The 1,153,433-nt window shown below is 37.2% G+C and overlaps 4 protein-coding genes, 3 non-coding genes and 1 pseudogene across 60 annotated transcripts; 5 read left to right on the top strand and 3 right to left on the bottom strand.

The window, feature by feature from the left end:
- The first annotated feature begins 192,993 nt into the window (after nucleotides 1-192,993).
- LOC100398126 (large ribosomal subunit protein uL23 pseudogene) lies at nucleotides 192,994-193,554 on the top strand (annotated as a pseudogene). Its single transcript, XR_013518934.1, has one exon. The product of XR_013518934.1 is annotated as a large ribosomal subunit protein uL23 pseudogene (transcript).
- Nucleotides 193,555-229,787: 36,233 nt separating this feature from the next.
- Nucleotides 229,788-316,768, top strand: ACVR2A (activin A receptor type 2A). 3 transcript variants are annotated; one of them, XM_078327843.1, is made up of 13 exons: nucleotides 229,788-230,013; nucleotides 230,372-230,505; nucleotides 284,033-284,240; nucleotides 285,541-285,650; nucleotides 285,836-285,990; nucleotides 297,620-297,643; nucleotides 301,228-301,371; nucleotides 303,296-303,439; nucleotides 304,605-304,750; nucleotides 306,401-306,515; nucleotides 309,159-309,297; nucleotides 312,021-312,151; nucleotides 313,051-316,768. In XM_078327843.1, exons 2-13 carry the CDS (start codon nucleotides 230,451-230,453, stop codon nucleotides 313,243-313,245), a joined length of 1,566 nt encoding a protein of 521 aa, XP_078183969.1. In that variant the 5' UTR covers nucleotides 229,788-230,013; nucleotides 230,372-230,450; the 3' UTR covers nucleotides 313,246-316,768. The 3 variants fall into 3 exon arrangements, with proteins under 3 accessions (XP_078183969.1, XP_078183970.1, XP_008997174.1); XM_078327844.1 differs by lacking the exon at nucleotides 297,620-297,643; XM_008998926.5 differs by lacking the exon at nucleotides 229,788-230,013 and having other exon boundaries at nucleotides 230,339-230,505.
- Nucleotides 263,875-263,983, top strand: LOC118154965 (U6 spliceosomal RNA). Its single transcript, XR_004745209.1, has one exon. It is a non-coding gene; the product is annotated as a U6 spliceosomal RNA (small nuclear RNA).
- On the bottom strand, nucleotides 303,656-303,762 carry LOC118154869 (U6 spliceosomal RNA). Its single transcript, XR_004745121.3, has one exon. It is a non-coding gene; the product is annotated as a U6 spliceosomal RNA (small nuclear RNA).
- A 2,962-nt stretch (nucleotides 316,769-319,730) lies between the features above and the next one.
- Nucleotides 319,731-394,893, bottom strand: ORC4 (origin recognition complex subunit 4). Of its 23 annotated transcripts, none has more exons than XM_078327845.1 (15): nucleotides 393,825-394,012; nucleotides 360,287-360,360; nucleotides 357,841-357,917; nucleotides 357,131-357,221; nucleotides 344,848-345,031; nucleotides 342,396-342,471; nucleotides 341,907-341,992; nucleotides 338,555-338,603; nucleotides 335,897-336,048; nucleotides 332,282-332,455; nucleotides 327,285-327,371; nucleotides 323,200-323,308; nucleotides 322,330-322,425; nucleotides 322,177-322,244; nucleotides 319,731-320,037 (listed from the first exon to the last, which is right to left on the bottom strand). In XM_078327845.1, exons 4-15 carry the CDS (start codon nucleotides 357,184-357,186, stop codon nucleotides 319,849-319,851), a joined length of 1,326 nt encoding a protein of 441 aa, XP_078183971.1. In that variant the 5' UTR covers nucleotides 357,187-357,221; nucleotides 357,841-357,917; nucleotides 360,287-360,360; nucleotides 393,825-394,012; the 3' UTR covers nucleotides 319,731-319,848. The 23 variants fall into 23 exon arrangements, with proteins under 23 accessions (XP_078183971.1, XP_054113636.2, XP_078183987.1 ...); XM_054257661.2 differs by having other exon boundaries at nucleotides 332,282-332,368; XM_078327861.1 differs by having other exon boundaries at nucleotides 344,848-345,035; nucleotides 393,905-394,012.
- On the top strand, nucleotides 394,288-876,963 carry MBD5 (methyl-CpG binding domain protein 5). 26 transcript variants are annotated; one of them, XM_078327832.1, is made up of 17 exons: nucleotides 394,288-394,323; nucleotides 394,949-394,985; nucleotides 519,875-519,917; nucleotides 541,822-541,878; nucleotides 549,639-549,732; nucleotides 596,838-596,985; nucleotides 694,854-694,976; nucleotides 821,753-822,420; nucleotides 826,136-826,238; nucleotides 827,283-827,463; nucleotides 831,882-834,017; nucleotides 846,434-847,459; nucleotides 849,037-849,245; nucleotides 852,767-853,975; nucleotides 865,656-865,729; nucleotides 873,333-873,408; nucleotides 876,374-876,963. In XM_078327832.1, the coding sequence occupies exons 8-17, from the start codon at nucleotides 822,308-822,310 to the stop codon at nucleotides 876,443-876,445; spliced, it is 5,199 nt and encodes a 1,732-aa protein (XP_078183958.1). In that variant the 5' UTR covers nucleotides 394,288-394,323; nucleotides 394,949-394,985; nucleotides 519,875-519,917; nucleotides 541,822-541,878; nucleotides 549,639-549,732; nucleotides 596,838-596,985; nucleotides 694,854-694,976; nucleotides 821,753-822,307; the 3' UTR covers nucleotides 876,446-876,963. The 26 variants fall into 26 exon arrangements, with proteins under 26 accessions (XP_078183958.1, XP_078183952.1, XP_078183959.1 ...); XM_078327826.1 differs by lacking the exon at nucleotides 541,822-541,878 and adding an exon at nucleotides 489,611-489,652; XM_078327837.1 differs by lacking the exon at nucleotides 394,288-394,323 and adding an exon at nucleotides 591,447-591,503 and having other exon boundaries at nucleotides 394,947-394,985.
- Nucleotides 623,138-623,272, bottom strand: LOC118155141 (small nucleolar RNA SNORA48). Its single transcript, XR_004745363.1, has one exon. It is a non-coding gene; the product is annotated as a small nucleolar RNA SNORA48 (small nucleolar RNA).
- Nucleotides 876,964-1,017,162: 140,199 nt separating the features above from the next.
- EPC2 (enhancer of polycomb 2) lies at nucleotides 1,017,163-1,147,257 on the top strand. 4 transcript variants are annotated; one of them, XM_008998919.5, is made up of 14 exons: nucleotides 1,017,163-1,017,583; nucleotides 1,056,279-1,056,438; nucleotides 1,103,652-1,103,797; nucleotides 1,114,854-1,115,060; nucleotides 1,122,403-1,122,551; nucleotides 1,123,302-1,123,434; nucleotides 1,125,579-1,125,770; nucleotides 1,129,431-1,129,520; nucleotides 1,131,057-1,131,202; nucleotides 1,131,309-1,131,652; nucleotides 1,141,172-1,141,302; nucleotides 1,143,332-1,143,491; nucleotides 1,144,686-1,145,019; nucleotides 1,145,995-1,147,257. In XM_008998919.5, exons 1-14 carry the CDS (start codon nucleotides 1,017,431-1,017,433, stop codon nucleotides 1,146,065-1,146,067), a joined length of 2,418 nt encoding a protein of 805 aa, XP_008997167.1. In that variant the 5' UTR covers nucleotides 1,017,163-1,017,430; the 3' UTR covers nucleotides 1,146,068-1,147,257. The 4 variants fall into 4 exon arrangements, with proteins under 4 accessions (XP_008997167.1, XP_002749501.1, XP_078183945.1 ...); XM_002749455.6 differs by having other exon boundaries at nucleotides 1,141,166-1,141,302; XM_078327819.1 differs by lacking the exon at nucleotides 1,125,579-1,125,770.
- The last annotated feature ends 6,176 nt before the right edge of the window (nucleotides 1,147,258-1,153,433 follow it).

The following is a 1,153,433-nucleotide window of genomic DNA, read 5'->3' as shown; positions in this document are numbered from 1 at the left end:
AGACCATGTAACAAACCTGTACATGTACCCCTGAATTTAGAACTTAAAAATAATAAATTTTTAAAAATAAAGAAAAATAAAATAATTACAGATCAATATGAATAAATGTAAGTGTAGCCATTTTTTTTCTCTAAATTACTATACATGTTGTTGTTAGATTAACCATAGAAAGGCTTCTACTTAAAGCCACTTTCCTGCACTTGGCCCTTTTTAAATAGGCCAGTATTCTATATAAAATCTTTATAATTACATTATTTTTAAAGAAACAGAATTCTTTGAAGTAAAATATTGTGGACTGGAAGAGGGGGCATATTTTTAAGGGTGCATGCAAATCCCAATCACCTATTTTTACCCTTGTAATTTTGGAGCAGATTGTTTTTGCATCTGTGGAGAAAGTGCTACAAAATTTTCTTGCCTGGATTGTATAATTTCTATTTAGAAACTGAAACCACTGTTATTAGCTATGTTATGTTCCTTCGCATTCCAAAAGGAAAGTTACAATATAGTAAAATATAAAAGATTGATTTGGGAAAAAAAAAAAAGAATGTGGTAGAGTGACAGCAACATTGTCATGAGGTTATGTTTCTCCGTATTCCAAAAGGAAAGTTACAGTATAGCAAAATATGAAAGATTGTTTTGTTTTGGAAAAGAAAAAAAAATGTGGTAGAGTGACATCAACACTGTCATGAGATTAGGACATAGAAGGCGGAGTGGCTCTCATCTTATATTCTCTTTCATATCAGCCACTTTAGGGAGAACCATGCCATGGGGACACTCAAGCAGCCCTGTGGGGCCACTTACAAGGAAAGGCACTGAGGTGTCCTGACAGCAGCAGTCCACCAGGAACTGAGGACTCCAGACAACAGCCACATGAGTGAGCCATCTTAGAAGCTGATTCTCCAGCAGCTGCCAAGGCTTGAGGATGACTGAAGCCCCAGCCAATATCTTGAAAGACCCATGTCAGAGCCATTTAACTAAACTCCTCCCAAATTCTTGACCCAAATATATTATGAGGTAATAAATACTTGCTGCTTTAAGCTACTCAGTATTGGGTTAATTTGTTTTGCAGCCATAGACATCTAATACATCCATTTTTTTCCAGTAACGTTAGTTCAGATTACCTAACCTCATAGGCACCAAAGAAATTAAGCCTAGGAGTAAGGTGTTTTAAAGAGAGAGGGAGAGTCAGATTTTTATGCCCTTTTATTATTACTGTATGCTGACAGAGAAGACAAGCTGGGGTAGAGGACAGTGGGAAATCTATGACATCAGAGCCAGCAGAGCCCAAGAGGAGATAGGAGGGATCCAGAGAGGAACTGTGACTTTTTCCCAATGTTATCGAGAACTTGTGTTTTGGTTATCACAGGTGTGAACCCACCTTCTGCTTCCCAATGATGAGACTCACCTACACCCAATGGAGCAAAATAACAAGTACTAAAACCAGAAGCAGGAAGACCAATCATGGCAAAGAAAGACCTGAGTATCTCCAGTTCGACTACCCTATGGAAGAACTGATCGTTCAAAGAGCCCCAATATGTTATAAGGACTAGCCTGTGCCATGCACCATATGGGTTTACGTTACTAGGCTAGTGAACGTGAACCTAACAAGGTTCCTATAGCAACAGTTCTTAGATGTAGCTATACATTAACATATGAGGAGCTTTGGGGAAATGCCTCCTCTCAGAACCTATGGAATCAGAATCTCTGGAAGTAGGCCCAGGGCTAAAACTGAGAAATTATAAACTTCTCAGAGTCAGAAAGCATCAGAAGACGTTGGATCAGTGGTTTTGGTCACATGGTTGCCTCACTGGCCCCAGGTTTCCCATCTACAAGAAGAAATAGGCACAACTTCCCCACAGTAAGTTAGATACCGCCACAACCCCTTGAGCTCATCTAAAGAAAGTTACCACACAAATACAGGTTTGCTGTTGCTATTATTCTGCTCAGGGAACATAGTTGTTTGCAGGCCTCTTTGAGTTGCTGCAGAAGCCCTTCAGAAAGAAACCTTTGAAGCTGGTCAGTCTCCACCTGCAGTGAAAAACATGCAGAGTGGGGCCTCTTCCAAGGACATTTACTCTAAAAGTGGCCTTCAAGGCAACCAGGTTTTGAAGTGTGTGTGTGTGTGTGTGTGTGTGTGCGCGCGCGCGTGCACGCACGCGCATGCACATGCACAAGCACATGTGCACACATGTATTTGGTAGAGGGTCAAAGTCTCATATCCATGGCTTGCTGGTTTTTGGCATTTGTGTCCATCATCCTGGGAACTGGCCCGATACTCTTTTCTGTGATAAGAGCACAGGCTCTTATCACAGAAGCCCATCCACAAATTATAGCTCTGAGAAGCCACTAGTAGCACCTAAATGTTTCCCAAAACACAGGAAGAAAATACACGAATATGTTGACTATGGTTATTGCTGGATAGTGGGATTTTAGGTAATTCAACACTTTTCTTTTTATAGTTTTATGTTGTTTACAATTTTTTACAATGGTCATACATTATGTATAATCAGGAAATAATGTGTTGGGGTTTTGTTACTACAAGTGAGAGGAGGTAGCAGGGGGAGGTAGGTAGTATCAGACCTCAGACAGAACAGCATGGAGAAAGCTGGATCTAACAAGCCTGTGAAGGCGGGATGGTGGGAGCACAATGGCACAGCCTGTCTGGGAGTTAGAGACATTGCTGGAGATGCTACCTGAGGCAGAGTTGGCAGAATAGCCAGTATCTCCCCTCCTCCCTCTATGCAATTTCCTGCTTGTGTATCTCTGTGGCTGACCCTGACTATGCAGGGCAGAGCCTGAGAACAAGGAATCAGTCTGAGCGCAAACAGAGAAATGACTGGCACTATCACTTTTTATAATTATTTTCCGTCTTATCTTTCGATGTTTGGGAGCACAGGGAGAGATAAGCCTATACTCTCCTACAGCACTCCTGGCACCAAGACATCAAAAAGAGAATGTATTTTTAAAGCTCTGTGAAAACCACCTAGCTAGATTGCATAAGTTCATTTTTCATGGAGAGTCCCTAAGGCACCAAAACCAGAGTGGGAGGAAGGAGTACAATTCACAAAATGAACTGTATTGCTCATTGGGAATGTTTTCTACACAGGTTGAGATATTTAGGCCTATTCATAAACTTTATAAACAGGTGGATAAGGTTTCATCACTTATTTGCAAGAGGCAGAAGATAGTTACACAAGGCTAGGTTTTCTAGGTAAGTCACCCCTTTCCTCATCTTCTTTGTTCTTTGTGTAACCAGGCACAGCTCTGAACCACGGTGACTCCATTACAACAACAACAACAATAATAATCCACTTGAAAAAGCGTACTTTTTGTGGTCATCCTAGTTCTGGAAGACAAGCATCTATTCCTCTAGTACCTAGTCATGCACATCACCTTTTAAACAACGTCAGATTTGATGGTGGCTTATGAAATATTCTGTAAGTATGGGATGACTAGATTTCCTTTTTAATTCTCTTTATACACACCTCTAATAAATATTCATTTATTAGAATATTTAAAACTGCAGCCTTTGCTAAAAGCCAGTCCACAAACACAATAAAAATTTTCATTAAAATATTTAAACCCAGAACAACAGCAATAACATCAAAACTAAATGCTAGGAGCCTGCAACAGCAAATCTCAAGTGGCCTTTCCACCATGTGGCCCTGTTAAAAGAACCAGCATTTCTCACTTTGCCCTAAAAGCTATGAAGTCCAGTTTTTTGAAGGCCAGAAAAGGTAAGCAGAGCCATCTGCAATCTTGAACTGTCCAGAGAAAATGTCTGAAAGGCTTCAAGCCCTCCTGTCTATTTCTTTATAATGAACAGTTAGACGATTGATAGATTAGATGGATAGATGATAGATAGATAGATAGATAATAGATAGATAGATAGATAGATAGATAGATAGATAGATAGATATAGACAGACAGACAGGATTACTGCATGGAGTTGAGCCTGCTGTGAATGTGCTTAGCAAACTACAACACCCTAACCATTGAATGCCTGAAGAGGATCAGGAACTGTTGCTACCCCCAGGAAGGGGAGAAGGTCAATTTACCGCCAGCAGATTGAGGCACTTGTATACCCTGCCATCTAGCAAACCCATGAAAATAAGAATTAAGTGCCTACTATGCTCCAGACATAATTACGTTTCCCAAACAAAACCCAAGAGACAACCCCCCAAAAATGGTTTGATGTATGGAACAGAATATTTGAAATAAGGACTGACTGCCCTGGAAACATCAGCCTGGGAAGCCCCTGGGGCATGAGTATGTGGCTTTCCTCCAGGATTCTGGCTATAAGAGCTACCCACAAAGGTCCTTTTCCAGAAAGTTCTGGAATTGTCTGAAATCCCTTTTGAGAGGGACTGAGTTCCCTAACTTGTGCCCCCTACCAAAAAACAAACAAACAAACAAAAAAACTCAAATTGCAAACACACCTGGGAAAGGTAATGTTACCTCGATTTCACACAAGGTCTACATGGTTGCTTTCTTGAAAGTGGTTTCAATGTAAGGGTGAGGATGGAGTGATAACAGGGAAGAGATACAAGACGACAATCTTATGTACCTGAGAAGTTGTCCTGTGGAGGCAGAAAATAAGGGCAAGAAGATATGCCTTAAATAACCCCAGTTATGCCACAGTTTAGCCCAGGAAATAACTTACTTCCGTGGCTCACTTTTACATCCCCTACATACAACCAAAACATCACAGCACCTGTCTCAAGAACACCACTCCAGCTTGGCTTAGACTTCATGTCAATCCCCCAGATGGAAGTCAGCGCAGACTCTCGACCCTGGTGTCCTGAGCTCTCCTCGGTAGCAGCAGGCTGCCTGTTCTGCAGCCAAGGAGAAAGCATCACCAACATGAAATGCAAAGGGCCACAGAAGGAAGGGGCCGCATTCTGACGAAAAGAACAGAGAAACTCACATTCCTTTAGAATATCTTAGTTAGTTAGTTAGTTTGTTTAAGACCTTGTTTCCAGTTTTGTTTTTGGAGTCTGGTGATCCCAGCTCTACAAAGTGCTTGTTAGTTATTTTGTAAAAGAGTCCATATTTTTCCATAATAACCACATATTATTTAATACTACCAGCAATCCTGGAAGGTAAATACTATCATTGCATTTTAGAGATAGGGAGACTGAGGTTTAGCAAAGTTAAAGGACTTGCCCAAGGTCGCAAAGCAGGTACTAAAACTTAAGTCCAGGTCTGCCTCCTCTTTGAGACGTGAGAGCAACACTATCAGGATATGAATCTATCTGCATTTCAACAGACTTAAAAATAGCTTCCTTATCAACACATATTCTGCAAACAAATGTATTACTTCACAGAATGTTTTGTTTTACATAGTTTCTCTCCCTCTGCTCGTTGAAAGACTTTCTTTCACTTCCCTCCCTCCCTGCATTTTTATATAGTCACTCCCTTCTCTCCACCCTTTACCCTTTTCTTTCCTACCTCTCCCTGATGTTTCTTCACCCTCTTTGCATGACCCAATGTTCTTAAATATAATTAAGCTAAATTGGTTGAACTTAACAAAAACCACTTCAAAAACCTTCTCATGCAGGGTTCCTCATCTGAACCACAGAACATAGAGGGACTATTCTCCAAATCTCCCCAAAATTGTACGTTGATTGTATTATTCTAAACACGTATGTGAAAGGTTAATCGTTAAGGACTCTTAACTCTGCTGAAGACCCCTGAGAAAAACATATTCTTGTACCTAGAAAGTTAGTAAGAAATTTAAAGAAAATTATGGTTTTTGCCAATCATAATCATATGATCTAAGAGTATTGAGAAGTCCAAAAAAGTCATAGGTGATTCCAAATACAGAAAGTGAAAACAATAGTTAAATTCAAGAATAAACCCAAGTAGTAAGGGAATTCTGTCATTCTCATGAACCAATTATTTGACATTTACACACACTGCCTGGGCTATTATTTATTTAATATTTTTCTGTATATATTTTCATTTTCTTCTACCTAAATTTATTATAAAACAAACTTTGTATCATTATGAAAAATGGACAACTAGCATGCTTTACACCAAGAACTAAACAATTAAAGACATATCAATACCCAAATAAGGCTATCACCATTATATAAACAGAAAAAAAATGTAAAGAGAGGTGGAAAATGAATAACTTTCTACATGATGGATCCCAGCCCCATCTAAAATCATCCTGACCATCACCAAAGCTACTCTTCTCCCTGTGGGAAACCCTATATTTAAAAACTCAGTCAACAAATGTCTACAGAGCCCAGGAAAGTTCATTGCACTGTACTTGGAATTACAAAGCCTCTTTGAATGAAGAGCTGATATTCTAATTTTAGAAGATCTACTCCACTACAATATGGCAGATGCTCAAAGTCAACTCCATCTGCCTCCTTAAAGGATACATAAAAGCTTGCTACACGGAACACAATTTCAAGTCCCTAGGACCCCAGAAAAAGAAGGCAGTTGCCTAGACAAAACCCCAGCTCCACAATAAGCAATCAAGTCTCTGTCAACCAAGTGGTATGATAGGAGAGCCTCAGCAAGGACAGAAACAACCCACAGTGCACAGATTTAAAGATTCTGTTCATACAACCCATCAATCTCCAGTGACATGGATCATTTGCATGATCCTAATTATTAACCAAAATTTCTAAAATCCCATCCCAGGGTACATTTCTTCTTCATGCCTAAAGACTCGTGTTGCAAGAGCTCCTCTATGAAATGATATCCTAATTGCTTTGAAAATAATCAAGCTACCACTTAACACTCTTGTCACAAGATATTTATTTTTAGCCCCTTACCCTTCACCATGCTGCAGAAACTTCTACTTCCCCAGTCCATTAGTATTCAGTTTATACTTATTAGAGAAAAACAAGAAAATGCCCATAAATTTTTAAAAAGTAAAATTTACTCTCTCTCCTCACAATTATTCCTATAATAACTAGAAACACAAACACAGGGATCATTATATTTCAGCAATTGTCATGGGAACAAAGTAATGCCAGACAGCTGCATATGATTTTTTTTTTAATGTTTTCATTTGTTAAAATATTTTAAACATTGTTCGGATCCTTATACCAGCTGGCCAGAAATGGATTTCAGTTCACTTTATGTTACAACTTCTCTAAGGCCACAGAGCCTCAAACTTTTTGAAGTTTCCACATTAACAGGGTACACATGTGTATATAAGGAAAGCCCGTTTACAGCTTGGAGGTTTGTAGGCCTGGATCTCACTCCCACAATGGTGAAAAATTCCCAACTTGATTAACTTTCAGAGCCCATAAAGTGCTTTGAGCTCCTCCAAGAAAGACGCTATATAAATACAGAGTATTATTATTAGGTGGCACTAGACTTTATTAACACTTTAGTTATTCCATCAGTTTCTTGGCATGTAGATTTTGTTCTGGCTTGCACAAATCCACCTGTAGGGTTTAAACAAAATTCAGCTCCATTCTTCAAAAGCCACTCTCTCTGAGACAGTAAAGAAAGCAAGATGTTCTCATTAGCCCAAAATACTTAATTAACCTTGCAGCCTCATGTCTCAACTACCTATAAGTAAAATCATGCTAAGCCTTTCCCAGGGTCAGCCAAACCATGATATTCTGTTTTGGATAGCACCGTTTATGAGCCATCACAATTACCTTTCATTATAACACAAAAACAAAGGCATTCAAAATATTATTACATTTTCTTTATTTTTTTCTCAAGACAATGTCTCATTCTATCACCTTGGCTAGAGTGCAGTGGCACAATTGTGGCTCACCACAGCTTCACCTCAGCCTCCTGAGGAGACAGGACTACAGACACACACCACCATGTCCATCTATTTTTTTGTATTTTCAGTAGAGACTGGTTTTGCTATGCTGCAGAGGCTGGTCTCGAACTCCTGGCCTCAAGTCATCCATGCACCTCAGCCTCCCAAAGTGCTGGGATTACAGGCATGAGCCACCATGCCCAGCCATATTTTCTTAATTTATTTTCTCATTCAATAACTTAGCTAAACATCAATGCTCTCCCATTTTAAATATACATTTCTGGATATAATAATTTTTAAAGTTTAGCATCAACTATCAAATTTTCACAATTTATTTGTCCATTATATAAGAAATATGTATTTATTTTCTATAATAATTTAAAGAAAAACTCACACTGTTCTATGGTAAGGTATTTTAGTAGGTTTTAGAGAGCAATATGGAATATAAAACACATCCAAAGGATTTAGGATTCAACTGAAAAAATTAGACATACACACCCTGAAAGATGATTAATGACATATAGCAGATAGTTGGTTTTTGTTGAGTGAATTATATCAGACATATTAAGCGTAAATGAATGTCTCAGCAGGCAGTCAGAGGAACAAGTGAAACTGAGGAATGCATCACCAAAGTCAGGTTAGAGCTAAAATGGTGGCCCAGATCTATTAAAATCACATGGAGAGCTTTGAAATAATTCTGATGCGTGGATCCAACCCTGGATCAATTAAATTAGAACCTCTGGAAGTGGCACCCACAGATAGTCTTTTTAAAAGCTGCCTAGGTAATTCTAATATGTAGCCATGGGTGAAAACCACTGGGCAAGACTTAGAGGGATTAATTAGGACAGAAATGCAGTACAGACAAGCATAAAGGAGAAGGGAAGCCGCTTGGTGACTAGGAAGGTGCCTTTGGGAAACAGTGAACCAACCAGGGTGTCTGGGCAGAGAATTCTGATAAGGGAGCAGAGAAGAACAGCATGAGAGAGAAGGGCTTGGCCAACCTACTGAAGGCCTTAAAGTCTAGAACCACAGCTTGACCGATCATTTCTTCCTAGGCCACAACCATTCTAAGCCTAAACTCTTCTCCAAATCATAAGGCTTTTGAATATTTCAAAAATTGGTTTTCTTAATTAAAAAATGGTTTAAAGACATAATCTCACTCTTACCCAGGCTGGAGCGCAGTGGCACAATTACATCTTACTGCAACCTGAAACTCCTGGACTCAAGCAATCTTCCTGCTTCAGCCTCCTGAGTAGCTAGGTCTACACTGTATCCAGCTAATTTGTAAACTTTTGTAGAAACAGGGCAGAGTCTTGCTATGTTACCCAGCTGGTCTCAAACTCTTGCCTCGGCCTCCCAAAGCATTGGAATTACAGACCTGAGCCACCATGCCTGGACTTTAATTTAAAATATTTTAAAACAACCATCATGTTTCTAGAAACTACACTTTTTTAGGCTAAATCCCTCTCGGTTCAACCATTTCTAAGACAGTCAAATTTTCTCAAAATCCAAAGCCCAAAAAAACTTGGTCCTGGAGAGGTGGTCTCTACAAGCCTGAGGAGCCCTCCTTCAGCCTTGGTGCTAGACTTCCGCCACGTAGAAGCTTTGATGCCCCAGCACTTTGCAGTCAGGTCTTATCACTGCACGTATATATAGCTTTTAGTCAACAAAAGCCTCTAAATTTGGGTGAATGCTGTTCTGTCTTGCTTTGTTTTGATTTGTTTTGCTTTGATAAATTGTATAGTTACTCTATGGATATGCAGTCAAAACAAATTTTTAACTGCAGGACTTTGCATTCAGCCCTGTTCTATTTCAGCATATTTGTTTTGGGCCACTCTCCCAGCCTCCTCCCTTGAAAGTTAATTACGTTTGATCAACATGATCTGAATGTGTCTATTTCCAAGTGCCAAAGTGAAGTGTTCATTAGCCCTTCAGTGAGATGCACAAATTACTCCACCAAACAGTAAAAAACCAATTTGGACCCTTGGGAACAATTTAACTCAATTCCAAGACACCTCACACCACTCCCCTGGTATTCCTCCTACCTAAACAATTTATGTGAAAAAAAAAAAAAAAGCAGTAAGGAATCCATGAGCTAAACAAAGAAACAAGGAATCATGAGCCAGGAGTTTCCCACTGACTTTCTATGACCTTGGATCACTCAAAGGTATTCTGCACTTCTTTCATAAAAGTCTAGAGCCAGAAGGCAAGGCAGGCCCTCAACTCTCCTTCTGCCCTGTGTCTGATTTATTTCATTTCGAGATCCCAAACTTTAATCTATTGTTCATTATAAACGTCTTCAACATTGAATCTATGAGGAAAGCCATTTCTGTTTGCAAGACAGGTAGAGGAAGGCATTGCCTCCAGTTAGCATTCCTTTCCAAAGAGCATCTCCATCCTCACCTGGACTTAGCTCTGGTCAGGGTTCCCTTTCTTCCTGTGTAAATCGGAAATTTTATCAACCTATTTTCCTCAGCATAGCTAATAAAAAGTTGTGTGAAGCACTGTCCAGATATAATGTGGCCTATAAATGTTCTGCAAGTGGCATGGGACAGCCATGCATTTCTAAAGCTTAGGAGCCATATGCCTCCAAAGTTTGCATCTTAATTACAACTAAGAGAATTCCATGTGTTTGCAAGTAAGAGATTCTACTTTTTACTTGGCAGGTTCATTTTTCTTAAATAAATTAGATATTCCAATTTGGGTTCTTTTTGTTCTTGTTATTTTCTACTGTTTTCTTCTGAGAAAGAAAAATGAAAGAAAATACAAAGAGTGGGAGCCTATGTAATGTCTGAGTTCAGAAATAAACATGAGTCTGAGCTCACATTGATGGCTGATCTTCCTGTGTGTGAACACATATACATGTGAGAGTATATTCTCCAGTACATATATCTGGGGGAAACTGACCCACTCCACTCTTTGAGCAGTGATAGCATATGATACAGAAGGAGGAAGGGAGCTCTGGACACCCAAACAATGAAGACAAAAGGCTGCTTCACATTCCATCAGGAGGAATTGAGATGTTAGAACTGATGAGTCACGTGGCACCAAGCACTGCATGTTTAAATTCTGTAGTTTCTAAAAGTGTTCAGCATGCTTAATTTTTCCCCTTTGCTAATATTAATAATGATAGCACTTAGCATTTCTAAAACACTTTTCATCTTCAAAGTACTATATGAACATTACCTAATTAACTGACATTAACTAATTATAATTAAACTTGCCCTGGGCTCACAAATCAGGAGAACTTTGAGAAGGGAGGGGAAAGGGAGGAGGAAAAAAAAAAAGCTTTCTCACCAGACAGGTTCCCCAAGTTTTCTCAGACAGAATTTTGATTCAAATTATCACAGATTTTTAAGCAATCCTTGAGATAACCTAATGGGCCTCCCCTGCTTCCCAGTGGTTAAATATTGATGAGAATGATGGTAAACGGTCTCCAGAAGAGAAATTTGTCATTCTTATACCAACTTCTATTAATAAAATAATTTAAATGCCACTTACAGGGATTTCTCTGAAGCAACATTCTCTAAAATATTGAGCCAAAGAAATTTCTTTTCCTAAAGCAACTTCCTCACTGTACACACACACACACACACACACACACACACACAGTTGAATGGCATCAGAATCCTGATTTTCAGGCTTTAAGTGCAGTGAGCTCACTGCTCTAACTCATGAGCCTATTTCAGACATTTTAATGCATCTATTAAATTTCCTTTTTATTAACCTTAGCAAAAACTTTCAGTAATATTATATCCCAACATCAAATAAAACATCCTGTTTCCATAATTCCTAGACAGAAAAGCCATATAATCAAATGAGCCTATTTGGATGCTTATGTTCTATACATTACACTTATCTAAATTTATACTTGAAGGAGAGGGTGGGAGATAGGGTTTAAGGCCTCTAAAAGTTGCCTCTCGTTTTCATTCTCAAAATGTCCAAATGAAGTATGTAGCTATGCTTCACTGGAAGCTTTTGCTAAGACTTTGTTCTAGTCAGTACTTGCTCAGACTTCATTCTGAAGTATTCACTTTGGTAACCTGCAAGTTCAGCATGGTATCAAAATATAATAGTCCTCCTTTATATAAACTCTTCAAATGGCAGTATTTAATAGGGTGGCTATGGAAAAGCCTAGCAATACAGCATAATTTATCTTGGTTTTTGTTTTTGTTTTAATTCATACTGCTTGCCTTGGTAAAATTACTCTATTTCCATCAATAAACCAGATCTCTGTAATGTTATAGAAAAATCATTGTAACACGCCTGTATCCCTATAGGTTTGCTTACTTTAAAGGCTTCCAGGCTTGAAAGGGATATAATCTTTGCTTCTCTGTGCATCTTGGAGGGAGACTGATATAGCTGGCTGACAGTGGTTACACTCAGAAGCTGGTTATTGATCAGCTAAGAGGATGATGTGTGTCATTTATCTCTGCTGAATTTGATCTTTTTATTGTGCCCCTCTAGCCTCTATGTAATGAGAACCCATGAGCCAGGGCCATCCACTGAAGTCACTTCCACCTTCTTATTACTCATGTGTCTCCCTATGAAGATGCACTTCATCTTTCCCCTCTGAAGACTGCATATCAGAGATAATAGAGGATATAGGCATTATGAAGGCTGAAAGCACCATTAAAATATAAACCAGTAAGAGATCAGTGTCTCTCTCCAGAGCTAACATTTTTAGTTTTTCCAATATGATTCTTAAGCTTCTGTTTTGCAAAGACACACAGGCATATTTGAGTTATTTGCTCTCTTAAGAGAACTAGTGTTGCTTTTGGAGTTTTGTGGAGTTTTGTTTTGTTTTTAGCAGCAGAATTAATTCAATGCTTAGAAAGTATCCAATATCAAAGAAAAACTGTGTGAATTTTACAGAATTCAACATGTCACATTACGAAAAGAATAATCCCTTGGGCACCCCAGTCACAGGTTTCTTTCAGAAATGTAAGACAAATAAAAAAGACCACAGAATAAATCAAAGGAAGACATGATTTTGAAGAAAGATATTTAAAATCCTCTCCTGGTAAGACTAATGGCATGTGCCATTTTTATTTGATGGCCTGAAGCAAAGTCACCTAACAACCCATAATGCTCACAGAATTGTGTCTTTATTTTTAGTTTATGCCTGGGAAGTTATATGGCTCCTTAAAGCATCTTATAAAATCTCAGTATACAGTATATACAAATCTGCAAAAGCTTGCTCTGCTGCCTTAATCCTTTAGAGAGATTTATTCACTACTGATGAAAACCTAATTTCTGAACTCCGCCTATTTGCTGAATCCAAAATCTGTGTTACACTCTTGATAATTGCTCTACATAATTCCAGTTTCAAATGGCATAAAATATGCCTAAGCAACAAATAGCTTTATACAGTGAGACCTTCCTCAAACATTGTTCTAAGTATAGAAAAAAAGGAAATAATTTGTACACCGTGTGTACTAAGTTTGACAATACATGACAAGCCACAAAGATTTGGTGTGCAAAGGTAATGCAAACCCAATATAAATATTTGGAAGCCAGAACTTGCTGTACATAGGCTCAGTACACAGCCTATTACACGATACTTTTAAATTATTTAAATGTATATGCTCAATACTGTGTAATTCCTGCTGAAAACTCATGAGGCTGCAATATACAGCATCTCCACCTTCATTTCTTTGATCTGTTCTACTTGAGAGAGAATGAGGACTCTAATTAGATGTTGAGTTTTTAATAACTTTTTCTGAATAAAGGTAAAATAACTTCAAAAGCTGGAACCATTATCTTTGAAAAAAGAAAGGTCTCAAGATCAAGGCTATTTATTTGGGAGTTTTGAAGCAAAGTGTTTCACATGTGAAGGGGTTGAAAATGGAGGAAGGATCATTTAGAAATTTAATTTTTCAGAGGGAACTATCTAAAATATTGAGATTATCTGAATAACATACACATGCATATGCCAGGATCATCCTCTTTTCTCCCCGCACTATCCCCCACCCCTGCAAAATGGGCCCACGTGTCCTTCAACCTGCAATTTGCATCAAAGTAGGGAAGAGAAGCCAAGCCAGGAAGCTATGAGCAGAAGAAGAGAAACTGAGGACATGAATTCATGTTTAGTAAATGAACTAAGACAATCTCTGTAATGACTGTTACATTTCATTTGTGTACCCCAAGCAAAATCTGTTAAAAATAAATTATATATGTTTAAACTGGAAGTGTTCCTAGCATAATGGTATAAGGTACCCAGGGCTAAATTGAAATGATCATTCTAAAACTACAAAAATCTCAGTAACATAAATTATAATTTCACGGTATGCCTTGAAATGGTGGTTTTGCAATAAAATTAAAATATATATTCTCAGTGTTTGTCTGGCAAATGCAAATACATGAAACAAACATGGTTAGTAAATGAACCAACAATTTGCTACATTTGAAGAAATCTGTTTTTACACTGAATACAGCAATTGGCAAAAAATCTAGAAATTTTGTCTTTCTAAAGGAATTACCACTGGTACAATTCATATGATAGGTCCTGAATAATCAGAGATGGTAATAACAAAGATTTGCTGTTTTTAAAAAATAAAATAAAAAGGAACAGCTTAAGCAACAGAAGAAAACTGCTGCTACATTAAATATTTTTTCTATGTACGTCGACTCAAACCAATTCAAGTACCCTTGCTAAAAATCAAGTAGTGGTAAAACTAGAGGTTAGGATTACAAAATAAACAAAAACCAACCTACAGTGAAGATATATTACCCAGATGGTTTTTGCTTGCTTCTACCTATGTTGTTTGCAAGTGTAAATAGACAGACCAGGGACTAAGAAACCTCAAAACGGAGCTACTGGTATTTTCACCACTCACCCATTCAACAAACCTGCCACCAAAGAGCTTATTGAATGCTCATCAATTCTATTTTTTTAATGTAAACAAACATTCTTGATTTACTAATTTTCAGAGTAATGACACAAATTTAGCATTCTCCTTCAATGGAAAACTTGCTTAGAAGTTTACTTCATTCTTTTTCTCTTTTTCAGAAGCACATCTTGTAGCACCAGCTGCTTTTCTCTGAAGGAAAGCTTATTTTTTGACCGGACATACTAGCTATACCGCACCATCATCAATTCTATTTTTTAAAAAAGATATGAGTTTATTTGAAAGATGCCAGTTTGTTGTTGGTGTTGGTATTTACTGAGTTTTGCACCAAGCAAGTACAGATGCTGCAAAACAGACACTCTAGGAATCTCTCCTATTTGATCATGCAGTTCTGTATCTTCACAGATAAATAACAAATCTGAATTACCATACCTGTTTAATCTTTTCTATGAAACATCTTAAGAACATTGTGTTTAAAACTCTATTTAATTCTACCAATTGAAGCCCTTTTGTCAGGGGGAAGTAATGCAGAGTGAAGAGACCAGAAAGCTGCTAATTGAGAGACCAACATTCATTCTGGTCCTGGCTCTTCACCTGACCACCAGTGGGGCTTTGGCCAATAAGCTGCTAAAGCTGCCTTCCTTTTAACCTCAGGACCCTCATCTATAAAGCTTCTGGGTTCTTTATGAATGCTGAAGGCAATATCAGAGCCTCTGATCATACAGTGGAGTCCATCAAGTGACTAAATAAGCCTTGTTTGAGAAGGTTTGTTGATTTTTTTTCAGAACTCATGAATCTTCTAGCTTACTTAGAAATGCCAGTGGGTAATATGTTAAGTGGTGCCCTAACAGTCTGGAAGATTTTATGCCATCAGATGGGGAGTGATTTACTCCCAAGGAAAACCATATTATTCAACATACGCTACATTTGCAAACTCAAATTTTGTAGTAGTGAGAGAGAACGACTTTCTGTTTTCATTCAATAGATCTATCCTTAAGTTTCTACTGTTTGAATTAAATCCCAGCTTATTTAATAATAACATAATTCGCATTTTGCTGTGATTTGAAGAGGAGAGGTGTCATCCAGGACAACCATACCAAAGCACCTACGTTCCCCTCATCCTTTCCCCTAACCTATTTTTCTGTATAGCACTTATCTGGCATGATTTTATATATTTATTTGCTATTTGGTAATTATCTGCTTCTCCTGGTAGAATGAAAGCTCCATGAGTTAAGGGTTTTTGTTTGTCTTGTTTACCTTTATATGTCCAGTATGTAGAAAAATACCTAGCACATTTGTGAAAGATATTATTTGATTATTTTAAAGAAACTATTATAAGGAATATCATCAAACTATAAGAATACATTAAATATACTATAAGGGAAGTGTGTGTGTGTGTGTGTGTATTTCATCTCAGGAAAAAGGAAGTCAAGAAGAGTCAAGGAAGAAGAATTAGAAGAATAGAATCTTCTACACTCAAATCTAGGAACCAGCAACATTAGAGTAGCATTACATAGGTGGTTGTTAAAAATGTAGGATCTTGGGCTCTATCCCAAATCTACAATATTGAAATCAATATTTTAACAAGATGCCATGTACTTCAAATGCATGTTAAATTTGAGAAGCACTACCCTGGGGACCCACATAGGAGACCTATATTTCGTGGAAGACATCAAAACATGTCTTTCCTCTCCTACTGCAGGCTTCCTGCATCCATATCTTAGTGGGGAATGATTCCTAATGATTCCCCTTTGAATATTTCCAATGTGATTAAATCAGGTTCATCTCCAGAAACTTACAAGAAGGTCTAGAATGATATCAGAAGGACTGTCTTACCTTGTTCTAGAAAGACTCACTTTCTGCTAAATGATGCTTGAAATTCTTTGAATAAGGGAGAAAACCCTATGTCTCAACCAGAAATAAAATACCTAAAGTGCAAATACCCAGAAAAGGTAAAATAGAGACAGAAACTTAATCATACTAAGGTAAAATCTAACAACAGAATAAAAGACTGAGATCAGATTTCTGTAAGTTTTGCTAGGGAAAGAGCTGTCCAGGGAGGAGGAAGGTAGTCCGTGCTTGTGGGTTATTTGCTAGGGATATACTGTGACAGAAAGAGAGAATGTGGGGAGCAGAAAGTAGAATTTAAAGTCATGAAAAATTTTGTGTGGCAAACTCCAACTATTTTGAATTGAAAGAAAATAGCAGATTCTTATACACATAAACTTATGAAGGTTTTTAAAATTCTAACTTCTTTATGATTAAAGTGCTTTATTCCACAATTTTGATAATCCAAAATAAATTTACAGCCCAGTGAACTACAATCTTAGTATTAGCAATTCTACCTGTAGGAGCACATTCAACAAAAGGAAGAGATGGCCCCAGGAGGCCACGTTGAAGAGGAGTATCCTACCAGGTTTGCCATTTGGAGAAATGAGGACAATGAATGTGTACTTTTTCTGGGAACTCAACCTGCTACCAGCTGATAGTCATCTTAAGAGGCACTTTTCTATAAATCACTGTAATTTCAAAACCAAATGCTTTGAAACTCCTTTTGCCAGATCAAATCAACTAACTCTCAGTTGATGGAAGGCCCAGATGTGAGTCTCATAACACACATCAATAACTATCTAATTCATCACTTGTAATGGCTGAATGTGCTCAGTGCCATTCCCAGAACCAGTGTCATGGAAACAAATAACAGCATCTAGCTAACAGTAGAATTTTAAAATACTCTCATCACTATCTGCAAATCATGAATTGAGCATGTGTAAGCACATGCTCTATTTGGCCTTTTAATCTCAACCTATATTATCTCTTGAGCTTTTCAAGCTCAGGTTGTAAGGTGCAAGAGATATTACCATTTAAACATGTCGGTTTCTCAAATGGCTCCTAAGACAATTTTGGTGAGAGCCAAAACTTCTCAGGTAATGGTATGTTCTTAACATGACCATTAACCTCTGTGATAGGCACATGGGTTTCTTTCCACATAGAAAATGCTAGTTAATTTGTGTCCTTTACACTGTCATAGGTTGCTTTCAACAGAAAATAACATTGCTAGTCTATACAATGTAAGTAAGCTGACATAAATATGAAATAGTACTCAGTCTATTTGAACAGAAAAACTACTTTTACAGCTAAATTTCTAATTCATTATCCCCCTAGAGGGGTTATGTCAGTCATAACTTTATTTTCTACTTCAACTGGCTAACTGGATGGTGATGAATTATCATAGTGAGAGATTATCATCATCATCATCACCACCACCATCATCATCATCATCACTAAACTTTATTTAGTGCTTAATATGTGCCAGGTATTGCTCTGTACATATTATATGTACTAATTTATTTCATCCTCTTAAAAACCATTATGTGGTAAGTATTATTATCATCCACATTGTACAACTGAGGAAACTGAAGCCAGAGTGATCAAGGAACTTGTGCAGGGTCATACAAATAAACTCGGATGTGTCGGGTGCTTGACAGAGCAGAGAACATTTTCTCCTTTGTTGCTTTTTCCATAGTTCCAGATTTTTACATGCACAAGTACACAGCCCCCTAGTCTTTCTGACTAGCTAGAATGTTATCAAAAAGAAATCCAGGATAGAGGAGATGTGAAGTTACCGCTAGGGAGATTTCCTTGCATCAGTCATGTTAGCTGTTTAAAAAGAGCATCCACAGGGTTGGTATTGTACATCCCCAGCGTGTGCCTTTGGAATTCCAATGGGTAACCTAGAACCTAGGAACTTCTTAAATATGCTGCTTGGGAGCATGGCCCAGGTGGCAGAATCACATGGAAATCATCCCAATGAGAGCATCACTCCATCTCAGGTCTTACTCCTTTTGTCTGCTCACTCTGGGAACCAGAATCTTAACTGTGCCACTATAAGGGACGCACCCAGTTAAAGATTTCATGAAGACTACAGAAGATTAACTACAATGAAAAATTTTTTTCCCTATGGAATGAGAACTAGAAGCAGTTTTCTATGTTTTTAATATAAGCAAAAACCATACAAAAGAAAATGTAAAATTCACTAAACCTTAGACTACCTAACATTTTATGTGGCCAATAGTACTCACTCTACAAATATTTTTCTTTCACTTCAATTCCACTCCTTAAAGAATCAGTGAAGACTCAGCCTTATAGGGTTAAAGGAAATGTCCCTGTTGTAAAGTTCCTGTCTAGATCTCTCCTTACACTGTCCATCATATTCTGTGTATCACACACTACCCTTGTCATGCCTGTGTCCTGTGCTTTGACGTGTCATTTCCTCATGTACATTTCTTCATTACTAACTCCAGATAATTTTTAGTCTTTGCTTTTGTCCTTGCACTGCATGTGATTTAAGTATAGCATTTATAGCAGTGTATTTCTAAGGACATTTGTTTCCTCTAGTACATTTTACAGTACTTCAACCTAGGCAAGACTCCTCTTTCAATTCACATGGACCAGCAATGCTGCTCTCATCTGTACGGCCCTAATTCAGGTCACTCCCAGTCTTGCCCTGCCCCACGTTCAGCCTCTCTAAGATCATTGGAGAATTTTTTTTTTTTTTTTTTTGAGATGGAGTCTTGCTCTATCCCCCAGGTTGGAGTGCAGTTGTGCAATCTCGGCTCACTGCAACTTCTGCCTCCCTGGTTCAAGCAATTCTCCTGCCTCAGCCTCCTGAGTAGCTGGGACTATAGGCGTGCACCCCCACACTCGGCTAACTTTTTTATTTTTAGTAGAGACAGGGTTTCACCATGCTGGCCAGGCTGGTCTCAAACTCCTGACTTCAGGTGATCCACCTGACTTGGCCTCCCAAAGTGTTGGGATATTGGGATTACAAGCATGAGCCACTGTGCCCAGCTGAAATTTTTTATTTTGTTTTGCTCCTTTTTTTGACAAAAATATTTTTTAGATTGGCATCTCAACAAAGGATAACTGGCTTTCCCCCAACTTTTTGGGGGGACATATGCTGTCTTTCCCTACCCATCCTTATATTTTATTGCTGAAATAATTAAGTGTTTTCATTGACTCTTCTAACAGATTAGTTAGTACATGCTCTAGCTCAGCTCAGAGGAAAGAAAATTAATTCCCAAAATCTGTTTTAGGTGCCTGAAACAGGTCACAATAAAGGGCAAGCTAAAAAAATCATTCGTGATTCGCACATGGTGCCCCAAAGAAGGATTCTCACCTCAGCTGGTGCTGTCAGTAGCTCTTGCTGCATTCCCAGACCCCAGAGCAATATTTAATGCATCAGGGTAGTAAGTTTCTGTATGCTATTATCTAAAGAACTAAAAATATTTTAAAATCCCATAAAGTTGCTAACATTGATAAAGGAGGAAGGAAACTCAGATGCCAACATGTGACTTAAAAACATACTAAACAAAATCAAAAAAACAAAAGACTAATTTTTTTTTGAGAGAGTCTCCGTCTGTCACCCAGGCTACAGTGCGGTGCCAATATGTCAGCTAACTGCAACCTCCACCTCCCAGGTTCAAGCAATTTCTCCTGCCTCAGCCTCCTGAGTAGCTGGAACTACAGGCATGTGCCACACACCAGACTAAGTTTTGTATTTTTAGTAGAGACAGGGTTTCACCATGTTGACCAAGCTGGTCTAGAACTCCTGACCTCAGGTGATCCATCCTCCTTGAACCCCCAAAGTGCTAGGATTACAGGCATGAGCCACTGTGCCCAGCCAAGAGTATCTTTTTATATTTGTTAAACTGCCAAAAAGAAGTTTATCTTTCAGCTCCTATGTTTGTTTGTTTTATATCTAATGAATACTTTGTATTAGAAATAGTCTTAAAAATAACTTTGAGTCCATCAGTGAAACAATTAAGCCCCTGAAAAAATCATACAAATAGTAATACAGTAGAAAAATCAAAGCAATTTAAAATTTAAGATCTCATTTGGATGCAAGTAAAAAGTGCTCGGTTCAACATGGATGGAATTAATAATGAGAGTGAAGAAAATGATTGGCTCATAAAGTAAAAAGTTCAGAGAAACCTGAATCAGGGGTTCAAATGGTACCATCTGAATTCAGTTTCTCTCCACCTCTTGGCTCTGCAAACCTCTATGTTGACTTTATTCTCAGAGGAACCCCTTCTTCACGGGGACCTTATAGCTCATGCTTACCTCAACCTAGAACTAGCAATTACTGCAGAAAGGGATAGTCTCTTGCCCATAATTCTGTTAAATGTGCCAGAATTGAGCACCATTGTCTTACATTAGGTTATATGCCCATCCCTGAACCAATCACATGACAAGGGAATATAATATACTAGAGCTGGGGGTGGAGGGAGATGTGGCATGCAAGGCTCATCTAAACCTCATTTACTGAGGGCCCATTCCCAAAAGTAAAATCAAGGTGTCATTGCCAGAAAAAAATGGAATTGGCTGCTATATAAGCTAAAAAAAAAAAAAAAATGCAAAGAACATTTCTTAAATCAATTAACTTCCCAACCTGAGCTTGTAAAATATTGATAAGAATTTTTTTAAAAGGAATTAAACAGTGATACAGTGTCACAATTTCAACTCTTGACTAATCAGCAAAGGTGGGAATACATACATAAATGTATTAGAACAGTAGCCCTTCCATTTCAACAACAAGAAAACGTGTGGGTCACTCAGATGGAAATTAAAATCTGAACCTAGTCCGAAACAATTGTTAACTCAGTTCTAAAGTTACAAGTGTCCAAGTACATGCTAATACACTCTCATGTCAAAGAGGTCTGATTCCTCTTCACTTCAATTTGCATCTTGTCCTGACATTACACTATGTCGTGAGGGTGCACTGCTCTTGTCTGCAAAGCCGGTTCAGAGCAAATGAGCTAAAAATGTTTTATATACATAATGGCTCTTGTTTCAACTTAGCTGTGAATATTAGCTTGCAAACACCAAAATAATAGTGCTGCTAATGAGATTTGTTCATAACTTACTACACGGTCAACTTGAATGTTCAACCATAATGGTTATTATTTATTGCTATATTGTGGTTGTACAAAGCAGTGGCTGAGGCCAAAAGCAGCCTCTTAACAGAGTTCAAGCCTAATAGATTGTTAATAATCACCTAAAGATAACTATTTTTTTTAATTTAGGGCTCCAAAATCTTTCTTGTTTGACATTCTTGATTGAAAAGATTGAGGTCTAGAAATAAAGTCAGAATACTAGGGATTATTCCATAGGACACTAGAATAAATTTGCAAGTGACAACCTCCAGTACTGATGAGGATGCAGACAAACAAGCACTTTCATATGTCCTCAGCGGAAATGCGTTTGATCCAGCCTTTTAGAAAGGAATCTGCATATATATTAAAATTTTAAAAGCACATATCCTTTGACTCAGCCATTTCACTTCTGGGAATCAATCCTGTAAAAATTAAAGTACCAGTACATAAAGACATATATAACAAGGAAGTTTATTGCAGTTGTGTTCATAATGGCAAAAACTTGAAACAACCTACATGTCTACAAAGGGTGGAAAGTGTGAATAGATTGCCATGGATCCATAGGGTGCAGTATCATGCAACTATTAAAACAAGGAGTCTGGCCAGGTGCACTGGCTCACGCCTGTAATCCCAGCACTTTGGGAGGCCAAGGAAGCCAGATCACCTGCAGTAAGGAGTTTGAAACCAGCCTGGCCAACATGGCAAAACCCTATTTCTACTAAAAATACAAAAATTAGCCAGGCATGGTGGCGCGCCTATACTCGCAGCTACTTGGGAGGCTGAGGCAAGAGAATCACCTGAACTAGGGAAGTGAAGGTTGTAGTGAGCTGACATCATGCCACTGCACTCCAGCCTGGGTGACAGAGCAAGGTACCATCTCAAAAAAAAAAAAAAAGAGTCAGATTTACATATTAATTTTGAGAGATGTCCATGATATAATATTTCTCAATATGATAGCAAATTTCAGAGAAGATAAGAAAGAGAGTTATACATAGTGTGATCATATCTTTGTTTAAAAGAACAGAATAGCAGGGTTTAAATTTGGGCTTTGCAATTTAAGTGATCTTTGAACCTTAATTCTTCTTTTCTCTTTGCTTTTTTTCATTGTTTTCCTGCATTCAAGGTTTATCTAGAAGAACCTTAATTTTTCTTCTGCAAAATAAAGGCAACGTTTTTGTAAGATGATGATGAAAATGATTTGTGAACTATCAATAACAACTAAATGTCATGTAATATTAATATAAAATGGTCTTGTGTGCATCTGAAGTTTTGGCTCCACAAAGTCCTCAAAGGGTAGTATCAACTTGCAAAGTGTTATTTGAGTCTATCCATGTCAGTATCAGGCACCTCTTCTGGTTTCCAATTGTGTGCAACCAGATTCACAAGGGAGAGACAAATGGTAAATTATACTCAAGACCACTGCCGATCACTCTTAGAATGCCAAGAAAACGACTGCCCATGTTCCTCAAAGGAGTCACACAATCCATTCAGTACTTTCAGGACTGATAAGATCACGTTTATTTCAGTGGCCGGGTTAGTCGAGCATCATAGAAGATAATAGCTTTGTAGAAATATGGTTGCATATAAAAAATGTTTTCACATTTTAAAGTCAATACATTCTCTCTTCACCTTATTCTAATAGATAGTTTTAATCATATAATAGACATCATTTTATATCCTGTCTCTGGGCCAGATGGCCTGCATTCCAATCCTGGCCTCTACTTCTAACTGTGTAACCTTAGAAAATTACTTAACCTCTCTGTGTCTCAGTTCCTTTACTTGCAAAATGGGAGTAATACTAATATGTACCACTTAAGATTGTGATCATTAGATGAGTTCAAATATGTAAAGGACATAAAACTGAGATATTAGCTAATAGGCACTAAATAAATGTTAGTTTATTGTTAAATGTTAATATCTTAATCTTTCCATTTAACATGAGTATTTATACTTTTTCCATATTGATTGTATAGTCTTCATAGCCAATATTGTATTGCTGTGTAATAGTATATAAATAGCTTGCTCTGTTAAGTGGGTGTGCTATATTTTGTTTCAACATTATTCCAAACATGGGAATAATGCTTGCTGCTTATTTTTCAAATTTTTTTATATTTTACATTTATTAATATCTTACTGTTTTTGTACAGTGACTTTTTCCATATTTTGGATTATTACTATCAGTTAGATCCCTAGAAAGAGTTTAGAGGAATAATAGGTATAGCAATCTTTAGATATTTTTATACATATTGAAAGTTGGACTTTAGATTACAAATATTCTATCTTTGCTTATTTCTTTCTGAAACCCCACTCAGAACTTGACATGAGGCTCTTCATCCAGCCATTCAACACCTGCTGATATTTGTTCTCAAGGTTCATTTAAGAAAGGTCATTATAAGAAATTACCATATTAAAATTTATCTACAAAATTATTTGAATTTTATCTTTGAAAGATAGTTTCCTAAGTATAATCACTTCATATTAGAGCTTTGTTGCTAATAAGGCAAATTTGAATTCCAAAAAGAAACACCAGAAAAACCCACTTACTCAATGACATTTTTAGCACTTAAAATTTCCCCTATGAATCACATGCTCAAAAACCATGCACCCCTAAACATTTAGCTCCTTCTGACTCATTCTGAAACATTCTGACAACTTCTCCATTGAAATTTAAAATTTCCCAATGCTATAAGATGATCCTTTCCTAAATTAATTAGTTCCCTTTCCCATTGGCAAAATGCAGTAGTGATAATTTCTACACTTGCAGATTGTGGATTGAAGCACAGAGCTGGAATCTTCCACAGTCCACGAGTCTATACTTTCCCATCTTCCAGGTATGCCTGACTTTTACCTAATACTGGACTTTCATTGCCCTCTTTTTCTGTCACTGACCACCACCACCCACAGGTAAAATCTTATCCTTCAAAATCTTGGATGCATCCTAAAACCTCATTTTCATCTGTATTAGTGAGAGTTCTCCAGAGAAACCGAACCAATAGACTACATATGCATATGTATGTGTGTATTATAAAATATATATGTGTATACATCTAGAAAGAAAGAGATTTATAAAGAATTGAGTTTCATGATTAAAGAGGCTAACATACCCCAAGATTTGCATTTGACAATCAGCAGACTAGAGAACCAGGAGAGCCAAAGGTATAAGTGCCAGTCAGAAAGCTGGCAAGCTCAAGCAACAAGAAAAACCAATGTTTGAGCCTAAAGGCAGGAAAAGACCGCAGTGAGGTGGGAGGCATCCCCCCTTACTCAAGGGAGGTTCAGCCTTTTTGTTCTATTCAGGCCTTCATCTGTTTGGATGAGACCCATGCATATGAGGGAGGGCAATCTGTTTTGCACAGTCTACAGATTCAAATGTTGATCTCAACTCATCCAAATCAAATGTTGATCCCACCCTCACAGACACAGCAATAAATATTTGACCAAATATCAGTGCACCCCATGGTCCAGTAAAGCTGACCCATAACATTAACCGTCACGCTATCTGCAGACACTATGGTTTCTGTCCTCTCTCTCCACCATTTGCTTAAGAAATCACACCCTCCTTACTAATGTCTGTGGATTGATGCAGTCTTTCTCTCCCATAACAAACTGCTTACTTCCTACCCTACCAACAATCCACTCCCAAGTGCTCTGTCTTATGTAGGGGTCACTCCACACAGAAAGCTCCACCACACATGAGAAAAATTGAATTCATAATGTTTGTTTTCAACGGCCTCTTCGCTTATTACCAATGATTATGGTACCAAAAAATAAACATGAAACTCACTCCTCAAGTATTTTTCTATTCTGTTGCTGCAAATCACACCAGGTCGCTGGTCTGGCCAGCTTTCAAGTTCCTTTGCCACCAATTATTGAATTAATTAATTTTCCAGCAAACTTGCTCTTTGTTCTGTGTAGCACGTAAGTGGCACTCAGGGATGAAAAGTTTATAGTAAGAAAGCAAGACAAGTGCTCATTTAAGTCACCATGGAAAGCACTTAAAACCTCCACACTTCCAAGTAGACCCTTCCTGACCATTATCTACCTCTCAGGCAGGACCAAGTGAGTGGCTTTAGAGACCTGAAAATTTCACCTCAGTGGCCTTGCATGAACCCACTAAATTTGAAATTAACGTCATTCTTTGAAACCTCACTGGAAATGCTAGCAATATGGCTGGGTGATGCTTCTGGCTGGCAAAATGGCAAGTCATTTATCCTTTCTGCCCTTGTTTCCTCATATGTGAAATGAGGAACACTGACTCACTTCACAGGAAGGCTTCATGTGTTTAATTAGTTAGCAACACACATCAAAAATACAAACTGCAGAATACCTCTGCTCAGCCCGAGGCTCAGTAAATCTGCCAGTAGCATTCATTGATTAGTTGATCTAACCCAGATCTTTCCTTATGTTGTGGCTCTGGTTCTGCTTTGACCCGTAAACACGTTTTTGTCTACATGTACAGATTCTTACAGACACATATGGATTTTAGATTTCTATTTTAATGTTTCTTTTCATGACTGCAATTGTTGAGGCTTTGTTTTCTTCGTCAAATGTTCACTAAGATCACTATTTACTACAGACAACTTTAGACACCCATGCCAGAAAATCGCATGTCCAACTAGCATATATCTAGCCAAATGAGCCCACATCAAACTCAGCTTTACTTTCCTTACTCCAGAGTACCTTCTGTGACTAGACAAAAGATGATGGAAACTTCATCTTAGAACATCAGACCCTGCCAGGCACATTTCCATCTGTCCTATTGAAGATTGCCAAAAGCATTTTTTGAAGATTTTTTTCCCATAAAATTCATCAATCAAAAATTCTTTCAGGCAGAAGTTATTTAAGGACTAGGAAGTGTAGTGGTCCCTTCCCTGACTAACCCTTGGACTGCAGGAGACACACCTAACCACATGGAAGGAGGAAAACAACTGATGCACCTTCAGGATGTTTACTTCCTACTTTCAGCCACACACTTCCCCCACCCCCACCAATACATGTACAAAGACATTCAGCCTAAGTGATCAAGAATCACAGCCTTAAAAATAAAGAGGAAATCAGATGTCTTGAACTCTAGGGAAACTTCACAGCTAGAGCCTGGAACCTAGAAGTTAGGAGACAAATCAAATTGATGCTGCGGAGGGAAGGTTGAGGCCAACAGCTTGGGTTTGAATGGATCTGTGGCTGGCCATCCAAGTCAAAAAGTAGCCTGCCTATTTTGACATTGGAGCAAGGGAAAGTCTAGCTGATAAGCAGTAGCAGGCATAGAAAGCATTCATATTAAATGTATTTTTTCTCTTCTGCAGTGAAGACTAACTAGTTGAAGAGAAAAGCCTTCTTAGAATCATCTCCTTGAACTAACACTGTGTTCATTTGCTAACCTGTACCAAATTACCAGTCACCTCTCATCAGTCTCTTGTCAGTCCTACTTCTCAACTTTTCCCAAAGATTCTTGGAACCATTAAATCTTCTCATTAAAACTTCTCATAGGCCCTGATTGCTTCAGGTGCTTCTTTTACTTTTTTCCTAAATCGCCTTGGCAGAATTATTCTGGGACACTGTAGTTTCTAGGTGCATTAATATGTGAATTAGTCTTTATTTAAAGAAACAATGGCATGCTGATCACCATGTTGGGTACTATGAGAATGCTTTTTTAAAAAGTCCTTTCTTCTGCTAATAAATTTGCTTTCTAATTAAAGAGTTCATACCACTACAAATACAATAGCACTGAAAAAATGCATTAACAAAATGAGGTACAGACAAATGTAAGTCAAGATACTACCAAATAAGCAGAATCCAGGGGTTCTAAAGGAGCACCCTCCAACCACAACTCCAAGAAATGAGGTCAGAGCTAACTGGGGAAAGTGACCACTCCAGCTGCCTTCACTTCTTACTTCCTAGTCACTCCTTCACCCTCTGGCATCTGGCTCCCTTTCACCATATGTTTGCTATCTGACAGCTGGTTCTCAAATTTAGCATGCAAGAGCATCACCTGGAGGGCTTGTTAAAACAGATTTCTGAGGCCCACTCCTAGTGCATCCAATTCAGGAGGTCTGAGGTGTGGCCCCAAAATTTACATTTCTGCAAAGTTCCCAGGTGATGATGATGATGATGATCGTAGTCCTAAGTCTTTCCTCCTTGTGAAGCTGCTTAAAATATTGCTTTGGTCAAATCCTTTTACACTCTAAAATCCACCCTGATTTTAGTCGCTTAAATAATGAATTCCCAAAGCTGACTCTGGTATGAGGGTCTTTGCAATCTGCCCTGACCTCCAAACAGAGGACAGATGGACCCCTGTTAGGTCAGTGGTAGAAAGGACTCCTGCAGTGAGCAAACTTCCCCTCCAACTCTCCAATCGGATAAGGTATTTCCAAGTTTTGGTTTTACTCTTTCTCTGATAAAATCATCTCTTCAATCCATCCTACTAATTTTTTCACCAAGACTCCATCTTAACTATCACATACACACCTTTATTAATGATGAAGCCAATGCCTTCTTTTCTCCTGGTGTTTATAATTCGGTGGCTCTCAAGTACTTTGTATTTAGTCTTCCCTTTCTTCTTCCTCTTCTCCTTTTATTTCTCCTCCTACTTCCTCCTTCCCTTCTTTCCTCTCTCTCTCCCCTGAATTATTCCTATAACTATACAACATGATTTAGAAGCTTTTATCCTTTAAAAAAATGGATTTGATGAAAACAATCACATTTATCCATATGAATCACCTGCCTACCGCCTACCAATCAGTCCATTCCTTTGTTTGCTTTTACAATTTCTCTCCACATAGCTTCTTTACTTTTTCACTTGGCATTTATTCCTTCCTCAATCCTCTGCAATTTGCTATCTAGCTCCACTAATTTGCTCATTTTAGTTCACAAAAAATCTCCTCTGTGCCAAAGTCAATGAAAACATCTATCTTCTCATCTCATTCACCTCAATAGTAGTCAACATGTTTAACAAGTTCTCGCTTCTTAACTTTCTTCCTTCTCTTGACTTCCAGCACTCCACACTCTTTTGCTTTTGTTCTTACCACATTGGTCACTCATTCTCAGTCCTCTTCCATAACTGCTCTTTAACTCAGCCTCCCCATTTTGGAGTGCCCCGGAGCTCAGTGCTGGACTCTCCTCTTACTATCTACATGCATTCCCTACGTGACCTCATCTATTCTCATGGCTTTAAATATTATGTTTGCCAGTGACTCCTTGTTTTACCTACAGGTTTAACATCTGCTTGGAGCTCAAGATTCTGTCTTGATATCTTAATTTTGAAATATAATATGAACATTAAACTTAACTATACTGAACTACTAGTTGTCCTCCAAGTCTCTCTCTTCATTCTACTCCAATCCTCCCTCTCTCAGTGAATGGCACTATCCATTAAACTCAAGCCAAAAATGTAGACATCATCTTAATATCCACCCACATTCAATCTGTCAGCAAATCCTGTACATCATATGAGCAAAACATATTTCAAATATACCCAATTCTCTCTACCACCATTGCTGCCACCCTAGACCAAGCCACCAAAATGTCTTTCCTAGAATATTGCAGTAGCCTCTAAGTGGCCCTCCTGCATTCAAGCTTGTTCTTCTTCCATAGCAAACAGTTATCTTTTAAAAACACAAATAAACATCACATCATTCTCCTGCTTAATATATTGCAATGACCTCCTATTTTACCAAAAATAAAAATCAGGCTTCTTACTATAACTTATAAGATCAGGCGGTTGCCTCTGCAATCTCAGTCAGTACCACAGCTGACTCCCTGCAATCACCTTCCTCAGGCCACATTGATTTCATTTGTTCCTCACACAAGCCAAGTCCCTTCTTGATCTTAGGGCTTTTGTTATTCCCTCCTTCAGGGTCACCGTCTCCTAGATTTAACCTGGTTGACTCTTCCTCATTCTTCAGGTTTTTATCTACAAATGTCACCTTCTCAGAGATGTCTATTTTGACTAACATGTCTAAAACACCCTGAATAAAAAGGCTCTCGCTACATTACCACCTGGGTAAAAATTATCATAATCTAAATTCTTACTAATTTTGTTTACATATGTTTACTTATTTGTTATTTGTCTTCAGCTTCATCTCCTAACTAGAACAAAAGCTCTAAAAAATAAAAAAAAAAATTCTGTGTTTTTCTATGATTTATTCCTAGTACCTAAGAATAATGATTACCGTTCTGCAAGAAACATTTGTCAAAAAAAATTAAATAAATGGAAAACCTATCTATGAGTCCGGATGGGTTATAGAAATGTACGACCGGGCGCAGTGGCTCACACCTGTAATCCCAGCACTTTGGGAGGCCGAGGCAGGTGGATCACAAGGTCAAGAGATCGAGACCATCCTGGTCAACATGGTGCAACCCCGTCTCTACTAAAAATACAAAAAATTAGCTGGGCATGGTGGCGCGTGCCTGTAATCCCAGCTACTCAGGAGGCTGAGGCAGGAGAATTGCCTGAACCCAGGAGGCAGAGGTTGCGGTGAGCGGAGATTGCGCCATTGCACTCCAGCCAAGGTAACGAGCGAAACTCCGTCTCAAAATAAAAAAAGAAATGTACGACTCCAGAATTTCACTGGGCTAAAACCACAGTGATGGTTATATATTATAAATGCTATAGGGCTCAGTTCATTGTGGTACTTCAGGGAAAGTGACTGGCAGAAGCTTTCTCTCAACATTTGTGTACATGAAGATCATGACACCAGTCAGAAGACAAGATGTGGTTAATTGGGTGTGGCTGTTGCAGTTTCCAGCAAGAAGTGATACACATCAAGTTTGCTTGCTTCAACCAAAACAAATTATTTGGCCAGGCCTAACTTGAAGGAGGGTGGGAAAGTATTATCCTACATGAACCCAGAAGAAGGGAGGATGGAAGTACTTGGTTAGTAGCATTTAGGACTTTCACATTCACCTTCAACTGGAAGATTTCTTCCCTCAGGAAAAAGAAACAATGGAAATATTTGGTCGTATGCACTTTGGCTTCTACAAGCTGTATGGTAGATGCATCTGACAGCAATACCCTGTATGACAGATGAACCTGACAGCTATAACTTAAGCATACCCTGAGAATGACCCTATGGTCTAAGAACGTGTGTTTGGAGTTCCAAGCTGAGAAATCTGAGAGTGGCCAACCCAAAAACTCATTTCTTATCCATGAGGAACATCCCAACTCCCAAGCCATCTATGGAATGCAGGACATACAGGACATCAAGACCTTTTGTTTGGGTTAAATTAAGGTTGCCAGGTGGAGGTTACTAGGGAGAGGGTGCTAAGTTAATATTCTACTTAATTGCATGCTTTTTACAAGTGATTGCAGTTCTACTGTCCCACCTACTGCCATTAGACTACCCTGTACGTAAATTCTCTCAATTAACCCCATGTCTTGTTCACTGGCTCTGGGTCTCTTCTTCAGCTTCTTGAACATGGTGGGTGCCATCTCTATTGACATAAATAGGGATTCAGTCTGACACATTCACCTTATATTTCATACATTTTTCTACTGAGTCAGTCTAATGTAATCTCTCTGAATACCTCTACCCCTTGTTTCTATAATGCTTACTCCATATAATTGTTCAATCATCTGTCTTCCTATCTACATGAAAACAAGGAAGGCAGAGACCAGATTTATTTTCTCCATTGTATTCTAAAAACCTAGCACAGTACCTTTCAGTTTTGTTTTTATTTTATTTTTATTTATTTATGTATTTTTGAGACAGAGTCTTGCTCCATCACCCAGGCTGGAGCGCAGTGGCATGAATTTGGCTCACTGCAACCTTGCCTCCCAGGCTCAGCGATTCTTCTGCCTCAGCCTCCTGAGTAGCTGGAAATACACGCATGTGCCAAAACTCCTGGCTAATTTTTTTGTGTGTATTTTTAGTGGAGATGGGATTTCACCATTTTGACCAGGCTGATCTTCAACTCCTGACCTCAGGTGATCCACCTGCCTCTGCCTCCCAAAGTGCTGGGATTATAGACGTGAGCCACCGCACCCAGCCTCAGTACCTTTCACATAGCAGATTCTGAACAAACATTTCTTGGCAGAATGTCTTGTATCTTCTCATTTGTGTGTGTTTTTATCTTCACTATTAGACTGGATATTCCTCTACACACAGTAATAAAGGCAAGAATTTATATTCCACCTATCTTCCAGCTGACTCATCTGGGAGATATTCACATATTGGCAGGAATATGGTAAAGAATTGTTGAACTATGCCAATTAGTTGTATTGGAGCTACTCATGTAGGTATGAAATGCAAAACACCACCATTAAAAAGGTGCTCTCGAAGCCCCAGCACAAACATCTTATGAACACAAACAGAAGACATACATTGCCACCCCTGACTTCCTGCAATAGATCATTGCCAATTTTCTTTAGTAGGGAAAAACCAACAGATGATTGTCTGGATTTTCTTGGTTCTTTTGCTGGTCAGTCTGTGTCTGGAAGTGAAACTCCCCTTTCCACAGGATTTCATCATAACAGTAACCACAAGTCTCGGATTTTGGTCATTGATAGTGCTGCAGCTCAGCTGTGTATCCTAATGTGGAAAAAAAAATACTTATGTTCCACTCCCTTATGCTCCCTTTTCTTATAGTGCAAATCCTAAAATGATGCTAAGATTAAAATCAGTTCCTTCTTGAGAAGAGCCATCGTGTATGATGAAAGATCTATCTCTAAGACCTTTACTGCGTGAGAGAATACTACAATGTTGTTGAGATTTTTATATTCAGAAAATATCCTTTGGCTACCAGGTGTTTTCTTTATCTGCTGACAAGTTCAAAGTACATAGATTCAGACATCTTCCTTGCTGCAATACTGTTGAACGCATATCCTTCTTCTTTAGACAAAATGCAGTTTCAGTTGACCGAGTACTTCCTTAATCTTCCAAATAACACAAGTAACGTAAGAAATCAGCGTGGCAGAGTAGAAAGAGGGAGGCCCACTTGAATTCCACAGCTTATTATGGGCAAGTTACTTAACCTGAATTTCAGTTTCTTCATCAAAAAGATGAGGATAATTATATCTACCTCATAACATAGGAAGTGTTTATCTGTGTTCCTGGCACACAAGGGATATTCCATAAATGTTTGTTCTTTTCTAACAGCTGCTTTAACTGTTAAACAAGGTACCAATTTAAAATCCCTTCAAATAAAATCACCTCACAATCACAGAGTTGTTTTGAGCTAATGAACACAAGCTCCCACAGCAGGAATGTTGCCCATCAGTAGATATGATGGGACATGCTACTGTGCTACACTCTGATTTTTGCAACTTCCCTACATTTTCATCTCAGATATACATAGTCTTACATTGTGACTGGGAGTGTACATAGGTATAACTTGTTTCTATAAAGAACAATTTAACAATATCTATCGAAATTTTTAATGCACAATTCTTTGAACCATCAATTCTATTTCTAGGAATTTATTCTATAGATAGGCTACTACATACACCATATGAAATATGTAGGAAAACACTCATTCTATCATTGTTTATAAATAGCAAAACTGGAGAACAATCTAATGCTGATTGATAGAAGAGTAGTCAAACAAATGATGATATGCACATATAGAGGAATACTGTGGATGAAGCAACTACCTATACTGCCAGGAAAACAGCCTCCGTGTTATTAAGCAAAAAGAACCAGATGCACAGCAATGTCTATGATATGCTGTCATTTGAAGTAAAAAATTATGTGGACATATATGCTTGTGTAAACATACAACATCCCTAGAAGGTCACACAGGAGATGAATAATGTTGGTTGCCTCTTGGAAGGAGAAACAGATAGCTTTGGCAAAGGGTATGAGAATATTAGAGAAAGTATTTTTTGGTGTGTTTTTTTTCCCCCTCTAGTTTGTCATTTGGGTTTTGATTTTGTTTATGCTTTGCACTTGTAGAAAGTTATTTTGGTGTATTTGAATTAATAGATGGTTTTCTTTATGGCTTCTGGGTATGATGTTACATCTTTACAAAAATTAGTCAAGTGTGCTAGAATGCATCTGTAGTCCTGGCTACTTAGTAGGCTGAGGTGAGAAGATCACCTGAGCCCAGGATGTCAAGGCTACAGTGAGCCGTGATGATGCCATTGCACTCCAGCCTGGGTGACAGACAAGACCCTGTCTCCAAAAAAAAAAGAAAAAAATTCTTTTTTTGTAGCTTACCCTCATTCATAATAATAAAAAGTAAAATTATCAGATTACCAAAAAAAAAAAAGGGTATGAGAATAGTTATTTTTCACAGAATACCACCATATAACACTTTGGACTTTGTACTATGCATATGTAATTTATTTTCAAAAAAATATGTTACCAAAAGTTCTTCTTAATCCTATCATAAAGCAATGATTAATCTTAGAAAGGGGATGATAGAGGAAATGCTATAATGCTTTAATTTTTTTAAAGCAAGATATTTATATTATTTGCAATTATTTTGAAATAACAGAAAAAAAGAAAAAATGATGGGAGAAGAAAAAGTAACTAGAAAGGAAAAGACAGCTGGTTAAACCACTGTCACTTCCACATCACACTGACTGTCCATCAGTCAAAAAACATTTGTTGAGTAATATTGAGTCCTTGATGTTCTGTTGGACACAGTGAGAGGGAAAAATGCAGAAAAGATAGAGGGTCCTAGGGTCTCCCCTTAAGGGGTTCATAGTCTGATTGGATGAATGAGACTGACAGGTGAAATACTGAAGAGTGTCCAACAGCAAAGAAGTATCATGAAACAGGAAGGCTGATCTGCTAGAAGGAGCTTGATAAAGAGAAATTTGCTGAGCCTTTGCAACTAAGATAATGATGACTTTGGGGACAAGTTATGGCTCCTCCTCCCTCTATTTCCTGGTCTCTAAAATGGAATCTCCTCTCACAGGAATGCTGTCAGGATGAATGAGGTAAAGTTTGTGCTTATGCAGCGTCTTTCTTCTGGGAACGCAGAGTGCTTTGCAAAGTATTCTTATTAATATTCATAGGGTGGTTTATATATTTTTCTACCTTTCACTTTGGAAGTGGCACATCTATACCTAAACACTCCAGTTCTTCTCTCACTCTTTCTCAACATCACTCTCTTTTTTTTGCACCAAAGTAGTGCAGGTTTGAGTTTTAAAGTCTTGATGGTTTTATATATAGCTTAGGGCTAATGACATCACAATGCTTGTCTGCCAGAGAACCCACCTGTACATTCTAAAATTCCTACAGTATCCATATGCATGATAAACCTGAGCACATGGTAAGAGATCAAACAAATATGTAACCAGGGGAAAAACTGTAACCAAGACTGTTCTCCAAGAAGGGTGACTCGTAATATTACTAAGGGGCTTGCAAGTCTAGGAACAGAGGCTGAACCCCACCTCCCTCTGCTGCCCTATTCTGCATAACAGGGATAGTCTGGGGTTGGGGTGGAAGGCAGGGCATATGGAAAGAAAGAGGAGGTGCTAGAAGAGATGAGGGGAAGGAGAATGGAGCCAGGAGGGAGCAGGTGGCCAAGCAGAGTAGGAGATGACTCTTTCCCAGATTCCTCCTCCCCAGGTATAGAAAAGTCCCACTACAGCTTATGAAACACCAGGAGTGCATGGATCTTATAGGAGCAGAGTTTGCACTCAGGGAGATGGGAGTGGTAAAGCAGGCAAGCTGCCTAGGCTGGGAAATTACAAAAATCACGGGAGATCTCTGGACTTTTCATGTCTTAGAACTGTCTAGGATCCAAGTTAATCAGACCAAATATCTGAGGGGGAAAGGGACTTGGCTGACAAGTGGATAGACTGTAGATATAGGATGTCTATTTATGCCTGTTATTTAAGCATGTATGCAAAAATTAAAGTTTTTAAAAAGTAAAATTTTTAATTTGGAAAAGATGGCCCTGTTCAGTTCTTTTCTGGGACCAAGTGGAGAATGTGAGGCAGGAAAGTGAGCAGATATCCTCCCAATGCCACAGCCAGGATTGGAACCCAGTCTCCTACCTTCCAGGCAGGCTCTGCTTAACTAACTCAAGCAGCCTCTTCTGTCTGCCCTGTTTGGATGCGGAGAACAGTGCTGGCTGAAGCCTTCTACTGGAGAGGTAGTAGGAGGGCTGCCTACTCATATCACACTACCTGTTTGGCCCTAGGCCAATATCACAAAACAAAACTTCTTGCAGCAACTGAGAAGAAACAATTTGCATAACTTAAAACTATGTTGGAGTGTTGTGCTTCACGTCTGAGCAGCATAAGTCTTGAGCTTTAAATAGCCCGACCCTAACATATACTTAAGAGCAGTGTTCTAAAGTCTATGTTACATAAAGTGGAGCACTTAGTGACACCATAGCAAAGTGCAAGGTCCCCTTTCTAGCAAATTGACAGAAGGCAGCCTCTGAGGCAGCTGGGAGGAAAAGTCCTTCCTGTGATATGAATGCAAAAGAGGTCAACCCTGCTTATAATTTGAAGAGTCCCACAGTATTCTACCAGCTCTAAGTGTCTCCTACCCTGGTCTTTGTTGGTCTCACCAGCCCCAACAGAGCCACCATAAGTCACTCTTTTGGATTAGACAACAGAAGAAGAGTCTCATTCCTGGAAGGACACTTGGGAATGCCTAAATTGGCCAGAGGTACAAAGGAAGAGCCATAGTCAATGGAGGGAAGTAGTGGACAACACTTTTCTCCTTTCAACCTTCTTCCCATTAATGTACAGACCCAGCTGAGTTTTCATTAATCTCTTTGATTTCCTATTAGTTGCTTCACAGTTTAGAAAACATGGAAGACCAAGTTTTGGACCAGAATTATCTATGGAACTTTTGTAACATATGAATGCCTAAAGTCCAACACAAATTTATCCAGTCAGAATTTGGAAAGGGGTGGAGGTTTAATCAGGTATTTTTAAAAATTCTGATACAAGCTTCTGTCTACCAACCACTGGAGGCAAGATAGGATGTAGATCAAGGTCAGGGTTGGGACTGCAGTATCCTGAAGACCTGGTGACTGGAGAAATAAGGCAGCTGGGAAAAATCGGTCCCAACCACTGCTCCCCAGGGCAAGTCCCTGATATGAAGGAGCATAGTGCTGAAAGACAAGCCCTGTAGAAGGAGGCTGAGAATTCCACACCATGCTAAGAATCACTGCCCAGAATGGACTACCTGAAACAACCAAGAAACTTAATTAGTGCATACGGCCTATGTGTCTGCATTTGTTTCTGCATTCAGTTTAGTATTTATTAGACACTAAATACCAGGCACAAAGTTAGCTGCTAGGGATAGAATATTGAGCAAAACCAGACACAATTCCTGCCTTCTTGGAGCTTCCATTCTAATAGGGAAGGTAAAGAATTAAAGAACTAATTACAACCAAATGCATTGGGTGGTTGATAGAGGAAGTAGAGCATGTATAAAAACATGTAATGAGCGAACTAACCTTTTCTAAGAGTAATCAAGGAGGGCTTCTGGAGCAAGTCTTCCTTAAATGGAGACTAGAGGGATAAGTGACTACTGACCCCATCAACAGAACAGAGGATGAATTCAAAAACTTCAGTGGTTCTCAGCCCACTCTGGACATGAGAATCACTTGGGAAGACTTCTAAACTCCCAGCTGCATCCCACACAAGTTAAATAATAATCTCCGGAGTGGGACCCGAACATCAATACTTTTAAAAGTTCTCCAGGTGATTCTAATATGCAGCAAAGGAGAACTACTGGTTTAGAGAGAGGACTGTCCATAAATGGGACTGAGGGAAATTCAGAGCACTGAACGCAGGTGAGAGAATGACAAGGGAAAAATGGAGAGACCAGATCATGTAAGCCACACTAAAGCATTCATATTTTATCTTAAAGTTGTAGGACTCTTTTCAGCAGGGGCATAGGATGTGACTCACATTTAGTATGGTCTCTCTGGCTCTGGTCATGATAAAGGAAAAAGGGGGTAGAGATGAAGGTAGTGATGGCATCAGGAGGCTGTTGAAATAATCTAGGCAAGAGATGGTGGCAGCTTGGACTCGGGTGCTGACGGAGAGTTGAAGAGATACGGAAGACGTACATCCATCTACAAAAGGAAGAATCAATAGGATGTGGTGATTGATCAGATATGAGGAGTGAGGGAAAATGAAGAGTCAAGAGTGACTTCCAGGTTTTCACTTGAACAGCTGGGTGAACTTGGAACTCTACAAAGATGGGGATTCGTAATCCCATATAGGCCACTCTTCTACAAAGAGACCACCTGCGCTCTTCCAAGCAGATGGGTATTCCAACTGGATTTCACCAGGCCCTAAGGAAGTCTCACCTACTTCCAAGGTAACCCCAAATTAAAAAGATCTGAGGGTGAATAAATTATGAAAAAGGGCTAGAAAGTCAAATAAATGGAGGATGAATGTGCTTGCACTGAAGGGAAATTGATCCTAAAGCTTTGTCTTTAGAAACACAAAATGTGCCCTTTTGTTACTGATCACAAAGCTGTGGTTCTATTTTGCAGTAAACTGAAGGAGTCTTGGACCACACCCAGGCATTAGTGGCAACAGGATGCTTTCCCCTGCAAATGCCACTCTGGGAGATGCAGTCAGCTTTTTTACCCACATATCATGTCTTCTAACACAGAGGCCTCGGTCGGATAACCAGCAAGCCCTCTCATCTCCAGAATAACCTTCTGTTTAGATTATCTGCAGCCCCTCCCCTGCCTCCAACAGGGAGCATGGGCCCTCCAAGTGTAGAGAGCAAGACCACACTCATCCATGCCATCATCCTTCTACATGAGGGGTGGCAGAGGGTTAGGTACTGATACAGGGGGACAGGGGCATTGTACAGTTGGGAAACACTGTGGGCCCTGGGCCATATCTTAGCCACAGAAAACTTAGAAGTACCAGCCCCAACTTTGCAAACCTCCTTTTATAGGAGGTTTCCCTAAATTCAAGTTCAACAGTGGCTTGAATGATTAACCTCAGTAAAATATCTGTTTGCTGTCATAAAGACCTAAAGCTACAGTTATTAACTATGAGAATGAAATTCTTAAGCAATTCTTAACATTGCTTAATGAGAATGAAATTTCCTAGGGTTGCCATAACAAATCACCATAAACTTGGTGGCTAAAAATAACAGAAATGTGTTTCCTCACATTCTGAGGCCAGAAGTCCAAAATCAAGGTTCCTGCAGGGTTAGTTCCTTCTGAATACATGATGCTCCTGGAGTCTGATGGTTGCAGGCAACCCTTGGGCTTCCTTGGTTTGAAAATGTATTCTTCCAATCTCTGCCACTGTCTTCACATGGCACACTTCTGTCTCTCTGTGTCGCCTCCTCTTCTAGAAGGGCTTCAATTATTGGACTTGGGCCCCACTCTAGGATGATCAGTTGGTATGATCTTAGCTGATTTCTTACCTAATTGCATCAGAAAAGACTCAATTTCCAAATAAATGCTCAGTTTGAGGTTTCAAATGGACCTGAATTTTGAGGGGACACTATTCAACCTACTAGGGCAATATATCAAATTTTGATGTTACTGAATGGACAGTAACCACCTACAGTGTAGTTTAACTAATGGCTAAAACCAACTACATATGCAAGGTCTAAATATTTTTCGAAATATATGTCATTCCTTCTCATACTAGGAATCAAACAGGGAATTTCAAACAGTTTATAGTGTTTACTTCTGGGACTGGGACAACCTCCACCACCACCACCCCCCCCACCCTCCACCAATTAGTCCTTTTTAATGAATTATCTCAACCATCATCACTTGCCCTAAATCCCAACCTCAAATAAACAAAACATAGCTGAGGTTAGGGCCTAATCATTTCTGAACTAACCAAATGAAATAGATTGCCTTGGTTTTCCACTTCTCATATCATTCAAAGAATCTTAACTTTTTTTTTTTTTTTTTTTTGAGCAAAGGGATTTGAAGAGTTGTAGGGGTCATGGGACCTCATGGGTGAGAAGGGTATTCAGGGTTAAAAAGTAAAGTTTGGGAATCTGCTTTGGAAATTGTGACCACTCCTCCCTGTGGCAAGATCTTCGGATACAGATAACAACATTATCTGAAGTTATTCTGGTTTAAGATGTTTAAGTAGCCTAATATATCACAGTCTGTTTTAAATGTAATACATTAAAACACACCTCAACACAAGCCCATAAATGAAACAAAGATGTTTTAGAGGAGTGATTTAGTTGTGCTTCTTGCAGCCTAAATGTAAACTCCACTTTAGTCTGAAAGCATTAAAATCATAATAATGAAATTTTGCCATTAAGAGCCAGAAAGCACTTTTCTCTTTAAAAAGACAGATGCACTAAAATTTAATTATTGTCTCCCTACCTGATTATCAGACAAGAATAAAGCACATTTTGGAGGACAATATACATATGTTCACCCAGTACAGGAATATTTTTAAAGATTCTTCAAAGAGATGTTCCCTAATACCCACCCCAAGTGGAAAAAAACATAATTGACTAGATATATATGGGCAGAAATAAGAGACCCAATGTACTAAGTGCATAAGCAAACAGGTACAAATTATGTGCTTAGGAAAGGATTGTGGGTTTTTAATCCTGTGTTTGTGCTCACTGGCTGAACAGTCTGAAACATGTATGTGCATTTCACTCGGTACTGCCCCATTAGAGGGTTCCTTAATCCAAATTGTTAACTTCTTCAACATAGGTAAGTGGAGATTTCTTCCTGGAGTGTGAAAGCTCGCAGCAGCAGGAACACAGCATATCTCATCTCTAATTTATGACTGACTAACTGAAACTCCTCACTGTCAGCAAACTCTGCCGTGTTTACTGGTTTGACAGCATACACACATATGGCAGAAGCCAGATGGACCTTCTCCCCCAGCTTCGAGCTAAGGGTGCTTCATTAGGAAAGAGATGCAGCCAGTCTTTGAGATCTTTGAACAAGGCTTTCCAGCATGACAAGAAAGAAGTCAGTCAGCAATCAGGAATGAAAAGCCCCTCCCTAAGTGAGAGATTAGGACAGAAGAGAATTTATAGTTGCCCAGTTGAAGCCCATCAAGTTTTAAAGAACAAATGGCCTGTCCTCCCATCCACAAAAGTTGGGCAGCTGCTTCCAAAGAAATCGTTTATATGAAATTTGCATTTTATCTACCCAGACAAGGATACATAGGATGATAAATCTACTTCCTAAGCTCTGATTAATAGTTAGCTGTGTCAAAAAGTTCTGGAAACAGCAAGAAAACAGCAGTGTCTTTTACACTTACAAATATTACAGTAAAGAACTTTCCTGATATGACAAAATATTATTCATAAGTTATAAAATAAAATGCGACCCACTGAACCCAGACACTTTATTCTAAAACTTCAAGAAAAAAACCCACCCATTTTCTTCAGTTTCTCAAACTGTTTAGTTTTTGTTTTCTTTTTTCCTGGCACATGATATCCTGTGCATCCTTTCTGATTTATTAGCCCAAATCCTTTTTCTCACTATTCTCTGGACTCCAAATTTTGGTATGTGTCTCAGGAGCGTGGGTCTAGATTCCAATTAGAGTCTTTATTATTCACACTTAAACCATCTAGAACAGAGATCTCTGAAAAGTAATATAAGATCTTCCCCTTCCCTAAACCCAGAAACAAGGGTTTCTTGGGTGGTAAAAGTTTATAAGAATTGAGGGAGAACGAATCTTTACCAAGAGAATACATTGTCCTAGTCTCTTAACTGTCAAGCTGAGATGGGCACAGCAGCACAAATTTGTAATCCCAGTTAATCAGGAGGCTGAGGTGGGAGGATCACGTGAGCCCAGAGTTCAAGACCAGCCTGGGCAACATAGTAAGACCCCTTTCTCTAAAAAAGAAAGAAAGTTTAAAAATGTAAAAAAAAAAAAAAAACTATCAAACTGACCTTCTGATTCCAATAAATCTATTAATTCCATGTGTCACAAGACCTAGTTCTAAAACTGCAAAAGGTCTGTCCCAGGGAAGAGTGTGAGGGAGGTTCATGGCTTAAGAAAATAGCCCTTTCTCCAGAACATGGTAGATTTTTTTGGAAATCTAGAAGCCCCTCCACTGCCTCTGAGGCCTTTCTGGTGATTAAGCGCTAATGAATGGAAGCAGTGAGGAGAAATCACCAGACTGTTGAGAACTACCTCTATATACACCCTACAATTAGTTCAAACTGACTCAAAATTCTCCTTCCTCTCAGAGCAGCAAAAAATTACATATTGCTACAGAATGGGCTATGGAAGCAACTAACAATTGTCTCAACATTCTACAATGTAGTAAAAAAAAATCATTTCTCAAGAACAGTCTTGTAATTGAATGTTAGAATACATAGGACCACGTCTGGCCTCTGCCATTCTAGGAAGAGTGATTAGATTCAATGCTTTTTGTAGGCACATCAGGACTCCAGGTTGAGTGTAAGGCATTAACCTCCTTTTTAAATGTTACTTCACAGCACTAAAGAGAAGCACCAAGCTGTGAGTGAATTTTAGCCTGGTTCTCTTCCCCTTGCTAATAGGAAACTTTGATATGATTTGAAACACCATGGTTATTGTTGGTGAAACCTCATGAAACCAGAGCCCCTTAAACAACCAAGCAGCAGCTGGACAAAGTAGTCCAGGGCAGGACTGCCTGGGGTCCTCAGGGCATTGTATTTTACACTGGGCCATACTCCTCAAAGGGTTCCACAAGCACCCATTTGCACCTCAGAAAAATGGTGAAATAGCTGGGGTTTTTAAAAAGTTACTATTAGTCCCCTTTTACAGATTAAAAACACTGAGGACCAGAGAGTTATATAATGATACACACACAACTGGTTAGTGGTAGGCACAGAATGAATTCTCCTGTTTCTATACCCAAGAATCTAATATCGTTTTACACAGAACTACTCCTGATTACGTGAATACCAGTGTTGTTTAAAGGTCTAATATTCATTGAATGAGATTAAATAACCAATGGATTGGAAAATATAGGCTACGTTTGATTACCGTTTAGAGCATCTAAATATAATAAAACAACTCAGAGTAAGGGGAGGGAGAAATAAAATAAAGCCAGAAGAGCCAAGTTTACCACTCAGCAAACATACTCCGGAATCTCTCCATGGTTTGCACCTCAGACAGCCCCAGTCCATGAGAATGGAAGTGAAAAGAAAATGCAAATTCAGCTGCATGCTACATCCACAGTAAATGCAAAGACAAATTAAGAATTAAAGACAAATGCAAATTACCCTGCTCATAAAAGAAACCTATACAAAAGACAGGGAATGAAAAGGCTCTGACAGTTATGGATGAATCTCTGAAGAGGCGCACAGCGACCGTATTTCCAAATTCAAGTCTTTTAAAAACTGGTTAGAAGAATGAGAACAGCTGCTGCAAAGAAAGGAGGGAAACTGCCGCTAACAGTAAACCAAGCTACAGAGTAAAACTGAGAATTGTGTCCTTATTGTCAAGGTGAGGATAAAAAGCAACAAAGGGCCGAAGCTAAAAGAATTCTCTCACCAGAAACTCAATGGCAGATTTTAAAAGCTAAGCCCCTGGCAAGCCTCAGGCTGGGGGAGATGGAGACGGGAAGAGAACAAAATAAAGAGACAAGGTTGAAAAAGAGGCGAATGTTGGAAAAGAGAGAAAAACTACAGGATATCAGAGGGGGTAAAGGGCTATAGAGGTCATGGGTCATTCATGAACTCAAAAATGACTGGCAGGTTAGGTGGGTAATGGAGATCCTGATGACCTGGCTTCGAGAGACAGGGGCTGTGGGAAAGTGCCTAAAGGCATTCAGATTCACTCTTTTTAAAAAAGATTTAGACAGCGGCACATAATGTGTCTACATATCATCAGTTTATGTTCCTTATAATTGAGTCCTTTGGTGCATCTTCTGTTTTAAATGTTAGTTGAATGGGTCAATTTAATAAACAAATCCCTCATTTTACAGCTGAGGAAACTGAGACTCAAAAAAGTTAAGTGGATTTTCTGAATTCACTCAATTAAATAAAAGGAGTTATCGCTCAGGACTAGTCCCTGACCCTCAATTCAGGGATCCTTCATTTATGCTACAATGTCTCCAGAAGAAGAAAAAGAATGTCTCGGCCAGAGAGTGGAAGAGAGAGATTCACAGCTGCTGCAGGTGGCACCTGGGAGCCTTCGTGGGCGGGCTGCCACCACTGTGTTGGAGTGAAGCATTCAGCCTTTGGTTTTTTATCAAAGGCCTACAGGGACCAAGGAGACAACATATATGAACAATGTGGTCCTCAGCAAACCTATGGTAAACTAGAGAGTATGTGTTCCACTTAAGGGTCAACTCTACCAGTTCCAGCCAATCAAGAACCAGTGGGGATGGGTGCTAATCCTTTCCAGAACCTATTTTTCAAGAGAGTCCAGGAATCTGTGGTTTTATTTGAAACATTCTCATTTCAAAAACTAATTTGTTGTCAAACACAGTGAGAGCCAAACAAAATATCACTTTCAGGTAAAAGGTGGCCTGAGCACCGCCATGTTGACAAATTCTGACTTTAGTCATGGCTGCCATTTTACAACAAGGTGTAGTATTTTTGTTCAAAAACATTCTACCCCTTCAGCTGTTTAGAACCTTGAGATCTAAAAATGTTATTTTTATTAAAGGATCAAATATATAAAGCCTGTATTATTGTTGAAACAAGTGCACATTTCCTGAAGGTCCATGTTCTCTCGATTTCTGGGTCACATTAACTTGTGTTTATTTTTCATACCTACCTGCAGTTAGAAAGATTGTCAAAATGAGATGTTACAGTTTTTTCCTTTCTAGAATTTATAAAATACTTACCAGACTTCACACGGTAACTTATTTAGTCAGGTATAGGCCTTAAGTAGTTACACAAGCAAGACAATGAAACCTTGAGCCCAGTCTTTGTAAAAGTGCAATTTTGTGTAATAACACTGGATTAGAAAATGAAAACTTGTTGCATTTATTATGACCCAGAATGAAAGAATTTCAAAGCTTCCATCCAACAGACAGCAACTCCTCTTTTAGGGCAGTTTATTTATTTAATTTTGGGGGGAAAAAAGCATTCTCTTATGAAGCTATTAGAAAACTAGTTTCATGTATTACCTAAGAAGTAGAATTCAACTTGTTTATAAGGCAAAATCAGCCCCTGAAGAATGATATCCATACAATGAGTTTAGCCCTCAGAGAGGAAAAGCTGTAATTCAAACCTGTAGGAATGCAGTTTAGCTTAAGGTACCTGCCCTTTCTCCTCGCAAAATCCTAGGTTGCGGAAAACAAAAGTGGTAAATGTTATATAAATAGTGCATGACATTTGCAAAGGTTAAGAAGGGTCTCTTTACTCCTTTTCTCTTTTTACCAAGTATTATATTTGAGCAGTGAACCCCAAGGTTTCAGTATTCAGGTACAAGCCTGCAGGTCAGATTACTGGTGATACAGACCTAGATCTGGAATTCCCACCCTGTTTGTTCCTTGGAAGAAAGCAAGCAAGATTGTGCACAGACACCGCCTAAGTAAGGGCGAGGTGGCATTCTGCCAAGGGGTCCTAGCGCTGCTGAATTTGCACAAAGCAAACTTGGCTTTGCCTTTAGTTTCCATAAGGAATACGGGCACAATTTAGAGGCACTGCTTTACAAAACAAGCTCCATGCCATCTATTTGTGGCTAGTCTCTGATTTTTTTTTTCTTTAATCCTCCTTTTCAAGTGGCTAAACAAAGAACTAGGGTATTCCTGCTACCAAATCTGTGACAAAACATTTCGTGTCTGGGATATTTGAGCAGTGAAGGTGTTGGGTTTTCCAATCCATAAACAGAACTAAACTTGGGGCTGGAAGGCCGTACCAAGAGGCCATCTGAGTCAGGCCCTACCACCAGGCCAAGCAGAATAGAAGCCTGAAAGAAAACTTCAAAATATGGAGAGAATAAGGTTTTGAAGTTTTTTACTAAGTGAACCTATCAGAGGCTCCCAAACTTGGGGGAGGAAATTCTCCTGCATGCCTGATTTACCTGAATTTGCTCCCTTCTTATTGCCTGTAAAAGGCAAATGTCCCTCTCACTGGTAATATGAACACAGGACATTCTAAACTATATCATTTTGCACATGGAGTTCTAGTGGACTGCTTGACCAAGGCATAAAAAATTGTCCACCTATAAATCGTTCATGGGTCTTTGGTGTGAAGTGGTTTTGTTGGTTATCCAGGGACTCAGTGTCTGGTTCTAGGATAAGACCAGGGCCTCTGCCAGCCAGGTTCCTTCCCTGACTCACATGCATTTACACGAGTCATTCATCCTCAACACCCCCTCCCATGAGACACACACCCAGTTTAGGATTGGGAGGTAGTAGACAGGCAGCGAAAAGCTGAATATTGATTAATTAATGATTGTTGACAGGTTGGCCTCATGGGAAGCCGTTTTGGCCCTTTTAAGCCCTTGGCTAAACTTTAACAGTCTCTCATCCCCTGCTCAATTAAAGTACCCTTACTGTACTATCTTTTAGATCCTAACCAGCCAGGCAATTTGGCACCAAACAAAAACCAGGCTAACCACACCCTCCATTGTGGTCCATGCTGGATTCCCAAGTGCTTTGGTTGGTACTATTTGCTGCTCTGATTGTCTGCACCAGGTCCTTTTTCAATCATGCCCCAAGCTAGGTATTCTCCTACCTAGCTTCCTAACCTGTGGAAACCTATCAAGAGATGAGCCAGAGCCAATTGCCAGACCTAGTCAGGGCCACTGAGGGCCAAAGACTGTAGATCAATAGAAACTGAAATGAATAGGCAAGAGAAAGTGCATTTGTCTAAAGAGAGGAGATGACAACAACACTGCCTTTGTTTTGGTAATTTAGATTTCTTCATTTAGGGTGCAGGCTTTCTACTCTAAGTCTTGCTACTTGAAGTGTAGTGTGAAAATCAACAGCAAGAGCCACACCTGAAGTCATTTAGAAATGCAGAATCTAGAGTCCCACCTGGAACATACTGAGTTGGAATTTTCATTTTACAAGATGCTTAGGTGAATTACAGGCACATTAAAGTTTAAGAAGTACTGAGCTGTAACATTGCTTCTTAATTCTGGCTGTGTGTTAGAATCCACTGGGGATACTTGAAAAAATCCTAATGTCTGGATACCACCCCACACCAATATCAGAACCTTTGGGTGTGAAAACAAGACACAAAAGGCTTGCAGGTAATTCTAATATGAAACCAGGGTGTGAGAACTACTTCCTTAGAGTTTAATTTGCTTTACAGAAGTGAAAATCTGACTTTAATTCATTAAAGGAACTACTTTAGGTCCCATGGCTTATAAGTAGCAGACAAAGGTTTTAGATTCACACAGATTCTGTAATTAAAAGAACACTGGTATTAGAGACAGGTTCAAATCCTAGTTGTCACTTTCTAGAAGCACGTTTTGGGGCAAGTTTTTTGACCTGAGATACAGTTCCTGATTTGTAAAGCGGGATGGATAATAAAAGTCTCATGGGGCTGTTGAGGGGATTAAAGGAGATAATATTGGTGAAGCCGCTTTATAGTATATCCTCTCCTTTTCCCTTTCACTCTAATCCACCACACCTTCCAATAGGCAACATTTGCAGAAGTCTCTAATTGAAATTATTTATTTATTCATTTAATAAACAGTTGTTGAGCACCTAAGAGGTAGCAATAACTGCAACGGAAGCAAAGGAAATAGTTCTTGCCCTCAAGGAGCTAGTTCCTGCCTCTCCTCTAGGAGGAGAGATAGCATGTAAGCAAAGCTGGAGTGCTTCAAGGTACACCAGTACACACAGAATAAAGTTTCCATTTGAGATTTCAAAGAAATCTGCACAAAAGTTTTGACATCTGAGCAGAAGAAAGGAAGGGAAGAGATCCAAGTGGACAAGGGAGGAGAAGAGCATCTCGGAAGGAAGGAGCAGCAGGTACAAATGCAAGGGAGTGTGAGATGCCCTGCTGTGTTACAGAACTGCAGGCAATTCCACGTTACTGTAGTGTGACGTGGAAGGGGAGAGGGACAGGGATGAACCAGCAAGTAGGTGGAGCCAGGGCACAGACGGCTTTCTCTCCTATGCTAGGTGGCATGGACTTGATCCTATAAGTAGCAGGAGCCAGAAAAAGGCTCTAAGAAATTTGTTCAGGTGGTGTCTTGTGGAAAGAAAGGAACCTACAAAATTCATTCTGATGCCTCCCAGAGCGGGGCAAGTCAAGGAACAGATTGAACTCCAAGTCTCGACTTTATATGTGGGATACTGTAGGACCAATTGAATCTCACATAACATAGTTGATAGTTGCGTAAGTAAGGCAAGGGGGAAATGGAGAGGGAATCCAGAGATCTGATGAGCATGTAATCATTTTTGACAAATTCCATTCCTATAATGGTACTGACAGGTATCTGAGAGGGTTTTCTTGAAAACAAATGCATTTAGAAATAAAAATCCAGCAGCTCTGGGTGTGTGTACGTGAAGTCTCTCCTGCCATCTTCCCTAGTGCAATTTAAGCCCTCCCTCCCTGTACCCAAGACCTGGCACATACCTGCTCCATTCTTGGGTTTAGTCCTAGACTACTGGGATCTACCATATGTATTTTACCTTTACTTTTCTTCAATAATTTTTTCACAATTACAAAAATAGTATATGCTAATGATGGAAAAGTGCATATATACTCAAAGAAAAACATTTAAATCACCCATAATTCCATCACTTAGAGAGACTATTAAAAACACTTCAGTGCATTTTGCTCTAGATTTTTTCCTAAGCATACATACACATATTAAAATTGTTTATAGATGAAGATTAGACTATGTATATTTATTTATAACCTGCTTTTCACACATATTTCTTCATTGAGCAGGACTACTTCTAGTGAGTCTCTTTTTAAGAATGAACAAGGAAGTGATGTCAAGACAGAAGCAGGAGCAGCCCTGTGCTCAGAAAAACCTAGGAAGCCACTCTTCAGAGACACACAAATGAAGAGAGAGGCAGAAACAAGAGACTACAAGATTCCAGAGATCTGGAGAAAATAATTCCCATACTTTATGACTATCTAGTTAAAGCTCCAGCATCCTGCAAGCCCCAGCTGACTTCCTTCCCTTGGGTTTCATGCTATTGCCTTGTATCTTCCTAATGAATTTCTCCAGTTTTTAGTAAGAAGGGATTCTCTTTCTTGCAGACAAATAATTCCTAATCAAGGCAAAATTCTGAAATATACTAAAAAAGATATGGGCATAATAAGACAACCTGGGCGACAGAGTGAGACTCTGTCTCAACAAAAAAAAAGAGGGATGGATAATGGCTTGCTTAAGTAAACAAGTAATTTCTGTCCTAAAGGTTAAACTTCCCCCCAGATAGTCTAGTCTGTTCTTGCTGAAGTTTCTGCCCCATGTTATTTCTCACCCTCAGATGTTAGATGAGAAATTTTATGTAATACACGATGACAACCTGTCATAAAGAATAACTACTGTGCATTGTGTGGTCCAAGCATCTTGATTTGTTTTCCCTGGAGTTGGATAATTGCTTTGCTTGTTCGTGTTGTCACTAAGGACAAGGTACAGTAATAAACTGAATCAGTATCCAAACTGGACTTGTTCAGTGGTCCTTACTATCACAGATATGTATTACTAGCAAGACTGTAGAACTCCACACAATTTTAAGCCAAGGGTATGATAACTTTCTGGCAATGAGACCCTATGAGAGCTCAAGGTCTTTTTCTAAATATTAGTTCAATGACATAGCCAAAGGAATTATGAAATTCAAAAGGAATTCTGGTAAACGGTCTCTCTTAATCACCCTATGCCCTAGGCTTATAGTAAATAGTACTTGCTATTTTTTGCTTCATTGAATTTTGGTACAAACTGGTCCTTTGTTCAAGCAGTATGATCTCAGACTGTTCTTTCCAAATCACTTTGTATACAAAAGCATCTCTTCCATCAATATCTATCTCCCTCCTATGTCTTTTTTTTTTTAATATAGCACTCAGCACCTCCTGACATAGTACCATATTTAGTTGTTGGTTGTCAGTCTATCTTACAAGAATGTCAGTTTCTTGAGGACAAAGATTCTGCTTGATTCATCACTGGATGCCCACTGTGAAACACAGAGTCTGGTACATAATAGACCCTTAATAAATATTAATATTTGTTGAATGAATGAATGAACTCCTAGACATAACATCCTAAAACTCAGGCAGGGATTAAATTCCTGATAGAAAAGGATGCCATGGTCATTCTGATTCTTGCAATGACAACACTAATTCTTACTTCGACTTGGGCAACAAAGTCACAGCCTACTATTTCACCTCTTTTACAACCAGTCCATTGGAACCCTGAGTTTCCTTTCTTTATTGCCTTAGCTCTTAAACACTATGTCCAACTGTTCCTTCTGAATTAAAATTGAAGGAGGTAGCACATGGGTTTCATTTCCATAATGCCGTAATTCCCAGCCCTGGGACGCTTCCCACCACAAAGTGCCTCTAATTACCTCAAGGGAACATCATTAAAACTTCAGAGAAAGAATCATTATAATTCATTTGAAGTTTTAAATAAACATAGACCACATATGACAAAATTAAGCAAACAACGATGCACGTATTAAAGTGGTAAAAATGCTAGGAAGCCCTGTTTTAATAGATTTCAAGGGTGAGGCTCACAATTTTGAGCTGCAGTTAGTGTGATATATGCCTACTATACATTTCCAAAATGACTCACCTTTGAATTTTCTCTAATTTACACACTTCACCTACTCTCCTTCCAAATTACCAGGTCAAGAAATGCCTCGCGTTTTCCTCCGTTAATCTGCTGCTTTGCCCATTAAGCTTCACATATTAAGTTTTAACTTATTGGCTTCGGTGACACTCAATGATCCCAAAGGGGGGTGGGATAAAATATGTGTTTTTCCAAGGTGCCTTCATGCCTGGATTGCAATTTCTAATCTCTGAACTATTGCTTGCTCTGTATCTATGTGTCCTGTGGAAAAGCTATTGATCTATAATCTCATCAGTACATTTTTCCCTCCTCATAAAATCCCAGGGATGTTCTAATTAAGGATTCCAACTACGAATTATAGAAAAAGAGGCACTCAGGCATTCAAATAAAATTCAGTCCTTTGGCCATTCACATTCTGGGCAATTGGGAAACAGGTCTGAAATTTTCCTTAATCAGTCAGCCAGATTCTGCTGCATTCCAAAAGCAATCATAGTAAATAAATAACAAACGAATAAATAAATGCAAATCAGACTCATGTTATTGCAGACAAAGCTACTAATCCTACACTATACAATTTGTAAATTATGAGAGGCAGCATGAGGTAGTAGGAAAACATAGGCTCTGGTGTCAAAAGGACCAGGATATCCAAAGACCTGTATTTGAATCCAGGCTCCTTTCCTGCAGGATAAATGTTAATTTTCTCCCTGAGCTTCAGTTTTCTTATCTGCATAATGAAAATAGTGTGCATCAATCTCACAGATTTGTCATGGTGAAAATTGACTACTGTGTATAAAAGTAGCACACTGTGGGCTCAATAGATGATAGTTAACACCCCCATTTTAGATTTCCATATTCTAGACTACAAGTCAGAGACTGTAAAAGCATGTATGTCCTTATTATTCAAAAGAATAGGAAAAAAATTGAAACAGTGGAGGTGCCTGAAATTGGCTGTAGGAACATACTACTGTAAAGATGAGGGGAAGAATGAGACTTGGCTCCAATAATGCATAGATTATTTGAGGGCGTGTTTGATAAAGGATGATTCTCCTCCTCCAGGCCAAGATTATCTTGTCTTGGAGGAAGCAGCTCAATAAACCAAAAGTGCACAGCTCTTCAACACCAAGCACTGGGGACTGAATAGACTCCATCGGATATGGCCATCAAGGTCACTGGCAACCTTGACCAAGGGAGAGGTTGAAGTCAGACTGCCTTAGGCTGAAAGAGTAGTATAGGAAGTGAAGACTGCAAGTGGAGACTATTGTTTCTGATAGCTTCATTGCAAATGGAGAGTAATTCTCATCTGCCTCATTTTGAAGACTAGAAATTTTAATACTCAAAATAGTGCAAGTGAGAGTACTAAGTTATATAGAAGGTGTCTTTTATTAGGACAATCCTCTTCCCCTTCTACCTATCACCCCAACTTCCCATCCCCAGTTCTTCAGCTATGCTTCTCTGGATGCCACAAGCACCTTCACGGATCTTTTCTGCCTTTCTGGAAACTTTTTTTTTTTTGAGATGGAGTCTCTCTCTATCATCAGACTGGAATGCAGTGGCGTGATCTCAGCTCTCTGCAACCTTCGCCTCCTGGGTTCAAGCAATCCTCCTGCCTCTGCCTCCCAAGTAGCTGGGACTACAGGCATGCACCACCATGCCCAGCTAATTTTTGTATTTTCAGTAGAGACAGGGTTTCACCATGTTGGCCAGGATGGTCTCAATCTCTTGACCTCATGATCTACCCACCTCAGCCTCACAAACTGCTGGAATTACAAGCATGAACCACCATGCCTGGCCATCTCTGGAAACTTAAGCCACACTTGCCTGATGTTGTCTCCTGCCCTTGGATCTTCCCACAGTAGAGTATACTAGGAGCTTGGAGTTAGGAATGAGTCAGGCCTGTCTGGTATTCTGGCTCCACCACTCATGAGCTATGGCTAAAAAAAAAAAATCTCTTTGTGCCTCAATTTTACCACATATGAAATGGGAATAACAATAATATCTAGATGGGATCTTATGAAGATTAAGTGAGTTAATATTGTAAAGGACTTAAAATAGCACTTAGCATATTGTAAGTGCTCAATAAATATAAACTATTACTGCTGTTAGATTTGTGCTAACCTGCATGACTATAACTAATAGAGTCCAGTTTGTCTGACTCTGGATTCTGCCTTGCCCTAGTCCAGTGTATAATCTTGTGATAAACCTTTCTTCTCTGTGCCAAGGTGAGCCAACCACTGTCTGGCTCAACCCTTCATCTATAGTCCTGCTAAATCCTGTCTGCGATTCAGGCTATGCCACAGCAGTATCCTATTTTAACAACAACTATAACAACTGTTTGCTGTTGTTGTTATTACTTAGTGCCTGCTAGGCACTGTGCTAAGAGCTTTACATACATATCATTCTCACAAGCCCAGGAGGTAGTTATCCTAAATAAAGAACCCAACCAGTCAACAACACAGTCAGGATTTGAATACAGCTCTGCCTGGTTGCACAGCCACACATCTAAGCCCCAAGTTACATTTCCTACACAGGGTGTCTGATAGCTGACTCCTGCTAGAGCATTGATTCCCTTGTTATTTCTTCTTTAAATTAGATATTTAGGTGTTTATGTAATGAATTGAAAAAACAGCTAAAAATGTTTCCATACACTCTGGAAATTCATCAAGAAATACAGTTTATTTTTTCACTCCTTTCATCTTCTCTGGCCTTGTGACTTTCTTTGCCCAATAGGTGGGTACAGAAATAACCTTGTACTAGTTTCAAGCCTGGGCCTTAAGAAGTCTTGTACACTTCCCCTCACTCTTTTTAGACCCTTACCACCATCACCATGTAAACAAGTCTTGGAGAATAAGAGGCAGTGTAGAAGAAAACCAGAGCACCCCAATCAAAGCCAGTCAGCCTCAGCTGACCTGGAACTCAGTTGCAGATATACAAATGAGCTACAGCCAAGACCAGCCCTGTCTGTCTCAGATCATTAGAGCACTCCAGCTAAGCCCAGCCCAGGTTACTAATTTGTGAAAGGATCACTTAAATAAATGGTTATTGTTTTAAGTCACTGTCTTAGTTCAGTCTGCAAAAACAGAAAACAATAAACAACCATAGTCTGAGTGGCCTAAACAATAAACATTCATTTCTCATAGTTCTAGAGGCTGGGAAGTCCAAGATCAAAAGGCTAGCAGATTTCGTGTCTAGTGAGGGCTCCCTTCCTGGTTTACAAATAGCTGCCTTCTCTTTGTGTCTTTTCATGGCATACAGACAGAGGGCTCTAGTTTCTCTTCCTCTCCTTATAAGGGCACTTATAAGGAGGTCATGGGGCTCCACCTTCATGACCTAATCTAAACCGATTTACTGGCCAAAGACTCTTCGCTCAAATATGATCACATTAGGGACTAGGACTTTAACATCAATTTCAGGGGGAATCCAATTCAGTCCATAGTAGTCACTATATTTGGGGGTGATTTGCAATGCAGCAAAAGCTCACTGATGCAATCTGAAAGCATTTTTTTAAATAATTAATGAATTCATTTTGTTTTCCTCTGTTAGAGTTCCTGTTTGCCACTTAATTCCAGTTGCTGTCCATCCTGATCCCTGCTTTATACTGCGTATGATCATGCCTTGGGCAAGAAATAAACGATATGAAGCAAGATCACACTAGCACTCTAGTAATAAACTTCCTTGGATGAGATGAAAACCTATTCTCTTTACATCAAATTTCATGCCTTGATAATCTGCATTATAGCAAAGTACCCAGAAAGTTGCCAAACATAGAGTAAAAGAATTGAATTCAACTGCGAGTAATAGAGATCCAATGATGACTTTAATGCCCATAGATTCCCACCCCACTTAAAGGTAAAAGAAGACATACCTTTGTCAACCTAAGGCTATTACTGGGTCTCCACAAAGTCATCAAGGACCCAGGCTTCTTCTTTTTGTTCTGCCACACACAACTTTCATAGTCCAAGATGGCAGCTGGTTTTCCAGCCATTATGTTAAATTCCAAGCAGTAAGAAGAAAGACATAAACTTCTTTCCATCCCTGTCTCCTGTCTGTTAATAAATCTGCCCACACAGCTCTACTCCTCATATCTCACTGGCAAGGACTTTAGTCACAGGGCCACATATCACTCCAAAAGAGGCTGGGAATAGTAGCCCAGGTTCTGTTGCTAAGGAGGAAGGCTAAATGGATATTGCAAGGTTATTCACTATTATCTGCAATAGATATTTCACTGTCATTATAACAAGGTATCAGGTTGTTAGCAATACAGACCAACTTGGTGTCTTGCATCATAAAAGTCTAATAATCTTTCAAGAGGCATTGGAAATAATATTAATTGAAAGATTTATTGAATGGGGAGGACTGACAGGGCTCTTCTGCCAGCAATCAAGATCTGAAGGATTGGTTCCAATACCTGAAATGTTTACCCAACCATGACTCAGGCAGTTATTGGCAGCAATTTGCAGCCCAGACTTTACTACTACCTCCCGACTTGTATATCTAGCTACCTATTCAATATCTCCTCTTGAATGTTTTAAAGTTGATGCAAATCCAATGTGTTCAGAAGTAAAGTTATTTTGCTCCAAAAACTCAGTCCTCTTCTAGTATGTCTCATCTCAGTGAGCAATACCATCATTCACCCAGATGCTTAAGCCAGAGGCCTGTATGCCATCCTTGGCCTTCCCATTTCCTTAGCACTAATAACTACTCAGGCAATCCTGCCAATTTTCACTCCCTTACACTATTAACTCTACTTATTTTTCTCCATCTCCAAAGCTACTGCCCTAATCCAAGCTGGCTTCATCTCTTGCCTGGACAGCAGAAATAGTTTCCCAATTGGTCTCCCGCATCCATTCTTACCATACCTCCAACCCACTGTCTACATGGCAGCCAAAACATTTACTTAAAAACATAAAGGAGATCATATTACATCTCCTCATAAAACGCTTCAATCATTTTCCATTATTTTTGGCATAAACACTTAAATTCTTCACATGGTCTGCAAGACTAAGTACTTCTGCTGTTCCCCAGTTCCACTTATTCACAATGATCTAGTCATATAACCTTTGTCAGTTCCTCAAATAAATCAGGTTCTCTTTCACCTCAGAGGCTTTACACACACTGTTTGTCTGCATTGAAGGTTCTACTGTTTTCCCTTACCTGGTTAACAACCCCCATGCTCCAGAACTCAGTTTGAATGTCACTTCCTCAAGGAATGAACTAATCAAGCTAGTCCAGTGCCTGTTATCAGAGACCCTGAGGTACACCACACTTTTCCTCTGTTGTCCTCTTCACAACTGTAATTGAGTATTTAATCATGTCCACTGGCTTCTCTGTTTGAAAGGAAGCTCCATGAAGACAGCATTGTTCTGTCTTGCTCAGAGCTCCACCTTCAGTTCCCGACAGTGTCAAGTGTTGTGTTCTCAGTAGATATTAGTTGAAGGGTAAGTGAATGACTGAAGAAACACTGTACCATGCAATCAGAAAGTCTCCTCATTCCAGGACGTCGGCAGTAGATTTGACGCAATCAAGAGAGAAGATTCATTCATTGGGGAGGGTAATATGAAGAGGATGACCAGAAACAGGGTAAATATGGAATAATTTACTCACCATAAGATTAGAGTTGGACAGCAATTATGACCAGCAAGCAACTGAAACAGGAGGTTTTATACTCATTCCAGCCAGGACTGGTTAGGTTCCAGGTCCTTGGGCAAAGCCAATGAGTATTTGATAGGCTCAAGTGTAACCATGAGGGTCACTGCTATGGCAAGTTCAAAATATAAACTCCATGGCCACAGGGGTTTGGTCTAATCTAGTCACTGAGTATTCCAAACACCTAGAATAGTGCCTCCTAGAAAATCAGTGCTCAGCAAATATTTGTTGCATTAACTTCAACATCCATTGCCACAAGTAAGAAAGAGGTAACTATTAGCAGTCACAAATTTTAAAGACACAAGAGGCAGGGGATGCTTAAAAAGTATACAGGCTTGTATTTAGACACACACACACACACACACACATGCATTTTTACAAGAGGACCCTGTGCAGTCTTTAGTCGTTTCTTGACCCAAGTACAGAAGCTGCAGACCATCTCACTTTAGTCACATTTTTGGCGCCTTTCACTTTCCTCTTAGAGCTTTGCCACTTTACTTTGCTTTAAATGTGGTTTTTCAATACCAGTTAGTTCCTTTATAGAGAATATTCTTATACTATTTGAACCACACCACAAATCAATGAGTTAAGGTGTTTTCAGTCCCACTTGGCACATGAAAAAAAATGAGCATCAGGAATGTTAAGGCATTTGCCCAAGTTAGCAGAGCTCACAAAGTTGCATGCATGAGATGTAAAGAAAACTAGTTTTTTTCTCTCTACTCACACTCAATGCAGAACACTTCTACTGCCAGAAGTGGTGGGAGTGGGGGTTCCCTACACACTAAGCAGTTCTCCAGCAGACACTAACTGCATGTCCTCTAATTCAATTCCATTCTGACACTATCTACCAGAAGAAGATAGTGTCAAATTCCACAGATTGAGGGCTCAGTTCCACAAGACTGCTTCCCATTGCAGATGTGAATTACAAGTAGTAGGTTGTCCCTTACACTTGTGACTGACTGGCTATAAATCAGGCTTCCCACTAACCCCTCCTTGGATTCTAGTAATTTGCTAGGGTGACTGACAGAACTCAAGGAAACACTTGTGTTTACTGGTTTATAATAATGGATATTTTAAAGGATATAGATGAACAGCAAGGTAAAGAGATGTATAGGGCAAAGTATGGGGAGGGATGTGAAGACACTTCTATCACTAAGGAAATTCCAGTGGTTTTAGGAGCTCTTTGACAGGAACTGGGGACAAAGGCCAAATATATTCCATGATACACCATTTGACATGGTATGACAAAGGGACTTAGCATGGTCTTTTACTCTAAAGTCTATTCTTCTTCTACTATACTCACTTCTGGGTGATGACCAAGGAGAACAGAATAGTACATTGAAAATCAAACATAGAGAAACTACTAAAAGTTTAAGGAGATCATCATTAAAATCCTGCATATAACAGTTCCATTTTATTAGCTTCAAATGCACAATTTCTGTCTCTCTGACAGCTTATTCTAGTGTAGTTTAAAAAAACAATGCATGGGAATCTCACTTGAAGCTTACTGGTATGGAAAGGATATGGTGATCAAATGTCCTACATTGGCTTGATACAAGATATGGTCACATGGAGACAAAAACTTGCTTTCCCACAGCATACTTGAATACATCTTAAAGGAGCAGTTTTCTAGAACTCATCTTCCAGCTATCCTGAAACAGTCCATGGAGAAGCAGTTTTTGGCCTCTTCCTCCTAAATTATTCCAACTGTCACCCTAATCTCCACTCTCTGCCTTGCACTGGCTGCTGAGTCTGGCCTGCAATGTCTGTTCAGGTAGGATCAAGAACCAGATGTTGCAAGCTTTTCTCTCATTGGAATGGAGCTGTGATTCAGGGCCCCTGCTGATTCTGTACAATCCTGGTAGACTGAAGCTGGGACATCTGAGCCACAATCATCAGATTGAAAGTAGATGCTCTCATGGGATCACTCTTCCGAGGTGAGGAACTTGTTAAAATGCAGACTCTAAATTGGTTGTAACTGTGGTAGGATCTTCATTTCCAATAAGCTCTCGGGAGATAGCAATGCTGCAGGTGAAGGACCCCATTTGGCATAGCAAGACCCTAGACTAGCTCAACACAGCCCCACCCAGTTCCATGCTCTCATTGTACATGTACTTCATAGCATACTCCAGTGTGTCATTACATGTTTATGATACTATTTGAACAATATCTGTCCCCATTTTTTAAAACTGTAAAGTATTGAGGTTGTATCCCATATTATCTGTTCTCACACTGCTATGAAGAACTATCTGAGACTGGATAATTTATAAAGAAAACAGGTTTAGTTGACTCACATTTATGAATAGCTGGGGAGGACCTTGGAAACTTACCATCATGGTGGAAGGTGAAGGGGAAACAAAGCATGTCTTACATGGCAGCAGGAGAGACAGAGGGAAAGTGCCACACTTTTAAACCATCAGGTCTTGTGAGAACTCACTCCCTATCAGGAGAACAGCATGAAGGAAACCACCCCCATGATCCAATCACCTCCCACGAGGTCCCTCTCTCAGCACCTGGGGATTAAAATTCTAGATTAAATACAGAGCCAAACCAGACCGTATCCCTCAAAGCCTAGTCAGGTAAACAGAGACCACACCAGATACTTTAACAGAAGGAATTTAATTTAAGAAACTAGATACAAAAAAGTTGGAGATACTGGGAGTCAAACAATCCAGAGTTGAGCAAGAACAAAAAGCTGCTACTGTTTCTAGGGCTGGAGGAACAAGGAAAGAAAGGAGTCTTACACAGTCCCAAGGCCTGGGTTGCCTGTGGGAGCTGGATTCATACCATGGGAGCTGGAACGCAGAGAAGATGTAGCCACTTCCCAAGGTGGGAGGTGTGGGACACAGTAAGAAATAGCATTCCTCCTCCTCTTCTTCCTGCTCTATTATCTCCTTCTAGTATCCACTATTGCCCAAATCTACCAAGAAGCCCCTTGCCAAGGGTACCCAGAAATAGAATTTGCAGAGAAAGATTAGGAAATGTATCTGCTTGCAAATAACAGTAAGAGCATGTCTACACTACTTACACTTAGAGCGTTATGCCTAGCATACAGTGGGCACATTCAGTAAATATTTGCCAAAAGACTGAACAACTAAAGGAGGAGTAAAGGCCAGATACCCTTCTCATACATGCACATATACACATACTATATAAACACATACTTATTAAAACCATGGCAATGGTCATCAGTGACCACTAGCCTTAAAATTCTCAGCCTCTACATCATCCAAAGTTTACCATCTTGCCCAGGCCCCAGCCAATTCGTATGAATTCCCTCCTGGAGCAGGGAATGTGGCAAGCAGCTACTACAGTTAAACAAATTTCTTCTTCAGTAGACTGTGGTTCCACCTTGAGAGAACAGGGGTAGGTGAGCATAAAGAACTCTCAGGACAATTTGGTTTCACTATAATGGCATTATCTACAGCCAGTGCAAGCCTGATGGTGGAACAAACAGAAATTTAATTTCCCCTAAAGATTCATCTTTTGTCAATACAGCATTCAACCAGTCATTCCCTTATAGAACAAGCTCGACTATTATTGTTTACTACCTGGCTCTGAAGGACCAACACTGATTACAGAAATCACTCATAATAGCAGCTACCATTTACTCAAAACTCATTATGAACTCAGAGCCTCATCAAAAAACTTTCATGTTTTGTCTCACATAGTCCTCACCACAACTCTGTGAGATTGGCGCTGTTATCACTTCCATCTTACAAGACAGGAAACGAAGCTCACCAACTAAGTTTTCCTGCTTGAGATCATGCAGCAGGTAAATAACAGAGCTGGACTCAAACCCAGGCAAGGTGACTTCAAAGTCACTTTCTGCCTCTGATACATCACGGAAGATTCCTATAAAAAGGACAGGGATTCCCTCATGTGGGCTTTGGTATATGACTTCCTTCTTCAGAGCACAGCACTGTGCTGACTACAAAGTGGAACAGATATTCCTCATATCCGCTTGTGTGTGCCTTTCTCAGTGTCTGTATATCACCTGGGCTTATTGTCTTAAGAAAGGACTTAGATGTTCAGTACCTCTTCATTATCTCAGAAAGTTTTCCAAGAGCTCTGAATCAGAGAATAACAGCTGTTCTTAGATTTCTAGCAGCATTCTAAAGCATAGCTACATGAAACAGAGCAAAACAGATCTTTTGAGCAGTCCTTCCTCACTCCTTTGATGATGGAAAATGACTATGACACAATGCCATCAACTCTGACCCACCTGACCAATATCCGCGAAGCTCAGCAATTTTCTCTGGCGGTCTGCTTAGTATTTGTCACAGCAAGCTTTACTAGGAAGGACAGGCATTCTAGAAAAACTGTGCAATGAGATTTAGACTCCAAAAGGTGTACTGGGTGTTTGCCCTCTGTCAGCTCCTCTTTAAAGAGGACTGTGTCACCCAGCAAGGTATTCTAAAGCTCACCAGAGCCCAGGGAGGTGGGACAGGGAGAGGCTTCTCTTTCATACAGAAAACCCAGAGAGCAACCCATCCAGCCTCCTCACTTTTCCCCTTTCAGGGGCTGCCTCTGGGGCCTTTCTTCCCCTTTGCTGAAAAGTTTTAGAAAAGTCATGAGCATTAGTTCAAGAAAGTTTCCATTTTTCCTGGTGCAGGCTCATCATGCCTTATATGACATGCTTGGGACCAGAAGTTTTTCAGATTTTGAATTTTTTCAAACTTTGGAATGTTTGCACATATGCAATGGCACATTTTTGAAGATGGGGACCCAAGTCTAAAGATGAAATTCATTTGTTTCATATTCACCTAATATACACATAGCTTGAATATAATGTCATACAATATTCATAATATTTTTTGCATGAAACAAACCTTGTATACCTGAGGTGAGGTGTGGGATTTTTCTACTTGTGATATGCTGACGTTCAAAAATTTTCAAATTTCAGAGAATTATGGATTTTAATTTTTCAGATTAGGGATGCTCAACCTGTATTAAAATCCTTGACAGTATCTGTTAACCAGTATTTATCAATAACTAGTTGTTTCTTGAACACTGGTTAAAAAGAAAAAGGTAGAAAAGATGTGGTCCTGCCCTCAAGGAGCATACAGTCTATTTGGGTAGTGTTTCAGTTCTACATTTCCATAATAATACTGAATAACAAATAATCACATGCAAAATAAATGCTTAGTGCTTGCCTATTTGGGGTTGTTAGGTGGATCTACTGGCCATGGCGGGGTTTTGTCACATGTCTGGGGCTTGGCTGGCCATAGGCTGGTCCAGCATGGCCTTGGCTAGGTTGACCAGGGTGACTCAGCAATCTTCACATGTCTTTCATTATTCTTCTGGAACTATCAGGCTAGCCTAGGCATATCCCTTTCATGACAGCAGCGAAGTGCAAAAACACAGGCAAAATGCACAACAAGCACTTTTTTAAATAGGTCTGTAAACATCTTATTAGCCAAGGTAGGTCACATGCCCAAATCCAGATCAAGGGAAAAGAATAGACTCTGACTGTCTAGTAAGAGGAACTGCAATGCCACATGGCAAAGAGAAAGGCCACAGAAAGGGATGAGAATTGGGTCTAGGAATGGAATCAATCTACAGCAGATAGCTAAGAGGGAAAATTCAGAAGGGAATCTGTTATAAGTAAAATGTTGATGCCGTAAAAGCAATAGCACTCAAAGATAAGTCCTCTCAGCAAGGCAGTTTACTTCTATAGAAGGGTGCCACGGACAGATGGAACAATGGCAGCCACATGCTTGGACAAGGGGGAAAGGGGTACTTATGCCTGACAGGGTTATCCCTATTGCTGTGTCATTCCCTATTGGCCAGGCTTAGACCTCACAAGCTAGACTAATCCCGACTGACTATTTTTAAAAGAGCAGGGGTCCGAGCTGGAGTGGCAGGGTGAGTGTTTTGGCAGGAAGGACAGTAACAGGCCAGTCAGAGCAGGTAGCCAGAGGTGGTCAGGTGACCTGGATGAGTCACAATGGAGCTGGGGAATTGGGGAGCAGATGTGAACTACTGATTAGAACCAGTGGAGAAGATTGTTTATTGGAATTTCCAGGAAGTTAAACTTTAAAATAGAGATTTAAAGAATAAGAAAGCTGAACATACTGACATACCAATTCTTTGAAGAGAAACTTAGGGTTCACTATAACAAATCTATGATCTTGGGCATGGCCTTCATGATCTGGCCAGTTCTGACCTAACGCTCAAGCTTCCTGGTCTCCTTTCCACACATCTGTCTTCTTCCCACCTATATCACTCTTTTCCTCTAAGTGACTCAAGTGTTCTCTTACTTCTTGCTTGGCTTGGACCCATTTCTCTCTGCCTAAAAGGCCCTTCCTTCCCTATCTCCCCTGACATTTGCCCAATGAGCTCCTATTCATTCCTCAGGCCTCAACTTGGCCATCAGCTCCTCTGGAAAGTGTTTTCTCGTCTCTAGAATCTGAGTTAGAGGCCCATCTGTATGCCCTCCAGCAGCCTGTTGCCACTCCATCGTGGATATTGTCATTTTCAGTTTACCTGTCTCTAGCTTCCACTAGATTTCACATTAGGCTGTGTTCCAATAGAGTAGGGACTGTAGCCCAGAGCCTCACACAGCACGTTGTTCAGAGATCTAAATTCAGTAAGTGTTTGATGAAAGAAACTGCTTAGTGCCCTGGCACAGATGGAGTGGGGAGAAAAGGGCAGCAAAAAATGCATTTAAGAAGGGAAAGGGGCCAGGTGCAGTGACTCACGCCTGTAATCCCAGCACTTTGGGAGGCTGAGACAGGTGGATCACTTGAGGTCAGAAGTTTGAGACCAGCCTAGCTAACTTGGTGAAACCCTATCTCTACTAAAAATACAAAAATTAGATAGGTGTGGTGACGGGCACCTGTAATTCCAGCTACTCAAGAGGCTGAGGCAGAAGAATTGCTTGAAACTGGGAGGCAGAGGTTGCAGTGAGCCAAGATTATGCCACTACACTCCTGCCTGGGTGACAGAGCAAGACTCCATCTCAAAAAAAAAAAAAAAAAGAAGGGCTAGGGTGGTTTCTTCCTAAAGCACATGAGTAGGAATGGTGCAGGTTAGAAAAGGCTCTGAAAACTAAAATGAACATGTAGACCCTGACGGAAATAAAGTGCCACTGAAAGTTTCCAAGAAAAGGCATGTGGGGTAGATCAGTTTTCAGCAGATACTTGGGAGTGGCGCTGTTCAAGAGAAATATAACGTGAGCCACAGATGTGAGCCCACTTAAGGAATTTTATATTTTCTGGAAGCCATATTTTTAAAAAATAAACAGGCGAAATTCATTTTAATAACATATTTTATTTATCCCAATGTTGTTCAAAAGATTATTATTTCAACATGTAATCAATATAAAAAACGAATGAGATATTTTACATTTTTTATACTACATCCTTAAAATCCAGTGTGTGTTTTTACACTTAAAGCACATCTCAGTTTGAACTACGCACATTTTCAGGGCTAAATAACCATAGTAGCTAGTGACTACCATGTTGAATGGTGTAGCTCTGGGGCCAAGAAATAATCTGTGACTAATCCAGGATGAGAATAGTAATGAAAATGATGACAGTATTGAGAATGGAGAGAAAGGCAAGTGCATGACATTCCACTGGCAGAATTAGTGTGTCAGCTTATCTGAGAGCCGGAGCACTGGTAATGCATATTTACACATTTGGCATTCAGTCTGCATTGGAAAGGAGAATCGGTTCACATACAAGCTGTGATTTTGTTCACATTTCTGTTCTCAGAGATAACTATTTGTTAGTGAAATCTACCACCTTTATCAAAGCCATGAAAATAGTGAAAATACTTTCTGAGGCTGATTCCTAGTGTGGAATGCAAGATTTGCAAAAATTGAGCATACTTGGTAAAATTCAAACCCATTTTTATGTACTATGGGTCACAATCAATTCAATTCTACAACCACTGAATGAGTTCCTACTAATTGGAAGCCTGAGCTACTGAGCAATTATCCTTGGGAGAAAAGTAAACAAAAGCATAACTTCTTAATATACTTGTTATTCTCCCAGTTATACAGTTAGCTAACTGTTACAGACTTACTTGTGGTGTGTCTATATGATATAAGCATGTGCAGATATATTTTATTAGACTTTATGTTAAACCATACTTAGAAATTATCTATTCTAAGTGTATTTCTAGCTTTAATTTCTTCATTTTGCAAGTGAAAAAATTGAAGAAAAATAAGAACTTGCCTAAATGTAGTTGCTGGAAGATTTGAAGAGAGAATTCTGGTTTCTTTCTCTTTCCAGGCAGATTTTTCTTTAGGGGCATATTTTACATAATGCACTGAGTTTTATAGGAAAAAATTAAGCATTCACACACATCAGGTTATTTTAAAATATATTTCTATGGCTATGTTTGTATAATAAACAAAAAATATTAATTTCTTAAACAATTTCCCATTTATGGGAATATTCTAAGTGTATATGTTTCTAATAAAATGGATTTCAAGAAAAGACCTCAAGGCTCTTACCACTAAATTTCATTTGTCTCCAAACTGTATCTTCATATTAGCTGATAACTCTCTTACTCTTATGAGCATCTTTAACATATCTTTTTAAATGATCTGGATTGACTGTCTAGACTGTTTCAAGTTCCCTGGATAATTTCGTAACTCCCTCTTTACTCTGACAGTGTGCATGTGACCCTGAGTTAAATAAGAGAGCTTTCTTTTTCTTCTAAGTACTTCATATGCACTACATACATTACTTAATATTGAAGATTTTTGCTTTATAAGTATAGGGGAAATTTTCCTGTCGAGAAATATTAAATACCACTTATCTGAGGTTATCAGGTTATGTGACTGCACATTTCCAGCTCTTTATTTTGGAAAATGAATTCATTGTCATTGAAATGTAAAGAAATTAATGCATTTTTAATCAAATCAATATACATTTACTATAACAAGCACACAATCCATTTTGAGTTGAACACTATGTTTTTTTGAAACTAACAAAATTACTGTAGGTCAAGAAACAAATATATGGGAACTTAAATGTCTATATCTTTGCTACTAATAATAACTGATTTCATCAGGAACATCTGATAAATCTCAAGGATTTGATAAAGTCAGGATCACCTTGCAATAAAAGGCAGATTTTGAGAACATTCTCTTGTTTCTCTTGTTCTGCTTTTTCCACTTGACAAGGTGGGCAACTAAGACTTCATAAATTAGTTTAAAGGGCATTAATTTCAGAATAAACTCATCTCATTAAAAAAATGAGGCTCCTGGACGCTTAGACCCTTTGGATTCAACAGATGGTTTATAAATTGGACACAGATTTTTTTTCTTACAGAATTTAGACCCCTTAGAGGAAGGAGGAAGGTATATACCCAAAAGCATCTCATAACTTTCACTAATTACATATAGAGCCACAGAATATCAGGAACTCCTGGAATTTTTCTAATCCAAGTTTTTCAATTGCAGATTCAGTGTGAAGCATAAACAAATCACATGTCCAGCTGTTAGCACCTCTTGAGGTAAACATCCACAAATTTGTTAATCAGCCTCTTAGAATTTCCTTTGTATCACTAAACTAATATTCGTTAAGCTGCAGCTAAGTACAATGAGTTAGCACTTTAGGCTTTAAGGCATTGGCCAGGGCTTTAACTTTCAGAGATTTGGTGAGCAAGTCTGTATTCACTGTTCCAGACCTTTCGTGACTTTATAGACTTCAATCACACCCCTGCCACCCTTCATCTTTCATATTAGTCCCTCCAAACTAAAGACATCTGAGGATTTGAAACATTTGGAAGCATTCCCTTTCATTTCCAGCCAAGACAAAAATAGAGGGTTCCATTGTGCTCTCAAGGAAAAAAAAGTCTATGTTTTTGGTACTTGGGGCTGACTCCAACCTTCTACAGGGTTACAAAGTATAACCCTATAGAAGGCATACCTATGGGAGCCACTTAGACCTAGAAGAGACCCAAATATAAATATTTACATCCACTTGCACCTTGAAAACACTACTCTTGCTAAAAACAACCTTTCAGAAGTGGGATGCTGCCTCCTTTCCTTCTTTAGTATGTGTTGGGAGAAACATGTTGCCAGAGGAGGAAAGGTACACTGTTTCAAGCTATTCCTTCCACAAAATATTTCTTCTTTATCATCTTGCATATAGATATTGCTGATGTCTTTCATTTAACTGACTCCATGGGTTTTTTTTCAAGTAAGAATATTTCTCCTAGCATGAGTTGTAAAATGCAACTGTCTCTGTTGCATTTAATTTAGCCATTATCTAGTCTCATTGTGAAATGCTTTAATCAGATTGCTTTCCTGACAGATACCCACATAAGAAGAGCACTAAAAGAACCGTGAGTTCTGACTGGGAGAATAAAAATAGAAATGCCTTTCTGCTACCCTACAGCAGCCCAGGGCCTTGACCGTGAGTACCCTAGTTTGCTGCTTAGAGCCTTTAATCAGTTTTTTTTTTCTGAGAATGTCTTTGTGTAACCCAACCTCCCTTCCTTTGTTGATTAAAATTATCCAGCAAAATATCACTCTATCTTCCATTATGCATGTGTGCACACAATAGCCTTTGTCAGAAAATCAGGTGTGTTGGATAATAGTTCCAGGCCTTCCAACTCCTAGTTGTATGTTTCTAGATCAACCATAGAGTCACTAGGAACAGAGTCACATCTCTGATATGAGGGGATTGGAGGCATCCTGGCAACAAATTCCACAATTCTATCACAGCTTTCTGTCAACCTGATGTCCTTTACATCTTCTCCTAAATATGAAACTTGGCATATGCTCAGCAGGTTCTGGAAGAAGTGGACAATGGAGGTAGAGGATGTGTTGTTTTTTACCTTTCGTTGCTTCCTCTGCCACACACAAGGTAGTGTTGTTGGGGATAACATGCATCTTTTGTGTACTTGGTGCAGATACTCCATAATATTAGCTGTGAGATTTGGGTGGTGTTTGCTTATTTTGTTTTGCAAACTGGATTACACAGTGTCACTAAGAGTAAGGCATTTCCCCATTCAACATCTATTGGGAACTACATATGTGCCAGGATCTAGAAAAATAAACACGAATGTTGATATTTGAATTGGCTCCTGTGGGATTTCACAGTGTAGAGGAGGAGCCACACAATTATTACAGCTAGCCAACTTTTAATGAGCACTCAATATATGCCAGGCAGTGTTCCAAGCACTTTATGTGGATTATCTCTTTGAGCCCTCATACCAGCCCTCTCAGGTCAGTACTAGTGATGCCCTCATTTGTGAAAGGAAGAAACTGAGTATAAAGGAGTTAATTAGCTTATCTAAAGTCACAGATGGTAAGTAGTGGAGTCAGGATTGAACTTCAGCCTTTAGGTTTTATTTTATTTTATTTATTTGAGACAAGGTCTTGCTCTGTGACCAGGTTGGAATGCAGTGATTTCATCATGGCTCATTGCAGACTTGACTTTCCAGGCTCAAGCCATCCTCCCACAGTACTATAAAGTACTGGGATTACAGGCATGAGCCACCGTGCCTGGCCAGCCTTTATATTTTAGCTTATACACTTGCCTTCCTTGCTGTACTATGTTTTTATAGTACTTGTAGTAAGAGTTGTATTGAAGGCATTGATAAGAAACTGTGGGACAAGAGATAAGGAAACTCAAGACCTAGCTAAAATTTCAAAAATCTGGGGAAAAGTGTAGCTTGAACTTAAAGCCACTGATTTTTCTTCAAAGAAAAGTGGGGGAAGGAAAAGGCTCCTTTCCCCAGTATTAACTTATCAAATGCGTCTTAGTTAAATACTACTGATTGTTCATAAGATTCATATTAGAATTGAGAAAAAATTATTTCATTAAAGGAAAGGGGATCAGTAGAAACTCATTCATTTTGGAATTATTTATTCAGGTTATTTGTTTTAATTGAACACAAACTCTAAAACTACTATCATCATAGTAGTATCATGAGGATAAATTCTGAATAAGTGCAGAGCTATGGAGCAAAAGATAAACTTAATGACTTCACACATAGTGTTTAATAAACCAGCAAAAGGTGTTTCTTTTTAGGGCTCTCTTAATTGTGCTTCAGTCAAAAAAATTTAAAGAAACGTGATTTTGCTTCATTTTAAAAAATGAGCAAGGGAGGTGATAAATGTTTTCTGAAAACACCAACCTGAGGCTGTCAACACAAGTTTACTTTCTACATCCTGGTCCAGCCTCATCTGGCTTCTTTTGGTTATTTTCCCTAAGCAGAGATTCCATTCCAACCTCATATTCTTTCACTGTTATGTCATTTAATTCAAAATCAAAGATGAAGTTCACACTAGACAGTAAAAATTGTCTTGCTTATGGGATATATTTGTGAGTGTCAGAAGGGTAGAAGAGTGAGAACCAGCACTTCCTTAAACCATATCAGCCTCCTGTGATGATACAAAGGCCAACCATCTAGGTAACCTCTAGGAGATGGTGAATTTCTACAGAGTTTTCCCACTGGAAGAAGGGTGGCAAGGAAGCCAGGATAAGCCACCCAACTTTTAGAGTCATGCCCATGCATGCTTATAGCAAAGAGCATTGACAAGCTCTTTTCTCTACTACCACCTCTCATGCATCCCTATGAATCCTTAAGACAGAGTTATGAGCCATGCCTGATACTGAAAATAATTCTCAGGTCCTTATGTACAATCTTTAGGCCAAGGCCTGGACACTGGCTGCCCAGTCTTTAACCAAGCACTAGCAAGTAAGAGCTTTTACTTTTACCCCTCTCACTTTCCTTTCCCCACCTAACCTGTTGGCCCTGTATATACCTCCACAGATCCCCAAAAGCGGGTTTTACTTACGTATCTTTTACCTACCTACCTCTCAGTCTGAAGATGATTCTCTGAGGATAATTGACTAGGAAAGTTCTGTGTCTTGAAACATCTCTAATAACTTCTCCATTTTTGTCTAGTTTTGTGCTTGCTCCAAAATGCATTTGAGATTTTTTACCAAACAGATTTTTTATATTAGCCTTCAAATCATTTTATTTTTAAATTTATTTAATTTTAGTTTAGTCAGAAAACAGAGGTCTGAATAACACCATTCCTTGACATCACTTTCAACTTCAAGATTTTATGATCCCATAAGAATTTGTAGTAAAAGTATTAGGGCCAACAAAGAAAAGCAGCTATAAAAGTGAGACAGAATTGGCTTGTGAAACACCAAGAAGGAATTTTTAAATATCTGAATATGTTAAAACTAGGACTTTGTGGAATGCCTTTCTATGGTAGACTTTGAGGGTAAACTCATTCTGCCTTTGAAGATAGATGATTGACTTATTTCTTGAGCTTCTTCCTATATTGAGACAATTTTATTTGTACCTTAAATCAGTGTTTCTCAAAATGAACTCAGGGACAATGACTTCAGAATCACTTATGGCATTCCTAAATATGATGATTCCTGGGCTCTACTCAGCACATAAATTTTTATCAAGCCTCCTAGTTAATATTTATATACCCTAAAGTTTAACAATGACCACTGAATTAAGAAAAGACCACCAAACGGTATTGCCACAACTTGCTGACCAGGTGCAAATTAGATATCTAGGTGGAAACCTCAGCTCCTAAATATTGGCCTCTTCTGTTAATACTAAGTTACAATGCTAAAGAACTCTGAAAAAGGAAATTGATCCCTTGATCTTTTAGTCTGCTGAAGTACTAAGTTGATTTTTAAAAATTTGTTACAGAATTTTTAAATGCTAAAGAGCCTCAGAGATTGTTCTGACCCAAACCTCCTCCTTTACAGAAGAGGAGACTGAGGGTAGAAATACTGCAGCTTACCCAAGGTCAGTCAACTTGGAGAATCAATGGAAGGCTTAGAATGAACTTCTTGGCCCCTGTTCATTCTACTTCACAAGATCAGTTTCTATCTATATGGACCATTTATAAAATATATGCTTTTAACAACTGTTCTTTGATTTATTCATTTTAATGACTGTATAAAATTTATTTTATACCAAAAGATGAGCAAGTCACAAAATTAACCACTTGGTATAATATAACCACAACTCACATTTTTCCAAAATTTACCAAGCCCATCCTTTAGTTCCCAGCTTGGGTAGTAACAAGAAGTATATTTTAGAAAGAAAGAATGATAGATAGACAGACAGGCAGATAGATAGATAGATAGATAGATAGATAGATAGATAGATAGATAGATAATACACATATACATGTTGTGGCTGGGATAATCCTCAGAGACATTTTTAGCAGAGCTGTTGAATATTCTAGAAACAGTGTTCCCTGTCACTCTGCTCTGATATTTACATATTCTTTTAATTAATATTTGCTGAATACCAACCATGTGGTAGTTATGATGCCATTCCAGTGTAGCTGCATTGTGTTCTAGGGTCAGCACTTAAGACAAAAATCATAGAGTCAAAATTATCCTTACAAAAAAATCCATTAGGAAGACATGTAATCCCATTTTCCCTTGTTCTTTCATTGACCATTAGATGAAATTGTTAGTTTGCTTTGAGTGGCCATGTTGTTTGAAAATTGTCGTATTTAACATTCGAATCACCCATGTTACACACAGATACTCCATGTGAGACACACATAAGACTGAGACCATGCTAGGAGATATTCTGGGTTCATAGCTTTCATCTCAGGCTCATTCATTAGGTATAATGGCAAACAGAATCACTCACCCCATTTAAATTATTCTTTTCCCTTTCCTTTTTCCCCAAGGAGATAGAGTTGAATCCAAGCCATTTAAATTTGGGCATGTTGGGATCTCTCATCATTTGTCATAATATGCCCTCATTTTGCTGCTTAATCTAGATGCTATTTTCTTAAATTGGCCACCCTCGTTCATTTTGTATTGCTATAACAGAATACCTGAGACTGAATAATTTATAAAGAAAAAAGTTTGTTTAGCTCACAGTTCTGAAGTCTGGGATATTCAAGATTGGGTAGCCACATCTGGTGGAGTCTGGTAAGGGCCCCATGCTGAATCAAAACATGACAAAGAAACAAAGGTGAACAATTTAACATATTCATATACGCAAAAAAGGGGGAAACATGATAGGCAACCCCCTTTACAACAACCGCCTCTGGAGGAAACTAATCTATTCCCAAGGGAACTTATCCATACCCACAAGAACCAATCTAGTCTCACAATAAAGACATTAATTCATATTAATGACCAAATCACTTCATAAAGGCTCCACTTTCTAACACCAATATGTTGGCAATTAAATTTCAACACGAATTTTGGCAGGACAAACCATATCCAGACCATAGCCTTGGCTTCCTTCACCCACTGCAGAGAAAAATGTACATGACTTTTTGTCAAGAAGGAGTGCCTCAGTTTCGAACTGTCTATTACTAGTATATTAAATTTGTTATTCAATCATGTGCCCAGTGTTTTTCCATCTTCCTGTCCTTGGCCCTCATGTATCCTCTGGCCTGAAGATTGCGCACCCTCTCCATAGTGCTAACTAGGCAATAGGCAAATGATAGAGTCCGGCTTCCTTTGACTCTCATAGTTCTTGCCTCGTATCATGGCCCCATTCTCCATGTAAGCCCACAATCCTGGAACAACTCCAAACAACATATCTGGATCAGCGATAAAGTTTGGTTACACTTCTTTCTATCAAATTGCCTAAGCTCTTAGGACAGGGTGATAAATTATGTATAAATTGTTTCCAGAAACCATTCCATTCACAGCCCATTTATCAACCCTATGGAACAAGGGATACCATGTGGCACTGAATTATGGGGATTCTTGTTCATTAAAAGTAGGATTGACAGCAACAGCTTATTTCACAGGATCCTCAAACTGGAGGTCATTAAAGCCAATATCTTCTTGTTTGGCCCTGAACTGAGAACTGAAAGATAAAAGACTCCATATTCCCCATCTCCAATCTCATGGGCCACTCAATCCAAATCCAGGATTTTATTGTCAAGCATTATACTACATATAGCAGCATAATAAACCCCTAACCTGATCAAGCTCACCTAAGACATAGCATAGCAGTGTTGGCATTAGTAATTTCTAGGCTAGTTACCACTAACCACGGAAAGCTAATATTTCTCCAACTTTGGAAAATCTGCCGACATCATGCCACCAAGAAAAATGGTAATGGGACAGCTGGCAAGCACTGGAACTTGGGACTCACTTGTATTTTATTTTGCTTTTATTTCCCAGTTCTCATTATGTTTCTTGCCTCCCTCTTTTACAATAAATGTATCTTAATGAAAGACTTTAAGAAAAAAAGTTACCAGAAACATGTAAAGAAATATTCTTTAATATACAAGTGGTAATTAAAATGTTAGCATGTCCTAAGGGCAGAAAATGGATACCTCTGTTAAGAATTTCAAAGCTAATTAAGCAGCAATATAAACACACCATTAAATTGTATTGTAACCAACAAACAGATATGTGAGTTATTGAGCCATGTATAAACTCTGGGGCCTGACTGCTGAAAAGGGCAAAAAGCAAACCAAAGAAAAAGGCCCAAATTAATTGTACACGTATAGGATCCAGGAGAGTAAAACGTTTGAAAATGGAACAGCTGATGTATTGAAGCATAGAGGAGAATCAACATAGAAAAGTGGAGAAAGGAAACAGAAAAGAATCAACATAGAAAAGTTCAGAGGTTGGTCTGATAAATGTATACCTTGTGGTTCAGATCTCGGCATTGATACAAACTTGATTCTGAAGACGGAATATGTTTCTAGAAGCACAGGCTGTGCAAACAACATATTCTGTTTTGAATATAATAGACAGCACTGTATATGTATCCTTAAAAGTCTACTGTGGGCTTCCACTTCTGGCCCTGATGGAATATTGAGGACCAGATTTACCCACCCACCTTAAATAACTTTAAATAATAAACTAAACCTATGAAGACAGTTTTCAGACATTGGACAACAAGGGATGCAGGACAGTGATCCCTGAGGGAAGGTAAACAAACTGGGTGAATTCTACTTTGATTCCTCCCTCTTATTGCCTGGAAAGACTTCCAACGCTACACCAAAAGGAGGAAACCCAAAAAGAACCTGGCTTTCTCCCTGAGCTGAAGAGGTAGAGTCTAACATTCAGAGAGGGAGACCACGACTGAATTCACAGCATGCAGGACCAGAGAGGAGAGAGCTATGCAGACAGTTGAGTACCCTTGAGGTTTCTGTGGGTTCCTTCTGCTGAGCACTGACCAGCATGCTTGTATGGGAAACTGCTCAGAGCAGATAAAGACCACTGAGAAGGAACAATCCACAGTGCCTACACAGCCTGGAAAGAGTTTATGCTTCCCTCCATCACAGCGGAAAAGCTAACAATACACAGGGCATCAGGTAGAGTACTTATCTACCTAGTGCCTCAGTAGTGGGGGAAAATGTTCCCTAAGTTAGTAGTTACACTGGCCCCAGCTGAAAAAGTTTAAAAATGTGCCTATAGGTTCACACCATCTGTGAGTAACTTAAATGTGTCTAGAACAAAGCTCAAGAATATTTTAAATAATACAAAAATATCTAGCACCCAAGAAGATAAACTTCACAGTAGATGGCATCCATTAAATAATTACCAAGCATGCAAAAGCATAATGGGAGAAAAACCAATTAATAGAAGCTGACTCAGAGATGATACAGATGATAGGACAAATGGACAAAGACATTACGACAACTACTCTAACTATATTGCATATGTGCAAGAAGGCAGAGCAGGGCTTCTCAACCCTGGCATTACTGACATTCTGGACCAGATAATTCATTGTTGTGGAGGCTGTCCTATGCATTCTGGGATGCTCAGAACACCCTAACCTCTACACATGAGATTCCAGTAGCATCCCAGTCCTGCTGAAACAACCAAAAATATCTCCAGACACTGCCAAACGTCCGCCATGGGGTAAAATTACCACTGATTGAGAATCATTAAGGTAGAGGAAAGCATAAATGAGTTAAGAGACATGGATAATACAAAATAAACCCAATTTGAAATTCTGTAAATGAAAAATACAATATCTGAGGTAAAAAAGAAAAAACACACTGCAAAAATGAACAGGTTAGATACTGCTGAAGAAAAAATTAGTGAACCTGGATATATAGCAATAAAAACTTTCCAAAATGAAACAGGGTCTGCCATGTAGTATAGTTACTTATTATAATACATGGAGTTAGGAATATTAGCTACAGGGCTGTCATAGCAACCCAAGCTACGGAAAAAGGATGGTAGGGTGAGAGTAACAGTAGTGATGGTGGTACTACTACTATTATATCAGTAAAAGGACTAGCTAATACTGAGTTTTTGTGCCACACATTTTACTAAGCATTTAAAAATGCATTTTTCTTCAAATATTCACAACAATTCTGCAATGTAAATGTTACCATCTCCTTTTAAAAATAAGAAAGTGGAATTTCAGATAGTTTAAATAAAAAATAAGATCACAAGATCATACAGCTACTAGTAGCAGAGGAAGAAGTTGAACCCAAATCTGTTCTCAAGAACCTGTGCTATTAACCATGGGGTTTCCTGATACAAATTGATTGGTTGAAAGGAAATAATTGAGAGATATTTTGAAGATGAATTAAAGTAGAATTTGATGACTGACTTGAATGTGGAGGGAAGAAAATACTGCAAATGGAAAGTATATTGTCCAAAAATAGCAGCAAATGGAAAGTATATTGTCCAAAAAATAGCAAAAGGGTCAAAAACATAAAGTGGAACACATGTACAGCCAATAGAACTTTAGAGTTGAAAGGAATATAAAAGATAATTTCTTCCAGACACGTTTGTGTGACATGCACATGCGCGCGCGCGCACACACACACACACACACGCGCGCTTTTAAACTGTAAAATAATCAAGTAAACACTGGCCTAGAGAATCTGCTTTCCTTCCTTATATTTGTTGAGTCCTTTAAATGACTTGTTTAGTAGCCCCCACTAGAGATCATGCCAAGACTGAAGATCTCATTGTTGTGCCCTTGCTACTTTAATACCGTGCTTCTCCTGAATAAATATGTAAATGTTCCTACCCCATGCCTAGTACATGGCAGATTCTTAATAAATATTAGATGTTTCTATTGACAACCAATTAAGCTATTCAAAATGATTTATGCATATAGACACAGCATTATTGCATAGGCCAGACCCACTCTAAAATTGGCTCAGCCTTTTCTTCATGGAATAATCTTATTTACTATCAAATGATGTAGCCAAGTCACAGTGACTGGGGAAAGAACAGATGTTCTTAGGATTATTTTCCCTCATATAGTATGTTCTTGAAACCTTCTCATGCTACATTGCCTAACACCCTAGCAGAATGGGAACAGAATAAACATTTTCACACAAACATAGCCCATGTTTACAGTCATTTTCACAGGCAGGATGAGCTGATGAAGGCAACCAGTCTGAATGTGCAATTACATGAGCATGACAGAAGCCAGGTAAGCCATTTTCCACAGGGCTCTGTAATGTTCAGACTCTGTGTCGGCCCAACACCAAAAGGCTGGCCTTAATCGCTTTATCCCCACATTCTGCTCACACAATTGGTGTGCCCAGTTAGAGATGGCTTTCTCTGCATGAGATTGCTGTCCTGAGCAACATGTGACATGGTTTGTCTTTAAAGGGCCTCTCTGTCGCCCTTGGCACCAACATTTCCTAATGTTTATGTTTTTAAGATGAGAGCACTGGTGATAAAGCTCTCGGTCACACGGAGGTGCCTTTTTGCTCTGGCGATTCACAAGATCTTCAGTTTTATTTAATGGCTTAACTGCTTCATAATTGCTCATATTCAGCTGCTCCTAAGCCTGAATGAGCTCAGCTTTTAATATGCCTTGTCTAATTTTTAGGTACATCAATCTGTACAAGTACCTCATCACTACTCTGAAATGCTAATGGTTGTCACATATTTCAATTGCCTCTATAAGACCTTGTTCCTGTGTTCATAAATCTTGTTAACATTTTAGGACCTTTATTTTCTTGTCTAATGATTTAAAGACATATACACACACATGCATAAAAGGCCTAATCTTCTCCAAGGTTGGAATTCTTCAAAAATATGAAATTAAAAAGATAAGTAACCTATTTTTTCACTAATGCTACATAAAACAATTTGTAATTATTTGTAGCATTTTAACATTACCTAACTTTTATGATTATTTTTATGTTTCCCTCATATCTACTTTTTATATAAATACCTTGGGATAAGCAAGGAGAATAACTAGGGGAGGTAGGGGGACATCGTCTAGGGATTGGGTGGCCTCTGGCCACCCTGAGATATGTGGTGTGAGCTGGGACCTGGAAACTGGGAAAGATTAGCAGCAGTGAAAACTGGTTCAATATTCTCACATCCTGTAATGTAACAGCAAGCTAGTCAATTGACTATTTAATGAAACAGGCCACTCAATGACAGTGGCCTATTTTATTAAAATACTATTTTTTTTTAAAGACAGGGTCTCACTGTGTCACCCAGGCTAGAGTACAGTGGCTTGACCTCAGCTCACTGCAACCTCTACCTCCTGTATTCAAGTTATCCTCCCAAGTAGTTGGGATTACGGACACATGCCACCAAGCCCAGCTAATTTTTGCTCTGTTGTTGTTGATGTTGTTGTTGTTGAGATGGGGTTTTACCATGTTGGACAGGCTGTCTTGAACTTCTGAGATCAGATAATATGCCCACCTCAGCCTCCCAAAGTGCTGAGAATACAGGTATGAGCCACCAGCCCCAGGCAAAATATTAATTTCTGCAGTGAGGTTAAGTGATGACATCATCAGAAGGGAATGGAAAAAATATATAAGAAAGTTTCCAGAGGTGCCCTATAAGAGGGCAAACTAGATATCAAGTCCAAGTTGAGATTCACAAAGATTCTCTGAGGCGATGATACCATATCTCTATATTGATGTATGTGCTGATACATGAATCTCTCCAACTACATTGAAAACTCCTCCAAGACAGAAACCATTTCTCAAATGTTATTTTTTTATCATTGTTATTGCTCGCTGCATATCGCTCCCACTAAAAAATAAGCTCTAAAAGTGCAGAGATCCTGTTGTCCTAGTTCGTAACTGTACAGTCATCATCTGGAATAAAGGACATAATAGGCACTCGATGTGCTAAATAAAGGGTACCAATCTGGTATCAATGTGAATATAAATTGATCACCAGTAAGTCTGTATGGCCCATGGATCAAAAGAGAAGCAAACCTAATTTAAATTGTGTTTATTTTTAAAACCAATAAAGTAACCCTAAAATGACTCCTACAATAGTCCTATATTCCTTAGGCTGCAAGTGCTGGACATGACAGACCTGACCAGCATGCTATGCCAGCCCCTTTTCCAATGCCATGACCCCAGAAGCCCAGGCCCAGGAAGAAAGAAAAAACATGGCTACAGGAATCTTCTAGCAAGAGCTGGTGCTCACACAGGGCACTTTCAGAACACTATTGTTGGGTTTAGGGAGGCTGACCATCTGGCTTCCAGCTCCCAGCTCTCCTCCTCCTCAGCAGAAAATGTAGTGCTTTCTCTCTCTTTTCAGGATCCTAATAGCATACGGCACCATAGATTCAATTCCTACATGTAAATACCCATTTTCCTTAAACCCAGTGTCATCACCTTCAAGGGCATAATCATTCACCAGACTAAGTATTTCAGGTGTATCTGCCAGAATTCACCATTACTCAAACACTATGAGATCACTTACAGATCATGGTGTTCCCCATGATCTGGAAAATATGGTACTGAACAGAATTCTCAACTACATTGACTGGACTTTCCATGAATGTTCCAAGAAAAGAATTGCTCAGTCTTACTCCCTAAGTATTTATTACCCTTAATAACACTTGTTATGACTGAGGCCTTTAGCAAAAAGAACATTAGCTTAAAATTATATGTTGTTAGCTATAATTCGCCTGCTGGGGAAAATGTTGCCTAAGTAATAAATACATTTTATTCATGAAAAACTAGGTCAGAATTTAAAGACATTCCCTCTCCAGCTACCTTTCTCTTCTTTCCTTAATTTGTGCTACTTTCCAAAAGCTGCAAGTGTTCCCAGGAATGATTACAGCAGCTGGGGTAGGGTTTGTCTTACAAGGCCATCCCTAGAAAAGATGGCTGGATTGGTCAACTGGCCTCTTGGGTTCTGGTCTCCCTTTCTGCAACATGCTACCTTTGGCATCCCCACACTGTCCACTTTCATGAATGTTACATGGTGGCATGATTGGATAAATGCACTCACACTAAAACATCAGAGGCATTGGAAACTTAGTAAGTTACCCCACACAGGGGTATTTGTGTCTGAATAGAAGGACTGAGAAGGAAAGGGCGATATTTAAAATGACATAATTCCTAATAGCAGAATTTCAATAATGAAGGATCTACAACTATCCTTCTCATCAACCAATAAAAGCCAACTATGTGCAGATCTTAGGAGGCATTCACTTTGTCATTCACTGATTCAGTCAGTCACCAAATATCATTTAAGGGTTTATTATATGTCAGTCACTGAACCAAGTGCTAAAGATGTATGGTAGACCTAGACCTTGACCTCACAGAACTTATAATACACAATTCTCTTGGTCTTGGTTAAAAAAAAAAAACATGAACACTGATTTCACATTTGGGCCAAGGTATTCAAATACTTTTCAGTTATTAGAGACCTCCAAATTTCCAAAACTTTTAATACTAATTTTAGCTAAAAAGCATTACCCAGCTCTGATTTCTGTTGTCTTTCATTTATCTTCAACCTTTGTGGAAGAAAAGGTAATCTACCACAAGTGTTCCAAAGCTGTTCTCAGAATGTCTTCAGGGTCCATTTCAAACTTACAAGCTGGGAGACCCCTTAAAGAGTTTCTATGTAAAATGATCATCAAAGTAGAGATAGTAACTTTCTTCAAACAGAAAAGCTGCTCAGCACTTTAGGAAGCAATACCCCTCTTTTCCAGAAGCCTATCACAGAAAAATAAGTAGCAGACCAGCAGTCCCAGAGCTTGAGAGAATTCAGGCAACAGGAAGAGTCCAGAAGAGGCTACCTGTACCAGTAAGCACCAGGACAATTGCACCATTTATAGCCAGCCTGTGTTGTGATTGTCGGTGCCCAAGACTTACTCCTAATATACGCCCTTTTAATCACTTAAAAAAATTGTTATATAGGTTCTTTCCATTTTTACTCAACTCTCTATTTTCCTATTTTGTTTAGGCTTGTCAATTCAAACATGGATAGTGTGTCCTGATCCCTCCTGCAGAACTGTGAAACAAAAGACGATTTTGCCACTGAAACCTGAAGTTTGCCATCAAAAGATGAGGATATATGTTAAAGAAAGCAGTAACGGGCAGAAGACTCATTCCTACATGATCTGGAGATTCCAGGTGAAATTTTCAGTGGCTACACAGGGGCATTGTGGATGACAGCTGTGGTCAAAAGTGCGTTGAACTAAAGTTGTAGTCATAGTGAAGCAAAAGTATGTTATGGTAGAACAAACAACATTGGTAAATGTGGGCATGGCTAACTTAAATTAGTAGGGTGAATAGAAAGTTAAATACTTCTGGAGACAATTTTCTAGAACTTCTCTATTAGACTTTGAAGACTAGGACTTAGAAAAACTTTTAAAAAGGGTTTGATCCATACACAGGGAAAAGAGGCTACATAAAGGAAAAGGAAGTACTGAACTGGTCCTATGAAGCAGGAAAAAACCTTCTTCAGTGATTTTTTGCATGTAGAGCCATGCTTCAGTTCCTTTAAAATGATTAAATGTAATAACTGGAGCATCCAAACAATACTGCAGAACTTTAGGAGGCTGTGAACTAATTTTTAGTACATTTGGGAGATAAGTTTAAACAGGTATGCAAATATTAATGATGGCTAAAAAAAATCAATATTTCAAACAAAAACAAAAAACCTGCAGATAATAATGATCAAGATTTTATATTTCTCTTTTGGATTTAAGCCAAAGACAACTACATCTAAATTTGACCTAAAACTTTGGTCTTCTCATATCTATTTTTACTGGGCATCATCCATCTTCTCTCTTAAGCTTTTATGATTAAAGCATAAAATCCTCTCTTACTATTATCCCCAACTTCTTTCTTGCAAGGAGACAGACAAGACATATTCAATATCTGAAAGAAATTCCTTACTGCCGCAGCCCCTGCAAACACACACATCTCATTCTTTCTACACAACCACTCTTCCCAGCCATGCAGAGGTGCTGGCACTTGGGAACGGTACCCCCACACTGTCCTGACTACACGTGTCCTCAGGAATCACAGTCTAAGGAAAGGGTCAAATAATTCATTTTTTCAAGTTAAAGCTATGGATTCCTAATCTTTGCATATGATTTTTTTCCCATCTCCATGATTTAGGACATTCTACTCTGTCCCCTCTATCAAGCCAAATTCAACCCGCACTTCAAGGTTTTATTCAAGCTCTACCTCATCCACACACATTCCCTGATCCATCTAAACACCTTCTCCACTGAGCCACATGACCCTCCAGAAAAAAAACAACACTATAGAATTTGGGACTATCCCAACCAAGATAAACACTCCTCAACCACTGACTATGCAGGGTTGAATAGTGCCCATCCCAAGATGCATATCCATATGGAACTCAGAATGTGACCTTACTTGGAAATAGGGTTTGCAGATATAATTGGTTAAGATGAGATCAAACTGGCTTAGGATGGGCCCTATTCCCATGATTGCTATCCTTGTAAGAGGACAGTTATGGATACACAGAGGGAAAAGAACCATGAGAAGACAGAGACAGTTATGCTTCCCCAAGCTAAAGGACATCATGAAGTGCCAGTAACCATCAGAAGCCAGAAAAGGCAAGTAAGTTTTCTTCCCTAGAGGCTTTGGAGAGAGCATGGCTCTGCTCACACTGTAGGATTTCAGACCTACAGCCTCCAGGATTTGAGAGATTTCTGTTGTTTTCAGCCACCATGTTTGTGGTGATCAGTTTCAGCAGTTCTAGGAAAGTATTATAATAGTTCATGTCTTATATTTGTATTTCTTCAGATTTCACAGAGTTGTGTGCCTGGGCTAGTAATCAGTAATCAACACTTGTGACTAACAGGAAAATGGTCATGAAAATCAGGGCAGCTGGCCTATGCTGCCAAAAATGAGAGCTAGTCTTTAAGTGAAGACAGTGGACCATTTTCAAGATACATGTGAAGCACAAGAACCCTGTTAGTGATTTTCCAGTGCCAAAGATACATTCAAGTCCAAGATGTAAAGAAGAGCAGTTGTTTTATGAATTTGTTATTTGTTGTTTGTTATTGGTAAGAAAATATATTTGTTACATAAAATATATTTTCTATTCTAAAGCATCTTCTCTCACCTGCATGTTACTTATCTACTCTTCTCTTGAATGAGAGCTGGTAGAATGGGATTATAAGAAGGGGCAAAATTTCCCCTTAAGAATAATTTTTTTCTGAGCCTTTGATATGCTAATTTGATCATTAACTTCAATGACCCTATGTAGTTTTCAAATTTTTCATATTTATTTTATTACAGATTACTTGAGTTGCATGGATTTTGAACTGCATATTTTGAGAAGCCGACCTAATTAATTATTCTAGCCTGCTTTAAAATATTTTTAATTGACACATAAAAATTGTACATATTTACAAGGTGCATAGTGATGTTTCAATACACATAATGTATAATGATTAGATTAGGATAATTAGCATTCCATCATCTCAAACATTTATCATTTTTTTGTGTTGGGAACATTCAATATCCTTCCAGCTCTTTGAAACTAAATATTATTGTTAACTATAGTCATCCTACAGTGCCATAGAACAATAGAACTTATTACTTCTATCTTGCTGAGATTCTCTGGACTGAAAGTCATAGAAATAATAATTCAGAGTGGCTTAAGCCATAAGAAAATTATTTTCTCCTATAAGAATTGTATAAGGGGTCTCCAGGGTAGTTAATTCAGCCAGTCAGTAATGTCATCAAGCCTAACGAGCTTCGGCTCTCTTTGTCTTTCTCAGTGTGTTGTGTGCCTCTCCTCATGATTGCAATAGCATCAGTCATCACAACCATCTCCCCCAATGTCTACCAGAAAAATATTATTTTCCCCACATGTTTCTTTAGTCAGAGAGGCAGTCCTTTTCCAAAAGCCTCCTGTCCAATTCTCCTTACAAAATTGGCCAAAATTATGTCACACTTCCATGTTTATTCAAACCATTAGCAAGGGGAATTGGACCACCATGATTGGCTTAGATCACTTACAAATCGTGATTTATTCGCTAGGAACTAGGAAAGTAGCCTCCTAGCATGAATAAGTCATACTCCCATGATAGAGTAGAAGAAAAAATGCAATAAAACTGTGGTTGGTTTGTGTATGAGACACGGTTGGTTGGCCCCTCAGCAGTCATCCACTCCTTCTTGCATACCAATAGAAACATGATTTTGTGCAGAATAGCAATGTGCTCAGTCCCCATGTGTTTGGATCATGTTTAGCTAAGCCATTTCTAACAACCCCATTCATTTTTTCCCAGATATTTGCTTTGCTAGACTTTTGTATTGTGGGTGGCCATAGGACACAGTTCTAGTCAATCAGATATGAGTGATAGTCCTCTGGGTCTTCTACTAATATATCTCTGTATCTGTATCTATCTATATCTATCAGTCTATCTACACACACAGAAGGTGACACCAAGACAGAGAGAGAGACAGAGAAAGAGAGAATTAGCTTAATGTTATACACTTTCTCTGTCACCTACCCCCTCCTCTTCTCCCTCCTTTCTGCCTTTGAATATGGCCATAATGCCAAGAGCTTTGACAGCCACCCTGTAATCCTGAGGTAAACAACACGAGAATCAATTGCCAGCACACTGAGAATGATGGAGCATTAGACAAAAAGAGCCTGGTTCATCGATGTCATCACTAAGCCATAGAATATTCTTTATATAACACCTATTTCCATCAGGCAGAATATCTACAGAATACAGAAAGCATGACTCTGGAACCCCCAAATTCAAGAGTGGAGACACTGCCACAGCTGAATAATCCACTGTCTCCCATCCCATCAAGAAAAAAGAAAAGAAAAGAAATATTGGTTGGAGGAAAGTTAAAGACAATCAGAAAAGCACTCAGAAGGCAAGTTTGCCTGGGGTTTTGACTCATCCTACACCATTTGGAGATGCATCAGGGAGGTGCTCAGAGGTTCCTTTGTATTCCTCGTGTTGTGGGAAAGGATGTATACAGTGTTTCTGTGCTGCAAAGCAGGATGTTGGAGCCTCAAGAACATCAGGGATGGGGAAAGGAGACAAGGGTTTCCCTTCAGGGATTCCCATGATAATCATTTTAACAAGATTTTGACTGCACAAAACCATGAAATGGAAAGAAATGACCCATCCATTATTGACACTGGTTCTGAATCCTAGGATACTCCTGGCAATAAAACACTCTCTTGGGTACCTCCCTGCACTCCTTCCCCAAATCCCCTCACAGTCTCCTACTGATTTGTGACAACAGTTTTCTAAAGTGCAGGCAAAGCACCGGACTTTGAAAGCATGCTTAGAAAAAAGGAAGTGAAAGCATCACTAATGAAATAAGATAAGCTGGCAAAGCAAGCACACACTGGAGGCTGAACCACTGGCAAAGAGGAACTTGAGAGGGGTGTGGAATTAGCCTGCTCATTTTCCTCAAATTATTATCATGCCTTTGGTCTTACCAATAGTACAAGAACAATATCGTATGCCTTCATCATGCATCTTCATAATGTATTATGTAAGTTTAAAACACTCTTATTTGTGAATTATATTAATCTAAGAAGTATATGTATGATTCATAGCTTCTGAAATTTTAAAATCTGAGTTCAGGTCAAATGAAGGAGGACAAAGAGGAAGACTCTGGAATGGAGGATGAGGAAAGAAAAATAAATACACTTTTTTTTTTTCTTGAGACAGAGTCTTACTCTGTTACCCAGGCTGGAGTGCAATGGCGCGATCTCAGCTCGCTGCAACCTCCGCCTCCCAGGTTCAAGCGATTCTTCTGCCTCAGCCTCCTGAGTAGCTGGGATTACAGGTGTGTACCACTGCACCCAGCTAATTTTTGAATTTTTAGTAGAAACGGGGTTTCAACATCTTGGCCAGGCTGGTCAAACTCCTGACCTTGTGATCCACCCGCCTCAGCCTCCCAAAGAGCTGGGAGGGGTCTCCACACAGGTTTCCTCATTTTACACCCTTCCACATTCAGGCAAAGAACAGAGAAATTAGTTTTGTGCCAGGATAAGAATCTATATTGCTACATTTTTTTCTACAATGCTTTTCTCTATGGACTCATATTTTAATTTAAACACAAATTTGTCAGACTGAAGGGTGGAAGAATTTTAATCATAAATTATTTGCCTGGTAGCACATTAAGAATATACCATAAAAGATATACATGCCTTGAAATATATAAAAGTATTGCCTTTCATACCTTCTAGCTCTTTGATTGGTATCATCAGTGATATTGATTAGGCTCCTAATAGATGATGGACTAATAAATGCTTTAAAAGGCTTTGCAAGCATGACTGTGTCATCCATCATTGGGCTTTTCAACCAAGAGATTATCAGGACTGACAAGTATTCAGCCAAAAATGCTATCCAAAATCACTGAAGGTCTTGTAGGTCCAGATCAATTCCCCTACATACTTAAGGAGTAGTAGAAGCAGAGGGAGTTGGGGAGGAAGGTCCCATGGATGCTCTGAGGCTTCAGACACTTCCTCTGGCTTTGCCTTCCAGAGCTCCCTTCCCAGCCTTCTGGTTCTTGCTGGTTTACATCTTGCATCCTCTCATGGCCATGTCATTGATTTCCATCTCTAAATTCCCATAGATAAAAACTTCAGTTTGGACTAAACATTGGACTCTCGTCTGGTCAGACTTCTGGAGGTCCCATGGTTCTGTTTTTTCCACAGTCAGTGAGCCAATCTCACCTACTCCATATCCACCAATTCTGCAAGTCCAACAAGCTCCGGTTAAGCCCTTTGAACCCACTTGGGGATCAAATTCCTACATTTTGATCCTTCTACCATCTGTATTTCTACATTTTTTTTTTTTTTAGCAAAAATGAGTTTTGTCAGCTTTGCTTTGAAAGGTGAGCAAAGGGAAACAAATGGAGAATGAGCATGAGTTTGGCTTGAAAATATGGCCAAAAAACCTAATTTGGGAAATGTCTATGTCATATCTGGAAATAGCACTGTACTGGGAGTTAGAAGACCTTTAAATAACTGTGTGACCCTGATTAAAATAGCTCAGTTTTCTAAAGTCAATGATCAAAAGATTTGGACTATTCAATCCATGTGCTTCCTTCCAGATCTAAGATTCCAGGTTTGATCAGGTGAATGGATTATAAAGGTTGAGAATATAAACTTTCTAGTAACAAATGTTCATTTAAAAGCACAAGAGGACTGGGGAAGCCTAACAAGAGGCATCAAGCAAGCAAAAATTAAGATAGCCAAATTCTCCTCTGTTCCCCCAACCCTCTCCAAGAGAAAACAACAGAGATGTTCCAGGAATGCTCACTAGCAACCCAAGAGAAACCAAAGGTATTTATGTATAGGATCCCCCAAACCTAGCCATTTCCCCAGATCAGTGAATATCAAATCATGATTAGGAAGGCAGATGTGCAGTATTGTAATCTGATTCTTTTCAGTTTCCAGAAGTGGTTAATTTTATGTGTCACCTTGACTGTGCTAAGGGATACCCATATGGGTATCTATCATTTACCAAGATAGGCATGGTAAAATATTATTTCTGGATGTGTCTGTGAGAGTGTTTCCAGAATAAATTAGCCTTTAAATCAGTAGACTGAGTAAAGAAAATGACCCCTACTCATTATGGGCAAGCATCACCCAGTTCACTGAGGGCTCGAATAGACTAACCAAAACAACATGAAAAAAGAAAACAGAGGAAGGGTGAATTCACTCTGTTTCACTTGAGACATTCATCTTCTCCTGCCCTTAGACACCAGCCCTCCTGGTTCCTGGACCTTCAAATTCAGACTGAATTATGCCACTTGCTTTCATGACTCTCCAGCCTGCAGGCAGCAGATCATGGGACTTCTTGACTTCCATAACTGCTTGCGCTAATTCCTGTAATGAATCTCCTCATATAAATACAGTTGACCCCTGAACAACACAGGTTTGAACCTTGCAAATCCTCTTACATGCAGATTTTCTTCCCCTTCTGCCTCCCCTGAGGCAGCAAGACCATTCCCTACCCTTCCTCGGCCTACTCAATGTGAAGACGACAAGGATGAAGACTTTTATAATGATCCACTTCCACTTAGTAATAGTAAATGTATTTTCTCTTTTTTATGATTCTTTAACATTTTGTTTCCTCTGGCTTATTTTAAGAATACAGTACCCAGCACTTTGGGAGGCTGAGGCAGGTGGATCACGAGGTCAAGAGATCGAGACCATCCTGGTCAACATGGTGAAACCCCGTCTCTACCAAAAATACAAAAAAATTAGCTGGGCACGTTGGCGCGTGCCTGTAATCCCAGCTACTCAGGAGGCTGAGGCAGGAGAATTGCCTGAACCCAGGAGCTGGAGGTTGCGGTGAGCCGAGATTGCGCCATTGCACTCCAGCCTGGGTAACGAGCGAAACTCCGTCTTAAAAAAAAAAAAAAAAGAAAAGAAAAGAAAAGAAAGAAAAAGAATACAGTATCTAATACATATAACATACAAAATACATGTTAATCAACTGTTTGTTGTTAAGGCTTACAGTCAACAGTTGGTTATTAGTAGTTAAGTTTTGAGGCACCAAAAGTTATATGTGGATTTTCAATGGCTCAAGGATTGGCACCCCCAAATCCAGCATCATTCAAGGCTCAACTGTATGTGAATGTGTGCGCGCGCGCGCACACACACACACACACACACACACACAAACACTGTCCTAATAGCAATTTTCTCCTAAGAACTCTGCCTAATACAGTTTGTTACAGAACAACTTTCATCCCATTTGGAATAAGTCTAAATATTAATTTTTAAGGGTCCAAATTTAAAGTACATACAATGAAATCAACAAAATCCCCTGAGTTATATTCAAATACAGTACAAAATATATATTTAGTCACAATTTAATCATGTTTTCAGTAGAATAAGGAAGCACAGCAAACATACAAATGCAGAGATTTAGCCTGCTAAAGTAAGGAAGACATTCAGAAAGTAAGACTTACCCCCGACAAACCCTGCCCTCCACTTCCCTGGCTTACACAACCAATTTCTGTTGCTCGTCAACCAGTTTTTATTGCCCAAAGACCTCATTCTCAGCTGTTTAACAACCAGGTTCTCTCTAGATCATGTCTTTTATCTGTTAGTGGTTTAAGGTGTTTCTTTTCCCAGGTGTATTTGTATATATAAATGAAAGCTTTAAACCATCAGCCTCAAGTTTCAGCAACTAATTAGATGAGGGGGATAGATGAATAGAAACCAGCAAAGGTTTGGCTTTTTTTTTTTTTTTTCTTCATTTGGTTGTATGTTTTTGTTTTGTTTTTTTCTGGAAAATTCTCAACTGACCAGCTCCCTTTGTCAAAATCTGAAGGAAAGAGAGTTGCAAAGAGATATTAAGGTATTTAAACCAAAAACTGTCACCTGCTGAATTTCTTTAATTGAAAATACAAAATCAATTCAAATCAGCATGAGCAAATATTGGACTTTTCTGGTTCATGATATTCAAGAAAGGAAAGAACAGTACAGCATGGGAAGAGCAAGGACATTGTTGAACTTCTGAAATGGCTAGAATTGGGACTCAAACACACACAAATGCCTCTCAGACTGTCAGCTTCACCCTCTCCCAGCAGATTTGCATTCTTTAAGTGAAAGGATACATGGCCCCTGACAGTTGCTAATTAAGTCTGTGAGACATCCTGCAGACTGAACCTCTAGAAAGGAGTTGCCCTCAGTCTCTTTCTAGCACCCTGCAGACTGAACCTCTAGAAAGGAGTTGCCCTCAGTCTCTTTCTAGCACAAGTCTGTCCACTGAAGGAAAGGACTCATTAGCCAAGCTTGAATCAGCCCTTGGACAAACCAACTGGGGCCAGAGGAAGAGCTACAAGGACTGGGAATTCTCAGGATGGACTTGTCAGGTGGGGACTGGGAATGGAGACATGAAAGATACTTGAGTGTTCATTCCTGTGTTAACTATGAGAAGAGGGCAAGGGAAGAGTGAGTTCTTAACAAAAGGATTCTAGCAATAAACCCTAGATGTCAGATACCATATACTGATCTCCACTGGTCCACACACAACAGACATTCTCGGGGAACTCTCAGAAATAATGTGGGGTGGGGAAAGGAAGAGTTGCTGGAGACTGGTTTCTGCCGTAGTAGTTAGGTTCTGCAGCCAGCAATCTAAGAATTATTGGCCGGGCATGGTGGCTCACGCCCATAATCCCAGCACTTTGAGAGGCCGAGTTAGGCAAATCACCTAAGGTCAAGAGTTCAAGACCAGCCTGACCAACATAGAGAAACTCTGTCTCTACTAATAATACGAAAATTAGCTGGTCAGGGTGGTGCATGTCTGTAATCTCAGCTACTCGGGAGGCTGAGGCACAAGATTTACTTGAACCCAGGAAGCGGAGGTTGCAGTGAGCCAAGATCACGCCATTGCACTCCAGCCTGGGAAACAAGAGCAAAACTCCATCTCAAAAGAAAAAAAGAATTATTGCAGTTAGTGTATGACATAGAATATGGGGCTAAAAGCTGGGGTTCTGGAGTTTGACTTTCTGGGTTCAAATTCTTTCTCTACTACTTCCTAGCTGTGGGACCCTAGGCAGATGACCAGTGCCTCTGTGTCTCAGTTTTCTCGTTTATAAAATGGTAATAATATTGGTACTTACCTCACAGTGCTATTTTGAGGACTAAATAAGTTTGTGTGTGTGTGTGTGAGAGAGAGAGAGAGAGAGAGAGAGAGAGAGAGAGAGAGAGAGAGAGAGAGAGACAGCTCTTAGAAAACTAACAGGCAGGAAAGATCTTCTAACATTAAAACATGTCCAGATCCAAAGGAATGAATCCCCAGTGGCAAAACTGCAGATATTAAGAAGAATATTGTAGGGCACAGAGTTATGCCAAATATTCCTACCCACCACATAGACACCTGCCGGCCTGATTTTGGGTTTCTGTGCCAGGCAGGAAGGGGCTGTTTCCATCCTTATTCTCCTCCTATCACATCTCTAAGAGTCTGCTCTCAAGTAGCTTTATTATGGCTTAGGAATTCTTAGATCCAAGTCATAAATCAGACCCCCAGTTTGTGCCCCCAATTCTAGTCTCTGAAACCTGGAACTTTTGAGTCCCTACAAATTACTGGTTAGGGAAGAAAAGGAAGATAAATCCTGAGCGAACTGAGGAATATTTCACCGGGACCCCACTGAAGAAGATACGAAATAAATGAGAAAAGTGTGCATCAGCATAGCCTGGTATAGTGGTCTAGGCTGTCTCAGAGACAACTGCTAACACCCAGCGGCCCTTTAGGGCAAGGTCAAGGCAAACGCATTCATCCTTGACCACTTACCATGGTTCTGAAATAAAAGGGAGGCAGAAGACAACCAGGTTAATCCAGGGCAGCTAAGATCAAAGGGTGGCAACAGCAGGCAGCCTCTACGCAAAATCTGAGAAGTGTCAACTCAGACGCAAAATGGATAAGTGAACTCCTTTGAACTGTGGACTGAAGACAACTATTGGTTGTGAGTGCAACGAGGGGTTTGGGTTTTGTTTTTTTTTTCCTCTGTCTCTCTCTCTCTCTTTAAAGGAAGTTGCTAAACTTGTTACTGGAAAGAGTCTGATTCCTTAGATTGTTCCATATGCCCAAATCTGACAGTTACACTGGCACACTTTGATTCCCCATTTCAAAACCGTGTGTGGAGACCAAACTGAGCGACTTCCATGTCACATCCTGTTCTCTCAACCGAGCTTTGACATTTGCAGAGGACTCTTCCAAGGGAATAAACTAAGTGCAGATAGAACTCAGTATTTTCCCTTTAAGCCATCTCTTGCTTTAACATATTCTTCATCAAAGATGCACTAGAAAACACTGTCTAGTGCGTAGAGAAGGTGTAATTTTTCAGTTTCTCACTGAGACGCAGGTTGGCAAATAGGTTAATTTTAACTTCGCAGATTGCAAGGTATGTGAATAGAACAGCTATATCAAGGACAAAATAGAGCTGAGAAGAAAGAGCTGCTCCGACCCACCAGGCTGTTTCATCCCTAAGGTCACAGAGGGCATCAGGGGCCACCACGTTAACTACTGAAACAGCACTGGATTGAAGAACCTTGACAATATATGCCCTTTCATTCTTATCAAGAATAGTGTGTGAAACACAAAAAGAAGAAAGGGACACCTAAATTCTCATAGATAATAATTATAGCTAACATTTATTGAGTGCTTACTACATGCCATGCAGTTGGCTAAGAATATGACATTCATGATCTCATTGAATCTATAACTCTATGAGAAAGGTACCATTTCAGTCTCGTTTTGTAGATGGAGAAGCTAGGGTTCAGAGAAATTAAATAATTGCTTGGAGTCACATAGCTGTGGATGGTAGAGATGAGATTTGTACCTAGATCTGTCTGACTTCAGAATTGGTACCCCATTTCTCTATTCTGACTTGTGCTGCAATCCCAATGACAAGAAAATATCCTTTACTGCCAGCCCCCATTTTCCCAGGACTCCTCACACATACTGCCTCTTGCTGCTTTCTTCCCAGCACCCATTTGTTTGATGCTCCATCAGAGGAGTAATGAGCAGGGACAGAGCAAGAGAAAGAGGATACACAAGGCGATTGATTGGACCCACTCTGGCAGCAAACCCATTGAGGAAGTAATTAAAACCAATAGGTACAGTGAGATTTCGGGATTATCTGCAGGTTTCAGTTATCAAAAGCATTCACTGTTCTTCATAAACCTACATAATCACATTGGCTCCAAAGCTGTTTTGTTTGCTTTGTCGTTTTGCCCACCTCATTAGCCTAGACAAAGACTTCACTTCTGATTTTAGACGAACAAAGTGAAACTGTATGAAACACAACTGGTTCTACAAGTCATACAGTAGCAAGGTCCCACCCTTAGATTAAATACAATTTAAGGCCAGTAATGAACAAGATCATTCAGTCATTTTAAGGCCTCTTACTCCTACTGTCTACAAAATCCAGGGTGTGTTTATTTATTTTCAAATGCCAGAAAAGTCTAAAGAAGCATATCTTGCTCACCTTAATAATGAGTGAGTCTTAAAGGGTTTAGCTTACAAAATGACTTTGATTCATAGTTATGTCATTCCCTGGATATAGACCATAGTCCTGATGTTAGAAAATACACACACAAACACATACTCAAACCAGTGTTTTGAATGAAAAAATACTGAATTAAGTAAAGCTTTATTAAATGCTTTGTTTAAAAACTGAGTAATAGCCTTGAGATACTAAATAACTGCCTTGGGAAGTGAAGACAGAATAGTATTCTTGTTTGATCTGGGGGCAAAGCAGCCAAAGCTAGGGCAGCATGGGGTGCTAAAGTCTTGCAAACTTGTACATTGAACTAAATATATCTGTGGATGAATTCACAGGTATTCCAATGCCTTGGAAAAGAGAGCTCCCTTTCAAATGGTTTTGAGAAAATTCATCTTTTGAATAAAGTATATCTATTTCTACAGATCACAGCAGTTACTAATTGATAAATTGATATTGGGCAGAAACTGCTCATTAAAACCCAGGTTCTCCACCTCTGGGAGCATAGGTAGACTGTATTTCCCAAACTTCTTCTGCAGTTAAATGTTGCCAGGTGGGCAATGAAATGTGAACAGAAGTGATGGGTGACACTCCCAAGTCCCGCCCATACAACCCTTCCATGTATGCCCCCTTGACCATTTTCAGCTACATGCTGTGCAAACCTAGAAGTCATATGTTGAATACAGTATAGCATCCATGGGCCTGAGCCTCTCAATGACTTCATCAAAGAGGCCACCCCCTGCTGACCTGTTCATTTGCCCAGCATCATCATGTGAGCCAGAAATGAACTTCTGTTGTGTTTCAGCCATAATATATGTTGGGATCTCTTCTTATGAGAGTTACCCTTCTCTAACAAACAGACACATTTTTCAGCCAAAAATCAGCTCTAGAATTAATTAAATTCATTTCTATCTTGACTAATCTCTTAGGCATTACCCAGAAGCATTAACCATCCAAAAATACAACCCTGTCGTTATTTATCTAGAAGCACAGCCACATAGAGTTGCCCATGTGAGAAGTAGCTTGACTGCAAATTGACAACCTTAAATCAGAACACTTGCCCTGAGATTTTTCATTTAAGATTCACTTTGAAATAATAGTAGGTTTTTTCTGTCAAGGGTGCCTTGACACATGTGAAACATCTTACCCCATTCACAGGCCAAGAGTTACTAATGATGTCCTCATTTCAGCCTCTCTGGAGAATGAGTATCTTTCTCTTTGAAGTGGCCTGTGGAAACCTCACAACTGAGTTTCTGATGTGCCATATAATGATCATTTAAGTAAAATTATTAAACTTTATATGCACAAATTGTGCATCAATTCCTATCTCAATTGTAGATATAGAAGGAATTTTCAATGGTTTGAACAATGTGAGGACCAACTAGAAAGCAAGGTGCATATAACAAGTAGATGGTAAGTGCTGTTTTTTTAACTATTCCATACAATTACTCTGAAGTATTTTTTTAAAGTGGTTTTGAAACTGTTTTTAAATTATTTCTTTTTCTAAATCTGCATAAATAACATGTATAATTTATTTGTTGAAACATGCGAATGATTTTTCTGCATAGAAGAATGACAATCTTCCCTTCCTTCCCTATTACTGAAGAGCTTGCATTTTAAGGAAAGTTATTTGATTCCTTCATTTCTGCCTTCACAGTTTGCTGGAACAGGAAATCAGAATGGCAGCAGAGCAAAGGCCAGTCCTAGAGACTGGGGAGAAAGATTAGGGGGAAGATAGAAGAGAAGATGTGAGGGAGTGGAAAAGAATCTGAGCTTAAAAACAAAGGAAAGGAAGTACTATGCTCAGAAAACCAGGGAACATGGAGTTGAGAGCAAGGGAACTGGAGGGTGGCAAGCAGCTGGTTGTGCAGTGACTGAGGGGAGGTTGGTCAGTGTACAAACCCTCATAGGCTGCTTGAACTAACTCAGTAATACAATCAGGTTATTGAGATTTAATTTGCCTACAAATTTCAGAGTACATCTACTTTTAATGTTCAAATCACAATGGCACTCCCTACAAATGAAGTATTAGCCTCCCTGCCCAACTCCTGCAAAGGGCTTCCCTACATTGCTTGTAGGAGCTTCCAAAGGAGTGAGTCCTCTGTGCTCAAAAAGAACTATCTGCTGAGCCAGGAGAATCAACTGGGCCCAGGAGGCGGAGGCTGCAGTGAGCCAAGATTGTTTCACTGCATTCCAGCCTGGATGACAAAGTGAGACCCTTTCTCAAAAAACAAACACAACTGTCCACTGGTGACTAGTCAGTGTCTTCTATAGTTGATGTCCACTTCCCTACTAGAAGGCATTTTTGTGGTCACTATTAGCACACCCTTTATGATCCCTATCACTAACCAGCTCATGAGGGAAAGCTGAGATGCTGATGGCTGCAGTAAAGTGAAAAAGCCAAATGAATGGCCTGGGACTGGATATCCACCTGTCCTCTCATCTAAATTCTGATGATGTGAAGCACTGGCCAAATTAAGTGATTCCTTGGTGGGATGCTATCTCCACTTTTCAGTTGTTCCTCTGTTTCTTCTAATCTCAGTTTCTTTGGACACATGTCTTAGTCTGTTCTCAGGCTGCTAATAAAGACATACCCAAGACTGGGTAATTTATAATGAAAGAGGTTTAATTGACTCACAGTTCCACATGGCTGGGGAAGCCACAGGAAACTTTGGGTGGAAGGCGAAGCAAACACGTCCTTCACATGATGGCAACAAGAAGAAGTGCTGAGCAAACGGAGGGAAAGCTCCTTATAAAACTATCAGATCTCGTGAGAACTCACTCACTATCACTAGAACAGCATAAGGGTAACCACCTACATGATTAAATTACCTCCGCCGGGTACTTTACATGGTACATGGGGATTATGGAAACTAAAATTAGAGATGAGATTTAGGTGGGGACAGAGCTAAACCATATCATGTCTTCAAGGCAAAATAAATCTAATCTCAGAATGGGTTCCCGTTTTGGTTTTTGAGGTCTGCCAACAATTTGTACCATCTAAAGCCATCAGGAGCAGCTATTTGACCATAACCACATGACTCCAGCTTTCCAAATTTTCTGTATCTTCAGTGTGTAACTTCTTTTTAATTTGTTTTATGAAACTTTTTGTGAGTCTATTGGTATCTTTTATTTTAGCAACAAAAATTCCTCCAAGAAACATCCTTTTGGCCTCCCCCTCCGCTTTTTCCTAATAGTTGAAATTGTGAGGTTAAAATATAAATTGAGTGATCTGTTCAACTTCATAATGCTGCAAAGAAATATCAGTAACTGTTTACTCAGCCACGCAATTTATATAGACTAATTAGTCTGGACTCAGAGTCTCAATATCTCAACCTCCTTCCTTTCTGCATTCCACCCCCAAAAAAACTAAAGAAGAAAAAATAGTAAATAACACATACTGTAGATAGATAGATAGATAGATACAAAGTCTTTTATATTATGCAAGTTTTATAGATAGAAGATAGAGAAATAGATAGACAGACAGACATTGTTAGAAAAGTAAGGTTATGCTTAACTTAAATTTTAACCAAACTGGGCATAAGATGTGAAGAAGACCCTCAACCCTATGGGGTTATTATAATAAACAAGTAACAATTAAGATTATTAACAGTAATTGATATGCTCAGGAGAGAATTTAAATGGAAGCAATGGAACAGCCAATAATTACTGTCATTGGACTGAAACTCACATAAGATTATGCAATCTATTTCTCTCTCTCTCTCTCTCTCCTCTCTCTCTCTCTCTCTCTCTCTCTCTCTCTTTCTCCCCCCCCCCCCCATTTCTGTTTAGGGACATGTTCTTCTATAGAGCAACAACACACTTGAGCCCCATCTCTTTCTCCCAAAGGGCAGAAGTAGGAGGTGGTGACTGAGAAGTTTACCGAAGACCAGCAGATCTTTTGCATTCATTCCAGTACTTCAACTGGATCCTTGGGCAGGTTAGTGTTGCCTCTTTCAGTGGAGCCTGCCCTGGGAAAGCCTTCAAATGGCAGTTAAGAAGAAGGAAATGAGACCAAAGAAAAAGGGAAGAAGGCTGGCTGGCTCTGAGGTGGGGCAGAGGACTAAGGGTAGAGACATTTTTGTAGAAGCAAATAGGATGCAATGTTAATCTGCATTTTTCTACACCAAATTTTGTTTCTTATACTAGTCCTTACGTATGTGAAAAAATCACACACTTTGGGTTAATAGACTCATTTTGGAGGTAGCTCAAAGCCTATCTCTCAACATCTGTGAGTCCTTATTTGCACCAACTGTAAATCAAGAACAAGTCCTTATTTTTTTTTTAAGCAAAACTCTGAGAGTTTGAGATGCTAATATGTTGGTCATTAAATATTTTAGTTTTGTATTGTCAGGACAGGCTGGATTATGCCAAAGTTAATAACAACAAAAACTGAACTAAACTAAAATATCTATGACATAAATAACACAAGTCGATTATCTCATACAAAGCCCATGGTGGATAAGAGCCACTGTCCAGGGCAGCTGCCCTCCAAATCTCAGGGTAGCAATCCCTGCCACTTAGATCCGGGGACTTTAACATCTCAAGGCAAATTCCTTCATGACTCTGGTGGTACAAGAGAAGAGAACCTGGAGAGACCAGTGGCACTGTCCCTCACCACCTTGGCCACAACTTGTCATATGATGTCTCCCAAATGCAAGGAGGGCAATGAAGGTAGGACCCAGAGGAACGGAGAAGTAAAAGTCTTTTTCAGAGTTATGTCAGGAAGTACAAAAAGTATATTTTTTAATGATACAAAATATTAAAGACATAGATAATAGCTTAGGAAATTATCAATCTGCTCCACAGTACCTAAAAACAGAATCTTTATGCCCAAGATACAGCTACATGCTAAGGGAGCTGTATTAGTACACTTTCACACTGCTATAAGGAAATACCTGAGACTGGGTAATTTATAAAAGAAAGAAGTTAATTGACTCACAGTTCTGCATGGCTGGGAAGCCTCAGGAAACTTGAAATTATGGCAGAAAGCAAAGAAGAAGCAAGGAACTTCTCCACATGGCGGCAGGAGAGAGAGAAGCAAGAACGCAGGAAAAACTACCATTTATAAAACCATCAGATTTGGTGAGAATTCATTCACTATCACAAGAATGGCATGGGGAAAACCGGCCCTGTAATCCAATCACTTCTCTCCCTCAACACATGCAGGTTACAGATTCCTCCCTCCACACCTAGGGATTAGAGATGAGATTTTGGTGGGGACACAGAGTCAAAACGTATCAGGAGCTGAAGACAATTCTAATAACAGTCCCTTCTTTCAAGAAGCTTTCACTGTTCTGGTGGTGACAAGATATGCTTGAAAGAATCAAAGCCTCTAGAAGCAGTGAAAAGAGCACTCTCTCGAGAGCCAGAGTTCTTAGATTCTAGTACCAGCTCCGACACTTACTAGTTGCATCAACACGGGCAAGCACCTTAGCCATTCTCAGGTTCCTCACCTGAGAGGCTTCTATATGAGCATTTACTTTATACACCTTTTGGGGCTGTAACAAGGGCCAGAGGGAATGACAGACATACTTGCCTGAGTGCTATAAAAGATAAAGTGTTTGTCACATGTAAGCTGTAACTAGAGAATACAAAATATAATGTCAATAGTGCTCAATCCATTTCTTGAGCACCTACTCTTTTATAAACACTAGGTTTTACATAGGATTTCTCTTTTTGCAATTTTGCTGTGGATTTTAACAGGAAGGGAGAAGAAAGAAATTCAATTCCACATGTGGAGAAAATATAAAACAGAGGGGCTGGATTCCTATGAGTTTAAGACAAAAATAAGGTAGGTCTGAGTAGCACAAATGATTTCTAAGAACTGTGTGGAAGAAATCTGAGTAGTTGATGGAGGGGCCTGTTGATGGGGAAATTTTGAAGGCGGGTTGACAAGAGTGACCTAGATCAAGGGGTTCAGAGGAAGCCACAGTCCATTCTTGGATAAGAAAGTGACATGACAAAAAATGCTGTTTAACAAGATTAATTGGGCATAGTATTTAGTGCGGCTTAAAGTAGGGAGAGGTTAGGAGCAAAGACCACATACAATTATGTTTTAAACAGAGCTAGGGAGGAGGGAGGAAGAAAACTTGGCTATGAACAAAAATTAACGCTGTGCCAATGGTTAGAGAAGGGGGATCATGGAAAGGCGACAAAGATGTTCCCAAGTTCAAATCTGGAAGGTAACAAAAGTTACTTTGCACCTTTGATCATATAAATATGGCAACTTAAATATTTTAACACATGAAATTATGTGACTAATTCTAAAATGAGAGCTAATGACAAATTGTTTATTTAAATCTATTTGAAATGGCTACATGAGTTCTCATTAGAAAAGTGAGGGTCTAAGTGAGGTTTGAGAAATATAGATCATACCCCTGCTTCTGCCATCTTTGGTGGCCATCTCCTCATTACCTCAGAACAATCCAGTCTCGAGCATAATACTCAAGGGCTTGGAGAGTCTGGTCAGAGCACACCTTTGGAACCTTTAACTCACCACATCCTCTCATACACCTTCATGTTTTCCACACCAAAAATGCTTCAGGCATCTGCAAGCAGGCCAGGTACTTTCTCACCTCCATACCTTTTTTCCTTTAGTCTCTCTGCATGGAATGTTCTTTCCCTCTTCTCTGTAAAGGAACTTGCCATGCTTTGCCATATGCCTCAAAAGAACTTTGTACTTCTGGCATGCAACTTGATTTATTTGATTTGGGATTATGACTAACTGAATAGATGTTCCTCTGTCTCTAGGGTGACTAACTCATCCAGATTTGACTGGCACCAAAACCGAAAGAACCATCACCATCCAAAACTGAAAGAACCATGTCCCAGGAAATCCATCAGTCCCATTCAAACTTGGATGGTTGATTATCCTATACCTTCCTTGTATATCACAAGCCAAAGGACGGAGAGAATATCCTAGTCTTCTTGAAACTTGCAAATTGCTGAGCATAGTAACCTGAACACAATACTATGTACTCATGCTATATGTAAGATATGTTCTCTAGGCACCTATAAGTATTATTTCAATCACCACAGCCACCTGAGAAAAGTGTCATTGTTCTATTTTGCAGATAAGGAAATTGAGGATCAGAGAAGGTATGTTGTCTATGTAACATATTTGGAAAATGGCAGGGCTGAAAATGGAACTTAGTAGGTCTGATTTCTGAGCCCCAAAAATGGGGGACAGATAAGGAGCTGGAGTAAGATATAGACAGGCACTTCCCAACATTTGTCCTCAAGCCAAACTCTACTTTTCTTAATAAAGGACTTTCTGTTCTACATTCCAGCTGTGGCAATATGACTAGTTAATAAGTGCTCAGTAAATGCTCATTGAAAATGAGACTAATTGATTGATAGGTGCTGGCGTGAAGAATAAGAGAAATGGATCAAGGGTAAGGGAATCATGAAAGAGAACTATTAACTGATTTTTCAACATTACAAGGGAGAAAAAAGGATGGAAATGATGCTTCTAGTTAGCGCTTAAGGTAAAATTCCATCTAGTCTGACTGCTCTCCCAAGTCTCACCTCTTCTCAATCAGATGGAAACCAGGCCCTTTTTTTCATCATTTTCTCAGAACATTTCCAAGTATTACTTCTCATTATTCTTATATTATTCCATTTGCATTTTAAGCATACAGTGTAAAGGCTGGAAAACAATGAAACATGCAAATAAGGAAGCTGAAAGTGTTCTTTGAAACGTTAAGTGATAAAAAGTAATGGCACTGAAGTTCTTTAAATGCAATACATTATCTCTTAAATCAACTTTCTGTGCTTCTCCTACCTTCCCCCTGCTTTTGTTACACTGTGCTTTTAAATAAAAAAAAAAATCCACAATAGTATTTTTGTAGGAAAAAATAACTTTTAGAGATTGAATTATTTGTTTTTAATCTTCTAAGCATAATACCCTTTTTTGAGAAAGAAAATTTTAACTTGAGTGGATAATTCTATGATAATTCTCTATCATTGCTATTTAAGATAGATTATATAATGAATAGGGATATATATATAACACTGAATATGCTTACATTTGGAACTACAATGGCAGTCAAAGGTTTTCTCTCTTTCCAAATGAGAACTAACGACCTGAATTCCACTAACAAATGTTTGTAACCAATTGGATCATCACATGGCCATTCATAGTTTCACTGTGAGGAGTTACAGTCTACCATTTTTGTTTCTATAAAATAAGCTTTTAATTATTATTTTTAATAATTGTCAAGCTTTTAGAAGGAGAGGAAATACTTCTACTTTATTTTCCTGCTTTTCAAATTGACCAAGATAGCCTTCCACATGGATCAGTTCAGGAAAAAAAAAATGTATCGACATGATGACAGGAGGACCATGGCCACTGAATAATAGATGCTTCAAGGATACATTGGATATCATTTTTAAACACATTCAAAAGATCTCTGCAGCCACAGAATGTCTTATATAAGCCATGCCCCAGTCTCTTCACTATAGGTCCTGGGCTCTCACCCTTGGCTTCACTTCTGTGCCCTGGTCAGACTCATTATAGATTCTTGATCTGTCTGTGCTGCCCCTAGATAGATAATCTTGAATAGCATCCAGCCCTAAGCAACATATCTTCTCTGTCAGAAAACAATTTATCTCAGTTAGGAAATTATAAATACAGGTTTTGGGTAAGCCATGAAGTAGGTGAAGCTTTTTGCTGGCTCTGTCTTTAGGGTCTTAAACTCTCTTCATTCTGCATTTTTTCCCACACCAGGCCTTTCTCACTGCCCTGGAAGGTTCCTCCTACTTCTCCCACCTTCACAAGCTACTACCTCAGGTTTTCACCATGTTTTCCTTCCAGGAGTATTTGCATTTTAATGTAAAAAGGGTCCACCACCCACTTACGGCTTTATTATTTTTAATTATGAAATCAATACATATTTGTCTTAGTCCATTTTGTGTTGCTATAAAGGAATACTCAAGGCTGGGTAATTTAAATAGAAAGAGGTTTCCTTGGCTCATGGTTCTGTAGGCTGTACAAAAAGCATGGTGCCAGCATCTGCTTCTGGTGAGGGACTCCAGCTGCTCCCACTCATGGTGGAAGGTGAAAGGATCCAGTGTGTGCAGAGATCACATGCTGAGAGAAGAAACAAGAGGCCAGGAGGAAGTACAAGGCTGTTTTTAACGACGAGTTTTCATGGGAACTGATAGAGTGCTAACTCGCTCATCCCCGAGGAGGGCATTTATCTATTCATGAATGATCTGCCTTGGATGACCCAAACACTTTCCATTAGGTCACACCTCATAACACCACCACACTGGGGATTAATTTTCAACACAAGATTTGGTGGGCACAAACATCTAAGCCATGCTAATACTTCCTTTATAAAATATAGGAAATTATGAAGAAGAAAATAAAAATTACTTCTTATTCCACCACCTAGAGATAGGATGTGTTCTAGAGTATTTTCTAAGCTTACCTACATATACAAGTGAGTGAAACCATATATACATATTGTACTATAACCTACTTTTCCACTGTAATATTCAGTTAATAAGGACACTTAAAGCTTTTTTTCAAAGGGCCTTAATAGGCTGGGCACTGTGGCTCATGCTGTAATCCCAACATTTTGGGAGGCTGGGGTGGGTGGATCACAAGGTCAGGAGTTCGAGACCAGCCTGGGCAACATGGTAAAATCCTGTCTCTACTAAAAATACAAATATTAGCCAGGCATGGTGGCAGGCACCTGTAATCCCAGCTACTCGGGGAGGCTGAGACAGGAGAATTGCTTGAACCTGGGAGGCAGAGGTTATAGTGAGCTGAGATTGCACCACTACAATCCAGCCTGGGTGACACAAAAATAAATAAACAAATAAAGTGCCTTAATAAATTCTAGCAGAATGTGAATCTAACATTTTATCTTTTCCTGATAGAAAAAGACCTGCTGCTTTCTCTGTCTGCACCCCAACACCACCACCAACATTTGGCCAGAATAATGTTTAAAAAAAACTCTTTATTCATTAAGCCCTGACCAGCATCTCCTCTGGTCAGGACCTCAGGAAGCTTACAGACATGGCAGAAGGTGAAAGGGGAGAAGGCATGTCACATAGCAAGAAAGAGAGTGAGAGAGAGAGGAGGAAGTGCCAGCCTCTTTTTAATAAACCACTGTTTGCTCTACATGTACAATTCAGAACAATTCACTAAATGTGGCAAATTTAACTCTCCCCTACACTGGGCTTCCCAAGGGCAGACAGATATCAGGTCCTATTGTTTTCCTTTGTGGTCCTGGGTGCTCAAACCACAGCCTTTATGGATTCACCAAGTGGGTCCTTGCAAGCTGAACATTCGTGTATTTCAACTGTAAAGAAATTCTTTTTTCTTCCTTGACTATTTCTTCTTCATGCTCTCTGTTCTTTTGTTCGGATCATGTTGGACCTGTTGGACTGGTTCTTTTATCTCATATGTTTTTATATATTTCTACTTCTTTTTATTATGGCTTTACATTCCTGGAGCATTCCTCTACTTCATTTTCCAGCTCTTGCACTAAGTGTTTCTATAGACAATAATATTTTTATTCTTTAGAGCTCTTACTTTTCTGTTGCCTTTATTTTATATAATATTTTCTTAAATCTCTCTGAGAGTTTTTAAAAGTTTTATCCTGTTTATAAAGATCTTCCTTTTTTTTTTTTTTTTGAGACGGAGTCTCGCTGTTGTTACCCAGGCTGGAGTGCAATGGCAAGATCTCGGCTCACCGCAACCTCCGCCTCCTGGATTCAGGCAATTCTCCTGCCTCAGCCTCCTGAGTAGCTGGGATTACAGGCACGCACCACCATGCCTAGCTAATTTTTTGTATTTTTAGTAGAGACAGGGTTTCACCACATTGACCAGGATGGTCTCGATCTCTTGACCTCGTGATCCACCCGCCTTGGCCTCCCAAAGTGCTAGGATTACAGGTGTGAGCCGCTGCGCCTGGCCGAACTTCCTTTCTTTTAAATTTAGGGTTTTTTTTTTTTCTGTTGATCTTGATCTTTCTCTTTCACAGGGTTAGTTTTCTTTGTATTTATTAGCTGTCCTATCACACTTAAGAAAAGGGGATTAAGAGGCTGCTGAGGGTGTTTCACTGCAGCTGAATAAGCCAATCTATTTCTTGGAACAGCTCTCCCCTAAGTCAGAAACCTAATAGACAACCATGTGTTAATGGGTAAAACATAAATTAGCAAGTTTCATGGATTAGTCAATTTTGTATTGCTGTAAAGGAATACCTACCTACAGCTGGGTAATTTATAAAGAGAAGAGGTTTACTTGGCTCACAGTTCTGTAGGCTGCACAAGGAGCACAGCACCAGCTGGTGAGGATCTCAGGAAGCTTACGGTCATGGCAGAAGGCAAAAGGGGAGAGGGCATATCACAGAGCAAGAAAGGGAGCAAGAGAGAGGAGGAGGTGCCAGGCTCTTTTCAATAACGAGGCCTCGTGTGAACTAATAATGCGAGAACTCACTTATCACTCACTTGGCACTAAGCTATTCATGAGGGATCTGCCCCATGACCCAGTATTTTCCACGTGGCCCCATTTCCAACATTGGGGATCATATTTCAACATGAGATTTGGAGAGGACAAACATCCCAACTATCACTTCATTTAGGGAGTGAGGGTATGAAGCCCACTAGGAGGCTAAAGATGCTACCACTACCCAAGCTCCCAAACAGAGAATAAGAAGAGCCTCCCTCCAGAGCACCAGTACCCACACCAACTTTCCCAACTGTCCACCAAGGGTTTGTTCAATTATTTCAGAGATGAGGTCTCAGAATATGTTTCTAGGAATAAATGGTCCTTTGGGTGTCTAGTGATTAAAAACTAATTCACATTAGTTTAGAAAAAAAAAAAAAGCCAACATTATCAGCATAGGTGCACAATCTCTTTTCAGTTCTGAAAACAAAATCTTTTTTTCAAGTTTGGGCCTGACTCCTTCGGTGGTAAACCTGACCTGAACTGACTGCAGCTATTACAATCTTGGTTCATCTCCTTAGTGTGAATAGCCAGAGGCTTCATTGTAGAAATATAAAAGGCTCTAATTGTGAGGTGTTATCCGAGATCTTTCCAGGGTATTATAATATGTAAAATATATATTTCTCCAAAACACCTTTCTTTCAAAGTGTTTTCTCAAAATAAAAAAAAAAATGACTATTTAAAAGGTAAACTGAAAAAAAAAGTGATTTCCATTTTAAAATAGGTATATTTTAGTAATAATTTTGTTGTTGAAGGTTTTGTTGTTTGATTTAGGATTTTTCTTTTCAATTTATCCCCATAAAGGTTTTTGGGTTTTCTGGTTTGCTATTTTTTTAAGTCTTAAGACTGAGTATAGGAAAATTATTGGTGATCCATTAATGTATTTATTTTATCACTTGGATTTGATTGTATGTTGAGTTTTCTTGCCCTTTTCCAGTTTTTTTTTAGGCCTCAGCCAGTGTTTTAAAGAACTGACTCTATGTCTTCTGGCATATGTATATTGGCGACATAAATTAACTTAAAATCTATAGTGAGAGATCATGATGAAAAAAATCTGATAATAAAACTTTCATTTAGAAATGGCTTCTCACCCAGAGCCATTCATATCAGCTACATATAATTCACCAGTTATCTTAGCTGGTCAGAATCATATTTCCAGTTGCATGTGAAGTCATAAAGCAGAAATCCGATTAGCCTCCCTCTTAACAGAGCCCAAAGCTATTAATAATAAATCCAAGATATATAGTTTAATTTAAAAAAAACTAGAAACAATTGTCAGACAGAAATCACCTAATAAAAATGTAATTTATAATGTACAACCTAATTAATAATTTATCTCCTAGGGTAAAAAAAATCAAAAGTAATTACAATTAGAACACACTATTTCTTTTTTAAGAATAATAGGATAATACTCATAAGCTAGAGTAATATCAAGTAACAAATTCAACTGCCCCATCATTTTTTCTGTCAAAAATTATGCTTAATTTTTAATGCTTTTTAAAATACAGAGGTTCCTTTGCCTCAGCTCACAGTCCTCTAAACTGATAATTGTGACTTTATAATTGGTAAAAACTTCTAAACACTGTCTAGTATAATTCTATCCAAAAAAGATATCCACTAATTTAAAATAATTTGAGAAACAAGAACTGAATGCTTAAAGTTTCAATGAGAAATTTAAATTGGCTTAAATTAGGCCACATTAAATTACTGACCTAGAACCAATTTCTGATTAAACAAGAGACTTCAGGAAAAGAGTAAATACAAACAACCTTCCCCAGGCAATAAACATAGGACAGGAATTTGATGCATATTTTTCATTCATATACCAAGCATCTCACATAATGCCTGGCAAAAATTATACACTTAAATATTATATTTTGGTTAAGTAAACGAATGAATAAAGAATAAATGAAAAATATATGTGAATATAAACTGTTGTGGTGAGTACTCCAATGAGCTGTCCAGACCTGCCTTAATGAAAAGGACTTCCTCTCCCCAGCTGGGAGCAGATGCTGTGGACTGATACCTCTCAGTGGGCAGCCCTCTTCGTGGTTCTATGTATCACTAAAGAGGACACCTCACCCAACGTCCCACCTTTTCCCCAGGTGGCCCACATCCAGGAATAGATCTATGTCGCTGTAAAAGGTCCACCTCCCAACCCCAACTCTGAAAAGGTGATCCTTGCTTCCAAATTCCCTATAGGGTTGTCTGAGAAATAGTTGAAATTGCCTCATAGCCTAATTTCTTCTCTCTGCCTAGTTCTACCCTTTTCCATTTTCTTTGAATGTTAATACCAAGAGAACTCCATAATAAATCTATTTGTTCATCTCCATTTCAAAGTCTGCTTTCCAGGGGACCAAACTGTGACCAGATGTACCCTTTAGTTGAGAAAATAAAAAATTTTGAAAAATAAAATATTTTAAGACATAATTCCCTAAGTCCTTTCCTCTATTACTGAATTTACAACTAAATTTAATGAGCCAGTGAAGAAAGACTTGAGAGGGCTGATTTCAGTTGAGACAGACAAAAATCACCACAGGCAGACAATCAAGCAATGCCACATTATTAGAAGTCAGTCTTGAAAACAAGTGTGAACCTAATTTGTCTGCTTGATGTCTGGGAGCAGTGGTACACTGCCTATACTCATTATTAAATGGCCATCAACAACATGGAATTAGATGTCAAATGAACCTGATTGGAATGCCTTCTCTACAACTTACTGGTTCAGTGACCTTGGACAACTTAGTCACCTTTCTAAGCCGCACTAATGGAGATGATAATACATAAACTTATTGCAAAATACTTAACAAAGTAGCTGGCACATAGTATGTACTCACTAAATGGCAGACATACTTAATTTTTTTAATATTGATTACTAAGAAAACAGAAAGATGATATCCTTCCACTCTAAGTCTCCCAACTTGAAAACTAAATGACTTTCATTATTGCCAAGAAGCAAAATAATCTTCTGCACCCTTGTTATCAGCACTCAGAAATGAGAACACTGATTACTCACAAGGAAATCAAGGAAGAGTTATGGGGAGAACCTCAAACCTGTTTGCTTCTTGAAGCAACTGAGAAGCATTTATCTCTTTGGATAAGAACACCACACATCTCTGGTATTTTTTGTGGGGTAACTAACATCCCTCCTTCAGCTCTTAGCCCAGTAGTTGAACAAGAGTAGGTCAGGCTGTGAAAATAATATGCTTTCCTGATGCTGCTGCTGTTGCTGCTGCAGAGGATTCACTTGATTTAGAGTGTTGTTAGTGAAAAAGAAGATCTTGGAGGTTGGATATGGTGGCTTATGCCCCATAATCCCAGTACTTTGGGAGGCTTAGGCAAGAGAATCACTTGAGGCCAGAAGTTCAAGGCCAACGTGGGCACCATAGTGAGACTTTGTCTATACAAAAAATTTTAAAAATAGCTGGATATGGTGGTGCATGTCTATAATCTAAGTTAGAAGGCTAAGGCAGGAGGATTGTTTGAAAGCCTGGGAGATTGAGGCTATAGTGAGCTACCATTGAGCCACTGCACTCCAGCCTGGGTGACAGAGCAAGACCCTGTCTCAAAAAAATGGCCAGGGGTTACAATAGCTTGAGGTTATTGGCTTCTTTGAGGCAAAATAATGGACTGGCAGACTATCCAGAGTTTTAACAGGGAGTTGTGGAATGTGAGACATCTAAAGTGAACATGATAAACTCGTCAAATATCCTGGACTGACCAGAAGCTATGCTCTTCACACCTGGTTGACAAAGCTGAATTGAAGTACATGAAAAGGATACTCAAGAGAGCACAACAGAAAGTAAAAGCTGGTGCAGGCTTGAAAATGGTCTGAAGTTTCAATGCACTCCCTGACCTACACACAAATCTGTCAACAGGGAATTGAAACTATACTGACCCAGGTGTTCAAATACAACCACTGACCAATAGTTGGCTGAACAATAAACCATGTTGACACAGATATGACTCCTAGGAAGCCAGGCTTAAAAACAAAAAGAAAAAAGAAAACTGAGTAGAAGCATCTGAGGCCATACATTTCAGAGGAGGCAGACTACAGATTTGGTCCAAGCAAGTAATTAAACAAACAATAATAAATCCCTCAGGGGAAAAGCAATTCTGAATTGCTAAAGGAGATACCTAAAATGCTTGCCATTCAACAAAAAAAAATTACTAGACATGCAAAGAAATAAGAAATTGTGACTCATACTCAGGGGAAAATAAGAGTCAATAGAAAACTGTGTCTGAGAGAACACAGATATTGGATTTAGCAGACAAAGGCTTGAAAGCAGTTCCTATAAATATGTTTAAAGAACTAAGAAAACTTTTTTAAAAGAATTAAAGAACAATACAATGGCAATACTTCAGCAAAAAAGAACATCTTAATAAAGAGATACAAATTTGAACCAAATGAAACTCTAGAGATGAAAAGTACAGTAACTGAAATAAACAATTCATTAGAGGGTTTCAATAGAAGATGTGACATGGAAGAAGAACATGGAAACTTAAAGACATATTAACAGAAATTATACACTCTGAAGAATAGAGAGAAAAAAAGATTGTAGAACAACAAAAAGAGCCTCAAAGACCTATTGGTATGCAATATTAAACATATATATAAAGGGAGCTTCAGAAAAAGAGGAGACAAAGATACAGATAAAATTTGAAGACATAATGGGCAAAAATCCCCAAATTGATAAAAACATGAATCTGCATATCCAGGAAGCTCAATAAACCCCAAGTGAGACCAACACAAATAAATCTACATGTAGGAACATTAGAGTCAAACTGCTGGATGACAAACACAGACAGAAAATCTTGAAAGCATCAAGAGAAAAATGCCTCATGTTGTATAGGTAAACCCAGTGCAATTAATGACTAAACAATGGGGGACAAAAACTAGTGGAATGTCAAACTCAGAGTATTTAATTTGTTGAATATTATTCTTGCTGTGTGTGAATTTTATGGCAGATAAACTATAACTCAATAAAGCTGTTTAAATAAAAACAACTGAAGAGTGAAAGACCACTGCACAGAAATACTTGAACCATTTCTAAAAGAATTCTGCCACTCCCATTCTCTCCTTTTATTTCCTCTTTGCCTTTTTCTATTCCCCCTTGCCTTTTTTTTATCCCCCATCACCATCTTTTCCTCCTCTCAGGCAGTGACATCTGTGGCAGCTATAATCCATGGAGATGGCGCAGGCTCAGAAAAATAGAGAGGCTCCAAACCCTATCTTTGAGTCACAGATATTCTTCCAACCAAATACTAACAAGGCCTGACTCTGCTTAGCTTCTGAAATCCGGCATGTTCAGGGTAGTATGGCCATAGATTGAGCAATAGATATTCTGAGATCAGCCTTCTCTGTGGTCAGATCATTCCTCTTTCTGTTTTATAGAAAAACTTATATTTTCACTGAGCAGTCTGACTTTATAAATCCTTATAAGAAAACACAAAAGAGGCAAGTTAGATATCCACAAGTACAATTTCAGGATGCCTAGCATTCAAAAGACAGCTTAAGAACCTTACTTGGCTTTGGCTCCACAATTTGGCACAGCAGTGATTTATATGTAAACCTAGATGCTTCAACATAATGGTCAACTGTTCACAGTATGCTCTTGTTATTTATACTGATATTTTCTATGGAAAAGCTCCATTAACTTCTGTGCATTGATCTGTAGCAGGTTTTGGAGAAAGAATTCCTTGAAAATCATCATAAACTAAAGGCAGCCTCTTTCAGTAAGATTAGTCAGATACCGGGGAAATTGGGCAGCCTTTCAAAATTAAAGCTGAACATGACAGATAGGGGCTAGCATCAGGTGGGAAAAGTTACACAGTGTTCTTGGAGCCTGGTGATGTTACTGTACTGGCTAGGCTGGTACACTTAGTTGGTGCAGTATGCTACAAGGACATTCAAATTAAGCAACTTTTTACAATGCTGAAAGGACATAATGTGATGCAGGCTTCACAAAACAAACTTTTATCAAAATTGAAATATCAATTATAAGAATTCAGCTCAAGCCAGCAGCTTGATCTGGTGGGGAAATCTAAGGCAGCAGGCCCTGAGAGCAAAGCCTTGGGCTGAAAATCAAGAATTCATTCTGGTTCTACTGCTAAGGAGTTAAATAACCTAAAACATGGCATTTACATTTTTTGGACCTCTGTTTTCTCATCTGTATAATGAAAGCATTAGACCATCTACCCTAGTTCCCCTTTCAAGCTTAAATACAAATAAAGCATATAAAATAGTTACCAAATCCATCTTAATTTTGTTAATTTATAATTCAGAAATCATTTTTTAAATGTTTGCCCAGTACTGGATGTTACCCTCCCTGAACAATCTGGCAGATGATGATCATGAGGGCTCCAAAGATACCAGGGAACAACTTGTTATAAAAATTTACCAAATTATTTGTGTTATTAAGAAACTTTCAGAGCCAAGTCATAACTAGATATGAAAGAGCTTGAGATTTGCATCTATAAAAATGCTTTCTTCCAGACATCTTTTTTCGTGTGTGTGTAATCGTGTCTGGAATTTCATCACAAGATATTCAAAATATTCCACCTACTTTCCATGGAATTGTTAGAAGGTTTAGTCAGAAACGAAGCAGGGATCAATTTACCAACCTTTCTATCCAAGTTATTCACACTGCCTTTGTGCCTAACAAAATGTACTCCTTTATGCTTCCAGCATTCTTTTGGAATGAATTTTCCCACCCTAGAAGGAAATTGCAGAGTGCAAACGTGCAGAGGTAGAGGACCTACCCAAAGATGTTCTATTTCACTTCCGACAGATAGTCAATGTTGACCGAAGAGAAAGCAGACAAGAGATGAGGAGAAAATGAGAAAAAGAGCATAAATTTACAAATTGAGAATCTGGTCAGTCTGCTTCCTACATTAAGTAATAACCTTACCATAGAATCCCTATTGCCTCCTATACTCCCTGAGTCAAAGCTCTTATTTTTGTGTTTTTCTTCAGGAACTTACTGCTGAGAGATTTATGTTTTAAGCTAGCTATTTCCCTGAATCAATTGATAGAAATACTTTAATTTGCATTAGCTCTAGTCTACTCCTGGGAACCTGTCCCGTAAAACAGGAACAGGGAAATTTGGGCTTACCTATTTCTCACAATTTAATTAGCAGGTGAAAGAGAATCATCTTACAAAATACACATTATCTTTACATGGTCCTTACTTATCAATAACCAAACTCTTCAAGGATTACATCTGACAATAAGCAGCATTTGCTTTACTTTATACTCCTTAGAGTAGCAAAGTTGCAACAACCTAGTAAGAAAACAATGCTTTATTTTAGCAAATAGCTATCTTCTTCCTCTAAACCATCTCTCTAATGTCTCTACTATTTTTTTCCTGCACAAATTCAATTATTAATAAATCAACAAGAAATAAATTTCTTTCATTAATCATTCCTACCAGCCCCCCAACAGACTCAATGTAATTTTACTACTGTGGATTTTTGTTGACTGTATTCATTCTCTCCAAGAATCAGGAATAAAGGTTCAACTGAAGGTACACAACAATTGGACATAATTCAGGGATGTTGTGGTTGAAACTTTTTGTGGTCACACCTCCCCTCTTTGCCTGACCAAATCTTACTTATATCACTTCTTATGGTGGGAAGGATATACTACCATCTGTGATTTTTAATGAAAGATGATCCCAAGCCATAAGAAGCAGCTAACCCTTACCACAGCAGCTGGGCTCTGTCTCCAAAGAGGGTTATAGGAGAATCATTGCATGCATAGCATTGCTTTGCAAGAATCTGATTATATACAGTGTGGTAATAAAAAATGTGAACAAGCACAGTACAACTTCAGAAAGTGAGATTTACTATTCTATTCTCAGTTCCACATTCTTTCTAGATTACGAGTAGAAAGCCATTGTCTCTAACTTTTGCAGAGGCAAATTATTTTACATTGTCTATCTAGAAGTAAAAGTATGAAAGAAGAAAAATTAAATGGAGGCATGAAAATTAAGACCAAGCTTATTCCTCATTATTGCCCCTAAAGAAACGACAGAGCAGAATGGGCCTTATACAGGTAGAATACATGTTCTTTGTAAGAGTGTAAGGCCAGAAAGGAATGAGAACAAAACTGAGATCTCGTGAGGCAGAAAAAGAAAAGTAACATTTCTAATAAATTTAAGAGAAGTTTTCCCACAAAGTTCCTTGAAACAAAGCTCAAAAAGTCACACCGTTTTAGAAGATCACAGAAAAAAAAAAACAACTGGCAAATGCAAGGATAGCAAATGAAGAAACCTACAGAAACCTGGAAATTGGTTGCAATTTGATAATGTAAGACTTCTTGGTGCCAGATCATTCCATTTTTTAAGAAATGCTAAAAATCGTACATGAAATTTCCTGACTTTTAAAAGGATATGTATCCCAAACAAAATACCTTAGATTTAAACCGTGTGTACATTAGATTTAAACCGTGAGCCACCAGTTTGCAACCCTCTTATTACACAAAGTGAGTACATTGAGACTCAAGGAGTTTAAACTCAATGTCAAATAGTTACTTGTGGGCAAATCCTGATGCCAATCTGTGCTCTGTCCATGTTCTTCAGCAACTGGCTTACCCTAAATATGTCAACAATATGGAAAAGAAAAAATAAAACTACAGGTGATAAGGACCCTTTCATTTTCCCATGTTAGCTACCCAATTTGTAGTTATGCTGCTGAAGAAAAGAACCTAAGCCTTCCTGACAGGCATGGGCTACAAGAAGCACTATGCTTACAATATGCAGCCATGGATCTTTTGAGAGATGTGCAGGGATACAGAGGCTCTTCTCAGATTAGAATCTGACTCAAGTAGTATAAACCATCTTCTTCTAGGATTGTGACACTTTCTCAAAATGACAAGCATGTTGACATAAGGCAATAAACACAACTGACCAGTATTTTTCTATGAAGATTTTACTCATTAATGCCTTGAAATAACAAACCCTATTTTGAAACATTTAAAAATAACTCTTGCTGCAATATTTACTTGTTCTTGTTGAGAGCTGCAAACAAAAAATAGCCACTCACGGAGTCTTGCATGAGTGTACTATGCTTTTCAATAAAATCAAGACCGGTTCTCTAAGGTCAGAGGTAAAATCTACAAAACTTCAACAAAACAAAATAATGCAAACTAAGAGGGATATTTCATGTCTTTAAAAAATATTCTATGTAAGAATGTTATTGGGATACTGTGACATATCTTATAAGAATATAGAATGCATTATGTATGCATAATAGATTTGCAATAAAGATGAAAACTGATATTGAACAACTTTGCCTTAAAGAAACCTTCAGCCATGGACTCTAAGATGAGAAGTCTGTAAGTACAAATAAAAAATGTTCATGTTAAATGCATGCATTCCTTTTGCAAATAAGAGTTGATATATGTAATACACAGATATTTCATGTATTTTTATAATGATGTTGAATCAAAGCATGGCTTGGAACATTCACTGACTGGAATTCTTTAACCTAGCTAGGAAAAATTCCTTTACAGAAGAATTGGCTAATTTCTTTTCAAATGTTACTATCTAGGTGGCCTGTTTTCTGTGACTCTATAGTCTCTGAAGACTCTGGGAGTATAAAATAAATCATACTTACCAAGAACATACAACTAAATATCCTCTTACGTTATCAAAAGGAATCAAATTAGAACAGAAGCATATTGTAAACAGCTGGTCACATGATCAGACATTCAGTTGGGAGGTCATTTTGTTAGAACGCAGGAGCTTTAAAAAGATCTAAGAACACAGGAAACTGAACCAATAACTAAATACTACCATGATCTCATGATTCATTTTGGGAAACAGTGCAGAGGCAATAAAGAGAATTTTAGGACTATTTTAGATACAAGTATGCAAGGATGGTGAGCTTGCTGTCTGCAAAGGAGCTAACTGCTCCCTTATAAATGTCAAAACCGACTTAAGAAGGATCTGGGCCAATATAACATCATCTCAAAAAATAACAGCTATTATTATAGATCACACTGCAAATGGTGTTTTGAATCATGCTATCCATACCAAATTAAGTTTGTGAAAGGTAAATTATGTAATTCTATAACACTTCAGTGGCATACAGGTTCTTAAGGCCCACCATTTGCATAGGCAAGAAATGTTGGGCCACACTTTTTATTATATTTCTTATAGTGAGAAATCATTTTGCTATTGCAAATATGCCATACTTTTTAAATGAACATAAAAATTCCAACCTTATAGCATTTGTCATCTCTCACTGTACACATTCCTTAAAGGCAGAAACAATATTTATTCATCTTTATATTTCTTACCATCTAATGGTACTTTTCACATGTATGTTTAAAACATGTTTATAAGTTGATATTCATGAAACTGCCTTTCTTTTATTCACTCAATGTGCCGTTCATTCAGATGATTCATATTTTTTTAAAGATTGAAATATAAAATTTGTGGTATTGACTTCATACGATTTTTTTGATACACTTTTAACAGTTAAGTGTTTTTTAAACCAAGTTTTCTGCAATTCTATGAAGGATGTTTTCTCCCTTGACATTCCTAGATTTGGTGTTGCAATCAAAGGAAAATAAAATACTGGTTTCAAATACTGTTTATAAAATATATATGGTGCTTAAATCTCTTCCCTATATGTAATGAAATATAAGAGTTCCATCATCTCATGGAGAACTTACAAGGGTTGCAATACCAACCTCTTGTGTCATGAAACTTAATCTCCTAGTGTCTGGCCAAGTTTAAATTGGAGCACATCCACTACGTTGTCATAATCCAGAAAGATGCAAGCAGGAGTTCTGGGACCATTTATCTCCTCCTTCTTAGTTAATAGGGGACCCTTTCCGCCATTACCCTGAGAAATATCCTTTGGCAAGGTCCTTAAGCCACTGCTATTTTGGATTTCAGTTAGTAGCTTGAGCTGACAGTGTTAAATAAATTCTGGCTCTGTTAGGGCAGGGACAGTGGCCACTCTCTGAGACTCACACTTCTGCTGATTGCCTACCTCATACATCTCCAGACCAATTTTCTAAGCAGCATATGGCAAAGAGAGAGATTAGAGCTGGAACGTAAAAGACCTTGCTTTTGATCCTAGCTGTCACTACTCCAGTCAGATAGAGTCACCTTTCAAACGTATTTCTTCACGAGTAAAATGAAGAGTTTAAATAAAAATGCTGTCTAAGGTACTTTCCAGAGTTGAAAAATCTATCATTTCAATCTCTTACAGCCAAAATTTTCTCATCTATAAAATGGGGACATGGTACAGATTAAACTAGATAATAGACATATTAAGGGCCAGGCACAGTGATTTATACAGCCAGGCAGGGTGGCTCATGCCTGTAATCCCAGCACTTTGGGAGGCCAAGGCGGGTGGATCACTTGAGGTCAGGAGTTCAAGACCAGCCTGACCAACATAGTGAAACCTCGTCTCTACTAAAAATGCAAAAAATTAGCCGGGTGTAGAGGTGGGCACCTGTAATCCCAGCTACTGAGGAAGCGGAGGCAGGAGAATCACTTGAACCTGGGAGGCGGAGGTCACAGTGAGCCAAGACCACACCAATGCACTCCAGCCTAGGTGACAGAGTGAGATTCCATCTCAAAAAAATGAAAAAAGAAATATTATATCAGGGAATTTAACTCTTGTCACTGTGATAGCCCAAGCGTACATAACAGTGCCTGCCATGTTATAGGCACCCAATAAATATTTCTGGAGTTATAAATATCTGTGGATGCTTTGACCAGGAGCAACATGAATATAATTCCTTCTAATGGCTGGCTACAACCATGGAGATGATCCAATAGTCTGCCTGTCTACTGAGCAGCACCAGCCACAACAGCTGTTTCACACTTAACATCTTGTCCACTTATCTCTGGTGCAATTTAATACCATGTCTATCTTGAAAATGTCCCATGGTTTTGCCCCAAATCTCCTAACTACCTAGGCAGTACTGTTAGAATTGTAGGAATGGTCTGGATTACCCCATTTTTAGTATCATGCACTCACTTTTCTTTTTTTCTAGATGGAGTCTCTCTCTGTCAGCAGGCTGGAGTGCAATGGCATGGTATTGATGCTCACTGCAACCTCTGCTGCCTGGGTTCAAGCAATTCTCCTGCTTCAGCCTCCAGAGTAGCTGAGACTACAGGCCCATGACACCACTCCAGCTAATTTTTTGTATTTTTAGTAGAGATGGGGTTTCACCATGTTGGCCAGGATGGTCTCGATCTTCTGACCTCATGATCCACCTGCCTCGTGCACCCACTTTTTCAGTGATGCTGCCAACTGCTGAGAATGACTTTGGCAATGGAGGAACTAAGGCACTTGTTTTCAGATGGCTGCCTGACAAAGTTTTTCAAACCTGGACCATCCCTGTCACCCTCTTGGCATGAGGCACATATTGATCAAAGGTTCTGGATTATTTGAAGCAGATCCAATTTCAAATTGTCTATTATGATAAAGCATATTAAGCAATTAACTTGTACTAATTTTTGCATGCAGATATGTATCTTCTCTCTTCCCTGTTTACAATTCTTATTTAGGAAATTTAATATATTATTTTATTTCCCAAAACATTTTCCCTAAAGTCTAGTCCTCAGAAATGTTCTGTGAAAAAAAAATTTGTGGAAAAATCATTTGGGGAGGATATTGGCTACATAATGAATATTACCATGTTAAAGGTTTTTATAAGTCTTATAGAGAAGAAATCAACTTGTTTTCTAGCATTTCCCCAATCTTTTCATCCAGAAATATTTTTCTTTTCCAGTAACATTTATGAACAACCATGGAATGAAGGAACAGGTTTCGTGAAATGCTCATAAGTCTATTTTAATTGGGAGCAAAGAAGGAAATAGAATGCAGTTTATGAACAAGAGACAATCTTAAAATTCATACTGATAAATACATTTTACCATAAAATTTACCTAATAAACTTTATAGTGAGGAGGCATCTCTAGCTTTGATAAATGCTGCATTAAACTATTAAAAGCCTGGGCCTCGCTGAGGCATACTTTCTTTACAAGGGAACAGTCTGTAACCTCAGCTATTTCAGCCAAGTTTGAGGGTATGAAGGGAGATGCATTTGATAGAATAACAGTAAACTACAACAAAGAAAAGGGCTTCTGATCAATGAGGGAAAATCTTCCAGGAGGCATGCAGACATACCATCTTCTTCCTGTCCACATAACTCCCCACAGATTCACTTTAAATATGATAGAAATTTTTATTTTGTTTTGTTCTAAGGTTAGAGCATGTATCCACACTGGAGGAAAACACACATCCCAAATGTATCCCATTTGCTCCATTTGCACCAGAGTAACAGAAAAAGTTTGAGTCAAAGATGAATGCAAATTGACAGAGGTCACATGTGAAGTCAGAAATTACTTGTACTAGAGAATAATGTCCAAACAGGACTGATGACTTTATGGGCACACTGCCCCTAAGAGGTAGACATGGAGCCCCATCCTACAGAGGAATATTCACAGGTCTCTTGACTGCTTAATATGACCATAAGTAGTTCTTGCCTTCTGATTTGACCGAGGGGTGCTCTATGGAGAATCAGGTTAACTAATTAGGTTAGCTACTCTCTGTGTGTTGGGCATCAGGCACCTGGCCACCCACACTTTATTAATAGTTCTATAGCTGATCCTGAGGCATCCAGAATTGGGAACCACTGCTCAGTACTCACCCAGGAGATGCTTAATCCCTCTGGCAATTCAGATAAAGAAAGAAGGAAAAGACAAGAGGCCAAAAATAAATAGCCAAAGCCAGGGTCAAGATTCTTGCTTCTGTGGCAGACTCTTCACCTGCCATGTAGGAACTCCCTAGGTGACTTGGTAATTGGTGCAGGTGAGGAGAGATCAGAGCTAGAGAGCTAGAGACTGGAACTGACTTTAAGTGAGACCAGTTTACAGAGTAGGGCTAACCATGGTGACAGTGAGCAGAGGGAAAACAAGAAGGCTTTTGTATAACGGTATAATACTATTCCTTGTAGCAAATTCATTATAACCAAATGCCCAAAGACCAGTTTCTTGAAATGCCATGACATTAAAAAAAAAAAAAAAAGCTTCGTTTTGCAGAGTTTTTGTTGCAGCATCGACCCCAGAGCTCCAACTGCATCTTCCCATCAGATAGCCACTAATAGTACTAACGTTTATTGACCCCTCATCACATGCCAGGCAACATGCTAAACACTGTAGGTACAGTAGCTCATTTACTCTTCACCACAACCCATGCTGTGAGTAAAGTTATTCTTCTTATGCACAGAGAAAAGTGAAGGTTGGAGAGGTGAAGTAACTTACTCAAAGTTACACTGCCAGTGAGTAAGCAATGGAGGCAGCATCAAGTTAGATCCTGTCTGACCAAAGTTCCTGCTCTTAGCAACTGTGCCTGGCTGCCAGGATAGATGAAGTTTACTTACCTGCTACATTACCCCCTGAAGTATGCATCTGTGTTCTGAGCAGAGACCAGGCAGATCTCTGTATCTTTCCTGATGTAAAACAATGCTAGAACTAAAGACTCTCCTCATCCCACTGCTTCCTCAAGACAGAATAGTGTTTTGCTATGGGTCACATATCTTCAGAACTTACACATTTCTCAGATGACCCAGCTTTCATGTTTTCTTAGATTTGTAAGCAGGACCCTTACACAACATCACATGAAGGGTATGTTTGAGAAACACCAGTTCATCCATGGTGGATCCACATGTCATCTGCTAGGTGTCATCTGTCCTAGTTTTGTATCTGGCAGTGTTCATACCTACACTGGTAATCAGCCTTGCTACTCCCTCTTACAGGGTTTTCTCTGTTCTGAATGGTGTGCTCTTTAACCTTCTTGTGTTGCATGTATCTGACTGAGGAGGGAGCCTATTGTCTGTAGACACTGATAACAAATATTTCTTAGAATATAAGGAATAGTATATTCCTCTCTTCAATTGCCTTTGGCTAAATAATTGCAGCAATTTTCAAGAACAGATTGTGAGTTTCATTCCAAACAGGTAAACTATCATTTAATCAGTTTTGCGTAGTACAGCAATTTTCAGGTCTCCACAGATAGGCCATAGTTACAGTGCTTTGCTGATCTGGTCTATTAAAAGAAAATTCTTTAGAACAGATGTGTTGACAAATCCCTGTCCGCAAAGCAGTCAAGCTATTTAACAAAAATATTAGTTCAGTATTTGTTCTATTTGTTGTAACTGTATGAGTTTGCTGAGTCTCAGTGGGGGTGGATGGAGGACATAGATCGGGGATAACAGAAAAAGAAGCATCAGCAGAGCCTGGTGAGGATGAAATAAAGCAGCAACGGGGTGGAATAAGAGGAAGTCAATGAGGGAGAGAAAGAGAAGACAGAGTGGGACAGTTGAAGCCAAATTTCAGAGACACTGCCAGAAAGCAGGAAAACTGATTCCATGACTTTTACTATTCTAGGCAATGCTAATCCCAAGAGTCCTTCCCCTGATGCAGCAATCTTAAATCATCTTCTACCTCACACCTTCTCCTCCCCTCTCTTAGAAACAGAAAGCACTGGATTTTCAAGCCTGATATATCTGAATTTTATTTGACACTTCTCTCTTTCTCATACTAGCATTGCGTCAACCACCAAGTTCCAACAACTCTTCCAATTTATTGTTGCTCAAATCTGTCCCTTTCTCCCCATTACTGTCATTAGCTATCCAACAGCCTTTTTCAGTCACCCCCTACTGCCCTCAAGCACACCCTCATTCAATCCATTCTCTGCTCAGCAGCCCAGAGTATTACCTAAAATGCAAAACATCACCTAATTGCATCTACACACAGTCTTTCTGCTCCCACTCTTAATTCTTTCCATCTGTATTCAACACCAACATGATGCTTAAATGCTCCCCCATGGCATTCCAAATAAACTTCCAATTTTTCAAATGGCAGACAAAACCTTTTTATAGTCAACTTTCTCTACACTTTTACCTTCATCTTTTCTCGCATCACTCTTACCAGTCTCAATGTATATTCCAGCCAGCATCCTTAGCCCCTGAGTATTTTCTATCTGTATAGCTTTGCACATGCAGAGCCCTCTACATAGATTGGATCCACACCCTCACCAGCTCCTCCTCCTGTCCACTCTTCAGGTCTTTTGCTCTGGTAGTGAAATTGGAAGCAAGGCAATTTTAGATTGTTTTAATACAGTTAGTCCAACTGAATAATTCCCCAGATACATAAAATTTTTAGATAGATAGATAGATAAATAGATAGATAGATGATAGATAGATAGATAGATAGATAGATAGATAGATAGATAGATAGATAGATAGATACCACGTTCAGAGACATGGCACAGACCAAGCAGACTTTCCCACCTGCCCCATCCCTGAGCTGCCACAATCCTTTGGACTTGCCTCTCTTAGAGGTCATGTCATTGTCTTTTGTCTTTGACGAGCCACAGTCTTTTTATCAACAGAAGGTTTTTTGTTTGTTTGTTTTGTTTTTTGAGACGGAGTTTCGCTCTTGTTACCCAGGCTGGAGTGCAATGGTGCGATCTCGGCTCACCATTCCTCTGCCTCCTGGGTTCAGGCAATTCTCCTGCCTCAGCCTCCGGAGTAGCTGGGATTACAGGCACGCACCACCGTGCCCAGCTAATTTTTTGTATTTTTAGTAGAGACGGGGTTTCACCAAATTGACCAGGATGGTCTCAATCTGTTGACCTTGTGATCCACCCACCTCAGCCTCCCAAAGGGCTGGGATTACAGGCTTGAGCCACCATGCCCAGCCAACAGAAGGTTTTAATCTCTTCAGGTGCAATAACTCTGTCAGGATATTCTCAACATCAGCTGATTGCTCCCACACACAATAGCTATTGCTTCTTAAATGGAAAATATTCTTGCCCACACCAAAGCTTTCAATGTTGAGAAATTATTATTTGCAAAGGGTGCCAGCCAAAGTAAGGAGGGTAGAAAGTAAACTTTCCATACCCTTCAGTAATTGATTTTTACTTAAACACAATTTGAATTTAACAAAATCATCTAATCCCAAACAAGCAAAAGCTGAATGAACTCATCCCTACTAGATCAGCCTTACAAGAACTGCTCAGTGGATTTCTGCATCTGAAAGCAAAAGGATGATAATCATCATTAAAATAGGTAAAATGATAAAAGTCACTGGTGAAATAGAAGTACAAAGGAGAAAGTAAAGAATCAAAACTTATCACTACAAAAAACTCACCAAACAATGATAAATAATGACAGAGAAAGAAAGGAACAAAGAATGTATAAAACAACCAGAAAATAGTTCACAAAATGACAGGAGTAAATCCGCACCTGTCAATGAATGTGCATGTAAACAGATTAAATTTTCCACTTAAAGGGTAGCTTTTAAGATAAATTCCCCACCAGCTGAATGGAAGAAAACATGACACAACTATATGCTGCCTACAAGGAATTCACTTCACCTGTTAAGAAACATATACAACTGACCCTTGAACAACACAAAGGTTAAGGGCACCAACCCCCAGGCAGTAAGAAATTTCCATATAATTTTTGACTCTACAAAAACTTAACTACCAATATTCTATTTTGACTGGAAGCCTTACTGATAACATAAACAGTCAATTAAAACATACTTTATATGTTATACGTATTATATACTTGCAATAAGTAAGCTAGAGAACAGAAAATTTTATTAAGGAAATCATGAGAGAAGAAAAGATATATTTACTATCCATTAATTGGAAGTGACTCATCATAAACATCTTTATCCTTATCTTCACATTGAGTGGTCTTAACAGGAGGAGGAAGAGGAGAGGTTGGTTTTGTTGTCTCAGAGGTGGCAGAAGCAGAAATGGTAGAGAGGGTGGAAGGGGAGACAGGAGAGTTACACTCAGTGTTAACTTTTATTGAGAAAAATTTGCATATAAGTGGACCCATGCAGCTCAAACCTGCGTTATTCAAGGGTCAATGGTAGACTGAAAGTGGAGGGATGGGAAAAGACATTCCACATGAACAGAAACAAAAGCAAGCAAGAGTAGCTATACTTATATCAGATAAAACAAACTTTAAGTCAAAAAGTGTAAAAAGAGATAAAGAAGGTTATTATATCATGATAAAGGGGTCCATTTAGCAAGAGGATATACCAATTATAAACATATATGTACCCAACACCAGAGCACTCTGATATATAAAACACATATTATTACATCTGGAGGGAGAGATAGGCTGCAATACAATAATGGTTGGGGACCCTACTCTTAGCATTAGACAGATCATCTAGACAGAAAATCTAAAAGGAAACATTGGATTTAAACTTCTTTCGCCCAAATGGTCCTCAGAGACATTTACAGAACATTTTATCTAACAGCTGCAGAATACACTTTTTTTTCATCAGCACATGGAACATTCTCTAGGATAGAACACATGTTAGGCCACAAGTCAAGTCTCAACTAATGTAAATGAATTGAAATTATATCAAATGTCTTTTCTGACCACAATGGAATAAAAATAAAAACCAATAATAAGAGGAACTTTTGAAAGTTACATATACATGGAAATTAAACGACATGTTCCTGAATGACCAATAAGTCAATAAAGAAATTAGGAAGAAAATTTAAAAACGTCTTGAAACAAATACAAATAGAAACACAACATACCAAAACCTGTGAGACACAGCAAAAGCAATAATAAGAGAGAAGTTCACAGCAATAGACACGTACTTCAAAAATGTAGAAGATTTCAGTTAAGCAACCTAATGACATATCTGAAAAAAACTGAAAAACAAGAACAAACCAAACTCAAAATTAGTGGAATGAAGAAATAATAAAGATGAGAACAGAAGTAAATAAAACCAGGTCTAAAAATATATATAAAACATGAAAATGAAAAGTTAGTTTTTTTTGAAAGATAAACACACTCAACAAACTATTAGCTAGACTAACCAAGAAAGAGAGAAAAGACACAAATGAAATTATAAATAAAAGAGACATTACTACTGATACCACAGAAACACAAAGTCTCATTAGAGACTATTATGAACAACTATGTGACAACAAATTAGAAACCTAATAAAAATGGGTAAATGCCTGGCCACATGTAACCTACCAGCATTGAACCAAGAAGAAATAGAAAACCTGAATAGACCCATTGTTAGTAATGAGACTGAATTAGTAACGAAGTCTTCCATCAAAGAAAGGTCCAGGACCTGATAGCTTCACTGCTAAATTCTACAAAACATTTAAATAATTATTACCAATTTTCTTTGGTAATTATTACCAAGCTCTTCCAGAAAATTGAAGAGAAGGGAATTCTTCCAAACTCATTCTATGATGCCAGCATAACCCTGATACCAAAACCAGACAGCATCAAAACAAAATAAAAAACACTACAGGCAAATATCCCTGATTAACACAAATGTAAAAATCCTCAACAAAATACTAGCAAATTGAACCAAGCAGCAAATTAAAAAGATTATTTATCATGATTAAATGGGATTTAACAGACATTTATGGCACATTTTATGCAAGAATGGTTCAACATATGCAAATAAATAAACATGATACAACACATCAGAATGTGTTGGCGACAAAAATCATATAATCATCTCAATAGACACAGAAAAAGCATTTTATAAAATAGAAAATCTCTCCATGATAAAAACTCTCAACAAACTAGATATAGAAGAGCCATACTTCAATACAATTAATGTCATATATGACAATCCCACAGCTACTATTATACTGAAAATTATACTGAACTAACATTATACTGAAAAGCTTGTACCTTTTCTCCTAAGCACTGGAAGAAGACAAAGATATTCATTCTCACCACTGTTATTCAGTGTAGCTCTGGAATTCCTAGACAGAGCAGTTAGACAAGAGAAAGAAATAAAGGGCATTCACATTGAAAAAGGGAAAGTCAGTTGTCTCTGTTTACAGATGACATGAACTTATATAGAGAAAACCTTAAAAAGTCTACCATAAAACTCCTAGAACTAATAAGCGAATTCAGTAAACTTGCAGAATATAAAAATAAAACTCAGTCATGTTTTTATGTACCAACAATGAACTAGCAGAAAAAGAAATCAAAAAAGCAATCCAATTTGTAATACTTACAAAAAAATAATAAAATACCTAGGAATAAAGTCAACCAAGAATATGAATGATATATACAAAGAAACTATAAAATACTGATGAAAGAAATTAAAGATGTTAACAAAAAGTGGAAAAACATCTATATTCATAAATTGGAGGAATTAATATTAAGAAAATAATCACACTACCAAAAGCAATCTACAGACTCAGTGTAATCCCTATCAAAATACCAATGACATCCTTGAAGAAATAGAAAAAAAAAACAGAATTAAAATTCATAGGGAACCACAGATGACCCCAAATAGCCAAGGTAATACTGGGCAAAAATAACAAAACTGGAGGATCACACTACTGAATTTCCAAATACACTACAAAGCGATAGTAACCAAAGCAGCATGGTACTGGCATTAAAACAAGCACATAGACTGCTAAAACAGAATAGAGAACCCAAAGATAAATTCATATATTTAAGACCAATTGATTTTTGACTGGACATGGTGGCTCACACCTATAATCTCAGCACATTGGGACACCTAGGAAGGTAGATCACTTGAGGTCAGGAGTTCAAGACCAGCCTGGCCAACATGGTGAAACCCTGTGTGTATTAAATATACAAAAACTAGCCAGGCATAGTGTGTGCCTATAGTCCCAGCTACTTGGGAGGCTGAGGAAGGAGAATCACTTGAACCCAGGAGGCAGAGGTTACAGTGAGCTAAGATTATGCTACTGCACTCCAGCCTGGGCAACAGAGTGAGACTCCATCCCAAAAAAAGAAAAAATAAGTAAATAAATAAAACCAAGTGATTTTCAACAAAGGTGTCAAGAACATTTAGTGGGGAAAGGACAGTCTCCTCAACAAATGATGCTGAAAAAACTGTATATCCATTGGCAGAAAAATGAAAAAAGATCCCTATCTCTCACCATATACAAAAATTAAATCAAAATGGATTGAAGACTTACATGTAAGATCTGAAACTATAGAACTGCTAGAAGAAAATACTGGGAAAATACTTCAGGACAATGGTCTGGGCAACATTTGTTGGATAAGACCTCAAAAGCACAACAAACAAGAGTGAAAATAGACAAATGAGTATTAGCTGGGCACAGTGGCTCAGGCCTGTAATCCCAGCACTTTGGGAAGTTTAAGCAAGTGGATCATTTGAGGCCAGGAATTTGAGACCATCCTGACCAACATGGTGAAACCCCATCTCTACTATAAGTCAAAAAAAATAGTGGAGCGTGGTGGCACACACCTGTAATCCCAGATACCTGGGAGGCTGAGGCAGGAAAATTGCTTGAACCTGGGAGGCAGAGGTTACAGTGAGCTGAGATAGCGCCATTGCACTCCAACCTGGGCAATGGAGCAAGACTCCCTCTCAAAAATAAAAAAAAAAAATAGACAAATTGGATCACTCAAACTAAACTGTTGCACAGCAAAGGAAAGAATATACAGAGTGAGTAAACAGAATGGGAAAAAATATTTGCAAACTATCCATCCAACATGAGATAAACATCTGGATAGTATAAGAAACTCAGACAACTCAATTGCCAAAAAAAAAAAAAAACAAACAACAACAACAAAAAAATCTGGTTAAAAAGTGGGCAAAGGATCTGAACAGACATTCCTCAAAGAAGACATATACATGGTCAACAGGCATGTGAAAAAAGTGCTCAACATGACATATCATCATGGAAAATGCAAAAAAAAAAAAAAAAAGAAAAAACCACAATCGGGTATCATCATCTCACCCCAGTTAAAATGGATACTATCAAAAAGATTTTTAAAAATAACAGATGCTAGCAAGGATGTGGGGAAAGAGCAAAGCTAATATACTACTGGTAGGAATGTAGATTAGTAAGAACACTATGGAAAATATTATGGAAGTTCCTCAAAAAAACTAAAATAATAAATCTACCACAAGCTTCAGCTATCCCACTGTTGGATATATATCCAAAAAAAGAAAAAGAAAAAAAAAAAGAAATCAGGGTATTGAGGAGGTATCTGCAGGCTTATGCTTATTGCAGCACTATTCACAATAGACAAGATATGGAATCAACCTACATGTCCATCAACAGATCAACAGATAAAGAAAATGTCATACATATAATGGAATACTATTCAACCATAAAGAAGAATGAAATCGTGTCTTAGTAGCAACATGGAAAAAACTGGAAATCGTTATGTTAAGGGAAATTAGCCAGGCACAAGAAGACAAATCTCATATGTTCTCACTAATATGTGGGAGCTAAAAATATTGATATCATGGGAGTAATAAGTAAAATGATGGGTACCAGAGACTGAGAAGGGTAAAGAGGCAATGAGGAGAGGTTAGTTAATGGGTACAAAAATACAGTTTGGTGGATCAAGTCCTACTATTCAATAGCTCAGCTGGGTGAGTTAATGGTATCATTAATAGGTAGTTAATGATAATTGATCATATATTTCAAAAGAGCAGAAGAGAAGACTTAAACTGTTCACAACACAAATAAATGATAAATGTTTGAGGTGATGGATATCCTAATTGCCCTGATTTGATTATTACACATTGTGTTCATGTACCAAAATATCACATGTACCCCATAAATATATGCAAGTTATTATGTATGTATCAATAAAAAACCTGAGTAGCCCATCTGATTGGTTAACATAAGATTTTTACCTGCAAATATGAGGAAGGATTTTTTAAATTGTGTAATAGTTATCTGAATAGTTCTCTATGATGTTATCTGCAGTTTAATCACAGTGTTTATTGATGTTTCCATAAATATATCTGTACTAAAGCACAGTTTATTTTCTGGACCACAGAGCTCTAATTTCATCCACCCCAGAGAATACCCATCATTTTCATCCAATTCCTTAACTTCATAGGAGGTCTTCCTCTTCAATGTGGCAAATGAACCATTTTCCATCGCTTAAGCTCACAGTAGCTGCTATAGTAGAAGTCCTTTGCACAAGAGAGAACAATTCATTAGACACTCAGCAATAGTACATTAAGTACCATGAGGAGAAATTCAGGACCTAGATAAAGACCTGCCATTGAGAAACATCCATTTTTAGATGCAAATAGTCAGCAACTTTGAAGAAGCTGCTGTTAGTGCTCCCTGATCTTCCCAGTCTATAAACCTCTTTTCTCTGTTTGCTTTTTCTTTCCTTTTTCTGCTTTACTGGCCTTAGGCCTGACATTAACACTCCCAGGTACTCAAATTCCCAGAATAATACCAAGCTTTTCTCTTGCTTCTTCCTTCAACTTCTACTGCTCCCAGGTCCAAAGTCAGAGACCCAGCACCCCCACCCTACTGGTGAGTAATTCTTCTATAAAATATTTAACTTCTCTGCCCTCCAACTTCCATTGATGGAAGTCACATCTGCCTGTTACAGAAATTCAGATCTGAAAAATATCTGGAACAGTCTTACAAAAGTTCAGTATATCACATGAGATAATGAATATAAAAATATGCTACCACCAAAAAGTGCTATACAAATCGTGTCATGATGACATTTATTTTTAGGTGAAAAGATAAGAAGTAAGCCTATGATGCCACCTGGACCAAAATAGCAGATTTAATCTTCATTTATAACCCTGCCCAAATGTACAGTCCTAGAGCCAGTCTCAATTTTTAAGAATATATATGGTGTATAAGTGAGAGTAGATACAGTGGGTGAGTGGCACTGGTGCAGAGGGGATTAAAGATGGGGGAAGGGTAAATTCAGTGACAAAAGACAGGGATTTCCACGTAATCTTTTTGGGAAGCATTGTTCCCATTGGCTATAAGGACTATAGCAAGAACGATGTTGATAACACATAGGTAATATTTACTAAGGGATTTACTATGCACCATGTACTCTTCTAAGAGTTTTATATATATTCACTTTCTATCCTCCCAACAAACTGAGAAAGGAACTGTTATTACTCTCATTTTACAGAGAGAGAAACTGAGACACATGAGGTTACATAACTCAGCATCTGAGTCTACAGCCCACAGTTTTGACCTGCCTGCTCTACTGCCTTTCAGTACAGCACTGTGCACTTAAGCACATGGATTATAGCCCCAACTGCTAGGGTTGAAGTCACTGCACCACTTACAATTACCCTGTAATGAGAGGATAGGTATCAGGTGCATGGTAAGTACACAGTAGATGTTAGCTACCAACACAATGGCTCAATTTGCTTTTGTTCGCCCCTCAAACAAAGAACTGGCTCTTTAGATTGTCCTAAAGCAAAGCCATTTTTGAAGGCAACATATTTAAAATAAATTGCCAAATGGAAACTCGCACAGATGCATAGTGAACCAGCTGAACTGGGATCATTAAATGTGTTAGACTGAGACCCTCCCAGGCTTTACAGTGGAATGGGGCAGCAAGAAACCAGAAACCATTCACTTAACATTTATACAATGCTAAGATGGTCCACTGTGAATAGAACTAATTGAATTTTTTGTCCCCAAATCAATCCATACAGGGTAAGGCAGACACAGCCTAAGGTCTGTCTCTCTAAACAGATAAGGTGAACAAGGGAGCAAGGCAATTTGAGATAATTTTAATGTAACTAGTCCAGTTGAATAATTTAAGCTAAAGCTCCCTATTTAGCCTTAATGAAGGGTTTTAAAAATGAAATAATCTGGATAATTGTCCCAGATTTCCATTTCAGTTTGTGTCTATCGACAAAGCTTAAAATTGCAATTGAGAAACTTGTTTTTAAAAAGGACTGGAACTTAGCTATCTGTTTAGATAGAAGGGGGAATCTTCTGCAACCTATAACTATCAGATCTGAACCATCCTTAGGTGGTCTTCTTTCACAAATCCTGTCAGTACTTACCCTCTAGTCTCTCTTCTGATAGAAAAGATATGATCAATTATTTCATAGTAGGATGTGAGTTACACAGTATGTTTTACCTCCCTGGAATGTTTGCAATTCAGAAAAGAGCCACTATATGAGGAAAAAGCTCAACAGAAAGCAATGAATCATTATCAGAGGCACTTCAACTACCCACAGAAGGCCTATATCTTTGAGCAAGGAAACTTCCCAGCTTCCTGTCAAATCCACAGCCATCTATTTACACCCTATCCATCTAAAACACCTCAAAATTGTCGGCATTTTAAGAGTTAGTAATAGTCCATTATGATATTATAAAAATCAAAGCAATAATAATCTTCATTAATGGAACATAACAGACAATATAATTATCTATTCAATATACCAAAAAGCTATGAAATAACGAAAAGTACTTCCCACTAAAAACGTGGATGATTTCTATGCTTTAATACAGTATGGAAGCTACAGGAGAAATTATTTTCAAACATAATGACACATATGCATTTTAAAAGCCCTGCAGGTAAGTCTGACCATGATATTTGGCACCAGACACGTAATTTTGTTAGATATGAGACAGGGAAGTATAGATAAGCACAATTTGTCACACAGCAGAGGTACTGATTCATTAAATAATACATGTTTTCAGAGAAACTTAAACAGTCAGAGTATGTGTGAGGTAGTTGTGTCTCTGCATGAACATAACATGTATGCTTTTGCCCACCAAAAACAACAACAACAACAACAACACTTCTAACTAAGTTGTAGAGACAAGACACAATGTTTTAAATTTTTACCAACTTTTCTTAATCACTATTCAGCACCATGATGATCTTGGCAAAAATTGTTTCAATGTGCCCAGACATGTCTTTGTATAGTAATATCTTAAATCCAGAATTCAGAACAATTGCATTATATAAGGATTTGACCACTCTTGTCATTAGAACTAGTACCTTCAATAGCAAAATTACATTGCATATGTATTATTGGACATAGCACAATATTATATAGTATTTCAGTTCACCCTCTCTATGTAAGAATATCTTTTAATTGTGGAAAAAAATACACATAATGTAAAACTTACCATGTTAGCTATTTTAAGTGTACTGGTCAGTATTGTTAAGTATAATAGCTTTTTTTTTTTCTTTTCTTTTTTTGAGATGGAGTTTCGCTCTTGTTACCTAGGCTGGAGTGCAATGGCGCGATCTCGGCTCACCGCAACCTCCGCCTCCTGGGTTCAGGCAATTCTCCTGCCTCAGCCTCCTGAGTAGCTGGGATTACAGGCACGTGCCACCATGCCCAGCTAATTTGTTGTATTTTTAGTAGAGACGGGGTTTCACCAAATTGACCAGGATGGTCTCGATCTCTTGAACTCGTGATCCACCCGCCTCGGCCTCCCAAAGTGCTGGGATTACAGGCTTGAGCCACCGCGCCCGGCCTATATTCGCATTATTGTACAATCAATCTTCCGAACTTTTCGTCTTGCAAAACTGAAACTCTGTAACCATTAAACAACAACTCCTCATTTTTCCCTCCCCACAATGCCTGAAAACAAGCACTCTATTTTGTTGCCATGAATTTGATTACTCTAGATATTTCAAACAAGAGGAATTACACAGCATTTTTCTTTTTGTGAAAGGCTTATATCACTTAGCCTAATGTCCTCAAAGTTCATCCATGTTATAGTATGTGTCAGAATTCCTTCCATTTTTCAGGCTGAATAATACTCCATTGTATGTATATGCCACATTTTGTTTATTCTTTCATCTGTCAAGGAAATACTTGAGTTGCTTCTATTTTTTGGCTATTGTGAACAATGCTGCTCCTATGTACATGGGTGTACAAATATCTCTTTGAGACCCTGGTCTTAATTCTTTTGGGTATATACTCTGTGGTGAAATTGCTGGATCATACAGTAATTCTATTTTTAATATTTTGAGAAACTCCCATCCTTTTTTCATAGCAGCTGCATCATTTTACATTCCCACCAACAGTGCACCAGGGTTCCAATTTGTCCACATCCTCACCCGTACTTGTAATTTTCTATTAACAAATGTTGATAGTAGCCATCTTGATGAATATGAAGTAGAATAATTTTTAAAACATAATTTTCTAAAGTCAAAGTCAAGTATTATTCTCTCATTAAACTCAGTGCTGTGTTTTGTTGTTTAAGAAAGTATTTGGGCTGGGCATAGTGGCTCATGCCTGTAATCCCAGCACTTTGGGAGGCGGAGGTGAGCAGATCACCCGAGGACAGCAGTTCAAGACTAGTCCAGTCAACACGGTAAAACCCTATCTGTACTAAAAATACAAAAATTACCCGTGCATGGTGGTGTGCACCTGTAATCCCAGCTACTTGAGAGGCTGAGGCAGGAGAATCACTTGAACCCAGGTGGCAGAGGTTACAGTGAGCCGAGATCACACCATTGCACTCCAGCCTAGACAACGAGAGCAAAACTTTGTCTCAAAAAAAGTATTTGGAAGCAGACATACATGGATTTTAATTGCAATTCCACTATGTTCCAGTTTCTTCTCCAGTGATATAGAAATATGTATACCTTCCTTAAAATATTATTCTAAATACTGAGTTAAGGTAAATAAAACACTTAGCATGGCAGCTAGCATATTATAAGTGCTCAAAAATGGTAGTTGCACTGATATTGAAATAAGAAGACTTATGATACCTACTCATAAGAAACTTACCTTGTTGGGAAGAGACCACTAACTTACATGGGACATCTAAATAATGAAAGTAAACTCTGGGGCATTCAGGATGTGTTGGTGACATTCCATAAAGACAGAAATCAAACTGCAGAGTTCAAAGCACTTAATGTTCATGAAACTCTTGGAGGGTATGAAGCACAAAGAGCTTCTTCCACCCCCTCTCCTTCATCTCCATGATTTTTTACAGTTCACTCCCACAGCCAAGAGAGATCCAAGATGATTTTGTCATCCATTCATTGTACCTCCATCAAAGAGTCAAACAGGGAGTAAGCGGGTGGCACCTCCAGTTGATAGGACCTGGAGATACGGATTTGGCATTAAGGAAGGAAACCTGGGCTGATGGAGAAGTTTTAAGGAGTTAGGCAGAAGGCAATAAGTAAAAGTCTAGGAGAAGAAGTGCTTAGGTCTGCTATCAAGTATCAAGTCTTCAGCCACAAGAGTTAGGAGACCAGGGATAAGACTCTAGAAATTATATATATTCTACAGCAACTGCTATATCAGGCAAATTATCAAGGTAGGCCCAGAGCTATGGCTTGAATGCCTTCTCCAAATCTCATATGGACATTTAATTGCCAATGTAACAGTATTAAGAAGTGAGATAGTTAAGTAGGTAATGAGGGCTCTGCCCTCATGAAAACGCCAATGCCATTATCTCTAGAGTAGTTAGTTATTGAGAGAGTGTATTCCTGATAAAAAGGATGAGTTCAGTGCTGTTTTTTCTCTGGTCTTCATGCTCACTTGCCTTTCCACCATGTTATGGTGCAACATAGAATCTCTCGCGAGATGCCAGCATCATGCTCTTAGGCTTCCCAGCCTCCAGAAGTATAAGCCAAATACATTTCTATTTATTATAAAATCACCCAGTCTGTGGAATTTTGTTATAGAAACAGAAAACAGGGTATGACAGAAAATTGGAACAAGAGAGGGGTTGTTGCTATAAGAAATATCTAAAATTGTAGAAGTGGCTTTGGAACTGGTTAATGGCTGGAGACTGGAAGAATTTGGAGACAAAGGCTAGAAAAAGCCTTGACTGCTATGAGTGGTGCATTAAGGGCCATTCTGGTTAAGGGTTTGGAAGAGAAGCACCATAGGGAAAGTCTGAAACTTCTTAGCAATTACTTAAGTGGTCATCATCAGAATGTTACTAGAAATATAGAATAATATAGAAGGTGGCTGGGCACAGTGGCTCACGCCTATAATCCCAGCACTTTGGGAGGCCAAGGTGGGGAGATCACCCAAGGTCGGGAGTTTGAAACCAGCCTGACCAACATGGAAAAACCCCATCTCTACTAAAAATACAAAAAAATTAGCAGGGCATGGTGGCGCATGCCTGTAATCCCAGCTACTCAAGCTACTCAGGAGGCTGAGGTAGGAGAATCGCTTGAACCCTGGAGGCAGAGGTTGCGGTGAGCCGAGATTGTGCCATTGCCCTCCAGCCCGGGCAACAAGAGTGAAACTCCGTCTCAAAAAAAAAAAAAAGAAAAGAAAAGAAAAAGAAAAATATAGAAGGCAACGTTCATTTGATAAGGTTTAAGATGGAAATAAGGAACAAGGTACTGGAATAAGGGCCATCCTTGTTATACAGTTGCAAAGAACTTAACAGAGCTGTATCTGTGTCCTAGAGCTTTATGGACTGTAGAACTTAAGAGTGATAAACTAGGATAGCTGGTGGAAGAAATATCTAAGAAACAAATCATTCAGTCTGCTGCATGGTTACTTTTAACCACATACAATGAGATGCGAGAGCACAGAGATGCCCTAAAGAGAGGACTTATGATGAAAAGAGAAGCAGAATTGAAAGATTTGGAAAATTTCATCCTAGCCATGTAAAGAGTGAAAAAATATGTTCAGGAGAGAATACCAAGGGCTCAGCCAAGTGACAGTTTGCTAAACAGATTAACATGAATAGAGGGATTCAGATGTTTTTCATTAAAACAATGGGAGAGAGACTCTGAATGCATTTTAGAGATCTTCAATCCTGCCCAGGACTGCCTCTGCTCACTGTATTCTGATATAGTGCCCCTCAGCTACCCCAGCCATGGCTTAAACAGACTCAGGTGAAGCTCAGCCCACCACTCCAGCAGAAGCAAGTGGCAAGGCTTGGTAGCATCCACATGGTATGAACTCTGTAGGCTCACAGAATGTGAGAACTGTGGGGGCATGCCTACCTTTATCTAGATTTCAAAGGATGTCACGCAGCACCAAGGAACCCCAGTAGAGGCTTGTCACAGGAGCAGAGCCATCTCAGAAAGTCCCCACTAGGGCAATGACTAATGGAGCGGTGGGAGAGAGATCACCTCAGAGACCCCAGAACTCTAGGGCCAGCAACATGCAACAGTAGCCTCAAAATAGGCACAAGATTCCAACCCATGACAGCTACTGGGTGGACTAAGCCCAGCAAGGCATAAGGGGCACAGCTGCCTGAGGCCTTGGAAGCCCATCCCCCACAATAATGTGTCCAAGATGTGAAACAGACCCAGCCAAGAATATTATCCAACTTTAAGAGTTATTGATGTTATTCTGTTGGGACAAGTTACCCCTTTTTTCTTCCCTATTTCTCACTCTTAGCCTGGGAATGTCTATCCTATTCCTGTCCCATGATTGTACTTTAGAAGTAGATAATTTTAATGATTTCACAGGCTTACAGCTGGATGTATTTGCTTCAGGATACATCATGCCTTCACTCTCACTCATATCTGACCTAGATAACTCTGGAATTTGGACTTTTGAGTTGATGCTGTAACAAATTAAGACTTTGGGAGCTACTAGAATAAAATGAATGCACTTTGTAAGTGAGAAGAATATGAATATTGGGGGTCTAGGGGTAGAATACAATGGTTTGAATGTCCCCTCCAAAACTGATGCTGAATTTTAATTGCCATTGTAATAGTATTAAGAAATGAGACCTTTAGAGGAGATTATGTCATGACTGCTCTGCCCTCGTGAATGGATAATGCTGTTATCATCTAACTGGTTAATTACTGTGGGAGCAGATCCCAATGTAAAGGCTGAGGTTGGCCTGATTTCTTCTCCCTGTCTTATATGCTCACTTGCCCTTCCACCATGTTATGATGCAGCACAAAGGCTCTCAAAGATGCCAGTGTCATGCCCTTGGACTTCCCAGGCTTAAGAATCATAAATCAAAATACTTCTGTCCATTATAAATTATCCAGTTTGTAGTATTAAGTTATAGCAGCAGAAAATGAACTAAGACAGCCAGAAAAACAAGGATATCATTACTGGGATTGAGTACTGAAGCAAAACAACAGCCTGACTATTAGCCCTCCACAGAATATAAGAGGTGAACTGGCAAGCAGAGCCTTTGGCTGTCTGGATTTTTCCTCTAAAAAACAAAAATAACCCTAACAAAAAGCAGGCTCAAAACAGCAGATAATGCAGTGGCTCCATCCAAATGAACCAAAGTTGCTATGGAGTCAAGGAATCAGAGTGCCTCAAGAACCCTGCCCTCTGCTAAAATTGGAAATGACCTAGAACATAGACTGTAGTGTGAACTTATAATCTAAACAATAAATATTTGTTGAATCAATAATTTGGGGCTACAAATCCTTTCTAGCATGATGTTTATCCCCTCCCACCACAATCAGGCTATTTATTTATGTCTTCCACCAACATTCATTGAACACCTTCTGCATGCTAGTCCCTGCTGTAAGTGTTGTGAGTACAGAAATGAATAAGTCACAGTCCTGAATAGGTCTCAAAATGCTCCTGATCTAATGGGCAGTGAAAATCTCTTGAAAACCAGGATTCTTTATATCAGACACTGCTATCCATGGATTATTTCAGCTTTCTACCAGTTACACCATGAAACTAGAAAATGAGGGGAACATAATTCATATCCCCATGATTTCATATCCATATGAATTCACACATTCTACCTCTACACAGGGTAGAAAGGAAAAATGGGAATCGCTTCATTAGTTTTCAGAATGTTCTACAACCACTTACACTTTGATCAAATAGATGGACTGGTTCCTCTACTTACTAGCCATGAAACATCAGACAAGAATTATAAATCTCTGTGCTTCACTTTTCTCATCTTTAAAACAGGAATGCTAATGGTATCTACCTCAAAGGTAATATTATATATGGAACAAAATAATCACTCCATAAAAGTTGATATTTTATAAACTTATATTGCTTATAGCTTCATACTACAGTTATTAAAATTCTGGGCAGTGAGAGTAACTTGGCCACAGTGGTCACTTAAACCAGTGGTGAAGATGAAAGTAATACTCATACTTTCTCTCTCCAAAATTCCTCCTAACATATGTTCCTGATTCTCCTCACCACAAAGCCAAAATATCAGAAGTCTTTCTTCAATATTACAAAGAAAAAAAACTTTATATCACAGTAATATGCCACAGCTTAAAAATACATATCTCAATAATGTACCATAACATTAAATAAAATAATTATGCAATATATTTTTAAAATAAAAGATGGAAGAGGGGAAGAGAGGGAAAGAAAAGATTGTAGTTATATTCGAGGTTAAAATATGTTGTATCTGGTACTTGGAAACTTTGTCTGAGATCTTTGAAATGTGTAATTATCTATTATTTGTTCAATAAATATTTATCAAGTACCTACTATGTCCTAGGCACTATTCTAGGTGCTGGAGATTCTACCATGAGCAAAGACAAAATCCTGACCTCATGCAATGTACAATAAATTGATAGAAATGGTCAATAATCAAATGATCTTGTAATATAATTCAGTAAAGGACAGGTGCTCTAAAGAAAAATGAAGCAAATTAAAGTGGCATATAAGGGAAGTACTTTAGATAGGGTGATCCCCCTAAGAAGGTGGTGTTTGAGACCAAAATGAAAGGGGAAGCATGATATGCAATTATCTGGGGAAATCCAACCAAAGAAACAGAAAATGTAGTGGTTCTAAGGGAAGAATGAGCCTAGTGTATCCAAAGAATAACTAGAATACCAGTTTGGAAACTACAGAAAGAAATGACAAGAGATAAAAATCACAAAGGTAGGTAGAGGCTAGATGACCTAGACTATCAAAGGGGAATGGAATTTGTTATAAGTATGATAGAAAGTCAGTGGCTGCTTCTTAACAGATCTGTGACATGGTCTGACTTGTTAAAAGCTCATCTTGAATGCTGTGTGGAAAATAAACTAGAAAGCAACAAGATTGGAAACTGAAGCTTACTGAATTCATCTAGATAAGTAATGATATTAGGAGGACTGGGTTGGCATAGTAGAAGCAGCAGTAGCAAGAGAAATGATAGTAGCAGTGGTAGTAATTAGAATTCGTAGGTTTCAGGCTATATTCTAAAGGTGAAGCTGGTAGGCTTACTGATGAATTGGCTACTGAAAGTGAGAAAAAGAGAAATAAAAAATGCCTTCTATGTTTTAGCTTGGTCAGCTGGTGGAATGGCAGATCTCTTTAGTGAAATGGAAGTTACTTGGAGAGGAAGGGAGTTAATCAGGAGTTACACTTGAGACATAGTGAATTTGAGATGCCTATTAGAAATCCAGGTGATGTCAAGCAGGCAGTTATACAAAAGTCTGGAGAAGAGGCCTGAACTGGAGTTGTAAGTTTGGAAGGCATCACCTCTTATATAGAATAGGGGAAACTCATTCAATAGTTAGTACAAAATGAAGAAAAGAAAGCTGGAAAGAGCACTGGAGCATTCCAGCATTTCGAGATCTATAAAAGAAGAAGACCTAGCCAAAAGACTGAGATCAATCAGCATGGTAGCCACCTCCAGAAGAAAACAAATGAGCAAAGGATATGAGAATACAGTTCATAAAAAATGAGATACAAATGGCTCTTGGAAATGAAAAGATATTCAACCTTCCTCATGATAAAACAAAATTTAAAATTCATTGGGATACTATTGTTCACCCATCAGATAAACAAAGACCACAAGTTTAATAACACACTATATTGGTGAGGCTATATGGAACAGTCTCAGACATTGTGGTGGGGAGATGGTATATATAGTGGCACATTCTCTTTTGAGAACAACTTTGCAATATCAAAATTTCTGGTGTAAATACACCCTTTGACTAGGTAATTCTGCTTCTTGAAATTCATCCTATAGTATATTTAGACATATGCAAAATGACAAACTAGGATATAGATCCCAAAATTAAATTCAATAGCAAAAGATTAAAAACAATTCAAATATATATTATCACATAACTATCTAAACAAATTATACTTCATCATGAAAATGAAATACTATTCAGTTAAAAACAATGAGGTAGCTCTATAGGTACAATATGAAAGGCTCCTGAAGCTATATGACTGAATGAAACAAGTCAAAGTTTGTATCTTTAGTATGTTAATATCTTTAGTATGTTACTTATCTCTTATACAAGAAAACAAAAAAATAAAGAAACATATATCCTTAGATATGCCTAGACTATCTCAAAGGATACACAATAATCTAGTTACAAAGTTACATCTGGGCATAAGAACTGTGTGGGATAGAAGAGAAACTTATTCTCAATTCATATTCTTTTGTACCTTTGGAATGTTATAGCATATACATATATTACCTATTCAAAAAGTATTTTTGAAAATTTAAAAAAGGAAAGCTCCAAGAGGTCAAGTAAAATAAGGATTGAAAATTGACCATTCTTAAGGCAAGATGGAGGTTCTTGGTGGCCTTGATAAGAGTGAGTTCGCTGGAATGACAGGCATGAAAACGTGATTGGATATTCAGGAGAGAATGGGAGGTAAGTGGCAATAGTGAATGTAGAGCTCTATAAAGGAAAGAATACCGGACTTTATTTAAACTTCTGATTCAACCGTTTTCCTATCCTTTCAACCTGGACAATTCACTTAATTTCTGCGAGCCCCAGTTCATCACAAGTAAGATGAGAAAGCCATGTTTGCCCTCCCTACTGTAGAGCATCCTTGTTGAGCTCAAATGAGAGAGTGTCTTTTAATTGGTAAGCTATAAAACTGATAGGACATACCATTATTGTTATTCCTACACAAGCACCCTGGCATTACAGGAAAAAAAAAATCTCAAAATAAGTATTTTGGAGAATTTGAAATTTTGTTTTTGCTGTACTGGTCCATTTTTATAATGTAACCTATATTATATTCTAGGTATCTCTATACTGTTGCTTTCTTAAATGCCTCTTTTTTACCAAAAGGAAATGTACTTTATTTCTGATTTTTAACTCACTGGTTTTTAAACCATAGCTTTACCAAAAAGCTTTAAAAAAACTATTGGTTATCTTTTCCTTAACAATATTGCAATAATAAAGAAATACATAAAGTAAAAAAATGTAATATGATAACAGTCTCATTTCTCAGAGATAACCGCTATTAACCAGTACATTTAAAAAATCGTTCCAGACAGTTCTCTATTATAGTCAGCAATGCAATCAATGCCCTTGTATGCATTTACTTTGGATTTAAACAAGAATAAGTTGTCCTCTCCTGAGAGTTCTTAATCCAAAACTGAGATTTAGCCACAGTGTCCCACCTCAAACATACATTTCTCATCCAGATTTGACTTACAATAAGAAAAATCAAGAGCTATTTTTTTTTTCTGGTGTGAAAAGAATCCATGTAAAAGTGTGAATAGAAACAACTACTTTTGATATTAGTTGCTTCCTAAATGTTAAGTTTCTGGTTTCAGTAGAAGCTGTTGTAGCTAATTTTACCCTGCCAAATAATTCTTATCTCATTGGAAGCTGTGGTAATAATGTGGATGGATGCCTCGCAGAATAAAGAATGCAAAACTCCCTCTGCTACTAACTTCTTTAACCAAGATAATTAGGAATCACCTAATTTAGCCCTGAACATTCAACAGTGAATAACATATTCTCCTTTGAAAGAAAGATTCTAAGGCATAATAAATATTCTTTTTAATCAAATTAATCTTTGTTTGCATGAGCAGACCCATCTCAAGGGCAGGCCCAAGAACAGAATTTGCTCATACATTATACAATACACCTCTGTCTACAACTGTGAATTTGCAAGTTGCAGAAATTTAGCATGCATTGCAGGGATGAGTACACTTCTTACTTTCTAACTGTAATGTCAATACTTGCAACATCACCAAATCAATGTGAAAATAGCCAAATTTGGCCATATGAAAAAAAGCATTTTTTTATTTGCTGTTGGCTGCTCATCTCTCATAACAAAATACCGCCTACTATGTGATCTAAACAACAGAAACACATTCTCTCATAGCTATGGAAGCTAGAAGTCTAAGACCAGGGTGCCAGCATGGTCAGTTTTTGGAAAGGGGTTTCTTCCTGGCTCACAGATGGCTGCCTTCTTGCTGTGTCCTCATGTAGTGGAGAGAGGACCAGAAAGTTTTCTGGTATCTCTTCTTATAAGGGGCTGTAGTCTTATCATGAGGGCCCTATCCTCATGACCTCATCTAACCTTAATTACTTTTTTAGAAGACTTATCTCCCAATACCATCACACTGAAATTTGGGACTTTGACATCTGAGTTTTAGGGAAACACAAACATTCAGTCCATACCATTAGTACTTTCTACAATGATTTTATAATTAAAATAACTATAAAAAGAATGAAAAGTAGTGAAAAATGTCCTGGATTAGAAGTCAAGAGATTTGAGTTATATTACAACTCCCTGTGTCCTTGAGCTAGACATTAAATATTTCTCAGTTTCTTTCATTTGTTAAAATGAAACAGGTACACTAGAGACTCACCACTAAAGCTAATATTGCATTTATTCAAAGCAAAATAAATGTTATAGAATGTAATTTTTCTAACACTGGCTAAAATTAATTTCTCTCCAGCTGTGAAAAGGCAATTGAATTATAGCCTTCTTTTCCCTTTCAACAATTATCTTTTCCAAACAAAAGTCTAGTTTTGTTGCTAGAAATAAATTCCAGTATCTATAGGAGAGACAGTTTAACATTGCCAAACCATGTATAATGTATATCACATGACTAATTAAGAATTAACAAAGAGACATTGGGAACAATCCACTGGAGAAAAAGTTTAAATTATTCCACGTTTCTTATTAATTTTCTTTCATCATCTCACCTTCATCTCTGAATTTATTCCTTCATACAGGACCAGATCTAATACAATTAGTTAACACTTTCATAGTGATACATAATTGCCTAAGCTTCATTTTATAAGGGTAATATGTAGGTTACATGACTGTCACAAGATACTTTTAGATACTGTGATACTTAGATAGCATTTGGAAATTTTGTTATTCACAGGATTCAGATACCTCACCAAGTCTAAGAATAAAAACAAAAACTGGAAAGTTAATATGTATTTATTAAACTCAATAAATAAGTATTTATTTATTTATTTATTGAGTTTAATAGTGGCTTGTAACTCAATCAGTGCTTACATTTTTTAAATTAGAGTTGGACACAGAAAATACTCCATAGTGACACTAGGAAGCCATAGAAATGATTTCTACACAACATGGAATTAATTTTTAGGTGGAACCCAACCAGTGGGTGCTTCCTCATATCAAAGAGCCACAGAAATACTTCTAATGACTTTCAACCCCTCAATACAGAACAGAACAAAACCTCTCAGAGATACCATGCTGCAGCAATGCTTGCAAAGTACAACTTAACAAATATTTGATAAAATCTAACATCAGGAAATATTCTTGTCGTGACATAAGGAGAAAACCGGACAGCTGTTTCCAGAGTCATTAAATGACAAATCACATACTGACCAGAATCATCACAGTCTAGACTAGGCCAAGGTTTACAAACTCAGTTTCATTAGTGTTACTCCCAGAAGTTTGATCCCTCTGGAAGAAATAGCAAGAAAGGTAAAATAATAAATTATAATAATAGCTAACCTTTATTAGACTCACATTATGCACCAGGCTCTGTCTCCAAGTTCCTTATAATAACAATCTGGTCTTCATTCTATGGGTCCAGGTTTGCTGCAAAGGAGGTTGAGAAGTCCTGTAAGCCAGCAGTCCCCAACCTTTTTGGCACCAGGGACAGGTTTCATGAAAGACAGGTTTTCCACAGACGAAGGGGTGAGAGAATGGTTTCAGAATAATTCAAGTGCCTTGTCTTTATTGTGCATTTTATTTCTATTATTATTACATTGTAATATATAATGAAATAATTATACAACTCACCGTAATGTAGACTCAATGGGAACACTGAGCTTGTTTTCCTGCAATGAAACGGTCCCATCTGGGGGTGATGGATGACAGTGACAGATCATCAGACATTAGATTCCCATAAGAAGTACACAACCTAAAACCCTTCTAATAAGGTTCGCCCTTCCATGAGAATCTAATGCCGCCACTGCTTATCTGGCAGAAGGTGGAGCTCAGGGAGTAATGCAAGTGATGGGAGCAGCTGTAAATACAGATGAAGCTTTGTTTGTTCACCCAGTGCTCACCTCATGCTATTTGGCCCAGTTAGTTCCTAACCATCCGTGGCCCAGGGGTTGGGAACCCCTGGTGCAAATTATTTAAATCAATCTCTCAGAGATCAGAGAATTTCTCTTTTCAAGTGATCAGGTCACTAGTGACATCAAATATAGTCTCTTCCTCCTGTTGAGTGGGCATGAATAAACACTGAAAAATACTCTCACCAACTTTTTCTTTCCTAAACTCCATAAGGACCATTTGTCACTAACATGCTTCCATTTCCAAGATTACAGTTTCTTTTACATTAGTTATATTTTGTGTTGCTTGTTTCCCAGCACTTCTGTCCCTTCAGTAAACTCTCTTCTCCAAATCAGACTGTAGGATGGGTTATTTCTAGGAAAAGCTCCTCCAAATAAACTGATTCCACCCACTATGTATTCATTCTGATGTCTTGTTCCTGCGATTTGAAGCACTTTTGGAACCTGAAGCTAACAATTTATAATTGCTTCAACTTTCTGAATGTAAGGAGGGGCAGGGATTGCAAAACAAAAAGCAAGAGAAAGATTTTTCGACCATTATCATTCTTAACTAGCAAAGGAGAATTAGTCATCCATGTTCTCATTCACAAAACACTATCTGTAAGTAAGCTATGTGCTTACAAGCTACATGAGGACAGAGTATGGGGAATAAGCACAAATTTGGGCCAAAGTATTACATATAAATTCTTTAATGATAGAAATTACTTCTTAATTATTTTTGTATCTTTGAATTGCCTAGCATGGTGACTGCACACTCTAGACACTGAATAAATATCTGGTGAATAAATGAATAAATAAATGCTTTCTTAGCAAACTATAGATTGGTGAAAGGGAGAAAAATTAAAATTCAAAAGTGAATAATTCATATATTTTAACAGTTTGGATTAAAGTACCTCATGAAGAATGCAGATAATGGCTAAATTTGAGCAGAATGTTGGATTTTTGTGGAGATTTAATTATCTATTATTTAACATGACCAATGCAATAAATATCTTTCGTAATAATACCTTATTATTTAATCTGACAGCTCAGGCTGTTATCAGGTATAGCCTCCAAAAAGATATGTCCAAGCCCAAATCCCTAAGACCTGTGAATATTGCCTTATTTGGAAAAGGGGACTTTGTAAACATAATTAAGGAAACGTTCTTAACTAAATATTATTCTAGATTGCCTGGGTAGGCCCTGAATTCAATGACAAGTACCCTAAGATACAGAAGAGCAGGATGCAACATGACCAGGGAGGCAGAGATTGGAGAGATGTCAGCGAGAATGCAATGAATGCTAACAGCCACCAGATGATGAAAGAGACACAGCATGGATTCTCCCCTAGAAACTCCAGAGGACATAGAGCCTTGCTGACATGTTGACTTTGGACTTATGGCATGCAGAATGGTGAGAGAATATATTTTTGTCATTTTAAGCCACCCAGATTGTGAAAATTTGTTACAGCATGCCTAAAAATCTAATATAAATGACAACCCCTTCCTTCCCCTGAAATCAACCTTGAGTTGCATCTTTTGTTCCTCAACAATCCATCCAACAGCACTGCTTTTAAAATATACCCAGCATCCAACCCCTACTCACCACTTGCGCTGCTCCCACTGATCCTAACCACAGCCCTGAGTCTCCTACTGACCTCATCTCCTACTACTTTCTCCAATGTTCCATGTGTTAAATCTATGATTTGTTAATGACTTTGGATATTTGGGAAGCATACAATAATGTCCAACATTTTCTGAAGTAGTACATCATGCCTTGCCCAAGTAACTAATTATTTTTAATTTGTGACTTAAGTAAAATAGTCTTTGCTTTATGATCAGGGAGACAATTGTGTATCTCCTCTTTATTTCCAAAGTTACGAACTACTCTCAGAAGCACAAATAGTGATTAGTTAATGAATAATGTAAGACAGTAGTGAGAATGACATAGAAATTTAGCTTCAAAAATGAGCAAATCTATCAAAGTAGAAGCTATTTCTCTACTATGGTCAGGATGGTAGCAGGTATATTATCACTACAGGAAGCAAATTTGACTGTCAAGTTGATGAGGAATAATTACAATTGTCAGGCAGAGAAATGATGACATTGTGAGAAGTTGAGCATTCCAAAATTCTCATGCAAGTGTTGACTTCATGTTATAGGCCCCAAACTCATTTTAATGCTATAAGATCCAACTCACTTTTCCAGAAGTTATTGTTGCCAGTTTTCATCCTGCCAATTGTGAGATGTTCCAATGTGATTTTTGTGTTTGTTTATTTTATTTGTTTGAGAATTCATTATCACATTGTCAGATTTCTAGGTCATTGCTTGGAGAGGCAATTCTAGTAGTGTTTTAAATCACCCATATGATAAACCTTTACTTTGGAAAGATCTCTCCTGCAATCATCCAAAATAATTTCATAATCTCTCTTGGTTTGAAAGTTTATAGATTTGAGGCCCACATAACTCTTTCCTTGGCTAAGATAATAAGCTAAAAAGAACTTTCCCAAACTATATTGAAAACAAAATTGTGACATTCTATTAAGTATCAGTTTCACCAAATACTTTTTCAAAAAATTCAAGCAGATCAAATACTTCCACAATTTAGGCATTGTGGTTCCCCTTCTAATTTGTTAGGTACATGGCTTGTAGAACTCCTAAGAGTGTAGCACTTGCTTTGAAGTCAGTATTCTTGAAGGCTGTAGAGACAGTGGGCTCAGAAAAGCACCTCAGGCCTCTATACAGGAGACAGACCTGGTGTAATTTGTACAACAGCCCACAGCATTATCAGTGCACCCTGTAATTTTGCCAGATCTTATAAACTAAGCAGGCATGGCCCTAGTCATTACAGAGATGGGAAGCCTCCAGGGTAAACCCAATTGCTGCAGAAACTATCATTAAAACTATTATTGAACATCTATCTGGTGCCAAAATTACATCCAACTCATTGTAGTCATTTGGATCTGCAGCAAGATGATGCTTCTGCACTTCACAAGAAACAATGAATGCCTTGGCAATTTTAACCTAGGGAAATGCTAAGATGAAAAAACACTTGTCCCAAAAGGCACTCAGGCAACATCATCCTGCCCCTACAACCCCATACTGGATCACTGCCAGTTCCGGCATCCTTTATCATTCCCTCATGTAGCCAAGATTCTGAAAGGAGGCCCAGATACAATTTGATCATATTTGGACAACTTTATTACTAAAATACTTCTCAGTCTATCTCCTCTTTCTCCACGCCAAATACCATTGCCTTAGTCCAGTCCTTCACAATTTTGACCAGGACTAACACAAGATCTTCCTAACTGGTTCTCTTACTTCCTGTCTACCTTCCTCCCCGACCCCAGGTCTACCCCCTTACACACATCCTCCACACTACAGACAGAGTGATCTGCCTGAAACACAGATCTGATCATTTCACTCCCAAGTTTTGAATGGTTGTGAATTCACTCATTGATTCATTCATTTAATTCATGTAATAAATACTCAGTACTCAGTACTCAGCACTAGGAATACAACAGTAAACAAAACAGATACATCTCTACCTTCTTGAAGCTTGCATTCCTGTGGGCAAGATGGGAAATGAGCAAACAGATATAAAAATATGTATACATATGAGAGAGTAAGTGATGGGGTGGGGAAGTTTTTAGAAGGAGTAGTCAAGACAGTCCTTTATGATCACAAAGGGATTAGGGGAGAGAGTCAGCCATGAGGCAGGGTGAGGGAGTGTTGGGCCAATTCAAGTGAGGCCTTGTCTTTCAGGCCTTGGTAAGAATGCGGATTTTATTCTAGATGGGATGAAGCCATCAGGGGTTTGAGCACTGGTGAATGACGTTTTTTTTAGTTATACTTTAGGTTCTGGAGTACATGTGCAGATTATTCAGGATTGTTGCATAGGTACACCCACGGCACTGTGGTTTGCTTCCTCCATCCCCCTGTCACCTACATCTGGCATTTCTCCCCATGTTATCCCTCCCCAACCTCCCACCCACCACTGTCCCTCACTTGGCCACCCCCAACAGACGCCAGTGTGATGCTCCCCTCCCTGTGTCCATGTGTTCTCACTGTTCATCACCTGTCAATGAGTGAGAACATATGGTATTTGATTTTCTGTTCTTGTGTCAGTTTGCTGAGAATTATGGTTTCCAGGTTCATCCATGTCCCTACAAAGGACACAAAATCATCATTTTTTATGGCTGCATAGTATTCCATGGTGTATATGTGCCACATTTTCTTTGTCCAGTCTATCATTGATGGGCATTTGTGAATGACATTTTAGAGGCAACACGCTCTCTCTGTGCATAGGGTAAACCAGAGAGGGGCAGAAGTGGGAGCAAGGAGACCTAATCACCAGAATAATTGTGGAGCTGTTGATATGATCCTGGTGAAGGTAATGGTAGCTTGGATTAGCTTTGATGATGATCAGATTTGAGATATATGGCCAAAAGGATTTGCTGAAGGACTGAATGTGGGTATGCAAAAAGCAAGGAATGAAGGACTCAGCACTGCCTACAGAAAAAAACAACCCACGTGTGGCATCCAAGCCCTTCTAAATCTGACTACTCCTTTTCTTTTCAGCCTCATCTCACAGCACTCCATGACTGAAACATTTTCTTCCAGTATTTCTGGATTCTGGGAGTTTCTTTACTTGGGCTTGCACAAAGCAAAGGCTCAATGAATGTTGATCTGAACTGAACCTCCGAAGAAGTCTCCATACCATCAGGTCAGCCAGATCACGGATCAGAGGAATGATATCTTCAAAGGAAAATAGAAAGCAATGCTTTCCTGGATAAATCCCTTTGCACTGGAGGGTGTGCTGACCACATGACTCAGGCACTCTTCTTATGGAGTCAAGTCCCATGGTCAAAGTTAGCCAGCCCCAAAACATCACTGGATGTGATAAACATAGGCATCAAAGATTAATAGCTTGGGGGGAAAGAGAAAAAGAACACACTTGCCCACTCTATTTTACAATGAGGGTAACAGGCATCTAGAAAAATGAAAAACCAGGCACTAGCTGCCTGTTACCTCCACATGCATCCTCAACAGCAGCCCATGCTGCTTTTCACAGCCATGCCTGGTAGACAACGTTGAGAGAATCAGTCTGCAAGCTGCAGGTACAAAGCAGTGTTCAGGGGATCTATAATCGTGTTACATAAAGTAGGGTTTATATAAAGTTGACAGAATGTGCTGATGTGAGCCATTTACAGTTCAATTGTAACGGAGCAGTCTGGCAAGCAGCTACCTTTATCAGGGATATGATGTACTTTGGATTCTGCTATCAAGTCAGATTTAGACTAACAATCTGAAGGGAATGCAATCCCCTTTTAAAAATCTTACCTTTCCTTTCTGAGATCCAGGAAATAAAAAGAAGCTAGATGAGCCTACATAATCTCAGGAAACTTTTCATTACTTTATAAAGAAATGTAAATCATCTAAAAAATTTGTTCAAGGAAAATATAATCAGTACACAAAATTTGATTTAATACAGTGGATGAGAAATCTTTTTTTAAGAAAGAAATATGTTCCTTTGAACTTAAGATATTTTCCAGATAAATTAATTAAATATTTTTATATATCTCAGCACAGCTTTACTATGTACCATAAAACACAAAGCCAGTGAAAATTCTTCAAAGGGACTAAATTATAGAAGAGATACAGACTATCAATCTATATGTGTTATATGTGTGGAAAGATTAAGAACTGTTCTCCTTAAAAACGCAGGACTATATTGCTACCTGATTTTACTTTCAGATGCAGTTTCAAATATTTGTTTAAAATATTTTCCAAATTTGTTTTGGATTTTTTTATGTTTTTAATTTTTTTATGCTGAAATTTTTTATTTTTATAAATAAATAATTCAATATTTCTGTGTGTGTGTGTGTGTGTGTGTGTGTGTGTGTGTAATGGGAAAAGGCTTTCCCTGTCACAAGAGTGTATAATACTAGCCACCCTCGTTTGTTTCTTTACACTTCTATCATTTCAGTTTTTTACTAAATATTTAATCCATTTAGGATTAAAGTCAGTGTTGATATCTTTTTTTTCTGAATGACTATAAACAGTTTTCTTCACTATTCAATAAATAATTCACACTTTTTACACTACCACCTTTATCATAGATTTTGCTCCCTAATTTACATGAGTCTCTTTCTGAACTCATTGTTATATTTCATCCTTCTACTTATTCCTGCGCTGAGAATCACATACGTTTATTTATTCCTTACCACTTTTCTTTTTCAGAATTTTATTGGATATGATATCCATTGGCTGTTATTATTATTTTCAATATTGCTGGCTATATTTATGTATTTATTATTTTAATTTTTATTTGTTGGGGCAGGACTGAGTCTCCCTCTGTCACCTAGGATGGAGTGCAATGGTACAATCTGATCTCACTGCAACCTCCACCTTCCAGGTTCAAGCGATTCTCTTGCCTCAGTCCCTGGTACAGTTAGGATTACATGGCATGCCACACCACCCAGCTAATTTTTGTATTTTTAGTAGAGATGAGTTTTCACCATGTTGGCCAAGCTGTTTTGACCTCCTGACCCCAAGTGATCCACTCATTCAGGCCTTCCAAAGTGCCGGGATTACAGGCATGAGCCACTGCATCTGGCCTGTTGGCTATATTTATGATCCAAGATTATCTTTAGAATTATTTAGTCAAATTCCCTCTAAAAAACTCATCTGTGGTTTTGATGAGGATTACCATTCACTTATAGATTGTGTTTGAGATCACTGTCATCTTTACATATACTGTGCATTTCTAGCTAAGAAAAGATGTCTTTCCATTTTTCTTATCTTCATTTATGCCTCTCTGTTAGTCCATTTTTGTACTGCTATGAAGTACAAAATTATCCAAAGACTGGATAATTTATAAAGAAAAAGACGTTTAATGGACTCACAGTTCCACATAGCTGGGGAGGCCTCACAATCATGGTTGAAGGCAAAAGAAGAGCAAAGCCATGTCTTATGGCGGCAGGCAAGAGAGCATGTGCAGGGGAACTGCCCTTTATAAAACCATCAGATCTCATGAGACTTACTCACTATCATGATAATAGCACAGGAAAAACCCACCCCCATAATCAATTACCTCCCATGGGTCCTTCACACAACACATGGGGATTATGAGGACTGCAATTCAAGATGAGATTTGAGTGAGGACACAACCAAACAATATCCGCCTTTCGGTATATTTTCTCCCTTTCTTAATAGGTTGTACACATTTCATGTTACATTTATACCTCAGAATTGTTGGTGTTTTCAATTTAGAAATTATAATTTGGTCATATCCTATATATCAAGATTCAAAAACAGATCTTAGACCCTTTCAGTCACACCCTGTTAATGCATCACTAATTTTAATTGCTATCTCATCCCATAACAAATGTGTCTTTACTGAGTTTCTTCAGTCATACATAGCCTTTGGAATTTTATTATTTATAGCTACTTCATATCTTTTAAATATTCTCAATATTTAGGTAGATTCTCACACTGTGAATCCATCCTTACCGAAGTAAAATTAAACAAAAACAAAACAAAAAACACTACTCCTTCCAGACTTACTTGCAGCTACAGTACAAGCATCAGACCTAGACTGTACCAAGCAAATACACCCATAGAAGACTAAACCTGTGGAAGGTTGCAACATGACTGGTGGCCACATGTGGGGGAACTAATCTGACAAATGTGGTAGTGGAGGCATCTGATTCTTCAGGAGATGTCTGACTGCTGGTATGTGGCACCACATGCAATCAGTGAAGGGTGGCAGCTGGTGTCTTGGAGACAGCAATCCTAAGGCATGGTGAGACATAGCTTTGGCCTGTATTGGTAGAGAATGTGTTGCATTGGAAAGGGGTTGATAGCCCTTGCAGAGATTCTGTGAGCTACTTGAGACACTTTAAGAAGTCTCTCTCTTCAAACTATCCAGAATGGAGTCTGGTATTTGCAACTAAAAACCATGACCAATTCATAAACAAAAGATGGAAATTCAGGCAACAGGCACTAAGAAGAAAGAAGTGGAAGCAAAAGTGAATATATTTTATCTGTGCTTATCTTTCTATTCCTCTGGCACCTATTTAATTATGGCCTTTACGATACATGCCTCTAACTAGTAAACAAGGTTCCTGTTTGAATTCCTCAAGTGCTGGTAAACTTGGCTCCGTGGTGTGAAGGGCAAACATACTTTCATAGCACAGGACTTCGATCCCTCAGTTGTTTAATTAACCATGCCTTATGGAGAAAATGTATGAATTTGCTAATTTTTTTAATACTTGTTTGTATTGGCCATCAGTATGTCTAGAAGAGATTTAAGTATAGGTATGCTTAAACACATAAATTATGTATTCATACATAACTATTAATCCACAAATAAGACAATAAACACATAGGTAAACACTGCTAAACTACATACTGGTCTCAGCTATGCCATTCACCACCAATAATTACACATATTTTACAGGGTTTCCATGTTAATAAGCTAGAAGAGACCAAGTTTTCGGAATTGAATAGGGACTTATTGCTTTGGTTGTTAGTTTCCCATTTCTAAACGCCAGATAAGGTAAAAAATAAAAATAAAAATAAACTCTTTAAGACTGCTACATACAAAATATGGAAAAGTGAAGCCCAATATATATTCCATTTTTTTCTTTGCCTAATTCCATTTTTCTCTCTCCATCTCATACACATAGTTGACCCCTTTCCCCTTTCTTGTCTCCTTTCCATTTCTTCAACTATATAGTGAAATCTCTGCCCTGTTCTTCCTTAGTCAAAGTTCAAAGACACCTAGGACTTCTATTCTATTTGCTTTAACCAAGACTAAGATCACCCCTATTGATTCCTACAAATACACCTCATATTCTGTTCATCTTTAGAAGAATAATGATTAACAGAGGATGAATTTCCAGAATGCTCACATCACCTCAAGTGCCATTATGTTTCTCAAGCTCCAGAATCTGTAACCCCCATTTAAAAAAAAAAAAGAATGTATCTTCTCCAGAGCTTAACACAGTCCCTGACACCTATAGGGTGCACAAGCAGTATTTATTAAATGATGTTTTGGTATTTATCAGTTTCTTGAATATATGTGAAAAATTCACTATAACTAAATTTTAAATTTCCAATGCATTTGAGATGGTCCATGGTTCAAATAGCAAAAATATTTTTCATCAGTGCATATTTTTTCCTTCTAAAATTTATTTTTATAATTTCCTTTAGAACAGAGAAGAGGAAAGAAAATTTATATTCATTCCACAATTTCCTTAAATGAACACATTTTTTGAAAACTTCATGGTTTTGCTCATATTAGCAACTACATGTACCAGACATAGCTTATTCAAATGACATAATCAACAGAGACAATCTCACAAAGAGTTTAACTGAAACATTTAGCCACTGAGAGTCAGTGGAATTATCTTCACTATTTTGTTAATATATATTATTAATATCTATTGGAATCAGTATTTCTAGACTCCATATTATATATGTGGAAAAATTTCTATCAGATTAAACGTCTTTTCTTATTTCTGATCCAATAGGCCATGCTATCTAAAGAGTCTTTTCCTGTGAGGACATGGCTAAAATGAGTTTTTCAATACTGGTTTCTTTGGCTCTAGGGGTATCCAGTTGTCCCTCTAAAAGATAAGCCACAACTCAGGTAGCTGCTACCAATTTGTGTGTGTGTGTGTGTGTGTGTGTGTGTGTGCAATGATTCATTTTTCTCCAATTGACCTTCCTTTTTCAATAATAACTGCAATAAAAATTAATAGCAATTGGGAAATCAAGAAGGATTTTACCTAAGAAAGTTGACAATGTAAGAAAAACTAAAAGGTAGTGGCCTCTAGAAGTACTTTCCTGAAATCATGTATTTATTGCTTCAGACTAATCATGCTACTCATAATTACTGGCTTGCATATAAATAGAATTAAGAAACATTTTCTTTTCATATAAAAAAATGAATATTTGTTCTCTAACAAAGCAAAAATGATGACGGAATGAAAAAGGAAAAGAAGGTAAGCTCTCCCAAACCTACGAAATTGTGATTGATTCTTCTTTTTAAAGAATACAAAAGGGTCCTTTCTTGGCCCTTTATAGGAATTTATCTCCTCAGCTTCAATCATATTTAACAGGAATATTATGGTTTAATGCCTATTTATCACATTGAAAAGAAAGGACAAAACTGTAAATAAGCATCGTTAAGTGGTGTGTTTGCTCTTAAGATCTTTCAAAACCATGCTGAAGAAAATCAAGTCCATGACTGTTGGAAACAAGTGACAGTTACTAATAGTAAGTGGTCACTTACAAAGCAGAGGATTCTTTTACTCCTGAAGTGTCCACATTGCTGACTTCAGTCTGGGTGACCCATTTCTTGGCTATTTCAAATTTGTGTCAGCCCCAGTGATCTCTTTTCCTTATGTGCCACACTGCAGATTAAGGTCACTGATTTTGCACAGAGCAACATGAAGGGGAAGAAAAGAAAAACAAAAACAAAACAGAACAAGAACCAATTTCAATCAGTAACTAGGAGGAAAAAGGTCAGTCTGTTAACAATTATCTATTAAACGGCCACTATGTGTGGAGGCCTGGAATAAATTCTGTATGGGGAAACAGGAAGCAGAAGACAGTAACCATATCTCTTGAACAGTTTAAACTCTAACGGGCATAGAACAAATCTAACAGAGACAGAACAATTATAAAAAATCATGACATACAAAACTCTAGGAAAAATACATATTAACAGACTGAGTTTTCCATGCAGGAACAAAATGGAAGATTTTCACCACTTTGCTGAATTTAAGGGATAGATCGTAGGACAAGAAAGCTGGGTCAAACAAACACAACCCACATGTATTAACCTTTCATCATGCAGCTGTCTGAACACTTGAGTTTATTCCTTACATGTGAATTCAAGGTTTTAAAGAAACCTTTTAATACCAAAACTATATTCAATAGAACCATTAATTTAAATCTTCATTGGAAAATGAATGTTTCCCAAACCCCTTTGATTTAGTTAAAAAAAAAAAAAAGTCAATTTTATTACTAGGTTTCATTGGATTCCTTGAGAAAAAAAAATTGGAAAAAAAATTCTCCATTTGTGAATCCAGGCCAAGCAAGCAGAAGACTATGTGAAAAATTAAAGATGGCTCTGGCTACCCCACGGAGCATCAGGGAGACGGCTGTGTGACTGCTGCTTCTCCTCATAGGGAGCTGTCCAAACAGAGCGAATTTTTGAAAAAGGGTAGAAGATGAACATAGAACAGCAACCTGAGAAAACTCACCACGCATGCCAAGCTTGCCAAGGAAGCTCTTCCTTCCTTCTTTTGTGTTGGCAATAAGCACCACCAAAACACAAGATCACATGCATTAAAATTTTTCAAGACAAGTTCCTATCTCAAACAGAGTAAGTTCCTAGCAGGAGCAGAACAAAAGGTATGTTGATTCTTTTGCAGATAGATGGTTACTACTGTGGATGCCAGTGTTTTTTTGGACTTGGGTTTTTGGGTGTTTTTTTTTTTGTAGTACTCAAAAAAAAAAATGCCATCCGTCTGTCCTTAATCTGGAAATGACTCACTAGTTTAATAGCTTTTGTTTAAAGCTCACAGGATCGCTATACATTGACTTGACTGCCTAAATGTGAAACTCAGGCCTTCAATTAGACACTCAAGTGAGAAAATTATGAGAGTAACAGAATTGTGTTTTTTAATAACCATTTATTGTCATCAGTATATTTAACTTAATATCTTATGTCTTCCCTGACATCTAGTTAAAATGTTAGTCTCATTTCACTGAAATTGATGAAATCTAAAATGTATAATTAATGACCTCCTTTGCAGAAGAGTAGAAAATTAACTTTATTTCTTTTAGAAAAGGTGTTATTCTCATGAATAACCAAATTTATCTAAGTTGTTGGAAGTAGTTTAGCTTAATAGTCTTGTAAAAAAAAGATCACAGAATTTTTATTCTTCCTTTTGCAAAAGAAATAAAAGCTGCATGTTCTGTAACACTAATGCTCAAAATCAGAAATTTTATGCTGACTACTTTCATGCTTAGCCCCTCGCCTGATTGCTTGCTATAAACCCCCTTTTCTAACCTTTTGTATTATTTCGGCATTTCTCTGCCCTCTACCCCACTCCCACCCTCACAAGTTTCCAAGACAGTAAACTCTATGGAAAGCAAGAAAGGGGTCTTATTCATTATAAGTTTCAGAGCTTCCATCTCCTAGTCCAACAATGAGTATCTAGTAGGTGCTCAATAAATGTTTGCTCACAAATATTTTAAAATTTAAATTTATAAACAGGAAGAAGACTTTTATTTTGTTTCTATATATAAAAATGGAGAATTGCTGACATCAGAGCCCCAATTATGGCAAGACTTCCAAGTAGGCAGATGATATGTGAGCAATCCCTTGCCCAGCTCCACCTTCCCCATCCGGCCTGGAGCCACTGTTGGAGTGAATCACATAACATTCCTTCCTATCCTTAAGGCTGTTCTTGATACCAGAATAAGTCATGTTCTCCAAGATTGAGAACCCATGTAAGGAGAGCTTAGCCATGCATAGTGTCTTATTCCAAATACATATATGGCCCTGGAGAAACTCCTCTAAACTTCCCCATATCCCTAATCAGTAGGAGGAGTCCAATGCTGGCCTGAGCAGGAAAATGCAGAGCTCCTTAGAGAATGTGCATGTGCTTTAGGAAGATGCTCCAATAGCCTAGGTCTGTTTGGAGAAGGAAAGTTTTCAAGCTGCTGGAATTTGGTAGTCTAGAGCACTATAAGTATGGAGGGGGTAAGTATCAAGACTCTGAAGAGTGTTTATCTAAATCTTCTTGGGGTCAAGGGTGTTTCTGCAATCAGCAGGTCCAGTGCTCCATCACACATAGGTTAGAGTGTTTGGCTCTTTGCTTTCCACTTGTACTCCACCCTGGTTAATATCAGGGATTCTCACTAGGGAATGAAAAGGCTGGAACAGAAACCCTTTGGCTTCAACCTCCCCAGCTCCAAGAGTAGCGGCATCTAGAAGAAGAATGATCAGGGTTAGCTTGAGGCTGTGGCCAAATGAAGCTCAAAGTCCTACTCCTGCACTAGATAGCTCAAAGCATCAAGCCCAAGGATCAAGCATAGAACATAAATAGTTCTAAGAACAGGGTTTGCAGTGGGAGGCAAAGGGCCAGTGGGTTCAGAGACAGAGCCGTGATGACATGGCAAGAGTAGAAGCCTTTGATGGAGTTCCATATACAAATCCACCAGCAAGTAGGGAACTGTTAGGGTCTATGCAGGTTTGTACTTACTGTTTTCTCAGTACCCAAGAATATCAGAATAGGAGGAGAATCTTATAGGATCCAAGAACATGCCCTTCCAAGGTTTTTAATTTTTGAGTTGTTTTGTTTCCCAAAATCAGAAACAGAGAAGTACCCATTGGCTTTGGGAGGAAAAGAGCACTGATATGGAAGATGACAAAAATGATATGAAGGCAACATTGGTAAAGGCACCAGAAAAAGCCCCAGGGAAGTCAACAAAAAATGGAGACCTAGCAATACATAGTGTCTTATTCCAAATACATATATGGCCCTGTAGAAACTCCTCTAAACTTCCCCATATCCCTAATCAGTAGGAGTAGTCCAATGCTGGCCTGAGCAGGAAAATGCAGAGCTCCTTAGAGAATGTGCATGTGCACATTCCAGGAGTGGCATCCCTGACTGGGACCAATCAAGGGGAAGCCAGAATAACTCAAATACTTGTACTGATATGTTGCCTTCACCAAGTAACATAAGTATTTGAGTTACACGAGGCACATACAAGGCACAGTTTTCTAAAGGAAACAATCAGGATGCTATATTCTCCTGTGGTATGCAAACTCTGCCTGTGAAGAAACTGTCACAATTAGATTGGATGGCTGTAACTTGCCTTCAAGCAGGAGCATTCATGTGAGAATGAGATTCACCTGGATGCTTCATGCATAGACAAAGGGGAAGAGGGGGCCTTCATTTGTCATCTGCATAAAAATTATTCAGCTAATCGTTGAGTGGTCACTAGGCACAAGATATTGTTTTGGGCACTGGTGATAGATAATAGTGAGAAAAAAAGTAAAATCTCTATCCTTCTTTCTACTTGGAGAAATCAATCAACAAATAAAACATATTTTTGAGACAGTAGGAAGCACTGTGTAGGAAATATATCAAGGAAATTGGATAAGGAATGTTGGTGGAGAAGAGTTTACAAATTGCAAATAAGTATCTAGATGAGGTCTCACCGAGAAGATGATGCTTGACAGGTGACATCTTCAAACATTTTTTTTTAACCAAGAAAATGCATATTATCTTTAAATAAATGTGGAGAGCTATGTAGAAAGATCAAAGAAGAGGAAAGGATGCCAGATAGGGGTAAGGCATCTGCTGAGAAGTACATGTGGAAATGGGGGATGACCAGTAGCAGGTCCAGCATTGAAGCATTTATAACGAACTCGGGAGTTCCCTGGCATCTCCACCTCCTCCTTCAGGAAAAGGGTGCTCTCTGTCCTCTGGCTGCAGTCAGAGCCTGTTCTTACTGCTGGTCCTCTCCAGAAGCAGCTCCCTCCCTGCCAGCTTCTTTGTGGGATGCCCTTCAGGACCAGACCTCTACCTGGAGCTCAGAGTGTGACTGGAAACCAGGAGAGGATGGGTTGAAATGGGCATCCTTTCCTTTTGCTGCAAAGCCTTTTAGCTTCTACAACAATAACTCACTAGATTGCACAAAGGCAAATTTCTTTTCTAAAGGATTAGTGGAATTTCAAAAGAGAATAAAACAGGCAGAACAAATATTAAAATTTCATCAATCACAGCACTTTGGGAAACCGAGGTGGGCAGATCATGAGGTTAGGAGTTTGAGACCAATCTGCCCAACATAATGAAGTCCCATCTCTACTAAAAATATAAAAATTAGCCAGGCATGGTGGCGGGTGCCTGTAAACCCAACTACTCAGGAGGCTGAGGCAGGAAAATCACTTAAACCTGGGAGGTGGAGGTTGCAGTGAGCCGAGATGGCACCACTGTACTCCAGCCAAGGAGACAATACAAGACTCCATCTCAAAAAAAAAAAAAAAAAAATCAACTTGAACTTCTTCCTTGAGTGTCAAATGCACCTCGCAGACACACATGGAGACTTAAACCTTCACAAAGGATGGCCCTGACTTTTCCTAGCTCTATGTATGTTTCTTTTAAACACACATAAATGCATACACATACACTCATACAACCAACCTTCCCTCCACTACCACCTTCTCACAGATGGCTATGGATGCTAAGGAAAAACAAAACAATATAAAACAATCATCCCTTGTTTTTATTGGTTCCTAAATGTCACTTGTCTGGTACAAACATAAATCCCTCAGTAGTGGGTTTCCTGGACACTTTCTTAATTTTTAGTATTTTTTAGTACTGTCTGATAGAACTATCTCTATATTTACCCTGTTTCCAACCTATAACCAACCATTTAGTTCCAAAATCCTAGGGGTTCATCCTCCCATCCTTCCCTAAATTGACTCTATTTCAGAAATAGCTCCAAGCACAAAAGCAGCATAGAAATTCAATCACATGGAAAAAAAGGATTTGAAATAGGAAAATTAACCCAAATTTTCCTCCATAGCTAGAAAATATAGTTTGAAATTCATCTCTGAAATTTCTTCTTTGAATGGAAATCCAATTGAATAAAAAAATTAAAGTTACCAGTATATCATATGTTAAATAGCTATTGAATACTCGGAAGAAGGGAGTGAAGGTTCAATTATTTGCTATTAAGTATTTTTGACCTACCAAGCTATTATAGAGAAAAAAAGGCCAGTTTAAACACAACCCACACCGGACCATGCCTCAGCATGGGAGACACATCAGTGTGGCCACTCGGATTTGCCAAGGAAGATTTTAATATTTAGTAGAGGAAAATGTGACTATTCTTCTAATATTTAATTAAAGGGATGTCATCTTTGAGAGCACAGGGCACTCATGTTTTCACCTCCATCTGATTTAACGAGCACTGTCCCTTTTCCCCCTACAGATTATTTTCCTGTAAAATTCTCTGGATAAGATTGCATTTTCATCTAACTAATATTCTCTTCATGCAAATAGATGTTATTTACATATATAAAACTGGTTAAGAAATCAAAATGACATTCAATTGATATTTACAGGCAATTTCATGTGCTTATTTTTCAGTTTCATAAAATTTAAATTTAGCATTTTCTGACTTGGAATCTATTAGGTTGGTATACTTAAGAGTTAAGCTGATTTTCTTTCATTAAAGTTTAGTTTCTGTGGTTTAATCAGTGAACACATAATTGCTTAAAGTATCCACTTCATAAGATTTTTCAATAAATTATCAAGGATGTTTAAATCTAAAAACTGATGCTATTTCTGTACTTGTGGTCATAGATACACAGCACAATTTTTGCAGCTAGTCAGCTTGCTGTACTTTAATCTAATAAGCCAGCTGGAAAAATGGTTCTGTTTTCTCACTGTGGGATTCTTTTTCCTATATGAATATGGCTATTTCATACTCTATCATTCTGTTTCAAAGGCCATCAAGCTTTACTTTGAATCATTTCTTGATTCATCAGGTATACTTAACACTGATTGAGAGCTTACTACATGCTAAGTACATAGCAATGGATTAACTCACTTGCTCCTCATAACAACCCTAGGAAATATCTAGAAATTATGCTCATCTTCTATGTCTGCCATGTCTTCAATAAGTGCAAGAATACATATGTAAAGCATGTAGATTTGCAAGGGCTGACATGTTCTAATTACGTGCAGTGATATATATATGAAATATGCAGCATAATGCCTAGCATCCTTTTCACACAGTAAGCATTCAACTAGAGTTCGTTCCTGTTGTACTTTCAGTATACATTCCCCTATTATAGCAAGTGGCTCACCATGTTCCAATTATGTATTTAGCTAAATGACCTTAAAGTGCTTAACAGCTAGTAAGTAGCATGGCAGGGTTCTTACCCAGGCATTTCTTGCATTGAGTCTTAGCTCTCAATCAGTACAATATAGTTCTAGATAAACAATGAAATATTAATAATTCCATCGAATCAACACGTTTCCCCTCACTACACTATTATGGAATGCAGGGGATAATCCTATTACCACGTTACTGAGAAAATTATCTGTAGTCAAATCTAGATGACAATACCATGGGGTAAATACTGAGGGAAAATACAAACATGAAATAAGTGCACACAGTAAAAGGTGTTGTCTGTAGTGAGCACTCTATAAAACCTAGTTAAAATTGGGTAGGACAAGAGCATGAGTCACCTAACTCTGAAGGAAAGGAAAAATGCAGAAGCCCAGTCCCAAAATGAGAAAGGGATAATGAAGCATTTCGTTCATGACCTCGTCTTGGTAATGCTTTTAAGTGAATAAAGAAAGTAGTCCAGTAATTGTAGTTTGTAAAACTTCTAAAGATAGAATCATTCTTAACAGCCACCAGATTTCTCTTTCTGAAACACAAATCTAATATCCCTTTGCCAAAACCTTCTGGAAGCTGCTTACCACCCACGAGGTTCCCCATGGTCCGACTCTGTCTCTTGCAATTGTCTCTCCTCTCCTCACCTTGCATTGACCATTTAATGTGGTGGAGAGAACTTGGGTTTTGAAGCTAGAAAGACACATTGAAATTCCTTACTCCATGACTGCAAACTGAGTGATTTAGAGGAATTTACTTAACCTCTCTGACCCTACTGACCCTTAACGTTTTTGATCCCTTCTCTGTAAACTGCAGATAATCATACATATCTTTAGGGTAATATTGAATTAAATGCAAAATACATACATATATATTTATGTATTTGCATATATATATATGTATATATATAGCATGTAACATAATTTTCAACATACCATAAGCATTGTAAGCATTCAATTAGCTTTAATCCCATTATATTTTATTTGCATATATTTCTATTATAGCAAAGCTCACACTATATTCCAATACTTCCAAGGTCCTTCATTTACTTAGGGCCAATTTTCCTCATCTTCAAAATGAGCATGGGAATAAGCATTTAACTAGAAGAGTTTTACAGAAATTAAAGAAAATAAGGGAAGTAAGCTGTGTTGCAATCACTCCATAAATGGTAGCTGTGTTATCATTGCTGCTGCTGGTCAGTCCATGAGCTTCTCTGGGACAGAATTCTGTCTTCTTTTTATCCTGGTGTCTTACGTAGACAGCATCAAACAAACGCTATGCAGTAGGTGTTCAACATTTCAAAGTGTGAACAAAGGACTTCTATTCACTCCGCCCTGAAGGCAGAATTTCTTGGGAATCCTCCAACAACGCTGAAGTTTATAGCAGTTTCAAATCTCTTATTCTTAGTCCTATTGGAAATGTCAGAAATCCAGCCTTATTAGTGAAGGTAAATACCTACAATTGCTATAGCAGACAACCCCCAAACCTCAATAGTTCAACCCAAAGAGTTTATTTCTTACTCAAAGGACAATCTATACCTTATTGGATTCTCAATGGTTTGTGATGGGTATAAAATTACCAAATGTCTCTAAGTTCCTGCAGAGTAGGATAAATGTTAGACAGTATATTTATTTACATATGGGACTTTCTCAGTCACCACTACTCCCTTTGTCTATAGAGATTAGCACAGTCTCTTGTCCTCCCTAAGAATATTTATTATTTACAAATCAAACTACACAATAGTCAGGCTATTATTCATATTTTAGAAAAATATTCTCTTATTAAAAAGAAGAGAACTGGAATATGACTTTAGGCAGCTGAGCTCAGAGCCTATACTCTTAACCACCTTCTCCACTGTAACTGTAATAAAGCATGGATTGAAGAAAAATAATGTATTTTTAGATTTAAACTACTGTCTTGGTCTTTACAAAAAGCTGTGTAAAAAACCACCTGGGCAAATTTTCATTAGAAACAATATAAGCACAATTGTCTTTTATTATATTAGCTTTAATAAAGCTAAGCTTTAGAATAACCTAAATTGACAGCACTTGAGTTATGAATTAGCTTGGGAACTGCTTTCTTTGATGCCAAGAAGGCACTTGATTTGATGTGGCAAAATAATACAATTCAGTTTTAAGGGTAACATTTGGGCTGAACTCAAGATTTTCTTTTTAAAAAACAATCTGTAATCTTCAGTTACCAATGGCTGATTTCCAGGTTCTATTTTGAAAGTGATAATTAGGCCTGGAAATTTTTTTGCTAACTTTGTTATGTAAATCACACCTTTGGGGGAAAAATTGGACAAAATAACACAATAGCAATAAAAAACCGTTTTACCCTGAATGATTTTTTTAAAATCTATTCAGTCAGATGAGAGATATGCCAGGCTTTGTGTTACATTCCACAATTTCTAGCACAGTTAAAATATCAGTCCTCAGTTTAAAAAAGAACGGTCCCTATTTTTGTTTAATCCAACCTCAGATATAATCTGGAGTTAGTTAGGTCTTGAGTCTTCTTCCCTTGACTAATTAGCAGCTTGTTATAGAATCTCGAATGTTAAACATTTTTCTTTTTTACATCATGTTCTCCCCCATCTCCCCCCAACAACCCCATTTATAACAACTCTACTCTGGAAGGACTGTAAATAAATCTCCTGTTCATAATTTTTAATTTCTATTTCTATACTTTTTTGAAAACTTTGAGATTCAATTGCACAACTACTGAAGACTTTTCTTATTCAAGGCAATGGCCAGGTAAAAACCGTATAGCCTGTATTGCACAACCAACGGGAAATGGCGTATTGGGGACAGACAAGAAAAAGAAAGAATAACTGTATCTGTTCTTTTGCTGCAGTGCTGCATCACAGTGGGAGACAAAATAAAAATGGTCCTACTGAATAGCACTGAACATCCAATTCTGACTCCTCAAGAAGCAGGGTCTGGTTTTGATGGGAAAGTCCAATTCCAATGACAGACTCAAGACATCTGCAGAACTAAATATATCTCTAAATACAGCACAGCTTGAAAAACAGACCAGATCTGGTTTCAAAACACTATGTTGTTAACTCTTTTCAAGATGTGGACTTCCTTGAAACGATTATCCTCATAGTTATAGTGAAAAAAAAAAGTCACAGAAAATCATCTGGATCCAAATATCTGCTTATTTCTTAATGACATTCACATACTGGCTGCATCCTACCTTAAACTGGTAAGTGTGGTATCCAATGACTTACCAATTGCTAAAGCCAAGAACAAAAGCAAATGGATATAATTCTCCCATTCATATGTCGAGGTCAGAATAGAGAGGCTGACTCATCACAGAGTCATTAGCAAGTCATAGTCCTTGTTACTATCAGTTTGTTCATTTGTTATTATGAGCTATTCAGTTGCTGTTTTTCTTTTTTCATTCAGGGCAGAAACATAAGGTCTAGGCCAGAGAGACTGGAATCCTTAGTGGCTCTTTTCTCTCTCATTTCCCCACTTGACAGGATGGCCAGTTGGCTTAGGAAGCCAGTTGGATACAAATGCCTTTGTCATTTCGCATCCTCATGTCTTCCTGCATTAATCACTTGCCAGTGTGCTTTTGTCTCTTGTCTGTTGAGAGGGTAGTTTTGCTGAGCACATATGCTCTCTTTGTTGCCAGATATGACATTTATCACAGTGCAGCTTAAATTTAATTTGTATTTTAACAATGCACCTACTTTAAGGAAGTCACTTTCCCTTCATTCCCATTCTTCCCAATGATGAAGATTCTACACAAATAAGGGGACTTTGCTTTGCTTTTTCTAACCTCAGATCCTAGCATATCTAGGTTTTGATAAACATGCTGACTCAAAGAAATTTTCTGTAATATCATAATAATATTTCTCTTTTCTTTCCTTTGGCAGTATGATTTGGAGTACATATTTAGTATCTTATTCTATTATGTTTTAGTCTTGGCTTGCCTGTCAGTGGGTCCCAAACCTGTTGTATATTAGAAATGCTACTCCTGCACATTTTGATTCAGTAGTCCCGAAAACACCCAGGAATTTATATTGTTCTTAAAGCTTCTACATTTTTTTCTTATTCTTATTGCCACCCACAAAAAGAGATTGCATTGCACAATGTGAAAGAGATTAAGAGAAGCACAATGTCTATGAGAAAGTGAGCTGGGAATATACTTTTTTTAAGTTCCGCTAGTGAATCTATGGTAAACAGTCCCTGGGCCAGTAATTGAGAATCATTGTCAGCAACCTATTATAGAAATAGGGGATGTTAAACTGGAGATAGGAATGCAGAGACTAGTGTGGCTGGAGCATACAAGTAGGGACTAAAATGAGAGGTTGATCTGAATGGATAAGGACCTCAAAATGCTAGGTTAACGAATGTTGATTCATTTTGTAGATCATGAAATGCTATCAAGGCTTCTTAGAAAATGAGTGTCGGCCAGGTGTGGTGGCTCACGCCTGTAATCTCAGCATTTTTGGAGGCTTAGGCGGGCTGATCGCCTGAGGTCAGGAGTTCAAGACCACCCTGGCCAACATGGCAAAATCCCATCTCTACTAAAAATACAAAAAAAAAAAAAAATAGCCAGGTATGGTGGCAGGTGCCTATAATCACCCGTACTCAAGAGACTGAGGCAGGAGAATTGCTTGAACCTGGGAGGTGGAGGTAGCAGAGAGCAGAGATTGCGCCACTGCACTCCAGCCTGGGCAACAAAAGCGAACTCCATCTCAAAAAAAAAGGAAAGGAGTGTCATCATCCAGCCACAATTTTTAAAATATAATTTGGAAAGCATTAGAAGGATGGAGTTGATGAGGCAAGAGACTAGAGTCAGGTGAAACCATTAATGGATGAGGAGGGTCTAATTAATGAGGAAGGGGAAATAAGTAAATGTGAGACAGCAAAGGAAAACTGTCAGGTGTTAGTGTTAGAGAGAAGATGGAGACTCAGGTGGCAAGAGGAATTGAAAATGACTGTCAAACCTGAAACTGGATCACAGAAAGGTTTGTAATCCCATTACTTAAAAAAAGAGGCACAGATTTTGAGGGAAAGATGATGACTATCGCAATGTATTTCTTGCTTATAAATCAGACTCTGCTTTATTTTGGAAAGATACTCAGTAGCCAGTTTGAAGTTTAGGTTCGGAATTCAAGAGAGAGTTGGAAACTGGAGAGGTATGTTTAGAGTCATCTACATAGAAGTACTAATTAAAATAGCACACAGACCACTTCTCAGGGAACTAGAATATTGGGAGCATATGGAGATTGGGATCAATGGGGCCCTCAACTTTGAGTAAGCTAGCTGCAACTTCTGTCCTGAATCTATCAGCTCAGTGAAGAGACCGTTGTGGGGAATGTAAGAAGGAATAAATCGAGGAGTAAAAGATCATCTAGCAGCATCAATGGCTGTATCAGTCAGGCTTTGCCAACTGCTGTCTCAAATAGCCTCCACAACTCAGTGGCCTAACACGGTAACAGTGTATTTCTTGCTTATGTCACAGCTCAATGAAGGTGTGGGGACATGGGAGGAGTAAAGGATGAGGGTCAGTGACGGGCTTGACTCTGCTCTGTGTACTCATTCTGGGACCCCAGTCTCTTCACTCTTCAACAGCGGTGTTAACACCAACCTGGCATTGTCCAACCAGAGGACAGGGAAAGGCATAGTGTGGCAGATTTACAGGACATTTTAGATGTCTGGCCCAGAAGAGGTGTATATTGCCTCCCTCCACATTCCACTGGTCAGAACTCAGTTAGATGGTTTCATTCAACTGCAAGAGATGCTGGGCTATATAATTTTGCTACATGCCCGGTGGAAAAGAAGACAGACTTGGTGAGCACATGGAATTGTCTCTGGTCTTCTGGTCTCCACATATCTGTTTCAGCCCCTCCTCCTATACACAGAACAAAATCACCCGCTCCCCATGAGAGATAATCCCAGTTCCCATTCAATCACCACATCTACCCCAAAGACCAGGATCTCTAGGTCATGATCAGATGCTCCATCAAATCCAGCTAAGATTCTTCAGTTCTTACAAATTATGAATTGAAAGCGACACAAGTTGTCTACCTCTCAACACACACACACTCCCAAAATTCAGTGGTAGAGTGATCACAGAATGACCATCGAAAAACACCTCCATTTGGGAAGAGAAAGCCACATGAGTTAAAGCAATTCTAAAATTATGTTGGGCAGGCACTGTGAGGTCCTTCTATCCTGGAACGGGGAAGGGCTGGGGATAGGAAAAGATGTTAGTATGCACACCCTGATTCCATTCTTTGAGAGCTGACTATTCTATCTACAGCCACTGTCTCTTGTCCAACAGCTTCTGTGGCCACATCTGAAATGAGCACTAGGGAGTATTTCCTTCTTGCAGACTGCATAACTTTTATAAGCTGCTTCATGTTAGAGCAACTTGAAAGTCTAAAAATTGTCTAATTGCTTGAACAGTCAAGTTTTTTTTTTTTCTTCCAAGTTTGCAGTGTTCATGGTTCCCTCAAAAGCATAGAATGTCTCTGGTCTACTTTACTCATGTTCATTCCATTAGCTAAATAACCATCCCATGGTTATTTCTTAGACAAAATTCTCAAATGTGATTTGTTGGTTTTTTCTTTTTTGCTTTCTCACCCTGAAGCTTGCTGTCTCAATTTAATGACAGTTACCTCAAAGCCATCAAGCTTCATTGGAAAGCCATATCCTTACTCTAATCTTTGGCAAATTCTTGGATCTTAATTGATTTAGGGATTTTTTTTAATCCTACTTCCTACTGATTGGGGCTGAGAAATGGTCACCTTTGCCAGCTCATCAAGGCCCCAAATTATTAGACTCTATTACTTAAATTTCTGCTTGCTAAGTGGCCAATTCTTTCCTGATCTCATCTTTAAAAAATGTTGTTCAGGGCGGGCGCGGTGGCTCACGCCTGTAATCCCAGCACTTTGGGAAGCTGAGGCAGGTGGATCACGAGGTCAAGAGATCGAGACCATTCTGGTCAACATGGTAAAACCCCATCTCTACTAAAAATACAAAAAATTAGCTGGGCATGGTGGCGTGTGCCTGTAATCCCAGCTACTCAGGAGGCTGAGGCAGGAGAATTGCCTGAAACCGGGAGGCGGAGGTTGCGGTGAGCCGAAATCGTGCCATTGCACTCCAGCCTGGGTAACAAGAGCGAAACTCCATCTCAAAAAAAAAAAAAAAAGCAACAAACAAACAAACAAAAAAACCTGTTGTTCAGAATGCAGCCAACAGGAATCAATACACATGAATACTTTGATTCTTTCCATCCTTTCCTCTAGAGTCATTTGCTCAATAGGGGTATGATCTGCCTTCTGAAATATAAGAGGTATATATATTTTACCAAACTATTTACTACTGTATAACATGGATTGCTGTTTTTTAGTGTCTAATATCAGTTTACTACCTGCTCCCTCCCCTGAAAGCTACTAAGCCAATGCCACATATTTTCCCACAAGACATGCTATGAAAAACCCATTTTCTTGTCTTTGTTCATGTTTTTCTTGCCTTTTGGAGTATCAGCCCCATTCTTCTCTGCTTATCTATCTAAGTCCTACCAATTCCTCATGTCTCTTCTACATCTACCTCTGTGGAGTTTTCTAAGTATTGCAGCTCACCTCAATCCTCAATTACTAGAACTATCTTATAATATTTTATAAATATTATTTTATAGTATTATTTTTATATTATTTTAGCATATTATCTATTATTTTATATAATTTTAGCATACTATCTTAGACACCTTATGTAACATTTTTCTGTCCCCAATAGACTTAGAATAAAATGTATTTTTATATTCTTGAACTTCTTGAGCTTTCAAAATTCATTTGATGGCTAGAATATGTTTGCATGAATTACCTGTTCATTTACTTCTTTCAAAGCCATAAACTGGCAGATCTTTTTCCAGTGTGGTGTCTAGATATGGCTTTCCCTGGTCAAAAGTGTGAAATAGATAATGTTACATAGTCTTTCAAATCTTTTTCCTGCATATTTTTCCTTTTTTTTTAATGAACTCTATACCACCTTCCTACCACTGCCAGGGTACCAAGGGCTGCCTTAGTTGTGTAGTTCTATCTAGGATTACCCCTATGACCATAGGTAGTCTTGATTTTTCATATCTCTTTCCCTAAAAAATGTATCCACACTCTCTCCCACCTCCAGGTGTCCAAACCTAATCTGATACACAATTTTAAAGTAAGGTATAGATGCTCAAATGGCAGCAGTTTCATGGTTGCAGTTTCATGACCTTCAGGATTGTTTGTGTAAATTGCAGGCAGTGAGGCAACACTGGAAGTGGGTGGGCAGTGTGTGAAGAACTTTGCATGTCCCTCAAATGACAAAACCACATGGGCTAAACTCAGTGGTCCAAGGGTATCATCAATGTAAGGGGAAGGAAATTCTCCTTAAAATTGATTTGAGTAGTAAAACATCTTAAAATGAGTAAGCTATAGAAATAATTTTAGTGTTGAGGATTTGTATTCCTACTGAAGCTATTGTGGCTGTCTGTATATTAGTCTATGGTTATACAACAATTGCATAGAAGCTGCACAGCAACTTAATATAAAAGTTCATTTAAATAATAATCATTTTCTGACTTATAAACATCTAGTAAGAAAGAGATAAGTGGTGCTTTAGAGAATACCTTTCTGTTTAACAGTACATTCATCTGATAGAAATACAATGACTAGATTTAAGCATGAAGATCATCTACCTTCTCTGCAAGTCAGCTGTATGCCAGAGCCACAAATATAATGACCTAAGTCCTCCAGACGTAGTCCAACCAGGCACTGACCACTTCTGAGAGAGAGCTGGAGATGGGCAGATTCTGTTTTTAGATTATGAGCCTCATGTACCTGGAGACCATATCTTAGAGATTATCCTGGAATACTCTTGCAGAGTACCATGTGCTTTTTAACACCCAAATTTCCTTCAATACTTATATCAAAAAGCTTTTCATCTTTGCACAGAAGAGAAACCTTCACCTGCACTCAAGTGTTCCCATACCATTTAAGGCCTAGCAGCTCAGACGTCTTCCCCAACTCCATCATAAAATATTTTATTATGTCAATTATGGGAAACCCAATCACTCAAATAATTCATAGTGAGATGGAGCAAAGTACCTGGAGAACCATGGGGAACAGTCATAAAACTGGCCATGGATGTGAGTACTATGGCATAAACGTTTCTAATTTTAATGATTCCTGATTCCTGAAAATAAATTAGTCATTCATCTCTCCCTTTTAACTACAAACCTAGATATAAATGGATTTAAATAGAGGAGTTAGGTTGAGCATCATAATCACCAACTTTCATTATGGATGAGGTCAATTCAAAGAAAGAAGAAAAAGACATCTAGCAGCATTCTCCTTCTGTTATTCTCTTTATGTCTGTGTATATATATATATATATATATATATATATATTTCTCAATATATTTTTTAGAGGGAGAGAAATGTAAATATACACACACAGTAATCCCTGGTATCCCCAGGGGATTGGTTCCAGAACCCCCAAAGATATTTAAACCCTCAGATGCTTAAATTCCTTATATAAAATGATATAGTGTTTGCAAGTAACCTACATATATCCTGCAATATACTTTAAATCATCTCTAGATTACCTATAATATATAATATAATGTAAATGCTACATAAGTATAATACTGTATTTTTGTGTTTTTATTGTTTTACTGTCATTTTTATTGTGTTTTTCAAAAATATTTTTGATCCTCAGTTAATTGCAGAAACTGCTGATACTGAGGACCAACTCAGTGTGTGTGTGTGTGTGTGTGTGTGTGTGTGTGTGTGTTCATTAGCAAATCAAGTTTCACACATTTTTATTTAATTTTCTAATAAAAGTAATTTAGGAATCATTGTTATATAACATCAAAATGAAAGAAACAGAGTTAAATTCGTTCCTTTCTTTCTTTCTTTTCTTTCTTTTTTTTTCTTTCTTTCTTTCCTTTCTGCTTTCCTTCCTTCTTTCTAGAACAGGCCTACTCATTTATAGGTATTTTAAAGCACTTCAAAGGGTAAATTGTTAATTATAAAACTAAGGCATACTGATTACCTGTCATGTTTCTTAACTATATTTTTCTTTACCATACAAAACTAATCTTTCAGTTTCATTATTATTTTTGTTTTCCATTTCAACAATGTTACCACCAACTGAATTAATATTATCATGTTTGTGAATTTTACAGACAAACAAAACCCTATTGAATTAAAAGTTTGCCTAATAGCCTTTTGTTTTCAAAAATTCTTATTTTCCATATCTTTGCTGTTACAAAAAAAAAGCCAATCCCAAATTTTATTACAAATGACAAACATTTTAAAAAGAAAAATTGGTTTCAATGATCCCTTCTCAATTCATTGCAAAATAATTTCTCTGATACACCAGTGACAATGCTTTTGCACCATTCCTCATCAATACCTTTATCTGTCCTATATCTAACCTCTTTGGCTTCAAATAGCTAAAGGCAGATGCAGAGTTGCAAAGAAGCACACCTTTATGCCTTTCCAGAGAGAAAGAATGAAGTTCTCTGGCTACATGACTGCATCTCTGAATGGTTGATCAGTCAGCTATCCCTTTCTTGTGTTCTCACCTCTGCCCTGGAATGTGCAGCAACAAATGTAGGTGATGGAAACAGGAAGGGTGGCTGTCATAGGTTCAAACTCCCCTACTTATGGCTGAGTTGATAGGATCTGTTTATGGCCTCAAACATGTTTGTGATGACAAAATAAAAGAGAAAATACAAAGAACAGACTTCTCTACCCCTGCTATTTGAACACTTAAAGATGCCCTGCACCCACCTCCAACAAGTTACTCTTCCTGCAGAGCCCTATTCAAATTGGAGCATTCATCCCCAAAGAGTGATTTTTCAAGGGGTCCAAATAGACAACCTACATTCTCACAAGGAAAACAAATTCTCATTTATTTAAAAAATGTCTTATGTGCTTGGAGTGAAAACACTGTTCTAAACAATCTCATGTGGTAAAAAGTGAAAGGAGTAAAAGATGTTTTAGTAACTGGGTTTTGTTATGTTAAATAAATGCAGCATGAAGTTTACATATTTATGTGGGCGTAATGATGTAATCCAATCTCAGAAAACTCATACATTAACAAATTGATGTTGGATTATATGCATTCCTGAACAATGAGATTAACAATGCATTTATATAAAACTATAAAAACTGTTGACGAAAAAAAATGCCACTGGTAAAAGAAGAAAAATAAAGACAAAGGCCAGTCATTCATATAAAGTATCTTGATCAATTCTCTGTTAGCTTAAAATTGAATTAGCTCAATTTTCTCCTTTCATTTTAACAAGGTCCAGCAAATTCCCTTTAAGCACTCCAAAACCAGGCTGAATCTTCTTTTCCTGTTCTTATTTCTTTAGTTTTACTCTAAAATTTCCTCTATTTATTATCATGTTTTATTATACATAAGCTACCATAAATCCTTTTTGAACAATGTAAAAAATATACCCATTCACATCTCCCTTCCCCAGTCCCAAGAAGAAGATGACACCTACTCTGCCTTCTTTAGAGGGTCTGTGTCCAAAGGTCACCTCAAGCTGCCTTGGGAAAATTACTCAGCCCTCATGGCAGCTGCCCTCTTTACTTCACGTGGTAGAGAAGTTTTGCAGGGATGTGTGTGTGTGAGCATTAAAAATCATCATGTAGAAAACCTGGCTTGAAGAAAATAGAGGATCAGACACTCTATGTTAGAGCAGCTACAGATAGACCTAGCTCAAGTCTGCCACTTCTTCCAGGTGACTTCAAAAAATTGATTGTTCCTTCCTGTCCTTTCCTCCCAATAATGCTAAACTCCTAAGTGGCAGTATTATGGCCCAACACTCTTTGCATTCCTCTTGCATTTCTTATGACCTCATTGAATGCTGTATACACAATGCAAATATTTGTTGAGCACTTACTATAAGCCCGGCACTGTTCTACTACCCACTTAATATATCAAGTGTTACTGCATTGAATCACATCAACAACACTATAAAGTAGGTATTAATTTTATCACCATTTTATGAATGATAGAACCAAGGCACAGAGATGTTCAGTGACTTGTCAAAGTACAAATCTATTTGCAAAGTAGCAAAGTCAGGGTTCAAAGCCAGAGACTGTACTTTTTTTTTTTTAATCGCCCAGGCTGGGGTATGATGGTGCAGTCTCAGTTCACTGCAAACTCCACCTTCTAGGTTCAAGCAATTCTCCTGCCTCAGCCTCCTGAATAGCTGGGATTATAGGCGTGTGCTACCATGCTCAGCTAATTTTCGTATTTTTAGTAAAAACGGGTTTCACCATGTTGGCCAGGCGGCCTGGAACTCCCGACCTCAGGTGATCCACCTGCCTTGGCCTCCTAAAGTGCTGAGATTACAGGCGTGAGCCACCATGCACGGCTGAGTCTGCAATCTTGACCACTAGGCAACCCTTCTTCCTAATAAGCACACTAAAGATGCTTAATTTTTGTTTCTTTGCTTACTTAATCAATTTTTGACATGAAAATGGGTGATTTCAGCAAGCAAGATCATGAAAATGGGAGAAAGCAGTTGAAAGGTCAATTGTTCAATTAAAAGATGGTATGGTTTGGCTCTGTGTCTCAACTCAAATCTCATCTTGAATTGTAATCCTCACATGTCAAGGGAGAGACCTGGTAGAAGGTGATGAGATCATGGGGGTGGTAATCATCCTCCCCTCATGACAGCACGTTCTCACAAGAACTGATGGTTTGAAAGTGTTTGGCAGCTCTGCCCTTCCTCTTTCTGCTGCCTCTTGAAGAGGGTGACTGCTTCCCCTGTGCCTTCTGCCATGATTGTAAGTTTCCTGAGGCCTCCCAGCCATGCAGAACTATAAGTCAACTGTAAGTCAATTAATCAAAACCTCTTTTGATTATAAATTACCCAGTCTTAGGTAGTATCTTTATAGCAGTGTTAAAATGGATTAATACAAAAGGAGAGTATCCTTGATGATTCAGAAGTTCTACCTTATATCATGTGTTCAGTCATCAAGCAATGGCACCTCTTGAGCCAGACTGTGTTGTGGACACTGCCATCGCTTAAATGACGACAGAAACTTCCTATCTGGCCCCCTGTCTCCAATCTCTCCCACTTTCAAATTATGTTCTGAGTTTTTCAGATCGATGATATTAAGGATTTTAATGTAGATTGGATCAAATAATTTAGTAGAATTATTTGTCTCTCTTATTTGTCTCAAAATTAAAGCTCACTGAGATAGGAATTGTGTCTCATGATTTTTATGTTTGCTATATTGCCTTTCAAATAGTAGACTCTCAATAAATGATGAAATTAGTTTAATGAGAGCCTTGTCAGGTTTGGCTACTTTTCAGGGGACTGAGTAGTGTGATCTTGATTGACAGAATGTTCTGGAAAGAGGACAAGTATAGATATATGCAAAATTATGCATACATATAGTTGTTTCCTCCAATTCTGTATTGTTAGGAACGTGTTCAGCTTCAAGTAATAGAAAGACTAGCTACATGTTTCAAACTAATAAAGAGTTTCTTTTTCTTATATAGCAAGATTAAGGGTAGCAGTTGCCATGATTAGCTCAGCTGCTCAAGTATGCTTGAGGACCCAGGCACTTTCTGTTCTGCCCTTTCACCATAGTCAGTAAATTGGATTTTCCTCTGCATGATTTTTATATATGTTTGAATGGTGGCTCTGAACATCACATTCATAGTCAGGGCAGGAAGAAAGGAAAGGGATAACATCAGCCATTCCTTTTATCAGGAAAGCAGTACTTTATCAGAAACCCCTATTCCCACCCCAAGCAGGCTATTACTTATGTATCATTGGTCTGCATTCTGTTACATGGCCACCCATCTAAAAGGAAACCTGGGCAGTACATTGTCTCTTCCAGCCTTCCTAGTAAAAGGAGACAAGAGAGAAGGGGATTGGAAATTGCTATGGTTTTGCAAACCAGCAGTGCCTGCCACAGATTCTTTCCTTCCCATCTTCTTTGCCCTCATAAGAATATCATCTCCAGAAAATTCAGATATATGTGATCTTTTCACCACCTCTTATGAGTCTACATATTAAAACTAGTTCTAAGGAAAGAATCTGAAACTTAGGGTAAATTCTGAATGACAATGACAACTCTGGTATTTACATGTTAAAAGAAACCAAAGGCTTATGCTAGACTCTATCAGTACCTCTCACCATATGCAATATTGAGGCTGGGGATGGATTAAGTCCTTGTAGCGGAATTGATTGCTCATGCAAGATATTCTTCATTGTCTCTTTCCACTGCCCCAATTGACTGTAGTAATCCAAAATGTTTCCTTTCATTTCAAAATGTCCCATAAGAATCTCCGGTTGAGAACCACTGAGCTAAAGAAATGGGCCTCCTGGGTGTGATGTCAGAAACCAACAGCTGGAGGCTGGGTGAGAAATCGAGTGGGGGAAAAAGTGTGAAAATAAAGTCTAATGAGTCAATAAGATCTCCTCAGAACCCCTGAAAAGTTAATGCCAACTGAAAAAGAAAAAAAAACTGAATAACTTTTCATTATGGTCTGCCACTTGCTCTTCAGAAAGAAGAGATCATTTGGGATTCTTATCTGACCAACATCACTGCATTCCACAATCCATCAAAGACCACAAATGGAATGAGAATGGGGTTGGTGAAGTAAGTCTGCCACCCAGTTTAGGGAATGGCCAAAGCAGCAGGCATTTACACATACACACACACACACACACACACACACACACGCTATGCAGATTTTTTTAAGTTATATTGCGACGTCATCTGCATACCATACAGTTCACCCACTTAAAGCATACAATCACAGTTTTCTTTACTTGTATCTGAGGATTAAAAGGTTGGGCTCGGTCTCTAAGGATTTTCCTCTGCATGATTTTTATCCATGTTTGAATGGTGGCTCTGGACATCACATTCATGCTCTTCCACTAGCTTGCTGTGCTCTTCCACTTTTCTTATTTCTCAGGGAATGGAGGAAGACAGCAAGAGGATATCTTTACTCCACTGACAATGAAAAGGAAGTCATTGGTTTTAGGTGGCTTAGTCAAAGTTCCACCATTTTTCACTGGGTTAACTGCACTGAGATTTCCAGTGAGAGTACTCTGCTTTTCGCTAAGTGCAGTGGCTCATGCCTGTAATCCCAGCACTTTGGGAGGCAGAGGCAGGTGGATCACCAGAGGTCAGAAGTTTGAGGCCAACTTAGCCAACAGGGTGAAACCCTGTCTCTACTAAAAATACAAAAATTAGCTAGGCATGGTGGCAGGCACCTATAATCCCAGTTACTCGGGAGGCTGAGGCAGGAGAATTGCTGGTTGCAGTGAGTGGAGATCACACCACCGCACTCCAGCCTGGGCAACAGAACAAGACTCCATCCCCCCCAGAAAAATAAAAAGAATACTCTTCTTTTATCTCTTAGGAGAATAAACCTTAATGGCAGTTTTCAACAAAGTTGAAGAGAAAAAATTACAATAAAATACAATTTTTTTTGTATAGTGTGCTTGATGTACTCTTTCAACTTGATCTTTTGTTACTAACAATTAAGATTTAGTACTATGTAGCTCTTTTAATCCACAAAACACTATTTAAATGTTAAGTAATTAAACATTAGAAGCACCCTAGAAATGAGAAAGTTATTGTGTTAGAATTTATGTATTCTGTAACATGTATATTAAATACTTCATTTTGAGTTCATCAGAATATTAGTGACATCCATAAAGAAAATTTTATCTTGTCTTCTTTACATAATGCAATAGAAAATGTTATTAAAAGTATTGATTAGCTATTCTGAAATTTTCATTTAAATGGATTAATATATGGCTTGAGACTGTTAACGTCTATTTGGTGTGACATAATGTGATTTGAAAACACAATAAAGTAATATCATTAAGTAGGATTATTTTAAATCAACTATTGAGAGGGTAAAATAAAAATCATCAACAATAATAAAAATTGCTATAATTTATCAAGTCTCCTCTAGGCTAGACACATTTCTAAGTGGTTTGCACTTATCAGTTTAATCCTGGCAACTGCCCTATAATCAAGTATACAGTTATTCCCATTGTACAAATGAGGAAAGTGAGGAAAAAAGGTTAAATATCCTAAACAAAGTTAGAGTTAGGGTCCCAGAATCCATGTTCTATAATTCTATAGCATACTATTAAATTATATGATATACTATCAGTCTCAGGACTCTGAGAGGCTAAGGTGGGAGGATCACTTGAGGCCAGTAAGGTTCCACCTCTGAAACATTTCTTTGTTTAATTAGCTGGGCATAGTTGTGTGTGCCTGCAGTCCTAGCTACTCAGGAGGCTGAAGCAGGTGGATTGCTTGAGTCCAGGAAATTGAGGCTGCAAATGAACTATGATCACAGCACTGTACTCCAGCCTTGGCAAAAAAAAAAAAAAAAAGAAGAAGAAAGAAAGAGCCCCATCTCTTAAAAAAGAGAGAGAGAGAGAGAAAGATTTTGCAAAGGCCCCTGAAAAGTTATTAGTATAAAATCTGTCCATGCACCTTAGAAGTCTTAAACATATTTATAGAAAATGAGCTAAAGTTCTGGCAACATTTCAAATTTGTGGAAAATAATAATAGATTTCATATTTTTCAAAATGATTTTAATGCTTGATAATTACTTTAAATGCGCATATATTTAAAGTATTCTCCAACACTAACCACAGCTAAATTTTTGAATTTTTAATTTGTCTGTTAATAACTTCTAAAAACAACCGTTAAGCCTAACACTGAGTGGGGAAGAAAAACCATATGTAACATATTTTCTGTAGATTTGTAAAGTACCTAAAGATGTGTGTGGTTGTGTGTGTGTGTATTTTATATAATATAAGCTCAGAACAAGTGGAATAAAATGCTGACATCAGGAATAAACCAAATCTAACCTTGATAAACATACACTGTTTCAAATGCTATAGTAAATTCAGTGGGTATTCAATAGGCATTCTTCATGCATACAGCATTTATTGAGCTTCTGCTGTGAATCTTTGGCAAGGAAGAATAAATTTTTTTAAGAAATTGTCTAGCATCTTATCTATAATTGAGTGTATTACTACAAATATCTTTATAGAAAAAGAAATGCTCATTTGCTAGGATTCAATGTGCCAAGATACATGACTTAACATCCAGGTTGAATCAAAATAATGTGTCATCCTGCAAGTAATTGTTTTGTTTTACTATGGATCAAATGTATACTTTAATTCAAATAGTGACCTTGAGTTTCTCACTAAAATGCAGGAAAAAACCCTTAGTTATAAGTCTCAATTTCATGTCTGTTACCATGTTATAAGAGTGGTTCCATTGTGTCATCAATGTTTTCAAAGTCATCTTTGAGAAAGCTATAGAATCTTCACCTCCTTGTTGAACTAACACAGAGCAAATTTCCCAAAGGTTTTTACCACTCCTCTTGCCATTCTTCTCCTACCACAATGCCCTCCCCACTCCCACCTGCAAAGAGTAAGAGGCATACCCCTAAAAAGCCATGTATAGTAAAGGCAGCTTAAATTTTTAAAAAACACTCTATTATGTCACTTATTGGGAAGATACATGCGTTTTACTATTTTGTTACCAAACATGTCAATGATATTCTGAAATGCTTGGTTTTTGTTTGTGTGTTTGTTTTGAGACAAAGTTCCACTCTTGTTGCCCAGGCTGGAGTGCCATGGCACAATATCGACTCACCACAACCTCTGCCTCCCAGGTTCAAGCTGTTCTCCTGCCTAAGCCTCCTGAGTAGTTGGAATTACAGGCATGCGCCACCATGCATGGCTAATTTTGTATTTTTAGTAGAGATGGCATTCCTCTATGTTGGTCAGGCTGGTCTTGAACTGCCAACCTCCAGTGATCCGCCCACTTCGGCCTCCCAAAGTGCTGGGATTACAGGCATGTGCCACCATGCCCTGCCCAGCCCATGAAATACTTGTTAAATTAATGTCAGCTTTATTAAACCTCCACTTGGAATAACTTATTTCCTTTGCTTTGTCAGAAAGACAACTATTTTAAAGGTATACATCACAATAGGAACAATAAAATTGAATAATGCTTAGATTTTGCATAAAAATCAGTAAGACATTTTACATTTGCCTTCAAGATTGGAAAGTTTTTCTTCCATTTTCCCTTTGTTTTTTAACTACAACTTCAAGAATAAGAAACTTTGTACCTAATATGTGTGTTATGTAAGGCCAGTGAAGACAATGCCACTCACAGGCTCTTGTAAATCTTAAGCAAAGCTCTCTAATTCAAGATATGGAGCCTAACCATCAAACAAATCTTCCAATTAAGAAGTCAATCATTTTGATAAAAAAGCACCAAATTTGGTGATGTTAAAAGAAAGTTACAATAAAAAGAAGGAAATGTGACAAAACAGCAGGGCACACTATATTCTAACTTGTCTCACTAGGGAATTAATGTGCCGTTATGTTTGATCACAATCTAGTTGTTAAGTGAAATGATTGTGTGACAATTGAGTGTAACATAAGTGTCACAAGGACTATCTAGATAGGGAGTGTTTGATGCCTAAGAAGGACAACATCCTATTTCAATAGCTCTATGGTAGGAAGGAATTTGTTTAATACATGTTTATTATCTTTGTCATAAAAGTCATGTTTTCCTGTGTGTTTACATAGTTGACATTGTTTTCACTATAGAATTATATTTGTACCATATTTGTGAGTATGTATGTCTGTAGACTTTTTGTCCTGCTTTTTTCATTTTGCATCTAACATTACATATTCTTAAGAGTTTTGAAAATGTAATTAAGGGATTCCTATTCTGTTTACACAGCTTAAGTCAAAAGAAAGAGTGAAATATGGGCAGCCAGCTGAATGTGTCACAATACAGAAGCAGGACTTTCATTTACCATCCCCCAAAAAAGGTTCTTATCATCATTATTGATCACCTGAGTTTTAGGCATATAAACAAGGGTGTGGCACATCAGGCATCACTCTTTATGTTGCAGGTAACAGAAAACCCAACTCAAACTTCCTCAAATAATAAAAGAAATATGTAAGGCTGAAGTTGTTGAATTTCCTCGGGTAAGGCTGGATTTAGCAGCTTCATTGATTTTGCCAATGAGCCAATTTATCTGTATTTTCTACATTTTACCTTCCTTGGTGTTGATTTTATCCTTCAACTCATATATTTGCCCCTAGTGGCTTCATCTGCAGGAGCTGCAAGCCTGACATCTTCATAACACACCCGCCAAGAAAGGAAGGACTTCAAAAGTCAAAGACAAATCTTTGGTTCAGGATCTCCTTGCTCCAGGTTGGATCACATGCCTAACTCTGAATCAATTGTGAGGGCCACAAGGATGAGATATCAATAATGCAATCAAGGCCCAGTCCATGACTGAGAATAATGTCAATCCAAACCACTGGCATAGTTTAGAATGGAGGAAGATAGGATGAGAAATGACAAGGATTGTGAGACAGAATAAAATAGTAAAATACGTACTCTATGCCAGACCAGTATTGTTCCACTGAGATTGCTTCAGATCAGACCTTCTTGGATCTATTGTCTTCACAAAATAAAATGAGAAATGTTTAAAATGTGCAGATGATTCATAGATGAACAACACAAATAACTAAAAGTATTTGGTCTTTTTAGCCTAAGGAAGGAGAAGCTGAAATCTGATCCAATAGATTCCACGAGAATTGTTGTTTAAAAAGAAGTTACAATCTACTTTATTTTCCTTTGAGAAGGACAAAGTTGTTGATCTCTTAGATTTTCCCCCATGGCCGAATTCTTCTTGCTGTTGGACTGTCTCTCCTACCATAGAGCCAGGCTAGAATACTCTATCGCTGTATTATAGCTTAAAGTGGCAGAATTAGCCAGGCCTCTTGGCTAAGCATATTGTCACTCACAAGTGTAACAACCACAACAAGGGCCAACTTCTACTGACTGCTTACTATGAGCCAGACAGTGTGCTAACAGCTTTACATACATGCTTTTTAAGGTTCACAATTCTATTGGATGGTAACTGTTGTTATCCTCATCTTACAGATGAGGAAACAAAGTCAAGTTTCTTCTTCAAGGTTACATCCTCTAAGTATTGCAGAATTCCTTCTCCATGTCCAAATGAGAAGAAACATAATGAACTTATTTATAATAAGCCTGTTGTAGGGCTCTTGGAGGAAGTACTACTTTTTTAAAAGAAGATTCATTTTTCTTGAGGATATATTCATGTACTCTTGAGGATAGCTACCAAGTTTTATGCTCTTTGAATGGATGTTACAGTTATCCCAGGACAATGACCATAATTGGCCCACACGGACTTTATTAGTGGAGAATTAATCTGGACAAAGATAGTCTTAAACTATTGTTCACATATATCTCTCTATTTTATAATAGACATATCGTCTCAGTTGAGTTTCAAGATTTCTTTTCATGCTAAATCTATAGATATTGATTTTATCTTTGCAATTAAACCCTTTTGTAACAGATAGCCAATTCTCCTTAACAAACTGTCCCAACACTCAAATCGAAAAGATATTAAGCATTGATTTTTTGCCATGTGTCTATAGGTTAGCTGAAATGTCTTTGCTTCAGACTGGACCAGGACTATTCTGCTTCACTACTGATGGGATAGTGGCTACCTGGGGTGTATACTGATCTTGGTGGAGCCAGAAGAAAAAGAAAAAAAATCGTAGTATGGAAGCATATACCAAAACTTTGCTTGCATCATATTCTCTAACATCCTATTGGCCCAGACAAGTCACATGGCCAAGATCCACATCAATGGGTTAGGGAAATGCACCTCTTTTATGGAGGCATTTGAGGGAGAAGAGACAAAATGTTGCCTGAACAATAATTTACCACAACTCCTTAAATAAATGATGAGAAGAAAAGATTAACATGTATTAAGCACATATTTATGCATCAACTTAGAAAATATTAAAGTATAGGTACAATGTAGCAATTTTGTGCTAGATACTGAGGCTGTGGTAATGAAAAATAACCTAGTGGCAAAACAAATGTTTGCTTCCTTGTGAGCCCTAATAGCAATCCCACTGCTAGACATATACTTTTCCTTATTTTGTAGCTGAAGAAACTAAGGCATCAAGTGATTAAGTAACTTAGTTAAAGCCACACAGATAGGTAAAGACTAATCAACCTGAGTATAAAGCCTTAATTATTTCAACCTCATCAATTTTGTTTTCCAGTAATAGATAAAATCTTACATGTCTTCAGGAATGAATAATGAGAAATTGACCATCTTGGGTATGAGTTGGGGTTCAATCAGGTAAGCAGGACTAATATGAATGATAGAGAATAGGAATTCATTTATTAGAGGAATTAGCCCTGTCACAGCTGAGGATGTCTGTTGTCTCTAGGTCTGGTTCTGAGCCCGAGGGTTAGCAGTCAGGAGGAGAAGATGGGTGTGAAGTAGGAAAGACCAAGGACAAACAGGAACCTTTTAGGAGAAACTAAACATTCACCAAATCAGTCATTACCTCGAGTTCCAATGACTGGGGGGTGACATGTAGGATAGGCCAGCATTCTCTAGCACAGAGCTGTACGTGCCCAGGACACTCAGAATCTGAAGAAGTCTAAGTCTAAAGGAGCTGTAGAAGCTGTGGGTCCAGCAGCTACCCCTTGCCAGCAGCAGATCTGTGACACCACACACAAACTGCAACTGCACCTGCCTGACAGCAATCTTCAGAGCCTAAAAATGGCTCCCGTTCACTCCAAACCCTGCCCAAAACCACATAGGAAGGGAATTTGGGGAAACTGACATGGTACAAAGCCAGCATACTCTGTTAGAACTCTTACTATGAATCAATTAAAAGTAGTATTTGAAATAGGAAGACATAAAGTAAAATTATTCACTAGAACTTTCAAGTGCTGTAGTGTGGGAAATACAGAGAGTTGTCAGAGAGTTCATGTCCAGAAGCCCTTTCCCCTGTTTATCTTTATTGTCACATTTGGATATTATTCCTTTTAGGGGTTGGTAACAGATTATGAGTACTTTTTATTTATTTAACATTAAATTTCATGCTTAAGGAGTATTAACACTTGGTTTTTCTCAGCATAATTCCTCTCTGATGTATACTATTTTGGCTATAAGTGATAGAAATCCAACTCAAACTTGCTTAAGTAAAAAAAAAAAAGAAAGAAAAAAGAAACTATCTTACCTCAAATACCTGGAAATTCAAGAATGACTCTTGCTTCAGGCATAGCTTAAGCTCAGGAATACAAATTGTATCATTAGGGTTAAGCAGAATCTCAACTATGCTAGCCTCTGCTTATCTGTGTGTGTAAGGGTCCTATGCCAAATGGACCCTCTTCACATGGCAGAAAACCTAAGTGCCCGTATTCCCGTGTGCACTGTTATATCTTGAAATGCAAAAAATAAGCCATTTCTCTTCCAACACATACACACACTGACAATCCTCAAAAAAGGACTCTAAGTTGTCCTGCCTGGGTTACATGCCCATCAGGTAGATCAAACACTATAGGCAGAAGGAAGAGACACCATCATCAGGCAGGCTTGGGTCCTCTGCCCATTGCTACAGCCACAAGCTGGCCCTTCACTGAGACTGACATTTCCACCAAAACCCCAGGCATGAGGGAAGAGCAACTCCTTAAAGAACATGGTGGTTCTCGTCAGATTAAAATGATTAATATCTGACTCAAATGTATTTTAAGGGAAAGAGTTTCAAGGCCTCCTTTAATTGAGAGAGAGAGGATGTTGACACTTAAATTGTTATTCTTTTCCCTTTTCTAAAAAGCATGGCAGCGGCATAAAGAAGCACCTTTATTAGTTTTCCAATAACAGATGGAATATAGGGAGAGAAACACACACTGGCAATAGAACCAAATGCAATTTTCTATAGATAGCACTGGTCTACTACTATTCCAATTTAAAATACATTCAAAAAATTGCCACCAGATAAATTCTTTATAGCCAGCTTTAGCTTTGAGGGAAATAAAAGAAATCTAATGTCCAACTGATACCCTGTAATAGTTTGCTTTTGCTTGGGATTTTTTATTAATGAATAATCACGCGTGCAGCTGTTACATATTGGTCATTCACAACTCACATTTTTATATGAATTTTCCATATTCTTATATGTGTACATGTTTAGGTGAATGGATAGGCTTCTAACAATGAAGAATGCCTTCTAATTGTAATGGATTTTACTTTTAGGTATATTGGTAAAAACTAATTTTTACAGAATAACTTTAAATGACTATTTTTCTTAATGATTTTATTTCCAGACAGAATGTGAATCTAGAAATAATACAGTATTAAAACCATTTCACAACTAAAAGTACTAAAGGATTTATCATTCACTCCTTCCTTCACTCTATATATACTGAGGGGCTATCTTATGTCATACACTGAGCTAAGCACTAGGGATACTAAAAAGAGTAAGACATGTCCTTGCCCTGGATAACCTCACAGAGTGGTGGAGGAAAATTCAAGAAACACAAAAAGTTCTATAAGCCACTTACGTCCAAACAACTATTACAGCACAGAAGAGCAAACATCTAATTTTCCTGAAGGTGTCAGAGAAGGCTTTTTAGATGAGATATTTTTGGAAAACTTGCAATTTTCTAATCAGAAGCCTAAACAAGGGTATTCCTGGAAGAAAAAGCAGCATCCACGGCTGCAGAACTCTTTCGACTAAGTGGGTCACTGGCAGGACAGGGGACAGTGGGTAGGAGTGCCCAGGAAGCTGATGGGGATGAGATCAGACAGAATGGGATGAGAACAGTATATCATGCCAAGGAGTTTGCAAAGATAACTCTGGAAACATGGAAAAGGGTTTGTGACAAACGAAAGAGACTGATAACACTGAAACCTTACAGAGGTTGTACAGAAGGCTTATAGAAGGTTGTAGACAAGGAGCCTAAAAGACGATAGTGGAAGCCTACAGAGATTTATCTGATTAGAATGGGAATTAAGTAGTGGATTGAATGAAGAAGAAGAAGGAATGAAAATATTTCTCATGTGTCTAGTTTAGGAGAAACAAGTTGGATGCAGTTACCATTAAATATATTAGGGAAAATGGGAAGAAACAGACATAGGGGTAGAGAGCAGGCAGCAATGAATTAGGAGAGAGAACAGAGCTATGATTGCCTGTGCTGCTAAGCATTAATTTTGTGTTTAGTGCAACAGCTCATAAAATAATCTATTTTAATCATAATATATTATTCTTTGATATATTTTGATTAATGTCACTTATGAAAGTATTCATTATGTCAATACATGTTATTAAATAACAGTATGGATCAAGTCATCTATTTCCATATTCCCAATACTTTATGAAAAATAGAATTTTATTTTGAGTAGCAGTAATCTCATGGTATATTTAGTATTCTGTATTCATTATTAGTATATTTACTATAAATGCTTTTGGGGGGAAAATACTATCTGTAAAGTATGTGACTGCACAATATTTTGAGACAAAAATTTTTTGCCGACCTCAACTAGTGATCTCTTTATTAAAGCTGAGAGCTAATACAGTTCGTATTTCCTAAGTTCTGTTTTTCATGTACAAATGTTTTCATCTATAGGAGTATAACAAATGTTAAACCTTTTCAAATGGTGTCTTTTGGGTTAATTTGTGAAACTCAAGGACTACAGATTCTGTTGGTTTAAGATTAAACTGAATTCACCAGAAATAAGAATAGTCTAATAGCTGTTGAATATATACACAGCATTTTTCAATGATGCTCTAAGAAACTTGCTTACTACTATAGTTTAACTTTCACAGTGGTCTTAGATAAGGGAATAAAATGTATTGCAAAAGAGGTAGCTGAAATTTTTTTTCTTGTCAAATGTCAGGTCTCAGGGGGTGGTTTGGTTGTCTAGTCTTATTTCACACTGAGTCTTTTTCATTTACTTTTCTTAATGCATTCAAAAGTTGTTAAAGTTTCTTATATAAAAATATGATTGATTGTTACAGTGACAGTAATTGCATTTTAGCAAAAGTAACCATTATAGTAATTTTCTTCAGGGAAGAGAAATCTAACTAACTAAAGTAGCTAGTTACTTCCTCACACATTAACTTTGAAAATTTTTTAACATAAAAATACTTTATAAGGGAAGTACAGATTGAAGAACATAAAATGGCATGCAATATTTATAAAACTGCTTCCATTAGGTGGCTCACAATTTTATGTAGCTGTTAATCACAAATTAAGTGAAACAAAATAGACAGAAAAACTAAAAATACTTTGCTATTGGGTCAATTAAACTAAGTCCTCACTTGAAGCCTTTTAAAAATGACTCTCAGATTTATTCTTCATTTGTAAACTACAGAAGGTAATGCCTTTTTAAACCAAAAAGATTTATTCATACCATGGCCTTAGAAGATTGAATAAAATGAATACATGAAAATATTATTATTGCAAAGAAAAAAGAAAAAACAACTATTATGCATGTGCATAGACAGGGTAATGCAGTATGTAGTAACTTGTACATGTTAAATCACAAATGAAGCAGCATTCACATTTAATTTCATGTATTCCACTGCACACCTGAATACTAATTAGCAACTAAAATAAGAAATGTGTGGTACTGCATGTATTGATAAAATCTCAGTTCGGTATTCTTCAGACACTAGCAATTTAATATGAATTGCATACTTGGAAAAGCTAGTTTATCATTTTTACAGTTTTGTTTCTAAAATCATTTTTCTTTACTACTGAAAGCAATATACTAATTTCAAAATCAGTCGAAAGTAACTGAAATGCTGGCTAAATCTGGAATCGCATTTTAAAATATTTATTGTTAACAATATATACACAGCAACTGCTATTAGGAGTATAAAGCAGAAGCTGCAAATTCAGTATGCAAATGCACGAACGATAATTCAAGATAAATCAGTTGAGTCAACTCAAATTTTTCACTTTTAGTAAGGCACAGAGAACACTGGTACTTTGTCTCTGCTCTTCCTTAACCCTGTTTTTGAAATGGCCCCCAGAACTGCAAAAGAAAGGTTTATTTTGAAGGCTGAGATACAGGAAAAAGAGTTTAAACTTCATGATTTTCCCCTGGCCGTCTCTATTCATCTCTCTCCATCTCCATTCCTTTGCTAGCCTCTGTATTTAAATTGCCCCTTGCACTACCGTTTGATTTATTTTTGAAGTTATTGTTATAGAAGAAAATTCCATTCATAAAACCACATTTCTTTAAATTAATACCTTCCTTTATTTTTCTCCTATTCCCAGAGATTACAGATCCTCTTCCATTCGTTTGTACCATTCTGCCCATCTACTGCATCTATAACGCAAACTAGCTCGTTATATGTGGCAGCGAGTTCAGTGGGGGAAACTGCAGGGGTGTGTGCGGGAGAGTGTGTGTGTGTGTGTGTGTTTGCACATGTGTCTGCTTTTGAGTTGTAGTCTAAGGATTTAGTATACAGTTGGCCTATTGTAGTCTTTCTGCAAAGTCCTATTTGCTTGTATTTATTAACAGAACAAAAAGGTAAAAGGTAATTTTAAAATAATCACAATAGCAGACATCAAAATAAAACGTTTCAAAGAGAAAGACCCAATAAATATCTACCAAGAAAGTCACAAGGACTGTATATCAGTTAGGATACTTCTAGATATAAACAACAGGAAATCCATCTCAAATTTGCATAAATAATAAAGAGAATTTATGGGCTCATTTAAGTAATAGTCCAGAGGATGGGCTACTCAGGTGCAAATGATCAGAGTTTCAGTTCCATTTTGCTGCCATTCTTTCAGTTTTCATTCTTTGATTTTTGGTTCTGCTCTTAGGCCAGTTTCTTTCCAGATTGCAAACCTTTAGCTAGCAGCAACCAGGGTCATGTTATTTCTCATATCTCCCAAGAGAAGGTGTGTTCTCCTTCAGCCAAAAAAAAAAAAAAATCAAAGTCTCAGCCTCATTCTGATTGGCCCAATTTGGGTGATTCTTGAGTGATTTGTTGTGGCAAGGAGGAAAGATATATTCGTAGGGACCAACTTCAGCATGTACTTGGCACACGCTGTACAGCCCATAGGTATTTAAAATATCAAAATGCTTCTATACCAGAGGATAAGTAGTCAATGTTCTAAGTTCCCCTCTCCCTCCTCTAAAGTATTGTGTCAGTAATCCAGCCTGGAATGCCTCTGACTTCTCCACTACCCAGAGGTTAAAAAGTTAATGTCTGCAAAGCAGGTATTCATTTTGTTTTGACCCTGTTCCAGCAATGTAGCAGACATCTCTTCCATTTGGGTGGATCATGTACTGGCTGTTAGACATGTTGACTGTCAGGCAAGCCTTCAGCTGAAGGCAGGAGCAATCATGCTGTATGGTTCCATAGGGCTGCTGTAACAAAGTACCACACACTGAGTAACTTAAAACAATAGAAATTTACTCTCATTCTATAGCCAAAATCTAGGTGTTGGCTGGGCCATGGTCCCTGTGAAGGCTCAGGCAAGAATGCTTCCTCACCTCTTCTAGCTTCTGGTTGTTGCCAGCAATCCTTGGTGTTCCTTGGCTTGATGCATAAAAACTCCAATCTCTGCCCCTGTATTTACATGGTGTCTTCCTTCTGTGTCTCTGTCTAAATTTTCCCCTTCTTGTGATTTGATTAGAGCCCACTCTAATCCAGTATGACTTTATCTCAACTTGATCATATCTTCAAAGACCCTATTTCCAAACAAGGTCACATTCACAGGTTCTGGGTGAACATGAATTTGAGGGGAGAAATTATCCAACCCAGTATACTCGCCCAAGTGGTATGGCTGTTGTGCAGCAGAAAAGTAGCAAAGTGATGTTGGGGAAATGACCACAATGTCCACTACAGGGACTGGACTCTCTGGGGCTTTGCTTTCCTCACTTACCTAGTTAAAGTCAACGGCTTTATGGTTGAACTAGCATTTCAGGTTTTATTTGCATAAAATCTTCAGAGCTGGCTTCCATACTACTTAATCTCATTTTTAACACTTAAGGCCTGAATCCATGGACTTCAAAAAGTAGTTTAGAGAAGGGGTTTGGCAAAGAGTTCTTAAGTCCACATACCAGTTCATACAACATCAGTAGAGTGAACAAGCAATACGTTTCATCTATATAAGTACTATTATTTTTCAAGTGTATGATGTAGCTGTGATTAATTAAATATAAATTTACTTAAAACCTTCCTGCATTTATAATACCTCATTGTCATTATGTATTTTCTCTATCAACAGATAATAGAGAACAACTACGACTGTACTTTAGCACACTGGCCTCTATCAGAAGGGCCATGGGATTCCAGTCTGGCCTCTGTAGTGAAAGTGAAAACCACAATGGCTCAAAAAAAAATCATTGATTTATTTCTTATATAAGAGCTGGAGGGCCAGGCACTGTGGCTCAAGCCTGTAATCCCAGGACTTCAGGAGGCCAAGGTGGGCGGATCACTGAGGTCAGGAGTTCGAGACCAGCCTGGCCAACATAAACCATTTCTAAATTACTTATGTGACTCTGCTCACTGAAAACACTGGCCATCACTTCCCAGTGTTGTTTATAACCCACTTTTCTACTTTAGATGTATTTGTAAGCCATCTCTAAATTTGCTAATCCTTGTTCAAGGCTTTGGTTTTTTTTTTTTTTTTTAGAGACTTCAGTGTCTCTGGTATGGAGATAGAGATAATGTTTTGGTCTACTTTCTATAGAAATTTTCTGAAGTTTTCTGGAGTTCTAAACTTCTTAATCAATAGTATTTTTTTTTTCAAGGAAGCAAACATCACACTCTCTAAAAGTTTGAATTGGGAAGTTAGGTGAATATAGATAGATTTCCCCAAAATGTATTCCTCAAATTACATTTTATATTAAGCAATACATGTGCAAGTCAGATAGTTCCTCCTCATCTACAGCTTTTCTTCATCCTAATGCTAGTGCTAGTGGGTCCTAGGACTTAGTCTCTTGTCTATATATACCCATCTTCTGGTAGTCTACAGTCTACTTACATGGCTTAAAACCCTAATAAACATTTTCTCTCCTTAGTCTAATAAGCATTTTAATCTCACACTTATCTAAATCAACACTTGTGATCTAGCCCTCATTTCATTTCCAAACATATTAATGTCCCAATCTTAATCTTTCATTTACCAACAACTCCAGTTTCTTAAGCTAAAAACTTTAGAGTAATACAAAATTTTATTTGCTTCTTTTTCCTCCAACCCTCCAAAAATCCTTCAGCCTCTACATGCAAAATATATCCAGATTACAATCCCTTCTGACTGCTTCCTCTGCCACCCACATCTCTGATCCAAGCCAGTACCATCACTTGTATGGATTACTACAGTAACTTCCTTGTTGATCTTCCCTGCCTCTGCCCTGGTCCTTCTAGCAGTATCTTCTCAACAGATGAGTCAGACTGCTTTTTGTTTAAATGGTAGTCAGACCTTGTCATTCCTCTTCTCAATCCCCTCCATTCAGAGTAACACCAAAAGTCCTTACATTGCCCTTAAAGTCCCGCATGATGTGGCCTCTCCTAAATTTTTCAGCTGCATCTCCTACTCTAACCCAGACAACCCTGCCCCTTTGCTTCAGGATAATGTAGTTGCCATTTTCTCTTCCACCCGGTATTCAAATGGTTCACTCCCTCCTCCTTTAAGTCTCTGCTCAAATGTTACATGCCCCTGGCACAACTTGTTCTCCCACAATGGTGATCATCATTTGATATATATTTCACATGTTTAAATTGTTCATTGTTTGTCTTCTCCAGAAGAATATAAATTCTTGTATAAATGTAATATTTGTTAAATAGTCTCAGTTTTTTCATTTTGTTTTTTGGGTTTTTTTTTTTTTTTTGCTTGTGTGTTTTGAGACAGGGTCTCCCTCTTTTGCCCAGGCTGCAGTGCTTGACCACAGCTCACTGCCCCTTAACTTCCCAGGCTCAAGTGATTCTCCTGCCTCAGTTTGCTGAGCAGCTGGGACCACAGACACAAGTCATCACACCTGGATAATTTTTAAATTTTTTTTTTGTGCAGATGGGGTCTTACTATACTGCCCAGGCTGATCTTGAACTCCTGGACTCAAGTAAGTCTCCTGCACCAACCTCCCAAAGTGCTAGGATTACAGGCATAAGCCACTGTACCTGGTCTATTCTAAGTTTTATTTACTACCTAATTTCACCTCTTAAACCTGTATCTGACATAAAGAAGAGCACAATATTTGAAGCATGAATGAAAGTATGTTTTTACAATTTTTTAAACATAAACCCTTTCACAAAAATGAATAGGCATTCAAATATCCCAATTAATTTAAAAGAAACTCATACATATAGAGTGCCAACCACATGTCAGGCTCTGGGTAGCACTTTACAAGTATGAAATTTTCATAGCAGGTCCTATGTGATCAGTCTTATTATAAACAACTTACAGATGAGATGTTACATAACTAATTTAAAAGTGGGAAAAGTCAGCAAATGGGTAATGTGCTCAAAGTCTGACTTATCTGACTCCAGAGTCCATTCTTTTATCATGCCTCTTTGAACTTAAAAGAAAAAGAAAAACTCCAAAACAACAACAATAAAAAAAGATGGGACTAGGTGTGGTTACTCATGCCTATAATTTCAGCACTTCCAGAGGACAAGGCAGGTGGATCACTTCAAGTCAGGAGTTTGAGACCAGCCTGGCCAACATGGTGAAACCCGGTCTCTACTAAAAATACAAAAATTAGCCTGGCGTGGTGGTGCGTGCCTGTAATCCCAGGTGCTTGGAATACTGAGGCAGGAGAATCACTTGAACCTAGGAGGCAGAAGTTGCAGTGAGCTGAGATCACGCCACGAGATCATGCACTCCAGCCTGGGTAACAGAGTGAGACTCAGTCTAAAAAAAAAAAGATGCCATCAAATCTTTGTGTAAATGAGTACAGCTAAATGCCTAACTAGGATTCCAAGTATGTGAAAATTACAAACACAAACTTTCAGAAGAAAAGACACTCAGTAGGCCAGGAAAGAGACTGAGTACGGATTATAATAGAACACCTATACACTCAAGGAGGCCAAGAGATTCTGGCTAGAGAAACTGCTCTGAAAACCCCACCTTCTCTTCTCTTTTGTGACCATCACTGAAGCAGTAGCAGCCAAAACAAAATCCAATCCCTTTGTGATATCTGACTAGAGCAAGAACTGGAGACACCATTTCAATGCACCTTCCCACATTCACAGAAAGATTCAGTCTTTCCCACTTTCCAAAGAGCTAAGACAGAAACAAAATGTTTAATCCATGTTCATCCAAATGGATGATAAATTACAGGTTGTACAAGGACACTACAAAGGCCAGAAAATTGGCAAAACAGTCCAGGTTTAGAGGAAGAAATACCACATTGAACAGATGTAGCAGGAAAAGGCTAACTGTCCCTGTGGAAATTCACCCCAGCAGGGTGGTTGTCACTAGGCTAAAACTGGACAGAGTGCAAAAGGATCCTTGAACTGAAAGGCAAATCTCATTAAGTACAAAAGGGAAAGGACAATACAAGGAAGAAACAATTCACAAGATGCAGGAGGAGGCTGGGTGCAGTGGCTCACACTTATAATCACATTTTGGGAGATCAAGGTGGGAGGACTGCTTGAACCCAGGAGTTCCAGGTTGCAGTGAGCCATGATCACATCACTGCAATCCAGCCTGAGCAAAAAAAATGAACCCTGTCAAAAAGGAAGGAAGGAAGGAAGGAAGGAAGGGAGGGAGGGAGGGAGGGAGGGAGGGAAGGAGGGAGGGAAGAAGGGAGGAGGGAGGAAGAAATAATGTTTTATATAACCTATATTATAAAATGCTAAAAATTTTTTTTAAAAATCTTAGCCCTATTCCTGTGGTGCACCTGTTGCCACATTCATACCATCCAAAAGGTAGAGGATGATTTTAAGTTCTTACTTAGTGATTTGATATTAATTTGCACCAGAAGAAAGACATAATCAAAGACTTCCAGGAATACAAATAGGGCCCTCTTTGTGAAAGAGTTCTCCTGTCTTTGTCAATTACAAAACAATAGAAAGGGCATTCCTTTGCCCTGCTGTTGACCATATGAGGAAACCTGAGCATGGCTTTACCTCCGTTCTTTTGGAAGTCTTCTTTCCTTTGAAAGATGCACTACCTTTGAAAACAACTATGTTTTAAAAATAATCCAAAAAAGAAAAAGAAAGAGGACAAAAGTAATGGCACACCCTAAATATAAGGAAATGTTCTTGGGAAACATTTGCAAGTAGGTACCTGAAACTTTTTCAAAGCACATCAATAAAAGAAGAGATTATATGAATGACTTTTTTGAATATTGAAACTTCAAGTATGTTGGCAAACAAGAAAGCCCATAAAATAAGACAACACCCTTTCTAACTTCCCTTAAGGTCTCTAGCCCATAAACATAGATTCTACAGGAACATTTATATAAGTAATTTCCATTTGGAGCCAACAGAAATCTTGCAAGTGCCAGTATCTCTCAGATAATAAAGACAATAATAAGTGCCTTAAGATTTCAATTCTTCATGTTATCTGATCTGAAGTTTGTTCATTGGTTTTATTTCAGAAGTAATGTCTCAGAGAAAACTAAAATTTATATAAAAATCTGGGATTTTAAAAGCATTTTATATCTTGGCTTTCTTTAGAGAATTTTGTAGAAGACAGATAAAATATTAAAACCATAGCTGGAAGAAGGCAATAAATTTGAATTTACTAGAGCAAAATCAAAATTTTAGTACCAGTAGTATAAATCTACATAATTCATAAATTCATTTCTCTATTGAACATTTCATATTAATTGACACAACTGCCCAATATTTATGCTTATGTTTTCTCTAACAATAAGAAACATGGCTTGAGATGTACCGCAAATGAAAATATTCTTCAACATACTAAATTTCACATTATAATGGTGAGCTCAGTACTAAGACTTGGGTGACAGCTGCAGCTCTTCAGAAACTAGCATTTAAAGGTACTAATATCCTAGGAAGCACTTAAAGAAGACATGTTGTCCCCATCTAATTTAAGGTAGAGAACTGTATATATAGAAAAAAACTGGCAGAAATTCAGCAAACTGAAGCCTGTGTCTCCCAGCAAAAGACAGTTGGACAACTTCTTCAAAAGATAGCAAGATATTATTTAAGTCAAACATTTATTTTTCCACTTAGTAGGAAAAATTATATTATCTCATCAAATCCAATATGTGCCATTTTTTAAAATTACATGCCCATAATTAAGTGGTTGAGTTCACCTACATATTTGAGCTAACGTATCAAACAAAGAAAACAGGCTTGGCTGCAAAGTCAATGAAAGTCAAATAAAAGTCCAAACTAAACAGATGAGACACCATGCCCTGAAGATCAACAAAGGAGATCACTGTTAGGTGAGGCAGATTTAGAAGCTTCGGCAAGGAGGATTTGCTGTGCCCATCACAAACACAAAGCAACTCATTCAAGCTACCTAAATGCAATCATACTACAAGAGTGATGGATAGTTGGCTGCCTACAACTGAATTTCCTTCTTCTTTTTTTTTTTTTTTTTTTTTTGCAACGGAGTCTCACTCTGTTGCCCAGGCTGGAGTGCAATGGCATGATCTCCTCTCACTACAACCTCTGCCTCCCAGATTCAAGAGATTCTCCTGCCTCAGCCTCCTGAGTAGCTGGAACTACAGGTGACTACCACCACACCCAGCTAAGTTTTTGTATTTTTTTAGTAGAGACAAAGTTTTGCCATGTTGGCCAGGTTGGTCTTGAACTTCTGACCTCAGGTTATCTATCCACCTCAGCCTCCCAAAGTGCCAGAATTATAGGTGTGAGCCACCACACCCACCCAAATTTCTTTTACCATACTGTACTAAAGTTAAACTCCAATGAGCCTTACATAAATAGCCCAGAGATTTTTTTAATTTTTGGTAATAACAGGGTAGTAACATATAGGTAGCTTCATATTTGTTAATTTTTTAATAAAGAGAAGGCACTATATAAATATAAGATGTGATGGCAAGAATAATGGCTGAGGTTAAGATAGTAATGCAGTATTCTCCTGTTTTAATATAATCTTCATTCAAGTATATCCCTCCTAAAATAATTCTATATGTTTTGAACACATGTCAGCACCTGGTCTGGTCTAGGGTACCAAAGAGTCCATAATATAATCATATTTGCCATTTCTGGGATTTGTCAGAAGAAACCTCCTTCATTCACTAAACTTTGCAAAGCACAATTTCTTCTCCCTCATGGCATTCATCAGAATTCTTCCCGCAGATATTACAATCATACACCTAAAAAAACTCAATAGACTTAACTAAAAATACTGTTTAGCAAAGTAGTAGGGTGCAAAATTAATATACAGAAGTCAAACAATAAACAGTATGACTATGTAATGGAAGAAAGGACCCACTTACATAGAAAAGCAAAATAAAATACACAAAACTATAAGGGACTTTTGAGAGACATAGAAGAAATTTTGAACAAAGAGAAGATATACCTCATCAGTGGAGTTAATAGTCAAAAAATATCAATTCTTTATCAGCTAATTTATCATTTCAACATGAGCCCCATAAGAAACATATTGACAATGGGTTTTTGTGAAATTAGGCAAACATCGCAGAGTTTATAAGATAAATAATTTACCAAAAATAAATCAGGGAAACTCTGGGAAAAAGGAGCAGAGAGGGAATTGGCACTATCTGATATTAAGACATATTATAAAAACCTAAATACTTAAAACAGTGTGGTGTTGGTTCATCAGTACACAAACTGAGCAACAGGACATTATAGAAAGTCCAGAAATAATTCCAAAAGCATACTTCAATTTAATATATAATAAAGACAGAATTTAAGGTCAGTAGGAAAAAGATGAACACTTTAATAAATAATAATAGACTATCTGAGGGAAGAGATGTCTTTTTTCCTATTTAAATGGATACTTTCTTCCATTGTATATTCATGCTATTCATTGTTTCATGTCCGTATGTTAATTTTGTGCCCCAGTACCTTGCTAAATAGTTTTTTCTGTCAAGTCTCTTGAATTTTCTAAATATATAATTTTAATTTCTGGCAGGAAGGACCTTAATGGATGCTGAGAGGAGACATACTCCAATAAAACCAGTATAAATTTCAAAGAAATCAAAGATCTACACATAAAATACAGAGAGCACATAAATATCAGAAGAAAGCACAGGAATTTCTTTTAACATTGCCGTGGAGAAGGGTGTTATATTTGAGACTTAAAATTCGGAATTAATAAAATAATAAATTTAACAGAAAAGCTATAAACAAAGTTAGAAGATAAATGATAAACTGAGAAACTCAAAGCATAAACAAATACTAATCTCTCTGATTCATAAAGAGGTACTAGAAACTAATAAGAGCCCAACCACATAATAGAAAAATCAGCAGAAATATGTATATTCAATTCATAGAAGAGAATGAAAATGGCTTATAAACATAAATAGATGATCAAGTTCATTTAACCTAAGATAAATACATATCAAAACTACACTGGAATGCCATTTTTTTCAGTTTGGTAATGGTTTAAGAGCTTGTTTGTGGGAAAACAGATCCTCTTATATATTAGAGAGCACTGAAATTAGACAACTCTGAAGGAAGGACATTTTGCAATATTTATTAAAACCAAAATTGCATATGCCCATTGATACATGATTGTACTTCTAAGGAATTTATACATGTAGATATACTTGCCCATGTGTGAAATGACTTATTTGTAACTGCCAGTTACACATAAACTTGAAGTATTATTTAAAATTTTAAATATGTTTTAAATGTTTGAAGCAATTTGAAACAGTGTGGGTGTCCATCAGCAGGAGAATAGTTACAAAGTTATTGTACATTTACAAAATGTAGTACTACACAGTGGTATTTTAAAAAAGAACGAGGACCCTTTTCACAAGATGGCGCCGAAAGCGAAGAAGGAAGCTCCTGCCCCTCCTAAAGCCGAAGCCAAAGCGAAGGCTTTAAAGGCCAAGAAGGCAGTGTTGAAAGGTGTCCACAGCCACAAAAAAAAGAAGATCCGCAAGTCACCCACCTTCCGGCGGCCCAAGACACTGCGACTCCGGAGGCAGCCCAAATATCCTCGGAAGAGTGCCCCCAGGAGAAACAAACTTGACCACTATGCGATCATCAAGTTTCCACTGACCACTGAGTCTGCCATGAAGAAGATAGAAGACAACAACACACTTGTGTTCATTGTGGATGTTAAAGCCAACAAGCACCAGATCAAACAGGCTGTGAAGAAGCTCTATGACATTGATGTGGCCAAGGTCAACACCCTGATTCGGCCTGATGGAGAGAAGAAAGCATATGTTCGACTGGCTCCTGATTACGATGCTTTGGATGTTGCAAACAAAATTGGGATCATCTAAACAGTCCAGCTGGCTAATTCTAAATATATGTATATCTTTTCACCATAAAAAAAAAAAAAAGCATGAGGAAGCTAACTAATATTGAGCATCAAGAAGTATTGATAAATGCAAAATAAAAAACAATGTATAAAATAGTGTATATTGTGTGCTGCTTTTTGTAAAAAGTAAAGGAATAAGACTACATATTCATATTTTCCAATATATGCATAAACAAACTCTGCAAGAACATTTAAGAAAAATAACAGTGATCATGATTGTGTGGAAGAGGGTTGTGCAAATAGTATAGAGTAAGAGAAAAATTTTTCACTGTGCCTTTTAATATTTTTTTAAAGTCTGAACTATGTGAATATATGACACTTTAAAGAAGGGGTTTGAGGAGACTGTTCTTGCCAAGAAAAGCTGTTCCATCACAGAATTAGTCATAAGCCAAACCATTTGCTGTTAGGGAGAGTGGGAAGTCAATTCAAACAGCCTTCTTCATTGAGAGAGGACTCCTTCTACTAAAAAGTATACTGTTAATGCCACACTTTGGAGAGAGAAGTAAGTAGCATACATTGTTATTTATTTTCGTGGCTTTACCTAAAAGAAAGGGAATTATGCCCAAATACAATGTGTTCTCCTTTAAGTTTCTCCTTTTCTTCAACTATTCTTAAACATTCTTAAACATTTTTTTAAAACCTACTCCTCACCTTCCTTGTAAACTTTTTAATGTTATTTTGAAAGCTGAATTTTCCTCTACCTTTGTTGATTTTGCCATTAATATGGAAAATGATTTCAGTTTGTCTAAAGAACTTTAAAGTTTTCTGATCACGGTGGTAACATTGTTTTAGTAGAAGTCTGTCAAATGAAAAGTGTGGTGGAGAGGGTTGTTTTTCAAATCGAATTTATGAGAGTTTCTTTGTGATTAAGGCTCACCTTGCATGTGCCGCCTCTGATTTTACACTCTGGTTTCAGATTAACATTTTACCAACTTACCAGGGTCATTTTTCTCTCCTCTAAGATATTAGTTAACAAACCACCCAGCTCAGCTCCCTATAAGTACAACAATATGTTTTGAATTCTTTCACCTGGAAATCAATGAAATATGAAAACAACTATACTCAATCACAGCTTTGCCCTATCGTTTGATTCATTTCCTCTAGAAGCATGGCTGTAACTAACTACTCTTCAGCTGCAACTTTGCCAAATTGTTCAACTACCTACAAGTGGGTTAAACCAGACTGTACCATTTTAGTTCTTTGAAAGCTTCTTCCCTCTTCTTGCAGCTGCTACAGCTGCTAGTCCTTCATCATAAGTAGATAGCCTTAGACCTCAACCTGCCTAGATTGAAACTGATCCAGTCTTCTGTCCAGAGAGTTCACAGAAGAATGCAGTGTAGGGTAACTATGACAACACTAGTTTGATGAAAAAAAAGTAAACTCCAATAATCTAGAATTCCCCTTAGCCATTGTTTCAAAGGGCAATTTATCACACTTTGCATTGCAACTTGCCGTATGTGATAACAATAATATGAAAGAGCTACCACTGGAATTAAAAGACCTGTATTCAGCTCACTTTTCTTTTTCTCCCCTCCGCCCACTACCGTTTTCCCCCTCTGTGTTTCAGTTTGGTTTCAGGACTGCATATAGAATAAGGAGGAGATTGATCTTGGGGGAAAACAATTTTAATACAGTATAGTGACCAAAAACGTTTGTTTAAGAAATAAACATAAGCAGACCGGACTCAGTGGCTCATACCTGTAATCCCAGAACTTTGGGAGGCTGAGGCGGGTGAATCACTTGAGGACAGGAGTTCAAGACCAGCGGGGCCAACATGGTGAAACCCCATCTCTACTAAAAACACAAAAATTAGCTGGGCGTGGTGGCGCATGCCTGTAATCCCAGCCACTCAGGAGGCTGAGGCAGGAGAATAGCTTGAACCTGGGAGGCAGAGGTTGCAGTAAGCATAGATGGTGCCACTGCACTCCAGCCTGGGCAACCAAACAAGACCCTATCTTCAAAACAGAAATAAAAACATAAGCATAAGCATACTATAATAACTGTCGTAGCTGGATGGTAGACCCCTGATGGTTCAATATACTCTCCGTCAACTTTTGAATATGTTTAAAATTTTCCATAACAAAATATTAAAGTTGGTAAGCATTAAAGTACATTCTCATTCTCTTTTGCTGTGGTGCATCTTATCAAATATCCTCTGAATTACCCTTCATCTCATCCCCCCAAACTGGACTTAAATTCAGAGACAGGGATTAAAATATAATCAAGGTAAAATGTGCTGTTGTTTTATTGTATTTGATAATACAATGGGAAAAGTACAGAGATAATAGCAAAGTGATAGTGATCCCTGAATGCTAGAGAATGGGCGCCACTCAGGCCAGTTTGTTGATGTTGTTGTGTATGTTTAGAGGTAGAGAGGAGAAAACACGGTGTGCGGTTACACAAGGTTGCTGTAAGGAAACGAGTTTAAGCAAATTCTGAGTCCATTCAGTAAAGAACACAAGAAAAAAAAATAAAGAAAGAACTTGCTCAGAAAAAGCTGGTAACTAAAGGCTGAACTCACGAGATCTCTGGATATTTTTACATATCCAAAATAAAGGAAAGAAGGCTGATCATGAGATTTCTGTGGTTTCAATCCCAGTGACGCTGAATAGGCTGGGTACTCAGATGTCTACTGGATTGCAGTTTTAATCTGAAGCTAATCCAGGCAGAAAAAGACCCTTTATCTATCAGATACAGTTTTTTTAAAAAAAGTTTATTTGCCCTTGGCTTGAGAATAGAAATAGAGTGAACTAGAAAGGAAAATGATGTCAAGGGTTTGGATTCAAGGGGAGAGAAGCAAATGAAAGAATTGAGATTGCTTAAGAGAGATGGTTTACTGCTTTCAGGCTGTAATGAGCTAATTAAGCAATATACAGCAGTAACTGACCTCATCTAGCTATAGTTTGTCCCTGAGCTTGCCGAAGAGGATAGTAATATAGTTTTGAGACTGATCAGATTGTGTGTACTATATTTTGGTGAATATAATGGAAAAGATGTGCTCCAGAGAGGAAAAGGACTATCAGTCTGTAGAGAGGTATTTGGAAGAGAGATCCCTCCGGGCTTGAATCTTTAAATGGTTGAAAGGTAAGCTTTTGCTCAAGATGAAGGGCAGAGAACACCCAGCTGAAGGTGCTTTCTGTTTGGGGTTTGAGAGTGGTGTTTCATCAAGTATTCAGAACCTAATTGCAAAAGCATAAATAAATTTCCCAAGCCCTTATCCCCTTTATAAATAGCATTTTCTCACTTACATGCTCTTCTTCATCTGCCTAAAAAACAAATTAGGGCTTTCTAGTATCTATCCACAGATACTCAGCAGCTTTGTGACTACTGCTTAATTTGTTATTCTCATTTCTGATTTCAGAATTTATCTTGAGAAAATGCTTATGAAACTAGCCAAAGATGCAAAGTTAGTTGGAATGCCCATTACTTAAGAAAACATTATTAAATTCTAAGTCATCTTCACAAATCTGATTACCTTTAATGAGGGCAAAAGCAGATTAAATCACTTAAAAGAAATTGATGTTACAAATTTATATAAGAAGGCAGAATATTATCTAGTGTCATGATGCATCAGGAACAAACTGAAACCTCTACACTCACTGACCAGGTCTTAATCAGGGTACTGTTTTCCAGGAGAAAGCCTTGTAATGCAGATGAAATGACAAGACAAGGATCTCTTGATCCTTTCTCTCTTGAAAGGGAGAAAATGTAACCATATGTCAAGGTTTACTAAATGACAGGAGGAAAGCTTAAATGAAGTAGAGGAAAGATCACTAAGGTAACAATAAATTCTAATAGTCTTCACTTATCTAGAAAGGAATCATAGAATTGTGACAAATCATTCTATATTGGAATAGAAGGCAGGGAAAAAGCAAGTAGCAAAAATACTTATTATGATCATGGAATGACTTGCTTATCATAAAAACTATGTAAGATTGTAATTAATAAGCATTAAGAAGTCTCATCAAAAGACATGCTTAAGTTGGGATTGGGCACAGTGGCTCATGACTGTAATTACAACACTTTAGGAGGCTGAGATGGGACCACTGCTTGAGGCCAGAAGTTTGAGTTCAGCCTGGGCAACATAGCAAGACTCATCTCTACAAAAAATAAAAAATAAAAATATAGCTGGGCAGTGGCATGTGCCTGTAGTCTCAGCACCTCAAAAGCTGGAGGCAGGAGAATTGCTTGAGCCCAGGAGTTTGAGGCTGCAGTAAGCTATGATCACACTACTTGTACTCCAGCCTGATAACAGAGTGTAATGCTGTCTCATTAAAAAAAAAAAAGGTATGTTTAATTTGGATGACAAATACCTTTCTGTCTCAAAGAGAGCATTAAAAGATAAAGTTCAAAATTCTTTCTATCCCTAAAATCCTGAGATTATCTATAGAATCAAGAATTAATATTGTTCTTTATGAACGACCTAACAGAGATTCTAAAACCTTGTATACCTACCTAATTTTGATAAGTTTATGACCAGTAATATTCTAAAGAAACTGACATGGCAGTAAGCATAGTAGAAAAGCATAATAATCCAAGAGTAAGACAATCCTGTCTCCTCACAAATCCCATTGTCTGCATCTGAATCTCCACACTTGGAAAGTATTACATTTGGAAATCCAACTTCAAGAGTTGTACAAATGATGAGATAATATATGTGAAAGTTTAAAAAACTATAAAGCATTGTGGACATATAGGTTTTTGTTAGTTGTAGTACTACTATTAGAAACAAATCATTCCTATGTCTCAGTGGCACATGTATGAATCTCTCTACTATGAGTATAAAACCTTTCTCTCCTTGCACAAAACTATGCAAGAGAATTTATCCAAGAATTAAAGCAGGGCCTCAAGGTTAACTATTTCCTTTTATTTGTTTTTAAAGTTGTTTTTACAAGAGTATACATTCATATAACAAAATTCATAAAGTGTATTTCTCAAATAATTTTAATAAATGACTATACCTCTATACACATCAATTGGGTCAAAATAAATTAGCAATATCCTAGAATGTTCTCTCATGCCCAACCCAGTTAATAATCTCCTCCTCAAAGATAACTACATTCCCGACTTTTGTTAACTATCTTAGAAGTTCACGTAAATAAAAGCATACAGTATGTACTCTTTGTCTCTGGCTTCTTTGGCTCAACATATTTCTATGAGATTCATCTATGCTGTTGCATGAAGCAGTTGTTCATTCTTTTTATTACTATAGGCTATTTCAATTTAAGAAAACACCAAAATAGAAGCCGTTGTAGAATGACAGAGTAAGGACCTCTGAAAATCTCTATCTCTATAAAAACAAAAAGAACACTAGTAAAAATGATCAAAATTAACTTTTTCAAAAGTCTGGGAAGAAACAAAAAATTTGCACCAATCTCAGTAGCATTAATTAAAAATACAACTGGATTTTTGTAAGAACGGTGAGTTTTGTGGCATTTTAACTTGACTTTGTACCATAGTCCTCTTCCCACGAAGATCCAGGGTAGCTTTGAAAATCAGCAGACTTGCGTGTTTTGTAAAAGCCACCCTAGCAGTCACTGAGGGGCTGAGGGGTGTGGAGTTCCCAAATATTCCTCAGTGAATTGTCACTCTTCGGTCTATCTGGCAGCTCTCCGGAAAAGCTCTATTCACAAAACTTGTCTTTTTTACCTGACTCAAGAGCTCACTCAGCAAGTAGAACTCTATCCCCAAGACAATTTTCAGAAGCATTTAGTGACAATTGTTTGACGTTATAGCTGCCTAAGCATTTTAGCCAAATAAAAGTCTTGCCAAAAACCTTTAACTGAAAAATCTGGAAAATGAGGCGTATATAGTGGATGTGAAAAAACTCCAACACATTCCTTGAAACCTAGAAGGCCACATGCATGCCCCAGAAAGACCTGGCAAAGCCCTATTCTTTCATCTCTAGCACAATTTGAGACCCTGTGCAAGTAGGAAGTGAAGGCTAAGGCAGGCTTATAAGATACCCAAATACTGAAAACATGTTCCAACACACACAAAGCCTCTGGGCAAAATCCGGGATACTTACTATTGATTTCAAGGCACTTAAGAAAATCTTCCTCCAATTATTAGCTGACCACTAAGCTAACAAGCAGGGACTTCAGTGGCTACATGCAACAAAAAATACAATTTTTACAGAATTAGTCCAGGAAAGTCACAAAACAAAAAAGAACAACACCAAACAGTAACAACATTAAATGCTGGAGGGAGGAATTCTGCTTTCTGAAGCTACCACATTATATTATAAAAATAGTCCAGTTTTCAAAAACAAAAAGATATAAGACATGCAAAGACACAGGGAGGTATATTCCACATACAGTGGGGAAAATGTGGTTAATAGAAACTGCCCCTGAAGAATCCCAGATGTTGTGCTTTCTAGGCAAAACATTTAAATCAGCCACTAAAAACATTTTTCAAAAAAATGAAAGGAAATATGGCTAAGGAATTACGGAAAAGTGTAAGAAAGGTGTCTTGTCAAACACAGAATATGAAAAAATATATAAAAGTTACATTTTTTAAAAAAAGAACTAAAGAAAATATTTGTAATAACTAAATGAAATTACTAAAATGAAAAATTTACCAGAGGCATTCAAGACCAGATTTGAGCTGGCAAAGGAAGAATCAGCAAAATTAAAGGGATTATTAAAGTTGTCACTTCTGAGAAAGAGGATTCTTTTTTTGAGATGGAGTCTCACTCTGTCACCCAGATGGTGCAGTGGCACGATCTCAGCTCACTGCAACCTCTGCCTCCCAGGTTATAGTGATTATCCTGCCTCAGCCTCCTGAGTAGCTGGGATTACAGGCACGTGTCACCATGCCTGGCTAGTTTTTTGTATTTTTATTAGAGACTGGGTTTCACTGTGTTATTGAGGCTGATATCAATCTCCTGACCTCGTGATTTGCCCTCTTCAGCCTCCCAAAGTGCTGGGATTACATGTGTGAGCCACCTCTCCCAGCTGAGAATTTTTTATGAAGAAAAATGAACAGAGCCTGTGGAACACTCTCAAGAGTTCCAACATGTGCATAATAGAAACCTCAGAAGGAGGAGAGTGAGAGAAAGGGACAAAGATTATTTAAAGAAACAATGGCCAAATACTTCCCACATTTGAAGAAAAACTAATCTGTAGATCCAGGAAGCTCAACAAACCCAAATGTAATAAATGTGAAGAGATGTATCTCTAGACAAATAACAGTCAAACTGCCAAAAAATAAAGAATAGAAATGTAATTTTGTTTATTACATTTTTCTTCTCCTGAATGATTTAAAAGATAGCTACATAAAACAATCACAGGACTCTTTTTATGTGTAAAAATATAATTGGTATGATAAATATAAATAGCATAAAAGAATGGAGAGGGAAGGAACAATAGTGGAGCAAAGTTTTTGTACATTATTAAAATTAACAGTATTAATCTAAAGCAGATTGCTTTAAGTTAACACATCAATTGCAATCTCCATGGCAACCACTACAAAAACAACTCAAAATAAAAGAAGAAACAATAAAGGAATTAAAATGTTACAATAGAAAGTAATACAAAAGCAGGCAGTGACTGAGAAACAAAAACATATAAGACATATAGAACACAAATAGCAAAATGGCAGGTGTAAATTCTATCAGTAATTACATTAAGTGTGGATGGATTAAGCACTTGAATCAAAAGACAAAGATTGGCAAAATAGATTTTTAAAAATAAGATCCCACTATTGAATCTAAAGTCTTTAAAAGATATGCTTTAGATTCAAAGAACAAAGAGGATGAAATTAAAATAACAGTAAAAATCTCTGGGGTTGTTGCAACCAAAGAGACTTAGTACTCAAAAGAGACCTTGATTGGCTATATTAATATCAGAAAAATAGAAACAAAGATTTTAAAATGGCTATTAGAGAAAAAAAAAGAGCATTTTATAATAGAAATTAGGCCAATCCATCATGATGGCAAGCAATTATAAACATATATGCACCTTGCAGCATAGCTCCAAAAACATAAAGTGAAAGGTTATAGAATTGAATAAAGCAATATTTCAAAAATAGTTAGAAACATCAATATTTAATTTTAAATAATGAATAGGACAAAAGGAGAAGACTACAACAATGTAAGCCAACTAGACCTAACAGGATTCTATAGAACACTCCCTAATAATAGCAGAATTCACATTTTTCTCAAGTGCGCATGGAATAATGTTCTAAGAGAGACTATGTGTTCTGCCAGAAAACAAGCCTCAATACATTTTAAAAGAGTGATATCATTCAAAATATGTTCTCCAACCATAATAGAATTAAATTTAAAACTAATAGAAACAATTGAAGAAATATACCAAAAATATATGCCATGAAGTAAAAGCAATGCTCAGAGAGAAATTTATAACTATAGTTATCTATATTTAAAAGGAAGAAAGACCTTAAATTAGTAACCCAAACTTCCACTTTAAGAAATCAGCAAAATAACAGCAAGTTAAATTTGAAACAAGCAGAAGGAAATAAAGACATATTAGCAGAGGGAACAAAAAAAATAGATAACTGAAAAAAAAATAGAGAAAAAACAAAACAAAAAGTTGGTTCTTTGAAAGTATCAACACAATTGGTAATCCTTTAGCTAGATTGACCCTCTCTGCCCCCAGCCAAAAAGCACTGGAAATAGAAGATCAAATTACAAAAATCATAAAGGAAAAATGGGCCACTACTATAAGCTTACAGAAATAAATAAGATTATAAAAATACATGATAAATTCTGTATGACAACAAATTAAATAAACAAAATGAAATGTACAAATTGCTAGAAAAACAAACTATTAAAACTAATTCAAGGAGAAGCAGAAAATCTGAATAGACCAATAAAATGTAAAAAACTTGAATTCATAATTACATACTTTGCAAAAAGAAAAATTCAGGCCCATGTGACTTCACTGGTGATATCTACCAAACGTTTAAAAAAAAAGAATACCAATCTCTACATGCTCTTGAAAAAGTTTAAAAAAAGGAAAGTCTTCCCAAGTCTTTCTATGAAGCCAGTATTAACCTGATATCAAACCAGACATCACAAGAAAAGAATACCATAGGCTGGTATTCCTTAAAAATATAGATGCAAAAAGTTCTCAACAAAATATTAGGAAATCAAGCCCAGTTACATATAAAAATGATTATACACCATGACCAAATAAGATTTAACCCAGGAATGCAAGGTTTGCTTAACATTCAAAAATCAATCAATGTGATACATCCTATTAATAAAGAAGAAAAATCCCACAATTGTTTTAATAGATGCCCAAAAAAAGCATTTGATAAGATACAACACTCCTCTGTTAAAAAACACTCAAACAGCTAGGCATAGAAGGGAATTTCCTAAGCCTGATTTACAGTGTCTACAAAATGTACCATTCTTAAAAGTTAAAGACTAAATGCTTCTTCACTAAGGTTAGGAATGCGTCAAAGATGCCCTCTCATGCCACTTCTATTCAACATTGTATTGAAAGTTCTAGCCACAACAATTAGAGAAGTAATAAAAGACTATCACATTGGAAAGGAAGAAGTAAAACTATCCGTAGTTGCCAATGGCATAATCTTATTATTTATGTAGAAAATCCTAAGGAATGTAAATGTGTACACACACACATTGTTAGCACTAATACATACATTTAGTAAGATTACATGATACAAGATTAATATAAAAATCAATTGTATTTTTATACATTAGCAATAAAAATTCTAAAAGTAAATTCAAAAAGACAATTTTATTTACACTAGCATAAAAATAATAAATACTTAGAAATAAATTTATCGGCCAGGTGCAGTGGCTCATGCCTGTAATCTCACCACTTCGGGAGGCCAAGACCGGCGTATCACAAGGTCAGGAGTTTGAGACCAACCTGGCCAACATGGTGAAATCCCGTCTCTACTAAAACTACAAAAATTAGCCAGGAGCCTGTAATCCCAGCCATTCAGGAAGCTGAGTCAGGATAATCGCTTGAACCTGGGAGGTGGAGGTTACAATGAGCCGAGATCTTGTCATTGCACTCCAGCCTGGGTGACAGAAGCAAGACTCCATCTCAAAACTAAATTAAATTAATAAATAAATTTAAGGAAACAAGTGCAGTGAGTGCTAAAGACTACAAAACATTATTTAAAGAAGTGAAAGAAGTCGGGCATGGTGGCTCATGCCTGTAATTCCAACATTTTGGGAGGCCGAGCAGGTGGATCAACTGAGGTCAGGAGTTTGAAACCAGCCTGACCAACATGGTGAAATCCTATCGCTAGTAAAAATACCAAAATTAGCCAGGCATGGTGGCATGCACCTGTCATCCTAGCTACTCAGAGGCGGAGGTTGCAGTGAGCTGACATCGTGCCAATGCACTCCATTCTGTCTCAAAAAAAAAGAAAAGAAAAGAAAAAGAAATGTACGAAAACCTCAATCAATGAAAGACATGTCATTCTCATTGATTGGAAAACTTAATATTGTTAAAATGCTAGGAACAATGGCTCACACCTGTAATCCCAGCACTCTAGGAGGGCGAGGCAGGCGGATCACCTGAGGTCAGGAGGTCGAGACAAGCCTGACCAACATGGTGAAACCCTGTCCCTACAAGAAATACAAAATTCAGCTGGGTGTGGTGGCGCATCCCTGTTATCCCAGCTACTTGGGAAACTGAGGCACAAGAATCACTTGAACCCAGGAGACAGAGGCTGCAGGGAGCTGAGATGGTGCCACTGCACTGCAGCCTGGCAACAGAGTGAGACTTTGTCTCAAAAAAAAATTGTTAAAATAGCAATATTACCAAATTGATTCACAAATTGAACATGATTTTTATCCAAACCCCAGCTAGCTTTTCTGCAGAAATTGACAACTTGATCTTAAAATTCACAAGGAGGCCAGATGCAGGTGCTCATGCCTGTAACAGCACTTCGGGAGGCCAAGGCAGGTGAATCACCTGAAGTCAGGAGTTCAAGACCACCCTGGCCAACTTGGTGAAACCCTGTCTCTACTAAAAATGCAAAAATTAGCCAGATGTGGTGGTGTGCACCTCTAATTCCAGCTACTCAGGAGGCTGAGGCAGAATAGTGTGAACTTGGGAGGCAGAGTCTGCAGTGAGCCAATCTCCCACCACTGCACTCCAGCCTGGAAGACAGAGCAAGACTCCATCTCAGAACCAACAACAACAACAAAACTCACAAGGAAATTCAAATGACTCCAAATTGCCAAAATTATTTTCAAAAACAAGAATCTACTTGGTGGCTAATACTTCCTGGTTTGAAAACTTACTACAAAGCTATAGTGATAAAAATAGTGTGGTATTAGTATGGAGTTATTGGGAATTCAGAAATAAGCCCTTACATCATCTTCAATTGATTTTAACTAGGTTGCCAAGACAACTCAATAAGGAAAGCTCAGTCTTTTCAACAGTTTTCAGACCACTAGATATCCACATGCAAAAGTATGAAGCTGGACCCCTACCTCATACCATACAGAAAAATTAATTCAAAATGTAGCAGATACCTAAATGTAAGATCTAAAATTGTAAAACTCTTAGTAGAAAACATTGAGTCAGAAAAAAAATTGATAAAATGAATTTTATCCAAGTTAAAACCTTGGCCGGGTGCAGTGGCTCATTCCTGTAATCCCAGCACTTCGGGAGGCCGAAGCAGGCAGATCACTTGAGGTCAAGAGTTTGAGACCAGCCTGGCCAAATTGGTGAACTCCGTCTCTTCTACAAGCACAAAAATAAGCTGGGAGTGGTGACACACATCTGTGATCCCAGCAACTTTGGGGCCTGAGGCAGGAGAATTGCTTGAACCTGGGAGGCGGAGGTTGCAATGAGCTGAGATCGTGCCAGAGTACTCCAACCTCAGTGACAGAGCAAGACTCTATCTCAAAAAAAAAAAAAAAAAATTAAAACCCTAAGTACTTCAAAGGAACTCCAACAAGAAACTGAAAATGACAGCCTACAGAATTGGAGAAAATATTTTTAAATCACATGTATAAGGGATTACAACTCTTGTAACTTAACAATAGAAGGACAAATAACCTGATTTAAGAACAGGGAAATTATTTGAAAAGACATTTTCCAAAGAAGATATTCAAATGGCTAATAAGTACAAGAAAAGATGCTCAACATCATTAATCATCAGGGAAATGCGAAGCAAAACCACAATGAGCTATCACTCCACACTAACTAGGATGGCTAAAATAAAATAAAATAAAAACATAGAAAATAACAAGTGTTGACAAGGAGGTGGAGAAATTGGAACCCTCATACACTACTCATAGGATTGTAAAATGGTGCAGCCACTTTGGAAATTAGCTTGGCAGTTATTCAAAATGTTAAACTTAGTTACCAAATGACTCAGCAATTCTACTCTTAGGTTCATACCCAAGAGAAATGAAAATAAATACTCCCACAAAATCTTGAACATATATGTTCATAGTAGCATTATTCCTGATAGACAAAAGATGGAAAGAACCCAAATATCCATCATCTGATGAATGGACAAATAAAATGTATACCATACATACAGTGGAATATTCTTCAGCATAAAAAAAAATGAAGTACTAATATATGCTACTTCCTGGATGAATATTGAAAGTATTACACTACATGAAAGAACCAGTCAAAATATACTACATATTATATGATTCTTTGTATATAAGATGTCCAGAATAGACAAATCCATAGAGACAGAACATAAATTAATGGTTGCCAAGCGATGTAGGGAAGTTAGGAGTGACTGCTAGTGAGCATACTGCTTCTTTCTATGGTAAAGAAAATGTTATAAAATTATATAATAGTGATGACTGCACAACTCTGAACAAACAAAAAAAACCACTGAATTGAATGAACACCACAAAGGTGAATTTTATGGGATGTAAACTATATATAGAGTTGTTTTATAATCACAGATATAAAGCTGTTACATATGTATTATTGTATTTATTCATCCTACTGTTTATTGTTGTTTTTAGAATTTGGCTATTATATATAAACTTTTATGGACACTTTTACACATGTCATGGACATATATTACCCACTTATCTTGGTTATAGAACTAAAATTAGATTTGCTGCATCATAAATTGAGCAACTATAGTAGACATGTTAGTAGAAAGTGAAGTATCATTCAAAAATCCATGTATCAATTTATGTTTTGGTGAGCATCATATGAGAATTTCAATGGATCTACCTTCTTGCTAACAATGAAACAGTCATTAAAATTAAATTTGTAGCTATTCTGGTGAGTGTGCATTAATGTCTCATTGTGGTTTCAGTGAGCATTTTCACTCCTTACTAATGATATTAAATACATTTTTATATGTTTATGAGACACTTGCTAATCTTCTTTTGGGAATTTCTGGTTCAAGAATTTTGGCTATTTTTTTTCATTGCATTTTAGGTTTTGGGGTACATGTGCAGAACATGCAAGATTGTTGCATAGGTACACACATGGCAGTGTAATTTGCTGCCCTCCTCCCTATCACCTACCTCTGGCATTTCTCCCCACGCTCTCTCTCCCCAACTCCCGACCCCTCACTGTCCCTCCCCTATTTCCCCCCAACAGACCCCAGTGTGTGATGCTCCTCTCCCTGTGTCCATGTGTTCTCATTGTTCAACACCTGTCAATGAATGACAACATGTGGTGTTTGATTTTCTGTTCTTGTGTCAGTTTGCTGAGAATGATGGTTTCCAGGTTCATCCATGTCCCTACAAAGGACACAAACTCACTGTCTTTGATGGCTGCATAATATTCCATGGTGTATTTGTGCCACATTTTCCCTATCCAGTCTATCATCGATGGGCACTTGGGTTGGTTCCAGGTCTTTGCTATTGTAAACAGTGCTGCAATGAACATTCATGTGCATATGTCATTATAGTAGAACAATTTATAATCCTTTGGATATATACTCAGTAATGGGATTGCTGGGTCAAATGGAATTTCTATTTCTAGGTCCTTGAGGAATCGCCACACTGTCTTCCACAGTGGTTGAACCAACAGTGTAAGAGTGTTCCTATTTCTCCACATCCTCTCCAGCATCTGTTGTCTCCAGATTTTTTAATGATTGCCATTCTGACTGGCATGAGATGGTATCTCAATGCAGTCTTGATTTGCATTTCTCTAATGACCAGCAGTAATGACCATTTTTTCATATGTTTCTTGGCCTCATGTATGTCTTCTTTTGTAAAGTGTCTGTTCATATCCTTTGCCTACTTTCGAATGGGCTTGTTTTTTTCTTGTAAATCTGTTTTAGTTCTTTGTAGATTCTGGATATCAGCCCTCTGTCAGATGGGTACACTGCAAAAATTGTTTCCCATTCTCTTGGTTGCCAATTCACTCTAATGACTGTTTCTTTTGCTGTGCAGAAGCTGTGGAATTTGATTAGGTCCCATTTGTCTATTTTGGCTTCTGTTGCCAATGCTTTTGGTGTTTTGGTCATGAAGTCCTTGCCTATGCCTATGTCCTGAAGGGTTTTGCCTAGATTTTCTTCTAGGGTTTTTATGGTGTTAGGTCTTATGTTTAAGTCTTTAATCCATCTGGAGTTAATTTTAGTGTAAGGTGTCAGGAAGGGGTCCAGTTTCTGCTTTCTGCACATGGCTAGCCAGTTTTCCCAACGCTATTTATTAAACAGGAACTCCTTTCCCCATAGCTTGTTTTTGTCAGGTTTGTCAAAGATCGGATGGTTGTAGATGTGTTATGCTGCCTCTGAGGCCTCTGTTCTATTCCATTGGTCTATATCTCTGTTTTGGTACCAGTACCATGCTATTTTGATTAGTGTAGACTTGTAGTATATTTTGAAGTCCAGTAGTGTGATGCCTCCCGCTGTGTTCTTTTTGCTTAGAATTGACTTGGCTATGCGGGCTCTCTTTTGGTTCCATATGAAGTTTATGGTGGTTTTTCCCAGTTCCGTGAAGAAGGTCATTGGTAGCCTGATGGGGATAGTGTCAAATCTGTAAATTACTTTGGGCAGTATGGCCATTTTCACGATATTGATTCTTCCTAACCATGAACATGGAATGTTTCTCCATGTGTTTATGTCCTCTCTTATTTCGTTGAACAGTGGTTTGTAGTTCTCCTTGAAGAGGTCCTTTACGTTCCTTGTTAATTGTATTCCTAGGTATTTTTTTCTCTTTGTAGCAATTGTGAATGGCAGTTCGTTCTTGATTTGGCTCTCTTTAAGTCTGTTATTGGTGTATAGGAATGCTTGTGATTTTTGCATGTTGATTTTGTATCCTGAGGCTTTGCTGAAGTTGCTTATCAGTTTCAGGAGATTTGGGGCTGAGACCATGGGGTCTTCTAGATAAACAATCATGTTGTCTGCAAATAGAGACAATTTGACTTCCTCCTTTCCTATTTGAACACCCTTTATTTATTTTCCTTGCCTGATTGCTCTGGCTAGAACTTCCAGTACTATATTGAATAGGAGTGGTGAGCAAGGGCATCCTTGTCTAGTGCCAGATTTCAAAGGGAATGCTTCCAGTTTTTGCCCATTCAGTATGATATTGGCTGTTGGTTTGTCGTAAATAGCTTTTATTATTTTGAGATACGTTCTGTCAATACCTAGTTTATTGAGGGTTTTTGGCATAAAGGGCTGTTGAATTTTGTCAAAGGCCTTCTCTGCATCAATTGAGATAATCATGTGGTTTTTGTCTTTGGTTCTGTTTATGTGGTGAATTATGTTTATAGACTTGCGTATGTTGAACCAGCCTTGCGTCCCCAAGATGAAGCCTACTTGGTCATGGTGGATAAGCTTTTTGATGTGCTGTTGCAATTGGTTGGCCAGTATTTTATTGAAGATTTTTGCATCTATGTTCATCGTGAATATTAGCCTGAAGTTTGCTTTTCTTGCTGAGTCTCTGCCGAGTTTTGGTATCAGGATGATGTTGGTCTCATAAAATGATTTGAGAAGGATTCCCTCTTTTTGGATTTTTGGAATAGTTTCAGAAGGAGTGGTACCAGTTCCTCTTTGTATGTCTGGTAGTATTCGTCTGTGAACCCATCTGTACCTGGGGTTTTTTTTTGTGTGGTAGGCTCTTAATTCCTGCCTCAACTTCAGCCCTTGTTATTGGTCTATTCAGGGTTTTGACTTCTTCCTGGTTTAGGCTTGGGAGGATGCAAGTGTCCAGAAATTTATCAATTTCTTCCAGGTTTACTAGTTTATGTGCATAGAGTTGTTTGTAATAATCTCTGATGATGGTTTGTATTTCTTTGGAATCTGTGGTGATATCCCACTTATCATTTTTTATTGCATCTATTTGATTATTCTCTCTTTTCTTTTTTATTAATCTGGTTAGTGGTCTGCCTATTTTGTTGATCTTTTCGAAGGGTTTTTTGAAGGGTTTTTTGTTTCTTTATCTCCTTCAGTTCTGCTTTGATGTTAGTTATTTTTTGTCTTCTGCTAGGTTTTGAGTTTTTTTGATCTTGCTCCTCTAGCTCTTTCAATTTTTGATGATAGTGTCAATTTTAGATCTCTCCTTGCTTCTCATATGGGCATTTATTGCTATATATTTTCCTCTAGAGACTGCTTTAAATGTGCCCCAGAGATTCAGGTATGTTGTGTCTTCATTCTCATTGGTTTTGAAGAACATCTTTATTTCTGCCTTCATTTCATTGTTTATCCAGTCAACATTCAAGAGCCAGTTGTTCAGTTTCCATGAAGCTGTGTGGTTCTGAGTTAGTTTCTGTATTCTGAGTCCTAACTTGATTGCACTGTGGTCTGAGAGACTGTTTGTTTTGATTTCTGTTCTTTTGCATTTGCTGAGGAGTGATTTACTTCCAATTATGTGGTCAATTCTAGAGTAGGTGTGATGTGGTGCTAAGAAGAATGTATATTCTGTGGATTTGGGGTGGAGAGTTCTGTAAATGTCTACTAGGTTTGTTTAGTCCAGGTCTGAGTTCAAGTCCTGAATATTATTATTAATTTTCTGTCTCGTCGATCTGTCTAATATTGACAATGGAGTGTTAAAATCTCCCACTATTATTTTGCGGGAGTCTAAGTCTCTTTGTAAGGCATTAAGAATTTGCCTTATGTATCTGGGGGCTCCTGTGTTGGGTGCATATTGGTTCGTTAGCTCTTCTTGTTGCATTAATCCTTTTACCATTATGTAATGTCCTTCTTTTTGATCTTTTCGAAGAGCTTTTTGAAGGGTTTTGATCTTTGTTGGTTTAAAGTCTATTTTATCAGAGACGGGAATTGCAACTCCTGCTTTTTTTTTGCTCTCCATTTGCTTGGTAAATCTTCTTCCATCCCTTTATTTTGAGTCTTTGTGTATCCTTGCATGTGAGAGGGATTTTCTGGATACAGCACACCGATGGGTTTTGGCTTTTTATCCCATTTGCAAGACTGTGTCTTTTGACTGGGGCATTTAGCCCATTTACATTTAGGGCTAATACTATTATATGTGAATTTGATACTGCCATTTTGATGCTAGCAGGCTGTTTTGCCTGTAAGTTGATGCAGTGTCTTCAGTGTGTTGATGCTCTTTACCATTTGGTTTGTTTTTGTAGTGGCTGATACTGGTTGTTCCTTTCTATGTTTAGTGCCTCTTTCAGGAGCTCTTGTAAAGCAGGCCTGGTGGTGATGAAATCTCTGAGTACTTGCTTGTTCACAAAGGATTTTATTTTTCCTTCACTTAGGAAGCTTAGTTTGGCTGGATATGAAATTTTGGCTTGAAAGTTCTTTTCTTTAAGGATCTTGAATATTGGCCCCCAATCTCTTCTGGCTTTTAGGGTTTCTGCCAAGAGATCTGCTGTGAGTCTGATGGGCTTCCCTCTGTGGGTAACCTGACCTTTCTCTCCGGCTGCCCTTAGTATTTTCTCTTTCATTTCAACCCTGGTTAATCTGACAATTATGTTCCTTGGGGTTGCTCTTCTTGAGGAATATATTTGTGGTGTTCTCTGTATTTCCTGGACTTGAATATTGGCCTGCCTTGCTAGGTTGGGGAAGTTTTCCTGGATTATATCCTGAAGAGTATTTTCCTGCTCGGATTTATTCTTTCTGTCACTCTCAGGTACATCTATCAAACGTAAATTAGGTCTTTTCACATAGTACCATATTTCTTGGAGATTTTGTTCATTCCTTTTTACACTTTTTTCTCTAATTTTGCTTTCTTGTTTTATTTCATTGAGTTGATATTCAACCTCTGATATCCTTTCCTCTGTTTGGTCAATTCAGCTGTTGAAACTTGTGCATACTTCACAAAGTTCTTGTGTTTTTCAGCTCCATCAATTCACTTATATTCCTCTCTAAGTTGTTTGTTCTCATTAATATTTTGTCAAATCTTTTTTCAAGATTCTTAGTTTCTTTGCATTAGGTTAGAACATGTTCTTTTAGCTCACAGAAGTTTCTTATTACCCACCTTCTGAAGCCTGTTTCTGTCAATTCATCACACTTGTTTTCTATCCAGCCTTGTTCCCTTGCTGGTGAGGAGTTGTGATTCCTTGTAGGAGGGAAGGCGTTCTGGTTTCAGGTGTTTTCATCCTTTTTACACTGGTTTCTTCCTATCTTTGTGGATTTATGCACCTGTCATCTTTGTAGTTGTTGACTTTCAGATTGGGTCTCTGAGTGGACGTCCTTTTTGTTGATGATTAAATTATTTCTTTCTGTTTCTTAGTTTTCCTTCTAACAGGCTGGCCCCTCTGCTGTAGGACTACTGAAGTCCACTTCAGTCCCTGCTTGCCTGGGGATCACTGGCAGCAGCTGCAGAACAGTAAGGGTTGCTGCCAGTTTCTTCTTCTGCTATCTTTGTCTCAGAAGGATACCTGCCAGATGTCAGTCTGAGCTTCCCTCTATGAGGTGACTCTTTGGATATACAGGGGTCAGGGAGCTGCTTGAAGAGACAGTCTGTCCTTTATAGGAGCTCAAGTGCTGAGCTGTGAGCTCCACTGTTCATTCAGAGCTACTGGGCAGGTATGTTTAAGTCTGTTGCAGCAGAACTCATAAACCCCCTTTTTTTCCCCCAGGTGCTCTGTTCCAGGGAGTTAGGGCTTTATTTATGAGTTTCTATTGTGCTGCTGCCTTTTTTCAGGGTTGCTCTGCCCAGCGAGGAGACAGCCTCGTCACTGTCTGCTTGCAGAGGCTTTGCTGAGCTGCTGTGGGCACCGCCCAGCTGCCATGTGAACTTCCCTGCAGTCCTGTTTATACAGGTGTAGTTAGAACTGCCTTGGCAATGGGGGCCCATCTCTGTAATGGCAGACTCTCTCTGTAATGGCAGGCTGCCTCGGCAATGGCGGGCTGCCTTAGCAATGGCAGACTACCTCCATAGTGGTGGACTGCCTCGGTAATGGCAGCTGGAGCATCCCGGGATTAGCTGTGCTTGCTGTGAAACCCTCCATCCAGATCATTTCTGATTGCTGTTTTTGGTGGGTGTGGGACCAGCCGAGTCTGATCACCTGGCTCCCTTCCTCAGAGGCCTTTTTTTTCTTTTTTTTTTTTTAGTTGAATGATCGACTCTGTCTCCTAGGTGTTCCAGTCACCTGTTGAAAAGGTGCCAGGATCTGTGTGATTTCCCATGTGGTGACCCACTGCACTGGCTGAAAGAGCCACGCTGAGATTCTTGGCGCTTTTTTGCCCAGGAATCTCCTGGCCTGGCTCCAGTCCCCTTTTTAATCAGTTGAATGGGCGACTCTGTCTGCCAGGAGCTCCAATTGACAGTTAAAATGGCGCCTGGACCCATGTATTTTGTATGGAGAACCACTGCGCTGGGGCACCAGCAAAACAGCCGCGCTAGTGAAAACAGCTGCGCCAGCCAAACCATCCACACTGGCGACCCCTGGGGCTCCTCCGCCTGGCAATCTCCTGGTCTGTGGGCAATAAAAATACGTCTGAAAATGTGGTGTCCACTCACCCTCCACACTTTTGCTGGGGGCTGCAATCCTGAGCTGCTCGTGATTGGCCATCTTGGATCCCTCTTGGCTGTTTTAAAACATTAGTCTGAGGAATTCTTTATATACTCTCTTTTAACAGTGTCTTTGGTCACAGACATTTTTCATTTTATAAAAGTTCAAGCATTCATCTTTTTTTATGCTTAGGAAGTTTTGTATTTTTTTTGTTTTGTTTTGGTTATCTTTAAGAAATCTTCACTAACCCTAAGCTCATGAATGTTTGCCTGTGTTATCTTCTAGAAGATTTGTTGCTAAACATTTCTCATTGAAGTCTCTGATATATCAGAAATAGAATATGATTTTTTTTAGAAGAAAAAGAAAGAAAAAGAGGGAAAAAGAGGAAAAAAAGAGGGAAAAAGAGAAAAAGAGGGAAAAAGAAATATTACTTCATTCCTAAAATGGGTATCAATAATGGCCGATCAATAATTTGTGTGTTTAAAGTGAATAATGTATATTTTGTGTGTTTAAAATAGAGAGCTCCATTGAGTTTATTTGTTCTGGATCTGAGTTCAAGTCCTGGATATCGTTATCAATTTTCTGTCTCGTTGAATCTAAATCTCATTATGGGTCTTATGTATCTGGGTGTTAAGATCTCTTATTGTTACATTAATCCTTTTACCCTTGTATCCTTGTAGCTTTGAAATCTATTTCATTAATTGTGGGAATTGCAACTCCTGCTTTTTATTTATTTATTTTTGCTCTCCATTTAATTGGTAAGTTTTTTTCCAACCCTTTATTTTGAGTCTTTGTATATCTTTAGATATACCGTTAGATTTTGTCTGTATCTTTTGATTGGGGGATTTAGTCAATTTAAATTTAGGGTTACTGACATTTGATATTAACTGGCTATTTTATCCTTTTGTTGATGTAAATTCTTCTTTATGTTAATGCTCTTTACTTTTTGGTGTATTTTTAGAAAGGCTCATGCTGGTTGTTCCTTTCTATGTATAATGCTTCTTTTAGAAGTTCTTGTAAAGCAGGCCTGGAGGTAATAAAATCTCTGAGTACTTGCTTGTTCCTAAAAGATTTTATTTTTCCTTCAATTGTAAAGCTTAAATTGGCAGGATATGAAATTCTGGGCTGAAAGTTCTGTTCTTTAAGTATATTGAATATTGGCCCCCACTCTCTTCTAGCTTATAGGGTTTCCGCTGAGAGATCTGCTGTAAGCCTAATAGGCCTCCCTTCATGGGTAACCTGATCTTTCCCTCTGGCTGCCCTTAATATTTTCTCCTTCGTTTCGATCCTGGTGAATCTAACAATTATGTGCCTTGGGGTTGGTCTTTTTGAGGAATATCTTTGTGGTGTTCTCTGTATTGCTTGGGGTTGAATAGTGTCCTGCTTTGCTAAGTTAGGAAAATTTTCCTTGATAATATTCTGAAGAATATTTTCCAGCTTGAATTCATTCTCTCCATCACATTCAGGTACACCAATCAAACATATATTAGGTCTTTTCACATAGTCCCATATTTCTTGGAGACTTTGCTCATTCCTTTTTATCCTTTTTTCTCTATTCTTGTCTTGTCGTTTTATTTCATTAAGTTGGTCTTCGACCTCTGATATCCTTTCTTCTGCTTGATCCATTCGGCTATTTAAGCTTATACATATTTCACTAAGTTCTCGTGTTTTATTTTTCAACTCCATAAGTTCATTTGTATTCCTCTCTATATTGTCTATTCTTTTCATCATTTCATCTAACCTTTTTTCAAAGTTCTTAGTTTCTTTACATTGGGTTAGAACAAGTTCCTTTAACTCCCAGAAGTTTCTTATCATCCACCTTTTAAAGCCTACTTCAGATAATGGAACACAGTCTTTTTCCATCAGGACTTGTTCTGCTGCTGATGAGTCCTTTTCCATCAGGTCTTGTTCCGTTGCTGATGGGTTCTGATTTTGGGTATACTTGGCCTTCTTAGGCTGTTTTTTTCCCTTCATTGTAGATGAACCGCCTTTCTAATTAGGTTTCTGAGTCGACGTCCAATGTATTGATTCCCAGTGCTGGGATTCGAGCAACCCACTGTGGCGGCCTAAATAGCAGTGATAAAACTGATGGTGCTCTTCTGCCCGGGAATCTCTGGTCTGGCTTCCCTCTTGAGTCCGCAACAAGCAGCTCTGCCTTCCCGGAGCTTCAAACTCCGGTCAGTAGGGGTAGCAGTCCTGTTTGCTCTGCATGAAGAGCTGCTGCTCCGAGGCACCGGCAAAACCGCTGTGGCGGCCACAAGAGTCGCGCTGGCGACCCGTGGGGCTCCTCCACTGGGAATTGGCTGATCCATGAGTGACAAAAATTCATCTGAAAGTGTGGCGTTGTCTCATTCTCTGAGCTTTCACTAAGAGCTACAATCCCGAGCTGTTAGTGATTGGCCATCTTGGATCAGTCTCGATTTTTATGTATAATGTGAGGTAGGGGACAAGTTTTATTTTATCTGTAAGAATGTCTGTTGATCCAACTATTTATAGAACATACTAACATTTCTTCGTTATATTACAATGGCACTTTTGTCATAAAATAGGTGACTGTACACATGTGGATATGTTTCTGGACTGTCTGATTTATCCTTTCAGTATTTTTTATTCTTGAGCCATTACCACACTGTTTTAATTACTGTAGCTTTACAATAAGTCTTATCATCTGGATCTGAGCCCTCTTTGCTCTTTAAGATTATTTTGAGCATTTCAGACTTCATCTAATTTTCAGTTCCTATTTTTATCAGTTTATCTAAATTCTAGCATCATTTTATCTAATTGCTACCAAAGTAAAAACAACAGCACAACCTGTTGTGCTTTTCATTGTCAATGTATTGACTCTAGGGGTGAATGGAAATGAATTGAAATCTTTATAACATTATCTATTTCATGAACATGGTATATACCTTTATTTAGATCCTCTTTCATTTTATTCATATATGTGTGTATACACACACACACACAGACACACACACATATGTTTGTTTGGTATTTGAGAAGGAGTTTCACTCTTGTTGCCTGGGCTGCAGTGCAATGGCAAAATCTCAGCTCACTGCAACCTCTGCCTCCTGGGTTCAAGCAATTCTCCTGCCTCAGTCACCTGAGTTGCTGGGATTACAGGCATGCACCACCATGCCTGGCTAATTTTTGTATTTTTAGTAGAGATGGGTTTTCACCATGTTGGCCAGGCTGGTCTCAAACACCTGACTTCGTGATCCACCCACCCTAGCCTCCCAAAGTGCTAGGAATACAGGCATGAGCCACTGCACCTGGTTCATTCAGTAATATTTTGTAGCTTTCTGTGTAGAGGTATTTTATATCTTGTATTAGTTTTATTCCTAGGTAACATGTTTTTAGAAGCTACTGAGATTGTGTTGTCTTTAAACTTTCATTTTCTAATTGTTGCTAGTATACTGATATACAATTGCAAATTGACATTTTATCAAGAGACTGCTAAATTCACTTTGTAATTCTAGCAGTTTATCTGTAAATTCTTTTGAATTTCCTACATGTTACAATTATGACATTTGTAAATAGTGAGAACAGTCTTATTTCTTCTTTTCTTATCCTTATTTATTATAATACTAACACATCCAGCATGGTGTTGAATAAAAGCAATGATATCAGGAATGATATTTCCTTCCCAATTTAAAGGTGAAAAATCTCAACATATCATCCTTAAGTCTGATGTTAGCTATAGTTTTGTTTTTGTTTGTTTGTTTTGCTGATACTCTTTATCAGATGAAGAAAGTTCCCTTCTAGTCCTAGTTTGTTAATAATTATATTTTTAAGTTACAATCAGGTATTGAATTTCATTTAATAATTTTTCTGGATTTATTGAAACATATCTATTGAAATAAAGGGGATTCTCTTGTTTATTATGTTAATACTATTAATTACTTTTTTGATGTGAAATTAACCATTTATTTTTAGAATAAACACAATTTGATCATGCCATATTGCTTTATTAATATATCACTGGATTTTATTGGCAAATTTTTCTAAAAGAATTTTTTTTCTCTTCATGAAAGTTATTTTCCTGTGAATTTTCTTTCTTGTAATGTCTTTGTTAGATTTTGTATTAATATTAAATTCTCTGGATGAGTTTATGTAGTAATAGTGTTATTTTTTCTTATACTATTTGGAAGATTGACAGGTGAAATCATGTACACTTGGAAGTTGCATGCGTGCGTGCGTGCATGCGTGTGTGTGTGTGTGTGTGAAAGAGAGACTGTGGAAAGTTTCTTATTAAAGATTTTAATTTATTTAATAGATACAGGATGTTTTAGATTGTCTAGTCATCCTGTATCCATTTTCCCGTTTTCTTTTTTAAGGAATTTTCCCATTTCATCAAAACATTCAAGTGTATTAGTGGTAAATGTGACAATATTCTCTAACTTTTACAATATCTACAGGGTGATGTCCCCTTTTAATTTCTAATACTGATAATATTAATTTTTTCTTGATTAAACTTGCTAGAGCACTTCCAATTTTATTGATCATTTCAAATAGCCAAGTTTTAAATATTTTTCTATTTTATATTTTATTAATCCTGTTTTTAACTTTTATCATTTACTTCCTTTTGTTTTCTTTCATTTACTTTGCTGTTCCTTTCTTAGAATCTTGAAATGGAAAGTGAGCATTGATTTTCAGCATTTATTCTTTACTAAATACGCTTATAACTGTATGTTTCCTGCTATGCATTTTAGCTGCAAGCGCTAGTTTTGGTATGCTACATTTCTGCTAACAGAACCCAGGTTCCTGGGTAATTTAAAAGTGTACTGAAAATTTCCTAACATTGGGGACTTTTGCTCACTTTTCTGTTAATAGTTTAATAGTTTGTAGCTTAATTCTATTGAGGTCAGAGAATATACTTTGTATAATTTATTTGAAATCTACTGATACTTGCTCCAACTATATATAGTTGATTTTGAGCAATATTCCATGAGAATTAGAAAAATATTTACATTCTGCAGTTGTTAGGTATAGTGTTCTTCACCAACAGTTACTAAAATCAGAGATCTTCAACTATGATTTTTTAATTTGTCTATTCTATATTTTATTTCTATAAGTCTTTTTTCATGTATTTTAAGACTATATTATTATCTTTAAGTTTGAAATTCTATTGATCCCTCTATCATTATGAAACTACTATTTTCTCTAGTAATATCTTTTGCTTTAGAATCTGCTTTGCCTGATATGAGTACAGCTGCACCATTTTCTTTCGGTTATAGTTTCATGTTATGTCTTTCATACTGTTACTTTCATTCTTCAAGAGTTCTTATATTTCAAATGTATATCTTGTAAGCAGCATATTGTTGGGTATTGTTTTTCTTATTTACTCTGACCATCTTTGTCATTTAATTGGAGTATTAATACAACTAATTTAATGCAATTATTGACATATTTGAGTTGATATTACCACCTTCCTATTTTCTGTTTTACTATTTTTCTTTCTATTAGATTAATCAAATTTTTATTACTCCATTTACTCTACTAGATTGTTAGTTATATATTTATTATTTTATTGGTTACCCTAAAATAATAGATTCTAATATTCATCCTTGCTTATTACAGACTACCTTAAGTTAGTACATGTATTACTCCTTGAACAATGCAGGAAACTTACAATGCTTTAACTTCATCTATTCCTTGTTATGGATGGAATGTCCATAATGAAATTTATATATTGAATCCCTAATCCTTAGCATAATAGTATTTGGAGGTGGGTCCTTCAGGATGAGCCCCATGATAGAATTAGTGCCCTAATAAGAAGATAAAGAGATCAGAGTCCTTTCTCACTTGCACACTCAGGTGCCCTCTCTCTCTCTCTCTCTCTCTCTCTCTCTCTCTCTCTCTCTCTCTCTCTCTCTCTTTCTCTCTCTCTCTTTCTTTCCCCTCTCCTTCCATGCAAAGACAAAGCAAGAAGGTGCCTGGCTGCAAGCCAGGAAGAGGGCCCCCACCAGGAACTGAATTTTTTGGCACCTTGATCTTGGACTTCCCAGGTTCCAGAATTGTGAGAAATAAATGCTTGTTGTTTAAACTACACAATCTATGATATTTTGTAATAACAGCCTGAACTAACTAAAATACTCTCTTTTTACTTTTTGTGCAACTGCTGTCACGTATTTTAATCTTACATCTATTTTTAAAACCTATAATCCATTACTGCTATTGTTTATATTTAGATTTACTCATATATTTACCCTTCCCTGTGTTATTAATTTTTTCTGCAGTTCCATGTTTAAACATGAAGAATTAAGCTTAGGTCTAGAAACTAGAAAAAAAAGGAAACAAAAATATAAATATAAAAAATCTTTACATTCTCTTTTAGTTTAGGTCTACCAGCAACAGATTCCAGTTTTGTTTGCCTGAAAATATACTTATTTAACATTCCTTTTTGATGGATATTTTTACGGTATAGAATTCTTCCTTGGCAATTGTATCCTTTCAGAACTTTGAAGACATCATTCCATTGTTTCCACAGTATCTATTGGAAAATCAGCGTTAAGTCTTATTTTTGCTCTTTTGAAAGTAATGTGTATTTATTCTCTATTGTCAGTATTTTATTTTTATCATTGTTTTTCTGATGTTTGAATACAATGTTCTAGATGTAGTTATAAACAAATTTATCATGAATGCAGATTGTGGAGCTTCTGAAATTCATGGCTATATTTTTTTCATTAGTTTTGTAAAATTGGTTGCCAACAGCTTTTCAAGTGTTGCTTTTGTTCAATTAATGTTCTCCCATTCCTCTGGGATTCTAATTACATGTACATCAGAGCTCCTAAATTGCCCTACATATCTCTTATGATATTTTCTGTATTTTCCATCCTTTTTACTCTCTATGTAATTCTTGTAAATTTGGTTACAGCATTTTCATTTGACCCTATGTTTTACATGGTTGGTAACTTTTTAATGAATGCTAAGCATTGTGAAAAATTGCAAAAACTCTCCATGAAGTTATATTTTTCCAGAAAGAATTTAACTTGCTCCAGCAGTCATATAATATATAGACTTATCATATCACTTTAGTCATGTTAGATTTCAGATTTCTGGGGCTTGTCAACTTCCAGTTTGTCCTAAATCTTAAAGCTCAGCCTTTACTTTGTAAGGAATAGTCTTCTTGAGTTCTCATCTGAAATCCTAAGGTATTTTACTTGGGCTCTCCCTCCTTAGTGGTCCCTGAATTCCTATGTCTGGTTCCCAACATCTCCAAAATTGCCAAAATCTTCACTAAACTCTTTAACTTCCAGTTTGCTTCTTTACCCTTAATTTCTCTACATTTCACCCTGCATATTTGAGGAGTCAGCACATGCCTCGAAGGGATATTGCACAGAATTTTAGACTCACTCCCTGTGGTTTTCTCAACTCCTGGACCTTAGTTCGTTGAGTCCTAATCACTTTGGCACCTCAAACTTTAACATTTGTCTCCCTAACCCACTGAAACTACATAAGCCCAGATTGCTACTTTCTTCTTAGCCTCTATTATCTATGCCATGAATCTGCAAGTACCAAAGCGGAAAGCTTAGGTGAATGTGGGGCTCAATTCATTGTACTTCTCTCCTTTCTGGGATCTTTGTCCCCCTAGTACTATCTTCCTGAGTTCCTCTCTAGTGGCTTCAAACAGTTGCTGAATAAATTATTTTAAAATAGTTTGTTCATAGTAGGAGAGTTCATGTAATACAAGGTATTCTATCATAGCCAGAAGCAGAAATAGAATTATTTACTTTTAATTTGCAATTTAAAAAGAATCTACTTTCAATAATCTTCTCATTTGCAGTTTTAAAACTACAGAGTTAAAATTGAGTGAAAAACAATTATGTACCTGGGTGGACTTGAAATAAGAGAAACGACACAGGAAGCATTTATTCAAATATTAAATAAAATTTGTACAATTGCTATTTTTCTATGATTAGCCTAAATAACAAAGGGTAAAATGGATGCCTGAATTATCTTGGTGTTTATCTGATACAACAAATTCACCATTCTGTGTAACCCAGGTCTAATGGCAGCATTGAAAAACAGTATCAGACATCCTTTTGGTTTTATAACTATACAATTTAGTGCCTTTTTGTAATGGTTACTTTGTATTACTTTTTGAATTGATGCAAATTATTTCCTCTTTAACAAAAAGGCAAGTTTAATAGTTCTGTGGCCAGGGGGTGTTTTTGTTTGTTTTTGTCGTTGTTTATTTGTTTGTTTTAACTTAGTAAAAGAAGTAGGTCTTTTTACTGTGTTGCATAGGTCTTCTGGATGGGACATGCTCCATTTAGATCTCTGTTTCCTGCTTGAAGGAACAATTAATATGCTTACTACTTGAGAAACAGCATGGCTCATTGGACTAAGCTTTGAGTCAGTAGCTTGGAGTTATAATCCCATTTCTGCTACTGATTCAATTTGTGCCCCTAGGCAAGCCATTTAACCTTTGTATTTGCTCACCAGAAAAATGGGATAAAATTATTAATTAATTTCAGGAATAGCTAATAATAACTGCTTTTGAATGTGAAGAAATGCACACACTATATTTTGACCAGTTAAATTCACTGCAAACATTCCTACAATTCAGTTTCCCCTAAAGCTTCAGTATGGCTTTGATTAAAATTCTTCTGATTTAAGTTAAAATGAAGCACAATAAAGTGCAGTTAAGTGTTTTGTTTAATTTGCATTCTTAAACAGGTGGGAAAATCCAATGTAGTTAAGCCTAAGGAAAAAAAATTAAAGAAAAACAATCGTTCATTTTTTTAACAGGCTTTTAAAAATAAACCTGTTAAAAAGTATTCTGTATTATTCTCTGTCACCAAAGTGCACAAATTTATATTCACACCAAATAATATTAAACTTATATCTATTCTTTTTCTTATTCATAATCTTTAGATAGAGTATTAAATAATAATTATTCCTAAAATGTTATAATTTTATCTCAGCACAGATTGACTCATCTAACTTCCGGGATACTTTGACATCTCAATTCTTGGACCACCTCATCATCAGTGACCATTTTTTTCTATCACTACTATGGTAATTCCGTGGCCATTGTCATTACCAGACACAATTCCTCTCCAAAACCTTGTTAATTCCTAGTCTCTGATCATAGCTCCTATCCTCCTCGCTCACTTGCTTAAATATCTGCCAAGAAGCAATGGATCCTCCTAATGGTGTCAGTCCTCTAATCCAGTGATCCCCAACCTTTTTGGTGCCAGGTACCGACTGGTTTTGTGGAAAACAGTTTTTTCATGGGGGGATGAGATAATTTCAGGATGAAACTATTCCACTCAGATCATCAGGTGTTAGAGTCTCATAAAGAGTGCACAATTTAGATCCCTTGCATTTGCAGTTCACAATAGGGCTTGTGAGAATCTAATGCTGCTGCTCATCTCTGGAGGTAGAGTGCAGGATACTTGCTGGCCTGCTGCTCACCTACTGCTGTGTGGCCTGGTTCCTAACAGGTCTGTGACCTGGGAGTTGGGGACCCCTGATCTTATCCATTCTTCTATCAATTCTTTCTGTCCACATAGCCTCTTCTAGACTATTATTTCTTTTCATCCAATTCAAATTCTGAGTCACTGTTCCACAGGCTCCCATATGATTCCCATAACTTCCTTACTCCTCTCTTTCTCAAAATCACTTACTTAACAAATCCAGTCATGTAAGAACTCAATAATCTGCCTTCTCCATGCCTGCCAACACCTCTGTGTTGCAGAAAATAATCACACAGCTGGGTAGACTGGAGTCACCAATCTCAAATGGGCACTAAACCAGGACAATTCCACTATAAACCCTCTCTCTCCAGTCTCGCTTAGGACTCTTTCATACCTTTTATCATGCTGCTTTCACTTTAAGCTGAAATCCTTGTTTTATATTTCAGAGAAAAGAGCCCTCAGCTGGAATTGCCATTATTCTCGAATTCAGTTCTGTAAACTCATCTGCTTCTGTGCCCTTCCTGCCTCAAAAAAAGGAGGAGAAAGAGGAGGAAGAGGAAGAAGAGGATAAGAACAGCCACTCTCTTCTTAAAGGCCAACCTATCTGTCTCATGTTCTGAAGCTTGTCTTTCTTGTCTTCACAAGTATTTTGCCCATCCAGTTTTCCTTTCTTCTGCATTTTCAATCTTTCCTCCTATGACACCATACCTATGAATTTACAGATATAATTTACGATCTCTCCTCTGAAAAGAGAAACAAAATAAAATCCTCTCTTGATTGTGTATTTCCCTTTAGCCACTGCCCCATTTATCTGATTTTTTAAATAGCCAAATGTCTTAAAGTTTTGTTATTATTTTATTAATTTATTTGTTTATTATTTTTTAGACAGAGTCTTGCACTATGCCCAGGCTGGAGTGTGGTGGTGCAATCTGAGGTTATTGCTGCCTCCGCTTCCTAGGCTCAAGCAATTCTTATGTCTCAGCCTCCCGAGTAGCTGGGACTACAGGCATGCACTGCCATACCCGGCTAATTTTCCTATTTTTGGTAGAGGCGAGGTTTCACCATGTTGGCCAGGATAGTCTCGAACTCCCAGCCTCAGGTGATCTGCCCACCTTAGGATCCCAGAGTTCTGGGATTACAGGCATGAGCCACCGCACCTGGACAAGACTTGGTTATTTTTGATGCTTCTAAATTTTCATTTACCATTGACTTTAAATATTTCCATCTAGCTTCTGCTGAAACTAGTCAAGGACATCAATTCCTTCTATGATGCCACATCCAATGGATTACATTTTTGTTTTCATTTTGCTTACGTCTCTATCGGATTCAACACTGTCCCTATCTTCCTTTTGTAAAACACACTCATATGTGACATCCGTCTCCCCTGGTTTTTAATCTCATCTCTGCCTGCCACTTCTTTATCCCCTTTCCTGGCTTTTAATCCTCCACTTGATTGCTAAATTTCTTCCTCTCTCTCTGCTCCCTGTTTAGATCCTCTCATTCATTTCTATGGTCTTAAATACCATTTGTATCATGACAACTCCCAAATTTCTATCCATAGCATTGCATGTTGCTCCAAACTTCAGTCATGTACATCCACTTGCTTATGTTACATCTATCTCCATTTGAGTGTCTCACAGGCATCTTAAATATAACATTTTAAAAATTGAATAATTTCACTATTCATCTATCCAATTTCTGCCCTATAATGTCTGTTCCCTCTAAATCTTCCCCATCTCAATAAATGACATGACCTCTACTCACATAAAAAAGGAGTCATTCAATCCATCAGCATATCTTGTTGACTCCACTTCCAGAATATATCTTAAATTTGCCCACTTCTTTTCATATTAGTTTACAATATTATCATCTCATGTCTGAGTTACCATAATACCCTTCTAACTAATTTATCTGCTTGCTTTGGTAATCTCTTGCAACTCATTCTTCATGAAACAACCAGAGTGATCTTTTAAACATAAGCCAGACCACACAACTCCCTGTCTTAAAACCCTCCAAAGGCTTGCTACTTCACTTTGAATAAAATCCAAGGACCTTACTTTGGTCTATAGGCTCTTGCATAGACTGAAGCCTATTTTCCTCTCTCTCCTTATTCATACTACTTTCCTCATTGCTATGAGAACTTTCTTTCAATTTCTTAAATCCATCATAGATACTGTTTATTCTTCACTAGCTTCTTTCATGGGTATCGCCTTTTCATCTTCCAGGTTTCAGTTGAAATGTTGCATCCTTTGTAAGTCCTTACTGAATCATTTTCTCTAGATTCCCCTCTTCCTATACTATCCCATTGCTCTTTAACTCAGCATTCGGTCTGCTTTTATAAATAATCCTTTTTATTTGGGAATTACTTGTTTACTGGCTGTTTTCCTGTCTTCTTCGTGATACTGTCAGCTCAGTGATGGTAGAGACTATCCATTTCATTCAACAATTGTCCAGTCAAAATCTAGCACAAATTCTGTACCTAATAGTTACTTGTTGAATAAATAAATGAATGCCACAGAGAGTGTAATGAAAATGACTGACCCTTATGCAGACTTGTATTTTAGAAAATTGCAGGAGTATAACATCAAAGCTTGAGTTGAGATTTTAAGCAGTTGTCAAAGTGGGTGAAGGACATTTTTTGAGAAAGAATTGTGTATACAGTCTGCTTTCTACTCTAGTAGGAAACCTACTCTCAGATTTGCTATGATGAATTTCCAATCTATGAGAACTTCATGAGGTAAAAGTACAATAAAATTGAATTATTAAGAAGTTGAAGCTGGGTGCAATGGCTCACACCTGTAATCTGGGCAGTTTGGGAGGTTGAGGTAGGCACATCACTTGAGCTCAGGAGTTCAAGATCAGTCTAGGCAACATAGCAAAACATCGTCTCTACAAAAAAAAATATTGGAAAAAAAAATTAGCCAGGTATGTTTGGCACATGCCTATAGTCTCAGTTTCTCAGGAGGCTAAAGTGGGAAGAGCCTGGGAAGTCAACGCTACAGTGTGTGGTAACTTCACCACTGCACACCAGCCTAGGTGACAAAGTGAGACCCTATCTCAAAAGCAAACAAACAAAACCCAAAAAACGAAACACTTGAAATTAAAATAATAATAAAGAAAATATAAGCTTAATTATTTTACAGTTAGTTTCAACAGACATAAATATCATCAAGTTTCTACAAAACTTTCTAAACAATGTTGTCTATGTCCATACATATCTCATTAAATATTGGTAGCACATTGTTTGAAACCAGCACTGGTTTAAGACCTACACTTTGGTTATTGCAGGTTTACTCATCCATTCCTCAAATGGAAGGTTTATGCCTTCCATTTGAGATTGGTTTAAGGTAACAGGTCTCAAATTCTGAACTCTTCTTTGTTGGGTATGCTAAATGCCCAACTTCCTGCAGAGTATTTAGCATACTAGCTCCAGCACACTAAAAGCCAGTGCCACCTCCTTTACCAGTTATTGTCCAAACCAACACCTTCCCTACCTCCTACCAACCAACGGGGGCGCATCAGTAACACCATCATCCTGAACCACTTGGGTGTGTGGGTTCTGACAGTTGCTCAGTAGTTTTTCGAGAATGCACTGTGGTTATCAGCCTGGGGAGGAATTGAGTCCTAGTACCCATTCAAGCAAACTAAGCAACTGTGGTCATGAAATTAAAGTGGAGGGTGGGAAAGAATCCTTGCCAAATTAAGCCTGTTATTTTTGTTTCCTACCTATTTCTTGAATTTTGAAAGGGGTGATAATGGGGAGAAAAAGTCAAATATTACCTCTGGGATGTTAGACAGAAACCAGTTGGTTGTTGAGATTTATATTACATCACAGCTAGTTTCTCTTTAACTCTTCTAACTCACTTTCTTCACCTAAAACCCTTTGTCTCATCCATTACTTACTGGGCCCCTTATCCATTCCCATATTCTTATACTCCTTGGTATGTCTCTTTTTGACCCCATTGGCACAGTGCAATGCTATATAGAACATAAGAAGGGGAGGAAAAAATAGCAGCAAAAGCTAGGTTGTAGAGAATTTTCTTCCCACCTTGGGCACTTAAGTAGAGGGGGATATTTATAAAGGATACATCGATCATTTCTCCCTTCCTTGGACTCATGCATTATGCCTTACAGCACTGGCATATAAGAAACTCATTACTTGTGCCACTTCAAGAATGCTCATGTTATCTGAACACAGGAGAGTTTTATAGTAGCTAGAAAGCAGCAGAAATACTTCTAAATCCTTCATTTAAGGGGAACTCAACATCCTTCATACTCCAAAGGTTTTCAGTCATCTTCCTGAAGATGAAGGAAAAGAGAGTAGAAATGTCTTCCTTAAGTGTCTGTTGGTGGGTCCAAAGGCAAGTTCCATTACAGCCTGGTTCATTTCCAGCTCTACTTAACTGAAGATTTAAACTTCTTCACATCTTTTGAGCTGTGAATTTGTAATACAAAAAGAAATCTTTTATTCTGGAAGCAGTTTGTCTCACTTATTTACCTCTACCTCCTCATCCAGCCAACATTCTAGATTGAACTGGCTTCTCAAGATTCTTCCATCTGGGAATAATTTTCAGTTCAACTGAACGTGGCAAGACTCTGAACTTAAAGTTCTAGTATTGGAGTGGCCACAGGGCTAGGTCTTGGGGTTGGGAAGTGAATGACGATGCTAAAGATATTTATCTCATAATGTCCGATGCTCTGGTCGTTTAGAATTCATGCTTCCTTTTCCTTTCCTCTCTCATTTTCCTTCCCAAACCAGGTTGTACACTTTGCAAGGTGTTAGGAAGTGGCTGGATTTGTGGATTTAAAAAAGTGATTCTAGAAAATAAGGAGAAAAGAAGGACAATGGGGTTAGCCCTAGCTACCTCTTTTTAAGTTTTGAAGCTCCAGTGGGAATTAATCAAAACTCCCTGTCATTTTAGGTTACATTATTTTTGAATTTTTTAAAAAACTGAGGGGGCAAAGTAAACACATTTAGGAACAGAATAGCTAGCTACTGTTACTGGTTGTTAATACTTCTCCCCTGGGGTTATTACTATTATTTTTTGTCTTTGTTAGAAAGGAATGTTCTAGTGAAGACTGGTTGCGTGTCTTTAATACTACAGAAAGATGATTTTCATGCTCTTATTCTTATACTGGCAAATTCAGTTGGTAAGATAAAGAATATATTTTCAAGTTTCAGTTGCATTACTCACTATTCCAGTTATTCCACTTGCTCTGGTTTCACAATTAAAGAAATATTGAAATGATGGATAGATAAGACAATAGTGGGGCCTGACCCTGACAACACATTCTTTAATGAACTTCAAGTGTTTCTAGAGTAAAATATACTCTTCCATTCCAGAACCATTAGTGAAACTCTTAGTTCAACCAGAGAATGGAAGGTTTATACATATTCCTTTGCCAACTCACAAAGGTGGGAGAACTACATGAAATCAGACACCTTTAATACCGACTTGGGATTTTAACTGTTGCAAATATCAGTGAAATTCTGAGCACCACGACTTGAGAACTGGAAATCTTGGAGAGAGTTTAAAAAGCCACAATGATTATTAATAACCCTGACAAGTTGTAGAAATGGGCAGATAATTACAGGATGAACTTAATAGAAATACGGAGTAATTTAGAGGAAGTCAACTGCTATAAATATAAGTGAGAAGACTTGATTTTGTGGGAAAAGGTGGGAATCAGTAAACCACAAGTAAAACATAAATCAGCTATATAGTACAGTTGCTTTATTATTATTATTATTAAAAAAAACTTTGTAGAGTACATTAAAGGAGACTGTACTTAAGGGAAAGGCAGTTATCCTTTAGTCATTTATACAATTATTTATTAAGCACTTATCATGTGCCAGTTGGTACTTCTGGGTGCTGGAATAAAATAAGGAAAAAAAAAAAATCAAGATCTTTCTTCCCGAAGCTCACTAAAGTGTGGTAAATGACAGAGCAAGTACTTTCAATGGTCTTTAGTTTGCATTCTGCAGCCAACTGAATACAGCAAATACTAAAAGCTACTTGAGGTAGGGATCCATCCTATTTTTACCTGTTGGATCCCATTCCGTGCCTAGCACACCAGCTTGTAAGCAGTCAACATGGATTAAGGAGTAAAAGCAGGCCCTAAAAGAGCTTAAAATTTGAACATGTAAACACTTGTCTGATCATTAAATATGTCGATCGAAATTCCCAGTTTTTTTCTTCAAAGCGCAGTAAACAAGTATTTGTGCCCCTATTACGTACAAAACAGTTGTCAACACAATTCTTTGTGTGTAAAAGGAACGGTGGGAATGAATTCAAGTTGGGCATCGTGATAAATGGCGTGAATACCCTGACCGGGTGGACAGCCCTTCCTCCGTGTTTTTTTTGCTCTTCTAGTCACCAAGAGAGCACGCGTGTGCAAAAACCGCAGCGGTGGGATGCACAGCTAAATCTGGGGGCTCAGACACCAGCTCGCGGATTGCGAGCTCGCCTGGGCAGCTCGGCGGGCGCGGCGAAAATAGCTCCCACGGCCGGCTTCCACCGATTCCTCGGTCTCCGAGAGGACGACGCGTCCCCGCCAGAGGAAAGACTGGGCGCCACAGACGCCCCTCGGAGAAGCACCGGCCACTCGCCCCACCTCGGGGTCCTGTTGCTTTTGGGCTTCCCCTGACCCTTCGCGTGGGCGCTCCAGAGACGTCAGTGGGAACGCGATTTGCAAACGGGGCGCGCCCGGCCACAGCCCAAGCACAGCTCAGAGACTTTGAGGCGCCCGCGCCCCTTTGTCGCGGGATCTCTCGCCCAAGCAGGCCGGACGCCGAGGCCTCGCGGTATCAAGCCTCCGTCCGCCCCGCCTCCTCTCCCTCCACTCGGCCCCGCCCTCGCTCTCTCACCCCTCCCCCGCTCCCGCCTCGCTTCCCCGACAATCTCCTCGCGCTCCCGGCCCGGCACGCGCGCTGCGCCGGGCCGCCGCTGCAGCCGCCGCCGCCGCCGCTGCCGCCGAGCGTTCCTCCGCTGCGCGGGGCTTCCAGCTTCGGGCCGGAACCGGAAGTGTGGGGGGCGGAGCCCGGCGGAGGCCAGGAGACCGAAAACGCGGCCGAGTCCGGAGCCCGGAGCCGGAGCCGGAGCCAGAGCCTGGACCAGAACTTGGCCGCCGCCTGCACCGCCGCTGCCGCCGCTGCCGCCCGCCGCCCCTTCCCCGCACCGCAGCCGCCTTGACCGCCACCGCCGCGAGCTTGGCCGCCAATGGTCCTGAGACATTAGGTGTCCGGGTTGAAGGTCGGTCCGGACGTCGGACCCAGTCGGTTCCCAGACTGTCCGGGCGGCAGCGGACGCCGCCGCCGCCGCCGCCTCCTCGTCGCCTCAGCCTGGCGTTTTGTTTCGAGAGACCGGAGAGGCGAGCGGAGCTGACAGTGATTTTGACAGTGATTTAAACCCGCTTTTGTTGTTGTTGGCTTTTCGTTGTTTGGTTTTGTGTGTTGTGCGTGTGTGTGGCGGTTTTTCCCCCGTGGTGCATTTTATTTTTTATTGTTGTGCTCTTTTTTCTTTTTTTGTTTTTTAAACCCAGTGAACGTTTTTTTTTTTTTTTTTGGTCTGGGCTCCCGAATATGTTTTATGACGGTTGATTTTACACCAGGAGGTTTGTCTCCGAGGAAGACCCAGGGAACTGGATATCTAGCGAGAACTTCCTCCGGATTCCCCGGCGTCTCGGGAAAATGGGAGCTGCTGCAAAGTTGGCGTTTGCCGTCTTTCTTATCTCCTGTTCTTCAGGTAGGTGCAGGGAGCGCGGCGCGGCGGGGCTGCTCCTGCGGCCGCGGCGGCCGCTGCTGGGGGCCGCGGCTGGTGTCGGGTCGGAGAGTCCAGTGGAGCCTGGGGAGGTTGCCCACACCCCGCGCCCCTCGGCTGCCACCCCCCAGGTCTGATTGTGATCTGGGAACCTCCATGCATTTTTCTCCTTTTGAGTTGGGTTGGCGTGATAAGAGTGAGTGCTGTGTTGTTGTGGAAGTGAGAAAGTCATGTTTTGTGGCCATAACACTAGATGACAAGGCTGGTTGGGTTGCAATTAAGCCGCAAATACCACAAGTGGCAATTTATGCAAAGGTTGAGACCCGAAAGGAGTATTTAGTGTGGGCTCCCCTAAAACCAGGGTTGCTTTTTGTCATCTTTTAATTGGTGCTTCACCCGTGAATATCACGACATAGATCAAGTCAGTTGCTGCTTAATTTTGGCTGTGAGAAGCAGTACATCCTTTCAGTAGATTAATCTGGGTCTCCCCTCACGTTTTCTTCAACTTCAGTGTCCAGCAGTGTTAAAAATAGTTGTAGTTGTTGTTGGAGTATTAACTATAACCCACTGCAGAAGAGGTATGCCGCTTGGGGTTGGTAATGTGCTGGTGTTCAACCACCATTTGTGTGCTCTTTGGGGGCATAGATTTTGCTTACCTACGGAATACTTATTTTAAACGCTTTGTATTGAAGCGTTGTTTTCGGTTTAGAACAACCCATGTGAAATTGTTTCTGTTGAATATAATAGACTCATAAAATAGGTTTTAGCTAAAGGTTGGGGGAATAATCTGGCCATTTCATATTGGAAATTTCGATTTTGTGAGAACGTTCTGTGGTTGCAACCAGTGGTTGGAAAAACTATCTAGTCTTTTGTATTTGAAATTCTATAAATGTATACATCATTAGCTCAGAGGTGTGCAGATGTACACAACAGGAGACTTAGTTCAATAGATGAAACATTTTAAAAGTCTCATTGGATCTATTTATCGTAAAATTTAATATTCAGTTACCAGCTTGTGGCATAGAATTACTGGGGACGGGTGGGGGGGGCAAATTGACAGGTTTCATGGCCATGTCTTTATCTCGTTTGCCATAGGAAAATTAAAGGGTGGTAGTCTTCTTTGTGTACCTCTATGGGGTGTGTGTGTGTGTATGTGTGTTTGTGTCCATCTTCCCCAACCCCCTTTAAATAGAATCTTTTGTAATGTATAGAATTTTGCTGAATGGTACATTTCCTTGTGGTTAATAAATGGATAAAGTCTAGTCTTATGTCTGTAGTGGTATTGATCAGTTCCGGGTGGGCTGAATGTGTTGTGAAATGGCGATCATTGCCAGAGATTAACCAAAAGAATCATGTCTGTTTAAATGGAAGAAGGAACATGCTTAAGGCAGGCTGACAGTTCTTTTTGTGCATGGTTTGGGGAGGAAGCTAAACAATGGTGTGTCTGAAATGAATGAAGGCCTTGATAACATTAAACCTCTTGCTCTTGTGACATGATTTAACCATGTAGTTTTTATCTTTCCAGTAGTACTCTTTTTTTTTTCCTGCTTCTATATGTTGTGGCTGGTGAACTCCTCTTGTTCAAATCCCTTGTTGTGATCTCTTGCCCTTGAGGAGGAGGGGCATCATGGCCACTGACCAAGGAATTGTGGACATTATTCCCTCCAAACCCACCTGAGTCACACTAATTGGTGAAGGAGGTTATTCTTGAGCAGTCTCAAGGTATTACTTCTGGAAAAGCAGGCTGTTGCTACAGATCTTACAGCTTCCTCTGCTTGGTTTGGTAGTAAAAATAACTGAGCATTAGTTTCTTGTGGGATTATTTCCATTGGGCCAGGATTGTTTTCAGTGGGCCAGGAGGTTAACAGCTATAGTTTTGAAATAAAGTAATTTTGTTGCTATAGGGCATATAGATAGTCCACTTATATTAAATTAATATTGTGTTGTTGCATAGGCTTTTTAAGATGAACATTCCCAGTTGAACAAAAATTTGTGGTTCTGTTGAAGATAATTGAAATCTTAAAGACCCTAATCCATATTTATACATGAAGAATTTGAGTACTTAAAATGTCTGATTTTTAAAAGGCTTTTGTTATGGATCAGATGCACTCTAAAAAAGGATTATTGTGTTTCTCCAACTAATTGATTTTTCTACAAAATGTGTAATCTGGCATATTGGAAACATGAGGTAACTATTTTTATGAGAATTTAAAAAGTTCTCAGTTTGTCTATTTTCATTTCTAGATATTTTATTTCATTTTTTAATCAAAATGGGAAACAATAGTAAGAACAGTTTTGTTCCAGGTGTTTAGGAGGAATGTTTACTATTTCGTGGACTCTAATTTTTCAAATTCTATCCCATGATATGTATTCTGGAGACTGATTATGCAGACTATTCCTGTAGGATATGGCCAAGTGTATAATTTCTTCCTCTTTCTCATTCCAGGGGAAGCATTTTAAATTTTGCCCTCATCCTTGAGTGCCTTCAGATTCTCTTTGATTTTGAATTTTTTCATTCCTCTCATACCTCCTTAGATTCTGTTTCAAAACATAAATCTTAGTTTTCTTTTTATAGCATTGTGGTTAATTTGTATCTTTCCCCACAGTTTGTTAAAGTATGAGAATGACTTTAGTACTTGCCTTAGTACTTAGGTTTATCCCATTTAGAGTGATGCAGCTATTGTGGTATTTGAGTTGCATTGAAGTAAGTTGAGAATTCCTTTGGATTTTGTGGGAGCTGCAGCAGTATGGTCAATCTATTTGATGAAATAGGAAATGGAAATATGGTAATCATGTTACATTTTCTTCAGTTTAGCTAGGCAATACTGTGTATGTGTGAATGTATGTGTGGTTGGAGGGAGAGCTGGCAGTACAGATAATCTTTTGAACTTTGGCTAACAAGTGATGGATGTTAACACTTTGTTTTCTAAAAGGCAGAATCTCTTATAAATGCTGTTTGCGGTCAAATTCAAATATATACATTTGAAACATGGAGACCAGAAAAAAAATGAAACAAAGTTCTCCTGCCATTCATTTTGTATTATTTTTTTTCCTATTTGTGATCTAAGCCAGTAGTTCTTAGGCTGGGGTGATTTCCCCCTCCCTAACTCCCCAAATCCCCATCCATGGGACATTTTGAGACATTTTTGGTTGTCACAACAGGGGCGGGGTGTGCTACTGGCATCTAGTTGGGTAGAGGGCAGGAATGCTGCTAATTGTCCTACAATGCACTGTACAGCCTTCCACAACAAAGAGTTTTCTGGCTTAATATGTCAGTAGTGTAGAGGTAAAAAAAAAAAAAATCCTATTCTAAGAAAACCATATACTACATGTTCTCACTTATAAGTAGGAGCCAATTGATGAGAAAATATGAAAACCAAGAACAGACAATGGGGTCTACTTGAGGATGGAGGGTGGGAGGAGTGAGGTGAGCAGAAAAGACAACTATTGGGTACTGGACTTAATACCTGGGTGAAGAAATCTGTACAGTAAACCCCCATGATATGAGTTTACCTATGTAACGGACCTTCACACCTACCCCTGAACTTAAAATACAAAAAAAAAAAAGGAACAACTCAGTTCTTAACTCTTAATATTTAAAAGCATTAGTTTATTATTAAAAGGGCTCTGCTCTCTTCCCCCTAAAGTTTGTAATCTGTGTTTTACAAGTGCATGGTATTGATGATCTCCCGGTGACCTTGTATTGAAAGTTTTTATCTTTTCATTATCTTTTAAAATTAGAATATGATTAAATTGGAGAAACAAACTATAGATATGCACATCTTTCGTCCTATTATTCTATAATAAAAATATTTTGATGAGTTATGGATAAACTCTCCTCTCACCTATTTTGATAGAGTGCTCATGAAGACTGAATGTTCATGGACATGATGTATGATTGGTTAAGGTATCAAGTTTAATTATATTTGCTTTAGAGCCAGGATTTTCTTTGCTGTGATATTATCTTTAAGGATATTTGTGTTTATTCTTAGTGACATCATTGGGCTGCCTTGTGGTGGTATGTGTGTGTGTTTAACATGTTGCCGGAAATATGTTCACGATTACATGTTCTCTGAATGGTTTCAAGGTAGAAATTCTGTTTTTTAAAAAAATGTATATTCCTTTTGTCTAACTTTAATTTCAAGGAACTTTAACCTAATCTCTTAGTTACATAATTTTCTTGAGAATCATTAGCTGGGTTTGGTTACCATTAGACTAATTTATGATACAGTAAGTAATATTTTATGATCTATTGCAGATCCTTTCCCTTTTTAAGGTTAAATCTTGACCATAATTAATAAAATAGCTACCTTGTTTTGAACTCTGGTTTTAAGGAAGTTAACCCAGCCAACCAAGATAAGAATTACAGTGAAACTCTTAGCAAATTAAGTAGCACTATACCATAGAGAGGAAAATTCTGAAGTCATTCCCACAAATGGTATCCAAATGAGCCTCATACTGTCTCTGTAACACACGTCTCCATATCCTTCTCTCTGATACTGACGTTTTCACCTTTTGGGTCCACCAGATTCACTGCTCTTAAGAAATGAAGAACAACTAAACCAAATGAGATTTCAGTACTCTCTAAATTGTTTCTTTAGATTCTAAGACTATTTTGTTGCATTTTGACTTTTTAAAGTGCTACTCTGATTTTCTCATCTTTGATATCTACTAAGTCTGTGATTTAAATTGGTCTTTTCATGGTCTGTTACGTTGCCACTTGCTGTATTGTCTCAGATTATAGGTAAGGTTGGCAACATTTGATACTAGGGTCACTGGTATGCCCTCAGTTTTTGCTTTTTTCTCTGTAACTCCTCATTTTTTCCATTCTCTTTCATTATAATTCCCTTTCCATTTTCCTCCCTTCTCTGTCTATTCTCTTTTCTTTCCTTGACCCTTCTGTTGTACTTCTCTATACTGCTTGCTTGTGGAACCCAGTCATTGCTTAGCATCATGGGTGGCTCAAGAGGGCTTACCCATGGTTTTGAATGAAAACAGATTGAATCTAGAATGCTTGAGAATTGGACAGATAGTCTTTTCTACTGTTGTTCTTTTATTTGCTGGTTTCTGGACTACCACACACACCCGCTTCGGAGTAGTGTTACTCTCTTGGAATCAAATGGCTTAAACTTCATGTTACTCTTATTCCTTTTTAATATTGAAGTTTTCCTTAACTCTTTGCTGCTTCAGAATAAGTTTCTTTTTTCTTATTCATTTGTCTCTGTTTAAACCAAAATTTGACTAGACCCGAGAGTATTTTTATTGCTGCTGATAGGACCACATTAGACTTCCTCTGTGGTACATTTAATACTGTTAGGTTATGATAGTCATGTCTAGACAGAACATTGATTTCAAATTGACTATTGAACATGTGAAAATTCCAGGAATAGTGTATACAGGGAGGAGGAGGAGGAGGAGGAGAAGAAATCAAGAAGGTAACAGAACTACTGGAGACATCAATTGACTTTCTGTCATTCTCCACCTAGATTTCTTTTTAGTCACATTTGTATACCCAGTGCATCTAGAGGTCAGGCTTTGTTTTAGTAAAGGGATGTAAAGGAAATATGTTTTTGTCTCTGAGGTTGGATTTTTTGAACTGTTAGAATGGTCGACCTAAAGGAAAAAATTGGGAAGTTCATATGGATAGTGATCAAGAATGTGGTCATAGAGTTTGGTAGACTTGAGCTCTGGTGTTAGCGCTGCCAGTAACTAGCTCATCTATCATTTTCTCTTACTTGGTTATTACAGTACTTTTCTAGCTAAGATTTACCAGTCCCCTGTTATTACTTCCTTTTCTTTCTAGTCCATCTGCATAGCTGTCAGAGTGATCTTACTAAAAATCTGAATATGTCACCCTTACTTTAAACCTTTCACTGACTGAGTCACCTTTAGCATAGAATCTAAAGTCTTAGAATGTCACTAACAAGTCCTTCATCATTTGGTTCTTGCCTGTTTTCCCTAACTTCTTGGTATTGGTTAAGAGTATAGATTCTGGACGTAGACTTAATTAGTTTAAATCTTGGTTTCATAACTTAACCTTGGTCAAGTTACTTTACCTTTTATGCCTCAGTTTTCTCGTCTACACAAAGGTGGGATATTAATAATGCCTACCTCAGAGAGTGCTTTGAAGATTAAATGCTAGGTATTCTGCTGCAGCTCCTCCTTAGCATGAGTACTATATTCCATCCATACAGACTTGACTTGCCGTTTCTTAAATGTGTAATCCTTTATTATATTTCAGTATGATGCCTTCCTGCATGTTATTCTTCCTCTTCTATCTGGCTAACTCCTTTTTGGTTTTAAGACTGAGAATTATCACCTCTTCAGAAACATTTTCTCTGTCACCCAACCAAGATCAAGTTAGTTGCTTTCTTTTCGTCTAACACCTTGTAAATGGAGCCTTGATTTCAGTAATTATTGCAAATGTTTACTTGCCTGTTTCCACTTTAGACTGTGCAAATGTTTACTTTTCTGTTTCTACTCTTTGAAGACATCTTTCCTTTATCCACATGCCCATTTCTAGAACCTGGTACACAACAGGTGCTCAGAAAATGTTTATAAAATGAAATTATTTCACTTTTCTGGGCCAGAGTTGTGCTCTTAATGTATTACAGTAATGAACTTGGATTATATATTTTTTTCTTCTCTGAAAGCTTTATGGTTCTATAATTTTAAGGTTAGAGTTCAGTAGTGACATTTTATTAGATGATTTTGCTGGTTGTTTTGGTATCTTTACGTTCAAATTTAAATTTTTAAAAATTATTTAAATTCTAATTTGAATTAATACAGATTTAGAAGGGATCTTAGGTATCTTCATGTTCCATGGCTTTTGTACTTTTTTGACTATAATCCACACTAAGAATTACACGTTGCATTACGACTTAGTTCCCATGTAGTAGTAGGGGTGGGTGTATGTGTGTGTGTGTATATTAGAAATGAAAGTTTCATGAACTGTGCACTCTCAACTGTGTGCAGGAGGACACTTATTTATTTTCATGTTATATTTCATTTAAAAAATGTTAATCATGACCCATTAATTGATTCATTGACCAGCCATTGTATTGTAAATGACTAAGAAACAGTGACCTAGTTCAACAATCTTTATTTTCTCTACTCAGTAGTTTTAGTGGAAAAGGAAGCTACATACGTTAATATGTGCAATGAAAAATATATGCGTGAAAAATATGGTCATTAATTAATCTACAATAGAGAATGTGTGCCTAGGTATAGAATATAGGGACCACTGGTCTCAAGGGAGAACATGGATCTTCCCTGACTAAGCTCTTCTCTGTTTTGGACTAGTCGAATAAGTTAAGTAAACATGAAGGTGCTGAAACAAAATTAGATTATAATTTTGGGGAGTTGAGATTTTTTAATTTAGGAAAGACTTGCTGGAGGAGAGATCTTAGCAGAAAAAAATGTCTTAGGAGATTAGGAAGGATATTCATCTTAATATGAAGGAAAAGACAGAAAACAGCATCAGGAACACAATAGGCATTTGAGAGTAAACTTGACCATAGATGGAAGGCAAGGTGGGATGGAGAAATTTTTACTCAATCTGAGGAAGAGATTTATGTGATGAAGATAGTTCATAATTACTTAAAGAAGTAGGACAGTCTCAGGGGGTTAACTCTTAAATTCAGATGAAGAGTAATTAAAACGAGGAGGTAAGAGTGGATGATACATATCCTGATGAATGTCTCACATACATATATGAGGATATAGAACAGAAAAGCAACTTGAAGACTAAGGTAGGATGGTAGCACTACTAAATAAAATTGGTAAAGAAGCAATAAGCTAGAGGAAAATTGAAAGTGCTTTCAAAACTAAAAAAGTTTACAGGCAGATATAGTTTCAGATGATAAAAGCATGAATGAAAAATAAAGATATAGTTTTGGAAAAATAAGAGTACATAATAAAACATGATAGCATGTAAAATTCTCCTAAAAGGGTAGACACTGATTCCGCATGCGGTGGCTCACGCCTGTAATCCCAACACATTGGGAGGCTGGCTGAGGTGGGTGAATCACAGGGTCAGGAGACCAAGACCATCCTGGCTAACACAGTGAAACCCCATCTCTACTAAAAATACAAAAAATTAGCTGGGCATGGTGGCACACACCTGTAGTCCTAGCTACTTGGGAGGCTGAGGCTGGAGAATCGCTAGAACCTAGGTGACAGAGGTTGCAGTGAGCCCAGATCACACCACTGCACTCCAGCTGTGCACTCCAGCCTGGGTGACAGAGTAAGACTCTGTATCAAAAAAAAAAAAAAAGGCAAACACTGTATGTGTGATGGATATGTCTCCATTGTGATGTCTAGTTAAAGAATTCTCAACATTAGTGGTTGAATATGTTGTTTATGTTTAAACAATGGTCAGATTTCAGTAATTACAGTAATTACTAATACTGGTCATCCAGATTATATTCTTTGAAATCTGTATGAGACCTTACAGTAAATTATAATGTTCTAAAGAAGTAGATTTAGATACTTTTCTGAACCTGGTATATGGTATTCACACTTGAAACCTAAACTTTTCAATGACCCTTCTTTTGGACTAGTTTTTCTTTGGTTGCCTGTAGTCACACTGAGAATCACTTTATTCCCTAATCTTGCTAAAGAAAGTAAATGTAAATCATGAATATAATTACTAGATTAGGAGGACTGGCTATACATGTGGGGTGGTGTTGCCTTTTAAAAGATTTTAAAAATGAATCAAGTCTTTACATATTGTAATAAAAGTAAGCCTATTTATAAGGCTTAGAGGGAGGAGTTTTCCTAGTTGTGATTAAAATTTTTATTTTATTTTTATTATAAGGGAAAAGTCCATTGTTCTTCACATCTTCATAACTATACATGATATATCAAGCTTGCTCCAAGGCATTATTTCAAGAGGAAGGGGCATGGACAAGTTATCAGATCTTGGCAAGTTTCTAAAACTGAGATTAACTTTTAAAATTTGTAAACCAAGATGTATTAAATGAATTGATATGACATATAACACAGTAGCTGGTCCAGAGTAGGTCTTAAATACATATTAGTTTTTAATCTATTTTTAAGTCCCATTTAAAAGGATATAGTATGTAAAACATTAAAAAAAAATATATATATATATATATATAGATTTGCCTGGCCTGGTGGCTCATGACTGTAATCCCAGCACTTTGGGCGGCTGAGGCAGGTGGATCACAAGGTCAAGAGATTGAGACCATCCTGGCCAACACAGTGAAACCCTGTCTCCACTAAAATACAAAAATTAGCTGGGCGTGGTGGTGCACACCTGTAGTCCCAGCTACTCAGGAGGCTGAGGCAGGAGAATTGCTTGAACCCAAGGGCAGAGGTTGCAGTGAGCCAAGATTGTACCACTGTACTCCAGCCTGGCAACAGAGCAAGACTCTGTCTCAAAAAAAAAAAAAAAAATACAGATTTGGTTCTTGGGGGATATTTACATTTGTAGGTAAATTACTTATCAGTTAATGTGAAATAATATTCTGACTAAATGATATACCCAAAGGACATATCATTATAAAGAGCCAGATAGCTGCCAAGAAATATCTAGAACATTCAGATATTGTGGTTCCTTACAAAGAGTTTTTTAAGGTCTCAGTGTTTTAGCATGCATTAAAAAGAAACAATGGAGTAAATTGTCTCTATTTATTAGTGAGAATTTAAAGTATTTTTTTTTCTTGGACAACTTCTCTCAAACTTTTTAGTAGAAGTAAAGTTTTTTTGAAAGAGTCTCAAGTCTGTTTTTAGGTACCAGCTACTTAAAGCTTTGAAAACACAAAGCTTTTCAATGACTATTTTTGGAGATGAATATTTTGATTGTGGTATATTTTGGACTAAAGCTTAAGAGTCTGTCATTCAAATTCCTACTTTCCTACTCACTCTTCTTTGACCTTTGACATCATAAAGATTTCACTTCATTCATCCCTGAATTAAAGAGGATGAAATAGGTATTCTTTCACTTAACAAATCAATATTGAACTACATGCTAGACTCTATAGTAAGTGCTTGGGATACAGCATTGAACATGAAGACAGATATGATTATGCCTTTCTGGAGTTTATAGTTATAAAGTAAGTAGTCAAATGAATAACATAATTACAAATTGTCATATGTGTTCTGACAGAACCTAACAGGGTGCTGAGAGGGTTACTCTTTTATTTGCCTTATCCCATATCACATCTGTTTACTTTACCTATTTTTCTCTCTCTCTTTTTTTTGTTTTTTGAGACAGTCTCTCTCTGTCACCCAGGCTGGAGTGCTGTGGTTCGATCTTGGCTCACTGCAATCCCAGCTTTTCAGGTTCAAGTGATTCTCCTGCTTCACCCTCCCTAGTAACTGGAACTACAGGCATGTGCCAGCATGCCTGACTAATTTTTGTATTCTTGGTAGAGATGGGGTTTTACTATGTTGGGTAGGCTGGTCTGGAACTCCTGTCTCAAGTGGTCTGCCTGCCTTGGCCTCCCAAAGTGCTGGGATTACAGGTGGAGCCACCGTGCCTGGCATATCTACTTATTTCTTATTTGTCCTTTCCACTATTAGAGCATAAGCTTTACTGGAGAGGCGGGAGTTGTGACTTTTTCTTAACACTTCCAATGCATGGCACAGTTTTTGGCACAGAGGCAAAGCTCAATAAATATTTAACTAGTTGCCTGAAGCAATTAATGCAGGGATGGGACTGGAGAGATAGGGACAGGATCTTGCAGGTCTTTGATCTAATAGGGGAAAGAGAATAAAATGCAAAGGGCAGTGGGAAGCAAAGAGTTTGAAGAGCAGGCTCTGGGTTACATGTTAAGATCATTTGGGCGGCTATCTGAAAAATAATACTAGAAGAGTGTGGGAGTGAAGAGGTGAGACCAGTTAGGAACCTATTGCATCAGTGTTAAGCTAGAGAGACTCTCCAAGATCCCTTCTAGTTTTGAACATTCTCTGATTGTAATGTAAAGCTTGCCTAAACTTATCAGTCTTCCTTTTCTTTTTTATTTTAGTCACCTTATTTTTTTTCCCTGCTTGTCATTGCTTAAAAAACCCCTGAATGGATAGGCTTCTTGTGCATATGTGAACTTTGAATACAGATTTTCAGAAAGAAAAAAAAAAAAAAAAAAAAAAAAAGAAATTCAGACTAGAGGTTATTGAATTTTTGTAACAAATTTCTAACTTAGATTTTGTTCATTTGCTAATTTGTATTCTTACTTATTTAAGCATTCCTATTTCTCTCTGAAACTGGCTTTACTCCTTTTCAGGTGTCTGGTTTTTTCATAACCTCTTTATTGTTTCAAACATCATATACCAAATTGTTGGCATGGTTGAAGATTCGGAAGTAGAAACTTAGCGTATTTTATATCTTAATTCTTAGAAATTTGATATGTTTTCAGGTTATCAAAGTCTTACAATAAAGGCTAAAAGGATAAATACTTAATACTTTAGGCTATTAGTTTTACTCAGGGCTACAGCCTCTAACTCTAGGTATTCAGCTTGAATGTTTTTATTTGGAACGATTTCAAGCCTCTCCTGTTGGTGGTGGGGAGGTGGTGCTTGGCACAGGGAAATAAGCTCTTTATTATGGCAGAAGTTCAGCTGCAGCATCTTTGCCTAGGAAAAACTGCATTATTACACAGAGGTAAAACCAGGAGAGATGTTACATTTTACTGAATTTTAAAAATATTATAGTGCCTGCCTCTTTTCATTTGGTTTCATTTGGATTTTTTCATTTTGGAAGCAGGCAAAGCTAACTCTTGGCTAAGCCACCTTTGATAAAGTTCAGTTTTACCCTATAAATACTATAGGTCATTTTATTTATTATTACCTTAAATAAAGCAGTTCTAGGAAAAGAACTGCTAGGCCTTTGTTTTACCTGGTAGCAGAGTTTCATATTTTAGGATTAGTGACTACAATTTGCTAATTAATTTTACATAACCTAAGACTCGAAATGAACTTGTAATTATCACTACAATTATATGGGGAGAAATGAAAAGTCAATGAATAAATGATAATGATGATAAATAACGAGTAATTGCAAGATAACATATACAAGATGGATATGGTAATAGTAAAGCAGTTTGATTAGCAGGCATTCAAAGTAGAATAAAACACCTTTCTGAATGGCCAGAAAAGTGTTTGAATGGACACTGACCATCTTTTTATTCTATATTATATAACAAATCTTTCTTGGGAACCTTTTCTTATTTTCTTCCTTAGTTCTTTAGAGATACATAACCCTGGCTTGGGTGTTGAATTAGGAAATTAATTGCTAATTATATTTTTTGTTAAAACGTAAATAGAGATTGCTCATTAGCTGAGAGGGTTAGAAATAATAGAGGAAATTAAATTAGCAAGGTGTTGTTGCTGAGAGGGCCTAACAAACTGTCAGGTACTATTTTCAGAATGATTCTTAGAAGGAATAAACTACTCAAGCGGATCCTCACTTCTGAAGGATGGAGTAAAAGTGAAAGGTTTGGGATAGAGAAGAAGAGTGGTTATACTTCTTTTTCCTTCTGAATCATTGAAGAGTAGTTTTGACTTTTTATCTGCAAATCTTATTTTTCACTACTGCAGCCCTAGAATATCCCACATCAAGAACTGTAGTTTCTAGTTGGTCTAGCAACATATATTTAGCAGTCCTCAATTAAAACAGTATTTTTGTAATTAATATCTAGCCTTGCATCTATGATGGAAGTAAATCAGCTCACTAAACCAGAGAACAGAGGATTAGAGGAGCGTACTCTGTTAAAGATAATAGAATTATCTACCATTGAAACATGATTTATCAGTTAGGGCTAGTTAATAGAAATAAAAGCTCATATTGTTGGTACGTATGTAGCTGTTTGTTGGCAAGAATGGTTTTCTTTAAAAAATAAAAGTCCTAATACTTTATCTTCAGATTCAGTCAATGTAATTAATTATGCACATTCTTGGGTTGATATAATAGAAAGAGCAAACATTCTGCAGGGAGAAAACCTGGGTGTTGTGCCTCTTTACCGCAGTGTGGTATATCATGTGAACTTGGGAAAATTCCATAATCTTAGTTTCTGTTTTATAGTACCTACCTCAAAGATTTGAGTAAGGATCAAAGGCTACACACACAAGCCCAAACATACTCACATAAACATATATACATGTGACTTTAAAAAAAAAATTCTATTTTAAGTTCAGGCGTACGTGTGCAGGTTTGTTACATAGATAAATTGTGTCTTGGGGGTTTGTTTTACAGATTATTTCATCATCCAGGTATTAAGCTTAGTACACATTCATTATTTTTCCTGGTCTTCTCCCTCCTTCTACCCTCCACCCTTCCATAGGCCCCAGTGTTCCCCTCTATGTGTCCACGTGTTCTCATCATTTAGCTTTCACTCATAAGTGAGAACATGTGGTATTTGGTTTTCTATTCCTGCATTAGTTTGCTATGGATGACGACCTCCAACTCCATCTATGTCCCTACGAAGGACATGATCCCGTTCACTTTTATGGCTGCACATGCAACTTAAATTTTTTTTCTTCTACTTTCTGCTGAACAGGCAGCTTCTAAAACTTTGAAATGCTGTGACAAATATTTGTAATTAATACAGTGATGTTTTTCAAGGAGTAAAGAATAATAGGAAGGATTGAAGGGAACTGTACCAGCACTTCGAATTCAGAATTTGTGATGCTTAATGGGTTGACATTTATCTTTAGGCTGTTTGCAAATAAAGGGATCAATTCCATAAACAACTGAATATAAGATATTAGAGGGTTTCCTTACAGTGACCTTAAAGGTGCTGTATGGTACTGCCCCTTTCCATCCTTATCTTTTGCCATATTGGCCCTCTGGTAATTCCTACAACAAACCAACTGCTTTTTATTCCTCTGAGCATTTTTTCACTTGCCTTCCATTAATATTTATGAGAAGGGCCATATCAGACTTACAGTTTCCTCCATGCTTAGGGCATAATAGATGCTTAAAAAATATTTATCAGTGAATGTTGAATGCTTTCGAGCACTTAGAATGGGGGTCCACGGACTTTTTCGTAAAGGGTCAAATAGTAAGTATTTTAGGCAATCCCTTTTGCAGTTTCTCAGCTCTGCTAGCTGTAACACAAAAGCAGTCAGACAATATGTAAATAAACCAGTATCGCTGTGTTCCAGTAAAGCTTGATTTATGGGCACTGAAATTTGAATTTCATAAAATTTTCATGTGTTACAAAGTATTATTCTTTTGATTTTTTTTTCAACCATTTAAAAATGTAAAAACTATTGTTCAGAGACTGTATACAGGCAGGATTTTGACCTGTGGTCTGTAATTTGCCAATCTCTCGGACACTGTATAAGTGGCATCCCTCCCCCAACTTAGAAATATATTGTTTAGAAAACTTTGTTTGGGAGCATTTTCTTATAGAATTATTGTCATATATGTGGGTTACGTTCCTAGGCTAATCCACAAGCCTCTTTTACTTCCAGTGTTTTGATCTAGCAATACAACTTTGTTTTAACCCCAAGAATAACTGTCTTTGAGGAAAAATGGATTTATTATTCCTTCTTGGACCAGAAGCAGCACATATTCTCCCCAGCACTCTCACAATTTCCTTCTTCCCTGCTCTGTCTTCTACCTGCTAGGCTTTGCATCCTAGGAAATGCTCTTCTACGGGTTCCTGTAGAGTGGAATGGTAACAATACTAAAGCTTTCTGTGTGTGATTAGGGAGCAGGGCATGGGAAAAGAAAGGTGGAGAGAAAGGAGAGTGCAAAGTAGTTTCTTTTCAAACTGCAGGTCACAACCCATTTGAGAGTTGTAAAATCAGTGTAAAGGGTCACTGCAACAAAAAAGAAAGAAAACAGAAAATATTAGAATGAATCACACATAGCATAGTATTGTTTTTTGAAACTTCAGTTATGTGTGTGATTATATATGTATATGTACTGGGTCACAGTGAAAAACATATTTTTTATTGCAGTTTGTGGTAAGAAAAGTTTAAGAGCCTGTTTTCTACGGGTTTGGATACTGATCCCGAGTTTATTTCCCCTACTGTATATGAGAAACACAGGAAAAATGTAAAGGCAGCCTCTTGATTTTTTGCTACAGTACATTTTTGGTAATCAGCTACCTTATGAGGTAGTTAACTGCTTTTCAGATGAGAAAACAGGGTCATACAGCTAAAAAGCTCACAGTTGAGATTGAAACAGAAGCTCACCTTATTTTAGAATATGTTCTTCCATTACACCATGTTGTTTTCCCTGTAGGGAAAGAAGCCATGTACGACTTCCTTTGTGTTTCAGAGGACAAAAATCATCCCAGTTGGTGGAAGCTCACTAGATTTCTTGAGACAAGGCATTGGCTTTAGTGATGGGACAGGGCCACTGAAAGGTGTGAAGAGTGTGGTTAGGAATTCAGTAGAAAGGATAACACAGTATGTCAGAGAGGAGGAATTTCACCTTTATTGTCTTCTTTCCCCTCTGTACTATCCCTGCTCCTTCTTTCCTTACCACCAGTTGGGATCTTAATTCATGCTAGAAATAGCACAGAATTGAGGATGAGGTTTAGTGAGGAAGGGTAATATAATCATGTCTTTAGCTGAAAGGGGAATGAGGAGGGAAACCCAAGTAGCAGGGCCACCTGGCCACCCAGATGGGTTGGCTGTTCCCAGGTGGCAATTTACAAGTGGGTGTAGGTAAAACAGGGCCTGCTATTAATTGTGTTACAAGCAGAAGTCTTGGCTGAGGAGACTGGTAGCTTTGATATGCTAATTGAAAATAGTTCTTTTTAAAGTTATATTAAGGGAAAGCCTGTTTTAAACAACACTTGGTTAGTCCAGAGTTAGTTACCCATTTTAAGTACTTAAAAATTATAATACATGTCTTTTAAGAAATCTCTTGCTCTTAGTTTCTGGTAAAAACTAATTTATGTTGATTCTGATCTCGAACTTGATTTGGAATTGTTTTACAAAGAAAAAGATTGATAAGAAGGCTATTCACTACAAAAGTAACAGAACCATAGCAGACACGTTGGTTAATTGAACAGCAAGATGAGAGACCCTTACAGAATGTGTTCATCTTTTCCAGGCTGAGTTGGGATTCTTGCTTTTGCGATGGGAATTACTGTTTCATAGGGAATGAGTTTTAACTATGTAGTATTATCTGAAGATTTAGACTTAATAATTTTTAGCCTCATCACTTACCCTTGCAGTATTGCTTGCCATTTCTGTGTTAGAGTATCTTGCTAATGTGTCAGGCTCCCAGCTGACCCTAAGTTCTTACAGATTTCTTCAGTGTAAAGTTAATGTTCAGCTTAGGTTAAGAGTATTGAAGCCAGATGGCTTGGTCCTCATCTGGAAAATGGAGATAATAAGGGTAACCTGCTTTGTACAGTTGTTACAGAGTATAAATGAGTTGATATATGCAGAGTGCTTTGAATGATTTGAATCGCATGTAGTATTCTAAATAACTCAGTAAATATTAATTGCTGATGCTGGTTGGTATTGCATACCAGTGTCTAGCTCTGAACTGTTTATTGAATATGAACAAGTTATAATGTAGTGAATGTATTAATAATACTGAGGGCATTCCAGTATATTTAGTGAGAAACTGTACCTTTGTAGATGGCCATGCTGTTTCGTTTAGTATGCAAGTAGTGTTTGTTTTATTTATAATGTTTATATTTTTTTGACTCTGATTTAATTCTAGAACATCATCTGGTGTTTAGGGAAGAATACTAATATTTTCAGTTATGTAATTAATTGGTATTGTTTTACATAAAGATTTTGGGGAGGATCTCTTCAGAAAAGTGTAAAGTAGCGTGTTGTTCAGTAGCATACTGGTTGAGCATGCTGGATCTGAAAATCCGAAATTTGAAATTCTTCAAAATTCAAAACGTTTTGTGTGATAGCATGATGCTCAAAAAAAAAAGAAAAAAAGAAAAAAAAACCGTGCTCATTGGAGCATTTCAGATTTCAGATTTTCAGATTTGGGATGCTCAACTGGTATACCACAAATATTTTGAAATCCAAAAAAAAAAAAAAAAAAACATTTAAATCCAAAACAGTTCTGATCCCAAGCATTTTGGATAAGGGATACTCAACCTGTATTACCTAATGAGAGCACCTCAAAACCTTCCTTGCAAAGTGAGAGAAAGATAAAGCGATGTAAATGTGTTAGGGGAATAACTGAAATTTCTAAAAGTGTATATTGTTTTTTTTCTCAGCATCTGAATATCAACATTTCTGGGTAAACAGTTTCTGCCTTTTATAGTTTTTTAAGTGATTTCATGTCTGTTTCTATTTGATCCTATTTGAGCCTGTTTGAATTAGGGTCTATGTTTTGTTTTGTTTTAACTCAAACCCTGAGATAATATAATCTGCCTTAAATCAGTAATCAGTGGAGCTAGAGCTAAAACCCTTACTTTCAAGTTCAGTATTTTTTTGTAGTAGTAAAAAATGCTTTCTGGCTTTTAGAGAGTCCTCCTCCGCTGTCTCCCACCCTTAGTGTTTGTAGTGATTTATAGAGTTGGTCGCTTTGCAGATAATCTTTGTATCACACTTTGAGAAATCCATGTTTAGAATCTGGGGAGCCAGAAGTAGCAATATAGCAATAGGAAGCACCAAAGTGAACTCTAATTCTGGGCAGATTTTTTTTTGAGGGGGGTTCTTGCTTGGCTATCTTGATGTTATAACTATAAATCCACATATGTTAATTGTTTCCTGAAGTAAATTTGTAGGTAAATCCTGCCGTTGATTGCTGAAGTGCTTTTCTCAATCACTTTTGCTTTTTTTTGAGATGGAATTTCGCTTTTGTTACCCAGGCTGGAGTGCAATGGTGCGATATCAGCTCACCGCAACCTCCGCCTCCTGGGATCAGGCAATTCTCCTGCCTCAGCCTCCTGAGTAGCTGGGATTACAGGCATGTGCCACCATGCCCAGCTAATTTTTTGTACTTTTGGTAGAGATGGGGTTTCACTATGCTGACCAGGATGGTCTCCATCTCTTGAGCTCGTGATCCCCTGCCTCGGCCTCCCAAAGTGCTAGGATTACAGGTGTGAACCACCGCGCCCGGCCCCTACTTTTGCTTTTAAGAACATTTAAAATTGTTTTCCTAATCGGCCATTGCCAGATCAGTCTCATTACACATGTGCCAGAATTTTACCTTATTTTCATATTACTACATTTCTTTGGTCAAAATTGGAACTGGCAAGTTATGTCACAGCACAACCCTGATGTATAACAATACTTTTGCTAATGATTACCAGTTGTAAAAACTTTCATTATTAACAACCACCACTTATAGCATGTTCCATGCTAAGTGCTATTAAGTTTTCATGATAATGTGTCTGACTAGCCCTGTGAGATACTTGTTATCCTCATTTTATAACAGACTCAGTGACTTGCCTAAGGCTACCTAAGTAAGTAGCAGAACTTAGGTCTGTAAGGCTTAAATCTATTTGATAGAATCTATTCTAGTATGCTGAAATATGAGTTACCAATTTCAGGACTGTGTGATGTTTTTTGAACCTGTTCTGCCAAGGTTCCCTATCCTGCTCACGCTAACAGCAGCTACTGTAGCTACTGTTGCCAGCACCCCTGGAAGCCTGTGATGTGGTAAAAACTGCTGACTTATCAAATTGAGGTGAATGATAGTCTGTGGTGTTACCTGTGGCTGATATAATAGAGCTTTCTCCAACTCTGAAATGAAAGTACACTTGACCGTTGAACAATGTGGGGATTAGGGGTGCTTGACCCCCTGATTGAGATTAAAAATCCAGGTATAACTTTTGACTCCACCAGAACTTAACTACTAATATCCTGTTATTGACTGGAAGTCCTACTGATGACATAAGTCAATTAACACATATTTTGATTGTTATATGTATTTTATATACTATTTTCTGTGTTATATTATGATAAGGAAGCTAAAGAAAATGCTGTTAAGAAAAATAAGGGAGAGAAAATATTTTTACTCTTCATTAAGTGAAAATAGATAAGTCTTGCTATCTCAGGGATGGCAGAGGTAGAAGAATGTCTGCATACAGGTGGATTCACACAGTTTAATCCTGTGTTTGAGAGTCAACTATAATTGTTTTTCCACAGCTGCTTTAAAAACTGAGTAACTGGCTGGGCGCAGTGGCTCTCACTGGTAATCCCAGTGCTTTGGAAGGTGGGTGGATCACCTGAGGCCAGGGGTTCAAGACCAGCTTGGCCAACTTGGTAAAACCCCGTCTCTACTAAAAATACAAAAATTAGCTGGGTACAGTGGTGCATACCTGTAATCCCAGGTACTTGGGAGGCTGAGGTAGGAGAATCGCTTGAGCCCAGGAGGCGGGGGTTGCCATGAGCCGAGATTGCGCCATTGCACTCCAACCTGGGTGGCAGAGCAAGACTCTGTCTCACAAAAACAAAACTGAGTAACAGAAGTTGTTCCTTTTGGTTCTATAGTGAGCTTAGGTCAGAATTCATTTACTCTCATCATCACTTGAGTAATTAGTGAATCAAATGTTCAAAGTAAATGCATCTTTTTGAAATGATTATACCTTGACTCAGATAAGTTGAATTGAGTGAAATTTGCTCATGTGGAAGAAAACAAATCTATGTTGCTTTTGACTCATACTTAGAAAATAATTTAATGATAGTGGTCACTAATTGCTCGTTGGTGCCTGTTTCCTATGTTGGGGGAGTGAGGAAGAACATGCTAGATAAGTATGAATGGTTCTGGCATTGGGATTTGTGGTTCCCCTCTCCACATTATTATTAAGACAAATTGATTAAATGATGTAGTATACTTTGTTTCTCCAACTTGAAGGACCTCAACTTTCTGTTACTATAACTTTTTGGGGGAGGGGGACAGAGTTTTGCTGTTGCCAGGCTGGAGTGCAGTGGCACCATCTCAACTCACTGCAACCTCTGCTTCCCAGGTTCAAGTGATTCATCCACCCCAGCCTCTTGAGTAGCTGGGATTACAGGCATGTGCCACCATGCCCAGCTAATTTTTTTTTGTATTTTCATTAGAGATGAGGTTTTGGTCTGAAAGCTCCTGACCTTGTGATTCGCCCACCTTGGCCTCCCAAAGTGCTGGGATTACGGTTGTCAGCCACCACACCTGTCCTGTTATTATAAGCTTTTTTTTTTTTTTTTTTGAAGCAGAGTCTCGTACTGTCACCCAGGCTGGAGTGCAGTGGTGCGATCTCGGCTCACTACAACCTTCACCTCCTGGGTTCAAGTGATTCTCTTGCCTTAGCTTCTTGGGTAGCTAGGACTATACAGATGCCTGCCACCATACCCAGCTAATTTTTGTATTTTTAGTAGAGACAGGGTTTCACCATGTTTGTCAGGCTGGTCTCAAACTCTTGTGATCTGCCTGCCTTGGCCTCTCATAGTGCTTAGATTACAGGCATGAGCCACCTCGCCCAGCCTACTGTAACTTTTAAAGTATTGATTAGCTTGCAGAAACTGAAATCTCTTATATCTGTGTGTTTAAGGCTAGGGAATATGAATAAAAGGTGGCAAAGGAGTAGTGAAGACAAGTAACAAATCCCTAGGGACTTTATTTGAATCAAGTGATTGAATTAATAGAAAAAACAAGTATCATAGCCATAATCCATTTAGTTATAATTTCTGTTATAATTAAATAATCCATTTAGTTGTTGAAATCAACCAACAATTAAGGGGACCCTACTATGTTCTTCTCAGTGTGCCAAGTACTATGGAGCTTACAAAAAGAATGTAGTTTTTAATGGTCTAAGAAAATGTTCACTTTGGCATGATAAACCATATACTCTAAAAATGCTCATTTGGAAACAAAAAATGCAATATAAAAACATGAGATACGCTGATTACTAAGATTAATGATATCTAGCACCAAGTAACTTTTTTTTTTTTTTTTTTTGGAGGTTTGGTTTATCTTTTAGGACTTCACTAGGATGCATTTCAGATTTGACGTGATTGAATTCTTGGCCTTGTCTCTTTTTGAATTTATTGCTGCTAAAATAAAAGCACCATGAGGATAGGGATTGTGGCCCTCATGTTTATCACCGGAGTCGTAGTGTCCAGTGCTCAATAAATACTGTTGAGTAAATTAATGTCAAAGTCTTCTTTTTTCCTCTCACCATCCAGTTTCTTCAAATGGCTCCTCTGTATGCGGCTCCACATTCTGTACCTTTTGTTCCCTCTTTAAACAACTGTTAATCTAAAGTAAGTGACATAATTCTCCCAAAGATTAAGGATTTTTTAGTAGCCTAATCTAAAAAATTCTTATTAGTTATATTTGATTATCAATTGACTTTTCTGTAAGTTTGACGCTATTGTCTGCCTGTTCTTCCCAAAGTTCCGTTGTCCTGTTACACTCCCAATTCTGTAGTCCCTTGCCACCTCAGTGTTCATTCTGCCCATCCTTTTTGTGTTGCTGTTTCTCAGAATTTAATCCTTAATGGAATTTTGCTCTACATACTCTTCCTGTTGAAGTAATCCCATCTCATCTTCACTTTTTAAGTAAATGTAGGAGATGTCCAGAGTTACCTTGCTGATTCTGATGTCCCTCCAGACTTATTTATTAGTCATTTAATAACCATTAAGTATATGTCAGAACTGTGAGAAGAGATGAATAAGACACAGTCTTTACCCAAGAGGATTCATAGCCTACTGGGAGGAGAATGATTAGTAAACCAGCATTTATGCAGCACATGGTATCTGTGTTAGAGTGCCTTGGGATTGCAGAAGAAGCTTTTGGAGGCAGGCCAGGTAATTTTTCCCATAAGGACACTTGAGGTGATCTTGAAGAATGGATGATTAAGAGTTCACCAGGTAAACAGAGAGGGAGGAATATTTTATGTTGTCTCTATCAGGCTTGGTGAGTGTGCTCCCTGGTTGTGAGACAGGTCAGTATGGACAAGTTTTCCAAGACCTCAGGACAGAGAGTAAGCCCAGGGGAGCCAATGTCATGGCCAGCAAAATGGTATGAAGCATTAAAGCAAAAGGGATAGAAATGACTGAGAAAACAGGGGAGTTAATTACAAAATACATGACTCTTCACTCAAAGCAGTATATTAAGGAAATAAGTTAGATTAAAACTCTGAAAGTAGTGTGTGCTGGGTTTGTCCTTTTCAGTGATACTTGTATATTGCCATAGTCGTCATGATAGATTAAAGCAGTGCTTCTCCAGCTTTAATATGCATAGGAATCACATGGGCTTATTGTTAAAATGCAGATTTTGATTTGTTAAGTCTGGAGTGGGACCTGTGGTTCTGCATTTTTCCAAGAGGCTTCCGGTGATGCCATGCTTGGTTCAAAGACTGTAGTTTCGGGAGAAAGAGATTAAAGGAGCCAAGAATGGCAAAATGCAGAAGAAACAATTTATACAGGCACATAAATAATTATGTGTTTGAGGATCTGAGGTTAGTTCATGACACTGAGATCTTAAGGCATATATGGAGCTTGGAGCAGTGATGGAGGACAAGCCTGCAAAGCTGGGTAGGGGTCAGGACATGAGGGGCTGGATTTGCTAGGGAGTGTTAACTTCGTTCCGAAGGCTGTGGAAGGGCCATTTTGAGCAGAAGAGTACCGTTATTATTAATGCTTTAGAATGAAGAGATGAGTTAGGTTTTTTATCAAGTTGAGTTCAGACTACTTGTGGCCTATTCTGGTAGGGATATCAAATAAGTAGTAGAGGTAGATCTAAGCTGGACAGAGAGATTTGACTATTCAGGAATAGATGTACAACATGAAATCAACTAGGCACAATGAGGAATGAAAAGACATCAAAGATCTAACTCTGTGGAATGCTGTCATTTTCAGAGCAGGGAGAGAAATTGAAGAGCTTGTAGAGTAGACCAAGGTGTGTTCAGAAAGGTAGAAGGAAAACAAGTATCATTTCATTGTAAGAAACCTAGATGGAGAAAGTATTAAAAAAATGTCAGATCTAATAATATAGAGCCTGAAAAGTCACCACTAGATTTATCAATTAGGAGATTATTTGTAACTTTAGCAAGAGACATTTAGGTAAAGTGGTGTAGACCAGACCAAAACCATGTTGTAGGAGATGAGTAGTGAAATGTAGATAAGGAGGTAGTTTCAGCTGTGGTCTGTTACTTTTCAAGAAATGTTGGCGGAGAAGGGATGTAAAGAGGTGGGGAAGAAAGAGGGGTCAAGATGTTTCTGTGCTTGAGAGTTGGGTTCAGGAGAGAGCTTACAGAAAGGGGAAAATTAAAATTGAAAACATTTGGAGCCAGAAACTTAGCTGTCATTTTCAGTGTGTTCTTCATACTGTTCTTCAAAATCCAAGCAATTTCTAAGTCTTGTCAATTTGGCTTTCCAGATATTTATTGAGTCTATACTTGCTTCCTTCCCATCAGCAATGTGTTAGTTCCATCCTTATCATCTCTTGTCTGGACTCTTAAGTGGACTTGTTCCTTCCTTACTCCAGAAACAAAACAAAGTAAACAAAAAAGCACCAGGGAAACAGAAAACTTGGCTTCTACACTCTTTGCTAGAAACTGTGGAGATTATAGAAACTAAGGGATCTATCAAAATGTACAGATCTGCCCCTGACAGTTAACTTCTTAAAACCCCTCACTCACTTCTTGTCACTTACAAGTGATGAAGGTCAAGCTTTTTACCATGACACACAGTAACCCCCAGGATTATTCTTTTCCAGCTTTATTTCCTGCCACTTACTGCCTCCTACTTTGATCTTATAACACTAGAAAACTTCTGATCTCTACTGCCCTTGTGCCTTGAGCCTTTACACTCCACTGATTTTTGTACTTCCTGCAATTCCTGTGGGACACATTTCTGTCTCACCTCTTCCCTAACTAGTTGTTAGATGCTTCTGTGTTCCCAAAGCACCTTATTTATTTACTGATTGTTACACTTTCTACATTATTGGTATTTTCTCTACCTTTCTCTCTTCCTGTTATAACTTAACAGGTTTTTCTCATTCATCTCTGTATCCTCTGTGAGTGGCTCAGCACGGTGGAATTGGTGCTCAGTTCATGTTCGCTGAAATGCGAAAATAGTAATACAAGGAGGTAGTGGCATTTGACTGGACCTGGGAAGAATGACAGGATGTCATCCAGTCCGCTTTGTTGGGGAAGAGGTTTCTACACACAGTGGCTAGCATTCACAATCATCTTGAGGCAGTGATAATATTTATAGATATGGTGAATACTCCTTTTGGACAGGAGAGGAGAGGCAGAAAATGTAATGGCACATAAGGTTAGAAAAATAAGTTGGGGACAGATGAAATAGAGCCTTAGATGCCATGTTTTAAGGTTTTTTTTCTTTTTTTTTTTCTGCTGTAGCAATGGGTAACCTTTGCGTATTCTTACAAAGTAGGAAGTAACACCAAATTCACCTTGTGAATTTTGAGGAAAGGCTCTATATTTTCTGGAAGTATCTGATGTGGATAATCTGGTAGGGTTTTTTTTAGTGCGTGTGTATGTGTGCAACGTTTTAGTCATTTCTGGTTTTGTTATTTTTTATTTATTTATTTTTTTGAGACGGTATCCTTCTGTAGCCCAGGAGTGCTGTGATGGGAACATGGCTCACTGCAGCCTCAACCTCTCAGGCCCAAGCGATCCTCTTACCTCAGCCTCCTGAGAAGCTTAGGACCATAGGCATGCCACCATACTGGCTAATTTTTTAATTTTTTTGTAGAAATGGGGATCTTGCCATGTTTCCAGACTGGTCTCAACCTCCTGGGCTCAAGCAGTGCTCCTGTCTTGGTTCCTCAAAGTACTGGAATTACAGACATGAGCCACTGTGCCCAGCCTTTATTATTTTTTTTGTTTCCTTGCTAAAGATAAGATATTTCGTTTTTATTTCTCTTTCAGTTCTCTTCCTAAAGATTATAGCATGTCGTCCATTTTGGGTCTAAGTACTTTCTGTCACTGTTCTTTAGTATCTTTAAAAGGAGTTCTTGCCGACTAGATTTCTCCCAGAGAGAATTATTTAATAAGGTACCTTGCATTATTTTTTTTCTTTAATATTAGAGAATATTCTAATACCTACTTTCATACTCCTTAGAGAACTTTCTACATTTGCTTCCTTTTGGCTTGGTAACTTGCTGCTCAGAATTGCTTGTTGAAATCTGTAAACCCGGAGGTGTTCCTATAAATATGCTTTTCCAGGTTGTGAAAGTGTTGAAATTGATTTTACATCATTCATAGGGGAGACTGACTTTTCTTCCCTGACGTTTGCTTATTCCCTTAAGCCAATATCCAGTTTATGATTGCAAGACCCTCACAGTTATATTTGGGTGTGTTTAAATGTGGTGTTGTGAAGTTGCGGAAGGAAATCCAGGGACTGAATATGTTTGGGGAACTGTTAGATAAGATTAGGTTAAATAGGGGAATAATACATAGAGTAACAGCCATTGAAAAGCAATGCGCCTTTTATTTTGTTTCTGTGGAGAAAACAGAAAGCTGTGGCCTATGCTTATGCTCTAGTTGAAGGGAGAATTCTATATATAAATCAACAGTAAATGTTACAATATAGTTTATATTTAAATGCAAAATTGCATGAGAAACCAGATGAATACCAGCTGAGTAACTAAGAAATCCAGGACAAAGAGAAATCAAGAGGCAAAGTAGGCTGGAAAGCTTCATGAAGGAAATGGGACTTCAGTGAACCTTGGAAGTTGAGTTAAAATGTAGATAGCTGGAAAAGTGGTTGTGGTGGGAGGGGTGAGAAGTTGGCTGTGAAGGCAAGGGTAGGGGCATGAACTAAGATGGGTGGGACAATATGGGAACAGCATGCTTGCAGTGTGGGATTTAGAACTGGGTTAGGAGGGTAAACTATTGCCAGGTTATTTATGTAGGTACTTGAATGTCCAGTAAAATAGTTGGAAAGGTGTTTGGGGCTGTATGAAGGGGCATGGGGGTGTAGGGGGATATGGGAGGATATATGAGGAGGTGGAATGTGTGGTATGTGGGGGATGTGAAGGTGTCTCAGGTGTGTGAGAGGATCTTAGTGTGTGTGTATTCTCTAAAGCAAAAGAAAAAAAATCAGTAGAGTGAAAAATGTCTGACATAAAAGAAAACCTATATCCTAAATGCCTGTTAGTCATTGTGGTATTTTCATGTAGCGCGTAACATTAAATTAAGTGTTGGCCTATTTTTTCCTCTCTTTAATATTCTACCTGGTCATCTTTACTTGTTATTAATTTAGTAAAAAATGCTACTTTTAATCTGAAATAACTCTTGTGTATCTGCCCTTTTTTGATTTAGTCATTGGGTGAAGTATACCTTGCCAGAATGCTGAATTTAACATGCCACTTCTGATTTTTCTTGTTAGAGTGTTTGAGTCTTGAGAGCAGATGTCACATTTCGTACAATTCTTTGGCCTGTCTAGTACCCTGTGGGCTATGCCCAGTATGGAGTTGGCACTAAATATTGGAGATCTATGCGTTAACCCTACATCTTCAGGCTTGGTAATTTATAAAGTCAGTATGCAGTAACTCTGAATATCATAGATAATTATCGTGAGTCTTTTAGTTGCCAGAACTGTTTACTCTGATTTATCTCATTTCATTCTCCTGTTTAATCCACTGACTATATCGTGAAGACGACCCCATTTTTCTTTCTTCCCTTTTAATGAGTTTCCTTTTTCATTACTTCTCAGTACAGACTGCTTTCTGCATATGTGCCATTCTTTTCCCTGAGTACCCTCTTCCTTCTTTATATACTTCTTTTTATACTTTCCATATATAGCTAGAATCTTTTTCATATACTGCTTCTATGAAGCCTTTTTTAATTAATCTTTTTTATCCCTTTTAGTCTTTCTTCACATTCCTCATGTATTTTGTTTGCCAATAAGCTATAAATTATTTTCAATAATTTCTAAATTCTTGATATGTTTGATATTCAGAATGACTTGCAGATTCCCCAAGGGCAGAAAAAGACTATTCTATTTCTTTTGGTGTGTCTCCATAATGTTTTGCATATTCTGAGCATTTAGATATGGTTATTGTTACAAACTCAGTCTCCTCTTCTGTGCCCAGAGCTCATGTGTGGAAAGGTGCCTCCCTTGCTTATTAAGTTCTTTTGTTCTCAGACTTGATTTTTAAAAAAAATAATACACATTTTCTAGGAGGAAATTGTTTTTCCTTTCTCTTTGTCAATGTTGAGTAAATGCCAATAAATTAATATATTAATACTAATTAAATTAGTGATTGAATAAGCTTTATTCTGTACTTAGCTCCTGCTAATAATTTTCTTTGCATTTTAATACCTAAATTCTAAGAACCTGAAGGGACATCAAGAAATAATTTAATTTGGTCTGCTTTTAGGTCATGGTTTTATTCAAATAAGAAAATTTGCAGAATAGCCTAGATGCCTTTGTATTTATGTATATATGATATATAAAATTATAAGTATATTTTTATGTCAGATATGTCAATATTTTGTGGAAAAAAAATAAAAAGAAAAACTATCCTATTTGCTGTATGTCCTAGCAAGCAAAAGCATAGAATAGCTGCTCTTAGGCCTTGCACTACTTTTTCAGTTTCAATGAAATTGAGCAGATATATATTGAAAAATTCATTGTATAATAATCTGAGGACTAAGCCCCCTTGATAGCCATCTGTCAAGATTTAATTTTAAAGATGAACTTACCTTCTACTCTTTGGGGTCACCTATAGAGCTGCTTAAATTGTCATCCTCTTGCTCTTCTTTTAATTGACATCTTGTAAATTTTCCTGCTCATTCCTCTCTCTTGTTTCTTTCTCCCGATTTTGTTTGGTCATTGTTCTTTGGCATGAGTAGGAGAAAAATAATTAGTTGAATGCCTACTTTATTAGAGATTTTTAGTTAATGAAGATTGCTTGTTCTCTGATGCAAGTTATTTCACCCAACATAGTGACAAACCTGATCATATACTTTCCATTTTCTCCTTTGAGTTCACATTGAAGATGTGGAGCGCGTGGTTTGATATGTATTTATTCTACCACAGCAAAATTTTAATGATTGATAGCTGACACTTTTGCATCTACCAAAAAAAGTCATACATTATTTTTTCCACATTAGACATGGTATGTAAAGCCCAATTAAAAGCCATGCCTTGATTCAAAAAGCTCTTTATGTCCTAATGGAAAATTAATATCATAGATATTCAGTGTATTGTATAATTGATTTAAAGCATTGATAACTTATGTTGTGCTTTATATTTTCAGAATATTTTTCAACAGACATTTCTCTCGCCCCTTTTCTAGTCTGGCAGCAACAGACTGCAGTGGTTTTTTTTTTATTTGATGTTTTGGTGTTTCACAAACATCTACAAATGTTATACTTCAACAAATTCCAGAAAGTTGTCATTGATGCATTTATTAGCCCATACAATTAAGGAAGTATTGGTTTGACCTCTTCCTTTGACATACATGCTACTAGATGACCATGGTAAAGTCTGTGGTCCCTGAGTCATTTAGTTGAGCAGGATTTGTGGTAGATGTTTAAATGCATCCTTTCTGAAAATTGTGATTTTTTTTTTTTTAATAACACATCTTTGAACTCCCAGCATTTTGTATGCACTTAGTTTTACATGTAGATATTTTACGAGTAGAAGTTATATTTGTCTTTCTAGAGTTTGAAGGATTTTCTTTTTCCTTTGTAAGAGATAGCCATTACTTTACCTTCTTGGAGGCACCTTTTGAGTACACAAGAGAGAGGGCAATAAGAAAAGTTCCAGAGAATAATTTCCAAGTACAGGATAAGACTATTTCTAGGGTAGGCAGGGTGGTTTATGTGTTCATTTGTTTGATACCCGTGCCCATTTGTTTGACACTTGCATTGGAGACATTCATGGTCACTTATATTATTTGTGATGAGACATTATTTAAAAATTTTTAATTGGATGAACTAGTTGGTATAGCTTTGAGGAAATAATTGAACAGATAGAGGGGCTATGTTCTAAGAATGCATCATATGGCATATGTTATAATGAGATCATTGGGCCAGTCAAGAAGCTTAGCACTATGCAATGTCTAGAGCGGTGCTGCAGAAGAAGTACAATGCAAGCAGCAAATGTGAGCCAAAGAAAGAAATTTCAGATTTTCTAGTAGCCACATTAAATGTTTTTAAAATAAAAGTAATTTTAGTAATGTATTTTCTTTAACACAGTATATTCAGAATCTCATTTCAACATATAATCAGTATGAACATGATTAATGTGGGGTTTTTTGGTACTAAGTTTTTGAAATCCGGTGTGTATTTTATACTTGTGGCACATCTCAATTCAGATTAGCCTCTTTTCTAGGGCTTTGTAACTACACATGGCTAGTGGCTACTGTATTGGACAGCTAAAGTCTAGAGCATTTGGTGAAATTGTGAAATTGTGATGATGCCAGGAAATTGGGGAAAGCATAAGAGGAGCAAATACGAATCTCTAAGATAGATCTTGTGCAGGCAATTTTATATGAAACCGTATCTGTATACTTTTTGGAAAGAGTCAGAAACTGGTGTGAAATGAAACTTTGATGATGGTGAAACCATTTGGAAGTTGAGAACGGCAGAGATTCAAAAGAAAATGGAAATGGCAGAACTTGGCAACGGCTAATACTCTATAAGAAGGCCAAAATATTATAGTGGTTATCTTTTTAAGAAAAACATCTTTCTCATCCAAGGACTTTTTAGCTTAGGCTGTGTCATTACATAGCATGGAGAAGAGAGGTAGTTCTTGGATATTCATGATATCCTAGAGAAGCCATTGAGATCACCAGATAAAATTGATTGCAGAGGAATAATGTGGATAGCAGGGTGGCATGGAGGATGATTTACGCTAATATAGTAGAGAGGAGGATGTAAAGGTAAATGATTGATTTTTATAAAGTAAGAACTGGACAAAGTTCTTGGTGACTTAAGAGCAAATGAAAGATTAGACGGAATTTATTGCTTTGAGAGTGAGTAAGAGGACCTAGTGATAGGGACTTTGTTCATACTATATAAGTGGGTAAGAGCTCATGCACTTAAGTTTAATGCTGTCTTGACCACTTAACTTTGTATTTCTTGACAAGTTACAGTTATTCAAGTCTCAGTTTTTACATTCATAAAATAGACAGAAACAGTATCTACTTCATAGAATTACATGGATTAAATGAGATTATATATGTAATGACCTTGACTAGTATGACACATCTTCCTGTTACTTCTCTTATTTTGGGGTATCCAGAGGGGAGAAAAAGAGTTATCATCAGGTTTGGTTTGAATACATATTTATACCACATCTTCTAAGCTGTTACCCTTAAAGTACTTTTCAGAGTTCAGGTTGGTGAAATCTCTTAGTAGTTGATGAAAATTTCTTTATACATAATTCCTATTAGGTGAAGAAAGAAGTTTCTAAGTCTCATTTTGTGATTGGTGTTGATAATGAAAATGAGAACAGAGGTCTGGGATTGAGTCTCAGCTCCACCATATAATGATGTAATCACTTCACCTCTCTGGGTAGGACTTGAATTGAGTATTTCTCAGACTGTGGTGTGAGGACCTCTGGCATTAGCATCGCTTTGGATGTTAGATAAAAATACAGATCTTGATCTGCATCTTAGGCCTACTGAATCAGTCTCTGAGAGTAGAGCCAAGGAAGTTTTATTTAACACTCAAATATAGCAGTTGCATATCACATCCAATTGGAGAACTACTAGAATGAATGATTCTAAGATCTGGTTTGGTTCAGGATGAATCTACTCACTGTACTAATAAATCTAGAATAGGAGTTGGGTAGGAATAATGATACCTGTTCCTGTTTACACCGTAGGATTGTTGTGGGGATCAAATACGACATTTTTAAGTTTGTAAAAGTAGGTTTAAGTTAAAAGATATTTGAAGTTTAGACACCTGTAGATTATAATATCTAAAGGGCGGTGACTCTTTTGTACCAGGTGAGTCTAGGTGGATCATAGTTCTCATTAAGTAGTTTTTGATGACAACTTTCCAATCCACCAAATTATGAGCTTATTTTTATCTCTCATCCACATTTAATTATTTGCTTATTTTAGTCGTGTAGAGGTGAAGCAGGATTATAGACATTCAAGCAAGATAGGTATATAATTTGAAATACTAATATCTGTTCTAATTTTTAAATTTAGAGGTTTAGAGTGTGTATTATAAATTTTTTTTTCCACAATCTCTGTAACTCTTTAATCATTTAAGGTAGATTGTTCTGTTTAAGGATTACCTGTAATCTACTCTTAATACTCATTTTCTGTCACTTAACCCCTTCTGCTCTCAATAAATGATAAAACCAACCCACAAAAACCTACCCTACCATGAGTGTCCTTTATGTGGATAAAATACAATCTTCCATTTTCTCCATTTCTGGAGAGATAGATATGCTCCCTTATTGAGCAGTGTAATTACTTTGTGTTCATTACAGTGTTTCATGCTTTAAACATTTTATTTAATCCTGCACATAATAGAATCCCTTTCTCCCCCCATGGAAATAGAAAAGCTGCTTATTAAAAATGCAGAGCCCCCCCCCATGGAAATAGAAAAGCTGCTTATTTAAAATGCAGAGTCCCAGATGAACAGTACACTTTGGGAGAATTTCAGTGGGTCTGGAATAAGCCTGGAAATCAGCATGTTGGCGATTTGGAGGTTGTGCACTTTGAGAAATATTGCTCTGTTTCTTATTACCTCCAGAGGCATAAATATGTAGGTATTGGCTACATAAAATAGGAATGGTATGCTCCTAGCTTGAAAATGAACATAAAAAATATGGTACATCAGAACTCCATGTATGTTTGTGTTTGTTTTCCATAGTAGCTCAAGATGATATTAGCACAGATGTCACAAGTTACAGCTGTTTAGTGTTACAGAAAACATTTTTATAAAAAGATCATACAACATGGTAGCCTCTCAAAGTTTATACTTCTTTTAGCTACAAAGTATAAACTTTGAGAGGCTACCCTTTTAGGTTAGCTTCAGGGATCCAGAAACATTACCATTCATTAGAGAAAATTGTTAAAGATTATGTGGCAAAATAAAGAGGGAAGCAGAAATAGAATAGACAGCGTACTTCTGTTAGGAAAACGTACTTATATAAAGAATAACTATTGAGCTTCATTGTATGCCTAGTACTGTGCTCTTGGAAGCATCTTCTGCAGCACTAGTGTCCACCTCTTAACAGCATTAAATGATACAGCATTGCCTTCATTCCATTCAGTCCTCAGTTTTTGGTCCTCTTACCTCTTTTTCATTTAAATAATCTCACTGTTATTCTGTTCTTGTAATTTGTCTCATTTTTTTTTGGGCCTCCCTGACTTCTTGCTTATCTTTTTTATTGTATAGTATAATTACAAAATGAATAAAATAGCTTAAAGAGAAAATATAAAATAAAAATGAGCAAAAAAAAAAAAAAAAATCCCATTTTCTTTATACCAGTGCTGTTGCCTTTTCTGTTAGGTATTTGCCCCAAAATCATGCATTGAGGCATATACCTCTTAGCCTTGAGGTTGAGATGTATGCCATAAATTGCTTATTTATATTTTAAAAAAGCAAATATTAAAGGCTGAGATCTTGGAGTGTGTGGCACCTAGGGACATAATTGTCATCAGCCTATCACTGTCATTCACTTCATTAAACTTAATGAGGCTTTTCGCACCTGTAGATATGTAAGTTCCTCTTGGGCTCTTTGATTGCAGTGGTCTTCTTAATTTTTTTTTTAAAAAGCAGAATTGTTCTTCACTAGAAGTTGGGGCAGGTGGATGAAAGTGGTAAAAAAGAAGAGAGTATGTGAGTTTTACTAGGAATTGGTCTTCAAATTTAGTGGAAGGTCAGGGATTAGAATTGGTGACTCCTGACTTATCTGCCAGCCGGCTACTTAAATTGAGAGCAATTCCGATGGATACAGTTGTTCTCCCTGTCCTTTCAACTACATTTTGTCTTCTTTTCTTCTTTTGTGTTGCTCCTGTTCCTTCCCCATATCCTCAGTGCACAGATAGACCACTGAGTTTGAAAAGGGGTAACTGGTAGCTTTATTATTAAAACTCCTGTGTCTCTCTATTACTTTATTCTACGCATGTCTTGATCACAGGATTTCATGTTCTGTGTAGACCTGAACCTAAAAATTGGCCAGCAGTGGCCTTATCGTGTTTTTGGCACTCCAAAAGTAGTTTTTAACATGGAGAAAAGTGCCCTATTATTTGAACTTCTTTGAATCTTATTTTGGTATCTTTCAGAGGCCCACTAGTAAGACTTTTTTGTCTTACGTTTAAATGTCTCAGTAATAAAAACCTAGGAACAGTTCGTAATAATTATTATGGTTCTCTGGATCTTTGCTTTTTAAGAGAATGATGGATGTAAGCATTTCTCTGTGTGAAGATATGAAAGAAACAGGGTTGACATTCAGGATAGGCTAACAAAAGTCACAGAGTTTTTTCTGAGATATTTGTTTTATTAAAACATAAGCAAGGTGCTTGCTTTGGCAGCACATATACTAATACTGGAATGATAGAGAAAACATTAGTATGGCCCTGATCAAGGATGCCTTAGAAATTCATGAAGAACATAAGCAAGGATATACCCCCTTGTTAATTTAACTCTCTTCCACTATTGAATTTAAAAGTAAGGAGTTTAACTTTATTTACTATTCTCTAGTTCTACTTTTCCTGAACAAAAAATTCCTTTTACTCTTTGCTTAGTAGTTTTTCTTATTTTATTAGTTCACATAGATAGTAAAACTTATCAGTCATTGATTATTATTGAAGTAAACATGACCTTTCAAGTGAAAGTGATGTTAGTAAAATTGATAAAATTTGTAAACCAAATAAGAGTAATGTGCTTTACAGATGTTTATATGAAAGCTTTCTGTTTCTGTAGGGGGCTGGGCTAGGCTAGACTGTGTTCATTTTCAATGGCTGTGTCTTATCTGTGTTCTGCAATAACTTTGATCCATGCTTAAAACTTTACATTTATCAGGCGCTTTTTTTACTCTGAAAACTGTATTTCACAATTACGGACTATACAGAGAAATGTGAATACTTACAGTAAAAGCTATTGCCTGTAGTATGTGATTTTTTTTCCCCCCACTAAATTATGAGGGCAAAATCTATTGACCTACTATTAATATAATTCTTTATGGTAATTAACATAGGACAGACTTGTCTTTTTGTTAGATTTTAGGCAATGTTAATATAGCAAGACTATAAAAGTGTCAGAGAAAAATTTTTTCTTTTGGTTTACAAGACAATTAAGCAAGATTTGGAGGAAATGTTTTTAATCGTAAGCATGAAAGATTTAGATTAAATATACTTTGTAATATTAACTAAAAACATGTGTGAGTCTGATTTTATTATTCCTGCTGCTCCTCTTTTATAGTAAACCAATATCGAAAACAACTTTGGTGATTGTTGAAAAGTGTTGGATTGAGGTATTACCTTTAAAGTGGACAGACATGACTTTTACAAATAGGACTTTTACTTTTTTTTTTTTTTTAAATTAAGAAAGAGGCCAGGAACTATGAACTAGATTTAGATATTTATTTGATTTAGAATGTTTATCTGAAATTTTTGGTCGACTTTTCTCTGAGTTTGAGGGAAGACTGCTCTTGTTATGTGTTACAGTGACTTAGAGATTTTTAGAGAAAGGTTACCGAAGTCTTTCCTAGGCTAGACATAGTGGCTCATGGTTGTAATTCCAGCACTTCAGGAGGCAGAGGTGGCTGCATTGTATTGCTTGAGCCCAGAAGTTTGAGACTAGTCTGGGCAACGTGGCAAAACCCTGTCTCTACCAAAAAAATACAAAAAAAAAAAAAAATATTAGCCAGTGTGGTGGCAGCTACCTGTAGTCTCAGCTATTTGGGAGGCTGGGGTGGGAAGATCGGTTAAGCCCAGGAGGTTAAGGCTGCAATAAACCCCGTTACCATGCCACTGCACTCCAGCCTAGGTGACAGAAAGAGACCTGTCTTTAAAAGAAAAACAAGTCTTGTCTCTTTTTGGAGGAAGAGGTAATAGTTACAGAAAAATAATGTAAGCTTAACTGATTATTTTAATTTTTTAAGAGTTTAGAGATTAGTGCAACAGTTTCTTGGGAGTATACCATATGGTAAATGTATGTTTTTCAAACTTACTAAATGCAATTCAACTGTTTTCAGTGGTTTAAGAAGTATTTGCAAATTAGAGATGTTATTTTGGTTTTATTCATTTCATGAACTGGTGATAACTGTTTTTCAACTTTGTCTTACTCTGTTTTGTCTTGTTATTACAGAATACCTGAGAGGAGGTAATTTATAAAGAACAGAAATTTCTTCTCTTATAATTCTGGAGACTGGGAAGTCCAAGATCAAGGCAAAGGCATCTGGTGTGGGTCTTTTTACTGTGTCCTCACGGGGCAGAGGGCAGAAGGACAAGAGACAGCCCACTCCTAAAACGTCTTGTCTCTTTAAAAAGGGGTTAATGCCCTTTTTATAATGGCATTAATCTCTGACCTAAACACCACCCATTAGGCCCTACCTCTCAGTACTGGTACATTGGCAATTAAATTTCAACATAAATTTTTGACAGTATAAGCATTTAAACCATAGAAAACCTTTTCAAGCATTTTCTCAGTGTTTTACTCCACTCCATTATCTCACTCATTAAAAGGAAGTTAGGGATGGGGAGAAAGTGGTAGAAAGAATGTATTAAGGCCTGAGACAGTTTGATGTTCAGAGAGTGTCCACTTGTCTGATGTGAGTTGAGGCTTAAGAAGAGCCAAATTGTGGAAAGACATATAAGATTTGTGAAAAATTTGGATTTTAAGGCCAAGAGTAGTGGGAAGCCATTGAATGGCTTTAAGTTGGGGTAGTGACTTGACTTTGTTTGCTTTAGTAAATGTCTGACCTGGATGAACTGATTGGATAGGATAAAGTGGAAGCTGGGAAACCAGTTAAGGAGGCTGTTGCTGTAGTCCAGGGAGAGATGTTGGTGACTCGCCTTAATAATCTTCCAGTGACACTCACGTTCTTTAGAAAACTAGCTTAGATTTTCTAATTCTAATGATTTATGCCTTAAACCTCTTCCCTGATTTAAAAATTATCTTTACATTTTTATTTGACAAGTTGGATACCATGGTTTTATTGTTTTATTAAGAGTGCTAGTTTGAATGGGTGATTTCTTTATGCCTAGTATGAATTCCTTTATAGACGGTTTATTTACTTTCTAAGGTATCATTACTACCTACCAATAAGAAGCTGTTATGGCTGCTGCTCTGTATTATCAAGCAGTGATAACTAGTAAGCATTTTTTAATTTTTGAAATTTTTTATAACAGGTTTTTGCTATGTCGCTTAGGCTGGTGTTGAACTCCTGGGAGTAATCCTTGCACCTTTGCCTCCCAAAGTATTGGGATTACAGGCGTGAGCCACTGTGCCTGTCTCCAGTAAACATTTTTAAATGCTAACTCAGGATACTTCACTCAGTTTTTATATTTCTTTATATATCTTTTTATTTTCTAAATTCAATTTTAAGACAAAAATCTTTTTTCAGAGGCATTTACATGATTTTAAAAATAATAAAGTTCAGTGATAAAGATGTATACTTGAAATTCTCTGTCTTTATGATCTTTTGGTTACTTATCATTCCTTCCTTCTCTTTTACCTTGCAGGATAAATTAAAATAGGACTTAGTTGAGTTTTGGAAATATTGAAAGATTTGTGAATTTCTTTTACTTTCTACTTTTAGTGTCTTTTGAAAATTAAGCTTCTCATTTTTCTCTTCCTCTCAAGAAGAGATTTCTTAAACTTCGGAATTACTTTCTTTTTTACCATTTCTGCTTAGTACCTGGGTGTCAAAGTGCCTGGCAACTAGTACGCCAGCATTAGATATTTGTTGAATGCAGAAGACACTGTATCTGTGTGAAAGACATAGTGTCCTCTAAGATTTCTTGTAGCATATCACCACAATAGATTTCAAAGTGCCCTGCCCAGGGGTGGAAGGGTTAGAAAGGGTAAAATTTTCTCTCTGAAGTGGAAAACACTGGACTTGTATTTTTTCTCTTTGTTTAATGGAAATCTGTCCCGTTTATAATATTATAAAAAGCTTACTTATATTGGTTAAAATTAGATGAAAGCAGATCCTTTCTTACAACCATTTCCCCTACCCTCTTTTTAAATATTAAAAAGGCACAGGGAAGTTGAGATCTGGAAAATTTTCAGGTTTTCGTGACCTGTCCTAGCAAAGTAGTCCTAAATGTGATCCCAGATGCTACTCAATTGAATGATAAATCTGAAATTTTGTGATTTGCTCTTTTCTTGGTTCCTGTTATTCTCTATATACTTTTTGTATACAGGAAAGTTAAATTCTTTGGTAGTTGATTTTAAAATCAATGCCTTTGTTCTGGGCTACCAACTGAATAATAATTTGAAGTATATTTCTGCCCAAGAAGATGTCAAGTCATTCCTTAAGAGTGTTAGAACGGTTACCTTTAAAGATGAAATGCTTCTTGATTCTGATGCCTTTATATATTTTTTCTGCCTGTACATTAGTGTACATCAGTGTATCTGTGCCTTGAAATATTTCTTTTCCTTTAGATCTTTTTGGGGATAACATAATAGATGTCTAATTACTTAGTTTAGTAATTGAATGTGGTTAGTTAGCATCTTTTTTTTCTCTTCCTCTCAAGATGGTAGTGCTTAGTTGTTTTTTTTTTTTTTTGTTTGCTTGCTTGTTTTTGAGACAAAGTCTTGCTCTGTCACCCAGACTGGACTGGCTCAATGCAACCCCCACCTCTTGGGTTCAAGCAGTTCTCATGCCTCAACCTCCCATGTAGCTGGGATTACAATCGAGCACCACCATGCTCTACTGATTTTTAATGTTTTTAGTAGAGACAGGGTTTCACCATGTTGGTCAGGCTGGTCTTGAGCTCCTGATGTCAACTGATCCACCCGCCTTGGCCTCCCAAAGTGCTGGGATTACTTGTGTGAGCCACTGTGCCTAGCTAGCCTTTTTTTTTCTTTCCTTTCCTTTTCCCTTTCCCTTTTCCCTCCCCTCCCCTCCCCTCCCCTCCCCCCTTTCCCCTTTTTCCCCTTTCCCCTTTTTCCCTTTTCCCCTTTCCCCTTTCCCCATTTCCCTTTCCCCTTTTCCCCCCTTTCCGCTTTTCCCCCTTTCCTCTTTTTCCCTTTTCCTTTGCCTAAAATGTTGCACTGCAAATGAAAAAATTTGTTTTGAAAATTTATTCCTTCTTCATATATCTAACTTGTCTTTCAAAAGTCTTAAGAACTTCTTGAGAGGATAGAAAAAAAAGATGCCAACTAACCTGCATTCAATTACTAAGATAAATAACAACAAGCCCTGTGTAGAGTATCTCTGTATTTAAATAAAAGTTTAAGAAATGAGGTCCCCTAGACATTTTGTTAATACAAAAATGTACCATTTGTATTGAACTGGGTCTACAATTTAAGTGAATTAAGAAACTATAAAGAATTTTTTAAAAAGAGCAGCTGCTTGTCTCTTTTATAAAAGGAAATTGTACCGTTACTAATGTACCACCTTCTTTGGGATTCTAAAACTTTTATGTTGAGACATTTTAAGAAAGAGATTTGAGAAATTTAGTTATTCAAATCTTGGTCTCTTATTTGGAGCCATGTGGGGAAAATTAGTCATTTAAGTGTTAACAATATCAAAATACATTGTAGGTGCTTGCCTTTATAATTTATCAGGAATTAACATTAGAAGTCCTTAAATAAGGCTGGGTGCAGTTGCTTATGACTGTAATCCCCACACTTTGGGAGGCCAGGTGGGGCGGATCCCTTGAGGTCAGGAGTTAAAGATCAGCCTGACCCATATGGTCAAACCCTGTCTCTACCAAAAATACAAAAATTAGCTGGGTGTGGTGGCGTTCGCCTGTAATCCCGCCTACTTGAGAGGTTGAGGCAGGAGAATCCCTTGAACCTGGGAAGCAGAGGTTGCAGAAAGCCGAGAAGATTACACCACTGAACTCCAGCCTGAACAGCAGAATGAGACTCCGTCTCAAAGGAAAACAACAACAAAAAGAAGTCCCTAAGTAACTAGTGGTTAAATGTTGACTTCCAAGTATTTTCACTCTCTTTACACATGCCACATGCACGTTGTCTTGTGCCACAACATACAACGTTTATATTGTTAGTTTTTTCTATACTAGTGTGCTTTTAGTTTAGTAATATAAGTGTATTACTTGAGTGAGTTGGATGCAATCTTGTAATATTTTATCAGATTGATAGTAAGTACTAAGTATGGGGTATTACAGGCAAGAGGAAAAAAAATTTCTGAGAAGAATGCCAGAAAATGTTTGGTTTTCCTTTAGAGGTGATTGGTGGTGGGAAGGGGCTTAGTTTAAAAAAACAATGAGATTTGACAGGGCCTAAAATATTGTATTGCCATTGCAGAAATTTTACTTGAAAATTTATTCTCTTTCCTAATATATCTTACTTACCTGTCAAAAGTCTTTTGGGGCATTTTGGACTTTATGTTAACTTTTGAACAGTGTTACTTTTCATAATGCTTAAAAGCCGCCCAGGGCAGCCAAATAGGAGAGGTGACTGCCTCTAGGATGTGTATCAATTAGAAGAAAAAGGGTATCAAAAGACATGTAATGTGTTTACAATTGTATAGGAACAAATTCATAAAATTAGTTTTCAAGTAGAAAAGAAATTACATAACACACAAAAGTAATAAACAAGAATTTTATAATTTTTTTAATACTAGTGATCTTACTCCTTAAAAGTTGAAGCAACATAGTTATAAATATGAAAAAAACTGTTGATGATTACAGCCTGTTAAATGATTCTATATCCACTGTTACTTAAGGTCATTATGAATTATCAGTTTGCCATCTTTAACTGTATTTAAAGCTACTCTAACACATATTGTTAATTTTCTTCATTAACTAGTTTTGAATGACCAAATACTGCTTTGATGGAAATGTTTATGATGAGGTTTTTGTGTTTTGTTTTATCAAATTTCTCACTGTTAACATTGCTGGTTCCTCAAAGGTGATTTCACATTATCTTCATAGCAAGCAGAAGTGATCCATTTTTACTCTTTCTGTGGCAGTTTGATGATTTATTAAAAAGAGGGCTTGCATCTTCCCAAGTAAAAGCACTAAAATACCTTAATATAGGCTTTTTCAGTATAATTGACACTATTAGAGGTTTGTTTTAGTAGAAACTAGTAGGAACTACTGTGTGCATATTTGTTTTTTTAATCTATCTTTTTTAGGAGGTCTGTTCTGATTTTGTGACTTTTCTTTTTATCTCTTACTCTTCTAAATTTATGCCCAATTTTGGTTTTTGTGCATTCAAAAAAATAGCTTATAAATTCTGATGCAAGTATTGGCCTATAGCTGCAGTCACCATTATCCCTTCTCCTCCTCGCAAAGAAGAACATCTAATGTTAGAAACCTGACACCTTACACTAAAATTAACTCCAGATGGATTAAAGACTTAAACATAAGACCTAACACCATAAAAACCCTAGAAGAAAATCTAGGCAAAACCCTTCAGGACATAGGCATAGGCAAGGACTTCATGACCAAAACACCAAAAGCATTGGCAACAGAAGCCAAAATAGACAAATGGGACCTAATCAAACACCACAGCTTCTGCACAGCAAAAGAAACAGTCATTAGAGTGAATTGGCAACCAACAGAATGGGAAAAAATTTTTGCAGTGTACCCATCTGACAAAGGGCTGATATCCAGAATCTACAAAGAACTAAAACAGATTTACAAGAAAAAGACAAGCCCATTGAAAGTGGGCAAAGGATATGAACAAACACTTTACAAAAGAAGGCATACGTGAGGCCAACAAACATATGAACAGATGCTCATCACCACTGGTCATTAGAGAAATGCAAATCAAAACTACATTGAGATACTATCTCACGCCAGTTAGAATGGCAATCATTAAAAAACCTGGACACAACAGATGTTGGAGAGGATGTGGAGAAATAGGAACACTTTTACACTGTTGGTGGGAGTGTAAATTAGTTCAGCCATTGTGGAAGACAGTGTGGCAATTCCTCAAGGACCTAGAAATAGAAATTCCATTTGACCCAGCAATCACATTACTGGGTATATATCCAAAGGATTATAAATTATTCTACTATAAGGACACATGCACACGAATGTTCACTGCAGCACTGTTAACAATAGCAAAGACCTGGAACCAACCCAAATGCCCATCAATGATAGACTGGACAGGGAAAATGTGGCACATATACACCATGGAATATGTGCCACATAAATGCAGCCATCAAAAACGATGAGTTTGTGTCCTTTGTAGGGACATGGATGAACCTGGTAACCATCATTCTCAGCAAACTGACACAAGAACAGAAAATCAAACACCTCATGTTCTTACTCATAGGTGGGTGTTGAACAATGAGAACACATGGACACAGGGAGGGGAGCATCACACACTGGGGTCTGTTGGGGGGAAATAGGGGAGGGACAGCGGGGGGTGGGTAGTTGGGGAGAGATAGCATGGGGAGAAATGCCAGATATAGGTGATGGGGAGGAAGGCAGCAAATCACACTGCTATGTGTGTACTTATGCAACAATCTTGCATGTTCTTCACATGTACCCCAAAACCTAACATGCAATAAAAAAATAAATGTTTTGTACGGTGTAGGTAAAACTTGTATTTACCTGCATCTTTTCTGATGTAATTCATCTTTTGAGTTAGTTCCAGAGAACTCCATAGAACTGTTTTAATACCAAAACCTGGGCATTTGTAGATACTCTACACATTTTGTAGCTGTAGGCAAAAAGAATTTTCTGTTGTGTGCTAGATATCTTTGAAGATATCTAACTTATTCTGGGCAAAATACAGTGTATCTTTCATGACAGAAAGACTACATATTAGGAAGATAATTATCAATGAAGAGAAACATCGGATAAATATGTATAGAAGCAAGCTTTGTTTTCTCAGAAGTTTATAATATTAAACATTTAGAAACAGTTAACTACTCAACCCAATAAATCAAATCATTTTTATGTTTTACTTTCGTATGCTTAGGGAAAACAAATAAGGACTGTGGAAAGCAGAAGCTTGACCTCTGTATTCTAATTTAGCAATCCTGTTCATACCTGTGGGTGTTTAATCAGCATGGATATTATATGCCCCTTGTTTTTATTTGGTAGTTAGTATTCAGTGGTTAGTATAGTGTCATGAATTTTGTTCTATTAACACAGTTTACCCATTGTTTTCTGATTAATCTTTAAAATACTGCCTCTATTCTTTTGATGACTTTCAAACCTCTCCTGGCTATACCCAATACTACAGAATATAGAATGCTAGAGCATTCTATATTCTGTCCAGCGAGGACAGTCTTGTCAAATACTCTGGTTATTCACAACCCTGTGTATTTGGTTTTCATCTTCCCTACCTCTGTTTACCTTATAGTTGTGTCTCTTCTTAATAGCCCTGCTTTAGTTTAATTTCCTCTGTAGAGCCTTCTTTTTTCTTGCTATTCTAGGTCTTGTGAATTGATTGATACAGTATAAATTTAACTGAAGTCCTATACTATGCTAGGCACTGATGATACTTGATCTGTGTATGTCCAATATAAAGCAAAGTTTTCTCTAAAATCAATTTTGGAAAAAACCAGTCATCTTATATTTGAGACCTTACAAAGTTTTTTATATTTTGAGCTCTCTCTCTCAATTAATTCATTTTGAATAGAAGTATAGTGTTTGGAGAAGATAGATGAGCTTGAAATGATTCCAGTCAGTACTACTTTTGAATGTTTAAAGGGGTTTCCTGAGGGAATATGTAGATAGGTATAGTAAAAAGATAAAGTAGAAATTATTTGTGGACAAGGAGTTACACTCTTATAATTTGTTGTGAGAAAAGCTTTTAAAAGTGGTAAGTAGTTACATTGTGAATATCATATTGTATACCTGTAGAACAGTTAAAAAACCAACCATCTTAGAATCATATGAATGGATATTTGTGGCTTGGAAAAACATTTTAAATGATGTTATTGTGTTATGATTTCCAAAAGTATTGTTTTGCACAACTTAAATGGTAGGAAAAAATATTCACTTTATAATACTTATAGATTACTCAAAAAGAAAATGATGAGATGTTATTTGTTGAAGATGTATGTAAAGTTTGAATAAAATTGTTTTGTAAAATTTGTGTGCTTTGTGATTTTAAAACATTCTTAAGACTAAATTAATAAAATCGTATATTGGACGGTACGATGTACTTATGGAAAGGTTTGTATTTCTCAAATTGGTACTTTTTATTGGGGGAAAATTAGGAAATCCTTTGTGTTGAGATTTGCTTGATACTCATTTTATTTATGGTAGCGTGCAAGTTTCTGGGCAGTAGAATGATTACTAAGCATAGTGGGACAGTACGATGTACTTATGGAAAGGTTTGTATTTCTCAAATTGGTACTTTTTATTGGGGGAAAATTAGGAAATCCTTTGTGTTGAGATTTGCTTGATACTCATTTTATTTATGGTAGCGTGCAAGTTTCTGGGCAGTAGAATGATTACTAAGCATAGTGAGAGACAGTTAAATAATACTTATTGAACTAATAAAATTCTGTATACATTACTTATTGGTGCCATGAAGGATTATACTATACCAGAATTTCCCAACTACCTAAAATTATTATTTTGTATAGTATTTTTAATACTTTTAAAAAAGTTGTGCTATAAGCTGTTTTGGTTTAAAACCATCATTCAGTTTAATCCACATTCTATAGCTGACTCTTTGGACTTGTGGTTTGTCCTCAGAGTGGCAGAAACAACGACATGTGAAAGGGAAACAAGAATTGCTTTTTAAGCTGGATTTATTACATTTGAACTTCATTAACTCTTCCCAGAGGACTAGGTTGCCTGTGACAGGCACAAGTTTAGGAAAGAGATTGTTTCATACCTCTTTATACTATTTCTCAATGACGTTTTGATGATTTCAGACAGCATTAGAATATTTTTCCAGACATTCCTTGAATTTGGAGGCTGCCAAAACAGTTATTTTTCTGCTTAATGTTGGTTGCATACTTAGGTGAATTGTGATAGGTAAGGCTAGTCAAAGGGCAGTGAAAGACATTGAAAGACTGTCATCTTAATCAGAAAAAAAGGTGTAATGAAATTGATAGTTGTAAAATGTTTAAATTTCATCTACCTGTTTCAAAGAGAAGAGGGAAAACAGTAGTAGTTGGTGGGGTTTAATTCAGTTGTTGTTATGATGTGTTTTTGCATGTTATCATTAAGTACTGTCTCTCTTTAGAACTCAAGTAAGATGTATCCATCTTACTTGACCCAGTGGCATCCTTTTTTTTTTTTTCCTTTTTGGAACATTTGTTTTACATTGATTTAATTCAGAGCTACAGACCACAAAAACTCCTTAATGCCAATGATAAAATGGTTAGATATTTCAGCATACTGAGAATGACACATTTTAACCAACTTATTAACTATACTCTACAAAAAGGCAAGGCTTAGTGCGTGGCTCACACCTGTAATCCCAGCACTTTAGGAGTCAGAGGTAGGAGGATCTCTTGAGACAAGGAATTCAAGACCAACCTGGGCAAAATAGCAAGACCTTATCTATACAAAAAATAATTAGCAGGATGTGGTGGCACACAGATACTTTCCTAGTTACTTAGGAGGCTGAGGCAGGAGGATCACTTGAGCCCAGGAGCTCAAGGTTACAGTGAGTTATGAATGCACCACTGCATTTCATCCTGGGCTACAGAGCAAGATCTTGTCTCAAAAAAAAAAAAAAAGTTTAAAGAAGGGAAACTAATGAAAATGTGATAAAAGAATGTAATAGATGGAAGGGTTTAAAAAGAAAAAACTTTTTAATTTTATATTAAGCTATAGCCAGATATTTTTTGGTTGACTACATCTGTTTGTCAGTTTGCCAAATGGGAATTGAATGCCTTCTGAGTTTCAAGAATTAAAATTCTCCTGTGTATGCAACACAATTCTCCTGTGTATGCAACCAACGTTAAGCAGAAAAATAACTGTTTTGGCAGCCTCCAAATTCAAGGAATTTCTGGAAAAATATTCTAATGCTGTCTGAAATCATCAGAACGTCATTGAGAAATAGTATAAAGAGGTATGAAGCAATCTCTTTCCTAAACTTGTGCTAGATTTAGGGATTCAATCATGAAAATGTTATACCATTTGCCTGCAAGAAACTTACAGTCTAGTGAAGGACATGCCATTTTATCATCACCTTCTATCTTCTGTCTAAATAAAGACATGTCAGTTTAGGCCATTGTAACTCATATAGCCTCTCTGGTCCTTGCATCAGGTATCCATCATTCTTTTTTTTTTTTAAATTCATTTTTTAATGTACAAGAATTTTACGTATTTATTGTCAACAGGCTTTGAAATATATATATACGTGTGTGTGTGTGTGTGTGTGTCTGTGTGTGTGTGTATAGTAGGATGGCTAAATTAAGCGAATTAACATATGTATTACCTCATATGCAGTACGTATTTTTTTGTGGTGAGAACATTTAAAATCTTACCCCATTGGAGTTCTGACATGTAAAAGAACATATATAGACAACTGATTTAAAAATCAGTAAGTAAATATAAAATAAAACACGTTGGATTGCAAGAACTGTGCAGTTTGGGAGAAGGAGGAGTCTTGATTATAAGACTTTTAATATTTTGTTATATGTACCTTGAGAAAACTTGGAAATTGTCACCATATGAGAGGTTTTTGTGGGAGGCTTTCTACTAGAGCTAGGCTTTCAGGAACTACTAGAATAATAAAGTGAGGACATTCAAAATGTATTTGCTTGAAGCATGTCTGATTGCTCCAGCTCCATTTATTGGGAAAGCTATCTCTTCTCCATTGAATTGCCTTTGCTTATTTGCCAAAACCAAATTAGACATATTTGTGTGGCTCTCTTTCTGGGTTCTGTATCTTTGTCACTGATCTATGTTTCTGTCTCTCTGTTAGTATCTTACTGTCTTGATTACTGCAGCTACATTGTAAGCCTTAAGGTCTGGAAAGTGGGAGTGATTTATCCTACTTTATTATTATTTTCCAAAGAAGTTTAGAATATACTTGCTTATATCTACAGTGAAACTTGCTGAGATTTTGATATGAATTGCACTACACCTATATATCAATTTAGGGAGAATTGACATCTTTATATTCAATCTTCCAATCCATGAACAGTTTGTCTTTCCAATGTTTAGGTTTTCTTTGATTTTTCATTAGCATTTTAAAATTTTAATCATAGAGATCCTATACATGTTTTGTTAAATTGTACCTTTTTTTTCTTTGGAGCAATTATAACTGGTGTTGCATTTTTATTTCTAGTTCCACTTGTTCATTTTCACTAAATAGAAATGCAATTGATTTTTGTGTCTTGTTTATCTATTTTGTGACTTTAGTTAATTCATTTATTAAGGGCTGCTGCTGCTTTCTTCTTTCTCTGTCTCCTTTTCTGCCTCTGCCTTCTCCTCTCCTTCTTTGATTCCTTTGGACTTTCTCCATATACCAGCATGTCATCTGCAAATAGAGACAGTTTTATTTTTTCCTTTCTAGACAGTTTGCTCTTAATTTCTTTTTCTTGCCTTATTGCAGTAGCTACAACTTTCAGTACTGTGTTTCAGCACTATGTTAAAGTGGTAAGACTGAAATTGTTGACTTGTTTCTGAGTTCAGTGAAAACATTTGTTCCTTCACCATTAAGTATGACATCAACTGTAGGTTTTTTGGTAGGTGCTTTTTATGACATTGAGTAAGTTCCCTTCTATTACAACTGAGTGTACTGATAGTTTTTTCTTTTATTATGAATGATATTCAATTTTGTCTGCTTTTTCTGCAGCCACTGATATGACCATATGATTTTTCACTTTTAGTCTGTTGATTTGTTAGATTGTGTGATTGATTTTTGAATCTTGAGGCAGCCATGTATGTCTGGAGCAGATCCCACTTAGCTGTGATATAGTACTTTTTCTTTTTAAAAATATATGGTTGAATTCTCTTTGCTAAAATTTAGTTGAGGACTGTTGCACCTAAGTTAATGAGAGATACTGGTTTGTGTTTCTCTTTTTGTGCTTTGTTTTTGATAACAAGATAATACTGGTTTCAGAAAATGAGCTGGGAAGTCTCTTGTTTCTGCAATAGAGTCTGTAAAATCAGTGTTGATATATTAATACTTAATGTTTTCAAAAAACAAAACTTGAATTGTCCACAGATTCAGTTGCTTGAGGTGAAATTTTTCTCATAGAAGTAGACTTTTGTAGAGTTATTTTATGGCAAAATATTCTGCCAAATTTCACATTCTGAGTACTGCTTTTTTTTTTAATGGTAGGAAGAATGAAACAGTGAGTACTAGTCATCAACCCATAAGCAGTACTTTGAAAATAGAACTATTATGTAAATTAACCCTGATACTAGATTATTTGATTAGTCTTACTGTAACTAAACTGAATGTGAATTATGGTTTTGGAAAAGAATTTGGAAATTAAATCTATCTACTTAATTTTACAGATATGGAAACAAGGTAGTGAGGGGTTTGGTAGCTTGTCCAGGGTCACAGTTTGTGAAATAGATTCCAGATTCGGGCCACAGTCTATGAAGCCAGTGGGTTTTACCTAGGGAGGAATGTTAGATTACCAGCAGGTCTTTGCAGAAAAGCAAAAACAACAATAAACCCCACACGTGGGCATACCCTGTACTCTATATACATTAGAAGTAGCAGCCCTTCTTTTATAGAATACAGTTGAGACAGAGTTACCAGAGGAGTTTGCAATATGTCAGTTCATGCTATTTTTTCTTCCATAGTTGAGAGGAAATTCATGGCACCATTAGTATAGTATAAAGTGTGTGTTTATGTGTATACACACATACATGTACTATATATATAGTTGTGTGTGTATATATATAATTTATGTGCATGTATATTTATATATGTTCCCAAAATATACTTTTCAGCTGCCCATTCCCAGGACCTACATAATGGCACTCAGACATAGGAATGTTAGAAAATATAGAGGAGATTCTGATGCACATCATTGGTTAAGAACTGCTGTACTAAACTCTGCATGCAAATCTTTCATCCCTATTTATTTCTTTTGAAAATGGCAGTAGCAACTATTTAGAGTTATTTTGATAGATTACACCTATGGGTAGAGATTCAAAGTTTCTCAGAAAATTTTAAATTGAGAGATGTTGTTAAAACTTAATATACGTAAATAACCGTGCCATGTTTTTAGAACTACAGTTTTAAAGTCATAATGTTAGCTTAAGAATACAAAAATACATATAATTTTATTTATTTTTGTAAATATTATGTTACTATATTGAGTTTTTTTAGATACTTGAATGGGATAGAGACTGTGGGGAGATTGTCACGGCATTCCCTGTAATGCATTTTCTTTCTCCTTATGAAAAATATCAGTCTAGTTTAGATCTAGAAAATCATCCTGAATCCTATTTACCTTTAAAAAAATGGTGGAAATATCTTTTTAATAAATAAAATAGCCCTTAGTTTATCTTTTATCTAGACTAGAAAGGCAAATATAAGACACTGATGCTGCTCTCCTTCCCTTCCAATATTATAAAATCCTCTCTAAAAATATCCTCAAAATCTTTCTTGATACAGTGTTCCAGGCAGCCATTATTAATGTTGATTGGAATTGATACCACAGGTAAAACCTATTTGGCACTTTTACTTTATGCAGTATTCAACTTTTTTTTACCAGTTTTGTTTAGTTTTTGGGGTGTTTCTGTGCCTGAGTGGAATTCTTCTTTTGGAAATTGGAAATAGTTGCATAGTGGTTTTTAACATGAATTAAATGGGTGATAATTCACTGAGCTCCCTTTCCCAACAAAATAAAGAAAAGGTAGGTTAGACAGATTATTGGGATTAGGATGTTGTTTTAAGACAGGAGGTGGAAGACTACACAACCCATGGGCCAAAACCAGCTTGGAGCTAAGAATGATTTTTATATTTTAGCTGGTGGCAAAAAAAAAAAAACACCCCAAAAAGAACAATATTTTGTGAGTTGTAAAATAAAAACTACATGAAATCCAATTTTCAATGACCGTAGATAAAGTTTTAATGCAATATACGTATGTTCATTTATGTATTTTCTATGGATGCTTTTGTGCTATAAGGGCAGAGTTAAGTAGTTGTGGCAGACCACATGGCCTGTAAAGCCTGAAATATTTACTGTCCGGATCTTTACATAAAAGATTCCCATCCCTGTTTTAAGATAACAGTGGGGGCATTGAATATATATTGCTTTTGCATTATTTGGTAAAGGAGGAAACTTACATTGCTTATATTTTAAACATGTTTCTGAAAATAATCTACAAAGTGTCTATTGTTTGCATACAGATAAGTGATGGTAGCAGCCACCCCCCTTTTGTTTTTGAGACAGAGTCTCTGTTGCCCAGGCTGGAGTGCAGTGGCGTGATCTCGGCTCACTGCAACCTCCACCTCCCGGGTTCAAGGGATTCTCCTGCCTCAGCCTCCTGAGTAGCTGGGATTACAGGCACACACCACCACACCCAGCTAAGTTTTGTATTTTTAACAGAAAAGGGGTTTCACCATTGGCTAAGCTGGTCTCGAACTCCTGACCTCAGGTGATCCACCTGCCTCAGCCTGTCAAAGTGCTGGGATTAAAGGCGTGAGCCACTGTGCTGGGCCCCTTCTTTTATATACAGTTGAGCTGGAGTTACCAGAGCATAGTTTGCACTGTCAGTTCATGCTATCATTTCTTCCATAGTTGAGAGGAAGTCCATGGCACCATTACTGCCCACAAATACTGGCAACTTATAATTACATCTCTGCGCCTAGTACATTGTAGAGCCACTGCTCTCAAACTTTTTAGTCTCAGGACTTCTTTAGAGCTTTTAAAAATTAAAGACTCCAAAACTTTTTAAAAATATGAGTGATATATATTAATATTTATTATATCAGAAATTAAGGAACGTGTTTAAATATTAATGTGTTTAAAATAGCAATAATTCATCATATGTTAGTAAAGAACAGATTTTTATGAAAAATATTTTCCAAAACAAATTAAATTTTTACAATCTTTTTAATGATTGTTGTAGTAGAAGAAAACTGGATTCCTCTGTTTCTCCATTCAGTTTGTTGTGATATGTTATTTTGGTTGGAGCATATGAAGGAAATCTGGTCATGCAGAGATATATAGTTAGAAAAAAAAGGAATAGTATTTTAATAATTTTTTTTAGTTGGCATGGGTGTTTTTCTTTAATACCATACCATGACTCAAGATAAGATAGTTTCTTTTCTTTTTTTTTTTTTGAAGTCAATTTTATTTACATAGAATAAAACGTATTTTTTAAGATAAATAATTCCATAAATCTTGATTAGTGTATATGACCAATACATATTATACAATCGTGTACTACCACAGTGAAGGTATGGTTTTCCCATTTTCTTCATTCTACAAAGTTTCCTCATGCCCTTTTGTAATCACTCCCGGCTTCTGGCAATCTCTGAGCTAATTTCTGTCCTTGTAATTGTGCCTTTTCCAGAATATTGTGTAAATGGAATCATACAGGACAGCCTTTTGAGTTTGTCTTCTTTCACTTAGCATAATGTTTGAGATTCATCCATGTTGTTGTAGGTATCATGAGGAGGTCATTCCTTTTTAGTGTATGGATGTTTGCTTACCCATTTTCTACTGATGGCCATCGGAATGCTTTTAGAGTTTGGAGATAGAAAGCTACTCTCAACAGTCATATACAGATGTTTACATGGACATAAGTTTTTATGTCAATATCTACACATGTGATTGCTGGGTTGTATGGCAGGTATATGTTTAACTATTCGAAGCTGTCAAGCTGTTTTCCAAAGTGGCTGGACCATTTCGCTCTACCACCACCAATATGTGAAAGTTCTAGTTGCTCATATTTTCAGCAATACTTGATATTGTCTGTTTGTGTTTTTGTTTGTTTTAGTCATTCTAATAAGTGTTAGCATTTCATTGTGGTTTTAATTTGCATTTCCCTGATGATTGATAATATTGAGTAGCTTTTTTGTAAAAAACTTTTTCATTCTTTTCTCTTTGGCAAAGGACCTATTTGAATCTTTTGACCGTTTAAGTAATTGGACAGTGGTTTTTTTTTTTTTATGATTGACTTGTAAGAGGCCTTTATATTTTCTAAGCATCAGTCCTTTTTTAAAAATGCATTTTGCAATTATTTTCTTCCAGTCTGTGACTTTTTCGTCTCCTTAGCCTTCAAAGAGTAGAAGTTTTCATTTTAGTGAGGTTCAGTTTATCAGTTCTTTCTTTTGTAGGTCATATATGTTGTTCTATGACATCTTTTATTATTCAAGGTCACAAAGATTTTTCATGTTTTCTTTTGGAAGTTTAATAGTTTTATGTGTTATTTTAGGTCTATGATATGTTTAGAATTAGTTTTTGTATATGGCATGATATGTGGGTTGAAGTTTTTTGTTTTTTTTTTTTGCATATGGATGTTCAATTGCTCCAGCATCTGTGGTTGTCAAGACTATCATTTTTCGATTGAATTGTCTTGATATCTTTTCTCTACTTCAGTTGACCACTTATATGTGGGTCTATTTCTGGATTCTCTATTCTGTCCTATTGATACATATGTCTGTCTTTTCAGTATAACCACGCTGTCTTTATTGCTGAAGTGTTATAGCAAGTCTCAAAATCAGAAAGTATGAATTCTTCTTTATACTTCTTTCCTTGTTTTCCAGATGAGACATAATTTTGTAAAAGCTAATTGCAGTGGGGAACCTGAAACCATTAATGAACTTTTTGTCTTTTGTAACATTAAAATCTGTTGCTCTGTCATGCACACTGAGTGAATTTTTTAACCCATGAATACTTTTGTAATATCATACATAATTCATTTGGAAAATATTGGTTCTCTGAATTATATAGACTTTCTAAATACTAACACATTTCATTATTCAATATTTAAAAGTCACATTAGTCGATATCACCACTGATCTCATCAGAAAATTCTTTGAGTATTTTTTGAAAGGTGTCATGCTAATGGTAGTAGATAAAAGTTTTCAAAATTTTTTATTTTTACTTGAAAACTTAAATATTATCATTGGAAATTCTTACTTGCTAGTTGCTTTTCTTGAAGTCACAGGTTCACTTGGTTTACTTTTGAGAACATGTCTGTCAGATACCCAAGTCTAAATAACCATAGTTTGTTAGTTTATAACTCAGTCATATGGGGACTTTTTCTTGAGGCAACCATTGTACAGTTGATCCTTGAATAACATGGGTCTTAATTGTGTCAGTCTATACATACATGAATTTTTTTTCAATAAATGTGTTGGAAAAGAAGATTTGGGATATTTGAAAAAAAATCAGAAATGAATTTTGTAGCCTGGAAATATTGACAAAATTAAGAAAAAGTTAGATATACGTCATGAATGCATAAAATATATGTAGAAACCAGTTTATTTTATCATTTACTACCATAATATATACACAAATCTATTATAAAAAGTTAAAATTTATCAAAACTTACACACACACTTACAGACCATACATGGCACAGTTTGCAGTTGAGAGAAATGTAAACAAATGTAAAGATACAGCATTAAATTATAATTGCATAGAATTAACTATAGTACATACTATGCGACTGTAATAATTTCATAGCCACCTCCTGTTGCTGTTACGGTGAGCTCAAGTGTTGCGAATATCTGCCTAAAGCACCATATGATGCTAATCATCTCAGCTTGAGCAGTTTGTCTCTCCAGTAAATTGCATATCACAATAAAAAGTGATCTCTTGAGGTTCTAGCATATTTTTCTTTATGTTTAGTGCAATACCGTGAATCTTGAATAACACCATGGGACCCATACAGAGTGCCACTGGTGATACTGGATTGATCCTAAGAAAAGTCCTGACATTACAAGAAAAAGTCAAATGATTACCATAGATTGAGGTCTGCAGCTGTGGTTGCCTTTTGAGACAGAAGATTTATTTTGTGAACAGAAGATGTAAACGTATTTTAATAAATACAGTTCAGTGTTGTAAATGTATTTTATCTTCCTTATGATTTTTAAATAACATTTCAAATAGCATTTTCCTTAGCTTACTTTAGTGTAAGAATATAGTATATAATATGTATAATATAGAAAATATGTTTTAATCGACTGTTGATGCTATTGGGAAAGTTTTGGGGAGTCAAAAGTTATATACCAATGTTTGTGTGCAGTCAGTGATTCTTACCCCTTGAGTTGTTAGGGGTCAGCTGTATTTACTGTGCAGCAGAGATGTTTGCTTAGTTTTTATTTTGTCACACACAATATTAAGAAGTAGTCTATTCAAGGGCCAGTTAACAATTTCTCTGGCTTTTCATCAAGAATATTCTAAAGTGAAACTGTTGTCCAAAGAAATCTTGTGATATATATGATTATTTGGTGTTGGCCAAAGAAATCTTGTGATATATATGGTTATTTCCTGTTATCATGGTTATTTTTTATATTTAAAGTATAGGAATTAACCTGGAAACCTAAACCCAAAGTTGTAACAGTGGGTAGACAGTAAATTATTGATATTTTAGGAATACCTGAAGTTGCTATCTTGGGAAACAGTCTCTTATATTAAGAGCTAATGTGATTATATTGTTGTTTTTATTACCTTATAGGTGCTATACTTGGTAGATCAGAAACTCAGGAGTGTCTTTTCTTTAATGCTAATTGGGAAAAAGACAGAACCAATCAAACTGGTGTTGAACCGTGTTATGGTGACAAAGATAAACGACGGCATTGTTTTGCTACCTGGAAGAATATTTCTGGTTCCATTGAAATAGTGAAACAAGGTTGTTGGCTGGATGATATCAACTGCTATGACAGGTAAGGAAGGACGCATTTAAGATCTTATGATAGTATTGTGTAATTTTCATCTTTATTCTTCTCCTGTTTTTGAAAGGGGAAAGATTAGTGCATGAATTTTCAATTAAATGTTTTTTGCTTTTTTTTAAAAAATGGGGTTAAAAAGAACATTATAATATTCTCTAATGACAGTATAGTTTAAAGTAATAAAATAAGCATGGCATATTTATGTTTTATCTTTGATATATTTTGAATAATCTGCCATGTAGGGATAACTCTGAAATAAACTATTTTCCTCAAGCTTGTTAGAATTATAAACCTTAAACATGCTTAGCTTTCATTTGTCTTTAAAAAACCTTCTGCCAAATAGATGTTGAGTGTATTTTAGTTTGATTTTGTTAAAACTCCTATCTCCCTGAGATTTCTTCAGCTTTTCACTTAAGAATTAAACTCTACCTCATCATTCTGACAAGTATTTGAAAAGTTCAGTTCATTTTTAAGATACATCTTTTAAGTTTAGCCAATGTTGATTTTTAAAAATAGGTTTAGCTGTTTCTTAGTCAATGATTAGGATTTGTTCTAGAGGCTTAAATCTACTACTTTTCATGACTTAAAGTCTGAAGGCTGCTTTATTTATTTTAGTTTAATTCTAATCAGTTTGAGTTAGTAGGTCCTGTATGATTATTGTTAAGTATTTGTTTTTACTTGTTGCTCATCTCAACCCTGTTCATTACATTCAGGGAGTTTAAATCTGCCCTCTAAAAAACAATGCCAGTTTTAATTCCTCAGCCTAGTTTGGGTCTCTTCTGTTGAAATATTTCATCCAAGAGATAGGAGCTTTTATCATTTAGCATTTGTGCGTGTATTTATGTGTGTACATACACACACATCCACAGCTTTATAGTTTTCAGTTTTATATATAGTTTTTGTATTCACAAAATAGGAAAGCTATATTTCTTGTGAGCCAAAGCACTCTACCAAATTGCCTCATTGACTTTATGGCTCCTCTTCAAGCTTTTCTAATAATTAAAAAAACGAAGATGGTTGCCTTAGAATGCTTATTAAAAACCAGATTACAGCAGTAGTCCCTAGTAGTCAGTGTAATTATTATAAAATCAGTTGTTGATTTTTTTTTTCTAAAGAGATTTAGTAACAGGAAGCCAGGAACATTTTTGGTTTTTAAGAATTATTAGATAGTAGTACAAATCTTGAATTTGAATATAAATGACTAATTTATTATTATATTGCAGAATAAAAGCACTTATTGTAGGGTCAGTATAATAATATTGATTTTAATTATTTTTTCTCTGTTTATCTATAGGACTGATTGTGTAGAAAAAAAAGACAGCCCTGAAGTATATTTTTGTTGCTGTGAGGGCAATATGTGTAATGAAAAGTTTTCTTACTTTCCGGAGATGGAAGTCACACAGCGTAAGTTCATAGGGAAAATACATAGGTTTGTCCAACTGTAGATTGGAAACAAAATATATTTGTGTTGATGGAATAATTTACCCTTACCTCCTTATATTCCTCCCCCCCAAATTTGAGACTGATAAATATTTATTATAGAATTTTGTTGACCAAATCTGAGTTATTTTTCCCTCCCCTTTTCACAGCCACTTCAAATCCAGTTACACCTAAGCCACCCTATTACAACATCCTGCTGTATTCCTTGGTGCCACTTATGTTAATTGCGGGAATTATCATTTGTGCATTTTGGGTGTACAGACATCACAAGATGGCCTACCCTCCTGTACTTGTTCCAACTCAAGTAAGTTATTGTCCTGTACTTTGTAGTGTTTTAAATTTTATGTTTTTGAGAAATATTACTGTGGTGAAACCCACTAACTTATTACAAGTTATTTTCCTTTGGAATTAATTTTTGAATGTTTATTGTCATGAGAACTGTAGCTAACTTTGCAAACTTATTAATGTACAGTCCTAAACTTTTCTCACTTAAGGGTTGAGGTCAAGTAGAATGAAGGGGTATTGCTATTTCTCTTTGGAGAACTTTACATTCATTCTAGTACTTTTAAGTATTAACCTGCTTTGCTTCTTAGAAGCCATTTATGATGGAGAAGTGAAATCATAACCCTGTCTTTGCCCTCTGTCCCCTCTTCCGTTTCTAAATTTCTGTGCCTTTTTCAAGACCACTTGCCAGAACATTTTTCCATGGGGTTAGACCCAGGAAGAGGGGTTTAATAACGGCTTCAGAAAGATATACCCATAAATATTTTTTGGGAAGAGGAGCAGAAAAGCAACCTTTCTTACCATGTGTTGTTGGTAGATCAAGTATTTTTTTTGAGTTGCCTCATATCAACTGTGTACCGAAGATTAAAAACGTTTTTAAGGCTCTTGACTGTCACACACCACACCCCAAATATTTCTGGAAATTTAGATGTAGAGGGTAATCCAATTAAATTCATTTAATTTTCTACATTCTTTTACCACGTAGACAGTTTGTGCAGGTCTAGTGCTTTATAAGGACTTTTCATGGAAGTATATAATATTCTACAGGCCTATGAAAGCTGGTAACTTTTGGTTTTACTTGCTTGAGATATCTCTGAATTCTAGTTTTACTGTGTTTCCTTTAAGATCACATTACCTCAGCCTTCTGGATCTCTCGGTATAACTTTGCTTCTGTAATACCAGAAGGATTAATGGTTAAAATTTGGTAGAAGAAAATGGTAAAGTCCTATAATTTAATGACCAAAACAGCTCCTTCCCTCTAAGCTTTATTTATATAACACACTTATTTCTCAGTGCTTGCAGCAATCTGTTACCATTAGATCATGGATTTCCATAATCTTTGTAAGATGTGTATGTAGACAAATAAACCCAAAGGTAAAATATTGTGTTCGGTAATTAGGTAATCATTATTTTTTACACCTTGAGTATTTAAACTTTTAAATATTAGTAACTAAGTTTGTGTTCATTAAGAATCATTTCTAAAAAGTGTTTTAAAATAAAAAGTTTTAGTCTATGTGGTTTACTCCAAATGGCCATAGGATTCACTTTACCTTCTGTCAGCAATAGCTTTTAAAAAATTTGTTTTAGTATCAAAATTTAGAAGAGAGATTAATTGGTATTATAATATTTTCCTGAATTTACCAGATCTGTGATATGATAGAAACAAGCTGAAACCACATTTATAAATAAATTTGTTAAGGTTTTTTATAGAAGGAGTTTTAAAATATAATCTAAAAGATAATACTGATCTGTGTACAGTATTGTTACAAAAATGTGCTTAAAGCTTTTCTTAAAGGGCTTTATATCCTATGTATGAGGTCAAGTTTTTAAGAAATACTAAATAATTCAAGGGTTTGGACTTTTAAAAAGGAAAGATGTTATTATTTTTTAAAATTAAGAACCAGGGATTTTTCTGTGAGTATCCATACATCTCTGTAGGTTTTATATATTCATTATGGTTAAAGTTACTGCACACATTTATTTAGTACTTGGATGCTCTGTCATGAGTTTTTTATGAATTTGTATGAATTTCTGAAAAATAAGGAATGTAAAGATTTTGTGATAGAGTGACCTGGTATGGTCAAGCTTTGCTATGAAAAATACAAGACAGGCCTGACTTTATGCTTTCCTTCATTCATAAACTATGTTGTGGAAAACACTTCTGTCATCTCTTGCAGTCTCTGAAGCAGTATCATTTCATGCTGCAAGTCTTCTTTTTGCCGAGAGGTTTTCGCAAACTGTTGTTCTGCAAGACCACTTGTCTGCAAGACTACTTCGTTGCCATCATGTTTCAAAAGGCTTAGCTTTATCTCCTATTTCAAAATAATGATAATTACATCAAGCATTTATTGAATGTTTTACAATGTACTAGGGTTCTGTTAAGTTACATTATACATAAAGATATAAATTATATAGGAACATAAAAAGTGTAAAATAACTTTTTTTTTTTCAATGATTTCCAAGTCGTGGGACTGATACCATCTTTGGAATTTGTTAAAAAATACAAATTTTGGTACCACACTTTTGAAAATATGGAATGGGGCCTGGGTTGTTATGTTTTTAATAAGCTTCCCAGGCAATTCTGGTGACCAGCCAGGTATGGAAAACACCAATTTACTTTTATCTCACACAGTTGTTTATGTAGTAAAATCCTCATTTTATAGATTAAAAAAATCTGACCCAAGGACTCTTTGATACTAAAGCTTTGTTCTTACTGCTTATGCCGTTCTGCCTCTTTTTTCAGAAAGCAAATGCCTTTTGTTTTATATAATTCAGTAAACATTTCTGCCATCTCAAAATCATCCTGTAGGCTAATTTATTTTCCTACTTTTGGATATTGAATAGTTTGTGTGACTACTAAAATAAGGAATAATTATCATCTTACATTAACTGTCTCACATAAGACAAAAGAGAAGTCATAGAAACATAGAAGGACATATTCATGTGTTTTCCATTAAAAATTTCCAAAAATTCTAAAATACATTTTGGAATAGAGTGTGTGAACCCTTTTTAGAATAGGGTTTATGAACATATGATTGGGTTGTAGATAAGAATTTCTGTGCTTGAGTGGATGCTGCCAATTCCTATTAGTTAAGACATTTTTGAAGGGTAAGCAAAGTAGGTAGGAGAGATATTATATATATAAGTCTTAAGGTGACTTCTGTATTTCATCCCATATTCATGTCCTCATATTTCAACTTTAATTCCACACCAGTTAGGAAAAGATCTTACAGTCTTGCCATGGATTTCTGGAACATCCTTCCTCTGGATTCTTTAAGTGCTTTTAGACAGTGCCATAAAAGTTGTCATTCTTAGAGAGACTTTTCCTCAAAGCTTTGGCTAAAGGTTGGTTTGTGAATGAACTGATCTGTTGTAAGACGTTGTTCTCATTGTTATTAAGCGGGTTCTGGCAGTTAGGTGAGGGATTCTTTATCTCTAAGACATCAAGTTATTTATAATTTTTCCTGGTTGTGTTAGTATTTTATCCTGAAGAAGTGAGGGAGGGGTATAAGTACTTTAAAATCTGGTCTTTCATTATGGTTCCTAATAACAAATAAAAATACGAATTCTAGAATAAATTTAGCACAGTTGAAGGCATAGAAAAAAGCAGTTTGCTGTTTTTTTTTTTTTTTTTTAATTAAAGCCATTTGTAGTGGCTTCATTCACTTATAATTCATAAGTCCTGTATTTCTGTCATTGTTTCATGGTATCACTTTATTTTTATTCATCCTGGATGAAAGCCTTGGAGACAACTATTCTTGGCTCTGTCATTTACCGAGTCCTGTTCATTCACCTTTTCATCGTTATTGGTCCTATTATCGTTCAAGAGATTGTTACTCCTAAGGCTAAGATTATTTCTATAATCTCATAGTTGGTCTTTTGCTTCAGTTTCTCTCCTTTCATCTGTACTATTGCCAGAATAGCATTTTACATGTTTGATTATGTTACTTCTGTGCTTAAAATATATTTGGGCCCTCAGTGAGCCACAGCAAAGAATACAAAGATTGGAGCAGGACATGTGGTCTTCCATACTCCCTTTGTCTTTTGGTACTTTCGTCCCGTTACACCCCAAGACATCTGTCATATGCATCTAGCATTGTATTAGTTGTAATCCATCCTTGATAGATTTGAGAAAATAGTACTTGAGTCATTCTTTCATTTGCCATTTAGATAAATAAGTCTTGCTGAGAAGGGCTTATAATGTGTTCCATTCTCCCACTAGATTGTAAGCCTGTTGAAGATGAGGTATGTATTTTAATTACTACTGTGTCTTACACAGTGTTTGTATGTAATAATCATTCAGTAAGTGCCAAATTGCTGAATTGAGTTTGTTGCATTTGGGATTATACTGAGATAGTGTAGTATGTCCAGTGATGCCTTTAATAAGCATTCAGGTGCTTTAGGGCTTTGCCTTGAGAGAAGTCTTGAGGCCATAATTTTGTGGGGGAGGGACTGTAAAATAAGTTGAAGTATTTCAGGCTTTTATAAGAGAGTGACATTATTCAGTTCTTTCTGTAATCACAGACTGAGGCATTGTATTCGTTTCATTACCCAGGTCACTTCTTTTGCCTGTGCTGAAACTATCTTCCCACATATAGGAAGATGCTTTTATTATGAGCATTGAGTAAACTGAATGCAAATTCGTTTTTCTAGTGACAGTGAATCATGAATATGAGGGAATTGATGGACTCTATTATTAAGTAGTCTTATTGTGGTTAGAGTTAATGCAGTTTCAGTAAAATGGCACCGCTTTCATAACCATATGTGAGCTTGTTTCCTGCTTATAAGATCTATATTTGTGCTGATAAAAGGCCACTTGATAAGAAAATAAATTCTAAGGGTTAGAAATGACCTACCTTTAACAACATACAAAGTTAGCTTCTTGTTTACTTTTAAAGGCTATATAAGTAGCACTTCAGTATTGCAAATTAATTCTTAAATAACATCAGCCTGTTCAATCCTTATGTTAGTTTGTCTCGACTGTGGGTCTGATAAGGACTAAAGGCTTTGGGATACCTAAATTGGACATGCAGAATAATCCTTTTGACCTTAGCATTAAAGTAATAATAGGTTGTCCTTTCATGCTATGTCAAATTACTATCTACTGAGAAACCAAGCTATCTGTGAAAATGCTTTGTAGGTGAGTCTATATATTTAAAATTAATAAGAATCTGTAAGGGTAGGAAAACATTTTTCAGCCAAGTTAATTTAGGAGAGTATGCTGCTTGCTTATTGGGGGAGGGTGCAGGAGAAATTTACTAAATTTTACTGAGTATTTAATATTTTGATAAGTTATACTTAGAAAATAAATATTACTTTCATAAAACATGTCTTGAAATAGGTTGACTACTGATTGGAGTTTATGAACACATCTCTTTCTCTTCTGTTTTTTCTCTCTTCATTTAAAATTCTCTTCTAATTAAAAAGTTAATTATAAATATATGCTTATGGTATCAAGACAAACTGTACAGAAAGAAGTATGAAAGAATAGAAGAATTTTCTCCTCCTCTCTCCCTTTCTCTGTCACTTTCCTGAAATAACCAATTTTAACACATTGGTGTATATCCCTTGATACCTTTCTCTAACCTTATTTTTTTGAGTATGCATGTTTTCTTTTTTATAAACTATAAACTATTCCATAACTGGCTTCTTTTAATTTAACAGTATATGGAGGACAGCTTTTCAGATTGATGTTTTTACTTTCATTTTATTAAATTATATTTATTTTTAAGTGAAATGTAATGGAGTTTTATTGTATGTCTATGAAATACCAAAATCTGAGTTTTTGGTAAAAATTTTATGTATTTAAGGTGTATAATGTGATTTTTTTTTAAAGCTTAGAGTTTGTATTAGATTTCTGCTAACAGAACTTACATCTCACAAATATTTGCAACTGTATTTTTTTAGTGTGTTTAAAATGTGATATAATGCTGTTGTCTTATGCATGAGTATTTGTGTGTGTGTGTGTGTGTGTGTCTAATAAATAGTACAGGGCTGCTATAGATGTTGTTATGTGTCCTACCTTGTTGTGTGATTTTTGTATTGGTAATTTAAATTACAACTTACTTTAATATGTACTTCTAATTGTGGGGAGAAGTGTCATAAATCATCTAGACATGCAGATTGACAAAAAAATTACTCCCATCAGGCATATATTATTTATTACACTTTCAAATGTTCAGACGAGGCCAGTTGGAGATTGTCTAAAATTCTGTGTCCAAAAGCAAAAAGGGAGGAAGGGGAGAAGGGAAAAAAATTAAAGTTTAAAGCTATTTATCAATAGCTTTAAATAAAGTAAAGTTGCACATTAAAATTAATGCACCTTATTTCTAAAAGTGACTTCTGTTTAAATTTTGAAATCTTGAATTCGGGTTTTCTTTGGCTCGTACACAGGGTCTCATCTGTCAATTGACAAATGGGATTGGTGCATATAGACCAGATTATATGATTTATCCTCCTTCTCTGGCAAGGAAATAGTATTTAGGAGAGAGTGAGTTTGTTTTTTTCCTGTGTTCTTCATTTTCTTGATGTCATCCTAGACCTGTTCTTTCATTCCTAGTTACTTCACTGCTGTCAGATCTTTTTTATTTTTTTTTTAATTAAGATAATATAAATGAAAAATGTCCCATTGTTTACTACAGTTGTTTGTAGCAGATGAGCTAGAAATTGTTCAGGGTTTTTGGTTTTGCTTAACTGCTCACCCAATGCTTGATTACCTGTGGTGTGCCAGGCACCATGCTGTGTGTATGGTAAAAGTGTCACAAGGACAGTACTTGTTTTCCCTTCTGGGGCCTACAGTTAATTTGTAGATGAACTAACACAAGGTTGATTATTTGACTGAAGGGTTAAAGAGTGTAAAAAGTGAGTTTCTTCAACAGTTTTAGGCAAAGAGTGGAGGAAGTGAGGAAAAGTGTCTGATTCCAGTTCTGTACTGACAGTTCTGTACTGATTGGGAGAAGAGCCACATGTGAATGGTTAGCTAATGCTATGTGCCCAATGAGTTTTAGCTATTACTGCTGTCAGAGTAACAACTTCAGAATTGAGCGCAAACAGAATTTTTTTTTCTGCAATTGTTGATATATGTTAATACTTTGAAATCAGTATAAAGATTTATCTTGTATACTAATATAAGTTACTCTACAGATCACTTTACATATATTAACTCATTAGTACCATGGGGTTTTGTCCTATTTAAGTCCATTTTATTTTAGTTTATTTTTTATTTTCTTTTTAACTTTAAATTCTGGGATACAAGTGCAGAACATGCAGGTTTGTTACACAGGTATATGTGTGCCATGGTGGTATATAAACGCCCAGGCTTGCCACCCACTAGGGTGACTCTAAGCCAAATCACTTCAACTATCAGTGCCTCAATTTTCTTATCTATAAAAAGGACTTCAAAATCACAGTAAGATACCATCTCACACCAGTCGGAATGATGATTATTAAAAAGTCAAGAAACAACAGATGCTGGAGAGGCTGTGGAGAAATAGAAATGCTATTTCAGAAATAGGTGCTGCACCTATCAACCTGTCACCTAGTTTTAAGCCCCGCATACATTAGCTGTTTGTCCTGATGCTCCCCTTCCCTTGCTCCCCTGCCCCTTGACAGGCCTCAGTGTATGTTGTTTCCCTCCCTGTGTCCATGTGTTCTCATTGAGTGAGAACATGCGGAGTTTGGTTTTCTGTTCCTGGGTTAGTTTGCTGAGTATGGTGGCTTCCAGTTTCATCCATGTCCCCTGCAGAGGACATGATCTTACTCCTTTTTATGGCTGCATAGGTTTCCATGGTATATATGTACCACATTTTCTTTATCTAGTCTATCATTGATAGGCATTTGGGTTGGCTCCATGTCTTTGCAGTTGTGAATAGTGCTGTAGTAAACATACATGTACATGTATCTTTATAATAAAATGATTTATAGTCCTTTGGGTATATACTCACTAATAGGATTTGTTGGGTCAAATGGTATTATTTAGGTTCTAGATCCTTGAGGAATCGCCACACTGTCTTCCTCTATGGTTGAACTAATCTCACCAACAGTGTAAAGCATTTCTATTTCTCCACAGCCTCTCCAGCATCTGTTGTTTCTTGACTTTTTAATAATCATCATTCCGACTGGTGTGAGATGGTATCTTACTGTGATTTTGAAGTCCTTTTTATAGATAAGAAAATTGAGGCACTGATAGTTGAAGTGATTTGGCTTAAGAGTCACCGTAGTGGGTGGCAAAACCTAGGCGTTTATATCCAAGGATTATTGCCCATTGATTGAATGGCTTATTTCAGTAAATAATTAAGTAGAGTCCATTAAAAAACCAAAGTAGGGGTTGGGTGCTGTGGTTCACACCTGTAATTTCAGCACTTTGGGAGGCTGAGGTGGGCAGATCACCTGAGGTCAGGAGTTCGAGACCAGACTGACCAACATGGAAAAACGTGGCCTCTGCTAAAAACAGAAAAATTAGCCAGGCATGGTGGTGCTCACCTGTAATCCCAGTGACTTGGGAGTCTGAGGCAGGAGAATCATTTGAACCTGGGAAGCGGAGGTAGCAGTGAGCTGAGACCACGCCACTGCACTCCAGCCTGGGTGACAGAGTGAGACTCTGTTTCAGAGCCAAAAAAAAAAAAAAAATACACCAAAGTAGGATAAAGAGATCAGAGTACATAAATTACATTTAAAATCATTTTCATAGTGACTATATGTGGCCTTGTAGATAAGCAACCATTTTACCATCTGACAATTTATTCATGTGTAACATGGTCCTTTTCTGTTTTTTCAGCTTCACTTGCAGAATACAAATATGAAAATAAATCAAAATCAACTTCTGTAGCTAGTCATAAAGCTGATTCTTTTGAGCAGCAACCCCAAAAGGAGAACGGGCATGCCTACATTTCTTTGAGAGCTTCCAGTGCTGGCTACCCTGAGGTCCTACTTCTTAGGCAACATATCCAGAAACTTCATTTCACCTGCCTTGGCCTTTCTTTGATTTGCTTTCAAGAGGAGTAGGATGAGAGAAACTGTAGGAAGTAGGAGTTATTACAGAGGAATTTTGGTGATCTAATTGGATGGAATCATCACTGTGTAATTGACATGTCAATATGTTGAATATCTTAATATATGTCTTGCTTTCCCTAATTCAGAAATACTGTCCTCGTGTATACTGTATTATTTATAGATAGTGTTTCTATTCTGCATGGCAGTATAGTCTTTTTTTAAATTTAAAATTATAAAATTTCTTAGAATGTAAAATTATTAGTTGATTTTAAGAGGAAACAAATTCAGAATTTGTCAGTTTTCACATAGTTTGGGTAGGAAGACCTTAATTCTTCTTGGCAGTCCTAAAAAGTTGTTGAGTGAGGTATCTCCACCCTCAGGAAAAATATCCCCCCCCTTCTCTAAATGTAGTCAGAGATACAGATATTTCTTGGAATGGTTTGAATAATAAATAAAAGAAAATTTGTAGTACATGTCATACACACACATGTTTATAGTATATAAACAGAAATCCCTATTTTCTAGAAAGATTTTTTTTTTTTTGGTATTCCAGATCTATATATCTGTTTACTAAATATCTCCATTTATGTGTCTCTAAGTACTTGCCATTCACAAGTAATGATTGTCCCTCACAAACCTGGTTTTCAGTAAATGGAATCACTGTCCATTTGGTTGCATGAGCCAGAAATCTAGGATGTCCCAACTCTGTTTTTCACCTGAGCTGCTTCCCCCTTGTACTTACTCCATTTCTCAAGGATCTTCTCCATAGGGAAATCTTCTCAGACTTCACCTGTCATTATAAGTCAGGTTTCTCTTTACAGATGTTCAAGGTACTGAATTCCTTTTTATTAGTGTGAATTGTTGATTAGTCTTTCTGACCTGCACTCTATTGCAATCTTCATGAGAGCCTGGCTAGTCAGTGCCTGGCACTGAGCAGATTCGATTTTCACCATTGCCTACAATTACAGTATGTAACATTCAAGCTATATTTTCTGTGTTGTGAATTCAAACAGTTTTGTTTGCTTTTTGCTTAGTTGTATATTTCAGTGCATTTTATTTTACTTTGTTTTTATTTTTGGAGATGAGGTGTTGCTCTGTCCTCCAGGCTGGAATGCAATGGCATGATCACAGCCCACTGCAGCCTCATCCGTCCAGGCTCAAGCTGTCTTCCCTCCTCAGACTCCTGAATAGCTCAGACCACAGGCATGTGCAACTATGCCCAGCTAATTAAAAAAAAATTTTTTTTTTTTAGAGAAGGGGTCTCCCTATGTTGCCCAGGCTGGTCTCAAACTCCTGAGTTCAAATAATCCTCCTGCCTTGGCCTCCCAAAATGCTGAGATTGTAGGTATGAACTACCACACCTGGCCACTTAAAATAATTTTGCTTTCCCCTTCTTCTTTTGTCATGTAGTTTATACATTGAGGACTGTTGCTGGTGTCTCTTGTTTGTTTATACTAATCCTAATTTATTGAGAAGTGTAATAAGCAAATATATATGTGGTTATTTTGTATTGATTCATGTACTTCAGAGAATGTATTTTTTTTGAATCTGTTTTCACCCTTCGTATTTTGTTGCATAGTTTATATTTTGAGGCTTGTTCTTGGTGTCAGTTTGGGTTATTTTATAGCTTATCCTAATGTTCGTTTCTTGGGAAATGTATTGAGCAGAGACATACTTTTTGGTAAGATGTATGGATAGCACCTACTTTCACAGTGCTAGTATAGTGGCATCTTTATCTCTGAAAACACCTGTATTTCAAGATCTGAGAGATCCTTGAGCCTTTGGAAAACATAGTCTAGTTATTCAGTTGGCATGTATTTCTTTCAAGGGATTAATTTTACTCTGGAGTACTGATAAGATGTTTTGATAGTAGGATTATCTCAGCCTTTTGGATGAATTATAAATAATCTTGTATTATTATCACAGGAATAAAATCTAGAAGGAAGAAAACTAGTTAAGCAACTGGTACAGATAAATGAGTAGTCAGTTCTGTTTTGTCAGCGCTATTGTTCTCTCTAGAAATATTGGAAACTGGGGAACATAACTGTTGGAGGAATGCTCAGCCTTCCCTAACATTGGTGATAATATTTCTCTTAATTTTAAATTTAGATCCTTACTTAGTTTGGGATGACTAGAAAAATGAAAATCTTGTTCTCTATCGGTGTCTTAAGTGTCTTCAGAATGTGAGATGTGTGGTTGCTTGTTCCCAGGGCCACCATTGCTTAACTGCTTCACCTTGATGTTCTGGGCGAGTGGGTTTGATGATAGGCCTCGTCCTTCACTATGCTTTACTTAATTCTGATGATCTTGTTTTCCTGTCTTACTTTCTTGCCATGGTATATTTATGGTGCACACACACAGCCACCAGAAACATTTTTCTGTCTCACCATTATGATTCTATCTTCCATGAAAGGGAAGTGAGGCCGTTCAAGAAATAGGATATTCTGGAGATTCTTAAGACAACTGTCAGAAAGTCTGAAAAACTGATTCTAACTATATATAAATTTGTTAGGGCTGCTAGCTCGTTTTTGTTAATGGCAATACTGCCCTCTAGTGTCCAGAAGGCAATTCCAATTTGTGAATTCCTTTTTTAGTTCAGACTCTAGAAGCTCTTAGAAAAATAAATAATCGTTAAGACTTGATTTAGTTTATTTGCTGGCATGAAATCATTAGATCAGTTAACTTGGGATTGTATTGGAGTCAAGAATTTGTTTACTGCCTATCTCTCATATCTAAAGGGTTCTTTTTGATATTACTTTCCTCTGTTTATAAGGAAAGTGTTCCCTGTCTTTAAATAATACAAAATATTGGATCATAGCCAACTTTTAAAATACTAAACCATTATTCTCTTTCCTTCACTTTTGTAACTGATGTGTCATTTTTCATTTCATTCTGGATATGAATCATAATTTCTTTTGCCTGTGTTTTTTCTTCACAAGCACGCCTTTCATATAATGATAGAGGTAAGATGCATTGATGTTTGTTTTATGGTTGTGGAACTTTTTGTGGATGCATACTAAACATCTTGTCCTTAGATTTTTGTTGTTGTTATTGCTTTACTCTGCAACCTCTATAATTTTTACATTTATGTCATAAAGGGTTCTCCCTCACCCAACTTGTATTACTAAAACATAATTGATTTGATTTAGTAGGACTAACAGTATTTATATTTATTTAAGGTAGGATGTGGAGAAAACTATTTAACTTGATTAGAAGTTAACACTTTAATGGCTCCATTAGCCTCAAAAACCTTGTATTGGTTAATTTTTATAGTATGTCATTAGCTTAAGTGTTAGCATGTGTTCATTTTTAATGGGGGCTGACTTGCTAATCCAGCCCATTGTATTTAAATGTGAAATTACTATTTTTAGATAGTCTCATCTTTGGCATCTTTAGCAAGTGAATTAGCTACAGGAGTATAACTTTTGATGGTATTTTGCTATCTAATTTTCCCTTCAAATGGAGAATTCAGAATAAAGAAAATGATCACAGATGACTTTGTAGCTCCCCACCTCTAATAATTTATTTTACTGTTGGTTATAGTAATGATATTGGATAGTGGTTTGGGGGCAAGGGATTACTTTTTACAGGTTATCATTTCAGTATGTCTTCTGAACACGATGTCTTCTGATACCATAATTTTCACATAGAAATAAGTAAAGAAGAAATGTAATCAGAACCATGTTCTAATGCACATCTTTTTAGTTTTGCCAAATAGCATGGATGTTGTAGAGAACTAGAAATTTAGGGAAAGTTTTTAGGAATTTTGAAATTTTTATAGTTGCCTCTGCCCCACCCCCCTGCCCAATTGGTTTCTTTAGTAGCCAGGTAAAGTCATATTTTATGGATGACATCAGAAATTGCTTGTCATTTATGTCTACATTTGTCTTCCCAGGGGCTCATATAAATTTTTATTTTTAGAATCAAGTATTGATTTTTTTGTGGATAAATTACTATAATGATGCCAATTAATTGAAAATCATTTATAATATTCTTAGATTATAGGATGAGTAAAACTTAGAGATGAATTTAAAGTTTCATTCTAGTAATTTTTTATTTAAAATGAATTAGAGATTTTATAATCTGGGCTACAGTTACTCATTTTTAACCCAATCCTTTGAGTATTAAAAAATATTATTTAAAATTACATTGAAAAGCTCATATCATTGCTAAAGGTTTTGTCATTCTACAGGAAGACCTTATAGTCCTTTTTCTCACCCTTTCAAAATTGGCCTGTATTCTTTTTACTTGAAGCTTTTACCTTTTAAGTAATTTTGACAACAGTATTTTTTCTGGCTGTTACTATACAATGTTGAATAAATTACAATAGGAGGGTTACTAAGGTTTCTTTCTGATATAGTGGTATCTTAGAAACTTGTTAAACAGAGCCTTGGGAATGTACGGGAACTTGAAGTGTATGCATTTGGAAAACATTTAATGACCTTTTTTTTCCCCCCAAATGTAGATACTGAAAATTACTGTTTTCTAAAATTAATGTTATGCTAAAATCATAGTTTGAACTGCTGACATATTCTTAATTGTGGATTAAATAATCTATGTCTCATTTTATAGATTTAATCATATTCATGTTGTTGGTATCCTTTAGAACAGAGAATGGATAATGTGTATATTAACTAGAGAGACATTACCAGTCAATGCACACAAAAGTTATTAAAACTCTTAATATTGTAATTTTGAATTGTATTCCCTCTATCTAGTTACTTTTCCTCTTCAGCTTTTGGCCACTTTCTGCATACTTTAGTTTTTGGCATCCCCTCTACTTTGAAACATACCTCTCTACCTTTCTAACATTTTCTATTTTGTTTAAATATGCCTTTATGCAGTTATACAATAACTCTTTGCCCTTGAGGACTGAATGGTTTCTTTTCCTCTTGAAGAGTAGTTTTCAAACTTTTTTCTCCTGTCTCCAGTCTTATAAGTAGCCTGCTTCGATCAGTAGAATCTCTCAGATAGAGGTGATCACTTGAAGAATGAGGGAAGGAGGGCATAGTTTTAATAAAAACTCTCTAGAGGTTCTTGTGTCCCCTCCACTGAGAATCACACTTGAGAGCCCATCCTTCCTGTAAGATTTGAATGTTATCTCCTTGACCCGTCACTCTGCTAAACAGAAAGACTCTGGCTTTACCAACCTTTCATGTTTTGAATGTGGGAAGGACAAGTAACTTTGTAGACAAAAAAAATGTCTGAGTTTGAAATGAGTCACAGGAAATCTTCTGTTTTGTCTTACTGTTTAAATAGGAGTTCTAAAGTCATTTTATAAAGATGGTCTTATTTAGAAGAAGAAATTCCATGTTTTTTCTATATAACGCCTTGCAATGTTTCTGTTGCTGAGGTCCTTTCTAATATATAGTAAACTTTAAAAACTCTTGAGTGGCACCAGTGAGCTGAGTGATGCCTAAAGAAGTTACTGACTGTCTTTGAGGCATTAGAAGAGATAAAAAGAAAGGCAGGGAGAGATGCATTAATCTGGGATGACATTACCATTTCTAAGTGTCTGAGGTGCCACCCAGTGTCATCTTATCAGTTGCTTTTGCCACAGAAATTTTAGTTCCTCCTCAGAATACTCATTATGCAGCTCTCCGAACCATTCTGTTGCTTTTCTCTGGAAGTTTTTCAGAAGGCTTCCTGCATCTTTCTTTAGTTGAAGATAGGGAACCGAGAGAATGTTTTCAATGAAGGGTTGTATTCTGCTTTGATAGGGAGGATTCCCTTGTGATTTGTAGATGCTGTATTCCTATTTATATATTATGTTTGCTCTATTTTTTAAAAAAAAACTATAGCAGCGTACTTTTCTTTTGTTTACCATATTCTGTTATCTATTATGATGACCACTTCTTTTCTGGATTTTTTATTTGTGCTTCTTTGCCAGTCAGTCAATTCCAGAATACAGATAATGTTTTACCTCAGAACAAAGGGATGAATTGTTAATATGTTGAAAATTAGAATGAACCAGTTTGGTTAAAGAAATATTAACTGACATTTCTGGTATGTGCTTTATATTTGATATACCTATCTGCAATGTGTTTAAGAATGACTGCGGGTGTCTCTGAGATTAATGAAGAAAAATTTTAAACAGTCACTGGAAAAAGTAGTAGATGTTAAGGAGTGATTTTCACTGATATATAGCCATAATTTGCTGTTTCTGGTGCTTTTCAATTCCTCTTCTAAGGAAGTACAAACTGGATGAAATAAATGAGATACTTTTAGTAATTCATAGTTCACAGAAAATCTTAGTGGGGAAAATTAGTGAGACTGTATCAGAAATATTTTAGATATTTTCTCTTGTGCTACATATATAGCAGTAATGCTGAATGTTACTATGAAAACTCTTAATTCAGGTTGCCTGCCTTGTGATCACTATAGATAATTGGTAATATAATTATGGCAAAATTGAAATGAATGTCATCCATATGTGTTTACTGTTTCTGTCAGTTGACTTTTCAGTACACTCACTTTTTTTCTCATTTTCAGAGTTGATATGTATCATGTTCTGCCTATTTATAGTAGTATTGTTGTTTATCTGTAGGACCCAGGACCACCCCCACCTTCTCCATTACTAGGTTTGAAGCCACTGCAGTTATTAGAAGTGAAAGCAAGGGGAAGATTTGGTTGTGTCTGGAAAGCCCAGTTGCTCAATGAATATGTGGCTGTCAAAATATTTCCAATACAGGTATGTTTATTGCAGTTTTGTTATCTTACATATATGCTTTATGGCTAGGTCATCATAACTCAGAAATAGTCTCAAAACAGAAGCCATATGTTCCAAGATGGTTCTTTGTGTTACTGGGAAAGCAGTTAGCTCTTTTAATGGCTGCCTTTGCATCTGAGAAATGGATTTGTTAGTATAACATTCATTATGTTTGTCTGGAGTGGTGGAATTAAAATAAATGAATGCATAGGAGATCTTTTGCCAATGAAAATTTTATAGAAATGTTTAAATAAAGATTCCAATAAACAAGTCTAATTGAGTGGTTAAATTTTGATATCCCCTTACATTGTCAGAAAAAGCAAACAGAGAAACAAAGGAGTGGTATGCTTTGTTTTAGAATTGCTATTTGGAGGTATATTGCTAGACTTGATTTATTTTCATTCTACTTTGACTGTTTAGTTAGTTTAGTTTTTTGATGCATTTTCAGAGACAATCAAGACTTCAAATAATCAGTTTATTGTTGAATTGTTTTTCTTTTAGAGGTTGGCTGGACCTCTCATGAAACTCTGATCTGATACACCTCTGAGCTATTTTGTTTTGTTCTGTTGGTGGTGTAGATTTATGATGATTCTTTCTTCACTGCCTCTTGCTTATATACCCTGGCGGTTTATGATATCCTTGGTACTGACATCTTGGCTGAATTTGGTGATACAGGCGCTACCACTACACTTAGAGAGTGGATCTTCTTTTTCCAAAGTTGTCATATAAGCAATTTCTTTGTCTTAATATACCTAGATTTTAACCTTCTTACCTCCTTTAATGCCTGTCCAGTCTATGAACTGTATTACATAGAGTTTATGAATTGTATTACATTTTATTTGTAGTTGTAAACCACAGTTTAGTTTTCAGAGAAAAAGGGCATTCTGTTGTGCCAAGATTCATAAATAAGATAAGGGAAGAAATTATTTCCAGGTGCAAGAAAGCATAAAGATCAGAGAAAAACATTTGGATGATATTAACCTTAGCCCAACAACAGTAGCTAACATTTTAGTGAATGCTTTTATTGGGTCAGGTAGTGGTGCTTTACATACATGAGTCCTCACTAATATGTGTATGTATATTACTGACATGTACATAAAATGCAACATATGCTACAACAATCCTATAAGACATACACTGCAATGCCTGTTCTACTTATTGAGGACACTGAAGGATTATGTAACTTGCCAAAGGTTAGTGGGAGAGCCAGGATTTAAGTTTGGACAGTTTGGATTCAGAGGGTTTCTATGAGTTTCTAACCATTATGCCATAGTGTCCCTCACTATCGTTGTCTTTTTGTAGTAAAAAGAAACTAATCTTTTATAAGTAGGTATTTAGTAGGCATGGATTGCTTACAGGCACAAATGAACATATGGTGTCTTAAATTATTGCATTGCAAATCTATGCCACTTGCTTTCTCCTTGACTTTGCAGGGTATGCTAAACATTTTTTAAAGGATGTTTGATGTTATCCTTTGAAAAAAAGAAATGTTTTGTTTTGAGGAAGTCATTCTACCAGTATTTCATCTTTTGGGGAGATTATTCTGAATAGTACCACAAATAACTTCACAACATGATGAAATTACAATGTAATATTTGGCAATAACTTATAAGCAAATGTGTTGCCATTGTAAGATACAGAATGTAGCATTTCGGATCAACTTCTTTGTTTGTAAACTAGAAACACAGAAAAGTATGTTTTAAGGGAATGGACAGGGCTGGTCTTTAGTATGAATTCGTTAACCTATTGTCAGAGCTTTTTCTTATTACACAACAGAACAAAAAGATTTTTTCGTACTTTTTTGTTTTGTTTTGTTTTACTTTGGAACTTATTTGAGTAATCTCTTAGACATGGTTTATTTACCTGTATTGTTTGTGTTCTTATTATTCTTTCCTTTTGACTCTAGGACAAACAGTCATGGCAAAATGAATATGAAGTCTACAGTTTGCCTGGAATGAAGCATGAGAACATATTACAGTTCATTGGTGCAGAAAAACGAGGCACCAGTGTTGATGTGGATCTTTGGCTAATCACAGCATTTCATGAAAAGGTAAAACTGTTCAACATTTTAATTTAGTAAAGTCTGGGTTGGCCTGCTTAGCTAATGTTGGCTATAAATCCCTCAGAGTTATTTTTCTAGACATGTTATAGTTGATTAGTATTTAACCTGAAAATAAAATAATTCTTGAATAAAAGTCTGTTTTAAAAGGTAGTTCATTTTAATAAAAGAGCGAAGATAGCAACTTTTTAAAAAATTTTTATTTTAAAAAATATGGAACGCTTCACGAATTTGCGTGTCATTCTTGCGCAGGGGCCATGCTAATTTTCTCTGTATCGTTCTAATTTTAGTGTATGTGCTGCCGAAGTGAGCACGATAGCAACTTTTTAACTAACACTCTACTCATATAAACCACCCTTTTTTCCCTTATTTCTTGTGCTGTAATTACTCTTATAAACATTTATGTTAGTATAGATAATGCTTAGTAATTTTCATTTACCATTTACAATTCATTTTGAGTACATAAACTTTATTTTTTTTTTCCAGTTTTAATCAGTCTTGCTTAGGGACAAAACCAGAGACAGGAAATTTATCTGATCCTTGAACTCTCACTAACTTGCAGGGTAATTATCACCAAAACATAATTGCTAGTTTTCCTCAATTTTTCTACTTCCAGAGCTAGTGTGAAAGTACCATTAGTGAAGTAGGAAATTGTGTTTTTGGTAATTGGTTTCATCATTGTGAAATATAAATGGCTTTTTTACTTCACTTAATTCTTGACCTAAAGGACGACAGTAATTTCTAGAGGAATATTCTATATATTAGTTGTTTTTTTATGTTGTAATTTTGTGTTCTCCTAGTCTCATGATGTAACATCTCTATAGTCAGGATATTTCAGCTTTTAAAATACTTTCTAGAACTTTAGATTGTTCCATTCGTCTTTTAAAAAAAAATGTGTCTTATAGATTGGTGGAAATTGACTATTCTTGTAATAAACCTTTAAGGTTCAGTGGTATTTCTTTCTGGTCAAATGTTTATTAATGTGAAATGGAAGGAACTTTGAACCATTCCAGAAAGATTGTTTCTTGGATATAATTTTCCCTGAAAGGAAAGATACGCTGCCTTCCATAACCTCTTTTAGGTAAAGAGAAACGTCTCCTTATACATATGGCCTTTGTCGAGAACATAAGTTTCTTTTTTTCCCTCTTTTCTTTAGGGTTCACTGTCAGACTTTCTTAAGGCTAATGTGGTCTCTTGGAATGAACTGTGTCATATTGCAGAAACCATGGCTAGAGGATTGGCATATTTACATGAGGATATACCTGGCCTAAAAGATGGCCACAAACCTGCCATATCTCACAGGTAGACAAATGTTGTTTTCCCAGATAATTGAGTATATATTTACTGAACTTTTAAGCCCCTGGGTAAATTTTAGTTTCCTCCTTGTTATGCAGTCATGCTTTACAAGACAGTTGATTTTCATTTCTTTTTTAAAATTTGTCTTGAGATTGGCCAGGAAGTATTTTTTATAATGTATATGTTAACATCATTGGTAAAGTTTGATGATCTACCTCATCTCATTTCTGAAAGCATGGTTGAAAATAAATTGTATTTCCTCTATCTTATAAATTATATTATCTCTATAAGGAAAAAGACATTTGTTTTACCTCAAAACATGATTTACAGGGATTGTTATACAAGGGCATGTAATGAAGGAGAGACTTTGAATGTCTTCCTTGCTTGTTTTTTGAATCACCTTATTATCTTTAGCCAAAGTAGAGGCAGGCATCATTTAAACAATTGTCCAGTGAAGAAATAGTACTTAGACCCAACAGTTTTCATGGCCATAAAAGGAAAAAATGATTGTTTTTTAAACACAGAATTCAATTTTCCATGTATTTAATTTCCTTGAACATGGGATTCAATTTGTCATCTCGTGTTCAATTTAAAGATGGTTGTTTTAAAAGTAGGCATTAACTGACTCACGGAATAGATATTTAGTTGAGTGCTACCAGGTGATGTTTTAGGTTGCTGGGGGGCATTATTGTAAGTCAGCTGCTAATTTAGGTTCTGATTTTGAAAACTTTAAATGAGATCTACCTCAGAAATAACTCTTCTTTCTTCTCACTCTCTTACATGCAGTCTAATGGCCTCTTCTTGGATTCTCCCTTGTCCTACCTGGCCACATAGGGAATTAATTCTTAAGAATTCACAAAGTTATTAGGAAAAGGGCCTGAAAGTCTTTTGAAGCTAAGACTGATTATTGGCTTTTATAGCATTTGGGAGTATTTCCTTGTGCTTTCAATATCCCATTCGTGGTCTATGTGTCTGTACATAAATTTAACCACTAGTCATGGCATAGTTACTCATGTATTTAACTAGGGTATAGTAGTTCCTAGGATAAGCCAGTTGAGACAGGTGTGTAGAATAGGATGTCTTATTGCCTTAGTACTGTTTTGCCTTTCAGAACACCAGGATCTAGCTAGAGCAGTGTCTGTTTATGGTAAAAAGATTGGATCTGTTATGCATTCCATAAGATACTTTTCTACAGCCAGGTGGAAGAATATAAGAACCACTTAATAAGGGAATATTCTAAAATGTAGGTCTATGCCAAAAAGCAGAAGACCTCAATTCACCTATTTTCAAAAAATTCCTTCATTTTGTTTTTTAAATTTTAGTTTCTATGGGAGTTTGCATGTAAGAACTCTGAAACATTATCTTAAAAAACAGTTTTATGATTGATAGGTGGGAGACATAGATAACATATCTTTTTGGCACAGCAGATTTTTATATAACTGCCTTATGGGTAGGGTTACTTCTTCTTGTCCATATTGTGAATAGGAGTTTGTCACTGTACTCTTGTGTTTAAGGATACATGGGGGCTCTGAGCTTTTTCTCTTCCCCTTTCTCTGCATTTCATAGTATATATATTCCCCCCCTTTTCACTTTCAATAAAAAATTGAAAAAGATAACTTGTTTAAACTTAATTTGAATACTCTTTTTATTTGCAAGGGACATCAAAAGTAAAAATGTGCTGTTGAAAAACAACCTGACAGCTTGCATTGCTGACTTTGGGTTGGCCTTAAAATTTGAGGCTGGCAAGTCTGCAGGTGATACCCATGGACAGGTAAGGATGATGATTCTGAAATGTAAGAAAAAATAAACTTGTTCCATATTTTCTTAGAATGACATGTTAGGACTGAATTAGTCTAAAATTGTTGTGGTGTTTAAATCAGCATCTAATAGAGTTATATCTTTAAGTTTCTGAGGAAGACATTTTCATATGGTGGTGGAGGACTTAGGTGGTTTAGATCAAGTTCTTCATAAAATAATCCTTAGACGCATGTCATAGGATTCTTTTTGAAAAGTTGATCAAAGAATAATCCAGCACCTTTTAATGGACCTCATTCTTAGGGAGTTCTTCATACTATCTCAGTAGTTTTAGTCTGTTAATTTTTTCACCAGCTTAAGATGAGCAGGAGGGTAATTAGTCACTATCCTTACTACAGTGTGTTAAAGATTCCCTGTCCATTTTCCCATGCAATAATAGTTTCTTGCTTCTCGTTTATTGCTTCATTAACTCTTTAATCAGCCTGATGGCTTTTCTCCAGATTCTCTCCAGAGTTCAGAACCATTGTAAACCCCTGAATTAGGTGTGTAATTCTTCACACCTCTCTGCACTTCTGTGTGCACAGAGATCTTAGTAATGGGAATGTTTTTGAAGGCCAAAAGGGAAAAGAACATTATTCATACATTTTATTTTCAGAAACTTTGAGGTTGGAACAAGATCAACTTTTATTTATTTTTATTTATTAATTTACTTTTGAGATGGTGTCTTGCTCTGTCACTCAGGCTGGAGTACTGTGGCATGATGTTGGCTCACCGTAACCTCCGCCTCTCAATTTCAAGTGATTCTCCTGCCTCAACTTCCTGAGTAGCTGGGATTACAGGAGTGCACCACCATTCTTAGCTAATGTTTATATTTTTCGTGGAGATGGGGTTTCACCGAGTTGGTCAGGCTTGTATCAAACTCCTGACTTCAGGTGATCTGCTCACCTCGGCCTCCCAAAGTGCTGGGATTATAGGTGTGAGCCACCACTTCCCAGCCAAGATCACTTTTTAATCAGTGAAACCAGTTCAACCTAAAAGATGACATTTTCTACAAAGCTAAATGATTCAGGCCTTTGGCATTATCATTTCTTCATCTTTCATGTCATGTAAATTTTTTGGCCAACTAATTCTTAGCTTTTGTTTCCCCAGCATATCCTATTAGTTCTTGAGGTCATGGTTTTAAACAATCATGGCAAAAAAATTTTTGGCAATATTGACTAATGGTTTAAGAATTTAGTTTGAGGTAATGGTCAGTAGCCGTGTAGCTCTAGAAAAGTTGACTGCAAATGTATATGGGAATGGAGGCAATTTTGTGGAGAATACTACCAAGATTGTGTAGGAAGCCTGAGGACAAATTTCTCAGCTAATTGAATGATTGACTATCATAAGACTAAATTCTGGGATCATGTTCTTAATTTGGTACCTCATAAGCCCTCCTTCCCCTATTTTTTGAGAAAAAAAAATTGACTCATTCATGTCATATTTTAACTACTTCATAATTGGGTTCTATGATGAGTTAAAAATTAATTGCTTATGGCAAATGACTCATTGACTTTAGATTTCATGGACCAGAAAATTTCAAAACTATTTGGAGGGACTTGCATGTTATTGCACATTTTATATAGTACAAAGGAAGAACACATATAAAAGAGGTGACATTTTATGTCAACATGGTAGATAAACCAATAATCTTGTAATAAAAAAGGTAGGTACTTTGGATGGCATAGATTTATCTTTAAGAGAAAAGTAGGCTTTAGGGAAACACTCACTGACAGTACAATTAAAATATTCAGAGTAGAAAATTTTTAAAAAGTAGAGCTACTTTTTCCCTTTCATGTAGATTCCTTGAACTTTAGGCTTAGAGATATGTCTTTATTCTTAAAAAATCTCTGTTGCATGTATATTTGCATAAATTGCCCAACTTTTAGTCTAGAGTAGAGATTACAGCCACCTAAGGATGGAGCTTTATGGGCGTACCAATATCTAGACTACTCTCTAGTCCTAATACATCACAAGTGTGTTGTGATGTACCCAGCTATCTCACAAGTATTTTTAAGCATTTATATATGAATGTTGTCAAGCACCAACCAAAGCTAGCTGTACTAGCTTAGTAACCATAGTTACAGTACTAAGAAATACCAAATTGTTGGGGACAGATATAAATAAAGGACTCCAAGACAGAAGAATTCATGAATAAACAAATACATAGATTTTGTACAAATAGAACTTTTTAACATCAATGTGCCCTTTACTTGGCTAATTATTTTTACAACATTTTATTAGTTTTTTTTTTAAATACAGAGAAAAGACCTCAAAAAAAGTTGTTTTTTGTTTTTTTTGTGTGTAATCTACATTTCAAACAGTATGCAAAAGTACAATTGAAAAGTATGCAGTGGCCTTCTCCCAGCTAACAGTCAGTTCAGTTTTTTGTAATTACGTCTAGAAAGGGGAACAAAAAAACTTCCAAGTCTGTACTAGCATAATGTCTGTTGATATATTTTTTAAGTATAAGCAGAAAGGATCTTACTATTTATATACTATAGTCTGGTATACTTACCCTGGTAATAGATGATATTTGGTTTTGATTCTTACAAAATCATACAGTGTTAGTTCATAAAGTTAATGAATGAGTACTCTTTGCTTTTAACATCTTTTTCAGGTTGGTACCCGAAGGTATATGGCTCCAGAGGTATTAGAGGGTGCTATTAACTTCCAAAGGGATGCATTTTTGAGGATAGATATGTACGCCATGGGATTAGTCCTGTGGGAACTGGCTTCTCGCTGTACTGCTGCAGATGGTAAGGGAAAAAGTAATTTAAAAAAAGGTATATATGCCTACACACATGTATGAAAAGGGATGATACATTCAAAGGTAATATTTTAAAAAGTACAGTTTTTGTTTGTTTTTTATTTTTTTAAATAGATTCCAAGAGGTGGTAGAGAATTCAGGAGGCAGGGGTATTCATCCTTTACCAATACTAGCTATGTTGCTGGACACTTCACATACCATGAGATTATTTCCTAAAACAGCTTCAGAGGTAGATATTACACTAAACAGATGAAGAAACTAATATACAGAGAAATTAAGTAGTTTGACTACTTTCGCCTCAAGCTGGTGAATGGTGAAGCCTAGATTTGGAACTCTGATCCATACATAGGGAGAGGTCTGCTTTGGTAAGGCCGACTTCAGTAACAACACAGAACTGTTTAACCTGCCCCCCAGGTTAAAGGGTTTCCATTCTGTGTTCTTGTTATTGAAGTCCAAGTCTTACAGATGTTTGCTTTTATTTATTTATTTTTCTGGTTTAAAAAAAAAAAAACTTGTCGACTGTTACTCCCAAACAGATGTAAATTAGCTTGATCTGTTTCTTAAATTTTAATTTATAGTTGCCTAAAAACTTCCCTTGATTGTCAACGACCATAGAAGAAATTGTGAATATTTTATAAGTTAAATAACCAATGTAACCTGTGTTACTAAGAATGTTTTATTTTCTGAGTACTGTAATAGGCTCTCATTGTAGGACAGACTGCCACTTGAATGTAAAATTCAATATGGGGCACTATACTTTTAAAGGGAATTTAATAGAGTGCTCAGAAATGGGCACTCTATAGGGATTCTTCTAGGATTGAGGGATTGGCGTGGGAGTCAATCGCAAACCTAAGAAAGGTTGAAGCAATTTGGGAATAATTTTAGAACTCTTTAGGAAGAAGAATAAGAATTCAGAGTAGTTTCACTCAAAATGGTTGAAGAATTACATTTATTATGTGTATTTATGGAAGAAGTAGGTTAGATAGCAGATGTTATAGGAAAATATATTTTATAAGAACTTTATTAATATGAACTCTCCATAGCAAATCATTGGATTAGGTAATTTATTAGACACAAGACCGTGTTCTCAAGTAATATACACTTTAGTTACGGCAATAAAATATATCCTGGACAATGAACTCTGTAGTAAGTCAAGTGTGCATTGTCTAGCCCATTGCCCAGTACACAGGTATTCAGTAAATGGTTTAGGATGAGTGCAGTACTTAAGAAATATAAGCATGTGTTTTAGGAATTTAGAGGAGAAATTGCTTTGTTTTGGGGGAAAAGGAGTTATCAGAGAAGTTCTTTTGGAAAAAGAAAAGGCTAGATACTTTTCTTATATGCCTTGTATATACCATGAAATAATTTCAGTCAGGCATTTCTGACTCTTAAGTCAGAACCCAACTCTTAAGTCAGAAATTGGGGTAGAGAGGACAAGTATGAGCATTGATTGCTAAGGTAGATTTTTTCAAATTTGTTGATGGCTACTTATTTGTTAAATGAAGTTATTCTAAAACTTTCATGTGCATACCAGATTCTTAGGAATCTTGTTATAATTTACATTCTGACTCAGTAGGTCTGGTTTGAAACCTGTGATTCTACATTGCTTAAAAGCTAAGCTTTAACATTGATGGCAATGTTGCTGGCCAGTAGACCACATAAGTGTTAAATAGACACCTTAGAATGTCAGTACTCTGTCATTGGAAGTGCTCAAGCAAAGACCAACTGTCCAGCCATAAAGAATTCTATTTGAAGAGGGTTAAGTTAGATGACCCCTTCATGATTCATTATATTCTATCCAGGAGTATTTAGTGCATTTAAAGAGCTTCACAAGGTTTGTGTTTATGTACACAAACATCTGGTCACTGATATTGCTCAGTGGTGACCTGTGTCTGTATGTCTTTGTGTAAATTGTGTAACTTTCCTGAGCTTATCTGTAAATAGAGGTAGTGCATCTTAACCCTGTGAAGTAAGTAATACATGTAAAGTTCCTAATCAGGATAGGTGCTCATTGGATATTAGTTATTAACTCCTAAATATATTTTTCTATTTATGTGAGTGGGCCTAAGAAGAAAGGAATTATTTATGTTGTTTAATAAATCTTGTCTGTGAAGGCACATCCTGACTTGTTGGGACCCCTAGTTGAAGAGCCTGTTCATGATTTTCTAAAAAATAAACATGTACTTTTTAGCAGCTGTTGTGGGGGGAGTGTAGAGAAGAGGTGTGACTCTGAGGTGCATAATTCCTTATGTGGGGCATGCAGAGGGTTTGGATATGTCCTAGAATAAACATGGATATAATAGATTGAACCCAGAGCCTCCAGAGTTGGAAGCACCACTGTTAACATTCTGATCTGAATTGTAAGGATTGGGTACCTTAAAGGGATATTGCATAACTTTGATTTATGAATACTGATTGTTCCTTATGTCCTATCTGCAGATGGAAGTAGGCATTCTTTATACCTGGATAAGAAAGCTCCTTATGCAGTCTTTAAGGGAGTTAGTTACATGTTAAATTATAGACGTTTTCATTTCCCATCCATTAGTTTGGTCACACTATGGTATAAGTACAGTTGAGAGTCTGTTTCTCCTCTCTCCTCATAGCATGTAAACTATCGGGAAAAGGTGACAGTATATTTTAGAAAGTTTGTACCAGTTTGAAAGTCAGGAAGATTTTAATGAAAATGATTTATTTTTTTTTCTTACATTTCAGGACCTGTAGATGAATACATGTTGCCATTTGAGGAGGAAATTGGCCAGCATCCATCTCTTGAAGACATGCAGGAAGTTGTTGTGCATAAAAAAAAGAGGCCTGTTTTAAGAGATTATTGGCAGAAACATGCTGTAAGTTATCCAGTTAGCTTTTCATTTAAAATTCCAATGAAATACTTTTCAGAGGAATTATTTATCTCTGCACATTTCTCTTTCTTCTGCAAGTATTTTCTGGGAGATGATCTTCACACAGGATATTCTAGAATTCTAGAGGCAGCGATTGTAAAGTTACAGAGCTATAGAGGGCTTTTGTCTCAATGGTTCTGTACAGAAGAGTGTGTCATTTATTTAGAAAGTTTCCCAGGGAAGAAAAAGCATGCCTGACTCAGAAACTGTGGTTAGGTGGGTAACTTTGCTTAGCATCCCTTCCAATATGATGCCATTTTAAAAAGTTTCTAAAGCACCAGGTTTTCTCCTTCCATGGGAGTTTGTTGTAGCCTTTTGATTTGGGCTTAGAAGACTTTCATGTCTTAAGAATGCTTTAAAATGAAATACCAGACACAACAGTATTGCCCTGTTTTTTTTGTTTTTGTTTTTTGGTCTAAATATATCTAGAAACATGGCTAAAACCAGGTAGAGAAATCTCAAGGGTAGTTTTCTAATCTTCTGTTTAATTGTAAGATAGAAATGCTGATGATATTAAAAAAAAACAATAAAAATTGGTAGGTCTTCCTTTATCCTTGATTTTTGAGTCCAGTTGAAAGGTTAGCATTGAAATAACCTGGTTTATGAACAATGGATAGAGATGTTTTTGGAATTAAAAAAAAATCCTGTTGTGATAGTCTCATGCTTTAAAAAGAAAGGTTCTCTTTGTGCTTTTCTTGATTCTGCACATGGTATTCAATAAAAGTGATCGTTGACAGAAACTTCTTTGACCCAGAAAATAGCAATTTCTTCATGAAAATTTTATTCTGTTTCCTAATAGAAAACAAAAATTGCTGTGTCATTTGAATATGTTTTTCTCCTTTTAGGGAATGGCAATGCTCTGTGAAACCATTGAAGAATGTTGGGATCATGACGCAGAAGCCCGGTTATCAGCTGGATGTGTAGGTGAAAGAATTACCCAGATGCAGAGACTAACAAATATTATTACCACAGAGGACATTGTAACAGTGGTCACAATGGTGACAAATGTTGACTTTCCTCCCAAAGAATCTAGTCTATGATGGTTGCGCCATCTGTGCACACTAAGAAATGGGACTCTGAACTGGAGCTGCTAAGCTAACGAAACTGCTTACAGTTTATTTTCTGTGTAAAATGAGTAGGACGTCTCTTGGAAATGTTAAGAAAGAAGACCCTTTGTTGAAAAATGTTGCTCTGGGAGACTTAATACATTGCCGACAGCACAGATGTGAAGGACATGAGACTAAGAGAAAACTTGCAAACTCTATAAAGAAACTTTTGAAAAAGTGTACATGAAGAATGTAGCCCTCTCCAAATCAAGGATCTTTTGGACCTGGCTAATGGAGTGTTTGAAAACTGACATCAGATTCTTAATGTCTGTCAGAAGACACTAATTCCTTAAAAGAACTACTGCTATTTTTTTTAAATCGAAAACTTTTCATTTCAGATTTTAAAAAGGGTAACTTGTTTTTATTGCATTTGCTGTTGTTGTTTCTATAAATGACTATTGTAATGCCAATATGACACAGCTTGTGAATGTTTAGTGTGCTGCTGTTCTGTGTACATAAAGTCATCAAAGTGGGGTACAGTAAAGAGGCTTCCAAGCATTACTTTAACCTCCCTCAACAAGGTATACCTCAGTTCCACGGTTGCTAAATTATAAAATTGAAAACACTAACAAAATTTGAATAATAAATTGATCCATGTTTTGTAACAAATTCACTGTGTTATTTAAGGAAAAAAAAGGTAAGCTATGCTTAGTGCCAATAGTAAGTGGCCATTCGTAAAGCAGTGTTTTAGCATTTCTTGTGCTGGCTTGTTATGTAGGGAAAAAAGTGCTGTTTTTTGAAAAATCGTGTCATTTTCCCCTTCTTCCCATGTTTTAAAGCCCCATCTTATATCCAGTTCCCAAAATTACATACTTAACTAAGTATTTTCTTTAGGCGTGCTGTGTTTGGGGAATATTTGAAAATTTAAAGCATGATTTAAAAATTTTTTAAGTGAGCTGTGACACTGGAAAGCTCTTCATTTTATCTTTTAAAATAGAGTTTTTTCTATTTATATATGTAAAATTGTAGTGTATTTCTTTTCGCCAAACAATGTGTGGGACGTTCTTTATCACTGTTTTAGGATCACCTCAGGAAGTGTCGTTACCCAGAATTCCTCGCTGTCTGCTTTGAGACTTGTAACTTTATCACTACTTCTGCTTGGTGCCATCTTGTCAGATTCATATTTAATGTCTGTGATATGTAAAGAATTATCCTAGGATAGAGATATTAAACTTTAAGCAGATTTCAGATGTTACTGCTTTAAAACAAATCAGGGATAACAAATTAAACGTCTAACTTAAAATATGCAATGACATTTAGAGGTAACCAATGTTGATACAGATAACATAGCCTAGCCTCCTCCCCAAAATTGCTTTTACAACTAACGCTGATATTAATTTAGGATAGTTCATGCCTTATCCTTGCTAAGCAAATGGAATTGATGGTAGGCAGGTGCCAAAGTGCTTTTCAAAACAATTATGTTAGAATACAATTGGATTCTTCCTCAGATTTATGTAGGCCGCCAAAGTAATACATTAATTATCTGAATTTCCAGATTACCAATCAACAAATAGCCAGTATTATGCTATGTATTTCTGTCAGGTCATTTTAAAATCCATACACTAATTTTATAAAAGAATTTTTTACATGTCACTGTCAGGAGCTCACTGTGAATGTGTTGTCTTCAAATGGTTATTTAACCACATATTACACTACATTTTACATATAATATGTACCTAATCTCTGGGAATAATAAATTATGTTATTTATAAACAATACATAGGTCAACAGACTTTAAGCAGGGAGGAAAAGAAGAGTAATAGTGTCTGTGTGCCGCAGACCATTCAGAACTGTCACATGTGTCCCCATGGTCTCATTGTATTCCTTACAATTGCCTTTTCAATGTTGAGTTCAACTCTTTATTTCACAAAGTACTTGGTCTCTCAATTTCTTGATCTGGTTTTTGCTTCCATTTAAAAACTAATCAAGAAGGGAAAATACTGAGATTGTGCATACAAGAAAATTGTTAATTTCCTGAAGATGAATTTCTACCTGTTGTGAACATTTAACTTTCTTTTTAAAAGTTAAAAATATCAAAACAAAAATAAACAAGGGATACTATGATGAATGTTTGGCTTACGTGAGTACTAGAGTACATTTTTTAAAACCAGTTATTCACAATATAAAATGTTTTCAAGTTAGAAAAAATTTTTAGAATTCCTGGGTATTGTACTTAACTGTAGCTAACCAATTTTAAAACTTGTATTCTTTTGAGAACTATTATTAATAGAAAAACTTTTTATAAGCAGTAAAATAAGAATGTTCCAGTGACTACCTATCCTTATACCTAGTCTTGTTAAAACTTTCTTTTGCAGGGTATTTAGTGTTTGGTTTACAGTCAGTGCAGAGTGGGCAAGTTAATAAAATGTTTGAACTAGAGATACTGGAAAAGAAGAAAAATCAAAGAATGAGAAAAATGGTGATCCATTTTGGGGCAGTCTGAGACCCCTCAAATTACTCTTTCCTCATGTGTATGGTGCTCCTCATGACTCGTCTTGTATTTTGCCTTTCTGATACCCATCAGAACTGCTGCTGCTCTAACTTATACTCTTTACCTTGCCCAGATTTCCGCATAAGGAATGCTTTATGATCAACTTGCCATAAGACTGATGGATTAACGAGAGTTCGGCTTTATTTGAAGTCTATGCCCTGCACAGCTCTTGTATGTATTTTAGATGCTAGAAGTTTTTTTAGCATGTGATGTGTGATTCTTGTTTGAATTCTAGGTACCTTGTGAATTCCACAAAAAAGACTGTGCCTCATGATTGTTAGTCCCATGAACTTGCACTGTCTTTCATGGTGATATTTTGAAAATACAATCAGGAAAAAAACCAACATCTTTGGAATTTAAAAATAGAATCTCATCATGAAATTTAGAAAGAATCTCTTCTGTTATGTTTCCTCACCCCTAAGTAAAAGCTACATTTAAGTAAAATGCAGGTGGTAGGGAAAAAAACCTTGGCCAGATGGTTGTTTAGTGGAATAAACTGATTACTGGTGGGTATTTTTTTTAAAAGAAAGAAACTTCATCACAGATACTTTCCAGGTTCTCTATGTTTTTGAAAAATTACTTTTTAGGAACATTTGGTATGATGTGCATAAAATTATCAATTTATAGGCAAAATGATACAAGTAGCATCTTGATTGAACATCATTTACCTCAGATATTCAACCAGCGGTACGTTTTTTATGCAGTCTCAACCCATATCCCATTTTGTTACCTCTCAGAATACTGGTAAGCAGTTACTTTCGCTTTACTCTGGATTTCTTGTGTTTTGGGCACAGATTATTGTACTACTGTCAAATCGTACTTGCTATTTTTTCTGCAAGTATTTAACAGAAAGCTTAATATCCCCATAAAACCCCACCTTGGATAAGTGATTGTTAAATATTGTACAAATAAAGTGTATGCTATCCCCATTCCATCCCCAAGTTAAATAAAAAAATGAATATGGTATTATTTGCATATGCAGTTTTTCTTTAGCTATGTGTTCTTAAAGAGGGGAATAGTAGCTTTGTAACTTACAGTGAGGTTTACACCTTGAGAACTGCAGGAATGAGGATAGGTGGTGAGTGAAGGTTGATTTGTTAATTATGGCATTTCCCTCTATTGTCATCTAAACAAATTATATTCCCACTCAAGTATGTGTGTTGGTCTTGCCAGTGTTAGGAAGCCAGAGGCTTGCTGGCATTGTGTCACACAGCACAGTTGATTCTCAGATTTTCTAGGGTAAAGGTGAAGGAAGGGGCAGCACTTAGGTTAGAAACTGAATTGCTTTCTAAGCCAAATGAGAATGAAAGCCATGGGGAAATATGCATGGAAACTACAGAAAGACTCAAGTGTTTCTTACTTTTTTTTCTCCAAAACAGTGATTCATTAGGACATTCATAGGTATTACATTTTCAACATCGATAGCATTATGATATAGTAAGTTTGGACCAAACAGGTATTAATTCCCCAGAGCCTTTCACATGCATGAGAATCAGTCTTTTTAACAAGAGTTTTGTTTCTGGTGGGCCACTTGGAGGGAACACAGGTGTAAAAACACACTGAAATATTCCTCCTTCACCTGCTTTTCAATCTAATTACTTCAGGTTGGTAAGCAGCTATTTTCGCTTTACTCTGTATTTCTTGTGTGTTGGGCACAGGTTATTATACTACTGTCAAATCATACTTTTTTTTCTGCAAGTATTTAACACGGTAAGGGATCATGAGTGTTTGTTCTATTTTTCCTCCTCTAGTAAATGAAAATATCTTTAAGCCATATGTATAAGTTTACATTATTCTTGAACCACTTTTTAAACTAGGGTTTTTCAGATTTGTTTTTATTTTATTGATGACAGTTTAAGCAATTTAAGAGACGAAGTTAGCTCAAAACTCTTGCAAAACACATTTTAGCTTCTTCGTATGGGGGAATATGGAAAGGCCAACAATCAGCACTGCTCTTCCCCATAAAAATGCCTTGGGAGTATAATAGGCATGTATTTCATTCGTGTAACTTTTCCTAATCTATTTTTTTAAAATTTGCTTTATAACTGTTTCATGTTTACCTAATTGCTACTTAGTTTTAACATCTGTATACCTGGTTATTGATGGATCATCTCTAGCTTTTGTGTAGCCAAGCAGAGAGATGAGGGCTGTCAGCTTTTAAGTTATATCTTAACAAGAAATCGCAATCCTCGTCATTTTATGAGGGTGTTACCCTTTAAGACAAATCATACTTCTCCCTCAAATAGTTTAGAAAAATTTTTAAATGGTCAGTTAAGAGCGTAAATGTAAAATTCTTGCTTCTAGTGTATAATAGTGATGTTACCATGCTAAATATTTTGGTGAAACATGTAGACGATGGCATAGACTCAGTATGCAAGCCTTAGCCTGAATGGAACTGCTGAAAAGTAAATGATGGGGATCTGAAGACTTAGAAGGCTTAACTTTTCACAGGGAAGGAAAGGCTATGTAAGAGTAAGTTGTAACTACTGATGAGCTACTTTTATGGACAGAAATCTTTTATTCTACTTTGTATCCAAGACTTCATTAAAACATTGCTCCTTAGAGCATACTTTAAAAACTACTTGGGAAGGAATCCACTGTCAAACTTCATGTCTTAATAGGACTAGCTTTGGTGTTAAACTGAGTTGAATTCCAAGCCTGTTGGGCATTCCCAGCATTGCCACTACTGTGTTAATTTTCTGATCTGTGAATAACAGTGCCTACATCTCACAGGGCTTCTGACAGTTAAATGGCTTGTATGCTGCACAAGCATAGGGACAGTCTGTCTTTTGTAAACCTCCCATGCACACAATAGGCAATCAATCAAATATTCTTGAACAAATGAAGTCATTAAATGCTTATTAAATTTCATTTTAAATATATGCTTATGTTAATTCATGGATCTTGAAACTTAAGACAATGCTGTGATTGACATGTCCACATTCCTCATAGGGATTTTTTGAAACAAACCGGTTTAGTTAACATTGCCATACATGTCTTCCTACTTTTGAGAGTGATTTTCCAGAAATCTCTGGTACAGTCATACGTCACTTCGTGATGGGGCTATGTTCTGAGAAATGTGTCTTGAGGTGATTTCATTATTGTATGAACATCACAGAATATACTTAAACCCCAATTGTATACAGCCTGTTACACAACTAAGCTATACATATAGCCTAGCCTATTACTTTTAGGCTACAACACTGTACAGGATGTTACTGTAATCATATGTAGGCAACTGTAACACAATGGTAAGCATTTAAATATTTAGACATAGGTAAAGTAAAAATATGGTATTATCATCTTATGAGACCACCCTCATATATACAATGTCACTGACGAAAATCTTATGTGGTGCCATGACTATACTGGTTTAGAAGGCAAATTGCAATCCTTTTGACCTATGGTAGGCTCAATAATCTGGATTTTAGAAAATCCTACAAGGGATTTTGATGTGGATGGTATGAGTACCATATTTTGAGATGTCTAGAAGAAAAATCTTCAAATTCCTTGGCTTTTTTCTTCCAGGTGAACCACCCTCTGACTAAGCTGGTTAGTCTCCTGAACTAGAAAACCTGGGTCTGGGATAGAATCCCTAATTTGCATGTGGACAGAGAAAAAAAACCCTGCACCATCCCTACTGTACCAAAGGTTACTTATTACACTTCAATTCTTACTTTTTTTTTTTTTTTTTTTTTACTCCTTTGGTTTAAGGTTTGTAAAGAGATTTACTGTTAGGTTGAATTGAGTGAGTTCTTCAAATAGATGTGTGTATGTGTGTGTGTGGGGGGGGTGCACATGGTCTAGTCCCTAAGCAGTCATATTTTATTCTTCTGAACTGCTACTTACAAAGTAATCTCAATCACTGAAATGATAAATCATGTAACTATTAAAAGGCAAGACACAGCCAAGACAGTACACGTTCAAGTCTCACATAAGTACAAAAATATTTATAAAATGTTTAGCATATCATGTTAAAGGACAATGGTTTTTCATTCTCTAGAGAAGTATGAATGAAGTGCCAAAGTTGAAGTCACTGGTGATATTCATAACCAGCTGAGAGAGGATGTTGCCCACTGCCTCACATCTGTAGGACAGTTGGGATATTTCTGCAGAGCATTCATAATTTGAGTATTATCCAAAAGCAGTTTCATCAGCTGGTACTCTCTCTGTGAATTTCCTGAAGTTCTTTCCACGGGCTTTATTAATTCTAATTGTTGCAAGTGTTCAAAAGCCTGATAGATGAAAGAAATAGTTTAGGTTAAATAGGAGAGGAGAGTAACAAAGTAAACTCAGAGAAGAGTTAGCATTTTGGTCAGCTGCAGAACAGAGTAGGAGGAAACAAAATGTTAACAGCAATCATAGGATTCAAAAAACTCTCACAACTCCATAAAAACTCCTATTATCAGGTAAGAGTGTTAGTGCACACTTACTTGTCCCTGTATTGTTGAATGTAAACATGGAGAACTTTAATTCAGAATATACGATATGGTTTTCTTCCTAGCCTCATTATCATAGCTCCTCCTAGTACTTTCATTAATAGTGTTTCCAGTTCTCTATAAAAACCTAAGAATCAGGTAAGATTTTTAGACTGATAAGCTACTCAGATTTACATTTATAGTTTGTCTCTACCTTTGTAAGACTTTGCTATGTAAAAGGTTAACACAACTAACAAAAAGGGAGGCAGAAAAAGACCCTTGAGTCACTTAAGCATATTCAGCTGATCCTGTAAGAAAAAGATTCAGCAGGGTAGTATGGACATGGAGGAGAGAGGATAGGCTCCTATTTCTCTAAGAAGTCTGACTGAGGCTGTCACAGCCTTCTTCCATCTTCCCCATCTTACTAGGGTTCTTTCCTGTCTGCTTCCTCTTATTCTTAATATTCACGTATTATGTCTTTTCTAACCTTGAGTGTTGTGTTAGGTATGTTATTAGGGTATGAAAAAAATAGAAACCATTAACTCATGATATACTAACCATTAATAAAGACACAGTGAAATAGATTCCTGAGCATTCTATTATATTCTTACAACTCACTGTAAAAATCATCACTGGAACATATTCTCTATATATCACATAAATTCTTCGAATAGAGAAAACAGCTCAGATACCATTCATATCTAAAAATGAGAAAATACTGGAGGCTGCAGTGCAGGTGTTAGAGCTGAATAGAACTGTACAGATTTAAAATATTTCTAAACAGCAAAATAAGTCCTTATTGAAAATGCAGAAACGAGCAACTACAAATTATTAATAATAATTTAAATGCTTGAGTAAACTTTTCATTTTCACAACTCTCACAAACTAAGACTATTGGGGAAAAAAATCCTCCAGTGTTGTAAAATATTTTTCCTGTTTCTTTGAAGAAATGGCAATGCTCTGTACTCATTTTTGTTACTACAAGAGATGAAATTCTAATTACTAGGGCCTATAAGTGATACCAAAGGACTCGGGGGTCCACTGTTTTAAAAAAGGTTTCTTTCCATAAAATGCAGCTTAGAGTTGCACTGTCACACTAGGCTACTGAACAGTTCAATGTGGGACTCAATTGTTATTTAAACTTAAAAATGGATACTCAGTTCTATTAGAAAATTCTGAGCATGTTTAGAACAATTTCAAAATGTAAATTTACTTTCTCAGCTATAAATTTTATAGAATCTAAACAGCAAGAATTTCCAATGAATATTTAAGCACTTGAGACGTGCTGTAAGTATAAATGCATACCAAACATTAAAGACTTAATTCAAAAGAACGTAAAACAAAGTACTTTATAGTTTTTCTATAATGATTATAGATTGACACATTTATGATATGTTGAATTAAAAATATAATTAAAATTACACCTTTTAAATTTTCTTAAAGGTACTAGAAAATCTAAAACTACATTACCTGGCTCACATTACCTTTGTAGTGGACAATGGTAATCTATATGAAAGTCCTCAAGTTCCAAAACTCATGACTCAGTCCCCAAATAACACTTTCTCTGTATGCCCTCAGAGGCCAGTAAGATTTTGTCTTTTAAGTTTCTTAATGGCTCTTAGTTTCATTTTTTTCTCATTTTATTGCTCAGATTATAAAAGCCAATCCTTGGGTTGGAAACGGAAAGGTGGTATCACACACTATACTGAAGTTGTTTTCAGGATGCAAGTGCTATGAACAGACAGCAGAGGGCAGTATAATTCCACAAACTAAAACAATTGGTTGCCTCAGATTTCTCGAAAATATTTCATTTTTAGATAATTTTCTTGTTTTGAAAAAAATCTCTATGATAAATACTTAATGTTTAAAAATTGATGAAAGTGCAATTTTAATACATAATCAAATTGGGTGTAAAAAATATACTTTGTAGAAAAATAACAGCAAACTAAATCTTACCTTCATGACAACAGGTTTTTCAAAATTATAAACAGAATGCGCTTTTCTTTGAACAAACTTCTGAAACTCTGGGTAGAAAGCAATGACAATATTATATCTTCACATAAGCAGTGAGTATGAATCAGAAAAAAAGCCACTTAAGTCTCATCTCACCATTATAGACCATTTGAAAATTAAATGGCTCCTCCTCATAGATGTCATTTAAATGTTTCATTGCTATTATAAGACAGATTTCCAAGACTGATAGACCTATAGTAAAAGGGAAAAAAGCTATTAGTTTAGTGACACAGAAGACTAAAATAACTGTTCTCCAAAGAGTACAATATAGTGAAAGATCTATGGTTTTGAGGAGTGAAGGTCAAGATTCTTCTAGATTTCAATGTGTTCCAATCTATTATCTATATAAATTTAACTAAGTTACTTAACCTCCCTGAGCTTAGTTCTTCATCACTTCAAAATAAAGATATTTTTTAAACTTTTAGAAATGTCACAAAGATTAGAGACAATTTATCAAGCACTCACCATATGGCCCACAGTACACAACAGAAACTTCAATTGTTATGTGACTTTAAATCACATGGGGCCTTTGGGTAGGATTTATCTAGACTTCCTAAACTCCTGGAAATTATATTCAAATTTGTGTTTTCCTTTTATCCCCTGGAGAAGAAAAGGTTCATTATATTTGCAAAAGGAAATAATGAACCCAAAATGGGTGAAACCCAGTGAATGCTCTTCAGTGATGTTTTCAACCCAGTGAAAACATCAGCAACATAGTTTTACCTGGATTTCCAATGTAGCAAAAGAAGCAGAGCATCAAGTTTTTTTTTGTTTTGTTTTGTTTTTTTACTTTAAATGGAAGTGATAGTACCTTTAAAAGGACTAAGTTAAAGGCTATATGGAGACAAAAGTATTTTATAAAGTATTATGCCCATGTTAATTGTAATTTTAAGAAGCATTCCATTATCTAAATTCAAACTTTAAAAAAAAAATTTAAAAAAGAAATTAATAAAACTGGGTTCTCACCATGTACAATATTTGCTTTTGAGTCCATGCTACACAGCTGGCTTGCTTCCATTAGATCTATAGCAGTCATAAATGGGTGTGATGCTGTTACTCGATTTAAAGAAAGCATCTAGGGAAATGTGGATCAGAAAAACAATTACATATTTACATGGGCGTTTTGGAGACACTACTGTGTAAAACTTCTGAATTTGTATAGTCAATTCTTAAGGGAGAGTAAATATTAATGCTTAGGGAGGTATTCTCAAATTCAGTCCTATTAAAATACAGTATTTGAATTTATATGTCATATAACTGCAAATGTAAAGCATAAAAACAATTCTTGCTGCTCTCTTTAACCCATTCCATTTCCATATCTTGTTTACTTAATGCTTGGAAGAACAATATTTAAAGAGGAGTAGAGCAAGCAGAAGAAACTGAAAATAAGTAAGAATACTTACTAATAAAAGCCCCAAACACAAGCCCAAAAGGCAGATCTATGCCTTACTTGTAAATTTTTTCACCACCCAGTCATCCAGCCAGGTGTTCAGTTAGACAGAAGTTAGCTATTTTATGTTCAGTGGTACAAAAAAGAAAAAAAAAATAGCACATTTATACTCAGGAATAACTCTCCTTGAAAACAGAGTCTACTTCTCTTGTGCTTGTTATTTAGTTATCCAAAAATGAACAGAGGTCCTGGACCAGAGTTGCTACTCAAGTATTTAAAATTTTCCTTTTTTCTTTATTTATAGGTTTCATAAAAGTTATATTTGGTTATTTAGAGTTAGAAGACTGAGCAGATAAAAAACGCAGGACCTCTGGTTAAATTTCAATTTCAAAGAAACAATAAGTAGTTTCTTAGTATAAGTGTGTGCCATGCTTTTATATTTGGGACATAATTATACAAGAAACTCTCTCCTCCACCTTAACTAGGGCACAGGTGATTAGCTGGGCAAAGAGTTTGGCAATCCCTGTCCTTCATTCTCCTGCTGGTTTGGACCCAGTTGGCTAGTGTTCCCTCCCTTTGTCTCTCCTTTCCTTTAATTATGAAAATTTTTTTTAATTTTAATTTTTCCATAAGTTACTGGGGGTACATGTGGTATTTGGTTACATGAGGAAGTTCTTCAGTGGTGATTTGTGAGACTATGGTGCACCCATCACCTGAACAGTAAGCACTGCACCATATTTGTAGTCTTTTATCCCTTGTCCTGCTAGAAAACAGTGTGAACATTCTTTAAAGAACTAAAAGTAGAACTATCATTTGATCCAGCACTCACACTACTGAGCATCTACGCAGAGGAAAAGAAGTCATTATTTGAAAAAAGATACTTGCACATGCATGTTTATAGCAGCACAATGCACAATTGCAAAATCACAGAAGCAACCCAAATGCCCATCAATCAAATGGATAAACTGTGGGGTGTGTATTTACACAACTATTGAATACTATGCAGCCATAAAAAGGAATGAATTAATAGCATCTGCAGTGACCTGGATGAGACTGGAGACTATTATTCTAAGTGAAGTAACGCAGGAATGGAAAACCAAACATCGTATGCTCTCACTGATATGTGGGAGCTAAGCTATGAGGACATAAAGGCAAAAGAATTTTTTTTAACATATACGAAGGCAACAGAGAATAGTAAATTGAATATCCATGATACTTTCCCTGCTCAAGAAATATGATGTTAAGACTTGAAGCCCATCTCCTCCGGATTGGACTCTACTCTTCTCCGCATAAAACAACCAAGTATGTCTATATTATTAGGTCAGTGCAAAAGTAATTGCCATTTTTGGCATTGAAAGTAATGATACCTTTTGCACCAATCTAATTCAGTATACTACTACATATACATTTATTACACAACAGTAATTTTCAAATTTTATATAAATATTGTACCTTCACAACTCTCTTCACTGAACATCTATTATGAGATTCTATCTATGTTGAGGCAGTATCAATTCTGGTTTATTCATTTGTTATATTTATTTGTATATACCCGCAATTATTCATTTCCTAATTTCCTACTGATAGACATCTGTCATTTCTTCTTCCTTTTTTTTGTCCCCAGTCATAAACAAGGCTGCAATAAGCAACCTTGGACATGTCGTCCTGTGCATTAGGTAACTAGAGTTTCTCTAATTAGTATAAGTATGTTTCTCCAGTTACCTAATTTGCTAAATTGTTCTCCAAAGCACATGTATTTACCTTGGCAGCAGTAATAAATATTAATAGTCACAGACATGTTACCATCAAGCATAACCTTTGACACCCACTAGATTGGCAAGAAAAAAGTTTAATTGTAGTATTTCTCTGGTTACTGGAGAGGCTAAAAATCTGTAATCTACAATGAACTTCCTCAATGACAATCAATAATGGGATGAGCTAAGAATATGAGTAAGCAGCCCTTAAAGAATCCCATATGACAAAAAAGTCATTATTAAATTCATTACCATGAATTAATAATGTAATAGAAAAATGGCAAGACAATGGCTGTTAATATTGACAATATTGAGGCAAATATATTTTCCCAGATGGAGATATATATATTCCTCTTCTAAAAATTATTAGTCCCCAAATTACTTGATGATAAAGATAGCTGTTGCTGAAAATGGCAGTATCCTTTTCATAATAGAGGGAAAATATATAGGATAAAAAGATTTAAATTTCCTTGCAAAAACAGCTGAGCAAAGAGAACTTGTATATAAACATGGGTGAACCATACAGCCAAATAGGACACAAACTTGAAGTCAGAGAGCTCTGGATTGAGTCCTGGCTTTGTTATCTACTAGTACTGTGACCTTGGGCAAGTTATTTAACTTTAAGGAGACTCAATTTCTTTAAGGGTAAGGATAAAAAGTAAGATTATTCCAATGGTCAGAAATAATATAGGTACTACTAGTATCTACAGTACTTGGCTTATGTGCTACTCAATAAATGGTAGCTATTATTCTATTATTATTATATAAATGACCTTTCTACAAAATCAAAACTATCTTCTGTTTGAAAGGTATTTGCCATAGTTTTCTAGAAATATTAGACTAAAACCAAATACTCTTAGTGAAGAAAGTTAATTTGCAGAACAATTAAGTACTTCTTGTTTGATATTGGTATTATGTAAGCTTAAGCTATAATTACTTGGCAAAACATCATGACCAAGTAGGATTTATTCCAGGTATATAAGGCTAGTTCAATACTCAAAAAATAATGTAATCAAATATATCAACAGGATAAAGAGAAATATGATCATTTGACAAAATCCAACACCTATTTATCATAAACTCTCAGCAAGTTACAAAGAGATGAGGATTACCTGTACTTGATAATGAACATGTATAAAAAAACCTATAGCTAACATCATACTTAATGGTAAAAGTTTGAATCCTTTCTTCCCAAGACTGGGAACAAGAAAGGATATCCACTCTCACTCTTTAATACAACCTAACACTGGAAATTCTAGCCATTGCAAAAAGGCAAGATAAGAAATAAAAGGTATACAGATTGGAAAGAAAAACAAAACCTCCTAGAATAAGTGAGTTCAGCAAAGACTATGAGATCAACACATAAAAGTCACATTTCTATATATATTGTGTGTGTGTATACATATATATTACATATATATGTATGTATGTAAATATGACATATTCTGTATGTAAAGAATATGTGGAAACAAAAACCTCAAAACACCATTTACAATTGTTTTAACAAAAATTAAATACTTAGGTATACACGTTAAATGATCTGTGTAGTAAAAACTAAAATGCTGATGAAAGTAATCAGACAAGAAATCAAATAAAAGGAGATATGAAGCCTATTCCAGGATTTGCAACACTCAATGTAGTAAGCATGTGGATTCTCCCAAAATTTACCTACAGGTTTAAGCAATTCCTATAACAACTTAATTATCTAGTGAAAGATAGGAAATGATAAGAGTAGGTAGGCTGAGCACAGAGGCTGATGCATGTAATGTCAGCACTTTGGGAGGTAGAGGTAGAAGGATGGCTTAAGGCCAGGAATTCGAAACCAGTCTGGGCAACAAAGTGAGACCCCGTTACTATTAAAAAACAAAAAAACATCAACAAGCAATAAAAACAAAACTAATACAAACCAACAGCATGTGTAATGACCGCAGGTTTTTGCTGATATTGAAATGCTTCTGTAGTACTTCCTGCACACTTCTCTCTTCTGAGAGACACTAAAGGAAAAAAAAAAGTCAAAACTGAGGAAAGATGTGGTTTAAAACCTATATAATCCTGTGCCTTACTGGTTAGTGTACCTTATTAACTCTATCTAATATTAATTCATTAGTAAACAGATGTTGGTCTTTTTTGTAGAACACTAAAATCAAAAGAAACTTTCCAGTCTACTGATTTTCCTATCATGTTCTTTACATTAATTCAATGAACACAATGACGAAACAATCCTTGCTAACCCGAAACTTCTACTTGAATAAGGGAAACTACACAGACATACAAGTGAAATGAACAAAATGCAGCACAAAAACACAAGAGCATGAATTACTGTACCTAGATAAACAAGGTAAAGCATTACAAAGAATGCTTAAACTGGATGAGACAAGAGATTTAAAAAAGAGGGAAGACCATTTCAGTTACAGGGAACATGAGTATTAGGAAAATCATGGCATATTGGCAGAAAATGAGTAGTCACAAACTGGAGTTTCAGTTACTGGAAAAATGAATGTACAAAAAAAAACAAAGGCAGAAAAACCTAACTGGAGGTAGCTGTCCAGACAAGAGGTAAGGAGGGTCTGAATTATCTGAGTTGTATGAAGACAAAAGAAAATTAAGACAATTTATAGGAGATACATCTGGTAGAGAATTAGCTGGTAGCAGAAAAGAAGGAAGTGTTTGAAAAGTAGAAGATAAAAATCACAGATGATCTATGGGAAACAAAATGGCCTTTGAAAAGTGAAATGTGGTCAAGAAATGAATCTTGGATTATCAGTATTTAAGTATTAGGTAGGAAAAGAGAAAAACTAAGAAAGTAAGAAAGATACCAAAGACTGGAAGAGAATTCAAGACAGAGCAGAGGTATAGAAAATAAGGGAAGAGGCCAGGTGCGGTGGCTTATGCCTGTAATCCCAGCACTTTGGGAGGCTGAGGCAGGTGGATCACGAGGTCAAGAGATCGAGACCATCCTGGCCAACATGATGAAACCCTGTCTCTACTAAAAATACAAAAAATTAGCTGGGCATGGTGGCACGTGCCTGTAATCCCAGCTGCTCAGGAGGCTGAGGCAGGAGAATTGCCTGAACCCAGGAGGCGGAGGTTGCGGTGAGCCGAGATCACACCATTGCACTCCAGCCTGGGTAACAAGAGCAAAACTCTGTCTCAAAAAAAAAAAAAGAAAATAAGGGAAGAAAGTTTCAAGAGAGAAGTGGGGTTCAATGATATAAACTACTTTGTAAAGTTTAGATAAGATATATTTGAGAAGAGGCTAATGGCTTTAGAAGTTCAAAGATCACCAGGGCCCTTTGAGAAAGCAGCATCTAAAGAGGCCAGTGACTGCAGTCTATTAGGGTTGAATGGAAGGTGAGGAACACTGGCACTGAAGAAAAGATTACATGAAAAGAGAGTAAATTCCGAGGTCAAAGAGCCAAGAAAGGCTTAGAAAAGATTGACATAATTTTTCAAAAGTTATTTGCATGGAATATGGATTCTTTTTCCTTTTAAAAGAGAAGCCCAAAAAACTAAGCTTTTTTTAAATTTTCTAGAGCTAACTACATGTCTACTTTTTCTACTCCAAGAAGCCCAGATTCAGAAGTAAGTTCTAGTCCACTGGAATGAAATTTTATACTCTCAGGAAATAGATTGTCTTAATTATAGTTCCCACTCCCTTGCTATTGTTTCTAGTCTTCTCTTTGTATTTTAAAGGGCTTCCTGTTACTATATGTATATTTTTCTGTCACAAAGATGGTAGAATATCCTTGGAAGTACACAAGGTGAACATAAAATAACAAAGCAAAGTAATACAAACCTTTTGGAAATTATAAATTTTTTTTTAGCTTTTCCACAGTTTTAAAATTGCAATATGGAAGATAAATACGTGGCTAAATATCACACGCAAACTACAGTCTTGGCTTCTGTAATTTGTAGCTTGTAAAAGTTGATGTGGTAAAATCAGAGCACTTAGGACAACTAAAGAAAATAACCTGGGACAAAATTGATTGTAAAACTTTTCTTTGCAAGAAACAATTATTTTTAAAGCCTGTATTTGCCTCTCTTTGACATGATGCTTCAGAGATTAGTCTTCTGTACTCCACCTTGCTATTTCATCTCTTTAGTTTTAGTGGTTTGACTCCAACTCCTTCTCTTTCTGAAAGTTGTCACCTTCTTGCTTCTATAATTACTTAATCTGCTTTTAAAAATGCCTACCTTATATACATGAGCCATTTAAACAAACAAAAAAATTGTCTACCTCTTTTATTACATTTTTAATGCCATCTTGATTCAAACACCATACCCTATTTGAGGATAAGGCTATTATCAATAACCAGTTGAACTTAGGGAGATTTCATTTGAGGAGAATAAGGTATGATTCCTTCAAATGTTCTTTTTAAAGGATCCCTCTTATACTGCCATGGTAAGATAGAGTCTACTCTGTTTACTTGAGTCATTTGAAGTAGGGCTAAAACAAACCTTCAAATTAGGCAAGATATCCAGGTTCAATCTTATCCTGAAGATATTTCTTAGATGAGATTCCATGTGTGACCTGTTATCTGTATCACTGCTTTTGGTTTAATCTTGCCATGAAAAATAACCTGCTGGATTATCAGCACTAAGAGAAAGAATAGCTCCTTTAATGCAGCTATCCCCCTACCGCACAAGGCAGGGACTCTGACCATGGTGCTGACAGATTTTTCAAGTGAAGCTCATTTTATTCGCATACCAAAGAGAGGCATAAGACAATCAGGATAGGGGAAGAAAATATTAGAACTCAGAGACACAAACACCAGTGATGCTGGTTCTACTTAATGAAACCTACTATTAAGACTATCAAAAAGATGACAAGATAGTGCTCACATTCAGGGGATTTAAGGTATGCAACAAGTCCAGAAAGCTAGAGCTGAGCTATGCTACTAACAAATAGTTACCATTTTCCAAGTCATGCAGAGTTATGCTTCTTCACCAGTAACTCCCAGCATCCTCTTTATTTATATACCCACTTTTGGATGCTCAGAATTCAAGACAGTTGGGAAGGACAGGTGATGAAGGATGGCACAATGCAACCTGGACCATGTAGTCACTTTAGGAAGATTAATTGTGAGCAGGTATGGAAAACATAAGAGCCCATGGAAAGTACAGACATTTAAATGAAACACTACACTGAATCTCTAAAATAACCAAAAAAAAAAAAAAACATACTGGTGGAATAAGACAATCAGTTTAAGAGTTATAGAAGATGAAAGTCTGTGAGGCACTGAAAAGTAGATCAGAAAGCTGAAGATCCAGAGGTCTGGTCCACACCAGACCCCAGTAAGAGGGGACGCTGTGGGAGTATCAACTACAAAGAAAGTGCTCCTATAGATGGAATCCTATAATTAGAAACAGTATCAAAGACACTTGCCACAGGTAACTGAAAGATCTGAGTCCCAGGCAAGATTAATTTGTGTAGAATAGAGGATCCATACCTAATTATATCAAGGCACAATAATCTGAATTTTAAAGATAATGTCAGCAATTTTAACAAAGAATTATGTAGAGTTGAACTGAACAGGAAATTATCAGTCATATCAATGGGAAAAAAGTAATATAAAAATATGTATGCTTTGAGTCCTTTCGGTAAAAACAACATATTTTGCATGTAGGTAAACTCTGCAATGTTATAGACCATTAATCACTCCATAGTAGAAAGGAGAATTGGCATAGTTTTAAGGGAAACGTCCACTATTTATCATCTATTCTTTTGCACTGATTAAATTTTGTTCAATAAACTTTTATGATTAAAAAAATGAAATGTGACAAAATAGTGCTTACATGAGACTATATTTTATAATCAAAACAATAATCATTTAAAGAACAAACTAATGCAAAACACTTCCAATTTAGCATTGGTATTTAAGAATGCATGGTAAAAATACAATCTATCACTACTGCTTTAAAATAAAACAATCTTTTTAATAGAGCCAGTGAATAAAGACTGTGCAATTCTATTCAAAGATCTAATTATCCATACCAGTATTTTAATATTATAAATCAGTTTTTCCCAATTCCTTCAGAACCAGGAACTCTATATTATTTTTCACTCTCAAAAGGTCAATTATTTTTGAGAGTCTACTATAAGGGACTTATTCATTAACAATGTTTTTCCATTATGTTATTAAATACACACTCGCCTGCATACTCCCTCCTTTCTCGTTCCCAACTGAAACCTCTGGTCAGCATAAGATTAAAAAGATGCTAGTGTGTTGAGCATATTTTAAGCGCGGGTAAACTTACAGTCTCAAATGCTTGGCAAATCTTTAAAACAACACAAGAATCTGCCTTTGTATCTAAGACTCTCAGGTCTCCAGGGACTGTGAGATGTGATCACCTATTAGATAATATAACCAGAGGTGCCACAGGCTGGACTGCTTCTTAAGACCTAACAAAATAAAAGCTGAAGTTGCTAATGAAAACTAGAAAACAAAAAATCTACACATAATAGATATGACTCACTAACATTTATCATTATTTACTAGTTATTATTATTGCTAAATATGTAAAATACCAAACTACTAACAGAAATCCTAAAGTATAACTGTGATGTTCTTTTGAGATAGAATTTGGCTGAGCGTTGTGGTTCATGCCTGTAATCCAAGCACTTTGGAGGCCAAGGCAGGCAGATCATCTGAGGTTGGGAGTTCAAGACCAGGCTGACCAACATGGTGAAAGCCTGTCTTTAAAAAAAAAAAAAGAGAGAATTTAGGAGATATGACATTTCAACTGTCTATTTTCAGAAGAAAATTTTTAAAAAGTATATAGTTTGTATTCCTGCAGCTTTATACCCCAGCAATATTAGAAGCTTTACTAATTTCTAAAATTTATGTTTTAATTGCTTTAAATCATATAATAAGAACATTTAACTGTATTCCCTTTAAGTTACCTGAACATTCTCATTCCACTTCTCAGCAAAAAGCTTGTCTGGAAATTCTGCAGGTAGAGATAACTGTTCTTTAAATATTTTAACATACTGTGGAAAACCAAATGAATTCATTAAGTATATCTGACGGTGAGAAAATCGTGACTTCACTCTTTTTTCTAAGAGTTCCAAAATATCCTTAAAAACAAACAGAAATCTCTGTAAGTAAGATGTATGTTAAAAAACAACGACAACAAAAAACACTGTATCAATGTTAGAGGTATAAGCAAACTATCACTTATAATTATTGTTTAGTCTATAATATATAAACACTTAAAACATTTTATGCAGACTAAATAATCCCCTCCCCCTGCCAGCATCTGCTGGCTTGGTGATGCCATGTCTTTTTCTTACCATGTTACTCTCAGCTAATCTGTAACATTCCAAGACCCAGTATGATTGTTAACTGACTATATTGAAGAGCTACATGTCACAGTAACATCAAGAGTTTCAATAAGGAATTGAAGAACTGAGATTAAAAAATTAATAGCATGATAGGCAGCAGGAACCAACCTCAGGAGAGGAATGCGGCAGAAATGCAACATGGCATTTCTAAGTTAACTTCTGGCTTTTTTTTAAAAAGTAATGTTTTTAGACCCTATTTCTATTTGTGCTGTTTTTCCTTAAGAAATCAGGAATCAAATTTACTATCAAAGAACACTAAAAACCAAAGGATAACTAACATGTACTACTTGTAAGGACATACAAAGTGTTCTTAAATGAAGAAAATACTTCCACAAAACTGATAGGCATTGGAACTATTCAAGACATCAAAAGCACAATAGGTAAGCTGTCTTCCTAAGTCACATACATGGCAGGAACTGTCATTCCTAAATCTCTTTTTAATACTGAACTTGAGCAATTTTTCAAAATATATTACAGTACACAGAATACCATATTATTCAACAGTTACACTCCAAGGTATACAACTAAGGGAAATGAAACCAGATAACTGCAAAAAAAAAAAAGTGTATGTCAATGTTTGCAGCAGTATTATTTTCAATAGCCTAACCCAAATGTCCATCCACTGATGAATGGATAAACAAAGTGTGATATAGCTATAATACAACAGAATATTATTTGGCAATAAAAAGGAATAAAGGACTGATATATGCTCTAACACAGATCAACCCTGAAAACATGTTAAGCCAGTCACACAAAACTATATGTTACATGATTCAAAAATAACAGTCAGAAAGTAGTCGTTGCCTAGGGCTGGGGAGGGAACAGGGGATTGTGGTGAAGGCTTAAAGGTATGAGGCTCTGAAACTGTGGTGATAAATGCACAACTCTATAAATAAACAAAAACTCTGTTAATTGTATGATTTAAATGAGCAAATTGCATGGTATAAATTATATCTCAATAAAGTCATTTATAAAAACTCCCAACCCCAAATATGAACACTGACATGCTATTTGATGACTTTAAGAAATTACAGCTAATATAACAATTATATTAGGAAAATATATTTTTTAAAGAGGCCTTATCTCATAAAAATACATTATAAAATGCTGATAAAATGACATGATACCTAGTTTTTGCCTCAAAATAATGAAGGGAGGGAATGAAGGGAGATGTAGAAGATAAATAAAACTAGTCTGTAGTAATTGAATCTTGACAATGAGTGGAAAAGGGAATTCAGGGTATTTATTCCCTCCTATGTATATTGTTGAAACACTACAGAATGAAGTTTTTTAAAAGGGGGGTTGGTTAAGTTCACAAATGTACATTTCCATGTCTAGTCAGATGACTCTCATAATACCTAGATCAAAAAATCATGATATAGTGGAGAGAATTCAAGTGAGCAAAATGAGATCATGGTTAGTTGAGGACAGGAAAGACTAACAGCCTGAGGTAGAGGCGGGAGAGTGCATAAAAAATTTTTAATATTTTTATGAGGTCAAATAAAAGTATAGTGCCAGCATTTGAACTAAAAGAGAAGAAAGGTTATATTCAGAGATACAGGTATTGCACATTTATTTTCTATTAAGAAAGAGTTCTAGGTCACCCATATAGATAGGTAGACGGTGAAAGTAATAATCTACACAAGCAACAATTAAGAGTCTAAACTTGGGAATGAAAAGAGATGGAAGTACATGATGTCTTTGTAGTAGGTAGTAATGACAGAAGTTGGCAATGTGGGCATACAGGGAATAGTAAAAACAAAACAAAAAAACAAAAATGCGATTACTCCCACTGGGGAAGAAGATGCTTGCTGACAAAGTCACTACTCTCTTTATCCTTTTGCTCTCTCCCTATAAACATGGATACAGATAAAAATACACTTGAGGACAGGCACGGTGGCTCACACCTGTAATTCTAGCACTTAGGGAGGCCGAGGCAGGCAGATCACAAGGTCAGAAGTTCAAGAGCAGCCTGGCCAACATGGTGAAACCCTGTCTCTACTAAAAATGCAAAAATTAGCTGGGCATGGTGGCAGATGCCTGTAGTCCCAGGTACTCAGGAGGCTGAGGCAGGAGAATCACTTGAACCCGGGAGGTGGAGGTTGCAGTGAGCCAAGATCGCGCCACTGCACTTCAGCCTGGGCAACAGCGCAAGACTCTATCTCAGAAAAGAAAAAAATTACACTTGAAAGAACTAAACAGTTGGAGGATTATATACACAGAACAAAAAAGAACACCTGATAACAGTGCTAAGAAGCTACTGACCTTTTTTTTTTTTTTGAAACGGAGTTTCGCTCTTGTTACCCAGGCTGGAGTGCAATGGAGGGATCTCGGCTCACCGCAATCTCCGCCTCCTGGGTTCAGGCAATTTTCCTGCCTCAGCCTCCCGAGCAGCTGGGATTACAGGCACGCACCACCGTGCCCAGCTAATTTTTTTGTAATTTTAGTAGAGACGGGGTTTCACCATTTTGACCAAGATGGTCTCGATCTGTTGACCTCGTGATCCACCCGCCTCGGCCTCCTAAAGTGCTGGGATTACAGGCTTGAGCCACCGTGCCCAGCCGCTACTGACCTTTTATTTGGTCCTTCACTGGGTCAACAAGACTTGCCACAACCACTTCCATCCAAAGGAAGATTTTTTGTTTTTGGCAAGATGGAGGGTGCTTCTTTGATCCCTGTCATAGTCTGCTGCTTTTGGCAAGGAGAAATAAAGATATGCGGAGCACCAGCCAATGTTGTATGAGGGAGGTATACTAAAGCCATGCATCATAAATAAGCTAGAGAGTACAGGGAAGGAGGGGCAAATAACAGTCACTCTATAGAGAAACAGCACTGGACGGAGGACTGTTGAAATACAAATTAGTATAAAGTTTCACTTTCTGAAAAAGAGCTGTAGAAAAGGAGAAATTATATTTATTAGCATAATCTGATTTCATACGTTTTTTTCTTCAGTTATTTCACTGGGAGGAGGGAGGTATTCATTAATGGGCTAAGGCAACCATTTACCCATTTTCCCCAATTTGAGTTGAAAAGCAGGATATATACTGCTGAAACAAAATATTTTAAATGCCTAACATAATGACAAAATAAGTGAAAAAAGACTAGTAGTGTCAGCAATTAAGCTTAAATTTTAAAATATTATAATCAAATTTTTTAATGAAGAGAAAGACTTACCAATCTACATGTAAGACCAATAACTGCTATTGGGGTCTGTGCAGACTGAGAAATGTCAAAAAGATTATAGAGAAGTGTTTGGTTTTTATGATGAGCAAAAAGATCAAATTCATCTAATATGAAGATCACTGGGCAACTGCTAGTTCGGTCACCTAAGATAAAATAAGAGCATTACAACAAGAAATTATATCCACCTTTCCTCAGTTTCTAAACTATTTACTATATTTCAGGTTTTAAAACTTAATTCTACAAACATACTGATAACATACTTTGGGTAGGGCATTTACTGATACATGTACATTCATTCAACAAAAGAAGCTATTCAAAGGACAACGATAGCCCCTACTGCTCTCAAGAAGTTCAGTCTAGGCTGGGCACGGTGCCTCATGCCTGCAATCCCAGAACTTTGGGAGGCTGAGGTGGCTGGATCACCCAAGGTCAGGGGTTTGAGACTAGCTTGACCAACATGGTGAAACCCCATTAAAAAAAAAAATACAAAAATTAGCTGGACATGGTGGCGGATGCCTGTAATCCCAGCTACTTAGGAGGCTGAGGCAGGAGAAGATGTTGAATTCGGGAGGCAGAGGTTGCAGTGAACCAAGATCACTCCAGCCTGGGCAACAGGAATGAAACTGTCTCAAAAAAAAAAAAAAAAAAAAAAAGTTCAGTCTAGTTCCTAGACTCTAGTATAGTTTATTTGAAAAATGTCAAAAATCATTTAAATTACTAAAGACTATTATTTTTATAATTATGTAAACAGAATTCTTAATGATTACAAAATTGGCAAAAGACTTTTCTATACCTATATAGAACCAAAACATTTGGGATTAAAATATAAGGGAAGTCACTACTTAATGAACAATACTAATGCTTTAAAAGAGTTGTTTACTCAGTAGAAATGCAAAGTATACTTCTCATAGAAATACTTTTTATAAACAATGGTTAGATTATAAAGTTTAACTAAAGCACTTTAACTCCCTTTAAGCACAACTTTCAGCATTTCAACTAAAATGCTTTTCATGGGGAAAAGTTCCACATGATTTTCTTTGGTTACATTTTTCTCACTTCAATGATGGAAACTACTTTAGTAAAACAATCCCTTTTACCTTAGGCTTACAGCCTTTACATTTGTGTTAAAAAGTAAAACTATTATCTGACGAAAGACTTACTTCAACAAATAACAAATACAGTGCCTAAATGATTTAATACTGGTACAAAACCAAAGGAATTACTCAAAAGTCTAGAAAGAGACCTATGTACTAATATAAAATTTTAGTATTTGATAAAATATTGCATTATACATCAGTGGGGAAAATTAGTCTATTCAAAGTTAGATCCCTACTTTACAGGTCAAATCAAAATTTCCAAACAAATTACGAATTACAAATATACATATTAAATGAAAACATGGATCAATGTTTTCATAATCTGAAGGAGAGAAAAAACTTTCTAGATAAACATAACTGTGGAAAACGTAAAACACTAAGTTTAGCAGAAAAGTCCAAACCAAACTTAAGGGAAGAGAAAAATAAAACACAAAAATTCCGATAAGTAAGTATAAGATAAACATTACCAAAACAGGTCAAAGACCCAACAGGAAATAGAGTCATGCTTCCCTTAACAACACAGATATGTTCTGAGAAATGTACTGCAGGTGATTACATCATTGTACAAGCATCCTCAGAGTGTACTTACACAAGCCTAGATGGTATAGCCTACTACACACCTAGGATATACGGCATAGCCTATTGCTCCTAGACTATGAACCTGTAAGCATGTGATAGTGTAGGCAACTGTAACACAATGGGAAGTATTTGTGTATCTAATAAACATATCTAAATACAAAAAAGGTACAGTAAAAATACAGTTTTAAAGTCTAAAAGGACCACTGTCACATATGTGGTCTATCATTGAATTAAAAGTGTTATGTGGCACATGACTGTACATAAATCAGGAAATATCAAAGGTCAATAAAAATGTGAAATGATAAGCATCACCATTATCAGAATTATGCAAATTAATCAGAATTATGCAAATAAAGAACAAAATTATTCCAATTAAAGTAAGAGATGAAAGATTTTCTATTAGATGGGCAAACATAAAAATAATTGTTTTTGAGGCTGAGAAAAAGGTACAATCGAATATTTTTACGAAGTGAATCTTTAAGGTAATTTGGTAGTGTTCATTCTTTTAAAAACAGTGCCCTTTAACCCAGAATTCTACCCACAGAAATTTACCCCAGGAAATATCTGGATGATCATCTAAGTATCTCTTCTTAATTATAACAGATTAGAAACACAAGTCCATAACTGGTGATTAATAAATAGCACCTAATAAAACAAGATGAGAATCATAAAAATGGTGATGCAGATCAAAATTCACTGATTACAAAACAATAGGCAAGATAATTTTATTCTCATAAAATGTTAAATTTCTCTCTATCAATAATATACAGCAGGTGAATAAAGATAAGAAACCAAATGCTAATTGAGAAAATCACTGTTATAACGGTGGGAATACAGTGATCATTGTTTCTTTTTTATGTTTCTGTATTTTATGAGTTTTTCTTTTGGCAAAAGCTTGTTATTACCTTTATAATCAAGGAAAAAATAAAGTTAAAATATACCTTTTGACACAGCTGAATATGTTAACATTTACCTTTTTTTAAAGCTTCCAGAAGAAATGAAAAGTTTTCAGCAAAGCTTCCCTGAACAACAAAATGAGAAAAAATGACTAAAAGTTTGGTGAAATAAAAAACAAAAGAGGGCTGTCTGATTCTCAGATTTTACATAAACACTGTATATATTCTAGTTATTAGAGTCACTGCCCAGACTCTGCTGAGTGTCTCTATACTTCCTATCTAAAATTTAAATATTTAAGCAAAGATAGCTCAGCACTGAAAACAACAATAAATATGTCATGTATGAAATGTTATATTTCAGAACTTGAGGATAACCGGTCAAAGAAGAAAAAGAAAAGTAAGAAATTTTATATTTTCTGGACAAAATCTGTAAGAATGTTAAATTTATTTGAAGGTAGTTTTATAGAGTTGCCATACTCTAAATACAGTTTGAGACCTAGAAATGCATTCAACTTTGTGTCTTCAAACACAATGGGATCTTGCAAGTCTCAAATTAATTTGTACCAGTAAAGAAAAAACCATTAATTTAAATGAGATATAAGAAAAGGCTTTTTTGAAACAATAAATACTATAACAATGTTTGTCGATTCAAGAGTATATTGAATAATTTATGTGTATCATATCATGTTTGGCTATGTTTACATGGAATACAGCCAAAACATTTTTGGATACAATTAAATATTCCTGATGAAACTGAACAAGGTAGTAGATGCATTATCCAGGTGCTCCAGATTGTGGGTAGAAATCCCATTTAAATATTTTTTTCATTAAAGTTATTAATTTTTATTTCATTCAGAGTTCATAATTTAAAGAAAGAGCCAACTTTAGATTTGAGGAGATATAAAGGAGAAAAGAAACTCACTTATTTGTTCTCTAGTTGAGATATCTAACATAAAAAGAGCATAAGTGGGCCTGGTGTGGTGGCTCACGCCTGTAATCCCAGCCCTTTGGGAGGCCGAGGTGGGTGGATCACAAGGTCAAGAGATCAAGACCATCCTGGTCAACATGGTGAAACCCCGTCTCTACTACAAATACAAAAAATTAGCTGGGCATGGTGGTGCGTGCCTGTAATCCCAGCTACTCAAAAGGCTGAGGCAGGAGAATTGCCTGAACCCAGGAGGCGGAGGTTGCCGTGAGCCAACATCATGCCATTGCACTCCAGCCTGGGTAACAAGAGCAAAACTCCGGCTCAAAAAAAAAAAGAAAAATTGCATAAGTGTTTTAAAAACTTTCACTGTTGTTATACTATTTCCAAGACAGGCAGACCAGAAGGTATTATCCATAATTTGCTATAACATAACAAAGCCTAGGAAATCATACATACATAACAAAGTTGGGAAATCAGTGGTCAGTTACTAAAAGGTAGCTTGTCTTTCAGGCTTTTTGTTTAAAAGATTATATCTTATATTTCATATATACTTCTATAAATATGTATTTGTGCATGTATAATATAGATATATGCTTTTATCAGACCAGAAAAGCTGTGGCTTGAATTAACTGAGTAAGTGACTTATCTTATACTGTCGAGACTGCCATTTCATGACCTTTGGCAACCTAATTATGCTCTCTGAGCAGAAGCCAAATTTATATAATGAAGGAATTAAACTAATAATTTCTATAGCAGTAATTGTCTATTCAAAAGTATACTGAAGAATTTATGTATATCATATCCTGTTTGGCTATGCTTACTTTGGAATACAGCCAAAACATTTTTGGATACAACTTAAACTAATAATCTCTATATGTGATAATAATAATAGTGAAGATTAGAATAGAATGATAAACAATTGTGCCTTTTATTATTTCACATAAAACCAATATGAATATGTAACATTTAAAAATGTCAGAAACAGTTATCCAGATCAACTGGGAATCAAAAGCAAACTGAGCATACTTAATAGGAACTGTCTTTGGCTTAGTATAGGCCACTACCTTCAACATCACATTCTAAACAGGAAGTAGAATATTAGACTTATAGAAGGAGCATTTCAAAATTGCACTTCAAAGACCTACAGACTATGGAAGGGACAAATTTACTTAACTTTTTATAGATCAATTATTAAAGAAAGAAACTCATAAATGCTAGAAGTCTTACACAACTATGGCAGTGTCACTGTAGCACAAAGCATACAGTTCAGAGATTAGAGTAAACTCTAATCATGGTCACCAGTAACCAGAAAATGAAATTGGAATGTATATAACCCACTCCAAATGCATACTTAGTATGAGGATAAGTAATTTCATTGTGAAAATTCAGGCAGCTGCAAAATTAAATTATCATGTTTTCCTTAGGCCCTATATATTAGGTAAAAGGTAAAACTTTAATACAAGTTTCAAAACATTTCAAGTCAGTTTCTTTTACTGATGTTCACTATCCTGAGACTATAAGATGGATATGATAATGAAGTATGAATAAATTCTGAAAACAGAGTAAGACAACTTACATTTGTACAGCACATTAGTATCTAGCAAATTACTTTTTAAGTTAAATGATGTGTAATGTTCTCTTTCTTCTTTAGAATAATCCTATGAAGTCTAGATAATAAAATAATGCCCAATTAACATGCAAAGAATTTGAATTCAGAGATACTCGTTAGCTCAGGATTTTCAGGTAGTCAAAGGGCTGTAAGGCATGACTGAAACCCACCTATTGCAGATTCAAATTCAGCACATTTTCCCCCATACACAGGCTACTAGACTCAAAAAAAGTAGAAATAGGCTGCTGGAGCACAGTATTTTAAAAAATGTGTTAATTTATCTCCAGAGATAGAGAACCAAAGTATTCACCTTTTAGAAAAAGAAATAAACTCAGAATATCTACATAAACTTGGATTTCTTAGCTATTTTACAGCTACTAAAATCTATGAAAAAATCCACATATTGTACAGACTTGATGACTAAATGTATCCTATACATTACACATTCTTATGAAAAGATCTTATATGTTTAAATTTAGAATTTCTTTCTTTTTTTTTTTTTTGAGGCAGTCTCATTCTGTCTCCAAGGCTGGAGTGCTGTGCATGATCTCAACTCACTACAACCTTCACCTCCTGGGTTCAAGTGATTCTCCTGCCTCAGCCTCCTGAGTAGCTGGGACTGCAGGTGCATGCCACCATGCCCAGTTAATTTTTGTATTTTTAGTAGAAACAGGGTTTCACCATGTTGGCCAAGCTGGTCTCGAACTCCTGACCTTGTGATCCACTTGCCTCAGCCTCCCAAAGTGCTGGGAATACAGGCATAAGCCACTACGCCCGGCCTCAATTGAAAGTTTCTGAACCTCTCTCTACCCTTCCAGAAATATAAAAATATCTATGCTATAAAGATATTACCTTGAAGCTTATTTAATAAAATAAGTGAAATGATACTTACAAAAACTTTATCTCCAACTACATTTTCCAGATTTAACTGCCTTGTGATTTCCTTTAGGGCAATTTTATCATTGATCTGCAGCAGTCCTAAAAGTCCATTTAAAAATATTTAATTAAAATGTCACATGTATTTGATACAGCAGGTTATTTTCCAGTTAAGTATATTTTCCCAAAGTCTGTTAGTTCACATCACTTTCTTTTTAAAACTTAGCAATAAAAACATTCTGTAGAGTCAAAAAACAATCCTTCTTGGGATTAGAATGATTAAAAAAAAGAAAAAAAACAAAGTCCTTCTGAGACTCCTTCATTATTATTATTTTAATTTCTAAAAATACTGTGTATGGTATGCTAAGTAGAGGCTGTAGAACATGGATCTACTTTTCAAAATCTATTAAAATGGATTTGAAATATACAAGTGAATTTAGTTTCATCATATAATAACCCCACAATGTTTATAGCATCTCCAATGGCAAAATGATGGCATACTTACCGTTTAAGTGAACTTGTAATACATTTTCACTCACTTCTTCTATTTCCATGAGTTCTCTCAAAGCATGATTTATTAACTAAATATGAACAAAGTATGAAATAATAATAGGTAAAAGATAAAAAGAAGTCCATATTCCTTTTTAAACTACAAGTAGTGAGAACAGAATATAAACAAATTGACCTCTTTAACAAATAAGCTTTCATATTCTTTACAGATAAAAGGTTTAACTAGAACATCTCTTATCTGACTCTTTTTAAGAAACAAAGGCCAGGACTGATACAATATTTTCTGAATCACCTATCCATACTTTTAATAAAAATTTAGAAACAACCAAGTTCTAAAATAAATACTTCTCTACATGTCACGTTAAATATGTGACATGGCCCTTATAAACTTATGTCTCAGTACATTACACATCTCTCTGACATTTACTCTACTAGATATCATTATAATCAGTTAAAAGACTATTGAATTAAAGGTTTCTATGCAGCATACATTTTTTTTGTAACACCATACTGCTCTCATACTGTGATATCATATATATCTCTTCATATTACCACTGCATTTAAGAAAAGCCAAAAACCTTTCTAAAAGAGTAAAAATGGACTGTTCTTTCCAATATTAAAATATAGGATACTATAAAAAAATTAATGAACTGGGAAAAGCAGTTTGTATATTAAAAAAAAAATAGTAGAGATGGCATCAAAACTTAGGACAAAAAGGATTACTCAGTGAAGGCACCGGGACAACTGGTAAACTATTTTCCAAAACAAAATACTATTTGTATTTGCAGTATGCTACTTATTTGTCATTGCAACACCTTATCCAAAAGGAAAAAAGCAAATATGATCCTCATTTTAAATTATATAGGTTTCACAACAAGATATCAAAAATAAAAAATTTTCCTGGCTACCTGTATGTTTTTTTCTCTCTCTCTCTCTCTTTTTTTTTTTTTCTAGCCAGTGCTGAAGAAAACCTCTATGGTTTTTAAAGCATAGGGAATTATAGGTCCTCTTAAAAGGAGACAATCTCAAGATATCAACTGTCATACTACCAGTAATAGCCCAGCTGAGAAGTGACATTTAATGAGAAGTAACATTAAAGGACTGTACAGTGGTACTTCTTCACCTCTGGATCAGGTCAGACCCTATAATAAGAGAACATCCACAGATGAGACAAAGTTGCTCCCTCAAAACATTGCTTTCAGCAAGTTTTTCTTAGCAATCCATGGTGTTTCCTTTCCTCCATCTCTTGATATTTTGCTTATATATTTTTTCTTTGGTTATAATATTGTTTTAATTCATAAAATACTTTATGTTTTGATGAATTATTCAAAACCACTTTAAATCCTTTCCTGAAAGGAATGAAGATATTAATAATACCTCCATTTCATATACACATGAAGAGAGTTGTAATAGGTTTATAGCTTTCTTTCCACTAAACTTAAACACCAACTTATGCTTTGCTTGGATCAGCCCACTAATATTTTATGGGGTGTGTATATGGTTTGAAATGATAAATATATTAGCAAGTGAGTCTTCAAATAATATTAGCTCTAATCTGGATATTGCTAAAATTTACTATGTAACTAGTTAGGCAATCAACCATTTAAGTTAGCTTTTTTTCTTGAATATGTTATCGTTTCAAATATTTAAACTACATTATACACTAAAAATATTTTCTTGGTTATTAATGTTACACTGACCAACATAATGATCTCCTTTCCACAATCTTTGTTCCTAAAATTAAAGTTTACAAACATACCAGGATAATTTTCTTAGACTTCCCAGCATCCAGTAATTTTTATGCTCACAAACTATTATACTATTTCCAAATACTGTAATAAACACAGGATTCACCAATATGCAACTAGGAAGAATATCCTACTTAACCATCTAGCCAATCTGTCTACAGTAAGTTCCATGTAGAGGAACATTTTCTAAGGGTCAGGTTACAATGGCTCTACCTGTAATCTGAGTGCTTTGGGAGGCAGAGGCAGGAGGATTGCCTAAGCCCAGGAGGTTGAGGCTACAGTGAGCTATGATAGAGCCACTGTGCTCCAGCATGGGTGACAGAGTGAGATCCTGTCTCCTAACAAAAAAAAATTTTTTTTTCCTAGGGCTCAACCTGTCATTTGAAGCCATATCAATTTTTTCTTAAATAAAATGCTTGTAATATTACAAGTCACACCGTCTGTTGCCTTTTTCAATTAACTATAGTTTGAATTTATGTATTTCGGACTCTTTGGCCAAGTATAGTTTTTTAAATATACTATAATCTTGGGGTTAGGATTAGAGGTTAAAACAAACACAAGGCTATAGTCTTATGTTTTAAAATTTGAATTTATATAATTATATTAATATGGCTAGGCACTGTGGCTCATGCCTATAATCCCAGCACTTCGGAAGGCCAAGGCAGGTAGATCACTTGAGCCCAGCAGTTCTAGACCAACCTGGACGACATGGTGAAACTCCGTCTCTACTAAACATACAAAAATTAGCTGGGTGTGGTGGCACATGCCTGTCCCAGCTACTCGGGAGGCAGAGGTGGGAGGATTGCTTGAGCTCTGGGAGACAGAGGTTGCAGTGAGCTGAGATCGTGCCACTGTACTCCAGCCTGGGGGACAGAGTGAGACCCTGTCTCAAAAAAAAGAAAAGAAAAAAAACGATTCTATTGAGAGTTCTTTTCTAAAAATACATTATATCTGATAATTTATTTAATTCATATTTTCTTTCAGGATACTCCCACATATACAACAAATTACAAAAGTAGCACAAGTCAAACAATGCTCCTCATCTCTTCAACCTGTCAATATTAAGAGTATATCAGGAATACATGAAACTGTATCAAAATGGAATGCCAGGGAACGGACTCTTTCAGATTCCACTGCAGTGACACCAAATAAATGATTGCAAAGCACCACAATATGGCTCTGGTTTAAGAAACAAAAAGTAGACAAACTGTCAGCATGGCCAAGAATAATTGATACATTTTATTAACTGATAAATACTATGTCTTAATGCTTTCGTTTTTTAATTTCAGTACATTGATTAAACCTATAGGGGTTTATAAAAAGTCACTGTAACATGGGAGGAAGGGAACAACAAGCAAATTAAAAGATTAAGTGTAGATTTAAAAGATTAAGCAAGACGGCTGATTAGAGACTTCTGGTGCTCGTATCCCCCACAAGAAAGGACCACGGCAATGAACGAACAGCTAAGAGTTGTCTGGTGTGTTGAAGGGAGAGTGGTGGAGTGCAGCAGGGGAGTGGAAACGCATGAGTAGTGACTGAAAATCCAGGAGGGCAGTGTGTAGGCTCCTGGCCTCTGCAGTGCCATCTCCTGCACCTGAATCAAATCTTCCCATAATGAGGAGGGACTTCCTGTTTCGAGGAAAAGGTAAGCAGATGATCCCCACCAGCTTTCACTGCCACCACAAACACCTACAGTCCTTACCACAGAAGAATCCCACAGTCCTAGCAAGCCCTGAGTCAAGGTGGAGAGCTGCTGGAATTCAAGCAGTTGCATTACTCCAGATCATGAAAATAAGGTGCGCACTCCATCCCTCACCCACCTATAGACCAACTCGCTGCAGCATGGCACCATTGAGGCCAGAGCCACCTCTGCTGTGTGCCTTGCTCTGCAGGCCAGTAGCCACTGCACCTTTCCAGTACTAGGGCTCCATCTTCATTCCACCAAACCCACACAGGTAGCTGAACGCCACAACTCTAGCTGCATGGGGCCTGAGCCTATAATTGGCTATGACTCTGGTCCTACACAGCAGGGAAACCAGGCCCTTACTGCCACACTTCTAGTCAGAGGGCCAATCTGGCAGTCCCACCCAGGGCAAACTCTCACTTGAGGTGACCAAACCACTGTGTGGCTCCCTCCCAAGAAGGAGAGGTCCCTGAGGATCCAAGCAGCTGACACATCCCTTGGGCTTGCAGAGCAGCTATGTACCCACACTCGAGAACCTGAGAAACAGCCCCACAACTGTGTACCCCTCCCTCCTGCAGACACATCCCTGGCTTGCCCAATGGTCCTGCATCTACAATCAGGGCCTGAATATAGTCCAGAAGGTTACCCCTGGAAGGCATGCCTCCAGCCCAGCCAAGCAGCCATGAGCCATGACTTGTACCTGAGAGACAGCCCTATGGGCCACCCATGGTGAAGACACACCTTGCCCAGAGAGGCCAAGCATCCCTGTGAACACAGACTGGGTCTGAGAAGTAGCCCTCCAGGCCATTGTGTGTTCACATCAGTCTTGTGTTCACATCCAAAACCTGACAAACAGTGTGGCCTCCCTACAGCCCCATTAGACATGCCCCAGGACCAGCCAATCAATTGTGTGACCACGCCCCTAACCTGAGAAGTATACTCACTAACTGCCACTAGCAGACACATACCCTAGCTGGCTGGGCAGCATTACATCCTAGGCCTACACATCATCCCTGAGGGTTGCCTCTGGCAGACACTCTTTTGGGCCAGCTGAGCAGCCCTGCGCCTACTTCCCAGGTCTACAAAACAGCCCAGTGGGCCATATGCTGCTGAAAAGTTCCTAGGCCAGCCAAGCAGCAGTGTCACAGGCCCGAGAAACAGCCTCACAGGCCACCCCTAATGGGCATGCCCATAAGCCAGCTGAATAGCCTTGTGCCTACACCCTGCACCTGAGAAACAACCCTGTACCTGTGGAACCTCTCAGCAGACATGGCCCTAAGCCAGTCAAGCAACTGTATTCCTATACCTCTGGTGGGGTCAAGCAGCCTTACACCTGCATCCCAGGCATCTCCTGGGCCTGAGAAACCAGTGAGTTGCTCCTGGCAAGTATTCACCCAGGCCCACTGGCAACCATGTGACTATGCTCCTGGGCACATTAATAGTTCCATCTGCCAGAGGATCAGATCCCAAGGTGGTTGACCCACCACATACATGCACATGCCCCCAAACTGAGAAAGAGTCCAGCAAACCCACTCCTGGCAAAGTTGTACAACTGCCACCACAAACTCTCAGCCTAGGCCACTGAGACACTTGTAAATGACACTAGTGTAGATTACAACTGAAGAAAACTATACAAAGACCACACTACTGTATCCAAATAGAACCAAGGCCAATGAACCACACCAAACCAACACTCCAGACTCATTCACACAAATAAGTATTTCTTTATGACATCAATTCTATAACATTGGAAAAGGCAATTTTATTTTTCTACCTGAGGCATACCAATCCATATAGGGACATATTAAACATGAAAATGCAAGAAAACATGACACTTCCAAAGGAAAACAATAATTCTCTATTAACGAACAGGAATCATAAGGAAATACAGAAAATGCCAGAAAAATAATTTAAAATAATAATCTTGACAACACTCAGTGAAATTCAAGAGAATACAGATAGAAAATTAAACAAAATCAGAAAAACAATTTGTGATTTGAATAACAAATTAAGCAGATACCATAAAAAAAAAAAACAAACAGAAATCCTACAGCTGAAGTGAATGAAATAGAAAATACAACTGAGACCTTCAACAGACTACACCAAGCATAAGAATTTCTTATATTGAAGACAAATTGTTTGAAATAACATAGGCAAAAAAGAAAAAAAAAACAGAATGAAGAAAGCCTACAGGATTTATGAGACATCATTAAGTGAACAAATATTTGTATTATTGTCCTTTCAGAAGAAGAAAAAAAGGAAAAGGCGAGAAAAACATATTTAATAAAACAATAGTTAAAAAATTCCCAGTTCTGGAGAGGAATGGACATTCAAAGCTTTGAAGCTCAAAAGTCCAAATAAATTCAACTCAAACAGATCTTATCTGAGGCATATTATAGTCAATTGTCAAAAGTCAAAGAATTAAAGCTAAAGTGTCAAGTCACTGTAAGGGAATCCCTATTATACTAACAGTGAATTTCTTCTTTTAATTAAAAATTTTAAACTCTTTATTCTTTTTTTAAAAAAATAATATTTTAAAACATTTTTCATTCTTCTTCTTTACATTTTAGCTGATTGTCAGAAAAAATAACAGCAGATTCCTCAAGAGAAACCTGACAAGCCAGAAGGGAAAGGATGATACACTAAAAGCTCAGAATGAAAGAACTGTCAGCTAAGAATATAATACCCAGCAGCTTCAGAAATAAAGAAGAAATAAAATCTTTCACAGACAAGCAAAAACTAAGGCAATCCGTCATCACTAGACCAGACTTATAAGAAATGTTCAAGGGAGCCTTATATCTACAAATGAAAAGATGATAACCATCATCAAGAAAACATGTGAAATTATAAAACTCACTGGTAGAGCAGATATATAAAGGCAAAAGAGAAAGGATCAAGCCTTAACACTACAGAAAAGCACCCAACTGGAAAAATAAATGAGAGGAAATAAAAAACAAAGGATATACAAAACAACCAGAAAACAATCACTAAAATGACAGGGTAAATACTCACTTATCAAAAATAATCTTGAATATAAACCGATTAAGTTTCCCATTTAAAAAATACAGAACAGATGTTAAAAAGAAAACTCAATTATATGCCACTATAAGAAACTCACCTCACCTGTATAGACACACAGACTTAAGGTATAAAAAAAGATAATAACCCATGAAAATGGAAAATAAAAATGGTAGGAGGAGCTATACGTATACCAGTCAAAATATAAAGTTGCAAAAACAAAGAATGTTATAGAATAATAAAAGAATCCATTCAACAAAAGAATATAACAGTTGTACATATAAATGTACCCAACACTGAAACACTCAGATGTATAAAGCAAGTATTATTAGATCTAAAGAGAGATAGATTGCATTAAAATAACAGGAACTTCACAGCCAATTCTCAGCATTGGACAGATAATTTAGACAGAAAATCAGTGAAGACAGATTGAATTTAAACTTTACCACAGACCAAACGGACCTAATAGACATTTACAGAACATTTCCCCCAACAACTGCACAATGTACATTATTCTCATCAGCACACAGAAGATTCTCCAGGACTGACCTATGGTTAGGAAACAACAGAAGTCTTAAACATTAATCATATAAAGTATCTGGTCTGGCCACAATAGAATAAAACCAGATATCAATAATAAAATAACTGGCTAGGTGCAGTGGCTCACACCTGTAATCCCAACATTTTGGGAGGCCAAGGTGGGAGGATCCTGTGAGCCCAGGAGTTTGAGACAAGCTTGGGCAACATAGGGAGCATAGGGAGACCTTGTCTCTATTTTTTTTAAAGTAATAATAATAAAAATAAGAGGTGTCAGGTTCACCCCATATTGGGTACCACTGTCAGGGTAACCACCTGTGGGGGTCTGTCCTGCAGTCCTGACTCAACAACAGATGAATAAAGTACACTGACACACAGATATTATGCTTTGACAATTCAACTGAGGGTCCATGTGGCTTCTAACAGACTCATTGGAGAGTACTGTAAACAGCTGCAACCACTGGCCCTTTTTAGCCAGTAAGACTTGCATTTATTTAGTAGAGTTTAATTGACAAAGGCTTGAGTCAACAACACTAAACTGAAGATTAAAGCACAGGTTCCGATGCCCAAAGCAAACACCATTAGAGGATAATATCCCCGGTCAACCTTCCTAAGAGAGCGCCATACCACTCGGAGGTTAGTTTTAAGACCACAAGAGTAAACAAGTTAGGTAGGTAAACTCCCCCATATATTCTAGCTATTTGCTCTACTTATTAACTAAATGTAAAGGGTTTAGGTTGCCTTCAGTCAAAACTTCTACTGAAACTATGAAAAAACCCTTAGGCCTTCCAAAAGGGTTTGAGACTATATACTATAACTTTCTCTACTATTTTTCCTTTAATATTTTTGCCACCATCCTGAGTGAATTCCCACAAGAGGAACATTAGAAACTACATAAAAATATGGAAATTAGACAACATGCCCCTGAACAAACAATAGGCAACGAAAGATATTAAGAATATTACAGATTCCTAGAAACAAAATGAAAATAGAAACACAACATACCAAAACTTAAGGAACACAGCAAAAACAGTATTAAGAGACAAGTTTATACCAATATATGCCTACATCAGAAAACTAGAAAAATTTCAAATAAAGAATTTAACAATGCAGTCCAAAGAGCTAGAAAAGAATAAACCAAAACCCAAATTATTCAAGGAAATAATAAATATCAGAGAAGGAATAAACAAAATTGAGACTAAAAGAACAATATAAAAAAATCAGCAAAACAAAAGTTGCTTAGCTAGACTAAGAAAGAAAGACCAAAATGAATAAATGAGAAATAAAAAAGGAGACATCACACTGAATATCACAGAAATAAAAAGGATCATTAGAGTACTATGAAGAACTATGCATCAATTAATTACAAAACGTAAATGAAATAGGTAAGTTCCTGGACACATAAAACCTCTCAATGTTGAAGCAAGAAGAAACAGAAAACCTGGAGAGACCAATAACAAATAGTGAGGTAGAATCAGGAATAAAAAGTCTCCCAATAAAGGAAAATTAAGTACTGGATGGCTTCACTGCTGAATTCTACTAAAACCTTAAAAAAATTAATGCCAACTCTTCCAAAACTATTTCAAAAAATTCAAGCAGAGGAACTTATTCCTAATTCATTCTATGAGGCCAGCATAACCCTGACATCAAAATTAGACAAGGATAAAACGGCAACAAAAGCTATAAATCAGTATCTCTGATGAATATAGATGCAAAAGTCTTCAACAAAGTATTACTAAGCTGAATACAAAAAGATCATTCACCATGATCGAGTGGGATTTATCCCAGAGATGCAAGGATGGTTTAATATACGCAAATCAATAAATATCATACGACACATCAATAGAATGGAGGCCAAAAACTACATGATAATCTCAATGGATGCAGAAAAAAATGTAATAAAATTCAACATCCCTTCATGATAGAAACTGTCAATAAATAGGTAAAGAAAAAAAGCACCACAATGTAATAAAGGCCATATATGATAAACCCACAATTAATGTCAGAGAGAATGGAGAAAAAGTTGAAAGTTTTTTCTGTAAGAATTAGAACAATACAAGGATGTTCACTGTACCCATTATTATTCAACATAGTATTAGACCTTGAAGCCAGAGCAATATGGAAAGGAGGAAGTCAATTCATTCCTCTTTGAAGATGACATAATCTTATATATAGAAAACCTAGAGACTCTACCAAAGAACTCTAAGAATTTCAGTAAAGTTGAAGACTACAAAATCAATGTACAATAACCAGTACTGTTTGTATATACTAACAACAAATTAGCTAAAAGAAAAAATCAAGAAGTCAATCCCATTTACAAAAGCTACTAAAAAAATTTAATTACTGATGAATAAATGCAATCAAGGAAGTGAAAGTTATAGTTTTTGCACGAGGAAAACTACAAAGCACCGAAGAAAAAAACTGAAGAGGATAGAAACTAATTAAAAGACATCCATACTTACAGATGGAAAGAATTAATATTGTTAAAGTTACTAGACTACCAGAAGCAATCTACAGTTTCAATGATATTCCTGTCAAAACACCAATGATATTCTTCACAAAGATGGAAAAAAATCCTGAAGTTCATATGAAACAACAAAAGGCCCCAAATGTCCAAAGCAATCCTGAGCACAGGAATAAGGCTAGAGTCAACATACTACCTAACATCTACTACCTAACTTCAAATATACTACAAAGTTGTAGTAACCAAAACAGCATGATACTGGCATAAAAACAGACATGTAGACCAACGGAACAGAATAGAGAACCACAAAATTAATCTGCTTATCAATAGCCAAATGACTTTTACAAAGGCCAAGAACATTCATTAGGGAAAGGACAATTTCTTCAATAAATGGTGCTGAGAAAACTGGATATCCCTATGCAGAAGAATTAAACTAGATTCACATCTGTCATCCTACACAAAAATCAATTCATAATGGATCAAAGACCTCAATGTTAAGACCTGATATTATAAAACTACCAGAAGAAAACATAGGGTTGTAATACTTCAGGACACTAGGTCGAAGAAAAGATCTTATGAAAGAATTCCAAATCACAGACAACAAAAAAAGAAATAGACAAATCAGATGACATCAAACTCAAAAGATTCTGCATAGCAAGGAAAACAATCAGCAGTCTAAAAAAAACAACCTACAGAAAAATGAAAATATTTGCAAACTATTCATCTGATGGGAGATTCATATCCAAATTACACAAGGAACACAAATATCTCAAGAGCAAAAAACCAATTTGCTTAAAAAACAGGCAAATGATCTGAACAGACATTTCTGAAAAGACATACACAGGACCAACAAATATATGAAGAAATGCTTAACATCATTAATCATCAGGGACATGCAAATAGAAACCACAGTGAGGTATCATCTCACCCCAGTTAGGATGTCTATTTTCAGAAAAACAAAAAATAATAAATGCTGGTGAGGATGCAAAGAAAAGGGAACTTTTATACACCATTGGCGAGAATGTAAACAAGTACAGCCAATATTGAGAAAAGTACAAAGGTTCCCCAAAAAACTCTACAAATAGAACTACCATGTGGTCCAACAATCACACTACTGAGAAATTATATAAAGGAAAGGAAATCATTACATCAGAGAGACATCTGAACACCTGTATTTATTGTTGTACTATTCACAATAACCATGATATGGATCAACCTAGGTCCAACAACAGTTGAATGGATAAAGAATATGTGTATATATACACAATGGAATACTGTTTAGCCATTAAAAAAACAAAAAGAAATCCTGTCATTCACAGCAACGTGGATGGAACTGGAAGAAGTTATGTTAAATGAAATAAGCCAGGAAAAGAAAGTTAAACACCATACGTTTTCATTCATCTATGGAAGCCAAGAAAAGCAAATCTTATAGAAGTCAAAAGTAGAAGAGAGGATAGGGTAGGAAGTGTAGGAGGAAAGGAGGACTAGGTAAAGATTTAATATGAATACAAAATTATAACAAGATGGGAGGCATAAGTTATAGTGTTGTACCATCATTGTTCTGTAACTATAGGATGACTGTAATGAACAATAATAGTTTCCAATAGCTAGAAGGAGGATACTGGATGTTCCCAACACAAATAAATGATAAATGTTTGAGATGATTGATATGCTAATTGCTGATTTGATCACTATACATTATATGTATCAAAATATTACTATATACCCCATCGAAGTGTATAATTATTATGAGTCAGTTTAAAAATAAAGTGCAAACTGACACAAGAACAGAAAATGAAATACCACATATTCTCACTCATACGCGGGTGAGGAAAAATGAGAACACATGGACATAGGGAAGAGAGTACTACACATCAGGGTCTATTGGGGAGAATGGGGAGGGACAGCAAGGGGGGGGAGCTGGGGAGGGATAGCCGGGGGAGAAATGCCAAATGTGGGTGAGGGGCAGGAAGGCAGCAAAACACACTTCTGTGTGTGTACCTATGCAACTATTTTGCACGTTCTGCACATGTACCCCAAAACCTAAAATGCAATAAAAAATAAAAAGTAAAAATAAAAATAAAGTATAAAAAAGGTTAATTACTACTTAAAATGTCTATTTTATGAAATAAATGTTTTGAGCTATTTAAGCCAGACTTACACAAGAAGGAAAGATTGTTAGAAAACTGAAATGCAGTATCACATTAGAAGCAAATGACAGAGCTGGCAGTAAAGAAACTCACATTGGCCATATGGTAGAATGCTTAGAGAAGGAAAAAAAAAACCTAAAAAAAGATGGTGGACATAGACAAATGAAAACTATTTAAGAACTGAATATTCTAATATTGAATATTCATTTTCTCTAATCCTAAGAAAAAATGAAAGAGAACATTCAAAAATAAAAATATTATTTAGTGAAGAATATCTCTAAATTTATACTAAAACAGTATACAGAATATCAGTGAATTTTTGACTCTTAGACATTAACTAATGCAATAAGAAAAGAAAAGAAATAAAAGGTATAGAGATAGGGAAGAAATAATTAAACTGGTATTTGCTCACAGATAACAAAATTGTCTAAGTAAAAAAATCTCAAAGAATTGATCAAAAAAAAAAAAAAAAAAAAAACTCCTGGAATTGAGAAGCAATTATAGTAAAGTTGCAAAATACAAGGTAATATATAAAAGCCAAGTGTTTAGCCATATACTAGCAATAAACACCTTAGAAAAGGAAATTGAAAAAACATAGTACTAATTCACACTAGCACCAACAATAAAAAATTGGCATAAAACTAATAAAATATGTGTAAGATCTTTATTAAGAAAACTATAAAAACTGATGAAGTTCCTAAATAAAGGATACTCCATGAATGGGAAGACTCAATATAGTTAAGATGTCCATTCTTCCTCATGTGATATATAAATTGAACACAAAATCCCCGCAACTCATTACAAAGATTCTCAGAATTTGTTGAGTATGTACAAAGTAAATCTAAAGTTATTATGAAAAGGCAAAGTAACCAGACAGCCAACACAAAACTGTAGAAAAACAAAGTCAGAAGACTGACAGTAATTACCTTAAAGACTCACTAAAAATCTACAGTAATCAAAACAGTGTGATATTGGCAAAAGAACAAATAAAGCAAGGGAATAGAATGAGTACCTAAAAACAGACCCACACAAACATAGTCAACTGATCTTTGACAAAGAAGCAAAGGCAATTCAATGGATGAAAGATACTCTTCAACTTGACATTCATTTGCAAAAAAAAAAAAAAAAATTCTAAATACAGACCTTACACCTTTCACAAAAAGCAATTCAAAATGATTCATAGACCTAGATGTAAAATGCAAAACCATAAAGCTTGTAAGATACATAGGAAAAAATCTAGATGACCTTGGGTTTGGTGATAAAGCTTCAGATCCAACACAAAAATCATAATCCATGATAGAAAAAACTGACAAGATTATTAAAATCAAAGACTTCAGTTGGGCACAGTGTTTCAGTTCTATAATCCCAGCACTTTGGAAAGGTGAAGCAGGAGGATTGCTTGAGCTCAGGAGTTCAGGGCCATCCTGGGAAACATAGGGAGACCCCATCTCTACAAAAAATTTAAAGAAAACTAGTCAGGTGTGATGGTGCATGCTTGTAATCCCAGATATTCGGGAGGCTGAGGTGGGAGGGCTGCTTGAGCCCAAGATGCTGAGGCTACAGTGAGCTGTGATCATGCCATTGCACTCCAGGCTGGCTGAAAGAGTGAAATAGTAAGACCCTATCTTGTAAGTAAGATAGATAGATAGATAGATAACTATTCTACCAAAGATAATAATATGAAAAGACAGAACAAGATCCTGTCTCCAAAATAAGTAAATAAAAACTTCTGCTCTGCCAAAGACAATGTTAATATTATGAAAAGAAAAGCCACAGACTGTAAGAAAATACTTGCAACACAAAATTGAAATCAGAAATATAACGGACTCTTAAACCTATCAATAAGAAAACAAACAACCCACATTAAAATGGGGATAAGATACCTCACCAAACAGATACAGATGAAAAAGAAGTGTATGAAAAGATGCTCAACATCATGTCATTAGGAAATTATAAGTAAAAACTGACACCAATATGTACTTATTAGAATGGTTAAAATAAAAAAATTTAATTTCATTTCTTAAATTTCAAATTTTGAAATTTAAAATCATTCCACATAGTCCTCTTGTGAAAACTACCCAAAATAACAGTGAATTCAAGTGCAAAGAAAAAGCATAATAAAAACCCAAGAATAAAGAAGTAGTGATTATAGAAGCTGAGTATGGGGACTAAATCAAATTCAACATAGATTTGAAACTAAAAAATTACTGTAAATATGATTATAATAAATGTGAAAATTTGTGAAATATTAAAAGAAATTATTAGATGTAAATTTTCAATTTATGGACTTTAAACAACATTTGAAATGAGTGATAACAGTAAAAACCTAATGTACTCATCTTAATAATGTAATTTCAATATATCTTGCTTAAAATATTAAAAAAATTTTACTTCTCATGCATTTTTAAAGTACATTAGTCAGAAATTGAAATTTATTGCATAAAATACATGAGAACAGATTTTAAACAGACTACTTAGCACTGAAAGTAACTACTTTCAAGAGTTAACACCCATAATTTGTCTCCTATATTACATAAAGGATATGAAAGACAAGAATAAGAGGAAGTAAGATTTTTTTTTTCAGGTAACTAAGCAAATATGATAAAGAGGGAAAGGAGAAAAGAATTATATAAGATGTGAGCATGCATTGAAATATTGTGTAATTGCAAGTTAGGGTTAAACAATAAATAGTAATGATGTAGGAAAAATAAAAAGAATGAATGATATGATAGTTCCCTAACCTATAATTATCAAAGGTAAAAACCCTACCTTGCGGCATTGACGTAAAGAATAAATGAGAGAACACAGATAAAAAGACACATAGTACATGCTCAATAAAGGCTAGTTTCTTTTTCCACTGGCAATCTCTACTTCTTCAAGGACAAGGACCGAGTTGGAACAAACATCAATTGACAATTTGTCACTAGGAGGATAAATAAGGGGAAAAAAGGTCTGCTATACTCAAACATACCACCCTAATTTATAAAGTTTTACATGTCTTCTATGATTAAAAAAGAAAAAACCAAAAGATTAAAATGCTACAAAATGATGAAATGAAAAACATTTTCAGTATTATATAAAATAAGAATCATCACATGCTAACAAACACCAGAAATCAACAGCTTTTACCATAGTTTTTCCTGATCCTCGGGGTCCAATAATGAGTACAGAGTTACTTTCTCCATGGATAGCAGTTCTTTTTAGCAGCTCACTTAAGTGTCTAAAATGACATAAATAGGATAAACTTTACAAAATGAAGCTGGAATAATTTGTTAGGTTGTAGTTTTTAAAAGGCGTATTGGAATATACACAGAAATTTCCTCTCTTCTCTTCCTCTGGGCACTTGGCCTAGCCTCTGAATGGTCCAAAATAGAAAAACACAAAAGAAACAGTAGAGCAGTACTGATTCTCTGAAATCTTCAAGTGAAAAACGTAGTCAGTTTGGAATATATTGAATTTTATGATGGTAAGGGACAAGGGACAATAGTGGCCACTCTCAGGACCCTTTGATTCAAATTTCTTTTCCTACTAATACTTTGGACTTTTACTCTATAGCTGGCTGCTGGGTATTAAGGGCCAGATGGTTAGAATTCTCTTCATAGTATCAGATAACAGGAACAAAACAAGATTGAAAGTTAAAGTGCTTTCTCATTATGGATGTATTTGTATCTGCTCCTGCTTCATGATATGTGGTGCCTCCATACACAAGGCAAAATTTTTTACTTCTATAAAAGGGTTTGTTAGCTTTATTTAATATCAAATTTGTTACAATAATTTTTGCAAACCTGGAAGGCATCTGTAAGTAGGTCCATAACAGTCAAAGGGACAACTAGACTTACTTGTATTGTACTTGCACTCCAAACAGGTTACTATGTGGACTCTGATGACAAAATCTTTCACGTAAAATTCTTTGTACCTGATGAAAATAAAGTGAATAAATATAAATAAAAATATTACACGAAATAAAAAATGAATGAGAATACACATTTACAATAGTCAGAATCAGGAATTAATGAACCAATTCAACCCTCTCTAAATTCTTATCCTCTAGAGTTCTGATTATCATTTTCATAAGTTATCAAATTAATGGTCTTCTTACCTATCTCAAGTCCCATAGGAAGAATAAGAATTTAGTTAGGAAGGTTTCAACAAGAGGGAGAATCACTTACTTTAGCTATATTAGCAACTTAAGGGCTGTTTTAAAGCATGTGAATGAGTTAAGAAAAAAAAATTGTTATAAGAAGCTATATTTTGAGTTTACTTTAGAACGAGGGCCTTAGACTTAGTCATGAAAAATTATGTCAAATAATCTAGCACAGTCTTTAAAAAAATGGACCATTAAAGTCATTCCTTTTTTTGGATCTGCAGCTAATAAAGAGGTCTTTCAGGGACAAAAGCCTTAGGGTGCTATCTCCGATTTGACCCCATGGACTGGAATTAAAAACCTCCAAGAATATTTGCTTCTCCCAGACTGATAGACTGGAACTAATCCTTCATGTATCAAAGAAATAAATTTGAGTTCTTCTTCCATGTACAGAGGCTAAGCAACGAAAATGACTCACTAGGGACAAAACAATCCATACTTGTTCATTATAAAGTAAGTTAAAAAATAAGGGCATTGACTCTAGAAGCTATTATATGAATTTTAAACATTAACTCTTTTCTAAATTTTAATTTATTTATCTATAAAATAGGGACAATAACACCTTGTGGCAGGCCTGTTTTAAAGATTAAAAAAGGGGGCGGAGCACAGTGGCTCATGTCTGTAAGCCCAACACTTTGAGAGGTTAAGAAGGGCAGATTGCTTGAGGTTAGGGGTTCAAGAACAGCCTGGCCAACAAGGTTGAAATCTCTTCTCTACTAAAAATTCAAAAATTAGCCGGGCATGGTGGCAGGTGCCTGTAATAGCAGCTACTTGGGAGGTTGAGGCAGTTCTGCATGAACCCAGGAGGCTGTAGTTGCAGTGAGCTGAGATTACACCACTGCATTCCAGCCAGGATGACAGAGCAAGACTTGGTCTCAAAAAAAAAAAAAAAAGATTGAAAAAGGCAATTATCTATAACACAAATAGGCTTTGTACAGGTAATAGCTAATATCTGTAAAATATATATAAAAGAACATATACTATGCACTCAACTAATCATAATATGTATTCCTCTACCTAGATGAGATCAAAAGAAAAAACTCAATACTTTCCTTAAAAAGAAAAAAACTCATACACAAAACCTCATTAAAATCTCTTAGTGGCAATAACTGTATGTAAAACATAAGCTAGATATAAAAGAATTAAAGTTGTAGTGACTAGTTAGAAGGTTCATAAATCCCAAAGTGATCTGGCATGGAAGTTAAATAGGTATATACATGTATTGAAATTAATTCAGCTGTACTTGAAGGATTTGAGCACTTTACATACAAAGGTACATAACAGCATATCTCAGTTAAATTTTTTTGTTTTTTTAGAAATAGAGTTAAACAACTTCCTTCAAAAAGAAAGCCAAGTCTTATAAAGGAAAACAGTAACATTTAATTTTGTTTAAAAACTAAATGTAGTTCAGGTCAAGCTAGATAAATACACATGTCAGGGTAGAAATATCATGCTCATTTCCCTACTAGACTATAAGCTTCTTATGGAAGAGACTTACAGAGATGCCCAGCCCTTGGAATACAGTATACACTTCTGATAACATTAATTATAAAAACACTCAACAGGCGAGGAACGTAACAGAACTTCCTCAACTTAATAAAGGGCATCTGTGAAAAACCCCAAAGCTAACATCATACGTAATGGTGAAAGACTGAACGCTGTCCCTCTAAGATGAAAACATAGACAAGAATGTCCATTCTTCCCATTCCTATTCAACATTTTAAAGACAGTACAAGCCAGGGCAATTAGGCAAGAAAAGGTGGTAAAAAGGCAGCCAGATTGGAAAGAAAGAAGCAAAAGTTAGAATTCTAACTACTTAATAGAATTAATAAGGCTTAATAAGGATAAAATCAAATTGTAGTATAAAACACTAATATTAAAAACACCAATATGAACTGACATAAAGGGTAGAGAACAATCAGAACAACAAAATCTGTTGGTCCACATTTAATTTTGACAGAGTTTAGAAAATTCTGCTTCCAGATGATTGTTCATATAAACTTACATTGATATCTCCTTAAGGATAGAAAGAGTGATTCTTTCTATGTGCTAAAGGGAAAATTCAAGTTAAGACGTTAACTATTTCTCTGAACACCTTTACAGGGTAACAGGTCTTGAGATTAATGAAAATACATACTAACCTGTGAAAGGCATTCTGCGTGAATTAAGCTGTTACTCTTTGATTTACGACTGCTCATTTCAACACATTCAAATCCTTTAAAAAATTAGCATAAATATTATAAACATAGTGACTTAAAGAGATTATTTAAGAATCTACTATTCTAGAATTAAAATAAATACAAGTTTTTAACTGTAAAAAGTGCTGAAACCTTAAGACCTTCCAAATCTTTAATGGCTTCATTTTGTCCAAGTACAGGCTCATTAAACACTCTCATACCACACTTCAAGCACACCTTGTTTTATTGTGCTTTGCTTTAATGTGCTTTGCAGACAGTGTAATTTTTTTTTTAAAGCAAATTTTGTAGCAACTCTGTCCAACAAGTCGATAGGCACCATTTTTCAAACACCGTGTTTCCATTTTGTGTCTGTCGGCATTTTTAGCAATAAGGTATTTTAAAATTAAGTATGTACATTTTTTTAGACAGTACTATTGCACACTTAATAGACTAGTATAATGTAAATATAAATGTATGCACTGAGGAAAGTTTTGTGTGATTCACTTTATTGTGATATTTGCTTCACTGCAGTGGTCTAGAACTGAACATATAATACCTCCAAGCAAGTACGTGGTTTTTAGAGCTACTCCCATCTTTCCATTAAATCTTCTATTCACTTTCTCTTTCTTTCTCTAACTTATATGCTTTCTTTATGTCTCACCCATCCATCCCCAGGATAATCCCTTACAGAAAACCCTCCCTTTCTTGCTCCAGTCACCAACCACACCAAAAAAAAAATAATTAAAGACTAGGTTAAATGCCTCTGTTTAAACACTCATAAGTGCCTGTATTTCTCTTTCTTTATAACAGATTATTTTAAACAAAATTGTCTAATTGCTAATGTTTCCAAATTGAGGATTTTTTATATTCCAAGCATTATAGCATAATGCCCAAAACTAACTTGGCAATTAATAACTGGGATGAAAAAAAATACTAATGAAAAATATATAAATTTTGTAAAATTCTCCTCAAGGGTACCATACTCATAGACAAATGCCTTTGAGTGTAAGATCTATTTTCTTAGCACTGACTTCCTATAGGAATACTTTAACAGTTAGGCAATAACAGCTTAAGCAGTGTTTACGTAGGTATCAGGGATTGTTACAAATGCTTTTTGCATTTATCAACTCATTTAATCCTCAGAATTGCCCTATGGAATAACCACTATTATAAACCTTCCTTAAGATTAGAAGACACAGAAAGGCTAAATATCTTGACCAAAATCAGTTTGTAAATGGAAGAGCCAGGATTTAGATCAAGTTAACTATTTTTTTTTTTTTTAAGTGTATTCTGGTCTCATCTAATCTCCAGAAGGAACACAGCTTTGCTGACACCCTGAATTTATTAGCCCAGTGAAAGCCATTTTGGAACTTTTTTTACCACCAGAACTCATAAAACTCAAGAAAAGCTGACCTATCATCAAATTACCAATGATTGACATTATTATAATGTGAGAAAGAAGGCAGCAAGATGAAACAGGAGGATCTTCAGCTTGTGGAGGCCCAAATAGCAACAATAATTTCACAGCCACCACAGACAAAAGTGTCTTTTTGTTAGCCTTGAGATTCAGGCAGGAGTCTGTGAAGTCCCAGTGGGGCCCAAGACCTGGGAAAGTCAATTTGAGGGCAGATCTTTGTTCAAGTGACAGACTTCCCAACTGTGGTCCAGGTTCCAGACTTGGAAAGGGTCCTGTCCTCCAGAGGGCTTAGCTAGAACCTGACAGGACCTTGTTACCAGGGCCTGTAGCAGGATGTGAACCCTATCTGGTCCCTTGGTAGACTGGACTTTTCCTAAGACCTAGGTCTGTACAGGAGATAAAGATATACATAGAAAAGATCTGTTATTAGGTGTGTAGATGGTGTGGCTTTCTCTTGGAACCTAGGAGGGCTCCTACTGGATCACTGAATAGATACCTGAGCAGGCAGTATTGTCCTAGTCCTCAGTCACCAAAAGTCCTCTGGCTCCAGGCTTCCGAATTGAAAATTAAATAATAGCGTCTTCTTTCTTAGAAGAAAAGTGGTCTTCTCAGCTGCCTTAGGACACCTTTTAGCAGTCTTTTCTGTCTAAAGTTTTATCTTATTCCATTTAAGTTTTTATTTTTCCTAATGAGTGTTATGAGAGGGAAAAACCTTTTTAGCAACATAAAATATCCTCAACGCTGGTTTATGATGCTCTTGACCATCAGCCAAAATCTGAAATCACAAGGAACTATGTAATAATTGTTTCCTAGAAAATAAGGCTAATTAAAATGTAAAAAAGAGAAAGGGCTTTTGCAGTATGTTTTATTTTGTAGAACTATATTAGTTATCTTACAGTATTGTTAGAATTAAAAGATATTTTTATGTACTTCATGAATTAAGAAAGCATTACTCAGAAAAGCTAAATAAATGTCCACAGTTCCCAGGCAGGTATCTAATCTGCCTCTTTGTATCCAATAGTAAGCTATTAAGATCATTCATTTTTTCTTCATTTGGGGCTATCATTCATAAAAGAAACAACAAACACTCCACTATTGTATCTACCTTATAACCTACATAAATTTTGACTGTAAATAAAGTTTTAGTCCAAAGGTTATTTTGACATCTCGCCCCTTCATGTAAGGGTCAAGTATCTACTACATAATGAATATTTCAAAGACAATTCTGACAGTACAGATGAGATAAGCTTCAGACATTTGCAAACTGCATATCTGACAAAAGATCTGTATCTAAAAAACATTCAAAACTCAATAATAAAAAAAGAAGCAATCAAATTAGAAAACTGGCAAAATATATAAGTAGACCTTTCACCAAAGAAGATATGCAGGTGGCAAATAAGCATATGGGAAGATGTTTAATATCATTATTCATTATGAAAATGCAAATTGAAACCATAGTAAGATATCACTATACATCTATTAGGGAAGCTAAAATAACTCAAAGATGGCAAGGATGTAAAGAAAATGAATCTTTCATTTAACCACTGGTAGGAATGTACAATGGCATGGCTACTCTGAAAAGTTTCTTTACAGCAATTTCTTAGAAAACTACACATACGGGGAGAGAATGATCCAAGATGGCCGATCGCTAACATCCCGGGATTGCAGCTCTCAGGGAAGGCGCGGAGAACTAGAGGACGCCACACTTTCAGACAAAGTCTGGTCGCTCACGGAGCAGAAGATCCCCCAGTGGTGGAAACACAAGAGTCGCCATTGCGACTCTCGTGGTCGGCACAGCGGTTCCGCCGGTACATCGACGCGGCAGCGCTCGGCGCAGAGTAAACAGGACCGGTTCCCCTTCTGACCAAGGTTTGGAGCCCCGGGAAGGCAGAGTCGCCTACTACAGAAACAAGAAGGAAGCCAGACAGGAGAATCCTGGGCAGAAAAGCACCATCAGTTTTAACGCCGCTGCTCTGGCCCTGGGAACTAACAACATGGACGTCCACTCAAGAGACCTAATCTGAAAGTTGGTAATTTCAAAGACGACAGGAGGATAAATTTACAATGACGGGAAGAAACCAGCGTAAAAAAGCTGAGAATACTCAAAGTCAGAACGCCTCTCCCTCTAAAGATGATCACAGTTCCACATCAACAATGGAACAAGGCTTGATGGGGAACGAGCGCCTCCTGATGACAGAATCACTCTTCAAGGAATGGATAATAACAAACTTCGGTGAGTTAAAAGAACATGTTGTAGCCCAACGTAAAGAAACTAGGAACTTTGAAAAAAGGTTTGATGAAATCCTATTGAGAATAGACAATTTAGAGAGGAGTATGAGTGAATTAATGGAACTGAAGAATACAATACAGGAACTCCGAGAAGTATGCACAGGTTTAAACACTCAAATTGTTCAAGCAGAAGAAGGGATATCAGAGTTTGTCCAACTTAACGAAATAAAACGTGAAGAAAAGATTAGAGAAAAAAGGATAAAAAGGAATGAGCAAAGTCTCCAAGAAATGTGGGACTATGTGAAAAGACCAAATTTACGTTTGATAGGTGTACCTGAATGCGACGGAGAGAATGAATCCAAGCTGGAAAATACCCTTCAGGATATTATTCAGGAAAATTTTCCTAAACTAGCAAAGCAGGTCAACATTCAACTCCAGGTAATACAGAGAACACCACAAAGATATTCCTCAAGAAGAGCAACCCCAAGGAACATAATCGTTAGATTCACCAGGGTTGAAACGAAGGAGAGGATACTAAGGGCAGCCAGAGAGAAAGGTCAGATTACCCACAAAGGCAAGCCTATCAGACTTACAGCAGATCTCTCGACAGAAACTCTACAGGCCAGAAGAGAGTGGGGGCCAATATTCAACATCCTCAAAGAACAGAACCTTCAGCCCAGAATTTCATATCCAGCCAAACTAAGCTTCACAACTGAAGGAAAAATAAAATCTTTTATGAACAAGCAAGAACTCAGAGATTTTATTACCACCACGCCTGCTTTACAAGAGCTTCTGAAAGAAGCATTACACACAGAAAGAAACAACCAGTATTAGCCTTTCTAAAAATACACCAAAAAGTAAAGAGCACCAACATAAAGAAGAATTTACACCAACAAATGGATAAAACAGCCAGTCAACATCAAATGGCAGTAACCCTAAATTTAAATTGACTGAATTCCCAACCAAAAGACACAGCCAAAACCCAACGGCATGTTACATCCAGACCTGTTTCACATGCAAGGATACACAAAGACTCAAAACAAAGGGATGGAGAAAGATTTACCAACCAAATGGAGAGCAAAAATAAATAATAAATAAATAAAAAGCAGGAGTTGCAATTCTCGTATCGGATAAAATAGATTTTAAAGCAACAAAGATATAGTGGTAAAAGGATCAATGCAACAACAAGAGCTAACGATCCTAACACCCAGATAGGAGACTTAGATTCAATGAGACAGAAAATTAGTAAGGATATCAAGGACTCGAACTCAGATCCAGAACAAGTAAACTTAATAAATATTTATAGAGCTCTCCACTTCAAATACACAAAATATACATTCTTGTCAATACCACACCATACCCACCCATTAGTTTAAATGAAACATTGATTGGCCATTATTAATACCCAATTTTTTTCAAAATAAAGCAATATTTCCATTTACTCTCCTTCTTTCTCTTCCTCTTTCTTCCTCTCCTTTACTTATTTTTTTTTTTTTCTTTCCTTCTCTCAACAAAAAAGAAATCAACTTGTAAACCTCTAGATCCAGGTCGGCAATGTCTCTTTGATTGCTTGATTTCCTTTCTTCCCTTCCCTCCCTCCCTCCCTCCCTCCCTCCCTCCCTCCCCGCTTCCTCCCTTCCTTCCTTCCTTCCTCCCTACCGTCCTTATTCCCTTCCTTCCTGCCTTCCTCCCCCCGCCCCAAAAAAAAAAAAAAAAAAGAAAACTACACATACACTGACCAAGCCACATAGCAATTTCACTCTAGGGAACTTACCTGACAGAAAAACTTACATTCACACAAAAACCTGTAACATATATGTTCATAATAAATTTACTTGTAATAACAGAAACACTGGAATCGATTCACTCAATGAGCCTATGGGGTTAATGAATTAGTTCCACTGATGCTTTCTCACTGAAGTCAGGAAGTACCCAGACAGTAAGGGACTCCCTTTTAAAGTTCTTCTGATATTAGACAATGCCCCTGGCCACCCAGAATCCCAAGAGTTCAACACTGAAGACTTTTGCCCAAGTGGTCCACTGGTCCCCAAACACAAAGTCTCTAATTCAGCCTGTAGATCAGGAGGTCATAAGGACCTTTAAGGCTCATTACACACAGGAAAGGAGTGTGAACACTATGAAAGAGAACCTCTACAGAGAGAACATGATGAAAGTCTGGGAGGACTATCCCACTGAAGATGCCCTGTTATCACAGAAAAAGCCATGAAAGCCAACAAGCCTGAAACAAATTTCAGCTGAAGAAATCTATGTCCAGATGTTGTGCATGACTTCATAGGATTTACTACAGAGCCAATCAAGAAAATCATGAAAGACATTGTAGATAATGGCAAAAAGGGTGGGGAGTGATGGGTTTCAACATACAGTTCTTAGAAAAATTTAAGAGCTAACAAACACCACACCAGAGGAATCAACAGAAGACAAGGTGTTGGAGATGGGTGCTTCTGAACCACTTCCAGACAGCGAGGAAGATACAGAAGTAGTGCCAGGAAACAAACTGACAGACAATCTAGCAGAATAGTTCAATATACAAGACTGCTCTTGACTTCTTTTACAAAAGGGATCCTTCTATGACACAGGCACTGAAATCAAAGCAAATGGTTGAAGAAGGGCTGATACTATATAGAAACACTTTTTAAAAAATTAGAAGCCTTCTGCCAGCAAGAAAGATAAAAAAAAAATTATAAGCCAAGAGAAATAGACAGAAATTACAATGTGTTTCTGTAAAGTTACACCCAAGTGTGCCTACCTGTCTTGTCTCCCCTTCTACCTCCTCCACCTCTTCACCCCTAGGCAACAAGATCAACCCCTCTTCTTTCTCCTCAGTCTACTCAACATGAAGATGGTAGGATGCAGACCTTTATGATGATCCACTTCAAGTTAATGAATAGTAAATATATTTTCTATATATAGTATTTTCTAAATATCTTTTCATAGCTTACTTTATTATAAGAATACAGTATATAATACATACATAAAATATGTATAAATTGACAATGTTACCTGCAAGACTTCCAGTCAGGTACGCTATTAGCAGTTAAGTTTTGGGGAGGCAAAAGTTATATGCAGATTTTCAACTGCTTTGGGTAGGAAAGGGGTGTTACTACCACTAATCCCCATGTGGTTCAAGAATCAACTGCATATAAAGGAAATTCTCATTACTGCAATTTCAGAAAGATACTGACCATTTTCGATTTACTTCGGTATTGACAAAGAACAAAAATTACAGGAATCGTAAAAATGTGTCATCTAAAGCTATCTGCTCTCTGAATGGCCTATGTGCATTTTTCCATGATAGTAAGTCCCCTACAATCTATACCTTTATAAAGAAAGGGATGAATTCTGAAATATATTCACTGGCCACTACTTACTGTATCTGTATTTGAAAGTTTATAGTTACATGCTAACCAAAGCAGGATGACTAAATAAGGTCAAGACTCAATCATGTGTATATTCATACTTCCCATTTTTCAACTGAAGTGGCTTATCACAACTCTCCATTCCTATGCTTTCCAAGGGTTGTTTGCTGATACATTCAAAAATTATGAAGCACATCCTTTACTGCTCTTGAGATTTCATGAGTAATTATAACTCTTCTTTCTCATGATGCCTTCCTCGGATCTAAACCCTCACTCAGAGCCCCTATGTCTACCTCAATGATTCTGGATAATGGATTTTAGACAAACTCAGTTTGGCCAATAACTATTTAGTAAATGCTCTTAATATCTAAAGATAGAATTAGAAAATAGCTAACACTAATAACTTATTCCTACATATAACTCAATATCCATTCAGATATCAAAAGTTTTTCTACCTTAGAATATAAAAACCCTCTACTTAGTTTGCACAAGTAACTTAAGCTCCTTATCTCAGGTTAGTTCTAATCACTGTTTTTTAGACTAACATAATCCTAAACTTTGTGGGAAAAGCAACCTGGAAGAGCTCCTGGTAACAATCCGTCATGTCAAATTTGAAGTTTGGTCAATTTACCAAATATTTCTCTGCTTGTTGACTAGCAATGGCATACAACTTCTATCTACACTATTAGCCGATTACAAGAAACTTAGAAAAGTTTCTTAAAAGAATTCAGAATTATCAAATCTGACAAGGGCACACACATGAGACTTGCTTTGGAATACCACACCAACTCTATCTGAAAATAAGTTGCTCAATAAATTATTGCTGAATGAATACAATGTTTTGAATATATATGTTTCAAGTATATTAATATATGTTAAATACATTAATTGATACAAAATGTTTTGAACAGATTACTGCTTCACCTAATTAATACTACTGTCATAAGTCACTCACAAGTTATTTCATGCAACAGACTGTATGCACTCAACTTGCTTCTATCAGCTATGTAAACAGGATATAAATTTTCTGATGACAAATCAGAGTAAGTTAAAAACAGGATAAATTAAGCTGTGATAACAATTGATAATTAATGAAATTAATAGTTAATGAAATAAAATATGACCAACCACCACAGATTGGCATATCTGCTCAATTTCCATATGTGTGTTTCTGTATGTATAGATGTATGGGCAATAAATATACATATATAAATGAGTTCATGGCTTTAGTTTCCAGCATTGCTTAAAGATGTATTTTCACTAAACTGAAAGAAAAATTTCTACTGGAATGACATTTCAAATGATACAGAAAATGAACACATTTTGAAAAAGGATTAAATAAAATGTTTATTCTACATAAACTGTAGGTAGAAAGACAATCTAGTAGCTACAAGTCAATGCCAGACCATCTCAATCTATTTAACCTAACTTTTCAGTGTTTACTTATTACGAGGCTCTATGACAAGCACTATGGGGAAGATGACAAATATAAAATTTGGTATCTATTTTAAAAAAAACTTTTAATCATGGGCCTGGCATGGTGGCCCATGATTGTAATCCCAACACTTTGAGAGGCTGAGGCAGGTGGATCATGAGGTCAAGAGATCAAGACCATCCCGGCCAACATGGGGCCACTAAAAATACAAAAATTGGCTGGGTGTGGTGGCATGCACCTATAGTCACAGCTACTTGGGAGGCTGAGGCAGGAGAATTGCTTGAACCCGGGAGGCGGAGGTAGCAGTGAGCCAAGATCATGCCACTGCACTCCAGCCTGGCAACAGAGCAAGATGCCATCTGGAAAAAAAACAAAAACAAAAAAACAAAACAACTTTACAATTTGTTGGAATAATATATAGTTGTATGTGTATGAGTACATATGTATCTCCCACAGATAGGGCAGTATTAACATAAAGCAAGGGATAAACTCATAGGGTTAGTAAAAAAAAAGACCTTAAAAAAGAAAAAAAAAAATACTACCTATAGAAGTGGAAATGAATACACAGATTTTAAATGACCTGCCCAAGATGACACAACTTGCTTAATAGCAGTGATAGCTGTTATATCTACTGATTCCCAATCAGGTTGGTCTGTCTCAACTGGCATGAAAAAAAAAAACTGTGAATATCCGAAAAGTTATCAAAATAATCATTGGACTTTTCTTCAGGAGACAAAAAATAGCAGATGAATACATTCTGAAAGAACATGGTTAGTGTAACAAATGTTCAAGACTGATAATTCACTTCTCTTTCAATGTTTATGTGAACAATCTGTATTTTTTGATAGACATTCTTTTTTAAGATCATAAAGTTTCTTCCCAACACTAATAAGGAATACATGTTTAGTACAGAAACTTTGGAATTTCGTAAGGAATTGTGCAGATACAATGGTACATAATGGAATCAGAGAATCTTTCTCCTCTATCTAACAAAGCAAAACAAAAAAATTGTTAAACAGAAATATCTTAGTAGTACCCAAACAAATAAAGAGAACAAAACAAGGCTAGAATTCTACAGGGGTTCTCCATGGCTCCTAACTTTAACCTCACTCTTAAAAGCTATATTGGCATGAATAAAATCTCCTAAATTCTCACCAATGTATCAAATATAAAAAGAAGAAAATTGATAAAAATCCTAATCCAATTATTAAATTTCAAGCCTAAAAAAAGAATTTGTTGGGCCTCCAGGCTGAAAACCACCTACAAGGGAGAAAAAAAATGCTAAAATATGGCGTGATAATATGTATAAAGTTCTGAGAGAGACACCAAGCAAAGATGCCACTCACATATAAAGGTAACAGGTATAGCCTTATCAAATAAGAATGAATTATTTGCTACACAGAGCAAATAGAGCATTGAGTGGAAAATTAGCTGGGTGTGGTGGCATGCACCTGTAATACCAGCTACTTGAGAGGCCGAGGCAGGAGAATCACTTGAACCTGGGAGGCAGAAACTGCAGTGAGCCAAGATTGTGCCACTGGACTCCAGCCTGGTGACAGAGTGAGACACCCTCTTTAACAAAAACAAAGACAAAAAAAAAAAAGACTTGTGTGGAGTGTGTTGTTGGGGAGGATATGGAGAACTCAACAACAAAATCCAGCCAATTAAAGTATAATTCAAAACACAATTTTACACACACACACACACACACACACACCCGTGAGCTTGGAATCCACTAAAATAAAGAACTATAACCAAAAAATGATAAATAATTATAGTATCAAAGCAGTTGGAAATGTAAGTCTTTACAGAGTGAAAACAATCAATCAGCAAAATTGAAAATAAAAAAGGCATGAATGCATAAGATTGCCAATTTGATGTCTAAACTTAAAACATGCAGTACCTTGCACAGCTAGAAACTTTTTTAACCTAAGATTGAGATCTTCAAAAAAAAAAATCTTTTGGGTTTAATAAATATCTGAAGTCCAGCAATTCTTAAAATTTTTATCAAGTTAAAAATGTGGCTTGCCTACACACATACATACACACATACTTTTTTAACCAAAATGGATTCTATTTCATAATAGTTGACACTTAAAAGAACACAAACTTTCCATATATATATATATATATATTATATAAGTAAAATACATACACATGCACAAAGTATATTTACATGTATTTTAAATTATTTTTTCTATAGCTACCTTAAGGTGAAAAAACAAAAATAAGAATTAGTGAATCAAACTGTTTAAGAAAAAGAACCATGTATCTCAGCTGGATAAGAAAAAATTCTCTAGTATTATGAGCCTCTTACTAGTAAGATGAGCAGGAGCTGTTAACACTGTGTACCAAAAAAAGCATTTACAAAAGAAAACAGGTGTGAACATGTCCTATTTATTTAGTTTCAAAGTTGTTGAAGGACAGGTCAAAGAGGTAACAGATAACTGATTTCTTTTATCATGCATATCAATGGTCAGTAAGGTAGCTGGTATAAAATAACCCTCTAGAATATGAACGTAATGTAAAATGTTTATCTATAAATACTTATCTAAAAATAAGAACTAAATTAAGCTTAACTAACATTTAATATATAAGTTGACGTATCTTTAACTCAGAAGTCCTAAGGAAAGAATTCAAGATCAATAACAAGAAGGGGTTCCAAGTGGCACCATCACATACATATTCATTTACTTTCAGCTCATTAATACACAATGTAGGTATGTGGATCCAGTTAGGAGACAATACTGAATCTAACTGACTTGCTTTTTTTTTTTGAGACAGAGTCTCCAAAAAATTGCACCTGTAATCCCAGCCAGGGTGATTACAGGCACCCTGGCTGTAGTGCAGTGTTGCAATCTTGGCTCACTGCAACCTCCACCTTCTGGGTGCACACAATTCTCCTGCCACAGTCTCTTAGGTATCTGGGATTACAGGCATGTGCCACCATGCTTGGTGAATTTTTGTATTTTTAGTAGAGATGGGGGAGTTTCACCTTGTTGGCAGGCTGGTCTCTAACTCGTGACTTCAGGTGATCCACCCACCTCAGCCTCCCAAAGCCTGGGATTATAGGCGTGAACCACCACACCCAGCCTCACTTGCTGAATTCAAAGATTTTATTATTTTTTAAACGTAAGTGAAATAATTACAGCCTGTTTCAACTACAGGTCTTTCCATATACCACTTTCCAAGAACAACTAACTTATATCAAGTTTTTCTTAGTTTGGAAGAACAACTAACACATCAAGAGAAGATGAAATCAGCTAACAATTCCTACAAAAACCTTGGTAAAACTGGTGAATGAGACTGAAAAATATAATTTAAAAATACACAAATGATCGTGTATTATTTTCTTTAACAGCCTTATTTTGAGGCAAAACCCTACAGCTCCAGCAGATGGGGGCATTACTTTGTGAAGAGAACTCCTAGTAAATTAAAAAGATGTTTAATGCTGTTCTCTTTCCAGATGGTGGCAGAAGAAAACACCAAAAACAATACCACTACCCTCTTCCCTTTATTAGAAAAAATTTAAAATATAAATTCTAATACTGTTTACCTAGGACCTAACTCTATACAGCTGACATTTTTCAAAGCAGGGTAAGCATGGACAAAAGGTCAGAACTTTGCCTCTCTTCAGTTAGATAAAATGTTCTTGATTTGCTAGCTAAACAGTCAAATAATGGAAAATGAAAGGTATTAGGAGAAATTTGTAGGTGGTTTCCAGTTTTGTTACTGTCCTTTAAGATGAAACTGAGGCAAGAAAAATACATTTAAGCTGTTTTTCAGCCCATCAGAATCAGTTTTCACTGTTTCTTTTCCCCCAGTTGCATTGTTTGCACAGAGGTAAAGATTAAAATAGAGTTAAAAGAATGGTTGGGGGTAGGGGAAATAAGGGACAATAGTGATATGAATTCCAATAAGTAAACTGTTCTTTCTAAAGAGATCAGTTTTCCTAGAGAAAAGATGAGGAAAAGGTAGCAATCCCAAAACATGTTTGATTAAGATCAGCACTTTGGGCAAGATCTGGAATGAAAAAGAGGGAACAAAACAGAAAAAAAAGGATGAGAACAGCCAGATTTCATCTGCCTTTTGGTTTCTAATCTTCAACTCATATCTTAGTTTTCTACTTATGCATTTAGTAAAATGTACAAAGTCATCCAGTCTCATCAGCCAATACTCTAAATAGTACAAACAAAAAACAAGTTCACTTAATAACCAGTGTTTTAATTTGGGCTAGAATTCAATGAGAAAACCATTCCTACAAAGACTTGCAGTGCTAACATGGTTTAAATTAAACAGAAACCTCTAATCCACTTCATCAGAGGCCATGAGGCTTATTTCCTATACAGGGTAAGACAGAAGAAATCTACCTTAGGGACACCAGACAAAGCAGAAGGTGAGAGTACAGACAAGAAAAGCTTTGAAAGTGAGGAGAGGATTAAGAGAGTGTTTATATATTGAATGTTGAGATTCTCCAGCTCTCTTCTTTCACATAGTTCTCATAGGACTGGCAATCAGATTTATACCCTAAAGCAGGGTTTCTCAGGATAAGCACTACTGGCATTTTAAACTCAATTTTTCTTCGTTGTTGGAGCTGTCCTATGCACTGTAGGATGTAACAAGACCCTCAGATTCTACACCAGTTTTCAGTAGCAACTCATCTGTGACAATCAAATAAGTCTCTAGACACTGCTGAATTTCTCTTAGGGGGCCAAATCATCCCACTTGAGAATCACTGACCTAGAGGCAGAAGATTGGAGGACTCTTCTTATTGGACTCTTAGCCCTAGAAAAAAGCCTTCCAAATACCTTAAGATGACATCAGGAATTCCCAGCCATTTTCACAGAGCTCTAAAATAGCTTTCTAAAGCCCTTAACATAAATTTGAACATACAATCAAAGATCAATACATAGCTGAGGAAAGCTTTCAGATTAAAAAGACCAAAACATATTAACAGAAAGAATAATTTGGAAAAAATAGAGAAAGCAGGAAGAAATAAATATAAAAAAAAAACAAAAATTTTAACTAAATTAATAGAAAAAAAATAACAGGATATAATAAGAGAATTAAATAGAGATCAAAAAAGGCCTTTTGGAAATTAAAAGTATGACAGCAAAAATGAAAATCTCAAAAGTTTGAAAAAGGTAAATTTTCCAGAAAGTATGAAACAAACAAACAAACAGACAAAAAAATGACATTAAAAAAATAGGTCTAAGAAGCAGAATGTCTAATTAGGGTTCCAGAACCAAAAACAGAGGCAAGAAAATTAAAGAAAAAATATGAGAAACTTTCCCAGAGTTGATGGACACAAATTGTCAGACTGAAAGTACCCATTAAATGCATGGCAAAGTTAGTGACTGTAGACTCTAAGTCACATCACTGTTACATTTCAGAACTCTAGAAACAACAAAAAGAAACATTGGATAAACTTCAAAATGTGACTGTATAATCTTCAAGAGAGGAGATAAAAGTGATCTGTAGACTGACGGAAGAAAGGCTTCCAATTTTATATCATATGCTATGAATTCCTTCAGAGCTCTTAAGAAGAACAATTTCACCTTCATAATTCAACACCCAGAAAAACTAATAGCTAAGGAAAAATAAAGATACTTACATAAATATAATATTGCAAACATTTGCCTTTCAGAAAGCTACTAGAAACTGGAATAAACCAAGAGAGTACACAAGCCAAAGGATTATATAGAACATAGAAAACAGAGGATACAGCACAGGATAGAGACTGAACAAGCAGCAACTGTATCAAGCAATGGGCCAAAATTGAAGCAGATCAGAATGCTCTGGGAGAAATTTCTTGATAATGGTTAAACTGCTAAAATTACTTGATACCTCTGTATATATGACGAGGCTATTTTGACAAACAACAGAGAGTTTGAGTCTGAACTAATAATAAATATTTAGAACTATACAAATGCTAAACGGTTGTATATGAAAAACTAAGCTATCAATGGGAAGATGGTGGAAATGGAACAGATGTTTGTGGAAAAAAAGCTAAATTTACATCACCAGTAGCAAGTCAAGTGATAATGCCTAAAAGTGAAAAACAGGTAACAGCAACATAAAAGGTTATTTGGAGATACAGAGGTATATACCAAAAGAATAAGCCAAAAAAAGTTTTAGAAGTATTTGCCTCCAGATGAGGAAAACTGGAATAGTAACAGCCACCATGCGTAACATCACAGCCTTTCTGGGACTAAGCAAAGTAAGGGGACAAAGGCCCAATTTTATTGCACCATGATATCAACCTGAAGAAAAATATCCTGGAGAATGTAACCTGTGACAAAAAAGCATAAACTGTTTTTAATAATAAGCCATGAGGAAGCATTGAAATTTTAAGTATGTGTTTTTTTACATTTGCAACAGTTAAAAGAAAAAGAGAAAGAAGAACAGTCTGCTTAAAAAGTATTTTCTAATTTCATTAACTTGGCTTCATATATTCCAGAGCAAATGTTAATTTAAAAATTTAAAGCCCATCAGACTAACAGCAGATCTCTCTGCAGAAACCCTATAAACCAGAAGAGAGTGGGGGCTAGTATTCCATATTCTTTTTTTTTTTTTTTTTTTTGAGACAGAGTTTCCCTCTTGTTGTCCAGGCTGTAATGCAGTGGCACAATCTCAGCTCATGGTATCCTCCACCGCCTGGGTTCAAGCGATTCCCCTGCCTCAGCCTCTTGAGCAGCTGGGACTACAGGTGTACACCACCATGTCTTGCTAATTTTTTTTGTATTTTTAGTAGAGATGGGGTTTCACCATGTTGGCCAGGATGGTCTCGACCTCCCGACCTCGTGATCTGTCCGCCTCAGCCTCCCAAATTGCTGGCTTTACAGGCGTGAGCCATTGTATCTGGCCATATTCCACATTCTTAAAGAAAAGCATTTTCAATCCAAAATTTCATATCCAGACAAACTAAGCTTCACAAGCAAAGAAGAAATAAAAGTCTTTACAGACAAGCAAATGCTGAGAGATTTTTGTCACCACCAGGTCTGCCTTACAAGAGCTCCTGAAGGAAGCACTAAATATGGAAAGAAAAATCAGTACCAGCCACTGCAAAAACATACCAAATTGTACAGACCATCAACACTGTGAAAAAACTAATATAACTAATGGGCAAAATAACCAGGTAGCATCATAATGACAGGATCAACATCACACATAACAATATTAACCTTAAATGTAAATGGGAAAAATGCCCCAATTAAAAGACACAGACTGGCAAATAGGATAGAGTCAAGACCCATCATTGTGCTGTATTCAGGAGACCCATCTCACCCACAAAGACACACATAGGCTCAAAATAAAGGGATGAAGAAATATTTACCAAGCAAATGGAAACCAAAAAAAAAAAAAAAAAAAAAAGCCGAGGTTGCAATCTTAGTCTCTGATAAAAACAGACTTTAATCCAACAAAGATTAAAAAAAAAAAAACAAAGAAGGGCATTACACAATGGTAAAGGGACCAAAGCAACAAGAGCTAACTATCCTAAATATATATGTACCCAATACAGGAGCACTCAGATTCATAAAGCAAGTTTTTAGAGACCCACCAAGAGACACAGACTCCGATACAAAAACAGTGGGACACCTTAACAGCCCACTGTCAATCTAAGACAGATCAAAGAGACAGAAAATAAGGATATTCAGGACTGGATCAAGCAGACCTAATAGACATCTACAGAACTCTCCATCCCAAATCAACAGAATATGCATTCTTATCAGCAGCACATTGCAGTTATTCTAAAATTGACCAGATAGTTGGAAATAAAACATTCCTCAGCAAATGCCAAAGAATACAAATTATAACAAACAGTCTCTCAGACCACAGTGCAATCAAATTAGAACTCAGGATTAAGAAACTCACTCAAAAACACACAAATATATGGAAACTGAACAGCCTGCTCCTGAATGACTACTGGGTAAGTAGCAAAATTAAGACAGAAATAATTAAGTTCTTTGAAACCAACAAGAACAAAGACAAAACATACCCGAATCTCCAGGGCACAGCTAAAGCAGTGTTTAGAGGGAAATTTATAGCACTAAAAGCCCATAGGAGAAAGCAGGAAAGATCTAAAGTCAACACCATAACATCACATTTTAAAAAAAACTAGAGAAGCAAGAGCAAACAAATTCAAAAGCTAGCAGAAGACAAGAAATAACTAAGATCAGAGCAGAACTGAAGAAGATAGAGACATGAAAAACTCTTCAAAAAAACACAAAGAATCTAGGAGGTGATTTTCTGAGAAGATTAACAAAATAGATAGACCTCTAACCAGACTAATAAAGAAATGACAGATGAATCAAATAGACACAATAAAATATGATACAGGGGATATCACTACCGATCCCACAGATATACAAACTACCATCAGAGAATACTATAAACACCTCTATGCAAATAAATGAGAAAATCTAGAAGAAAAGGATATATTTCTACATACATACACACACCCACGACTAAACCAAGAAGTCAAATCTCTGAATAGACCAATAACAAGTTCTGAAATTGAGGCAGTAAATAATAGCCTACCAACCAACAACATCCCAGGACCAGATGGATTCATAGCCAAATTCTACCAGAGGTACAAAAGTGGAGCTGATACCATTCCTTCTGAACTATTCCAAACAACAGAAAAAGAGGGACTCCTCCCTAATTGATTTTATGAGTCCAGCATCATCCCAATATCAAAACCTGGCAGAGACACAACAAAAAAAGATTTCAGGTCAAGATCCCTGACGAACATCCATGCAAAAATCCACGAATATGGGCAAATCAAATCTGGTGGCACATCAAAAAGCTTACCCACCATGATCAAGTCACCTTCATCCCTGGGTTGCAAGGCTGGTTCAACATATACAAATCAATAAACGTAATTCATCACATAAACAGAACCAATGACAAAAACCACGATTATCTCAATAGATGCAGAAAACGCTTCGCTAAAATTCAACACTCCTTCAGGCTAATAACTCTGAGTAAACTAGGTACTGATAGAAAGAATCTCAAAATAATAAGAGCTTTTTATGACAAACCCACAGCCAATATCATACTAAATGGGCAAAAGCTGGAAGCATTCCCTTTGAAAACTAGCACAAGACAAGGATGCCCTCTCTCACCATTCCTATTCAACATAATATTGGAAGTTCTGGCCAGGGCAATCAGGCAAGAAAAAGAAACGAAGTTTATTTAAATAAGAAGAGAGGAAGTCAAATTATTTGCAGATGACGTGGTTGTATATTTAGAAAACCCCATCGTTGCAGCCCAGTTTTCTTGAGCTGATAAGCAACTTCAGCAAACTCTCGGGATACAAAAATTAATATGCAAAGTCACAAGCATTCTTACACTTAATAATAGACAAGCAGCCAAGTCATGAGTGAATTCCCATTAACAACTGCTACAAAGAGAATAAAACACCTAGTAATAAAACTTACATGGGATGTGAAGAACCTCATCAAAAAGAACTATAAATCACTGCTCAAGGAAGTAAGAGTGGACACAAAAAGATGGAAAAACATTCCATGCTCATGGATAGGAAGAATATCATGAAAATGGCCATACCGCCAAAAGTAACTTATAGATTCAATGCTACTCCTATCAAGCTACTATTGACTTTCTTCACAGAATTAGAAAAACACTACTGTAAATTTCATATGGAACTAAAAAAAGAGGCTGTATAGCCAAGACAATTCTAAGCAAAAAGAAAAAAGCTGGAGGCATCATGGCTTCAAACTATACTACAAGGCTACAGTAACCAAAACAGCATGGTACTGGTACCAAAACAGATATACAGACCAATACAGCAGAACAAAGGCTTCAGAAATAATGCCACACATCTGCCACTATTTGATTTTCAACAAACCTGACAAAAACAAGCAATGGGGAAGGGATTCCCTTTAATAAAGTTAATAAATGGTGTTGGGACAATTGGCTAGCCATATGCAGAAAACAGACACTGGACCCCTTCTTTACATCTTATTCAAAAATTAATCTAAGTTGGATTAAAGACTTAAATGTAAGATCTAAAACTATAAAAACCCTAGAAGAAAACCTAGGCAATACCATTCAGGACATAGCAAAGGCTTCATGACTAAAACACGAAACTCAATTCCAATGAAAGCCAAAACTGACAAATGCAATCTAATCAAAGTAAAGAGCTTCTGCACAGCAAAAGAAACTATCATCAGAGTGAACAGACAACCTACAGAATGGGAGGAAGCTTTTGCAATCTATCCATCTGACAAAAGCCTAATATCCAGAATCTACAAAGAACTTAACTTTACAAGAAAAAAAATCCCATCAAAAAGTGGGCAAAGGATATGAACAGACACTTCTCAAAATAAGACATTTATGTGGCCAACAGACATATGAAAAAAAGCTCATCATCACTGGTCATTAGTGAAATGCACAAAACCACAATAAGGTACCATCTCATGCCAGTTAGAATGGCAATCATTAAAAAGTCAGGAAACAACAGATGCTGGAGAGGATGTGTACAAATAGGAACGCTTTTACACTGTTGGTGGGAGTGTAAATTAGTTCAACCATTGTGGAAGACAGTGTGGTGATTCCTCAAGGATCTAGAACAAGCACTATCATTTGACCCAGAAATTCCATTACTGTGTACACACCCAAAGGATTATAAATCATTTAACTCTCTCAAGACACACACACATGTATGTTTACCGCAGCACTGTTCACAATAGCAAAGACTTGGAACCAACCCAAATGCCCATCAGTGATAGACTGGATACAGAAAATGTGGCACATATACACCATGGAATACTATGCAGCCATAAAAAAAGAATGAGTTTGTGTCCTTTGCAGGGAAATGGATGAAGACAGAAACCATCATTCTCAGCAACCTAACACAGGAATAGAAAACCAAACACTGCATGTTCTCACTCATGAGAGTTGAACAATGAGAACACATGAACACAGGGAGGGGAACATCACACACTGGGGCTTGTTGGTGGGTGAGGGGCTAGGGAAAGGATACCATTAGGAGAAATACCTAATATAGATGACAGGTTAATGAGTGCAGCAAACCACCATGGCACGTGTATACCTATGTAACAAACCTGCATGTTCTGCACATGTATCTTGGAACTTAAAGTTTAATTTAAAAAAAATTAAAATAGATCTTTTTTTCCTTGCAGAGGAGGCAGAGCAAGATGGATGAAGAGAATCCCCAGGAATCAACCCTCAGCAGGAACACCAAACTAAACAATTATCCATGCAAAAAAACTGCCTTCATAAGAATCAAAGAATCAGCTGGGCACAGTGGGGTACATGCCCATAATCCCAGCACTTGGAAGGTTGAAGCAAGTGGATAATTTTAGCTCAGTTCAAGACTAGCCTGGGCAACATGATGAAATCCTGTCTCTACAAAAAAGTACAAAAATTAGCCATGCATTAGGCATGCTCCTGTACTCCCAGCTACTCAGGAGGCTGAGTTAGGAGGATTGCTTGAGGCCAGGAGGGCAGTACAGGCTGCAATGAGTTGAGATCATGCCACTGCACTCCAGCCTGGGTGACAGAGTAAGACCCTGCCTCAAAACAAACAAACAAAAACAAAAACAAAATCAGGTGAGCAATCATAGCACCTGGTTTTAACATAATATCAAGGAAAGAGGCATTGAAGAGGGTAGGAAAGACAGTCTTGCACCGGTGTGCTTGGGAGAGAGAGTGAAAGTAAGTCTGGGACTTTGCATTGGAACTCAGTGCTGCTCTGTAACAGCAGAACACAACACAGGGCATTCTGCTGGTGCCTACAGCAGGAGCATTTAAATTAGTCCTGTGCCAGACAGAAATCTCCCACCCTAGGAGGAGTAGTTGGCCTTCACCACATTATGACTAAGTGGTCTAGGGCCTAGAATAAATATGAGTAACAGTGAGGCCACAAGGACTGCATCCTTTGGCAAGCCTTGGTGCTGCACTGGTCTTGGAGGTAATGAAAATGAGATAAAACCCAGTGTAACACCACCTGCAGCAGACAAGGAAATCCCTGAGTCAACCCTCTCCAACTACTTCAGCTTAGGGTGGAGAAGGAAGAGTAGAGAGATCTTTGTCTTGCAACCTGAGTATAGGCTCAGCCACAGTAAAATAAAGCAAAAGGCAAATTTCTGAAGGTTTTGATAGCAAGCTTTTGCTCCTGGATGGCATTTACAGATTCACCCTGGTCTAGAAGGGAATGGCTGCCCTGATGGGATGGATTCAGTCTTAGAAGAATTCACCACCTGCTGACTAAAGTGGCATTTGGCTTGAATACCAGCCAGTGGCAGTCATACAGGATTAGTTGTGGCCCTTGGGTGAGCCCCAATACTGTGCTGGCCTGCAATGCTTCAGATGCAATTCAGCACCGTTCCAACTGTTACTACAGGAGTGCCTGTGTCAACCCCCTCCAACAATGGGCAGGCCAGTACAGAGAAAGACTCCGGACTGAAGGAAAGGGAAGGTAGAGAGCAAGAGACTCTGCCTGGTAATCCAGGTAATTCTCCCAATTATTTCCCAAGTCCACGAAGACTGTATACCTAGGAGTCTGCAAGAGTCACAGCATTCCTGTGCATCAGATGCTCCTTAATGCCAAAACAGCTGCAGTGATTACAGGCTTAGGTCGCAACACTCAATCTGCTTTGATTTCTTGGAAAGAAACCTGGAGAGTGACAGGAATAAACAAACCTAAACTGTGAAGTCTAGCTCTACGATGCCTAGACATCAATGAGCATCCACAATGATCAAGAGCATGTAGGAAAACAGACAAATCTTGGAGCAAAAAGATATGTGACCTTTCAGATGGGAAATTCAAATAACAGTCTTGAGAAAGCTCAATTAAATTCAAAATAAAAGAGATTAAAATTCAGAATTATATCAGAGAAATTTTCAAAAGACACTGAAATAATAAAAATCAAGCAGAAATTCTGAAGCTGGAAAATTCGACAAGCTGAAATTCCATCAGTCTCTCAACAGCAAAAGAATGAATTAGTGAGCTTGAAGACAGGTTATGGGAAAATACAATCAGGAGGAAAAATAACAAAAAAAGAATGAAGTATGCCTACAAGATCTGAAAATAGCACCCCAAAGGCATAATCTAAGAGTTACTGGCCTTAAAGAGGGTGTAAAGAAAGAGACTGGGGTAGAAAGTTTACTCAAAGAAATAATAGCAGAGTACTTTTCGAACTTAAAGATATATAGGTAAAGGAAAGTCAAAGAACACCAAATAGATTCAACCCAAATAAGATTATCTTAAGGCATATAAAGCTAAAGTCTCAAAGGTCAAAGACAAAGAAAGGATGCTTAAAATGGCAAAAGAAAAGAAGTAACTATATAAAGGAGCTGTACTACATCTGGCAGCAAACTTTAGCAGAAACCCTACAGGCCAGAAAAGAGTAGGATGACAAACTTTAGTTGAAATTCTGCAGGCCAGAAGAGAGTAGAATGTTATTAGGTTGGGGCAAAACTAACCACGGTTTTTGCAATTACTTTTAACGGCAAAAACCACGATAAGTTTTGCACCAACCTAATATATCCATGGAAATTATCCTTGAAATATGAGGGAGACATGAAGGCTTGCCTAGACTAATAAAAGCCGAGGTATTTCATCAACACCAGACTCATCTTCAAAAAATGATAAAGGGAAATTTTTCAATATGAAAGAAAAGGACATTAACAAGCAACAAGAAATCATCTGAAGGTATAAAACTCACTGGTAAAAGTAAGTGCACAAACACAGACTACCCTAACCGCTCATATCTTTAGTAGAAAGATTAAAAGACAAATCGATAAAAAAAATTAAACTACTCCAAAACTTAAAATATAAAAATATATAGACAAAAGTCATAAAGTAAAAGGACAGAGTAAAAATATACAGGTTTTTAGTTTTCTCTGTGCTTGTATTTTTTCTTTTCTTTGCAATCAGAGTTGTCATCAGTTGCAAATAACTGGCTATAAGTTATTTGCTAACCTCACAGTAATCACAAAACAAAAACCTCTAATAGATACGCAAAAAAAGAAAAAGCAAGAAATAGGCTGGGCACAGTGGTTCACGCCTGTAATCCCAGCATTTTTAGGAAGCTGAAGAGGGCGGATCACTTGAGGTTGGGAAGTCCTGACCAGACTGACCAACATGCAGAAACCCCATCTCTACTAAAAATACAAAATTATCTGGTGTGGTGGCACATGCCTATAATCCCAGCTATTCAGGGGGCTGAGGCAGGAGAATCTCTTGAACTCAGGAGGCAGAGGTTGCAGTGTGCCAAGACTGTGCCATTGCACTCCAGCCTGGGCAACAAGAGCAAAACTCTGTCTCAAGAAAAAAAAAAAAAAAAAGAAATTAAAATATACTACCAAAAAATAACTTTAGCAAAAAAGAAGACAAGGAACTAGAAAGGGGAAGAAGCCCAAGAAAACAACCAGAACAATAACAAAAAGGCTGTGTGAGTCCTTACCTATCAATAATAATACTGAATGTAAATGGACTAAATCTTCACTATGAAAACATAGATTAAAAACAAAAAGATAGAAAAAGATACTACATGCAAATAGAAATGCAAAAAAAGCTCAAGTAACTTTTTATTCATTTTTAGATAAAATAGATTTCAACACAAAAACTGTGAAAAGAGAGAAAGGTTATTATATATATAAAAGGTTTTAATTCAGCAAGAGGATATAAAAATTATAAATACATATCTATCCAACACAGAAGCACCCAGATATATAAAGCCAAGTTAATTAGAGTTAAGGAGACAGAACCCAATACAGTAATGACTTGGGACTTCAACAGCCCACTTTCATCATTGCACAGGTCATCTAGACAGAAAAATCAAGAAAGAAACAATGAATTTATTCTGCACTAATAGATTAATTGGACCTAACAGACACTGACAGAAGCTGTCATCCAACAGCTTCAGAACACACATTCTTCTCTTCAGCACATGAAACATTTCTCAAGGATGGATCCTAAATTCTCCAATCAAAAGATACAGAGGAGCTGAAGGGCTAAACAAAACAAGGCCCTACTATCTGCTACATATATAAAAAACTCACTTCATTTATAAAAATATAGATAGACCAAAAGATGGAGTTATTTTCATGCAAACAGAAACCCAAAAAGAGCCCCATCAAGTCAGGCCACAAAACAAGTCTGATAAAAATTATCAAGTATCTTTTCTAACCACAATGAAATAAAAGTAGAAATAAATAACAGGTGGAACTTTGGAAACTATACAAACACTTAAGAATTAAACATACGTGCCTGAACAACCAATGAAGTAATTAAGAAGAAAATTAAAAAATTTCTTGAAACAAATGAAAATGGAAACAAAACCTACTAAAACCTATGAGATACAGTTAAAATTAATACTAGAGGGAATGTTTATGGCAATAAATGTGTAAATCAAAAAGTAGAAAACCAAAAAGTAAACAACCTAGTAATGCATCTTAAAGAACTAGAAAAGCAAGAGCATGCCAAGCTCCAAATTAAGAAAATAAATAATAAAAAACAAATAAAATTGAGACTAAAAGAAAAAAATAGAAGAGAGTGATGAAATGAAAAGGGTTGTTTGGAAAGAAGATTCAAATAAAGAAAAAAAAAAAAAAGAAGATCCAAATAAAATCAGAGACAAAAAAGGAGACATTACAACTGATATCACAAAAATTCAAAGGATCATTGGAGAAAATTTTGAACAACGATATGCCAATAAATTGGAAAACCTAGAAGAAATGAATAAATTCCTAGATACATACAGCCTACCAAGAATGAACCATGAAGAAAACCAAAATCTAAATAGACCAATAGTAAGTAACAAGATAGAAACAATAATAAAAAGTCACCCATCACAGAAAAAGCCAGGACTTCATGACTTCATTGCTGAATTCTACAAACATTTGAAGAACTAACATCAATCCTACTCAAATCATTACCAGAAATCAAGGAGGATCTCCAAACTCATTTTATGAGACCAGATTTAATCTGTTTGTTTGTTTTCTTTTGTGACAGAATCTCACTCTGTTGCCCAGGCTGGAGTGCAATGGTGTGATATTGGCTCACTGCAAACTCTGCCTCCTGGGTTCAAGTCATTCTCGACTCAGCATCCTGAGTCGAGAGACTCAGGCATGAGACACTACGCCCAGCTAATTTTCATATTTTTAGTAAAGAAGGGATTCACTATGTTGGCCAGGCTGGTCTCAAATTTCTAGCCTCAGGTGATCTGCCCACCTCAGTCTCCCAAAGTGCTGGGATTACAGGCATGAGCCACCATGCCTGGCGCCAGATTTATTCTGATACCAAAACCAGACAAAGATACAACAACAATGACGAGAAACCATAGGCCAGTATCTGTCATGAAAATAGATATAAAATTCCTCAACAAAATATAGCAAACCAAATTTAACAATGAATTAAAAAGATCGTCACAATCAAGTGGGATTCATCCCAGGGATGCAAGGATGGTTCAATGTAATGTAAATCAATATCATATCAACAGAATAAGGACAAAAAGTGTATGATCATTTTAATAGATGCCAAAAAATTGTTTGATAAAATTCAGTAACCCTTCATGATAAAACCTCTCAGCAAATTAGGGACAAAAGGGTCGTACCTCAACATGATAAGGCCATATGAAACAAACCCACAGTTAGAAGCAGACTGAATGGGGAAAAAGCTGAAAGCGTTTCTTCTAAGATCTGGAAGCAGACAAGAATGGGCATTTTCACCACTATCATTCAAGACAGTAATACAAGTCCTAGCCAGAGTAAACAGATAAGAGAATAAATAAAGGACATCCAAATGGGAAAGGAAGAATTAAAATTATCATTGTTTGCAGCTGATGTGATCTTATATTTAAAAAACCTAAAGACTTCAACGAATGACTATTAGAACGAATAAACAAAGTCAGTAACATTGCAGTATATGAAATCAACATACAAAAATCTTTAGAATTTCTCTATGCCACAGTGACAACCTATCTGAAAAAGAAATCAAGAAGGTGATCCCATTTACAATAGCTAAATAATTTTAAATACCTAGGAATAAACTTAACCAACTACAAGGCAAACTATAAAACACTGATGAAATTAATATAAGAGAATACAAACAAATGAAAAGACATCCTATGCTCATGGGGTGAAAAAAAATAATATTGTTAAAATGACAATACTACCCAATACAATCTATAGATTCAAAGCAATCCCTATCAACAGCAATGACAATCTTCACAGAAATAAAAAAAAAAAATCCTGGAATTGTATGGAAACACAAGACTCCATATAACCAGTCCTGACCAAAAAGAACAAAGCTGGTAACTGGTAGAGTATCACACTACCAGACCTCAAAATATACTACAAAGCTGTAGTAATTAAAATAGCATGGTACTGGCATAAAAACAGACACACAGAACAACAAAACGGAGCCTAGAAATTTATCCGTGTATTTAAAGCCAATTAGTTTTTTCCTAAGGTGACAAAAACACTCACTGAGGAAAGAACAGTCTCTTCAATAAATGGTGTTGAGAAAACCAGATGTCTATATTCAGAAGAACGAAAGTAGACCCCTAACTCTTCCCATATATAAAAACCAAAGAAAAATGCATTTAAATCTACAAAACTACTAGAGGAAACCATTGGGCAAAAACTCTAGGACACTCATCTAGGCAAAAATTTCTTAAATAAGACCTCAAACACACAAGCAAACTGAAGCAAAATAATATAAAATATCAACAAATGGCATCACTCCAAGCCAAAAAGTTTCTGCACAGCAGTGAAAACAATAAAGTGAAGACATAACATGTAGAATGGGAGAATATATTTCAAACTTATATCTGTCAAAGGATTAATAACCAGAATAGATGAGTCTCAAATGACTCAATAGGGAAAAAACAAATAATCTGATTTTAAAATGGGCAGAAGATCTGAGGAGACATTTCTGGAGAAGAAATACAAATGGCAAAGAGGTATATAAAAAATGCTCCACGTTATTTATCATCAGCGAAATACAAATCAAAACTACTATCCTCTCACCCCAGTTCAAATGGCTTTTATGAAAAAGACAATGAATAGCAGATGCTGATGAGAATGTGGAAAAAGGGGACCCCTGTACACTTGGTGGGGATGTAAACTGGCACAGTCACAAGAGAGAACAGTATGGAGCTGTGACAACAAATAGAACTAAAATCCAACAATCCCACTACTGAGTATATATCCCACAGAAAGGAAATCAGTATATAAAAGAGATATCTGTACTCCTGTGTTAAATGCAGCACCATACACAATAGCCAGGATATGGAATCAACCTAACTGTAAATAAATGGATGGATAAAGAAATGTGGTACATATACACAATGGAATGTTATTCAGCCATTAAAAAGAATGAAATCCTGTCATTTTTAACTACACGGATGCTACTGGCAGACATTATGTTAAGGGAAATAAGCCAGGCATTTTGGCTATCATATGTTTTCATGTATATGTGGAAGCTTCAAAAAATATTTTGGCTCAAAGCATAAATATCTTAAAATCAAATCTCAAAAATAAAAAAGAAAGATAATTAGGGTTTTATTTATGGTAGTGGCAGACAGGACAAACCTTTCTGCTGAGGTCATCAAAAAAACTAAATAAAAATAAATGAAATAAGGTAATACGAAATTACATGCCAAATTCCATGTGAAAGTAAACCAGAAATAAACCATACACCCAGTAACTTTTGTGCTTAGGACATTTTCCTATCTAGAAGGAAAGGCTGAGAAAAAGGCTAAGCTAATGGAAGATGTGTTGGACTAAGGTAAAACATCAAAGCACAAGGCTGGGTGTGGTGGCTCACGCCTGTAATCTCAGCACTTTGAGAGGCCGGCAGGACTGCTTAAGCCCAAGGGCTCAGGATCATCCTGCACAATACAATGAGACCTTTTTTTTTTTTTAATAATATTAAAAATAAAAGATAAAAATAAAAGCACAGGGCCCACCAAAGCTGGGGATTCAGATAAGCCATCCAATTTACATTCATAGTTTAAGGACAGTATCATTAGGATAAGAGGAAATTGAAGGAAAGTAGAATTCATGATCTTAAAGTCTTGCTCAATGTCATGTGTATAACAGAAGGAATCCCAACTCTTGAACATGAATAAAGTGACTTGGGACTGACAGCACCCCTAGAGATCTTTCCTAGAAAAACGTACCTTCTTAAGAAAGATTCTAATATTCTAGCACTCCTCTTTTCCTATAATTTTTTAAATGCAACTGGTACTCAAGGCACACAAGAAAAAAATATCATGAGCCAGCAGACACAGACACAGAAAATGTAGAAACTGGAATTATCTGTAACCAACACCAAATGAACTATGAATATAATCAGCCCTTCACAGCCACAGATTCCCTCGACCAAGGATTAAAAAAATATGTATAGTTTAAAAAATACAACAAAAAATAACAGAAATTAAAAAAAACTAAGACAGTATAACAATTATTTACATAGCATCTACATTGTAGTAGGTACCATAAGTAATCTAGAGATTATTTAAAATATGTGAGAGGATGTGTGTAGGCTGTATGCAAATATGATGGCATTTTATATAAGGAATTTGAGCTGCCTGTGGATTTTCGTATCTGCACAGGGTTCTGAAACCAATCTCCGGCAGATAATAAGAAGCAACTATAGAAAGTAAGAATTTCACCAATATCTTTAAAAAGATACTGATGCACTGATTTAATAACCTCAATGAATACAAGGCAAAACAAAGAATTCCACACCATGATTTAACATTGTCTCTACCCCCACAACCACACTTGACTAGGAAAAAAATAAAAAGGGCCGGACACAGTGGCTCACACCTGTAATCCCAGCACTTTGGGAGGCCAAAGCTGGTAGATCACAAGGTCAGGAGTTCGAGACCAGCCTGCCAATGTGGTAAAACTCTATCTCTACTAAAAAACAAAAGTTAGCTGGGTGTGGTGGCGCATGCCTGTAGTTTCCACTACTTGGAAGGCTGAGGCAGAAGAATCCCTTGAACCCGGGAGGCAGAGGTTGCAGCGAGCCAAGATTGAGCCACTGCACTCCAGCCTGGGCAACAGAGCGAGACTCCATCTCAAAGAAAGAAAAAAAGAATTCTAGACAAAAACATCAGAGTGAAACAACAGAAAAATTACTACCCCTCCCCCTCAAAATTCTAAAAGACAGATATCCTTCAAAGCATCATTTTAATGGGCATTTCTTGCTTTTTTTTTTTTGCTAATGACTTATTTGCTATTTATATTTATATTTATTTTCAACTATAGAAATGAGATTACACAAAAAGCAAATTCAAGCAATTTTCTTATTCAAGTTCAAAATGGGTCATAAAGCAGCAGAGACAACTAGTGACATCAACAATGCATTTGGCCCAGGACCTGCTAATGAACATACAGTGCAGTGGTGAGATCCTTGAGGATGAGGAGCATAGTGGCTGGCCATGGGAAGTTGACAACAACCTACTGAGAGCAATCGTTGAAGTTTGATCCTCTTACAACTACAGAAGAAGTTTCTGAAGAACTCAGCCTAAGAACTCAGCGTCGACCATTCTACAGCTGTTCAGCATTTGAAACAAACTGGAAAGGTGAAAAAGCTTGGTAAGTGGGTGCCTTACGAGCTGAGCAAAAATTGTAAAAACTGCTATTTTGAAATGTTATCTTCTCTTATTCTTCACGACAATGAACCATTTCTCAATCAGACTGTGAGGTGTGACAAAACATAGATTTTATATGACAACCAGCAATTACCAGCTCAGTGGTTGGACAGAGAAGAAGCTCCAAAGCACTTCACAAAGCCAAACTTGAACCAAAAAAAGGTCATGGTCACTGTCTGGTGGTCTGATCCACTACAGCTTTCTGAATCCTGGAGAAACCATTATATCTGAGATGTATCCTCAGGAAATTAATGAAATACATTTAAAACTGTATGCCTGCAGCCAGCCTGGGTCAGCAGAAAGGCCCCAATTCTTCTTCACAATAATGCCCAACCACACATTGCACAACCAACACTTCAAAAGTTGAATGAATTGGGCTACGAAGTTTTGCCTCATCCACCATATTCACCTGACCTCTCATCAACTGACTACTACTTCTTCAAGCATCTCTATAACTTTTTGCAGGGAAAATGCTTCCACAACCAGCAGGATGCAGGAAAATGCTTTCCAAGAGTTTGTGAAATCCTGAAGCAAGGATTCTTATATTATAGTAATAAACAAACATTTCTCATTGGCAAAAATATGTTGATTGTAATGATTCCTATTCTGATTAATAAAGACACATTTGAGCCTAGTTATAATGATTTAAAATTCACGGTCCAAAACCACAATTCCTTTTGCACCAAACTAGTAGATTGACAGCTGACTTCTCAAAATCAGTAAGAAAGTCAAAAACAGTGGGATGTTATCTTCAAGGTTTAAGTAAAACAAATAACCACAAATCTACAATACCCCTAAAACATTTTTCAAGATTAAAGGCAAAACAAAAAATTAAGACAAAGCAAAAAAATTAAGAGAATGAGAATGTCTGCATTATAAAACTTCTTACTGAGTGTGCTAAAGCAAAAGTTAAAAGATGCCAAAAGAAAAGTCAGAGATGAAGGAAGAAATTAAGTAGTGGTAAACACATAGGAACATCTAGCTAAAAGTACTGTCCAGCAGAAATACAGTAAAAGCAACATAAGTCATTTAAAATTTTCTAGTGTTGACACTAAAAGTAAAACAAGGTGAAATTAATTATAATTCGAACATGTAATCATAATGAAAAACTGAGGTATTTTACATTGTTTTCATACTGTCTTTGAAATCTGGTGATTACAGAATATCACAATGTAGATGCTCAAACTGCCATAAAAATACTGGATCTATGTTTTTTATATAATTTACAGTTAATGCTGGGTACAGTGGCTCATGCCTGTAATCCCAGCACTTTGGGAGACCAAGGCAAGTGGATCACTTGAGGTCACGAGTTCGAGATCAGCATAGCCAAAATGGTGAAACTTCACTTCTACTAAAAATAAAAACATTAGCCCAGTGTGGTGGCACATGCCTGAAATCCCAGCTACTTGGCAGGCTGAGGCAAGAGAATCATCTGAACTTGGGCGGCGGAAGTTGCAGTGAGCCGAGATCATGCTACTGTATGTAATCCAGCCTGGGCGACAGAGTGAGACTCCATCTCCAGGAAGAAAAAAAACCTCAAAAAGTAAAAATAATTTGTGGTTAAGAAACATTTATGTGTCTCAGTTGTTCCAAACAAACAGGTTTTACAATAACCGAATCAAGTGTCAGTTTTATACTAAATAAAAGTAAAAATTCAGTTCCTCAGTCACAGTAGCCACATTTCAAGTGCTCAAAAGACACACGCAGCTAGCAGCTACTATACTGAATAGCATAGACAGAAGATTTAAAAATAACCCCGCCAAGGATTTAAAAAGACAATGGACAAAAGATGTAAAAATTAAAAAGACAATTCTAGAAAGAGGAAATCCAAATAGCTGGTAAGTTTTTGAAAAAGTGCTGGGTGGAACATGAGGTCAAGAAATCGAGACAATCCTAGTCAACATGGTGAAACCCCGTCTCTACTACAAATACAAAAATTAGCTGGGCATGGTGGCACATGCCTGTAATCCCAGCTACTCAGGAGGCTGAGGCAGGAGAATTGCCTGAACCCAGGAGGCGGAGGTTGCGGTGAGCCGAGATTGCGCCATTGCACTCCAGCCTGGGTAACAAGAGTGAAACTCCGTCCAAAAAAGAAATAAAGAAAAAGTGTCAAACTCTTTCATATCCTGGGCAGGGTAAATTAAAACAACAGTAAGCTAAAGCCATATTCATCAAGTTGGGAAAAATGAAAAATAACTCTTCGTGAAACAGTAAAAATAAAGGGATCTACTGTATACTGCTGTTGGAGTATACACTAGAGCATCTACTTTGGAAAAGGCATACTAGTGAAGGTGAAGATAAACATACATGCTTGACAAAAATACATGATAAGGTGCATAAGAATACATGTACAAGAACATTCATAATAGCCAAAAATGGAACACAATCCAAATGTTTACTAATATTAGACTAGTTAAACTGTGGCTCATACCCATTAAGACTTTTTATACTATACTTACTACACTATAGATATTGCTATATTGCAATATAAGAACTATACTATAGATATTACTATATTGCAATAGAAGAACTAAATGTGCTATTTAAATCTTAGCTGCATGAGAGAAAAAGATACATAATAACACGTAATATATAATCCACATACATACAATTAAAAAACAGGCTAAATGAATCTAAATTGCTTAGGAATGCTGACATAGGTAGTTAAGAAATACTAAGAAATAAAGCAGTAAATAATTGCCCTTAAAATCAGGATACTGGAACGGGCACGGTGCCTCACGCCTGTAATCCCAGCACTTTGGGAGGCCGAGGCAGGCGGATCACCTGAGGTGGGGAGTTTAAGACCAGCCTAACCAACATGGAGAAACCCCGTCTCTACTAAAAATATAAAATTAGCCGGGCGTGGTGGCGCATGCCTGCGATCCTACCTACTCGGGAGGCTGAGTGAGGCAGGAGTATCTCTTGAAGAGGAAGGCAGAGGTTGTGGTGAGCTAAGATCGTGCCATTGCACTCCAGCCTAGGCAACAAGAGTGAAACTCCGTCTCAAAAAAAAAAAAAAAAAAAATCAGTATGGTGTTAACCTCTGAAAGAACTGAGGAAGGGGATGATCAGGAATAGAATGGAGAGGGGAGCTTCTCAGGTTCCTGACTCTGGTAGTGGTTACAAGGAATTCACTTTGTATTCATTATACTATGTATTGATGTTTGTATGCTTAAATACTAAATATACAGAAAAAGACACAAAAGGTTTAAAATTCTATCTAAGACACATTAATTGCCTTGCTGTATTTTTTTAAATTACAAAGTGGCAGAAATTTGGTTACACTATAAAGAAAATTTAAAAGCACAGGAGTCTAATTTTAATTCCATCAGACGTGATTTCCGTACACAACACAGAAGCTAGTAAGCGTTAAGAAATGATGCATAAATTGAGTCCACTGCCAAAACTTACGGAAAGTAAAACGTGGAAAATTAGTACCTTTAACTGATAGTGTACCCCTAAAGAACCTACACCACAGAATTAAATACCAACACAATAAACATGAAGGATTTTAGATTCTTTGTTTTAAAAGCAAGTACAATGATATTCCTTCAGAATACCTTTACAAAACAACCGAGACTGTAATCCTTTACATAAAGATTGTATGAAAACTATGTGAAAAAGAACCAGTACTAATTTACTATAAAAGCCTTATAACGTAAATTTATAAATCCGTTGTTAAATATTCTGAATTAATTCTAATTTTATGATAGAATCTCACTATTTTCAGCAAAAAACAGCTAGCATTTGGCAAAGCAAAGGTTCAAAAGCTAAGGATAGTAACCAAAGAAACTTAAGACGAAACAGTCCTTTTAAAACTCTCATTTACAGTATAAGGGGAAACTTTGAACACGTCCCTTCTACTCATCAATAGTAAAACTCACAATCCCACATCCCTCTTCGAGAAAAAGTCAAGGCTTTGTGTTGCAGCAACAACGGAAGAGATGGAGGGAAGCTCCACTCCAGTCTTCCCTGCCTGCTCCTTCCCCAAAGCCACTCCAGAGTACCAGGGAGGGTTGAGAGGTAAGGCATGAAGGGCGCAATATCCAATACAAGCAACGCGACTGACGCATCTGGTCAAAATTCATACAGAGGACTTGTCTCTGTCCCCGGATAGAGGTCCCCCGTTCTGCAGCATAAGGGTCAGCTGCTGAGGCTTCACACTTCCCTGCTCTCTTACAACCGGAACGTCACGCTCCTCACCTACCACCCCGATGCAGAGCTAGTCTCAGGACTCCCTGTACTTGTGAAGGATTCGTCGGCAAGCTCAAGGGGAGGCCACCAGACAGAGCTCGCTTGGTCCTGGCCTTCCCGGCCTATACAAGCCTGGCCCCTTCCCAATTCCCAATCTCCACAGCCTTCCATCCTCCCCCTTTCGATTCACCTTTCGCCAACGACGCCCTTGGCCTTCATTTGTAGCAAGTGTACCCCACAGTTAACTCTCGAACAAAAGTCTGCCTTTACCAGGGCAAAGAGGGGAAACAACGCCTGAAGGAATCGCTTTACCCGATCGCCTGGCCGCGTCCTCTGCTGGGATTCACCTGCTGTTGCCGACGGTCCACAACCACTCCCGGCATGCCCCGCGCACGCACCACCTCTCCGACCCCGCCCCTCTCCCGCCCAAACACGTGACCTCCTTTCGTCTCTGTCCACGCCCACTTCCGTTCCTCCACTTTCCCTTAGAAAGGAGGAGGGAGCTGGGGGTGTTAAAAGCGTAGCGACTTCCTCCTCCTCCCCGCCCCCGCCCCCGCCCCTGTACCCCCTTCTACAATGTCTTCCGGGTCGCAATCGCCTAGCGCCTTCTGGGAAAATATCTCATTTCCTCCCCTCCCCCTCCTCCTGCCTTCAACCAACCAGCCACCCGTCAGAGAGGGACATGCGCAGTGAGTGTCTCCCGTCTCTTCTACCCGAACCCCCCCTTCCCCCCAAGCAGAGAGACCCCAGCAGCAGCAGCAGCTGATGATGAAGAGAGAGGCAGTGGCAGAGGGGGGGCACCTTTTATTTCTATTTTTAAAGGGACAGGACACTAATTCTAACCCACTTCAACCTTGAATTGAGGGGGGTGGGGGGAAGGTGGCTGAGTTCCTTCCCCCACCCTCCAGCCCTGAGCCCTGAGAGGGGGATTGAGCCTGAGAGAGAAGGAAAAGGAGTTTCTTCTTCTTCGAAAATCCCCATCCACGACTCCTACCCCCTCACCCCTCCAACTCGCCTCCCTCCCGAGCCCCCTCCACCCTCCTCTTTGGCCGTGAGAGGAGGAGAGAAAGAAACCAAAAGCCTCTTAGCAACACAGACCTTTTGCTGCTGCTGCTACTGCTGCTGCTGCTGCTGCTGCTGCTGCTGTTGCTACTGCTGCTGCTGCTGCTGCTGCTGCTACTGCTGCTGCTTGGCCCTGGCTGGAGACATCTCACTACACCCAGGAGCAGCCACTTCCCCAGCTCTCCTCCTCCTCCTTCGCCTCCTCCTCCTCCACTCCCCCCCCTTTATTACCCTTTGTGTCATCCTCCACAGCTCCAGGGAAGGCACTCAAAAGTGGGGGGCAGGAAAGGTAAGTGTGTCTGTGGGGGCTTCATTGCCTTCTTCTGGCTCTGACTTTCACTCGGGGCAACAGTAGCACCAAACCACATACGCAGTGGAGCTCCGGGGTGAGGAGGGGGTGGTGGTGGGGGGGGAGTGAAGGAGGGGTTGGAGTAGGGAGGGGTGTGTGAGGTGGGTGCCCATCCTGTCAGGGGAGGAAGGGCACTTTTATTTTTATTTGCTGTTGTCAAAAGTGGTTTCTCTCCTCCAGCTAACATCTGATTTTGTCTTGCTCCAATGGGGGAGAATACAAAAACAACCCCCTCCTTCCTCCAATGAGGCGCCAGGGAAAGAGACAGAAAGAGGCACACTTTCTAGATGTCACTTAAAAAAAAATTCATTGGAGAGCTCTTTTCTCTTTCCCCAGGAAAAGCTCCACTGCATTTGTTTCTGAGTGGGAATATGTCGGGATCTGGATTGTATTGGAACTGCTTATCCATTTGTAGACCTGAGTGTTTTCCCCTTTTTGGTCCTGTATGAGATTTGGATATTGACTTTACTGTTGGAAGACTTGATTGGTTTTTGCTTTAGGGATTTCATTTTCCTTTTTTTTCGTTTTGTCTGACTTCCATGGAAAATTTCAAAATTTTAGTTGGTAGAGGCCTTTGGTTAGGTTTTGACTTGCTTTATTGCTTTTTTTGTTAAATGTCTGTTTCATATATCAGTATATAAAGTCCAAAGCTCTATTATGCTTAAAGTTTAAATGCCACTGGTATTGTCTGTTCCCACATACCTTCCTGATACTTATTTTCCAGATGATGAGAATATTAGCTATTTTATAATTACTCTGGATGTTTTTATAATCTTTGTAACTTCCCTGAACAAGTAATCCCCATTGAAAACTTTGTTGTTCTGGCTGCATGGAAGGCCAGACCTCTCCATCAATAGTTTTCTGGATTGGTACCACTTTCAGTTTTAACTGAATTATTTATTTACTGTTGTAAATTGAGATGAGGTTTTCATCTCAATTTCTCTTGGGATACTGGACCAAATTGCTCACTATATGTAAAAGGAGACAAATTTCTAAAATATGTTTTCATGAGTCAAAGAAATCATGAACTTATAGTTAGTATATTAACTGCAGTTAGCTATAAATTGAAAGATAAATCCAGATTTAGGTTTATGGAATAAGAATATTGATAAAAATCACTATTCATTTTTCTGTAGTACGTTCTAAGTGCATAGCTTTAAAATTCAGTGCTGTGTTTTATTTCACAAATGCTAGAAAGTATATTTCTGATGTAGGCCTTTTACTAGGGCTTAAATTGGAAAGTGTTATTTTGTTTCATATATATATTTCTTTAGTCTTTCCTTGAAGATGGATGCACACATGCATATACACACACTCTCTTTCACTCTCGCTCTCTCTCCCTCACACCCTTTTTTTTGTAACTGCATTGATATCTCTGATCCCATAATTTATGTCAGCAAAAAATATTCTTCTGTAAAGCAGCAATTTTGTGATCAGACTGGCAATATGAAAACAGCAATTTGATCAACTAGAAAGGATTGAAGAAATATAAATCTAGAAGGATATTTGGCATAAATATTATAAAGACATGATAATACATCTAATTTTTTATTTTCTGTATGGTTAAAACTAAGATATAATATACTCATATTTTAGTGACAGTAAAGCATTGCATATGTAGAAACTTGTTCTGTAAAATTTTAATTATCAACTGTGTGCAAAAGTAGACATTTACATACCGAAATAAAAAAGCTGTGTAGCAGTAAACAATATGGTCTTATTTCCCTTCTGTTATAAATTTGAACAATTTTATACCTTTCTCTGAGATGTAATTGGTGCACTTAAGCAGCAGTCTGTTCCAAGTTCAAGTTTTTCTCCCAACATCAGTACTGCCATTCCAAGTCCTTGTAAGATTTCTTGTTCTCACCTTAAAACCTCAGCAACCTTAAAGGTAAGAGACAGACAGTAGAACTTACTTGACGAAATTAATTTTAAGAAAGCGAATTATGTAGACAATTGGGGTGGTAGCTGAGTAAAAATTTAGTCTTGAGTTTAATGTCTTGACTTATTTTATTTTTTTAAAACATTTTTTATCACACCCCTCACCCTCACCCCCATGATCCTTTCTGGTTAGAAGATTCCACACTTTAAGTTGGATAATGATTTATGTTTAGAAAACCCTTTTAAGTATTAAGAACTATTAATACTTCAGAATTGTAATAGTTCGACTGGGTGATATCTTAGAGGTCACCTTATCCAATTCTACATATTGCTGAAATTCCAAGAACTTGAACTTGCCTGAGGTTCCAAGGCCTGTAAGTGGGCAGAGTGCGGATCAGAGAACTCAGGTCTCCTGATGCTCACTCTGCTGTACTACCTTATTTCCTTTGTCAGAAATGAAACTATCATGTACAGTTTTGGGTATAGCATCTGAGGGTTTCGTATGGGGGCATATTATTGTAAGAATATTAAGATAAATAACTTCAAAGCCATTATTTTGTCTACTTACATTCAATAATTAGTTGTCAATTTTTTAAAGAATCATTCATTGTACTTATTGTAGATTATTACTATTTTGAAACTATTTCAGCTTTCTCTAACGCATATTTTCCCTTGCACTTACAATTAATCAGTAAATATACTTACTGTTGTATTAAGGACCTATATTTATAAGAATAAATGGAATGCATCTTTTATTCTAAATGTTTACTTGTGAATCTTGCCCTATGCACTGACTAAGAACAAACATTTTTGTTTTGTCAACACATCCATCTACTTTTGGCACAATATCTGGTACACAGTAGGCCCTACTGGTAGCTTGTCATAATCCATGTTAGTTTTAGAGTTAGGCGTACTGGAATTTCTTTACTTGCATATGTGGCATTCCTTTTCTGTCCTTTTATTGTCCTCCCTTGCTACAATTTTCACTACTATGAACATTTTTTCTTGAAAATTTTTTTCTTTATCTCTACTGTGGCTCTCATTTTATTGAATTAAGAGTCAAATTAAATACTATTAACAATATAGTACCCATAGGAACAAGTAAAACATATTCCCTTTTAATCTTTATACAAGAAAAAGTTTGACAAAAGTGATTTATTATGAATAAGCAATGATCAAACACATTCCCGTTAAAAATATACTTGTAAAAATTGTTCAGGATGCACTTAAATTTTGTTTCATTGACTGGTGCAATAGGTTGTTGGAATGATTAGGCCGCTTTTACCAGCTCTATAAAACAAGTGCTACGTAGGTGACATGTTTCCCTGACTTTGTTTTTTTGGTCCTTACCCAGACAATTATCAACCTTCCAGTTTTCTATGGATATGAAGATTTACTCCTAGTCATCAGTGGGACCCCCATGAAGTCAGCCAGAAAGCCTATATCCAACTTATGTACCTTTGCAAACTTGTCTGGAATTTGACTGTATGTGCAAAACAGCTTGTACTTAGTAATTCATTAAACATCTTTTGATCATCTGCTCTCTGTCAGGCACTGTGCTAGGCATCTGAAAAACAAAGATGGTCCCTGCAGTTTAATGTGAAGAGATATCTTAATTGTATTCCACAAGTGTATTGGTCATATCTTTGTTTTGGTGTTTCTACCTGAATAAATTTTATATTAACTAAATGGATACTGTTAGGTGGAAAAATGCGTGCTTAAGAAGGATATTGCTGTTATTTTATTAAAATACAAATATATAAAAAAATTTTCCACTTAATACTGTATTCTAGGGATTTATATTCTGTATATAGTTCACACAGTTTAGATAATGAAAATAGTCTATGTGGCTGCCTTTGCTGGATTTTTATTGCTAACAGTAATTCTTTTAAGATGACCAACAATGTTCATTAAATTACCTCATTAAATTTTTCCACAAAAAAACCCACTACAAACTCTCTAAACTTAAATTTTTTCTCAAAAGTAACTTTTTTCTGTGTTCTCTCATATAACAGATTATCTTTCATGATTCATTGGAAGACATTGTACATTGTCATTTTAAGCTTTCATATTTTTTTACCATATTTTAGCAAATCTAACAGCATGATTTAATTATTCCACCGTAATTAGTGTGCTCTATTTAGGAGTGGAATTTTAGTATGTAGTAGAAATATCATTCCAAAATTTTCATAAGAAACTTCTCAATTCTAGTTTGAAGTCAGTTGTAATTTTTAATCAATATTTTCTATAGCATGAGTAAAATGAATTGAAACTTTCTTAGTAGATGGATGATTCAAAAACAAAGAATCTTATCTCAGTTCCTGTCATGGCTTTCATGTGTAATTGAAAAGTATCTTAGAAAAAGTACTGGATTCAATTTGCCCTCCTTAAAGTATACCTTTTACAAAAGTATTGATTTGCAGTTAAAAAGAAGTTGGGGATACCTCTGGTGGTGCAGTATCTTGTGAAGATAAATAGACTCCTGAGTGGTGAATTCTGATCTCTTTCTCATTTATTCTTAAATTTCTATTTTAGTAATAATCACAGTTACCATTTATTATAAGTACCCAGCACTGTGATAAATTAAACTCACATTACATTTATGATACTTTCTAATTCAAAACACAGTCACAGTAGTGTTTTTTATCAATTTGTACTCTGGTAAGCAGTGGTAAAATTATGGCCCTAACAGCGTGACAGAGTGATGGAAAATTTATGAAAGTTTACAAGAATAGAAAAACAAGGAAAAAAACTCGTCTTTTTATAAGTAACATAGATACAGACCATTGTGCAATTTAAAATATACATAAAGTCAGTCTTTTCTTTGTATGGCAAAAATGACGTTTAGGAGCTGTTTGTGGTGACTCAATGCTTATAATCTCAGCTACTCGGAGGCTGAGGCAGAAGGATTATTTGAGCCCAGGATTTTGAGGCTGCAGTGAACTATGTTCATACCACTGCACTCCAGCATAGGCTACACAGTGGAACCTTGTCTCTAAAAATAAAAAATAAGGTCAGGTGCAGGATCTCAAGCCTGTAATTCTAACAATTGGGAGGTGAGGTAGGAAGATTTATCATTTGAGGCTAGTAGTTTAGGATCTGCCTGGGTAATATGGTGAGACTGCATCTCTACAAAATCACAGTATTAGCTGAGCTTGGTGTGGTACACACTGTAGTCCCAACTATTCAGAAGGCTGAGGTGAGAGGATCTCTTGAACTCAGGTTGAGGCTGCAGTGAGCCATGATCATGGCACTGGACTCTACGCTGAGTGACAGAGTGAGACCCTGTCTCTAAATAAATAAATAAATAAACAAACAAAAATAAGCAGTAAAAAAAAGTTAAATTTTTAAAAAGTAACATTTGGGCCTTCTTTATATTAAACTTCCTTTAAATTGCATGGAGTTACATTTAATGTTTTCTTACATTAAGTTCCAAGGTTGTAACAATTTCTGATTCAATGAATATTTACTACAGAATTTTTAATATAAATGTGTAGATGGTGGAAAAGCCCATAAACAAAGGGAAGTTTGTATTGTGCTTTGGTGTATGCATAAACATTACATTCTGGACTCTATCATACATTTTCATGATTATTTATATTACAAATAGAGGATTAAGTTTAATGTACTCTTTTTGGTACTAAAATCAGAAATATTGATTGAAAATTTTTTTTCCTTTTTTTTATGTAAGTAATTTTTGGGTCCCTTTTACATAAATACATGTTCATATTATAAATTTATACAGGTTGACTATCCCTAATCCAGAATTGTGAAATCTAAAATGTTTCAAAATCTGTAACTTTTTGAGCACTGACATGATGCTCAAAGAAAATGCTCATTGAAGCATTTTGGATTTTTGATTTTGAGGTTAGCATTGTTCATTAGATATATAACACAAATATTCCAAAATCTATAAAAACCCAAAATTCTAAATACTTCTGGTCCACAAAACTTTTCAAATAGGGGATATCAGCCGGTATTGACTCTATCATCCTACCGATATTATGCCAGTGCATTATAACCTGCAGAATCTAGAAATATTTTTAAATGCTAGGGAGATATTCTGTTCATCTTTTATACATTAGAAAGAAAAGTTTATTGCAAATGTTTTTTACCTACAAGAATAATCTGAATAGAGCTGGGTGCAATGGCTCGTGCCTATAATCCCAGTACTTTGGGAGGCTGAGGCAGGTAGATCATGAGGTCAGGAGACTGAGACTATCCTGGCCAAAATGGTGAAACCCTGACTCTACTAAAAATATAAAAATAGGCATGGTGGCGTGTGACTGTAATCCTAGCAACTCTGGAGGCTGAGGCAGGAGAATTGCTTGAACCTGGGAAGCAGAGGTTTCAGTGAGGCAAAATTGCGCCACTGCACTCCAGCTGGGGCGACAGCAAGACATTTTCTTAGGAATGATCAGTAGCATGATCTTAAATAATATCTTTAAACACCCAAATAAAATTTAGTTAAAAGTAGAATATTTCTGTTTGAGGTATTTCTGTGTCATATAAGATGTCAGAAACTGGAATGACTCACTATAACTCTTCAAAGAGACAAAGTGAAATGAAGGCTTAACTTATATTAAGGTGTATCTTCTAATGTAGCTGGACATAATGGAAAAAAATTACTAGTGACATTGAACCTGGTATAAGGCTTATAATTTATTCAAAGTTGGATATGACAAATTTTGATTTGAGTCCTTATTTCAGTTGACCTATATAACCTTTTATTAGAGAACTTATAATTAAATTTGGTGTCATTGAGTAGATTGTTAGAATACATTGTTTTAAAGGACAAATATGAGTTATATACATCAAGCACCAACGTTGAAATAGTGAAAAGTTTTTGTACACACATGCTTCACTGAATTCTTTTGCCAGCCAACCCAGATTCTCACAATGGGATAAAAATTTTCTATATAGTGCTAATGTTAAAGCTTAAGTTAATGTCTGTATCTCAGAAGTTAGAAGTAATCTCAAAGTGTTTTTTAAGATTGACTGTGTGTTAAATTCTATTTAGGGTTATGCTTGTATACACAGCTACTGTTTATATATCATGAATCCAGAAGTATCTACTGATCTGTTGGCCATCAACTAACTTAATCCATATATTCTCAATGGGATCGAAAAATAATAATTTAGACTGTATAAGTACATTTACTGATGTTGGGGGAGAGAAGCATTCCACAGTCAACAAAAGAAAATACTGATTTTTAAATAGCTTTGTTACTTGGGATATAATGGCCTAAAAACAGCTTGCTATGTAAGATAAAAAGGATTTTTATTTGAAAAGTTATAAAGTATCATCATTAATGAATATTAAATAACAAAAATATTTAGGAAATCAAATACGTGCTCCTGAAATATGCAGACGTTATTTTTTCAGTGTTATTCCAAAATCATTTTCCTTCTATATTTGTCACACTGGAGTTTGGGCTGAAGGATTTCTTGGCCATTTTAGACAATGTAATCTAGTTAAAAGGTTTGTTTATACTTCCCATCTCTGTTCTGCTGATGGTATTAGAATGCAGGCCAGAGCCAGACATGTAACTGTTTATAACATTCAAACTTCAATTAAAGCTACAGTGTTCAGTTTACTATGTATCAGAAAGCTCTTACTAGCTACAAATATCACTAATAGTGATAGTGATTTTGAGTAGCCATAAGCTTTTCTAAATCATACCACTCCTTAAGAATACTTTTTTTGAAATTTAGGTGTTAACCTTTAATTATTTCAGAGAAGTGTAAAATGAAGCTTCTTTTTTTTTTACTAGAAGTAATATAGTCTTATCCTTTAACACTTTTAATAATAAAACCTAACAGCTTATATTACTGCATGTATTATTTAAATGGTCCACCAGAGTTGTTTTGAAATTAATAAATTCTGTAAAAGGTCTTACTTTGTTATTCAATTTATTAAAATTTTCTCTCCATCTTAAAGAATATAGCAATATGTTGCCCACTAGAAAATAAGCCTAAGTCACATTAGTGAGGTGTTCTTATATGTGTGAAAGGAGTCTAGTCCCACATAACACAGATTTTAATTTAATATTATATTGCTTTTCTGGGCTGCTGTTCTTACTGTTTTAAGTATGTTGCTAAATTGTTTTAGAAGGATCGTTTTTGTTTTTTAAAATTATTGGGAATTTATTATTTATTTATTTATTTTTGGTTCCAGGTCTTTGCTATTGTACACAGTGCCGCATTGATAAAAATTATTAGGAATTTTTTTAAACCATTTCTTCAACAGCTTCTGTTTTTGTACAGTTTACCTGGGCCAGTCAGAAAAGAACTTTAATTTTATTTGTGTTTAATTTTTCTAATTAGTAGGCAAATTTGCTATATTACATTGGTTTTATTTTTATGAAATTAAATTTTAGTTTTCATTAATTTTAGACCTTGAATGACTAAATCTATACATTCTTTACATATGTGCATGTATTTTTTATTGACATCCAAGATTATAAAAGACATAACCAACAGATCAATTAGGAAAGATGAAAAATCATATTACATTGAGTGAATTGCTGTTATGTACATGTTTTTTTATTGACATCCAAGACTGTAAGAGGCATAAGCAACAGATCACTTAGGTAAGATGAAAAATCATATTAAATTGAATGAATTGCTGGTAAAATGCTTTTAATTAAGAAATGCTATGATGGAGATATTAAAACAAACTATTTCAAGTAAAATAAAAGTTAGGGGCTGGGCGTGGTCACCCACACCTCTAATCCCAGCAATTTGGGAGGCCAAGGTGGGTGGATTGCTTGAAGTCAAGAGTTCGTGACCAGCCTGACCAACATGGTAAAACCCTATCTCTACTAAAAATACAAAAATTAGCCAGGTGTGGTACATGCCTGTAATCCCAACTACTCAAGAAACTGACGCAAGAGAATCACTTGAATCCAGAAGGCAGTGGTTGCAGTGAGTTGAGATGCCGCTGCACTCCAGTCTGGGTAACAGAGCAAAATTCTGTCTCAAATAATAAATAAATAAATAAATAAATACTCCCAAGTGTATCTGAAGAGAAGAACTAAAAACAACCATACAAAATTAAGATTTATAATTTAAATCCTTGGAAAGATCTCTAAGATAAGCTAGGTTGAAAAGCACACTACAAAATAATATGCACATTATGATTGCATTTATGTAAAAAAGTATAGAATAATAAGTATCCAATGTTTACAAATATATGTTTACACTCCTGCAATACATATTTTATACTGTCTATACCATAAAGGCATATATATTAATACTTCTATACATTAAGAAAAGGTCTGGAAGATAATGTATCAAATTACATGCTTTATATACAAAAAGTATATATGTGGGATGCCAGAAATTTGAAGAATTCTTTGTTACATAATCTTTAACATTACTTGGATTTATTTGTAGCAATATGATTATATTCATGTAATGATTTTGTCATGAGAAAATATGCATATGTATTAAAGAAATAAGAAAAAAAATGACCCAGGAAAACTGCAATTCTACCCTAATAGTCACATTAATATATCCCTAGAATACCTTGAAGAAAATGTAGTACTGGCTAACAGTCATCATAGCTTGATACAGAATAAAATCTGTCAGAATTATCTAATCTTATCTAACAGGGTGAAAAGCCTAGTCAATTGAGGAAGGAACAATGGATATAATCTAGTTTTTAAATATTTTGCTTCTTTACTGAAAAATACACTTCTCACTGTTCTGGAAAAATATAGACTGGGCTGCTGGTGATAAAGGATGTCAATCATAAAGTGGCATACAGTTTTAATATAAGATACAATATATGAGAGTAAAATGAACTTTATCATTTTAATCAATGATCCAAATTATTATATATTCACTAAAAATGTAGATGGAATAGTCAATCCTATTTTTGTAATGGTTTCTATAATCAGGTACTGGTTTGAATAGAGGATGAAAATAAAACAGAAGGTTTGAAGACTAAGTACATTTTTTTTAAAGTGACTGAAACATGTACTTGAAAAACACTTTAAGAACCTTTGTAAAATAGCATTAAACTGAGTGTGTAAATATGCCTTGTAGAAAAGCAATTATAATTCTGTAAAGTTAATCAGAGTGTGCTTTTGGGGAGGACCGGAGTTAATCAGGGTTTAGGTGGAGTTTAGATACTAGTTTGTCACAGAAGATGATAATTCAGGTAAAGACAAAGCTTCCGATGGGATGAGAGGATTGGGAAGCTTATGTTTACTAGTTCGAAAGCTAGGATTAAAATTTAGAGTAGCCTGGTAAATTAGGGAAATGGTTAGAATATAAAGTACCTTTACATTTATGGTTTTAAAATTTTATTTCCCTGAATGTAGATCCGAAAAGAAGTAGAGAAAGTGGGAAAAATCATTTCCACAAAAAATAAGGAAATGAATAGGTCTTTGCAATCATGACTAGAAAGTGCACTGGAGTCTGAAGTAAGTGTTTTCTGAATATGAGTTGGAAATGAAACACTGTAGTTAAGGCAGCAAACATGCAAGAGTACTAACTGAGGTTCTTTTTTCTCTCTTAAATAAAATTCATACTCAGGTTAATCCCTAGGATCAATAGTAAATAGTACACAATTAAAACTGTAAGTCATATATAAATGCTAGAAGTAACAAAAGGATACAGCTTATATTTTCTCCATTTTTAAAGTTTTGTTTGCATCTAATTTATCTCCAGTTAGCCCTGTGATATAAATTACCATCCAGTCTTCACCTACTACCAGAAATTGAACTTTTTATTTCTTCTGAAAACTGTCAAGTTTAAAGAGCTCTATCTAATACAGCTCTGTATTTTGTTTTTAGCTGAAAATTGTAGTGAATATCTTTAAATCGTAGCCATTGTTGACTCAGTGTTTATGTCTTTTTTTTTACAAAGGGTTTGGTTTGCTGGTGTCTTTCTTTGACACACATATGTTGGTACTATTATGTGCTCACTGGGATAGTGGGCAAAAATAGACAAGTTCTTGATCTCCTGGAACTTACATCTAGAGATAGAAAAGGTTATTAATGAAATAATCATACAAATAAATGCAGAGTTGGAACTGTTTCAATTGCTGTAGAGGGGTACATAATATTTTAATATGAGGGCTTTTAAAAGGAGAATTTACTCAGTGGGATCAAGAATTTTTTTTTTTTTTTTTTGGAGGAAGTGTTTATTTAGCTGAGATCTCAAGTAAGTTAATTCGATCAAGATGAAGAAAAGGGTTTTCTGGGAAGATGGAACAGCATATACAGAGGTTCTAACGTGGGAGGGAGCACAGTACCAAATACTGAACAAAGGTCAATGTGGCAGAAGTCAAAGCAAGAGGTTGCATGATAAGTGATGATGCTAGGGAGTTAGGCAGGAGCCAAACTGCAGAGCTTTGTGTAGGCCAAGCTTTTCTCTATCCTTAGGGTTGATATTTAAACTTAGACTAATATTCCTTAGGGTTTAACAAGAAAACCCTACTATTAGTTATAAAAGGTTTGTATTATAGGAATTTATTTTTATTTCCGTTTAAAACCAATACTGCTTTTTCCCATAGAATCATGATTACAGTGACAGGTCTCATAAAAAACCCTTTTAACACAAATAACATTAGAAACTAATTAACATAGTGTCATAAATAGAACCAGGTAGAAGTTAGAAAAGAAAAGGAAAGGTATTAAAAGTGATGTCTATATGTATTCAAGAGAATGTCCTAGGTATGGTTGACTAAGCTGTGAATACTGAAGAAAAAAGCCTTACTTCAGGTGCTTAGGCTGGTGCAAGAGATATTAACAGATGATGGTGAGGGATGCATTCAGCTGGACAGCTTAGAAGACCCTCAGCTTGCATCTGGTTATAGAACAGTGTGATAATGTCAAGCAAATCAAGGTAGAGGGAGAGTAGAAGTATCACATTCATAATTTGTTCTGAATTTAGCACATATTTATGTCAGTTGTTAGAATATAAACATTTAAAAAATTATGTACTGGTAAGAAATGTAGAACTACCAAATGTCAGCAATACAGATGCCAACTTTATTTTGATTATGTTTAGAGTGATTCCATATAGTTAGAACGGATTATAACTTGCTAAATTATATTAACTATTTTAGGCCATAATGTTAGTCTTGACTTTCTTAGTGTATATCACTTGGAGTGATACTTTAAAGATGAAGTTGAAGAAATTTAACTTTTTAATTCTTATTTTCCATTTAATTTATAACATTGTCAATAAATTATATTCATTTCATGTTGATCTTAAGTTTTAAGCTTCTTTGGATACCAGTTTCTGTCTATATTAATGTAGACATTCTACATAATAACTGAAGATTCAAAAAATGCCCAAAATATTAAGAGCATTAGAAAAAAATCATGTCACTTTTATTAAGACCGAAATATCACAAAGATATAACAAATTGTAAGAAAGAGGGAAGATATGTACAAGTCTTCATTGAATAAACAGGGCATATCACATAATGGTTGATGAATTCTGCCAATGCATGAAGTTGAAAATTGATGAATGTCCTTCATCAGGTGATCTTGAACTTAATTTTCTGGCATTCTCAGGTACAGCAGACCATGCTTTTTATAGCCAATCAGCTTCTAAAAATAAGAACTATAGAATTTAGAGCTCATTTATTTGTTTACTTATTTTTAAAACATTCTAATTGAGACAATATTACTAGCGTTGATTCATTTTCCATGCAACATCTAAAAGTATAATTTTATTTAATAGACCAACAGTGTTTGGAAAGCTCATTAGAATGTTTGACAGCCTGGGCGACATAGCGAAACCTCATCTCTGAAAAAATGCAAAAATTAGCTGGGCATGGTGGCAAGTGCCTGTAGTCCCAGCTCCTTAGGAGGCTGAGGTGGGAGGATCATGTAAGTCTGGAGGTCAAGGCTGCAGGGAGCCATGATCATGCCACTGTATTCCAACCTGGGTGACACAGTAAGACCCTGTCTCAAAACGAAACAAAACAATTTTTGAAGACAGCTTACTAAATTTATCTGATAACTTGATGTCAGTGTACCTCTTAAATAGAAATAAAGTTTCACTTGTGCATTTTTCAGGGATTGATACGTTTCTTCTATTTTATAGCTTTCTACTGTTTAGCAAAGTATATTCCAAGGTCCTCTAGTTCTGTGATAATAGGTATGATTTTCCTCACACCCCAAAAAACCCAAAAGACTGCTTTATCAAATAAGATTTAACAACCATGATTATGATTAATGAACACTGGGTAAGGATTTTTACTGCAATATTTTTTTCAAGGGGTCTTAATATATAGCTCTTTTGAACTTCTAATAATCACTAACATTTATTGAGTGCTTAACGTTGTGCCACTCATTGTACTCAGCAATTTATTTATATTATCTTATTTCATCATTGTGAGGAACAAACAAAAATTCTGAGGAATGTACTTATGGAATTGTTTATTCACATTTCACTGCTTATAAACACCTACCCAAAAACTTATGTAAACAATATGAAAATGAGACAAATATCATTTTCTTTTGTTGCATCCTTACGACTTTGAGAAAGAAATGTCATGAAAATTAGTTTTAAAGTGCCGAACTTATCAATATGGTTTTACACTCTTCTAATTACCTTACTCACAGGTTACCAATGATAAATATTGTACCCTTTTTATTAATAGGCAACAACCTGTAGAGCTTTCAGAGGCATTCCTGGGTTTGAACACTGGCTCCAAAGACTAAATGCTACAATGTAGAACCTTTAATGAGCTGTTAAGGTTCTGAATTTTAGTTTCTTTATCAGTAAAATTAGTGCAATAATCAGAGTTGTCATGACTGCAAATGATAGAGTTTGAAGTCCTAGCATGTTGTGGATATTCACTACATTTAAAAATTTTTCTTCTCTCCTGTTACTAATAACATCTGCTATAGTAGACAAAAAAATGAAAAAAATATATTGTTACCTCTATTAAGAACAAAATATCACAAAGATGTAACAAATTATAAGAGAGAAGATATATACAAGTCTTCATTGAATAAACAGGGTGCACTATTAGTAATAGTAGAAGGAGAAAAGGAAAATGAAATTATATTATTAGCGGTAACTTTTAGAATCTATATTATGCATTAAGAATTTTTTTTTCTTTTTAGAAATAAAATTATCTGTTAATCTTAAAGGTATTTTAAACCTTTTTTGAGCTCCTACATTATCTGAGGACCTGATATACTTCATTTTCGTGCTGTTCTGCACTTTGCCAACAAAGTGGGCCTCTATAAACATGAAACTCAGATGGTAGAAAAATTTGAATAAATGCTCCCAAACTTAGTGAACATAAATTTTCTACTCATAGCTTACAGCATTGGTTTTGGTGATTGTTACTAAGTGAACAAATATGTGAATATATTTTTTTCTTGTCTTTGTTTCTTCACATTATGTAGACAATATTGCAAAAAGGTTGAGCATGGACCCTATAGCCAGACTGTCTGGATTCAAATCCCTGCTCTACCACTTAACTAACTATGGGATATTCTGAGCCTCAGTGTCCTGATTAGTAAAATGGGCCTAGTTAATTGTGTCCACCTCACGGTTATTTAGTGAGTTTAGATATAAGCAATGCTTTAGATATATATAATGCTTTAAAAATGTCAAATGTTAACTGTTATAGTGATTATATGTGTTGTCTTTATATTAGTTGTACTATAGAAAATAATGACGTATAATATGGTAACTCTTAAACTTGGTAATACTTCATTTGGTTCAATAAAACAAAATTCTATTTATAGTTCTTTGAAAAGTATGACAGACTTTTATGTGTTATTTTACATTTGCCAGATTTTTTACATTATTTTTTTACTTTTTGTTGAGGGAGATCACTATCTTTATTGTTTCTCATAAAGAAACAGACATACAGAGAGTTTAGGACCTTTTAAAATATAGCAGTAAGAAAGTCGGTAGAAAGACTAAAATTAGAATCCAGCATATTCCATGTGCCAATGTGTTAAGCCAAGCTATCTGTTCTCCTTATTGAGAATTCAAACAACAAAACTATTAGTTGGCATTCTCATTAAGAATTCAAACAAACCCATTAGTTGGCAAAGTAAATGTAAAGATATGTTATTCTTTTCTTTAAAAATTGTATTGGCTTGTGTCTGCTTTGGATATATCCTCTTACTTAAGGTTGGTTCACTCAAAGATTACTTTAAAAATTTGCTTTAAATGGGTGTAGACAAAGTTAAGTGTGGGGCTTGCTATACCTTAGGACATTTAAGGCTTGAGTATCTTTTTAAGCCATCAACTGGCTTTTTCTTCATCTCTGGTGAACTAGGTCAAAAACTCCCATTTCTCATAGTCAGAACTCTAGTACTATATATGGGCACAGTGTGCTTTTGTGAGCCATCCTAGAAACTTACTGTCATTCTTAATATTTCATTTCTATTAACAGTGATTCCAAGATTCAGGGAATAAATTATTGAGCACTGAAGTTTTGAATAGCACTAGATTTATAAGGAGCACAGTATCTATATTTTGATTGACAAAGAACATTTTAAATAGGTTTTTATTTTTTCTATTTAAAATATTACAGTGTATTTAAATGATAAATTTAAGAAAGTGATTAACAGTTCGGTTGGGGAACCCAGAAAATGATAAATAAAATAATGGCAATCAAAACACTCAGAAACCTCTTTTAAAGAGATAATTATAGATGGTTGCATAGATAAGTAACAAAAAGTGTTTGATTTCAAATTTGTAATTCATGTCCATAGTTGCTTAGGACATAGGGTTTTTATTTAAAGGCAGAATGAATTTTCTCTTCCAAAATAACAAAACTTAACATTTAGAATACTACTCTAAAAATTGCAAACACTTATGGAGAATTTCACACAAAGGCCACCTTTATTCTAAGAAACTAAACAAAGGTAATTCTTTGTTTCAAATAGCCAAGTATTGCCTGGATTCTGATACACAGTATCCCTGGTAGTTTTCCTATGAAATAATGGTTAAATGTTACAAACAAGTTCTACGAAATGTTCTAAAATATTTTTTATATTTTCATATATTCATTCTGGATAGAATCAGGAAACCTAATCACCCAGTAACCCAGTTTGAAAACTCATATTATTTTGTAAATCCTGATATAATTAAACCACCTTAAATTTCTGCTAAAAAATATTGAGTGATATTTAAATGTGCTTTTTTAAAGTTATACCTTGTAAAAAATATCATTCTCTTTAAATGAGACAGTTGTAGACATCTTAGACTATTAAGGTTAACATCAGCTGCTAAGAGACATCAAATCCTGATCAAGAGAATAGTAATATGTTCATAAGCAGGATTTTTTCTAAACTAGTAAAAACATAGAATGTGCAATGTATTCACATTATAAATACAGTTAGGAGAACTGCATTTACGGAAAGTTCTAAGACTTGAGAAGCAAGCTCAGGTTTTTCATAGTGATGTAGAGAAGCATAAATATTCATTTATTCAGTTACTCATTCTAAAAATATTAATACTTGCTTTGTGCCATGTATTCATCTATGAATAAGACAGGCAAGGACTATGGAAGTTGTAGTCTTTCCATTAAAGACCAATACTAAGGAAATATTTATGAGTGATACACATTGCCAAAGAACAAACAGTTCTTTCAGATATTTAGAGAATGGAGATACAGGTTGAGTTGTAAGGCAAACAGTTTTAGATGATAATAATAAAGGCATGTAATTTTTCATCCTCTCAATTTTTTGGATAAGAAAATAGAGACCGAGAAAAGGTCTCTTATCCAAGGTTCTATAACAAGTGATGTATCTGGGACCTGAGTCCCCTGCCTTCTGGTATCTTAATATCTTCCCTAAGAAATAAAGCAGGAATGTAAAAGAGAAGAAAGTCAGGCGGGATGCCTAGTAAGTTCAACCAGTCACTGGATTTGAATGTAGTCTATATAACATGAGGATCTTTTTTTGGGGCGGTGGGGGGGGGAATGATGTCTCACTCTGTTGCCCAGGCTGGAATGCAGTGGTGCAATCTCAACTCACTGCAATCTCTGCCTCCTGAGTTCGAGTGATTCTCCTGCCTCAGCGTCCCAATTAACTGGGATTACAGGCAAGCACCACCACATCCAGCTAATTTTTGTATTTTTTTGTAGAGATGGGGGTTTCACTGTGTTGGTCAGACTGGTCTCGAACTCCTGACCTCAGTTGATCCACCCACCTCGGCCTCCCAAAGTGCTGGGACTACAGGCATGAGCCACCTCAGCCAACCAGGAATTACATTTTTTAAACTTTTTTTTTAATGCTTGTTTTAATTTTGTTGGATTTCATTAAATTTCTTTTCCGTTTTTTTTTTTAGCATTTACTGCATCTTTCAGGACTTTGCTAGATTTCATACATCTACAAAATTTCTAAATGGGAGAGTATGTCCCTGAAATCTAACTATGTTGGTACTATGGTTTCTAAATCTCCACAGAAGCTTTTTAGGGTTATATCATTTTTTTCTTGGTAAGAAGGTTGTTTTCTTTAATTACCTTAATTTAATAAGCTACATCCTTATCTTTGCTAAAAGAAAAGAAAAAAAGAAAATTTGAGGATGTTGGGATACTAAGCACACATTTTTTTTTCCGGGATGGTTTTGATGTAACACTGGTTTGAAATCCTGTTACTGTGAATTAATCGTCACTGTATCTGATAATATAAGAGTTTATAATAAATTAGAAAGCATATCCCAGCAATCATATTTAAGGTTTTGACTAAACTAATGGATAAAGATTTATGAGAAAGTTAGATGATTTTATCTTACTATTGTATTTTTAAAATTTTATTTCTGATGTTACTGTTTACATTATCCCAGATTAACAAAGAGTTTGATTTTTATTTAAAAAAAATATTAAGTAGAAAAACTAAGTACACTTTCTAATACTTACTTTGACTTGGGGACAGCAAAGCACAATTATAGGATCACACTTTGAGAAGTAAATAAACTGTTTGAAAATTGAGTCTGCAAAGCTAGACATAGTAACAACAGGAAACATCCCACCTACAATGCATATGGCAAAGGAGAAAGATAGTGCAGCAGACTACAGACAAAAATAATAGCTGAGAGCTGAAAACGAGTATTCTGCTTTACAACCTTACTGTCATCTCAAAAATAGAGATAATCTTTCTTCAAAATATAATATGGTGATGTGAGCATATTTTGATTTATAAGAAAAATCTTTCTTTAGGTATCCCATTTCATATTTTTGCATTATTTATAGTTGAGGGTACAATGTCTCCTGTATGTTTTAAACCTCATTTCTTTTTCTGATATATATTTGTGGTTTTGTCTCCCAGGGACATGTACTATTTTTACTTTATTGTTGTGACAAATTTTAAGAAATTTGATACATAAAAAACTGAATATGCAAAGTTTGTGAGGTAAATGGTGAAAAGATTTCACTGAAGAATTGCTTTAAATAGAAAGCTCTTCTGATGTGCTTAAATGTTTGTAAAGTCACTTCCTACCCTGGGCTAAAAGAGACACAAGAAAACTCAAGGCTTAAACGGTCAGAAGTCACTGTTGCTTGAATAGTAAGCAGAAATGAGGGTAAATCATTTCTGAAATTTAAAATATAAATTAATGAAAAATTATTCTGCATATAGAAATTACATTTTCATCTAATGTCTGAATATATTCATTTTATTAAATGGGTTACTGCTGTGTATGGTGTAATTTCATTTTTTTAATATTAGTTTATAGAGTCTATATGAAAATATTATGTGGAATAGGAGTTATGTTTTATAAAGGGTTACTACGTTTTAAGGAGTTAAATGTTAAAATGACATTATTGGGAGTATCATCAGTTAAACACAGGGTCATGGCCTATCAGTTATGTTTCAAAATATCTTGTTACTTAGTTTGAGAAAAAGTGACTTTGGGTACATATTCCTGCTTCTTATTTTGTAAAAGGCAATGCAGTGGGCTGTAATACTAGGATATTGTCTAGTTTGATTCAGAGCACCCTACTCCATTCATCCTGGGCAACATAGTGAGAACCTATCTCTACAAAAAAATTTAAAAATTAAGGTTGGGAGGTGGGAGATGATCAAAAAACTATATATTGGGTACTATGCTTATTTCTTGGGTAACAAAGTAATATGTACACCAAACTCCTGTGACATGCACTTTACCTCTCTGACAATCCTGCAGATTTATCCCTGAACCTAAAATAAAAGTTGAAAAGTAATAACTAAATAAATAATAAATAAGCTGGACATGCTAGCACGAGCCTGTAATCCCAGGAGAAAGAGGTGAGAAGATCCCTTGGGCCAAGAGGTCGAGACTGCAGTTAGCCATGATTGTACAACTGTACTCCAGCCTGTTGCAAAAAAAAAATAAAAACCTGCAAAAGCACCCTACTGGTAGATAATGTTGTCTTTAAAATTATAAATGTCATGGTCATTAAATCTGACCATGTATTAGTATATGAACAGAATAGATTATCCAGCCTTTTGATTATTTAATTCTATGTTTCTGAGATCTAATTAAATAAAACTAAGTTACTTTGATGTATTTGTAATGCTGTTTATATCATTATTAATTCATAATAATTAGGCATATATAGATAATTGCTATAAGTGACAGTGATAGCTTTTAAAAAATTCAGCCCACATTATTTCTGTTATATTTATTCAAACTCCCAATTTTGATAACAAACACAATTTAATCTTTATCATATATATATACGTATATATATATCTCCAGTAATTTATTGTTGGCCTCATTCTTAACAGTTAAACATATTATAGCAATAGTTTTTGTTTTTACATGCATCTTTCTCCTAGGTCTGGCATAATGATTCTTGACCCTATGGGTGCACATTAAAATCATGTAAGACCAGGCCCTTGAAGGCCCGGGCATTTTTTAAAGCCCTTCATGTGATGACCTTACAAAATAAGCCACAAAAGCACTGGTAGATGTTATCTACCAGTAAGATGCTTTTGTGAGTTTTTGTTTGTTTTTGAGACAGGATCTCGCTCTGTCATCTAGGCTGGAGGGTACCTGCACGATCACTGCAGCCTCAACCTCTGGGCTCACGGGATCCTCTCACCTCAGCCTCCTGGAGCTACAGGTACATGCCACCATGCCCAGCTTATTTATTGAAGTATAGCCAGTATTGAGAATTATTGTGCTAGGGCTAGGATCCCCTGTATTAACATTTTCTTACCTTGCTCATTAAGGATCTTTAAATGCCAGTTCATGGGGTATTGGAGGGCGGATGGACTACAGAATCTGGACTCTATAACTTGTTTTGGCAGTAACAGGAGGGTGTGATGAGGAGTTCCTGTGAAGGTGACTTCTGGAACCTCAGCTTCAATTATTGAAACTATGAAGAGATAGATGAAAGCACCTCATCCTGGCTCAGACCAGGAAAGAATTAGGAGAGGGGACTTCTGACTGGTTAGGAGAAATTGAGGAAGGTTTAGAAGTTCAGGAAAGTAATACTTAAAATTAGCAGATTGTGTAGCCATTCGTGTTCTGAAGTACTTTGAAATGGACTTGGAAGAACCACCACCAGGCCATCTTTTTCAGGGAGAAATATGAGAACTAGTAGACAACAGGCCATCTAGTTTAAGGTTCTGCCTTGGTCTTCACTGCCTTTCTTCTACTTTGCACCCACCTTTTCTCTCTCCAAAACCATAAAAATCCTTTAATACCTATTTGCTTGCACTTGAAATTTTTTAAGGGGAAACAAACTTTCTTCTGAAAGGTTTAACATGGAAGCATACACAGAAATCTCACAGCATTGCATAGTCTTTTAACAAGCTAAAGCCATCTTTATACTTTCCTATATTTTAATCTGAAAGACAGTGATAAGAAGAGAAAACCTCTGGCCACCTAAAGGGGACTTCTTCTTTGTTGTTTAATATTTATGTTTAATTGTGAAAAAAAAAAAAAAAACCATAAAAAGATAGGTGCAAAAGTACATAGAGCTAACCAAACCTCTGCTGAATACTTTATTGCAGATACATCATTAGCATATAATATTCTTGCTTTCAAAAGATGTAGAATTTCTCTTTTATAAGAATCTATGTGGATATAAATAGTAAACACCATAATAATGAGAATTGTTAGGTGGTACTCTGGTTCAGAAAAGACATGCTTTTTCTTCCTCTCTTTCTTTTCTACATGATAGCCATTTAAAAACAAAACAAAACAAAACAAAAAAAACTAAGCATACTGGTGGTCAAGCACTCTTCCACTAAGAGTTCAGTGATGATACATCTCTGTCCTTTCTTGGCAGTTTTTCCTACCATTTATTTTTAGTGCCTGTATAACATTTTAAACTTGCATCCTCCTTTTTATGACTGATGAGAAGCTTATGCTTCTATGAGGAAGAAAAGGTATTTATGACTTACAGAAAAAACATTTCTCACAGCTATGAGTAAGCTATAGGGAACTGCAAACAAGAGGCCAAAGAGCCTTTTTTTTTTTTTAAGTAATGCCCTTGGATGCATAAAGATATTTAGACCAGCTTTTAAAAATAAGAATAGTTTGTAAAATTTACCATATCAAACTTTAGTACATTATTCTAAAGAACAGTTCTATTGTTCCTCTGCAATCTACATTAAATGAAGAGTAAAATAAAGCAACAAATTTAAAAAGATAAAGGAAGGAGGGCAAAAAAAAAAAAAGCTACAAATGAAATAAGAAAAATTGCCAACCTCAAATCTCTTCTAAAGAAAATTGTGATATTAATAGTTTCCTTACTCATATTTGGTAATTTTATAAAGACTGCAAAGAGACTGCCTATACATCTGAAAAAGGGAAAAAGGAACCTAATTAGTGTTGTTGAAAGAAATTTTACAAATAAAGGCATCCAGTGGCTGGTCAGGTTTATCTGTACCTGGGATTTAGAGCCTCCTGAGGCAATGTAGCCTTTACCATTTTTTAGGTCTTGGCTCCCTTTGAAGTCTGATCAAATTATTAGATTTTGGGAGTAGAAAATCATTAGATTTTGTATGGGCTTGTTTATGTATTTCAGGGGGTTTGCAAGTGCTCTGGAAATGAGTGACCCCCTAGATCACCTGTATCAGAATCACCTGAGTTGCCTATTAAAAAGCAGACTACTGGGCTCTACCCTAATCTTACTGTATTAGAATTTCTAGTTACTTGGGCTCAGGAATCTAGATTTTAACAAGCATTCCTTCATGGTTTTCTGTTCATTACTAAAGTTTGAGAATCACTGCTCTAGAGCTTTATATGGATTAGCTTCATGGACCAGTTCTGCCTTTGGCCTAGAAGCAGGTTTTCTTATTCCCTGTTCAGTGATATTTGAGTCACCATATTGTTGCCTACCAATTTTTTACCCATCTATAAAATATCAGCTAAGTGCTGTAGATGTTACTAAGCATCAGGATTGTAAAGAAAGTTATTTGTACTGGGTTGATCATTTTAATTGAAGGAAATAAGTCATTAGAAATACATATTTTAGGCGGGGCATGGTGGCTCACACCTGTAATCCCAGCACTTTGGGAGGCTGAGGCAATAGATTGCCTGAGCTCAGGAGTTCTCAACCAGCCTGGGCAACACAGTGAAACTGTGTATTTTAGTCTCTACTAAAATACAAAAAATTAGCTGGACGTGGTGGCATGCACCTTTAGTCCCAACTATTCGGGAGGCTGAGGCAGGAGAATCGCTTGAACCTGGGAGGTGGAGATTGCAATGAGCCTAGATTGTTCCACTGTGCTCCAGCCTGGGTGACAGAGTGAGACTCTGTCTCAACAACATAAAATAAAAAAGAGAGAAATAAATATTTTATATCCTGGATCTGTCAGTACATATGATATGCAAAATACATAATATTAACTTATCTGCAATTATTTAAGTGTTAAATAGGTCAGACTGGGATTTTCATTGATAGCTACTTGAAAATATCTCTAACTCAGAATAAATGAGGTCGTATCCATTGTGAATTTTTGGAAAGCAAGACTTACAGAATTAAATTTAAAATATATGCAGTTTACCTTCAGATGTACATAGTGATATGAACTGACTCCGAGAAGAGGCATCTCTATATCTGAATAAAGCTTGTTTGTAATGCACGTATTAAGTGGTGTTATATAAATTAATGCTTTTAAAAGAATTTAAAAACTGAAAAAAATATGTAAAATTTGACTAAACATTTCCTTGCAAATCTTATTATGGCCTTAATTTATTTTTGCTGGTTTATTTCACAGATAAATTTAGAACTGAACTTTAGACTAGTAGGGACATGCCATTATCTTATTTCCAATTATTAGATCTGGATTAATGAAGGAGTATGCCCATGGGGCTGAACTATTTAGTATTAAGCATAAAGGTTTTTTTTTTTTTGAGACGGAGTCTTGCTCTGTCGCCATGCTGGAGTGCAGTGGCGCAATCTCGGCCTACTGCAACCTCCGCCTCCTGGGTTCAAGCGATTCTTCCGCCTCAGCCTCCTGAGCAACTGGGACTACAGGCGCGTGCCACCACACCCGGCTAATTTTTGTATTTTTAGTAGAGACGGGGTTTCATCATGGCAAGGATCTCGATCTCTTGACCTCGTGATCCGCCCGCCTCCGCCTCCCAAAGTGCTGGGATTTCAGGCGTGAGCCGCCGTGCCCGGCCCGTAAACGTTTTTATAGCATGACACTGAGAACCAGGTTGTAAGTCTAGGAGTCCTGTGACTTTTTTAAACACAGAAGAAAAAATTTCCTAGTCAAGTATTAGGCCATATATTTTAATCAACTTTTTCATCAAATATGTTGTTGGAAGTCAAGGGAGACCAGGTAAAATAATGTAGATGATTCAGTGAAGAATACTTCTTGCTAAAAGGAAATGAATATTTATAAGATGTTCAGTGGGTAAGTCAGAAATACCTTTTCTGTGTGGGAAAAATATATGCTATTGTTATTATTATTCATTTGTATAATAAAAGTACCTATTAATGTTCATCTGTGTATTTCTTTCTTAAAAACAATATTAGTTCAGTAAATATTATTATGTAAAATCTGTTATCCTTAACATCCTTATTTCTGGGATACTACATGAAAATACCTTATGAAAATGACTCATGTCTAGTGGTCATCCAAATTTATGTAAAAATAATAGTTTCATTAATTACTATACAATGATTAAAATTTAGTTGGTGATTTTCCTGCTCCCTCTTATTTCTCAGTAAAAACTCATTTATGTTTTACTATAAGATTATACTGCTTTTTATAGTATGTTGTTTTGTGACTGTTGAATTCAATTTCTTGGTTCCGTTTGACTTGGTCTTCTGTATTCCTCAAGGGCACACGTGTGCACACATACACACAAATATATCATTTTGTCTCGGTAATAAGAGGTGTATTATATTTTCCTATTTGACAAAATGGAGTATAATGGTTGTAATAGCAGCTTACTTTTTGATAAGCATACTAACTGGTAAATAGTAAATACATACTGTGCATGCATTATGTCCTTTATATCCACACAGTCACTTTCAAATTCAGTACAATTTTTAATCCCATTTTACAGATGAGAAAGCATATTTTGGAGAACTCAACCAAGGTTACATGAGTAGTACATTTTAAATGAGATTTAATTTCGTAACTTATTAACCACTATGCTTTACTAACTTTGAACATTACTCTAAAATACAGCATCTAAAATGTTCATATTAAAAATATGTAAGTATATATAGGTTTGTCTCCCCTCTTATGAAGAACACAAGAAGGAATGAAAGACATTAATTTGGTTGCTTATCATATGCCTGACATAGATATAGACACTTGTATGTGTATGTATGTATGACATTTAATCCTTATCTGTGAGATAGGTTTTTTTATGCTTCTCTATATAGATTTAAATTAAAGGTTCAGTTTAGTAACTTGCTCAAGGTTGTACAGAATGTGGCAGAGCTAATATCTGACCCCATAGTGCTTATGACTGGTAAATAAAAAACAACTTGGATTAGGTCACTTTCTCAAGTATACTGGACATTAATTATTCTAGGATAAAGGGCAGATAGACTATTACCTACTGGTAAATGTAAAGAGGAAATGTCATTTCTCTTCTTTCTCTATTGCCTTTATGCTATTAAGCATATTAGACTTTGTTGTATATAGCAATCTAGAAATTTTGAAAACTTCCCCTCTTAATCCTAGATAATAAAATTGTTTCCTAATTTATGTACACAGTCATGGTTCACACAAATCAAACAGTTCACCAAGGGTTTGTTGTTATTGTTGTCTTAATGAAGGCTTTTTATACAATAGTGACATTATGTAAGAAATAAAATACAAGATTTTCAAAGATTTTGTGATTGGTTGAGAAGTCCACTTAACACATCAAAATAATTTAGCATGTGATTAAGTTGTAGGCTGAGTGGTTAGAGTAGGTCCCTGAGATCCTTCAAACTCAGTATTTATATAATTGCTCATTAACATCTCCCACAAACCTCTTTTGCTTATATTTACTTTATTGGATGGTTTCATCCCTGTCTACCCCAATTTCCCAAGTTAGACATGTCATAGTCCTCTTACACCCCTTCTTTACCTCCACAGTCAGCCTATCACCGAATCGTATAGAATTGTTCTCCTTCCTAATTCCTAAATCTGCTCAGTTCTTTGTGTTATGCATATTGCTGCTACTTTAGCTCATTCCTTGACTAGAGAATGGTAGTAAGTAGTTTCCTTAGCTAATTAATCTGCCACTGACTTTTCTGTACTTTGGCCCATATTCTGTTTTTTGCTGAGTTGTTCCCAAACATCAACCTAGTTATGTCACTACCCTGATTAAAAACAACTTTGTCTTGGTTTATGTAAAATCCTAGTTTCAGTCTGACATACAAGTCCTTCATCTTTATATCTTATGTAAACTTAGACCTCCAGCCTCATCTCCCATTACTTTTTCCCTCATTGTGTCTTTCACTGCAGCTCACCAATCCACTTCCTCTTCAAGACTATGTTGTGCTCCTTCAGATCTCCTTGTCTTTGTTCACATGCTTTCTTTTGTATAGTACCTCTTGCCTTATCCACCCCCTCCCCAACATAGTTTCACTGCAAATTCCAAATCAGGTGTCACTTCTTAACAAATTATCCTGGCCATTCTCAATTTTCCCCTTCTTAGTTAGTGATGCACTCATTTACTTTTACAATCATGTAAGATAGTTGTCTTTTTACTTTTAGTGTCGATCACCAAGATTATCAAGTTCTTGCTTTGTTTTGACTTTGTACCTTCAAATGTAGCCCAAGCCATCACTAAGACCAGGAGCTTTACTAAATGTCATACAAACCTGAATTGAAGTAAGTGTTCTGCAAGAAAGGGAAGTTTTTAAAAGGAACATGGGCAATGGCAATTCTAGATGTTTTTTACATTCTGCTTGGCCCAGAATTAAGCAGATAACACCTGAATCTATCAGAAGGCCAAATTGGGAGATGTAGAAATTGTTAACCAATATTTTTACCAAATGTCTTGATAAATGTTTGTATTTGTGTCACACAGGCACTAGGGGTACCAAGATGAATAAGAAAGGGACTCTGCCTTTGAAGAAATTTAGAGTGACTAGGGGAGACTGACATGTAAATAAATGTATAAGGTCATCTAGAGTGTGCGTTAATGAAGTAATTGTAGGGAACAGCAAGCATCTACTTATGATGAGAATACCTCCTTTGGCAGAATGGCCCCAAGTCCAAAGTGATACCTTAGCTAAATCTTAAGTTGTGAGTTGGGAGTCTACAATTGGATAAGATGATAAGGTCTTCCTAGATTAAGGGAACAGCATGTACAAAGACACAAGTTACAAAAGCAGCAAAACTAGAGAAAACATTGTGTCAGAGATCTCATACATAGGGTTATTTATTTTAGAAAGCCTCACAAAGAAGTCTCTAGTAAGATACTATAGATAATTCCCAACTTATATGCTCTCTTGAAGTGATCCTCTCAAATCAATTTATTCATTGTCCTTTCCCTGTGAAGTCTTATGTGGGTGGGTAGGATGAGCTTTGGTGATAATTAAGTTCGGATCCTGAAATAGTCTCTGAAAAGTATCATTTTACTTGTTCAAAAAAGGGTTATTAGCTACCTCCTTCTCATGGTTGTTTTGACGATTCAGATAATGCATAGAAAGTTGTGGACACAGTGCCTGGTCCGTCTCAGCAGGACTTGAGAAACATTAACATATATTAAGGCTCCTGATAGGCTTTTTATTCTCCACTCATATATTTAAGAAATGATTTTTTACATGCTTACTATTTAACAGATGCTGGAATTACAAAGATGAGTAAAACACATCTGCCCTTGAAGAATTTATTGTTTAGTGGGGATATACACATGCCTATGTTGAAAATCAACAATTATAATATAACCTGGCAGATGCTTTAGTAGAGAGTTTTATGAGAAAATGAGAACTAAGAAAACAAGCCCTCAAATCTATTTTGGGACATTAGAAAAATCTTCAAGGAAGACTGACATGAAGAATGAAGAGCAGTTTACTGGTTTGGAGTTGGACAGTAGAGAAGAGTAAGGCTTTCCAGGAATTGGGAAGAACATATTCAAAAGGAGGGTCAAAGTAACATTACTTGTTCAGGAAAAGACAAATTACAAGAAAACCACAAAAGAGGAAAGAATAGAGTAGAAAAAGAGGGACTGAATGTACTCAGGGGAAGCTCTGTGGTTGAAAAGTCCCCCAGAGAGCCTGAAGTTACTACTTTGCTCCCTTGAGAAAAGAGAAGTGAATAAATTTCCTAGGGTGGATATGAGATAAGCCTCTCTGTGAAAAATTGCCCTGTCTCATCCTGGGATGTTGTAGTCTAGTCCACTCTTCTGACATGAATTTTTATATAGTCCCAGAAAGCATTGCAGTGCTCAAAGGGAGAGGCAGGAGGAGCAAAGAAATAGGATTTCATTAGTGATGTTAGTGTCTGAGAAGTGGTGCCAGCAAGAGTGATATTGACCACACTGTGGGAAATGGAAAATGAAGCATTTTCCTGTGGTTGCTGGGAGTTTCTGGTAACATGTGATGGATTGACAGGACTGTGGCTTGAGTAGACAGTGGTATCAACCTTTGTATTCACTGATTCTCAGCAGCCCTGTGATTTGTATCCAGAAATTGGACAGCTCCTTAGCTCTTGAGAAATTAGAAATCTTGTGGCAAGTGGATTTCATACATCATCCATTCTTCACTTTGCTTTAACCAATGAGAAATTTGGATAGCACTAGAAATTTATGGAAATATGTGGGTGGGAGCTAGCCATAGAATAATTGTTACGCTGTGGTTTTACACTCCAGCTGTATTTCCAGCTACTTATGACTATGGCAATATCTTCTGAACAAGAAAGCAAAATAAAAAAATAACTGAAATTTGTTGAGTATAATTACTGTATACCTAGTACTGTAGTACTTGCTTTCTGTGGGGTAGAGGGGTAGATTTTATCATTTTTTATTGAGGTAAAATCTATATAGCATGAAATTCACAATTTTCATCATATGATTCACTGGTTTTCAGTATATTCACATTTTTGTGGCGCTGTCACCAAATGTAATTCCAGAATATTTCTATCTCCCTAAAAAGAAACCAGTTACTACCTGTTAGCAGTAACTTCCAAATACCTCCCTCCTTCCCACATTATCTGGCAACTTCTAGTCTACTTTCTAACTCTTTAGATTTGCTTATTTTGGACACTTCATATAAATGGAGTTATATAATATGTGACCTTTTGTTCTTCCACTTAGTATAAGATTTCATTTATATGTTAGTGTGCATCAGTACTTCAGTCTCCTTTATGGCTAAGTAATTATTCATGTAAGGATGTACTACATTTTGTTTATCCATTCATCAGTATTTCATCATGGATATCTGGGTTGCTTGCACTTTTTGGTTATGGATTAGGAGGCTGTAAACATTTGTGTACAGGTTTTTGTGTTAACATATATTTTAACACATTCCTAGGAATGTAATTGCTGGGTCTCATGGTGACTCTGTGTTTAACATCCGAGAAACTACCAAACTGTTTTTCAAAGTGGCTGCACCATTTTACATTGGCACCAGTAGTATATGAGGGTTCCAGTTTCTCAGCCATCTTGGTGAGGTTGAAATTTTATCTCATTTGGTTTTAAGTTGCTTTTCCTGATGGCTCATGATGCTTGTTAGCCATTTCCATATCTTCTTTAGAGAAATATTTATTCAAATCCTTTTCCATTTTAGAGAAATGTTTATTCGAATCCTTTTTCACTTTTTGAGATTTGCCTTTTTATTATCCTTTTTTTATTGAATTGTAAGAGTTTTCTGTACAATTTGGATACTAGACCCTTATCATATATGATTGCAATATTTTTTCCCATTCTGTGTGCTGTGCTGTCTTTTCATTTTCTTTTGTGGATCTTGGATCCACAAAAATTTTGTCTAATTTATATTTTTTCTTTTGTTACTTTAACTTTTGGTGATAATTTAATAAATTATTGCTTAATCCAAGGTTATGAAAATTTACATTATTTCTTGAAGAGACTATTTCCCCCCATTTAATTGCGTTAGCACTCCTGTCAAAAATCTATTAATCAAAGACATATGGGTGTATTTCAGGCTTTCAGTATATCCTGTTGGTCTGTATGTCTCTCCTTATATGAATACTACACTGTTTTGATTACTGTAGGTTTGTGTAGTAAGCTTTGAAATCAACAAGTGTGTTTCCTAACGATAGTTTTTTTTTTGGTTTTTGTTTCTTGATTTTTCTAAGATTGTTTTAGCTATTTAGGGTTCCTTATATTTTCATATGAATTTTAAGATCAGCTGTCCCTTTCTGAAAATGAAAAATAGACTGTTGAAATTTTAATAAGAGATTGTATTGAGTCTGTGGTCAGTTTGGGAATTATTGCTATCTTAACAATAGTAACTCTTTCAGTCTATGAACACAGTATGTCTTTTCATTTCTGTACATATCCTTTAATATTTTAAACAGTGTTTTTTGGTTTTCAGTGGACAAGTCATGTACTTCTTGGCTAAATTTATTCATAAGTATTTTATTACACTTAATGCTATTGTAAATGGAATTGTTTTCTTAATTTCATTTTTGGTTTGTTCATTGCTAGTGTTTAGAAATACAGTTGCTTTTTTGCATGTTAATTTTGTATTCTGCACTCTTGCAGAACTTATTAGCTCTAAGATATTTTAGTGAATTCTTTTGGGATTTTTGCTACATAAGATTATGTCATCTGCAAACAGACATAGTTTTACTTCTAATCTGGATGGCTTTTCATTTCTGTTTTTCTTTTTTTCACCCAGTTTTCCTGGCTGAAATGTTTAGTACCATATTGAACATAAGAGGTGTGAACAGACATCCTTTTCTTGTTCCTGATCTTAGGGGAAAGCTTTTACTGTCTTACCCTTAAGCATTATGTTAGTTTTGGGTTTTTCACAGATGTTCTGTCAGGCTGAGGAAATTTCCTTCTATTCTGTTTATTGAGTGTGTGTGTGTGTGTGTGTGTGTGTGTGATGAAAGGATGTTATTTTTTGTCATGTGTTTTTTCTGCATTTGTTAAGATGATCATATGGTTTAATATGACAATTATGATATAATAATTCCTCTAGATTTCATTTCATAGTGTTTTGTTGAATATTGTTGAATTTATATTTATAAGAGTTAGTGGTCTGTAGTTTTCTTGGGATTTGTCTGGCTTTTGTATCAAGAAATGCTGGTCTCACAGTGTGAGTTCAGAAGTATTCTTTTCTGTTTTTTTAAAGAGTTTGATAAGGATTGACATTAATTTTCTTTGAATGGTAGAATTTGCCAGTGAAGCCATTTAGTTCTGGGCTTTTTATTTCTATAAAGTCATTAGTGATGTTCTTGTTTTCATTCCTAATTTTAGTCTTCTCTCTTTTTTTCTTGGGTAGTCTAGCTAAAGGTTTGTAAATTTTGTTGATTATTTTAAAGAACAGACTTTTTGTTTTGTTGTTGTTTTTCTCTTTTATTCTAGCCCCAGTTTTGTTATCTCTGTTGTAATCTTCGTTTTCTTCTTTCCTTGGGTTTAGTTTGCACCTTCTTTTTCTTATGGTGGAGGACTGTTATTGAGATCTTTTTTATTGTGGGTTTTACAGCTATGAATTTCCTTCTTAGAACTGCTTTTTTTGCATACTGTAAGTTTTCATATGTTATGTTTTCATCCTCATTTATGTCAAAGTCTAACTAGCTTTATTTGTCATTTGTTCTTTTGACCTATTGATTATTTAGGAATATGTTGTTGAATTTGCACATATTCATGAATTTTCCAAATTTTCTTTTATGAAATTCTCATTTCATTCCATATGGTCTGATAACCCAGTTTGTTTGATTTCAAACTTCTAAAAATGTATTGATATTTGTTTTGTATACCATAAATGTGATCTATCCTGGAAAATACTCTGTATTTACTTTAGAAGAATGTGTATACTGTCATTTAAGCCCAGGAGGCAGAGGTTGCAGTGAGCCAATATTGCACTACTGCACTCCAGCCTGGGCAACAGAGCAAGACTTCATCTTAAAAAAAAAAAAAAAAAAAAAAGGAAAAAGAAGAAGAAGAATGTGTATTCTGCCATTTGGGTTGGAGTCATCTATAGTTGTCTATTAGTTAGTTTATAGGGTTGTTGAAGCTTTCTGTTTTCTTGCTCATCTTCCATTTAGATTTTTATGTTCATTATTGAAAGTGGAATGTTGACGATGCCAACTATTATTGTTGCTCTGTCCATTTCTCCTGTAATTCTGTGAGTTTTTGCTTTACATATTTTTGGGCTCTACTGTTAGGTGCATATATGTTGATAACTGTTATATCTTATTATTGAATTGATGGGTTTTTCATTATATGATGTCCTTTTCTTTCATACAATTGTGTCTCAGTACCACTTTTTATAAAATACTTTAGCATTTACATTAAAAAATTATTGCCTAATATTTAATACAAAATAAGATACATGTTGTAAATTTTGAAGCTTAATAATAAAATAAATATCTATGAACTTATAATACCATAATAATGAGAATATTAACATTTTACTATCCTGTGTTGCTCTCTTATTTTATCTGTTTGACTCCTCCCAGAGGTAGTGCAGCCTCAGAGTAATTCTTGAACATAGGCACCAAGAGGATTTATTCTACATTCTACTAGTGTGAATTTTGTGTTTAATCATCTCTTGCTTTTTAAAAAATAGTGTATAGTCTATTCATCTTTAACAGTGTATTTGGCTTGTCCTGGTTATCAAATTTATATAAAGGGGCCTACATTGTATGCATTCTCTGACTTATTCACCCAGTATTATAATTATATTATTTAAGATTCATACATATGTTGGTGTGCGTAGCTATAGTTTGCTCATGTTCATTGATTTGAAGCATTCTATTTAAATATATTATAATTTATTTATCCATCCTATTAAGTGATGGGCATTTATTTCAAGTTTGTTTATTTGCTGTTAGGAATACTGAGCCAATGAAGTTTTTTTTTTTTTCTTCTCTCTCCCTTTTTTTTTTTTTTTTTGGTGACAGTGTTTCACGTTGTCATCCAGGCCAGAATGCAGTGGCACAATGACAGCTCACTGTAGCCTTGACCTCCTGGGCTCAAGTGATTCACCCACCTCAGCCTCCTGAGTAGCTGGGACTACAGGTGGGCACCACTGTGCCTGGCTTAGTTTTAGTTTTTGTAGAGACAAGGTCTCCCTATGTTGCCCAGGCTGGTCAAATCCTAAGCTCAAGGTGATTGTCCTGTCTTGGCCTCCCAAAGTGCTAGGATTATAGACATGAGCCACTGCACCCGTTGGATCAGCCCAATGAGCTTCTTTCATGATGTATAAATATCTTGGTGCATATGTTCAAGAATTACTCTGAGGCTGCACTATCTACAACAGTAGCCACTAGCCATACATCACTACTTACATTTAAATTTTATTTGATTTAAATGAAATTTTAAAAGTCAGTTATTCATCTCTTTTATTGTGCTTAATAGCCCACGTATGACAATAGACATAGAGGACAACATAGATATAGAACATTTCTTTTATTACAGTAAGTTCTTTGGATAACACTGCTCTAGCACAATACTTTCTAAAATGTGCCCCATGGACCAGTGGTGATCTGTAAGCTGTCACTAGTCTGCAACAAAATAAGTACCAATATGGAGACCTTTTAGAAAATTTTATGGCAACTTCATATTACAACAGCATCCAAGCACGTGATCACTTCTGCAGTGATTCATTTTAGAAATTTAGTATTTTAGAATTTAGTAATTCATTGTCATTGTATTTTATATAAGTATTGATTAGCAAAAGATTAGAAACAAAGAAAAACAAGAGTTTGCTCACAGTGGACAGCTTGAGAAACTCCACTCGGGTATCTTTAGGTAGGATTGCAACATCACAGTGTGTTCTTATGTTCAACTTTATAGGATAAATTCAGTATGTTTTCCAAAATTATTTTGTCATTATTATATTCCCACCATCAGAGTGTGAGAGTTTCCATTGCTTTGCTGTTTCTCTATGCCTGGATTTTGTGTCCCTCATTTTAGATTTAAATTTTGCCATGCAATAGATGTGCAGTGGCATCTTATACTTTTAATTTACATTTTCCAAATTGCTAATGAGATAAATATATTTTTATATGTATATGATGCATTCATGATTTTACTTTGGATTCTTAGGGATTCTTTATATGTTCTGATACTGATCTGCTTCTTAAGTGTGTTACAAATGTCTTCTCCAAATTTGTGATTTGTGGTGTCTTTGATAAATCGAAACGGTTAATTTTAACTTAGTAGAAATTATCTTATGGTTTTTGTGTATGTGTGTTTCATGTTTAAGAAAGTCTCCTAGAATTCTTTTTTGACTGTTTAAGTTTTAAAGTTTTATCTTTCACATTTAGATCTTTATACCCATCTGCATCTTGATTAACTTTTCATTCAGGGTTTGGGATAAGGATCTAATTATTTTTGCCTTCTGTGATTAACAATCTCATCATTATTTATTGAATGGGTTTTTCTTAACGATTGATTTTCAGTGTCTACTTGGTCTTAAAATTGTATTTCCATATGTGTATGGGTAAGCTTCTGAACCCCCTATTGTGTTGCATTGGTCAAGTAGTTCTAAAGCTTCCCTTAATTGCTGTAAGTTTAGATAAGTCTTGGTAGTTGATAATGTAAGACATGTCACATAGGTCTCTCTTAGAAATTTTTTAATCAGTTTGTCATGTTCTATAAGAAATCTTGTGGTATTTTGATTGGAATTGATCTAATTATTTTAATTTAAATTTATATCCAAGACCGTGGAATACCTCTCCTTATATTTTACTCTTCTTTAATGTCTCTCAAAGTTTTGAAATCTTCCCTGTAACTTTCTTATGTGTAGTCTTGGTACTTTAAAATTCATTTTCTACCTCTTGCTTGTATACAGAAATGCAGTTGTCTTTCGTATTTGTCTTTCATATATTTGTTTAGAAAGCTTACTAAACATTCCTTTTAATTCTGTTAACTTACTTGTGGATTCCTAGGTATTTTTAAAAGAAATGATCATTCTCAGCAAATAATAATGCTTTTGTTGTTCTTTTCCAAACCTTACACCTTTTATTTCTTCTTTTGGCTTTAGGTGGGCTAGAATCTACAGTGCTGATAATTGGCATTTTCTTGTAATGTTGCCAATCATGAAAATAATACATTCAGGTGTTACCTTTAATTTTTACTCTTTTTTTCTTGTGAATACCTATTATTATGTTTAGAAAGTTCTATTTTTTGTATAAAAGTTTATATCTTGCACAAATATTGAGTTATATTAAATGTGTTTATTGAGATGATGACTGTATAGTTTTTTCTTTTTTGTCTGTTAATGTAGTGAATTATATTTATATGATTTCCTAAATTTAATCAAAATAGACCTTGTCATGTTATATCTTTTTTATACTTTCTGGATTAGTTTAAAAATGTTTAGTTTTGGCATTTTGGATTTTTGTTCAGGAAGTGAGATTGCCCTGTAATTGCCCCTTTTATAAAAAATGAGTTGATTTTATACCTTTTCTCTAATCTCTGGAAGTTTTGTGTAAGATTAGACTTGTGTTTCTTGAATGCATAGTGACATTCATCTATAACCTATCAAGGTTGTTTTTTCTTGGGTATGAGAGCATTTTTAACTTTTGACGTAATTTTTTTTTTAGTTGTTAAAGGACTATTTAGAGTCTGTTTATTTCTTTAGATGATACATTGTATTTTTCTGTGAATTCATCTAAGTCATCTGTGTTTTCCTATTCATTGGCATAAAGTTCTTAATATTCTCTCATGTGTTTAATGTATGCATTATTTGCTGTTTTATTTTAAATATTTAATATTTTTTATTTATGCTTCTCTTGTTTTTGACTAACCCTGAAATGAGATTAGCAATTTCATTAATGTTTTTGAAAAGGAACAAGTTTTTTATATTACTGTTACTTTCTCTTGTATGCTATTTACTATTTCATTTATTTTTGTAACTGTCTGTTCTTCCTTCTACATTTTAATTTTGCTTTATTGGTTATGTATTCTGCTGACTTTTAACTTTTAAATTTATATGCTTTCTTATTAATTTCAGCCTTTTATCTTTTAAACTTTAAGTGCTTAAGGCCATTAATTATCCTTTAAGTACTGCTTTATCTATTCTTCACAGGCTTTGTTATATATGGTTTTGTTATTTTTTTAAATAACTGTCTTCTAATTTCTATTACGACTTTATTTTCAGTGACTCCTGAATTCTTTAGAAGTGTTTTTGCCCTAAGTCTGTGAGGATAACTTTTTTGTTGTTGTTATTAGCATCCATGTATATTTACCCATACTGAAATACTAGGATTATTTTTTTTTCCAATTTTAAATTCAATGTGCTAAAAAAAAAAATTAAAAAACCCACAACATCATACTTTAGGGGTTGTAATGTAGCCAAATGAATTTGCAGTACTCTCATTATTTAGGTTTCTTTTCTTGAATCTGAGATCTTAAAGTTTAACAGCTGCATGAAGACAATGTCCACAAAATTCTTTCATAGTTAACCAAAAAATTCTTTCATAGTTAAAAAAAAATAAAGTTAGATTCTAAAAACTTACTGAGTTGTTGTTGTTTTATTGTTGCTTTGTAATTTGTTTGGTTTTGTTTTCTGGGTCATGCAATAAGCACTGGTGTAAATCTGGTTCAAGTTTATTGATTTTAAAGAATAGATATTAAAATCTTCAGTGTGATTAATATTTTATTCCCAAAGACATTACGTCAAGAATGATGTTCTTTACCCCGTACGTTTGAATACTGTAAGCTTCACAATGAATACTGTTCTTATAGTGCTGCTTTTCAAAATTTCTCATCCCCTTTTCCTTTACCTCAGTTTGGATCTGCATCGTTTCCTTTGTATATCCCCTCATCCCTACTTTCTTCTTACAATATATATTACATATCTGTAGCATTTAAACTTTCAATGAATACTTTCTGCTGGCACTATTTCTTGGATACTCAGAGAAACCGTACAAATTAGATAATGTCTATCTTTCCCAGATAATGATTCTGGTACTGAAATGTTAAATTTAATTGTTCAATATTTCTTAGCTAATAGTGAGAAGAGCCAGAATTCAAACCTATCTCATCAGCTTTATACTTAAACTTTTTTTCTGTAGGTCTTTTTTCAGTATTTGTGATCTTATTAAGAAGTAAGTTTAGACTATGGATGGCTTAACATGCCCTAATCGGTGAATATTTTTTTGTCTTTCCAGATTGCTTTTATTTATTTGCATTGCAAATGTTTTTTTTAAAAGAGGTTTTCTGAGCCTCTTAGTTGTTTACTGCTTAATATTCTCCACTATCATTTCTCTTTAATCACTTCATTAAAAATAATTGAGCAAAGTGTTATAAAGTTTGAGTCTATCTCCTCACATATTTTTCCATTATCACTAACTACTATTTAGGGCAGAAAAAGTGCTTGAAGTTTTCCTCGAATAGCTTTTATTATTTAATTCTGACTTTAAAAGATTTGCTTAGAAAATGTCTGTTAAGCAAAAAGTATGCTAGAATTATTAGTTCAAATGCTTCCTGCCAGAGTGCATTTTTTGGTGTATTAAACATAGCATTTCAGAAGAACGTATTGGCCTTGTATGAACTTGGTCGGACCTTCTTTTGGACATCTGAGTTTGTAAATTGTCATTGGAACACAATGAAAGTGTTTTATGAAGTGTATTGGGTGGATTAAATGAGTAAATCAGTGAAAAGCTTGCGTATGGTTTTTTACAATATCTAGTTACCTACATGTAACTCTTTGTGATGTTGCCAATACTTTAGAGGCAACAACAGAACAAAGACTTCTGGATGAATAACCCTGACAAGAACTTTGTATAAATTGTTTATTGTGATATTATTTTCTTGTATAAAAAGTCATGTATCTATTTCTGTCATTTGTATATAGTCTAACGTCATTTACAAATACATATTTAACTTAAGAGTTGGTAATAGCTTTTTTAATGTGAAAATATTTTCAAATGTGTGAAAGCTGGTTCTGACAATTAAAAAAGATCTCTACTTCATTTCTATATATGCAATAAATATACACATTTAGTAATTCAGTACTGTTAACCAGTAAAATACTTTTCTTATTGCTGTTACCTTTACTGTTGAGTTTGCAGCAGTAAAACAATTTTACCTTAATGCATTAGTTTAGTAGGAATTTAACGTTAAGTGAGCTGTGTAAATATAGTAGCATAATTAAAATATTATTTAATAGTCTGAATGTAAATACATTTAAAAATTACTTTTCAATTAGGAAATGCCAAAGAAAATTCTTGCAGTTCCTTTAAGGATTTCTCTAGCACAGGATCAGGGAGGATCTTGTTTATTGGTGATTGGTGAGATTCTTTTGGGTGTTTGGAAGCTTCATATGCATAGAGCCATACCTTAAAAATGTCTCACTGGAGGCAGACATGGTGGTTCACTCCTATAATCCCAGCACTTTGGGAGGCCCAAGCAGGCGGATGGCTTGAGTATATACTTAGAGACCAGCCTGGGCAACATGGTGAAACCCTGTCTCTACAAAAAGTACGAAAAAACCAAAACAAAACAAATAGCTGGGCATGGTGGTGCAGGCCTTTAGTCCCAGATATTTGAGAGGCTGAGATGGGAGGATTGCTTGAGCCTTTGAGGTCAAAGCTGCAATGAGCTGTGATCACACCATTGCACTCCAGCCTGGGTGACAGAGTGAGACCCTGCCTCAAAACACAAACAAAAACAAAAAAACCCTCACTGGAGAAGCATACTTTATATATCTTTTAATTATATGTTTTGTAAAAAAACAAATTATATAATTCATGTTTGTGACACTTGATAAATTTTCACCATATGTTTCCTTACAAATAGTGAAAGATTAATTGTATTATTCTGCTTTATTTGTAAACTGATTATTTAAGGACCTAACTGAGGCATGCACTGCTCTCACATATCCCAAAATATAGTGACATTTTTAAACTTAAAAGATATTTACTTATTTCGTTTATACTATTCTTAATAATGCCCAGAATTTTGTTACAGTATTAAACAGAAGACTTCCCAGGCAAAATGGAAAAAAACAATTGCTTTCAAGATTCCCTTTTTTCTAGTGACTGATAGGGTATGACTCTTTTGTTCTATAAATATATTTTGCCATTTATCCCTAAATACTTTACTTCGGTCAAATCATATCTACCATTTTTACCACTCTTCACAGACTTAGAAATAATTCTGCTGTTTATCTCATCACCTCACCATTTTACTATCTCTTCATTAGCTAACCAAAGAGGCTTTATATATGTTTCCAGTAAGATTATTAAAAAGTTAGATAGGTCTAATTCTGATGCTGATACTGTTTATTCCTTCTTTTATTCTTCATTTTCTTTCTCATATATTTTCTTCTCCATTGTAAAAAGCTTTCCCAATCCCAGAGCGACTCATTTTTTGAAATATTTTTTGCGCTTTAATTTTGTCAAGGTGTTTAAAAGTCAAATGCAAATAATTCTTACTGATTTTTATTTGTCTGAGTTTATAATGAAAGAGGATATTATTTTGATCTTGACTCCTTTACAGAATGTTCTTCCTCTTTATAACCCTGCTTTCCTGTTAGTGATGTTAAGTCTCACTGATAGATAAGATTATTGTAATTGTAAGTAACTGTTAATAGTTATTCAAATGATCAGTCACTCAGTGGCCATTTCTTTTTTTCTTTTAGTGTTTCTCTTTTTAAGTCCACTTCATGCACACTTTAGTGAATCAAGGAAGTATCTAAAATTAGAAGAATTTGGCATATTTCTTTGTCTTTCCTCTATCCTTCCCTGCTACATAATTGAGATTATATTGTGCATCTAGTTTTTCTTACTCATTGAAAGGGGAAATCTACCCTATCATAAATATATTTTCAGATTATTAAAAATTGTCAAATGTAATATTGCTTTGTATGTGTACATTGTAATTTACTTAGCCACTTCCTTAATTTTGGGCCTTAGGTTGTTTACAATATTTCATTATTATATTACAGCAGTGAGTGTGTCTGTGTGTCTGTGTGTGTAAGACTTTGTCAGCATCTCTATTTCCAAAGACTGGAATTCTTGCAAATGAAATTCTTGAATCAGTCTATGAAAAATTTTAAAGCTATTGATTCATATCATAAATATACTTTTTAAGAAAAGTAAAGTTGATTTATATATCCCAGCTGGCAGTATATCAGAATGTCTAGACTCTATCACTGAAAGCTTTAGATTTTTTCCTCTTTAAAATCTTTAATTTTAATTTTTTTATATCCTCAGAATTTTAAAGTTTCCCATGGGTTTTTGTGTTTTTTTGCTATTTTTATTTCCATTTGTTTGAGTAAAATATATATTCATGTACTTTGTTTTGTTACATATATTGAGGGATTAATTTTTTCATAAATATTTAAGGATGTATTATATAGTATGCATAGTAACATTGCATTGTTATGATGTCTGAAAATATTTTCCCATTTTGTTTATAAATTAAATTGAAAGCAGAATTATTATAGAATTGTTCAACTAATTCTCTTTCCATTTCCATCTTAACCTTGAGATGAATAGATGTAACAATATGTATGTACATGCATATATGTATATACATGTATCATTTTAGCTTTATATTCTGTCAGAGGAAAGTTGCAAGATGCTGAAGTTTGATGGTAATTCCTAGAATCTTAATTTGTAAAAAGTAAAAAAACTACAAGGTTTCTACTTTCAAAACAGTTACAATCTTTATTCAAAATGTAAATTAATAAGTAGTATAAAGGTTGTAATAGTAAGATACATAATAGGATAAATAAAGTACAAACTTTAAAGTTTTTACTATTTATACCAAATAAGTTTCTTAACATGCTTTTAAAATGTATGTAATTTTATGTATTATATTTGATAACTTAAGCATGATAAGCACTTAACTGTTTATGTTCTACAAGCTCAATGTAATATAGAAAATTTGCTAAAGCCCTTTTGTTTTAACTTCAAGTAAACAATATTTTTCGAATTTTTTGGCATATGTGTGATTATTATTACAGGTGATTAAATATCTTGTTTGTACTTTGGTTTAGGAAGTTTTAATAGTTAATGGTATTTGAATCATAAAGTCACTTCTGAGTTTCATTAACCGCGATAGTATGATTCTTTGGATATTATTTCTCTTTTCTTCACCAGCATACTCTCATATGGATTTCTCAGATTTTACTGCTGTATTTACAACTCTAAAAGGAAGAAAAATTATACCCTTCTCTTTCTCTAGAAAGTTTCTTAAATGCATATAGTGGTATTAACCAAATATAAATGCAGTTTCTTATATTTCTTACATAGCTATAACCACCACCCTCATTAACACAATAAAGTACAACCTAGATGAAAAATAATTACAAATTATCTTGGAAAATGCCAAAATTTCTTAGGACAAATTTACAGATTCCTTGGGATCTATGACCCAGTTTGTGAAACAGTTCACTTAACCTATTTATGTTTTAGTATTCAAATAAAAACATTGCTAATAATGATATCTCCTCTCGAGTACTAATTAATAAAGAAAAACTACAAATGTTTTTCAATAAAGTTGAGGTACATGTTACTTTTATAATTTCCTTTAGGAATTGTGGGTGGGTTGAGTACCAATACAGCTTTATCACAATTTAAGTTATTATTTGTTTTGAATTTGTGTCTTTCCTGGGATTTCAGGATCTTTACTCGTTTATTTTCTTCATTTTAGTATAAATTTTGCTTTTGTAAAACATCCAGGTTTTAACTGACCAGAGAAATAGGATAAAATAAATGGGAAGGTGGAAGTTGGGGATCCTTAGGATTCTTTCCAGATTATATTACTCTAATGCAGGGGTCAGCACACTTTTTCCGTAAAGGGCCAGATAGTAAATATTTAGGCCTTAGGAACTTCGCACAACTCTGCTTTTGTAGTACAAAAGCAGCCATTGACAATACATAAATGAATGGGCATACCTATTTTCCAATAAAACTTTTTTTTAAATACAAATACAGGCAGCAGGACTTAGTTTGCTGACTCCTGTGCTATTGCATATTTTGGATGACACCAGCTATGTGAGCAAGGGCTCACTTTTTATTTTTTTTAAGTGGAGATCTTAGTGCCATTCTATTGGTGTCCTTTCCCACCACTACAATTTACATCTCCTGAAAAGCCTGATAATATACCAGTTAAGATATTGCTCCTTTCTTAGTTTCTGATATCTAAGCTCTTGGACCTTTAGACACTATCAAACCTGTTCCTGAGGCCAAGGTATTTAATAATCCTATTCTTGTATGGGGATTAATCTGTGTGTTTTTAGCCCAGTAATCAAGTACCTATGTTGAGTCCATAAGTGCCAACATGTTATAGCTTTCTCCTACCTTTGCCAACCTGTTTGCTGAGATTGAAGACTGGCAATCTGTCTGATACTAGCAAACTTCTTTTTCCTGTGTTCTGGTGAGACTATAGCTTCTTAAACCCAAGCAGGGAGTCTTTATGCTCTTGCTCTTTCATATACAGTGTGTGAATCTCAAGGAAATATACTATTCCCACCAGCTGTCTTTAAGTACCACCACTACACTAAGATTCTTTCCATAGTGTACCTTCTACCAGATGAGATTCTCTAGAAACAGGTACTAGCTTGGATCAAAGCTATATTCTTCTTCATAACCCCTTGGATACTCTAATTTGGCTGCTAGATACCTTTCTGTTTGGCAAGCCAATTCTGCCAGCCCCAACTCTGCCCATTCCCATCTATTAATTACTTTGCCTAGGGGCCATCAATCCTTACATCTGAAATCAATCTTCTCTTACTCAAGTGACAAAGGAACAATAACTTTAAAACAACTTCCTGAAAATAATTGGAGGCTTTATACTGGCTCATTTTCTTCCCCTTCATTGTTTCTTACTTTCTCCTTTCTTACCTTTCTTCTTTCCTTCTTTTATTTCTTTATTAATTGATAGATGTAAATCAGAATACTTATAATCTTGACAGTTCTTTCTTATATATAGCCCATTACTTTAATATTAATGTATTTCTGATAACATACCTGAGAGCTGAAATTATGTATTATAGTCACTTCTTAAAATTATGGTTCCTGCTTGTGTCCTACTTCTCTCAGGCCCCATGCACCAGTAGACAGGGGAGATTCTTCCCTGCTTTGGAGTCTGATAGAGATGGAGTTGCACAGACAGCAACTGGAGATAATAAATTTAGAATTACCACTTCCTAAAAGGAAGATTAAAGGTTTGATAGTGGCTGACTTTATCCCTAGTCTTAAATGTGTAAGCCCAATCTGCTTGAGTAGTACTCAGGGAAAGGCAAAATATTTCTGCTTTCTTCTGGGCCATGCATGAAGAGGGGCCTAGTAGATCTTTTTTCAGTCTTTGTGATGAGTCTCTCCTGTCTTCAAGTAGCCTGGTGTTTCCCAGTGTTGTTAAGGTAGGAAAGGGAGAGCAGCTTGTGTGAGAACAGCTTTAAGTTTAGAGAAGTCCACAGTAGACCTGTGTGAACCATAGGTTCAGTTAGGAGAGCAAACCCATGAGTTAATGAGATGCTTCTGTGTTCTCCTTGCTTGTGAGCATGTTCTGGGGTGGAAACCAGACTCTTTCTTTTAACAATAACGGCTCAGAGGCAGTATTATGAGCATTTGAAATCATCATTCAACAAAATACATCAGAAAAATCAAACTCAGAAAAGGAAATTAATATAAGATATTACAGTTTAATGAAAGAGCATATGAGTTGCTTCAAAGTTTAATGTATTGAAGTTAATGACTGCCTCTCAGATAAACCGTAGATGATATAGAAAGTAGGGAATAGGAACATCACAAAATAAAATACTGAAGCTTGATATTCTGTGAATTACAGAGTTTTCAGTAGGAAACACTAAACTCTGAGCCTTATGTGAACTTTCTTAAAGATTGGAAGATTATCTTTCTATTTATGTTTGTGGCCTGGAATATATACAAAACAAAGCTAAAGAGATGAACTCACCCTTTAATTGATGTGTAGTTGCTAAGACATATCTGTAATTTCTATGTTCCAAAATTAAGCATATGCCATTGTTAAAGTTTGGGGATGAGGAGAAGACAAGGGATCTTTCTAGCATTATGTTCACTGGGTAGATTTATAAACATTAATTTTAAATGCCATTGTTGGGCCAAGTGTGGTAGCTCCCAGCTGTGATCCAAGCACTTTAGGAGGCAGAAGCAGAAGGTTCAAGACAAGCCTGGGCAATATTATACTGAGACCTCATATCTCCAAAAAATTAGAAGAAAAAAATGAGCCGAGCATGGTGTTGTGTGCCTGTCGTCTCAGCTACTTGGGAGGCAGAGGTGGGAGGATCCCTTGAGCCCAGGAGACAGAGGTTGCAGTGAGCTGATATCACACCACTGCACTCCAAATCCAGCCTGGGCAACAGAGCAAGACCCTGTCATTCAATCAACCAACCAATAATAAATGCATGCTGTTGTTTTACTAGGAAAATATTTTCTATTTATCTTCTGATGAAGCCTCATCTTTTCTTACTTCCTCACTATAGTCTTTAGCGTTTTCTTCAGCAATGCTAAACTGTTTTTAGATCTACCACATAATACCATTTTTTTATTTGTTTGTCTGTTTTTATTAATTTATTTTTAGACGGAGTCTCACTCTTTTTCCCAGGCTGGAGTACAGTGGCATGACCTCGGCTCACTGTAGCCTCTATCTCCTGGGTTCAAGCAGTTCTCCTGCTGCAGCCTCCTGAATAGCTGGGATTACAGGCACATGCTACCATGCCTGGCTGTTTTTTGTTTGTTTGTTTGTTTTGTATTTAAGTAGCGATGAGGTTTCACTGTGTTGCTTAGGCTGGTCTTGAACTCATGAGTTCAGGCAATCCACCTACCTCGGCCTCTCAAAGTTCTAGGATTACAGGTGTGAGCCACTGCACCTGCCACCATCTTTTTTCACACCTCAACACCTTTGCTCAACCTCTTCCTTCAATGCAGAATGTACTTCACTTACTTCTACTTGTCTCATTCTAACTTAAGATTTGGCCTAGACATCCTGTCAGAAAGAATTCTTTTGTCATTCTTCAATGCACCATCCAATTTTGTACTCTTTGTCATTGTATTAGAATTTTGGGAGAATACCTGGAAAGCAAAAGTGATGTTCCCAGTATCTACCACAGAGCATGACACATAGAGGTGTCCAGTAGTATTTGTTGAACTGGGTGTATATTTAAGGTTAGCTATGTCCATTCTGGTTATTGATAAGAAACACTAATTGCTGTTGATAAAAGTTTTGATTCTATATGTAATAGCTGTGCAAAATAGAATGCAAAAGGTATAGTCTCTGAATGTTCATCAGTTCAGCACATCTATTGAGCACCCACTCTGAACCACACACTCTATTAGACATTGAAATGTCTATGACCTTTAAGTATGTCTTCATCAAAGAAGCATTTTGAACTCCAAGAGCTACTCAGTAATTGTTAATGATAATAAAAACTAATGTTTTTGTCAAAATTAATATTCTTTACAAATTGTCATTAGACATAGAGCAAGCAAAAAAACTTTTAAGATTTTAATAAACATTTTATTTGCCAAGACATAACATTTTCTTAAGTTCTGATACCTCTAAGGCTCAAGAGATAAATCTGTATTTTATAGATTCATTCTACATTAATTACTTAAATAAATATAGTCTAGTATCTCACTCTACTTGTTTACAAAATAAAAACAATAAATTTAGATATATTTTTATTAAACTTCTACCTAGAATTAAAACAAGTAGAAATAAGATGTTCGGAGTCACAAGAAAATTTTCTTCGATTAATTCCCCTTGTCTTACATGATCATTATCCTCAGCCTCCTATTTTCTCCCTACCCTCCGCCCCTCCCCTAAGCTGGCTTCTAACATCTCATAGTAACTGAATGGTCATTTTTCTCTGAACTCTTACCTGTGCTATAAGAAACTATGTTGCTCTGTGTGGGCAAAAGTTTTAACAAAATCTTTTCCTTCAGCATGAGAATTTTATCTTCTCTTAACTCTACCTCTGTTTCCTTGGTAATCTAATAAGGGTAGTATGTCAACTATGTTACTAGATAACATTGCTTATGGTAGAAATGACCCCTAATTAGTAAACTTCATCTGAACTGATAGCAGTACAAATACCTGTTAGGCAGCCATATCTTTTGGCCTCTCTGTATGTGGTGACTTTTAAGTGAACATGTCCCTTGGTTCTGGCAGCCCTGACCATTGAGTTGTTACAAGAGATACTAGCTCTGGTGGGGCATGAAACCTGTAGGTCAGTGCAGCTCCCTCACCTGCTGGATGTGAATCTCAAGTTGTACCTAAGCCATGATCTAAGAGGCCAGAAAAAAAAGCTTCCAGGTAGCTACAGGAACCACTACATGGATTGCTGCAGGGACTCCTGCAAAAGAGGAATACCTAGTACTGCCCTGCTAACATGCATTGGTTCTTGTCCTGTAATATTTTGGGTGGACAGGTGCTCAGGATGGCCTATGGTTGTCCCATGAATTTGCACATTCAATTGAACCTAAGAAGACCTCTTAGTGGGCATTATTTCACACTGATGCTGTCTCTGTCATCATAGTACCCATATCTTCTGAATCTAAGAGCTCTTACCAAACTAGATTGTTGAAGGAATACTTCCAACAGGTAACTTCTGTGACAGATAAAGTCTGATGTGGCTGTTCACTACAGTATTTGTGCATTCATCAAATATTCTCCTGATCGTGTATTGATAATGTTCATTTTTTTCCTGTTTTTATGTTTTAGAAACTATCTTAAGAAGTCAGGAGGTGACTGGTGACAATTGTAACTAATTAGCACCTAGTGGATACTGTATTTCACTCTTTATTATATTATTGTTCCGTATATCATGTTGATAGATTCTTCTTCTAATTTTACAAATAGATTTATTTGATTCTTTTATTTAATATTTGAACTTTAAGTTCATTTAGGAAGAAGCTGTTCAGTCCTTGATTATAATTTTAAGTAATACATTATAACCAATAGATGAGAGAAAATATTAGTTTTTTAACAATTGAAAAACACTTAGACTAAAGCCAGTTTTTCAAGTAGTACAGGATTCACGCATGTAAATTTTTTGTCTATGTTACAGAAACAATGTGTCTTCTTTTTTGAAAAATTAAAATGTATGGATATATGAGAAAAAAATTCAAAATATCTAATTCCCTTACTCAGAGATGCCCAATGTTAGCAAGCATGTTTTGCATTCCAAACCTTTTGTTACTCTCTGTGTATAAATGGAGAGAAAGTTGAGGGGGAGCAAGTATGACAGAGGAGAGATGTGTTTCTTTCGATTATTTTTTAATGAGATTAAAATGTGCATATTGTTATGAATCCTTTTTTCACTTGATAAATCTTGAATTTATTTTCATGCCAATACATATCCATCAATATTATTTTAAAATACAGAATAGAAACTAAATGGAAGTACCATAATTTATTTGATCAATCTACTATTGTTGGCATTCATAGTATTTTTCTTAATGATAGGAATCTCTCTTTAACAGCTCACAATAAATGATCATCTAAGTCGTTTTTTCTAGATTTAGCATTTATATTAAATATCATCTTATAGTATGTTACTGTGTTTAGCAGCTATATCACAATGCTGGGTAATAAGGAGCTTGTGGGGAACTAGAGCAGGCAGTTTTTGTTTATACAAACCACTGCTAAACCAGTTTTCCCTGACCTTTTTAATGTCTTAATTAATTAATTAAAATACTGAGTAAAATTAAAGGACAAAAGTAGATGACTCTCCCTGAAGACTCCTCTTTACATTGGCATAGCACTCTTAATTTGAGAAGCAAGATTATTAAGCCATTGGTGATTCTTTTTTAATTTTTTAAAGTGGTACATAATATTTGTACCTTTTTATGGGTTACAGGTGCATAGACAGTGTAATGATTAAATCAGGGTATTTAGCCATCAGTTTAGCTATCACCTTGAGTAGTTATCATGTCAATGTGTTGGGAACATTTCAAGTCCTCTTTTTCAAGCTATTTTGAAATATGCAATAATTGTTGTTAACTGTAGTCACCCTAGTCTGCTATGGAACATTGGAATGGATTCCTTTTATCCAGCTGTACGTTAAGCCCCATTAACCAACCTCTCTTCATCCTCACCAGCCCCACCACCACAAACAGACTAATGAGACTCTGGTTACTATCATTCTACTTTCTACCTCCATGAGATCAACTTTTTTAGCTCCCATCTATGATTGAGAGCATGTCATGTTTCTCTTTCTGTGCCTGGCTTACTTCCGTTTACATAATAACCTCCAGTTCCATCCATGTTGCTGCATGTGACAGGATTTCGTTCTTTTTTTATGCCAAGTAGTAGTCTATCATTGGTGCTATGTGATAGTAGACATTTAGTGATTTGATATTGGTAGCATGTTTGCTGCTAGTAGGGCAGAGAACTAATCTCTACTATATTTTCCCAAAAATATTACAACAATTGTTAAAACACAAATTACTAAGAAAGCCCCTATAAAAATAAGTTTAAAAAATTCTCAACAAAATAACCATTTTGTTTTTATCATGGTGGTACCGAGATTACTTGATAGAGAATTGGTAGGATGCAGGGTATGATAGTCTGAGGGCCATATCTCCAGTTTATATTTCACTGTTTTGTCCAAAAGTATATGTTGGAAATCTTTGGTTCATTACTTTGTTAAACTTCCTGCCATTCTGATACTGGCACATTTTAGGTTTTATAATTATAGAAAAGCCTGGTAACTTCTCTAGTATGAAAATTGGAAATGCAAAAATAACATTAAACAGGATCTTAATACAATTTTGTTTACACAACAGTCTTTTTTAATGGAACTGTAAATTAAGAATTATTCCAAGATTTTTTTTTTTTCTGAGATGGAATCTTGCTCTTGTTGCCCAGGCTGAAATGCAATGGTGCGACCTCAGCTCATTGCAACCTCCGCTTCCTGGGTTCCAGTGATTCTCCTGCCTCAGCCTCCTGAGTAGCTAGGATTGCAGGTGCCTACCACCATGCCCAGCTAATTTTTGTATTTTTAGTAGCGACGGGGCTTTGCCATGTTGGCCAGGCTGGTCTCGAACTCCTGGCCTCAGGTGATCCCCTTTGGCCCCCACAAAGTCCTGGGATTACAGGCATGGGCCAGCTTCCTGGCTGAATTATACCAAGATTTAACAAAATAACAGATATATATATTAAAATATTGAGAATCGTTTGTTCAAAATTAAAAATCACTAATACTGGCATGTTTTTTTTTCTCTCTCTGTATTTAGATATATACGTGTATCTGTATATATGTATGTGTGTGTATAGGTATGGGTTTATGTGTACGTAAATGTGTGAATATTTACTAAATTATAACATCTGACACAATGCTATACAGTAGGATAACATATTTAAAATTTATGGGACAAAATGTAGTCTTTATTATTTACAGGTAAGACTTCTATTATAGAAATCACCATCATGGTTTGCTTTGTTTCTAAAAACAAATTCTCTAAGTATATAAGTTATATAGTGTAAATAAAAATGATAGATGCTTTTGTGAATTATTTAGGTTTATCTTTTTTTTTCCTGGGAATATAACATATATACCAACCAAAGGTTTGATTCAGCAATAAGTTGAATGATTTTAGATTTAATGTAACTCTTGAGTTCTTTAGGCACATGTGAATTAATTGTTGTATGGAAACTGAATAAAGTGGCACTTGATGCCCCTGATAATAAGATCCTTACTTTCTGTAAGAGGCTGCTGTGTTATGAATGCATCAGATTTAGTTATTAACTAAAAAGTTTTATCCTTCCAAATGTTCATGTCCTGTGAAAGCTGGATCAGTTGGATCTGACTGGGGGTAGTATTTCTTTTCAACAGTGGCAGATGTTTATGAATCTTTCCAATAAGCTTTCTAAATCACAGTGATTTGGTTAAGAAATACAGATTTCTGCTTGTATTTTGTTAATGTTCTGGAGTACCTATATCCAGCTCTAAAGTTTAGCTTTTTAACAAAAAAAGTATATAGGAGATGAAGTGAGACAGCTGGAGTGAATATCCCACCTAGGCTTCTTTGTAAACCCAAGGCCTTAGGCACTCCAACCCCACCCCACCACCATAGAACTGGCTGAAAATCCTTATATAGAAATATTTCAGTATTTTGTACTGATTTACTCTAAATAACTTACACTCTTAGAAGTGTGATTTTTCTCACTGTGATAGTTTTCTGTTACTGTATGCCAAGAAGACAGATCAGCCTAAGACCCCTACTGTGGTGATGAAGTCAATGTAGAAGGGAAAATGCTTACCGTTGTCTTAATTCTAGATTTATCATTTGGGTTAGCAGGTAGTTGGTACAGGCAAGTCACATAGCCCAATAAACATTTTCTCTTGATGTACAAATTAAACTCTTGGAGTTAAGTGATGTGGTCATTAATATAATGGGTGGTTTTGAAGTTGATGTTAAAAGTCAGTATCATTGTTTTTCATGAATCAAACCTGTATAAATGATTTTATCACTCTTCCTTTTTTGTTCTTACGTTTAAAAACATTGCCTCAGTGGAAACAACCTAAGTGTCTATCAGTAGGGGATTATTTAAATATATATGGTACATTCTAATAATGATGTAACATATAACCATTAAAAATGACTTCTACATACATACAAGTGAAAGTTATTAATATTTATCGAGCACATACACTTAATGTACTAGACACTATTCTAAGGAATGACCATGGAATATCTCATTGTATCTACAATCAACTCCATGAGATAGGTACTGTTCTTATCCCTATGTTAAAGATGATTTACCTGAGACTAAGACAGATAATTCATCCAAGGTCACATAGCTATCAAGAAATGCTAAGTTATGGACCCAGGCATTCTGATTCTACAGCCAGTGTTACTAACTATAATGCCATATGCCATAACTACTAAGTGACTGGTATGGAAATGCATTTTTTATAAATCAACAGGTAAAACAGTATATCATGTATGACTTGATACTGTTTATATAAAATTGTTGCCCCTGGTTATTTTGGGCTTACAAGATACCAGATAATGTGTTTTTTCCTTTTAAGATTTTTGTATCAGTGAATATTTAAGATTTTTCTAATATAAAGGTATCCATAAAGCCTTCGTATTTTGTAAACAGTAAGTAAATCACTTCCCAAACTAATTTCTCCTCCACTTCTCTCAGTTAAGTGTTCCTATCTTTCCCTATCAATTTGATGCCTTCATTTCTAGGAAGCAGCAATAATACTGCTTAGTCTGCTTACCTTCATTAGTAATCTAAGTGTTAAAAGGACCTTTTACATTTGTAACTTGTATGAATCTTATTTTTTATTCCTTTGGATTCTTTCCTTTGTAAAACTCTATCATATTTAGCTTGGTGCATTGGACTTCCATTAAATATTGATGAGGTAAAAACAAACTCTAATGTGAGCATTCTGGTTAAACAGTTTTATAGGTTATACTATTTCCTTTTAGAAAGAGTATTGGACATAACTGGAAACTAGTAACCTCAAAGGAATAGAATTTTACATAGGGATGTAACAGTAATGATTTGGCAATGATCATATGTGGCTGGAGGAATGCTGTTCTCCTTTTTCCTTCAAACTCTGTTATAGTGTTATTCAAGGGTCTTGGAGAATAAAGATCTCCTCTAGAGAGGATCACCAGAGAAAAGCATCCTCTGGATTTCTGTTAAGACAGAGGTGTCAAAACGAGCGTTTTTAAAGACATGAGGCATACGGGATTGCCAATTGTTGTTTAATAATTGTAGCAGCAGTAATAGATATGCAGTAGAAAAGCTTTGTGGGAAGCGATAATTGGAAAGATGGCTCAGGGAAGAAGCAGCCCAGAGTAGAATGAGGCAACTAAGGAAAACTATACATGACTATAGAAGAGGGATTTGTTTACGTGTTAGAGTATAGCCAAAGATGACAGGGCTGTAAGGGAGAAACTGCTACTAAAAGATTCAGTCAGGTTTATTTCTTTGTTTTTTGATAATTAGAAGCAAAGGTAAAAACGTATCTACTGTTTGAAACTAGACGTGAATCTAGAACCCTGCCCACCATATCTCTTTTCCTTGCCTCATTTCCATCCTATGACCCATCTTACATCAGGCATTAGCCTGGGCTAAGAGAAGTGGAAATAGTTTTCCTGAAGAAGTTATAGCATGAAGTTATTAGAACTTTTTTTAGCCATAAATAGTTCTGTATGTATATCTTAAAGATAAGGACTCAATTTTAAAATTACAATATCACACTTTAAAAAAATTAGAAATACTCCTCTATTATGAGCATGGCATAGTCAGTTTTCAGATTTTTCTGATTGTATTATAAGTGATTTTTTGTGGGTCTTTTTTGTCATTTATTTTACGGTGGTTTGAATCAGGATCTAAATAAGATCCATATGTTGCAATGGGTAATGGTATTCTTAAGTGTTTCTGAATCTATAGGTTTCTCAATCAGGATTAATAATTTATTCAACTTTTTTGAGTGCAGTTTCTCTAACTGTAGTGATTTGAAAAAATAATAAGAGTTAAATATATCAGAAAGATCTATACTCAGTATGGGCTTAAATATATTTAAAATTCCACAACCCGAAATCTGACCCAGTTTTTTATTCAATGCCCACATAAATGTATTAATGATCAAAATAATTAATTTGCATGAAATCAGGAGCCACTAGTAATTGGCCAAATTATTCTATTGTAAATAATATCAATATAGTTATTTTCTTAATTTTCTCTATAATCCTGGCCTTAGAAAGTAATGTTGTCCTGATTATCCAAACCTAGTTAAAAAAACAGATCACAAAAATTAAATGTTTGGAGATTTTTTTCCTACTTTATCAATAGGAACTAATTCGAAAATTTGAAAACTCAAAGTACTTTTTTTTTTGGCAGAGTGATAAAGATGTTTCTGTCTTTCTGCTTTGTACTACAGCCTGATATCAGTTTTAAAATAGGCTGCATGTAGCCTGAAGATGCAATAATGATTGGTAGTATATCAATCAAGATGGGCTATGTTATGAAGTAGTGAGAAATAACCACAAAACCTCAGTGGTTTAAAAACAACAAAGGTTTATTTCTTGTTCTCCTTGCATGTCCATCATGGTCAGACATATCTCTGCTTGTAATAGTCACTTAGGGACTTTATGTAGCAGCCACCATTTCAATCATTGCTTTCATCATATTGGAAAGAAAGACAAAAAAAGAGGCCTCACAGGTCTGACATCTGCAATTAAATGTTTCAGCTTAGAAATCACACATTCAATCACAAGGAAACTGGGATGTTAGTCTTCTAGGTGCCAGGGAGAGAAAGACCAAATATTGGTGACAGTACAGATAACTAACAGAAGTTATAATTGTAGTAATAGGTTAATAATTCTATTACTAGCTTCTGATAAATTTGTTCACTCATTTATTCATTAACTCAGTTTTTCATCAAACATGTATTAAATAACTGCTATGTGCAAGTCACTGTACTAGATAGTCAGAACATTAGAGTCAATAAAACACATCCGTCCCTCCTCTCTAGGTTCTTATAGTCTAGTAGAGGCAAACGGTAAGTTATTTTATGTTGGAGACTGGCAAACTATTGCCTAGAGGCCACATCTGGCCTGCAGCATGTTTTCATGTGGTCCATAAGCTAAGAATGTCTTTCACATTTTTAAAGGGTCAGGAAAAGAAATGAATGAAGGAGAATATGCAGCAGAGATGATACATGACCTGCACAGCCTGAAATATTTACTGTCTAATCCTGTACAGAAAAAAAGTTTGCTGGCATCTGTTCTATAATAACTGTACTTAAATTTGAAGCTCATCAAACTAATTGCTCTCTAGCCCACTGTCAAATAAAAGTCACACAGTTGTCTTGTAAGCTCCACATATCTCTTAATAGTGTGCCTTTTGTTTAATCTGATACTTTTTTTCATGGAAATATAAATCTTTTCCTGTGTTTTTGAAATGGCAATTTTATTGGTATGTTGGGTTGTCTTGTTACTGGGCATTATAGACACAGGTGACTATTTGATTTGTTGCATAGTTAGGTAGCTGTGAGATGTACAGACTCCTAAAATGTTTTTATGCAGATATTAAGTAAGGACTTGTTTTGGAACAGGAATTACAGCAACCAAGAGGATATCTGCTTCCTTAGAGAAATAGGACCCAAATCTATGGTCTTTAAAAACCAAAGTCAGAGAAGGGAAGTACATAAAAGTTGATTTTTATTTTCTCTGCTATGGAGTTGGTAACTCTGTTGAGAATGAACTTAAACTGAGTAAGAGACTGTGGTTCAATGTAAAAACAAGCTATAGTGTCCTGCTCTGTTAAGGCACTTGTTGATAACACATAAGGACATGTAAGAATCACTCATGGTACTCAAGTTGATAATAGAGGAAGAGGGTATTCTGATTCAGACTGAGAAAAGTGGAATTGTATAAAACGAATCTGGATTGTTCTAAAGCAGTTTTTGAGGAAAAGTCTGCAAAAGATGTGACTTTTATAGCATGGGGATAGTGTAAGCAACAGGAGGGAAAAGATGCCTTAAACTTATGCATAATATAGTCTTGGGTTGACCATCAGAGATCCATTTATGATAGAGTTGGGAGACTTGATAGATTATAGAACTCTGCTAAATTCCACAATGGCTTTAGGATCTACTTAAGGTGTTCTGTTATATGGAATGTAGAATGTCAATGCCAAAAACACCTGTTTAGTAACAGATTGTAGAATTCAGTATGGCCTTGGTAAAGGTAATTTCCTATGCTGTTGAGTTGCTTATAGAAACTAGACTTTTATAGATTTGGGGAAAAAATCCTCTTTCAGATCTGTTGCTTCAGAGCTTGTATCCTTAGCCATCATTCTGAACTCTTGTAAGGATTAGAATCAATTTCCTTAAGAGTGAGGAAGTGTATTTTTCCAAGTGATTCCTAAGGTTCTTTCTGTTTTTTTTTTTTTTTTTAAGACAGAGTCTTGCTCTATCACCAGGCACCAAGCTAGAGTGCAGTGGCGCGAGCTCAGCTCACTGCAACCTCCGCCTCCTGGGTTCAAGCAATGCTCCTGCCTCAGCCTCCCAAGTAGCTAGGAATACAGGTGTGTGCCACCACACCCAGCTAATTTTTGTATTTTTTACTAGTGACAGTGTTTCACCAGTTTGGCCAGGATGGTCTCAATCTCTTGACCTCGTGATATGCCTGCCTCAGCCTCCCAAAGTGCTGGGATTACAGGTGTGAGCCACTGCGCCCGGCCTCTTTCTGTTTTTTTTGACTGATTATAACAGTCAAAAATGACAGCCCTGGCTCAGGTCTGTGACTCCAGTAACTGTAACCAGATTCTGAGCTTGTATACGAGATGTCCTGTGTATCTAATAAGTGCTCATTTTCTTGTTTGTCAGATTGACATGATATGTTACCAGCCTTCTATTTGTTTGGAGACTACCAGATACACAAGAAAATGCCAGTGCTTACTATGGATGATATACAGTCTGCTTCTCCTGGCTATCGACTGTAGCTATATGTAATTCTGAGACTGTCATTTAAAATCTCCTTTCCCTTGTGTAGTCATTTTTATTGTTAATTTCCATAAAGTGAACTGCCTGACAACATATTCCCTGCAAATGTACCATTGTATAACAGGGTCGTATGACTGTTTGCTCTTTCTACAGTAACTAAAGTAGTGTAAGTATGTATTATCCGTCAGTACATCTACATTCATTGGTACATACATCTACAAAGAATACACATTCTTTGACCCTTTCAGAGCTGATATCTATGTTACAAATATAGTCTTTTTGTTGGTCATTGTGGGCTTCTTTTGGTTAATGCTAATTGCAGATGTAACTGCATATAACTGGATATCGTAGTCATAAAGTAATTTAGATTAGACAATAATTCTGTCTTTATGTTGGAAAATTTTAATATTGCAAAGCAGTAAATGTGTTAATTATTTTATTAACTGCCCATTTTTTCATGGAGATGAGTGCTACAGACTGGAATAAATGACCCCATACCCAACTTTTAAGACATGCTTATAGGAAAATGTTTAATATTGTTCACTCATCTCCCTTGTGATCGTGATCTTGATGCATAGCTTTGTAGCTTCACTGTCTTTGTTCTGACTGTCTACTGAAATGTATTTCCAGGTCAAAAACATTACTGTTTTAAAAACAAAATGTAAGCGGTCAAGTGTATAAGGTTTTCATTGCCACCTAAGCCAGTGCTAATTCATAAAATGTTGACCTGGAATTTCAGCAGAATTGTGAATAGTTTGCTTCTGTATTCCAATTTTAAAACCACTGCCTTTATGTTGGCATTATCCTGAGTACTGGGTTTGGTCTAGCCTCATCCAGCCTTATTATCAATGATTTTCAAATGTTTTAGAGGGTGATAGTAGTGTTGGCAGCAATCTCAATCCATGAGGATATTGTTGTAGTTATAGAATCATAGTCAGTTTTGATAATACAAACTAAAGAAAGTAAAGCTTCATATAATCTTCTTGGCTAGTGAGCATATGGAGAAAATACACCATCTCTATGTGCCTGAAATTCTCAAGTCAGAGAGGCAGTCTCTGCCAAGCTACTGTATCTCCCTCTCACTTCTACTTGTGTCTATTAGCCTCTCTTAAAATTCGCTTTTACTCATAATCCATAAAGTCCAGAACCCTGAGGCTAATTTAATAAACTGTGTTGTCATGTTAATGGGTTCCAATTTATCTCTATGGGTAAAGACATTGAATAAAAAAGTGACACTTCTAGAATTGTTAAAACAAAAAAAAATCAAAACAAACAAGAACAATAAAAAACCCTTGGTCTTATTGTACAAAGGAAGTTTAGGATCAAGGTGAAGGTGATGCCTGAAGGCATGGAAATAGGGACAGCAGATTAATCTTTTCCTCAATTATAGTAGGTGGACATCCATATACTAAATGTATGAGTACATTGTGGTATGACAGAAGCATTTCTCTCTCATAATACAGGAGGTGTATTAAACTCATAATCCTTAAATAAAATCACTGTGTATGGAAATTCATTATATTTCATATTTAGTTTCAGACACATCTCCTATGGATAGCTAGTATCCAACTAACTTCAAAAACTGATCTAGGAATATTGAATTGTAAGAAAAACAGAGTTTAGCTTGGTTAAATACTCTTTTCCTTTAAAAGTATGATTCTTTAACTTCCTGAACTTTTGATTTATATGTTTGGAACTTGATGTTTTACTAGTTGCTAGTGAAATATGTTTTAAAAAGTGATCCCATTAATTTTGTTTGTCCCAGAAACTATTCTGAATGCTAAGGATATAACAACTATTTCTAGCAAAAAGAACCCCACACTGTTTTTTTAAGTGATCTCATTAATTTTATTCAACAGCAGATTTGAAGCACATATTTGTGATAATATGAAAACATTTGCTGTATATATAATAATGGTTTTTTTAAGAAATATCTGGCACCCATTTTTGAAACTAGCATTGTTTAGGCTTAAATCTTTTAGTATTGGACTGTAATTTAAAGACTAGTTAGGTTTAAGTAGACATTTTATTTCCATTCTTAAAATTTTTAGATAGTTTGGGGGAAAGACTACTATACATCTTGCTGTGCTAATTTGTGAATCTACTAAATTTAAAAGGAAATCAGATTATAAAGTAGTGAAAGATACTTTAATATACAACCTAGGTCAAAGGTATTTGAAATTATTATATATTATGGTAGCAACTATGTAAATATGCAATGGTTGAAACATTTAAAAATATTAGAAGCAAATGTATGGAAATTCTGAGTGATTGTATTAAGGAGCTAAGATAAGAGCCTTTTTTCTTCTAGAGTCTGATTTTTCTGTAATACGGTTGTACTTTTATGAGGAGAAGAATAATGTATATTTTAACAAAATGCAATATAGGAAGCTAAGATTAAACATAGAAAAGCATTTGCAGCTTCTAATTATGGAAAATGTTTCAAAGGCACTTATTTTAAATATGAGGATATTTCATGTACCCAAAAGACCGTCTTTTCTATAGAGTATATTTCAGGATAAGAAGCAGTTTACAGCTCAGAGTGTCAGGATACTAGGCAATCTTCAAAATTAATGTCCAATAAATTTTAATGTAAAAGGGTCTAAATAAATGTTAACTTGTTTATTGTCTCCTCCAAACTTCCTCATTCCTTCAAACAGTTTGAATAAAAGCTATATACAAAGGTAGGGCTCTTGGCTGTCTTTTAAAATTGTTGTATCCTTAGCATTTGGAATAGTTTCTGGGAGAAAGTAGGAGCTTAATGGTATTTGTTGAATGAATGAATAAATACGAGAGGAGGGAGATAATGCAGTTAACTCCTAATTATATATGCACAGATATTTCCAGTGTAAATTACTTATATTCTCTCAGCATCTCTTCTGGTTTCAAGTATGAAACTAGAGAAATTTATATAAAACTTGTTAAAGATACCTTGAACTAGTTGAGAAAGAATATACCAACTTGGAGCCAAGCAATACCAGACATGGTAAGGAGTTACATCCCATCACTCATATCACCCTGACTATAATAAGGAATGAGAATTCAATAAATAGGGAAGAGAGGTAAGAGGAGCATATTGTAAGTCCTGGTCTGCTTTCTTCCAAATGGACCCTGTGTTGCCGCACAACCCATGGTGGCACCCACTCAGAAGGCTTCCTAGGCAGCTCTGTGCATGCTGAAGACGAACTGGGCTATCTTTCTTTGGTCTTTCCCCATTCTTATTCTACATAGTACCTGCTGCACTATAACTTATGCCTTTGTGGGAGAAGTTCCAGGTATCTTAGAATACACCATCATGCAAAAGAGCAGTAACTGCTCATCTTGAGAGTGATTGCATTTATTTCATAGGTAAGTAATTTACTCTTGCCCACAACCAATACACTTATTTCCTTTTATTCACATCCGCATGATTCTATATAAATCATTTTTAGACTCATCTGAATCATTCTGCTTCCATTTATTCTGTAGCTTCATTCTTTTTGGTTGCTGTTTTCTTCCATACTTCATTCTTCTTTGAGGAAATATTTCACACTTCATATGCAAAACCAGAGGCATTTCTCATGAATCTTTTAGATTATGAGAAAGGAAAATTTCATTTTACAAACCCCACACCTTTCTATAATTTAGGCTGCAACTGCTTTCTCCAGGAGCTTCTGAATGCTTATATAATAGGATCTCTTATCTGAACCCTCAGTTTTTCAATTCTTTTTATTTATTCTGTGTCTTCTGTGGTGTCTTCCCTTTTCCAGAGCACTTACCCTTTTCTGTCAAGCTTCCTTCAAGTGTCTTTATTCCTTTTGGCTCTGACAGGTTCTCTGAATTCCTCAGGTCTATACCATTTGCCCAGTACAACCAGCATCACATTCTGGATTATTCATCATCTTAGATGGTCATATTGTCTATTATTCATCTTTTTATCCTTCTATTTCTTCTCTGTTTGGCATTATCATATTCATTCATTTATTCACTTATCCATCAGATATTTATTAAGTCACTACCACGTACCAGAGCTCTGCTAAATGTTGGAATAAGTGGTAAAAGAAACAGACTTGGTCTTAGCCCTTACAGAGCTTACTGTCCACTTGAAGAATAAGACAGTAGGCTTACACATCTACAAGTCAGTTATACCTCCATGACTTAATCTGTGTGTGATTTCAGAGGAAGGAGTTTTTTTATTATGGAACTCCCTTGTGTAGTTGCAACTCAAAAGTAGTAAAATAATCTTACTTTTTTGCTGATGGCCTTGGAACAAATTTCAAGATCATCTGGTATATTTTCAACAAAATATGTAGGTTATCTTCTGTAAAAATATTAGTAATTATAACAACATTTATTGAGTATGATCTCATCATCTTTCTTGCCCTTTGTAGGCACAATCTCCTATAATCCTTTCAATAAACTTGTGACAAAACTGGGGTCCAAAGAGGTTGGCACTTGCCCGAAGTCATTCAGATATTGAGTGAGAGAGGAGAATTAAATCCAAGTCTGTTTGGTCCCAGAATCTGAGCTATGTTGTCATATTTGCTGGTTTTCATCGCTAGTAAACTGAATCAACAGCTGAGTTTCTAAAATCTGTGTTCTTCCTGTTCACTTATTAGCCATCCAATATTTTCTGCTCTATAAAATATTAAGGAATCTTCATTGTAAAAATCAGGACATCAATAAAATCCTTTCACAAAGCAACTTTATAAATGGTTAATTGATTTGGCTTATGAATTAGATTATGACTTTTGAAATACTAGGACATATTTACTATCAAGTGAAAAATATTTTTGTGAAATGATCGATTTCACTTTAGTATTATTTGTGGGTTTAAATCATAGCCTCTGGTTAACTGCAATCAGGAAACATATTTTCTTTGTTAAAAATGAAATTTTTTGAAAGTGAGAAGATGAAAAGACATATACATGGTTCCTTCAAAAATATAATATGTGTATTGTTTTGACTTTATACTATTAACATATTTTATTCAAAAATAAGAAATAGAGGATTGCAATCATGGTTTTATATTACATCCTGTTCTTACTCAAATAGTTTATTTGTATTCTTTGTTTACATAGTTTATTTTAAAATTGTTATACCCTTCACATTTTCAGTACCAGAAGACTTTTCCCCCTCAGGATGTAGTTTACACAAAAAGATTGAAAACTTGGTTTAAAAATGCTTCATAAAGATTCTCTTGTTTTGCTGTTTGCAGTTTAAAACAAAGTTTTATGGTAGAACTCAGATCTGTCTAGTACTTAAAAGCATTGCATTTAGAGTCAAATACTAAGATCTTATATATTGGGCAGATCACTTAGCCTTTACCATGCTTCTGTTCTCCTATGGGGATGCCATCAACTCCTTGTGACATGTCTAACTAGAAGATTTAATCTTTACGTTGAAATTATATTATGTAATTCTACCCAACTAGAATTAAAAATATTCTAAAACAGAGGACATGTAAAAGGTATTGTGTTATGATTGAAGAAATAAAAGAATTTTGACAGATCTCAGGTAATATCTATTCTAATTATCTACCTCTTAAAACATAGTTTAAAAAATACTTCAGTATGATATTTATTGATTTCCAAGTCATTATTTCAATATAGATTTTTCAGCTTTGTTACATTAATCTTTCCATGGAAACTTAGGCCTATTAAGATCTTTGCCTCAGAAACAATACAATATCTTTAATAGGTTCTGCTTTTTTTTTTTCTTTTTTTTTTAGGGCTAAGTAATTAATCTGCAATATGTGAATATCATATACTTTTGGTTATTTAAATTTAGTTTATTTTTGCTCCTGTTCATTTTTTTTTAAACTTGTCTGGACATTAAAAAGTACATTACCATGAAATTTTTGGGAGCCAGCCATTATGTAAATACAGAGTGTCATGTAAAATATTTTTGCCATTTTCATTTAGTGATGGCTGGTTTTTATCCTGAGGCATTTGCCTACATTCTTAAGAAATCCACTCCCCTACTCTCTATCTCTGGCTAATAATATTTCCTTGTTGCCATCATTTTTTCTGAATTCTTAAACAAAAGAAGGTGGAGTCTAATTTGAAGTCAAAGAATTCCATCAAGACATAAATGAGTTGAATCCAATTACTGAGATAAAAACTGTCACCAAAGGAGTTGGTAGGAAGAAGAGAGAAGGAAACACCCATGCAGATCCAGAAATGGCATCCCCTGTGCCACATATGTGTGTTCGTCTGTGTAAACAACACAGAAGGTTATGCCCACTGAAAAAACAGCAGGGATGAACAACATTGCCCAGGGAGTTTTGCCTGAGTGGGAGGAAACAAGGAATGGTGGGTTTTGTTGGCAGTCACTATAAAGCAAGGTTCCCCACGTCACTACTATTATTGTTACTGGTAATTATGGTTGATTGTTGCTAATTTTAGATTAGAAACTAATTTAAATCTCATATTTTGAACAATGTCATTTTCTAACATCCAAAACGAGAAATTTTGTTCTTTTCCCATTACCCAGCCTGTTGAAACCTTTTCAGGAATCCTTGGGCACTGAGCAATTACTGATATCCAGTGCTTTTAAAAGCTTTACAGCTATTCGAGCTTAGTCTATAGCTCGTTAGAAAGCCCTAAATTTCTTTTTCAATGGTGATCATGAATCATCCATGTAAAGACATTGAGAGAATAGAAATACTGATATAAATGTTTGTAGTCTTTTATCTATAATTCTGAGTCTCCAAAAAGATCTGGAGGGAAAAGTCTACTCTTTTATTTATAAGAAAATTTATGTAAATGTATATGTAGTTCACACAGCAAAACCTGACTTGGACTAAACTCTTGGTGGAAGTACAGAGCTCAACTTACGTGACACTGTTTATAGGCTTTCTATTTCCCACATGTGACTATTCTTGTATTTCACTACAGAGATGTTGATGTGTGTGATTCTCAAGTGCTGCCTCAGTCACTTCTGGGCTGTTGCATCATATTTAGTACATGTACTATATAGCTTTCCTAAAATTAAATGTATATATGGTGTATGTTTTATATGTTTAAAATGTGTTTGTGTGTGTGTGTGTGTGTGTGTGTGTGTGTATGGTTTCTGAAAATTTACTGGCCCCAAGGATTTCTAGAGATATTTGTATGCTGTTAGTAGTATCATTAGTAGAATAGTCATGTGACTCATATTTTGTAACTGTTAGCCCATAATAGACCCAATCATCCTGAAGAGACAATACAGTCTCCAATTTACATATCAACTTTGTCATTCAAAATCTGTTTTCTCATAGAAATTTTTTTACATGGTGGTTATGCATGGTGATATTATGTCTGTTTAATGCATATAAGGAATAATATTAGCAGTTTTGTGGAACTTACGATGGTGTTTTAATGGATAATATTTTTTTTAAAGAAAGAGAGAAAGAAAGAAAAAAGGAATGAAGGAGAGGAAGAGGAAGAGAAAGAGGGAGAGAGAATAGGAGTGTTGCTTTATTCTAAAAGTGGGTATTGAAAACCTATTTTATGCCAGTAATTGTGCTTAATAATGGCCAACCAATATTTCATTTAAGTGGAAAATATTTTTAAAGCATACCTGTCTCCTTACCTGACCTTGGCTCATCCACAAACATAAGCAAACCCCTACCACAGCCTTCACATAATTTCTGAGACTCACTTATCCCACTCATGCAATTAGAGTAGGAACTGGAGCAGGCTCAGACCACTGCCAGAGTTTCATTTACCCAACAGGATACAGAGTAGGGGTGAGATTACTTTTTTCTTTTCTATTTTCACTATTCTCTCTGCCTAAATCCTTTCTCCCTTAAACTACCTGTAGTTCTGATATTTATTTGGAAGTAAAGAGAACTAGACTTCCATCTCTCTTTACTACCTCAACCGTATCTTTAATTTTGAATTACCCATTTAACCCTTCTCTAGCTCTCAATCTTTCTGTCATAAGGAAAGCTAATGGTGTTTACCACAATAATGTTGGAAAGAGGAAGCAAAGATACATGATAGGTGATTGCAGCTATTTAAAAAACTGAGGTCAGAGGTAGAGGGAAGACAGCAGATAGGAGACAGGGGTGACCTGCAGCTCCCATTTGGATGAACAGAACAGCATATGGAGACTTACACCATGGACTTTTGCCCCAGGATCAACCGCAGGAGTGTACCAGAAAAACTGAAAGAAATCACCAATTCTTTGAAAGAAGCAACGGACTGCTGCAAATTCCACAAGACTGACAAAAAACTCTGGTGCTCCCTCCAAAGTGCCACCTTCTGGCTAGAAGCCAAACAACTCAGGACATTACAGCGACTCATGAACCAACAACCTTGCTCCCAGGAAGGAGAAAACAACAGTGAATTCCGCTGCCTGCAACATCCTGGCTAACCAGTGATCCTGAGTTTGTCCACATGGCTGTCATTGTTACTATAACCAGCATTCAAGAAAGCCAGCACACTAAACACATCTACAATCAAGTACTCTCACAGAGTCTACTTCACTCCCTGCCACCTCCACCAGAAAAGTTGCTGGTATCCCTGGCTGAAGACATGGATATGGATTGCATCACAGCACTCTTTTCAGACATTCCCCAGCACCAGCCCAGAGTCTGGTAACCCCACAGGGTGGCTAGACCCAAAAGAGCAATAACAATCACTGCAGTCTGGCTTTGAGGAAGCCCCATTCCTAAGACAAGGAAGGGTATACCATAGCAAGGGATCGCCCCATGGGACAAAAAAATCTCAAAAGCAATGCCTGAATTACAGATTTTTCCACTAAAATAATCTACCCAAATGAGAAGGAATCAGAAAAGTAATTTTGATAATATAACAAAACTAGGTTCTATAACACCCCCAAACACCACACCAGCTCACTGTTAATGGATCCCAACCAAGAATAAATCTCTGACTTGCCAGATGAAGAATTCAGAAGGTTGACTATTAAGCTACTCAAACAGATACCAGAGAAATGTAAAAACTATCTTAAAGAAATTTTTAAAAATTATAGGATATGGATGAAAATGCTCCAAAGAAATAAATATCATAATGAAAAACACAATACAACTTCTAGAAATGAAAGACACACTTAGAGAAATACAAAATGCACTGGAAATTTCAACAATAGAATTCAACAAGGAGAAGAAGAACCTCATACCTCAAAGATAAGACTTTTGAATTAACCCAATCAGACAAAGACAAAGAAAAAAGATTTTAAAGAAATTTTTTTAAAAAATGCCTCCAAGAAATTTGGGATTTTGTTAAGTGGCCAAACTTAAGAACAATTGTTATTCCTGGGAAAGAAGATAAATTTAACAGTTTGGAAAATATATTTGAAGGATTAATTGAGGAAAGATCCCTGGCCTCACTAGAGATCTAGCATGAAAATACAAGCTCAAAGAACACCTGGGAAATTCACCTCAAAAAGATCATCACCCAGGCACATAGTCATCAGGTTATCCCAAGTCAAGACAAAGGACAGAATCTTAAGAAGTGTGAGGTTAAAGCATCAGGGAACCTATAAATGAAAACCTGTCAGATAAACAGCAGATTTCTCAGCAGAAACCCTACAAGCCAGAAGGGATTGGGGTGTTATTTTTAGCTTCCTCAAAAAAAAAAAAAATTATTATTATCCAAGAATTTTGTATCCAGCAAAACTAAACTTCATAAATGAAAAAGAAATAAAATATTTTGCAGACAAACAAATATGAAGAGGATTTGCTACTACCAAGTCAGCACTACAAGAAATGCTAAACGGAGTTTTAAATCTTGAAACAGAATATCAAAATGCACCAAAATAGAATTTTCTTAAAGCATAAATCTCACAGGGCCTATAAAAAAAATACCATAATGAAAAAAATCCAAGGTATTCAGGCAACAACTAGCATGATGAAGTAGCCCAAATTTCACATTACAAAGGTACAAAATGGCAGAATGGATAAAAATCCACCAACCAAGTATCTGTTATCTTCAAGAGACTCACATAAAACATAAGGACTCATATAAACTTAAGGTAAAGGGTGGAAAAAGATATTCCATGAAAATGGAAACCAAAAGCTAGCAGGAATAGCTGTTCTTATATTAGACAAAACAGACTTTAAAGCAACAACAGTTTAAAAAGACAAAGATGAACATTATATAATGATAAAAGAATCAGTCCAACAGCAAAATATCGTAATTATAGAGGTACATGTGCGTAACATTGGAGCTCCCAAATTTATAGAATATTTATTACTAGACCTAAGAAATAAGATAAACTGCAACACAATAATAGTGGGGGACTTCAGTACTCCCCTGACAGTACTAGACATATCATCAAGAGAGAATGTCAACAAAGAAACAATAAACTTAAATTACACCCTAGAACAAAAGGACTTAACGGATATTTACAGAACATTATACCTATGCAAAATAGGCATTCTTTTTATCACCACATGAAACATTCTCCATGAAAGACCATATGATAAGCCACAAAATAAGTCTCAATAAATTTAAGAAAATCAAAACTATATCAACCCTCTCAGACCACAGAGGAATAAAATTGGAAATTAACTCCAAAAGGAACTCTAAAAACTACACAAATGCATGGAAATTAAATAATCTGCTTCTGAATAATCTGCTTTGGGTCAACAATGAAATCAAGATGGAAATAAAAAATTATTTGAACTGAACGATAATATTGAAACAATTTATCAAAACCTTTGGGAGACAGGAAAAGTGGTGCTAAGAGGAAAGTTCATAGCATTAAATGAACATTAAATGTTTATTTACATCAAAAGCTCTGAAAGATCACAAATAGACAATAAGGTCAGACCTCAAGGAAGTAGAGAAACTAGAACAAATCAAACCCAAATCCAACAGAGGAAAAGAAATAACAAAGACCAGAGCAGAACTAAATGAAATTGAAACAGAAAATAATACAAAAGAAAATGAAATAAAAAGCTGGTTTTTTGAAAAGTCAAACAAAATTGATAGACCATTAGTGAGATTAATGAAGAACAGAATAAAGAAGATCCAAATAAGCTCAATTAGAAACAAAATGGGAGATATTACAAACAATACCACGGATATACAAAAGATTACTCAAGGCTATAAGGAACACCTTTACATTTACAAAATAGAAAATCTAAAGGATATGGACAAATTCCTGGAAATATATAACCCTCCTAGATTAAATCAAGAAGAAGTAGGAACTCTGAACAGAACAATAACAAGTAGTGATATTGAAACCATAATTTAAAAATTGGCAATAACAACAAACAAAGCCCAGGGTCAGATCGATTCACAGCTGAATTCTGTTAAACATTTGAAGAAGAATTGGTATCAGTTTTACTGAAACCATTCCAAAATATAAAGAAAAAGGGAATCTTCCCTAAATCATTCTGTGAAGCCAATATCATCCTAATACCAAAACCAGGAAAGGACATAACAAAAAAAGAAAACCATAGACCAATATCTCAGATGAATATAGATGCAAAAAGCCTCAACAGAATACTAGCAAACTGAACCAAACAGCACATCAAAATGATAATACACCATGATCAAGTGGGGTTTCATACCAGGGATGCAGGGATGATTTAACATAATGCAAGTCAATAAATGTGATACATCACATAAGCCAAATTAGAAACAAAAATTATATGGTCATTTCAGTAGATGCAGAAAAAAAATTTGATGAAATACAGCATCTTTTTATGATTAATATCCACACCAAAAACAGCACAGAAGGAATATACCTCAAGGTAATAAAAGCCATCTATGACAAACCCACAGCCAACATTATACATAATGGGGAAAAGTTGAAAGTATTCTCCCTGAGAACTGGAACAAGACAAAGATGTCCACTTTCACCACTTCTATTCAACATAGTACTGGAAGTCCTAGCCATAACAATCAGACAAGAGAAAGAAATAAAGGGCATTCAAATAGGTAAAGAGGAAATCAAATTGTTACTGTTCACTGATGATATGATTATATACTTAGAAAACTCTAAAGATTCTTCCAAAAAGATGTGATAAATGAATTCAGTAATGTTTCAGGATACAAAGTCAATGTCAGTAGCACTGTGCTACACCAACAGCGACCAAGCTGAAAATTCACCTTCTTTTATAATAGCCGCAAAGAAAATAAAATACTTAGGAATCTACCTAAGGAGGTGAGGGCCTCTATAAGGAAACAAAACACTGCTGAAAGAAATCAATGACACAAACAATGGAAACACGCCCCCTACTCATAGATGGGTGGAATCAATATTGTGAAAATGACCTTACTGCCCAAACAATCTATGAATTCAGTGCAATTCCCATCAAAATACCATCATCATTCTTCACAGAACTAGAAAATTCATATAGAACCAAAAAAGAGCCTTCAAAGACAAAATAATACTGAGAAAAAGAACAAGTCTGGAGGCATCACATTACCTGACTTCAAACTATATTACAAAGCTTATAGTTACCAAAACAGCATGGTACTGGTATCCAAACAGGCATGTGGATGAATGGAACAGAATGAAGCACTCAGAAATAAAGCCAAATACTTACAGATTGATCTTCAACAAAGTAAACAGAAACATAAAGTGAAGAAAGGACACCCTATTAAAAAAAAATAGTGCTAGGATAATTGGCAAGCCACATTTAGAAGAATGAAGCCAGTTCCTCATATCTAGCCTTATACAAAAATCACCTCAAGACAGATCAAAGACTTAAATCTAAGAGCTGAAACCATAAAAATTCTAGATGATAACATTGGAGAAACTCTACTAGACATTGACTTAGGCAGAGTTGATGACCAAGAATCCGAAAGCAAATACAACAAAAATAAAGATAAATAGATGGGACCTAATTAAACTAAAAAGCGTCTGCACAGCAAAAGAAATAACCAGCAGAATAAACAGACAACCCAAGAGTAGGAGAAAATATTCTGAAACTATGCATCTGTCAAAGGACAAATATCCAGAATCAACAAGGAACTCAAACAAATTAGCAAGAAAAAAAAATCCCATCAAAAAGTCAACAAAGGACATAAATAGACATTTTCCAAAGGAAGACATATAAATGGTCAATAAATATGAAAAATGCTCAGCATCACTTATTATCAAGGAAATGTAAATCAAAGCCATGATGAAATACCACCTTACTCCTGCAAAAATGGCCATAATTAAAAAATAAAAAAACAATAGATGTTGACATGGATATGGTAAAAAGGAAACACTTTTACATTGCTAGTGAGAATATAAACTAGTACAACCACTGTGGAAAACAGTATGTGCATTCCTTAAAGAACTAAAAGTAGAACTACCCTTTGATCCAGCAGTCCGGGTATCTGCCTAGAGGAAAAGAAGTCACTATATGAAAAAGACACTTACACATGCATGTTTATTGCAACACAATTTGCAGTTGCAAAAATACAGAACCAACATAAATGTCCATCCACCAACAAGTGGATAAAGAAAATGTGGTATTATGTGTGTGCCATGGAGTACTACTCAGCCATAAAAAGGAATGAATTAATGGCATCTGCAGCAACCTGGATGGAGTGGAGACCATTACTCCAGGTGAAGTAACCATTATTCCAAGTGAGTTACATTGTGTGTTCTCACAAGTGGGAGCTAAGCTATTAGAATGCAAATGTATAAATATAATGGATTTTGAGGACTCAGGAGTAAGGGTGGGAGGGGTGAGGGATAAAGTACAGTATATACTGTTCAGGTACACCAAAATCTCAGAAATCTCCGAACACCACCTGGTCCCCCAAATTTTTGAATAAAAAAAATTAAATAAAACAAAAGAGAAACTAAGGCAGGGAAGAAATAATATTGCAGTGCTGGAAGTACTGTTGTCAAGAAGTTAATAAAGCTAGCTTCTTATCTATCATGACTTTTCTTCTCTTTTCTTTTTTTTTGTTTTGACGGAGTCTTGCTCTGTTGCCCAGGCTGGAGTGCAGTGGCGCAATCTCAGCTCACTGCAACCTCTGCCTGGTGGGTTCAAGCAATTCTCCTGTCTCAGCCTCTCCAGTAGCTGGGATTACAGGCATGCATGTCGCCATGCCCAACTAATTTTTTTATTTTTGGTAGAGACGGGGTTTCACCATGTTGGTCAGGTTGTTCTTGAACCCCTGACCTCAAGTGATTCACCTACTATGGCCTCCCAAAGTGTTTGGATTACAGGAGTGAGCCACTGAGCCAGTCGGTAGACTGCTTTTAAACTAATATCCTAGAAACTATGCATTCAAACAAGCAATTTAGAAATTAATCTCATAGGAGGCTATGCACTTATATCATTAATGCTGCTTTGCTTAAGCACTGGAAACTCTTAAGGTTATCTTCAGAGTCTACTGTTATTCTGAATGTTATTTGTATTGTCATTTTTTTGAGGGTTATGCTTGATGAGGCAGGTTTTTGATTTTGTATTTTGTTTGATTTTTGGCCAAAAGCAAGTAAAAATTAAAAATAGTAGTTTTTTTCAGAGCTTTAAAATTTGTTATTATAGTGGGTCTAGAAGAGGGTTCAAGCTATTTTCAATAATTGTAGCCCTGTGATCTTATACTTTAAATGGAGCAACATCTATTTAGGGTATAGGTTTTTGTATATTGATTTAAAATACATACTCATATTATTCTTAACTGTATTAGAATACAAGTGTATTTAAATATTCAAATATTCACACACATATATTATGTGCTCATTGAGATGTTGAAGCTGTGGAAATTTAAACATAAAAGAAAGAATTTTCTTAAAAACCTAGCATGTATCAATTTATCTTCGGTTGTTATGAGCTGATGAATCTATCTGGAAGAATAGAAGAAACTAAACTGGAATTACATAATTATTATAAAAACTACTTATTAAGTACCCACAAAATAAGAGATAATTTCTAGATATTGTATATTTGTTATCATATTTCATTTTCTTAATAATTCTTGGAGAAACATGTTGTGTTCTTTTTTATGATAAGGAAACTAAAGTAGAGAGAGCTGAAGAGACATGCCTGTGATCACATGGTTATAAGTGGCAGAGCCTTCCTAGCCTCTGACTTTTTTTAACTGCCCTAAATTTCTTATACCATGCTTACTGGCACCATACTTTGACTAATTGAATGTATATTGTTATTTGTATGATGAGAGCTTGTTTTTATAAATGCAGTTCCAGCAGATTAATTATAGTGCTCATTATTTGTGCTCTACTGGCAGTATTTTTAAGTGTGGGGTATTGTAGCTATTTGCTTTCATAAAACTCTACAAATTATTTACTCTGACCCAAAAGACATGATTCATTTGGCCACCCTCATTTATAATCCACACTGACCTGACAATTTTGGACGCACCAAGCTTGTTTCCACTTCAGGTCGTTTACACATGTTGTTCCCTCTGCATGTTCTTACTTTCAATCATTCAGTTTCTGGCTCCTGTTAGATCTCAGCTTGAATGTCAACTCCTAAGAGAAGTTATCAAACAGGATTTGAAAGAAATCATTTTCATAGGTATCCTTTAAGTAGCATTTAACTATACTTAGTGGTATGACTATATAAAGCAATTCCAAAAATGAATGAAGCCAGATTGGAATCTGTATTGATATTTTAAAATATTTTTAATATTTAAAATGTTTTTCCTATCAGGCACAGTACTAAAAGCCTAATTTTTGTATCTAGATAGGAATGTTATTAAAAACAAGTCACATATTTATTTTTCTAAAACTCTCAGAAGAAGAAGAAAAATAACTCGTGGAATGCCAGTTACAAACCAGGTACATACAGCTATACATAGAGATGATCAGAACAGAATCCACTGCTCAGAGAGTAAGATAAGTGACTTGACTAAGATTCTGTAGGTACTTTGCTGCAGAGACAGGATTTAAACCTAGGTGTGTCTGATTTCAAAGCTAGTGCTTTTTCTATGATCAGTGCTGCATCATAACTTCAGTGTATAAAAGGCCAGGTGAATCATCCTGAATTATTGGAAGCTATCAGGATATAAATAATAAATGAATAAAAATGAATAAATAAAATTGTGATAAGTGATTTTACTTTTTCACTAAATATAGTTAAAAGATTGACATTCCCAGCATATGTGTGCTCACTTTGAAATGTTGGATCACTTTTAATAAATCCAGATTCAGCAGCCCTATTTAACAGGTGGAAAAATGTTACTTGTTATAAAAATGCTCGTTTTCAAATTCCTAAAAGAACAGAGTGAATATTCAGATAACATTTTTAAAAGTGCTTGAAAGTGAACACTTTTTCTTTATTCTGTTCCTTAATAATTAAACTACTTTTTTGTGTGTTATTTCTACATTCTATCTTATAGGAAATACAAAATAAAAATCTTCTCAAGAAATGATATATAGCTGACCACCTCATATTTTGTATTATTGGTTGTGTTATTTAATCCCTGTAACACACATGCAATCTGTACATAAATAAAAAGTATATATGATTTACTTAGTATTAAAGTGCTATAATAATATAGGGTTTATTTTGAAGACTTCATTTTTAGGTGCGTAAAACTAGTTCCTTTCTTATAAAAGGTGGAAACAGTTAACAATTATATTTAACATTATAAAATATTGTGAGGATGTGCAGAATAATGCAGATATGTACATATATAAATTGCTTATGAGCAATTTAAAATTAATTCAATTACTCTGATTACGATGATTTTTTTTTTAACTTTCCTGGCTACCTTCATCAGACTTGAAAAAAATGCTTTGAATGAAGGAGCATTTTGAGATGTTCTGTGTTTGGAATGTAAAATGTCAGTTGGGATCTCTGAGCTATAAAGCCACTTTAAACCATCTTATGTGGGGAGAAGAAAGGGACATTGAGGTACCCTTTTTCCTTAAAAGAGAATATATAAAAAGTAATTGAAATACTAAGAGTTAAAAAGAGCAATATTATTAATTTTTAATTATCTAAGGACAAAGTTGTCTTTGTATAATAAATTTAACATTTACACTTTTCCTCTTTCTTTTTCCATTTCAAAGCAAATTATAAGAAAGCATAGAAGAAAAAGGAAATGACACAGGCTATAAACATTTAACTGGAAATTTATTAAGTATTCTAGAAAAAAAGCTAGCAGATAAGTTGCTAACATGACAAAGCTGTAGGATCATACAGTGTTCTTAATTTCGTACTGCAAATCAGCAGTTCTCAACTGGGAGTGATTTCACCCCTCCAGGCACATTTGGCAATGTTTGGAAATAATTTTGACTGTACAGACCTGAAAGGTTGAGGTATCGCTACTGGCATCTAGTTGATACAGATCATGGATGCTGCTAAACATCCTACAGTGCACAGGACAGCTCTCAATAACAAAAAATTATCTAGTGCAAAATGTTAACAATGTGAGGTTAAAAAAACCCTGCCATAGAAAGTGATGTACATCTCTCATTTTAAAAATAAAAGAAATACAGAGATATGCTTGAGGCCACACAACTACTGAGTGAAGTGGCCAACACTGGAACCTGGGTCTTCTGACACCAAGCCATTGTGCTTTTCTTGGTTCTCTTTGTTCTGAGAATCAAAACCTCAGTTGTCTTTGAAGTATGTGGGAAAAAACAATGTGAGAGAGAATCTTCAAAATCAGTGCTATGTTCCCATTTTCCCATTTTTATAATTTTTTTTTTTTTTTTTTTTTTGAGATAGAGTCTTCTTGCTCTGTTGCCCAGTGTAGTGGCACAATCTCAGCTCACCACAACCTCCACCTTCCAGGTTCAAGCAATTCTCCTGCCTCAGCCTCCTGAGTAGCTGGGATTACAGGCACGTGCCACCACACCCAGCTAATTTTTATATTTTCAGTAGAGACAGGATTTCACCATATTGGTCAACCTGGTCTCAAACTGCTGACCTCATGATCCACCTGCCTCAGTCTCCCAAAGTGCCGGGATTACAGGCGTGAGCCACCGTGCCTGACTATTATGTTTCTTTTAATTGCAGTGTAACTGGATTTATATTTTGTTCAATGATGTCTTGTTATTGCAACATCTATAAGTACCCTTTGTTTTGAGATTGAAAGCTTTATTAAAAATGTAATACATATTATCAATGTTTATTCAATTCAAGGAATCTAGTGAGGCATGTTACAGAAGTATAAGAATGTTTAGACAAAATTCAAACTTTCAAGGAAACTGCAGGGTAAAAATGAAAATGAAACCTTTGAAATATAAGGGAAATTATTCAAAATGTAAGTTGAACAGGGCTAGAAACAACAATCTTGCCTCAGAAATTGATTGCAAGAAACTACCTAAATGTCCAAGAATAGGGAGTATTTGGGTACATGACAGTATTTACATAAAAAGGAATATTATATACTTATATGAATGATATTTATGATAAATTTGTAATAGCAAAGGTATATGTTTCTGTTAAGTGAAAAAAGTAGAACATAAAAATTTAAACAGCTACTTTTAGCTAAAATAAAAAGTTACAGAAAAATACTAGCAGATAAACTAGCGTATGGTATTACTTATAAATTCAAAGTGGTGGTACTACTGCATTGTATTAAACAGGGTAAATTATATTGATCCATTCATTCATATAGTGAATAGTTCCTTAATGTCATCTATGTTTCAAGCATTCTGCTAGATTGTAGGAACAAGGCAGTGAGCAAGAGAAGCATGAAACTTTTCCTTAAGATCCTTGTAGTTGTATTCGGGAAGACAAGTGAGCAAAGAGTTAAGTAATAAAGAAGTCCTGTGGGAGTGGAAAGCTGAACTGTAAGCTAAGTAAAGCTAAACTGTAGTAACCAGTTAACCCATAAACCTTCATAATTTATCACACAAGGTATTTGTTTTTTATTCAAATAATGTCCAAGTTGTATTAAGTGGCCCTTGTCCATCTTGCAGGAGCATATGGTTTCTTGGGTCACCAAGATAGAGGAAGGGAGAGTTGGAGAATTCCACAGGATGTTTTGAAGGACCAATCTTGTAAGTGGTTTATAAGTCAGTTTTATTTGCCCAACCTAACTGGAGGCCAGCCTGGGCAATGTCAAGAAGGTACATTTGACTATTTGGTAAATACCAGCTCTGCCACTGGTCTTTACCACAGATTGAACAATTCAGGAAAGGTTTTCCCAGAAACCATAGCATTTAAATTGAGACCTGAAAAAATTGAAAGTAGTTAGGTAGAGCAGAAAGGAGGTAAAAAGATTCTTCCAGGCAAAAATAATTTTATGCCAGCACCTAGAGTAAGAGAAGAATGGTCTCTTCTAGGAACTTCATAAAAGTTTAAAACTTGAACATTGAATTTAGGGGCAGAGCAGGCAGGAGCACAGTCCTGAGGACTTTATAAACTGTGTTAGGTTGTTTAGAAATTATTCTGATGGCAGTGGGAAGTTACTTGCAGGTTTCAAGTGTGATCAAGTTTGAGTAACCTGAGGAGAGTAATGTGATAAAGGGCATTTTAGAAAGATGACTCCAGTTGCAGTGAAGAATATAGATTGGAGGAGAGCAAGATTGCAGGTGGAAGAACAGTTTAGAAGTTCTAGCATCAGTCCAGTTAAACAATGGTGGTGGCCTGTATAAGAAATGGGATAGAAAGAAAGAGATTAGAGAGATATTTAAGAGGTATAGTATGATATAGTTATTGGAATTTAGTATTCTTTTAGATGGACAGTAGAGGAAAGGGTTATATGAAAGAAAGGGTTGGTTCAGTTTGGAACATGTTTGAGTTTGAGATGGACAAGATATTGAACTGTATATATCCAAAGGAGACGAGATTTCGGCTAAATGTACAGATTTTTCAGCATACAGATCCATGGTATTATGCTGAAAGCCATGAGAGTACTGAGAGAAGAGAAGAGGGTGTATGATGGCCCTATGGACAGTATTTAAGGAAGAGGTTATTAACTTTCACATTGCATCCCAATCACCTGATAAGCTTTTCAAAAATATCATACCTAGGTTTCTCACTCCAGGAGTTGCAAATCAGTTGGTTTCAGCTGTGTGCTAAGGTAGTCTACTGCTTCAAAAGTCCTGAGGTGATCTAATGTACAGCGAAGGTTGAGAACCATTGAGGTAATGGTTAGGCAGAAAATGAAGAGAGGCCGGGTGCTGTGATTCATGCCTGTAGTCCCAGCGTTTTGGGAGGTGGAGACTGGAAGATTGCTTGAACCCAGGAGTTCAAGACCAGCATAGGCAACATAGCGAGACCCTATGTCTACAGTAAAATTAAAAAATTAGCCAGGCATGGCGGAACACATCTGTGGTCCTAGGTACTTGAGAGGCTGACACAGGATTATCACTGAGCCCAAGAGGTCACGGCTGCCGTGAGCTGTGATTGCACCACTGCACTCCAACCTGAATGACAGAGCAAGAACTCATTGCAAAAAGGAAATATAGGAAGACAAAGATAATACAAAGGAGACTGATGAGAAGTGGCCAGTGGAAAGGAGGAAAACTATCTGGTATTTCCAAGCCAAAGAAATACAAGTTTGAAGGAGTGAGTTTTTAACGTGCTCAAAAGCTGCTAAGGAGCCTCGATAATTACTATCGAGGAATGGAGATAAAAACTTATAGGAATTAGGGAAAGTAATTTTGGATTCTTTAGTTAGATGTCTATTTGTAAATGGACTTCAATGAACATTCTTTCAGAAACTGTAGGTATTTTAAGTAAAGGACATTCAGTACTATTTTATCATCTTTATAAACCTACTAGCTGGTTAGGACAGTGCTTTTTTTTTTAACTTCATTTTATTGCACTATGCTGTCTGCCAGCTTTGGCTGGTAATATAGGCAGAATATTAAACTAGAAAAATTGTGTTCTCTCAGTAAAAATAGGTGCTAAAATTAAAAACAATATATTACACTTCTGTTTGTTGTTTTGTTTTTTGGTTGGCCCTGATATTCTTGTGGATGGAATTGTTTTATGTCTATGTCTGTGTGAGATATGTGGATATGTGTGTATGTGTGCATGCATGTATATACATACATACACATATGCTGAACAATTTGAATGTCATACTTGCATAGTTAACCATGTCTGAAATTAAGTCTTTTCTTGTTTCATTTGTGTATCTTAACCCATCACTTACTCTTTTGATTTAAAATGTTCCAGGAAGGCCTGAATTATATTGGAAGAAATTTTCTTTTAACTCATATATCTGTTCCTGATATCAAGTTTGTTGTTCTAATACATCCTATCTGCCTTTCTCCTGCCTCAAAAATACTGTAAGAACAAGGTTGAACTGGGCTAGAAGTTAAACAGGATGTTGTTTTCATTTACTTTGGCCAAATCTCAGAGCCACAGATCTGAAAACAGCTTTTCAATTTTTTTTTTTTAAATCAAAACCTTCTTAAGATTTTGCAAAGGCAGTGATGACACAGTGATGACTGCAGAATTCTAGGCCAGATCTCCTTAATTCCAAATACTGTGTTCTTTCAGTGGTATCATTATCAGTTGCTTTTCTATAATATTTCTCAGTTATTTTGATTTTGATTTGACATTTATATGAGTAGTCAGAATTAAATTGATTATTCTACACACACACACACACACACACACACACGGAGAAAGAGATAGGTGGATGGATGGATGGATAGATAGATAGATAGATAGATAGATAGATAGATAGATAGATAGATAGATAGACAGATAGAGATACATATCCAAATTGCTTATATAGGGCATTTGTAGGAGCAGTGGAACACCTAGGAAAGCAGAACATTGGCACTACCGGGAGCTCACAGTCTGTTCACTGGCAGATCAAATGTTTTGTGGGGTACTTTTTTTTAGCTCTTTGTTATGACCAAAAAAGTATACAAAAGAAACTATGAAAAGCATAATTTATCATATGTTATACATGACTAGCACATTCTAACTCACCAAGAAAGATAGATTAAAAAATTTAATCAAAACATATTGAATTGTCTGTAAAAAATATATAACTAATTATGTAAGAAATCAGACTGTTGCCTTAGAATAAATTCCTCAGATATCCATGTAAGCAATGTAAGGAAAATTAAATATGTTTTATCCACTTGTATTATGTTTTTCTTTATTGTTCCTAAGCCAAACCCAACTCCAACTGTGTTGCTACTTACTGATTGATCCTTCTATTATTTTGCTTTCCATCAATGGCTTTTTTTCTCTTCAGCATAGCATATACTCTAATGCTGGGGTTGCATTTCTAAAGATCCAAATTAATGTGATTGAAAACACTGTAGCTTTGAAAATATTTTAATAATAATGTAGTGTCTCCTGGGTAAATATTTCTGGGGCCGTAGAAAAGTTAAGATAAAAGTAGTGGCATGAGACACTCAGAAGCTCATCACTGATAGAGAGAGAACCAGGACTGTGACCTTAGTTTAGGGAACCTTTCTAGGAAGCAACACAACTTATTGATGTTCTGATACATGCTACATGCCAAGAGGGCAAATTAGTGCATATAGTTTTGAAACAGCTTCAGAATTCAGTGAAGTACCCTTTCTTTGTTCTAGATCAGAGATATACCCACCTTTTATATCCCATCATAGAGACCCTAGATTTTTTCTTACAGTTTCTAGCCATGCACTGCATAGAAAACTCAAATAAGATAGACATGACTTTTCATAAAATTTTCATTATATTTTAATCAAACATGAATCTCTGAAGTTTTATTTCAAATTAAATAAAGGTATCTGTGCCAGAGCTAGGAGAATAATTTGAAAATATTACATAATTCATATTATTAAAACGTGTTTTGGGCATTATCCAGTAGTAAATTTAAATTCCTACTCCTTTTGAAATGATTTGTATAGCAGGTACCATGCTTGACCAAGGTGGTATGTCATATGTGTGCATGATGAGGCTGTGAGAATATGAGACTTGGCAGCATTGACCTGAGTGCCCTACTCCTCCTTTTCCCCTGAATAACTCTAATTTCTTCTTTAATAAACAGCTTGGAAGTCATTCTTTCAGGAGATAATCTTTTATCTCTTCATTTTGGATTAGGTATATCTCCTCTGTGAACATCTGTAGTGTCCTGTGCTTGCTTCTGTCATGGTACATCTGTTTATTCTCTCTCCCTCACTGGACCATAAGACAGTTATAAGCTGACTGTTTTCAGCAGCTAATCTTGTACCTGATACTTGGTAGGTGCTAACATGTTTTTTCATTAAATACATACATGAAAAAATGAATGTAAATAGTTTAGATATTTTAGGAAGCACAGATTCATAGAAGATTGCGTTTCCAGAGGAAAAGGCCTGAATTCATTACCCATGAAACACTAAACACCAGTGTCTTTGTTATGCTTCTTTGTCCCAACCTGCAGTATTATTTTTGTTCCTTTGGATCTTTAACCTATTGGATTAAACGAAAAATGATTGTTATTTATGTTAAATTTTACAATGTTGTCAGTAATGTTTTAACACACAATCTTAACAGTTTAAAAAATGAGTGTTTAAAAATTTTCAGCGTTCTCGATTTGCAGTTGTATTGTTTTGTGGTTAATATTCTTCCTAAAGAATGTGGCCTTAGTTAGTGCATGCCAGTAGCAAATTAGATTTGCCTTATGATGAAACTTGATTTTTTGGCGGATTCTTTGGAATGTGTCTATGTTTAGAGTTACGGCTTTCCAATTTAAACCTAAAATTGGGTGAATAATATTTTCAATACGTATGATGCTTTCATATTTATAAATTGTCTTAATGTACTTTTTAATATAATTCTCAAATAATAAGCTTGTGAGATATTTAATGCTTGTGAGGTAATATAATGGGATATTATAATACCCCATTTTTTGAGTAAATAAACTAAGAATCATAGAGGTTAAATAGCATCTTAAAATGTACAGCTAGTCTTGGAATTTTATTTGGGGATAGATTTTTACTGTTGAGTCCATTTCTTGTATAGTATTATTCAGATTTTTCCATTTCATCTTAAGTCAGTTTCAGTAAGCTGTATCTTTCTAGGAATTTGTCCATTTCATCTATGTTTTCAAATATATTGGCATGAATTTGTCTTAATATCCTCTTATTATCTGTTTAATGTCTGCAGCATCTATAATTATATAGTTAGATTATATCATTTCTTTCTTTCTTTCTTTCTTTCTTTTTTTTTTGAGACCAAGTTCCCTCTGTTGCCCAGGCCGGAGTGCAGTGGCCAGTCTCGGCTCACTGCAACCTGTGCCTTCCAGGTTCAAGGGATCCCCCGCCTTAGCTTCTCAAGTAGTTGGGACTACAGGCATGTGCCACTACACTGGGCTAATTTTTGTATTTTTAGTAGAGATGGGGTTTCACTCCTGACCTCAAGTAATCTGCCTGCCTCAGCCTCCCAAAGCGCTGGGATTGCAGGCCTGAGCCACCATACCGGGCCAGTTACATAGTTTCTGATGTTAGCAATTTGTATGTGCCTGCCTCTATTTTTCCTTCTTCCTCATTACTTTTTGTAAATCTCTCCAAAAGTTTGTTTTTTTGTTTTTTGAGTTTTTGAGGTTTTTTTTTTTAGAAGGAGTCTGTCTGTTTTGCCAGGTTGGAGTGCAGTGGCGCTTTCTCAGCTCTCTGCAACCTCTACCTCCCAGGTTCAGTTGATCCTCCTGCCTCACCCTCCCAAGTAGCTGGGACTGCAGACATACGCCACCATGACCAGCTAATTTCTATACTTTTAGTAGAGATGGGGTTTCACCATGTTGGCCAGGATGGTCTTGAGCTCTTGACCTCATGATCCACCTGTCTCGGTCTCCTAAAATGCTGGGATTACAGGCATGAGCCACCATGCCAGGCCAAGTTTGTCAGTTTTTTTAGACTTTTTTCAGGGCCCACTTTTAGCTTTGTAGTCAGTTTCATTTTATTATTGTTTTCTATATCATTAATTTAACTTATTTTGATTATGTCTTTTCCTTTGTTTTATTTTGTTTCTCTTATGAAATCTATTCTATTCAATTATCAGATCACTAACTTTCATCCTCCTTTTCCATAATAAGCATTTAGGGCTATAAAATTAAAATTCTCATCAAATATTGCTTTTGCTATATACTACAAAATTCTATTTAGATTTTTGTTTTCATTTTGAGTTTTTTAGAAGTATTCTTCTTATTTGGAAAATAATTGGATTATTTCTAGTTATATTTTTTTTAATAAATTCGAAATCTCATTGTTATTAGAAAATATGGTTTGTATGTCAATTATTTGAAAATTGTTCAGTTTTACATTTTTGACCTAGTACATGATCAAGTTTTGCATATGTTTCATTTTGGAAATACACTTGAAAGTAATGCATATTCTACAACTGTTGATGCAGTTATATACCCTTTATATAAGCATAATTGTTGTTCAGATCTTCTATGTTATGGAATTGTCTTCTTTACCTTCAATTACTGACCTACATTAAAAATCTTCCATTTTGGGGTGTTTGTGTAGTTCTTGTTAAATTTTGCTTTAGGTATTTTGAGGTGATGTTAATATTTATATACAAGTAAATAAATCTTTTATCATTTTTAATGATACCCTTTATTTCTAGGAATGCCTTTTTCCTTAGAATGTATTTGCCTTAGACTGATAATAATATAACTTTTGCTAATAGTTTCCATGAAAATCATTTTCTACCTTATACTTTATGTTATATATGTGTCTCTTGAAAAGAAAAACATATAATTAATTTTTAAAATCTGACAATTTTAATTTTTTGCTGGGTTATATGATACATTTAAATTTATTGTGTTTGCTGTTATATTTGGACTTATTTCCACCACTTCTTTTTGTTTATTTTTCTGGTTTTATTTTTTTACTTTTTTTCTCTTTTATTGCCTTATTCACCCTGTTTGTTTCCTTTCTACTATTTTGGAATTCATGCACTCTATTTGTAGGTAGTTACCCTGGAAATGTTATCATGTGTACTTTTCAATTTATGTGCATACTTTTACTGTCTAACCTAGGAAAACAAAGGCCTTAATACAGAATATTTTGATTGATAACTTTTTTCCAATTTATATATTTCTGTTTTATTCATTTAATTCTGTGATTTTTAACAATGTAATAAATAATAGTTGTTTTATAACATTTATGTTTCTTAGGTTTACCCACATATTTATCATATTTTTTCTCATCATTCCTTTGGCATTAAAGATCATCTATCTGTTATTATTGTCCTTTTGTTTAAAAGTGTATTGAGTGAGAATATTAGACTAATAAAACCTCTCAATCCTTATTTATCTCAAAATGACCTTATTTCACTGTGATTCTTAGAAGTTATTTTTGAGGGATATGGAATTTTAGGTTGTGAGTGAACTTCTTTTAGTGTATTGGAGATATTAGTGTCTTCTGGCTTCTACTATTTCTTTTGAGAACCCTTTTATTAGTGGGTCGGTCCTTTGACTGTTTCCCTTTGAGATCTTTTATTTTTCCTTGATTTTCTGCAGTTTCACAATGATATGTACAGTGTGTATTCTTTTTTATTTATCTCAGTTGGGATTCATTGGGTTTCTTGACTGTTTGATTTTTTTGATCAGGTATCAAAATTATTTCTCCCAGTTTAGCCTCTATGCTCTTTCTTTGCTAGAAATCCAATTCAGATATATTTTACTTCTTGTCTTGTTATTTTTCATGCCTGTTCCTCTCATGACTACATTTGGTATAATTTTTTTCATTTCTCCATTCCAGTTTTCTAATTCTCTTTTCAGCTATATTGAAGTTGCTGTTTAACTTATTCTCTGATTCTTTTGCTTTGGTTATCATACTTTGCATGTTTAGAAATTTTTTTTGGGGGGAGGAGTTAATGGCTATTTTTGCATTGTTATTTCTTGAAATATATGAAACAGTTATACTGTGCATATAGTGTGTAGTAAGTCTAATACTCCTATCTTCTCAGGATTGATTCTGTCCTATATTTTTGTATGTTTTATACATAATGTCTTATTTTTTAATGAATTTAAATTTTTTTTTCTATTTTGAGCTATTCATTTTTTAATCTTTACATGTGAAGAGAATGTTTATATATCTGTTAGGTGCCTGAGAGCAGTATTAGTACAATACTATTAATATAGGAGGACTTTAAATTCTTAGCTTGAGGTTTTGTGGATCAAATGAGTAGTGAGGATTCAAACTACAGACTTCATTGAAGGCTCTGTTGTGGTTACAAATTATCAGAGAATATTTATTTTCCCTATCCACCCAGTGCCACAGTTCTTTCTATACAGCCAATTTACCTTGAATTTCCTTAGGGTAAAGGGCTGGGGTGGGTAGGAGGGTAAGCAGTGTGTCATAGTGCTTTAAAAACATAGTCTCTAGACACAGACAGTCAAAATTTGCATTTTGGATCTAATACTAACCATGAGCAAATTATTTAACCTTTCTGTGCTTCACTGTCTTGACCTCTAAGGTGAGGATTATAATGGTACCTTCTTTATATTTTTTGTGAGGGTTAAAATACTTGAAATCTTTGACACACTTAAAACGCTATAAGCTCTATAAATGTTTGCTATTATTATTGTGATGAATGTTATGTGTCTAGTTAACTCTTACACTAAGTAGCCTTTTGTGGTCCCAGTATTATGAATGGTCTGCTATTGGATGTCCCACCTTCTGAGGCAAAAACAAACAACACCTAATGCTCAGCTTCAGCTTATTCAGCAAATATTCTCAAGATAAAAACAATATAAGTGCTTGTCATACCACTTTTAGTACCAGTCTTCACTTAATCTTGTCCTCAGTATTTTTCTTGGTAGCTCAAGGGTACATTTTAAATAATCCATCTAGTATTTTAGTTGTTTTAAGTGTTACAGGAAACAGAAGTCCATCATACAGCTTGTAAATGCCAAGGCTAAGACTAAAATCACAACTGATTATGACAATTGCTTCAAAAAATAGCTGAACAAAGAACATATGTAGATGCTTCTAAAGAAGAAATGTTGCCTGGGCAATACATATTCAAAGTCACTGGTAATACCAGAACAATACCATTTTCTTATCAAGTTAGGAAAAGAAAGATGGAAAGGAGGCAGGGAGGGAAACAATTTGAAACTCATTATTGAACTTTTAAGAATTGAAATGCCTTCATATATTTTACTAGCAAGAATGCTAATTGCAATAGCTCCTATGCAGAGCAGTTTGGCAATGTATATCCAAATTGTTAACATACTTATATTTGTATGTTAACCAGGCATGGTGGCTCATACCTATAATCTCTGCACATTGGGAGGGCGAGGTGGGAGGATTGCTTGAGGCCAGGAGGTGGAGGCTGCCATAAGCCATGTTTGCACCACTGCACACTAGACTGGGCAAGAGTGTGAGACCCTGTCTCAAACTAAAAAGTATATGTATTTGTGACATAAACTTTAAATCTAAGAATTTATAAAAATAATTACAGATATGTACAAACCATTAGCCAGAATATAATTATTGCATTTCTTTATAGAAAATTAGAATATTGAAAACATAATTATTTCATAATAAGAGAATGGGTTGAATTGACTATTAAATAGCCATATAATGAAATGTTAAATAGCAATTTTAAAAGATGTCTTTGAAGGATAGTTATGCCTTGGGAAAAAGTTCACGATAATTTGTTTAGTAGAAAAAGAGATGATTGCAAATATACAAATGATCGAAATTTTTAAAAAACAATGATTATATATAACCATAATCAAAGAGTTAAAAGTATCCAAGCCCATCAAATTGTACATTTATAATGTGCAGTTTTGTGTGTATCAGTTATAACTCAATAAAGCTGTGGGTTTTTTAAATGGTTACAAGTAACTCTTGGGAAAGTGGCTTGGGATGAATTTCAAAACATTCTCATTTTGCTTATTTGCATTTTCTACAATGATATGCATATTATTAAAAGTAGATGGTCAGGTGCGGTGGCTCACACTTGTAATCCCAGCACTTTGGGAGGCTGAGGCAGGCGGATAACCTGAGGTCGGGAGTTTGAGACCAGCCTGACCTACATGGAGAAACTCCGTCTCTACTGAAAATACAAAATTAGCCAGGTGTGGTGGCACATGCCTGTAATCCCAGCTACTTGGGAGGCTGAGGTAGGAGAATCACCTGAACCCAGGATGTGGAGATTGCTGTGAGCCAAGAACATGCCATTGCACTCCAGCCTGGGCAACAAGAGTGAAACTCTATATAAAAAAAAAATAGACAACATACAATTTAATAAATTTCTAAATAAGTTATCTAGTTAAAATTATTTTGTATTTATATTTTATCACCTGCCACTTTCTTGGCATGTTCTAAATACTTTTCCATGTTTCTTCATGGCTTTGCAGTTATCCCTTGCTGACCACATCATATTCTATATCTTAAAGTACTAAAGTTAATATATTTTCACCATTGGTTTAAGTATTTGTTATCATTTATTATGAATATAATATCAACTGAAATAATTCTAAAGATGATAGTCGCAGTTACAGTTTACTAAGTACCATTTTGTTGCTCCACAAAAATCACATTTAATTCTTGGAATAATTCTATGAGTTAGGTATTATTGGCCTCTTATTAAAAATGATGACACTGAGATTCAAAGACTCTAGTGATTGATTAAAGAGCTAGTGAGAGCTTGAGCCAGAATTCAGGTTTGTCTGATTGGCGTGAATCTTTTCTGCTAGTGTTTCTAAAACTGTTTTGATAATGTTGACAGGAAATGTGATCAGGAATGAAAATTAGTTTGCATTAATTATCTTTTTGGATTCTCATATCTATTTCAGAATTTTTAAGACTTGTCTTTTCCTTTAGCATATTGTTACTAAGACTGATACCTTTCAGATTCTCATCTTGTGCCTCAGAGCTCCCCTGCCCAATCTCTAGAAGCTTTTAAGATCTTCTTTTCCCTTAGTGTTCTGTTCTTTCATAATGGTACAACTTCTTTTTCCTGTTTTCATCCTTTGGCCTAAAAATTAGGTGAACGTCTTCCATTTGGGAAATTTTCATATCTTGTTTGTTTTTTATACTTTTCTTGTCTTCTCATTTTGTTTGTGGTAATGTTGCCACAGGATTGTTTTTTTAGGTTTAGCATCTTATTTGGATGCTGGACCTCTCAGGCTGGTCCTCTAATTGTCTTACCTCTTTTTTTTCCCCTATGGTTAATTTCTCTACGGTTTAGTTCTACCTTACAAGAGACTTCTTTAGCTTTGTCTTCTAACCCTCTTTTTATAAATTTATGCTATTTTTATCATTTCTTATGAATCTTTCTTGTTCTCTGAGAGTTTCATTTCTATAGCTTCTGATTCTGCTTTCCTGGATACAACATAGTTTCTTATTTCTATGATGTTTTTATTTAAAAAATTTTTTAAAGTTTCTTCTGTTCTTCTGATTTAATCAGGGGATGTGTTGACTTCTGTTTTCAATTAGTTCATTATTTTTTAATGTAAAGACAGGCTCAAAAACTGAGGTGACATGTCCAAAGGACACAGAAGCTAGTTTAACAAGGATTCCCTCTGGAATATACTTACTAATTAAAAATGAAAATATATCTTTAAAATGGAGAAATCTGGCAGATACTGTCTTAGTCAAAGGTTAAATTTCACAGCACCAGTAAAGAACAGTCTGACATCCTGTGCCTTCAAATATAGCAAACTTCAGAAGAAAAAGATGCCACTTTCACTTTATTCCTGTCAATAATGTTTAACCTAAGTTTAACCATGGGGAATTTACCAGACAAATTCAAATTGAGGATAAGTGTGCAAAACACCTGACCCGCACTCTTCCAAAATGTTAGTGATGTGAAAAAACAAACAAGACTTAGAATTGCTCTAGGTGAAAGGAGAATGAAGAGTGAATTAATCCTAAATTGAAGGGGAAAAAAAACAAAAACAGCAAAAGATTGTCTAAGACGCTTTGCAGGCAAATGGAAAAATGCAAATAGATTATATCACATTAAACATAATTGTTAAATGTCCTGAATTGATAATTATATTATCACTATTATATATGAGAATATTATTGTTCTTAGAAGATATCTATTAAAGTATATATTTTCACAGTGTGTGCAACTAATTCTCAAATGGTTCAGCAAAAATTATAAGTATATATACAGATACACAGTAGTCCCCCTTTGTCTGTGAGGGATAAGTTCCAGGGTCCCAGTGGATGCCTGGAACCACTGATAGTTCCAAACCCTATATATACGTTTTTTTCTATATATACATACCTATGATAAGTTTAATTTATAGGGACAGTAAGAGATTAACACCAATAATTAATAGTAAAATAGAACAATTATAACAATATAGTTATAAAAGTTATATGAATGTGGTTTCTCTCTCTCTCAAAATATCTTATTGAACTGTACTCACCTGTTTTGGGGCTTCAATTGACACCAGGGAACTGGAACCATGGAAAAGGAACAACAACTGTGCATACACACGAACAGATACCCAGAAATAAGGGGAGGCAAATGTGACAAGAGTCTAGAAATTGCTTAAACGAGATAAAAGGTAGATATCCTATGGGAATACTGTTATTGGAACATTTTTTAGGTTTGAAATTTTTCCAAGAAATCTATAGTTTTTCTAGCCTATATAAGAAAGTGTGTATATATGTGTGTGTCTATACACACGTGTTTGTGAGAATATTTGGGATCTTTACCAAAATCTTATTTCCCACAGAATCTCTGCAGCATGTGTATATTTTATTAGTAGTTCTGCTCTGTCATAAATATCCTAAACTAAAATGTTCTGTTCTTCTCTATAAAATTATACCATTTATAAGGTTTCTTGAAATGTTTTCCTAAAATGTCCTAACAAACCTTTGTACCAAATACTTTCTACTTGGTGCAAAATGAACATCTTTATGAATTTTTAACACATTGCAAAATAAAATAAGCATGAGGAATTATCACATGAACCTCTTTGCAGTTCATGGTTTATACAACTTAATAAAAATAGTCTTAGGTGCTATTTCTTCTCTCAACAAATTTAGTTTTAAATGATTATTGTTGAGTCATTACCTCATTTGTTACCCAATTATATTTACATTTTATTTAAATCTAATTTCCACCATATTCTGTTAATGACTTGTCCATCTCATTTGATCTACTACGGTGCTGAAATTGGAAAAGAAAACACAATTCAATCTGGACTCAGAAATCCCAGGAGATCCTTTCTGCCACTTAGTAGTTCTAAAACTCAGGTGCTGTTTGGTCATCTAAAAATCTCTATGGCCAGGCATGGTGGCTCCTGCCTGTAATCCCAGCACTTTGAAAAGCTGAGGCAGGAGGATTGCTGGAAGCCAGGAATTCGAGACCAGCTTGGGCAACAAAGCAAGATCCTGTCTCTTAAATAAATAAATATCCCGCTAGACCTGTTACGCAGATAGCAATTACCAATATTACTTCTACTTTAGCTTACAGTGAGTCATCCACGTCTCTCATTATTATGTGACTTCTACAGCTGTTCACTCACAAGCTATAGCTAAAAGCTTGCTGCTTTTATCACACAAACTCCTAATACTTGAGGTGCAGTTGGAGTTATAAATAGGTGGCAAGACCTGCAGCTTCTTCCTGCTGTTTGTAATAATTCATTCTATCATCTAGTGATTGATGTTTCCCTTTTGTTCATAAAGTTAAACTTTTGGGTAATGTTAGGTGCATTGTGTTTTATCTGGAAATATTACCTTGTGGAAAATTTTTTAAATAATACTTACTCTCTAACTTATACTATTGATATTTTTGGCATTTGCTATTAGTAGCTTCTAATCTCTCTCACTAAAATGTTGTTGACATACCTCATTTTGTTGGAGGACTAGAAGATAGAGGAGCTTAAAATAACATGTATAGAGAAACCATTTCATTGCTTCTTCTGTTCCAAAGGAATGTGAGTAGCCTCAATATACCTTAATATGTTATAAACAGCTAATTTTCAGCATGAAAGCAGCTGCTAGGAAAAGTTAATCAGTGGGACAGAATGGTGAAACTGGAAAATGAAATGCCCATCACTCTGCCTTTCAACCCCATTTTTTTTTCTGTTTGTAAATAATCTGGAGATAACTAAGTGGTTATCATAACATACAAGTTTGATTCTTTTATATTTTTCAAACTAATTTTCTGTTACAAAGTAATATCTTTTTAAGAAAACAGAAGAAAATGAGGAAAATAAAAATCACATGCAGAGATAATCATTTTAGTCCCATTGTTCCAGATTTTTAAGGAATTTTTTTAAATTAGAGATTAGATTGTTACCTGATTCTTTTCATTAACAGTATATTGTGAATATCTTTCTACATTATTTAATTTTCTTCTGTGCTGTTATTGGCTGTATAGTATTGTGTATTTGGCTGTATAATATTGTGTACTTGTTCCATGATTATTTAAACAGCTTCCCATTATTGGTTCAAATACTTTATATACTAGTGCTCTGATTACATAGATGAAATAAATCTTTGAACACAATTTCTTTTGAATAAAACATGTAATTGCTAGGTAAAGACTATTCCCATGGCCTGGCATGGTGGCTCACGCCTGTAATCTGAGCACATTGGGAGGCCGAGATGGGCAGATCACGAGGTCAAGAGTTCAAGACCAACCTGGCCAACAAGATGAAACCCCTTCTCTACTAAAAATATCAAAATCAGCTGGGCGTGGTAGTGAGCACCTGTAATCCCAGCTACTCAGGAGGCTGAGGCAGCAGAATCACTTGAACCTGGGAGGCGGAGGTTGCATTGAGCCGACATTGTGCCATTGTACTCCAGCCTAAGCAGTAGAGTAAGACTAAAAAAAAAAAAAAAAGTCTTCCCATTTTTGATACATTGCGCTGCTGAACTGCTTTCTTTTAAGAACTCTATACTGAAATTAAAGAATTAGAGTATGACCCCACTGGTATAAATTTAAAAATTAAATATACATAATCATATATATGTGTGCATACATATGTGCATATTTTATATATATGCATACACTTATATATACATACACACAAACTTAACAGTAGTTATCTATAAGGAGTACTGTTACAGGTTTAATTTAATTGTTAGAGAAAACCAGTAAGTAATGTGGCATGTTCAAATGCTGTCTGAGAATTCCAAAAAAGGAAGGTGAGAATAAGTCTGAAGTCTGAAGGTGAGAATAAGTTACTTACTGTGTGCTATCATTAGAAATAACATATTAGGAATTACCAGTATAAACTGAAAGAAATATAACAGCATAGGATATTTTACCAATATATAAAAGCTACGAGCTTAGTTTGATTAATGTAGTTTCCTCTTCTTTTTTCTTAAATCAGAAATGTCTTTATTGCTGATTCTAATAATGAAAATAATGTGTATGTTGAAAGAAAAAGGCTACTGGTATACAAATATAAAACAATAGAGAATAAAAATTCTACCTGTAACAGTACTCCTTATAGATAATTACTGTTAAGTTTGTGTGTATGTATATATAAGTGTATGCATATATATAAAATATGCACATATGTATGCACACATATATATGATTATGTATATTTAATTTTTAAATTTATACCAGTGGGGTCATACTCTAATTCTTTTGTACAAGTTTCTTTTAAAAAATCTATCGGTATACTGGTAACATCTTGTCATATTACTACATATAGATTTACTTTATTCCCTATTGATAATTATTTAGATCATTTTTCTTTTTTCTTTGTTGCAAATAATGGGTGCATTGATTGTCATATACAGACATCTGTGTGCTTTATTATTATTTTCCCCCAAAAAAATTCCTGCAATAGTGGAATTGTTATTGGTGAGCAGTGATAAGACTCTGAGTTCTGCTAAGAAAGCTTGCATCCCAGCCTTCACTACTGACATGCTGTATATCTTAGACAAGCTAATTAACCTCACTATGAAATTGATATAATTCTCAAAGCCATTTTATGGAATTGTTGAGAATTATGTATTCTTTTCTAAAAAGAAAATGCATATAAGGTAGTTAGGATAGGCTTTTTATACCTGGTACATAAGAAGTGCTGAAATATTCCCTATTGTTAGGAATTTCTTCCTTTAGCAAATTTTCTATTTATTTCTTTCATTCATTTTTCTTTTGGATAGTTTATGTTTTTTATTGATTATGGGAGAATTTTGTATGTTAAGAATAGTTACTATTTTGTGAGTTATAAGTATTATTCCTAATTTATCCTTCTTTGCTGCATTTACATTTTATATTTTTGTTTACTCAAATGTGTCAGTCTTTTTTTTAATGTTTTTTTGCCTTTGTGTCATATTAAGAAAGAACATCTCTACTGCAGTATTATAAAATATATTTCTATATTCTGTTCCTGAAATCTTATCATTTTTATTTTTTACATTTATTTATTCATTTGAGACAGGGTCTTACTCTGTCACCCAGGCTAGAGTGCAGTGGCATGATCATGGCTCACTGCAATCTTGACCTCCCCAGGCTCAGGTGATCGTCCCAGCTTAGCCTCCCAAGTAGCTGGGACTACAAATGCATGCCACCATGCCCAGCTAACTTGTGTGTTTTTCTGTAGAGATATGGGGTTTTGCCATGTTGACCAGGCTGATCTCGAACTCCTGGGCTCAAGTGATCTGCCTGTCTCAACCTCCCAAAGTGCTGAGATTACAGGCATGAGCCACTGCACCTGGCCCCATTTTCTATGTTTAAATATTTATATTTACCCACATGTTTTTTAATGTGGCTAGTACTGTTTCTTCTTCCCTCCACCAAGAGACATATTGGAAATTATAGGGTACTGTATAGGTTATCACCATGACTGAGAAGTCACTACTGGTATTTACTGCTCAAAAGCCAGAGATGTCTGCCAGGCTCCTGTAGAGAGCACAGGATTGTCCCTCAACAAAGAATTCCTGAGTCTTCCAACATGACTTTGAAATGTCCTTTCAGACCTCAATATCTTACTTTCTGCCAACAACAAACATGTAAAAACTAAGCATCTAAGTTTTCTAAAATAAACAATCAATAGGAGTCATCTGCTGCTTCTCAGAAAATTATTTCTCACTTAATTCTCAGATTAACAACTTAAAAATACTTTTACCTCAGTATGTGGAGGAATTCTAAATTCCATATACCAGGGTGGGTGTGTAGATTAGTTTAACTGTTTTTGGTTGTTTTATTATTGATTGCTCCTTTTTTTTTGGTAGTATAGTTCTGTTATATTGACACAATTCCTCTTCGATATAACTGAAAACAAAGTCAGAAAATTTCAGTCACTTCTCCTGTTTCTTGCATTATCTCTCTTCATTGAATATCATTTATACTGATTGCTCACATTGATCTTTCTCCTCTTAGCTGCTGATTCTACTTTTATATCCAGTAATCCTTATTCACGTAGGTCTCTACTAATAGGATTGTTTGCTTTCTTGGCCTTCCACAACACATAGGTGGGATTGATTGCAGGGTTTCGCTGGCAGGAATGAAATAGGGAACAATGGTTTTTATCTACTGATTAAGTGTATGATAAACTGGTAGAATGGAAGTTTATTGATTTTCTATATGTTAAGATAGATCAGTCATTCCTTGTTATTTTATACCTTTTTGTTTAATATAAATAATATACAGGAATTTGAGTTTATAGACTTCTGGTGGTAAAAGTTTATTTAAGAACAGTATCTAAAAGGTTGATAAATATACATATAACTAACAAATAATTTTCCATAATACCATTTCTCTCAGTGTTTTTTAAAAGCAATTACCCATAAGAGAAGCTGGAAAAAGGCATTTCTAGAATGTGAAAGCATCTTTAGAGATTATGATGAAAAGTTAGAAAGCTATAGATTTTATAGAATTTCAATAACAAGTACAGTAATAGATCTCTTATGGTTCTTTCTTGCTTCCTTTTCAATGAAAAAAAATGGAGTTTCTGCAGAAGACTAAGATATATGTAATCCAAGTTTATATCCTTTTGGAAATTATGTTTTCTCTAACAATAGAACTTAAAATATTTAGAATAATGAATGAATTATATCACCTTAAGTAATTTCCCACATCTCATTTTTCTCCGCTAGACCTTGCACAGATGCTGTATGGAAAGCAGTTGTGCATAGATGCCCATCTAGGACATAATGGTTTTTTTTAAGCCAGATGAAAAAATAGGTAAAGTTAATATCCTTTTAAAATAATTAGACAGACTAACTAGAACACATACCTGGATGGAGAAATAATTTGCCTCTATAGATAAAAGAACACCACTGCTGCCATCTCTGTCATCATAATTATCATTATGTTTATTAAGTACTTAACTACATGGCAGGCAATAATCTATAGGCCTTCAATGGATTATCTCATTTAATTCTTGTAAGAGCCCAATACAGTACATATTATCATTCCCATTTTGCAAATGTAGAAACTGAGACAAGAGATTTAGGTCGCTTGCTCAAAATCTGATAGCTAGAATAAGACCTAAACTGGCTGAATTAAAAATGTATGCTTACTGTATCATCTTCAGTAAAAAAGTTTTTGATCTGCTCCAGCACATGGAATAAAAGCTTTGGCTGAGTCCTGGAATTCTGCACTGCAAAGCACCATAAAGAGTCTTGTCCTGTATCTTATTAGAGTAGGTATTATCAGTATTCCACTATAGCCCCTAAAGAATAGTCACCACCATACACCCAGAACTTGTCAAGTGCTAAGCTCATAGTTGGTAAGTAGTAACTATTAATGGAGAATGAGAGAGAATATCTGTAATCATGTTCCCGTTAACTGACTAAGTCTCATTCTACCAATAAGTTAGTGTCAAAATGATCCCCCCAAGTTACAAAGATGAATTAATTTGCCATATTAGCTTATTGCTGTAAGTCAATTATGTTATTAAGAATAACTATTAGCCTGGCACAGTGGTTCATGCATGCATTCCTAGCTACTTAGGAGGCTGAGATTGGAGGATGACTGAAGCCCAGGAGTTTCAAACCAGCCTGGGCAACATTAAAACAAAATAGTATTTTAAATTAGGCCGGAATGGTGGTGTATGCCTCTAGTTCAGCTACTGGGGTGGCTGAGGTGGGAGAATCTCTTGAGCCCAGGAGTTCAAGGTTGCAGTGAGCTATGATTGTGGCTCTACACTCCAGCCTGGGTGGAAAAAAACAAACCTATTAAACAAAACTATTAAAATTCATCATTTTGGCTTGTATTGCCTGTCATAAAAACTCTGTATTCATTAGTGATCACTCCCCACTCTCCTCTGAACCTACTCCCAGCTCTAGGCAATCACTAGTCTGTTGTCTTTCCCTATAGTTTTGCCTATTCTTGACATTTCCTACAAATGGAATCACAATATATGGTGTTTTGTGTCTTGCTTTTTTTCATTTAGCATAAAGTTTTCATGGTTTATCCGTGTTGTAGTATATCTCCTAACTTCAGTACTTTTTATTGACAAATAATATTACATTATATGGATATATACCACATTTTGTTCACTCATCAGTTGATGGGCACTTGAGTTGTTTCTGCCTATACTTTTATTAATAATGCTGATATGAATATTATGTACAAGTTTTTTTGTAGACATATGTTTTTACTTCTTTCAGGCATATACTCAATAGTGGAATTGTTGAGTGAATTTATATTTAATGTTTTGAGAAACTTGTATTTTCAAAAGCAGCTGTACCATTTGACATTTTGAACAACATATGCGCATTCCAGTTTCTTCATGTGCTCACTAACATTTGTTATTGTCTTTTTTTTATTGTAGCCATTTTAGTGAATGTGAAATGCTGTCTAATTGTGGTTTTGATTCATATTTCCTAATGACTAATGATATTGAACAACTTTTCCTGTCTTTATAGGCCACATTATAACTTCTTTGGAGAAATGTCTATTTAAATCCTTTGTGCAATTTTTAGCTGAATTGTCTTTTTTTTACTGAGTTTTAAGTGTTATTTATGCACTCTGATTGTAAGTTTTTTTAATCTGATGTGATTTACAAATATTTTCTATTATCCTATGGGTTTTTACTTTCTTGATGGTGTCCTATGTAGTACAAAATTTCCCAGTTATGATGAAGTCAAATTTATTATTTTTTTCTTCTTTTACTTGTGCTTTTGGTGACATACCTCAAGAGGTCTTTGCCTAACCTAAGGTCACTAAGATTGATTCCTGTGTTTTCTTTTAAGATGTTATAGTTGTAGCTGTTACATAAAGGTATATGTTTCATTTTGAGTTCATTTTTATGAATGGTGTGAGGAAGTGATCCAACATCATTTTTCATGTAGCTTTCCGGTTTACCCAGCAACATTTATTAAAGGTGATTATTCTGATTGAATATTCTTAGTACCCTTGTCAAAAAGCTGTTGACTGTGAAGGCAAGGATTTACTTGATTTACTTCTTGACTCTCTGTTCTGTTCCATATTTGTATATGTCTATCCTATGCCAATACCATTTTGTCTTGATTCCTGTAGCTTTGTAATTTGTTTTTTGTTTCTTGTTTTTTGAGACAGGGCCTCACTTTGTCACCCATGCTCAAAAGCAGTGGTACAAACACAGCTTACTGCAGTCTCAACCTCCGGGGCCCAAGTGATCCTCCTATCTCAGCCCCCTAAGAATCTTGGACTACAGGCGCATGCTACCACGCCTGGCTAATTTTTATATTTTTTGATACAGAGTTTTGCCATGTTGCCCAGGCTGGTCTCAAACTCCTGGGCTCAAGCAGTCCTTCTCTATCGGCCTCCTCAGTGCCAGGATTACAGGTGTGAGCCCCCACATCTGGCCTGTATATGTTTTGAATTGGAAAGTGTGAATTTTGTAACTTTGTTTCCTTTTTCAAGATGGTTTTGGTTATTCCTGCTTTCCATGTGTAATTCTAATCAGCTTGTCAGTTGCTACAAAATCGCCAGCTTGAATTTTGATAGGAATTGCAGTGAATTCAAAATCAATTTGGGGATTATTGACATTTTAACAATACTAAGTCTTCTAATTCAGAAATGTAACATGTCTTTTCATTTATTTAGGTTTTCTTTAACATCATAAAGAAATGCCTTGGTTTTCACAGTGTAAGTCTAACACTTTTTTGGTTAAATTTATTCATAAGTATTTTCTTTTCCATGATATTGTAAATGGAATTATTTTCTTAACTTCACTGTTCAACTGCTTATTGCTAGTATGCTGACATATTATTAACTTTTGTATATTGGTCTTGAATCTTGCTACCTCACTGAACTCATTTATTTGCTCTAATAGGTTTTCTGTTGATTTCTTAGGATTTTCTCTATATAAATCATGTCCTCTGCAAATAAAGATTGATTTAATTATTCCTTTTAAATCTGGCTGTCTTCTATTTCTTTTTCTTGCCTAATTTTCGTATCTGGAAATTCCAGTACAATGTTTAAAACAAGCAGTGAAAGTCTTGTTCCTGATCCTAGAGAGAAAGCATGAAGTGCCTCATCAGTAAGCATGATGGCTGTGACTTTTTCAAAGATGCCTTTTATCAGATTGAGAAAGTTTCTTTCTGTTCCTAGTTTGTTGGGTGTGCTGTTTAAGTTAATTGATATAAAAATACTCACTGCATTTTTACAATAGATTCAACATTTTGTATTTTAGAATCCAGATCAGGTGGAGACTAAAGTAACGAAAATATCTTTCAACTATATTAACAGCATAGTCTGGTGCATCCATTTTGTAGCTGTGTGAAATTGGGTAACTTTAACTGCTGTTGACCTGAGTTTCCTTATCTGTAAAACTGGGTTTGATTTTAGTGCATACCTCCTAAGATTTTGTAAATATTTAACTATTTACAAGTAAAAGATTTAGAGTAGCAGTTGACCCTTGTTAGTTCTAATATATCGTAGTCATTATTAAGAATATGCATAATTTATGCATGAATTAAAAGCAATATATTTTTCACATATATAGTCTTCTTATACAGGTACTCCTTAAAAAATATAAGATTTTATTTAAAGCTTTTATTTCTATCTTTTGGGTTTTTTTTTTTTTTCTTTTTACAATGATACACATTTCTCTCGGTAGTAGAATATTCAAGCAAACTTGTCTATGGCTGCATATCTGGCACCTGTAAAAGCAGGTAATGTAAGATTCAAGAAACTATTATTCAATTACTGGAAAGTTTTTAAGTCACTTTGGTTTGTTTTTATGCCCTGCCTGTTCTTGCAGACAACTTCAGTTATTCATATCATTTTTCTTTTAAAAAGCCATGCACCATGTCTGAAAAGCTTGAGAAGCATCCTCCTGGTTTTGACATATAGTTAGCTAAGCTGATTTCTTAGAGAACCTGAATGAATGGATATGAAAAGCAACACATCTTGCCATGAGGGGCTAGATTCACTAAGGATGTCCTAAAAATTTAAAGAACTACATTTCTGGGATTTTTGTATCCACACTTTTTAAAAATTATTTTGTGTTTAGAGAATTCCTTTGGATGTAAGTTAAAAGAAAGAAAGGAGACAGATATTGTATTTTCTTATTTTCTGTTGTTATGAATTAGACATAAAGGTCTGAGAAGTTTTAAAAAGAAACTCTTTGGATTCCTTGGAGTCAACTCTCAGTTTCAACATGTTAATTTCTTTACATTATGGAAACCCTTGCGTATGATTTACTATCATCTGATAAAGCTTGCATCTCGTTTTTAAATCATTCTTTTGAAATTCTAGATTTAACTGACCCCCGCACTTTTGGTCAGAAATAAATTTTTACACAAGCTACCATTTGAGCACAACTCCTAATATAACGTAAAGGGCAGAGCCCTGCAAATAGTTATCACAAAACTCTTGTTAAAGCAATTCCCTTTCTCTTTAGACTCTCACTAAATTTATTGACTTTTAACATTCTAATTGGTGTATAAAAGTTTAGAAACAAAATCTGATTATAGAGATTTGTGAAAGTATTTTGGTAGAAAAGAGATGGCCTTAATTAAAAGAAGAATCTAAAAAAATGAGAAACACAAAATGACATATGAGAGTATATCATAATAGATGGACTGGAGTTTTCAAAGTGAAAATTTTTCTTTGCCTCTCTACTTATAAAGTCAGGGAGGTACATGATATATTATAGAATTCTTTTCTTCAAAAGTTAATTTTTAAAATTTTGATATTTGAAGAGGTACGGTTAGCAAATTGGTTATGTCAACCACTTAATTTTCTAAAAACTGCATAAGTGAAGTATTTTATTTTCTTAACTTTTTCCTCAGGGTGGCTTGATGAAACTAACAGATACCATTACTCATTCAATAAGTTGCCTATCTTTTGCCTGTAGTTAGTAAACTATGTTATGTTGCACTCAAAATGTCCAGTACACAGTGAATAAGTGAATAATTATGTTAAATGGAGTGGATGTGAAAACAGCCTTTTTAAACTGTGAAATGCTTTATAGAGTTAAATCTTTGCCATTTTTACCACCTTCAAAGCTACATTTTATTTTACTTTCACTGTTGCCTTCTTTGGTAAGGGACAAAGGTTAGTGAATGAGAGCCATATATGAGGCCAAATGACTTGGACAAAGGCAGAGATGACTAAGGATAGGCAGATTGAGGTGAGCAATGGAGAGTTGGGTGAATGTAATGAGAGAGAGCTAAGAACATGTAGCTTTTTGGTTTCACCAAGTGCTGCTCTTCATATCTTTTACCCGTTTTCTGAAGTCTTTCTCCTATTTTCACATATGTGGGCCCACAATGAGTACTTATTAAATATGTATGAAATTATTAAAACCTGAAAAGTTTGAGCTCTTTCATAATGGGAATCTTCTCAAATTTTTAAGTTAGAAATGTCACATGACCAGATGTATGTTTTAAGAAAATGACTATGATATGAATTGACATGAATAGATTAGAAACAGAATTTTGAAAGCTATTATAATCCATGTAGAGAGGGATGAAAGTTATGGGACCTTGAAAAAGGGGGAAATGTTAGAAAACAATATACCACAATAGTGGCATAAATTCAACACTTTTTGGGGACTGTTGACTGACTTGATTGAGAGCCTTGCAAAAGGTATAGTCAAAGGTGATTCTGAAATTTGTAGTATGAGAGTTTATTATTTTATTAACCAAGATGTAGAACAAAGGTCAAAGTAGGATTGGGGATGGATATAGGTTGTGTTTTGAATGTGTTTGTTGTGTGTTTAGCATGTGATATCTGCCAAGAACAATGCATTGTATTGTTTAAAAGGTCATTGCAGGCCAGGCTGTGGCTCATACCTGTAATCCAGCACTTTGGGAGGCTGAGGCTGGTGGATCACTTGGGGGCAGGAGTTCAAGACCAGCCTGGCCAACATGGCAAAACTCCATCTCTACTAAAAAAAATACAAAAATTAGCCAGGTGTGGTTGCACAAGCCTGTAATACCAGCTACTTGGGAGACTGAGGCATGAGAATTGCTTGAACCCAGGAGACAGAGGTTACAGTGAGCCAAAATCCCCCATTGCACTCCAGCCTGGGTGACAGGGCAAGACTGTGACTCTGTGTTGGAAAAAAAGAGAGAGAGAAAGAGCAGGAGGGAGAGAGAGAGAGAAAGAAAGAAAGAAAAAAGGCAAGACAAAACAAGACTTGAAGGGCACAGTTGCTCACACTTCTAATCCCAGCACTTTGGGAGACCGAGGCAAGAGGATTGTTTGGGCCCAGGAGTTCAAGACCTGGCTGGGCAACATAGAGAGACCCTATCTCTACAAAAAAATCTAAAAAGTTAGCTAGCCATGGTAGCATGTGCCTGTGGTCCCAGCAACTTAGGAGACTGAGGGTGGAAGGATTGCCTGAGACCAGTAAGTCAAGATTTCAGTGAGCTGTCACTGCACTACTGTACTCCAGCCTGGGTGACAGAGAAAGACCCTCTCTCCAAAAAAAAAAAAAAAAGGAAGAATAATTACTGAAGATTTAAAAATAAAGAAAGTGAAAAATGTGAAAAATAAATGTCCCTCTCCTCACTAAGTTCTTCCTAGAACATTAAGGTTAGATTTCTTCTGCATATCTTTAAATTGTTTTTCTTGCATATATAAACATTACTGTATTTTCCCTATTTCAAGATGCAATTTTTTTTTGTATTTTTGTATTTCTGAAATCAGGAGTATCTTACAATTGATGTATATATTAAATTTAATTGAATTTTTCAGAAAGATTGGTATTTAATACAATTTGAGAATCAAGGCATATTATATATAAAGAATAAAAATAGTACATATATTTATATCAAAGAAAATATAAGTAGAAGCTATACATGATATGTATGTAAATAAAATACAAGCACATATAAATTTGGGATGATTATATATTTAATTTACATTGATATATATTATTATAGAACACACTTTTTAAACATAAGATTTTTTTTTAAATACAGAAATTTAATTATATCTAAAATTACCGTATATTTCATTAATTCTAAGAGGTATTTTATATTTTAACATTTCTGAATTCAAGTTATATTTAATCATTCTAGCATCTAGACTTGAGGAAAATAGTTAATTCTTTCTCTTTGCTGTATATTATTCTATGTGAATCTTTTATAATTTTTTTAGCCAGTTCTTTATTTAGGTGCTATTTTTCTGTTTATTGTGGTTATTGGTTTATGTCTCGTTATTGTTTTTCGCTTTTTACTGTGACCAAATTGGTTTAGTAAGCATTCTTTCTCTACCTAAAATGTTGTATTTATTTCATTTTATATAATGCTTACAAGCTAAATTGCTATTATATATATGTTATGAAAATGGAATCATGATTAAAATCATGTTTTTACCTTTTTAAATTCATTCCTCATATTACAACCTTTGATAAATATTATCATAAGAAACATATAATTCAGTATATAAATTCTTATGATATTCTCTATGTTGGAAACACCCTTCCCTATTTTTCACTTTCCCATTCATACTTCAGGGCTTGTCTTTGGTGTCATCTTGGAAGACTATTTTCAACCTCTCTGGTTTCTCCAGCACAGCCTGATGGCGTCATATGCTTAACTCTTTTTAATACTTACCACTGTGTAGTACAAATGCCTTACTTATTTTTCTGTCTCTCTTACTAGGCTTCCTTAATGTCTGGGATTGTGTAGGCTAACACAAGGGCTATGGCTGCCACTTAATAGATCAAGAAATATTGAAATAATGAATATTGCTGGAAAATGTTTTCTTTCTAAATATTTTTTAAAGGTGGCTATAAAAAGTTCTTTGCTATGCTGAAAAGGAAAGTAAAAATAAAGATTTGTAGAGCCCCATGAGTAGTTTAGAAGGAATTGAAAAATACATTGGTAGTAAATGTATATGCTTTCTTCTCTAAAAATCCATCTTAAAAGGAAGCAGTAATTATTAATTAAATAAAGATGTGTTCAAGAGATTTGTTTACTAGCCAGCCAGTGCATGGAGAATTGTAGGTCAAGAAATAGGCTTGGCACGGCAGCTCACCCCTGTAATCCCAGCACTTTGGGGGCCAAGGAGGACAGATCACCTAAGGTCATAAGTTCAAGACCAAACTGGCCATCATGGTGAAACCTTGTCTCTACTAAAAACACACAAAAAATTAGCTGGGCATGGCAGCACACACCTGTAGTCCCAGCTACTGAGGGAGGTCGAGACAGGAGAATCGCTTGAACCCATCAGGCAGAGGTTGCAGTGAGTCAAAATTGTGCCACTGTACTCCAGCCTATGTGACAGAGGGAGGCTCCATCTCAAAAACAAAAAAAGAAGTAGGTGTCTTTACAAAGGAAAAGTTACTAAAGGTTTTGGATGAAGAAATACAACTTTAGTTATTAGATGGCTAGATATTATCTTCCTGCATTTGCTATATATACTACGTGCTTTCTCCTAGGTGTTCCCCCTCCATATTCTTCATACACGCCAAAAGGGAAAAGCAAAGCAATCCTTGTTTGTACTTAAACTTTTCAGGATGAGGTATCATTTGTATTACAGTGTTAAGGGAAAGCCCCTAATCTGGATAGTTTGAATAATTAGAGTTATGATAATAATGCCATCTTCCCCCCCGCCCCCGGCTCTATACTTAAAAAGCAGTTGGCAATATCTTATCCAACATGTAAGATAGTAGTCATATGTACAACACACTCCTTACCCAAAAAAACATGCCAGAATGCACTTTTATTAAGAGAGAGAATTTAATTCACAATATACTGATAATCTTGAATTCTCCTTAAATTACAAATATGTAAGATTTTTTGCAAACTTTGGCAGTAAATTAGTAACAAATTTTTATTTTATTTTATATTTTTGGAGACAGTCTTGCTCTGTGGCCCAGGCTGGAGTGCTGTAGTGGCATGATCTTGGTTCACTGCAACCTCTGCCTCCTGGGTTCAAGCAATTCTCCTGTCTTACCCTGCCAAGTAGCTGGGACTATAGACACATGGCACCTCACCCAGCTAACTTTTTGTATTTTTAGTAGAGATGGGGTTTCACCGTGTTTGTCAGGATGGTCTCCATCTCCTGATCTCATGATCCACCCACCTTGACTTCCCGATTTTCTTCAGCTTTTATTTTAATTCTGGGGTACATATGTAGGATGTGCAGGTTTGTTACATAGGTAGACAGGCCATGGTGGTTTGCTGCACAGATCATCCCATCACCCAGGTATGAAGTCCAGCATCCATTAGCTTTTCTTTCTGATGCTCTCCCTCCCACAATTCCATGACAGGCCCCAGTATGTGTTCTTCCCCCCATGTGTCCATGTGTTCTCATCCTTCGGCTCCCTTTTATAAGTGAGAATATGTGGTGTTTGGTTTTTCTGTTCCTGGTATTAGTTTCCTGAGGATAACGGCTTCCAGCTTCATCCATGTCCCTGCAAAGGACATGATCTTCCTTTTTATGCCTGTATCGTATTCCATAATGTATACGTACCACATTTTATTTGTTTAGTCTATCATTGATGGGTGTTTGGGTTGATTCCATGTATTTGCTATTGCAAATAGTCCTCCAGTGTATATATGCATGAATGTATTTTTATAACAGAATGTTTATATTCCTTTGGGTGTATATTCAGTAATGGGATAGTTGGGTCAAATGGTATTTCTGCTTCTAGATCTTTGAGGAATCACTCACAGTATCACAATTGTTGAACTAATTTGCACTCCCACCAACAGTGTAAAAGTGTTCTGTTTTCTGTACAGTCTCACCAGCATCTGTTGTTTCTTGACTTTTTAATCGCCATTCTGACTGGTGTGAGATGGTATCTCATTGTGGTTTTAATTTACATTTCTCTAATCATAAGTGATGTTGAGCTTTTTGTCATATGTGTGTTAGCTGCATGAATGTCTTCTTTTGAGAATTGTCTGTTCATGTCTTTGCCCACTTTTTAATGGGGTTGTTTTTTTCTTTTAAATTTGTTTAAGTTCCTTGTAGACTGGATATTAAACATTTGTCTAGAGGATAGATTGCAAAAACTTTCTGGCATTCTGTACGTTGTCTCTTCACTCTGATGATAGTTTCTTTTGCTGTGCAGAAGCTCTTTAGTTTAATAGATCCCATTTGTCAATTTTTGCTTAACAAAGTACTGTTAACTCCCTAGTTAAGAAACCCTACTTTTAAAAGTATGTCTATATACATTATTTTCCATACATATTTTATCTATGTATACTACATAGATATGGTTGTCCAAGGTCACACATTAATTAGAGGTGGAGCAAAAACTAAGTCTCATGTTTCTTTGTGGGCCTATTTTTTTTCGTACCACATGCTGATGTCATGGACTGAAAATGACAATTAGCACAAAAAGGCAATGCATAAATCTTCATGTATGCACATTCATTTACACATATGCATATATTTACACATATGCACATATATGCGTGCTTTTTATGCTTAAAAAGAAGTTGACAGTCTTCAACATGACTATATGGTAGATAGTAGTCATGTATACAATGTATGCCTTACTCAAGAAATGATGTCAGAATGCATGTATGCATGTGTATATGCATATATTGCAAGTGAGTCATTCTTTAAGTGTCTGAAAATTGCCCTGTCAGCAAATATCTAAAGCCTTACTTTTACCTCCAGCTTAGAAAAATAACTTAGTTAAAAGTACTGGATTTCATGTGCATAAAATGATTGTACTTATTCAGTATACAATCACTGTTCTCATTTTCTTAAGAAAACGATCTGGCATCTGATTCAATGTTTCCATCAATGTAACTGTAAGATCTAGTGCAAAGGTTTGCTCTCTAAGAGTTGAAGCTTAATCTATTTATTTTAGGCTAGCAATTTCAAATTGCCTTTTGTCTTTTTTAAAAGGACCTTCAAAATACTATCCAACCCCAATTTTAATTATTTTCACAATCCCAGGAAATTAAAAGCAGCAAAGAACTGTTAACAGTCTTGACCCAGAAAACAGAACATAAGGATGTCTGAGGGAAACTTAAAGAACTTCTTAACTGAAATAGTGACTCAGACTGGGTGCAGTGGCTCATGCCTGTAATCCTAGCACTTTGGGAGGCATCGACAGGTGAATCACCTGAGGTCAGGAATTTGAGACCAGCCTGGCAAACATAGTGAAACCCTGTCTCTACTGAAAAATACAAAAATTAGCCAGGCATGGTGGTATGTGCCTGTAATCCCACCTACCTCCTACTTCCTACTCCTATCTCCTACTATCTCCTACTTGGGAGAGTGAGGCAGGAGTAATCACTTGAACCCGTAAGGCAGAGGCCACATTGAGCCAAGATTGCACCACTGCACTCTAGACTGGGCAACAGAGTGAGACTCTATATCAAATACATATATATATATAGTGACCCAGATCTGCTCTTATTCTAAAAAGATAGGCTCAGTGAAAATACAGTTGATAACATTGTACAAAGAAAGTCGTCACTGTATTGAAAATCCCGCTAAGCATTAAAGCAAAAAAACATTTTATTGGTTTTAAGTTTTAAGAATATAGCAATTCAAGAAAATGTTGACAATCTCGGAAGAACTATTTTATGTCTACTTGCTTTTTTTGTGGCTATATAGTATAATAATTGATAATTCAGACATTACAATATAGTTCACTGAATAAGTGAATAAACAAATGTAGAATTTGGTATTCATATTTAATTTGTTATATAGCATAAGCCTTTAAGTTTTTTAACTTTGTATACTAATATCCATCTATACACTACTTCAACAAAATTTATTAGCATTCTGAAATTTGGATTACCTCCTTAAATACCATCATCAAAATGTTTGAATTAATAAAATTTTTCTGTTGTTCCATACTTATGATTCAAATACAGTTTTCAAATTTAAGCAATTGCATAACATGGCAGACATTTGGCTGACCTCTGTAGGTCTTAAAATAATTTCATTATGGAACCATGAATGTAGAAGCAGTCTTTGAATATTTAGGAAAATAATAGCTTCAAGCCCATGCATTTTGTCCTAAAAGAGAAGACTCTAACCATCATCATTATTTTGAAGAAATGTTAATATACATTTTAATTTAATTATTTAAATAAACTTTATCTTCTATTTTCTCCTGACAGCTCTCAATTTTTCTTACATAGCAGATCGGAAATACTAGACTTCTAATAGCTGACACAGTATTGAAATGACCCTGTACACCTCAGATGCCTCTAGAGTATCATTCTTTTATAGACGAGTACAGCAAATGATGATCTAAGTCATTGAAACCATGCAAAAAAAAAAATTTTTTTTTTTTTTTGAGATGAGGTCTTGCTCTTGTCACCCAGGCTGGAATGCAATGTTACCATCTCAGCTTACTGCAAATTCTGCCTACGAGGTTCAAGTGGTTCTCCTGCCTCAGCCTTCCAAGTAGCTAGGATTACAGGTGCCCACCACCATGCCCTGCTAATTTTTGTATTTTTAGTAGAGATGAGGTTTCACCATGTTGTCCAGGCTAGTCTCAAACTCCTGACCTCAGATGATACACCCGCCTCGGCCTCCCAAAGTGCTGGGATTACAAGCATGAGCCACCATGCCTGGCCCATAAAATTATGTTTGATATGCTGTTCTCTATGACAGGGATTTTCTGTTTACTATATAAACACATAGAAACAAGCATGTGGAGAATTTTCACCAAGTATGAAACATTTGTATCTGATGGTCTAACATAACACTGACTATGTAATATAAACAAAATGCACTCTGGGGATCACCTGTCTCACAGACCAGTTAAATTACAATATCGAAGAGGTTCTTATGACTCTTCATTAGAAGAGACATGCCTCTGTATTAAGACACTGTAGAAGGAAAAAACTGTTGTGTTAAATATGAGCCTCCAATCAAAAGTCCCGAGGATGGATCTGCCAAATTGCAAGCTTTGGTTTACTATCCAGCTCTTTCTCATGTAGCTTGCTCCAGAGTTAACAGTAGCAGGAATTTACTCACTTAGTGATGGTTAATGATTCTTCTGAGCAAGGCTGGGAGACTAGCTAATATGTAATATATATTTTTAGAAGCTCACCAAAGGTGATTAGAATCAAAATAGTTTGGGCACTTAATAAGTGAAGCCTCACTTAACTGAAAACTTCATCCATCCATAACATCTCATTTCCTGATAATATAAGATGAAAGAGGAGTCTTTCGCATAAAATGCAGTATAGAGGTTATTCAAAGGGACTTACTTGTTGCTGTTTTTATAAAGAGGAGTTATAGGTCAAGCTGTATTATCAACTAATGCAATGATTAATTGTCCATATTCTAAGAGAAATTAATGAAGTCTTACCCGTGTAGAAATTAATGAGGGCTTACCTGTTTGAAAGCACTTATTTTCCTGTCTTTACAAACATTAGACTTATGAGGGTATTTTTTGTTTTTTGTTTGTTTGTTTTAGTTTAGTGAATATCTCTTGGTCATCTTTATTTTATTGTTACCTAGATACACTGTATAACATGTAATGAGTGGTCTATAAATCTTTAATGAAGGAATGAAAGAATGACCTTTTATCTTTTCTTACACTCTATTTGGGGTTCCTCTACTTATAAGCCATCATGTGCATCTTGATGTCATCACGGTGTCATTCTGTCTGAAAAGAGATTCCATCTTATTTACACTCACAAAGTATAATGCTTAAGTGGAGATTTTGTAAGCCCATTCTGTCTGGTAGCTGCTCTCTCACTATATAGGATACCCTCCATATTATTGAGCTGTGTGTCCTAATGATGACAAAATAGTTAATATTTTAGAGAAATAATTTATCAGTCATTTATCACTATAATCAGTCATTATAGTTGTTGTAAACATAACCAGCATCTAGCATAGTGTTTGGCACTCTAAAATAGCCACACAACATTAGTTGAATGAGTAGACAGAGGAGAAGAAAAAACTTGATTTTCTATTTTCCCACCCTGCAGTTATTTAGAGAATTCTTTTTTAATGGAGTGAAGGGCGTACCACACTAAGATAGGCATGCTTACAGTGGCCAACTAATAAGAGGAAATAGGAAATTTCTACAAAAGATTTAAGAGATCAAAAGCATGGTCATCTGAGTCTTGTTACAATAAAGGTAAATAGTGGTACACTCTTAACAGCTGAAGTCCTTATAATTACAGCATATTGACTGTATTTACTAACCAGAAGAGTTTACAGTTCTCCTAAGAAGTAGCTTGCGTTATCAATGAAAAAGTTATTGTGGGAGTTTGTTGGCTCATGCCTGTAATCCTAGCACTTTGGAAGGCTGAGGTAGGAGGGTCACTTGAGGCCAGGGGCTCAAGTTTAGCCTGGGCAACATGGCAAGATCCCATCTCTTCAAAAAGATTAAAAAATAAGCCAGGTATGGTGGCATGTACCTGTAGTCCTAGCTACTCAGAAGGCTGAGGCAGGAAGATGATGAGCCCAGGAGTTCAAGGGTGCAGTGAGCTGTGATTGTGCTACTGTGCTCCAGTCTGGGTAACAAAGAGCAAGACACTGTTTCTGCAACAGACAAACAAACAAAAATCTATATTCGTTTTTTAAGAAATGAGGAAATTTGTATATGTATTTAGAAAAATCATCTTAAATATTTTAAATGGTAAATAGAGTGCTATGTTTTATTTATCTGGGAAAAAATCTTACAAGTTTCTAATTCCTTGATGGTTATTCACCTAAGGGGTGTGTGTGTTTGTGTGTGTGTGCTTTTTTGAATGCTATTCATTAATAACTACTTTGCATATAGTCAGCTTAGAGTTAAATGTTTTTGATAAATGACGTTTTCATTATTGCAAAGAGCTTTGAGGTCAGACTTGAGCTGTGATTCTGTTAATGTGACTTCTCCAAGTTTGTTTCCTCACTATTAAAATGAGAATAATTATGCTTGCTGCATAGATCTATTACAGGCTTAAATGAGATAATCTACTGAGTATAATGCATGGCACATTGAAAGTGTTTAACAAGTATTCAGAACTATTGTTAGAGGATTGTAAAAAGAGAGTTTTATATGAACTGTGGTAGTTTTTAAGGATCTGGTCCTTTACATTTTAATTTTTCTAGAGACCTTCAAGTCTGCTATCAAAAAACTGAAAAAGAAGTAATATATACATAGATGATTTATAAGTTATCCTCTGTTGCTTTCACCTTATTGTAAACAAAAACTCTCCAGACTTTCAATAGGAATGAATCTTCAGTGAAGTATATCCATATGGCAATTCTGAAATGTAAAAATGAACTCCTTTTTTAATATTGAATAAGCATAAAAATCTAATTATGTTGCTTAAAAAGGAATCCTCATACATCTTTTCCCATCTTGCATAACATAAAAATAGCTAACTGCTTTGCTCAAATCATATTTGGAGGGTGACTAAGCATGAGACAGTTCCCAAACAAATCTTTGAGAAAGTTATGCAGGAGTGAAAGTGAAATTTCAGCTGTAATCAGTCTCTTAATCTAGGTTAGTTCAGTGAGGGTAGGCTGGTAAATTTTTGAATTCATCAATTAATCATACATAAGGTTTACAGCATTGTTTTGGATTTTGCTGAAATATTAAGAATTGCTGTGATTTCTTTTAAACCACACCTGGTTTTGTAGGCTATAGCTACTATGTACTTTTGTCTTTATAGGCACATGCAGGTATAAGAATATTTATTAATTTACATAAAATGCATTAAATAGTGAAACCTTATCTTCAGGCTGAGTTAATATTGGTACACTAAAATACCTAAAAAGATTTTTTACCTAAAAATAATTGGATGACCCATGTGTAACAACAGCAGTGTTTTTATTGAAAAGAGGATATTGATAGTACTATAACAGAATGTTAATTTTATAAAAAAATTTACAGTTTATGTCTGAGAACATAATTTAGAAGGATTATGCAGTCACTTTTAAAGGAAGCAAAAAAATCTATCTGCTGTTTCTTAGGTTCAATAGTAGTTTAACTTCTTTAAAAAGCATACATATATTTTTAGAGAAATAATTGTTTAATTTTCTCTTGGAGTTGTTAAATGCCATTTAAGGTGTGTTAAGATATTTGGCATTGCAGTTTACCTTAATAAACCTTAGAATTATAAATTATGTCATGCCAAGGAAGTTATGCTCAGTAAAATATTTAGATATGGATTTGCCCTTGTTGGTATCTAACTTCTGATTTCCATTTGTATAAACTTTCCTAATTTGAAGCTTCTGCTTTCACTTCGTTTTATTCTTTGTTTTTTGTGTAATTTTGGTTGTCAAATGTAGAAAATGGTATGTTTAAATAAAACCATACTAGGCTGGGCACGGTGGCTTATACCTGTAATCCCAGCACTTTGGGAGGCCAAGGCGGGTGGATCACCTGAGGTGGATCACCACTGCAAGACAAAGGTGGTGAAACCTCATCTTTACTAAATACAAAAAATTATCTGGGTATGATGGCACATGCCTGTAATCCCAACTGCTTGGGAGGCTGAGGCAGGAGAATCCCTTGAACTGGGGAGGTAGGGGTTGCAGTGAGCTGAGATTGTACCATTGCACTCCAGGCTGAGCAACAAGAGCAAAACTCGCTCTCAAAAATAAAATAAAATAAATAAAACCATACTATTTTCAGAAGATAAAATAAGTTAAATATACTACTTTTAACTTATTTTGAAAAGCTACTGTCCAAAACTAACATTACATTAGGAAAATTTATTTGCCAGGGTAATGAGGGCAGGTAATGACATTCCTAAAAGAAAATATTCATCCAGAATATTTCAGAATATGAAATTTTTTTCTTTTGATGGTCATGTATCAGTCAGTCTTTGAACTAAATTTGATTTTACTTACTGCTAATCCTGCCCAGCTCTTATTTTATCTTCATGATACATAGATAGATAATTGATTGATAGGTAATAGTTAGATCTACTGATATAAAGAAATAGAGATGCAGGTATACATACACCCATATATATATATATATATATGCTGAAATCTTGGCATTAAAACAAGGAAAATATTTAGTACTTTCTTTTCAGTGTGTTTTTTAAATAAAATATCACATAAGCTGGGCTTTGCTTTTTAACCCAATCTGAAACTTTCAATATTAAAGTGCATTATATTTCCTTTGCACGTTGATAATACGGAAATTCTTTGCTTTGTATTCTTATATTCATTAGCTAACACGTATTTCTCCATGGTCATCTGAAAAGTATGAACTAAATAAACACTCTACCAGTATGCTTTATCTCTTCTCCTAGATGAAAACTTAAGAATGTGTAATTCCCTATTCCATTCTTCCCCCCAAATTAGAACTTTAGGATGATATTACATTTCTCCACTGACTTCTAACTCCTCAGCTTTGCTGACGTAGTTCAATACTTTTGGTTCTAGATTTATTAGTTTTTTTTTCCCTTACCATATGTCTCTTCTATTTTAAGAATTCTTACTTAGCTGTTATATTATGAATACTCAGTCACAATTCTTATCCATTTAGTTTTAACGTGTATATTGCAAGGCTTATTGCATTATTTTCTAATCATCTTCATGTGTCTTGATATTTCTATTATGAGTCATATGTTGTTTGGTTCAAATACTTCTTGAGTATTTTACTCAGATTGGGTGTAGAGGTGGTTTTATCTCTCGTTTTTGAAAATCCACACTTGTCTGTCTTTTAACCAGAAAGATGAATGATAACTTACTTGGTGGGGCATAGAATGCTTTGCTGACAGTTTTTTTTTCTCTGTCCTCAATATTCCAGTATCTTCCAGTTTAAGGTATTGAAGATACAAAGTAAAATGACAGTGTGGATTATTTTTGTTCTGTAACTTGTTGGGTTTTTTTTGTTTTTTTTTGTTTTGGTATTTGAAAGATTTTCTCTTAATCTTTAGAATATAGGAATTTCACCAAAATGTGTCTGGTTGTGTGACTTGTTTTGATTAATCTACCTGGACTTTAATGAGCCCTTCTATTCACAAATAAAATTATTTAAACCAGAGAACTTTACTTGTGTTATTTCTTTTTTCCTAATCTCTATTTTTCCCCCTGAAGATTTCCCTCTCTGTATTTTGCTGTGTATTTTCAGCTGTTTCTTCCATTTGATGTTGAAGGCCAGTTATTGTAGGTTCAAGGACAACGTACTTTATTAAATCTTCTATTTTTTTAATTTAAAAAACATATTTTTACATTCTAGAATATGTTTTAAACTTGGTCATTCTTCTGCATTGCTTGTGTTAAAAGTTTTCTTCTATCTTCTCCAACAAGTTGCTTCTAGGAGCCTCCTAGGTTTTAGGGCTCTACCTGTTTTTTCTCTCTTTGACTTGTGCCCCCTTGAATACATTACTATTTTCCTTTGCCTAACAATGGCTCTGTATAGCTTTTGAGTGATGAGGGCCCCAGGATTCTTTGCTCTGTGAGCTTTAAAAATACCATTGGTAAGCTTATTCACAACTTCTTGAGGCAACAGGATTATTTTAGTCAAAGTTCTTCTTAGAGATGTAAAGCAACTCTGACCATCTTTGTGTCTGTTTGGAAGTCTTCCACAAACACCAACTAGAACTCCTAGGACCACATATGTAGGCTGGCACTTATCTTTCAGCAAAGGCCAAGGTATCTCAGGGGCCTGTAAATTTTGGTCATACCTTCTGACCCTCAGCCATAGCACCTCCAATCTCCAGCAGTCCTAGCAGGGAACGAAATTGGCCATCTAATGCTTCCTTCTGGACTTACAGAATGTCCTACAGCCTTGCACATGTTGTAAACTATCTAATCATCAGTCTATTATTCCTGGTGGGGATGACTAATAATAGAATTGGGAGGTTAAAGCATCAGGGACACACTCTCAGGTGACCAGTTTTCCAAGATAAATGGAAAGAATTTGTTTAATTTCAAACAAAACTTTTTCAGAGAACTACAGACTCATGGTCTTATGTGTACTCTAATTGTGATATCTTGTTTTACAATTGAGGAGCCTGAGACAGGAACTATATTCTGTGTTTCTGTATATTCAGATTGAATTTATAATCTAGGAGATAGGCAGAAGTATGGTCATAGACAAGTTGTACATAGATAAATTCTAAATGGAAAAGAGAGAAGTAGAAATTTTGGCTAAAAGAAGAGAAATTTCGGGAGATTTGATATTGGGAAGGTTTACAAATGAGCACATTATGCAGGTTGTGTTGTGACAGTGGTCTCTTTCCAGGTACGTTTGTTGTAGCCATCACCAAAGATTTGGGTTCTCTTTCCAGAAAAAATCTTTGGTCATGTAGCTGTTTCTTTAATTTCTCCCTTACTTTTGAAGGCATTAGGTCAATAAAGGAACTCAGCAGTCATTAGGTCAATAAAGTTACTTGGCTAAAATGTAAGGTTTCATCAGTTGCCAGTCAAGCAGTAGCTAAATTTGACAGTAGCTGGCTTTACACAGAAATCTTACTTGGAAAATCCTTGATAAAAGAATACTCTGTCCAGTTCATTAAATCCAGTTCCTTCTATTTTATTTTATTTATTTATTTTTGAGACAGAGTTTCGCTCTTGCTGCCCAAACTGGAGTGCAATGGTACAATGTTGGCTAACTGCAACCCCTCCCCCTGGGTTCAAGTGATTCTCCTGCCTCAGCCTTCCAAGTAGCTGGGATTGCAGGCATGTGCTACCATGCCTGGCTAATCTTGTATTTTTAGTAGACACGGGGTTTCTCCATGTTGATCAGGCTGGTCTCAAACTTTTGACCTCAGGTGATCTGCCCACCTCAGCCTCCCAAAAGTGCTGGGATTACAGGCATGAGCCACCTCACCTGGCCCAGTTCCTTCTTAATTGAGTCTATTTATACATTATTATTAGCAACTTGCAGCTCTTCTTAATTTCCTTTATACGCCTTGCCCAAGTTCCCTAAATCTCCTGCTTGTAGCCAACAGGTAAGTTTCTCCTGATTTTCTCACTTAACACACAGTATTTCCATATCACATTTGCTAGGCTTAGTCTTCCTGAAACTTTTTTATAATGTTACTAACTACAAATTTTTCAACAATGACTGGTTCAAATTCAGTCATCATTGACCATTATTTCTTTTTATCCTGAGCTCCATCCAAATTGGGCTACTCTGCTGCTCTCTACACTATCCTTGCATTGCACCACCTCTGTTCCTTTTCTAGTTTCTTCCCTTCTTCTGGAGCATCCTCCTTTTCTATCTTTGCCTATTAAAATCTTACCGATCTGACCAAGCTTATTGGCTCACACCTGCAATCCAGTACTTTAGGAGGCTCAAGTAGGAAGATCACTTCAGGCCAGAAATTCAAGAATACCCTGGATAAATATAGAGAGAGACCCAGTCTCAGTCATCAATCAATCGAATCAAATTGTACACATCCATCAAGGTCCATTCTAAAACTTTACCTTATAGGATGTGATGGATGAAACTATAGTGATGTGCCATATAACAACATTTATGGCAACAATGGACTGCAAATAGGACTGTGATCCCATAAGATTAATATGTTGTAATTTTACTATACCTTTTCTATGTTTAGATATTTTAGATACACAAATACTTACCATTTTATTAAAATTGCCTACAGTGTTCAGTATAGTAATGTGCTTCACAGGTTTATAGCCTACAAGCAATGGGCTATGCCATACACCCTATGTGTGTAGTAGGCTATGTCATCTGGGGTTTTTGTAAATGTACTCTGTGATGTTTGCATGATGATGAAATTGCCTAACACTGCATTTCTCATAATGTATCCCTGTCATTAAGTGACACATGATGGTATTTATATATGTCAGATTACAAATTATTTTTTAGATAAAAAGGACACTTAAATTTTAGATAACAATAAAAATAATATATAAAATCAAGTAGCACTTGATTTTATATATCAAATATAAAAAAGCACCTGATTTTATATATCAAATAACAAAAAAGGATAAAAATAACAGTAATAAAATGTAGAGCCACTAGCAATAACTACCTTTACTGATGACCTACGGTGTGAGAGATACTTGCAAAGGCCTCATACACAGTGCCACATCAATTGAAAAACTCATATGTATTTTTACATATCTTTATCCTTAAAATGGTCACTTGAGATATTTCTATTATTCTCATGTTACACATGTAATAAATGAGGAACATGAAAGGTAAAGAAATGTGCTTACGGTCATTCAAATCCAGATAGCCTGGCAAGAGATTTCAGCTTAAACTTCAATTAGAATATGGAAAAAAATGTATTTATCAAGGAATTTTGCTGAGATTCATTTGCAATAAATCTTGTTCTTCCAAGATAATGCAGACATAACTTTTTTTAATTTGGAAGTTTTATTTATTAAAACATGAATAATGAGTTTTTCGACTTCAGTTTAGAAGACACTAATACAAGTTATTCCTAATATATTTTCTCTATGTCTTGTGATTGATGCTTTTGATATCTTATTTAACAGGAAAATACATTACCTAATAGAGAAAATTTAAGGTATGACAGAAAAGAGTTGTGGAAACCATGAGTAAAACAGTACTGCCGTGATTTTCAATGAAACTCACATAAACAGTTATTATAAAGAAAGAAAATGTAATAAGCTAGTGTAATAAAGACCAGTATCACCAAATTCCAAAATCTCTTTTGACCTCTGTAAGTGTCTGCTAATTGTATTATATGCACCTAGATACTATTAATAACCAAACCTTTTGAGATTCTGATACCAGGTTTGCCAATAACAGGATATAAGCAAAACTGTAAGTTTATCAAACATAAATCATTAGTACCTACGAATTTCAACCGACTAAGTCAGAAATGGAAGGCGTGAGAATTTAGTAATAGGAGAATTTTTCATTTCCACTGCCAAGACTGAGGGTCCTCACAGGTACCTCACTGTTCAGGTCAGATCTAAGAAACACAATGTTGGTTCACAGACAACATTGGTTGATAGACAACAAAATTTTATCACTTAAAATTTTTCATTTATTTGTGGCATGTTAGTTTATGCCATGCTGCTCATTGTCTCTTCATAAATGAGCAACCAAAAATCTCTCAAGCTCCTGTTTTTTAAGGAAGGTTCAGTGTTTGTCAGTGACAAGTGCTACTTGATTATTATATTCGTCTGAACAATATTCACTTAAATCTGTTCATAGCAATTCCTTTTTTTGACAAAATTTATAAAAGTTGGCATTTTTACTTTAAATTCAATCTCTATCAGTGACTTTCTAAAAACTGCACCTTAGAAATTGGGGAAAAAAAGTGTTTTTAAAGCCCAAATGCTCCAGTTTTTATTCAAAGTCAAAGCTGTTATTCTGGAAAATACGTAACTTTTTAGAATGTAGCAGGTAACATGATGTGACTTATACTTGCATAGAAGAATGTCACCTCAGGAAAGATAATGGGGAAATTTTTATTTATAGGAATCATTATGAAACACAAAATGAAGTGGGGAGATTGAGAAGGTATTATACTAACCTAATCAAGAGATAGTGTGATTTTAAGCTAGTTGAGGCAGTGAGGATGCAAAGAAAAATGTGAATGCTTGAGATAAAGAAATTGAACATATTTGACTTGACATTTGAATGGATATTTGTAGGGAAACAGAATACTTAGATAACTCAAAATCCCAAATTTTCTGTCTGCTGAACTCCACAAATAAATTCTTTTAGAAAGAACTGCTAAAACTGGGGTTTGAACTTTAAAAAGTGTTTACCTTGGAGAATGATTAGACAATTGATTTGAGTTTCAGATCAAGGCAACTTTCAAATACATTTCTTCTCAGGAGATGCAATCTCAGAGAATGCAGTGTTATGTTTTGTTTCTTTTTTTAAGTTAAATTCATTCTTTGTGATATTAATGTTATTTGAAAATTATTTTTATTTATTGTTTTAGAGAAATGTTTACAATCTTGAGTTTAGCAAATTTTGAAGCTATTTTTATGCCCTAATGATTATCTATAATTTATACAGTTAAAGACTGGACTCAGAGGATGTGTTGCTCCAGAGGAAATGGTGAATTTCACCCATCACTCTTGTAACTTTCTTCCTAGGATGGCTTCTCTAGTTTTAAACAATAGCTACTCCTCTGCACCCATTATCTCACAACATGTTCACCAGATGTACATGTACTTGTGCATCTCTGAGCTTTGCTTTTGTCTTTTCCATGGCCTGGTGAGCCCCAACATATCCTATTCGCCTCCCAGCCTTTAAGGGCAAGCTGCTGCTCAATAGTAATGGGAGAATGAATGATTGTGACAAAACCTAAGCATCCAAATTGTAAAACTAAATGCATCACCCAAATTATCAATTAGTAAATATTATTGTTGCTTTGAAAATAATTACATTGGGGTAATTAAACTTTCATTGTTAGAGTGGCCCTTAAAGATTATCTAATCTAATACTTTTTTTGAATAGTGGAGAAACTTGAGGCCCAGAGAAATTACAGGATTTGTCTAGATTTGAAACGTTAGTAATGTCCTAGAACACAGATTCTTTTATTCCTATTTCACTGCTCTTTTTACCACATCATATTGGAACTATTGTTTAAGTATATATAACTAAAGACATCTTGTTTTTTCTTGTATATTGACAATGGATTTTTGCTTTGAATTCTAGAAAAATAATGCATTTTTAGCATAACCCAATTGAAAGCACCAAACACTACTACTAATTTTAGTATTGTTTAAATATTCAAAGTTTGTAGGTTGTTTCAGAAAAAAGCAGATAAAAGTATGTTATGTTTTACATTAACTTTAAATATTTTACCACGTTTTTTGGTAAGTTTATTTGCATTTTGCCATCCAATGTAAACGAAGTTACCTAGCCACAATTCTCTCATTTAGTTAATCCCTTGAGGAAATTATTTAAATATTGTTTCTTATTCTATAAAATAAGATAGTTGATCTGGAATGATAGCTTAAAATTTTTTCTAGCATATTGCTCAGGCTGGAGTGCAGGCAGTGGCATGATCTTGGCTCACTGCAACCTTTGCCTCCTAGGCTCAAGCAATCCTCTCACCCCAGCCTCCTGAGTAATTGGGACTATAGGTGTATGCCACCTCGCCCAGCTAATTTTTTTATTTTTTGCAGAGACGGGGTTTCACCATCATCATGCATCATGTTGCCCAGGCTGTTCTGGAACTCTTGGGCTCAAGCAATCTATCTGCCTCAGCTAACCAAACTGCTGGGATTACAGGTGTCAGCCATCGTGACCGGCTGGTAATGCGTTTTAAATTCACAAATGTAAAAGTATAATCAGAATTAACTATAAAATAATGTTCACAATGTCAGACTAGGTGAATGTATTTATAAAGTTTCTTTGAGACTGTTGTGGGTTTTGGAAAACCTACTTGAAGTACAGTTTCAGCCTGTATAGTAAAATAGAGCAAGGAAATATCACTTTATCATTGAGACCCCTTGAAAATTCAAGCCAGATCTTCAGGTTCTTGCAATTGGAGATACTCCTACAAGTAGGCCATCTTATCTGATTAACCTGATAAACCCCCAATAAACTCCACTAGTTGACAGGTTCTACCCACTCACTTCCTTTTGGTGCTTCATTCTCAGCATGAATAAGTGTCCAACAATTCATTCCAGCAGTTGTCTAATAATTGAAGGAAATCCTGGAACATGAAACAAAACAAAACAAATAGTAGAATGGAATTTGGAGGATTCTGAAAATGAAAGTTGTCAGACAATTAAAATGTAATAAGGCACTATTTAAATTTTTTAAATTATATCCACAGGCAGAGCTTTGAAATTAAAAATATGATAACATAAACAAAACTCAAAAGCCAGGCATGGTAGTTCACACCTGTAGTCCCAGCTACCCAAAAGGCTGAGGCAGGAGGATCGCTTGGGCTCAGGAGTTTGAGGCTGCAGTCAGTTGTAAACATGCCACCGAAGTCCCGCCGAGGTGACACAGCAAGATCCCATCTCAAAAATATTTTTAAGTAAAAATAAAAATTTGAGGCTGGGCACAGTGGCTCACACCTGTAATTCCAACACTTTGGGAGGCTGAGGCAGAAGGATCCCTTGAGCCGAGGAGTTCAAGGCTGCCATGACCTGTGATTGTGCCACTGCACTTCAGCCTGGGTAACAGACTGAGGCCCCATCTCAAAAATAATAAATAAAATGATTTTGAAACTTAAATAGGCTGGAAGAAAAACTATGGAGAACTCCTAGAAAAACAGGACAAAAAATAAATCAAAGAGATAAAAAGGCAGACAAAACTATGAGACTAAAGGCTTAGAAGTCCTTTCGAATTGCAAATAGGAGTCTCACAAAAGAAGAACCAAAAAAGTAGAGTTAATGAGACATTATCAAAGAAAGAGTATGTTAAACTTTCTCAGAACTGAAGGACATGAGTCTGTACATTGAAAAAGACCACTGAAATATCCAGCACTATAAATAAAAAATACCCATATTCAGGAAAATAGTCACAAAATTTCAGCATAATAGAGATAAAGACAAGATTGTGGGGCACTTTCTAAGGTCAAGGAATGTGAATGGTTCACATTCAGAGTAGTAGAATGGCATTGAACTTCTCAAATAATTTAATTATGGAATAGTTTCTTCAAAATTGTAAGGGAAGCAAATTTCATTACATAGAATTTTACATCCAGCCAAATCAAGTGTGATGACAGAATAGAGAGAATATTACCCTCACACCTAAAAATACTTTCCATGGACTATTTCTTGGGAAATGACTAGAGAATGTGATTTATCTAGGTGAACAAGTAAATCAAGAAAGAGAAACACATAGACAAATGAAAACAGAGTCCTATCCAGGAAAGCAGCAAAGAAAAGTACCAGCATGGCTGTTATTCAGCAAACTAAGAGCAAAACCAAGTCCAGATTGTACCCTAAAAACAGAGCCTTCAGAAGGAGCTCTCCAGGAAACAAAGGAAATTGATATGTTTGAACGTGTAAAAAAATTGATACCCAGGTAGCAGTGGTGTCGGAAGAGTATATAAAAATTTTACTAAGTGCATATAAAACTAAGTGCTTGAAAAAAATCATGCAATTAGTAAGTCCAGGAGAAATAATAGCCATGTTCCTAGTTGACTTCAGGGCCTATAATATTTATAAGTCATGATAATATAGACATTTGCCACTCATTTAACCCAAAATTGTAACATTACTTTGACATTAGAGATGGGCAGAAATGCAATTATAGGGATGCAGAAGAGCTAAGTCTTCATACATAATGAGAAGTCAACCAATAGTGTTTAAAATTGTTAAGGGAAGAAGTAGAAGTACAATAAATCCTCACTTAATATCCTTGATAGGTTCTTGGAAAGTGCAACTTTAAACAACCTACAGCAGGTCCTCAAATAACATCCTTTCAGTTGGTTTCATTATACCTGGTTTTGCTTAAAGTTACATTTTGCAAGCATCTATTGACAATGTTAAGTGAAGACATTGTATCAGAATGTCATTTAGAAATAAAGAGGCTAATCCCAGAGGAAAAAAGAAGACGGAAGAGTTGAGGATGTTTGCCTCTGGAGACAGCGAGAGTAGAAGGAAAGGTGGCAGAAGAATGCTGTTTTTACTATGAGTCTATTAATATTATTTTACTTCATACACTATATGCATTGTCTTATCTTGATAGAAATAAAATCAATTCTAAAAATACAGTATCCCACCTTTTGTGAAAATAATTGTATATTAATGACAATTTGCAGAACATTTAACAACAACAGAGACTTTAATGAATGCCCATTTTATTTTAGTTATCTAGTTTATTGACCTACGGTTGTTTATAGTAAGTTCTTAATCTTATTGTAGATATCTTATGTATGATAAGTTTGTTTTTTCTTGCTACATACGAGATTATCTCTTTGTCTTTGCCATTTGTTTTGTTTTTTTGAGACAGGGTCTTGCTCTGTTGCCCAGGCTGAGGTACATGTCATGTTATGGCTCCCTGCAGCCCCAACCTCCTCGGGTCAAGCGATCCTCTTTATAGGTGTGTGCCACCACACCTGGCTAATTTTTAATTTTTATTTTTGTAGAGATTAGATCTCCCTATGTTGTCTAATATGACCTCTAATTCCTGGGCTCAAGTGACCCACCTGCGTCGGCCTCCCAAAATGTTGGAATTTTAGACATAAGCCACCTCGCCTGGCCTTGTTTTGCCTTTTGACCTTTTAATTTGATGTGCTTGGGTACATATGCCTTTGAGTTTATACTAGTTGAGTTTGTTAAGCTTCTTGGGTATCCATATTAAGGGTATTTTTTCAATTGTATTTGGGAATTATTTTAGCCATTTAAAAAAAACACACCACTCCCGTCCCTTTCTGTCTCTTTCTCTGGGACTCCCTCATGCATTTTTGGGATGCTGGTTGGTGTTCCACAGATATCAGAGCCTCTTTTAATTTTTTAATTGTATTTGCTTTTTGTTTCTCATATAAGATAGTCTCAATTAACCTTTCATTAGATCATTGTCACCAAGTTCACTGATTCTTTCTTCTGTGAACTGAAATATGCTGCTGGTCAAACCTTCTAATAAATATTTTTATTTCTGTTACTACCTTTTTTTTTTTTTTTTTTTTTTGAGACAGAGTCTCGCTCTTTCGCCAGGTGCCAGGCTGGAATGCAGTGGCGGGATCTTGGCTCACTGCAACCTCCACCTCCCAGCTTCAAGCAATTCTCTTGCCTCAGCCTCCCGAGTAGCTGGGACTACAGGCATGCGCCACCATGCCCAGCTAATTTTTGTATTTTAGTAGAGATGGGGTTTCACTGTGTTGGCCAGGATGGTCTCAATCTCTTGACCTGGTGATCCACCCACTTCAGCCTCCCAAGGTGCTGGGATTACAGGTGTAAGTCACTGCACTTGGCCTGTTACTATCTTTTAAACTCCAGTGTTTTTATTTGTTTCTTTTTGGAAGATAATTTCTTTCTTTTTGCTGTTATTTTCTATTTGGTAAGACGTTATTTATATACTTTATTCATAGGCATAGTTTCTTTTAATTTTTTTAACATATGTATTATAGATGATTTGACATCTTTATCTAATCGAATATTTGAGTTTCCATGGGGACAGTTTCAATCAGCTGCTATTTATCCTGTGTATAAGCCATACTTTCCTTTTTTTATATGTCATAATTTGTTGTCAGAACAGAACATTTTATTTATTTGTTTGTTTTTAATTTATTATTAGTATTTTTTTTTTTGAGATGGAGTATGCACTGTCACCCAGGCTGGAGTGCAGTGGTGTGATCTCAATTTATTGCAACCTCCGCCTCCCAGATTCAAGCAATTCTCTCACCTCAGCCTCCTGAGAAGCTGGGACTACAGGCATGCACCACCACACCTGGCTAATTTTTATATTTTTAGTAATGATGGGGTTTCACCATGTTGGTCAGGCTGGTGTCAAACTCCTGACCTAAGTGATCCCCACCTCACCCTCCCAAAGTGCTGGTATTACAGGTGTGAGCCATTGTGCCTTGCCCAAAAATGAACATTTTAAATAAATGTAACTGTCAGCTCTAAATATTAGATTACCTTCTCCCCTCAGTTTGTTTTTGCCATTTGTTGTTGTTGCTATGCATGTGTTTTTTGAGTGATTTTTTTCCTTAAAACTGGTATTCTTTGTTGTGTGTGGCCAGTAAAATTTCTGCTCTGTTACCTTTATAGTCAACTAATAATTTATGGGAGATTAAGCCAGTGAGTTTCCCTGCCTTTGTGAAGGACCTCTGTGTGTGTATTGGGACATGACTTCAATGTTCCAGCAGACTGTTTACTACTCTGTCTTAGCCTTAGCCTTCACTTTCTTCTTGCACAGAGCCTCTGAGGCAGCCAGAGGTGAGAGCTTAGAGTTTTCTCAGGTCTTTAGTGATCTTGCCCAAGTCACCGTGCATAGCTCTCTAGATTCCCAGAAATATGTTAGACCTTTTTGTAGACTCCTATGGACATTTTACTCTCCAATTTTTTTGGTAAGCTTCTTGTTAGCTCCAACTATTAAAGTCATCTCCTGCATTGTTAAACAATTGCCACTGATTATTTTTGACAAATATTCTGTAGATAGCACTGGCAGCATAGAGGCAGTTCTGAGTCAGCTGAAATGAACACAAGTCCTGAAAATGGAGCTTAGTGAGCTGCCAGATAGGTAAAATGATGACAATTCTGTGAGAATGGACATTTGGGAAGGCTTAAAACTGTTATAAAATATAGAATTTTTAAAACTGTTCTAACCCCTTAGTGACTGCTAAGCTGCTAATTTACACAGCTACTATAGTAGTGAAGCTTTTGGCTTTTAGCCTACTCTGCAACTGGAGAAGAGAATGGAATTCATGCAAATTAAAATGCCACAAGATTCACTCTTCATATGGAAATTCAGCCACTTTGCTTGAATAAATATTCTCTGGATTAAGTTTTTAATTTCCAGAGTTTGGAAAAAGGTGATTTTAACAATGTTTGCAAGTGTTACTACATCAGAGAGTCTGAGGGCTAGAGAATTATTTTCCTTTATTAATATTCTCCCTAGTCCTTTGGCTATTCCTTTTTAGATGTTTTTGCACTTCTTTCTTTGCCTACTCCTTAAATATTTGGTATTTCCCAATTTTTATGGGTTTTATAAATTCTCTTGATCCTTTATACATTGTCTCTGGATATGATGTGCTTGTTGGAACCAGCTGAAATGTTTCATTGAGTACCAGTTTAATGTCTCAGAGGCAGCCCCTAATTTAGCATATCTTAAAATGAACTTATCTCCTACATTTCTTTTTCTTCCTATATGCTCATTTGGGCAACACTGTTCAGATCTTCATTGAATCATTAATTAATTAAATAAATATTTATTGAGTACCTACGAGGTTCTATAGTCCCTGAAGGTGTAATAGTGATATAAACCATCAAATATTTACCTCTCGAGAAATGTATATTTCTAGTGAAAGAGACAAAGCAAATAATTAAAACATGTGTCTGATATTGACAAATTCTTTGGAGAAAAATGAAGCAAGGATGATTGCTAAGGAGAGCCAAGCTGAGGATAAAAGTTGCAGTTCTAAGTAGGATGCTTAGGGACATCATGACAGAAAAGTTACCATTTGAGCAAAGATCTGAGGAGGTGATGGGACAAGCCACAAGGGTATCTAGGGGAAGACTGTTACAGGATGAGGAAACAGCAACTGCACAGTGTAAGGCAGGAGTGTACCTGGCATTTTGGGAAAATGATAAGGTAGCTATTGTGCCTGGCTTGAGTAATAGGAGAGAGCTCGGACAGGGAACAGGAAACATGTTTGCCTTGGTCCTGAATGCCTATTTTCTTAAAAATTGGGAAACATCCTTCAAAGATTAAGTAATTTCTATCATTCTTCTCTTTGTCCTTTGTTCTCTACATCTTGTAAGTTATCTTATTTTATTGATTCCAACTCCTATAATACTCTCCTCTCTATGCTCTTCATTCTTGATACTTTTGCCTTCATTTGTCCTTTTACCATGGTCATCCACCTGGTCTGCTGCCAGGCTCACATGCCATATTCAACACTTATTCATGAGATATTTGTTGAATAGCTTCTGTGTCCTAGGTCCTATGCTAGATATTGTGGATATAATGGTCATTAAATTTCAAATGAGGATTGCCTTCCATATTCAGTACTCATTTATGAGATATTTACTGAATAACTTCTGTGTTCTAGGTCCTGTGCTAGATATTGTGGATATAATGGTCATTAAACTTGAAATGATCATTGCCTTTACAAGGCTTATAGTAACTGGTGTATATAGACAGTTAAAAACATGACAGTGTAACAAGCACTTTGAGAACAAGCACTCTTAGTAGCACATAGGGGGCTGGAAGCTCTGGTTTATGAGTGCAAGCTCTCCAGAGTAAGCTACACTTCTGTTGCTATCTAAAAGATAAGTGGGAGTTAGACCGTCAGAGAGAAAAGAAACACTGTCCAAATGAAGGGACCACTTGTACAAATGCCTAGGAAATAAGACTGAAAACAGTTTAGCGTTACCAGATAAACCAGAGGAAAGAGTGGCTCAAAATTAGCCTGGAAAGGTACAAAGGAGCCAGATCATACAGGATATCTTTATGCCCTATTAGGTATTTGGTTGATTAAATGATTTAGTTGACCAAAACAATAATCCAAAACGATAATATAATAATGTATCTGCCAGAATTAAAACCTACTAATGATTTTTTATTGACTTTAGGTTAAATTTATACTGTATAACATAGTTATAAAATTAGCCTGGAAAGGTACAAAGGAGCCAGATCATACAGGATATCTTTATGCCCTATTAGGTATTTGGTTGATTAAATGATTTGATTGACCAAAACAATAATCTAAAACGATAATATTATAATGTATCTGCCAGAATTAAAACCTACTAATGATTTTTTATTGACTTTAGGTTAAATTTATACTGTATAACATAGATATAAACCTGAGGTGCTTTATATTTGGCTTTTGCCTCTTCAATATCAGCTCCCACAGGCCCCACTCATTTGTTTGTACACTAGCAGGGCAGAACTGCTTATAACTACTCCCTAGAAGAAACATTTCAAGTCTCCAGGCCACAACAGATTCTAAGATTGGTCTTTGGTTTTTGCCAACCTCATGAATTCACATTTGTCCTTCAAAATTAATCTCAGATGTCATCTTCTGTAAGAATCTTTCCCTGAAAATTCAAATAAAGCTATTCATGTCCTCTTCTGTGCTACCTACCACTTCCGTATGATCTTTTTTTGCAGTTATCATAATCTACGAAACCTGATAACATGTTTAACTTCTCCACTAGTGTGAGCTCTTTGAGGGTCTGTGGTTTTTTTTTTTTAATTTTGTTTTTAGTCTGCATATTTTAGCATAGTGCCTTTCACTTAGCTGAACTTAATAAATAGTGAATCTAGTTACTCTAATAGAAGGCTTGGTTAATTTTGACCAAAAACCAATAAGAATTATTTATAGGAAAGAACATAAATTTATAGGTCACTTAAATCACAAGATTATGATAGTGCTCAGCACACTTGTCACTGAATGATAGCCAACCTTGTCATAATAATGAATGTCATGAGAACAGAAAACTGTGAAATGGGCTCTCTCAGATGCCACTAGTGAAAGTGTAAATTGTTTTAACTTTATTTTTTCCAGAGGACAGTTTAACAATATATCTTGAAAACATTTAAAATGTTCATATTCATTAATATCTCAGAAATATTCATAATGATGAAAATGTTTTAGAACTAAATAGAGGTGGTGTTATATAATATAGTGAATGTACTAAATGCATTGAATTGTGCACTTTAAAATGTTTAATTTTATGTTATATGAATCTCACCTCTAATTTTGTAATAATTTTCCTAACAAAATCATACACTAACATTAGAATGTTAATTTCAGCATTATTTACAATAGTAAAAATTGAATAATAAAATAAATGTTTAATAGAATAGTTATTATATATGATCCATCATATGCTAGAATACTGTGCAACCATTGAAAACAGTATTTTAAGGGATTTTTAATGATATGGGGAAATGCTCAAGAGAAAATATTATATGAAAAATGTTGAATATAAAATTATACAATTAGACAGTTATGCAAAACAAGCATATACAGAAGAAGACCTAAAGAAAATTATAAGTATTACTTGAACCTTTTAAGCACATGAAGCCTTTGTCTCAAGGGTTTAAATGGCAGGTTTTTCTTTAGTCGCTTGCTTCTTTAAGTTAAAATTTTTGGCCATTTGGGGCTCTGATTTTGTCAGTGGTCTACTCGTTATACCCAGAGCCTAAACCTTCATGGTACAAAGAGCCAGGACAAGAAAAAAAGTTACTAGTATAACAAGTTATACTTGGGGGGTTATACTTGGCTATTTATACTGCCATTTAGCTATAAATGGGTTAAGTATGATTTAGAGGACTAGCTTAGGGAATCAAAGTTATTGAGTATTTACCATGTGTCCAACCATATACTAGATACATTCACATTCATTATTTCCTGTAATCTTTGTAACAACATCATAAAGTAAAAAACTGCTTTTATACTTACTTTGCAGATGGAGAAATGAAAAGAGCCTATGACTTTCTCTGGGTTCACAGGTAATTAATCGAGACTTAAACACTAGTATTCTGTTTCCAAATCCGTGCTTGTTCTCATGTTCCCCACAGCTGTTATTCCTCTATGCTGCACTGGACATCAAAACACAAAGCCTCAAATACATACAGCCTCAGTTTGCAGATAAGCTGTGTTCTAACTATATTTCTGTTTTGTTGTTTTTATTTTTTTGAGACAGTTTTGCTCTGTCTCCCAGGCTGGAGTGCACTGATGCAATTGGCTCACTAAAAACTCCACCTCCACAGCTCAAGCGATCCTCTGGTCTCAGCCTCCCAAGTAGCTGGGACTACAGGCATGCGCCACCATGCCCAGCTAATTTTTTGTAGAGATCGGGTTTCACCATGTTTCCCAGGCTGACCTTGAGGTCCTGAGCTCAAGCAATCCACCTGCCTTTGCCTCCCAAAGTGTTGGGATTACAGGTGTGAGTCACCACACCTGCCCTAACTGTAATTCTCAATTAGAAGTATATGTATGTAATGCTTTTTCTAATAGGTATATCATTATTCTCATTAAGATTCAACCCCCAAGAGTGTTTCTCAGGTCTGAATTGGGAAATAACTCAAAACTCATAATGTCTTTTTCATAACAATTGCTAATATTTAGCTAAGCTTTCTCTGTGCAAGGTACTAACCCTTTTAATCCCCTCAACAGCTCTAGTAAATATGAGCATTATCTCTGCTTTCATAAAAGGAAGCTGAAGTACAAAGTCAGACAGGTAATTAGTACCAAAACCAAGATTCAGATCCAGGCAATCTGAACTTGCCCTGCTTCAGTATCCTTCTTAACATGGTGTTTCAGGCAGCAATCAAAATTGGCACTCAAGAAGATATCTGTATGCTGTTTCAGATTTGTCTGTGTTCTGAAAGTGTTTGATATACACTGGCTCTCAACCCTGGCTGCACATGAGAAACAGCATGAGGTTTTCTAGACATACAGAACCCAAACCCAACTATGGAAATCTGTGGTAATATGCTCCACAGAGGCTGGGCATGGTAGCTCACACCTGTGAGCCAGCACTTTGGGAAATTGAAGAGAGTGGAGGTCAGGAGTTCCAGCTGACCAACATGGGAAAACTCTGTCTCTACTAAAAATACAAAAATTAGTTGGGTGCCATGGCAGATGCCTGTAATCCCAGCTACTCAGGAGGCTGAAGCAGTAGAATCGCTTGAACCTGGGAGGCAGAGGTTGCAGTAAGCCCAGGTCACGCCACTGCGCTCCAGCCTGGGTGACAGAGCAAAACTCCATCTCAAAAAAAAAAAAGTTTCACAGATTATTTTGGTGTGGTACATAAGGTAGTTATGAATATGTGCAAATGTACCCAGATATTACAATAAATAATGAGTATTGTGACCATTACATGCTATAGAGAACAATCATAGCTTTTGGAATCAGGTGAGAAAGCTTCCTAAGGTGATGGCATTTTCAGTGGTCATGTGAAATATGATGGAAAACTGTTGAGTAGGATCTTTTCAAGGGATAGGATGTACTGTAGGAGATAACTTTCAGAAGGATAAACAGAAGAGATTTATATGTTTTTTCATTGAAAATTGTAATTAGGGATAAACTTGCATCTAAGCTCCTTAGTATTAGATTTTAAATCTTAGTCCACCAGATTTTAATTTGCTTTATATCAGTTCTTTAAGAATTACAAAGGAATTAATAATCCTTCCCTCTTTTTAGCTTGCATGACATTTTATTTGTACCTCTACTTTTATAGTGTGTGTATTTGATTTGTGTGTATTTGATATCCTCAATTCTCTGTTCTTAAAACACCCAAGAGTACCTAAAACGTACCTTGCACATAGTAGGAATTCAAAATATTATTATATTGAATTAAGGGAGAAGATTCAGTTGTCTTCTGTATTATTAGTTTTATAGAGAAGCTATGATGTTTATATAATGCTAACAATATGGAAGTCTAAATTACAAACATAAATCCAATTATATGTAATATGCAGAAACATATACAATAGAAATGATAAATTATTTGTAGCTTAGAGAGCCAGACTATATTAACAACATGGAAAAGATGCTTGGTAGGTGAGCTTTTTTTATTTCTTTAGAGATATATTTTAGTCATGTATTTAAATTTCGTTGTTAAACTAATGATACTTATTTACTTCCTATAACCTGTTTGGAGAAGTAATGAAGAAGTAAGCAATACCATATCAAATCTCTATATTTGAAGCACAAAAGAGAGGAAGAAAGGAAGGAAGGTAGTTAAATAGGTAATCAGAGAGGAGAATTTAAAATGTCTGTCATTGTAATTTTGTCCCCTCGGAAGAGCTTACAGTGACTAGCCTAAAGTGGAGGACCTAGAAGGTCAGGTTTGCAGTAAACCACAAAGTACCACACCTACTGAGAAAACCAAAGTCTGTGCTGATCAAGAACATGCCACGCAGATGGTACTGAGCCAGTGTGGAATTAACCTTCATTACCTTTGTACATTTTCACCATTGACTGAGCACGTGAATTTAAGTATTGACAGACACAATGGACATTTTACCCATTAGCCCAGTTGATGGGTGTGTCAGTTTTTCACAACGCTAAGGAATTTGTTATGTCACAAGGCCCAAAAGCATTTATGGAATAAAAGCCAGGCTAGTAGTAAATCTTGTTATACTGCACACTATTTTTATACTATGTTAAATAGATACACCTTGCTTTTTTCCAGGAGGAAATTGCGGCTTGAATTCTAATTAATAAATATTAAATTGAAAATATGTGTTCAAATGTGTTCAAAAGGTGTTATTTTGGAAAGGGCTAATCCTTAGAAGTTTGTATGTTTTATGATTTTTTCTCTTCATTTTTCATATATAATATGATCAAAACTGGGTATTAGTATAATTTGTTGAAGTGAGTTTTCTCTGATTTGAATTAAAGTCTCTGGACATAAATATGTTAGGAACTGGAAGCATCTGTGTAGGTCTCTTGGTCATGGCAGTAGAACTCCCATAGACTTTCTGTATTATTCCAGTAAATAGGAAATAACTGAAAACCCCAAGCCCGAAGTTACAGATAAATTTTATTTGTTGTTGTTGAAATTTTCTGTTTTGGAATTGAGAATACATTTGTACTTTCAAAACCTAGTAAATGGATCTAGGTTTCTATGGAAATGTTCCCAAGGATCACACCATCCTGGGGATCTGGGGAAAGGGAGGCACTGACTGATTTCAGATCATTGTTGAGAACGATACCCCCAGAAATGAGAGGAAACCACAGGGAAGAAAATTCCAAAGGCAATTCAGGCCTTATAACATCATTGGGCCTCTCATGCAGTTCTGTTTTGGTAATGATATTTTGAACAAAGCTCTATCTTATTAAAGCAGGTTTTTTATATTAAATATTAGTGAACATTCATGTCCTACTATTCATTATTAATCTTAAACTTTTGCCACTCATAATTTTTCTTTGAATTAATTTTCTCGCCGATTTTTTCATTTTCTTCCCCCCACCCCCACCCCAGGGTTTCACTGTGTCACCCAGGCTGGAATGCAACGGTTGCAATGGCTCATTGCAACTTCTGCCTCCCAGGCTCAAGTGGCAGTCCTGCCTCAGCCTCCCAAGTAGCTGGGAGCACAGGCACATGCCACTGTACCTGTCTAATGTTTTTATATTTTTTCTAGAGACAGGGTTTCACCATAATGCCTAGGCTGGTCTTGAATTCCTGAGCTCAGGCGATTCACCCACCTCAGCCTCCCGAAGTGCTGAGACTACAGGCATGAGCCACTGCACTTGGCCTTATTTTAATATGTGGTGCTGGTATTTTATAAGCTACCTTGATCACTTTGGAATAAAACGGAGACAAATAAATATTTTGAAAATTGGAAAAAGGATAAATATTAATTTTGGTAAACCATAAGCCATTTTCAGAGGAAGCGTAAAACAGCATGAAAAGATGACATAGAATACTAGACTTAAGTTCTGGTTCCAACTCTGCCGTTTTCCACCACAGCTTTGACTTGTTAGTCTCAGTTTTCTCATCTGGTGAATGAGGATAACACCTATACCCTAAGATATTAATGATAATTAAAGAACACTGTATTTGAGAAAGTATATTGCATAAACCAGAAACTTAGTAGTAAATATTAGTTGAATCTGGACTAGATTTTCACAGTTTGGGAAAAAGTATTTTCATTTTTGTCCCTTCAGAATCTGTAATTCCTATGGCTGAATTGTTACAGTTTGTTCCATTCATTAGGACTATGAGTTAGGGCACTTTGAATTCAGAGAATCTGATTTGTAAAGGTCTGATAAATGCTACATTTGTGTTGTGTCTGGGGATCTCCTCTTGGAGAGGAAGGATTACTCTCTGAACCTCCATGTTGCCTCTTTGCCAGTAGACAGTATCCACTGCAAGGGAAAGGCGTTTTTCCAGCCTTCAAAGAAGAAACATAAAACACATTTTCTTATAGCACCTGTGCTATAAATAGGATTACTTTTTCGTGTTTTTTTTTAACATAAGGCTATTTTACTCAACATAAATAGTTGTGCATTTGTGAGAATATAGCTTTACTCTCTACATCTTTTATTGCAAATGGGCCTTTCCTTCAGCTGGGTGTAGACTAGTCTTGTCATTTCCATGTTGCCCTTCATTCTGAACCTGATTTTTGAAGATTGGAACTTCCTTTAATCTGTTTCCCATCCAAACCAACAAACTCTGTACCCAGATGATTTGTTAATGAAGTAGGATTATATTATTACTTAAAAACCAAAACCTTTTATGGATTAATGAAGAACCATAGGAGTACTCTTTTCACACTTGTATGTTGTTTTGGAGTGAAGTGAAAAACTTAATAAAAACAATAGGCACAGTGGAGAGGGAAAATAAAACTTTCAGTTGGAGTGCTGGGATAATTTTTAAAGATGTTATGATACCTAATTTTCCCCTTTTCCTCAGTTTGCTTATTCTAAAAGGCATGTCTTTTAGAATATGGCCTTATCTTTGAGACTTGTGACATGCTATAAATTTAAACAGAAATAGCAATTCAGATATATTTCATATTAATGGAATTGTTAAGAATAGAGTCAAGGCCTAGTTTTTATTATATAGCCACATACAAACATCTTTTCTCAATTGTTCATTTAGTAAGAAAGTGAATTAAAAGTAGAGATACACAGATTTGAAATATGTTCGTGTTGGGAGGTGGTGCAATGCTAATAATGCTTCTTGAGGTATTATTTATGTTGAAGGTAGTATGTTGTGGAGCCTAAATGAAAAGCTCTGCAAATTACAAAAAAAGAACTATGTTAGTAATATTTATTTGTTTGTGAAAAGGACATTTGAAAGAAATGAGGAGACCTGATGCTAGCCCTTCTTCTGTCACTGACAATGACCTTCAGCAAGTCAACCTTTTAGCTTTGTGTTTTCTTCATCTGGAAAAGGAAGGCAAGGTCTCAGGGACTGCTAAGCTTCCTTTCAGCTATGCATTTCTGTTTCTATGAAAACTTTAGATAAGAATCTAGACATATACTATATAAAATGTTGCTTTACTTGGGAGTTATTTGTAGTATATAATTTTATATTGCAAACAGGTATTTTAAAATATATAAAAATTCAATTTTATTTTTTTCCCTAAATGTTTACTGCTTAATACATTGCATTTCTTTTCCAGATTTTTCATTTTGAGAAAGAAAATACCTTTTTATAGGCAAATCTCCCATTCTTCTCAGTTCCTGCTACCTCTCTCTCTTCTCTACCCCACTTCTCTCCAAAATCCCACTGCCACACTTTAAAAGTAACTCTGGCAGTCACAGAAGCCTACAAAATAATGGCATAGGCACTCTGACAAATTCTGGGGCACTACTCTGCAGTAGCCATAGACCAATGCCTGACCACTATGCTATGAAAATATAATTCAGAGGAAGCATATGTATGCATAATTGACCCAAATAGTATGATTTGATAGCATAGCACAGTTTAAGGAGAAATGTTGTTTCTTCATTGTCTTGCATATACTGCTTTCCACCTTTTCTTCTCTGTATTTTCTGCAAAAAGTGATTACAACTATGAATCAGTTTCACAGCTACAAATATTGGTCTTGGTATAGATATATAGTTTACATACACTTAACTTTTTCACTGATGCATTTAGCTTTCAAGAAATTACTACGCTTTAATAAACCAGTATCAGTGGGCTGTAGGTGACCACAAACATCCCTATCTTAGGCTTAACCATCCAGTCTGTTTTAGCCATCCATTCAGCTGTAAGCTCTAATCCAGAGTCGGACACTAAGCAAAGTGAAGATCCAGAAATAATAACCCACTGGACTTAGCATCTCATTGACCAGAGAAGTTCTGGCATTTTGGGGATACTGGGATCTGGACCTGAGTCCACCTGGTCAGCATCTATCACCTGACCTGAAGACTCACAAATGCTGTGGAACAATTTAAAAGAAGGAAGCCCTAAGATTCAACACAGAAGACTACTACTAGGGTCCAAGAAAGATTTCAAAGCTGAGGAATAATTCAAAGCTTAGTAAGAAACATCTTACTTAGATTGAGAAAGTATTGTCTACACAGAGAAAGTATTTGTGGATCCTCCAAATGACTTTAATCCATACTTCTTTTTTTCTTAATAGTATTTACCTTCACACTGCAATAGGAGTGTAGCTGTTTGCTAGGGGAACACACAGGCTGATTATCTGGGATGATGTTTGATATCCTTGACTCTTGTTCTCTGGTGGATGTTTGTTCTTGCTATAGTTTGGGCCATACCAGGAACTGTAAGGATTATTTCTTGAAAGAGTTATAGAGTGATATTATTCTTTGAACTTTTCTATGTTTTCTAGTATCCTAATACCAGGCTCTTATTTTGTTAGCATTTTAGATTGAAAAGTTACAAACTACATTACTGTAACAATACTTAGCTATTGTTAGTATATTTTCGGCTGATTTGCCACAATTTTGGCAGCATTTAGGGCTAAATTTACTTTGTCAGAACTATCACTGTGGAAACTATGGATGCCTCATGGTTTTGCAAATGTAATAAGTGATGTGGGTGGTCTGCTCATATGGTTTGAAACCCCTTGCCATTTTGTGCACATCCACCATCTGAAGGCCAGCTCCTCCATCTAAGCTGTAAGACTGCCTTTGAGCTACTAAAAGCCACTGGAGAAGACCTTAAGCAGTGATTGGCAAGTTTCGGCATATAAACACCCTAGCTTCCTTGGCTCTTACTTAGCCAATTCTAAGGCATGTGCCTTATACCTTTTGTCAGAGTTTCCTCTGCAGGATGAAGCTTCAGCTGGCTCTCTGATTGCTCTCTTAATGTATTAGCTGCCTTCTCTTCTGCTATCATGTTCCCTACTCCTCTGTCTGTTTACTAAGACCCTCCCAAAAACTTACCTTCACTCATTCCTTGTCTCAGAGTCAGCTTCTGGAGGAACTTTAACTAAGACAGCAATCTAATTAGCCCAACGATTAGGCTCCGTCACATTTAGGCTGATGTTAATTTATTTTACACTGTTATGTTAAATTGTTTAGAAAAAAATGGCAATTTTTCTAAACTGCTGTAAGGGTGATCTGTTTAAATTTATTTGAGATTTAAAATATTTAGAATGGGAGATCTCTTTTCATTTTTTTGTGGCACAAAATTGTTAAAATTACCAGCTATCAAATATTGGTAAAAATTAGCAATAGTGTGTGAGTAAAAGGGTGTTACATTGTCACCCTTTTATTAGCATTCTAAACATTATTTTTAGATAGTAAAATCAATATAAGTAATAAAGTCTTGTGGAAGTAAGGAAAAATACATTTAAAAAATAAAGAATATAATTCTAACAAAAAGTTTATGGAGATCTATAGCCTAAACTAAAATGAACTGTAATACCTCCAAAATGCTCAAATATAAATGTTTAGGGGCACCTAAAAATGCTAAAGAATTGAAAACAATAAAAAAAATGGTAAAGAAGTAAAATCCTAAGGCACTAAAAACTAATATTCAGAGAACTTAATGTACCAAATAAACTAATAAAATACTTAACAGCCACCTTGATACTAAACGTAAGATGTAATAAAATGCTCAAATGAAAGTATTAAGAGCAACCTAAAACTACTAAGAGAATTAGAATGGAGACGATTTCAGCATACCAAAAATGAATTTAAAAAGCAACCTTTCAAAGCCAAAAAGATTGCTTTTCTGGTCACAGAAAAGCAAAGCACTCACAGAGCACTCAAGGTCTCAGATTGAAAATGAAGACCTGGGTGTAGTTGTAACCACCTGATGGGTTCGTCTTGCCCACTGCCCAGATAGAGCCAATTTGTCAAGGCAGGAGAATTGCAATAGAGAAATAATTTAATACATGTAGAGCCAGCTAAACCAGAGACTGACGATTTATTATTACTCTAATCAGTGTCCCTGAAAATTCAGAGGGTAAGGTTTTTTAAAGATAGCTTGGTGGGCAAGGGGCTAAGGAATTGTGAATGCTTGCACTTAGTCGGTTCCTGAGTGTTGGCCACAAGAACAGATGAGCCAATTTACGGGTCTGGGTGATGCCACCTGATCCATCAGAATGCAGGGGCCAAAAAATACCTCAAACACCAATCTTAGGTTTTACAATAGTAATGTTATTTATAGGAGCAACTGGAGAGGTTTGTGAACTTGTGACCCCTGGCTGCATGGCTCCAGAGCCATAATTTCTAATCTTGTGACTAATTTTGGTTTTATAAAGGTGATCTGGTCTCCAGGAAAGGAGAGAGTTTGTTTTATGGAGGGGCTATTTTCATCCTTGTTTCAAAATTAAACTATAAACTAAATTCCTCTCAAAGTTAGTTCACGCTACACCCAAAAATGAACAAGGGCAGCCTGGAGGTTAAAGGCAAGAAAGATACAGTCAGTAGGTCAGAATTCTTTCACGGCCGTAATTTTCTCACTGTTACAATCTTTGCAAAGGTGATTTCATAGTCTGAAGGAGACAAGAATGAGGAGGTGGCTGAGCTTAACCCCTTGGAACAAACAGGCTTATTCTCTTGATCTTTGGGGAAGGTGTCAGAAAAGAGTCTCATCACTATTGGTGTCAACTATTGATGGTTTGGGGAGCCCAGACCAATACTGGGCTAAGGCTTATTCCACTAAGCCCTGCTTGCAATCTGTCTTTTAAAAGGCACTTCCTCTACAAAAAGAGGGAGGGATCAAGTCCATGTCAGGCACCCCAGGCTTCCTAGTGCATTTACTACCCTTTAAGTAACATTTTCTAAAACTCAATGATAGGTATGTGAACAAGAAAAGGAAAAGGAAACTCTTAGCAACATTAGCTATGATGAACAACCAACTCTAGTGTTCAAAGCCTTTGACAGTAGACAATCCACTTTATATCTCCAACAATCTTATCTGCCTCAGCCTGCTTTTCCTCAAACCACCAGCTTGTTAAGATAATTCAGTATACTTTTCTTGTTCTTTTGCTTAGTTTGACCAGTTTTGTTTATATCACAAGTTGAGAAACTGCCATGTATTTTTCTAAATGTTTTGATCTTTTAAAATGTTCTTTTATAATTCAAATAATTCCAAAGATGTTATAGTTTAGTGAAAAGGATCATAAGTCTTGGAGCCTAATCATGGACCTTAGGGTCATGCCTGGGTCCAGTCCTGGCTCTGCCGCTTTCTTGCCAAATAACCCAAAGAATTTTACTTCTCTTAGCTTTGATTTCCATCTGTTAATTTGGGGAGGATTGGAGCATACTATCCCATAAAGTTGCTTTGAGAATTAAATAACTTTTTTTTTTTTTAAATAGAGTTTCACTCTTGTTGCCCCAGCTGGAGTGCAATGGCACGATCACAGCTCACTGTAACCTCTGCCTCCTGGTTTCAAGTGATTCTCCTGCCTCAGCTGAACAGCTAGGATTACAGGCATGTGCCACCACGCCTGGCTAATTTTTTATTTTTAGTAGAGACGGGATTTCTCCATGTTGGTCAGACTGGTCTTAAACTCCCGACCTTAGGTGATCCACCTGCCTTGGTCTCCCAAAGTGCTGGAATTACAGGCATGAGCCACCTCACCCAGCTGAGAATTCAATAACTTAAATGTGCAATATTTAGAATGGTGCTTGGTATGTATGAGTGTTCAATAAATATTTGATTTTTTTCATGTAGAAAACAGTATTTTTTCTACTATGGGTAAATTTTTAAATGGGTAAAATTTAGAATTTATAAAGTTGAGTTGATATGAAAACTGATACAAAAAGCGGTTGAGATGTTTAACCACTTTTATATAATGATTTGTATGGGGAAAATGCATTATAATGACCAGACTACTGACTTCACAAATGAGTGTTTGACACACAAGCAGTTTGTAAAATACTACATTGTTTACTAATTTTTTTCAGGTAATATTTACTATTTTTTTAGTAAGGCAAAGGGAAGGTAAATGGTATGCCTACTGTGTGCTAATCAGCACTTTTATGTCATTGCATGTAATTCACAAACAGTCCTACTAGGTAGCTAGTAAGTACTTCATTTAAAAGGAGGAAGTTGAAATTTTAGAAGGGTCCAGGGATTTACTCAGATAGTAGCGCTGTTGTAATGTAGCCTCTTTACCTCCAAGCTCAAAGCTTCTGCTACTATCTCCTGTGTTATTAACAGGGGAGAGGTTTGATACATGTAACAACTGTTATGCTACAGGCACCAACCATTCTGGCATCATAGTGGATGCCAGAATACTAGGGGATCCCTGCTGTACCAGGGTGTTAACCTTAGGGAATATGGAGGTGTCTTGGTGGGAGTTAGCTCCATAGAGAAAGGGACATTTGGAGAGCTTGGAGCAGTGGCCATTTCCAACCAGTATTTAAGTATTATATTATTTAGTATTTTAACAACTAGTATAGCCACACTGTTGTTTCTGACCAAACATTAGCCATATCAAAATTTTCATATAACTAGTGTTTTAATTAAGTATAAAAAATTTTTAAAGAACGTATTAAATTTTGTTTTTTTCTACAAGACATTTTTAGGACCAGGCACAATTGAGAATTTCTTCCTTGTAATTCTTACTAAACTATAAGTACATAAATATATGGTTTCACTTACATTGATTGATTAATCACTAGTTGTTTCAGTTTGTTTACTGTTGCTATCACAAGAAAACCTGAGACTGGGTAATTGATAAGGAAAGAAATGTATTTCTTGCAGTTCTGAAAAATAGGAAGTCCAAGACTGAGCAGCCAACTTTTGATGAGGGCCTTCTTGCCTTTATTATTTTCAGCCATTTTTAAAAAAAATTATGAACTTGCCACAATTTAGAGGAAGAAGCTTACATGTTAATGTACTTTGTCCAAATATTTCTGAATCTGTTACAAATATCATAAAAGACTTTGTTGTTTTCTTGTTTTCCAAATGTGAATTTGTTCTCATTTATAACTTTCCTCTTTTACATATTCTTTATTGTCAAAGAAGAATAAAACAACAGTCATTTTTACCTAACAATCTACATATTATATGCTCAAACTTGCTAAAATATCCAATCTCTTCATTTCATAGTTTGGAAGCAACACAAATCACTGATTGTATTTGTTCATTTTCTTTTTTGTGTGGTAGAAAAATTATTTGAATTATAGATGATAGACAGTGAATATATTTTTCTTCATTTAGATTGTAATATTGCATGGAATGAAATGAATTAAATATGTTAATGCTAATGCTTTTAGTCTGAACCATAGGAAATTTCCAATATTTTACCTTTTTACCAATGAAAAGCACAGTTTCATCGATTCAACCCAATATAGAAGTATATATTGCCAAAAATATACTTGACTACTTCGAGTTAATCTTTTTATAATTTTCCGTTTATGAAGTGAGTATATAATTTTTGTTTCAGTTACTAATGGTGAGTTATTCTCTGTTGCAACTAGCCAAAGAATAGATGCTTAACTTTATTATTTAACTTTTCCTGAAAATGAACCCACCATACTAAGATTAATTTACATGTATTGATTTGCAGTCTTCTGTGCCAATTTAAGATTTGATGTAACATATTTTTATATAGGGCATATTTTATTATAAAAATCTATGTCTATATCTGCAACAGTATCTAGAGCTCTATTCTCAGTGCTATAAAATCACAAGAAAATCATAGCATTAAAAATGCCAGCAACAAAGGGAGCATTTAATATTTGATTAGTTTTAAGTAGAATTTGAGACTATGTGTGAGAGGCAGTATTAAGACATACATCACTCATATGGAGCAAAATGGCTGATAATGTTTTGGTTTAAACATTTGAATAGTTATTTTTTCTGCATAGTCATTTCAGTTCATTATAAACAGAAGATTCATCAAGTTTCTGGAAATACTTAATATGCTTTACCTTTTATTTATGGCTTTTGAATTTTCACCTATGAAATCTAAAATTATATTCCATTTTTCTTTGTATATCTCAAGAAACTTGACAGGACAATTCTCTAAATGTAAAAAAAATCTAATAAGAATGACTCAGAAGCTCTTTATGGTTGCACTTGCTCATATTCAGATTTTATTTTTTTATTTCCTAATTATCTATCACCAAGTCAATAACGGCCCTATCTTTATTTACTCCTGTACACAATTTGTGTAATCCAGACATCTTTTTTTTTAAAAGGATTTTATTTTTGTGTCAGTGTGTTATTTTCCCTATCTAAACTCTTCATTATTTGTCAGATTGGCATAATATTGTGCTGCTCTGGGTAGGATTTGAAATATTATTCTCTTCTGGTAAAAGATAACTGTTTCTAGACATGATAGAAATCAGGAATTACTGCTGGTTTACAGAATTCCTTGCATAAAATGGTTTCTTTTACTGTTATGAGTGCCTGCACCAAAAATCTGCAGAAACTCCCAAATGCTGGCTGTTTTGATGCTCTAGTCACATTAACCTACCTCCTTTTAAACATCACTGAGGATGATATGATACTATTGTTCATCTGTGTATTTGCATTTTCCCTGCCTCTCATTTAATTCTTTAAGTATTTTCACATGACGGTACTTCTCCACCTCCTTGCAGAGTTCTAACACCTCTCCCTGCTGTGTGTGTGTTTGTGTGTGTGTGTGTGTGTGTGTGTGTGTGTGTGTGTGTGAGTATCTACTAGAAATTGTTGGAATTATTTGTGCCTATTGGAATTTGTTATCGTTATATCAGAAATTTTTATTTTGTTGTGTTTTGTTTCTTTATAAATTCTTAATATATTCCTAAGATAGAACTACTTATTGCATTTTTCTTTTTTTCTTTTGTCAACTATGCTGCCTAAGTGTTTTCCCTTGAGGATTTATTAATGAGGATTCTTTATTTGCGGGGTTTGCTTCTATTTTTTAATAATTTTTAATGTCACATAGGCTGAAGTATGCATTATATAAAAAGATTATGCTTTATATTGTCAATGTCATAAATACTTCACAGAGATTGCTTATGTAAAGTCTTATAACAGATTTGATCTTTACATATAAGCAGTTTATATGTCATTTTAATCATCTACAGCTGCATTTTGAAGCTGCTCCTTTAAAACATATCAACAAGAGAGGAATTTTTAGTCTGTATGCCCACACATTAAAATGGTATTTATTAAAAACTTTTTTCTATAAATTAATTCAAATATATCTTCCCTCTAATTAGTTCCCCTCAAATTAGTCTTATCAAATACTAATTCACGAGTTTACCATATCTTATTAATTGTTTAAACTTATATGATTTCCTTTTGTTTTTATAGAGAGAAGGTCTTCTAAGAAGACTCTAAGTTCTGATTCAGTATTTTCTGCTTTATCTCCTGCAACACCCTAGTGATTTGTTCTACTGAACACAGTGGAGTCACTGTTAGACCTCTTATTTTCTTTGCTATGACTATGTAAATCAAGGATTGTGGTCTATATTCTAGATTTTTTTGTTTAGGCCTTGAAGTGGATTTATGATAGTTTAATGAAATTTATCTTTATAGTAGTGTTTTTCTTGGAATGGTAGTTTCTTATGTGTTCAATGCCCAAAAATGTTATCCCAGTACCATGAAAATACTAGAAAATATGTGAACGTCCTTCAGGATCTCCTAATTTTTGTTGACAAAAACAATAGCAAATCCCTCCGTCCCCTCCTCACTTCAGGGTTAGGGACCCACTTTCTATTTTATCATCAACATGAACATCATGTTTTTGTTGAGCCAAATCCCAAATCTTTTGCAGTTTTGTTGTTGTTGTTGTTTTTTGGTTATTTGCTTGCTTTATTTTGTATGTAATGGTAGCCCACCACCAATTTATTATACTGTGATTATTTTCACTTTGGGGTTAGTTAAATATGTTAGGTAATAGACTGATTACTGGTAAAACTAATGCCTATATTTTACTATATTGCTTTAGACTTTTTAAAAATTCATGATACCCTGTTAAGTGCTTATAGATTTCTTTTGGCTGCATCCAAAACAGGGTAGTACAACTTTGGTGTTTAATTTGTGAAAATATTTTTTTCTTGTTTGCTCTTCTAAGTTCTAGTGATGGCTAATTCATCAAACCATGGAGTTGAAAGCGACCTTCAAGGCTACCATGATTCAGAAGGAATTTAAATATACCTTCCGGTTCTAATTTCCTTCTTCAATAGCCCTGTCTTTTAACCAGTAATTCCATCAATATTTTTAGGATAAACCTGAACAGTGAAGTCAGCAGTAGTTGTAACTGTTGTGTTTCTTCTCTTCCCTTCTTTTTTCTTTCCTATAGAACTTTCTAGCATTGAAAAATAATTTCTGGCATTCTGGAAATGTAGGCAATTCCTGGTGGTGGTCATAATGAGAAAAAGGAATGTGATATTTGAGAAAAGTTAACCAAGATGATGTCAGTGGTAGTGATTTTTATAAGAAAGTCATGAAAATGATAAAGTAGGAAAGTAAACTTGGGATTTCAAACTGCACCTCTCTTTTGATACCAGTGAGGAAGGATATACTACTAGAAATGTGTAATAGCTGGGCATGGTGGCACACACCTGGAGTCCAAGCTACTTGGAAGGCTTAGGTGGAAGGATCATTTGAGCCCAAGAGGTCAAGGCTGTGGTGAGCCATGATTGTGCTATTACATTCCAGCCTGGGTGCCAGAGCAAGACCCTGTCTCAAATTAAAAAATTAAAATAAAAAAGAAATGTGTCAGAGAGACCACTGAGTAAGGCTCATTGCAGCAAGAAACAGAACCTGAGGAGATATGAAGAGAAGGTAGCATAAACATACTAGTCATAAACTTCTAGAGGTGCCATTATTTGGATGGAAGCAGACAGTAAGATCATATATATATATATTTCTAAAGTAAAATAGCATCATAAGCATTTCTATTACACTGCCCAGAGGAAGTTCCTAAAAGGTACTAGCAAGAATGGAAAAATAAATGGAAATTATCCCTAAAATTAATATACATGAATTGTCATTGATTATATCTTTAGTTTGCTATCCTTCTAAAAATTTTGTTTTAGTGACTGTAGGCCTATTGACATAGACTTTCATGTTCAACTTAATCACCTAAGTCTATTTTTCTCCACAATTTATTAATTTTCTCAACCTTAAGTTCTTGATCCAGAGAGATTTTCAAGAACCCTTTATTGAAGTCATGGAGAAACTATATAGAATTAGAGAAATGGATGAGCTGCCAGCTCATTCACTGAATCCCAGCCTTATTAGATCTTAATGTCGACAAGCCCAATACATTGATAAGGTTAAGGTTGAAGATATGATTGCCAGAATGTTAACATACATGTTCTTGGAACTATATTTGATATAACATTGTACTTCTTTCTCTCAGAAAAAGCTGTCAAGGTGTTTGCATACAAGTTACACAAAATTCGCTCACTAGTCTTCCCCAAGTAATGGATATAATAAAGGTGGGACCTCAGAACAAAATTGCTTATTTATTTCAGCTGAAGAGATACCCTGTGCAGATCTGATAGACATTTTTAGAAAATGCTTGTGACGAACAAAAGGATTGCTCTTTGTTATTCTCTAATACAAATATTTCATTTACTGTTAATACTTTTAATAGCCTGGTTATTATGAACTTTCACAGTGATCTTTACTTTTCTTTTACTTTTTTTTTTCCAGCAAGCTCAAATCTGTACCAGATTTTGTACTTTAAAAATAGCTTCCTACTGAAACCATTATGTCTGGGCAAGTTGCAAGAGGGGTAAACACAAAGCTTAATTTGCTGGACAGAATTTAGAATTACCTTTGGTTCTTTGTTTCTGAAAGTGACCTAGTCATACCCAATAAGGGATTCTTTTGCTCTTTGTGACAAAAGGATAATAGTTGCATTAAAATTATTTAAAAAGTAATTTAGGTCTACTAAGAGAGTGATCTGGAATAAACCTACTAATAGTCTGAATTAGCACTAAGTAATGGCTGAAATATGCTCAGGCTAAAATTATTCTCTGAGTTAAAAACAGTTGAGAAAACAAATCTTTTGTGGATTACATGATTAGAGCTATTGTTATACCAAAGAAATTTGGAATCTTTTAAAAAGCTAAAGCTAATATAAGCTAAAAAGATTTTTAATTTTTTGAATGTTTGATTTCTATTGAAATAAAAGATTCTTTGCAATTTTATTTTATTTTGTAACTTCTTGCTATGATCAGTTTCCATTCAGCCATGTATTATATTTGTGAATTAGAACTTTTTTTAAAGTCATCTATGAGATCAGAATGACTGGGATCTTGAAGGCTATGGAAGTTGCATAATACTAATACTATGAGAGCAATCACCTATAAGTTTATGCTTTGATATAACCCAATAGCTCAGGGAAGGAGAAAGCATGTTTTCTATCTATATAAATTGCCATATTTTAAAACTAGAATGAAATTTTATTGTAATGAAATGGAAGAGAAGACATTAAAACTGATACCACAGAAACAGAATGGATCATAAGAAACTACCATGAACAATTCTATCGCAACAAATTAGATAACAAGAAGTGGATAAAGGCATAGACATACGCAGCCTGAGAAGACCGAATATGAAGAAACAGAAAATCTAAACATACCAACAACAAGTAAGGGTACTGAATTAGTAATCAAAAGTCTGTCATCAAAGAAAAGCCCAGGACCTGATGGCTTATGGCTAAATTCTATCAAACATTAAAAATAAATAAATACTAGCAAACCAAATTAAACAACACAGTAAAAATATTACCAACATGATCCAAAGTTATTTATCCCTGGGATACAAGGATAGTTCAACATACACAAATTAACAAATGTGATACATCACATTAACAGACTGAAGGACGTATGATCATCTCATATGGACAAAGAAAAAACACTTGACAAAATTCAATGTCCTTTCATGATAAAAAAAACTGTCATCAAATTTGGTATAGAAGAAAAGGACCTCAACACAATAAAGACTATATATGACATTCAGCTAACATCATACTGAACGGGAAAAGCTGGAAGCTTTCCCTCTAAGAACCAGAAAAAGACAAAGATGCCCACTGTTACTGTTCTTACTCAGTATAGTTCTGGAAGTCCTAGCCAGAACAATTAGGCAAGAGAAACAAATTAAAAGCATCCAGATTATAAAAGAAGTAAACTATCACTATTTGCTGATGACATGATCTTATGTATAAAAAACCCTACAGATTCTACCAAAAAAAACTATTAGAATAAATAAGTACAGTAAAGTTGCAGGATCCAAAAATCAACATACAAAAATCAGTAGCATTTCTGTACACTAAGTGAACTCTCCAAGAGTCAAGCAAATAATCCCACAATAGCTACAAAATTTTTTTTTAAATATTTGACTGAGCACTGTGACTCACACCTATAATCTGAGCACTTTGGGAGGCTAAGGCTGGAGGATTGCTTGATACCAGGAGTTCATGACCAGCGTGGGCAACATAGCAAGACACCATGTCTACAAAGAATTTTGAAAGTTAGCCAGGTGCAGTTGCATGTGTCTGTAATCACAGCTACTCAGGAGGCTGAGGTGTGAGTGTTGGCTGTGGTGGCCTGTCAGGGGCTGCTCCTGCAAAGAATTCAGCTGCAGGTGGGGGAGGTGCGGCCAAAGCTGCGTGCACTGCGAAGTCCACTGGAGTAATAGTGGGGAGCCCTGCCCTCCTGAGTGCACCTGCAGCTGCCCAGACCCTTGCATCCCTGCACTTTCAGGGGCCTGGGAAGTCCATCCTGCCCCTGCAGGCTCCAAAATACTTGCTCCTGCTGCCTGGCCTCTCCTTGCTCCCAGTGCCTGTTCTGATTTCAGAGCAAGGTTGAAGTCGAGCCAGGACACTGTTATGACCCAGTCAAGTGTGCACATGCTCAGGGCTGTGCACATATGCCAGCTCCCCTTGTCACCTCAGCCCCCTCTCAAACTTTGGGAGGGAGGCCTCGGTTTGGGGAATGCAGAGGGTGGCTGGTGCAGGCCTGTAAACATCCCTCCACAGGAACAGCCTGGGTTCCCTGGATGACATGACTGATGGAAGCAGGAGGAAGACAGGCTTCTGGGTGGAAAAGGGCAGGTCCCTGGTGAAACCCCACCTTCAAACTAGGGACAGCATGAAGCATGGGGGCTGGGCTGTCAGTTCTAGGTGGAGTCTGCCACTCAGAGTGAGAACTTATGGTGCTTTTTCCAGACCTGCCATGGCTGCCCACGGAGCAATCAGCATGTACTTTCTCTCTTCTGAAGCTCATAAAAACTCTGGACTCAGCCAGACTCATACAGACTGTTGGGACTACCAGCTGCGGGAAAGAGCTACCCATTTCAGGTCTCCTGGACTGCAAATGACCAGACTGCAGAAAGCAGCCACCCACCATGGGTCTTCTCTCCACTGACAGCTGGACACTGGTAGGGATGACCTGCCTGCAGGAAAGAGCTACTTGAGGAGCTGTTCTGTTGCTCAGTGAAGCTCCTCTCTGCCTTGCTCACCCTCCAGTTGTCCATGTACCTTATTCTTGCTGGACAGGGAATGAGAACTTGGGACCTGCCAAATGGCATGACTAAAAGAGCAGCAACACAAACAGGGCAAAAACATGCCCCCTACTTACCACAATGCAGGTGACAAGAAGGAGAGAAGAGCTGTGGCCCTTCTGGGAGCCCAGATCTGGAGCCCACACTCTGGGGCTCTGCGGTTCCTGGCATCTCCAAGCTTCCAGGTGCCACTGCATTCCCAGGTGTCTGGTGGAAACTGCTTGCGATATGCCTGGTCTAGCCAAAGCCTCGCATGGAGCTGGTGCCTGTTCCAGAGGCTGGGCTGTCCACCCCCACTGCAGCCAGCACACCTGGCTCTGAACACCCCTTGCCACTCCATGCCAGGCTCACCCTTTGCAAGTATAGGATCTGGGCCAGTATCCTGAGCTGAACTCAGTATACTTGGGCAAGTAGGCAGAATGAGCCCAGCCGGCCTGAGCAAAACTCAGGCAAAGGTGCCACTGGCCACAGAGGTTTCTAGCTGATGAAGCAACATCCCAAGGATCCTGTGTTGGGAGATTTGCTTGTGCCCAGCAGTAAAGAGGCTACAGTGAGCTATGATCCTGCAACTTCACTCCAGCTTAGGTGACAAAGCAAGACCCTGTTTCATAAATATATACATACATACGTGTATACATATATACATACATAAATTAACTATACTGGTACACTGAAAACTAAAACCTTGGTGAAAGAAATTGAAGAAAACACAAATAAATGGAAAGATATTCCATGTTTGCATTAAAGAAACTAATATTCTTAAAATGCTCACATTACCCAAAATGATCTACAGCTTCAATGCAATCCATATCAAAATTCCAACATCATTTTTCATAGAAATAGATTCAGAAATCCTAACATTTATATGGGACCACAACAAAAACCTGCATAGCCAAAGCAATCATGACCAAAAAAAATCAAAGCTGGAGGCATCACACTACCTGAATTCAAATTGTACTACAAATCTATAGTAAGTAAAAAATACTGTAGTACTGGCAAAAAAAATATTAAAATTAAATAAAAATGGACACATCCACCAATGGAATGGAATAGAGAGCTTAGAAATAAGCACATGCATGTATGGTCAATTGATTTATAACAAAGTTGTCGACAATAAACAATAGCAAATGATAGGCTCTTCGGTAAATGATGTTGAAGAAAGCTGAATATCCACATGCAGAAGAATGAAATTGGACCCTTATGTCACTACATATACAAAAATCAGCTCAAAATGGATTAAAGACTTAACTGTTAAGACCAGAAACTGTTAAACTACTAGAAGAAAACTTAGAGTGTAAACTATGCAAAATTTATCTGGGCATTGATTTTTGGGATTTGACCCCAAAAGTGCAGGTAACAGAAACAAAAATAGATAAAGGGGATTATAGCAAACAGAAAAGCTTCTGTACAGCAAAGGAAACAATGTGCAGAGACAGCCTACAGATTGAGAGAAAAGGTTTTCTAATCATCCATTGAATAAGGGGTTAATATCCAAAACATGTAATAAGCCCAAACAACTCAATAACAAGAAAATTAAAGAAAAAAAAATTTTTAAAAATTGGAAAGGGACCTGAATACACATTTCTCAAAAAAAGACATACAAAAACCCTAGTGACATATGAAAAAATTCTCAACATTGCTAATCATTCAGGAAATACAAATTAAATCTGCAATGAGATATAATTTCACACCTCTTAGAATGACCATTAGAAAAAAAAAAAACGTTGATGACGATGTAAAGGAAAGGAAATCTTTGTACTCTGTTGGTGGAAATGTAAAATAGTACTCAAAATACTAAAAATAGAATTATCTTATGATCCACCAATTCCATTTCTGAATATTCACCCAAAATATTTTAAATTAGTTTGTTTAAGAGATGTCTACACTCCCATGTTCTCTGCAGAAATATTCACAATAGCCAAGTTACAGAATCAAACTAAGATGATGAATGGATAAAAAAAAGATAGAGGATTGTACAACTCAAAATTGCTAAGAGAGCAAATTTCTCATATTCTCACCACAAAGAATGTTAAGTATTTGAAGTGGACATGTTTACTGACTTCATTTAGTTATTTTGCATAGTATCCATAAATCATAACTTTGTATTTTATAAGTATATATATTATTGTGAAAATACAATACAAAATTGAGATTGCAGTCATATTTTAAGGAGGTATAATTTTTTGTAAGAGAATTGGAAATGTTTTAGAAACCACAAATTTATATTTCAGTATTGAACCATACTTAAGGTATCTCAATGTGATTAGGCACATAAAATATTACATTTAGAAGCAAGAACGTGGTTTTAAGAAAACTCTTTGTATCATAGAGACCTTATTATTTAGAATGCACAGGACTAATAAAATGTATGTAGAGCTAAGTAGGGCTTAGAAATCATCTTTTTTGTGAGGAAGAAGAAAAGTTGGAACTAGAGCACCATGACATTCTGTTTGCAGATGGTAAACCTGACAGAAGATATCTTCATACTAATTTCTGAGGCTTCTAGAGTTATTGGATGGAGACTTTTAGGTTACTGGATGTAGCCTTCAGGAAATACCAGTTAATTGTAGACTCCTGGGTTCGAAAGGTAGTTCTGCCAGTTATTAGCTATGGAACTTGGATAAGTTACTTAATCCATATTCCTCATTTTATTTGTAAAATGTAGATGATAATAGCACTTCTTTTTTTTCTACTTTTTAAAAACATAAGCACTTCTTAGGGTTGTTGTGAGAATTAACTCTGCTACTTATAATTTAGAATTCAGTAAATGTTAGCTATTATTTACTGTATTTAAAAGCAAATAAGTTTTAGTAATTTATATGACAAATGTTAGTGTTACTGAACAATGTCTGTTATCTAGAAACTTGTATTTTTAATCATTAAAGGTTAATATGAATGAATTCTTTTGTGATATAGACTACTGTTTGTGATTTACAGAGCTATTGATTCTGGTTAAAATATGTAGGAAAACTAAACTTCAGTGATTAACTCTTCATTATTTGAATTTGTAGATCTGAGATCTTTAGCATTACATACAAGAATACTTTTTGAAGAGTACTTCAAACTAGGTAAGGAAGATAAGAGCAAAAGTATAGTTTTCTTCTCAGGTTTAGTAGTTTTTGAGGTCTCCATCCTTGTTATGTATAACAAAGACTCAGATAATTACCTCTGTTTATTAGAGTTTTCTTTTTCAGAAAAAAAATCTTAAATGGTATATATGTATGAAACTGTTTTTATTGCAAAGGAATTTGGGACTTGTTTATAAGAATTTTCTTTCCTTCCTTCCTTCCTTCCTTCCTTCCTTCCTTCCTTCCTTCCTTCCTTCCTTCCTTCCTTCCTTCCTTCTTTCTTTTCTTTCTTTCTTTTTTCTTTCTGTCTTTCTAAGTTATTTTGCTCTTGTTGCCCAGGGTGGAGTGCAACGCCTCCCGGGTTCAAGCAATTCTCCTGCCTCAGCCTCCCGAGTAGCTGGGATTACAGGCATGTGCCACCATGCCCAGATAATTTTGTATTTTCAGTAGAGATGGGGTTTCTCCATGTTGGTTAGGCTGGTCTCAAACTCCCAACGTCAGGCGATCTGCCCACCTCAGCTTCCCAAAGTGTTGGGGTTACAGGCCGGAGTCACCGGCTTTTTTTTTTTTTTTCTTTTGAGACATAGTCTTGCTCTGTTGCTCAGGCTGGATTGCAGTGGTGTGATCTCAGCCCACTGCAATCTCCGGATCATGGGTTTTCAAGTGATTCTCCTGTCTCAGCCTCCTGAGTACCTGGGATTGCAGGTGCACACCACCACCTTCAGCTAATTTCTGTATTTTTAGTAGAAATGAGGTTTCACCATGTTGGCCAGGCTGGTCTCAAACTCCTGACCTAAGGCAATCTGCCCGCCTAGGCCTCCCAAAGTGCTGGGATTACAGGTGTGAGCCACCGTGCCTGGCAAGAATTTTCAAAACTAAAACATTAACAGCCTATTTTATGTTGTTTTTAGTAGTTACCTGAGAGAAAGGAGTGTGTGTGTGTGTGTGTGTGTGTGTGTGTGTGTGTGTATGTGTGTTTGAGGGACATGGTTCAACACTTTCTTTATACAATTTTTGACTTTGTATTTAAGCAGAAAATGAATCTGGAAGTGCTTCTCTCCAGCCTGCCACCCTCATAACTTAAGGACCAAAAAATTTAATTCTGAACTATCAAGAGTATGTTTCTAGTTATATGCAAGGTTTTAAGTAAAATTTTCATTATAAAAGATAACATTTCTCTCTTTTTTGCCACAGTATTTTATTGATTGTCTACCTACACAGTTTACCTAAGAAAATAACAAAGCTTACAAAAGATATAATCCATAAACATTATTTTGGTATGTCTATATTGATTTATTGCTGAAGTCCTACTTACTGTATGTTCAAAGTTCCTTCCTAAGCCAGTGGGTTTTGGGATTATCTTTAAAGATTAGAAAAATAATCTTATAAAACTCAAGAAGTATTTACATACATGCTAATAATGAGAGTCTAGTACTAGTCAGTGTTTACATGTGTGCTTTAGATCACAATTCTACATGGCCTGTAGATGTACATTATAATCACGATGCCTATAAAGAATAGAGAATCTGCCTCAGCCAAGTTCTGAACCAGAACTTTGGGCATGCACCTGGGTTCTATATTTTAAAGTACTACTTTGGTCCTTAAGTGCATTACAGTTTGAGATTTACTCCAGCTACCAATTGCATCATGTTGGATCCATGTATCTAAGATATTTCCTGATCATTGAAGTTGGTCTGTGTGTATCCTGGAAGTTTTGAAATCATTTTGACATTTAGTATTCATATTAGAATTAACTCAGTATTTCTCATAGACATCTGTAAATAGTATTTTTGGAAGTTAGTGTCTTATTAATATGTAGAAACTAAGCTAAATAGTTGCACTGAAATTGTTTCTCAACTGGAGAAAAGATATCCTTCCTTCATCTTTTTTTTAATTGCATTTTAGGTTTTGGGGTACATGTGCAGAACATGCAAGATAGTTGCATAGGTACAGACATGGCAGTGTGTTTTGCTGCCTTCCTCCCCTTCACCCACATTTGGCATTTCTCCCCAGGCTATCCCTCCCCAGCTCCCCTCCCTGCTGTCCCTCGCCTATTCTCCCCAGTACATCCCAGTGTTTAGTACTCCCCTCCCTGTGTCCATGTGTTCTCATTTTTCATCACCTGCCTATGAGTGAGAATATGCAGTATTTCATTTTCTGTTCTTTTTTCAGTTTGCTGAGAATGATGTTCTCCAGATTCATCCATGTCCCTACAAAGGACACGAACTCATCATTTCTGATTGCTGCATAATATTCCATGGTGTATATGTGCCACATTTTCCCAGTCCAGTCTATCATCGATGGGCATTTGGGTTGGTTCCAGGTCTTTGTTACTGTAAACAGTGCTGCAATGAACATTCGTGTGCATGTGTCCTTATAGTACAAGGATTTATAATCCTTTGGATATATACCCAGTAATGGGATTGCTGGGTCAAATGGAATTTCTATTTCTAGATCCTTGAGGAATCACCACACTGTCTTCCACAATGGTTGAACTAATTTACACTCCCACCAACAGTATAAAAGTGTTCCTATTTATCCACATCCTCTCCAGCATCTGTTGTCTCCAGATGTTTTAATGATCACCATTCTAACTGGCGTGAGATGGTATCTCAATGTGGTTTTGATTTGCATCTCTCTAATGACCAGTGATGATGAGAATTTTTTCATATGTTTGTTGGCCTCATGTATGTCTTCTTTTGTAAAGTGTCTGTTCATTTCCTTTGCCCATTTTTGAATGGGCTTGTTTGTGTTTTCCTGTAAATCTGTTTCTGGATATCAGTCCTTTGTCAGATGGGTAAACTGCAAAGATTTTTTCCCATTCTGTTGGTTGCCGATCCACTCTAGTGACTGTTTCTTTTGCCGTACAGAAGCTGTGGAGTTTGATTAGGTCCCATTTGTCTATTTTGGCTTTTGTTGCCAATGCTTTTGGTGTTTTGGTCATGAAGTCCTTGCCTACTCCTATGTCCTGAATGGTTTTGCCTAGATTTTCTTCTAGGGTTTTTATGGTACCAGGTCTTATGTTCAACTCTTTAATCCATCTGGAGTTAATTTTAGTGTAAGGTGTCAGGAAGGGGTCCAGTTTCTGCTTTCTGCACATGGCTAGCCAGTTTTCCCAACACCATTTATTAAACAGGGAATCCTTTCCCCATTGCTTGTTTTTGTCATGTTTATCAAAGATTGTATAGTTGTAGATTTGTTGTGTTGCCTCCGATGCCTCTGTTCTGTTCCATTGGTCTATATCTCTGTTTTGGTACCAGTACCATGCTGTTTGATTACTGTAGCCTTGTAGTATAGTTTGAAGTCCAGAAGTGTGATGCCTCTCTCTGTGTTCTTTTTGCTTAGAATTGACTTGCCTATGGGGGCTCTCTTTTGGTTCCATATGAAGTTCATGGTGGTTTTTTTCAGTTCTGTGAAGAAAGTCAATGGTAGCTTGATGGGGATAGCGTTGATTCTGTAAATTACTTTAGGCAGTATAGCCATTTTCATGATATTGATTCTTCCTAACCATAAACATGGAATGTTTCTCCATCTGTTTGTGTCCTCTCTGATTTCGTTGAGCAGTGGTTTGTAGTTTTCCTTTAAGAGGTCCCTTACATTCCTTGTTAGTTGTATTCCTAGGTATTTTATTCTTTTTGTAGCAATTGTGAATGGCAATTCATTCTTGATTAGGTTCCCTTTCAGTCTGTTATTGGTGTGTAGGAATGCTTGTGATTTTTGTACATTGATTTTATATCCTGAGACTTTGCTGAAGTTGCTTACCAGTTTCAGGAGTTTTTGGGCTGAGGTGATGGGGTTTTCTAGATATACTATCATGTCGTCTGCAAATAGAGACAATTTGGCTTCCTCCTTTCCTATTTGAATACCCTTTATTTCTTTTTCTTGCCTGATTGCTCTGGCTAGAACTTCCAGTACTATATTGAATAGGAGTGGTGAAAGAGGGCATCCTTGTCTAGTGCCAGATTTCAAAGGGAATGCTTCCAGTTTTTGCCCATTCAGTATGATATTGTCTGTTGGTTTGTCATAAATAGCTTTTATTACTTTGAGATACGTTCGGTCAATACTGAGTTTATTGAAATAAATTCATATCCAGGCCCTGCTTGTCTGGGGTACACCTGTATCAGCTGCGGAAATTCTGGATATGAAATTCTTGGTTGAAAGTTCTTTTCTTTAAGGATGTTGAATATTGGCCCCCACTCTCTTCTGGCTTGTAAGGTTTCTGCCTAGAGATCCGCTGTGAGTCTGATGGGCTTCCCTTTGTGGGTGACCTGACCTTTCTCTCTGGCTGCCCTTTGCATTTTCTCCTTCATTTCAACCCTGGTGAATCTGACGATCATGTGTCTTGGGGTTGCTCTTCTTGCGGAATATCTTTGTGGTGTTCTCTGTATTTCCTGGACTTGAATATTGGCCTGCCTTGCTAGGTTGGGGAAATTTTCGGATAATATCCTGAAGAGTATTTTCCAGCTTGAATTCATTCTCTTCGTCACATTCTGGTACACCTATCAAATGTAGGTTAGGTCTCTTCACATAGTCCCACATTTCTTGGAGACTTTGTTCATTCCTTTTTGCACTTTTTTTTCTAATCTGGGTTTCTCATTTTATTTCGTTGAGTTGATTTTCGACTTCTGATATTCTTTCTTCTGCTTGGTCAATTCGGCTGTTGAGACTTGTGCATGCTTCGCGAAGTTCTTGTGTTGTGTTTTTCAGCTCCTTCAATTCATTCATATTCCTCTCTAAGTTGTCCATTCTTGTTATTTTCTCAAATCTTTTTTCAACGTTCTTAGTTTCTTTGTATTGATTTAGAACATGTTCTTTTAGCTCACGGAAGTTTCTCATTACCCACCTTCTGAAGTCTGATTCTGTCATTTCATCACACTCATTTTCTGTCCAGCTTTGTTCTCTTGCTGGTGAGGAGTTTTGGTCTTTTGTAGGAGGCAAGGTGTTCTGGTTTTGGGTGTTTTCCTCCTTTTTGTGCTGGTTTCTTCCCATCTTTGTGAGTTTGTCCACCTGTCGTCTGAGTAGTTGCTAACTTTTCGATTGGGTCTCTGAGTGGACGCCCAGATTGTTGATGATGAAGTATTTCTGTTACTTAGTTTTCCTTTTAAGAGTCTAGCCCCTCTGCTGTAGGACTGCTGAGGTCCACTGCAGGCCCTGCTTATCTGAGGTACACCTGTAGCAGCTGCGGAACAGTGAGGGATGCTACCAGTTTCTTTTTCTGCTATCTTTGTCCCAGAATGATGCCCACCAAATGTCAGTCTGATCAGTCCTTTTTGGGGTGACTCTTTGGATATACAGTGGTCAGGGAGCTGCTTGAGGAGGTGGTCTGTACTTTATAGGAACTCAAGTGCTGAGCTGTAAACTCCATTGATCATTCAGGGCTGTTAGGCAGGTACGTTTAAGTTTGCTGCAGCAGAACTCATAAAACCCCTTTTTTCCTCAGATGCTCTGTCTCGGGGAGTTAGGGCTTTCTTTATGAGTATCCATTGCACTGTCCTGCCCAGCTAGGAGGCAGTCTAGTTGCTATTTGCCTGCCGAGGCTTTGCCCTGCTGTTGTGGGCTCCGCCCTGTTGGCAGAGTCTCTCTGTTATGGCAGGTTGCCTCGGCAACAGCAGGCTGTGTCAGCAATGGGAGTGTACCTCAGTAGGGACAGAATGCCTTGGTAATGGTGGATGCCCCTCCCCCACCGAGCTGCACCGTCCTGGATTCTGCTGTGCCCACAGTGAAACTCTCAAACCCGAGCATTTCGAATCGCTGTTTTGTTTGCCCTGTGGGGGTTGGACCCACCGAGCCTGATCACCTGGCTCGCTGCCTCAGAGCCGTTTTTTTTTTTTTTTTTAAGTTGAACGGTTGACTCTTTCCCAGGTGTTTCAGTTGCCTGCTGATAGGGCACCGGGATCTGTGTGATTTCCCAAGCAGCGACCCACTGTGCCGGCTCAAACGTCACTTCCCGGGAATCTCCTGGTCTGGCTCACTGTCCAAGTCCTGTTTAATCAGATGGATATGCTAATCTGTCTGCCCTCCCAAATCTCAGGTTGCTGGTTTAACAGGGCACCCAGACCAGTGTGTTTTGTGCAGAGTGCTGCTGCGCTGTGGCACCGGCCGATGGCCGAGCCGGCCGAAATGGCCGCACCCGCCAAAACAGCTGCGCTGGCGTCCCGTGTCTCTCCTCCACCTGGGAATTTCCCTGTTCTGTGGGCAACAAAGATCCGTCTGGAAATGTGGCTTTCACTCACCCTCTGCGTCTTCACTGAGAACTGCAATCCTGAGTTGCTCCTACCGCGCCATCTTCTTTTTTCCCTTCATCCTTTTTAAAAATACCTGAGCCCTGGACCTACTTTATACTAATTAAACCATAATATTTAAAGAATATGCTGAGTGTGAATATATTTTAAAAGTATTTCAAGTGTTTTGAATGTATAGCTGCAAATGTAAAACAGACATGTACACTAATGACCGAAAGAAGCATTGATATTGCTAATCCAAAAATTATTTATGTTTGGATATTGCTAATCCAAAAATCATTTATGTTAGAATCTGTAGTGCTCAAAACCACTTAACTGGGAGGATGAGATAGCTCAGGAGCTCAAGACCAGCCTGAGCAACATAGGGAGACCCTTTCTCAAAACAAAGCAAAAACAAAAGCTACATACTAAAAGTATGGCCATGTAGCATCCAAATCCTGTTTCCCTAACTGCATTGTCAAGGAATTCACAATCAAATTTCTTTAGGCAAAAAACATTTTCTCTGGATATCCCATTTGTCTATTAGAGCGGGAATAACTTTTCTTTAAGGGCCTGTTTTTCTTTTTTTTTTTTTTTGCTGAGTTTACTAGCCTGGTGTAAAGTACTGATTGGGAAAGTTTAAGTACTAAGAAGAATATAATTTTGAATTTTTCGTAAGGACAGAACACTGAACTAATTGATTTGTATTATTTTGGCTTTTATAAGCAACTCAAGTGTAATTAAGAATAATAAATATATAAGAATAAAAAGTATATTTATTATTGTTAATTACACTTGAGTTGCTTGTAAAAGGAATAATAAATATATTCTTAATGACACTTGAGTTGCTTATAAAAGCCAAAAAGTGGGCCGGGTGCGGTGGCTCACACCTGTAATCCCAGCACTTTGGGAGGCTGAGGCAGGTGAATCACAAGGTCAAGAGATCAAGACCGTCCTGGCCAACATGGCGAAACCCCGTCTCTCCTAAAAATACAAAATTTAGCTGGGCATGGTGGTGTGTGCCTGTAGTCCCAGCTACTGGGGAGGCTGAGGCAGGAGAAGTGCTTGAACCCAGGAGGTGGAGGTTTGCAGTGAGCCAAGATCACGCCACTGCATTCCAGCCTGGCATCTGGCAACAAAGTGAGATTCTGTCTCAAAAAAAATAAAAGCCAAAAATCCCAAAGTTTTCCCAAAAGGGAAACTTTTCTAGAATAGGGCTCTGTTCATGTAGGACATCAGAATTCATGTATTTTAAATCATATAAAAATTCTGCAGATAAAATTAGTATTATAGAAAGTACTCAGCTCTGTGACATGGATCATAATATATGTCCCAAAAAACTTTCTGATTCTTCTAAAGGGGAAATCTTAATGTTGTTACTGTTTGTTTAAATAAAATACGTCCTATAGTACCCACATCTTTTTGTCCAGCTTATTATAGAAAGTCATGAAGAATAATTTCAATTTTTTTATATTTAAGGTAAGTGAAGCAATATCTATAATCTCAAATTCATTGTATTTTCTTATGCTTCTCTTTTAGATGTACATTGAAGATGTCAGTTTCTACATGTGGGAAGTAGACATTGAAGGCTTTATGGTTTACAGACAAGATCTTTAGAAGTTAAGCACTAAAGGTAATTAATAACTGTAGTCTTGTATATAATTTTATTTAAATGGTTAGGATTGTCAGATTATAATTCTGCTTGTTAAACTTGTTAAGTTTTTATCACTGGCCCTGTCTAAGTTACAACTGCATTTATTCATATTCAGACACAAATTTTTATACCATAATATCATCTTGACAGAAAGTGTCAGATTTCATTTGTAATAAGTGGTTGATTTAAAAAATGATAAATTATAATGCATAAGTGCAAACCAACTAAGAATAAAGAATAAACAAAGTAACTTCTATTAGACCTGTGAATACACCTTAGCAGAATTTAATGTGAAAAAATAAACAAAAAACTATCATTCACTGCACTGCTTTCATGTATTTATTAATCACTCCCTTTAACAAGTTAAGAGCTTGTTCTTTATCCACTCCAAAAAACTCTCCTAGTTTCATATACTCATAATATTTTTACCCCTGAATACCAAACCCCTTTTCATTTTGTCATGGCTCCCCCAAAATTTCTCTTTACCTAGCTTATTTTCTCACATAACATGTTCTGTTCATGTCTCCCATGAGTGCTTACATACTTACATGACAAAATTTTTTACCACATTTTGTTAAAATTTCAAGTGAGATACAAGGGGGAACAAACCAAAAACAGTACTTTAATGTTGCTTGCCAAATGGGGCCAATGGAAGCCTGGAGAGTATGTGACCTGTAAACCGGGTGTGCCTGTTCAGTTTTAGGATGCTGTAAAATCAATTCTTAGTAGCTTTTTTTTTTTTCTTAAGAACAGAAATAGATTTGAAAAAATCCTTATTTTTCAATATCAGCATAAAATTTTTCCTTTAGAAAAAAGTCTACTTTTGCTACTACATAAGCCAAGTAAAACGGCTTACAGCCTCTGGTGCAGGAGTGTTTTTTTCTTTGTTCTGTTTTCCTTTATGCTTTTAGAATGCCAGTATTTAGAGTCTATTTTCTCTTCTTAATTTTTGGTTAACTGCTTAATGGTTTTTGCTAGTTTCCTATGATGAATATTAATGTCAGAAATGACTTCTCTTGAAAAAATGAGTGATATTACTTATTTCTAATTCATTTTTTTAGTTATATATGGTGACTTGGTTATTTGGAGTAGCTATTCAAGTGTTTTCTGAATTATAATGATTAGATAACTATTTTTATAGTTTTGTCTTCTCCACAGTCTAAATCAAATCCTTATAGTGAAAATTTATATGTAACACACACACACACACACACACACACACACACACACATTTGTTTTATTTTAAGAGATGTAGTCTCTTTAAGTTGCCCAAAATACATTTGAGCTCCCAGGCTTGAGCAGTCCTCCCACCTCAGCCTATCAAGCAGCTAGGACTACAGGTGTGCGTTAACCATGCCTGGCATTTTCTGGTTTTTATTGTTATTGTTGTTTGGATTTTTTTTTTTTTTTGAGACAGGGTCTTATTTTGTTGCCCAGGCTGGAATACAGTGGCACAGTCATGGCTAACTGCAGCATCAACCTCTTAGGCTCAAGCCACCTCAGCCTCCCAAAGTGCTGGGATTACAGACATGTGCCACCTCACATCTGTTTTGTTTTTTAATGGACCTTTTACACAAAGAGAAAGCAAAGTTAATCACACTCTTAGGTTCTTGGGGCACTGTCATTACTGTGTCATGCAAAAACACTTCTTGTATTTATTTATACATTTTCCAGTCTCATTCTCTCACCCTTGACCCATAGGAAATCATTCTAACATGATATTCTAAAATAATATCTATTGTGCAGTCCTATTTTGTTTATCTTTTTATAATATGAGTATTGTTTTGTATGCATACATTTTAACATTTTATATGAGAAATTTCAAATAAATAAAAAGGAAAAGGGAGAAAATTATGAACCGCCATGTGTCTATATGTCAGCTTCAACAGTTATCATCTTAAGGTATAATTTGTTTTACCTCTGACCTCTTCTCACCCTGCCATATTACAATTATAATTTTTTATACATTAGAATATGTTTCCACCATTTTCAATATTTAAGATTTTCCACACTTTGAATGTGTTTTCTGAATTTATTTTGAATTTTTTCTTACTAAAAAGAAACAAACTGGATATTTATATGTCTCCCCTACAAAGAATCTTGTACATTCTGAGATCCCTTTGTCTCTTCATCTTCTCCTACCCCATCATTTTGCTACTATCTACTTTAAATCTTAAACCATTATGCCCATATGTTCTCCTTTTCTTAGCTGTTTGCTATTTTAAAAAACAACAAATTTTGCCAAGATATTTTATCAGCATGGCTTCACACATCTTTTAATTATCTTCCGTATTTGTTTCTATTTAAGCATTTTATCAAAAACTGTCTTCAAAGTTTTTGTATGCTTGGAAATATATGTCGTCATAGCCTCATATTTGAATGACTGCATTGCCATATGTAAAAATCTAGGTTTTAAGATTTTTTCTTCAATACTTTGAAAATCCATGATCTTCCCTAGTCACCATTGTAAACAAATTTTTTAAATAATTTTTAAAAAATAAAATCCATGATCTTTTTGTCCTGTTCAACTCCATCATTCCTTCAATACATCCTTCTTAATATTTTTCTTTTTTGTTTTGTTTTTTTGAGACAGAGTCTGGCTCTGTCACCTGGCCTGTAGGGCAGTGGCACAATCTCAGCTCAACCTCCTCCTCCTGGGCTCTGGTGATCCTCCCACCTCAGTCTCCTGAGTGGCTGAGACTGCAGGCACACGCCACCACCAGCACCCCCCTCACCTGTCGGCTAATTTTTGTATTTTTTGGTAGAGATGGGGTTTGGCCATGTTAGCCAGGCTGGTCTTGAACTCCTGGCCTCAAGTGATCTGCCCACCTTGGCTTCCCACAGTGCTGGGATTATAGCTGTGAGCCACCACACCCAGCCTAGTTTTCTTTCTGAGTCTCCTGTTATTCAAATGTTAGCACTGCCAATCCCTTAGCCTTTCTTTTATATTTTCTTTTTCTTTTTCTTTTTTTTCCTTTGAGACAGAGTCTTGCTCTGTCACCCATGCCTAGACTGCAGTGGCGCAATCTTGACTCACTGCAATCTCCACCTACCGGGTCCAAGCAATTCGCCTGCCTCAGCCTCCAGATTAGCTGGGATTACAGGCGCCCACCACCATGCCCAGATAATTTTTGTATTTTTTAGTAGAGACTGGGTTTCACCATCTTGGCCAGGCTGGTCTCAAACTCCTGACCTTGTGTTCAGGAGGTCTCTGTCTCCCAAAGTGCTGGGATTACAGGTGTGAGCCACTGCACCCAGCCTATATTTTCTATTTCCTTGTTCTTAGGTTTGAAGATTTCCTCAAGCTGATCTTCAGATTCATTTACTCCTCACTTAAATTCTATTATTTAGTCTATATACTTCAAGTATTATTTTTTGTACATAATATTTCTGCTTGCTTCTTTGTTCTCTTGTTCTTATTATATGCTGCTAATATCTTCCCTTACCTCTTTTAGTATGTTTACTAGGCGTATTTTAAGTTATTGGGCCATTAGATCTATATTTCTGCTTCTCTTAGAATCTGTATGCCGTAGTTTTTCTTTGAAAACAGTTGTGCTTCTTCAATGTCTTGATATGTTGGCCTGTAAGATAATTTTCCTTTGGGGATATTAGCTAGTATGACATCACACTTGGGAAGAGAATAGCACCCAGTCTGCGTCATTTTCAGTGAGCTCAGAGGATGGAAAGTAGGTAGAAAAGCCCCAGGCTACATAAGAAATCACAGTTAATTTATCAAGTCTACAAAATGACACCTCAGGTCTCTGCTTTACCATCACTCCCTCCTCCCTGATCCTATCAGGGAGAACAGTATCCAAAGCTATTCATTGTAATTTACTAGCTTTATGGCTTAGTAGGAAAGGGCAGAGAAATTCCTGCCTAAGGTTAGTCTCTACCTGTTTTCCTCAGCTTTTTATAAGTACTGTTCACTCCCGAAGGCATTTGGACTATAGTCTGAGTCCCTGTAGATATGGGAACAGTAAGTTTTTGACTCAAGTCAGGGAAGAATCAAAAGCAGAACTCCAATAGCTCATATCCTGTTTTACCCTCCCACAGCCTTGAAGGGCTGCCTCCTGCCCCAGATCCAAGGCCCTAGCCACCAGCCTAGCACACTTACCCTTCAAAATTGTCCTTTTTGGCCCCCCTTTCCTCCCTGGGATTTTTCAGTTTTTCTTATTTCTTGGCTTTTTTTCTTTATAGTTCCTATAGGAGTTGGTCTTTGGAGAGGGAACGAGACTTTGTACTATTCCAAAATCTTGGTATCATCTTTCTGAAAGAAATTCAAACAAAAGCTATAAATCTGTGTGTACCCTTTGACCCAGAGATTACATTTCCAGAAATGTCTCCAAAATGTGTGATCAAGAACTATTTAATCATGACATTGGAAAAACATATCCAACAGTGGGAGTTAATTAAATAAGTATATATTCATGGAATAAACTATTCTGAGTAATATACTACTCATTTCTGTTTTTTAAAAAAATAGATGTTCAGGTATGGTTGCTAACACCTATAGTCCCAACACCTTGGAAGACTGAAATGAGACAATCACTTGAGCTAAGGAGTTCAAGACTAGCCTGGGAAATATAGTGAGGCCTCCTCTCTACTGAAAAAAAAAAAAAAGTAAAAATTCAGGGAGGGATGATGGTCTATAGTCCCAGTTATTCAAGAGGTATATGCCTATAGTCCCAGCTATTCAAGAGGATTGCTGGCGCCTACGACACCTTGGTCCGTTTCTAATGACTGACTTTTCTCTTGGTTTGAGGTCACATTTTCCTACCTTTTAAAATGTCTTTTAATTGATGGGTTTACATAGGGTATTTCTTAAATATGATATTTAGCATTATTTGCATCTCTCTATTAAAGTACTTCTCAAACTGTAATGATTTATTTACCTCTATAACACATAGAATGTTAGGGCTGAGAAAAAGATGACAAGCACTAGCAGTTGGATCACTGGTTTAGTTTCAGCATAGTACTAGAATGAAAGTTAAAAACAATAAAGAATGGATGATATGGTTTGGCTGTGTTACCACCCATATCTCATCTTGAATTCCTGTGTGTTGTGGGAGGAACCCAATGGGAGGTAATTGAATCATGGGGGTGGTCTTTCACATGCTGTTCTCATGACAATGAATAAGTCTGACGAGCTCTGATTGTTTTAAAAATGGGAGTTTCTCTGCACAAGGTGTCTATTTGCCTTCTGCCATGATTGTGAGGCCTCCCCAGCCATTTCACTGTAAGTCCAGTAAACTCTTTTCTCTTCCCAGTCTTGGGTATGTCTTTATCAGCAGCATGAAAACAGACTAATACAATGAGTTAAAAGAAAGAGTAGAAGCAGTCACAATCCTTTCATGTAATTTGTCAACAAGAGGGTAGATGCAGCATCATGGAGGAAAAACTTTACAGTGCTTTGAATATTGCCAAACTCAAATTGCCCTTAAAAAAGTAAAGAGAAATTAGAAGAGTCATGAAGAAACAAGCCCCAAACTAAAATAATGACTTATGATTATTTAATAGCAGGACATTTTACTATTTTGATTTGGAGAAAGTAAGTCACCTGTTTTTCTTTATAGTTTTTAACCAACTTGAGAATAGACACAAAGAATCAGATGGGAAGACAACTAAATCTAGACATTTAATGAAACCTTAATAGTGATCATTATCTAGCCAAGAATTATATGACATGAAAAACTAGGAAAATGTACCCCAAACCAAGATAATAGACAATCAGTAGAAACAGAGCAAGAAATGGCATCCATAATGTAAACAGCAAAGACTTTAAAACATCTTAGTTGTACATATATTCAAGGATATAAAGTAAAACATTAAAATAATGAAGAGAGTCTAAGAAAATAAATTTTTTAGCTCTAGGAATTTCCACATCTGAATGAAATATCCACTGGATGGACTGCTCAATGCAATAAACATTGCAGATAAAAAAGATCAGTAGACTTGAAGAAGGTATCAAAACTGAACCGCTGCTGGGTGCAGTGGCAGGTACTATAGTTCTACCTACTCAGGAGGCTGAAGTGGAAGAATAGTTAGAGTACAGGAGTTTGAGGCTGTAGTGTGGTGTGACCGCACATGTAGATAGCCACAGCACTCCAGCCTGGACATCATAGCCAGAACTCAAGTCTAAAAAATAAATGAGTAAGTAAAGTAAAATAAAAACTGAATCAGAGAGTAAGAAAACTGAACACTCCCTCCTCTCCTGCACCCAAAAAACCCCCAGCACCTAAGTGTCCTGGTACCATGAGGTATAACAAATATGGAATTGGAGTTGCAGAAGAGGTGAGGGCAGAAAAAAATATATGAAAACCTAATGGCAAAAACTTTTCCACATTGGATGAAAAATAGAAACATAAAAATCCAAGTTCATTTAATTTCAAATGGAAAACACACCAAAACCTATCATTTCTGAAACCAGTGATAAAGAGAAAAGTCATAAAAACAAATGGAAAAAAGGCACATCACAAACAGAACACAAGATAAAAATGAGCTGACTTCACATCAGAAACAATGCAAACCAGAAGATAATGGAAAGAGATCGGTATCAAAAGATGAACACTTATAAACCTTAAATTCTATATCCAGTAAAAGCATCTAAAATGATGACATTTTCAGACCAATAAAAAAAAAATGCACTGAGAGAATTCATTGCTAGCAGACCTGTTATAAGATATGTTAAATAAAGTCTTAAGGCAGAAGAAAAATAATAGTAGATGGATACTCGATCTCTGCAAAGGAAGGAAGAGCCCCAGAAATTATAAATATATCTGTAAACATATTAGACTATTGTTGATATATTGGATAACTGTGCTTAAATTAAAACACTGAAAAATAAGAGTGAATATTTTGTTATCACATGTATAGAAGTAAGATATATGACAACAGTGCAAAGAATGAGAGGGAGAAATGGTAGTACAGGCTGAATTTTACTAATTCCCAATCCAAAATGCTCCAAAATTCAAAACATTTTGGTGCCAACCCTATAGTCAAAGGAAATGATCATTGGAGCATTTCGGATTTTGGATTTTTGATTAGGGATTCTCAATCTTTTTAACATACCTATTCCAAAATTTGAAAAATTGAAATTTTGAACTAATTCTGATCTCAGACATTTCAGATATTGTGTCTTAAGGTTATTTATTATTAGGAGGTTATAGGCTATTATTTAAAAGTAGGCTGTGATAAGTTAAAGATGCATATTTAATCGCTAGAGCAATCACCAAAGATATAAAACAAAGAAATACAGCTGATAAATCAATAGAGGAGATAAAGTATAATACTAGAGAATTGGCCAGTCATGGTGGCCAGTGCCTGTAAACACTTTGGGAGGCCAAGGGAGGAGGATCACTTGAACCCAAGAGTTTGAGACAAGCCTAGGAAATATAATGAGACCCCATACCTAGAAAAAAATTTTAGTGGTGTAAACCTATAGTCGCAGAGGCTGAGACTGAACTGGGAGGATCACTTAAGCCCAGGAGATTGAGGCTGCACTGAGCCATGCTTGCACCACTGCACTGTAGCCTGGGCAACAGCATTACACTCTGTCTCAAAAAAAAATTAAAAATCATTTCTAAAGAAGACAGAATTAAAAATGAAAGAACAGATGGAATAAGTAGAAAACAAATAGCAAGGTGGTAGACTTAGAACCAACTCTATTATCAGTATATTAAGTATATATTGTCAAAATATTCAGATTAAAAGGGTTTTTTTTCATTTGACTGATAAAAACCCAATAAACAACTCCAGAGGTTGGCAAACTTTTTATTAAAAGGACACATTATAAATATTTTAGGATTAAGGTTCATAGTGTTGCTGTCACAACTACTCAACTCTGTTTTTAGAGCTCAAAATGTAAACAGGTAGATATGTCTATGTTCTGAAAAAAACTTTATTTGCAAAATAAGCAGTTGGCTTTTTAAAGTGGGGTAGACGTCGACTCCTGCTAAATAGAAGGAGTGCATTTTAAATATAAAAACATAGGTAGATCAAAAGTTAAAAGATGTGTTAAATATACAATGCAAACACTAATAATCAGAAAGTCAAGATGGCTAAAATAATATTAGACGAAGTGTGTGTCTGGACCAGTGTTTTAACAGAGATAAAGAGGAAATTTTGTAATAAGGTAGTTCAAGAGGATTTATTCTCCTAAATATATATTCACTTAACAATAGATCTATAAAATATTTTATGAAGCAAAAACTGGTAAGAGTTGAAAGAGGAAATAGATAATTCCACAATTATACTTAGACATTTCAACCTTCCTCTCCCATAGTTATATCAAGTAATCAGAAATCACTAAGAACATAGAAACTTTCAATAACACTAAAAACTAGCCTGACCTAATTGACATTTGTAGAACATATACCTAATAACAACAGAATACACATTTTTTCACTGTGCGTAGAACATTCATCATGATATTATATGCTGGCCCATGAAAATCAATAAAATGTTAAAGATTGAAATCATCCAGAGTATGTTCTCTGAACAAAACAGAATTAAGTTATAATCCAGGTATCATTGATATCACTCATCTTCTTACATGGGGATGTCCTTTCTCCTATGTTGAAACTCTTGTTTCTCAATCTTTTTTTTTTTCTTCTTAATTTTGCCCTCTCATTTTTTGGAGCAAGTCCTCCAGGAGGTTCTTGAGAAAGAATGTGTAGGAGGTAATTTGTGTAATATTTTCTTTTTTTTTTTTTTTTGACATGGAGTCTTGCTCTGTCGCTAGGCTGGAGGGCAGTGGTGCAATCTCATCTCACTGCAATCTCTGCCTCCTGAGTTCAAATGATTCTCCTTCCTCAGCCTCCCGAGTAGCTAAAATTACAGGTATGTGAATTACAGGTATGTGTCCCTATGCCTGGCTAATTTTTGCATTTTTTTTTTTTTTTTTTTTTTAGTAGAGATGAGGTTTCACCTGTTGGCCAGAATGGTCTCAATCTTTTGACCTCGTGATCCACCTGCCTCGGCCTCCCAAAGTGCTGGATTATAGGCATGAACCACTGCACCCAGTCTTCATTTCTCATTGTTTTTAATTTCCATAAATGTTACATCTTTTCACTGTAGTTTCATTTATATTGCCTTAATCTGCTATGACTAGTATAAGTAATTAGAAGTAACTATTTTAAAATATTTTTGTGCCACCAGTTTAAAAAAAAATTGTTTCCATTATTTAGTGTCTATGATTATATGAGGGAAGCATTCTGAAAGAGTCCCTTTCATAAGCAGGAAAATTCCAGAAGACATTGCTAGTAAAAGAATCAATCCCTTTAGGTAAACGTTATTACTTAGAAATGTGTTTGCCAAAATAGGTACATCTCCATTTGTGTATATTTCTTCTATGTAAAATTAAATTTTTTTCATCAGTAATATCAGTATGACTTAGTATCTTGAAAAGTTCTCCATATTCATTATTTTAATGGTTATGTATTCTGTTAATAAAGTATGATGCTTCATTCTTCTATGCTTGGACATTTAGGTTATTTATAACATTTTTCTGTTACATGTGATTTAGTATTTTCTTTCTTTTATTTATTTCCTTAGGCACTATTCTTTGAAGTAGAATTACTGTACTATAGCATCTGAATTTCCATTTTTTTTTTTTTTTTTTTGAGATGGACTTTTGCTCTTTTTGCCCAGGCTGGAGTGCAATGGCACAATCTCAACTCACTGCAACCTCCGCCTCCTGGGTTCAAGTGATTCTCCTGCCTCAGCCTCCAGAATAAACTGAGACTACAGGCACCCGCCACCATGCCCAGCTAACTTTTGTATTTTTACTAGAGACGGGGTTTCACCATGTTGGCCAGGCTGATCTCAAACTCCTGACCTCAGGTGATCCACCTGCCTCAGCCTCCCAAAGTGAAATTATTAATGACTGGCTAAGCTAACTTCTAAAAAAATTAAAATATTTTACATTGCCATAATCAATACAGATTTTTTCTGCACGGTCTTGATAGCAATTAACATTTTCCACTAAAATGTAAAACGTAAATATAGTTTTTTTATTTGAATTTAATTTCTACCCAGATTGCATCTTTTTTATTGCCTTTGTATGTGTCTGTAGATCCAACATGTTTATTGCCACAACCGCCTGAGTTTTAATGCTCCCAGGACAACTCTACCACCAAATTTCTAGCCTTGTTTCTCAATGTCTCTGTATATCACCATCCTCTGTAAATGGGAATACAAAAATTACCTGTCTCAGGTTGTTAAAAAGGGTAAAAGAAATGATGTGCATAAAGCATTTGCTGGGGTTTTATATTTTATGTTATCATAATATATAAAGAACAATAAATAAGTCTAGGTTTTCTCCTATAGATGAGTTACAGTGATTTTACATGTTTCTGTAGTAAGTTCATCATATATATTAGATATAAGCACTTGTTTTAGTTTTTCATTGTCCTTTTTCTTATCTTTTGATTTCTTTGCATAAAAGTTATAAATGTTTATTCCTGGAAGAAGTGGCAAGGAAAAAAGTTTATAAATGCTTATATAATAATTTCCTCTGCTTCTTAATGGTAAAGTACCTTTCATCTACCTATGAAATTAAAATGTTCTTCTATAAACTGTTTCATCAAGAAAATGTCATGCTATGAGCTATATTAAACACGGGATCATAAGAAGACATGATGACTTTCCTTAAGTAGCTTCTAATCTAGTCTAAGAGGAGGATTGTATCATACAGGATTCTCCAGGGAAACGGGATCAGTAGGGGGGAATATATATTTGTACTCATATATGTATATATCGGGGTATATTGTATATATATAAATATATCATATATGTATTTATGCATGGGTATGTACATTTAGAGAAATTTATTTCAAAATATTGGCTTAAGCAACTATGGGGCTGACAGTTATTAAATTTGTAAGGAAGGCCAGCAGGCTGAACACTCTCAGGCAGGAGCTAATACTGCAGTCTCAAAGCAAAATTTCTTCTTCAAGTGTATCCAGCTTTTCTCTTAAGGCCTTTTAACTGATTGGATGAGGCTCACTCAGATGGTAGAAGATAATCTTCTTTACCTAAAGTCAACTGATTGTAGGTCTTAATCCCAGTATTGTTTAACTGAATAACTGGGTACTATAGCCTATCCAATTGAGGCAGAAAACTAACCATCACAAAGACAAATAATGTGGAAGACTTTTGACAGTAATTTTCATATTAATACATTTCAGCACTTCAATATTAAGTCATTTTTAAATTGCGGCCTTTAATAAGTAAACAAATAAAATGAATGAACTAATATGTTGAAAGAAAAAAGGTAGCTAGGTACAGTGGCTCATGCCTGTAATCTCGGTACTTTGGGTGGTTGAGATGATTGGATCACATGAGGCCAGGAGTTTGAGACCAGCCTGGGCAATATGGTGAAACCTTTTCTGTACAAAAAATTAGCTTGGCATTTTGGCTCATACCTGTGGTCCCAGTTACCCTGGAGGCTGAGGTGGGAGGATCACTTAAGCCTAGGAAGTTGAGGCTGCAGTGAGCCAAGATCGCGCCCCTGCACTCCAGCCTGAGTGACAGAGCGATACCCTCTCTCAAAAAAAAAAAAAGCAAAAGATTTGTTATCAATATAGATGTCATAGATTTCTTTATAATCCCACCTCTCTATAACACACATCCTATGAGTGTCTCTACAAAAAAAAGGTATCATGTGCAGTATACAAAGTATGACTAAGAAATAAAGTGATTTGACTTTTAAACTACTACATCATGCCATCCAAATGAATGCTAAGTTTTCCGAAATAGCCATCTTGGGAAGCTGTATATTTATCTTATGATGGTAAAAATTCCTTAATCATTTGCATATCCCTTTTTTAAATTACCTCCTCAATCTCAAGTGTGTTAGACTATACTTCTTTAAACTTTTGCTCAAATATTACTTCCTCAATAAGGCTTACTCTGACCATTCTATTTTAAATTGCATACCCCCTCCCTTACCTTGCTTTCTTTTTCCCCTCTAACATTTAAATTTTCTAATGCATATATAATCTACATATTTACTGTGTGCCCTCCCTAGAAGCTACATAACACCGAGGCAGGGTTTTTGCAATCTAATAGAGATACTTTCTCCAAGAGTTTGTAGATATAAAATCTCAATTTTTATAAATATGTAACACTTAAAAGCAAGTGTAATTCAGACTTAAGTTGTTTTCAAATAGAAATGTGATCTGGTTTCAACACAGGAAAAAGTGATATTACACGTATACTGATGAGTTTTAAAAATACTTAGCACATCATTAAGGAAAGCTTAAATATAAGAATGCAGGGTCTGCCTGGCCATTGCAAGCACCGGCACGTGAGTGGCCTCCACACAGGGCTTGTTCCTGGACCAGTTATATTGTAAAGCGACTCCCACAGAGTCCAGAGATGGAAGAGTCCGGAGATAGAAACACAGTGGCACCTAGGCACAGGTGCCCATGACCCTAAAGCCTAAGAGGGGGTTGCTATAGCGTGCTAATGAGCTCATTTAGTCACATTGTCTGCAGCCTGACAGACACCAGCACCTTAACAACTCTGTCAGCCCCATTGCCCTGCTCTAGCCTGCAGCTCTGGGTTTGGCTCAGACTTGCTGCTACTTCCTGTCATGTAAGATGGCTGCCCTCAGTGTTACAGCCTTCTGTGTATCCGTGTTCAGTAGGTCCTGAGTTCTTGTCCTGCATCCAAGAAGAATGAGATTAGGCTGACAATCAAAGGGTGAGAAGGGTGGAGAAGAATTTTATTGAGTGATGAAACAGCTCTCAGTGAAGAAGGGATGCAAGGGTGGTTCCCCCTCCTGAAGTCGGGTGATTTCCCTCTCACTGTGGCTAGGTCTGGGGCTTTTTTGGGCTCAGAATGGGGAGTATGTGCTGATTGGTTTGTGAGTATGCACAAAAGGCTAAAACAAAGGCACCACTCAAGGTACACAACAGTGTAGAAAACAAATTAGGAAAGGATAGGTCCATGTAAAATAAGTGCAGGATAGGGGTCAATAAGAGGAAAGCATGCCAAACAGGAAGAGAGGTTCTCAGTCCCGTCTGTGGATTTACCTGAGATTTGTAGCTAGGCTTTAAACTGTCATTGGCTTGAAGGTCGGGTTTCACTGGGGACCCGCCCTTATCTGCCTAGGCATTTGACTGCCTCCTGCCACTATCACTAGGAGCTGGCATAAACAGTGATGGAGATGGAGTCCTTCCCTGCATGGAGCTTAATACTTTATTAGGGAAGACAAACAATAAACAAATAAATAATTACATAATGTAATTTCAAAATGTGATATGTTCTAAAGAGAAAAATAAAGCATGGTAAGTAGAATAGAAGGTAATTGGGTTAGAGAGTGGAAGTCCTGTTTTGATAAAGTGGTCAGGGAAGCCTTCGCTGAGGTGGTGATATTCAAGCAGAAACATCCTGGATATTGGAAGTGGTGAGACATGTCTGGAAGAGTGACTAGGCAGCAAAATGGAACAGCAAATAAAAAGACTGCGGAGTCAGCAACGATTCTACTTGAGGCTCAACAAGAAATCTAGTCTGCTTATATGGAGAAAGTGGGAGAAAGAGTGGTTTGAAATGAGGTTGAAGGGGTTACAAGGCCAGAAATGTAAGGGGCTTATAGATCATATTAAAGAATTTAAAATTTAGTTTTAATTTTAATCATGAAGAAAAACTATTATTGAATTTTGCACATGGGATTGATGTGATCTGAGAAATTTGAAACATCTTTGGAACATATATTGGATTATTTTAGAGATAAGTTGAAGTGTAAGTAATTGTTTTGTTTAAAAAGCAATTATTTAGGCCAGGTGTGGTGGTTTATGCCTGTAATCCCAGCACTATGGTAGTCCCAGATGGGAGGATACCTTGAGGTCAGGAGTTCAAGACCAACCTGGCCAGCATAATGAGAGCCCATTTAATAAATAAATAAATAATTAAAAGCAACTCTTTAAAATCTATAAAATAATGAATTCATATTTTTACCATAACAATTTTTAATAATTAAGAAAGTTCACAAATGAAATTAAAAGGCACTAATGAAATTAAAAGGAAACCTAGCTAATATTTGGTACATACAACAAGAAAGATGCTGATTTTCTTAATATGCAAAGAGTCATAACAATTAAATATGGGAAAGACAGCCTGTTTGCATAAAAGACATGAAAATGCATTTTATCAAAGAAGAAGTGCAAATAGCTCATAAACCTATAAAAATAATTTTCCAACCTTCCCTTGCATTCTAATGACATTTTCCTAGTGCTTGCTTAATGTCTGTCTGTTTTGTTATTCTTTTTATTCTTTACCTGAAGTATCTTTGTTATCACTACTGTTCTTTTATTACTCATGACAGAATGTAATGGTTTTACCTGGCTACCTATTTTCAAGAAGTGTATGCATGTTAGGGAGAAGGGTCAAGGTAAGGGTGGGTCCACAGTATTGTTGCAGTTTTGCAAGTCTTCACAAGAAGGTAATGTCTGCTGCAACGGAGACAAAATACTTCCTATAATAATGGCTTGTCTGTGGATCCTTTATGTAGCCCTATCTTTTATGCTTCTCTAAAGCTGAGTCTAGCAGGATTCTTCTCTTCTCACCTTTGTTCCCATACTTGTGACTACAAGCAATACCTGTAGCAACATAGGGTATGTTATATATACCTTCAGGAAATAGATTGTTAACATCATTTTCTTGGCTCTGCAGTGCAGAGCCCTTTACCATGGATAAATTTCTCAAAGACTGTGTCTGTTTATTATTTTCACATGGCTTCTGCTAAGTTTGCATACCCCTTTTGCCTATTTTAGAGCATGAAGGTCAAACCTGAACTCTAATTCTGCCGAAAATATAATATTTAGCGAAAGAAAGGGAGAGAGGGAAAGAATAGGAGAAAAGAGAAGAGAGAAAATGAATAAAGCAATCACCTCTGTTGGAAAAACCTACAATCCAGAAAGCAAGGACTCTGGAAAAGACATCATGAAATAATAGTAGAAGATGAATCATGAGCTGGCCAAACTTAGGAAAGAAGTATTTATTTCAAAGATGAAATTGGAAGGAGCAGAAGAAAGGCTAGAAAGCACCTTAAGGAATATTGTGGATTAAAATGTGAAGAATGAATAAAGTAAACCAAAGAAAAAAATTAAAAGATTAGAAATAAAATTTTGTGAATGTATAGAGACTGAGATAAAGACACAAAAGAAAACCAAAGGAGTAGAACAGAATAAATATTTAAAGATAAGATTTAATGATAATTTTATAAAATATAATTTTGATCTACATATTGAAAGGGCATACCATGGACCAGGGAAAATTGACCTAGAACTGTCAATACCAAAACATGTCATCATAAAATTGCTGTACATTAAACATGAGGAAAGAATAGTCAGGTCAATAATAGGAGGGGAAAAGTCAGACTTGTCTCTGTTTTGTCCACATCAACATTTAGTACCAGTTGGCAGTGGAGTAACAGCTACAGAATCTTACAGAAAGGAAAATGTTTAATATTTTAAATTTAGGCCAGCTGTCTTCATTTAAATGCTAAAGACAATTTTGAACTCAAGAAATATTGTTCAAGTGTGGCCTTTTTGAAAAGATTCTTAGAAAATAAGCTACTGCCAATCAGATGGAAATAAATAGGAAAATTATCATAGAAGGACTGTCAGCAAGCACTAAAAGGATTGAACTGTAAAAGAAAGACTAAATAATGTGGGAAATAGAACTAAAGAACGAAATGTAGACACTGTATATAAATATAAAATATTCCCTAAAAATAAAATATATTCCCTAAAAATAGCCATTTCTACCTGTTTTCTGCCCCCTTTCCCCCTAGTCTTTACAAATGTTTTAATTTTCTCTTCTTTTTTCTTTTTTTCTTTTTGAGATAGAGTCTTACTCTGTCGCCCAGGCTGGAGTGCAGTGGCATGATCTTGGCTCAGTGCAACCTCTGCCTCCCAGGTTCAAGCGATTCTTTAGCCTCAACCTCCCATGTAGCTGGTATTATAGACACCCGCCACTACTCCTGGCTTTTTTTTTTGTATTTTCAGTAGAGGTGGGGTTTCACCATGTTGGCCAGGCTAGTCTCAATCTCCTGACCTCAGGTGATCTGCCCACCTTGGCTTCCCAAAGTGCTGTGATCATAGGGGTGAGCTTATTTTCTCATCTTTAATATGTAGAGGTCAAAGAATATCAATTAAAGCTGACAAAAAATAAAAATATCAGCATAATTTAACAATACCAGGAAAAATAGTGAAAAACATTAACTGAAATATGATGAATGAAAGAAAAAGAACAGAGTAATAGAAAGTATGCTAATATTATAATTGCTTATAACAGTAAACTAATAGATTTTGAATACAGAAATAAGGACAGAGATATAAATTACATGTTTATATGTAAAAACAAAGTTGCATAAAATTATAAACATAACTACTAGAACAAAGATACAAATAAATTACCCAAGGAGAAAAATAGGGTAACAGTACCAATGATATTTTCTTTTAAAAATATATAAAAAATAGGTAGGCTGCAGTGGCTCATACCTGTAATCCCACCACTGCTGGAGAGAAGGCAGATTTATCACTTGAGCCCAGGAGTTCAAGACCAGCCTCTACATGGCAAAACCCTGCCTCTACAAAAAACACAAAAATTCGCTGGTGATCCCAACTACTTGGGAGGCTGAGGTGGGAGCATCACTTGATTCCAGGAGTTCAAGACCACCCAGGGCAACATGACAAAACACTGCCTCTACAAAAAATACAAAAATTAGACCCAGTGACTTGGGAGGCTGAGTTTGGGAGGATTGCTTGAGCCTGTGAGTTGGAGGTTGCAGCAAGCCAAGATCGTGCCACTGCACTCCAGCCTAGGCAACAGAGTGAGACCCTGTCTCAAAAAATATATGTGTGTGTGTGTGTGTGTGTGTGTGTGTATACACATATATAGACACACACACATACTAATATATATAAACATATATATTATGTATACACACATATATATTTATACATATATATAGAGAAAACAAAATAACAGAATGAAAACAGTTCTTTTTGTTAGATGCCCACTGTCACATTATCATTTGCATTTGACTAAGGGAAATCAGCCAAGAGAAAAATTAATGTAAGTGTATTTAAAAAACATGTTTTGTTGAAACATAGTTGTACATAAGCAGATGTAGGTTGTAAATTAACTGTATACTGTTTTGATAAATGTATACAGTGAATAGTGATCAAATCAGGGTAGTTGGGATATCCACCACCTCAAATGTTTACCATTTCTTTGGGTTAGAATCATTCCAAACCTTATCTTCTAGCTATTTTGAAATGTACAACAGGCTGGGTGGGGTGGCTCATGCCTGTAATCCCAGCATGTTGGGAGCCGAGGCAGGCGGGTCACCTGAGGTTGATAGTTTGAGACCAGCCTTACCAACATGGAGAAACCCTGTCTCTACTAAAAACATAAAATTAGCTGGATGTGGTGGTGAATGCCTGTTATCCCAATTACACAGGAGGTTGAGGCAGGAGAGTTGCTTGAACCTGGGAGGCTGAGTGAGCCGAGATGGAGCCATTGCACTGCTGCCTGGGCAACAAGAGAAAAACTCCATCTCAAAATAAAGAAATCATAAGTATACATCAAAATATTCCGATTTTGCTATTGAGCTCTAGAACTTATTCCTTCTATCTAATTGTATTTCTATACCCATTAACCAGCCTCTCTTCATCTCCCCTCCCCACAACCTTCTCAACCTCTCACATTTTAAAAAGTAGATTTCTGATATCATAAAGTATCTTATAGATGTCAAAACATAAAGAAAGATGAAAAGCCAGATAAAGGTAAGTAAGGTATTTATATCAGACCAGAGAGATTCAGTCCACGAAAACAAACATTAAGTGAGATGAACACAGTCTTTTTATTAATGCAAAGAGTATACTTGACAATGAAGATGTAGCAGTTATGAATATCTACAAATTAAACAGCATGGCATCAATAATTGGAAAGACAATGTAGGTACATTGAAAATGGTCAGAAACACTGAACACAGGTTCAGCTGCTTGCCGCTTGCAAAACCAAATAATAAGGACAAAGTTCAGTGGAAGAAAAGTGACTTTATTTCCAAAGCTATCAGTGGGGAAATGGTCTGGGCTTCCTGTTTTAAAGAAACCATTTCAAATATTTTGCCAGAATACAAAAATTTTAAAGTGAAATTTGGTATGAAGGAGATACAGGAGGGTAAAGGAAGGTGCAGGACCATGTAATTTGCTTCAGTGCTTTATTGTCTGCTATTGTCCACGCTGCTAAATGGGCTGGCACTATCTTGAGCAGATGTAGGTTGTAAATTAACTGTATACTCACATAATCTCTTGATGGGAGAAAATTGCATAAGTACCTGGATTGTCTCAAGATTCAGTCACAGAAACTTCTAAGCAAACACATAATTAGATAAATGAGCAGTGCAAGGAAGTGCCTGGGAGAAAGGAGAGTAAAGGTCATTATTTTATTATTAACAAGAAACATGCACCAAATAAGAGAGAGAAGGAACAAAGAAAAAAGGACCCAAAAATAAAGTCCTTAAAAATAATAGAGTACTCTGTTACAACACTAGACTTGGAAAATTTACTCGTTGTTCCCTCAATCCATAACAGATCAGTCGGGGATGGGGGATGGTGTAGGAATGAGGAAACACTGGAAGCATTTGTGCAAAAGTGAGGAACTTTGCAAAGATGCTCACTGGCGTGACTGTTATTTAACATTGTACTGAAGGGTGCCAGCTGAGAGAGGTATTAGATGTTAAAAATAATAATAATAAAGTTAAATCTCTGGGTGTAGATGACAAGATTATATACATGAATCCAACACCCAAAATAAAATCAACACACTATCACAAATAAATTCCCTAAGATATGTGACACAACATTAATATATTTTCATGTAGATAATTTTTCATGTATACCAAAATAACTTTCAGTTAAGCCCTAGTGCCCTAATGCATATTGTTTGCGTGTTAGTTTTCTACAGCTTCCATAACAAATTACCATAAACCTGGTGGCTTAATACAAAAGATACTTATTACCTCATAGTTCTAGGGGCCAGAAATCTGAAATCAGTATCACTGGACCCAAATCAAGGGGTTGACAGGGCCATTCTCCCTCTAAGAATAAACTGTTTCTTTCTCTTTTTTTTTGAGACAGAGTCTTGTTCTGTCACCAGACTAGAGTGCAGTGGCACGATCTCAGCTCACTGCAACCTCTGCCTCCCAGTTTCAAGCAATTCTCCTGCCTCAGCCTCTCAAGTAGCTGGGACTACAGGTGCACACCACCACGCCCAGCTAATTTTTGTTTTTAGTAGAGATGGAGTTTCACCATGTTGGCCAGGATGGTCTTGATCTCTTGACCTCCTGATCTGCCTGCCTTGGCCTCCCAAAGTGCTGGGATTACAGGGGTGAGACACTGCGCCTGGCCAAATATGCTGTTTCCTACCTGTTCTAGCTTCTGCTGGATGATGCTGGGGAATTATTATTAATATTAATTAGTAATTAATCAATTGGTTTTGTGTAGCTTGTATATTATTCAATCTATAAAACATGAAATAAGAACACTGTACCTTGTTTTTGCTTCCCTATATCCATACTTTTATTTTATTTTACTTAATTTTTTGAAAGCAGGGTCTTAATCTGTTGCCGAGGCTGAGGTGCAGTGGTGCAATCTTGGCTCACTGCAACCCCCGCCTCCTGGGTTAGGGAGATTCTCATGTCTCAGCCTCCCAAGCAGATGGGACTACAAGCACACGCTCCAAGGCCTGACTAATTTTTATTTATTTTTAGTAGAGATGGAGTTTCACCATGTTGCCCATGCTGCTCTCAAACTCCTGACCTCAAGTGATCTGCCTGTCTAGGCCTTCCAAAGTGCTGGGATTCCAGACTATATCTACTTTATATGTTGCTCATCTCTTTTAGGTGAAATGTGTGACTGGAAACGATTTTGTGATCTTGCTGCATGTCTCGGTCTTCTCTTTCATTTTTGGTTATCTGTTCTTTTTTTTTCCCAAGGTTTCCTGTAAACATCACTTGACTTAAAATTATTTTCCTAGAATTACTTTTACCTGTTGATTACTTTAAGGAACTCTTCATTCCCCAACTGTTCTCTTCTCTTCAATGATTTTTTTAGATACTTTAAAATTAACTTTTATGGCAAAGCAAATATTTTCATGAATTATATTATAAAATGAATAGAAGTAGTATCATCAAATGCTTCTGTTCTATAAATTATAATCAAAGGAATTTATTTGAAGCAAATTGTATTTTAATTAAGTGTCTCTAGTTATATTTTTACATGTGATTGATTAAACATCTTTATATGTAACACTAAATTTTTTCAAATCCAAGTGTTATTTTTAACCTTTATTATTACTTCTGTCTTTTCATTGGCATTGGCAGAATATATTGTAACTTTTTCATTTTGATTTTACCATGAATACATAGTGTTTTAATTACGTTCTAAAACTGATTATGTTGACATAGGAGCATACAGTTAAATTTGCTACATATGATCATTTTATTACATATCTCATTGTGTTATTTGAGATTTTTAGTTTTGTGTATTACTTAGTACTCTAGTCAGAATGTTTCTGTCTACCCACAATTCATATGATGAAATCAAATTCCTTAATATTAAGAGGTGGAACTTTTAGGGACCCATTAGGTCATGAGGTTAGATCCATCATGATGGGATTAGTGCCATTATAAAAGTGGTCCAAGGAAATTTGTTGTGCCATTTGAGGACACATAAATGCCACCACCATCTATACAGAACAGGCTCTTGCCAGACACAGACTCTACCAGTTCCTTGATCTTGGGCCTTCCATTCCCTAGAACTGGGAGCAATAAACTTCTTCATCTTCTTTTTTTTTTTTAATAAATTACCCAGTCTAAGGTACTTTGTTATAGAAGCTCAGACTGTGACACTGTGTTAGGATTTTTTTGCATTGCTGTAAAGGAATAATGAGACTGGCATTTATAAAGGAAAGAGATTTAATTGGCTCACAATTTTGCAGGCTGTATAAGCATGGCACCAATATCTGCTTGGCTTCTGGTGAGGGCCTTAGGAAGCATACAACCATGGTGAAAGGCAAAGCAGGAGTGGGCATGTCACATGGTGAGGGCAGGAGCAAGAGAGAGAGAGGGGAGGTGCTGCATACTTTTAAACAACTGGATTTCACATGAACTCAGAGTGAGAACTCACTTATCACCAAGGGAATGGCACTAAGCCACTTATGAGGCATTCATCCCCATTATCCAAACACCTTCCACCAGGTACCCCTCCAACAGTGAATATTACATTTCAACATGAGATTTTGAGGCGACAAATATCCAAACATATCAGACACTTAGTAAAACAATATGCAATAGAAACTACTACCTGTTGGAGGAAGGCATTTGTTTTTCATTGCTTTTTAGTTTCAACTAAAGTTCTAATGTGGACTTTAAGAAGCCTAACAAATACTATTTGATCACAGTGTGTTACATAATAGATCTTAATTTTATTTTCATTTCAAAAAGAAAATCCATAAAACTACTTATTTAGAGCTACAAGCATTGGCCTAATTTCTATGTTTTAAATAAGACTCACAGACTGATTTTCATGTAAATCAGTTGCTACTGCTAAATTATTTTCATTTATGTGTTCCCTACCCCTTTCTACCTTCAGTGTTAAGGATGTACCGTTTAGAAAAAACTGCTTAATTCTTTTTTTCAAATACCTCAAACAAACCTCATTTATTATATTGTTCAAGAGATAATAGGTCTTATAAAATGACTGGCAAGCTCATATTTTGCTAAATTACCAAGGTCCAATTATATTTTAGACTTTTTAATATTGATAAACTTTTAAAATAATATTAAACGTATCTTAATAGGCCAAAACAATAACAGTTTTTTAAAATTGTGATTTACCACATATTAAGGTAAATGTTGGGAGCCACTTAAATTTAACTCATGTCATATGCTAGAATTTAGCAATCATCTTATTGTATTATAGTTACAAATCAAACTATTTATTTTACTTCTATTGCTTAACATGAACAACACATACAAATTATAAAAAATAAGTTAGATGACTAAATAAACATTGGTAATATAAAAATTTTATCTTTATTTTCTGGGAATATTAAAGGAAGTATGCTGATTTTTTGTTAAATATATACTTTTTCACTTTGATTAAACTTTCAGTTTATGTCTGGTTTGATTATTTAAGATCTTAAAGAATCCTGTCTTTAGGTAGTTCCCTTGTTATGTGTATATACAAGAGAAGATTATGCCACTGTAAATTCAGTATAGACTTCCTCAATCTGCTGAAGTAGATTTTTCTCATTATCCATTGCTAGCTAGCTGTGATCTGCCAGTGGAAGGGATCATTCAGCATATTTTCATATGCGAATCAGCAAACCAATTTGTAAGTTCTATTGAGTAATATTTTATGCTTACGCCTAATAGAACATCAGTCTAGGACCCAAAAGAATGGAGATAGATTTTGGTGGACTTTGCTGTCCCTTTCTTTCTGTGTTTCTTTTTTCCTCTATGATTTATCTTTTACATATTAAAACTGAAGGTTGTTCAAAGTTAGTTTCCAGTTTCTTCATCCTTTAATTTTTCTAGTTGAATCTTCAAATTTACACTTTCTTCAGTTTTCACTGTGATCATAGTTCACAGTGATCCTATTGTAGTGACTTCAGATTCATTTATAAACATTTCTTTTTTTTTCTTTTTTTTTTTTTGCCAAACAGTTTGAGCTTATGAGGTTGCTCAGGTTAGCCTTGAACTGATGACCTCGCCTTCGCAAGCGCCATGACCTCCGGCGGGAGCCACTTCATTTATAAACATTTCTAACCTCATTTGGTATAAAAACTTTTGACTCAGTAAACTGCAAGATTAACTCTTTATGACTGTTTTCAGCATTTAATTGAAATTTTTTATTTTTGTTACAGTTTTCAGAACAAAGACACTGTAGACCAGCCTTGTTCTATTATTTGATTCTTTTCCTATGTTTATTTATTCATCCGAATTATAGATGTTCATGATTATATTTATTTTAAAATATGAAGTATCTGAAGAACTCTTATAATTTTTTTTGCCAGTGGATCTTACAAGATACATGTGGCTATTCAAAGTCACAAACAAGTATGTCCCTACAATAATTCATCTTGGTAGCTTATTTTAAGTACTTTTAAAAAATGTGCAGGTTCATGAGATAAAAACTATGAATTTCTTTTTTGAGTCAGGGTCTCATTCTGTCACCCAGGCTGGAGAACAGTAGTGTGATCATGGCTCAGTGCAGCCTCAATCTCCTGGGCATGTGATCCTCCCACCTGAGCCTCCCAAGTGTATGAGACTGGGCATGTGCCACCATGCCCAGCTAATTTTTTTCTGTGCTTTTTATAGAGACAGGGTCTCACTATGTTGCCCAGGCTGGTCTCAAACTTCTGGACTCAAGCAATCCTCTTACCTCTGCCTTCCAAAGCACTGGATTACAGCCATGAGCCACCATGCTCAGCCTGCTGTTTTTTAAAGAAAAAAGTAACAGCTTTATTGAAATATAATTCATATGTCATAAAGCTCAAAATTTTAAATTGAACAGTCCAGTGCTTTTTAGTATATTCACAGTGTTGTATATTATTCACCACTGTTCAATTCTAGAACATTTTCTCACTCCAAAAAGAAACCCTGTACCCTCCACTCCTAGTCCTGCCAAACACTAGTCTACTTTCTGTCTCTTTGGATTTATGTATTCTGGACATTTCATATAAGTGGAATCATACAATACATGGCCTTTTGTTTCTTTCACTCATGGTAATGTTCTCAAGGTTCATCTGTGTTGTAGTATGTATCATAATTCTATTCCTTTTTATAACTAAATAATATTCTATTATATGGATATACAGTACCACATTTTATTTTTATATTCATCAGGTACTTGGAGTCCATTTTTTTTAATCATTAGCAATCTTCAATGATAAAAAGCCCAAAATTATAGTTTGGAGCAGAGCAGTCTTTGATGTATATTTAAGACATTAAAAAGGCATATGTATGTGTAGGTGTGTATGTTTTAATGTTTATATGTTTTTATCTTGCCTTTCAAAACTCTAAAGAATTCTTAGTTCTAAACCACCATGATTCCCCAAAGGTTTTGGATGTGGGATTTTTTATAATAACTTGAAGTTAAGGAAGAGGATTTGGTTATCTCTAGAGGAAAAATTTTAACATATCTTTTTTTTTCTAGGTAAACATTCACTGGACCCTTTTTTCCTTTCTCCTTATATCTCTAAATACAAGGCATCTCATTGAGAACAATTTTAATTCTTTATCTTTCTTCCCTCATCTAATTGGTCAGGATGCCCAGTGTATTCATCCTTATTAATAGTTCCCATTTGTTCTTTGCTTTCTGTTCCCATCACCAGAAACTGAGTTCATCTTTATTCTACATGATAACAGAGCAGCTTACTTTACATGTATCAGAGAACTTATCAATACTTGTCTCCTTCCAGCCACAAGCCAGTAGGCTCTTTGAAAGCAGGAACTGTCATCTCTTGGCTTTCTTCCATAGTGGCTGGCACAGATTTTGTACTCATCCATTTGCCGAAAAAATAATAATGAACAAGTGGGATGAATAATATTATCACTTAATTTTTTTCCTCTTCTTTAGTATAGTGTTTCTCAATGTTTCTTAGCAGGTAAACCTTAAGATTTTCAAAAAAGGATGTTACGGCCGGGCGCGGTGGCTCACGCCTATAATCCCAGCACTTTGGGAGGCCGAGGCGGGTGGATCACAAGGTCAAGAGATCGAGACCATCCTGGTCAACATGGTGAAAAACCGTCTCTACTAAAAATACAAAAATTAGCTGGGCCTGGTGGTGTGCGCCTGTAGTCCCAGCTACTCGGGAGGCTGAGGCAGGAGAATTGCTTGAACCCAGGAGGCAGAGGTTGCGGTGAGCCGAGATCGCGCCATTGCACTCCAGCCTCCGTAACAAGAGCGAAACTCCGTCTCAAAAAAAAAAAAAAAAAAAGGATGTTACTGTTTTTGAGTTACAAAATTTCAGAAACTATATTGTTAAAAATTATATCATTAAATTTATTTTAAATATAAACTAATTTGCCTAATAAAGACATTAAAATGTTTTCAATTTTAGTAAATGATCTGCCTTTATTTTACTTTAAATTATGTGTGGAGCAGGAACAAGGAATAGGAGGACTTCCCAACAGTAGCTGTAAAGGTGAGATGATACTTAAACAGTATTTGACTTTGAGGCCAAACTAGTATTTAGGTGGATATTGAAAAGTAAATTTAAGTTGCCACATCAAAAGTACATGCAAAACTGTGTTTATGATGTTACATTTTAGTTTTTTTATGTTTTATGCTTTCTAAATCAACTGATTTTAATTTCTCAATAATAAAATGTTGGATTTGATCATCACCATATTTCTTTTAACACAGACTTTTAAAGTGTTTGAAACATACTCCTTTTAACTACATAAATACAGCATTTTGATGCAGTAGTGGTCGTCTTGAGGCAAATTTGTGGACATCAAAGAATGTTTATGCTTCTCCATAATTGTATGTCACCAACTGCTTTTTGTTCTGTCTTTAGCCAGCAATCTATGAGGCAGTAAATTTTAAAATGTCAGACTGAGAGTTAAATAATTGAAACCAGTATATTAATAAAAAATACAGTGGTGTCTAGAGGTCATCCAAGCGATCAGCTGACTGAGTGGCTAAGATGCAAACATGCTTCTTAGGCCTTGGATATTCATTCATATACCTCAAATGTTTTCAAATCATTCCATTTTAAAGGGAAGAAATACTAAAATAACTATGCATTTCCTCATAAGATAAACAGATGTTATTACTGCCTTTAACATTAACTCTGTGACCTTCTATATGAGAGGCCAACAGAGTTTTTCTGCAAAGGGCCAGATGGTAATATTTTAGGACTCGAGAGCCAGTTCTTTGTGAAGCTACTCAACTTTGCTTTTGAGGGGTGAAAGCAGCCATGGGCAATACATAAATAAGCATGGCTGTGTTTCAGCTTTATTTATAAACATGAAAATTTGAATTTTATGTAACTTTTTGCTGTCAAATATTTTTCTTCTTTTGACATTTTTTTGAACCATTTAAAAATGTAAAAACCATTCTCACAGGCAATATAAAAACAGGTAGCAGATTGGACTTACTCCATGGGCTCAAGTTTGCCAATTTCTGCACTAAATGGTTAAATTCATTGGTTGGAAAAATCTACTTTTCAAATTCATTCTTAAATTTCCCCAGTATCATATCTATCATACACCTCAAAGTTCTTGCTGATCTGAGCTTATGCCTGATAACCAAAAGTGTTCAATTTGTTACCAGTAACTCCTATGTGACCCCTGTTATGTTGCTTCTCTTCCTCATGTCACAAGTAGATCACGGAAGTAAATGAAAAGAAATGTCAACACTGTCTGTTGTGAAACTTGTCTTTGGTTGTGATGACGTAATGTGGTATAATGGAAATAAAACTGGGAGATGTGAAAACCAGGCTGTATCCCTGGTTCTAACACTAATCAAAGTGGTCAAGTTTTGTGACCCCCTAAGGCTCCGTTTTCTCACCTGCTCACCCTGACAGAATATTAAGAAGTTGTAATAGCACATATGAAATTACTGGTAAGGTAAATTAGCATTGCTATTTAACTTTATTGTCATTGTGGTAGTAGTTGTAGTTTATTATTGCTCATGACTATGACAGGGCTCTCTTCATATGTTAATTTATCACTTAAAACTAGATATAGATTAAGGATTGCATGTCAATTTCCTTCAAGCATTTTGTGTTTCTTACTCCCACATTTTAAGCTACTCTAATCTCCTCACTGTGGTTCTTGTACCAGGTTCATTACTAATAGTACTGCGAAATTTTATATTCTACATATTCTTTTTTACACTACTCTGTGAGGGCAAAGACTGTCTATTTTGTCCCTGCTATATTGCCAGCACCCAGAATAGTGTCTAGAATATATTTCAGCACTTCTGAATAAATCAGTGACATAAATAATCCCATATGTTCACTTGCCTTGCATTATCAAAAGGAGTAAACAAAGCTCAATAGAAATAAAATGTTTTAATGCATAAAATAAAATATGTACGATTACAAAGGGTATCTAGTTTATCCAGTTTTACTGATCTATAGTTTATCCACAGACTGCTTGTGGGTTCATGGATCCTGGTTTTTTTGTGTGGCCAGGTAGTGGGGTTATTTTGAGACGATGTCTTAGTCTGTCACCCAGGCATGGTCATACATCACTGCAGCCTCGAACTCCAGGCCTCAGGTGATCCTTCCACCTCAGCCTCCCAAGTAGCTAGGAATACAGCTGTGCAGCATCATGCCCGGCTAATTTTTATTATTATTATTATTGTTTTAGTAGAAACAAAGTCTTGCTATGTCGCTGATCTTGAACTCCTGGCTTCAAGCGATTTTCCTGCCTTAGCCTCCCAAAGTGCCAGAATTACCAGCATAAGCCACCACACCCAGCCAGACCTTGGTTTTTGAAAATATGAAAGAATTTTTAACAAATATCAGGGGACACATTGTTCATAACTATAAGTTGCAAAATTACTTTGATAGGATATAAAACATATGCAAGCTTTATTTGGTCTTTTCTCTAGGAAATCCTCCCTCTGCACTTTTAAATTGTAACGGAAAGATGAAAGGATTTTTTTAGCTTGTTTTGGTTAAATTTCTTAATATTACAAGAAGAAAAACAAATTTTGGCAAGCTTGTACAAAAAGCATATTTTCTGGGAAAATACTGGGGTTTCTAATGCAATTGATAGGCAGAAAGGAAGAGAACAAAGATAGCTCTGGGGACAGTTTTCTCCAGAGTAGAGCCAGTGTTGGAGGTGCCCAGTGATGGGTCCAAATTTGAAAATATTAGAAAAAAAACCTTGTTGATTCAGCTTAGAGTATAGATTCATTCCTCAAGGTCAACCAGAGCCATAATATACAATCTGTAGTAGATTCGTTAGCAGTAAGGGCCATTATTTGGTATGAGGATGAGCTGGGAAACTATCCCAAGAGCTGTCTATAATTAGTCTTATTAATCTGACTCCAGAAAGCAGTGCGTTTATTTTATATTATTGATTTCTCAAGATAAAAAACATTTTACCCTAAATTGCAAGACAACTTAGTCCATTGACATGTATATAGACAATTTAGATAAAATTATGAATTTTAGTATGTGCCAGATCACCCACTAGCATATTAATACAAAACTTAATACATTACAATATAGCCAGTATAGTATAGTGGCAATATAGCATGGAACTTAAGAGTATAAGCCCTTGACCAGAGTTGCATGGCTTAATATCTACCATTTAACTAAGCCCTGCCATTTAACTAAGCTGTGCAAAGTTTGTTCAAGTTTCTCAATCTCTGTCCCTCATTTTCATTACCTGTAAAAACAGAAGGAAGTTGCCACAATAAAAAAAAAAAAAAAAAAAAAAAAAAAATCTCTGGTGTACCACAATAAGCATTTAGTTCTTCCACAGAAGTCTGTGTGCAAGCTGGATAGGTCTCATCCAGGCTGGGCTCAGCTGGACTTGGTTCTTGCTAGAGAATAAGTCTAGGTTTGTATTACATATCTCTCATCTTCCTTAGATCAACAGACACCTGAGGAAGTTTTTTTCTCACTCTGCATGGCAGGATTGCAAGGGACAGGCTAAACTTCACAAGCATATTTCAAAGTTCTGCTTAGGTGATGTCTGCTATTATTCAGTTAGCTAAGAGAAGTTAACATAGCCAAGCCCAAAGTCAAAAGCACAGAGAGGTGCACACTTTCTATTTTTTTTATTTATTATTAATCAAAAGCTATTCTTCTGAAGAGGCGCACACTTTCTATAGAGGTATGGTAGTGAAACAGAGACAGCAATCTAATCTACCACAGGGGGTAATACAGTCATGCATTATCACTTAATGACAGCAATACTTTCTGTATTGTTAGGCAATTTCCTCATTGTGTGAACATCATAGAGTGTACCTACACAAATCTAGATGGTATAGCCTACTACACACTTAGTCTATGGGGTATAGCCTATTGCTTCTAGGTTACAAACCTGTACAGCCTATTGCTGTACTGAATACTATAGAGAATTACAACATAATGGTATTTGTGTATCTAAACAAAAAAGGTGCAATAAAAGTAAGATATAAAATATAACTCGTACATCTATATAGAGCATTAACCATGAATGGAGCTTACAGGACTGGAAGTTGCTCTGGATGAGTCAGTGAGTGAGTGGTGAGTGAATGCGAAGGCCTGGGACATCACTGTATGCTGCTTGAGACTATACATACTGTAGACTTAGGCTACACTAAATTTATTTTTCAAGTTTTTTTCTACAATAATAAATTAACCTTGGCTTACTGTAACTTTTACTTTATAAACTTAAAATTTTTTAGCTTTTTGATGCCTTTATGATGACACTTGGCTTAAAACACAAAACATCATGTTGTACAGCTGTTCAAAAATATTTTCTATTTATCCTAATCCTGTAAGCTTGTTTCTATTAACTTTTTTTTTTTTTTTTTTGCTTTTTACTTTTCTGTTAAAAATTAAGACACAAATACATACATTAGGCTAGGCTTATGCAGGGTCAGGATCATCAATATCACTTTCTTTCACCGCCATATCTTATCTCACTGGAAGGGTCTCAGGGGCAATAGCCCACATGGAACTGTCATCTGCTGTGATAACAATGCCTTCTTCTGGAATACCTCCTGAAGGATCTGCCTGAGGCTGTTTTACAGTTACTTTTTTTTTATTATTTCATTTTAGGTTTTGGAGTACATGTGAAGAACATGCAAGATTGTTGCATAGGTACACACACAGCAGTGTGATTTGCTGCCTTCCTCTATCTGGCATTTCTCTCCATGCTGTCTCTACCCTTTTAAATAAGTAGGAGTACATTCTACTCTAACAAAGAGGACAGTAAATACTAGACAATAGAAATTTTTCAACTGCATTTTAATCTTATGGGATCACTGTCATATATGCAGTCCATAGTTGACCAAATCAACATTATACAGCACATGACTAATAGAGACTTGTAATATTAATGTATGTAAAAAGCTTAGAATAGTTTCCAGTGCATAGAAAATGTTCAATAAATGTTTGCTATTATTAGCCATACATAAACACACAAAAATTCAGTATTGTGTAACTGTAACATAAAATATATATTTGGCAAATGTGTCACTAAGTGGCACTTTTTGGTATCCTAAACAAAAATAACAAAACTGGGGAAATCACATTACCTCACTTCAAATTATACTACAAAGCTATAGTAACATTTAAACAAACCAACATGCTTAAATTTAATTGAAAAGCTATTGTGAGCCAAGTTCTAGGAGAGTCAAATTGGTTATTATCACAATTACTGACTGTTAGTAAAACAGAGAACAGCTAAAAATCACCAAGTTTTATCCACTCGTTTGACAGATAATAAATCTAGCCAAAATGGTGACATAATTAAGTCAAAGAGAAAGAACTGGATGAATGGAGGATAGATGAGTAATAAATAGGGAAGTAGTTAATAGAAAAAGAAAAGGGAGGAAACCCACCTGAGAACTCTTCTCACTGTATCTCACAGACCAGGTGCTGTTTCCTGTAGTTTATATAAACACTTCTCATATTTTTTTCTATCCTTCTGCCTTTCAGTGAGCCTTAAAAGAGGAAATAATTTTAATAATATTTTTAAAGTTCAACTATTGCTTCAATTGAGAGATGACTATAGGGCAGGATTTACTTAAAATGTAAAAATAACACAAAGCTAATTCTTACAGAGGCCTTAATTTGTCCACTTAATATTTATTCAGTCATTATTATCTGTAGAGCACTGGACCACAGATGAAAAACAAAACAAGTCTTTGTTCTTATGAACATGCATTATGTTAGAGAGACAAGCAATTAACAAATTAATATGTAGTATGTTCTGCAATCCTTTATCTGCAATTCTAAAATCAAAAAGCTTGGAAAACTGGAAATTTTGACAACTCGATTAGTGGTAAAACCTGCATTAGACTCATTTAGTAGTACAGCTAATATAAGAATAGTCATAGTCTTTTCTGCTTTTAATTTTTGTAGGTATATGTGTGTGTGTATTTATATATAGATAGATAGATAGATATAAGTAGAGTATATGAAATGCTTTGATACAGGCATGTAACATACCAATCACATCACGTAAAATGGGGTATTCATTACCTCAAGCATTTATCTTTTGTGTTACAAACAGTCCAATTATACTTTTAGTTTTTTTCTAGGACATCTTCTTATAATAATTCTTAGTTATTTTTAAATGTACAATTAAATTACTATCAGCTATAGTCACCCTGTTGTACTATCAAATACTAGGTCTTAATTCATTCTTTCTGAGTGTTTTTGTACCCATTAACCATCCCCTCCTACCCCCCACCCTCCAACTACCTTTCCCAACATCTGGTAACCATCCTTCTACTCTCTGTCTACATGAGTTCAATAGTTTTGATTTTTAGATCTTACAAATAAGCAAAAACATGCATTGCCTTTCTGTTTCTGGCTTATTTCACTCAGCATAATGACCTCCAGTTCCATTCATGTTGTTGCAGATGACAGCATCTCATTCTTTTTTATGGTTGAATAGTACTTTATTGTGTATTGGTACTATACTCTTTATTATTATTATTATTTAAGTTCTGGGGTACAATTGCAGAACTTGCAGAATTGTTATATAGCTACACACATGCCATGGTGGTTTGCTGCCTCCATCCCCCAAGTCACCTACATCAGGTATGTCTCCCAATTTTATCCCTCTCCAACCTCCCTGCCTCCCACTGTCCCTTCCCTAGCCCCCCACCCCTCAACAGACCCCAGTGTCTGATGTTCCCCTCCCTGTATCCATGTGTTCTTATTGTTCAACACCCACCTATGAGTGAGAATATGAGGTGTCTGTTTTTCTGTGTTTATGTCAGTTTGCTGAGAATGATGGTTTCCAGATTCATCCATGTCCCTGCAAAGGACATGAACTCATTGATTTTTATGCTGCATAGTATTCCATGGTGTATATGTGCCACATTTTCTTTATCCAGTCTATCATTGATGGTCATTTTGGTTGGTTCCAGATCTTTGCTATTGTAAAAAGTGCCAAAATAAACATATATGTTCATGTATCTTTATAATAGAATGATTTATAATCCTTTGGGTATATAACCAGTAATGGGATTGCTGTATCAAATGGTATTTCTAATTCCAGATCCTTGAAGAATTGCCACACTGTCTTCCACAATGGTTGAACTAATTTACACTCCCACCAACAGTGTAACAGTGTTCCTGTTTCTCCACATCCTCTCCAGCATCTGTTGTCTCCAGATTTTTTAATGATTGCCATTCTAACTGGTGTGAGGTGGTATCTCAATGTGGTTTTGATTTGCATTTCTCTAATGACCATGTGATGATGAGCATTTTTTTCATATGTTTCTTGGCCTCATAAATGTCATCTTTTGAAAAGTTCATATCCTTCACCCACTTTTGAATGTTTTTTGTTTTTCTTGTAAATCTGCTTTACTTCTTTGTAGATTCTGGATATTAGCCCTTTGTCAGATGTGTAGATTGCAAACATTTTTTTTCCATTCTGTTGGTTGCCAGTTTACTCAAATGATTGTGTCTTTTGCTGTGCAGAAGCTCTTAAGTTTAATTTGGTCCCATTTGTCTATTTTGGCTTTTGTTGTCATTGCCATTTGGTGTTTTAGTCATGAAGTCTTTGCCTATGCCTATGTCCTGAATGGTGTTGCCTAGGTTTTCTTCTGGTGTTTTCATGGTGTTAGGTCTTATGTTTAAATCTTTAACCCATCTACACTTAATTTTTGTGTAAGGTGTCAGGAAGGGATTCAGTTTCAGCTTTCTGCACACGGCTAGCCAGTTTTTCCAACACCATTTATTAAACAGGGAATCCTTTCCCCATTGCTTGTTTTTGTCAGATTTGTCAAAGATCAGATGGTTGGAGTTGTGTGATGTTACTGCTGAGGCCTCTGTTCTGTTCCATTAGTCTGTATCTCTGTTTTGGTACTAGTACCATGCTGTTTTGATAACTGTACCTTGTAGTACAGTTTGAAGTCAGGTAGTGTGATGCCTTCAGCTTTGTTCTTTTTGCTTAGGATTGTATTGGCTATATAGGCTTTTTGTTGTTGTTGTTCCATATGAAGTTTAAAGTGGCTTTTTTTAGTTCTGTGAAGAAAATCAATGGTAGCTTGATGGGAATAGCATTGAATCTATAAATTATTTTGGGCTATATGGCCATTTTCATGATATTGATTCTTCCTAACCATGTGCATAGAATGTTTATCCATCTGTTTGTGTCCTCTCTTATTTCCTTGAGCAGTGGTTTGTAGTTCTCCTTGAAGAGGTCCTTCACATCCTTTGTTAGTTGTATTCCTAGGTATTTTATTCTCTTTGTAACAATTCTGAATGGGACTTCGCTCATGATTTGGCTGTCTGTTATTGGTGTATAGGAATGCTGCTTGTGATTTTTACACATTGATTTTGTATCCTGCAACTTTGCTGAAGTTGCTTATACTAAGGAGATTTTGGGCTGAGATGATGGGGTCTTGTAAATATACAATCATGTTGTCTGCAAATAGAGACAATTTGACTCCTCCTTCCCTAATTGAATACCCCTTATTTCTTTTCCTTGCCTGATTGCTCTGACTAGAACTTCCAATAATACTATGTTGAATAGGAATGGGGAGAGAGGGCACCCTTATCTGGTGCCAGTTTTCAAAGGGAATCCTTCCAGTTTTTACCCATTCAGTATGATATTGGCTGTGGATTTCTTGTAAATAGCTTTTATTATTTTGAGATAGATTTCATCAATACTCATTTAGTGTTTTTACCATAAAGGACTGTTGAATTTTGACAAAGGCCTTCTCTGCATCTATTGAGATGATCATGTGGTTTTTGTCTTTGGTTCTGTTTATGTGATGGATTACATTTATAGATTTGTGTGTGTTAAACCAACCTTGCATCCCCAGGATGAAACCTACTTGATCGTGATGGATAAGCTTTCTGATGTGCTGTTGCACTCAATTTGCCAGTATTTTATTGAAGTTTTGCATCTATGTTCATCATGGACATTGGGCTGAAGTTTTCTTTTTTAGTTGCGTCTCTACTAAGTTTTGGTATTAGGATGATGTTGGTCTCATAAAATGAGTTAGCGAGGATTCCCTCTTTTTCTATTGTTTGGAATAGTTTCAGAAGGAATGGTACCAACTCCTCTTTGTAAGTCTGGTAGAACTTGGCTGTGAACCCGTCTGGATTTGGACTGTTTTTGGTTAGTAGGCTATTAATTGCTGCCTCAACTTCAGACCTTGTTACTAGTCTATTCAGGGATTCAACTTCTTACTGGTTTAGTCTTGGCTGGGTGTAAATGCCCAGAAATTTATCCATTTCTTCCAGATTTACTGGTTTATGTGCACAGAGTTATTTGTACTGATCTCTGATGGTAGTTGTATTCCTGTGGAATCAGTGGTGATATCCCCTTTATCATTTTTTAGTGCATCTATTTGACTCTTCTCTCTTTTCTTTTTTATTAGTCTCACTAATGATCTGTCTATTTTGTTGTTCTTTTCAAAACACCAGCTCCTGGATTTATTGTTTTTTTGTATGGTTTTTTGTGTCTCTATCTCCTTCAGTTCTGCTCTGATCTTAGTTATTTCTTGTCTTCTGCTAGCTTTTGAATTTGTTTGATCTTTCTCCTCTAGCTCTTTCTATTTTTACAATAGGGTGTCGATTTTACATATTCCTGGCTTCTCATATGGGCATCTCCCGCTCCTTTAAATGTGTCTCAGAGATTCTGGTACATTGTATCTTCATTCTCATTGGTTTTGAAGAACATCTTTATTTCTACCTTCATTTCATGTTTATCCAGTTGTCATTCAGGAGCAGGTTGCTCAGTTTCCATATAGTTGTGTGATTTTGAATGAGTTTTTAAATCCTGAGTTCTAATTTGATTGCACTGTGGTCTGAGAGACTGGTTGTTATGATTTCCATTCTTTTGCATTTGCTGAGGAGAGATTTACTTACAATTATGTGGTCAATTTTAGAGTAAGTGTGATGTGCTGCTGAGAAAAATGTATATTCTGTGGATTTGGGGTGGAGAGTTCTGTCGCGGTCTATTAGGTCCGCTTGGTCCAGATCTGCGTTCAAGTCCTGGATTTCCTTGTTAATTTTTTGTCTCACTGATCTGTCTAATATTGACAATGTGGAGTGTTAAAGTCCCCCACTGTTATTGTGCGGAAGTCTAAGTCTCTTTGTAGGTCATTAAGAACTTGCTTTATGTAGCTGGGTGCTCCTGTATTGGGTTCATATATATTTAGGATAGTTAGCTCTTCTTGTTGCATTGATCCTTTTACTATTATGTAATGCCCTTCTTTGTCTCTTTTGATCTTTGTTGGCTTAAAGTCTGTTTTATCAGACACTAGGATTGCAACCCCTGCATTTTTTTTGTTTGTTTTTTGCTCTCCATTTGCTTGGTAAATCTTCTTCCATCCCTTTATTTTGAGTCTATATGTGTCTTTGCATGTGAAATGGGTCTCCTGAATACAGTACTCTGATGGGTCTTGACTTTTTATTCAATTTGCCAGTCTGTGTCTTTTGATTGGGGCATTTAGGCTGTTTATACTTAAGGTTAATATAATTAGGTCTGAATTTGATCTTGCCATTTTGATACTAGCTGGTTGTTTTGTTCGTTAGTTGATGCAGTTTCTTCATTGTGTTGATGGTCTTTACCATTTGGTACATTTTTGCAGTGGCTGGTACTGGTTGTTTCTTTCCATGTTTAGTGCTTCCTTCAAGGAGTCTTGTAAGATAGGCCTGGTGGTGTTGAAATCTCTCAGCAGTTGTTGTTCGTAAAGGATTTTATTTCTCCTTCACTTATGAAGCTTAGTTTGGCTGGATATGAAATTCTGGATTGAAAGTTCTTTTCTTTAAGGATGTTAAATATTGGTCCCCACTCTCTTCTTGCTTGTAGGGTTTCTGCTGAGAGATCTGCTGTGAGTCTGATGGGCTTCCTTTTGTGGGTAACCTGACCTTTCTGTCTGGCTGCCTTTAGCATTTTTTCCTTCATTTCAACCCCAGTGAATCTGATGATTATGTGCCTTGGGGTTGCTCTTCTTAAGGAATATCTTTGTGGTGTTCTCTTTATTTACTGGATTTGAATGTCGGCCTGCCTTGCTAGGTTGGGGAAGTTCTCCTGGATAATATCTTGAAGAGTGTTTTCCAGCTTGGATTCATTCTCTCCATCACATTCAAATGTAGATTAGGTCTTTTCACATAATCTCATATTTCTTGGAGTCTTTGTTCATTTCTTTTGACACTTTTTTCTCTAATCTTTTTTATTTCATTGAGTTGATCTTCAATCTCTAATATCCATTCTTCTGCTTGATTGATTCGGCTATTGAAACTTGTGTACGCTTCACGAAGTTCTCATGCTGTGTTTTTCAGCTCCATCAAGTTGTTTATGTTCTTCTCCAAGCTGGTTATTCTAGTTAGTATTTTGTCTAACCTTTTTTCAAGGTTTTTAGTACTTTGCATTGGGTTAGAACATGTTCCTCTAGTTCTGAGAAGTTTGTTATTACCCACCTTCTGAAGCCTGCTTCTGTCAATTCATCAAACTCATTCTCCATCCTGTTTTTTCCCCTTGCTGGTGAGGAGTTGTGATCCCTTGGAGGAGGAGAGACTTTCTGGTTTTTGGTGATTTCATCCTTTTTGCACTGGTTTCTTCGCATCTTCGTGGATTTATCTACCTTTGGTCTCTGAAGTTGGTGATTTCAGATGAACTCTGTGAGTGGATGTCCTTTCTTTTGATGTTGAAGCTATTTCTTTTACTTCTTTAGTTTTGTTCTAACAGTTGGGCCCTTTGGCTGTAGAACTGCTGGAAGTCCACTCCAGACCTTGCTTGCCTGGGTATCACCCACAGGGGCTGCAGAACAGCAAGGATTGCTGCCTGTTCTTTCCTCTGGTAGCTTTGTCCCAGAAGGGTACCCACTGGATGTGACCGAGAGCTCTTCTATACCAGGCATCTTTTTGGGTATGTGGGAGTCAGGGAACCACTTAAGGAGGCAGTCTGTCCCTTATTGGAGCTCAAGTGCTGTGCTGGGCGCTCTGTTGCTCCCTTTACAGCTGCTGGACAGGTACATTTAAGTCTGCTGCAGCAGAACTCACAATCACCTCTGTTCCCAAGTGCTCTGTCCCGGGAAGGTGGGGTCTTATTTATAAGTCCCTGACATGCTGCTGTCTGGTTTTCAGAGATGTCCCACCCAGCACGGAGGGAGTCTAGTCACAGTCTGCCGGCAGAGGCGCTGCTGAGCTGCCACACGCTAGTCCAGCTGCTGTGTAAACTTCCCCCGGCTTTTATTTACACAAAGTAAGGTTAGAACTGGCTCGGCAATGGTGGACGCCCTTCCCCACTCTGAGTTTGATCGTCCCGCATCAAGCTCGAACTGTTGTGCTGGCTGCAAAACTCTCAAGCCAGAGGGTTTCAGTTTCCTGGTCTTTGTGAGGGGTGGAATCCACCAGGCTGTTTCACTTGGCTCCCTGCCTTCAGCTCCCCCTCTTTCTGGAGAGTGGAAAGCTCTGTCTTGCAGGCGCTCCAGGCGCCAGCCGAAACAGCTGCCCAGATTTGCGCTGACAACCCACGACACCAGCCAGAATGGCTGCTCAGATCTGTGCTGGTAGCTCACGGCATTTGTCAGCCCAGCGGGCATCTCCTGGTCTGTGGGTTGTAAATACCATGGGAGAAGCACAGTATCTGAACTGCAGTGCCCAAGGGGAAGAGTTCCTGGTGACCTCCATTGGGTAGGAGAGTCCTTCAGCCAGTTGCACTTCCTGGGTGAGGCAGCACCCTGCCCTACCTTGGTTTGTTCTCCGTGGGCTATACTCACTGTCCAACTAGTCCCATTGAGATGAACCTGGTACCTCAGTTGGAAATGCAGACATCACTTGCCTTCTGCATCACTCTTACTGGGAACTGAGCTCCGGAGCTGTTCCTATTCAGCCATCTTGGTGAGAGTCCTCCACACTCTGTTTTATTCATCTGTTGATGGACACTTATGTTCCTTCCAAATTTTGGCTATTATGAACAGTGCTGCAATAAACATGGGATGCAGATATCTCTTAGATGCTGATTTCCTTTCTTTGGGGTATATACGCAGCAGTGAGACTACTGAGTCGTATGGTAGCTCTATTTTTAGTTTTTTGAGGAACCTCTAAACAGTTCTACATAGTGCTTGTACTAATTTACATTCCTACCAACAGTGTAAGAGGGTTCCCTTTTCTCCACATCCTTGCCAGCGTTTGTTACTCCCTTTCTTTTGGCTAAAAGCCATTTTAACTCAGGTGAGGTGATATCTTATTGTAGCTTGGATTTACTTTTCTCTTACTATCAGTGATGTTGAGCACTTTTTCATATACCTCTATGCCATTTGCATGGCTTCTTTTGAGAAATTTCTACTCATATTTTTTGCCCATTTTTTAATCAGATCGTTAGATTTTTTTCCTATTGAGTTGAGCTCCTTGTATATTCTGGCTATTAATCTCTTGTCAGATGGGTAGTTTGCAAATATTTTGCCTGATTCTGTGTGTTATCTCTTCACTTTCTTCTTTCCTTTGCTGTGCAGAAACTTCTTAACTTGATATCATCTGTCTATTTTTGTTTTGATTGCCTGTGCTTGTAAAATATTACTCAATAAATTTTTGTTCAGACCAATGTCTTGGAGATTTTCCCCAATGTTTTCTTGCAATAGTTTCATAGTTTGAAGTCTCAAATTTAAATCTTTAATGTATTTCTATTTGATTTTTCTATATGACTTGAAATAATCTAATTTCATTCTTCTGCATATGGATATTCACTTTCACCAGCACCATCTGTTGAAGAGATTATATTTCCCCAGTATATGTTCTTGACATGTTTGTTGAAAATGAGTTTACTATAGGTGTGTGGATTTGTTTCTGGGTTCTCTATTGTGTTCCATTGGTCTATATGTGTGTTTTTATGCCAGTACCCTGCTGTTTTAGTTACTATAGCTGTGTAGTATAATCTGAAGTCAGGTAATGAGATTTCCTCAGTTTTGCTATTTTTGCTTAGGATAGCTTTGGCTATTTTGAGTTTTTTGTGGTTCCATATAAATTTCATGAAATTTTTATGTGTGTGTTTGAAGAATCTCATTGATATTTTTTATAGGGATAGCATTGAATTTGTAAATCACATTGGGTAGTATGGATATTTTAATAATGTTGATTCTTCCAATCAATGGACGTGGAGTATCTTTCTGGTATTTTTGTGTGTGTTTCTGTGTGTGTGTGTGTGTGTGTGTGTGTGTCTTCCTCAATTTCTTTCATCAGTATTTTATAATTTTCATCAAAGAGATCTTTCACTTCTTTCATTAAATTAATTCCTAGGTATTTATCTGTGGCTACTGTAGATAGGATTCCTTTTCTTAATTTGTTTTTAAGAGTATTCACTGTTGCACATAGAATTACTACTTTTTTATGTGGATTTTATATCCTGCAACTTTACTAAATTAGTTTATCAGTTCGAATAGGTTTTTTTTGTGTGTGTGTATGTCTGTGTATATGTGGAATCTTTAAGTTTTTTCAAATGTAATATAGTGTTATCTGCAAACAAGAATAATTTGAATTCATTCCTTCCAATTTAGATGCCCTTTATTTATTTTTTTGTCTTATTTTCTAACTAGGACTTCCAGTACTATGTTGAATAACAGTGGTAAAAGTGGGCATCCTTTTCATCTTCCAGATCTTATAAAAAAGGCTTTCAATTTTTCCACATTAAATATGACACTAGCTCTGAGTCTGTCATATATGGTTTTTATGAGGTTCATGTGTATTCTATATCCAGTTTCTAAGAGTTTTTATCATAAAGGGATGTTAAAATTTATCAAATGCTTTTTCGCCGTCAATTGAAGTGATCATGGTTTTTTTCCTTTATTCTGTTGATATGATATATCATATTGATTAATTTGCATATGTTGAGCCTTCCTTGCATCCCAGGATAAATCCCACCTGGTCATGATGAATAATCTTTCTAATGTGCTATTGAATTTGGTTTGCTAGTATTTTGTTGAGGATTTGTGCATCAATATTTATCAGAAAGTTGACCTGTAGTTTCCTTTTTTGGATGTGTATTTGTCTAATTTTAATATAAAGGTAATGCTGGACTCAGAGAATGAGTTTAGAAGTATTTCCTTTTCTGTTTTTTTTAGAGTAGTTTGAGTAGTTATTGTTATTCATTTTTTGAATAATTAGTAGAATTGACCAGTGAAGCCATCAGTTTCTGGGCTTTTCTTTACTGGGAGACTTTTTAGTACAGCTTCAACCTCATTACTTGTTACTGGTTTGTTCAGGTTTTGCATTTCTTAATGGTTTAATCTTGGTAGGTTGTATTTTTCTAGGAATTTTTTCATTTCTTCTAGATTTTTCCAATTTATTGGCATATGGTTGGTCATAGCAGCAATTAATGACCATTTGAATTTCTGTGGTATCATTGGTAATGCCTCCATCATCATCTCTGATTTTATTTATTTGGATCCTCTCTCTTGTTTTCCTAGTCTGGCCAAAAGTTTGTTAATTTTGCTTAACTTTTCAAAAAAACTAGTTTGTTTTCTTTGTTTCAATTTTATTTATTTCTGCTCCAATCTTTATTATTTCTTTTCTTTTACTTATTTTGGGTTTGGTTTGGCCTTGCTTTTCTAGTTTTTTAAGATGCATCTTTAGTTTGTTTATTTGAATTTTTCTTTTTTTTTTTGATATAGGCATTTACAGCTATTAACCTCCCTTTTAGTACTACTTTTGCTATATCCCATAGGTTTTGCTTATTATCTTACCATTATCATTTGTTTTAATAAATGTTTCAATTTCCTTTTTAATTTCTTCATTGACCCACTGGTCATTCAGGAGCATAATGTTTAATTTCCATGTATTTGTATAGTTTCCAAAACTACTCTTGTTATTGAATACTAGTTTTATCCCATTTTGGTCAGAGAAGATGCTTGACATTATTTCAGTTTTTTAAATGTTTGAAGATTTGTTTTGTGACCTAATGCCTTCCCTTGAGACAGGTTTCTCAGGATCTTCCCTTGAGAATCATCCATGTCCTGAGGTAAAAAACATGTATTCTGCAACCACTGGATGAAGTGTTCTGTAAATATCTATTAGGTCTGTTTGGATTATGGTGCAGATTGTCCAATGTTGCTTTGTTGATTTTCCATCTAGACAATCTGTCTGATGCTGAAAGTGTGGTGATGAAGCATCTAGCTATTATTGTATTGGGACCTATTTCTCTCTTTAACTCTAGTAATATTCACTTTATAAATCTGGATGCTTCCGTGTTGGTTGCATATGTACTTAAATTTATTTTGTTTTGTTTTTTGCTGAATTGACCACTTTATCATAATACAGTGACTTTTTTTTATTTACTTTCTTTTAGTTTTTGACTAGAAATCTATTTTGTCTGATAAAAGTATGAGTAATCCTGCTCTTTGGTTTCTATTGTCATGGAATATTTTTTTCATCCCATTAGTTTTAGTCTATGTGTGTATTTGTAGGTAAAGGGTATTTCTTGTAAGCAACAGCTCACTGTGTCTTTTTTCTTTTTTTAATCCATTCAGCAACTCAATGTCTTTTCATTGAAGAGGTTAGTCGACTTACATTCAGTGTCTTAACTGGTAAGCAAGGACTTACTCCTGCCATTTTGTTACTTGTTTTCTGGTTATTTTGTGATTGTCTTTCTTACCTTCCTGTCTTCCCTTTAGTGAAGGTGGTTTTCTTGCCTCTTGCTTTTTATGTTTTATGTATTAGTTGTGTTTGGGGTTTGAGGTTACCATGAGGTTTGTAAGTACTATCTTTTAACCCATCATTTTAAGCCAATAACAACTTAATACTGTTTGCATAAACAAACAAACAAAAAGAAAACTAATAAGAACTCTATGCCTTAACTTTATCCCCCTGTTTTTTGACTTTTATTGTTTTTTTTTCTTAAGTTCTGGGGTACATGTGCAGATCATGCAGGATTGTTACATAGGTATACACATGCCATGGTGGTTTGCTGCATCCATTCCTCCCGTTACCTATGTTAGGTATTTCTCCTAATGTTATTCCTCCCCAATCCTTCCATCCCCTACTATCCCTCTAGTAGCCCCCCAGGCCCCAACAGATCCCAGTGTGTATTTTATGTATTGTTTATGTCTTTAAAACTTGTTATGGTTATTTTTTATTGGTTCATTGTTTAGTCTTTCTATTTAAGATAGGAATAGTCTACATACCACAGTTACAGTGTTATAATATTCTGTGTTTTTTACTATTGTTGCCGAGTTTTGTACTTTCAGATGATTTATTGCTTCTTAATGTCCTTTTCTTTCTGATCTAAGTACTCCCTTTAGCATTTCTTGCAGAAAAGTCTGGTGTTGATAAAATCCCTCAATTCTTGTTTGTCTTGCAAAGCCTTTATTTCTTATTCATGTTTGAAGGATATTTTCACCAAATATACTACTCTAGCGTAAAAGTTTTTTTCCTTCAGCACTTTAAATATGTCATGCCATTCTCTCCTGGCCTGTGAAGTTTGCACTGAAAATTTTGCTGTCAGATGTATTGGAGCTCCATTGTATATTATTTCTTTTTTTCTTGCTGCTTAGGATCCTTTCCTTATCCTTGACCTTTGGGAGTTTAATTATTAAATGCTTGGGGCAGTATCCTTCCAGTTAATTCTGCATGGTGTTCTATAACCTTCTTGTACTTGGATATTAATATCTTTTATAGGTTTGGGAAGTTCTCTGTTATTATTTATTTGAGTAAACTTTCTGCCCCTATCTCTTTCTCTGCCTTTTCTTTAAGATCAATAACTCTTACATGTTCCCTTTTGAGGCTATTTTCTAGCCTTCTTCACTTCATTGTTTTTTCTCCTCCTCCTCCTCCTTCTGCTGCTGCTGCTGCTTCTTCATCATCGTCTTTTCTGTGTGTTTCAAATGGCCTATCTTCAAGCTCACTAATTCTTTATTCCACTTGATCAAGTCTGCTATTAAAGGACTTTGATGCAATTTTCAGTATGGCAGTTGCATTTTTCAGCTCCAGAATTTCTGATTGATTCTTTTTAATTATTTCAATTTCTTTGTTAAGTTAATTGGATAGAATTCTCAATTCCTTCTCTCTGCTGTCTTGAATTTCTTTGACTTTCATCGACACAGCTATTTTGAATTTTCTGTCTAAAAAGTCAAATATCTCTGTTTCTCCAGGATTGGTCCTTGGTGCCTTACTTCATTTGGTGAGGTCTTGTTTTCCTGGATGATGTTGATGCTAGTAGATGTTCTTTGATGTCTGGGCATTTAAGGGTTAAGTATTTATTGTAGTCTTCACTGTCTAGACTTATTTGTAGCTGTCCTTCTTGGGAAGGCTTTCCAGATATTCAAAAGGACTTTATTGTTGTGATCTAAATGTTGTGATCTAAGCTATATCTGCTTTAGGGGCACCCCAAGCCTGATAATGCCGTAGTTCTTGCAAACTCATAAAGGTACTGCCTTGATGGCCCTGGACAAGGTCCAGAAGGATTTTCTGGATTATTAGACATAGGCTCTTGTCTTCTTTCTTCACAGTCTCCAAATAAATGGAATCTATCTGCCTTTGTCCCTCTCTCTGTGTCTCTCTCTATTCTTGGCCATCTGGAGCTGGGGATGTTGTGACATAAGCACCTCTGTGGCCATCACCACTAGGACTGTACTGGGACAGACCTGAAGCCAGCATAATACTGGGTCTCACCTGAGGCTTGCTGTAACTACTCCCTGGCTTCAGCTTATGTTTACTCAAGGCTTTGGGGCTCTACAATCAGCAGATGACAAAGCCAGCCATGCCTGTATATTTTCTGTCAGAGTGGCTGGTTCCCCTAGACCCTGGGCATGTCCAGAGGTACCATTCAGGAGCCAGGGACTAGAGTAAAAAATCTTAGAGGCCTACCTGGTGTAATATCGTACTGCGACTGAGCTGGCACTGAACTCAAAAGATGTAGTGCTCCATACTCTTGCCTTCCCTTTTTAAAGGCAGGGAGCCTCACCCTGTGGCTACCACCACCACATCTCCATGGGGAGTACTGTACCATTAATGTTCCCTTAAGGCCCAAGGGTTCTTCAGTCAGCTTGTGTTGAATGCTGCCTGGCCTGAGACTCATACTTCAGGGGAGTGGGCTCTCCTCTGGCCCAAGGCAAGTCCAGAAATATCATTCAATAGCCAAGTCCTGGAACCTGGGACCCCAAGAACCTGCTTGGTGCTCTAACCCCTGTGACTGAGCTGGTACCTAAGGTGCAAGACAAAGTTATCTTTGCTTTTCCCTTTGATTTTCTCAAGCAAAAGTCTCACCCTATAGCCACCACAGCTAGGAATGTGCTTAGTTTCACCTGAAGCCAGCAAGTCTCAGAGTCTCACCCACACTGTCTGGAAAGGGGGCTTCATAACTCTGACTGGTGCCCTACCGTGTTGTGGCTGAGCTGGTATTCAAGTTGCCAGACAGAGTCCTCTTTACTCTTCCTTCTCTCCTCAAGTGGAGTGAATGGGTTTTTGGAGCCACCAGCTGTACAGCCTGAGGTTAGGAGGAGGTGATACCAGCACTCCTTTCCTTACCTTGACTGGTGTCTCAATCATATGGCCCCCAGTCCACTGTTTCTGGCCCAAGTTCAACACTAGGACTTGCCTTGAAATTGTGGTCCTTGTGGCCTAGCCTGCCCTTCCAGTTTATTCTGGGTCCCAGAGCACTTTAGCCTGCACTGGTGAGATTTGCAGGAACTGATGTTTGAACCACTGCGATTGGCAATTCCCTTCTGGCTCAGCAGGCCTAGTTAAAATGCTCTCTTTGTGAGTGGACATCAGCTGCGTTTAGTCCAGATTTGTTTTCTGTTATAATAGGGCAGCACTGAGCTCAGTGCCTCATAAATGCTATAATCTCCCTCTCTTCAGCACCCAAACACCCTCCACACCATGCCTCTGCTGCTGTGGGAGAGGTGGCATGAGCTATTTAAGACTGTTTTTCCTACCTGTTTAGTACCTCATTTAGTGATATGAAGTTAAAGCCAGGTACTGTGAGTGCTCACCTGATTTTTGGGTCTTATGAAGGTGCTTTTTTGTGTGTGTAGATAGCTGTTGAATTGGTGTCCTTGTTTGGGGGGACAATCAGTGGAGATTTCTATTCTGCCATCTTGCTCTGCCCCTAGTTACAGTCTTGAAAAAATATCACTTAGAATGAACATATATTTTTCTGCAAAGTTATTAACATACTTGATTTCAGGGTGCTTTCCCAGACCTCTTGGACAACAGGGGAGAGGGTAAGGAGATGTCGCATAATTATAGGACATGTACTTTATTACCTTAAAAATACCAAGAATGCTTAATAACAAAAGACATCTGGCTTCACAGAGATTGTGGGGCTGCATAACATCTAGGAATCATAAATACTGTGAATGGAAATGAAGCAGGTATGTATGCAGAGAATGAGGGCCAATGGTAAAGAGGGTAAAATTTGGAGGCAGAGGTTTTTTAGCTAGAATGGTGAGAGAAACCTCTCTGGAAAGTGGTATTTGAGTATATTCCAGAAACATTCCAGGAGCACTCAGGGAAAAAGAGTGCTTTAGTCAGTGGGAACAGTCATGTGATTATCTAAAGAGGCATTCCAATCTGAGAGAAGACCAAGGTCAGACTTAAAGAGTGTGTTTAGCATGTTTAAAGAAGAACATGAAGGCCACTAAGGCTATAGAATACCACACAAGAGGAAGAGTGATCAGTTAGGCTATCAGAAAGGTAACCAGGATCCAAGTCCTCACCTTAGATTTGGTGGAAGGTCTTTGGGGGATTTTGAACAAGGAAGTCTTAAATTCAGTTTTCTTTTTTAAAATGTCATTCTGTTGCTTTGCAGGTAATTTTTAAAAATGACTCTTTTGTTATATGGGTAGTAGATGATTGCAGTGGTGAGGATTGTAAAAGATAAGTGATCATGACAATGGATGAAGCTCAGAAATTTCATGATGTCTGGTCATATAGATACTTTTTTTTTCAAGAAAGGGTCTTGCTGTTACCTAGTTGGAGTGCAATGCCATGATTGTAGTGCATTGCAGCCTTGACCTCCTGGGCTCAGGTGATCCTACTGGTTGAGCCTGCTGATTAGCTAGGACTATAGGCATACAACACCATGTCTGACTTTTTTTTTTCTTGTAGAGACATAGTCTCATTATGTTACCAATACTGTATACTTTTTAATAAAATAATGTTCTAATTATATTGTAATAAGATAATATCTTTTAGGTATCTGTTGAGCAAATGATGTCCTATGAATAAATAATCTAATATGCTCTCATGCTTTTCTGGTTTTGTTCTAGATTTTCCTTTATGTATTAGGGCTAAGAAATCAGCTTGGTCATTATAGTGTTCTTGCCTGTCTATCCTCTTTTTTCTTTTTTTTTTTTTCACAACCTTGGCCTCCTGGGTTCAGGCAATTCTCCTGCCTCAGCCTCCTGAGTAGCTAGGATTACAGGCACGCGCCACCATGCCCAGCTAATTTTTTATATTTTTAGTAGAGACGGGGTTTCACCATGTTGACCAGGATGGTCTCAATCTGTTGACCTCGTGATCCAGCCGCCTCGGCCTCCAAAGTGCTGGGATTACAGTATCCTCTTTTTGCTCAGAGAGGGAAAGAGCCCCTTCTAGGGGAAAGAGCTCCCAAACTTGGAGTAAAAAGAACTGTTTTCCCATGGCAGATGTGCCACTAACTGACTATAACATTGTTTATTTAACCTCTTTTGATTGTGGTTTTTGGTACTGTAAAGTGGATTGAATTACCTGATTGATAGAGCTCTTTTTGACTCTTCAGTCTTAAATTTAGCAAGTGCTTTCTGTTAGATCTAAAATTCTGTGATTTTAAATGAGACTGCATAAAAATATCAAAACTTCCTTAATATGAATGTAAAAGAATATAGAATAACTGGATGTGTTCAAAATTGGTAAATTCATCCTGCTATCCTTTTTAACAGGACCAAGGAAATAAATACCAGAAATCAAGAGCACAGACTATTTTCCTTCATCAATCCATAGAACCCTAATACTTCACTAGTTCCATCAAACACAGAGGAATGACCACCATGACAGATGGCAACAGAGGATGTCAACAATTTTTTGGAGGCAAGCAATGAAATATTTCTACTATGAGTTTTCTGTTATTAATTATGTAGAAACAAATAGAATTATATTGGGTTTTAATTGAAAATGAAAAGTATTATTTACATCAAAATTTTTATGTGCATAGCTGTTTCTTTTCTTTTCTCTCTCTCTCTCTTTTACCACTATTGCATGCCAGAAATTACATTAAGATGCATTCGCCCTTACTTCTGGAGTAACAGATAGAATAAAGCGATCTTAAATCCCTAAATACAGAACAAGGATTTAAATAACAGAAATTAAGTACCTATATTTGAAAACAGGGCTTTTTTATGTCTCTCTTGGACACCTATATAACTGTAAATGCTAAATAAAATTGGAAATTAGAATTATATTTTATTTATTTTAGAGTTAGTCATAATATTTATGAATTTTATGTAGTTAAAGGTATTCCAGCATTTTTCCTCCCTTTTCTTTAACAACTAATCTAAAGTGCTCCAAAATCTTGGGAAGCCATCCCTTTACAACTCTCAAAGCTTTATATTTTGTGAGAATTCTGCATCAAAATATTTGCTTGAACTTTTAGTTAATTCTATGACAACTCCTATTGCTCCTGAAAGAGCAGTTAGGCAAGGATTGTGGACCACAATGCCACCTTCGAATTTCAAATTAATTACATTACCTTTAAAAGAAAAGCTCACTTGGAAAGAAATTGATCATATATTTTAAGTGTTTAAGGAATCTGCCTTCTTTTCTACATTCATGAAAAGTAAAGACCTAAGTACATGAAAATATAAACTTTTAAAAATTTAAGTTGAATTCACTAAAATGTAATCTTTCAGGGGATTTTATACGAGAAAACTATATATATGCTTAGAATTTTTTATTTAGTGTTAATTCCACTTATTGGCCTAAGGTCATCCATAAAAACATGTCTGCTTTTAAGGTTTCACATAAGAGGAATGCTTTCTAAAAATAAAGGAGATGATAAATGTTTAAAAAGCCCAGTGTAGAGATTCTGAGTTTTCTTTCAGTAACTAGAGTCAAAATTAATTCTTGCTTTTCTGTTGGGGAAAATTTCATCTAATTACATTCAATTTATTCTGCAACTTTTTGGACAGCAAATCCTGATTGCCAAAGAAAAAGCAGCTGTGTTGCCCTTGCCTCACAATTATAACAATAGTATTATTATGCAGTCACCAGAGTTTATGGAACCATGAAGTGGTTATATCCACTGGCTGTTTTCTGGCAGAGATACACCTAAACCTTTCTGAACTGCTGATAATATATGCCTTCTGTTTGTAAGGATCTTCAAAGAAATAGATTCCACTGCTTCCTTCAGCAAGCCAATTTAATATAACAGCTCTCAGAAGCAGAAAATTCTTTCTTATAACCCTGCATGCACTTTTATTAACTGTTTCTAAAACTTATTTTCCTAGAATTGCATTTTAAATATTGTTTAAATATTGTCTTAGTTTGGTATAATCCACTTAAGTATTTTTAAAAACTACTAAAAATTGACCATTGTTTAATTAGTAGAAATATTCCCATAAACCATGCTTCCTCATAAGCAGTCTACATTTGTCCCTAGGTATCTGCAGGGGATTGATTCCAGAACCCCCTATGAATACCAAAATCCAGGCAGGGATATTCAAGTCCCTTATATGAAATGGTGCAGTATTTGCATATAACTCACGTATATCCTCCTTATACTTTAAACCATCTTGATATTACTTATGCTACCGATATGTAAATAGTTGTTATACTTTATTTTTTTACTCTGATTATTTTTTATTGTTATCATGTTATTTTTATTGTCTTTTTTCTGAATATATTTGGTCCAAGATTGCTTGAATTTTTAGATGCAAAACCTGTAAATACAGAAGACTGACTATACTATCAAATTTCTTTTTCTTACATATACTTTTCTAACTCATCCACATATATCTTATTTTGAGCTGCAGTTATTCTTTAACCAGTAGAATATACTGGTGGTAGATAGCTTTATTAAAAATCAGGCCCTTTGTTCTTTATTAATTTTATGTTATTTGTGACCATGTAATTAATAAGCCACAGATATTTATCATTCTAATCCAAAATGCTATTTCATTTTTATTTTTCATGTTTTTAGGGAAAGTTATACTGGTAAAAACTTTTAGAGGTTAGAAAGGCAGTTGAACATAGGTATGATTTAAAAGAATGCTACAGGCATACCTCAGAGATATTGTAGGTATGATTCTAGACTATCACAATAACGCAAGCCATACTTTTTTTCCCAGTGCATATGCAAGTTATCTTTGCACTATACTTTAACCTATTCAGTGTGTAATTGCATTATGTCTTTAAAAACAATGCATAAACCTTAATTTTAAAATAGTTTGCTAAGAAAAATGGAGGTTCTTTTGGGACTGGCGGGGAGAGGGTCTCATTCTCTCTTCCATGCTGGAGTACGATGGTGCATTCATGGCTCACTGCTGCCTCAACTTCCTGGGCTCAAGTGATTCTCCCACCTCAGCCTCCCAAATAGCTGGGAATACAGGCATGCATCATCACACCATGCTAATTTTCATATTTTTTGTAGAGGCAGGGTTTTGCCATGTTGCCCAGGCTGGTCTTGAACTCCTGGGCTCAAGCGATCTGCCTACCACTGCTTCGCAAAGTGCTAGCATTACAGGCATAAACCATCATCCTGGCCTCCTTTTAATAGTGAAGGGTCTTCACTGTGTATTGATGGTTGCTCACTAGTCAGGGTCATGGTGACCAGTCAGCAACCATCAACATCCAGGCATGACCCTTTATTATGGCTGAGGTTGGGATGTCTGTGGTGATTTATTAAAATAAGACAGCAGTGGGTATTACCACATTGATTGACTTGACTTGACAAAGTAAATTGGTTTCAATTTACTTTGACCAGATCTGTCAGAGGATTCACTGTCTATGGCAGATATAGCCTTACAAAATATATTTTTTAAGTAGACTTGAAAGTCAATGGACTTTGCAAATTAAAAGAGTTGATTCATGGACTACAGAAGGAATGCTATGTTAACAAGCATGAGAACAGCATGAATCTCCTTGCATATCTTCATCACAGCTCTTGGATGACTAGGTATACTATAAGTGAGAAGTAATTTTTCGAAAGGAGCATTTTTTTCTGAGCAGTACATCTCAACAGCAAGCTTCTAATAGCAAAGTATGCTGCAAACAGATGTGCTGCCCTCTAGGCTTTGTTGTTTCATTTATAGAGCACAGGCAGAGTAGATTTAGCATAATTCTTAATAGCCCTGGAATTATTTGAATGATTAATGAACTTTGACTTGATTTAAAAGAATGCACCAACTGCATTAGTCTTTAACAAGAGAATCAGTGGGTCCTTTGAAGTTTTGAAGTTGGACATTGACTTTTTTCTCTAGATATGAAAATTCTAGATGGCATCTTCTTCCAATAGGAGGCTGTTTTATCTACACTGAAAATCTGTTGTTTAGCATAGCCACCTTCATCAATGATCTTAGCTAGAGTTTCTGGATAACTTACTGCAGCTTCTCCATCAGTACTTGCTGCTTCACTTTGCACTTCTATGTTATGTAGACAGCTTCTTTCCTTAAACCTCATGAATCAACTCGCTCTGCTAGTATCAAACTTTTCTTCTGCAGCTTCCTCACCTCTCTCAGCCTTCACAGAACTGAAGAGAGTTAGGGCCTTTCTCTGGATTCAGCTTTGGCTTAAAGCAATGTTGTGGCTGGTTTGATCTTCTATCCAGAGCACTAAAATTTGGTCTGTATCAGCAACAAGACTGTTTTCCTTTCTTATCACTTGTGTATTCACCGGAGTAGCACTTCTAATTTGCTTCAAGAACTTTTCCTTTGCATTCACAATTTGGCTAACTGTTGGGCACAAGAGGTCTGGTTTCAGCCTGTCTTGGTTTTTGACATGTCTTCCTTACTATGATTTATTATTTCTAGGCTTTAATTTGAAGTGAGAGACATGTGACTCTTCCTTCCATGTGAACACTTAGAGACAATTATAGTTTGTTACTTAGCCCACTTTCAATATTGTATTTTGGGGGATAGGGAGGCCCAAGGAGAGGGAGAGAGATGGGAAAACAGCCAGGCAGTGGTGTATTTAGAACACCCAACATTTATCAGTTAAGTTTGCATTCTTATATTGAGGCAGTTTGTGGCACCCCAAAACAATTATAGTAGAACCATCCAAGATCACTGGTCACAGATCACCATAATAGATATTGTAATGAAAAAGTTTGAAATATTGTGACAGTTATCAAAATGTGACTCAGAGTTATGAAGTGAGCACATCCTGTGGGTAAAATCAGCACTGATGGACTTGCTCAATGCAGGGTTGCCACAAACATTCAATTTGTGAAGCACAATAAAATGAGGTATGCCTACATATAAGGACACAGATTCACAGACCTGGTTAAGGATGATTGATTAACCACAACCATGCATTCTGCCAGCTTTGTGACCATGGGCAAATTATTGATTTTCTTTCACCCCCAATTTGTATATCTCCACAATTTGAGTGGTAATAATAATATAATTGTGAGGATTAAATGGAATAGATAAAATAAGCAATAACCTTAGGTTCTTAGCATTGCCTAACATGTAATTCAATAAAAATAATTGAAAACAGGTTTCTTCATATCAAGCTCAAGTCTTAAAAAAGAATAATGAATTTGCACATTCTATTTATGCCAAACTTGTTTTACTTCATTAGGTAAATTTTATTCACATTGAAGTGTCCAAACAAGCAGTTTAAAGTTTATATTTAAAAATATGAAAATGTAATTTATCCAGAAACCACATTAGAAAAACATTATACCAAGAGTTATTAACCTGAGTTTCACAGAAACTATGTACATTCCAAATGTTGTTTAAAAATGTAGGGTATGCATGGACTGTTCTAAAACTTTAACTTAAGTCAACCACTATTATTTGGAGAAATATTCCATTTATAGGACAGAGTGATTTGAGGAATCTTCTTGGGATTAAATCTCTTTTATGTACACATTGATCGGATATTTATTTGGTCTGAAAAACTGGTTCAATATTTCCACTAGAAAAATAAAAATAAACAGACAATTTTGTTCTATTAATTTTTCTAGGTCTGCTATAACAAATTACTGTAAATTGTGTGGCTTAAAATAACAAAAATTTATTCTCTCACAGCTCTGGAGGCCAGAAGTCCAAAACTTAATTGTTGGCAGAGTCTTGCTTTTTGAAGCCTGGTGGGGAGAATTTGTTCCTTTTGCTTGGCTCTGGTGTTGCCAGCAGTTTTTGGCATTCCATGGCTTATAATGTCTGTATTCATCACCACATGGCATTCTCCCTATGTGTCTGTATCTCTTCTGCTCTTGTAAGGATTGGATTCAGGCCTACGCTAATTCAGTACCACCTCATCTTAATTACATCTATAAAGACTATATTTTCAAATAAGTTCAAACTCATAGGTACTAAAGGTTAGGATTTGAACATATCTTTTGGGGGAACATAATTAAACCCATAACTCTCTCATATATATATGAGATATATATTAATATACATGTATGAATAGAAATTAGAAAATGAATTCTCAAAAAAATTTCTTCTGTTCAACCTCTGAAATGAGGTTATTTCACTCGTGACAAGACATGATCTATGACTAGATCTACATGTTTTGCCTAGTAGTATTTTACACCACCATTTCTTGGACATTGACCGTTCCTTGATCATTCATTTTTCTATCTGCTCTCTAGCTTTATTTGTTAAAATTTAAAGCAATAGCTATCATTTTCCTTGTTTGTTTACTTGACGTCAGAGTTCAAACAATAGGTATACAGATTCAAGATCACAGGATACATACTACATGCATCAACAAATGAAATGCCCTATGACTTTAGAGATGGTATAGCATTTATATTTATAATCATACTAATAGTTATACTTTGTAAATGAACTTACGTAAGGTTTTCTTTGCCATATTTGTTTAAACCACTGCCACCTTTTATTATTATGGGTAAGAAATTAAGAAACATTGTTGACATTTCAAAATGAACAAGTTATTTTTATTTACACACACACATATATATTCTTTCTTTTTAAGATGGAGTCTGTATGTTTTTTGAGATATATATATTCTTTTTGTGTGTGTGAGATAGGGCCTTGCATTATAGCCTAGGCTGGAGTGCAGTGGCATGAATGTGGCTCATTGCAACCTCAACCTCCTGGCTTCAAGCAAACCTCCCACATCAGCTTCCTGAGTAGCTGGGACCACAGCTGCACACCACCAAACCCAGCTAATTTTTTGATCTTTTGTAGAAACAGAGTCTTGCCATGTTGCCCAGGCTGGTTTGGATTCAAGCAGTCCTCCCATTTCAGCCATCCAAAGTGCTGGGATTATAAGCATGAGCCACCACACCCAACCTCATTATGAATTGTTAACATTAATTTGCCTGCTTATTCTAGTAAAGCTCATTCTAGTGAAGAGTCTTTCTAATCATTACTACATTTTTAGAATTATATCTTCTTTTTGGTCATGTCCCATATAGTATTCAGGCAGTTGTCACAGATATTCTATAATAAAACTTACATAGAACTAACTATTCTTTAGAAATTTCTTTGTTTCTTCAAGTTCACTGGCGGGTTTCTCTGCCATCTCCAGTGTGCTGCTAAGCCCATCCAGTGAATTTTTCATTTTGATACTATACTTTTTAGTTTCATAATTTGCATTTGATACTTTTGAAAAAATTTATTATGGTAAAATATACATAATGTAAAATTTTATTTATTTTTAGGTGTACTTGGTTCTTTTTTATTGGTTTTATTTCTCTGCTGAAATGCTATTTGGGCATTTATTCTGATGATCTTTTGCTTTATGTTTTTAGTAATGGCTGCCGTAAGTACATGTATGAATCATCTCAGAGTCTATCCTATTGGCTGCCTTTTCTATGGACTTTGGTTTATATTTTTCTGTTTCTTTACATTTCTAAGAAAATTTTTATTGTATATTAGATATAGATGACACACGGTAGAGACTCTACATTCTATTATCTTCTTCCGAAGAGTATTGACTTCTTTTCTAACAGTTAAATCAGTAGCTGCTCAGCTGTCTAGTGAAGGCTTGGTTTGATGTTTTGTTAGAGGGTAGATCTATTTTGGTTTTGTTCTTAATCCTTGGGTGACTCACTTAGTGTATAGGGATATAATATTTACTCCTAGAATGTGGTCCTTTGTGGATTTCTGTGGAAAGCCTGAGGTGTTACCAATCTCTTTTTGCTTCATGGGATTCAAATATGAAACTCTTTGTCTCATGTAATGGGCAGTAGGAGAAATCCTTATTTTCTCTTTCCAGCTGTTATTTTCCATTGAGTTTTTTGGAGTCTTTCCCATGTATGTACATTTTAGGTGCCAGCCTAAGTGGGAATTGATATACAAGTATTGTAACTCCCCCTCTGTATTTTCCTCCTTTCTGGAACCCCATCCCCCACCCACGATTTTCAGCCATTCTCTCAGCCCTGAATTCTGACCTCTGATACCTCAGGCAGGTAAGACTGCGCCTTTCTGCTTAAGTCCTACTTGCTCATACACCCTTGTACCTCAGGAGAGCCATATGAATGTAGACCTTACTCAGTGATGTTATCTTCTTTCAAGGATCAAATCCTCACTCTTTCTATTTCTGCCTACATTTGGTCACTCTCTAGTATGTCTTCACATAATTGTGTTTTGTTTATTGGCTATAGCATTTTTTTTCACAGTTTACAATTATTATTCAGTGGGAGAGCTAGTGTGATTTAAGTTACTTTACCATTACTTGAATTTGAATTTTACTGGGTCTTTTTACTTTCATATTTACCTGTTCACTTTATGACTTCATTTCATCATTAGTGTAGTCTCTTTGACCTAGGTTTGATTCCTTGTTCTGCTGTTTATTACTGTGTTACTTCAAATTTCTGATCTTTAGTGTACCCATATGTAAAGTGTAAATGATCATAGGTATCTCAAAGAGTTGCTTTAGAATGTTAAATGTGAAAACATATGTAAAATATGTGACATGGAACCTAGAAGTTAATTGACACTTGTAAATGCTACTTCTCTTTATTACCATAATTATTCTCTGAGATTGATCAGCTATTACTATATAGAATGAATTACTTAAGACCTTTCTACTAGATACCGGAAGTACAGATTAATTATATTAAATATGTAAGGTAAGTTTATGCCTACCGGAAGTTTATTTCTATATTATTCTATATAAGAAGAATTAACTGTAATTCAAAGGATAAATAGAAAAATAGGGGTTAATAACAGCAAGGCTTGCATGGCCATTGCTCCCAGCTGTGTCTTTTTTCTCTTCTGGGTACGCTTAAAGCCAGCCCACTCTTAGGTTGCCAGAAGATATTACTGTAGCATTTCTTTTCTATCAAAGAAGAATGAGTCTAAAGAAGTTTCTGATTTTAGAGACAGATGGAATTTCCAGTGAGAAATCAGGCCCAGTGAAATAAATATCATGTGTGCATGTGATCAGTAAAGAATGTATCAAAAATATACTACTATATAATGAGCTATTCTATCTTCAGAGTTTCCTTATGACTAAAAAATGAATGATTTGTACCCTTGCTAAACATGTAATTTTAGAAACTGGTTATTGAAGGGTTTTTGCAATGAGTGTTTAACTTAAGTGTCTGTCCTGCCTATTAGAATCATGTTTTGAATGTGTGTGTGTATAGATTGTTGTGTGCCATTTTTAAGCAGTGCATAGGATTTGTAAATTTGTGAGTTTCAAAAACATTTTGCTATAGTGGAAGCAGCGTTATGCTGAAGATAACAGGGGAAACTGGTTGAGGTTGCATTAACTCTCTCTGTAAGCATTATTCTAGTTCCCATTCACATTTATGCCTGTTCAGATAGAAGCCCATGAATCATGTAAACTTAGGGCCAGATTCTGATCTCCAATGCGTAGCATGAATTGCTACATATCTTTTTCCACCAATAAAAAAAAAATGCTCAGTAACATCTGAGATTAAAATCTGTCCTTTCAAATTGATTTTATTTTTATCTAGACTAAGAAGCAAAGTGTAGTGTCAGATGAGGAAATAAAATAATTCCTGTTAGGATGTAGTTTCTTTTTTTGTATATAATTCTTACAGAATCAAGTGTTTGTGTATTTCTGTAATCATAATAATATCTCTGATAAAAAATAGAAAAATTATTATTATACTTTTTAAAATGCAATCTTTTTATCCTCGTGGAATCACATGTGCCAATATATATTGTAGGGAAAAGCCATATTATAAAAAAAAATATTGCCTAAGGTTATAATATATGAAAAGCAAACAAAGCCTGTTTACATAGAATATTCTGTTATCAGAATGTATTTTATATTTTCCATTAAAATTTAACAATCTTATTAAACCTTACCAATAAGGTAAAATATTTAAAATAATAATGCTATCTTGTTTTGGCATTTATATGAGGGGTTTTTTTTTAAGTTGTAATTTACAAAAAATTGGAAGATAACATTTTTGTTTAAAATTTTTTTCTCAGCCAAGGAAAATTAGTACAATTTATGTATGTGTATTTTTATTTTAGCAGTGTATATTGAAAACTGATTATGACCAAATCACTGGGCTAGGCCATTTTCAGGGACCCAAAATGATGAATCTGATCTCACCCTGCCTCAAAGAAGCATATAGTTTAGTAGGACAAACAAAAGCTCACATATCACACATAGATAAGTATAGAGTAGAGAAATTTTCCAACTGTACTTCTCAGAACTGATTCTGGAGAAGAATCTCAGCAGGTTCCATTTTTTATTTGTATTTCAGAATTAAAAGTGATCTTTAAGGGAGCCTAGCATAGTGCCTGGAACATAAAAGGTGTTCAAAAATGTTGAAAGAATGGGTGAATATTCTCTAGTGCCTGGGATCAGATAGCGTGCTAGATGTAGTGTGAGTCTGTGTATGTGTGTTAACTGTCTCTGCTGGAAAACAAGGTATTTTAGAATTAAACTGATTTTATCTGGTTTTCACCATTTTGTGGAGTAAAATAGGCAAATTATTTCTTTGAACTCCAGTTTCTTCATCTGTAAAGTGTGGTGATCATACCTCTTTAAGTTTGTTACAAAGAATGAATGAGATAATGTATATAAAGCTTATATTTTTATAGTGGCTATAAGAGTTTAGACTAGAAAGCAGTGTTACAGTTACTATTACCATTATTTTTACTAATAAAGAATGGGTAAAAGTACTACATTATGAGCCAGTAGTTAAACCATAACATTGACTTTGCATGTGTGTAAGAATGCGAATTTTTATTTCTAATGGGTAGCACTTCATTCAATCTATAGTATGTGACTTTTTTAAATTAAGGAAATATGTCATGAGCTATAAAATTAATGCATTATTTTACTTTGTACTTGATCATTTTGTCTTTGTAGATTGAAAACTCAAATAAGTATTTAGGAATTATTATTTACTTTTTAAAAACTTACTCATTTACCAAATATTTACTGAGTGCTATTTACCAGGCATTGTAGTAGGCACTGTTGATACAGCAGTGAACAAGGCTGATGAAGTCTCTGCTCTCAAAAATTTACGTTTTCTGTTTCATTTTTAATAGACCTGGATTTACAGGTCTGACCCATCAGAGCTGGTTCACAGATGGTTCATGGTGCCCTAAACAGTGTGCTTGAGATTTAGGGAGTAGTTGTGACAGGAATTAGACATGTGAGATTTTTATCCTGTGACCCATGAATCATAACCAGGCCAGATACCAAATGTAAAAAGTTACTACATTCAAACCCGCATTCCTGGAAGTTATATGTAATTGTTCTCCTTTGTCATCTTAAAGGAAAGACAGATTTTAGAGCTTTGCAAAATTGCGAGGGCATAGGTACAAATGAATGACAGAGTTAGGTAAGGAAGACACATGATCACAGTTGAATCTAACTTGTTAGCAAAATTTTAAAGTTGGGCACTGTGGCTCACACTTGTAATCCTGGCAATTTGGAAGGCTGAGGCAGGAGGATGGCTTGAGCCCAGGGTTCAAAACCAGCTTGGAAAACATAGTGAGACCCTGTCTCCACACACAAAAAAATTTTGATTAGCTGAGTGTGATGGTACATGCCGACTTGTGCCTGTGGTCCCAGATACTCAGGAGGCTGTAGTGGGAAGATGGTTGAACCCAGGAGGTTGAGGCTACAGTGAACTGTGATTGTGCCTCTGTACTCCATCCTGAGTGACAGAGTAAGACCCTAAGGAAGGAGGGAAGGAAGGAAGGAAGGAAGGAAGGAAGGAAGGAAGGAAGGAAGGAAGGAAGGAAGGAAGGAAGGAAGGAAGGGGAAGGAAGGAAGGAAAGAAGGAAGGAAAGGAGGGAGGGAGGACAAGACAGAACAGGACAGGAAAAAGGAAGAAAAAAGAAAGAAAGAAAAACCTTGGGCTTTGGGCTGGTACTTAAGTTCACAGTTATTTTCTGTTTGGAAGTTTTCCTCTATTTCCCCCACCATTAATCATCTTATAGCTAACTGTATTGGTGAAAACATTCTACTAAGCAGAATAGACTATCACTTCTTATTTTCTGTGCTTTTCTGTTTACATGAGACAGTAGATAACTAAGAATACACAGTTTTGCTAATTTAATTTCCTACTAATAGGAGAATTTAGGCAAGTTTTCTTAATCTTTTTGCTCAACTGTAAAGTATAGATGATAACATTCAACTGATTGTTATGTGATTCAGATTTCAAAATGAGAACTAAATCATAATATACATGAGGTTTCATATAGTTATTATTGGCAAGAAGAGAGATAATGATTAATGACAGAAACTCCCGTTAATTGAGCATTTTTAAGTGCTCTATGCTACATATAGATTATAGTTAGGCCTCTAAACAAATCTGCTTGATAGAAATCATTATTTCCAGATTCTATATAAAGGAATATACCCTAAAAAACATTAACTAACTTGCCCAAAGACTTTTAAGTTAGTCAGTTAGTGAGCCAGAATTCAGATTGGGATTTGTATGTATCAGAATCCAGCACTTACTGCATCACTTTACCTTACTTGGTTGCTAAAACACAGAGTAGAGTGAAAAGGCATAGGCAACCCTAGATTTTCTATTATGGTGTTAGTCTTTTCTCCTTTAAAAGTTTTTATTCATGTATTATGTGTACATGTTAAATAGTATTGAGTGCCCCCTCCCTTGGAATTCATCTAGAGATAACTGCATTTACTTGTTCACTACTGGCCGGGTGTGGTAGCTCACACCTGTAATTCCCAGCACTCTAGGAGGCCAAGGCAGGTGGATCATGAGGTCAGGAGTTCAAGACCAGCCTGGCCAAGATGGTGAAACCCCACCTTTACTAAAAATGCAAAAATTAGCTGGGCACAGTGGCAGGTGCCTGTAATCCCAGCTACTCAGGAGCCTGAGGCAGGAGAATCACTTGAACTCTGGGGGCGGAGGTTGCAGTGAGCTGAGATCACACAATTGCACTCTAGCCTGGGCAACAGGCTGTCTCAAAAAAGAAAAAAACCTGTTTGCTACTTTTCAGGCACCTGTTTCTAAATATGTTTTCTCCCCCCTCTATCTCTAGGTTTACCAATATTAGACATTCTTTGTAGAAGTTATAAATCATTTGTCTATTATCATGGATGATGATTTAGCATGCTTCTATCACCTAGTACCTCTTTGTCATCCCATCCCTCAAATATAGTTAAACCAAAAACAAATGTTTACCTTATTGATGTTATGTAAATGTTATTCACTGCAACACCAAATAGCATACTATAATTACATTTCCTTTCTTGTAAAGCTTTCATTTATTGTCTACAGTTTTTCTCTCATTCTCTTATCAGCTTTTTATAATTTAGACAAAAATGTCTTCCACTTATTTCTTTTCCTACCTCTATCACTATTTTTTGAAATCATGGTTGGCATAAATGTTACTTTTTATTCAGTTAGTTTCTTGAATAAATTTTGCATATTTTCTTTCAGACTCTATGACCAATCTGTCAGAAATTAATGTTAGTTCTTAAAGATCCTCTGTCCTCGTTTCCAAAAGTTTACCAAAAACCACATTTGAGCGATTTTTGAATAAAATAGACAAGCTTTGAAACAAACATTCGCAATTTTTTTTCACATTAAATAACCTTTATGGTAGAAGGAGTATTTTGATCAGGCCATCTTTTAAATTAGTTACCATGGGTTTTCAGCATATAGCCAGAGAAGATGGTAGCCCAAAGCCAATTCAGATATTGATTAACCAGCATAGCAGCTACAGAGGGGCATTCTACATTTAAGCTTGTACAGCATATTGAGTGGTAGTATAAAGTGGTAAGTCCACTGAAGCTAATAATATATAAAATTATAAATATTTTACAAGAGCAACTGTTAGTGGTATCTTGGGCTTATAATGGAGGTGGGAAGGGAACTATGATTTTTTACTTTTATACTTCCATACCATTTGAATTTTTTTCAAAATGAGTATTTGTTACTTTTTGAAATCAGAAAGAAAAAGGATTCAAGACATTCTAAAAGAACTAAGGTAAAAGATAAAGCTGAGAGTAAAAAAATAAAATTTAAACTTTATGTCCTGTTAGCATGGTGAACTTAGATACCCTGACATCTCATGGTAAACAACTAAAAACAATGTGAAACATAAAAATAGTGTTTATATGCAACTATGAACTGGAAAGATGGCAAATACTAAGAGGCTAAAATAAATAAACACAAACCCTACATAAAAGTAGTGTCCAGTCAGGTAAGCCTTAAGGATATTTGCTGAACCTGGTAAATTCTCAGTTACAGTTTTGTTTTCATGGCCTCCTATTGAAAGAAGAACAGGACACAGTCAAAATCCTGAGCACATCCAAGGTGGAGAATCTACACTTAAGGTCCACTTATGGACTTCCAAATATCTACATCTTTATTGAAAGGATACCTAATAAAATCAGCTATAATTTCCCATGGCAGTGCAAGGACAATTGGTTAGTTTAAACCTTGACATTGAGCGTAGGAATGGAATATCTCTTTGATCATTTGAATATCAAGCTTGTATTGTAGGTTTGCTATACTACATAAGTGATACCAAAAAAAAAAAAAATTAAAGCCAAGAATTTAAGGTCATCACAAGCTTATTGTCTTCCAAGTAGCCAGTAGAAGCAAACATAAATTCTCATTGAAGGAATCTACCTTCAATACAGGACCCCAAAGATTTCCACAGATAAAATTACCCCAAAATATGAATTTACTGTCAAAAATTATAAACCAAGACATCATGAATGAATGTCAGAAACTATATTCCAAAGAAGCAGACTCATAAACATATTTATATATTAAAATTACCAGGGAGAATATAAAATAAGTCTGCTTAATAAGGAAATAAGAGAGTAAAGATAGTCATATGACATTCTTGAGGAAGAAGAGTAATGTAGAGAGACTTTACTCATAAGATATGAAGATTTAATATAACACTTTAGTGATTAGTAGAGTGTTATACTAGTGAAAGATACACAGGAACAAAATAGATTGCTTAGAATCTATTTCACCATCTATGAACAGGTGGTAAGTTGGTGTATTGAAAGAGCTAGCGTTAGGATAAGGGTTGACTTTTCAATAACTGATACTGGGATCATTGATGATTCGTTAGGGGGAAAATGAAATTTGACTCCTACTTTATATCATATGTAAATATCAGCTCTAGGTAGAGTAGAGACTTAACTATGAAAAACAAAACTATAAAAATTTTGGGAGAATATTTTCCAAGTAGAGAAAAAATGAAAAAGCCATTAAGGAAAAGATTGTTAAATTGTATTGCATTACAATTGTGATACTCTTTTTATCAAGAGTCACCTTAAAAAGAATGAAAAGACAAGTTGCAAATCAGAGAAGACATTCACTATGCATCCAACTGAAAAATAATTATTAAAAGTTAATATAAAAAAGATAAAATTGGAAATTTGGCAAAGACTTTTTATGTCTTACTCTGACTTTGCTTTCCATTCACCGTTTATTTCTGATCATCTCAACCTGTTTGACCACCTGCTTACTCATAAAGGGGGCAAAATCTACTGCCATGAGTTCCTGAAAAATAATTAAAAGGAAAATTAAAATCAATATACTGAAAAAGTTATTCCTGATCCTACTCACTTCCGTATCTTTTTCTCTATCCACACACAATTCACTTTTTCCTTCTCTCAGCTTCTGACCTTTGACACAGTTCATTACATTGCATTCATTCTTCTTGTATAGTATCAGGTAGATTCTGCATTATGTACTGGAGAATTACTACTGACAGTTTTCCCCTGACATGATTTATATAAATATATATCATTTTTGCATTGATAAGCCTTTTCAAATTGTGCCTCTTTTTAACTGTGAATTATTTGGGCACTATTCTTACATACCTCACTCTTTTTACTCCCGCCTTCTATTACCACCTCATCAGTGGTTCTCATCCAGGGGAATCTTGCTCCCTAAAGGAACATTTAACAGTGTCTGGAGACATTTTCAATTGCCATTATCAGTGGGGTATGATTGCAGGCCAGGGATGCTGCTTCACATCCTACAGTGCACAGGATAGCACTCCACAGCAACATATTATGTAAAATGTAAATAGTGCTGCAGCTGGAAACTCAGATCTTTAACTTCTTATTTTAGCTACTTTCTTATTATGCTTGTCATCTCTTTTTGGCCCTACCTTTCATAACTACCATTGTAGACCCACTCATCTTCCTAATACAATAAAGAATATGTTCTCATTCTGCTACTACAATTAATATCTATCCATAAGATACAACATTTCAAACAAGATCATGTCTTTTGTGGGAACATGGATGGAACTTAGGGCCATTATCCTTAGCAAACTAACGCATGAACAGAAAACCAAATACCACATGTTCTCACTTATAAGTGGGCACTAAATGATGAGAACTCGTGGACCCAAAGAGAGTAACAACATTCATTGGGGCCTACTTGATGGTGGAGATTGGGAGGAGGGAGAAGATCAGAAAAAATAACTCCTGGGTACTAACCTTAGTACCTGGATGACACAATAATCTATCTATTAAATAAACCCCTGTGACACAAATGTACCTGTGTAACAAACCTGCACTTGTACCCCTGAACCTTTTTCATCACTGGGCCCCACTGAAAAGTACTGAAAGTGGAGAATGGATTGGTGGAAACAGGTTTAATTGAAGACAACTAGGGCATTTCTGCTCTTGAAGCTCAGGGCTTTTTCTTCATATAGGTTATGAAATTTAGACCAATTAAAGCAACATGATGAAAAACCTCACCAGATAGTAATCTCACCTTGTTTTTCATTTCCAGACTTTATGGAAAAGAAACATTTAATGAGTGGCTAGTTTTGTGTGCCAGTCATTATACTATGGTGGTGCTTTCAGAGAGCTAGCGTGTTAATTCTCAAAACAACTCTAAGAGAAATGTTATTATTCTTATTTCACAGAAAAGAAAGCTGGGACTTTAAAAAAAAGTAAATGTAAATGCCATGCCCAATTTAACTCAGAGGAGCCTGATCCCAAGTTTTCTAACTCAAGTTTAGTGTTCTTTCTGACACCCTACTTTGCCACTTTATCACTTGCAGCATGCGTGCCTGTGCCTTCTAGTTCTTTTTAAACCTTTATTTTGCTATCTGGAAAATAAACTATTTTTAAAATAGTGAGGTTTTTAAAAATATGTCTTATTATTATTTTTTTTTTGCTGTTTTTGCTTTTCACCCTGACAAAATCCAGAGTGTGTAGTATAGTGCTATAGGTACTAAAAACACTTAATAAATATTCTTTAAAAATAAAAAAGGGTTTTAGGCAAAAGGGTACAAAGAGGAAAGGCAGGAGTGCTTGACCTCGTCAGAACAGGCAAGAAGTCTCCCAGAGCAGTTATTTGATAACAAAAAAAAGGTTACATTTTCAGTCTAAATAAGGACTGTTTACATTTCCATTTGACTCAAGAAATACTGTACTTCAGAAGCCCTTATAACTTGATGTACTTGAATCATTTATTTTGCTGATTTTTCTTCCTGTTGTAGTGAGGTTAAATGTCATAATAAGAAAGGCAAAAATTCCCATGTATTATGGGCTTGCCTGTGACTTACCATTCATACCATCAAAATACAACATGATTGGTCTTCATTTTCATAATTTTGGTTTACAATGAGAAAAAAAGTATTTGAAAGTATTTAATACCTATTCATAATATTAAAAATAAAGTTCTCAGTCACTTATACCTAGTAAGCCAAAGTAAAATGGCTAACACAAATTTATTCAAAGGATATATTTTACATAATTTCCATTCATTTAAAATACCTCTTGGTCATAGTTCTTGAAGAGTTGTTATTTTTCAAAATTATTCCTTCACATTTTAAGGTGTTCCAAATTCTGCATGTTTAGCTTAAATTTTTGTGTGTGTAAAAGTGGTTCAAAGATAACATTTAGCAAATATACCTATGGTCAACAATTAATACATTGTTGACTTTTCTAGCATTTGACTGCTGTATATGCAAAAAGACAGGTCTTTTTGAGAGGGGAAGAAGTAATCTTTGCAACTTTCCTACCTTGCTATCATGAGTGAGACATCAGCAGCAAAATAATAATTGTATTAGATAAATGAGTACATTTTAGAAGTTATATGAATAATCCAACTCAAAATGATTCTCAGCCAAGTATGGTAAATTTTGTTTTCCCGCACCTCACTGCTGCCAGAGACAGTTTGGAAATGTGTAGAGGCATTGTTGGCTGCCACAGTGATTGGAGAGAGAGAGGGCTACAAGGAGGATCCAGGAATATAAAAATTGCTAGTGGAGCAGGGGATACTTCCATGTAACAAAGACTTTGGTGTTCAGAATATCTGAAGTGTCCTTATTAAGAAATACTGTCTGGTCACGGTGGCTCATGCCTGTAATCGCAGCACTTTGGGTGAGTGAGGTATGCCGATTGCTTGAGCCCCAGGAGTTCAAGACCAGCCTGAACATAGCTAGACACCACCCTCTTTACAAAATTTAAAAAAAAAAAAAGGCCAGGTATGGCGGTGCACACCTGTAGTCCCATCTACTGGGATGGCTGAGATGGGAGGATCACCTGGTCCCAGAGAAGTTAAGGTTGCAGTGAACCCAGATCATGCCACTGCACTTGAGCCTGGGCAAAAGGGTGAGACCCCCATCTCAAAAAGAAAAAAAGAAACACTGAAAGATACAGACTCATATTCTAGTTATGAATAGGTGGGAAATACCAGATACCAGATATCTTTATGGAAAACTTCTGTGAGTTAGTGGATCTTCAACTTTTTTTTTTTTCCCCCAAAACATAGTCTCTCTCTGTCTCCCAGGCCGGAGTACAGTGGTGCAATCGTGCCTCACTGCAGCCTCAATCTCCCAGGCTAGGGTAATCCTCCTACCTCAGCCTCCCACATAGCTGGGACTACAGGCATGTACCACAATGCCCAGCTAATTTTTGTATGTTTTGTAGAGACAGTGTCTCACCATGTTGGCAAGGCTGGTCTCAGACTCCTGAGCTCAAGTGATTTGCCTGCCTCAGCCTCCCAAAGTACTAGATTGCAGGCCTGAGCTACCATGCCCAGCCTGGAAAATATTTTAAACTTAACAAATCTCTAGCCATGATGATGTTTATTGGAAGAATTACATTTACCCATGTCATCATAGCATTGTGGTGTCTGAAGAATATATCCTGAACTATTGTTACTGACATTTTTCTCTAGTGTTCAGCCTTTAAAAGTTCCCAGAAATGGAAATAGGGACTTAATCTCTTATTGTGAGGAGATTATTGGGCTGTGGGTTCTGAAACCCAGCAGTAAAAATTGGCTTAGATCTAGGTAAAAAGGCTCACCTAATGGCCTGGTACTTCATGCTAAAGGTCAAAATAAAAAGCAGAGGGAACTCTACTAGGAGGTTATAATACCATCATCCCCACCACAGTGAGAAAATTGATAGAGAATTGAAATATATTGACTACCTACTCTTTCCTAGGCATTGAGAAAAGACCTTTATGTGTAGATTTTCATTTATTTATACAATAAAATTTCACTGTAAAGAAAATTGGGGAAATATATAGCTCTTACAATCCAAAAACATCAAGTGTGGTGATGGAGACAGAAATGCAGTCAGTTGTAACTATATATGAAAAATGCTATGATATGTAGTGCATATTGGTTGCAATTGGGAGCATTTATAGGTATACCTCAGAGATACTGTAGGTGGTTTCAGACCACCCTGGTGAAGCAAGTGTTGCAATAAAGTAAGCCATAGGATTTGTTTTGTTTTCCCAATGTATATAAAAGTTACCTTTATACTATACTGTAGTCTATTAAGTATACAATCACATCATATCTTTAAAAGCTATTGTCAGGTTCTAACTGAGGTCTGAGGAGAGTCAGTGGCCGAGTGGCGGGTAGCTGGAAAACACTCGGAATCATAGACAGTTTCAACATGTCTTTATTCTCTCTCTGGGAATGAGCAAGCCATATGTACAGCATTAGCAGAGTAATTATACCTTTTACAGACAATAGTGGCTCGGAGCCAAGCACAAACTCATTTGGGTGATCACCTAATATGACTCACGTGACATGGTTACATAATGTACAGAGTTGTGTGCCTGCACTCCAAACCTGCTGAGTCATACTGCACCTTTCAGCTACCCCAGCCTACTCCTGACCAAAGTGCAGCCATTTCCTTTACTCTCCACCCCTAGGACCAAAGGCATCCTCTGGGCAGGGACATTTGCCCATAGGGCAGAGCCCTGAATCTATAACTCACAACAACAATACAGAGAGCAATAGTTCACTACTAGGATCCCAGCTATGCTACTTATGACTATTAGGGCCCAGGGTAGGCCAGAGCCTAGAGATACCCGCCATCTCTGCAGGGGATTGTCAGTAAGGCTCTTGACTGTGTTAATCTCCTGTGAGACCCCTTGCAGGGCTGTTGTTATGTTCTGCCAATTGTCAGGGATAAAGGTAAAAAATTGTATTCCTAGAAGGGCACAAGTACCTCCTGGGCAGCATTTCCTATGTGTAAGGCCATTTGATTTTGCAGGACCACCTTTCTGATTTGATCAACCTCATCCATTAACATGAGGAGGGCTACTTGGTGTAATTCAGAGCCTTGGTGGTGTGCTGTACAAGAATAGTAACTTGTGCTTCTACAGTTATGACACCCATTCCAGGAATAGTCATTGCCAAGGGGTAGAACCACCAGGGGCTCATTACGCTTGCAAAAACTGAGAGCGTAGCACCTTCCAGCTATGCGGGCATCTGGGTAATGTGGGGAGACCAGGGGTGGCTATGTAAGGCCACCCCCAGGTACAACGTCCAGTCTGGTCCACTGATAGGTAAGGCCACCCTGTGTCCCCACAGACCCATAAACTCCCAGTAGAGTACAAAATCAATCAGGGCCCAATGTTGGTGGGGCCACTTGTTCCACCGTACATTCAGTGTGATGACATATGTTATGTTTACACAGACTGTGATGGATACCCATCCCACACAGTGGTGTTACCCCAATGTTGCTCTATGCACCATGGTGCCTTGGCTGGGTGTACTGCATGTTCTTCCACTAGCCACCTCCACCCATCATAAAACACTATGGGCCAGCCAGGGGGCAGGTGTGCTGTGGGTCTTGCAGCATCCTTTGCCCAAAGGTTGCCGCATCACATTCCAGGCATTGACCATGAGACTCCCAAATCCCCAGGCATGTCCAGTTCTCTGAAGATGCTGAATGCATGTGCCAAGTGAAGCCCTCTTTAGCTACTTCTGGAAAGGCAGTGCAGAACCAACAGTGGGAAACATTCTCTGTGTAGGTGTGGGCCCAGTCCACAATGCAATTGGAGCATGTTAACCTATGGTCAAAATGACAGGGCAGGCACAGGTACTAACAAAGGTAGATCACATCCCTTGGGGAAAATAGAGGCTAGCTTTTCATCCCTGGATAACAATGCTGCTGCCAAGGCTGCTGCCCTGGGTGACAGTATCACATCTTCTCAGCTCCCATTGTTCATTTGGGTCCTGTATCTGTGCCAGAGTCACAGGGGAGCTCATAAGAAGCCACCCAGACAGTGCATATGTCCCCCAGAGGAGGGTTCTTTCCTTGGCTATTCCCCTATGAGCAGTCAACCGTGGGGGCCATGTATTGAACACCCAAGGAGTAACATGCAAGTCATACTGCAGGATCTCCCTGCAGGGAGCTAAAATGGCCAACCACTGGCATTGCGGGGCTTGGAGGGTCCATGGCCACAGCCTTTTTGTTTCCCTGCCTTCAGGTACATTGCGGGAGGCAACCATGGGTACCATTCATCCCCATACTTGCTTGGAGGAAGTCATCCTTAATGTGTATCTGCAACTGAATGGGGGCAGCAGCCTGTTGTAACAAAGCCTCCTCCAGGGCCAGGCCACCTTTCCATGACTGTTCATTTGAGGTTTGAAGCACTAGGTTCAGTCTGGAACTCCAGCCCCACAAAGACAGGGCTGTGACCTGCAAGCATAACCCATTCTTCAAGGGCCAGTTATATTGCCCAGTCATACCTGCAGCTTGAAGGTTGTATGGCACATGGAATCCCCACTTTCTGTCCATTTGTTGTGCCCATTGTTGTACACGTTGTTCAGTGAAATATGTTCCCTTATCAGTCTCAATGGCCAGAGCTGGGCCCAGATTATATTCTGTTGATCGGCCACCCTGCAAAGGTAAGCCACAGGTAGGCGAATAACAAACCTGTGGCCGTGTCAAAATCTGATAGTGCATACCTATACCCTTGTGACTTTGGCAGCAACCTGATATAGTCTACTTGCCACCTGACCAAGGGCACTCACCCTGTCGTTACTTGTTGTGTAACACTGGGCAGCTCCCTCCATTTGGGGCATGCCTGAGCACATGCCACTAATTTCTGACAAGCTTCCCAAATGTCTTGTGTGGGCAGGGACAGACCCCAGTGCTTATTGACCTGTTGCATCCCCTGCATGTCCCAGTTCCTGGCATAGCCATAAGGCCACATCTCATGTAGGTGCCAACTCTAACCATTGGACCTTGGCCAAGGCATCTGCCTTATTATTGCTGGGGGTGGCCAAAGACATGTGGCCTGACACATGATAAATAGTTACCTGTTTCTGATGACCCATTTCCTAGAGGTTTTGCCACATGGCTTGACCCCAAATGGGTTGGTGGCTGACCAGCAATCTTCCACAAAGTTAAGCAATAATAGACCACCCAGCTGTCACTACAGATTACCATCAGTGTTACCTCATTGGCCATCACCATTCATACTGCTCTAAGTTCAGCCCATTGGCTAATTTGTCCACACCCAGTTTCAAACCATATGGTGTCAGTACTAGGTTGGACTGCAAAAGCGGTCCAAGCAGCTGTATCACCTTGGCTAGACCCATCTGTGTACCATACCCTATTGGGAATGGGGGGATACCCTCCCTTAAATGGTGAAGGCTCAGTGTCTAGGGTTACCTCAGGTCCCATGGCCTTAGGTCTCATTAGGCCTGATCTTGCATTAGGACTATAGGTCCCAAGACTTCTTGCAGCTCTGCTGCTAAGGAACTTGTACTAGCATAATCCATTGCTGCAAGTAGGCACCACTTTGCCAAAGTGGATATCTGCACCATCCCAGTCCATGGGAGTTCATGGGAATCACTACCCATGAACACACCCATCCTGCTGTTGGATAAGTCATCTGCATGATGACTACAGCCTGTCCTGTCACACTCTCATAAGCCTGAAGGGTGGCATATATAGCTGCTACCTGTTTCTCTATCAAGGAGTGCCAGAGCTCAGCTTCCTTCCATAGTTGGGACCAAAAGCCTACTGGTGTTCTCAAGTGCTGTGTGCTGCCACAGGCCCCAACCAAAACCATCTGTGGTCATCTGTGGTCACCTGCACATCCTGCTTAAATAGGCCAACTACCCATAGGGCTTGTGCTTACTGAATAGCCCACTTGGCTGACAGGAAAGCAGTCTCAGCTGCATTGTTCCAATTCCAGGTAACTCCCTTCTTTGTTAACTGATGCAACGGTTTAATCATTTGGCTAAATGGGGCAATGATATCTTCTCAATTTGAAATCTTTTTCAATGATAGCCCCTGGGATGGCCTTTGGCTTACCTGACCAGATAACTCCCAAGAATTTGGCAAATGATCCAGGCCCTGGGACCTTGGATTTGTTGACAGCACATTTGCATGCTGCCAAATGTTTGCCACAAGAGGGGTGCCACCACTTCTAAATCTGAAAGAGAATCAGAAGTTAACATATCATCAATATAATGGAATAGGTGGACCCCTTTTGGCATTGCCAGGCAGCTAAATCCATGGCAACTAGACCATGAAATATGGTGGGGCTATGCACATAGCCCTGCAGCAACGCTGTAAAAGTTCTTGGTTGCCCATCCCATGTGAAGGCAAACTGTTTCTGACTCTCTGGAGCAATATCGATGGAGAAAAATGCATTGGCCAAGTCCACCACATAGTGGTACTGTCCCACTTCCTTCATCTAATGGTCCATCAAATCCATGATTGGCGATACAGCTGCATACAAAGGGGGTGTTACTTTATTCAGTTCCTGATAGTTCACCATCATCCGCCAGTTTCTATCAGGCTTTCTAACTGGCCACACTGGAGAATTGTAGGGGCTGTGGGTGTCACAAAAGTTCTTCACCTCTTCCAGCATTTTAACTGTCGCAGTTATCTCTGTATATCCACCCAGCAAGCAGTATTGATAAGTGGAAGTAACCCGACAGGACTGTGGCAAAACCTGAGGCTGGTGATGCATATGTCCATGCAGCACCAGCTTTACCATATGCACTCGAAGACTGAATTTTCTGGCTGTGGTTTGTAATGCCAGGCCATGTAAAATGTCCACCCTCAGAATGTATTCAGATATGGGAGAACATACACAGTATATTAACAGGGAGCCAAATGACTGATGCCAAGGTGCAGAAATACAGATTTCACTTTCACTGACTGGCTTTCATAACCATCAAAGTAAGCAGATTTGCTCAGAAACTTATTTGGGTTCCCATAAAGAAGGCTGCAATCTGCACCAGTATCCACCAGTGCCAGCACCGCACCCACTGTACATTGGTGGGGAGCCAGTGGATCACTAATTCCACATGTGGCCTCTGGTCATCTGGTGTCCCCCCAAGCTGGGCATCTTGGCCAGTTCCTTAATCAGACAGAAATGGCTGTACATTTCCACCTTGCTGCAGCAAGTAATCTTTGAGCTAAAGCACCCAGGTGGGACTGGGTGGCACAGCAATGTCCTTCTCCCCCTTGGGCATTTTCTGGAATTGCTGCCTCAGAGACAACCGTTGCTGCAAAGTTAAGACTACTTCACTGGGGTGCTTATTTTCTCTTGGTCAACCCCAGCCAAATCAAATCTATCCACATCCACAAGCATATCACTCGTTGGGGCCTCCTTTTCCCTCATTAGGGGCCCCCTATGGGTGGGGCATCTTCCCCTTCTTTATGGCACAGACCCCTCAGTCCTGCCAATGGCCTTCTGCTTCCCCTAGAACCACTATTGCAGTGATCACTTCATGTATTTGTCACCCTACATACAGGGTGGGGACAGCAGCTGGGGAGCCAAAGGCACTCAGGAGTGCAAAACCCAACATGAAACTCCTCACGTGGAGGTGAAATGTTCATTATCTGGTCTCTGGGTATTCAGGTCAAACACAGCCTGCCACATACCCATCTCCCAGATGATTTGCACCAAATCAGCATATGACTGCCATTTACTCAGTTTCGGGTATTTCAACAGCATCATTCCACACAGTCTGTATGGCTGCCCATAGCCACTCAATCAGTGTGTGGTCACCTTGCTCTTGTGCCAACCGCTTGCTCACCTGAATCTGGTATACTGCATCCCTCAGGGACTGGATGTGTAGTTCTCGTAGTGCAGTCAAATATGCCCATCCAGCTCTGCCAGCAAAGACTCATTCATCAGTCCTCTGTGCTTCCAGCTGCTTCAGCATCTTCTTCATTCTTGCTAGGGACCCATTTACCTCCATCCAAGTTTCCATCACAGCCCATCCAACTGGCACAGCTGCCACTGGGTACCACAATCCATGTTGCGGCCACATGGCTGACCCAAAATCAGTAGGAACCAAAGGCTCACTCACCTCAGGATCCTGTTTGTGATGCCAATTGTTAGGTTCTAACTGAGGTCCAAGGGGAGTGGTGGGTGAGTGGGGGGATAGATGGAAAAACACTCGAGAAATCATAGACAGTTTCAACGTGGCTTTACTCTTTCTGGGTGTGAATGAGCCATATGTGCAGCATTAGCAGGGTAATAATTATACCTTTTACAGACAATAGTGTCTCCGAGCTAAGCATGAGCTCTCATAGGGCATCATCTAATGCTCCTCACATGGTGTGGTTATATAATGTACAGGGTTATGTGCTTGCACTTCAAACCCACTGAGTCATGCTGCACCAGAAGGCCACCTCAGCCTACTCCTGACTAAAGCACAACCATTTCCCTCACAGCTATGGAAATACCTCGATTTAAAAATAGTTTATTGCTAACAACAACAACAAAAAGTTAATGATCACCTGAGCCTTCAGCAAGTAATAATCTTTTTGCTAGTGAAGGGTCTAGCCTCAATGTCAACATCTGCTGACTGGTCAGGGTAGTGGTTGCTGAATATTGGGTTTTCTGTGGCAATTCTTTAAAATAAGACAATGAAGTTTGCCACATTGATCAACTCCTCCTTTCATGTAAGATTTCTTTAGCATATGATGCTGTTTAATAGAAGTTTACTCACAGTAGAACTACTTTAAAAATTGGAATCTATTCTCTCAAACCCTGCTGCTGCTTTATCTACTAAGTTTCTTAATATTCTAAATATTTTGTTGTCATTTCAACAATCTTCACAGCATCTTCAGGAGTAGATTCCTTCTCCAGAAGCCACTTTTATTCAGCCATAAGATGCAGCTGCTCATCTGTTCAAGTTTTATCATGACATTGCAGCAATTCAGTCACATCTGCAGGTTCCACTTCTAATTATAGGTCTCTTGCTCTTTCCACAACATCTGTGATACTTCCTCCAGTGAAGTCTTGAACCCATCAAAGTCATCCATGAGGATTGGAATTCACTATTTCCAAATTCCTGTAAATGCTGATATTTTGACCTCTTCTCATGAATCAAGAATATTCTTTGCTCCTGCCACCATATTTTCCACATATGAAGGAGGTATGGGCACAGACCAAAAGCCAAGCCAGGATAAACAAGGGATTGCTGTATCTCTGGCTGTTATGTGATGGGCACCAACAAGCAGAGGCTGCTCTACCGAGGTCAGAGGGAATGAATATTCCTAATGGCACCTAGAATGGTAAATCCTTTCCAGAAGGTTTTCCATTTACTTTGCCCAGATGCATCAAGAAAACACTGTATATATGGAAGGTATAGCCTTACCAAATGTATTTCTAAATTTAAAAAGACTTTAAAGTTGATGGATTTTCAAGGTGAAAGACGATCCATGGCTACAGAATGGATATTGTGCTGGCAGGCAAGGAAACAACACTAATCTCTTTGTACGTCTCCATTGCAGCCCTTAGATGACTAGGTGCACTGTCAATGATCAGTAATATTTTGAAAGGAGTATTTTTTTCTGAGCAGTAGGTCTCTCAACCATGAGCTTAAAATAGTCAACAAATCATGCTGCAAACAGATGTGCTGTCCTCTAGGCTTTGTTATTCCATTTATAGAGCACAGGCAGAGTAGATTTAGCATCATTCTTAAGGGCCCTAGGATTTTGGGAATGGTAAATGACCACTAGCTTCAACCTAACATCCCCAACTGTGTTAGCCTCTAGCAAGAGAATCAGTGGGTCCTTTGAAGCTTAGCCAAAATAGGATGATAGTATATATTATATTAGGACAGTTTTTTTAAAATTCACAATATATTCTAAACATCTTTCTATGGCAATTTTAGAAGTGCACACTATTTATTCTATTCTATGGGTGTATCATAATTTGTTCAAAAATCACAATTATTGAACAGTTAGCTTATTTAGTTTTTTGTCGTAAACAGTGTTTGATAAAAAATATTTTTCATAGCCGTTTTACATTATTGAATTACTTCAGAAAAACAAATTGCTAGAAGTGCACTTTCTTCATCAAAAGATAACACATTTTTAAGGCTTTTAGTTCTTACCTTGAATTTACTTTTTCAAAACATTATATAAATATATGCATATAATGTGCACTTTGCAATATGGGTATGACAAGTTTTTGTATTGCTAATTTGATAGATGAAAAGTCAGATTTCATTTCTTTTATTTGTTCAATAAGTATTTTTGAGACTCTGCTATATGCTTGACACAGACCTCATTTCTGGAGACAGAGAAGCAGCTTGCTTTTGTGGAGCTTACATTCTAGGGAGTATGTGAGGTGGCAGACTGGGGAGAAAGAACAAAGTTCAGAAAAGAGAAAAAAATAAATTCTTAAATAAATTTGAAAAGAAAGGGATGATTAAGAGGATAATTCAAATGGCAACTTCGATTAGGAAGGGAGAGAAGTGTTTCAAGAAAATAGGAAAAGCTTCTCTTTTGATTTTAATATCTAAATCAGGCAAAGATCATACAAGAAAGAAAAATTATAGGACAGTCTCACATGGAAATTTTGATGCAGAAACCCTAAATAAAATATTGATAAATCAAAGTGAGTTAGTTTGTGTTCAACCTCCTGACCACATAGGCTTTATTTGAAGAATTCAAAAATGGTTCAATTTTTTTTAAATCAGTGTAATCTATAACACTGAATAAATTAAAGGAGAAAAACCATATGGTCATCACAACAGATACATTAAAAACATTCCATAAAATTGAACAATAATCACAAGAAAAACTACTAGCACTTTAGGAATAGAAGAATAATTTATTAATATGATAAAAATGTATTTACAAAAAATAAAAAGCAAAATATTTTCAAAATAGCAAGCATTCCACTTTAAAGTATGAAAGAAAAGTTTGCCTGTTACCACACAAACTTTTCAACATTATACTAGAAGTTCTACCCAATGCAGTAAGAAAAAGAGAAAGAAGAGAAATATAAAGGGTGACTAGCAAGATGTAACTGTCATTATTTGCATATGTTACTATTACCTATATAGAATTAATAGAAAATGTCTGCAAATATGATGGAGTAAAAATCAACTTGTAAAATGTCACTTTCCTATCAATAATCAATTAATAAAAATAAAAAGGTTACCAGTAATAATAACAAAAACTGTAAAATAACAAGGAGAAATCTAACAAGCACTTTATAAACAATTTATCTGAAGAAAACTATAAAACTTTGCTGAGAGACATTTAAACAAATAGATAGATATTGGTAAGACTAACACAATAAAATGCAAATTTCTTCCACATTAATCTGTAAACATAATATAATCCTAGGTTTTCAGATGTTTTGTTTTGTTGATTAAAAGAAAAGCAGAGGAACAGATACTTATTCAGTGATCACTGTATGTCACACTCTGTGGAGGCTGTTGGGATACAGCAAAGAATGAAACAAAGCTTTATCAGGAATCATTGAAGATCTTCTAACATTTACTGTGAATGCCATAAAGAACAAAAAACATGCAGGAGGTACCAGGCTAATGTTGATTTGAGAGGTGATGAAGGGTGTGAGTAGAGAGAAGAGTAATGCAGGCTTTGACATCTATCCATTTAAAAATGTATTATAAGGGGTTTTGAGACCACAGTAGACAGATTAAAAAAATAAAAGAATAGAAAAGATAGAAATAGACCTGGGTATATAGAAATTTGCAGTTTGTTTTAGGTGGCATTTCAAATTAAAATAGAGAAAAGATGAATTGTTCAACAGAGTTGTGACAATTGGGATAAAATTAGTACTAATCTCACAATCTAGTGTCAGCCCAAATAAAGATTAGAAGGATTAAAGATGTTTACATTTTTCTAATTTTACTTTTCCCTATGAAGTATTTTGAACTTATTAAAAAGTACAGGAAATAATGACATTAGTAATTTTTAATCAAATCACATCACATTAATTCTGATTTCTCTCCCATTTTTTAAAAGAAATGATATATTACTGACGAAGCTGAAGCCAATCTCCATTCCTTCTCCTTCCCTCCCTCTCCAGAGATAACCATTATTCTGAAATCAATATGTTCATATGAAAGGATATTTTTATATTTTTACTCAATATACGTTATTTTTTAATAGTATATAGTGTTCTTTAACTTTTTAAAATTTTATGCTTGTTTGCTTTTATGTGTTGGTCTTTAATCCACCTGGGTTTGTTTTATGTATGACTTGGGGTAGGTATTTAATTTTATTTTTCCATATCAATTACCTATCCTGCAGAAGAACCTATCACCCCATCCTATTCCCATTTATTCTTATAATACATCTTTTGTTTTATTTATTCCATGTCTATATATTTTGTGTTGCTATTGTGAACTATGTTTTTCTTCTCTCTCTCTTTTTTTTTTTTTGAGACAGGTTTTCACTTTTCACCCAGGCTGTAGTGCAGTGGTGTGATCTTATCTCACTTTGACCTCTGCCTTCCAGGCTCAATCAGTTCTCCCACCAGGCCTCCTGAGTAGTTGGGACCATAGGCATGCATCACCAATTCTAGCTAATTTTTGTATTTTTTTGTAGAGCTGCAATTTCACCATATTGCCCAGGCTGATCACAAACTGAGGCTCAAGGGATCTGCCCACCTTGGCCTTACAAAGTGCTGGAATCAGCTGGGATGAGTGCTCCCTTCCTTCTGTTTGTTTTGTTTCAGTTTTGGTACAGCCTGGTCTCCCTAAACTGCCCCCAGGCTTGCTCTGAATTCCTAATCTCAAGCAATTCCCCCATCTAGGCCTCCCAAATTTCTGGGATTACAGGCTTGAACCACATCATCCCCTTCTCTTTTCTTTCTGTTTGACTTTATGTGATTTTTCAATTTATATGAAGCTCTCCTTTTTATTTTTATTGTATATTTATTTTTTAACAGCTCATCTTTCTGAACCGTTTTATTGATTTAGTTGGTAGACTTAGTTTTCTTATGTTGATTATTTTATTATTAGTAGTGAATGGTAATTCTAAATCTTTGCCATTATTTATATATATCATGTTCTTATCGGGTTATTTTGACTAATTCTTACAGAATAATGTTAAATAAATGTACCATGTACAGTTTTTAATTTGCTAAGAATATTTTAAATAGAAGTGGATATTGAACATCATCAAATAACTTGAGTCATTTATAGTGACAGTCATTTCGTTTTTTAACCTATTGTAATAATATATTTTATTAAATTTCCCAACATAGACATTTCATATTCTCCTTTTAAACTCTATTTCACCATGTATTTGATTTGCTTACTTTTAAAATCTAATCTCCATAGAGGTGAGTGGAGATTTCTATTTTTATTTACTTGTTTTTATGTATCCTTCATACCTGATACAATGCTTAGCATAGAATAGACACTCAGTAAATATTTACTGAATGAATAAGTGAGATTCATTTTTAGTTTTTTTTGTCTTGTCATTGTCATGTACGAGTTTGATAAATGAAATTAAAGACTTTCCTTCTTTTTCTAAGATCATTGAAAGTATTGAAGTATCACTAGAACCATCTGTTGTATTGGTCTTTAAAAGGGAGCAGCTTTTGTTGTGGTTATCCAAGTCTACCTTTCTTGTTTTTGTTTCATCTCTTATTTTTTTCTGTTTCTTCGGGTTTATATTTTCCTTTTTTTCAGTTTTCTTGAATTCAGTGCTTGGTTTATATATTTCAGACTTTATTTATTTTTTAATAAATAGGTTTAAAGCTCCAAGTTTTCTTCTCAGATCAATCCTAAATAGCCTGTAATTTATTATTGATTTCTTCTTTAATACATGTATTAAAGGATATATAGGAGATAAACTTTTAAGTCCTTGTATTTCTAAAAAATGTTTATTTTACTTTTATGTTTGAGAACTGCTTTTACTATATATGAATTCAAAATCATCTTTCTCACAACTTTTGAGACATTGTTTCATTTCCTACAGCGATATTGATCACGATTGATATGTGACTTCTTTCTGGAAGCCTTTAAGATCACCTTATCTAGTGGTCCAAAATTTTATAAGCTATATCTAGTTGTGAGTTTTTGAGTTTCTTAAAATGTAGTATACTTGGAATACAAGGACTTTCAGTCTTAAGTCTTATCTTAAATCCTTTTTTATCTCCAAAATATTATCTTCTATTATATCTATAATTATTTTTACATCTATATTTCCCTATATATTCTCATTCTGGGATTCCTTTTAGTTGAATGTCAACCCTTTAGAATCAAGCTTCTGTAACTCTTAACTTTCTCATATTTTACCCAGCTAGTGCTTTATATTCTACTTACTGAAGATTTTTCTCAAATTAGTTTTCCAAATCACCTATTGAATGTAGCAATCACATATTTAATTTCCAAGACCTCTTTCATATTTCACACTTATACTTTCTTTAAGATATCCTCCTCTTGTTTATGGATGCAGTGTATCAGAAGTTTTCCGAAGTTATTTTTATGTTTTATAAATATTCTCCCTTTTCTCAGTGGTTAATATCCTGTTCCCATTTGTTGTCTTTCTTTTTCTCTTCATCGCGGTAGATGTGATTCACATGTCTGACACCTGTTTACTTTTTAATTAAAGTTATAGAAAAGCTCTGATTCCTATGTGCGTGAACAGACTAGTGTATTGGCTGGCTTGTCTTGGAAGAGGTATACATGATGGTAGCCTTATAGTTTGCAACCCCTAAATACCAAAATGCTGATGTCTCTGATGGAGAGCATTGCCTCTTATTCTAGCTGTCCTGGTTCTCAGTAAAATTGTGTTCAGTATTTTGGAGAAGAAACCTCCATTACTTCTTTTCTTTTCTTTCTTTTTTTTTTTTGTCACAGAGTCTAACTCTGTTGCCCCGACTGGAGTTCAGTGTCTCAATCTCGGCTCACTGCAACCTCCACTTCCAGGGTTCAAGAGATTCTCCTGCCTCAGCCTCCCAAATAGCTGAAATTACAGATGTGCACCACCTCACCCAGCTAAGTTTTGTGTTTTTAGTAGAGACAGGTTTCATCATGGTGGCCAGGCTGGTTTTGAACTCCTCACCTCAAATGATCCTCCCTCATTGGCCTCCCAAAGTGCTGGGATTACAGGCATGAACCTCCGTGCCTGGCCCAGAAACCTCCATTACTTTTGCTTGGAGTAAGGGTGGAAATTGCCTGTTTGCTGAACATTTTGGGGTGACAAATAGTAGTTGGGAAACTTAACACTTTGTCTTCTTTTCTCTATTTTTGAGACAGGGTCTTGCTCTGTTGCTCAGGCTGGAGTGCAGTGCTGCAATCATAGTTCATTGCAGCCTTGAAGTTCCACACCAAAGTGATCCTCACACCTCAGCTAAATATAGCTGGGACCGTAGGTGCACACTACCACACGCAGGTCATTTTTTTCATTTTTTGTAGAGGTTGGGTCTTGGTATATTGCCCAGGCTGGTCTCAAACTCCTGGCCTCAAATGATCCTCCTGCCTTGGCCTTTCAAAGTGCTGGCATTACAGGTGTGAGCCGCCGCACTTGACTCCACAACTTTGCCTTCTGATTTTCAATTATTTTTTTGTTTTCAGCCTCACAGGTCTCTACTAAAGTTCATTGTATTTTGTGTTTCCAATTTCCCTGCCTGTCTAGGATTCCTACAGCAGGTTGCCCCACTCCTCACTTTTCATCCCTTCCTCTACTGATCTTTATCACTCACCACTCCTTCTATTTCCTTCTTTCTGAAATTGTTCAATTTTCTTTTCCACTGACAGATAGCCCTTTATTCCTTTTTCTTATTTTTTTTCTCTTTAAAACTGTATTTATTTACTAGTATTTTAAGGAGATCTCAAGAGAGAAAATACAGGAATATGAGCTCAGCCTCGTATCTCATCTCTCACTCCCATAACAAAGACCCATCTTAAGAGCTTTTGCTGCCTTTATTTTTATTAAGATGTGGAGTCTGTAACTGATGTTTCAGTTTCCTCTTTGGAGAATGATTTTTAGGCTCTAGGTAATTTTATTTATGCTCTTTATCTTTAGTCAGTTGTTTCTAGTTTTATTATCCTATAATTAGTGGCTGGCCTATAAAATTTTTAATTTTTGAAGTTCAGTGACGTTTTCTTTGTATTACAGAATACAATCAATATCGGTAAACATTCTGTGGACATTTGAAGAGAATTACGTTCTCTGTTGTATACACGGTTAGGTACATCTGTTATATTGGTTAATTCTTTAATTTACTTTTGAATGTTTGATTTGTAAATGACTTTTCGAAAGAAGCTATTTTCCCAAAACAATTATTTCTATCTTTTTGTGCTCTCCTTGAATTTCAAATAGCTTTTGTTTCATATTTCAGCACTATGTTATTTCTAGCATGGAAGTTCATAAAGTACATATCCTTATTGTGGATCTATACTTTATAATCAGTTTAAAATAATTCATTTTGTCTATATAATACATTTTGCTTTAATTTCCATCAGTATGCTATTGATGTTTCCACTTTGCTTCTTGTTATTCCTACTTTTTTAATTGACAAAGAAAAATTGTATATATTTATTGTGTAAACATGAGGTTCTGAAATATGTATACATTGTGAAGTGGCTAAATCAAGCTAATTAGCATATGCATTACTTCCATTTTTACCATTTTTTGTGATGAGAACACTTAATATCTACTCAGCAGTTGTCAAGTACACAATACATTTGTATTAACCACAGTTGCCGTATTATAAAATAGGTCCCTTGAACTTATTTCTTCTGACCAGCTGAAATTCTGTACCCGTTGACCAGCATCTCCCCCATCTCCTCCTCCCCTCCTCTCTGTGGTAACCACATTCTATTCTCTGCATCTATGAGTTTGACTTTTTAGATTCCACATGTTAATAAGATAATGCAGTATTTGTCTTTTTGTGCCTAGCTTATTTCACTTAACATAAGTCCTCCAGGTTCATCCATGTTTTCACAAATAACAGTATTTCCTTCATTTTAAGGCAGAGTAGTAGTGTCTTATGTGTTGATACACCATGTTTTCTTTACCTGTTCATCTGTTGATGGACACTGAGTTGATTCCATATCTTGGCTATTAGTTGTATAATGCTATAGTGAATGCAGATATATCTTTGAAAGACTTATTTCATTTCCTCTGAATAATACCCACTAGTGGGATCATGTGCTAGTTCTGTTTTTAAGTTTTTTGAGGAACTTCCATACTATTTTCCATAATGAGTATACCAATTCACATTCCTACTTACAGTGTACAAGGGTTCTCATTTCTCCACATCCTTGCCAATACTTACCTTTTTTTTTTGTAATAGCTATTCTAACAAGTGTACAGTGATTCTTCATTGTGGCTTTAATTTGCATTTCTTTGATGATTAGTGATGTTGAGCATTTTTCCATATACCTATTCTCTGTTGTATGTCTTCTTTTGAAAAATGTCTATTGGGTCCTTTGCACACTTTTTAATTGAGTTATTTGTTTGCCTCTTATTGAGTTGTTTGTGTTCTGTATATATTTTAGATATTAACTCCTTATCAATTATATGGTTCACATATATTTTCTTCCATTCTATAGGTTGTCTCTTTATTGATTGTTTCTTTTGCTGTACAGAAGTGCTTTTTAGTTTGATATAATTCCATTTTTCTATTTTTACTTTTTTGTTGTCTGTGCTTTTTATGTTTGCATTTGCCTGATATATCTTTACATATCTTTGTGTTTTCCTTTAATTTTAACCTTTGCCTAGAAATTGCTAAGGTGTAAGTTATTTAAGCAATGTAAAATTATATTTTGTTTTCTAGACAAGGCTAAAAGTCATATATTTCAGACAAAGAACAGAATGATCTCACTATTATTGTAAGAAAAAAAACCTATTTGTTCTCATTTTATGCTAGTTTTTTACACTTCTTTTTAGAAAACATTTCTCTTTGTCTATTATCTCATCTTTTGCTGAAATTACCTTTGCAAAAATTATGACAGTGAGAGAAATCTGACAGGGCTGACTCCATCATGCTTCCAACCTCACAAGATGCAAAGGCATCTTGTGAGGTTGCATCTTGTGCATCAGTCAAACTATGGAAGGAATTTAGTTTAAAGTTTAACTTTAAAACAAAGATGACTAACAGTCCCTCCCTAACGCTAACCTCCACCTTGCTTGGGGATTGAAACGGCACTTGTAACATTAACAAATTGGCCACACAGTTAAAATTATGGTTCAAGGGTCACGTATTGGTGGTCACAAGATTCGTAACTCCCCAGTTGCTCCTGTATATGACATCATTATGGTAAAACTTAAGACTCGTGTTTGAGTTATTTTTCAGACCTTGCATTCTGATGGGCGAGCTGGGACCACCCTAACCAGTAGTAACCCATACCAAGAAACTGACTCAGCAGATTGTGACGCCATCACCCTCAGGAATAGAGACAGTGCCAGAAGACAGCTTCGACCCCCTATGATTTCATCCCCAACCAAACCAATCAGCATTCCACATTCTCTAGCCTTCTACCCACCAAATTCCTTGAAAAACTCTAGCCACCAATTTCTCCCAGGAGGCAGACTTGAGAATTATCTCCTGTCCTGCCACTAGACTGCCTTATAATAATTGAACTCTGTCTCTGCTGCAACACTTCCGCTGTTCTCATTATGTTGGCATTTTTGGGCAGCAGGGAAGAACCTCGTTGGGCAATAACAATACACGTACTGGAAAGTGAGAATGCTTGGCTTTGCCCGTGTCCCTTATTGATAGGTGAAGTCCACTTTCATCATTTGTACTTATCAATGCTAGATAATACTTCTTTGCTATTTTTTCTATTCCTTTGTTCTGCTATACCCATCAGGTTTTTCTTAATCTTTTTTATTCTAGTTCTCATTTGGAAGTTTTATGTCATATTCTTATTTTACTAGTGCTTCATTTCTCTTCAGTGTCATGAGTAAAATTGTCTAATACTTTCCCATGTGTACAATGAGACATTTAACATGATTTTACTTTCTCCTATTCTTAGCCTCACCCCCCACACCACCATACATACAACATTTTTTTGTTGAAATAATCTCGACTTTTTACTTTAATGTTGCTTTTTTTTTACACTATGTAAATTTTGTTAAATGATTATTTGAATTTAGGCATAACCCAAAATGTTACTGATTTAGTTGCTAATACTCATTCATAGTCAAAATATTTTGCATTTCTTAAAGTCCTAATTTTTTAAGAAGGATGGTAAATATTTCTGGGTTCTTGCATGACTGTGAAATAGTATCTTTGGAAATGAATGATAAAGCTAGGCTGGGTTTAGAATTCTGTTGTAAAAACCTTTTACACTTAAAAATTAATTGAGTATGTTTATTTATTTATTTATTTTGAGACAGAGTTTCACTCTTGTTGCTGAGGCTGGAGTTCAATGGTGCGATATCAGCTCACTGCACCCTCCACATCCCAGGTTCAAGCAGTTCTCCTGCCTCAGCCTCCTGAGTAGTGGAATTACAAGCGCCCCCCGCCCCACTACACCTGGCTAATTTTTGTATTTTTAGTAGAGACGGGGTTTCACCATCTTGCCCAGGCTGGTCTCAAACTCCTGACCTCAGGTGATCTGCCTGCCTTGGCCTCCCAAAGTACTGGGATTGCAGGTGTGAGCCACCATATTTAGCCTGTTTTCTTACATATGGCCGTGTGAGAGAAGTCGGATGTTGATCTGATCAATTTTTGTTTTAGATAATGTGTTTTCTTATGCAACTCATAGAAGATTTTTGTTTTCCTTTATTCTTTAAATTCATAAGCATCACTAGATATTCTTTTTTGACTGCATTTGACTATAACCTTTGAGTATAAAAATTTATATTTTTCTTTATTTCAGGAAAATTTCCAGTATTATTTCTTTGATTGTTGCTTCCTTTCCATCATCTTCTCACCTATTCATATTTTTATTATTGGACTCCTGGATTTGTCTCTCTATTAATCAGAGTTCTCCAGAGAAACAGAAGTAGTGAGATATATATAGAGAGAGAGATTTATTTTAAAGACTTGTCTTATGTGATTGTGGAGTGGGCAAGTGTGCAGGCTGGAAATTTCTGCAAGAGGGGATTTTTTTTTTTTTTTTTTTTTTTTTTGAGACAGAATTTCGCTCTTGTTGCCCAGGCTGGAGTACAATGGCGCGATCTTGGCTCACTGCAACCTCCACCTCCTGGTTCAAATGATTGTCCTGCCTCAGCCTCCTGAGTAAGTGGAATTATAGGCATGCGCCATCATGCTCAGAAAATTTTGTATTTTTAGTAGAGACAGGGTTTCTCCATGTTGGTCACACTGGTCTCAAACTCCCGACTTCAGGTGATCTGCCCTCCCTGGCCTCCCAAAGTACTGAGATTACAGGCATGAGCCACATCACCGGGCCAGAAGGGGATATTAAAGTCTTGTAACCCAAAGCAGTCTAGGGAGAATTTCTTCACAGGAGACCTCACTCTTTTCTCTAAAGACTTCAAGTGATTGGATGAGGCTTGTACACTTTATGGGAGTAATATGCTTTACTCAGAGTATACTGATCTAAACTTTAATCACATCTAAAATTTACTTTCACAGCAACATCTAAACTGGTGCTTGAGCCAGGAACTGTATACCATAGCCTAGCTAGGTTGATGTATAAAGTTAACCATCACAGCCTGGACATCACTTTTTTTCTTGGCCCTTCTTTCTTTATTATTTTAACATGAGTTCTAAAATAATTTCTCGAAACAGTCTTCTAAAATCATGTATTTGCTGCTTACAGCATTTATTGCTTGTTACAAATTTGTTAATTTTTATTTGAAAGTAATATTTTCTGATTTTATATTTTTCTTTTTTTTGTAATAAAGGTATTTTAATTATAGCAATACAATTGAAAAAATAATCATTTTATAACATCAAAATGACAGAAAATTTAAGACAACTTTATAATGTAAATGGCAACATGAGTGGACCAAAGCAAGGTAATAAAGAATTACCTGTTAGTTAATCAACATTTTAATATAGGCTACTTAAAATCTTTTTCCTGAATATATTATTTTTTAAAATGAAAGGTCAAATTAGTATCAACATATCATAGTTTTCCAAGACACATCAGCACATAATCCAAGGCATATGTTGCATTAATTTAAATACTGTATTAACAAAGCTAACAAAATACAGACAAATAAAAGTATTTTTCACAGTTTCTAAGTTTTCTCATATTTTATTGAAAATATATTTTAATTTGAAACATTCTTGGATACTTATATTTTTGTTTTGACTATATTTTTAAACCTTGGCTGAGCATGGTAGCTCATGTCTATATTCCCATCACTTTGGGAATCCAAGACGGGGGATCGCTTGATGCCAGGAGTTTGAGACTAGCCTAGACACCAAAGCAAGACCCTTTCTCGACCAAAAAACAAACAAAAAGTTAGCCACATGTAGTGGTGCATGCCTGTAGTTCTAGTGGGAGGAAGGCCTGAGCTTAGGAGTTGGAGGCTAGAGTAAGCTATGATCATGTCACTGCACTCCAGCCTAAGTGACAGAGTGAGACCCTATCTAAAATAAACAAATAAAAATAGAACTTTATTTTGAAAAGTGGCAAAGCTATAGACTATTTGTAAGGGTACTATAATTAATATTATTGCTTTTAATTTAGATTAATCAATTATCATTTGCCATATTTAGTTTATCTCTCATTTTATATATATATATATATATACACACACACATCACTTATTTTGCTAAACCATTGAAGAGTAAATTGCAAACCTTATAAACTTTTACTTAAATACTTAAGTATATATCTCTGAACTAGGCTATTCATTTACATGATTTAAAATAGATGCAAAATTTAGAAAATTTAATATTGATACAATATTAATATAGTCTGTTTAAATTTTTCTAATTACTTCAGTAATGTCTTTTTATAGCAACTTTTTTTTCAATCTGGGTTCTACCTGAGAATTATACATTGCCCTTAGTTATTATGTAAGAGATTTTTTGAAGTAATTTGCTCTTTCTTGACTTAAATCTGTTTCACAAAGAAATATTTGATATGACTCCTTAGAATGTGCCTTTTTTTAAATATGCATGATGACTTTTTTTAATTACCTTTAAAGAGCAGTTCTGCATGTTTTCAGTATCGGGATATCAGAATTTTGGGTAAAAATTCCATTGGTTCTTATTTTTAAATTTTAAACCCAAAGAAGAAGAGAAAGTTTGTATTTTCTCTCATTTTGGTATACTCAGTTACTTTTGGCTCTATGCCTTTGGAAAACAATTGTATCTCCCTTTCTTCAACATCACTCTTATGGGGCAATTTTCAGTTGTCCACAGTATTTATAGCGAGTTATGTTAAATCCAGTTGAGAATTTGAATTGTAAGATCTAGTTCAATTAACAATAATTATTAAGGTAAGGCAAATAAAGAGCATTTGTGAGACATGGTAAGAACTTATGGGAAGTTCAAAGCCTTGAGTCTAAAAATATGAATAATATTTGGGTGATAGGGGAAACATTCCTGTTGAGAGTTTAGGACAAATATAGGTCATAAAATTTGGTCTTACTAGGAAGCATATCATAGAACTCATTCCTTTACTTAAATTTTAACAGAGAAAACACAAACTTAAGTATGTAGCTAATATATATTATGTATATAATATAAACAAATATAAATATGTGTAGAAATTGTTCAGTTCATCCAAGCTGTCAAAATATGTCCTAAAGTTGTTTTTAATATTCTGTAACTTTTTTTTTTTTTTTTGGAGACAGGGTCTCACTATGTTGCCCAGGCTGGTCTCTTGAACTCTTGGCCTCAAGCAATGTAATTTTTTTGTCTCTACTTTACCTGTGTTTACTCAAGCAATGTGGTTTTTTGTGTCTACTTTATCTGTATTATGTACCCTTTTTCATTCATAATGCCTTTTATTTGTGCCTGTTTCATTTTCATCATCAGTCCTGCTAGAGATTGGTCTATATCATCGTTTTTTCCCTCTTTCTTCTTTCGTATATTTACTAGTATTTCTTTTCTCACTTATTTGATTGAGACATAATTGATTAGCTTTTATCTTTGTTTTTCTAATTTAATAAATTCATTGAGGCAATGCTTTTTACTGTTTTAACTAATTGAATGGTTTTTAATATCAGGTTAATTGAGATATAATTTGTATAAAGTCAAATCACCTTCTAAGTGTATAGTTCTGAGTTTTGGCATATTGTACACATTCATTTAACCACCACAATAGTCGAGATAGAGAACCTCCATCACCCATGAAAATTTTCTTGGGTCCCTTTGTGGTAAACTCCTCTCCCAACTTCAGCCCTTGGAAACCAATGATTTGTTTTCTGTCCCTGTAGTTTTGCTTTTTCCAGACTGACATATAAATGTAATTATACCATAAGTAGCCGTTTTTTTCTATCTTCTTTCACTTAATATAATGTATTTGAGGCTCATGATTGTTATTATGATATTATGATCAGAGGTCTGGTTTATATGATTCTGATTCTTTGGCACTTATTTGGGCTTATTTTGAGGTTTAGTGTTTGATCCGTTTTCATGAATGGTCTCTGTGTGTGTTTTAAAGGAATTCTCTATTTTGTAGTACAGGTTCATATACCTAATAGAGAGGCTTGTTGATTGTGTTGTTTAAATCTATTTTTACTAATTTTATTCATATAATTCATCAGATTTTGATAGAGTTGTGTATGTGTATGTGAAAATTTCTTACTGTGTCTCTGAATTTTTCCATGTCTTTTGGTAATTTGTATGCTTTTAAGTATATTAAGGCCATCATTTAAAAATCTTCATACATTTTTAATGCCAGTTTTTTCTCATTTAATGCTTATTTATTTGCCCTAAATTCTATTTTGTTTAATTATTTGTTTTAGTCAGGGTTCCCTAGAAACAGAACTAGTAGGATATATCAAAAGGTATGTGAAAAGGGATTTATTAGGGGAATTGGCTCACTTGATTATGGAGGCAGAGAAGTTCCATGATAGATTGCAAGCTAGAGAACCAGGAAAGCTGATCTCACTCTGTCCAAGTATGAAGGCCTCAGAACCAAAGAAGCTGATAGTGTAATTCTCAGTCTAAGGCTGAAAGGCCCGAGAGCCCAGTAGGTCACTGGTGTCAGTCCTGGAGTTCAAAGGTTGGAGAACCTGGAGTTCTGAAGTCCAAAGGCAGGAGAAAGGTGTCGTGACTCTGGCAGAGAAGTGGTGAAAAATTTTCCTTCCTGCATTTTTTTTGTTCCATCTGGACCCCCAAGCGATTGGATGGTGCCCACCCACATTGAGGGTGGATATTTTCCACTCACTCCACCAACTCACATGCCAGTCTCCTCTAGGAACACTATCACAGACACACTGGGACAGCCTAGTCATTCTAATCAAAAATGAAGCCATCAAGATGTGGTAGCTCACACCTCTAATTCTAACACTGGGAGGCAAGTTGGGAGGTCAGTAGTTCAAGACCAACACGGGCAGCATAGTGAAATCTCATTTCTAAAAAATAGAAAAAGCTATCTGGGTGTAGTGGCATGAGCCTATATAGTCCTAGCTACTTGGAGGGTCAAGACAGGAGGATTGTTTAAGCACAGAAGTTCAAGGGTGCAGTGAGCTATGATTGCACAACTGTACCACAGCCTGGGCAACAAGCAAGACCCTGTCTCTGTAAAAAATAAAAACAAAGCAAAACCATCTAAGTTTCTCTTTTAGCAGAAAAAGGTCAGGCACAGTGCCTACTGAAACACTGAGAGTAATTAATGCTTTACCAGCTGTCTGTCTGAGTATCCCTTCATCCAGTCAAGATGATGCCCACAGTCCACTATCACAGTATTGCTTTGCTACTTTTCTTTTGGCTAATATTTGCCTGACATGTCATTTCCATTCTTCTTTATTTTCATTTAGCTCTAGATGTGTCTCATCTGAACATCATAAAGCTGGATTTATTTTTCCAATTCCAATCTGATAGTATTTTTCCTTTAAGAAGTTAATTTATCGTAGTTATACATTTGGACTCTTTTTTTTTAAGAGGTGAGATCTGTGTTGGAGAGTTAGAATACAGTGGCTGTTCACTGGTGCACTCATAGTACAATGGAGCTTCAAACTTCCTGGACTCAAGTGATCCTCCTGCTTCAACCTCCCAAGTAGCTGGGACTAGAGGCACATGCCCACACCTGGCTTTGGGCTCATTTTAACCATTTTATTGAGGTTTTGTTTAGTTAATTTTTCTTCACTTTTTTTCCTTCTTTCATGCCATCTGTTGAACTGGTATTTCTTTTAAGTACTTCTGCTTTTTTCTTTTTTCTCATTTCCTGGTTTGGAAGCCATAGATTTGTATTTCTGTTCTTTAAAAAACTAACTCCAAAGAAACAACTAAAAAAGGAAAAAACAAAAAAGTTAACCATGAATGTTAATATACATGTGAGATGTATTATCTCACAGAGTCTAAAATCATTTAGTGTATACTTTAGTTAAACAATCCTTGCACAGTTTTATCTGCTTTCTTTACAGTTTTTTCTAGAATTTAATTCACCTTTGTATTTTGCCGATTTTATTTTAAAAGGGACAGTAGTTTGATTTCCATCCTCACAATTACTTCTTATGCCTCTTCCCTTCCCTCAGTGTTCACTTTTCTTTTTCTTTGCTTTTTATTTCCTTTTTCTTGAGTTGGGGATCTCACTCCGTCACCCAGGTTGAGGTGCAGCTCACTGCAGCCTTGATCACCCAGGCTCAAGCGATCCTTCCACCTCAGCCTTCTGAGTAGCTGAGACCTCAGGTGCGCGCCCCCATGCCCAGCTTATTTTTGTATTTTGGGTAGGGAGGGGTTTTGCCATATTGCCCAGGCTGGCCTCGAACTCCACCCTCAAGTGATCCACTCATCTCAGCCTCCCAAAGTGCTCAGTTTACAGGCATGAGCCACCACCCCTGGCCTAAAGTTGTTTTCTTGCTGTGAAAAGTAGTTATTTCAGCAAGCACATGTAGCAGGTAAACTCATTTTTGTAGTTCTGAAAATATCTTTATTTTGGCCTCACTGCCTAATGGTAATTTAGCTAGTTTTCAGTATTTAGGCTACAGTTATTTTTCCCTCAGCAGTTGGATGGTCAGACTCTAATATCTTTAAGCATCTTTTGAGAGATAATAAATCTACCATTTAACTATTGCTGACTTACAAATCATCTTTTTCTCTCTGATAGCATTAAGACTTCTTATTAACTTTGATTTTGTACTTGTTCTATGGTGGCTTGAGATATGGATTTATTTTTATGGATTTTATCTTCTCTGGATTTGATAAAGATGATGCTTTTAATCTAAGATATTCTACTGATCTTTAATACTGGGAATATCTTAGACATTATCTATGCAAACATTCCTGTCTGCCATTCCAACATTCTTGTCTGCCATGCCTTCTATATTCTATTTCTAAAATGTGCTCTATGTTAAGGCCTGGATCCTCCATGACTTTCAACACTGTTTTAGTTTTCATCTCTCTGTATCTCTGTATCACAGTCTCAGTGAATTGCTCAATCATGTTTTTCAGTTTACTAAGTGCCTTTTCTACTATATCCTTTTCTAATATATCCTGTCTACTAGGGTTTTTTCAAATAATAAATTTCAGTTTCCAAGGATTTTTGTCATACATTTTGTATACATCAATACTTAAATTTTCTTTTGATTGTGTTTCAAAATTTCTTATTTTTTAAGATATTTCTTCCTTCTGTATGAATCTTCAACTCTTACCTTTATAATGTTTTCTGATTGCTCTGTAAATATATTTCCTCCATTGAAAAAAAAAATTCGTGCTCTTTCAATTGTGTTTGTTGACTTTCTTAGCTTTAGTTTTCCTCGAGTGCTTTGGAAATCAGTTTGCAGGTTCATCTTGATGGTGACTTTTTTTTCTCTCTGTCTCTGTCTCCTTCTGTTTATCCCAATCACTGAGTCAGTGGGTGGACTGGCTTAAGTTTTAGGAGCTAGGATTTGTCTGCCTTCTCTGTCTTCCTGATTTTTATATAATAGTTTATCCCCAAAAGCTTTTTTCAGCTTCTTTTCACAGTTTGGGGAATCACATCTTTGTGCCATTTTTATGCACTGAGACTTGGTGAAGTCTTTTGCCAGGTGGTTCTTTTTCATCTCCACTAACATGCAATATTAACCCTTGTTGCATCTGACTGCTGCCAGACCTGGAGCTTAACTATTTTATAGTGTCAGCCTTGCATACTACTTGTGTTCTGTTACACAGTGACTTTTTTTTTTAGTACAGCAGTAACTTGATTTTTTTTTCTTTAGTATATCTCTTATACTTTATTCTGTTATACTTTGTCAGTAATGTAGTTTATACTTTATCTGTAATTGCTGAGTACTGTTTCAAACAGAGAAGCCTCTAAAATGTCTATTGCCAGTATCATCTTGACCAGGATCCTGTCAAAACAGTTTGCACTTATGTATTTGGAAATCAGGATATGAATCTTTGTCAAACTCATCATCTTTGGCATATATATGATTCATTCCATTTCTTTGTTTAATGCATAGATATGACACAGCAAAACAAGAATAAGAATACCAATTCATGTTCTGGGGGCATGACTTCTAGACTCAAATTGGATGGATTCAAATCATGGCATTGACGTTTGCTTCCTGCATGATTCATCCTTTCAAAATCTTTGTTTCCTCATCTGTATTTATGACATATCTACTTCATAGACATCTTTAAAGGATTAAATGAAATTTCAAAAACTCATGTTGTTCAAGGTTAAAATTTGTGTATATATATTATATATAACATATATAATATTTTATGTGTGTGTGTATGTGTATATATATATATATATATATATATATATATATATATATATAAAATTACCATAGCATCGTGAACCCTCAATGAATGTTAGCCATTATTTATACAGTGGAATTACCTGATAAACATGTTTAATATATAAATTCACATATAGCCATTCTCTTTTGTAAAATACATGCAGCATAATATATCTTTATAATATATTTTAGAGATATATCTTACTATATATGATATATTAATTTGTACTTTTAAATGAAATATTATCAAGGTTGTTAAACCTCCCACACACTGTATTTCTTTACTTTCTGGGTCATTTAAATGATCCTCAAAAGTAATTTTGACTGGATATTTTTTCCACATAGATTGACTTTTAAGACTTAGCGCCCTCCCCCATCAGATGCAACTGTTAGTTATCTCTATATTAGTCAGTGTATTTTTATGCCAGGCATTGATAATTATATAAAGCTGTATAGTACTGAAAAATCATTTGGCCTCAAAATCCAACATTTATGTTCAAGTCTGGCCTCTTCCATTATCCAGTCACCTCACCTTATTGGATGTCAGTTTCTTCATTTATAAAACAGGGATGGTAACATCTACATATCAGAGTGTTTGTAAAGCTTAAATGCAATAAGGTATGAGAATGCAATCTATAAACTGTAAATTGCTAGATATGTAAGCTATGAGTGCATGTCTTTGTTACGGCAGCTTCCTTCCATCTTTATAGAGTCATATGGAAAGTAGGTAAACCTGAGCCTGGAAAGTGGTTGGATCTCCAATCCATCCTGCACTTCCTGTAGTAAAAGAAAAATTCTCAGTGACAGTTTTACAAATAATGATTCTTGGGGGATGGGAGTGAAGTAGATACATTATCTGCCATTTGTATTTGACACCTTTAACTGCTAAGACCAAAGTATTAGAATCTGTTGCTCTTTCAGCCACAGCATACAATATTTAGCTTTCAGCAATCTGAAGCAGAAATGGGAGACCTAATTTTAGAGGTGAGGTAAGTAGAGCAGACGTTTCCTTTCCTATTCAAATAAAATTATTACATACTATTAGTAGAATATGCCGAACAACTCTAAGAACTAAGCCGTTTATCCTTCACTGATGGCCCTATTTTAAGTCACAAGAAATGTGCTCTCTGCTGAGGTCCCCAATACCGTTTTCTCCTCTTCCTTCACACGCAAATGTAGCCAAAGATACTCTAAATGGACCATGCCTGTGCTTGCTAGAGCAGTGGAAAAGTTAAAGTAAAATTGCTGCTTTTGGGAGCCCAGAAAAAAGCACACAAACACAGCCGAACTCAGCTGCCTTTTAACCCCTTTCTTTTTTACCTATCTTCCTAACTTGCCATATTTGATTCAAAAAATCTAAACAATATTTAAAGGTATACACTGAGTATTCTGCTTTACCCTGTTCCTGTCTGCCCCCACCAGCACCCACTTCTGGTCCCCACTATCACTGGTTTCTTTTGTTCTCGTCTAGTGTTTGTTTATAGAAACAGAAATATGATAATATAGACACAGATGTATTTGTGTAAGACCTTTCTTACACAAATGGTGGCATACTATATATACTATTTTGCCCTTGCTTTTTTTTGTTGAATAATTTATTTAGAGTTTGGGGGATTAAATCTCCACACATGCAGAGCTTCTTCATTCCTCTTTAGAGCTGCATCTTATTACATTACAAGTATATGCCATTGCTTATTTAACCACCCCCTCATAAAGGAACACTTTTTTTTAGTCTTTTGCTGATGTAAACACTAGCACCATAAATAACCTTAAATATTGTCATTTTGTATATACACAGGATGTCTCTACAATACATTGCCAAAAATATGATTACTGAGTCAAAGAGTGAATGCATTTTTTTTTAAGAATTTTCTATTGTTTCAATCACCTCAAAATAACAGATAATGAGGGCATCAGGGAAGGAACCTGGTGGCCGTGTTGTGCAGGCAGACTTGGATTTGATCTGTGTTTTATCCGTCTCTTGGTGCATGACTTTGGGCAACTTACTATCCCTCTCATGGAGCCTTGGTATCATCTTCTATCAAAAGTGGAGTCTGGTCCCTATCTCAATAGAGTAATTATAAAATTAGATGAGATAATGGATGGGTCTTGTCTGCACTGCCACCTTTAAGATGCTGGGATTATTACCCAAAAAATGACTACAAACCTGATGCCAGGCTCACTTTCTTTCTTTCTTTTTTTTGTTCTTAAATCATCAGATTGTAAAATGACTTTTTCTTTTTTTTGATGTATTGTTCTATCAATTTTAATATATACATAGATTTGTATAACTACTCCATAATCAGAATACAAAATAGTAAAGTATTTTTAATTTGGATAGATATTGGCTAGTTGCTCTCCATAAGGGTTGTATACCCTCACTGCCATCTCCCCAACAATAGATGAGAGACTTTTTCCTCACAGTCTTGGAAAATGACAGAGTTGGTTATATGTTTGCTGTCTGTTATAGCCTTCCCTGTGCAGAAACATAGCAGCAGACTAGGGCTACAGCAGCTGTCTGGTCCTTCTTCCCTTGATTAAAGTTGCTTAAGCCTCAAATCTGAAGCTTATAAAGAAAAATAAATACTAAACAGAGGCCTCATATTTTAATCACATTTTAAAGTAGCTACTTTCCCCATCTGCTCCTCAAACAAATAAACAGCTTAGTTTACAGTACTCTGTTATTCTGAAAAACTGAAGAATAACTGAAAGACGGTAGAAAAAGTCATGTCAATAGCAGTTTGAAACAGTAGAAAAAGTCATGTCAATAACCTTTGACATGGTAATTGTTCTCGTTCACAAGTTCCAGTGCACATACAACCTCTTTTTTCTCATCTGCCTCCTACCTAATATCAAAACATTTAGAAGTGAAAGCTGATTAAGATCTTATCATTTTGAATTTTGTAAACTTACTAAAAGAAAGAGTAATATTAATAGAATTGACATGAGAAAGTTGGACTAAACTGAAACATCTACTTTCTTTATTGTAGATGTAAATTAGCCAAACATAACCAAAATATTAGATTTAAAAATCTCTTATTTATAGGCCAGGTCATCCAGCAGGCTTGTATCATTGGCCTCACATAATCTTTCAAAGTTAAGAAATATTACATTAAAATCCAGATCTTTGGACTTCTTGAATAATGAGAATATATGAGAATAATATGCCCATATTTTCACATCACAACTGTTTTCTGGGGCATGCACTCTAATTCACCACATTTTTTTTTTAAACAGAGACAAGGTGTCACCATGTTGCCTAGTCTGGTCTGGAACTCCTGAGTTCAAGTGATCCGCCCACCTCGACCTCCCTAAGTGCCAGGATTACTGATGTGAGCCACTGCTCCTGGCCTCTAATTTATTACATGTAATCACTTTATTCATTTTTTTTCTACTCTTTCTTCAGAATACTGTATAACTTAGTAAAAATTTTAATAAGTTTTAACAGCAGCAAACACTTCTTTTTATTATCAGTATTTTCAGATATCCCTATAATATTCAGCAATAATATTTCAATTAAAAGAATTTACAGTTATTATGACTAAAGTGTTCTTACAGACATGAAGTCTACCACTTGATTTAGTAGTTGGATTACTTAACTTAAAGCTTTTTTCCCCTTTTACTACATATTTTCTTACCATTTTGGGTAACTATCACTGATTTTTATTACTTTCTGAATGATTCTTGCTTTTTATCATCTGATATATTGATTATTTCATATTCATGTATGCCATTTGACTTTTAACATATCTTTTAAAAACTTTAGTTGCTGAGAAATGTTGTGCCAAGGTTCATCAGAGTTATGATCATATTTCTTCTGCATTTCGATCCCTGAGCTGACTTACCATATAACTTCTCATTGATTTTTATTTTCCAGACTTTGCAGACCCCTGTTTATTTAGGTGAGCTGTAATCACTTGCTCACCCTACTCCCTATACTCTCTGCATTGAAATCTATCATTGTATAAATAAAGATTGCAGATAATGGACATTGCTTTCTTCGTTAACACTCTACCAGAACTATAAATGCTTTGTTTATGAGCAGAATTAATTAAGGGTTGTTTGCCTCTGGTTTAAAAAGGAATTCATTTAATCTGGTTGTACTCATTTTTAAGAAGCAAAATTATTTTCGTGACTTGTCCATTATTATTATTATATTTATGAATAATTGGTGCCTGGATAAGGCATCTAAATGAAATAGGAACCAAAGATTTATGATAAAGGAACTAAAGATTTATGGTAAATAATAGTGGTAAGTTTAGTGGGACTTAATTATGAAAAATATTAAACTGAAGGCTATTTAAATACAAGTTATAGTTTTAACTGTGGGATTAATGAAGAGCAGCAAAGGATGAATGACATTTTAATTTTCATTTTTAGAATTTTTAACAAAGTTGATGATAATGCAATGTGACATTGTACCTTTATTGTTTAGCTTTCTATTACGGTTTTAAAGAGGTTTTTTTGCAAAAATTTTTTTGCAAAAATTTGACTGTTTTTTAATTTTTTGAAAGGTGTCTCCAATCTTTAATGTTTATATTTTTCTCCTTTCAGACACCCATTGCATTATGATCCTTGGTTTAACTGGTTTTAACTTTTTAACTGGTTTTACTGGCTTTATTTGTGATTTGAGTTTAGCTGGTCTTACTGGCTTTATTTATGATTTGAGTAGTGTTCAAATATTTAATTAGCTCCATAAATCCCACATCTTTCCCAATATTTACTTTGAGTAAATTTGAATATTTTTTATAGGCGTGGATAGCATCCCAAAAGAACAGATATGTTTACACCATCCAATGATTGGAGAAAGACTGACCAACAAAACTTTTGTCATGAAGAGTAAGGACAGGCTCTTTAATGTTGAGTAGTGAAGGATATTTGAGAAGGCCCCAATTAGTGAGTGATGCATGTATCAGTCAGTATTTTATGCTGTTAGAACTTTTGATTGGGTAATGAATATTCAGGTGTTGAGAACTCTCCTATTTTGCATTTAGTCTTCTGAATATGGGAATTATCTTAGTCCATTTTGTGTTGCTATAACAGAATACCACAGATTTCATAATTTATAAAGAAAAATTTATATTTCTCCACAGTCCTGGAGACTGGGAAGTCCGAGGTCAAGGGGCCTACATGTGGTGAGGACCTACTTGCCACATCATCCTAATAGCCAAAAGCTGAAGAGCAATAGAGCATGTGTATAAGACAGAGGAAGCTCACTTTTGTAACAGACTCACTCTCACAGTAATGAACCTACTCCTGTGATAACATCATGAATTCATTGATGAGGGCAGAGCCCTCATAACCCAATCACTTCTTGAAACTTACTTCTCTGCATTGTTGCATTGGGGATTACGTCTGCAACACAAGAACTTTGGAAGACATATTCACACTGTAGCACAAACGGTAAATTTGTGGATAGCAGATTCTGAAGCTTTATAAGTTTGTTTTAAGTGCTTTCTCATCTCAAATAACTCATCAATATGACATTTTTTAAGCACCATAAAAGTATGTTTTATGTTTGTGTGTGTGTATCAACTTCAGACCTTTAAAAAAGTGATTTCTTTACAGTAATAAGATGGAAATTCATTCATAGCATTGACTAAAGTGGGCTGCCAGTGTTGGTAGTGACATTTCTTTAGCACGAATAATATTCTACTATTCAAGAAAGATATTTTTTCATGTCATAGATATGAAACAACAGAACCTAGCACCAACTGATTCACCATTATATTATAATAGATGCTCCAAGAACAAATACATACCAAGGGAAAAAAGCCCTGATGATCGGACTTGGTGAACCATAGTAGCACTTAACTACTCAATGCAGGGATGTGTTTAGTGTAATCTATCACAAGATAAGTTGTTAGAAGTTAGTCTTGAAGTAGAAATAATAAAAAGAAAAAAAACAATAATCTAAAAATGAAATGATTAAATGTGATAAACAATAAACAGAATTTTTTAAATACTGATGCTTATAGTTCAAAGACTTTTGAATAATGGAAAGACCAAGACTTTTCTAGGTTTTCTATATATTTAGTAAGTTCTGTAATTAATAAGTCTTATCCTAACCTGAAGTGATCTCTCTCTCATCTGAATTTCCAGAGGCTGCATTTTTCTGTATTATATCTTTGGCAAATAATTTTGTGCAGACCATGAACAACTCTTCTGCTGTTTTCTAAAACCATTTATTTAAATCTCATATGGTTATTGAACTACTTTTGTGCTTACAACTTCCCAAACAAACTATAAGCTTCTTATAATCCTTCATACTTTCTTAAATTAATCACAGTGTCTTGCTAATAGTTGAAATGGCCAAAATAGTTTTTTGATTTGACTCAAGCTGATACAAACCCATTCTTTTCCAGAGTAAGAAAAATTAACTTTACTCCTCTTTAATGTGTAGTGCCTTTATCTCATAAAACTATGCAAAGTCTTTATAGCAAATATTAATTTCTCCTTTCATGAAACTTATAATGAGTTCTTCTTTCAATATAGGTTATGAGTGTAATTTTAGACTCATGTTCTAAAGACTCGCTAAGACAATAGTGCTCATGAGGGTAAGATGACATGTTTGTGAAAATGTTCAGAAACCCATGCTGTGGGTAGGTATAAATTAGCACAACTCTTAGAAAACAATTCATCTATGTATGTATGCCATACCTAAAGATATTATTATCCTTTAACCCAGATTCTAAAAATCTAGTCTAAGGAAGCATAGAAAAACCATTATCCACAGGAAACTTTGCAACATTATTTATAATAACTAAATTTGGAAACAACCTAAATGATAATAGTGAATGGTAATGGACAAATTACAATGGAATAATGTGATGTTATTATACATAATGTTTTCAAGTAATTTGCTTAAATGTGGACTTTCTTTTTTAAAATGTACAAAATTTAGTATTGTCACTTCTTTGCAAAAAATTAAAGCAGAAAAAAGTCTGACAGATATACAAAATTATTAACAGTTTAATAGTTATTTGGTTTTGAGTAATAGGACTGTTTTTGTTTTTACACTTATATGTATTCTCTAATAATCCTATGAAAATCATGTATTACTTTTTTTTTTTGAGACAGCATCTCATTCTGTCACCCAGGCTTGAGTGCAGTAGCACAATTTCAGCTCACTACAACCTCTACCTCCCAATATCAAGCAATTCTGCCTCAACCTCCCCAGAAGTTGGGGTTACAGGCGCCCACCACTATACCCAGCTAATTTTTTTTGTATTTTTAGTAGAGATGGAGTTTCATCATTTTGGCCAGGCAGGTCTCAAATGCCTGACCTCAGGTGATCTGCCTGCCTTAGTCTCCCAAAATCCTGGGATTGTAGGTATGAGTCACTGCACTTAGAAATCATGTGTTACTTTTTAAATGAATGCAAACGTAAGCTGCTTTTTTTTAATCTAAGAAACAATAAACACTCAAATCATTCTCTTGGGAAAGACATATTTCTTAAGAATGAGATCCCTGCCTTTTAACAGGTTTTAAGAACTTCAGAATAAAAAAGAGAAACAGTTTAAAGTACTGAGCAACTGGTCAAATTCAGCATTGCACTCCCATGACTTTCCTTCTAAATGAAACAAGCCTCAGTACAAATCATCACTCTCCTCATACCTTAGCTGACTTTCTCTTGAGTTATCAATACTAAGTCTAGTGACTGTATGTTTTCAGTGTGACAACCCCAGACTCTTCCCCTCTCATTATTTTCTCTTCATTTCCTTCTTTTACTTAGTACAGTATTTTTAATGTTCATCAATATTATAGGATGTATCAGTACGTTTTTCATTTCTATTACCAAATAATATTTCAGTTATGAATATACCACATTTTATTTTATTCATCAGTTGATGAATATTTGAGTTGTTTCTACTTTGTAGCTATTATGAATAATAATATAAATATTTGTGTACAAGTTTTTACGTGCATATATGTTTTCATTGCTCTTTGTTAAACAAGTAGGCATAGAATCACTGAGTCATATATTAACTTTATGTTTAACATTCGAGAAACTGTCAGGCTGTTTTCTAAAACAGCTGCACCATTTACAGTCCTACCAAGAGTGTATGAGGGTTACAGTTTCTGCTCATCTTCGTCAATACATGCTGTTATTTATGTGTCATGTCTATTCCATTGATCTGTATGTGTCTATCTTTTTGTAGGTACCAAACTATCTTAATTACTGTAGCTTGGATAAATGTGAAATAAGGAAGTAAGAGTCCTCCAAATTTCTTCTTGTTTTTTAAAATGGTGTGTTCGAGCTATTCTACGTTCCATCGATTTCCATGTGAATTTTAAGATCAACTTAACAATTTTCGCAACAAAGCCAGCTGGGATTTTGATAGAGATTACATTTAATCAGTAAATCAATTTGGAGAATCTTATTATCTTAACAATACTAGAGCTCAGATCCATGAACATGAAATGTCTTTGTATTCATTTAAGTCTTCTTTAGTTTCTTTCACTGATATTTTGTAGTTTTTAAAGTGTACATTTAATCTTCCTTTGTTAAATTTATTCACAAATATTTTAATTTTTAGTGCAATTTTAGATGGAATTGTCTTATTATTTCATTTCAGACTATTCATTGCCAGTTTAGAGAAAATAACTGATTTTTTTTTTTTTACATTGAGTCAATGGCAAAAGAAGATGATTGATTTTGGCATATTGATCTTGTGTCCTGCAATCTTGCTGTACTTGTTAATTTTTGTGGATTTTTTAGAACGTTCCTTTGGCTTTCTTAAATATAAAAATCAGTGTAATGCCTATCAAAATACCAATGATATTCTTCACAGAAATGGAGGAAACAATCCTAAAATTTATATGGAATCACAAAATGTTTCTAAGCAAAAGAACAAAACTGAAGGAATCACATTACCTGACTTCAAATATACTACAGAATTATAGCAACCCAAAACAGCATGGTACTAATGACTGTATGTTTTACATACTTAGAGTCTGGCATAAAAACAGACACATAGACCAGTGGAACAGAATTGAGAACCTAGAAACAAATCCACACACCTAGAGTAAACTCATTTTTGACAAAAGTGCCAGAAGCATATGCTGGGGGAAAAGATAGCCTTTCAATAATTAATGCTGGGAAAACTCAATATTCATATGCAAAAGAATGAAACTAGACCCCTGTCTCTCACCAGGTACAAAAATCAAATCAAAATACATTAAAGACTTACATCTAAGCCTCAAACTATGAAGTTACTACAAGAAAACACTGGGGCAGCTCTCCAGGACAGTGATCTGGGCAGATATATCTCAAAGCTCCATGACCACAGGCAACCAAAGTAAAAATAGACAAATGGGATCACACCAAGTTAAAGAGCTTCTGCACAACAAAGGAAACAATTACGAAAGTGAAGGGACAACAAACAGAATGGGAGAAACTATTTGCAAACTACCTATCTGACAAGGGATTAATAACCAGAATATGTAAGGAGTTCAAACAACTTTAAAGGAAAAAAAAAAATCTGACAATCCAATTTTAAAATAAGCAAAAGATTTGAATAGACATTTCTCAAAAGAAGACATACAAATAGCAAACAGGTATATGAAAGGTTGCTCAATCATTAATCATCAGAAATGCAAATCAAGACTACAATGAGATATCCTCTCACCCCAATTAAAGTGGCCTATATCCAAAAGATAGGCAATAACAAACGCTAGCAAGGATGTGGAGAAAAGAGAGCCCTCCTACAATGTTGGTGGGAGTGCAAGTTAGTACAGCCACTGTGGACGGCACTCTGGAGGCTCCCTTGAAAATTAAAAATAGAGCTACCATATGATCCAGCAATATCACTGCTGAGTATATACCCAAAAGAAAGGAAATCAGTATTTCGAAGAGATATCTATGTACTCCCATGTTTGTTCCAGCACTGTTAACAATAGCTAGAGATTCAGAAGCAAGCTAAGTGCTCATCAACAGATGAATGGATATAGAAAATGTGATATATATACTCAGCGGAGTACTCTTCAACCGTAAAAAAGAATAGGATCCAATCATTTGCAACAACACAGATGGAACTGGGGATCGTTATGCTATGTGAAATAAGCAGGGCACAAATAATGCATGCTCTCACTCATTTGTGGAATCAAACAAAATAATTGGTTGGGTGCAGTGTGGCTCATACCTCTAATTCCAACACTTTGAGAGGCCAAAATCAGGCAGATTGTTTGAGCCCAGGAGTTCGAGACCAGCCTGGGCAACACAGTGAAACCTTGCCTCAAAAAAAAAAAAAATTAACCAGGCATGGTGGCATGTGTCCATAGTTCCAGCTATGAGGCTATGGTTAAAAGAGGCCGGGAAAACTAGTACAGGGGATTAGGGGGAGGTGGGGATGGCTAATAGGTACAAAAAAAAAAAAGAATGAATAAAATCTACCATTGTGATAGCACAGTAGAGTGACTGTAGTTGATAATAACTTAAGGCCGGGCGCGGTGCCTCAAGCCTGTATACCCAGCACTTTGGGAGGCCGAGGTAGGTGGATCACGAGAGATGGAAACCATCCTGGTCAACATGGTGAAACCCCGTCTCTACTAAAAATACAAAAAATTAGCTGGGCACGGTGGCGCGTGCCTGTAATCCCAGCTACTCAGGAAGCTGAGGCAGGAGAATTGCCTAAACCCAGGAAGCGGAGGTTGCGGTGAGCCAAGATCGCACCATTGCACTCCAGCCTGGGTAACAAGAGCGAAACTCCGTCTCAAAATAATAATAATAATAATAACTTAATTGTGTATTTTAAAATAACTTAAAAGAATGTGATGGTTTACATCTCAAAGGATAAGTGCTTGAGGGGATGGATACCCCAGTCAGTCTCTATGATGTGCTTATTTCATATTGCATACCTGTATCAAAACATCCCATGTACCCCATAAATATATATACCTACTACTTACCTATGAAAACATCTTAATAAATACATGTATCTTAGTCTTACATGTATCTTAGTCTTTTCCAATCTGGGTGCCTTTTATTTCATTTTCTTGTTTCGGTTCCTTGGATAGAGCTTGCAGTATAATGTTGAATAGAAGTGGCAAGACTAGACATTTTTTGTTTCTTATCTGGCCGGGGGAAACATGCATTCATTCACGATTAAGTGTGATATGAACTGTGGATTTTTTATAAATGCCCTTTAATGGTTGAGGAAGTGCCCTTCTACCTCTTCTTTGTTGAATATTTTTAACCTGAAGAGATGTTAGATTTTGTCACATGCTTATTCTGTGCTCCTGTATGTTATTATTGTCAGATATATTTCTATATGTGATAGGCCCAACAGTACTTTATTCTACAATATTGTTTTGTACAATTTCTTTTTCAGTCAATTAAGGAAAAAAAGGAGAAGCAATACGCATTCATTGTATCATTTATAATTACTTTTACTTCTGCCCCTTTTTGTTTTCTGGATGTCCAATTATCAACTAGGTTCTTAAAGAAGTTTCTTTAGTATTACTTGTGTTACCAATAAATTTTCTCAGTTTCAGTTTATTTGGGAACATACGTATTTCATTTCATTTTTAAAATAGAGTTTTGCCCAAATGAAGTTTTTTTGTTTTGTCTTTTTGGAAATAGAGCTGGCTCCATTGCCCAAGCTGGAGTACAGCGGTGCGATCTTGGCTCGCTGCAACCTCTACCTCCTGGGTTCAAGTGATTCTCATGCCTTAGCCTCCTGAGTAGCTGGCATTACAGCCACATGCCACCACGCCCAGATGATTTTTTTGCATCTTTAGTAGAGACAGGGTCTCATTATGTTGCCGAAGCTGGTCTGAAACTCCTGGCCTCCAGTGATCCACCCATCTTGGCCTCCCAAAGTGCTGTAAGCCACCATGTCCAGCTCAGAATTAAGATTTTTAAGTAACAAGTTGGTTTTTTTTTCTTGACAGCACTTTGTTTATATCATCCCACCGCCTTCTAGTCTTCCTTGTTTCTGATGAGAAGTCAGCCACTGATCTTTCTGAGCTTCCCTCATACGTGACGAATTATTTTTCTCTTACTGCATTTGAGATTTTTCTCTCCCTTGAACATTTTCACTTTGATGTGTCTGAGTATGATTCTCTCTGTCCTCATCCTACTTGGAATTTGAGCTTCTTCCATAGATCAGTTAATGAATTTTCATCAAGTTTTGGAAGATTCCAGCCAATATTTTTTTGAATATTATTTTTGTTTCTTTCTCTCATCCCTTCTGGTACTTCTCCTATGCATATGCTGCTGTGTTTAGTGGTGTCTCACATTTCTCTGAGGCTCTATTCTGTTTACTACTTTATTTTTTCTTCATTCTTTTATATATAATATCTATCAATCTATCATCATGTTCACTCATTCTTTATTCTGCCAACTGAAATCTAGAATTGAGTCCTTCTAATGAATGTCTTATTTCATTGTATTATATATTTCCATTCAGAATTTCCACTTGGCTCTTTTTTAAAAAATCCATAGGCTTTGCTTTATTGTGTGCGGAGAGTGTTAATGGATTTTGAGTTCCCTGCATTTCTATTTTCTTGAAAAATTAGTGATTGATTCTCTCCAAAATAACCAGAAAAGAAATAAGGCAGAAAGCATGTCCTCCTCATAGTCCCCACTCAGTTCTGAGACTAACAGACCAGAATGTAACCAGACTCTGAGTTCTTCAAGATAATCTGATTTCAATCCATGGAATTCTTCAGTAACTTGTGCAATTCATTTTTTTTTCTACAGTGTCATCAAACAACAAGCAGAAATCTTGATTTCTTAACTCATTAAATTGCAATATAATGGCCTTACCTGTGACCACTTCCACATTGAATCATAATACCCACAAGGCCCTGGATTCTGTCTGGATTACTTGCATCATCGGAAGTGTTACACAGACAAAGTTCTAAATGAAAAACTACCTAGTAAGAAAGTTGCATACATCAGTGAAGTTAATCCACACATTTAAATCTTTTCAGATGTAGAGCTGGAATCATGGGTGGTTTTTAAGCATTCATTCATTTGTGTGCTTCCTGTTTGCTACAACACTCTTCACAGTAATGTCTGTATTCACTTCACAGAGTTTCTGTCTTGCTAAAAAACACTTAAACAGTGAATAACTGATACATTTTGTTCTACATCACAGGAAGTTCCTTAAAATCTTCATCTTTGCTGTTATAGTTTCACAAGTAAGACATCTGGTTTTATTAGTTAATTGTTCCTGAAAAATTTCATGAACCTACATTGTGTCCAGAGTGCTGTTGTTATTTTCAGTGTCAATATTACCATTTGGTAAGCAATCATTTTGTTTATCCTGACTTCTTTCTTCTTGTAAAGTATCAGCAATTGTATTTAGTAGGTAATTTAAGAATCCATGGGCATCTTGTTGCATGCAGAAAAGCTCATTTTCTTTCTCTAATCTTGTTTTGAACTTCTCAGGAGATATTACTTCAACCTTTCCCTTCTGTGTGGCTATACTATGGAAGAAAGTTGCTGAGCACATTAAAATTTTCCTTCTTCCTAGATTGTCTTGTATGCTAGAACATTTTCCTGAAATGAATGACAAAAATAAAGTGCATGAAGAGCTAAATTCCCAAAATTGCACATATGCACATATTCCCCAAATTGACTAACCCAAAAGTGTCCATTGCAGGTATTCCCAAAATTGACTAACCCAAAATAGTGCTCATTGACTGGAAACTGTTCTGAGCCAATCTCTTTCTCTGGTGCTGAAGCATTGACACTAACGGTACAGATGGAGGCAGGGGAGGAGAGAAGCCAGGCCACCCACATGCATTGCAAACCATGGGCCACAAACCCACACACCAAACCTGCTGGGCCACCGTTGCTCAATATTTTTTCATAATTTCTGTCTCTTTATTAATATTGTAGATCTGTTAAAATATTATAATCATACTTTCATTCTTTAAGCATAGTTTGCTTTAGTTCTTTGAATATATTATATGTATATATATTTTTCTTTTTCTTTTTCTTTTTTGGAGATGGAGTCTGATCTCGGCTCACTGCAGCCTCCACCTTCTGGGTTCAAGCAATTCTCCTGCCTCAGCCTCCTGAGTACCTGCAATTACAGGTGCCCGCCACCACGCACAGCTAATTTTTGTATTTTCAGTAGAGATGGGGTTCTGCCATGTTGACCAGGCTGGTCTTGAACTGCTAACCTCAGGTGATCCACCCACCTTGGCCTCCAAAAGTGCTGGGATTACAGGCATGAGCCACTGCACCAGACCCGAATATATTATATTTATAATGGCTACTTTAAAGTCTTTGGTCTGTTTAGTCTGACATCTGGGTCCTCTCACAGGCAGTTTCACTTCACTTTTTTTTTCTTGTATATGAGCTAAACTTTCTTGTTTCTTTGTATGTCTTTTTTGTTTGTTTGTTTTGGAGACAAAGTCTTTCTCTGTTGCCCAGGCTGGACTGGAGTACAGTGGCACAATCTCAGCTCACTGCAACTTCCACATCCCGGGTGCCTCAGCCTCCCAAATAGCTGGGATTACAGGCACCTGCCACAACACCTGGCTAATTATTTTAATTTTTTATTTTCATTTTGGTATTTTTAGTAGAGACAGGGTTTTACCATGTTGGCCAGGCTGGTCTGGAACTCCTGACTTCCAAGTGATCTACCCTCCTCAGCCTCCCAACGTGTTGGGATTACAGGTGTGTTTCTGTGTCTGGCCGTGTTGCATGTCTTATAATATTTTTTGAAAATTGGAATTTCTAGATAGCATATTGTAGCAATTCTGAATATTAGTCCTCACTACTTGTCATTGTTGTTGGCCTGTTTATTCATTTAGTGACTTCCTCCTGGGATGACAGTAGCTATGATAGACTCCATTTGACTATCTCTTTCCCTGATCTGTCATGCTGTTTGCTTCCACTGGTATCATACCTACCTGTTAAGCTTTTCAAATTATGGGGGTAATGCTGTATTATTTCCAATAATACCCCAAAGAACAAATTGCTCTACAGTCTGTTCTAATTAAATTGTCCCCTATACTGAACTAGTTTTCAGGCCATTCTTTGAAGTTTGTACTAATGCCAGGAGGACTGTTCCTAGCTGTCTCTTTGATTCTCTCTGGTAAAAAACCTTCATGTTCTTGGGAGTGTTTTTCTGTTTTGTTTAATAACTGATATCCAGTCACTTCCTATTGTTCACCAAGATGACCTACCACTTAGCTTATTTCTCTCATGGAGATACTAGCCTCTTCTTGCTTACTATCAAAATTATTGTTTCAAGAATACCCTTAGGCTTGAACTCTCCCACACTCTATTCTCAATAAGTCAGTTCTCTTGAGGAGAGCTTTGGAGTTCTCTGTTCTTATGACATTCTCCTCCCCCTGGTTAAAATCTTTGAGCCACTAGTCTGAAGCTAAGGTTAGGACAGCCGCCCACTTTTCTGACAGTGGCATCCCAGTTTTATGAGCAGAGCAGTGTGCAGAGGAGCAGCCTCTAATCTTGTTGGCTTGCGTCTCCCAGCATGGAACCTGTGCTCTAAGAGTGACCTGGTGCATGAATGCTTTAAGCTTGCTGTCTCAGTCTACCTCACCTGGAAGAGAACTTTTGCTCTATGGGTAAAGGTGCAGAAAGGGAACCCCTGGCCTCTCAACTGTACTCTAGTGGAATTTTACATCTGCAATACATAGCTGGGGTCATGAGAAATGTTGATGGCTTGCTTCATGGAAGATATCAGAGCCCTTGGCTGGGAGGTAGGGACAAGGGGAACTCTATATTCTTGGTCACACCTACCTGAAGTGGAGCCTGTGTCCTGCTGAGCTGGTTAGTGGGAGTAAGGAAGGGAGTGGGTTGTGACTCAAGTGCCAGTGACTCTCCTTGTTCTTCCCAACAGTTAGTAAATCGTCTTGCATAAATGTTTCTTCATTGGCTGTCTGCCCTTTAAGACAATTTTCAGAGATTTTAAATGATTGTATTTTTATAATTTTTTACCAGTTATGGTTGTTTTACTGGGGATTACCTCACTCCTCATCCATTCCAGAAGTAAGTCTGGGCTTATTACTTTTTGGACAGTATCCCATAAACCTCTCTCTTCTTCTCAGAAGGAACTTTATTACTATACAATTTACAATTTATCAATGTATTACTTATAGCTTTAGAAATCAGCATCATGCCATAAACCACTTTGTACACTACAGGTCAATAAATTACAGCATCCTCATATATCAATATTGTATGTATAGACTTAGTGACAACATGTATGAATAGGCACAACCTAACATAAGTACACCTGTTTATTTACATGACATTCTGTAGGTCATATACAAGGAAAGAGAATAAGCAATTCTGGGTGACAGCCAATCTCAACAGTAATCATGCTACTGCCTCCAAACCCAGTGTGGCAAAGCAAGGATGGGGAAACTTTCTCCTTCATGCAAGAGATGAACCCCTCATTAACCCAGGATATGCCGGGACAAGCCAGGCTCTTTCGATTCTCTAGCAGTTTCTTCCCAGAGCTTCCCGGCAGAAGATGGGCTTTGCTTTGTCCTTTAAACAATTTTTTTTAAAATAGTCTTGCTCTGTCACCCAGGCTGGAGTTCAGTGGCATGATCTTGGCTCACTGTAACCTCTCTCTCCCAGGTTCAAGTGATTCTTCTGCCTTAGGCTTCTAAGTAGCTGGGATTTCACCACCACACCCGGCTAATTTTTGTATTTTTAGTAAAGACAGCGTTTCTCCATGTTGGTCAAGCTGGTCTTAAACTCCTGGCCTCATGTGATCCACCTGCCTCAGACTCCACAAGTGCTGGGATTATAGGAACGTGCCACCATGCCCGGCCTAAAGAACTTTTTTTAAAGAACTTTTGTCTAAAGTTGTTTGGAACTTTAGGAATTCTACTTTGCTTCTGCAACCCTCCATTCTCTCCAAATGTTCATTGACTACTAATGCTCTGTTCTAATTCACCTGAGAAAAATGAAGGACCCACCTTCTGGATCTATTGCTTAATTAAGCCTTCAAGTACCTGCATACCATATACATATATATATATATATATGTTTCAGTTTGATTCCATTTCCTTGGGTGTTTTGTTTTAATAACTGATATACAGTGTTTTCCTATTTTGTTCACTGAAATGTCGTATTATATTTTACCCACATGCAGAGCTAACAAGTTTCTATTACATATTATCTCCATTTTCAAAAATGTCTGAGGGCCTGTAGAATACATATAAAATGCTTCAGGAAGTTAGTCATAATCTTTTATATTTGCCCATAGTTTTCTTTCTTGCCTCATCTCTGATCTCCTGAGCTCCATTTATACTGGGCCAAAAACACAGTTTTCTCTTAAGCAGACCATCTACTTTATGTGTCAGTGCTTTTGCACAGATACTTAACCAAACCATTATCACAGAATATTCTGATAATGTGAGATATCAGGGACCTAGTCCACACCTATTGAATAAGTGACTACATTTGGGGATTTTTATTTATTTATTTATTTTGAAATGGCATTTCGCTCTTGTTGCCCAAGCTGGAGCACAATGGCGCCATCTCAGTTCACTGTAACCTCCGCTTCCTGGGTTCGAGCAATTCTCCTGCCTCAGCCTCCGGAGTAGCTGGGATGACAGGTGCCCACCACCATGCCCAGCTAACATTTTGTATTTTTAGTAGAGATGGGGTTTCATCATGTTGGCCGGGCTGGTCTTGAACTCCTGACACATGATCTACCTGCCTCGGCCTTCCAAAGTGCTGGGATTACAGATGTGAGCCATTGTGCCTGGGCTTGTGGATTGTTTTTTAAAAAGCTCTTCCAAAGCTACTTAAGAATCATTGCTATTCTCTCTCACCCTGCAGTGTCCTCCCTATCATCACTTGGTTTCACTTTGCTTGACAAAGTGTTGCTTAACAAAAAAAAGAAAAAGAAAAAAAGTAAACACAACTAAAATATTACCTTTCTTGAAAAGTTTTTCTCAATTCTCTCTGTATTCCTAAGCTAGTGGGTATTTGTTATTCTTGGCTAATTAGTATTAGAGCTCTCTTTCTGGGTTTAGGGAGTACCCTACCTTCTGAATCAGAGATATTTTCTATCTTACAGGCTTAAAATGCCAACTCTTACTCTCCCAGCCTCCCTTACACATTGGGCATGAGTCCATAAACAGGACTGCCAATCAGGCATACTCACCACAGACTTTGAAACAAAAATTAGAGACATGAAAAAAAAACATAGACTACAGACTCCATTTCTGGAGTCTACATTTCTGAAGTAGCAGTAGCAGCTACTTCCAGTTTCCAAATATAACAGAAAAGTTATTATAGTGGCAACATCTATCCTGCAGCTTCCAGACAGTAGCATTGCATGCTGCACGCTCCTTTCCTGGTTGGGGAACTTCCAAAGCTGGTTCTATAGCCTTCTGAAGAATTCTGTGAGCTACTCCCCATCCTTTAACAAATGTATTTTCCGCTGAAATTACAAGTTGGTTTCTATTGCTGATAACTAAGATGGAGGGGCACATCTGTACCCCCATAGCACTTCATTCATAAGCCAATATCGCAATAAACCATACTATCTTATAGTTAATTGCCAATAGAATATGAGTTAACTGAGTCAAGAAGGAAAAAAAAACACATTCTAGGCAGAAAAGCATAGCAGGAACCTATGTAGCTGGAAGGAGGTTAGAAGGTACCAGGGAGGAACATAGAAGATACTCTTTAAAGGGACAATATGTCTGGAAGATGAAGTAAAGTAACGGGTGAAGAGTGTCAATGGATAGAAAGTTGATAGAGGAATTAAGTAACTGGGTCCTACTGTTAGCAATGGTGAATCGTATGAGTTTGTAACAACCTCAATTCTTCCCTCCTCAGAAGAAAGAATTCAACCAAGGGGCATAAGAGCAGAGGGAGAAACTGAGCCAAGTTTTAGAGCAGGAGTGAAAGTTTATTAAAAAGCTTTAGAGCAGGAAGGAAAGTACACTTGGAAGAGGGCCAAGCAGGGGATTTGACAGAGCAGTGCACGGTTTGACCTTTGACTATGTCGGCATGTTTCTGGGGGAATTACATCCCTTTTTCCCTGACTCTTCCCTTGGGGTGGGCTGTCCTCATGAGCAGCGACCTGCCAGCACTTGGGAGGGGCTGTATGCATAGTGTATCTACTGGAATTGTACACATGCTCACTTGAGCCATTCTTTCCTTACCAGTCAAGTGTTCTTAGAAGGAGGTCATATACCAGTTAAACTACACCATTTTGCCTCTTAATGTACATGCTTGAGCCCACTTGCCTAACTCCTGAAATCTTATCAGGCAGCTGGTGATCACCAGTATCAAGTGATTCTATCTTTTGGGAGACTGCCTTTCCCTGGCATCAGCTGTGACCAATTATAATTTTAGCGCAACAGACCGTCTACCAGACCATCACCTGATGGTTTTCTGACATTCTTGGTTGGGGTGGGGGGCCCTCTCCTGCTCTGCTCATGTCTATCTACCTACTGTAACAATACTAGCTGTACAAGATCATGTGAAGATATGTTTAAGTTCAAGAATAACATAAAGCTATTGAGTCTTTATAACTGACAGATATTATGCTCAGATTCATATTTTGAAAAAAAATCCTCTTGCTGTGAGCATAAAAAATAGATTGGAGGTGGGAGAACCGTGATTTTGGTTGATTTGTGATTTACTCATAGTGTTAAGAAGTTCTGTATTGTTCCAAGTGATCACTGCTTCCAGACCATATCCTTCTATTAATGCTAACTTTTTCCTTTTAGAGCAATCTGGAATGAAGACTTTCCCTCCCCATCAAAAGCCTTTTATTTTACCTAAGACACAGAACAGGCTAAAGCAATATTTTCTCCATGCTCTTGCTGTTATTAATAGCTCTTGCTAATAGAGACTTAATTTTTTAAGTCAATGTTCTGCTGAAGAGACTTAAACTTTTATCAAGTCCATTTAATTTCATGTAAATGTGGAACTTAGATTTGGATTATTTTTCTATCCAAATAGTCAAGGCAATTCTGTTTGGGGTTTTGTTTGTTTGTTTTTTGCAGTTTTCTGGAGACATAGTCTTACTCTGTCACCCAAGCTAGAGTGCAGTGGTGCTGTCATAGCTCACTCCAGCCTCAACCCGTGGGCTCAAGTGATCCACCTCAGTCTCCTGAGTAGCTGGAACTACAATGCACCACGCTACCTGGCTAATCTTTAATTTTTTTAGAGATAGGGTCTCTCTATCTTGCCCAGGCTTCTGTTTTATTTTGAAAGCATGGTTGCTTTCATCTTACTCTTTTCAAACTAAAATGAAAAGTAAAATGATATAACACACTAAAACATTTATGTTTTATCATACCATATACATTATATATTGTATCTTATTATATATATCATATATCTATATTTGAAGAGCTATTCAAAAATAAAATTGGAAGATATTTGTATTTTTGAGTTGGTCTCTTAAAGTGAAATTATGATTACAGATGGCTGGATTGCAAATGGCCAGCAAAATAATTGGAGCTGCTATTGGTTTTTAATAAATGGAACCTTCTGAATTTTAGTAAATCCAGCAAATCATTACAAAAGGCATTCAGTAGTAAATCAAAAAATTTGATGTTTCATTAATTAGTATAGTCAAGCCCTTTAAGCTTCTGAAGAATAAGTTTGCATTGACAGAAAATCTTTCTAAACATACTTAAAAAAGCAATATTCTAGACAAAGGCACAGCATTTGGTTGCTAATATATGCAAAGTTGGTAGGGAAAACTCTGTATGGTGACATGTCACGCCAGCGGGCTTACCACAATAGCACAGCAGGGAGCAAGAGGAAGAATTAGAGGTTAAACGCAAAGACAAAGGGAGTTTTCCAGTTCCAGAGTGTTATTTCATTTTAGAATGATTTTGTTTGCTATTGTTGCCTTATCTATCCACATCATTTCTTAGTTATTTTAACTGACAAAAAAAGGAAAATGTAGAATATGATTAAGAAAAAATAAAAGCACATATTCTTTATCTAAAGTAAATTTCAGGAAATATTAGATTTAACAATTTGAAAAGATCTGTCATTTTTGTGAGTCAAAAATGATTGACTATGGGCAATTTCATATGGTTCAACCTAATCAAACCTACCAGTGGATTGTAATATATCACAACATACAGCATGTTGCAGATATAGTTTGCTCACTCTGAATAGATTTGAATACCACTTTTTTTTTATCAAAAATTATTTGTAACAGAAAATATTTACTTTCATCAAATAAAGCTAATTTTATTAGATGTCAGAAACACTTGATGTGGACATTTTTAATAGAGATTATCAAGCTCAAAAGAAACCTATAAAATAATGAAGGGACAATAGAGTACAAATGACCTCAAAGCCTAAGGTTGATGAACTGAGCCAACCTATATAATGCCCTCATCAATATCTCAGCTGATATTCCAGTGTTCAGAGATTTTCCACAGCCATACAGCCACACTCCAGATCTCCCTGATTCCTAGGAGTCTGAAATCTCAGGAAAGATGAGAGTCAGGATAAGTAGTAATAATAATAATAGCAGCTAGCCTTAAATAGTATTTACTGTACCCAGGCACTGCTTTAAGTGTTTTACGTATATTAATTCATTTATCCCCAAAGAAATCCAATTAAATAGGTAATATTAACATTAACAAATAGGTGAGGAAATGGAGGCACACAACAGTTATGCAATTTGCACAAAAGTTCCACAGTAAGTAAGTACCTGAGCCAAAATTTAAATCTGAGCCTTCTGGCACAAGAATAGTACTTAACCAGCAGCAAACTGTTTCTCAATGTAAAAAAAATCTAGTATCAGTGAATCAATTCTAGTACATTGTGGGTTGCAAAATTAGTTGAAATACAACATCATTAATAAAGCTTTTCAAGCTTCTTTTCATTCTAATAGCTACCATTCTGGACTACGTTAAAGAAAAAACATGCATGACATTTGATAAGACAATAAGGAAGACTTTGTTCAAGTGACTAATGCATTGGGGACTGCAGTGGCAGAGAGAGATGGGGCCCAACTCTTAACTCCAATAAGGGCAGTGTGTGTCTATAACCAAGAACCTAAGTGGGGGTCAGTGGATGGAAAATTACTGAAAGGAAACATCAGTGGTAAGGGGAATTCTGGCTAAACTGACTTGACACGATTATTTTAAAAGGCCAGCCATTTGATCAGATGTCAAGGATGGAAGAGTTTTGCTAAGCTGATCCAGCAGGATGCTTGCTTAAAGTGGACTAAACAGAGTCACTAGACTGAGGATGGAGCCCAAGATTGAGGCCTTGTTAAGAGGAGGATTCAGAGGAGCCTGACTAATGTTTAGTCAGAGAGAATTTTTGTCGATCCTCCATCTTGTTCAAAGGAAAGAAGAGTAAATCTTCTTTTCTTTGAATAATAAAAGTCCATTTCTTGTTTGGTAGCAGATATCTGCTGGACGGTATGAACAATCAGGCATTTAATGAGGGGCATTTCTATGAAACAGAAAAAGAAAAACCAAGATTAATGTCTAAAACCCAGTTTCTGTGTCCAGAGGGCAGCCAGTCAAGAAGATTTCTGGATATTGGACTCAAAGCATCTTTAAAATGTCCACTCAAGGTGACAGAAGCAACCCCACAAATTTCCTGGTTTGCAGTTTGAATGTGTTCAGTGATGACGTCAGGTGAACTTTATGAGGGGCCCAAACAGCAGCAGGGACGATGGTCACCTGCACACAATCAGTTATGGTAATTTGTTTGAGGTTCATGTCAAGTTGTCCAGCTTCAGCTTGCAGATCTTTAAGAAAATGGCAGTTTTAGTTCTTAGGGATGCCAAAGCAGAAGGATGAGAGAAAAATTAGAATGTTAGTTTGAACAGTTGTAGCCAGATATTAAAGGAAACTACAGGAATTCTGGATCCAGTCCAGTTTACAAGTATATAACAAAACCTCAAAGACAATGAACAGAGCTAGAATCTAATAACAGGTGCACTTTAGTTTTCCACTGAAACAAAACTTTTTACAATCTCCCCCCATTTTAATTTTTCATTATAAAATAAATCTGGTGTCATTAGATTTGGCCTGATTATTTCAAAAAGCGTAGCAAGCATGGTAATTGATCACACAGGCCTTTTAAAATTTGCTTTGTGTGAACCTTTCATAAGGAATCTCAGATTAAACTTTTTAAAACCCAGGCTAGGATGTCAAGCCAATAACTCACCACCAGACTTTACCACCTATAATACCTACAGATTTCGGTGAATTCCTCTCTTCTCTGGGTCGCCAAGGTATTGGGAACCCTGTAAGCCACGTACCAGGCTGGTATCTCAAGAAGGCTTTGTGAGCATTGGGTTATAAAGTTGACTCTACTTTCTTAAATCTGTTTGGTCATATCTGATTCTGTGTACTTCATTCTTAAATATGCCATTTCAGTCAAAGCCTTGGTAATATGATTAATATTTCCAGTTCGGTCCTCCTTTAATAAAAACATATTCTTATTGAATTTATAAAAGGAACTATAGTGCCATAAAAATAATAATACTCAATAATGGTATCCATGTTTTGGAGAGATTAGGCAGGGAGAAAACAAAACATTTTATTTTGTTTAACATAAAGGTATAATCTATAACATTGCTGTGAATTATAGATAGTTTAACAGAAAAAAGGTTTCTTTAAATATGGAAAACAAAACAATAAAGAACCAGCAATGTTTTAAACAAAAACTCATAAAAATTAGTTCATTCACTCTCACGTAATTAATTTCTGTTCTTCTGGATCTTGAATTAATAGTTTTCTGAACCAATCAACTTCCAAGGATCTGATAAGAATTTATTTGAAAAGAGAATTTGGTTGTTTCTATGACACACAACAATAATAACCAGACAAAGAGGGTATTGACAAAGACCTATGAACTTTATACAATTTCTGGAATGCTTATATCAATGACATATACTCATAGAAATAGAAAATAAATAAGCTTAAACATCACATTTTACTTAACAGTGCTTCTCATGTGATTTAACATGTCAAATACACCTACTTAATATAACATCTTTCTTTGTACAAGATTAGAGCATTTAGGATTTGATTTGGGGAGCTTTGTCAAAAATGTTAAAAGTTGGAGCATTTGATTAAATGGGATCACAAGTCACTGTGAAATAATACTTAGTTATTTAATTTACCAAAGTAATTAAATAAGATTTCCCAGACAAATACAGAAATTTATATAGTTGTAAGAAACAAACCTTAGGTCTTTAAAATTTGCTAAGACTTTAGTTTTTCAAGTAATAGAAAACTGTGTTCTTTTAACAAAGAGAAAACCCAATTCTAGCTTTTCATCAGTAAATTGTGAGCTCTTTTTTCTATTATTATTATTACTATATAATTTTAAGTTCTGGGGTACATGTGCAGAATGTGCAGGTTTTCTACATAGTTATACACATGCCATGGTGGTCTGTTGCATCCATCACTCTGTCATCTACATTAGATATTTCTCCCAATGCTATCCCTTTCCTAGCCCTTCAAACCCCGACAGGCCCTGGTGTGTGATGTTCCCCTCCCTGTGGCAATGTGTTCTCATTGTTCAACTCCTACTTATGAGTGAGAACATGTGGTGTTTGGTTTTCTGTTCTTGTGTTTGTTTGCTGAGAATGCTGGTTTCCAGCTTCATCCATGTTCCTGCAAAGGACATGAACTCATCCTTTTTATGGCTGCATACTACTCCATGCTGTATATATGCCACATTTTCTTTATCCAGTCTGTCATTGATGGGCATTTGGGTTGGTTCCAAGTCTTTGCTATTGTGAACAATGCCGCAATAAACATACATGTGCATGTGTCTTTATAATAGAATGATTTATAATTCTTTGGGTATATACTAGTAATGGAATTCCTGGGTCAAATGGTATTTCTGGTTCTAGATCCTTCAGGAATCACCACACTGTCTTCCACAATCATTGAACTAATTTACACTCCCAGCAACAGTGTCAAGTATCCCTATTTCTCCAGATCTTCTCCAGCATCTGTTGTCTCCAGATTTTTTAAGGTTCACCATACTAACTGGCATCAGATGGTATCTCATTTGGGTTTTGATTTGCATTTCTCTAATGATCAGTGATGATAAGCTTTTTTTCATATGTTTGTTGGCTTCATAAATGTTTCCTTTTGGGAAGTGTCTACTCATATCTTTCACCCACTTTTTGATGGAGTTACTTGTTTTTTTCTTGTAAATTTCTTTAAGTACTTTGTAGATTCTGGATGTTAGCCCTTTGTCAGATGAGTAGATTGCAAAACATTAATTTTCTAGGTTGCTTGTTCACTCTGATGATATTTCTTTTGCTGTGCAGAAGCTCTTAAGTTTAATTATATCCCATCTGTCTACTTTGGCTTTTGTTGCCATTGCTTTTGGTGTTTTAGTTATGAAGTCCTTGCCCATGCCTATGTCCTGAATGGTATTGCCTAGTTTTTCTTCTAGGGTTTTTATGGTGTTAGGTCTTATGTTTAAATCTTTAATCCATCTGGAGTTAATTTTTGTATAAGGTGTAAGGTAGGAATCAAGTTTCAGTTTCCACATATGGCTAGCCAGTTTTCCCAACACCATTTATTAAATAGGGAATCATTTCTCCATTGCTTGTATTTGTCAGGTTTGTCCAAGATCAAATGATTTTAGATGTGTGGCATTATATCTGAGGCCTCTGTTCTGTTTCTTTGATCTATATCTCTGTTTTGGTACCAGTACCATACTGTTTTGATTACTGCAGCCTTGTAGCATAGTTTGAAGCCAGGTAGTGTGATGCCTCCAGCTTTAATTTTGTTTTGTTTTATTTTGGTTTTGGTTTTTTAGTTTTAGTTTTTTTGGGGTATTTTTTTTTTTTTTTTTTTTTTTTTTTTTTGCTTAGATTTGTCCTGGCTATGTGGGCTCTTTGCTGGTTCCATATGAAATTTAAGGTGTTTTTTTTTCTTTTTTTTCAATTCTGTGAAGAAACTCAGTGGTAGCTTGTTGGCGACAGCATTGAATCTATAAATTATTTTGGGCAGTATGGCCATTATCATGATATTGATTCTTCCTAACCATGAGGGTGGAATGTTTTTCCATTTGTTTGTGTCCTCTCTTATTTCCTTGAGCAGTGGTTATTAGTACTCCTTGAAGGAGTCCTTAACATCCTTGTAAGTTGTATTCCTAGGTATTTTATTCTCTTTGTAGCAACTGTGAATGGGAGTTTGCTCACAATTTGGCTCTCTGTTCGTCTGTTATTGGTATATAGGAATGCTTGTGATTTTTGCACATTGATTTTATATCCGGAGACTTTGCTGAAGTTGCTTAAGGAGATTTTTGGCTGAGATAATGGGATCTTCTAAATATACCATCATGCTATCTGCAATTAGAGACTATTTGACTTTCTCTTTTACTAACTGAATATGCAGAACTTCCAATACTACATTGCATAGGATTGGCAAGAGAGGGCATCTTTGTCTTGTGCCAGTTTTCAAAGGGAATGTTCCAGTTTTTGCCCATTCAGTATGATATTGGCTGTGGGCTTGTCATAAATAGCTCTTATTATTTTGAGATACATTCCATCAATACCTAGTTTATTGAGAGTTTTTATGCATAAAGAGGTGTTTAATTTTGTCGAAGGCCTTCTCTGCATCTATTGAGATAATCATGTGTTTTTGTCTTTGGTTGTGTTTATGTGATGGATTACGTTTATTGATTTGTGTATGTTGAACCAACCTTGCATCTCAGGAATGAAGATGACTTCATTGTGATGGATAAGCTTTTTGATGTGCTGTTGAATTCAGTTTATCAGTATTTTATTGAGGATTTTTGCAAGGATGTTCATCGGGGATATTGGCCTGAAATTTTCTTTTTTAGTTGTGTCTCTGCCAGATTTTGGTATCAGGATGATGTTGGCCTCATAAAACAAGTTAGGGCAGATTCCCTATTTTTTATTGTTTGGAATAGTTTAAGAAGGAATGGTATCAGCTCCTCTTTGTACCTCTGGTAGCATTTGGCTGTGTACCCATTTGGTCCTGGACATTTTTTGGTTGATAGACTATCAATTGCTGCCTTAATTTCAGACCCTGTTATTGACCTATTTAGGGATTTGACTTCCTCGTTTAGTCTTGGGAGGTTGTAAGTGTCCAAGAATTTATCCATTTCTTCGAGATTTTCTGGTTTATTTGCATAGGGGTGTTTACAGTATTCTCTGATGGTAGTTTGTATCTCTGTGGGATCAGTGGTGATATCCCCTTTATTCTTTTTTATCGCATCTGTTCAGTTCACTGGCAGTCTATCTATTTTGTTGATCTTTTCAAAAAACCAGCCCTAGATTCATTACTTTTTTTAAGGTTTTTTCCTGTCTCTATCTCTTTCAGTTCTGTTCTGATTGTAGTTATTTCCTGTCTTCTGCTAGCTTTTGAATTAGTTTGTTCTTGCTCCTCTAGTTCTTTTCATTGTGATGTTAGGGTTTGGATTTTAGATCTTTCCTGCTTTTACTTGTGAGCATTTAGTTCTATAAATTTCCCTCTAGACACTGCTTTAAATGTGTCCCAGAGATTCTGGTACCTTGTGTCTTCATTCTCGTTAGTTTCAAAGAACAGTTTTATTTCTGCCTTCGTTTCATTATTTATCCAGCAGTCATTTACGAACAGGTTGTTCAGTTTCCATATAGTTGTGTGGTTTTAAGTGAGTATCTTAATCCTAAATTCTCATTTGATTGTGCTGTGGTCTGAGAGACTATTTGTTATGATTCATGTTCTTTTGCATTTGCTGAGGAGTGTTTTACTTCCAATTATGTGATCAATTTAGAATAAATGTGGTGTGGTGCTGAGGAGAATGTATATTCTGTTGATTTGGGGTGGAGAGTTCTGTAGATGTCTATTAGTTCTGCTTGGTCCAGATCTGAGTTCAAGTCCTGAATATCCTTGTTAATTTTCTGTCTCCTTGATCTGTGTAGTATTGACAGTGGGATGTTAAAGTCTCCCACATTATTATGTGGGAGTCTAAGTCTCTTTGTAGGTCTCTAAGAACTTTCTTTATGAATCTGAGTGCTCCCATATTGGGTTCATATATATTCAGGATAGTTAGCTCTTCTTGTTGCATTGATCCCTTTACCATTATGTAATACCCTTCATTGTCTTTTTTGATCTTTGTTGGTTTAAAGTCTATTTTATCAGAGACTAAGACTGCAACCCCTGCTTTTTCTTTTCTTTTCATTTGCTTAGTAAATACTTCTCCGTCCCTTTATTTTGAACCTATTTCTGTCTTTGTATGGGAGATGGGTCACCTGAATACAGCACACCAATGGTCTTGATTTTATCCAATTTGCCAGTCTGTGTCTTTCAAATGAGGCATTTAGGCTGTTTACATTTATGGATAAAATTGTTATGTGTGAATTTATCCTAACATTAAGATGAAAACTGTTTATTTTGCTCATTATTTGATGCAGTTTCTTCACAGTGTCGATGGACTTTACAGTTTGGTATGTTTTGCAGTGGCTGGTACCAGTTTTTCCTTTCCATATTTAGTGCTTCCTTCAGGAGCTCTTGTAAGGCAGGTCTGATGGTGACAAAATCTCTCAGCATTTGCTTGTCTATAAAGGATTTTATTTCTCCTTTGCTTATGATGCTTAATTTGGCTGGATATAAAATTTGGGGTTGAAAATTCTTTTCTTTATGAATGTGAAATATTGGCCCCCATTCTCTTTTGGCTTTAGGGTTTCTGCATAGAGATCCGCTATTAGTCCAATTGGCTTCTCTTTGTGGGTAACCCAACTTTTGTCTCTGGCTGTCCTTAACATCTTTTCCATTATTTCAACCTTGGTGAATCTGATGATTATGTGTCTTGGTGTTGCTCTTTCTGAGGAGTATTTTTGTGGTGTTCTCTGTATTTCCTGAATTTGAATGTTAGACCGTCTTGCTAGGTTGGGGAAGTTCTCCTGGATAATATCCTGAAGAGTGTTTTCCAACTTGATTCCATTCTCCCCATCAATTTGAAGTATACCAATCAAATGTAGGTTTGGTCTTTTCACATAGTCCCATATTTCTTGGAGGCTTTCTTTGTTCCTTTTCATTCTTTTTTCTCTAATCTTGTCTTCACGCTTTATTTCATTAAGTTGATCTTCAATCTCCGATTTCCTTTCTTCCCCTTGATCAATTCAGCTATTGATACTTGGTGGTTCACAAAGTTCTTGTGCTATGTTTTTCAGCTCCATCGGGTCATTTATGTTCTTCTCTAAACTAGTTATCCTAGTTAGCAATTTCTTTAACCCTTTCTCAAGGTTCTTAGCTTCCTTGTATTGGGTTAGAACATGCTCCTTTAGCTTGGAGGAGTTTGTTATTACCCACCTTCTGAAGCCTACTCTGTCAATTCATCAAACTCATTCTCTGCCCTGTTTTGTTCCCTTGCTGGCATGAGTTCTGATCCTTTGGAGGAGAAGAGGTGTTCCGGTTTGGGGAGTTTTCAGCCTTTTTGCACTGGTTTTTCCTCGTCTTCATGGATTTATCTACCTTTGGTCTTTGATGCTGGTGACCTTTAGAGATGGAGTTTCTGTGTGGATTTCCGTTTTGTTGTTGATGCTGCTCCTTTCTGTTTGTTAGTTTTCCTTCTAACAGTCAGGCCTCTCTGCTGCAGGTCTGCTGGAGTTTGCTGGAGGTCCACTCTAGACCCTGTTTGCCTGGATATCACCAGCAGAGGCTGTAAAACAGCAAAGGCTACTGCTTGTTCCTTCCTCTGCAAGCTTTATTCCGGAGGGGCACCCACCAGATGTTAACCACATCTCTCCTGTATAAGGTGTCTGTCGACTTCTACTGACAGGTTTCTCCTTGTCAGGAGGCATGGGGATCGAGGACCCACTTGAGGAGGCAGTCTGTCTCTTAGCAGAGTGTGGGCACTGTGCTGGATGATCTGCTCTCTTTAGAGCCAGTAGGCAGGAACATTTAAGTCTACTGAAACTGCGCCCACAGCTGCCTCTTTCCCTGGGTACTCTTTCATTAGGAGATGGTGGTTTTTTCTATAAGCCCCTGACTAGGGCTGCTGTCTTTTTTTTTTTTTTTTTTGTAGTGATGCCCTGCCAGAGAGGAGGAATCTAGAGAGGCAGCCTGGCTACAGGGGCTTTGCCAAGCTGTGGTAGGCTCCTCCCAATTCAAACTTCCAGGGGGCTTTTTCCACACTGTGAGGGGAAAATCGCCTATTCAAGCCTCAGTAATGGCTGACACCCCTCCTGCACACAAGCTCAAGTGTTCCAGGTCTACTTCAGACTGCAGTGCAGGCAGCTAGAATTTCAAGCCAGTGGATCTTAGCTTCCTTTGTTCCATGGGGATGGAACTGCTAAGCTAGTCCACTCGGCTCCCTGGCTTCAGCCCCCTTTCCAGGAGAGTGAACGATTCTATCTTGCTGGTGTTCCAGGTGCCACTGGGGTATGAAAAAAAAATCTCCTGCAGATAACTCGGTGTCTGCCCAAACAGCCATCCAGTTTTGTGCTTGAAACCAGGGCCCTGGTAGTATAGGCACCTGAGGGAATCTCCTGGTCTGCAGGTTGCAAAGACTGTGGGAAAAGTGTACTATCTGGGCCAGAGTGTTCCTCAGGGCACAGTCCTGCAGGGATTCCCTTGGCTAGGGGAGACAGTTCCCTCACTCCTTGTGCTTCCTGGGCGAGGCACTGCCCTACTTTGCTTTGGCTTGCCCTCGGTGAGCTGCACCCACTGTCTGGCCAGTCCCAATGAGATGAGCAGGATACCTCAGTTGGAAATGCAGAAACCACCTGCCTCCTGCGTTGTTCTTGCTGGGAGCTGCAGACTGGAGCTGTTCCTATTCAGTCATCCTGCCAGCCACCCTGATTGTATGTTTTAGCCATCAGTAGTCTTTTTCTTGTAGAGAAAAGTAGGAAGTAGAAAACTGTGAACTGTCTGTCATCGATCAGCGTTTTATAAACATACCATCTCACAATTCTTAGAGACATATACTTTTTCATAGCATAGTTTTTCATGTGGCAAAAGGAAATTTTTTTAATAGACCAGATATCTTTGACTTCTTTATATTGTATGAAAACAAGATTCCAAAAGTTTATAAATTTAAACTTAAGTTCAGTAATTAATTTTCAGTAGTTTGTTTGGTTTGTTTGTTTGTTTTTTGAGACAGTCTCACTCTGTCACCCAGGCTGAAGTGCAGTGGCACCATCTCAGCTCACCACAACCTCCACCTCCCACATTCAAGGGATTTTCCTGTCTCAGCCCCCTGAGAAGCTGAGATTACAGGCAGTGCCATCATGCCCCACTAATTTTCTGTATTTTTAGTAGAGACAGGGTTTCACCATGTCAGTCAGGCTTGTCAAACTCCTGGCCTCAGGTGATCCACCTGCCTTGGCCTCCCAAGTGCTGGGAGTGCAGGCATTAGCCTCCATGCCCGGCCTGTTTCAGTAGTTTTCTCTTTCTTAGAAGTTATTTACATATTCGTTAACTATCTCTTACTCAACATAGCATAACTCTAAGGTTTCAAGTTACCAAAAAGATTTTGGCAACTGTTTTTAGGCACATATATATATGCCTAAAATTCGATTCAATTCACTTGGTTGTAACAACTACACTTGTATTGTCCATGAATATTTCATGAGATATTAAACAAAGCTAGTCATCATCTTTTTCTTTTCTTTTCTTTTTATGAGAAGAGGTAGACTAAGAACAGAGCCCAAGATTAGAGCCTAGTTAAAAAGAGGATTCAGAGGAGCTTGACTAAAATTTGGTCAAAGGAACTTTTTCCATAGTTCTTTAGCTAGGTTACTGATTGCTCATCTCCATATTCTAGACTAACCTGCATCCTGCTACTACATTAGTTTAAGTAAATCATCACTTTAATCTTGTTACTACCTTGCTCAAATCTCTGTTATGGTCTCACATATCCACAGCCAGAAAAGGGTGTAAACAAAGGTAGCATAGCTGAAAGCACCTCACCACAAGCTCAATATTTCCTTGAAGTCTCTCGTTTTACATTAAAAATTCACACATTTTACATTTCACTCCAAAATACATCTGTTTGTTTTAATATAAAAAAAGTTTTAAATTAGGTATCACTAAAATTGCTTCACTTAATTATTAAAATGTTCCAGTAAAATTGAAGAGTCAGGAAGATGCTTTACATTCATCCTGAACCTTCCAGTGGACCATGAGGTATATCATATTTCTTAAAAAAAAAATAACCCAGAATCTAACCTAGTACTTGGTTCATAGTTGATATTCAATAAATATTTGTTATAATAATAAATGAATGGGTGAACAAATAGAAAAACATGATGTTGTTGGCTAATAATAAAAATATTTTAAAAGGAAAAAGGAGGAAAATTGTACATATAAGATAGAAGCTTATTTTACATCAGTGTTTAGTAATAGGAAAAGTCAAGAATATGCAGAAGTAAGATTGAGCTGATTAATCTTCCAAACCACATCAGTTTTTGTGAGTTTGTGCTTTGTTGTGTTTTGTTTTGAGGTTTTAAAAGCATTTAGATGGAACTACAGTTACACATCTTCACTTAATAAGAAAATCGTCAGGGTACACCTTTGAAAACATAGACAATTTTCTTCACAACTTAAACCATGCTAAAAAAAAAAAAAAGAGAGAGAGAGAGACTAAATATTATCCCCAAAGTTCAGTATAAAAATTATTCAAATTAACCACATCTAAAGAACTACGTTTATATCCTCTGAAGTAATAGATGAGGCCAAAGTAATTCTTTAAATTTTTGTATATTTAGTGGGTATAAGTGCAGACTTTTACATGCAGGTATTGTGTAGTGTTTAAAGTCTAAGCTTGCATTGTACTTGTCACCCGAATAATGAACAATGTACCCAATAGGTAATTTTTCCACCCTCACTGCTTTCTACCCTCTCACCTTCTGTAGTTGCTAATGTCTGTCATTCCACGCTATATGTCCAAGTGCTCCCATCATTTAGTCCTCGCTTGTGTGAAAACATGCAGTATTTTATTTTCTCTTTCTGAGTTATTTCACTTAGCATAGTGACCTCCAGTTTCACCCATGTTGCTGCAAAAGATACAATTTCATTATTTTTTATGGCTGAGTAGTATTCCATGGCATATATAAATCACATTTTCTTTATCCAGTCCTCTGTTGATGGATATTTAAGTTGATTCCACATCTTTGTTATTATGAATAGTGCTGCAATGAACTTGAGTGCAGGTATCTTTTTGATATAATGATTTCTTTCCCTTTGGGTATATACTAGTGGTGGGATTACTGGGTCGAATTGTAGTTCTATTTTTAGTTCCTGAAGAAATCTCCGTACTGTCTTCCATAAATGTTCTACTAATTTACATTCCTACCAATAGTGCATAAGCATTTTCTATTATCCACATCCTCTCCGACATCTGTTGTTTTTCGTTTTTTAATAATAGCCCTTCTGACTGGTATAAGATGGTATCTCATTGTGGTTTTAATTATTCTCTGATGATTAGTGATGTTAGGATTTTTCATACGTTTGTTAGCTACTTGTATGTCTTCTTTTGAATAATGTCTGCTCATGTACTTTGTCCAGTTTTTAATGGGGTTATTTTTTTTTTTTCTTGTTGAGTTGTTTGAGTTCCTTGTAGATTCTGGATATTAGCCCTTTTTTGGATGATTGTTTACAAACTTTTTTCCCATACTGTAGATTGTCTGTTTACTCTGTTGTTTCTTTTGCTGTGCAGAATCTTCTTAGTTTAATTTAGTCCTATATGTCTGTTTTTGTTTTTCTGGCATTTGTCTTTGAAACTTACTCATAAATTCTTTGTCTAGGTCAATGTTCAGAAGAGATTTCCTAGGTTTTCTTTTAGGATTTTATAGTTCTAGATCTAACATTTAAGTATTTAATCCATCTTGAGTTAATTTATGTATATGGTGATGGGTATGGATCTCGTTTCATTCTTCTGCATATGGCTGTCCAATTTTCTCAGTAGCACTTATTGAATAGGCTGTGCTTTCTCCAATGTATTTTGGGTTTTTTCTTGAGACAGAATTTCACTCTGTCCCACGCTGGAGTGCAGTGGCATAATTTCAGCTCACTGCAACCTCTGCCTTTTGGGTTCAAGGGATTCTCGTGCCTCAGCCACCCAAGTAGCCGGGATTACAGGCATGCACCAACACACCTGACTTGTATTCTTGGTAGAGAGAGGGTTTCACTTGATGGCCAGGCTGGTCTCAAACTCCTGGCCTCAAGTGATCTGCCAGACTCAGCCTCCCAAAGTGCTGGGATTACAGGCATGAGCCACCACACCCAGCCTCTCAGTGTATATTTTTGTCGACTTTGTTGGAGATAAGTTGGTTGTATGTATATGGCTTTATTTCTGAGTTCTCTATTCTGATCCATTGATCTTTGTGTCTATTTCTATACCAGTACCATGCTATTTTGGTTGCTGTAGCCTTGTAGTATAAACTGGAGTCCAATCATGTAACGTCTCCAGCTTCATTCTTTTTGCATACAATTGATTTCATTAATATGGGTCTTAAAAGATGTATATTAATTTTAGGGTTTTTTTCTAATTCTGTGAAAAATGGTGCTGCTCATTTGATAGGGATTGCATTGAATCATTAGATTGCTTTGCCGGTTTGGTCATTTTAACAGTACTGATTCTTCCAATCCATGAGCAAAGATGTTTTTCCATTTGTTTGTGTCACCAACGATTTTTTCATCAGTTTTTGCAGTTCTTTTTATAGAGATATCCCACCTTGGTTAAATATATTTCTAGGTTTTGGGGTGGGTTTTTTGTAGCTATTGTAAATGGTATTGCCTTCTTTATTTGGTCCTTTACCATGTCATTATTGGTATATAGAAATGTTACTGAATTCTGTTTGGTAACTTTGTATCCTGGAACTTTACTTGATTAATTTATCAAATCTAAGAGGTTTTTGGTGGAGTCTTCAGAATTTTCTAGATACAAGATCATATCATCAGCGAACAGGGATAATTTGACTTTCTCTTTTCCAATTCAGATGCCTTTTATTTTTTCTCTTGCCTGTTTGCTCTGGCAAGGACTTCCAGTACTATGTGGAATAAGTATGGTGAATGTGGGCATTGTTATCTTTTTTCAGCTCTTAGAGGCAATTCTTTCAACTTTTCCCCACTAAGTATGATGTTGGCTGTGGGATTGTCATATGCGGCCTTTGTTATTTTGAAGTATGTTCCTTCTATGCCTAGTTTGTTGAGGATTTTTATCATAAAGGGATGCTGAATTTTATTGGATGGTTTTTCTACATCTATTGAGATGATCATATGATTTTCTTCCTTAATTCTGTTTTGTGATGTATCACGTTTATTGATTTGTGTATGGTGAAGCATCTTTGCATAAATCCTACCTGATCATCGTGTATTGTTTTTGATGTGCTGTTGGGATTCTGTTTGCTAGTATTTTATGGAATATTTTTGCATCTATCTTCGTCAGGAATGTTAATCTGTAGTTTTGTTGTTGTTGTGTCTTTGTCTGGTTTTGGTGCCATACAGACCTCGTAGAATGAGTTAGATAGAATTACGCCTTCCTTGATTTTCACCAAGTCCTGCACTTTCGTTTTGTTGGGAGTTTATTTGGTGGTTTTGTTTGTTTGTTTGTTGATTTGTTTTTTTGACAGGGTCTCACTCTGTCACTCAGATTGGAGAGACAGCTGCAGCCTCGACACCCCCAGGCTCAGGTTATCCTCCCATCTCACCCTCCCAAGTTGCTGGGACTACAGGTGCATGCACCACCATGCCCAGCTAATTTTTGTATTTTTTGTAGAGACAGAGTTTCACCATATTGCCCAAGCTGGTCTTAAGCATTGAACTGCTGGGCATAAGCATTCCACCTGCCTTGGCCTCCCAAAATAATGGGACTACAGGCTTGAGCCACCACCCCCAGCCCTGTTGGGACATTTTTTAATTTACTGTTCGTTATTAGTCTGTTCAAGGGCTCCAGTTCTTCCTGGTTCAACCTCAGGAGGTTGTATGTTTCTAGGAATGTATCCATTCCTCTAAGTTTTCTAGTTTGTGAGTGTATAGTTGTTCATAATAGTCTGATAATCTATTGTATTTCTGTGGTATCAGTTGTAATGTCTCCTTTTTCATTTCTAATTGTGTTTATTTAGATTTTCTCTCTTTTCTTAGACTGGCTAGTGGTTTATCAATTTTGTTTGTCTTTTCAGAGAAGTAACTTTTCATTTCATTGTTTCTTTGTAAACACAAATGTCTCTATTTGATACCTTACATTTTAAATGTAGGGAAACTAAAGAAAAATTTCAATCCAAAATGCTAATAGGAATTTCATAGCAAAGGAGTTCTGTGGTCAAATTAATTTGGTAAAATATACTGGATTGAACTGCATTCTGCAAGCATGTATTGCATTTCTCTAAGTGTATATTATTCAATGAAATATAACTTAGCAGACAGTCCCATTATTCCAAATTATTATAGACCAAGGTGTATAATCTCTTTGGTTTCCCTGGGTCACACTGGAAAAATTGTCTTGGGCCACACATAAACTACACTAAAACTAATGATAGCTGATGAACTAAAAAAAAAAAATTTGCCAAAAATATCTTACAAAATTTTAAGAAAGTTGGGCTACATTGAAAGCCATCCTGAGCCTCATGCAGCCTGCAGGCCATGCACTGAACAAGCTTGTTATAGACATTTGAATTGTGTCCTATCATGTGGATAGGTTCCCAAGGACTATTTTTGTGGTACCTGTATTTGTCCCCTACTTGTACAGGTCTGGGAAAGGAGATCCACTCAGATCCCTACTAACTTGTCTAGGAGAAACATCTAGACTAACCCCAAGATATCACTAATACATCTATCAATCAATCACAAAAACATGGAATTCTAAAAGTACTGGATTATAAATATTTTTAAAGCATTCCCAGTACCTTTTCACCTTTGTGAAAGATTTGCTTTTGCAAATCTTTCCCATTCCATCTGCCTACTCTCTCTTTCCTCTATTTCTATATATTAAAATCTCAACTCTTTTTTGCCTTTTTTTTTTTTGAGACAGAGTTTCGCTCCGTTGCCAGGCACCAGGCTGGAGTGCAGTGGTGCAATCTCGGCTCACTGCAACCTCCACCTCCCGGGTTTAAGCAATTCTCCTGTCTCCGCCTCCCGAGTAGCTGGGACTACAGGTGCACGCCACCATGCTAAGCTAATTTTTGTATTTTTAGTAGAGACAGGTTTCACCATGTTGGCCAGGGTGGTCTCAATCTCTTGACCTGATCCGCCCACCTCAGCCTCCCAAAGTGCTGGGATTACAGGCGTGAGCCACTGTGCCCAGACAATCCCAACTCTTTTTTTAAGAGATGAAGTCTCACTATGTTACCCAGGCTGGTGTTGAACTCCTGATCTAAAGGAGTCCTCCTGCCTTGGCCTCCCAGAGTGCTGGGTATGAGCTGCCACACCCAGCCTCAATATTTTTAAAATACCACTCTCTTTTTGCTGCTTTCTCCAAGCTCTCTAATGGGAATTAAACTATTCCTTGTTTGGTTTTCTCATTCTCACTTTGCATTTATTTCACTGATAACACATCTAACAATCTGCTTTATTGATTCATTCAATTATTGTGCATGTACTCTATGCTAGACTCCATACTATGGCATCTAGTACTTCCTCATTGTGGAGAAGCTCACAGGCTAGCCGAGAAGGCAGATACATAAGCAAATTACTACAATGTAATGTGATATGTATTTATAAAGGTATACAAGACTGATGGTAATCAGATTGACCTGAGCAAATATGGACTAAAGTATTTGAATGTAAAACGGCTTATATAACTAAGCTTTTAGCTTCATTTATAATGTTCAGTTCCGAAGTAGAATGTTGTCATTCTTATTGTACATAACTTACCATTCCACAGCTTGTAAGTGCCTCAAGGACCTGACCTGTGTATTATTCATTGTTCTGTTTCCTATTGTACCTAGCAGTACTTTAGTTACCTAGAATACACTCAATATATGTTTGTTAAATTTCATTAGTTTCAATATGGTGAAGCCCTGTCTCTACAAAAAATGCAAAAGTTAGCTGGGCATTGTGGCACAAACCTGTAGTCCCATCTAATCAGAGGGCTGAGATGGAAGGATCAATTGAGTCAATGAGTTCAAAGCTACAGTGAGTCGAGATTTGTGCCACTGCACTCCAGCCTGGGTGGCAGAAGAGACCCTATCTCAAAAAAGAATCTGAAAACAATGGAACCATGCCTTCAGAATTCTAAAAAGAAAGTTATTCAACTGCACTTAATCAGCAAAGGGATCCAACACAGGCAATATTCCAGCTATGGAGCTGGCTTTAAAAATAAAAAAAATAAACAGTAAAAATATTAATAGGTTAGCTGGGTGGAATGGCCCCTGCCTGTAGGCCTAGCTACTCAAGAGGCTATGGAAGAGGATGGCTTGAGCCCAAGAGTTCCAGACCAGCCTGGCCACCATAGTGAGATCCCTTCTCTTAAAAATAACAATAGGTTATTGCCAGATGTGGGACATTTGGAAAGAAGTTCATTAAAGATAAAGCAAAAGTAAAGAAAACAAGGGAGAAGGGTTAGCTAGGTAATCATTGATTCTAGGGCAGGAAAAGTACAGGATAGGAAGTAAGAACATAATATGCTGTTTTTCTCAACCATGAGAACTATGTAGATAATCATAATGATGTGATGACTGTTTAACCTCTAAATCTGGTAACTACTTTGGAAACAATATCGGAGGAAAAGTGAAGACAGTGATGGTGTAAGAGCTAATCCTCATCTGTCATATCAAGAAATCACTATATAATGTATGAAATAATCAAGAAATGACTAAGTAGTTATGTGAGGAAAAAACAGAAGACATTGCTAAAAGAGTTGAAAGTCATTGTTCTGGAGAATTAGGAGGGATGGGGCAGGGCACTGTTAGGATGCATTATAAACTGAAGAGCCTTTTTAAACTCCATGTATTGATATATACATTCACTTGAAAAACTGAAAAAAATAATAATTTTTAAAACCCATGAAGGTAACTACCAGAAGGAAAAACTAAGAAAATGGAAAGTGCTTGCCTCTTCTCAACTGGCAGGACTGTTGTTTTCACTGTAAGACTTTTGGAGCCATTTGATTTTACTTAACCATTTTCATATATTTCTTTAATGAAACAATTCTATCTGGATAAAAAGTTACACTCGTTCATAAAATAAATAAATTTCATTAGTTTCTAGGAGTTGCTCATTTTTTTGAAATTTGATCCTAATCTGCAGTTTAGTCTGTCTTCATATTCAGACTCCTACTTTTTCCTACTTTAAAATGTAATTGTAGGGAAGGAGACAACACACAAAACTTATATACCTGGATAATTATCTGACTTTCTCAGTAGCAGTTTGGAAACTGTAGACTTATTCCATGGGCATCGCCTTTGCACAAAATATTTATGGGATTCCTTTTGTTCCACACTATTTTGAATACACATGTTAGTTTCATCAGAATTCTTAGTCCAACTAAATGTCATCTAAAACTAAGTTTAGTGGGTCAAAGGTTATATATACCTTTTTAGATCAGAAACAACAGGGCATCTTTATCTTGAATTCAAGAACATCATTCTTGTTTCATTATTTTGTCTGTTTTAAAAAAAAGTCATAGCTCAATTTTTAAATTTTTATTTGGATATTTTTAATTGAGAAAATATATACATTCATGCTCCTGATGATCTTCACTTTATTACATTCACTGTCATTAGGTAATGATAATAGAGGGGGAGACAGAAAGTCAGCCTCATTAGCTGATTATCTGACCCTTTACCTAAAGGAGCCTAACCTAGAGATAAAACCAAGGATGTTTCAGATGACGCAAATACTGTAAAACAGCATTTATTTCAACTTCACTTGCTCAGCTTCTGAGAAATCAAACAGTAGTTGAGCTGAAGTTTATCTCACCTTTAGCAAGAAAGAAAAGAAGTGCCAATCAAATTAATCCTATGGACATAAATAAATAGATATATTTAAGAAAACAAATGCTTTTTAAAAGCCTGTGAGCGCATTTAGAATATCCATTTACTTCCCATTTGTATTCTGACTTCAAAGCATTTTATTTTACAAGTTTATGAAATCAGATTTTTTTTTTTTTGAGACAAAGTCTTACTCTGTTGCCCAGGTCTGGAGTACCATGGCTCTATCTTGGCTCACTGCAGCCTCTGCCATCCAGGTTCAAGAGACTCTCCTGCCTCAGCCTCCCAAGTAGCTGGGATTGCAGGTGTGCGCCAGTATGCCCAGCTGATTTTTGTAAAAATCAGCTTTATAAAAATATGGACTCCATAACTTTGTTCAATTTTCCCTTAATTAATGTTTTATTTATAAATAATAAAACAATTGTACTTCTCCAGACTGTACTAATTAAGCCTGGTAAAATTAAGGAATTAGTACAGAATACATGTTTTCATAAAGGTTTAAGTAGGTTCATGGAGCATAAATATCACTGGATAAAAATAGAGATTTGCAGTGTGCTAGTTTAACGTCTTATGTTTGATGTATAAGAAAGGCAAATGAGCTACTGTCAGAGGCATAATCTGGAATGATTTGAGCAACAACTGCACATTCTTATATTTTATATAAAATATATATTCACAAATAATATTCAACATGTCCAAACTTTTAACAGGGTGCTTTGGTTTTTATAAAAATGATTTATAACTGTTACAAGGCATACCTTGCTTTGTGAAGACATCAGGCTTGTTTTATTTAAAAATTATGTTAATATTATAACAACAGTTACCATTTGCATGCTTGCTTTAAGTTTACCAAATATTTTCATATTTATCATCACAGTTAATCCCAGAAACATTGGAGATAATACCTATAAGGTAGGCAAGAGTTAAGACTCCTTTGGTTATAGGTAAGAACATTCCCCCGCCCCACACACACTGCCTTAAGCCCTCACGCCACACAACACACACACACGCATGCACACACACACATTTTTTAATTTTTAATTGGATATTTTTAATTGAGAAAATGTATACATTCATACTCATGATGAGGATAGGATGGAATGTGAGCCTATCTAGGCTAATGTGAGGCTCCCAGCTCTCTCTCTGGATTAGCTGCATTGTTAACTCCAGTCTTGATAGCCCTGACAGTTTTAAGCATCACTGGCCCTGATTTGGCTAAGTGCCCCATCACTGTAGCCAGAGAGAGAGAAGGATATGCTGATTGACTTTAGTAGCTAGACACACCTCTAGAGCTGCGGTGAGATTTCCAAAGGCAAATCCATAGATGGCTACCAGAAGTAGCAAGAAAGAATGGTGGGAAGTCAAACAACAAACATTACTCCAGCAGATGCAATCATCTCCACTTTACAGATGAGAAAATGGATACTCAGGCTAAATGACCTACTCAAACCTAGGTCTTCTCATTACAAATCCTGCTCTAGACTGCCTTAAAGGAAAAAAAGGATGGAAAAGAAAAGAGATGTGGTTTCAGATATGACATCTATTTCTAGCCTATTTGTAGTTAATCAGGCATGATTGTCTTTAGGGTGACAAGAGAGTTTGATCTACATGGGGTGGTTTAACAAGGCATTTGTGGGAAACAAAATGTCCCAAGATCAGTGTAGGGATATTTTGTTGTTCCTACACTGTGTAGGAGGAAGAAGAGGTGCAGTGGACATGATCCTTATAATCCAAAGTTAGGAATTTTGGAATACTAAATAAAAATCACTAACAAGTATCAGCTACTTACTATGTCTCAGAAATTTTGCTAATTACTGTTCATATATCACTTAACAATCATCACATTCCTATGAAATGAAGATTTTACAGTTAAGGGAGCTTAAGCAAAAGGAGGTTTAATATCTTATCCAAGATTATATAATTAGAAATAAAGCCAGGATTTGAATCTAGTCTAGAACCTATGCTCCTACCCACAGTAGTGCCTGTTTTTGTCATGGTTACCAAGTAAAGTAGTGATGTTTACATATCTGCCGTATGCTGGCTTCTATGGCAGATACTTGTCTGGTGCAATACCTGTTTTCTAGAAATTTCTCCTATAAAGTTTTATGACACAGCAATTCATTTGCAGCACACTTAAGAATTTATAAATGCCAGCCAGGCACGGTGGCTTAGGCCTGTAATCTCAGCACTTTGGGAGGCCGAGGTGGGTGGATCACAAGGTCAGGAGTTCGAGACCAGCCTGGCTAACATGGAGAAACCCCATCTCTCCTAAAAATACAAAAATTAGCTGGGCGTGGTGGCAGGCACCTGTAATCCCAGCTGCTTGAGAGGCTGAGGCAGAATCATCGCTTGAACCCAGGAGGTGGAGGTTGCAGTGAACTAAGATCATGCCATTACACTCCATCCTGGGTGACAAGAACAAGACTCCCTGTCAAAAAAAAACAAAAGAATTTATAAATGCCTACTAAATTTCCACAGATTAAGGTTAATTTTGTGCTTTTAAAAAAATTTATCAAAGTACACATCAAAATTATGTTAAAAGTTAGTTAGTCCTACAAGACTACCCTGCTCTAAACTTCCTTCCATCATTTTCCAATCCCCAGATGGAATTCTTTTTTAACTGTGTCTTTTGGTAATTATAAAACAGAATATCTCTAAATTACATGCTTATATTTCTACTTCTTGATTTTTTTTTTCAGTTTCACAGATCATCTACTAAATTTTTACTATGGAAGCTATAGACTTAGATCTCTTTTTTATCTCCTACCCCACACTGCCACAAGCACACCTTTATTTCTATATAGTTACATAATGATTTTGGTAAGTTTTATATTCAATTACACATGTTATTATGACGATATAAACTCAGTTCATGGCTGAACCATTTTCCTAAGATTAATAATTGTCTTGTCATTTGCTTGGCTACACATGGTACAGATCCCTTTTCACTATCAACTGGAGGCTTCTTTTTGTTCCTGTTTTGACGTGGATCTCCCAGTTTTCATGTCTTTTCCTTCTTGAGTTGATTTTGCCTGTCTGAAGATGTCTTCGTTCTTGACTGACATTTGATTGATATTGTGGCTGAGTATAGAATTCTGGTTTGGCTCTTATAGGACAGTATCATATCTTAAATGATTTTATAGCTCAGTTAATTAATAATGTAGTATAAATTGTTAGGCACCAAAATGCTTATTAAAGATGGCATTTCATTTAAAAAAAAAAAGAATGGTTTGGAGTTCATTTTCTCTCTGAATTTTTATGGCTTCCCTCCATTATCTTTTAGCTTCCAGGGTTGAAAAGTTGAAAGATATCCTGATTTCTGTTTTACCTATTTTTCCTTTCTAGAAGCTATTAAGATTTTCTATTTCTATCAGAGATCTGAAATTTTATTAGGATATGCTTTGTTGGAGACATATTTTCATTCATTTAGTGAGGTACTCAATGAGCCCTTTTAATCTGAAAATTCATCTTCTTTAGAGGAGGAACACTTTTATAAAATTTTTTTTTATTTTTTATTTTTTTAAATTTTCTTGGTTCTCTCTGTTATTTGGATGTTGAACCTCCCAGACTGATTTTCTAATTTTCATTTCCTTTCTCTCCTATGTTTGTTTTCTTAGTGTCTTTTCTTGCTGGGAGATCTTCTGACCTTTCTATTGAGGTCTTCATGTCTATCATTATTTTGTTTCTCAGCAGTATTTTCTTGTTCCATGAATGTTCTTTTGTTTTGTTTAGATCATCTGTCCTTGGATGTAGTTCTTCTCTTATATCTTAGAAACTTTTGTTGTTGTTGAAATTTTATGTCCCTAAGGAGTCTTATTTTCTGTTTGTTTTAGCCTTCATTTTTCCTGTTAAGGGCTTTCCTCAGAAGTCTAGTGGTCCTTGGATGAATAGTTAAGGTAGTAAGGAAGTGGATACCTTGATAACATGTAATTGGGGCTTAATGGCTATGAATTTCCTAGATCTGACTGCTGTTTTATCCAGGAATCCCTAATGTTGTTTCATTGAACATCTTATCTTTCTTTTTGGCCAGTTAGATTCACCAAAGAAGAATCTTCTTCCACTTTCCTATCTAGAGGCTATAAGATGAGCTGCTAGCATTGTGTGAACCAAGTAGAAGAGGACTTAGAGTCTCAATATTCAGCAAATAAAATTTCATTCAGTTTTTCTCTTTTCAGTAGGGTACCCTGCCCTTCAAAATTCCCCAGTTCAAGGCTGGGCACCATGGCTCATACCTGTAATCCCAGCACTTTGGGAGGCTGAGGCAGGTGGATCACTTGAGGTCAAGAGTTCAAGATCAGCCCAGCCAACATGGTGAAACCCCATCTCTACAGAAAAAAAAAATGCAAAAATACAAAAATTAGTCAGGTATGGTGGTGCATGCCGTTGGTCCCAGCTACTTGAGAGGCTGAGAAGGGAGGATCACTTGAGCCCAGGAGACAGAAGGTGCAGTGAGCTGAGATCACACCACTGCACTCTAGCCTGGACAACAGAGCAAGACCCCATCTCAAAAACAAACAAACAAAAAATCACCAGTTCAAGAACCCTCTATTTTACTCCAAAGAGTGAACGTTTAGTCTTCTGTTAGGATGAGAGAGGGAAGAGTACTTGGCCAGTTATGAATGGGGCAGCTAATTAGAAAGTGTCTAATTCTTTTGTTTTTAGTTTCTTATTTATTTATTTTTGCCACCTATTATTTTCTTCCTCTAAATAAAGTATCTAATTCTTAAATAAATTTCTAATTCGGTTTGTTCATAGTCTGACCTTTATCTCACTTCCGTAAGCACTGGCTGTCACCAATTCCTGAATCTTTTGGAAACTGTAGTACAAAATTGTTTTCTGGGTTATCGTTACCAACTGCTGGTTTGGGAACCAGCTCTCTTGGGTCTGCTAAGTCAGTGAGCAATAGTCTTGCTTTGTAGCTTCCAAATTGCAGTTACTGTCACTTATGTCTCATTCCTCTTTTCCTTATTTGTTTTGCTTTTTTTTAAAGAGACAGTCTCTGGGCCGGGCGCGGTGGCTCACCCCTGTAATCCCAGCACTTTGGCAAGCCAAGGCGGGTGGATCACGAGGTCAAGAGATCGAGACCATCCTGGTCAACATGGTGAAACCCCGTCTCTACTAAAAATACAAAAAATTAGCTGGGCACGGTGGCGCGTGCCTGTAATCCCAGCTACTCAGGAGGCTGAGGCAGGAGAATTGCCTGAACCCAGGAGATGGAGGTTGCGGTGAGCCGAGATCATGCCATTGCACTCCAGACTGGGTAACAAGAGCTAAACTTCGTCTCAAAAAAAAAAAAAAAAAAAGACACAGTCTCATTCTGTTGCCAGGCAAGAGTGCAGTGGTGCTAACATAGTTCATTACAACATGGAACTCTTGGGCTCAAGCAATCCTCCTGCCTCAGCCTCCCAAGTGTTTTGGACTACAGGTGTGTGCCACTAAGCCTGGCTACTTTTAAAAATATTTTATAGAGGCAGGGTCTTGCTGTGTTGCCCAAGCTAGCCTCAAGCTCCTGGCCTCAAGTGATCCTCCTGGCTTGTCTTCCCAAAGCACTAGGATTACAGACATTAGCCATTGTGCCCAGCCTTGTTTTTGCTTTTTAATAAAATACATAACATAAAATTATATTTTAGTTTGGCTTTGGAAAGTGATAGAGTTAAGTGTATGTGTTTAATCTACCATCTTTAATGAATACTGAATACTGTTGATTTTTATTATCTGTTATGAAGTTTCTTCTTTTTAACATTTGTTGGATTTGAGGCAAATATCTTTTTTTAAATTATACTTTAAGTTCTGGGATACATGTGTAGAATGTACAGGTTTGTTACATAGGTATACATGTGTGAGGCAAATATCTTTTAAAATGACAATATCTATTTGGAGAAAGGGGGAAATTATATATCCAACTCTTGTACTCAGTCTCAGAGTAAGACTGGAGGAGATTTCTGTTTATGTATCATAGATTTTATATTTAAATACTTTTTATATTTAAATGCTTATATTATGTTTCTTTCACTGAATATAAGAATGTTTATTACTCAATAAACCTGGGAACAATAACTAGGAGTCATATACTACAGAGTTGAATCTCTTTTAGTCAGGGCATATGATGAGATGACCAAACATTCCAAATCAAAAGCTAGGCAAATGACCAGGCACGGTGGCTCATGCCTGTAATCCCAGCACTTTGGGAGGCCGAGGTGGGTGGATCATGAGGTCAAGAGATCGAGACTATCCTGGTCAACATGGTGAAACCCTGTCTCTACTAAAAATACAAAAAATTAGCTGGGCGCAGTGGCGCGTGCCTGTAATCCCAGCTACTCAGCAGGCTGAGGCAGGAGAATTGCCTGAATTCAGGAGGCGGAGGTTGCGGTGAGCCGAGATCACGCCATTGCACTCCAGCCTGGGTAACAAGAGCGAAACTCCGTCTCAAAAAACAAAAAACAAAAATTAGCTAGGCATGGTGGCACATGCCTATAGTGCCAGCTATTCATGAGGTTTAGGTGGGAGGATGGCTTAAGCCTGGGAGGCAGAGATTGTAGTGAGCTGAGATCATACCACTACACTCCAGCCTAGGTGACAGAGTGAGAACCTGTTTCAAAAAATTATTTAATTAATTTAAAAAGCTAAGCAACACAGTTTAAACTTGAAAGAAAGGCTGAGCATGATAGCTCACACCTATAATCCCAGCACTTTAGGAGGTGGAGGCAGGAGGATGGCTTGAACCCAGGAGTTTGAGACCAGCTTGGGCAATTTAGCAAGCCCTCTTGTCTACCAAAAATAAACAAAATTAGCTGGGCATGGTGGCTCTCACCTGTGGTCACAGCTACTCAGGAGGCTGAGGTGGGAGGATCACTTGAGCCCAGAGGCCAAAGTTGCAGTGAGCCATGATTGCACCACTGCTCTCCAGCCTAGATGACAGAGTGAGACCCTGTCTTAAAAAATAACAATAATATAAATAAATAAATAAATAAATAAACTTTAGAGAAAGGAGATAGGTCCACCAACTATGAGCCAGATGTGGTTTTTTTTACTGTATTATATGCTTTATTATCTTACATAATACATATATGAAATGATTTTTGACTTCTATATTTTATGGATGAAGACTCAGAGATTCATAGAAGTTATTTCCCCAAATTCATACAACTAGTGCATGACAAAAGTCGAATTTGAATTCAAGATTCACTGATTTCAAAGTTAATGCTCTTTGGGAGTGAGTCTGTATAAGATAAGATGGAATCTGTGGCTTCTGTATATGGGATTGCAGTAAAGGTCCCAAAACTTGGGAAAAAGTCAAAGAAAGGTTACTATCAGAAATTGTAATCAGAAAATCACACCATTCTATTTTCTCACACCTATGTCATTGAATCCTTGTAACACCGCTAAGAACTGGCTATGTAAGTTTAAGTTTTGTAGTTATTAATCTTAAATGTGTAAAACATTGTTTGCCTATATCAAAAAGATTGATTGATGTCAATGTCTTTTCTTGGTACCTTCATCAATAACATTTCTACAGACAAATTTGAAGTTACTTGGTCATATCTGAATTAAAATTAATTTCAGCTTTAAACTAAGATTCTACCCCTATCTCTTACTTCTGTCCCTTCCACTCTTCTTTCTTTTCTTTTGAGACAGAGTCTGGCTCTGGTGCCCAGACTGGAGTACAATGGCGCAGTCTTAGCACACTACAACCTCTGCCTCTTGGGCTCAAACCATCCTCCCATGTCAGCCTCCTGCGTAGCTGGGACTACAGGCGTGCACCACCACGTGCAGCTAATTTTTGTATCTTTGGCAGAGATGGGATTTTGCCATGTCACCCAGCTCCTGGGCTCAAGCAGTTCTCCCACCTCAGCCTTGCAAAGTGCTGGGATTACAGACGTGAGTCACCATACCTGACTTTTTTCCTTTTACTCTTCCTCAAGTTCCTGAGGGAGACTGACATATCACGAGGCATCATCAATATGTATGGGTTTGCATACTCTTCTGTCCTTGCTGGCCTCTGCTGAGTAACTGCTTGGCCGTTGGCCTTTTGGTACCATGTGCCAGCATCTACTTATGTTAGTTCTGCTTGCTTAGCCTCTGGACTTCATACACTGGATCCACTGCCATGTACTTGCTGTAATTTCTAATTGCAAGAACTATGTATTCCTTACCCTTCAAATCCCAGTCTTCTTTATGTCTTGCAACTTAATCTTAGCCACTTTTGCACCCCTCTCATGACAGAAGCTTTAATAACTTTTCACATGCTTTGTTTAGGATTGAATGTTTAGGATTCAAAATGTCTTCAGGCAAATCTTCCCATCTACCATTCTTAGCCTTTGTTTTTGATACTCAATACTCAGATATCTTAATCACAGCCCCTCCAAACTCTTTCCTGCCTCGTAGCCAGTGCCTTACTTATTTGTTTGCATGGGAAAACATCTATTATATTATCTTGCATTCTTGTGTACTCTGTTTTCAGTGGTACAGTCTTACAAAGAATATGGTTATATCCTCTTGCATTCTTGTCTACTCTATGGTTTTTATCATGTAAACTTTATACAATGATGCTCCTAAAATGATAAGGCAGCTTTGTATGTACTGATGCGATCAATTGATGAAACATCTTACATGAGGAAAGCAAGGTAGAGAGCAGTATGCGTAACCTGCTTCATTTGTGGAAATGTATGTGTAGTATGGCAGTGCCTCGAACATCTCTGGAAGGACATGTGAAAGTGCTAATGGGGGTTGCCTCTAGGGAGTGAAAAAACAGATGGCTAGAGACAAGACTAGGAGAGATTCTTTTACTCCCTTTTTATATCTTTCCAATTCTATGTCATGTGAATAACCTATTCAAAAATAGATACAAGATAATTATAAAGCATTTGTAATTTGGCTTCTTCACTCTTACGAATGTCCAGATGTCCTATTCTCAGCCACAGATAAAAAGTAGCTTTATTGGCAAAGACATCTTTTTTTTCCTTCACTGCTTCCTGACCTTCCATTCTTTCTTGTAGGACTTTACTGAAGGCTGCATAAAGCAGCCAACCTGCTCTAACAGTCTGAATTTTTCCCTTCCATTAAAAGGGAAATACTTCAGTAGGCAGATGGTCTGAATCCCGAAATGTAGCAGATGATACTTCAGTTATTTTGCTAACTTGCCAGACGAAGTTACTACCCTTCACCTGACCCTCTTGGCCAAGCCAAGGCTGTATTTTAGGTTCTGTTACTTGCAAGAATTTTTATCTGCAGACTTATCACACTGAATAGGTATTTAATATATTACGATTACAAATGCATGAATGAATAATTTTATCTAAAGGAATAAACTACCTAAGATAGTTTTAAATGTGTTTTTAATAGAGTCTTTAAATCAATATTTAAAATTTCCCAGTTATCCATTAATTATAGCTGTCTTTTTCCTCCTGATCTAAGGTCCAGCCAAGGTTCATACATTGCATTTAGTTGTTACATCTGCTTAATCTCCTTTTATCTAAAAAAAAGAAAAATTCCAGCCTTTTGTGTCATGTTGTTGACATTTTTGTTAACCCATTCAAAAACATTTATTGGTCACCTATGAAACAGCAGGCATGGTGTTATGTTCTAGGTATTTGTACATAATAGTCAGTAAAACATTATAAATACTACAATAAAGGCCGTATAAAGTGAAGAATGAGCACAAAAGAGGAAGACATCTCTCGTCTCTCAAAGATTCAGGAAAGACATGTCAGTGGGGAAATGACATTTCAGCTAACCTGAAAGATAAGCAGACAAAAAAGAGAAGGCAGAGATCAACATATGAGCAAAATATATCTATTACTTTTTATGTTTTTGGAAAGCACGCAGTTTAGAAAACTTCAGTCACCCGCGGGGATATTACCATGAAACTTAAGTCAGGAGAAACACACAGGAGCAGGCCTTTATGTGCTGGGCCAGTGAATCAGGACTTCATCCTGTGTTTGAGAATTCAAAAGCTTTAAGAGACATGCAGAAAACAAACACAAACATATGATGTGAAATGACAGACCTGTGGCAAAATGAATTGTATGAGCTCTGCCTAAAGACATTCAAATTCGGGCTGACCAAACCATGCCAATGGGCTGGATTCCATAGATAGGACCCAGTGAGGACTTTTGAGCAGGCACTCATGTCAACATAGAGAGGACCTAAAGTTGGGGATAATGGGAACAGGAGACAGTCACAGGTTGGATATAGACACCGCAGTGTAAAGGAGGACAGACGCCTCATGCCCATCAGGTCTCTGTGATGACTGTGTTAAAATCTCAAGCTCACTCTTTGCACTAGACATACATAACATTCTGAAGGCAGAGGTGCTTCCATCCTCTTTTCTGCCATGTCTTCCTCTGAATGAAACACATTCCTCATTACCATCTCAAATACGTGATCTAGAAAAATCTCATTTTTTTCACCAAAAGGACATTGTAGGCTGTTCCTTCCCTTTTCCCACCTCTTTACTTACATGGGCCAAAGTGAGTGGCCCTCCTTTGCTCCCAGGACCTTCAAGTTTCTTACCCAGGAATTTTCATCATCTCTGAGTATGTTTTCCACATTTCTTCTCAAAGTATTATTTATTTCTGTATAAATAAGCAAGAACATGGAGCAGAGTTTGATGAATCTCAATAAGCTCATCTCTTATTTTCACATGTGCTTCAGAACACGTCATACCTCCCGATTAACAACAGCGCAACACACAGTTCACTCTGACCCCTCCACAGAAGATCGTCCAAGAACTGCATGGTCACCCTCACCCCTAGGAGCAGGGACAAATGTCCTAGTACATGCCAGAGCCTAAAAGTCTTTCTTTTGTTCCTGAGAACAATGATCAACAAACGTTTTGGTCACATACTCTATACAAAAAAATAAATAAGTTTTAAAATTTATTGTCTATCCTCAGTAAAAATATATTTTAAAGGTATTAGTCCTAATCTATATAAATATTACATGTAAGTACTGATATTTCCTCCTCATATCAGCAGATCATCTTGTGCATAACCATACCTGCTGTATATTTCCCAGGGACTGTATAATTCCTAGGGTTCAGATTATTTTTCTCCTTCCCTCATTTCTCTGTATCAATTCTACTCACCACATCTAAACACTGATTTGGATACCTCTCCCCCTTCAGAATCATTTATTTTCTCGTTGTTTATTCACAGCAACTCCTTCCATTCTGCCTAAAATCTCTAATGTCTTCCATAAACTAACAGTCTTTAGGACAAGCCAGGGCTCTCAAGTGAAATTTCAAATCTCTGTGAAGCTTCCCAATACCTTCATGCCAGAAGGTAAACAAATTACTTGCCCATCCCTGGTGGGACATAAAGTTCTAGCTTTTGGGCTCTAATATCATTGGCATTTTTGACTAGCCTGGGCCAGTTGTTTGCAAGATGTCACCTTAGTTTAGCTATTCTAAAATTTTTTTATTGTTAAATCTATGTTAAATATTGTTGGCAAAAATACCACGTTGGTGATGATATGCCTTCTAAGGTATCATATCATATAAGAGGAAATTTTTAACACAGTAGAGAAACAGACTACTATGGCTAATGGAAGGTCTCATTTGAGTCTTCAATTCCCCATGTTTTAATTTTATAATAATGAAGTAATTTCTTAGTGGTTTGGTAGTTAAGAGAGATTTGATATGGATAAATACCGTTTTATCCAATTCATTCACTATCATTTTGGAATAACAGAAAAATTTCCCTTTTAAGTTGATGAGTTTCTAATCGTTGGGGAAGTTGATAAACTCAAGTTTCTGCCTTTACGTGAAGCTAAAAGCCAGGTGATAATAATATCTGCCTCATAGGGTTGAAGTGAGGATTACTTGAGATGTTAACAGACATAAAATATAACTGCCAGTAATATACTCCATGAAGGAGATCTATTAATACAATTAACCCATACAGATATTTATTCTAAACCACACATACACACACATATATTCAGCATTTACTATTGAAAATGGTACTTTAGGTGCTTTGTGAATGTTAATTTTTATAACACCTCTATTAGTTAGATACTGTTATTATCCTCATTTACAGATAGGAAACTGTGGCCCAGAGAAGTTAAGTAACCTTCCTAAGGTCATAAGCAAGTGAGTGGTAATATTTCCTGCTATTTTTCTGTGAGACCCCACTGGAAAGTAAGCAGCCTGTAGAGCTACAATCTGTATTTGAGGATGATTTTCATTCAGCTTCTGCTTCCTAAATAGTTGTTTCCCCTGTCATCCTCCTCCCACCCCGCCAATACTATTTTACCAGATAGTGATGGGTGTTTGAATGTCAATACCACAATCCATACAGGTGTGTGATCCTGTTTGTGTTTTTGTGTCTGTGTGCATATATCAGGCTACTTAAATGAGTTGTTTTTCTTCTTTGTTGCTTTCTCCATTTTAATGTAAGGTTTTTTTTTTTTATTGTTCTCTTTTTGAGGTTTTTAAGCATTAGAATTAGGCATATCCCGATTTAAGCTGAACATTTCTAAGCCAGTGTTCTCATCTCCAAAATGGTAATACACCTATATCATGAGAATGAGTGAGGATTAAAGTAGGTGAAACTGCAAATTATAAAGGTTATATATAGATATTTTGTATATATTTTATGCTACATTTAGATGAGTTGTTGGGGTATTTTTTGGTATTTTCTCCATTTTAACTTAAAAGGTTTGGAGTTTATTGTTTTTGTTTTTAGTGGTGGTGGTGATAAGACTGGCAAACTTCTTTTAATTGGGCTATAATAGAAAGAGTAAGTTTGAAGTTAGGCTATTTAATATCCAATCCAAGAGCCTCAATTACCTCGTTTTAAAGTGGGAATGTTAATAGCTATCTTGTATCATGGTAGTGATCACCATTATATCTCCGGTGCTTCCCACAGTACCTGGCATAGAGCAAATGCCTAGTAAATATTGTTGAATAAATATTGAATAAAGAAGATGTTGAGAGGATTAAATGAGACATAAAGGATTTAGCACTGTGTCTGGTAGATAGTCGATATGCAAAATTACGCTACTATTTTTATCAATATTTAATTTATTAAATACATTTCTTCTGATTATACTATTAAACATATTAAAACAAAGTATATAACATTTTCTTTAATTATTTCTGGTACTTAAGCATGGTATTTTATTTCTGAAAGATGGATCTAATACCTTGACCTGCTCTAGTTCTTTGGCAACGACTCATTGATGTTTGGAAGTGAAAAAATGCCAACAATCCTATTAATGATTTTGAAAACCAGCCTTTAAATAAATCTGTGTACCCATGTTATCTTTCCAGAGAGAAGAGGTACTCCCTTATAGGGACTCGTAAAGGTATAGAGCATCTGGACATTAACTGCCTCCATTACGCTGCTGAGTCACACACAACACTTGTTATGTTTTCTTCACTTCTCTCCAGAAGGTAGGCATGGTTTCTCTTCATAGATTCTTCATAAAACTGTAGTTTTTGTCTGCAGACTTAATTTTTATATAAATATGGAATGCCTCTAACATCTATAGATTAAAATTCTTTATTTCTCCAAAGTCAGGATGCTTAAACATGTTGCCTTAAAAAATATTTCTATTGGAAAATTAATACATGTTTACTGTTTTTTTTAAAAAAAGATAATACAGAAAAATATAATTACCCTACCACCTTGAGGTAACTATTCTTAATGTTTTGTTATAGGTTTTTGTATTTACTTTTATGTATCTATATTATGTATAATATGTGCATTTATATAGTTACAATAATTATTACTAGACACCATAGGGCTTAAATGGTCTTTCCCTACCCTGCTTCTTTTACTTAGCAGTTTATTGTAGCTTTTTTAAAAATTTTATTTATTTTTTTTCTCTTTCAACTTTTATTTTAGATTCAGGGGGTACATGTGCAGATTTGTTACCTGGGTATATTGTTTGTGGTATAAATGATCTCCTCACCCAGGTACTGAGCGTAGTGACTAGCAGTCAGTTTTTCAGCCCTTGCTTCCCCTTCCACGCTTTCCCCTCTAGTAGTATTGTCTATTGTTGCTATCTTTATGGCCATGAGTACCTGATGTTTAGTTCCCACTTATATGTGAGAACATGTGATATTTGGTTTTCTCTTCCTGTGTTAATTCACTTAGGATAATGGCCTCTAGCTGCATCCATGTTGCTGCAGAGAACATGAGTTCATTCTTTTTTATGGCTGCATGATACTCTATGGTGTATATGTACCACATTTTCTTTATCCAACCCACCATTGATGGGCACCTACATAGATTCCATGACTTTACTATTAAGAATAGTGATAGTGCTTAATATTGTGAATGCATGTGTCTTTTTGGTAGAACAATTTGTTTGCTTTTGGATATATACCGAGTAATGTGATTACTGAGTTGAATGGTCATTCTGCTTTAAGTTCTTTAAGAAATCTCTAAATTGCTTTCCACAGTGGCTGAACTACTTTACATTCCCACCAACTGTATAGAGGTGTTCCCTTTTCTCCACAGCCTCACCAACATCTGTTATTTTTTGACTTTTTAATAATAGCCATTCTGACTGCTGTGAGAAGGTATCTCATTATGGTTTTGATTTGCATTTTTATGATAATACTAATGATTAATACTTTTTCATTTGTTGGCCTCTTGTATATTTTCTTTTGAAAAGTATCTTTTCACGTATTTTGCCCATTTTAAAATTGGGCTGTTCGTTTTTTGCTTGTTCAATTGTTTAGGTTCCTTATAGATTCTGGATATAAGACAATTGTTGGTTACACCGTTTGCAAATATTTTCACCAATTCTGTGGATTGTCCATTTACTCTGTTGATAATTTCTTTCACTGTGCAGAGCTATTTAGTTTAACCAGGTCCCAATTGCCAATTTTTGTTTTTGTTGCAATTGCTTTTGAGAACTTAGTCATAAATTCTTTCCTACGGCCCACGTCCAGAATGTTGTTTCCTGGATTTTCTTCTACCATTCTTATATATTGAGTTCTTACATTTAAATCTTTAATCAATTTTTAGTTAATTTTTGTATATGGTGAAAGGTAGTGGTCCAAATTATTTCTTCTGCATGTGGCTAGCCAGCTGTTCCATCACCATTTATTGAATAGGGTATCCTTACCCAACTGCTTAATTTTGTCAACTTTGTCAAAGAGTAGATGGCTGTAGGTGCATGGCTTTATTTTGAGTTCTCTATTCTGTTCCACTGGTCTATGCACCTGTTTTTGTACCAGTAACTTGCTGTTTTGGTTACAGAAGCCTTATGGTTTAATTTGAAGTTGGGTACTGTGATGCTTCCAGCTTTGTTCTTTTTGCTTAGGATTTGCTTTGGCTATTCAGTCTCTTTTTTGTTTCCATATGAATTTTAGAAGAGTTTTTTTCCAGTTCTGCATAAAATGACATTGGTATTTTGATACCAATAGCATTTAATCTGTAGATTACTTTTGGAAGTTTGGCCCTTTTAACAATATTGATTTTTCCAATCCATGAGCATGTAATGTTTTTTCATTTGTTTGCATCATCTATGATTTCTAGCAGTGTTTTGCAGTTCTCCTTGTAGACATCTTTCACCTCCTTGGTTAGATATATTCCCAGGTGTGTGCATGGTGTGTGTGTGACTATTGTTAATTGGTTTATGTTCTTTATTTGACTCTCAGCTTGAACATTATTGGTACACAGAAATGCTACTGATTTTTGTATACTGAAAAGTTACTGAAGTCATTTATCACTTCCAGGAGCCTTCTGATGGAGGCTTTAGTGTTTTCACATTATAGAATCATATCATCCTACTGCAGCAATTTTTACGTCAGTAAATATCTTCCACCTTAAATTCCAGTTAAAGCTTATAACACGAATCACGTAACCACCGTCCTTTTATTTAATATTTAGAATGCTTTCCAATTTTTGTCTGTGGTAAACATGACTTTAGTGAACATCCTCTCAAGTACATGTGTGTACTCATATCTGATGATTTTTTAAGATAAATTCTAAAAGTGTTATAAAGCCTTAGTACTAAATATTTTCTCTGATGAAGGGGTCCCATGACATATAACATAAGGAAAGACTGATTCACCATCTTAGAGATGTATGTCCCAGCGTATAGTAGTACCATATATCTTGTAGAAATCAAACTTGTTTAACCATCACTATCTGGTAAAATAGAATCGGAGTCTATTTACTTTCCACTCCATTGTTCTATGAAACTAAACTGCTCTGAAAAATAAACTCTGTTTTTTCTAAAAACAAGAAGAAGCAGCAATGGAAAAACTTTAAAAAGGGAAATTTTTTAAATGATGTTTAATAAATTTACATTTAAAATTCAGTTTAGACTTATACAAACTCAAATAACATCTGTCAACATCCCACTACTCACTTTTGAAAATGCTAGATTATAATATATTCTTAAAAATGGAATTGGTAGATAAAATCGTAAATAAATGGAAAGGTTCTACCAATTTACATTTCTACCAACATGTTTGAGAGAATGATAATGTCACTTTCTCTATAGTTTTGCCAACATTTGACATGCACTTTGTTGTTTACAAAATCTGATACAAGAAAAGTATATGGCATTTTAATTTTCATTTGTGTGATTACTACTGAGAATTAGTATATTTTTATATTTTTATTTGAATTTTAAGTTATTTTATGAATATCCCATTCATGAGCCATGCCAAATTTTTCTTGTGGGTGTCTTGGAATTTTTTCTAGATGGGTAAGTATCACAATCATATTAAGAATATCAAATCTGTAAATTATACATATCACAATTATTTTTTTTTATTTTTAGTGTTTTGAGTGCTTTTTTTGTCATATAAGGTTATTATTTTTATGAACTCAAATCTATCATCTTTTTCCATGGCTTCTGGGTTTTGATGTTTCTTTGAACCTTGACTTTATTTTTTTAAGGCTATTTATTATGGAAAATCAGAAACAGAGGAATTGGCAGAATAATAAAATGAACCCCATGTACCTCAAATATGGCTTCATTAATTAGAATTCATGGCTAATCTTGTTCATTTATACCTCCTGTGTTATTCTGAAGCAAATCACAGGCATTATTTCAGTTTCTCTGTGAATATTTCAATGTATATACTAACTTTAGATGGAATTGTGCCTAACCTACGTTTTTACATCTGCCATAGTTTGGCAGAAATCACCAACTTCCACTATTATATACTTACATTATATCAAACATAACATTAAGCCTGGGCAACATAGTGAGACCCTGTCTCTGAAAAAAAATAAATAACTGGGCATGATGGTGTGTGTCTGCAATTCTAGCTATTCAGGAAGCTGAGGCAGGAGGATGGCTTGAGCCGAGGAGTTTGAGGCTGTAGTGAGCTGCATCATCGCATTCCAGCCTGAGCAATAGAGTGAGACTTTGTCTTTAAAAAAGAAAATCAGCATTGGCTAAGATTTGTGTTATTTAATTTACTATTTTTAAATGGCCTCTATAAGAATTTACTGATTTTACTATGGCATGCCTCACCAGCCTCCCTTATGCCATACTCTCCTGCACTCCCTGCTCTAGCCTTTTAATTCCCTGAGCAAGCATGCCCCAGAAACTTCTCTATATGCTATTCTCTCTTTCCAAAATGTTCTTAGCCCAAACTTCCCCACCTCCTGTGCCTACTAATCCAAAAGGTACAGTAAGCCCGTGCCTAGGGTCCACAAAAATGTTTAAATTTCTTTTAAAATAAGAAAGAAAAGGACTTCTGGGTAAAAGAAAGCATTTCAATATATAGTATTAACATATTCATCTTTATACCACATAAGTTACAAAATATAATTTGTATTTTATTTTTTATGTTGGAAGGGGCCCATGAGGGCAGAAATACCTAGGGCCCATAAAAATCATAATGCAGCACTTGCCTACCCTACCCTCCAATGCCACTTTAACTAGTAGAATCCTACTCATCCCTCAAATTTCAACGAAAATGCCCCTTCTTGAGGGAAGCTTGGTCTGATTCTTCCAGATTGCTTGAGATCCCCTGATATATGCAAGCCCATCACCTTGTACTATGGAAATAAAACAAGTAATTGTATAATTTTGTATTTAATGAAATCAGGAACTGAGTCCACCTTGTTTATCACTATACCTGCAACACATAGCGCTATGCCTTGTATGGAGTGATATTAGACCGTGAAGAACTGATCATCTTTCACTATGACTCTCTCATGTCCTTGTCTCCAGTGGTTATTCCTCCCCAATCCTTTTTGCACACAACTTTAGCCCCTATCTGTTCCTCTCCTCCCATCTTGATAAAATCTGGATTGCCCAAACAGTGGCTACAAATCTGCAAGGACAATTCCTCCCTCTTGCAAGAACTAATGCTTGTTATCTTTTTCTCAAACTAGTTGGACTTTGGCTGATCCTCTTATACATTTCATTTTGCTTTAAATTAGAATACACCTTTGAAGCATTTTTATGTCCAGTGTTTTCAAATAAAGGTTTACATGCCCTGGCTGATTTTGTTCCACAGTGGCCATTCAATGAAGTCATACAGCATAAATTGCTGCTGCATAAATTATAGGCTTAATGTCTTCGAATAATTAAGAAATTTTTTAGAGTAGTCTTGCAAATCTAAACATATTGAGTAATAGCTAACATGACAGTGAGAAATAATTCTAATAAGAATTTAAATTTAAGTAGATTCAATTGTTTTTATTTGTGTTAACAGAAGGGGTTGTTGGCATAGACATTCCGACATTGTGAGCAATATCCACATGGCTCTGTAGTGGGGTTTTGTTCTTGCATTTGAACTTTAGAAGTCACCAGAAAGTTGTCCAGTTTTCCTGTCTTGCTCACAGTTCAGAACTGGTTTGCTTTCAATGTATATAACAGCCCCTGGAATAATGTTTGACAAATAGTAGGGCTTCAATAATTATTTTCTGAATGAACAGAGATAATATCATTTCAAACTAGTCAGGCTCAACTAGAAACAGGAAGAAGGAGGAGTAGCTTAAAAAACATCCAAGCCCTATATTATTGCTTTGTTTTATTTTGTTATTATATTTAATTTATTCCAAAAATGAAATAGAAATCATTAGCTTTTATGTTTTATCAAGGAAAATAAGAGAATAGATTTCAAAGGGTTAAAAAAAAGGTGTCAGTAGTTAAAAAACCCTACTCCAAATTCTAGGTTTCTATAAATGGGGTACATTTTAGTCCAATTTTCTGATCCTAGATTTACCAATTGCTATTTAATCTCATTTAGTCTCTTATTGATTCAGTTTCTCATTTGTAAAATGGGGATAATGGATAATGATGCAGTTATGTATTAATATATCAGTCAGAATAGTGTTGGTATACAGGAAACCTATTTAAAGCCTATTCTCCTTCATATTATCAGATCATTACTATTGTACTGCTATTTTTATTACTATCATCATCATCATTATTCTATAAGTTGGGTGAGATAAATAAATGTTTTGATTCGTTAAATTCCCTCCTTTTACTATTTATTATGTAAATATGTTATTTAAAAGTGGGATCATTCGCATAACTTAAGTCACAATATTTTCATGATGGAGAAGAAAACAGCATTAATATAAAGATAGCAGGAAACAGAGGTTCTTGTAAATAAAAATATATACTTAGCCATGAATTCAAGACTTTAGGTTTTTCAAAATAGCCACACTAACAGGTTTATAATTTTACGTGATAGAACTGGCTAAAAGACTATTTTTGGCAATATACAGTAAGTCTGAATTCTCTGAAATACAAATTTGCCATGAAAATCTAATAAAAATGAGAGAGAAAATTTTTCTCTTAAATATTATCTTACTTCCCTTGAATAGACACTTAACATAGTAGAACATAATTTTCAATAGTAATTTTAGGGTTACAATTTTCACATGTAATTCCTTCTGCAGGTAAATAAAAATATAAACAAAGAACAGTAAGAGTACATAAGGTAACAGTAAAATCCTACCAAGGCCTTTGTTTAGGTAAACAGTTATCTTAACACTAGAGCTTCAGAATCCTGAGAAGACCCTTGGGATAAAGTGACAGGCACAAGTTTGATTCTTTCTGGTATTTCAAACAATGCCCTCGCAAGCTAAGGACCATTTTTTGAGGATAAATGACTAGCTAGGAGCACCAATGTCCTCAGGCCTTGCTTGGGGCCTATACTCTCACCACTCATTATTCACTATCCCCCAGAAAAGCCTCAAGCTAAAATTGTGGTTGCTATTTAGAACTAAACTTGCAAATTCATTTTTGAACATCTTTTCTTCTGCCCTCATGACTTCATTTTTTGTTTAATTCATGTTCACCATTACATAGCAGCTGCACTAAGCATTAAAACCTAGAGCAACAGTCAATGTGTTCTGAGTCCTGGCTTTCTTTACTCATTTATAAAAAGATATTCTGATAACAGAAATGCCTAAGGATGACATTGCATAATTCATGTAACTGGATTTATAGTCACTAAAAGGGATAGGAAATGCAGTGTTAGTGGACAATAGTTCAGTAAACTCAGAATTTTGCAATACGGTTTTTACAAGCCGGCTTTTGCTTGAAAAATCAAAATAATATTTATAAGCCCGAAAATAAATTTAGGATGCAATGGTCTCAGAAAGCCAGGGGATAAGCTAGAGTCAAATCAGGCTACAAATTTCCTTAATGAGACCTTTCAGTTTTTCTTACCTGGGATGTAAAATATATTACTTCTTAGCATCTATCTTGCTAAAACTTCTCATTTTTGCTTAATTTCTAGGATTGACCAATGCAGTCCTTTCCCTATTCTTCCAGTAACTCTGTCTGCTTCAGTTGATAGTGAGATACAATTTCTTACTGATTATCATATTTAAGAGTCTCTTCTGTCTCATTTTTATGCAACACCAATTCTTATTTTAGTTGAGGTTAACTTTATTTTTGTTTCTTTCCTCATTGAATAATAACCACAACTGAAAATATTGTGAACTCTTTCTGGCATTAGTTATTATGCAATATTTTCCAATTTCCTATGATGAGCTATTACATTAACTACCAAACCTTAACAGAAGACCTTAAAATATTGCCTTTTTTTAGTTTTTAATTCCTTAAAAACTAATCAGATATTAACCACATATAGTAACATGTGAAATTTTGTATTCTATTTAATCCAAGGACCTTTTTTCATTTCAAATATGCAGTTTAATATTTTTCACAATTCAGAGTTGTGCAGCCATCATCACAGCATTTCAGAGCATTTTCATCACTCCAAAAATAAACCCTATAAACAGTAGCAGTCACTCTTTCCACAAATCCCTCAGTCTCAGGCAACCACTAATCTACTGCCTCTGTGTATTTGTCCACTGTAGATATTTTAGATAAATGTAATCATAAAATGTGTGGCCTTTTGTGACTGGCTTGTTTTACTTAATATGATGATTTTAAGGTTCATCCATACTGTAGCAGGAATTAGTATATCATCTCTTTTTATTACCAAATAATACTCCATTGTATGTACATACCACATTTTATTTATCCATTCATCAGCTGATGGACATTCGGTTGTTTCCACTTTTTGGCCACCATAAGTAATGCTGCACATACTGGTGTACAAGTTTTAGGGTAGATATATATTTTTATTTCTCTATGAGTAAAACTGCTGAGTCATCAATCTGGTAAGTTTTTAAGGAATAAGAATGTAAGAATAGACAAAACATAAATATTTCTGATTTCTGAAATCCTTTCAAGTAAAAGCACCTCAACCCTAATCTCACACTTGCTTCCAATACGTGTTTTCCTTCTCAATGAAGAGTGCCTCCCAAGGTTCTGCTAGCTAAGAACTGGGGCCTTTATCGCTACTTCCCACTACCCTTCATGTCAGATAACAGATGACCCGTGGCATTGAAGTCTAAAAGTATAATCTCTAACTCTTGGTTCTACAACCTATGTGTTTAGTGTAGAGATCCTATCTTCCCTGTGTACCCTGTCTGCCTTACTTTTTAAGTTATCGTTAGGTACTGGCCAGTTTGCTATCCACAGAAATGATAGGAGCTTGAATAAAACTTTTGGAGTCAAACCCTTATGAGTGGGGCCTTGAAAAGATTTGTGTATCTTTGCTTGACTAGTTCTCAGTTTTCTTTCTCTTACAAAGCACAGGAAGGCTCTGGAAAAAAAAGTAGCTTTGATATCAAAGTAGCTTGATAAAGCCCTCTCCCTCTCCATGTATCTCTCCTTCTTTGCTTGAATGCCTGAATTACCATCACCCCACCTCCTTGCCACCAATGGAGAACAATTCACATTCTTATAATATGTACCAGCATTTTTTCCAAATTAAACTTTTTATTTTGAAATAATTATACATTTAAGTGCAGTTGCAGGAAATAATACAGACATCTGGTATACCCTTTACCCAATTTCCCCCCAATGGTAACATCTGTCAAATTGTAGTACAATATAACAACCAAGTTACTGACATTGATACAGTGAAGACAACGCTCATTTCTGTCACCACAAGGATCCCTCATGCTGCTCTTTTATAGCACACCCATTTCCCTTCCCTCACCACCTGTTTCTTAACCCCTCAAACTCACTAATCTATTCTCCACTCCTATAATGTTGTCATTTGAAGAGTATTTTGTAAGTAGAATCACGTATGTAGGCTTTTGGGATTGACTATTTTCATTCAGCATAATTTTCTGGAGATTCATGCACGGTACTAAGCATATCAGTAATTTGTTCCTTTTTATTGCTTGGTAGTACAGGCTGAGTATTCCTCATGCAGAATGCTTGGAACCAAAAGTGTTTCAGATTTCAAATTTTTGGAAGTTTTGGAATATTTGCACTATCAAACCCCACAGCGACCTTAATAAGGTACTGCCTTATTTTGAAATGGCATCTTAAAAACTAATCAGACATTGATCACATATAATATGTAAAATTTTATATTCTATCTACCTATTTTTTGAAAAATCAAAACTGTCATGTTTCTAGAGAAAGCATATATAAAATTTTACTCAAAAGACTTGGGAAATTTTATGATGCTATTAACAATTTAGTATGATACCTTCTGAGGGCAGAGAAATTAAATTTATGAAATGATGTAGGGAAGAGCTATAGTTTCCAATAAAATATTACTTTATAAAAATAGAAACTGAGCGTTTTAGTGTATGTTAAAGGTTCTCCTTTTAACACATGAGAGGTAAACACTTTTTTTGTCACAAGTATTTAGTATAATTAAATTCTTATAAAGGCCATATTTGAGATTCTGACCTTTATCCTAAGAGTTATGAAAAACCTCTGATATATATGTGACCAGATGTATGTGTTTAAATCAGATTAAAACATGCACATGGTTAAATTAAATTATCCTTTGGCCCAGATTTTCCCAGGTAAGCCTCACTTCACTTTCCACGTTTCCTTTGGTATGTATCTGTATTTTTTCAGGTAAAAGTAGTTTGCTTCCACCGCAATTTTTTTTTTTTTTTTTGAGACGAAGTTTTACTCTTGTTGCCCAGGCTGGAGTGCAATGGTACAATGTCGGCTCACCGCAACCTCCACCTCCCAGCTTCAAGCGATTCTCCTGCCTCAGCCTCCCAAATAGCTGGGATTACCATGCACCACCACTCCTGGCTATTTTTGTATTTTTAGTAAAGACGGGGTTTCTCCATGTATGTCAGACTGATCTCGAACTCCCAACCTCAGTTGATCTGCCTGCCTTGGCCTTCCAAAGTGAGGGGATTACAGGTGTGAGCCACCACGCCTCAAAATTTTTATTAATCATTTTTTAGTCATCATATATTATTACACATACAAACACATAAAGGAGGTGTTGTACACTCACTCACTCTAGCCCATCTCCAACTTTTCTGTCTCTACCATTCAGCGTTTAGCTTGTTGTTGTTGTTTTGAGACATAGCCTCGCTCTTCGCCCAGGTGGGAGTGTAGTAGCATGATTGTGGCTTATTGCAACCTCCGCCTCCCAAGCTTGAGTGATCCTCCCACCTCAGCCTCCCAAATACCTGAGACTACAGGTATGTGCCAGCAGGTGAGGCTAATTTTTGTATTTGTTTGTAGAGCTGGGGTTTCACCATGCTGACCAGGCTGGTCTCAAACTCCTAACCTTAAGTGATTTGCCCACCTCAGCTTCCCAGAGTTCTGGAATTACAGGTGTGAGCTAACGTGCCCATCCTCCATTTAGTTTTATCTCTATTTTTAGTTTCTTTGTTGTAACTGTAATACCTTTCTTTTTTTGTCCCATTCACTATAGATAGTGCTTTGTGATTGTCCTCATCAGACGTGGATATTAGTATACCCACCTTCTACTTCAACTTTTCTTCTTTCACAGTTTCATTATCAGGTCTTTCAGTTTTGTATTTCTAAAATTAGTGCCAGTTACTTCTTTAAATCTTTTTGTTTGTTTGTTTTACTTTAAGTTCTGGAATACCTGTGCAGAATGTGCAGGTTTGTTACATAGGTATACATGTGCCATGGTGGTTCACTGCACCTATCAACCTGTTATTTAGGTTTTAAGCCCTCATGTGTTAGGTATTTGTCCTAATGTCCTTCCTTCCCTTGCCCACCATTCCCCCAACAGGCCCTGGTATGTGATGTTCTCCTTCCTGTGTCCATGTGTTCTAATTGTTCAACTCCCACTTATGAGTAAGAACATGTGGTATTTGGTTTTCTGTTCCTGTGTTAGTTTCCTGAGAATGATGGTTTCCAGCTTCATCCATGTCCCTGCAAAGGACATGAATTCATTCTTTTTGTGGCTGCATAGTATTCCATGGTGTATGTGTGCCACATTTTCTTCATCCAGTCTATCATTGATGGGCATTTGGGTTGGTTCCAAGCCTTTGCTATTGTAAATAGTGCTGTAATAAACATACATGTGCATATGTCTTTACAGTAGAAGGATTTATAATCCTTTGGGCATATATGGGATTGCTGGATTAAATGGTAGTTCTGGTTCTAGATCCGTGAGGAATCACCACACCATCTTCCACAATGGTTGAAGTCATTCTTATTCTTACACTTCCATCAACAGTGTAAAAGTGTTAGTATTTGTCCACATTCTATCCAGCATCTGTTATTTCATGACATTTTTTTTTTTTTTTTTTTTTTGAGATGAAGTTTCGCTCTTGTTACCCAGGCTGGAGTGCAATGGCGCCATCTCGGCTCACCACAACTTCCGCCTCCTGGGTTCAGGCAATTCTCCTGCCTCAGCCTCCTGAGTAGCTGGAATTACAGGCACGCACCACCGTGCCCAGCTAATTTTTTGTATTTTTAGTAGAGACGGGGTTTCACCATGTTGACCAGGATTGTCTCAATCTCCTGATCTCATGATCCACCTGCCTCGGCCTCCCAAAGTGCTGGGATTACAGGCTTGAGCCACCGCACCCAGCCATTTCCTGACTTTTTAATGATCACCCTTCTCACTGGCATGAAATAGTATCTCATTGTGGTTTTGATTTGCATTTCTGTAATGACCAAAGAAGATAAGCTTTTTTTCATGTTTGCTGGCTGCATAAATGTCTTCTTTTGAGAAGTGTCTGTTGATATCCTTTGCCCTCTTTTTGATGGAGTTGTTTGTGTTTTTCTTGTAAATTTGTTTAAATTCCTTGTAGTTTCTAGATATTAGATCTTTGTCAGATGGGTAGATTGCAAAAATTTTCTCCCATTCTGTAGGTTGCCTGTTCACTCTGCTGATAGTTTCTTTTGCTGTGCAGAAGCTCTTTAATTTGATTCCATTTGTCAATTTTTGCTTCTGTTGCAATTACTTTTGGTGGTTTAGTCATGAAGTCTTTGCCTATGCCTATTTCCTGAATGGTATTGCCCAGGTTTTCTTCTAGGGTTTTTTATGGTTTTAGGTCTTACATTTAAGTCTTTAATCCATCTTGAGTTAACTTTTATATGAGATGTAAGGAAGGAGTCCAACTGCTGTTTTCTGCATATTGCTAGCCAGTTTTACTAGCACCATTTATTAAATAGGGAATCCTTTCCACATTGCTTGTTTTAGCCACTTTGTCAAAGATCAGATGGTTGTAGATTTGTGGTGTTATTTCTGAGGTCTCCGTTCTGTTCTATTTGTCTATATATCTGTTTTGGTACCGGTACCATGCTGTTTTTGTTACTGTAGCCTTGTAATATAGTTTGAAGCCAACTAGCACAATGCCTCCAGCTTTGTTGTTTTTGCTAAGTATTGTCTTGGCTATACAGGCTCTTTTTTGGTTTTATCTGAAATTTAAAGTAGTTTTTTCTAATTTTGTGAAGTAAGTCAATGGTAGCTTGATGGGAATAGCATTGAATCTATAAATTACTTTGGGCAGTATGGCCATTTTCATGATATTCATTCTTTCTATCTATGAGTATGGAATGTTTTTCTATTTGCGTCCTGTCTCACTTCCTTGAGCAGTGGTTTGTAGTTCTCCTTGAAGAGGTTCTTAACATCTCTTACAGGTTGTATTCCTAAGTATTTAATTCTCTTTGTAGTAATTGTGAATGGGAGTTCATTCATGATTCGGCTGTTTGTCTATTATTATTATTTTACAGCCATAATTAAGCATTTACATTATTGTGTGAAAAAAAAACTTTTGCATTTGCTGTTCCCTCTAACTGCAACATAAGTTCACTGAGATGACCACTTCATCCCTCCTTTTTTTAAATTCTTGATCATAATGGCAGCTGCTCAGTAGGGCCTCCCCCATGCCATACTTATTTTAAATAGCAACTCCCCATACCTGTAAATTTTGCTCTGCTTTCCTAATTTTTTTCTTCATAGCTCATGTTGTTAATACAAATTATATATATTATTTTACTCAATTTTTAAAACTACTGTCACTCTCCCCCACTGTGCTATAAGCTTCAGGAAGGTGGAGAATCTGTTCTAACTAATATAATTCATTTTTTAATTCATTACTTTCCCCATCATTACTGTATTCTTAGTCGCTTAAATGATGCTATATACCTAGCTGACACTAAATAAGTATTAGCTTAATTAATAGTTAATTATGGTGCCAAGTAGTCTTCTTTGGTTTTATTTTCTTAAGCAAATTTTTAGTTTTCTTAAATTTCCTTTTGTTTTGTTTTTTTTGTATTATTTTTCTTTATCATATTCCCAGTTCTCTCCACTTCTCTATTTTATAAAACATCCCAGTGTATCTCTTTCCTTCCCCCTCCCCATTCCCCCTACTACCACTTTTCCTTGGGAATTGCGATTCCAGAGTCTTGACACCCTCTGGCTACACAACTGTCATCCTGGGGCTCCCCTTTCCTGATCTTCTGGATAGTTCTACTTCAACACACATTTTTTCTTTCTTCCTTTTTCTTTCTTTTTTTTTTTTTTTTTTAAATTCTGCTGTGATGAAGCATATCCCTTAGCAACTCCTAAGAGCAAATATATGAATAATCAATTTTTTTAATTTTTGTGTTTGAAATTTTTCTTATTTTATTCTTACATATTATCCAGGTTCTAACATTAGAAGATGCAGGGCATGATGGGCAGGGGGAAAAGGAGAGAAGTAGTGGGTGTATACATCCATATTAGAAAAAGAGAATTTAAAAGGTGCTGTTTTGGGCCACCTGCTCTACTGAGATACTGTTTAAAAACTGACATTTTGTACCACTTTTACTGTTTTTATAATAGTCTTAACAATTTATCACATTAAAAGTTGTAGAAAAGACACTCCTTTAAAGACTATGGTGAGGAGAAGCAGTTACTATCCAGTTTAATTGCTTGCCATCTTAATTCTAGTTTGTCTAGGATTCTAGGTTACAGATCTTCCCTCTGAACTTGGAATGTATGCTCCACTGCCTTTACAAATTCATTTTTGTTTTTTATAGGTCATCTGCTTTTTTCATCTGGCTTTTAGGGTTTACTTTTGTTTTTTTCTTGGTATTTTGCAGCTCCTGATATGTCTAGGTGTAGGCTTTTTAAAATTAGTGTTGTACTTGAGGTTTAAGTGGGTACTTTCTTCTGAGTTTTATCCTTCATATCTAAAAAATTATCTTTTATCATTTTCTTAGTAATTCTTCCCCCACCCACCTTTTTTGTCTTTTCTTTCCTTCTGTAACTTTTACATTCTGTGATGGTCCACATGGGCTGACCATTTGAAATCTCTTCCTTTGCATGATACTTTGTTTTCTTTTTAACTTACCAGCAAAGCTCTCAACTCTTAAAACAAAAATTGATGGAAGGGTTGAAGTATAAAATTATGTTTTTATTTCCTAAAAGTCTTTTATATTCTCTGTGGTCTCTGTGTGTCATTGTTCATTATACAAATACTCAGCAAATCTCCCCATTTTCAGCCCTGTTTCTCCCTTTTTCTTTTAACAGGCATCTCAGAGCCCCTGAACTTCCCTGTGGTTCTACAGATCACTCTAGGCTGAGGTTTCCTGTGCTGACTTCAGCACTTCTACTCTATTTTCCGGCTCACATTAACATATTTAAATCTCACATCTGGTAATGGCCTATCCGCCACCGATTGTGGTATTATTTATTTTTATTTCTATATTGTTGTTTTATTGGGCCTTTAAAAACATAAAAACATGCATGGTCTACCTGGTATCTTTGACTAGAAGTCATTGAAAGTTTGTAGGCAAAAAAATGGCCAGAGCAAATGCCATTTTACAAAGATCACTCTTGATAAAGTTTGAGTTATAGCAGCATAAACTAGCAGATGAGGTTACTTTGCATTAATTATATGATGCTTATAACGCAGCCCAAGATACGGGTAACAGGGCTATTTATAAAAATAATATAGGAGGGATATAATTAATATATTCTTAGATATAAAGAAATAAGTGGATTAATATTTAAAGGAAGGCCACCACCTAATAAGATAAATACAATGCTTTCTCCAGTTAAAAAACAAAATAGACTGGGTGCAGTGGCTCACACCTATAATCCCAGCACTTTGGGAGGCTGTGGCAAGTGGCTCACCTGGGCTGCAGAGTTCAAGACCAGCCTTGCCAACAGGTAAAACACCCACAAAAAATGCAAAAACAAATAGCTGCGTGTGGTGGTGCACAGACCACTGGGTGGTATGGTCTCAGCAACTCAGGAGGCTGAGGTGAGCAGATGGCTTAAGGTGGGGTTGGGGGTGGGTGGATGAAGGTTGCAGTGAGCAGCACACCACTGCACTCCAGCCTGGGTGGCAAGAGTGAGACTCTGTCTTAAAAAAAATAAAAAGGCAAAATATAACTTATTCTCCAGGGCAAAATTGAAGTGACTATCTGCAGAAATAATCTAATCTCTATCTACTCTATCAGTGTTTTCTATCACTTGATTTCAGCCCATCTATTATCCTTGAATATAAATGTTATTTTGTAGAGAGTAAGTTAGCCTTATACCAGTCTTGGGCTTCTAGGAATTTATAGTCTTTCAACTGGGTGTCGTGGCTCACACCTGTAATCCCAGCACTCTGAAAGGCTGAGGCAGGTGGATCACTTGAGGTCAGGAGTTGGAGACAAGCCTGGCCAATGTGGTGAAACCCCATCTCTACTAAAAATACAAAAATTAGCTCGGCTTGGTGGCGCCCTCCATGCCTGTAGTCCCAACTACTTGGGAGGCTGAGGCACCAGAATCACTTGAACCCAAGAGGAGGAGGTTGCGGTGAGCCAACAAGGCACTCCAGCCTTGATAACAGAGTAAAGATGTGTCTCAAAAAAAAAATTGTAGTCTTTTATTTGCAGTTAACAGCAATAAGAATCAAAATACTATTTCATAGGGTAGTAATGATGAATAAAATGAGATAAAATGTATCATGTTTAATTTTGCTCCTTCTTTGTACTATATACCCACTTTTAAACCATTTCTAGAATATCTCCATAACTATAGTAAATTTGCTAATATCAAAATCCTCCTACTATACGAAAATTTTGGTACTTTAAAAGGCCACTATTGACAGATAATGGAGTGTGACATATAAAAAGTATCTTTCCTACCTTCTTATGTCTTAAGAACGGCTTTGCAGTCTTAAGCAGCTCCTTTGTATATTTAATTAAGACACTTGTAAGCTTTAGTGCTATTAAAAAAAATACATTGTTTATAGCCAGTTCTATCTTTTTGATAATAGGAATAAACTTTCTGTAAAAGCACAATCTCTAGAAATCCTAGTCATTTAACTGTTTTTTTAATTGACTTAAAATTTTTTTGTATGGAAAGCCACTGCTCCGCAGCGCCTGCAAAACAGCTGCGCCAGCCAAAACAGCCACACTGGTGATCCGTAGGGCTCCTCCACCTAGGAATCTCCTGGTCTGTGGGCATTAAAGATCCATCTAAAAATGTGGCGTCCACTCACCCTCTGCGCTTTCGCTGGGAGCTGCAATTCTGAGCTGCTCCTAAAAGGGCCATCTTGGATCCTGGGCAACTTAAAAATTTTAAGTGTTTTTAAGTATTAATTTTTTTTTTATTTTTTCAGCATTACCCATCTTAATTGTTGTGTTGATGTATGTGACTGCTCTTTATGTATTGCTTTTCAAATAGATTAAGAAAAATTTTCTTAAAGAATTGTTTTCATTTCTAGCTCCCTTTAAAAGATCTATACATACATAAAAGTTATATGTGGCAGCAGATTTATTATAGATTATTAGGGATTCTCATTTTGCTGAGAGACATATTTACTTCTTTTTCTTCACAGTTAAACTTGGGAAAAGGGCAAGGAGAAATTTTAAATCCATAACTGAATAAATTCAGTAGATTTCAAGGAAAATAATAAAATTATAGTGAAGATCATTCCAGGCTTCAAATATCTGTAACTGTATATGATTATGGCTGAAAGAAATTGCAAACGCAGTGTGCATTTTTCATAATCAAAATGTGTTATAAACCCTCCATGTCTCATATAAATAAGAAGAATATAATTTCAAATATAATTATTGTCATGTCTGTTTGCCTTTATTGTAGGTGGAAGCTGTAGTTTCTGATTACTGCTAACTACTGCTAAATTTTCCCTAAAATGCATGTGTTTTTTGAATTAACACATTTATTTTTAGCATATGTTCTTTTTACCTGCTCCTGACCATTTAATATGCACATACATTCACACATCTCAGAGAGTAGTAAAAACAAAAGACATTTTATTAAGTAAATAATACTCCACAAAGGTTTTATTTGGCTTACATAATAGATGAGAAGTTCCTTTTTAGGGTATTGTTTTCTATTTTATGTAGGAATTATTTTTAAAACCATGATATGCTAGGGTTTTTAAATATATATTTTGCATGTTGTTATGATTTTCTGGTGGCTACACAGAAAAACCTTCCTGCTTTTTTCCCCCATTCACAGTATTCAAAGTACTCCTTGTGACCTAGATATTGAAAATTGAGGTAGAGTGTGCTGCATTGCTGATATTTACTCTGAAACCTTAGAAATATTCTGGTACCACATGCTGGAATTACAGGGTGCACACTGTTTAATATTGCTGATATTTTTGTGATAGTCTATATGATCATTTTTTAAGCTGACATTAAAATTGTTGAAAAATATTCACAAACAAATAAAAAGAAATGTTTTTGTATGTCAGTTAAAATGCACATATAATCAATATTAATTTTAAAATTTTAGATCAGACTAGATAAGTTGTATTATGACTTTTCCCACCATTATTTACCTTGTATTTAGAATTATCATAATCTGCTAAATATAGAAATCTTCCCTCCCCTCTCCTCCTTCCATATTTCTATTGAGAAGAAAAATATGAAAAAACGTGTTGAGTTGGGGCTGAACCCAGTGACTCATGCCTGTAATCTCAGCACTTTGGAAGATCAAGGAGGGCAGATCACAAGGTCAGGAGTTCAAGACCAGCCAGCCTGGCCAACATGCTGAAACCCCATCTCTACCAAAAATACAAAAATTAGCTGGGTATAGTGGTGCATGCCTGTAATCCCAGCTACTGGGGAGGCTGAGGCAGGAGACTCTCTTGAACCCAGGAGGTGGAAGTTTCAGTGAGCTGAAATCCACAGCTGCACTCCAGCCTGGGCGACAGAGCAAGACTTCATCTCAAAACAAAACAAAAAAACGTATTGGGTTTACAGATTTTTTTCAGTAATCAGTTTGGGAGATGGACTCTCCTGTTTCATACGTGTTTGGGAAATGGACTCTCCTGTTTCATTCGTGTTTCCAAACAAAAATCTGTTGCAAAGCCATTTTTAAAAGGTAGGGTATATATTGAATGACTGGCTTAACAATTTTTCCAATATTAGCTAATGTAGCCTTTTGCAACATTGCCCAGATCCAAGCTATGAAATAAGAAGAACTCACATTATCTATATAGTCAGAGAAATAGGAATGTTTCCAATCCCATGGTTTGGACGACAATCACTAGACATTAATAAAAGCATCAAAATCCCAGACAGATCAATGCAAAAGGTGGGTGATTTCTGTATTTCCAACTGAGGTACTTGGCTCATCTCATTGGGACTGGTCAGATAGTGGGTGCAGCTCACAGCAGGCGAGCCAAAACTTGGTGGGGCATCACCTCCCCCAGAAAGCAAAGGGGTCAGGGAACTCCCTCCCCTAGCCAAGGGAAGCCATGAGGGAATGTGCCATGAGGAACAGTGCACTCCAGCCGAGATGCTCTGCTTTTCCCACAGTCTTGCCAACCAGGAGACCTGGAGATTCTCTCAGGTGCCTACACCACCAGGACCTGGATTTCAAGCACAAAACTGGGCAGCCATTTGGGCAGACACCAAGCTACCTACAGGAGTTTTTTTCATATCCCAGTGGCACCTTGAACGCCAGTGAGACAAAACTGTTCATTCTCTTGGAAAGGGGGTTGAAGCTAGGGAGCCAAGTGGTCTAACTCAGTGGGTCCCACCCCCATGGAGTCCAGCAAGCTAAGATCCAAATTCTGGAAATTCTCACTGACAGCACAGCAGTCTGAGGTCAACCTAGGACTCTTGAGCTTGGTGGAGGGAAGGGTGTCCACCATTACTGAGGCTTCAGTATGCAGTTTTGCCCTCACAGTGTAAACAAAGCCCCCTGGAAGTTAGATCTGGGCAGAGCAAACCACAGCTTGGCAAAGCCACTATAGCTAGCTTCTCTTGATTCCTCCTTTCCAAGCAGGGCATTTCTGAAAGAAATGGAGCAGCCCCAGTCAGGGGCTTATAGATAAAACTCTCATCTCCCTGGGACAGAACATCTGGGGGAAGGGGCAGCTATGGGTGCAGCTTCAGCAGACTTAAACGTTCCTGCCTGCCAGCTCTGAAGAGAGCAGCAGATCTGCCAGCACAGTGCTCTAGCTCCACTAAGGGACAGGCTGCCTCCTTAAGTAGGTCTCTGACTCCCATGCCTCCTGTCTGGGAGATACCTCCCAGCAGCAGTCAACAGACACCTCATACAGGAGAGCTCTGGCTGGCATCTTGTGGGTGCCCATCTGGGATGAAGCTTCCAGAGGAAGGAACAGACAGCATTCTTTGGTGATATGCATCCTCTGCTGGTGACACTAGGCAAACAGGGTCTGGAGTGGACCTCCAGCAAACTCCAACAGATGTGCATCAGAGGGGCCTGACCAGTAGAAGGAAAACTAACAAACAGAAAGTAATAGCATCAACATCCAAAAGGATGTCTACAGAGAAACAAAGTTCACCAATATCAAAGATCAAACATAGATAAATCCACAAAGATGAGGAAAAACTAGAGCAAAAAGGCTGAAAATTCCAAAAACCAGAATGCCTCTTCTCCTCCAAATGATCACAACTCCTTACCAGCAAGGGAACAAAACAGGATGGAGAATGAATTTGACAAATTGACAGAAGTAGGCTTCAGAAGGTGGGTAATAACAAAGTCCTCTGAACTAATGGAGAATGTTCTAACCTAATGTGAGGAAGCTAAGAACCCTGAAAAGAGTTAGATGAATTTCTAACTAGAATAACCAGTTTAGAGGAGAACATAAATGACCTGATGGAGCTGAAAAGTGGAACACGAGAACTTTGTGAACCATACACAAGTATCAATAGCTGAATTGATCAAGTAGAAGAAAGTATATCAAAGATTGAAGACCAACTTAATGAAATAAAGCATGAAGACAAAATTAGAGAAAAATGAATGAAAAGGAACAAAGAAAGCCTCCAAGAAATGTGGTACTTTGTGAAAAGATGAAATTTACCTTTGATTGGTATACCTGAAAGTGATGGGGAGAATGGAACCAAGTTGGAAAACACTCCTGAGGATATTATCCAGGAGAACTTCTCCAACCTAGCAAGACAGGCCAACATGCAAATTCAGGAAATACAGAGAACACCACAAAGACACTCCTCCAGAAGAGCAACCCCAAGACACATAATCAACAGATTCATCAAGGTTGAAATGCAAGAAAAAAATGTTAAGGGCAGCCAGAAAGAAAGGTTGGGTTGCCCACAATGAGAAGCCCATCAGACTAGCAGAGGATCTCTTGACAGAAACCCTACAAGCCAGAAGAGAGTGGGGGCCAATATTCCACATTCTTAAAGAAAAGAATTTTCAACCCAGAATTTCGCATCACTTATGAAGTAAGCTTCATAAGTGAAGGAGAAATAAAATCCTTTATGGACAAGCAAATGCTGAGATTTTGTCACCAGCAGGCTGGCTTTACAAGAGCTTCTGAAGGAAGTACTAAATATGGAAAGGAAAAATCTGCACGAGCCACTGCAAAAACATACCAAATTATAAAGATCATGAATACTATGAAGAAACTGCATCAACTAACAGGCAAAATAACCAGCTGGCATCATGATGACAGGATCAAATTCACACATAACAATATTAACCTTAAATGTAAACAGGCTAAATACCCCAATTAAAAGACACAGACTGGCAAATTGAATAGTTAAGACCCTTTAGTGTGCTGTATTCAGGAGACCCATCTCATTTACACACACACAGGTCCAAAATAAAGGGATGGAAGAATATTTATCATGCAAATGGAAAGCAAAAAAAAAAAAAAGCAGGTTGCAATCGTAGTCTCTGATAAAACAGACTTTAAACCAACAAAGATCAAAAAAACAAGGAATGGTAAAGGGATCACTGCAACAAGAAGAGCAAACTATCATAAATGTATATGCACCCAATACAGGAGCACCCAGATTCATAAAGCAAGTTCGTATATACCTACAAAGAAATGTAGACTCCCACACAAAAATAGCAGGAGACTTTAACATTCCACTGTCAATATTAGACAGATCAACGAGAAAGAAAATTAACAAGGATATACAAGACTTGAACTCAGCTCTGGACAAAGTGGACCTAATGGACATCTACCAAACTCTCTACTCCAAATTAACAGAATATGCATTCTTCTCAGCACCACATCACACTTATTCTAAAATTGGCTATATAATTAGAAGTAAGACACTCCTCAGCAAATGCAAAAGAATGGAAATCCTAACAGTCACTTAGACCACAGTGCAATCAAGTTAAAACTCAGGATTAAGAAAATCATTCATAGGCCGGGGACCATGGCTCATGCATATAATCCTGGCAATCTGGGAGGCGGAGGCAGTCAAATCACCTGAGGTTGGGAGTTTGAAACCAGACTGACCAACTTGAAGAAACCCTATCTCGACTAAAAATACAAAACTAGGCAGGTTTGGTGGCACAAGCCTGTAATCCCAGCTACTCTAGACACTGAGGCAGGAGAATCACTTGAACCTGGGAGGCGGAGGTTGCAGTGAGCTAAGATCCCGCCATTGCACTTTATCCTGGGCAAGAAGCGCAAAAGAAAGAGAGAAGGAGAGGAAGAAAGAGAGAAGGAGGGAGGGAGGGAGGAAGGAAGGAAGGAAGGAAGGAAGGAAGGAAGGAAGGAAGGAAGGAAGAAGGAAAGACACACAACTACATGGAAACTGAACAACATGCTCCCGAATGACTACTGGGTAAATAATGAAATTAAGGCAGAGTAAAGTTATTCTTTGAAACCAGTGAGAACAAAGACACAATATACCAAAATTTATGGGACACATTTAAAGCAGTAGGTAGAGGGAAATTTATAGCACTAAATGCCCTCAAGAGAAAGCAGGAAAGATCTATAATAGACACCCTAACATCACAGTTAAAAGAACTAGAGAAGCAAGAGCAAACAAATTCAAAAGCTAGTAGAAGACAATAAATAACTAAGAACTGAAGGAGATAGAGACATGAAAAAATCCGTCAAAAATATCAATGAATCCAGGAGCTGGTTTTTTTAAAAAGATCTATAAAATAGATAGACTGCTAGCCAGATTAGTAAAGAAGAAAAGAGAAAATAATCAAATAGAAACAATAAAAATGATAAAGAGGATATCACCACTGATCCTACAGATAAACAAACTACCATCAGAAAATACTATAAACACCTTTATGCAAATAAATGAGAAAATCTAGAAGAAATGGATAAATTCCTGGACATATATACCCTCCCAAGACTAAACTAGGAAGAGGTTAAATTCCTGAATAGAGCAATAACAAATTCTGAAATTGAGAAACTAATAACCTACCAACCAAAAAACATCCAGGACCAGACAGATTCACAGCGGAATTCTACCCGATATACAAAGAGGAACTGGTACCTTTCCTTCTGAAACTATTCCAAACAATAGAAAAAGAGGAAATTCTTCCTATCTTATTTAATGAGGCCAGTATCATCCTGATACCAAAACCTGGCAGAGACACACCAAAAAAAAAGAAAGAAAAGAAAAGAAAGAAAGAAAGAAAGAAAGAAAGAAAGAAAGAAAGAAAGAAAGGAAAGAAAAGAAAAGAAAAGAAAAGAAAAGAAAAGAAAAGAAAAGAAAAGAAAAGAAAAGAAGAAAAGAAAATTTTAGGTCAATATCCTTGATAAATGTCCTTGTGAAAATTCTCAATAATACTGGCAAATAGAATCCAGCAGAATATTGAAAGCTTATACATTGTGATCAAGTTGGCTTCATCCCAGGGATGCAAGACTGGTTCAACATATGCAAATTGATAAATGTAACCATCACACATATAGAACCAAAGGAAAAAACCACGATTATCTTAATAGATGCAGAAAAGGCCTTGGACAAAATTCAACAGCCCTTCATGCTACAAACTCTCAAACTAGGTATTGATGAAATGTATCTCAAAATAAGATCTGTATGACAAACCTACAACCAGTATCATACTGAATGGGCAAAAACTGGAAGCATTCCATTTGAAAATGGGCACAAGACAAGGATGTCCTCTACACCACTCCTATTCAACATAGTATTGGAAGTTCTGGCCAGGGTGATCAGGCAAGAGAAAGAAATAAAGGGTATTCAGTTTTTAAAAGAAGAAGTCAAATTATCTGTTTGCAGGTGACATGACTGTATATTTTAGAAAACCCCATCATCTTAGCCCAAAATCTCCTTAAGCTGATAATTAACTTCAGCAAAATCTCAGGATGCAAAATCAGTGTGCAAAAATTACAAGCATTCCTATACACCAATAATAGACAAACAGAGAGCCATATCATGAGTGAACTCCCATTCACGATTGCTGCAAAGGTAATAAAATAGCTACAAACAAAACTTACAAGGGAGGTTAAGGACCTCTTTAAGACAACTACAAACCACTGCTCAAGGAAATAAGAGAGGACAAATACAAATGGAAAAACATTCCATGCTCATGGATAGGAAGAATCAATATTGTGAAAATCGCCATACTGCCCAAAGTAATGTATAGATCCAATGCTATCTTCATTAAGCTACCATTGACTTTCTTTACAGAATTAGAAAAAACGATGTTAAATTTCATATGAAACCAAAGCAGAGTCCATATGGCCAAGACAATCCTTAGAAAAAACAAGAAAGCTTGAGGCATCACGCTACATGACTTCAAACTATACTACAAGGCTACAGTAACCAAAACAGTATGGTACTGGTACCAAAACAGAGATATAGACCAATGAAACAGGATAGAGGTCTCAGAAATAATACCACACATCTACAACCGTCTGATCTTTGACAAATCTTACAAAAACGAGCAATGGGGAAAGAATACCTTATGGTGTTGGGAAAACTGGCTAGCCATATGCAGAAAAGTGAAACTGGACCCCTTCCTTACACCTTATACAAAAATTAACTCAAGATGAATTAAAGACTTAAATGTAAGACCTAAAACCATTAAAGCCCTAGAAAAACACCTGGGCAATATCATTCAGGACAAGCATGGGCAAAGACTTCATGACTAAAACACCAAAAGCAATTGCAACAAAAACCAAAATTGACAAATGGGACCTAATTAAACTGAAGAGCTTGAGCACTGCAAGAGAAACTATCTTCAAAGTGAACAGGCAACCTACAGAATGGGAGAAAATTTTTGCAATCTATCCATCTGACAAACGCCTAATATCCAGAATCTACAAGAAACTTAAGCAAATTTACAAGAAAAAAACACAAACAGCTCCATCAAAAAGTGGGCAAAGGATATGAACAGACACTTCTCAAAAGAAGATATTTATGTGGTTAACAAACACAGGAAAAAAAAACCTCATTGTCACTGATAATAGAGAAATGCAAATCAAAATCACAATGAGATACCATTTCCTGCCAGTTAGAATGGTGATCATTAAAAATTCAGGAAACAACAGATGCTGGAGAGGATGTGCACAAATAGGAACACTTTTACACTGTTGGGAGTATAAACTAGTTCAACCATTGTGGAAGACACGGTGGCTATTCCTCCAGGATTTAGAACCAGAAATACCATTTGACCCAGCAATCCCACTACTGGCTATATACCCAAACTACTGGGTATATACCCAAAGGATTATAAATCATTCTATTCCAAAGACACATGCACATGAATGTTTAGTGCAGCACTGTTCACAATAGCAAAGACTTGGAACCAACCCAAATGCCCATCAATGATAGATTGGATAAAGAAAATGTGGCACACAGACACCAGGGAATACTATTCCACTGTATAAAAGGATGAATTCATGTTCTTTGCAGGGACATGGATGAAGCTGGAAACCATCATTCTCAGCAAACTAACAGAGGAACAGAACAGCAAGCACTGCATGTTCTCACTCATAAGTGGGAGTTGATCAATGAAAACACATAGACACAGAGAAGGGAACATCACACATTGAGGCCTGTCAGGGGCTGGGGGACTAGGGGACGGATAGGATTAGGAGAAATACCCAGTGTAAATGATGCGATGGTGGGGAGCAAACAACCATGGCATTTGTATACCTATGTAGCATGTTCTTCACATGTATCTTAGAACTTAAAGTATTAAATAAATAAATAAAAATTTTAAAAGAGCATCAAAATGTGTTTCACAATAATTACATTCTGCTCTTACTAATTCTTGTTAAAGGGACTCCAACTGAAAAGTCAGTCTTGTGTTAACACAGTTCCTGCAGCCAAATGTAGGACAATTTGAGCATTAAAATAAATAATGATAATAATGAATTATAACATACTGAATAAAATGAGAATCTATCCGTCCAGACCAATATAAATGAATATATAAATGAGAGAGAACAGAAAATTCTTTTTTATATTAGAATGCCAAATAATAGAAGAGATAATAGAGTTAGAAAGTTATTTTCTAACTTTCTAACTCTATTATCTCTTCTATTAGATGCTAAAATTAGTGGGTAAAATTTTATATTAGTTTCAAAATATTTAAAAGGAAATTTTAAATAAAGGAAACCTAGTAATTTGACAGTGGAAAAACCAATGGATATTGCATTAACAAAGTGGTCATAGTTAATACCACCAATATTGGAATAAACTTTTCTTTCATATGTCTCCTGATATGATGCATGGAGAAGGACATAGCATCATCTCTGTAATATTTCCACTAAAATGCATGACCTATATTAAATTATGAGGAAACATCAAACAAACTCAACATGAGGCACAAATTTTTTAACAAAATGACTGGGCTACCTACTTCAAAAGTGCCAAAGTAAAGAAAAGAAAGACTAAGTAATGGTTCCAGTTTCAAAAAACTTGGAAAAAAAAAAAAGGAAATTAAAAACACTTAACAACTAAACCTTATGTGATAATTGATTGGTTCCGGGCCTAGTGTTTTTTTAATCTATAAAATCCCACAAAGGGCACTCTTTGGGACAATTATAAAAATTGAATAGGCAATGTAGAGTAGATACATTACATTTTTAAATTTAATAGTTGCATTGTAATTATGTAAGAGAATATCCATGTTCTAAGGAAATGAATTAGTTAGAGGTAAATTGAAACACTGCTCCAGTTTACTCCCAAAGATTCCAGAAGAACAAATTAGGCAGATCGATGCTAAGAGGACAAATTAAAAAGAGAAAAATGTAAATTGTTGAGAAATCTGGTTAGAGTTACAAGAGTCACTCAGCCTATTCTTGCAGCTCTTCTGTATGTTTGAATATATACTGAAATAAGAAGTTGAAACATTTATTTGTTATTGCTTTTATTTCAGTAGCTCTTGGGATACAAGTATTTTGGCATTACATGGATGGATTATATAGTGGTAAATTCTCAGATTTTTGTACAACCATCACCTGAGCAGTGTACACTGCATCCAATATGTACTTTTTATCCCTAACATCCATCCCCCAAACTGAGTCTCCAGGTTCCGTTTTATCACCCTGTATGCCTTTGTGTTCTCATAGCTTAACTCTTGCTTATGAGTGAGAACATATGGTATTTGGTTTTCTTTTTTTTTTTTATTGCAATTTTAGGTTTTGGGGTACATGCGCAGAACCTGCAAGATAGTTGCATAGGTACACACATGGCAGTGTGATTTGCTGCTTTCCTCCCCTTCACCCATATCTGGCATTTCTCCCCATGCTATCCCTTCCCAGCTCCACCCCCCGGCTGTCCCTCCCCTATTGCCCAAAATAGACCACAGTGTATAGTGCTCCCCTCCCTGTGTCCATGTGTTCTCATTGTTCATCACCCACCTATGAGTGAGAACATGCAGTATTTTATTTTCTGTTTTTGTGTCAGTTTGCTGAGAATGATGGTCTCCAGATTCATCAATGTCCCTACAAAGGACATGAACTCATCGTTTTTATGGCTGCATAGCATTCCATGGTGTATATGTGCCACATGTTTCCAGTCCAGTCTATCGTCGATGGGCATTTGGGTTGGTTTCAGGTCTTTGCTATTGTAAACACTGCTGCAGTGAACATTCGTGTGCATGTGTCCTTATAGTAGAACGATTTATAGTCCTTTGGATATATACCCAGCAAGGGGATTGCTGGGTCAAATGGAATTTCTACTTCTAGGTCCTTGAGGAATCACCACACTGTCTTCCACAATGGTTGAACTAATTTACACTCCCAGCAATGTGTAAAAGTATTCCTATTTCTCCACATCCTCTCCAGCATCTGTTGTCTCCAGATTTTTTAATGATCGCCATTCTAACTGGCATGAGATGGTATCTCAATGTAGTTTTGATTTGCATTTCTCTAATGACCAGTGATGATGAGCATTTTGTCATATGTTTGTGGGCCTCATGTATGTCTTCTTTTGGAAAGTGTCTGTTCATATCCTTTGCCCACTTACAAACGGGCTTGTTTGTTTTTTTCTTGTAAATCTGTTTGAGTTTTTTGTAGATACTGGATATCAGCCCTTAGTCAGATGGGTAAACTGCAAAGATTTTTTTCCCATTCTGTTGGTTGCCGATTCACTCTAATGACTGCTTCTTTTGCCATGCAGAAGCTGTGGAGTTTAATTAGGTCCCATTTGTCTATTTTGGCTTTTGTTGCCAATGCTTTTGGTGTTTTGGTCATGAAGTCCTTGCCTACGCCTATGTCCTGAATGGTTTTGCCTAGATTTTCTTCTAGGGTTTTAATGGTGCCAGGTCTTATGTTTAGGTGTTTAATTCATCTGGAGTTAATTTTGGTGTAAGGTGTCAGGAAGGGGTCCAGTTTCTGCTTTCTGCACATGGCGTGCCAGTTTTCCCAACACCATTTATTAAACAGGGAATCCTTTCCCCATTGCTTGTTTTTGTCAGGTTTATGAAAGATTGTATGGTTGTAGATATGTTGTGTTGCCTCCGATGCCTCTGTTCTGTTCCATTGGTCTATATCTCTGTTTGGTACCAGTACCATGCTGTTTTGATTACTGTAGCCTTGTAGTATAGTTTGAAGTCCAGTAGTGTGATGCCTCCCTCTGTGTTCTTTTTGCTTAGAATCGACTTGGCTATGGGGGCTCTCTTTTGGTTCCATATGAAGTTCATGGTGGTTTTCTCCAGTTCTGTGAAGAAAGTCAATGGTAGCTTGATTCTGTAAATTACTTTGGGCAGTATAGCCATTTTCACGATATTGATTCTTTCAACCATGAACATGGAATGTTTCTCCATCTGTTTGTGTCCTCTCTGATTTCGTTGAGCAGTGGTTTGTAGTTCTCCTTGAAGAGGTCCTTTACGTTCCTTGTTAGTTGTATTCCTAGGTATTTTATTCTGTTTGTAGCAATTGTGAATGGCAGTTCATTCTTGATTAGGTTCCCTTTCAGTCTGTTATTGGTGTAGAGGAAAGCTTGTGATTTTTGCACATTGATTTTGTATCCTGAGACTTTGCTGAAGTTGCTTACCAGTTTCAGGAGTTTTTGGGCTGAGACGATGGGGTCTTCTAGATATACTATTATGTCATCTGCAAATAGAGACAGTTTGGCTTCCTCCTTTACTATTTGAATACCCTTTATTTCTTTTTCTTGCCTGATTGCTCTGGATAGAACTTCCAGTACTATATAGACAAGGAGTGGTGAGAGAGGGCATCCTTGCCTAGTGCCAGATTTCAAAGGGAATGCTTCCAGTTTTTGCCCATTCAGTATGATATTGGCTGTTGGTTTGTCATAAATAGCTTTTATTATTTTGAGATACATTCCATCAATACCGAGTTTATTGAGGGTTTTTAGCATAAAGGGTTGTTGAATTTTGTCAAAGGCCTTCTCTGCGTCAATTGAGATAATCATGTGGTTTTTGTTTTCGGTTCTCTTTATGTGGGGAACTACATTTACAGACTTGCGTATGTTGAACCAGCCTTGCATCCCTGGGATGAATCCTACTTGATCATGGTGGATAAGCTTTTGGATATGCTGTTGCAATTGGCTTGCCAGTATTTTATTGAAGATTTTTGCGTCTATGTTTATCATGGATATTGGCCTGAAGTTTTCTTTTCTTGTTGAGTCTCTGCTGGGTTTTGGTATCGGGATGATGTTGGTCTCATAAAATGATTCGGGAAGGATTCCTTCTTTTTGAATTAGTTGGAATAGTTTCAGAAGGAATGGTAACAGTTCCTCTTTGTGTGTCTGGTAGAATGCGGCTGTGAACCCATCTGGACCTGGGCTTTTTTTGTGTGGTAGGCTCTCAATTGCTGCCTCAACTTCTATTGGGCTATTCATAGTTTCAGCTTCCTCCTGATTTAGGCTTGGGAGGACACAAGTGTCCAGGAATTTATCCATTTCTTCCAGGTTTACTACTTTATGTGCATAGAGTTGTTTGTAATATTCTCTGATGATTGTCTGAATTTCTGTGGAATCTGTGGTGATTTCCCCTTTATTGTTTTTTATTGCATCTATTTGGTTATTCTCTCTTTTCTTTTTTAATCAATCTGGCTAGAGGTCTGTCTATTTTGTTGATCTTTTCAAAAAACCAGCTCTTGGATTTATTGATTTTTTGAAGGGTTTTTCGTGTCTCTATCTTCTTCAGTTCTGCTCTGATCTTAGTTATTTCTTGTCTTCTGCTAGGTTTTGAGGTTTTTTTTTTATCTTACTTCTCTAGCTCTTTCAATTTTGATGATAGAATGTCAATTTTGGATCTCTCCACTATTCTCATGTGGGCACTTATTGCTATATATTTTTCTCTAAAGACTGCTTTAAATGTGTCCCAGAGATTCTGGCATGTTGTGTCTTTGTTCTCATTGGTTTCGAAGAACTTCTTTATTTCTGCCTTCATTTCATTGTTTATCCAGTCAACATTCAAGAGCCAGGTGTTCAATTTCCATGAAGCTGTGTGGTTCTGAGTTAGTTTCTGAATTCTGAGTTCTAACTTGATTGCACTATGGTCTGAGAGACTGTTTGTTATGATTTCAGTTGTTTTGCATTTGCTGAGGAGTGATTTACTTCCAATTATGTGGTCAATTTTAGAGTAGGTGTGATGTGGTGCTGAGAAGAATGTATATTCTGTGGATTTGGGGTGGAGAGTTCTGTAAATGTCTAACAGGTTTGCTTGCTCCAGGTCTGAGTTCAAGTCCTGGATATCTTTGTTAATTTTCTGTCTGGTTGATCTGTCTAATATTGACAATGGAGTGTTAAAGTCTCCCACTATTATTATGTGGGAGTCTAAGACTCTTTGTAAGTCATTAAGAACTTGCCTTATATATGTGGGTGTTCCTGTATTGGGTCCATATATATTTAGGATCGTTAGCTCTTCTTGTTGTATCGTTCCTTTTACCATTATGTAATATCCTTCTTTGTCTCTTTTGATCTTTGTTGCTTTAAAGTCTATTTTATCAGAGACGGGAATTGCAACTCCTGCTTTTTTTTGCTCTCCATTTTCTTGGTAAATCTTCCTCCATCGCTTTATTTTGAGCCTTTGTGTATCCTTACATGTGAGATGGGTGTCCTGGATACAGCGCATTGATGGGTTTTGGCCTTTTATTCAATTTGCCAGTCTGTGTCTTTTGATTGGTGCATTTAGCCCATTTATATTTAGGGTTAATATTGTTATGTGCAAATTTGATACTGCCATTTTGATGCTAGCTGGCTGCTTTGCCCTTTAATTGATGTAGATTCTTCATTTTGTTGATGCTCTTTAGCATTTGGTATGTTTTTGGAATGGCTGGTACTGGTTGTTCCTTTCTATGTGAAGTGCCTCTTTCAGGAGCTCTTGTAAAGCAGGCCTGGTGGTGACAAAATCTTTGAGTACTGGCTTGTTCGCAAAGGATTTTATTTTTCCCTCACTTAGAAAGCTCAGTTCGGCTGGATATGAAATTCTGGGTTGAGAGTTCTTTTCTTTAAGGATGTTGAATATTGGCCCCCACTCTCTTCTGGCTTGTAGGGTTTCTGCCAAGAGATCTGCTGTGAGTCTGATGGGCTTCCCTTTGTGGGTGACCCGACCTTTCTCTCTGGCTGCCCTTAGCATTTTCTTTTTCATTTCAACCCTGGTGAATCTGATGATTATGTGCCTTGGGGTTGCTCTTCTTGTGGAATATCTTTGTGGTGTTCTCTGTATTTCCTGGACTTGAATATTGGCCTGCCTTGCTAGGTTGGGGAAATTTTCCTGAATAATATCCTGAAGAGTATTTTCCAGCTTGGATTCATTCTCTTCGTCACATTCAGGTACACCTATCAAATGTAGATTAGGTCTCTTCGCATAGTCCCACATTTCTTGGAGACTTTGTTCATTCCTTTTTGTGCTTTTTTCTCTAATCTTGCCTTTTTGTTTTATTTCATTGAGTTGATCTTCGACCTCTGAAATCCTTTCTTCTGCTTGGTCAATTCGGCTGTTGAGACTTGTGCATGCTTCGCAAAGTTTTCGTGTTGTGTTTTTCAGCTTCATCAATTCACTCATATTCCTTTCTAAGTTGTCCATTTTTGTTGTCATTTCCTCAAATTTTTTTTCAAGGTTCTTAGTTTCTTTGCATTGAGTTAGAACATGTTCTTTTAGTTCACAGAAGTTTCTCATTACCCACCTTTTGAAGGCTGATTCAGTCATTTCATCACACTCATTCTCCATCCAGCTTCGTTCCCTTGCTGGTGAGGAGTTGTGATCTCATGTAGGAGTCCTGTTGTTCCGGTTTTGGGTGTTTTCCTCCTTTTTGCACTGGTTTCTTCCCATCTTTGTGGATTTACCCACCTGTCGTCTTAGTAGTTGCTGACTTTCCGATTGGGTCTCTGAGTGGATGTCTGGATTGTTGATGATGAAGTATTTCTGTTTCTTATTTTTCCTTCTGACATTCTAGGCCCTCTGCTGTAGGACTGCTGAGGTCCACTCCAGGCCCTGCTTGCCTGGGGAACACCTGTAGCAGCTGCGGAACAGTGAGGGTTGCTACCAGTTTCTTTTTCTGCTATGTTTGTCCCAGAATGATGCCTGCCAAATGTCAGTCTGATCAGTCCTTAGTGAGGTGCCTCTTTGGATATACGGGGGTCAGGCAGCTGCTTGAGGAGACACTCTGTACTTTTTAGGAGCTCAAGTGCTGAGCTGTGAGTTCCATTGTTTATTTAGTGCTGCTAGGTAGGTACTTTTAAGTCTGCTGCAGCAGAACTAATAAAGTCCCTTTTTTCTCTCAGGTGCTCTGTCCTGGGGAGTTAGGGCTTTATTTATGAGTATCCATTGCACTGTCCTGCCCAGCAAGGAGGCAGTCTAGTCACTGCCTGCCTGCAGAGGTTATGCTGAGCGGCTCTGGGCTTTGCCCTGCCTCTGTGGGCTCTGCTTTGCTGCCCTGGGCTCCGCCCTGCTGCCGTGTGTAATTCCCTGTAGTCCTGTTTATGTGGTGGTGGTTAGAACTACCGTGGCGATGGTGGCCTGCACTATAAAGGTGGACTCTCTCTGTGATGTCGGGTTGCCTCGGCAACCGTGGGTTTTCTCGGCAATGGCAGGCTGCATCAGCAATGGCGAAGTACCTTCATAGGGGTGGAGTGCCTCGGTAATGGCAGACACCTTTTTCCCACCGAGCTTCACTATCCTGGGTTCAGCTGTGCTTGCCATGAAACTCTCAACCCAGAGCGTTTCCAATTGCTGTTTTGTTTGTTTTTGTGGAGGTGGGAACCAGCGAGCCTGATCACCTGGCTCCCTGCCTCAGAGCACTTTTTTTTTTAAGTTGAACAGTTGACCCTCTCCCTGCTGTTCCAGTTGCCTGCTGAAAGGGCGCCAGGATCTGTGTGATTTCCTGTTCAGTGACCCACTGCATTGGCTGAAACAATGTTGCTGCCCGGGAATCTCCTGGCCTGGCTTACTGTTTAAGTCCCGTTTAATCAGATGAATGTGCTAATCTGCCTTCCCAAATCTCAAATTGCTGGTTTAACAGGGCAACCAGACCAGTGTATTTTATACCGACCGAATCAGCTGCACCAGCCAAAACTGCCATGCTGGTGGCCTATGGGGCTCCTACACCTAAGAATCTCCTGGTCTGTAGGCAATAAAGATCCGTCTGGAAATGCGGCATCCACTCACCCTCTGCGCTTTCACTGGGAGCTGCAATCCTGAGTTGCTTCTATAGCACCATCTTCTCCCTTGGTATTTGGTTTTCTATTCCTGAGTTACTACACTCAGAAATGACTTTCACCTCTATCCAAGGTAGCTGTAAAAAACATTATTTTGTTTCTTTTTATGGCTGAATTGTATTTCATGTTGTATATACGCCACATTTACTTTATCCACTCGGTCAGTGTGCACTTAGGTTAGTTCCAAATCTTTGTAGTTGTGAATTGTGCTGCTATAAACATGGATGTCTATATGTCTTTTTGATGTAATGACTTCTCTTTTTTTGGGTAGATACCTAGCAGTGGTATTGCTGGATCAAATGGTAGATCTACTTTTAGTTCTTTAAGAAATCTTCATACTGTTTTCCATAGAGGTTGTACTAATTTACATTCCCATCAGCAGTGTGAAAGTGTTCCCTTTTCACCACACTGACACCAATGTTTTGCTTTTTGATTTTGTAACTGTGGGCATTCTTCTAAGTGTAAGGTGATATTTTATTGTGATTTAAATGTACTTTCCCTGATGATTAGCAATGTTGAGCACTTTTTCATATACTTGTTGCCTGTTCGTATGCTTTCTTTTCAGAAACATTTATTCACGTTTGTTGCCCACTTTTAGATTGGATTATTTGTCTTTTTGTTGCTGATTTGAGTTCCTTGTAGATTCTGGATACTGGCCCTTTTTTGGATGCATAGTTAGCAAATATTTCACCACCTCTCTGTGGCCTGTGTGTTTGCCTTGCTGATTATTTCACTTTGCAGACCTTTTTAGTTTAATTAAGTCCCATGTATTTTTTTGTTTTTGATGCATTTGCTTTTGAGGTCTTAGTCATAAATTCCTTTCCTAGGCCAATGTCCAGAAGGGTTTTTTTAAATGTTATCTTATACAGCTTTTATGATTTCAGTTGTTAGATTTAAGTCTTTGATTCATCTTGAGTTGATTTCTCTATAAGGTGAGAGATGGGGATCAAGATTTATTCATCTACATGTGGCTTGCCAGTTCTCCCAGCACCATTTATTGAATAGAGAATCCTTTCATCAAATTTATTAATTTGTTCTCCTGTTGCTAAAAAAGACATACCTGAGACTGCGTAATTTATAAAGGAAAGAGATTAAATTTATTCACACTTCCACAGGGCTGAGGAGTCCTCAGAAACTTACAATCAGTGTGGAAGGGGAAGCATACATGTCTTTCACATGATGGCAGAAGAGAGTAGTGTTGAGCAAAGGGGGAAAAGCCCCTTATAAAACCATCAGCTCTTGTGAGAACTCACTATCACAAGAACAGGATGGGGTTAACTGCTGTCATGTTTCAATTACCTTGCACTGGTCCTTCCTACGACACATGGGGATTATGGGAACTACAATTCTAGATGAGATTTGGGTGGGACACAGCCAAACAATATCACGAATATATGTTTTTGTATGCTTTGTTGAAGATCAATTGGCTGTAAGTATTTGGCTTTATTTCTGGGTCCTCTATTCTGTTCCATTGGTCTAAGTGCCCATTTTATACCAATACCATGCTGTTTTTGTAATTATGGCCTTTAGTATATGTTGAAGTTGGGTAATGTGATGATGCCTCCAGATTTGTTTTTTTGTTTTTTTGTTTTTTTGTTTTTGCTTAGTATTGCTTTGGCTATTTGGGCTCTTTGTTGGTTCCATACAAATTTTATTTTATTTTCCTAGTTCTGTGAAAATGATGATGGCATTTTGGTGGGCATTGCATTGAATCTGTAGCTTGCTTTGGGCAGTATGGTCATTTTCACAATGTTGATTCTTCCCATCCATAAGGGTGAGATGTGTTTCCATTTGTTTGAGTCATCTGTGATTTTTTTCAGCAGTGTTTTATAGTTGTCCTTATTGACCTCTTTAGTTAAGTATATTTCTAGATATTCCTAGGCTGGTTTTGTTTGTTTGTGTGTTTGCAGCTGTTGTAAAAAGGATTGAGTTCTTGATTCTCAGCTTGGTAATTGTTGATATATAGCAGTGCTATTGATTTGTGTACATTGATTTTGTAACCTGAAGCTTTACTAAATTTGTCAGATCTAGGAGCCTTTTGGATGAGTCTTTTTAGGGTTTTCTATGCATACAATCATGTCATCCATGAAAAGCAATTGTTTGACTTCCTGTTTTCCAATTTGGATGCCCTTTATTTCTTTCTGTTTCTGATTGCTCTGTCTAGAATGCCTAATATTATGTTGAATAGAAGTGGTGAAAGTTTGCACCTTGTCTTGTTGGAGTTTGAAGGAGGAATGCTTTCAACTTTCGCCATTCAATATGATGTTGGCTATGGGTTTGTCATATATGGTTTTTATTATTTTGAGGTAAGTCCCTTTTATGCCTACTTTGTTGAGGGTTTTTATACTAAACAGGTGCTGGATTTTATCAAATGCTTTTTCTGCATCTATTGAGATGGTCATATGGTTTTTGTTTTTAATTCTGTTTATGTAATGTATCACATTTATTGACTTGCATATGTTAAACCATTCTTGTATCCCTGGGATGAAACCCCCTTGATCATGATGTACCCACTGAAAGTCAAAGCCCATCTCATTATACTGAGCCAAATTGTTCCAGATATATATGAAAAAAAAATTCATATTGGAAGGCCAGACCTTAGAACTTTACCCCTTACTGTGTTCAAATAAATAAACTTATGGAGCAAAATTACAGTGACTAATCTGCCTTCCTCAAGAAAAGGTAGTTTATAGTATTATTTGTGAGCCATGTTAAATTCTTTATGTTAAGTATACCATTTGAATTTAGGATATTAATATTTTAAGTGAATACGATTAGAGGATTATAATAAATAGCTATTTCAAAACACATAAAACTACTATATTTATTCTCTTCCAGTCCCATCCCATCTACTGTACGTTTACTTATTCTTTATTCCCCACTTTACCTGGCTAATTGAAGTGTAACAAAAGCTTCATCCAGGAACATTTTTCTTCCTCTATCTTCTATACTAAATTATTGTCATCACTTTATAAAGGTGATAGATTACATATTAAATTGAGAAATATATTTTGTTGAAAAAGACTTTGTACAAGAAATAAGTTTGTATTTATTTATTTATTTTTGAGACGGAGTCTTGCTCTGTCTCCAGGCTGGAGTGCAGTGATGCAATATAGGCTCACTGCGACCTCCACCTCCTGGGTTCAAGCAATTCTTCCACCTACCCTCCCGAGTAACTGGGAGCACAGGCATGCACCACCACACCAGGCTAATTTTTGTATTTTTAGTAGAGATGGGGTTTCACCATTTTGGCCAGGATGGTCTCAATCTCTTGACCTTGTGATCTGCCCATCTTGGCCTCCCAAAGTGCTGGGATTACAGATGTGAGACACCGCACCCAGCCATTTGTATTTTTTAAATGAGACAATTATCAAAATATTCTCAATCTTAAATATTTTGTGTGCATCACAGTTTTTAAAAACCTAGCACAATATGTGTATATTATATATATTATATTTTCTTACTTTAATGTAAATGCTTCTTTCATTGTACTGAAGAGCTATCTGGTCTGTCTTTCCAGAAATGCGGTATTATGCCTTTCTATTCAGAAGTTAAATATTGCTGTTTGATTGTATTTTGATAATGAGAGTTAGTAAATTCAAAGTAAAATGCAGATGACTAAATTGTACAATAGCCTATTTATGTATCTATTCAGAGACAGTATCTGACTCTCACTCATGCTGGAGTTCAGTGGTGAGATCTCAGCTCACTGCAACCTCTACCCACTGGGCTCAAGTAATCCTCCTGCCTCAGCCTTCCCAGTTGCTGGGATCATGGATGTGCACCATTACGCTTGGCTAAGTTTACGTATTTTTGGAAGAGACTGGATTTCACTCTGTTGCCCAGGCTGGTCTTGAACCACTGAGCACAAGAGATCTGCCTGCCTCAGCCTCCCAGATTACTGGGATTACAGGCATAAGCCACCATGCCGGCTGACAACCTAATTTTTTTAAAGGTATTTGCCATTTAATAGGAAATGAGGAGAAAAAGACTGTACAGATTCAGATATTACCTGCTTTAATTTTTTAAATCTACGAGTCTAAACCAAAGCAAAAACATAGATGAGGGATAAACTAGGAACCAAGTATTTGCGAATATATGAGTATATTTGAAGCGGGATTTTAATATAATTTTCATGTCTCTGTTTAAAAAGGAATATTATTAACATAATAATTGTTAGGAGAGAAAACATTGTCTTCTCATGGAAAATTTAGTAGCTTTCTAAGGAAAGAGATATGTATAAGCATTTCAACAAATTATTTTTATTTTCTGCTGTTCCTGTTTTTTTTTTAATTCCATCAAGAATTGTAAAGTCTACATTCAAAATGTACTGAATAAAACATGCTAAGACTCTTGCCCTTTTAACGACCATATAATTTCTTTGAGAAAATGGTCATGTGTCATGTAAATGATTTTATAGGATTAAATCTTGGAGCTCTTATTTACAACAGAAAGAATTCAGCATCAGTATTGACCTATTTTTCTCCCCCCTCAATTAGACGTTTTTTAGCAAGAGAATAACTGTCTCACACCAAGATATGAAGCCAGAATTCTTATTGTAACATATTTTAAAAATGAGAGAGAAACTGTTTCTTGCTGTGTTTCTGTAATCTGAATATAAAGTTACACTGTATCAACAACCAACAGATGGAGAAAAAGAACATTCTAGGAAACTAGGCTATAAATACTAGGTTAATCCCAGAACTTCCAAGATTTTCCAGGCTTTGCTAAAGCATCCCTAAACTGTGTGATCTTTTAGTAAGAAATTAATAACTTAGAGTGGAAAAGAAGGACACAGAATTTCAAGTCAAGGCCTGTTTATTTTATCAGGCGGTTTTCATCATCTTTTTCCACTTAGCAATGAGAACCATTTTGGTTCTGAACTTCTAATTTGTAGGAGTTCAAAGTAATAAATCCATTAGGAATTTTAAATGATTTTTTTCTCCATCAGCGTTGTGATTTTCTTTTTCTTTCTTTCTTTTTTTTTTTTTTTTTTTTTTTGAGATGGAGTTTCACTCTTGTTACCCAGGCTGGAGTACAATGGCGCGATCTCGGCTCACCGCAACCTCCGCCTCCTGGGTTCAGGCAATTCTTCTGCCTCAGCCTCCTGAGTAGCTGGGATTACAGGCACGCACCACCATGCCCAGCTAATTTTTTGTATTTTTAGTAGAGACGGGGTTTCACTATGTTGACCAGGATGGTCTCGATCTCTTGACCTTGTGATCCACCCGCCTCGGCCTCCCAAAGTGCTAGGATTACAGGCGTCAGCCACTGCGATTTTCTTATACATGTTGTGACCTTCCTATTAAAACATCATCATATTAGATTCACCCTTGATATTGGTGATGGAATACATTATTGAAAACCTTCCTTTGGCTTATATTTATTAATTCATTTCGCTTATCTCATATATATATATATGTGTGTCTGTGTGTGTGTGTGTGTGTCTGTGTATACACACACACATACCAAATACTATGGTTGAATGAAAGCTATAGACATAGAAGACACAGCCCTCATTTTTAACTTGTTTAAAACACGCAAACTGGACCATGATAAGGTAATATAATAAATAGGATAAAAGTAAGCAGAACACTCTATGGAGGTATATAGTAAGAGCCACTAACCCATATGGGGTAGTTACGAAAGTCAGTGATTTTGATTACCGAAGTTATAAGTAGAAAAATATAAATGAATTTTGGATACAAATCATGTTGTTTAAACAGTGGTCTTAATAACATTACCAATACATTCAATGTCTAGGATATGCTAAGTGTTAACAACAAATACTATCTTATCATCGACATTAGAGATCTAAAATAATAATAAGATTTTTTTCTAAGAAAATAGTTGTCTTATTTCTTCTGATCATTGGGCTCTTTATTGTTAGTTGGTTTATAACAATACAAGCCACACAATCTAGTCATACCCTTTCGGAGTGATACAGGGAAAAGAATATGGGTTTATTTTTTTGTTTTCTTGGTTTTTTTTTTTTTTTTTTTTTTTTTTGAGACGGAGTTTCGCTCTTGTTACCTAGGCTGGAGTGCAATGGCGCGATCTCGGCTCACTTCAACCTCTGCCTCCTGGGTTCAGGCAACTCTCCCGCCTCAGCCTCCTGGGTAGCTGGGACTACAGGCACGCGCCAACATGCCCAGCTAAATTTTTGTATTTTTAGTAGAGACGGGGTGAATATGGGTTTATTAATGAAAATCCATGCTTTACTACTAGAAACACAGCTCAAATTCGTGGCCTACTAATGATTGTTAGATTATGAGATTCATCCTTATGTAAAGGACAGTAAACTCATGGTTACACCATGAGCCCTCACTAGTAGGAAAAGCATTATGATATGTTGTTTGCGAAAGATAGTAATGGTGAATTTGGAGAAATGGCCTTGATCAAATAGGGAAATTGCCAAATATAACAGAAACTATGAATATTGAATTATAGTGAAAGACAAGAAGAAAAGTTAGCAAAGAGAATGTGAGTGTAAGTGAAGTAAGTGGAAGACAATATAGTGGGCTCAACAAATTAAAAGTGTTTGATAGTTAAATATCATGAAAAAAAGACTAAATGGAAAGTAACTTCTACTTGAACCTGGGATGTTGGGGAGTCATTGTTATTTTCTATAACTCTTCCTCTGATTTTCTACCAATTCTGCTAGCAAGGCAATTGAGGAATAGTAATTTAGCATTTGAGCAGTTATTCTGATTAGCTCTATGTAGTATATAATAAAAACCTACATCTTTTCTTTTGCTTACATGCTATAATAAACACATAGATTAGCTGTTGATAGTCTTTACCTTTTGTTAAAGAATTATGTTCTTTGGTTTTTTTTCACCTTTCCTCTTTTTTTTTAATTTTTTATTGCATTTTAGGTTTTGGGGTACATATGCAGAACATGCAAGACAGTTGAATAGGTACACACATGGTTGTGTGTTTTGCTTCCTTTCTCCCCTTCACCCACATTTGGCATTTCTCCCCAGGCTATCCCTCCCCAGCTCCCCCCCCCGGCCCTCCCCTTTCCCCCCCAATAGACCCCAGTGTTTAGTACTCCCCTCCTTGTGTCCATGTGTTCTCATTTTTCATCACCCGCCTATGAGTGAGAATATGCGGTATTTCATTTTCTGTTCTTGTGTCAGTTTGCTGAGAATGATGTTCTCCAGATTCATCCATGTCCCTACAAATGACACTAACTCATCATTTCTGATTGCTGCATAATATTCCATGGTGTATATGTGTCACATTTTCCCAATCCAGTCTATCATTGATGGGCATTTGGGTTGATTCCAGGTCTTTGCTATTGTAAACAGTGCTGCAATGAACATTCGTGTGCATGTGTCCTTATAGTAGAACGATTTATAGTCCTTTGGATATATACCCAGTAATGGGATTGCTGGGTCAAATGGAATTTCTATTTCTAAGGCCTTGAGGAATCGCCACACTGTCTTCCACAATGGTTGAACTAATTTACACTCCCACCAACAGTGTAAAAGTGTTCCTTTTTCTCCACATCCTCTCCAGCATCTGTTGTCTCCAGATTTTTTAATGATCGCCATTCTAACTGGCGTGAGATGGTATCTCAATGTGGTTTTGATTTGCATCTCTATGATGACCAGTGATGATGAGCATTTTTTCATATGATTGTTGGCTTCATATATGTCTTCTTTCGTAAAGTGACTGCTCATATCCTTTGCCCAATTTTGAATGGGCTTGTTCGTTTTTTTTCTGTAAATCTGTTTGAGTTCTTTGTAAATTCTGGATATCAGCCCTTTGTCAGATGGGTAAACTGCAAAAATTTTTTCCCATTCTCTTGGTTGCCGATCCACTCTAGTGACTGTTTCTTTTGCCGTGCAGAAGCTACGGAGCTTGATTAGGTCCCATTTGTCTATTTTGGCTTTTGTTGCCAATGCTTTTGGTGTTTTGTTCATGAAGTCCTTGCTTACTCCTATGTCTTGAATGGTTTTGCCTAGATTTCCTTCTAGGGTTGTTATGGTGCCAGGTCTTATGTTTAAGTCTTTAATCCATCTGGAGTTAATTTTAGTGTAAGGTGTCAGGAAGGGGTCCAGTTTCTGCTTTCTGCACATGGCACGCCAGTTTTCCCAACACTGTTTGTTAAACAGGGAATCCTTTCCCCATTGCTTGTTTTTGTCAGGTTTATCAAAGATTGGATGTTTGTAGATATGTTGTGTTGCCTCCGATGCCTCTGTTCTGTTCCATTGGTCTATATCTCTGTTTTGGTACCAGTACCATGCTGTTTTGATTACTGTAGCCTTGTAGTATAGTTTGAAATCCAGTAGTGTGATGCCCCCCGCTGTGTTCTTTTTGCTTAGAATTGACTTGGCTATGGGGGCTCTCTTTTGGTTCCATATGAAGTTCATGGTGGTTTTTTCCAGTTCTGTGAAGAAAGTCAATGGTAGCTTGATGGGGATAGCGTTGATTCTGTAAATTACTTTGGGCAGTATAGCCATTTTCACGATATTAATTCTTCCTAACCATGAACATGGAATGTTTCTCCATCTGTTTGTGTCCTCTCTGATTTTGTTGAGCAGTGTTTTGTAATTTCCCTTGAAGAGCTCCCTTGCGTTCCTTGTGAATTGTGTTCCTAGGTATTTTATTCTGTTTTTAGCAATTGTGAATGGCAGTTCGTTCTTGATTTGGCTTTCTTTAAGTCTGTTATTGGTGTAGAGGAATGCTTGTGATTTTTTCACATTGATTTTATATCCTGAGACTTTGCTGAAGTTGCTTATCAGTTTCAGGAGTTTTTGGGCTGAGGCGATGGGGTCTTCTAGGTATACTATCATGTCGTCTGCAAATAGACAATTTGGCTTCCACCTTTCCTATTTGAATACCCTTTATTTCTTGCCTGATTGCTGTGGCTAGAACTTCCAGTACTATAATGAATAGGAGTGGTGAAAAAGGGCATTCTTGTCTAGTGCTGGATTTCAAAGGGAATACTTCCAGTTTTTGCCCATTCAGTATGATATTGGCTGTTGGTTTGTCATAAATAGCTTTTATTACTTTGAGATACATTCCATCGATACCGAGTTTATCGAGGATTTTTAGCATAAAGGGCTGTTGAACTTTGTCGAATGCCTTCTCTGCGTCAATTGAGATAATTATGTGGTTTTTGTTTTTGGTTCTGTTTATGTGGTGAATTACATTTATAGACTTGCGTATGTTGAACCAGCCTTGCATCCCCGGTATAAATCCTACTTGATCATGATGGATAAGTTTTTTGATTTGCTGCTGCAATCAGCTTGCCAGTATTTTATTGAAGATTTTTGCATCTATGTTCATCATGGATATTGGCCTGAAGTTTTCTTTTCTTGTTGGGTCTATGCCGGGTGTTGGTATCAGGATGATATTGGTCTCATAAAATGATTTGGGAAGGATTCCCTTTTTTTGGATTATTTGGAATAGTTTCAGAAGGAATGGTACCAGCTCCTCTTTGTGTGTCTGGTAGAATTCGGCTGTGAACCCATCTGGACCTGGGCTTTTTTTGTGTGGTAGGCTCTTAATTGCTGCCTCAACTTCAGACCTTGTTGTTGGTCTATTCATAGTTTCAGCTTCCTCCTGGTTTAAGCTTGGGAGGACACAGGAGTCCAGGAATTTATCCATTTCTTCCAGGTTTACTACTTCATGTGCATAGAGTTGTTTGTAATATTCTCTGATGATGGTTTGATTTTCTGTGGAATCTGTGGTGATTTCCCCTTTATTATTTTTTATTGCATCTATTTGGTTGTTCTCTCTCTTCTTTTTAATCAGTCTGGCTAGTGGTCTGTCTATTTTGTTGATCTTTTCAAAAAACCAGCTCTTGGATTTATTGATTTTTTGAAAGGTTTTTCGTGTCTCTATCTCCTTCAGTTCAGCTCTGATCTTAGTTATTTCTTGTCTTCTGCTGGGTTTTGAGTTTTTTTTATCTTGCTCCTCTAGCTCTTTCAATTTTGACGATAGGGTGTCAATTTTGGATCTCACCATTCTCCTCATATGGGCACTTATTGCTATATGTTTTCCTCTAGAGACTGCTTTAAATGTGTCCCAGAGATTCTGGCATGTTGTGACTTTGTTCTCATTGGTTTCGAAGAACTTCTTTATTTCTGCCTTCATTTCATTGTTTATCCAGTCAACATTCGAGAGCCAGTTGTTCAGTTTCCATGAAGCTGTGTGGTTCTGAGTTAGTTTCTGAATTCTGAGTTCTAACTTGATTGCACTATGGTCTGAGAGACTGTTTGTTATGATTTCAGTTGTTTTGCATTTGCTGAGGAGTGATTTACTTCCAATTATGTGGTCAATTTTAGAGTAGGTGTGATGTGGTGCTGAGAAGAATGTATATTCTGTGGATTTGGGGTGGAGAGTTCTGTAAATGTCTATCAGATTTGCTTGCTCCAGGTCTGAGTTCAAGCCCTGGATATCCTTGTTGATTTTCTGTCTGGTTGATCTGTCTAATATTGACAGTGGAGTGTTAAAGTCTCCCACTATTATTGTGTGGGAGTCTAAGTCTCTTTGTAAGTCATTAAGAACTTGCCTTATGTATCTGGGTGCTCCTGTATTGGGACCATATATGTTTAGGATCGTTAGCTCTTCTTGTTGTATTGATCCTTTTACCATTATGTAATGTCCTTCTTTGTCTCTTTTGATCTTTGTTGCTTTAAAGTCTATTTTATCAGACACGAGAATTGCAACTCCTGCTTTTTTTTGTTCTCCATTTTCTTGGTAAATCTTCCTCCATCCCTTTATTTTGAGCCTTTGTGTATCCTTGCATGTGAGATGGGTTTCCTGGATACAGCAAACTGATGGGTTTTGGATTTTTGTCTAATTTGCCAGTCTGTGTCTTTTGATTCGTTCATTTAGCCCATTTATATTTAGGGTTAATATTGGTATGTGTGAATTTGATACTGCCATTTTGATGCTAGCTGGCTGTTTTGCCCATTAGTTGTTGTAGATTCTTCATTATGTTGATGCTCTTTAGCATTTAGTGTGATTTTGGAATGGCTGGTACTGGTTGTTCCTTTCTATGTGTAATGCCTCTTTCAGGAGCTCTTGTAAAGCAGGCCTGGTGGTGACAAACTCTCTGAGTACTTGCTTGTTTGCAATGGATTTTATTTTTCCTTCACTTATGAAGCTCAGTTTGGCTGGATATGAAATTCTGGGTTGAAAGTTCTTTTCTTTAAGGATGTCGAATATTGGCCTCCACTCTCTTCTGGCTTGTAGTGTTTCTCCCGAGAGATCTGCTGTGAGTCAGATGGGCTTCCCTTTGTGGGTGAGCCAACCTTTCTCTGGCTGCCCTTAGTATTCTCTCCTTTATTTCAACCTTGTTGAATCTGACGATTATGTGCCTTGGGGTTGCTCTTCTTGCGGAATATCTTTGTGGTGTTCTCTGTATTTCCTGCATTTGAGTGTTGGCCTGTCTTGCTAGGTTGGGGAAATTTTCCTGGATAATATCCTGAAGAGTATTTTCCAGCTTGGATTCTTTATCTTCGTCACATTCTGGTACACCTATCCAACGTAGGTTAGGTCTCTTCACATAGTCCCACATTTCTTGGAGATTTTGTTCATTCCTTTTTGCGCTTTTTTCTCTGATCTTGGTTTCTCGTTTTATTTCATTGAGTTGATCTTCGACTTCTGATATTCTTTCTTTTGCTTGGTCAATTCGGCTGTTGAAACTTGTGCATGCTTCGCGAAGTGCTAGTATTGTGTTGTTCGGCTCCTTTAATTCATTCATATTCCTCTCTAAGTTACCCATTCTTGTTATCTTTTCCTCAAATCTTTTTTCAAGGTTCTTAGTTTCTTTGCATTGATATAAAACATGTTCTTTTAGCTCACAAAAATTTCTCATTATCCACCTTCTGAAGTCTAATTTCGTCATTTCGTCACAGTCATTCTTTGTCCAGCTTTGTTCTCTTGCTGGTCGGGAGTTTTGGTTCTTTCTAGGAGGTGAGGTGTTCTGGTTTCGGGTGTTTTCCTCCTTTTTGCACTGGTTTCTTCCCATCTTTGTGAATTTATTCACCTGTCGTCTGTGTAGTTGCTGACTTTTCGATTGGGTCTCTGAGTGGACGCCCAGATTGATGATGAAGTATTTCTGTTACTTGGTTTTTCTTCTACCAGTCTAGCCCCTCCACTGTACGACTGCTGAGGTCCACTCCAGGCCCTGCTTGTCTGGGGTGCACCTATAGCAGCTGCGGAACAGTGAGGGATGCTACCAGTTTCTTTTTCTGCTATCTTTGTCTTAGAATGATGCCTGCTGAATGTCAGTCTTTTGGATATAGAGGGGTCAGGGAGCTGCTTGAGGAGACAGTCTGTACTTTATAGGAGCTCAAGTGCTGAGCTGTGAGCTCTGTTGTTCATTTAGGGCTGTTAGGCTGCTACATTTAATTCTGCTGCAGCAGAACTCAAAAAAAAAAACTTTTTTTCTCAGAGCTCTGTCTCGGGAGGGTTGAGGCTTTCGTTGTGAGTGTCCGTTGTGCTGTCCTGCCCAGCTAGGAGGCAGTCTAGTCACTATTTGCCTGCTGAGGCTCTGCCCTGCTGGTGTGAGATTTGCCCTGTTGCTGCAGGCTCTGCCCTGCTGCTGCAGTCTCCGCCCTGCTGCCACGGGCTATGCCCTGTGGTGGAGTCTTTCTGTTGTAGCGGGTTGCCTCAGCAATGGCAGGCTGCGTCAGCAATGGGCGTGTACCTCAGTAGGGGCAGATTGCCTCGGTAATGGCGGACACCCCTCCCCCACGGAGCTGCACCGTCCTGGGTTCAGCTGTGCCCTCAGGGAACCTCTCCACCCAGAGCGTTTGGAATTGCCATTTTGTTTGTCCCACTGTGCTACCCCAAATGCTGTTTCCCTGGAATCTCCTGGCCTGGCTCACTGTCCAAGTCCCGTTCAGTCTCAAGTTCAGCCCTCTCAAGTCTCGGATTGTCGGTTCTACTGGGCACCCGGGCCAGTGTGCTTTGTGGGGAGGGCTGTGTAGCACCGCTGTGCTATAGCACGGGCTGCTGCCGCACCGGTTGCCGGCTGCACCAGCCATAACCTCTGCCTGGCGTCAGGCATCTCTTTTATACCTGGGAATTTCCCCATTCTGTGGGCAACAAAGATCCGTCTGGAAATGCGGCCCTGACTCACCCTCTTCGTGCATTCACTGAGAACTTCAATCCTGGGTTCTTCTCACTGCGCCATCTTGAGTCCCCTCCCCAAGAATTATGTTTTGATATTGATACAAAATTGAATTTTAACGTTGGTGAATAAATAGATTTTAATGAAAAATGGAAAGTCAGTTCTACTTTACCACAGGAAATCAAGAAGGCCTATTTTTGAATAGGTTTCAATATATAAAGCTTTCAGAGAACAGAGGGAAATTTTTGATGAGACTTTATTTATTTAAATTTTATTTCCACTCGTGATTTTGGTAGATTTCCATCACCTCTGAGTATAATACTTTTTTTCAGTGGTAGCATTGCATTACAATGAGAGTTACATATTAAATAAACAGATAATGACCTGACACAGTAATGACGCTCACTGATTTGCATTATTGTAGGAAAAAATACAAACATGTTCTTCTATATTTGTTATTGGAAGGACAAGTTTTGCAAATACCATTTTAGCTTTCACTTATCATATGTTATATACATTATTCATTCAATAATAGATAAACCATAAGGCTTTCTAGAGCATGTTATTTTTTTCAAAATTTCAAATTAATACTACATATATAGCATAAATATTTAATGAATTTAATCTAAATTATAAAATAACAACCTTCTCTCTATATGCAAATTACCTCTTTTAGAGACTCTTGAGTAACATTTATTAGAAGACTGTTAATGAAAACACAATCCAAATAAGCTACTCTCGGTGATCAGGTGACTACAGTCCTTTTAAAATGTTTGTTGATTAGAATTATTTATAATAACTTAATTGACTTTGTTCCTTTCCTCTGCCCTTTCTCCTTATTCAGTGTGTTTCTTTTGGTGATGAATAAAGGCTTACCTGATGTCAGTAGTAACATAATACAGGTTGGGCATCCATAACCCCAAAACCCAAAATGCCCCCAAATTGGAAACTGAGCACCAAAATAAGGCTAAAAGGAAATGCTCACTGGAGCATTTTGGATTTTAGATTTTCTTTTTTGTTTTGCTTGTTTGTTTGTTTTTTGTTTTTATTTTTTTATTATTTATTTATTTTTATTGCATTTTAGGTTTTGGGGTACATGTGAAGAACATTCAAGATAGTTGCATAGGTACACACGTGGCAGTGTGATTTGCTGCCTTCCTCCCCTTCACTCACATCTGGTATTTCTTCCCATGCTATCTCTCCCCAGCTCACCCCCGCACTGTCCCTCCCCTATTCCCCCAAATAGACCCCAGTATGTAGTGCTCCCCTCCCTGTGTCCATGTGTTCTCATTGTTCGTCACCCACCTATGAGAGAGAACATGAAGTATTTTATTTTCTGTTTTTGTGTCAGTTTGCTGAGAATGATGGTCTCCAGATTCATCAATGTCCCTATAAAGGACATGAACTCATCGTTTTTATGGCTGCATAACATTCCATGGTGTATATGTGCCACAGGTTTCCAGTCCAGTCTATCATCAGTGGGCATTTGGGTTGGTTCCAGGTCTTTGCTATTGTAAACAGTGCTGCAATGAACATTCGTGTGCATGTGTCCTTATAGTAGAATGATTTATAGTCTTTTGGATATGTACCCAGCAAGGGGATTGCTGGGTCAAATGGAATTTCTATTTCTAGATCCTTGAGGAATCGCCACACTGTCTTCCACAATGGTTGAACTAATTTACACTCCCACCAGCAGTGTAAAGTATTCCTATTTTTCCACATCCTCTCCAGCATCTGTCACCAGATTTTTTAATAATTGCCATTCTAACTGCTGTGAGATGGTATCTCAATTTAGTTTTGATTTGCATTTCTCCAATGACAAGTAATGATGAGCATTTTTTCATATGTTTGTTGGCCTCATGTATGTCTTCTTTTGCAAAGTGTCTGTTCATATCCTTAGCCCACTTTTGAATGGGCTTGTTTGTTTTCTTCTTGTAAATCTGTTTGAGTTCTTTGTAAATTCTGGATATCAGCTTTTTGTCAGATAGGTAAACTGCAAAAATTTTTTCCCATTCTATTGGTTGGCAGTTCACTCTAATGACTGTTTCTTTTGCTGTGCAGAAGCTGTGGAATTTGATTAGGTCCTGTTTGTCTATTTTGGCTTTTGTTGCCAATGCTTTTGATGTTTTGGTCATGAAGTCCTTGCCTTCGCCTATGTCCTGAATGGTTTTGCCTAGATTTTCTTCTAGGGTTTTTATGGTGTTAGGTCTTATATCCATCTGCAGTTAATTTTAATGTAAGGTGTCAGGAAGGGGTCCAGTTTTTGCTTTCTGCACATGGCTAGCCAGTTTTCCCAACACCATTTATTAAATAGGGAATCCTTTCCACATTGCTTATTTTTGTCAGGTTTGTCAAAGATTGGATGTTTGTAGATATGTTGTGTTGCCTCCGAGACCTCAGTTTCATTCCGTTGGTTTATATCTCTGTTTTGGTACCAGTACCATGCTGTTTTGATTACTGTAGCCTTGTAGTATAGTTTGAAGTTCGGTAGTGTGATGCCTCCCACTGTGTTCTTTTTGCTTAGAATTGACTTGGCTCTGGGGACTCTCTTTTGGTTCCATATGAAGTTTAAGGTGGTTTTTTCCAGTTCTGTGAAGAAGGTCATTGGTAGCTTGTGGGGGATAGCATTGAATCTATAAATTACTTTGGGCAGTATGACCATTTTCACGATATTGATTCTTCCTAACCATGAACTCGGAATGTTTCTCCATCTGTTTGTATTCTCTCTTATTTCATTGAGCAGTGGTTTGTAGTTCTCCTTGAAGAGGTCTTCAGATTTTTTAGATTATGCTGAACTGGTAAGTATAATGCAAATATTCCAAATGCAGATATTCCAAAATTTTTCTGGTCCCAAGCATTTCAAATAAGGGTTACTCACCTATATAATGAAATGTTTGATTGGGTTATTTTGACTTACTATATGCCAATTTGCCAAACCCAGAATTTTGCTGAGCTTTGTTTGTTGTACACGAGGCCCATTTACTTATTCCAAACTAAATATGTTTATGTGTGTATACACACATCTTCTCCAGAGTATAATACAAGTCATCAATGAAAATACAATAAGCAACAGAATCAAAACACTATGGTTTGATAGCATATCATAGTCCTCCTAACTGCTGAATGTTTAGTAACTTTATACAAAAGAATTTAGGAAAGAAATATTTTTCACATTTTACACTTTGCTACCAGTCAATATTCTTTATTGCAAACCACATAATCCTCACTTACCAGTATAACAGTAAAAGGAACTTGTTAAAGGTATCAATGACATTGCTAACAGACATCAGCAAGACAAGAGAGCTGGCTCTGATGTTGTGTAATTGGTAATGCTGTACAGGCATATTCTAGGAGCTTGACCCACTGCACCCAGCACTTACAATGCGTGAATCTGAACACCACTCTCATTCCCAAGGAACATGATGACTCTTTTAACAAATCAAATCCCTCAAGAAGATTTGCATCCTCAGGTTATTTGCTTCTAATTTCAAATCACATTCTTTGAATTTCATTGCTGGGATCTGGGGTACTTGCCTTGCTGTTAGTCTGGAAATGCTAGTTTTCTGATTTCTGCCTTAAGAAGATTGGAGTCATTTCATAGAAAATTTCTAAATATAAAGAAAGCATTCAAAATTTGGGGGCAGTCACAGGTAATAGATGTCCACCAATACCATGAACTAGATTAATTTTCATATTAAATCTTCATTGCATTATCTTAAATTTCTAGAGGTCAGATATAGGTCACCATATTTCTCTGGGACATTTACTCCTATTTTTGCCTTCAGTAATCATCCAAATTATTTTCTCAGTAAAACACTCCCAGCAAATGTTAGCTGCTCTATCATCATTCATGCTTGAGTGAAAGAGAGAAGTACATCTGGGGTTGAAATACAGAATTTTTTATCCTCAGCACTGTTGACATTTTTAAATGAGTGAATCTTTGTTATTGGGGCTTTCCTGTGCATTGTAGGATGTTTAGCAGCATCCCTGACCTCTGCCTACTAGATGCCAATAGCATATATATACATATTAAAAATTATAAGATTGTCTTCCCTCAAAGGGATTCTTTATCGTATGTGATCTGATGCTGATTACTTGGGTGCATTCAAAATTTTTACATGGGTGCATGCAAAAATTTGTCAAGCTCTACATGTATGATTTTATACTTTTAAAATATTCAGGTTATATTTCAATACAATGTACTTAGTATTTATGAAGAAAAAAATTCTCTTCATACACTGGCAGATACTAGATTAGGGTGGTGTATTGGTCAGGGTTCTCTAGAGGGACAGAACTAATAGGATGGATGGATGGATAGATAGATAGATATAAGTTTATTAAGTAGTATTAACTCATGCAGTCACAAGGTTCCACAATAGGCCATCTGCAGGCTGAGGAGCAAGGAAGCCAGTGTGAGTCCCAAAGCTGAAGAACTTGGAGTCTGATGCTCAAGAGCAGGAAGCATCCAGCCTGGGAGAAGGATGTAGGCTGGGAGGCTCAGCCAGTGTAGCCTTTTTATATTTTTCTGCCTTCTTTATATCCTGGCCATACTGGCAGCTGATTACAGGGTGCCCACCCAGATTAAAGATAGGCCGGCCTTTCCCAGATTATTGACTCAAATATTAATCTCCTTTGGGAACACCCTCAGGCACACCCAAGATAAATACTTTGCATCCTTCAATTCAATCAAGTTGACACTCAATATTAACCATCACAGGTACTAAATTATTACTGGTTGAGAACAATTAAGGGACCACTATGTCTTTGCTTAGTGGGCAACTAAGCAAACAAATAGATGCCCTGTATAACTATTAACACTTTATCTGTGTTTCTTACAGTTTGACCACTGATGTAATTATATCTCTCTCACTGCTTCCTCTAAATTATTTTCATCAAAATGTAAGAAATTATATAAATCTAAAGAGGAGGCTGAAAATTGTCTCTACTGTGGAGGCCTTCAGTAATTCACTCTGCTTCCTCCAATACTTCTTGTTTATCCTCTGCCCCTTATGGACAGACAGTCTAAGTATTCTGCATCCCCTTTCTTTTTTGAGGGTATCCTCAATAATAGAAACCTTCAGGAAGGTAGAGAACAGAAGATAGTTAGTTCATACTTTGAGTTTGAAGTTTGTACTTCAGAAAATTTGGTGAGTTGGGTGAGTACATTATTTCATAAGATTATCCTGGGAGCAAATGAAATAAAATATCCATTTTGTTATTGCATTAATTTTACATGAAAAGGTGTTCCCCCATTATAGAAAATAGCTATTATGTAGCTAAGATTTGGGATTGAGCCTGTAAACCAGTAACCTTCCTGTATTTCCTTTTGTAATTCAGAGTATATGTAAGGAACTGTAGATAAGCCATATGAATTGCCTTTTTCTTTTAATGCATTTTACAGTATTCATTAATTTATATGTATTTTTACTCCTTAAAAATGACACTGTATGTGAGTAAAATGGTTTTGTATGTTAATCCTTAACTATTCAAAGCCAAGATAAAATAGTAAAAAATCAGTTTAATGACATTTGGTTTCCCAATAAATTTCAAAGTTGGCCTGAATCATATTGCTACTTTTTCACATTAACCTCCAAAATTGCTAAGAGTCTGCCTTTCCAAAAGTGAAAAGAGTTTAGGAGTCTGCCTTTCCAAAAAGTGAAAAGTAATATTTCATTTCCTTATTTTAAGCATTTCTTTTACTGCCTGATCAGTTATAGCTCTGCAAGTATGAGGACATGATTAAATTTTTTCCTCTTGCTTTTAAGTAGAGTAAATAATTCAGTTTTTTTGTCAGAGTAGTTTTAGGTTTTATACTCTATCATAAACAGTTCATCAGCTGTGTTTGAGAGAACTTTTTCTCACTAGAAATACTCAGTTTTTCTGTTATTAAAAAAGATACAAAATATTTATCTTCTTGTGGCTTAAAATAAATCATTAATTATAATCAATATTTTTTAAATTATTCATTTGGCTTGCTTTGTTTGTGTTTCCATTGTATCCATATTCTAATTAAAATTCACTTAGAATTTGGTATAGCTTAAATATATTTTAATAATATATAGGAAAAATGCATATTTACAAATATGTGAATAGGTAATACAGATGCATAGTTATTGCATTTCCATTGATCAATTTGGAAAGTAACAAATGCCTTGTGGCTTGAATCTTTCTATTTTTATAACGACATGATTTAAAGTTTATGTTATTGCACCAAATGAAAATAATTTGGAGAAACCGAGTTACATCATATGAAAATATTACATTTAAACATAAGAAATTGGTATCATTATACTTATTCTTTATTGTTAAAATTAAAGGAAATATTTAATAGGAAGGAAAATGGTATAATACAATCTTGCAAAGGTCTACATTACTAGCTTGATTTGTAAGTAGAATTTTTATTATAAAAATAACAATACTAATTTTGAACACAGATAGCACAGAAGTAGAAAATCACTTATCAAGTCATCCATTTCTAGATGTATAACATAAGTTACTCTAAAGGGTTGCCCTAATACAAAACAGCCACATCCTACATACAACTTAATATGATTTCAGTTCTGGTTTCCATAGGTAAAATCTCAATGGTGGGGAAGAGAAAAAAAAAACTTAGACTAAAATTAAAGCATGGGAAGTAAACATATAAGGCAGGTGAGAGTTGTCTTAATGACAAATAAAAATAACAATAGTTAATCTAGAAAGACAGCTGTAGGCCAGCAGCTTGATGGAACACCTGGAAGAAATAATTCTCACTTTATGTCCCAGGTGGTGGTTTTTTGTTTTTTGTCTTTTTTTATTTTATTTGCAGGTTGTGCCAATCAATTGTAAGTTCACAATCAGAGGCCAATAAACATATGAGTAAATAAGCCACCATGTGACAATAGAAATGACAAATTACAGATTTAGACCCCCAAGGATTACAGATATAGAAATTAGTTAATACAGAATGCATAGAAGCAAATACAAAATGTTTAAAGACATAAACAGGTGTATTTGAACTCACAAAAGTTAAAAATGTAATTGTTGAAATGAAAAAGAAACCCTTAATGGATAAATGTATTAGTCAATATCTAGTCAGGAAATCCAAAACTATTCTAGATCTTTTGTTTTTTGAGACAGGGTCTGGCTCTGTCACCCAGACTGGAGTACAGTGGTGTGATCTCGGTTTACTGCAACCTCCACCTCCCAGGCTCAAGTGATTTTTCCCACCTCAGACTCCCAAGTACCTTGGGACCACAGACACATGCCACCACACCTGGCCAACTTTTTGCATTTTTCGTAGAGATGGGTTAGAGACCATGTTGGTCTTCAACTCCTGGAATTGAACTCCTGAGCTCAGGTTCAGTCTTGAACTCCTGAACTCAAGCATTCCATGCTGGTCTTGAACTCCTGAGCTCAAGCAATCCACCCATGGCCTTCCAAAGTGCTGGGATTATGAGTATGAGCCACTGCGCCCAGCCTATTCTAGATATTTTTAACAAAGAAAGTATAATACAAGGAACAAGTTACAAAGGCTATTAGAAAGAACTAGAAGAGTAACAGAACTGTCAGAGCAAATAAAGAGGAAAAGGAAGTAATATTTAGAGCTAAGAAGCTGCTAACATTCCTTGGTTAAAGCCCATGAATGTACATACACTGAGATGCTGTTGTAGTTAGTTTTGGATCAACCATAGTGTCACTTCAACTAGGGCTGGAATTACAAAGTTATTGCCTTTTCTCATCCCACTGAATTCCAGAATTCCTACTGCTAGAAAAGCAACTCTTTCCTTATACTCTTCTACCAGTGCCTCTTATTCAGAAGAATTGAATAGGAAACTTGTCGGAGGAGCCAGGCTTTTGCAAGCCCTTAGCTCCATATGATATATAGCAGAGCATAGAAAAGTAGGAATGAGGGCTTTAAGAGGAAACAGATAGGAGAGAACAGAAGATGGTGCTATAGGAGCAACTCAGGATTGCAGCTCCCAGTGAAAGCGAAGAGGGTGAGTGGATGCTGCATTTCCAGATGGATCTTTATTTCCCACAGACCAGGAGATTCCCAGGTGTAGGAGCCCCATGTGCCACCAGCACAGCAGTTTTGGCCGGTGCAGCTTTTTCAGCCAGCACTGCAGTGCAGTGGCACTCCGTACAAAATAAACTGGTCTGCTTTCCCTGTTAAACCGGCAATTTGAGATTTGGGAAGGCAGATTAGCACATTCATCTGATTAAACGGGACTTAAACAATAAGCCACGCCAGGAGATTCCCGGGAAGTGACATTGTTTCAGCTGGTGCAGTGGGTCACTGCACAGGAAATCACACAGATCCCGGCACCCTTTCAGCAGGTGACTGGAACACCTGGGAGAGGGTCAACTGTTCCCCACAAAAACAAACAAAACAGCAATTGGAAACGCTTGGGTTGAGAGTTTCATGGCAAGCACAGCTGAACCCAGGATGGTGAAGGTCGGTGGGGGAGGGGCGTTCACCATTACCAAGGCACTCCACCCCTATGGAGGTACTCTGCCATTGCTGACGCAGCCTGCCATTGACAAGGCAACCTGACATCACAGAGAGAGTCCGCCATTACAGTGGCAAGCCACTATCACCACGGCAGTTCTAACCACACACATATAAACAGGACTACAGGGAATTACACATGGCAGCAGGACCCACGGAAACAGGGTGGAGCCCACGGCAGCAGGGCAGAGCCCAGAGCAGCTCAGCATAACCTCTGCAGGCAGGAGTGACTAGACTCCCTCCTTGCTGGGCAGGACAGTGCAATGGATACTCATAAATAAAGCCCTAACTTCCCGGGACAGAGCACCGGAGGAAGAAACGGGGCTTTATGAGTTCTGCTGCAGCAGACTTAAACATACTTACCTAGCAGCCCTGAATGAACAACGGAGCTCACAGCTCAGCACTTGAGCTCCTAAAAAGTACAGACTGTCTCCTCAGGCAGCTCCCTGACCCCCGTATATCCAAAGAGTCACCTCACTAAGGACTGATAAGACTGACATTTGGTGGGCATCATTCTGGGACAAACATAGCAGAAGAAGAAACTGGTAGCAACCCTCACTGTTCTGCAGCTGCCATAGGTGTTCCCCAGGCAAGCAGGGCCTGGAGTGGACCTCAGCAGTACTACAGCAGAGGGCCTAGACTGTTAGAAGGAAAACTAAGAAACAGAAATACTTCATCTTCAACAATCCAGACGTCCACTCAGAGACCCAATCGGAAAGTCAGCAACTACTAAGACGACAGGTGGGTAAATCCACAAAGATGGGAAGAAACCAGTGCAAAAAGGAGGAAAACACCCGAAACTGGAACACCAGGCCTCCTACATGAGATCACAACTCCTCACCAGCAAGGGAACGAAGCTGGATGGAGAATGAGTGTGATGAAATGACTGAATCAGCCTTCAGAAGGTGGGTAATGAGAAACTTCCATGAGCTAAAAGAAAACGTTCTAACTCAATGCAAAGAAACTAAGAACCTTGAAAAAAAATTTGAGGAAATGACAACAAAAATGGACAACTTAGAGAGGAATATGAATGAATTGATGGAGCTGAAAAACACAACACGAGAACATTGCAAAGCATGCACAAGTCTCAACAGCCAAATTGACCAAGCAGGAGAAAGGATATCAGAGGTCAAAGATCAACTCAATGAAATAAAACAGGAAGGCAAGATTAGAGAAAAAACCACAAAAAAGGAAAGAACAAAGTCTCCAAGAAATGTGGGACTATGCGAAGAGACCTAATCTACCTTTGATAGGTGTACCTGAATGTGACGAAGAGAATGAATCCAAGCTGGAAAATACTCTTCAGGATATTATCCAGGAAAATTTCCCCAACCTAGCAAGGCAGGCCAATATTCAAGTCCAGGAAATACAGAGAACATCACAAAGATATTCCACAAGAAGAGCAACCCCAAGGCACATAATCATCAGATTCACCAGGGTTGAAATGAAAAAGAAAATGCTAAGGGCAGCCAGAGAGAAAGGTCGGGTCACCCACAAAGGGAAGCCCATCAGACTCACAGCAGATCTCTTGGCAGAAACCCTACAAGCCAGAAGAGAGTGGGGGCCAATATTCAACATCCTTAAAGAAAAGAACTCTCAACCCAGAATTTCATATCCAGCCGAACTGAGCTTTCTAAGTGAGGGAAAAATAAAATCCTTTGCAAACAAGCAAGTACTCAAAGATTTTGTCACCACCAGGCCTGCTTTACAAGAGCTCCTGAAAGAGGCACTTCACATAGAAAGGAATAACCAGTACCAGCCATTCCAAAAACATACCAAATGCTGAAGAGCATCAACAAAATGAAGAATCTGCATCAATTAAAGGGCAAAGCAGCCAGCTAGCATCAAAATGGCAGTATCAAATTTGTACATAACAGTATTAACCCTAAATATAAATGGGCTAAATGCACCAATCAAAAGACACAGACTGGCAAATTGAATAAAAGGCCAAAACCCATCGGTGTGCTGTATCCAGGAAACCCATCTCACATGCAAGGATACACAAAGGCTCAAAATAAAGGGATGGAGGAAGATTTACCAAGAAAATGGAGAGCAAAAAAAAGCAGGAGTTGCAATTCTCTGATAAAATAGACTTTAAAGCAACAAAGATCAAAAGAGACAAAGAAGGACATTACATAATGGTAAAAGGAACGATACAACAAGAAGAGCTAACGATCCTAAATATATATGGACCCAGTACAGGAACACCCACATATATAAGGCAAGTTCTTAATGACTTGCAAAGAGTCTTAGACTCCCACATAATAATAGTGGGAGACTTTAACACTCCATTGTCAATATTAGACAGATCAACCAGACAGAAAATTAACAAAGATATCCAGGACTTGAACTCAGACCTGGAACAAGCAAACCTGTTAGACATTTACAGAACTCTCCACCCCAAATCCACAGAATATACATTCTTCTCAGCACCACATCACACCTACTCTAAAATTGACCACATAATTGGAAGTAAATCACTCCTCAGCAAATGCAAAACAACTGAAATCATAACAAACAGTCTCTCAGACCATAGTGCAATCAAGTTAGAACTCAGAATTCAGAAACTAACTCAGAACCACACAGCTTCATGGAAATTGAACACCTGGCTCTTGAATGTTGACTGGATAAACAATGAAATGAAGGCAGAAATAAAGAAGTTCTTCGAAACCAACGAGAACAAAGACACAACATGCCAGAATCTCTGGAGCACATTTAAAGCAGTCTCTAGAGGAAAATATATAGCAATAAGTGCCCACATGAGAAGAGTGGAGAGATCCAAAATTGACACTCTATCATCAAAATTGAAAGAGCTAGAGAAGTAAGATAAAAAAAAAACTCAAAACCTAGCAGAAGACAAGAAATAACTAAGATCAGAGCAGAACTGAAGGAGATAGAGACACGAAAAACCCTTCAAAAAATCAATAAATCCAAGAGCTGGTTTTTGAAAAGATCAACAAAATAGACAGACCACTAGCCAGATTGATTAAAAAAGAAAAGAGAGAATAACCAAATAGATGCAATAAAAAACAATAAAGGGGAAATCACCACAGATTCCACAGAAATTCAGACAATCATCAGAGAATATTACAAACAACTCTATGCACATAAAGTAGTAAACCTGGAAGAAATGGATAAATTCCTGGACACTTGTGTCCTCCCAAGCCTAAACCAGGAGGAAGCCGAAACTATGAATAGACCAATAGAAGTTGAGGCAGCAATTTAGAGCCTACCACACAAAAAAAGCCCAGGTCCAGATGGGTTCACAGCCGCATTCTACCAGACACACAAAGAGGAACTGTTACCATTCCTTCTGAAACTATTCCAACTAATTCAAAAAGAAGGAATCCTTCCCGAATCATTTTATGAGACCAACATCATCCTGATACCAAAACCCGGCAGAGACTCAACAAGAAAAGAAAACTTCAGGCCAATATCCATGATGAACATAGACGCAAAAATCTTCAATAAAATACTGGCAAGCCAATTGCAACAGCATATCCAAAAGCTTATCCACCATGATCAAGTAGGATTCACCCCAGGGATGCAAGGCTGGTTCAACATACGCAAGTCTGTAAACGTAGTTCCCCACATAAAGAGAACCGAAAACAAAAACCACATGATTATCTCAATTGACGCAGAGAAGGCCTTTGACAAAATTCAACAACCCTTTATGCTAAAAACCCTCAATAAACTCGGTATTGATGGAATGTATCTCAAAATAATAAAAGCTATTTATGACAAACCAACAGCCAATATCATACTGAATGGGCAAAAACTGGAAGCATTCCCTTTGAAATCTGGCACTAGGCAAGGATGCCCTCTCTCACCACTCCTTGTCTATATAGTACTGGAAGTTCTATCCAGAGCAATCAGGCAAGAAAAAGAAATAAAGGGTATTCAAATAGTAAAGGAGGAAGCCAAACTGTCTCTACTTGCAGATGACATAATAGTATATCTAGAAGACCCCATCGTCTCAGCCCAAAAACTCCTGAAACTGGTAAGCAACTTCAGCAAAGTCTCAGGATACAAAATCAATGTGCAAAAATCACAAGCTTTCCTCTACACCAATAACAGACTGAAAGGGAACCTAATCAAGAATGAACTGCCATTCACAATTGCTACAAACAGAATAAAATACCTAGGAATACAACTAACAAGGAACGTAAAGGACCTCTTCAAGGAGAACTACAAACCACTGCTCAACGAAATCAGAGAGGACACAAACAGATGGAGAAACATTCCATGTTCATGGTTAGAAAGAATCAATATCGTGAAAATGGCTATACTGCCCAAGGTAATTTACAGAATCAAGCTATCCCCATCAAGCTACCCATTGACTTTCTTCACAGAACTGGAGAAAACCATGAACTTCATATGGAACCAAAAGAGAGCCCCCATAGCCAAGTCGATTCAAAGCAAAAAGAACACAGCGGGGGGCATCACACTCCTGGACTTCAAACTATACTACAAGGCTACAGTAATCAAAACAGCATGGTACTGGTACCAAACAGAGATATAGACCAATGGAACAGAACAGAGGCATCGGAGGCAACACAACATATCTACAACCATACAATCTTTCATAAACCTGACAAAAACAAGCAATGGGGAAAGGATTCCCTGTTTAATAAATGGTATTGGGAAAACTGGCGCGCCATGTGCAGAAAGCAGAAACTGGACCCCTTCCTGACACCTTACACCAAAATTAACTCCAGATGAATTAAACACCTAAACATAAGACCTGGCACCATTAAAACCCTAGAAGAAAATCTAGGCAAAACCATTCAGGACATAGGCGTAGGCAAGGACTTCATGACCAAAACACCAAAAGCATTGGCAACAAAAGCCAAAATAGACAAATGGGACCTAATTAAACTCCACAGCTTCTGCATGGCAAAAGAAGCAGTCATTAGAGTGAATCGGCAACCAACAGAATGGGAAAAAATCTTTGCAGTTTACCCATCTGACTAAGGGCTAATATCCAGAATCTACAAAAAACTCAAACAGATTTACAAGAAAAAAACAAACAAGCCCGTTTGTAAGTGGGCAAAGGATATGAACAGACACTTTCCAAAAGAAGACATACATGAGGCCCACAAACATATGACAAAATGCTCATCATCACTGGTCATTAGAGAAATGCAAATCAAAACTACATTGAGATACCATCTCATGCCAGTTAGAAGGTGATCATTAAAAAATCTGGAGACAACAGATGCTGGAGAGGATGTGGAGAAATAGGAACACTTTTACACATCTGGTGGGAATGTAAATTAGTTCAATCTTTGTGGAAGACAGTGTGGCGATTCCTCAAGTACCTAGAAGTAGAAATTCCATTTGACCCAGCAATCCCATTGCTGGGTATATGTCCAAAGGACTATAAATCGTTCTACTATAAGGACACATGCACACAAATGTTCATTGCAGCACTGTATACAATAGCATGACCTGGAACCAACCCAAATGCTTATCGATGATAGACTGGACTGGGAAAATGTGGCACATATACACCATGGAATATTATGCAGCCATAAAAACGATGAGTTCGTGTCCTTTGTAGGGACATGGATGAATTTGGAGAACATCATTCTCAGCAAACTGACACAAGAACAGAAAATGAAATACTGCATGTTCTCAGTCATAGGCGGGTGATGAACCATGAGAACACGTGGACACAGGGAGGGAAGCACTACACACTGGGGTCTATTGGGGGGAATAGGGGAGGGACAGCGGCGGGGGAGCTGGGGAGGGGTAGCATGGGGAGAAATGCCAGATGTGGGTGAAGGCGTGGAAGGCAGCAAATCACACTGCTACGTGTGTACCTATGCAACTATCTTGCATGTTCTGCACATGTACCCCAAAACCTAAAATGCAATAATAAATAAATAAGTAAATGTACTTAAAAGGAAAAAAATGCTGATAAATATAATTATGAAATTAAGAAGTGGCCCAAAAAAATGATTAGTAAAATTTGTGAGGAATATTTATCTTTTACAATACAAATTTTATCATCAACTTGATTAATGAAACCTACAAAGTTCCCACAAATGAGTAATAAGTAAATGGTTTCCACCATCACCATATAAAAAATATTAATAAGGTAATAAGAAGAAATAATGCATGAAGGTAATATAAGACTAGATGAGTTTGCTATTGATTCAGAAAACCAAAAAAACAGCTAAAATATTAAAAATAAATAATGACTTTCTCAAGGCCATCAGTTATAAATAAATACACCAAAATAAATTCCCATCAAATCTGCTAGTGAATAGACTGGAAACAGGGTGAAGTCAAGAGAGCAGACTCTTCACTTATTTATTTTATTGCCATCATTCTCATACATCAGCATGCATTAGAATCACTGCAGAGCCTGCTGAAACAGCTTGCTTGGCCTCACACATGCTGATTCTAGAGATGCTGATTCACTTTTTCCAGGTGGGGCTTGAGAATTTGCTTTGTTAACTTGTTATAGTTTCCGGTGATCCTAATGCTGCTGGTTCCTGGACTACGTTTGGATAGCCTACCACTCTGTGAAGTTGAAGTCTTAGCTAGCTGTGCTTCACAAAAATGCAAGCCTTGCCACATCTTCAATATCCTTTCCTGTGTGCTACCCCAGTGTCATACACTTTTAGCTCCTAAAGCTCACTCCCTTGTTGGGACTTCATAATCCAGCATTCATCCATTTTTCAAACTCACCTCTACGTTCTGGAAGAAAACATTCATCTATTTCCAACTCTAGAAGTAGTTAGAGAACAAAGGTGACAACTCCACCATCAACACTAATTCAATGTCATTGCCATTCCTGAAACTTAAAAGGAAGAAAAGAGGGGAAAGAAGAGATTAGAAGTAGAGAAAACAGTGCAGAGAAGCTGAAAGGAAAGCCTCCAATATAGCCACGCCGTTGTTGGAGATAGTTTTTATCTGTAAGTTTCTCAGCATTGCAGGGATCCACTCCCCATGACCTTCAATCCCCTTGTACTCATTGCTTTTCTCAAATATTGCATGTTCAATTTCATTTGATGACTGAGATTGTGACACATGCAAAAGAAACTTTCCTTTATTTAGAGCAGTGACTCAAATCTGAATGCATATCAGATTCAATTAAATGGCAATACCTGCATCTCATCTTTGAGATTTGATTTTGTTGGTCTGAGGTGGGATTATTGGCATTTTACTAAAGTTTTCCCATGAAATATAATGCAGCTCCATGACTGAGAAGAGATTCCCTATTACTTCAAAGTTGGCTAAGAAAAATTGTGCCCCAGACCAGAGAAGTGAGAATTTTCCCAAAATAGCCAGCACGTCTTTCTTTACTTCCACCTGGAAATGTGTACTTTCCATGTGATTGAGACTAAAGTTCAAAAGTATCTCTCTAGTTAAAAAGAAAAAGAAAAAAATTAGAACAGTACAATTGAACATTTTAGTGGAGGTCAGAGTTCTCACAGCAAGAACAGAAAACAAACACAAAGTATACAAATTGAAAAGAAAGAAATAAAACTGCCTTCATTTGCCTGAAGGACATAACAATTGAAAATTAAATTATTGGATTTAATAAATAATTAGAAATGGAAGAATTACTAAAAATAGAATGTAGCTACTATTTATTTGACTATCAAATCAGTTTACAAAAATAAGTTGCATTTCTAATACAAAAAAGCTAAAAAAAATTTTCTATAGTAACAAAGATATAAAGTACATAGAACTGAAAATAACAAAAGTGTAGTTGATCTCTATGAAAAACTATAAACTTTCTTGAGCAACATTAAACATCTAAATGGAATTTATATGAATATATTAAATCCAATATAATCAAGATGTCTGTTCTCTCCAAATTGATTCATAAATTAATGTGATTCCAGTGAAAAATCCTAACAGGGTTTTTGAGGAATCTAAACTTTACATGAAAAAGAGATGAGGAAAATAAGATGGAATTTGCTCTGTCAGAAAATGAGATTAGTTGTAAAGCTGTAGGATTTAAGAAAGTGTACTCTTGGTGGAGAAGAAGACAGCTTGACCAAAGAAACAAAAGATAATATTTCGTGATACCTAAATCTGTGGTTAAAGTTTTTTTTTTTTTCACAGCAAAGGAATGATGAAAATAAAATTTAGGAGAATGCAATTGAGAAATACAGTCCAACTTGGATTTTATAAATTAGTTTCGGGAGAATTGTTGGTTCCTATGTATAGATAATTTAGAGAAGTCTTTGTTGACTTTTATATGAAATCATTGTGGATATAAACTATTAAAAATGTTACTTTTGAACCACATTATGTAAGAAAAGACAATATTTTCCTGGAAAAATAATTAGTATAATAATTACTTGTGGGGCAAGGAGTTTGCAATTAGAGTTAGTATGGGTTTCTAAGCCTTTGTTATTATGTTTCATAGCTCACATATATGTCTATACATATTTTACACATCATATAATTATATTCATTTTTTAGGTCTTCCTAGGAAAATACCACAGACTGGGTTGCTTAAACAGATATTTTATATTCTTATAGACCTGGAGGTTGGAAGTCCAGGATTAAGGTGCTGGCAGGTTTGGTTTCTACTGAGACCTCTCTCCTTGGCTTGCTTTCTCGCTGTTTTCTCATATGACCTTTCCTCTGTGTATGCACATCTGTGTTGTCACTTCCCTTTTTTTAAAGGACACAAGTCCTACTGGATTGGAGCCACACCATTATGACCTCATTTTTCAAAATTATTATAATTTCTGGGGATACATGTACATGTTTTCTCCATAAGCATATATTTATTATATAATGCTGGGGTTTGGCCTTCTAGTGAATTCATTACCCAAATAATGAACATAGTACCCAATACATAGGTTTTCAACCCTCAGCTCCCCCATTCTTACCACTTTTTGGAGTTCCTAGTGTCTGTTATTTCCATCTTTATGTCCATGTGTACCCATTGTTTAGCTCCCACTTTTACGTGTGAATATGCAATATTTGATTTTCTGTTTCTGAATTATTTCACTTAGGATAATGGCCTCCAGCTCCATCCATGTTGCTTCAAAGGACATAATTTCATTCTTTTTTATGGTTGCATAGTATTTCATGGGGTGCGTGTGTGTGTGTGTGTGTGTGTGTGTGTGTGTGTGTGTATTCCAATATATATAGGAAAATTATATATATATAACATTTTCTTTATCCAACCCAACCCACTATTATTGATGGACATTTAACTTGTTTCCATGACTTTGCTATTGTGAATATATTGCAATGAACATAAGAGTGCTGGTATTTTTTGATGAGATGATTTCTTTTCCTTTGGATATACACCCAGTAGTGAGACTGCTGGATTGAATGGTAGTTCTATTTTTAGTTCTTTGAGAAATCTCTAATTATTTTCTATACTAATTGAACTAATTTGCATTCCCATCAACAATATATAAGCGTTCTCTTTCCTCCACATCCTCACTGAGGTTTGGTATTTGTTGACTTTTTAATAATAGTAATCTGACTAGTGTCAGATGAGATCTCATTGTGGTTTTGATTTATATCTCTCTAAGAATTAGTGATGTTGAGTATTTTTTCATATGTTCGTTGGAGGTTTGTATGTCTTCTTTGAGAAGTGTCTTTTCATGTCCTTTGGCCATTTTTAATTGAGTAGTCTATTCACTTTTTTCTTGTATATTTAATTTCCTTATAAATTCTGGATATTAGACCTATGTGGGATGCATAGTTTGCAAATATTTTCTCCCATTCTGTAAGTTGTCTCTTTATTGATTTTTTACTTTTACTCTGCAGAACTCTTTAGTTTCAGTCCTATTTGTCTGTTTTGTTTTTGTTGAATTTGCCTTTGGCCTTCGTTAAAAATGCTTTGTCTAAGCCAGTGTGTAGAAAAGTTTTTCCTAGGTTTTCTTGTAGAATTTCTAGTTTCAGGTCTTACATTTAAGTCTTTAATACATCTTGAGTTAATTTTTAATATAGTGAGAGGTAGGAGTTCAGTTTCATTCTTCAGCATATGGCTAGCCAATTTTCTCAGCATCATTTATTGAACAGGGAGTCGTTTCCTTGTTACATATTTTTGTTGTTTTTGTTGAATATCAGTTGGTTGTAGATTTCGGCTTTACTTTTGGTTTCTCTGTTCTTTTCCATTGATCTTTGCATCTATTTTTCTACCAGTACCATGCTGTTTTGATTATTACATTATGACTAATATTAATTACCTCCTTAAAGGCTGCATTTCTATATGGAGTACAGTGACGTGATCTCAACTCACTGCAGCCTCAACCTCCTGGTCTCAAGTGATCACCTCACCTCACACTCCCAAGTAGCCGGGATTACAGGCATGCTCTACCACACTCAGCTAATTTTTTGTAATTTTTGTCAAGACAGGGTTTCACCATGATGCCCTGATCTCAAACTCCTGGGATCAAGCGAACCTCCCACCATGGGCTCCCAAAGTGCTGGGATTTCAGGTGTGAGCCACTGTGTCCAGACTACAGTAATAATTTTTAATTAAAAATTTTAAATAAAATATGCATCCTACACACATCCTTTTTGGTGTTCAGAAGTTCTTAATAATATTAATCCCTTTTGGAATTTCTTTCCGTATTTCTCTAAGGAATTCAATTTAAAGGGCCTGTATATGATAGGAATGATTACAGCCTTTAACAGACATATTCACAAATCACTCTGCAAAGTCTGAAGTCTACAGTTCAAGCCAATAAATTGAAACTCCCAAGACTCTTTAATAAAACTAGTAAGAGATGAGACAAAAGAAGAAAATGTCCTGAGGTTTCTGAATATTTTATTTAATCAAGTCATATTTCAGGGTTATTTGTTTCTTCCATCAAGGGCTTACAAAAGTGCTGATTTTTATTTTTAAACATTTTAGAAAATAATGTTAAAGAACAGTATTTACCAGGGGAAAACCATAGCTAAAAATAGTTTTGTCATATGAGTATATATTTTAGCACAAACAAAAAAATCTACAGGTTTAATTTGCAGCTATATTTTTGACATTTTATTGCTTCACTCAGACTAAATGACTCAGTGACTTAATATTTCTCTGCACTGCATGTTAAGGATTTTAGCAAATACCAGGATGATTTGATGTAATTTATATTATTTAAATATTTTTCCTGCCTGAGTGTAATGTTTGACTTTATAATGTTTTTCTTTTGGCATCATATATTTCACGAGTAATACACTTTGGGGTCACCTAAAACAAGGAATAGTTTTCTTATCAGCAGGCAACGTTCCTTTCTAACATGTTCATATTCCTGATTTTGGAAAGCACATAACTAAAAATCAGTGGACACTTCCAGATGTTTTTACAATAGGCATATTTTTTTCAGTTATTCTGTATCTTGTCAAAGCTTAATTCCCTGAATGCTAATAGATATATTGATAAAGTTATCAGATAAAAGCAAATATTTGCAAATTATCATTCTGAAAAGAGGTAAGTTAATATTGTCTTAGGCTTTGCTTCTGTTCATCAAGGAATAAAGATATACAACATGTATTTCTACAAAAGGATATTTCCCTTGGCCTTTAGATGTATTCACTATTTTTCCCTGTTCTTTCTGACTTATATTGCATTATTTGAAAACTTAATAATTTTTTGTTGTAGCTTGCCTCCAAGTCTAGCATAGTACATTATGTAAATTTTTGTTTTTCTTTTTTCTCACAAAGTAGAAATTAGTTCATTGGTTTTTATTTTCTGAGTGTAACAGTGGTACTATTTATTACAAATGTCTATTTTTCTAGTAATGTAGGCAGAGTTCATATTAGACTAGGATTTTTGGAAGACATGGTATCACATTTTATTATTGCTACAGTTATTCTATAATAACGTAGGCAGTGACATAGCATGGATCCAAATTTCAAATCTGTGTTATGGGGTTTGATTGGCTTTTATTAACAAAAGCAAACTGGATAACTGCCAAATACTCTACTTCTTTATGATATTATAGATCAGTGTTTTTCAATTTCTTGTGTCTAGACTTTCACTTTTATAAAAATTACCTGGAGTTGCTTATTGAAAATACAAATACCAAAATGCTACCCTAGTCTTCTCAATCTGATATTTTCAGTGTGGCCTGGAGTTCTGAATTTTCACACACAATGCTGGTGATTCTTAATCACTCTACAGTTTGAGAGCCACTTACGTACACCATAGCCTGAGTACTGTTACAAGCTTTGTTCCTTGACTTTTTTGGTGTGTTTACTTTTCCAAATTACTTCCTGAGAATATTTTATCTGTCTGACAGTTCTTTTATGCCTTTGTTTCAATCAAACAGCAACTTAAACCAAGGAGAGCCAGCCTCAGCCCTGGCTCTGTGCTAAAAGACCTTCCCCATTCCAGTTTACCTGAGGAACTTCTCTTCATCCTTTACAGCCTGTTACTGCCCTGTGTTTGCCTTCTTCATTCCTGGAATATAGAGAGCACTTGTAAAATAGGACTCATTCTTTCTTAAAACAGTGAGCTTAGGAATTATTCTCTCTTTATTTATTTAAATAAATATTTATTCCACTGTTAACTTAGGGGATATGATTACAATGAAAGATTTATTTTCATTTCATTTAATGTCATTGCAAATTAGAAACATTTTTAACAATTCACTACCCTTCAGCCTCTTTAATATAAACTGTAATCTTCTGTTGCAGGTTGTGGTATGTTTCTTTTCTGCATTTCTAGGATTTAGTTACTCCTGGAAATATTATTTTGATATTGTTTGTTATATAGAGGCCAAGAGAGCTAAAGACAAAGGCCTTCTAAAATTATTCAGTTTTCATTCCTGTGAGAGTATCTGGTTAAAGGAAAAAAAGAAACTACAAGCATATTTTAGAGAATGGAGAAGAGAAGTTTGGCAATGTATGGAAAAGTATTTCCGTATCATCTTTTAGATTTATGCCCAACCAATCTGTTTTCCATGGGTTTCAGAATCTCCTCTTCAATCACCTACAATGAAGAAATAAATCACCTCCAACAGTCAAGAGTCTGAAATTAAGGAAAGTAAACCATATATTATCCAGACTAACTTGTTAAAATAACAATACAGTGAAGTGACACAATCTCTAATTGACATCTCCTTTTCCAAGGACATCTCTCACAGATGTAATCTTCAGAAGTTAGCAGGGAGTTGATGTTGAAACCATACTGAAAAACAGACTATGCACCCCCAAAAGAAAAAAGAACAACAAAAAAAAAAAAAACATGGTCCCTATGCACCAAGGCTATAAACTATTGCTTCTAAATTATCCTAACTCAAGTTAACCAGATATACCAAATTTGAGGATCAGCAGCAAACATCTCCTCGTCCATGAGCCTGATCTCTTCTCACTTTATCCTGATTTAGGAAGCCTCATCTTAGCCTCTAGTTTACGAACTTTGATATATACAGAAAGTACAGCCTCCTTTCAGATAAACTGCAAATAGAAGAGATATTCTTGGTGTTCATGTTCAACTCTAATTCACCTGAATTAGAGCAGTGACACAATACAGTGGCAGGGGAGGGGAAGTTGGTGCTTTGAGGGTAGTAGGAGTTACTGAGAGTCACTGAGGATACATTGTAATTTTGAATTGAAAGGAAAATGCTTATAACTAGGGTAGACATTTAGGCATGCTTATTGCTGTCTAGTGTTATCTGTACTTTTTACTCCTTTATGTTTCAAATGTTCTGATTTAATATATACAAATAACAAATACATTTTTGCACCCATAAATATGTGGAGTTCTATTGTTCTCTGACACCCTAAATTCACTGTCTGGCTGTATTGTTTTTTCTTCTGTGGTATTATTTTAACCTTGTATTGGAATGAAGATTATAATAGCCTCATAAATAATAACTTGAGTAGCTTTTGCTCTTTCTATATTTTCTGGAAAAACTTTAAATAGGAGTTTACTATACCTTGAGAATTTGGTAGAACCTACTAGTTATTTTACCCTGGGGTTTCCTGGAAGGGTGGTCTTTGACTATCACTTTCATTTCTTTCTTTCTTTTTTTTTTTTTTTTGAGACTGTCTCACTCTATCCCCAGGCTGGAGTGCAGTGGCATGATCTCAGCTCACTGCAACCTCTACCTCCTGGGTTCAAGCAATTCTTCTGCCTCAGCCTCCCAAGTAGCTGGGACTACAGGGACATGCCATCACACCCAGCTAATTTTTGTATTTTTAGTAGAGACAAGGTTTCACCATATTGGCCAGGATGATCTTGATCTCTTCACCTCATGATCCGCCCACCTCGGCCTCCCAAAGTGCCGGGATTATAGGCATAAGCCATCGCACCCAGCCCCAGCTCATCTTATCATAATAGATAACAGGTCATTAACCAACGTGTATGCCTAATATTAGTCACCTATATTCAGGGGTGAAAAATCATATCATATAAGCCATGCTCTCATGGGCAAGGGCTGTGGGCAGGGCATTTCGCTCTCATAATGTACTGGTGAACAGGCTTTAGCAATCTCTAATTGCCCTCTAGTTCTTTTATATTCAGTATTACTCTATTGGTTTTTTTTTTACCTTACACTTTAATGTTATTTATTTTGTCATTCTACAAAATATTCTCTTTTGTTGTTGGTTTTTGCTAGCTGCGTTCAACTCACTCTTCTTTTTTTTTTTTTTTAATTTTTTATTGGATTATAGGTTTTGGGGTACATGAGCAGAGCATGCAAGACAGTTGCGTAGGTACACACATGGCAGTGTGCTTTGCTTTTCTTCTCCCCTTCACCCACATTTGGCATTTCTCCCCAGGCTATCCCTCCCCACCTCCCCCTCCCACTGGCCCTCCCCTTTTCCCCCCAATAGACCCCAGTGTTTAGTACTCCCTTCCCTGTGTCCATGTGTTCTCATTTTTCATCACCCACCTATGAGTGAGAATATGCGGTGTTTCATTTTCTGTTCTTGTGTCAGTTTGCTGAGGATGATGTTTTCCAGATTTATCCATGTCCCTACAAACGACACGAACTCATCATTTCTGATGGCTGCATAATATTCCATGGTGTATATGTGCCACATTTTTCCAATCCAGTCTATTATCAATGGGCATTTGGGTTGATTCCAGGTCTTTGCTATTGTAAACAGTGCTGCAATGAACATTCGTGTACATGTGTCCTTATAGTAGAATGATTTATAGTCTTTTGGATATATACCCAGTAATGGGATTGCTGGGTCAAATGGAATTTCTATTTCTAAGGCCTTGAGGAATCGCCACACTGTCTTCCACAATGGTTGAACTAATTTACACTCCCACCAACAGTGTAAAAGTGTTCCTTTTTCTCCACATCCTCTCCAGCATCTGTTGTCTCCAGATTTTTTAATGATCGCCATTCTAACTGGCGTGAGATGGTATCTCAATGTGGTTTTGATTTGCATCTCTCTGATGACCAGTGACGATGAGCATTTTTTCATATGATTGTTGGCCTCATGTATGTCTTCTTTCGTAAAGTATCTGTTCATATCCTTTGCCCACTTTTGAATGGGCTTGTTTGTTTTTTTCCTGTAAATCTGCTTGAGTTGTTTGTAAATTCTGGATATCAGCCCTTTGTCAGATGGGTAGACTGCAAAAATTTTTTCCCATTCTGTTGGTTGCCGATCCACTCTAGTGACTGTTTCTTTTGCCGTGCAGAAGCTGTGGAGTTTCATTAGGTCCCATTTGTCTGTTTTGGCTTTTGTTGCCAATGCTCTTGGTGTTTTGTTCATGAAGTCCTTGCCTACTCCTATGTCCTGGATAGTTTTGCCTAGATTTCCTTCTAGGGTTTTTATGGTGCCAGGTCTTATGTTTAAGTCTTTAATCCATCTGGAGTTAATTTTAGTGTAAGGTGTCAGGAAGGGGTCCAGTTTCTGCTTTCTGCACATGGCTAGCCAGTTTTCCCAACACCATTTGTTAAACATGGAATCCTTGCCCCATTGCTTGTTTTTGTCAGGTTTATCAAAGATTGTATAGTTGTATGTATGTTGTGTTGCCTCCGGTGCCTCTGTTTTGTTCCATTGGTCTATATCTCTGTTTTGGTACCAGTACCATGCTGTTTTGATTACTGGAAAGCAAAAAAAAGCAGGAGTTGCACTTCTCATCTCTGATAAAATAGACTTTAAAGCAACAAAGATCAAAAGAGACAAAGAAGGCCATTACATAATGGTAAAAGGATCGATACAACAAGAAGAGCTAACTATCCTAAACATATATGGACCCAACACAGGAGCACCCAGATACATAAGGCAAGTTCTTAATGACTTACAGAAGGACTTAGACTCCCACACAATAATAGTGGGAGACTTTAACACTCCACTGTCAATACTAGACAGATCAACCAGACAGAAAATCAACAAGGATACCCAGGGCTTGAACTCAGACCTGGAGCAAGCAAACCTGGTGGACATTTACAGAACTCTCCACCCCAAATCCACAGAATACACATTCTTCTCAGCACCACATCACACCTACTCTAAAATTGACCACATAATTGGAAGTAAAGCACTGCTCAACAAATGCAAAACAACTGAAATCATAACAAACAGCCTCTCAGACCATAGTGCAATCAAGGTAGAACTCAGAATTCAGAAACCGACCCAGAACCGCACAGCTTCATGGACACTGAACAACTGGCTCTTGAATGTTGACTGGGTAAACAACGAAATGAAGGCAGAAATAAAGAAGTTCTTCAAAACCAATGAGAATGAAGACACAACGTGCCAGAACCTCTGGGACACATTTAAAGCAGTCTCTAGAGGAAAGTATATAGCAATAAGTGCCCATATGAGGAGAATGGAGAGATCCAAAATTGACACCCTATCGTCAAAATTGAAAGAGCTAGAGGAGCAAGATCAAAAAAACTCAAAACCCAGCAGAAGACAAGAAATTACTAAGATCAGAGCTGAGCTGAAGGAGATTGAGACACGAAAAACCCTTCAAAAAATCAATAAATCAACTCACTCTTCTTTTCCTCTCATCCATTGTTCTTGAAAGTATATTTGCTATGTGCACATTCTCATCTCTCATTAACTTTTTATCCTATTAAAATTGAGCTTCCTCTTCTATTATAGTCCTGGAACTGCTCTCACTAAAGGAACCAGTGGTCTTTTAGTTGTCATCTCCAGTGGATATAGAAGCACTCAGCTGTGTAGGAACCATAGTATGGAGACCTCCTTCCTTACCCCTCCTCATTCAGCTATAGCTTAGTGAGCTAGAGCCAGAGCTGATGTTCCAGAGCAATGGTAGTATGTGACCATGCACAGCAGTGGCTACACAGTTTCACTGCCCTGTTTTCAATATCTAACATTCATGGCAGCTTTCTTTACAAATGTTCTACTCCCTTGATTTCTATGAATCTACACTTCCACAGTGCTGCTCACAACCTTCTGAATATTCTTTTTTCCTTTTGTAGATTCCATGCTCAACTACTACTCTTTTTATTTTGTGTACTCTCCACTTTTGCAGATTTGAGTATCACCTATAAGCTGCTGATTCCAAAATTCACATTTCCAACCTAAACTTATTTTCTACCTTGCTTTTTGTGCAGTCACCTTTATGACTATGTCAAAGAGCTTTCCTGTCTTCTGGCTTCCAGTTGGGTTTGGCCCAATGAGAGGCATTTGGAAAAAATTAGAAGGTGGGAAGGGAGTGAGATTGGGGTATTCTTACAAGGTTGCCACAAGGTACAACAATTTACTGAAGGGCACAACTCCTGTCAACACCCAGGAAATGCCCTTTTCTGACTTAGATGTAATAATGAATCTCCAATATTGCCTGTGTCCACTCCCCTAAATCTTGCCCATGTCTTTGTAGATAAAATTTCCTGCAAATTACACTTTTGAGTGTACTGTCTTATTTTCTGCCAGGACCCTGACTCATATATCATATGAGTTATAACTAATTTACCATGCCTTTCCTAAACTCCTTACATTGTCCTCAGGCCCCTCACAGCCATAAAATTACTAAGACTTGCTGATTTCAGATCCCAAATATTACTCAAGTATATATATATATATATATATATATATATATATATATATATATACCTTTTCTCTCTTTTCACTCTTAAAATCCTAGAGGCTTTCAATATATCTCTATGAAATTCTTTTAAGTATGAGATAGAAAAGGATTGATTAAGGTAAACTGTGTAGTAAAAATTGCCAAACCCTGGCAAACAGATTTTATGGTCTACTTGATTATATTTGGCTTTATTGTTCTCTAGTTAATACATGAATATGCATCCTGTGGCCCCTATGTTTCTGTCTTCTGATACTTATATTTTAAAAGGTAACTGAATTGTTTTAGTTTTGTCTTATTTATAAACATAGAATGCTTTTATCTAATGGAATGTTGATAGAATCCTTTTAACTTTTTTGCTTTTTTAAAATTCTTTTTTTTTTCAGCAATATGGTATTGCACAGAAATAATCCTAATATACAAAATAAATTAAAGTGGAGCTGGTTCTAGTTAAAGCAGGGTTAGCACCTAAGACACAGCAGGAATGTTACTCCTCTATTACCAGTGCTTATTGAGTACTTGTTTTCTCTTACTTTGTCCATCTCTGACTCTACTGCCATCCTGGCCCTGTGCTTATTCACTGACATAATCATAAACTGGTTATAATGAGATCCTAGCTCCCATTCCATCTGGGCAGGATGATTTTTCAAGAAAGGTTCTTGTTTCAAATGTATTTAGCATGGACAGCATTAAGATTGATTTATTCTTATCTTTTATATAGGAATTAAAGAAACTTGATGAAGGAAATATGGAAAAACTTTCAGTAAATCAGAATAGTTCTCCATTCTGACATAAGCTCTGAATATCACTTTCTGATAAGTATGATCCTATTAGCCCTTTTACTAACTATATCGTATGAGTAAACTTTCAATTAGCCAAATGTCTTTTTTATATCATGCTCTATAAATTGTATCTCTTTCATTTCATTTTATATTTAAGGTGATTTTTTTCCCCTTTTTTGGATATTTGGATTGTACTTCTCTTCTGCATTCATTCTTGTTGATATTGCCTTCATTCTATTTAGTGGAAAATAATGTTTGTTTGAATAGAACTGCAGAGAAAGCCTTTGAATCTGCCAATAGAGAACTCTCTAAAAGGAAATGGAGTCATAAATCTGTGGATGGTTGTTTTAGTCAATAATAAATATATATGATTCTTGAGATATCATCTAGCTCTTGTTTTGCCATCTGGTTCATAAGGAGATTTTGCATGACTTTGCCAAATACCTTCTTAAAATCAAATTAACTATGTCTAGAGCATTTTTTATATCTGCCAACCAAGTAATACTAACAGAAAATGATTAAGATTAGACTGACATGTATTGTTCTTGGTGAAGCCAAGCTTGCTCATACTTTTCACTGCCTTCCTTTCTAAACATATTTAAAACTATCGCTCATTAATTCCTTCTAGAAATCTTGCAGAGTTCAACAGCGTGGCTTATAATTTGAGGTCTCCACATTCTTTTCCTTTTTGAAAAAAATAGAAAGAGTTTTATTCTCTAGTCTTCAAGCATGACTTTTATCTTCAAAGATTACCACCATCAATCCAGTCACTTTATCTCCAGTTTCTTGTATTCATTTCTTTCAAGAAATCCATATGGGTCAAAATGCTTGCCCTAATTTAAAGCAGGTGAAAGATCTGCTACTATTTCTTCATCTGTCTGAGCTTATGATTTATTCTGTTTTTTTTTAATTTTATTTTGAAATTATTTTAGATTTCAGGAAGAGTTGCAAAACTGTGCAGAACGTTCCCATATGCACTTTACCTAAACCCTCTAACGTTAACATCCTGCCTAACCATAATCTAATTATCAAAACTAAGGCCTTAACATTGGCACAGTACTGTTTGCTAAAGGCTTTCTTCTGATCTCACCAGTTATTCCATTAATGTGCTGTATCTTTTTCAGGATCCAATCCAGTATCCCATACTACATTTAGTTTCATGTTTCCACCATCTCCTCCAATCCTTTAGTCTCTCCTTATTTTTCATAACCTTGACACTTTCAGTACTATTCAGGCATTTTATAGAATGTTCCTCAATTTGTGTTCTTGCAATATTTTCTCCTTCATAGATTCAGATTATGCATTTTGAGGACAAATACTTGAAAGTGATATGCCTTTCTCAGTGCTTTTAAGTAAAGTCACATGATGTTAATTATGTCTTATTACTGATGATACTAACCTTGATTGCTGGGTTGAGATGTGTTCTCATCATCAGGCTTCTGCACTGTAAAGTTGCTATTTTCCCCCCTTTGTAATTAATAATTATGTGGAAGGAAATACTTTGAGACTATACAAATATCCTATTTCTTCCTAGGCTTTCACTGACTATTTTTAGCATTCATTGATGGATCATGCCTGCTATAATTATTGCTAGGGTAGTCGTTAATATAGAGTTTTTTTTTATTTCCTTTATTCCTTCTACATTTATTAAGTGGAATTCTTCAGTAAAGAAGAGCTGCTTCTTTATTTTTAATAGCCTTTTGAGATTATAATTGACAATAAACAGCACATATTTGAAGAGTATATTTTGATGTTTTAACACACATAAAACACTGAAATCAAGATAATAAAAGTACGACCACCAAAAATTTTCTTGTGTTTCCTTCTAATTCCTTCCTCCTACCTCCCATCTTCCATCCTGTCACCAAGGACTGTACTGCTTTCTGTCACTTTAGTTTGCATTTTCTAGAACTGTATATAAATGGAATAATGCAGTATATACTCTTTTTTCAGTTGACTCTTTCACTCAGGATAATTATTTTGAGATTTATTTTTGCTACTACATGAATTAATAGTTCTTTTTTCTGAGTTATGTTCTAAAATATGGATAAACCACAACTAGTTTATTTGTTGACCTGTTGATAGATATTTGGGTGTTTTGTTGTTGTCATTGTTTTGATTATCACAAATGGTTATTCTGGTTTTCTTTTGATTAGTGTTAACAGAAGTTATCAGACAGTTCTTTTTTTGTCCTTAAGTCTGAGTGCAGGAGATGGAATCGGATAGTAGAGTTATCAGGCCATTGATAACTCTGTTCATTTTATTTTCAGTTTCTTCCTCTCTTTCATTTTGGATAGTTTCTATTGTTATATCTTCAAGTTCACTAATATTTTCTTCTGCAATGTCTAATCTGCTGTTAATCCATCTAGTATATTTTTCATCTCAGACATTATTGTTTTTATCTCAAGAAGTTCAATTTGGCTCTTTTTAAAAATAACTTTTGTATCTCTTTATCTTTTAAATGTGGAATACAATTATAATAACTGTATTTATGTTCTTTTTTTTGTTTTGAGACAGGATCTTACTCTGTTATCCAGGATGAAGAGCAGTGGCATGATCTCAGCTCACTGCAACCTCTGCCCCACATGTTCAAGCAATCCTTGTGCGTCAGCCTCCTGAGTAGCTGGGATCACAGGCACGCACCACCACACTCAGTTATTTCTTGTACTTTTAGTAGAAACAGGGTTTCACCATGTTGGCCAGGCTAGTCTCAAGCTCCTGTCCTCATGTGATCTACCCACCTTGGTCTCCCAAAGTGCTGGGATTATAGGAGTGAACCACCAAGCCCAGCCATAATAACCGTATTCATGTTCTAATTCTAAAAATGTGTGTCAGTTCTGATGTTACCAATGATTTTTTTTTTACTTTAGGTTCGTACTATATCTAGCATTTCTCCCCATGTTATCCCTCCCCACCCTTCCCACCCCCCGCTGTCTCTCCCCTACCCCCCTGCAATTGCCCCCAGTGTGTGATGCTCCACTCCCTGAGTCCACATGTTCTCAGTGTTCAACACCCACTTGTGAGTGAGAACATGTGGTGTTTGGCTTTCTGTTATTGTGTCAGTTTGCTGAGAATGATGGTTTCCAGATTTATCCAAGTCCCTACAAAGGACATGAACTCATCATTTTTTATGACTGCATAGTATTCCATAGTACATATGTGCCACATTTTCTTTGTCCAGTCTATCATTGATGGGAATTTGGGTTGATTCCAGGTCTTTGCTATTGTACACAGGGCTGCAATGAACATACGTGTGCATGTGTCTTTATAATAGAATGATTTATAGTTCTTTGGGTATATGCCCAGTAATGGGATTGCTGGGTCAAATGGAATTTCTATTTCTAGATCCTTGAGAAATCACCACACTGTCTTCCACAATGGTTGAACTAATTTACACTCCCACCAACTGTGTAAGAGTGTTCCTATTTCTCCACATCCTCTCCAGCATCTGTTGCCTCTAGATTTTTTAATGATTACCATTCTAATTGGCATGAGATGGTATCTCAATGTAGTTTTGATTTGCATTTCTTTAATGACCAGTGATGAGTATTTTTTCATATGTTTGTTGGCCTCATGTATGTCTTCTTTTAGAAAGTGTCTGTTCATATCCCTCACCCACTTTTGAATGGGCTTGTTTGTTTTTTTCTTGTAAATCTGTTTGAGTTCTTTGTAGATTCTGGATATCAGCCCTTTGTCAGATGGATAGATTGCAAAAAAATTTCCCCATTCTGTTGGTTGCCAATTCACTCTAATGACTGTTTCTTTTGCTGTACAGAAGCTCTGAATTTTAATTAGATCCGATTTGTCTATCTTGGCTTTTGTTACCATTGCTTTCAGTGTTTTAGTCATGAAGTCCTTGCCTATGCTTGTGTCCTGAATCGTTTTGCCTATGTTTTCTTCTAGTGTTTTTATGGTGTTAGGTTTTATGTTTTAAATCTTTAATCCATCTGGAGTTAATTTTAGTGTAAAGTGACAAGTAGGGGTCCAATTTCTGCTTTCTGCGCATTGCTAGCCAATTTTCCCAACACCATTTGTTAAACATGGAGTCCTTTCCCCATTGCTTGTTTCTGTCAGATTTATCAAAGGTTAGATGGTTGTAGATGTGTGGTGTTGCCTCCAGGGCCTCTGTTCAGTTCCGTTGGTCTATGTCTCTGTTTTGGTTCCAGTACCATGCTGTTATGATTACTGTAGCCTTGTAGTATAGTTTGAAGTCTGGCAGTGTGATGCCTCTGGCTTTGCTCTTTTTGCTTAGGATTGTCTTGGCTATGCAGGGTCTTTTGTGATTCCATATGAAGTTTAAAGTAGTTTTTTCCAGTTCTGTGAAGAAGGTCATTGGTAGCTTGATGGGGATAGCATTGAATCTATAGATTACTTTGGGCGGTATGGCCATTTTCATGATATTAATTCTTCCTAACCATGAGAATGGAATGTTTTTTCCATCTGTTTGTGTCCTCTCTTACTTCATTGAGCAGCGGTTTGTAGTTCTCCTTGAAGAGGTCCTTTACATCCTTTGTTAGTTGTATTCCTAGGTATTTCACTCTCTTTGTAGCAATTGTGCATGAGAGTTTGCTCTTGATTTGGCTCTCTGTTTGTCTGTTGTTGGTATATAACAATGGTTGTTATTTATGCACATTGATTTTGTATCCTGAGACTTTGCTGAAGTTGCATATCGGTTTGAGAAGATTTTGGGACTAGATGATGGGGTCTTCTAGATATATAATCATGTCATCTGCAAATAGAGACAGTTTGACTTTCTCCTTTCCTAATTGAATACCCTTTATTTCTTTATCTTTCCTGATTCCTCTGGCAAGAACTTCCAATACTATATTGAATAGCAGTGGTGAGAGAGGGCCTCCTTGCAATTTTAAGAAATAATACGGAGAAATCCTGTGTGCCCTTTGTCAAATTTCCTCCAATGGCAATATCTGGTAAAATTGTAGTAAAAAATCACACAGAATATATTAATACAATACACTTATCTTGTTCAGATTTTCCCAATTCTACCTGTGCTTATTTGTTTGTGTGTGCATTTAGTTCATTACAATTCTGTCCCATGTGTAGACTTATGTATCTACCTTCACAGGCAAGGTACAGATTTGTGCCATGGCCAAAAGGATTCCTTATGTTGCCTTTTTATAACCATACCCACCTTTCTCTTGTCCCCACTCTCACTCCCATCCCTAACCCCTGCAATGACAAATTTGTTCCCCATTTTTAAAAGTTTGTCATTTCAAAAATGTTATCTAAATGAAATTATAAAGTATATTAACCTTGGTATTGGATTTTTTATTGAACATAATTCCCAGAGGTTCATCCAAGATTGATTAATTTTTCTCCTCATTATGTGTTACATTTTCCTGCTTCTGCGCATGCCTGATCATTTTTATTTGGTGCTAGCACTGTGAGGTTTTTTTTTTTCTTGTTGGGTTCTGGGTATTTGTTTATGCCTTTAAATATTCTTCAGCTGTGTTCTGGGATACAGTTAAATTACTTGGAAAAAAATTGATCTTTTTAATTTTGCCTTTAAAACTCATTAGGTATTACTAGAACAATATTAGTCTAAGTCCTCTTATTCCCCACTGCTGCACAGGACACTACTGAGTATTTTATCCTATACCCATGAGTTATGAAGTATTTTAGTTCTGAGCCCTGTGTTAATATCTTTGTTTCAAGCAATTATTTTCTCAGCCTCAGTTAGTCCTCTCACATGCTGAATACTCAAAAGGAACCTTTTATAGATCCCTGCATTTCTCTCCCAGTGGGTTTCTCTCTTCTCCAGAATTCTGTTCTGTAAATTCACACTGCGTTGGTCTCCCTTGACTCTTCAGATGTGTTTTCCCTACTTAGGATTTCTGCTGAGCTTCAGCTAGATTCAACCTCTTTGTGTGCAGCCTGGAAACCCTCTCAAGACAGTAGGCTAGGGAAGTTCTAGGGCTCATTTCTTTTGTTTACTGCTTCTGAAGGATTGCTTCTTCATTGCCTGCTGTCCATTGTCTTAAAAACCATTGTTTCATATATTCTGTCTGTTTTATTTTTGATTGTTTCAGGCAAGAGGGCAAATCTGACCCTTATTTTTCCATGTTGACTTGAAGCCAGAGTCCCCTACTACTTATTTTTGATCTAAATTTTTTTTATCACTTTGACATAAGGTTTATTCTCTTTGATCAAGAATATGGAAAGAAAATTAAAATACAATTTTATTTTTATTTTGTTTTAGCATTGTTCATCAAAGTAAAAGTCTTTCTCATACTATTCTTATTTTTCTGATCATAACTTTAAAGATTTCTTCTGTATTTTTAGGCTTTTAATTTGTTCTAGCTCTCATAAATTTTTTGACATTTTTCTCACATAGCTTTTCATTTCATCTCCCTTTTCTTTCTACCTTTACTCCTTTTTTTCTGTCCAATAAATATGTTTTGAGTGCATATAATGTTCTAGATGCTGTGCTAAGCACTGGAAATAATGTCAAGAAAAAGATAGAAAAAATCCTCGATCTCTTGCTTAAATTTTAGTGATGAGAGAAAGGAAATAAACACATAAATAAAATTATTTTAGTGAAGAATATCTGCTATGTAGAAAATAACATGCTTTTCAAGGTGATATTTGAGCTAAAATATTAATAACGAGTACCACACCTGTGTTTAGAATAAGTCTGCTTACTCCCCACAACTAAGTAGGATACTTCTGAGTATTCTACCCTATGCCCCATGAATTATGAAGTGATGAGCAAGAGCAGTTATGAAGAGCTAGCAGAGCATTCCAGGAAAATGGAACCACAACTACAGAAGTCCAAAGTCAAGAATAAGTTCAACATGTTCAAAGAACGGAAAGAAGAGCAGCGTGACTGGAGGGCCATCCAGGATGAAACGAGTGCTACAAAAGGAGGTCAGGAAAGTATCCAGAAGTTAAAGCACAAAGCGCTAAAGGGCTGAATCTTAGATTAAGTACCTTGCGTTTTATTGTTGAAGTATGGCTTCATTATACCTGAGCCACTTAGAAAATTCCCTGTCCAACCATGTAGGCCTGTACAGCTATCTCTTTAGGCTTGTATGTTCAGAGAGTCCTTTAAAAAATTAATAACTTCAAACCTTCTTTGCCTTCCATGTAACAGTTGCTGGTAGCTGGGCACAGTGGCTACTGCCTGTAATCTCAACTCTTTGGGATTCTGAGGCAGATGGATCGCTTGAGCCCAGGAGTTTGAGACCAACTTGGGCAGCATACTGAAACCCAATCTCTATAGAAAATACAAAACTTAGCCAGGGGTAGTTTTGCTTAGTGTGCTAATTATATAATAACGTAATTTAAATACATAAATAAAAATTAGCCAGGGGTGGTGGTGAATTCCTGTAATCCCAGCTACTCCAGAGGCTGAGGTGAGAGAATCACTTGAGCCATGAGGCAGGGTTTTCAGTAAGCTGAGGTTGCACCACTTCACTCCAGCCTGGGCAACACAGTGAGACCCTGTCTCAATAAAAACAACAAACGTAGTTACTGGCCATGTACTTTTTTCTGGCTTTAAATACTTTGAAATATAGTTTTCTGATGTCTAAAATAACTGTAACACTCCCACTTCTTAGGCTTTTATAATTTCCAAGAAAACAGGACCCGTTATTCCAATTATGCCTATTACTATTGATCAGAGTTAAGTGAGAAGCAGCTTGAAGAGATAGCTGGGAACAAGGCATCCAAAATTTTATCAGATTGTCAGCTTTTATCACAAAGACTTCCAACATATTGCTTCTTCCAGTCTGTTCTCAACACAACAGTAAGAGATATCTTCCTAAAGTGCAAATAAGGTTTTGTTACTCCTCTGCTTTTACTCTTACTATGGCTTCTCATTGCAATTAAAATAAAAATCAAAACATGAGTCTATACATGATTCCCTCCCTGCCTATTTTTCCAACCTCATCTCAAGCCAATCCCACTTTCCTCGTTACAGTCCAGTTACACGCCATTACACTGAACTCTTCCTTCAGTTTCTAAAACATACCCAGTTTTTGTCCAGCTCTGTAGTTTTACACATCCTGCTTCCATTGCCTGGAATACTCTTCCCCTTATTGTCTTCTCATGGTCAGCTTCTTTCTCATTCTTTAGGTCTTGTTGAAATGCCACCCTCTCAGAGGGGACTTCCCATTTATCTAAAGCAGGTCTTTCCTAAGCATATGCTCTCTTGAACCCTTATTTCTTTCGTTACATGACCTGCAATTATTTTATATATGTATTTTGTTATTGAGTTTTGATTTGTATGCACCATTACAATGTAAATTTCAGGAGTAGGGTCCAGATCTCTGCTCTTCCTTACAGAATCGCCAGTGCCTAGCATTATGTCTAATATATAAAGTCCAATAAGGGAAAAAGGACATATAGGTGTTGTAAAATCCTCATTATCCAAATATTATGGATTCAGTACAACCCAATGAATCTATTGCTGAACAAGATGAAAAAGATGAACATGGATGTTATTATCTCATAACATGCGATTTTACTAAATATGATTTCATGTTTAGTTGTTTATGACAAATCTTCCACTTGTATTTTGTAAGACTAATAAAGATGTGCTAATGTAGAATTTCCCAGTGGCTTTCTGATTGTGTGTGTGTGTGTGTGTGTGTGTTTGTATGTGTGTATCTTTGAAGTAGATTGAGGCTGCCAGAAATGTCTTCAAAAAACATAATTTATATATCAGTAAGATGTTTGGCAATGCTTGATGTAAAACCATGGTTGAAAATATGAATTAGACCGGAATTTTATCTTTTTGTCATTCAGCATCAGTCACTTAATACTGTTAAATTATAGCACTTATATTACAATATCCTGGATTTCTTTTTCAAAAATAATATTATCTTGTTGAAGTACTCATGCTTGAAACACTAGAATTATTGCAGACACATCTGTAGATTTAATTGTTTTTTATGAGTAAGAAAGGACCTGATGGTCTAAATTTAAAGTTTATTTGATGGTTTCAGTGCTATTTTCTTATACATTTGGTAAATTCCTTTCATTGTTCCTCTTGGTTTTAGTGTAAAACTTCATAGTTACTTTTCGAGGTTGCCAGCTGTGTTTAGTAGATGACTTATATGTCAACATCTGTTTTCTGATTCCATTTTGTATATTTTTCTGACAAAAAATAGTCAGTCAATAGCTGGTAATACTGCTTAGCCATGAGCTAGAATTAATATATGCTCCCAAATGTTACATAACCCTTTTCAGAGACTGACTGTGTAGATCATTAGAGGGTAGTTTATTAGCTGATTGGTTAGTCATCCATCTTGAGAATTATAAAAATAAAAATTTTTAAACATCCCAACTGACGTTTAAAAACAAAAAACAAAAGCTGCAATAAAGAATAAAATCTTCAAATGGTATCTTCAGTTCAAAATAAAGAAATCCTTATATTTCATTCTGCACCTTCACTTCTGTATCAGGTTGCCATGGAAATTTTTTCATTAACATTAGATTGATTTGCCCAGAGATAAAATTGCTTGCATCATTTCATCTTTTGATGTTCCTGAAGCCTCCTAAGCCAACTTCAGTGTTTTAACCTCCAAATTGTTCCCGATTCCCAAGAGCTTCTGCCATGCTGAGTATTTTTGAAACTCAAACACAGCACATTGATGTCTTCAACGTTAGCATCATGTTTTCATTCTGTATGGGTGCAGAAAGAATTTAAAGCATCTTATGTCATCTAAGAAAAATATTGGATTATAATCTGGAGAACTCCAAGGACATTTACATAATAAATATAAAGAAACAAAGTCAAATGCTTTTACAAAGGCTTTTATTTAATGTTCTAGCCTTATTTTGCTATAAAATATTTAAATCCATGTTAATGAACATTAAAAAATAGCATGTAATTTGGATAATTGGGCTTCATACACCCCTATTTAGGTGCTAAGATTTGTGATTGAAAGGAAATATAATTGGCCCTCTGTATCTACACCCATGGATTTAACTAACCAAGATATTTGGAAAAGAAAACTACTGTACTGAACATGTTCGAACTTTTTTTTTCTTGTAGTTATTCCATAAATAGTACAGTATAGCAACCAGTCACATAGCATTTACATTGTATTAGATATTATAAATAATCTAGAGATGATTTAAAGGATATGGGAGGATGGACATGGGTTATATGCAAATACTATATCATTTTATACCAGGCCTTGAGCAGCCATGGATTTTGTTATTCTTGGGAGGTTCTGAAACCAGTCCCGCATAGATACTAAGGGATGATTGTATTCAACGTGCATATATTGTCTAAAATAAACATAATTTTGGCTGGGCATGGTGGCTTATGCCTATAATCCTAGCACTTTTGGAGGTTGAAATGGGTGGATCGCTTGAGCCCAGAAGTTTGAGACCAGCCTGGGCAACATAGTGAGACCCTGTCTCTACAAAAAAATTAAATGAACAAAAATTAGCCAGGCATTGTGGCACATGACTGTAGCCCTTGCTACTCAGAGGTTGAGGTGAGAGGATCGCTTGAGCCCAGTGGGTAGAGGATGCATTAAGCCACAGTCATGCCATTGCACTCTAGCCTGATAACAGGGCAAGACCCTGTCTCAAAGAGAGAGAGAGAGAGTGAGAGGAAATAAAGAGAGAGAGTGAGGAAATAGAAAGAAGGAGAGAGAGAGAGAGAGAGAGAAAAGAAAAAAGAAAGAAAGGAAGGAAGGAACGAAGGAAGGAAGGAGATAAAAAAGAAAGAAGAGAGGGAGGGGGAGGAAGGAAGGAGTAATTTTGTTATTTCTAAGTACTATGATTGCTTCATGCTACCTAAGTATTAGCTCTAAAGTGGTTTCTAAAAGTTATTTCACAGATTTTGAGGGAGCATACCATGTATTGTTTCTCTTTTGAACACCTAGATATATTTTATATATATATATGTAAATGCTCAGTACATGTTTTATGCACTAATATTTAATTTTAACGTCTAAAAATTAAGATATAAAGAATAATTTTGCTAAGGCCAACCTGGGAAGAAAGGTTGAAATTTCAAGATATTTTATGTTAAAGGAACCCAATTTCACCATCTATAGATACCCAGATACTATATGTGTGATATTTAAATGTCAGTAGTTTTACACTCAACATGTTCTTTGACTCACTTTTCTTCACTTGACAGTATGTATGGGAAGTCTTTCCATATCGCTATAGAACTACCATTTTAAAGTCTTATATTCACTCCATAGTATGAATGTTTTATAGATTATTTATTCATTCCCCAAATAATGGGTATTTATGTTTTTTTGTATTTTTTTACTCTAACGATCAATACTATCAAGAATATCACTTTATGTAACTCTTTGTGCACGTTTGATTATTTTTTCAGAATTGGTGAAGAAGAACAATTGTTCTTCCAAAGGATATGCACATTTAAAATTCTTGTAGATAATGTTACATTACCTTCTGAGAAGCATATAACAGTTTGTCCTTTTACTAGTGGTTTATAACACTACTTTCCCATATATTTGACGAAACTTGATATTAACAATCATTTTTCAATGTTTACAAATTTTATGAGTAAAAAGTAATACTTCATTACTGTATTTTACATTTTATGATTACTTCTAAGATTGAGCTTCACTTCTTATGCTTACTGGCCTTTTGCATTTTCTCTTCTCAGTCTGTCCATATGTACTGTCCATTTTACTTCAGGGCTCTTTATCTTTTTCTTATTGGTTTGTAGTGTTCTGTATACATTCTGGATATTAAATTATTTTTTCAGAGAGAGAGAGAAGATCTCACTCTGTCATCCAGGCTGGAGTGCCGTGGCACAATCTCAGTTCACCACAGCCGTGACCATCCTGGCTCAAGCAATTCTTCTGCCTCTGTCCCACTGAGTAACTAGGACTGCAGACCTGCACCCCCACACCTGGCTTTTGTATTTTTGTAGTGATAGAATTTTTCCACGTTGCCCAGGGTGGTGTTGAACTCCAAGTGATTCACCTGCCTCATCCTCCAAAAGTGCTGGGATTACAGGCAGTGCTAGAGTTACACGCATGAGCTACTGCACCTGCCCACGATATTAATATTTTGACTCTTGAATGTGTTGCAAATATTTTCCTCAGGCTATCCATTGAATTTTAAGGTTTTTTTCTGGTTCTTTTGCGAATAGACAGTTTCATTTTCTAAAGCTTTATTTTAGGTTCAAGGGTACATGAGCAGGTTTGTTATACAGGTAAATTGCATGTTACAGGTGATTGGTGTACGGATTATTTCATCAGTCAGGTAATAAGCAGAGTAATCAATAGGGAGTTTTTTTTTTTACCTTGACCCTCCTCCTCCCACCCTCCATGCTCAAGTGGGTCCTGGTGTCATTGTTCCCACTCAGTGTTTATCTCCCACTTGTAAGTAAAACATGCAATATTTGATTTTCTGTTCCTGCATTAGTTTGCTTAAGATGATGGCCTTGAGCTGTATCCATGTTGCTGCAATGACATGCTCTCATTTTTTCTTATGGTGTCATAGTATTTCATTGTGTATGTAAACCACATTTTCTTAATCCAGCCTACCATTGATGGGTATTTAGGTTGATTCTATGTCTTTCCTGTTGTGAATAATTCTGCAATGGACATATGTGTACATGTGTCTTTATGATACAGTGGTTTATATTCCTTTGGATATATACCCAAAAATGTGATTGCTGGGTTGAGTGGCAATTCTGTTTTATGTTCTTTGAGAAGTCACCAAACTGCTTTCCACAATGGCTGAACCAGTTTACACTCCCACCAGCAGTGTAGAAGCATTCACTTTTCTCCAGGAACTTGCCAGCATCTGTTCTTTTTTTTTTTTTTTTTTAATAATTACCATTCTGACTAGTGTCAGGTGGTATCTCCTTGTGGATTTGATTTACATTTCTCTGATGATTAGTGATATTAAACATTTTTTAATGCTTGGATGCTTGGATATCTTCTTTTGCAAAGTGTCTTTTAATGTCCTTTGCCCACTTTTTTTTCTCTGATAATTTTTTTTCTTTAATTGTATTTGAGCTCTGGGGTACATGTGCACATCCTGTGTCCTGCAGGATTGTTGCATAGGTACGTACATGCCATGGTGGTTTGCTGTCTCCATTCCCCCTCCCCCTGCCCCGTCGCCTATATCGGGCATTTCTCCCGGTGTTCCTTCCCCCTCTTTGCCCCACCACTGTCCCACCTCTCCTCCACCCTCCCACCTAACCCTGTGAGTGTTGTTCCCTTCCTTGTGCCCAAGTGTTCTCATTGTTCATCACCCACCTGTGAGTGAAAACATGCGGTGTCTGATTTTCTGTTCTTGTGTCAGTTTGCTGAGAATGATGGTTTCTAGGTTCATCCATGTCTCTGAAAAGGACATGAACTCATCATTTTTTATGGTTGCATAGTATTTCATGGTATATATGTGCCACATTCTTTTTGTCCAGTCTATCATCGATGGTTGGTTGTTTCTTGTTCATTTGTTTAAGTTCCTTATATATTCTAGATATTATAACTTTTTCAGATGAATAGTTTGCAAATATTTACTTGCATTCTGTAGGTTGTCTGTTTACTCTTCATAGTTTCTTTGACTATGCAGAAGCTGTTTATTTTAATATTGAGTCCCATTTCTCACTTGCTTTTGTTACAATTGATTTTGGCATCTTCATCATGAGATCTTTCTCATGGCCTTTGTCTAGAACAATATTTCCTAGATTATCAGTTATCTTCCAGGGTTTTTATAGTTTTAAGTTTTACATTTAAGTCTTCCATCTATCTTGAGTTTATTTTTGTATACGGTATAAAGAAGGAGCTCAATATCAATCTGCATATGGCTAGACGATTTTCCCATCAACATTTATTGAAAGAAGAATCCTTTCTTCATTGCTTGTTTGCAGTGACTTTGTTGAAGATCAGATGGTTGTAGGTGTACAGATTTATTTCTGGGTTCTCTATTCCATTGATCTATGTGTCTTTCTTGGTACCAGTACCATGCTATTTTGGTTACTTGTAGCATAGTTGCATACATACACATATATATAGAGAGAGAGAGAAAGAGTGAAAGAGAGATGGATAATGTGATGCTTCCACCTTTGTTCTTTTTACTTAGGATTGCTTTGGCTATTTGGGTGCTTTTTTGGTTTCATTTTAAAATAGGCTTTTCTAATTTGGTAAAGAATGTCATTGGTAGTTTTATAAGAATAGCATTGAATCTATAAACTACTTTTAGTAGTATGGCCATTTTTATGATGCTGATTCTTCCTCTCCACAAGCATGGAAGTTTTTTACATTTGTTGTGTCATCTCTGATTTCTTTGAGCACAGTTTTTTAGTTCTCCAAGTAGAGCTCTTTCACCTCCCTAGTTAGCTGTATTCTAGGTATTTTATTCTTTTTGTGTCAAATGTGAATGGGATTGTGTTCCCGATTTGGCCTCAACATGGATGTTGATATATAGAAATGCTACTGATTTTTGTACATTGATTTTGTGTCCTGAAACTTTGCTAAATATTTTTTTTTTTCAGATTTAGGATGTCTTAGGCAGAGACTATGGAGTTTTCTAGATACAGATTCATATAATCTGCAAACAGATAGTTTTCCTTTTCCTTCCTCTCTTTTAACTTCAGTGACTTTTATTTATTTCTCTTGCCTGATTGCTCAAGCAGGACTTCCAGAACTGTGTTGAATAGGAGTGGTGAGAATAGGCATCCATGTCTTATTCTGGTTTTCAAGAATTAGACTTCCAGCTTTTACTCATTAAGTGTGATATTAGGTGTGCATTGGTTCTTATTATTTTGAGGTATGGTATGTCCCCTCAATGCCTAGTTTGTTGAGGGTTTTTAACATGAAGGATGTTAAATTTTATAGGAAGCCTCTTCTACATCTATTAAGATAATCATATGAGTTTTGTTTTTAGTTCTGTTCATATGTTGAATCACATTTATTAACTTGCATATGTTGAAGTAATCTTACATCCCAGAGATAAAGCTTACTTGATCATGATGGATTAGCTTTTTGTAGTGCTTCTGGATTCAGTTTGCTAGTATTTTGTTGAGGATTTTTGTATTGATGTTCATCAAGGAGACTGGCCTGAAGTTTTCTTTTTTTGTTGTGTCTGTCAGCTTTTGGTATCAGGATAATGCTGGATTCGTAGAATGAATTAGTGGTGAGTCCCTCCTCCCCCCCAACTTTTTTTTGAATCATTTCAGTAGAAATGATACCAGGTCTTCTTTATACACCTGGTAGAGGTCAGCTGTGAGTTTATCTAGTCCTGGGTTTTTTCTGGTTGGTAGGATTTTTATTACTGATTCAATTTCAGAACTCATGATTGGCATAATTGGTCTGTTCAGGGATTCACTTTCTTCTTTGTTCAGCCTTGGGAGCTTGTATGTTTCAAGGAATTTATCAATTTCTTCTAGGTTTTCTAGTTATGTGGATAGAGGTGTTCATAGTAGTATTTGAGAGTTTTTGCATTTCTGTGGAGTTGGTGGTAATGTACCCTTTGTCATTTCTGATTATATTTATTTGAATCTTGTGGGTTTTTTTCATTAGTCTAGCTAGAGGCATATCAATCTTACTTGTTTTCTCAAAAAAGATGAAAACTTTGGATTTGCTGATCTCTGGAATGGTTTTTTGCATCTTAATTTTTTTCATTTGATTTTGGTTATTTGTCTTCTGCTGGCTTTGGAGTTGGATTGCTCTTGTTTTTCTAGTTCTTCTAAGTGTGACATTAGGTTGCTAATTCGAGATCTTTCTCACTCTTTGATGTGGGCATTTAGTGATATAAACATTTTTCTTTACACTGCTTCAGCTGTGCCCCAGAGATTCTGATATGTTGTATGTTTGTTCTCATTAGTTTCAAAGAGTTCCTGGATTTCGGCCTTAACTTCATTATTTACCCAAAAGTCATCTGGGAGCAAGTTGTGTAATTTCCATGAAATTGTATGATTTTGACTGATTTTCTTAGTACTGATTTCTATTTTTATTGCATTGTGGTCTAAGAGTATATTGATGTATTTTGTTTTTTTGAAGTCACTGAGCTCTTACAGCCAAATGTGTGGTTAGTTTTAGAGTATGCACCATGTGCATATGAGAAGAATGTATATTCTGTTGTTTTCAGTAGAGAGTTCTATAGATTTCTATTAGGTCCACTTTGTTAAGTATCCAGTTCAGGTCCCAAATATCTTTTTTAGTTTCCTCCTTGATGATCTGTCTTAACAGTTAGTGGAATGTTGAAGTCTCCAACTATTATAGTTTGGGAATCTATATCCCTCTGTAGGTTACTAAGAATGTGTTTTATGCATCTGGGTGCTCCTCTATTGGGTGCATATATTTTTAAGATAATTAGGCCTTCTTGTGGAATTAAACCCCTTACCACTATGTAATGCTGTTCTTTGTCTTTTTTGATCATTGTTGGTTTAAAGTCTGTTTTGTATGAAATTAGAGTAGCAACCTCTGCTTTTTTTAAATTTCTTAATAGATTATTTTCCATCCCTTTACTTTGAGCCTATGTGTATCATTGCTTGTGAGATGGTCTCTTGAAGACAGCATATCTTTGGTTCTTGCTTCTTTATTCAACTTGTCACTGTGCCTTTTAATTAAGGGATTAACCCATTTATATTCAAGGTCAGTATTGATGTGAAAATTGGATCCTATTATGTTGTTAGCTGGTTATCATGCAGATTTGATTGTGTAGTTGCTTTGTAGTGTCAATGGTTTATGTACTTGAGTGTGTTTTTGTGGTGGCCAGTAACAGTCTTACCTTTCCATATTTAGCACTCCTTTAAGGACCTCTTGTTAGGCAGATGTGGTGGTAGTGAATTTCCTTAGCATTCACTTGACTGAAAAGGGTCTTATTACTCCTATATTTATCAAGCTTAGTTTCACTGGATATGAAATTCTTTCTTGGAATTTCTTTTTTTTAAGGATCCTGAATATAAGCCCCCCCGTCTCTTCTGGCTTTTAGGGTTTCTGATGAAAGCTCCACTGTTAGCCTGTTGGGGTTCCCTTTGTAGGCAACCTGCTTCTTCTCTCTAGCTGCCTTTAACATTTCTTCTTTCATTTAGACCATAGAGAACCTGAGACTGTGTGTTGAGGATGTTCACCTTGTATAGTGTCTTGCAGGAGTTATTGGCATTTTCTAAATTTGAATGTTGGCCTCTCTAGCAACGTTTGGGAAATTTCCATGGCTGATATCATCAAACATGTTTTCCAGGTTTCTTGCTTTCTCTCCCTCTCATTCAGGGATGCCAATGAGTCATAGATTTGGTCTCTTTATGCAATCCCATATTTTTCTGAGGTTTTGTTCATTCTTATTTTTTTTTTTAATTTTTGTCTGAGTTATTTTGCAGAACCAGTCTGTGAGCTCTGAGATTCTTTCATCAGCTTGTTCTATTTTGATGTTAATACTTGTGCTGGTATTATAAAATTCTTGTAGTGTGTTCTTCAACTCTATCAGATCCGTTCATTCTTTTATAAAATGACCATTACATCTTTCAGCTCTCATATCATTTTATTTTATTCCTTAGATTCCTTGGATAGCTTTTGAACTTCTCCTGAGTCTCACTGATCTTTATTCTGATTTAGTGTTAGGGAACTGGTGGGGGAACGATCCAAGATGGCCAATTGATAACAGCTTGGGATTGCAGCTCTCAGTCAAAGCGCAGAGAACTAGAGGACACCACACTTTCAGACAAATTCTGGTCGCTCATGGAGCAGAAGATCCCCAGTGGAGGAACCACACGGTCGCCAGCACGACTCTTGTGGCCGGTGCAGTGGTTTTGCTGGCACCTCGGCGCGGCAGCTCTCGGAGCAGAGTAAACAGGGCCAGCTCCCCTTCTGACCGAGGGTTGGAGGACCCACACGGGCTGCCAGCACAACACTTGTGTCCAGCGCAGCAGCTTTGATGACACCTCAGGGCGGCAGCTCTCGGCGCAGAGTAAACGAGACTGGTTCCCCTTCTGACCAAGGTTTGGAGCCCGGGGAAGGCAGAGTCACCCATTACGGACACAAGAAGGAAGCCAGACAGGGAAATCCTGGGCAGAAAAACACCATCAGTCTTAACGCCACCGTTCTGGCCCTGGGAACTAACAACTTGGACGTCCAATCAAGAGACCTAATCTGAAAGTTGGTAATTTCAAAGACGACAGGAGGATGGGAAGAAACCAGCGTAAACAGGCTGAGAATACTCAAAATCAGAACACCTCTCCCTCTAAAGATGATCACAGTTCCACATCAACAATGGAACAAGGCTTGATGGAGAATGAGCGCATACCAATGACAGAATCACTCTTCAAGGAATGGATAATAAGAAACTTATGTGAGGTAAAAGAACATGTTGTAGCCCAATGTAAAGAAACTAGGAACTTTGAAAAAAGGTTTGACAAAATCCTATTGAGAATAGACAACTTAGAGAGGAATATAAGTGAATTAATGGAACTAAAGAATACAATACAGGAACTCTGAGAAGTATGCACAGGTTTAAACACTCAAATTGTTCAAGCAGAAGAAAGGATAACAGAGGTCAAAGTCCAACTTAATGAAAGAAAACAAGAAGACAAGAGTAGAGATAAAGGATAAAAAGGAATGAGCAAAGTCTCCAAGAAATGTGGGACTATGTGAAAAGACCAAATTTACATTTGATAGGTGTACCTGAATGCGATGGAGAGAATGAATCCAAGCTGGAAAATACCCTTCAGGATATTATTCAGGAAAATTTTCCTAAACTAGCAAAGCAGGTCAACATTGAACCCCAGGTAATACAGAGAACACCACAAAGATATTCCTCAGGAAGAGCAACCCCAAGGCACATAATCGTTAGATTCACCAGGGTTGAAACAAAGAAGAAAATACTAAGGGCAGCCAGAGAGAAAGGTCAGGTTACCCACAAAGGCAAGCCTATCAGACTTACAGCAGATCTCTCAGCAGAAACTCTACAAGCCAGAAGAGAGTGGGGGCCAATATTCAACATCCTCAAAGAACAGAACCTTCAGCCCAGAATTTCATATCCAGCCAAACTAAGCTTCACAACTGAAGGAAAAATAAAATCTTTTATGAACAAGCAAGTACTCAGAGATTTTATTACCACCAGGCCTGCTTTACAAGAGCTTCTGAAAGAGGCATTACACGCAGAAAGAAACAACCAATATTAGCCTTACTAAAAATATACCAAAAAGTAAAGAGCACCAACATAAAGAAGAATTTTCATCAACGAATGGATCAAACAGCCAGTTAACATCAAATGGCAGTAACCCTAAATTTAAATTGACTAAATCCCCCAACCAAAAGACACAGCCAAAACCCAACGGCATGTTACATCCAGACCAGTTTCACATGCAAGGATACACAAAGACTCAAAACAAAGGAATGGAGAAAGATTTACCAACCAAATGGAGAGCAAAAATAAATAAATAAATAAATAAATAAATAAAAAGCAGGGGTTGTGATTCTCGTAGCGGATAAAATAGATTTTAAAGCAACAAAGATATAGTGGTAAAAGGATCAATGCAACAACAAGAGCTAACGATCCTAACACCCAGATACATAGAGACTTAGATTCAATGAGACACAAAATTAATAAGGATATCAAGGACTCGAACTCAGATCTGGAACAAGTAAACTTAATAAATATTTATAGAGCTCTCCACTTCAAATACATAAAATATACATTCTTGTCAATACCACATCACACCTACTCATAGGTTTAAATGAAACATTGATTGGCCATTATTAATACCCATTTTTTTTTTCAGAATAAAGCAATATTTCCATTCACCCTCCCTCTCTCTCTTCCTCTTTCTTTCTCTCCTTTACTCATTTTTTTTTTCCTTTGCTTCTCTCAAAAAAAGAAATCAACTTGTAAACCTCTAGATCCAGGTCGGCAATGTCTCTCTCATTGCTTGAATTCCTTCCTTCCCTTCCCTCCCTCCCTCCCTCCCTCCCTCCCTCCCTCCTTCCCTCCCCCCCTTCCTTCCTTCCTTCCTTCATCCCTTTCTTCCTCCCTCCCTTCCTCCTCCCCTCCCTTCCTGCCTTCCTCCCTTCCTCCTTCCCTCCCTAAAAAAAAAAAAAAAAAGGGAACTAGTGCCATCATTTGGAGGTAAAAAGACACTCTGTTTCTACTTGTTTGTTGTTGTTTGATTGTTTGTTTGTTTTTTGAGTTACTAGAGTTCTTGCACTGGCTCATCAATGTGGTTTGGTGTTCCTTCAATCCTTGAGTTGCTGTACTTTAGATAGGGTTTTTTTGCTTTTATCTTCGTTGATGCTTTTAGGTGTTTGATTGTGGTATAAGGTGGGTTCAGTTGATTGGCTTTGTTTCTGGAAGATTTTAGGGGGCCAAGGCTCAGCTCAACACTCCTGGGCTGCATGCTGTAACTTTAAGGAGTGGCACTGGGCCCCTAGTTTTGCTCTCTGGCCCCTTAAGGTTAGGAACCTGCTGTGCCAGAGGAGCCAAGGTGTTCTCAATCCACTGGCCACAGTACTCCAGTGGGTGGTGCCAGCCAAAGCATTTCACTGGGGCAGTAGCTGTAGAATCTATGCTCACACATGCCAGCAGCTATGCCAGTGCAGCAGGTTGCACACATAAAATCTGGGTGCCTGCCACTGGTGGGGGTGGGGTTGCCAGCATCTGTGCATGTGTTTACACAGGTAGTATAAATATTTATGCAGTCAAATTAACCAGTCTTTTTAATTAGGAAATTTGCTTTTTAATTTTTTTATATTTAATTTTTTTATTTCAATAACTTTAGGAGCACAAGTTGTTTTTGTTTATATGGATGAATTGTATGGTGGTGAAATCTGGGATTTTAGTGTACCTATAACCCAAGTAGTATATATTGTACTTCAGTAGCTAATTTTTCATCCCTTACACTCCTCCACCTTCCCTCATCTGAGTGTCCAATATTCTTTATACCACAGTTTGCTTTTGCATACCCATAGCTTAGCTCCCACTTATAAGTGAGAACATGCAGTATTTGGTTTTTGATTTTTGAATTACATCACTTAGAATAATCACCTCCAGTTTCATCCAATCTCCTCCAAAAGATATTATTTCATTCTTTTTTATGGTTGAGTAGTATTTCGTGCATGGTGTGTTTATATATATAAATCAGTATACACCATATTTTCTTTATCCACTCACCAGTTGATGAACATTTAATTTGACTCTATTTCTTTGCAATTGTAAATTTTTCTTTTGTAAACATACATGTGCAGGTATCTTTTTGACATAAAGAATTTTTTTCTTTTTAGACAGAGTATCCCTCTGTCACCCAGGCTGGAGTACAGTGGTGTGATCTCAGCTCACTGCAGCCTTTGCCTCTCAGGCTCAAGCAATTATTTTACTTTTGAGTAATTTTTTTGAGCCTTCTGAGTATCTGAGACTACAGGTATGTGCCAACATGCCCAGCTAATTTTTTTGTATTTTTAGTAGAGACGGGGTTTTGCCATGTTATCCAGGCTGGCCTTGAACTCTTGATCTCAAGTGATCTGCCATCCTTGGCTTCTCATAGTGCTGGGATTACAGGTGTGAGCCACTGTGCCCAGCTGACAAAATGATTTATTTTACTTTTGGTAGATACCCAGTAGTGGGATTGCCAAAGCAAATGGTAAATCTATGTTTAGTTCTTTGAGAAATCTCTATGCTATGTTCTGTAGAGGTTGTATTAACTTGCATTCCCACCATCAATGTGTAAGCATTCCCTTGTCGCTAAATCTACACCAGTACCTTTTTTTTTTTTTTTTTAACTTTTTTATACTGGCCATTCTGGCTGGGGTAAGATGTTTTCTCATGGTGGCTGTAGTTTGCATTTCCCTGATTGGTAATGATGTTGAGTATTTTTTCATGTTTCTTGGCCATTTCTGTATCTTCATTTGAGAAATGTTTATTCAAGCTACTTGCCCACTTTTTATGGGTTACTGTTTTTTGGTTTTTGGTGTTTTTTTACTTTTTTCTTTCTTTCTTTTTTTTTTTTTTTGAGACACAGTCTCACTTTTTTACTCACACTGGAGTATAATTGTGAGATCTTGGCTCACTGCAACCTCTGCTTCCTGAGCTCCAGTAATCCTCCCACCTCAGCCTTCAGAGTTGCTGGGACTACAGGTGCTCACCACCATGTGCAGCTAATTTCTTTCTTTTTTGTGGAGAGAGGGTTTCACCATGTTGTCCAGGCTGGTCTTGAACTCCTGAGCTCAAGCAATCCCCCCCGTCTCAGCCTCCCAAAGTGCTGGGATTACAGGTGTGAGCTACCACACCCAGCCTTATCTGTTATTTTTCTTGCCTATTTGTGAACCATCTATAACAAATGCACACCTAATATCACACTTAATGAGTAAAAGCTGGAAGCCTCGTCAGAGATACAATTGTCAGTAGTTGAAGTCTATAGGATCATTTATCTAGAAAACCCAAACTGAAAAATTATGAGAACAAATGAGAAAGGCAGGTGGAGGATGGATATAATACTAATATACAAAAATAAAGGTAAATTACCCTACCAAATAGTAAAATATACTTAAAAAGCTGTAGTATTGGTATAGGAATAGGCAAATAGTATAACAGCAGAGAGTGGTCACAAACCCACAGGTATGCAAATTTAGTTATGATACTGGTGACATTTTAAATCAGTGAAAAATGGCTGGCTAATTCAATAAATGATATTGGAGCAAATGAATACCCATTTTAAAAAAAAAGTGAGTTATTTTCATAACTCATAAAATTCACAAAAATGCACTCCAGATAATTCAGGACTTAAAAACTAAACCAAAGTAAAATATATGTGTTTTTAAAAAATATAAAAGAATTTGTGTATTTGTGCCATATTTATGATGGCCTTCTAAAAGACATAAAAAGCAAATGCCTAGGTCAATGTCCAAAAGAGTTTTTCCCAGAGTTTCTTCTCAAATGTGTATGGTTACCAGGTCTTAGATATAAGTCTTTAATCCATCTTCAGTTCATTTTTGCATATGGCAAGAGACAGGAATCCAGTTTCATTATTCTACATGTGGCTATCCAATTTTCCCAGCACCATTTATTGAATCGGGTATCCTTTCCCAAGTCATATTACTGTATGCTTTCTAGAAGACCAATTAGTTATAAGTACTTGGTTTTATTTCTAGATTCTCTACTCTGTTCCATTGGTCTGTGTATCTACTCTTATACCAGTACCATGCTTCTTTGGTTACTATAGCCTTATATTATATCACAATTTGAAGTCAAGTAATGTAATGCTGCCAGATTTGTTCTTTTTGGTTAGAATTGCTTTGGCTATTCTGGCTCTTTTTTGGTCCCATATGAATTTCAGGATTTTTTTTCTAATTCTATGAAGAATGACATTGGCGTTTTGATAAGAGTTGCACTGAATTAGTAGATTGGGGCAATATGGTCATTTTCACAACATTGTTTTTTCAAATCCATGAACATAGAATATATTTCCACTTGTTTGTGCCATCTGTAATTTTTTTCAGCAGTGTTTTATAGTTTTCCTTGTAGACATCTTTCACCTTCTTGGATAAATATATGCCTAAACATTTTATTTGATTTTTTGTAGCTATTGTAAAAGGAATTGAGTTCTCAATTTGATCCTTAGCTTGACTGTTTTTGGTTTATACCAATGCTACTGGTATATATATACATGTATATACATGTATATATATATACATTTTGTAACCTGAGACTTTACAAAATTTGTTTTTTAAATCTAGGAATCTTTTGGAAGACTCTTTAGAGTTTTCTAGGAATCAGATCAGATTACATCATTGGCAAACAGAAATTTTTTAACTTCTCTTTTTCGATCTGAATACCCTTTATTTCTTTTTCTTTTCTAATTTATCTGGCAAAGAATTTATGATGTTAAACCCCAAAAGCAAATGCAAAAAAAAAAAAAAGAAAAGAAAAGAAAAATAAATGAGTAAGATCCAATTCTTTTTTCCACTTCTGCACAGAAAAAAGAAATAATTATGAGTAAACAGACAATCCACAGAATAGGAGAAAATATTTGCAACGTATGCACCTGGAAAAGGGCTAATATTCAGAATAGATTATTTTTAGAATATTGTTAGGTATATTTATTTTCAAAGATTTTATATCTTACTAATAGATATTTCTGCTTAATATGACTTAGTAAGTTCTTTATCGAGAATAAAATGAAATTCAGCCTTAAACTCTAAACAGCTTCATCATTTCAACATTAAATTCAGATTCTCACTCACAAACAATTAAGTATTACTTTTTAACAGCAAGAGAAGGCTCTTACCGAACACAATCTGAACCAATAGTTGGTTAACTGCAAAGATTTCTTTAAGCAGAGAATTATTTAAAACTATTTGTAATTAAACATTTTGTTTTACCTTGCATAAATTCATCCTGGCTTTTTATGAGTTTATTGATTGGAATACTGTGTGTCTTAACACCAATAATGTAACATAAAACACTTTTCTTTTTTCCCCCCACTTTGCAGAGGAACAAGAACTCAAAGTCACTTGCAAGATGATTTGAGTACAGAATTATTCCAGATTTTTAGGATTCCTTCCCCTATAATTCTCCCCTCTCTTATTTCATTCAACCCTATTTTTAAAAAGGCTGGTGTTTTGCTTTCAACATACTTTTCATAGAAACATTCACTTTTTATATTTGTATTTCATCAGTTTATAAAATATTTTATTAAATTTCCAAATTTGATTAATAAATATTCTTGGTTCATATCACTTTGGAAACAACACAACTCTTATTGGAAATCATACAGCCAGTAAGAGCAGAGGTAAACATTCTGTCTGAATTTTAACATTTATTTTAGGTTTGGTGTACATGTGCCAGTTTGTTATATAGGTAAACTGTGTGTCACAGGGGTTGGCTATACAGACAATTTCATCACCCAGATAATCAGCATACTACCTGATAGATATTTTTTCTGACCTCTCTCCTCCCACTTCCACCCTCAAATAGGTGCCAGTGTCTGCTGTTCTCCTTCTGTTATCCATGTGTTCTCATTTTTTAGTTTGCACTTATAAGTGAGAACATGTGCCATTTGATTTTCTCTTTCTGCATTTGCTTAGGATAATGGCCTGCAGCTCCATCCATATCCCTGCAAAGGACATGTTCTCATTCTTTTTATGGCTTCATAGTATTCTATGGTGTATATGTGCCAGATTTTCTTTATCCAGTCTACCATTGATGGACATTTAGGTTGATTCCATGTCTATCCTATTTTGAGTAGTGCGGCAGTGGACATACACATGCATGGGTCTTTATAATAGAATAATTTATATTCCTTTGGGTATATATCTTAAAATGGAATTGCTGGGTTGAATGGTAATTCTGTTTTAAGTTCCTTGAGAAATCAGCAAACTACTTTCCACAATGGCTGACCCAACTTACACTCCTATTAGCACTCGCTTTTCTCTAGAACCTCACCAGCATCTGTTCTTGTTTTACTTTTTAATAATAGCCATTCTGACTGGTGTCAGATGACATCTCCTTGTGGTTTTGATTTACATGTCTCTGATGATTAGTGATGTTAAGCATTCTTTCATATGCTTGTTGGCTACATATATGTCTTCTGCAAAATATCTCTTAATGTCCATAGCCCACTTATTTTTTAATTGCATTTTAGGTTTTGGGGTACATGTGAAGAACATGCAAGGTTGTTGCATAGGTACACACATGGCAGTGTGATTTGCTGCCTTCCTCCCCTTCACCTATATCTGACATTCCTCCCCCTGCTGTCTCTCCCCAACTCCCCACCCACCACTGTCCCTCCCCTATTTCCCGACAGACCCCAGTGTGTGATGCTCCCCTCGTTGTGTCCATGTGTTCTCATTTTTCAACATCCACCTTTGAGTAATAACATGCGATGTTTGATTTTCTGTTCTTGTCAGTTTACTGAGAATGATGATTTCCAGGTTCATCCATGTCCCTACAAAGGACATGAACTCATCGTTTTTTATGGCTGCCTAGTATTCCATGGTGTGTATATGCCACATTTTCCCTGTCCAGTCTATCTTCAATAGGCATTTGGATTGGTTCCAGGTCTTTGCTATTGTAAACCGTGCTGCAATGAACATTCGTGTGCATGTGTCCTTATAGTAGAATGATTTATAATCCTTTGGCTATATACCCAGCAATGGGATTGCTGGATCAAATGGAATTTCTATTTCTAGGTCCTTGAGGAATTGCCACTCTGTCTTCCACAATGGTTGAACAATTTACACTCCCACCAACAGTGTAAAAGTGTTCCTATGTCTCCACATCCTCTCCAACATCTGTTGTCTCCAGATTTTTTAATGATCGCCATTGTAACTGGCATGAGATGATATCTCAATGTAATTTTGATTTGCATTTCTCTAATGACCAGTGATGATGAGCATTTTTTCATATGTTTGTTGGCCTCATGTATGTCTTCTTTTGGAAAGTGTCTGTTTGTATCCTTTGCCCACTTTCTAATGGGCTTGTTTTTTTCTTGTAAATCTGTTTTAGTCCTTTGTAGATTCTGGATATGAGCCCTTTGTCAGATGGGTAAACTGCAATTTCCCATTCTGTTGGTTGTGTTTCTTTTGCTGTGTAGAAGCTGTGGAGTTTGATTAGGTCCCATTTGTCTATTTTGGCTTTTGTTGCCAATGCTTTTGGTGTTTTGGTCATGAAGTCCTTGCCTACGCCTATGTCCTGAATGGTTTTGCCTAGATTTTCTTCTAGGGTTTTTATGATGTTAGGTCTAATGTTTAAGTCTTTAATCCATCTGGAGTTAATTTTGGTGTAAGGTGTCAGGAAGGGGTCCAGTTTCTGCTTTCTGCATATTGCTAGCCAGTTTTCCCAACACCATTTATTAAACAGGGAATCCTTTCCCCATTGCTTGTTTTTGTCAGGTTTGTCAAAGATCAGATGATTGTAGATGTGTGGTGTTGCCTCCGAGACCTCTGTTCTGTTCCATTGGTCTACATCTCTGTTTTGGTACCAGTACCATGTTGTTTTGGTTACTGTAGCCTTGTAGTATAGTTTGAAGTCTGGTAGTGTGATGCCTCCAGCTTTGTTCTTTCTGCTTAGAATTGACTTGGCTATGTGGACTCTCTTTTGGTTCCATATGAAGTTTAAGATGGTTTTTTCCAGTTCTGTGACAAAGGTCATTGGCAGCTTGATGGGGATAGCATTGAATCTGTAAATAACTTTGGGCAGTATGGCCATTTTCACAATATCGATTCTTCCTAACCATGAGCATGGAATGTTTCTTCATCTCTTTGTCCTTTCTTATTTCCTTGAGCAGTGGTTTGTAGTTCTCCTTGAAGAGGTCCTTTATGTTTCTTGTTAGTTGTATTCCTAGGTATTTTATTCTCTTCATAGCAACTGTGAATGGCAGTTTGTTCTTGATTTGGCTCTCTTTAAGTCTGTTATTGGTGTATCGGAATGCTTGTGGTTTTTGCACATTAATTTTGTATCCTGAGACTTTGCTGGAGTTGCTTATCAGTTTCAGAAGATTTTGGCTGAGACGATGGGGTCTTCTAAATATAGCATCATGTCATCTGCAAATAGGGACAGTTTGACTTCCTCCTTTTCTATTTGAATACCCTTTATTTATTTTTCTTGCCTGATTGCTCTGGCTAGAACTTCCAATCTATATAGAATAGGAGTGGTGAGAGATGGCATCCTTGTCTAGTGCCAGATTTCAAAGGGAATGCTTCCAGTTTTTGTCCATTCAGTATGATATTGGCTGTTGGTTTGTCATAAATAGCTTTTATTATTTTGAGATATGTTCCCTCAATACTTAGTTTATTGACGGTTTTTAGCACAAAGGCTGTTAAATTTTGTCAAAGGCCTTCTCTGCATCAATTGAGATAATCATGTGATTTTTGTCTTTGGTTCTGTTTATGTGGTGAATCACATTTATAGACTTGTGTATGTTGAACCAGCCTTGCATCCCTGGGATGAAGCCTACTTGATCATGGTGGATAAGCTTTTTGATGTGCTCTTGCAATTGGTTTGCCGGTATTTTATTGAAGATTTTTGCATTTATGTTTATCATGGATATTGGCCTGAAGTTATGTTTTCTTGCTGAGTCTCTGCCAGGTTTTGGTATCTGGATGATGTTGGTCTCATTAAATGATTTGGGAAGAATTTCCTCTTTTTGGATTGTTTGGAATAGTTTCAGAAGGAATGGTACCAGCTCCTCTTTGTATGTCTGGTAGAATTTGACTGTGAACCTATCTGAATGTGGGTTTTTTTTGGGTGGTAGGCTATTAATTGTTGCCTTAACTTCTGCCCTTGTTATTGGTCATTTTAGGTTTTTGACTTCTTCCTGGTTTAGGCTTGGGAGGATGCAAGTGTCTGGGAATGTATCCATTTCTTCCATGTTTACTAGTTTATGTGCATAGAGTTGTTTGTATTTCTGTAGAATCTATGGTGATATCCCCTTTGTCATTTTCATTGCATCTATTTGATTATTCTCTTTTCTTTTTAATTAATCTGGCTAGTGGTCTGTCTATTTTGTTGATCTTTTCAAAAAACCAGCTCCTGGATTTATTGAATTTTTGAAGGGTTTTTTGTGTCTCTATCTCCTTCAGTTGTGCTCTGATCTTAGTTATTTCTTGTCTTCTGCTAGGTTTTGAGTTTTTTTGATCTTGCTCCTCTAGCTTTTTCAATTTTGATGATAGGGTGTTGATTTTAGATCTTTCCTTGCTTCTCATGTGGGCATTTATTGCTATATATTTTCCTCTAGACACTGCTTTAAATGTTTCCCAGAGATTCTGGTACATTGTGTCTTCGTTCTCTTTGGTTTTGAAGAACATCTTATAAGTTTCTTACAGATTCTTGATATTAGACCCTTGTCAAATGCATAGTTTGCAAATACTTTTTCTCCCATTCTGTAGGTTGTCTCTTTACTCTGTAGATAGTGACTTTTGCTGTGCAGAAGCTCTTTCATTAGACCCCATCTGTTAATTTTGTTTTTTGTTGCAATGGCTTCTGGTATGTTCCTCATGAAATCTTCATCAAGCCCTATATCTAGAATAGTATAGGTTATCTTTCAGGGACTTTATAGTTTTAGATTTTATATTTAAGTCTTTCATTCATCTTGAGTTGATTTTTGTATGGGATGTAAGGTAGGGGTCCAGTTTCAGTCTTCTGCATATGGCTAGACAATTATCCCATCAGTATTTATTGAATGGAGAATTGTTTCACCATTGCTTGTTTTTGTCAACTTTGTGGAAGTTCAAATGGTGGTAGGTGTACAACTTTATTTTTGGGCTCTCTATTCTATTTCATTTGTCTATGTGTCTGTCTTGGTACCAGTACCATGCTGTTTTGGTTACTGTAGCCTCATAGTATAGTTTGAAGTTGGATAATGTAATGCTTCCACCTTTGTTCTTTTTCCTTAGGAGTGCTTTGACTATTTGGGAGCTTTTTGGTTTCATATGAATTTTGAAATCGGTTTTTCTAATTCTGTGAAGAATGTCCTTGGTAGTTTGATAGGAACAGCATTGAATCAGTAAATTGTTTTCAGTAGCATAGCCATTTTAATGATATCTTCCTATCCATGAGCAATGGAATGTTTTTCATTTGTCTGTATTGTCTCTGATTTCTTTGACCAGTGTTTTGTAATTCTTGTTTCAGAGATCTTTCACACCCCTGGTTAGCTGTATTCCTAGGTATTTTATTGTTTTTGTAGTAATTGTGAATGGGTTTGTGTTCCTGATTTGACCTCTGCTTGGATGTTGTTGGTGTATAGGAATGCTACTGATTTTTCTACATTGATTTTGTATTCTGAAACTGCTTAATATTTTTTATCAGATTAAGGGAAGAGACTATGGGGTTTTCTAGATATAGAATCATGTCATCTGTAAACAGGGATAGTTTGACTTCCTCTCTATTTGGATGCCTTTTATGTCTTTCTCTTTATTGATTGCTCTGGGCAAGACTTCCAGTACTATGTTGAATAGGAGTGGTGAGAAGACATCCTTGTCTTGGGCTGGTTTTCAAGGAGAATTCTCTCAGCATTTGCCAATTCACTATGATGTTAGCTGTGGGTTTGTTATAGATGGCTCTTATTACTTTGAAGTATGTTCCTTCAATGCCTAGTTTATTGATGGTTTTTAATATGAAGAGAAGTTGAATTTTGTTAGAAGCCTTTTCTGCATCTATTGAGATGATCATGTAGTTTCTGTATTTAGTTATATTTATATGGTGACTCACAATGATTGACTTGCATATGTGAAACCAACCTTGCAACCCAGGGATGGAGCTTACTTGATTGTGGTGGATTAGCTTTTTGTTGTGCTTCTGGATTCAATTCACTAGTATTTTGTTGAGCATTTTTGCATTGCTGTTCATCAAGGAGATTAGCCTGAAGTTTTTTTGTTGTTGTGTCTCTGCCAGCTTTTGGTATCAGGATGATGCTGGCTTCAAAGAATGAGTTAGGGAGGAGTCCCTCCTGTCCTACTTTTTTTTTTTTTTTAGCGGGGGTCGGGAATAGTTTCAGTAGAAGTGGTACCAGGTTTTTATACATCTGGTAGAATTCAGCTGTGAGTCCATCTGGCCATGGTTTTTTTCTGGTTGGTAGGCTTTTTATTAATTATTCAATTTCAGAACTGATTATTAGTCTATTCAGGGATTCAGTTTCTTCCTGGTTCATTCTTGAGAGGTTGTATATTTCCAGGAGTTTATACATTTCTTCTAGATTTTCTAGTTTGTGTTCATAGTGGTGGCTGATGTTTTTTTTGTTTGTTTGTTTTTGTATTTCTGTAATAGTAGTAATGTACCCTTTTTAATTTCTAACTGTGTTCATTTGGATCTTCTTTTTTCTTTAATTGTCTAGCAACTGGTCTATCCTATTAATTTTTTCAAAGAACTAAATTCTGGATTCATTCATATTTTGTGTGTGTTTCCTGTCTCAATTTCCTTCAGTTCAGCTCTGACTTTTGTTGTTTCTTGTCTTTCACTAGCTTTGGGGTTACTTTTCTCTTGCTTCTCTAGTACTTCGAGTTGTAATGTTAGGTTGTTAATTTGAGAGTTTTCTCACTTTTTTATTTCATTGTTTAGTGCTATAAACTTCACTTTTAACACTGCCTTAGCTATGTCCAAGAGATTCTGATATGTTGTATCTTTGTTCTTCTTAGTTTCAATCAATTTCTTGATTTCAGTCTTAATTTCATTATTTACTCAAAAATCATTCGGGAGCAGGTTGTTTACTTTCCATGTACTTGTATGATTTTGAGTGATTCTCTTACTGTTGATTTCTGTTTTTATTATGTTGTGGTCCAGGAGTGGGATGGGTTAATTTTGGTCCTTTGCATTTGCGAAGGACTGTTTTATGTCCAAATGTGTGATCTGTTTTAGAATATGTGCCATGTGGCATTGAGAAGAATGTATATTCAGGTGTTTTAGGTTAGAGAGTTCTGTAGATGTCTACTAGGTCCATTTGGTTAAGAGTCCAGTTCAAATCCTGAATATATTTTTTAGTTTTCTGCCTTGATAATCTGTCTAATACTGTCAGCTGGATGTTGAAGTCTCCCACTATTATTGTGTGTGAATCTGCACCTCTTCATAGGTCTCTAAGAACTTGTTTTATGAATCTGGATGCTCCTCTGTTGGGTGCATATGTATTTAGATAGTTAGCTCTTCTTCTTGAATTGAATCCTTTGTCATTTACATAATGGTAAACATTACGTGTGATCTTCGTTGTCTTTTTTGATCATTGTTGGTTTAAAGTCTGTTTTGTCTAAAATTAGAGTAGCAACCTCTGCTTCTTTTCTGTTTGTGATTTTCTTGATAGATTTTTCTCCATCCCTTTACTTTGAGCCCATGGGTGTCATTGCATGTGAGATGGATGACATGAAGATAGCATAACTTTGAGTCTTGCTTCTTCATCCAGGTTGCCATTCTGTGCCTTTTAATTGGGGACATTTATTCCACTTATATTCATAGTTATGATCAAATCTGTACATATCAATAATGTCATTGTGTTGTTAGCTGGTTATGCAGATTTTTTTGTGTGCTTGCTTTATAGTGTCACTCATATGTGTAGTTAAATGTGTTTTTGTAATGACTGGTAACAGTCTTTCCTTTCCATACTTAGGCACCTCTTATAAAGCAGTTCTGGTAGTAATGAATTCTCTTAGCATTTGCTTGTCTGAAAAGGATCTTATTTCTCCATTACTTGTGAAGCTTAGTTTGCCTGGATATGAAAGGCTTGGATGGAAATTGTTTTCTTTAAGAATGCTGAGGCTGGGCATGGTGGCTCACACCTGTAATCCCAGCATTTTGGGAGGCCAATGTGGGTGGATCACAAGGTCAGGAGATTGAGACCATCCTGGCCAACATAGTGAAACCCCATGTCTACTAAAATACAAAAAATTAGCCGGGCATGGTTGTGTGCACCTGTAGTCTCAGCAACTCAGGAGGCTGAGGCAAGGGAATCGCTTGAACCTGGGCGTCGGAGGATGCTGTGAGCCGAGATCATGCCACTGCACTATAGCCTGGGTGACAGAGCAAGACTCCGTCTCAAAAAAAAAGAAGAATGCTGAATATAGGGCCCCAATCTCTTCTGGCTTGTAGGGTTTCTACTGAAAGGTCTGCTGTTAGCCTGTATAGATTTCCTTTGTAGGTGACCTGCCCCTTCTCTCTAGAGGCCTTTAACATTTTTTTCTTTCATTTTGAGCTAGAAAAATCGGCTAATTATGTCTTAGGATTGGTCTTGTATAATATCTTGCAGGGGTTCTCTGTATTTCTTGAATGTAAATGTTGGCCTCTCTAGTGAGATTGGGAAAGTTTTCATAGACAATATCCTCAAATATGTTTTCCAGGTTGCTTGCTTTCTTCCTGTCTTTCCATTCTGTCTGTGTCCAAAAGGAAATGAAAGTTTGTGTCCAAAAGGAAATGAAATTTTGATTAATTCAGTGATTTGTTTAAATAGAAGTTAGTTAAGACAGATTCCTCTGTAGTTCAAATCAGAATATGTTCTTCAAGTGAATGAAGGCAAATTCAGTGAAAAGTTATTCTACATCTCACAGATGTTATTATCAGAAAATAACTACATAGGAATAAAATTGCATTTTTAAGTTAAGATACCTATAGACCAGCAATGTTTCTGTTTAGAGGGTGTCATGGATTTATGACACCAAAGCTGTTTTTAGCTTATCTGTGTAGGGATTCCGCCTGTGCTAGGAAGATTGACATGTTTTCTTAAGTTCTTAAGTGTTATATTTCTTGATACTCCCTAACAAAAGTTCTCTTCTGTCGGATCACACTCTTTCGTATCCCATGAGTGTCTAATCTCAGTAAATGTGTACAAGATTTATTTGAAGAAATTGAAGACAGCTTTATAAATTCTTTCTTGCTTTTCTAGATTATGTAGAAATGATAGAATTGAAAGAACCAGAAAGAATATCCAGTTAACAGGAGGTTCTTAAGGTTTTCCAAATGTTGGATGCAACGTTTAAATATTTTAAATATATTAAATATTTTAAGAGTGTAATAAAAATAGCATGTATACTCAGATGTGTTGTACCAAATTGTATCACATTAGGAATCAGAAAATAAAACTAAACTGGGCTACTAGTTTGTATTTTTATGGACTGCTGATTAAAGCTTCCCAAGTAATTTTTGTGTAGGTATTTGAACTTCTTCTGAATATATGTTTTATTTTTATTTATTTATTTATTTTGAAATGAAGTGTCACTCTGTGACTCGGGCTGGAGTGCAGTGGCACGATCTCGGCTCACTGCACCCTCTGCCTCCCGGTTCAAGTGATTCTCCTGCCTCAGCCTCCTGAGTAGCTACAGGAGCATGCCACCACACCTGGCTAATTTTTTGTATTTTTAGTAGACATGAGGTTTCACTGTGGTAGCCAGGTGAGTCTCCTAACCTCATGATCCGCCCACTTGAGCCTCCCAAAGTGCTGGGATTATAGGCGTGAGCAACAGCACCTGGCCGATATGTTTTTAAGTTTATAGTTGGCCTTTTTAACTCTTGGGTGCAGGCCGGGCACGGTGGCTCATGCCTATAATCTCAGCACTTTGGGAGGCCGAGGCAGGTGGATCACGAGGTCAAGAGATCGAGACCATCCTGGTCAACAAGGTGAAACCCCATCTCTACTAAAAATACAAAAATTAGCTGGGCATGGTGGTGCGTGCCTGTAGTCCCAGCTACTCGGGAGGCTGAGGCAGGAGAATTGCTTGAATCCAGAAGGTGGAGGTTGTGGTGAGCCGAGATCGTGCCATTGCACTCCAGTCTGGGTAACAACAGCGAAACTCCGTCTCAAAAAAATAAAAATCTTGCAATATTACATATCCAAATCAAATTATACAAGCAAGAACACTGCTGCAGCATATGTATGCCATAGTTTTGGACTATAATGCCAAAAGCCACAATCCTGAAGTCGTGAAACATCAAATTCCCTCAAGTCTAAAATCTTGAGAGTTGCAATCTCAAAAGATCAAAATTTCAAAAATTTTATTCTGGAAAAAATAACTTTAAAAATTCTTTTAAAACTTTTATTTACACTTTGAAAAGAGGATCTGTTTGACAAACATAAAAACATGTCACAACACTTAACAGGCCACTTTACACAGTGAAATGGGAAATAATAACATACATATTTTTTCAAGCATAAACAGGTATACTAAAGAGTGTCACAGAGATGTAACAGTTATGAGCAGATGAACCATATTCATAAAGAAATAAGTAAAATATATATATATATAAGCACATATTACTGTGATTGGTAATTGTTTGCACCCAGCTTTATGACTGTAATCATCTGAAGTACCATGCCAGACAACCTAAGTCTTTTGATGAGATTGATCAAAAGCCTTAATGGGTCACATATGCCCAAAGAGCCAAGATTACAAGAAATTTGGTTTTTATCTTTTAGAAATACGGATGTACAAAAAGGACCTGTCTTTATTTATTGAGGAAATTTCAACATTTTATGTACACCCACAATGCTTGCACACAAAGTCAACTTGTGATAATGTACTTTCGTGGAGTCAAATTTGCAATAAATGCATAAAACAAATTAGAACTCTCTAAAAGTCTTACACACTTTATACTACCGGTATTGGAAATGATGCAAAGATGAAATATATAGTGTATCATATTGGTGCTATATGTGAAGCTGCAGAAGTCATACACAACTGATAATTTGGCAGAGGATATTTTATATATTTTTCATCTGCATTTTCAGTTCTATGATCTTCAAAACACTCACCACACTTATATTTGGACAGTAGTAGTGGTCTGCACATTTTGTAAGTAAATGCTGTCATTTGAAAGTCTGGTTACTGCTCAGATATTTCAAGTAAGCAATTTTATGCTTTCACACACCAATAATAATTAGGTTTTAAACTTTTTATCTTTCATTAAGTAGCCTTGCACACTTACCTGATGACAGCCCTTTTGCAAGGGAACAATTTCACAGATCTCTTCCATTGTTTCGTGAGGAATACAGTAAGAAGGAAGGCTATTTGGCTTCTTGATACCAAATCTATGTTAGTGAGGGTTGGCTAGAGAGATAGAGCCAAGAGACTGTGTATATAAATATGTGAGAGGAGATTTATTAGGGGACTTGGCTCATGCTATTATGATGGCTGAAAAGTCCCATCACAGGCCCTCTGCAAGCTGGAGACCCTGGGATGCCACTGGTATAAGTCCTGGAGTCCACAGGCCAGCAAGCTGTAGTTCTGATGTCCAAGGCAGTAGAAGAAATGTGTGTCCAAGTTCTCAAAAAGACTAGTTTGCCCTTTTTTTTTTTTTTTTTTGAGATGGAGTTTCACTGTTGTTACCCAGACTGGAGTGCAATGGCACGATCTCAGCTCACTGCAACCTCTGCCTCCTGGGTTCAAGCAATTCTCCTGCCTCAGCCTCCCAAGTAGCTGGGACTACAGGCGCACACCACCACGCCCAGCTAATTTTTGTATTTTTAGTAGAGATGGGGTTTTACCTTGTTGACCAGGATGGTCTTGATCTCTTGACTTTGTGATCCACCCGCCTCGGCCTCCCAAAGTGCTGAGATTATAGGCGTGAGCCACCGCACCCAGCCTCAGTTTGCCTTTTGTATTAGTTCTCGCTAGGCTTCCAGAGGATTGGGATGGTGCCAGCCAACATTGAGGGAAGATATTCCCCAGCTAGTTCATTCAGACTAACACTCCTAGAAACACCATCACAGATACACTAAAAGCAACATTTTATTAGGTATTACTTAACCTAGTCAAGTTAACAACTAAACTTAAGCCCAGCAGTCCACCTCTTATGAACCTGGCACCGAAACACATCCCCTTAAACCACACTTAATTTCCAAATAAAGACAAGAACAAAGTAATAGTTCCACCTGATGTGATGCAACTATCTCACATACAAGTGAAAGCGTACTAATCTTTTCCTCAGAATTTGGCTTTCAGGATGTCAGCATTTGAAATTTTAAGATTTTGGGATTCTGATTTTTAAGACTTTAGACTTTAAAGATTTTGATCTTTTGGGATTTCAGCATTCAGGATTAGGATGTTCAGGATTGTGTCTTTTGGGATTATAATTGGCGCTAGTATGCCACATTAAGGGCAAACAAATGTAGGGGCATCTCTCTGCCATGTGTACTTCAGCACTTTAAAGTAGTTTGCAATGATAAGTTAATGTGTAATACTATATTAAAGTTTTCTTGCTTAATTTAACTTTCGGGTAGTTCTTGTCCATTTTTTATATTCGTGACCAGAAATATGAATAATGATTATAGTCACTCAGTTTTGACAACAATATTTTCATACTCCTCCTTCAAGCTGCTGGACTATTTTAATTGCAGAAATCTTAATATTGCCAAATCATTTTTTCAAAACTATTACCATTTGTAATAGATTATTTGTGGTAATCAGAATTGTATCAATACTGTAAAGCCAAAACAAAATATAGAAATGATATTATTGATGAGGATAATTTGAAACTGCAATTGTCACCTAGTTTTTGTTTTATTTTAGAGATATAGTTTAGCCCTTTTGCCTGGGTTGAAGTGCAGTGGCATGATCATAGTTCATTGCAGCCTCAAACTCCTGGCCTCAAGCAATCCTCCTGCCTCAGTGTCCCCAGTAGGTGGGACTACAGGCACACACCATAATGCCCAATTGATTTGTAAAAAAATTTTGTAGAGACAGGGTTCTGCTGTGTTGCCCAGGCTGGTCTCAAGGTGCTGGCCTCAAGCAGTCCTCCCACTTTGGTCTCCCAAAGTGCTAGGATTATAGGAGTAAGCCACTGTGCCCAGACCCTATTCTTAATAATGAATTTAAATAAGTAGTATCATAATTTTATCTTATGAATTTTTACTAATGAATCTTTTCTGTTTTATTTAATGGCAGTTCCATTTACATTTCATTCAACAATAAAGACTACTGATAAAATAATTTCAAAACTAGTCCAGTCTATTATTTTTACAAATTAAGAAATTAAAGATCAGTTTAAATGTGTCTTGCTCAAAGTTATAAAACTAGAAAATTGCATATACCAAACTTTCTAATTCTTAGTCTTCTGTTTTCCTGATTTGTTATTTCATCTCTGTGTTCCTGTAATACATCTAGTTTATGAAATGCTATTTAGCATTTAATGACATTTTTATACAAGCATTCATTTATTTATTCAACAAGTCATTTTCTATGAGCCAGGTACTCTTCTAGGCACTCGTGATATATGCGGAATGTGGAATTGTGCTGAAAATAAATAACAAAAGTGGATTCCATTTAGCCTCCATTCAGTTTTGATAGAATACATATCTGCAGTTAGCCATCTGTGTGTGTGTGTATGTACCACTGGGCGATTTTAACATATTATTAACAAGAACTTTTCTATGCACAGTTATATTTTAGGGAAGTAGAAAAATAAAGTTTTTTAGTATTTTGAAAGTAGAGAAAAATGAGTAATTAAACTTAAAGCACATTATTTACATACCATGTACCTGACAATTTGTTTGGAAATCAGGAACACAAGGATAAATAAGACAAGAAATATATGTATATAAAACACAGTCTGGCAAGCACTCTAACATACATGTAACACACGTAGGATAAAAAAGGAATAAACAGGTAACTCTAGGTAGGATAATTAAAGGTTGCTTTAAAGAAAATAGGAGGAAGTTTTTCTATGCCCAGAGAGCAACATATGCAAGGGTTTCGAGTTATAAACACATTGTTCAGGCATTTCCAAGGAAATTTAGTACAAAAGAATATAATCGTGTCTTGGGAGGAGCTGTGAGTACGCATTTTTAGACATTGTTAGATGATTGAGAATGGAATTAATGAAACGTGAGGACTTCTTTTAGGCCCTTGGTATTCCTCATGCTTCTTTCTACTTCATGCTTCATCCCTAGCTCTATTCCTAAGTGTTATTTTAAACCAGAGACTGTATTTGTACTTCCTTATCTTATGGGAACTAGTTCAGTGCTGAGGGCTTGGTATATGCTTACTGATTCACAGTGTTCATCATTCATTCAACAAATATTTTTGTCTCCAGTAGGGCAAGGCCTGTACTTTGTGTTATGGTGAAAAAGTGATACAAAGCCAACTTTCAAGGAGCTAGTGAACCCAAAACAAAAATTAGCAGGGGTTTTTGTCTGTTATGCTGACTGCTATATCCCATGTGCTCACAGAGCTTACATTCTTGTCAGAGGAGACAGACAATAATAAGATAAATTGCAAAACATAGAGTATGTTAGACAGTGATAAATATTAAGGAGAAATAAAAGTAGAAAAAGGATATATTAATTACCAAAGAAAGAGAAGGTACATTTACATAATTTCTCATCCTAGTTTCCACAACTCTGAACCGAAAAAGTAAAAGTATCTGCCTTATACGATTGTGATAAGGATTAAATGAGCTTGGATCTCCATATGCAAAAGAATGAAACTAGACCCCTATCTCTTGCCATATACAAAAATCAAGTCACAATGGATCAAAGACTCAGATATCTAAGACCTCAAACTATGAAACTACTACAAGAAAACACTGGAGAAACTCTCCAGGACATTGGAGTGGGCAAAAATTTCCTGAAAATACAAGCACAGGCAACAAAAGCAAAAATGGACAAATAGGACCAACTTCAAGTTGAAAAGCTTCTGTACAACAAAGGAAACAATCAACAAGGTAAAGTGACAACCCAGAGGATGGGAGAAAATATTTACAAACTACCTACCTGCCAAGGATCAATAACCAGAATATACAAGAAGCCCAAACAGCTCTCTAGGAAAAAAAATCTAATAATCTGATTGAAAAATAGTCAAAATATCTGAACAGTCATTTCTCAAAAGAAGTCATACAAATGGCAAACAGGCATATGAAAAGGTGCTCAACATCACTGATGATCAGAGAAATGCAAACAAAACTACAGTGAGGTATCGTCTCACCCCAGTTAGAGTGGCTTTTATCCAAAAGTCAGGCAATAAATGCTGGCGAAGATGTGGAGAAAAGGGAACCTTTGTACACTGTTGGTGGAAATATAAATTGGAAATGTAAATGGAGAACAGTTTGGAGGTTCCTCAAAAACCTAAAAATGGAGCTACCATATGATCCAGCAATCCCACTCCTAGGTAGACACCCAAAAGAATGGAAATCTGTATCGATTGTCTGCACTCTCATGTTTATTGCAGCATCATTCACAATAGCCAAGATTTGGAAGCAACCTAAGTGTCCATCAACAGATGAATGGATAAAGAAAATGTGGTACATATACACAGTGGAGTACCAAAAGAAGAATGAGACCCTATCGCTTGCAACAACATGGATGGAATTGGAGGTCATTAGTTGAAATGAAATAAGCCAGGTGCAGAAAGACATTTGCTTATCACGTTTCTCACTTACTTGTGGGAGCTAAAAACTAAAATAATTGAACTCATAGAAATAGAAAATAGAAGGATGGTTATCAGAGGCTGGGTAGTGGGAGTCTGGGGGAAGAGGTGGAGATGGCTAATAAATACAAAAAATAGAAAGAATGAATAAGACCGAGTATTTGCTAGCACAGCAGGGTGACTATTGTCAAAAATAAGTTAATTGTGCATTTTTAAATAACTGAAAGAGTATAATTGGATTGTTCATAACACAAAGGATAAATGCCTGACATGACGGATACCTCATTTACTCTAATGTGATTATTATGCATTGCATGCGTATATCAAAATATCTCAAAGGATTAAATGAGCTAATATATGTATATATAAAGTGTTCAGTGCAGTTCCTGGAAGTTGGTAAGAGAAATGGAAATGTTATTTATTCGTTTGGCTAAAATAACTTTAGCACCATAACCATCCTTTTCTCGTAATTTATGGACTTCTTTTATTAAAGAACGTATTTTCTGTGGTTTTAAACTATTTTATCTAAGGCTAATACTTTCTCATGTGTTGCTCTTTTTGACTTCTGCTTCCAGAGCATTCACATCTATTATTCCTTTCTTACTGAAGCAAATCATCATTCTTTGATAATACTTTTCTAGAAAACAGCATTTGCTCTTCTAGATGTCTGGTCATCATTTTCTGTTTCAGGCATCAGACAGGTATCCATATCTTTTTTTGGAAAATATTTATTAAAACTTCATCACTTATTACATCTCAAGGTTAAAAAGTCTGACAAAACAAGACTTCTATGTTTGTTTACTAGCTAAAAATGAGTACGATATTAGAAATGTTATTAACGGACAGAAATGTAAAATCTTCAATATTAATCTTTCAGAAATGAGATGATTTGCAAGGATTAGGTGAAGTTTCAGGTTTCCTACTAACCTTTTATTTGCCTGTCTAAGCTCCATGCAGCCCTAGATGTCTCCTGCCCACCATACCTACCAATTTTTGAAAACCTAATTAGCACACCTTATTTAGCCCTATCATAACAAGCATCATTCAATGTTATGTCCAACTCCCATCCCTCTGCTCCCCAGACAGTAAGCTCCTTAAGGTGAGGACTACGTTCTCTTCATGTTTGGATCCCCAGTATCTATCACAGTGCCTCACACAAAATTGATGTCTAAAACTTGCAACATTAATTATAGTGCCTGGAGTACCTTTATTATATCAGGATTACATAATAGAAATGCCATTTGACCTTGTTCCACATCCCTTGGTTGCTCCTCTGTCTCTCTTGGCTGCTTTCTGAGAAACAGTACCACTCAAGCATGCTGCCCCACTCTGTCCTACATATTCCCCTGTCCTGCACTGGTTCAGAACCATTCTCTGGTTTTTCTAGTAATGATGTAGTTAGAGGAAGGTGATATCCAAAAACAAGCAAACAAACAAACCACAACAATAGGCTGGATATTAAGGGAAGACCTCGAAGATGGGAGAGTACCCTGTGGAGTAACTGTCCAGGATAGCTCTTCCAGGTTAAAAACTTGATTTTGTTCTTGCTCTCAAGAGTGATGAGCCTCTGGGATCTAACACAGATCATCTATATTTAGAAGAAATTAATTTGTATACCAGATTACCTATGTATTTATTTGTGTGTGTGTGTGTGTGTGTGTGTGTTTTCAGTGACTGAAATACTTGAGCTTGCTATCTGGGTCAGAAACTTAATTATATCAGAGCACCAATGAAATCCATTAGATAATCAGAAGGTTAGCCAGTGGTGGCCATGGAAATAGAAGAAAAATAAGTTAGACTTTCTCAAGGATTATTTTACCCAGGCTGAGGAAGAGCCTTGTCACACAGCAGAATATGTAATATCCCTCTGATGACTAAGAGAAAGTAGAGTAAATGGGTTATAAGGTTTCAAGTATACCTTTTAAAAACTTGATGAATTTTTTTATTTGCTAAAAGAAAACTATTTTTTAACCTAGAAAAATATTCAGTGGCATTTTATATATCTTAGAATGAGTAATTTTACAATTTGATTTCATAATTATTTGATTCCCAAGATGAGTTCCTGAGATAATGATAATGTGATATTGCCAATGATGGTGGAAAGAAGGGAGGGAGGGTGGGAGGGAGGGAGGGAGGGAGGGAGGGAGGGAGGGGAGAATTGAAATTGGGTGGTTCTCTGTACCCTTTAACTCCTCTAAGTCAAGAATCACCACAGTCTCAATTTCCTTAGGAAAGTTACCTCTGTGCTTATGGTTTTAGCTGGCTTACTGGCCCTCCTACACACACTGGTAATGTGCAATGATCTAAGAATCATCCTTTACCCTTTTGAAGAAACTATGAAATGTAGGATAAGTGGTTATTTAGCAAAATAAGTTGTACCTCTTGTCAAGGACTACAGTGAATGCTTCAACCTTATCTCGAGGTACTTTCTGTTCCAGAAGTTGAACACCCAAATGTGTATAGAGGCCAGGTTGATGGGAATGAAGCAGGAAGCTACTGCAGTGAACTGGAGAGCCAAGTCCTTTCTAGAGGAGCAGCCACTGCTCTATTCCAGATAATTGTTGCAAGGCAGGAATGTTGGCCTACTGTTACCACATTGTCCAGTTTCTCGGGTAAAGCAGGAAATACAACTGTTATTCTTAAACCATGTGCAAACCAAACACTTCTGTAAGGTAGGATTAGGCCCAAAGTCCTCCGGTTTATGGCTGGTCTTATATTTGCTTGTCTGTTTGTTAAATTAGAGACTTTATATTCAGTTTTTAATTTTCTTCAGAACATCCTCTAAAACACTCTATGCCTCATTTGGTGATATGGAAATTCCCTCCCTCTCCAACCTGAGTACTTTGTGCATAAGCTTTCTTTGGCTGCTGCATTTTCTCTGTAGCCTCATCATTCCGATGAGCAGTCAGTCAAGTACTAAATGGAGTCTGCATTAAACATCCTTGGGTTTTACTACTTATTTCATTCCTGATATGTGAGCTACACAAACACAATAAAAGATCACTTGTTTCATGGGGCTTAGAGATTATATGCTCTTTGGGCTCTGTTTTCTAAAATCCACACAAAAATAATCTTCAACGTCTTATTTCTTGAAAGACTTTATCAGATACTTTATTAGACTATAGTTATCTTTTACATTTAATTATATTTGCTGGAGAGATTGATTGGACTTGAGTGTTCCTAGATACATATTCAGACACAGTGTCTTTGGGTGGATTTCTTCAGTTGTCTTATTTTTCCTTTGAGTAACCTAGTTTTCAAGGTTACTAGGGGACTAATAGGGGTTAAAGTAATTACAAAGGTAATTACTTTACCTCTGTTTGGTATTGATTAATCCAAGTAGGAACTTGGCAGCCACTGCTAAATGAAAAGTGCTAAATATTTTTATAGTAAAAGAGTATATAAATATCAGTAGTTTTGGTGTATTGCAAACCCCAGAAGGGACATAATTTACATTATTTTATTCTCATAGTACAGGTTTGATAGAAAACAAAATTGATGTACATCATTTTTCAACAAAGATATGACGTATGTATATTAAGCTGCATCCTGAGTAGACAAAATACTAGTAATGCACAGATAAGATGTGAAAATTACCCCCTCAAACCTGGTTGGTGTACTTTTAAATAGGTTATGTAAATGCAGACAAGATTTTTCATCAGTATTCCTTATGAGAAATCCCCATTATAAAAGAAAAGCAAAAAATAACAGCTGTGCAGACAGCCAACATACAGGGATAAATCATATAATTTTTCCTTCAGAATTATAGTGGGTTTATCATTTAGTTCATAGATGTTCTGGTATAACTCGCTTATTCTTTAAAACAATTTCCTAAATTTCTTATGTAAATTTTTGGGTGGGTTTGTAAAACATATAAAAAATAAAACTTTTTTTAAAGGTATGGATTTGAGAGCTGGTGACTGTTCACTTTCTGGCTTTAAAGAAAGGAAGTGTTTCATAGTGAGTATTTTCCACATATGCATACAGACCTTCACTTCCACCTTCTGATACATTAAGGCACAAAGTGAAGCTTTAACTTGAACTTCTCTGTCTCAACTGCTTTTTCTTTCATAATCCTGTAGGATGTCAAGGGCAAAGAGAAAGCTCAGTTGTTTGTAATAATTTGTGTGAAGCAAAAGAATTGGATATTATAAAGGAGAATTACAAGGGGAATCTAATTCAAAGACTTGGAAAGTTAAGTCAGGATTAGGGAGATGAGGGAAGACTTCTCTGAGAAAGTGACATTTAAGCCGAGATAAACGGGAGCTATGTAGTGAAGAACAAGAGGGCGAGATGGGAGACAATATTCCAAGTAGAAAAGTGAGCATGACACCCGGAGGCATTTTAGAACCAATGTAAAGAATAGCCTTAATTTTTATTTGCAGTACGTAGATCATAATAGGTTAATGCAGTATTCCTTCCGGCTCTTTGTATCTTTTTCTCCAGTTGACTAAAACAGAAAGAGAAGTAATAGCATATTACTGGGCATGAAGCTTCCCAATAAAAAGCCTCTCTAATGCTTCTAATGATTAGGGAAACATTGATTAGCTCTTCTACAGATATAACACTATTTTGGGAATAATATTTTCTCTGATTACAGAGCTAATATATGTTTATTATAGAAAACTTTGAAAATCCAGAAAGGCAATGAGAAAGTATGTTTTCCTACTACCAGAGAACATATAGAGTGTAGTGGTGTTCTATTTCTATGTCCATATAGATAGTAGCATTTTTGTAAATTAAAATTATAATTATATGTGTAATTTTATAGTTTGTTTTTCCACCTAACAAAATCATGGTCCTTTCCCAGTGCTATTAAAATTTCTGTAATATGACTTGAATAGCTTTATATGACTAATAACAATTTGGATACTTACTGTGAGCTAGGCACATCTACATTAACTTATTTTTTTCCAGAACAATCCTATAAGGTTATAATCTCCATTTTATAAGAAATTTTTAAACTTGCACAAGGTCACAAGATAATAAAGGGTACAGCCAAGGTTCAAACCCAGTCAGCTTCTAGCTTCTGCTGTTAACCAGTAATACTATGTAACTTCTCAATACTATGATTAATTAAAGTTAAACCATATTTTAGGCTTTTTAATTTTCTTTAGTATAGTTTTTGGTTATTTGAAATTATACTGTCTAGGGCCTCAGCTGGACTGACTGGACAACTAGACTTCTCTCTTCACATGGTCTCTCATCCTCGAAGGGGCTAGCTCAGATTGTTCACACGATGATGGTATTCTAAGCAACAAGAGCAAAAGACATAAGCCCTTTTGAGGTTGAGGTGCAAAACTTGAACAGTATCATATGCATCAAATTCCACCGGTCAAAGCAAATCACAGGCCTGCCAAGATTCAAGGTATGGAGTAATAAATTCATCTCCTGATGGAAGGAACTGCAATTTTGTGGCAGTCTACCACACTTAGCATTTAGTTCAGTGAAGACTTCTTTGTGAGTAGAATGTATAAGTTGCTGAATTTTTGTAGTGAAATATGGTCTGGTATAAATAATCTTATTGACCAAAGATGGGCACAGATGAGCATGCTTGCTACCTTGACTCTGAGGACTGGTCTTACTCTCAGCAGCCTGTCTCTATACCTTGAGGGCTCCTGAAAACTATAACTTTCCTACATGATTATGATCCCTCATTCTCAGGTTATGAACTTTTATACTTTTCTGCACTGAGCAGTCAAAGACATCTGAAGCTAGAGAACCTCTCTCTAGTGAGTGTCAGGGGCAGGAGAGATGTCTCTTTTTAGGGTATCCTAATACAACTATATAAAACAAATGTAAATGTGCTAGGGGTAGTTTGAGTGAATAAGTGGAGCCTGGCAGAGGTATTGGGTCTCTTACAAAGGATGTATCTGAGAAGTATATTTTGGAAGAAGTGATTGCACAGTGAAGATAAGCAATGGAAACAATAACTAGAGAAAAAATGGGGCTAATCTATTGCACAGTTTAAAAATAAGAAAAAAGATGTAACTTCAAGATAAGTGTGCTCAAAAATAAAAATGCATGTCTTGAACAAATAGGTGAAAGGTGAAACAGATAAGGGAAGGTTGAAAGAGGGATTGACTAGGTGCTGTGAAGGAGCTGTTTGAATAATTGATATGCAGGTGAAAGATAATTAGAAAGGGGAAATGTCATTTAGGGTTACTCTAACGAGCATAAATCAGCCAATGATGATGGAAAGATTATGAATATGTTCATTTATTATCCAATAAAATGATAATTATGTTGTAGCCACTCAGACTTCACTCTCCAAAATGGTAATGTTATTATTTTTAATCCAATCATATCTGTTGTTACATGTATATTTTGTTTTGGAATATAAATATAAAGGCAGGTTTTATGTAGGACTTGTTCTCAGTTGGAGAATATGAGGTGCTCACTTTTGCAAATATAGGAATAGAGTGAACTTCTTATTTATCTGTAAATATTTCATGAGCTAAGTTTATAATCGTAGTATTAAAAATATAAGCTATGATTTAGATATATCAAATATCTATGTTTTACCTAATTTACATAGTCTCATCTTGATAAATCAATAATTAATTGGGTATAAATTCTGTCCCACTGTGTATCCCAGTATTACCACATTGAGTGCAAGATCAATGTGTGATGTCAATATAAACATTTTAATAGAATTTACTCATTTCACATGACTCAAAAACCAATTCATTATTTTTATCATTAATCATTTAATTGTTCAGAAGAATTTGACATTTGATGTTTCTCAGAAAGGTTTATGAAGAATAGCTATTTACTTACTTTCATGATGTCACTTCATGTTGTTTTGAGTATAACTTTAAAAATACACATTTAAGCCAGGCACAGTGGCTCACACCTGTAATCCTAGCACTTTGCATGGCCAAGGCAGAAGGATCATTTGAGCTCAGGAGTTCAAGACCAGCCTGAGCAACAAAAGGAGACTCCCATCTCCACAAAAAAAAACAAAAAAAAAAAATCAAAAAATTAGCCAGGCCTGTTGTGGACACCTGTGATCCCAGCTATATAGGAGCCTGAGGCAGGAGGATAGCTTGAGCCCTGGAAGTTGAAGCTACAGTGAGCCATGATTGTACCATTGCCCTACAGCCTAGGCAACAGGGTGAGACCTTGTCTCCAAAAAATTAAAGTAAAATAAAATACCCATTTAACACTTGATAAAGTCTTGAGTTTATTCTTAGGTTGACAATAATGTCAGTAAAGCAAATTGAGAAAAAAAGGTCTATTCCATTCATTAGCATGCTATTGAAACATAAGTTTAATTTTTATATTGCTACATTTCTTTATTTTAGGGGTTCCTTTATTAATCCAATTAAAATGTGTCTATAAACCACTTAATAAACAAAATTGTGATTAGCTTTTCAAATTAAATTTAAAGTTTGCATATTAATTTCTTAGAAGCCCTATCACACTTTTTCTATGCAGAAATCATCACTCAGAGATTGTGAGATCATCAGGGAAAAATCTAGAGCAAAAGGTTCCTTTTCTATCAACATGCATAGTCTTTGGCTTCTTTTAAAAACCTCTTTCATTTTAGACAGGTGTTGCTAAGATTTTATAAGCCTACATAGTAAAAATCAGAATGTAAAATATATTGACTAATTAGAATATGCACCATCTTTCAGAAGTATTAAGCACCTACTGTATACCAGGGACTACACCAGTAACAGGGAATATGACAAGGTCCTTCTCTGAGAGTGTTTACATTCCAATAGGGAGAGCTAGTCAATAAACACACAAATAAATTGTAAGCAATAATAATAATCAGATAATGAAAGTATCAGTAAATTAACAAAGTGCGAGAGAGTACCCCTAGAGTTTACATTAAGGTCTCTTTGAGGAGATGATGTCTAATTTGAATTCTGAATGGTCAGAAGAAGCCAATGCAGAGAAGAAAATCAAGTTGCTAAAATTCAATCCACCAGAAGCTACTTTCACAGACTAATTGGCATATTGAAAGGAATCAGGAAACTGAAAACATTGGTGGAATTGTGGCGGATATCTCCCTTAGAACGTATATACACACACACACATACACACACATAATTTTGCATCTCATTATTGCTACAGAACTTTTGTGAAATAAATATAAATTAAGTCCTAAGTATAAGATCTATTATAGATCCTATCTTAGTGAGATGGAGGTACCTTCATATCACAAAATATTTTATGTTTTAACTTACATTTATTGGGCTTAAATGAAACCATATAAATAAAGTGGATCTTTGGGGAGGTGAGGCAAGATGCTGTGAAATAGGTACTTCTAAAAGCATGGTAATATTAAAGTGTTAAATTTGGAAAACAGGAGAAATTTTAGTTTTCATAGTATTATAATTATAAAAGTAAAGCCTGACTACATCTTGGATGAGTCTATTTAGAAGGTGAAATTATGAGAATCATGGAGGCAAGTAGAACTGATTTTAATATTCAGCGAAAGAAGGCATGCATCAGTTTTAAAAGTTTGAGAAGCATGGCCTGAAATACTTTCCCAGTTCTACCTTCCTGGCACTTTAAGAAATGTGTCAAGGACCCGAGAATTATGCAATTCTATGTTAGCAAATAATTCTGCATGAGTAATCAAGACGGGCATAGATTTAGGTACAGGAATATTTTTATCAGATTTATTTATCATTGTGAAATTTGGGAGAAAAATCTATGTCCATCAAAGGGAAATAAATAAAGAAATTATACATACATGTATCAAAAAATTATATCCAATGATCAAAGATTATATTTTGGAAAAGAGTTTAATGTCATGGTAAAATGATCAGGAAGAAAAAAAAAGTGGTAATGATTCAATATTTAAAAGACACACATTTACACATAGAAAATATTTGGAATCAGTACAACTGCTTCAAAGAGCAATTTGGCAGTATCTGTAAAGTGGAAAATGTGCAGATCCATTAACATGATTGCTATACCAATAGATGAATAGTTGTATAATCATATGATAGAATACAATTTCAAAGTTAAAAATTCATGAATTGGACTCCTATATCTGCAACAGAGATAGATCTATATAGCTCAACAGAGATGGCTCTCAAAATAAGTTGAATTTTAGAAAAGCAAGTTGCAGAATTATATGTACTATATACCAGTACTTATATAAAATTTCAAAATACATATGACAGTAAATACTGTTTATGTATAAATATGTAGAAAATAAAAATATTAAAACATGGCCTGGAAGGATACAGACAAGAATCATAATACTGGTTGCCTCTGGGGTGGAAGGGAAGGGATTGGGGCTGACAAGGAAAATGGGAGGGGAGGGGGGAAGAGTATTTAACTTCATCTGTAATGTTTTCATCTTATTTTTAAAATAAACAAAAATGGCAAAATGTTTACATTGTAAATTTAGAGTATTGGTGTGTTGTTGTCTATTAAACTCTTTTTTATGTAAGCTTTTAAAACTTTCTAAAAACAAATAATCAAAAAAACCATATCATTGGGTCCATATACATTTTAGGATTTTTTTTGTTTGTTTCTGTGAAGAATGTCATTGGTATTTGATACAGATTACATTGAATCTGTAGATCGCTTAGGGTAGTATTGTCACGTTAACAATATTAATTCCTCTGATCTATGAGCATGGAATATCTTTCCATTTATTTGTATCCTCTTCCATTTCTTTAAGCAGAGTTTTATAGATTTTTTTTGTATTTTTCAGTGGTTATTATTCAGCAGTGAGATTACAGTTCAGTTATTATTTTCATCTTCAAACTTCTCTATATATTCCAAATTCACAAGATGAATGTCAAGGGAAAAAAATGCCACTTACCAGATAAATGATAACTATATTGGATTTTTGCCACGAGGTGTTCTTAAGACCCTTACCATTGTGCTGCCTCTGGAAGGCTGAAGTAGCAGCAAAAAAGGGATGATTCTCCCATACCCCATCCCCAAACCCTGGACCAAAGAAATGAGAGGGCTGGCATCCTGCAAAATGTAAAAAAGTAAAACTAGCCTTTTCTTGGAAAGAGAGGCAGACAGATTAGGATGGCAGTCTTGATCAGGCATCAAACTTCGAACAGGCACCAGAACAAGCACCTAGAGGGTTTACAAAAAAATAATTGTCAAAGAGTTTCTGATTCATTAAGTCTGAGGTTGGGCCTGTAAATTTGCATTATTGACAAGTTCCCAGGTGTTACTGGCAATAATGATGTTTGTCCCAAAACCATATTACAGAACTGCTGGTTTAAGCAAAACCCAGCCATCAGATATTGGTATTTTTGATTACTGAAATGTGAGGGAGCATTTGGCAGTAATCACTACAATGTTATTGTCTGGCAGATCAACAAATTACTTTAATGGAGTGAGCCAGCCAGTCTCAGAGAAGTTGGAGCCACATGCAAGAGCAGACAGAAAAAAAAAAACAATGGTATCAAAAGGTCAGAAAGCTCCAAAGTAGGGAAAATGGGAATGGGCACAGTCTAACGATCGGAGACCACTGAAGAGATTTCTTTGGAAAAGCAAAGTAATAAAACACGCATGAAAAGGGACTGCAAAAAAAGAAGTTTGGTCATCAGGGTCTGCTGCTATTTGACAAAACATGGGTTCCAGGATGGCACAAAGTTCATCCCACTTTGACAAGCACTAGAAATTCCACAAGGCCACAAATTCCTTGTGAACAGGGACTGACCCCATCCTAGCTTCCTCATCCCTCCCATTCTCTTTCCTTTCTGTTTTTCCACATTGAACAGCTCATTAGTGCCAAATATTACACGGGGCTTTCAATAAATAGTACTTCACTGTCTTAATTCAGGCTGCTATAAACTGGATGGCTTATAAACAACAGAAACTTTTTTTTTGAGACGAAGTCTTGCTCTGTTACCCAGGCTGGAGTGCAGTGGTGCGATCTCAGCTCACTGCAACCTCCACCTCCCTGGTACAAGCAATTCCCCTGCTTCAGCCTCCCAAGTAGCTGGGGTTATAGATGCATGCCACCATGCTTGGCTAATTGTTTTGTATTTTTGGTAAAGGTGGGATTTTACCATGTTGGCCAGACTGGTCTTGAACTCCTAACCCCAGGCAATCCACCCTTCTCGGCCTCCCAAAGTGCTAGGATTACAGGCATGAGCCACCTTGCCCAACCAACAGAAATTTTTTATCATAATTCTGGAGGCTGGGAGATCCAAGATTAAGGCAATGGCAGATGCAGTGTCTGATAAGGGACTACTTTCTGGCGCATATAGTCTTTTCACTGTAAACTCACATGTTGGCAAAGATCTCTTTATGGCCTAATGCCATTCATGACGACTCTGCCTCCATGACCTAATCACCTCCCAAAGGCTCTATCTCCTAATACCATCACCTTGAGGGTTAGAATTTCAACCTACAGATTTTGGGGGTTACACAGACATTCAGACCACAGGACTTACCATCTTTGTACTCCCAGCACCTAGCATAGTACTAGGACGTATAGTAGCTACTCACTAACTGTTGAATGCCATGTGAATAAACATAGACATGAACAGCAGGAGTCATGGTCAAAGGTAGAGTGAGTGGAAGATGTTATGCCTGCAGATGGGCCATTTCTGTGAGAAGCATAGCACAGTGGAGGGGGGCCAGTGATGGAAATTACCAGCTTGAGACCTCATTGGAACTGCTACTACTTGGTACTTTTCTTTATACTCCCAAATTTTTCCCAGTAAATTTTTGCTACTTTCCCCATTGCCTGCCAGTATTTGACACACGTCCATACCCATAGTTCCTTGTTTTCAGTTAAGTGAGTAAATGCTTCATTACAACACCCTTAACCTGTCTCAGATCCAAGGCTGCAAATAAGGCATATATATACCTAAATATATGATGGCCTTTCCTACAAGACAGTCTACTGCTTTCCTAATGATAGATCCAAAAAAAGGGTTTTGGGCCAACTTAAATACACAGACTTTTAGAAATGTAGTTCAGTAGTTATGAGTCTAGTTACACTGTTTGATTTGTTACTTGATTAAGTTATGCATGTATATTTGAAATGCATGTTGTCTAAAGTAATACATTAGCTTTTTCATTTACGTGTTTTAAAATGATTTTAATTCATATGAATCTTAAGTTATTTAACACAAATTGTAGAGTATATCATCTTAACCTCCATTTAAATTGTTCGAAATAAAGTATTTTTTGAATCTATGGAGAAAGCTACCACTGAAATATTTATCACAAACCACAAGTTCCCTTTTAACACTAGGATAATTTTTTTTCATCCACTCTTTAGTGTAGTTTCATGATCCCACAATGTAACTATATACTAGATATTAAAGGCTTCTTTACAACAACAAATAATACTAACAACTGTGACATTGTATTCTCCACAAGATTAGGTACTTAATCTTCTAAAAATTTACTTGCCATGTTTTTTGATTTAACAGCTCAATCAAGATAACCTTTATAAGCATGCCACACTGTCATTGATTGCAGCTGTTTCAAGCTAATATGTCTTCCTGAAATAGCACCTCATGAATTAATAAGTGAATTTTAAACAGCACCCCATAATATAAGAAATTTTGTAAACTCTTGAGTGTAAAGCAACTTTGACTCATATTTAGTAATATTGGAGGGAAACTGCCTCTTATATTTGGAAATGTATGTATTTCCTTCTAACTTTTTATTGAAAAAAAATATTTTCTTCTCTAGATCAAAACTGTATGATTAGAAAAGAAAACTAAATCAAAGGGTTATATAATATTAAGAACTTATTAAAATATAATTGGATTAACACACAACTCTGTAGTTTACAGGTCATAAGAAGTGACAGATATATTTTTATGTCAAGTTAGAAGGAGTCTTTATGTGTAGGTTTGTATGTTTGAGTGCATGTGTATATGTAAGGCCATAATTGTGGGTCTGTCTCTAGTAATTAGAAAGTTGAATATGCTGAAGAGCAAGTAAATTGGTTTAACTGGCGTAAGCGGACTAAGTTGGAAGAAGGAAACAACTTGAATTTGACATGATTTTGATAGCAAAGGACATCCAAGTGATTGGGTACACTTAGTAGTTCATTCTCTTTTAAAATTGCACAGCTTTTCAGTTTTCAACATTAAATATACAAGTTTACATATTTACATATGTTTCAGGCTACATTATTGGAATTTTGAAGTCATGAAAACCTCAGATGAACCAACCTGCAACACCTTGGATTCAGATTGGAAGATAAAGAGAAAGTTTAAAGAATGTGGCCTATAAAGGCGGGTACCTGGAAGTATTAACTGACTCACACTGTAAAAATGAGACCAGTTTCTAAACAATAGAGATTGTTTTAGTACAACATCAAGGTTCAAGACAAATGTTGAACTAAAAACTTTACACTCCCCACCCCCACTTCAGACAGGTACCAGCACTGGTGAATTATGATTTTCCTTAGTTGGAAGCACTCATTTTTACCCATGTAGACCATCCTTAGGAATTAAATATTGGTTATTTAATGTAGATTATAATGGGAAGCTGATTTTTTCACAATGGCAGATTTCAAGGACTTGGTTCCAAACTGAGCTGAAGCTTCCCAATGAGTTTTGTACAGTCTGGGAAAAACTGTGCTGCACTGGCCCACTTTTGAAGGCCATCATGCTCTGTAATATAAGGATATCATCTTATTGCTGATACCTTTGGAGAGTCCCTAGCAGACACAGAAAATGAATGGAGGCAAAGAGTGTGACGGAGGGGACAAGGAAGGAGGTCTTCCAGCTATACAAGTTCCTGTGGGTTGGCAGCGTCGTGTGGATCAAAATGGAGTGCTTTATGTCAGGTAAGTTCCTATTATTACCAGTGGTACCTGCAGAGTTGCACTCCCAAGATTAAGGAGAGAACAAAACATGGTGACTGATGGCACCTCATATAAATGTGAATCAGTGACCTTTGTGCTAGAAATATACGAGAATTTTTATTGCCTTCGACTCCCAGAGATAATTTTTGTGCATTACTTCTTTATGTAAGGTGTCATTCTGCTTATCCCTGTAACAAGAATAAAGAAAGATGTGAAGATTTCACAAAGAAACATACAACCATCATTATGACATTCACAGGAGAATGTAAAATCCTGGAAATAGGCCTGATATCACTTAATAGAATTACTCTGTCCTTCAGAGTGCTTCAGCTGGCTTTTGTTGATAAAATTGAGTTTTTATCCATAGAAAGTTTTAATTATTAGACTTCTTAATGCCTCATAGTAACTAAAAATACATTTCTTTTTTCTGCATAGTCTTTAATCTATTTCCTTGTATGTAATAGTGAAAGTGAAAAAGTCACGGAGAAAGCCCTGCATCTTACAAGTAAATATCATACAAATAAAATGCCTACTCTTTTCAATTTCAATGCTGTATATCTCTTATAGAACGAGTTGAATGGAATGACTGAACTGTTGAAAAGAAGTTTTAGTCTTATTTATTAAATAGTTGACATCTAAGTTCCTTACTTCGTAGTTTTTCTGTAAGTGTATGAAAGGTTAAGACACCATAAATCTTTCTTTGTGATGTAATGAAAAACTATTAGAAACAGATTTAAAACTTTTTAAAAGGTATCACATTGCATTATTAAATTGATGCTATTACTTTCAGTGTGGCTATTTATATCCCAGCTTCAACAGAATTTGCCAGTCCAGCAAGAATGTATTTATAGAAATGAGATATTTTCAGTTATGTAAACACAGACTATTTTATGTCATAATAACTCAGAAAGTCAGTTCGGATTCTGTCCTGAGTTTGTTTGTTTGTTTTGTGTAAGGCGTTTCTTGAAGCAAATCTAATTACCAATTAAAAGTATTTTGTCACATAAATTTTACTTCTATAATACTAAAGATATGAGCCATATTAATTGAGGTGAAGGGATAAGAAAGCAGAGCATATGAAGCTCAGCCCACGGTAGATAAGATGAACAAGCACACATGAGAAAACTTTTTCAGAGCTTCTATTGCCAGTGCTGTTAACAAACCACCAGAAATACTTATTTATAAATAGAATATAGCAAGTTATCTGTATATGTTTATATTTATGGTTGTTCTAGTTTGTAAAGAGCAAATGGGTATTCAGCTTAGAACAAAAGACGCTAAAATCTGAATAATTTATTTTCACTTCCTTTTTATTTCTATAAAAGATAAATGAGCTTTTCGATTTCTGTGAGCAAAAACCAAATTAAATCTGGGAGTCAAAAACCAAGTTGGAGTCTAAAAAACTGTCAGTTATCTTGTTCATGATTTTCCAAGTCTGACTAGACTTTACCGTCTGATATCCTTGTTAGTATGGGTTCTCAACTTCAAATCTGTATACTGATAATTATTTTGGGAACAAGCTTTCCTAGATTAGGTAAAACACTCTCAAATTAAATTAACCAGCATAGATTTAATTTGCTCATATGTAACTGAATTACTGCTTGAACATGTATAGTTCTTTCTGTAGCTCCCTTCTCACTACGAAGTTTGCTCATAATGTTTAGGTTAGTCTCCAGCTGCTCCTGCCTCAGGGTGGCATTGAGGCTAAACATTACATTTTCCACCTACTTCCAACCTTGTAAGCTTTATCTATGATATAAGCTTTTTAACTACTTTTTTACATTAATTATTACTCTGAGAAATTAATTAAAGGGATACAAATAAAGGAAAGAACCCAGCTAACTTACTGAGAGGAAATGTTTTGAAAGCGTCTGGAGTACTTTAGTAGAATTAAGGAACTCTTGTCTTCAGGTTTTACAATTAAATTCCTCTAGGATTCAGCCCATATACTTTCTTTAAAGTTAAAATGTCAGGCAGTTCCTTTTCACCAAATTCATGAATGCTTCACATGAAAAATCAACAAGATGTTATGCCTTTTTTCTTGCTGCTTTTGAGACAGTCTCACACTGTTGCCCAGGCTGGAGTGTCGTGGCATATCTTGGCTCACTGCAACTTCTGCCTCCTGAGTTCAAGCAATTCTCATGCCTCAGCCTCCCTAGTAGCTGGAATTATAAGCACCCTACTATGCCCAGCTAATGTTTGTATTTTTAGTAGAGACGGGGTTTCACCATGTTGGCCAGGCTGGTCTCAAGTTCCTGACCTCAAGTGATCCGCCTGCCTTGGCCTCCCAAAGTGCTGGGGTTACAGGTGTGAGCCACTGCACTCAGCCTGGCTTAGTTTTGTTGAAATCACCAGACCTCCAAAAACATCTTGTTGACTTTCCCTGCTGTGGCTGAACTCATCACTAAAATGAGAATTACTCTTCTCTGCATATCACCTGAAAAAAATAGCCTAAGTAAATGAGTAATTTGACAAAGTTGAGGATTTTTGTTTAGATTTTCTACATACTGAAATTACTTGTATAATTGTCCATAAACAAAATATGAATTACATTTTAAAGATAGTTCACTTATGGATTTTTTTAAACTACTACTTGTGTTTTTGTAGAGACAGAACACGCTGTGTCCAGTATTGTAATGTTTTGTATTTGAAATGGAGATTATTGTTCCTGGATGAACTTGATTAGAGGGCTTAAGTGAAGGTTTTGGTAAATAGTCATAAATAAAGTACATTCTCAAATGAAAAGTATATCATTTCAAAGCATAAGATGTATTTAAGTTAAAACATAGACATGTTAATATAAAGTCCTAAAATGAAGATTTTCCATCTCAGATAAAATATAATAGCCCCCATGGTAAATAAAAATCAGAAACATGTCTTGTCATCTGAATTAGTACCTAATCTGTATTCACATATCCTACTATGTTCACATATCCTACTGACTTCTGTGGTCTGAAAAGTAGTAGTAACATTGAAGCACCTACACAATTACTAGCCTGCAAGGCACCTTTCTGCTGCCTAAAACCCTATTTCCTCAAAAGTTTCCTATCTTTTGTCAGCTCTGCTTAATTTCCCTCTCCCTCCCTGTAGATAGTCTTCAGTATATCTTCAGATATAACTAATCTATTATATCTTTAAAGAAACACTCCGGTGAGGGGGAGAAAAAAGAAACCTGTTTTTACATAGGGACAACTTGGTTGTGGATTCCAAGATTAACAGGGAACATGTTCACTCCCACTTTTGTAGACTTGCCAACTTTCTGGTTCAAACCTCAATATGTTTCTAAATTTCAGTTTTTCCTGAAAGAGCTTTAAAAGCTTTAAAAGCAGATATTCTAGTTTAAAATGAGAGTCATTACTTATATGTAGTTTTCTTGTTCTTTGTTCCTTCTTGCCTGTTTCTGTCCTTTCTTAAGAATAGCGTTTTTACCATCTTTAGTCTATTCTTGGCTTTCAAATACTTTTATTTAATTTTCTATGAAGATCTGTATTTTTCTGAGAAATATTTTGGTTCAAAAGAAAAAGCAATAGTGTTAAAGGCTATAATTTAGTAGCTAACATAATATTGACAAAGAAAATGCTTTTCCCTAGTAGGAAAATATCCTATAAAGGACAGTAAGACTATAAATTATGCCTTTTTTCATATAATATGTGTAGTCTAAATTATTTCCTGATGTTTTTTTAAACTATTTTTACAGTCCCAGTGGGTCTTTGTTATCTTGCTTGGAGCAGGTTAAAACATACCTGCTTACTGATGGAACATGCAAGTGTGGCTTGGAATGTCCTCTTATTCTTCCCAAGGTAACCATTTCACAATAGATCTACAGCAGTGTTTTCTTTTTTAGGTATTTTACATATTTGTTTTTTTCATTTGGCATTTTATTTTTTATTATTTCTCCAATCATACATCTTAATTCTTTATCTAATTAAACATATTTTGCATGCATTTTGGAATGCTTAAAGATTGTGGAAAATAATTCATGCCTAAGAGTCATTTTCGAAGGGGTCAAATCTATATTTATATTAAATATTTTATTAAAACCACCTCTGTACCTTTTCATTAGAGCTATATCTAATATTGCTCAGCATTTAATAGTGTAATATTTTCTCTCATTACTGTAACTGCTCAAATCTGCAGTGTTATTTTTAGCACTGGTATTGATAAATCTGCCACAAATATTCTCAGAATAACAAAGCTGAACCCTCATAGCCAAAAGTATTTTACTCATTTGCAAGGTAAAAAGTAAAATGATGTAAAATGGTAAAATATTATTCACTATAGAAATAGGTCATTATTTTGTGAATGTCTGTTATAATGCTAATTTTAAACATAAAGGTTAGACAATTTTTTTCTTTTCATTTGTGTGTCACCACATTCCAAAAAAAGATTTACATAATAAATAAATGTTTTTAAAAAAACAAGTAAAGGATTTTTAAAATCAATGACAAGAAAATATTAACATAGTAATAAAATGAAGCCAAGGAATAAGTTAGCATGTAGAAATATAACTTTTGTCTTTTTTAAGTGTACTTCATCTGTTTTTACACTGTTAGAACATCAGGAAGTATCTAAAATGGAGCACATTATCGATATTATATCTTTTCACATATTTATCTTGGCTGTCCCAGAATTAGGAAAATATTCATTATTTATTTTGCCACTAAAAACTTGAGTTCAGCAGAAGTACTTACCAAGTTATATAAAGTTGCCTTTCTTAAAAACTTGAGAAAGTTTTCTTCAGATTTATAGCTTAATCTATGCACAACGTTTTTTAAAAAGCAAAAAGATCTTTTTATTAAATGTTTTTACAGACATATTCTAAACAAAGACTGTGCTTTTTCCAGGTATTTAATTTTGATCCTGGAGCTGCTGTGAAACAGAGAACTGCAGAAGATGTTAAGGCAGATGAAGATGTCACAAAGCTATGCATACATAAAAGAAAAATTATTGCAGTGGCCACACTTCATAAAAGCATGGAAACCCCACATCCTTCTCTGGTGCTCACCAGTCCCGGAGGAGGAACAAGTATGTAATATGGTGAAAGGTTCAGGAATTCTCCTCTCCATAGAGAAGGAGTTGTTAGAAATCATTTTGCCAAGCATTTTCTCATTCTACTTTTCAGGCATGCACAATGCTTTAAAATTCTGTATGTTCTATAATTTTATTACAAATAGCAAACGAGTTCTGAAAAATTATAATGAGGTTATTTCCCAAAATTTTGTATCCAGAGCATTCAATTAAGCAGGCAGAATAAACACTAATTAGTACATACAAATGTTCTTCAACTGTATAAAGCTGAGCTAACAAAAGTTCCCTTGGTTTTTAGGAAATAAATGTAGCCTTTTTCCTGGGGGTAGATTGGAATGTGTGGTGTCAAGTTCCCAAAAGCAGTGTCATTCTTTTAGTTATTTGTGGAACACCTAATAAATAGAAGTCATCTTGCTGGACACTTTTTATATCCCCACCACCACACATGCACACGCACAGGTGATTTCTTTTTTAAATATTTCAAAGCTGCAGAAAAGTTGCAAGAATAGTTCATGGAGTATCCTTCATCTAAATTTACCAATTAACATTTTATTGCAGAAGTTGCAATTTTTGTCACAATTCAACCCTAAATATTTCAGAGTACAAGGGCATACTTCTGCATAAACACAATCCAAGGACCACATTCAGGAAATTTGACGCTGATATTATGTTATTATCCAACATGCAATCTATATTCAGATTTCTCCAATTGTCCTAACAGCGTCTCTCATGAAGCTTCATAGAAATTCAGTCTTGGCCAGGTGCAGTGGCTCATGCCTGTAATCTCATCAGTTGAGGAGGCTGAAGTGGGAGGATCGCTTGAGGCCAAGAGTTTGAGACCAGCTTAGGAAACACAGCAAGACCTATCTCTAAAATATTTTTTTTAAAAAAACAACTAGCCAGGCATGGTGGTGGCTCACACCTGTACTCTTCTTAGCTACTGAGAAGGCTGAGATGGGAGATCTTCTGAACCCAGAAGTTGGAGGCTGCGGTGAGCCATGATCATACCACTGTGCTCCAACCTGGGTGATAGAGAAAACTCTGTCTTAATTTACAAAAAAGAAAAAGAAGCCAGTCATTTTAAAGATCCACAGTGCAATCAAAGATTGTACACTGCATTTAGTTGTTACATATCTTTACATCAATTCCCAAGTCTTTTTCAATTTTTCCTGACATTGAAATTTTTGAAGAGTCTAGGCCAACTTTGCCCGATGTTCCTCAGTTTGGATTTTTCTCATATTTACCTTCAGGCAAAACATATTTTGCTAGGAATGCTGCATAGATGATGTTATCTCCTTATCAGTAGGCACATAACATCAGTTTATCCCATTTTGATAGCCTTAAGTTTAGTTAAAATTATGATCATTTGATTTTTTCCATTATTAAAGTACCTTTTTCCTTTTATGTTTAATGTGTACTCTGTGAAATTATACTTTGGAACTGACGAACTTCTTTTTGTAAGGGATGGAATATGAATGCTCTCCAAAATATTATAATCTAATGTTTGAATATTAATTTAGAATAAGATATGACTGAACACCAAAGCATTTGTTTATGAGGGATTATTGATACTTTCCCACAGAACTCCAAAAAATAGGGATGATGATTGTAACCTATAGTGATCAGATAAGGCTTTATGGCAGAACTCAGATTTGCACCAGCCTTGGAAAATGATAGGATTTAGACACATAAGGGATAGGAAAAGCCTTCTCCATAATGAGTGTAGCATAGTAAGGGATGTTTGGTAACTGACTTGAATAGAAGATTAGACATATATAAGTAAATTGGGGCCAAATTATTGATTGCCTTGCATACAAAGAAGAACAGTTGCCATGTCATACAGGTAATTAAAGATTCACACTTAGAATTCACGCAAAGAGGTATAACTATGTTTTCATTTTTGCATATTACTGTGCACATACTCTTACCTGTGGTTGCTCTCACTTCACATTATGTCAAACAGTTTTACCAGTTTCTACAGTCTGCTTGTTGCCTTTCCAAAGACCCTGGCAGAATCTAGGTCTCGGTTCTTTGTCGTAGCTATATATACAAGTTTAATTATTGAAATTAAAGGTAAATATTTAACTAGCACAGGTAATAATAGGTACATGTACCTAATAGTAAAAATGATACTCTTTACAGGATTGGTTACTTTTACTAGTTTCAGACGTAGCTTTTATTTTAGTTTCCTAATTTTAAACTATGTTATCATAAGGTTGAGATTTAAATAATTAAATATTGAGAAAACTGACTTAGAAGTTTTCTTCCTCCCATTACTTAAATACATAAGCATCTGTTTCTGTTTATTCTTTTGGAAGGTCTACTTGAATATACATGAAAGCATGTGATGGGTGGCTAGCATTTCTACCTGCCAACTCTATAACAAAACATCAGCCTGACTTTTGTTTATTTTGTATTTCCGTTATTTTTAAAATGGTAACTATTTTTCCCTAAGTTTGGAAGAAACCTTTTTGAACCACAGTTATTATCTAAAATCTGTTAATCGAATATAAACTTCCAGTGTCTATTTTTAATCACTGACTGTAAATAATTATATAAATACATTGATACACAAGAAGAAATACAAATAGGTTGTTTTGTCACTAAAGAGAACATGGGCAGTCATAGGATAATGCTAATGATGTTAATGTTCTCATTATATGCCAAGCACAGTGCCCAAAATATTATTTTTTTCATTTTACTCCTTTAATCACAAACTTTAAATATATCTTTTTAACAAGAAAGTAAGCTTCAGTTGAGTTTATCTACTGTGATTTTCACATATCATTGAATCTCAACTTTTCATATATTATATCCAGAAATCATTCTGTCAAAGAACCTCTAGCATGATAGAATCAAGTTCACATTTCCCAAGAAAAACATACGTCCACTGCATTCTCTTAGCAAAAAACATATGTTCACTTCATTCTCTTAGTAGAACGTGCCCTATGTAGATTGATGTGGAACCCAGGTTGAGAACCACTATCTCAGAAATGGTTATGATATGATTTGACCTGTATACTCTCTAGCAGATAGGAGAAATATATTTAATCGTAAATGTGTAATTAGCCATTTAAGTAAGTGTACCTCTGATTGCAAATGAATGTAACTCTACTTGCTAATATACGTCTCAAAATAGATATGGCAGAGACATAGTTTGAATGGTGCCATTCTCATCTCCTAGGTCTGTAACAGACTCATTGGCATTTTCTCATGGAGCCCAGCTAGAGCTCAGCTTTCTTTCCAACACAGCTTTCTAAATAGCTACACCAACTGATGAGAATTGGCTTGTGAAACAAATTTTATTTGCCATTTTCCTTTTAGAAGACATGACTTTATAAAATAGTAGATACCATAAGGGGCTGAAAAACTGAAACCTAGAATTCTGATACGATAGAATGAAAATTCTGTATGATGAGTCAGCTTGCTTTTGTTCCCTGTATTCTGATCTCCAGAAAGACTGAAGGGATTCCAAAAAGCCAGAGAAGAAGAAATGCATTCATGTAAAAAGAGAATATGCAATTGGAACCCAGTACTGGAGGTTTTAGCACTTCAACTAAATTTTACATGAGAAATCTATCCTAATAAAAGAATTGAAGCCTGTGGCCATACCACCCCGAATATGCCCGATTGTCTAATGAAAGAATTGCAGTCTTTTACCTAAGTTGAGGTAAAAGGCTGTAGCTGCTTTTACAATAATGACTAATTAAGGGCAAATAAAATACAGTGTTAGAAACATGATGTGAAACTAAGCATGGGTTAGTTTGCAACATCACTGCATTTATTCTTCTTATTACTCCCATTATAAAAGATGTGGAATCCCATTAGAAGAAATTAACTCTTACTCTCATAGTGAAAATGTTGGGATAAGGAAATATTACTGTCGCTGTTCTGAGAAGGTTGCAGAAACATTTTTATAGCGGTGAAATTTTGTGATGAAAATGGCAATTCATTTAAATCCCCCAAGAAAATGTTATGCCACACAGATCACAATTTTCCATTGTAACCGCGTTCTTAAAAATTCTAAATTCAACAAAATAGTAATGTCACCATTTCCATCTGAGCTGCCAGTCTTGGTTTTGCATATTCTAAATATTATTAGAATAGCTGATGTCATTATGAATTGATTTAGATGCCCATACTTTCTCAACAGATAAAAAGTAAATAAGCACAATGAGCAGTTACTGAAAACCTTTGGTCAACAAAGGGAAAATAATGTAAATAAAAGTTTGAAATAGTATTAATATATGGAACTATTTTTAATTACATAGAATCACAGCTTTTATTTACAGATTTCTATTTCCAGATGCCCTTCCTCCCTCTCGCTTCCTGATTTCCTCCTTTCCTTTCCTTCTTCCCATCACACAAAAAAATTGAGACTGTTAACAGAATTCTTTTTTTCTCTTTCACATCAGATGCAACTCCAGTAGTACCTTCTCGGGCAGCAACTCCAAGATCAGTAAGAAATAAATCTCATGAAGGAATTACAAATTCTGTAATGCCTGAATGTAAGAACCCTTTCAAGTTAATGATCGGATCATCAAATGCCATGGGAAGGCTATATGTACAAGAACTGCCTGGAAGCCAACAACAAGAACTCCACCCTATCTACCCCCGACAGAGATTGGGCAGCAATGAACATGGACAGAAATCTCCATTCCGTGGCAGCCATGGAGGCCTGCCCAGCCCGGCATCATCAGGTTCCCAGATATATGGAGATGGTTCAATCTCTCCAAGGACTGACCCACTTGGAAGTCCTGATGTTTTCACAAGAAATAATCCTGGTTTTCATGGAGCTCCCAATTCTAGTCCTATTCACCTGAATAGGACTCCTCTTTCTCCACCTTCAGTAATGCTACATGGTTCTCCTGTACAGTCATCCTGTGCAATGGCTGGAAGGACTAATATACCTCTTTCCCCAACCTTGACTACAAAGAGTCCAGTAATGAAAAAACCAATGTGTAATTTTTCAACTAATATGGAAATACCACGAGCAATGTTCCACCACAAACCACCCCAAGGCCCACCTCCCCCTCCTCCACCTTCTTGTGCTCTTCAGAAAAAGCCATTAACATCTGAGAAAGATCCACTTGGCATTCTTGACCCTATTCCTAGTAAACCAGTGAATCAGAACCCTGTTATCATTAATCCAACCAGTTTCCATTCAAATGTCCACTCTCAGGTACCTATGATGAATGTAAGCATGCCTCCTGCTGTTGTTCCTTTGCCAAGTAATCTCCCTTTGCCAACTGTAAAACCTGGTCACATGAATCATGGGAGTCATGTACAAAGAGTTCAACATTCAGCTTCAACCTCCCTGTCCCCTTCTCCAGTGACATCCCCAGTGCACATGATGGGGACTGGAATTGGAAGGATTGAGGCATCGCCCCAAAGATCACGCTCATCTTCCACATCATCAGATCATGGAAATTTCATGATGCCACCTGTAGGACCCCAGGCCACTTGTAGTGGTATTAAGGTTCCACCCAGGTCACCAAGGTCAACAATAGGGTCCCCACGGCCATCAATGCCATCAAGCCCTTCTACCAAGTCCGATGGACATCATCAGTACAAGGATATCCCTAACCCATTAATTGCTGGAATAAGTAATGTACTAAATACCCCAAGCAGTGCAGCTTTTCCTACTGCATCTGCCGGAAGTGGTTCTGTAAAGAGTCAGCCTGGTTTGCTGGGAATGCCTTTAAATCAGATCTTGAACCAGCACAATGCTGCCTCCTTTCCAGCAAGTAGTTTACTCTCAGCAGCAGCCAAAGCACAGCTAGCAAATCAAAACAAACTTGCTGGTAACAACAGTAGCAGCAGTAGCAATTCTGGAGCTGTTGCCGGCAGTGGCAACACTGAAGGACATAGCACTTTAAACACCATGTTCCCTCCTACTGCCAACATGCTTCTCCCAACAGGTGAAGGGCAAAGTGGTCGAGCAGCACTAAGAGATAAGCTGATGTCTCAGCAAAAAGACTCATTGCGGAAAAGAAAACAGCCACCTACCACAGTGTTGAGTTTGCTCAGACAGTCTCAAATGGATAGTTCTGCAGTTCCTAAACCTGGACCTGACTTGCTAAGGAAGCAGGGTCAGGGTTCGTTTCCCATCAGTTCAATGTCTCAGTTACTACAGTCTATGAGTTGTCAAAGCTCTCACTTGAGTAGCAATAGTACCCCGGGTTGTGGGGCCTCAAATACTGCTTTGCCTTGCTCTGCTAACCAGCTGCATTTTACAGATCCCAACATGAACTCCAGTGTTCTTCAGAATTCACTGACACAGAACATACCTTTAAGAGGGGAAGCCGTGCACTGCCACAATGCAAACACTAACTTTGTTCACAGTAACAGTCCAGTCCCCAACCACCATCTTGCAGGTTTAATAAATCAGATTCAGGCTAGCGGGAACTGTGGGATGCTCAGTCAGTCGGGCATGGCTTTAGGAAATTCCTTACATCCCAATCCACCTCAGTCAAGAATTTCAACGTCCTCCACTCCAGTGATACCAAACAGCATTGTTAGCAGCTATAATCAAACAAGTTCTGAAGCAGGTATGGTTTTATTAGAAAAAAGTACCCAAAGGTACTAAACTTTTCTACTTTTTTAAAAATTTGTACCAAAATATTTATTATGATAAATGCTACTTTCCCCATTGTGAAATTCTCTTCATTTCTTTAGTATTTATAATTTTATTTGCAGAATGCTAGGGGTTTGTCTGTTGGAAAGATTAACAGCTAAGAGGATTCCATGTGTTTCCATTATTTGTTGTCAATCCGTGTCATTTTGAATATTGTTCAACTTTCACTTGGTTGTATAACCATTGGACTCTAAACCGCAAAATAAGCCATAGAAGACAGCGTTTCCTGGTTCATGAGACATGTCCTGGGCCTATGTCATTATAAAAGCTGTCTCCCTAGCTTTTGTTTGTATTCAGGTAAATGAAGTTTATCTTTGAAAACCCAAAAAGGCAAAAATAAATGGATTTTTTTTCTTGCTGCTGAACAGAAGTAGGTGAATGGCTAGGAAGAGGTAACTAGAAGTTGTACGAAGTAGAAAGCTGTCTTCTAATGTGTTTTCTTATCCTAGTTTGCTATCTTTTATTATTATTTGTTTGAGAAAACTCAAAATGGATATTGGCTACTCCCTTTTTTAAAAAAAAAAAAAGCTAATAATTTAAGTTTTCTAATAAAAAAAGGCTTGAAAACCTGATTTCCAGAATTTTTCATCTTGAAATTGTTTTTTGATTTTCTTGGAGAACTAAACTATTTTTACCATTGACATTAAGGTTTTGAACCCAAATCTGTTGTATCTCTTCATCCACTATTAGCTAAGGAAACAAATTTATTTGAAAGTAGGCATATTAGAAAAAGACCTGTGTGTTGTGCAATAGCATCCTCAGAAATTGTTATACAGATGCACCTAAGAGGTAAATATATTGAGGCATCAGAAAATTTGACTATGAAAACATTGGAAAAAATATTTAAAATTCAACACTAATGACTTGTAAGAAAGACAAAGAGAAAATAAAAAATGATTGTAAAGACGTTATTATTCACTACGAAAACAGTATGCTATAAAAACCAGATTGCTCCTGGAAATGAGAAAACTGCTGAGATTTTTCATAATAAGCTAAGGTGTATGTATGTATAGACTGTATAATACAATCACGCTGGAAAAGCATTCTAACCCACACGTCTTTGTTGCTGATAGTAAAAGCATTTTCCTTCCTGGTGTTGCCACTTACACCTGCCATCCTTCACGTCTTGTGTTACGTGTTATGTTTTGATGTCACTGTTTAATGAAGAACTATTCAAAGACTCCTCTGTTAAAGAGGTATACATATATATGTGGTTTAGAAGATATTTGAAATTATTAGTGCCTTCTTGATATTCTTATTTTAAAGAATCTCATGAAACTTTATTTTTTGTGTGTTTAACAGTATACTTATCCCATAGGGGCTTCAACTTTTCACTCCCTCATATTCCTTTTTAGATAACTCACAAATGAAAATTTAATTTTATATATTTAGAAGAAAAGTTACACAAAGTTCATAAGTACTTAAAAGCACACCATATTTATTGAGCAGACCTTAAATAATTTTGATGAGACATTTTTAGTCTCACTGTACTATATAATTTTGATACCCCTTACCTCAGTTTACTTCATTTCAGGTCTAAGTTCATGTGCAAAGTGTTTGTATTTCATTGATGTATTTCAATTCATCTATAATGGAAAAGACCAACATTTACTTATATTCTTGTTTCTTCTGATGGTCAAGTTTAGACTTATTTCATACTGTTTTGTTCATTTATTTATTTTTTTGTTTGTTTGTTTCATATATCTTTGTAAAACATCTGGCCTGTACTGTTACTGCTGGGGGTGTCAAAGCATATAGGCTAAAAATTTATTAGTGTCAGAAAAGTGTTAGCTTATATGCTAACTATTTATATATAGCTAAAAAAGATAAGGATACATGTCTAGTAATGATATGGATGTGACCAACTAGTGTAAGCTAACAGGAAGTATGTGTTTAATAAAAATCTAAATATGAATTTTAAAAATATTAAACCTAATAAAATTAAATACTAATTAATGTGCATAGGTCTGATGTGCAGCTGGTTATGAAAACGGATTGATTTACTAATTAATGTAACTCTTTTGATGAGCTAAATATTGAAGTAGTCTCTAATGCCATGTTTCTTTTTGCCATGTAGTGAACTGTGTCAACTGAATATACCATCATTGTAATTGCCTAGCCTAAATATCTACTTACACTGACATTTACTCATTCATCAAATAACCATTGAGCCCTAAAGCCAGGCATTCAGAATGAGACAGTATATGATAGTCAGAGCTATATCTGTAGGAGTATTACTAAGTATTCCTATCATACAAGAAAGACGTTAGAAGAAAACCACATTTTATTCTTAAAATGTTGCTTTAGCTATCTATCATCACATACCTATTTTGTACCAGGTGATTTCCCTATATTATTTCTGATCTGTGCAGTTTTCTAAACTATAAGGTATTATTGTTCAGTTTTACAGATCAGGAAGCTGAGGCTCAAAAAACTTAAGTAACTGTTCAGTATCATACATAACTGAATCAGGATTTAAACTCAGGCTTATCTGATTCTAAAATCCATTTTCCTCCCAGCTGCATAAATTCTTCATCTGAAACATTTAGTGCTCAAAGGTATTGTGTTCCCTTTCAAAATCTTTTAAAATCTTCTACAGATAATGAGTTGAAGCACATTAATGCATGCTAGAAGCCACATTTGTTAACTATTGATATACTTCAGATGAAAATCAGGTATTTTTGCCTTCTTTCTTTGGACTCTGACATTATAGCAAATAATGACTAGAATTTTTATGTCAATGCAGAAGAAGAAATACCCAAAATGTCAAGAAACTGCCCCTTATTAGTGAATCACATTTGGTAACTTTTCTTTTAATAGTCATCACCTCACTCAAATTAGAATGGGTGTCCTAGTAGATGACGTGTCAGTACGCCTTTAAAAGAGATGCAGATGCTAATCATGTCATTCTAGGCATGGTAGCACAATGAGGGTGAAAGAAACCAACAGGTAATACAGTCCAACTCCACTCTGTGGTTACAGAGCTTAGAGGCAGCTCAGGTGACCTCCTGTTCAATCCAGTGCCTTTTTCCACTCTCCTAAGTAAAAGTTCAAAAATATTACATTAAGACATTAATAAGATAGGAAATAACTTGCTCTGAAAAATGCTTAGTTCAATTGGTAATCTATTTTTAAATCTTCTTTAAAGAGAGTTTTCCTATGCAAAACAATCCAAATATTGATTTTTAGGCCTATATGTGAATTCTGTGGAGCACATTTAAAACATACAAACAAAATATGGGAATTGAAGACAAAGATAGTAACAGAATCAGATAAAAGATATGAAATAATTGGGAAACATTTTGAAAACTTATGAATATACAAGGCTTTATTAAGTCTACTTGCTGTTTTCAAATTGCCTTTCCACTAAAGCTTCAAAATACTTTGCATTTTAAAGTTTACAGGTTTCCACTGGCTTTTTCAATATTAAATTACAGATAAAATTTAATGTTTTCATGTAATAGATTTAGAAACTGACCAGTAGGATACTTGGTGACATTCCTCAAGTTGTAAAGCAAATCTCTGTTGGATCTGGCAACCAAACCCTACAGTTCCCAATTCTCGATCCAAACACTCAGACTGCCAAATGCAGGTATGTTTTGGAAATCCATCAGTAGTATACATTTAAAGCAACTTTCCATTTTTAAAGAGAGACACATTTCAGCATGTAAATAGTTCTAGCACATGTCCTATAGTATTGTGGCTTAAGGAAGACCAAAATCAAGTGCTCTTGCCTGGCAGACTTCAAAATGCCCAGGTCTCTTTAGTCCTCTGACTACTGCACACCTGCTTACCACATAACAAAAACACATGCCAGTAACCCAGGCCTCTTTAGAGGACTTAGCCCCATCAGTATCCACCCAATGACCCCTCCCTTCCATGGCCCTGCTGTTTTTCACAGTTTTCAAAGAAGAAACAAGATTGAGATTATTCTGCCAACATACTAGGAACCCTAGGTTCTTCCAGTATGATGAAATCATTAAGTCATTCAACACAACATAACTCTTTTCACTTTAAAATGACTTTTATGTTCTCTTATTTTTTCCTAATAAAAAAACACTTTATCAGCTCTTGTAAACAATCTAATCCTCTGAGGGGACACGGTATGGGTTTGTGCCAGAAGATAAAATAATTCAAACATTTATTTGCCTTAACTCTTAAAGATATACACGACAAGAATATAAATAAGCCTAAAAATAAATAAGTGTTCTTGAGTATTTATATACTTATTTTTTTTAACTGCAAAAGAAAATTTTCTTTCAGCACAAAATACATTTGATTGAAACTCAGGACAGCCGTTAATATGGTAGGTATAAGACAATGAAATAGACCACAAAAGAACACTTTGGGTAAAAGATTGCAAAGTAATGAGTTAGTCTGTATGTTCTGTGTGTTCATTTGTTCTTGGAACATACCAGTAAAGAAAATAAAGGGTATTGTCATCCCTGTTTTTTCTACATGAAGCTACAGGGGCAGAAAGATTAAGGGATAAAAATGCTCAAGGGTGGTTTGTACTATAAAGTATCTTTCTCAGAAGATGAGAGGTTTGTATAGAAATAATCCAATGTTATATAGATGAATGTAGACTGAAAAAAGAGGCAGAGCCTCCTTGAAGGCTGTGACTGAGTAAATGAGTTGCTAGTGAAAGTATTTTCACTCAAATTTTTAAATGCTTAGATTGTATTCCCCTCTGATGCACAAAGTTTATAGGTTAAAAATTGTCCTTTGCACTTGTTTTTTAACCAAGCATCAGAATTATGCTAAATTCTGGATTGTGTGATGAAAATCTATGTCTACTCTTTTAGTAAATTTTTGTAAAATGAGTTATTTTTTCTTTGCTGTACGATATTCTTAATATAGCTGATGTCTTTTTGTTTGAGAAGGTCTCCTAAAATCAGGGTTACACCACTTATTTTGTTTACATATTCCAGATTTAACTTTTCTTTGTATAAAAAAAAGGGAATTAAAATATGTTTGGCTGTAGACGTTGAGTCTATGTAATCAAAGATGGTAACAGAACTCAGAGTGGTGATATGTTTGATTCAGTGATATATTTTGTGCCTTTCAAGAAATAAATTGTCCCAGTGTGCGAATTGGGAGAATTTTATTCCATTGCAATACATTGAGCTCACTTATAAAGCCACTAGAAATCCTTCAGTTCTCTAGACAATGCCTAAGCTATTATTTACTAAAATCAAGTGGTCCAAAAAACATTTACACAGTTGCAAAACGTACCCAGATTCTATAGAGTAATGCTAATTCTACAAAGTTTGAGTCATAAAAAATAATGCTAAAAAATATTCCTATGGTGTCATCCAATTGGATTTCGTTTTTACATGCATGTAGTACTAAATAATTTAAATCATAAATCAAATTCTTACCTTCTAGTAACTTATATCAAACAACATTAATGCCAGCCAAGCCAAGAGTAAAGTAAAAATTATTTCTAAGTCTTATACTAGTTGCAAATTCAAAGTAACAACTCACCTTTTTACAGATTAAAAGTGGAACTAGACAACAGATCTGAAGGAATTGCTGAGGTATTCCTGGGGTTGGAGCTAGTCCAGGGAAGTCTGGAGTATCTATCCAAGACCCGTGGGCACAGGTATAAGAGAGAGTATTCATCACAGATGTACTAGAGCAGGGTTCCTGTGCTGCATAACTCCACAGGGACCCCTTTCTCACTGTAGTCTGGTAAATATGTTCCCTGGAGCACAACTCCATAGACCATCGTCTACAGAGTTGAGCAACTCAGAGACCTGATCCTAAAGCAATATTTTTCAACTTTTTAAAATTCTTCCCCCAACAGGAAATTAACTTGCATTAGAGTCCATTAGACATACATTTATAATGTGTAACAAAAAGTTTCATGGAACAAATACTTATCATATGTAATAACTTCTGATTTTTTAATCCCATTCCATTTTATCTTATTTTATTCGGTATTTTTTAATAACGGTCATGACCCATTGAAAATTTAATCACTCACAAAACAGATCATGACTCAGCACTCATGTATGTAAGCTAACAGATAGAGCTTCCACAAAATGCTACCCTAGCTGTGCAATGTTCTTTATATTTTCTTTTCTATTCTATTTCATTTATCAAAAGTATGCTAGTTGGAGCATACTAAATTGATTTTGCAGCCCATTAATAGATCTCAATACTGTTTTAGAATATTCATATGTAATTCAGCAAATATTTATTGGGAAGCTAGGGTGTGGTAGGCACTGTTTTAGCACTGCAAAAAAAATGGTACATTAGAAGGATACAAAGCTAGGCATGTGCATAATCTAGAAACTCAGCGTGCTCTGCTTATACAACAAAATGAGATAAGACTTCCAACTGGAATATTGATGAAGCATTTAACTGTTAGGTACGGTAGTGCATATTCAGAGAATGGAAATCCTACCAGCAAGAGACTTACACTCTTCTCAACATTTGTTTTCTCACAAATATTAAGAAAAATGTGATAAAAGAGGCATTTGGGTTTAATTTTTTTTAAAAATGTTATTTGAGTAAACTGAAAAATCCCAAGCATTTTAAAGTTAACTCTAACAGTTTTCAGAGTGATTACATGTGTTAAGAAAGGAAACGAAACGTGATTATGGGGGCAGGTGGGGACTCTTTCTGACTCCGTCACCACCACAAGACAGAAGACTGATCCCCTTGATAGTCATAACTACACAGACATCATATTCCAAGATTCAAGCTGCATTCCCTTCTACTGCTCTTTTCTCCTCCCCAGCAGCTTGGCCTTGTTGAGTGTGGAGAGCATTTCCTCAGATACTGCCACAGCTCCCTTCCCCATCTTTTCTACCTTCTCGTAAGTCCTTTGGTTTGGGGCCTCTTCCTCCCTCCCTTAAGTAGAACAAAGTAGCAGGGTTTTCTTTCTATTGCTGAGAGAAGAATGTTAACTATTAATATCAGAATCCAGAACACAAAGGTAGAGATTTGATGTTTTTGTAAATACATACTACATTCCCTCTTAAATAAAACTTAAGAAAATAGTCTTGTTGAAAGATCTAGTATCTCATAAAAGTTATCTTTCAATTTATTATTATCATCATTAAAAATCAGTCCTTTAAATACAAAGGAGAAATTTTCACTATTTCAATGGGATTGAAAAGTGAATTATATTTATTAGACTCACTAAGCCATGATATTTTCTCTTATCTTTAGAAGCATCCATTTTTATTAAGGATTACCACTGTCCCTCTTTGCAATGCAGGTACACTTACCAAAGCACATGATAAAGGTCAGATGGTGAAGGCATACACATTCTGTATGACTTATTTCTTAGGTTCTTGAATTTTATGGATAAAAAATCAGTATTTGGGCATATTAATTTAGAGCAGATTTCTTAGCATAAAGTAATATTTATTCAAAATTAGAGCTAAACAAACTGATATAATGACATTTAAAAAACACTTCATTGTTCTTGATGTGAGTTTTATGCCCTGTCTTGTACACATACCAAGATGTGTAATAATGTTATTAATATTTAAGAGACAGCCATGTAAGAGTTTAGCACAATACAAACAGTGACGAGGAAAAAGAGAAATGAATCAAAAGAGGTAGACATTAACTTTGTTTTGAAAAGTAGTTTTAAAAATGAGATGAAACATGTCGAGGATTAAATTAATGTTAGGAAAATAACTTTTAAAATTTAGGCATGCTATATTTGTGTACACACACATTTACATATATCATAAATTATAAGTGTGTACTGAATACTGTTTACATACAGAAATCTGTCCTACTGAGCAGGCTACCTCTGTCATTTCCTCATTGGACTAGACTGTCTTAATCTCTGGTGTCTAAGCACGAGATTTCACACCAAAGTTTGTTTGCGTGGCTTTCCAGTCTTCTCTCCTACTCTGGAAAAGCAACAGAGACAATGAGAAAAAGGAATTATGCCAGTTCATGGTGCTGCTGGCTGGTGTGAAATAATCATTTTTTCCAAGTAAAGGACTTCTCCAACTTACTAACTTGTTCCAGGCTCCCAGCTGCCTTTTGGTTATTTAACTGCTAAATATGTAATGAATAATTTGCTTTTTAAAACTCTCAGAGACTGTCCTTTTTGTTCGATTAAGCACAAAATATCTTGGCTGCGAAAACAAAACAAAAAAACAGCTTTAACAAAACATTTTTCCCCACAACTCAACAGGTTTTTGTGCGGAACTATGAAACACATTCACCAGAGAGAGTACCTATTAAAGATTAAGTGGTTCAGAAATAAGCAATTTCCAGATTTCTCTCCATCTATAAAATTTCATACAAATTCAGGGTCCTCTTTGAAGGACAGCATGAATGAGTAACTTTAAGAACTCAGAGTAATTTGGGATAGACCTCTCTCTCTGTGGGGTTATTTCAGCTTCTTGAAATATCTGGAAGCCTTTTAAGGTAAATTGTCCTCTTGAAGCCATCTCTTTTCCAATGTCCCTTATCTCCTGGCTTTGGACTAATAAACTGGAGAGTTCATTTTCACTTTCTCCACAAACGGGTGGTATTCTTACCTTTTGTCCACAAGCATACCCACACACACACAGCGTCAAACTACCTACTTCTAAAAGTTGAGTGCAAATTTTATGATTTTACAGTCTTTTTAATAGATTCATTTAACCAACAAATATTTTTTGAATGCCAACCATGTGTCAAAGACTGTGTTAGGTCTTGGAAATACAGAGATAAATAAATGATTTTTGTATTTAATGGTTTAAAAAGATGATTTCAAATTTCTTCACTGCTTATGTAAGGCAGCAGGTTTAACCATGGATAGGAGGTGCTGGAAACATAGGGAAACCTCACAATATTTTCAATCATATTAGTTTGTTTTGGAGAAACACAGGACTCTTCATTACCTTCCATCTACTTTATTATCATCTTGTCTTTGTTTTCTTTCTTTTTTTTTAATTATCTTGCTTCTGCATAGAGGCCCTTTTAATTTTGTTTCATCTCTGAAATTGCAGCTCAGTGTTATACCACTGGACTAGTTTTCCCTGACATGTTCGGTTTTATAATGGTCTCCTTGTTTTGTACCTGTTATACCTCTTAGCATATTGCATTATAGTTATACTAGCAATATAAGAAAAGAGCTTTACATTTTTCTAGTTCATAATAAACTCTGAATAATTATATATTTGACAGAAGGAAAAGACAAGCAGATTTCTATGTTTATTTCTTTGCCTGAACTATTAGTTCCTTTAGGAAAGAGTAGGTTTTTTTTTTTTTCATAGTCATTTACAGTTTGTTGTTGAACAGAGTACACCTGTTTGTTGAATTGATTTGTTGAAAATGAAAGAAAAATTTTTAAAACTACACCTTCATCTTCATACTACATTTAAGAACCTTGTGTTATTCACCGCTTTCTTGTTGGTAAGACAGAAATACACCCAGAGTATCTATACTTTGTTTCTTCTAATTCTTCAAGAATATTTAGATAAAGAGCTTTTAGGTTATCCCAAAATGGTTGCTTCCCTGAATCATAGATGTGGATACTTCTCTGTTGCAAAATAAAGATAAAAAATGAAAATAATCTCTAAGGAAAACCTTCATCTACAAAGCCTTACGTGTACACTCTAGAGCATTTTGAAAATGTGTTCTACGTTTATTTAGAGAAATTGTGATCTATAAATATGTCATTATTATTTAGCAGATTGGAAAAATTGCCAGAGTGCCAAAAGTAGTGATTACTGGTAAATAAGACTTTTTAATAAAACTCTTATTGATGTTTGTAAAGCTTTAATAACATTTTTTTAAAAAAATTTAAAAAGTACAAACCACAGTGCTTCCATTATGTTGTGGAAAAAAAAATTTTAGAAAGATGGTGTCCAAATGGAAATAATGCATAGCATCTATGGAAATAGCAGCAAGATTTAAGAAGCAACTAAATGTTTAAGGTTTTGATTATTTTGTAACAAATCTGAATTAGTACTTAAAGAATTGTATACTATGTGTGTACTTCAGCATTTGGTATGTTTTCTTATATTACTCTTGGTGAACATAGTCATTATTTCATATTTCATAAATATTTATGTATTTTCAAAGAGGAGTTTTAAAAATCTCATTTTTAAAATAAAGCACTGAAAACTTAAAAAAAAAAAAAGGCAGACCATGATGGGAAAAATGACCAATCCTTTCTGTAGGGATATTTGTAAAGTGTGTTGGATGTGCGGGTTTGTACTTGCCACTGTTATCACAGCACCACTACCGTGACCACTAATGTCAGTAATGATGATAGCTCCTTTTATTTTTATAGACTTTTACAGGTTATGGAACTTTCGCTTGCCTTTTTCTTGATTCTCAAAATGATCATGTCAATTATGAAATTTTTTCTAAGGAAAAAGTTCAAAGGTATCAAAGTATCACATGTAGAAAGACATTTATTCCTGTGTTATCTGTAATGATGAAAAGTTAAAATATGAATGCCAGACTTTATCAGAGTGATTCAATGAATATAGTAAATATATACACTACACAGTTAAAACTATAAATACAAAGTCTTTATCAGAAAGGAAAAATGCTTGTGTTACTCTATTAGGTGAAAACAAGAAGAATATTAAATGATATTCGTACTACTGTTACAAGTATGGAAACATTTCTGCATATTTGGATGAAGCCTTAATGGTAACATGATAAATGTAAAGGTTTTTAGGATGGTTTGGCCCAAAATATTTGAGTTATTTTAGATTTTTTGGTGACACTGGTGTTGTTCATTTTGCCATATATGTGTTTAGTATTTTTAAATAAAATTAACTGTATATTCCTAAAATAATAAAATATTTGTCAAATGCATATGTTACATAAAACAGTGCATTTATGATGGGGAAAGACCATTTACAAAAAAGTGATTATAGGTTCCTTTTCAATAGATGTGGTTTTCACCCTATCTACCTTACCCCTTGTGCATCTGGATCACCAGGGGTGATTTCAAAGAATACAACTGCCCAGGCTGCACCCCGAGAGATGAGTTTTCAACGGGTCTGGGTTAGGGCCCAGGTATTGGTTTTTGTTTTTTTGTTTTGTTTTGTTTTGTTTTTAATTTATCCAGATAATGCTGTTGTGCAGCTTGGGTTGAGCATCACAAAAAGCAATGATAAATAAGTGAAATTTTATCTTTTAAAATATTAAATTCCCAGAATTTTTCTCTCTAGTCTAAGACTTTTAAGAATAAGAATACTATTTAAGACTGGTCTAATTTAAGAAATCAAAGTTATCTTACACAATCAGAATGGTAAAGATTCTTAATTATTATTTTTATTCATTGTCCAAAATAATGATAAATAGTGTTGCTGAGAGAAATGAGCACTGTCATCCACTGCTTATAGGAATGTAAATTGAGTGTGTATTGATTAACTTCACAGGAGGGTGGTTTGACAATATGTATGCAAAGCTTCTAAAATGTGTAAACCCTTTAATCCCTGGAATTTCACTTTTAAAAATTTATCCATAGAAAATAATTAGGCAAACTGGCAAAGAAATATTAATAAGAATATGTGTCATAGTTTTGCTTACAATAGTAAGAGACTGGAAATAATAAAAAAATTCATGTCTGTAGGTTGATTAAAGTACAGTATATCAATACATGACACTAATAAAATGGTTCTGTAGCTATATATGTTAACATGAAATGATAATCACAATACACTGATAACTAAAAAAAGCTACAACATAACATTATAGCATGATTCTGTTTTTTAAAAAATATGTGTAGCATGCAAATATTGCATACATATATGTACATATGTACATGCCTGTATATATATAGACATGTAGGTAGAAAACACCCAGAAAGCTAGAAACTAAAATATTAATAGTTATCTTCACAGGTACTTTTTATTTTCTGCTTTATATTTTTATGTGCATTCTACTTTTGTGGGTTCTTTTCACTAAAAGGAAGTAGTAGTTTTATAAATAAAGACAACTTTTTTAATGAAAATAACTTGTTTTAATAAAACTGTTACTTTTATCTACCCATTTGAATGAAGAACACTGATTCTTTGATAGTGTTCTATCCTATTCTAGGATAGCTATTTGATAGCAATACCTATTTCCTTTTTTTAGCCCCTCACCTCTCCTGTTACCACAACCCACCAGCTATTTCTTAATAAAATGTCTTCAAAATATTTAATTTCCAAAAGTATACATTCTAAACTTAAGTCCCATTAGCAGATGTCAGTTGATCTGATTACAATTAATCTAGTTAGAATCAATGAAGGTGTCATGTAACAAATAAGTTGAAATTTATGTTAATGCATTTTTATACCTAGTCTCATGCAATATCCATGCTTAATAACTGGTTTTTGTTTTTGTTTTTTGTCATTTTAGGCAGTTCAGGACCATCATCCTCCATAGCCATAGCGGGCACCAACCACCCTGCCATCACAAAAACAACGTCTGTTCTTCAAGATGGCGTCATAGTCACCACCGCAGCTGGAAACCCACTGCAGAGTCAGCTGCCCATTGGGAGTGATTTTCCTTTTGTTGGCCAGGAGCACGCACTTCATTTTCCATCCAACAGCACTTCAAACAACCATCTTCCACACCCCTTGAACCCCAGCCTCCTCAGTTCTCTACCTATCTCTTTGCCAGTGAATCAACAGCATCTCCTAAACCAGAATCTATTAAATATCCTCCAGCCTTCAGCAGGAGAAGGCAAGTCTGAGATCAACCTCCACCCTTTAGGTTTTCTCAACCCGAATGTAAACGCTGCTTTAGCTTTTCTCTCCAGTGACATGGATGGGCAGGTATTGCAGCCTGTTCACTTTCAGCTCTTAGCAGCCCTGCTTCAAAACCAAGCCCAAGCAGCTGCCATGCTTCCCCTGCCATCTTTCAATCTGACCATCTCAGATCTTTTGCAACAGCAAAATACCCCTTTACCCTCATTAACACAGATGACAGCCCCACCAGACCATTTGCCAAGCAATCAGTCAGACAACAGCCGAGCTGAGGCCCTTTTAACCAGCCCCCTGGGGAACCCTTTACCAAACTTTGCAGGCAGTGACACTACTTTTAACTCCCTCTTCCTCCCAGCTGTCACTGGGGCCTCAGGATTAATGCCCTTGAATCCCCAGCTGTTGGGAGGTGTCCTGAACTCGGCATCGGCCAACACCGCTAATCATCCAGAGGTTTCCATAGCAACCTCCTCCCAGGCAACCACTACCACAACCACTACATCATCAGCAGTGGCAGCACTGACTGTCTCAACACTTGGTGGGACAGCAGTGGTGTCAATGGCAGAAACATTGCTGAATATATCTAATAATGCTGGGAATACACCTGGTCCAGCTAAACTCAACAGTAACTCTGTGGTGCCACAGCTACTTAACCCTCTACTGGGGACAGGTCTACTTGGTAAGTTAAATTTTTTCACAAAGTTTTTACAAAAGAAACGTTTTTCTAATTCTATTTTCTCCTTTTTAAAAACTCCATTTTGTCACACTATTTTTAAAAATGTTTTTGTTATGTCACAGCTTGCTTAAGGAACTAAATATAACAACACCCACACACACCATAGTTATACAAACATGAGTGACTTTTTCCTTTTTCCTCTATTCTAGCAATACTAAATATCATTTTAATCTGCTTTCTCTTCTAATTCTGATGCCACTTAAACCCAACCTACCCATCAACTCTTAAACCAAGTAGAGTCTTATTTTTCAAATAATAAAGCACAGGTACATCTTTAAAATAACTTTTATTTGAATTTTAGTTGGTGTGGCATCACAGGGTTAGTATGAGCAGCTGCACTGTGGATGGAAACAGATTGAGAAAGTGTTTTCCAGGTGAACCCTAAATAAATAAAAACTAAACGCTTGTCTAGCAAAACAGGAAGCAAGATGTCAAAACATGCAAAGCTAAAGTTTGCCCAAGTTCAAGGGAACAGGCAGCCCCTCTAGCTTCTACTAGATTTCCTCAGTCAGTATTATTTTTTGGCCTTCGTGGCTTAAAAACAAAGTGTTTTGTCTGTATTATCCTATCACAAAATAGTTAGAAAATAATGCCAAGTATATTTAACTGATGGATGTAGGTAATTATAACATAAAGTGTAGGGATGGTGTCCATACATCTGGACAGCCAAATGTGCATGATGATGTCAATGGCATCTTCAATGTGTAAAAATAATTTGTTTGTTATTTATGTTTTTTGATTTTATGGATACATTTATAATATAGCATAATTAGTTCTATTTGGCATTGAAATCTTTGTAGTTAAATAACCTACAAAGCATTACAGATTTACATATTTCAAATTACAGGACAATTTCTATGACATTGTCCTCAAGAAAATGTCAGAGTAAATTCAAAAGAATTTCAAATTTTGAATATAAATTTAGTTATTAATCTTACTGATTATTAATATTTATTTTAAATGATTATGACAATGAATTCTTTTCTATTGTTAGTTTTCTTTTCAATTTTAATTTCAGGTGACCAACCTTCTACTGCAAAACAAAATACACATTTCTAAGCCAAATCAATGATTTGATGTGGTATATAATTATGGTTTGAGAGCTAAATTTTGTAAACAAGGCCTGATCAGGCTCACTCATTTTAATTATGTGGTCAGATACGATTGCTAAAACATTGTAGGACTAATTTCAACCTTTAATTTTAGGTGCTCTAAAATAGATCTAAAATCTAAAAATGGATCAAGGAATCATATGACACAGAAGCTCAATATGTAAGGACTGCTTAATGACTAGAGCAAACACTAAGTAGTCGTTCCAGGATATAAAACTAAAAAACTAATTAAATAATAAAGCTACTCTTTCCTTATCACTCAGTAAGACTTGCAGAAGAAAGAAAGAAAAGCATTACCCAAGTAAGCATAGCACTTAGCTTTTGTTTCAGGAATTCTCAGGTACAAAGAGAGGCATAGAATCTCTGAAGAATCACATTTACTTATATTTTATGTTTTTCAAACTGTAGGTGATATGTCATCAATAAACAATACTTTGAATAACCATCAACTGACTCATCTACAGTCGCTGTTAAACAACAATCAGATGTTTCCTCCAAATCAGCAACAGCAGCAACTTCTCCAGGGGTACCAGAATCTCCAGGCGTTCCAAGGACAGTCCACAATTCCTTGCCCAGCTAACAATAACCCCATGGCTTGTCTGTTTCAGAACTTTCAGGTACTCTCCTCCCCTGCATCACTTTCGAAGAAAACAATGTCTGGGTTTGTTTAAACACTTCATGTGGGGGAAGGGGCGAGAAAAGTAGATTATGTGCCCTTTCCTCTATCTACTATTATTTCTCAATCATGAGTATTGTTAAAGATTCCAGTCTTTCGTGTGAAGGTTTTCTTTTTTTATTTTGTCTGAAGCATCTCAGCAGTTCTTTTGGAGTTGTTAGTAAAAACTGATCGTGTGATCCTCATAAACCCTTTTGTCATTTCTCATTGCTCTCGTGACTGAGACTCACCTCCTTCGCATGCCCACCTGTCCTCCCTCTTCAGCCTCAGCTCTCACCACTCTTCCCTGGCTTCAGCCACATGGTCTTTCTTTAGTTCCACAAAGCAAATAAATTCCTGCTAGATCAAGGAGCTAGATGGAAAAAGTAACACTAAATCCTCATAGGAAGAAAATATGGATTTTTAAAAAATAATCTTGGGGTAAAGAAGGCTCTTTCAGCATGACAGAAAACCAAGACAGTCAAAAGGAAAAGTAACACATTTGAATACATAAAAATTTAAAATCTCTGTATAATCAAGGATATTCTAAACAAAGCTAAAATCAAATGACAACCTGGCAGAAAATATTTTCCTAATACACACTAAATAATTAACACCTATTATGTAAAAAAAAAACTCCTACAAATCAGGAAGAAAAAAGATAATGATTATAAAAAATAGCGATAGATATGAATAGACAATTCACAGAAATTGAAAGATAAAGTATTAATAAACATATGAAAATAAGAATCAGAGTTAAATAAATTATCACACTAATGTGTCCATCAGATTGATGATATCCATTGCTGACAAGGGTGCAGAAAAATAGATTCTCTCAGATTACTGTTGGTCTGATTATATATTGATGCAGTCCTTTGGAGGGTAATTTGATAGCATATCAGATTTTTAAATCTCTTTTGACCAAAAATTCTGCTTTTACGTATTAATATCTCATTTTAGAGAAATCTTCAAATGTGAACTAACAAGCACATATCAAAATGTTCAGTGCAATATAATTTGTGGTGTCAAAAACTATGAACCACTGAAGTCTCCATCAGTGGGGAAATAAATATATTATGGTACAGTATATCCATCTACCTGGTGGTTTAGAAAATTAAGTAGACTTATATAATCCGATATGGAAGATCTGTAAGACGGCAAGACTCCAATTCTGTAGTATTGTAGAACAGTACTTTTCAATCTGGAAACCATGGATGTAATCATATGCTAAAGGAAAGACCCAGAAAATTAAAACATCTTTATGTTCAAGGGATAATAAATAAGGTAGGATCCTTGAGGAGGGGCCATGAGATTCAGAATCTAGTAGCATCCCATTTAGGTTGAAAGAAAAACGGAGGGGAAAGAGGAAGGAAGGTAAGAAGGCTGTGCTTCAGTGCTGGTTACTTCTAAGAAAGGAAATAGGACTGCAGTAGGGTGAGAAACTGTGAGTTTGGGTGAGAAGTAATGATGAAGAAAACTTGTATCTTTTTTGACAATGATTATACGTACGTGTGTGTGTGTGTGTGTGTGTGTGTGTGTGTATCTTCCATAGTAAAATAATTTAGAAAGGAATAGAAAGCACTCAACTGTGTCACCTAAAAAAAAAAAAAAGATAAGATAAAGCCTAAAGAGAATCCATTAGATTTAGCAATTAGGACATCATCAGTGACTTAGTGGAATGCAGTTTTGCTGGAGTGATGGGTGCAGAAGCCGGATGGCAATATGGAGGAACAGTGGATGGGATGTTAGGAATTAAAGAGTATAGATTAAAAAAGTAGATTTTAGCTGTTCTTCACACACACACACACACACACACACACACACACACACGCACACACTACTCTACGAGATGGTAGGCTAATTTGTTTCACTATAGTAACCAATTTGCCATCTATATATGTTTTCCATAACATCATGGTGTTAACCTCAAAGGCACACAACAAAATTTACTTTTGGAAAAAACAACTTTGAAGAACATAAGAGGAATAGGGCAGTGCCCCCAGCAGGGGTTTGGGGGCAGGACGAATGCAGACTTTAAAATATGTAAGCCATGAACATATCATGTGCTATAGGAAGACCCAGAAAAGTAGAAGAGATTGAACAAAGAGAAGGGAAGGGATAATAAATAAGACAGGATCCTTGAGGAGAGGGCTTGGGATTCAGAAGATAAATAGAGGGTACACCCTCAGAGATCAGAAGGGACCCCTCTTATGGGAAGCAGGACAGAATTTAGGACAGGTATAATTCCAGAGAAATCTGCTGCCAGCAAGGCAGGGAGTGCCAGAGTATAAGAAATTATGAGAATTCTTGCCTGATGGGCTTTATTTTCTCTATTATGTTAGGTCACCTAAGAATAGTGTGGGAGATGGTGAAGAAGTGGATGAAGATTTGAATAGTTGTGGAAAATGAGTGATAATTAACCAGAAGATCTAGGACTGATGGGCAGCAATAAGCCCTCGGCTGAGGTTGGAAGCCACATATTCCTGTAGACAAATATTCAGCATCCTCACTGTAGATGTAGATAGGGCGGGCTGTTAAATTAATCCAAGATTGGGATTTTGCCTGGTAGGTGTAGACAGGGTGATAATAGCAAGAGAGAGGTTGATGTGCCGACAGATCGCAGGTTCTGGATTAGTAGGGAAGGATGTAAAGAAAGGCAGAGATCATTGGGGAAAAAAACCTGAAAGTCCAAAGTATTGAGGGTCTAGAGCAGTCATTCTTAGATGGTGTGGAGGTTGGGGGGTTGGGGGTTGGGTGGTAAAATTAGAATAACCTTGGGCACTTTTTCAGACTGCCCTCATCCTTCCTATACTGAAATTCTGATTTGCTCCCCTGGTAAGTATGCTCTCCCTTCACCACTTTCTAATTGAGAATCACCTGTGCAGACAGCCATTGCCACTATTGACAGCATGGGGATGCGGCCTGAAAAGATTGAGGAGCAGGTATTACTAACCCATCTGAAAACTAGTGTCATGTTATTGTTAAGAAGGGAGTTTCTATGTTTTGTTTTGTTTTATTTTATTTTATATTCCACTTAGTTATGTGGAAACAGTAAGTTAGAAATCATATTCAAAATCTTTTTTCTTTGCTGATTTGATTACCTATGACTTGACTCTCTTTTTGCATTCTAAATTCCAAAGACCTGTAATTGCAAAGACCACAAAATCCATGCAGTCAACGCACCCTGAGTACATTTTGCATCCAACCACCTCAAGTTTAATTTTTCTAGAGAATGTTTTGCAGTGATAATTTTTAAAATCCATTGAGTAATTTTAACCGAAGAAATGGCATGCAGATATAATCAAGACATATGCTTTCCTCCATGAAGTGATTTTTTATTTCATTCCTTGAGTCTTGTTCTTTATATTTCCTTCCTTGTTATATTTGTTTGTCTTTTGGTAAATCTTAAAATTGTAGTCTTTCTCTTTGAGGCCTTCAAAATTATTTCTCTTTCTCTCACTGCTTCCTGTCTATTTCTTCAAGGTGAGAATGCAGGAAGATGCAGCTCTCCTAAACAAAAGAATAAGCAGTCAGCCTGGGCTCACAGCACTTCCTGAGAATCCAAACACTGCACTTCCACCTTTTCAAGATACACCTTGTGAGTTGCAACCAAGGATTGACCCATCTCTTGGTCAACAGGTGAAGGATGGCCTCGTTGTGGGTGGCCCAGGTGATGCTTCCGTAGATGCCATTTACAAAGCAGTTGTCGATGCAGCCAGCAAAGGAATGCAGGTTGTCATCACCACTGCAGTCAACAGTACAACTCAGATCAGCCCCATTCCAGCTCTGAGTGCCATGAGTGCCTTCACTGCCTCAATTGGTGACCCGTTAAATCTCTCCAGTGCTGTCAGTGCGGTCATTCATGGACGGAACATGGGAGGTGTTGATCATGATGGTAGGCTGAGGAATTCAAGAGGGGCTCGGCTGCCCAAGAATCTAGACCATGGGAAAAATGCGAACGAAGGAGATGGGTTTGAATATTTCAAGTCAGCAAGTTGCCACACATCCAAAAAACAGTGGGACGGGGAGCAAAGCCCCAGAGGGGAGCGAAACAGGTGGAAGTACGAGGAATTTTTAGATCATCCAGGCCATATCCACAGTAGTCCTTGTCATGAAAGGTCCAACAATGTCTCTACACTGCCATTTCTGCCTGGGGAGCAGCACCCAATACTGTTACCACCAAGAAACTGTCCAGGGGATAAAATTCTAGAGGAAAATTTCAGGTATAATAACTACAAAAGAACTATGATGAGTTTTAAAGAGAGACTAGAGAACACTGTGGAAAGATGTGCACATATTAATGGGAATAGACCTCGACAGAGTCGGGGATTTGGAGAGCTGCTAAGCACTGCAAAGCAAGACCTGGTCCTAGAGGAGCAGTCTCCAAGTTCCTCAAATAGTTTGGAAAGTTCTCTGGTCAAAGACTACATCCATTATAATGGAGACTTTAATGCCAAAAGCATTAACGGGTGTGTGCCTAGCCCTTCAGATGCTAAAAGCATTAGTAGTGAAGATGACCTAAGGAATCCAGACTCCCCCTCTTCAAATGAATTGATACATTATAGACCAAGGACGTTCAATGTTGGCGACTTGGTCTGGGGCCAAATCAAAGGACTGACTTCCTGGCCTGGAAAATTAGTAAGAGAAGACGACGTTCACAATTCATGTCAACAAAGCCCCGAGGAAGGGAAGGTATACCAATCTTTATCCATTGTCAAATACTAACCTTTGTTCAGATATCAATTATTGGTTTTTGTTATCATCACTTTGGATTCTTTGGATTTGAAATTAGGATTCTTCATGACTCATTGAGGTCTCACAAGCTTCTGGAGCATAAAATGAAGAGGGGATGGTTATAGTCACCAAAATGTCATATCAACAAGGGGTGAGTTGTAAAGCATTTATAGATCACACTAGCGCTCAGGGTGGCTGTAAGCCAGGAGCCAGATTTCCAGAATTTGGTCAACTCTGCCTTCCCTCTCTACATTTACCTACTTCTTCATTTCATACACAGAGGAGGAAGGCAAGTGTCAGTGACTGGGGGAAAAATCTGATAGGCTTTGGAGGTCCAGGAGTGTGGCAGGGGTAAGGCCCTCCCAGGCAACGGATGTGCCAGGGGACGGCATCTCCTCCATGTGCTTACGTGTGGCACACAGAGCTGGAAAGGGGGTACAATCTGGGTGGAGAAGCAGCAGGTAAAGTCCGAGTTCAGAATGATGTCTCCTTTCTGGAAAAGTTCTGGGCCTTTAAAACATATGGAAATGTTTAACCCCATAGTCTGGTTCTACTTAACACAATTAGATCATATAAATTAAATGAAAACTTCTCCATGAAACTACTGTTCAATTCAAAAGAAATTAGTAGGGGTCTTCTGGGTCTTTTTTTTTCCTTCCTCTTACAAAAGTGGTGGAATTGGCTCACTAGGCAAGAAATATGCAGAGTGTTTAAAGTAGATAGAAAAATTTATATCTGACCAGGGGGAGATAATTATGCACATTCCCCCATATGATGAAGAAACATAATTTTTCATCTTCTTGGGTAATAAAAATTACTCTTACAGGTATATATTATTCTCGCAAAGAGTGTATTGTATAAAGCAATCTCTGCTCAAACTTTCACTGGCACTTAGGTTTAATGACAGGAAACCAAAAGCATTTTGCCAGCACAATAAAAGGATTGTCTTTCTCCGAATGACTAGAGGGTCCTAAAACCTTGCTTATAATGCCTAATATATACTTGTCAGGATACACTCTGGGCATAATGTTTGTACATTTGATAAGAAAATGACTTCCATACCCCTATTCACAAAATATTTTATTCTCTATGCTCTCTGAGATCAGACAAACATTCTTTAGGTTGATAAACCTAAATATTTTTGACAGTTTATTCAAGAAATAATTAGAAACAGAAAAATTGGGCTTTTATGATATAAATGGAAGTTCTACAAATACAAGATGTAGACATTGAACTGTTTTACAATCTCTGTGCAAACGAACTAAGTCTTTTTTATGTGCCATTTTACCAAAAGCTTAACTAAAAAAAAGATTATGGGCTTCCTTCCCTGGAAACATTCTTCCTGCCCTAAATGCCTTGTCTAAATATCTTTTTATGCCCTTAGGAGAATAAAGGCACATACTTTAAACACATTTCGCATTAAACAATGGTCTAGATCTTCTGATTAATCTCTGAAAACTCCTGAGACTGAGGTATTCACTGATGTTAGGGGAGATGTACTTTAAAAAAAGAGTCCAAGAAACATTTATTTTTCTTCATTTAAATAAGCAAAGTAGTATGTAGTATTCATTCCACTACAAAATAATAATATTTTAAATCCAGATTCTTCTTAATTTTGGTAATAGATGAATCATAATAGGAAACACAAAATTGTTGCTGTAAATTCATATATTCCTCCTCTCACTGGCTGACCTTGTAATTTTGCAATCTCAAGTAAAAACCTTTATATCAAGATATACTATACATTAAAAGCATTTTTAGTAATTCAGAGAATTTAATTTGAAGCACACATTTAGAGGTAAAAACTGAAAACATGCAATAGAATATTCATGATAATACATGAACATTTATCTACCATTTAAAAAGCAAGCTATAACAGCCTTACAAGCTCTAAGGGCTCAACATTTTAAAAAAAAACCTCTGATCTTTTCAGGACCTACCACACTTTTGCACATAAATAAACTAAGTACTACTTCATAAACATTCTTGTTTCCTCTGTTGTTCACAAAACAAAAGACTTGCTAATACGTTATTTCGTGATGCTCCGTGAGTCAAGGTTCTCATTTTGTTAACACCAGGAAAGGTAAACTTTCAAACAAACAGGTCTGTCTGACTTCAAGCCAACTGTCTGATATATTGATCACCCTAGTTCATGAAGAAAAAAATTAAACTATGTTCAATACCTGTGTAAGACAACACATAATGTATTTCAGAAAGATATCTAGTAGGACACTTTTTAAAATGTGTATTCTTATTCAGGTGAACCAGTTTTGATGTAATTTTATTTATGTAGAACTCCTTAATGCCCAAGAATGTTAGATAAAGCCTTATGTGTTAATAACTAAACTTCTGCTTCTAGGAAGGTCAGCATTGCCTTCGGTTAACTTCTGTATACTATGGCAATGCCTGACGTTTTTATAAAGTCGAGCAGAAAGACAGACTGGTGTCAAATTTGTTTATTATCGTAAAACTTTTCTAATTCCCCCTTGCTAATGTAGAATGTGGGCTCATTTTCCATAGTGTTTATCTTTGTAGTGTCTATGAAGAAAAAATTTGCCAAACAATTTTCTTACATTATCATTTTAAACTTTCTTAGCTTAGCTTTCATACTATTTCTGTGTCCACCAAAGAATCCATGATTCAGATCCCACCAAATAAAAATCTATGTTAACTCATGTTTTAGAATAGATTATTACCCCCCACTCTACCCCACAACCTATCATTTATTATATTCAGTTACAGGCTTTGTTCTCAGCAAGCCACTCCAAATTCTTTATAGAAGCAGGCAAAATAACAAGTGTAGATAATTCATTAACAGGATAGAAGATTACTATTTCAAAACAAGCTGGGTGCCTCTCCTGTTTTCAGGTTGCTTGGTCTCTGGTCTAAGGAAGTCAATGCTGTGTGATCAGAGCACTGATATTTGCCAAGGGCTGAGACCTCCCCGTTGTCAATACGTTAATATTTTAGCAGACACTCTTGGTCATAATAGTAAATGACTTGGTCAGCTTATGATCTTAGAAAAGCCTTTTTGGTCTTTAGCAGCATATTAAATGTAGCAGGTTACTGATATGCATTAGACATGTTCTGTAGTTTCTGAGATGATTTCCTAAAAGGTATGGTTTTTAGACATCAAATACTGTATAAATACAGTCTACAGAGAACTAGAGAAAAAGCAATGTGTAGCAGAAAGAGGCATGGGTTTGGGCACTCTGATGTGAGCCTAATCTTAGCTCTGCCAGTTACCTAAGAGGTCCTGGTAGGTATATTAATCTCCTAGAAGCTGCAGGCTACTCACCTCTCAAGTGAGAATATTAATTTCTATTCAAAAAGATGCCTTAAAAATTCAATGAAATACTAGATTATTATCTAGCTCATCAAAGCAGCTGAGTAAATATTAGCCTTCCATTCTCTGCCCTTTACGTTAGACAGTCTTATTAATTTAGGTTCCAGCATTATGGAATTGTGGTAATCTGACCTTAGTTATTGTTTACCTCTGCATTGTCCATGTATAAATGATTTATTAACCAGGTTGAGAGTTAAGGCTTTTAAGGATTATATTCAATAAATGAAATAGTTCATAACTATCTTTACGAATTTCAGCACATGTACAAATGGACATATTGAATTATAAGTTAATGTTAGCTGTTCATTTCAAGCAGGAGTTCTACTTGAAAGCATTTTATGAGCGGGGTGCAGTGGCTCACGACTATAATCCCAGCACTTTGGGAGGCCGAGGCTGGCGGATTACAAGGTCAGGAGATCAAGACCATCCTGGCCAACATGGTGAAACCCCATCTCTATTAAAAATACAAAAAAATTAGCTGGATGTGGTGACGCACCTGTAGTCCCAGCTACTCAGGAGGCTAAGGCAGGAGAATCGCTTGTACCAGGGAGGCAGAGGTTGCAGTGAGCCAAGATCACCCCACTGTACTCCTGCCTGGGCGAATTGCCTGTATGTATTACTTGCCTAAGATTGAAGCTATGTGACAGTATTGGGGGATATTATGTGCCTTGTATTATACCACTCAGGAAGTGCTATCTCTATCCTAATATGTTTTTTCCCTTGGTTAGCAGTTTGTAATAAAGTGCATTCTGGGAGATAGTTATACTTGTTCTAAATAACTGGTTCAAGTTTCTCTCTGAACCATGAACCCTTTATTGTTTGTGGCTCAGTGACCAAGAATAAAGACCTCAGTGCTGTGCTCCAGAACATAGCCATAGCCAAACAGATTCACTTCCAGATCTTGGCATAATGTTAGGGAATTATTGGGAAGAAAAATGGCTACCTCTGATATTACACTTCTATGCCTTAATATGAAAATATTTTTAAGCCTATGCAACTATGGGGGAAATGGTTATCTTTATGTACTTCTTTCAATAACTATTTAAATATAGAGAAAATGCTCTTGTTTTCTAAAATATATTTTACAATTGTCATCTGTCATCTTTGATTTTATGTTAACTAGCCTAAATGGGTTGCCTCTCAAGCAGTAATAATCAAAAAATAAAACTTATATTTTTTCTGCATAGATTATTTTTACTTTTTTAACATCCTCTCATTGGTCTTCATATATCATTGCTCTTACATTTGATGTATATTCTGACCCAAGCCAAATTTAAGAAAGAATTTATTACAAGACCGGCACCAAAATGTTTCTTTTCAAAGAAATGACTGTTGTTGGACAGGTCCAGAGACACCTGATTACCAAGAAAAGGTCTACATCTCTGTTCTACACTCCCTGATTAAATGAAGACATGTTTTTCAAAGCATTAGTGGGTAGGGTGTTCCTTCTTCAGAATTACTTTTTGACTTTTTTCCAGACAATAGTTTCTGGCAAGTAGAGATAAAAACAGCTCTCTGAAGAGTCATTCAAAACTGACAAAACTCATCTTTATTAAAACTCATAACCAAATTTATTTGGGGCAATAGGCTTTCTGTATGTCAGTTCAGCATCACACACACATGTGTTTTGACAGCATGGAGCATAACCAGAGACAGCCTACCTCGCATTCTGGGGGTGTGTAACTTAAAAAGTGGAGCCCGGGGAACTAACTCTGGGAGGTGCCCCCTCCTGTGATGTTCAGACATTTTACTTTGAAGAACGTTCTTTCTGTGTTTATCAGTGTTAGCTGTTTGTATTCTTTGGTACTATAATTCTCTGTTGAGAGTGTTCTTTGTGTATTCACTTTGCCTTATGTATTTTCTTAACCACTGTTGGAAATGAATCCTTTTCTCTGTAACACAACATCCGCAATATTGAGGTTGCATTTTGGCTGGTGGTGTGACAGAGGCAATCAATGCCCTGTCAGCACCAGAATCTCCTTGAAAGGGAGCAAAATCATTTTTCAAAAGTAATAAGAAAGATAAAATCCAGGCCAACAAAGTGAATTCCTAATCAGAATTCGAAAGATAATAAAAATGAAAAACTAGCAAAGATCACAACTGTGAATATCAAGAAAAAGACTAAGCTGAGTAAAACAACTGTAAACTTTACTATAGTGAATTCTGAAATATTGTAAGCTTTTTTTTTTTGAGCCAGATTAAAGAGGAATAGGAGGCCTATCTTCATTTGCACAGGTAACTGAGCCTGACACAGAGTACATGAGCTTGTTCATACAATTTCAGATAGAAAACAGGAAATAGAATCCCAGGTCTGAGGCAACTGTATGCTTCTGTTACAATAACTTTTCAACTTTGTTTTCGTAGAAATTGCAACTTTATCCAAAACATTTAATTCTATCTATGTGTTGTGGATTGATGTGCAAATTGTTGTCAGATTTAGAATAGACTTACCCCCATCCTGTAGTGTAGTTCCCCACTGCTTAAAAACACTGCTATCCAAAGTGAAGAGGAAAGAAGCACCAAAAAAGGCCTCAGATAATGCCACTGACTAAATTGTGATCATGAGAATTTGGTTAGTTCATTTAAAAAATGGGATTCTTTTAAAGGAATGACTAGTACTCTGCCATGAGAACTATTGTACTATTGTTGGAAAACAACTAGGTTCATCCTTTCTGTCACAGGTGAATCAACTTTTTACCCTAAATTATTTATCATTTAATATTAATTCCCAGTCTTTAAAAAATATTGAAATATTGCACTTAAGTTAGCAGGAATTTTTTCAGTTTGAAGATGTTATTCTTTTAAAAAAGAATTATTCTTAATATTTACTATTTAGTAAATGTTTGATAATGAATCTAATAAATGCCTCATATTTGCTTACTACTTCAGAGCTGTGAATTTCCCAGACTTCAGCTAAAGCTGCATATTACATGTATTATTTACTTAAATTTTTTATTTAAATGTATCAATTAATTTATTCAGTCAGTAAATATTTATTAAGCACACATGTACTAGGCATTATTCAAGCCAATTTTTAAATTTAAACAACTTTAGTTTTATTCTAGAATATCATATATGTAAAATCATAATGTTATTTGTATTTTTCTAAGGTAAATTTATATGACTAATATAACTATTCAAATGTGCAAAGGGGGCTGGGAACAGTGGCTCACACTTGTAATTTCAGTGCTTTGGGAGCCTGGGGTCAGAGGATCACTTGAGGCCAGGAGTTCAAGACTAGCCTGGGCAACATAATGAAACCCCATCTCTACAAAAAATTGTTAAAAATTAGTGGGCATGGTGGTGGGCATCTGTGATCCCAGCTACTTGGAAGGCTAAGGTAGGGTGATCACTTGAGCCTGTGAGATCAAAGCTGCAGTGGGCATGCCAAGCATGCCAGGCATGGTGGTACATGCCTGTAATTCTACCTACTTGGGAGACAGGCAGGAGGATCACTTGAGTTACAAAATTCAGGTTTATAGTGAGCTATATATATATACATATACAGTGTGCTATATATATATGTGTGTGTGTATGTACATGTATATAGGTATACCTATATATGTGCACCACTGCACTCCAGCCTGGGTGACAAAGTGGAGACCTTGTCTCTAAAAAACTAAAAAAGAATATTTAAAGGTTTGTCCATGTTTTACCTAAAATACTTGGAAGGCTACTTGGAAGGCTAAGGTAGGGTAAGGTATTTTAAAATAACTTTGCATACTACCGGTGGCACTTTGGACTGCTTCGGTGTTAATAAAGCACCTTCATGTTCGTGGTCTTTTTAGATCCTTTTAATGACCCATAAAGATATGCAGAATTATCCCCATTTTACAGATGAGAGAACTGAAGCTTGGAGAAGTGGCATTCCTAAGAATACAAATCACAGGTAGTTAAGCCAAGTCCCAACCCTGGTCTTCTATTCTAAGTTTAGTACTCCTTACATTATACCATTCCCCAACAACAGGGCTTTGTAGAAATGGAATGGGGAAGTAAAGAATGAAAAGGGGAGCTTCAGGTCAACTGTCATCTGTGTTATGAGCTCTGTGATGTGGCTAGTGCTGCATTATTCTTTGACGTTTTCACAACAGCTCTGCTTCAGCAATAAGGAAAAGAAAAGAATTCACAAAAAGAGGTGTTATCAAGATTAAAGCCTGTGGAAAAATTTAACATCATCTCCAGTTAACCAGCTCTATTTAAAAGTGATCCAGGATCATTGATCCAGGTTCTTTGAATATGTACTATAACTCTCTTTCAAAGGTTGGTTTGGCTCTCTGAAAGGTTTATGTCTTCTTTTGTCAGACTTAAAGTTGCTTCTGAGATACATGAGGTCCCACTGTGCTGACACCAAATCAAAAACTTAAATAAATTACCAAATGTGTAATATGGGCCTTCTGAACAAAATAAGCAAATAAGCAACCAGAGATTCATCCTTGTTCAAAAAAAAAAAAACTCTTAATAATCCATCACATAGTACTATCTGGCTTTATGAACATGTTTCTATCCGCACTGAACAAACCATAAGACTATTTATGTAGAAGAGTTACTATAACTAAAAAATTTAAATGAAAGAAGAGTTTTTATTAGTCAAAAAGTGTTGGTAAGGCACGATGGCTCATGCCTTTAATCCCAGCACTTTTGCAGACTAAGGCAAGCAGATTGCTTGAGCCCAGGAGTTTGAGATCAGCTTGGGCAATATAGTGAGACCCCTGTTTCTACAAAAAAAAATTAAAAAAATAGCTGAGCATTGTGGCAGACACCGGTGGTCCCAGCTACTCAAGAGGCTGAGATGGGAAGATCACTTGAACCCAGAAGGTTGAGGCTGCAGTGACCCAAGATTGTGGCACTGCATCCAGCTTGGCAAACAGAGCAAGATCCTGGAATGAACGGAAGGAAGGGAGGGCGGGAGGAAGGGAGACAGGGAAGGAAAAGAGAAAGAAGAAAGAGAGAGAGAAAGAAAGAAGAAAGAAAGAAAGAGGGAAAGAGAGAAAGAAAGAAAGAAAGAGAGAGAGATAAAGAGAAAGAAAGAGAAAGAGAAAAAGGAAGGAGGGAGGGAGGGAAGGATGGAGGGAGGGAGGGAAGGAAGGAAGGAGGGAGGGAGGGAGGGAGGGAAGGAAGGAAGGAGGGAGGGAGGGAAGGAAGGAAGGAGGGAGGGAGGGAAGGAAGGAAGGTAAGTAAGAAGAAAGGAAGGAAGGAAGAGGGAAGGAAGGAAAAAATATTTAACATTTAACGTGTATATTTATAGGTGAATAAGCGAACTATGAATACATATAAATTCCAGGTAACTTTATGATTCTTAAATGGCATGAGTAAAGAGTTACAACATGATGGCGAGTACTATTGGTATCATTGTTACTGGCATGAAACTGTGTGGATAGATGAGTAAAGATAAATGACAAAGCCCTCCCCTAAGTTCTCACTAAGATCGAGTTAAATAATTTATGACACTCCTGGTTTGTGATTGTACAAAAATACAAGATTATAATTATAGATGAAAGTATTATCTTAAATTACTTCCTCCTTTAGTGTAAGTTTTATAAAAATATTTGTGTGTGTTTAACCTTTTTAATGTTACATTTATGTATTTGATTTCCCAGTACTTTTTAAAATTTACAAGTTAGCTAAGCAGTTTACAAGGGAGTGTTCATTAAATATGATTTCTCTTTAACTAGAAATTGAATTTATTTTGTTATTATCTGATACCATTTTTGGTGGGTATCTTTAAAGTTTCTTGAATATTTTTCAAATGTATGATTATTTTTCCAGAAAACACACTCTTCATATATATTTCACAATACAGTAAAATGCTAAAATCCTGAAACAAACCAAACTTTCTTCTGAATATGTATGATCTTGTTATACCAGAAATGCACAATGGTATATATCTTATTTATGTGTACTTTCAGAAAGACTATCTTTGCTTTCTTTTTTGAGGTCATTTAATTCTTTATAAATAATATAGTTTATTATAAGTTTATTACAGCCTTAGAGGCAGATTTAAATGAAGAAACCATGGTAGAGTATTAGTTCAGGAAAAAAACTCCTGGAAAATTATTTAAGCATAAAAAATTTGAATATAAATTTGGCCAACTTGTCATCTAAATTTTGTAGAAATACAATTTTAAGTAATTTGACCTAAATTTTTGAGTGTGCCTGTGTGTGTGTGTATTTTATATATATGTGTGTGTGTGTGATTTTATATATATAAATGCTTTTTATATAAAATGACTGTATATTTCCATGTATGTTGGAGCTGGTATCGTGGAGAGAGGTTGAGCACTTTGGAGTCAAACCTGAGTTTCAGTTCTGGCCATGTTATTTAAATGCACCAAGTCCAACCTGTAAGGATACAAAAGTAATACTAGTTTGCAGTAGTATCATATTAAATGATAAAGCAGTGCCATTTACATAGCATATGCACAAGAAATGTTTTTACTGTCCCTTATTCCATAATTAATTAAAAATAAAAATTGACTCAAAAAATAGTTTGATTTTTAAATTAAGACCAATGGGGTAAGTTTTAATTGCTGTGTCTTGCTTTGTTTCATTGTGAATCTGCATTCTGTGAGACCTGATCAATCCCTTCTGAGATCCCCCACTACAAAGTCTAATAGAAGTTTGTTATATTGCACAGCTTCTTTCCTGCTGCCAAGAAGCTTATTTAAATATAAGTGGAGTTATTTATTGATTACAAAAATGTAATAGGCAAAACATCTTTCATATCCTCTTCATGTGAGTGAATACAAGATGGAGGCTCCTTTCTAACATGAAATGTGAAAGTGCATCTGGCACCGTTTTTTTTTTTTAAACAACACATGGATACATTCGGCTCACTTTAGCTTTTCCGGTGGTACCAGTAACCCAGTAGGACACTTTTCTTTATGTGAAGTGTTATTGGAACAAAGTTGTGTCTTGTACTGACACACAGTGAATTGGGTATGTATAACTTGTGTGTATAAGACATTTGGATTCCTTCGGGCAAAATACAAAAACATGAAAAGAAAAACATTTCTATGATTTGACTGTTTTTCTCACTGAATATTAGAAATGCTTGTTTTCAGACTTAATAATGACAACCTTTTGTTAATCATAATTGTGTTCTAGAGTTGAAGGGTCATAGAGAAGTTATTTCTAAACAACATTCATGAGTCAATCTTGAAGTTACAAACACAAAAGTTAATAATAATTTCCTTGCTTGTTAGTGTTTATGTTTTTACTCATGAGGCATTTTGTTTAACTCTGTATTTTTATATAACAGTGGCTTGGGGGTTGGAGGAGAAATGGGGGTAAAGTGGCTGGATTTTACCCCAATTGAATGGCTGAGGTACTTGCCTTGAAACTATGCTTACACAGCAAACAACGCTATTTTTACTTAGATTTTGTGTGTGTGTGTGTGTGTTTACAGAATAAAAATAGCCATATTTTTCTAAAAGTGTTTTTATTCCCAAGTCACATACAAGCTTTCCTAATTATTAATTGTTTTTATTGTGAGGAGATGGCTTCAAGAACCACGATAGAGATTCTCAGGGGTGTGTGGCAAAGGCTGCACCCTCCACACACGCACACATATCCCACCACACTTGGAGACTGACCTCTGTTGAAGTAGCAGACCACACACAGACTGGCAGTGATAAAGCAAGACAGGACAGAGGACCCACAAGGCATAGCAACACCCTCTTCTCACGTTTTATGGCCTCTGCAAAGCCAACTGTGTACTAGGTCATGATCATTGCTGTATGCTAGGATAAGTATTCAACTTATCACATCTTAATTCTCATAGCAATTCTAGCAGAAAGGTAGGTATTATTGTCCTCATTTTACAGAGGAGGAGACTTAGGCTCAGAAAATGTGTTTTACTCCTACTAGCAAATGAAAAGGTAGGATTCAAACTTTGATCTGTTGGCTCCAAAACCCACCCACTTCGCCAGTTACCACTCTGATATCACAGTAATCTGATACTACAGATTTGCAGTTGCTAAGAAAGTGAGCCAGGATCTCTGATTTTTATGATGTTGTGAGTTGAAGGTTGTTTAAATTCCAGATGCTATTCCCAAAATATTAATTTCAAAATGTTGACAATTTTAAAGCCAAACAGCTTTTCACGTCCGTTGATGTTGCAGCCTGGAGTCACAGAATCAACCTGTAATGAGGACAGAAGATTTGACAGGACAGTGAAGGTTAAGGCTCCCCTCCCCTCCAGTGCAGCACCTGCTAGTACGGCAGGAAAGTAAAAACCATGTTTAACAATCACAGGTCTGGGTAATGTGGTTTGGTCTTCATACCTTCACTCAGGTGGAGCCCGAGAAGTTGAAGACACTCACAGAAGGTTTGGAAGCCTACAGCCGTGTCCGGAAAAGGAACAGAAAGTAAGCACTTTTAAAACTTTCACTTTGTTTTTCAAGGATATAATTTACTGTTTTTCCATCAAAAGGACAATGAAATCTCACTGATTCTGTCCATGTGGTGGCCTGCCTAAGTAAAGTTTAATATTTACCACCAAAGAGGACCATTATAGACAAGCCAAATTAGTGATGTTAAAAAACATTCTCTAAACAATTTCTGTTTACACTATGTGTAATATTTGCCTCTTCTCTTTCTTCATTACCTGCATCTCTATTCCTCTCATTTAGTGGAAAGTAAAAAATAATATTCTTAACATATAGCAATTAAATAGGCTCTGAAAGTGTAGTGAGTCAATCCCTTTGCAATTCAAATACTTTGGGGGGTAAATACCCCTAGTTGTATACATGCAAATAATTTTGGCAGATTACTTGTCAAAGTGATGCTAAATAAAGATTTTTTTTGTTGCATCAGCGTTGTGGACTTGAAAGTAGGCTTTCTTTGGAATTATATAACAAGAAGTTGAATTTCAGGCCAGTATTCAAGTTTTTCTAAATCTTTGTTTTCTGAGTAAATGTAGTATGATGTAGTACGGACAAACAGGTAATATTAGAAACACAGTTTTTACCGTGTTACAATGTACGTTCATATATCATATTAAGGTAGAGAACTACAAGTGTGCTTCTCTGTATGTACCTAGAAAGCTATTTAAAATGTGTAAATTGATATACCTGTTCAGTTGCTATAATAATTTCCATGTTATCAAGCAACCAGGAATTATATATGAATTAATTTTTATTCATTACAAAATGATCCTCACATTTCCTTCCAAACATTGACACATAGGCTTAATGTGTTTATATATTATCGTCTTTTCTAAAAATACCATTTTAACTTCTGTTTGTACATCAAGACTTATAAAGTGGAGATCAGAATGATTCATAGTGGATCTTGCATAAAAGGCTTATATAATGATATCAGTAATATCTATTAAAAAGCAATGTCTTTCCCTTTTGGTGTTTCCCATAATTCTGGCCAGAGGCATAATTTTAGAAGTTAATGAATCTTGGGAAGACTCTGCACCTCAATAAAAGGTCTCTGAAAAGATGACAGCCACAAAGGGCAAACCCCTATGTCTCTATGTCCTGGACTCCTTTGGAAGGCAGCAAATTGGTACTAATTGTGTCAAGGGCCAAGCAAATTGCCAGATAACATCCCTCTAGACCTAATGAGGAAAACAGGGATCAAGCTCCCTTCCACTCTTACTTGCTGTGCAGAGCTTAGCAACAACATAAAGCCACTAAAATCAATACAAGGTCTGGTTAAAAGGAGGAAAATTGCAAATTGCCTACATCACAAATTTGCGTTGGGCCAGTTGCTGTAAAATATTCAACAGTATCCATTTCTTTGGTGTAAAAGATCCCTGAAAATGTTTCCTATGGTGAAACATGCCAGGTACTTGGATTATATACAAAATAAAGTTAATAACAGAAATAAAATAACTCTTCCAAATATTCAAATACAGTCCAAATATTCAAACGCACTGCCTTGAAATGAGCTGGATTTTCCCCATGTGTTTGCTATTAGGCAATTTCTGAGAGGTAATGAGTAACAAACTACAATTTAAAATTTTTTCTTCAAAGCCAATTTACTATTTGTAGTAAATTAAGGTGGGTGCTATTTAAAGGAATTCTCCTCATGATAACCATAAACTTAGAGTATAGATTGAAGAGGTAAAAGTAGAAAATACAAAGCTAACATTTATAAAAAGAACTTTATTTACCATACTATTGTCTAAGCAGACAGATTTTCCTTTTTGATGCCCAGTAGAATGCTTTACATTTTGCACATGTAATTGCAAATTCATCATTTTATTCTCCCAGTCACAAGATGGGCCAAAATTACTGAGCCCATTTGCAGATGTGGACACTCAGACTCAAATAGTTTAAATAATTAGTTGAAAATCCCACAACTGATAAATTATATGTTGAATCAAATCATTTTTTAATTTAGGCATTTATTCTCAATTTAAGGAGACAAATTTAGCAAAAAATCTGTGCCAGGAACAGTGCTACAGTTCCTAAAGCTCACTGTTTAGTGAAAGAGACAAATGCAGAAACAAATAATTAAAATGTTAAAATTGCAACGACAGCAATATATATACTATATTTTGGGGTCACAGGCAGGGAAAGGAAGGGATTCTAGAGGAGTCAATATCTGCACCAAGCCTTACACACTACCTAGGCATCAGCCACACAAAGGAAACAAAGACCAAGATGTGGTGGCACAGTCTTTAGATGAGAGCAGCAGTTGGATTTGGGGGACTGTAAAATATCAGATGGGATGTTGTAAGAAGTACAAGCAGGAACCAGATCATGAAGGGTCTAGTAAGGGCCAATAGGATGTTTTATTATTTTCCAAGTGCCAAAAGGGGGCAGGTGGTTGGATTTTCACCTTAGGTATGGCTGTGTAGGAGAACAAATTTTAAGGCAACAGTATTGAAGATAAAGAGATTGTTCAGGAGCCTTGGCAGAATACAAGGGAGAACAAGGACCCAAACCAGGAGATGGTGGAGTTGGGGATGAGAATGGAAGAGAAGGAATGTGGTCAAGAAATATTTAGGAGGTAAAATAGACAGAACACGGGGTGATTGATCAGAATTTGAAGGAATGGAAACAAAATCAATGACAGCTCTCAGGTTTTCAGCTTGGGTGACTTGGTAAGTGGTAGAAACACTGACTGAAATGGAGTTTACAGGGGGAAGCTATTAAGTACAGTTTGGGGTGCCTGCAGAATAGGCTGGACATGCATGTCTGAAACTGGGAAGAAGCAGTATTTGAGAGTGTCCAAATGACTGCGTCACACAGAGATACTTTGACCAATTTGAAGAACAGTAAGCTAAAAATTGAACATGTGAAACAATGAAGAAGATGGGAAGAGTGGTCAGTAAGGAGGAGGAGAATGAGGGGAAGTGGATAGAGTCTCAGGAGTCAAAGACGGATAAAGTGATCAACAGAGGTCCAGTAAGAAAAGAACTGAAAAATATCTCCATTAGATGGGGCAATTTGAAGGTCATTGGTAACCTCAGTGAGAACAGTTTCCAGTAGAGTGATGTACACATAAAGTGGCCATGGGTTGATGATTAAATAAGAATAAGGAAATGGAGAGAGGAGATGTAGATTATTTACTCTTCTTTCTACCCACAATGTGAAAATTTCCTAATAAATGTTAAGAAAGATTTTTTTAATTGACAAAGATTTGACTGCTTTTGTAGACTGAAGGAAAGAAGAAAAGAGGAAAAGGCTGAAAAAGGAAGGTGGCATTTGGAACAATATAATTAAGAGGTTGGCTTTTACCTGGACTCAGATCCTGTTTCTACCACTTCATAGCTGTGTGTTCACAATCCCTGAGCCTAAATTCTTCATTTCTAAAATGGGTGTAATCCTACTTTAGGATTGTTATAATACAGATAATATAGAGAGAGCCTCAGCACAGTACTTGGCACATGGTATTTAGTAAATAGCTATTTTTATTATAAAGATACAGGTGAAAGAAACAAAATTGTGTGTTATTTTTCCCAGTTGAAACATTCTACCACCATATTAGATGTGTAGAATTTTATGTAGTCATTTTAATCCTCAGTGTCCTCAAACTGTACAACAAATAAATATCTTTGAACATATGTTCTAATTATATCCTAGTAGTAACATATTTATTTAACACATTACTTAGGGCAATTTTGTACTTAAAAGCAGAAATAGCTTTATTAAAGAAAAATTCCATAGCTTTTACATACATTATGATTTTCATTTAAGTGAGGAACAAATCTTCTGTCTATGTATACATTTCTTTGGAAACCTGAATTTTTGTGAACCTGGCAAACAATAAAGTGATTAAATGAGTCACACTTTCACTTTAAAACCAAGGAATGATACTTACCATGTTAAATTTTCTTACATCTGCATTCATCCTTCATAGATTCAGCTTTAGAGTTAGGATTCTTGACTTTTAGGTCTCACTCAAATTTGTTACATACTATATGAAGTGAGTCACTTAAACTCTAACCTGACAATGTAGAACAACTTGCAACTTCTCATTTCCCTTCTGTTTCTTGTACCATTCATAGATGTGTACCTGGCTTTTTAAAAAATTAATGAAGGTAAGGATAATGTGTGACAGTATAGGCAATGAAGTTGAGAAGTGGCAATTATCTCCATTAATAATTGGAAATGTGATTATATGAACATCTATTACTTAATCAAGTAGGTTTTAGAGCGTCCATTAGTAAAAATGTTTATTATTAAATGTCAGCGGGGAATAGAAAATAGTAGAAGAAACTCCACAGGGAGGCCCTCTGGACTGGAAGACTGCATTTTGACTAATTGTTCATTTCTTGAATTTGTGGAGTTTTGTCCTTCCTCTTGTAAGTTCATTCTGACCTGACCAGTTAGCATAAAAACTGATCTGCAGATCTGACATCTGGGAGAGCCTCTCTTTGCCTCTCAGATCTCCTGTTGTGTACAAATAGCTTCATGCCCCACATCTATGTATTTATTTTCTCTCCCAAAAGTAGTCATTTCTCCCTCTATTAACTATTAAGGTATGTTAAAGGTGAAATATACTAATTTAGCTTGAATTAATGCAAGGTGTTTACAAATATTTGAAATATCTTGAAGAATGAGATGACAAAATTCATGAAATTGGTTTTTTCAACACGTGATGTTGAATTGTTTTTGTGCTTGAGTGGTAATTGTTATTGCAGTTTTTCATGGTTAGGTAAAAACTTTTTCCTATGACTCTTTATCTGTTACTTTTGAAAACTCTAGTCAAATATCCATTTTCCTCATTACAAAATTAAAATTTATTTTACCAATTATCCCTAGAAGTTATGAAGTATCACATACGAACAGTTGTCATAATACCTATTCCATCAAATTGTTGTAAAGATTAAATGAGATAATATATAGAGAGTTTTAATACAATTCTTAGCACATAGACATTTTTTAGTAAATAACAGTTTTGTTTTTGTTTTTGTTTTTTTACTAAGATTAAAGGTGAGAGAACCAATGTTTGCTGGAGGTTTTTCATTAAAACATTGTAACTTCATTTTAAATATTTAGAACTTTATATAGTCAATTTTAAACTCATATGATATTATCAATATTTATAAGAAATAAATGTCTTTTAAAACTTATGTTAATACATCAAACTTATGTTTATATATTAATACAAAAGAAATAGTAGGCCGAGCGCAGTGGCTCACGCCTGTAATTCCAGCACTTTGGGAGGCCATGGCGGGTGAATCACAAGGTCAAGAGATCGAGACTTTCCTGGCCAACATGATGAAACCCTGTCTCTACTAAAAATATAAAAATTCGCTAGGCACAGTAGCACCTATAGTCCCAGCTATTCGAAAGGCTAAGGCAGGAGAATCTCTTGAACCTGGGAGGTGAAAGTTGCAGTGAGCTGAGATCATGCCACCGCACTCTAGCCTGGCCACAGAGTGAGACTCCTTCTAAAAAAAAAGAAAAGAAATAGTAAGGATAAATTTATTTAACACATTACACAAAGTGTGATATTGTGGGGCAATGTGGCAGTGATAATACTGTCAGAATCCTTGCCAAGCAGCCTGCAAAAGGGGCCCCAGCCCAGCCCCAGCAATCCCTAGGTGGCCTTGCAGAGGGCTCCCAGGACCTTGCTTAGCAGACACCTCATTAGGAAAACAACTGAGACTGACTCCATGAGATGATCAGGGCCCCTTGAAACTGGAATGGGTAGGTAAATGGAAGACAGTAGATACACAATAAAAACACTTCTTATATACCAGTTAGAAGGAATGCATAGATTATACAAACTAGTTGGTATTTAAAACAGTTATAAGGAGAAAAAAGGCAAGTATGTATATCATAACACCTTTTGTGTGTGTGTGTATCAAAAAAACACATAAAACAATACTAGGTGCTGTTCATGGATAAATTATATAAAGTATAAAAGCAGACTAAAAGTTGAGGTGATAAGGTGAGAGAAAATGGGACCAGGATGGATAACAAATGGGAATTCCAGCTTTCTTTCTTTCTTTTTTTTTTTTTTAATATAAAAGACTTGAAGGAAGTATGTAATTTATTAACATGTCCTTCCAGGAGGGGAATATGTTGGGTTTATTTTATTCTATATACTCCTCTGCATTTTTAAATTTCTAAAAATAAATGACAAAAATGTAAAAGCTAAACACTAACTTACACAGCCTGCAAAAGGTAGGAGAAAAGTGGTTGATGCCATATTACCTTTATAATTTCGTTAAAACTAATACACTAATTTTTCCCTTCAGTTAAACTGACCTAAGTACATATGTTTTTTTGAAACAGGACCATCTGGGCCAGCTTTGGACAAATATTTTTATTTAGCAAATACATAGAGTATCTATGGTATGTCTAGCACTATAGTACTCAGGGGTGGAAAACTTGGAGTTCTCAAAGTGTAGACAGAAACTCAGTGTATGCATTGTCCAGTCATGGTGTGTGAGGATCAAACCTAGTGAAAGATGTGGTATACTGAATAAAGTTCAAAAGTGTTTCAAAACACTATGCTAACCAAACTGAATATGACAGTAAGTCAAATTCTTCCACCACTGCAAATTTCCAGTCTCCATGGTTGATGCTGAGATAGGACTTAACTCATGGAAACCCATGCTAACCACCTGTAATGAAAACGTTACCTCCAGCAGCTTTCCTAGTAATAGGATGAATGAAAAGAATCGCCCTAGTACTTGGGGTAAAAAAAGGCGGGGGGTGGGGGTGGGGTAATTATTTATTTGCATAAAGAAGGAAAAACAAGTTAACAGTCAGGATGGACAAAGTGTGCATAACCACAGAGGTGGGTGGCATGAATTTACCTGATTTTAGTTCAATAGCTTCATAGATATAAGCTTCAAAAATGGTAGATGTACCATGTGTGTAATTCAGGCCAAATATGTGTAATGGAATGCTAAGTGGAGAGAAAAGGACAGAGAAGTGATAGGCACCCTGAGGCCGTCACTCTTTCTCTGTTTAAATAGTTACATCATTTTGGTTTTTGCGAAAATGTGCTGCGGGCCAGGCTCGGAGCCTCAGGTGCGTCAGAGTTAAGCTGTTTCCCACCTGGAACGTGCGCCCGGATTTCAGCCTTCGCTTGCTCTGGAGCCAGGTCGCTGCAGAGAGGGCAGAGGGAGCTCCCTAGTGGCCAGAGCCTGCAGTTCAGCCCCTCCGCCCTTCCTAGTCTCTCACAGCCAGGCTGCCTGAGAAACATGAAGCACTGCAGGGCCGGCTGGAGCCAGGGAGCGTGAGCTGCATCTCTGGGAGAGGGAACCCGTGGCCCAACTTTCCTCTCAAATCACCAGATTGTGGGAGAGAAAAAAGTCCATCTCCCCGCCCCCCAGTCTGTTCAATTTTTTTCAGTAGTTCTGTGACTTTAATCATTAGTATTCAGTGGTAAGAATCTCAGAGTGATGTTTTGTCATCTGAATTTTCCAAACGCGATTATAAATTGGCTTTCTCTGGTGGAACTGGTTCTTTTGTTTTCTGATTAGGAAATCAAATTGATATTTTGTTTCTTTAATTTTTTAATCTGGTGTGTTGTTTTCATTAATTCCAGAAGTGGAAAGCTAAATAACCATTTAGAAGCTGCTATTCATGAGGCCATGAGTGAACTGGACAAAATGTCGGGGACTGTAAGTTAATTTATTTTTCCATTATACTGTGTTTCTTTGAAAATAAATTGTGTTGCACTTTTTGGTAAAGTCTCTTGAATATTGTCAAACAACTCATGTAGCAATACTAAATTAATAGCCTGGAAAAAGAAGACAAATATCAGAAAAGATTCAAAGTCGCTTAAGAAAAAAATAACCTGCCAGCATTAACTATGTCTTTCTTCCTGAGATAAGTAACTTTTGTTTTGCCACATAACATTCTTTCAGAATATGAGCAGCAAAATATGAAAGTTCAAACCACAGCTATCTGCATTTGACTCTGTGAATGGCTGTGGCCATTACTATTGCCTATATATTTAGTAATGCAAACTTCTCTCTGTCCATTGAACCAAAAAGTGAAATTAAACAGTGGGGTCCAGATCAAGAGTATATGGACCTCTCATATACCATTTTTTTTTTTTTTTTTTTTTTTTGAGACAGAGTTTTGCTGTTGTTACCCAGACTGGAGTGCAATGGCACGATCTTGGCTCACTGCAACCTCCGCCTTCTGGGTTCAAGCAATTCTCCTGCCTCAGCCTCCCGAGTAGCTGGGATTACAGGCACACACCACCATGCCCAGCTAATTTTTTTGTATTTTTAGTAGAGGCGGGGTTTCACCTTGTTGACCAGGATGGTCTCGATCTCTTGACCTCGTGATCCACCCGCCTCGGCCTCCCAAAGTGCTGGGATTATAGGCGTGAGCCACCGCGCCCGGCCTCTCATATACCATTTTTATTGAACTGTGCATATAATAGCATTGATTGTGAGAAGTTTGACCATTATCCTCTAGTTCACACATTGACTGATACAAATACTTAAAATATAATTTTGGTAATCTCCAAAAAAATGTAAATTATCTAAGGCTATTTAGCATGAGAAATAATTTCTTTTCCTTGACCTTATGTTACAGGGTTTTCTGAATCCCAGCAAACCATCCAATGGCAATTGGATGATGGAATTAGTATGGGTTTTAGAGATTTTGTAATCCAACCAAACCATCATTTCACAGATGGGTGAATTGAAGCCCTGAGACATTAAATTTCCTGATAAAATTATAAGAAAGATCTAGATTGGGGATTATTAAACTCAAATGTTTTCTAGGGCCAGGCAGATAATATCACTAAAGTGGGCCAGGTATGGGAAAACAGCAGTTGGAATGGATGAGAAATGTCAGTGAAGATGCATGGGTTAGGGCAAGCTACCAGTCTAGAGGCTCAGCACAGTAAAGGCCATTACCCACTTGAGTCTGGTGCTGGTTGAGGAAGGAGTTGCTCCACATCAGGGCACAGATTCTTTCTGTATCTAATGTCCACCTCTCTTAGGTCCTCAGAGTGCTCCATTATATCCTTTGCATTTTGCCTAGAAGGTAAAAGAAGAAAGTGTGCTAAGAATACTGCCAGCATAGGTTTTATGAGCCAGGGCTAGAAGCTCATTCTGTTAACTTTCCACTGACCTGACCTAATCACAAGGCCTTCTTAACTCAAGTGGAATAGGAAATAGAGCATAGAATGTGCCTGCCCAGGAGAAAGAGAAAGGGCATGCACTCTCTCCAGAAGGCATTCCTTCCATGTTCCAGCAGATCTTAGATGTGGGAAATTGTGTTCACGTTGCAGGTTCTTCCCATTTTTCGTATGAAACTAGAAATCTGGAGGTAAAAGTTCTTATTTATATGTGTTGACACTGTTTTTTAAAATATTAAAGTGCCATATGGCTAAACAAAATACCATTTCAGACCACATTTGGTGCACAGATTACTAGTTTGCTGTCTAATTATAAAAAGTTTCTTTCCTCAGTTATAAAAAGTTTTGGCTCTTTACTACAGACTAGTGGTTTTTAAAAAAATGTGTATGGAGAAGATTAGGAGGAATAGGCAGATTGAGAAACCCGCAAACATTATATAAATTTTTTAAATAATTTTTTTAAAGCATTTTGCATTTGCGTCTGGATAGCATTGCCATTTGCTGTTGTCTAAACATTATTTTTGAGCATGTAATTGAACCAACTTGTCGTGGATCTTAAGAGCTGATTGTACTCATCTCTGCCTAACTCTTAAGTTCTGTGACATAAAGTTGGGAGCTTGAAATTGACCAGGGTAAAAGTTTTACACCACGGAAACTGGCAAAATGCTACAATGGACTTGTGTCCAAATGCGGATTAAGCATTTTCTACACCATTGCCTTGGGTTCATCCTTTTTCTCCTGGGTCTTGGACCTTGCTCCCTTCCACCAATAGCTACAAGACAATTTGATCACTCCCTCCTCCAAATTATACCTGCTGTCTAATGCTGCTCAGCCACTGCTCAATCTGATGAACAGCACGAAATGTTGCTAGTTCCTGCATTAGTATGTAAAGAAAGATGAGTTGTATTAACTGCTCCTCCCAGACTGCCAACAGATGATAGTGGAATTCTCTTTTCCATTTTGATTCTTCTCATAAACGAACATCCTTGGGCTGAGCTATGTGTGCATGTTCTTATAATTTGTGACCCTTCCTAGTCGTTGTAAAATAAGTAAGGTGACAAAGTGAGAAAAAATAGAAGCATGTTGGTGTGTAATTATTCACTCTTCCAGGCTGTAGTGAAATTGATCATCTAGGGTCTCTGACAGGGAAGGCTTTACTTTTGTTTTAAATGGACAATGGGGGTAGCAACTGCACATTGCATTTCCCATACTTGATTTTGTCCAGTTCGTCCTTTGTTTTCCACTGTCTATTGGCGCCCCCAGAGTGTTGCACTGCTTATCAGTTTCTAGTATTCTGCATTCTCTGTAGTGACTGTGGGCACACTGACATCTGGGGTCTTGGTAAACATTTCGAGTGCCTGAGGATATCAGTAATTGAAAGTGAAAGCCAGAGTCTATTCTCTGCCCTGTTTCTTTGTCAGAAATTGTATGGTGTTTGTGATTTCATCCTCTGTTGTTGTTGTTTTCTTCTACCTTTTTATTTCCAGGTACACCAAATCCCACAGGGTGACAGACAAATGAGACCCCCCAAACCCAAGAGGAGGAAGATCTCCAGATAACAGAGACTACTCCACTAATGAGCAGTGTTTATTAAAGGAACATGCACAGATGTATCTGTATATAGGTATTGATATAGCCACTGTTATATCAATATTTAGATTATGGCAGATAGCTACCACCACCACAGGGTGCTAAAGAAACAGTGATAGAAATTTTTTTTGATCAGGAAGGATAATGAATGCTGGAAAAACCAATCAAAATCTCTGTGTGATGAGAGTGATAAATGGTCAAGATTACTGAGAAACTCTTTTTCTATAATACTAAATTGTGATTACAAGAAATAGTCCAAATGTTTCTGAAGAATTTTCAATGTTGTATATAGAAAATACAGAATTTCATGGTGATATCAGAAATGTAAATATTGTACAATATTGTCATGTACAAGCGTACCTAATGCACACTTTATCTTTTATTGTACAAAGAAATAGTGTACAAAGTTCTTTGGTTTCTATGGAGTACACCTACCAGAGACTACCAGTGTAAAGTGATAAATAAAAATACAACCTAAATGCTTTTCTATGATAATGTAAAAGATGCTGTTTTTGTATTTAACAGCAGAGAAAAGGCATGATGATGTAATATCTGAATTAAGACATACACTGCACACCACTGAGTGTCCATTTATATTGTCTGTTTGGAATGAACCTTGCCTGGAAGCACTGGACTCAATTTTGGGTGTCTAGGAAATTGCAGCCTTGCAGATTTCTAAAGGGATGAGAGCTCACAGGTCTAAATTAAGAATTCAGAAACTGCAACCATTTGTTGCATATTTTTTTTACCTAAGTTTTAAAATAGAATAGGTTTTATAAAAAAAATCTTAGATGGAATATTTTACTCAGCCATTTCTGTAGTTAACATTTGATAGCCACCTGTTAAAGCAAATAGCTTATACTGACAGCACCACTGCTGGTGCTCAGAGTTGAGGGGGTTTTTTGCAAATGATATCTGACAAGATAAAACTTTCTACTTCCGTACATGGAGGCAAAAGCCCCACTTTGCAACCATTATCAGAGGTAAGGTTGATTATAATTCATTTTTTTGTAGTGGCGAAAATAAATATGAATCATCAAAGCGAGTTTCATACCCATTCGTCAGTATTACTTAGTCCAGAAGTTAATTAAGGTGGCTTACAAAATTATTAGCAATGGCAATTTTTTATCAGTATTGTGTAACATATCAGATTTATTTTATTTAAAGAATTATTTATACCATTAACAGATTCTTATATATATTAATGTGGCTAAAATGTGCAGGTTAAATCTATTAACCAAATTATTTATATTATATTAAGTAAGAAAAAATGTGAAACAAATGTAGAGAGAAAATACTACATTACAAGTATACAAACCTGAAACTGTGAGCCATTGTAAAGTACAAGGTAATTAATAAGAAATGTAGCACAACATAATTTTCCATCTTCTCCTCACAATTTTTGTGGTGGTGGTATAACCCTATCTTCCAGGCAGTTAGGCAAAGTTTAGGCTTCCAGCCTGACTTCAAATGATAGATGGTCAAAAGAAGGGATCTATTATCCCTTTATTCTTGGAACCACCAGTCTCTGCCCCAAACCCTTAAGTCCCTAGAGAGCACTGCCTTGTCCTCTAGCCTAGGGCTCACTCAACAGTCTCCCACTCAGGCTGCTAGGAGGTTCTCCAGTAGCAGGCTTAGCACCTCAAACTGACCACCACCTCTCCTACTGCTCCTTTCCCACTCGCCCCCCAAACTCCTCAGTCCTGTCATGTAGCAGAGTTCCAGTAACTCAGGAAAATGGAGACCAAGGTCATTCCTTGAGTTGGCTTCTTGGGGTCACAGCACAGAGCATGCCACCTGGGCTCACTTTTGATAGCAACAGCTCTTAGTTATTCCCCTAGGTCTCCTGTGTCTCTCTGTCCCTCTGTTCCTACTCTCACCTCTACACCCAAGCCTAATGGAATGCAACTGGCTATCCTGGGCTTCATGACCTCAAAGTAGGAACCCTTCCTTCAGGGGGTAGGTTCATTTTGTCTCTCTTGTAATGGTGGGATTGCCTGCCCGGTTCCTTCATACAGTCACATGAAGTAATCATTTGTGCAGTTTAGTTGACACATTTTTATAAGTTAAAAGTTGATGTGGCTAGTATGTTTAAACCATTAATGTCTTTTTTTTTTTTTTGCACCAATCTGTTTTTCTATGGTTTTTTCCTACACATTTGTGTTTATTCACAGACATACAGGTGTGTTTGTATGCTGGGTGTGTCTGTATGTGTGTATGTGTTGATATGTAGAGTTTTTAGCTTTTGCTTTTCTGTCTTCAGGCTGAGTTTGTGTTGACCAAGCCTTCTTTTTGGTATTTTGAGCTAATTCAGTTTGTGCTTCCCTCCCACTGTATACTTTACATCAGTAGAACATGTAAAGTATGTTTGTGCCCATGATTTCACTGGTTGCTATGGCTTTGATATGGGTGCTAGGTGTAATAGTTTCAGTCCACACGGGTTTTTTGTTGTTGTTTTTCCTCTCTCTCTCTTACAGTTATATGGTTTTGTGTAAGCAGTTAATGTAAATATTGTTACCATTACAGGTCATGAAGTGCTGTAACATTTTTTTAAATGTTGCACCTACTTTACAATTAAAAAATTGGTCACTCACACTTCAATTTTGCCCATAGAGCCATTTATTTCTCTCTGTATTGAAGCCAATTCATTTTTTTAAATGAAGGCTAGCCCTTCTATGTTAGCAAAATTTTTATTCCCTAAAATAAACTTTTTAAAGAAACAAATCCAAGAATGGAAACAGATGAAAAATTTTTTCTTCTTTGAAGAACATAATAGTCCCTGCTGGAAAAAGAAATCTAATTTTATTTTGTGTCCCTTAACAGGCCTAGGAAGCAAAGGAGAATAAACTAAACCTCTAAGAAGGTTTTAAAAATTATTTCAAATGAGTGAAAATTAACTGAGCAGCTTTTGTGTGATTTGTCTTGTTTGTAGCATTCAAAGTAAACCAGGGTTTTTATTTATTTAAAGGAACATTTGTACTTTTTAGTGCCATTATGAATGAAAATGCTTTAAGAATATTCATCCCTTGTGATATCATGGGCCACTTTTAGTCTTTTATTTGGACCCTGACTTTGAGTTTTTGCTATGTCTGTTGTTTAAGTAAACACAGCCTTCTTATTTGAACATAACACTGCAGAATTGCAGGAGAAGAGGGCAGTTGTTTCACTTTCTATAAGTTTTAGGAAGATTCTTATATCCTATGAGGTGACTCATTTCTCATTTTAGACCATGATAGCACATTGTTGTTAACTTTGGTAATCTTCCATGCAGATTGCAGTATTCCCTCATAAGTCGCAAGCATATATGCATTAAGATGTTAAAGTCTAAGATGCTTAAGATGTTGGTGGCATTGCTCTTTCTGAAAAGAAAGTCAAAACACTAGACCTTGCTGAAAATCTGATATCTCATTTACTTTGCCCGTACATGCCCAAATGGTGTAATGCAAGACTCAAGATTTTTCAATGTAGTATATCAAATGAGTTACACATTGATTCATTTGGGGGACATGAACAAAAATTATCAAGCAGCCAGAACTGTAATATTGAATTAGTTTATCTTTTTCTTTTATTCACTCTATCACATTTGCATTAGCCAAAGAGATAAGAACATTAGTAATTCATATGTGTAAACAACCCAGAAATGAATATTAAATCAGTGAGCCAAAAAGCAATAAACAACTCAAGCATGGGAAATCCTGCTAACAGTGCGGAGTCTGATATAGAAAAAAATATATAAAAAGCGTTATCTTCAAAAATGAAAGATTAATTTGTATCTACTGTAAATATGTATTACCAGCCTTATCTGCATTTATACACACTGTGTGTGTACCTCAGTGACCTTTTATAAACCAGAAAAATGGTTGATTTAATAATTTGTTGTGTAAATACAAAGTTGTCTATAAATTGGAAAATTTGATGCCAGGTGGCTTCATAATATACAAATGTGTTTTGTGACATCACGCCTTTATGGATTAAGTGTAAATACACTGACCGTCTGTGTAGAAGTGTAGCAGCTTACATTTCACCTGCATTTCAAGTGGATAGTTTTGTCCAAATGGTTATACTAGTAGGAAAAGAAAACGACTTGAACATTTTCAATATGAAAAACAAATATTGTTTTGATTTCACCAAAATTCCTTTCCACACCGAGGAATCTGTTCAGTTCCATGCTGAATGCTTTGAATTATGAGATTTCCATAGGAGATTCTTTGATCCATGACAGGAATCTACTAGGAAAACTCTCCAACTGAATTATTCTTTTCGAGAGACAAGCTACACATCTCTTGTTGTAATATCAGGCAGGGGAAGAGCCCAGCCTTTTATTGCTTTTTAACTTATTCTTGTCTTTGTTTCCATGTGTCTTAAAAAGCACCACACAGATGAATAGGGTCTTAGTTTTTGTGAGCAAAGGTGGCTACAGAGTCTCACCTCAACCTTGGGCTATTGACTTGGGCAGTCTAGGCTTCTCAGCTTTGGTACTGTTGACGTTTGAGGCCAGGTCATTTTTGTTGTGGAGCCTGGTCCTTGTGTCACTGGATATTTGACAGCATCCATGGTCTCTACTCACTAGATGCCAGTAGCACCTCCTCCTAAGTTGTGGCAATCAAAAATGACTCCAAACATTACTCCCAGGGTGAGAGGTAGAGGTGGGGTGGGGCAGGGAGGGCAAAAGGAGATCTGAAAACCACTTCACCTTAATGGAATCAGTTAGGCTTATGTCTATGTGAAACATGGGCATATTTGCATGCAGTAATCAACAGAAACCTGATTCCTAGAAGCAGCCAAACTCCATGCTAAATGAGTACTTCTCAGTCCTTGGATAAAGGAGTAAATATATTAATGTCAGATTTACTTTGAACACATTTGATGCTTTGGGTCCTAAGACCCAGATGATCATGTTTTGAGAACGCTCAAGTAGTAGTTTAGCAGAGATACCTAAATACTCACAGCTCAGAGTTTACAAGAAAACTGATAGCTCTCTTTGCATAATACAAGGAGCTTCAGGTGATGGAAGGCTTCCACAAGACAGTGTACCTGCCTCCATTTGGCTGAAATGATGAACTGGGCTAAGGGGAGCACATTATATATGTATTTTAACAACTTTCTACAGCAGCCTAAATGTCCAGGTGTCCGTTCAGGTGTCAGTTGTTGTGCAATCACTTTGTAAGTTCTGACAGAAGCAGTCCCATAGAGCTTGGTGGTATCATGGATATATGTATTCATTCAATGCATTATTACTGCGTGCCACTGTGTGTGCACACAGTCTGTGCATAGCCGTGGGGATACAATGGTGAATAAGACAAGCTCATTCTTTGCCCTCACGGAACTAACAAAGGAGACAGCCAAACAAACATGTAAGTACAAGAAAGGATAAGGGATAGGGGAACACATGGCAGGGCTGCTGACTTCATTTAATGGGGCTGGGGGCTTGAACAAGGATCTGAGACAGATGAATAGAAAATAGGCAAAGGAAGAATGTGTGGCTTCGGGGAGGGTGGAGGAGAGCATGTTTGAGGCAAAGAGAATGGCACGTGCAAAGACTTGAAGGTCAGAAGAAGCAGGAGAGAAGAATGGCTGCAGAGTCACAGAGGGCTGGGCAAGTCTTCTCAAGATTTTGCACTTAATGTGGCAATAATGGGGAATTATTGTAGGTTTCTAAGGAGGGGATGATAGGATCAGGTTTGTGTTTTAGAAGTATTTATTCTGCCTGCAACATTAAGAACAGGCAATTGGAGAGGGCATAAGATTGAAAAGCACACAATACGTATCTCTCATTTCAGTACAGATTGCAAAAAGCATGTGCTTCCTCAACAATTCAAATAACAATTCAGACCCACCATTATTCTTCATGTTACATTTGTTGGGCAATTTCCTTCTCAGTCTTGAGGTCAATGTAAATATATATATATATATATATGTAAATTTATGTTGGTAGTCATGAAGAAATGCTCTCCAGTACACTTAAACTTACTGCCAACATTATTCCTTATTTCTTCTACTCAAATGGGAAAGCAACAGTGTTCCTACTTTGGTGATTAAAAGTTGGAAATCACTGGGGCATTTTGCTAACATGGTATAGGAAGGAAGGCCCGCCAAGCAGAGCACACAGGTAAGTCCAGGTCAGGTATGGGCCTTTGGTGTCCTACATGCTCCCCCAGGACATGGGAAGCTGCAGTGAAGCACTCGGGATGCCAGAGGTACCAGGTGAGCCCTGAGGATTATGAAAGCACAGGAAATCAGGACCACAGGTGGTCAGCACCCAGAACAGGGCCATCTGGCTACCGGGATCTCTGCCCCACAGCAGGGGAGACCACACAGCCTTTCATCATCCACCCCAGCCTGTGATTACGCACATGCTCTTCAGAGTATCCCCAGCCACCCTTAGTCGCTTCCTACACTCAATAAACAGTGAATCTGAGGGCTTTTTAAGGTTAATTACGTATTTTTAAAAAACAAACAGAGGCAAAGCAATAACAGACACCCAATCCTATGATTCCAAGGCCAGCCAATAGCCCCTTCCTCTAGCACAAAGCCCTGTACGCAGGAAATGAACCCTCAGCCAGGGGCAGCCCATTGGAACAGTTACAGACTGGGCCCTGAAGGCCCAATCTAGATACGTTCAAAGCTAGACTGTGCCACTAGCTAGTTGTTTGACTTTGGGCAAGTTACTTAATCTATCTGTACTTAGCTTTCGACAAAAGGGGGATGATAATAACACTTCCCTCATGGGATTGATTAAGGATTGAATGAGATAATGGAGATAAAGCTCTTCATGCCTGGCACATGGCAGGCACTCAGGGACCATTTATTATTAAACTGCAGTATGAAAGTTTCAGGTTAGCAAAGGGGAAAGGTGTCAAACATAAGGAGAAGATCTGTCTAGAGTGGCTGTATCCTCCTGGGACAGATTTTTTTTTATTTTTTAAGACAGGGTCTCACTTTGTCACTCAGACTAGAGTGCAGCGGCATGTTATCAGCTCACTGCAACCTCTGCCTCCCAGTCTCAGGTAATTTCTCCTGCCTCAACCTCCCAAGTAGCTGGGATTATAGGGGTGGGCCACCATGCCAGGTTAATTTTTTTTTTTAGTCTCACTCTGTCGCCCAGGCTGGAGTGCAGTGGCACCATCTCAGCTCACTGCAACCTCTGCCTCCTGGGTTCAAGTGATTCTCCTGCCTCAGCCTCCCCAGTAGCTGGGATTACAGGCACATGCCACCATGCAATATAAAAATAATTTTTGTATTTTTAATAGAGACGGGGTTTCACCATGGTGTCCAGGCTGGTCTCCAACTCTTGACCTCGTGATCTGCCCACCTAAGCCTCCCGAAGTGCTGGGATTACAGGCGTGAGTCACCGTGCCTGGCCTAATTTTTATATTTTTAGTAGAGACAGGGTTTTGCCATATTGGCTAGGCTGGTCTCGAACTCCGGAACTCAAACGATCCACCCATCTTAGTCTCCCAAAGTGCTGGGATTACAGACGTGACGAAAGCCACCGCATCCGGCCTTCCTGGGATACCTTTACAGGTAAGAGAGTGGTTTACTTGTCTAAGAAAGTTCTGCTGAAAAAGAACAGCATTGTAACAGCGTTTTTTGTTCTTCCCTTAGAGCCCAGGGTTTTGGGATCTACAATTGAGGGTGTTTCCTAGATGAATTCCACTGTCCATGACACCACACACAGAAATGGACCAGGGCAGTCACAATCAGTATAATTCAAGAACTTCTAACCTTCAGCCTGAGTGAAGCTGGAACCAGCTCTATAAATAAATAGCTCAGGACTTGAAAAGTGTAAACAACCTAAAATCAGTCAAATCAGGGAATACGGAGTTCAGTACAGGGAAAAGTATATTTTTAACCTGAGAGACTGAAATCTGGGGGCTGAGATCTTGCCACTGACTGGCTCTGTGATCTGTGATTCAGGACAAATCTCTAAAAACAACCTGGAACCAGACTCTTAGGGAGTGGATCCAGTTATTTCAGTAGCTGTGTGACCAGGCGAATTCCTCTCTCAGTGCTTTAGTTTTACTAACCTGAAAAATGGGGATGATAATAGAACCTGCCTCATAAAATTGTGTGAGGATTACATAAATGAATATAGATGAAACACTTAGAAAAGTGTCAGGCAAATAGTAAGTGCTATGTAGGTTAGGTTATTGTTGCTATTATTACTGTTAATATTAGAGGCTGAGCCTCACTCAGTTTATGGGAGTGACACAGCCCTCATGTATCTTAGAGAACCAGCCTTCCATGTGGTGGTCACTTAGGAGGGTCCTGCTGTTCACATGTAACCATGTAGTTCTCTTCTTTAATTTAAACAGGGATACTCTTGAGAGGAGTAAGATTTTGAACCAATCAAGGGTCTGGAATTTCCCAGAAGATTTGAGAGTAAGAGGGTGGGTGTAAGGAGGTGTTCATAATACCCTAGGATTCTCAGTACTCAAAAGACTACCATGAAAATGAAAAGAGGTAACACATAGAAGAATGCTTTTAAAAGGGAAGGAGAAAGAACTAATATTCTAAGTGGCAGTATTTTTAAGTGCTATTAGGATTATTACTCATTTCTTAATTGGAAGTTCATGTCTAAACTCTGTACTTAGACTTTACCAGTCTGAAGACTTAGGCATATCTTGCTAAAAGAGGGAGGAAGAATGTGTTCAGCACCAGTAGAGGGGTAGGTTTGGCTGTACACTTAGCTCCCAGGGCAGAGCCTCTGTGGGATTTCATGTCCTTCCAGCTCCCACTGCAGAACACTGTGTATGAGGAACACAGCCAAGAGGACTGGTGGCCTGAGGCTTTGGTCCCTGAACTGTGACCAGGTTCCCTCAGAGCATAGCTTTCCCTACCAAGTTAATCTTAAATAGCTTTGGTGGTCAGGGAGATAACCTTAGGAAAAATCGCCTGTGACCTTTTACAGACTCTGTTTTCCTTTTCCAATCAAATCGGGATTGTTTATAATCAGTGAATTCCTTTGAATTTCTAAATAAGCATGGAGGTCAGGAGCTTGTGATTTCAGGCTAATTCTCACCGTTCTGGTTTATTTGGCAAAATGAGAAACAAACATTCACCAGAGTTGGGAGAAAAAGGCATGCAAGAATTGGAATGAAGAAATGCACTGGGCTGTTTCTAGATGAGCCGTCTTTCTAGGTAAGAGTCAGCAAAGGCAAGAAGAGACTGTTTCCTCCCCCTTCCCTTGGCTTCCTGGCTCTTCCCAAATGTCCAGTAAATCCTGAAAGCGGTGACAGGTGGGGGTGGTAGGGGAAGTGTGTGCCTTGTGCCTTCTAAGGCAACCATGTTGGCCAAGAGAATCAAGACATGACAATGGCCACGATGAGGAGCCTGTAGCTTTCTGAGCAGAGAACACAGTGAAAGAGATGTGTGGTTCCTGTCTCAGAGCATAGCTTTCCTTTCTCTAAGGCAATGGTTTCCAACTTTTTCATCAGGAATTCCTATCAGCAAGGTAAAAATAAAACTGAGGACATACTATATACATATGTGCATGTGTACTTTATGTGTGCTCTTGAATTAATATGTGTGCTATAAAACACACAAAACAGAAACTAAGAAACACTAAAATGAACTAATAGGTTTACAATTTCCTCCCTTGCCCCAGTGGATAGCCTTGCATTGTGCCCAGGGTGTGTGCATTCAGCTTTGGCAATCTTGGCCTGAGTGACAGAATACTGGAAGGTCCTAATATGCTTCTCCAATGAGCATAGGCAGTGATGGAAGCAAACCATCAAAAAGAGTTCTTCAAAGAAGAATCCGGGTTTTCCTCTTCAACTGTGTATGACCAATTCTAATTAAATGGTAAAGGAAAGAAGACTAGAAGGAAAGAATCTGGTAACTAACATGGAAGCTATGCTTTACATTAGGTTATGTGAATAACCTTGCTCTGTCTACAAGCTCAAAGTTTCTATCCAAATATATTTCCCTGGATCTGAGGCAGGGTCACTACACAGGCTCTGTCACCTGCTCAGGAGAGTCACCTACCCAGTATGCAAGGGAATAACCACAGGGCACACCGAGGCCATTGCAGAACTTTCCAAACCTGGGCCAGACCTCCTGACTGTGCACACACATGTGTACTCCACCCATTCCCAGCCTCCCAGCTTTCTTGACAAGTACCCAAGGACGGCAGTTCTTGGCAGCTCATTCATAAGGCCATGCTACTGTAGAGCAGGAGCTAATCTGTGTTCTATTTTCAGCTCTTTTGTTAGCTGTGTGAGCTTGGGCAAGTGCCTCACCATCTCTTAACCTGAGCTTTTGAATCTGCTTAGGCCCTGCTATTACCCTGCCTATCCCACAGTGTTATCATGAAGTTCATATGAACATAGGTATGAATGTGCTTTGCAAACACTGTACAAGTGAAGTCATAAGATATCTCATGTGTTAAGCCTTTTCAAGGCACAAAGACAAATGTTTCCCACAGATCCCAGAGTTAACCTCCCTGAGGCATTTTCCCTTGAGGAGCCCAGCTCTGAGGGAAAATGGCTCATGGCAGATTTTTAATCTGAACCCAGAGCTCTGGAGGCTTTATAAGCCTAAAGACTAAACCAGGTGAACAACGAAGACATCCATAAAGCAATTTGGGTAAATTTCCATGCTTCCAGGTAATGCCTAGGCTTCTAAGGAATCACGTTTGTTTGTTCGGTCATTCAAGTATTTATAGATCATCTTAACTCTGAGATAAAGTGAAAAAAAGAGAGCTCATGTTCAGTGGATGAGAAAGACATGGAAACAGTCATTGCAAAATACTGACAGGACCCACAAGCCAGGTATGCACTACAAAGAGCTTTGGAACACTGGGAAGCTTAAATAAATCAGGTTAAGTGACTTATGAAAGACTAGGAGCTCAGGCATGGCCAGCAGGGGTAAAAGAGATTCAAGAAAGAGGAAAAGAAGTGCAGAGATCAGGGGTGGGGCTGAGGGGTAGGGAGGGGTGGAGAACAGCATGATTTTCTGGGAACTGTAAGGGACTTAATAACTCTTGAATGTAACCTAAGGAAGATGAGGGGTGGAGATTCAGCCCAGAAAGTAAGCAGAAACCATATCATGGGGGAAATGGGGTGCCAGCAGGTCTCCCAAGCTAGTAGAAAGTGGAAAAGGGCAGTTGTTCTGCCCCCCAACCCACCCCATTTTCCACAGGAGGATTAGGAAGAGACTGGGGAGAAGAGACTCATTTTATAGCTGAGAAACTGAGGCACAAGTATAGTGTGCTCAAAATGACTCTCCAGAAATCCATGATGTAAACTAACTGGCTGGCTCCCAAGTCCTTGCTTTTAGCCACCATGACTTACTGCCTCTCAAAAGGGAGATGAGATAGAAGTGATCTGAAGCCACCTGAGATCCAGCCCTTCAGGCACTCAGATTTTTTTTTTTTTTTTTTTGAGACGAAGTTTCACTCTTGTTACCCAGGCTGGAGTGCAATGGCGCGATCTCGGCTCACTGCAACCTTAGCCTCCTGGGTTCAGGCAATTCTCCTGCCTCTGCCTCCTGAGTAGCTGGGATTACAGGCACACACCACCATGCCCAGCTAATTTTTTTGTATTTTTTTAGTAGAGACGGGGTTTCACCATGTTGACCAGGATGGTCTTGATCTCTTGACCTCGTGATCTACCCACCTCAGCCTCCCAAAGTGCTGGGATTACAGGCGTGAAGGCACTCAGATTTATTGGATTTTCGAGATCATCTGACCTCATGATCCTGAATGGGCTGCAGTTCCTGGCAATCAGAAGAACCCTAACCAAACCGGATAAGGAGATTGAACCTTCTGGGTGGGAGAGAATGATGTTAGAAAAAGGATTATTGATGAAGCTGACCCACCTATGAGGAAGCACAAAGGGATGGGATGCATGGATAGGGAGATTTTTCTTCTCTGAAAGCCAGAACTATCCAGCTTAATTTTACCATCAGGCACCCACAGTGCCACATGGTAAGTCAACTACTTAACCAAACCCACAGGGAGTGGCACATAACCCAGCAGCGGTGCCCTTCCAGCTGGCTCTGCCACCAGCGCAGTGGGTAAGGTTAGGCCTATTATGCCTCCTCCCTTCCAAGTTTTGGTTTCTCTGTCAATAAAAAGGGGATCATGACAAAAGATGGAGAGAATTTGACTTACCAGGACTCTGGGGGAGGCTGGGGAAATGCTATTTACCATGATGGGGCTTCCCCTGGGGGCAGCCAGACCCAGGCTTTCCAGAAATGGTCTTACAGAGGGAGATCGGCATGACAGAAGTTTACCAGGGAAGGTTCCCAGGGTCAGCACTTGTGAGGGTAGACAGGTAGCAGGACACTGAGCAGAGGGCACAGTCATCAGCCAGTTCCATGAGGAACTGGAACTGGGGTAGCTTTTCACACTGCCCCAAAGGGAGGCATGAGGGTTGTGCTTTGTACCCCACCTCCCATGGAGAAGTTACTGGGTGTAGGATGCCCTGTTGGGTGAGGCAGCTCCCTTCAGTCGGGCAGTTCCTGGGGAAGGGCTCAGCTGTGAGAGCTGCTCGGGGCAACATCCCATGCAGATAGAGGACGGGCTCCTCAGTCCTGAAGGGGAGCTGGGCGGGGCAGCACAGCATCAACTGTACCCAAGTGCTGGGTTGCACTTCCCAGAGGCCAAATAAGGAAGGGGAACCCTGGCTCTGGGGAAGATGAGAAGCTGAAGGCCAGGAGGAGATTGCAGAAGGTTGTTGCATGCAGATACGATCCTGTTCTGTCTCCACCTGAAACCATCTGGAAGTTAAGTCACCAAGGAAAATGCTGCATGTGTCTGGGTGTGAGTGTGGAGACTGTAAAGGGAGGGACTTCTGTAGCTGGTCTAAGGCCAGCAGCCCTGAGGAACTTAGCAAGGAGTCAGAGAGAAGATGGTGACAATAAGGTAGGAAACTGTAGGGAGGCTACAGAATTAAGACTTTGGGCTAAGTTAACCTAAACCCCTAGTATCATATTAGACAAGGGTACTTTTCCAAGCATTCAGCTGGGTTTTGAGGATTTCAGCCCTGCAAGAGCAGGATACATCTGTTCCCACCCCATGCCAGGGGCTGTGGAAAAAGTTCCTGACAACTGCACCAGGCCTGATTCAGGTAACAGGAAGAGATGTGGGAGAAGATAAGCCTCCACCCAAAACAGCTTCACTTCAGAGAGTTAAGAGAGTTTTATAGACTGAATCATGTCCTCCCTAGAGTCATACCCTGAAGTCCCAATTCCAGCCTGACCATCTGCAAGCCAAGGAGAGAGGCCTCGGGAGAAACCAACCCTGATGATGCCTTGATCTTGGACTTCCAGCCTCCAGAACTGTTGTTGAAGCCACTCCAGTCTGTGGGATTTTGCTATGGCAGCCTGAGCTAAGAGGAAGGCAGGCCCCCCACCAGGCGAGAAGGTGGGTGCCAGAAGCAAAACCAACCCATGTGTCCTCACCTCACTCTCCCTGCACTTTCTTGACCCACAGTCTCTGACGCTGGAGGGACTGCTCAGTGGCCAGGGGATGCCTGGTAGAGGAACGTCTTTCCCACTACATGTGGACCCAGGTAAAATGCCAGAAGTCAAGAGCTCCTGGGTTGCTTTGCACATCTGCAAGCACCAGCTTCTGGTCCAGCTGCACACACTTGACTCAAAGGGAAAGGAGCAGCTTCACTTGCAGGCCTCCTCGTCCCCCACTGCTGGCCTGGCCGTCACCAATGTCACTGACCTGAATTCAGTTTTCAAAGGAAATGTGCTTCTTGGTGATTCTTTTGGTTCCAGTTCAGAACTTGGATAAAAAGTATGCTCCAATTTGAGAAAAATACCCAATTCCCAAATCAAAACGGAATCTAGAAAGGTGAAAGACTTGACTCTCTGGGCCTCCTTATCTAAAAAATGAGGTAGTTGCACTAGATTTGTGGGTTTTCTTCAAAAGTTTTTTTTTTTAACCACAAGAAAACTTTCTTCAAAAGAAATGTTACTGGGAAGCAGAAACAAAAGAGGGGCCTAAGGGTTGAGCTGCTTGATCAAAAGGGGAGAGAAGAATTCAGTTCCAGAATCCTGCCCTCCAATGCAGGGCTTTGCAAAGCAGAATCTAAAAGGCATTTTCCTCTCATTGCCTACATGTTCCTCCAGTTTCCTGTCTGAGGATCCATGAAGAGTCAGTATTCCCATACACCCAGTTGTAACCCCACCAGGGACTTTGGAACTAGTCACTGGGTACATGGGCCACAACCAGCAGGGAGCAGGGGCAGGGCTCATCAGGGGCAAGCAAGCCTGGGCCCAGGTGAGCTTCCTCAGCTCCTCCTCCCAAACTCTCCATCCGGGCACGAATGCTAACCACAGGGAGAGGGAGGGCTGGGTGGGGAGAGAGCTGGGGGAGGTGGGCTCACTGAAATTTCTTTACATAGAAACAGGAGGAGTGGCTAGAAAGTAGCACATCCTGTCACAAAGAAGGTGGAAGGAGCAGATGAGAATTTGCTTACTTCCCAAGACCAAAAGCACTTGGAATAAAAAAAATGTTGTACCTACACACCACAGAATACTATGCAGCCATAAAAAAGAATGATATCATGTGCTTTACAGGGACATGGTTGGAGCTAGAAGCCATCATCCTCAGCAAACTAACACAGGAACAGAAAACCAAAGACCACGTGTTCTCACTCAAAAGTGGGAGCTGAACAACGAGGACACATGGACACAGGGAGGGAAACAACACACACCCGGGACTGTTAAGTGGGGGGTGGCAAGGGGAGGGAGAGCATCAGGACAAATAGCTAATGCATGCTGGGCTTAATACCTAGGTGACAGGTTGATAGATGCAGCAAACCACCATGGCACACATTTACCTATGTAACAAACCTGCATGTTCTGCACATGTATCCTGGAACATAAAGTAAAATAAAATTTAAAAAACAAACAAACACTTGGAGACTCTCCCCGGGGCCACCTCTCCCACGCACCTTCAGCCTCTCCTTCTCTACCAGCCTTTTGCAACCATCAGGCAAATGTGTCTCTCCTTGTGAAAGATCAAACAAAACTCGACAAAAAGACCTTCAGCCCTTTGTTCCCCTCCTTACTGACAGCTTTTTGAACGTGTGCCTACAATTGTCTCCAACTCCTCACCCTGTATTCACTTTCTAAATGTTCTTTTCTGCGTGTGCATATCTAGATTCCTCCCTCTTTTTTGGGTTTGCATTGCCAATTCCCTGTCAGTTGCTTATTTTTGTGACTGGGTCACCAGTGCAGAGGTGGTGACCTTGGGCTTGTGTCTTTGCAGGAAGAAGTTGGACATCCCCCGGGCTTATGCAGTGCCCCTCCATTGAAATCAAGCATACTAAGCTCACCGTCAGCCTTCTTGGTGGATTCATTACTGCTTATCTCCCATTCCCTCTGCGGCACCAGAACCTCAACACCAGCTGCCTGTTGAAGGCAGTCCTCCCTGTCCACTGCCCTTTCAGTGAAGAGCAGCTCCCTCCACCAGAATGTCTCCCACTCCCTTTCCCTGAAACCAGTCTTCTCCATTCCCACTGCTGCTGCCCAGTTGAGCCCACCATCACCTCCAACCTGCATCACTGCTGATGCAGTCATGGCTTCCTAACTGGGCTCTCGGCTCTGGTTCACTCCTCTCTAGGTAGGAGTCCACATTGCTGCCAGAGCGAGTAACAGATCTGTTACTCTGCTGAGTAAAACTTCAGGGATAAAAATCTCAGCTCCTGAATGTAGCTTGAACTGTGTCCTTCCAAATGCTTATGTTGAATCCCTAACCACCAATGTGACTGTTTTTAGAGCTAGGGCCTTTCAGGAGGGCATTAAGGTTAAACATGGTGAAATGGGTGGGGTCCCAATCTGATAAGATGTGTATCCTTATAAGATGAGAGTGAGATGCCTGCAGGGTGTCCTGCACAGAGGACACAGCAAGAAGGTGGCCCTTTGCAAGCCAAGGAGTGTGGTTTCTGGCAAAGCCAACCCCACCAGTCCCTGAATCTTGGACTTTGAGCCTGCAGAGCTGTAAGAAAATAAATGTTTCTTAATTCTGTTGTTACGCCATGTGGTCTGGTATTTTGTGAAGGCAGCCGAGCTTCCTAGGATGGAGACCCTGTGGATGCTTTGCCCCACCTTCTGTCTCCACCCAGCTCTTCGGCCTGCTCCCTTTCTTGCCCATGCTTCAGCCAGATGGAGCTGCAGGCATGTCTTTCAATGTGCCACACCTTCCCCCAAATCAAGCTCTCACCATTTCCTCCACGTGGACATGTCCTCCCCACTCACCATCTCTACCACCTGAAAGGCTTCCACAGGCATATTGGATGTGGGCTTCAGACAGCTGTGTAGAATTGTCATCTCCCCTTCCTCATCCCACTTGCCATTTTTCTTTTCCATGAATTAATGAGTCTATATGTTTTCTTAATTTCCACCGATGGTTCTTTACAGTTGTATCATTTATTCTCCTGTGTCCTCTGTGCTTTGTATCCTTCTCCTTCAAATTCATATAGTGTGCCTACTCCACACTATATGCAAAAATCAACTCAACATGGACTGAAGACTAAGTGCAAGCAGTAAAACTCTACTACTCTTAGAAAAAAAATATTAATGTAAATCTTTATTACCTTGGACGAGGGAGCTTTCTGTTTGTTTCTTTTTTTTTTTTTTTTAATTTTTTATTGGATTTTAGGTTTTGGGGTACATGAGCAGAGCATGCAAGACAGTTGCATAGGTACACACATGGCAGTGTGCTTTGCTTTCCTTTTCCCCTTCACCCACATTTGGTATTTCTCCCCAGGCTATCCCTCCCCACCACCCCCTCCCACTTTTCCCCCCAATAGACCCCAGTGTTTAGTACTCCCCTTTCTGTGTCCATGTGTTCTCATTTTTCATCACCCGCCTATGAGTGAGAATATGCGGTGTTTCATTTTCTGTTCTTGTGTCAGTTTGCTGAGGATGATGTTCTCCAGATTCATCCATGTCCCTACAAACGACACAAACTCATCATTTCTGATTGCTGCATAATATTCCATGGTGTATATGTGCCACATTTTTCCAATCCAGTTTTTGTTTTTTAGATGTAACACCAAAAGCATGAGCAAGGAAAGAAAATATAAACTAGATGTCAACAAATTAAACCTTTGTGCTGCTTTAAAGGACACCGTAAGAAAGTGAAAAGACACGCGATAGAATGGGAGAAAACTTTTGCAACTCAATATCTGATAAGGGATTTGTATCTAGAACATATTAAAAATGATTACAGCTCAGTAATAAAAAAGGCAACTTAATCAAGATGCACAAAGTGTCTGCAAAGACATGGAAGATATACATGTGTTCAGTAAGCACATGAAAAGATGGCTGGCGTCATTAGCTGTCAGGAAAAAACCCACTGAAACCACAAGGAGAAGTTGCTTCCCACTCATTAGGATGGCTCTAATTTTCAAAAACACAGATAAATCAAGTGTTGGTGAGGATGTAGAGAAACTGGACAATGTTGGACGTGTAAAATGGAGCAGCTGCTTTGGAAAACAGTCCGGCAGTTACTCAAATGGTTAAACACAGAGTTCTCATATGATTCAGGAATTCCACTTCTAGATACACTCCCAGGAGAAACAGAAACATGTCCACACAAAGACTTGCACATGAATGCTCATGACAGCATCATTCTGAATAGCCAAAAATTTGAAACAAGCCAGATTTCCATCAATTGATCAATGGATAAACAATGGATTATGTGGTATATCCAGACAATGGAATATTATTTGGCAATAAAAAGAAAGTCCTGATACATGAAACAACATGAATGTAACACTGAAAACATTGTGGTAAGTGGAAGAAGCTACAGAGGACTACCTGTTACGTGATTCCATTTATGTGAGATGCCCAGACAAGGTGAATCTGCAGAGGCAGAAAGAAATGAAAAGCTTCTAAAGTTGGTGGTGGTGATGAGTATGTAACTCTGTGACTATACTAAGACATTGAGTTGTACACTTTATTTATTTATTTATTTATTGAGACCGGGTCTCGGTCTGTTGTCCAGGCTGCAGTGCAATGGCACAATCTCAGCTCACTGCAAACTCCGCCTCCTGGGTTCAAGCAATTCTCAGGCCTCAGCCTCCCAAGTATCTGGGATTACGGTAATGCACCACCACGCCCAGCTAATTTTTGTATTTTTAATAGAGATGAGGTTTCACCTTTTTGACCTAGCTAGTTGCAAACTCCTGGCCTCAAGTGATCCTCCTGCTTCAGCCTCCCAAAATGCTGGTATTATGAGTATGAGACACCGAGCCCAGCCAAATTTTACACTTTAAATAGGTGAATGGTATGATATGTGAATTATATTTCAATCAAGCTGTATAAATGTTTTTGTTGGCTGGGCATGCTGACTCACGCCTGTAATCTCAGCACTTTGGGAGACCAAGACAGGTGGATCACCTGAGGTCAGGAGTTCAAGACCAGCCTGACCAACATGGTGGAACACCATCTCTACTGAAAATACAAAAAATTAGCCAGGTATGGTGGTGCACACCTGTAATCCCAGCTACTAGGGAGGCTGGGGCAGGAGAATTGCTTGAACCTGGGAGGTGAAGGTTGCAGTGAGCCGAGATCCTGCCACTGCATTCCAGCTGGGGTGACAGATCCAAAAAAAAATTTTTTTTTGCCTGACTAATTAACCCTAGGAGTAAAGGTCTGATCCTGCCTTAATCTAGGGTGAAAAAAAAAATCGGTGATTAATTCATACTAAAGTGTTAGTGACTAATTTTATCCTGCTATACCTTCTATCAAGCTGTATTTAAAGTTGTTAGAAGAACATGCATTTAATAAAAGAAAGTATTTTATAATTTAAAACTCACTGTTAAAATAAGAGATGAGATTTTTTAATATTTTGACTTCTTTCTATAATTTTTCAAAAATTTAACTCTCCAATTTTTGGCATTATCTGTTCAACGACTATCTCTTCCTGCCAAATAATGAATAATCTCTAGCAGAACAGGAGTCAGGTGTGTCTTGTTCTTTGTTATGTCCCTAGCACATAGGACAGCTCCTGGCTCTGAATAATCTATTTATAAATATGTGTTAAATAATGTGTTTTGAGTAAGTGAGCCAGTGTGGTGGGGGTCATTTCTGGTCTCCCTAAAATTTCTCACACAGGCAGCCATCCATGATATGAGTAAGTCTGGTCCTGGGGAGAAGTTGAGGGGATGGGCAGTGTCTATCATGTCAGAAGCACAGTTCCAAATGCCCTCTGAATTGGCACCAGGGACATCCCTGCCTACTCCAGTGAGGCTGTCCCTGCTTTATGCATCTCTGGGGAAGATATAGAAACAGGAGGAAAAGGTCTTGTTGCTTTACGGTCACCTCTTGTGTTTGACCCCATGCTATTACTAAGCTAAATGAGCCACTGTATTCACCCTACTTGCTCCTGAAAATTACTTCCTAAAATTAATTTACTGTCTAAATGATACAGATTTGCTGCCATCTAAGTTAGTCCGAAGATGGTGGTTGAGACAATTTGGAGGAGAGTGCCGGGAGAGTCTGCACAGGGGCAGGGATACTGGAAGTGTAGACAACACCTGAGAAAGGAAAACACCCACCAAGATATGGAAACTCCAAATGTATGGATGAAAACGATGTGACCTCAGGGCTGCATCAGTTGTGTCTCTGAATACATGGAGGCAAAAGTGACCAGGTGGTTCAGGCTGCAAGCTCTGGAGAGGCTGAGAGAAGGAAAGACAGAGAAAGCCTCATACTAAAAAATAAAGGAAGAAACAGGACAAGTTTCATTCATATGAAAGAAAAGTTGAAACGTGGGCTGGAGATGAAGAAGTGGTGCCCACGTTGTGGGCCGCCCTCGAGAATCAGGGCTGTGAATGACAGCATGGCTCTCTCGAATTGCAGTCGTGGCCAAAGCTTGGCACATTTGTAAGGCTCTTAATGCATATTAGCAGTTTGTTTTTCAAGACTGGTACCGCTGGTACCCTCCTCCTCTGGACTTGCTTACAGACAGTGCCATATTCTTCCCTCCTTTTTAGCCCTTCCCCAAAGAGGACAGGCTCAGAGCATTGAAAATGTACCCAGGGCTAAGGACAAAAACACCCAGATGTACACAATCCATCTGGCCAGTTGACCTAAACTCACCATTTGGTCCAGAAACAAAATTCCTCAATAGTAAGAAAAGAAAATCTGCAAGGAAAATAAACCAAACCAATTGACATGGCCATGGATAGCCATAGCTTAGACCCCGGATTTCCAGAGCCCTTCCCTATCCGCTCCTCACATCCACACAGGACAGGGGGCAGGGATTAGTGTTACTGCTCCAGATGAGGAGAAGGGCAAGAGGTGACTTGCTGGCCCAAGGTTTCAGGGGAGGAGAGGTGGACCTGGACTTGCTGCTGCTGCTTCTCCTCTGCACCCCCACCTGTCTTGGCTGATCTACTCCTTTCCACGCATATCTACTGAGAACCTGCAACACACCAGGTATGGTGCCAAGCCCTGTTGATACAAAGTGGAACCAAACAGCCTCTGCCCCCAGACCACTGCAGCCTCTCATCCCTAACTCACGCTCACGCACCTGCTGCTTGGTGTGTGTGTTTGGAGGTCATGCAGACCCTCCACCTCCATGTGCCCCAAACAGAGCTTGTGCGCCCCCTGCCTCCTGCCAAGGTGCCAACCTCTCCCCATTCTTTTTTCTCCATCCACAAATCAGAAAGCCAGAGGTATCCCGGACACTTCCCAGTCTCTCTCGCCCCACATCCTCCCCACCAGCAGGGCCTGCTGAACTCCCCCGGAGACTTTTCCACCTGTCCCATGCCGAAAGTGGATGTGACACTCACAAGCAAATTCTTTCTGGTCTTACCAGAGGTTGGAGGTTCCTGTGTCCCAAGAGCCAGGCCAAGCACCAAGGGACAATTTCACTGTGCTTTAAAGAAATTCAGCCAGTCTGCTTCTTAAGTAGACTTTAATTAAAGAAGTGAAATCGGAAAATATTTTTAAATGACAGAACATTTGTAAAACATTAAATGTGTTAGAGCTGATTTTGAGAAGGTAAAATCTCTCCCCACTTTTTATACCACTTTTTTCTTTTCTTTTTAATTAAACCAAACTATTACTAAAGACGCATAAGAAGCTCTGCATTAACTGCTGTGTGGTCTTGGATGAGTCTCCATGCCTCAGTTTCTCCATTGTTCATACAAGATAGTCAAACTCCACAATCTCTAAGTCTCTTCCAGGGCTGGAGTTTATCTTCTACAACCTCATGAGTTCCCCTGAGAGAAGTTCTTTGTCCCAGGCACGATGAGGAGATGCAGCAGGAGCAACAGATGTGATTCCTGGCCATCAGAATACAAGCGCTCACAAAGACACTCAGCAAAGGAACCCTGGCATAAACCTATGACCAATTAAACCTGCTGGGGCCAACCAGACTTGCAGAAACCCACCCCAGATAAGCGAAGTGCTGAGCAAGTTTTGAGGGGGGGCTAAGATATGTTTCAGCCACAAAGAAGGTACTGGTAGAGGCCGGGAGCAGTGGCTCACACCTATAATCCCAGCACTTTGGGAGGCCGAGGCGGGTGGATCACAAGGTCAAGAGATCGAGACCATCCTGGTCAACATGGTGAAACCCCATCTCTACTAAAAATACAAAAATTAGCTGGGCATGGTGGCGCGTGCCTGTAGTCCCAGCTACTCAGGAGGCTTAGGCAGGAGAATTGCTTGAACCCAGGAGGCGGAGGTTGTGGTGAGCCGAGATCGCGCCATTGCACTCCAGCCTGGGTAACAAGAGCGAAACTCATCTCAAAAAAAAAAGAAGGTACTGGTAGAGAAAAAACATGTGGAGTGTGTAGGTCAGGCCTGGCTTAGCCCAGGCTCAGCTTCCTACTACCCCTGTGTAACCTGGAATCCAACTCTGCGTATCCCCTCCTGTGAATGAAAGTCTCTTGGGAGAGCAGACCAAGCTGGTCCTTTGGTTGCCAGTCTGAATATCCGGGCTTCCTTGAATGGACATCCTTGAAATGCACTCGCCCCTGGAAAAGGCTCCATGGCTGCCCCTTCCGCAGCCCAGGCTGGTGCTGCTTGGATTCAGGCCCCTGGGCTCCACTGTACACCTGCAGATCTACTTTCCATGGGTCTAGCTTTGTCTTCCTCTTACTGCTTTCAGAGATGGAGGCCTGACTTTCCCCACAGCTCCAAGGCTGACTTTGGAAAGCTCTTAATTCAAAGAAAGAAGCCTAAAAGGGCCGAGTGAATGGAATTGGGTTTATGTTGAGCCTAAACCTGGTTAACAGGGGGAAGCCTAGGGAACCGATGGGGAGACTTCCATGCCACTCTTCATTTACCCAACAGGTCATTCCTGTTGGCCTTGCACCCCCTCTCAGGAGAAGCCACTGGATAAAGAAGTCAACCTGGAGGAAGGATGTTGAGGTTTCATTTAGAAGGAGGGCCCCTCTGCATGTCTGGCCATGCTGCCACAGACCCCTGCTAGGGAGGAAATGCAGCTACCAACACTTTAGATAGGTGACATCCCCCACCCTACACACACTGACATCACTCCTGCTGCCCTTCTGAAATCTCTGCCAACAGGAGTGTTTGGCTTCAGACATAGGGTCTCGAGAAATTACCTGTTAAAATGCAAATGTAAGTGTAACTCTCAATCCACAAACCCAGGAGTAGCAGAAACGAAGCTTTCCTTTATTCTCATTAAATTTACTTAATTTTGAATGCATCTTGCACTCCAAATTCTGCAGGACTGGTGGAAAATTCAACTCAGTCTTTTTTGAGGGACTTGCAAAGGTCCCAGAGCCTCGCTTGTCACAGGAGCCCTTCAGGGCTTCAAGTGGTGCCAGGTCTGCAGGGGTCTCTTCTAAGCCAGAACGTTTGGCCCAGTGTTTGGCCCAGTGTGGGGTCATGCCCACCCCAGGGGGCTGCCAGGAGAAGACAGAGGTGGGGACTCACTGAACCCACAAACCTCCTCTATCCCCCAAGTGAAAAGGAGCTAACTGCTCTTCCACGTGGACCTCTGTTTCCTACAAGGCACTGCTCTCTCCTTCTCACTTTTATTTCCTCATCTTCCCAAAAGACTTTCAAAAATGAAAGCACAAGGCTTGGCCACCTGCTTGAAAAAAAGAATAAAGAAAAGAATTAGGAGACTCCATAGAACAGGAAGAAAATCGTAACATTTTCCTTCAAATTATCAGACCACACGTATCTAAACCCAAAGAAGCAATGAGAAGGTGTTTGAATGCCACCTTCACCTCTTAGCAAGCCTCCTCTATTTGACTCCCCAGAGCAACGCTCTGGTCTAGGCAAGCCATTAGCCCAGGGACCCCAGCTAGGAAACATGGAGGCGGGATGCCACCTGCACTCTCCCATCCTGCCTCTGTCCCTAAGAGGACAGCAAAGCCAGGAAGTGTCCACCTGGGGCTTCTCCTGGGAGAAAGATGGTGGGTGGGGCAGGCTCAGCAGACTAAGGGGAAAATTCGAGACACAACCACTGTTGGGTCGGGGGGCTGGAGGGGCCAGCAAGCCTGGGGAGTCATACAGGAGGCAGCTTAGTTGGGGGCTGGCCTCCCTACGGAGTCAGTTCACTGAGTGATTTGTCCTGGATTCACTGCCCCCACAATCCAAGAGATGGAGGGGCAGAGGGAGGTAGCTGCAGAGCACATGGCGAGTCAGGAGAGCCAGTCTTTGCACCCTAGCCTCCTCTGCTAAACTGGGAGCTTTTCGTTTATTCTTCCCAGCTCCCCATCTCCCTAACCACTCCCTCCACACCCCCACCACAAGTGTTCTGGAACCACCGGGTGGGGGAAGACCTTCCTCCTCCAGAAGGGACCCAGGCTCCAAGATTACAGAGTTTCCTTGCTTCTCAAGCCAAACTCTCATCACTATAATTCTGGGCATTAAACAAGTGTTTTTCAAAGAATGGCCCATGGATCAGCCCCTCAGCCCCAACTGAGGAGCTCATGTAAAAGTCAGATTTCCTGTAACGACCCCAGAACTACCAGGTCCCAGTCCTTGAGGTGGGGCTTGGAAACTTGGGTCTGAAGCAAGCTGCCCGGACCAGGTGACTGACACCCACTGATGCCGGAAGGCTGGGAAGCTCCCTGGACTCCCTAACTCTGCTCTTCATGTGCATCTCTGTGCAAACGTGTGTGTGTGTGCATGTGTGTGTGCAGGTGTTTGTGTGTGTGTGCAGGTGTGTGTCTCTGTGCACATGTATGTGTGTTTGTGTACACTTGTCTGCATGTGTCTGTGCATGTGTGCATATATGTGCATGTGTCTGTGTTTGTGTATGCATGTGTCTGTATTTGTGTGCCTGTGTGTAGGTGCCTGTGTGTCCATTTGTTCATATCTGTATATGCATGTGTGTCTATGTGTCTGTGTGTGCATGTGCACATGTGTGTCTGTTTGTATATCTATGTGCCTGCACATATTGTGTGCGTGTGTGTTTGTGTGTCTGTGTACATGTGTGCATGACTGCCTGTGTGCACCATTCCAGGTGAGCCCTCCTTCCTGTCACTGCCCTCTCTCCCACAGCCCAGCTGGATTTGTCTGTCCCTGGGAATGCTCCCACAGGGAATGTTGTGCCTCCAGGCTCTTGTTGATATTGAGCTAAAAATACAACTGTTGATGTACCTGATTTAAGATTAAACTCTTCCCATCCTCATGCACACCCTTGCCAGTCAGCTGCCTCCTTCAGTGACCTCTAGATGTCACAAACAAGCCAGGTTTTTTAGCTGCTGGTGCCCTTAGAAAAGGAGGCTCTTCCCAGCTACCGGCAGCCTGGGGTGGGGGGTGTTGTTCGGGCAAGAGCAGGAATGAGCTGGGCTAAGCACCAGCTGCTCCAAGGGACCTCTGAGCACCGGGCAGCAGGCCCTGCTCCACCCGCAGCCCCAGCCGCAGGAGCACACCGTCCACTGGCTTCTCCCAGACAGGCTTAAGGCAGGGCAGTGCTCCCCTGTGACATCCCACAGGAACACCGAAAGTTAGAAACCCAGCAGGGGTAGAGAATAGAGAAGCCCCTCCTTGCCTTCTCTGAGGTCAAAGACCCTCATTCCCCATCGGCTTCTCAGAACCGAACAGGAGTTGCAGACAAGCACACATCAGGTCTCTTACAGCCTCAGTTCTCATCGCCAAGCACGGGGGACACTGACACGTGCCCCAGAGCATCGGGGCAGGGGCTCGGCCTCCAGAGCAGCTCACACACTCACTTCATCAACATTTGTTGAATGCCGACTGTGTGCTCTTGTAGGTGCTCTACAAGACAGTGTAGTGTCTTGTATGCTATGATGTGTTGCTGACACTATAATTACAGTGGTCAGGTAATGGCCACGATGGCCAGGAGCATCAGCTCATTTGAGTCTACAACTGCCCAAGGTGGCAGGAACTGCAATTGCATAGAAGGGATTCTGTGGCCTCGCAAGGTCCGGGACAGTGAGTGAGCTGGCATTGAGCCTCGGTGATGGAGCCAGGGCCCCCGCCTCACATCCCATGTCTCAGGGAAGGAAACAAAGCTGACAGTGGCTCAGTGTCAACTCACCAAAGACTAATGAGTGCTTAAGTGTGGGAGGCACAATTTGAACCTAGAACAGTCCGATGCCAAAGCTGTCACTTCACGTTGTACCTCAAGGTGCTTCCTGCCAAAGCAGTGGTCAGAGACAGCAGTGGGCCATACTGCCTCAGATGGGTGGAGGGCAGTGCCCAGGCTGTGGGAGAGAGTGGCTGGGATGGGAGGTTTGGGGAGGCCTGGGCCTGGGCCCAGTCTCCACATACTCACAGCTCTACTGCCCAGGCTCAGAGAGGGTGCAGGTCTGAGCGCAGCCCAGAGACTCACAGCTCACCCAGCTCCCTGGGACAGACCTGAGACACCTTGCACACCCACCACTGGGGTCAGCACGAGGACTTCTGGCCACCTCCTGGTGATGAGGAGGCCTCCAGCCCAGGCTTACTCTGGGGGCTGTGAGGACACAAGCATTAGGACATTTCTCTTTCAGGGCCTGAGTCTGAGGACTTCCTCTGTAAGGAAGAAGCAGCCCCTCCGGATTTCTAGGCAGGTTGGGCAAGTCGCCAGAGAACTCCATAGTGTCCTTGCCTTTTCCCACCCAGTTCATGCTACAACTGATAGAGAAAAAAGGAAGAGAAAGAAAGACAGAAAGAGATAGGAGAGGGAAGGAGGGAGCTTTCCACAGGAACACAGGCAGCCCAAACCCAGGGCTGGTGACCAGAGGCCAGGCTGGGCAGGGCGGCTGGTTCTCAGTCTAAGCGAAGGGTCTCCAGACATTTTTGATAGTGTCAACCCCTCAGCGAACCCTTCCTGAGCAGGCACCCACATTGTGTGCATATTTTTCATCCAGTGACATGTAAATACACGTACTACATTGTAAAATATAACCTATAACATATTAATAATATAAAACATGCACTAAGACGGTAACATTAAAAATACATGCAAGGGGAGTTCTTACATTTTCTTCCTGAGCTCACCGGATTGGCTCAGGCTTCCTTAGCTTCAGCAACTGCTGGGCACTCAGGGGTGCACAGACACCTGAGCAGACATGGTATTGTGCCAGAGGCATTGGAAGTCACAATAGACAGGACATATCTTCATGGAGCATCAGTCATACTCACCGTGGGTGTTTCAAAATACTTAACATAGACATAAACACCGCAGTGTTATGGAGGAGGATGTACCACCCATGCCTGTTGTGAGGGTCAGGTAGGAGGGCTCGGACGAAGCGTCTGTGCTGTGGGACACTCTGCGATCTGGGCCAGATCACCAAGATTGTGTCTTCTTCTGAGGTAGGGACACTTGGCGAAAACATTTCTAAAGCAATGTGCCAAGTGGAGGCTGTGAGGCCCAAATGTGAGAAGGAGTTTTAAGAAACTTGGAGTTACTGGGTGGCTGAGTGTTAAATGAGAACATTGTCTTTCCCCTGAGTGAGCTTTCACTCACTTACTCACTCATCCATTCATTCAACAGATATTTCCTGAATGCCTACTCTAATCTAGGCACCATGGAAGATGTTCGGCCAATTATTTGGGAAGAGTCTCATCTTAATAGTATCAGATATGGGGAGAAGAAAGGGACAATTATGTTTGGAAATAGGAGTAGCGGTTCCTCTAAATCCCAAATACTCTTATGTATCTGTCTCCCTAACTGCAATGATGGTTACAGAGAGGATGATAAAAGAGAAATACTTTGAAATAAAAATTGCTATTTATTGCAAATTAATCTAAATTATGAGCGTAATTTATTCCTTCAGAAAATATGAATTGAGCCCCAGTATATGCCAGGACTTGTGCTGGGCATGGTGGGGAAGAAAAAGATGGTCCCGAGGAGAGTTACCCACACAGGGGAGCTTGGTAAGGAGACAGGAGGTGGTGCAGATGAAAAGCCTGGGATGAATCATCGGTGCTTCAGGACTTCCAAGCAGGGAGTGGTGATCTGCACTGTACACTATTAGTGGTGTGGTTACTCCTTTTTCTCCTAAGATTTCACAATGCTTATAAATAAATATGATAACCAGAACAATGGCTATACCATGAAGGGCCATGAGCAAGTGGCTGGTTCACCAATGGTCATCATCAATATCTCAGCAGCTCAGACTTAGGACAGTGATGAGCCTCATCATGCCTACACAGAGGAGGCACAGACCCTGTCTGGAAAACACAAGCTGCAGGCATACGTGTGTCTGTGTGCTGTGCTGGTGTTGCTGGAAGTACACTTGGGGAGGTGATGCCCACTGGATTAAACCTGTGATGCAGAGAAGAGTTGTAAGATCTGGTGAGTCGGTTAGCTAGAATGGAGGGGACTGGGAAGGTGGGTTGTATATGTGGGTCCTCTCTTCTTCTCTGTTCCCCCCACAGACTGTTCCCCAGCCAGGAGCACCTGGTGAGCCTTTGCAAGTCCTCAGACCTAGAAGGATTAGAGAGAGAGAGAGAGAGAGAGAGAGAGAGACCACATGTGGATGATACAATTATTAAGAAGGGACTCCAAGCTCACACCTACTGGGGATGGCTTCATTGCCATCTCTGGATCTAGAGGCAAATTATCATTAGCATTTCTATTAAGAAAAAGGGCCAGAGAGTAAGGGCAAGAGATTATACTTGTAGTTGCCTTTCAGGGAAGATGTATTAGTTTGCTAGGACTCTCATAAGAGTACTACAGATTGGGTAACTTAAGCAACAGAGATTTCTTTTCTTACAGTTCGGGAGGCTAGAAGTCCAAGCTCAAGGTAACAGCAGGGTTGGATTCTGTGGCCTCCCTCTCTCTCTGGCAATCTTCTCCCTGTGTCTTCACATGATCTTCCCTCGCTGTAGGTCTGTGTCCTAATCTCCTCTTCTTAAGGACACTAGTCATATTGTCTTAGGCCTCACCCATATGACCTACTTTCAACACCTCCTTAAAGGCTCTGTCTCCAAATGCAGCCACATTCTGAGGTAGTGGGGGGTTAGGGCTTCAACATAGGAATTTGAGGTGGACCCAATTCAGTCCATAACCAAAGTGTCTCCATAACTTTGGTAAAATGAAGCCATAGGAAGAAAAAAATAAGAACCAACCAGCTCTCTGTGCAGAATGCCCTAAGGGCATCGCAGGAGCCTGGTGTGGATGACATGAAGACTGAGCAAACTTGGCCCTTCTTGGCCAGGACCTTGGAAGGGACCAGCTCCTTGCAAAGGCCTTCTCTGCAGGAGGGTGGTGAGAATTCCATGAGTCTATTGATCCAACCACATGCATGAAAAGGAAGACTCTCCTTGATCCCAAACATGGTTTGGCCTCACTGCCCAGTGGAGTGAAGCCATCTGCACAGACAGGTGTCAGGGCCCTAAAGGGTCTGAGCTAGAGGCAGAACTTCCAAGAGATGGCCACTGACGCTTCCTCCTCTTTCCCAAGAAAGTGCCCCCAAATTGACATTGCCCCACTGGCCCAGGCCAAATCCCCGTCTTTTAGATGTGGTGCCCCAGAAGGCCATGTGGTATGGGGTTGTCACTGCAGGGGCCTGAGTCTTCAAGAACCTGATGGAGAAGCAGTTCCCCCAGGAGCATCACTTTCCTCTCTGGGGGAAGTGTAGGCTTTCCTGGGTGCTGACAGCAGGAAGCATCTGTAATGCTGCTAACAGCTCTGTGTGGCTGTAATCTGGTTTATGCAAACTCAGTCACTTCGCAGCCCACAAGGAAGTCTAGAAGGAGGGATCTGCTTTGATCTCTTATCAAAGAAGATTTTGCATTTACGTGAGAATGACTAATGCTAAAAATACTGCTGTTTGGGAGAAATGGCCCCTCCATGCCCTAAATTTACAATTTAAAACGATACTGTAGCATCTTGGAACACTCATTAAACAAACGAATGTGAAACTCCTTTATTCTTCATGTAAAGACCAAATGAGGAGAGGGCAAAGCACTCAAGTGCTTGGGCGTGTGCCCCATCCCTGCTCTTGTGCAAGAGTCCTCTACCGCCCCATGCTCCAGTCTGACGTATCTTCCAGGACACAGGAAACTGCTTTCCCCTGGCACAAGACTCTGCACAGAAGGGCTGGGCTCCAGCACCTTTGTTTCAAAGTTTCTTCTCATTCTGATCCAGCCCAAGGAAACAGGATTTAAGTCAAGAGACTGGATCTGAATCCAAGCTCTGCCGTTCACCAGATGTAATGGATCCACCTGGACAAGCTCTTACCTGTGAGTCTGAACTTCCTCATCTGTAAGATGGGAACAATACTATTTGACCTTCCTCCTTCTTCCTCCATGGGGTGTGACCTTACTTCTTCATGGGATTTGGTGAGAATCTAATGATACAGTGTAGGTGAAGGTAAACAACTGTAAACCATGAAGCTTCCCCTTGCAGGGGGCATTTTTTGGTTTTGTCACCCAGGGTCTTCTACCTCACCTTCCAGTAACAGTATAATGACTATTCTATAACCTCAACTTCCTCTGGACTATTAGTCCCCAGGCTACTGGTAGACTTGACCTTCCTATCTCCAGTGGACTTGACCTTCCCCTAGTCCCAAGAGCTGAGTGTCACTCAAGGCCTGGCAAAGGGAAGCCTGGCCGCTCCCAGCCTTCTCTCATGGTGGATTGGCCTCAGAGTCCTTTCCAACAACTCTCCAGCATGCCGTCCTATATTGCAACACTTTCGAGGGCTGTGCAAGTAGAAACTACCTTTTCCTCATCATTCTGTGGGCAACGATCTGAATGTAAATTATTATCCAAAATGTTCCACTCAAGATTTGTTCCCAGACATGTGACACTTCGATCTTGGGTTTGAGAAGCAGATGGGCAGCAGCGGGCCATGAGCTCCCTGGCCTCCCAATGTCTGAATTGCAAACATGGCATGTGAACTTGAACTCAGTTATTCCCATGGTGCCCTCCTGATCCCCCATCTTGCCACGTTTTCAAAGATCATAGCTCCCTGAAGCAGTTCAGTTCTGCTGTGTTCTGGGAGTCATTTCTGAAGACGCCACCTGGAATTCACTCCTTCAGACTACCCAACAATTCTGCAAGCATCTAGTACTGGCGTTAAATCCTGCTCTGCTTTCAATAGCTAGAGTGACTTTCTGTGTTCTACAAATGAAACTCTCTTGGTACCAATGAAATGAGCACTTGGAACCCGACTTGGACCCAAGAGTCAGATCACAGGACATCATTCAAACAGCTGAGAAATGGAGGCTAAGTTTCTGATAGACTTGGAGGTTATGAGGCAAGAGCAGCTGGCAGGCCTCCTGCCTTCACAGAGGAGCTTGCCTGAGGGAAATAACCAACCTGAGAAGGGCCACACCAAAAGGAGAGGAGGCCGTTCTTGACATCTTTTGAGTAGCTGAACAAAACAACATCTTGTGCCAAACCTACCCCTGGACTCTCCAGTTACATGAGCCAACACATTCCTTTAGTCTAAGACAGTTGGCATTGGATTGTTCCATCATTCGATCAAAACATAATGTATGAGGCATGTGATGCTAACAGGAGCAAAACCACATGGCAGCAGTGATCAGATGGTCACAGATCACAGATTCTCAGCCAGAGGCTGGGGATCTCCTGGGAACGTTTTATAGGCTACACATAAACAGGTGTGGGCCTGGGCCTGTGGATCCCATGAGGGACACATGTGAGCAAATGGGAAACCTCACAGGTGAAGGGAGTCCCATATGCACCCCTAGGGATGGGGACTGCTATGGACCAGCTCATAGGGAAGGGAAGGCCTTGGAAACACCAGAATGTTTGAATCCCACTTTCAGGCACTAACATCATTTTTTACTTAATCTTGATTTTCTTCTTTTAGGGTTAAAAAAAAAAACCTTGCATTAATTCACTCAGTATTATAACCACCAGATGAGAATACTATCATGTGAAATATTTCAGCCCAGCTTGTGTAAGCCGAAGCAGCTGGGACATTTTTTTAAAAATGTAATAAATAAGTGAATGCATAATCAATCCCGCGAGTGTCAGCTTTCTGTTCTGAGTGCTCCCAGAGCTGTGCTTTTTCATCTCTATTCTATGCCCCTGAAAAGAAAAGCAACATAGAGGAAAATGTTCACAGACTGTTCTCTGTGACCTTAACCAACAGAAAAAGGCTAAATTGTTGATGCTTATTCCAGAAGGTATATCTACCATGGGTTCGGGTGGGTGCAGATTTAGAATAATGCTTCCTTTTCAGGGGTAAGTGTTTAATACCAACAAGCCACCTGGGAAGAGAAGGCAGATGCTTTGATTTTGGAGGGTCTACTATCTGTATAGGAGGGTCTACTATCTGTATAGGAGGGTCTACTATCTGTATAGGACCTAACAGTGTTGGGAGTGAAGCGAACAGCCTCAGAAGAAATGTGGATCAGGGGTTTCTGAAGTGCCTGGCTTGGGCTTGGATGGCCAAAGATAAACCAGACATGCTCCATTGGCTCAAGAAATTTACAGTCTACAGAGGAGGAGGCTTGGTGGATGAGCATAATTATTTGACAAATGATTTTTGTCTTTGGAATCAAACAAAAATTATTCAAAGGCAAAGCTGAAGAATAAACTGGGTGATCAAACCAGCTGATTCCAAAGTATGACTCACAGAATGGCTCTGAAGTCAGTTTTCCAAGATAATTTCCGAAAGTATCATGAGCATTGTTGGAATGCATGGGTAACCTCCTGAGGTACTGTTTTGAAGGGGCAAATTTATTTAATATGTAAGTTTCAGTTTGTTTTTTTGTGGTTTTGTTTTTGTTTTTAGAACCATCCATGGGCAAAAGGGATCACATGATGAAATGCTTGGTTGATGGAATTTTTCTCGAAGCTGAATTTCCCTAAGCCCTCCCCAGATGTGGATGTTTGCTAGGCCCATAAATGTTAATATTAAATGACACTGGGTCATTGCCTCTGCCCTGGCATCACCTTGAGCCATGCCCTTTCCCTCCCCAACCCCGGCTAGTATTGCTAGGGTCTCCCCTATGTAAAAGAACAGCTCCCCTCTCAGGATCTTCTGTCTGGACCCCTCACTGATGGCTGCCCATGAAGACACTCGTCGGCATTTTGGCCAGAATCTCTGGGAGCGTGGCCTTCTTCTTGAACTCCTACTTACCCTGCAGATGCAGGAGAAAGACCTTCACCCCCAACCCTGTGTTGAATTCCAACCTCTGGATGGATCTCCAAAGTCCCTATTGCAGGGAGCTCATTGGCTTTCTGTCTGTAGCTTCTTTTTAATCCCACCCCTTATCCATAGCAGGGGGCAAACACCATCATGTCCACCTCTTTCCCTCCTCCCCATTAGGTTCTAAATTGAAGTCTGCATGGCCTCCTTTCTTCATGAAAACAGATCCCTGAACACCTGGCTACCAGCTCATGGCAGCTCCATGCCAGGAAACTGTCAGATTCAGCCAGGACCTCGGCTACATAGAAGGTAAGATCAGGCAATGGCCTTACAAAATTACTGTCTGTCTTGTCACTTCTTTTGGTTTCTGATAGAGCTGACGTCAGACCAGAGCTTACTTTTGATAAACAAAATGGGAAATAGGCAGGAGACTGTTCTCTGTGCATAGGACAAGTCACTGTGCAACCAAGACACACGTCACAGGCTCTGGGGGGCAGGTATGCTCAACACTCGGCAAGGCTGATGCAAATAAAGATGCCACAGAGACTGTTTACTAGGGGCTTCTTTAGGGAGTTCGATTATAGAGGATGTTCACATTCTGCTTTCTAAAACCTGTAATGTTTTAGTTCTTTCACAGAAAAATATTTCCACTTAAAAAAAAAAATGCCTCTACCTCCTAGGGTTATGGGGAGAATTAAACAAGGTTTCAGATGTGAGGGGCCAAGTTCTCTGTCCTTTTCCCCGACACCCAGCCCCCTTCTCCCAGTGACTTCCTAGAACTGTATATTCTTTTTGAATATTCCAGGAAAAGAATATATTTATATTAAAACAAGCATGAATCGATTAGGGAGTAAGATGCAAAATCCACATGAATTTTTAAGATAGAACAAGAAACTTAAAGGAAATTTCCTATCTGCTGCTCGGGGGCATGCATTTGCTCTTGTTAAGGATAGTTCAGCAGAATAGTTCGAGAAGTTCTGATGTGGGCCCTGGGGAGTACAGGGCTGATGGTGTCCCAGAAGCCACTGTGAGGGCAGCATGGCGGCTCAGAAGGTACCAACCAGGCCCCTGGGCTAAGCCCCCAAGACAAGCTGTGCAAGTCACCTCTTGAATCCACCCAGGCAGCCTTTGAGCTCGGAAATCCATGCACATTCTCTCCAGGTCCACACAACCAGCTCTGTGTTATTATACCAGAGAATAGTCAGACTTGGGGAGGAAGAGCTCGAAGTCACGTGGCTACATCCAGACCTAGGCCTGCTGAACTCTGCCACCCTGCACCAGCCGACACTGTCCCACACTTCCTATCAGCTTCCCCACCCATCTCCAACAGGCGGGGCCCCCAGAGCCCCTGTGACCAGGCCCACCTATAGGTCGCCTTGATTTCTCAGCCACGCTGGCTGGGCTCAGCTGCCAGCCACTGTGCTCTCCTGACCCAGCTAGTGACCAATTTCACGGCAGAACAGTCTCAGCTCTTCCTCATGGAACTGCAAGTTAAAGCAGCTCTGATTTTTTCAGAGAGGCACGTAGAAATGAGCTTCAGGTGGCTGTGGTTAACTCTGAAGAAAGGGAGTGGAAAGGAGATGCCTCTCGCCCTGAGAAGGAGGCCGACAGCCTTACATGGAGGGGAAGATGCGTCCCGCTGTGGCCTCATCTCCCTTCAGGAAGGTGAGCTACTCCAAGTGCCTGTGTCCTTCCAAGGGAAGAAATCAGTGGCTCCCATGCATGGAGCCTCATGGGGTCCCTCATCCCACCCCTGGCATCCCAGCTGTGGTTTCTCCCACCAGACCTCTCTCTGTTTCTGCAGCACAGCAGAAACACTGACTTGACCTGCAAGGTTTCCATTTAATGCTGAGGAGGCAGGAAGGGAACAAGGATGCCCTCTCCCCTGGCATGACTGCAGGGGGTACCGGAAATGGCTCTGGCCTTTTTTCCTCTCAGCCTGTGCTTTCTGTTTCAAGTCGGTAGTCTGTATCTTTGAGTGACACAAACATTTTAGAACAAACACTAAGAAACAAGTCTGCTTGTGCAGAGAATGTCCAGAATTCTAACCAAGCCATTTTCTCTCTGGAAGGCAACAGCCTTGCTTCCAGGTTCCAAATGGGACTCTATTTGTCTATGTCCATTTCTTTCCATGTTCTGTCCCCGCCAGCAGGAACTTTGTAGGAGTGAAGCTCCAGAGATGCTTAAGAGGCCAAAGAGGGTATCAAGGAGGTAGTTGGGGCCACACCTTTGGACGGACAACTGAAAGGCAGCCAGCTGATATTTATTTACTAATCATTGATTGTGTGCCAGGCACTGTGATACCTGTTTGGGATGGAGTACAGAGCACTACCATTTTAATTTAATGAGGAAGAAAGTTTCTGTTATATTGAATATTTGAAGGAGGCAGGCAAGATACAGGGTCAGGGGGAGGCACATGTAAAGAGGATGGGACTTGGCTGGAAACAGGAAACAGTGGAAGAAAGCTTCTCCTCCAAGAGGTGCCATGTAAGACAGAACAGAAAGGAGCTGGAACTGTGGAATGAAGGGGCAGGTGGAGAGCTAGCAGCTCCAACTGCTGCATCAGCATATGAGGGAAGCCTGGGGTTGGATAATGGGGTGTGTGGAGGGAGTCAAGATGTCCTGGGTGTCTAGTGGGGGTGGGAGGAAGGTGGGCGTCAGCATGGAGAACACCGTGGGCAGTGGGAAGCAATTGACAGCTTCCAGGAATGGAAAAGACACAATGAGATTTGCATTTTTAGAGGATTGTTCTGGTTTTTGTGGGAAGAATTGAGTAGGGAAGCAGCAGCAATCAATTCAGAGAGACCATTAGGAAATATTGCAATTGTCCAGATGAGAAATCGTGATGATTTGCACTGGGGTGGTGGCAGAGATGGTGGGAAGGACAGAACAATTCATCAGAGACTAAGGAGCTAACAGAGTGAAAAGTTGGGGCTTTGCTGCCTGCAGTGGGTGTGAGAGACAATCCCTGCTCTCAGGCTTCCCCAGGTTATATATTAATTGCTTCCTGAAATGCTCAACACCAGCTCTCACTGGAAACCTAAGGAGAGCTCTCTGCTTTATGAATGACCCCTAAATTCAGCCTTGCTGCGGCTCAATTCAATGATACCGTCTGCTGGATTTCAAATCTCTTAAGCATGAGACTTGGAGGAGGCAGAAGACCAGCAACTCCATCTCTGATATGGGGTGCAAGCCAGAGCCCTCTTCAGGCTGCACGCCCTCCCCTTCCAAGGGAGCTTCTGGTGCAGCGGCCAAGCCTTAGTACAGCCTCCACTCCTGCTAATGCCCTTCTCAGCATCTTATAATAATAAAAATGGATTTGTATCATTTCCATTATGAATATTCTGCCAGGGAAAGAATGCCGTAGGTATTTGTTACTGAACTGAACTGATGTTCACTTACCCAGTGCAGCAAAGCCAAACACTGGCATCAGGATTGCAGCAAGAGAAAGTGAGGCATTTATCACAGTGCCCCAAGCAGGGAGAATTGGGCCACTAACTCCCTGAACTCCCTGATGGCTTAAAGGTAAGGGTTTTTAAAAGTGAAGAGGCAGAGGTTATGGGCAAAGTCATAAATCAATGCATGGATGTTATACACTGGTTGGACCTAAAAAGGCTTGATATCTCAAGGAGGGTCATAGGTGAATTCAAAGATTTTCTGATCTGCAAGTGGTTCAGGAGGCAAAGCTTTGTCTAAAAATTTGAGCTCACCATCTTGGGCAACAGAGTGAGACCCACGCACGCGTGCATGCCCCTCCCCCCCCACATAAATTGGTGCAATGGCTCACACTTACAATCCCAGCTCTTAGGAGGTTGAGGCAGAAGGATTGCTTGAACTCAGGAACTGGAGACTGCAGTGAGCTATGATCACCACAGCCCTTCAGCCTGGATGGGTGGAGTGAGACCCTATCTAAAATAATAAAATAAAATAAATTTGGGATCAGCAAAAAAGAGTGCTAGTTCTGGCCTGGGGTTGTGACCTCCTTCAGACCCCCCAGGAAGAAATTTACAGTAGTCAGAGTTCAGTCCTCCGTTCCCCCTTATCTGAGGTCTTTGTACCAGTGGGTGCATTTGGCAGGAGTCTGGGTGTCTAAAAAACCACTTGGGAACACATGTTAAGATGCAATCTTTAATTTCTATAGGGAACCAAACATCCCATGATTCTAGTTTCCTTGGCTATTGTTTTAAGCTACTATTTACCTTCTTGATTATCAAGGTGCTTACTTCTCATCACCAGCTCTGTGCCTGGAATTCCCTTTAAAGAAACCCGGGAGTTTCCTTTGTCTCCTCAGCTACTTGGGAGGCTGAGGTAGGAGGATTGCTGCTTGAGCCTAGGAGGTCGAGGCTATAGTCAGCCAATATCCTACCACTGCACTCCAACCTGGTAGTGTTTCCATGCTTTTTGGCAGTGGTGAGGTGCCTGCTAGACCTCTAAGAGGGGTCCCTGCTTTGTCTCATATTCTCACAGCAATCAACAGCAGCAAAGGCTAGGCACAACTTTCCTATCGGCCCCTTGGAAGGTGACACTTCATCTTGTGTCCAGAGCTTCAGGTTAACGTCATTCAAAGCAGGATGGTGTGACATTAGGATAAGCTACCTGTCTGGGTCAAAACGGTCCCCGGGTATGCCAATATCTCCACCCTCTGAGAGACCCCCTCTTACTGCCACCTGCCTCCTGCATTCCAAACACCAGGGGTGACTCCTGGATCACGGCCCCCTCTTTTTTAGTGTAGTTCTCATTCTACCAGTTAGGGAGAGTGGTCATTCAGCCCTGGATTTATTAGGATAGTCTTAGTTATTCACAGAAATGTATCTACTTGTTGTAAAAATCAGTGGCTTGAAGGATAAGAAAGTTTATAACATCGAAGATAGAGGCGGGCAAATCTCCTGAGGTCAGGAGTTTGAGACCAGCCTGGCCACAATGATAAAACCCGTCTCAATGAAAAATACTAAAATTAGCCAGGCATGGTGGTGGGAACCTGTAGTTCCAGCTATTCAGGAGGCTAAGACAGGAGAATCACTTAAACCTGGGAGGTGGAAGTTGCAGTGGGCTGAAATTGCACCACTGCACTCTAACCTAGACAACAGAGTGAGACTCTGTCTGAAAAAAAAAAAAAAAAAGAAAAGAAAAAGAAAATTTATGATATCATGTAAAGGGGAATTGAGCGATAATGTGGACTTCAGGGATGTTTGATCCGGCAGCTCAGCACTGCTACCAAAGACTTGGGTTTTGCCCATCTCTCTGCTCTGCTGCTCAGCATGTTGGCTTCATCCTTGAAGCTGGTTTTCCTCCAGGTTGCAGCATGGTTGCTGGTGGTATCTGAGGCCACCCCTTTCCTCCCTCCTTTTTAGCTGAGTAGGACATTCCCCAGAGACCCATCAAACCTTTCCTTGTATCCCATGTCCTTCTAGAACTAATCATCGGCAAGAAGGTTAAGCTCACTCTGATGGTCTCACTCTGAGACTAATCGGGGCTGGAGGTGGGAATAGGTCACCTTCCCTTGAATCACCAGGCTATGTGTGAAGAGATGACACCTGCATGAAATCAAGGGGTTATTTTAGGAAACAGCAAAGGGGCAAGAGATGCTGGGTGATGATCTCAGGCCCAGCATAAGCTCTGACTGTGATAGGCACTACAGGGCTACAGAAAAAGATTGTTTTATTTATTTTAAACACTTTATCATGGAAATTTTCAAACAAATAAAAAGTGGACAAAATAGCATAACACATCATCCTGTACACATAATCCAGTCCCTATAATTATCAACTCAGAGCCATTTTTAAAATCAATTTTCCTACACACTTTTCTCTCTAATTTATTAAAATCTCATATCAGCCACACACAGTGGCTCACGCCTATAATCCCAGCACTTCGGGAGGCTAAGGCAGGTGGATTTCTTGAGCGCAGGAGTTCAAGACTAGCCTGAGTGACACGGTGAAACCCCATCTCTACCAAAAAAAATAAATTGGCTGGGCATGGTGGCACACACCTGTAGTCCCAGTTACTTGGGAGACTGAGGTGGAAGGATTGCTACTTGAGCCTAGGATGTCGAGGCTATAGTGAGCCAATATCCTACCACTGCACTCCAAACTGGGTGCCAGAGTAAGACCCTGTCTCAAAACAAAACAAAACAAACAAAAATCTCAGACATCATTTCATCCCAAATTATTTCAGCATGTAAGCTTTAAAAGACAAAGACTCTTTTTAAGACCAAATCATATCAGCTCACCTAAAAAGTGATTAATTAAAAGTAATTTCTTAACATCTTCAAATTATGTAGTCAGTGTTCAGATTTCCAACTATCTTATATGTGATGAAATTTCTTTCTGCAATTTATTCAAGGGTAAATTCTTAGAGATCAAGTCTTGTCCAACCTTCTTATCTTTCAGAATAAGGAAACAGGGATCCAAAAAGGTTTAATAGCTTACCCCAAGGCCATCAGATTTTTTCTTTATTGATCATTTTATCCTGCCTCTTTTCTTGATGTATTTGAAGCAGATCATCATGCAGTGGAAGACCCAAAAGTTCATTCCTTCATTTAGCAAATGTGGGTTGAGCATCAGCTCTGTGCTTACTTTGGCCAGTGTGGTCAACAGCACTAGGATCTGTAATTAGAGGACCTAAGCATCTGCTCACGGGGCTTCTGCCTATGCCATTAGGCAAGTCTCCCCTGTCCATCTGTCTTGGTGCCTGAAATCCCCATGAGAATCACTCTTTTGAGTTAGGGAGTTGTCTTGGGAGACCCCCTTATCAATGTACACACATATTACTTTACTGGACAGTTGTTCCTTTGGGCTACCCACATGGAACACTCACCCTGTCTTGGAGAAATCCTAGAATAAGTGGTGGTGGTGGGACAGTGGGGGAGAAAGGGCTCCTCTCTCACTACAGAAACAAATGGATGCATGGTCTTTTCCCATTCCAGGAAGCTAGAGAGGGACAGTGGGTCAGGGGCTTGCAATCAAGTGCTGTAGCCTGAATCATCAAGCTTGAAGGAGTGATGCAAAGACCTGGAGCTACTGGAGATGACCCACAGGTGCCTCTGCCAAGACCAGTCCAGGGCAGCAGTGTCAAGCGTCCAGAGCCACCAGAGTGGCACCGAGATGATGGTCCCCCAGGAGCCATCTTTGCTCAGCCTGGCCTTGTCTGCTTCCACAGAAAAGTGGTTCCTTCCCCTCTTCCACTCTGTCAGCTGCCTGTCCTTCCAGTAAGTGATGTTTCTGCTTAAATTCCTTAGAGTCACTTCCTGAAGTTGGCAACCAACATCTCTGACTAAAGGAGTCCATTGAGAACAATAATCTAGTAATGTTAGATGTTTTCCAACGTTGCTCTGATTGGCTTATCAAGTTCAATAGTTGCCATCTATTAAGAAATAAAATAGAACCCAGGGCAGGGCACTTGAATGGACACTGCTGGGGACATGAGAGGTTCAGAGTTGTGGAGACCTGGAAGTCTAGTGTGTTACCCCAGAAGGCTGGGGGGACCAGGGGTTGTGGGCGAATCTTCACCTCCTTTCCAGATTTGCTGAGGGATGACCCTGAAGAACAGGCCAGTGTGGAACAAGGATTTATGCTAGTGCCCAGCACTGTGCCTGGAAGGAGGAAAAACATGTTTCCCTAGAGCCCCAGACAGAGCAAGCTGCTCCACCCACTCCAACCCATTCATTCTCTGCTGGACCCACAGCAAAATCCCTTGGGAGCAGAGATCAGTAGGATGGTCTTGGGGATTATATTATAGCTGGCTGCCGGAAATGGTGTTTCCTTCTGGATCCAAGGGAGCTTGAAGCTGTACCCGCTTTCCACAGGGGGCCTGATTGGGCAGTGTCTAGCCAGGGCCTGGGCTCAGCTCCCGCAGGAAGTAGCTCCACAGCCCCCAGGCAGTTCTACCAGTCCCCTTGCTATTGTGCCTGTCAGCCTGGACGTAGGTCCACAGCTCAGGGATGTGGCTCAAAATGCCATAACCCTGGCTTCTCCCATGTGCTTATCCACATGTAAGCCACATGAAGTGAGACTATCAGCTGGCTGAGCAGAACACCCACTGCCCTTCCCGCCTCAGGTAGGAAGTTGCTTAATGAACTCCTAAATAGTTACCCACAATGAGCCTATTTTCCACACACAGTCCATGGTTTCCTGCCCTCCAGAAGGTGCTCCTGGCCCTCTTCCCCTGTGTTTCTCACTACCCATGAGTCTCCCTGGGCTCAGGTGCCCCCTCCTTCCCTTAACCTCCCCCTCCTCATTCTTGCCCTACTGCCTCACTCTTTGCTCGTATTTTCTTTCTAACCTGTACCTTCATTGTTTGTCTGTTTTCTAAAAATATTTCCACTCCCAAGGGATTTTGTGGCCATCCCTGGCTCTCCTTCCTGCTGGACTAATAGCTCAGAGGGCACACTCATCTTTAGACCTAACCCCATTTCTTTCAGATCCAATGATGTTATAGTTGAACGATATCCCCTTACAAAGCTATGTTGACATCCTAATCCCTAGCACTTCAAAGTGTGGCGCTATTTGTAAACAGGGTCCTTGCAGAAATAGTTAAGAAGAAGTTGTGCTGGAGTAGGGTGGGCCCCTAATCCAATGCAACTAGTGCCCTTGTAAGAAGACAGCCATGTGAGGACACAGATGGCTGAATAAATAAATGACTGCCCACACGGAGAGGTAAAACTCCTCCATGCTGGCAGGGGCAACAGAGGGTGTGACAGGGCTGGAAAGTGAATACAGTGGCCAAGTAACAGAGAATGAAAAAAAGCTAATTTTTCATTTGTCTAATGAATCCAAGTGAGAGCTATTATGAAGGCAGGCCTATCTGGGTTCTTTTCCATCTTGTGATCACCAGTTCTCTGCTGCTAAAGGACCTCAAATCCTTGGCTCTCAACTTGGCACAAACAGGTGAGCCCACCCTGGGTGACAGAGTCCACCCAGGGGGTTGCCATCCCGCACTCTGTACTGGGGTCTCCAACGGCTACCCTGGCCAGCACAACCAAGGCATCTGATGGTTCCAGACTGGAACAACAGGCTGAACGTGAGCCCTGGAGGGGCTGTGGAATCATGTGTTGCATATTTGGAGCCTGAAGTGCTCTCCCTCTCGCTCTGGGCCTGAGTCCTGCACTCACAATGAAGCTTTACCATTTATGGGGTCCCAGCTATTGCAAGGCATGGCCAAGACTCATCTGTAGACATACATTAACAACTCTAAGGTAGAAATCAGTGCCATGGAACTGGGCAGTGGGCCACTGGAATTTAGAGAAAGAAGACGTCGGTACTGTAGGGAAACGTTTAGAACACAGTCAGCCCTGACTGTGTATAAACAAACCAATAGCTCCAGGACGGACAATGCCAAGGTGGATGGTACCTGGACCTTCCCCCACAGGAACATATGTGTCCTTGAGGCCGAGAGATGCAGAAGGGCTGCATTCTGAGTTAAAGAGTGACATACTGGCCTTTTTTCTACTTGGATAAATAACATCCTGATAGTCTGGTAATGGGCACTTCAAATAAAATATAAAGGGAGAGGTAATATAGCATCAGTCAAGCTATCATTAAAAATTAAGAGAAGGCAGTCATTGGCAGTATTGGACCAGAAATACAATCCCCCCTGAGGAGCTGACATCATCCTTGGGCTAGGGGAGGGGACTCTCACTTGCTCTCTGGCTGGTATGCCCTTGTTTCTTCACTGGCATCTGCAGGGTGGGGGGCTGTTCAGGTGGCTGACCTAGGGGGACCCCACTGAGTGCTTGCCTATTGGGAAATGGGCAGTGAACATTTAATGAAGGAAGACAAGAGGCAGTGTGTGAATTATCTTCTGACAGTTTTAATATGGAATCAATTTGCAAGAAGACATGAGCATTTACCACTAAGGTTAACATGATAGAAAACATGGACGTAGGCTTCAAGACTTTTAAACTAACCATGTTCATGGCAGGCAACTGCATTTCTTTATCATGACAACTGTAGGCAAATTGATAACATGCTGTAGAAGTTATGAATTGATGTTTTAAAAGTTACCCCTGGCAAAAAAAAAAAAAAATAGAGAAAATGCATTGCTGGCTTAAGCTTCTTCTCCTGAAGTTCATCAAGATCTTGTCCAACAAAGCGCCTTCATTATGTCATACTTAACTCATACATCTTCATTTTCAACTCCACTGGTTCCGCTGCTGTGTATCTCTGAGTCCCTTCAGCCTTTCCCCAGGACAAGCACCATTTAGATGCTCACTTGATCATTAGATGTTTAATGGCTGTCACGTTTGCCAGTTCTTGGCAGTCTCAGGGCCCTCATGTTTAAGAAGTGGGCCGATGTGTCTAAATGCGGAGTGGGGTGAGATGGAGGGCCTTTTGTGCTAACTTCTGTCTGAAAATGTACGTAGACTGCTTAGTGTGGTAGCTGGCACGGAGCAGCAATGGGAATGCTCTCAGTGCTGTCCCTGTCAGTCTATCGATGATCTTTTGCCCCAGGTGAGGAAGTCATGGTGGGTAGGGCTCTTTGCCACCCTCAGGGCCCAATTCCCTCCAGCCTTTCAGTGTGAGCACTCTACATACTAATATCATTCTTGGGCTTAAAGAAATACATTTTTTGGGCGGGGCGCGGTGGCACACACCTGTAATCCTAGCACTTTGAGAGGCCGAGGTGTGTGGATCATGAGGTCAGGAGATCAAGACCATCCTGCCAGCATGGTGAAACCCCATCTCTACTAAAAATACAAAAATTAGCTGGACGTGGTGGCACAAGTCTGTAATTTCAGCTATTCAGGAGGCAGAGGTTGCAGTGAGCCGAGATCGTGCCACTGCACTCCAGCCTGGCAACAGAGACTCCGTCTCAAAAAGAAAAAGAAATAAATTTTTATTATACAATATGGCTGTTAGATGCAAGCCAACTACACATCCAGTGCTTGACCAAAGCAGTGATCTATCCTCACTCAGCCAGAATAAAAAAGTGGTCTCTGTATTGGACATCTTGACAGAAGGTAGCTTGGTCTCCAATGTGGCACACAAATACCAACCCTATGGGATGAATCCAGGGTATTTTTTTTTTTCTGAAATGGAGTTTCACTCCTGTTGCACAGACTGGAGTGTAACGGTGCAATCTTGGCTAACTGCAACCTCCACCTCCTGGGTTCAAGCGATTTTTCTGCCTCAGCCTCCCAAGTAGCTGGGATCACAGGCATATGCCACCATGCCTCGCTATTTCTTTTTGTATTTTTAGTAGAGACAGGGTTTCTCTGTGTTGATCAGGCTGGCCTTGAACTCCAGACCTCAGGTGATCACCCACCTTGGTCTCCCAAAGTTCTGGGATTACAGGCGTGAGCCACTGTGCCCAGCCAAATTCAGGGATTTTTTTAAAGAGTAACTTGGACCTCATACCATTTTCATCTTAGGAGCAACCCCTTGTTTAGATGTGAGGCAGCCGAGGATGGCACTCTGATCTGTCCTAGGTTACTCAGACTACTGTCACTGAGTCAGTCCCTCGCAGCCCCGTGCCGCCATGCTAGTGAACTGCAATTCTCCAAACCGCCTCTATTCTGCATTCCATCTGAAGTAACTGCAGGGCCGGGGAGGAGGGCGTGATGTGAGGAGGGGGTGATGGAACAGAGTGTTTTGGGGAAAAGGCACTGAGTCTTGCCTTGCTCATCCTTGAGCCCTGGAGAAGGCAGGCCTGGGTTTGCCCCTTTCCACTTGGAATGGGCTTAAAAATTCCAGCTGAGTGAACCTTGGAGAGCAGGCCAGAGGCCTAAGGCAGGGATATTGACAGGGCCACCTTGCATCGCTGGAGGGGCCCCCGTGGACGGGCCCTTATCTTTCCTATGTGGCAGGTCTCAGTTGAAGCCAGAAGTAGCAGGCAACTGAGTGCTAAGCCCAGCTTCCACCTTCTCACAGCAGCAGTCTTCAAACTGTGGTCAGGTACATCTGATGGTGTACAGACCTTGCGGGAGGATAAATGTCCATGAGTGATTTAAGTGAAATCCACTTCCACACTCTTACTGTCCAAAGCACTGATATCTAAAATCATCTCATGGAAGTTCCTATGCCTCCCTCACACATCATGATTGCAACATGCAGCCTTACTCTGGGGTGTAAAAACTTCCTTGAGCCAAAAGAGGAGAGATTGATCAATTGGTTTCTGGGGGCTTTTTAATGATTCATCAAGGCATCGTCTATCCCCAGGGCAGGCTGTCTTTCCCTGTCTTATGTATATTTCTGTCAAGGGTGAAGCGTGGCCCACATTGAGGTACTCTAAATTTAGAACAACTAAAGCAGTATGGGTTAAAGCATTTTAAAATGATTTCTTTCAGATTCAGTCTGCATTATTCAGTAATTAAAACTTACTTTATCAAACCAGCTCATGAAATACTTATTCTAATTATAGTTAGTCCTCATCTTATTTCATCTTATGAAATGTTTCATCTTTTATAACTCTTAACAAAAATAAACTTTTAAACTAAGGAGGAAGCATTTAGGTGTCAACTTTAATTTGTACAAAGGGATATACAGTTGTTTAAAACTATTTTAGGAAGTGCATGAGCAAAAATGTTTGAAGACCATGACTCAAGGGATCTCGCACTCCCCACCCCCACCCCGCATCCCAGCCTCTCGCCTGGCAATACGACCAGGATGTAGTCACTAGTCACAGATGGCGATTAAAATTTAATTCCTTCATCGTACTAGCCACATTTCAAGTGCTAAGTAGGCACATGAGGCTAGTGTCTACTGTATGGGACAGGTCAGATACAGAATAGTTCAATTGTCACAGAAAGTTCTCTTGAACAAACCTCGTCTAGACTATCCTGGGAAGTGACATGGCCAGGAAAAGCCGTGACGTGGTCAAAGACATTTGATCATTTAATATTTTTAGAAAGGCAGTTCAAGGCCATGACGAAAAATTCAAAAGACACAAAACGGTCTACAGGGCAAAGTCTCTTCCTGCTCCTGCCTCGTTACCCGGTTTCTCCCAGTACCAGCTTCTTAGGATTCCCGCCAAAGATATTCTACTCTAGCTCATGACAATACTGTACAGTAGTTACATTTCTGATATCACCAAGAAATTCTGTATTTCCTGTATACAACAATAAAAATTCTTGGTTGGGTGTAGTGGCTTACACCTGTAATCCCAACACTTTGGGAGGCCTAGGTGGGCAGATGACTTGAGGCCAGGAGTTCAAGACCAGCTTGGGTAACATGGTGAAGCATGTACTAAACTATTTTGTACTAAAGATAAAAGAAAGAAACATTCACTGGACATGGTGGCACATACCTGTAATTCCAGCAACCAGAGAGGCTGAAGCACAAGAATTGCTTGATCCCAGGAGGCGGAGGTGGAAGTGAACTGAGATCATGCCACTGCACTCCAGCCTGGGTGACAGAGCGAGACACTGTCTCAAAAAAAAAAAGAAAAGAAAAAAAAATTCTTTGGAAACATCTGGACTATTTATCCTCAGAATTTTAGTATTATCCCACATAAGTTGTCTCTGTGGCAGCTTTAAAACATGGTCATCAATCTTCCTGGACATTCCTTCAATAGAGAAGAGAGCTTTGTGCTTTTCTCCCCCTGATCTGGGTGAGGTTTTGATTGCTTCCATCATTACAATAGGGGAGAAGTGACCCTATGTGACTTCCAAGCGACCCTATGTCACAAAAGGCCATGAGACCTCCACCCTGTCTCAGGAATACTCACTCTTGGAATCCTGAACTGCAGCATGAGAAGTCCCACTTCCCTACCCTGGTCACGCTGCAGAGACCACACTTGTGCATAGGTGGCACTCCCAGCAGAGCCGTTCATTGGCAGCAGCTGGATCTGAGGGTGAAGAAGCAGTCTGGAGTGGTTACTGGTGACTCAGGAGAGGGCTTTTGCAGTTTGATTGGAAAGCTTAGCAAAATCTTAGTAATTGATATTTGGAAGACCAAGCAGTGAAAAAACAAGGTAATAACTCCAAGAAAACCAAAGTTGACCCATAAAAGAATAACAGCCTATATGGTTCAGCTGTGTGTACTTGTACTAATGCTAGCACAGAACATTGGTTTAGCCAAAAATGGTGCTGTAACAACGTTGGGAGGGTGGGTGGAGAGGAAATATGCACAAGGAGGGTGCAGGAAGGCAATAAGTGTCTAAAATGGAAGAACCTAAAAATAGCTGTATTATTTGGAAGTACAGATATAAATTACAGAAGAAACAGATGGGCGATACTGAAGCAGGTGTGTGGGCCAATGGGAACGATCCAGTAGTGAGGGAGACGCTGATGGGAGTGACTGAATGGATGATAGGAGGCCACTTGGACACAGCTGAGCCGAGGGAAGGGGCAGAGGAGGCCAGCAAGTGTAGCTGTGCTTGCAGGTTTCAAGGTGGGGAAATGTGAGCATTTCCATCAGTTTCTTTCCTCAATGAAACATGAGGAGAGTTCATCAGCTGAGAGTGAAAACAAGGAAGGGTGGTGGGAGTTTTAAGGATGAAAAAGGAATAAAAAATTCACCTAGAAGAATATGAATGCTGGTTTTAACAGAGAAACACAGCAATATTCCTTAGGAGTTCTAAGTACCACTTTGAGGTCTACGATGAACCGAAAGTAAAAGCAATTGCTTGCCTGACTTTTCCATAGTAATGTCGAGCTGCTGGAGTGGAGAGATAGACGGGTGGGCTCGTTTAGTGTTTTGTGGGAGACTCCATGGAAAAGCAAAGTGATTCTGAGGATGGGATTTTTGAAAGGAAGTGTTCATAATGATGAGCCATAAGCCCTAAGCTGGACACGAGGAGGGAACAGGGAGGTGGCCAACAAATTGTAAAAGGTGGTGGAGCCAACGGAAAAGAGATCTCAGCGGAGTTGAAGAACTGTCATAGTGGAGGTGCGAGCATGTGTCAAGGACAGAAAGCTTATTAGAGTGTGGGCCTTTGGGCTTGCAGCAGCAGAGCAGTTTCTGGTGGTGACAAGGTTCAAGTTATGACCTTGAGGGGGAATGGAAGGAGAAAAGGTCATTAGAGATGAGAAGGTTCAGGAAATTGAGAAGTCAGGGTGCTGGATGGGACATTGGTGGTTACGTCAATGAGAATGTCGAGAAGGACTATGCAGAGAAAAAGATGGGGAGCCAGGAGGTATGGCTCAGTGAATGAGTGAATGGATCACACAAATGAGGACATGTGATTGAGTGGTACAGTCAGGAAGCCAGAGTCTTTAATGGGCAAGGTATTTTGTAAAAGGTAACAGAGGTTAAGTTCCAGAAGCAATAGTAGAGAACAACACTCCTTCCAGGCCCTAATGTTCATGGACTGTAAGATATTAGACAGGCTCTCCCAGAAAGAGCTGCGTGAATGTTGTATTCCTGGGACCAGCCAGGCTCCAATTAAGGCAAGGAAGAAGGAGGGAAGGCTCAGATGCAAGTGAGGACAGGCAAAATTGAGTCAAGGAGGGGGCCTTCCAGAAGGCACAGTGGAAATGTTTGGGAGGAAATAAAGAGAATGGATGGGAAACTGGACCAAAGCAGGTGATGAGCACAGCAGGAAGAGGATGCGAGTCCAGGTGACAGCAAATGGTTGGAGAGGTCTGCTCCTCCAGGGATGACAGAGGAAAATGAACATCAGATCTTGTTACTTCCTTGCTTAGAATTTTCCGCTTCGAGTATAACTGCACTCCTTGCAAGGACGCACAAGGCTCTCCATCAGTGGTTTTCCAAGTATGGTCCTTGGATTCGTAGCATGACCTTGTCAGAAAGGCAAATTCTTGGGCCCCACCCCAAAACTACTGAGTCAGAAACTCTAGGAGTAGGACCCAGCAACCTATGTTTTAGCAAGCCCTCCTCCAAGTGATTCTGCTGCATGCGAACTCTGAGACTCTTTGGTGCACATAATCTGGGCCTTCTCTAGCTCTCTGATCTCAGAGTTACCTAATTTGCTGAGCTTTAGCCACACTTGCCTCCTTTCTCTCTGTTACCAAGTTCATACTTTCCCTGGGGCCTTTGCTCTTACTGTGGTCATCTACCTGGGATGTTCCTATGCCAGGTTACCAGGTGGCTGCTCTTTCTCCCCGGGCGGGTCTGTATTCAGACCAATGCTGTCTGACCATTGCATCTCACCCTTGACTCCCACTCATTTTCTAATCCATTATCCTCTTACTTCTTCAGACATTTGCCACTTCCTGAAATCCTTACTTTAAACGGTTTATGTCTGTCTCCCCCAGTAGAATGTAAACTGCATGAGAACCCAGATCTTACATGCCTTTTTAACCACTATGGCCTCAATATCTAGAACAGCAGGGTGTCTGGTAGGGTACCTGAAAATTATTTGTTAATAAATGAATAAGGGGCCGGTCGCAGTGGCTCAAGCCTGTAATCCCAGCACTTTGGGAGGCTGAGGCGGGTGGATCACGAGGTCAAGAAATCGAGACCATCTTGGTCAACTTGGTAAAACCCCATCTCTACTAAAAATACAAAAAAAAAAATTAGCCAGGCACAGCGGCGCGTGCCTGTAATCCCAGCTACTCAGGAGGCTGAGGCAGGAGAACTGCCTGAACCCAGGAGGCGGAGGTTGCAGTGAGCCGAGATTGCGCCATTGCACTCCAGGCTGGATAACAAGAGCAAAACTCCGTCTCAAAACAAACAAACAAAAAATGAATAAATGAGACATGATGGAATGAATGTTGATTTTATTTTAGGCTTTGTGCATATAAATCACTTGGGGGTCTGTTCAAATGCAGATTCTGCTTCAGGTCTGGGTGGGGTGGGCCTCCAGATCTTGCATTTTTCTTTTCTTTTCTTTTTTTTTTTTGATTTGTAGTGTTGCACTGTCGCCTAGGCTGGAGTGCAGTGGTGAGATCTCGGCTCACTGCAACCTCTGCCTCCCAGGCTCATGTGATTCTCCTGCCTTAGCCTCCCAAGTAGCTAAGATTACAGGTGCACATCACCACACCCAGCTAATTTTTTGTATTTTTAGTAGAGACGGGGTTTCACTATGTTGGCCAGACTGGTCTCGAATTCCTGCCTTGTGATCCACTCACCTCAGCCTCCCAAAGTGCTGGGATTACAGGCACGAACCACTGTGCCCAGTGGCACCAGGCTTCTGGCTTACAGAGTTCACTTGGAGTGGCAAAGTTTTATAGTGAGCCCTCGGATCTGTCTCTTGTGGTCTCAAATACTTGATAGTTTGGTGGCTTCCAGAGAATATCCTGAACATGCAGTTGTATCTGTGATGATTCTAGCAGTTTTCTTAAACCAGCTTTCCTGGGAAGATATGATGGTTGGACTCTTTCCAGAGTACAGGGTAAGGAAAAGGAGCTCACTAAGAAGGCAACTGCTGTAAAGGAGGCCAAGTTTTGCTGAGAACAACTCAGCAGAAACCAACTTCCAAGTTTCCAGATTAATAAAGAAAAGAGAGCCTAGGTAATTACAACCTGTGACGAATCTGCTAACTCTAACGTAAGGAATAGCTAAAATCTGTTTCATCCAAATTGTTTTCTAGGAAAGCCAACAAGAAACAGCTGAGTGTCCAAAACACATTTTTGTCTCTTCTTCCCTGGTCAGACACCATGGATTGGCAATTAGCTAGAGAGCCATCAGAAGAAGAAAATATTAGGGGCTACATCCTCTTAAAACTTAATAACAAATACTCTCATTGAAAACTCTGGGCATCAGATAAACATTTCTCAGGATATATTGTTAACAGGTGATAACATGCACTAAAGAGCTCTTTGACCAAAAATATTTTGGAAAATCCTGGCCTAAACTTACACCAATTAGAGCTCCTGACTGCAAGACTTCTCAGAGCCATGAATTTGCTAACTGACTTGTGACCCTCTGAGGGCTTTCAGTACACAGCATTTTCCAAACTTATTGGACTGCAGAATTTTCTTTTTCTTTCTTTTTTTCTTGAGATGGAGTATCACTCTGTCACCCAGGTTGGAGTGCATTAGTACAATCTCCACTCACTGCAACCTCCGCCTCCTGGGTTCAAGCGATTTTCATGCCTCAGCCTTCCAAGTAGCTGAGACTATAGGCACACGCCACCACACCCAGCTAATTTCGGTATTTTTGGTAGAGACAGGTTTCACCACGTTGGTCAGGATGGTCTTGATCTCCTGACCTCATGATCCACCAGCCTCAGCCTCCCAAAGTGCTGAGATTACAGGTGTCAGACACCAAGCCCAGCCTGACTGCGGAATTTTCTGAGTATCATGTAGAACCAGTGTTTCATGGAGCAAACCTTTAGAAGCTCGTGGAATGGCTTGGCCTCCACTGAGGCATTTCTTAAAAGAAGAAGGCCAAGGAGAGATGGGATATAAGACCAAGGAAAGAGGTAAAAGTATATGGCTTGTCTCCAGGCCTCTCACTCAGCCTCTCTGCCTGCCAGGGATTTTCCAACTTGAATATCTCACCTGTCCCAGCCTTTCCAAAAAATGTTCTCTTAATCCCTCTCTTCTTCATTCCCCAATGTTCCTGTCTCTCCAAGCCCTGATGAAAAACTAAAGGAATCAACCATCATCGTGAATTAATTTGATAACCCTGCCAAAGGTGTTAGTATTTTAAAGAGGATTTATGGAGTGGACCTGTCTGACCCAAAAGGAATGGTTCTGCATGGGACTCTCAGGCTGGTGGGAGTGGGTTTTGTTTGAAGAATGTGCCTACACTTACCGAGGGACATCTTCTACCTGCTCCTGGAATTAAGGGGCAGGGGTCTTGGTTGATAAAGAAATGGCTCTTATCTTGATCTGTTTTATTCTGTGAAGTTTGATGGGAAGGTCTGGGATGCTACTGCTACCCCACAATTCTTCAACCAGTTCTCTTTCAATAGGGTGTCTGGAAAATACCTGCTACAGTTCCAATAATAGTTTACAAGTAGAACATAGTTTTCAGCATTTCGTGTAATGATCAGTTTTTTCCACCACACTTTGTTTATGTGATATTTCTGAATCAAATTCCTTTTTCCTTTCTCTACACCGCACTCACTCTGACCTTGTAGCAGTATTTCTCACCAAGCATATAATCAACAGCAGCACAGAAAGTGAACATACAAGTGCAGATAACACTAGATGAACTGTTTTGCATTTATTTTCCATGACTGGGATGAAATATAACCTGGAAATGTTTTTTGGGTTGGGATTTTGGGTTTCCTACAGCACAGTGGCACAATCCTAGCTCACTGCAGCCTCAAACTACTGGACTGAAATGATCCTCCCATCTCAGCATCCTGAGTAGCGGGACCACAGGCATACACCACCACTCCTGGCTAATTTTTTTATTTTTTATTTTTCATAGAGGCAAGGTCTCACTATGTGGGGCAAGCTGATCTCAAACTCCTAACCTCAAGGAGTCCTCCCACCTCAGCATCCTAAAGTACTGGGATTACAAGCATAAACCACTGTGCCCAGCCAGTTTTAAAACTAATGTATAAGCTCTTCAAGGAAACTGACCAAGATCTTCTTCCCATTTCATTCCCCAGTGCTGAGTGCCTGGCATATAACAGCTTTCATAGTTGTTTGCTGATTTGAATATCCCAGTTGTGTTACACAGAATTGTTTTTGTTTCACCTTATTTCTATTATTTGTTACCTTACTGCTGTTATTTCAGACCCTTTCCCCATGTATCATGATAGTTGACTATAAATCTCTACACATTTTGCTTTGCACTATTTTCAACCGAGCGTGAACACATACATATCATGAAATGTTTTTTAATCAAGATTTTTCAAGTTTTGAAAGTTTTTAAGGTGCTAGGATATTTAAAACCATTTGACCACAAAAAAAAAACCACAAAAAGAAAAAGAAAAAAAAGAATAAAAACAAAACAAAACAAAACTATTTGACCATCTTTGCATTAAGGCAATGTATAACCCATCTACATCTCTATCATTTAGTAGGCTTCTGGCCACTGATAACACCCCAACTCAAATGGAAATAAGGGATATAGAAATGTATTATCTCACGTGACTGGAAGGCTGGGGTAGGACCACCTTCACAGATGGTGGAATCACTGGCTCACCAATAGGCTTAAATTGCAGCAGCTGCAGGCATCATGCCCAGACCTGCCATGTTCAGGGGAAGAAGAGGGATAGAAAGATCGTCTCTTCCTGTGGCTCCCTCACAGAAGATGGAATTGTTCCAGAAACTCCCCAGATTTCCCTCTGATTTGGCCACATTTTGGACATGTCCATGCTTGGACCACTTGCAAGGGGAAAGGGATTACCAGAATCGCTTGGACGATCCAGGAACCACTCCTGGATATGGGGTGGGGTCAGCTTGTCTTGGGGCACATGCTGCCTGTGTGTGAGGCAGACACCCATGTCAGACAGGCTTCTACAGGAAACAGGTGGCTCACAAAAATCGAGTACTGTGAGGGGAGGTTAACAGGGAGACTACAGACGTATGAGTGGTGTAAGGAAATTAAATAAAAAAACAAAAACCCCTGCACCTCCAAGGCCAGTAACAGGGCATACTGTTACCATCTATATTGGTTTCCTGTGGCCACTATAAGAAAATAATACAAATTATGTGGCTTAAAACAACAGAAATTTATATTCTTTTTTAAAATTACACTCTAAGTTCTGGGATACATGTGCAGAATGTGAGTTCATGTCCCTTTCAGGAACATGGATAAAGCTGGAAACCATTCTCAGCGAACTGACACAAGAAATTTATTCTTTTTTTTTTTTTTTTTTTTTTTGAGACGGAGTTTCATTCTTGTTACCGAGGCTGGAGTGCAATGGCGCGATCTCGGCTCACTGCAACCTCCGCCTCCTGGGTTCAGGCAATTCTCCTGCCTCAGCCTCCTGAGTAGCTGGGATTACAGGCATGCGCCACCATGCCCAGCTAATTTTTTGTATTTTTAGTAGAGATGGGGTTTCACCATTTTGACCAGGATGGTCTCGATCTCTTGACCTCGTGATCCACCCACCTCGGCCTCCCAAAGTGCTGAAATTACAGGCTTGAGGCACCGCGCCCGGCCAAGAAATTTATTCTTTCACAGTTCTGGAGGCCAGAAGTCCAGAGGGGCCCCAAGGCACACTCCCCCTGGAGGCCTGAGGCCAGAATCACTCGTTGCCTCCCCAGCTTCCAGTGGCTATCAGCACTCCTTAGCTTGTGGCTGCATCGCTCCAATCTGCCTCCTTGTGCTCTCTCCTCTGCTGTATGTCGAAGATCTCCCTCTGTTTCTCTTCTATAAGGGCACTTACTGGATTTAGAGTTCACCCAGACAATTCAGAATAATCTCTTCATCTCAAAATCCTTAATTTAATTACATTGACAAAGACCTTTTACCAAAGAAGGTCACATTCACAGGTTCTAGGGATTAGTATATTGACATGATTGGGGGGGACCACCACTCAGCCCATTACACCACCCCAAGGCTAGCAAGGGAAGCTGAGGGTACCAGAGACAAAGAGAGCTATGTGAAGAGAAGCATCTGAGGGAGACACAGCCTTCCAAAGAGGGTCACAGCCAGCCTGCTGGGAGAAAGCCTGAGGGATGGACACCTGGCCTCATGCTCCCTAATCTCTTTGATGTCCCACTGGTGTCCCCTACTGGCCAAATCCATCCAGGGCTTTTGATTTTGTCGGTAAAAGTCAGCCTCCTTCCAGGACACAGAGTGAGGAAGAGAGAATTGGAGAGTGGTTCTGGAGGGGCGCATGAAAGATGTAGAAGACAGCAACGGAGCTCTGGTAGGAAGTGAACGCTGGCAGGCCAGTAACAGAGCCCACCCAGACCTTTCTCATTTGCCCACGGCTCCCTGACTCTTTGACTTTTAAACGCAATACCAGTTTAAATAGAGCTAGTGCTATCATTTAAACAAACGAAACCAAAGCATGTTGTTTACAGAAAGTTTGGAACACAGAGAAAAACGTGAAGAAAACAAATGTTACCCACAATGCTGCTACACAGAGATAACCAGTGCTGATAACCAGTACCTTCCAGCGGGGGAGGTGGGTGTATTCAGCAAAATAACTGGACACCATATCTTTACCTGCTGTTTCTAGGGTTGGTAATGCTAGTTGTTTTTTTTTTCCAGTTACAAATATATAATGAAGGCTGGTTATAGTGGTTCACACCTGTAATCCCAGCACATTCAGAGGCCGAGGTGGGTAGATTGTTTGAGCCCAGGAGTCCAAGACCAGCCTGGGCAACATGGTGAAACCCCATTTCTAAATACTAAAAATTAGCTGGGCATGCTGGTGCACACCTGTGGTCCCAGCTACTTGGGAGGCTGAAATGGGAGGATTACTTGAGCCTGGAAGGTAGAGGTTGCAGTTAGCCAAGACTGCACCACTGCACTCCAACCTGAGTGACAGATTGAGACCCCATTTCGAAAAAACCCGAAAAACAAATATATAGTGATAATTTCCCCATATACTTAAATATTCTTAAAGGATAGCATGATTTTTAATAACTACGTAGTATTCTATTATATGGCTATGCTATGCTTGTCTAGGGCTTCAGGTTTGAAATTACGTGGGCCCCACCATACCCCTGACCCCTGGAGAGGTCAAGCTGTCAGTCTTTCCATAGGCCCTGTTGGATGCCTGGCCTGGCAGCTTGGAAGCCAGTCCAGCCCATCAGGGTTGACTTCCTCTCCAAAAGAGCCAGGAGCAGGTACCTGGGCTTGATCTGGTCTAACCCGTCTGCTTTGAGCTTGCTTTCTTCCTTTCTCGAGCCTGCCTCCTCCCCGCCCTGAAGTGCTCCTCCAGGGATTCTGGTGCACCTCACTGCATCCTGACTGAGGAGCATGCTACCTGTAGCACCCCATAATGGAGTGTATAACAATGAACTTGGGGTCTCCCCATTTATCAACACACCTCTACCCACCATCACTACCTCCTCTGTCCCTAACTGGACCTCGCAGAAGGTGTGCATCCTATATTAAGGTGTTCTTAGCTTAATGTTATCCCCTCCCTGAGTTTTTGCAGCTGTCAGGAACAATTTCTTCATATATCAGAAGAATAAGTCTCAGGAATTTGAAGGAGAAACAAAACACCTCTGTTCCTCTGTTCTGGTGATGTCCTAGGCTCTGTGCACTGAGACCTGTCCCAAAGACCATTCCTTAAACTCAGGGGCAAATCTCTTGCTTGAGCCTGGCCAAAAGATGGGAATGACTTCTGAGGTCTCTCCCCAGGCAACCTCAGCCTTTTCCTCCCACCCTTCATGGAGATGCCCAGGACTGGGGTACAGCCCTGACTGGCACCAACAGCACTGACTGTATTCCCAAAGGTGTCCCCAGATGCCTAGTATATGGCTCAAGTTTCAGAGCCTTTTCTTCCTAGAAAATCTGTACTAACTCAGGACGCTGAACAGCTGGAAGTGATTAAGCAGGAATGGAAGGGGCAGCATCTCTGGGAGGCAGCGCCTCAAGCTGTCCCTGAAACCTCACCGTTGGCCTCCAGGAGTTGATGACTTTGCCTCCCGGCTGAGATAAGGGCCCCAGCTGGATGTTAACATATGCTCTGAGCAATGCTGGGCAGGGGAGGGGCAGCCCAGCCTCTAGAACCAGGGTGGCTGAGGACGAAACAACTGGCCTTGACATTCCCTTCATGCCTTGGACATTTGTCCTTCTGCTGGAACCTAATCCATTGCCTTGGCTTAGAAACCTCACCGGACCTCTCAGGAGGTCAAGAAAAGCAAACCCCAGGACAGCCTCCTAGCAAAATCAGGGCTGGTCAAGAGGTCCCCGTCAGAGCTCATGCTTCAGGCCACTAGCCAAGCTGCAAAGCCTTTTTCCCAGGGTATCTGTGAGGCCCTTCAAGAATTCAGGAGACAAGCAAGCCTTTGTAGGCCTGTTTGTATTCTTAAGAAAACGAGGTAATTTCTTAATTCAATTGTAGTTCCCTCGCAGCTTAATTGGATGGCTATTATATTAATAGTTCCAACTTGTCTCTGGAATAGCCCCACTGGAGCCCTCCTCCCGCAGGCCCCCTCCTCAGCTGCCTCCAATTCCTCCCTCCCTAAGGCTGCCCCAGGCTGCCATCTCTCCAGCAAACCCGCCCAGCTGCCTGCTCCCTCCCAGGCACAAGTCTACGGTCTGGGAGGTTCTTTTCAGAGCCTGCATTGAGTGAAGATGCTTGAAGGCTGTTTTTCCCTCATCTAGGGCTCCTTGAAGTCCCTTAAGCTGTGGGAGGACTTCCAGCGGCAAGGAGCAGCTTCTCCTCCGTGCTCCTGGGAGGGAAAACCTGGAAGGGCCAAGAATGTGCAGGGACAGACCAGACTTCCTGTCTCAGGTGCCCTCTGACCTCCGGTAATTACAGCTTCGGAAGTGGTCGGCTCCCCATCTAGACATTGGAGATAATGAGCCCGGACTTCCTGGGGCTGCTGGAGGTTTAATTGGTTCACGGCGGCTAAGTGGTTGGCGATCGTGGCCTGGAATTCCGGCCAACGCTGCTCCCTCCACAAGGTAAGGGGCAGCCCGAAATGGGGACCTGGCTAGCTGCCAGTCTCTCTCAGCCCCAAGTTTCCTTTCCCCCACCCCACATCCTCAAGCTGTTCCTAAGAGTCCTGCTACTAGAGCCTCTGTCTGGCCTGGGTGGTCTATTCCCAGCCCTCTCATATTGCCCCTTTCCCCACCTGAAATGTCCACTCCCTATTTCCTTGTCTGTTCAATTTGAATCAAGCCCTGCAGAATCCTGCTGTGCTAGAAGTCCTCAGCGTTTATACCAGCCCTACTGGATTTCTCTTCTGTGAAGTCCTATTGACTGGCACTTCTCAGACTCTCATGTGTGGGGGAATCTTGATGAAAGACAAATGCTGACTTAGAGTCTGAGCAGGGGCCTGGGATTCTACCATTTGCCGAGCCCTGCACCCTGCCTTTGCTGCTGGTTTCCATGAACACTTGGGGGGGCAGGTCATGGCTCTTACTTCCCGTTCCGGTGCACAGGCCTATTTGTTGGTAGCACAGGCCTATTTCCCCCAAATGAAAATAAGTATTTCATTGAAATTTATAAGTTTAGATTTAACATTTACTTATAAAATCAATTAGACCGTTCAATAGATACAAAAATATGAAATTGAGTGCTATAGGTGATAATAATCTTTTATCAGCTTCAGCTTCCAAATTTATTTCTGCATTTAATCTCTTAAACCTGGTATGCACATACAAATGGTTGGAAATAGTTATTTGTTAAAAAAAAATTTTTTTTAAAGTCATCTGGAAATTTGAGGAGGTTCTTCAGAGTAGGTAATCTTGTTAGGAACTGTTCTCCTTTATAATTGCTTTGCCAGCAAGATTTAGTCCAGGTTCTCCACAAAGCCATTTAATCTGGCAGTGACATTTAATCCTTTGGTGAGTACAATGTGTTAAAATTTAGTATGTAATCATTTTCAGCACATCTGCTGTTTATTACTATTTTAAAATAAAGTGTAGTTTTAAAAATAACATTAAAATCAAGTGATAGTATTACCCTAGAGCAGCTTTCTCAAGCTCTCAAAAAGACTATGGCCATTCTGGGCTGGATCATTCTTTGCTGTGGGTTCTGTCCTATGGATTGCAGGATGCTCAGCAGCGTCCCTGGCCTGTGCCTGATAGTTGCCAGCAGTGCACACCCTCCAAGGTTGTGAGAATTAAAAATGTCTCCAGACATTGCCAGATGTCCCCTAGGTGGCAAAATCATTCCACCCTTTGAGAACCATTACTCCATAGGAACTAGAATTTAGGGTTTCCAGGGAACGCAGTTTGGAAAACTAATAGTCTCCAGCCTTCGTTTAGCACTTGGCATATGCACCCTGTGTGGCTATGTAGCTTCTATGACAACTCTTTATTAGATAGTAAACTTCTTATAAGCAGGACCATAAAGGAAAACTTTATGTCGATGTGACTTACTCAGTGTGATGCCCAACAAATGTTTGTTGATTGACTGATAGAGATACTAGCATCTGCCCCAGCTGCCTAATATACATATTTTGAGAGAAATCTGAGATAAGGAAAGCATAAAAATATAATAAATGTAAGGTATTAGTAAAACTGCCAATGCGCCTTTGTTCATCCACATGCATCAACCTGTTTTCTCCCGACCAGAAATAGGAACAATGTAAAATTCTTTTTTGTTTCCTGAAATTTTCTTTTTCTCATAAAGTGGTATCAGCTGTGCCATTTACTAACTGTGGGACTGTTAGCACATTACTTGATACTTCTGAATCTCAATTTGTGCATCTATAAACCAGACACAATATTCATTTCATGACTATTTTGAGGGTCAAATGCAGTAATTTAGGTGAAGTCTTTACTCATCCAAAGAAGTTGGAACGGAAGTACTTAGTCAATGTTAGTTGTTTGTTCTGCCTTTGGAGTGCCTTGTCTTCTAAAGAGAGAAGAGGCGGCAAAGATAATATAAAATAGCAGAAAAGCTGAATGTCTTTTCCATTTAGCTTTGCAAAAAGCCTTTCACTAACTTCACTCCTTCAATTCATGTGTACACACATTCCCCTACACTCGGTCCCTCATCTTCGTCCTGCATCCAGTGAGAAAGTTATCTCTCCCACTTACACACCCCATGTCTCCTGAATGGTCCACTCCAATTACCCAAACCGGAAACCAGGGAGGTGTCCCTTCTCCTATCAATAAGTTCTTCCAGCTCCACTGATTTTGCTTCCATACCGGGATACCTGGATTCCTTCTGCTTTACGTCAGGCCTTCATCTGTCCTGCTGGAACCACTGTAGTAGGTCCCTAACATTTTTTCCGCTGTCTAATCATAGTCCCTTCAAACCCATTCTACACTGTGTTTCTAAGTGGCATTCCCCTGCTCAATACCCTCTGGTGATTTCTTATAGCTTGGAAAATCAAGTTCAAGTGCCCAGACAACACATGGTGTGTTGATGGAACCCTTGCCTTCCAGCCTTATCTCTCTCTGGTGTGTTGATGGAACCCTTGCTTTCCAGCCTTATCTTCCTCTCCTTGCATTTTAGGCTCAGGTCATGCTCTAGTGCCTGTGTATTCTGGACTCACCATGCAGTGCCTCGTATTTGGACTGCTAGACACATTCTTCCCCCTGAGAATTATGTCTGTCCCCTCCCTGTTTGTCTGCTTGGAACCTCTTCTTCATTGCTCAGTAGAACTGACATCAAGGCATACCAGATTATCAATGGCAGGAATATAGTCAAATGACATGTGCTCCTGCCCTTTACTCTAACATTCTTGAGAATATATGAAGTACTGGGTGAATTATCTTCATATTTACATTAAGAAATATAGTCAGGCTGGGCACGGTGGCTCACACCTGTAATCCCAACACTTTGAGAGACTGAGGTGGGTGGATCACCTGAAGTCGAGAGTTTGAGACCAGCCTGGCCAACATGGTGAAACCTCATCTCTATGAAAAAATTCAAAAAATTAGCCTGGTGTGGTGGTGGGCACCTGTAATTCCAGCTATTTGGGAGGCTGAGGCAGAAAAATCACTTGAACCTGTGAGGCAGAGGTTGCAATGAGCCGAGATCCCATCACTGCACTCCAGCCTGGGCAACAGATCAAGACACTGTCAAAAAAAAAAAAAAAAAAATAGAATCAACCAAAAATTCTGTATAATGTAACAACACAGAGAGTACCTATAACACCTGATATTATGTATATGGACTGACTTCCTTGGGTGCCATCCATGTCTCCCCAACTGTTGACACTGCATTCACTTCCTGGGCTGACATGTGAAACTTTGGAGTGTTTATCCTCCAAAGTTATGGCCCTTCTCAGAAATCAAGATACTATCATTTTGGTTCTCGTGAGCCCACAGGCAATGCATCTTTTTGGACTGTGCAACTCAGTTCTTCTGTAGGGAGACTCCGACTTGGCACATGGAAGCATTGAGGGGTGTGGGAGACTCCCCATCCACCCAGGGATCCACCTCTCATTTCTCCCCTTCACCCCTCCAGCCCCATCTTTTCTCTTTTTTCTTCTCCCCATTCTCCATCTTCTGGGTTTTGCTTTTTCTACCACTTTTATCCCTGTTGGGAAAAATGAAAAGATTCCCATCACAGTAAGAGTAAAAGCAGATGTTCTGAAGTTGCCTACTAGCTAACTCAGCATTTAATATATACCAGACACTATGCTAACAGCTTCACATGTGTTAACTCATTCAGCCCTTACAATGAGCCTGCCAGACAGGAACTTGTGTTCCGCTTTTATAGACGAAGAAACCACGACCCAGAGAGGTTAAGTCACTTGCTCGGGGCCCCACAGCTACCAGGGAGCATAGGCCAAATTTGACCTTAATGTCTGACGGTGGCACCCACACTGCTATATTCCCACTGAGTCCTGCAACAGCTTTGCAAGCTGTGTCTCCACATCCCACAAAAGGAGTCTCCTCCACAGGGCTTCTTGACCACATCTCCTTCAAAGAAGAACATTTTAAGAATAGAGAAAATAAACCAATAGTGTTTCTTCCTATATGCTGTTTCTGTCCATGCTTTTATTATTGCCTGTGCCGCAACTCCATGGTAGGACTTTAGAACTATGCCTTTGTTGCCATCTTGCTATCCTAAGAGCTTAGTGCACAGAAGTTTGTCTGGGTGAAGATATTTTTCTAGAAGCAGCCTAGTCACAGAGCCATAGTCCCCAGCTCACGCCACCACCACAGTGGTCTTGTGTCATCTCTTCTGAGGGTCAGCTGGCCAAAGCCACAGGACTGAAGCAGATGGCTGAGCCTGCAGACGGTGCGAGGCTTCTGATGGAATAACCTAGCAATTGAGATAAAAGTGCAGCAAAATGTTCAAGAAAAATATCTGAGCCCATGGCAGTCCACAGTTATCATTCCCCTTCTGTTAAAACAGAAGGCTTCCAAGCCTAGAGTGGGCATGTTTGCCTGACCACAGGCTATCCTCACTGATTAAACAGTTTCTAAATGGAAATGAAATAAGAGCCCTCTGCACTGTAGTAGAAAACGTTCCCTGTGGGGCCAGTGCTGCCCAGACCTGGGAGTGAGTGGGAGACAGCAGTGTGGGTATGTGCAAACGCGTCACCTTGGCCGTGTGCCACCCTGCACCCCGCCACAACGTGCCATGGGGTTTCTCAGCGTCACCACATCCTGGCTCAGCTGGTACCTGTAGGTGCAACATGGCACTTCCGTGGGGAAAGCTTGATCAAAGGAGGCTCCTGGGCCTTCTGAAAACCTCCACACCAGCTCTTGGAAAAGGAGTCAGAAAATGATGTAGGGGAGAAAAATGAGTGGGGGCTAGTGCCCCCTGAGAGGGATCAGAAGGGATAGCGGAGCAAGGCAGGGTTGGGTTCTGTGTGTACCTGTTCCTGTAACTGAGTTCCAGTTTTGAGGCATGAAGGCATCTGCGGAGGAAGAGTAGGATAGATGGCTCAGCCTGGGTAACAGGCAGGAAAGAGAAAAGGAGAGCCTGGTCATTAGGATGTCAACCGTGCGGCTTGATGCGTCTTGTGGCAAACTGTCCCTTTAGTGACCCGAAGATCCTCAGGTGACACAGCAGCTTCCATCCTCCAGGTCAGTCCTGGCCCTGCATGCCCAGTGGCCAGAGAAAGGCTGAAGTAGCCACTCCTTCAATGCCCAGTTGACTTTCATGATGCCCCACCTTCTGCCCAGAAGAGGCCAGGCTGAGGGTGGAGGGAGGGGAGAGGAGAGATCTTAACTCAAATCAATGCCGAATCATTGAGTTCTTGGCATGGGGAGTGGGCACTGGGTGCAGGGAAGGAGGCAGAGGATGCAGCATGCAGCCCTGCATCTCTGAACCCACTGTGAGATGTGGCCTTTCTCCCTACCTCCATTTGTAGGATGGTACAACAGTGGGGAAAAAGCAGCTGCAATCCTTCATCTACCTTTTCTGGTTCATTCTCCTTGCATTTGGGTCCTCCTCCAATTCTGGCATTCAGACATGGAGACCTATACATTTGGGACTGGAGAATCTGGCTAGAATGTACACAGCCACATTCTGGCTTTGTACCAGGGCCAAGAACCACAAGGGAATACCATCTGATTCATTCATAGCCTCTTTGACTTTGTTTCTGGTCTGCTCTCAAAGTCTTTTTTGTGATCGTGGATTTTGGTTAGGACACATTTAAAAAGGTGAACATTGATGTATCAGTCCATTCTCACACTGCTATAAAGAACTGCCCAAGACTGGGTAATTTATTATAAAGAAAAGGTTTAATCAACTCACAGTTCAGCATGGCTGGAGAGACCTCAGGAAACTTAAAATCTTGCCAGAAGGTGAAGGGGAAGCAAGGTACCTTCTTCACAAGGCAGCAGGAAGGGGAAGTGCCGAGCAAAGGTGGGGAAGAGCCCCTTTAAAACCAGTCAGATCTTGTGAGAACTCACTCGCTATCACAAGAACAGCATGGGGGAACCTGGCCCCCATGTTTCAATCACCTCCACCTGGTCTCTCCCTTGACACAGGGATTATGGGGACTTGGGGGATCACAATTCAAGATGAGATTTATGGGTGGGACACAAAGCCTAACTATATCAATTGAAACACAAAGAAATAGTTTTGAGGTTGGTAATGCTGCTTTCAGATAAAACTACCTTTTCCTGTAGGCTGCTGAAAATATATTTAAAAAGAAAGATGTTAAGCCCTGTCCTGCCTAGAAAATATCCCTTAGCTTCTCTTTGAGGAGACGTTGACAAGCAGGCTGGAAGGAGTACTTTTATTTTCATGCCTGGCTGTTCTCAGCTCTGTCAGGAGGTGTCTCAAAGATGCCTCTATAGGCAGAATGGAAACTGCTGCAAAAGAGCAATGAGAAGCAGGGTTCTCTGGCACCCGGCTCTGAGAGAACCTTGAGGGAAAAGGAGAATGCCTGAGCCTGTAGAACTCCTGGCTTCTCTCCTGGTGCTACAGTTGTCCAAAAGAGCCACACATGATGCCAGGGGCAGGGGTTTCTAGAATTTCTCTGCCACCTTACTGCACTCTTCACTCGCAGTGTCACTTTTGCCTCTTGGGTCTGCAGTGTTGGTATCCACAAAGAAGCAGGTGGAGTCTGCTTCTCAGATATCTAATCAGCACTATTGTAGTTTGGGTTTCCTGGGAAACAGACTCTGAGAAAGAGGTTTGCGTGCAGGGGCATTGTTGGGGAGTACGCTCAGGAACAACACTGTAAGAGAGCAACGGAAGCAGGGTGGATGAATGGAGAACCTGAACCAGGATGCAGTCACGACAAGGCCTCAGAGGTGTCTCAAATTGAAGCAAGGGCTATAGGCCTTTGGGCCTCCGCTTCCACCAGACCCTGGCTGACCTAGCAAAGGGCATAACTTTGGCTGAGTTAGCTCCCTTCATTGAGGACAATTTGTGGGGAAGGCTCGACCAAGAACAAAGCCATCAGCAAGCACCACTCCTCTATGTATTAACTAGAGGAATAAGTGCCTCAGTCCTGGAGCCGGGATTCTTGTGTCCGCTGCCATCCACCCCTGGTGTCACACAGCATACCTCCCTAGCTAGAGTAAGTCCCATGATCCTTGCGATACTTTGCAGGAGTCTATGTTAGTGGATGGAACATTCTGGAAGCCCTTTGCTAGTGGTGCTGGCTGAGGCCCTGTGGGCAGGAAGGGTGAATCAAAACATGTCACATGTATCCTTTCCAGTCAAGAAGAATCAGTGACCCTCATGGGATGGGAGGAGTTCAATGTACTCAACTCGCCAGCAGTTGGCTGGTTGGTCTTCATGAGGAAGGGTGCTTTATAAGGGAGCCGGTGTTGGTGTCTGTTGCCAGGACTTTGGTCATTCCACAGTGGTAGTGCTAGTGACTGGGAGCACAGATTATCTATTGTATTACTTGTTAAATAGTCAGCTTTTGGATTTATTTAGATTAATTGTACTGTTTTTAGTTCATTAATTTTTATTTTTATTCATTCCTTCTTGTTTCCTCTAGTTTTATCTATCTATCTATCTATCTATCTATCTATTATCTATCTATCTATCTATCTATCTATCTATCTATCTATCTATTTATTTGATAGAGTCTTTGTTGCCCAGGCCATAGTGCAGTGGTGCAATTTCAGTTTGCTGCAATCTCCGCCTCCCAGATTCAAGCGATTCTCCTGCCTCAGCGCATAGCTGGGATTACAGGTATGCACCATTATGCCCAGCTAATTTTTGTATTTTTAATAGAGATGAGGTTTCCCCATGTTGGCCAGGATGGTCTCAAACTCCTGACCTCAGGTGATCCGCCCATCTCAGCCTCCCAAAGTGCTGGAGTGATAGGCGGGAGCCACCACTCCCAGCCTAGTTTTTGTTGTTGTTGTTTTGTTTTTATTTTTCTGACCTCCCCTGCCCATCCTTATTTTTTCCTTAGCTTCTCTCTTGAATGGCTTGTCACAGAAAGATTTGGGGCAGGAATCAGCCAGAATACTGCAGAGTCCACTGTCCCAAAGGCTGTGAAGTCCTTCCCTCCTCCCCACTCCTCTGAGGTGCGTGCTCACACAGGCGGCCTGTCTTCATCTTGCTCTAATTTAAGGAGAACAGGCACTTTGTTAGGAAGGCATCCAGGTTCCTTACTAGGGTAAGAGTCCTATAGTACGTTTTGTGATTTTTTTTCCTGGAATCTAAGGAGGAATTTTTCCTTTGCATCTTTGACTCTGCCCTTGGCTTGGAAGGAAAGTAATGGAAACCAAAATGTTGGACCTTGGGCTCCAGGGCACAGCCCTACCTGTGAACACCACCAAATTGACAAGGGCTACTCCAGGTGGCCCTAAACACACTTTGAGTTTCTGCAGCTCAGCTGGGAAGGGCTTTCCTTTAACCTACTTAAGCGTCAGTTCCCTGATCTGTAAAACACCCTTGCTGGTCACTGTGTAGATTAAATGAAATGTCTACCACAGGGCGTGGCACTCAGTCCTTGCTCAATAAATGTCCGTTGCTACAGGTTGTACAGATTGGGTATTTCTTATTTGAAATGCTTGGGCCCAGAAGTGTTTCAGATTTTGAATATTTTTGGATTTTAGAATATTTCATATACATAATGAGACACCTTGGAGATGAGATCCAAGACTAAACAGGAAATTTATTTATGTTTCTTATACACCTTTATACACATGGCCTGCAGGTAATTTCATTTTTCCCTTGGAGATGCTGAATAAAGTGAGTGTTGCGTGCCTGTGTTTTGACTGCGACCTGTCACATGAGATCACGTATGGAATTATCCACTTGTGGCATCATGTCAGCACTCAAAATGTTTTGGGTTTTGGAATGTTTTGGATTGGGGATTAAGGATATTCAACCTGTGATGCTCTCCTGTCAGTCCTTCCTGAGGGCAGGCAGCTGTCTTACTAACCTCATTATCCCCCTGAACTTTGAATATGCTCAATGAATGCTGTGGAGGCTAACAAAAGAGTTTTCATTTTGAAAATGTGGGATCCCTGTAAAAGTGCCCAGGACTGAACTTTTTCTCCAATAAACCTTTTGCATTCCTACAGACTTTTCTAATGCAGTCCATGTCTGGGTGTAGGTATCAGGTCTCTTACTCAAGTACAGACCCCATACAGCAGCACTTAGTAATGATGCTGTTGGTTGGGATTCCCATCACAGTCTCATTTGGCCTAGCCAGCCCAGGCCAAATTTTTTGTTTATGATGTCTGTTGATGATACAAAACTTCAGCCATTACAACTTTATTCAATATTGCTCAACCTTGGAAGCAACCCAGGTGTCCTTCAGTAGGTGAACAGATAAATAAACTGGGGTTGATCAGATGAAGGCATATTACTCAGTGCTAAAACTATCAAGCCATGAAAAGGCATGGAGGAGCCTTAAATGCATATTACTAAATGAAAGAAGCCAATCCAAAAAGTCTGCATACTGTATGGTTACAACTGTCTGACGTTCTGGAGAAGCTTAAAGTATGGGGACTGTAAGAAGAGCAGTGGTTGCCAGGGGTTGGTGGCAGAGCAAGATCTATATACACAAGGGCAGTGAAAATACTCTGTATGATACTAAATTATGGATACATGTCATTATACATTTATCAAAAACCATGCAAAGTACAATACCAAGAGTGACCCTTAGTGTAAACTATGGACTTTGGGTAATAATGAGGTGTTCATGAAGGTTTATTAATTGTAACAACAGTGCCAGTCTAGTGCCAGTTGATAGTTGGGGAGGTTGTGCATGTGGGAAAAGGGGGTAAATGGGAATTTTCTCTATGTTCCTCTTAATTTTGCTTTTAACCTAAAACTACTCTGGCCAAAAAGAAAAAGTCTATTAAAAAGAAAAAGCCTGCCAATATGAATGAGCGTGGCATTCTATGTGGTCTCTGTGATAAGCCATGCATCATGGGAGTTCGCAGGGAACATGAAAGCCTGTGTAATTGGCCTGTCTTCCCTCCTCTTTTCTTGGAAAGGACCAATTCAGGAAAAGTAAAAGTAGTTACAGCCACATCTCTTTTTAATCATTCAAAATGAAAATAGCTATTTTTGACTCTGATACATAAGCATTTTCTTACACTCAAGATTACCTATTTTATTGAAAAAAAAATGTCAATAAGAAAATCAGTGCTGGCCTGCCACAGTGGCTTATGCCTGTAATCCCAGCACTTTGGGAGGCTGAGGCAGGACGATTTCTTGAGCCCAGGAGTTTGAGGCTTCAGTAAGCTACGATTGTGCCACTGCACTTCAGCCCGGGCAACAGAGCAAAACTTTGTCTGAAAGAAAGAGACTGAAGGCTGGTGGGGGGCGGGGGAGGAGGCAGAGGAAATGAGAAAAGATAAAGAGGAAAGAAAATTGCCGGGCACGGTGGCTCATGCCGGTAATCCCCACACTTTTGGAGGCTGAGGCGGGTTGATCATGTGGTCAAGAGATGGAGACCATTCTGGTCAACATGGTGAAACCCCGTCTCTACTAAAAATACAAAAGTTAGCTGGGTGTCGTAGTGGTCCCAGCTACATGGGAGGCTAAGGCAGGAGAATTGAACCCGAGAGGCAGAGGCTGCAGTGAGCCGAGATTGCACCGCTGCACTCCAGCCTGAGGAGAGAGACTCCATCTCAAAAAAAAATTGATGCTGATTTTACTTTTTAACCTTTATTATCTGGTCATCTTTGAAAGTAGCAACATGGAGGCAGGTATCTAATTTTTCATCCTGAAATCAGAGAACTGGCTCTTGAAGCTCGGAGGATTAAGGTTGGCTCTATCAGTTCTTCCTTGTGCTGGTTGCTGGTGCGTGTTCCTGTATCTTAGGGAAGCCAAAGCACACATAGGGAGCAATCAAAGGGCTGCAAGGAGCTACTGGGAAGCAATGTGCTTAAAGAGGTATTTTGTGAAGATTAATATGTCAGCTGTGATGAGAGTAGATTCAGCCAGGAGAGAAATGGAGGCAGGGAGGCACATTGCATGGTGTTATTGCAACAGATGTGAGGTGAAAAAGATGCAAACGCTGGTGAGAACCAGAAGACTGTAAGAACGGAGTGTCAGATGTGAGGATAAATGAAAAGTAAGCTTTAATTTTTGTAACTAAGACTCAGTTAGCTTATGAAAGTTTCTCAGATGCAAAATTCCCTTTTATTTTTGTTGATATCAGAGCATGACGAGGACACAGTGATTGTCACTAGTTCGTGTGCTTTAGTTGTGAGCAAACAAACCAAAAAATCAAAGGAGCCAGCTAAACCACCACTCAGCTTTGCAGCTCGATTCCCCTGTCTGAGACAGGCAAAGTGTGTGCTCTCTGTAGTGAGGCAGCCAATAAGAAACCTCATGGGCAGGTTGGAAAAGTGAACTTGAGGCTTCAAGCAGAGTTTTCTGGAAGGCTATGTTGACTCTTACATTTATTTTCTGCTTCATTTCAACTCATTTTCCCCCCAAGTGTGGCCCTTTCATCTCATCCCACTGACCTATTGCTCATCTGTGGGTCAGTGATTGTCTCCTCAGTGGGGGCTGCTGAGAGGGACAAAGAGTTCACAGCAGGAAGGCTGGGTATCTTGGCTGTTTCAGAAAGAGACCTAGATAGGGTGCTTCTTTGGCTTTCTGGAAAACAGCAGGTAGTGACTTAAGCCAGAGTGACTTCTAAGAAGGGTCAGAAGAAAATGTCAAAGGGGGTGACAGCTTGGGAGAAGAGATGGGGAATAGGCAGTGGGGAGGGATGAGGAGACATAGGAACAAAGATATCAAGAGTATGAGTAAGTTTTGTTCTCTCATAGAGATGATGGGCAGGTTCTTTGAAACCAAGTCACTGCTTTCTCTCCTTAGCCATAGCGATTTCCTTTGAAGAGTGATGATACCAAGTGGGACCAATGTCATGTGGTCAAAAGACAGAATGAAACTGGGAGGAACGGCCCATTGTCTAAACAAGCCAGCTGTTGAGGAAGCAAGACATTTCTCAGTCCGGTCATATACATACAGCACAAAAAAAGGCATCCCTGTTATAGATTGAATTATGTCTCCCCCAAATCTGAAGTCTCAACCTCCAGTATCTCAGAATATAATCTTATTTGGTGATAGAGTCTTTACAGAGGTAATCAAGTTAAAATGAGGTCATTAGGGTGAGCTCTAATACAGTATGACTAGTAGCTTTAGGAAATGAGGACATTTGGGCACACACACAGGGAGAATGCCACATGAAGATGAAGGCAGAGATCAGGGTGATGTTTGTACAAGCCAAGGAACACAAAAGATGACCACTGATCCTCCAGAAACTAGGGGAGAGGCACAGAACAGGTTCTTCTGCACAACCCTTGCAAGGAACCAGTCCTGCCGACACCTTGATCTTGGGTTTGTAGCCTCCAGAACTGTGAAATAATACATTTCTGTTGTTTAGGCAACCCAGTTTGTAGTACATTGTCACAGGAGTTCTAGCTAATTATTATATCACCTTTGGTATCCAACACTAATTCTCAAACATACTTCCCTACATGATTGCAAATATCTCCTTTCAGTAAAGAAACGGAGAAACTGAAGCATGTGAAAGGAAAAAAAATATATCGAATTATGAACAATGCAGTCAATCTTTTATAAGCAAAACCCCAGGAAAATTTTGTGTCAGGAAAATGAAGACAATATGGTTAGCACCTCATCTAATTTTCTGCCTAATAATTATTCCCTGTCAGTTAAATATTAATACATGGAAAGAGATGGCTTGACAAATGAGTGGTTAAAAGTTTTAGAGATGCTGGAACAATAAGAGAAAGGCTATTGCAAAATTGCAAGAGGAAAGAGTAAAGAAATAGGGTGGAAAATAAGTTGATAAAGAGGCAATTTGGCAGCAGATAAAATGGGGTGAGTTATAACAAATTAACAAAAATAATGAGATGTTTGAATCTATATATCTTATATGTGGTATTATATAGATACCTGTTTATCTCTTAAATTCTCATTCTAGAAATCAGATGTATTTTTCAAAGTTATAGGCCAGGTGCAGTGGCTCACACCTATAATTCCAGCATGTTGGGAGGCCGAGGTGGGTCGATCACCTGAGGTCAGGAGTTTGAGACCAGCCTGGACAACATGGTGAAACTCCATCTCTACTAAAAATACAAAAATTAGCCAGGCAAGGTGGTGGCACCTGTAGTTCTAGCTACTCAGGAGTCTGAGGCAGGAGAATCACTTGAACCTGGAAGACAGAGTTTGCAGTGAGCTGAGATCGTGCTACTGCACTGAAAAAAAATAAAATGAAATAAAATATGATCAAGATCACAAAGTGAAGGTGTGAGTTAGAGCATTCATGAGAAAGAGACCAAGTGAGGAAGAGGATAATCTGTTTGTAAAATCTTCTTCCTGCAAATATGCCATTGCACAGAAGTGAACCCTCTTCCTGCCAATGTCCCCATTTCCAAATAATATTATGGAATGGATCTGCATGCAGCTCAGACCCCCAGAATCCCGAGGAACTTCCTGCTGCCTTTGTGTGCCTCCTCAGGGCACAAAGGCTCTTTGCATGTCCCTGTAAGAAATAGTGGGTGCTTCCATTTGAGCTAGGATCTACTCAGGTGACACTCTTGGATACTCTATACCTGCAATAACTAGTGCTGCAGCAGGTGGCATTCTCCTAGAATAACCTGAAAAGAGCGTTACACACCAGCTACATAGATTAATGTCAAATGGTGAAGACTTCTTTATCGTGCTAGTATTGGAGGCTGAGACTAGTATCTACCAAACAGGCGGACCATGCCAGAACATGGCATAGTATAAGGATAGCTTACACTATTAGTATAAGCTTCATGAAATAAGCTGATCTCTAATATATCCATATATGTGTAATAAAAGGTCTATTGTAGTGAGAAGCTACCATGGTAAGAATACAATGTTATACGTCTTATATAGGATATACCAATGAAACAGGATATGCTGCATAGATTCTGGTCTCCCAAATTGTTCAAAGGAATTCTTTAATAGAATGTGACATTTAAATACAACTTAGACTTACAAACACACCTACACATGCATAATATCCCCTGATCATAGGAATTTTTGTTCAATGCCTGAGAACCCAGTTCCATCGTAGTCAGTCAAATCAAAGAGGGCAGAATATTTAGAAGGTCAAATGCTTGACTCTAAGAAAATAAAGGAGAGCTACTCTCACAGAATTCAGTCCCTGGCTACCCAAGCCTGTGGAACTCTTTCTTTGCCCATGGTGCTAATGTCATGTCTGATTCTCGCACGTAAGGTACTCCTCACCTAATCACAGCTTGACCCTGGCAGTGAGAAGCCTTGGATGAAGCAGGAGAGGGTCTGAGGACCTCCACAGCTGCCGCAGAGATAGGTTCAGGGGTTTCTGGTCAGTCTATTGCAAAGGACTCATGCTTGTCATTTGCTGCTGAGGAGACGGGTAGTGAATGACTCATTGTGATCCATGGAGATGAGAACAGTAAAGCTAGTTTACTATGCCTTCTTTGACTCAAGGTAGGCTAATTTCTATGCCTTCTTTGACTCAAGGAAGTAATGTGGTACTATGGTACTGCATCATCATTCTTTCGTTAATTGAAGCCTATTTATTTACTTATTTATGAGACGGAGTTTTGCTCTTGTCACCCAGGCTGGAGTGCAATGGTAGAATCTTGGCTCACTGCAACTTTCACCTCTCGGGTTCAAGCAATTCTCCTGCCTCAGCCTCCCAAGTTGCTGGGATTACAGGTGTATCAACCACGCCCAGCTAATTTTTGTATTTTTAGTAGAGACAGGGTTTCACCATGTTGGCCAGGTAGGTCTTGAACTCCTGACCTCAGGTGATCTGCCCACCCCAGCATCCCAAAGTGCTGGGATTATAGGCATAAGCCACTGTACCTTTTTCCATTTATTTTTATTTTTGGTAGAGATGGGGTCTTGCCATGTTGCCCAGGCTGGTCTCAAACTCCTGGCCTCAAGCAATTCTCCTGCCTCAGACTCCCAAAGTCCTGGAATTATAGACATGAGCTACCATAGCTGGCCTCTTTTTCTTCTACTTAATAGACATGTGTTAAGCACTTGTGATGGGCTAGGCAGTATAGGTATGACATTGAGAAGCTTCCCAGTAGTCACCATTAAGATCTTCAACACGCATTGAAGATAGGTACTGGAAATATAAAACCTGGTCCATGTTCTCAAGAAACACAAAGAAAAAAAATATTCGCTCTATTATATTGAAATATCAATAAACTTTCCACTCTGACTTACATATGGATTATTTTAATACAATATGATAAAAATGTATATTTCAAAGTACTAGTTCTCAACCTTGGTCCACAGGCTGATCACATAGAGAACTTTTAAAAACCCTGATGTCCACTGCCCCACTTCAGCCAATTAAATCAAAATCTCTGGGAATGGGGTACAGGCATTAGTATAAATTTTTAAAGATTCCAAGTGATTCTTCTATACTACTACCAGAGTTAAGAACGACTACATCAGAATTTCTTTTTCTTTTCTTTTTTTTTTTTTTTTGAGACAGAGTTTTGCTCTTGTTGCCCAGGCTGGAGTACAATGGCATGATCTCGGCTCACCACAATCTCTGCCTCCTGAGTTCAAGTGACTCTCTTGCCTCAGCCTCCCAAGTAGCTGGGATTACAGGCATGTGCCACCATGCCCAGATAATTTTGTATTTTTTATTAGAGACAGGGTTTCTCCATGTTGGTCAGGCTGGTCTCGAACTCCCGACCTCAGGTGATCCGCTCACCTCAGCCTCCCAAAGTGCTGGGATTACAGGTGTGAGCCACCATGCCTGGCTAGAATTTCTGTTTTAGGTATTTAGAGCTGGAAATAGTACCAAGCACATAGTGAGCTCATCTATGATGGTTTTTAGTCTGCTACTTTACCCAACTCTTAGCAGGCACCCAGTAGAATGCCTGGCACAGAGTAGGGGCACAGAAACTGGCCACTCCTTTCCATTCTTCCTCCATGCTAGAAAGTACCTGGAGAAAACTGAAGCATGTGAATATTTAGGATTTAAAATGTACTTGTCAAAATGTACATGTTGAGGAATCTTCCTCTCAAATAAATGATGTTACTCTTATTGGTATCAAAGTCCTTGATTATATATAATTACATGAGATAGTGTTCTAACAATAACCTCTTATCACCCCCAACATGTTGAGAAGCTAGTGGGGAAAATTTTTGAATATGCTAAACAAATATGACACAGAAGAGAAATGGCGACAACACTGGAGCCTGGAATGTTTTGAGTTCAGAAAAGAAACATGGAAACAAGGAATGAATATGCTAAAAATAAAATAATTTTCTCATATCTAAATATTAGAGTATGGCTGATGCAAAAGGATAGAATCTCCATGGTTAGGAGCAGCCCCTGGCTTTTTGTTTGTTTTCTGAATGGCTCATTTCATTTGGCCGTCCTAATAACCAATTCCTGCTTAGTCACTGGAAATTTTTTTAAATGGTTTTGGTTTTATTCTGTTGTTAGGATAGCAGAAAATGGTATCAAATAGGCTTTAACAAAATTCCAGAGATTTCACAGGGGCTGAGAGGGAAAGGAGGCTTTCTGGGCTATTGCCCATAAAGGGAAGTGACTTCACTCATTTATTTATTTAACAAATATGTGTTGAATGTTGACTAAATGAATGAGTTAAGGAAGGAACAGGAGTTCTGAGATCAATAATGGAGCCCTCTGGGCTTTGCTTTCCAGGGAAACATTTCCTCATAAAAACACCATGTCTTTTCCATGTAGAAGTCAACATTTTCTTTTTTCTGTAAAGAAATGAACCCGCACATCTGTTACTTCATTTGGATCTTTGCACTTCAGGTGTTCGTTTGGAAACTTGCAGTATGACAACGTGCGACAGGTATGTTTCAGACCAGTGAGTGCAGGGGCATGAAGTGGTGAGATCTGGTGGGAAGAGGGGGAAAATGAGTGCTATTTTTATCTTAAACTCAGTGCCTCAGAAGAACCACAAGTTATGGTTTCGGGTTTTGATTTTAGTTTATATTGGTGTTTATCTTTTCCCCTAAATGAAATAAACTTTCACTTCCTAAGTCTTCTGTGTAATGAGGTGTTCCTCAAAGGCGGCGGAGGGGAAACACTTGAAGATCTCAAGTTTTTAATCCATGAGGATCCGCTGGTCTCCTTGTGTCACTGCCGAGGGATATGGCTTATGAAGGACTATTTTTAGATAAGCGATGGTTAAGGTAGTTTAACCATTAGATGGCTTAGAGCAGTGCTTCTCAAACTTTATTATTCATACAAATCACTTGGGGCCAGGAAAAAATGGCCAATTGGGCCAGATTCCAATTCATCAGGTCTGCCATTAGGACCTGAGAGCCTGCATTTCTAACAAGCTCCAGGCCATGCTCATGTCAACCAACCATACTTTTGAGTAGAAATTGTTTAGGACCTCTGGCTGGTCGTAATAAAGGAAAGAGGTTATGTAGTTTCTAAAATCTTTTCTTCTCTAAGAGGCTTTCCCAGATTAATCAGAAGAAATCTGTTTTCCTTATTTCCTAAACAAAATTCCCCCAAAAAATTTTTTGAAGCAAAGATCATATGTGTTTCCAAGTATCAAGAGATCTGAAGCTTTTTGCCAACATAAAGCTAATTAAACTTCAAGCGCCAGTACTTCTAGATGTCAAAATCAGACATCTAGGATTAAGAGTATTTATTTATGGCTGGGTGCGGTGGCTCAAGCCTGTAATCCCAGCACTTTGGGAGGTCGAGGCAGGTGGATCACGAGGTCAAGAGATCAAGACCATCCTGGTCAACTTGGTGAAACCCCATCTCTATTAAAAATACAAAAAATTAGCTGGGCATAGTGGCACGTGCCTGTAATCCCAGCTACTCAGGAGGCTGAGGCAGGAGAATTGCCTGAACCCAGGAGGCGGAGGTTGCGGTGAGCCGAGATCACGCCATTGCACTCCAGCCTGGGTAACAAGAACGAAACTCCGTCTCAAAAAAAAAAAAGAGTATTTATTTATTTATTTTTTATTATTATTAGTTTTTGAGCCAGGGTCTCACTTTGTCACCCAGGCTGGAACACAGTGGTATGAATTAGAGGCCTTGCCTGTAGTGAAATAGTTAATAAGATTTATTTTTGTGCTTAAAAACTATGGATCATTGCATGTATGTATATTTGTCCATGTCAGACTTGACCCTTAGATTTTGAATTTTGGGGTACAGATGGTGTATATCTGACTTAGAACCACAGAAACACCAAACACAGGGGCTAAGAATATTTCTAGAGGCCAGCTAGTTCCATGTCATCCCAACATGGCATGTGTCCACTGTGGGTAACAGAGATGATTTTAGGTTTAACATGAAAAAACATTGTATAAGTTTATATAGTTATGTATATATCTTAATACATAAAATATATGTTATATGTCAGGGAAATTTACAACTAGATTTTTAGGGAAAGCTGGTGCATCTTTCCCAGGATTTCATGGACACGACTGTGAGGAAACTGCCACATTATCTTATATTTTAAAAGGGAGTTGCCATAAAGAACAAATATGATATGAATGCCATTTTGTAGCACATACAGATAGCAAAGATGGTGAGAGTTGTCTGCAAATAACTGAGGTTTGGGAAATAGTATTTAATCCACCACTAAAACTCACAATTGAGGAAACAAGCTCAGAAGAATCACCATGTTTCAGAGATTTAAGATGCCATGGATCATAGGACGTGTCTTTTTGTTGTTGTTGTTTTTGTTTTTTGGGTTTTTTTTTTTTGAGATGGAGTTTTGCTTTTGTTGCCCAGGCTGGAGTGTAATGGCATGATCTTGGCTCACCACAACCTCCGCCTCCCAGGTTCAAGTGATTCTTCTGCCTGAGCTTCCCAAGTAGCTGGGATTGATTACAGGCATGCGCCACCATGCCTGGCTAATTTTGTATTTTTAGTAAAGACGGGATTTCTCCATGTTGGTCAGGCTGGTCTTGAACTCCCAACCTCAGGTGATCTACCCGCCTCAGTCTCACAAAGTGTTGGGATTACAGGCATGTGCCACCACACCTGGCCAGGATGTGTCTTAATATCAGAGATGCAAAAATATGAGGAAATGTCAAGAATAAATAAGATATGAAACTGGGTTACTCAAAATCAGACATCTAGGATTAAGATTATTTATTTGTTTGTATTTATTATTAGTTTTTGAGCTAGGGTCTCACTTTTTCACCCAGGCTAGAGTGCAGTAGGGTGATCTTGTTCACTGAAGCCTTCACCTCCTAGGTTCAAATGAACCTCCTGCCTCAGCCCCCCAAGTATCTGGGACTACAGGTGCATGCCACCATGCCTGACTAATTTTTGCCCAGGCTGGTCTCAATCTCCTGGACGCAAGCAATCCACCCACCTCAGTCTCTCAAAGTACTGTGATTACAGGAATGAGCCACCATGCTTGGCTGGATTCACAGTATTTAAAGGGTAATTTCTTCTCTAAGAACTTTTCTACTTTATTTTTATTTATTTATTTATTTTTAGATGGAGTCTCGCTCTTGTTACCCAAGCTGAAGTACAGTGGCACAATTTTGGCTCACTGCAACCTCCACCTCCCGGGTTCAAGTGATTCTCCTGCCTCAGCCTCCTGAGTAGCTGGGATTACAGGCATGCCCAGCTAATTTTTGTATTTTTAGCAGAGACGGGGTTTCACCATGTTGGCCAGGATAATCTCGATTCCTTAATTTCATGATCCACCCACCTCAGCCTCCCAAAGTGTTGGGATTACAGGTGTGAGCCTCCACACCCTCTAGAACCTTTCTACTTTAATAGATGATAAGTGTTCACCCAAAGGAATAACATTCTCAAGATGGAACTTCAGGCATTGCCTGTGCTGAAATAGTTTTGGGCAACAGCCCTTCTGAAGTCATCCCTTAGAATATGCCTGTTCTCCTGTCAATTTCCTCCAGCCAAATATCATCAGGAACACAGCTGTAAATAAACAAGTTGGGTTTATTACTCATCGCAGTGAGAGAGAACTGTGAAGCATTTCAGCTAGAAGTGTTCGAAAGGACATATGGTAGGATTTGGGCTTGAATTATGTGATTTTGAAAAGGGTTTGAGGAAGCTGGGCCTTGGTCTGGAATAGATTCTGTTGGGGAGCCAAGGCAATTCTATGATTTGGCATCCTAATAAATCTTTACTAGAGGGTGAGAGAAATGAAGGTAAGGTAAAGCTGGGATTAGTAAGGAAATAGCATTTACTTGTATTAGCCAGGGCAAAGAAACATTTGGTTATTTTTGTGGTTTGAACAATGTTCATGTTTTTGTTCATATTCAGATACAAGAGAATGAGTGGTCTGGTCTTTCTGTTAAGCCATCACAGAGAGGCCTTATCTGATGTTAGTGTTGTATGAAATTGTTTATGTTCAGTAGAATAAGACCTGGCTATGAGTGGCAGTCAACCCCTGGATGCTGGGGCTGCTCTTCCTTCTCACACCCAGGCAGCTCTCTCCTAAACTGTCTTGCTCCATTTAGCAGAAGGATGGTTACCAGAGGCTGAGAAAGGTAGTAGGGGCCTGGGCAGGGCAGAGAGGTGGGGTTAATGGGTATTGAAAAAAATAGAAAGAATGGGCCAGGCACAGTGGCTTATGCCTGAAATCCCAGCGCTTTGGGAGACCGAGGTGGGTGGATAACAAGGTCAAGAGTTCAAGACCAGCCTGGCCAATATGGTGAAACCCTGTCTCTACTAAAAATAGAAAAATTAGCCAGGTGTGGTGGTGGGTGCCTGTAGTCCTAGCTACTTGGGAGGCTGAGGCAGAAGAATCACTTGAACCCAAGAGGCGGAGATTGCAGTGACCCAGAATCATGCTGCTGCACTCCAGCCTGGGCAACAGAATGAGACTCCATTTAAAAAAAAAAGAATAAGTAAGACCTCATATTTGATAAGTTAATTTTACATATTAAGATAACTAAACAAATACAATTTGTTTGTAGCACAAATAATAAATGCTTGAGGGGACAGATACCCCATTCTCCATGACACACTTATTTCACATTACATGCCTAATCAGAACGTCTCCTGTACCCTGTAAATATATACAGCTACTATATACCCATAAAAATTAAAAATCTAAACATTTTTAAAGATTAAAATGTTAGATGCAAATTGTCAGCCAGTTAAGAGTTTTGTATTATGCTAATAAATGTAAGATCCAGATTTGGACTTTGTGATGGCAAATGCTTTAACTCAGAAAGTAATGGCCCTGCTATTTTCTCTCTTCTACAGAAGGTGATCTTCGGCCATCCATGACAATCAATACTCCACTTCAGTAAAAGTAATAATCTGTGTGCTCATCAGTTCATCCTTCCTCCGCCATCTCACAACACCCCTCTTTTTACATGACAAAGAGTAATTGCCCTACTGAGACTTCCCTGGGATTTCTGTGCTTGCTCAACAGCATTTACTGGCAGTGGCAGAGCAAGAAAAATATCTTAGAAACAGAACCCTCTCAAGGCCTGTTATGCTAACAGCCACCACCTCCCAAGGCTAGAGGTACTATTAACTAGAGGTGAGTGGGAGGAAATGAAGGTAGACTAGTAGTTGCCAGGAGTGGGGTAGGAAGTTTCTTTAGGGGTGATGAAAGCATTCTGGAATTAAATAGTAGTGATGGTTGCACAACTTTTTGAATATACTAAAAAACACTAAATTGTACACTCAAATGGATACATTTTGTTGAATTATATATCAATTTAAAAATTTTTTAAAGAAGTGAATAACAAGAGAGGTCAAATAACATTTCAGAAAGACTATTGGTCATTGTTGGATTTGATTTTTTTTCAACTTTTAAGTTCAGGGGTACGCACGCACAATGTGCAGGTTTGTTACAGAGGCAAACGTGCACCACGGTGGTTTGCTGCACAGATCATCTCATCACCTAGGTATTAAGCCCAGCATCCCTTAACTATTCTTCCTGATCAGCCCTATTGTATATTGTTCCCCACAATGTGTCCATGTGTTCTCATCATTCAGTTCCCACTTCTAAGTGAGAACACACAGTGGCTTTGTTTTCTGTTCCTTTGTTAGTTTGCCGAGGATAATGGCTTCCAAATCTATCCATGTTGCTGCAAAGGACATAATTGCGTTCTTATTTATGGCTGCATAGTATTCCATGGTGTATATATACCACATTTTCTTTATCCAGTCTATCATTGATGGCCATTTAGGTTGATTCCATGTCTTTGCTAGGATTTTATTTTGATTCTTGTCCCCTAAATTGGGGAGATTTCTAGTTCATTAGTAATGTGGCATTTGATGTGACTAGTCATTTAGTAATAGAGTTGTTAATAGTATTCAAAGCTTTCTTCTTTGGCTAAAGGTAACTCGTAGACTTGGTATTGTGATTGTGCTTAACTCAGTCTGCTCAACACAGCACTATCAAAAGTGTAAACTTCCTCTTTGGAGTAGTGTAGACTGAACCAGGGTAGGAGATTATATTCTGTTCTTGTACTAGGAAGCTTCATCTTTAAGAAATCAGTCAGTTGTGTTTTCAGAGAGAATCTATACTTGTCTTTTAAAATATTTTGTCACCAATTCTAGCAAAAGTCCAAATCACTAGTTTCTAAAGGATTTCTTTAAAGGCTAAAACTCAATTGAGGGTAATATATTAAACCATTCTTACATTGCTATAAAGAAATACCTGAGAGTGGGTGATTTATAAGGAAAAGAGGTTCAGTTGGCTCACAGTTCTTCAGGCTGTACAAGCATGGCACCTGCAATGCTCACCTTCTGGGAAGGCCCCAGGGAGCTTTTACTCATAGCAGAAGGAAAAACAGAAGCAGGCATATCATACTCATAAATGACCAGATCTCATGTGAATTCAGAGTGAGAGCTCATGGCCCAAGGTTTTCATGAGGGATCCAGCCCATGGTCCAAACATCTCCCATTAGGCCTTACCTCTAACACTGCGGACTAAATTTCAACATGAGATTTGGGCAAGGACAAATATTCAAACCATATTAAGTAATACTTAGAAAAGTAATAGAAAGTATGTTGTCCTGCACAGATTTATAATACATACAAGGATGTCCCCAGCTCATTCATTCATCTGTGTGCCATGCATTCTGCCAGGCACTGGGGGATACAAGGGTGAATTGGACACATCACCTGCTACCAGAGAACTTCAAGTGTAGTAACACAACTGAGCATTCTTTTTATGTCATCTGGGTATATGGCCGGGCTGCATTTTGTTAGTTTGTTTAAGGTATTGTGGTATTCTGATTCTATAATCATGGAAATTAAGACCTTGGACTTGAAAATAAAAAAGAGAAAAGGTATCTTTATTCATTATGTAGGGGGAAAAAACTCCTCTCAAAGAGGAATCTGGTCTTTCCTTGGGACCTCTTTGAATCCTTGGTATGATATTTGTGTGAGTTCCGAGGGAAAGGACAGCTGCCTGGGCTGCTCCATCTGAGGCCCATTCTGCCATTTCCTCTGCGTAGTATGATATTAGGTAGTATTCTCATACAGAAAAGAGCTCTCAAGTAATTGCAGGCTTCCAAATGTTTTTGAATAGGAGCACCCCATTTTTAAAATAAATAAAATAATAAACTTCTATATGATAGTGGTTTAAGTAGCTATTGATTGAGAAAACACATAAGTAAGTCAAACAAATGCAATAATACTTTGAAATGGTTGTATATTTCAGTGTTGAAATATAGATATATACTTTCAAGTATATACAGCATCTATATATACTTGAAACATAGAATAGCGTTTCCTTAGTTTACACACAATTCTTTTCAACCATCAGATTTCCAAAAATTTAAAAGTTCTATGATACTCTGTGTTAGTGAGAGTATGGTAAACTTCTGTGCCTTGGGGGAAACAGAAAATTGATATAGCCTTTTTGGAAAGCAATCAGACAATACTGTTAAAAATTTTAAAGTGCGTGCGGCTGCGGCCCGCGCCGGAGCGCAGAGGTGCTCCACAGAGATCCGCACAAAAGCGCACTGTTCCGGGTGCCCTGTTGAACTGGCAACCTGAGACCTGAGAGGGCTGAACTTGAGACTGAACGGGACTTAAACAGTGAACCAGCCCAGGACAAAGCATTAGGGGTAGCACAGTGCGACAAACAAAACGGCAATTCCAAACGCTTGCTGTTAGGAGTTTCCCTTAAAGCGCAGCTCCGTGCGGGAGGGGCGTCCGCCATTACGGAGGCAATCAGCCCCTACTGAGGTACACACCATTGCTGACGCAGCCTGCTGTTGCCGAGGCAACCTGGTACAACAGAGAGACTCCGCCGCAGGGCAGAGCCCGCGGCTGCAGGGCGGAGACCACAGCAGAAGGGCAGAGCCTGCAGAAACAGGGCGAACCTCACACCAGCAGGGCGGAACCTCGGCAGGACAAGACTGCCTCCTAGCTGGGCGGGACAACCCAGCGGACACTCAAAAATAAAGCCCCAACCCCTTCAGAAAGAGCAGCTGAGAAAAAAAGGGCTTTTTTTTATGAGTTCTGTTGCAGCAGAATTAAACATAGCAGCCTAACAGCCCTGAATGAACATCAGAGCTCACAGCTCAGCACTTGAGCTCCTATAAAGTACAGACTGTCTCCTCAAGCAGCTCCCTGACCCCTCTATATCCAAAAGACTGACACTTGGCAGGCATCATTCTGGGACAAAGATAGCAGAAAAAGAAACTGGTAGCATCCCTACTGTTCCACAGCTGCTATAGGTGCACCCCAGACATGCAGGACCTGGAGTGGACCTCAGTAGTCGTACAGCGAAGGGGCTAGACTGGTAGAAGGAAAACCAAGTAACAGAAATACTTCATCATCAACAGTCTGGGTGTCCACTCAGAGACCCAATCGAAAAGTCAGCAACTACACAGACGACAGGTGGATAAATCCACAAAGATGGGAAGAAACCAGCGCAAAAAGGAAGAAAACACCCGAAACCAGAACACCTCGCCTCCTAGAAAGGACCAAAACTCCTCACCAGCAAGGGAACAAAACTGGATGGAGAATGACTGTGACAAAATGACGGAATTAGACTTCAGAAGGTGGATAATGAGAAACTTTTGTTAGCTAAAAGAACATGTTTCAAATCAATGCAAAGAAACTAAGAACCTTGAAAAAAGATTCGAGGAAATGATAACAAGAATGGATAACTTAGAGAGGAATATGAATGAATTAAAGGAGATGAAAAACACAATACGAGAACTTTGGAAAGCATGCACAAGTTTCAATAGCCGAATTGACCAAGCAGAAGAAAGAATTTCAGAAGTCGAAGATCAACTTAATGAAATAAAATGAGAAACCAAGATCAGAGAAAAAAGCGCAAAAAGGAATGAACAAAGTCTCCAAGAAATGTGGGACTATGTGAAGAGACCTAACCTACGTTTGATAGGCGTACCAGAATGTGATGAAGAGAATGAATCCAAGCTGGAAAATACTCTTCAGGACATTATCCAGGAAAATTTCTCCCACCTAGCAAGACAGGCCAACACTCAATTGCAGGAAATACAGACAACACCACAAAGATATTCCACAAGAAGAGCAACCCCAAGGCACATAATCGTCAGATTCAACAAGGTTGAAATAAAGGAGAAAATACTAAGGGCAGCCAGAGAGAAAGGTCGGGTCACCCACAAAGGGAAGCCCATCAGACTCACAGCAGATCTCTCGGCAGAAACTCTGCAAGCCAGGAGAGAGTGGGGGCCAATATTCAACATCCTTAAAGAAAAGAACTTTCAACCCAGAATTTCATATCCAGCCAAACTGAGCTTCAGAAGTGAAGGAAAAATAAAATCCTTTGTGAACAAGCAAGTACTCAGAGATTTTGTCACCACCAGGCCTGCTTTACAAGAGCTCCTGAAAGAGGAACTACACATAGAAAGGAACAACCAATACCAGCCATTCCAAAATCACACTAATTGCTAAACAGCATCAACATAATGAAGAATCTACAACAACTAACGGGCAAAACAGCCAGCTAGCATCAAAATGGCAGTATCAAATTCACACATAACAATACTAACCCTAAATGTAAATGGACTAAATGCACCAATCAAAAGACACAGACTGGCAAATTGGATAAAAATCAAAAACCCATCAGTGTGCTGTATCCAGGAAACTCATCTCACATGCAAGGATACACAAAGGCTCAAAATAAAGGGATGGAGGAAGATTTACCAAGCAAATGGAGAGCAAAAGAAAGCAGGAGTTGCAATTCTCATCTCTGATAAAATAGACTTTAAAGCAACAAAGATCAAAAGAGACAAAGAAGGCCATTACATAATGGTAATAGGATCGATACAACAAGAAGAGCTAACGATCCTAAACATATATGGACCCAACGCAGGAGCACCCAGATACATAAGGCAAGTTCTTAAAGACTTACAAAGAGACTTAGACTCCCACACAATTATAGTGGGAGACTTTAACACCCCACTGTCAATATTAGACAGATCAAACAGACAGAAAATCAACAAGGATATCCAGGGCTTGAACTCAGACCTGGAGCAAGCAAACCTGATAGACATTTACAGAACTCTCCACCCCAAATCCACAGAATATACATTCTTCTCAGCACCACATCACACCTACTCTAAAATTGACCACATAATTGGAAGTAAAGCACTGCTCAGCAAATGCAAAACAACTGAAATCATAACAAACAGCCTCTCAGACCATAGTGCAATCAAGTTAGAACTCAGAATTCAGAAACCAACCCAGAACCACACAGCTTCATGGAAACTGAACAACTGGCTCTTGAATGTTGACTGGATAAACAACGAAATGAAGGCAGAAATAAAGAAGTTCTTCGAAACCAATGAGAACGAAGACACAACATGCCAGAATCTCTGGGACACATTTAAAGCAGTCTCTAGAGGAAAGTATATAGCAATAAGTGCCCATATGAGAAGAATGGAGAGATCCAAAATTGACACCCTATCATCAAAATTGAAAGAGCTAGAGGAGCAAGATCAAAAAAACTCAAAACCCAGCAGAAGACAAGAAATAACTAAGATCAGAGCTGAACTGAAGGAGATTGAGACACGAAAAACCCTCCAAAAAATCAATAAATCCAAGAGCTGGTTTTTTGAAAAGATCAACAAAATAGACAGACCACTAGCCAGACTGATTAAAAATAAAAGAGAGAACAACCAAATAGATGCAATAAAAAATGATAAAGGGGAAATCACTACAGATTCCACAGAAATTCAAACCATCATAAGAGAATATTACAAAAAACTCTATGCACATAAGCTAGCAAACCTGGAAGAAATGGATAAATTCCTGGACTCCTGTGTCCTCCCAAGCCTAAACCAGGAGGAAGCTGAAACTATGAATAGACCAATAACAAGGGCAGAAGTCGAGGCAGCAATTAAGAGCCTACCACACAAAAAAAGCCCAGGTCCAGACGGGTTCACAGCCGAATTCTACCAGACACACAAAGAGGAGCTGGTACCATTCCTTCTGAAACTATTCCAAATAATCCAAAAAGAAGGAATCCTTCCCAAATCATTCTATGAGACCAATATCATCCTGATACCAAAACCCGGCAGAGACCCAACAAGAAAAGAAAACTTCAGGCCAATATCCATGATGAACATAGATGCAAAAATCTTCAATAAAATATTGGCAAGCCGATTGCAACAGCAAATCAAGAAACTTATTCATCATGATCAAGTAGGATTCATCCCGGGGATGCAAGGCTGGTTCAACATACGCAAGTCTATCAACGTAATTCACCACATAAACAGAACCATAAACAAAAACCACATGATTATCTCAATTGATGCAGAGAAGGCATTTGACAAAATTCAACAGCCCTTTATGCTAAAAACCCTCAATAAACTCGGTATCAATGGAACGTATCTCAAAGTAATAAAAGCTATTTATGACAAACCAACAGCCAATATCATACTGAATGGGCAAAAACTGGAAGCATTCCCTTTGAAATTCGGCACTAGACAAGGATGCCCTCTTTCACCACTCCTATTCAGTATAGTACTGGAAGTTCTAGCTATAGCAATCAGGCAAGAAAAAGAACTAAAGGGTATTCAAATAGGAAAGGAGGAAGCCAAATTGTCTCTATTTGCAGACGACATGATAGTATACCTAGAAGACCCCATCGCCTCAGCCCAAAAACTCCTGAAACTGATAAGCAACTTCAGCAAAGTCTCAGGATATAAAATCAATGTGCAAAAATCACAAGCCTTCCTCTACACCAATAACAGACTTAAAGAAAGCCAAATCAAGAATGAACTGCAATTCACAATTGCTACAAAAAGAATAAAATACCTTGGAATACAACTCACAAGGAATGTAAGGGACCTCTTCAAGGAAAACTACAAACCACAGCTCAACGAAATCAGAGAGGACACAAACAGATGGAGAAACATTCCATGTTCATGGTTAGGAAGAATTAATATCATAAAAATGGCTATACTGCCCAAAGTAATTTACAGAATCAATGCTATACCCATCAAGCTACCATTGACTTTCTTCACAGAACTGGAGAAAACCACCACGAACTTCATATGGAACCAAAAGAGAGCCCGCATAGCCAAGTCAATTCTAAGCAAAAAGAACACAGCGGGGAGCATCACACTGCCAGATTTCAAATTATACTACAAGGCTACAGTAATCAAAACAGCATGGTACTGGTACCAAAACAGAGATATAGACCAATGGAACAGAACAGAGGCAACACAACATATCTACAACCATACAATCTTTGATAAACCTGTCAAAAACAAGCAATGGGGAAAGGATTCCCTGTTCAACAAATGGTGTTGGGAAAACTGGCTAGCCATGTGCAGAAAGCAGAAACTGGACCCCTTCCTGACACCGTACACTAAAATTAACTCCAGATGGATTAAAGACTTAAACATAAGACCTGGCACCATAAAAACCCTAGAAGGAAATCTAGGCAAAACTATCGAGGACATAGGAGTAGGCAAGGACTTCATGACCAAAACACCAAAAGCATTGGCAACAAAAGCCAAAATAGACAAATGGGACCTAATGAAACTCCACAGCTTCTGCACGGCAAAAGAAACAGTCACTAGAGTGGATCGGCAACCAACAGAATGGGAAAAAATTTTTGCAGTTTACCCATCTGACAAAGGGCTGATATCCAGAATTTACAAAGAACTCAAACAGATTTACAGGAAAAAAACAAACAAGCCCATTCAAAAGTGGGCAAAGGATATGAACAGACACTTTAGGAAAGAAGACATATATGAGGCCAACAATCATATGAAAAAATGCTCATCGTCACTGGTCATCAGGGAGATGCAAATCAAAACCACATTGAGATACCATCTCACGCCAGTTAGAATGGCGATCATTAAAAAATCTGGAGACAACAGATGCTGGAGAGGATGTGGAGAAAAAGGAACACTTTTACACTGTTGGTGGGAGTGTAAATTAGTTCAACCATTGTGGAAGACAGTGTGGCGATTCCTCAAGGCCTTAGAAATAGAAATTCCATTTGACCCAGCAATCCCCTTACTGGGTATATATCCAAAAGACTGTAAGTCGTTCTACTATAAGGACACATGTACACGAATGTTCATTGCAGCACTGTTTACAATAGCAAAGACTTGGAATCAACCCAAATGCCCATTGATGATAGACTGGATTGGAAAAATGTGGCACATATACACCATGGAATATTATGCAGCAATCAGAAATGATGAGTTTGTGTCATTTGTAGAGACATGGATGAATCTGGAGAACATCATCCTCAGCAAACTGACACAAGAACAGAAAATGAAACACCACATATTCTCACTCATAGGTGGGTGATGAAAAATGAGAACACATGGACACAGAGAGAAGAGTACTAAACACTGGGGTCTACTGGGGGGAAATGGAGAGGGCCAGTGGGAGGGGGAGGTGGGGAGGGATAGCTTGGGGAGAAATGCCAAATGTGGGTGAAGGGGAGAAAAGAAGCAAAACACACTGCCATGTGTGTACCTATGCAACTGTCTTGCATGTTCTGCACATGTACCCCCAAACCTAAAATACAATAAAAAATTAAAAAAAAAAATTTAAAGTGCATTTTCTTTGACTCAGCTATTCCACCTTTACTTAAAAAAAAAAAGGTTGTTACATATTATTAAGAATTTAAGTTACGGAACAACACAAATTGGATAATCCCATTAATATAAAATATATTCATATGTGTTGTCTCAAAACCTATACAGAAGCAAGAGACATTGTTTAGCTAATTTACACGAGGATTTCTCAAATTTGGATAATGTATTGATCCCATGAAGGGAAACAGTTCTTTGGATACTTACTATTGGCTTAAAATTTTCGATCTTAAATTTTATTTAAGTAGGTATAAGTACTAGAAACCAGTGTACTCTTTATGTTTTAGCATTCATAGAAATATAAATCCAAAGACAATTTACAAATTAAATGCCTTAGGAATCTGTGTCATAAAAACCCCAATTCACAGATGATGTGCTAAGAATGGAATTTCTGATCCAGCTACAATTGTAGAAAGATATACAAGTCTGTTGTAAACCATTTCGCATTTGGCTTTGTCAGTATTCTTTGTATTGTTATTAGGCTAGAAAAAAATATGAAAAAACTTCAAGTCTATGTTTAAAATTCAAGATAATCAGACCACATTGAACCAAAACTGTAGACCAGTTTTAATGATATGATACTTGGTAACTCCACATTGGTCTTGGCCCCTTAAAAGTAAGGTTATTGTTGGCCAGACACAGTGACTCATGCCTGTAATCTCAGCACTTTGGGAGGCCGAGGTGGAAGGATCACCTGAAGTCAGAAGTTCAAGACCAGCCTGGCTAACATGTTGAAACCCCATCTCTACCAAAAATACAAAGCTTAGCTGGGCATGGTGGCAGGCACCTGTAATCCCAGCTACTTGTGAGGCTGAGGCAGGAGAATCACTTGAACTTCGGAGGCGGAGGTTGCAGTGAGGCGAGATCACACCACTGCACTTGAACCTGGGTGACAAGAGTGAAACTCCATCTGAAAATTTTAAAAAAGTAAGGTTAAAGTTGTGATTCTTTTTTAAGCATTAAATAGTCTGGGGAAACAGAAAATAATATCTGAATCTGCTCTGTTTTTTGTAGATGTTGAAAAAATGCATAGTTTCAACACAGTTCATCGTCAAAGTTTAGAAAGAAAATGCTAAAAGCTGGAAATGAGTCATTTATATCATTTAGAAAATAACCAAAATTCAAATATTGTTTCTATATTTTCTATAAGTGAAATGTTCAAGCTAGTATCTGTATGATGTCCTGTGGCTTCTGCTTCTGGTCTTTTCTCATTATTTTTCATTAATTAAAGTAGTGCATTACTCATTTTAATTATATTAATTTTCAGGATGTTAATTTGAATTCTCAACTTATTAAATAATTCTAAAAACTGAAGTCTTTGCATTTGAAAATATCACTCAACTGTAAATTATCACAGCCAAAGGGAAGTTTCATCTTGATAACAAGAAAAGAAGTCAACGAAAGGGTGACAGTTATCATTTTGATTCTGAGACTTGCCAACCTTAACGCAATCAGGCTTGCTTTCAGACTCATAAATGATTAAAAACCAGAGAAGGATGGCCGAAGTGTTTATGGCATGAGTGATAGCATTTTGAGTGACTTTTCCCTTTTCCTTATCCTTTCATGTAGTATTTGAAACTTTGTATACGATAGTGATTGTTTACATAAACTTAAAAGCAGGCGAGATGCAGTGGCTCAGACCTATAATCCTAGCACTTTGGGAGGCTGAGGCAGGTGGGTGGATTACCCGAGGTCAGGAGTTTGAGACCAGCTAGGTCAACGTGGTGAAATCCTTAAAAAATAAAAATTAAAAATTAGCCAGGCATGGTGGCATGTGGCTGTAGTCCCAGCTACTCGGGAGGCTGAGGCAAGAGAATTGCTCGAATCTGGGAGGCAGAGGTTGGAGTCAGCTGAGATCGCACCACTGCACTCCAGCCTGAGCAACAGAGTGAGACTCTGTCTCAAAAAAAAAAAAAAGAAAAAAGTAAATGATAAATCTAATTTCACTATGGAAATTATAAAAAGATAAAATGCTATCATTGTAAGTTTTCACTTGACTCCAAAAGATTTTAAACACAAATGAAAATGAGGGCTATAGAATTGAAGTCTAGCCTTAAGTTGAATGTGGTCATCTTCTGGTATCTGGATGGTGGACTTTTTCATATTTAATCATTGAGATGGCTATACAAATGAATAGATTAAATTAAAAATAATTTTGTGGGCTGGGCGCGGTGGCTCACACCTGTAATCCCAGCACTTTGAGAGACCAAGGCAGGCAGATCAACTGAAGTCAGGTGTTCGAGACCAGCTTGGACAACATGGTAAAATGCTGTATCTACTAAAAATACAAAAAGTAGCTGGGCATGGTAGTGGCCATTTGTAATCCAGCTACACAGGAGGCTGAGGCAGGAGAATCACTCAAACCTGGGAGGCGGAGTTTGCAGTGAGTCGAGATCATGCCACTGCACTCCAGCCTGGGTGACAGAGCGAGACTCTGTCTCAAAACAATAATACTTTTGTGTAAAGAACTTTTGGGCCTCAGACAATACGTCCAGAATCACTAGGGATCCTTGAACCTGGCTGAAAAAATACTTTATATCCTTATGTGTTGGTTAAAGTTTTTACAGTCAACAAGATATAAATAATTGTGCTGTCTTTCAGTCCCCCACCTTCTCACCTGCTCTCCCATTTTCATGACAGGATTCCCTCCCCTTGTGTGTGTCTACCTAGAAACTCTCCTGGTTCCTTTCAGTTGCTCCTGTCTCATCAGAAAGTTCTTTGATACATAGACAGGACTGCTATAGAAACAGCCAGCTATGTAGCATGACCAAACCAGAAAAGAACAGACCAAAGATTGGGTGCCATGCAGGAAGCCCAATATGCACAGAGTCCCAGCTAGGATTGAGAGGTGAGAGGGAGCCCGGGGTTTTAAAGCCTAAAACTATAGATATTGGCTCCATATTGGAAAGCAAAGTCTCTGAGTGCTGCTGATTGGCTACCAGTGTCAAGGTTCGAGGCTAGGGAGCACTGAGTCCCTTGGAGGGTCTCCAATGTACCTCCAGTGTCCACCTACAATCCCAGGTTCAGCACCTCTGCTGTGTGGGTGATGTACCTGGATTTTGGAGCCCAGCCAGGTTTGCAGGTTACATGGTCTGATCAGGATTAGTCAGCATCTAGAAGATGGTTTAAAGCACCCACTTTGTAAGGAGACTCAGAACATTAGAGGAAAGCTTAAACATTAGCTTTACTTAAACTCCACCTCTTACAAATGGGAGAAAAGGAGTTCAGAGTTCATGGTGATTATTACTTGCCCAGTGGATTCCTTGGAAATAGAATCCAATTCCCTTGACTCATCTCAGAACTCTTTGAAATTACAACATATTGCAAAATCACCTTAAATGAAATAACCACCTTATCCCTTTCAGAAAAACAAAAACAAGGTACGAAGCATCCATATTCAGCAAGACATTGTAGGTAGCACCCACTAAGCCAGAATTTTGTCAAAAATAGTTGCCTTTTATGAACTTCCCTTCTGCTTTCCCTCTCTCAGGCTGGGCTCCCCAGAAGATGACTCTGACAGAGTCAGATGTATGTGCAACCCCAGTGTCAAAGAACATGCTTCTGGAAACCCAAAGGGAATAGGGGAAGCAGGATGGGGAAAGGAGAGAGCTCAAGCAAGGGTGTGATTCAGGCAAAGTCTAGAGAAAGGGAACCAACCTGATCCCGCAGGGGACCTCTGGAGTGGAAGTTACCCTTCAGAGTTCTGTCCTCATGACTTGAGCAATAAGATTGGCATTTCATACCAACCTGTCTTGACCAAAGGCCTGCCTGCAATAGCTTAAACTCCTGGGTCCCTCCAGCTGCTGTACAGCCAGGCAAAGCTGCTTCTGGGCCCAAGGTCAGGCCTCTGCAGAAAGCCACAGGTGCAGGCTTCAGAAAGCACAGGGGCCGGGGAGGGGCACACAAAACATGACAGGGGATGTGGGGAGGAGTGGCAGTGTCCACGACATGCCCAGAATCCCACAGTGCAATCTTCTGTCTTCTGTAAACCAAATTAAACAGACTTGAGAAAAATGCATCATAACAATGAGTCCATTAGATCAGAGGTCAGTAAACTTTGCCCATAAAAATAGAAAACATTTTAGGCTTTGTGGGTCATAAAGTATCTGTTGCAACTATTCAACTTTGCCAAATGCAGCCACAGACAATACATAAGTAAACGGGTGTGGCTGTGCTTCCATAGTATTTTATGGACACTAAAATTTGAATTTCACATCATTTTCACACATCATAAAATATTCTGCTTTTTGAATTTTTCCAAATATTCAAAAGTATTTAAGCCTTCTTATCTTGCAGGCCATACAGACAGCAGGCAGTGAGCTGGTTTTGGCTCGAAGACAGTTTTTGCAGCCTCGGCTCTAGATCAGTGGCTTGTGGACTCTTTTGACCATGACTGTAAGCAAAGAATTTAATTTTATATTAAACCTAGAACATACATAAACACATATACACATATATAGTTAAAACTGAACTTTCCTAAAACAGTTCTTATGTTTTCCCTGAACTGTAAACTCTGATGTTCTCATTTTCATCCTCCCTGATTTTGTTTTGAAATGCTGTCGTGATCCATTCTCCAATCCCCAGTGGGTCATGCCACTCACTTCCGGCTGGAAAGCCCCCATTGAAGTCTATGCTCTGGGTGGTGGCGGGATTGCAGTCACAGTGGCTGTTTTGTATTCATCAGCTCTGATGTTACTTGGAATTTGTCAGTAAGTAACATAAAGACCAAAAAAAGATGCTATCACAAACCTGTCAAGGGCAGCATGACAGGATTGCCTGCCTCAACCTGCCTGGTACCAGGTGTTTCAGGAAATTTCAGATGGCTCCCCTGTCGTTCTTGATGTGTGATGCATGCATTTCATTTGAACTGAGCAGAATTCAGAGCAAACAGAGAATTTAAAGTAACTGCAAGTCCCAGCCTGAAACCTCGTGTTTGGCAATTTTGAAGAGACTCTGGGCCATTTGCATTATAACCATGTTTGTCACCAGCTGAGGTATTTGAAAAGTGTGACAATTTCAAATAGCAACCTCCTGGTATAACTCAGCTAAGTATTAAGGTAGACTAGACCATGGTTGACTTTAAAAAAAAAAAAAAGTTCACTGTGATTAGAGGACAAAAGCTCAAATGCTCAGTATATTTTTCTAATCCAGGACAGCTCTGCACTCCTCCCCTTGCAGTTCAGGGGTCGGGACTGGCTCTGGAAAACAGGAACTGGATGAAACTAGCCTTTGTCACTTCCCTTTGTCCATTTCCCGCTTGTCACTCTTCTCTGACCTCTCAGTCTTGCCTTCATATCTAGATTTTAAAGGTGTTGTAAGGCAGGCAGGGAGGGAACACTTTGAAATCCTATTAAAAGGCCATGCAGGCCGGGCGCGGTGGCTCAAGCCTGTAATCCCAGCACTTTAGGAGGACGAGGTGGGTGGATCACGAGGTCGGCAGATCAAGACCATCCTGGTCAACAGGGTGAAACCCTGTCTCTACTAAAAATTACAAAAAATTAGCTGGGCACGGTGGCATGTGCCTGTAATCCCAGCTACTCAGGAGGCTGAGGCAGGAGAATTGCCTGAACCCAGGGGGCGGAGGTTGCAGTGAGCCGAGATTGCGCCATTGCACTCCAGCCTGGGTAACAAGAGCGAAACTCCGTCTCAAAAAAAAAAAAAAAAGGCCATGCACTGTGGCACATGCCTGTAATTCCAATAGTTTGGGAGGCCAAGAGTCTCAGACAAAGCCTGGGCAACATAGCAAGACCATCTCTACAAAAATTAAAAAATAATGAAATTCTGTTAAAAGACCTTACGCTTATTGCTATTTTCAGTATTCTCCTCCCATCTCCTATTCCCCTCAACCCCTATGCACGATGATGATGATGGGGATCTTTCTGCTCCTTTCTCTCCCCAACTTCAGTTCAGTTTGGCTTCAAAAATGTCTTCATGCACATTGCCTCTGCTAGACCAGGGGGATGGTAGTTGATGAGATAAGGAGGAGACTGTCATATTGAACCACTCTAAGAATTTGGGCTTTTATATGAGTGAAATCAGGAAACTTTACAGGGTTTTGAGCAGGACAGTGGCATGATCTAACTGATGTCTTATAAGGATCATGGATCCTCCTTTAAGAATAGACTGAGGTGGGGCAGGAGTGGAAACAAAGAAACCAGTAAGAAAGCTGTTGTCAAAATAGTCATGAGAGATGATGGGCCAGAGTGTGGCAGTGGAGACAGTAAGGGATGATCAGATTCTAGATATATTAAAATGTACAGCCAACATGATTTTCTGATGAATTAAACATGGAATGTGAGAAAAAGACATTAAGGATAAAGCTATGTGTACTAAGTCTCTATTGCTCCATAGAAATTAGCATAAAACTTAGTATCCTAAAACAATTAATATTATAGTCTTACATGGTTTCATGGGTAAAGACTTGGGAAGTGGCTTAGCTGGTGGTTCAGTCAAGATATTGCAGTCCGAATGTTGGGCAGGGCTACAGTGATCCGAAAGCTTGACTGGAGCTGGAGGACCTACTTCCAAGATAGCACATTCATATGTGTGGTTAGTTGGTATTGGCTGTGGGCAAGTACCTCAGTTCCTTGACATATGAACTTCCCCACAGGGCTGTTTGTGTGTCCTCATGACATGACAGCTGGGTTCCCCCAGAGAAAATGTTTTGAAAAAGAAAAAAGCAAGGTGAGTGCAGCTGTGTCTTTTAAGATCTAGTCTTGGCCTGGCACATAGGATCACACCTGTAATTCCAGCACTTTGGGAGGCCAAGGTGGATGGATCATGAGGTCAGGAGTTCGAGACCAGCCTGGCCAACATGGTGAAACCTCATCTCTACTAAAGATACAAAAAATTAGCTAGGTGTGGTGGTGCATGCCTCTAATCCCAGCTACTCGGGAGTCTGAGTCAGGAGAATTGCTTGAATCCAGGAGCTGGAGGTTACTTGAATCTGGGAACTGGAGTTTACAGTGAGCCAAGATCACACCATTGCACTCCAGCCTGGGCAACAGGGTGAGAGTCCGTCTCAATTCACAATTCACAATAGCAAAGAGTTGGAACCAACCCAAATGCCCATCAATGATAGACTGGATAGAGAAAATGTGGCACATATGCACTATGGAATACTCTGTAGCCACAAAAAAGGATGAGTCCATGTCCTTTGCAGGGATATGGATGAAGCTGGAAACCATCATTCTTAGCAAACTAATACAGGAACAGAAAACCAAACATTGCATGTTCTCTCTCATAAGTGTGAGTTGAACAATGAGAACACATGGACACAGGGAGGGGAACATCACACACTGGGGCCTCTCAGGGGATGGGGTGGCTGGGGGAGGGATAGCATTAGGAGAAATACCTAGTGTAGATGATGGGTTGATGGGTGCAGCAAGCCACCATGGCACGTGTATACTTATATAACAAACCTGCACTTTCTGCACATGTATCCCAGAAGTTAAAGTATACTTTAAACAACAAAAAAAAAGGAGAGATGGTGAGGGGCCTACTTTTGCTTAGCTGCATTGAATGCAGTTTAAGAGAATGCTACTGTGGGGGGATGATCAAGACAATCACAGAGAACAGATAAACAAAATGTAGTATATCCATATAATGGAATATTATTCCACAATTAAAAGATGAAGCAAAAATGATTCATATACACCATGGGTGAACCTTGAAAACATTATGCTAAGTGAAAGAACCCAGACAATAAACCCCACGTATTATATAATTTCATTTATATGAAGTGTCCAGAATAGGCAAATCTATAAAGGTAGAGAGTAGATCAGTGGTTTCCTAGGGCTAGGAGAGGAGAAGGGGCTGGGGAATGACTGTTAATGGGTCTGGGGTTTCTTTGAGGGATGAAGAAATGTTCTAAAATTAGACTTTGGTAATGGTTGCACCATTCTGTAAATATATTGTAAACTAACAAACCATATACTTAAAAAAAAAAAGATCTAGCCTCAGAAGTCACATACCATAATTTTTGCAAGTTCTATTAGTTACATAGGGAGGCATATTCAGTATGAGATGGGACAAAAAAGAGTGAAACAGGGACTACTGGTGGCCCCCGTGAAGGCTGGCTATCACAGTGAGTCCCCAGAGCCCCATTTGTTAATGTCCCAACGTGCAAAATATATTTCCTCCTGTCTAAACCCTTCCAGAAGTATCATACCTTTCTAAAAATCCTGTCCTCTAAATCATCTAACCATGAATGAATGGAGTGTCATTTACTGAGATGAAGAAGACTAGAAACAAGTTTAGTGGGGAATATTAAGTGATTATTTAGGTACGTTAAGTATGAGATTTCTATTGAACTGGAAGTAGAAATTTCAAGTATACAACTGAATGTGCAAAACATGGGTTCAGAGAAAGCAGCTGGACTGGATATATAAATTTTGGAGTTTTTTGGCTGGGCACGGTGGCTTACACCTGTAATCCCAGCACTTTGGGAGGCCGAGGCGGGTGGATCACGAGGTCAGGGGTTTAAGACCAGCCTGGCCAACATGGTGAAAACTCGTCTCTACTAAAAATACAAAAATTAGCTGGGTGTGGTGGTGTGCCTGTAATCTCAGCTATTCGGGAGGCTGAGGCAGAGAATTGCTTGAACCTGGGAGGCAGAGTTTGCAGTGAGCCGAGATTGCGCCACTGCACTCCAGCCTGGGGGACAGAGAGAGACTCTGTCTAAAAAAAAAAAAATGGGGTTTTTTAGTGTATGAGTAACAAAATTTAAGTTGGAATAAATTCACAGGGCACTGAATATAAAAATGAAGAGAGGCTCTCCAACATTTGGATGTCAAGAAGATGAGGAGGCACAAGAGAAGAAATACATGATATGACTGAAACGAAATAAGAATAGTTCCATGATGCGCTCATGCAAATCAGTCCCCTTATGTTATACTCCACAATGCTTCCTGTAGTTTCTAATGTCACACTACCATTATGACTGTATTAGCTGGAAATTACATAGCCTCAGTTTAGCTTCTAAAAGGATCCAGTCTTACTCCTAGCTGACTAGGAGTCAGAAGCCAGAAGACAGTGTAATCTTCTCCTTGTGTTACATTTTGGTCAGTGTCAAGTTCTTGCACAAACAACAGAGGTCCTCTGTCTTTTAGTCTCCCCTCTACTTCCTTTTTCTATCCCTTTTTCCCCAGGGTCTCTGGCTCATTTTACCTCCACTCTTTTTATTTGCACCAGTTATTCCTGTTTGCTGTTCACACTTTTCTCAGTGGAGTATGCTGGGCTATTCTTGCTAGAATGACATGTTTTCATTGATGTCACTGCAGCTGCCACCATCATGGCAGGCTGTACCTTCAAGGACTTTCTTCTGCATAGCACTCCCTGACAAAATATATCCACCAAAGTCCGTTTGGAACCAGTCATAGGAGCCTTCTAACTTTGGGAAAATTCCAACAACACAGAGCCCAGCATGACAGAGATAGGCAGAGCAGGGCTGGACTGTAGAGCTGCTAGCCTTCAGATCCAGAGTCATGTCTGCAGTCCAAAACCCCAGGAATTGCCTGCTATGTGCTTATGTCACCGATTTGCCTTTCAACCCTTCAGTCTTTCTGGAAGGAGCCAGATCCAGCAAGGGGGTGTGTGTAGGCTTGGTTACCCTGACATCTGCATTGTGTTCCTCCTTTTCCTGTATCTTATCTAAAGCAGGATGATATGAACAAGGGACGTGGGCATCTGGGCTTCTGTGAGGCTGTGAAATCAACATTCAGTGTTGATGATTTGAGGCATGTACTCAGAGATTTGTGTTGATCCACAGGGCTGCTCTATCTAGCCTGATGTTTCTCCATGGGGGCTCTACCAGCAATTTGGGCAAGACAGTTCTTAATTGTGCAAACTTTCCAAACATTACAGGATACCTAATATCCTTGCCACACTCCCACCAAAATACTAGTAGCACCCACCAATTATTGTGGCAACTGGTAGCTGCCCTGTGTTTCCCTACACAGTCCTGCTCCAGGTAGAGCAGCTCCAGGATGACCTCTCTTTGGCTACTATTTTGTCCCTCTCCTCAGTGTTATTTTTATCTTTGAGAATGAGAAACTCATGCAGTAGGCAGAATTCTAAAAATTCCCATCTCCTGGTTGTTAGACATTAATCTAGGTTCTGCTTTGGACTTGTGGATGCAATTAAGGTGACCAGCCAGCTGAATTTAAAGTAGGGAGATTATCCTGGATTATCTGAGTGGGCCCAGTGTAACCATGTGAGTCCTTAAAACCAGCTGCAGAAGGCAGAAGAGTCAGTCAGAGAGATGAGGCAGAAGGGGAAGTCAGGGACACTTGAAGCATGAGGACTCAACCTGCCATTGCTGAAGGAGGTGGTCCATATGGAAAGCATGAGAAGAAATGTAGCAGCCTCTAGGAAAAAAGATCAGTCCCTACAGGCAGCCAGCAAGGAAGCAAGCACTTCAGTCCTACACCCACAAGGAACTGAATCTGGCCAACACTGTGAATCAGCTTGGAAACAGATTCATCCCCAGAGCCTCCAGAATGGAACCCCAACCTGCCAACACCTTGATTTCAGCTTCGTGAGGGCCTCAGCAGAGGACCCAGCAGAACCATGTTGTACCTGGACTTTCAACCCACTGAACTATGATTTAATAAATGGCTGTTATTTTAAGGGGATAATCTTGTAATTTGTCAGGGAAGCTGTAGAAAACCAATATGCCCTCCCAAGAAGCTCATTCTATCTTTAAATAGCCTCCTTGTAAGGAGATGTCTCCTCACTTACTGTGCTAAGATCTTCACTCTGTTCCTTCCACCATCGGACCTAATTTTCTTTCTTTTTGAGATGGAGTCTTGCTCTGTTGTCAGGGCTGGAGGGCAGTGGTATGATCTCAGCTCACTACAACTTCTGCCTCCCAGGTTCAAGTGATTCTCCTGCCTCGGCCTCCTGAGTAGCTGGGACTATAGGTGTGTGCCACCACGCCCAACTAATTTTTTGTATTTTTAGTAGAGATGGGGTTTCACCATATTAGCCAGGATGGTCTTGATCTCCTGGCCTCGTGATCCACCTGCCTCAGCTTCCCAAAGTGCTGGGATTATAGGCTAATTTTACTTATTGTAGCCATGTAGACTGACACTGCTATAAATGGAAGGCTATATCTGAGCCTTCTCTTCCTTTAACCAAAGATTCCCTGTGCATTCTCCACCCTGATTACTTTTCTGTAAACGTATTTTGTCTTGTTTAGGTCCCTAGATTTATATTCTAGATAATGGGGAATTTAACAACAAAGTAAGTTTTCAAAAAGCCCTTACTAATCTGAGGTGTTTTACCCTTGCATTATAAAGAAGAAATTTTCTATCTTTATCACCAAAGAGAAACATCATTTTCTGGATCATTGACCATTCTATTGTCCATGGTAGAAAAGCATCATTTAGAATGACCTGGAATTGAGAAAAATGAAGTAGAAAATTGTCAGGAAGCTTTCACAAGTATGAAACTCTGTGAACATTATTATAGGTTGTGATACTTAATGAGGATTAAAATTCAACGCTTAGGAAGTTAAAGAAATTTTGCCAAGTGAAATGAGCTCAGGAAAAGCAGCAGCATCTGGGAATTAGGATATTGTATTCCATATGCCCAGCCGGGCTTCTGATTAGAATCAGTTTCCTTGGTTGGTTCTTGGAACATGGGGCAGGACCAAGGGCTTTGCCAAGATACCAGGGAAGGCAAGTGGGGCCGATTGTTGCCATGATCCTCAACTGAGAGCTCCTGAAAGCTTCCAGCAGCATGATTCATGACTGACTAGAACAAAAATGGACAAAGGAGAAGCAACAGCCTTAGGAAAACTAACAGGGGAAAGAACATTTGAGTCTTCATTAAAATTACTGAGTATGCCAAAAAAGTGACTTTAAAATTATGAAAACATAAGGAAATAGTGGCTATTGGGAATACTTTGGAAAGTGACAAAAAAAAAAAAAAACCTAGATTCAATAATTAGGAAGTGAGTAATTATCTTGCTTGCTTTGTATTGCCACTGAACCATTTCCAGTTTCATACATACAGGGGTATTTTCCTCAATTAAATTTTAGCACTTTGGCAAGAATGGTTATGTTTTAAGATTTCTTTGAATAAGATAAATAGCATGTTCTCAGAAACTCTCAATTAATTGAACTGAATGAAATTGCCTGTTGACTGGCTGAATAATGAATTAAATCATTGTTGTTGTTCTAATTAGAATACAAGTCCTTTGGGAGAAAGCTAGATTGAGTTGGAAGAAACCATATGTTCCAGATTCCTCCATCCTTCCGGTTTAAATGACCTATAGCCCTGAGGTGTTTTTCAAAGTGTGGCTAAAAGACTTCTGTGTTAGAATTGTCTGGAGATGCTTGCTTAAAAATGAAGAATTCTATATGCTACTGCCCTAGACTCACTGAATCTGGAAGAGATGGGTATTTGCATTTTTCTAAAATTGAAGCATAACTTACATACAATTAAATACACAGATTTTAAGGGCACCTTTCAATGGGATTCAACAAATGTGTATACTCCACCACCTCAAACAAGACTTCTATCACTCTAAGGTTTCCATGGGCCCCTTTCCAGCTAGTCACCCACCCTCCCAGAAGTGACCACTGTTCTGATTTCTATCACATGTGTATACTCTTTTGAGCCAGGCTGCTTTCATTTAACATAATATTTTTGAGAGTCATCCATGTTGTTTTATACATATTGTTCTTTTTCATTGTTAAGTAATATGCCACTGTGATACATATAGAATATGCTATGATTTGTTCATACAACTACCCGCTGAGTGGCATTTGGGTGTGTATTTTTTTTTAAGGCTGTATAACAAATTACCACAAACATAGCAGTTTAAAAGAACATACATTTGCAAGTTGAGTCTCCCTTATCTGAAATGTCTGGGACCAGAAGTGTTTTGAATTTGGATTTTTTTCAGATTTTGGAATATTTGCATTATACTTACCAGTTAAACATCCCAAATACAAAATACAAAATGTTACAATGAGCATTTCCTTTGAGCATCTTGTTAATGCTCAAAGAATTTTGGATTTTGGAGCATTTCAGATTTTGGAGTTTTAGACTTAGGATGTCCAGTCTACATTAGCTCACAATTTCCATGGGTTGGAGCTGAGACATGGCTTAGTCTGGTCTTCTGCCAGGGTCTCGCAAAGCTGCAACCACAGTGTCAGCAGGCTCCATTACTGTCTGGAGCTCGAAGTTCTCTTCCAAGTTCACATGGTTGTTGGCAGAATTCAGGTATTTCCAGTTGTAGGACTGTGGATCTTGGCTCTGTACTGGCTGTCAGGTGGAGGCTGCCCTCTGCAGTTCCCTGCCACATGGCCTCTTCCAAGGGCAGTTTACAACATGGCTGTTTACTTCTTCAAGGCCAGCAGGAAAGTCTTTCTCTTCAATCTGCTAAAATGGAGTCTTATATATGTAACATAATCATAAACATATGACATTTCATGATCTTTGCTATATTGGTTAGGAGCAAGTCACAAGTTCCACCCACACTGGAGGAGATTATACAAGGAAATGATGCAGATTTTTGGGAGGCCACCTTAGGGTGTGTCCACCTGAAGGCATTTTGCATTCTCAGTGATTATTAATATTAGCACACAAGTCTTGGTGTGAACATATGCTTTCACTTATTTAGGGTAAACACCTAGGAGTGGAATTGCTTGATCACAGGGTAGGCGTATGCATAATTCTGTAAGAAAATGCCAAACCGTTTTTCAAAAAGGTTGTACAGTTTTATGCTCGCATCAGCAGTGTAAATAAACATCCCAGCTGCTCCACATCTTCACCAATATTTGCTGTTGTCTGTCTTTGTCATTTTAGCCACTTTCTACTGACGTGAAACCTGCATTTTTAATATGCTTTGTGGGTTCTTCTTGCACATCCTCCACCACTGCTTTGTAGAAGTGAGTCATGGAGAAACTGCCTGAGACTACGTAGCTCTTGCTATGGGTCCCTCAGAAGTCAGTCCCCCAACCTAACTAATCAGCCTGACTCACAGAGAGCACATACATGTTAAGAACATAGATTCTGGGCCCTATTCTAGACCTCCTGAATGAGCGTCTCAGGAGTATAAATTGTGAATCTATTTTCCAAAAGCCCACCAGCTGATTCTTTGAACTGCTGGGTTTTAGATCCACTGCCTTCACTACTTCAAGACCCAGAAGTGTCTCTAGTATGCTCCTCACACAGAGAAAATGTCCATAAAATGGGGTTAGGACTCTGCACTGGCACCACAGCCATCCCTGCTTGTAACATTGAACAATTGTAAGTTGAACCATTGTACAGAGACCACATATACAGTTAAACTGTTTCCAGTTTTTTACTCTTGATAACAATGCTGCAGCCAACAGCTTAGAACATTTTCTTTTATGCTGATGTGCTTAGGATAAATTCTTGAATATGAGGTTGCTTATTCAGAGGTAGGGCTTCCTTAATAACGTCCGTTAGCACATTAATGCTTATTTGCTTATTTGTTTCTTCTTATGTCAATGACACAATTTCATGGGAAAAAAGAAGTTCAGGGAATTACAGCTCAGTGAAATCAAAATTTCACTTTGCTAATAAGACTTATATTTCTTATTTTAATCTCCAAATGTAACTCAATCATTGCAAGACACACTCCCTTTCAATTTTCAGGAAGACATTAAATTTCTTTAAGAAGTAATTCACAGAAAAATACTTGTTGAATACATGTTATGTGCCTAACAGGCCCAGTGACATAACGTGAGCACTAGATGGAACCCCAGAAAGAAGATAGACAATAAATCAAGCAATTACAACCCAGATGCTGGGTGCAGAGCCCTGTGGGGGCACACAGCAGGGACATCTAATCTCATGGGGGAGTGATCAAGATTCCTCCAGGATTCTTGTTCTCTAACCATCGTTTTGTTAAAAACATGTTCATATGAATAGATGTTTGTGCATTCCTCTCTGATTAACAGTCTTTCCCCCTCAGGACAGATCCAGGGTAGTTACCTGTCTATGATGAAACCTTCCGGAGGACTGCTCAATCCTTTGCTCCCACCGCAGTGAGGAAGATGGAGGACTAGACAAACAGGAGGACGGGTCATATGGCCAGCTAAACATTCGAATAGCCATGGTGAACAGCTGATGTATATAAAGCAAGAATTAGAGCCCTAGCTGTGCTGCTAGTTGATTCTTTGGGTTGCATACCTTTGCCTCTTCCACAGGAAAAAATAAAATACCAGTGTCTCAACAACCTGTAGATAGAGGGTGTCCAAAATGTTTGGGGTCATAGGACAAATCTATTTTTAAATGGTATGCTCAATAGTCTTTTTTCAATCTCCAGACAGCTTTTCAAGTAAAATTCTTCTACATTTCAGTATATACTACAGAGGGCTCACAAAAGTCTGGACACAGAGAAAACAAGTACATACTGCATTTTTTCAAATGGACAGTTGGATTCATTGCTTTAAGTTGAGAAGTTCTTCACCTGAAAAGGTGTCTGGAGAATGTGAAAAATGATTGAGCACAGTATTGGAAAATATAACCGACATACCGTTTAAACATAAGTTTGTCCTATGTCGTCCAACTTTTCAAACACCCTGTACATTGTCCATTTAACCCTCAAAGCAAGTATGATTACTGAGGTCAGAGAGGTTACACAAGTTGCCCAAGGTCTCCCAAAGACTCAGTAGCCAGAAACATGGTTTAAACTTCACATATCTGAGACCCAAGCTTACCTACTTTCTCCTTCAGGGCATCACCTCTGAGCTGAGACCACCACACAGTGTTACTGTTAGACCACAGTATCTTTCTAACACCTTCATTGCTGCCTGATTCTATTCAGTAACAGGCTTATCTTTTTTTTCTTTTTTTTTTTTTTTGAGACGGAGTTTCGCTCTTGTTGCCCAGGCTGGAGTGCAATGGCGCGATCTCGGCTCACCGCAACCTCCGCCTCCTGGGTTCAGGCAATTCTCCTGCCTCAGCCTCCTGAGTAGCTGGGATTACAGGCATGCGCCACCATGCCCAGCTAATTTTTGTATTTTTAGTAGAGACAGGGTTTCACCATGTTGACCAGGATGGTCTCGATCTCTTGACCTCGTGATCCACCCGCCTGGGCCTCCCAAAGCAGGCTCATCTTTTAACATCGTGGGCTTCAGGAACCTTTTGGGGACATGAATGAAAGTTATGGACCCCTCTCTAGACAACTGGAATTTTATGTTCCATATTTAGGCATGCACAAGACCCTAAATGCAATCCTAGACTCCCTTGCGGATCATAAACCCAGGTAAAGAATTCTTTCTTTTGGCTGTAAAGTTCTGAAAGACAAAGTCTAGACCTTATATGCAGGTACCTTAGAAACTGTTGAAGGGAGTGTAAGGAGCCAGTGAAGCAGAGAGGAAGGAAGAGGAAACCTTTCCAATTATAAGGATGCTATGGAACATCTTAAGGCTCAAGAAATGATATGGGAACTATTAAGTTCCCTTCCCTTTCAACAGAGCCATGTAATTATAAAGGACACTCATGAGGCAGTAGCTGTCAGTGCTCCACTTCTTATCTGTGTTGCTACCACAGCCTGTGAGCACATGAATGTGTACCCATGCATGCACTCCAACCCCAACCTCTCTTGGAGTTAGAGGCACAAGCAAGAACAGGAACATGTGCATCTGGGTCTGTTCCATGGGGTACCTAGGAGGCTTAAAAGCTATTTTCTACCTCCTATATAAACGGAAACTGACCCTTCTTTGAAGTCCTGGCCATTTTTGATGTTGCATTTTTTTTGTATTGCTGGGAACCAGAATTATCTATCATTATGTATACTTTCCTAGGGAAAGGGATGCAATATTTTACCAAGCTTCAAGGCACTTTTGAGTATTGACTGTTCATTCCCTTCAAGCTCAAGAAAGATGTTGAGAATGAATCAGTATCCCTCAAATTTTCCTCCTGAGCACTTCTTTTCCCTCCCTCCCTCCTACCACCATCCCGGCATCTCCTGCCATGTCCTACACACCCCATTCTGATGGCTTTATTGCCCCTCTGGGAAGCATTTCTTACAAACAAAAATAAGCAAAACACTCAGCTCACACAACAGCTTCCATCCTTGTGTGAGGTTCTCATTCACTAATGAATGCCTCCTGGGGACTTCATGGGTCATGAAGGCAAACATAGGCCTGGGGACCAAAAAGTGATTTATTAATCACTTGGGGACATGCATCTTAATGAAGTGAGAACAAGCAATGAGCCCAAGTCATTTCCAAGCCACATTGTCTACATCTGCAGTAAATGTGTTCTGTCATATACCAGGTAAAGTAGACAGCTGCCCACAGAAAGAGATTTCGTGAGACACAAGGAGGGCATTCATTCATTCAATAACTGTGAGGACTTATTATGTAGTAGGTGCTATGCAAAATGTGGTGGATGCCGTGAGCTTATATTTAATAGGAGACACTTATGAGTGTCTGTAGTAAAGGGAAACATTGTGGTCCTGCATGCAGGCAAGATGCCAACAGCTGGACAAGGGATTGAAGACTTGTAGAAATTACCTAGAAGTGTCTGTGGGGAAGTGGAGGGGTTTATGGAGGTCCTGCTAGGCAGAAAGAACAGAATGGGTGAAGACTCCAGAGGCAGAGGTGTGCTGGAGCCTGCTTGCACTGATGGGAAAAGGGGATTGTGGCCTTTTCTCTCAAGTCTACATTCATGTTTGTCATATTACTAACTGGAAATCAGTCATGATGAGAGTATTTACACAACAAATATTGGCAAACATTGTCAGGCATTTTTTTGCCCCTGAAGAGCCAGTTGATAAACACTTACCAACATACCACTTGCCCAGAGGTGAGGTGACAAAGAGCATGGTGGCCTGGGGCAAGCTGCCAGAAGGTCAACATGTCTGCTGTTAAATACCAAGACTGCTTAACGGAGACAGGGTGGCTGGGTGTGTCAGCAGGGAGCAGGTCATGAAACGCCTCATAACCACACAAAGGAATTTGGGAGTGATGCTCTCTTGCCAAGTTTTTGTAGTGGACATTTGCTGTTTATTCTTGCCCAGCATCTATACCTCTTTCTTCTGGTAAAAGCAGTCCAGTTTTCCTCTAGGGAACTATCCCCTTCTACTTTTAGTTCTCATGGTTTCAGGGATAGGTTTATAGTCCAACTTTGGACTTAGAGACTTTGGTAATCTAGAGACTTTCTTATCCATGGTCACAGAGGTGCAATGTGAGCCAGTCTTGGGATTTGTGCTGGGACTAGAAAGAGAGACGTGATTTTTCCACCGGGATGGTTAAGTCTGGAACTGTTGGTGACCATCTTACCACCTTGAGCTGAGAACCTACTTGGGACTGAAGCCAATAGTAAAGAAAAAACACTTGAGAGACTGAAAGAAACACATTCCTGATGATATTATGTGAGCACCTTGATTTAGCTGTATTCTAACTGGACTTCATTAAACCAGACTAACATATTTTCTTTTCTGCTTCTGCTGGTTTGAGTTGGATTGCAGTCTTCTGAAACTGAAAGAGTCCTAAGGTAGTATCTGAAGTCCAATCCTACTCCTCCCAATTCCTGCACTTTCTTATTTAACATATCTCTCTAGAAAGTGCCTCTTAAAATACAATTACGTTACGGGCATGGTGGTGCACACCTTAGTCCCAGCTACACAGGAGGCTGGGGTGGGAGGATTGCCTGAGCCCAGGAAGTCAAGAATGCAGTGAGCTGAGATCCAGCTACAGCACTCCAGCCTGGTAGAGCAAGAAAAGAAAATAAAAAAGAAATCAAAATTTAAAAAAAAGTAAAAAACACAATTACATTAAAAGAGTAAAATATTTTAGCATACATTGGTTAATCAGCAGAAAGCATGTGTGATAAGCACGCACACACACACACACACACTCACACAAATACACACACACAAGCACACAAATACATCCAAATCTGAATTATCAGACTCTAGCATGAACAACAGAATGAATGAGAATGACAAGGAAATTACTGAGTTCTTTTATTAAGAATCTTTGTTTGGTGTCTATGCACACCTAAGATGATTACCTAGCTTCAGCATTAAGTGAAGCACACACAAGTTTATAATAGTCCCTTGGGCCTCAAGAGTGACAAACGGCAGCTTTCTGTGACAGTGACTTTAAGGGAAGAGAAAAGGCTTCAAGGAAATGGCTGGCATGACCAAGAAGCCATTTCTGCCATTATCCAAAGAGAATTTGACTGTCCTTGTTAGAAATAATCTGCTTAGCTTTGGAGTCAGGGCCACACAGGCACGGACACCACAGCACATAATTATTGCAGAAAATAATAATGGGGCTCTGTTGACTCCCAATAATCAGAGATCTTGGGACTAAAAACTGCACCCAGACCCTAAGTGACTTACATTGCATAATATATTTGTAGGATAAATCAGCAATCACAAAGCTCTAGGTAGAGAAAAGCTGTGGATAGGGTCTGTGTTCTAATCAGGCCCCTAATGAGCTGTGGGTCACTGCATAGGTCAGGACCTTAGTTCCCTACCTGTACAATTCTATTTGATTTTACTGAGTTGGGTTTTCAGTTTCCTCACTAAAGGAGTGGATCTCACTCTAAGATGTCTGAGGTTCTTTTCAATTTGAAGAGATGTGGGTGAAGTTAAGGGAACTATCAAGGGATGTTGAGTGTGTCAGTTACCAGCAGCTACCTAACCGACTACACCAAAACTTAGTGGTATAATATTTTTCATGATTCAAGAGGTTGAATGTGCTCAGCGAGATGGTTCTCACCAGGGTGTCTCATACAGTTGTCATCAGACAGTGGCTAGAACAAGAATCATCTGAAGGTTACCTATTCACATGTCTGTACCTAGATGGGGAGGCTCACACAGATGGGGCTGGAACAACCAGGCCCTCAGAACTCTGTCTCTATGTGATCTCTTCATATGGTCTCTCATCAGGGTAACCAGACTTCTTAGGTGGTAGCTGAAGGCTCCAGATGTGCATGTCACAAGAGAGCTAGGAGGAAGGTTTACCTAAGGAGATGACCAGCCTTGGAAGCTACATTGCATCCTTGCTGTTGATTCTGTCAAGGTCAACACAAAAGTTATCCCATCCCAGTTCAAGGCGGGCGGAGGTGACAAAGATTCTACCTTTGGATGCAGGAATATCAAGATTCTTTGAGAGCAAGGAGGAGAGGAAATTCTGTGGTTGTCCTTTTGAAAAAAACAATCTGCCACACTGAGGCACTCAGGGCCTAGCAGGAGTGGAATGCTGTTATCACACGCAGCTTGGCCTGAAGGCCAAGGAGAGGAAATAGTAACAGTTGAACCAGTGAAAGAGAGCAAACTGATAGGAGCCATAATCCTGAAGTCAAAGCCACTGGCTGACCACAGTATCAAGGGCAGGGAGAATGTGGCGCAAGAAATACTCAAGCTTGTCTGTTCTCTGATCCTGATCTGTTGATGACTTCCATCAAGAAACTATAGGATAAAATGGGTTTCATGAAGCAGTTTATATAGGTTTACTGACCCCCACATCCAGGGTGCAGAGAAGGGCAGTGAAGGGTGGAAAAAACATGGAGGAAGGGTAGAGATTAATCTCCATATTTGCTGATGGCCTAGAATGACCACAAATATTCAAGTGAGAATTTAAAATATAGCTAACCGATAAAAGCAACAACTCTCGCTCTGTGACTAATATTCAAGTACAATTTGAAAAGTGCTATCAGATTCCATCTAAGACTTGTTCCAGACAATAAAAACATATTGTTTCCCTAGAACTTCCTCAAGTAAGAAAGAAACCATATCCCAGAGGAAAATCAGGCCATAAGCCACTAGTTTGATTACTGTGTGGAAGGAATAGTGAAGGGTGGAACTGAGGAGGAGCTGAAAGGTAAAGGCACAGATTTATTTACCTAGCATATTGACATGGTGCCAACAATATACTAGATGTTAGGTGTCAATATGGCACAGAAATAACAATTCAAAGCAAAAAAAATTGGAATCTAGATCTAAAAATGAAAGCAAAAAGTATTTGAAGCAAGTATTGGTATTAGTCTTGTTAACTGCCAAGGCAGTAAACAACCCTGGTTTTAACAAAAAGAGTATCATTGGTCCATGTATCTGGAAAGTTCTGGTTAGGGCTGGCTTTAAGTATTGTTCACAGGATATTACCAACTCCCATATGTCTCTTTTTCACTTGAGGGGATAAATGTGCAGCCTCTAGGATCTGACTATGTGGGAACATAACCCAGCTCCATCACTTAGTATCTGTTGCCACTGTACGTAAATCAGATAATTTTTCTGTGCCTCAGTTTCTCTATCTATTAAGTGGGGATAGTAAGAATACCCTCCTCATAGAGAGTTGTGAGGATTATCTGCCTTAAGGGCTTTCCCCCCACTTTTTAATAAGTTATGTTATTTTATACAATAGCTCCAGAGAATTACATGAGGGTATTCTAGGTAAAGAAGCATTTCAATTATGGTAGAGGAAGAATATATCGTAACATAAAGTCTTAACTTGAATTAGATCTGCTAGTGAATCTGGCAGGTTCAGAACTCTACCAATTTATCTGAGAGAGGGTTTTTAGCAATATAGCTTGCTGGGACTGGAAGAGGATTTGTTACTTTTTATTTGATCACTACTTTCTGATCTAATTAGGGGCAACAGACTGGTTGATGGCACCTAGTTCATGAACAGTCCTTGGTGACAAATGGAATAAGCTCTAATCGTCCAAGTGTTGGCTTCCCCTGTGATTCTGTGTTTGTACTTGTATTGATTGGGTGGGGAATTGCAAACTGAAGATCTTACAAGTTCAACCACAGCAGTGTTTATCAAAATGTTAGACCAGGCTGAGCACAGTGGCTCATGCCTGTAATCCCAGCACTTTGGGAGGCCAAGGAGGGCAGATCATTTGAGGTTGGGAGTTTGAGACCAGCCTGACCAACATGGAGAAACCCTGTCTCTACTAAATATACAAAATTAGCCAAGTGTAGTGGCACATGTCTGTAATCCCAGCTACTCGGGAGGCTGAGGCAGGAGAATCGTTTGAACCCAGGAGGCGGAGGTTGCAGTGATCCAAGATCACAACATTGCTCTCCAGCCTGGGCAACGAGAGTGAAACTCCATCTCAAAAAAAAAAAAAAAAAAAAAAAAAGTTGGACCAATCACATTAGAATCACTCAGCGGTCGTTTACAGTGACGAATCCTGGTTTCCACCCTAGAAATGCTTGATGAGAATATTTGCAAGGGATCTGCATTAACAAGTACCAGGGGATTCTTATGTCCATTAAAGTGGAAGCTCTAAAGAATGCATAGTATTTCTCTCTTGTTCATTCATTATCAACTACATTTATTCGTTTATTTAACAAATATTTATTTGTGTCAGTCACTGTCTGAGGTGCTGAGGAATAACGTATGTAAGATTAGCCAAGTCCCTGCTCTCAAGGGGCTTATACTTGGGGGAGGGAGGAGAAGAGAGCCAAACCTTATAAAACAAACAATATAATTTCAGATCATAAGAACTATGGAGGAAATAAAGTGATAGGAGTTGGGAGCAGCTGGCTCAGTAGTTTCTTTAGATTGGATGGTCAACAAAGGCTCAAGGTAGAGTTAACATTTCAATTGAGAGACATGCAGTATGGTATTCTTTCCCCTGTTTATTCATGCTCAGGATAAAGCACACATATACATACATGTGAATTATAGTCCTGTTAGACAAACTTGAATGAAAAAAATCTTTAATATTAGTTTAGCTAAGAGGATATCTTAACTACATACTCACGCATTTGCATCAGACGTGTCAACCATGGTGCTTACCATTATTAATAGGAACTGCTTCATTCTTTGCCTCTAAGTAACAGACTGCCCAAGACTGCCATGTGCTGGTCATGGTGGCTCACACCTTTAGTCCCAACACTGTTAGAGGCCAAGGCAAGAGGATCTCTTGAGGCCAGGAGTTCAAGACTAGCCTAGGCAATATAGTCAGACCCTGTCTCTACTGAAATTTTTTTTTTTTAATTAGCCATGTGTAGTGGTGTACGCCTGTCATCCCAGCTACTGGGGAGGTTGAAGAGGGAGTATTACTTCAGCCCAGGAGTTGGAGTTTATAGTGAGCTATGAGCTTGCCACTGCACTCCAGCCTGAGCTATAGAAAGAGACTGGTTGGGGGTGGGGGAAGACTGTCACGCTTTGAACCACGTGACCTTATTCCTAGTTTACAATTGGCTGTACCCAAGGGCAATCAGTCCTCAGGATGGCCAGCAATATAGAAAAAGATAAACAGGGCCATCAAATTCTCTCCCAGAAAAAGGATGAGAAGATACTTGGTGCTAAGGTTGGAGATTGTTTGTTTGGTTCTGCCAAGTCCCATGTTGAAATTTGATCCCCAATGTCAGAGGTGGGGCCTGATGGGAAGTGTTTGGGTTATGGAGGCCAAACCCTCATGAATGGCTTGGTACTGAGTAAATTCTTGCTCTGTTGATATCTGCCAGCACTTATTGTTAAAAAAAACTTGGTACCTTCCTCCCCTCTCTCTCTTACTCCCTCTCTCTTGCCACATGACATGCTAGCTCCCCTTTGCCTTCTACCATGAAACAGTCTGAAGCTCTCACCAGAAGCAGATGTTGGCACTGTGCTTCTTATACAGTCTGCAGAACCATAAGCCAAATAAACCTCTGCTTCTTATAAATGACCCAGCCTCAAGTATTCCTTTATAGCAATGCAAATGGATTAAGACATTTGGTGAATGAGGCAGGGAGAAGCAAGCTCTGGGGCTGAAAAGGTATACTGAGAGAAATTGTGACACACAGTGTATCAGCACGTGGCCAGAGAAGCTAAGGGGAAACAGAAACTCTGAGAAAGATGAGGAAGCAAAAACTATGGGAAAGCAAAAATAATGAGGTAGAAGCCCAGGCCCACCAAGAGTAGCTGGTTGTCACATGGATGGCAGCCCACCTGTGTGGAGTTGAACAAATAACCTCCTCTGCCTTTTACCTGACTCTACTCCAGTTCCTGTTCTTCCTGTGGCTAGGATATGTGGCTTTTGCTGGGTTCCTAAATTTTTTAAATCACCAGCAGTAGGAGTAGCAGAAACACTGCTCTCAGCACACATTTTTTGAGATAACTTGAATGTGTCTCTGTCACAGAAACTATTTATAGTGTTGTTTTGAATGATGTAATTGTAGCAGGATTATAGCTTAAATGTGTGCATGCGTGCTCTCTCTCTCTCTCTCTCTCTCTCTCTCCCCCCCCCCTTTTTTGTACCTGTTTCCCACATGTGAGGAAAGTGAAGTGGTGTTATGCTTATTCATTTACACCTAACTTCTGGAATTCCACTCATACTCCCCAAAATACAAGCCAGGACTCTAAAGTGCCCCTGGCACATTCTTGCTTACTTTTCTAGCTAGCAAGTGAACAGGTGAACAGACTTATTTTGTGGGTCTGTAACAGTTTCAAGGGATTTGGAGTTCATTGATCTCAAGTAACAAGAATACTTTGCAGTAACTCTCCTCCTTCCTGAAGTTGATTTGATTCTGATGAACTCTTATCAGTGAGCAGTTGTTCCCTAAAAATAGTTTCTGAAAGGGCTTACACAGTGGCTACCTTCCTATCGAGAAACAGAATGTATAAAGGGAACATGCATCTAATGTCAGACCCCCATCCTCAGCTCTTGTGTAATATGAAAAAGAAATGTTTTAAAGCAGACAAGATATTTAGCTCTAAAAATTAGCCAGTAAGAAGCAAAGAAGCAACTTGGATAACGTTGAGTACTTTGTTTTTTTTTTTTTTTTTTTTTGTTTTTTTTTTTTTTTACAAACCCCCCTTTGAAATAGACAAGACAGAGCTTCCTTTCACTTCCATGGGAGTTTTCAGCAAAAGGAGAAAGGAGGACTTCATAAGCTCTAAACAGCTTTGGAGGCCATTCATAGACTTCCTAGCATTCTCTGCCATTTCCCAGTGCTAAGGGCCCTGAATGTAGCTTCTCACTATCCTCATTGTCCCTCTGGGGCACTAGCCTGGCAGCTGAGCTCTCTGAACCTTATAGCCTTTGGGGTATGGGAAGAAGTTACCAACAGAAACGAGTACAGGCTGCACAGAGAAGACACGAGCCAGGAGCTGGGGCAGTGGAAAGATGAAGAACATAGGGCTATTTTCACACCCTCCTGAATCCCATTTTCTGTTTCCTGTGCCTGCTGCTCCTATAGCAAGTCTGCAAAAATCCCTGAGGTGAGGGCATTCAGAGAAACCATCTAGACATCCACAGATTTCTCTACCTCTGCCTCCAGAAACAAGACCTACATAGCCTGCTTCTTCTTAAAAATGTCCTCCTCATGCTCTGTTGTTGCTAGCATTGCACTGGCTTGGCTTCAGGAATCCTGTCTTTTAGGGACTCAGAGGGGGATTCTGGCACCTGGCGCTCCACATGCTAGTTTACTATTTCCTCTGCTAGAAAATCCTTAGCCTCTTCAGGTTCCTATTTTCTCACAGGTGTGATGTCATGTTCTTTTCAAATTTCATCTCTCTTTGAAAGGGTAATAGGTATAGCTTTTGGAGTGCCCCACCACCATCTCCACCTCTCCTTTAAAATTTCTTTCATTGTTCTGCTAGCTCGGAGTGAATTTCCCAGATAACTTTTTGGTAAGTGTTCAAAGTAACTCAGGACAAAATGATCCTCAGAATAACCCTAAAAAGATCCTAATGCTATTATACCTAGAGAAATGTCCTAAAAGTGGGATCGCAAGATGTCAATGCACAAGTCTCTTTAAGAACTTCAGTAATGTCCATCCCTGCTTGGATCAATTATGATATCTGAACAAATCCATGCAGATCCAGAGGGAAGTCTCCACTCTTTATCTGTCTTCTCTTCTCCATAATGTGACCCCCAATCTCAGGTATCTGTGTTCTTCAAAATTGGAGCCACAATGGGTTTTATAAGTAGGCTTATTTGAAAAAAAAGGGGGGGCTTTTTTTTCATCAACTACAAATTATAATCTGGAAAACTTTGAAAAGACAGCTACATTTGCAATATGTTACTCTCCCTGTATTAGAAAGGGATGCTTTTGAATGCAAATAACAGAGATATAATTGCAGTTTAAACCATTTTTATTAAAGAGAGGCAGGTCCAGAGAGTTCATCAGTGGCTCACTGATGTCACAGAAATAGACACTGACTACTATTCTGCTCACCCATCCTCAGAAAGTTGGGCTTTTTCCTTCCTGCCTGTTGCCTAATGGTCACATGGCATCACATCGTCACACCAAAGTAGATGGACAGAAAAGGGCTCAAGAGCTTTCTTCTAATAGGAGTCTGTTTCTTTTATCTGAGAATGAAAGCCAGAACTCAGTCATTATGTCCATCGATAGACCAGTCAGTGGTAGAGGAGACACATTCTTGTGACTGACTAGAGCATTTACTATCTATCCCTGGGGCTGTAAATTAGTGTTGGGTCCTACCTTCCCTGAAATCAAGGAATCTAGTTCTTTCATGAGGGAAAAGGGGAAAAGGTAGGTCGGGGGAATGGGGAATGGTTGCTGAGTAGGAAGCCAAAAATGTCTACCATAACCACCAAGCTTGCTGATACCTGGAATCCAATCCCATAATTTTTTTCACTGATGCTTTAACCCAATAGAGGCTCTGCCCCAGTGAAAGAAGATTCCTTACATTGTTAAAGACATTTATATCCCCAAAATATTTAGTTCATCAAACTTTTAGAACGATACCAAATAGAAAATTGAAAATCAAGAGCAAAACATATATTTTTATGAGCAGTGGTGGTGTGCTTGTAAATCTTTAGCCACTAGCTGGGCATGAACCCTGATTTATTGTTGTTTATTTTTGTGGCATAAATCCTCCCACCACAGTCAGTTTCAGGCTGCCAAAGGTTTAGCAATCGGCTAGCAGAATTCCTGAAAATATAATAATCAGCTCTTGTGCGCTCATACTAATCAACTCTGGCACAACATTGAATGAATCTACTCTATACTAACATGCCATGCACTTGTTCTGTATACTTTTGTCTGTGTGATATCTCCTTTATTCTAGCTCTTATAAATCTTATGAAGTAGGTACTATCACATTTTACAGATAGGTACCGGAGTTCAAAGAAGTTGAGTCCTTTGCTAGTTGTTGCAGATTACAACCCAGTTCTTCTGACTATAGGTATAAAGAGGAGGTCAGTGGCAGCTTAAGGCTGAGAGAGCCTCAGATGCTAGTAATTTTACCAAGTACCAAATAAATACTTATTACTAGAGTTGTGTGTACCATCAACTCTTAATGCCCTTGGAGTAATAAAGACAAAGGCAAAGTGAAAGTCACAAGAAGGCTTTATTCTTGTTTTGAAGAAAAGAAAAAAGAAAATGTAAAGATTTCATCAGAAACATCCAAAACAGAATACCTTCTGTTCACATTGTGAATGTTCTACATTTGAAAGAAAGGTTAGATCCTTCTTGTTGGTTTTTTTTTGTGACATCAAAAAGAGAATCTTCTAAAAAGCACTCATATTGGCATTCATTCCTATCTTTAGCTTTACACCAAGAAACAGCCTTGTGGCTTCAATATGTGGGTAGCTTTTACAACTTGTGTATTTCCTTATTTTAAAAATATTTCCCAACATTTCTTCAAGCTGTGAGGGTCACTTTTCCCTTTGCTTTCCTCATTTGGTTGTAGTGAGGAGCAACTATGGTAATGCAAAATGTGAAAATGCTCCATAATGGTATAGGGCTTTGTAAAATGCAAGCCACCATTGTTTCTGTTATAATGAACGGCCTTGGCTCATTCTTCAGCGAGCCTTTCCTCATGAGAAGAAAAACATTCTGGTTCCCTTTCCCTTTCTCCTGGTTTCATAATCTTTTCCCTCCTGGCCATTGACACAGCAGATTAGGCACATTCTCTTGATTCCAACTCAGCAGCCAGGTCTTCCAGCAGCATCCACATCATCCACCATATGGCAGGAACATGAGGTAGCTGCAGACCCATTTCTGAAATTTTATCACTGTGTCCACCCCAACGCCCTACCGCCTCCACAGTCTCAGAGCAAGGCCTGCTAGTCAGTGACATTCTTCAGTGTTTCAGGCTTACTGGCCCAGTGCTACTGTGAGTTTTTGGTAGATACCTAAAATTCTCAGGGTGGAGTAAATTCTGCCTAGCAGAACTCTGCCTGCACCATTCAGAGCCAGAGAAGATGCCAAAGAAACCCAGAAAATGTTGTTTTCCCCAACAAAACTCAAGCCGCATGGATGTGATGATTAATATAGCCTGTTTTCTTTGTCCCCCACTTCATCCAGATTCTACCTCCATGGCCACCTCAGCAAGGCTCCCCAAGCCTAGTGCCAGCTATGCAAATGCAACAGTCCAGTTTGTCCAACATTATACATTAAAAGGTGGGCCTACTCGTCTATTCACTGCTCTTGATTATGAACACAATTTGCTTACAGAGAACTGTGCTCCACTCAGAGAACAATTCTATGGCTGCAACATTCTTTAACGGTGCTTTTCATTTTAAACATAAAGCCTTACCCCCAAATAAATGAAGCTGTTCTCACTCACAAAGTTGTCCTCTCCCAGATGTCATGAGGCATTTATTAATAGCCATGGAATGCTACCATCAGCACCCCAGACAGAGAAAGATGTAGTGTAATTAGCCAGAAGTAAGAGCTCAAATCAGACTGGTGGAGAGTAGCCAAATTTATGCCAAAAGGCAAATTTTGGCCTGTAAGACATCTCTTCTGTGAATCCCTCCTTCCTTCTCCTCCTCTCCCCCCTAAAAAGCAAACTCATATTTCTGTGTTTTCTGAGAAACAGGAATGTGTAGACGCCAGCAAGACACACTGACCATGAAGATTGTTACTGAGGTGTACCGTAGGCAAAGCAAGGCAGAGTTTAGAATCAACACCAATATAATGTATTTCTTCCCAGATACTGTATTAGTTCATTCCATGCTGCTAATAAAGACATGTCTGAGACTGGGTAATTTATAAAGAAAAGAGGTTTAATTGACTCACAGTTCAGCGTGGCTGGAGAGGCCTAAGGAAACTTACAGTCATATTGGAAGGGGAAGCAAACAAGTCCTTCCCATGGCAGCAGGAAGAAGAATGAGAGCCAAGTGAAGAAGGAAGTCCCTTATAAAACCGTCAGACCACACATAATATTAACATTAAATGTAAATGGAAAAAATTAAAAATAAATAAAGAAAAGAACCATCAGATCTTGTGAAAACTCACTATCACAAGCATAGCATGGGTGAAAGCACCCCTATGATTCAATTACCTCCTACCATCTCCCTCTCATGATACATGGAGATTATGGGAACTACAATTCCAGATGAGATTTGGGTGCAGACACAGCCAAACCATATCAGATACATTGTAACAAAAATTGCTTATCTTGTCTATAACTGAGTCTCTCTTCTCCCACATTATTTTTCGTCTCCTACTTCTGAAACCATTTTCCATTCTCAGACTTACACTATTTCAACAGGGACATTGTCTGGTCACATGACACTAGAAGATGTGCCTAACTCAGTGAACCGTATTTTCCAAGTGGCCAAACGCACGACATTACAAAATTACTCCTAGGTCCATTCAAAGTGCAAGATAGGGGAATGAACTTGAATGTAATAGTACAAAAATTTTCTTGATAGGGTGCCATATTTTATATTGAACTAGCCTTTAAGAAACTACCAATTGTTGAGTTTTGGTATAGTCTCAGAATATCCACAATTATCTAAAAGAGCTATTAAAAAATACTTCTCTTTTTTTCACCCACATATACCAATACTATATATATGTGCTATATGTTAGTATATATACATATATGTGTATATATACATGTAGCATATGTATATACATATGTATGCTAATACATATGCTACATGTATATATGTATAATATATAAACTTCAACCAAAACAATAAGTGTTTTAAAATTCTCATTTTTAACTTTCAATATAGTAAATATCAATAAATATAATTCTTACTACAAACTCTTCAAGAGTTTTTAATAATTTTTTTTTTTTGAGATGGAGTCTCACTCTGTTGCCCAGGCTTGGAGTGCAGTGGTGCAGTCTTGGTTTGTTGCAACCTCCGCCTCCCAGGTTCGAGTGATTTTCTTGCCTCAGCCTCCTGAGTAGCTCAGAGTACAGATGTCTGCCACCATGCCTACCTAATTTTTGTATTTTTAGTAGAGATGGAGTTTCACCATGTTAGCGAGGCTGGTCTCAAACTCCTGACCACAGGTGATTCACCTGCCTTAGCCTCCCAAAGTGCTAGGATTATAGGCATAAGCCACTGTGCCCAGCCCTCAATAATTGTTAAAACTATACAGGGATCCTAAGTCCAAAAGATTGGAGGACTCTGGGCTAAACAGGCACATTGAAACCCTAATTAGAAAGCAGTAAAATTATCTTGAACAGATGTGCTAGAACTGATGCAACCAATTCTAGCAACTTATGCTAGAACCAATGCAACCAACTTACTCACAGATGTGAAAGAACTTATGCTAGAACTTATGCAACCAGTCTGTAGTCTGGTTACAATCCTGAGCAGTGTACAGTCTAGGACTGCTGACATTAGGCAGCCATCAGCACCCCTCTTCTGTAGGACACACAGTCACAATCTCACCACTTTTTTATCACAAGGCATTTTGAACTGAAGTTAGGTTATCTAATTGTGACAAACTTGCTCATTGCAAATTGGACCTCAAAAGACTTTTATCTATAAATAAGTAAAACCTACCCTTGAAGGAAAAAAGGTTTGCCTTCTCAGCAGTAAGCAAACAGTAAAAAGCATTTGCCACAGACCCAATAACTTAGGTAGTATATGGAACTTTGGAAGGTTCTAAGATGAGAATACCAGAAGGGAGTCTATTCATTTATTCCTGAATTTGTCTACAATGGGTCAGCTGCTAAGATGAGTGTTGGAATGTGGTGCTGAGCAAAACAGACCCAGTCCCATTACTTGCAGAGCAAAACAAGACATTAGATAGTAAACATGCAAAGGAATATTTATTGAGATAAATACACCAAGGGAGAAGAACAGGATGCATACAAACAGGAGAGGTAATCTTTAGACTGGTGAACAGGGAGGCCTCTATGAGTGAGACACATGGAAACTGAGACTTGAAGGGCAAGAAGGAGCCCACCACATACAGAATGAGGGAAGGTGCTCCAAACCAGAAGTCACGACCTATGTGAAGGTCATCTCCTCTCTGGAGGGTGAGACACATTCTTGGCACATGTAACAAAGTGGTTGAAGCACAGGCTTGGAAGTCTGAATGCCTGGGTTCCAACGCCAGCTCTACCAGGTGGTTACCTGACCTTATGAAAGTCACTCAACCCTTGTCAATCTTGGTATTTTCATCGATGAAACAGGAAAGGTAGTATTCTCTTATATATAGGCATATCCTACAGATGGCATAAGATAATTCATGCAAAATGCTGGGCTTATAGGAAAAAAAACAATAAATATCAGTGATACAATATTGGTTTGCAGGAATTCCAGATAATTGGCCTTGGCTAGGCTGATGTGCTCTTAACTTGGTTAAGCAGACCCCAGCTGCTTTGGTTATGATACAGGAATAGTATATATGTAGTGCCAAGATAGTGTCAACAATCTCAAGATTGGAGGAAATATATTGTTGAGAAAAGCAGTTATCACAACCTGCAATTCACACACATGCTAAGACTAGAGTTTGTAGAAGGGGCTCATCAAAGGCACAGACACATAGAGGCCAAGGTCATGAACAGGAAAGAGTGTCAAGCAGTGAGCAGGACAAATGGAAGCACAGGCAACAGGCCCAGATCAGGACTCTAGAGATGATGGGACAGGCAGAAGCCAAGGCTTGGTCTCAGACAGCAAGTAGAGTCATTCCTAGCAGTCCTTGTTATCTTCAAAGGGAGTCTGTTTGTAAGTGTGGCTGCCAACCCATTCCTTAAATATTTGAGTCTATTAGCATGTTGAGCTAAGCTGTACTTCTTCACCCATAAACCCTTCATACTGCACTTGATGAAAGTGTTCTCTCTTTCTGGAAGGGATGAGGGCAAAAAAGTTCCCCTAGCACTACATTGAGGCTGGCATCTCTAAGTTCTCATGCCTTTTGTACTTTCCTCCTAGAAAAGGCTCTTTGTCCAGACAGCCATCTGTTCCTTGCTTCTGTAGCCTACATAAAGGCTGGGATAACTTGGGGTCTCTATCCAGTTTCCTCTTCCAATACAAAAACTGAGATGCAATTTAAATATTTTCTTAGGTGTTTTAAAAATTTCCAAAGGGGTAAGAGGTAATATTGCATGACACACAGTCAAACAACCTCACCTTCCTTCATTCCTTTTTCCTCATCTATTGCCCCAAGGTCCCTCTCATCCTAAGAGCAACTGCTTCTCTTTACTCCCTCACTCCCTCCCTGTAGGGGGGAAAGAAAAAAAAAAAAAATCTCAAATTTGAACTCATATCTCAGGCGGCCATGATTGCTTTTTTTTAATTTCTTTGTTTTTTTCACTTCTTTTACACACTTACAAATAGACTCCCTTTTAAGATAATGAAGACTACTAGGGATACTTGACTTAAGCACCTCCCTCATAGCAAAATGAAAGAGATGATTCATGATGGTATTGTGTGATCCTATCACACCCCTAAAGGAGAGAGGCAGCAGTATAGTTAAGTTTTATTCCTTCAGTCTCTTTCATGCAGTCATGCTCAAGAGTGTCACAGGGGTACTGGAAGTTGGTGCTAGCCTAGTTTTTAGTCTGAGCCAATACAATGGCTCAGAATAAATTATCAAGTCTCTGGTAAGACAGACATGTAGGGTTTCTTTAGGTTGTGTCTACCTTCAATGTATATACCATCTCCCAGTTAAAAAAGAAGTGTCACAAATTCAGTGCTGTTTTACGAATTGTTGTTGTCAAGTCTGAAATAAGGTTATGGTCCACCCTCTGGAAGCGGTACACAATGAGACACTATGCTGGATATGTTCTGCCACCCTTCCCCCTCCTGTTTGCATCCTTCTTCTCTTCTCCTTGGGCCCTCAAGGGACTTACCTTTGTGGACTTAATCAGCAGGCAATTTTGCCTGCTTCAGGACTTGATTGCTACCAGTGAGGAGCAACAGCAGATGTTGGGGGCTGGGGAGAGTGAAGAAGTTGGGTGTTGATTTATTTTCTGTGCTGTCTGACTGCCTGGTCACTGAATCTATCTTCTGAAGGCCACATCTCATTGCAGGTGCCTCTTTTATCTATATAGTTTGTTGTTGTTGTTGTTGTTTTTCTTTCCCTCTCTCTCCTTCCCCCCATCCCCCCTCTCCCTGCCAGGCCTAGTGTTGGCCTCACTGTTACCAGACCCTTGATATGGCACAATGCTTGAAGTTTCTCAACCCACTCCCTAAACCAACCCATATCAAGCCTATCTTTTTCCTGCCCAGACCCAGCCCTGAAATAAACAAATCAAAACAAAAACAATTAAGATCAAGAAAATGTAAACAATTTAAGACCCTTTATTTAGATGGTCTTGATAGCAGATAGATAAGTAGAAATCGTTCCTGTCTTGTTTACATCTTTATAAAGGAAGATCATCTGTTATTCATTCACTAAAGGAAAGATAAATTGTTGACTTTGTTTCAAATTTAGCCATAGATACAGAATGTATCAGGAGCCAGGAGTAGATCCCACACGAGCTCCCCTAGCTTGTCCTGGGTTCCCTTAAGGGCCACAGCTATTGCTGCTGTCATTTTTTCATGCAGGTAGAGTCCTGCCATCTAAACATGGTATTGGAAAGTCCTTCCTGTAGTCTAGCCATTACATGAGACTCAGCTCCTTCTGGGTGGTAGCCTCCATTGCACAATTCTTGCAGATGCAAACATCTATCTGTGTCTGTCTCTTCATTCCCCTATAGGGTCTCTCAGAGACTTTCCTCCCACATTAGGTTCATAGCTGCTCTCCACTCTCTCCGTATTACATAAGAATATTATCAAAAGCACCCACCCCTTTCAAACAACATCGCTTTTTATATAGGTCTGGCTCATGGCTCATGCCTACGTTTTTTCTGAATTTTTTTTTTTTTTTTTTTTTTGAAACAGAGTCTCACTCCGTCCCCAGGCGCCAGGCTGCAGTGCAGTGCCTGGACCTCGGCTCACTGCAACCTTTGCCTCCCAGGTTCAAGTAATTCTCCGGCTTCAGACTCCCAAGTAGCTGGAACTACAGGCAAGTGCCACCACACTCAGCTAATTTTTTTGTATTTTTAGTAGAGATGGGGTTTCACCATGTTGGCCAGGATGGTCTCGATCTCTTGACCTTGTGATCCACCTGCCTCTGCCTCCCAAAGTGCTGGGTTCTCTGAATTTTGTAAAGTGTTCTACTGATGGCAGAGATTATACTACTTGTTTATGGGGTACTTAACATAAGCCAGATACTATGCTAAGGGCGAAGCATACAATAGTGACCAAAACAGAGCCAATTTCTACTTTCATGGAGCTTATAGCTTAGGAGAAAAACAATAAGCATGCTAATAACTGTGTAACTGCAAACCTTGATACATGCTATCAGGAAATGTTATACAATGTTATAAGAACATGTAATGAGATTTCAGCACTTTGGGAGGTCGAGGTAGGCGGATTGCTTGAGTTCAATAGTTCAGGCAGATTGTTTGAACTCAAGAGTTCAAGACCAGCCTGTGCAACATGGTGAGACTCCATTTCTACAAACCCAGAAACAAACAAACAAAAAATAGCTAGGGGTGGTGGCGTGTACCTGTAGTCCCAGCTACTTGGGATGCTGAGGAGGAAGGATTGCTTGAGCCCAGGAGGAGGAGGTTACAGTGAGTCAAGATCACACCACTGTACTCCCACCTGGGTGAGAGAGATTCTGTCATTCTGTCAAAACAAACAAAAACTAAAAAACAAAAACAAAAAAACAAACATACAGTGAGACATTAGATTTATTTTGAGGGGTCAAAGAAGGCTTCCAATAGGTGATGACTTATCAGCTAGAATATGAAAGACGAGCAGGAATCAATAAGGCCAGTGACTCGCAGTAAGTCATGATATTGCCTCTAAGGGGACATTTAACAATTTCTAGAGATATTTTTGGTTGTCACAACTTGGGGATGCTACTGGCATCTAGTGGGTAGAGGCAAGGGATGCTGCTAACATTGTAAGAAACACTGGAGAGCCCCCCAATGACAAAGTGTTATGTGGCCTCCCATATCAATTGCACCAAGGTTGAGAAATCTCAACTAGGTAAATGATTCCAGCCAGAGAGAACACGTACAAAGATCTAGCCTCACACCTAGCCTGGCACAGAAAGGGCATCAAATATTCAACTAAATTTCTGATTTAAATTGGTTGGGATATCACCTCTGTTTTTCTTTTCTGTCATTATTATGTTGGATAAAATCGTGTTTTAAAGGCAAGGGTAGAAATGAATATGGTAAAACAATTTCTCTTCAAAATGTATGTGTAAATGAAAGCTTGACTCATGCAAGATAGTGAAATATAGTTGCCAGATGTGAGGGTTTTTCTTTTACTTAGATGAATGTTGCTTGAAAACAGAAAATGACCTCTTCCTCTCAACTGGTAATATGAATCCCTAAAAGAGGACATTTATAGATGGGATTCCCATATGAGTTGAACTGAAATGGAAATTAGGGTTCTTAGGAAATAAATGGAATAGGGAATAGGAGAAAGGGTGAACGAGAACTAAGACTTATAGAGTACTTTTTAAAGTCACGGCCTATAGCTACTTTATTTCTTCATTTAATAAGTATTTATTGGGCTCAACTGTCCTAGATATCAGGGCTTGGCAAAATAAAAGCCTCAGGATCTAGTGAGGAGACAGATGAGCAAACAAACAATGGTAACGCAATATGAATAATGCTCCCGGAGAGTTAATTTTGCATAAGGTGTGCTGAGAGTAGGCCTGAATCAATGATGATCAAGGCAGAGGGAGGATGAGAGGGCATCAATGTCAGGGAGTCTTAGCAGAGAAGAGGTTGATACAGATGAGATCTGACAGTGGAACAGAAGGATACTGAGCAGAAATTTCAGGGAATAGCATAGGAAACAAGAAGGAAACTGAAACAGCGTGGTCTACTTGGAGTGCAGTGGGTGTGTGCTATGACATAAAGGATGTGGATGTTGAGGCTTGGGTTGAATGGCATGGGTTGAGGTTGTAGAGGGCCATGCTAAGAAGCAAAGTAAAGGTACAAACAGACTTACATGTTCAGAATGAGCACTCTGCTATCACTGTGGGAACGGGATGGGAGGAAGGCAAGACTGGGAAAGAGTGTCTAGTTAGGAGATCACGGGAGCTAGAGATGAGCAATAGTCCAAGCAAAAGCATGTAGACATGGAGAAATGGTGCCACAACAGATGGCAGTGAGCCGACGGGTCACAGGAATGAAAAGGCCACCGTATCACAAGGAGTTTTGGAGTTCATTTTGTCTTCATTTTGAATGGTTTTAATTTTGCAAATAATCCATTGTTAGTGGCAGCCCAAAAGTTTGGCATAAAATAAAAACCAACAGAAATTTAGAACTAATGAAAGTTAGACTCTTACTGAAGATTCGTTGAGACATTGTCTGGTATAAATATACATACCTTGAATCAATTTATTGTTTTCACCTGTGTGAAGAGGGAATTAATTTCAATCTGAAGTGCCTAGTGCAGCACTGACTTTATTCTTTAGGGATCAGTGGAGCTGGGAGGAGTGGCCTAGTGTTGGCCTAAGAGTAGTAGTTGTAAGAACAAGAAATCTGAAGGAGTTGCTACCATATACAGACCAGAGGATATAGCTGTCAGAGTACAGGAGAGGAAAACCTGAAGGCTGCTCTTAAAACTGAATGTGTAGCAAATTGATTTAATGTGAGTTATGAGTGTATAAATTACCAATTATGTACACAGCTGGTATACTAGATTATATTACATTATGTAAAAGAAGTAACTGGACTTCCCCTTGGGATCAGTGGGAAGTCTCAGTGTAGGACCTGGCTTGGTCTGATGCAGGTGACTTATTCAAATTCATTAGCCTGATGTTCAAGTCTTCCATCATAGGGCTCCAACCTACCAATAAAAACCCTATCCACTTGTGTCTTCATTGGTTTGTGCTGCTATAACACACTGGTTTCATTGGTTTGTGCTGCTAATACCTGAGACTTAGTAATTTATAAAAAGTAGAAATTTATTTCTTATAGTTCTGGAGGGTGGGAAGTCCCAGATCAAAGTACTGGCAGGTTTCATGTCTGGTGAGGACTGCTGTCTGCTTCTAAGATGGTACCCTGTTGCTGCATTCCAGAGGGGACAAATACTGTGTCCTCACATGGCAGAAGAGACAGAAGGGAATGAATCCACTCTCTCAGGCCTTTTTATAAGGTTCTTAATTCCATCCATGAGGGCGCCACCCTCCTGACTTAATCATCCTCTAAATGCCCCACCCTTTAATACTGTCACACTGGCAATGAAAATGTAACACATGAATTTTGAAGGACATTCAGACCATAGCAAGGTATACAGCTTTGTGTGGTTTATATAGCATTTTCACACACTTTACTATATTGCATATTCACAATAACACTGTGGAATTGGCAGGTGTTCTGTTACCAGCAACAATAAAAACAGAATGAGAGAAACTAAGTATTTTGACCAAATAGCCATTAGTAGGCAGAACCAAGACTAGAGGCCTTTGTTGACTAGATCTTTGCATTCAACATGCTCCATCCTTTGGGTTCCTGATTCTGGAATGCATCCTAGCCTTCCTCCCTTTGTGCGTTTGCTCATACATTTCTTCTCTTTTTTTATTTATTTACTGCCATAGGTTTTGGGGGAACAGGTGCTGTTTGTTACATGGATACATTTCTCAGTGGTGATTTCTGAGATTCTGGTGCACCCATTACCTGAACACTGTACCCACTGGGTAGTCATAAACCCTCATCCCACTCCCACCCTTCCCCCAGAGTCCCCAAAACTCACTGTGTCATGTTTATGCCTTTGCATCCTCATAGCTTAGCTACCACTTGTTGGGTTTTTGTTTGTTTTTCGATGCAGTCTCGCTCTGTCACCCAGGCTGGAGTGCAATGACATGATCTCAGCTCACTGCAACCTCCACCTTCCAGGTCCAAGTGATTCTCCCACCTCATCCTCCCTAGTAGCTGGGATTATAAGTGCCTGCCACCACAACTGGCTCGTTTTTGTATTTTTATAGAGAGAGGGTTTCACCATGTTGGCCAGGCTGGTCTCAAACTCCTGACCTCAGGTGATTTGCCTGCCTCAACCTCCCAAAGTGCTGGGATTACAGGGGTGAGCTCCTGCACCCGGCCAGCTCCCACTTATAAATGAGAACATATGTTTGGTTTCCCAGTCCTGAGTTTTCACTTAGAATAGTGGTCTTCAATTCTATCCAGGTTGCCATTATCCATTCCTTTTCATAGCTGAATAGTATTCCATTATATATATAATTATATATATAAATATATTTATTTTACATATTTATATTTTAAATTATATTTATATATATACAATTTCTTGATCCACTTACTGATTGATGGACATCTGAGCTGGTTCTGTATTTTTGTAATTGCAAATTGTGCTGCTATAAACATGTGTGTGTAAGTGTCTTTTTCTTATAATGACTTTTCCTCTGGCAGATACCCAGTAGTGGAATTGCTGAATCAAATGGTGGATCTACTTTTATTTTTTTAAGGAATCTCGACACTGATCCATAGTGGTTATACTAGTTTATATTCCCACCAGCAGTGTAGAAGTATTCCCTTTTCACCATATTCATGCCAACATCTATAATTTTTTGATTTTTTAAATTATGGCCATTCTTGCAAGAGCAAGGTGGTATTGCATTGTGGTTTTAATTTGCATTTCCCTGATAATTAGTGATGCTGAGCCTTTTTTTCAATGTTTGTTGGCCATTTGCACATCTTCTTTTGAGAACAGTCTATTCATGTACTTAGTCCATTTTTTGATGGGATTGTTTTTCTTTCTGCCAAAAATTAACTTCTTGCCCCATTTCTACCTGTTCACATCTTTTTCAAGGACCAGCTAGTATTTCCTCCCTAGAGCTTTCTCTGACATATTCCCAAACCCATCAGCCAGATGTAATCTCTCCAAAGTTTCTCTCCTCAGAGCATTTTTTTTTTTTGGTGTGGGTTTCTCTTAAGATAATTATCACTTTCTGTGTTGCACCATAGTTAACTGTGTATGTGTTCTGTCCCCTGTACTAGGCAGTACACACTGAGAGCAGATACTTTCTCATCTTTGAACCCTCATAGCACTTTGTAGAAAGCCTACTTACTCAGTAGAAAGTGTGGTAGGCATTACTGAATGTTTGGATGGATGAAATGAGAAAGGTGAAAGTCTTAGGGATGTAATCTATGGAAAAGAAATGCTTGTAATACTTTCCTCTTTCCCCAGTATCTCCACTTTATGCTAGGGATGAGAGCAGAAAAATACTAAAAAATTCAAAGATGTGTAGCCAGTGTACTTTCTGTTTAAATTTTATGGAAGAGTCACCTAATTTCTGACATAAATTCAACCAGGCATAGAGTCTCAAACTTGGGTCAAGATTTCTGGTAAACCAGCCAGGCACAAAGGCTCACACCTATAATTCCAGCACTTTGAGAGCCCAAGGCTGAGAGGATCGCTTGAGCCCAGGAGTTCAAGACCAGCCCTGTGACAACATAGAGAGGCTCCATCTCTTAAAAAAAAAAAAAAAAAAAAAAAAAATTAGCCAAGCACAGTGGCATGAGCCTGTAGGCCCAACTGCTTTGTAGGCAAAAGTGGGAGGCTCACTTGAGTTTGGGAGGTTGGGGCTGCAGTGAGTTGTGATCATGTCACTGCGCTCCAACCTGGGTGACAGAGTGAGATTTTGTCTTTAAAAAAAAAAGGTTGGTAAACCAGTGTTACGGTTAGTCATAACTTTTGTCATCTCTGATTAAAAACAATAACCCTAGGGCCATGATGGGGAAAGTCTCTGATTACATTTTCAAGGTTCCTTCCCACCACTTCCTAGTTTCACCTTCCTCAGCATGAGAAGGCCTATCTGATAGTTAGAAAAGTCCCCATTGACAATGGTCTCCTGGTTCTGATAGAAAAAGAAAATATGTACATATACAGTCGGGCATGGAAATTGGGATTAGCTCCACAAAACACCAGAAAATTTAGCTCCAATTTACGCATTTTCTTCTTTATGATTTTTAATGGGTTTTTTATTATTTTAAATTAATTTCCTGCTTTTTATTGGTTACATTAAATATTCAAACAAAAACAATATAGAATTCAACTTAATTACCACAGAAAAATGAAGAGATGGGCAGACTTGAACAAACATTTTTCCAAAGAAGATATCCAAATGGGCACCAAGCATACAAAAAGATGCTCAGTATTACTAATCATCAGGGAGATGCAAAACAAAACCACAATGAGATATCACCTCACACTGTTAGTGTGGCCACTATAAAATAACCATACAAAATTTTATGTTGGAGAAGAGGTAGAGAGATTGGAAACCTGTGTCCTGTTGGTGTGAATGTAAAGTGGTATAGCTGCTATGGAAAGCAGTCTAGCAGTTCCTCAAAAAAATTAAAAATAGTATTGTCACATGATCCAGCAATTTCACTTTGGGGTGTATCTAAAAGAATTGAAATCAAGGTCTCAAAGAGATATTTGCACACCCATGTTCATAGCAGCATTATTCACAATAGTCAAGAGGCAGAAGCAACCCAAGTGTTCACCAACAGGTGAATGGGTAAACAAAATGTAGAATATTAATCAGCCTTAAAAAGGAAGGAAGTTGAGGAGGCTGAGGCAGGAGAATCGCTTGATCCCAGGAGGCAGAGGTTGTGGTGAGCCAAGATCATGCCATTGCACTCCAGCCTGGGCAACAAGAATGAGACTCCATCTCAAAAAATTAAGGAAAACTTTGACACATTCTACAGCTTGGATGAACTTGGAAAATATGCTAAGTAAAATAAGCCAGATACAAAAAGACAAACACTGTATAATTCCACTTATATAAGGTACCAAAATAGTTAAATTCATAGAAAGTGAATAGGGGAAAATGAGGAGTTGTTATTTAACGGGTATAGAGTTTCAGTTTTGTAATATTAAAAAAAATCTGGAGATTGGTTGCATAACAATGTGAACATACTTAATGATACTGAACTAAACACTTAAAAATAGTTAAGATGGTAAATTTTACATTGTGTGTATTTGACCAAAATAAAAAATAAAAACAAAAAACCTAATATTGAACTCTATGAAATCTGAGGAAATTTCAGCCTATTGTTAAATTTTCTGATTAAGTTCTCTGTTTGGGTAGATGAGAGAAGAGAGCCTAATATTATTAATTTAGTTAATTGATTACAAGGAAGTATTACCTGTTTTATAGATCCTGAACAGCTCTTTACTCAACAGCACTTAACTCATCACCAATACCAGGTGTAGGATAGAAAAGGAAAGGTATGTTTATGTCTTGCAAGGGGTAAGAGGAAATTTATTTTTTTTTAAGAGGAAGTCTCTGTCACCCAGGCTGGAGTGCAGTGGCATGGGACTACAGGCATGTGCCACCATGCCCGGCTAATTTTTGTATTTTTAGTATAGATGGGATTTCATCATGTTGGCCACACTGATCTTGAATCCCTGACCTCAAGTAATCCACCAACCTCGACCTCCCAAAGTGCTGAGATTACAGGCATGAGTCACCACACTGGGCCAGAGGAAACATTGTAAACTTCATTAGTTGCAATAAAATACAAAGTGATCTGTGCAAAGAACATGGGTCAATAATAATGGATTATTAAAGATTGTTACTGGATTAAATGAGGGCAAAGTACATGTCTTGTTCCCCATTCCATGCTCAGCTCTTAGGTTAGGCATAGCAAGCATTTAATAATTATTTGTTAAATGAATTAAGAGTGTCTAATATAGCACCTGGTGATGAGATTGTGCCCTAAGTGTGAGTTCTCTTCCCCACTGCTCCCTGTGATTTTTCTGTCCCAAGAACCCTGTATGCCTTAATTCCATACCATAGTCTGATTTTTTATCAGCATCCAGGAAATAATTAAAAATATTTTTTCTCACGTTATTCAAAGGGTATCTAAATATAGGTTGTGGTAATAATAAACTGATGATTTAATTCATTAAAAGTGTTAAATTTCTGGTAGTTTTTTAAAAAGATAAGATTAATATAGATATACACATATATACATGGACATATACATATATACACACACATACATGTCTATGTATATGTATATAAACACATGTGTGTGTGTGTATATATATATTATTTTTTATTTTTTTGAGACAGAGTCTTACTCTGTTGCCCAGGCTGGAGTGCAGTGGCATGATCTTGGCTCTCTGCAACCTCCACCCACCAGGTTCAAGCAATTCTCCTGCCTCAGCCTCCCTAGTAGCTGAGAATTACAGGCATGCGCTATCATGCCTGACTAGTTTTTGCATTTTTAGTAGAGATGGGGTTTTGCCATGTTGGCCAGGTTGGTCTTGAACTTTTGACCTCAAGTGATCCACCTTCCTCGGCCTCCCAAAGTGCTGCGATTACAGGTGCGAGCCACCACGCCCAGATAAAAATATATTCTTAAAAATAAGGAAATTTAAGAAGCTAATTTAAAACATTAGCCTCTTTTTAAGTTTATATTTTACCATGCAGACTACTTTTGATTATGGTCTAACAAAAACAGTAGGAAACTTGGCAGCCTTTAAATTTTGATTCTAGGTGAGATACTGCTTGTTTTAATTTTTTTTTAAGGACAAAAAAATAACCTATTCTGGATGTTGAAAACTTGTTATCATTTACATCTGGCCCTGTTTATCTTGAAGCAATACAGAAGAGTAATATGACTTCTTTTGATTCTGCATAATTTTAGAACTAAAATGAACATTGTAGATAACCCCTCACTTTAACAGTTGAGAACAATGCTACTGGAGAGGTCACACACCTGTCTAAGATCACAAGATTGACTAATGCCAGCATCAGGTATGGATCCAGGTTTCCTTGCCTCCTGAATTAGGTAGGGTTTTTCAACCCATATTGCCACACCCACATTCAATCAACAGTCCATGACAGAAAACAGCAAATGCAAAAGGCCCTTAAAGAGATGGAGATTGGGGTCAAGGGCAAAGGGAAGAGATGAGAGCTGAAACCTCAATATTTACAAAGACCGTAGGTGGGAGTCTAAGACAATAGCTGTTCCAAAACCAGATTTGCCATAAGAATTGTAAATGCAGCATTTTTTAGTTGGTGGAGACAAACTTGGACAATTGCAAGCTCCATCCAAGATCTCTACTCATCTTCTCTTGGCTCTGGTGACCTCCCTTTCTTTATTAACCATGACTAGAAAATTAGATGACATGATCTGTGTGCTGCAATTAAAGAGGCACAGGGAATATACAGAGACCTGATATTGTTTTAGAACATGGCTTGAAGCTTATGAAATTGGCAGGATTTGCTTTATCCACTTTTCCTCACAACTGTCCAACCAACCTTCCCATCCCTGTCACCACCCTTCCCCCAGCATCTCTTACCCATACCTGGAGAAAAGCAGAAAAAAAAAAAAAAAATCAAGGCAGATGGAGCCAAAGACTGAAAGGAGACAAGAAACATAGGGAGAAGAAGAGAAAGATGAAAATTAGAGGGAAAAAAAATGAATAAAAAAGGAACCAATGAGATGAAGCTATGTAAAATATTCTGATGCAGAATCACCTGGTATATTTGTTAAACGTATATTCCACTTTCCAGGTCAGCCAAATTGCAGTCTATGGGAGTAGCATCTTTAAAAATAAATGAAAAGGCTTTTGATAAAATAATTACTCCCTTTTTGTTAATTTGATTTCAAATTTTGTTATTTTGATTTCAAATTTGCAAATCTATTTGCTTCTTTAAAGCTGGCAAAAAAGAAATACATTTATTTTCCTAAAAGGCTTTTCTTTTGTATTGTACAAAATGGTTGATAACATTATTATACACAAAAATGTTGGCGTATTTTCACAGACATTGAAGCAGCTCAGAGACATAGCACCTTCCATCAAAAGGCTTTGCTCTAATGAGAGTAGCAGGATGATGTTAAATGCATTCTTTTCTCCCACAGGCACTGGTGGTGTGGATGCAGGAAAATCTACACTCAACACAAGCAGTGTGCTCCTTACCTTTACCTTTTTCTTCAGGTCCATTTATTGTGATGTTTTGTAAATTACAGATCTTTTATTCATCTTTAGGCTTTTTCTTATTGACACTTGGCTAAAGTTAGAATATTGCCTGCCATGTTAACAGTCCCATTGGGAGGTCCTATCACAGATGGTCTGAAGGCCAAATCTGTTTCCGCTGTGTCTCTGGTCAGATTTCTCTATGGTAGAGGCTGCTGTGCTAAATGACCTTCTGCAGGTTGTCTACACCTGAGTGCACACGTGGAGTTAGGTATAATATAATGTGTTCCCATCAAGCTGTTCTTGCAGGGATGGTGGTTGCAGTTCAGATGCATGCAAGGTGCTGGTATATTAGTCAGGGCCATGTTAGGAATCCATATTGAAAAGGGCCTGCTGTGTAGTGATCATGTTGTCTAACCACATTGAACGGTGCCTACTGGGTAAGTGATCATGTTGTGTATCCATATCTAGCTGTGCCTGCTGTGATAGTGATCACGTTGTGTGTAATTGCATGGCCACCCTGGGAATTTATTGCTATAGATCAGGCTAGAGGGCAGAAGAAAAGCCAATAATTGTGCTTTCTCTGGGCTGTTAGCTGTAGTATTGAGAGCAGGTATCAACTTCTAGGGTGGGAAACAAATCTTTGATTTGGGGATGAAAACAAAGTTGCCATTCTCAATTCTAAGCATTTTGGGGTTATTCTCTCTTTTCTATTTCATGTAATGGCAAATTATTTGTAATTTGGGTAAGATGACTCTGTAAGTGATAAAATCAGTACACTTAAAGGCTATATTAAAATTAACACATAAGTCAGGTGTGGTGGCTTGTGCCTATAATCACAGCATTTTGGGAGGCTGAGGTGAGAGGACTGCTTGAGGCCAGAAGTTCAAGACCAGCCTAGGCCACGTGGTGAGAGCCCCTGTCTCTACCAAAACAAAACAAAGACCATAAATAAATTAGCTGTGTTTGGTGGTGAGCACCTGTAGTCCTAGCTGTTCAGGAAGCTAAGGTGAGAGGATTGTCTGAACCCAGAAGTTCTAGGTTACAGTGAACCATGATCGTGCCACTGCACTCCAGCCTGGGTGACAGAGTAAGACCTTGTCTCTAAAAATAAATAAATAAATAAAATTAAATGAACATATGAAAAAATCAAGCTTATTCACATAGAATGCCTTCAGAATTGTTCATAAATTCATAAAACAAACAGAGAATAAAATATCCTGCCAGAGAACACAGAGCCAAGCAGGATATTTATTATTCTTTTTTGGCTAAGCTCTTGTTAAGAGAATTTTCTCACCTTCCAGGAGTCAGTAAAGGTTAGTAAAACCAAGGCTACCAGCCTTATATTCCAATATTTTTCTTATTATTTAAATTATATCAGTGGATAATAAAAAGGAGAGACAGTAAGTGATGGGCCTGGTTTAGTAAGCAAGCAATATATACACATCCAGATCAGTATGATTCTTCAAAGTAGAGAGTTGGGCAAACTTACTGCATTTTGGGAACTTTTCTTTTGGAAAGACTTTCAGAGTTAGTTTACAAATCGTATAAGCAAACCAGTGTCATTACCTCCTTCATTACCAAAAAAGAAAGAAAAAAATAAAGAAAAAAAGAAGAGCATTTACTGAAATGGCTCTGGCTCACTCAGATTTGACTATGAGAGATGTTGACTGTTGATAAAACCAATGTGGATGTGTAGATGGGAACACATTAAGATAAATATAATCAGATAGATTTGTTGAAAACAATCAGACAAGCATTTTCAAACATCATTTGTAAATTCTTTTGAAAATAGTCCCAGTGTGTTATAGATGTTATATAACTACTCCTGCTGATATACCTTGTGAACATGGTAGCCTTATTTTGCAGGTGAACGTAAACTCAGACACAGCTAGCCCATGAATTATAGGGGGATTTTTCATGGGTAAGTAGCCTAGCTCTTTCTGATTTCAAATAGGAGCTAACCATGTTGCTGTTCAGACAGAAACTTGGACTTTTAAAATTATCTTTAGAATTTCATAAATTAGGAGGATAAAGGAAGAAGTGGAGAAGGAGAGAGGATAAGAGGGAAGGAGGAAGAAAAAGCAGAATCCTTCCCCTCAAATCCAGTTTTAAGGTCATGTGATTCATCTCATTATAGATACTGAAGAGAACTTTTGGACAATGAGAAACAAATCTGACTTTTCAGAGTCTGATTAAGTATTTAGATATAAATGTGTCTCTCCAACAAAGATATGATCTTCCCATTTTGAAGGCTCTAATATCATCTTTTTTGGCAGGGCCCTATGGCCATGATGATTTGAATAATAGTTCCACTCTATTCTTGTGTGGTTGATAAGCCCCAACCAAGGCTATGGAATGAAGTGTCAACTGGGAGTGTGGAAGGGTGGTAGGGTGTCTGCTCAGTTTACTCTAGTTTCAGTGAATTTAAAATGAACCATAAACTGGAGTAGAAACTCAAGATTTCATTGTTTATATGTGCTACAGTTCTAATGTTATCTAATTTTAATCACTTCAAGCCATGTAAATAAAAAAGCTGACGGAAGGGAATAGAATCAGTAGCTTTAATGTTGTTTGGGGCTGCATGCCTGGCACTGTGTAAGCCAATTTACATCATGTTATTTCGTCTACTTCTCATAAGAAGCCTGTGAAATAGGCACATTATACCCATTTCACAAAGTCACAGAGGTTCACGGAAGTGAAGGGTGGTAGAATACAGGAAGACCAGCTCTGTCTCTCTCCAAAGCCCAAGCAGGCTCTATTATCAGATTGTAATTCTTTAAAATGAGTTTTTAAAGCCATCTATCTAGAATAATAACAGAGAGGTTTATAAAGTGAAAAGTAAGTATTTCTCTTTACCATCATCCTTTCCCTGCAATCTCATTTCTCTTAATAAGGGGAATATTTTGGTAAAATATTCCAGACTTATCTCCATACCTAAAATAGGTTTCAAATGTTGTTTTCTTTGTTAGTCACTCAGGCAATTTTAAATGACTGGTGTCACTTCACACATGGGCTGACATATGATATTTAAGCCATTTAATTCCCATGAAGTAGAGAAGTTGTAGGAGAAAAGACCATAAAAGTAGGACCTTCAAGCACCAGCCTCCAGATCAAGCTATAACCACCTTCAAACCTAGTAGAAGGCATCAATGTGGTGATGAAAATTGCTTCTCAAACTGACATCCACTTCTGGAGTCCCTTTGCCCATGCAAATCCCCCAAGATATTCCTAAAATGGTAGGTCTGGGTTATTGGTAGGTATGGGCCCATGTACCAGCTCTAGACAGGAATGCATAGTGCTACAAGAACTGCTGGATTGGGTAAGTGCGAAAGATGGGGACTTGGTACGTAAGTGTCCCCTGTATGGCTAAGAGGACCTAATGTTCTCCTTTAACAGAAGATAGGAGGGCACTCTGAAACTCAGTTTCCTTCAAAACCAGCCTTACGCAGTCTACAAAAGCTGCCCATGAGAAGCAGCAGTTAGAGATGGGGCAGCTCTCTTTCTAAGTTAGTAAAGGCACAATGGAAGCACTGGAAGCAGAGTCCACAGCTAGAAAAGAAAGCTTGCAAACAACAGCTATACCAACTAGTGGACAACCTTCACACAGATGCAGTGTGCAAAAACCACCTTTCCCCACCTCCCCACCCCCGATGCCATCTAACCTGAGGTAGCAATGCACACTTTGTTTATGCAAAGATCAAATTACTGGCTTTGCCAGTGGATATACCTTAGCTCACTGCAAGAGCAGGACAGACTCTTCTGTTCTATTCAGGCACTGGTTCTTGTTAAGCTTCTTTCTTTCCAGAGAATTTTCTCCACAGCACGGTCATTTAAGGCATATGGGCCTGCCCTTAATTGGGCATTTAGAAGAGCTACACTTCAGGCAATTGTAATAGAGCACAATTTTGAGCTCTCTGCAGCACAGTTTATCAGGAGACAGTTGAGATAAAAACAATCTTCAGGCAGGATTGCCTGGGGGTCATAGTGTCCATTCATATACCAGATCTGTATGGGGTGGGGCTGGTGGCTTCAGACATCCAGCTCCATTCTAACCTCTGCAGAATTGCTTGTGCTGGATTTCATTATGCCGTCAGTGTATATGGAAGGTCACTGTAAGAAACAGCCCTTGGATGCCTCTTTTGTGTCTATTGTAAGAATTTGTTGAAATATCTGCTGTATCACCTAGTTGCTCTGTTTATAAAGACTCTTGGACATTGCAATGAAGACCAGGAGTAACTGTAAATCTCCTAAGCAGTCATTTTATCTAATGGACACCGTGAACTGTGAAGCTGACAAGGTTTCCTATTTTCATGTTACTAGAAAATTTAGAGCCCAAATGCTATCCTAGCATATTTAGCAACCCTCAAAAGCCACCTGAAATCTTTTCTGAAACAAGGTGGGGGTGAGTCAGTAAATTTCTAGGTAATTAGTGTGTTTTATTTCAATGATCTCTGTTTCTTCCCCTGCCAAAGTCACCTTTAATAGCTGAGGAGAGACAAGTAAATTTGTGTTCTAATATGGAGAAAACAAAGTTGCTTTCCTTTCTACCTCCTCACAAGTCACTCTGGAATTCACGGGGCTCTCAATAGGCTACTTATCAGAACCTTTTTCTTAGGAAACAGGTTATTTTGTTCTAGGGGACAACAAAGATAAGATCAGTAAGGCAAGGCTGTTACTAAATCAATTCACCAACTTTCTTCAATTCAGGATTCCAGCTGCACGCTCCATTCACAAATCTGTGGTTATGAACATTTAGTCTTTCGTTGGCAGTAGAGATTTCAAAAATAGGTGAGAGGAACCACATTTAGACTAGCAATCCAGGTTTCCTAACAATGGACTCCTCTTAGCTAACACTTGGACCCCAGTGAGCTCAGTGCTCTGAGCCTGCTTGTTGTCTGAGATGGGCCAGCAAGTCAGTGAGACTAAACTGCCTTCACAGAGATAGAAACAATCTTCCAAGTTACCTTTCAGAGATGCTTGAGGAGAAAATGATGCACCAATGGAGACAGAAGCTGAAAAAAATATACATTTCAGGAGCCCCAAACCAACAGTGGGTATGCCCCAGTAGCCCCCAAAGCCCCAGGATCTCCACTCTAACACCCTTTTGAAAATAATATGAATCGTCCAGCTAGTTCCATGAATGTAACAGTGGCTTCAGCTGAGTGACAGCTGTGCTGAATTTAGAGCAGGTTTCCTCCAAGTGTGGAATTTCTCAAGAGCAAGGTAGCTGGACAGGAAAGGATCTTACTTTTTACATCCCATGGCCTTGCTCCAACAATTGTATTTCTGTTTCAAAGTCAGCCATTTTTAAAACCTCACCATCATGCACTTTTATTTAAAAAATACTTATTTTATTAAAATAAGTAGGCTCATATTCATCAGCTCAATGGAACCTAGAGCTTCTCAAAAATCCAAAGCCCAGACCAGGTACAGTGGCTCACCCTGTAATCCCACATTTTGGGAGGCCAAGGTGCATGAATCATGAGGTCAGGAGTTTGAGATCAGCCTGACCAACATGGTGAAATCCTGTCTCTACTAAAAATACAAAAATTAGCTGGGTGTGCCTGTAATCCCAGCTACTCAGGAGGCTGAGGCAGGAGAATTGCTTGAACCTAGGACACAGAGGTTGCAGTGAGCCAAGATTGCAACACTGCACTCCAGCCTGGGTGATAGAGCGAGACTGTCTAAAAAAAAAAAAAAAAATCCAAAGTCCTGAAATTACATAGCTTGCTTGCTGTTTGGATACACATAACTGTCCAAGTCAGATTCATTAGCTTTGTCACAGAGCTTTACTTATTTCTCTTATCCGCATCCAAAAGCCTGAGTGAGCAGCATCAATCTATTCCAAGTGTGGAGCACACTGGGTGTGTTTTTCGGTCAGGGGTGAGGCAACAAATGAGACAGGCTGTCAGTGTGATTCAAAATTGGGTGTTGTGGACCCTCTGAAGCTGTGTGTTTTCAAATCTGTTTCATTTTTTTTCTTAGATAACAAAATGCAGAGCTTTAAGGCTGATTATTTTGGAGTCTATTTGGATCCTTTGTGGAACTGGGAAGTAAATCGTCAGCTTATACACAAGGTGGCACCCTGTGATTCCAACCAGGTCTGCGAGGAGCGATGCTGCTAAGAGACTGAGCCACAGGCACAAATTTTTATTTACCATCTGCTATTCCCACTGTGGCAAATGTAGAGGTAGAAGTAGATGTTTGGCAGGTCACCTCTCAGTGTAGTCTCTGTCCTTACATCTCAAAGATGCAGAGCTGCCTCAGAAAAGGGCACTGGAACCACAGAACTGATTGCAGTTGATTGTAATGAATGCAGACCCCACATTCAGATTACATATGGAAAACAACGAAGCTTTATTAGTACTAGGCTCATTCCTGGGAACATAAGGGGGAGGGGTGGAGATGCAGTTCACATACCAACCCAATTAACTTTCAATTGGGTTTGCTGAAACCAGGAGCCAATTAGAAAGAACATGACATTTACAAAACTCTGAAATAGTTGAATAGCAACTGTGTTTACTAGTTTTAAGATTCCTTACAAAAAGTAATTTGTCCATTATTTGGAAGCTGCCTGCCTTGATTATAGTACTGGGAAATGGAAACTGGATTGTAATTCCAGTTCTAACAGTTACTTGACATTTATTCTAATTTAGACTACATTTAGATAGTGATTTTATTTTGATATGGCTTTAAAACTGGTTTTAATTCTTGGGTGCTTATATATTATGTTTGCTGGGCTAAACGCATGTCATTTGGAATTGGTGCAGAGCATATTTAAGTGGACTGATTTTAGAATGACTGTACTCAGCGCATTGTACGTGAAAATTAAAATTGGAGATTAGGCTGCACATCCATTTGAAGCAGGTCTTGATAAAAGTATTTCATAATTTTTTATTTTATAAGAAGATATTTTCTGTTTTTAGCATTAACAATTATATGAGTATTCAACAAATCAATCAGAAATAAACTTTATGAAAGGTAATATTTACATACGTTACTTTCCGAATGTGAACAGAGGCATTGTGATTTGGGCACTAAATTGGAAGCCAAGAAAACACAGGCTGTATCTCAGTTGAAAAGTGTATTGTGTTATTTGCCTCAAACAGTTTTATTCCCAGCTCTATAATCATTGCCTACAGGGTGAGAAGAAAATGGAGATTTGGGGAAGAAATCTTTTACATGGTCAGAGTAAAAGAACAACAAAGAAACAACTACTACAGCAAAAATCCCTTCCTATAGTTAAATTCCAGGTTTCAAAAAGGTGTTTTTTGAATTGCTCTAATTGGTTCTAAAATCTCTATGCCCAAAGGCAGGAAGCTGGAAACCGGGTAGACCACAGTAATAGCAAATATTGGCAGCAATAGCTAGGTCAGGTGACAGGCCAGTAAGGTATGTAAACTATAAGCTAGAGTGGCATGGGGTCAGTATCAGCCAATTTCTTCATGGAATATCAGTCAACAAATATACCTTAGATGTCTGCCATACGTGAGGCAAGGAACTGGGGATACAGAGATTGATAGACGGATATTGTGCCTTCCCTCCTTGAGTCTACTGCAACTTTAGGCTCTGGGTGATACACTCTCTTGGTCGTTGGTTGTAAGGTCTTAGTCATCAACTTTGGATTAGCAGCTTTAAAATGCTGACTGGTCAATAAACTGAGAAGCTTGGATAGCAGGGTAGCACCACTGAGAAAACAAGAGTTTTGGAGTCAGGTCAGATCTGAATTTGAGCTCAATTCTGTGAGTTGTTAGAATTGAAATTTGGCAAATTATGTGACACTCAGTTTTCTTATTGGTAAAATTATATTTTTTCATAGAGTTATAATAAGAAGTGGAATTCAGTTAGTTGAGATAATATCTATAACACGCTACTACAATGGCTGGCATATTATACATACTCAACGTTTCCTTTTCTGAAAGAGAGTAACAGTGAAACTAAACATAGAGACTACAAGAAAGCTATCCTTCCTGAACCCGAGGAGGGCTGGGCATCCAGCTGAAAGCTCTGGATGACTCATTTCTTCAACTATTTCTTTTTTCTTCCCTTTCAGGCTTGAACCCGGTGCTGACGCCCTCCCAAGAACTTCTTGTTTTCCTTGCAGAGAACTGGAACTGCTCCAGAGGTAGCACTTAGAGCAGGACATGCCCATAAGCTTGAGGAAGGTATTGCTTACAAGAAATGAGTCACAGCATCGCCATTGTTTCCAATAACAAAGTATATGAAAAACACTCAAGCTCCACTAAACAATACTCCGAATTTTGCTGGGAGAGACTGGACACTATTTGGACACTACCATGAAGACTGTGTCCACCATTCTGCCTTCAAAGGAGGAGGCTGTAGAGAGAAAAGGGGAAGACGAAGAGGAAGAAAAAGGAGGAGCGGAGGAAGTGGAGGAGGGGAAAAAGGACTTAATAGAGGAAGAGATACAGTCTTAATGTCACAGAAATGACAGTAGGAATCAATTTTTTTCAGTTGGTCTTTAGGAAACCATCTGCCTTTCTCTGCGTTAGGCAGAGAATTGATCGATTATTAGAATAATGGTACAATGTGTTAAAAACTCTCTATGTACGGATTTTGTGAGAAATATGTAATGCTTAAAGACTAACCAAGAGACTCTTGGCTAAACCAGGTGGGTGTCAACAAGAGTTAGTACTTATTTGAGTCACCTTGATTTTCCCTCCTCCTGAGAACTTTCTCCAACCAGTTTAGGCTGCAGTCATGCCTCCTTTCTCTGAACTCTCACAATTATTGCCTACATCTCGTTTGGTAATTAATCATCTCCTACTTACTGCCTGTGTCATCTCTTGTATTATTTTCTTCAAATATTTACACTTTTTTTCGGTTGCCATTTATCTTTCCAGCTGCCATTTTCTTCAGCTATTTACGTCTCTTACTGTTATTCGTCTTTCCAACCATCCTGGCATCCCATTAATGTGAAATCTCTCTGAGACAGGAACCTTTTTTCAGACTTCTACAGCACCCCACATTTGACACACATCTGCTACTTTGCAAATGTGTGCTGCCTTTGGTTAAATTTTTAGCTGAACTTTTAGGAACGCTACTATTTTTGAACTCAGAGAAATACCTACCATCCACTAAACAGCTGTACTGAAGTTTGGGTGACAGGTTCAAGTTCACTTGTTGCATCTGGCAGCCTCAAACCATGAACCCTCACTGCTGGCCTGAGCATCCACCCCGCGAAGGCGAGGACTAGCGCGCTGCCGCACCTTGGAGAGCTCTTTCGGACAGGTACTGAGGGGAGGGCGGAGGAGACTGCTGACATCAGCCGCGAGGCGCCCCTCCGAGCGGACTGACGGGACGGACCGCTTTCACCTCTTGGGGATGTGCGCCTCGGAGGATGCGAATAATTAGCCTGCGCTCGGGGCGCCTTGGGGATAAGCGCTGTCCGAGTACAGGCTTGGGTGGTGGCTGGTGGGGCCCGGGTCGACACCTTCCCTTCCCGCTCCCGGACTTAAGCACACACGCGCTGCTCGACGCAGTTGTCTTCGCCCGGCGCCTTCCGCGGGACACCCAGCGAGAGTGGTGACCGGGCGGCGCGGCACAGGCGCACGCTCCAGAGCGCGGGCGAACTTGCGCACCTGGCACCTGCCACACCGAGAGCACCGGCCGGCGAGCGGAGGGGCGCCGCCGCCGCCGCCCCCTCTCTGCGGAGCAGACCGAGACCGAGCACGCTCCCGCGGGCCGGCAGCGCCGCGGAGAGAGTGGGTGGGCAGGCGAGGGAGGGGAAGGGAGAGGAAGGAGGGAGGGAGGGAGGGAAGGAGAGGGCGAAGCGCGTTCCCGCGGCGGGGGCGCGCTCTCGCGCGGGCTGCCGGGATCGCTCGCCGCCGCTGTGGTAATGTCCGCCATGTTGGCCATGGCGCAGGGAGCGGATCGGGCGGGCGAGCGGCGGATCTAGTGTGTGGAAGCGGCCGCGGGCGGCGGGGGGCTGTTTTCGGGCGGGGTGGGCGCCCATGCTGTGGCCGGGGGCAGTGAGGAGGAGGAGGAGCGGGCCGGCCGCGCTGCACTGAGGAAGGAGGTGGAGGAGGCGGCGGGAGTCCTCCCCCCCTCCCCGCCCGCCCCGCCGCCGCCGCCCGGGCTGTTCCTGTAAGGCGGGGAGACAATGAGTAAACTCTCCTTCCGAGCGCGGGCGCTGGACGCCGCCAAACCGCTGCCTATCTACCGCGGCAAGGACATGCCTGATCTCAACGACTGCGTCTCCATCAACCGGGCCGTGCCCCAGATGCCCACCGGGATGGAGAAGGAGGAGGAATCGGTAGGGACTCGAGTGTTTATTACCCCCCCTTCCCTCCTCCCCCCTCCCCTTTGTCAGTCGGGCCTCGCCATTCACAGAGCGCTTTACGCTCGCTGGAGGGCGCCGCTGCCGCTCCAACGCATGGGACTCTACGCCGGCGGAGTAGCGTAAACCCTCTCGGCCAGCGTAGTGCCCGCCCGCGGCCGCCATGTTGTTGCGTCCCAGTGTTGTGATTAGCTCGCAGCGCTGCTTACGCTGCCGTAAGGGGGCCTTGCCGTAAGCGGCGGCCGGGAATGGCGCAGGGGGATGCGCTGGCCGCACTTGGCGTACGGTCTCTGTTTACCTTCCCACCTTCCTCCCCCAGGCACGGGGTTCATTAATGGCGGGTTATTATTTGGCTGGGCAAGATTATTATTTTTTCCACTTTTAAATTTGGTTTTGTATTGGGTTCTCTTTGAAATGACTGTGGAAAGTAAGACGCTTTCAAAACAAACATCTTCCTCCCAGCAATGTAATCGTCCTGGCTCCCCCGCCCGCGACGGTGCAGCGTGATGAGCCGGTGTAGCACTGCGGCGGGGGAGGGCGGGGGCCACGACTACCTAGCGGGGCGTAGTGTCCGAGAGCCGCCCGCCGGCCCGTTCAGCCGAGCCGGGCGCGGGGCGAACGGGCTCTGCCTGCTCCGCCGGGACCGCCGCGCTCGGTGCGCAGCGTTAGAGAGGAGCGGAGGATGCTCCGGAGCTGGCCGCCGGCGCAACGTTATCCTCGAAAATTGTCATTACGTGGTGGTCCTTAGAAGTTGAGGACCTAGTGCGTCTAAATTGGCGGTTGTAATTTTGATAATACGGCACCTTTTGACAAAACTGCTGCTTTTCCTCCGACGGGTTAGATTTTACATACGGTTGAATTTCGTCTGTATTGACAAGAGTGTTTATGACTCGAGTGGTGTTACTTGTGTGCGAAGTTCATAGTAACTGCATCCTCAAGAATTTCTTCAATGAACCTACAGTCCCGCCTTATTGTCAACCTCGAGTGTGTGTGGATTGGTTCTCTTGCCTCTGTGACTGTCAAAAGGAAGCTTTAGGTTTCCGTGATTGGTTTTCTCTTTTGACTATTAATATTGCAGGAAATGCTTTTATGCCTTTGATTGGCTGGTAGTGTTCTGAACTCATTATGTTACCCTGTTATTACTACTTTCTGCTTTTATTTAACACATTTCTCTTTGGTGTGTGATTTCTTGAAAGTCTTACATTTTTCTGTAGCAAATGAATATGGCCGTAGCATCAGGATGACCTTAACTGTGTGTATACACATACATATATAACATATATATGCTCATACATACATATGTGTGTGTGTGTGTATTATATATATAATATATAATCAAAACCCAGCATTTATCCCTAAGGTTTGGAGCTGTGAGAACTTTTTTGTATGTGAGAACTCCTTTTTTAAATAAAATGGTTTGTAATGTGACTCAGTTTTCCATGGAAAGGAAAATTAAGGTAAAATTATATTATGTACAAGAATTACTTCATCGAACTCTTAATAAGCACAACGTTGGAAAATTTTGCTATTCTGTGGGTCTTGACCCAAAAGAAAGATGGCCTTAAAAGTACCAGTATTGTGTGTAATTACTTGGATCCTATTATTTTAGAACTTGAGTCAAGAAATCTTCCAGAATGAACAGTTAACTCCTGGAAGATATATTACTTTTTGCCATCAGCAACATCCATGGTTCTTAGTATTTTATCTTAATTTAGTAAGATAACGTATAGAGTAATTTTTTCATGCTTTATTAAAAATAGAAGTGCTTGTGTTGCAATTTTTTGTTTTTTTAGATACGTGGTCCTTAGTATTTTAATTTAAATTAGTAAGATAACTTACAGAGTAATGTTTTCATGCTTTATTAAATTTAAAATGCTTAACTCGCGTTGCAATTTTGTTAGTTTTTTTGAGATGGAGTTTCGCTCTTGTCGTCCAGGCTGGACTGTAATGGCGTGATACCGGCTTACTGCAACCTCCGCCTCTGGATTCTAGCAATTCTCCTGTCCTGCCTCAGCCTCCCAAGTAGCTGGGATTGCAGGCTCCCGCCACCTCGTTAATCTGATTTTTTGCATTTTTAGTAGAGTCAGGGTTTCACCATATTGGCCAGGCTGGTCTAAACTCCTGACTTCAGGTGATCCACCTGCCTCGACCTCCTAAGTACTGGGATTGCAGGTGTGAGCCACTGCACCTGGCCATGCCTTGCAATTTTATATTGACTCTTTTAGAAAAAAATTATTTTCAAACTAGAGCATGAGTGCTAAACTTGGATACTTTTCAATAGCCTACCTCAGTTGCCAAATTTTATGGAAAAAGAAATCCAAATTCTGCCAGAACTAGAGTTGTAACCCAGAACCTGTGATTCTTTGTCTTGTTCTTTCTGCTTCTTTAATAAATGCTAAAAGTGGAGATTCTTAAAATCAAAACTAAACCTTAACAATTTAGATTTATATTCTGAAGTCTTTTGCTTCCCAGAGTGTCCAATTGGGGTGTTAGTTTTTCTCTCTTTTCTTTTTTTTCATTCTTTCTTTCATATGTATGTCAGAAGACTTGTGCTTTCATGAGTGACAGCAGATTCATTTCTCTGGTCTTATTTACAGGACTTCTGTTATTAAACAGAATTATGTATTTATAAAAATGGTTCTACCTTGATAAATATTTCTAAGCAGTAAAATGTCATACATTTCACAAATACTTTGTGTTTCACTTGAATTGTATTTTAAGTAACTTAAAATATCTAGATGCCCTTAACTCCTTATCTTTGTAAGATTTTTTCTTTTAAGTCAGTAGGCTTGTAACCAACAAACCTTGGCTTTTGGATTCATAATTGTTGCTGGGTGTCTCTGAACTGTGCTGCCCTGCTTGATTGGCTAAATCTTTTGTCTTCATTTTGAAGTCTTCATGGATGGCTTTTTCCCACTTCCCCTCTACTCCCACCCACCCTTAAAATTAAGGCCTATCTCCTCTGTAGCTATTGGACTATCATTAGACTTTGTTTATATAAACAAAGTAATTGACTCAATTTTGAGTTACATTCTGACTGAGTTACATTCTGACAATGCCTGAATGAGTTGATTTAGGTGTTCTTGGGCATTGGTAACATTCTATCATTGATAACCATGTCATACTGTTAGCTTTTTCTTTTCTTTCCGACATGCAAGCATTTTTTACTTCTTTTCTTCCCTATCCTTATTATCATTGTCCTTTGCTAAGAGCTACCAGTTGGGGTCCTCCTTTAACTTTGTCTTTTGGTCTAGGTCGAGTACTGTACGCTTACGTTTATTTAGAATTTAGACCAGAAAAATCAGGCGGTCATCAGTTCTGCCACCTCCCCATGAGTGTTGTATAGTGATAGTTGACGTTTTTACTAATACCTACTATTTGTTGAATACTTCTTATATCCCAGATACTGTGTTAAGGGCTTTACGTATATTATTTCATTTAATCCATTAAAAAAAAAAACCTTTTGAGGTATAATTTACATACAATAAATATACCTACTTACACTGTAGAGTTTGATGGATTTTGACAAATGTTTACATGCATGAAAACAAAGTATAGAACATTTCCAACATTGGAAAAATTCCGTTGTGCTCTTTTGCAACCAATCCCTCTCCACAACTAGTTCCAAGCAACTGTTGATTTGTTTTTTGTTTTTTTACTATAGATTTGTTTGCATTTTCTAGAATTTCATATAAATGGAATTATACGTACTTTTTTGTATCTGGTTTTCTTTGTTCAGCACGATGCATTTAACATTCATCCTTGTATCAGTCTATTCCTTTGTGTTGCTGAGTAGTATTCCAGGGAATTTGATATGCTGTCTTTGTGCATTTCTCTGATTTTTGAGTTGTTTCCAGTTTTTGGTTATCATTTAATTCTGGTAATAGCCCTTTGTGGTATTATCATTTCTGTTTTGTAGAGGAAAAACTTGAAAGGTCTTCGTGCTTTTGCTGGCTGGAATTCAGACCCTTAACATTGGTGTCACAGAAGCATATACTCATAGTAACCCTCCTGCCTCTTCAAGGTTCTTACAGAACCCAGAGTTACCATCTGAACTTTGATTAAGTTCAGTATAGTTTTTGTAAATAATAATGTACTTTTTATAATTTTGGAAAACTTGATGTCAATTTGGTTAAATTGTTATGAATTATTAAGAAGTGTAGTTTTCCATCACTTAATTTGGTCTTACTTTTGCTCTTGGCTTTTCAGATTCTCTTTCTTTCTTCTCAGCAGTTTAACTTTGCTTTCCCCTGTGTGACACCATTACATTTATCCCAGTATTTATGTTATCTTAAGCATATAAGAAATTTGTGGGAAACGGTCCCATTTTATTGCTTAGATTTTTCTTCTGCTACAATGTTATGTCTCTAAGGGCAAAAATCTTAGCTTGTTTTGTTCATTAATGTATTCCAAGTGCCTGGAACTGTGGCTGGCATATAATAATACATGTTTGAAAATGTTTGTTGAGTGTTGAATGGCCTTCTATTTCTTTTTCTATTCCAAAAGCTATGTTTTTGTCTTTTCTACTCCCCCCACCCCCTCCCCCGGGCAATATCTATCTGTATATAAAATTTATTAGCAGAATTTGGTAAATTCTTCCAGGAATTCTTTTTGGTTGCTTACTTTGGTACCATGTATACCTAAATATTATATCCTCTTTCTCTTGAGTCAGAGGCCTCTTTAAATATAGAATCTTTTCACACGTGGATATAGTTGCAATGCAAATCTTTATCTTGTTTTAAGTAACTCTCATAGGCGTATGTAGATTTGTGTGAGATACATTTTCATACCAGAATGTACCAGTCTACATGAATCATGTGATTCACCTTATTTTTAAAGAAGATCATGACTAATTTGAATTGTCATATCTCCTCTCATATGTTGTCTAATTTTTGCCATGATGTTAATATTTTAAGTGATATTTTGAATGATAGGGTGGGAATTTATTCAGTTTTGATATCTTTTTAAAATTACTATTGGCACTAATATATTTCATGTTTTATAAAGGAGCGGGTGTAAAATGCAGTTTTGTAAATTTGTACTGTCAAAAAATGAAGTGTTTCTTCTTTTAACAAAAGCAAAGGACATCCCAGGCATCATCTAAATGCCAGTTGCTATCTAAATAAGATATTGGGAAACTCAAGTGTTTTGTATAGCAAAAGTATGTGTAAGTCTGGGTGCTGAAATGTTGTTAGGAGAAGATGCAGACTTTGATTTCATGGAACCTAAATGAACAATTAAGGCCAAAAATATGTGTCTGGAAAGTTAGCAAAAACTGCAGCATTAAGTCAACCTGACAGACATGAAAGCATTAGAGAAAGTTAAATGTTGGTGTAGTTGAGTGGTGTGAGGAGATTGCCTGCATGCTATATAGAAGTCTTCTTGGAGAGAGATGTAACAATTTGGTCTTTCAGGTTTGGTTGCATGGTGTATGTTGAAGCAAATATTTGAGCATAGGACTATCTAAAGCAAGTTCTAAGCTTGCTGAGTAGACCAAAGGAAGGTTCTTTCATGTTAGATGTTTTCTGTCAATCATTACCTATTCTTCTTCCTGCTAATAGAAACTTCGGGAGGACAGCACTCTGATGTTGCTGACCATATCATTCTCCTGTTTTTGTTCAGACGTGCAGATATCTTTTACTTCCGTCTTTCCCTTCTTTTTATCTGTTATATCTTCAGCATTAGAAACTGTTTAAACATAGAAGCTCTCAGTAAATATTTGGTGAATGAAGTAAAAATAGGGGTGGAGATTAGGTTGGGAACAAGGTAGAATTATACTAAATTATTGATAGTTTTGAATGTTAGGTATAGGAGTTTGTAGGGTGGTATAGAAGAAACACCACTGAGGTTTGATTTTTTGTTTCTAGTTCTGGTTGTTGTGGGTTAACCCGTTTATGCCTAAATGGGTTAAATGGCCATATAATTTGGGAAGTTGCTTAGCTTTTCTGAGCCTCAGGTTGTCATCACTGCCATCACAGGTAACATTTGAGTAGGTGTTGTTGAGTGTGGTGAGCATGTGCCAGGTACTTTGTTAAACTCAGTAGATGGTTTGGAGCTGACTATACCAGTTGGACATATGGGTGTTATTATTACTTCTTTTTCAGAAGAAGAAACTGAAACTTTAGAAATTAAGTAACTCGCCTAAGATCATCCATCTAAAAAAGAATATGCTAGAGCCAGAATTTGAACTCAGGCTGATTGACTCGGGATCTTGGCTTCACTGTTAATACTGCTTCATCTGTAAAATGAATGGTTTGAGACCTAGATGATATCTAAGGTCCTTTATAGCTTTACTGTCCTATAATTTATTATCCTGATAAAAGTTCAAAATTCTAGATTCTTGAGATAGAGAGCATTGTTGGTCTGGCTTGCATTAATCAAACCATTCAAAGAGCAGGGGAAGTTAGTGTACCTGTGTTGGTAAGTGTTACCCTCCCAGCCAGGGAACTTCACTGGGAGGCGGTCTACTGATGGGAATATAGCATGATCAAAAGTTAGGAAGTTAAATCCATGGTTTGTCCCAAGGTGAATTTGTATACTTAGTATGTTTTTACAATCCATAAATTTGTAACATGTTTTAATGAGCTTAGAATATTTTGTATGTATTATGTTTTAAATGAAATTTGAATTAAAGACTGTAAAAGAAGTCTCCAGTGTCCTTTTAAGGAAAGCAAACTCTTCACACTTATTAATTTTCAAAGTTGTAAGGGATGAATTTTATGTGACCTCGTAGAAATTATTTAACCTTCCTGGTCCTTAGTTTTCTCATTTGTGAAACAGAATTGGAGTGAGTGACCTTTAAGTTACCTTTGGCTCCAAAAATTACTTGCATCTTTGTATCCACATGTCTGTCTATTGACATATTGTCCAGAATTATAATTAGATGAACTAACAAATGTGACATTAAATACTAGGAAAATAATAATGCGTAAGGTTTAACTTTTTAACACTACTGAGATGCTGTCAGTTTAGCTTGTAGTTCTTTCTTTTATGAAGATCAATTATATTCACCCACTATCTACTGTTAATTTTTCCTAGAGCTCAGAAGAGCAATCCATTCTGTGTATGTTTTAGTTATGATAATTTCCTTGCTTTCATGAAATTTTCTTCACTATCTTTACTAGTCTTACTCATTGCTGTAAGTATTCTGAAGTTCAGTAGTACCTTTAGTCCTTACCACTAGAGTTTAATTTTCTAGTATCATTTTTCTCACTTGAGTGTGTGTGTGTGAATTTTATATATGTATGAGGAAGTGAGAGCGCGTACATGAGAGAGAGTAGACACTTATTTCCTCAACTAGACTAAACGTCTTAAGGAAGGTATCCTGTGTTTTATTCAGTACCTAAGACAGGCAGGATAGCAATCTAGGCACTTCTGTCACTTTCTATCTTAAGTGATAAAACGTTTGTAATACAGGCACTTAGCATGATGCAGGTCACTTGGATTGAGTTTGTATCGGTAAACAATACAGCTCTGCATCTTCATTTGGTTTTAAGTAGAGTTGAAGTAGAAAACAGTAATGGAGGCATAGGGACAGCATGAGGAGGAAAGGCTGATAGGAATAAGCCATGAAGGAGAACAACGTAGATGGCATTGGTCTATCATGATTATTTGATTTTAACTTAAAGTTGATCTTAGATTATTTGCCTTGTCTATACTATTTTAATGGGACAGAACTTCAAATGTACATATTTTATCACTCAGGACTGCTTCTTACAGGATTAACACTGGAGGAAGATACCAGTCCCTTCCAGTTTCTCCTCAGGATGGTTTTATTGTATCTGTCTGATTTTAGGTTTTTTGTTTAACTGTCAGCTGCTGTTGCTGTAAAGTCAGTAGAATGCAGAGTGGAGAGTTGGCCTGTCTGCTACCTCTCTAACTCATCTTTGCTTCCCAGCTTTTTTTTTTTTTTTTTTTTTAATATAATGGGCCAAGGTCATGAGACTGTTGGTTGGGGAGTCAACAAGCAGCACTCAGTTTTGCTGCTAATTCATTGAAGTTGTTGGAACTTTGAAATTGCGAGTTAGGTTCCAATCCTGGCTTCTACCACTTTCCTTATGGACAAGGTAAATTACTTAACCTCATTGAGTTCCATTTCCTTATCTGTTTAATAAAGTATCTGAAAAGTTAGTTTTAAAAGATTACATTTTTTTTTTTTTTTGAGACAAAGTCTTGCTCTGTCGCCCAGGCTGGAGTACAATGGCGTGATCTTGGCTCACTGCAATCTTTGCCTCCCAGGTTCAAGTGATTTTCCTGCCTCAGCCTCCTGAGTATCTGGGACTAACGGCATGTGCCACCACGCTCAGCTAATTTTTCTATTTTTAGTAGAGATGGAGTTTCACCATGTTGGCCAGACAGATCCTGAACTCCTGACCTCATAATCCACCCACCTCGGCCTCTCAGGGTGCTGTGATTACAGGCATGAGCCACCACTCCTGGCCAAGATTACATTTTTTGTCAAAACTTGTCTGTTTCTCATAGGCAACATCCATTTTTTGGAAACAGTTTTTACTTATACAGGATAACAAATGTGAAGGTTGATGGAAGAGTAAAATTTAGAGTATTCCCATACATTGTTCTGTGATAGCGTTTCACATTTTTTCTCATGCCAGTTAAACATTTTTACAGCTTTAGGCTAGGTGTTTAAGGTCAGCCTGGGCAACATAGGAAGACTTCATGTCTACAAAAATTTAAAAAAATTAGCTGGGTGGAGTGGCTTGTACCTGTAGTCTCAGCTACTTAGGAGGCTGAAACTGGAGGATTGCTTGATCCCAGGAATTCGAGACTGCAGTGCACTGTGATAGTGCCACTGCACTCCAGCCTGGGTGACAGACTGAGACTGAGACTCTGTCTCTTAAAAAAAAAAAAAGGTCTGGGCGCGGTGGCTCACAACTGTAATCCCAGCACTTTGGGAGGCCGGGGTGAGCGGATCACAAGGTCAAGAGATCAAGACCATCCTGGCCAACATGGTGAAACCCCATCTCTACTAAAAATACAAAAATTAGCCAGGCATGGTGGCATGCCCCTATGGTCCCAGCTACTTGGGAGGCTGAGGCGGAAGAATCGCTTGAACTCAGAAGGCGGAGGGTGCTGTGAGCCTGGATTGTGCTACTGCACTCCAGCCTGGTGACAGAGCAAGACCGCGTCTCAAAAAAAAAAAAGAGAGAGAGAGCTTTCAAACATTAGCAAGTTAATATATCTATTTTTCTCCTTACTTCTCTGTTTGATGGCACAGCAGTTAACAATCAAATTCATTCTAAAAACTAAAGACCTAGAAAATATGTTGCTAAGAGAACTAAATCTTCACTTAATCCTTAGAGTAATAATTGGACCCTGAATAATTAATAGTTAAATATTGTTTTTGTTTTTCAGAATGCTTTTTTTTTTTTAGGTTAGATGATTAGTTATGGGGAAGATAAGTTTTATTGATGAAAATCTTTTCAGTGGGTGTTGTACACTAGAGAATTGAAGAGAGTCATTCCACTATACCATTGAATTCTTGGATGAACACTTTTGTTTGGAAACACTCAAAAGTATGGTATTGATGAAGGTAGTCATGCCGTTTGATTCTTGAGATGCTTCTCAACTGGAGCACTATTAGCATTCGATTTATAGTTGGTTATATGGGATAGTCACAGGCAAAACAAGTTTATTACTGCTATCGCCTGTTATTAATTTCTGAAAGATTCTAGTTAAAATAATCCTTGAATGCTTCCTCCTTCAATTTCCAAGTGAAGGGTATTGCATCTAATTTGAAAATAATGATCGAGGGCTTCTTAACCTTTTTTTTGGTTCCATGGACTCTTTTGGCAGTTTGGTGAAACTCCTCAGAATGATTATGCCTAAAATAAAATCAGATAAATCAATTATATTGAAATAAAGTTATCAAAGTAAATAATTTTAATACGTGTGCTTTATTAACACATTAAGTACAGAATCTACAGTTGGATCTAGTTATTGTAAATTCAAATAGTGATGAGTATAAACAATATTTTGACATAATCTGACATAAAAAGATCTATGACATGAAAAGGTCTAGGGTTTCTGTTGGTATTGCCAGTACTACTGTGGTCTATTGTCTACATTAGGAATTGAAGGAAATATTAAATTTGTTAGAAGTTTGTGTTTTCTCATCCAAGTTCATGGAGCCCTTAGTTCTTTCTATGGTTGTTTTGGGGACATATGACCTAAGTTTCAGAAATCTTGAGGAGAATTTCCCTGGCCCAAATGGGAGTCTCATTCCTGTGTCCTCTTTGTCCCAAATGCACACAGGCTGCAGATTTTATTCCCATAACTATAAAGGAGATGCTACTTTAGACAGAATTGTCTTCTTTTCATATTTAGCATATTTACTACTAGCTTTTTAAAATTGAAAAATAATAGATCCACATGATTTAAATATAAAAATTTAACAGCTCTAAAGCATGTACATAAAAAGTAAGTGTCCTTTCTTCCTCAGGTCCACAGACACGCTGCAGAGGCAGCTACTGTTAGGGGTCTGTTTGTGTATTCTAGAAAATTTCTATACAAATACTTTTTACTTGGTAAAGTAACCAAGTAATTCTTTTGTACTTATTTTGTAAGTGAGTAACGTGATCTTAAAGTTAGGTTTTTAATCTAGGGTTATAAGATCAGGTAATTTTGATTTTAAATTCCTTCCCTTTAACATCTCTAAGGAATTGAGAATTGGCAGAATGTACCTTCTGTTAGTTGATTGTAGTTTGGATAGCAGACCTTAACCTGTCATTTTCCTAAGTGGCAATTTGGTTGTTAGCAAAGCCTTGCATTGTACATAGGACTTTTGCTTGTATTCCTATTTTTATACAAAAAATATTAAAGTCAAATTAATTATTGATTAAGTGACTTGTTAGTGTTTTTACTGTAACTTGTATTCATGGCTGTAAGTAGTAACTTGGGTCAGAAAAGCAACAATAAGATACCCTTTTGAAGAAAGCTGTCCTGTTCAGGTATCATTGGCAAGCCAAGATATTTCATGTGAACTGCTCTGTCTCATAGTTTCACTGTAGTTGTTTGTGATGTTTATTCATTCAGTAACTTAGCCCCATAAGCATGGGGACCTTGTCTTTGTTACCTTTGTATACTCCATCATTTGGTATAGGTGGCATATTGGTAGTTGCTCACTAAATATTTGATTATTTGAATTTACAGCACCTGCTATGTGCATTAGAGAAGAGAATAAGATGTGGTACCCATTCACAAGCAGCTTACAGTTTTGGAGGAGAGAAAAGAGTTTTACACAGATTCACACATTTTAATGTGTTAATGTGGAAAATGATAGTGTGGAAATTTATGTCATGAGGGACATGATTTGAACCAGAGTTTAAATGTCAATTCATGTAATAGCTAATTGACTATAATGTACTATTGAATTAGTTTTTACAAATTAGTCGTGAAATGATTCCTGTAAGCCAGAATGCCATGAGTTGATTTTAGATGCCAATTGTTATATTCATATAGGGAAGTTTGTCATACCAAGTAGAGTTGTTAAGAGAGTTGAAACATTTCTGGGGTCTAGTGTAGATTCACCTTTTAGGACAGGCAAAATTGTGTTACAAACAGCGCCTGCTGAAAGAGTTTAGAAGAACAGAAACTGTTGTGGAGGATGGCATAAAGAACCAGTGCTGCTTGGTTATTAATCAAGTAATGCATAGGTTTTACTTAATTTTGGCTTAAAGCACAGGAGTCAGTTTCTATAAAGCAGGTACTTGGAAGAAGATTGTTTATACGTTATAGGCGCTTGGACAGTAGGAGTTTATTTGAAATAGCCTAGCCACCTTGCAGAATTCATCAGGGCTTTCAAAATACCTCCTCAAAATATTTCAAAAGATTTAGGTCAGTGATTCTCAAGCTTTAGCATGCTTCACAATCACCTAGAGGACCTGTTGAAACACAGATCACTGGGTCTTATCCTCTTAGTGTCTGATTAAGTCTAGTATAGGGCCTGGGAATTTGCATTTTTAAGTTCCCAGGTAATCCTGGTGCTGCTTGTCAAGGAACCCAACTTTGAACCATCAGTTTAAAAGGTAGTATTGTGGTTCTTATTTTGGACACACACCAGAATATCTGGGATGCTTTTTAAAGTACACTTAAAAGCTTTATCCTGGATCTACCAACCAAATCACAAGTTAGGGATGATTCTGGATTCAGTAGAATGGATTTGTCTAAGTAGATAAAAGGGATTGGTGTGTGTGCCCATGATGCATGCTTTCTGCCTTACAGGATGTTATCCACCTTGCAGGGTTTCTTTCCTTGTGATCTAATTCATTGACTTTCAAATGTTTTTTGACTTTGTGTGTGTGTGTGTGTGTGTGTGTGTGTGCGCGCGCGCACGTGCGCATGCGCACATGTCACTGAAATAAAGTGCACTTTGACAGACATATCTATGTTTTGCACATACTAATACAGTAGATTTTCATTATTCGAGGTAGTTATGTTCTGTTATGTTGCCATGAGCACAGAATTATTTAATACTTAAGCCATTGCTACTAGGGGGAATACAGGGTTAAGTTCTTGCTAGCCCCTGGTCACAACAGTTTCATCTGCTGATCAGTTTGTAACTTTGTTTTATGTATGTTTCTGTTTTTAAATTCTGTATTTAAAATACATTGTTGATTCATTGACATTGAACTCACAGCCAGCAGCACTGTAATTCATGCTGAAGGAAGTTTATGTAACACTTACGTTTTCTCCACAAGGCACATCACAGTCTTCTTGTGCTGAGGAACATTGGATTGCACTTTGCCACCATACTTGGGTGCCCCTTAGACAGTGAAATTACCCAAAAAAGGCACAAAATGTGAGAAGCATGGCACTAAATAGAACATTAACAGGATGCTTGTTTACAGTACGGGAGTTGAAATGAGATGTCAGAGTGTCACCTTGTTTGACTTCAGATAGGAACATGTCAGGTGGGCCATTCAGATATTTCACTGCTCTTCACATGTCTGCAAGTGACTGAGAAAGTGTCACAAATAAAGTTTAGCAAGTAGGCAAATTTGCAAATAGTGAATTTGCAAGTAATGACGATTAGCTCTGTGTGTGTGTGTGTGTGTGTGTGTGTGTATATCTATACATATCTTTTTCCCTTTTCAGTTCTATTTTGTTAAAAATAGTTTTGGTCATGAGCTACTAGATTGATTTCATGATTCACTAGTGGTTCAACTCACAATATTAAAAGTACTGCTTTAGTTACTGAATTCAGCAACCTGAGTTACATATTATTTACTACTTATGCAATGATAAGGGGTAAATTATATTAATCTATGTATGTTACATAGTTTTTTTGTGTATTACAGTTTTATTAAAAGATATGTGTATAGATTTCCCCCCTTTGTGTTGTTAATATACGGTTTAATCTTGATGGGGAACTAGGGTTTTGCAGGGTGCATCCTCAAGTTTGTATTTGTAGTAGATCATTATTAGTTGGATTGTGGAGGCAGTGCATGGGTGGTGGCAGTGGCAGAAGACTAGAGACAAAACTAGTTATGAGTGTACTGAACCATGATTTCTGACTGCATTTTCAGCAATCTTATGGCAGAATAAAAACAATTTGGATACTTTGTGGTTTAAGGAGTTTCATTTAAATCTTCATTTTATTAACTGAGTTCTCTGCTACCTAGATAGACTTAATGGGATCTGTGAACTTTCTGGGTTTGTTTTGTTTTGTTACCACAGTTTCATATGGATGTTCCTCCCAGAAAATCATTAGACCTAGAGTAAATGACCCCAATGACTCATTAAGGAGGTTAAGAAATGCATTCTAGTTGATAATGCGGATTCCTTTTTTTAAAAAATAGTTAACCTTCATTGCTTATGAATCATGAAGTTTTAAATTTTCTGAGAAATCTGAGGAGGTATTTTAAAGCTTTATACTGATGTGAAATGCAGAGTTTTGTTGATTCATCGTTGTTTTGGAAACATATCACCGATGAATATAAATATATTGAATATAAAGTTATTATTAGTCTTAAGCACTAAAGGAAATCTAGATATTGTGGCTAGGTGTGCTGGCTCATGCTTGTACTCCCAGCCCTTTGGTAGGCTGAGACAGGAAGATCACTTGAAGCCAGGAGTTTGAGACTAGCCTGGGCAACTTAGCAAGATCCTGTCTCTACAAAATAATAATAATAATAATAAAAGCTAGATACTGTTTGCCTATATTGCAGTGGAATTGTGTTTAGGAACAGTGACATAAATAAAAGTTTATTTACTGTTAGGACATTAACATAACACAGCACAGGAAGGTGCTCATTCTGAGGGAGATAAAACAGGACAGATGATTACTGGAAATGTACTTAGCCACCTGAGCATTAACTATTGAGGTAGTTAATTTCTCTGTAAACTAGAAAAATGAAACCCCAAATTGTTCACATTGTATTACTCTGTTTTTGGAAATACCCACTCTTCCATTATAACAGTATCATGTATATTTACTTGTAAAAAATTCAGAATATGCAGGAAAAGTATGAAGAAGAAAGCACAAATGCCTTAAAGTTTTACCTCTCTGAGGTATCCTTGGTTGACCTTTGGGTGAATGTATATCCTTCTATACTTTTTTAATGTGTAATGTATTTATATATGAATAGGTATATGTGTGTAAGAGAGAAAAAGAAAGAGAGGTTTGTTTTTAAAAATCTACTTGACATTGAAAAATTGGGGGAAAGAATTTCTTTAGCTCATTTTGAAACATCTCTTCAATTATTGGATTAGCTTTATTCTCTGTAGCCTGGGACATGGCTGGTGTAAGAGAAAGGCAGCTGGTATTGGGTCACTGGTCTAAAGGGAGCTTGAGAGGAAAGAATAGTGGTTTTCTAAAACAAGGGAATTTTAAATATAGATATGGTCATTAAATAACTTCCTGTGTGCTGACCATCAATTCTAATTCATTATTACTCTAGGTAGTGGTCTGGTGTATATGTTGACTGCAGTCTACTGAGTTCCATATTGAGAGAAATTGATATATCAGTCAGTTTTTTTCAGTCCTTAATAAAAAATGCTTCTGGTTTTTGAATTTAAGTAGATTTCCTCCTTCAAGTTAATTAGCTCATTTCTTCCTTAGAACTTGTGTAGTGTGCTCTAGTATACACTGCTTTGTAGATCAGTGTATTCATTCAAGTGTGTATCCAGTTGTCTAAACATCATTAAAAAAAATAATCTTTCTCCCTGCTATGAGATGCCACCTTCATTACATTTGGATTTTTTTAAAGGTCATTTGGTGTATATTTTAACTTTTAATTTTGTTCCCTTTAAATTTTCTTTCAGAAAATTTTTTTGCGCAAAAAACTATTTAAATCATTGTTTCATCTTTTTAAATATGATTATTGTTTATTATCTTTTATCATTTATTTTTATATCTGGTAGAGCTAGTCACTTCCCTTTACTCATTATTCTGCTTCTTTTAGAGTTTACTGGCAATTGTTTCTTTTTTTTTTTTTAATATGAACTCTATTATTATTTTGTCTAACTTTATACAAAAAATAATGTTGGCACTTTTATTCGGATTTACCATACATTTATAAATTAGCTTATAGAGAATTGATATCTTTACAATGTTGACTTCCTGTTTAGGAACGTGGTGTGTCTCTTCATTTGTCAGAGTCTACTTGTGTATCCTGTAGGAGGGTTGGTTTTGTGCATTTTTTGGTTGAACTTATTCCTAGGAATTTCATTTATTTGGTATTGTAAATGGAATCTTCTCTCCCATTATACCTTATAACTTGTTAAAGCGGTTGATTTCTATATGTTAATTTTATATCTTGTAATTTTGTTAAATTGTTGTTTGTACTAGTTTTTGCACTGATTGTCATATGTAATTGAGTTAGATACCATATCACCCCCAATAGCGATAATTCACCTCTACTTTTCCAAATAGTGTGCTTCTAATTACATTTCCCTGTTCTGTTTGAAAATATTTCCAATTCTGTGTTAAATAGTAGTGGAAATAATGGGCATTTTTGTTTTGTTTCTGAACTTAATGTGAATGTCTCTAGTGTTTCTTCATTAAATATGATGTAGATAATTTTGTATTGATTTATACATGTAGGAAACAATATATATATTTATAATGGCATATAATACATATGTATGTAATATATAAAAGTACGTAACGTATGTAAAAAATCTTTAGGGTATCTATCATGAATGAGTTTTGAATATTCTCAAATGCTTTTTTGGCGTCTGTGGAGATTACCATATGATTTTCCCCTTAGGTCTCTTTATAATTAGAGATGAATATTTTAATATTAAATGATACTAGCTTTCCCAGAATGAATTCCATTTGGTAATGAGGTGTTACTCTTTTAAAAAATGTCTTTAGTTTTATTATTTGCTTTCCTGCAAAGGGACTTAAAGAGCTTTCACATCTTCTTGGCCAAAAGTGGCTACCTCAAAGCTTCTAATTTTATTTTTTAAGCAGCCAGCTTTGGTTGAGAGTAGTGATTCAGTCTCATTTTTAAATTTCCAGGAGATGAAGTATAATTGGCCTTGGTTGGGTCATATATCTAGACTGATATGGTTAACTGTGGCTGCAGGTAGGGTGAAGTGATTTACCAGCTTGGCTGATGGCAGCACACCCTTGTGGAAAAGAATGGGAGAGAATGGCAGTATAGAGAGTTGATACATGGAACAGACACCTCCAAAGGTATCTAGTGTGGTTTTTGTATTATTTAATGCAAAATTTATAGCTATAGCTGGCAAAATTCCAGTTTTATTGTGTAGGTTAAGGTTTGTTTCTGTTTTTTGTTTTTTGTTTTTGGTAAGTATCTTTCTTACCACTAAGGCCTGGATTATCACTGGCTGTTTTTTTCACTTGATAGCAGTGGTTTCTGACCTTTTTGTCACCAGGGACTAGTTTTGTGGATGATAATTTTTCCACAGATGGGGGTGGGAGATGATGGTTTCAGTATGAAACTCTTCCACCTTAGATCATCAGGCATTAGATTCTCATAAGGACTGCGCAACCTAGATCCCTTGCATGCACAGTTCACAATGGGGTTTGGATTCCTATGAGAATCTAATGCTGCCACTTATCTGACAGGAGATTGAGCTCAGGGGGTGATGCTTGCTTGCCCTCTGCTCACCTCCTGCTATGTTGTCCATGGTCCAGAAGTTGGGAACCCTGCTCTATAGTACATGTTTTTAGTGGTTACTTGGAACTAAGAAAGATTCTAAAGGACTCTTGAGTCACCTACCACCCAATTCCCCAAAAGAGGAGGCTTTTACTCTTAGTATAGGTATACTATCATGTATTACATGGAATTTTAAAAGAATTAGAACTTACTATTTTATATAAAATTTTGTGTTTGGAAGATATTGTTAAAAATAATTTATTAGGCTGGGCATAGGGGCCCACACCTGGAATCCCAGCAGTTTAGGAGGCCGAGGCAGGTGGATTGCTGGAGTCCAGGAGTTTGAGACCAGCCTGGGCAACATGGCGAAACCCTGTCTTCACAAAAATTACAAAAATTAGCCAGGCATGGTGGTATGTGCCTATAATTCCAGCTACTTGGGAGGCTGAACTAGGAGGTTCACTGGAGCCTGGGAGGTAAAGGCCACAATGAGTTGTGATTGTACTACTGCACTCTAGCCAGGGCGACAGAGTAAGTCAATGTCTCGAATAAATAACCACATACATTTGTTGAGGTATAAATGACACACATTTCAAGTGTTCAATTTGTTGTGTTGACATTTGTGTACACCTGTTTTCACAGTCAAGATAATCAACATATCTCATCTCCCAATCCCTCCACCTCCTGGTCTTCAAAGACTCATCTGCTTTCTGTTACTGTAGATTAGTGTTTTGCATTTTGTAGAATTTTATATAAACGGAATCACAGTATATACTCTTTTCTTTGCTCTGGCTTCTTTCACTCTGCGTGATTTTTTTTTTTTTAAGATTCATACATATTGCAGCTTCTATAAATACTCCTTTTTGTTGCTGAATAGTATTTCAATATATGGCTATGTCACAGTTTGTTTATCTTTAGAGTGATTTTTGGCTTTGATCTGCTTTCCTTTGTTTGGGGTAAATAAATACCTAAAGGTGAAATACTTTCATTCTATAGTAGTTATATTTAAAAGGTTTACCTTTAAAAAGAAAGGATCAAACTGTTTTCCAGAGTGGTTCTACCAGAAAGATACTGTGAGACATTTATATAGTTTAGAACCTTGCTACTTGAGTTTGGTCTGCAGATATTGCATTACCTGCAAAATTGTGAAAATGTTGAACCGTGGGTTCCCATCCTAGACCTGTAAAATCATTCTGTCTTTTTCACAACTTCGGATATAATTCTTGGTTATTTTCATATATAGGGATCTTGAAATTATCTGTATGGGTTATCTGTTTACCCTTAATATTCAAGGAATGTGAAATAATTTTAGAAGTGACTTTGTAAATCAATAAGTAAATTAACTGAATACCAAATAATGCTTTTAAAAGTCAAATATCAGTAATATATTCACCCACTGTTTTAAATTTTGTTTTTTACTACTATTTTTCCATTCTTGAGTGAATCTTTAAGCTACATTGATGTTGTTATTATCACCTTTCTAAGTTGGTGTTAAAGATCATGGTCTTACTTAAAATTAGGAAATTGCTGATTTAAAGCAAGGTTTTTGAAAACCTAAAGTTAGATCTGGGAACAAAAGAGTAAACATTTATTGTGTTACTGAGTGGTACAAGTTAGCATTATACAACTTACAATTAAGTTTTCCAAAAGTTGATTTATAATTCAAGTATTCTAGAATTATGATGTTTAGGATAACATATTTCTGCACAAGATTGTTTTCACTTTTCTTTTTCTGTTTAAGATGTCAGTTACTCAGTCCGGTAAACCCCCCCCAGTCACACCTCTTCTTGATACTCCTCATAGACAGTTAAGATAGAGCAACTATGAATGATTCAGTTCTTACTCATTTCATATTTAACACAGCTATTTTTCAGGAAACAAAAATCTTTACCCTGTTATTAAGTTCTAAAAGGAATTTATAGTAAATGGACACTGTTTAGGTGATAAATATTTATATATATGGTTTTACAGAAAAAACAAACATCAATAATGTGACTGCTTATTTTATTGAATTTTATCTAAAGCTGCTGTGTTTCCTTGGGAGGCAAAGTTAATGAAACTTATATAATGTTACCTACAAGCCAGTATTTAGAATATTAGTAAATTGGATAGATAGCGTGTTCTTTAGGCCATGTTTTTCAAATTGTCTGTAGTGAAAGACCAGGTTTTGTTTTTTGTTAATTTTTTTATTTTTAAGAAACGGGGTCTTGCTCTGGCTCAGTCCAGGCTTGAGTGCAATGGCATGATCATGGCTCACTGCAGATGTCATCCCCTGAGCTCAAGCAGTCAGTCCTCCTGCCTCAGTCTCCTGAGTAGCTGGAACTACAGGCATGTAGCACCAGTCCTAGCTGATTTTTTTTTTTTTTTTTGTAGAGACGGGGTCTTGCTGTGTGGCCCTGCTGTGTGGCCCAGGTTGGTCTTGAACTCTGGAGCTCAATCCATCCTCCCGCCTTGGCCCCCCGCAGTGCTGGGATTATAGGCATGAGCCACTGCACCTGACCACAGAACCAATTTTTAAAAATTTTTTGATTTATTGCATACTAATACTTTGGTCAGGTACTGTAAAAATACAGAAAAATTAAAGATGTAGAAACAACAAATCCACAATTTTTAAATTATTAATTTCAGCAGATAAAATTACTCTGATTGCTTTAAACCCTCCTAAATGCTTACAGTGATTTTTGTACTTCTAGAGAATTTCAGTCTGAGTAGAACTGCCTAAACTGTGGTTCTCAGATTGTAGTCCCAAATGCACTGTGTCATCAGACATTACCTGGGAACTTAGAAATGCCAGTTGCCTGGTTCCATCTCAGGCCTACAGAATCATAAATTCTGGTAGTTTGGCCTCAGTTTCAGAATCACCTATAGGGGTTGAAACTATATTCTAAGCTTCAGCTGCAGAATCACCTATAGGTCTTGTTTCAGCCTATAGTGTGGCCCACACTACTGGTATCTTAAAACACCACAATTTTTTTTTTCATTAATCACATATATTTTCAACCATATAAATCCTCAGTTACACATATTATTTCCTAAGAATCTGACAGATTTAACTTCATAACCAATCATGTCTTTCAGCCTTTCATTTACATAGTTGGCACTCCAAGAGAGTTTAGTTTCAACATCTATAAGGTGATTCTGAAGCTGAAGCACATGAAACTTTAATAAGCCATTGTTAGACTTTTTTCTTTTCTTTTCTTTCTTTTTTTAGGTTCAGAAGGTATTTCCTTCTAAAATGCTGATTATGTGTGCTTTTTTGAGTAGGAGCTGGATAGCACTCTTACAAGACTAAACTCTCTTGGAGTGCCAACAGTGTAAATGAAAGACTGAAAGACATGATCGGTTATGAAGTTAAATCTGTCACAGATTCTTAGGAAATAATATGTGTAATTGAGGATTGATATGGTTGAAAATATATGCACTTACTGAAAAGGAAAATTCTGGTGTTTTAAGTTGCCAGTAGTGTGGGCCACATTATTAAATTCTGTTGATAGAATTGAGAAGCCTGTCTTTGCTCTTCCGCAGAGGAATGAGGGCTTTGCCAATCAAAGCTCTTCATCATTGTAAGACCTCAGGGCTGCATAGCAACTGAGTCAGACAGCCCCAAGTTGGATGTGTGGCAGGTTGTTTCAGTACAAAATAAAAGGAACTAGCACACTGTTCCAGTTCAGACCACTGGAGGTTGAAATGGGATCTCTGCGGAAATTGTCTGGATTTCCGTTTTTTTCACTTAGTGTCTTGTTTGTAACTACCATATAAAACTGCAATAGATTTTTTTTTGTATATTGATTTTGTATCCTTCAATATTGCTAAACTCATTCTAGTAGTTTCTTTAATTAATAGATTTCATCAGATTTTCTACATAGAGGATCATGTCTGTGAATAAAGGCAGTTTTACTTCTTCCTCTCTCAGTCTGGATGTTTGTTCACTCTTTCTGTTTTTTTAACTCTCCCCACTGCCTTTCTTTTGTCTGATGATTACACTGACTAGAAACTCCAGTACATTATTGAATAGAACTGTTGAGAATGGCTATTCCGAGAAAAATAGTATTTCACCTCTGTGTGATGTTAGTTGTATTTTTTGTAATACCCATTATCAAATTGAAGAAATTATCTTGTATTTCTGGTTTTCTGTGAATTTTTGGAATGGATGTTGGCTTTTGTTAAATGCTTTTTCTGTGTCTATAGAGATAATCATACAGGTGTTTGGTTTTTGGTTTTTGGTTGTTTTTGATTGAGTCTCATTCTGTTGTCCAGACTAGAGTGCAGTGGTGCTATCTCGGCTCACCACAACCTCCATTTCCCGGGTTCAAATGAACCTTGCCTCAGCCTCTGGAGTAGCTGAGATTACAGGCGCAAGCCACTATACATTGCTAATTTTTGCATTTTCAGTAGAGACAATGTTTTACTATGTTGGCCAGCCTGCTCTCAAACTCCTGACCTTGTGATCCACCTGCCTCGGCCTCCCAAAGTGCTGAGATTATAGGCAAAAGCCACAGCGCCCAGCCTCAGTTTGTTTTTTTTTAAGCTTATTAATATGGTGAGTTAGATTTATTTTGAATGTAAGTCAATCCTGCATTTCTGGAATAAGCCCTATTTGGTCATGTATTATCCTTTTAAGTTATTAGTGGATTGTGTTTGCTACATTTTTGTTTAGAGTGATTGCATTTCAGTTCATAAACAGGTATTTGTCTGTAGTTTTCTTTCTTTCTAATGTCTTTTTCTGGTTTTAGGATCAGAGTCATACTGGGCTCCTGCAATGAGTTGGGAAGTATTCCTTCCTCTTCAGTATTTTAGAAAAAATTGCGTAGAGTTGGTATTGTTTTCCTCCTCAAATATTTGGTAAAATTCACCAGTGAAGCCATCCATTTCTGGAGTTTTTTCTTATGTGAAGTTTTAAAGTACAGTTGTTTCTTTAATAGGTATAAGACTATCAGTCTCTTCCCAAGTGAGCTTTGATAGTTTCTTTCAGGGAATTTGTCCTTTTCAGCTAGTTGTTGAATTTATTATCATGAAGTTGAAATATTCTCTGGACTGATGTTACCATTCACTTGTGATATTGGTAATTTGTGTCTTCTCACTTTTTTCCCTAATCTGGCTAGAGGTTTATCAATTTTATGAATTTTCTTAAAAGAATTAGCTTTTGGTTTCACTGACCTTTGTCTGTTTTCTGTTTTATATTTTATTGATTTCTTCTTCGATCTTACTTCCTTTTTTTCTTAGAGTTTATTTTATTCTAGTTTTTTTAGGGTAGATGCTATAACCTTTTTTCTATTTTAATACAGGTGTTTAGTGCTACAGGTTTTTTTCTAAATGTTGCTTTATTGACATCTTACGTCCTGTTCTATTTTCATTTAATTCAGAATAGTTTCTAATTTATTTCTCTTTTGATTTCTTCTTTGAGCCATAGGTTATTAGGAAGTGCGTATCTGGTTTTTATCTCTGCCCCTATATTGTGGTGTTTCAACCACTTACATTTAATATGATTTTCAGTAAGGTTAGGTATGACTCTGTCTTCTTATTCATAGTTTCTTCTCATTTTATTCCCCTCTCCCTCTTTTCTGCCACCTTTTGGATTGACTGTTTTTAATGAGTCTCTTTTATCTCCATTCAGTATTGCACTGTTGGGAACTGAATATTTTTGTATTCCTATAAATGTCCTTGAGCTTTGTTCTGGGATGCAGTTTTCCTCGTAAAGGCTGGGCATGGTGGTTTGCACTTGTAATCCCAGCACTTTGAAAGGGCAAGGTGGGAGGATTGCTTGAGGTCAGGAGTTTGAGAACAGACTGGGCGACATGGCAAGAACCTGTCTCTACAAGAGAAATTTTAAAAATTAGCCAGGTGTGATGGTGCACACCTGTGGTCCCAGCTACTTGTGAGGCTGAGGCAGGAGGATCACTTGAACCCAGGAGATCAAGGCTGCAGTGAGCTGTGTTTGCACCAAAACAATCATTCAAAAGAGTTTGTGGGACGAGTGCCTGTTCCTAACAAGACTGGAAAACCTTATAATGTGTCAAGTTACTTGTAAATAGTTTGATACCTTTGGGTTTTGCTCTTTTAATTTGTTAGAGAGTCTGAAGCAGTGGTCATTCTTGGGTTAATTATTATCCACTACTTAATCAGTGTGTTTTGCTGAGTACACTATCCAGTGCCCTTTAAATTTTGAGGTTTTTGAGTCTTGTTAGGAACAGGCACTGTTCCTTCAAACTCTTTTGGATGGTTGTTTCTCCATCCTCAGGTATTTTCTTCATACACCTGTGCTGATCAGTACACTGCCAAATACTCTAGGGAACCCTCTTCAGATCTCCTGGGTTCTTTCTCCGTGCAGTTCTTTTGTTGTTTGCTACTCTGTCCAATGAAACTTAGCTGCCTTGGTCTTCTGGAGTCTGTCTTAACTCATGAAGTCTACTAGGCTTCATGAAGCCTTCTGCCTCAGTTTATTCTCTGGCTCCATACTCTGGGAACTAACTACTGAGGCAGCCATAGGACTCACCTCATTTGTTTTCCTTCCCTTGGAGATCACTGGCTTTCATTGCTTGATGTCCATTGTCTTAAAACCCATCATTTTGTTACTTTGTCAGGGTATTTTGTTGGTTGTATCAGGTGGAAGGGTGAATTTGGTCCTTGTTACTTCATCTTTTTTTTTTTTTTGAAATTTTAAAATTGAGAGACCATTTATATAACATAAAATTCTATATTTTAAAGTGTACAAATGTTTTTTAGCATATTCACAATGTTGTACAGCCATTACCACTATTTTGTTTCAAAACATTTCCGTCAGCCCAAAAAGAAACCTTATACCCATTAATATGGGTTCATTTCTGATAAGTTAGGGTTTGTTGTTTCTTTTTGTATTCCCTGTTGAGTTCTTCCTTCCACATCCCTGTTGATTTTAATTTTGTATTTTTTGAGCAGGTCAAATGTCGATCTAAAATTTGGAACTCTACTAAGGGTATGCTTAGAAAATTTTCTCCTCCCCTCCCCTCCCTTGTCTCTTCCCTCTCCTCTTCTCTATCCCCTACACTCCCCTCCCCTTGGTCTCACTCTGCTGCCCAGGCTAAAGTAGTGTGGCAAGATCTCAGCAGTCTCAACTTTGAGGCTTAGATGATTCTTCTACCTCAGCCTCCCAAGTAGCTGAGACTACAGGCATATGCCACCTAATTTTGTTATTTTTTGTAGAGAAGAGGCATCAGTATGTTGCCCAGGCTTGTCAGGATGTTGCCTAGGCTAAGCAGTCTTCTTTCCTCACCTTCTGAAAGTGCTGGGATTATGATGTGAGCCACTTTACCCAGCCCCTGTTCTTTCTTATTTAACTAATACATGAACAGTTTTTATGATGGTTTCTTGGGTACCTGGGAAGGAAGGGCCATTTGGGCATAAAGTCTGATATATAAGTATAAGAACAACCTTATTAAGTTGCTTAGGTGTTCACTTGATTTGTTATATGCTGACAGTGGTATATTAAAGTTTGCTACTATTAGTCTGTTTTTATCTACTGGTACTTGCATATCTGGTAGCTTTTGCTTCATAAAATGTTTGCTACATTACTTATTGTAAAAATAATCACAAATGCTAAATCTCTTTTGTGAATTGTGATCTTCTGTAGCATTAAAAAAAATCATCTTTTTGTCTGGGCATGATGGCTCATGTGTGTAATCCCAGCACTTTGAGAGGCCAAGGCAGGTGGATCACTTGAGGTCAGAGTTCAAGACCAGCCTGACCAACATGGTGAAACCCCATCTCTACTAAAAATACAAAAATTAGCCAGGCATGGTGATGTGCACCTGTAATCCCAGCTGCTCAGGAGGCTGAGGCAGTAGAATTGCCTGAACTTCAGAGGCAGAGGTTGCAACGAGCTAAGATTGTGCCACTGCACTCCAGTCTGGGCAATAGAGCAAGACTCCATCTCAAAAGAAAAAGTCATCTTTTCTATGGCCATGTTTAATTTTCTTTGACTTGAATTTTACTTGTTTTATATTAGGATCTGCTTGCATTTCTTACTATCTCCATTTACCTGGTAAACTTGTGTCCATCCCTTTATTTTTACCCTTTCTTAACCATTTTTGAGTAAGCTCACAACAATGAGCTTATTCTAATTTTTCCAATTCCTCCTCACATTTTTAGTTGCATTATTTTTATTTTGAGGAGGATGTTTTTTATATACAGTGTATAGTCGAGCCTTGAGCCTTGGATTACAAGCCAAATTGAAACCTTTTTATTTGAGTAGGTGAGTTAAATTCATTCACATTTGTTGATATGCCTGAATATGTTTGATCTCATTTCATAACATTTTATAATTTTATGGATTATATTTGTAGTGTTTCATTCTCTTTAAAAGAAAGATGTTCTTTAAAAAGATGTTGCTATTTAAAATTATTATTTTTGTTAATTGGGAAGGCTTGCATTTTTGTTGTAGTTGTTACCTTTGTATTTATTTTTAAAAAAAACCTTAGGCTGAGTGCTGGGCATGGTGGCTCAGGCTTGTAATCCCAGCATTTTGGAAGGCCGAGGTGGTGGATCACGAGATCAGGAGTTTGAGACCAGCCTGGCTAGCATGGTGAAGCCTCATCTCTACTAAAAATTCAGAAAATTAGCTGGACATAGTGGTGTGCACCAGTAGTCCCAGCTCCTGGGGAGGCTGAGGCAGGAGAATTGCTTGAACCTGGCAGGTGGAGGTTATAGTGAGTGAGCCGAGATCGTGCCACGGCACTCCAACCTGGCCGACAGAGTAAAACTGTCTCAAAAAAAAAAAAAGAAAAAGAAAACCTTTATTTAGTTATCTGTTTTGTTACTTAATCTTACCTGGTTTGTGATATTTTTAATGGCATACTTCAACTTACTATACAACAGCTGCTGTGTCTATACAGCTGCCTTACAAAAACAAGCCTTATTCCATTTTCTTTCTTCCCTCTTTCTCTCATTTTTAGTTGCATTGTTTCACATTAGTGTGCAGATACTCATGTTAGTCTTTCAGCCTTTTCCCCTCTCAAGTAGCTGGGATTACAGGCATGTGCCTCCACACCTGGCTGATTTTGTATTTTTAGTAGAGATGAGGTTTCTCCATGTTGGTCATGCTGGTCTTGAACTTCCCACCTCAGTTGATCCACCCACCTCGGCCTCCCAAAGTGTTGGGATTACAGGCATGAGCCACTGCACCTGGCCAACTTCCAGTTTTTTAAATGTGAGGTTAGCTGTGGGCTTTTAATATATGGCCATTATTATGTTGAGATAATTTCCTTCTATTCCTAGATTTTTCAGTGTTTTAATTATGAAATGGTTTTGAATTTTGTCAAATGCTTTTTCTGCCTCCACCGAGATCATCATGTGATTTCCTTCATTCTGTCAATGGGCATATTACAGTGATTAATTTTCACATGTCACCCAACCTTCCAGGAGTAAATCCTACTTGGTCATGGTATATAATTCTTTTAATATGTTGTTGAATTTGGTTTGCTGGTATTTTCTTGAGAAATTTTGCATCACTGTTCTTTAGGGATATTGGCCTATAGTTTCTTCAAGTATCTTTTGAGTTTAAGAAGGATTTGTGTCCATCCTTTTTGAAATATTTGGTAGAATTCTCCAGTGAAGCTATCTGGTCTTAGGGTTTTCTTTGTTGAGAGGTTTTTGATTACTGACTCAGTCTTCTTAATTAAAAGACTTAATTTTAAGTACTTTTTCTGTATCCCTAAGTTTTAGTATGTTATGTTTTTATTTTCATTTGTCTCACGATATTTTCTAATTTTCCTGTTATTTTTTTCTTTGACTCATTGGTTGTTCATGAATATGTTGCTTTATTTTCTCATTTGTGAATTTTCCAGTTTTCTTTTACTATTGACTTCAAGTTTCATTCCATTGTAGTTTGAAAAGATGCTTAGCATGATTTTCATCTTATAGACTTTTTTTCTATGTGCACTTGAAAAGAATGTGTGAATACATTCTTTTCACAACACAATACCGTGTTGATTGGAGTGTTTGTATTGTGTATGTTAGGTCCAGTTGGTCTATAGTGTTGTTAAATCTTCTGCTTCTTTTAATCTTTATCTAGTTGATCATTATTGATAGTGGAGTATTAAAATCTCCTACTATTATTTTATTACTGTCTGTGCCTCCCCTTCAATTCTATCCATGTTTGTTTCTTATAATTGAGTGCTATACTGATTGGTGCATATATAATTATTATATATTACTGGCGAATTAACTCATTTGTCTTCATGTGTCTTTATGTCTTTTGATGGTTTTTACCTAAAGTCTCTTTTGTCTGATAGAAGTATGGACATCTCTGCTTTCTTTTGCTTACCATTTATGTGGAATATCTTTTTCCATCTTTTCACTTGCAGGCTGTTTGTCCTTGTGGCTAAAGTGAATCTCTTGTAAATAGCATGTGGTCAGGGTCTTGTTTTTTTTTTTTTTTTTTTTTTACTCCATTCGTTTACTCTATGTCTTGCATGCTGACTTCTTCATTGATGTTTTTTATAGACATATTCTTATTTCTTTCTTTAATTTTCTTGAAGGTATTTGTGGTATGATTATCACGGGAAGTATATAAAACATCTTACAGTGGTAACAGTCGAAAAAGTTAACAATTTCTTTTCAGTCATACACAGAAACTACTTTTGCTTACCAACACTTAAAGTGTCAAAATTACATATTTTTGTGTTTTGTATGCGTTAACAAAGTTTTATTTTAGTTAATGCTTTTGTCTTTCAAGTTGTGTACCAGAAATTAAAATGATTTGCATACCACACTTAGAGTAGTATAGTATTCTCTATTTGCCTATGTATTTACCTTTACCTAAGTTTTATATTTTTGCATGGTTTCTTCTTATTGGCTTGCATCCTTTTGTTTAAACTTGAAGGACTCCCTTTAGCAATTTTTATAGGCAGGGTCAGTAGCGAAGAGTTTTTACAGTTTTTACTTATCTGGGAAGGTTTTTATTTGTCTTTCAATTTTGAAGGACATTTTGTCAGATATATCATTCTTTTCTGACAGTTTTTTTCTCTCAGCGCTTTGGATTTATTATCCTGCTCTTTCCTGAGCTGTAGTATTTCTGATGAGGAATGCACTATTAAATCTATGAACTCTCCCTTGTATATGACAAGTCATTTTTGTTTTTCTCTTTGAAGATTCTCTTTGACTTTTGACCTTTTGATTATAATTATTGTAATTATAATGTGTCTCAGTGCCTGTGTTGTTGGGTTATTCTAGTTGGAGTCCTTTGAGCTTCCTGCATTTAGATGTCCATTTACTTAATTGGATTTGGGAAGTTTTTGGCCATTATTTCTTCAGGTAAGCTCTCTTCCCTTTCTCTCTCTAACCTTCATAAGCTCCTATAATGTGTTTATCGGTCCACTTGATTGTGTCCCATAAGTCACTTAGGCTTTCTTCACCTCTCTTCATTCTTTATGTTCCTTTGACTCAATAATTTCAAATGACTTGTCTTTGAATTTTCTGATGATTTTTTCTGTTTGATCAAGTCAGCTGTTGAACTTCTCTAGTAATGCTTCCAATAAGTTGTCATATTCATCAACTTCATAAGTTCTGTTGGATCTTTTAAAAACTAATCTATTTCTATGTTTATTCTCATTTTGTATATTAATCATCGTATGTATTTATGTATGCATGTATGTATGTTTGCATGTCTTGAGACAGAGTCTCGCTCTGTAACCCAGGCTGGAGTGCAGTAGTGCGATCTTGACTTACTACAACCTCTGCCTCCTGGGTTCAAGCGATTATCATGCCTCAACCTCCCGTGTAGCCAGGATTACAGGTGTGCACCACCATGCCCGGCTAATATTAGTAGAGATGGGGTTTTGTTATGTCTGTCAGGCTGGTCTCAAACTCCTGACCTCAAGTGATCTGCCAGCCTCAGCCTCCCAGTGCTGGAATTACTGGTGTGAGCCACCAGTCTTGGCTTTCTTATTTTATTTACTTGTCTATTGTTGTTCGCTTATAGTACAGTGACCTTCTTTAAGATAGGTATTTTGAATTCTTTATTAGGTAATTCATAGATCTTTTGGGTTGTTTTCTCGATTTATTTTCTTGCTTTATTGAGCTGTTTGCCTGGATTTTTGTGTGCCGTATTTTTTGCTATGACTTGTGCATTTGAAAAAACAGGCATCTCTCCCAGTATTTACAAACTGGTTTTGTCTAAAAGAAGACCTTAACGAATCAGTCCAGCTAGAAATTCTGGAGATGCGTCTTTGCTGTACTTGTACATGTAATTTCCGAATTAGAGAGGTTTACTAGTTTCTTCTTCAGGTACTTGCTCCCTCTCGTCTCTGTCTGTGATACTGCAGATTCTCTGGTGCTGCGCAAGCTGCTGAGTTCTTTTGTTCTCTACAGCTTCCAGGTTTCCAAAGTACGTTGGTTAAGTTAGTGCTTCAGGTCAGGCATACAGAATTAGTCCCTTCTGCATTTCACCAGATGGCCATAATATTGGATGCATTTTCCACTCTTCCATTTCCTTCCAAAGGGAAAAGCCATGAACTGGGCATTTTCTCCTCATTACACCAAGTTGTGCTGCCTTCTACCTGCTGTGGTGCAGGTTCTCTGGTGCTACACAAAGTTGCTGAGCTCTATTCTGTTCTCAGTGGGCCCCAGATATCCAAAGTATACCAGTCGGTCAGTCAGACTCCTAAAAAGCCAGAATATTGGACATACGTTTCACACTTCTTTTTCTCTCTAGAACCAGCAGCCACACATTTGTGCTTTTTCTCCCAATCTTGATGTGTGCTGGCTTGGGGGAAGGGCTTATGGCCTTTTAAACCCAGTTCAATGCTGATGTTCTTAGCTTCAAGCTTGCTGGGGTACTACAATTTCTGAACTGGTTTCTGGATTTCTCAAGGCTTTTTGGACTCTGTATTCTGCAGTCAGTGTGTTTGTGTGGAAACAAGGTATGGGGCTTACTCATCCTTCATCATACTCCCTTCATTGGTATGTAACTTTGTAGTCTTTTGTTCCTAGAAGGTTTTTGTGGACTATAGTTTTAAGTATTAGTTCTGTTGATTGTTTGTTCTTAGGAACTCTAATTGTATCACTGTCATTCCTTCCTTGCCTGTTGTACATTCTGCCTTCCACCTTCTGTCTTACTCATTTTATTTGTCTCGTTATCTAATTTTCATTCAGTTGGGTATTTGACCAGCTTTACACAGCACACTTAAGGGTTTTTTGGGGTATAATTTTCATTGGGCTCCTAATAATTGTAGTCTTTATTTCTGAGATAATTTTTTTCTTCATTCATGAGTTTAATTAACTCTTCATATTTCTTCCCACCCCTGCCTTTTATGTTCCTATTTTTGGAGACTCAGATTTCAGGTGATTTTTAATTTTTTTAATATTTTATTTAATTTTCATTTTTTTGGAGACAGAGTCTCTATCTGTTGCCCAGGCTGGATGGAGTGCAGTAGTGTGATCTCGGCTGACTGCAGCCTCCACCACCCAGGTTCAAGCGATTCTCCTGTCAGCCTCTCGAGTAGCTGGGATTACAGGTGCCCACAAAGGCACCCAGCTAATTTGTATATTTTTAGTAGAGATGGGGTTTCGCCATGTTGGCCAGGCTGGTTTCAAAATCCTGACCTCAGGTGATCTGCACACATCTCAGCCTCCCAAAGTGCTGGGATTATAGGCGTGAGCCCACTGCACCCAGCCAAGTTTTTATTTTTATATTCCCGAATGCTACTTTTAAGTTTATTAGGTTTGGAACATTTTTCCTGAACTTTTTTTCTTTCTCCTCACCCCAGAGTGAGAGGAGTTCATCAGTAGAGATACAGCTGAATCTTGTCTTCTTGTTTTAAGATCATTGAATGGATTTATTAAATTTTCTTCTATTCTTTTTTTTTTTTTTTTTAGGTTTGAGATATTCACAACATTCCTAGTTCAGTGGCACCCTCTTCTGTCTGTGTAGAATGATGGGCTTTCAAGGAACAGGCAAGGAAGTGCTTTTTTCATAGCTCTTTGGAGCTAGTTTTCATAAATCCATATCTATCATCTCTGGTTTTCTGAGGGACAGATGGGCCCAGTATTTATCATCTCTACTGCTCTTTTCAATTTTAGTTTCCCAGAATTTTGCTGCACTCTTGTGCTGATGGCTTATTTCATTCTCTTTGTCAGTGTGGCTTTATATGTTCTTTAATCCATTACTAATAAGTTTACATTATAAGGGGTAGAGTATGTAAGTATAGGCATTCAGTCAGCTGTCTTTAGTTGGGAATTTAAAAATAGCAATGAAGTATCTTTGGCTATGTATGTAGCCTAACTCGATGGATAAATCCTGAAAGCCAGGAAGTTGGGGCCTGAACTTGGTAAGATGGAAAAGAACCAGACAAGTAAGGATGCACATTTCATCCTTGTTAATTTCTACAATTACAACCATAGAACTTCAGTTCATCCATCCTCAAAAACAGCAACATATTTCTTGTCTGCATCTTGGTACTCATTGTGTATGACTAAAAGTCATGAATTACTTAGTTTTTTTTAAAAAGTCTGCTTTATTTACCATGTAATTTCATGTTTTGAGGGGAAAATAAAAAGTAGGAAGTGTATAATATCTTTACAAAAACTCAGAAAAAACGCTTAAGTGTAATTATATATAGATAGTAGGTTTCAAAAGGATTTTTCAGAATGTCAAAATAGCCATAAGAAGTGATTTTTTGTATCTTGGTTGAGAGATGTTTCAAGTAAAATGCAATATTTTTATAACACTAAAAATCTTACAAAAGTAATACAGATTTACTACAGAAGATTTAGAAAATGCAGGAGGCACACAGGAAAATAATAACAATCACTTAAAAAAGGCAACCAGGAGAAATAGTAATTCATATTGCTGTTTCAGAGTTTACAGATGTCTTGAAGGCTACATTTGTTTAATTTTGTTACAGGCAGTGAGACCTGCTCAAAACACAAATGAGTAGTTTGAATATATTAGGTTTTTTTTTTAAGTTTGACTGTGATCGACAGAAAAAATTTTATACGCATTTATAACTGAAATAAATGGTCACAAAATAATAAACTGTTTACATTCAGTAATCTCTGATTTTTTTTTTTGTTTTCTTTAAAGAAAGTTGGTGGCCGTCACCTGTTAGTGGGTGCAGTTTGAAAAACATGGGATTACATGACCTGTTAGGTTACTTTCTACCTTGTCATTTTATGTTTATAAAATTATTACCAGTATTCATAAGCCTTTATCTCTACTAATTAATGAGTTGTGTTTTTGATCTATGGTTACTCGGGTGCTTTGAGTGTATACCTAAACCTTGTTCAGTTTTAAAACTAAACATGTTTTGAAAACTCTCTAATACATAATCTTATCATTATATAGAGGTGTTTGTTTTTTTTTTAACGGAGGAAAGTTACAGAGAGTTGAGTTATTCATATGTGAGTTTTATGGTATGTTGTTACCATTGGTTTCTACAAGGGTGCTCTCTTTTCCTTTCTTCCCCTCCTCTCACTATTTTAATTTTTATTATGGAATTATCAAACATGCACAAAAGTAGAGAAAAATAGTGTAATGAATCTCCATGTGTTCATCTTCTGCAGTTAATCACACGTGGCCAATCTTGTTTCGTGTCTACACATTCCAAAACAGCCTGAAATTTTAAAGGGAATTGCAAGACCCCTCTCTGGTTTTATTTATTTCTTCTGTTCTCTCTCTCTTTGCTACTCCCATTCTCCTCTCTACCCTCTCAGGCAACCAACTAATATGTTTAATGTGTCTCTTCTGGCAAAATCTATACTGTTTTATGCATATTTCCTTTTAATAATAATCACATGTTATATCTGATTCTGTTTCTTAGGAGTTTTCTGAATTAACACTGCTTTTTTTCCTTATTCACAAAATATATCGCAAGGCTCTTTAAAAATTTTAGTAAAAAATAATTTCAATAGTTTTGGGGGAACAGGTGGTGTTCGGTTGCTTGGAAAAGTCCTTTAGTGGTGATTTCTGAGATTTTGGTACATCCACCACCTAAGCAGTGTACATTGTACCCAGTACAGTCTTTTATTCCTCAGTCCCCTGTCATCTTTCCTGCCAAATCTCCAGAGTCCATTATATCATTCTACGTCTTTGCGTCCTCATAACTTAGCTCCCACTTACAAATGAGAACATGTGGTGTTTGGTTTTTCATTCCTGAGTTACTTCTTTTAGAATAATGGTCTTCACCTCCATCTAGGTTGCTGCGAATGCTATTATTTAATTCCTTTTGATGTCTGAGTAGTATTCCATGTATATATATACACCACATTTTCTTTATCCACTTCTTAGTTGATGGACATTTAGGCTGGTTCCCATATTTTTGCAATTGCGATTGTATTGCTATAAATGTGTGAGCAAGTGTCTTTTCATATAATGACTTCTTTTTCTCTGGGTAGATACCCAGTAGTGGGATTACTGGATTGAATGATATATCTACTTTTAGTTCTTTAAGGAATCTCCATCCTGTTTTTCCATAGATGTCGTACTAATTTACATTCCCACCAGCAGTGTAAAAGTGTTGCCTTTTAACATATCCCCACCAGCATCCTTACTTTTTAATTTTTAAATTATGGCCATTCTTGCAGGAGTAAGGTGATATCTCGTTGCAATTTTGATTTGCATTTCCCTGACAATTAGTGATGTTGAGCATTTTTCGTTGTTTATTGTACATATGTGTATCTTCTTTTGAGAATTGTCTGTTCATGTCCTTTGCCCACTTTTTGATGGGATTATTTGGTTTTTTCCGTGCTGATTTGTTTGAGTTCCTTGTAGATTCTGAATATTAGTTTTTGTTGGATGCATAGTTTGCAAATATTTTTTCCCACTCAGTGGGTAGTCTCTTTACCCCACCAATTATTTCGTTTGCTGTGCAGAAACTTTTTAGTTTATTTAGGTCCCATCTATTTATCTTTATGTTTGTTGCATTTGCTTTTGGATTCTTGGTCAGGAATTCTTTGCCAACGTCCAAAAGAGTTTTCCCAATGTTATCTTCTAGAATTTTTTTGGTTTCAGGTATTAGATTTAAGTCTTTGATCCATCGTAAGTTGATTTTTGTATAAGGTGAAAGATGAGGATCCAGCTTCATTCTTCTACACGTAACAGTGCTTTTAAGATGCATCACATTGTATATGCATCTGCACTGTTGATACCAACTGTTTTGTAATATTCATGGTGAACATCTACCACATTTTACTTCCCTACTCTCCCACTCATAGATAACCACATTGCCTGAAACTTTCAAATACAGCAGATGCCATTTCAGTGACTATATCTACTTACATACCTGTGTGAGGTTTTCTTGGGGTTATATATTCAAGACATGAGTTGCTAGTTCATCCATTATGTAGAGTCAGTTTGAGTAATTATCACATTGCTCTCTGGAATGGTAGAAAGTCTCTGCTTCCATAGTCATGCATGCAGGAATTTGTATCCTCATATCCTTGCCAACACTTGGCATTATTTTAATTTTTTATTATTGCCAGACTAATTGGTATAAATCATCTCATAGGATTTTTTAAAATTTGTGTTTTTCTGATTACTGATGAATTTGCACATCTCTTCATATACTTGTTAGCCTTTTGTGTTTTTTCTTCTGTAAATTGCCTGTTTATATCTTTGACTCATTTTTCCTTTAGGGTTACTTTTCCTGTTAATTTGCAGGAGTTTCTTACATATTCTATATAGTAATCATTTATAGGTTTCAGACATTTAAAGTAACGTACTATTTTGTCATAAATTTATTAACTTTGTCCATAGTGTCCTTTATTGAATGAAAATTTTTAATTTTAATAAATTTCATTGAGTTTTTTTATTTTGCTTTATTCATACTTCTGAAATTTTAAGAAGTTTTTTGCTCTTAATAGCAGAAAGATACTTGCTTTTGTTTTCTTCTGTTTATGATTTACTTTACATGTTTAGATATATACAGATACTGTAGGTTTAGTTTCAGACCACCTCAATAAAACTAATGTCACAATAAAGCAAGTCACATGAATATTTTGGTTTCACAGTGTGTATAAAAGTTGCATTTACACTATACTGTGGTCTATTACGTATGCACTAGCACTGTGCCTAAAAAATATTCGTTCCTTAATTTTAAAATGCCCTGTTGCCAAAAAGTGCTTGCAACAGTTATCTGAGCTTACAGTTATTCATAATCTTTTTACTGTTGGAGGGTCTTGCCTTGATGTTAATGGTTAGACTGATCAGGGTAATGTTTTCTAAAGGTTAGGTTGCTGTGGAAGTTTTTATAATAAGACATAAAATAAGAAGTTTGTTCCATCAGTTGACTCTTTTCATGAAAGAGTTTCCTCTAGCATGTGATGCTGTTTGATAACATTTTACTCACAGTAGAACTTCTTTGAAAATTGCCTGCTGCTGCTTTACCAACTTTGTATAATGTTCTGAATCCTTTGTTGTCAGTTCTGCAATGTTCACAGCATCTTCACCTGCAATGAATTCTATCTCAAGAGACCACTTCGTTGCCCATCCATAGGAAACAGCTCCTCTTCTGTTTAAGTTTTATGAAATTGCCAAAATTCAGTCACATATTCTGAACAGACTCCACATGTAATTCTAGTTTTCTTGCCATTACCACCACATCTTCAGTTACTTCCTTTACTGAAGTCTTGAATCCCTCAAAGTCATCCATGCAGATTAGAATCCCCATCTTTCAAATCCCTGTTAAAATGGACATTTTGACCTCTTTCTATGAGTCATGAATGTTCTCAATGACATCTAAAATGGTGAATCCTTTTCAGAAAGTTTTCAATTTACTTTGTTCAGATCCATCAGAGGAATCACTATTTATGGCAGCTATTGCCTTACAAAATACATTTATTAAATAAAAACTTAAAAGTCAAAATTACTTTTGATTCATGGACTGCAGAATGAATGTTGTCTTAGCAGGCATGAAAATAGCATTAATCTCCTTGTTCATCTCCATCAGACCTCTTGGGTGACCATATGCATTGTCAAGTAGTTGTGTTAAATATTTTTTTTTTCCCCTGAGCAGTAGCTTTCAACAGTTACCTTGTTCAGTGAACCTATAGAGCACAGGCAGAGTAGATTTAGCATATTCTTAAAGGCCCTAGGATTTTTGGAATGGTAAATGAACATTGGGTACAGTTAACATCACCAGCTGGATTAGCCCCTAGCAAGAGTCACTCTGTTCTCTGAAGCTTTGAAAGCAGGCATTGACTTTTCCTCTCTAGCAATAAAGTCCCGGATGGCTGCTTCTTCCAGTAGAAGGCTGTTTCATACGCACTGAAAATCTGTTGTTCAGTGTAGCCACCTTGATCAATGATCTTAATTAGATCTTCTGGATAACTTTCTGACGCTTCTCCATCAGCACTTGCTGCCTCACCTTGTGAGATGGGTTTTTGCCTTAACCTCATCAGCCAATCTCTGCTATCTTCTAACTTTCTTTTTCCTGCAGCTTTTTCACTTCTCTCGACCTTTGAAGAGTTATTAGTGACTTGCCCTGGATTAAGCTTTGGCTTACAGGAATGTTGTGGCCAGTTTGAGTTTCTATTCAGACCCCTGAAACTTTCTCTGCCTCAACAGTAAGGCTGTTTCACTTTGTTATTATTTGTATTTTTACTAGAGTGGCACTTAGTGAATTTAAAAGAGGCAGAAAATGTGGCTTTATAATATTTTGTGATTTCTAGTAGGCAAGTCTCCGTTCTCATGCCACATTTTCTGCTTCTTTTTAAGTTTACTTAGCTGTTCTTAGACTTCTGATCCTTAGTTAAATTTTAGCGCATTTTTCTTGAATATGCTTATGCTCACTTGATTTAACTTAGTCTGACAAAATGCCAAAGAGATGCTATGATGTAGTATAGATGATTATTTGGGGAAAAGCAGGTATGACTTGATTGTATTTGACCAAACTTGGTGCTTCTTGTGAGAGTCCCAGTAAACTGCCCTGGCTTACGGTTCACTTGCCTATAGCATAAGAAGCTTGTTTCTCCACTTCCTCTTATGGTATTTCTTTTATTTCCCATTTGTTTTTATATCCCTGTCTCTCTGCTTTCTTTACAGTAATTACTAGCAGAAGATCATTAATGTAATTCTTTTCTCATTATTTGGTATCTATACCCATCACCTTCCTCTTCAAGTACTAGTTATAATCAAACAAATCTGTGTATTTGGCATATAACGGACCTTCGGTTTAATTTTGTTTATGTCTTGCTGAACAAAACTTTTCTTTTTGGATGACTGCACTAATTCTTTTTGTATAATAACATTTCACATGCCCTGAAGACTTGAATGAAATTAAGATTTTTCTAATTTCTTGCACTCTATAGAACTTCAAAAAAAAATGGTGTTATGGGATTAAGAATTTTGGCTTTACATATGTATGTATGTCCTATATTATATTTCTGTTTTGTTACTTAGGGCTGTTTGACCTTTAACAACTTATGATACATCCTTATGCCTCAGTTTCTTTGTATGTATTTTGCATAGCCTGACATATAGTAGGAATCCAGTAAAGATTTCATTTATTCATTCAGTTAATGTATATTAAGCAGCTTCTAAGTTTGGCCATTGTACTAGGCATTAGGGATAAGAAATTAACGACCTCATTGTCCTCTTGAAACTTACTTCATGCTAGGGGGAGATGGGCAATAAACACATGAGATCTTTACTATGTTGGATGTTGCAAAGTGGTATGGAGAAAAGTAAAGCAGGGAAGATGTGCTGGAGGAGGAATACTCTTTTAGATTAAAAAAAGTCTTGGAAGATTTCTCTGTTAAGATAAGACTGGAAGCAATGAAAGCAGACCATTTGGATATAAAGAAACAGCAAGATCAGTGTGGCTAGAATTAAAGATTGTAGAGGAGAGGGGTTGGTAATAAGAGACATGCAGAGTCTTGGAGGTCATTGAGTGATTTTTAACCTTTATTCTGAACAGGATGGAGATCAGAAATCCTTTAGGGAGTGGGTGACATGACCTGATTTACCTTCCAAAAGGTAAAACTGCTTCATTGGGTATAGGCCACTGTGAGAAAAGGAGGAGGTAGTGAAAATTCTATTTAGAAGGCTATTTCAGTAAGTCATGGGAGTAATGAAGTCATTAGAATCTGGATATATGTTATAGGAACTGTTCATTTAACCTCTATTTAAAAATATTTTTTGCCTGGTAGTAATAAAATTTGTTGAACATAATTTTTATCTTTCTTTGAATTATTCAGAATTTTGTACTGTTTAAGTTTTAAATACGTAAATGCAGAAGACACTTAAAATCTGTGATACAAATTTATTTCCTGTAACTTGAAATTTTTCTTGAATCTGGTAGTGGTGACAGAAACCTCAATTAATTTAGCAAACAGATTAATAATTTTTTTGTAATTGAAATTTTATATTCTAATTTGTGAGTATATAATTTTTAAAAAAAATTATACTATGAACATTGTAATAATCGAGGGTGATATCAGTATGAGCTGCAAATATTAAGAGAGAATGATGGCAGTGTATCTCTAGGTCTTTGGCAAAGGAGCTATTTATAATATAATTGATTCTTAAAGCACTTTGTGATTATTACTTTTAAATAGAATTATGCATTGGTTAATAATACCAAAACAACTTATGTTGCCTACTTTACATTTTCCAGGAACATCATTTACAGCGAGCGATTTCAGCACAGCAAGTGTTTAGAGAAAAAAAGGAGAGCATGGTCATTCCTGTTCCTGAGGCAGAGAGCAACGTCAACTATTACAATCGCTTGTACAAAGGAGAGTTTAAACAGCCAAAACAGTTCATTCATATTCAGCGTAAGTTTGTTAATTCATTGTTTTCTGTTTGTACTTTAAATTTATCAACGAGTGGAAATTGTTTCTCTTCTTTTGCTTAAAGAATTCTAATTTTTTAATTTACACACACTAATTAATAGAATTGTTAAACATTAAAGAATAAACTCCCTCTGTGCTTACATCTGAATTTGGAAATCATTTTGAGTTTTAAGTAACATTTGGAACATTTGATATTTATGTAGTATAGAATTTTGTATAGTATTTATACTTTATTACACAGCTAAAAGGTGGTAGATTACTATACCCAAATGAGATTTACTGTTTTGTTTTGTTTTGTGACAGAGTCTCTCTCTGTCTTCCAGGCTGGAGTGCAGTGGCGCGATCTTGGCCCACTGCAACTTCTACCTCCTGGGTTTAAGCAATTCTCCTGTTTCAGCCTCCTGAGTAGTTGGGATTACAGGCACCCGGCACCATACCCAGCTAACTTTTATATTTTTAGTAGAGACAGGTTTCGCCATGTTGCCCAGGCTAGTCTCAAACTCCTGACCTCAGTGATCTGCCTTCCTCAGCCTCCCAAAGTGCTGGGATTACTGGTGAGAGGTACTGCTTCCAACTGAGATTTGCTTTTAAAGGCCCGGTGGCTCTAATGCCTAGGAGTAGGGTTAGTCTTCTGGAATTTTTTAGAATTAGATCTAATTCCTTTACTTTCATGTCGTTTTTATTAAAGAATCCTGTGTAGTTCTGCCTCCTTAATACTCTTATTTTTTCTCCCACTGTTAGTATTTAAATTATCACCACCTCTAGGGTGAAAACTTTTAACAGTCTCCGGTTATATTTACTGTCCTCCATCTCCTGTTCCTATGCTCTTTTTTTTTTTTTTTTTTTTGAGAGGGAGTCTCGCTCTGTCACCAGGCTGGAGTACAGTGATGTGATCTCAGCTTACTGCAACATCCACCTTCTGGCTTCAAGTGATTCTCTTGCCGCAGCCTCCCTAGTAGCTAGGATTACAGGCGCCCACCACCATGCCCTGCTACTTTTTGTATTTTTAGTAGAGACGGCGTTTCACCATGTTGGCCAGGATGGTCTCCATCTCCTGACCTCGTGACCTGCCCACCTCGGCCTCCCAAAGTGCTGGAATAACAGGCATGAACCACAGCGCCTGGCCTCCCTATCCTCTTCTAATCTAGCTTCTCTCCACAAAGTCTGTGTGCATCTAAGTAGTCTTCCTAAATTGTCTGATCAAATGATGCTGTTGATTAAAATCCTGCTATTCTTTAACTTCTGGAGTAGGATTTTTCAGCTGATTCTGCAGAATAGTGTTTTGTTATCTTGTCAGGTGTATAAAAAGGAAATGCTGGATAGCTTGTTAGAATAGAGATTCTAAGGCTCAGCATCTGCCCTACCTGAAGTACCCACCTGTCTAAAGACCTACCTGTATGAGAATCTCTGGGTATGTAGTCTGGTGATTTGTATTTTTAAGAGTTTCCCGTGTAATTCTGAAACATCACCAGCTTTAAGACTGACTATAAGATGTACTTCTTCATTGATTCTAAGATGAGCTGTTTTCATCTTTGCAGTGATATTGCATCTTAAATTGCTGTTGTTCAGGATTAAAGTCTTGATCTTCTAAAGAGATTTTTCATTTGTTTCTGCCAGGCATTTGGAGACACTATCAACCAGAGACCATGTTAAAGTCTTTGCTTGTGTTTTTGGACCATGGTGTTAGCTTTAATTTAGGCCGCGGATCTGCTGAAGGTTCAGTTCTCAGGGGGAGATTTTTGGCTTCCCCTTTCTACCTAAGGGCAAGTTGAGAAATACAAAATTCTTTGCTTTCCCTTTCTGCATGGCAAATTTATTTGTTTAATCTTATACTGAGGGTGTAGCCTTTTGGTAATGCAGCTTTATGCAGTAGTATTCTATTCTAATATTCAGGCCCAGGCATAAAGCTTTTTTCTTTCTTATGGTGCATGTAGTAATGTGTCTTGTAATTGATGACAGTTTAGATTTGATAGAATTCAATAATAGATTCTCTAGTATGAATGTTAGGTACTTTGTAATTTGTTTCCTGCTTTCTCCTTTAACCTCATTTATTTTTGCTCTTCCCTTCACTCTGTGTACCACAGGGACTACTGAAAGTTACTCACATTCACCTTCTTTCATATTTAACATTTCTTTACCTGTACTATTGAAGTCTTCTTTCCCTTTCCCTAAATTTCGCTCATTAAAGACGTAATTCCCTTATGAAAACCACCTTGATTTTTATTACTGTACCTGTTTTCTTTGCTTATCACAGTATCTTTTACATACTTCTTTTAGAGGACTCATCATAGTTTATTGCAATTATTTGTAATCATTCTTTCCTTTTAGACTGTGAGCTCCTTAAGGGCAGGAACTATATATTTTATTTTCTCCTTTGTCTTCAGAGTAATGTGCTTGACTTATAGATGCTCAGTAAATGACATGTTAGTTGACTGAATTATTTTGAAATGGCTTTTAAAAGGCTTTTGGTGGTAGAGCCATTTTCCAGAGATTTTTTTCTCTGAAATAGTCCAGAGAAACACACATGCAAAAATTAATTTATGTAGTTTTTTTCTTCTTTTGAGTCCGATTAGCTTACTACTGAATTTGCCTTTACCTTCTGTCAGTCAGGAAGGAGATAACTATTCATAACAGGAATTTTAAGGATCTTTTTTAATCCAAAGTATCAGTTATTTTGTATTTTGATAATATTGGAGCTAGGCAGCAAGACCATTTGTAAGAACCATTCTAGGAAACCAAGAACTGAAAATTGGATGTAACTCATTTGGGTCAGACCCACTGAATACAATAAATATTGTTCTTGTGTTGATATTTTTCATTTCATTTTATTCTATTATTTTAAAAAATAATAGAAAATTATTTTACCTTTCATTTTTTTTTGTTTGTCAGCATTTACTGTATACTCTACAATATACTGTACATACAATTATTCTGCCTTTCTAGTCATATTTTAAGTTTCTCAGATTTTTATAGTCTCTGTCATTTAAAATGCATATACAATTATCCATCAGTTTGATATTTTGCAATTTGCTTATTGGACTTAAGCAAAGATTAAGATTATCTGTACTAGATTTTAAACTCATGTTATTACTGTTTTTTTTTTTTTTCAAGGAAGGTTAAAAAAATTTTTTTTAATGTAACGTTTTGTTAAGCCTTTAAGGAGTTTCAGAAAATTTCACTTTAGAATTTTCTTTTTCTTATTTTAATGATAGATTAGAGAGACTACCCATTTACTTGGCTAGAAAAAAAATTGTAAAATTATCACAGTAGGGTGGCCTTGTTCAGGTTCATCACATACTTGCCTGGGCTTTGGCAGAAGCCTCCTTATTACCCTAGTCTTAATAACTTCCAGTCTTATCATCCACTGCCACTGTGATCCCACAAAATTTTTGGGCTGGGCACGGTGGCTCATGCCTGTGATTCCAGCACTTTGGGAAGCCGAGGTGGGCAGATCATGAGGTCAGGAGATCGAGACCATCCTGGCTAACACAATGAAACCCTGTCTCTACAAAAAATACAAAAAATGTGCCGGGTGTGGTGGCATGCACCTGTGGTTTCAACTATTTGGAAGGCTGAGGCAGGAGAATCGCTTGAACCCAGGAGGCAGAGGTTGCGGTGAGCTGAGATCATGCCATGGCACTCCAGCCTAGGTGACAGAGGAAGACTCTCTAAAAAAAAAAAATTCAGTGACTCTCTGTTAGGATAAAATCTTAACATCTTTGTATGATGTATAAGGCACTCCTTTGTACCTGTCCAGCCATGTTTCCCTATGTTTTTCTACTATGACACCAACCTTATTGAAATGAACTGTTTGAGGGTCTTCTTCCTCCTCTACACTGTAAGCTCCTCAGGAGCAGAGGCTTCATCTCATGTACTTTAGTATTTTTATTACCTAGTACAGTCCCAGAGTATAGTCTTAATACACTTTTCCTTCCTAATTTCTTTAACCCAACAGGCTTTAAGCTGCAATAATGAGTCTTTGTAGCTCTTTGAGTTATGTCTTACTTTGTTATGACTTCACATAACCTTTTACTTCTCTGCTGGTTAAAATATAACTTGCCTCCAGGATTACCTTTAGGAGCCTTTTCCTGACTTCTCTCAGCATTGTTCTTGGCACTGTTTGCCCCCCCCCGGCCCGTGTCCAGTGCACACTTTCATTGTGATACTGACCACCTATGGTTGTGATTGTTTGCCCTCTGTTGGGCAAAGCTTATTGGGGAAGGGACGTTCATTTTCTTTGAATTTCCCTGCCTAGTACAGTACTTAATAGCATGTGGTTAGGTGTGCAGTTAAATATTTGCTGAATAAATTAATGAGTGAATGAGTTAATGAAATTAAAAGGATATACTTCATGGCATTTTTCAGTCATCAATGTTGGACTCAAAATTGTACACAGAATCACATATAAGGCTAAAATTATTAGTGTATACAGTGAAACTGAGCAACCCACTGTGTTAGAAATTAAAGGGTGAGTTCTGTTATTCACCAAATGTTAAGTTAGGCTAAAAAGTGCCAAGAAGGAGTTGGGAGTGGATTAACTCCAATCTGGTATGGAAGTGAGATAAACATTCTTGTTCCTTCCTGTCCCTTTCAGTAGCAGTTCACCATAGTCACTCTTATCGGCATTACGCAGAACTTATTTAATCATAATACATTGAGCTGTTCTTACCAGGTGAGAAGCATCTTGAAGGCACATTGTCTTTGATGACCCAAGATAGTAAAATTTCAGTTGTGTGCCACATACAGAAAAAAATGCTACCTCCATTTTAGTTTTATTAAACAACATTTAATTTGTGTACCTTAACTCAAATGTTATAATTTTCATTCCTCTTGGAGTTCAGTAATTTTATTAAATTCAGGACCCAAACTATTCTCTTTAAAGTTGTTTACATTTGTATAATTTATTTAATATGGTAACACTTTACAGTTGATACTAAATATCTCAAAATTGTAGAAGTGAAGGAACTTGACAATGTTCCCCCCCACCCCCCCGCCCAGACTGAGTCTTGCTTTGTTGCCAAGGCTGGGAGTGCAGTGGCGTGATCTTGGCTCACTACAACCTCCACTCCTCAGGTTTAGACATTTCTCCTGCCTCACCCTCCAGAGGGATTACAGGCATGTGCCACCATGCCTGGCTACTTTTTGTATTTTTAGTAGAGACAGGGTTTCACCATGTTTACCAGGCTGGTCTCCAACTCTTGACCTCATGATCTTCCCACTTCCACCTCCCAAAGTGCTGGGATTACAGGCGTGAGCCACTGCGCCCAGCTGAGGTCATTTCTTAAGTATTCTGAAGTTAATTTGTATCCAGTTTTGAACTCAGTTAAATAGTTCTTGGTAGCACAATTCTCATTTCTTATTTTGAAATGAAAGTTTACTTCTCCCATCTCATTCCCCTAGTCTTAAAAACACAAAACAGTAGACTATCTTGACTAAAAGAAGAGTTGAGGAGAAAGGATAGAGATGGAGTAATAACTTCTTTTCATCTGTCAGACAGGGAGAGGAATACACTCAAAGGGAATTGAAATCTGTTCGTGTCTGCTTTCAAGATTTTAAGCCCTGGCAAAATGCCTGTGTGTATACTTCTGTACATTTCTGTACACTTGAAGTTGGCTCCTCAGACTGATAAAACCGACTGTTGTCAAATCTACATTGGAAAAGAGAAAAAATTAACAGTTACCAATGTAAAGTAGACCTGTGTATACCACTAGATTTTTCAGCATGGTTAAATTAGCTGCTAGCCTAACATCCAACTTCAGTCTCATTATCCTGGGAATGTCTTTTTATATTCTCTGCATTATATAAAAAAACGGTAATTTAACCTGTTCTTTCAGGGCAGACATATTTTGATTGGAAAGAGTTGGGAAAGATTCAGAACAAATGAAGAGCACTGTTTTGTTTATACAGTAAAACGTTTTGGTAAAAAGGATACATTCCAGGAACATCATTTTCTTAAATGCTATTGGATATGTATTAAGAAATTGAGTATAAATTCCATGAACTGACATCACACATTCAAGTAAATAAGGACTGACAAAACAATGCCATGGGTACAGAAGCAGATTGTATCAGATTTGTGGCTGGATCTCAATTTCAGGTGATGAGACAGGGACAGGGAGCAAAGCCAATGAGAGCAATGCACATTCAGATCAGGTAGCTCTAAGGATATTCGTCTCTCATCAGATTATGCACTAGCTGTAACCATGTCCTATTCTTGGGCAAAGCTATGAGTGTGGACATTGGGGCTGAAGTGTTAGAGCTGTGTCTGGATAGGTAATAATTTAGGAAGGAGGAAAAGCTCCCAAACCCAGAAGATAATTGATAATGAAAGGTCAGGCACAGTGGCTCACACCTATAATCCCAGTACTTTGGGAGGTCGGCGTCAGAGGATCAGTTGAACCCAGAAGTTGGAGACTGACCTGGACAACATAGTAAGACCTTGTCTCTATAGGGGGGACAAAAAAAGTGATGCCAGACTTTTGGTGAAAAGGCAGACTAATCATGGGTAGTCTGAAATAGAAGAAAAAGAAGCCTGAGTTTAAAGAAGAACGCCCCTTCAGCCTATGTGCATTTATTTATGTCCACTTTTCAAGAAAAAAGAAAAAGGGATTTGTAGTGACTTAGAGCAAGATACAATACTATACATAAAAGACCATGGTTAAAGAAATCAGGGAGAGAATAAAGACACTATAATAAGGTAAATTTGATGTATAGTGGCACATATTTTCAGCATGGTATAATTGCAAAATATTAAAGCAGGATTGGTCATGAAGAGTGCATGGTTCTTGTCATTCAAGCATTTTGAACCCTTTTATCGGGCCTTACAAAGATATTCTGAGGTAACCCAGCAGATCTGATCGTGTTAGTAGGAGTTACCAGATTAGGCCTTCAGCATATTCACCTAGCCACTAACATCTCCATAAATGATTCTCCAATGATGCCACACTCCCCTGAGAGTACCTTACATCATCTTTTTTCTCTCCCTACCTTAAGGGAGGGACTAAAGGAAATTTGCCTTCCCTTCTTATCCCAGTAACATAATTCCATGGGCTGTCTACCTTTAAAATTATTTTCTCATATGTTTATTTCTTGAAAGTTTTAAAAGTTGAAACTTTTTTTCCACAGTTATGGGTAAAAGATAGTAAAATAACGTTTACTGACCTCTGTATTTATGTCCTGTTATAGTTTGCATATATTTTTTGTATGCTAAGCCAATTATTGCTCAGAGGAGCCTTATGAGAAAGCTAATATATTTTTTCCATTTTCCATTTAAAACTTAAGATTAAAGAGCCCAGGGTAATGCAGCTAGCAAGTAGAAGAGTCAGAATTCTAATCCAGGCCATTGGCTCCAGAGTGTGTCTGTTTAACTGTTTTATACTGGTTCTTAGTCATGGTTCATTATTACAAGTTGCAAATGCTTCTATACATTTACTACTAGTAATTTAAACTGTTAAACATAGAAATTCATTGCCATTCAAAAGGGGTTGGTAATAGAATGAATAATGGATTCAGTTTTTTTGTTGTTGTTGTTTTCAGTGGATGAATTGCAGGGTAGAGGTAGGTTGCCTGCTGATAGAAAAGGTAGTTACATATAACTGTAATGACGCACTCTTCTCATTTGGCCTGGAAGGGGATTAATGAATGGGTCAGAGAAGAGGTGCCAGACAAAAGGAGAAACTTGAAGAAAAGGGAACCATGAGAGTAATACGAGCATGTACTTCATATTTTACTCTATTGCCTAGAGTAGTGAGGAGCTCTATTGAAAGGGAGTGAATTTTAGATTTTGGGAAAGCCTAAGATTCAACTTTCAAATGAACCTTGGGAGTTTTATAAATCAAAGACATTAGAGGGAGAACCACTAGGGCAACAATATGAGCTGAGTCTTAAGTGCTTCCATTCAAACACATGCATGTGTGTGTGCACACATACATTATAAGAACACAAAATAAGAGGATCAGCCAGGACCTTTGGGATTTAGGAATTAACTGAGCAGAGATAGAAAACCTATGCTAGTGCCTTTGGGTATATTGGTTTGCTGCCAAGTCCAGCCTATCTTTGAAAATAATCCCACAATTTGAATAAAGAGAGGCCCAAATTGGGAAAGAGTGTGTGACAGTTATGGATTTCAAAGCCTCCAACTAAGCACCGTGCCTGACAAAAAATAAGATTTGCATTCAATGAAATTGGACCACCTAGGACCTTAGTCAAGTGGGCTTTATTTTCTCTATATATTAACAAAAAACGGTTACTGTACCTTTCACGGTTTTAGAGGAGGCTAAAATAGTTAACAAGCGATCATGAGCGAATGAAAAGCATGATGATGTTGCTTTTTAAATAATCTAGGATAATTTAGTATTAAAAGAATTGTTGTTTCACTAACATTGTTCTTATTGAGAAAGTGAAGTCGCAGTAAATATGCAATCCTCCCTCCATGGAGTTGAGTAAAGCCACTCCCACCCACACAAATTGGACCTTGTTTAAAAAAGTTTTCTCATTACTGTCTTAGGAATCTCCTGTTTCTCTGATAGAAACTAAGAAAGTAACCTTTTTTTTTTTTTTTGAGGAGCTGACTTTCATCCTCTGATTATAATGAAAAGTTATTAATTGCAGAAAAATTAATAATTCTGTCTCCCAAAGATAATGCAAATAAAAGTTGTCTTCCTCTTTTTTAAATAAAGCATCATACTCTGTGTATGTGTGTGTGTGTGTGTGTGTGTGTGTGTGTGGCTTTTGCTTTTTTCACTATCATAGAGTAAGCATTTTTCCATTGTAATCAAGTAATTTTAATCATCTTTGGAAGCTGTAAATTATTACAAGGAATTAGCTTTGTATCCTTCAGTAGTCAGCAGGAATTTGTAAGAGGGCCAGTACTGAAGGTTTTTGTTTCTACCTTAATTATCAAGTTTTAGACCCCAGATTATTAGTTAACTAGTTTGTTTTTGTTTTTCTTTTTTTTTTTTTTTTTTGAGAGTTTCACTCTTGTTACCTAGGCTGGAGTGCAATGGCGTGATCTCAGCTCATCGCAACCTCTGCCTCCTGAATTCAAGCAATTCTCCTGCCTGAGCCTCCCGAGTAGCTGAGATTACAGGCATGTACCACCATGCCTGGCTAATTTTGTATTTTTAGTAGAGATAGAGTTTCTCCATATTGGTCAGGCTGGTCTTGAACTCCTGACTTCAGGTGATTCACCCACCTTGGCCTCCCAAAGTGCTGGGATTACATGTGTGAGCCACTGCACCCGGCCTATGAGTAGTAAACTAGTAATTTGAATTAGTGAAATATGAATTTGTATGTCAAGGAAAAATAAGATTTTAGACTTTTTAAAAAACCTTATTTTAGATTTACAAAAAAGTCAATAACAAAGTTTCCATATGCTACCCCTGCACACTTTATCCTATTATTAATATATTAGTACATTTGTTACAGTGAATGATGTTATTATTAATTAAAGTTAATAGTTACAGTTTGCTTTTTGTATTATACAGTTTTATGGATTTTGGAAAATGCATAACAGTATGGGTCTATGATTACAGTATCCTACAAAATAGTTTCATTACTCCAAAAACTCTCTGAACTTCACTGGTACATTCTTCCAAATCCCAGGCAACCACTGATTTCATTTGTTCTCTTTAGTTTTGCCTTTCCCAGAATGTCATATAGTTGGAATTATATAGCACATAGCCTTTTCATATTCTTTCATGTCTTTTTGTTGCTTGATAGCTCATTTCTTTTTATCACTAATAATACATGGATATATCACAGTTTTTTCATTTACCTATTAAAAGACATCTTGATTGCTTCCAGTTTCACAGTTATAAATAAAACTGCTCTAAACATTTGTGTTAGGTTTTTGTGTGGCTGTGAGTTTTCAGCTGAATTGGGTATATACTTAGGAGCACAATTGCTGTAAACATGTTTAGTTTTATAAGAAACTGCTAAACTGCCTTTTAAAGTGGCTGTACCATTTTGCATTCCCATTGATGGTGAATGAGAGTTTATTGCTCTGTATTCTTATCATTTGGTTTTGCCAGTTTTTGGATTTTAACCATTTTACTAGGTGCGAAGTGGTATGTCACTATTGTAACTTGCGGTTCCTTGATGACATAGGATATTGATCACCTATGCGATTTCATTTGATTGACATTTATATGTCTTCTTTAGTGAGGTGTTTGTTCAGATCTTTTGCTCATTTCTTTATTGGATTGCTTGTTTTATTGTTCAGTTTTAAGTGTTCTTAATATATTTTAGATACAGATCCTGTATGGATATATAACTAACCAAGTGATGGAAGTTTTTTTCTTTCTAGTTTTTATGCATTATGAAAATAAAATTTTTAAATTTGAAAGTTAGGCTTGAAAAAGGATTTTTATTTTCTAACTTTTAAAAATTAATATATGTATTCAATAAGTGACTTAAAATTTTTAACAATTTAATGTTTATGTTTATATATCCATGTGTATACCTTTTTTGCCCAAATATATGTTTGTTTATAGTAATAATGAATCTCTATATATAATTTAAAAAACTAATGTGCTTTGTTTTTTAGAGCAACTTTAGGTTTACAGCAAAGTTAAACAAAAATTAGACTTCTGCCAGGTGAGATGGTTCATGCATGTAATCCCAGCACAAGTTAGCTGGATGTGGTATTGCGTGCCTGTGGTCCCAGGTACTTGGGAGGCCTCTGAGGTGGGAAGATCACTTGAGCCCAGGAATTTGAGGCTGCAATGAGCTATGATCATACCACTGCACTCCAGCCTGGACAACAGAGTGAGACCCTATCTCAAAAAATAAAAAGAGAGCTCCCATATACCTCCTGTACCCATGCATGCACACACATGCACGGGCACAGACACACAAAATCTCCGCCACTGACATTCCCCACCATGTGTTTTATTCAGTCTCTCTTTTTGTCTTAGCCAGGCTAGAGGCTTACTGATTTTATTGATCTTTTAAAATAATCAGCTTTTGGTTTTATTTTTTTCTGTTGATTTCCTGTTTTCAGTTTTATTGATTTTTCTTTTTTTCTTTTCAACTGCTTGCTTTGGATTTCATTTGCTCTTCTAGTTTTCTAAAATGGAAGCTTAGATGATTGATTTTAGATCTTCTTTCCTAAGATGTGCAGTCAGTCCTATATATTTTCCTCTAAGCACTATTTTCCCTGTCCCACAAATTTTGGTGTGATATTTTCATTTTCATTCAGTTCAGAATATTTTAAAATTTCTTTTGAGATTTCTTCTTTGACCCGTATGTTATTTTAAATAACACATATTTCAAATACTTGGGATTCTAAGTATTTTGAGATTTTCCAGCTATATTTTTGTTACTCATTTCTATTTTAGTTCCAGTGTGATCTTAGGACACATTTTGTATCATTTCTACTCTTATAAATTTATTATGGTGCTTTATGGTTCAGAATGTGCTCTTTCTGATGAATGTTTACATGTTAGTTTTAGAAAATGTGCATTCTGCTCTTTTTGTATGCGGTGTTTTATAAATGTCAGTTAGATCAGTTGACTGATAATGCTGTTTAATTCAAGTATGCCCTTACTGATACTTTGCTTGCTATATCTGTTCATTTCTAATAGAAGGCTATTAAAATCTCCAGCTACAATCGTGGATTCATCTGTTTTTCCTTGCAGCTCTATCAGTTTTTGCCTCACATACTTTGTTGCTCTGTTGTTAGGCACATACACATTAAGGATTACTGTATCTTCCTGGAGTATTACTTTTAGTATTATATAATGTGCCTCTTCATCCTTCTTAAGTTTCCTTGCTGTGAGGTCTGCTCTATCTGAAGTGATTATAGCTACTCTGGCTTTGTTTTGATTGGTGTAAGCACAGTATATCTTTCTCTGTTCATTTATATGTGTCATATTTAAAGTGAGTTTCTTGTAGATAACAATTTGTATCTTTTTTTTAATTCCACTCTGATAGTCTATTTCAGTTGGTATATTTAGACCACTGATATTTAAGGTGATTATTAATGTCCTTGGATTAATATCTACCATCTCTGCTAATGTTTTCTATTTGTTGCCCTTGGTCTTTGTTTCTGGTTTTGTCTTCAATACTTTCTGTGCTTTTAATTAAGAATTTTATGCTTCTGTTTTCTCTTCTTTCTCAGTATATCTATTATACTGCTGAATGTCTGTCTATGTGTGTGTATCTGTGTGTGTGTATGTGTTTGCCCTAGAATTTACACTGTGTGTTTACAGTTAATCCAAGGCCACTTGTAAGTAACACTATAATGCTTCACAGGTTGTAGCATTATATTCCTAATTCTATAAATTCCTAATTCCTTCTTTCTGTCCCTTGTATCATTGCTGTCATTCATTTGACACACACACACACACACACACACACACACACACACACACACACACAAATGTGCCCATAACAGTGTTTTGATCAGCAGTGGACCACATATATAATTATAATGGAACTGAAAAATTCTTAACACTTAGTGATGTCATAGCCATTGGAATGTTGCAGAATAGTGCATTACTGTACACATTTGTGGTGATGCTGGTGTAAGGAAGTTTGCATTGCCAGTCGTATAAAAGTATAGCGCATTACAGGCCAGGTGTGGTGGCTCACACCTGTAATTGCAGCACTTTGGGAGGCTGAGGCTGGAGGAATGCTTGAAGCCAGGAGTTGGAGATCAGCCTGGGCAGAGACTCCATCTCTACAAAAATAAATGAAAACAATAGGCAGGTGTGGTGATATATTCCTATAGTCCTAGCTTACCCAGTAGGCAGAGGCAGGAGGATTACTTGAGACGAGGAGTTTGTGGTTACAGTGAGCCATGATCATGCCACTGCACTCAAGCATGGGCAACTATGTGAGATCCTGGGGTGATGGAAACCATCATGGTATGTGTATACCTATGTAACAAACCTGCATGTTCTGCCTATGTATCCCAGAACTTACAGTATAATAAAAGAATAAAAAAGATCCCATCTAAAAAAGGGAAAAAGATGTAGCATGCTGGCCAGGTGCCATGGTGGCTCACACCTGTAATCCTAGTTTTTCGGGAGGTTCGAGGCAGGAGGGTCCCTTGAGCCCAGGAGCTTGAGACCAGCCTGGGCAGCAGAGGGAGACCCTGTCTCAATAAATAAATAAATAGCAATTATTCACAGTATTTATGCTTGATAATAAATATGTTACTAGCTTATATATTTACTATTCTATACTTTTTAATTGTTACTTTAGAATGTGTTTCCTCTACTTACTAAAATAGAAGATGTAAAACAGCCTTAGGCAGGTTCTTCAGGAGATATTTCAGTAGACATTATTATAGGAGATAATAGCTCCATGCAGGTTATTGCCCCTGAAGAGCTTCTAGTGGGACAAGATACAGACATGGAAAGACAGTGATAATGATGATCCTGACTCAGTGTAGGCCTAGGCTAATGGGCATATTTATGTCTTAGTTTTTGACACACACACAAAATTTACAAATAGGAAAAAGCTTACAGAATAAGAATTTAGAGAAAGAAAATATTTCGTACAGCTATATACTGTTTTAAGCTGTGTTATTATGAAAGAGACAAAAAGTTTAAAAAGGTAAAAGTTTATAAAGTGAAAAAGTTACAGTAAGCTGTTTATTATTAAAGAAAGAATATTTGTTTTAGTGTAGCCTATGTGTATAGTCTACAACAGTGTACACTAATGTCCTAAGCCTTCATATTTAGTCACCTTTCAACTTACTCATCCAGCAACTTCCTGTCCTATAAGCTCTGTTTATGGTGTGCCCTATACAATATATATCATTTTTATCTTTCATACCATATTTCTAGTATACCTTATCTAGGTTTAGATTAATGTTTAGATACACAGATACCCCATTATTCCACAGTTGCCTACACTAGCAAGCTCAAACCTGTAGAGCTACAGGTTTGTAGCCTAGGAGCAATAAGGCTACAGCATATAGCCTAGGTATATAGTATGTTGTACCATTAGAATTGTGTAAGTACACTCGGTGATGTTCCCACAGTGAATGAAATCAACTAACAGATGCATTTGATAGATTTTCAGAATGTTTCTTTTTTATTTCTTGATTTTCAGTTCAGGGGTGCATGTACAGGATGTGCAAGTTTCTTACATAATTAAACATGTGCCATGGTGATTAGCTTCCCATATCCCATCATCTAGTTATTAAGCCCAGCATCCATTAGCTGTTATTCCTGATAGTCTCCCTTCTCCCACCCCCCACCCTCTGATAGGCTTCAGTGTATGTTGTCTCCCCCCCCCCCACCGTGTCTGTGTGGTCTCATGATTCAGCTCCCACTTCTAAGTGAGAACATGCCATATTTAATTTTCTGTTCCTGTCTTAGTTTGCTAAGGATAATGGCTTCCAGCGCCATTCATGTCCCTGCAGAGGACATGATCTCATTCCTTTTTTTGGCTACATAATATTCTGTGGTGTATATGTACCATATTTGCTTTAGCCAGTCTATCATCGTTGGGCATTTAGGTTGATTCCATGTCTTTGCTATAGTAAAGTCCAGTGCTTTGAATAGTGCGGCAGTAACATATGCATTCATGTATCTTTATAATAGAATGATTTATATTCCTTTGGGTATATACCAAGTAATGGGATTTGCCGAGTCACATGGTAATTTCTGCCTCTAGGTCTTTGAGGAATTGCCACACTGTCTTCCACAATGGTTGAACTAATTTACATTCCCACCAACAGTGTAAAAGTGTTCCTTTTTCTCTACAACCTCTCCAGCATCTGTTGTTTTTTGATTTTTTAATAATCACCAGTCTGACTAATATGAGGTAGTATCTCATTGTGGTTTTGATTTGCATTTTTCTAATGATCAGTGATGTTCAGCTTCTTTTACGTTTGTTGGCCACATGAATGTCTTCTTTGGAGAAGTGTCTGTTCATGTCCTTTGACCACTTTTAATGGGGTTATTTTTTTTTCTTGTAAATTTGTTTAAGTTCTTTGTAGATGCTGGATAGTAAATCTTTGTCAGATGGGTAAATTGCAAAAGTTTTCTCTCATTCTGTAGGTTTTCTGTTTACTTTGATGATAGTTTCTTTTGCTGTGCAGGAGCTCTTTAGTTTAATTAGATTCCGTTTGTCAAGTTTTGCTTTTGTTGCAGTTGCTTTTGGCATCTTTGTCATGAAATCTTTGCCCGTGCCTATGTCCTGAATGGTATCGCCTAGGTTTTCTTCTAGGTCTTCTTTTATAGTATTGGGTTTTCCATTTACGTCTTTAATCCATCTTGAGTTGATTTTTGTTTATGGTGTAAGGAAGGGGTCCAGTTTCTATTTTCTGCATATGGCTAGCCAGTTCTCCCAGCACCATTTAATAAACAGAGAATTCTTTCCCCATTGGTTGTTTTTGTCAGGTTTGTTGGAGGTCAGATGGTTGTAGGTATATGGTCTTATTTCTGGGTTCTCTGTTCTGTTCCATTGGTTTGTGTGTATGCTCTTGTATCAGTGTCATGCTGTTTTGGTTACTATAGACTTGTAGCATAGTTTGAAATCAGGTAGTGTGATGCCTTCAGCTTTGTTCTTTTTTGCTTGGGATTGTCTTGGCTACTCAGGCTCTTTTTTGGGTCCATATGAATTCTAAAATAGTTTCTTCTAGTTCTGTGAAGAATGTCAGTGGTAGTTTAATGGGAATAGCGTGAATTTGTAAATTGCTTTGGTCAGTATGATCATTTTCATGATACTGATTCTTTTCACCCATGAAGATGGAATGTTTTTCCCTTTGTTTGTGTCCTCTCTGACTTCTTTGAGCAATGGTTGGTAGTACTCATTGAAGAGGTCCCTCCCTTCCCTTATTAGCTATATTTCTAGGTATTTTATTATTTTTGTGGCAATTGTGAATGTGTGTTCATTTGTGATTTGGCTCTCTGCTTGTTTGTTATTGGTGTATAGGAAGGCTAACAATTTTTGCACATTGATTTTGTATCATGAGGCTTGGTGAAGTTGCTTATAAGCTTAAGAAGCTTTTGGGCTGAGACAGTGGGGTTTTCTAGAAATAGGATCATTTTATCTGCAAACAAAGATGTTTTGCTTCCTCTCTTTCTATTTGAATACACTTTATTTATTTCCCTTGCCTGATTGCTCTGGCAAGAACTTCCAATACTATGTTGAAGGAGTGGTAAGAAAGGGCATGCATATTTGTCTTGTCCTGGTTTTCAAGGGGAATGCTTCCAGCTTTTGCCCATTTGGTATGTTATTGGCTGTGGGTTTGTCATACGTGGCTCTTACTATTTTGAGGTATGTTCCTTCAATACCTAGTTTATTGAGAGTTTTTAACATGAAGGGATGTTGAATTTTATTCAAGGCCTTTTCTCCATCTATTGAGATAATCATTTATATGATGAATCATATTTATTAATTTGGCTATGTTGAACCAGCCTTGCATCCTGGGGATGAAGTGTGCTTGATTGTGGTGATAAGCTTTTTGATGTGCTGCTGGATTCAGTCTGCTAGTATTTTGTTGAGTTTTGCATCGAGGTTCACCAAGGATGTTGGCCCGAAGTTTTCTTTTTTGTTGTATCTCTGCCAGGTTTTGGTATCATGATAATGCTAGCCTTATAGAATGAACATATTCATTTATGTTAGTTAGCTCTTTTTGTTGAATTGAACCCTTTACCGTTTTGTCCTGCCCTTCTGTCTTGTTTGATCTTTGTTTCAAGTCTGTTTTATCAGAAACTAGGATTGCAACCCCTGCTTGTTTCCCATTTGCTTATTAAATTCATATAGAATGAAGAATTAGAAAGGAGTCCTTCCTTTTCAGTTTTTTGAAATAGTTTCAGTAGGCATGGTACCAGCTCTTCTTTGTACCTCTGGTATAATTTAGCTGTGAATCCATCTGGTTCTGGCTTTCTTTGGTTAATAGACTATTACTGCCTCAACTTTAGAACTCATTATTGGTCTTTTCAAGGATGCAGTTTCTTCCTGGTTCAGTCTTTGGAGGGATGTATGTGTCCAGGAATTTATCCATTTCTTCTAGATTTTCTAGTTTATATGCATAGAGGTGTTTTTATTTCTCTGGGGTCAGTGGTGATATCCCCCTTATTTCTGATTATATTTATTTGACTCTTCTCCCTTTTCTTCTTTATTAGTCTAGCTAGTGGTCTATCTTAGTAATTAAAAAAAAAAAAACTTGTGGATTCATTGATTTTTTTTTTTTTTTTTTTTTTTGAAGAGTTTTTCTTGTCTTTATCTCCTTCAGTTCAGCTCTGAACTTGGTTATTTCTTGTCTTCTGCTAGCTTTGGGGTCTGTTTGCCCTTGGTCCTCTAGTTCTTTAAGTTGTGGTGTTAGGTTGTTAACTTGAGGGTTTTTTTTCTAGCTTTTAGTTGTGGGCATTTAGTGTTACAGATTTTCTGCTTAACACTGCTTTAGCTGCATCTCAGAGATGCTGGTACATTGTATCTTTGTTCTCATTAGTTTCACAGAACTTTTGGATTTCTGCATTAATTTCATTAGTTACCCAGGAGTCATTCAGGAGCAAGTTGTTCAGTTTCCATGTAGTTGTGTGGTTTTGAGTAAATTTCTTAATCTTGAGTTCTAATTTGGTTGCGTTGCAGTCTGAGAGACTGTTATTTCAGTTCTTTTGCATTTGCTGAGGAGTGTTTTATTTCCAATTACATGATCAATTTTAGACTAAGTGCCATGCAGTGATGAGAAGAATGTATATTCTGTTGTTTTTGGGTGGAGAGTTCTGTAGATATTTGTCAGGTCCAGAGCTGAGGTCAGGTCCTGAATATCTTTTGTCTTTTTCTATGATCTGTCTAATAATGTCAGTGGGTGTGTTAAAGTCTCCCACTATTATTAAGTGGGATTCTAAGTCTTGTTGAAAGTCTCTAAGAACTTGCTTTATGATAATGTGGGTTCTCTAGTATTGGGCATATATTTATTTAGGTTAGTTAGCTCTTCTTGTTGTATTGTACCCACCATTATGCCCTTCTTTGTCTTGTTTGATCTTTGTTGGTTTAAAGTCTGTGAGAAACTAGGATTACAACTTCTGCCTCTTTCTGTTTCCCATTTGCTTAAGTTTTCTTTGATCCCTTTATTTTCAGCCTATGTGTGTCTTTGAGATGGGTGCCTTGAAGGTAGCACACCAGCATGTCTTGATTGTTTATCTGGCTTGCCATTTTGTGTCTTTAATTGGGGCAGTTAGCCCATTTACATTTAATGATATAATTGTTATGTGTGGATTTGATTCTGTCATCATACTAGCTGGTTATTTTGCAGACTTGTTTATGTGCTTGCTTCATAGGGACTAGTCTGTGTACTTCAGTATGTTTTTGCAGTGGCTGGTAATGGTTTTTCCTTTCCATATTTAGTGCTTACTTCAGGAGCTCTTGAAAGGCAGGTCTGGTGGTGATGAATTCCCTCAGCATTTGCTTATCTGAAAAGGATCTTATGAAGCTTAGTTTGGCCTGATGTGACATTCTGGGATGGAAATTCTTTTCTTTAGGAATGTTGACTATTGACCTCCAGTCTCTTCTGATTTGTAAAATTTCCACTGAGAGAGAGGTCTGTTGTTAGTCTGATGGACTTCCCATTGTAGGTGACCTAGCCCTTCTCTCTGGCTGCTCTTAACATTTTTTTCTTTCATTTTGACCTTGGAGAATCTGATGATGATGTGTCTTGGGGATAATCTTTTCATGGAGTACCTTACTTGGGTTCTCTGCATTTCCTGAATTTGAATGTTAGCCTGTTTTGCTAACTTGGGAAAGTTCTCCTGAATGATATCCTGAAGTATGTTTTTCAACTTGGTTCCAACTCTCCCCATCACTTTCAGGTACCCCAATCAGTCTTAGATTCAGTGTCTTTACATAATCCCATATTTCTCAGAGGTTTTGTTCATTCAGTTTCCTTCTTTTTTCTCTGTTCTTGTCTTCCTAATTTGGAAAACCAGTCTTCCAGAAAATCTGAGATTCTTTTCCTCTGCTTTATCTATTCCGCTATTAATACTTGTGATTGCATTGTGAATTTCCCATGTTGTGTTTTTTAACTCCATCAGGTCATTTATCTTCCTGTCTAAGCTGGCTGTTTTGGTTATTAGCTTCTGTGTTGTTTTACCATGATTCTTAGCTACTTTGCTTTGGGTTAAAATGTGCTCCTTTAGCTCAGTGAAGTTCGTTATTACCCACCTTCTGAAGCCTACTTCTGTCATTCCAGCCATCTGTGTCAACCCAGTTCTGAGCCCTTACTTGAGAGGTGTTGTGGTCTTTTGGAGGAAAAAGACACTCTGGCTTTTTGAGTTTTCTTGCTTTTTGTTTTTGCATTGATTCTTTCTCATCATAGTAGTCTTATCTATCTTTGAGATTGCTGACCTTTGGGTGGGTATTTGTGGTTTTTCTTTGTTGTTGTTTTCTGTTTGTTTTTCTTTTAATAGTCTGGTCACTTCTGTAGGGCTGCTGCAGTTTGCTGGAGGTCCGCTCAAACTCCAGTTGCTCTGGTTCTTCCCGTATCTGGAGGTATCACCAGTGAAGGCTGCAAAACAGCAAAGATGGCAGCCTGCCCCTTCCTTTGGAAGCACCATCCCAAGGGCCTGCTGACCTGTTGCCACCTGACCACACCTGTAGGAGGTGTGTTCCTCTGGTTGGAGACCCCAGTTGGGAAGTCTCACCCAGTTAGGAGGAATGGGATCAGGGACCTGCTTAATAAAGCAGCAGTTTGGCTGCTTTTTAGTAGAGCAGCTGTGCAATGTTGGTGAGATCCCTTCAGCTACCGTTTGGTCTGGACCCTCCAACCCTACAGGCTGAAGTGGCTGAGGACCCCGAACGGCCAAGGTGGCAGGCTGCCCTGCTTCTCAGGCACTCCATCCCAGGGAGAAATTGGAGTGGAGCTTTTTTGGCATGTGAACATGGGTGGTGACTAGAAGCTCGAGGACCTGCCCCACAAGGAGGAGTGGATTGGGGGTACTGCTTAAAGAATCAGTCTGGCCATGTCTCGACAAAACAGCAGTGTCATGGTAGGGAACTGCCTCTGCCCGGGTAGCAGCCCTCCCCTTGCCTGGACATTTTATCCCAGGAGAGATAAGAGAGATTAGAGCTATGTCAGGTTGTGGCTGTGAGGAGCTCCACTTAAAGAAGCAGTCTGGCCACTATGGCATAGCCGCTGTGTCGTGCTACTGGGGGGACTCTTTCTCTTCTGCACCGTTTGGACTCTCCAGCGCCTATAGGCTGGAACAGCTGTGTTGGCCAAACAGCAGAGATGGTGCCTGCCTCTCCCCATAGCCTGTTGCTGGTGGCTGCTTGGAATTCCAAACCCAGTGGGTCTTCTCTTGTGAGGTATCATGGAAGTGGGCCCACAGAACAAGGCTGCTCAACTTTCTGGATTCCATCTCCTTTCTAGGTGTATATATGCACCTCCCGCCCTCTGAGCTGCAGACACATTTGTTAGACACTCCAGTCCCAGGACTGGAGTATGTAAAGCTCCTGGGTCTTTGTGTGTGCCTGAGCAGCTGCTCTGCTGAGACTCTACACAGCTTGATGTGTTGGACCCAAAGCCCTGGTGGCATGGACTCGTAAGGGGATCCCCTGATCTCCAGGTTGCAAAGATCTGGGGATCTTTGGTTTTCTGGGGTTGCATAATCACTCATCACTTCCCTTGACTGGGGAGGGGGCTTCCCTTGGCTCCTGTTGCTTCCAGGTGGGCCATCGCGCCACCCTGCTTTTTTCCTCATTCCCCGTGGGTTGGATTGTTTCCCTATTAGTCCCAGTGCGACTACCTGCATATTTCAGTTGAAGATGCAGTATTCAGTCATCCCCTTCGTTCCTCCCCATGAGTGCCACAGACTGCAGCTGCTTCTAATCGGCTGTCTTGGCCCTGTCGTCAGAATGTTTCAACTTCGTTAAGCAATATATAATTATATCTCTCTGTATGCTATGTGTAAGTAAAATGCTTACATATATAAGCACACATAATTGAATATATTGTTTCTATTATTGTTTTGAACAAACGGTTGTCTGTTAGATAATTAAAAGAAAAATAAAAGTTTGTATTTTACTCTTACCTCAGTAGTCTTCCTTTGTTAATGTATTTCTGAGTTTCTAACCAGTATTATTTTCCTTCTCTCTAAAGAACTACTTTATGAAAATTTCTTATAAGGCAGGTCTACTGGCAACAAAAGTCCCTCAATTTTTGTTTGAGAAAGTTTTTATTTCGCCTTCACTTTTGAAGGGTAATTTCACAGAGTACAGAATTTTAGGTTTGTAGTTTTGTTTTTTTTTAACTCAACACTTAAACTATTTCACTCCATGCTATTCTTACTTCCATGATTTCTGAGGACTGTCTGATATGATACCTTATCTTTGCTCCTTTGTAGCTAAGGTGTTTTTTTCCCTTTGGCTTCTTTCAAGGTTTTTACTTTATCTTTGATTTTCTGATGTTTTAATATGGTATGCCTAGGTATAGGGTTGTTTTGTTTGTTTTTGTTTTGGCTTTTATCCTGCTTGGCATTGTTTGAACTTCCTGAATCTGTGCTTTGGTGCCTGACATTAATTTGGAAAAATTTTCACTCATTGTTGCTCCACATATTGCTTCTGTTCCTTTCTCCGCATTTCCATTATGCATATTTATACCTTTAGTAGTATTCTGTTCTGTTTTATTCTGCTTTTTTTTTTTCCCTTTGCTTTTCAGTCTTGGAAGTTCCTGTTGTGATGTCCCCAGGCTCCAGGATTCTTCTGTCAGCTGTGTTCAGTCTACTAATGAACCCTTCAGATGCCTTTCTATTATATTGAATAGTGATTTTTATCTGTTCTTTCATTTTTTGATTTTTTTAAAGAATTCTTTCTCATCTATCTTATATTATTCATCTGTTTTTGCATGTTGTCTGTTTTTTCTGTTAAAGCCTTAAGTATATCATTGTTTTCTAAAATTTCTGGTTGAAAAAGTACAGTATTCTTGTCATATCTGACTCTGGTTCTGATGCTTGCTTAGCTGCTTAGTATGTCTTATGATTTTTCTTGAAAGGTGGACATGATGTAACTGGGTAAAGGGAACTGCACAAATAGGACTTTAATGATGCAGTTTTATGTGTGTTTTGTGGGGTGAGATTTTATAGTCCCATGATGAGCTCTGTCTTTTGGTGAGCCTCTGCCTCTGGGCTGTGAACTTCACCAGTGTTTCTCAGTTTTTTTTGCCCCCTTAGGGTGGGACAGGCTAGCTAGAAGGGGCTGGAGTTGGGTATTTCTCTTCTCTTGCATGGAAGACTAGAGGCAGCTGGACTCGTTTTTTTTCTTCCCCCAGATCTGATAGGCTTTGATAAAACCCAAGCAGAAAATGTACATGCAGCTAACAGGCATATGAAAAAATGCTTCACATCAGTAATCGTTAGAGAAATGGAAATCAAAACCACAGTGAGGTACCATCTCACACCAGTCAGAATGGCTGTTATTAAAAAGTCAAAAAATAACATGCTGGCTAGATTGCAGAGAAAAGGGAATGCTTATGCACTGTGGGTGGGAATGTAAATTAGTTTAGCCATTGTGGAAAGCAGTATGGCAATTTCTCAAAGAACTCAAAGCAGAATTACCATTCAACCCACCAGTCTGGTTATTGGGTATATACCCCAAGAAATATAAGTCATTCTACCATAAAGACACATCCACATGTATGTTCATCGCAGCACTATTCACAACAACAAAAACATGGAATCAGCCTAAATGCCTATCAACAATGGACTGGATAAAGAAAATGTGGTACATATGCACCATGGAATACTACAGACATAAAAAAGAATGTGTCCTTTGCAGCAACATGAATGGAGCTAGAGGCTATCATCCTGAGTAAACTAAGGAAGGAAAAGAAAACCGAATACTGCATGTTCTGACTTACAAGTGGGACCTAAACATTGAGAACACATGGATACAAAGAAGGGAACAACAGACACTGGGGCCTCCTTGAGTGTGGAAGATGGAAGGAGGGGGAGGGGATTGAAAAACTACCTATTGGATACTATGCTTATTACCTGGAGGATAAAATAGACTGTATACCAAACCCCCATGAGATGCAATTTACCTAATAACCTACACATTGTACCCCTGAACCTAAAATAAAAGCTTTTAAAAAAAAGCAGATTATACTCTGTTAAAATTGTTTCTCTTGAGTGCAGGCTTTATTAAAAAAAAAATGCTCTGGCACATTTCAAAATGCTTGCCTTTCTGGAAGCTTAAAGATATTTTTTCCCAAAGTATTCACTGTGAGAACATGGTCAAGCCCGTGAAAGCTGATACTCAGAAAAGTGTAAGGGCTTTCCAGTGACTGGGATGCCTGGAGTTTAATCTCTCAGACTTAGCCATACTGAGTCAGTTACAATTTAGATTTTCCAGCCCTCCTTCCTCTCCCTCATTGGTTTTCAGGAAGGTTTCTGCTAGTGGGTTTCTATTCCCATAAGATGTGATTCTGTGTATTCCTGTAAGTTGTGATTCTGTGTATTCCCCTCTGTCTCGAGTTTTGGGTGCAGTGCTTTGCCCTGTGACCTTACAGATGTAAGTGTTGTTTATTTTCAGTTTGTTCAGCTTTTTACATGCTGTTGAGATGGGGTGGCAACTTCTGAGTTTCTTCAAAGTTTCTTGCATACCTACCTGGAAACCAGAAGTCTTACTTACGATTTTTTTCAGCTTTTTTTCACTTAATGTTTAGACTTTTTTCCATATGATTGTCTTTGTAATTTTTTATTGGTTGCATAAGTTTTGAGATTCTACAGAAACTTAAATTTGTTCTGATTGAAACAATTGGATTTATAACTTTTTAGGGGGTTTATCATTGATAATACTGCTTGCATTTGCAGCTTTGTCTTTCTAATTCTTAGAGATTTATAAAAACAAAACTTTAGAAATCTCGTGGAATTTTTAATGTTTTAAAAATGTCTTCAGCAGTAATAAATATCTTTTTACAGAATGGACTTTAATTTCAGAAAACCCATTCAGAGCCAAATGTGGTCAATAACTTAGATATTATTTTTGTTTTAAAGACGTTTTTGACTATAAAATGTCAGCCTCTTTTATATAATTTATAATTTTATTCTGAAGACAATTTCAGAGAAGAGTTCCTCAAATGCTTTCTTTATTTTTATTGGAATATGTATGCTCCTTAAGGATTAAGATAAGTTATTTATTTAAAAAAATTTTTTTCTCAGTTTTTTTTGTTTTATAATTTTTAACTTTTATAACTTTTAATAGATATAATGTACATATTTATGGGCTACATTGTGATCTAATACGTATAGTGTTAGTGATCAGATCAGGATAATAGCATGTCCATCATCTCAAACATCATTTCTTTGTGGGGAACATTCGGTATCCTCCTTCTAGCTATTTGAAACAATGTAATACATTATTGTTAATTATAGTTATCCATCAGTGCTGTAGAACACTAAGATTTATGCCACCTATCTAGCTGTAACTTTGTATCCATTAACAAATTTTTCTTTTTTGAAAAAAGTCTTTGTTTTATCTTCCGCTTAGTGAAAGCAAAATGATCTGAGTTTTATATTCCATTCTGAAATATAAACAATATAAAGCAATAGTTTAAAAAATTGGAGAATATTTATTGCAGCTTATTCATTTGCCAGTGTTAGTTGACCCACTATGTAAAAGCTCAGTTTTCATGATATAAAGAAAATAATTTTTTATTAACCTCAGTCAAGAATTTTATTTTTTTTAATGTAGTAATTGACAGTATTTGGCCACTCTTATGGGAGATGTTTCTAGTGAATAGTCATTGATGATACTGAAGCAGGAAATGTTGGTCAAGATGTCATATTGGGAATTTAGGAATTTTAGTCCACTGACTGTTGGCACCATTGCTGAAGGATCTAGAATTATAACGTTGGTTAGGTTGTTTTGAAGCGAACCTGAATGGCACCAGAGGAATAAGGTTATGGTTAAGGAGTGAGACCCTAGCTAAACATTCACCTCTTTTTTATTAAATGGTTGGGGACAAGAAATATTTTTCATCTCTTTGATTACTTTGACCTTGTTCTAGTAGTATTTGGTATAGTATTAAGATAAATTGAAATATTGATGAATTTTCTAATTTTTTGGAATATAGAATTCAGTCTTTAAGAATCTTTGTCTTAGAATTGGCTTAGATTTATATTAGAAATAGATGAGATAGGTTTTGAGAAAGTTGTGTTTAAACATTTTGTTTTCCTTTTTATTTTGATGCTATTTTAATTAAATTTTTAAAGTGTGGCCTAATTTTCAGTTTATAGAGAAATTTCAAGAATAATATAATGAATTCTGTCTACTGTTCTCCATGATTCATTAAATATTAACACTTAACAATATTTACTTTCTGTTTTTTTTTCTTTCACTATCTTTCCTCCCTCTGTCAGCCTCTCTTTTTCTCCTTGCCCTGTCTCTTTCTCCTCACCCTCATTATTTTCATTCTGTACCCTTTTTTACAGTAAGTTTTAGATGTTACAATTCTGTACTTCTGAGTACTTGAATGTAAGGTTTTTAAAAACATAGACACTCTTTTATATAACCACAGCACTGTTATCAAAATCAGTCAATTGTCTTTGATATAATACAGTAATCTGTTGACCTCATGCATAATGTAATACTTATCCCAATGAAGGAAAATCCCAAATAATTCATTGCCTTTCTTGTCATGTCTCTTCAGTCTACTGCTGAGTCTTTTTATCCTTCATGCCACTGACATTTTTTGAGTACAGGCCAATTATTTTGTCAAAAGTTCCTCAATTTGAATATACTTATTTCCTCATGTCATAATTCAGTTTCATATGTGGGTTTTTAAAAATGTTTTATTGTGGTAAAATATACATAACTTAAATTTAGCCTCTTGACAATTTTTAAGTGTACATTACAGATATATGGTTTACGTCACATTGTTGTACAACAGATCTCTAAAGCTTTTACATATTGTAAAACTTAAACTGTGTATACCCATTGACCAACCTCCTGTTACCCTACAGTGCCTGGCAATCACCATTCTCCTTTTTGTTTTTAAGGTTTTGAATACTTTAGATGCATCGTATATGTGGAATCATGCCGTATTTGTCTTTCTGTGGCTGGCTTATTTCGTTTAGCATAAGATCCTCAAGATTCATCTGTGTTATAAACAAAATTTCCTTTAAGACTGATAATATTCTATTCTGTGTATGTACCATCCTTTCTTTATCAATTACTTGGTTCATTTGGGTTGCTTCCACTTCTTAGCTATTGTGAGTAATGCTGTAATAATGAACATGGATGTGCACATGTCTCTTCAAGGTCTTGTTTTCAGTTCTTTGGATATTTACCCAGAAGTAAGATTGCTGGATCATATGGTAGTTCTATTTTAAATTTTTTCAGAAACTGCTCTCCTGTTTTTCATAAGGACTGTACCATGGACAGTAGTACAATAGTTATATTCCCACAAGCAGTGTACAATAGTTCCACTTTCTCCATGTCCTTGCCAACATGTGTAATTTTCTGTTAGTTTGATATTGACCATCCTAACAGGTGGGAGTTGATATCTCTTTGTGGTTTGGATTTGCATTTCCCTGATGATTTACTGATGCTGAGCATCTTTTTGTATGCTGGCCATTTGTCTTTTTTTTTTTTAAATACTTAAAAATTTTTTTTATACCTCAAAGGAGTTGAGTGTATATATCTTCTTTGAAGACATGTCTCTTTAGATCCTTTGCCCATTTAAAAAATCAGATTATTTGGGTTTTTTGTTTTTGGCATTTTGTTTTTGAGTTTTAGGAGTTTTTAATATATTTGGATATTAATTGTTTATTCACTACATGGTTTGCAAATATTTTTCCCATTCCATAAGGTTGCCTTTTCAGTTTGTTGATTGTTTCCTTTGCCCTGAAGAAGTTTTTTAGTTTGATGTAATGCCATTTGTCTGTTTTTTCTTTGTTACTAGTGCTTTAGTGTCATATCCAATAAAGCACTTTCAAATTCAGTGTCATAAAGTCTTCCTGTATTTTCTTTTAGGACTTTTATGATTTTTTTGTCTTACATTTAGGTGTTTAATCTATTTGGAGTTGATTTTTAAATATATGCCATAAGGTAAGGATCCAATTTCCCTCTTTTGCATATGGATATTCAGTTTTCCCAGTTTCATTTGTTGAAGAGACTGTCCTTTCCCCATTGTGTAGTCTTGGTATCATCGATCATTTGACCATATATGTGAGAGTTTATTTCTGGGTTTTCTGCTCTGTTCCATATGTCTGTATGTCTGTCTTTATGCCAATTCCATACTGGTTAAATTCACTGTAACTTTATAATATGTTTTAAAATCCAAAGACTACTGTTTCAAATATTTGATACCTTCTGTATACTGAGTTTATATCTTTGTCTGTTCAATACCTTGCTAACATTAAAATAACAACCCTGTTAAAAAACAAATACTGGTATTTAACTTTTCGAGTTTCTTACCATGTAGTGGCCTGTGAAGATATCTTCTCTTTCTGTGACATATTTATTATTTATACCATTAGATGGTCTTAGGAGAATTTATTTTCTTTTATGTGTAATATGTTATTTTAATATTAGTTTTTACTGGTTAAGCTAAGGTATTGCCGAACACAGATGTCTGAATAAAACTTGTTGCCTTTATTCTGTACTTGTTGAGAATGGATGAGAATACTAGGTTTGAATCAAAAATGTAAGAGAATCTCAGATGATACAGAGGGATTGCTGATTCAGAATTTTTTTTAAAACACAAAATTGTCTTTAGATTCACAAAGTAACATGATCTTGTTTTATTTAAAAAGGTAATGCATTCAAATGATTTTAAAAGAAAAGTGTATAAAAGTAAACTCACTCCTGTTCACCCTCAACTCCAACCACTCCTCCTTTATAAGTGACCACTTTTATTAGTTCATGTATTCTTTTAGGGTTTCAAGCACATAGGAATTTTTCCTCCCCTCCCCTCCCTTTCCTTCCCCTCCCCTCCCATTTTCTTTTTTGAGACACAGTTTCACTCAATCACCTAGGCTGGAGTGCAGTGGCATGCTCATAGCTCACTACAGCCTCATCTTCCTGCAGTCAAGTGATCTTCCTGCCTAGGACTCCCCAGCAGCTAGAATCACAGGAGCTTAATGTTGCTCAGGCTGGCTTTGAACTCCCAGGCTCAAGGAGTCTCCCATCTTGGCCTCCCAAAATGCTAGAATTACAGGTATGAGCCACCACATCCTGCCGACAGTGTACTTTTAAACCTGCTCTTACATTTGTGTGCTTTTTAGCACCTTGGTGTTTTTTTGCTTGTTTTTTGCTTAAGAATATAGTCTCAAAATTATATTAGCATGTACCTATGTCCTCATTTTTTTTTTTTAATCACTGCCTAATAGTCCATTGTTTGGGTATGCTCATTTATTATCCAATTTCCTATAAAAAGCAAATTTAGGGCCGGGCACGTAGCTCATACTTGGAATTCCAGCACTTCGGGAGGCCTAGACTTGAGGTCAGAAGTTCAAGACCAGCCTGGGTAATAATATAGTGAGACCCCCATCTACAAAAACTTAAAAAGCCAGGTGTGGTGGTATATGTCTGTAGTTCCAGCTGTTCGGGAGGCTGAGATGGGAGGATCACTTGAGCCTAAGAGGTGGAGGTTACAGTGAATCATGATCATGCTACTGTACTGCAGCCTGGGTGACAAAGTGAGATCTTTTCTCTTTAGGGGGAAAAAAAGCAATCTTGGATTGTTTTCTTTTTGTTATGTATTACAAATAGTTCATGGTAAATAAAGGATAACCATGAATAAATAGAATTATATGTTATAGAAGTTGCCACATAGCACTCTATAGGAGTTATACCATTTTGTACTAGCTTGTACAAGAGTGCTTGTTTTCCTACGCCCTATCAAAAGACTGCTTTTAGTTTTTGAAATTTTGCTAATCTGATAGGTGAAAAATTATATATCTCAGAGTAGTATTTTTTTTAGTAAACCTTTTATTTTGGAAAATTTTTAGATTTACTGAAGAGTTGGCAAAGGTAGTATAGATAGTTCCTGTATACCTCTCATCCAGTTTTAGTTTTCTCTAATGTAGCATCTTGTATTACCTTGTCAAAACTAGGAAATAATGCTGGTACATTATTATTAATTAAACCCCAGACTTTACTCAAATTCTCTCAGGATCATTTTAATTTAGATTTCTTGGTAAGAATGAGGTTGTATATTTTTTCATCTGTTCAGGAGCCATTGGCATTTTTATCTTCTGAACTGTTACTGTCCTTCACCCAGTTTTCTATTTGGTTATTATAAAGCAACAAGGGATGGAAAATCTGAAGGAGGAAAAACTAAGAAAATGCTTAGAGGGAGAATTAAAGGGTCATTATCTTTACACAACTGACGTTTAAAATCATTTAAAAATATATATTCTTTTATCCCCTAGGTTCTAATTTCATTAGGCCCTGCCTTCTCTGTAATTACGAAAATCCTTCCCTGAAATATGTACAGTATCTGGTTGCCCATTCTTATGGCCTGTAGTTCTCATAGTTATCATCATTACCACTAATTTTGGCCAGTACTATTTGTTGTATATATGAAATGTGAATTTTGCAAAGGAGGAGAGGAATGTGGTTAGCTAGTAAGCAAAAAGACTAGGAATAATCTTTAAATCACGGCATAATAGTCCAAATTAGGTCATAGACCTGGAGCTTTAAAAATATTAAACTAGACAGTAGATTATGTCATAGACCTGGAGCTTTAAAAATATTAAACTGGTCAGTATACTTGGATTGCATTACCTTGTAGAACATGGCTTTGAACTTTTCTGCACTTCATTTTCTTGCTTTGTCAATTGGTACAGGTGGGAGTTGTGCATTTGGTCTGTGGTCAAGTTTTATAATTCTAGGAAATCTGGAAGATTCCAAGTGAAGAGCCCTAGGTATCAGCATTCGGGACCTCTTAGTACATATTTAAACTAAGGTTGAAAGCTAAGTCAGAACTTTGGAGAGCTCCAAGCAGAGGAGATTACATGCTTGGGTTTCTTCTAAACTTTGAGATACATTTGCTTTTCATTAGCTATCTTTAAGGCTACTGAAGCCTGAGAACCTTAAACGTTTACAAATTTTAAAAATTCAGGGTATTTCACAGATAGCACAAATAAAGTTTGTAATGTTTTAGAGCAAAGACTGTGGGTTTAGAGCAGTATTTCTCTAAACATGGACCAACATCACTTCTGTGGGAACATGTTAGAAACGCACACTCACAAGCCCCACCTCAAACCTAATGGATCAGAAACTGGTGATCAGGCCCAGTACCCTCCGACCCCCCCGCTTTTTATTTTTGAGACGGAGTCTTGCTCTGTCACCCAGGCTGGAGTGCAGTGGCACAATCTTGGCTCACTGCAACCTCAGCCTCTCAGGGTTCAAGCGATTCTCCTGCCTTAGCCTCCTGAGTAGCTGGGACTGCAGGTGCCTGCCACCATACCTGGGTAATTTTTGTATTTTTAGTAGAGATGGAGTTTCACCATATTGGGCAGGCTAGTCTCAAACTCCTGACATTGTAATCCACCTGCTTCAGCCTCCCAAAGTGCTGGGATTACAGGTGTGAACCACTGCACCCGGCCCAGTACCCTATGTTTTAACAAACCCTTCAGATTATTCTGGTGAGCTAGAGTTTGAGATACACTAGTTTGCAGACTTTTATGATACTCATGTCAAGGAGAGGTGTCTGGGTCTTCGTAGATCCCGTGATCTCCTTATGGTTGAGAAGTATATAGGCTCTAAGGAAAATATGGTTTATTTTAAATACTTGCTAGTTCATATGTCTACCTACTGAGAGCCCATTTTAGTATATACTAGGATCCATTTAACTGAAAGATATGCAGCGGCACTATTGCCAGCCTTGTAAACTATTCAATTCTGCGTTTTTTAAATCTGCCTTTTATATATGTACATATACCTTCATTGAACATATGGTCCTGAATATTTGTTCTGCTTGAAAATGGATTTGTATCATATAGCCTTTTGTACAGTCTCATTTTGATAATTTATATCTCTTGCAGTTAAGAATATCCTCTCTGCTTTCCTATCTTTGTTCCTGCTGTTCTGTTTAGAATGCCCTCACATCTTCTTTCTCTCTGCCATTTGGTATTAGTACCTAACCTAATTTAGAAGGGATACTGTTATACATGTTGTACTTGAGGTACAGTCAGTGTTGGTTGTTATTGGATTCATTGGAGTAGTAAAAATAGTTTGGAAAGGTTATATAAGAAAGGAAATACAGAGTTGGAAGAGGAAGTAGACCAATGAGATTTTAAGTGAATGACGCTTTTGCAGAGTGCTATTGTTAATATTCAAAAAATAGCCTTTAGAAACAAGGTGTGCTTGTGTTTCTGTCTTGTTTAGTTGCCTGCTATCAAAAAGTTTAGATATTGATAAATAATTTCTGGAAGTAAATATTTAGGATATATATATATATATATATATTTTTTTTTTTTTTTTTTTTTTTGGGAGACAGAGTTTCACTCTTGTCACCCAGGCTGGAGTGCAGTGGCGCCATCTTGGCTCACTGCAACCCCTGCCTCCCAGGTTCAAGCGATTCTCCTGCCTCAGGCTCCCAAGTAGTTGGGATTACAGGCATGCACCACCACACCCGGCTAATTTTTGTATTGTTAGTAGAGACAGGGTTTCATCACATTGATGAGGCTGGTCTCAAACTCCTTACCTCAGGTGTTCCGCCCACCTCGGCCTCCCAAAGTGCTGGGATTACAGGCATGAGCCACTGTGCCTGGCCAGAAATTTAAAGATGCATAAAAGTAGGGACTTTGTATAAAGATGGATATTGCCTCTCTTTACATTTAAAAATCCCACCATTGATAATTCATAGGTAAATGTTAGAAAGCTTAAATGTATAAGTTTAACAAAAAGAATATTTTGATTTGTCTATATCTTTGCTCCTTTTGGCAGCCCAAAGAATTTTTCCTTATGACTGTTACTATTAGAAAGGTTTAATTTAGCTTCTGTGTGGTGTAGTGGGAAAAGTACTGAGCTTATGAGTCAAGACCCTGAAACCTGTGCTCAGCTTGCTAAGGTTCTTAACCTCTCCATTTTCTGCTCTGTAAGATAAGATGTTTCCACCTCTAAGTTATGTAACTTTTGATTATTTGTGTTAACATGTAAATTAACTAGTATGTCTGATCTTCACCTTAACTTGCTTTTGTTTAAAGAGTTTAGTTTTTTAATAAGACCCCAGTTCTAATATTGTAGCAAAACTTTACTTTTGTTGTTTTAGGATCTCTGCCTGTACCTGAGAATTAAATTGACATAAGGCACATTAACAGAAGAAAAACATACAGATTTTTACATATGTATGGCAACCCCATAGGAAAATGAAGATCCAAAAAGTAGACGGGCCCAAGTGCTGATAGACTTGAACAAAGAATAACAGTTGTCAAAAACTAACTAAAATATATGGGGAGACTAAGGGAAGACAAGAGTTATTTTAACAAATTCTGTTTGTACTGCTTTCTCTTGGCCTGACTTCCCCATCTCTGATGATAAAAAATGTATCTTACGATATGGGGAGGGCATCTTGCACATGGAAGTTTTATCTACTGCTTTCAAGAAAAGGGGAGATCAGAGTGCCCTTGTTGCACCTACTATTTTTCAGATGTCTTTAGCTCAGAATAATTTTTATACCAAAGTGGCATATTCTGTTACACTTCATTCTACTAGAAAGAGAAAAAGGCAGGAGGGATAAAGAGAGAGGGAGAATTGAAAAGAAGGAAACTCAAAGTAGATTCTAGGAATAAGAGAAAACACTCTAAAAATGAGAATTGTGCAAAGTTTATGATGTTAAGATTTTTGCTTTAGTAAATATTGCATAAGTAATATTTAGTTACATAATTTTCCTCCATACCTGGTGTTTTTCTGCCAATATGAGGAAAAGGAATTATAGGATTAATTGAATATCTGGGCCCTGGTCTGTGACTGCTCTTAGAAACTACTAATTTTTAAGATTTTTACACCCTGTTTACTAGAGAAGAGTGACTATTACCTAATTTGGGTAAAGCTAATTGGAGTCTAGATCTCCCAGTCTATATCATTGTTCCTTCTAGTTTTCCACTTAATGAGTTATATATAGACTTAGAAGAATGTTTAAGACTCAGAAAGCATATTCTGGGCATTGCCTTATTTCTTTTTATTGCTGATGTCTTGTATATTACTGTCCCTCAATAATTTTCTTTAGAGAAATATCAGCTCATAAGGAAGTACTCTGAAAGTACAGTAGTAAATATTTTCTTCATTCTTCCTTCCACGGCCTCTTTATTTTCTTTGATTCCTGTCTAGAAGACAAGCAACTGTAGGTAAAAAATGTTCTTTAAAAAAATTGACTAATTTGGATGATTTTTTTAAATTTAGGATCAGGAATTGCTATTCTCCTGTTCATATCACTTTATTCAGTTATTAAGAGATGTGAAAGAAGAAAGTGTATTTGGCAGATTTTGACTCAGTGTAAGAAACAGCTGTCAAATGATACATCTGTCACCTTCCATCACTAGAAATATTCAAGCTGGATTTGCCAGCATTTCCCTACCTTGTCTTATAACTTAATTACGATTTTAAACAGTTTTTAAATCATGTTGACTGTCAGTTGGGTTTTCATTTGTTTTTACAAGTTTATTACTTGAACTTGTAAGGTCTACCTCTCTGGGCCTTAGTCTTCTGTAGGCTGAACTTCAACTTCTTGCTCTCTAGCACATAGCTATCTGCTTGGCCACTTGTTCACCTTGTTCACACTGGACAGACCTTGAAGCAGTGTTTTCAAGAAGCTTTCCCTAGTCAGGATGAGGAACTTCTCCAAAAATATTTATCCTTAACTATAATTTTGTTTGAATTTTTGACTCCTTTGTTTAAAGTCTCTTCTTCCTCTGGAGTTGGCTTTTGCCCTTGTGCTTCAGGGACAGTGCATAGTGGGACTTGTGCTGTTGCTGGATATTGTGTACTATTGATGAAAACAGTGCAGTTTAGAGTCTTGGTGCAGACTGGCTTATTACTATACTAGATGTATTGTAGACCACACTGATGACCCTAGTTTTTATTTGGAAAGATGCCCATCACTCTATACTGGGTAAAAAGAAGAAACGCAAAGCCCTGTCCATGGTATTGGTATTTGTAAACTGCTATCCTGTCCATTTGCAAGTTTTCAGAAGTGCGGATATGTGAATAGTACATAGAGCTTCTTTGGAAAACCTTCATACTATATTTTCAGAACAGACCTACCCAGGTAGCTGTTCCTTTAGTTCAGATAGCTTTATTGTTGGCGTGTGTGTGTGTGTGTGTGTGTGTGTGTGACAGGGTCTCACTTTGTCACCCAGACTGAAGTGCAGTGGTATAATGTTGGCTCACTGCAACTTCCACCTTGCAGGTTCAAGCTATTCTCCTGCCTCAGCCTCATGAGTAGCTGGAATCATAGGTGCCCACCATTAAACCCAGCTAATTTTTGTCTTTTTAGTAGAGATGGGGTTTCATGTTGGCCAGGCTGGTCTCAAACTTCTGATCTCAAGTGATTTACCCGCCTCAGCCTCCGAAAGTGCTAGGCTTGCAGGCATGAGCTACCGCACACAGCCCAAACAGTTTGCTGAACCTATCAGTGTACACATCCGGTGTTTCCATCTCTTTCATGGTGAATTTTTCAAATCTCTTGATGTGTGGGGTGCCTGCTGCATGAATGTGTTTGTTTGTGAATATTGACAGTGTATTTTCTAATCACTATCTTTGTGATGGTAGAATGGCCTGCCTTTCTTTTTTTCTTTCTTTCCTTGCTGAATTCATTCTGCCTGGGACCTGGTAGGAAAGGAAGAACGTGAAGGATCATTGCCAGACGTATTTTGGAAGGGAAATTGAATTGTGCTCATCAATAGCACACAATATCCAGCAGTGGTGCAAGGCCCTTGCAAAGAACTAAAATTCAAAAATATGTACCCAAGTTAACATCTTTACTGTAAATAACTAAAAAGAGGGTGACATACAAACAGGCTTTTTCCTGTTTCAGTGATTTTTCCTGAGGACAGAAGAAATCTAAACTGGATCTGGTCAAATAATTCAAAGGATACAGTGTAACATTTTGATGGAAAATGAGCAGATGATATTCTAGGCCTAATAACCACAAAGTATATGTGTTACTTTGACGAGCACAAAGTTCATTTCTTATCCAGGTGTGTTTAAAAGTAAAAGTCAATATTGTCATCAAAATGAGAGACCAAGAGGCTACCAGGACATGGATTTGTCTTTTCATCTACTGTTTTTAATAAATTAGCACTAAACCAGCCATTTAGTGTTTTACAAACATTTTTTGATTCACTCTGTAAACTATTCCTGTGATGCATGTGGGAGATAGATATTATTTCTAGACAGTACCGAGTATCTTCATTTTTTTGCAGCATAACAAAAAATTGTAGTAGGAGATTATGTAATTAAACCCTTAGGTGCTTCTGGAGATGGATGATGGTAGTGGTTGCACAACAGTGTGAATGTTCTTAGTACTACTAAACTAACAGTTACAAATGGTGAAGATGGCAAATTGTATGTTCTGTTTACCACAATACAAACTATAACCTTTCTTACACTTTGCACCCCTCAAAAAAAAAAAAAAAAAACATGTTAGAGGCAAATTAGCTATGAATAGTAATGTAGATACACACAATTATGTATATGATTACCTGTTAAATACTTTTATATTCATTTCCTTCATTGTTCATTTACTGATTTGTACGATTTATAAACAGTATCTCATTTATTTACAAAAAGCTACAACAGAGAATTTGCACAGTCTTTTGAATAATTGATAAAAAAAAATTAATGTCAGTACTACATGGAAGTTGTCCTGGCTCTTTTATGGTTTTTTCTTTACCTAGAGGAGCTAGAATCGTGGGAAATAAATTAAAATCTTCAGTGGGAAAAGTCAAATAGCTCTTTCAATTCTAATTTCTAATTAGAAATTCAGTAATTTCTAATTAAAAATTACTGCCCGTACCTCAGGTTCCTTTCCCAGAAAGTTGCACCCTCAGTCTTACACAGCTCTTAGCTAATGACTGGTTGCATTTTCTCTGAAAGCCCTCAAACAATGCTTTATTGCAGTCTGCTTTCTCAGTACCCACAAGTCAGTGATTCCATTCTGTTATTTTTGTCTATCTTTTTTTGAGACATACTTTTGCTCTGTTGCCCAGGCTGGAATGCAGTGGCACAATCTCCACTCACTGCAACCTCTACCTCCTGGTTTCAAGTGATTCTCCTGCCTCAGCCTCCTAAGTAGCTAGGACTATAGTTGTTCACTGCCAAGCCTGGCTAATTTTTCTATTTTTAGTAGAGATGGGATTTCACCATGTTAGCCAGGCTGGTCTTGAACTCATGATTTCAGGTGATCCACCTGCCTTGGCTTCCCAAAGTGATGGAATTATAGGCGTGAGCCCTGTGCCTGGCCATTTTTGTCTGTTTTTAATATCCCTTGAGGTAGTAGCCAGCCACTCTGAGTGGCTTATGTGGTCCTCTAAAATAGCATTTATAGTTTGTTTAGACCCTGATAACAAAATGATAAGGTTTTTAAGCCCGTATTTTTGTATACAGTTTTGTGTATAAAGGATTTTTCTTAGGAATGCATATCATTTTATGCAGACACATCTATTTTTCATCATTATGTAGATCAGATTATAGTGGTCAATTCTAAATATAAGTGGAAAAACTTTTGGTTTTTTTCAGTTAATAAAAAACAAGATGCTAACTTCAGAGACCCAGATATAAATTACTGGCCAAATTCAGACTTGAACTTTTTAGGAGCTAGACAATCCTTAAGGATGGTTTTATTTTTTAAAGAATAATAGATTTCTTGCTGTTAGCTCCCATCCCTAAGAGTATTTCAAACAGTGGCTCTTGATAATATCACATAAGATTGTTTTCTCTGTAAATGGATGATGAAGCTGAAGAAAGGGCCTAGAGAAGAAACCATACCACAACGAGTGAAATTTTTTAAATTGTACTTCCTTAGCAGCCTTTGCGTATCTTTCGCATTTCCAGTTTTTCAGAAATGCTTTATTTTTCCTTACTAACCTAAACTAGGGATTTGCAAACCTTTTTTTGTATAAAGTGCTAGTAAGTAAATATTTTGGGTTCTGGGAGGCTACAATTGATCTCTATCACATATTCTTTTTTTTCTCCTTCCTTTTTATTAATACCTTTCTCTTTTCTTTCTCTTTCTCGTACTTTTTTTTGGGGGGGGGGCGGGGATGCAGGGTCTCACTCTGTCACCCAGGTGGGGGTACAATGGCACCATCATGGCTCAGCCTGGAGTTCCTGGCTTCCAGCAATCCTCCCACCTCAGCCTCCCGGGTAGTTGGTACTACAAGCTTATGCCACAGCCCCCAGCTGTTTTTTGTTTGTTTGTTTGTTTGTTTGTGTTTTTTGTAGAGATGGAGTTTCACCATGTTGCCCAGGCTGATCTTGAATTCCTGGGCTCTAGTGATCTTCCATCACAACCTCCCAAAGTCCTGGGATTATAGGCGTGAGCCACTGTGCCTGACCCTATTTATTATTACTTTATTATTATCCATTAAAAATATTAAAAATGGTTTATTTGGTTTTTTTACATTTTCACAGCCTTACTAAAAACAAGCTGCAGGCCAGAGTTGTCTCGCAGGCCATAGTTTGCCATTCCTTGGTCTAGACTATTTTAACCCAATAAATAATTAGAATCCACTGGAAAGTGACTTGGAATCACTTTACTTTTCCCCAAAAATGGAAAACATATAGGAAAATAAATCATTTGTGATATCACTTGTATTTTACTTAACAAGTCCCCACCCCTGGTTGTTCATTACTTCTATTTTGCCTTAAATTAGAATTTTATACATACGGACTCACAGAATAATAGAAAAAATTGTTCCTACATGTAACTGTGATTGGATACATTGTTATCGCCCCTTCTTTTTTTTAAAAAAACTATGAATTAATTTGAAATGTTTCCCCATTGAAGCCCTAGAGACTTTAAGTTTTATAAATCAAAAGCACATTGGATACGAATTAATCTTTAAACAAAAATAAGCCAGAGAATTAGATGTAGCAGCTCATTCATAGAAAATGTTAATCTTCAGAGAGGCAGAAAGAAGTCCTTTTTTTGCAATACACTATTATGGTTTCCAGTTATTCATAGTTGAGACTTTAAATTATTTAAACTAAAAACTGTGATTTCTGTGTATACCAGTTATTAAGAGCATTGATATTAAAAATTACCTATAAAATTGTATAGTGCTTGACTTTCACTTCTGCTAAATTAGAGGATAGTCTTGATCTACTAATAGGGTGTAGTAGTGGAGTTTAGTAATAATATTTGCTTGCCTTTATTAAACAAACACGTACTCTATAGGGGGCAGTATAATATGCACAAATTATTTCATTTAATTTCTGCAAGAATTCTATGAGATAGGTGCATCTATTGGCTTTGGTTTACAGCATCTAATCTGTTATCCATCTCTATTATTTTGTCATTTCAAGGAATGGTATATAAGTGAAATCTACAGTATGTATGTGACCTTTTGGAATTGATTTTTTTTAGCCTAATTTCATTGAGATTATCCAAGTTGTTGCATGTGTCAGTAATTTGATGTTACTTATCGCTGAGTATAATTTCATCAGTTTAATTTTTTGCCATTGAAAGACATTTGAATTGTTCCTAATTTGGGGCTATTATGAATAAGGTTGCTATGTACATTTGTGTGCATATTTTTGTGTAAACATAGTTTTCATTTCATAAATATTTTTTGTAAATATAGCTCAGTTTTTCTGTTCCTATTGGTGGACTTTTTTTTTTTTTTTGCTTATATGAATATGATGTAATGAATGGCCTTCTGTGTGTCATCTTGTCCATATCTATGAGAGTTTTTCTAGGGTAGGATGTGGGCCCGGAAGTAAAATTGCTGGGTCTTATAAAAAGTACACGTTTAAATTTAGCTACTGTAGGTTTGTTCTTCAAACTGATTATATCAGTCTATATTTTCAACAGTAGTTTTTGAGAGTTCTTGTTTTCTCATGTTTTTATCAACACTTGTTACTATCAAACTTTATAATTTTTGTCAGTTTGATGGGTATGAGTTGTCAGTTTGATGGGTATTTGTTGATTTAAATTTGCCTCTTATCAATCACAAATGAAGTTAAACATTTTTACATAGATTACCTCTTCATATCTTCCGGTCTGTTTTTCTCTGGGTCATTTTCTTACTGAATTTTTAAAGGGACTCTGTATATTCTACATATTTATCTTTTTAAAAACTTTTATTATGGAAACATTTTAATATTCAAAAGTAGAAATAATAATGAACTGTCATTTAGTACTGGCCAATATTGTTTCTCTTTACTTATGTCTTTTTTTCCACCTCCATGATTTTATACCCATCACAACATTATTTGATCTAGGGATATTTGAAGCATACTTACAATATTATTATCTAAAAGTATTATAGTAATATTATTAATATGTAATAATACTATTAGAATAATATCACATCACTCCTTAAACAAAAAAATCATTGTCTTAATATCATCAAATATTTAACCAGTGTACATATTTGTTGACTATCTTATAAGTGATCTCATTTATCTTATTTTTTTTTAAAGAGTTGATACTTTTGAATTGGGATCCAGAAAATTTCCATATGTTATAGATGGTTAATCAGTCTCTTAAGATTCTTTTAAACAGGAATCAAGTAATTATTCCTTCTTTTCTGTGAACTGTATTTCAGGATTTCTGAATATTTGAGAATGGGGAAGTTTCTCTTTATAGGAGTATTCCAGCTAATGTAAGTCAAGTTGGAATCATTTAAAAAAAAAATTTTTTTAAATAATAATAAAAGTCACTGTTTTGTAACCCCTAATGATTTAGTGCATCAAGAAAATTGTCATTAATGGTTGCTGACATCACAAAAAAAGAGAAACAATGAAAAATTATCTAATTCCTGATGGAGGTTGATTTCCTGTTACTCTCCAGAAATGATTATGAGGATGTTTATTTTGTTTTAAAATAATTATGATCATTGATTTATACATTTGTATTATATTTCAATCCATCGAATTTATTTTCCTTATTGATACTCATATTCACTCGTTTTTAGCCAGTAGGAACCTATTCAGTTTCACTCTTGAGGTTTTTTTGACATGATAGTATTATATCAGAAAGCTAAAATGTGGTAGGTTTACTTTACATGTTTTCCTAGCCCAGATTTGAAATCAGTCATTTCCACAGGGTGTTCTTGTTCCTTTTAGTGGCAAAATGTATTCAGAGACCATAAGTTGGGTCCTAGGGATATTCATTACTACTGGGTTGGCCATGTCTCTTAAGAATGATTAGTGGATCTGACCTATGAGATATGTATCTAAACAATTGTTAAGATAAAATACATCATGAATTTATATTAATACTTCTTCTCTAATTCAAGACTAAAGGTTTTAGCCTTCACACTTTCTTTTTTCTACATATCAATTTTCAAGGACATCTGCATAATCTCCATGCTTTGTTATAGTAGTCTCGGAATAATAATGCCAACTTTTTCACCAATAATAGTTTTACTTAAAACAATTTCAGAGTTGTGCATGATGACTCATGCCTGTAGTTCTAGCACTTTGGGAGGCCAATGCAGGCAGATTACTTCAGGCTAGGAGTTCAGAAGCAGCCTGGGCAACATGGTGAAATCCCATCTCTACCCCCCCAAAAGAAAAGGAAAAAAGAAAATTAGCTGCTCCTCGTGGCATGCATCTGTAGTCCCTGCTACTTAGGAAGCTGCCGTGGGCTAATGACTTGCGCGGGAGATCAAGACCACAGCCAAGATCTGCACTCCAGCCTGGGCAGCAGAGCAAGACCCAGTCTCAAGAAAGGAAGAAAACGAATTTTAGGTTTTTTTGCTTGTTCATTGATTGATTTTTGCTTTTATTTCTTAGGGTATTCCCACCAGAATTGTACAGTCATTTTACTGTATCTTAAAGACACTTGCAGTAGAACCCAAGTGACAGTTGGATTTACTTGTTTCATTTACTTTTTAATTTTAGGGATTTTTTTTCAGCACTTTATTTTGTTTTGTAGTTATATAAAATATTTACATGGTACTAAAACTCCTATCTATAAAATTAAGTATATTCAAAGAGCTCTAGTTGTTAACTTCTATCCCTGCCTCCCCACACAGTCTTATTCCTGGCTGGCTGACAATATTTTTGTATTTATGGCTGAGGGGGTGCTGGAGATGGAGCAGTGGGATGGCAGTAGTGGGAGATTCCATCCATGGTTTCCTTTGTAGAATTCCACTTAGTCTCTTTCTCCTTTGGCATGGAGCCTTATATCTGCCCTCAGTGCCTAGTGCTTCAGAGTCCACAGGCTCTCTGACGCAAGCTTTGTAGATCAGACCTTCAGTCTGATACAATTTGGAAGGAAAAGCCTAGCCACACTGAATGAGGAAAAGAGTAACTGCTGATTTCAACTCTCAGGGATATCCAATCGTTTGGCTTCCCTGGGCCACATTGGAAGAAGAAGAATTGTATTAGGTTACACATAAAATACACTAAGAGTAATGATAGCTGATGAGCTTAAAAAAAGAAAGAGTGCAAAAAAAATATCTCATAATGTTTTAAGAAAATTTATGAATCTGTGTTGGGCCATGTTCAAAGTCGTCCTGGGCTGCCGGCGGCCTGTGGGCCATGGGTTGGAGAAGCCGGATCTAAGTCTTTAGATGGGGCAGGGGCAGGGGCAGTGGTTGGGAGTGGTTCCTGGTTCCTATTGTCTGTCCCAGCAGCCATTTTATATTTTCACATTCTCTTGTCTACTAATACATGCCATTTATAACTCTGAAAAATTGATTGATGATTCTCACTTTGTTTCTGCTACCTCTAAAGATTTATGCCATTTGGGAAAAAAAAAAGTCCTTTGCTTTTTTTTTTTAATGGGATTTTGAGATAAGTATTTGTTCATTTTGCTTTATTTAACTAGGAGCCATCTCTGTGCTCACATTTCTGTTAGAGGAAATTTGGCCCAGGTGTGCTTTAAATCCTGGCTGTTTGAGAGCTAGTTACTCATCTGTGATTCCCACAGGTATCCTGTGTATTCGAGTGTCACGTGGTCTCCAACATGGCTGAGGGAGGGTCTACGGACAGGCACACACAGTGGTTAACATCTATAAATACAGAGATGGGTTTACATAAAGAATTCTAAATTCACAAAATAAAGGCAGAACCAAAATTTTAGTGTGGTTTTGTTATAAAGCCTTGAATTTAAAGTACTTTTGACTGGTTTGCATTCAGTGTGTTAGAGGGTACTTATGCTATAGGTGCAGTTGCATCCTAGTTGTGTAAATAACCAGAGAAAAGAGGGTAAGTGATACGAACTCTGGATGTTGAGTATTTATTATCAAAAGGCAGTATGATGGAGACTGAGTATAGAAAATAGAATGTTTTGGAAATCAGAGTAAGTGTATCCATTTATAAAAATAAATTAGTTTAGTCTATAATTTGGGGGCTTTAGGAAGGCTAGAAATAACATTTCTTTCCCTTTTCTACTTTGAAACTAATTGATAAGTAGACATGGACAAAAAAATTTTAACTTTATTACTAATAAAAGTGGTGTAGAAGGTGAGATATTTGGCCTCAGTAGACATTCTGTTATTTAACCCCTGAATTAGACAAACATACTCTAACACTGGTTGGTCACTGATAGAGCAGGTCTCCCCCAATAGGAGCAGAGTCAGCCCCTGTGCTTACCGTGTAGTGGATTGCCGACTAGAATGCCGCCTCTATGAAGGAAGGAAGAAACACTGGAGAACGTGCACCTAAAAAGTGTTAGGCTGATAGGTCCTTCTCCAGGTTCACTAATCAGTTTGTCACTCCTTCCTTGGCTGAGGGGAGAATGAATGAGTGAAAAGAAGCTGAAAGTATGCTTTCTAAACTTTTCCCTCCTGGAGATTTGAATGGAAATATGGAGAATAAATGTTTCCCCTAAACATGTAATATGTAACAGGTATAATATGTAGGAATCATACTCATATTCAAAGAGTATTATGAAATAACAGGCAGTAACTGGCCCATCTTTATGTGCCACACTGAATTGCATGCTACTCATTTTATATTATGCTTGGTAGGCCCCCTTTAATCTGAAAACGTCTTGCCATTTTTTGGCCCTGGGTAATTTTCTCATACCATTTCTTCTCCTGGGTTCTCTGTATTTTCATTCCATTAAATAGCTTTGCTTATTAGACATTTACATATGAATATGGCCAAGTATTAAGGGACTTTGAAGGGTACTTTTAATTAGAAATATTTGCTTTTCCAACTAATTTTAGACTATATTTTGTAAGCTATAACCAGTCAGCGTGTGAATGCTTTCTATATTCAAACAGCAGGTTATACCCACTTCCTTACCTACGCAGAAGCTGTTGCTCTTTCTCCCAGAGAGCAACCAAATTTTCCAGAGCAGTGGTAGCTACCTGATGGCTACTGTAAGGAACTTCTGATCTACTTTCCTTCCTAGTTCCTTTCTTATTCTAACAGCGGTCATGAACCCTCTTAAATACCCTTGTTTTTCTTTTCTTTATTTATTTTCTCTTTTTGACTTAACTGTTCAGTTAACTTCGCTACAGGAAGTCTTTCATGCACACACAGACACATGCCCTTATTAGCTTTGTCAGTATCTTAATTCTATAGCTCTATTACATCAAAAAGTTTTCAAGTGTCCTGTCTGCCCCCGCACCTTCTTTATGTTGAGGGAGAAGTTATTAAAGTTTTATCTGTTTTGTTAGGTTGACTGACCTATGAAATTTAACCCACTATTTGTAAGAGTGGACAAAAAATTTCAGCTTTATTCAGTTTTTTTTTAGCAGGAGAAAGCTATATGGTTTTCAAAAAGTGATGTATCAACTTACAGAAAATATTCTGCTTGTAGTTTAAAATAATCTCTTCTTGTATTTATATATTATAGAAGTGCTTTTTTTTATTAAGTAACCTTTAGTACCTTCTCTTTTTTTTTCCCCTCAAAGTGCCGTGTAAGGAGTATACAGGTATGACTAAAGTAATCACTGCTTTTAAAGAATTTATCTTTTTGTCTGGTAGAGGAGATAATATAACAAGGTAAAGAGAGGTGCAGGCAAACACCTGTACCTGGTTTAAAAGCAACAAAATCCCGTATGAGTTTTGAGTGAAAGAGAAATGGTAGTATAGAATACTTAGAGGGCTAGAACAAGTCTTTGCCCTGGTTCTGATTTAACACATTATCAGATCTCCTATCAATTCTCACTATTAATTTTTCTAAACTATTTCCCAGCTTTTCTTGTTTTTTCCCCTGCCTCACAAGCTGGGGTGCTGGCTTTTGTAAGAATAGAATAAGAAGATAGAGCAGATAGGAGGTGGAGGAACAAGAGGTGAGTAAGATTAGATAGGTGTATAAAAGGTGGTCATGCAAAATTTGCACATACAGACTTGCCCTTGAACTTTTGAAAACTTCTGTTTAACTTACAGATTTGGTATACTGTGTTAACTCTGCTCTACACTTTCCTAAATCTTTCTCTAAAATGTCTTGTAGCTGTATCAACTACCTGATTTTATTAACTATTTGTTGTTAGTATGTGAGTTAAGGCACATCATTGGACTGTCAAGTGCATTTACAAATACAACATCCCTTTGTGAAAGGAAGAGTGATTTTTAGTAATCTGTGTAGTTTATAAGCTCTGTATCATCTGTCATTGACTTTGATGCAGATTAGACTGACTTTTTATTTTTTTTATTTATTTTTTTTTTTAGACTGACTTTTTAAAAGGATGCTTTTGAATTATCATGTAACAAAGACAGTTTTACATAAAACATAAGGGGAAATGCATTTTATTCTCAAGAATATTTTAAATGAATCATACTTACAAAATAATATGTGTCATTAGTTCACCAATAGCTATAAGTCCTCTGAATTAACTGTAGATTGTTACATACTTAAATACAGTGACATTTATAAATTTTAGAATGTGAGACTCATTGAGAGATAAAATACTGCCTATTACATAGGATGGTTGTGACAGTTAATTTAGTATGTTTAAAGCCACTTTGAGTACTGCCTGGCCCATATTCATAGTAAGTGCTACATGAGTTTATAAGCGTTAGCTAACATTTATTTTGTTTTTATTATTGTTATTTAGTGGTAAAAATTTCTTAAGCAATGAACTGAAGTCTAGATTTTTTGAGATGTAGTCATTTACTGATTATAAAGCAAATGCTTTTAGATATTTTAACTTCATCTGTACTGTCTGTAATAGGAGGCTGATTTTACTAAAATTGTGTAATTATATACATCTGTTTCTGTCTCTTTGTTAGTACCTTTAAGAATGTCATGCTGAATCTCAGAATGCCAGGACATTTCATGTGGTATGAATGTAGGATATTCATTAACACATCGCTGCACAGACAGCCTCTATATAATCAACCTATTGGTTATTGATATCTTTTTATTGCCTTGCTGTAAATCTTGTCCTGTAATGTCAACACATAATTTGTGGCACTTTAGTTTTCTTCCCCTTTATAGTTTAATAACTTATATTTGTACATGTTTAAAATGTCAAACAATAAAAATGGGAACAAAGAGAATTCCTTCACGATCCTTGAACCTCTCCTTATCCAGAAATAGAGATGACTAGTTTTAAGTATCCTTTCAAAAATATATCCGGTGCATTTACAAACACATGCATGTATATCCATCCTCTTTTTAAAACACATATATTAGTCCACTCCTTACCTTTTTTCATTTAATATTCATGAAGATCAGTTTTATTCTGTGTCAATATCATGGGTCAGTCTTTTTCGGAGCTTCAGTCTATATATTCCATGTACATGTAACTATCATTTATCTAATCTTACATACATTGTCTTGTATTTTTTACTTCTTGCAATGTCATAAGAACTTGTGCGTATTTCGTTCTGTGTACGTTTATATGTAAGATGAATCCTATAAATAGAATTGCGAAGTTCAAGAGGATATATTTTTAATGGAACTAAATAATAGTTTATAGTTTCCTACATACATGGTTTGAGAGGGCTTTCTTCCCCTATTCATTCTAAAATAGCATATTACCAAGTTTTAGATCTTTGTCTGATGAGTGAAACCTATTGTCTTGTTATTGTATATTTATCTATCACTGAAGTTAAACTTTTTTTTAATGTTTAAAAGTTACTGACATTTATTCTTGGCTGGGCGTGGTGGCTCATGCCTGTAATCCCAGTACTTTGGAAGGCTGAGGCAGACAGATCGCTTGAGCCCAGGAGTTCCAGACAAGCCTGGACAACATGGGGAAACTCCATCCCTACAAAAAGTACAAAATTAGCTGGGTGTGGTGGTATGCACCTGTAGTCCCAACTACTCGGGAGGCTGAGGTGGGAGTATTGCTTGAGCCCAGGAGACAGAGGTTGAAGTGAGCAAGATCATGCCATTGCACTACAGCCTGGGCCACAGACAGAATGAGACCTTGCCTCAAACAAACAACAAGAAAAAAAGTCATTGATATTTATTCTCCACTAAAATACCAGTTCACATGCTTTGCCACTATTTCTTGAGTCACTAGGTTTTTTTCTAATTACGTTTTTAAACTAGAAATTTAAAAATGTTGTAGTCAGATCAATCTATTTTTAATCAGTGTTATGATTAAAACATAACACTGATTCTGATTTGCTGCCCATGCAGCATTTCCTCCCTGTATTTTCTTCTACTATTTTTATGTGTTTTACTTTTTACTATAAAATTTTGTTGAGTATGTCACTTATTGGTATTAGAAGTAGGGTAGGAATTCAGCTTAATTTTTTTTAAGATAACTAGTCTGTTATGCCAGCATCTTTTTTTCATTAGATATCTGTTTTATCCTCAGTAATTTGAAACACTATCTTCATTATAACTCTTCGTTCTTGAGTTTTTTTTCTCAATTCTTAATTTGGCATAGTTTCTCATTATGCTGCCACAACTCTCACGTCTGTAACATAGTTGCTATTTTATATTTTGTTATACATTATTTTCAAAATAAGGTATTTCTTAACGTTTTTACTGTTCAAACCTTAAATCATACATAAAGCAAAATTTTGTTTTTTTCTTCTTCTGTGCAGTTAGTCTCTGAAATTAATTTTTAGATATCTGCTGAGCTCCCCTTTGGTCAGTGTACTCTAATTTAGAAGTAGTTTCTAGTCAAATATGATGAACAATGTATAATTTCATAATTTCTCCTGAGTTTGAAGAATTTTTCTTTCTTTTCTAGCTTTTAATCTAGACAACGAACAACCAGATTATGATATGGATTCAGAAGATGAGACTTTATTAAATAGACTTAACAGAAAGATGGAAATTAAGCCTTTGCAATTTGAAATTATGATTGACAGACTTGAAAAAGCCAGTTCTAATCAGGTACTGTATCATGTAAAGATGTCTTTTATCTTCTAGTTAACCCAATTTACACCTTTATTTTGCATTTTCTTAAGACCTGACTGAATGTGTTGCAGTTCACTGTCTCTTGGATTTCTTTCCCTGGCGTCTCAGGATTTCTGTTTACAGTATTCCTTGAATGGAATACTTAAGCACAATTTCTTTGAATAAGAATATGAAGAGTACTGTTCTGTTTTCCTGTTTGGATAAAAATTATACTAGTTACAGTGTTATAATATTTTCTTGATCCTTTCCATATGACTATTATTGGTGCTTCCATAACTGAATTTGCTTGCTTGAGTCTCTAAGGCAGTCAGCTTATGTCAGATCTTGCTCAGATATTAAGATACTCATCATTTTAAATGGATTTTCATTTTAATTACTTATATATTATTTTAATTTTTCAGTGAGGGAAAAATTATTTACAAAAGAATATTCTTTAGTGAGAGATTTCATATATGGCATAGTTAATTTAAAATGGTACTACTATCTTTCTGGAAGCAGTTAAGCAGTGTAAGTCAGGAGCCTAAAAATGTTTATTTATATATTTTGATTTAATAATCTCATCTCTTGGGATTGTTCACAAGAAAAATAATTAGGAAAAATGTTAGTGATGTTTGAGTAAGAATGTTCAGAATAAATAAGATGTCTCTGGTGGACTATAACACAGCCATTAAAAAATCATGATTTTGTAGGATGTCTAGTGCCATAGGAAATTGTACATTATATAATATCAGATTTCAAAACAGGATACAGAACTCTTTATGTGGAAAACTCTGAGGTTTAAAGCATTTATGTTTATACATGTGCATATAAAACAGAAGAATGAGAAAGTTTACAGCAAAATGCTAACAATGGTTATATTTGGGTCCTGGAATTATTGGTGATTTTTATGTTCTTTATTCTATTTTTCTGTGTTTTCCAAACTTACTATAATAAGTATGTGTTGATACTGTAATTAGATTTTTTAAATAAACTGTTTAAAAAATAATTCTTGGTGTACCTGTGTGGTATATTAATGTGCTAATTGTTATTAATATACTAAGAAGTTAGAGATACAATAGAGTTGCAAATAAACTTTTTACAGTAGATTGTTAAAACTTTTCACTAGTTTGCCCATACACATTTATTATTTTATTTTATCCTACAACTTAAATCCTTTAAATCTCTAAAGCATTATGAGCTCTTCACAGCATTTTCCTTTGGAAAGTGACTTTAATGCATATTTAGCCTTTCTATCAGTCTTCCCCCTCCCCCCATTTTGATGGAAAGTAATATCCACTGTACAATTCAAAGAAGTACATTTTGAAAATTGAATTTTGTAAAACTCACTTTACTGGTTTTTGAGAGGTTGTTTTACTTGGTTTTTTGTTGGGAGTTCTAAACATGTCTTACCTGGTTTTTTGTTGGGAGTTCTAAACAAGTATCAAATTGATGTTCATTATAATTAGTGACTTACAATTTTCCTGGGATTTTAGTCACAGACATCAAATAGAGTTTCAATTTTTTTTTAGATGTAAGGTTTCCTAGCAATCCTAGGCTGGATCAGCCTTTTGGTATTTTTATGAATTTCTGTGATTGAGAAACTGCTCGTGGTGGCTGAGATTTTTTTTTTGAGACGAAGTTTCGCTCTTGTTACCCAGGCTGGAGTGCAATGGCGCGATCTCGGCTCACCGCAACCTCCGCCTCCTGGGTTCAGGCAATTCTCCTGCCTCAGCCTCCTGAGTATCTGGGATTACAGGCACGCGCCACCGTGCCCAGCTAATTTTTTTTGTATCTTTAGTAGAGATGGGGTTTCACCATATTGACCAGGATGGTCTTGATCTCTTGACCTTGTGATCCTCCTGCCTCAGCCTCCCAAAGTGCTGGGATTACAGGCTTGAGCAGTGGCTGAGATTATATCATCGGAAGCCTTCAGCTCTCTGTTCTGTTATTTGCTTTTTTTCAGTTAGTAAGTAATATTTATTTAGTGTGCAGGTGAACAAGGCAGGGGATAGCACTGAATAAGACAGATGACAAAAATTTTGCCCTTGTTCAGCATATTATCCAAGTGGAGACAGGATAAAAAAGCATGTAAGCAGTACAGTTAACTCTGCACATATAATCAGCCTCGTCCTATTTTAGGTCTCTTTGCTCAGGGACAAGCTTCTAGGCCACGAAAAACTAGCTAGGCACAGAGCATGATAGCATCTGCTTTCAGCAGTGGAGGTAAAAGTGGAGGTTTTGTCATTGGAACAAAATAATGGTCATGTGTTAGAATCAAGGAGTGAAGATAACAAAGGCCTGTCTTCATTGCATTCCTTGATTTGTTAATTCATGGATCTCTTCACTTTTCCTTTATGGGGGCTGGCATAGTACTAGGTCCCATGACAAGGACTCATGTTTTTAGTTAAACTTCTGTTTACTAGGTTGACAGAAAAAGATCAAAGACTTAGGCAAACCTGCCTCTTATTCTGGGAGACTATTTCAGTGAAGTCATGATTGAAAACTCCTGTTGCCAAATGCTGTTATTTTCAGTCCCAGTCTGTCTCCTTATATCTTGCAACTATCTTCACCTTTAAAAATAAAAATAAAAATACATTTTATTCCCTCTGGTTTGATTGTTTCTCATGACCGTTCCTTCTTTCTTTTGCTTGATCCTTTTCATTCAACTCCTGAAACATCAGAGTTTCTTGAAATTCTGTTCTTATCCTACATATTTTTGTGTAATAGCTCAATAAGCATTTTTGTGGATATAATAATGTATTACCTTTGGCCTTGACCTCTTTGTCAAGCTCCAGGATTTTTTCTGCCCTTTTTGATTTTGCCTATTGATATCTTCACCTAGATGGTCCACAGTCCTCTCAAGTTTATCCTTTTAAGAACTAAAAACTGAACTCATTGTCTAACCCTAGATAATCTTGTAATCCTTATCTCTTCAGTAACTCCCAAAACTCAGTTTCATCCACTTTTTTTTAATCCCTTTCCTTCACTGCTAACTAACTCTCAGGGTTTATCAGGTTTTATCAAAACCCTGAATTGAATTAGTTACCAATGAAGGAAAGGGATTTGACAACCCCCTGAATTGAATTAGTTATCAAATTATTTGATTTAATGTCTTCTTTCCAACTAATTGCAATACCTATCCTGAGACTGAATCTTGTACTGGAGGGGAGTGGGGGGATGCTATGAAGATTATTTTTGAGTTAGTTGACAATATTGGGATATAAATAGTAGATTACATAATACTTTCAATGTTAAATTTACTAAAGTTGAATACTATGATTATAAAGGAAATATTCCTATTCTTAAGAAGTATACACTTAAGTATTTAGGAGTAAAGAGCCATGACATGTGTAACTTACCACCCTCAAATGGATCAGAAAAAAATTTATACACGTGCGTGCACATATACTTAGAACTCGAATGCACACAAATGTTAAAGCAGATGAATATAAAAGCTAACAATATGTGAGTCTTGGTCTAAAGGGGTATACAGTGTTCTTTGAAATGTTTTATTCTTGCTAGTTTTCTAAATATTGAGATTAAAGTTAATTTTTTAAAATCAAAAGCCATCCTAAATGGCATTCTCTTTCATAGAATTTTCTCTAAAATAAGTAATAGAACACTTTCTAAGAAACATTTTCTTGATTTCTTTTAAAAAACCCTCAATGTTTTAATTTATAAACCCTTATCTCCTTCCTAAACTATTGAGCACACCCTATTTTTAGTTACTGATTAACCTTCTGTACCCTGCTGACCTTCACTACTGCTCTCAACTTGTCACACATTCCCATAGAAAGACCATGCCTGCTCAAAACAGAACACTCCTAACACTTTGCTTCCCTTCTACCTCCATGCTACCTTTACCATCTTGTAGAAGCATCATCCTAAACCCTTTCTAACTCTTCCTTGTGTACCTGTACCTTGAATATTTTATTTTCAATTATCTTTTCCCTCATTTCTTCAGTCTTTCTCTGCCCCAAAAGCTGCCCAAGTTCCCATTTCCAAGAGAACCCTTTCATTTGACCCCAGCTAACTACCACCCAATATCTCTTCTTTTTTTATATCATAGTTAAAATTTCAGAAGATTAACAATATTTGGCTTCCTTTGTTTACCTTTTACTCACATCACAGTCCACTTCAGTTAACTGAAATTGCAGTGTTTAAGATTACCAGTGTCCTCCTAATTGTCATCAAGAACCTCTTTTCAACTTGTATCCTATTTAATATCCCTGTAGTATTGAATGATGTTGACCAGGACATTTTCCGGATTCTTTTCTTCTTTCTTTATCTCCTCTTTATCTTCAGTGTTGATATTTGCTTTGTTATCTGTCCTCTGCATGTTTTTCATTTATCTTAAGCTGCTAACGGTTTTGTTGCTGGTTCCCAAATCCATACCTGTACCTACTAAGCTCCAGAGCTGGATTTCTAGTGGAACCTTACCACCTGAGCAAGTATTTTAAATTTAACATTTCCAGACCTCCTTTGCCTCCCTTAGTTTTGCTCTCTTATGTGGTTTAGATTTGTGTCCCTTCTCAAATATCATGTCAAATTGTGATCTCCAGTGTTTGAGGAGGGCCTGGTGGGAGGTGACTGGATAATGGGAGTGGATTTTCCCTTTGCTGTTGTCATGACAGTGAGTTCTCACAAGATCTCACAAGATTGTTTCACAAGATCGACTCACAAGATTGTTTTACAGACTCATTCTCACAAGATTGTTTAAATGTGTAGCACCTCCCTTTTCTCTTTCTTCTGCTCCCACCATGTAAGATGTGCCTGCTCCCCCTTTGCCTTCTACCATGACTGAATTTATTGAGACTTCCCCAGCCATGCTACCTGTACAGCCTGCAGCACCGTGAGCCAATAAACCTCTTTTCATTACAAATTATCCAGTCTCAGGTAGTTCTTTATAGCAACACAAAAACAGACTAATATGCTTTTTCTTAATTAATGATATATATCATTTTCATCTTCCACCTAGTTGGCCAGTTTGTACTTGAGTGCTGACTTCTTTAAAATCATCCCAAACATCACTAAATCAAACCAGTTTTGTGTTCCACAGTGTCACACAGGTTGAGTATACCTTATCCAAAATGTTTGGGACCCAGAAGTGTTTTGGGTTTCAGATTATTTCACATTTTGGTATATTTACAGATACATAATGAGATTATTTGGGGATGGAACCCAACTCTAAACATGAAATTCACTTATTTTTCATATATTTATGTACACAGTCTGAAGGTAATTTTTTTTACAATATTTTAAATATGTGCATGAAAGTTTTCACTGCATTTTGATTGCGACCTGTCAGATAAGATCAGGTGTGTAATTTTGCACTTGTAGAATCATGTCGGCACTCAAAAAAATGGATTTTGGAGTATTTCAGATTTATAGATTAAAGCTGCTCAACCTGTGTTTGTTGGCTGTGTCCTCTTCCCTTATTTTTATTGTTTTTCACCTGGACCACTACTATTCTGCCACCAGCTATTTTATTAAAAATTTATCTTCTTAAAAAAAAAAAACAAACTTCAATGGCTTCCACTGTCTATAAAGTGAAATCCATACCACCTTACTCCAGCCATGCTGAACTTCCTTCTGGTCCTCTAATGTACCATGCCTTTTATAGCTCTACATTGTTCCTTCTGCCTGTAATGCCAGGTCCTACATTTCTAATACTTTTTAGTAATATTATAACCTTGGTGTATAGATACATGTTTTCTAAGACCATAGTCTAAGACTAAGTATTTGCTGTCCCAGCTGTAGTCCTCATGCCAGTGGTGTTCATAGTACCACTGTTTGTAGTACCAGTGGTGTTTATAGTACTGGTTTCCCTACTGGATCAGTTCTGTGGCCTGATTTTAGGCATTTTGGATTCCAAGCCGGATACACCAATACTTCTGAAGATGTGGAACTATCCAGTATCTTGTTATAAGTTCTGTCTATTGCTTACAAATAGAAACATTGATACATGCACTCAACTTTCATTGTACTTATAAAATACAAATTAGAAGTGCCTAAAACACAATATAGTAATCACATCATCAGACTCTTTCATCATGCAGCACTTTCAGTGTTTACTTGATACTGCGTTATTGATTATGCTTTGGCTGGGCAGACCCTAAACAGATGCACCAAATCAGTGAGGCAGTGAGGAAAATGTGGTTTTCATGTACACTAGGAACAAGTACATTTTTACATGGGAGAGGATGGGACAGAGTGTCTCCTGTATTTTTTATTTTTTTGAGATGGAGTTTTGCTCTTATTGTCCAAGCTGGAGTGCAATGGCAAAATTGTGGCTCACTGCAACCTCTGCCTCCCGGATTCAAGCTCTTCTCCTGCCTCAGCCTCTTAAGTAGCTGGAATTACAGACATGTGCCACCACAGCCAGCTAATTTTGTGTTTTTAGTAGAGACAGGGTTTCTCCATGTTGGTCAGGCTGGTCTCAAACTCTCGACCTCAAGTGATCCGCCCACCTCAGCCTCCCAAAGTGCTGGGATTATAGATGTGAGCCACCACACCCGCCCTCCTGTTTTTTTTTTTTAAATTTAGTATGTAGCATGTTGAAATGGATATGTTCTTTACTATGATGATGAAGTATTTGTATGTTAAAAATAAAATTTGGTCTAGATCTTTTGAAGCAGTCATGGTGAAACCCATCACACAATGCACTACACCATGCTGTAATGTGTGTGTACATGTATTGTTTAATTATGTTATGTAAAGTTAATGACAGAGCAGTCAGATTATAAAAGGAATTTGAATTTATATCTTCCATTTCATCTTATTTAAAGTGAAATTGATTATCCAGATTGGGGGCCATTCCTATTATTATTATTATTATTTTGAGACAGAGTCTTGCTTGGTCACCCAGACTGGAGTGCAGTGATGCCATCTCAGCTAACTGCAACCTCTGCCTCCCGGGTTCAAGTGATTCTCCTGCCTCAGCCTCTTGAATAGCCAGGGTTACAGATGCAGGCCACCGTGCCCAGCTAATTTTCATATTTTTAGTAGGGATGGGGTTTCACCATGTTGGCCAGGCTGGTCTGGAATTCATGATCCACCCGCCTTGGCCTCCCAAAGTGCTGGGATTACAGGTGTGAGCCACCGTGCCCTGCCGGTTATTCCTATTGCAGAGAAGGTTAGTTTCAACATCAGCAATCTATCAATATGTAGTTAGAATTATCTCCTAAATGGCAGATTAATAGAATTCTTGACAGTTTTTAAGACCTTAGAAGATTATTCATAGAATTAGAGACCTTTTTTCCTAATTTTATTCTGATTTTCTCATTTTATTTGTTGTTCATCATGGGTTGGCACTGTTGAGAATGAGAAAACTGTAGTAGAATATTTGGAGGAAGAAATGAATTGATAAACAAATCCTTCTAAAATAGTCATCTCAAGCATGAAGATCATATGAGTTTTAATGGATTGGTATCACCTTTCTGTGGGAGAGAAAATATTTTAACTAGCACATGGTTTACGTTTGGGCACTTACCCAAAAACAGGAGAACTTTATAACTCTACCAGTTGTTGTTGTAGTCTGAAGACTTTTTTCATTTTCTGGGTCTTCGGAGAAAATATTGGTTTCTCCTTAATTTATGCACAATACTCAAAATGTGTAATAATGTATATTTTGATTTCATTGAGTGCTGATGTTTTCTTTTTAGATTGGCTTGCCGTAATTTTGTGGCATTGTGTAAACTAGGGGTCATTTGATAAGCAATAGGTTTCCAGTGCTATCTATTTAGAATCATATTACAATTTTACTAGATTGGTTTTGAGCAGTGGTCTCATTCTTGAAGAGGATAAGGTATGATCATTTAACTCTTTTTGAATTTAATGTAAATGCTTGTTATTTGCAAGCCTCTGCCCTTGGTAGTATTTAGGCTGTTACACAAATAATAAGCCATAGATTTGAGAGAAGTAAAATGAAAAAAGAAGTTGTGTAGCAGAGAGGTGTTGACTTATCAACACTGAACACAATGTAGGCAGTCCCAGATGGAAATTTGTCCTTCTATACCCTGAATCTTACTGCAGTGATGCTTAGTTCCAAAGTTCTCACATTGTTCTCTTATTTATTAATTCGTATTTGTCTAACCTTTATTGCCATGTTATGAGTTTCTTTGGGTAGCAAATTCATCTTAAAGTTTTTCCCTTATCTTCCCCACGTTTCATAGCCCATTATTAGACTGATGGTAGTTAGTTTTTAATAACTTCTTAGTTGACTGTTTTATAAATTAAATAAATTAACTTGTTCAACTCAATGTTTTATAAATTAAAAGACATCAATTTTTGCATATAATTTATTCATTTATGTATTCAAAATATTTTATTGAAATTGCTCTATGAGGACAAGGACCACTTAGTTTGTTAATCAACAGACTTTGTTGATTTCCAAGATAGCTCTGAGTTATCTGATTTACATTACTTACTTATTATAGGGATAGGAAAATAAAAAAAATTATCCTACCATATAGGCTTTTCTTCTAGACTACTACTAGTTCTATGAGGACAAGGACCACTTAGTTTGTTAATCAACAGACTTTGTTGATTAACAAAGGATCATTTTTTTTATTTTCCTATTCCTATAATAAGTAAGTAATATAAATTAGATAACTCAGAGCTCTTAGAAATAATAAATTTGCCACAGACTCTTTTGCCAGTTAACTAACTGGATTCTACTGCTTTTTAGTGAGTGAAGTACATGCTAAATGATAGAACATTTTTATTTTTAGGGGGTCTCAGTATGCTGCCCAGACTGGACTTAAACTCCTGAGCTTAAGTGACCCTCCCAAGTAGCAAGGACTACAGTTGCATGCCACTGCCCCTGGCCACTAAATGACAGAATTTTTTTTTGTAATATAAAAATAGTAAGGTTCTGATTTTGTGGATTTTTAATCATGTGACATAATAATTTATGACTGATTTCTCTACAAATCATTCTTCCCCACTCAAATTGATGCTATCCTGACAATAGAGATGCAGTGGTACTCATTGCCTCAGAGTAGCTAAAGATCATTTTTACAGAATGATTAAAACCAAGATTACTCATAGAAAGTTGCTGTATAACAACATACAGCAGTGAACTGAAAAAATAGTTAACACTAGAAAGAAATATCAGAATGTTTAACTATAAAATGTGTGTTGAATTATTATTTCTTGTGTTATAAAGAGTCCTTTAAACATGAGAAAACACATTGTAAGCTGGAGCAAGAAGCACCAGAGAAAGAAATCTGAGCAGGTATTTTAATCTCAACATACCATACAGGAGCATAGGAAGCAGTGTTAACTTGATAGTATTGTTATATAAGAAACTCATTACTGTTCTGCTGATTGGTGGAAAGAGCTCTTATCCTTCACCCCATTCTGAGGTTAGATTAAGCTCTTGATTTAATTAGTGAAGATAACAAAATTTTACCAGAAGTGAAGTGATCAAGCAGCCGAAGCACAGAGAACTGCCTGTGATGCTGTCAGCACAAGGTGGAATTTTATTAGATCTAGAAAGCTCAGTTCTTATTCTATCATTATTGTCGTAGACTGGGGTTGACATCACCATTCCAGAGAAGTCCAGCTAACAGTAGAAAGGTATTCACTTAAAGGTGATATTTGGAAATTCTTGTGGTGTGGTCTTATTTTCCAGACTCTGGCCATCCACTTTAAGGACCAAATGCAGCCTCTAAAATGCAGTTAAGCTGCCTCTACTAAGAGATTGGGTAACCAAAGAATGGCCACTTACTATTTTAATGTACTAAGTATAATTGTGACATGGACTAGAATACCTGAGTTGACATTGTCAGTGTATTCTCTTCTTGTGGTTCAACTAGGCTGAGAAATTGTAAGAAACAAACTAATTAATTCTAGAAACCATTTATCTAGGACTCGAAGCCCAGTGATCAGTGGATTTATTCTATGAAATTATACCAACACAAGAAATAATGAGAAACTTATTTGGTGAATTTTGCCTTCTTCAATAGACTTCATACAACATACAGGTCAATTTGTATAGAGATCTTACAAATTCAATGAGAAAATTTTTCTCTTTATTTCCAAGTACTAGGGAAACATTTCTTGGTCTCAGGTTCTGAAAGTAAGCCTTCATCTCTAAAATAATACAAGGAAAAAGATTGGGATAGCATCACTTCAACGAGACTTCCCAGCCCTAAAATGGCATGATCTTTTTCTAATGTTTGCTGTAAATGGATATGTGTAACCCCCATTCCATCCTACTAAAGCCTATTGGCTTATTTGATCTCAAGGTGCTAGGCAACAAATGTGACCAAGCAGATGTTTACAGCCTTAATTTGAGATGTGTCAGCATTATGCTGGCTACATTGAAAAAGAGGTAGGTCCCTGAAATATCAGCATTAGAACTCCTAAGGGAGGGAACCATCCTAGGGCCACTGTCTCAGGACATGACATTGTCATTAGCAGAATGAGTGTTAAGAATAAGGATTCTCTAGTATTTAACACTTGGATAGAGGAATTGTTTTATATGTCACTGGTTCAAAGAATTCAAAATTGCATAATGTTGAAAATTCTGGAAACATGCTAAGTTTGTTTTTATAATCAATTTCAAAAGAGGTATAGTAAGTTGTAATATATTAGAGAATATTCATCTTTTATTTTGGAGGCACATAAAAAGAAACCTCTATACCTTCTGGTTTCTATAGGAAAACAAACAGAAGCTAATAGACTTGAAAACTGATAGATTCTCAGATGTGTACAATATCAGAATTTTGAAGGACCTTGGATGTCTTCTAGTCTAAGACTTGCCTGAGGCATGAATTTATTACAGTCTTCCCAAGTGTCATTCACCTAGCCTTCTTAAATATTTTCAGTTATACAACTCACTGCATCTGAGGGAAAAATACTGATTTTTAGATGTCTCCTAATTAATGATTCCTTTGTTAGGTTGAATTGTATTGTATCTTAACCTACCATAATAATATCTGTTCATGGTTATTAGAACTGGTCACATACTTTTTATGGCCATAATCTAACTTTTATTTATTTTTGCCAACATTGTAGCTGATGACATTTTGTATTTCTCATTTAGCTTGTAACACTTCAAGAAGCAAAACTGCTGCTAAATGAAGATGATTACCTTATTAAAGCTGTATATGACTATTGGGTGAGAAAACGTAAAAACTGCAGGGGGCCATCCCTCATTCCTCAGATAAAACAAGAGAAAAGAGATGGCTCTACCAACAATGATCCTTATGTTGCCTTTCGGAGAAGAACAGAGAAAATGCAAACTCGAAAGGTAATGTACAAATTAGGTTTCATTGAAGGTAGCTTAATAGTATTTAAGATCAATAGTTTTTTTCTAATAACTTGAATAATTTTGAATAATTTGAACATAATGGAAGCTAATGGCATTGATGACTTTCTGTAAGAAATCCTACTTTTCTTCTGATCCTTGGCCAGACATGTTATCCATTGTGCCCCTGGCCTACCACAAGAAATCCTGCTTTTCAGTAGCTTCTGTTGGCCAGTTTATACTGTTTATCTACTACCTGTGCCTTTAATGAGTCTACTGATCATACCATTTTATGCTTGCAGTTGAAGTGTTATGAGGAATTTTGTGTCCTTGGAAGTTTTGAGCTCTTCAGTAAGCTACGTATTCTATCACAGATCTCCTGTGTTTTGGAAGCTGAGAATTTGAAATAATATTACTATTCCTGTTGCTTACTGGAGACCTTACAATTCCTTGGAAACCATAATGTAGTTATTATAGTTCTTGCAAGTCAAAATGCACTTTGCTGTGTCTAGCTACTATAGGGTCCTGGAAAATAGGGAAAGAATCATTTTCAAGCCTGTTCTGCAAACAGTCAAAAGTAATAGTGGAATCTTTCTCCTTTTCTGATTTGTCAGTTGTCTCAGATTTCAAATTGATGAGCTTGTTCCCATCTGACTTTCAGAAGCAGTATGAAGCAGAATTTTAACTAAGAGAAACAGGATCTTATACTGTGGAATGGTATGGTATAGAGGAAAGCACTGTTCTAGAGGAGTATTCACTGCCTTACATTTCTCATAATATACAGTAACACACATAGTATGTTCTCTAATATTGCAAAGTATCAGGAACGTATAAATATAAAATAAGGAATTATAATTGGAGGCAAAGCATTTTTGTGGATTCTCCTAACATTGAAAGCTTCTCTTTGTCAGCTGTTAATATAACAGCTGTGGAACATAACAGCTGCCAAGGATAGTACATTTTAGGAGAAACTCTCCTCCTGGTTAATAACCAGAATTTCTATAATTCTTGAGGTTGTAACTTTTTTAAACATTAGAGGATGGATTTCCCAAGTGTGGATGACATTCCCTAACCCAGACTTGAATTTTTAATTTAGCATGCTGGTTCTTAGCTAAGAGAATCTGCAGTATTTTATGAAGATTTGGCACTTTTCTAAGACTGAAACGAGATAAGTTCATAAATATAGTAAGACTTTATAAATGTGGACTATTGGACATGAGGAAGGAGAGGTTTATCTAAATCATCAAAAAACCGGAACTATCAATTGCTTTTTAAAAGCAATATATAGTCATGTGTTGTATAACACTTCAGACACTGATGGACTGCGTATATGATGGTGATCCCCTAAGATTATACTGTATTTTTACTGTACCTTTTCTATGTTTAGATATGTTAGATATGCAAATACTTATATTTATGTTAGAGTTGCCTACAATATTCAGTACAGTAACACGCTGTACAAGTTTGTAGCCTAGGAGCAACAGGCTATACCTTCTAGGTTCATGTAAGTACACTGTGACATTTGTACAACAAAGAAATTGCCTGACAACACATTTCTCAGATCTTTGTTTGTTCGCTTATTTGTTTAAGAGATTGGGTCTTACTGTATTGCCCAGACTGGTCTTGAACTCCTGTGCTCAAGCTGTCCTCTCACCTTGGCCTCCCAAAGTGATGGGATTACAGGCATGAGCCCCACCACACCCAGCCCCTCAGATCTGATCCATGTCATTAAGCAATGCATGACTGTAATTAATTACAGCTATATTGCAAAACAGACTGTTTAGCAATGCCTTTTGAAGGAAAGCTATTAGTGGACTTCCTTTAGTGAATGGGTAGGAAATACTTAAGATTAGCAGTATTTATTGGCATATTGACAATACTTTCTGAATGTTAAAATATGTTTTATTCTTCTTTTGTTCTAACCATTAGAGAATTGCTAGTAACTGGTTCTTGTGTTTAGACATTTTTTCATTTTGTGATCACTAATGTAGATTTTCCTGACACACTCTGATTCTTACCCTTTCTCTTGGTTATTTTTCCATTTTCCTCTGTAAAGAAGTACATTTTCTTTTCTGATGCTCTTTTTATTTCTTTCAGTTTTCAGTTGTAGGACCAAAGACTATTCAACTGTCATTCTCACTGTTGCTAGTTAGAAATGTTTATGTGTTTTGAAATGAGAAAAATGGGAAAGCACTCAAATAATGAATACTCCTTAGGAGGTGCAAGCATTGGGGTATGCAAAAGTGAATACAACTAACAAAGGCTCTCTGTTTTCTATTTCCACAAACTTAAAAACACTTGTGTAGTTAATGCAAAGACTAAAAGGTCTTCTGAAATATTTATTTGGCTGTTTAGCATTTAAGTTGCTGAACTAATACTTAATTAGGAGCATGTGAATTCTTTGGGGCATTCTTAAATGAGATAGTCTTAAGGCATCAGCATGTCTGAATACACTGATTGGGAAGTCCTGGATCAGCATATATTTAACCACATAGATACAATTCTTAGTGTCTGTGCCCTCTTTTCTCCTTCTGTGAGGCCCAGAAGAAGTAAGATAGTTAAGAGAGGAAATTCCCAGGGTAGTGGTTGTCAGTTCTAGCTACTATACAGCCTTGGTCATGAAAAGATGTACAGTTTATTCTAAAGTGTAGCAATTTGAGAACCACTTCCCTAGAGATTTGGCAGTAAGTACAAAACTGTAATATGTAACTGTATTAGGAAGAAAGGAGTTGGCCCTGAGCGGAGATGATTACAAGAAAAGGAGTAAAGGGGGCAAGTGGATTTGAATACAGGGAATAGGGCCATCTCAGAAGAATAGAAAAAATGTCAATATGAGCTATGGTTTTTAATCTTGGTATAGTTAAGAATAGATATAGATATATGCATATATGTACATACATATATTACATACATATTTCCTAGCTCTGTTCACTAAGAGTCTCTAGAAGCAGTGACACCCAGTAGAAATGGGCATGTCTAGGATGTAGATCTTGATTTTAAACACTGTTTTTCAGCCAGGCATGTTGGCTCATGCCTGTAATCCCAGCACTTTGGGACGCCAAGGTGGGTGGATCACCTGAAGTCAGGAGTTTAAGACCAGCCTGACCAACATGGAGAAGCCCCATCTCTACTAAAAATACAAACTTAGCCAGGTGTGGTGGCATATGCCTGTAATCCCAGCTACTTGGGAGGCTGAGGCAGGAGAATCTCTTGAACCTGGGAGGTGGAAGTTGCCTTGAGCAGAAATCACACCATTGCACTCCAGCCTTGGTGACAAGAATGAAACTCCATCTCAAACCAGGGCTCCTTAGGAAAACTATTTCACGTCTAGGGCTGGAAAAAACAAAGATAAGCCTGGAACAAACATTTTGTTATGCCAGAAAATAAGAAAATGGTTGGAGCCGTGTCAGAAGGATGCAGGAGCCAGCTTGAAGGGGGACTCCACTGATAAGAACTGGGAAAGTTAGCATCAAAACAGATTATGAAAGTAATGAATTCTACCCTGTAGAGTAACCCATGTGTCCATACTGATGTGGGTGGGCTGGTGGGCAAGTAGATGGGTAGACAGTATTTCCTTACAGTAGTTTCCAAACCTGTTGGCAGAATGATGGAATTAGAACATCACTATTTGGCAACCACTATAATAATATAGATGATTGTTTGAGGCAAAAGTTAGAACTAATGGATTTTAAACTTAAGGGGGAAGTTTGATGATAAACAAGATACTGCTTATGTAGTCCTACAACATACTTGTTAATTAATTAATTTATTTTTTTGAGATAGTGTCTCGCTCTGTTGCCCAGTCTGGAGCGCAGTAGCATGATCTCATCCCACTACAGGCTCTTGTCACCACATAAGGGTAATTTTTGTATTTTTAGTAGAGACAGGGTTTCTCTACGTTAGCTAGGCTGGTATAAAACTCCCGACATCAAGTTATCTGCCTGCATCAACCTCCCAAAGTGTTGGGATTACAGGCATGAGCCACTGTGCCTGAACTAATCCAGTTGTTATTTTAAAAGGGAAAAATAATATTTAACTAGGGCAACCTGGGAGATGCCATCTTAAGCAATAAAAGTTAATAATGGTAATGGGACAAATAGTATCTTTTAACTACTAATATGAGAGGGATATAATATCCCTTTTGTGGTAGTTGCACCAAAAATACATAACCTGAATTTAATCATGGAAAAACATTAATGAAACCCAAATCAAGGAATATTCTACAACATAGTCTCTACTCTTTGAAAATGTTAAGATCATAATCACTAAAAGATAGAGAAAAGAATTATAGGAGATTAAATAAATTATAGAAGATTAAAGAAACATGACAACCAACCATCGTTTTTAATATGGAGTGAGATCCTAGACCAGGAAAAAAAATATTATTATTTTATTTATTTATAGATTTATTTTTTAGATGGAGTCTCACTCTTGTTGCCCAGGCTGGAGTGCAGTGGCACGATCTCAGCTCACTGCAACCTCCGCCCCCCAGGTTCAAGCGATTCTCCTGCCTCAGCCTCCTGAGTAGCTGGGACTACAGGCGCGCACCACCTTGCCTGGCTAATTTTTATATATTTAGTAGAGACGGGGTTTCACCATGTTGGTCAGGGTGGTTTTGAACTCCTGAACTCAGGTAATTCACCCATCTCGGCCTCCCAAAGTGCTGGGATTACAGGCATGAGCCACTGCACCCAGCTGAGAAAATGTATTATAATAAAAATTATTATCTTACTGATGTCCTTTATAGCAGTAACTGTATTTTTTGCTATAAAGGACATTAGTGGTGCAGTTGTTGAAATATGAATAAAGTTTACATGTATAAAGGAAGTAATAGGATTATGTTAATGTTAATTTCCAGATTTTAATAATTATACTGTGGTTATATGTGAATATCATTTTTTTTGAAAAAATATATTAAAGTATATAAAGATAAAGGAGCATTTTATATTTTCAACTTCTCAAAATTTTTCAAAAATAGTACTGCTGATAATTTATAGATGTATGTGTTTATATTCATACATATTTTTGTATGCACATACACAGAGAGCAAATGTAAAATATTAACCTTTAGGGAATCTGGATGAAGATAGATGAGAATTTTTCATGCTCTTTTTGTAAGTCTGAAACTATTTCAAAACAATAAGTTTCTTTTTAAAAGAAGAGGAGGAGACTGGGGAAAGGAAACTTAAGGGTAATTATTATTATCGTATTTATTTATTTATTTATTTTTTGAGACGGAGTTTTGCTCTTGTTACCCAGGCTGGAGTGCAATGGCGCGATCTCGGCTCACTGCAACCTCCACTTCCTGGGTTCAGGCAATTCTCCTGCCTCAGCCTCCTGAGTAGCTGGGATTACAGGCACACACCACCATGCCCAGCTAAATTTTTTGTATTTTTAGTAGAGACGGGGTTTCACCATGTTGACCAGGATGGTCTCGATCTCTTGACCTCGTGATCCACCCGCCTCGGCCTCCCAAAGTGCTGGGATTATAGGCTTGAGCCACCGTGCCCGGCCTGAAGGATAATTAATTAGAGAACAGGGGCTGGGAGCAATGGCTCACGCCCGAATCCCTGCACTTCCAGAGGCAGAGGGGGGCAGCCCACTTGGGATCAGGAGTTTGAGACCAGCCTGGCCAACATGGGGAAACCCCGTCTCTACTAAAAATACAAAATTTAGCTGGGCGTAGTGGCAGGTGCTTGTAATCCCAGCTACTTGGGCGGCCGAGGCAGGAGAATCACTTGAACCTGGGAGGCAGAGGTCACAGTAAGCGGAGATCATGCCACTGCACTCCAGCGTGGGCAACAGAATGAGACTCTGTCTTAAAAACAAACAAAACAGTAACAACAACAACAACAGGATATGAATAAGACAGGGTAGAAGAGGAGTCTAAGAGGAACACTTACTGAAGAAGGGAGCTATCTAAAAGGTTCTGGTGCACTTTTGAATATTACTCAGCTGCCACCTGGCATGTAACCTTGTATTATTATCTGCCTTATGATTCTGTGTTATCTGTTTTCTGTCTGTCATCCTTACTAGCTTCTAAGCCTTTTGAGGGTAAGGGACATGTGCAATACACAGAGTAGGCACTTTAATAGTTGCTGTTGATAATATTAATTTTTTTAATTGAAAGGTATTATTGCTGCCTGCTTACCAAAAACAAAAATTGTTTAAACATATGCTTTAGATTTTACGTTTTGTCACGTAGTAATAAAGGAGAAAAAGATGAATTTTTTAAAATTAGACAAAAGGATGACTTATTTTTAATATTCTATGTGGAGTACCATATTGGGACTTGGATTAGGTTATTTTTAATGTATTACTATTATTTTCTCAAATGCAGGAAACTATACACAAAAAGAGTATAACTTTGAATTTTTCTCAATTGTTATTTTCTCTTTTATAATCCTCCCATATGAAACCACTGGTATTCTTTAGGTTCTTTCTAATGTCATTTTGAATTATTAACTCAAGGAATGAATGATTGCTTAAGTGTACAATTCACTCTGGATGCATAGATTGGAAGGGTAGTAGAGGTCTATTTTTAAACAAAAAGTTTCATGTCTAATACTAAAGTAAGGAATCTGTGGATGTTTGATATCACCAAATAGTTTGTATTAGTAATAATTTTTATGCAAATAGATGCTGTTAATTATGACTGAGCCTTTTCTAGTTATGTAGCAGGGCTTTCACTTTGTATAATTAGTTGAAAAGCTAATAAACAGTGTTCTGAAATTCAGTATTTTTACTAAATCTCTTTTCTACTCAGCAATGGGGTGTTACATTACATTGAAAAATGATAATTTGATGTCTTGAAATGCTTGTTATGCTACTCTCAGTTTTCTGAGTTTCTGAAGTGAAGCTTTACTGGTCATTGTTCATGTTCACATTATAGTACAGCGTATCAAACCATCCAGCCCCCAATTACAGAGCTGGATGGATGGATGAATGGATGGGGACTCATTTTAACTGTTACCTTGATCTGGACAAAACTGTTCCTCTCTGTTATTGGAAAAATACCTTCCTCTAAATGAATGTACTACATTTTCCAATACCAGGTTTTGTTTCAGGTGGACATTTTAAAAATTTGTTGACATTGAAATTATCTCTTTATGCCATTCCACCTTTTCAACAGCTGGAAGCATTTTTTTTTTCTGAGTATTTATTGAGAGATACTTGTTTATACTTGTATTTTCAGAATTAAAATAGATACAGATTCTCTTATACAGGTGCTGTTCAGATTTTTTTTAACATTTTACTTTTATAGAATAAATTCAGGTCTGATAAGAGTTTGTTGAATAAAGCCAGAAATGTAGATAACTTCTAAAATTATCATTATTTTTAATAGAATCGTAAGAATGATGAAGCCTCTTATGAAAAGATGTTGAAACTGAGACGAGAATTTAGTAGAGCCATAACAATTTTGGAAATGATTAAGAGAAGAGAGAAAACAAAACGAGAATTATTGCACTTAACCTTAGAAGTTGTGGAGAAAAGGTAACATTGCTCCTGTTACAGCAATAAAGTGGCAGCTTTACCAAGTGATGGACAAAATGAACCAGAAGATTTTTGGGCGGGGGGCAGGTTAAACTTTATGACAGTTGATATTGATTCTGTAAGAATTTATATTTTTTAAAGATTTGTGGTTACTAGGTTGTTTTTTTCTTTTTATAGATTAAGTTATTCAATTTAGATTGCAGACTTTGGGAGAGTTTTTATATACTATAGATCCTATTCTTAATTTTGTTTTGCAGAATCACTGAATTTTATTTAGAAAAGAACTCTGGTGATCATTTTGTTTACCTCTCTGTATTATAGTTTCTATTAAATAAAATCTAAGGGAAATGAGTATTGATTTTATTTTCTGAGTAGATAGACTTTTTTATTCCTTTTAGAAATGTGTTCTCTAATGTATTTTCCTACAAAATTAAAAATAACTAAACTAAAACAGAATTTTGTGTGATTCCTGAAGTAAGCATTCCAAACATTTCTCAGTGACTGATTATATAATGTATGTAAGAAATTTATTTTCTGTGTACCTTAGATTTTTTTTTTTTAGTTTTTTGGTTTGTTTTGTTTTTACTAAATCTCTGGTTGTTTATTCCTGTAAATTTTGTCTTTTAAAAATAATTTGATTGTTAGCTCTTTTTGACTAGGTGCCTTCCAACTAATGGAGGTATCATTTATTTTCCTTCTTTATTATTAAACTATGCAATGTTTTCTTATATTTTGTTATTTTTTTTCAAGATATCATTTGGGAGACTATGGGGGTGAAATTCTTAATGAAGTGAAAATCAGTAGATCAGAGAAAGAGTTATATGCCACTCCAGCAACTCTTCATAATGGAAATCATCACAAAGCTCAAGAATGTAAAACTAAGGTGAATATTGTCTGGGAAGAAGCATGTATGGTAATGTTGATCAGATAATTATTGATTTCTGCAGTTGTCTTAATATGGTTTGAGTAAGGAAAAAGCAGTTAACATGAATTTAGTTCTTAACATTTGCCCAGTACTTTGCTAGGAGTATTTGTACACATTCTGATCCATTAATCCTCATAACAACCCTTAGAGGTAGTTGTGTCTTTGTGACTTCTAGATATGGCTAGTAAGTGGCAGATTCAAGGTTTCAGTTCAGGTCTAACAGTTCATCACTTTCAGTATGCTATCTGCCTCCCTAGAGAATAAGGGTAATTAAAGTCTAGTTATTATCACTAAGCTTAGCAAACCTTACATTGTAATGGAAGGAATCAGCACCTCAAATTAAAGCTTTATTCATTGAGACTATTGAAAACCGTTCTTGTTGTCATTTCCAGAGCCAGCATTTATCAATTGTTACCTACCTTGAGTGACTTTGAGAAAGTCCTTTAATTTCTGGGTCACAGTTTATTCTTAATAAAAGAGCCAGACTCAGTGGTTATTTTAGTCACTTGGACTAGATAACTATATTTATTCAGTCCTCACTTGGTATATTAATTCAAGTATTTAATTGGGAAATAGAATAACTAATAAAGCCTTCAATTTTGAGGAGCGTAGATTTAAATAAGAAACAAGTATTGACTGAAGCCTCTAGACAATAGAGCCTTACTCTGTAGCAAGATTTTTTTAAATGACCTAGGGTGTTTGTGGAAAATTCATCTTTTGAAAATGTACACAGTTCTCATTCTTCTTGGGTTGATTCTTAAAGGTCAAGAAAGAGTGTGGAGCAGGAAGATTCCTTCATTCAGTTCATGTCAATTCAAACACCAGAGTTCTTTCTTATTAATCACAGGCATCTAGCCCACCATCATTATTCTCTCTAAATCTCACTTGCCTCTATAGCCAAAAAAGTTAATGCAAATGTCATTTTGTAAATTATTTTTAAAAATCCATTTTATGTCAATCAATGCTTTTCCTGGGTATGTGATTATTAAGCATTGCAATATGAAAATCTTAACCCATAATTACTGACTGAATCAGCCCTTATTATATATTAATTCTTATTTTAGATCTCCTCTATGAATAAACATTCAGCCCACCTAAATACTAACTTTAGGGATTTGGTTGCATCCATTGTTGTCCTACTCCATCACACATGTTTAATAACTATGTTTACTTTATGACATATCCCACTTTAAAATATGGGAAGTTTCTGAAAGTTGGGACTGTCTTTTTGATGTAATAGTTACACCCATTGTATGAAAAATTTTATATCTCACTATAATTTGCCTTACAAGCAATATTTTTATTGTGTGTACGGTTTTTGACCCTAAAGTAGTTAACATCTGGACTACATGTGGAAATGTATAAATTTTGTAGTTTGTACCTTGGTGCTTAGAACAGTCTTTTCCAACTTTTAAAGTGGCGGATCCCTTTTTATTAAAAGGAATGCCAGTGTGTTAAAACAGTAACAGAGCTGCTCTGTTGAGGGGAGGTGGGAGCTGGAAACCTACCCCTTCAGTCAGTGTCTTTGCCAGATGGCCTCTCAGGAACCTCCACAGAAGCCTGGGGAACTTCAGAACAGTTATTGTTCAGTTGCTGCAGTAATTATACATTCTAAAAAGTGAGGGCTTTTTTCCTAGTTAAGCTTGTTTTTCTCAAAAGGTTGCCATCCATAGAACAGACGTTTTAAAAAATTGGAACTAAGTGTAAAAATAACTTAATAAAGTCATGGTCCAATTGAAGATTTTTAAAAATAAAAATAGTTGTTAATTTTGTCAATATAGTAGATTTAAATAAGAATTGAATTTAAATACCTTTTAAATACTGGATTACATAATAGAGCAATCCAAAAAATCACTCACATCTTACTTTTAAGAAGTAATAGTATTAAAAGCAAATTTAAATACATAATTATTTTTCATCATAAGTTGCAGAAAGTAAAACATGTTTCAGTTTATGAACACAGAATAATTTTTGCTTATTAAAAAACATTAAATCACCTCCTGGGTAAAAATATATGTTTTTCAAAGGGCAGTATAGTTTTTCGTAATTTCTAAAATTATTTTTATTTCTTCCTTTTGGGGGAAAAATCGTCATGTAAACAGCACCCTCATCATTTGTCTTTGAAAGAAGAGGCTTCTGATGTGGTTCGTCAAAAGAAGAAGTACCCAAAGAAGCCTAAAGCAGAGGCTTTGATAACATCTCAGCAACCCACTCCTGAGACATTGCCTGTGATCAATAAGAGTGACATTAAGCAATATGACTTTCACAGCTCAGATGAAGATGAATTTCCACAGGTGCTTGTTTTAAAACTATTTTAAAGACATTTGCTCCTAGTCTTTTATATTGCTATATTTTTAAAACAATTGCCATCTTAGTGTTTTTATTCTTGCTTTGTTCCCCTAATATATATAGCATAAACATTTCCACATTATTTATGTAGCCACTGAAATGGTATTTACTCTGTATTATTTTTCATCAGTTGTATAGAATTTACTCTCTCCTGATCACATGGTTTTCAGTTTTTCCTTTTATAAAAATGAATGTAGATCTTGTCCCTCTGTATTTAGAATAGATTTTTGGAAATGGAATTACTAGTTACTAACTGAAAATTATCAATATTTTAAGGCAGTTAATATATAATTGTAAATATTGAAAATATCAGTAATGCTTTCCTTTTTACCATATTCCACCAGCATTGTGTTTTATAACTTTTAACGTAAATTTTGCTAATTTGTTAGGTAATGGCTATTTGATTCTAAAAGATTTAAGGGAACTGATTCCAGTTTTAACTCTTCGATAAATATTAAAAGTTTTGTAGAAAAATGTGTGCAATTAAAGAAAATCTTTATTTTTATTCCTTGTTTTAAAATAAGACTTTTACTTTATATATTAAAAGATAAATTTTTTCCAAAAAATATTATTTATCATCTGTTTTAGTGATACCCTCTTTTTAAAAATATAGTGTAGGAAACTTACAGAAAATACTGTAACAAAGACTTGAACCTACCACCAACTTTATCATATTTTAACTTTTGACTTGTTTGCTTTAAGGAAACTTTCTTTGAAAAAACCAACATTACAGATATGTTTGGAAAGCCAATTCTTCATTGCAATACCATTTCAGATCTGGAGTTTGCATAAAATGTGTCCCTTTGGGCTACATTCTATTATTTTTACTCTTTTTTTCCCGATTTAGTTTTTTTATTCAGATAATATTCTGATAGTCATATGCATAGTATTAAATGTGCAAAGATACATTTAATTTTATATTAAGTTCTTGAGGAAAACTTAATGAACCCATACATTACTTTTGTCAGAGGATCAACTAGTTTGACTCAGGCAGAGCTTTGACTAGCCATGGGACATTCACCAGATGACCATATGACCATTTTGAAGGAATGAGGGATATAGTGCCCTAGAAAATAGTAATTTTCCAGATAGCAAGTATAGGTTAGGGTTCTAGGCACAGCATATTAGAGGGAACTGCTAGCAGTTTAGCATTGCTGGAGCACAAAATATAGGAGGAAAAGGGGATGAAAGGCTTGATGCCTGCAGTAATAGCCAGATGGCAGATAGCCTCTATCTACATTATATATACTGGGAAATTATAATGTTAACTAAGAAAATGACATAGATAAATATATGTAGAATAGGCTTATATTGGTGGTACTAATGAGAGGCTAGAAAGTTTTGCTACATATTCCCATCCCTTTAAGAATGATGCTGTCGGCCAGACATTGTGACTCACGCCTGTAATCCCAGCACTTTGGGAAGCCAAAGCAGGTGGATTGCTTGCGCCCAGGAGTTGGAGACCAAGCCTGGGCAACATGGTGAAACCCCATCTCTACAAAAAGAAACAGAAGTACAAAAATTTAGCCAGGTGTGGTGATGCATGCCTCTAGTTCCCGCTACTCGGGAGGCTGAGGCAGGAAGATTGCTTGAGCCAGTGAGACAAAGGTTGCAGTGAACCAAGGTTACAGCACCATACTCCAGCCTGGGCAGCAGAGCAAGACCCTGCCTTAAAAAAAAAAAAAAAAAAAAAAAAGATACTGTAGGGTGCTGTGACCTATAGAAACTTTTCTCTTATTGGTGGAATTAGTACCTCCAGCCTGAAAGTAGAGCGGCATAACTAGTCATATGTTTCTCGTTCATTAAAGGATTTTCATTTCTCCTCCAAATTCTTACATTGATTTATATAGTTCCCAGTTCCCATCCCCACATGAAAATTGCCCTTTGAAACATTTAGGTTCTTTGAGTCTTTATATTAGATCTTAGACAACCCTCATTAATTTTATGGTATTTGCATATTGCTAAAGAGTAAATATTTACCTATATTTGGGCTTCATTCAGTGAGGCCCCTATTCAGAGTGTAACTCTTATAAAATCAGAATTTTATTGCTGACAAGATCATTAAAATAATCATACTTTTTCTCTGTCTAATAAACATGAACAAGGGAATAGGGCCTTAAGAGAACACACATTTTAACCAGACTTATGCTGTCAAATTGCAGCTGCATAGAACTAAAACCCTGCCTCTTGATCATGCTTCTGATTTTCCTAACATTAGCTTTGTCTTCCTATGACTCAGCCTTCGTTTGTCCTCTGGAATCTATCCCTAGGGAATGGTAGGAGAAAAAGGTGATAGATTTTATACACAGAATTTCTGAGACTTTGTGACACTTCCGTGTATATCTTAGAATTAGGGACATGATTTGCAAAGGAACCAAAGTGGAAAATTCACATTTGGGATTTCCTTTCAAATTTCAGGTTTGGGCTTCATTCCCCATGAAGAAGAGTCAGCCCCAGCTCACTGTTTCTGTGTCTCCCCCTAGGGTTGGTGGAGGTATATTGGAACCTCAAACAAATACCTTTCTCCCCTGGATGACCCTGCTCAGTGGTAATTACCACAGTTTGGAAATAATATGGAGAAAACATTTTTCCTCTCAAAATAGGAAGAGAGGGATTTGTGAGGTTCAGGAATTTGCGAGTAAATGTGGTTGAGCCAGCGTTTGTCAGAAAGAGATGTACTACAAAGCAAAAGTGCAAGACAACTGAAATTTAAATACCAAAACTTTTTTAAAAATTTTAACCGTTATGAGTGGAAATTTATCTAAAACATATTATTTCCCTGCCATTGGTATATCTGTATATTATTTAATTTGTTTTTATGACATTTATAATAAAGTGCCCTCTAATGGGTCAGTGCGACTGCCCTAGAGGTCCACTCAATTACATAGGGATATTTGGCCTGATATGACATGGTCTGGGCACAGTGCTTTCTAATAATGTGACAGCTTTCTGAAAGTCTTTATTCTTTTTCTTTAGGGTAGTTGGCTTATCACATCTTTGTAACCAATCTACTTACCTTAGCAAGTTTTCTTTTCTCTTCTGATTTTCTGCTTCTGGTCTATTAAGTTTACAAAATAATTTTTAGGAAATGAGTGGGGAGATAAAAGACTTTTCTTTGAGTAAAATCTGACCTTTATGACTTTGGTTTTTTTGTTGTGGTGGTTTCTTTGGGCTATTTATAAGCTGTTTTTACATCCTAGTTTTTGGCTTTATTACAGAGAGATAAAGTTATTGAATAAAAATAAACTTACCTATAGGTGAAATATAACTGTCATCATTAAATATTTATAGCCACATACATTATTACATTATTTATAAAATATAGTGGGATGTATACAAACTATATTAATTCTAAGTCAGTAGCATTTCATGTTTAGAAGCAATCAAGCAATGCCAGGTACAGTTAACCTCTAAGAACTAATCCATTAAAAATAAGGATTTTTAGCCATAGAACATTTTTACTAGTCATTGAATGTTTTGGGGAATTCAGCACCTACTATATATAATATAGAAGTGATTTACTGTTTGTGATCAGATTTAAATTTTACAGCATTACAAACATTGATCTTTTGATAACTCATAAATGGAATGCCTTTTTTGTCTAGGTATTGTCCCCAGTATCAGAACCAGAAGAAGAAAATGATCCTGATGGTCCCTGTGCTTTCAGAAGGCGGGCAGGATGCCAATATTATGCTGTAAGAACTTTTTTGTGTGTGTGGTGTTTTTGTGAACTGGAATTAACAGGTAACCCATGTCAAGATGACTTAGTCTTGATCTAAAAATGGGAAGTGCATCAGTACTTTTTATTTAACATCCTTTATGTGGATACTGGTAAAAGATGCTTAAAAGGTACTGAGTCCTTTCAAAGGGTATTGAAATCCTCTTAGAAATTGATAATTCCTCACATTTTAGAAATTTAGTTTCATTTTGGGCTCTAATTATAACTTCAGCAGTTGTGAAAATTACTTGGTATGTCATTACTAGAATTAGGAAAACCCAGAATTTGTAAGTTGAGTCTAGAACCTTTGATGGCTGCTAGGTGATTACTGAAATTTATTGTTATGTAAGCCCATCTTGTGCATACATACCAATAAGTATCAAACAAAGTAATAATTTTTGAACTTTCCTAATGGCGATGTTTTGTCTAAAAATTGTGGTGGTGGCTTTTTTGGGCTATTTATAAGCTGTTTTAACACACATAGAAGTTGCTTTATGCTATGAAGTCAAATTATATCACTCTCCAAGGTTCTTAGATGAAGTGTAATGTAGCCTTGTAAGGATGGCTTTGGCTTTCTTATATGGCTTGTAGAGATCATATATCTTATAACATGATGGTAAACATACACTGACAACTTTTTTAGGGTGTGTAAATTTAGAAGAGGTGATTTGTCTACTGGTTATGCTGATGAGAGAAAGGAAAATTCTTAAGAAAAGGGACAGACATAGCATGACAGAATGATGGAGGGAATGGGAAGGCAGGGAACAGGCTGTTTGTATGTATATGTGTGTGTATGTATGTATGTATTTATGAGAAAGAGTCTTGCTCTGTCACTCAAGTTGGAGTACAGTGGTGCAGTCATACAGTTCACTGTAACTTTAAACTCATAGGTTCAAGCAGTCCTCCCACCTCAGCCTCCTGGGATTACAGGCACACACAACCACATGCTGTTAATTTATGTATTTTTCTGTAGAGACAGGGTCCTGCTACATTGCCCAGGCTGATCTTGAACTCCTGATCTCTAGTAATCCTCTTGTCTTGGCCTCCTAAAGTGCTAGGATTACAGGCATGAGCCACTGTGTTCCACTTGGTTGTATGTTTCTTAAAAATGAAGAGGAAGCTTCAGTTTGACCCCATAAGTGTTTGAAGTGCGATTTTTAGTCCAAAAAATATTCTTTCTGGTTCTCAGTAGAAAACCTAAAAATTACTCTGTAATTTCACCATTTCTACTTTGTACGCAAATGTTAAAAGCTGTATTATTTTAAAGATATATTCCTTTTTAAGCATAATTGACCCTAAATGAATTTATAAACTAAATTCAGTTTGGGTAATCTTGGGTAATCTTGGTTAGTGAACTTTTGATTCGGTTTTATAAAATTTAACCTGATTAATAGTTTCATGTCGAAATTTTAATTGTTCCGCTAATGTTGCAGTTGCTTCATTTTTATCATGATCTAACCTGTCTTCATTTCAGATTTATTCCATGGGTTTTTCTTTCTTTCTTTATTTGCAGCCTCGTTTGGACCAAGCTAACCATTCATGTGAAAATTCAGAATTGGCAGATTTGGATAAGTTGAGGTATAGGCATTGCCTTACAACACTTACAGTCCCGAGAAGATGTATAGGATTTGCAAGGAGGCGAATTGGCAGGGGTGGAAGGTGAAGTATTTGTTTTCACCTGGTTTTTGTTTACGATATGGAACAGAAGACCAAGAGAAAATGTTAAGCTCTGTCAGTTAATATTTGGTTTTATTTTGCTTTTCAGGGTCATAATGGACCGAATATCCACAGAACATGACCCAGTCCTGAAACAGATAGACCCTGAAATGCTGAATAGTTTTTCAAGCTCTTCCCAAACTACAGACTTTTCTTCTAATTTCTCTCGGACCAATGCTTCTAGTAAACATTGTGAAAATAGACTGTCCCTTTCTGAAATATTAAGCAATATCAGATCATGTCGACTACAGTGTTTCCAGCCAAGGCTACTAAATTTACAGGACAGTGATAGTGAAGAGTGTACCTCAAGAAAACCAGGGCAGACTGTGAACAATAAAAGAGTTTCTGCGGCATCTCTAGCTTTATTGAACACCAGCAAGAATGGCATATCAGGTAAGCTGTTGCTGTGTTAAAAGTATATCCTGCTATTCTTTTCCACTTAATTTTATTATCTACTAAATAAATTCTCAGGGTAAAATTTGAAGATTTATTTTCCCACTTAGGAAAGGAATTTTATCTTTACTACATTTTTTTTTCCAACCTAGAAACCAAATTGTACTGTTGTGCCTCACATTTTAACCAAATTGCCCTAACCAGTGCTGTAAAACCAGTGACATCTATTTTGAGTGTGTGCCTGGTATGATCAATGTAGGCAGAATGCATACAGTGTTTCCCTATGGGCACCCTGCTTATAAGCTGCCACTAGATCATCACAGCATAGTACTATCTGGTGCTTATGTTAAAGGTAGTTTTCATTTTGGTGTGTTGAACTTTGATTAAATGTAACTATTGCTTCTTGAGAGTACCTTTGAAAACACTTTCTGAAAATGATTTTTAGAAGACTCTATGAATAATTTTTTTTTTAAGATGGGGTCTCACTCTGTCGCCCAGTCTGGAGTATAGTGGCATGATCTCAGCTCACTGCAACTTCCACCTCCTGGGTTCAAGCGATTCTCCTGCCTCAGCCTCACCAATAGCTGGGACTATAAGTGCGCACCACCACACCCGAGCTAATTTTTGTATTTTTAGTAGAGACAGAGTTTCGCCATGTTGGCCAGGCTGGTCTTGAACCTGACCTCAGGTGATCCACCTGCCTCAGCCTTCCAAAGTGCTAAGATTACAGGCCTGAGCCACCGTGCCTAGCCCCTGTAAGTAGTAATTTTTGTCTGATAGCTTACCTCTAGTTAGATCAGGAAGGTTTTTCATTTTTAAGAGATATATTCAAATTAATTTTATATTTTTATGATACATACATTTTAAATATATAAATACCTAGAGAATCTAAGGTACAATTTTGGTTTGTTTTCTTCTGTGGCCTCTTTATCACATGTATGGAAATAGGTATAATTTATAAATATCTTTATAGTGTATACATTGCATATATGCATTGTATCCCAAGACTAAAATAGATAGGGCTTGACTTACACTGTTGATACCATTTCTTTCTGTATGTATTTCTAAATTATTTCCTGTATGATGCATTTTAGGATGTGAAATTATATTAAACTTCTTTAAAGTGATCATAAATCACTTTAACTTGAAATTTGATCTCAGTAATGTTCAGTTTTTTTTAGCGACTGAACTGCCTGTTTTCCAACTTGACTTGTACATTGATTTGTTTAAAGGTTATAATGGAAAATTGGATTTGTTTGAATGACTGGAAGTTGGCATATCATTTATTCCAATGGGTCGGTTAATTTTCCCCTAAACAAACTTAAGTAAGGAAAATGGCATCCCATTATATAAAGTTCATAAGTCTGTGAAGTTGAATGAGTGCTTGAAACTAAAATGAATAAATACCTAATACAATTTGAGGCCACAGAATTATTAGAAATCTGAAGATAGTAGAAAGTTGATAAATAGTAACTATTTTTTCAGCCAGCTCTAAGACAAAGTTCGATTTACTTAACTAAATGGGAATTTCTGTACCAAACATTCTCAAAATAATTTTTGCCAAAGAGGGAGTTTAAAACATATCATATCGAGGGATTTATAATTACATTTGATCGTAGGCTGATTGTCTTCTCTGCTGATGTATACCACATAAAAAAATGATTTTAATATCTTCCTTCTCAACTTGAACATTGTCAGATATTTGCAGCTTTCTATTCTACGTTCCAGATAAACTCTAGATTTACCTTGACTATTTTTCCAGAAAGTGTATATATGTTGTGTATGTATTGTTATAGCATCAAAAACCATATGTATTGATCCAAAATATAACTTCATATGACTTAAATAATTCCATTATAATTACCTCTGTGATCCTATGACACTACTATATGACATAAAATAAACATTTAAACTGTTATTTTAGGCCTACATGTATTTCTCAGAGAATTTAAATCACAGATAAACAATGTTACCATCATAGACAACAAGATATTTTTTGTATTTTTATCTTTCCCTTACCATTAGAAAAAAAAAACATTTTTGGTGTGTGTTTTTTTCCTATCTGAAGTTTTTTAATACTCTCAACATAGTCCATTTCTTTCTTCCCGTAAAAAATTATAAGGCTTAAGCCACAACTAAAGTACATTAGAATTCAGTGTTTTGAAGTCAGATCTGTCTTATTTAATTATTTATTCCTAAAGTAAAAGATTTTGTTTCAACTCCTTCTTTCCAACTGACTGTGACCCCTCTAGTCACTGGGACCACAAGGGTTTTGGTTTTCAGCAGGTGTCTTTTTTTTTTAAATAATAGGCATGGCAACATAAATACATAATGAAAAAGTTTTTTAATAGCATTTTTTAAAATAATTGAAAACTGTGATAATTTAATGATTTGCATCAGTTATATTCATTATATAGATTTCTTAGTTCTGGTTAGATAATTTTAAGTGAATTCAGTTACAGTTCTGTGAATACGGATAGGAATTTCCCCATCTACCTAAATAGAAGGATGAGGGAATTTTAGAAAGCTATATTTTTACTTTTGATGGATATATATAAAAGAATGGGATCCTCATGTGTTTGGTTTTTTTAATCTATGTGTCTTGAACACTTTTTCCTTCTGCTTGTTCTTAGTGGGCTTGGTCATAAGAGCACATTTATTTTTTAGAGTAAGGAGAAAAAATAAAGTAACAAGACTAACACATATTTTGACCTGGCAGAGAGTAACACTGAAACTAAACAGATTGTTACTACTGAATTGTCCATTTCACAGCTGGGAAATCCCAGCAAATGAAGAGTTTAATCAGAAATAGAAACATAATGTAATTTGTTTATATCACAAGTTCCTTAGTTCTTAAACAAAAATCAAAAAGAGGGCTGTATCTTATGTGGAATTGAGAGCTAGTGGCAAGTAATTTTCTCTTATGTTGTTAATGACCCTGATTAATGTTTTCCAAGTCATAACCCATGTGTCCAAAATATATTCTAGGCTGGGGTGCAGTGGTTCACACCTGTAATTCCAGCATTTTGGGAGGCTAAGGCAGGTGGAACACTTGAGGCCAGGAGTTCGAGACCAGCCTGGGCAACATGATGAAACCTGGTCTCTACTAAAAATACAAAAATTAGCCAGACGTGGTGGCACGTGCCTGTGGTCCCAGCTGAGTGGGGAGGATCCCTTGAGCCCAGCACAGTGAGCCAAGATCCTGCCACTGCACTCCAGCCTGGGTTACAAAGTGAGACCCTGACTTTGTGTGTGCGTGTGTGTGTGTGTGTATGTGTGTGTACTTACATACTTTTCAAGTATATATTTTATATAAAAAATAAATTGTGTGTATGTATATATATACACACACACTATATATATCTATATATATACACACACTTTTTTATATACATAAAAGAAATTAAAAAGTGTATACTAGGTGTTAAAACTAAAACTAAAGACTTCATTTTAAAGCAGAGATATTTTGTTAACTTTTAAGTAAAATAAAAATATTTTAAATAAAAATAATATTATCTTAATTGAAAAACACTTCAAAGAATGAAAGCAGGATAAAGAATTGATTTTGGTGAACATAACAATTGAATAACCAAGAGAAATTAATTTATACATCATTATTTAGGATCTAATGCAAAACACTGTGTTAAATGTTTAAAAGTTGCAAACTTTTACCAGACAATAATCCTTACCTTCAAGGAACTTAGCAGCCCATGCAGATACTACCTTCTTCATACAAACAGGATAATACTTTGAAACTGCAGTATTATTTAACTATTCTTTGAGATGATGTTCTTAAATCCAGAACTCAAGAAAATATATTTCATATCTAAAAGTGCTTTGCTTTTTCAGATTTGAAGGGACAGATTAATTTACATTTAGTTTTAGTTTTCACTAATGCATGGTTGCAAATTAACATAATACTTTTTTCTTTTCTTACCTGTCTTACTATACAGAATAGATACCAGCAGCCTTTTTGATCAGCTTTAAATATCTTAATATTAACAGTTTCTAAAATCATTGTTTGTACAATTTTTCAAGAAAAAATCCTGATTTTTAATTTCTTCAGTTTCTCTTCCCATTCATTCTTAAATTGTCATAAGCGTTTGCAACCACGATAGTTTTAAGATTGGTAATACTGTGATTTAACATCTAGCTAAGAGTTAGGGTTGCTTCCAGAGGTGAGAAATGGATTCAGACCCAAAGGATTAAAATATTTGTTTGACTATGAAAGGAAATAATGAAGTTTCAATTGTAAATATTTGGCTTGGGTTTTAGAAGTTTAAATGGATCGTTAGTCTTTTTTCATTATCCTCACATCTGTTTGTTCTTCATTCCCCAACCCCCCTCACCTTTCCACTCCCCACCGTCAAAAACTCAGGTTATTGGTTATTTTGCCTTTCAGTGTAAGAGTTACCTTTATAAGATGTATATAGTCCTGGAAAGGAAATGTCAACCCTCCTGGATATGTTTGTCTGCAGAGTTCTATTGGTTTATATGAACTTTTATCTTACTTCCCACTGTAACCCAGATTTGAAATGAGATCCTCCCTCTCTCTACCCTCTAATTGTGCCCCAGATCTGTCCTTTAAAACAAACAAAAATTGCATATAGCCAGCATCTCTTTGAAAGCATGTACTAAAACTCTAACACTGGCTATTGTAGCTCACATCTATAATCCCAGCGCCTTGGGAGGACAAAGTGGGAGGATAGCTTGAGGCCAGGAGTTCAAGACCAGCCTGGGCAACATAGCAAGACCCTGTCTTTTTTGTTTTTTTGGTTTTTTTTTTGAGGCAGAGTCTTGTTCTGTCACCCACACTGGAGTACAATGTCATGATTCCAGTTCATGCAGTCTCCACCTCTCAGGTTCAAGCAATTCTCGTGCCTCAGCCTCCCGGGTAGCTGGGAGGATAGGCACATGCCACCATGCCCAGCTAATTTTGTATTTGTAGTAGAGACAGGGTTTCACCGTGTTGCTCAGGCTGGTCTTGAACACCTGACCTCAGGTGATCCACCCACTTCAGCCTCCCAAAGTGCTGGGATTACAGGCCTGAGCTACCACACCCAGCTGAAGATCCTGTCTCTTAAAAAATTTTTTAAAAACACACACTCTTATAACAAAGACTGACCTGGTAGATGAAGAAATACTAGATAATGTGTTCTTTTTGACTTTTAAATAAGCTTTACTACCAAATTAGGTATTCCTCATTAAGCTATGAAAATTTGGTCTAGGCTAGTATTTGAAAAATTCTTGGCTTCCCAAGAATAAATCTTAGAAAAATCTTCGAATTTGAGAAACACTGCATTCGAAGTTAAGAGATGATGTAAAAACAAAGGCACAAGCACAAAAATCCTGTATTCCTATTCTTTTGTGGGATGATCATCCAGAAGATCCAGAGTGTATTTCTCTTTAGATTGTTCTTTTTAGTTTGTCAACAAAAACAATACAAAGTTAACAAAGATTTCCCATATCCTCAAGAATACCTCTGGGCACAAGCTTAAGCCCTGACCTAAAGCTTTCTAATCATTATATTAGGGTAAAATCTGTGGAGGTACCCAGAGTATGATTTTAGTTGATCACTAAGAAGTCACCCTAGGCAGAGCACCATACAGGAACCACACCTAAAAGGCAAGGGATGGCTGGGACCTTTGAAAAGTCTGCTTTCCAAGGATGGTGACAGATACCTAAGAAAAGGTATATGGATTTATCTGAGGGATAAAAGTAGACTGGTAATTACAAGATAGATACTGAGTCAGATTTGTAGAAGATAGCCAGAAAGGTGAGGGGCTTTCGTGAAAAACAGACCATTCTATATACAACATATCTAGAAATCCAAGTATGTTACTAATGTCCTGAATGACATATGGTTATATAGAAGGGAAACTCATGTAATAAGTATACCAAATGTGTTATATAGAATGTGTTACCCAGGAAGTTTTGCAAACATTTTACTTAGGGAAAGGAATACTTCCCATCAATCTGGAGTAGTGAAGTACTCCTACCTTTATAAAACAATCAGATTTATGGTTACTATTAAATTGATAAGACTTGTGGGCATGTGGTGGGATAGATTTATGACTAGCATGAACTTCACTTTTAAGCTTGCAACGTAAGATCAACAGTGAAAAGAACTTGACTTGGCCCTAAGCAAGAGAAGCAGAGAATCTTGGTTTCTTTTTTGTACATTCCCACTTGCCCTTTGTGCCAACATCACCTCACCAAAAGCTGGGTTCCTATCCTGTATCTCATTCTGAAACAGATTTGTTCACTCTATAACTATTACCTCTTCCTGATGTACTTTAATGTGTTTGTTTTAGTAATCCAAAGCAATGTAAGAAATCTCTTAATGGATGTATTTCAGTAACTTATGAAAGAAAAAATAGTAGAGAAAGCACTTTCAATCAAATCTATACTGCTCCCTTCCCTTTACCTGCTAGTAAGTCAACCCTGAAAACCCTGAGAATTGCAATTCAGTATTGTGTCCATCCTGTTGAAAGCATGCATTTCATACCACTTTTCCTTCACCCCAAAATAATGAGTTAGAAAGGACGTTTTGTATGTGTTCCAATTTTGTGTCATTACTATTGGCTATTTATGTCTAAAGGCTTGAAGTAATAATAAAGAGTGCTCTAGAAAACTCTGAATGAGGAAAATCAGCTTGTTTCAAGCACAAAATACCTTACTTAATAATAAAGAAAGAGCTAGATGCCAAGAATGGCTATAACATACTGAGACTGAGGTGAGAGGGGAAAGAAAAAAATTGAATGTAATTTTTTAAGGCATATTCATGTTATAGAATTAAGTTTGTGTCAGTGATTCTCAACCAGAAATGGGATCATAAATGAGAATTTTAATATCAGAGTCCACCTAGGTTTACAAAGGTTAAGAAACACTGACCATTAATCTGAATAACTTGGATTGAGACTAGGTTGGGATTTTCTGAGTTTTCTGAGGAGAAAATAATAAGATTCCTGAGCAAATTAATGGTCTCAAGAAGACAGAACAGTAAATACAGATGTCCAAAATAACAGCTAGGTTTATCTGTATCCCTTTTTAATATGTACACAAATGATCATGTGTTCATAAAAGCAAGTAGAACACAGCTAGTTGGCAATATTTTGTTACCTATGGCCTACCAACCCAAAAATACTTTTTTTGTTGTTAAAAAGTAGCAATTTGGGCTGGGCACAGTGGCTCGTGCCTATAATTCCAGCACTTCTGGGAGACTGAGGCCATGAATTGGATGCCAGCCTAGGCGACATAATGAGACCCTGGGTATACAAAAATTTTAAAAATTAGTCAGGTGTGATGGCATGCACCTATAGTTCCAACAACTCTCTACTCAGGAGGCTGGGGCAGGAGGATTGCTTGAACCCAGGAGTTCAAGGCTGCAGTGAGCTATGATTGCACCACTGCAGTCCAGCCTTGGCAATAGAGCAAAACTCTGTCTCCAAAAAACAGGAATTTGTTCTTTCTACAAATTTAGATATATACTTTATTCTGAATTAGTAAGATTTTATCAACTGACTTAAAAGATTTTAGAAAAGAAAAAATTCTCATTCTCATTTCTCAATTTTGAAATAGTCACTGAAAGTATATGTGCTATTTGGTTTATTCCTCACTTAATGTTAATCACTGTGCCTCTTACCTTTTCATCAGAATGTACAGCTTAACTCTGGACACACTTGACACTGGGCTTAAGGACTGTTGTAATAATACCAGATTCCAAGTCCATTTCTTTTGAATTGATATACTGTACACATAGGACTTAAACACATTTATTTGGGTTTAATTTAAGATTTTTCTTTCTGTCTTTGTATGTAATAAACTATTTTTCATCTCTTTCACCAAGGTTTTCAAACAGCTGGAAATTCATGAATACTTCACATTTTCATTTGAGTTTGAAGATTGTAAATTTAGAATTTAAAAAATTTTTTTCATTTAAAAATAGAGCACTTTCAGTGAATTTAACATGTGCAAAGAAAGACATTTGATTTTGTTGGTAATTCAGTAAGATAACTAATATGTACTTCAAAAATAAAGGTAATATTAAAAGTTTAGAGTGAACACTGTAATAGCCCCAAGGTGTTGAATCTTTTAAAAACAAAATTGCTATCTAAGAACTGTTTTCCCCTTACTGTCCAATATAAATTCTAATGATAATATTGTGGAACAGAAGTGAGAGTATATCTAAAGCTTTGTTCATCTCTGGGGCGTAACTCCTTTTTCATAGAAAATAGACTAGTTATATGTCTAGTTTACCATAAAAAAATTTTTTTAATTATTCATTTGTGATTCTACTCAACAGAAAACTTGGGAGAGTTAAGTAAGCTAGATTGAGGCTGTAGTTGCCAATCTAAACTCCTTTAGGGTGATATTGGTTAGGTCACTCAGTTGCATGTAAAGGTTGATTCATTAATTGATATTTCCTGTGTCTGTCATTTTTTCCCAACTACGTTCCAAGACTTTGTACCAGACATCCTCTTATTCATTTGTTTTCCTCTATATTCACTATAACTCAGTGCAACATTCTGCATTATAGTAGATAGCAAATATTTGTTGATTGAAATAATTGGGAGAAAAGAGGGCAAGCAATCAAGAAAATAGAGCAAAATTACTCTGAAGTACATGTATTCTCATGTCATTTAATTTTTCTTGACTCTTAATATTAATGTACTGACTTCCATGGAAATGGTTTTGTGTTTTCTAAATCAGTTTATCAGTGATTTACTTAAATATCAATTAATGAAATTTTGTTTACATTTCTTTGAGAAAAATGTTTTTTGTAACTTAGCTGATCTGTTCAACAGAAGTTGTAGATGTCTTGTTTTCATTTGAAACACACTTTTAACACAGTTGGTCAAAATAGAATTTATTATATCTGAGGATATATAGTATCTTCAGTTTTCTGAATACTTGTCTGATTTCTAGCCCATAATTTTATGGATGGATTTATTTTAGGCATTGAATCTATTGGCTGAAACTGTGGTTTATGGTTATGTTAGATGAATGTTGTTCCTTACTCTGATTTGTAATCAGAGAATAAAGTATTTTCACCTCAGTGTTATATGAAACCAGCAGTAAAAATCATTTACAGTCTTGGAGATGGTCCTGCTTTCTTATTAGGGCTATAACTTAATCATTATTATTATTATTATTATTTACATGAATAAATCAAAGTTTTTCTCATTACATGCTCATCATATGAAAAATTAAGAGTGGTATCAAAGATACTAAGTCTGAAAAAATGGTAAAATATTTATGTTAGAACTCTATTATTCAACAAAAACTACATTTAGGCACTTTTGTTGGCATATGATGGAGATCATAGATACAAGTGTTACACCACACTTGCTGAAAGATTTGCCATTTTCATTAGATTATTTTCTGATAAACCATACTGCGATTCGTAATTGCTTTCATCTTAATTGTGGAATAAGTTTATATTGTATTCTGCTTGTGTTATTAAAAATTCTTTAAAATGTACTCATTTCCAAAATTCATATTCTTTACCAGTAACAGGGGGTATCACAGAAGAGCAGTTTCAGACACATCAGCAGCAGTTGGTTCAGATGCAAAGGCAGCAGCTTGCCCAACTTCAGCAGAAACAGCAATCTCAGCATTCCTCGCAACAGACACATCCAAAAGCACAGGTAAACTTGTCGTTTCATCATAGTTATGTCTGTTTCTTTCATCATTACGTAGCTTTGTTCAGTTTTAGTCAAGTTCACAGAAGATAATCTTGGTTTTGCCACTGTTGATTTGAGGGATCTAACCCTCACTCTGTCACCCAGGCTGGAGTGCAGTGGCGCAATCTCAGCTCACTGCAACCTCTGCTGCCCAGGTTCAGGCAATTCTCCTGCCTCAGCCTCCCAAGTCAGGGAGGCGCCTGCCACCACACCCAGCTAATTTTTGTATTTTTAGTAGAGATGTGGTTTCACCATCTTGGCCAGGCTGGTCTTGAACTCCTGACGTCGTGATCCTCAGCCTTCCAAAGTGCTGGGATTACAGGTGTGAGCCACTGTGCCAGGCCCTAACCTGAATTTCTTTTCAGTTAATATACGTAATTTCAAGTGGCTAGCTTATAAACTAGTCTTCTAATATTTTGAGAAGAGTCCTAGAGCCAAATATGATATTTTTAATTTTTTTCTTGAAGGGTTGTTGAGAATTTATAGAACTAGTTATTTAGTTGTAAGAATCATTCTCCACTGCCACTCCCCCAAATATTTTTTTTTTTAAGATACAGCTTTCCTAACCACTTTCTAAACTATGTGTTTAAGTGCCGTGTGGCTGTGCGCCATGAGCTGGGTAGTAATTCACTTGAATTGTGAAATACATTTAATAGCATAACCCCTTGCTGTTGTGAATCACATTTCCCTATAGAAGAAAATTGCAGCCAGGCACGGTGGATCACTTGCAGTCAGTTGTTCAAGACCAGCCTGAGCAACATGGCAAAACTCTGTCTGTGCTAAAAATGCAAAAATAAGCTGCTCATGGTGGTACATGCCTGTAATCCCAGCTACGTGGGAGGCTGAGGCATGAGGATCGCTTAAACCCAGGAGGTGGAGGTTTCAGTGAGCTGAGATTGCACCACTGCACTCCAGCCTGGGTGATGGAGTCAGACTCTCTCTCAAAAAAATAGAATAAAAGTTTTAAAAATGAAGAGGAAAATTGCCACTAGGGGAAGTTGTTAATAGACACTACTAAATAAAGATGCTAGAGATCAGAATAAAAATACTTAATAAAACTATAATTGCCAGAAGGAACCAGCCCTGCCATTACCTTGATTTTAACCCTGTAAGATTCATTGTGGACTTCTGGCCTACAGAGCTGTATGATAATCAGTTTCTGTTTTAAGCCACTAAAAATAATATTAAGAAATATATTTCAAATTTGAACCACCTGAAAAAATAAAGCTTGCATTTTAGATCTTAAGTTTTATTGCTCTATAATTCCAAAACAATAATCTCTAACCATATCTATAATTCTAATAACTGAGGTTTACTCAATTTTGGTTGTATTTTGTGAGCTCTCAGGCTAGAATCTGCCCATTGTGGTTCAGCCCATTCTGAATGGGTCAGTACACTGACTTTAAAGATCCTGACTCCAGTAACATGAAAATTTCACTGACCCTGGAACCCAACACTTTGTGGCATCCAGGTGGATCTGGGACTTGGTCGGGGACTAGGGCTATAGGATTTAGTAACCAGTTTTATACAGAATGAGGGAGGAATGGCCGTTTAACTTGCCTTTGTTTGCTTTTCCTAGTCTTTTAGTTAATCAGCCCAAAGTATTTTCGGCCTGCTTCAGGGTTAGGCCAAGATAGGTGTATACATTGTGACAAAAATGACTGCTAATCATCTCTATGATTTCATTTTACCCACATAACTACCTTGTCAAGCATTTTTAAAAGCATTCATTAATATTTATTGGAAAAATTAGAATGTTAAAGGTTTGGGTTATTTAGTCCCTAGTTCTTTCTCAGAAATAACTTCTTCCCAGTTTTTTGGTCACTTCCCTGCTTCGCGCCGAAAATGGGCTGTGGAATCCTAGATCTCTTAATCTAAACAATTGTAATTGTTCAAGGTTAGAAAGGCAACAGCCTCTTGGGTTTGCCTCATTCCTTAATGTGTTCATAAAATCACATCTAAAATTTAGAGTTTAACTTGGTTCTTTTTACAGGGCTCAAGCACCTCTGACTGTATGTCTAAAACACTTGACTCAGCCAGCGCCCACTTTGCTGCATCTGCAGTGGTCAGTGCACCTGTTCCAAGTCGCAGTGAGGTAGCCAAAGAACAGAACACTGGCCACAACAACATAAATGGTGTTGTCCAGCCTTCAGGTACAGCTGGGGTTTCACATGGTACTTACTTTTTTGAAGTTGTAATTCAGTAATTGGGAGTACAGTTTTTTTGTTTTTTTTTTTTCTATGCAAGGGGAAAATGTGTGTAAGAAGTCAGTCAGGACTCTTTAGGATTTGTTTGGAAAGATAGGGGGAAACGAGATACTCCTTATTTTCTCCCTCATCCACTGCATACATACCTGTGTAACATTCTATCCTTTCTGGTTTCTTCACATACTGTCAGTTGTCTCACATCTTAGGAAATCTGTTGAGCTAACCATCCGCATTGAATCATCATGCACTGATAAAAAGCTGAAATATAGGCCGGGCGCGGTAGCTCACGCCTGTAATCCCAGCACTTTGGGAGGCCGAGGCGGGTGAATCACAAGGTCAAGAGATAAAGACTGTCCTGGTCAACATGGTGAAACCCCGTCTCTACTAAAAATACAAAAAATTAGCTGGGCACGGTGGCGCGTGCCTGTAATCCCAGCTACTCAGGAGGCTTAGGCAGGAGAATTGCCTGAACCCAGTAGGCGGAGGTTGCGGTGAGCCAAGATCGCGCCATTGCACTCCAGCCTGGGTAACGAGCGAAACTCCGTCTCAAAAAAAAAAAAAGCTGAAATATAATCCAGGACAGTAATAAATTGGAAGTCAGGTTTGCCCGTCCCACTCTTACATACTCCTCATATGCGTACTACCTCTGACTCCCCCTCTTTAGATAGAGTATTACTGTGAAACCTTGTCTGCTTCTTAGTACCCTAAGTCCTCAAAGACTTGCTATTCCTGTCATCCTTCAGCAACCTCTCAGACCTTAGGATTTTGCAGTTGTTTTTATATATACCCATGAGTCTGATTGTCCATTCCTATTAATATTCATGCATTGTAAATTCTTAGAGAAACCCAACTGTCATTTCCATCTTTCCTGTTATACTTAACTCCACAGTTGCCAGATGTAGGCAGCAGGATACTTTGCAAAAAGCCCTTTTATGTAGACCAGTAGAAAGAGGGTGTTTTGGGAGTTGTAGCAGATTAATACATTCTACTTCGTGATCAGGAGCTCCCTTTGGAGAGACCAGTATGTGAAAAGTTAACTTGGGATTCAATTCAGATACAAATGTTTGTACTTATTTTTATTATACTCCTAAATATAGTTTTATTGGTGTCAGGATACTAATTGAATGACTTTTTTTCCAGGAACCTCTAAAACATTATACTCCACCAATATGGCTTTATCATCCAGCCCAGGGATTTCAGCTGTACAACTTGTAAGGACAGTTGGCCACACCACTACAAACCACTTAATCCCAGCATTGTGCACAAGCAGTCCTCAGACACTTCCCATGAACAATTCCTGCCTGACAAATGCAGTGCACCTCAATAATGTCAGTGTTGTTTCTCCAGTCAATGTGCATATCAATACACGGACTTCAGCACCATCGCCAACAGCCTTAAAACTTGCCACAGTTGCTGCCAGTATGGACAGAGTGCCAAAGGTTACTCCCAGCAGTGCCATCAGCAGCATAGCAAGGTGTGTGTGTGTAGTGTGTGTGCTTCAGTGATTATTCTCCTTTTGTGCTGGCTGTCCTGTGGGAAGGAAAAGAATTTGCTTCAAGCAATGGGTGTTTATTGACAGACTTGATTTTCAGCAGTTACTGAAGATCTGTTTAAAGCTGACTTAGGTATTTGTTTGAGGTGCCTAGTAGGATGCTTAAATGCCAACCTAGTAGGATTGTTAGAGAAAGAAACAGTAGTGTAGAAAAAGAGAGAGAAAGTCAAAGAAAGAAAAGGACATCAGATTGTCAAATACATCAGAGTCTATGTTAGAAGCTTCAGTTATTCTCATGTTAATGTTTTATAGTTTAGGCAGTCTGGAAGATTGGAATTGTTATGATTAACTCCATGCCAGAGTTTAGGTTTCACATCCAAATTTGTGTGTTCTTTTGCATCATAGACAAAGGGAAAGTATATTAAAAATGAGAATATTCTAGGATTAACTTAAATTTACAATATATTTTATATTTCATTCTATGACACTAATACAAGAACAGTTAATCAGAAAAATATTGATTTGCATAGGTTAATAAGTACATGATCTTAAGCTTATATAATTAAACTCTAGGGGACAGTAATTTCCATAATATTGTGTTCCTAATGATTATTCTTTCTGAGTGTCATATGCTTCATCCCTTAAAAAAAAAAAACAACTTGGTTTGACCTGTGTTATATATTTCCTAAGTAATTTCCCATTGGCTTCTATTGAAATGCTATATTAAATGATTATCTTTCCTAAGTAAATAACTATAATAAAAAAATAAGGAACTGATGGAATTTCTAAACTGAAGAAAAGTTTTTTTCATTCCTATCTAGAAATGGTAAAAATGGGAATTGTTCTTGTGAAGTCATGTTTAGTTTTAGTTATACAACAATGTTTTTGTAAATACTAACTGGTAGCTTCATGTTCTAGAGAGTATTCATGTTTATTTTATTCTTTGCCTTACCGTAGAGAGAACCACGAACCAGAAAGATTGGGCCTAAATGGAATAGCAGAGACAACAGTAGCTATGGAAGTGACATAACCTAAAAGATGTGGCTCTGACCTGTGCTGATGGTGTGCAGTCATTCATATTCCAGCTGAATGCAAAAGGCAACACTCTGTGGATCACAGAGCATAACAGTGGACCTAAATGGACTATAGTATATCGGATGTTAAATCCATATATGATGTATATTTTGTAAAATTGGGAAAATCACTACCTTGTAAAATAGTTTATTTGTATCATCAATATTATTTCTGTTACTTGAATAGTAGATATTCATCATCATGCTTTTGCACTTGAATTTGCAACTGAATGGATTTTAAAAAATAATTCTTTAATGGGATCATGAGCATGAAATGGGATCCTGCATCACTTGTTTTAACTATTTATTTTGCCATGTTTACATTTTGTATCTTGTAAAAATAAATCCAACTTTGTGTCTAAAAAGTTAAAGATTCATAGCTAGGAAATGAAATTCTTGTGATTTTTTTCTAAAGGAACTGTAAAGTTTTCACTTGGTTCATTTTGTTTCACAATTTGACTAGATGGACTTTTTGGTAAATACTTTAGTGGCATTTCACTGTCAAATATGAAGTTCAAGGCAAAATAGTATTTTCTATTACTGTGCAGGGGAAAGGGATGGATCGATACATGCAAATTTAATGTAGTAACTCACTTTTCCATATATTTTGAATGTATATTTCTATTTATAATACCAGTTTATAAAAAATAATTACACAGAAAAAATGGAATAGGAAAAATTATGCATCTAGCACATTTAAACTGTGCAGATATGAAAATTTTTCGAGGATTACATTTTATCTGAAGGCTGCATATTTTAACTGTCTTTAAAACTGTAACACACCACATAAAAGATACTTTACCAGGTATGTATTGCATTATATCATTGCAATAATTATTGGAAGTCTAGATATCGAGCCATCCCAGGTGTTGGGAGGGGGGAGGGTTGTGGCAAGATTGTCTTTTCAATTTTGGAGAGTTTTCCTGTGGCTACAAGGCAAGTAACGGGTTGGAAAAAGTCTGACTGTAAGTGTTGGACACCTTCATAGTGTAGTGTTTTAGTGACTTTTTTTATACGGTTCTTGTAAATTAGATACGTGTAGTGGTGTTTCAGAATGTTTGTTTATGCACTAGTTCAGACAACTTTCCCTGTTACTTGTTCTTGATAAGTGAAAACTGCAGGGAAATAAAAAATACATATCAAAACATGGACATGCTGCATATGTGTTTATTTCACAATGTGCACACAGTATAAGTGAAAATTTAAAGGAGATGATAGCACTTAACAGCACTTTTCATGTTCACATGCTTTCCAAGCATTAATGAAAAGAACTATAGGAAGCTCATCTATGGGCTCTATTGGGTTTCAGATAATCCAATATAAACTACCTTTGATATGAAAGTTCTTAAGATATTTTACAGAATGTAAGTAATTTGCAGTATCGCAGTCATTGAAATGTCATAAGTGAGCCTCATTTTATAAATAAAAGTTTAGAGTAGAATTATATTGCAAGGGGGTTTTGTCAAGTAAGTACTGGGAAATGTAAATATTTTTAATGAATACAATTAAAACCATTTCAAACTTACATAATTTTATACTTTACATTTTTTATATCTGCAGTCCTGAAAGTTGTAAATTGTTGTGTCAGTTGAATTAATGGGCCAAGATTTCTGCTGAAAGTGGTTTTTATTCAGGTCCTAAATGTGTAAAGCAATTTATGGTCAAAACCATAGAAAAAGAATTAATTTTGTCTTGGTTGTGACCTGATAGGATCCATGCTCGTTTCTGCCATACTACCTCTGGAGTTACTCACTGCTGATTATATAAAGGAAATAATTTGATTTGATATGTATTATGACTATGTTCATTCTACTTATAGTTGGATGTACCTCCTTGCTGTTAAGAACTTAAAACAACTTTAGTGCCAATTGCAGAGAAAGCTTTTTTCCCCATTTTACCGAAGTAAAGCATGAAGTGAATTTGCCTTATGTGATATATATGTTATAAATAAGTAAAACAAAAGAACTATCCATGTGTACAGTTTCTGGAGGTGGTGGCAAATCCAGAACTTATCAAAGACTGATGACCAATTGATTTGTTCCTTTCGAAGTAAAATAGAAACAAGCCTTCCTTATTTTGTTGGTTGTAACTGTTTCATGGATGGCATTTCAGTTATGTATATACACATTTTCCTTTGCTTTTCAAAAACTTACGTGACAAATACTTGTTTTCACTTTATTAAATTGAAGAATAATCTGCACTGGACACCACTGCTCTCTTAGTTTTCTCAGGAAATTAGTGTTAGTACTCAGAGCTTTCAGAATCCTTGGATAATGTTTTCTTTGGAGTGGATGGAGGTGATTAATTTTTTTAAAAAATTAACAAAGCGGGTAACTCTCATGTGATAGAATATTCTTAATTCGGTATGGATAACATTTTTAATTATTTTTCTTATTTCTCTGCCTTCTTAAAAAGAGTATCACCCCTTTCTTTCCCAATAATTCAAGGTCATTTTTATGATGTAACTCTAAGTATAGTTGAGGATTTGTTTTCTTTTGCAAAAGACCAAGGAAAAAACTAAATATTTGTTGGACACAGTTTCAAACTAGATACATAACACATATGTATATTCTGACTTTTTAAAAAATAGGAATGTATTTGCAACTGTGCTTGGTGTTTTATTATTAAGGTTGTTTTGGGGTGAAGTAGTGGGAAAACAATAAGGAGGCCCAACATTTCAGAAACTTCCCTAGTATGTACTGCTGTATTTGAGTATGATGCTATACTTTTCAACAAATGTTGTTCATCAATAATATACTTGTGACTGAAGTGTTTTGTTGTCTCTTAACTGACGTGGCAAACTTGTAAATTTTAAAAGGTAAGGGTATCTCAAGGGATTCTGTATCTTATATCCTGGAAGCTAAGAGATGTTTTTCCTCACTGACTGCAGCATCGTAATAGCTAACATCATGGAGCATGTAGAGTTCTCTCTCAATGACTTTTTCATCTAGTCCTAACAACAATTCTGTTTAGTAATATTATTTATCCTGTTTTAAAGATCAGGAAAATGAAGTTTAGAAAAGTTTAGGTAACTTACTTTATGTCACATAGCTGTTAAGTTACTGAGGAATTAAACTTGGTAGTCACCACACTGCTAACTACTGCCTTCTACCTTTAACATGAAAGAAACCCTGCTCAAATAAGTGTTTATTCTATTTCTCAGTCCACTTGTTAGCAGCATCCGTAGCAGTTTAGACTTTGATTTAGAAGACAGCCTCCCAGCTTTTACAGCATGAGGCTGAGTGAATTATATCCAACTGTGGCTTCTAACCATCCGCTGAGCAAACCCAAACCAGTTTTTTCTTTTCTGTCTGCTGGACCTAGCAAGTAAGTACTATAGCTTTCAAGACAGCAATGAGAGTGAGATCTGGTCCAGGTCTTGGCTGGTTTCGCACTTTCCAGGTGTCTCCTCATCTATAAGATTGAGCAAGTTCTTGAAACTCCATCACGGAGGCCACACTGAGAAGCTTGGGGGACGTGTGTAGGTGGTCCATATGTCATTGGTTGCTCATCAGGAAGTAAATTACGTGAGCTCTAAGGCCGAGCATACAGTTTAGAGCTCTTTATTTTATTTATATGTATACTTTTAAGTTCTGGTATACATGTACAGAATGTGCAGGTTTGTTACCTAGGTATACATGTGCTGTGGTAGTTTGCTGCACCCATCAGCTCGTTGTCTACATTACGTATTTCTCCTAATGGTATCCTTCCCCTAGCTCCCCATCCCCTGACAGGCCCTGGTGTGTAATGTTGTCCTTGTGTCCATGTGTTCTCATTGTTCAACTCCCACTTATGAGTGAGTGATAACATGCGGTGTTTGGTGTTCTGTTCCTGTGTTAGTTTGCTGAAAATGATGGTTTCCAGCTTCAACCATGTCCCTGCAAAGGACATGAACTCATCCTTTTTTATGGCTGCATAGTATTCTATGGTGTATATGTGCCACATTTTCTTTATCCAGTCTATCACTGATGGGCATTTGGGTTGGTTCCAAGTCTTTGCTATTGTGAATAGTGCTGCAATAAACATATATGTGCACGTGTCTCTATAGCAAAATTATTTATATTCCTTTGGGTGTATACCCAATAATGAGATTGCTGGGTCAAATGGTATTTCTTGTTCTAGATCCTTGAGGAATCGCCACACTGTCTTCCACAATGGTTGGACTAATTTATTCCTACAAACAGTGTAAAAGAGTTCATATTTGTCCACAATGTCTCCAGCATCTGTTGTTTTCTGACTTTTTAGTGATCACCATTCTAACTATTGTCAGATGATATCTCATTGTGATTTTTAATTGCATTTCTCTAGTGACCAGTGATGATGAGCTTCTTTTCATATATTTGTTGGCTGCATAAATGTCTTCTTTTAACAAGTGTCCATTCATATCCTTTGCCTACTTTTTGATGGGATAGTTTGGATTTTTTCTTGTAAATCTGTTTAATTTCCTTGTAGATTCTGGGTATTAGCCCTTTGTTAGCTGGATAGATTGCAAAAACTTTCTCCCAATCTGTAGGTTGCCTTTTCACTCAAAAGATAGTTTCTTTTACTGTGCAGAACCTCTTTAATTAACTCTCATTTGTCAAAAATAAGATGCTTGTAGATGTGTGGCATCATTTCTGAGGGATTTGTTCTTTTCCATTGGTTTATATATCTATTTTGGTACTAGGACCATGCTGTTTTGGTTACAGTAGTCTTGTAATGTAGTTCAAAATCACATAGTGTGATGCCTCCAGCTTTGTTCTTTTTGCTTAGGATGGTCTTGGCTATACAGGCTCTTTGGTTCCATATGAAATTTAAAGTAGTTTTTTAAAATTCTGTGAAGAAAGTGGTAGCTTGATGGGGATAGCATTGACTCTATAAATTACTTTAGGAAGTATGGCTATTTTCACGATACTGATTCTTCCTATCCATGAGCATGGAATGTTTTTCAATTTGTGTCCTCTTTTATTTCCTTGAGAAATACCCTTTCATGTTAAAAACTTTCAATAAACTAGGTATTGATGGAATGTATCTCAAAATAATAAGAGCTATTTATGACAAACCCACAGCCAGTGTTATACCGAATGGGTAAAAGCTGGAAGCATTCCCTTTGAAAACCAGCACAAGACAAGGATGCCCTCTCTCACCACTCCTATTCAAAATAATATTGGAAGTTCTGGCCAGGTCAATCAGGCAAGAGAAAGAAAGAAAGAAAGGGTATTCAAATAGGAAGAGAGGAAGTCAGATTGTCTCTATTTGCAGATGATTTGATTGTATGTTTAGAAAACCCCATGGTCTCAGCCCAAAATCTCCTTGAGCTGATAACTTCAGCAAAATCTCAGGATACAAAATGAATGTGCCAAAAATCACAAGCATTCCTATACACCAATAACAGAGTCAAATCATGAGTGAACTCCTATTCACAATTGCTACGAAGAGAAATACCTAGGAATACAACTTAAAAGGGATGTGAAGGACCTCTTCAAGAAGAACTACAGAGCTCTTTTTAAGTCATTAATATCATCAAGGCTGACTGAACAATTGTATCAGATCATGTAATGTATCTGAGCTTGTGCAGAGCTAACCAGTTTCAATGACTACAAGTCTCAAAAGGGCATAAAAATTGTATATTTTTTAGAGGGAGGACAGTGGAGAGAACCATTAAGATAGAATGTTAGTATTCTATCACAATTTGTTAAGCTGGATTTTAATCCCTACTCTGCCATTTAATTGGCTGGTGATTTTCTCGTCTTCATATCTCTGAGCTTGAATCATGTGATGAATGATTGGAATTGGATAACCTCGAACATCTCTGCCAGCTCTGATGCTATAGGAGTCTCATCTCCTCACCCCCACCCCCCTAGGTGGCTATCTTGCTTTCCAGAAAAGTCATCTTTGCTTTTGTCAGTATTCATGGACTTAACAGCACCTTTCAAAAGTATTAGTAACCAATCACATCCTACACACCCTCCTACTACTTTCCTCTTCCTGTTGACCAAAGGAAAAACTGCTTATTTGAAACATAAGGGCTTTGTTGCTGTTACTTACAGAGTGCATTATATCCAACTGTGGTTGAAATTTTAGCATAGGGAAGAGGAAGGTAACACTAAGCCACATACTTTTCTAGCAGTGATTTTAGGCTTGAAGTCTATATCCTATCAAAATTAGTCCTGTGTGTACTTCAAGATATTGTATTATTCTCATGAAATCTCCCTTATAGTGTCATTGCATATTTAAACAAAACCCTTATTATACTAGCTGGTTCAGTAACATCGCAGAACAAGATGATAAAATGTTTCTGAACACGGATTCTCCCTCCATGAACACCTGGTATCCTCAGGAGAGCCTGGGATTCTGCAGTTACTTTTCAGTGCTAAAACAAAAAAGATCAACCACAGTCACAACAGGAAACTTGTTTCACCTTCAGTATACAAATTTGATTTGGTGAACAGCACATTCGAAAGCAATGACTTTTTCTTTTTACCAATGTTGAACACCTTTAACAATTATTGTTTAGAAGAACACTGTGTTCTTCCTCTCTTTTAGTTTCAGGACGAGCAGGGGTCATGTACACACAGCTCCTATCTTACGAATATCTATCTTGTGTGCTCTTCTCAATACCATAAGGAGATTTTGGTCAGTGACCAAGTGAACCTGGATGAGGGATCGCCAAGATGTAAGAGTTCAGCTTTTGACATAGGACATCTATATTACCTACTGCTGAGTAAAAATTATTACAAATGTAAAAGAATAGCACATTATTATGTGGGTTAGAAGCTAGCAGAAGGCTGAAATCAAAGTGATGCCAGGACTACGTTCTCATCCTGTGGCCCAAGTAGTGAAGGATCCACATCCAAGCGCCTCAGATTGTGACAAAATTCTTTCTCTGTTGTAGAATTCATAACAATTTACGGCCAGCAATGGAGTTTTCACTGCTTGGAGTCTCTTACTTCAGGGAAGATCTTGACTCTTGGAAAGGGCGCACTCGATTAGATCATGCCCACGCAACACAGTCTGATTAGTTCAGTCAACTTATTAGGGACTTCAGTTATGTCTGCAAAATCTCTTCACTTTTGCCATATTTTATTGGTTAGGAGGTCACTGGCCTTCTCCACACTCAAGGGGAGGGAATTACACGAAGGGCATAGACACTAAGAGAAAGGAATCCTAAGGCCACCCAAGGGTGTGTCTGCCACAACATCTACATAATTGGATTAACCATCTCACCACCACACACTCCAGCCTTCTTTTATCTCAGGACCTGCCTCAGTAGATTAACTCATGTTTATAAAGTAACAATTTAAAGTCCTCTCTAAATTCTTTATTTTTTAAATCACAAATGCC

The sequence above is a fragment of the Callithrix jacchus genome, chromosome 6 (genome assembly GCF_049354715.1).
Source record: "Callithrix jacchus isolate 240 chromosome 6, calJac240_pri, whole genome shotgun sequence".
Classification (NCBI taxonomy): Eukaryota; Metazoa; Chordata; class Mammalia; order Primates; family Cebidae; genus Callithrix; species Callithrix jacchus.
Note: the sequence above shows the minus strand (reverse complement) of the source record. Positions and strands in the feature narration are given on the sequence as shown.

Coding starts and splice junctions, on each gene's coding strand:
- ACVR2A (XM_078327843.1), top strand. CDS start 230,451: ATGGGAGCTGCTGCAAAGTTGGCGTTTGCCGTCTTTCTTATCTCCTGT. Junction 285,991..297,619: donor CTGTACTTGTTCCAACTCAA/GTAAGTTATTGT, acceptor TTTCTTCACAAG/CACGCCTTTCATATAATGAT. Junction 301,372..303,295: donor TCAAAATATTTCCAATACAG/GTATGTTTATTG, acceptor TTTTGACTCTAG/GACAAACAGTCATGGCAAAA.
- ORC4 (XM_078327851.1), bottom strand. CDS start 357,186: ATGGAGAAAGTAACTCTGTACTCATTATTGGACCCCGAGGATCAGGAA. Junction 323,309..327,284: donor GGTCATTACACATGCTGTTG/GTTTGTATTAGT, acceptor ACATTTCCCTAG/ATGCTTTCTTTAAATCGAGT. Junction 322,245..322,329: donor TTTTCAAATGGTCTATAATG/GTGAGATGAGAC, acceptor CTTTCTACCCAG/AGTTTCAGAAGTTTGTTCAA.
- MBD5 (XM_078327829.1), top strand. CDS start 822,308: ATGAATGGAGGCAAAGAGTGTGACGGAGGGGACAAGGAAGGAGGTCTT. Junction 826,239..827,282: donor GTCCTCTTATTCTTCCCAAG/GTAACCATTTCA, acceptor TGCTTTTTCCAG/GTATTTAATTTTGATCCTGG. Junction 847,460..849,036: donor ACTGGGGACAGGTCTACTTG/GTAAGTTAAATT, acceptor TTCAAACTGTAG/GTGATATGTCATCAATAAAC.
- EPC2 (XM_002749455.6), top strand. CDS start 1,017,431: ATGAGTAAACTCTCCTTCCGAGCGCGGGCGCTGGACGCCGCCAAACCG. Junction 1,125,771..1,129,430: donor ATGAAGATGAATTTCCACAG/GTGCTTGTTTTA, acceptor TTTTTTGTCTAG/GTATTGTCCCCAGTATCAGA. Junction 1,141,303..1,143,331: donor AGACACATCCAAAAGCACAG/GTAAACTTGTCG, acceptor TTCTTTTTACAG/GGCTCAAGCACCTCTGACTG.